Genomic DNA, 1,142,096 nt, shown 5'->3' on the forward strand with positions numbered 1-1,142,096 from the left:
ACGCAGTATAATCTAAGGCAGTGTAGACCATTTCTGTTCTAATCTGTAAGAAGATTCATCACTCTTATTGTGTCAAGTTTAAATTTGCCTATTTGTCACTTTTCCTTCCCCTCTCTTGCCCCAATTTTGTGCACTAGAGTCACAAAGAACAACACTTCTACATCAAAGTCTTCCATTAATTTGAAATCATCCATTATCTCTTTCTCCTAAACTGTGGTTTGATATTTTTTCCCAGTCTCAACATCTACTCATGCTAGTCTATAAGGTATAGTTATAAGGCTCTTCCCCTTCCTGGTTGTCCTTTCTGAGCATACTCTCCACTTCAGTGCCCTTATAAAAAGATGGAACCCATTACTGAACAGAGCCCTCCAGATAGGTTAGAACTAGGGTGTATAGAGAGAGATTTCTTCCTGTGCAAACTAAGATCCCATTAGTTTTTCTGGCTATCACATCTCACAGTAAATTCAGTCACTTTTTTTTCATAAGTGAACTGCTATCTATCCTTGCTTCCCTTCGTCTTGTGCTCAACATGTTAGATTTTTGTAATTAGGAAATTAATTATATTTATTTCCACAAAATTCTATTTTCTTGGATTCAGCCCATCATTCTAGCCCATTGTAATCTGTAAAGATCCAGATTCTTTTATCCATTGTGTTAGCTATCACTCCCAGCTTTAGTCATCTGCAAATCTAATCATTGGGACAATTTTTCCCTAACTGCATTACTTTGCATTTTCTCACATTGAAATTCACCTACTACTTTTCCACCCACTCTTCCAGCCTCATGAAATTTTCCTGCAGTTTATCCTCATCTGTTTGGCATTTCACTACTTGGAACAGCTTACTGTCATCTACAAACTTGGAACTTTTACTATGCACTCTGTCTTCCAACTCATTTATTTAAAAAAAAAGTTAAATGAGATTAATCCTAGGACAGATCTCTGGGGGATCCCATTATTTACACTCATCCATTTAGAGAAGTGAATATTTTGCTCTAATCTTTGTTTCCCAACTCTCAGTTAATTATCCATGCCAAAAGATATCAAGTATGACTTCTTTTTAATAGCCTTGGTGTGGAAGCTTATTAAAAGACTTTTAAAAATTATAAATAGATTATCTTTATAGAGTGATTATATTTTAAATAGATTATATTGTATTTAAAACTTATAAATAGATTATATTCTGGTTTCCCTTTATTTTCTTATGTATTTACCTTCCCAAGAATTGTACCAGACATGATTCTTCCATACAGAAACTAGATTACATTTCTTCCAGTAGTTTATATTTACATAAGTATTTCCTTTATCTTAATTGAAGCCACCTGTCTCAAATAATGATAGCTTGTGTCTTCTGTTTGATTAGTGATCTGGCTCTCAGTGAGTAGCACAAGCTTCACACTAATATGCTGTTGGGTAAAGTGAGAGCTGGTCCAACTATTCTGGAGAATAATTTGAAATTGTACCCAGAAAGTGACTAAGTTGTATATATTCTTTGACCTCAAAATAAATATCACTATCAGAGATATACTCTAAGAAAACCAAAGAGGGAGGGAAAACTCCCATCCATAAATAAATGCTTATAGTAGCCCTTTTTTTATCAGTCAAGGACTGAAAACTAAGGGGGTGTTTGTTAGTAGGAAATGGCTGAATAATATGTAGTATATCAATATAGTTGCATATCAGTGCACTCTAAGAAATGAGAAACTTGGGAAGACTTGCATGACCTGATACAGAATGAAATAAGTCCAGGAAAACACTCTATATTTTGATATAAAGAAAACTAACATTGAAAGAGTTGAACAGTCTGATCACCTTTGACCTCAGAAGGCCTGCCAGTGAGTATGCTTTCTGTCCTTCACCAAGGCAAGCTTAGTGCTCACCTCATGGATTAATTGGGTAACAGGAGACACATGTTTTTTGAGTATATTTCTGTGATATAAAGAAGTAGGGGGAACTAGGTGGCACAGTGGATAGAACAACAGCACTGAAGTCAGGAGGACCTGAGTTCAAATGTGGTCTCAGACAGTTAACACTTCCTGGCTGTGTGACTCTGGGCAAGTCACTTAACCTCCATTGCCTCAGCAAAAAGAAGAAGAAGAAGAAGGAGAAGAAGAGTTATATTTGAAGGGAGAGAGGATTTATTGGCAAGTAACAATGATGTTCTAAAAAATTAAAGAGTATTAGTTGAACAGACCAAAAAAAAAAAATTCTGCAATTTTTTCATGAAATTTCCTAGGTGCTCTTCTCAAAAGTGTTGAAGGTCTGTGTAGATCGCACGCTTCATTTGTAAGGATGTGTTTTTCCTTCAGCTCAATAAAAATTTATTCAGGGCATTGTAATGTGAAAGACATTTTCCTGGGCCCTTGGGTTAAAGCCATGAAGTTTTTTTTTTTTTTTCCCATTCTAGTGACACCTTTTAGCCTCCTGTTCCTGGCAGGCATGTAATGCTGTACACTTGTGTGGCCCCACATTTCATGTTAACTGATCTGCTAAACACGGATTCTGTGTGAAATAGAGTTGGTACTTCAGAATTGTTCTTGGCATCTAGCTTGAGGCCATTCATCATTCTTAGTCTGTATTTACCCTTTCCACGTAAATCAGAAAGCAACTTTCAGTAGAGCGCAGTTTCTTAAAACTATGATAATGGTGATTTTATCCATTTTCTGTACCTCTGACTCATTCATTTGCATATTACTTTGAAAATACTTTATTTTACTGAAGAATACATCAGAGTTGAAAGAGTCCTTAGAAGTCACGTAATTCAACCCTTTCAGAGGCAGTGAGGAAGGCTGTTGGACTGAGAGTCAGTAAAATTTGGTTTTGTGTCCTTCCTTAGACACTGATCAGTTGAGTTAGCATAGTCAGTCTTTCTCCAACTCAGTTTCTCTGTCAAATGGAAATGATATTAGCCTCTAACTTAATGGCTCTTACAAAAGATCATATAAAGCAATATGTATACAGTTGTTTTCAAATCTTAAGATGCTATTTAAATGTGAGTTCTTATTTCACAGATGAAGAAAATAAGGCCTATAAAGAAGGGACTTGTCCAAGGTCACAGCTTCAGTTAAAGACTTGGACTTGAATTCATATCTCTAGACTTTCCATCTGGTATTCCTTCTGCTACACTGTATTTCTTCCCAGGATTTTTTGTTTTGAACAGTCATTAAGTGATCACTGAAAGATAATTAATGATTTGGAAATTATTACGTTTCAGAATATTTAAATTAACTGAACTGGTAAACACTTATTCCACCTGAAAAAATATTCAGAATAAGTGTTATTTAATGTACTATAAATACAGGATTATCAAATTGTAGTAAGATTATCCTTTATTTCTAGCCTCGTTTTAACATAGTTGTACTGAACTTGACAGATTATCTATTAGAGGGAAAATGGTATTAAAGTGATCAAAATTTATCTATTTTATACAATAGCCCCTTTACTTAGTAAGGTACTACTTAACCTTACTAAGGTCCTTTACAATTGGACTATTCATCATTACTTGCATATTTCCTGTGATCTACCAATCTTGTTTCTTGTTCATCTTGTGCCATTCACTTGGAAAACTTTCTTCCATTGGCCACTTCATAAAAACTTAGTTATCCTTCTAGACCAAGCTCCAGTGTTACCTTCTCTGTGAAATGTTCCCTCTATAATTTCTGGGAGGCTATCTCTTGGTGCCCTCTAGCTTTCTTGTGTTTTTGTCCCTCCTTCAAGAACTTACCATATCTTTACCCCTCTCTCAGCACAAAGACTCACAAAGATTGAATTGCTTAGTTGAATATTTCCTGGCCACTTTCTTTTCACAACAACAGTAGCATCTGAAGCTGTTAAATACCACTTACTACTAAACATGTGATATGTCATAACAGTCATGTTTAAGATCTCACCCCTGACTTTCTGTACCAGGGGTTCTTGGGTTAGGATCATTATATGTGCATGTTTTGCCTATTGAGCTTATTGTCTCCTTGAAGGCAGAAACAATGTCTTATTCATATTTTCACACCTCATGATACCGTGTAAAATGCTTGATACTTAGCATAAGATTAATAAATGCATATTAATTGATAACTCACAATCATATAGCAGCATATTATTTGGCACAGTCTGCAACTGAGATCTGGAAGGAGGTTAATGATTTGATAAGGTAAGGTTACCTTCAGTAAGGTGAGAATGAGTCAAGCTTACTGGATATGTAATTACAGATTTCTTTCTTTAAATCTTCTCTTTCAATCTAACACCCTGTGGTTTAGAAGATTTTTCCCTTGTGTTCAAATCAAACTATACCCCCTCCTAATTAATCTAATTTCCCCTCTCCATAGACAGAATAATTGGTTAGAATACTTTTCATGAGAATCATTTAACTATTCTAGGTAAATTCTTCTACTTCCTCAATTTCTTCAATATAGAACTTGATTCCTATCCCTTTTATCATAGTCACAACACTTTGCACATAAATTCTTAGTTGCTTAATAAATTAATGCATGTTGCTATTCTCTGGATTTTATGCAGGCTCTGCACATCTCTTTCAAAATGCAGAAATAAAAGAATGACTTCTTGGAACTCCTAGGAACACCCTTTAAAATAGCATTTTAGAACTGATGATTGATGGATTTTTTTTTTCTTCCCATGTTCTATCACTCCAGGCTAATTTTCTTGGATTATTTATTGCATTATTGTGTCAAGGTTCTCTTTGTGGTTACAACTTTCAGGCAGACCAATTATTCTTATATTTTCTCTTCTTGATTTCTTCTCCAGATCTCTTGTTTTTCTTATATGGTGTTTTATATTCTGTTCTAATTTTTCATTTGCTATAATATGTTTTGTTATTTCTTCGTCTCTTACAGCTTCACTAGCTTCTTCTTTCCCAATTCTAATTTTCAGAGTTATTTTCATCTTTGAGAATGTGTATGTCCTTTTCTAGTTGGCTAACTTTTTTTTCATAATCTTGTTTTTCTTGGATGGTTTTTATTTTACTTTAAAAAAAAATTCCTCAATGTTAGTCATTTGATTTTTAAATTTCTGACCCTGGCTCTTATCTCTAACTGCCTATTATACAACTTGAATTGAATATTCTATAAATAATCTTAAACTCAACAAATCCCCAAACATAACTTTTTCTAATTTATAAATTAATGCTCAGTAGCACCATCCTTCCAGTCAACCAGACTCACAACTCACACCATCACCCCTCCTATATTCCAATGCCTATTCTTGATGCTGACTTTGCAACATTTATTATCCATACTCCCTTCTTCCCTTTGATACTGTCACTACCCTTGTACAGGACCTCAAGACCTCTTGCCTAGACTTAAAATTGGATAGTTGTTTTTCCTGGCACAAGTCTCTCCATACTACAATCTATTCTCTCTTCAGCTATCAAAGTGGTCATCCTAAAATGGAAGTATGACCATGTCACTATCCTACTCAATAAACTTTACAACTTCCAACACACACAACACACACACACACACACACACACACACACACAAATGTATGTATGTATATGTGTGTATATGTATGTGTGTGTGTATATATATATATATATATATATATATATATATATATATATACACATACATACATACACATACACATACACACACACACAGAGCTTTCCAGTCTTCTTATACCTTACTTCTTTAGGTACTCTATCATTCAGTGACCCTACCCTCCTTGCTATTCTGGGAACAAGATGCTTCTTTCAACTGCTGAAGATTGAACAACAGAGACTGAGGAAGTGCAGACATAAGAGAAGTAGGACAAGTAGTGTCCTGAAAACGCTGCTTAAGAAAAGAGAGTATCAAGAAAAAGAGGGTGGTTGATGATGTCAAAAGCTGCAGAGTTTAAGAAAAGAATTGGGATCAATAAAAGGTCATCATTAAGATCTTTGGAGAAAGCAAATTTGGGGGTAAATGATGAGATGGCTAGTCAAGATATAGAAAATTAAGAAGAGAGTAAGAAGAAAATAAGTGGAGCCCCCATTATAGACAGCCTTCTTAAGGAGTTTAGCCACAAAAGCAAGGAACAATATGGGATAATAGCTAATACAGATGAATGGATCCAGAGAGGGTTTTTTTGAGGATGGATGAGACATGGGGTATGTTCATTGGCAGTAGGGAAGCAACCAGTTGAGAAGGAGAAATTGCTTCTTCTTTCATCTCTACTTTCTCCTTGATCTTCAGTCTGCTACAAAGGATGGAATGGATGGGACCACAGAGAAGAAAGGGTACTTTAATATGTGAAACAAGAGTGAAAGGAAGAAGTAGTATTAGAAAGGATCTAGATAATATAAGACAAAAAGGAAAGTAGAAGATGATTTAAGTGAAAAGCCTCATTTTTTCAGTAAAATATAAGGCAGAGTTCTCAACTGAAAGAGTAGAGGGCAAGGGATCCATACAAGTTTGAGGAAAGATGAAAAGGTTTAGAAAAGCCACTCTGATAAATGAATTAGTGATACAATTAGGAAGATAGAAAACAGATTTCTTTGATGCAGTATAGAACCAGATGATGTTAGATAGAAAAAAATTGTTGGTTTCTTTTTAGTTTGTTTTTTTCTAATCCTAAAGACTAATAGGAAGCTACTGAAATTCACTGTGAAGGAAATCAAATGATTAAATTTCCTTATTAGTGGGGAAAGTATTTTACAGTTACATAGAAGATGCTTTAAAATGGAGAAGGGGATTTTTTATAGGTATCATCTTCCTATGTAGGAATGTAGAAAATTTAATCTTATTGGATACCAAGTTTTTATTTTTTCTTTCTTTCCTGTCTACCTTTTCATGCTTCCGTTGAGTCTTACATTTGAAAATCCAATTTTTTGTTCATCTCTGTTTTTTTAATCAGGAAAGTTTGAACATCCTTTTGCCTGAAAAATTATGCTGTTTTATTTGATATTTTTTCTTATTCTCAATATTCTTCTGGAAATTCATATTCCGGGGACTTCCGGTTAAGATGGCAGAGAGGAGGCTCACAGCTGCATAAGCTCCACGCTTTCTCTCACTATCCACTTCATTACAAGTCTCTGAATCAATGCTTGACTGAAAAAAACCCACATATAGTTACCAAGAGAAGCCATCCTTGAGATCCGCCAAGAAAGGTCTGTCTTTACTGGAGGGCTGGGGCGGTTTTAGATCGGGCGCAGGCGGCAGGCAGCGGCAGTGAGAGCACGGGAGCAGACTGGAGAGGGGGTGGGGAGTGATCGCAGCCATCTCTGCGGGGAGAGCTTTGCTACAGGTTAGGATACTTTGCTCCGGCAGCAAGTCAGCAGCCCAGCAGAGAAGCTAAAAACACCAGGGATGAAGAATACAACCCCAAACAGCTGGAGTCTCTCAGGACCTGGCCGCCCCCCCTTTCCCCCCCCCCCACAGTGACTCAGCACGCTTTGGGATCTCAGAGCGCAGGCGCAACACAGTCCTGCTAGTGCCTCACTGCTGCCCCCTGCAGTCTGTAGAGGAAGCTCGATAACACACCCAGCCCCCCCCCCCCAAAGAAAGACTCCAGTTTTTTCTGTTTTTCTTTGGTAGTTTGTCTTTGATTATTAGACAGAATGAGCAAGAAGCTGAAGAGGACTTTAACCCTTGACAGCTTCTATACAGATAGAGAGCAGACTCTAAATCCTGAAGAGACTAAAAACAGGCAGTCCCCAGGTGAATCCCCAAAGGAGGAGATCATCTGTTCCTCAGCACAGATCAACCTCATAGAAGTGATTAAAAAGGCTCTCACAAGGGAGCTAGAAGAAAAATGGGAAAAGGAGAGGGAGGCTTGGCAAAAGAGCCTGGAGAAGTCAGTTAAAGAGAGAGTGGATAAAGAAGTAAAATCCTTGAAAAACAGGATTAGTGAACTGGAAACAGAAAACAGCTCTCTAAAAAACAAAATTGGCGAAATGGAAAAAAATTCCACAGAACAAAAGAACTCAATTGGACAATTAGAAAAAGATTTTAAAAAAGTGAGTGAAGAGAATACTTCACTGAAAATCAGAATTGAACAAGTGGAATTGAATGACTCAAGGAGACAAGAAGAATCAGTCAAGCAAATCCAAAAAAATCAAACAATGGAGAAAAATGTGAAATACCTTCTGGGGAAGACAACAGACCTGGAAAACAGATCCAGGAGAGACAATCTGAGAATCATTGGACTCCCAGAAAAACATGATGAAAAAAAGAGCCTGGACACTATTTTCCAGGAAATTATCAAAGAGAACAGCCCAGAAGTCATAGGAACAGAGGAAAAAATAAACATTGAAAGGATTCATTGATCACCCACTGAAAGGGATCCTAAAATCAAAACACCAAGGAATATAGTGGCCAAATGCCAGAACCCTCAGACGAAGGAAAAAATATTGCAAGCGGCTAGAAAAACCCAATTCAAGTATCAAGGAGCCACAGTAAGGATCACCCAGGATCTGGCAGCATCCACATTAAAAGATCGAAGGGCCTGGAATATGATATTCCGAAAGGCTAAGGAACTTGGTATGCAACCAAAAATAACTTACCCAGCGAGAATGAGCATCTTTTTCCAGGGAAGAAGATGGACATTCAACGAAGTAAGCGAATTTCATCTATTTCTGATGAAAAAACCAGAACTTAACAAAAAGTTTGATCTACAAATATAGAACTCAAGAGAAATCTAAAAAGGTAAAGATTAATCTTGGGAACTATATTTCTGATATAAAGATGTATAAAGAATACATGTATACCTTGTTCTAGAAATTGATGTGGAAAGGACATTGTACCAGAAAAAGGGTAAAGTGGGGGTAGTACATCTCATGAAGAGGCAAAGGAAACCTATTATATCTGAGAGAAAGAATGGAGGGGGATGAATATAGTGGGTATCTTACTGCCTTCAGAATTGGCTTTAAGTGAAAAATCTTAAGACATATTCAATCTATGGTGAAACTTCTCCCACCTCATTGAAAAGTGAGAAGGGAAAAGTGAAAAGGGAAGGAATAAGCTAAGGGGAAGGGAATACGGGAACTGGGAGGGAAAGGGGTAAGATAGGGGGAGGAACTCTAAGGCGGGGGGAGGGATACTAAAAAGGGAGGGCTGTGAGAAGCAAGGGGTGTTCACAAGCTTAATACTGGAAAGGGGGGAAAGGGGAAAGAAGGGAGGAAAGCATAAACCGGGGTTAACAAGATGGCAAGTAATACAGAATTGGTCATTCTAACCATAAATGTGAACGGGGTAAACTCCCCCATAAAGAGGAAGCGGTTAGCAGAATGGATTAAAAGCCAGAATCCTACAATATGTTGTTTACAGGAAACACACCTGAAGCGGGGAGATACATGCAGGTTAAAGGTAAAAGGTTGGAGCAAAATCTACTATGCTTCAGGTGAAGTCAAAAAAGCAGGGGTAGCCATCCTGATCTCAGATCAAGCTAAAGCAAAAATTGACCTAATTAAAAGAGATAAGGAAGGACACTATATCTTGCTAAAGGGTAGCATGGATAATGAAGCACTATCTATGTTAAACATATATGCACCAAGTGGGGTAGCATCTAAATTCTTAAAAGAGAAACTAAGAGAGCTGCAAGAAGAAATAGACAGTAAAACTATAATAGTGGGAGATCTTAACCTTGCACTCTCAGAATTAGATAAATCAAACCACAAAATAAATAAGAAAGAAGTCAAAGAGGTAAATAGAATACTAGAAAAGTTAGATATGATAGATCTCTGGAGAAAATGTAATGGAGACAGAAAGGAATACACTTTCTTTTCAGCAGTTCATGGAACCTATACAAAAATTGACCATATATTAGGACATAAACACCTCAAACTCAAATGTAGTAAGGCAGAAATAGTAAATGCATCCTTTTCAGACCACGATGCAATGAAAATTACATTCAACAAAAAAGCAGGGGGAAGCAGACCAAAAAATAATTGGAAACTAAATAATCTCATACTAAAGAATGATTGGGTGAAACAGCAAATCATAGACATAATAACTTCACCCAAGAAAACGATAATAATGAGACATCATACCAAAATGTATGGGATGCAGCCAAAGCGGTAATAAGGGGAAATTTCATATCTCTAGAGGCCTATTTGTATAAAATAGAGAAAGAGAAGGTCAATGAATTGGGTTTGCAATTAAAAATGCTAGAAAAGGAACAAATTAAAAACCCCCAGTCAAACACTAAACTTGAAATTCTAAAAGTAAAAGGTGAGATCAATAAAATTGAAAGTAAAAAAACTATTGAATTGATTAATAAAACTAAGAGTTGGTTCTATGAAAAAACCAACAAAATAGACAAACCCTTAGTAAATCTGATTAAAAAAAGGAAAGAGGAAAATCAAATTGTTAGTCTTAAAAATGAAAAGGGAGAACTCACCACTAACGAAGAGGAAATTAGAGCAATAATTAGGAGTTACTTTGCCCAACTTTATGCCAATAAATTCGACAACTCAAATGAAATAGAAAAATACCTCCAAAAATACAGCTTGCCCAAACTAACAGAGGAAGAAGTAAATATCCTAAACAGTCCCATCTCAGAAAAAGAAATAGAACAAACTATCAATCAACTCCCTAAGAAAAAATCCCCAGGACCAGATGGATTTACATGTGAATTCTACCAAACATTTAAAGAACAATTAACTCCAATGTTATATAAACTATTTGAAAAAATAGGGATTGAAGGAGTCCTACCAAACTCCTTTTATGACACAGATATGGTACTGATACCTAAACCAGGTAGGCTGAAAACAGAGAAAGAAAATTATAGACCAATCTCCCTAATGAATATTGATGCTAAAATCTTAAATAAAATATTAGCAAAAAGATTACAGAAAATTGTCACTAGGATAATACACTATGACCAAGTAGGATTTATACCAGGAATGCAGGGCTGGTTCAATATTAGGAAAACTATTAGCATAATTGACTATATCAATAACCAAACAAACAAAAACCACATGATCATCTCAATAGATGCAGAAAAAGCATTTGATAAAATCCAACATCCATTCCTAATAAAAACACTTGAGAGCATAGGAATAAATGGACTTTTCCTTAAAATAGTCAGGAGCATATATTTAAAACCATCAGTAAGCATCATATGCAATGGGGAAAAACTGGAACCTTTCCCAGTAAGATCTGGAGTGAAGCAAGGTTGCCCACTATCACCATTATTATTTAATATCGTATTAGAAACACTAGCCTCGGCAATTAGAGTCGAGAAAGATATTAAAGGAATTAGAGTAGGCAATGAGGAATCACTCTTTGCAGATGATATGATGGTATACCTAGAGAACCCCAGAGATTCTACCAAAAAGCTATTGGAAATAATTCATAATTTTAGCAAAGTAGCTGGCTACAAAATAAATCCCCATAAATCCTCAGCATTTTTATACATCACCAACAAAACCCAACAGCAAGAGATACAAAGAGAAATTCCATTCAGAATAACTGTTGATATCATAAAATATTTGGGAATCTATCTACCAAAGGAAAGTCAGGAATTATATGAGCAAAATTATAAAAAAGTCTCCACACAAATAAAGTCAGACTTAAATAATTGGAAAAATATTAAGTGCTCTTGGATCGGCCGAGCGAACATAATAAAGATGACAATACTCCCTAAACTAATCTATTTATTTAGTGCTATACCAATCAGACTTCCAAGAAAATATTTTATTGATCTAGAAAAAATAACAACAAAATTCATATGGAACAATAAAAAGTCGAGAATCTCAAGGGAATTAATGAAAAAAAAATCAAATGAAGGTGGCCTAGCTGTACCTGATCTAAAATTATATTATAAAGCAGCAGTCACCAAAACCATTTGGTATTGGCTAAGAAATAGATTAGTGGATCAGTGGAAAAGGCTAGGCTCACAAGACAGAATAGTCAATTATAGCAATCTAGTGTTTGACAAACCCAAAGCCCCTAACTTCTGGGAAAAGAATTCATTATTTGATAAAAACTGCTGGGATAATTGGAAATTAGTATGGCAGAAATTAGGCATGGACCCACACTTAACACCATATACCAAGATAAGATCAAAATGGGTCTATGACCTAGGCATAAAGAACGAGATTATAAATAAATTAGAGGAACATAGAATAGTTTATCTCTCAGACTTGTGGAGGAGAAAGAAATTTGTGACCAAAAATGAACTAGAGACCATTACTGATCACAGAATAGCAAATTTCGATTACATCAAATTAAAAAGCCTTTGTACAAATAAAACTAATGCAAACAAGATTAGAAGGGAAGCAACAAACTGGGAAAACATTTTCACAGTTAAAGGTTCTGATAAAGGCCTCATTTCCAAAATATATAGAGAACTGACTCAAATTTATAAGAAATCAAGCCATTCTCCAATTGATAAATGGTCAAAGGATATGAACAGACAATTTTCAGAGGATGAGATTGAAACTATTACCACTCATATGAAAGAGTGTTCCAAATCATTATTGATCAGAGAAATGCAAATTAAGACAACTCTGAGATACCACTACACACCTGTCAGATTGGCTAAGATGACAGGAAAAAATAATGATGAATGTTGGAGGGGATGCGGGAAAACTGGGACACTAATGCATTGTTGGTGGAGTTGTGAACGAATCCAACCATTCTGGAGAGCAATCTGGAATTATGCCCAAAAAATTATCAAATTGTGCATACCCTTTGATCCAGCAGTGTTTCTATTGGGCTTATATCCCAAAGAAATACTAAAGAAGGGAAAGGGACCTGTATGTGCCAAAATGTTTGTAGCAGCCCTGTTTGTAGTGGCTAGAAACTGGAAAATGAATGGATGCCCATCAATTGGAGAATGGCTGGGTAAATTGTGGTATATGAATGTTATGGAATATTATTGTTCTGTAAGAAATGACCAGCAGGATGAATACAGAGCGGACTGGCGAGACTTACATGAGCTGATGCTAAGTGAAATGAGCAGAACCAGGAGATCATTATACACTTCGACAACGATATTGTATGAGGACATATTTTGATGGAAGTGGATTTCTTTGACAAAGAGACCTGAGTTTCAATTGATAAATGATGGACAGAAGCAGCTACACCCAAAGAAAGAACACTGGGAAACGACTGTAAACTATCTGCATTTTTGTTTTTCTTCCCGGATTATTTATACCTTCTGAATCCAATTCTCCCTACGCAACAAGAGAACTGTTCGGTTCTGCAAACATATATTGTATCTAGGATATACTGCAACATATCCAACATATAAAGGACTGCTTGCCATCTAGGGGAGGGGGTGGAGGGAGGGAGGGGAAAAAAAATCGGAACAGAAACGAGTGTCAATTTAATGTAATTATTAAATAAAAAATTTTAAATAAATAAATAAATAAATAAATCAGAGGAACATAGAATAGTTTATCTCTCAGACTTGTGGAGGAGAAAGAAATTTGTGACCAAAGATGAACTAGAGACCATTACTGATCACAGAATAGCAAATTTCGATTACATCAAATTAAAAAGCCTTTGTACAAATAAAACTAATGCAAACAAGATTAGAAGGGAAGCAACAAACTGGGAAAACATTTTCACAGTTAAAGGTTCTGATAAAGGCCTCATTTCCAAAATATATAGAGAACTGACTCAAATTTATAAGAAATCAAGCCATTCTCCAATTGATAAATGGTCAAAGGATATGAACAGACAATTTTCAGAGGATGAGATTGAAACTATTACCACTCATATGAAAGAGTGTTCCAAATCATTATTGATCAGAGAAATGCAAATTAAGACAACTCTGAGATACCACTACACACCTGTCAGATTGGCTAAGATGACAGGAAAAAATAATGATGAATGTTGGAGGGGATGCGGGAAAACTGGGACACTAATGCATTGTTGGTGGAGTTGTGAACGAATCCAACCATTCTGGAGAGCAATCTGGAATTATGCCCAAAAAATTATCAAATTGTGCATACCCTTTGATCCAGCAGTGTTTCTATTGGGCTTATATCCCAAAGAAATACTAAAGAAGGGAAAGGGACCTGTATGTGCCAAAATGTTTGTAGCAGCCCTGTTTGTAGTGGCTAGAAACTGGAAAATGAATGGATGCCCATCAATTGGAGAATGGCTGGGTAAATTGTGGTATATGAATGTTATGGAATATTATTGTTCTGTAAGAAATGACCAGCAGGATGAATACAGAGAGGACTGGCGAGACTTACATGAACTGATGCTAAGTGAAATGAGCAGAACCAGGAGATCATTATACACTTCGACAATGATGTTGTATGAGGACATATTTTGATGGAAGTGGATTTCTTTGACAAAGAGACCTGAGTTTCAATTGGTAAATGATGGACAAAAGCAGCTACACCCAAAGAAAGAACACTGGGAAACGAATGTAAACTATCTGCATTTTTGTTTTTCTTCCCGGGTTATTTATACCTTCTGAATCCAATTCTCCCTAAGCAACAAGAGAACTGTTCGGTTCTGCAAACATATATTGTATCTAGGATATACTGCAACATATCCAACATATAAAGGACTGCTTGCCATCTAGGGGAGGGGGTGGAGGGAGGGAGGGGAAAAAAAATCGGAACAGAAACGAGTGTCAATATAAAGTAATTATTAAATAAAAAATTAAAAAAAAAAAAGAATGAATGGGTGAAACAGCAAATCATAGACACAATAATTTCACCCAAGAGAAGACAATAATAAGACAACATACCAACATTTGTGGTATGCAGCCAAAGAGGTAATAAGGAGAAATTTTATATCTCTAGATACCTATTTGCATAAAACAGAGAAACAGAAGATCAATGAATTGGGCTTGCAACTAAAAAAGCTAGAAAAAGAACAATGGAAAACCCCCAATCAAATACCAATCTTGAAATTCTAAAAAAAAAAAAAAATGGAGAGATTAATAAAATTGAAACTAAAAAACTATTGAATTAATAAATAAAACTAAGAATTGGTTTTATGGAAAAAAAACAACAAAATAAAATAAAATCTTGGTAATTTGATTAGAAAAAGGAAAGAGGAAAATAAAATTGTTAGTCTTAAAAATGAAAAGGGAGAACTATCCACCAATGAAGAGGAAGTTAGAGTAATAATTAGGAGTTACTTTGCCCAACTTTATGCCAATAAATTTGACAACCTAAGTGAAATGGAGAAATACCTACAAAAATATAGATTGCCCAGATTAACAGAAGAGGAAATAAGTTACTTAAATAGTCCCATTTTAGAAAAAGAAATAGAACAAGTTATTAATCAACTCCCTAAGAAAAAATCCCCACGACCAGATGGATTTACATATGAATTCTTTTTTTTTTCTTTTCTAGTCTTTCTTTTTTTTTTAATTTTTATTTAATAATTACTTTATATTGACATATGAATTCTACCAAATATTTAAAGAACAATTAACTCCAATATTATATAAACTATTTGAAAAAATAAGGACTCCTACCTATGCTCATGTGCATACCCTTTGATCCAGCAGTGTTTCTACTGGGATTATATCCCAAAGAGATCTTAAAGGAGGGAAAGGGACCCATATGTGCAAAATGTTTGTGGCAGCCCTCTTTATAGTGGCCAGAAACTGAATGGATATCCATCAATTGGAGAATGGCTGAATAAATTATGGTATATAAATGCTATGGAATACTATTGTTCTGTAAGAAACAACCAGCAGGATGATTTCAGAGAGGCTTGGAGAGACCTACATGAACTGATGCTAAGTGAAATCAGCAGAACCAGGATATCATTATACATGGCAACAAGTCTCTATGACAATTCTAATGGATGTGGCTCTCTTTAACATTGAGATGATTCAAGCCAGTTCCATTTATGCACTGATGAAGAGAGCCATCTGCACCCACAGAGAGAACCATAGAAACAGAGTGTGGAACACAGCATAGCATTCTCACTCTCTCTGTTGTTGCTTGCTTGAACTTTTTCTTTTTTTCCTTCTTGATCTGATTTTTCTTGTGCAGCAAGATAACTGAATAAATATGTATACATATATTGGATTTAACATGTATTTCAACATATTTAACATGCTAGGGAGAGGGTGGAGGAAAGGAGGGGGAAATTTGGAACAAAAGGTTTTGCAAGAGTCAATGATGGACAAAATTACCCATGCATATGCTTTGTAAATAAAAAGCTTTAATAAAAATTAAATTAAATTAAAATAAAATATATGTTAAATCCAGTATGTGTAAACATATTTATATAATTCTCTTGTTGCAGAAGAAAAATCAGATCGAAAAGAAAAGTAAATGAGTAAGAAAACAAAATGCAAGTGATCAACAACAAAAAGAGTGAGAGTGTTATATTGTGATCCATATTCAGTTCCTCCAATCCTATCTCTGGGTGTGGATGGCTCTCTTTGTCACAAGATGATTGGAACTGGTACCAATCATCTCATTGTTGGAAAAAGTCACGGTCATTAGAATTGATCATCATATAATAGTGATGTTGCCATATATAATGATCTTCTGGTTCTGCTCATTTCACTTAGCATTAGTTGTTGTAAGTCTCTCCAGACCTTTCTAAAATCATCCTCCTGATCATTTCTTATAGAACAATAATATTCCATAACATTCATATACCATAACTTATTCAGCCATTCTCTAATTGATGGGCATCCACTGTTTCCAGTTCCTTGCCCCTACAAAAAGGGCTGCCACAAACATTTTTTGCACATATGGGTCCCTTTCCTTCCTTTTAGATCTATTTGGCATATAAGCTCAATAGAAACACTGCTATATCAAGGGATATGCACAGTTTTTTGATCATAGTTCCTAATTGCTCTTCAGAATGGCTGGTCCATTCACAACACCACCAACAATGTATTAGTGTCCCAGTTTTCCCACATCCCTTCTAACATTCATCATTATCTTTTCCTGTCATCTTAGCCAATTTGAGAGGTATATAGTGGTGTCTCAGAGTTGTCTTAATTTGCATTTCTCTGATCAATAGTGATTTAAAGTACCTTCTCATATGATTAGAAATGGTTTTAATTTCTTCATCTGAAAATTATCTGTTTATATCCTTTGACCAATTATCAATTGGAGAATGGCTTGAATTCTTATAAATTCCAGTCAATTCTCTATATGTTTTAGAAATGAAGCCTTTATCAGAACCTTTAAATGTAAAAAATGATTTCCCAGTTTATTGTTTCCCTTTTGATTTTTGTCTGCATTAATTTTGTTTGTACAAAACCTTTTTAACTTAATATAATCAAAATTATCTATTTGGTGTTCAGTAAAGAGTTCTAGTTCTTCTTTGGTCACATTTTTTTTTCCTTTTCAACAAATCTGAAAGGTAAACTATCCTATGTTCTTCTCATTTGCTTGTAATATCACTCTTTATGTCTAAATCAGGGACCCATTTTGACTTTACCTTGGTATGTGGTGTTAGGTATGGATCAATGCCTAGTTTCTTCCAAAGTATTGTCTAACTTTATTACAGTTAGTTGTGTTACTGGAAAGGTGAAGTCCACAAGTGAATGATCCTCATCTCAAAAAGTTTCAGTCTTTAGCTTTAGTTTTCTATATTTTAAAAATGTACTAAATATCAATTTATAATGGTATTTTAGATATATAAAGGCTTTTGACATCTACTTATCTCCACAGCCTAATATACACTGTTTTATATGTATGTGTGTGTGTATGTATGTGTATGTGTGTGTGTGTGTATACACACACACACACACATACACATACATACATACATGAGATAGGAATAGGTACTAGACCTGTGTTTCTATTGGTATAGTGAACTTCCAAGTTGGTTACATGACTTACTCATATACAAATACAGCCAGTTTGTGTAAAAATTGGGACTGGAACTCAGGTCTTCCCAGATCCAAGGACAGCTTTTAATTATGATAGCATGCTCCCTCATAAATATATCTGTGTAAATAAACACATGTCATATTGTTCTTTTTCCCCGAAAGAATGTTTATAAGTTTTATTAATGTTTTTTTCTGTTTCTTACATCACCATCATAATTCCAAGTATCTTTCCCCCACTATGTCCTACAGTCATGTCATATCAAAAAATATTTTAGAGAAAAATAATTAGCACAAAAATTGATCATAACATTGAAAAATTCAAAAACATATGAATTTTGTAAATCTTATGGACTTCCCACTTCCAAAAAAGAAATGAGTTGGGAATGTCTTCTTAAATTTCTTCATTTGATTCCGGCTTGTTTTTCACAATCGCATTACCCTCACTTTAAAATTTTGATGTTCCGTTGATCTTTCCATGTATAGTGTTGTCATTGATGTATATGTTATTTTCTTGGCTCTTTTATTTCATTCTGCTTCAATTCATATATATCTTTCTGTGATTTAACACAATCATCATTTCTTACACTGTAGTAGTATGCTAATACATTCTTGTATCACAGTTTGTTTAACCATTCCCCATTTGATGGACATCTCTTGTTTCTCATACTTGGCTATTCCCACCACCCTCACCAAGCTGGGGAGTCTCAGAGATTCTGTGTAGGCTGAGGGAAAGAGGCTGACACTACCCCTGGGGAGTGCACCTGCTCAGTGCAGACAATTTAAATGGTTATCTAGAGGATAGCATAGAGGCTCCTGGCCAATTGATTGTGGATAGCAGTTTACCTTCTGGTCACTTGCCCTCACTTTCACTAGTTGCTAGGACTTCCTTATCAAGTAGCCCTCCCCTCGGGATCACAAGAATTCAGGTCAAGAATTTTCCATCTATTTTGAGTAGGGTAAATTACTACTAAAATATTTTTTTTACATGCAGTGCATTTAGAGAATCAGTGAAGAAAGGCCAAGTAAAGAAACATGTGGAAATGTTCAACAAATGTCAGTACATTTCTTGTGGCAAGGATTTCTGGGATGATAAATTCAAAAACCTGAGAAGTTTATCAGTGAAGATCAGAAATATTATCACAAAGGTTATGAGATAAAAACCAAGAAAGAACTGAAACCACAGAAATGGATTCAGAAGGTTCATGAATTAATGAAGAAAAACAGTATTAGCTTTAAATTGCAGGAGATTTTAGAAAAAGGTAGTAGTTTTGATAGCATTACAGAAAAAAAGGCCAAGTTTCAAAATTGGATGAAGAACAGTTTAAAAAATTATAACTGTCTTCAAGAACAGGTGTGGAATATCTTGTGGGATTTTTTTTTCTAAAGTGAATGAATGAATCAAATACAACAGAACAAGAGAAACAACCTCTAAACCAAGTAGGCAATCAGCACTCAGAAAACAAAGTCAAGACAACCTACCATGAAGTCAGTGAAAACCAGTTGGACAATAGGAGGGAAAAGAGAACAATAGTAAATGCAGGGAAGGGCAACAGAAGAACACGAAAAAGCAAAAAAGCTGGTTAGAAAAGTCAATAACATTCAGGTGATCCAAAATCCAAAAAGGATAAGAGGGCCCAGGGAGAAGTGGATGCCAAAAGAAAAGGAAAGCCAAAATCAGCAACGCAGTAAAAAGGGGAAAAAATTTTTTAAAAGCTAAGAAGGAATGTTCAGTGGAGTCAGAAATGAAGAGAAATAAGAATCATGACAATGAAAGAATGACAGAGAAAGAGATGGAAGTGCCTGCAGAGAAGAGAAGAGGAAATGGAAGCACTCACAAAAAGAAGCTGATTCTAAAAAGAAAAAAAAAGGAAAGAAATCTGCTGAAAGCATTAATGTAGAATCTAAAGAGAGTGAAATGACTATAAAAGGGAAATTCACCTGGAAAGAAATTATCAAAGCTGTTACAAAACAAGCTCCTGACAATTAAACTCAGTTAAAAAATTAAGGGAAAAAGTTTTAGCATAGTACTGTGCCTTGACTGTCAAATACCATAAATCTGAAGAGAAATTGCTACTCATCTTTAACAAGAAGATCAGCAAGAATCCCACCTTTAAGCTCTTAAAGGAAAAAGCCAAACTTTTGAAATGAAATGATTTTTTACATTATTAATGAATGCACAGTGCTCCTGATTTCTACCTCTGCCATCCATCACTATTTGTAAAATAATTAGAGAATTAGACAATTACTAAAAAATTTGTTATTGTTTTTGTTGTTTAAATATTAAGGAAAATGAATGTGTTTGGTAGAGCTTTAAACTGAAAGTAGAGATAATTGCTGGCCACTCTTCTTGAAAAAAATGTGACGTTTTGTAGCATATTTTGTAATATACAGGGACTTTATGCTTATCAATGTCTTCCTTGAGTGGAAAGCCCAGATAAACACTCTTTAGTTCAAAGGGTATAAACATTTTATACAATTTATTTGTTTAATTACAAATATAATTTCCAAAAAGATTGTACCGCCATCATTGTATCAGTCAGCCTATCCTTCTACAACTTCCCCTACACTGAGAGTTGCCATTGTTTGGTTATTTTTCCAATTTGTAAGGTATGAGATAAAACCCTGGCTTTGTTTTGATTTTCATCTCTCTTATTATTCGGGATTTGGAGTCCTCCTTCATGTGGTTGTGAATACTTTATAATTCTTTTTAGAACAGTTTGTTCCTATTCATTATTAATTAACTATTGGGGAATGTCATACACACACATACATACATATATATTTATTAATTGTTTATATATCTTAAATACTAAACCCTTTTGAGAAAAATTTGATACAAAGATGTTTCCCTTTTTATCCTAGATGCATTAATTTTATTTATGCAGAAGCTTTTAAGTTTCAAGTAATCAAATTATCTGTTTACTCTATCTTAATTGCCTTTATTGTTTGGTTAAGAAACATCTCCTCCTCATAGATTTAAAAAGGGTATTTACTCTGTTTTTCTTTTTTTTTTTTATTATACAATCTTTAATATTAAGATTGTACATCCATTTAGGATGTATTGTGGATGTTGGTATAAAGTGTTGACCGAAGTCTAATTTCTGCCAGACTGCTTTATAGTTTTCCCAGCGATTTTTATCAGATAGGGATTTTTTTCCTGGGGAATTCATGTTTTCTACTTCATCAAACACTGGGTTATTGAGTTATATTGTTTCTGAATATCCTTTGTCTAATCTGTTCCATTGATCTATCTCTCTGTTCCGTAATCACTACCAGATGGTGTTGTTAACTGCTGCTTTATAATATATTTTGAGGTCTGATAGTGCTATTCCCACTTTGTCCCTACTTCTTTTCATAATTTTCCCTTGATATTTTAGATCTTTGTTTTTCTAAATGAATTTTGTTATTTTTTCATCAAGTTCTGTAAAATACCCCATTGGTAATTTGATTGCTATAGAATTAAAAGTGTAAATTACTTTTGGTAGAATTATCACTTTTATTATATTGGCATAGCATAGTCATGAGTACTGAATATTCCTATAGTTATTTAAGTTTTTTTTTAATATCTTTAAGAAGCACGTTGTAATGGAATCTGTGCAAGTCTTTTATGTGCTTTGGGATTCTGATCCTCAGATATTTTGTGCATTTTGTAACTATTTAAAATGGGATTTCCCTTTCTAGTATTGCTTTTTCTATTTTATTATTATTATATAAAAATGCTGGTGACTTTTAAGGATTTATTTTGTAGCCTGAAATTGTGCTCTGAAATTTGTTTCTCGGCTAATTCTCTAGGATGTTCTAAGGAACCCATCATATCACCAATAAACATGGATTGTTCTTTCTCCTTTTTACCTTTCTTTTAAAAATTTATTTCTCTTATATCACTGTTGCTAGAAATTCTAGAACTCTGTCAGATAATAGTGAGAAAAGTGAGCATCCTTGCCTCACTACTTTACTTATTGATAAAGATTGTAGTGTATTCTCATTGCATATTTGATAATCACTTTAATTTAGATGGATACCCTTTATGATATCAAAAAGGTCCCTTTTATACCAATAATTTGTAGAGTATTTGTGTCAAAGTGTCCTTGGTCAAAAAGGCTTTTTCTGCATCTGTTGAGATAATCATGTGGTCTTTAATATTATTAATCATGGTGATTATTTTCTTATTGTTGAACTATTCTTGCATCCCTCATATTAATCACATATGTTCTTAATTAATGACAATGTATGTAAAGCCATTTGAACTATAAAAGACTTACCAGGTTGATATAATAGTTGCTTGCAGACTATAAGACAGATGAGCCAAGACCCTGGATTTGAGTCTTGGCTCTGTCACTATATGGGAAGCTTTCAATAAATCTTTTTTCTGTTTCAGGGCCTCCCTTTCATGCTCTATTAAATGAAAGAATTGGACTACATGACTTCTAAGATCCTTCTCCAATCTCCGCCTTTATGATTTTAATGATTTTGTCAGTAATCACTAAATAAAGGGGCAGCTACCAAAAGTAGATAGAACACTAGCCCTGGACTCAAGAGGACCTGAGTTCAAATTTGGCCTCAGACTCTTAACATTCACTAGTTGTGTGACTCTGGGCATGTCACTTAACTCCAATTGCCTCACCAAAAAAAAAAAAAAATTGCTAGCTAGTACGTAGTACAGGGTGAGAAGCCACTGATAAAGTTCAGGGTGCAAATGAAAACTTTCCTTAAAAGTGCTTCCCATAAATTGATACCAGAGACAAAACTTTGGGTGTTAAGTTTCAATCAGTAGGTTAGTGACACTGCCGTGATAAGTGACACAGATTGCTCAAATAAACAGGCTAGCAGCATTGGCTTTTCTGAGGAAGAAACATGTATGATGGTATTAGCAATGATCAAACAAAGACAACAAATAAAAACAAGCCTGTAGACATCCTGGATTCCATAGATTCACCACACATATTAGTCAGCTAGCACTTCGTGAGAACCTTATTACTAAGTACCTTTATTTACTTCTCGCCTTGTCATTAACATTGCTTCCAAAAACATCTTCGCTAAGCACCTAGTTTATGAACCTTGCATGATTTATAGATTAGCAAGGTTAAAATTGCATTACAAAATAAGCTGTTGCCGTTTCTGTAGTTAAGGATGAAAAGTCACAAAAGCCACTGACTCTTTGCCTTTCTCCACCCCCATCCCCAATTAATTTCTCTGTCTAAAATGGCATTCTCCAGAACTTACTTTGGGGGCTGATATTATATTTAAGTTAGAATGTGGAGAAAGAAGCATTCAATGAATTAAATTAAGGATCTTGTTCAATTGTAGTAATTATCTAATTTTTCCAATTCCAATTTCCAGGAGACTTGCAGAAAAAGGTACTATGCATTGATTAAAATTTTAACTGTCAAAGTGATTACTTCAAAAAGGAGAAAGTTGTTTTGTTTTTTTTTTCAGAATGCAGTGTTAGTCAAATAATTTTTATGTGTCCAAGTATTGAAATTTTGTATATATAAATAAACAAATCCATCTCACATGTGATACAGTCTGAAAAGTCAAGGGTACAAAATGTTGTCTTTCTTTGTACCTTATCATCTCTTCTACAAAGAGGGGTATTGGAAGATTATAGGAGGTGGCTGATAAGTTCAGAATGATCTAAGTGTTCTTTTACTTTCCTTAACTATTCTTTCTTGAAAGGGAGTGGGGGGCACATTGTAATATGACAGCAAAGTTTGCTTTTTTTGAGTATCAATAAAATATTGAGGGAAAAGTAAGGAGCAGACATCCAGGGAACTCAGAGTGAATGGTCATTCTGGATAACTTAACTTGTAAAAGAATCTCCTCTTTTCATTGCATCAGAGTCTATTCTTGTACTAAAGTGTTTAGATCAAAGTTTCATAAGCTGTGGGTCTTAACCCCATATGGAACGTGAGAGTCACAAAAATTGGCAACGGTAAAAGATTTCTGAATGTGCAACAACCAAAAATTAATTTTAAATCAAATGCATAATGAATCCAAGGTGTTTTTGTCAGCACTTGTCCATGTTGCACTGTATAACTTGACTGCTTTGTTTCTGAACACACAACATATATACTTTGCATTGCTTAGGTCCTCATGCCATGCAATGACAATGAAAACTGCCAGAAACAACTCAGCTCAGATTGGATGTGGGATTTCATTAAAATGTCTTAGGCAAAAAGGGGTCACAAATGGAAAAAGTTTTAAAAACTCTAGTTTAGATCGATAAATTGCCTTAGCTGCACAACATGACCAGTCCCTCTATATTCCTTGCCACTTGTACTTCTTTAAGCATATTCAGGACTTCTGAGAAACTTTTGGTTTTTTTATTGTGGCTTCAAAATACTATCTTTTTCCCTTTTTATTTTCTTCATGTAAAACTTTCCACAACAGTTGGTTTTTTAAATCACCTTCCAACTTTTATCTCACCAGTTAAAATCTGCTCTCCTTCCCTATTACTTTATCTATTTTAAGATAGATAATTTATTAGGAAAGAAGGAAGAAAACAAGTTGTGATTTAAGTGCATGCTGTGTTCTAGGCACTGTGTTAAGTGACTTACTTATGGTTACCCAGCTAGTAAGTGTCTAGGACCAGATTTTAACTCAGGTTTTCAGGTTTTTTTTTTAACTCATGGTTTAGGACAGTACCCCTCTACCCCCATGCCATAAAACAAACTCATTTTAACATCAAGTTAAAAGCCAAGACATAGACTGGAAAAAATGAGCAAACAACAAAAAGAACCTGAACATAAAAAGATACTATGATGATATGGAAAGGCAGTGATGTCATATCAGCTACAAGCAAAACATTAAAGGAAAAATTAAATTTCAACAAGAATTCCTGGAAGAGCTAAAAATTATTATTTGTTTTTTTGCTGAGGCAATTGCCCAGGGTCACACAACTAAGAAGGGTTAAGTGTCTGGGGCCAAATCTGAACTCAGGTCCTCCTGACTTCAGGGCTAGTACTCTATCCACTGTGCCATGTAACTGCCCCAGAGCTAAAAATTATTTTCAAAATCAAATAAGTGTGGTAGAGGAAAAAATAAGAAAAGAAATGCAAGCAATGCCAGAAATTGTTAGAAGATAATAAACTGCTTGGTAAAAGAGGCGCAAAAATACTAATGTACTCTTTAAAAAAACAGAATTGGCCAAATTGTAAAAGGGGTGCAAAATTTCACTGCTTAAAATCACCTCCTTAAAAAGCAGAATTGGCCAAATGAAGGGAGGGAAAGTACAAAAGCATGCTGAAAAAATATTGTCTTTATGGTTTAATTATTTCTAATTTACATATTTGTATGTATATATACAATTTATAATTAGAAATTAATAGAAATTAGTATTTTAATAGAAATATTAGAAATAAATATTAGATTATATGATAAATATATTATAATAATTCTATAATTAGAAATTATAAATTGCTTTATAATTAGAAGTATATTATATTTATTATTATTATTTTATATTAGAAATGGAGAAATGGAAGACATAAAGAAACAATTAAAATAAATTTAAAAGAATGGAAAAATAGAAGAAAATGTGAAATATCTCATTGGAAATATAACTGATCTGGAGAATAGATCAAGGAGAGTTGAATTTAAGATTTATTGGAATGCCTAAAAGCCATGATGAAAGAAAGAGCCTAGATATCTGGAAGACAAAGGATTGTAGCCAAAAAAAACCCTACCAAACAAAAGTGAGTGTAATCATTCAAGGGAAAACATAGATATTTATTAAAATAAAGGACTTTAAATAATCATTGATGAAAGGATCAGAACTGAAAAGAATATCAGGCTTTCAAATACAAGATTCACGAGAAGTATAAAATGTAAACTTAAAATAGAAATCATAAGAGATTCAAACTATAGTTTACATTTCTATTTGGGAAGATGATATAGTTAACTCCTAGGAACTTTTTCATTATAAGGACACTTAGAATTCCACATAGACTGAGGGTGTGGAAATGACTCGATTATATTGAGATGATATAAAAAAATATAGAATGGAAAGGAAGAATGGTGGGAATTATCTCACATAAAGGGCATAAACAGTGTTTGAACTTTACTCTCACCTGAGTTGGTTCCAAAAAAAAAAAAAAACAATTAAAAGGGCTAAGCAAGGAAATTACATTTTGCTATAAGATATCATAGACAATAAAGTAATATCAATATGAAACATATGTGCACCAGATGGCATAGCATCCATATTCTTCAAAGAAAAGTTAAATGAATTACAGGAGAAAATTGACAGTGAAATTATACCAGTTAAAGACCTCACCTCTTTCCTCTCAGAGCTAGATAAATCTAACTGTAAAATAAATAGGAAAGAAGTTAGGGAGATGAGTAGAATTTGAGAAAAGTTAAATATGATAGAACTTGAGAGAAAATTGAATGGGAATAAAAAAATCATACCTTTCTCTCCATTGTACATAAATTCACAGATACTAAGCATGTATTCAGGCATAAAAACCACACAAACAAAAGCAGAAAAGCTAAAATATTAAATGTACACTTTCTGGACCATAATTCAATAAAATTTTATTCAATAAAGGGCCATGGAAGCACAGATTTAAAATTAATTAGAGAGTAACTGGGGCCCTAGACTAAATGACCAAGCAAGAAAAGGCATTGGAGAAACTGAGACATGAGACCATAATGTAGGGCCATCACTATGGTGGCTGTTGGTAGCTGTGCTGCTCTGGGCTCAAACCACATCTGGAATTGGAATCACCATTGGGATGACTGTAGATGTTTGTGGTCATAGACACTCCTGATCTGGCAGAGTGAATCAAACTTTTTCCAACTCAAATTGAGTCACAGAATATGAATATTTGTCAGATGATAAATCCAGGAAATAGCAGTGTGTTTTTCTTCTAGAATTCATAAGAAAAGCTGGTGTACAAGTAATATGTCCCCCAAAGATTTTTGATAGCATGTCAGGTAATTCTTTCATGTAAGACTCATTCATATAACTCTATGAATACTAAAATTGAGACCAAGATTACAAGCATGAAGGTAACATACTCATTGTAAATTATAGTGAAGGAAGGTTCTTCCTAACGGAGGTCCAACAAAAAAGAGTTGATAATTCAAGTGGCAGATATGGAGGATTCTGGAAAATTTACAGTGGCATTTTTCTGTGTTCACCTTGAAGACTCATAGCCATCTGGCAGCACTCTGGCTCCCTCTGGGTATTCCAGCCAAGGCCTTGGTCCTCGTTACCATTATTTTCATCTATGAACAGAGGAGAAAACTTGATGAGATCACAGAAGATGAGGATGGCAGGTTAGTGTCATTGAAAAGCAGTGTGCCTTCAAATGACAAAGATAGAAAAAAAAAGTATTTATGAGAGAAATGCCAGCTGAGCAGAGGTGATGTCTCATAAAGACCTCACCTGGATGAATGGTTGTGTGTGTTTTTTTGCATTGTAATATAGAGTAGATTCCTAATGAACCTTGCAAAATACAAGTTGTCTTTACCACATTATATAGCAAAGTAAGTTGTAAATTCAAGGTGTTTTTGAAATTGTCAAAGGGTGTTATTTTTTGTTTTTGTTTTTCTTACATTTTTTCCCCTTGGCCACCAGTCAGTCCCAGAAGACATGGGGTAAAAGATATCACAGTGTATGTGTCTATCCTCTTCTGTATTTTTCTACCCTTGTTCTGCATAGTGAGTCAGAATTAGGGAGAGTATTCTCTTGACTGTTTTTTAGAGTCCTGGCTGCCAGTAAGGGAGAAGATTAAACAGTGGTTGGCCACATGTTCAGAAAAGGTAGAGTGTGTAATATTATGTATTATTGGAGCTGGGGAATGAATCCAGTGGGGCAGAATATAATCTACTTCTGCCCAACTAATCAAATGTGGTAAGTTAAAAAAAATTAGTTCTACCAACCTGTCTGGCTGAAACAATTATCAGCTTGTCTTTTTAAAGAAAAATGATGTTTAAATTCATAAGTATTAGTTGCCTGTTTTAGGAGATGTTCAGATGACCTTTTTTGCGACCTGATATGACCTCAATGGTTAAGAATAAGTGACGGGCAAGCCCCTTTCTTATTCCCTGAAATGTTCTCACTGGCAGCATGCCCATACCCCTGAAAGGTCCCTTGCTTATTTGGTTCATAGTATAATTAATATCCATGCAGGGTTACCCACACCACCTACTTAACAGATATTTCAGTATTGTTATATTAATCTCAATATTCCAAGCTTGCCATTTGTGGCCTTCTCTCCCAAAATACTACCTTCCAGGTAGACCATGTTAAAAATTATATTTGAAATCTAGCAAGGTTGATAAATCAGGCAATTTATTGCACAGACTTTTATTTAGTATCTTTGTAATGTCATTAGCACACTGGAGCAACTACATTGTTAAGCCAGAGCTTCTTAAACTTTTCCCACTTATGACCCCTTTTTGCCCAAGAAACATTTATGTGACCTGATTTCATTTCAGAGTCAAGGTGTTTCTTGCAGTGTTCACTGGCACTGCATAGTGTAAGGGCATATGCAGTTCAAGGGATGCAGTGACATCATGTGATGTAACATGGGCAAGCACTGCCAGAAACACTTCAGAATCATTGCAAATTTGATTTTAAATTAATATTTTGTTCATGGTGCATTCAGAAACTTTTTACTGTGTCCAAATTTCTGTTACCTCCCACTCCACATTCAGTTATAAAATTGCATATGGGATTGAGTTCCACTGTTTAAGAAGTTTTGTATTAGGCAGCAGGATTATTGTCTTCTTAGGCTATATGTATATATAATAGTTCATGATCTTCATATGCATGTAACAGGCAACAGTAAAACCAGTTCTGCTTCAAATATTGACTTCTTCTGCCGACTGACCTGGGGACCTCTGGGTGAATAAATACATGTGTGGTCTGTGCTCTTTACCAGTCTTCTCCTAGTATTCTGAGACAACCCTCCCTATTACCATTTCATCAATAAGCACATATTTTTCCATTTTCAAAAAAAAATGGAAATGAAATAGTCTAATCCTAAAGAATAAGTAGGTCAATTTTCAGTAAGATAAGGAATGAAATCAAAATTGCCCCCATCACCATTACTATTAAATATTATATTGCAAATGTTATATTTAGCAATAAGAGAAGAAAAGAGATTAAAGAAATTAGAATAGGTAATGAGGAAACCAAATTATCATTCTTTGCAGATGATATGATGTTATACTTAGAGAATTCCAGTGCATCAATTAAAAAATCACTAGAAACAATTCACAACTTTAGCAAAGTTGCAGGATACAAAATGAATCCACACAAATCATCAGCATTTCTATATGTTACCAACAAAGTCCCACAGCAAGAGTTACAAAGAGAAATTCTATTTAAAGTAACTAACTGTAGATAATATAAAATATTTGGGAGTCTACCTGTCAAGACAAAGTCAAGAAGTATTCTTACACAATTACAAAACATTTTCCACACAAATAATGTCAGATCTAATCAATTGAAAGGATATCAAATGCTCATGGGTGAATATAATAAAAATGACAATTCTATATAAATTAATCTCCTTATTAAGTGCCATACCAATCAAACTCCCAAGGGATTATTTTACAGATCTAGAACAAATAATAATAAAGTTCATCTGAAAGAAGAAAAGGTCAAGTATTCCAAGTGAAACATGTGCAAAAATGTTTGTGGCAGCCCTTTTTATAGTGGCAAGAAACTGGAAACTGAATGGATGCCCATCAATTGGAGAATGACTGAATAAATTATAGTATATGAATGTTATAGAATATTATTATTCTGTAACAAATGATTTCAGAGAGGCCTGGAGAGCCTTGCATGAACTGATGCTAAGTGAAATTAACAGAACCAGGAGATCATTATACATGGCAATAACAAGACTTTATAATGATCAATTCTGATGGATGTGGCTTTCTTCAACAATGAGATGATTCAAACCAGTTACAATTATTCAGTGATGAAGAGAGTCATCTACACCCAGAGAGATGACCATGGGAAATGAATGTGTTTTGCAATATATCATTTTCACTCTTTTCATTGTTGCTTGCTTGCATTTTATTCTGCTTCTTTTTTTTGTTTGTTTGAGTTCATTTTTCTTGTGCAGCACAATAATTGTATAAATGTGTATGCATAAATTGTATTTAACATATATTTCCACCATGTTTAACATATATTGGACTACTTGCCATCTAGGGAAGGGCATGGGGCATAGAGGAAGGGAGAGAAAATTGGAGCACAAGGATTTGCAAGGGCTAATGTTAAAGAATTTTGCATGCATATGTTTTGAAAAGTAAAAAGCTTTAATAAAAATTAATTATAAAAAAGAATTTAAAGGGAATTAATGAAAAATAAATGCAAATGAAGGTGGCCTAGCTGTACCAGACCTCAAACTGTATTATAAAGCAACAGTCATCAAAACCTTGTGGTACTGGCTAGGAAATAGAATAATTGGGGCAACTAGGTGGCACAGTGGATAAAGCACCAATCCTGAGGTCAGAAGGAGTTCAAATCTAGTCTCAGACACTTAATACTTCCTACACTTAACACTTCCTGACTATGTGATTTTGGGCAAGTCATTTAACCCCAGTTGTCTCAGCAAAAAAAAAAAAAAAAAAAAAAAAAAAAGACTAGAGTAGTCAATCAGTGGAATAGGTTGGGTTCACAAGATACAGTAGTCAATTACTATAGTAAACTAGTTTTTGATAAACCCCAAAAATCCTATCTTCTGGGATAAGAACTCACTATTTTACAAAAATTGTTGGGAAAATTGGAAATTAATATGGCAGAAACTAGGCATTGACCCAAACCTAACACCCTATACCAAGATAAGGTTGAAATGTGTTCATGATTTAGATTTAAAGAGTGATACTATAATCAAATTAGAAAAACAAAGGATAGTCTGTGTCTCAGATCTGTGGAAAAGGAAGGAATCTGTGGTCAAAGAAAAACAAGAGTACATAATGGTATGCAAAATGGGTAATTTTGATTATATTAAGTTAAAAAGTTTTTTGTACAAACAAAACCAGTGCATACAAGATTATAAGGGAAGCAGTAAACTGGCAAAAACTTATATCCAGGGGTTTTAATAAAGGCCTCGTTTCTAAAACATATAGAGAATTGATTCAAATTTATAAAAATACAAAATATTCTCCAGTTCATAAATGGTGAAAGGATATAAACAAACAATTTTCAGATGAAGAAATTAAAACCATTTCTGTTCACATGAAAAAAAAATGCTCTAAATCACCATTGCTCAGATAAATGCAAATTAAGACAACTCTGAGATACCACTATACACCTTTGAGATTGGCTGAGATGACAGAAAAAGATAGTGATGAATAGTGTAGGTGATGTGGGAAAACTGGGGCACTTACATATTGTTTGGTGAAGATGTGAACTGATCTAACTATTTAGGAGAACAGTATAGAACTATGCCCAAAGGCTATCAAACTTTCCGTATTCTTTGACCTGGCAGTGTCTCTACCTGGCCTATATCCCAAAGAGACCTTAAAAAGGGGGTAAGGATCCACTCATGCAAAAATGTTTGTAGCAGCCCTTTTTGTAGTGGCAATTGAAATTGAATGGATGCCCATCAGTTGGAGAATGACTGAATAAATTATGGTATATGAATATTATGGAATATTATTGTTTTATAAGAAATGATCAGCAGAAAGGCCTCTAGAGAGTTACATGAACTGATACTGAATGAAATGAATAGAACCAGGATAACATTGTACACACCCATAACAAGATTATACAATTATCTGGACATGGCTCTTTTCAACATCAAGGTGATTCAGACCAGTCACAATAGTCTTGTGATGGAGAGAGCTACTTGCACCCAGAGAGAAGGCACTTGGGGACTGAGTGTGGATGATAACCTAATATTTTCACTTTGTTATTGTTGTTGGTTGCTTGCATTTTGTTTTATTTCAATTTTTTTCCTTTTTTTTCTTGTGCAGCATGATAATTGTACAAACATGTATAAAAGAATTGTACATGTTTAACATGTATTGGACTACTTGCCTTGTAAGGGAGAGGGTGAGAGTAAGGGAGGGAGGAAAAAAAATCGGAACATAAAGTTTTGAAAATAAAAAGCTTTGTAAAAATTAGGTTTCTTCAATAAAATATATTAAATAGAATCAGAAAACTAGAAAAAAGAATAAATAGGTCAAAGAACAAATCATAGAAATGATAATTTCATTAAAGTTAATGACAGCATTGAGACAACATGAGAAAACTTGTGGTATACAGCCAAAGAAATACTTAGTGGAAAATTGATATCTCTAAATGTATACATCAGTAAAAGAGAGAAAGATGATATCAATAAATTGTAAAAATTGGCAATGTTAATACAAAAAAAAAATTATCCTTTGTAGATATGTTGGCATCCTTAAAGAACCTTAGAGAATCAACTAAAAAACCAGAGAAAAGAAAAAAAATTTCAAATAAACATCTAAATGGAAATTCTGAAAATCAAAAGGATATATTAATGAAATTGAAAGTTAAAAAAACCCTCTGAACTAATAAATAAAACTAAATGCTGGTTTTGATTTTTTTTAAGGATAGAAAAAAACCTATTTCTTAATTTGAATTTGAAAAAGAAAAACAAATTATCAGTCTCAAAAATGAAAAGACTGAATGTACTACCAATAATTGACAATCTAACAATCTAATAATTGACAAAAACTGACAATCTAAGTGAAAAGTGTTAATATTTACAAAAATATAAATTGCCCAGTTTAAGAAAAGAAGAAATAGAATGCTAAACGGTCCTAGAAAAAACTACCCACAAAAGCCATCATTGAGTTCCATAAGAAACACTTCCCACAACCAGATAGGAAAAGATAGAAAGAGGAATTTCATTAAAAATAATTGTAGATAACATAAAATGCTTAGGAGACAACCCCAGTGATTATGTTAACACAATTACCGCACATTTTTTTTTTGTCCCAAATAAAAACAGATCTGTACAATTGGAGAGATGTTAATTGTTCATGGCTAAGTTGAGTCAGTATAATATAATTGCAAATTCTACATAACTTTATTTATTCAGTCTCACTCCAAACTACTGAAGAATTATTTTATAGAGGTAAAAAATAAATAAGAACATTAATTTGGAAGAAGTCAAAAATACCAAGGAATTAGTGGAAATACATAGACCCAGCATACTAGATCTCTAAGTGTATTACAAAGCAATAATAATTAACAGAATATGGCACTGGTTAAGAAATAGAGTGGTATAGAGCACCAGCCCTGAAGTCAGAAGGACTTGAGTTCAAATGTGGTCTCAGACACTTAATACTACTTGACTTCATGACCCTGTGCAAGTCACTTAACCCCAATTGCCTCAGGGAAAAAAAAAGAATGGTAGATCAATGGGATAGATAAGGTACACAATATGCTATAGCAAATATTCATCATAATCTACTGTTTTATAAACCCAGTGATCCACGTCTTAGAGGTAAGAATTCACTATTTGTCAAAATTTTTTGAAAAAACTGGAAAGTAGTTAGAAAGTAGATCTAGAGCAGCATCCCATACTGTTTGCCGAGATAAGGTCAGACTTGGTTAATTATTTAAAAATAAAGGGTGGTATAAGTAAGTTAGATAACCACAGGAAAAAAACAAAACTTGCCTGTCAGATCTATGGATAAGGGAAGAATTTATGACTAAACAAGAGATTGAGATGAGTATAAAAAGTAAAGTGGATAATCTTGATTACATGATATTAAAAGGATTTTACACAAACTAAACCAAATGCAAGCAAAATTAGAAAGAAAGCATGGAATGGGTAGGAGGGATGCTTTTCTGTCAGGAAGGCATGATTTCTCAGATATATCGGGTACTGAACCAAATTTATAAACATTAAAGCCATCCCATAATTGATTAATGATCAAAGAATATGAACACTCAATTTTCAGAAGAAATCAAAGCTATTAATTGTCACATGAAAAAATGTTCTAAATCATTGTTGATTAGAGAAATATAAATTAGATGTCTCTGAGGTACTACCTCATACCTATCAGATAAGCTAACAGGACAGAAAAGGAAAAGAACAAATGCTAGAGAGAATGTGGAGAAATTTGGATAGTGATACACTGTTGCTTTTTTGTTGTGGTGGTGGTTGTTGTTTTAGTTTCCAGCATTCACTTTTATGAGACTTTAAGTTCCATTTTTGTTCCTCCCTACTATTCCTCTCCTTCCCCAAGATGGCAAGCAGTATTATATAGTTTATACATGTATAATCATGTTATATATATTTCCATATCAGTCATGTTGTGAATGATCAGAACAAAAAGAGAAAATCACTTAAAAAAACAAAAAAATGAAATATTATGCTTTGATCTGCATTCAGATCTCATGTTCTTTATATGGATCTATATATCTATCTATGGATCATTTTCTATCAGGAGTCTTTTGGAATTGTCATAGATTGTTATATTGCTGAGAAGAATTAAGTCTATGAAAGTTGATCATTGTACAATGTTATTATTGTGTACAGTGTTCTCCTGGTTCTGTTCATTTCACTTGGCATCAGTTAATGTACATCTTTCAAAGTTTTTCTGAAATCTGCCTCATCATTTCTTGTAACACAATAACATTTCATTATATTCATATACCACAGTTTGTTCATCGATTCCACAGTTGATGGACATTCCCAAAATTTCCAATTCTTTGCCACCATGAAAAGAGTTGCTTTAAATATTTTTGTACATGTGGGTCATTTTCAATTTTTTTTAGATCTCTTTGGGATACAGACCTGGGAGTGGTTGTCATTGTTGTTTGTCCTTCATTCTTGAAGATCATTACATCAGGAGTGTGATGTCATGATATACAAATAAATTAGATTTAAGTGAAGGAGGACTGTGCAAGGACACTGGATTCACTTCCCATTTCAGAACCATATGGGTCTAATGGCAAGATGTAGATAAGGACAACTGGAGATGGCCCTGGATGCAGTGGGAGACCTTGGCCTTTTTAAACTTAGGTCTTCAACAGATTTTAGTTTGCCTGAGGCCATTCAGTGATTAAGGCTAGATAGCATTTGAGGCAAATCATCTTTGACCTAGTTTAAAAAAAACAACAAATCCTAACACAACCTAAATTAATTAATTAACACAATGGGGAGGGGAAGATGCTCAGGGTTTCTGGCCAAAGCAGAAATAATTGCTATTTTCATTCAGTCTGAGTCAATCAGGACCCAAACATGACCAAGTGGGGCTTGGCCAGGGACCCATTGGTGGCCAATTAATGAAGATCAGATTGGTTTTGGTTCAAGGCATGGTTCTTAAGAAATAAATAATCTACTTCTACTAAAATATTACAAAATAATTTGAAATTTAATGAGTATATGAATTGGGAAATGGTTGAATACATGGTATATGATGTTGGTAAAATACTATTGTACTTAAGAAATGATGAGCACAAATAGCTATCAAACTGTGCATACCCTTTGACCCAGCAGTGTTTATACTGGGCTTATATCCCAAAGATGAAGACAGTGGTGTAAGACAATTTCAAAGGAACTATGAGGGAAATGCTATCTATCTCCAAAGAAAGAACTTATAAATTCTGGGTGAAGATTGAAACATACTTTTTTCACTTTATTTTTCTTGTTTATTTGTGTGTGTTTACAAAATGGCTAATATGGAATTATGTTTTGCTTGTATGACTGGACATATATAATTTGTATCATCTTGCCTGCCTTCTTAGTGTCTGGTAAAGGGACAAGAGGGACATAATTTGAAACTCAAAATTTTCCCAAAATGTTAAATTTTATTATGTTATGAAATATTTAACAATGAATAGAAATTTTAAATGCATACCTATATATATATATATATATTTGTGTGTATATACATACATACAAGAAAATCAAATTTCTGTATTTATTGTGTCCCCATAAATGCGTCTTATTTTGCATGATGAATCTTCTCTATCAGTTTATTAGTTGATCTGAATTCCTAATTTTTTCAAAGTTGTTTTCCTTTGTCTTACTGCTGTCATTATATAAATTGTTCTTCTAGTTCTGTTCACCTCATTCTGCATTACCTTCTCTGTCTTCACATGTTTCTCTGAAACTTTCCCTTCATTATTTTTTACAGCCCATAAGCATTCTGTCATATTCATATGCCATAATTTGTTTAACCATTTTCCACTTAATGAACAGCCCTTTCAATTCCCTGTCATTTCAATCTGAAAAAGAAGTATAAATATTTCTGTATATCCATAGTCTTAATTTGCTTTGCTTAGAACTAATCTTTTTTTTGATATAGCTTCCTTCTTATTTCCCCTTTTCCTCTTTACTTCCTATTTCCACATTTAGTGAAATTTATTACTGTACTCAACTCTGTGTGTGTGTTTGTTTTTCCCTTATTTGACTAGTTCAGATGAGAGTGGGGTTCAAGTGTCAGCTAATCACCCTTAAACAGCCTCCTCCCACTTATGTGCATAGATGTCTATTTGCTCACTGTTTATGCAAAATAATTTTCACTAACCTTCTTCTCTCCACTTCCTCCCCACCCAGTGTATTCCTTTCTCTTGCTCTTTCTGTTCTCTTAATAGCCTCAAAACATGGGAGAACAACTGCCAGACCTTTTGTCTAATTAGATTCCCTCTGTGACCTCTAATGATAATAGGGTTTACCAGAGACACATTTATCTTCCTCCTGTATTTGAATGTAAGCATTTTATCCTTATTTATGCCATTATGATTGTTCTTTCATCCTTACCTCTTTATATTTATTTTCTGTGTTTGAACATCAGACTTTCTATTCAGTTCTGGTCTTATCAGCTGGAATGGTTAAAAAATATTCTGTTTCATTTAGAGTCTCTTTTCCCCTGTTGGATTATACTCACTTTTTCTGGTAATCTGTTCTTCATTGTAAGCTTATATCTTTTTGCCTTCTGGAAGATTCTAAATTTTCTTTAGGGGTAGCTTCTAAATCATGCATGGTACTGACTGTGGAATTTTAGTATTTTGGATCTCTCTTTATGGCTGATTGAAGTGTTTTTTTCTTTGACCTGGAAGTTCAGAATATTGGTTGTAATGTTCCTGGGAGTTTTCCTTTTGGTGTGTCTTTCAGGAAGTGATAAGTGGATTTTAAAAACATTTCTAGTTTATTCTCTACTTCTAAGACACCAGGACAGTTTTCTTTGAATATTTCTTAAAATAGAATTCCAGGTATATGGGAGAGGTGGGGTGTAAGACCCCCTTCCCAATTAACTAATCAGTGACATCATCAGATACAAAGAGAAAGCATTTTTTAATCCCTGCAGGGAAAGGCCCAGACATACCTGGGAGCCATCCCAATTCCATGTGCTCCTGGAACCCAACCAGCTTCCAGCTTCTCCAGGGTTTAAAAGCAAAAGACTCAAGCCTTCTCATTGGATAGACTAAAAGAACGTAACTATTCTTGACCAATGGTCACTAATGTTGGCTGCCTCCCACAGCTCTCAGCACTTCCTGCAACTTCCTGTATCTCAGGTTCAAAGTTCATTCCATCAGATATCAAATTACCTCCCCAAGGTCCCAGTTCTGGGAACAGGGATCATGTGACTTAATACTGAGAAATATTTCATCCAATCAGTCCCATTCATAGGTTCTTCTCTTTTTTACTCTTGGTCATGGCATTTTGATAGTCCAATGATTCTTAACTTTGTTTCCCCTGAATTTATTCTCTAGTCATTTGGTTTTGAGAGGAAACTTTGTTTTCTTCTATTTTTTCACTTATGACATTGTTTTGATTTCCTCTTGTTTCATGGAGTAATTGGTATTTATTGGCCTACATAAATCCCTTTTACATTATCTCTAATGGATAGCCATTCATCCCGTATTTTAATATTCTCGGTGACCTGGAGCTTACTATTTCATTCACATCTTATTATTTCCTACTGATGTTGTCCCTCTGTAGAACTGTGGGGTAGATACCCCTTGATCTTAGCTGCCCTCTGGAACAGACTTTGCCCCCTCTGATGAAAGTTCTTCAATTATATTAACCTTTCATATATACCTTTATTCTTATCTCAAATGGAAAAAACTACACTTCCCATAACCTTCACTTATCATCATCATCATCATCATCATCATTGTTAATGTTAGTAGCTAACTTAGCACTTATTGTGTGCCTGGTTCTGTGCAAAGTAAGCATTTTACTGGCATTTTCTCATTTAATCCTCACAATGACCTTGGGAGGTAGGTATTATTACTGTCTCCATTTTACCATTGAAGAATCTGTGACAGAGTGATTTGCCTAGACTCATATAGTTAGTATCTGCATCCTAATTTAAACTCAGGTCTTCTTCCTGATTCTAGGACTAGAGCCATATATACTATATCACTTCACTTCCTAATCATTTACTAAATCTTGATTCTATCACTTTGGTATCATTTGCATCCATCTTCTCTTCTGCTGTTGTCACACTACTATTTCCACTATTACCTCTATAGTACAGCTTCTCATTCTCAATCATCTGGACCCTTTGATGGTTTACTGTTTTCCAGTCCATCATTCACACTACTTTCAGATTAATCTTCTTTATTTACATAGAACTGCCCATGTCACTTCTCTCCTCAAAACCTAAAATGGTTCCCTGTTGCCTTCAAATTAGTTAGCTCATAATTCAAGATATTCCAAAGCTAGGAACCTTTCCAGCCTTTACTAATGCGTGTTTGTCGAATATGCTAGGTGATCTAGTCAAATTGCCTAGCTCACCAATTTCATTTTCATACTCTCTATTTTCCTCTTGCTCTCCCTGTTCTCTATGCCTAGAATATCTTTCCCTGTCTTCCCAACTCTACTGCCTCTTGATTTCCAATACTTCCTACCTATATCACAAATCTTTAAGGATTAAATCTTTCTCATGACTTTTCTGGTCAGTAATGATCTTTCCTCCCTAGATATTTTCCCATTTATGAATCATATACATGTGTTATTTTTAATCCTAATTGCATATATACATACATATATGTATACATTATACACACACACACACACACACATTTATATGTATGTATGTATATGCCATATCTCCCTACTAGATTGTAAACTCCAGGAAGGCAGGGCCTACATTTTACCTAATCTTTTAGCTCCTCTGATCTCAGAACCATAATCTTCACATAGTCATCACTTAGCAACTCTGATTTAAATTTGAATCTGTGCAAAGAAGAGTACTTGGTGGTCAGTGGTAAACTCAGTCCATCTACTTGATTTTCTTAAGTATCCCACTGTTTCATTAACTCCATGGCTCTTGGCCCGAGCCAGTAATGTATGTAAACCACTAGAGGTTCACTTTCGCTTTTGCATTGTGTAGACTCACTGTAATCCTAGCAGCTACCCTCAGGCATTTCAAGTTTGCTCACCCAGAAGGACTTCAGTGTACTCTGCAATTTGATCATTTTGAGGTTTCAGCCTTTCATGGGAAATGTCATTCACATTTTCTGAAAGGTGAACTTAGCCAGCTCAATTTAGGCCAGACCTACAACCACACAGTGAAATGGATAGTCAAGCAATTACTTTGTCAATGTAGCCAATATCAATAGGCAATCTAAATCGTTCCAGTCAAATTATACTCTTTTCCTTCATCACAGTTTTTGGGAACCGTTTGTTAAATGGTCTCAATTCTAAGTGAAGAAAAGCTACTTTCTACAGTGCTCCCAAAGTGGACAGATACTGATAAATATCCTGTAATGTAACTATCCATTTGTGTTCTAAATAATGTAATATATAGCATGAGAGGGATCAGTTCTGGACCCTATATAATGGAGGTAGCTGTTCAATGATAAATGTAATGACTCACATTTATATAGCACTTTAAGGGTTGTCAGCACTTAAGGATTCTGCATCATGTGTATATACAGACTAGATTATATCAGAAGAACGTGATTTATATCATGGCTCTCCTGCTTGATTTTTTTTTTTTTGGTAAATTACTTCCCCTCTCTGAAACTCAGTTTCCCCATCTATAAAATGATGATAGTACTACTTGCATTGCTTGGCTTCATATGAAATAAATTATAGGAGAGTGCTCTGTTTTTCTAAAGCCCTTTATTATTTAAATGTTTTGTCTTATAGGAGAATTAGTCCCAAGTCATTAATCCTGTGATAAGAATCATATTAAGATTTTAGGACAGTATTTGGAATCCTTCTAGGCAGGTGACTAGAAATTTTCTCTTTACTTGGAGTATATTGTACTCACATTTCTATCAATAAATGATCATTACTCTTTTCCAGAAAGTTCTTTTGAACTTTTTCATAAATATAGAGATGACTGCCCCAAGTTTTAATGCTTACTCAATGATTTAAAAATAATCAATAGCATTGAAACCTAAATTACATAATTTTCCTATGTAAAGAATAGAATTTTTCCAAGATTGTTTTATTGACCCTTTAAAAATTGAAATGATCTATCCATCCTCACTTCTATTTTTCTCATATTTATTCCAATATAACAAAAATTAATTAATGAAGGAAATACACTTATCTATTTAAAATGTGTTAAATATACATTACATCAAATGACAGTCCTTTATACATGGGCTATACTTGTATAAGATGAGCACATTTAGGTGCCCTGTGATGAGACTAAATTTGTAATCTTCATTGTCAAAGAAATAACTAGTTCCCTATTTAAAAAAATCATATATTTTCATAAAGCAATCTGTGAAATGTTCTCCCTGAACAGAATTTTAATTTGCTCTTTTTGAGGAAGTGAAATAATGTGTAATTTTTACTTAAAGAAGCTGTCATTGTATTTGGGGAAGAGGAAATTCTTGGGGTGTGGTGGAGAAAGGTGACCCTCTTGCAGTGAAAAGTCACCATAGAAATTTTAGGATTGCATGCTTTTTTTTTCAAAAATTTGCTTTACAATGAATATAGGAGAGTATCTCACATTGTTTTCAAAATTAGGTGCCACTGTGCCTAGATTATTTCTAAACCCTCCTCCTACTTCATCCTGTTACTTTCACTAAATACTAATAGTATTTGAACTTTTGTATTGTGCTTATATTTCTCTAGTTTACCAGATATGAATTATCACATATACCATAACATATATGTGCTTCTATATTCATGTGTTTTATATATATATATATATATATATATATATGCATTTCTTTTTCTTTTCTCTCAATTGAAAAAAAAATGTGTTAAAGACATGAATTTCTCATGGAGGGCTTTCAAAGTTCTCTCCTCAAATTGGAAAATAATGATCTAAATATGAAAATTTTAAAATGTTATCCTTGTTACTGAATCATTATTAGAGCGAAATGGAAGCTGACATCTACTCTCACAGAATGAGATTCTGTTTGTGGAGTCAGTATTAGTTTTGAAATGTGCATTGTGTGTTTGATGAATATGAGCTTGTGGGTCATATATTAATACTCATTCACTTTGTCTTTCAAAATAGTGCTGATAGTAGCATCTATCAGGAACCTAGAGCATTTTTGTTGGGTACCTACTATGTATCCAACAATGTATTTACCAACTATGATTGGTGCTCCAAGAAAAATAGCAGCAGCCATTGTCTTCAAGACATTTAGTGTCTTATACCCAGAAAATGAACTGATTGTGTCTGAATACAGACTGAAGCATACTTTTAAACTTTATTTTCTTGAGGTATTTTCAGAGGGATCTTTTTTTACATGATTTTTAAACAAATATTTTCCATAACTTCATTTGTACCTTCTCAATGGGGAAGAGAGAGTGAAGGAGAGAGAAATTCTGTTACTCAAAGTTTTAAAAACAAATGTTAAAAATTGTTTTACATGTAACTGGGGGAAAAGAAACTATTAAATAATAAAATATTTTAAAAGAAGTTTAGGGTCTTGTTAAGGAGATAAGATTCATAGACAATAAAAAACCAAGAGGGAAAAAATCAGCAGTTAAATTTGGATGTTTTTAGAAGATAAATGAATCTTTGAACTCTTGTGGCATTTCCTCAGTGGCTCATTAAAATAAGACTTCCAAGAAGTGTTCATAGCAGGGGAAGAATACTTTTTAAATCCATCAGTTTTGTTCTAACACAAAATCAATCTTTAAAGGCTAACCAGCTGGGGAGCTAGATGGAGTACTGGGCTTGGAGCCAGGAAAAGCTGAATTCAAATTCTGAACTAGATGTTTTACACTTACTAGAAGTCACTTAACTTCCCCTCCCCCCCTCCCCCGTTTAGTTCAGTTTTCTCATTTGTAAAATAGGAATAATAATAGCACCTAACTCCCAAGGTTGTTGCAAAAATAAGTTAGATAATATTTTCATTACTCTAGTCTTAAGGTTCATGTGTCTGAGCCTCTCTTATTCCCACCATCTCCTTTATGCCTCCTGGCTTTAGGGCTGGTGCTCTATCCACTGCGCCACCTAGCTGCCCCTAAACATGCAATTCTTATAAACATATTTCCATATGTCATGCTGTGTAAAAAAATTAGATCAAAATTAAAAAAAAATAAAAAGCATGAGGAAAAAAAACCCAGTAAACAAACAACAACAAAGGTGAAAATACTATGCTTTGATCCACATTCAGTTTCCATAGTTCTCTCTCTGGGTGTGGATGGCACTTTCCATCCTAAGTCTCTTAGAATTTCCTTGAATTATGTCATTGTTGAAAAGAGCCCTGTCCATCACACTTGATCAGCACATAATCTTGTTGCTGTGTACAATGTTCTCTTGGTACTGTTGACTTCATGTAAATGTTTCCAGGCTTTTCTGAAATGAAATTTTCCTGTTGATCTTTTTTATGGAACAATAATATTCCATTACATTCATGTACCATAACTTATTCAGCCATTCCCCAACTGATGGATATTTAAAGTTACCTTTTAAAGTGCTCTGCAAAGTTTCAGATGCTATATAAATGCTGTTATTATTAACTAGAAGCATTGTATTTTCATTCTGTAATTGTGCTTCCCTTATTATACCCATTAGGTATAGAACTGTCTCTTCAGTGATAAGATGTTGTTATTGGTTAAAGGACTTGATGAGCCCCCTTTTCAGCTAGATGGTTGGATATGTAACCTATTCTTCCTTTACTAAAAAAAAAAAAGCTTATCTATTGCTACTTTTGCAGTAGCATACTACATACAGTAAAAAGTAAATGAAAAACTCATACTTAAGAAATGTCACAAAATCATCAAGTTGTAATGGACCATGACAACCACCTAGTATATCCCCAACATGAAAAAGAGTACCCACTATAGCACTGCTAAAGAGAAGTTTGTTTTCCCCCCAATATTTGCTTCAGTATCTCCACTGGAGGTGACTATCATCACCATCTTTTCAGGGCTGACCATTGGACATTTGGAAACATTTGGTGGGGAAAAAGAGGAGCTTGAGCATAAATCTGACTATGTCTTTCAAGTAAAATAAAATGGAAACAGAAAAAAAAGATCCATCTCAGTAGTGACCAATGTCTGCTGTGGGCATCAGAAGATTACAGTCTTTAAACAGTAATGATAATGCTTCTCATTTCTTTGACTTCTCAATTATGGAGATGGATAACTATTTTTAATGAAAAAATGGTCCTTGGGCTTCTTCAAATATAATAACTAAAGAATTTCATTAATTCTTCAGAAATATTTTAGTTGTTATGGGGGTGGGAGGAAACTTTTCATTGGGACTCTCCCTGGTTGATAATTACAGCTTCTGGCTGAATGGATATCAACATACGATAATTCAAAGCCTAAGCCAGATGACTTTTTAACACCTTAAATTAAGCCTTCCCTAATTAAGGCTCTCATTAAGCTCAAGTTTCAGGTAATATGTATTCTCAGCATTTTGCTGAACTTGGGTCACTTCCATGGTTTTATTTTCAGCAGTGTCTATTATGAGATTTTTCCAGACTGCTTTAAAAAATGTTTCGGGAAGATACTGCAACAAATTATAGAAAGGTCTCTTCATGAATCTGTCCAAAGTCTTTATAAATAATTAGGAAAAATATACTCCTCTGCTGGTGATGTGGTTTTCTTGGAATACTAAGTCTCATGAAGAATCAAAGACCTGAGATTTGTTTTTTAAATAAAAAAGAGCATTTCAGAAAAGAGAGAGAGAGAGAGAGAGAGAGAATGAACAAACAGGTGGCTTTGAGTGAATAGGATTTTAGATTGAGAAAAGTGAATAAATCTTTTTAAATCCATAAATAGTTACCAGTCCTCCAGTTGTTCACTTCTGAAAGTATAAATGCTTTTGGCTATAAAAATATTACATCTAATAATTTTGAAGTATGCTTTCAGTAATGCATTTTTTATTTTAAAATGTCTTAACACTGAGAATGTCACCGTGAATTATGAAACTTGTCTATATTTAATTTTATTTGCTGCCACGGGCTATGAGAAAAAGGTTGTAGTGAAACAAGTGCTAATAATAACTCCACTTTAACCTTAATTATTTTTCTTTCTTTTTTTTTTTAAACTGGCTAATCATCCTTGAGTGCCCTTTAAATCAGGACACCAATGACACTTTGTTTCCAATTAACAGTAAAAACCTTCTTTGATCCTTTGACTTTTTTACGAGATGAATTTATATTTTCTAGACTAACATGCATGACAACATAATTTTCTACACTCATTAATATTCAACTTTGGTACTTTAATGAGGGAAACCGAGAGAAACGTAATGTCATCTGCTTATCTAAAGAAATAGGACTTTTGCTAATATCCAGACCCCCCGAAATGTCTTTAAATAACATTGAAGATGTGATATCAGCAGCAGCAAGAGTATATTATGAGTCACTGTCATCAATACCGCAGAGAAGAAGAAAAGCCAGGAATTTGGCAGCAAATTTGCTTCATAGTAAAACAGAAAGTAGAAATGACTTGTGTGGCTTCCTGTACTCTCCAAGAGCCAGGAAATCACATATGAAGTCTGGGATTAAGCCTTCTGAGACTCCTCATCTAAAATGAATCTGTAGTGTTAAATGCAGAAGTTGGAGGTGCACAATCCCCACTGTGAGTACTTCTCAGCTTTTGCCAATTTGGTATAGAGCCCCATTCAAAAGAAAGACAAATTGGGTGCATCTAATTGGAAGAAATGTGGCTATCTGCAAGTATACAGGCATGAAAATAAGAGTGTATTTAATGGATTTGGGGGGTTTTAGATATACACATCATATGAATTAAATGAAAGATTCATTTGTATCCTAACTGTTTATATTCAAAACCCAATTGTCTCTGAAGAATTTGGTAGTACAGACAAATCCCATTCACACTTCCTGTGAAGGTAGCTAGACTGTGGCTATCGATTTTGAAATTGGTCCTTTTTTTCTCTGTTGGAGCTTATCCTACTAAGCTTGTTGCATTGAGGATAAAAGAGAACCTTTTTGATTGAAATAAACAGTTAATTCATTCAAACAACAGATTCAATCCACATCAGCTGACTTGGCTAAGTTTTTGTTTGTTTATATTTCCACATTAACACAATAGATCTTTTTAAAGTGTATGCTATATGCCAGGGACTGGTCTGGGTGCTGTGGTATCCAGAGATAAAAAGGAAACAATGTCCACTCTCTAGAACTTTAGATTCTACCAAAGGGGTGAAACATAACCTCTAAGATCATTTCTCCTCTAAAGTGATGATCCTATAATCTGATGTACACAACTAAAATTATTAGCCATATATGATGCTAAAATTGCATTGAATTGTGTGATACTATGTTGATCTGTTCATTCATAACTATTGTCTTTGCTCTGGTGTGGGTCACACACCCAAGCGAGAAATCTTGAAAAGGAAAAATACATATACATTTATCCTGAAAAAAAATAGATTTCTCATTCATGCTCAGATTTGACATGAGACACATTTTAGAGGGGGAAATGAGGACTCTGAACCAACTATTTTTGGCAATTGGTGGCTAGTTAGTGCCTTTTTAGGAAAGAATTCACTAGTCTACATGAGATGATGAGAATATCATCAGTAATATTTTTCTCTAAGTCAAACTATTTGAGTTTCCTTGCGTTTATTTGTATACCATGGTTAGTTGTATTTTAATCAAATTCCTTCTAAACGAATCCAACCATTCTGGAGAGCAATCTGGAATTATGCCCAAAAAATTATCAAATTGTGCATACCCTTTGATCCAGCAGTGTTTCTATTGGGCTTATATCCCAAAGAAATACTAAAGAAGGGAAAGGGACCTGTATGTGCCAAAATGTTTGTAGCAGCCCTGTTTGTAGTGGCTAGAAACTGGAAAATGAATGGATGCCCATCAATTGGAGAATGGCTGGGTAAATTGTGGTATATGAATGTTATGGAATATTATTGTTCTGTAAGAAATGACCAGCAAGATGAATACAGAGAGGACTGGCGAGACTTACATGAACTGATGCTAAGTGAAATGAGCAGAACCAGGAGATCATTATACACTTCGACAACGATGTTGTATGAGGACATATTTTGATGGAAGTGGATTTCTTTGACAAAGAGACCTGAGTTTCAATTGATAAATGACGGGCAAAAGCAGCTACACCCAAAGAAAGAACACTGGGAAACGAATGTAAACTATCTGCATTTTTGTTTTTCTTCCCGGGTTATTTATACCTTCTGAATCCAATTCTCCCTAAGCAACAAGAGATCTGTTCGGTTCTGCAAACATATATTGTATCTAGGATATACTGCAACATATCCAACATATAAAGGACTGCTTGCCATCTAGAGGAGGGGGTGGAGGGAGGGAGGGGAAAAAAAATCGGAACAGAAACGAGTGTCAATATAAAGTAATTATTAAATAAAAAATTAAAAAAAAAAACAAATTCCTTCTAAATCTTTTCCCTTCTATTTGATTTGGTTTTGTCTACAAACTTGATTGGTTATCTGTCCAGCAACAGAGCAACTGATATTGGCCTCTGCCAAAAATATTGGGGGAAATAGACATGGAACCATATAGTCAAATTGGTCCTACCTAACTCAGCCTAAGAGTTGTTGGTGCTAATGTAGGATAAACCAACAGCAACATTGGGCTGGTCACGTTGTTTGAATGCCAAATGTATACTTGCCAAAAAAAAAAAAAAAGAGAGAGATTTTATGGAAAATTCACACAGGGCAAGTGCTGACAATGTGGTCAGAAAACATGATACAAGGACACACTCAAGATCTCTCTTAAGAACTTTAGAATTGATTGCATGACATGGGAGACACTGGCACAGGACTGCCCAACATGGTGCGCCCTTATCAGAGAAGGTGCTGTGTCTGAGCCAAACAGAATTGAATTTGTTCAGAAGAAATGTGAGATACATAGAATTAGAGAAGCCAAAGGTTCATAGGGACTATTTGTGTCTGACCTGTGGTAGAGCATTCTGAGCTCATATTTGTCTGATTGGCCATAGTCAGACACACTGTAATTCAACTCTAACATAGTTGATATCATTTTGATCCACTTAGAGAATGAAGGACAACAACCAACCAAACCAGCAAGTTTGTTTGAATTTTCTTCTTTGAATTGATTATTTGTTTTCTTTGATTTTAAGTACAGAGTGCTTTGTAATTCTTGAAACCATCAATGTTTCTATAACTAATGTTCCCATAAGTATTTGTGGTACTATATGGAAATGTATTTCTCCTGAGTAAGGAAAAATAAGAATTCATACCAATAGTCTGTATAATGTGTGTTGATGGTGGGCAGGTATGCTTGGCCTGTGATTTCTTCAAAAGAAATAACTCCCAAGTGTGCAAAGTCCATCCATTAATGTCAAAGAGCATTTAGCACACTGAAAATATAAGTTTATTGCCCAGGTTCACATGGCCAGAATATTTCATCCAAGACTTCTGTACTCTGCACCACGCTATACTCTCTATCCCCTCTGCTCCAGAGTTCTTGACCTGAAGTCCTTGAATTTGTCTGGGGCTTTTTAAAAGATTTTAATAATTGTATTTTAAAATAATCAGTTTCTTTTGTGATCCTACAAAAAGGATCACAAAAGAAAGGTTAAGAAACTTAGTTCTAATTGGAAAGTATTTTACATAAGTGTATCTAATTTGATACTATTAAATAAAGAATATTTTTAAAAGTAGACCATCCTGTCCTTCCCCCAAGACTGTTAGGTAACTTGCTTCACAAATTAAGTGTGTGTTTTCTAGGAGAAGCTGTCAAGACACTGATGTGGAATAAAATCAATTATTTATATTTCAGAAGATAATCTTTTAGACCCTATCCACTGGATGCCTTTTTGGAGTGTCATTGAACACTCAAATATAGACCAACCTCTCTAACCTAGTAGGAGACCATAAAATAGCATTAACAAAAGATATATTTGTCAAAATATGTTCAAAAGCAGTGACAATTGGATCTTTAAAAATCATCACCAGTTCCAGGAACTCATAGCTCAGGGTTGCACAGAAGAGTTTGACAAGTAGAAAGAAGTTTGATCTTAAGAAAAAAATGTGCAAACTGCTCTGTGAGATTTCTTGGGAAATATTGTCTTGAGTAAAGATGACTTTATGAAATGTTATGAGTGTCTAGAATAGGGTGTTTTTTACTTAATGGTATTTTTTTCAATTATATATATTATATATATTATACATCAACAGCCATCTTTGTATGACTTTGAACTCCAAATATTTCCCCCTATGTCCCTTTCCTCCCCCCAGCCCAAGACAGCAAGTAAGGTGATATAGGTTATACATGTGTCATCATGTTAAATTTATTTCCAAATTAATCACTATATGAAAGAAGACTCAGAGCAAATAGGAAAAAGTACAGAAAAGTAGAAATAATATGCTTTGTTCTACATTCAGACTTCAAAGTTCTTTTTCTGGATGTGCTCATCATTTTCTATCACAAGTCCCTTGGAACTGCTTCGATCATTGCATTGCTGAGTAGAGCTAACTTTATCATGGTTAATCCTCACACAGTGTTGCTCTTCTGATGTACAATGTTCTCCTGATTCTGCTTACTTCACTCAGCATCAGTTCATGTAAGTCTTTCCAGGTTTTTCTAGACACCCCTTAGTCATCATTTCTTCACAGAGCAATTCCATTGAGTTCATGTATTACAACTTGTTCAGCCAGTCCCCCACTTGGTGGGCATTCCCTCAATTTCCAATTCTTTGTCACTACAAAAAGTAATTTTTGTAATTTAGTAATTTTCTGCATATGGATCCTTTTCTCTTCTTGATGGTCTCTTTAGAGACCAGTAGAAGTATTGCTATATCAAAGGACATGCACAGTTTTATATCTTTTTGTGCAAAACTCTAAACTACTTTCCAGATGGTTGGATCAGTTCACAATTCTACCAACAATATATTAGTGCTGCAGTTTTCCCTCATCTTCTCCGACATTTATCATTTTCCTTTTTTGTCCTGTTAGCCAATCTCATAAGTGTACGGTGGTACCTCGGAGTTGTTTTAATTTGCATTTCTCTAATCAGTATTGATTTAGAGTATTTTTTTGTATGACTATAAAAGACTAATTTCTTCATCTGAAAATTGTCTGTTCATATACTTAAACAATGTATCAATTCTCTCTATTTTAGAAGTGAGATCTTTATCAAAAAATTGGCTATAAAAATAGTTTCCCACCTTTCTGCTTTCCTTCTAATCTTGGTTGTATTGATTTTATTTGTACATAAACTTTTAAATTTAATATAATCAAAATTATTCATTTTGTATTTTATGATGTCCTCTAGTTCTTTGGCCATAAATTCTTCCTTTCTCCATAGATCTGACAGGTAAACTATTCCTTGTTCTCCTAATTTGCTTATGGTGTCATACTTTATGTCTAAATCATGTACCCATTTTGATCTTATCTTGATATATGTGAGATGCTAGTCTATGCCTAGTTTTGCTATATTATTTTCCAATTTTCCCAGCAGTTTTGAATCACATAGTGAGTTCTTATCTCAGAAGCTGGAGTCTTTGGGTTTGTCAAACACTAGATTACTACAGTCACCTATTATACTGTTCTACCACTCAATTTCTTTTCAAGTACCAAATAGTTTTGATGATTACCATTTTATTATATAATTTTAGATCTGGTAAAGCTATGGCAGATTCCTTTGAATTTTTGGTTCATTACTTCCTTTGATATTGGTATCCATTTTTTTCTTCCAGATGAATTTTGTTATTAACTTTTCTAGCTCTATAAAAGAATTTTGGTAGTTTGCTTGGTTTGGCACCGAATAAGTAAATTACTTTGGGTAAAATCATCATTTTTATTATATAAGCTCTTCTTACCCATGAGAAATCAATATTTTATACCATGATCAAGTAGGATTTATACCAGGAATGCAGGGCTAGTTCAATATTAGGAAAACTAACAAAACCCAACAGTTAGAGTTACAAAAAGAAATTCCATTTAAAGTAACTACTGATTGTATAAAATATTTAGGAATCTATCTGCCGAGGGAAAATCAGAAATTTTATGAGCAAAACTACAAAACACTTTCCACACAAATTAAGTCTGATCTAACCAACTGGAAAAATATTAAATGCTCTTGGATTGGGCGAGCAAATATAATAAAGATGACAATACTACCTAAATTAATCTATTTATTTAGCACTATACCAATCAGACTCCCAAAAAACTACTTTGATGAACTAGAAAAAATAACAACAAAGTTCATATGGAAAAACAAAAGGTCAAGAATTTCAAGGGAATTAATGGAAAAAAAAATCAAATGAGGGTGGACTAGCGGCACCACATCCAAAATTATATTATAAAGCAGCAGTTACTAAAACCATCTGGTATTGTCTAAGAAATAGACTAGTTGATCAATGGAATAGGTTAGGTTCAAAGGACAAAACAGCCAATAACTTTAATAATATAGTGTTTGACAAACCCAAAGACAACAGCTTCTGGGATAAGAATGCATTATTTGACAAAAATTGCTGGGAAAATTGGAAATCAGTATGGCAGAAACTAGGCATTGACCCACACTTAACACCGTACACCAAGATAAGGTCAAAATGGGTTCATGACCTAGGCATGAAGAATGAGATTATAAATGAATTGGAAGAGCATAGGATAGTTTACCTCGCAGACCTGTGGAAGAGGGAGGAATTTATGACCGAAGAAGAACTAGAGATCACTATTGACCACAAAATAGAAAATTTTGATTATATCAAATTGAAAATTTTTTGTACAAACAAAACAAATGCAGACAAGATTAGAAGGGAAACAATAAACTGGGAAAACATTTTTAGGATCAAAGGTTCTGATAAAGGCCTCATTTCCAAAATACATAGAGAATTGACTCTAATCTATAAGAAATCAAACCATTCTCCAATTGATAAATGGTCAAAGGATATGAACAGACAATTCTCAGATGAAGAAATTGAAACTATTTATAGACATATGAAAATGTGTTCCAAATCATTATTAATCAGAGAAATGCAAATTAAGACAACTCTGAGATACCACTACACACCTGTCAGATTGGCTAGAATGACAGGGAAAGATAATGGGGAATGTTGGAGGGGATGTGGGAAAACAGGGACACTGGTGCATTGTTGGGGGAATTGTGAACACATCCAGCCATTCTGGAGAGCAATTTGGAACTATGCTCAAAAAGATATCTGTGCATACCCTTTGATCCAGCAGTGTTTCTACTGGGCTTATACCCCAAAGAGATACTAAAGAAGGGAAAGGGACCTGTGTGTGCCAAAGTGTTTGTGGCAGCCCTGTTTATAGTGGCTAGAAACTAGAAATTGAATGGATGCCCATCAATTGGAGAATGGCTGTGTAAATTGTGGTATATGAATGTTAAGGAATATTATTGTTCTGTAAGAAATGACCAGCAGGATGAATACAGAGAGGCTTGGAGAGACTTACATGAACTGATGTTAAATGAAATGAGCAGAACCAGGAGATCATTATATACCTCAACAATGATACTGTTTGAGGATGTATTCTGATGGAAATGGATGTCTTTGATAAAGAGAGCTAATTCAGTTTCAGTTGATCAAAGATGGACAGAAGCAGCTATACCCAAAGAAAGAACACTGGGAAATGAATATAAACTGCTTGCATTTTTGTTTTTCTTCCCATGTTATTTATACCTTCTGAATCCAATTCTCCCTGTGCATCAAGAAAACTGTTCGGTTCTGTACACATATATTGTATCTAGGATATACTGTAACCTATTCAACATGTAAAGGACTGCTTGCCATCTGGAGGAGGAGGTAGAGGGAGGGAGGGGGAAAATTGGAACAGAAGTGAGTGCAAGGGATAATGCTGTAAAAAAAAATTACCCTGGCATGGGTTCTGTCAATAAAAAGTTATTAAAAAAAAAAGAAATCAATATTTTTCCAGTTGTCTAGATCTCACTTTATTTGTGTAAAAAGTGTTGTATAGTGGTGTTCTTGTGGTTTTGAGGTTTGTCTTGGCAGGTTGACTTCCAGATATTTTATATTTTCTACCCTTATTTTAAATAGCATTTCTCTTTTTATCTCTTGTTGCTGGTCTTGGCTGGTAATATATAGAAATAATGATGATATATGTGGATTTATTTAATATCCTGAAACTTTGATAAAATTGAGAATTGCTTGAAGTGTTTTTTTATTTGATTCTCTAAGTATACCATCATATCATCTGCAACAAGTGATAGTTTTGTTTCTTTACTTCCAATTTTAAATTCTTCAGTTTCTTTTTCTTCTTTTACTGCTAAAGATAATATTTCTAGTATAGTATTAAATAATAATGGTGATAATGGACACCCTTGTTTTACCCCTGATATTATTAGGAAGGCTTCTAGCTTCTCCCATTTACATACAATGCTTGCTGGTGGTTTTAAATAGATACTGCTTATTATTTTAAGGAAAACTCCCTTTGCTTTCTGGCATTTTAATAGTAATGGGTGCTGTATACTTTTCTTGCATCTATAGGGTTAATCACATGATTGGTGTTAGTCTTGTTCTTGATAAGGTCAATGAAGGTAATAATTTTCCTAATATTGAACCAGCTTTAACTTCCCGGTATAACTGCCACTGGGTCATAGTATATTATCCTGGTGATAAGTTGCTGTAATCTCTGTCTGCTAATATTTTATTTAAGATTTTTGCATCAATATTCATTAAGGAAATTGATCTATAATTTTCTAACTCTCTTTGGGCTCTTCCTGGTTTAATTATCAGCACCATATTTGTGTTATAAAAGGAATTTGATAGGACTTCTTCACCTGTCTTTCCAAGTAGTTTAGGCTGTATTGGAATTAATTGTTCTTTAAAGGATTGGTAGAATTCACTTGAAAATCCATTTTTCTTAGGGGATTCATTGATGTCTTGTTCAATTTCTTTTTTCTTAAATAGGGTTACTTAAATATTTTATTTCTTCTTAATGCTATTTTGCCCAATTGTATGCCAATAAATCTGTGTTTCTAAGGCCCTTTATTGCACATAATTTTTTATCACATCATGATCTGAAAATGATGCTTTTAATATTTCTGCTTTTCTGCATTTGTTTGTGAGGGTCAATTTTTGTGTAGATGACATGTATCACTGAGAAAAAAGGTATATTCATTTCTATATCCATTCGTTTTTCTCCAGAGATATATCACATCTAAGTATGCTAAAATTATATCTACTTCCTTAACATCTTTGTTGTTTATTTTGTGTTTAGATTTATCTAGTTCTGAGACAAGGAGGAATTCTCCTACTACTAGTGTAGTTTTGCTCTCTATTTTTTTCTGTAACTCACTTAACTTGTTCTCTAAGAATGTGAATGCTATACCACTTGGTACATTTATGTTTGATATTGATATTACTTCATTGTATATGATACCTTTTAGCAAGATATAGTTTCTTTTCTTATCTCTTTTAATTAAATCTGTTTTTGCTTTTGCTTTGTCTAAGACCAGGATTCCTACTCCAGATTTTTTAAAACTTCTGATAAAGCATAAAGCCTTTTACCTTCACTCTGTATATGTCTCTCTGCTTCAAATGGATTTCTTGTAAACAACATATTGTAGGATTCTGGTTTTTAATCCACTCTGCTATCTGCTTCAGTTTTATGGGCGAGTTCATCCTATTCATATTCATGGTGATGATTACTGTGTATTTCCCTCCATTCTATTTTTCTCCCTGTTTATATTTTTCTCTCTCCTTTCACCCTGTTAATGTTGTTTCTAAGGGAAACTGATGAGAGCTCTTTTAACATTCTGGTTTTCCTCCACCATCTTGGCTCTGCTGAAGAGGTTTTTTGAACTTGGACCCAGTGACCTTTTTAAAAGGATATAGATATAAATATAATTTACAACTGTATTTCAATATGTAATTGGTTGCCTTTGCAGTTTTTTTGTATCTTAGTTTATGCATTCATTTCTTGGAAGATACCCCATACACTTCACTAGACTCAAAAACTGCTAAGAGCCCCTGAATTAAAAAAAACATTAAGAATTTGACAAATAGAATTAAATATATAAGAATTGTATATGTTTTTCATTCATAGAGTAAGATCCTTTAGAAGATGCATTAACTCTTTTTTGAGCTACTTCCTGACTGAGTAGGTGCCTGCAAGAGTTAATGGGCCCTCACTAATCATTTAACTTGCCTGTGAAGAGAGAGCTAAATATATGAGATCTCAAAGTACAGTAAGAATTTAATCTTCCATTGTTGTCTGGATGTAGCTGAGAGACACTCTGGAGCCTGACTCCAAGGACCAATCATTGAGTTCACCAAACGTTGGTCATGTGCAAGGCCCCATGCTCTGCTTAGGGAATACAAAAATGAAACAATGACCCAGCATTTGCTTTCATATGAGTCTGTTAAGAGAAGGTATGATGGGGCAAAGTATAAATCTAGGCAATCTAGAGAGAAATTTGAGAAAATATCATGTTTACCCCAAGACATAGGGAAGAAGAAGAATTTGGATATAGTGAAGGCTTCTAGAGAAGGTAGTGACCTGTGCTGGGCTTTGAAGGAAGCAGCTTTAGGCAGAAATTGTAGGAAAGGAATAAGCTTTTTCATATGTGGAAGATGGTGTGAGTACATGCAAAGAGATGGGAGAGTGAAGGGACAAGGATGAAAAGCAGAAAGTACTTGAGCTTAGCGGAACAGTTTAGTTTATGAAGGGAAGGAGTACAAAAGAAGCCTTAACAGGTATCAGAGAAAGCTGGATTATGGAAGCCATATAATGCCAGAATCAATAACTTCTACTTTTTCCAGTTGGTAATGTGTAGCCACTAAAGATTTTTGAGAAGAGTAGTGCCATGATCATAACAGCTTATCTTCCTTGTTTGTTTGATAATATACTCAGTATAGAGTAGAAGAGGGGAAGCCACTGAAGGCAGTCAATTTTGAAGAATACAATAGACTAGGTAAGAAGAAGTAAGGGCCTAAATTATGCCCCAGGGATACAGGTTTCCCCAAGGAAGAAATGTTAACATGCATCTTAGAGGAAATGTTCTACTTTCCCACAGATGAGACTTACTCAAACACCACCATGGCTTAGTTCTCACCCATGCTTCACTCTAGGCTATACTGCATATGAGGAATCTGTGCAGCACCTTTATTTTTTCTTTAATAAAAGTATGTTTTATTTTTATTTTTAAAATCTTTTTGCATGCATTTCTAAAGAATCTTATTTTCAAAACATACACAGATAGTTTTTAAGTTTCACCTTTGCAAAACCTTTCTCCCTCCTTTAGATGGCAAGTAGTACAATATATGTTAAACATGTGCGCTTTTTCTATACATATTTCCCCAGTTATCATGCTGCACAAGAAAAATCAGATCAAAAAGGAAAAAAAGGAGAGAGAAAACAAAATGCAAACAACAAAAAAAATGAAAATACTATGTTGTGATCCATACTCAGTCCCCATAGTCCTCCCTCTGTATGCAGATGATTCTCTTTATCACAAGACCATTGGAACTGGCCATTTCTTATGAAACTATAATATTCTATAACATTCATATACCATAATTTATTCAGTCATTCTCTAACTGATGAGCATCCACTCAGTTTCCAAAATTCCAGTTTTGCAGTGCTTTTTGCATTTGACTTTGGGTTTTTTTTGCTCTAATACTTAGTCATTTTTTGTGTAGGTTACATGTACCATGGAGGAAAAAAAAGTATATTCCTTTCTGTCTCGATTCAGTTTTCTCCAAAGTTCTGCCATACCCCAACTTTTTTTTTTAATTCCATTTACCTCCTTAAATTCTTTCTTATTTATTTTGTGGTTTGTTTTATCTAATTCAGAGAGAGCAAGAATGAGATTTCCCACTAGTATAGTTTTGTTGTCTATTTCTTCTTGCAGCTCTCAACTTCTCCTTTAGGAACTTGGATGCTATACCACTTGATACATATATGTTTAATATTAATATTACTTCATTATCTATGGTATCCTTTAGCAAGATGAAATTTCCTGTCCTATCTCTTTTGATTTTTAATTAATTAATTTAATTAATCTTTTAATCTATTTTTGCTTTTGCTTTATCTGAAGCAGGATGGCTACTCCTGATTTTTTTTTTTACTTTAGCTGAAGTATAATAGATTTTGCTCCAGGCTTTTATTTTAACTCTATATGTATCACTCTGATTTTAATGTTTTTCTTGTAAACATATTGTAGGATTCTGGATTTTAATCCAGTCTGCTATCTGCTTCTGTTTTATAGAAGAGTTCATCCCATTTACATTCACAGCTAAAATTGCTGTATTTCCTGTCATCTTATTTACACCAAATTATATTTTTTCTTTCCTTTCTCCCTTTCCCACCCCACCAATTTTTTTGCTTCTGACCACCACCTCCCTTAATCTCCCCTCCCCCTTGACAGCCCCTCTCTTTCACTTATCCTTTTCCCTTCTATTTCTTTTCTCCCTTCTATTACCTATCCTTTTCCTTTTGCCTTTCTCCTCCTGCTTCCCTATGAGATAAGTTTCTACATTAAACTTAATATGTCTGATATTCTCTCTTTGAGCCAAAGCCGATGAGTTTAAGATTTATGCAGTGCTTGTTCCTCTATCTTCTTTCCCTCCACTATAATAGGTCTCAAACAAGAGCTCAGACAAAGACTTGTCTACTCTCCACCATCTTGGTTCTGCCCCCTCCACAGCAATTTTATATTGGAAAGGATGGAAGTTGTTTTCCTCATCTAATCTCATAAACCAAGAAGCCTTCTTACCATGCCACTAGACCATAGCATACATGTTCAGAGATGGGGACTGGGTTTCATTAGCTTCCTGAATGTTCTCTATACTATCATTGTAGTTCTTTGCTGCTGCTGAAAAAAGAGTGTGGGAATCCAGGGGCATTTCCCTTCCTGGATGATTTTCATCTGTCTTCATGACATTGGCATCCATTTGTTTTTGAAATATAGAAATTGCATTTTATTCTCTTGCTTTCTTTGCCAGTATATCCTGGGATCTTGGCAAATCCTGGCAATCATCTCATCTTCTCCTGACACCTTACTTCCTTAGATGCTTTTACATGTTTGGTTTTTTTTTTTCTTTAAGAGAAGAAGAAATTCACACCTAAGAGCTGCTTTTAGTTCCAGGAGAAACTCATCACTGGAACATTTGAGTTTGTACTAGCTTTGTACTTCCTCTAGTTTTTAATCTGCTCCATATGAATGAGTAGATGCATCCGGATGTGTAACACAAGACCTGTCTCCAGCCAAGGGTATTTTCCACTTATTTCTGTATCTGTTTCAGCTCATGCTCATTTTTAGCTAATGTTTGTACAGTGCCGTAAGGTTTGCAAAGCACTTTCCATCTGCTCTTTTAATCACGGCTATAGAGAGAAATACCACACTAGGGTAGAGGAGGAGATAGACCTATAGGTGGCTGTGAATTATGTCTAGCTCAAGGAGGGTGGGCAAAAGACATCTTGAACATGCCAGCTGAATGCAAGAGAACACAAGCTCTCCATATTTTACACATGTAGGAGTCAGTAGTATTGTAAGTACAAACTGGGAGTCCATTTCAGTTGGGAAGAATCTGGCACAAAGGGCAGGAAAGGGAGTGAACCATACTCTAGAGAGATCAGCTTTCAATGTGATAGGCCTAAAGAAAGAATGTGGGTTCTGAGAGAAACACTCATAGTGATGAGACCCTAGAGATGACAGTCCCACAAGTAGTTGTGTGGAAGGGCCATTGGACAACAGAAGAACTCAAGTCAAGCAGCAGAGTCTTTGTTCATAATGTATAGGAAAGGTTCTCCAAAGAAGAAGTTCCCCTCTTCACAGTTGGTACGGGGTCAGACTTGCATTTACCCCATGCTAGTTACAGGTCTCTGTTTTAGGTTAGATGACCGATTGCATTGTTAAGCTGTAGATATGAGGGGAAATTTTGAGGGAGAGTTGTTGTTGTTGTTTTTTAATAATCACTTTTGTCATATATCTTTTATAACACAGGCAAAGGCATTTAAGCAAAAAACTTCATAACTTGATTAAAGACATATAATTGGAGAGATGTGATCAGAAGATTTTTTTTTCCTCTTAAAGAGGCAGAAACAGCCACATTAGTTCTCATGAAGGAACGCTCATTAATTAGAGAAAGGGCTTAATAATACAGCAAGTCCTTGCCTGCAGTCCCCAGAGGATCTCAGCAGAAAACTGAGAGACAGCAGGGCAGAAAGCTGCAAGGTGATTTCTGAGGAAGTTGTGTGAAGTTGGGAAGAATCTCAGGTTAAAGTAGAAAATAAGGACTGAGGAAAAAGTAGGAAAGGAGCAAAAAGAGCTGTATTCCTCTTTTCCTTCAGTGATAGCTTCATGTGTAGCCTTGCTCCATCTTGGGTCTCTTTTGATACTTAATAATGCATGTAAATTAGATACTTTTTAAAGATATATTTTATTGTATCCAGTTCAGATACAATTTAATGAGTTAAATTTGCCTTTAGATGTCCATATTTCCTTGAAAAAGCCATCTAGTGGTGATTTCCCCAAATAGCAGACACATCATCCCTGAAATGAGAAAATACAATGTATTTTGTGTCTAACGTAATCCACATGCCACATTGTACGTATCATCTATACTCATATAGTCTCCGTAAAGCCTATGAAAAGTCTTACTATCTGTGATACATATGTATATGTAAATGTGTGTATATATTATATATATATATACATATTATATGTGTATGTTTATATGCATATATCCTGTTCCTTATAATTATAATATAGCATGCCTATTAGTTATTTAAAGTGTCAGATTTCTGATATCTTTACTATATTAGGGTCCTGTTTATAGTTCCATTGTGAAGGATCAGTGTTAATTTACTCAAGAAAGCCATTGAGTCTTCATAGCCAGGAATTTTAGTGAGGTTAGATCCTTGTAGAAAATTCAAGGAAGTAGAAATTCCTGCATTTGTGAATTAGAGCCCATTTTCTTTCTGTCCAGCGATATGAAACCATTGCCTTTGTTTGTAAAAACAAATGACATTTAACAGTATAACTTTAAAAATGATTCCGTAAGTGAATTTAGTAACATTAAACCAAAATTAGGGCTTTAGTACCTATGTATACTTTCTGGAGATGTACATATGTGTTCATGCTATAAGTCATTTCATAACACAACCACATTTTGGGATGCAGTAGAATTTTATGAAAATAAAATCATCACAGAAAATGATCCAAAATTAATAATAATAATAATGAAAATAAGACAACTCACATTGATACAGTGTTTCAAGTTTTGTAAAGTACTCTACATATGTTAACTCATTTTTTCCCTGAAATCAGTCCTAAGTAGATGTTGTTATTCCCATTTTATAGATGAGGAAACCAAGACCGACCTTAAGTGACTTGTCCAATATCATACATTATAATAAGTATCTGAGATAGGATTTGAATTCACATCTTCCCGATTCCAGATTCAGCAATTTATTATATACCTTAGCTACTTAGCTTCTCTGTACTCTAGTAGTAAATAGAAGTACCTTGAAGCCAACAGAAGGAAATAAGGAAGCAACCTGAACATATCAACCTTTAACCTTTTTTCCTCCAAGTTCTGTGCCCTCTTTGAGTGGTGCTTTCTTGCTTTGAAATGGAAGGTCCCAACTCAACCACATTGATCAAGTTTTTCTATTACAGTGGGCCTTTAGTCAGTACACAGAATGACTTTGTTACTCACAGTAGAAATATGTTGTCATGATCATTATAATGGCATTCTCAGTGTAGAAGTGCAGCCAAGCAAACATCTATTTACTCTCTTGTTATGTGTGATGGCAATCAGTAAGATTGACTTTAAAAACGAAGGTGGAGACCATATAATAGAGCATGAATCTGGAAAAGCAAGTATCTGGCTTGGGCACAGTCTATAAAATAAATCAACTTATTTTTAGTGACTTTCCTTAATGAACTAGGTGATTAAATGGATACATTCCCTGGCCTCTGGTTGCTTCCTTGAGCTAGTTGGAAAAAAAAACTATAAGAAAAATTAAAAGTAAAAATTAAATATAAAATTATATATGTATATATTTGGGGGAACACTAGAAAAGATATTACAAATTAGTGGTGAGGGGTCATTTTCCCTTTGGAATACCAAGGAAGACTTTCTAGAAGAGTTTTGATGTGGAACTTGAAGGATAGGTGGGATTTAGCAAGAAGAGGGAAGAGATTGTATCCAGATGAATAATGTGAATACAGGAATCTACCAATAGTGAGCTTTGACTCTGTTGCAAGTCTACAAACATTTTAAAGGGCCTTCTGTATGCCAGGCACTGTGTTAAGCATGAATAAATATATTATGTTAGGGAACAGAGAGATTTAAAACTACAAAGGAAGATTGAGACTAGTTTGTGAAAAAGCCTAAAGGTCCAGGCCAAAGGGTTTGAACTTCAGTCCACAGGCAATGGGAGATGTTAAGAGGCTTTGAGCAAAGTAGCAACATGATCGGTATAATGGCTTAGGAAAATTAATCTGGAAATGGTATAGAGGATAGGAATTTTGAATTAGGGTTCGTTTTGGTGTCCTGGACCTCTTTTACAGTGTGATACAACCTAAAGTCATGTATTTAAATTCATAAAGTAAAATACATAGGATAACAAAGGAAACCAATTGGATCCATATACAACTATCAAGATAATTAATATAAAAATCCAAGCTCATGGACCCCAGATTGAGAACCTCTAAATTAGTACCTAAATTGCCAATAAGAAAATCAGGAATCAAGAGTTAAGGGTACACTATATAAAAGGAGGAGGTAGAGGGAAAGGAGGATAGTGAAAATGAAAGATTAAGTACAAATGCAGCTGACATTGTGAGGGAAAAATTCACAGGATTTGGTGTCTAACCAAGTGGAGGAGACCAGTTGGTGATCAGGAAAAAGGACGCAGAATGATGTCCGAGCTCAGGATATGGTCATATTGCTTGTATTTTCACTTCCCTGAAGGCAACTACTGGTTCAAGCCTATGTGTCCTCAGACACTGAGAACATTAGAGTCTCTGTTTGGGGTCTTTGCTGTGGGACCACCGTACCACTCAGGCCGGAGTTCTGAGAAGGGCCTCTGGATACATTGGTTGCTAAACTACTTAAATGGTTTAATGATAAATCCAGTCTCCACCAAATGCTGCTCGGTAGCTAAGAACTAAGAATGTATTCGGTCATTTCTGTGCTCCTTTGCCCTCTCCCATTCCTCATCTCTTAAAATTAGTTTATTTACTTTGCATATATGGTGTTTTTACTTTTCTATTTCAATTATCTTCATCTACTGTTTGAATTACCTACTTGCTGTCTTAGTCCTCTCTGGATAGAGGGGGCAGGCCCAGGTAGCTGTGTCATCACTTCCTGTAACTCCTCTCCAGCCAATGGCCAGCATTTAGTGCAGTAGGGGGAAGAAGGGTCAAAAAGAGTTAGCAGGGCCCTGGCGTGGACATGTATCCATCCATTAAACTGTAAGCTCCCCAGTTTCAGAGACTATTTCATCTTTCTGCTCAGTGCCTGGCTAAATCTTAAATCCAAATTTTCCCATGTGCTTTAAGAAGCTAAGTATTTTGGTCAGAGGAAAACTTTTCAAATTCAGAAAATAATCAGTAGTGTTTTGGCATTTCTTGGTAGGAGAGATACCAATTAATTTGAATTGCCAGGTCTGATGCTTCCCTTCTAGGGCAAAATATAACCTCAACGATTCAGAAAGTGACGTGACTGGGAAACCTTGGCATATGCAGCCAGGCAGTGGGGCATCTGCCTGAAATTTGGGGGGAAAAAGATGCAGTTGATTGGAAATGACTGAATCTTTTCAATTAGAGCCACAAAAATAACTAGGGCATCAGTGCTCAATAGGGAAGATTTGCATTTGCAGTATTGTGTTCTATAAAGAGAACTCAGTATGCGTCAATATGCAAGTATTAATATTTGTATTTACTGGGCACAAAATAAATTCTGTGGGACTTATTCTTCCACTGATGCATGAAGAAATTATATAGGGAAGTAACTCTGAAATGAATCAATGAAAGGGTAAGCCATTTAGCATTTTACAATTCTCTTTATTCATTCATTCATTCCATTTCCCAAATGTATATATATGGCCCAGACCAAAGAACCAGAATCTATAAAATGACAAGCTTCAGTGTTCTTTCCAGGAAGTGCATCCAGATGTGCTTATCTAGGGGGGAGAGGGATGCAGATATTGGAGCATTTTAAATGCTTTATCCTCATATTCATAAATGTTCCCATTGAAAATGGTGTTTTGCAACAATCCTTTCTGTGCAGATGACATCCCTTTGAGTTACTCTGCTCTCTTCTCCCTAGAACTCTGTAGCAGCAACACTTTTACTGGCATCAATGATTTCACTGGCTGCAAACTGGCTTCATATCTCACATTGTGGTTTACAGGAAATCTCTGGAAAATGACTTTGACCACTTTGTGCAACTGCTCCTTAGAGAAAATATATGTCTGATAATTACAGAAATGCTTCAAGTTAGCATAGAAGATATTTGAGATACTGGGGAATACAGCTAATAAAATCATCTTAAAGAATAGCAAGTGAACTGTTAGAGTTCTATCATGAAATCTTTACATAGTTTAGCAAATGAAAAATTAAGATAAATCAATAATCAAAAATTCTGACATTGCCTTAGTCTATGTTAATGACATATGATAAAAATATCCTAGGCAGTTCTTGATGGAAGTAAAGTTAATTACATAGAATCACAGAGCAGAAACAGATCTCAGGAGATTCTCCAGGAGAGTCCTGTGCCCTCAAACAAAACTGGAACAAAATCATTCAAGACAGAAGATTTTCATCATCTTATCCTCATCATATACAGCAAAGCCTCATTAGTCAGGAACTCACTAATTCAAAATCTGCGATTATCTAAGTGGATGTGAAGACTTGATATAAATATTACCTTTGGACTCTCAATAAACTTAAGAATATTTTTTAAAAATTAAAGTTCCTATAAAGATGACAATACTCCCTAAACTAATCTATTTATTTAGTGCTATACCAATCAGACTTCCAAGAAAATATTTTATTGATCTAGAAAAAATAACAACAAAATTCATATGGAACAATAAAAAGTTGAGAATCTCAAGGGAATTAATGAAAAAAAAATCAAATGAAGGTGGCCTAGCTGTACCTGATGTTAAATTATATTATAAAGCAGCAGTCACCAAAACCATTTGGTATTGGCTAAGAAATAGATTAGTGGATCAGTGGAAAAGGCTAGGTTCACAAGACAGAATAGTCAACTATAGCAATCTAGTGTTTGACAAACCCAAAGCCCCTAACTTCTGGGAAAAGAATTCATTATTTGATAAAAACTGCTGGGATAATTGGAAATTAGTATGGCAGAAATTAGGCATGGACCCACACTTAACACCAAATACCAAGATAAGATCAAAATGGGTCTATGACCTAGGCATAAAGAACGAGATTATAAATAAATTAGAGGAACATGGAATAGTTTATCTCTCAGACTTGTGGAGGAGAAAGAAATTTGTGACCAAAGATGAACTAGAGACCATTACTGATCACAAAATAGAAAATTTTGATTACATCAAATTAAAAGGCCTTTGTACAAATAAAACTAATGCTAACACGATTAGAAGGGAAGCAACAAACTGGGAAAACATTTTCACAGTTAAAGGTTCTGATAAAGGCCTCATTTCCAAAATATATAGAGAACTGACTCAAATTTATAAGAAATCAAGCCATTCTCCAATTGATAAATGATCAAAGGATATGAACAGACAATTTTCAGAGGATGAAATTGAAACTATTACCACTCATATGAAAGAGTGTTCCAAATCATTATTGATCAGAGAAATGCAAATTAAGACAACTCTGAGATACCACTACACACCTGTCAGATTGGCTAAGATGACAGGAAAAAATAATGATGAATGTTGGAGGGGATGCGGGAAAACTGGGACACTATTGCATTGTTGGTGGAGTTGTGAACGAATCCAACCATTCTGGAGAGCAATCTGGAATTATGCCCAAAAAATTATCAAATTGTGCATACCCTTTGATCCAGCAGTGTTTCTATTGGGCTTATATCCCAAAGAAATACTAAAGAAGGGAAAGGGACCTGTATGTGCCAAAATGTTTGTAGCAGCCCTGTTTGTAGTGGCTAGAAACTGGAAAATGAATGGATGCCCATCAATTGGAGAATGGCTGGGTAAATTATGGTATATGAATGTTATGGAATATTATTGTTCTTTAAGAAATGACCAGCAGGATGAATACAGAAAGGACTGGCGAGACTTACATGAACTGATGCTAAGTGAAATGAGCAGAACCAGGAGATCATTATACACCTCAAGAACGATATTGTATGAGGACATATTTTGATGGAAGTGGATTTCTTTGACAAAGAGACCTAAGTTTCAATTGATAAATGACGGACAAAAGCAGCTACACCCAAAGAAAGAACACTGGGAAACGAATGTGAACTATCTGTATTTTTGTTTTTCTTCCCGGGTTATTTATACCTTCTGAATCCAATTCTCCCTATGCAGCAAGAGAACTGTTCGGTTCTGCAAACATATATTGTATCTAGGATATACTGCAACATATCCAACATATAAAGGACTGCTTGCCATCTAGGGGAGGGGGTGGAGGGAGGGAGGGAAAAAAAATCGGAACAGAAACGAGTGTCAATATAAAGTAATTATTAAATAAAAATTAAATTAAAAAAAAAGAAAGTCAAGGAGATACTAAGTGTCATCAAGGTGACAAATCCAGAGAATTGTTCTTCAAGTCTTTCAAAAATGATTTGTTTTTAGATGTGTGAAATTAAATCTGTTCATTATTTCCACTAAAAAAAATAAAAATAAAAAATTAAAGTTCCTGATGCTGAGTGAAATGAGCAGAACCAGGAGATCATTATATACCTCAACAATGATACTGTTTGAGGATGTATTCTGATGGAAGTGGACCTCTTTGATAAAGAGAGCCTTAATTGATCAAAGATGGACAGAAGCAGCTACACCCAGAGAAAGAACACTGGAAATGAATATAAACTGCTTGCATTTATGTTTTTCCTCCCAGGTTATTTATACCTTCTGAATTCAATTCTCCCTGTGCAACAAGAAAACTGTTTGGTTCTGCACACATATATTGTATCTAGGATATACTGCAACCCATTCAACATGAAAAGGACTCTTGCCATCTGGGGGGAAGGGGTGGAGGGAGGAAGGGGAAAAATCGGAAAAGAAATGAATGCAAGGGATAATGCTGTAAAAAAAATTACCCTGGCATGCATTCTATCAATAAAAAATTATTTAAAAAAAATTAAAGTTCCACTAAATAAAAAAAAAAATAAGCTTTCCAACCACCTTTAAATAGTACCTATTTGTAAACAGAATTTGCTCCTTATAATTATTCACGTTAATTCATTTAAGTATGTCTGACAACAGAATGACAAAGTTGGTTTTTGTTATTGTATGAACTTTAAAATATCAAAACTTAAAAAAACCCTTTATATAAAAAGATCACTGTTGCAGATTTTCTCCATCCTCCTACTTCCAGTCTTACAAGGAATATATTCCTTTCTTTTCACTCATTTATTAACCCCTTGACCTTATTACTCAACTAAAATCATTGTGTCCAAAGTTATCAATGATCTCTTCAATGCCAATCCTAAAAGGCTTGAATGGTTTTTCATCCTTGACTTCTTTGTATCTTTTCTGTATCACCTTTTTCTTCTGTTTGGGTTTCTGTGACTCTGTTCTCTCATTTCTTCTTTTTTCTAGTTGATGACACTTCAATCTCCTTCACGTAATCATTCATTCATATCCAACCCCTTGAATTTGGAAGTTCTCCAAGGCTCTCTCCTAGGCCCTCTTCTCATCTACTCTCCTGAATTTAATTATCATATGTGCATATGTAAAGTGAGAATGTTTTAGTACCTTAATTAGATAGTAGGAATAAATTTATCAACTTATTAAAATTACTTCAACTTATTAAAACTGTTTTGTTATGTCTCCATTTATGATTAAGATATTTTCAGGGACTTGTTTTTCTATAAGTTTTTCCCCCCAAAAAAGTATTTGTGTGGTATGATACAGTAAATAAGATGCACATATTCTTAAACATTGAATAAACATAGGTAGACCCTCCAGTGAGACAGACCACTAAGGAAATATATTAAAACTTTAGAAATAATTTTGATGCCAAATACCATTTTATGTAGTAAACAACTTAGGAATACCCATAGCTAAGAGTCGGAAAAATAATCAGCTAATCCCTCTCGCTTGAGACTCAGTCAGTCCATGTTAACCTGAAGTCAGTACAGATTACTAGATATTCATCCAAGAGGGAGGCACATGGCCTCTGGCTGAACTGAGAGAGAAGGGAGTTGAGTCCACTGTTAGATTCTCTAACACATCAGATGAGTGCTTTGTTCTTAGTTACTCATTGCTTGCTCATTGTTGGCTTCCTTTTACTAATAAAGTATGATTGTATACTTTAAGAAATGCAAATCTAAATAGTGTTTTTGTCCACTAGCTAGCTTAAGTAATTGTAAATTGGTTATATGTGTGCATCATACTTTCTATGCCTTTTCTTCTCCAGGTAAAATACCTGTAATTCTTCTAACCTTTCTTTATATGATGCTTTTCCTAACTTTGTCTAACAGTTTTGGTCACTCTCTTCTGAGCCCCTCCTTGCTTGCCTGTCTTCCCTAAAATGTGTTGCTCAGAACTAAACACAATAGTCCATATATGACATGAACAGATTAGAGAAATGGTTCCCAATTTGTGGTTCAAAAATCCCTTGTGAGTTCCCAATGATGGTTCATAGTGTTCATGCTAATATATTTTAATGACACTTTAGAGGAGAAAGTAATTGTAATTAATATTATGAGTACTACCTTATGATTAAAAATATATTTTTGTTCTTACAAGGTGTTTGAGGAATGAAAATCATTGAAACTCACTAGATTATATTGATACCTATTAAAACATGAGCTTTTATTTGTATATTCTTGGTTCTCTTTGACTTCAGAGTCCACTAAAATCTCTGAATCTTTTTCAGATAGACAATTATCTAGGCATACCTTTTACCATCCTGTATTTGTCAGGTTGATTTTTGAGACCTGAGGGTAGAGTGTTTCATTTATGCCTATTCAATTTCATCTTCAATTCATTCTTCTAATGAAATATCTGTTTTGGATCTATATTCTATAACCAACATATTAGGTATACTTTTAAACTCTGTGTCACATTAAAATCTGAAAAGGTTGCTAACTATATATCCTCATCTGAATCATTGATAAAAAGGGACAAATGGCCATATCTACTATCCTTAGGAATGTTTGAGAGACCCTCCTTAAAGTTAGTATTAACCAATTCCCAATCTCCCTAACTGTAATATCCCTTAATCTACATTTTCCCCCTTGTCTACAAAGATATCATGAGAGAATTTGTCAGAAGACTTGCTAAAATCTAAGTATATTTATAGCTACATCTGTATACCAGGCATAGGACTAAATTCTAGAAAAGCAAATAGAAAAGTGAAATAGTACTTAATTAAGATGGTATTGTAAGAATAATTGGTACAAAGTATTCCCTTCCACTTTTCAATAATGAGGTTGTTCCAGGCAATTCCAATAGACTTGTGATGGAAAATGCTAACTGCATCCAGAGAGAGAACTATGGAGATTAAATGTTGATCAAAGAATATAGTATTTTCACCCCTTATTGTTGCTGTTGTTTGTTTGCTTGGTGTTTTTTCTCTTGTTTTTCCCTTTTTATCCAATTTGTGTGTGTGTGTGTGTGTGTGTGTGTGTGTGTGTGTGTGTGCAGCATGAAAAGTATGGAAATATATTTAGAAGAATTGCACATGTTTATCTTTTATTGGATTGCTTGCTGTCTTGGAATAAGGGAAGAGGGTGAGGAGGGCAGACAATCTGGAACACAAAGCTTCAAAACTATTTGAAAACTATTTTTGCATGAATTTGGAAAAATAAAATACTATTAAAATTTTTAAAAAATTCCCTTTCCTCAAAAAAAAAAGTCTGGCCCATACTCTCCCAAAAATATTCACAGAATCCAGAGGAAGAATGTGTTTAAACTTAGAGTTTGGGGACAGCTAGGTGGCACAATGAATAGAACACCAGCCCTGAAGTCAGGAGGAATTGAGTTCAAATTGATGTCAGACACTTAACATTTCCTTGCTGTGAGACCCTGGGCAAGTCACTTGACCCCAATTGCATAAGTCAAAAAAACAAAACAAAACAAAAGCAAAAACCCCACAAAACTTAGAATTTGAATATATGTAATTAACTCAGGGACCAAAGGGCACACTCAGAATTCCTGAATTTACAGCCAGTATTTGTCTCAGATGCAAAGAGTCATAATTCATGAAGCTTTTTCTTCTCTTAGTTGGCTGTGCTGCTGTATCCACGTGTCCATCTTTTTCCGTGTTTGTCCTTGGTATGTTGGCTGGTTGGCTTATCTCCCGATTGTCCAATCTCTCTGAGAACATGGTGGCTTGTGGAAGTAGAGGGTGGAAAAACTAAGGATTGTTAGAATCAAGAAGTATCTTTTGAAGGAGAAAACCCCTAAGTTGGGTCTCAAAGGAATATTGGGCATCTGAGAAAAGGAAGTAAGAAAAGAAAGTATTCCTGGCTTTCAGGTCAGCCAATGCAAAAGCAGGAAAGTCAGAGATAAAATGTGTATTTGTGAAATAGCAAATAAGCCAATTTGACTGCAGTGCAGGAAGGAGTGTTATATGTAATCACTCTAGGAAGAAGACTAGAGCTGGGTTGTGGAGACTTTTTCATGCCAGACAGATGCAAGAAGGGACATCAGAAACACTGAGTGTTGGTTTCATTTCACTGTCAGAACTATCTTCAGGGAAAATCAAAGCAAACTTAGTTTGGTTCTGTTAACAAATGTCCAGCATCAAGGCACTGATTGCAAGGAAAGAACAAGTGTCTTGGTGTCTTATTTTAAAGATCAAAATTTGAACTGTGTATAGGTTTTGGGGGAAGGAACTGTCTGTTTCTTGGTGTGGTAGCAAAATGCCAGTAATCTCAGCTCCTGGGGAGGTTGAAGGTAACCAATCTCTTTAGCTCAGGAGTTCTAAACTACAGTAAGCTAAATCGATCCAGTGTATAAACTATGGCTAGCAAAGAACGTGGGGGGCCACCAGGCTAAAGAGGATTGAACTATCCATTTAGAAACAGAACAGGGCAAAGCTCCCATGCTGGTTAGCAATATAATTGGGCCTATCAGGAGTGACCAGTATATTGTCAGTCCAGGAGACCTGGGGAGATCTAGTCTGCAAAGAAAAAAGAAAACAGCCTATTAATGTAGAATAGAACTGATGGAGGTATGAAATTGTGTTCCCTTTAATCTGTAAAATTAACACTCTAAAATTGTATACCCTCTGATTTGTAAAGAAGGGAGATTAGAGTCTCAGGCCCTCCTGGGAAGCATATCTCTCCAGACAAGTTAAATGGCAGCATCCTAGTGGGCCATTTCTAGGGCAAGCTGGATTCAAATTCAGGCTGAGGAAGCCTTCAAAGCAATTTCATTTGGGAGATCCTGGTCTGAGTGGCTCAGGCTGCTCCAGTCCCACCCCCCAAGATCTGCTCATATAATAGATTTCTGTTTATTCATTTCTTTGCAGAATGTCCAAAGCAGGACTATGCCTTGTCCCTTGGTATAGCTGCCAGGACCCTGCCCTCTGAGAAGACATTCTCTTCTCAGTGCCAGCCTCCATTTCCCTAATAGGACTTTGCCACTTAAAGAAGTCAGTCGTTCACCCAAGAAAACGATAATAATGAGACATCATACCAAAATGTATGGGATGCAGCCAAAGCGGTAATAAGGGGAAATCTCATATCTCTAGAGGCCTATTTGTATAAAATAGAGAAAGAGAAGGTCAATGAATTGGGTTTGCAATTAAAAATGCTAGAAAAGGAACAAATTAAAAACCCCCAGTCAAACACTAAACTTGAAATTCTAAAAATAAAAGGTGAGATCAATAAAATTGAAAGTAAAAAAAACTATTGAATTGATTAATAAAACTAAGAGTTGGTTCTATGAAAAAACCAACAAAATAGACAAACCCTTAGTAAATCTGATTAAAAAAAGGAAAGAGGAAAATCAAATTGTTAGTCTTAAAAATGAAAAGGGAGAACTCACCACTAACGAAGAGGAAATTAGAGCAATAATTAGGAGTTACTTTGCCCAACTTTATGCCAATAAATTCGACAACTTAAATGAAATAGAAAAATACCTCCAAAAATATAGCTTGCCCAAACTAACAGAGGAAGAAGTAAATATCCTAAACAGTCCCATCTCAGAAAAAGAAATAGAACAAACTATCAATCAACTCCCTAAGAAAAAATCCCCAGGACCAGATGGATTTACATGTGAATTCTACCAAACATTTAAAGAACAATTAACTCCAATGTTATGTAAACTATTTGAAAAAATAGGGATTGAAGGAGTCCTACCAAACTCCTTTTATGACACAGACATGGTACTGATACCTAAACCAGGTAGGCTGAAAACAGAGAAAGAAAATTATAGACCAATCTCCCTAAAGAATATTGATGCTAAAATCTTAAATAAAATATTAGCAAAAAGAGTACAGAAAATCGTCACCAGGATAATACACTATGACCAAGTAGGATTTATACCAGGAATGCAGGGCTGGTTCAATATTAGGAAAACTATTAGCATAATTGACTATATCAATAACCAAACAAACAAAAACCATATGATCATCTCAATAGATGCAGAAAAAGCATTTAATAAAATCCAACATCCATTCCTAATAAAAACACTTGAGAGCATAGGAATAAATGGACTTTTCCTTAAAATAGTCAGGAGCATATATTTAAAACCATCAGTAAGCATCATATGCAATGGGGAAAAACTGGAACCTTTCCCAGTAAATCTGGGAAAAGCAAGGTTGCCCACTATCACCATTATTATTTAATATCGTATTAGAAACACTAGCCTCGGCAATAAGAGTCGAGAAAGATATTAAAGGAATTAGAGTAGGCAATGAGGAAACCAAACTATCACTCTTTGCAGATGATATGATGGTATACCTAGAGAACCCCAGAGATTCTACTAAAAAGCTATTGGAAATAATTCATAATTTTAGCAAAGTAGCTGGCTACAAAATAAATCCCCATAAATCCTCAGCATTTTTATACATCACCAACAAAACCCAACAGCAAGAGATACAAAGAGAAATTCCATTCAGAATAACTGTTGATACCATAAAATATTTGGGAATCTATCTACCAAAGGAAAGTCAGGAATTATATGAGCAAAATTATAAAAAAGTCTCCACACAAATAAAGTCAGACTTAAATAATTGGAAACATATTAAGTGCTCTTGGATCGGCCGAGCGAACATAATAAAGATGACAATACTCCCTAAACTAATCTATTTATTTAGTGCTATACCAATCAGACTTCCAAGAAAATATTTTATTGATCTAGAAAAAATAACAACAAAATTCATATGGAACAATAAAAAGTCGAGAATCTCAAGGGAATTAATGAAAAAAAAAAATCAAATAAAGGTGGCCTAGCTGTACCTGATGTAAAATTATATTATAAAGCAGCAGTCACCAAAACCATTTGGTATTGGCTAAGAAATAGATTAGTGGATCAGTGGAAAAGGCTAGGTTCACAAGACAGAATAGTCAACTATAGCAATCTAGTGTTTGACAAACTCAAAGCCCCTAACTTCTGGGAAAAGAATTCATTATTTGATAAAAACTGCTGGGATAATTGGAAATTAGTATGGCAGAAATTAGGCATGGACCCACACTTAACACCATATACCAAGATAAGATCAAAATGGGTCCATGACCTAGGCATAAAGAACGAGATTATAAATAAATTAGAGCAACATAGAATAGTTTATCTCTCAGACTTGTGGAGGAGAAAGAAATTTGTGACCAAAGATGAACTAGAGACCATTACTGATCACAAAGTAGAAAATTTTGATTACATCAAATTAAAAAGCCTTTGTACAAATAAAACTAATGCTAACAAGATTAGAAGGGAAGCAACAAACTGGGAAAACATTTTCACAGTTAAAGGTTCTGATAAAGGCCTCATTTCCAAAATATATAGAGAACTGACTCAAATTTATAAGAAATCAAGCCATTCTCCAATTGATAAATGGTCAAAGGATATGAACAGACAATTTTCAGAGGATGAAATTGAAACTATTACCACTCATATGAAAGAGTGTTCCAAATCATTATTGATCAGAGAAATGCAAATTAAGACAACTCTGAGATACCACTACACACCTGTCAGATTGGCTAAGATGACAGGAAAAAATAATGATGAATGTTGGAGGGGATGCGGGAAAACTGGGACACTAATGTATTGTTGGTGGAGTTGTGAACGAATCCAACCATTCTGGAGAGCAATCTGGAATTATGCCCAAAAAATTATCAAATTGTGCATACCCTTTGATCCAGCAGTGTTTCTATTGGGCTTATATCCCAAAGAAATACTAAAGAAGGGAAAGGGACCTGTATGTGCCAAAATGTTTGTAGCAGCCCTATTTGTAGTGGCTAGAAACTGGAAAATGAATGGATGCCCATTAATTGGAGAATGGCTGGGTAAATTGTGGTATATGAATGTTATGGAATATCATTGTTCTGTAAGAAATGACCAGCAGGATGAATACAGAGAGGACTGGCGAGACTTACATGAACTGATGCTAAGTGAAATGAGCAGAACCAGGAGATCATTATACACCTCAAGAACGATATTGTATGAGGACATATTTTGATGGAAGTGGATTTCTTTGACAAAGAGACCTAAGTTTCAATTGATAAATGACGGACAAAAGCAGCTACACCCAAAGAAAGAACACTGGGAAACGAATGTGAACTATCTGCATTTTTGTTTTTCTTCCCGGGTTATTTATACCTTCTGAATCCAATTCTCCCTATGCAACAAGAGAACTGTTTGGTTCTGCAAACATATATTGTATCTAGGATATACTGCAACATATCCAACATATAAAGGACTGCTTGCCATCTAGGGGAGGGGGTGGAGGGAGGGAGGGAAAAAAAATCGGAACAGAAACGAGTGTCAATATAAAGTAATTATTAAATAAAAATTTTTAAAAAAAGCATTAAAAAAAAAAAAGAAGTCAGTCGTTTAGCAAAGCTTACTTCTCATCCAACAATAAACTTCTATTTTTGCCACCTAAAACTCTTCAGGTTCGTGAATTCTTTCACAAAGAACCTATGCCTCTGACCAAAAGGGAATTTGCACAATTCTCTGCACTGCCACTAACCTCATCAAAACTGTATCTACCATTGAAGATAAGGGTCAGAGTAAGGGTGTGTGTGAGTGTATGTGCGTGTGTGCGTGTGTGTGTGTGTGTGTGTGTGTGAATGTGAGACTAATGATAAGGGAAATAAATGTATGTTAGGTTTTTCTGACAAGACAGATTACAGCTGAGCATAATATAATGTGAAAATAAAATTTAAAATTGTAATTTTGAGTGATATTAAAAGGATTACATGATGAATTACAAGACAAGACCCACACCTTTGTCGTCTGTAGGAATTACACCTAACATAGAAATATCAACAGCTTTAAAATGTTAGTTTGGGTGGGAATGCTGAAGAGCAGCATGGTAGAGTGGTGAATGTTGGGCTTTGGAGTTTGGAAGATTCAAGTCCTCTGTCTGACATGTAACTTGACCTCTTGATATTCCCAAGTAGCTCATTAAGGCTATAAATTATACAGTGCTTGTGAATTCATATTACTAGAGAGAGTTTCCTCACTGCACCAAGTAAGTCACACTTCTGGACCAAAAGAAGTTTCAGCAAATCCCATAAAACAGAATTTCATTCATGATTTTAGACAAGACTGATGATACCTTGGTCATATACAACACTGATAATACATAAAGTAGGGCATAGCGATATACTTTTAAAAGAGCAAATTAACTGAATTAGAAAAGAATATAGATTACAAATTTTTTAACTGGGAATTACAATGAATATTTGTGAAATGTGACAACATTAAGAAATTACAAGATTGAATAGTGATGAAAAAATAGATTTGATTAGTATAAGAAGGTGACTAAATGGGTTTCAGATTCTTCTGTAAAATGAGATAATTGATGAGATGACCTCTAAGAATCTAAATTGATTATCCTATGATCCTTAACTATAGTTAGTGAATTTTTAAAAAATAATAGCCTTTTATTTTCACAATACACGCAAAGATAGTTTTCAGTGTTCACCCTTGTAAAACCTTGTGTTCCAAATTTTTCTCCCTCCCTTCCCCCACCTCCTCCCCTAGATGGCAAGTAATCCAATGTAGGTTACACATGTTCAATTCTTCTATACATATTTCCACAGTTATCATGCTGCACAAGAAAAATCAGATCAAAAAGGAAAAAAAATTGAGAAAGAAGGGAAAAAAACAAATTACAAAAAAGGTGAAAATACTTTGCTATGACCCACAATCAGTCCCCATAGTCCTCTCACTGGCTGCAGATGGCTCTCTCCATCATGACTATTGGAATTGTCCTGAAAGCAAAAAGATTTTAGTTGCTGGGGTGTGAAATATTCTTTTAAAGAAACTCCACTTCCCCTACCTATGTCCTTGCACACAAATTTTTTTTCTCTGTTTTATCCTTAACATGCTTGAATTTCCTACCCACCAATAGGTCTCCTTTTGTCACATTGCTTTATTTTAGATAGGTGTCTTTTGGTCTGTCAGGAAAGAAATTTAAATCCATGTTCAAAAACTTTTTTTTAAATAGTTGAATTTATATTAAGGATACGGGCTTTCAGAAGAGAATCTCAATACCTCACAGTGAAGAGTGTGCTTTGTTTCTAGGGCAACTTAGCTGAGAGCCTGTTAGTTAACTAATTAAGCATTGTGTGCAAATTAACTCTGCCAGTTCTAAATCTAAAAGAAAAAGGAGTGGATCTGCTTTTACCTTACAGAATAAATTATCTTGGTAAGATTGGGAACAGGATGTGGGAGTGAGGGAAAAGAAAAAAAATATACTTTAAAATTTAGACAGTATAAATATATCAATAAAATATTTTAATAACTAAATTGTCATCAGAAGGGTTTTAGGATCAGAGCTTAGAGATAATCTTCACAGTTTTGTCTCCTTTTATGCTATAGCAAAGAAAATAATTTAGTCAAAAAGAGTTGGAACCAGCAAACTAAAGAAGTTCCTAGTAATTAATAATAACCACCATCATTACCACCACCTTTACCCTTACTATCACTGCTCAAATCATCTAGTAATTATTTATGTTTTAAGGTATAGAAAGTACTTTTCTCATCACAACCTTATGCTGGTGAGAAAAAAGCTCTTTTTTTCTCTCCATCTAAGCCCCCTCCCTTTCTCTATCCTTCTGTCCTTCCCATCTTTTTCTTCCCTTCTCTCTCCTTCTCTATATAATTATTCGCATTTGCTGAGAAGGAATTCTCTATTCAGACAAAGAAGATGAGTCATTTAAAAAAAAGAACTCTATTCACCTTCCAAATATAAGATAAGCGTCAGAACAAGTAGATTCCAGTTAAACCATTAGTGAATGAAGTATCAAAATATACTTAGGTGTTTATTTTTTTAAAAACATACTGTATAAGTATCATGCCAATTTCTGTTAAGTTTTTATGTACATAAGTCTATTTGAATAGAGTTATATAAGTGAGGTAGTAGGAAAGTCTTGTGTATTAATTGATGGCTTTCAAAGAAATAGACCCCTTAGTTCTTGAGGCAAAGCTTACCCATTGTAGCTTAGACCACTTAGCAAAACCTTTTATTTTACTTTAAACCAAACCTAATGTTCCCACAGTCAAAATAAAGTTCCATTCTCTGGAGAGGTAAGCAAATATATTTTAAAGATTGAATTTGGAAAGCTAAAGTCATGTAGTGCCAGCAATATCTCAACACTTTTAAATCCTTTCTCCTTTTTCCTTTTTTCAAACGAATTATAATCCTGATTATGGATTATATTTATTCTATTTATCTATAATTCTATTATCTATATAATTCTATTTATCAGGATTCCCTCCAATTTGTGGTCAACCACAAATTCCTTTTAAAGTAGATGATGAGCATATTCCATCTGAGCATTGTTGCCTCTCAGAGAATACAATCAAAGTCTTTGTTTATTGTGCTGTCTTCTACATTAATTTATGGATGTCCTTTCTATACTGCTTCATATATTCTGTGTGTATATGTATACATATGTATGTACATAAATGCATATGCATTTATACACATAGTTATGTTTATATAGTGTACCTAAATGTTCACATGTCTCTTTTATTTGAATATAAACTTTCAGAGGGCAGGGACTATTTTTGCTTTTGTTTGTATCTCTAGAGCTTAATACATAAGTGCTTGATAAATACTTGTTGACTTTACACAGCTTTATGAAAACCATAGTTAAGCAGTTGGAATTTATTAGAATAATAACATTTAGCTAAAGCAAGAGTTGGAATGTTTGTACTGGGGCAAGGTAGAGGGGGTAGAAAATATCTTATAAAGAAAAAGAGAATCCACTAAAGAGAAAGCAGAATTTTATGCCTCTGGTGGAGCAAAACAACAACAAACCCTGCTCAGATATCCTTAGGCAAAATTCTCTCAACCATTCTGAGCACATCTCTTAAGTTGATGATAGAGTCTTGTTTGAACATTTACTAGTGTTGCTCTAGCTTACTGCTGTATTCCCCAAAGTGCTTTACGCCACATTTGCTTAGCCTTTGTACTTCCCATGGAAATTCTCATGGTTTCAAGAGATGTTCACTATACTAGTGCAGGAGTTACTGGTTATACATTAGCTTAAGAACCACCAAAATTTTAAGAGATTCTAAACTTGAATCAAATTTTGTTCTCTGGGGTCAATGGGGTTTTACATGTATATGTATCTTTTTTAAAAAAATGAAACCATCAGTCTTGGAGAGTTTAGTGTAACTTTTTTTTTTTGCCTAGGAAACATACCTTTCCAATCTATGCCTCTAGAATTCTTATTACCTGTCACTTCAATCCTATAGTTGCTCAATGAACTGAATTATTTATAAACTATTTAAAGGACCAGAAAGAATATTGTGCCAGGCCCAAGACCACATGCAGGCAGTCATTAGATTATAAAATTTTAAATCTAGAGTTGGAAGCATCTTTAGGGAATACCTAGGCGGTTTCACACTCATTTTATAGTGATTCAATGATATGATGAGAGAATCAAGTCTGCATGGCCTCAAAAGATCTGATAATTTGGAGAGAGCAGGGGCTGAAAGGAAAGCAAGGAGAGAAAGTGGGGTAGACAGTTGGATGGAATGCCAAGCATGGTATAGGATCTGTGTGGCAACCCGTGTGTACTGTTCTAAGCAAACAGTATAACCTCCAGTTCTCCACACCTGCGGGTAGGAGGCAGACATCAGTGCTGGAGCCTTGAAGTAACTCTAATTATAATGGTAATGTTCAAATGTAAACTTGGGTGGAACAGGGTAAAATTCTGATCTTAAGCTTGTCTAAGTTTTTTTCTCTTGGGCATTAATGGGAACTATTTGGATGGATGGAATGGATGGAAAAGCAAACTTGGCTTAATGGAGCAAAAAATTCTTCCAGAACAGACTCTAGTTCTCAGTTAGGTACCGGTATGTAGTAGCAGAAAGGGGTTAGGAATCACGAGAAGATTTCTAGTACCTTAGACAGCTCCCTTAACAGCCATAGACTTCACTTTCAATGTCTCTAAAATGAGGGTACTGGACTACTAGATGATTTCTAAGATTCCCTTCCAGCTCTGGCCTTCTACAATCCTAGTTCTGGTCATACTGGCCCATAGACAGAAATCCAAAAATAATTGCAATTAAGATGATATCTAGGGGTATACACAAAGATGTATCTAAAGCTCACTTCAGATACTGATTGTTACTTGGAAAACACAACTACTGGAATGACAACCTAAGTTTTCACTGAATGATGTTCTAAAAAAGGTATTAATCAATCCCCCAAAAGTGAGATAAATTCTTATCACATGTTATTCTTTTCATATCTCTAAAGAGGTTACTGGTAAAAAAAAAAAGCATGCTTCTTTTCTTCTTCTAGGTTATATACCATTAAGCACACACCAATTGCAAATTTCCTGATGCAAACAACAATCCTTAAAGTCAGTACAAAGCCAGCCTCTTCTCTCTCCTTCATAGAAAGTTTTACTCAGTTCAATATGCAGCACCTACTGTGTGCAACCACTTATATTTGGAGATAAAGGAGAAAAAAAATATAAATTTAACTTACTTCCATGCCTTTGTGAAGTTTACCATCAAGGAGCAGAACTGAGACATATAAGCAATAGAATGGAGCAAGCACAAAGAGACACAAGTACAAAGGGCTAGAAATTCAGAAGCATGTGAGTTCTTCTCCCTTGCTGAGCACTCTATCCTCTGTATAAACAGGGGATGGACAGAGAGAACCAGGCTTTTCTGAGATCATTTCATGTTCTGGTATTCTATAATGCTGAGTCCTTTCCTCTTCTCTAAATCTCAGTTTCTTTCTCTGAAAAATGAGGGGTGGGGCCAAAAATGATCTCTCAGGTCCCTTCCATCTCTACTATAAACAAACCTCATTGTGTTCTTCATTAAGGAGTGTGAACATATGCTCTGGAATTGTGATGAGTCATTGTGTCAATCAGAGTTACTAAGCCTTATAAAGTTCATTATTGTTGTTTCTATACAAATTGCTCTTCTGGTTATCCTCACTTTAATCATCATCATTTCATAAAATTCTTCCAAAGATTTTTCTCATATTATCCCCTTCATCATTTCTTACCACACAGCAGTATTTTATCACAGTCATATAGAATAACTTGTTCAGCCATTCTCCAATTGATATGCAGCCCCTTCACTTTCCAGTTCTTTGTCATCCCAAAGAGAGCTGCTATAAATATTTTCCTCTTTGGAGTTTAGACCTACTAGTGATATCACTCAGTCAAAGGGTTTACACAGTTTGATAAGTTTTGGGGTAGAGTGCATAGTTTCAAATTGCTTTCCAGAATGAATTAACCATTTCACAGCTCCACTAATAATATATTAAAGTACCTTTTCACCCAAAGCCCTTCTAACATTTATTATTTTCCTTTTTGTCAACTAGGTTGGTCGTGTAATTTAAGTCGAGTACAATCAACAAATATTTATTAAACACCTGTTAGATGCCAGACATTGCAAAGAAAGATAAAAAAATGTTTTAATCAAAAAAAGTCTTTCCTCTCAAGTTCACATGAAACCACTATATACAAACTAGAGAGATAGATACATAGATACATATATGGATATATATGTGGATACATCTTTATGTTTCTCTCTGTGTATGTGTGTGTGTGTATATATACACATACATACATACATATACACATATATATGTGAACATATATGTGTGTATAATAATTTTAGAGGGGAAGAACTACCATTAAGAACAATTGGCCTAGGCACAAAGAATGAGATTATAAATAAATTGGAAGAGCATAGGATAGTTTACCTCTCAGACCTGTGGAAGAGGGAGGAATTTATGATCAAAGAAGAACTAGAGATCACTATTGACCACAAAATAGAAAATTTTGATTATATCAAATTGAAAATTTTTTGTACAAACAAAACAAATGCAGACAAGATTAGAAGGGAAACAGTAAACTGGGAAAACATTTTTAGAATCAAAGGTTCTGATAAAGGCCTCATTTCCAAAATACATAGAGAATTGACTCTAATCTATAAGAAATCAAACCATTCTCCAATTGATAAATGGTCAAAGGATATGAACAGACAATTCTCAGATGAAGAAATTGAAACTATTTATAGACATATGAAAATATGTTCCAAATCATTATTAATCAGAGAAATGCAAATTAAGACAACTCTGAGATACCACTACACAACTGTCAGATTGGCTAGAGTGACAGGGAAAGATAATGCGGAATGTTAGAGGGGATGTGGGAAAACAGGGACACTGCTACATTGTTGGTGGAATTGTGAACACCTCCAGCCATTCTGGAGAGCAATTTGGAACTATGCTCAAAAAATTATCAATTTGTGCATACCCTTTGATCCAGCAGTGTTTCTACTGGGCTTATACCCCAAAGAGATACTAAAGAAAGGAAAGGGACCTGTATGTGCCAAAATGTTTGTGGCAGCCCTGTTTGTAGTGGCTAGAAGCTGGAAAATGAATGGATGCCCATCAATTGGAGAATGGTTGAGTAAATTGTAGTATATGAACATTATGGAATATTATTGTTCTGTAAGAAATGACCAGCGGGATGAATACAGATAGGATTAGAGAGAATTACATAAACTGATGCTAAGTGAAATGAGCAGAACCAGGAGATCATTATATACCTCAACAACGATACTGTTTGAGGATGTATTCTGATGGAAGTAGATCTCTTCGATAAAGAGAGCTAACTCAGTTTCAACTCATCAAGGATGGACACAAGCAGCTACACCCAAAGAAAGAGCACTGGGAAATGAATATAAACTGCTTGCATTTTTGTTTTTCTTCCCGGGTTATTTATACCTTCTGAATCCAATTTTCCCTGTGCAACAAGAGAACTATTCGGTTCTGCACACATATATTGTATCTAGGATATACTGTAACCTATTTAACATGTAAAGGACTGCTTGCCATCTGGGGGAGGGGGTGGAAGGAGGGAGGGGGAAAATCGGAACAGAAGTGAATGCAAGGGATAATGCTGTAAAAAATTACCCTGGCATGGGTTCTGTCAATAAAAAGTAATTTAATGATAAAAAAAAAGAACAATTGGGAAAGAATTCTTTTGGAGGTGAGATTTTATGTATAAAATAGATAATAACATATAGGTAATAACCCAAAGGAAACCAGAAGGTAGAGATGAGGAGGGAGAGAATTCCAGATATGGACAACACCCTTGAAAATGCACATAGTGATGACATGAATTACATTGTGTGAAAAACAGTAAAGAGGACAGTGTCAGTGAATTGCAGAACATGTGTAGAGGAATTAGATAATATGAGAACTGGAATGGCATGAAGGTGCAAGTTTTTGAAGAGCTTTAAAAGCCAGAGGATATTGTATTTGAACCTTCCTACAGCATAATAGCTCCTACTTCACAAAGTTGTTGTGAGGATAAGGTAATACATGGAAAGGATTTTGCGATTCGTAATAATATGTACAGTCATGTATGAATGTGCGCCATCGCGCGCGCGCGCGTGCGTGTATGTGTGTGTGTGTGTGTGTGTGTGATATTTTTACCTAAAGCCAGCCTTATTGCCTCACTATGCGACCTAATTGCCATCTTGTGGTAGCTATCCCAAATTACAGGAATAACCTTGAATGGAAGGTAGTTAACCTTTTATTTTAAAAAAAGGAAAAAAAAAAAAAGCTTTTCTATAAATTCAATTCTTTTGTAATGAGAGCAGACTCTCATTAAGCACTTACAAAATATCCTTGGTAATTAACCTTCATAACAAAAATATAAGAACAAATATAATCTCTCATTTTCCCACATTCAAGAAACAACCATTTCTATGTACATCATTGACTTTTTAAAATGCTACTAAACATTCTGCAGTTTTCAGGCAAATAAACATACTGCTTAACATTGCAATTCACTGGAGGCATGGCCCATGAAACATAACATTACTCAAGAGATTTTTTCCCCCACACTAACGGCTTTTGTGTGCTGTATATCTCTGACCTAGATAATTGCAATAATAATGAATTATGTTAATAATGAATAATCCTAATGATTATTGTGACTAAAAATCCAGTATAATAAAAATAAACTTTCCCACATCTTTGGACCATTTATCTGAATTTTTGGTTGTGCTAAAATATTAGGAACAACTGTGGGTGCTGCTAGTTGTAATCAGAACTCTGTTAGGAAAGGTGCTAGAGAGTATGACACTTGTCAAAACTCTAAATGCTCTTCCATATCACAATATCTATTCTGTAATCTGCTGTCTCGTAGATAAGTTATCAGGTATATTTAGCTTAAGTTAAATTAAATTAAAATTAAATGGGTTTAATGCCAATATATGCACTTTGTTTCCAACTAAATCTACCAATGCCTGACCCAAAAGGTTCAGGGATGAATAGATTTTTTTTGGCTGAGGCAGTTGGGGTTAAGTGACTTGCCTAAGATCACACAGCTAGGAAGTATTAAGTGTGTGAGGTCAGATTTGAAGTCAGGTCCTCCTGAACATAGTAGAGGAGACAGAAATTAATTTATGATATGTGAAAAGAAAATGAAATAATAAAAAGAAAATAAAAATAATTTAAATAACAAACTAAAAAATGAAATTACATCTGAAAATGCTTTACAATAGCTTATCTCATTAGAAATTTTTTGTATCTTTCTGAGGTAGATACTAAAGATATTATTATCCCTGTTTTATATGTGATCAAACTGAGATGAAGTGACTTGTCCTTGGGCACACAAATATGAAGTACTGAGAGTGGGTTTAGAATCCAGGGCTTTCATATTCTAAGTCCATTACCCTAAGCAAAATCTAGAATGTTCCAAAAAGAAAGTGGTACCATAAGATCTTTGCCATCTTCCATTCACATTTAATTGTCTAAAATACTTTCTAAGCCAAGGGTCTTTTGACTTTGTCAAACAACAAGTATTGACCATTTCTGATAAACATTCTAAGCTGTTAGTGGTTGATAATGTATTAACCATCCCAGGCATATATACATTTCAAAAATGGGCTCCTACACTGATGCATTGTTGGTGGAGTTGTGAACGAATACAACCATTCTGGAGAGCAATCTGGAATTATGCCCAAAAAGTTATCAAATTGTGCATGCCCTTTGATCCAGCAGTGTTTCTATTGGGCTTATATCCCAAAGAAATACTAAAGAAGGGAAAGGGACCTGTATGTGCCAAAATGTTTGTGGCAGCCCTGTTTGTAGTGGCTAGAAGCTGGAAAATGAATGGATGCCCATCAATTGGAGAATGGCTGTGTAAATTGTGGTATATGAATATTATAGAATATATTATTGTTCTGTAAGAAATGACCAGCAGGATGAATATAGAGAGGCTTGGCGAGACTTACATGAACTAATGCCAAGTGAAATGAACAGAACCAGGAGATCATTATACACTTCGACAACGATATTGTATGAGGATGTATTTTGATGGAAGTGGATTTCTTTGACAAAGAGACCTAACTGAGTTTCAATTGATAAATGATGGACAGAAGCAGCTACACCCAAAGAAAGAACACTGGGAAATAAATGTGAACTATCTGCATTTTTGTTTTTCTTCCTGGGTTACTTTTACCTCCTGAATCCAATTCTCCCTGTGCAACAAGAGAACTGTTCAGTTCTGCAAACATATATTGTATCTAGGATATACTGCAACATATCTAATATATATAGGAGTGCTTGCCATCTAGGGGAGGAGGTGGAGGGAGGGAGGGAAAAAATCGGAACAGAAAAGAGTGCAAGGGATAATGTTGTAAAAAAATTACCCTGGCATGGATTCTGTCAATATAAAGTTATTATTAAATAAAATAAAATAAAATATTAAAAAAACAAAAACAAAAACAAAAACAAAAATGGGCTCCTAGAAATATAATGTTATTGTTCTGGTTGGAATTGATTGCTAAATGTGTAATTTTCAGGCATCGTATTAGAATAGTGGAAAACATTTTCAGTCAGGTGAACTTTTGGTATCATGAGGATGAAAATTTCCTCCTGTCTCCATATATAAGGCCAGCCTTCTCTCCTTCACCTGATAGGATGTTATTTCAGGAAACCCAGTCTTTTTTCTAGATAATGAAATGATTAGTTATTATCCAGATAAGGAAATGAGTTAGATTTGGAACTGCTTGAGTCCCTTGGATTCAGATATGTGATACTGATGATCTCAAGGAAGTTTATAGTGGATGTCCTGGGGAAGAGTGCTGTTTAATATTTTTAAATAAATGATTTGGTAAAGAGATTATATGGTATCATTTTCAAATCCATATTTGACTCAAAGCTTGGAGTACTAGATAACACATTAGAGGAATGATTCAGGATCCCCAAAAGTCTTAATAGGCTAGAAAATTTGATTGGATCTTAGAAGATGTAAGTTAATGAGGAAAAATAAATAGTTTTACACTTGGGTGCCAGAAATCATCTCCCTACATATAGGAGATGGGAGAGACACAACTAAATAGTAGTTCATCAGAAAGGTAACTAAGGGTTTTGGTGGGCAGCACCTTCAACATGAATCAGCAATGTGATCTATAAATGAAAATAGATAATGTGAAATGGGGCTGCATTAAAAGAGGTTTAGGGTCCTGGAATAAGATGGTGACTTCTGTACTCTGTACTTCTGTACTCTGCCCTAATCAGACCACATCTGTATATTCTCTTTAGTTCTGGGCACCATTTTTATTTTATTGAGGGATTGCTTTACTTTTATTATTTATCTCACATTAACTTTCAAATATGTGTCATCTCCCTTCCCTGCACATAAATCCATCCCTCTTTAATAAATATTTCTTTAAATCCATTCAGCAAAATCAGCCAACAATGGCCTTGTCTGACTATGTATCATATTCTAATCCCATATTTAGTGTATGCAATAGAAGAAAGTAGGTGAATTTTCTCAAATCTTCTCTAAGACTAATGTTGATTACTATAATTATGCCATTTTGAGTTTTATTTAATATTTTCTTTTGTTTTGTTTTTTCTGTTTATGCTCTGCTTATTTTGCTCTGCATCAGTTGACATACTTCTATGAATTCTTTAGATTCATTATTTCTTATATTTCATATTTCTTAGATTCATATTATTCTTATAGTAATAGCTCATCATAGTCATGTGCTACAATTTATTTACTCCATCTGCTTTGCACTTAATACTTGCTACCATAAAAAATATTGCTATAAATATTTTGACATATATGAGACCTTTGACCTTCTTGGAATATATGCCTCATAATGGCATTTCTGGATTAAAGGGTATGTAGAGTTTAATGTTTTTTGGAACATAATTCCAAATTGTTTTCCAAAATAGTTGTTATTGTGCTTGGTTATTTGAAACCCCTGCAACATTGTCTATCTTCATCTTTTGTCATTTTTGGTAATGTGCTCAGTGTGTGGTGAACCTTAGCTACTTTGATCTGCATCTCTCTTATCACTAGTGACTTGTAGTAGTCTTTCATAGAGTTCTTAACAGTTAGCAATTATTCTTTTGAAACTTTTCTGTCAATATCTTTTGACAACTCATCCTTCATGGAGTGATTTTTCATCTTATGTATTTGGGAAAACCACCTAATTAAAAGAGCTAGCATTTATCATTACTACTTGCCAAGTACTATGCTAAATGTTTTATAGATATTATCTCATTTGATCCTCACAACAACTCTGAAAAGTAGGTGTTATTATTATCCCCATTTTACAATTGAGGAAACTGAGGCAAGCTGAGGTTAAGTGCTTTGCCCAGGATCACACAGCTAGTAAGTTGTCTAAGGTGGATTTGAACTCATATCTCCTGATTGCAGGCCCAACATACCACTAGCTACCCCATGAGCTGTCTTGGTGAAATACTAGATATCAGGCCATTATTGAAGATTTTTACCAGTTAGCAGTTTACCTATTTATCCTAGCTCTATGGATTTTATTCATGAAGAAGCTTTTTAGTTTCATGAAATCCCCTTGTTTGATCAAGAGTTCTCACCCTAACCAAAATGATGAAAGATACTCCATCCATTTTCCTCTATTTTTAAAAATAATGTGACCTTTTATACCTGTCACTTTTCCATTTTGAATTTATTATGGAATATGATGTAAGATTTGATCTTAATCTACTTTGTACCAAACTGCTTTCCAGTTTTCCTAATGTTTCTTGTCAAATAGAGACTCCTTCAGCAAATTATTTGTTTTTAGTTTTCTCAAACACTGGGTTATTTGGTTTTACTATTTCTGATTCTTGGGGCACCACATTTGAGAAAGAGCATTGATAAATGAAAGAAATTGAAGAAAAGAGCAGCCAGGTGGTGAAGAGTCTTGAGTTCATGCTGTATAATGATCTATTAGAGGATTTAAGGCTGTTTGTCCTAGAAAAAAGACAAAGTTTGAGGTAAGGGGAGGAAGCGACACAGTAGTTGCTACTGTTTTTTTTTAAGTATTTGAAGGATTTTTATATGGAAGATGGATTAGACCTGTTTGACCTGAGGACAAAATTTTTAATAACTAGTGGGAATTACAAAAAGATAAATTTAGACTTTATATAAGGAGACATGCCCTAATAATTAAAGCTGTGCAAAATGTTATGATCTTTGGGAGGTAGTAGGTTTCATCTCATTGGAAATCTTCAAGTGAAATTTAGATTATCACTTGTTGAGTATGTTCTAGTTGGGATTGTTTCTTGGGTATGAATTGGACTCATTTGGTCACGGAGATCCCTTCCTATCCCAAATATTTGTAATTCCCAAAGAAAGAACTCTGAACAGCTGCACTTGCTATTTCTGAAGTTCTATTACAATTATCTCAAAACACACAATTATAATGATATTTTAAAATTTAATTTTATTTCATTTTTACATACATAAAAACTACAATAGTGAGGGAATAATTTTCTCTTTATGTTCTGCATTTTCTCATGTCACAAAAGCTAAGAAGATAGTATCTATATCAAAACACTAAATGGCACCACACAAAATAAAGGCAAAACTATTTAGGAGCATGAAATGAGGCTTGCATCTAGGACCATATTTCAAGATTTCACTGAAGACCATCTGCCCATTTTTCAAATGAAGATAAAGAAACTCACAGAAAAAAAAAATTAGACTCTGATGTGGTTTGGAAAGCATTTCAGTGAAATGAATTCCTTTTTGGCTGAGTCACGTAGAAGGCCTTTCACGTTGATATGGTTTATAAGGTTCTGTGAATTTGGAAAGGAAAATTGACTAGATTGCAGAGGGAAAAAAGACCGACACTCCTTCCTTACTTCTTGATAAACTCTGAAATACACATCTCTTTATTTAAAGATGAGCAAAGGGACAAGTATTTTCCAAGTCATTCAGCCCTTAAACAGATCAATCTCCCTGAAAACCATTGAGATTCAAAGATATTAAATGTTAAAGAAAGGATATTGTTGAATGTCGGGCTTAAGGTAACAGATCTGTAGTAACACATTAAGACACATATTTGACATATCACTTGGAGCGGATGTCCTTTTTGGGAGCTCACTTAACTCAGCCCATTTAACAATCCATTCCTTGCCTTTGCTTTTGAAAGAGCATTGACATTTGCCCTTCTTATTTCTGTAAGCAGCCACACAAATCCAATAGACTGACCAAAGTATGGAAAACAGCACTGTCATAAAGCTTAATTTCAATCACAAGGTTCAGCAGCTCAGAAAATTTGTACCCTTCATTCCTCTTATGATGAAAAGAAATATTGGTTAGTCTCTAACAAGGAAAGGGGTAATGAGCTAAAGATTTAGTGGTCATATTTATAGGAGGTTTGTGAGGTTAACCTATGTAACAGGATTTAAAATTGAATAAAAACAGCAAGTCTTTTTGGCTGCATGTTACAGGTAAAATTGATGCTGAATTGAAACAAGGAATTTTTTTGGGGGGGGAGGGTGGTACAAACTTGTATGACTTTCAGGGGGAAAAATCATTGATGGTCCATTAACATGAACAAAAATGAGATTCTTATACAAATGCTAATAATTCACTCACAGGGCAGCTAGTTAATTCATGTATAATAATGTAGTGCTAAATGTGCCTATCAAGCGCAACTTGACATTCACAGCATTCCCTGAATTTTATATATGAACACTTACTATTTAATTAATCTCATTTTCTTGCACTTTATATATCAGCGTTTTTAAGTATATAAAGGGGAAAAACAGTTTAAGAGAGATCATTAAGGTCATACACCCTCCTTGAAGATAGTAAGCATGTCAGGTCACTGAATCTCAGTTGCTGATAGAATTTAATAATACTTATGTGCAGGAAAGAATTCTTGTATATACATAAGTTTCTTAATTGCACTTGGGTTTTCAAAATTCATAAAAAATCTTGACTGCTTAAGGTAAGTGTAAGGTTTTCTAAACCCTATTCTTTTTCTGTCAAAAAGGGCCAAAACATTTTTTCAAGAAGACAAGTGTGTTTTCTATACCTCACTGATGTAAAAATAGTCTGCATATTCCTTTTAAAATGTGATAACAAAATTTCACTCTTTCATCTTGGCATTCCATTGCAGCTTCCACATTGCTGCGATCTCTATCTCTCCTCTTCTCTTACCTTCTTTTGGTACCACCAGTGACATTTCACTAAAGTACAGAGCTTCAAGGACACCTGCTTGGGATATCACCCAACTTGTGCCTTGTCCAAATTATGTCATTCAGCAACCACATCACGGTCAAATGGGTAATAATTGGTAGCACCACTCATTTGTGATTTTCACAGAAATGTATTTCTTTTGGCAATACTAGAGAAGTGAAAAATCATACAAAATTTCATTCTCAGTATGTTATGAAAGATTGTGTTAATTTCAAAATCACATCTTTGGTGGTTAGCAGCAAATCAGAGTTGAGATTTCTTTCTTCTTTGGTGTGAGTATTCCATAACCATAGCCCATTGAGTTTCAGCTATGAGAATGACAATATTATGTCTTTCTGACATATGAGCCTTGTTTCCTCACCTCATCTTACTGGTTGTAAAGGACGTCCTGGGTTATCATATGATTCAGTAGATGATAGCCTGAATTACATTTTCTTACCTTGAAGGCACTTTAGTTCCACATACATTATGGAAAGGAAATTTAAGAGAAGGATCTACTCACTGGTTTCTTTAGAAGGGCAAAGCTGAGTAATTAAGCACCTTCCCAAACATGGTAAGTGATTCTCAAGGACTATTGCTGTCTAAAGAGTTTGATCCCCTAAAAAGCTCCATTGGCTTTGACTTTTTCTGTGGCCGCAGCCTCAGAGATATGTTCAACTCATAAAGGAACTAAGCCAGCAGAGTGCAAATAACTCATCTAAATACATTGGCAACACAGACAAAAGAATTCAAAAGTTCTAGTCCTGTTGAAATCAAGTCACTAATTCCACTGTTATTTGCAAAGGCTCAGTGCATTAGGACAGAATGAAGAAATGAAGTGCGCTGAGTCTTTAAAATAGTGGGTACAATATTTTGTGACTTAAATAGCCAAGCTAGGACTAAATAGATCATACCAAATTAAAAAATTAAAATGTTTTTAAAAATCAACTTTAAAAAAATAGAATGTTAATCAATCGAATTCTAATTCCACAAATAGCCAGTACTTAGTAAATGCAGAGTACTGTGTTAGATACTGAGAGAAATTTTAAAAATTAAAATACAGGGTTTTTTTTGTTGTTTTAACATAACAGTCACTATAACTATAGCTTGAGCTGTAATTAGATTGTACACAAACTTATAAATTTTCTATGATAGTCTGTTTATGTTTACTTTGATGTGTTGATGTAGCAATATACAAAGTGGTCTAAGTGTCCTCCTAAACTTTAAAATACTATATCTATTGGGGAGGGGAGAGGACTGGTAAAGCCAGTAGAATCAATAGTATTTTTGTCAAGCTCTCCCACAGTCCCCTGAAAACAACTTTTAAAAAGTGAATCAAATCAAATTCTAAGCAGCATAATCCCCAAAAAGTCAAAATGAGACCTTTTTCAAATTCAGGATAGAAAAGAAATACTTGCAGCTCTAGAGTTTGGGTTGGCTTAAGTGATATCAGCTGAAGACCTTGGAGAAAATGGCAGCAGCAGTCACCATGCTAAAAATACTCAATACCCGGAGATAGTAAGGAGATTGAACATCTGGGCAGAAACAGATTACAGAAGCAATGCAAGAAAATGAGAAAATAGAAGGAATTGCTTAATAAGGAAGACACAAAAATATTTTAAAAAAATAACTCCTTAAAAATAAGAAATGGCAAAATGACAAAAAGCTACAAAAAACCCCAATGGAAAAAAGTAACTCCTTAAAAATAAGAATTGGTCAAATGATTAAACAGGTACAAAATTTTATGGAAGAAAATAATTCTTTAAAAATTAGAATTGGCCAAGGGGAAGTTGATGACTCCATCAGACACCAAGAAACAATAAAACAAAGTCCAGTGAATGAAAAATAATAGGGAAAAAATATGAAATATCTCACTGGAAAAAATAATTGACCTTTATAATAGATCAAGGAGAGAAAATTTAAGAATTATTGGACTATTATTGGAGCTTTGATAAAAATGCTTAGATATCACATTTCAAGAAGCCATCAAGGAAAATTGCCCTAATGCCTAAGAACTAGAGGACAAAATAAAAATTGAAAGAATATAGTAAGGACATCCTGAAATAATCCCAAAATGAAATTTCTGAGGAGTGTTACAGACAAATTCCAAAGCTCCAAGGTAATGTGAAAATATGGTAGTCAGTCAGAAAAAAAAAAAAAAACATTTCCTATATGGAGGGGTCACAGTCAGGATCACATAAAATTTAGCAGCTATCACTGAAAAGGAGCAGATGGCTTGGAATATGATGTTCTAGAAGGCAAGAGATCTGGGATTACAAGAAAGAATAACCTGCCCAGAAAAACTGATATAATCTTATAGGGGAATAATGTATGTTTAACTAAATAGAGGACCTCCAAACATTCCTAATTTAAAAAAAAGAGCTGAATAGAAAATTTAACACACATACACAAGACTCAAGAAAAAATATAAAAGGGTAAAAATGAGAAGTCATGTGGAGTTTATTAAGGTTAAGATATTTATATTCTAAAAATGAGGTAATACATGTAACTCTTCAGAACTTTATTATCATTACAGCATATATACAGAGTCAATGTAGAGACCATGAATGTGAGTCTATGTTGGGATAGTCTCAAAAAAAAAAGTAAGGGTGAAAAAGAAGGATATGTAGGGAAAAGAGGGAAAGAATAGGAAAAAGGGGAAATTTTTCTCATATAAAAGAGGTAGACAAAGAACAGTATTTATAATGGAGAGGAAAATGGGAGGAGGTAGGCAATGCTTGAATCTAATTTTCATATGAACTGGATCAAAGAAGAATATATATATATATTATATATATATATATATATATATATATATATATATATATATATACACACACACATACAATTGTGTATAGAAATTTATATTATTCAGCAGTGAAATAATATTAGCTATTCTAAGAGAAAAAGAAGAGGACTGTTATAAAGAGGAAAACAAATTAAAGGGGGACAGGGATTAGAAGCAGACTTTTGAGGACGATGCAGAGTTTAAAAAAAAAAAAGGACAAGTAGAAGAGAGTAGGATGGAGGAAAAAAATAGCATTCATAATGTGATGAACTCACTAAAAAATGGAAGCAGATAGCAGAATTGATTAGAAACCAACAATATGTTGTTTATAAGTGACACAGTGGGAATAGAAACACACAAGAGCTAAAGGGTCAAGAAAAATCTATTATGTTTTAGGTGAGAGTATTTTTTTTTATTTTTTTATTATAGCTTTTTATTTATAAGTTATATGCATGAGTAATTTTACAGAATTGACAGTTGCCAAACCTTTTATTCCAATTTTCCCCCTTCTTCCCCCCATCACCTCCTCCACATGGCAGGTTGACCAATACATGTTAAATACGTTAAAGTATAAATTAAATACAATATAGGTATACATGTCCTAATAGTTATTTTGCTGTACAAAAAGAATCGGACTTTGAAATAGTGTACTATTAGCCTGTGAAGGAAATCAAAAATGCAGGCAGACAAAAATAGAGGGATTGGGAGTTTTATGTAGTGGTTCATAGTCATCTCCCAGAGTTCTTTCGCTGGGTACAGCTGGTTCAGTTCATTACTGCTCTATTGGAACTGATTTGGTTCATCTCATTGCTGAAGATGGCCAGGTCCAACAGAATTGATCATCATATAGTATTGTTGTTGAAGTATATAATGATCTTCTTATCCTGCTCATTTCACTCAGCATCAGTTCATGTAAGTCTCTCCAGGCCTTTCTGAAATCATCCTGCTGGTAATTTCTTACCAAACAGTAATATTCCATAATATTCATATACCACAATTTATTCAGCCATTCTCCAATTGATGGGCATCCACTCAGTTTCCAGTTTCTGGCCACTACAAGACACCTGACACAAACATTCTTGCACATACAAGTCCCTTTCCCTTCTTTAGTATTTCTTTGGGATATAAGCCCAGTAGAAACACTGCTGGATCAAAGAGTATGAACAGGTTGATAACTTTTTGAGGATAGTTCCAAATTGCTCTCCAGAATGGCTGGATGTATTCACAATTCTACCAGCAATGTATTAGTGTCCAGTGAGGGTATTTTTAAAAGACAAGAGTGACAGTCATGTTCTCAGGCTGGGCAAAAGCAAAACAATGTCATCACAGAAACTATATTTTATTAAAAGGTACCATTATTGCCATTCAGTTGTTTTCAGTTATGTGTGACTTTTCATGAACCCATTTAGGTTTTTCTTGGCAAAGATGCTAATTTGCAGTTCATTTTACAGATGAGGAACCTGAGGCAAACAGGGTTAAGTAACATTCTCAGAGTCCCACAGCTAGTGTCTTGGGCCAGATATGAAATCAAGAATATTAGTACTCCTGATCTCAGGCTTGGCATTCTATCCAAGTACCACTTAGCTATACCAAAGATACCAAAGACAATTATTATCGGTAGGAAATACATAGCATCAAATGGCATAGCATTGGAATTCTTAAAGGAAAAGTAACATGAGTTACTGGCGTATCAAAAAGAAAAAAGGTGAATGTATAATCAATGAAGATAAAATTAAATCAATTATTAGGAGTTATTTCTCCCAGTTATATGCCAATAAAATTGATGATCTAAATGATATAGATGAATGTTTACAAAATTATAAACTACTCAGATTAAGAGGAGAGGAAACAATATTTAAATAACTATCTTTGAAGAAACTAATTGAAGAAGCCATTAATAAGCTCCCCAAGAAAAAATTCCCAGCACCATATAAATTTACAAGTGTATTTTACCAGTCATTTAAAGAGTGTTTCACTCTAACACTATATTAATAATTTGAAAAAAATTGGTAAAAGAGTTCTACCAAATTTCTCCTGTAACACAAATATAATTTTGAGATATAAACCAAGAAGAGCAAGAACAGAGAAAGAAAACTATAAACCAATTTGCTTGATTAATATAGCTGCAAAACATTATAAAGATCATGCATTATGAGCCTGTAAGATTTATATCAGTTATTAAGGTTCATTCAGTATTAGGAAAACCATAAGTTTAATTGACCATACCAATAACAAAACCTCACAAAAATCACACGATGATATCAGTAATTGCAGAAAAAGCTTTTAATAAATTACAACATCCATTCCTTTAAATAGGAATAAGAATATTGTATAGGAATAAATGGAGCTTTTCTTAACATGGAGAGAAGTATCTATTTAAAACCAAGAACAAACAGTATCTATAATGGAGATAACATAGAAACCTAAGTCAATTTTATAGAACTGAGAGCCATTCCCCAGGTTGATAAATAGTCAAAGAATATGAACAGGCTGTTTTTAGAAGAAAAGAAATCAAAGCTATGTATAGTCATATGAAAAAAAAATTCTCTAAATCACTATTGGTTAGAGAAAGGCAAATTAAAACAACTCTGAGTCACCACCTCACACTAACAGAAATGACAAATGCTGGAGGGAATGAGGGGAAAATAAGTACACTAATGAACTGATAGTAAAGTTGTGAATTAGTCCAATCATTCTGGAAAACAATTTGGAACTCTACCCAAAGGATTATAGAACTTTGGCTTAGCAACAACACTGCTGTGTCTATACCCCAAAGAGATAAAAAAGGAAAATGAACTATATGTAAATATATATATATATATATATATATATATATATATATATATATATATATATATATATATATATATATATATATATAGCGGTTCTTTTGTGATGGCAAAGAATTACAAATCAAAAGGATGTGGTTCATTAATTAGGGAATGAATGAGTTGTGGCATATGATCATGATGGGGTACTATTATGCTATAAGAAATGATGAGGGGGTGATTTCAGAAGATCATAAGAAAAAGCTATATGAAGTGGTACAAAGTAAAGTGAGAAGGACTGGGAGATCATTGGCACCATAACAGCAGTGTCATAATGATGATTAACTGTAAAAGACGTGGCTATTCTGATCAATAGAATGATTCAGGACAGTTTAAAAGGATTCATGATGAAAAAATACTATCCATCTTCAGAGAGAGAACTGATGAATCTGGGTGCAAACTGAAGTATAATTTTCTCATTTTCTATATTTTTCTTGCTTTTTTGAAATATAGCTTATATAGAAATATGTTTTGCATGATTTCATATGTAAAATTGATATACTGCTTGCCTTCTGAGTGGTTAGGGAAAGTTGGAAAAGGAGGGAATTTGAAACTCAAAATTTTAAAATAAAAGAATGTTTAAAATAAATAATATTTTTAAAGTAATTTCAAAAGCAAATTAAGGGAGCATGGAAAAATTTACCTGTCACATCTATGGATAAAGGAAGAGATCATGATCCAACAAGTGACAATATCATGGAAGATAAAAAGGGATGATTTCGATTACATTAAAGTTAAGAGAGTTTTCACAAACAAAGCCAATGCAGCCACAATTAGAAGGAAGGCAAGAAAATGAGCAGGGGGATTTGCAAGAAATCTCTTTGATCAAGATCTCATTCCTCAAATATATAGAGAATGGAGCCAAATTTATAAAATTAAGATACATTCCTCAATTGATAAATGGTTTAAGAATATATGAACAAGTAATTTTCTGTGCAGATTAAAGCATTTTTAAAGTTTTTCTTGCCTTTTTTAAATAACATGGCTAATATGTAAATGTTTTGCATGAATTCATATGTATAATAGAAATCATATTTCCTGCCTTCTTGGTGGAGAAAGAATAGAGAGAGAGAAAATTCGGAACAGAAAATAAAAAATGATAAATCTATTAAAACTTAAAATTGCACTGACTTTTTTTTGATACTGTGTATATTACTGATGGTAACAAATAATATATGCATCACAAAACTTGCACTACCTACCTTATAGGGCTTATAGGATTCTATACCAAACTGGAACTATGGAGGCTATGCCAAAACATGTGGCTGAAATAGATTTTTAAAAGGTCGGTCAACAAATTATTTTGTTTGCAGAATGACAACTAACATAATTTCAATTAAACAAATATTAAGTGCTTAGTACATGAAGAGCATTGTGTTAGTTACTGAGGGAAATACAAAGATAGATTTTTTTAACGAATCAAGTAGTTGTTTTGACACAATATAGATACAGACTATATGTATATACAAATGCATAAAAATACATAGATATTTTGCTTTTATTTGGATCATATATAAATTTCTAAATTTTCTTTGATAGTGTGCTTATATTTTATTTACCTTGACAAAGCTATTAATATGTTAATATATTATTACTAATAATAATGCTGTAGGAATCACAAAACCTACATTTACTGCTTCTTAGTGCTCATATGATCATAGAATTAAATTTGTGAAGAACCTTTGATATCATCTAGTCCAGTGATCTCCTTTCACAGAATAAGAAATTAAGGTCATGACTAGAAACCATGCTTTAAGTCTGAGTTGTTCTTATTAATAATGGTTACTGGTGTTGATTAAATTTTGTCTTAGAGCATTCAATGAAAGGGATCCAAAATGTTTTTTTAAAAGTTTCGGAAAGACTTTTGTATTTGAGCTTGTCTGTGAACTTAAGCTGTTGCTACCAGGTTAACGCAAATAACATTTAAAAGAATGCACAACTAACAGTTTCGGCTAAAGAGGCCAATTGGAGATAGGGGTATTACTAGGCTCTTAATTTGAAAAAGGTAGAATGGAAAATTATTCCCTTCTTGGGAGTAAGTGTAATAACAGAGAGTTTGATGTTCTCATCATGGAGACATTTTTTTGCTGCTCTTACTCTCTCTGGGGGCTGTTAGTATGTGAAAGAGATAGAAGTACCTTTCAGAGGTGGCAGTTAAAATTTGTGATAACTTCAGCAGTAGGCTGTGAAGGAGAAGGTTGATTCAAAGGAATGATTTTTCTTTTAAGCTGAATTAACTATATAAAATGCAACTGTATGAATCTACAAAGATTTTTGATAATAAGTTGGCCTTAAGTCACAGAGCTAAGTACCAATTCAAGGAGGTATCTGACTCTACTAAAACTTTGAGATAACTTAGAAACCAGTGAATCAATGAAATTATAAAGAACAAGTTTCAGTTGATCTGTGACTGATAAAAGTTATCGATAACAGAAGAGTATTAATTTGCATCTTGGTATTTTTCCTAGAGTTTATTCTATTAAATATCATCTTTAAATATGGCTTTTGTTAATGTAATTTGTACTGAGAGATTTCAGAAGGAAGTTAAATTTTTCTACCACGAAAAATCTGCACATTTCAGAACTTTCAGAAAATCCCAGTTGTTTTCACCACTTTTCCAGAAGGAAGGCACTAAGAGTACCCAGTCGATGTGTAACCTAATTGTAGGAAATCTATGGAACTTCTGCACTACTGAGTATAGGCACACATTACATATACTATTGCAATTGTTACCAAAATCCAAATGAGATCTTATTTTAAATCACAACCATGCCTAAAATATTGATCAGATAGATACTTTAATGTGGTTGCAATTCATACTTTTATTATCCTCATATTTTAAACTTTTTCCACACTGATATTATACCCAGAGAGAATTCAAAAGTCAAAATTGACAGTATATGTTTGACTATTATAACCATCCAGCCATTAGGCTTAGCTGCTATATTCTAATCAAGTAGCCCTGCAATCTAGGAACTTCTGTGTGTATTGCGATTCCTATGGAAGTTATAGCATTAATGAAATTGAGTTTTAAATTTCCCTAGGCTCAACCTAGACATTAAGAATATAAATGTAAATTAACAGAGAAGAACTAGCAGCTGTGAATACTAACATTCACATCACATTCCTTTTCATTGAAATTTTACGCAGACATTAGGGAAATAATTTCCCCACCTTCCCTTCAAAGAAATTACATTAATAATTTTGGCAGTATTCCTGTGAAGGAACAATGTGCAACATCTTTACAAGACTCAGAAAACATCGACATTGAAGAGCATCATTCATTTGCTTGGTGGATTATGTTTACTTACTTTGTACATGAGCTAATTTTAGAAATTAAGCTTTAAAAAGATAAATTACATTCTGTTTTAATTTGATTTTAAGGTTAACTATAAGAGATGAATAGACTATGAATATAATCATTTGCAAACCAGTTTCCCTATACCAGTAATCCCGTTTCTATATCAGTATTCATAATAAGCAACATAAAAGGATTCAAAGACCTTGATTTCAGTCCAACCTATATGGGACTAAGAATTTCCTCGTCAACTTTCCTGACAGTCTTTGCTTGGAAATCTCTAGTTGGAAAGAATACATCACTTCTTAGGGTAACCTATTCTACTTTGGGATAGCCTCAATTATTTAGGAAAGTCACCTTTCAAATGAAAGTCCTTCAGATATATCAAAATAGTAATTGGGTTTCCTCCATACTCTGTCTTCTTTGGCCTATAAGTTCTTAGCTCCTTCATCTGATCTTCATATGCATGTTTCTCCTCTAAAAAACTTTCCAGATTATCAGTGCCATTCCTAACATGCAGCACTCATGGAGTATTCAGAATTGAACAAATACTTTAAAAGGTAACATCCCAGAGAAGAGTGTTGTGGAACTACTGCCTCCTTAATCGTGGAAACTCTCTTTTTAATGGTAATTTTTTTGTATTGTATGTAACTTTGATTTAGATTGTTAGCTTGAGTTTTCTTGCATGTTTGCTAAGGGTCATTTTTACCCACGTTGGTGAAAATATGGACCAGAACAATAATCTAATGTTTCCAAGGATAGCCTGCTTGGGGGCAAAGAACTAGCTACTTAGGTTCCTAAGGGAAGACATAGGTAGGGGTATAACCTAAAGAGAGATTAGTTGAAAACTCTTCATTGTTATACCTAGTCCATATAAGGCCAGAGCTGTTGTTCTCATCCGTAGATTATACATATTGAGCATTATTAAATCTACAATTTTGCTTTTGAGACAAATTGCTACCTGGCTAGAACTCTCATCTTTGAGATGAGACTTTGTCTTTTCACGTTGATGTCTTTTAACAGAAGTGTGAGGACTTTACCATTATCCCTCTTCAGTTTCATAAAGTTTCTCAGGCAGTCCTTAAAGAGGTTTGGAACTGAGTGAGTGACAAGATGCAAAAAAGAGACAACAGTGGTTCACATTGAAAGTTTTCCAGTGGAGTGCCTCAGGGATCTGTGCTGTTTGCCTCTCCCCCTTTTTTATTTTTACCAGTAACTAGGATAAATGAATAAATGGCATATTTATTAAATGGGCAAATGACACAGAGTTAGGAGAGACAGTTCATACTGGTTGAAAGCATGAGGATCTAGGAACATCTCAAAAATCTAAAAGGATGGACTAGCTATATATTTAGACTTGATATAAAAGAAAAGCTTCTTAATCAGAACCATAAAAGGTAGAAAAGTTCCTTGCCTCAGGAGACTATCTTGTTTCTCCCTTATTAAAAGACTTCAAGAAAAGGTTGGGCAGCTAGATGGCACTGCAGTGGACTGAGTACCAAGCCTACAGTCAGATGTAACATCAGATACTACCCGTATATTGCCTCAGTTTCTTCAACTGTAAAAAGAGCTGGAGAAGGAAATGCCAAACCTTTGCCAAGAAAACTCCTAATGGGGTCACAAGGAGTCAGACAGGACTAAAATACAACTGAAGAAAAAGTTGAATAACCACTTGTTGGGTCTATTATAGAAGGGATTCATTTTCAGGCATGAATTGGACTAGAATTTGATTTAATTCCCTTAAAATTAGTTCAGTTCAATGATTTTATTCATTTACCCCAATCTTGACTATTTTAGATATTTTGGAAACATGACAGTTTATTATTCCTTTCAACTTTATATCATATGAAAATTTGGTAATAATGTCATCTGTCTACTTACACAAATCATTTATGAGCATCCTAAACAGCATAAGATCAAGCAGAGATCCCATGAGCTCTCTCCCCTTAAGGCTTTCTTCCAAGTTGACACTGAACCACTAATGTATTCTTTAGGTCTAGCCATTTAATGAATTCTGGATCTACCTAACTGAACTCTTTTCTGGGTCACATCTCTCCATCTTCTCTACAAGAATAATATGGGATAATTAGTTAAATGCTTGGCTGAAATGTAGGTAAAATATTTCTGTAGTATTTTTCTTTGCAATATAATAATGCTAGCAAAAACAAAAATGGCAGTAAGGTTAATGTGGCATATGACCTCTTCTTTATGAAGCCATGCTGGCTTTTAGTGATCACTGTTTCTTTTTCTAGGGCAGCTAAGTGATTCAGTAGATAAAGTGCTGGACTTGGAGTCAGGAAGACTCATCTTCCTGAGTTCAACTCTGGTCTCAGACACCTCCTACCTGTGTGACCCTAGTTGAGTCACTTCACCCCGGATTCGCCTCAGTTCCTCATCTGTCAAATATGAAAGAGATGGCAAACCACTCCAGTATCTTTGCTGAGAAAACCCCAAAAAGGGTCATGAAGAGTCAAAAACGACTAAACAATGAGCTTCCTTTTCTGAATGTTCACTCTAATGAGCCCTTTGATAATATTTTTCTAGAGTCTTGTTAGGAATAATAATCAAGTTCACTGGCCTATATCTTTTCTTCCCTTTGTGCCAAAGCTCCTTGAAAAGATAGATCATCTACAACGCCTACCTGTAATTTCTTTCCTTTTGCTGTCTTGTAAAGCCTCTTATAATCCAGCTTTTGAGCTCATCATTACACACAACCTGCCCCTCCAAAATTATCAGTAATCTCTTAATTAGAAAATAAACTGGCCTCTTCTCAATCCCCATTGTTTTGAGCTCTCTGCAGTCTTTGACACTGCTGATCAGTCTCTTCCTTGATACCCTCATCTCTTTGGGTTTTCCAGATACCAGCTTTCTTGTATATATTTGTTTGTTTCCCCCATTGGAGTGTGAGCTCCTTGAGGGCAAGGACTGTCTTTTACCTTTATTTTGTATTCCTAGCCCTTAGCATAGTGCCTAGTATATTGTATATAATTATGGAAGCCACGAAATGAAAGAACATTTCAAAAAAGATGAAGAAAAAGGCCAAAAAATGAGAACAGAAAAGATACTTGAGTTTGCTATATAGGAGATTTAAGGAGATGATTTTAAATGTATGAAAATGCATATGTTGTGCCTTCCTGAATCTCCCAAAGAAGGAATTAATAGTATTTGGGGAATTGCTAGAAAGATAACTAGCTAATTCCTAAACTTTTCCTCAGAAGCATAAAATATAAATTCTGCTTGTGATGAAAATTTTTTAGCATCTGATGGCTATTATTAAGGTTTGTAGCTATGAAATTCTTTGTATGGCTTTTTAAGCATGAATTTTAGAAACACTAAATGCTTTAGTTATTTCAATATAAATTAATAGTTACCTGTAAATCAATCATGATAATAATTCACTTTAAAGGTTATAATGATGGTACGAAGTTGGACTGAAGTTCAAGTACATTTAAATGCCAAGAGAACAATCCTCATCATTCTTCATTCTTTTCTAATTCTTATTATGGACTATGATTTCATTTGTAAAACTAGGGCTATGGTGAGAGAATAATCTTCAATATTCTAAATGGCTAATCTTGAAATCAGTATTTTTTTTTAAATTTTTTAATAAGCATTATATTTGAATAGGTGGGTATGATAGTAGTGTCCCAAAATAATACTCTTACTAATATTTCTAGTAACAATTGCAAATACTAACATAAATCCAGTTTTTAGCTCTTGGAAGAAAAGTATTTTTTCTGTTCAGACCCAAACTATGATTACTCTTATGTAAATTTAATAATGCAATGTTTTGATAAGCTTTCCTTTAAGGTATTAATTTAATACTAGTATATGCTTTGTTGACTGCAGATAACCATAATTTTAGGCACCATCTTAATCATCAGTGATAGTGGTTCAGAAAGTAGATGCCCATCGGACCCTTTGGTGAGCCCTTAGTTTGGAGAGTAGTGCTAGTGAGTGTTTATATTGAGATATACTGCATAAAGATGCAACAGGTTTGAGGACACCTTGTTAAAGCGGTTGATTTTGTATACACACTTACTGAATGGTGAGTGACCTGCCATGGCTAAAAGTTACATCTCCTTTTGTTGTTATTATTATCGTGGTGATGGTGGTGGCCATTTTAAAGATTTTGTTTTCCTTCCGGTAACTCCAGCTTCAACTGCCAGAAGAGTAGGTTCTTAGTCCAAGGGCAAGGTCCAAGTGAGTATGCAACAGGATTGGAAAAAGAAGCAATGGCATTGGGCCCCCATTTGCCCTTCTGAGTTGTGCTTGGTTGGATGTACAAGTACTACTCTATCCAGTTCACTCCCTCTGAACAGATGGAAGCTCATTCCCACCCACCCAGTGGTCATACCCAGACTCAAGTGAGCTCCCTCCAATGCAGCTGTCTTCCCCATAAGGCCCTAGAACTGGACTAAAATATGAACTTACTAACAGAAAACTGGTGACTGCATTTTTACAGCTCTTTTATGAAAGCCGTGTTGGGAAGCTACCTTTTCATGCTTCCAGTCTTTGCAGCCAAACAATAAGGGCACCAGTAGCATCCACGTTTGCCCGGTAGCTGATTCTCAGATGGTCTCGCTATCGGTTGAAAAGAGGGGAGGGGAGTGGTTTACCATAGCAAATGCAAATATGGAAACTAAAACCTGGGAAACTTGTTGCCATTAAAACAACAGCCACAAAACCATCTTCATTTCAGATTGTGCACATTGGTTTTCTTGATGTAATTGTTATTGAATTTGATCTAATATGATTGTAGTTACATTTTTCCTTATGAAGGAGCAAGATTGAAATCAGTGCTATTTTCTACTTTGACTATTTTGCCAGTAAATCCAAACAAAGAGAACGCTAAGAAAAATTATATGCTGTAAATATTGGCTTCTAGAATAGAATTTTGATGGGCACATAGTAGAAGATAAATACCTGTTGATTGAGTGATGATTGAATTGTAAGGAGGTTGGTAAAACCACTTAACTTTACCCCATACTGATTTCTACACCTAGGAAAACAAAGTAATTCTCTTGACCTATGGCATATGATTATTATAAAAATAATGAATATTTACATAGTGATTTAAGCTAAAAAGATGGAAGCTACACGGGGAGGCATATTTTCTTAATGAGTGACACAGCTCTTTGAAAGTTTCTAGTTTTGTCATTGAATGACAGAAAATAGATATCTAGCACATTATGATTTAAAGTGAAATGCCAAAACTACACTGTTAGTCTTACTTAATTGATCAGATTATCCTTTTGAGAAGCCTCTCTAAAACTTGCAGTCTGTATCTTTTTTCCAGTACTTATATAAGAAAGAGCACTTCTTGGCCTTAGAAGCCAAGCTACTTGAAAATTTTGCAATTTCCTGTTGTTTAAACGTGTCCAGGGAATCTGTAAAGCTGAATAAATGCTTTTAGGAAATCCACCTACAGTATCAGGATATGGACATCTAGAAGCAGTAAATCAGCTCTGAGGAAATGGAGAGAACTGATACCGTCCTCTGCACTTTGGAATTAGGAAGGAAAAGACGGGTTTTGAGGCAAAGAGAGGTAGGCAGGTGAAGACCAATGAATTAAGGACACCCACCAGGGAGCTGGGGAAAATGGGGAAGGAAAATGAGAGAGAAGTATGTGAGAGAAAATAAAAGGAGGAGGTGATAGAGGAGAGAGCAGAAAAAAGATTAAACTGACTGCAGACTTGCCAGGAGAGAAATGTAGGCTGACTCTCTTCATAAATCCACATTTCACCTGTCCCTGCCTTCAAGGGTCTCAAAAAAACAAGTAGATAACAAAAAGGAGAGGAACAGGGAGAGATGCAAGAGAGCACCCATGAGCCGAATAGGTCTGAAGCCATTGTTTAATCTCCATAAATTTATTCTCTTCGGTTCTTGGTTTCTAAATGCATCCCCTTCCCCAGCTTCCCTGTTCTTTAATGAGTCAATACTTCTTGTAAAATAAGGTAACAACATTTCCTTAGGCTGAGAGCAGTCAAAGAAAAATCATTGATTCAATCTTAGCCCTGGAAGGGACCTTAAAGATCATCTAAGCCGATCGCTTATTTTTACAGAGACAACTGAAGCCTGGAGAAGGAGAGGGACTTCCAAGTCACTCTACAGGTGACTGCCCACTTATTTCTCTTCAGTAGCCTCCTGCTGCCTTACAAACTGGCCGAGAATCCTCAAGTCGTTTCCAACTACAGTTCTTAAAATCGAATCCCTGATTCGTATTTTTTTTTTCTTTGTGAGTTGAAATCGTTCATTTGTTTTGCGGGGGAAGAGAGGAGAAAGCCAAGTCAACGTACATTTGGGGGAGGGGGTGAGAAGAAGCATTATATAGCTGTCTCCCTTTACCATTTCGCCCACTGCTTTTTACAAAATCTGAATAAGAGTACTGAAATAGTTAGCTCCCTTCGGCGTTCTTGATGTTGGAGGTGGAAAGAGCAGGGCAGAGGGGGCAGAATATTCATCTGCTGAGGCAGAAGTGGCGTCGGGGAAGGACAGAAGGGAGAATGAAGTTCTGCTCCACCCCTGCCCATTCTGTGTTGCGATGGTCAGAGGCTGTAATGTTCTTCTTCCTTGATTGGATGGGCACTAGCATCTTAGCATCAGAAACGGGGAAAATGGGAATATGTTTGCAGATCTCCCCCTGGCGTCGCCCTTAACTACCTATACCACAGCCAGAGGAGCCTGGCTTGGTTAAGATTAAGGTCCCTCTAGATCACGAGCAAGACATTCTGTCTGCCTAGGACCGGTGCTCTGAGAGAGAGAGGGAGGGAGGGAGGGAGAGAGGAAGAGAGAGAGAGAGAGAGAGAGAGAGAGAGAGAGAGAGAGAGAGAGAGAGAGAGAGAGAGAGAGAGAGAGAGTGTGTGTGTATATATGTATGTGTCGGAAGCTGCAGGGGCAGCACCTCAGAACAAGTCTTCCCGGTAATTAGTGCTAAGACTCGAAACACGCCTTACCGCCACCCCAAAATATGCTCTCAACTTGGCTGGTTGATATTAGTACTCCCCACCCCCGCAGCCTCGTAAAGACAGACAGACAGACACATAACATACGCACACCCTTCCATTTCTTCACCAGCAAGCTAACAAGAAAAACATCTTTCGCTAAAAAAAAAAAAAAAGAAAGAGAGAGAGAGAGAGAGAGACAGAGAGACAGAGAGAGAGAGAGAGAGAGAGAGAGAGAGAGAGAGAGAGAGAGAGAGAGAGAAGGAAACGAAGGAGAAAAAGAAAGAAAAGAAAGGAAGGAAGGAAGAAAAGAAAGAAAGAAGGAAGGAAGGAAAGAAGGAAAGGGGAAAAAAAGGTCCTACGCCCTCCTCGCCCCTAAATTAGCAATACCTGGAAACTGTCCTACACATTGCCCTAATGCCCCTCTCCTTATACAGCTCCCTCGTGCCTCCTGCTTGTCTAGGGGAGGGGAGACAGAGGACTAAAGGCGAAGCTCCTTTTTCTACTTTGCGGGTGCTCCCGGCCCTGTACATGGGGTCTCCCCCGCTTTCGGCTCTGAGGAGCAAGTGGCGGGCTAGCTCCTGTTGCCGGTGCGCCCCCACCCCAGCCCAGTCATCGCCGGCCCGAGTGATGGATGTTAGTGCAAATGTTTGCTAATGCCAACTCACATCTGGCCGGGCGGTGCGGATGCGCCGCGGCTGCCTAGCGCTGTCCCCTTCCGAATGGCCCGGTTTCCCGAGCATGCCCAGTCGGCCCGGGAGAACTCGAGGAGGGAGTTTCAGGGCAAGATTCCGCTTCTCCACTTTTTCGCTGAAGCTGAGGTGGGTGGGCTGGAAAGGCTCAGGAGCGAAGGGGCAGAGCTTGAGGTTCTGTACAAGTACGGGGCCAAGCCGCCCAAGGGGCCGGGCTGCGGGTGCCTGGGAGGAAGCTGGACGAGGCGAGCGCCCCAAGCCAGAGGAGATCGCCTCCTCTTTCCTCCGAGCTGAGGGCGGGGTGGGGGACGTGCTGCTTCCAGTGGCTGACATTAGGAGCTGCCCGATGTGAAGAGGCAGCCGGAGCATGGGAGGTGCGAGCGTCGGGGACGATTAGGTTCCGAGCCCAGTTCAAGATTTGCGGAGACCAGCTCCCTGGGGACTTTGGCGAGGTGTGTGTGTGTGCGTGCGCGCGTGTGTGTATGTGTGTTTGTGTGTGTACACTCGTGCGTGCGTGTCTTGGGGAGGGGGAAGATACAAAAAAATTTTTTTTTTTTTTTGCCAAAGTTATACTGTGAAGACACTTTGCATCCTTTATAAGGCAATGCCCAGAAAGCTTGCCTTTGCATGCCAAGTCCGGTTCGCAACTTCTCAGCCCTCCTCTCCTTTCCTCCCACCTTGCCCGCCCCAGCGCTAGCTTTTCTACGCTTTGCCCCACTCCTCTAGGCTGGCTACCTGCACGTCTGCCCCTCCTCCTCCTCCTCCTTTTCCTCCTCCTCCTTCTCCCCGTGTCTCAGCTGCGGCTAAAACCTGGAGTCTCAGGGAAGGAGGGGGGAAGCCCGATTCTGGTCGCTGTGGAGCTGTCAAACCGGGCATGCTCAGTAGACAGGGCAGGTTTTTTTTTGGTGGCGAGTGGCTGAGAAACATTTTTTGCACCAGCGGCAGCGGCAGCGGCAGCAGCCTCAGCCTCAGAGAGCGGCGGCAGCAGCAGCAGCCGCCGCCGCAGCGGCAGCCGACTCTCAGGCAGCCGCAGCAGCCCTAGCCGGGCGAGCTTCGGCGGAGCTTCCGAGTTCCCTTCCGAGTCACCCAGTCCACAGAGCCCCGGCTCTCCTCTCTCCTCTCCTCTTCTCCCCTTTCCTCCGCGCATCCTGTCTTTCTCTCTTTTCTTTCTCCTCTCTTTCTTCCCTCTCTCCTTTTTTTCTTTCTTTCACTTGCTTTTCTCCTTTTTCTATTTTCTCTTTCCTCTCACTCCTCTCTCACGCACACATACTCCACCACATACTTGAATTTTCAGACTTGAGCAGTGTCTATCTCTCTGTCTCTCTCTCTATCTCTCTCTCTCTGTCACACACACACACACACACACACACACACACACACACACACACACACACACAGGCACGCGCTCACACACCCGACCGACTCTGACACTTGGAGCTCGAGCGCCTTCCGAGCTGCAGCCGGAGCTGGGGCTCGCTCCCTGGCTTTTAACTCCGGAGGAGGGGAGGCGAGAGTGCCGAGAGAAGAGCCCGGCTCTTGCTCCGTGTCCCGTCCCCCCAGTCCCTGCCCCTGTCCCAGCCGCTGCCGCCGCCACCACCGCCTGCTCCTCCTCCTCCTCCTCGGCAGCGCAGGGATGCGGCCAGCCGAGCCGCCACCTCCGCCTCTTCGGCAGCCGCAGTAATGTGGATTTATAGTCGCTCCTCTCTAGAGGCTGGCCAGTCCCCGACACCGACCTCGGCACAGGCAGAGGCATCGGCGCCCCGACCGCTTGCCGGGCTGGGCAGAGGCCGGCGCCGCTGAGCACCTAGCAGCGCAGCCCAAACTTGATTTCAGACTCGGGAGGTAGGTGCGCTCCTCCCGGGGCCCCGGGGCTCTCCCGCGCTCGCTCGCTAGGGAACTGCGGGGGAACTTCGCCCCGGGAGCTCGGGGCTCAGGGAGTTCCACCGGCTTCCCCGTGGGGAAGGTGGTGGGAGGGAGGCTCAGTGGGGACCTTACCCCCGAGGAGTCCCTTAACCCCGGCGCTCCCCAGAGCGGTGGCTGGAGGATGCTCCACTCCGCTCCGCATTTTCCGCGCTCTCGGCTCGCAGCCCCGAGGGCTGACTGGCGAACGAGCGAGCGCTCCAACAAGTGGAGCCGGCTACCAGCTCTGGGGCTCGCTTCGCCCAGGGGAGAAGCGGGGAGAGGTGAAGAAGACAGAGTCCCGCTTGGTGGTCGCCCCCTCCGTCCCCAGCTTCGAGGCTCTCTCCCTCGCTTGCTTGCTTTCTCTTTCGCTAAGCCTCAACTTTCCAGAGACCAGAGGATCATCAACTGGGGCGCCTTCCCCCAAATCCCGACGCACTTTTTTAAAATTTATGATTATGATTTTTTTAAAGTCCACCTTTGTTTGCTAGAGGCAGGGCTCACCTTTTCTCGGAACCCGTGTCATTGCCTGTACTTGGCACCTTAAGCCTTCCACATTGCCCCCTCTATGGTCGAAAGCGTTCGGCACATCTGTTGAGTGCCCGCGACCCGCTGGATGTAGCCGGGGGAACATTCCCTGGACTTGTCTCCGTCCAGAAAGAAGCGATCTCTGGCTCAGCTTTAGACTCTATCTTTTGGGGATTTTTTTTTTGTTTGTTTGTTTGGTTTTCATCTGCGCCCGGGCTGATTTTTCCACTTGTTTGGTAGCTGTTCTCGCTTCTGGGGTGGGGGGAGTGCGTTGAACCCGGGCAGACTAGCCAAGGGAGACAGCCTGTGGTTTACAATGGCAAGGGATAGTCTGCGTGTCAGCTCCGAGTCTCCGGGAACCGGGGCGGGTCGGGGACGGGCTCGCTGCTACTAATCCTTTCCCCTCGGTTGCCTCACCCTGGGTAGATAAATACCCATTTCTGCTGCAACGCGAAGATGTGGGAGGAAGGTTCTCTCCCGTGGGGACTAAGGATTCTCAGTTTAAGATGTGACTCTTCCTCCCCGTAGCTCCTGAGTGGTGAGTACCGAGCGCAGTGAAAATGACCCGCAGAACGCGGAAGTTGTAGAGGCTCGGGACTGAGATACAATTCCCCAAACCAAAGCGAATGCCCCGGGAGCGCGCTAATAAGGAAAGCTTGGCTAGTGCCGAACGGCTCCCGTTGGTGCTAACTAAAGGTCACGGGCATCTTCCTCGAAAATGACATGCTTTCTCTCGGATTGTAATTAACAAGTCCGACGCGCTGCACGGGGAAAGGAAATCGTTGTTTACCTGTTTGGTGAAAACATTACAAATAGCCTCCTGGCTCGTTATTTGTGGGGAAAGGGAGCGGCGGAAATCAATCTCTATTCCCCGAGCTGAGAAGGACCAAGTCCCTACAACAGAACCGTGGCAGGAAGGCTCAAGCTAAGCGAGAGAAAGCTCGCGGTGCTAAGGTGAGCCGGAGCCTTCTCTTCGGGTATCACCCTCACCCCGTGGTTTTAGTAGAAATAGTCTTTTTTCCGCCTTCACTCCCTGCCTTTGGCTGGTATGAAAACAACTTTCCTAAAGGCATAAGTAAGCCGCTAAAGGAAATAAATTGGGGGGGGGGGTGCAGCCGGCGGTGGGGAGATGAATAGCTTAGAGTCAGTAAGGGAGATTTTGGGAGACGTTTCAGAAGTTGCTGTTTTAAAGCTTTATTTATTAATTTGAGAGCTAGACACTATCTTCTATGTACATCCCAATGGTGGAGGGACTTTTTCATAGATAATGGATGCATTTGAAATAATGTTTAGACAATTTCTCAGATTAGTCCATATTATTAGCAGGGTTTAAGTTTCTTTGCTCCCTTGAGTGATTTTTTTTTTTTTTAAAGCACAGGTGTTCCTTGAAAATATCTCTTCAAAATGAGTGTAATTTTTTTTCTCTCCCTTTTTAAGAGGGGAAATGCAGGGGGACAAAAGGGTGGAGAGAAGTATTCAGGTGTGAGTGAAAATTGACAAAAGAAAGAAATATATCCAAAGGTCTAGATGAAAAATGGCTTCTGTGAACGGTAGGATGTTGCAATTCAACCATTATATGTCGGGAGTACAGTGAAGTGTGCTTAGCTTTACCATCCCAGTTATCATACCTTTTAGATGCCCTTTACACAAAGATTTTGGCTGAAACTCATTAACAATCTACCATTCATGTTGAATTTACTGGAAATTACTTTCCTTTGTGAAACTGCACAATTTACTCTTGGTGTGTTGGTGGTGATAGGAGAAGGTTAGAGGAAATGAAAGCTCTTGCCTTGGTCTTGAAAGCTTCTAAGCAGTAAGTAGACTTGGAATTTATTGCCAAAAAAAAAAAAAATCAAACTTCATTCTATATTAGAGACTGTGATAATGCAGTGATAATACACATGCTTTTTAGCTCTAAAGCTTTCTGACAACTTCATTGCCTACAGATTTAAATGCTGTTTACAAGTGGTCAATATGGATTATAATGGTATGGTTATATTTAGTTTACTAGCAATCCCTTTATAGGTCTTCGTAACCCAATTCTTTTTTTATCTGAATTCTCTGAGCCATGTATATATGTGTAATATATCACCTAATAGTTTTTTTAGGGAAAAAAAATCATAGGAAAAATAATTTTCCCAAGTGTCTATTTCAGAATGTCCACAAAACTGTAAGCATAATTGCATAATTTTACAGCTGATGTTCAGTATCTAAAGATACCTGTCTTTGGATACTAAACGTCATCTGTAAAATACGAATGACAGTGCTCTTACAGTTTCATATAGCCAATTCATTAGCAATTCTAACTTCAACAGTAATAATGTATTATTAAATAAACAGCCTTTCCTCCCATTTACCTCGATAGAAGGTCTCTAATGTGTTGTCAGGAAAACAACAGGCAGTTCAGATGGGGGAAAATATTGTCAGAGATCCTAGCTGTTCTGGTCAGCAATGTACATATCTAGAGATGTAGTGACTGATTTAAAACAGAACTGGAAGGGAGAGTTTCAGCCCAATTAAGTCCCCAATGACTTGCTTTGATTCATCTGTGATTTGTAATTGTTGTACTAGATAATTATTTTAATGGGGGTGGGGATAGAAGCTTGTTTTCTCATTTAAAGATGAAATTAGTATCACCAAATCTGGTTTAAATTTCTTTTCTACTCTTATTTTTATTGATTGTTAGACCTGAGGGAAGTGAGAATCAGAATCAGTTAGAATCTTCTTTATTCCTAGCAGCCTCAATGGCCAAAACCCTGGTAACATAAATAGAGAGCATTCTGTTGTGACTCTGTATGCTGCTTGGACCTTTTTTTTCCTTAAATGCCATTAAAAATCATAACATATATCAGGATTTTTAAACTGGGAACTACAGATACACCCTCTGCAAGATGTTCAAGGATAGGTTTCCGGAAATCCATTAACTCAGATGGAGGAAAAAAAAATTGCCTTTTTTTTTTTTCACCACCCTTGAACTGAAATCCAGCATTTTCTCTGATTATTTAAAAACAGTATTCCAAGGAGAAGTCATAGGTTTCACCAGATTGCCAAAGGGGGTCAGTGACACACACAGAAAAAAAATTAAATGCTTGCTCCAGAACAATCCAATGTGGTCACTAACATTTTGAACCTTGCCCAAAAAAAGAGATCTGTAGTTTATTTTTTTTTTTGGGGGGGGGGGAGAAGCAATACTATATGAACTCTGATTCTTTATAATAAATATAATCTTCATTCTAGGGGCATTCATAGCATTTCTGCTCCCAGTCTAACCAAAGTAGATGGAATCATAAAGTATTTTAACAGTTGATTTATTGGACTGCATGCTACTAAAAATAGCATCTCACAGTCCTATAAATCAAGTCTATTAAAATCTTATGTAACTTCAGGGTCTCATTTCTAGAAATGGAGGTATCATTTTGGCTACCTTACAGCATTGGTTTTTAACCATTAGTCATTATTTCACTTCCTGTCCAAGCCTTCACTTTAGGTAAACAATGGCATATGGTAAAATGTGCATATCTGCCAACTAACCACTACCTTTTGGGTTTTGTTCCAAATGTGAGGTAATGATTCTGAAGTACAGGCGGTTGGTTTTTCTTCCCCCAACTTCATGAAATGGAAAAAAAGAAAGAAAGAAAGAAAAAAACAAGCAAACTATACGATGGCTCACACACATATACACCCCACCCACACACACACACCTCTCCTATAATATTAAGTATAACTCTCATTCTGAGCTCTCACCTCTGTGTTTTTGGTAGGTATATACCCAGCACCGATTATGTCACTGCAAATACATGACTCCTAAAATGTGTGAAGTAGCCATCCCCTGGTCCAGATGTGTGGCAGCAGGCAAATCAAAACCCTATCCTGACTGGCTAAATTTTTAACCTCCCCACCTGATGTGTGTGCCATTTGACACAGCTGATGAGACTTAGAAACCAACAAACCACTGCTACTACTGCCAACAAAATCTTTTGATTTTAAAATTTAGAGTCCATTAAGTTACCTTTACTTGGGGTTAGATTTTATTTTGTATGCATCTAGAACTAGAGAACAAAGATGGTATAAATCTTCTACTCCATCTACGATAATCTCCTGCTTGGCTATCTACTCACCTCAATCATGGATCCTCATGGCACAAAAAGCCTAACCTCTATTTCTTAGTTTCTCTTTAAGAGAATTTGTTAGCAGATTTCAAAGGAACTGGGAGGAATCCTCTATGTGCTAACTTCTCATTTTGTCCTATGCCATATTTCCCAAAGTCCCTTTTTCTACCTCCATGGAAATTAGATGGGACAAATGGAAGTCAATAATTCAGTACAAGAATCGCATTTTTTTATTTGATTTAAAAACAGCTATTTGGTCTCAGTAAGTGTTGGATGATAAGTGATTTATTAGGTAGTAATTAAGGGCTAGAAGTAAGGAGAGAAACTCCAGTTGTGATTTCATTGTCCTGTCCTTCTTCCAGTGTTGATCAGTATCTTCTCTGCAATTCAAAGTTAAGTGATTTGCTCCAGATCATACAACCAGAATGAGTCAGAGGTGAGATTTGAATCCAGCTCTTGCTGGCTTCAAAGTCACATTTCCAAAATCAGCACAGATCCCTCATTTTCCTCAAGGACTTTGTCAATATACCAACTTTTTTTTTTTTACTTTTCTCAAGCAATTCGTCATAAAAAACCCTTGACATTTCATGTATGCGCATCTCTACAACTCTCTAAAGATGATCCCATCTATAAAATAATTCTCTAAAGACAAAGATGCTGGAAAAAAATGTTCCTTCAAATAATGATTTAGCAGACTTTGAGGAGTCGAGTTATGGATAAAGCAAAAATACAATATAAATGGCATTTGAATTTTCCAAAAGGATTTGGTTCTTCTTCCTTATCAAATGTAAAATCAATTTTATTAATATGTCCATATCTCACTTTAAAAAATTATCATTGTACAGACCAAATGGATTTGAATACATTTATTTGAAATCGGAAAAACAGTCATTTTTACCAGTTACCATAAAGCATACTGATTGTTTTAATTTCAATTGACAAAGTTGTCAGTTGATAAGTAGTCAACAATGAGGAAATTGCCTTTTAATGTTGCTCATATTCTGTTGTAACATTTTTGTGGCTGATTACGACTTATGAAATTGAATTTTGGAATCACAAAGTCTATATGAGCTGAATTGCAATTCATGCTAAGCTTTTTGGAGTAGCAGTTATAGGTCATGAGAAACTAAATTATTCTGTGTATTTATAGCTGTGAATGCAATCTCACATTGTGGCTAAGAGAGAGTGATTACTATCAATTACGATTTTTGCTCTATTTTGAGACTGTTTTGATTATATATCAACAATGACAACCCTAACAAATTCATGTAATGTGTTACTATTTCTAGAAAGCTGCTAACTCATTTACTTAGAAGGGGGTAATGAGGAGGGGGATTAAAGTAAGATAAAAATGGATTTGCATTATTTGATTTTGAAGGTGACCAACATTCCAAAATATAAAATAGAGCCTAAAACGCGATTGTGGATGGTCAAATGAATCGGTGAGTACATTTCGTGTGGCAATAATAGTTTTCAGTCTTGGAAATGATTAGAAAAACATTATCTAGTCGTTAGATATTGAGTTTTAATATATTCTGTTTGTAAACAATTTTTTGACTGTCATAACATCCAGATAAGAAGTGAAAATTTCATCTGAATGATGTCAAATATCCAGATGATTAAAGTATTCAATCCAGATGTTTAGTCATCACGGAGACATAACCCTAGTTTCCATTTGGATATTGCCCTAACTTTACTTTTGAAATCTTTGATGCTCCAGTGAAAGGTACTGTATCTCTTTGTTGTGCTAACGTCTGGTCAAGTCGTCCTTGTAACAATGTACCAGAACCCAGTCCTTTCTGTTGTTAGATGACAATGAAAATCTTGTTTATTTTCACGAGTGAACGTAAGGGGAGGCATTGGAGGTGGGGAGTCATTGTTCATAACTGAGATGAAAAGCTGATTACCGGTTGAGATCAGGGACAAAGTTGCCCAGTTGTCTGATTTTTCATTATTGTTTGAGTGTAATTGTATGTATTCTTCCTAATACTTCTATCTAATTTAGACACCTGTCAAAGCAAATGTGCCAGATTAGCTGGACTCTTGGCTTATTGGCCATATTACTGCCTATATCCCAGCTGCATATATTTTAAGAAAACTCATCAGTTGTTCACCGAAATTACACAATGATTCTGCAGATGGCACATCTCAGTAATCCAGGTTTTTTTCAGGTACATTTAAAATTAAATGTCCTAAGAGATGATTAATTCAGGAAAGTTATTGATAATGAACTCATCTTATTCTACACATCCTTTGCACCCATGATGATGCCTTATTAAAGGTGTCTCAATCCTGCTAATTGACACCTGTGTTTAAATATAGAGGTGTATAAATACAACATAGCTACAAGCTAAGCTTTAAATGCAGAATATATTTGAAATTGAGTGAATTCCTATCAACAAAATGTTTATCATCATTATCAGTGTTTACTCTGAGCATTACTCCTTATGTTTTAATGATATATCGACAACTGTTCTGTTAAATTGTTAACAGGAGATAGCGGTATAAAAGTTCCTTTACTAACTCACAAATGGGAGAAAAAAATACAATCCTGACCCCTAAGGGCCATTTCTCAAAAAGGCTAGAAACTATTTTATCATGAATTTTGCAGACATTGTTTACGTTAAATTCCAGATGAGCAATTTTGCAGTGTATGAATGATTTTTATTTGAATGCTTAAAGAATTGTTTTATATAAAGAACAAATAAGAAAAGTGCTAAATTAGTAAACTAAATGCATTTTCCTCCTAGGAAGATAGTATTCCATGAAGTGACTACTAAAGGATGATGGGCCATGGGGTGGTCAGACTCCTGACCTGCCACTGGCATAGCCTTCAAGAGTCAGAATCCTCCCACACGTACCACGATGAGGCAGCAGAGAAGACTTTAGAAGAAGATTATTTCTTTCCATTAGGTCATCTGTCCAGATTAGAACAACATGTTGTAGACCAACTAGACCAAATCTTTAGGGCAAGCAAACAATGGCAGAGCAATTTAGAGCCTTTGTGGAAATTATCCTGCTCTGAATCTGATTTTTCATACACGTAATAGGAACCATTTTGATATTCTTTGGGGGGGGGGGTGGATAATGCCTCTTTTCAAATATATTGTTAGAATTTGTAATTCTTCATTACAAATATATTCTTATCATGTGTTCAGATTTCACATTTATTTAGCCCAGGAAATTGGTGGGACATTATTTATTTTTGGGTAAAAATCCATGAAGTGTTAACATCGGGGTGCTATATCTTTTTCATTGTTTTGTTCTTTTTCCCTATTTGAGATATTTCCTTGTTGAAACATTGGACAACTTGTGAAAGTGAGGTAATTTTCATGTAAACAATTAGAATTCAGTGCAAGGGAAATTATTTTAAGGGCAATTTAACACAGGAGGGTGAAATTTTTAGAATATACTTCTGTAAAACATTCAATAAAACATGCTTAAGAAAATGTGTTTAACAATAATAGACTCAGTGAGAGAACTTCCAGCCCCTGACATTTGGTTTAGTGCCCTGGGACAAGCCTCATTTAAGAGAGGAAAAGTTAAGGTTTACACAGAGCCTGGCAATAATTGAGGTTCACAATGCTGTTTTCCACATACTCCGAGTGGCATCTTCTCATACTGGAAGCCCCAATGAAATATTGCTTATTACATAGGTAAATATATGCATTGGATCAAATAATCAGGACTTCCCAACCATGGCTCCCATGTAGTAAGTAAGTAAGTAACCTACAGAATGGGTTCTGAGAAATTAGTACTAGGTAACTACTAACCCTCTTCCTGCTGCAGGTGTCAAACATTAATTTATTTGCTTTTATGTTTGTGATCTAATGATGTCCATGTTTTTTTGCTGACATGAATTGATATCTTAGGATATTGCTCTTAGGGTGTTAATTTTGAGTCAGCTGACTCAATTACATTTCCTTCCACCCCAGTGTGACAAATGGGGCAACTTAAACCTAGAGATGTAAAGGGAAGGACATGCCTACGGTCACCCAGCTAAAACATAGCTGGTCTGAAGCTGGAACCCACAGCCCGGATTTCCCGATGCCCATACTCTTACCACTACGTCATGTTGCCTATGTACATTCATATCATTTTCTTTTAAAATATTTTTATTAAAAATCTTGTTTTTGTTGCCTTTGTTTCCAAATATACCCTTCACTCACCTCCACTCCACCAACTTTCCTTTTTATCAAAGAATAAAAAAAGGTAACAAAAACTGGAAAATTCAGCAAAACAAATTTGTTAATTGAATGTTGAATGTTGCAGTACTCCATATGCAAAGGTAGCACACCTCTGCAAAGAAAGAAGAGAAATGATGTTCTTTTATCTCTTCCATCAGTCTTAGAATTTACATTGTTCGGTTTGGGATTTTTGTTGTTATTTCCATTTATATTGTTCTCGCATTTATAATGTTTTCAAATTGTTTTCTTCTTTGCTTACTTCACTCTGCATCAGTTGATGCAATTCTAGCTATGGTTCTTTGGATACTTAATATTCATCATGTCTTATGCTCTGATGATATTAAATATTATTAAGATTCAATATCAATCTACTATAACTCGTTTATCCATTCTGCAATTGATGGACATCTTCTTTATTTCTAGTTCTTTGCTATCACAAAAAGGCTGCTCTGAATATTCTGACGTGCATGATGAGACGTTTCTTTAGGTCTTTGACCTTCTTGGGCTTTGTGCTTATCAGTGGGATCTCTGGGCCAAAAGGTATGATCACTTAAAGTCATTTTCTTTTGCATCCTTCCAAAATGCTCTCCAGAATGGACCAATTCCCAGCTCTTTCCAACAGTGTATTAGTCTGCTTGTCTTTCCACAACCCTTCTGACACTATCATCGTCTTTTGTTATAAATTTGTGTCTTTTCAAAGCAGTGTCATGTTCAATGCAAATGCTGCCATGTTTGATTATTCTTTTAAAGGGACAAGTAGAAGTGATTAGGCTAAATGATCCAAATTATGTAATGAGCCTACTGAGTCAGGGTCTGAAAAAATTTTAAAATCTTCTGTACTAAGCCATGTTTTTACTCAGCTGAGACCCAATAAAAGCTAAGTTTATTCTCTAAAAATATGAGCAGGGAGTTCATAGGAGATTAAGGGAAGCTAAGGCCATTTTCATGTAGCTCTAGCAAAATGCTGGTGATTTACCTTGTATAAAACAGAAGTGATTGCCCACTATATTTCCTCATGTCATGTAGTAAAAACAATTAAGTGAAGTTAGACTATAGATTACTTGGCTATTCAGCCACAGTCACCTCTAATGGAAAAGAAGAAAAATAGCCTTGACAAGTTTTGGCAGGTCTGATCATTAGGAATGCTCGTGTTGCCAGAAGGTAGCCGCAGCCAAAAATGGGATCTTGTAAGTTCTTTAGATGCAAGGAAGGGAAGGACATTGTGGAGTTAAGTAGCTTTTGTCTTCTGAGAACACTGATCTTCCTCATTGGGATTAGTGTGGTGGTTCTCTCACAAACTCTTACTGAGTGAATAACTCCTTGGAAAAACACTAAGGGGGGCTCTAGTAGCCTAATCATTTGTCAGACATGTATTCTACTAGTCCAATGTCCCTTACCTGAGACATAAGTAAAGATTTCATTAGGGAAATGAAGCACACCTGTCATGGTCAAGACCCACTATAGAGACATTCATATAGGTCTAGGAGTAATAAGAAAGGTATTATCACATTTCATTTGAAATGAAGCAAGCAAAACTTTTTTCCCACTTGCCAAAGATCCTAGCCTTAGGCCACCTAGAATATTAAAATATCCAGTCAAGAAAGCTGAGCTTTTTTTTTTTCTCATAAAAATAGATTTTGAACTGTAAGGGACCTCAGAAGCCATCTAATCTAACCCCTATATTTTACAGAGAAGGAAACTGAGGGCCAGGGAGGGAAAGTATTGGGACTTGTCCAACGTCATACAAACTATAAGCATATTTGGCAATATTTAATTACAAGTCTCCTATCTGGAGAGCCATTGTGCTTACTTCTGCCCTATGCATACTTGAAGGTAACTGGGAAGTGAGCAGAGAAGAAAACTCTTTCGATAGGCCCTTTGCCTCCCACTAAGCTGTGACTTTCACCATGGCAAAATGCTGTACATAGGCCAATTTACTTTTTAAAGAGTTTTTGCTAACAAGCTGATGGATATGAAGCCAATTTCCACAGACTTGTTCTGGTTTATGTGGCACGGAAGCAAGAAATATTCCTGGTCATTGGGCTCCAAGTACTTTTGAAATGCTTTCCTTTGAAAGCTTTTGACTGACTTAGTCTTGGAAGGGAACCACATATCTTTCCTTAGGATTTTTCCCCCTATGAAAAATCTGTATCAGGCAATTAGATGGCAACTAATCAAGGGCAGAGATTCCATTTGTGAATGATTTGCATATAGAATATTGGGTACAAAAATGGTTAGCAACACTATGATGTCCTAATAGCATTATGAGATCATTTTGGTGAGCTTTCTCAAAGGTGGTGATTTTCAAATTAACCCATCTTTTAACCTGATTTCAGGTCATGTCCTTTGTCATAATTCACTATGTGGAAAGCCTTGCACCCCTCCAGATGAAATATTGTCCCATATGTAAAAATAGATATGGAGAGAAACCAATTAATTAAAGGCAGAAGGTTAATTGAAGCACCAACCATAAAGTGTTAGACCATTAGTGTTTTAAAATTTTTATCCATTTTTCACTTTTGTGTCATTTCAATACACTGTGATACCTAAGCAGCAGCCTCAGAGATTTCCTTAAGTTTACATTTTTAAGAATATATGATCTGAAAAAAAAAATAAAAAAATTAAAAAAAAAGAATATATGATCTGGAAGAAAAGACATGATGAATAGAAAGCCAGTCCTGGAGTCAACAGCCTTTAATTCCAAAGCTGCTTCTAACAGTACTTAACTTGGGTACCATGGACAAGTCCCTCAACTTCTCAGTTCCCCTTTAATACTCTTTAAGGCTATAGATGAGTTATTGATATGTCATGGTAGAAGTAGTTTACAGGGAGCCAGTGAATTCCTTCCGTCAATGATACTACAAATCTGAGACAGACAGACAGACATACACACACACACACACACACACACACACACACACTCCTGAGCCCCCATCACATACCTTCCCTCCACACATCTCCAAAAATTTAAAACATACTAAATGCTGTATTATCAGTTATAAGAGCTAGAATGTGTATTATTTTTCTTGAAAAGATACTCTGATAATAGTCATTATACAGTGAATATGTGACAATAAGATTATATATATGTGTATATACATTATATATGTGTCTGTATGCACATGCATACATTATATATAAAGCAAGTAGAGTAGAAACGTGTATCAATTAATTTTAGGCTTGGGAAAGAATTTGTTTCAATTCTTATCAAGGAAGGCTTTGAAAAATAAATGAGAATTTGGCTATGGATATAGTAGGACCCTGGGCTTTCACAGAGGGAAATTCCCTTATGGGGAATTAGTTCTCTAAACCATTGAAATCACAGCTCTTTTACCCCTTTACCCTTTATGAAAGAAAATTGCCCTCTCTTTCAATTATCAGCTCTTCAAAAAAAATTGTAAAATTCTTAAGACCCAACCACAATTCCAGAAAGATCCTTGTAACTTTTGTGTCAACATTATAGCAGTTTGGGCTGGGAAGTGGGTTATTTTTATTGTTCCCCTAAGCAACACAGTAGTCTTGGGTCTGAGGATAGCTTTTAGTTACAGTTATTTATAAGGATGCCTTTTGTGAAGATATATCTTTTTTATACTGGGTCAACAAAGTTAGGGATCCCTCCAGTCAAGAAATAGTGCCCTGTCTACAATTCTCAGTTGGAAAGTGAACAAAACAGTTGTCAGTGGACACAGTGTCAAAATGGTCAAATCATTTCAGTAGAAAAAAACAGTCAAAACATTTGTTGGGCACCATATGCATAAAACACAGAATATCTATTAGTAATCAGTATCTAAGCTATTCCATCTACAGACAATGTTTTTCAATATACTCTATATGTGCCCATTACTTCTCTGTCAAGGACATATTTTTATTATATATTATTTTATATTATTATTTTAATAATAAATTAAATTATTATTAAATGCTTTTTCATTACAAAGCATATGCATGGGTAATTTTTCCAACACTGATCCTTGTCAAGGAAATTTTTAAATAATCCCAAGGTTGTCCTAGGCTTTCAGAAATTTTGTGGCAGTTTCTACCATATAGCCACTAAGTTGAGTCCTATGTCTTGGAAGTTCAGAGCCAATAAAAATATTTACAAATGGTGTAGGAGTGGCAGCTTTCCACTAGAAACATCCCCCCCCCACAATAATAGAACAAATGTTTCAATTTTGTGAACCTTAGCTGGCACCATGAATGTTTATGGCAGAAATGAATGTTGGAATTGGTAAGATAACGCCATGTAAAACATATGCTGGTGACACGATTTAAAAAACAAAAAACAAAAAACAAAAAAAAACTTGGTAGTGTAGATGGCACCCAACTGGGAAATTTATTTAAGCAATGTGTTTACTATTGCATTTAAATCTGGTTGACCAGAATGCTTAAGGAGTAGAAAATTGGGGCTAATTGAATTTTCTAGTTTATTCCTTTAGTAAGCTTTGTAAATCATAAAATCATAGATGTAGAGATTTGAAGGGGTTCCAATATTCCATATATTTATTTATTTATTTTTGCTGAGGCAATTGGGGATAAGTGACTAGCGCTGGGTCACACAGCTAGGAAGCATTAAGTATCTCAAGCCAGATTTGAACTCAGGTCCTCCTGACTTCCAGGTCAGCACTCTATCCACTCAAGTCCAGTATCCTGTCTGCTATATCCTATTGCCTAATTAACTAAAGATTAACTAGAAAACTTCCTGTGGTTTCAACCTTTATTAAAGAAAATCCCTGAAAAATTTTTTACTTAGGATTACCATAAGGCAAAGATAATTACATCTTTTTTGATCAATGAGTGTCTAACTTTGGCTCAGGGTAGTCTTGAATGTGTCAGTGTTTGTGTGAATATGTGATGAGCTTAGGGTAGTACCAAGAAGTTACTCTGGTTTCAGTTTAGTTCAGTGATGAAGAACATTTTTTTTTATGATTTACCTCCATCTCTTAAAAGTAGAGAGTAGAGGAGGGGATAGAAAATTAGCTGATGATTCTAATCGACTGGCTTCTAGTTAAGGGAAATTTGTATCATACTGGTATTTTAAAATGTATTTTAATCATCCAGGAAGTTCATTTTGTCACTCAGCCAATAGCAGAGACTTTCAAGGATGATCATGGTCTTTCAAAAGATCATATTAATCTAAAAATGCTATTAGATCTTAATAAAGTATTAAAGACAGGTTAAAAGGCTTATTTCAGGGAGGGACAGCAAAGGAGAGGGAACAAACAAAAATCTTCAGGAGTAAGAATATTAACTTTGCCACTTAAAGGATTTCCTTTGGAGGAATTGTGAATTTACTCACTAGGAATGTTAGTTTCCAGACTCTCATACTCCTATAGGAATTGAATATTTGGGGAGTGGTGGGAGAAAGGAGAATGTAAATCCTGACAAGCAGAAGTGAAAGAATGGTTCAGAGGTGGCAGTGACATATTGAAGCTAAGAACATTGCCTAACCCTAAAGGAAATGAAAGCAAAAGAATTTGAGTTTAAAAGAGGGCCTCATTGTTTATTAGAAGCAGCAGTAGATGTAGAATCAAGAGCACTGAACACAGAAAAAGAATTGTGCTTCACTCCTGATCCTGCTGCTGTTTAGTCGATTCAGTGTCTGACTCTCTGTGACCCCATGTGGGTGGCAGAGATACTGAAGTGGTTTGCCATTTCCTTTCAGCTCATTTTACAGATGAAGAAACTGAGGCAGACAGGGTAGAGTGACTTGTTCATGGTTACTAAATGTCGCAGGTCATGTTTGAACTCAGGCCTTCTTGATTCCAGGCCCAGTGCTATATCCACTATAGCACCACCTACCTGACTTCTGTCTCTGCTACTAATTAGTTGCGTCTTTTTGGATAAGTCCCTCCCTCTCTCTCTGAACCTCAGTTGTCTCTTCTGTGAAAAGATAACAGAGTTACATATTAAGTAAAATTTCAACCAGTTCCCAACATCCTGTGATTCTAAGTAATCAATCAAATGAATTGCAGGCAATAATTCAAGAAGGGCCAGGTTTTTCTCTTGTGCCAATTAATTCAAGTCAACCAAAGTTGATGTTTTGATTGGATTAAACACACATACACAAATCTTTTTGCTCTGTGCAAAAAAGCACTGGTTGTTTATAGAGCCTACATAAGGCACCGTGCTTAAAAACAACTGCAAAGCAGATGTTTTGTAGGAACAACTTTGTAAATTAAGTAAATAAGAAGTGCTTTTTAAAAAAAATTAAATTGATCAGCTTGATATGGCAGCTGGAAAAGTTCAGATGTTAAGAGAGGGAAAGTAACAGAAGTGTGGAGTTGATGGTCCTCAGACCACTGCTAGGATACTCTGCCCTCTTCTGGGCACCACCTTTTAAGAAGGACATTGGCAAGTTGGAGTTTCCAGAAGAGGACAGTCTGGGTGGTAAAATATAACAGGTTTATGCTATGTGAGGAGCAAATGGAAAAATGGTGATTGGGTAGCCAAGTGAAGATTCAAGGCAATAGGATAGCTATATCAGAGTGTTTGAAAGTGTGTCACAGGGAAAAGAGACTAGGCTCATCTCTCGGACTCCAGAAGGAAAAAACAGGAGCAATGGGAAGAAATTGTCAAGGGGAAGTTTTAGGCTTGAACAGTTTCCTAACAATTAAAGCTATCTAAAGGCATGATGGGGCTATTTGGAGAGCTTCCCCTCATTACAACTTTGCAAGTGAAAGCTAGATGGCTATTTGTTGGGTGTCATATAGAGGAGACTTTCCATCAAGAATAGGTTGTATTAAGATAGCCTCCTGGGTGTCTTCCAACTGATATTCTGTAGTTCTAAACCAGTACTTCTCTATCCCCCAAAACCGGTTGGAAGAGATCTCTGGTTGCTTTCTGCTAGTGACCTCTCATCCTGAGTTCAGTAGTTTTGGAACTGATGCTTGGTGAAAACTAGCAAGTTTGTGCTGCTGTCAATCAATCCAGTTTTCTGTCAGCCTCTGGAATGAGGACGGTACTTTTCTTCCTTTGGCAAAGTGGCCGCTCAAGGTCAAGCATTCCACTGTACTCTGGGACCAGCCAAGTGCATAACCCAATGACTTCAGACTCCAATGCTTCCAATCTGGCACCTTTCATGAGCACTGAGTTCATATTAAAGCAGTTAAAATATATTCTCCTTCATCTACATATCACAGCAATAACAACCTGGGCACAGGACAGTGACTGGGAGCAAATAACCACTTGGAGTTAATGACCTGAGGTACAGCTGAAGGACCATCGACTCTTTCTAGTCAGTCTTTCATACCTATAAAATGCCCTATACCCAAAGTGCCAAGCCTTCAATAATTTTCCTGTCTCCCATCAGATTAGGTAGTGGCCATAAATAATAGAGTTTAATACATAATAATGAGATGTGGCAATACAATCAAATATCAACAATGATAGTGCACCCAAAGATGGCTATTCTGATGATGAAAGCTAAAGAAAGTAGTAAATGAAGTTTATGGATCATAATATTTTAAAAAGGATTTGAGATGAAATATAAGGGAGAATTCACCTAGTTTAGGGGAACAGTTCCCTTTCTTTGCTCCTTATTTCAGTGATGAATGATCTAATTTAGAAATAATAATAAAAAAAGCTGGCTCTGACATTTTTCTTAAATGGATTGTTTAAATAGCACATGTTCAGCTTTTTCTCCTCCTTTTTTAACACCAGATTCTGCAAGTCATTTTAGGGACATGTAGGGTACGGCACAGTGACATATACTTTGCCAGAGGAAGTAAGCAGAGTTTAATGTATGATGATTCTGCCCTAAATGTGCTGATTAAAATCAAGGCTCCTATCTCTATTTAAGATTCTAATTTGCACCTAGAGAACGTTAGATTTGATTCTTGAACCCAGTGACTTTTGACTTTTTATACTCAGTCTCCTTAAAGCATGGCATGGGCCCAGCCCTTTGAAAGGCTGGTAAAAACTAAGGGCCCCTTCTAAAAATCCTATTTGCAATGCATAAAATGAAATACAGAAGATTTACAAAGAAAACCAATGATCTTGAAATAATATTATCATTAAAAAAAAACAAACAAACAAGTTATGATTCCTGGTTATGAACTCCTGACTTAAAAGCCATTTTATGCTATTAGTTGGCTATAACTGGCCATCAAAGTCATCCTTTTCTCCATTAGTCTAGACCTGTCAGTGTCTCTGTCTGATGTGTTTGAATAGCCCTTCATTAAAAAAGAAGATGAAACTGTGGTAGCATTTCTTTGCTGTGGAAAGAGTGAATATAACATGTTTTTAAATTCATTTTTAAAAATGGCATAGTCTTGAGGTCCCCCCCCAAAAAAAAGGTTAGGTCTTGATCATTGTATTCTGAGTGGAAAACAAGGTACTTGGAAGGAAGGGGTTATGCTGAACCCCAGGGTCACTTCTGTAGAATGTGAATGAGACCGTCAAGGAAAGTGGATAGATTTGATGTAGTTCAAGTGAATAATATTGATCTGGCTGTGGTAGCACATACACACATCTGTGGTTGGAAAATTCTCAATCTGATCTCCTCCCAATGAGTCCATAAAATTGTAGAATAAGCTTAGTGTGAGAGAACTTATGAGCAAGAATGTGGTGAGATGTTAGTTATATCCATTCATTTTCAAAGCTTTCCAGGGAAATGACATTTAATTGTGACATCCATCATAAAGAAGACTTGACGACATTCTTATTCACCATCTGCATATCTTGAAGATTTACTGCTTATCTGCATCTTAAACTTTCTTTTCAGAGTGGATATCTTATATCTTCTACTTTATCTTAGGATATGGCTCATAATAAACACACATTGGAAGATCAAGGAAATGTAGGTGCCTTCTTCAGATTTTATTTTATTTCTTTAAATATTCAGCTCACCTGCTTTTAGAGGAAAAGCTGTAATGGGATGTTTCCTTCACCCCCACTGCTCCAAATATAAATCCTTGAGTTTTGGGTAAGTATTTGTAGAGAAGGCGTGATTGGCAATGCATCTGTATTCCCAACCCTGATGACTGGGAAAATGAGATCTACAGTTAATAGAATGACTCTAGTGGCTTCCAGTAAATCTCTTTGTGAGTGTTATTTCAGCCCCACTAATATAGCTAACCTGACAGCTGAAAGCAGTAGTCTGTTTTGGGTGAGGCGAAACCCACCCTTTCCAGAGACCTCCATCTCACTTTAATAAATTTGAAATCACTATTTTTCTCAGTCCAATATACTTCCAAAGCATCATTGAGGACACACTATATATTTCTAAAAAACTGAAATCAACGCAACAGGGCAATGTAATGCCATGAGCTATAGCATACAGTCAAAAATAGCCAGGGTCTTTTCAATAGAATGACTATCGAATTGCTGACATTCAGATGTTGTTGCTCTCTTTACACTAGATGTCTGACAAATGTCAGATGAAAATATTCAGCTGATGTGACTCAAAATAGCTGTATTTCTTGAATTCATCAACCACCTATTTTGTCCCAGCCTAAGACGTAATATGGTATATATGCTCCAGTTTAAGAGGCATTTTAGGTAAAAGAGAAAAATATAACTCCAAGTATGCATGCGTGTGTGTGTGTGTGTGTGTGCGTGTGTGTGTGTGTACAGATATTCCCTGTATTTGGGTCTGTACTTCCATTCCTAACTGCATAATTCTCAGAGCCATCCATAGTTTGAATAAGTACATTACAATAATGCATAGTGTGTTTTTTTAATATTAAAACATGCAACAATTTGATCAAGGTGAATCATAGGCTATAGAAGAGTGGGAAGGATCTCAGGACATAGCTAGTTTAATAACTAAGACAGGATCTTCTCTATAACACCCTTAGCAAGTATTTTCTAACTTTGACTTTGAGACTTTTAGTGAAGGGGAACAACTCAGATCCCAAACAGCTAATTCCACTTCAGGGTTAGCTCTAATAATTAGGAAATCTTCCCTTACACCAATTTTCAATTTGTTTCTCTGCACCTTCCATTTATTTCCCCTGGTTCTTGCCTCAGGAATCAAGCAGAGAAGATAGCTCATGTTCTTCATGTAGTCTTTTCTTCCACAGTCCAAACCTTATCGTATAAATTCCCCTCCTTTGGATGGTTACTCTCCTTTGGATACTCTGGTCCAGTTTATCAATGTCTTTTCTCAGATATGGAGCCCAGAACTGGATATCGTACTCCATCTTTGGCCTGCCCAGGGCAGAGGACTAGAGACTACACACCTCTCTAGTTGAGAACACTATGGCTCCTGCCTTAATGCATTACATTAGCTTTGTTTGTTGTTGCATGGCTTGATGGAGAGCTGCCCCAGAAACTTGGAAAATCCAGATTTAAATACTGCCTCTTACTTCCTAGCTTCATATTGAAACTCTGGAACACTAAGCAAAACAAATCAACTTTCTGTGACTTTAAGTTGCAGAAAGTGTCGACTTATATTCGTCGATGGAGTTTTCTCACTTGGGAACTCTATCATTTAAAGTTCTTTAGATTCATAGAACTTGCAGCCCACTAAAAACTGCTTAACTTTTTTCTTTCTTTTAAAATTGTATTTTATTTTTCCAAATACATGTAAAAATAGTTTTCAGCATTCATCTTTGCAAAACCTTGTGTTCTAAATTTTTCTTCTCCTCTCCCCAGCGAAGACAGCAAGCAATCTGATCTGGGTTTAAACATCACATATCTTTCTCAGATGACCTGTCCATGGCTATACCTCCCTTTCCCACCCATATCATCTCTTCCCACTTTAGTTCTGTGAAGTTGGCTTTTTTAAAAATTCAAATGCAACGCATATAAGACAGCTAGATGGCGCTGTAGTGGATAGAAAGCTAGGCTTGGAGTCAAGAAGACTCATCTTCCTGAGTTCAAATCTATCCTCAGAGACTTCTTGGCTGTGTGACCCTGGAAAAGTCACTTTACCCTGTTTGCCTTAGTTTCCTCATCTATAAAATGCCCTGGAGAAGGAAGGGACAAACCCTGCAGTATCTCTACCAAGAAAACCCCAAATGGGACCGGTCAGGAAGAGTTGAACACAACAGAAAGACAACAATTAGATTGGGCCCAGTTTGCTAACCTGTGGAGAACTTTATGGATTCTAATTCTGTTAAACATGGTGACAGTTTCTCCTAGCTATTTGTTATCCATGAATTTGATTAGCATGTCATCTCTGCCTTTGCCTGAGTTATTGATATGAAGGTGAAGTATCACAGGTTTGAGCCAAGATCCCTGGAGCATCCATAGGAGCCTTTATTCCAAGGTGACATTGCCCTGTTTATGTCTGCCATTCAATCTGCTTGGAATCTACCTAAGTGTATTCTTGTCTCAGGTATACCTTTCCATCATTTCAAGAATAATGTGAATGGCTTTATTAAATATTTTCTAGCATCTGGGTAAAATATATCTACAAAATTCCTTTGATCCACCAGCCTAATAACCCTGTAGGCAAAGAAATTAATTTGGCCCGGCATGGCCTATTGTTTAAGAAATTGTGATAGCTCTTTGTGATCATTGCTTCCTTTTCTAGATTTGCAACTCTAATATCTAAGCGCAGAGACCTGAAGTCAGGAAGACTTCAATTCAGATCTGACCTCAGGATCTTAGTAGCTGTGTGACCATAGGGCAAGTCATTTAACCTTTTCCTGACTCATTGTCCTCATGTGTAAAATGGGGATGATAATAGTCTTTCTTTTTATTCTCGACAGTATTTTATTTCCCCAAATAAGTGTAAAAATGGTTTTCAACTTTCATTTTTGTAAGACCTTGTGTTTCAAATTTTCTCCCTCCCTTCTTTACTACCCTCCTCAAGGCAACAAAATATCTGATATGTTAAACATGTGTAATACTTTTAAACATTTCCATATTTGTTCTGTTGTGCAAGACAAATCAGACCAAAAGGGGAAAAAAACATGATAAAGGAAAAGCAAACAAACACATTTTAAAAAGGTGAAAATACTATGTTTGATCTACATTCAGTTTCCTTAGTTCTGTCTCTGCATGCAGATGGCGGTTTCCATCTCAAGTCTATTGGAATTGTCTTGGATCACTGCACTGCTAAGAAGAGCTGTCATAGGTGATGATCACATAATCTTGCTGTTATTGTGCATGTTGTTCTCCTGGTCCTGCTCTCTTCACTAAGCATCAGTTCATGTAAGTTTTTCCAGGCTTTTTCATAAATAAGATTGCTCAATGATTTTTATAGCACAATACTATTCTATTACATCCATATACCATAACTTATTCAACCAGTGACCAACTTACGGGCATCCACTCTATTTCCATTACCTTAGCACTATAAAAAGGGCTGCTACAAAGATTTTTGCACACGTGGATCCTTTTCCCTCTTTTATGATCTCTTTGGGTTACAGATGCAGAAGTGAAAGTCCTGGATCAAAAGGTATGAACAATAGCCCTTTGAGCATAGTTCCAAACTGTTCTCCAGAATGGTTGAATCATTTCACCACTCCACCAACAATGCATTAGTATCCCAGTTTTTCCTCATCCCCTCCAACGTTTATCATCTTTTCCTGTCATCTTAACCAATCTGAGAGGTGTGAAGCAGTATCTCAGAGGTGTCTTAATTTGTATTCTTTTAATCACCAGTGATCTAAAGCATTTTTAATGACTATATAAATTATCCTTTCATTGTTGTAAGGATCAAATGAGATAATATTTATGTTGTGCTTTGTATACCTCTAAGTGCTATATAAATATCATCATCATTATCATCATCATCATCTATCCCCTTAATAATATATTCTAGATTTCCCCCTATAACTGAAGTCAAGTTCATTGGTTTGTAAACTTTTTTCCCTTTTCTCTCTTTGAAAAAAATACAGAAAACATTTGCTTCTTTTGCTTCTTTCTAATTTAAGAAAATCTTTCCCATTCTCCAGAATCATTTAAAAATGATTCAGTTATGTCTAAAGAAATATATCAGCCTGTTCTTTTAGTACTCTGTCATTTAATTCATTTGGATCTGGTAACTTGAACTCATTAAAGGCAGCTCTGTTATTTCTTGGTGTCTTTCCCTTTCGTGGAATTTAGTTCCATGTTAGCCATTTTTATTCCATTTTTTTCAGTCCAAAGATTACTCTCATTGTCAAATAAAGCAAAGCACAAGAAGATTTTAGTGCTTTTCCACATCCTTCTACTCCTTGAAGTTATTTCATCTCTTTGCTGACCTTGCTCTTTCCCACATTATAACTTAAAAAGCACTCCTTTTTATTAGCCTTAGCTTTTCTCTGCTCTTTTTGAGGTTCCCACTAAGTTTGGATACTTCTTTCAGGATTTATAAGACTCTAGTTACATATATTTTTATCAGTTCCTATTAGGTGCATTGCATTATCTATAATCCAGAAATATAAATTCTCTTATCAGAATGCATCTTCAGTCCAGAGTTGTTCCATTCCATTAAACTGTTTTGCTCTTCTGGACTTTGCCTTTGATTGGCAGGTAGAGATGAAAATGCCCCTTATGTCTTGGCTATTGTCTATTAGCAAATTAGAACATTGGGCTTTTGTTGACACTTTTTTTCAGTTTTATCTCCCTTGTTTAATTGTTCTCATTAGTAGCTCTTAGAAAAGTCAAAATAATAGTGTGAGGATATATACTTTTTTAAGTAAAAAAGTCTTGGGATTAGTTAAAGCAGTGAACAATTATTAATTAGCCTTAGTGACCAAAGAGTAAACAGAAGCCAGATTTACTACCTCAGTACATACTGCTTTGATAAAGTGTTATCACTAATGAAGCCAGCAGTTGTCTGTTAAATAAACAAAACATTAGTCTAATACAAAGCGTTAACATAGGCAGGGCCCACTAATTTGTTGATCTTTGATGAATAGACTATTACCTCAGTCTCCTCTTTAAAGTGAGGGAGGGAGGAGAAAGAATAGTTGGGTGATTTTCAAGGCCTCTTCCAGATCCCTGAGCCAAAGTGTGTGTATGTACCACAATTCCCATGGAAGCACACAATTGTGTATTGTCTTTGGGACAGTAGTGCCACCTCTGAAATTTTTTGCTAGATTCATAGTTATAATTCTTAGAACACATAAAGCTACTGTTCATTTTCTCTGACAGTACCATTAGTAAGTAGAAGGAAGAAATGGAAGAATCCCCTTTAGTCATCTTCAGAAAGGCTGATTATTCCGTTAGGTGTATTTTTGTTTGACATCTCGTCATTTGGTAAACACACAATGATTATTCCTTCAGACCCAGATGAAATATTCATTAGAAAGGAGAGTGAGGAAATTATAAGACTATTAAAAGTAAGAAGAGACTTGTAAGAGCTGTCAAGAAAACTGTGATCCCACGAAATAGGAATCTGAATTGTCAGTGGTAAGGATCTACCGAATACCAACTTTGAAAAGCTGACTTCGATAAAGTTTTGAGGAATCTTGGCAAGGAAACTTGCTCATTATCCTGGGAGCTGAACATCCTGCTCCATTTGAATAAAAATGCCTATTTCATTACTGATGGGAACATAGAGTACTGTGTACCTCATGATTTACAGTAGAGCTCACTGCCAGACTGCCTTACAACTGAATAGACTATTAAAATAATATTTTTAAAATTTTCTTTGGTATTAAATGAAGCATACTACATATTTCCAAAGAATCTACTAAGTGGCTGTTTTCCAGAGGGTATGTGTGGAAAGAGTGAATTATAGGATCATTGCTTTAGAACCAGATGGAACCTTCAAAACCATTTACTTTAATCTCTTCATTTGGCAGATGAAGAAACAGGCCTAAAGAAGGTGTAAGGGGCTTGCCCAAAGTCACAGAAGTAGTAAATGGCAGAGCTGGGCTTTGAACTTAGGTACTCTGATCTTGAGCCTACCACCCTTGCTCCTATACTGTTCAATCTTCCATAAGAAATTCAACAGAAGAGTAAATGGAAAGTATATAAAAATCAATTTTGATATGCCAGAAATCCCATAATTTTCTTACTGTCAAAATCGCTTTAAATGGATTTAAAACAATAGGATAATTAAATAATTGTACAGGAGGGACTTTAAAGTATTATCTAGTTCTTGCCTGAATGGCAAGAGAATGTCCATATTAAGGGTTGGCAAATGTGATAGTACTAACTGCTGTCGAGATCATCATTGGTGGATATCTGTTGTACTATATATGCCTCTTTCTTTTTTTCCTCCTAATCCTCCTGTGTTTTCAGCTCCTTTTTCTTTTTTCTCTTGCTCCTTGGGCCCACCTATGGTCTCCAATGGCATTGTTTATTGTCTTACAAGGGCATATCAGTTCTAACTCTTGTTCTAAATCATGCTTCCCTCTCTTAATTAGGAGAATGTTCTTGAGGCCTGAAACAAAAGCTCTACTGGAGTCAAGGTATGTTTTTTTTTTTTTTTCCCATCATGTCTTCCAAATCCACATGGTTTGTCATTCTATCATAGAGCTACTTTTCAGGATACTGAAAAAACTGTCAAATGTGAAAGCTGAGCTACTTTTAAAAATCATGCAGAATAACACAAGTAATATAGGAACAGATTAGGCCAAATTTATTCTTATTTATTTTCCTCAATAAACAAACATTTGTTTTACTTCTCTTTCACCTACTCTTACTCCCTAAAAAGCCCCAAACTCTTGCAATAAATATGCAAAGTAAAGCAAAGCAGATTTCTCTTTTGGCTATGTCCAAAAATGTGTATCTTCTTCTGTAATTTAGTTCAACTCCTCTCTCTCAGGAAGTGGGTAGCTTGTTTCATCGTTGGCCCTCTGGAATCACTGTTAATCATTAAGTTAATCAGAAGTCATAATTCTTTCACAGTAGTGCACCTTTATAGTACTGCTGTGCTAACAAATTGTTTTCCTGGTTCTGCTCACATCACTCTGCATCATTTTATACAACTCATCCCAGGTTTCTTTGAAAGTGGCCCCTTCATCATTTGTTATGGTAAGACAATAGAACCTTTTAACTACAGTCTGCTGATTTTGACTTCAAGTCCCAGGGAAAACAATCTAGAAGATATTATTGAAGGTATTTTTATTTTATTTTACATTTTACATAAAAAAGTATTTTATATTTAAGTATCATTACTGTAGCATGGGCTGAGAACTACAGCGGAAAATAAGTAGACTCACACAGGCCCATATTCCATCCTGGAGGGTTTTTAGTAGTTAATATTTTCAATGAGTTATTCTTATCTTCAAATTCATTGTCTCTGGGAAAATCATAATCTGGCTTATTTTCTTTCTCCCTTGTGGGTACTGGACTCCATTCATGCAAATAACTCCGGACTCTCAATCATTATTTAAAAATAGACTGTCCCAGACAGTAGTGAATCTAGAAGGAGGTAGTGTCCTATTTCTTCTAATATATTAATGCAGTTCCAGTTGAATGCTATTTCTTGCCCTCTTCCTTCCCAATGGAATTGATTCAGCCCTTCCATACTCATGACATCAATAGGGAAAGTCCGATAGAAACTGAAGTAAACTAGAGACAGGTTGATCAGGTCCCAGGCTACTTAAGTGCCAAATGTTTTAATGACTCCAGTCTTCCCTTGAGAATTCTATTGTTGCTTCTTTTGACAGTTGTCTAGCTCTGGGATCACTTTCTTCTTGTATGATTTTGTATAGACAGGTTCTTGGTGCACTGACTTAGGTCACACTTCTGACACTTCACCTTTAGAAATAGATACAACAAATGTGGAGCATCTCTCATCCCTGTTATCTTCTGAAAGTCTCCCTTTTCCCTTCAGAGTTTTTCCTTTCTCTCAGTTACCCAACTCAGTTGTTTTCCACCCTTTGCCTTCAGCCCATGGTATTCTGAGCAATGGAGTCTTCTGTGGGCACCATGTCTGCTGCAGCTTACCCTACAAATATCCTTCCTGCCTTCCATTCTCCTAGACCACTTTCTAATGGAAAGGAGAACGAAGAAGGAATTGTGGCCAGCTTGTGTGCATGGACTGTCATGTTACTGTAAACTCAGGTCAAAGCAGATGAGGTAACTTTCCAGTGTCAAAGCTCCCATATTCCAATCATTTTCATCTCAAATAGGGAGAAGGAAAATAGCAACAATGCTATAATATCATGCATTTTAACAAAATAAAATCCAACAAATTATCCAAAGGATGCCCACTAAAAAATTAGTCCTTATATGTTCAAATCTGAAGCTTTGTCTTATGTTTTGTTTTTGTTTTTGTTTTTGTTTTTTATACACACACATCTAATTACAGCAGACTTACTGGTTCTATCACTCTTAGTTTACATCTTTTTGTGTAAGTCCATATTTCTTTATGTTCTTCCTGTTTATGTTTTTTACAGTGCCATAATAGTCCAGTAAATTAACGTACCCTAATTTATCCACCTGTCTTAGAACTGTTGGCCACACAGGTAATTTAAAAAAAAATTTTCTCCCACAAATAAAATAGGTGTAGGTGTATTTTTGTATAGATAGTTCTTATCTTTAGACTGAAGTCTTACTAATGGCTTTGCTGGCTAATAGGGCATGAATTTTTGTTTTAGACTGCTTTTAAAAAGCAACATACAGTATGTTTGCATTATTCCACAATTCCATCAATAGTGTAAAAGGGAAAGCTTTCTTCTTTGTAGCTCTGCCAGCTTTAAGTTGATGGGGGGTGGTGAGGAGTGCTTATTGTTTTACTTTTTATTAAAATGAAGTGTACCATTTCCAATTGAGGAAACACTTATTAAACAACTTCCTAGTATAAAGCATTATGCTAAACACTCTGGATACAAGGATAAAAAAGTGAAAATCTCTGCTCCCCAGAGGGTTGCATTCTTCTGGGAGAATACAAAATATGCATGTGTCTCTTTGTGTATATGTGGATGTATATAAACAAGGTAATGAAAGAAGGCATAATGGAAGACCAAAATAGTACAGAAAAACTCAGGAAGGAGAAAGTACTAACAGCTAGGATTATTGGGGAAAAATACTAGTGATATCTGAGCCTGAGCCAGGAAGGAAGATAAAAGTGGTAAAAGGCAGAGATATAGCTTTCCTGCCCTGGATTTCTGATTTCATTGGTATAAACAGTTTTCCAGCAAGGAAAATCCCTCTATCAAAGCAGATCTGAATCCTTTCTGAGCATTGCCCAAAGACACTGGGTCAGTGTGTATCAAAGGTAGGGCATGAAATCAGGGCATCCTGAATTTGAGACCAGGTCTCCAACCATTACACCACCCTACTTCTCCAAATAGACACGGGATTGCACTGAAGCATGATATGGAATGTTGATCTTGTGGAAGACCTAGTATTCTACAACAGCTAGTTAAATCTAATCTTAGGATTCTCTTCATTTACATTTCATTGAAGATTAGAGAGTTTGAAATCTTTTAGTGTGCTTAATAATAATTTCTATTTCCTCCTTCAGAAATGAGTTGTGTATGTCCTTTGGCAATTTCTCCATTGGGGAGTGGGTATTACTTATATAGATATGTATCTTTAATTATAGATTCTGGATGCTCGTCCTTTATCTGAACAGTAGGCTAGAAGTCCTATTCCAGTTTCTCATGGTGGCATGGAGGTGATCCAAGCTTCTTAAAGGCTGTCGAAGCTGAGTACAAGACCTGGCAGATATTCTGTTAGGCTTTCAGTAAGGTCCTGGTGAGAGATGAATCTTGCTGCCTGAATACCAGCCTGGGTATTCATGCAGAAGCTCCTCATCAGCAGCTGAGCCTCTAGCTGATGAATTCTTTGGACATGGCAACCCATGAAACAAAGAAGTGTACAAAATACCCACTAGGTTTTAGGGAAAAAAGTGAACAGTCATCCTTAGTATAAAAAAGGGAGAGACTGAGAAGCAATTAACAAGGAGTACTCCGTATGCCTCAAAAACTTTTATGAGGATAGTCTTTACATATATTGGAATTATTTTGATGAAATATGAAAAGGGAACAGGAAGATTTACAGATATGTGTTAGAAAAAATCATCTTTACATTTGGCTGAAAGGTGTAGAGATATCTCACTGTGTGTATAGATTTATTACCAAAAAGTTCTTACCTTGGTCTGGGAGAGCAAAATTCACACTTGAAGGGTCTTTTCTAGCAAGATATCCAAATGTATATGTATAATATATATAATATATAAAATATCTAATATACGCTTATAACCATCTATATATTTATTTATTTTAAGGTCATATGGAATTCCCTGATGAATTAAGTCATAGAAATTACTTTATTCAATAATCTTCTGATCATCAAGTTGAAGTGAAACCTAAAAGGTGAAGCTATCTGATCACCAGCAATGTCTGCCATCATCACAGAGTATTCCCTGGGCAGAATCAATTTGAAAATGGGGTCATGAAATTGGCCACTTGCTTTTATTTGCAGATGAGATTGCACATCAAGCCACCAAATATTATAAGTTCCTTTTTACTGAGCTGGGGGTGGGCATTTGAAAGAGATCAGCCTAAAAATCAACTTGGGACATACCAAGTATAACAAGACAGCATCCCACTGAGTTGTACTTTCAGTACACATATCTTGGACACTGCTGTTTTAGTAGGAGGGAGAAAAGCCTGGAGTGCATTTGGAAAACTGCACTGTTGTCAGCAATTCCAAAAATTCACCTTTTGACACTAGTCTCTCAGTGATTCTATGTACCTAGAAGTCACAGTCAAATAGGTTTTTAACTTATTCTAAAACAAAGTTGTAGCTGATGCCATGGTGGCTGTGGAGAAATACAGAATGGCTATCAGGTCATTGGGAATTGGTCTTGGCGACCTGGTACTCAAGACTGGTCATGAAGATACCATCAGATTTTTCTTGTGCAGCAAGATAACTTTACAAATATGTATACATATATTGGATTTAACGTGTATTTTAACATATTTAACATGTATCTGCCAGCTAGGGGAAGGTGTAGGGAGAAGGAGGGGAAAAATTTGAAACAAAAGGTCTTGCAAGGGTCAGTGTTGAAAAAATTACCCATATATATATATATATTTTGTAAATAAAAATAGAAAGATACCATCAAAGAATATATGATCAGAAATCCATGTGTGAATCTGTCAGGTAATGAATGAAGAAGAACAGCCAGTTTCCTATCCACAAATTAATCCAAGACAAATAAAGATTCTTTGTGGACGGGGATTGTCTAGGATTCACATGACTGCATGGCTTTATCTTCACCAGAGGAAGGAATACTCACATCCCTGAGATTAAATTCATCCCCAATTCAGTAGTTTGATAAACAAGTATTTATAAGGCACTTACTATGTGCCATGCATTGTGCTAAGCACTTAAGATGCAAGGACTAAAGTAAAAACTACCATGCTCTAAAGGAATTTTCATTTTAACAGCTGAGACAACACATGCTGAGATGGAACCATGAGAAGCCCTCCAGATAGCTTCCCCTCTCAGCTTGCTTATAGCTGCCCATATACCAATGGGCTCCTAAGGAACAAGCATCAGGGTACTTTTCTACTACCCTTCACCAGCCCCTGCTACTTCTTTTCCACCAGATACTGATACCTTTTTATAATTCAGAGCTTTGCTCCATTCACATCTTTAGGACCACTACCCCCTTCCCAACAGTCATTGCTCAAGGACATAACTATCCACGATACTTAAATTATCAACTATAATCCTTCCATTAAGGTAGTATACCACTAGGCCTACAGCAGTTAGGTGATACTACGGTGGATAGAGTACCGAGGCTGAACTTAGAAAGACCTGAGTTCCAATGTGAACTGAGACACTTATGGCTGTGTCTCCCTGGACAAGTCACTTAACTGTGTTTATCTCACTCATCTGTAAAATGAGCTAAAGAAGGAAATGGCAAGCCACCAGTATCTTTGCCAAGAAAACTCCAAATGAGATCACAAAGAGTCAAATACAACTGAAACTACTGTACAACACTCAAAAAAGACCTTTTCATTTTGCCAGCCATTGCTCTCTAAGATCCAGGTTTTTATATTTGGCTCGAAGGCTGCAATCCTTAACCTTTAGTGTTTACATAGATCCCTTTAGCAAGCTGGAGAAGCCAAAGATACATCAAATGATTGTTGTAAATGTTTAGAAAAAATTCAGAGGATTGCATGCAGTCTTGGTTGAATACCCTTATTTTTTGATTATAGCTTTTTATTTACAAGATATATGCATGGGTCATTTTTCAGCATTGACAATTGTAAAACCTTTTGTTCCAATTTTTCCCCTCCTTCCCCCCACCCCTTCCCCCAGATGGCAGATTGACCAATATATGTTAAATATTTTGAAGTATAAGTTAAATACAATATATGTATACATTTTCCAACAGTTATGTTGCTGTACAAAAAGAATCGGACTTTGAAATAGTATACAATTAGCCTGCGAAGGAAATCAAAAATGCAGGTGGACAAAAAGAGAGGGATTGGGAATTCTATGTAGTGGTTTACACTCATCTCCCAGAGTTCTTTCGCTGGATGTAGCTGATTCAGTTCATTACTGCTCTATTGGAACTGATTTGGTTCATCTCATTGTTGAAGAGGTCCACGTCCATCGGAATTGATCATCATATAGTATTGTTGTTGAAGTATACAATGATCCTGCTCATTTCACTCAGCATCAGTTCATGTAAGTCTCTCCAGGCCTTTCTGTGAATACCCTTATTCTAAGGGGTAGTGTGATAGCTCATGCACCCTAAACACGAGATATTCTCTCCTACACAGCCTAGTAAAATGATATGTGTGCATGTGTGGCAAAGGCAACTTACAATTCCTGGTATAGTAGGGCATGGAAGCCATTTCTCTCTTTCTAAAGTACTTGTGGATCTTTCCCTGAGTTCCTTGTCTCTATTGATCTCCAAGGATCTACTCTTTCTTCTCTGTTGACAGAGGTCCTGGTCTTAAAAGCTGCTTCTGTTCTTTAGAAACTGTCCTTTGTACCATTTTTGGATATAGATTTCTACTCCCTCAGTTGTCCGTGGAGTTTTCTTGAACACACAAACTCTTTTTAAACTTCAAGATGAGTTTTCTCTAAATTGCCAGACACCATAGCTAATGGGGGGAGTGGGGTAAAATTATCTTCTCCTCCTTCTCACTTCATTTGAGAGGTCTTCTTCAAAAAGTGCTGCCAAGCCTAGACTTCTTAAAATTTAACTGGTGTCTCTAGGACTTAGTTATTTACCACCATCACCCCCTTTTTGCTTATCCAATGAGGTTACTTTTCTTGATAATTTTTGAGAAAGGGGGTCACATTATACAGAGATGTGGCATAGAGATATCTTTCTCCTTAGTTGAGTATGTTCTGAGCCTTGATCTGGAAGTTTTTTTCAAAATAAAGTCCTCTCTACTTATACAAGTGTATATGTACATCTATATGTATATGTGTATATAATATGCACCTATGTGTATATATCTGCATGTATAATCTCATATATAAAAATCATATAAATCATACAAAAAATCTACAGAACAAAATCTGATCCATAAAATAATTTGGGCTGTGAGTGGCATAATAGCAAATAGAATTGCATAAAAAATGAGCAGGATGGACAGATGGAGGAAGGGAGAGAGAAAGAATATAAGGCAGTTGGGTTAGCTGGGGAAGAGAAGAATCCTAGCAGCTTGATGGATCAGGAAAGACTTGATGTAGAATGTGGTTCTCAAGCTGTGTCTTAAAGAAAACCCAGGGTTTTCACTCATAGCTCTCCTCTGTCAATACAAAAGCACAGAAATAAGAAACCAACCCTCATTGTGTACAGAACAACAGGTAGGCCATTATGGATATGTGATAATGTATAGAGGGAACACATTTGTGAGAAGACAAGAAAGCCAGAAAGGGATCAGATTATTAGGAATTTTAAATGCCAAAATAGAAGTTTGTACTTGATGCTCAAAGTAATAGGGAGCCACTGAAATTTATTGAGTAGTGCCTAAGAGGAAGGAGTTAACATGAACAGAATTATACTTTATGGAAAATATCTTATTGCATATGTGTAGGATAGATCATGCCAAAAGTAATGCATGGTAGAATGAGAATTGTAGTTGTATTAACTAAGAGGAGGTAGATTATATGAGATGCTGTAGATAGAAATGAATGTCTTTGCTACATTGAAAAAGTCTACTTATATGGGATGAATGAGAGAGGTCGTCCCTGAGAACTTGGGTGACTAGAAAGATGCAGCTCTCACCAGAAATCAGGAAGTTAGAAGAAGAGGTTGGTTTCTGAGATAAGGCATTTTCTTTTGTACATATATTCGAGACATCTTTGGGAAATCCATTTCAAAACATCCAATAGATGATATAGGACTGCATCTCAGGAGAGTGATGATAGCCAAGTGTAGAGATCTTGGAAGTTATCTACATAGATTAATAAGGAAACCCGGCAGCTTATGAGCTCACCCAAGGAGAAAAGAGAAGTTTCCAGGAACATCCTAGATATGGAACATGAATCATGATTATACCCTGTTATCTAGCCTTTCATTTTTTATGTATTTTCAATGTCATGCTCTCTAAAGCACGAGGGTCAGAAATTGAGTAGGAATTGTAGGAATGAAATAGCTGATGGCTGAGGTTAATACTCTACTCTTCCTTTTTAAAAAATTAAAGCGTTTTATTTACAGAGTGTATGCATGGGTAATTTTTTCCAGCATTGACCCTTACATAACCTTTTGTTGCAAATTTTTCCCTTCTTCCCCCCACCCTCTCCCCTATATGGCAGGTGGTTCAAAACATGTTAAATATGTTGAAATACATGTTAGATCCAATATGTGTATACATATTTATACAATTATCTGGTTGCATAAGAAAAATCAAGAAGGAAGAAAAAGAAAAATTGAGAAAAAAAAAAACAAAATGCAAGCAAATAACAGAGAGAATGAGAATGCTATGTTGTGTTCCACCCTCTGTTTCCATGGTTCTCTCTCTGGTGTAGATGGCTCTTTTCATCACTGTACAAGTGGAACTATTGTGTAAATCATCTCAGTGTTGAAGAGAGCCACGTCCATCAGAATTGATCATCGTATAGTCTTCTTGTTGCCATGTACAATGATCTCCTGGTTCTGCTCACTTCACTCAGCATCAGTTCATGTAAGTCTCTCCAGGTCTCTCTGAAATCATCCTGCTCGTCATTTCTTACAGAAAAATAATATCCCATAGCATTCATATACCATAATTTATTCAGCCATTCTCCAACTGATGGGCACCCACTTAGTTTCCAATTCCTTGCCACTACAAAAGGGGCTGCCACAAACATTTTTGCACTTGTGGGTCCCTTTCCCTCCTTTAGGATCTCTTTGGGATGTAATCCCAGTAGAAACACTGCTAGATCAAAGGATATGCACAATACCTACTCTTCTTAAGCCAGGTAAGGAAAAAAGACAAGACAAGTACCTACTGGCTTTTCATGTCTAGGTCTGGGAGGACCTGTGTGGACTGGGTTTTTATTGAGATTTCTATTGTAAGAAAATAATTGAATCTTCAAGAAAAAAACATATTTGCTAAATGATACTTCTGTGGGATACCATGAAAGGATTCTATTTGGAAACTTCAAATTGTATCATGGGGGTTCATTGGGATTCCTTGTCTATTTAAAACAATGGGGCTCAGAATTGAATTACTTTTTGTTGTTTGACAAGAATTAAGGATTGCTACTTTTGGCTCCACACATTTAAGTTTGTTGTGCCAGTACTTTGAGCTGTAAAAAATCAAATGGAGGCACTTAAATAATTTAATTTATAAGATTGCTTACTGCTCTGCGATTTATCAAACCAGATGTTGGTAGTCTCCATTTCTTTCAGCTCAGCTGCCACCAGAATAGAAGTCATCTCTGTGTGCTAAGGATGGGGACATTAAAAAACATCCATCCGTAGTGGATAGGTATTTAATCGGTGATTTCATTGGCTTGGGAAACTCCCAGTTGAGGAAACTCCTTTTAGCAATGTAAGTTGATACATTTTCTGTAACTTAATTTTATTTTCGTTCTTTTTAAAATGATTTTATATATCCAGAGTTACATGTAAAAACAGTTTTTAACATTTGTTTTTAAAACTTTGAGTTCCAAATTCTCTCCCTTCCTCCCTACCTAACCTCTACCCATTGAGAAGGCAAACAATTCAATATAGGTCATACATGTGTAGTCATGAAAAAATATTTCCATATTACTCATGTTGTTAAAAAAACATAGATAAAAAACTTCAAGAAAAATAAAGAAAAAAAGTATTCTTCAATCTGTACTCAGATCATCAGTTTCCCCCCCCCACCCCCCCGGGGATGAATAGCATTCTTCATCTTACATCCTTATGAAAAATACCTTGTTGCATATGTGTAGGATGGATCATGCCAAAAGTAACAAGGGGTAGAACGAGAACTGTGGCTCTGTCTCAGACCATTATATTGCTGAGAATAGCCAGATTGTTTACTCTTACAATATTGGTTACAACATTGTTGTTACTGTGTATATAGCATATTTTACTTGCAACTTAGTTTTAGAAAACTACCAAGAATACTGCAAAGTAGAGTAACTTATCTCACCTCACCCATCAGTGGAACTGGGATTTGAACATGGGTTTTCTTGACTTGGAGGCCAATATTCTATTAATCCAGCTATGCTACTTCTCAGGTCAATATATGTAACATAAATGGGTCGGGAGACTTTAGCCACTATCCAATTTGGAAGATTTATTAAAACCCATTATGAAGCCTCTTTTTAGAGAGCAGAGGTTCTCAAATATTAATCTAAGGGTCCCTTTATACTTTTAAAAGGTATTGAAGACCCTTCCCCCAAAAGCTTTTCTTAATGTGGCTTCTATCCCTCTATATTTACCATAGCAGAAACTGAAACATCTTAATATTTTTAGGAAAATTGTTTTGACTCTTCAGATCCCTTGAAGTCTGCATCCCACGGTGGTCTCTGGACTACGCTTTGAGATCTCCTGCTCTAGGGTAAAGGTTTTTAACCTTTGTTGGGCCATGGATCCCTTTGGCAGTCTGGGAAAGCCTTCTCAGAATCATATTTTTAAAGGCATAAAATAAAATGCATAGTGTTACAAAGGGAACCATCTATATTGCAATACATTTATCAAAAACAGTTAAAAACAAAAGTTCCTGAACCCAAGGTTAAGAATACTGTTCTAGAGCAAGGATTCACTTAGCTAGTGGTGAAAGTGCATATTGATGTACATTAATCTTGTACCTCTTGTTATATAACATGAGGAGAATGTAAAGTTTGTTTTTATACTGTTACTCTTTAAAACTAGGTTTTAAAAATGGTTCTTTACACCTAGTGAAAAAGATGCATTAAAATCCACTTTTTCAACCACAGGTAAGAAAAAATTAAACTAAAGGAAGATATGTTGGCCCAGTTGGAGATGTAACTTGATATATAGGAAGTATTATTATTGAGTCTATATGCCATTTGCTAGCTGTGTGACTGTAATGAAGTTATTTCCCCTCTATGGACTGTCTTTGATTTCTAAAGCCCCTTCCCATTCTAAAAATCTGAAGATAATTGTTCATTTGGCTATGGTGTCATCATAAGCCTGAAATTGCCCTCAATGGCCAGAAGTTAGTCACTCCTCTTGCTATTCCTCTTACTTAAATTGCCCTCTTCCCCATTTCTAGATTAAAATCCTTCCCAGTCTTGAAGGCACAAATGAAGCCTTATCTCCTCCAGAAAATCTTTTCAACTTATCCAGTTTACACTGTTCTCTTCCTTTTTGGACTCTAAGCATTTCTAGCCTTAAGGAAAGTTAATATTTTATTATATGAATATATGATTTACAGAGTAAGCACAGCTTAGTTCCCCTGAGTATAAAGAGGAACAATGGTATTATATCCATATAAAGTGTGCAGCATGCTCTGATTATGTGCTTTCTTATATTGTTCTTGGTCTTCCTTGAATATTTGTTTTCTTTACCAACCTAGACAGTAAATCTGCTTGGAGTCAGCTCTCAAATCTCCAGACTCTTTGTGTCTCACACAAAACTAGACTCACTACTGGGCACAGAAAAAGAGTTCTCAGTACATATGCATGTTCAGATCATCTAAGATGTAGTCAAGCCCAAAAGATACTAGGAACCTGCTTCTGGAAGACAGAAAAGCTGGCAAATTTTTGAACATTGTATGCTAGCCTTCCATATGATAGGAAGCAGCCTCTTTCCTTTGTCTAAGTAGTTGGTAATGGTTTTATCTTTTAAGCTTCTTTACTAAGCATAACTTGTCTCTTCTGCATTTGTGTCTTGCAATAAAGGATGTGTTACATACAGTAAGGCAGAGGAGGGCCTCCTTTCCTACCTTAGACTATAATCTTGAGAAATGGGGTTGGAGTTTTGATCTTATGTTGTTTTTAATTCTAAGTGTAGGGATTAGTCCTTGATCCAGGAACTCAAGTCATGGAGAGCTTGGAAAACAAGCTTCTAGTTTCCCACATTTGATTGATTGCTATAAATTTCCTACTTGCAGACCCTGAATTGAAGGACATTAAAACTGAATGAAGGAAGCTCTTTTCCACAGTATATCTGGTTGGTGCTGCCTAAAGAGTCAAAGGTGGTCTTTTCTAAAAGTTTTACTAGGTGCCTAAAATTTAAACTTAAAAGCACTGACAAGAGATAGCCTCTGGTGGCCCTTTCTATGAGTGGACCATTCCATACTTTCAGAAGTAGGTCTGTAGAAAATAGGATTTTCCTCTGTTCATCTTTCTTCCACATTCTCTGTGAGATTTTCTAAATGTGCAATTAATTATTTTTGAAGGTTGTTAGAAGTCAGTATCATTATCCCACAAATATATGAACTTTGTGACTATTGTTTTAATTAGTTGCTTTGCTGGTCCTCTGAAGTTTTTCAAATAAATTAAATAATCTGCAAAAATGAATAATGTTGTCTTCTTTAGTTTTTTTCTCATTACTTATTGCTACTTATAGCATTTTTAGAATTATTTCGAATGATGAAGACAAGTTGGAGCAGCCTTGCTTTATCCTTGTATTCATAGGGAATTTTTCTAGTCCTCCCTTATTACAAGAGATGCAGTTATTTGGTTTTATTAAAAAATGACCCTTCTATGTTTTTTTTATAGTTGTCAGGATAAAGGAATACTGTATGTTCTTTATTAAATTAAGAGACTTTTTTTATTCCCTCAGTTTTTTCCTACCTTTTTTGTAAATTTCCTCCTCATTTTTGATGTAGTTATTGTTTTGAGTTCATGAGGGAGCTCTTAGTTGAGATTCAACCTCTCCCTTGGCAATATTTCCTGGTTGTCACTTCCCCACTCATTAGGTTGCTTAAAGTTTAATGTTTATTTGAAGTAAACTGAAAATATGCCATATAATGATCATCGGATAACTTTAGATAAATAACTTTTGGACTGACAAATTCTGAAAAAGAAATCAAATTAATAGCTAGCTAATGATATAGTATTTTAGGCAAGAAGAGTTTTTTGTATGTAGGCAGAGCCCAAAGTATTAGAAAATATTGGAAATTCTAAACAAAAATCAGTCTTTAAATTCTTCTCAAAGTATAGGCAAAGTGTAACTGAGAAGTGAATGAAGGGAAGCTATTTCTGAATTATGTGAATAGCTGCCCTACCAGATCTGTTGATCAGCTCCTTGTCTATCAAAATGAGCTCTTCAAATTTGTCACTATATTTGTGGATATTTTTTTCATCCTCGATAGTTGCAGTCTTTAAAAGCACCATACCCCGTTTCATCCTCCTGCATTGACAAATGTTCACACAAGTTCCACTTTGTTTCACATGTGCTACATTTTGTCATTTTTGCTAAAAATATAGGACAAAACCTTTCCACTAAAAGATACAGCGAGAAAGTGTCGGAGACAAAGACAGAGATGGAGGAGGAGGAAGAGAAGTAGGATTCATTAAGGATTTACTATGTGTAAAGTACTGGAGTTATAAACAGAAAAGCAAGATAGCCCTTGATTCCAGGAAGCTCACATTCTAATGGGGGAAACATGTATAGGAGGGCTCAGCTCCAAGGCAGATGGAAAGGTCCTATGGTCCTTACAGTGCAATGGCAAAACAGATGGTAATGTATGATCCTGAATGTAATTTCCATTGGCTAAATCTCATAGGTTTCTAATGCTATACCATTTGGCAGTCCCAAGGACTTTGGTGGCATTTTTCCCTTGGTCTTTAGTAACTGCAACCTAGTGCATATCAACAGAAAAATTCCAACTTATTAAATAAAGTGTCCTCTGTTAACAATTATGGAGAACAGTGCTTGCTTTCAAGCTTGCGTTCTTTCTATGAAGACAAGACATACTCATATACATTTGCCATCCACAAGAATATGATAAGAGAATAAAAAGCACATGCACAAGTCATATGAAAACTGAAGTCTAGAAGAATCGGGGAGTGAGCATCGAATCTTAGGTTTGCAGAAACCTCAGAGGTGATATGTTGCAGGCCTTATCTGAGAGCAAATCACATGTGACTGACCAACATTCAACTGACACGTCTTCTAACTTTTGGTTTTTGCTCCAATAACAAAGGATCTATTAATTTCATGAGATGCAATGTTTGTTAATGATCGAGATAAAAGTATACATGTTACATATTTTTGTAGCACTCAACTAGAGACACCCCTCTTTTAAACCCAGCTATCTTTTGGGTTTGCCCATTCATCTAGTTTTGAAACTACTTGTTTTTTTGTACATTGTCTCGCCCACATCTTTATTCCTTTCCCTCCAAAATTGCGTAAGATTTTGTCAGATGCTTTGCTAAATAAACTTTAGAGAAGTCGTATCTATATATCTATCTAGATATATCATAGTCATGTATCTATATGTCTAGATATATCCATAGATATATAACTTAACTAGAGTTTCCATATATACACATGTAGATATATATCCCTGATTTACTACCTTAGTAAACCCCAAAAGGAAATTAATCAATAACAAGTAAGATCTGTTATTCATAAAGCTATACCTGCTCTTCATGATCACTCTTTCCTTTTTTAAATGTTCCCTATTACTTTAGTGGGGAAGGGAATAAGCACTTATTAAGTGACTGCTATGTGCTAGGTACTGTGGAAAACACTTTACAAATTGTATCTCATTTGATCTTCACAACAACCCTGGGAGGTAAGTGCTGGTATGATCTCCATTTTATAGTTCAGATATCTGAGGCAGGTTACACAATTAAGTGCCTGAGGCTAGATTTTAATTCTGGTCTTCCTGACTCTTAATCAGGTACCCAATCCTCTGTGCAACCTTGCTGCCTCTTATAAAATTTCGCCAATTGAAATGTAATTTCATTTCTTCCATGATTGTAAATTAGCAATAATGGATAGATGTGTTAAAAAGTAGTCACGGGAAAAAAAAGAAAAAAACAGCTCTCTAGTTTCATCAACTCACTAATATAGTAGTGGATGGAAACATCCACTTCTTTCTCCCCCTCCCACTCTCTTTCTCTCCCCCAATGCTTAAAAAGTTTTAATAGGGAAGTGTAAAGAACATTTGATAAGGATATCCCTTCCACATCAAAACAGCAGAACCCTTATAACTGATTCTACCCACCCCTTACCCAAAATTTACATAAAATGCAGAAGTTGTCAGCAACTTTCTTAGTGCCTGCAAGGATGTAATCCTCATACCTATCAATTTAGTAGTTTTCTTAAGGATTACAAAGGCCCCATGTCAGTTCCTTTTACTAGTAAAATGCATTCCACTCCTTTAGTTTGTTATACTGCACTTGCTAAGGAACGAAATCTGAAAGCTCTATAATCTTTGAAGATCTTCACTGTGAGGATGCAGTCTTGTCAAGCTAAATAAGTTTTTTCACTCTCTGTTACCTCTCTTCCTTTCCCTCTTCCCCTTTCTTTCACCTTCTTCTCTTCTCTCTCTCTCTCTCTCTCTCTCTCCTCTCTCTCTCTCTCTCTCTCTCTCTCTCTCTCTCTCTCTCTCTCTCTCTCTCTCTCTCTCTCTCTCTCTCCTTTTCTCTCCCTCTCCCTTTCTCTTATGCAAGACACCCTTGTAGTCTATAACTTTTTTCCCTTTACATATTTATTCCAGAAATGGAATCATGGAGTAGGTAAAGTTTTTTTTTTCTGTAGCTAGGAAATAAGTATCCCAAAGATGATACCATTTGAAGAACTCTTCACCTCTTTCCTAAAAGCATCTTGGCTCTCAACTAGAGGAACTACTTCTCAGTGTGGGATGCCAGAGAGAGGGATTATGGGTTTTCTCCCAAAGTGCTCTCTGGCCCTAAGAGCTTCAAGGGAGATGTGAATTCACAAAGTTACAAAGTTTACTTTGTGAATCTCCCATACTTGTGAATCCCAGTGAGTAAAGGTGTAAACATAAGCATTGTATTAATTAGTTCTACTTAGTACCTTGTTTCAGGTTCTAGCCCAAAACATCTTCTTGTAAGATCAGATCAATAATCTATCAACTCTAATGAGTTAGCAGTTTGTAAAGATTCCAACATCTCAGGAGTAGATTCTCCATGGCCTATTCATTTCTAGAGTACTTTACCAAAAGTGCCAAAAAGCTCCCAGTTTCCACAATGATTGTAATGATCTGAACATCTGCCCACTAGGAGTGGAACTGAAATCACTGAATCATTTCATAAAGGCTATTGCACAGTTGACAGGTATGATGATAAATTTCCCATTTGCTTCTGGGTCTTTTCAATTCTTCCTGTTTTGTCCCAGATTTTACCTCTGCTCTATTATTCAGGCTGGGTTAGTTCTATTGTTAGTGCTGTTCTTCATTTTGTAACTTTAATGTCTGCATTCAGATGGCACATTAGACAGTGGGGAAGCTACTGCATCCTATCAAATAAGCGAGTGCTTTGAGCACATAAATCCTGGGAGTAAAAGGAATTTGAGTTGATGTGACCATCTCGGCTGAGTTGCAGAACTCTACATGGGCAAAAATAAGAAAAAAAGAAAAAAAAAAAACCCAGCATTGCTCTGTCAGGCTGAGATTCTTAGATATAAGCCTCATAGGAGTGAGAGTCAGAAAGGACATTTTTGTATCTTTTATTTATACTTTCTTCTTACATCATCTGAATTACCGACTGTATTCTTCCCCACCTCCCACAGAATCATTCCTTATTACAATTTGTCAAAGGAAAAAAATAGATGAGGCAAGAAGGCTGAAAAAATAAGCTAAACTGTTCACACTTTTAAAAAATGACCTTATGTGCAGTTTCCCACACATATGAAGAAGTGAAGAAAGTATCTTGTTGGTATCTATTATTTGGGGGCCAAGTTTATTGCTTATAATTTCAGATTGGGTCTAGATTATTTTATGGTGATTGTTCTTTTCATTTTTTCTAGGAGTTGTTTTTTAAATTGTGTTTTACCATTCCATGTAGGGTATTGTAACTGAATGTGGGGGTTGCACAATTATGCTTTATATGAGTGAAAAAAGTTTAAGAAACCTGCTCTCTGCTATTTTCTTGATACTACTTAATTTTGCATCAGATCATATAAGTCTTAGCATGCTTCTCTGTATTCTTTATTTTAGTAATTATATTGTATTATAATACGACAATTAGTTTAGCCATTCCCCAATTTATGGACATCTACATTATTTCCAGTTCTTTACTACCACAAAAAAGGCACTGGAATTATTTTTGTTTATATGTTACCTTTCTTTTTGCAAGTTGTGTCCTTGATTATAATCTGACTGTGTAATCTCTGGAATAAAGGGCATGGGCACTTGAGGGATTTTATTTACAGAATTCAAATTTACTTTGCAGAATATCAGCTCCTTTATTTTACAGAGAATAAGATTGAGACCCATAAAAGGGAAGAGATTTGTATGTGTGTGTGTATATATATATATATATATATATATATATGTATGCATATATATATGTATGTATATATATGTATATATAATACACACACACACACACACACACATATATATGTGTGTGTGTGTGTGTGTGTGTGTGTGCATCAAAGATCAGATCCAAATTTAAAGCCTGGTTCTCTCCAAGGCCAATAAAATATTGGCCTTTATGTTCTAGTGCATCTGGACAATTCTATGTAATAACCTCCTTAGTTTGAATAAAATTTTTAAAACTTAAATTAGTAATTAAGAGATCTTAACTATTCTGTTTTATTATTGTTGTTTAGCCTTTTTTTCACTCACGTCTGTTTCTTTGTAGCCCTCTTTGGGGGTTTCTTGGCAAAGTGGTTTGCCTTTTCCTTTTCCAGCTCATTCTGCAAGTGAGGAAATTGAGGCAAAGAAGATTAAGGAACTTGCCCATAGTCATACTGAAGCCATATTTGAACTCGGATCTTCCCTTCTCCAGGCCCAGCACTCTGTCCTCTGAGCCACCTAGCTGCCTCCTGGGCAAACAGAGGTTAATTGATCTGACCAAGGTTATATAGCTAGGAAGAGTCTGAGGCTACATTTGAACTCGAGTCTTCCTGGCTCCAGACCTGGTACTCTCCCCACTCTAACACCTACCAGCCTTACTTATGGTGAAATATAGTAAATTACCCACATGTCTTTTGGCAGCCTGCTTTTTTTTACAAAAGTCTTCTCTAAAAACATTCTGCCAATATGTCACGCTTGCTACATCATATAGTGTGCATATTTGATTCAATTAAATACACATTGGCAAAATTTTATTAAATACTTATTATGTACAAGATTTATAACAAAATACCCTTCTGATGTTATCAAGAGCACTAAACTAAGAATTAGAAGGCCTGGGTTTGAATACCCTGTTTACTATTAATAGCAGCTTGTAGTTGGTTAAATCTCTTACCCAGGCCTCAGTTTCCTCTTCTGTTAAATGAGATGATTGAACAAAATGCTCACTAAAGTCCCTGCTGTCTCTTGTGTTCTATGGCTCTACTGTTTAAAGATTTTCAAGTTTGTATCAAATTTTCAGAAATAATTCAGATGATCTTTGCTCAATGTTTTAGATGTGTTCCTTCCATGATTCTGAATTATATTTTGACAAAGTGGACCACATTCTCATATATTGGAGGAACTCTGTATCATGCAATATTTTTGTAAACTAAAGATTATTCCCTTATGCAAATATGGATTATCATGGATCAAGTATACTGGTAAACTGGTAAACTGGTAAACACTAGTGCCCTACTCTGAAGACATTTGTTTCTTAAGTGCTAGCAATAAAGCCCCAAATTTTTCTATTGGTTCCATTGATTTTTCTATACATTCATTCATTAATTCATTCATTTATTTATTTATTGTTCAGTTTCATGTGGGACTTAAATTTATTTGCTTTAGAATTTTTAAAAAATATATATAATTGAGTACAGTTGAGTTGTACTTGACATTTATAGAAGATAATTCAAATTTTCTAGTGCAGTTCAGTCCAATTTTCAATTAAGGTTTGAACATAATTGGATTGCACTCCCACAAAATTAGGTACAGGTGGTCAAATATGGTTGCAGTTGAGAGACACTCAAAATCTCCTGTCACTGTTTTCTGTTCATAATTTAATCATGCAATTAGAAAGATGCTTTTAAAAAGTTACAGAACTCTATTTCATGTGTGCAGAGTTATGACATTATTAAGGACAGATAGTTTGACTTGAAGTTCATCTTGAAAAATTATTCTTCTTTTTAAAAAATGTTTTACTGACAGCAAGACAAATTAGCACATTCTCTAGAGCTGAAAATGTATGTATCATTCTGCATCTATTGACTACCACATCACTAATGAAGGGTGATAAACATTCTTTTGCCATCAGGTCCTCTGAAGTTATACTTTGTCTCTGCTTTGATCAAGTTATGGAAACTTTCAATGTTTTCCATGGCCTGATGTTGGTTACTGTGTAAATGGTTATTTTGGTCTGCTTACTTCATTCTCCATCAGGTCATATCATCTTTCCAAGTTTCTCTTAATTCTTAATTTTGTAGAATTCACAGGAAATTTGAAGTTCTAAAATCTTCCGAGAATATTTGCTTTTTTATGATGTGTGAATATGTATTTCATTACATTCAGTTTTTTTTAAAATTTTCATATACCTGAATGTTATGGAATATTATTGCTCTGTAAGGAATGACCAGCAGGATGAATACAGAGAGGCTTGGAGAGACCTACACGGACTGATGCTAAGTGAGATGAGCAGAACCAGGAGATCATTATACACTTCGACAACGATATTGTATGAGGATGTATTCTGATGGAAGTGGATTTCTCTGACAAAGAGACTTAACTGAGTTTCATTGGATAAATGATGGACAGAAACAGCTACACCCAAAGAAGGAACACTGGGAAATGAATGTGAACTATTTGATTTTTGATTTTCTTCCTGAGTTATTTTTACCTTCTGAATCCAATTCTCCCTGTGCAGCGGGAGAACTGTTCGGTTCTGCAAATATGTATTGTATCTAGGATATACTGCAACATATTTAACATATATAGGACTGCTTGCCATCTTGGGGGGGGGGGAGGGAGGGAGGGGAAAAAACGAAACATAAGTGATTGCAAGGGATAATGCTGTGTAAAAATTATCCTGGCATGGATTCTGTCAATACAAAGTTATTATTAAATAAAATTAAATTTTCAAAAAAAAATAAAAAAATAAAAATAAAATAAAATAAAATTTTCATATACCGTTTACCTGTCCCCCACCAGTAGGCACTTGCTTTCAATTCTTTGATACTGCAAAGAAAATTTGATCTCTTGTCTCTGCCTGTTGGGGTGCTATTACTAGATCAAAGAATATTACAGTTGAGTGACCTTTTAATATAATTCTAAATTGTTTTCTGGAATGCTTGTACAAATTCACTATATTCACAAACAGGACATTAATATGTCTGTCTTTCCACAGTCTCTCTAACATTTATTTTCATGTTTATCCCCTTGCCAATATGGATGGTATGAAGTGAAACCTCATAGGTGTTTCAATTTTTATTTCCCTTAATATTAGTAATTTGAAGTTTAAAAATTGTCCCTTTATTGTTAGTTTTTATTTATTCTTTTGAAAACTTCCTATTTTTCTTTTATTTGGGGAATGACTCTTGTTATAGATTTGCCTTTCTTAATCTTGGATATCTGAATTTTTTTTCTTTCTTTTTTTTATTATAGGTTTTTATTGACAGAAAATATGCATGGGTAATTTTTCAACATTGTCCCTTGCAATCACTCCTGTTCCAGCTTTTCCCTTCCTTCCCTCCACCTCCTCCCCTAGATGGCAGGCAGTCTCATGCATGTTAAACATGTTAATATATAAATACAATATATGTGTATACATCCGTACAGTTCTCTTGTTGTACAAGAAAAATCGGGTTCAGAAAGGTAAAAATAACCTGGGAAGAAAAACAAAAATGTAAGCAGTCCATATTCATTTCCCAGTGTTCTTTCTCTGGGTGTAGCTGGTCCTGTCCATCATTGATCACTTGTATCTGAATTTGATCTTCTCATTGTCGAAGATATCCACTTCCATCAGAATATATTGGATATCTCAATTTTATCAGAGATTTTTACAGCAAATATAGTTTTCACTTAACTACTTTTCTAGGTCTATCTACTTTGTCATTATACAGAGCCTTTTAATTTTATATAACAATAATTGTTCACTTAAACTTACCTCTATGCCTAATTCAGTTAAGAATTCTTCTCTTAATCATATTTCAAGGAACCACCTTTCATTTGCAATTTTTGATATGAGAGTGCTAGTTAAAGGTTGGACCAGTCAAAGGAAAACGACATTGAAATTTAAAAGAGAAACTCTTTTAGCTCTAGAGGAAGCACACTGTACCTTAAGAAGGACCTGAGACTTAAAATAGTTCATCTACATATGCAGCTAGGTGACAAAGCAGATAGAATGCCAGGCCTGGAGTTGGGAAGATTCGAGTTCAAATCCAGCTTTGGACACTTAATAGTTGTGTGACCCTAGGCATAGCCCTTAATCCTGTTTACCTCAGTTTCCTCATCTGTAAAATGAGTTGAAGAAGGAAAGGATGAACCACTTCAGTATCTTTGCCAAGAAAATGAGTTACAAAGAGTCAGACATAACTGAAGACAAGTGAATAGCAACACTACTGTCCAAGAAACAGTATGTTTGCCCCTATATCGTCCATACTTTTGTTGTGAACCAATTATTTGCATAAGACCTCATGAAAATTTGGGAAGTGTAACTGAAAGAATGACTATAAATAAAGGCAGGATACCTCACCAGGGGAAACATGATCTGAAGCAGAAGTGCTGTCCAACAGTTGAGGCTTAATTCTCCCTACCTCCTGCCTATAGTGATCAACTTTAGATATAAGACTGAGCAAGTTGAAGAGGAAAAGTTAAGGGTTAGGCACTCATCAAAAAATTTGTCCAGAGAGTCTAGTGGATCAACATGTCCAGCAGAGATGTTATTTCTACCCCGTGAAGAAATTGGAAAACCTGTCCAGCCTAGCCTAAAATCAGTTGTGATTCATGACTGATTATTTGTCAAGGTCATCCTTTACTATTTATGTCACGAATCAATTTGTAGTTTGGTTTTAAATATGGTATAAGATACTTATCTAAGCCTAATTTCTGCAAGATTTGTTTTCAGTTTTCCTGACAGTTTTTTTTTAATTAAACTGACTCTTTTACTCTACTAGTAAAAGCCTTGGGTTTATAGGATGACTATGTTTATCAGGTTTGGGGTTTTGTTTAGCCTCTTCTGAGGATCAGGTTTTTTTTTTCTCTTTCTTGGATTGAAACTAGGGCTAAACAGTATAATGGCTAGTGTTTGACAGTATAGTTTCAGTTCTGGTAATGCTGGGACCTATTTCATGCCAGATAATTTTTATTATAATTCTATCTAGTTATAAAAGGCAACCTCTGATTGGTATGACACTAAAATGATAAATCAATTTAAGTTGTGCCATCATATTTATTTTGAAGTTTTATTTTTTTTTATTGAAATAACATTCTTTCCCAGAATCGTGATCTCTGTAGCTCTCAATTTGATAGGTCCATTGTAATGTGGTTCTTTTTTATTAATGGTGGTATCCAACCCATGAAGAGAAGTAAGAACAAAAGTATTTTGCAAGAGAAATATAAACACTGTTTTATGGGCTTTATGAAGCTTACAGCATGTTCTTGAGTTGGAGTCCTATCATCAAAAGGCTTTAAAAAGTTGAACAGAAATAAAACCTTTCTGTTGTCCCTTGTTGCTATCAGTCATGCTCCTATCCTTGTATCTATGTGAAAGAGAGCCAACTTTTTTCTTATTTTCCATTTTTTATTAACCACAGTGAAGTGGAGCAATTTTTTCAGATTTTCTGAGACAAGAATATTTTATAAAGAAATACTTCAGATCTGCATGCATAGTTTTATGTGTTAATTTCTAATGATTGTGTTTTGAATCATGTGGAATATTAACTATTAATAGAGCTAGAGAATATGGCAAAAATCCAGCTTCCTTCAAATTTCTGTTTAATATGCAAAACTAAATCCCTGTCTATTTCCTTCTTTCCCATGTTCTTGCAAATCTCTTCTACCTCCTCAGCCCCACAAAGGTGCTAAGAATGTATATTATTACCTTAATTTGGGGATGGGCAAATTAATATAGATGGTTTCCAGTGATAGCCCAGATAACATGAATAAGAATGATTTCTTCAAATTAATCTTCACCAGCAGGTTATAGCATAAGGGTCATTAGCACCAGTTTCTAAAGATGCTTTAGTAGCTCAGGTTTTGCCATTGCTGCAGTTTGGAATTTAGTTTCCAGGCAAGACCCTTGTGCCCTTTTGCTAGAAACTTGAAAGAGAAGATTGTTTGTAATGGAGCTGAAATATAGCTTCCTTCTTTTCTTTTCTTTCTTTCTTTTTTTTTTTTTGATTAAAGCTGTTTATTTTCAAAAAATATATACACATGACTAATTTTCGGCATTCACTCTTGCAAAACCTTGTGTTCCAATTTTTTTCCTTCCTTTCCTCCATCCCCTGCCCTAGATGGCAAGTAATCCAATAAGTTAAACATATGCACTTCCTCTATACATTTTTCCACATTTATCTTGCTGCATAAGAAAAATCAGATCAAAAGGGGGGAAATGAGAAAAAACAAAAAGCAAGCAAAGAACAACAAAAAGAGTAAAAATACTCTGTTGTGATCCACACTCAGTCCCCACAATCCTCTCTCTGGGTGCAGATGACTCTCCATCACAAGACCATTGGAACTGGCCTGACTCACCTTGTATAGCTTCCTTTCTAAGAAATCACTGCCTAGACTTGGGCACAGAGCACATCAACCTCAGGCTGTTATATCTTCAGGCTGATGCTAGTGCCTTCTACTACTAACTCAAAAACTTACAAGCTCTTCCTCTGTTTTTGTTTTGACTTTTTTCCCCTTTGGGGTAGGGTAGTTGGGAAGGAAGAGTCTGTACCTGTGATTTCATCAGTGTAGGGAATTCTTCATTAGAGAACTCCCTCCACTGATGTAAAGCAGCATTTTGTCTGTCCATTAGAGTATGCTGTTTCTCCCTCATACATGATATGAATTAGATTTCTTGTAGTTAAATTATACCCAGAAATCAGGGGTAGAGGGAATAAATTAAATATGGCACCATTCTCTGTGTTTTTTAGGAAACTGTTGTTGAATTATTTTTCAGTCATGTCAGACTCTTTGTGAGCCCCATTTGGAGTTCTCTTGGCAGAGATATTGGACTCATTTGCCATTTCCTTCTCCAGATTATTTTACACATGAAGAAACTGGGGCCAACGGGGTTAAGTGACTTTCCCAGGGTCACACAGCTAGGAAATGTCTGAGGACACAATTGAACTCAGGAAGAGGAGTTTTCCCCACTCTGGGCCTAGATTTCTACCTACGATAACACTACTTGGTTGCCTTTTTAGAAAACAGGCTCTTTTAAATTGAAACCTTAAATATTCCTATACCAAAAAACCTTGACATTTTCATGCTAAGCTCCAGATTAGCACCTAGTGCAATAGAGGATGAAATTATGCCCTAAACATCATTACTATTGTGATGCTTTAAGAAACCCGGTGCTACTTGGTGTATCCACTTCTGTCCAGAAATAACTGTTATTGTTTTCTCTTTAGTCTCCAATTTCTAACTGGTTCAGTGATAATATGACAAACAACTGGAGGTGTTGCCTTCAATATGTGTGTATATTTATATATGTCAATTGAGATCTTAACAGTAGCTTGATAATGGAACATTATGGACCATGTATTTTTAAAGATAATCTTATAGGTGAGATATTATCTTCTTGGAGAGCTAAGACTGAACCTTAAACTATCCTAAATTCATTCTTCTTACAAGTAAAAGTTGAAGGCTAGATGACCACTATATATAACTTGGGGCAGATCAGGAATTTTAAATTAATTAATTAATTAATTTTATGTACCAATTTATTTTTTATTAAAATTCTTTTAAAAATTGTAGACAAGAGAAAAATTTGTTTCAAGAATAAAAAAAAGTAAGAGTTGCACTTATTATATTCGATAAAACAAAAATAAAAATCAATAATATCAAGAGAGATAAATGAAAATTAAATTAAGTTTAAAGGAACCACAAATAGTGAATTGATAGTAATATTAAGCAAGTATCTATCAAATGACATAGTATTTTTGTAGTTATAAAGGAGAAATTTACTGAAGGGCACAAAAAGAGTATCACAGTCATTACATCAATTTTGCTCTCTCAGATATAGACAAATTTAGGGGAAAGGTAATCAAAAAGGAAAACATAAAACAGAGCTATTGAGCTGAAAGAGTTATGGTACTTTATGAAAAGGAATAATAAATAATATATACAATAAAATTAATTCTTAATCCATGATTTAAAAAAAATTTTTATCACTGCATTTCAGTGCATAATTGGCCTCTTTTGTAATTCTCTGTATCTTATTTTATGCCTTTAAAATATTATTTTGAGAAGGTGTTCATAGACTTTACCAGTATGCCAAGTGGGGAGGGGTAGCAGGGTGTCTGTGACAAAAAAAGTTCAGAATCCCTAGGCTTCCTGCCACAGGGGTCACCCTTAAATCTAAATTCCTGTGATTTTTTTGGGAAAGAAAAAGAAAACAAAACAAAACATTGGCCAATCTACAAAGATATTTTAACATTTGAGTTGGGTTTTAAGAGTGAGAACAGTATATTTAGATCCAGTTTATCACCAGGACTCCAGTTCTGTAACATCATTCCATTTACCTATAGCTGATGGACAGTTCCATCTGAATATTGAACTCAGCCCATTCAAAAGTGCATTCATGGATGTCTAACTCCCTAAAGCTACCCCTCCTCCAAATTCCCTGTTTCTATTGAGGGGACCACCACCCTTCTAGTCACCCACATTTTTAACCTGAGAGTAATCTCGTTGACTTTTCCCTCCAAACTGTCTCCCATATTGTATCATTTGCCAAATCTTGTTGATTTTATCTTTACTCTATCCGCCACATCACCTTTCTCTCACATTCATCTTATTTCAAGCTCTTGTCCCTTTTCCTGGACTATTGGAATAGCTTCCCTAATTAGTCACATTACTTCAATCCATCCTTCCCAATCTATCTTCCATACAGCTGCCAAATTTTCTTGCTGAAGCATACATCTCACCATATTATTTTATTATCAAAAACTTCAGTACCTCCATATTGCTTCTAGAATAATACAGAAACTCCTTAGGCTAGCATTCATGACCCTCTATTGTCTGGTTTTAGTCAGCCTTTCCAATCTTTATTTTATAATACTCTCCTTTATGTACTTCATATTTTTATTAATTTAATATTTTTAATATTTTATTTTTTCCAATTACATGCAAAAACAATTTTGACATTCTTTTTTTTTCACATTTTGAGTTCTAAATTCTCTCTCTCTCTCTCTCTCTCTCTCTCTCTCTCTCTCTCTCTCTCTCTCTCTCTCTCTCTCTCTCTCTCCTGTACCCCCTCATTGAGAATGTAAGCGGATAGGTCATGCAAAATACATTTCCCTCTAAGTCATACTGTGAAAGAAAACAAAAAATTCAATAAAAAGTACCTTCATTCTGCATTCTGGCTCCACAAATTCTTTCTCTGGAACTAGATGACATATTTCATCATAAATCCAACAGAATTGTTTTGGATCATTGTTTTCCTGAGAATAGCTAAGTCATTCACAGTAGATTATCATACAATGTTGCTATTATAGTATAGAGTAGTCTCCTGGTTCTGCTCATTTCACTTTGCTGATATCAGGTCATGTAAGTCTTTGCAAGTTTTTCTGAGAGTATCCATCCATCATTTCTTATAGTACAATAGTATTCCATCACAATCCTATACAATAATTTGTTCATCCATTTCTGACATCTCCTCAATTTTCACTTTTTTGCCAGCACTAAAAAAGATGTGATACATATTTTTTAAACATATAGATCTTTTTACTTTTTTGTTTTACTTTGGAATCTAGACTTAGTAGTGGTATTGCTTGGTCAAAGGGTATCTACCAGCTGTGTGATCATGGGCAAATCTCTTAACCCTCATTGCCCCACCAATACAAAACAAACAAACAAACAACAACAAAAAAAAAAAACACAAGAATATATGCTTCTCCCAACCTTCCTCTCAGTAACAAAAAACTAAAAGCACAACATGAAGCAGTAAGGTTCATGATCTTGGTGCTTCCTTGTTATTAGGAGTTCTTTGGATGGTGTGGGTTTGATGAAGAAGAGGATGGCCTATCAGTTTGTTCTTCCCAAAGAGTGCAAGTACTCAGAATAGCACTACAACTAGCTACTTGAATGGGTCTGCATAGGGAGAAAGGAGGACTCATCAACCCAACCTGTTATAGTATTACATGAGAACCCCAAGTGAGTTTCCTCATGGTGAAGTCCAAATCAGAGTAGAACTATAAATTTAGGGGACTGCCATGGGTTCCTATGTTTCAGAACTACTCTACTCACATCCAGAGTTTGGTCCCTTCTAAGAGGAGTAGAGGTCATAGTTAAGTATATATGAGATTATGAGTTCTTTAGGATTCTAGGAGAAAGTAGGTCTCATCTAAGAGGGAGGAATAGTACACTGGTTTTTGAATAAACTATGCTGAGCCCTTTGTATATTATTTTTTGCATCTTTCTGGGTTCCTGTGAATTCTTTACACTGTCTGCATCTTCTGTGAAATTTTTCCTGAAGCTAATATGCATGTTGTCACCTTGAGTGCTTGGATGAGGAGGCTGAGAATTCTGTGTACCTATTTGTGGAGATCTTAGCACTGGCTACGTTCTGAGGTTTTCCAGGTTAAAGTTTGATGTGGTCATAACAAGTCAAAGTATGTGATATAAATGAGATTCTGCCCAGTATCAGCCCTCGTTCATGTTAAGTACAGAGCTTGGCATTCTATGCCATGGGCTGCACATTTAAAATATTCAGGCTGAAAAATTAGTTTCTAGGGATTCAAAAGCAGTTAGAGGCAAGGAGGCAGGGCACTCAATCAGCTGGGAAGTGTGTTCAGACAAGGAAACTGGTGTTCCCTGGGTTTAGTGAAACACTGGCTTGGATAAATGATGATGGGTTTTGTGGTTCTTTGGAATTGCCAAGATTTCATCAGTGAATTATATCCTGATTCAGCTCTGAATAATGTATGTTTTTATTGTGTCCTCCTCCCACTCTTGGAGCGATTTCCAAACATGAATTCTGACTGTGGTTTTCACAGTGAACACTTATTCAGGAACCACCATTTACCCATTTGTTCTCACCAAATGTACATGTTGGGAGGTCAGCGATACTTGGAAATTGCTCCCAGAGAAACCAATCATCATCAAGTTTTATTGCTTTTGTATGGTATAAAGTGATCCCAAATCTACAACACCAACAACAATGTTATGGTATCAGCCACTTGATACAAAAGTATGTGTTGGCTAAGTATCTGTCTACATGATAACTGGGCCATGTGCTATACAGGTAACCATAAACAGTAGTAGGTACATGTCTTTTCAGAACTTCCAATCTAAGATCAGCAGCAACGTGGACTCTAGACACACACACACACACACACACACACACACACACACAAAAAAAAAAAAATCCAGGCAATGTCAAAGTGTGGGGCAGCAGAACAGTCCAGGGGCAATTCAGAGGATAGTTTCAGAAGGTCAGTTCTGTAAGCAAGCCAGTATAGGTCAAACATTCTGCAAATGCTGATTAAAGATCTCCTATGTAAGTTGAACTGTGCTAGGCACTGGGGGAGTAACAAAGGAACGGCTAAACATTTGTCCAAATGATATGGACTAAATGCCCAAGAGCAGAAACCAAATGCCATTACACATTTGGATGAGGAAGAGACATCTCCCAGCATGGGGGCATCACAGAAGGGAGAAACAGCCTTTGGGCTAAAGCTGGAACAGAGGAAATTGCCTAAGCTGGGGTGAAGTGGGAGTATACCAAACTTGCATGAGAATCGGACATCAGGATAATTGGACCTGACTGAGGCAGCAGGAAGTAATTATTTAGAAGTCTCAGTCAGTCCGTACAGTGGACAGGGATTGGAGTTTCCAATATGCCAACTGGGTTCAAGGCTCCAGCTTATATCCCAGTTCTGCTAACTCAGTCCCTGACATGTTCCCTTTTGTGCCTGTAAATTTGTTCTCTGATTCTCTGGTGGGACTCTATTTCTTTGGAATTCTGCCTTGGCCTGTTGTGTGCTCCTAAGGTCTGGAATCCTGGCTTCTGTGGCTGCGCTACTGGTACCTGATACCAGTTCTTCCCCGATGCTGAATGCCTGGCTGCTTGCCTGTCTGGACCTTAGCTTGTCACCTATTGCCAGGCTTTCTGGATACTATATTCTCCCCATCTGTGACCTGCTGAACTTACCTGATACTGATTACCTGGCAGATTTGCTTGTTCTGCCTGCTACTGTGAATGTCTCTGATTTCTTACCCTGCATTGGTGGCTTTATGTGAGTTCTAGTTTTTCCTGGCCTATCCCACTGCTGACTGAGACAGCATTCTGGATGGATGAATATTGAATTGTTCTTGTACGTCATTTTGCTTTTGATTCACTACATCTGGTAGAAGACAAGCCTTCTGATTTATATTTGAAATTTCTATTTGTAGATGACTACAGCTCCTCCTTTCCCTTCAAGTGCTCCTTTAGCTTACCAATGAGATAAGTAATTTTATAAACATACAAAGTTAAACCAACAAGCATTTATTCAGCGCCGTGTATGTGCCAGGCATTATGGTAAGAGCCGTGGATACAAAGAAAGGTAAAAATAGGATCCCGGCCCTCAAGGAGCTCATAGTTGAATGGGGGAGGCAGTATATAAACAGTTATGTAAGATTTAAGATATATGGAGAGTAGATTGAAGGAATTCTGAGAAGGGGGAAACGTGCTATCATTTTGTCATATTACTGATGTTTCAGTGGTGTTTTAAGCCATCGTATTAGTTGATTTTTTATGATAACCATGGGAATTAAGTGCTATAAATATTATCCACATTTTACAGATAAAAAATTGAGATACAGACTGTTGGAAAGACTTGTCAAGCTTCACATAGCTGATATTCTCATTGATATGGTCTTTCCCTGAAGTGATCCAGTTCCCAAGGCATCCACATCTGCTCATCTTGTGAGCCTCTCAAACACATCCTCACCACTAGTTTGTCACGTAGGACCTTCCTTGCATTCTCCCCACATTGGCAGGCTGTCTGGAAACTATCACTAGTGCTCCCAGTATGGTATTTTTTGTTTGTTTGGTTTGGTTTGGTTTATTTCTTGAATGATATCCTTTTGATTTTCTTCATAATTCCTTTTTTTCATTTTTGGATCAAAGCAAACCAGATATTAGAGCCTCTAACTTTGAATTCCTCATAGTTAACAACTTGGAAAGAAGTGAATAAAAAGTACATGCGAGCAGGATTTTTCATCATTTATATACTGTGTAAATTTAAGTATTAGGTGAGGCACAAGTGTGATAGAACACTTCCTACCAATGATGTCGTTTATGTAGCTATCACAAACATATGCAAGGATTCTTTGGCTTTTGGTTAAAATAAAAATCAAAATTGAACTGGAAGCCTATAATAACAATAATAGTATTTATATAAAGTATTTTGAGGTTTGCAAATCATTTTACGTTTTCTCGCTTAATTCTTGTGACAAACTTTGTGAGGTAAGTGTTATTATCTCCAACAGATGAGGAAATGAAACTGAGTTAAGTATCTGAGGCAAGATATGCCTTCTTGACTTCGAGTCCAGCACATTATCCGTTATATTGCTGTTAAAAAGAAGATTCTCTTTGTTTGGGTTTTCACTCTGATGAATGAGAGAAAAGTAAAAAAAAAAAAAAAGGGAATTAAAATGAATTTGTTAAGAAATACATCAAGGTAGCAACATGATGGGCTGATCACTAGAGACCATCAAGGGATTCAGGATGAAGCCAGCTTTTGAAATGAGATAAAAACCATTGGGATAGGTCCACATCAGTAAAAGGGAATGGACTATTGCATCTCAGTTTCTCCCCAGTTGTGGGCAAGTGATGAGCTAAGAGGTAACAGATGACCTGGGAGTGATATCCATCCAGCAGATAATACAAAAGCTGCAGACTAGGTGATATCTCCCTCAACAAAACCTCCCTAATCATTGATTGACAACAAGAACTGAGACCAATGGCATCATTGAGTCAGTATAACTTTCAATACCACCTAGCTGCCTGGAAATCTTTTTTATTTCATGTTCTCTCTCCAAAGCTAGCAGTCTTTTAAAGAATTGATAAATCTTAATTATTCAGGTGCAGATTACCTATTCAGTTTGTAGATCACTTGAGCTCAGTTTTTCCCCTGACTGAACTTTCCGGTATTTCCCAGTTCACTTATAACCATTAGTGGAAAGGAAACACAAGAAATGGGGTGACCTTGCCTTTTAGCTACTAGCTCACAGATGTGATTCCTTTTTACCAGTTCCTCCATACCTGTCTTCCCCCTTTAAAGGGAGGAGTACTTTAAAGAGTACCTTTAAGTACTCTTCTTTGTTCCAGCCAAGATGTTTTGCTTCCTGTTGCTCTGAAATGGCTGGTTTTTCCTCATTGTTTTGCTGATGGCACTTATGTCGCATTTAATTTAATCTAGTATGTGGCAGTTCATGTGCTCTTCACTTCTAAGCCTGCCACAAGGCTTTTCCCTTCCTCAAAATCTTTCCTGGATAACTTCCACCCATAATTGACCTAATTTTCCTAATTATAGATATCTGAATTATCTAGATTCAGAATCGATTTTTTTGCTGATTAGCTCTGCCCACTTGGACATCACCTTTCTGACATCCTCAAGGAAACTGGAACTCCCCAAAGAGCAGAGATGTTGTATTTTGCTAGATTTGCACGAAGAACCATTTAGTTGTTAAAAAAGGCTCAAGGGCTAGAAAACCGGGGTTCTAGTCTGGACACCAATACTGTCTATGTGACAGCTTCCTCGGCTGTCAAGGATAAAAATACCTGTCTTTCCTACTTTTGGAGGTGGTTATGAGGCTCAGTCAGGATAATAAACATGACCTCTTTGAGAAGAATCTTTTTCCTTTAGTGCCTAATATGGTTCTCTATTTATAGTAGTAGGATCTTTAATGCAGAGCTGCAAGGAACCCTAGAGGGAATCCAATCTAACCCCCTCATTTTACAGGTGGCCCAGAATGGTGAAGGGACTTGACCAGAGTCTCATAACAGGAATTGTCTGAGGCATGATTCAAACCTAGATCTTCTAAGTTCATTTCTTTATCCACTATCCTTCACACTGACCATGGAACAAAAGGAAGTTGAACGAGTTTTTGAGCTTGTCTTTGAATGTCTCTGAATCATATTATCCCATTCTACCTTACCTTAGCATGGACAACTAAATCTGTTGTATTCAGAAGCATTGTCATGTATTCAGCCTTTATAATGAGGGCTTTGTTTCTTAAAACTTGAGCTTTTAAATATCAGCTGTCATTTCCTTGAAGACAAAAGAAAATCATTTATAACTGTTTCAGATGGCCTAGCTGATGATGACTCCTGTGGAGAAGAGCCTTTGTAATTCCCCATGGCACTTTGTATTCTTGGCACTAGTAAATGTTGTTTGACTGACTGGCCAACTGACTATATTTGTGTTCAGCCTGAAATGTCATCTCCCCGCCCCCCCCAAAAAAACCACAGCATCATGATCTACTCTAACAAACAGAGAAAGAAGCAATGAGAATGAAAAACATGCATGGATCTGGAGAACAATATGTAGAAGCTTTAAGGTCTTCTTCTCCTAGATCAGAAATAAAGTTGCTTTAAATTTTACTTCTCAGTCCCATATGCGAAGAATATTCCTCCTTCTATTTGGAACCTTCCTTTGTTTGCCTCACCCCAACAGTTTGCCCCAGTCTGCTTTCCCTGGTCTTTTTTTTTTTTTACAAATAAATTTTTATTGGTAGCTTTTATTTTAATATCACCTCCATTTATACTGTATCTCTCTTCCCACCCCCTCCTAAAAAGTCATCCCTTCTAAGAAAGAAGGCAAAAACTTCAGCACAACTAATAAGTGTGACATCACATGCAATGTTTCATACCTATCCAGTCTCACCTTTGGAAAGAATCAGGAGGAAGTATCATCTCATAGCTGTTCTTTAGGACCAAGATTATGTGAAATCTAATATGTAGTATTCACTGTCCCTAGTTTTGTCTTTGTTACTTTTTTATCTCTATTGTTGAAGTCATGGTGTATATTGTTTTCTTGTTTGTACTGATTTCACTTTGCATCAATTTTTATCAGTCTTTCTATTGTATCCATCATTTTTTATAGTACAATATTCCATTACTTTCATGTAACGCCACTTTTTTATCCTTTCCTCAGTCCATGAATATATGCTTTATTTCCAGTCCTTTGCTATAGAAGAAAATAGGGTTGCTCTAAGTATTTTGTTATATATTGAAACTTTCTTTTTTTGTAATGGACTGCAGAGTATGCCTACCAATGGAATCTTTGGATTCCATATGGACATTTTAGTGTCTCTCTTTACATGTTTCCAAACTATTTTCCTTAATAATTGGACCACTGTACAGAATTCATAGTGTATCCATTTTTTTACAATTTGCCAATTTGCTCAACGTATAGTGACTCAGGGTTATTTTGATGCACATTTCTTTTTATTTTTTGTGATTTTTAGCAGATTGAAATGTTTGCAATTCTTTGGGAACTATTTGTTTATACCTTTTGACCATTTATCTTTTAAAAAATTAGTTTTTTTATCAATTTTACATTTCTGTTTGATAGATTTTTAATTATTTTTTTCAGTGAACAATTATTTATCTTCTCTCACTAAAGGAGGAAAAAAAAAGAATAAAAAATCCTTTTCACAGATATGCATAATTAAGCAAAACAGATCCTATATTGCCTTTGTCCAAAATACTCATTCAAAAGACTCATCATTCTTTATCTTGAGTGATCACCCTTGTGTCAGTGGGTGAATAGCATTCTTTATGATAACTTCTCTGGATTCAGAATCATGGCGGTCTTTGGTACAGAATTTATTCCCAGTCTACCATTTCTTGTCTTAGTTGCATTAATTTTGTTCACAGGAAAAAAAGCAAGTTAGTTTCACATAATCTGAATCATCTGTTTTATTTCTGGTTAGGAATTTACCCCACAACTAGTAGCTATGAAAAGTGCATGATCTGCTTTGATTTGACACTTTCTTCCATATCCGTGGAATGAACCTGTTTTGAATTTGTTGTGGTATATGGTGGCTATTTGTCTTTCACTCTCAAAGATCATTATAATAACAGGGAAATGATGCCATGATGTGCAAATGAATTAGATTTAAGTGAGGGAGAGAGGGAGAGCTTTGCAAAGTCACCAGCTCTTCTTCAGAGACAACTCTGGGTGCAATAAGAGACCTTGGCATTTTTAAGGTAAGGTCTTTCCCAGGTCTCATTGGACTAAGGCGACACCCTATCAGTAATTAAGGCTAGGTAAGAAATGAGGCAGGGAATGGCTTCTTTTACCTAGTCAAAAAACAGATAGACAAACAAACAAATAAAAAAGCTTAATCATAAATAAATAGGTGAATGAATGAATAGCTAGGAATCAATCTGAGAGGGCAAGATCCTCAGTGTTTCTGGCCAAAACAATAATTGCTATTTATGTTCACTCTGTAGAAATCAAGAGTGAAGGAGCACATCATGACTTGAAGATCTAGAATGCCAGCATGAGATATTAAAATGTTATGTGATAGCATTTAAATGGATAGCCATCCCAGATGTTGGTTGGAACCTAATTCTTACTAGACTGCTTTCTGGTTTTCTCAGTTCTCCTTAATTACAGAATGATGTCCTAGGTAATTTGAATATTTAGGTTTATCATATACTGGGCTTTCTATCACCAATCACAAAATACTTGAGCACATACTATGTGCTCTGGCACTATGCTAAGCACTGAGGATATAACAGAAGGGAAAAACAGGTTCTCTGCCCTCAACAAACTCACAATCTAATTGGGGAGAGAAGAAGGAAACAACTAAATATGAACAAGATTTATCCCTGGTAAATTGAAGATAATCAACAGAAGGGAGACTCTGGGATTAAGGGGGGTTGGGAAAACCTTCTTGTACACTTATTTCATGCTACTCTCTTTCATTGTGTGCTGATTTCCACACTGATTACCTACTTGCTTTTCCTCATATGCAACGAGATTCTCATTCCATCTTTCATTTCAGTGCTTTTGAAATGGCGTCTCCTGTACCTGCAATGTTCTCCTTCCTCAAGTTTGCCTCTTGATATACATAGATTTCTTCAGAGCTTAGTTCAAGTGCCACTTCATGTTTGAGGCCTTTTCTTATTCCCCCACCTACTAATGCCTACTGAGAAACACACATATACATATACACTTACATATTTACATACATATGGGTTATACATATATACCTATATTTTCATGCATGTGTATATACATACACACACGTATATATGTGTATGTGTGTATTTAATATTTGTGTAATGGCTAAGTGGTCCAGTGGATAGAGCAACTGGACCTGGAGTCAGGAAGACCCGAATTCAAATGTGGCCTCAGTTTTTCCCTTTAGTATTATAAATGGTATGAATTCCTTTACATCCTTTATGACCTTTGTCCATTCTTGTCTAAGTCTAGGAATCTACACAGTACATTTGGGGCCCTGCTTCTAGGTATTACAGTAATCCATGGGCACCAACAAATAACAATTATTTTCCCTTGGTACTTCTTTATTCTTGCTAGATGACCAGCCTAACTCCTTTCTCAGCCATACATTTTTCTGATAGCATCTTTTTGACTTATTCTTTGCAATTCCTTGGTAATATACAAAAACTTGCTATTGCCTACCATGAACATTGTTTGTCCTTTGGATGACCTACAAATTTAATTTCTTAGAAAATTAAGTATTCCTTAACAACATCACCATAAGAATATTAATGTTAAAAAGATGGACTGTTGTTTCAGGGAGAAACTTGGGGTTATTTAAAGCAATGTACAATTTCCCAAATGTAATGCAGTCTCTCTGTGTGTTCAGTTCTGAGCCTCATTTCATTTTGTACACACAGAGTAGATATGTATTCCCTGATCAGTCTATACAGCTGCATATGGACAATAAACATACCTCATCCACCTTTTTTTCCCCTATGTAAATACTTAAGCCAATTCTTTATGGTGATTATAAATCTCATTTAATAAGCTTTGTGCTATTTTTGAGGCTTGATACAATTAGTAAAATGCCATCCACCAGCTAAAGGACTCTGTACTACGTATTCTCCATGATGGAGGCAAAGGCATTTAACTAGCACATATATACCTGTTTTATATCTTCCTTGATGTAATCAAAGGGTCATTGAATAAAGTTGTTTGAGTAGTCTTCAAGGAATATTGTGTGATTTTTTTAAAAGTAAATGGAGTTGATAACGTGGGCAGGACAGATCTTGTTGGAGGATGCTTTTAAAGCAATATTTTGCTCCAATGAATAAAAATAATTTCAATATGCATCAAATGGTAAACATTGTAGCATCTTTATTCTTTGTTCTTTTCAGGGAATTGTGTTCTCTTAAATATGTCTGCTGTAGAACATAATTTAGAAAAATCTGCCTTTTTCTTTCCCCATATTTTTATCAAAGTTGCCCTCTTGTTAGATGTATAGATTAGTCTCATAAAAATTTTATAGAGATAGACATGGATCAGTAGTTATTGATATTTCATATTACCTTTTTCAATAATAAAGGGTCTGTATACATACATGTGCCTGTATACATGTATACAAAGTTTCCAAATTTTTAATCTTCTGTCATTCAAATGCCTTAAAAATGGATTCTTCAGTGCTCTTAAAACTCATTCCTCTTTTGAATAGCATTAATTACTAGGAGAATTTCCTTACATTGGGTCTAAATCTGCTTTTCCACAAGTATTGTTCCAAACATTGTTCCTATTTCTTCCCTCTGCTGTCAGGTAGATCAAATCCAGTCTCTCTTCAATGTAGTAGCATTTCATATACTTGACTCACCAGTAAGTTTTGTCTTCTATAGGCTAAACAGCCCCCTGTTCTTTCAGCCCATCCCCATGTCATATGGTATCTGTTCCATGTACTATCTTGGGTGATCTCCTCTAACATGCTACAGCTTGATCGTAGCTTTTTAAAATATATGACACATATATAACCCTACCATGGCAAGTATGAGTGAACTGTTGTATCATCTGTTGTCTTGTTTTACTTTTTTGCTCACCATTCCACACTGTTGACTCTTGATGAGTTTCTAGTCCACTTAAAAGCCCAGATATTTTTCAGAAAACTATCTAGCCATCCCTCCCCAAATCCTATCTTTGTTAAAGTGATATTTCACCCCAAATGAAAGATTTTATCTTTACTAAACTTTATCTAATTGTAGCCCTCTCATGGTAGTTTACATTTTTGGGGATTCTGATTCTGTTATCCACTGTTCTCCCCAAATTCATGTTATCTTCGAATTTGATTAGCATACCATCTATGTGCCAGATATTCCTTGCCCTAGCTCTTTTGGAGGGAAATTAAAATTTTCTCAATATGTGTTTGATGAATTCCTTTATCCTGGTAATAGCAAATAGATTACTCGGCTATTCCCCTTGGTGGAAGGAGCAATTTTAGGACTCCTAGCTTGTAATTCATTGGATCTATAGCTATTTTTCTTTTGAAGAATTAGGCCTTTGAAGAATGGATTATTTTGTGAATATTCTCCCTCAAGAAGAAAAATGTTAAAAGTTATGATCACTTTTATAAAACTTATTTTGTGTTTTTACTTACTCTCTAAATTGATAGTCAAAGTTTGAAATTTTTCTAGAAAGGAATGTATTTGCCTTTTTCTTCACAGTCCTGCCATCATTGAGTCTTATAGCTTTTAGTTATTTTGCCAGTTTGATGCATGTAATACCTCAGACTTTTAATTTGCATCCCTTTGATTATTGGTAAGGTTGAATATTTATTCAAACAACTATAAACAATTTGTGTTTCTTCTTTTGAACATGTTCTGTCTACATCCTTTGATAATTATAGACCAGGATTTAACTTTCTGAATTTTTAAAAACAGTTTCATATATATTTTGATAGGTAGCATTATTTAAAATGTCAAGTTTTTTGTGATATATATGTGTGTGTGTTCTTTTTCTTTCTTTTTTGTCGTCTTTATTAAGCAGAAATTTCCTATTTTAATGTAGTCAAATATATCTACTTTGTTCCTAACAATTCCTTCTATTATTTTTAAATGAAAACAAAAATCTCCCCTCCACAACTGAGATAAATACATTGTTCCAGTTTTCTATCTTTTTGTGTCTCTATTTGGTCTTGAATTCATTGAGTTATATGATATTAAGATTATAAAAATCTTTTTCCTGGAAACTTGTCAACTGATTTTCACAAGTGCATTTGATAAAAAATCCACTTATATATTCTATATGTTTATCAAAGAAAAACCTTTTGGATATATTTGGTTGGACCTTAGGACTTTTATTTTCTTGATATATATCCATACTTTTTACCCATTACCACATGATTTCAAAGTCTGCTACAAGACCACCTTCATCAGTTTTTCCCTCATAATGACTCCAGATATATATCATCTACTTGTTTTTGCATGTAAATTTCATTATTATTTTGTGTAGTTTTATTAAGAATATTATTTTATTATAATTATATCAAATATGTCCATTTTATTGACATTAATTCAATTAAGTTATTTATTAAGTATGTCAATCATATCATATTAAGTATGTCAATCAATTTGGGGAACATTGTTGTTTTCTACTACATGGATTCAACCAATCCAGGAACACTGAATGTCCCTCAGATTATTAGAAAGAATTTGATTTTTAAAAATTTTATTTGTGTTATCAAGGTCTTCCCTTATTTTAGTCATTTATACTTTGATAGCTGTCCATGTTCTAGTCCTGTGTCTTTCAAGTAGGATAATTCTAAAACACTTTATGGTCTTTTTTTATGAATTTAGGGTAGCTTTATTGCTAATAAATAAAAATCCAAATGATTATTGTGGGTTAATTTTGTATCACCTGGATTGTATCATGAACTCATTTGTTGACTTTATTGAATTTTTGTTTTAGTTGGTTAGATGTTTAAATATGTTATTATATCATCAGAGAGACCATGCAGCACAGTACAAAAAATGGTTGAACTTTCCCACAAAACTTAGTCATAAGTTCCCAGTTGGACTTCTAATTCTACCATTATATTCCCTGTATAAACTTGGGTTAAGTCACATATCTTTCCTGGGCTTCTGTTTCTTCATCCATAAAATGAATCTGATTGATGAGTTGATTTCTTGCCCCAGATCTATGATTTATAAATAGTAAAATACTTTTTCATTTCTAATATGAATCCCCTAATATCTTGTTTGTCTTAATGCAATTGCAAGCCTTGTAATTGTAATGGAATTGCAATTGCAAGCCTTGTGTTTGCTGGAGTAGTTGGGAGCTAGCATGTTAATATTAGTGTGCCAGCTGCTTCTCAGTGTCCATTACATACATCCTGTACACAGGATGATGGCCAGAAAAGACATGAGAGGACATTGAGTGGGAGATTAGGTCACAAAGCTAGGAAGTATCTGAAACAAGATTTGAATTTGAGTTTTCTAGACTTCATTTGCAGCCTTATGCCAGTTGGATCTTTTTTTCCATTCCATATTATTGACGTTCATTAATATTCCCTCCATTTTTGTCAGTTAAGCATAGTTTCATTTGGTTTCCCTGAATATGACCCAAATTAAGTAAATTCTTAATCTTCCTTAGTCTATATTATACACTGCCCTACATTTTTCCTTACAAAGCAGTGATCCAAAACATACTCCAAGGAGATTCATCTGGCTCTGGTTCCGAATTGGTCTCCACTTCTTCATGCTCTGCTGAGTAACCATGATTTTCTGATGAGTCATGATAAACTCAGGAACAATACTGAGGTTCTTCCATAGCTAGCCATGGTAGAAATAGTCAAACTACTTGATTTTGCATTTTTGAGGGGTTTTTTTTAATGCAGCTTTTTAGCCAGCCTTGCTTTTTAAACTATCATGTTTTGATGATTTATTTGTTAGGTTTACCCTTTCAACATAACTGCAACTATAAGCTGGAGACACTTCATATGTTTTCCAGAACTGTCGGTGCACTGGATTTCTTACTTTTTTTTTCCTCCTGACACTCACAGGAATTTGATACAGACAGATTTTGTGTTTAAAGATAACTTTGATTTTGTATAAATGTCACTATACCATTTCGGTAATAAATACTGGGGCATGAGCAGGGTTGACTTTCTGCTGAGGGCTGCTAAAAGCCTTTTAATAGAAAACAATGGAGAATGTCAAACATTGAATCACTGTCTTACAGAAGCAATGTTTCTTGGAAAGTCTTTCAGTGCCCAGAAATTTTATCTGTCCTAAAATTTAGCCTGAAATGATAGTTGGTTAAAACGTATAGGAGTGGCAGGTTATAAGACCCTATCAAAAGCCTGTTTCAGCAATATTTTCTGAATAAAAGCTGTGATTTTTACTTTGTGCATTTTAATCTCTGGAGATATTTCTATATATATATATATAGATCTTTCTGTCTGTTGTATTTATTACCAGACTTGTGAATTCGATGGTGAACTCCTAATGGGGAAATTCCATTTACCAATGCAGGCCAGTACCTCCTCTGTAACTGTTAGGCTTAGAGAATTTGCTGAGTTCAGTGACTGATGCAGTGTCACACAGCAAGTAGGCGTCAAAGGTGAGATTGCAGCACAGGTCTTCATACCTTTAAAACCAACTCTCTCTCCCCGCTATACTTTCAGCATGTATATTTTTGTATGTATGAGTGTTCATGTATATATGTGTATATATATCTCCATCTGAACATGTATAGATACCCACATGTCAGTGTATAGATATATGTAGATGTGTGTGCATGTATATCTTTGTATATAAAGAATTCATTTCAGAAGAACTGATTTTTCAAACCAACACATATAGAATTCCCTATTTTCCCAAGAAATGAGGAATGATTTCAGAAGACATCAGTGGCTCACTAGTAGGTCTTAAGTGTAGAAAAAACCCAAAACAATTGTATGGAAAATGAAAAAAAAAGTTTTCTTCCTTTCATTTTGATTTTTTTTCATTAAGTTCTCATCCTACCTTAACTCAAATGCCATCTTTGGCTTTATATCGACCAATAGAGAGATGGCTTGATGATCCGAAATCTGACTCTAGCATATATTAGACATTCTGGATTTCTATAGGCACAGCCTAGTGTGAGGGAAAGGCCATTTCTGCAGTTCAGCTGTCCTTATGGACCACATCTTTGTTCCTTAATTGAGTTTTTCACTTCCTGGGGGACCTTCTTGAACCTTCTGAGACCAGTCTTTTCTTCATAAAATGATACTGTTAAAGCTCCTGCTTTGGCAAATCAGACCTCTTGAAATAGCTTTTTAGTCATGTGATCTTGGCCTTTTTGCTTAATTCTAAGATTATTAAGAATGTACATATCCTTGTATATGAAAAGTAGAGGAGTAGAGGAGATAATACTGGGCTTGGAATCAAGAGCTGTGTTCACATCCTGCTTCTAAGGCTTACTGGCTGACTGATACTTGTCAGACCACTTAGTCCTCTATATTTCTCTAGCAGCCAGATTTTCATTAAATTAGATAGTTGCATGTATGCCTTCCTCAGTTGTCTGAAATCACAGATCCTTCAGCTTTTCCTACATTTGAACATAGTGATGAAGAGCTGACTGGATAATGGCCTCAATGACTACTTAGTCCAACCCATACCTGAGAAAGGCTTACTCCAACAGCATACTGACTGAGAGGTTATTAGCCTCTGCTTGAGAGCCCCCAGTGATTGGAAAAAATACTATATCCTGAAGGTAGCTCGTTCTACCCACATAGAGTGAACTCTGTTCACATACTTTTCCTCAGGGCAAACTTGAATTTGCCTCTTTGGAACTTTTACCCATCACTTCTGCTACTACCCTCTGGATCCAAATAGAACAAGTCTCATTGCTCTTCCCACATAACATTCTTTTAAATAGTTGAAGACAGCACTGATATTCCCTCTGAGTTGTCTCTTCTCCAGGCTAGATATCACCGTTTCCTTTACCCAATCCTCGGAAGACATGGACTAAGATCTTTCATCACCCTGGTTGCCTTCCTCTGGAAGCACTTTGGTTTATTTATGTCTTTCCTAAATAATAGTACACAGTGACTCAAGTAACGATCCCTTGTCTTGGGCAGACTGCAGCAGAACTTTCACCTCCTTATTTCTGTAAGTCATGTCTCTCTTGATGTCCCTCAGGTTTTCATTATTTTTTTCCCCCGAGTGCCCCATTTCAGTGCTTACAGGTCACTATAACCACCAGATCTTTTTTCTGACAATCCGAAGTCTAACAATGCAGTCTTTCATCCTTGTGACATTGATTTTTTAAACCCACGTGCAAAGTTTTTTTTTTTTTTATTTATTCCTCTTGAATTCCACTTATTAGAGGGAACCCATTATTTAAGCCTTTCGAGCTCTTTCGGAATCCTGACTCTATCATCCATTCTATTAGTTAACTGTCTTATATTTTTTGTCATCTATTTCTTTATCCAAGTCATTGATAAAAAAAAAAAAAAGTTAAACCATACTGAGCCAAGTTCAGATCCCTTGGGCCCTCCTGTCAAATTACCATTGGACCATTAACAACTACTCTTTGTGTCCTGCCATTCAAGCAACTCTGAATCTATCTGAATGCAGTATTGGTGAGTCCATGTGTCTCTATCTTTTTTCCTTGGAATTAATAAATATTTTATCAGATGCTTGGCTAAAATATAGCTAAGCTGTACCTCAAACATTCCTCTGATCTTTAAGCAGAAACTTGACAGTAACATACCTGCGATGTTAATTATACTGGGCTTTCATTTGCATATGGCTTAGAGTAGATGGCTGGCTTCTGAGATGGCTTTCAACTCTCACTTTCCATGAGACTGTGATCTTCTAGTTTAGGAAGTCTGTCAAGAAAAGGGAATTAAAGGTTAGTCTTCCGTGATCTGGAATTGATAAAGTAATGCTGGCTCTTTGTGATCCCTACCTCATTTTCTAGTTATTCACCAATGATCTCTTTTTAATGGCCCATTCAAGAATTTGTCAGGACTCCAAGTCAGGATTACTGACCCAGAGTTTTTTGTCTCTTTCTTAAAAAAAAAAACACAGATTTTTAAATATGTCTTATAGATATCATTATCCCTCTTTTATAGGTGAGGAAAGTGCTTGTGTCATGGAATTTGAACCTACAACTCTTCTGCCTCCAAGATGAGCATGCTTTCTTTCCCACTGTAGTGACTTTTTAGTTGATCTAGAGACTCAGAAAATAAGGGTGGGGCCTCTACAAGTTCCAAGAGCTGAGACCAGCAATCATCTTAAAGGTCTTTATCACTTTACCCTACTACTTAAGATTCCCAAAGGCATCAACCGTGCTATATGTTTTCTTGTCCTGCCCTTATTGTCTAGCATGTAATAAGCACTCCATAAATATTTGTCGCTTTGATTTATGATCAGAGTATCCCAAAATCAGAATTCTGCAAGGCCCCTCTCTCCTTCCACTTAGTTAACTGCTAGTGATCAGAGACTAAAGCTGTTTCAGATGTCTACTTTGCCACAGATAGTTACAGTATTTGAATATAAGGCATGACATTGTGGGGCACATTTTTTATAATCATTAGAATGCATCATTATGTAGCCTTTGTGCAATGGAAGACATTACCCTTAATTAATGAAGTTTCATAACTTCCCTCTTATCCTGATACTCAGTAATTTATAAATTGAGTCGTAAGGCCAGAGCCTTGAAAATGTAAACAGGAAACCTATTATAGTTTCACTGATTTTATAACTAAAAAGCTATACCGAGGGAAACTTACAAGGGGCCTTTTAAATGCTTGTGAAACTATTGTATCTGATTACCTAGGGTTGAGGCTCCTAGGAATATAATCAGAATAGTCAAAGTCACTCACAAAATGCTCCTTATTGTGACCTTTCTTTTTGACTCTTAGAAACAAGACGCACTTAGTGAAAATGGCGCCGGTTATCTTTAAGAGGAAAGGGAAGGTGCCCTTTGAGGAGCCGACAATTTGAGACCAATAGTATCAATTAGCTTTTTGTAAGCCAGGTTCAGAATTTAAAGAAACTTGGGTAAATTGCCACTAGTGTCTTGCTGAACTATTCCAGTATATAGGGACCAGACCCAGGTGTCATTGTGGAATTGGATCCTGTCATCCCATTTGGCCCTCTATGCCCTAGCTTCCCGGGACAGGCAGGCCCATGTGTGTCCTGCTGATCTGGATTTCTGTTTGGACTTAGTCCTAACCACATATCAGAACCTACTTGTCTTAATCAAAGGCTCAATCCCTTATAATCTGGGGCAAGTCACAGTCTCTGTAAAGCTCCATTTCTCCCTGTGTTTCATAATAATAATAATAATAATAGTTAGCACATACAAAGAATTTTATGAGTTACAAAGTGCTTTCTGTGCATGAGGTCCATTGATTAACATAAGGGCCCTCTATGATAAAGTTGGACTAGGTGGTTTGTTCAGGTCCTTTCCAGCTCTGATAGACAAGAGCCTTTTGATTCCCTTTTCCAGTTAATCACACCAACTCCACTCTCCTAATTATTTAACATGTAATTTACATGTTAATAGGGAGCCTCTGAAAACACCACCTTATTAATTCAGAATTACTGATCTCACCAGGATAGTGTTGAGAATGCCTGCTAGTACTGTGAAAGAAAGACTCTTCAGCATAATTTTCAGGACCCTTTGCAATATGCTTTTTGATTTCATGAAAATATGTCATGGTTGAGAGGGAAGGAAATAATTATTTATATAATACATGATATATGTCAGGCCCTGTATTGAGCACTTATTAAATGTATTACATCCTTTGATCTTCATAACAGCCCTGAGAACTAGATGCTGTTATTATCCCCATTTTCCAGTTAAGGAAACTGAGGCTTATAGAGGTTAAGTGATTTGCTCATTATCACACAGCTAACAAGTGACTGAGACATTTGAACTCAGGTTTTCCTGACTTTAGGTCCAGTGCTCTCTCTACTGTACCACCAACTGCCTTTCAAGAGAGCAATAAGGATGCGGGTATTAGAAATTGCTAAATTTTCTCCTGACACTTAAATATATATACAAAAATTTATACACACACACACACACACACATATTCATTTATTGATATGTGTTCATTTCCAAATATATATTACTTTACTTCCATTCCCCAATGAGACTTCTGTTATAACAAAAGACCATAAAAAGGGGAAAAATCAGCAAAATTAACCAACACATGGACAACCTCTGATAATCATATCCACTATTTCACACCAGAAGTTCTTTACCCCTGCAAGGAAGGGAGAGAGCTTCCTTTTCTCTGTGGCCAAGTCTCGTCATTCTAATTTCATAGAATTCAGTTTTATTTCCTTCTATTTTGCTAATATCATTTTAATTATTATTTTCCCAGTTCTGCTCATTTTGCTAGGCATTTGTATGCCTTCCCATGACTTTCTGAATTCTTCATTGTCATCATTTCTTCTAGCGCAGTAAGATCTGATGTTTTCCATATGCCACAATTTGTTTAGTCATCCCCTAATTGATGGGAACCTAGTTTGTTTCCAGTTATAGCACTCTGTTCTCACAAAAAGGCTTTTATAAACATTTTGGTACACATGGGACCTTTCTTTCTCTCTTGGACTTTATGCTCAACAGAGGCATATCTAGGTCAGAGGATATGGACATTTTAGTTACGTTTTTAGAAGCATAATTCCAAATTGCTTTCCTAAGTGATTGAACCACTTCACAGCTCACCAAATAGTTTAATTTATGTTTGGGCTTGATACTTATTAGCAGTGTGATCCTAAGCGCAATTCAGTTAATATACCTCAACCTCAGGCTCCTCTCCCATAAAATGGAGATGTCTGTCCTACTTAATTCATAAGCAAACCTCAAAGTGCTGCAGATATATACGTTGTGGGACTGGATATATAGAGATGTAAGGGCCGGTAGAATTTTGTTAATCTGTTGCACTGATCGATAAGCAATATTTGGGGTATAAAACTTGCTTCTGAAATGAGGGAGGGGGAGATCTAATCTTCTCCTCAGCGTTTTGTAAATCAATATGGCCCCGTTATTAAACAAGTTAGAAGGCCAGTTGTAAAGATTTAACTTTTTCCCACTCCAGTGAACCCAACCTTGATCAAACTGGGCCAGAGTTCTCAGCTCTAAGAGGTTATTTGTTCTCTCAGTGTTTTCTGCCTGATTTCCCTCAGTTGAAATGAAACGGATGAAGAATTTTAATTTGTCTTTTTTGCATTCAAATATAAAAAGTCATTGGGTGTTAGTTGAAAATTTATGAAGTGACAGTCTTGTTAATAAAGATAAATGAGATGGCTTGTTTTATTAATATTAATGTTGCACATAATGTAGCTCTGCTAAGTAAATATATAGTTACATTTTGCAAACTGTGCAAACTCAGACACTCTGGAAGTTACAGGGCATAAGGCCGAGTTGTAATTTCCAGGTACGATTTTTGTCGTTAGAACATCAGAGAGGTTGGAGTGCCCCCTCAACATTTGTCAAAATTTCCTCTCTTTTTAGTCTAAATTGAAATGGCCTAATCATTACTGTGAATCTATGACAGTGTTACTGTTGACTAATATCTATGTCAAAACATACACTTACTTGATAATTGAGAAGCAAAATCTTGCACAATTTAATATGTCGTATTTCATTATACTGAACTTCTTAAGTGATCCAGATGTTGGAGTTGTGGTGACATTTCATTGAAATGAGTCTATTCTTGGAAGACATATTTTCAGGCATAGAGGTCCTAAAATCAAATAGGGCCCACTCTGCTTTTGGAAACATGTAGGTAGTGAAAAGAAATATATTGACTCTGGTAGAGAAAACAGGGGGCCAGGGAATATGTGATGAACATACCTTCACCCCTATCTCTAGGTCTTTGTATGCTAGTGTGGTTTGGAAGTGCTGATGGATTGTTTATGGTAGAAGTTATTAAGATGTCGAAGTGGGGGGGGTAGAGGGAGCTGTTTCTGCTGAGCTGTGAAAAGTTCATTTGTCCTCTCCTCTTCCCTACCTGACTTAGTTTGACTTTTACACTGAAATAGTAAATGAAAAACATTCTGCACATAGCGCATAGCTAAGTATAGTATGTGGAGATGGACCGAGAGATGGAGGGGCAGAGAACCAGAGATGTTTTACAGGGATATTATCCTGGAGAAAGCATTCAGGACTGCGATGGGAGTCACCACAGCCAAGTCAACAAAATATCATTGAAATGAACTCGGTCTCGCCCATTGAAAATATCATGATTTATACAGAAACTCTCTTTCTGATGCAGTGGCAGTTAGTAGAATAAGAGCTTAATTGTGGTGTTGAAGTTTTATTTTGAGTTTATTCTCAATTGCTTTCTATTGTGCAGTGTTGGAATTTGAACAACCTATTGGATTTATCGGAATATGCCATTAGTAGAATGGGAACGACTTTGAAATTAAACTTAGCTTAAATCCCTCCCAGGGAAAAAAAAACACAACAGACAATGAATCAATTTTAGTTGATCTATTAATATTTATTAAACATGTATTTTGTGTCAAGTAGGGTAGCTAGGTGGTGCTTTTGTGCCAAGTAGGGCAGCTAGGTAGTGCGATGGATAGAGTGCTGGACCTGGAGTTGGGAAGATTCATCTTTCTGAGTTAAAATCTGGTCTTAGATACTAGCTATGTGACCCTGGGCTAGTCAATTAACCAAGTTTTCCTCAGTTTCCTCATTTGTAAAGTGAATTGGAGAAGGAAATGGCAAACCATTCCCCAAAAAATCCCCAAAAGGGTCATGAAAAGTCAGATATGACTAAAAAAATGACTGAACAGGCCACAATTTTATGCCAAGTGCTTTGCTAATTCCTGGGAATATAAATAGAAGTAGAAAGACAATCTGTGAATCCAAGGGCTTTATATTCCAGTGGGGGAAGGCGAAACATAAAAGAAAGCTCAAAGGGATAGGGAGCAAAGGTACTGATCTGGAGACATGGCAGAGGAAAACCTAGGTGAAATCTAGAGAAGAATAAGATGGACTGTCTAAGGAACCCTCTTTAAATGAAGCCTCTGCAAGAAGCCAACCAGAGGGAGAAGCCACAGGGACAGAGAGTATTGATGATATATGAGTTCCAGTGCTAGGGTGAGGCTGTGCAGGATGAAGAGGTGGGATATAGTAGGAGTCCTGGATACAGCCTAGAAAAAATAATTGTTGAATGTCCTAGGATATGGATATTCTAGGAACCATTCCAGTCCTTGACTTTTAGTCAAAAGTAATTGGTACAGTTTGTGTACACTGCACAATTGGCAGAAGCACCAGATCTGCATTTCTGACAGCATTGCAACCTGGTGGGTAGGCTACACTGCTGTGTAACTGCCACAGTGATTGGTAGAACTGGGTGGTATGCCACCATGTGTGGAGATGCTGCCTTAATAACATACCAGCTCTACACCTCAATGGGAAACTAGCCCACTTCAAAACCAGTCCATGTGGTTTTCCCTTCCCAAAGTGCAAAAACTGTGACAAATGCACATAGTGTCTACAAGACTCCAAATATTTCAATGAAAAATGAGCAATTTCAATCCAGGGTCCAGATGTTTCCCAACATCTGGTGGTTTTTTAATCTCATAGAATCTCATTGAATTATTCTTCCCTTTTTCTACTTCCCCTTTTTTTTTTCTACTTTCTGGCTGACATTGGATTCTAGAGGGGGTAGAGTTACAGCCTGAATGGAAGCTGTAGGACTGATAATTTTATTTCATTTATCTTCTTTTGGGTATACTCCATATTTTCTTCTATTCCCTTCTTCCTGGGCTTAATCATTACAGTAATTGAATAGGTCTAGTTTCATATTCCAGAAAAGCTTTTTGCATTTTGCTGTGTAGAAAGGAGTACTTTGTATTGAAAGATCCTAGAACTTAGAACTAGAAGACATCATGGTGATGAGGGTTCTCTCGTCACACAGTTCCCACCTATATCAGGGATTCTAGCATGCCTTTTGGACCCCACTAGGCAGATCCTTGTTCCCATCAGGGAATACCCAGTGTTTTCAAACTTGTCATTCAGATATGCTGTCACTCAAAATTTGCTCTTTCTCATCAGGAATTCTACAATATTGACACTGAATGAAGCAGGGAGTCCCTGGGGCTCTTATCAAGCACTTGGCCCACACTGGAACTGCAGACCTCAGCCTCAAGCCCTCCTGAGTACTCCCTCTCTCTTTTGTCCCCATTTGCCCCACTCCATATCCCAGCAGGCACTTCCCTGGTTCTCAGCATTTCCTTATGCATGCCGATCTAGCCTGCTAATCTCTTTTATTCTTCTTGCTTATTTTCTACTGAGTCACTTGTTTTTACCACAAACACAGACTCCCCAACATCCGGAGCTTAGTTTTCACACCCTACTTCTAATATCAGCACTAAAAGTAGGATGCTTCTAAATCGGATACCACTGGCAACTCCGTCAAGCTTTGTGGACACCTACAGCCTGGGACATATGTCAGTTGTCCCTTTCCTGGAATTTCTAGACTTTTCCTGGAAATTCCAGACAATCTAGTTTGAGTATTTTACAAAGAACATTCAGACTCATAGAGGTTAAGTGATTTTCCCATAGTTGTCCAGATAAGTAATAAGAAGCAAGGCTATTAACCCAGATATGTTGAGTCCAAGTTCAGTATTCTTTCCTCTCCATCATACAATCTCCATATAGGTACCTTTGAGAAAGGAAAATGCCTATGGTCCTCTTACACCCAAGTGGCTAACTTCAGCACTGTGTGGGGAAAACACACACACACACACACACACACACACACACACACACACACATACACACACTGTATATGTGTGTATGTATATATGTATATACACACATATGCGTGTGTGTATGAAAGCTAGTGCCAGTGCTGACAACAGTGAAATCAGATAAGCATTGTTCAAGAAAGTTTTCACTTAGGCTAATAATATTAGAGTAAAGTCCCAACTGGCACTGTATCAGGAAATCTTTTATGCGCTGATATGATTACACTTTCAAGAATAACAACTTCCCCTTTAAATAAAATTACAGGGAGTTGGTTCCAGGCTGAATAAAAATATATTGGAAAACTGTATAGAGTGGAGATATATACTCTTGCTCTTTGGGGAACCTATTTATCTCTGACTCTGAGACTAATCATATTATTAATAGACATATACACTCCAGGCAACTTGAAAAACAATCAATTTGTTCCATTCCAGAAGGACCCACAGAGATAACTTCTCTTGCTCGAACAATCCTCAGTTTGACTCCACCTTTTTATGAGATTAGAAAGTATTTTCTGTAGTTCTTCCTTTGCATTTGTATGCATCCCATGACAATCCTAAAACCTTGTCCTTTGTTTATGACTAGTATCTTTTATTGAGGGAGACTTCTCTCAGTTACATATGGCTGCTCATTAATACATACTCTCTTTGGCTAGACTTGCAGCCAAAGCCCTGTTGTCAGAGGGCTCTTGTAAGCTGACTGGTTCCTCACATTTTTAGCATCACTACCTTTTGGCAAGAATTTTCCCTGAAGATGCACGTTGACTGATCTCTTGACCATTTATTAGGTGATTTTCCAGCAGCATTCCTAATTACCACTGGATTGAGTCTTATGATGACTGCATCGATGGGAGTAGAGATACCTCAAAGGTATCATCCAAAAACATCATAGTGAAACAAAATTGGAAGCGGCATCATGGGACATCCAGGCTAGCTCATACCTAAAGAAAAATCTCCCTACAATCTGCTCTCCAAGTAGTAATTTTGACATTGCTTGAAGACCTTCATTATACAGAACTTACTACTTCTTAAGGTTGCCCATTTCATTGCAGGGATGGGGGACAGTGAAAAGGGCTATAAGCTTTAGGAAGATTTTCCTACACCAATCCCAAATCTATCTGTGATATTTGGATTTTTGTTCCTGATTCTTTCTTCTAGGGACAGGCAGAACCAGGCTGATCCATTTTTCCCATTAAAGATGATCCAGGTTGCTCCTGCTTCAGCTGACACTCATATTATATTTATATATTTAGACCTTTCATCACCCTGGCTATACTTTTCTGGACATTCTCCAATTTATCACTGTTCTTCCTAAACTGTGGTGCCCAGAGTTGAACACAATATTCCCAATGTGATTCGACCATGGGTTTATGTATGTAAATGTACATATCATGACTTTTAGTCACCTTGTCACTGACATTGTGCCTCTCTTAAGGAAATCTAACATTCCATTCAGTTTTGTTATTATTATTGTTTTGGTAATCATATGCTGTTAAGAAGCTCCCTTTCTCCCAGCCCCCATATCTGCTACTTGCTTTTCTTCTTATGCCTCTACTTTTTCTTTTGAATAACAGTGCTTGATTCAAAGGTCTTATCCAACTGTGACTCAGTGATATAAAGGTAGTCTTGTATTTCTACATTAGAATCTCTAGATCATATTGTTTGCTAGTCATACATAGAGTAAAAGTATATGTAGTCATGGCATTTGGTTTGAAAATTCATGTTGATCCTTATTGTTGTATCTTTTGAAGGAAATTCATAAAAATTAAAAAATTATGAAACTTAATTTTGAGGACAGAGGCCTTTGAATAGTGCCTATCTTCTCCACTTGAACAAAGGAGTTAGGGGAACTATAATTAGAATAGGATTCCTAAGTGGAAGGAGTTTTCTTCTAGCCCCTCATCTCAGAGGTTGGTGCAGCTATGGGTAACAATATGATCTGCTTGTGAATGGTCTCACATCATCTCAATAGCTATCTAGACATCTTTTTAAAATTAGAAAACATATTCCACTGAGCTTCTTGCCATTTCTTTTCCATTTTTGCCATTTTCCCCTAACTCTTCCTTTTTCATTTTCTATTGCCTTCCCTCTCATTCTTTTCCCTCCCTTTCTCTGTTGGCTTTATACCTAGCTTCACAGTTTTAGAAATCTAGACCCCCATCTACTCCACTGTTCAGCTTCTACAAGCATCTCAGAAAAGAAACAAAGAAGGTAGAAACAATTCTCTTTATCAAGTTTTCTTTCTAAAGGGAATTGTACCAATTTTCCTTGTTCTGTAGTGTGATTGCATTACCAGCTCAGTTCCTTCAGGATATGACATCACAGGTCAAGAGGAAAGTCTTAATCACAAAACAGTGTGGGCTTTGTGCTGCATCATAAATGGTTAGAACAAAAAACAAAACGAAAAAAAAAAAAACCTAAAAAGAAAAACCTGTATGTTGGTTGTAGGCATTGTGAATCACTAAGGAATTCTATAAAACCATGATTCTAGAGAAACAACATTACAAAAAGACAGTTAATTCCAGAGAATACTTTACTACTTTTGTGGATTTGTTATATCCTCTCCTTTGTTACACATTATAACCTATCCACATCTTTCTCATCTTGCACACCTCTTGTAAGTGTACTCTCATAAATAGACATGGGAAAGTCCTTTTTATGCTGAGGACCTTCCTCTAAATATTGATATTCCTTGGTTTACAGTGAAGCTGTGTGCTAAGTGCTAAGACACGCTTGTTATATAAGTAGCCCATCTCCTTTTTTAGGCATAATTCCATTAAGTATATCTTCACTGTCATTCATTCAACAATAATTCATTGTGTACCTACTATGTGTGAAGCACTTTGCTAAGATCTGACCGTGCTGCTGTCGAGCAGTCTGATGAATATCCAATGGGGAAACCAAATGTAAAAAAAAAATACAGAAAATATGTACAGAAAACAATTAAAAGAAATCTGAAAGGGGAGACTTTAACACATGAGAAGATCTGGAAAGATCTCCTACTGAAGGTAAGTTTTGAGTTGAATCTTGAAAGAAGCCAAAGAAATTCAGAGGCAGAGATGAGGGGACAGTATTCCAGGCTTTAGGATAAGACATAATACAAAGCTAAGTGAGAAGATGAAGATAGGAGATGGTGTTATATTCTAGGACATGGACAGCGTCTGTTTTAGTTTGATATAGAGTGGCTGGAAAGGGGTGAGAGACTAGAGAGATAAGAATGAGACCAAATGCTATACATAGGTGTTTATATTAAATCCTAGAGATAGTAGGGAGTTCTTAGAGCTCACTGTGCAATCAGACCTATGATTTGGAAAAATCATTTTGGCAGATCAGTAGAGGATGGATTGGAATAGGGAGAGCCTTGAAGCAGGAAGAGTAGTTAAAAGGCTATTGCAATAATACAGATGGGGGAAGATGAAGGTCTGGATTAGGGTTATGGCTATAAAGTGGAGAGAAAAGGACATATACAAAAGATGTGAAGATAGAAACAAAGAATTTTGAAAGTGGATAGTGGGGTGAGTGTGAGTGAAAAGTTAAGGACAACAATAAGCTTACAAACCAGGGTGGCTGCTAGGATCATGGTATTTTCCACAATGATCAGGATATTCAAAAATCAGGGAAGGGTTTTTTGGGGTGTTGGGAAGGATAATGAATTCTGTTTTGAGTATGTTGGGTTATAGGATATCAGGTTTTAGATATCTTAAGAGACAGTTGAAGATGTACAACTGTATCTCATGAGAGAGCACAGCTAGATCTGGAAATCATAATCATAGAGATATGCATTAAACTCATGAGAGATGATCATTCCACTGAGAGAGGGTGTATAGAATTAAAAAAGAAGGCCGCTTCAGAAAATACCTTGTGGAATGCCCATGATTAGTGGGCCTCATATGGATGAAAAGCCAACAAAGGAAACTGGGAAGCAGTGCAGTGGTCATATGCGGAGGAGGAAAACCAGGTGACAACAGTGTTTTGAAAACCTAAGGGATGAAAGAATATCCAGATGAAGATAATCAGTATTGTCAAAGACTTCATAGATGTCAAGAAGGATGAAGATTGACAAAAAGTCTTTGGATTTGGCAATTATGGGATGCCTGGCAACTTTGAAGAGAACAGGAAAGTGATGACATCGCAGAAGGTTCAGAAGGAAGTGAGAGGAGAACAATGATCATTGGTGATGTGTTAAAACTTACACCCATGATGCTCTTTTCATTTATCTTTTTGGCAACCCAAAGTTTTCATTATTGAGATACCATAGTATTTTGTGACTTGTAACCATGTGGCATCAGAAGAATAGTGTTGTTTAAAAAAATGGACCTTTGTTTCAGGGAGGAGTTTGATGTAATTGAAATTTGCCCAAAGTAATGCTTTATGTTCTCTTTTTCCTATTCTCCTCTGAGCTCCAAACATTGTCCATTTCTGTATTCATGGATATATTCTCTACATTCTCTATCCAAATGCTCATCATTTTCCAGAAAATAGACGTTTTTATCCACTTTATCCATATTTCTCTCCCACCCCCACACCACCCTGTGTTCATTCCCTTTCCCTATCTCAATAGGCTAAGTGATTGTGAATTTCATTTAGGAGTTCTGCAGCATCCCAGTCTTTCCTGTACTCAGTATAGCAAGCAGGAGATTCTAGAGGTCCTTTTTATCTACAGGGGCTCTCTTTTCCCTTTTGACTTTGCACTATTTTTCATAAGACTGGTAAACAACTTTGCTGAGCTTATAGCTCTTTATTTTGTGATTCGCTTAATATTATTTATTTTTTATTTTTTTTTTCAGACCAAACTCTGTCTTTAATATAAACAGAATTGTAAGTCCCCACCCATCCACTTTGACTGAAAGTAGCCCTAGTTTCTCAAACTTCATTTCTTTTTTTAGGTTTCTATTTTTAAAATATATGCATAGTTTTCAACATTCACCCTTGCAAAACTTTGTGATCCAAAACTTTTCCTCCTTCCCTCTCCCCTCTCCCCTAGATAGCAAGCGATCTAGTATAAGTTAAACATGTGCAGTTCTTCTTTACATATTTTCACTATTATCATACTGCACAAGAAAAATCAGATCAAAAAGGAAAGAAAATGAGAAAGAAAACAAAAAGCAGGCAAACAACAACAAAAAGCGAAAATGCTATGTTGTGATCCACACTCTGTCCCCACAGTTCTCTCTCTGGATGTAGATGGCTCTCTCCATCACAAGATCTTTGGAACTGTACTGGATCATCTCATTATTGAAAAGAATCATGTCCTTCAGAATTGATCATCACATAATCTTATTGTTGCTGTGTATGATGTTCTCTTGGTTCTGTTCACTCCATTTAGCATCAGTCTCTCCAGGCCTCTCTGAAATCATCCTGCTGATCATTTCTTATAGAACAATAATATTCCATGACATTCATATACCATCACTTGTTCAGCCACTCTCTAACTGATAGGCATCCACTCAGTTTCCAGTTTCTTGCTACTACAAAAAAGGCTGCTACAAACATTTTAACACATACGGGTCTTTTTCTCTTTTTTAAGATCTCTTTGGGATACAGATTCAGTAGAGACACTGATGGATCAAAGGGTATGCACAATTTAATACTCCTTTGATGCCTCTCTTAATTTTAAAAGCAACTCTAAATTCTTGTCTCTCTTGTGGCAGGTCAGGGATGCCAACTATTTCTTTTTTGTATTCTGAAGACTGACGGTCCTTTATATCTGTCTTTTATACTTATGAACCCCAAAGGCTAAGGTCCATTGTCTTCTCTGTCTGTGAATTTGAGGTTGGAAGCAAGCCTGTTAGAGGGAGGGATGGAGAAAAATGGATTAAGTTATTAGACTTCTGACAATGATAGTTAAAGAAAAGGGTATCATGTAATTTAAAGGCCTCGAGGATGAAGCAGTCTCCTTGAACTATTAATTGTGTTCTGTAATATTTGTCACAGTGAGAAGTCGAAGCTATAATTAATTAAACATTTTTATAATGGAAGTAGAAAATACCCTTGAAAAATACCTTCTAAAAGAAAGGTAAAACCAAAAATCACTGGACGACATTCCAAGAAAAACAAACTCTTCTGGACTCCATATAATAAGAAGGAACTTCTTGATAGAGGTTACTGGTACATGGGAGCATGTTCCTAAGGGAGACTGGGAAATCAATGACCATCTGTCTAGCATGTTTTTTATGTACTTGTGCCTGGAGCCAGGGGGTTAGATGACATGACCTTTAAAGATTCCTTCCATTTCTGTTCTATCTATGATTATATTAGAGTCTGTCAAGCCTGGGAAATTCACGCTATTTTATTAAAGGAATACAGCAAGGTTCTCCTTTAAAATGAGTATGTTTTCATTGGTTTCATTTTAAATAGTCCTTTCTCAGTAGTTTTGAAACTAAGGCCATTGTGGAATAATAATGATAATGATAAAATAAATATACTTTCATATCATTTTATAGTTTGCAGAGTTCTTTATATGTATGTTATCAAATCAGTTCAAATTTCTCATTTCTTGACATCAAACCTATAAGATGGTGCTGTTAGTATCCCCATATTACAGTTGAGGAAACTGAGCCTCAGAAGGGTTACATGACTAAGTTACACAGCTGGTGCTTGAGACATAAATTGATCTTACAACTTTCTGACTCCAGCTCCGGTGTCCTGTCACAGCCCCAGTGGTATCAAACTCAACAAAAGGGCTCCACACTACTGTGCAAAGAGGGCCACGTAATGACTTAGGAAATCACATGTAAACACCATCTGTTTTATTATATTTTTTTTCGAGGCATTTGGGGTTAAGTGACTACCCCAGGGAATGTCCAAGGCTGGATGTGAACGCAGGTTCTCTTGACTTCAGGCCTGTGCTCTACAGACTGTGCCATCTAGCTACCCCTATTATGGTTTATTTTGCTAAATACTTCCCTATGACATCGTAGTCTGGTTGGGGCTGCACTGGGGAGTCTTGTTAGCCCCATGTTAGACATTTGTGTCCTATGCCATGTTGGAGACCTTTTATCCTCCCTCTGTCATCAAGAAAGAATTCTTAGGGTACTTTGCCTCTCTCAGAATCCATGATACTAGACTCCATCTTCAAATGTTGGTTGCTTTTTAATGTGGATTCTATGGTGAAAATTTCACCAAAACTGTCCCTTTCCTCAACTCAGTGAATGGAAAAGGTCACTCAATTACCCATCTTAGTCTGGGCTACTATGTGCTTAACAGACCCTCTTTTTGTAGTGAAACATAGCAAAGAAGCTAGCTCATTCTCCTTAAGCTCAGTTTACCACTGCTCTTCCTCCTCTCTTTCCCTCACCACCATCCCTTCCCTGCAGAATTCAAAGAGCATTATATTAAAGCAACCCAACCTGAAGTGGAATCAAGCACCGTGGTTTTGCCAATACTCAAACTCCTAGATCATTGTAATAGCAGAAACATTTCTTATCTATCTCCCTACCACTCTCCTTTCAAGCAGCAGTATGTATCTCATTGCTACCCTGGTATTATTATCTTAATTCTAAGCATCACAGAGACATATGCTGCATGGAATTTTTGGTCTGGGTAAAAGCAAAGCATAGTCAGAAGAAAAAAAAAAAGATAATTAGCTTGAGGGCTTGATAGACGTCCAGGTAATCTAACATCCAACTTATAGGCAATTCCCATTATAATGAGAATTTTAATTTTTATATTTCCCATCCAATTTCTTACAGTCGTCATTATTGTAAAACGTTTGAGTGCCAGCAATGAAGAAGGTGCTGTATAAATCGGAGTTGGAAAGGGGGCTATCCCCAGGGATGTGCAAACAGCAGATTAAGCACTCAAGATGTCTGCTTTTTACTTTGGAGCTTGTATAATTTCAGCTTTTAGAAAGATATTAAGAGGGAAACATGACAACTTTTTAGTGATAATAGAAAGCCAGCTTAAAGGTCCTTTTGTTTTGTTCTGATTTTCCTGGCTTCCCAGAAATGTTAACTTAGAAATGTGGAATGGAGTCCAAATAAGGCAAGTTTGAAGCCAGACTGGTTGGGAATATTCTTCCTGAATCACCATTGCATCCTCTGTATGAACTCTGCTCTGAAATGACTCTCTCCTCTCCATATTTTCCTTTGTAGATTGCCCCATTGTGATTTGGGGTGATTCAGCTCCACGTGTTCTAAACAGCCATTTGGATCCACCCACTCTGGAGTAGCATTCATCTGCTTGTCCTGCATTAATTTCATCATGAATGAGATTTGTTTCCCTAGTCATTATGACTTGGAAAAAAATGATCCAATGTCTGATTGTGAATATGCAGTACAAAGAGATGGAAAGAGGTGCCATCTCTGCTCGGTAGTGTTAGTTCCTACTTGTCGGTGGAGGCAGAAGGCCATCATGATACAGGCCCTGTACATAGTAGGAATGTTAATTAAATTAAAGTCAAAGGAAAGGACTGAGGGTGGAAGAGCTCAGCTCAAGTATGGAGAGAGAGTTTGAGTTTTAATCCAGGCATGAGCAGTGTATTTCTGGCCATAAAGTGTATCTTGGGATTGAAAATCAGCTCGTCCGAGTCCCCTGGGGCTTCCACAGTGCTGTTAAACCCAAGAGAGGAGGTCTCTACCACCCTGTTGTGATTTGGAGCTGCCTTCCTGATTTGCACATGCAAGGGCTTATAGTCTCAGGTGTCTGGGTTCTGCAGGAGCTTAACCAGAACTCCGGAGAAAGCTAGAAGGGACCAGAGAGATCCCAATGGGACAAGGGAGGCAGGGTTAAGGATGCACTTCGTAAGGTCACCCAGCTGATTGGCCATTAAGTCTAAGCCTAAACCCAGGTCTCTTGTTTCCCAGGACAGTGTTCTACTCCTTTCACTAGTCTTATCCCATAGCAACAGTTTGAGGAAGCCTTCATATTGTATGTCTCAATAGGATGATGCACTGTATTTTCTGGATCTTTTCCTAAGATTCACTTTCGTAGCAATGCTTGCCAGAGAAAGCCTAAATCATGTACATACATATTGTTTCTGACTGGAATTGCTTAGAAAATTGACAAAACACCTTTCATGATGACTGTTAAAAGACAAGTATGTGTGTGTTTTACAACTTTGGGAGAGGAAGGGACTACCATAGGATCTTAGAGCAAGAGGAAGAGACCTCAGATGCCCTTTAGTTCAATCCCAACATTTTACAAAGGAGGCAGCTAAAAGCCTGGGAAGGGGCAGGGACTTGGCCAAGGTCCCACACAAGATCATGGATTACAGATTTAGAGTGGGGAGAAACCTTAGAATTCATGTAATCCTTACCCTAAATTGATCAATAAAGACTAAGAAAGAAAGGACATGTACAAGGAATGGTATGTTCTATCCAACTCAGACAACCCACCACTATTTTGGAAGAGGCCATGTGGTATGCTCAACTTGAAGCCAAGAGATATGGGTTGGAGTCATATCTTAGAAACTGATTAGTAGGGGGACCAGAAGCAGATTACATAGGAGACAGCTGCTGGTACCTTGAATCATGAAATTCACATCCAGGCTCAAGCTATGTGACTGTTTGCCTCAGTTTCCTCAACTATAGTATGGGAATAATAATTGCACCTACCTTGCCTTGGCTTTGCAAGAAGCTCTTAACACAGTATTTATATAAATCCTTCCTTACTTTGCCTGTCTAAGCCTCAGTCTCAGCATCCATAAAAGAGGAATAATAGTGTATCTCCTACCTATCCCATAGGTAGCAGTGAAGAACGTGCAAGTGCTTTGTAAATCCAAAATCACTATGATGACTTGAAGTTATTATAAATAGCTAAGATTGCCTTTCATTGAATAAAAGCTTTGAGAGTGTAGAGGGGGAAAATACATGGATTCAAAGAAGCCAATCTGCCACAGTAGACTGGGTAATGTCAAGAATTCCCAGGAGAATTTAAGCTTTTGAGGCAGGAGTAATGTGCAGGTGAGTCTCAAGTTGTACCTTGGGTCCAGATGATTTGCAGGTATGCTGGGCCAGGGAGTTTTCAAGGTTCACTGGTACGTGATGGAACTGTAGCCTGGGTCAAGTGACCTCTTCAGGCCAAGACCGTAGGACTGAGCAGTACCTAAAAGGCCACCCAGGGTACAGAGGAAGCCAAAAAGGCAAAAAGAAGAGGCAGCAGGAGCTGACAAATAAGATGAGTGTGTGAGGAAGAGATGAGGAAAGAGTAAAGGGTTGATGGAGAGAAGAGAAAAAAAGGCTTACAAAAGACAGTCGCAGAATACTCAGCAACAATTGCCTCAGTGCCTACCCATGCATAGTAATTCACTTCTGGGGTCTCTATAGCCACAGGCAGAAATGTAATTAGGATGAATCTAATCTGTCAAAGAACCATCATTAAACTATCGGAGGAAAGGAAGGCAATGTCTATATAGGTCATGCTAGTGTTTCGGACTGTCTTAATTGGATCAAATCAACTGCATGACCCTCCAATTGATTCCGTAGAAATTAGTCATTGACAACCCGAACTCCAAATCGGCCTCAAGATAGTTCAGTCAATTGTGCTGTACAGACACAATTAATGTGTTCCCCAAATGTTCAAGTAGCACAAAGAACATATAAGACTGATTGGTCAAATATCAAAAACTCAATTGTTATTTATTTGGCTTAACTCTGGATCTATTCTCCCTCATGAGTACCAAACCTCAGATGGCACCAATAAGCCATGTGTGCCATCTGCATTGTGAAAAAGAAATCTTTACAGAAATGTGTCTCAAGCTTCTGGACATTCTCGGACCATCAAGTCGGAAGCATTTGTCTACTCTTGCTACTGCTGGGTTACTTCATTTAAATCTGATGTCGCTCTTCTTCTCAAAACCTTTTGTGGGTCCCTGTTGCTCTTGGGATGAAATGCATATTCATCAGTCTGACATTTCAAGCCGCGTACAGTTTGGCTCCAGCTTACTTTTCTAGCCTTATTTTGTATTTCTCCACTCTCGGTTCCAGTCACATTGTCACACTAGAAGTCTCCCCCCTCTGTGTCACAAGCTGCACATTATGCCTAGATTATACAGCCTCCTCATTTTTCCCTTTTAGAATCCATTCAGGGACCACTTGCTCCAAATGAAGCTTTTTCATGCTTCCTCTGTTTTCTAAGTGCTCTCTCTCTGTCTGTCTCTGTCTCACTGTATTTCTTTGTCTCTTTTGCTGTCTCTCTCTCTCTATCTTTGTCTCTGTCTCTTTGTGTCTCTGACTCTGTCTCTGTCTTTGTATCAGTGTCTGTTTCTGCTTCTGTCTGTCTCTCTCCTCTCTCTCTCTCTCTCCTCTCTCTCTCTCTCTCTCTCTCCTTTCCTCCCTTCCTCCCTTTTTTCTTTCCCTACTCTTTTCTACTCCCTTTCCCTCCTTCCCTCTTCTCAAGTTACTTTGTGTTGACTTTTCTATTTTATTCTCCAGTAAAAAAAAAAAGTAAGTTCCTTGGGGGCAGGCATTTAGTAGGTTCTTACTAGATGCATATTGAATTAGGCTTGAAATATAAAGACTGCAGGAAGAGCAGGCATTCTGACCGCTTTTCCAGTAGTGAGAAGCAAAATTGTGCTTGCCTCAAAGGTTAGTAAAGCATATTACTACTGATGACTTGCATGGAAGAAATAGTATTAAAATCATCAACGCCCTACCTGGCCTCCAAAGAAGATGGATCAGCTGTCTAGTGGCAATGAGAGATGGATGTTTGTAGGATTGCATGGATACCCACAGGACATGAAAAGAACTAAGCAACATAGTAAGGCTGGCCTTGAAGCCAGGGAAAACTAGGGTCGAGTCATTTGCCCTCTCAGTAATCTGGGCAACTCCAGAAGACTTCAGGACTCGGAGGAGATACCCATCTTTTTCAGTGGAATGAATTCCTTCACCTGTAAGTTTCCTATACTTACACGACCTCAGGTCTTGCACCTATCCCTATTGAGAGTAGAAGGATCAGGCATGTATTTGATGTAGTTTTATTAATTTTATTGTATTTATTATAATTTTTTCCACCTGTGAAAATGTACTTTAAAATAATTGCTAGTGGATGTTTTAATTTTATTTGAAAAGAAACTTTTTCATCCTTCTATCTCTTTTTTTTTCCTTCTGGATTAAAAACACTGTACTTTGTCAACTGAGGGAACTTGATCTTTCAGTGTTTTCTTGAATCTTGCTCTTTTTAAGACCTATAGGAAGAGTTCCATTATGCAGATGTCTGGGGAGGATTTCTGGAAAGACTTAGCTGGGGATAGTCCAAGTATGCGTATTCCTGAATGGCTTCATTTTGCCCCAATAGAAAGACAGAGAAAACCCATACAAATACATAAAATGAAAGATCCATTAAAGCATCAAAACTTCTAGCATTTATTGTAATGAATCATTCACACTTCCTTATTTAGTCTCTAACAGGAGCAGTCAGTCAGTTTCTCCATTTAGGGATATGGCTGCAGTCTGTGGCCGTGAAAATATAGAATGAACGTCTGTATAAGAATCAGTGCTACAAAAAAGAATCAGTGCTACAAACAGAACATCAGCAGCACTGATATCGCCCATAGTAGACTTAATGGGCCACAGGCCTTTGGATTTTAACTGGAGGCTTCAGTGCAGTACGTGGTATTCAGCAATAGCCAAGCAAGAACCTCTTTATGTTATGCTACTAAACATAGAGTAACCACATTCACAAGAAGAAATAACAGGTTTTGTATTATGTTATTAAATGTTTTACTATTTGAAGTTCTAATTAATACTCTGTAGATAAATGAACCTTAAAAATATAAAGCAGATTTAAAAGTCAACTTTCAAAGGCTTATCTTTGACCCCACAACTGCAATTACATTTAATCAAAATAGATTATTTGTATGGTGTGTATGTTTTCATTATAGTTTTATATACTCATAAAGGAATAAAATAATATCACCTTAGGAAACAAGTCTTTATGTTAATACTTGATAGTATCGAAGGTAATTAATTTTTAGGTAATTATGCCAAATTTTCTAGCTGTTCTCATGTCATTAATCAAGATAATGAACCTTGTCATTGATATCACTGCAATTTACTGATGTAGTACTCTGTTTGGATTTTGGAATTGATTTCTGTTTTGAGCATTTACATGACATGTTTAGGAGGAAGAAATCCAAGGGATTAAAGTAGTATTTGAATTAGGCAAAATCACTTAGACTTCTAAGTGAGAATTCTCATACTGCTCCTACAAGTGTAACTTTGCCGTAGCAAGTCACTTTGTATGCCTAATGATTGGAGCATTCTCTCTGGCTTTATAGAGTTTCATGAATCTTTTTGAGGATCAGGTCCAATTTAGGGGTAAGGAATTTGTTGGAATTGAGTTCATTATTTTCCAAAACAACATCCAACAATATAGATTTCCCCATAGGAGTCCAAGGGGAATGGAGGTGAGCAAAACTTATCGAATCTGACAATTTTGAGGTCTTTGGGGAGACAACAGTGGGAATGGTCACTAGATGATAGGGAATTTTCATAGGGAATGGGTGGTATAGATCTGGTTATGAGTGTAGATTGCTTTTTTGAGTGGCGGAAGGAAATGTCATAGACTGTTAGATCTTTCTGGGACACTGCTATCCCTTAAGCTCTCTTACCCAACTGTGAAAATGAAAAGTTACATGAATATCACAGGACTAGTATTAATACAAAACTGGCAGAGCCAGGATGGCAGAGTGAAGCTAGTTCATTGCTTGAGTTCTCCCCAGTTTCCCTTGGAATCAGTGCTAGATCAAGCCTCTGAATGGATTTTAGAATCCACAAACATTTGGAGTGAAAAAATTTTCCAGCTTAAAATATCTTGACTCCAGGAAAAGTCTATTTGACTTGGACAAAGGGAACAAGGATGACACAGGAAGTTTAGTGGGAGGCTCTTAGCCAAATTACAGCAGTGTTGGTTCCTTTGTCCTGGTTCAGAGGGCCAGTGGCTTAGAAGGCCATCTGTGAGACCTAACAACCTAACTACAAAATGCAAATTGCCAAGTCCTCAAACTCCAGCATAACAGGTGGGACTAGGCTAGATAGTACATTAGGAAAGTTGGCAATTATACCAGCTCCAGCTTGGAAAGTCTGTGGAAGTTCCCTGTCCCCTTGCAAAAGTGGGAAGCTTAGGACGATCTCCTCTGTGCTCTAGGAGCAGAGCTCACCTTTTAAAAATGAACCAAAAAAACAAAAAGAGCCCTGAATATAGAAAGGTAACAGGGAATATCAGAATACAAACCTAGAAAAGGACAGCAATAGCAGTACCTACAGGTGAAGCCTCCAAATAGGGTGTGAACTGCTCTCAAGCTCAAAAGGTTCTCTTGGAACGGCTCAAAAATGATTTTAAAAATCAAGTAAAAAAGACAGAAGACAAATTGGGGTGGGGGGGAAAGGAGAGGTATGCAGGGAAATTATGAAAGTTTTGTAGTAAAAGCCCATGACTTAGAAAAGAAAGCACAGAAATTGACTGAGGAAAACAACTCCTTAAAATATATTTGGCAAAATGTAAAAAAAAAAAAAAAAAAAAATCCACCGAACAAAATAACTTAAAAACAGAATTGGCAAAATGAAAAATATCCACTAAACAAGACAACTCCTTTAAAAAATACAATTGACCAAATGGAAAAGGAGATAAAAAAGCTTACACAAGAAAATAATGCATTAAAATTAGAATTGGACAAATGGAAGCAAACAACTCGATGAAACATCAATAATCAGCCAATCAAAACAAAACAAAATAAAAACATAGAAGAAAATATAAAATACCTCACTGAAAAAAAAACCAACCAACCTGGAAAATATATTCAATAAGTGTAATTTAAACTTTATTTAACTACCTAAAAAACATGATAAACAAAGCCTGGGCAATATCTTTCCAAAAATCATCAAGGAAAACAGAAAAGGAAATAAAATATTTAAATAACCCCATTTAGAAAAAAAAAATTGTACAAGTCATCAATGAATTCCTGAAGAAAAAATCTCCAGGGTCTGAGACATTTACAAGTGAATTCTATCAGGCATTTAAAGAACAATTAATTTCTGCACTATAGAAACTGTTTGGGAAAATAAGCAAAGAAGTCCTACCAAATTCCTTTTATGACACAGGTATGGTTATTCCTAAACCAGGAAGAGCCAAACCAGAGAATGAAAATTATACACCTAATTTCCCTAACAATATTGATGAAAAAATCTTAAATATTAGCAAAGAGATTTTGACAGCTTATCACCAGAATAATGCACCAAGTGGGTTTTATACCAGGAATACATGACTTGTTTAATATGTGGGAAACTAGCAGCATAATTGACCTCATAAGTAACCAAACTAACAGAAATCATATGGATTATCTCAATAGATGCAAAAAAAAAAACTTTTGATGGACTACAACTCCACTTCCTAATAAAAACACTAGAAGCCATAGGAATAAATGGAATTTTCCTTAAAATGTGAAGTAGTAAATATCTAAAAATACCAGTAAGCATTATCTGAAATGGGGAGAAGCTAGAAGCATTCCCAGTAAGATCAGCAATGACATAAGTATACTCATTATCATGACTATTATTCACATGTGGTGATTTCAGCTTCTAGGATAAGAACTGATTATTTGATTGAAAAAAACTGCGAGGAAATTTACAAAATACTATGGCAGAAACTAGGCACTGACCAACCTCTCACACCCTATACTAAGATAAGGTCAAAATGGATTCAGGATTTAGACATAAATGGTGATGCTGTAAACATATTAGTAGAGCAAGAGGTACCTGCCAGATCTATGGAGAAGGAAGAAATCTATGGCCAAACAAGAAATAAAAAATCATGAAATGTGAAATGGATAATTTTGATTACCTTAAATTAGAAAGGTTTTGCATAAACAAAATCAGTGCAGCCAAGATTTGAATGGAAGCAGAAATCTGGGAAACAATCTTTACAGCCAATGTTTCTGATGAAGGCCCCATTTCTAAAGTATATAGAAAACTGAGTCAAATATATAAGAATACAAGTTATTCCCCAACTGATAAATGGTCAAAGGATATGAACAGACAATTTGCAGTTGAAGAAATTAAAACTATTTCTAGTCATATGAAAAATGCTCTAAATCACTATTGATTAGAGAAATGCAAATTAAGACAACTTGGAAGTACCACTTCATGCCTCTCAGATTGGCTAAGATCACAGGAAAAATAATAACAAATGTTGAAGGGGATATGGGAAAGCTGTGATATATGGCACTGTTGGTAGTGTTGTGAATTGATCCAACCATTCTGGAGAGCAATTTGGAACTATACCCAAAGAGCTATAAACTCTGCATATCCTTTGATCCAGCAGTATCACTACTGGGTCTATATCCCAAAGAGATCATAAAAGAGAAAAAAATGTGCAAAAATGCTTGTGGCATCTCCTTTTTTAGTGGCAAGGTATTGAAATTGGGGGAATGAAAAGAAATCAGTTGGGGAATGGCTGAATAAATTAAAATATATGAAAGTAATGGAATATTATTTTTGTATAAGAAATGATGACCAGGCTGATTTCAGAAAAGCCTGGAAAGACTTACATGAACTGATGTTGAGTGAAATAAACAGAACTAGGAGAACAGTGTACACAGTAACAGCAAGATTATGTGATGATGAACTATGCTAGACTTAGGTCTTCTCAGTAATGTGGTGATCTAAGATAATTCCAATAGACTTGGGATGCAAAATGCTATCCACATCCAGAAAAAATACTGGGGCAACTGAATATAAATCAAAGCATAATTTTTCACCTTTTTTATTTTGTTTATTTGCTTTTTTTCCCTTTTTTTTTTGGTCTGATTTTTTTTTTTTGCATAACATGACAGATATGGAAATATGTTTTAAAGGATTGTACATATATCAGATTGCTTCCTGTCTTGGGGTGGTGGGGAGTAAAGAAAGGAGGGAGAAAGAGTTTGAAGAACAAAAATTTTACAAAAATAAATGTTGAAATCTATCTTTGAATGTATTTGGAAAAATAAAATACTATTGAGGAAAAAAAAGAGATAACACCAACCTTCTGAAAGACTCTCTGGCCTTGCCTTGGACATCCACCAATGATGAAGTTTTGTTAAACCTCTCCTCTGGAGGTTAGAATCCTGAAAAAGTTTCATTAAGGCTTTGGAATCATATTATTTTGAATTTGGCCTCAAGCACTAGAGATGAAGTTTAAACCTTTCCTCTGAACCACAGCTAAAGATAATACTTTTTTCTCTTTCATTGAGAATTGGAACTCTTTTTATCTTATAACTAACTTATAAGAAAAGAAAGTTTAATGATTGAATTATTGAAGCCTTACATAAATACTTTTAAAGACAATTTTACAAAAAGCCAGCATTTTTGGCATGGCTTAAATTTGTTTTGTTATTCACAAAAGATGATGGAGAGGCTTAGAGCAACAAGATGGCATAGGACAGCTAGGTGCAGTCATGGATAGAGTACTGGGCTTGGAGTCAAGAAGACTCATTCTCATGAGTTCAAAATAGAGAGGTGTGTGACCTGGACAAGTTGCTTAACTAAGTTTGTCTCAAGTTCTTCATCTGTAAAATGAGTTGGAAAATGAAATGACAAACTAATCCAGTATTTTTACCAAGAAAACACCAAATGGGATCACAAAGAGTCAGATGTGACTTAAATGACTCAGTAACAGCAACAACATCTTTCATATCTCTCACCAAGGTTATTTCCCTTATTGATATCTGTTGTACATAAAAGTTCAATGATATCACAGTCAGATTATATGTTTATGAGATCCCTTGAATAAGGATAAAAGACCACGTGTTCCTCTGGGATTCTATGCTATGTGGAGGAACCACGTGTAATAGCTCTAGTGGTAAGATTATAGAGGCTCTTTGCCTCTACTAGCATGGTAAGATCCATAGGAAATTCCTTTCATTGGTTCCGGATATTCTCCCAGACCACTATAGGACTTGAAGTCCTAGGGGTTGTCAGAAAAGCTATCAGTTCGGTATCCATTTTTTTGTGTTGAATCAGAGGGGCTGGATGTGATTGTGATTTATCTCTTCTTCTACTGTGCAACATTAAGTGATGCACTTGGTGATTTTTCTAAATAGAAAAGATAATGAACATTTTTGTCTTGTCCCTATATTGCATTTGAACACCAATTTATTTTTTAAAACAATTATCTATGATTTTTTCCTAAGTGAAGGAGCTGATTGCATGAAATTCCTACTTTCTGAATATCGTTATCCTGTCCTTTAGATGGCACATTTTGTTAGGTGCCAATATTTCCAAAGGACAATTTACTTTAGCCTTACTAACACAAAAGTAGGAAGTGTTCTCTACTCATTTTGCAATTCCTGTAACAGTGTTGGTATCTACATAAAAAAGAGCAAAGAGCTGAATTTTTTTTTTCATTCCCATCTTATAGAGTAAAAGGTCTATGATGAACATGTCTTAAAATGCAATTTTATTATATACCATTATTGGTAAAGGAGTAAATAGAAGGGAGCTTGACTTAACTATTCAGTTTTTAAAAGCCAGGGCTGTCTTTTTGAAAATATACATATTGTTGAGTCAGAGTTCGTAGACAAAGATAGTCCAAGATTCTGATTTCAGCTGGCAGTATTGGTAGTAACAATAATATGGATCGGGCCTGTCTTACTGATCCTGGAACACTCTGTATTCTGAGGAAACATTGAAATCAAACTTGTAGAACTGAATTAGAGATTGGTGGCTATTAAAATACTCCATCCAACCCATCTCAACATGTACCATCTGTTGTTTCCAGATGTACTGCTTCCTAAAGGCAATTCTTGGGCATGGCATTACTGCGCCAACAAATTGGCATTTCTAGTTCTGTAACTTCATTTCCAGAAATACAAGTTTTCATTGGCTGTACTTCAGGGAATTAACTGCTCGGTGGCTAGGGACATGGCATCAGAATTGTGGTAAGGGAAAAGAGACCTAGTGAGTACTTAGAAGACGGCAGGAGGTCTTCCGGTTGGGAGCAGTACAAAGTTTCTCTGATGTGTTTGCAACTCAAGGTAAGTTGAGTAATACTATTAAAGCTCCCCTATTGGTGATTAGATATGCCTCACTCATGGTAGATAAGGTATGGGGGTATCTCTTCTATGTTCAGTTTGATAAGGAAAGTAATAAAATGCTTCAAAGGCTTCGGCAATATGTGCTTAAAGCCACGTGTATAGCCTAGCACCTTAATCTGCTGCTACCTGCAAAGCAATGGGCTGTCACCTCCCTCAAGACCCCTGCTTGCCTCATTAATGCCACTGGAACAAATGATCACTTCACAGCCCAGAAATCTTCTCTAGCAGTTGTGGTGATTGATGTAACAAGGCTAAAAAATAATGATGAAATGCATGTTCCAGAAGACAGGAGCTTCAAAGGCAATTAAATGTGACACAGAAGGAGTCTTCCTGGAATAAACTGTAAGATAAGGTGATAATCTACTAGACTCATATCACACATACATTAGTTTGCTCTGAGTAATTATTTTTGAAAACTTCGTGTGTATTGAACTAAAACTTTAAAGACATTTGAGATGAATCATTTTAGTGCTTAAAATATTAGAGGCCTGGCATGTGCAGGTGCGGAATTTATTTATTTGTATTTAAAATATTTGGATGGAATAGTTAGAATGACCCCGGAATACTGAGAAGTGAAGAATTGCAATGACCAATTTCACATTCAAAGGTCAGAACAGAACAAAGCATTGGTTATCCTGGAGATGTGACCGCATAACTGTTTTTATAGATATCAAAAAGGATGATAACCAGTTTTTCGTTCTTTTCACATGAAACCTCACATCAAAATGTGGGTTCAAATGTAGCAGGAGACTTTGTTTGCTCAGATGAAAGAGAGAACTTCTTGATTGAAAAGGTAGTTCATTAATTACTGGAATAAGCTTCAAATGACTATTTGAAATATTATGTATTAACATTACATGTAAAATGAGCTCAACAAGAAATAGTCAAAAGTAATGACAAAATAAAACCTTCAAGTAAAAATCACATATTTTAACTAGAAAATATTTAATGTAGTTTTGATGCTTTATCTTAAAATTTCTTACCAGAATATTACTGAAAATAACTTTCAGGAATTGATTAAATGTATAAAAGAGTCTAAGGCTTTATACAATTGTTTCTGTTACTTGATATTGTTTCCCACAACATCCTAATCATTGACATTTAAAGCAGTTAAAATTATTGGCACATTTTATCCCCATAATTCTGGCTAATTTCTAGGCTGACTATAAAACTCACCAAAAATCACCAAAAAATGAACAGTGGCTTCAGAATTGGGATATCATGTGCCTGGCTTAAGAGCTATAGATGATTGTTCTGATAAAATAAGTTTTTTTTTTTTTTAAGTGAGTTTAAATTAAACGTGTTCAGTCTTATGGTACCATTTTTGTCTTTAGGTTAAAATACAGTTGGTTATTTCATTCTGATTTGACACTGACATTATCCTACAGGGAGAAAAGCCATGACTGTGGGAAGTAGTGGTTTGCTTCCACAAGTGTAGTGATCTTGATCTTTTAATTTTTTTTTATTTGTTAGCCATTGTTAGATATTCTCCTTGATCTAAATCTCATTTTCATCTGATGCAGAATAGTTGTGCTCCTAGAAATAAGTGATTGCAATGATGATGATAATTCTGTCATTTTGCATCCTAAAACAAATTTCTGCTGTGTTTCCTGCTTTCTTCAACTGAATTGGTCAAGGACTCCTGCTGAAATTCATGGTTCAGCTCAAATTCTTTGCAGTCTGCCCATTTGGTTATAGTCAGATTTGATCTCTCCCTCCTTGGAATTCTGATTAGTTCATTATTTTCCCTTTTGGAACTTTTGACAATTATTTGCATCTTTTCTTCTTCTTCTGTCATCTTGTTAAGGGCATAGGCTTTCTTAATTCATATCTGTATTCCCCAGAGCATAGCCTAGCCCAAAATCTAACACATAGTAGGTTCTCAATTAAAATTCAGTGAATGAATGAATGAACTATTTGTACATGTACAAAATTTCTAATATGATTTGATGGCATTTTTATCATCTAACTCAGAAATCTTCAAAAATGAATTAAATCTCTCAAATACAGTGACACTTGCATATTTCTTAAGCTGATTATTCCATAAATGGTAAAAGAGGAAAGGAAAATATTATGTCTCTTTTATGGGGGAATATCACCCCTTAGGGTGGTGCAAACTTCCCTGAAGGCCCTGTTGCTACTCCTCTGACTCTTTTCTCCTCCCATCTCTTCTTCTACCCTCTCCCTATTTTTCCTCTGCCATTCTCATCCCTCAGCTATCCCTTCTTGCTCTTCTCTCCCTATTGAAGCCAAAAGCAGTAAAGCCTGGGGGATAGGAGGATATTCACAGTTGTTTGGGATATATGTGTGTGTACATTGGTGTGCTTCATGGATTTGGGAGGAAGGATAGGATTCAGGGGAGGGAGACATGGTGAGCAAAAGCGCCTTTTGATTTCTGTTTTATTGTGTCAAATCTAGATATCTCTGTATTGGGATGATTGCAATCAGATGAAGTGAATCTTTCTCAACACTCAAGTATTTTCTAAGTTTTCCTTCAATTGATCCCAGGTTGCTGTGTCACTGCAGAAGTGACAATTTCTTATCCCCAAAGTATAATGGATGAACAGTATTGTTATTGTCTTTTAGTATTCATGATTAAATCTCTTTCAAGCAATTTGCTCTGAAAAATGAAAAAATTAGCCTCTTTTAAAAAGTTAGTCCTTTTTAAAAGATTACAAAGGGCAGAGCTTCAGCAAAGAATTGTATTCACTAATACAGCAGTGGGAAAGTTTTGAAGGCTTTGGAAAGATGTTTATGTAAATGAAGTCTCATTTCTGCACGTGAGCTGTCCCTAAGTCTAGCACAGTAGCATTGTTAGAAACTGAATACTGTGGATGACAATAGTGTCAGTGTCTCTTATGGAATAACAGCAACCTACCTGGAAATGGTGACATGGAGCCAACTGGGCTTGAATGCACTCAGCCAGCCATGACATTCTTTTAAACTCTCATCTGTGGTATATGCATCAGACAGGCGGATACTAAGATGGTTTCAGTTACCAAGTATTTGCTAAGAGCCATGGGTGATATAGGAATATGTTGGGAATACATAGAAAAGAAACAGACCCACTCTCTGCTGTAGAAGATTTAATGCTCTAATGGAGAAAACATGACAGCTGATATGTGGAATTAACAGAAATTAATATATTTAAGATTATAAGAGTCTCTGGTGAGGAAGTGAGGAATCAGTACTTGATGGTGGGCAGGAAAAAAGTCAATATTAATACAGAAAAACTTCTTGGAGTGTGAGGGAGAAGACAGTCCAAGTTCTGCTGTTAGTCATAAAAATAATCAAAACTGCCCAAGTGATGCTTTCTAACTATTGGGAGGGATATAGCTAAGCATGTAGAAAAGTTGACACAGAAAGACTGATGATGAAGTTTTTTGGAAAGTTAGATATTTAAGATATGTTTCATTTTGTGCCTAGTACATGTTTCTGACTGATAAAATACCAAATATTCAAATGAAAGTACAGCAGCCATCCTCAAGGTTTTAGGTCTGTGGTTCCGACCCTCTTTGAAATTGTGGACTCCCTTATTAATGTCAATTTTTAGATCCTCTACATGATAATATTAGTATCTTTTGATTGAGAAATCACATAAGAACAAGAGCAGCTATAAATTCACCAATGCTTTTAAATGACTTTGTATTTTATCAAGCCAACATCTTCCATATGTATTTGAAAAGAATCATACACATGTGTACAAAACATGTTATGGATTCAGACTATCAAGGGTTTGAATAAAAATCAAAATGGCAGTGCTTGGTGAGCACATATATATTCATAGATCCCTGGCAGTAACTCTCCTAGGGCATTGAGGCTTTTCAAATTGGCAGCTACTACACTGTGCCATTTTGATCATTTTCCCTTTCCCCCCCAGGTTATTTATATCTTATAAGACAGGATAACCTGATTAAAGTTAGTCTCTGGAATCACAAGGAGTTCTGGACTTTTTTTTAAATTTTGGAAGAACTTAAGCCATCTGTTGCCTTGAAGCAGAGAGGTTTAGTAATCAGACACAACAGGAAGAAGATATTTATCTAGGGAGGCTATTAATTAACAAACTTGGAAAGAATTCAGCATTTTTGTGCCTTAAAGTCAAACCAACCCTAACAAGTATGTTGGACAATTTGATTCTCATACCTGTCTTGGGTGAGATGTTCTTCATGTTTAGCCCCAGAGAGTGCAAGAGGGTACTGGCTTCATTCCCATGCAAAAAACAAAAATTAGCGATCATGGATTCTTGAATGTACGACTTGAATTCGATTTATGTTCAGGAAGTTGCCAAAGATAGAAACAAATCTTTTGATATTTTTAAGGAATCTCTTTTTCTTCAAAGTCATTTCCAGTGCTGTTTTTTTTTATTTATCTGCTCAAATTTCCCTTGAAGATGCACACATACAGTTCTGAGAATAATAATATTAACTTTTGAAATCTTAAAAAGAAAAGCAAATTGTCCAGTAATACCACCTGTTTCTCAAAGCTTGATTTGATTTTGTTTTGGGGCTAATAGTCTTCTGATCTGAAATTTGAAAAGTGAAAATGAAGACATATAGTTTGAGTTCTTCTGGTTTCTAGGTTGTGTTTCTTAGTGACTGTTAAGATGCCACTCAAAAGTCCTCATTAATCAGACTCTCCACGGGAGCCATTATATCCTTTAATGATTGGTTTCCTTTTTTCAGATGAGCATGCAGGCCATTCTACTAATTGTAGTACACATTGGTATATAAGAATCAGATTGACATACTTTCACACAAATTCTCAAGAATCTCATCTGCTCAGAAAATTTCTTCTATCCCTATTATACCAATGATTTTCAAATAATTAGCCCCAACTTCTCCCCAAAGCTCAAATCCTACATTTCCGGTTGTCTAACAAACATCTCTGTCAGGATAAGTTGGTCACTTAAAACTCACCTTGCTAAAACAGAATTCATGTCTTCTACTCCCAGTCAGGGCTATCCTTTTCATGGCTTCCCTAGTGCTGTCCATTGTACTCACCACATGAATCACTGAGGGCTTTATACTTTGCCCACTTCTCTTTCTTGTTCTCTAGTTAGTCAACAAGTCCAGTTAATTATTCCATTGGCTTTGGAACCGATACTTTGGTTTTCATTCATATCACTGCCAAAACAAGCACCTTAATACTACGATCACTGTGGTAAGAATATGCCATGAATGTTCTTCCCCTGTCTCTATGACTCTAATGCTTCTCCCCCACATCCATTACCAGATCGATCTCCTTGTTTTTCTTTATTCATCCCCTTGGCATCTGGCTCTTCATGACCCCATATGGGATTTTCTTGTCAAAGATATTGGAGTGGTTGATTTGCCATTTCCTTCTCCAACTCATTTTACAGATGAGGAAAGTAAGGCAAAATGGATTAAGAGACTTATCCAGCTAGTTAAGTGTCTGAGGCCAGAAAGATGAGTCTTACTGACTCTCTGCCTATGGCTCTATCCACTGCACCACCCCGCTGCCCTTTGTCTTCTTAGCACACCTCTTTGATGTTGTCTCCAAAAACAAGCCTAAACAAGATTAAGCAGCTTACATTCTAATGACAAATGTGTCTCCTCTGAATTCTGTCATGTTCAGGAGTCATAGAGGGAATCTAATTAGAAAGAGAACCTGACAGTGGCCTTGTTATGTCTTGATATTTTTTTATGGAAAGAGAGAAGAAGAGGAACTTATTAGAGGCACATGGGAAAGGAAATTTAGGGGAAATTATCTCACATAATTGAAATGTGCAAGCAGAACTCTGTAAATGCAGGGGGAAAGGGGGGCAGCTGACATTGAACCTCACTTTCATCTGAACTAGGCAAAGGAGGGAAGAGTACATATACACTTGGGTACAAAACTACATTTCACTCAACAGAGAAATAGGAGAGAAGGAAGTAGAAGGACTTAAAGGGGAGATAAAGGCAGGGATTAGTTCCAAGCAATGCAAAGTCTAAGGATGTACAAAAATATTCATAACTCTTTTGAGGTAGCAAAGAATGGTAATCTGATAGGATGCCCATCAACTGGGAAATGGCTAAATACATTATGTGGTAGAATACTGTTTAGGTGTAAGAACTGATGAAAAGGAAAATTTCAGAGAAACCTGGGAAGACCTATAAACTAAACATAGCGAAGGCAGCAAAAGCAGAAAAAACAGTTTATAAAACAATATTGTAGGAACTCTGACAAGTGTAATGACCAACAATGATTTTAGAGAACCAATAACCAGGTTTTCTACCCATCTTCTAAAGGAATGGAGCATAAATGTGCTGAATTTTGATTGGGAGGCTTAAGTTTAGAAAACTCTAACTTTGATCATTCAATTGCAGACTTTTTCCCTGTCTTATATTATCTTGCCTGTGTACAAGGCAGAATGTCTTCTTTCTCCAGTCACTGGAGAGCCCTATCACCCATCAGGGCCCAGCTTACATTTGATGTTCTCAGCAGAGAAGCATTCTCTGAACGACACCTAAAAGTAATCTCACCATCCTGGATTCCTTCAGCCCTTATTTTCTGTGACAGATATATCTTATACTGTCTTGTGTTAGAGTTGTTTTTGTGTCTTTATACTACTGATTAGTCTACAAGATTGTGGGCAACAGGGACTAGGTCTTAAATTATATTTTATTCCCAAAGTAGCGTAACATATTACCTTATAGGTATAAAGAAGGTGATAAATTAATATTGGATTGATTTTTGGATGATTAGATAGCCTAGGATATTAGAGGTCAAAGGAAGAGGAGCATAAGGTAATTCTTCAGTTTCAAAGTGTGTTGGGACCTCCATCATCAGAACTTCTGGGGTGATGTTAGCTGACAAATATTTATTGGGGTTTTGCTGTGTGCTGGGCACAGTGTTCAATGTGGGAAATACAGAAAAATGAAAAAGCAAAGTCTCTGTCTTCAGGGAGCTCACATTTTTTGGCAAGACAATTGATATGCAAGTCAATTAGATTTAAGGGGGGAGCCTGGTCAAGGTGCCTCACTTTCTCCTCCAGAGTCATCTGGGTCCAGGGGCCAGATTGAGATCAGGATGACTGAAGATGGCCCTGGATGAAATGGAAAATCTTGGCCTTTTTAAGCTCAGATCTTCAACAGGTTTGACCGAGGCTGCTACTTAGGGGTTAAGTGACTTGCTCAGGGTCGCACAGATAGGAAGTGTTAAGTGTCTGTGGTTGGATTTGAACTCAGGTCTCCTGACTGTAAGGCTGGTGCTCTGTCTCCTGCAGCGCCACCTGGCTGCTCCAAGGGGGTTCACATTCTACTGAGGGAAAGAGACATGAAAACTCCTCAGTAAATTCAAGGTATTTCCAGAGTGTATGGGAAAATAATTTCAGAAAGTTAAGGTACTGAGCTGGAGGTGGGATGAGAGACCAGGAAAGGCCTCTCATAAAACATGAGTTTTGAGATGATGTGGGTGAAGTGGGCATCTGATGGGAAACAGTATCCATTTTGAGAAAGGACAGCTGAATCCCAGTTTTGCCTAGGGAGGATTCAGAATGATTCATATGAAGTGATTTTTCCTCAAGGTCGATGACTTCCCCTGCCTGTATATATTGAAAAAATTTGGATGAATGATTTTCTATTTGGGGTTTGATATTCATTATTCTGCTAGATAGGGAGAAGTCATTCAACTTCCAGTTTGAAATTCTGTGAATAGATGAAATAAACTGAGGTTATCTGCCTAGTTTTTCAGCATGGAAGCAGTGATCTTATACAAGTTATTTCACCTCCTTGGACCTCAGTTTTCTCCTTTATATGATGAGGGGTTTAAATCAGAAGGCCTCTAGAGGATCCTCCAGATGTAGATGGATGATCCACCCATCTAATATTTCAAGCACAATATTATATCAGTAGGGGAGGGGGGGTCCTGTTTATATGAACTAATCAATGATTATTTAAGATTTGGAAAAAAGCTCCATATAAAAGCTGAGTAATAGTATTTCATTGTTTAAAAAAAAAGACAAAATCAATACTTGATTACCCTGAATTAGGAAATCCAGCCATGCAAATCTTTAACCTCAAATTAACTAAAAGTAGGACCTTGACCCAATGTATAATGGTAACATTTAGAATTATAGAATAACAGGCTAGTAATAGGCCCAATCTGAAAGCACAGAGTGAGAGCTGTTCTTTTTGTGCTATCATTGCATGCTGGTACCAGTTTAGGAAAGATGTTGAGCAGCTCTTTACCTAGTTTGCATTTCTGTCTGCAATTTAAATGGTACCTCTTCCACCTCCTTTCATCCTGCTATAAATCTTTTTAAAAGAAGGATGTTTGCATTAAAGAGTAATTTGCATTGCAATATAAAGCTGTGGTCTCCGATACTTTCCTGAAGGGAAATCTCTGAAAACCCCAGTACAAATTTTCCAATTTTTAATAGCACCAGTACCAAGCTTTAGACTAGCCACTCCTTGTTTCAGGTGGCTAGATGGCTGTGGCTTCCTTATTAATTAACTAGTTTTACTTATATATGGGGTGTGGGAGTGTCTCTCTGCCTCATTTGACTTTTGTACCTGTTAGTGATTTATGTAGACAAATCAGGGTCAGGTTTTTTGTTTTTATTTCCACATGTAGCCTTTCCGAGGAATGTAGTTTAGGACTTCCTTTTTGAACTGCAGCATTTGATGGTGTTGCCCATTTTCTCCTCTGGATGCTCTTTCCTTTGGGTGTTCCTGACTCTGTTCTCTCTTAATTCTCCTTTCCCAAAGTAACTTCTGTTCCTTCTCCCCACTCCAAACCTCACCCAGATCACCTAGTATTATTATGTACTTAAGTATGTATTTGTCAAGTCCCTTGATGTAGTATAAGCTCCTTGAGAGCAAGGACTGTTTCATTTCTGTCTTCATACTCCTGATGCTTTCCACAGTGCCTGGAAAATAGTTGGCGCTTAATAAATGCTCTGTAATACATTGATGACCAACCAGTGTGACCATATGAGACAACTTTTTGCCAATGGAGTATCTGACGAATGGGTGCTTGAAATTTCCTTAATGTTACCTATAAGAAAGCTCTTTACTGTAGTCAGGTCCTACCTTTATATTCAACAAGATTGAACTTCATCCTTCTGAACATCAGACTGCTCAGACTGCTCAGAGATGGGAAGATACCATATAAAGAGCTACTGAAGATGATTTTTCCTTCTATTCTGTAATCTAAAAGATGTCTTCCCCACCCCATCTTAATATAATAATTTCCTCTTCTCCTGGAACTTCTGAAATAGGCAAAAGAGTTAGGATGGAAACAAAGCTATAAAAATGCTAACTCATACCACTGAGGCAAAGAGAAATCAAAACGCGGATGAGGGCCCCAGTCTACCCGAGTAAGCACAAAGGTAACATTAGGGACCAAGAGCATTGTAGCAAGCTGAAAAGAAAATAGAACTCTAAATGTGCCCAGCTTTCATGATGAATGTGTAATATTGAAACCAAATTAACTTAGGGCACCATTACACAATATCTATGTCAAAAAGGAAATTACTGGAGCTGAGAGAACTTGGGAAAGCCAATAAGAACTGAAAAGGGAAATCTTTGTAATTGGATTTTTTTAATTAGGAGTATATAAATTCAGCACACAAGTCAGTACCATTTGCATTACAGTGGTAAAAGATTTTGATTATGAAAGAAAATATATTTGCAATGTCAAGTTTGTTTTCTCAATAAGAATAATTTACTGCAAATCAAGAGTATGGAATTAAAATTTTTATTATAGAATTATTTTTATTATATATGTTGGTTAGGGTTTTTCCCTTCCCTATGGCAGCATTGTCCTCATGATTTTGGTTAAAATTCCCATCTCTAAGACATAATCTTGTATGTTCACCCTTCACCCTCATCTCTTGGTGACTGAGTACTGAGATGGGACATTATGAACTTGATCTGACAAGTTAATAAGATGCAATCAGACCGGAAATAGGGGCAATGCCCTTTCAACTGAGAAGATATAGTTAGCTGCAGAATTTGTTCGAGGATGTGTCTAACTAAATTCCTTCTCACTTTGGCCTTTTAAACATTCATTGTCTTTCCCTGTCCCAAACAAGAGCCTGATCAGTTGGGATGTTGGTGGGCAATAGATAATTAGCGAAAGCTGAAATGAAAATAAGCTTCAGTTTCCATTATCCTATTTTCAGTTAGCTTCTTGCCAGATGCTTCCCCAATGCATTCTTCTTTTAAATAAACTTTTATGTCTTTTGTTTTTAAGATCATCTAGATTTCCCCCTGTATTCATTTTCTCCCTATCCCAGTGAGCTATCCTTTATAATGAAATTTTTTTAAAGGAAAAAAGAAAGAACAAAGGGAAGAGGATCAAGAAATACCCTGTGTGACAGGTAGCAACTGATTTGAGTGGCCTCGCTGGATTCTGTCACTGCTAGGAGGGTAAATCTAAACAGTTCACTCCTGGTCATACAACTCAGAGGAGACTTAAAGATCATCTCATTCAGGGTTTCTTAATCTGATTTCTATGAACTTTTTTTAAAAAGGTCTTAATCACTGTACCTCAGTGTAATTGGTTTCCTTTTTATTCCACTGTATTTTATTTCATTTATTCCAAACGATTACTTGGAGGAATCCTTGGATTTCACCTGAATACCAGGAGCATCTGGGATGCAAAAATGGTTAAGAATCCCTGGACTGGCCCAATTTCCTCATTTTACAGAGGAGAAAACTGAGGCAAGGAGAGAAGGAACTCCAAAGTTATGGAAGTTGTAAGGCATAGAGCTCTATCTTCAAACTGAAGTTCAGTATTTTTCTTCTTAGTGACATGCTTTTACTATTGTCACTTTGATCATTATAGATCTCCCTTGAAAATCTCAGAGCTGTGATCTTGCTACTCCAGGCTAGACTGACCATTAACACCCCTTAGGTGAAGCTCAGACTCTCATTGCACACAGAGACTCACTCAAAGGAGCTCCATCACTGCCCTGTCATAAATAATAATAATACCTCTTGTAACTATCTAGGGCTGTGCTTGAGGCAGCTCAAACAAATTCTTCACCTGATTGTTAAAATTTCAGTGATATGGCAGGGGAGAGGTAATAGAAGGTTTGGGGAGAGAAGAAAAGGCAAGATATTCTCTGTGTATGTGTGTGTGTGTGTGTGTGTGTGTGTGTGTGTGTGTGTGTGTATGACAGAGAGAGAGAGAGAGAGAAGGAAGAAGAGGAGAAGGGGAGAGAGAAGGAGGGAGGGAAGGAGAGAGGGGAAAAGAGAAGATGCTACCATCAATCAGAAAAAAAGCAGAGGATGGGTTTGCTTTATAGTGGAGCACTCAGTTCAAATCAAAGAACATCTATTTGTAGTGAATCTAGTCAACATTGTCATTTAACTTCCCTAGGCAGTGTTCAGCAGGGAGAGTAGGAACAGAGAAGGCAGATGGTAGAAGAGATTCAGATTTGTGGTTTGGAAAAGAATGGGTGTCAAGAGGAAGAGGATCCAAGGGAATCAAGAGTTGAGTTGAGAGAAATGAAAATTTAAAAGGGAGGAAAGTGATGTCAGAGTAGAGGTGCTGGCTTAAGAAAGTTTGGAGGAGAGGGACTAGAGATTGGGTCATTAACAATGCCAGAGACTAAGTTTTAGTCAGAGAAAGAGAAGATGTTATTGTCAGAGAAAGGAATTATCAAATTCTGGATCATGGACGTTGAACCCTTGGGCTAGCCCTGAGTAAATGACAATGAAATCCAAGGTATGACCATCCCTTCTGCATGGGACTAAGGTAGAAGAGAGCCATAGATAGTAAAAGATTAGAATTCCCTAGTCAAACACTCTAGTCACTGACCCAAGTTGCCTCTTAGCATTTCTGTGGCTCAGTGTTCTCACTGGGCAGCTCATGGGGTTCCTGGGAAGATAGAATGAGTCTGTAAGGAAAATATGAAGAAAGAGGTTAAAAAATGGCTCTCTTGACAAATTTGTCTCTTTGTGATTGTGAGCATAGAAATGTGAGCCCTTTCTCCAAAGTAAAACATGAACTCCAATGGAATCTGGATACCTGAATTGTGGCCATCACAGATGCTCAGTAGCACGGGCAGGCCCATTGCTGCCAGTAGGTATAGTAAGGCGGACGGAGTTTGTCAAACTTTCAATTTTGGGACAAATTCGGGAATGTTTTGTCAAGGTCCTCAGGGGTACCACTGGGAAGAGTTAAGGATAGTAACCCATTATGACTAGATACTGAAGCTTTGGTCCTTAACTGCAAATTTCCTTGCCTCCATGGCTTTAAGCTAGGAGCTGGATTTCTTTCCATTTATTTTTTATCAGTCATTAAGTCGACATTACATAAACCACTTGTGACTCTGCCTCACTCCACGAACTTCGCCATATGGTGTCCATGCTTAGGCCTCCTTCGCTTCTCTCATCTTGTCAAATTCACAACATGAAGTCAACCCATTTTGAATTGGCCTTCCGCAGGCCGATTTACCTAATGACGTTGCTGACCACATACCCTTTTCCCCCTAATTAGCTCCATGGGGTCCTTGGGAATCCCTTCACTTGCAAACCATTGAAAACTGAAAAAAGAAATACCCATTCTGGCTCCGGGTAGGACGGTTATACAACTGACTTGAGTGTGGTGACAGGTTTCTGACAAAAGGGGAGACCACTAATTAGGTCCAACCAGATTAGAAACTGATTTCTTTGTTATATAAGTCCCACTCATTTTCACTGTGCATTTGAGCTGAGGCAAACTGCATTTTGTATTCAGTATCCCCAAACTGTCATTACCTGTGATCAAAAATATTGATAAGCGATATAATAGCCCACCAAATGTATTAAAAGAATAATTTAGAAGTCTCTAGTGTTTATTTTGGGGCTTATCCATTCCTAGAAACACAGGCAGTTTCTGTAGTTTTCCTGGATTTGGTGGTTATGGCTTGTTTAGAGCTCAGGCATTATTTTATGCCAGAATTCATTAACCTTTTGAAAGTTTCTGATATGGGCAGCCACCATTGTCAGTCCCACTACCCAGTACATGAGCTGCATTCTAAGAAGAGGAAATAGATCTGATAGGATTCAGAGTCTCTGAAGACTGCTTTCTTTGGACACTTGGTTTCTGAGGTGTAGATAGAGGTAGATAGATATGGTCTAGAGGGCGGAACTGCCTCAGATCTGATAACATTTCAGTTCTTTTGTTAGAGGAAAAAATTACAAGCTTCTTTTAGTGATAACTATGATTTGTTGAAAGGTGTGCATCAATCTTTTTACTGTAAAGGAAAAAGGAATGATCTCACTATTTAAAGCTTGGTTTCAATATATAAAGTAAGGGTAATTGCATGTGATTTGTGCATAGTGGAGAAGCCAGGATCTGAAAAGGCAATCTTTCTCTAAAAATGCATGCATTTGTGGATTAGTGCTTTCTGGGCTCAGCCCATAGAGTAGAGCACCTAGAAGAAGGGACAAATTAAGCTCCTCCTCCCCCTCAGCTCTTTGTTCTCTCCAGTGCTCGGAAAGGGATTGTAAAAGTACAGAGCCCCTGCTACCATGTGATTATGTAGGAAGAAGCACTAATGCAGAATCTGTTTTAATATTGATTCTCACTTTAAATAAATGTTTATCTCCTTGAAGTAATTTGCTGACATTTTTCATTATTTTCCTTATACATTAAACTGGGAGTCCTTTGGTTACCTTCAAATTCTAGATGGGCTAATTAGCTGGTTTGTAACCCACTACAGTACCATATTTTTTTTTCTGGATAAATTAATTTATAGCTTTGCATTGAAATGTAATTAAAATGTTGTTGCAACAAGTTTTTAGTCCCTAATCAGCAATTGCTGTTAGTCTGTACAGGAATTGGATGGTAAATTTTATTAGCTCCGTTTTCCTAAGCAAAAGATAGCATCTGATCACAATCTCCAAGTTACAGAGGCAGGAAAGCCGTCCTTGTCCAAGGCCTTGTCCAAATTGGCCGTCCTGTTCTTAACAGGACTCTGTGGCTGTAGAGGCCATCCCCAGTCCCTGGTAATTTCTCTTTGTTTAACAGCATTTACTTTGGGAAAGGTGCTTAATGTGTCCAACCAAGCAAAACTAATTCTTGTTCCAGTTTCAGCCTGTTTCCTCTTCCTGTATCTTTAATTCAACAGCTGGGGCTGTTGAAGTGGATAGAGTCAGGAAGACCAGAGTATAAAGCTGGCATCAGATACTTACTAGCTCTGTGATTTTGGGAAAGTTGCTTACCCTTTACTTGCTTCTGTTTCCTCATCTGTAAAATAGGGATAACAATAATAGCACCTACTCCCCAGGGTTGTTGTGAGAATCCAATCGGGTGATAATTATAAAGTGCTTAGTGTAGTGTCACAGTATATAGTAAGTATTTATATAAATGTTAGTTATTATTATTATATCTAAAGCAGAACTAGTATCTCTTTATAATAAACTTTATTACACTTGAAAATCTTGTTAACATGAACCTACTACCTTTCCATCTCCCCTTTGGTTTCCCTTTCTCTGGACTAAATTAAAGCAAGTTTCTTTACTTCTACCTCTTTGTTCCAATATCCAGTAACATTAATTAAGTGCCTACTATGTGCAAGTCATTATGCTAAATACTGGGGATACAACTAATGAAAGGAAAGACCATCCCTTCCCTCAAGGAGCTTCCATTCTAAAGAAGGAGACAACACATAAAAGGAAGGGGGAAAGGGGTGAGGGTTGGAAAGGGAGACTGGGCAAGAGGGAAGGGCAGGGAACCAAGGGGTACTCGACACAGGGGCATCTTTTTACATGGACTTCGAACCAGTCTGAGTATCAGAGTGAGCTGAAAGAGTCCAATTTCTTACCTGTAGAAAGAAAGCACTGGGAGGAGTTAGCTATTCTGTCCTTCAGCTCTTTAATCAGAGGGGAGAAGGGGCTGAGGGAGACAGTGTCAGTGAAGGCTTGAGTTAGTGCTTAGTGAAATGATTAGATGAACATATTCTGAGAGGGGCATCTTATTCCGTGCAACTGAAACCAGACAGAGCAGCAGATGCAGAGTGCAGTGACTGTTCCTACTGTTTTTAAAAATATGTACCAAGTGTGAGTCCAAAGAATCCATCATAGCTGATGACTGATTTGATTTTGTTTTTTTCTTGTTTAATAGCATTACAGAATCAGAGAGCTACCAGGCTGGAAAAGACCTTAGAAAACATGTACTCCAATCCATACCAGTATAGATATACACTAAAGTGCCACATAACCAAGTGGTTCTCCAGCCTCTGCTTAAATACTGTCAGTGTGAGGAAGGCCACTACTTCTTAAGATAGTCCAATTCACTTCGAGGTAGCTCTGTTAGCAAATTGTTAGCAAGTTTTCACTGGCATAGGACCTAAAATGGAGTTCTTTGCCATTTTGCCCATTGTTTCCAATGCAGTGTTCTTTAAGAAGAACAAGAGCAAGATTGTTGTTTGTTCAGAGAACATCTATTGAGCGCTTGCGATGTACCAGTATCTGATTAGATGCTATGGTGATTTTCACAAATACAGTCAATTATTTCCCATGGGTCTTTGGTAGTTGATTGAGTCAAATGAGGATTTAAGTCATTTTCAAATGTTAGCAGAAAATGGCAGATTAGGGGCAGCTGTCCAGCTGAACCCTCCCAGTATCCCCTTCCAAACAATTTTAAAATAACGCCTAAAATCAAAAATTTCCCCACAGTTTCTTTAGCCACTCTCTGTTCAATGGGCATTTATTTTGTTTCCAGTTCTTTGCTACTACAGAAAGTGCTGCTGTAAACATTTTGGGATATATGAAACCTTGATGTTTTTACCTCCTTGGGGCATGTGGCTAAGAGTGAAATCTCGAGCTTAAAGGAAGTACAAATTTTAGTCAATTTCTTGACATAACTCCAAATTGTTTTCTAAAATAGACCAGTTCATAGCTTTTCACAGGCCCTCCTACAATGACTATTTCCATCTTTTGTCATCTTTGCCAGTTTGTTGGGTGTGAGGTAACACCTCATTTGTTTTCTTAAATAGACACCACACCAAATCTGTATGAATGGAGGGAAAGGATGAAAGAAAAGTTTTGATATTGCAGAATTAGTAGACTTCACAACTGATCACACATGTAAATAGAGGGAAAAGGTTATGAACCTCAATGACTGGTAGAATGTTTGAAACTAGGGAAGTTAAGTCATTCCCTTTGGGTAAATTCTCTTCCCTCTCATTTCTTCCTCACACAGGTTCAAGGAACCAGCCTTCTCAAGTGCTCCTGAATCTTAACTCTTTCTTGATCAAATCTGTTCTCCGAATAACACAGGCCTAGAGGTATGTATGATTTTTTTCAACCAATCCCAATATATTTCCTGTGTGTTCTCATCCAATTTCATCCAATGGCTTAAAAGTACCACTTTACTCCTCCTAAATTGTTAAGGACTCTTTTGGATCTAATTTATTCCTTTGATTGATTCTGCAGTTCTGTCAAAAAGATGGTCTCACCTTATAAAGTTATCAAGGCTTTGAGTATCTTCCTATTAATTATATTAATTAAAGTGGAGAGATGCGAGGCGCCCTTCTCATGGGAACAAACTGCATTGAATTCAGTCAAAATTAAGTAGAAATACATTTTCATTATTTCAAGGGATGCCGCCAGGTTGTGAACCCAGGTGAATAGAGGGTACCCTCAACAGAAATCGAGACATTTGAAGCAGGAATGGGGTGGAAGAAAATATAAGTTCTCTCAAAGAGAACTCTTTGGTGTGTGTTGAGTTTGCAATCCTTCTAAGACATCCAGGTGGAGAGCAAGCAGGTGGATTTTGAAGTCTTACATGGCATTTATTCAATATAAATTTCATGGATTCAAAAGCTTGGTTTGTACAGTTCTAATATTATATCTGCATTGTCATTTGCTATCTGAAGGAGTAGTTTCTATACTAATTAGTGTAGTTTATAAAGTAATAGATGCTTTTGAGTGCGTGGGAGGTGAAGCATTTCAATGTAATTGCTGTTTAAACAACATTTCCCTTAAAAAACTTGTATAAATTAATTTTCCATATAAATGCATATCTGGAGTGGTCTGTTTTTACTTAATCTCTGCACAAACAAACAAAGCCCTCAATGCGCTGCCCAGTCCTCCTCTTAACTCATTTTAAAACCAACTTACAGATTCCACGAGTAGTCTTTTGTTTGTTTCACTTAGAAATCAGCTATCAGAGTTACATAGAAATAAGATCTGATCCTTATCTGTAAATGTTCATTCATATTGGCAAGCCAAGGAAATCTTTTTTTTTTAAGTAAAACTCTAAAAACACTGTTCAGAAAGAGTTAAGGTATGTAAACAGTGCAGTGATTTTGGATCCAACATAATGTTCTCTAATACCTCAATATGTTCTCTGGGATGTCCTCTGGCAGTGAATCTGGAAATGATTACTATGATTTCTGAAGTCGGAATTACAGAGAATCCAGGGTGCAATGGAACAATCTAAGTGGAGAGTTTAAGCATGTATTAGTACATTAACAATGACTTTTTACATGAAGGAAATAGATCAGAACATATAGCTGGGACCATAAAAAAAGGAAGGCTGGTTGTATGCCTAGAATAGAGACAGTAGAGGAAGAGTCTTGGTATTTCTTTGCAATAGTAACAGAAACATAGAAAGGCCTATAATTTAGAAGGTTTTCTTTGGAGTATTTGTGGAAAGATATAGATAAGAAGGTGCAGGGTCCAGGAGCGAAACTTGTGGCCTACAACACTCTCACTCACGTGTGCCCCAAACCAGATTTACATGTAATTAGAAAATATTTAACAAAATAAATAAAAATACAATAAAATATCAAAAACATTACATTTTAAGACTAAGTCAACATGCAATCTGTAGGGATCATTTATATCCCGATTAGTGGCTCCCATTTCTATTTGTTTGACATCCCTGAAGTAGAAGATAGAAAGCTAGCACCGCATTCAGAATAACAGTGGCAGCAACTTTCAAAAAATAGAAGGAATAAGATTGAATAGTGTTTGGTGAACGTATCCAAGAGAGTCAGAGAGGGTAGAACCTGGCCTGGTGTAGATACTCAGTCCAGAAACTGTGGGTGGAAACAATAGTAAAGAGAAGAAAATATCAAACGGTGAAGAAATACTGTCGGTTAAACAAACAAAACCTAAGAGCTTAATAGAGAAGAAAGTAACTCCATAAGAAATAGAAGCAAAGAAATAGGAAGAAAAATTATGTGGGCCCAAAAGACTCTGTGAGTAGCTGGAAGACATGAAGAAAGAGATAAAAGGTAAAATTAGAATTAAAATAAGAGTTCTGGAGGAAAGGATGTGAAGGAGAATAAGTGATGTAGAATAAAATATCTTACAAAAAGTAGGAGTCTCCATGAAATCTCCATGAAAAAGCTAATCAATTTTTAGCTTCTTAGTTAAAAAACAATAGGGAGGATACCATAAAACCATACATCCTTTTTGATTACTCAGAGAGAGAAGTAGCCTGCACATTGGTTGATTATTCTGTTCTGGGTACTGATTCTTCCCTGGGTTCTTGTGACATTGAATATCATATTTAAAAAAATAATAATAAAAGAAAATGATATATTAGGACTAGAGGGCAAAGTGAAAATTCTAAGAATCCATTTTCTGAAGGTAATCTAAATTGAAAATACTCAGGCATTTCATAGCAATAGCAAAATTTTGAGCTTTCAACTCAGAGAAAAAATACTGCAAATCTCCAGAAAGAAAGAGATCAAGTAACAAACAAAAACAATCAGGATGACAGAAGACTACTTCTAGTTATGGTACAACTACCATTAAAGAGGAAAAAAAAATTAGGATATAATATTTATCCTGAGGTTTACAACCAAGATTAACTCATCCTCCAAACTGAGTATAATTCTATAGGGAGAAAATGAATTTTAATAGAACAGAGAATTCGTAAGCATTTCTGATAAAAAAAAAATAAATCATATCTTAGTGGAGACATTGAAACACAAGTACAGGAATCAAGAGAAGCCTTTAAAAAGTAAATATATTTGAGTGATTTGAGGAAGCTAAATCACAGACAGCTACTCTTTTTGTGTGTAATGAAGATTGTTGGCAGTCTGATGAAACCTATGGGCCCTTTTTGAGAATTTTAAATTAATTGAAAAAAATGTAATTAAAGAAAATGCTCAATTTCAGTGAGAGGTTAGTGAAAATAAAAATTCCCCCCCCACCTAAGTTTATAGAAAAAACTGAAATATGTCCAGGAGCCACTCGGGGATCTGTAGACTCCATATTACAATCTCCTGAGCTAAATGATGACGAATCATCTATATTCTAATACGCTGAGAAGAACATTTGTTCCTTTAGAATTGTTGTTCAGTTGTGTCCAATGCGTCGTGACCCCATGTGGGGTTTTCTCAGAGAAGATACTGGAGGGCTTTGTGATTTCCTTCTCCAGGTGATTTTACAGGGGAGGAAACTGAGGCAGACAGAGTAAAGTGAGTTGTATTGGATCACACATCTAGGAAGCGTCTGAGGCCGGATTTAAATTCACCATCCCTTGTGTCTTAAAAGACACAGGAAATCAAGAAAGAGAAACACAGGGTCTGAGTGTGGTTTTGTTGTGTTTAAAAGAGGAAAGTAATGGGAGAAGAAAAGATCTTTTTGAAGCAACTGCTTTGAGCTGTCCAAACTTGGAGGGAAACTATTCAAAGGTTTCTGGCTATTTAGACAAAAAGGAGGGCAGCCAACAAGCCTCTCTGTAGTAGGATTTGAGGCTGGAGGCATTAAAGAGTTTGAATAGCCATCCCATGGATGTAGAAACTCTACTTCCCAGAGAGTATGTGTTACAGTGCCACATCTCTACCTTGTGCCAGAGCTTCAAAGGAGCTAAAAGCATCAGAAAGAGGCAGTGGGGAATATCACTGATTTGTGAATATAGAAGGCATTAGGATCATAAGATTATAAGAAGTATTAGGGATCACGGAATCTATTCCCCTGCCATTTTTCAAAGTCATATTTGCATTTTTGTTAATGATCAGAAAGCAAAATGTTTTCTGCTAAAGATGTAACATGTTATAGTTTTTGGTCTGATTTTTCTTGCACAATATGACAAATATGGAAATATATTTAAAAGGATCACACATGTTTAACCTATATCAGATTGCTTGCTGTATTGAGAAGGGGGAAACTAGGGAAGGAGGGAGAAAAATTTAGAACACAAAGGCTTACCAAAATGAATGTTGAAAACTAGCTTTACATGTATTTGGAAAAATAAAATACTGTTGAGAATAAAATAAAATAAAGCTCACATGTCAAGGTATTCAAATAACTCATCACAAAATCCTTGTCAGATTTGGGGGAGAGGGGTAGGCTGAGATTACATATATCCTTGAGGAAATGATTTTGTATTATCTCTGTATTATTTTTACCCTATCTTCCCCCAGTTAAATCTAAACTCTTTGTTGGCAGAGGCTTTTTCTTTAGTATCCTCAGTGTCTAGAACAATGCCTAATATATGATAGATACTTCAAAAATGTTTGTTAAATAAATAAAACAATTAAGGACATTAATTTACTTTTAAAAAGCATTTTATTAGTATTATTTATTTATTATACATTAGTTACAATACATAATTATATGTAAATATATATTATGTTATTTTATTTATTGATATTTTAAAAATAATTTTTGTTGATGTATAATCTAGATTTTCCCATATCATTTTTTTCTTTTCCATCCCTGAGAGCCTACCCATATAATAAATAATTTGTTAATCAATTCAAACAAAATAGACATGCTGCAGGCACTAGATTCCTGAGGTGAAAACTGTCTTTAAGTCAACTGGTTGAGGTCCATGAGCTGTCCCAGAGTCTTGGGTTAGGCCCAGAGGACCCAGAAACACAGCTTCCAGAATGCCTCAGACATGGATTTCTTGGGGCTGGCAGTCTCTCAAGTAAGTTCTGCTCTGATCTGCCAAGAGGGCATGCCACAGTATCCAGAATGGCTCAGTAGATGAAAAATCAGAGAATCACATACATCTGGACTCATTTATTGTTCTGTCTACACCATCAGCCTTCAAAATGCATTTCAGAAATCATCAGACTTTATAAGAATTTGCTTCTGCTAGCAGAGAGTTGTTTCTTTGTTTTACATATTCCTTCATTACAAGAGGCCTTGTGGGGAAAGATTCCCTACACTTATTCTTCGAGACTGTTGTTCACATCAGAATGTGGAAAGTCCCTGGAAGATAACATTCTCTTATTTTTAAATTGGGGTATACAGAGTGTCAAATCTTGCTGTTGTGATGCAGGTATTAGTGGTCCTGCAAGAGTCCTCAGGACTAGCTTGAAAGTAAAGAGCAACAGAACCAGGTCCAGAAGGGTTCTTGGAATTCTTACTAGCTAGGGTTATGGAAGATGAATTCTTTTTGTCTTAATTTATTCACAGAACTTTAAAGTAGAAAAGGCAGTCAGTGGCCACATAATCCAATCTATATTCAAAAAAGAATTCCCTGCCCCCACCCCCACAATGTATGAGAAAGCTGGTTTTCCTGTCTCTGCTTGAAAGCCTCCAGTGAGAGGGGAATCATCATTTACCACAAAAAAGTGGAGAGAGTATCCAGAAGGATTGGAAAGAGGCCAAGGAGAAATCAAGAAAGATGGGGGGGGTTAAAAAAAGAATAAAAAAGAAAGATGGGGGTTGGAAAGAGGCCATTATATGTGAAAATTAAGATACCATTGGTGACGTTGGCAAGAACCATTTCAGTTGAATTATGAGATCAAAAGCCACCTTGAAGAAGGTTTAGAACAAAGAGAAGAGGACATAGTTGCAATGAATGTAGGTGACTTTTTCAAGAAGTTTTATCTTACAAAAGGATATCTGCTTATCTTACAAAAAGATATCAGCTAATACCTAGTGGGAATGAGAGGATATTTTGAGAGGTTTTTTTAAAGAATGGGGGAACCATGAGTATGTACATAGACAGCTCCTTCCTGGGGAGGGATCAGCAGATAGAAAAGATTAAATATTCGAGGGGGGGTTATAATACTGAGACATTCTACTGGGGAAGATGGAAGGGGTTGAATTCAGGTAGAAGAGTTGGCCTTGGGTAAAGAAAAGGACCACCTCCTCATCAGAGAGGCAATGAGCTTGATGCTTCATGGTGGTGAGCATGAGAAGGAGGAATGGAAGGTTGCTTTGTATATAGCACATGGAGATGAAGACTGAATTGATTTAACAGAACAGTTGTAACATCAATAGAAATAGTAAAGTTAGAAGAAGCTACAAAGGTTGGATGAAGTTTAGTTTTGGATATGTTCACTTTGAGGTGCTGGCAGATATCCAGTGGAGATGTCCAGCCGGCAGTTAACAATGTGGAGTTGGGATCAGAGTGAAATCTGATCTCAGTAGATGTACAAGTTATCTGCCTGGAGGTGTTACTTCAAGCCATGAAATCACCAAGCTGGAAGGTATAGAAAGAGGAGTCAGGATACAGCTTAGAGGTTAAAAGGGAGAAATGAGAAATGCCAGCACAATTGGTATAGCACATAGATTGTGAGCCAGCAAATGGGACAGAGAACAAGTGTTTAGTCAGGTAGCAGGGAAACCAAGAGAGAGTAGTATCACAGAAGTCAGGGGAGTCAGGAGTATCCAAAAGGATGGAGAGGTAACCATCAAAAGCTGTGGAGAGAAAGAGAGAAGGGAAAGAGAAAAGGTAACCTTAGAGGACTCTGACTTTATTTGATTTTCAAGCATTTGTAGACATTTTGCCTGCTAGGAAATCGTAGCTGAATGGAAAAAAAAAAACAGATGTGGGTTTACAAAAGTAGTTTGATCCCCCAAACTCTACTAATTTCTTTTGTGAATTGTAATTGAAGTTAGTGAGAATTATGCTTATACTCTCTGGAGCAAAGGTATTCATAATGGCAGGCTTGATCCCCAGGGCACAGCTGTTACTTCTCCCCTTAGGGATCAGGGGACTCTAGAAGTGCTGGGGGATAGCTTCCTAATGTTGTAGTTCTTCAGTCTCTCCCCACTATGAGATTTCTCCTATGATCTTAGTTGATATTTACTCATCCAGACTTAAGTAAATGTAGTTCTTGAGGCTCTCCCCACTTTGAGATTTCTCCTATGATTTTAGTTGATATTTACTGAGCCAGACTTAAGTAAATTTTGGTAAGGGGCATTTACTAAGCTGATATAATAACAATTGGTACACAGTGTCCCCTGTCCAAAAGGCTATGATACATCATCCTGTTGCTATATAGCATTTGAGGTAGAGTGGGCTCAAGCTTAGAGAGCACATATAGCAAAGGAGTAACAACGCTTGCGAATCTTTTTTGCTGAATGTTCCCCTTAGCTATGGTATACTTTTCTTCTGGACTCCTTGTGATCCTGAAGCTGCCTTTCCTTGGTGTATATAGTTTGCCATTAGTTTCTGATATGGACACCAGGTCTGAGGATGTAGCTGGAATGCTGATAGGAAGTCCAGAATCCTCTGTACCCTTTGAAGCTCAGAAAATGCTCTTCCAGTCATAGTCAAATGAGACCAAGACTGAGGCCGGATGCTCCCAATCTGTTCTTTCTCAATAGCTTAGCTGGAAGATTTCTACCATAAGTTGTTCAAACTTGAATCTCTTGGTGCAGAATCGATCTATGATTTTATTCAAAACCTATAAAAAAGAATCAAATCTCCCCAATGGGTCTAAAAATGCCTCCTGTGCTATTTGTTTTTTAAAATATAAAATGGTGGGCATTTATTAAAATAAAGTGCTTTATAATTACAAAGCATTTTCATATATATCATCTGGTCCTCACTAAAACCTTGAGGCAAATAGAGCCTTTTTATATTTTATATTATTATCATACAGATGGGGAAGCTGAGGCTTAGAGAAGTTGAGGTACTAAACCAAGGTCACACGGCTAATAAATGGCAAAGCCCAGAATAGCTCTTTGGTCTTTAAAGCCAATATTCACATCATTTGACCATGCTCTCTCCCCATAAAAAATAAATGAAAAGCTAAATAAATGGCATCATGCAGTATAACTTAAAAGCCAAAAGGCCCAAGATTGACTAAGATAAATAAGCAAGCAATTCTATTTAATATGGGACAAAGCTCATAATTCTCTATCCATTATCTATGTGTAGACATATTGCATTATGCCTACACATGTGGAACATTAGATTTATTCACATCATTACGCTATTCTCCCTTAAAGTCCATCGGCACCTTCACCATCCACTTGTTTTTCAAGGGCGTAGAACACCTCCCCTCCAGTTCCCTTTGGGAATTAAACTTGCCAGATGTGATTGTAGGTAGGAAAAAGATCTTGAAAATTGAGACAGAATCATTAATGTGCGTGCCCCTGTGCTGTAACTTGCTTCCTTCCTTCCTGCCCTTCCGTGATGGAGGGCGTTTCCCTCTCATAGGAGAATGATGGCTGCCGAATGAGAAGCTGCAGCCTTAGATTCTGAGTACCACTCATATGTTACACTCTTAAGCCTTTGTTTTTTGTTTTTGTTTTTGTTTTTGTTTTTTCTGGGCTATTTCTAACATAGAGTATGTCTCTAACATGACATGACATGTTGTTTTTCCTTTTCAAAGTGCCATGCCATTAACATAGTCTCTGTTAGACCCATGCTGCTGATCCGCCAGTGCCTAGTTCTATGATATCTGGCTCCATGATGTTTCAGTGATTGTTACTTATCTAGAAACGAGTCCATCGGCCTGATGAGTCCATTGCGTTTGAGGAAGCAAAGACCCAAATAAATTAAGGTTTCTTCTGCAATCACATAACAGACTAGTGACACAATCAGACCTGAAATCATCCAACATTGAGATTTCAACTAAGAGACTAAGAATGCCTTCTAAGAAATGCCTCATCGGTGATTGTTTATTATATCGGTGTCCCGGTTATATCACTGTTTCAAAATCTGTTTACCATAGCATGGTAAATGATGCACGGGTCTCAAAACCAGGAAGATCTCAGTTCAAAGTGAACATATAATGCCTTAAGTTTCTTCAGCACTTTGTGGTTTTTAGGCCTTGTGATCCGTGCATTAGAGATACTTGAGAGTTGGATCTGAAAGAAATTAGGTTCTAGGTGGTACATCATGCATACCAGTTGATCTCCTTAGCTAGATTGGCAATATGGGAGGTCTCTAGGGAGCTGGGAAGTAGGGGAAATAGGATTTGTCTGGGAACAAATGTCAGTCGAGGTCTAGACTCGTGGACTGACACGAGTCTACCTACAATCACATCTGGCAAGGTGGACCTGATAGGCTTCCAGATGGCAGAGACAGAAACCCTGGAAGTTACGAGGCAGAGGACAGTGTACCAGAGAAAGAGTAGAAAGGAGGAGGAGGGTGCTAAAGGTTAAAAACATTTACTTACCTACTTGTAGGTACAGGAAAAAGAACACTTCTGTGAGAATCATAAGACCTCATCTGTGATATATGACCTTATAAACCTGGAAAGGTTATTTTCCTTCTATAAGCCTCAGTTTCTTCATCTGCAAACTGGGGTTAATAGTAATTGTGCTGCATTCAACCTATATTAGACTACTTGCTGTCTTGGGTAGGGAAAAGGAGGGAACAGAGGGAGAAAAATTTGGAACACAGGATTTTGTGAGGTGCGTGTTGAAAACTACCTTTGCATGTATTTGAAAAAAATAAAATACCACTAAAATAATAATACCTATGCCATAAAGTGCTTTTTGGGGAAATGAGATCTATTCTTGATCCCCATTTATTTTTCTGAGAATCAGCTTTTCCTGTCCTGAAACCCCACCCCCAGCACTGAGACAAGTCAGCTTTGATGACTTTACCGGTAGATAGGTGATGAGACAAACTACTGTAGGTTGTCATGTGTAAGTTGTTGAGATAGAGAGTTTAAGTTACCAAGGAACTAGTCCTTCAAAAGATGTTTTTTTGTAACTTCAGATGAATCTTAGATGATTCACAGATGGAAAATTTCTACTGAGCAATTAAGAACATAGGGCTGTCAGATAGTCTAGATTGTGACTAGATAAAAAAAGGGCATTCTTTGCCTCATTTCTTTGTTACCTAATCTTAATCACTGAATGGGCGTTGCCTCAGTCAAACTGAGATGTTAAAGATCTTTACCTTAAAAAGGCCAAGGTCTCCCATGGCATCCAGTCATCCCAATCTATGTCTTGCTACTGGACCCAGATGGCTCTGGAGCAGAAAGTGAGGCAGATGACTTTTTTGCACAGCCCTCCCTTATTTCAATCTAGTTCACTTGCATATCATGGTATCACTTCCTGGATATGATGGTTGTCTTCCAGAATGAAGAACAAAAAACAGCATCCCTTTTCTTGAAGAGGTCTAGAAAATTTGATACTTTCAGATGTTAGAGTCAAGAAAAAGTGCTAGGACAAGGTGAAAAATAGAATGGAGTAAACCAAGCGTCAGTCCTCCTCATTCTTAGGTCAGGACACAGAATCTAGAAGGTTACGTATGTGTTCTTGACTACTTGGAATTATGGGTCCGAACCAGTTAGGATAACCTTTTTTTTTTTTTTTTTGCATTACCCTGTCCTGTATGATCCTTCTTTCTTAGTCACCTTTGCTGCATCCTCATTCATTTCCCATTCCCTTTATTGCATGTAATGCAGGCATCTGTACTAACTCTTCATTCAAGTCCATACACTCATTTTCTCCCTCAGCAGTTTCATCATCTCTTTAATTATCATTTCAAAGCACATGACACACAAGTCTACAGATCTACCCCTTACCTCTTTGGGGCCGGTCCGGTATCACCATTGGGTGTTTCCTCCTGAATAGACATCTCAAACTCAGCAAATATCACAAATATCTTTCTCTTTTTTTCTGAGAACTCATCTCTACTGCTAGTTTTCCTCTTTCAGTTGAGATTCTCACCATCCTTCCAGATACCCGGTTTTACAACAACATGGTCAGCCAGAGCCTTTTTCACTTTTCCTTTGTCTTCAGCCAGTTGTCAAGTCCACTTGATTCTACCTATACAACATTCGAGCCCATTGTCCCCTTCTTTCCTCTCTGACGCTCAGGACTGTCGTCCAGACCCTCATCAGCTCTCGTCTGAATGACTGCTTTGACTTCTTAAGTGATCTCCTTGCTTCCAGTTTTTTTCCCTCTCTAGTCAGTTCCTAAAGCACAGTTCTTACCATGCTGCTCCCCTACTAAAGAAGCTTTGGGATCTCCTTGTTACTTTTAAGATAATATCCCAGATCTTCTCTTTGGCATTTAAAGCTGAAATGCCCACCCCCTTGACCTCTCTGCCTCTTGCAATTCCTAGTTCTCTTTAAAATTCTGCTTATGTGCCAGCACTTGTACAAAGACTTTCCTATTTCTCCATCTTCTTTCCCCCTCTAAAATGGCTTGGTTTTTATGCTGGAGCTATTTTGTATTTGTTTATTTGCATACAGAGCAACTTAGTGCCATAGTAGATAGAGCACTGGGCCTGGAATTGGAAAGCCTCCTCTTCCTGAATTCAAATCCAGCCTCAGACACTCACTAGCTATATGACCTCTGGTAGATCACTTAACCCTGGTTGCCTCAGTTTCCTCATATGCAAAATGAACTCAAGGAAATGGTAAACCCCTCTACTATGTCTGCCAAAGAAACACAAAGAAACCAAAAGTTGGACACAGTTGAAACAACTGAATGACAATTTGTTTACATGTTGTTTTTAGGTAGCGAGTTCCTTGAGGAGCGGGAAATAGTTTTTTTCCCTTCTTTGTAATTCCAGCCCCCAAAACAGTTCTTCTCCCAGCTATGTCTGAATTAATGAATAATGAATCCCCTGAAGTGATCACATGTATTTGAATTCTGATTCGTAATAATTGGAACCTGGCGGTAAGTGCTTAAAATGCTGTCTAATTAAATTGATCTGAATTGAGTTGGTGTTAAACTCCTTGGTCTAGGAAACTCTTAGATTCTATCAAGTGCAGTCTAGGAGTGAAATCCATCTAGGAAGTTGGAGCAGGTAATTCAGGTGGATCAATGTTGCTAGCACCAAGGGGTCAATAAGAGGGTCAGATGATCTGATCCCATCACAGCTGATTCCTAGCATTCAACAGATGTAACACCCAAATCAAAAAGAGACCTGATTCCCAGGAAAGCTTCCATAAGGCAATCTATCTTCCTTTAATCATTTGCCTCTAGATGGTATTTTCTCAAGCCTAAAAAAATCACATAATGGGATTTTGATGCAGCTTGTTTGAATGGATAGACCAGTAAAGAAATAATGTAGTCAAGGAAGTGTTCTCCTGACTCAGAGAAGCTTATCTGAAAAATATTTGTGGCAAAGCCTGAACAACTCTTAGAAATAAACATAGGGCAAGATGAAAAATCATTCAATATAAATTGTGTATTGTTTATCAGAAATAGTTGCTCTATACAGAAAGATTTTCATTATGATTATTGAGATAAAATGTGGCTTTCAAATATATTGCTCCAATATGACCAGCATGTTGCATTGCAAAAATAGTTCTTACTCCATAAAGGGTTTTGATAAATGAGGACTGAAATATTCAATCTATCCAGATGCTACTTGAATATCCTTCAGGTATCTTGCTTCATGGTAAGTGAAGCAGATATTGATGGTGTCAGTGTTCATGTTTTGTTTTGTTTTGTTTTTCTTTGTGACCCGCCCATTTTGTGGAAGAAATCTTCAGGTCTAAGATATCGTAAACTCATTATCTTGGGTTTTCATTCTCAGGGCCGGGCGATTTTATTGGAACTTTTTCCGGGTTTTATCACTGTGTATATTCATGATAGAGATGCAGCTTTTGCAAGGTCATCATTGAAAGTTAGGAACTTGTCATTAGATGATACTGACAAGAGGCTGGCATTAGGTTCCTTGGTTTCCTGATCTAAACTCCGTTTTCTTGGTGATTTCCTTTTTATTTTTTTGAACTATGATTCTTTATTAAAACAGCTGGATTTAAGCAATACTTTTGTCATCAGTATTACCACTTAGGTATAATCTATGGCACTCACTTCTTATTCTTGGGAGTGATAAATCATATGATCACAGATTTAGCGCTGACAAGAACTTTAAGGTTGTAAAGCAATGAATAGAGTACCAGACCTGGAATCAGGAAGATCTGAGGTCAAATACAGCCTCAGATCCACACTGGCTTTGTAACCCTGGCCCAGTCACTTAATCCTGTTTACCTCAGTTTCCTCTTCTGTAAAATAGGGACACACTGGAGAAGAATATAACAGACCACTCTAGTGTCTTTGCCCATGGACAAAGCCATGGGATCACATAGAGTCAGACATGACTGGACAACTTAACAACAACCTAGGATATCCTCCATCCTTAATTTTAATGGATTAAGAGGCTGAGATACAGAGAGAAGTGACTCAAACAAAGTCACACAGGGAGAGGAGCTAGAATTCAAACCGAAGCCCTCTCTCTCCAAATGCAGTTTTTCTGTTATGCTACATTGCATGCATTCATCTAGTCCCAATCATCTCAGCCTTTGTTAGAATTCATCTTTTTAATATCTTCAATCCAATGCTGCAGTACAATTACTTCTGGGCCTTTCTATATGGCCCTTGGATTTCCTCTTTGGATTCTTGGTTAGTTTGACTTCAAAAACCCTATCAGTTTTTCACATCTGCTGCTTATGGATTCTTCAGCTTAAGGAATCATCTCTATTACTCCCTTTCCTTTGGGCCCGCTGCTCAAATCATTCTCCATAGGTTTCAGCTCCCTTTAAGCCCCCCTTTTTAATTCCTTCTTTGCAATTGGTCTAAGGAAAGGTCTAGTCCTTTGGCAACATGATGATGCCGAGGCTGAAAAAACACTCGAACTTTTTTAGTCAGAAAGAGGTAACCTGACACTCCCCTCTTGAGCAGGAGAAAATACCTCCCCCAACAGATATTTCCAGGAAGGTTCTGGCAAGGTGTTTCCCATATTTATTGCAGCAGCCCAAAAGGAGCTATGATCTAGTCAGGTGAGATGTTATTCCTTCCAATGATTCACTGCCCGATCTGTGGGAGTTTTGTCCAGAACATGCAACAGCCTGATGAGGAACTATTTCTTGAAAGGCTTTTATATCTTTTGCCACAGACCATGGTTTTTCCAACATTCTATAAAAAAGAAACCAAAGTTTCAAACCAAGATTAAAAGTGATTTCATCTTCGGTTTTATATTAGCTGTTCCAGAAATATTTGTTGGTTGTTGGGTGAGTAGAGAAGTAATAGTAGTGGTGGTAGTAGTAGTGGTATAGCAGTAGTAGGGATGATAACAATAATGGTAATAATCATAATTGTAATGATAGTCCTTTCCCCCCCAATATTCAGCCATCTTGAGACTGTTATGTTTCTCCCTTCACATACCAATATCCTGTCCTCACTCAGTATTTGTATCTGAAATTGATGCCCACATTTCCAAATTTGGCCCAAATGGCCCTCGGTTCTTTTAAATCCCACCCAAAATCTCACCTTCTCTAGGAAGCTGTTTCCAATTCCTCTTAATTCCAGGGTCTTCTCTCAGTTGACTATTTCAAATTTATTATATATATATATATATATATATATATATATATATATATATATATATATATGTGTGTGTGTGTGTGTGTGTGTGTGTGTGTGTGTGTGTGTGTGTGTGTGTATACACACATACATATGTAGCTGGTTTGTATATAGTTGTCTCACATTATCTCCTCCATCAGATGGTGAGTTTCCCAAAGGTAGAGAATGTTTTTTTGCCTTCTTCTGTATTCCCAGCACATCACACACTACTTGACATTACTTGATGAATGTTTGCCGACTAGTTTAACTGACCTAGGAATGCCCTGGGATTTGATGACCTATACCTGATATAAAGTTAACTTTTGAACTTAGAACCAATTCTTTTCTCTCTTCTGGCTGGCCAGCTGTTCCAGGATGTTTTACAAATGACTCCCTTTTGAAAAGATGGTGATATTGATCATGTGCTTGGCTATTACCAGACTGGAACTGGAGACCCTCTCCCATCTCCATGCATTTGCATAGGCTACTTCTCTGCATACTTAGGATGCCCTCCCTCCCTCGCCCAACCTCTTGAAATTCCTGATTTTCTTCACAACTGACATCAAGTGTCCCCTTGGTTCAAGAAGTCCTTCCTGATTGCCTCAGTGACTCATACCTAACCATCTCCCAGGTTCCTTTGAATTTGCTTTGGATATATTTTCTATATGCTAATACATTTCCCTCATTGAAACATAAGCTTCCTGAGTACAGGAACTCTGTTTTTATCTGAATAGCCTCTGTGGTGACAATGGAACCTGCACAGAATTAGCACTTAATCAGGTTCTTGTTGAATGCTTATGTGTGTTGCTGCTGAAACTTAAAATGAATTTGTTTAAATAATTTATGTGGAGGAAAAGTATAGAAAATCTCTACTTCCTTCCAATTATTTTTATTACTTAACAAAATCCCTGCTCATTTTTTTTTTCTATCTGTTAATGAGAAAATGCTTGAAATCTTTTGAAATATGACAGAACATTTCATGACTGAGTCAGGATCTCAGTTTTATTTTTTTTCAAAAGGAATACTGTGAGCACAAAGGGAAAGTGACGGCCCAAACTTAATGAATTCTGAAAGCTCCCTTGGGGTACGTCCTAAGAAAGAACCCAAGAGAGATGGCTGTCTTTAAGGAAATGATTCTACAGACTTGCAAGCAAACAATTTCAGTGATCAGTGGGAGGAGAAACTGTAGTAGGTATGCATTGGACACAAGGAGAGGGAACTGGGCCAGTGTAATAAAGTCAAGGCCAAGGATGATGCATGTATGTGTGTGCATGTGTGTTGTATACATATATACGTGTGTGTGTATAAAGAAGGTGGGAAGGAAGGAAAAGGAGAGAGAGAGAAAATAAGAAAATAAGGTCTGCTAAACAGAAAATAATTGTGAATATATATGAAGTTATGGTTATAGACTCTTACCCAAAAATAATATCAAATGCTACAGGAATTATATTAAATAATACTGAACATTCTCAGCATGACCAGAATCTATTGCTCTGTATCTGACCAGGACCACTTCATAATCAGAAATTTCACCATGAAGAAGATATTGAACTATTGAAGGAAGCTTTTGTAAGTTCCTATTATGTAACTGAGGAGAGGATGTGATACTTGTCCCTGGACAAATCCCAGTTCAACCCCAGCTCTCCCCACTCTGCAAGCTGCCCCATCTCCTCACCAGTTGCCTTGTCCCCACCCCTGCCCTGGTTTTCCAGCTCTTCTCTTTATTTTGCCTTCCTCATTATAATGTCAGTTCCTTGAGAGCAGGGATCATCTCGTCTTCTTGTATGTACATCCCCATTACTTAGCATGCTGTCTGGCATAGAGCAGGATTTTAATAATTGGGTTATTTATCTAAGATAAATATATAGACAAGGTGTGGACATATTGGCATAAATGGTAGCTAGGTGCCACAGTGGATAGTGAACCAGGCTAGGAGTCAGGAAGATGGGTTCACATTTGACCTCAAGCACTACCTGTGTGACCCTGAGCAAGTCATTTAACCCTAGTTGCCTCAGTTTCCTCTTCTGTAAAATGAACTTAAGAAGGAAATGGTTAACCATTCTAGCACCTTTGCCAAGAAAACCCCAAATGGGCTCACAATGAGTCAGATAGAACTGAAACATGACTGGATGACAACCACAAAAATAGGCATAAGGGACAGCTAGGTGACACAGTAGATAGAGCACCAGTCCCAAGTCAGGAGGACCTGAGTTCAAATGTTACCTCAGACACGTAACACTTCCTAGCTGTGTGACCTTGGGCAAGTCACTTAACCCCCAACTGCCTCAGAGAAAGAAAGAAAGAAGGAAAGAAGGAAGGAAGGAAGAAGGAAGGAAGGAAGGAAGAAAGGAAGGAAGGAAGGAAGAAAGAAAGAAAGAAAGAAAGAAAGAAAGAAAGAAAGAAAGAAAGAAAGAAAGAAAGAAAGAAAGGAAGGAAGGAAGGAAGGAAGGAAGGAAGGAAGGAAGGAAGAAGGAAGGAAGGAAGGAAGGAAGGAAGGAAGGAAGAAAGAAAAAAAGAAAGAAAGAAAGAAAGAAAGAAAGAAAGAAAGAAAGAAAGAAAGGCATAAAACAGCTAGAGAACAAGCATAAGATTATTCATACATGATTATAAAATAGTCTGGCATATCCTATCAAATACAAGTTACCTTAAGAAGAGCTATTTAGGTTAATCACAGCCATGTGACCTTTGATAGATTATTTGCTCCCTTTGGGCATCACTAAATGGACACTTTTGAAAGCTTATTTGCCCAAAGGCAAAGGAATGAATGAATAAATGGTTGAAGTTTCTTTTAGTACTTAAGATCTATAAATCTATAAGTAATAGCTTTCAGGAATTAATTCTTTCAAAAATATGGTATTAGCTATGTGATATATATTCAGCCCTATGCTAGTTAGGCAGTGAGGAGGATAAGAAGGAATTATAATATGCACTTCCTGCCTTCTAGGAGCTCGTTATTGATAATGAATACAAAAGAGACATACTTGAAACAAACGGTAAAGTCGGATTATGAGTGGCAATGGGGAAAAAAAAGCCAATGCCTATTATTTGACTGTTTCAAAAATATTTGTTACCCGCCTATTGTGTGTGTCACATGCTGTGGAAAGATGGGAAGAGGGATTGGAAGGAGCTGGAGTTTTCAAGGAAGGCTTTATGGACAAGATGAAACTTGAGTCGTTCTCGACTGGAGAAAAACCGCGAGCAGAAGTTTGCCATTAGAAACCAGAGTAGTGAGTGTTACATCCCAGGCTGACCAGATCAGAAGACTAGCTGAGAATTGGAGAGGCTTGCTGGGATAGGACAATCAGAATTGAGTGAAAGAGGCAGAGATTTGTGAAATTTAGGAAGAAGTCAGTGTACAAGTTATTTGCTGCAGACTATGGAGTACACCCAGGGTGGCTCCAACTGGCCGAATCATCCACTTTTATATGGGAAGGCTCCTTAGGTTTTTAAAGGCTACCCACTCAACCTGAGTAAGGTGTTATAGTACTTAGCCTAGGAGGTATGATGGGATCATGACCTTTTCAGGGGAGCCATTGATGTCACTCCTCATTCCTCCCAGTTATTCCTGACAGGCTAAAAATGAAACTTTCTGGTATGGTTTGTCAAGCATTGGAGTCATCTGTTGTGGCAATAATCTGCTCCAACTCAGCCATTCTGTTATAGGTTCTGGTGAATAATGGGCCTAGACTTGGGAGGAACTTAGTCAGTGTTGGCCCATTGATTAATAGAGGAAAAATTCAGTAGGTAGACCTTGAGGTGATAAACGGAATGAGTGCCTCTGCAGTCATTAGTCTTCATGCCCAATATCCACACTGCTATTTATTTGGGAAAGGCTGACTCCTCATTTATGTAGCCCCAAACTCACAAGGCCTCAGACATTCTGGCTTTGACTATCAGTAGATATGGAAGTAAAATGTCATCTCAGTAACTCCCTTTTGGGGTTTTAATTACCATTATAAAGTAGGAAAATATCTCCATCGAAGTGTTAAAGTAGTGAAAACATCTCTCTCTCTGTATGTCTCTGTATCTGTCTCTTTCTCCCTCTCTTTCTCTGTCTCTCCCCGCCCCACTATCTTTCTGATGTGAAAATTGAAAAAGAAAACCTGAGCTAACATTTTTGCTAATATAAACATAAAAGATCATGAAAATTGAAATTATATTTTCATTTTTATGATATACTTTGATTTGCTATAACAGCAATTTTCATCCATTACCTTGCAGGGTATTTTAAATAATTTTTCTTCTGCTATATCTGATTTCCCCAAATACCACAAATCTAACTGTTACAAATAGGGAGGGAAAGCTCTGTAATTATTTTCTCTTCATTACTTTCTTTAATGGTTTTATGAGATCACATCAAGATCCTTTCAGTTAAAATTTATCTAAATGTTCAAAGGTATTACTTAGAGACTAGCACTATTAGTACAGCATCCCATACAACTAGAAGCTTTCCTGTCTTGTGCTGTCCTGCCCCTATCATATATGGTATATGTGACCTTACCTCACAGTCATCTACATGTTTATATATTTTTACCTCATATTTTCCAATGGATCTTCCTTTAAAATTAAAGTTTGGTTCCCTGTTATCCATACCAGAGGCCTTGTTAGTTTTTTTTAGTTTTTCACAGCCTCTACTATAGGGGGGAAGCCTTCACTAATATGACATGCATGAAACTTGAAGCTGTATATAATAAGATCAAAATGCAGAGGGAATTTTTGTTGGCTCCAAAAGGCTAACCTAGGCAGCTCCCATCATCAGTAATGTTTGACTTCATGAGCTTTGTCTTGACCTCTCTTCTGAGCCATGTGAGCTTTTTCTAATTGCTTCTCATCTTACTGAAAACAAACACAGGTGTCTGCAGCAAATACTTTTGGTGTCCCTGCTGACCACACTTTGGGACAAAACCAAGAGAAAACAGAGACCAATTGCATATAATATGGTTAATTTCTTTAAGATCTCTTATTCTGTCTGATTTACCATTTCTATGTGGCTATACTTTATGTGTGAAAGCCTTGCTTTTGTCCTCAAAAGACCTAAATTGGGGGAAGGACTAGGATAGGAGATCTGGGGGAGAAAAAACAAAGGTAGCTGCCTCAGTGGGAAAAGGTCTTTGTGTCTAGTGCCCCCCCCTCCCAGGTACTGGAATGCAGTGCTTCATTGACTGTAGAGCCCAGCCTTCCTTCACTTGGTTCCTTCACTGACTGGGAAATAGATCTTCTTAAAAATAAATTGCTAAGTTTAATAACACAAAGAAACTCAAGGTCTTAGCTCCTAAAAGATACTTGGAAATTACAGACATGTTATGGTAGACAGTGGCTTTTGCGATTCTGCCACAGATAAAGCCATACCATGTTATCCAGGCTTTTTTCTCTCTTTTACAGCCTTATCAGATTGATTTCAGAGTAGTGAGGATATAAAACGGTCACGCAATACACTTTGCTAGTAAAGAGAATGAAAATGAAAGCTAGTCTTCTCTGTGTCTGAAAAGTGAAGTGAATTCTATCTTGAACTTTTTGAAAGCATATGTTTTCATGTATACTTGGGAGAGCCTTTTACTTACCTTCTAGGACTGATGTGGTGGGAGAACCATACTAGTAGCTTGTGCTTGTTACATAGCAAGAACTCTTAAGATTCATAGTAATTGGAAGTATCAGTCAATATTTCTTAGGAGATGGAAGGGGTTTGCCTTGTCAATAGGTCATCATATTAAAAATCAGTAGTTATTGTGCAGAAAGATGTACAATCACAGATTTAGTGCTAAAAGTGACCCCAGAGCCATCTTCTCCACTTTGATTTTACAGAAGAGGAAACCAAGGTTTAGTAAGATTAAGGGATTAGATTAATGTCACCCTCAGGATCAGATGATCCTAAATGTAGAGTTGAAGGGACTTTAGAAGTAAGCTAGTCCTATCCAGAAGTAATCTAGTCCTATCCCCTTAAACAGAAAACTAAAGCCCAGGAAGGATAAGGGACTGTGTGATATCACAGATAGTGGTAGGTTAGTCAGGATTTGAAGTCACTTCCAGGTAACCTCTAAGAATCAATTCAGCAAATATTCCTGTAGTCTGTACTAAGTCCAGGAAGCTTACATGGTATCGGTGTGGTTTGAGTGATGCTGGGTTGAGAGGTAGGAAAAAAGCTCTTGGATCCCACTCTCTTTTGAGGTCAGAATTCACAACTTTCCTGACTGCCTTCCTTTGTATTGTTTTTCCCCATTAAATCCCTTAACAGTCTTGACTGTTTGTTCTTCCAGGTAAATTTTGTTATTTTTTCCAGCTCTATAAAATATTTTTTGATAGTTTGATTGGTGCAGCACTGAATAAGTAAATTTGTTTAATCAGAATTGGCATTTTTATTATATTGGCTTGGCCTCCCCATGACAAATTGATATTTTTTCCCAATTGTTTAAATCTGATTTTATTTGTGTGAAGAGTGTTTTATAATTATGTTCATGCAGTTTCTGGATTTGTCTTGGCAGGCAGACTCCAAAGTATTTTCTGTTGTTTCTAGTTATTTTAAATGGAATTTTCTTTCTGTTTGTTTCTGCTGGATTTTGTTAGCTATATAAAGAAAGGATATTAATTTGTGTAAGTTTATCTTAAATCCTGCAAGTTTGTTAAAGTAGTTGTTTTAGTTAATTCTCTAAGTATACCATCATATCTTCTGCAAGGAGTGATAGTTGTGTTTCCACATTGCCTATTCTAATTCCTTTGATTTCTTTTCTTCTCTTACCTCTATAATAGCTAATATTTCTAGCACTATAGTGAACAATAAAGGCAATAATGGGCATCCTTGCTTTACCCCTGATCTTACTGGGAAGGCTTCTAGCTTATTCCCATTACAGATAATGCTTGCTGATGGTTCGGGTAAATACTGCTTATTTTAAGAAATGCTCTCTTTATTCTTATGCTCTATAGTGCTTTTAATAGGAATGGTGATGTATTTTGGCAAAGGCTTTTTCAATATCAATTGAAATAATCATATGATTTCTGTTGCTTTTGTTATTGATACATTGATGATTTTTCTAATATTGAACCAACCCTGCATTCCTGGTATAAATCCCATTTGGTCATAGTGTATAATCCTTGTGGTATATTGCTATGATCACCTTGCTAGTATTTTGTTCAAAGTTTTTGCATCAATATTCATTAGGTAAATTGTTCTATAATTTTCTTTGTTTTTAGCTTTTCACTTTAAATCATTTTTAGATGTTAACTTAGGGGTACAATATCTCTGAGCCCAGACTTATTTAGATTCAAAAACTCAATGGAGCTCAGTTCTAAGTCAACTATGCAATGTCGTTTGTAAATGCAGGGTATTCTATAAGGAACCAGCTTCTCTGGTTTATAGGAAGAGACTTGTATTAATAAAAGAAGTGAAAAATCAGCCTTTCAAGGTGGAAGATGAGAAAAGCTGCAAAGGAGACATTTCATATTGTAACCATATTGCTACAGTTGTGCCATACTGTGAGATTAAAACATCATAGCACTTTCTGACATTACTATTGTCTTCTTTGAAATGGATAGTTGGGCTTAGAATTACAGACTGAGAGTTTTCTCTAAAAATATCAGAATGTCTGCTTCCTTTTTATTAGTCGTTATTGCCTTGATATTCCTCTCAGAAGTTGATACTTTGGGGAGACATACTTTTTTTTTCTATTGAATATATTTTTAGAATCTCTCCATTCATTTTTTTTTAATAATCTACTATCTTATCAGGATCCTACTTCTTGATTGATTTGGATTTCAAAGGCTTGAATAAAATCCTGCTTCTACTTCAGGGTTGTTTTCAAAATCTCCAGTGAATTAAACTGCATTTTTTCAGGAAAAAGACAGTTTAATTTTGTACTCTTGGTCAGTTTCATTTGCATTTCAATGCCATAGTCTGTTTCTTCCTTTTATTTCTTATCTTGCATTATTCAAATAGATGTTTGCTAATAATTTGATTGTAAAACCCCTTTATCACTGAAAATCTGTGTCTTGATGACTATGTTTCTGAGTGAACTTATATGAAGAGCCTCTCTGTCAGTGTCCTTTGCATTCTCTTGATTTCTCTTCTGACTGTTCTATTTTCAAAGGACAATATATAAAATGTTTTCTGTAATGTTCTCAGTTTGGTTTTCTTAGGGGCTTTGAGCAGCCTTCTTTTCAGTACAGTAATCACACAACCAGGTGTTAAAGTCCAAATCCTTTACTGTCTCTTTCAAAGTCTTGTTTCCTTGCCTGAGGCTTCAGCTTGTTTTCTTAGAGAACTTAGAGTCTTGGTTTCAGTGAAGTGCAGGAGGCCCAGCCACCACAAGGCTGATGAAGTTGGAAATGAATCTCTCTCTCCTTTCCTCTGAGAGCTTGAGCTACACTGAGCTCTACACTGAATATAAACCAATCATTATATCACAAGGAAACCATTATTTGTTGTAATATTAAATCAATCATACTGAATTTAGAGAACTATTAAGCACCATGATAAACTAGATAACCATTGTCTCATCAGTTCCACTGACTTAACATCTTGTAAGAATCCTTGTTTCAGAGTTCTGGCCCATTACAGTTTTCCTGTTTAATTTTTTGAAATATAACATCACATTTTTGTTTACATTTTCCAGAAGACCAGTAACTCTTAGGTTGGTTCTCTTAGCTTTTTGTTGTGTGATGTTTGCCCATTTTCCCACAAGTTTTAGCCTGTATTTTACAGAATCTTCCTTTTGGTGAGAATTAACATTGGCTTTTTCATATACTTGAGTTTCTTATTCATCTGTCTTTGCTCTCCTTTCATTGATTTTAATTCCACCTTTGTAGATGTAGTGTTTTTCTTAATTTCTTTCATTAAACTCTGAAAATTGTGAAATAAATTCATTTTCAAGGGTTGCATTTCATCTGCATTTGTGCACAGTATTGAATACTTTTGTATATTTATTTCTTTAGTTATTCAATTTTCTTCTTTGTTTTGTCTTATTTAGCTATTCTGCTTTAGTGCATATATTACTGTGTTTAAGAAAGTCTAGTGATCCAGACTGAAACACAACCACTCGTTCAACTCCCTTGATCTTCCCCTCACAAATTTAACCTTATATTAAGTGTAAATCTGTCTCACTACAACTTCTACCTACTGTTTATAGTTCTAGGACTTAAAGAATAAGTCCATTTTCTCTTTTTCCTCAGAGGCAGCTTGTCTCTAACACTTGGATGTAACACTTGGAGTCAAGAAAAGCTGAGTTCAAGTGCAGCAGCAGATACTTACTAGCTGTATGACCTTAGCAAGTTACTTAACCTCTAGTTGCCTCAGTCTCCTCATATATAAAATGAAGGTCATAATAGCATTTATCACCAGGGTTGCTGTGAGGATCAAATGAGTTAATTTTTGTAAAATATTTAGCACAATGTCTGACACATAATAAGCACTAAATAAATGTTAGGTCATTTCTTCCACATTATAACCTCTTAAGTTATTCTGTTCTTCCCTTAAATCATATCTTTTCTGGTCTAAACATCCCAAGTTGATTTTATTTGTTTCTCATGAAACATGATCCCAAAGCTCTACTTATAGGCTGGTCACCTTCTTCTTAATGTTTTCCATTTTATCAGTTCATAAATATGACCTTTTGTAAAATATGATCCCCAGAAGTAAACATAGTGTTCCATATTTGGACTAAGGGGAAGTGCAGTAGCTTTATCACTTCAATTCTTCCAGATGGATATCTATGTTAATAAAGCCTAAAATTACCTTAACTTTTTTGTGAAATCTTACTACCTTGCAGTCCAAAATAAGCCTTGAGTTTTTTTTATATAAATATTGTCTAGTAATGACTCTCCCAATAATTGCACTTATAATGTTAATTCTTTCTACCTCTCTAGAACTTTTTATTTATGCCTATTAAATTTATTCATCTAAAGTTTGTTAATTCTATAAAAGGATTAAGATCCTTTTGGATCTTTATTATATTATTCAATACATTAGTTATCTCTCTCAGCTCTGCCTTATTGGTATCTATAACTGAACCAACCATCTATACCTTTATCCAAATCAATGATATAAATTTTCAGCCCCACTCAGCCAAAGGCAAGATCCCTGGGCTACTCCAATAGATACCTCCTTCTGAATTGACATTGACTATACTTTGGATCTAGCCATTCACCTAATTATATTATTCTGTATCACATATCTATTCCATGGACAAATTTGAGATCAGAGACTTGACTTTTTTATATTTTAACAAAACATTTGATGGTATCTACATATTTATCTGAACTGTTAATGTGATATGGCCTGTTCTTGCTGAAGCCATACTGGTTCTTCATGAACATTGTTGATTGTTATGAATATTCCCAGACCATCCCTTTAATAATTTTGTAATTTTTGTCAAGAGCTAGTCTCACACAATCATAGTTTATAGAGTCCATTTCAAAGACACACAATTAATTTTTTTTAAAATTGAGACTTTAGGCCTTCTCTAGTCCTATGTAACCTTTTCCATTTTCTGTTGTGTTTCAAAGATCACTAACAGGGTCAGTAATGAAATTTATGAGTTTTTGCATTATCCTGGTATATGATTTGCTCAGGCCTATTGATTTGAGAGTCATCAGTGCATAGTGGGTAGAACTTACGTAAACACCAAAAAGACTTGAGACCTATTTAGAACTATTAATATAGTTCAGCGTCACCTTAGAAGGAGGTATCTATTGGAGTAGCATAAGGATTTTGGCTTTGGCTGAATGCTGCCAAGTGTTTATATCAATAACTTGGATAAAGGTTTAAGATCTGTATACTCATGTATATAAATAGTTCAAAGCTGAGAGAGGCAACTAACTCATTGGGTGATAGAATAAAGATCTAAAAGGATCTCAAGTCTTGCCTCTGACACCTTTGGGCTACAGGACAATGTTGATGTTATTTACCTTCTCAATATCTCAGGCAATTCTCTAAAAATGAAAAGAAGGTAGAGAAGGTGCTGACCCACTTTTCTGGAGGGAATACCTCATTGGAAGTTCCCAATAACATTTAAATCACAGATCCATTCCCTATCCTTGTTATCTTGAATATATTTGGAGTATTAACTCTCTTATCAACTCCTTGCTCATCTTGAGTTTAAACTCCGTATTAATGATGTTTGTTCTGTCTTTACATAGCAAATATTATTTTACTTGGAAAGAAAACAGAAGAAAAATTAAATTTAAGTCATTATTTCCTTTATCTGCTATCATCATCATCATCATCATCATCATTGTCATCATTATTATCATCTTCTACCCTAGCATATCTTTTCCCTTTCTTCATATCCCCAGCCTTTATAGAAAAGCTTTGTGTTGTCCTTAGTGCTTCTTGACACCAGAGCTCATTCTGAACTTTATTGCTCTTGCCATTGTTCTTAGTGAACTCTGGCATTTATCCAGCATCCAGCATGTATCAGGCACACCATAAATAGTTGTTGAATTTAATTGACTTAAATCTTCCATTACCCACCTAAATTTAAGTTTGGTAATTATCCTATGGATCTATGTCATTCACTTCAGGTCCCATCCCCTTTTGTTTCTCATTGAAATTTATCCATTTTAGTCTTCAAAATTATTTTCCAAGTATGGAGAACTGCCATTTCAGAATATATTCTGGTCTATAAAGAGGAACTAATTGCTGAAGTAGAAGCACTGGGAAACTTTGTTTTATGAATTAAGCAATTTTAAACAAGCATATGACATGAAGAACAGAGAGAAGAAACTTTTCAAGGAAGAAAACTCCTGTTATATACTTATATTTTGGAAGAAATGTATGTATAAACTTGGCAAAGTTGTAATAATTAGTTCTTTTGTACCCCTTCTAAATGCCTCCCCACTTCCTTCTATGTAGTTTTTACATTGCTTCATGACTGTTGTGTTTTTTTTAACTTTTCACTATCCAAATAATCACACCCTTCCTTAAACTACATATGTATAGTTAAGCAAAAACAATTAAAAATTGCCTTCTTAAGAGTTTTTTATTCTTCTTGGGCTGACTCCTTCTGTTTGTGGTTTTTTTTTTTTGGTTTAATTTTAAAGCCTTAGGAGCCACCTTATCCTTTCTCAAACCCTTTGAGATTTGTTCTCTCCAAGTCTTGAGTATGTGTCAGACTGTGCCTGGCTTTGCTTTCATTATCTTTCACAAATTTTAAGATGGATCAGTCCCATTCCCCTAAGTTTCTCAGTGCTTCTACTTTAGCAACTAGTTCCTCCTTGTAGATCAGAGTCAATGTCAAAATAGCAATTCTCTACATTCAGAAGAACAAAATTATCACCAAAGAAAGCCAAGAATTTATTAGCTGTTCTGATTTTGGCTAGCAAAGTGCTCCAGCTGATATCTAGATAATGGAAGTCCCCCATCATTACTATTTCTTGCTTCCATGCCAAGATCCTGATCTATTTCTTGTACTCCTAATTCATCCTTCTGTCCAGGTTGTCAATGTTGTACTTCCATCACAATATCTATTCTATTTTTATTATCACTAATCTTCAGCCAAATGCCCTCAACTTTGCTACGTATCTCAATTCCTTCACATGATTATCTCTTTTAAAATATACAGTGTGATACATTCCCTAATATAATAAGCTATGCTTTTGAATGAGGTCATAGGGTCCTATATTTTAAAAAAATTATAGCTTTTTATTTTCAAATTATATGCATGGATAATTTTTGACATTCACCCCTACAAAACCTTGTGTCCTAATTTTTCCCTCCCTTCCCTCTACCCCCTCCCCCAGTCAGTGAGTCAGTATATGTTAAACATGTGCAATTCCTCTATACATATTTCCACAAATATGCGGCACAAGAAAAATCAGATCAAAAAGGGAAAAAATGAGAAAGAAAACAAAATGCAAACAAACAACAACAAAAAGAGTGAAAATACTATATTGTGGTCCATACTCAGTTCCCACATCTCTGGGTGCAGATGGCTCTCTTTATCACAAGACCATTGGAACTGACCTGAACCACCTCATTGTTGATGAAAGCCACTTCCATCAGAATTGATCATCGTATAATCTTGCTGTTGTCATGTATAATGATCTTCTGCTCATTTCACTCAGCATCAGTTCATGTGAGTCTCTCCAGGCCACCTCTAACATCATCCTGCTGATTGTTTCTTACAGAACAATACTATTCTGTAACATTCATATATCATAGCTTATTCAGCTATTCTCCAACTGATGGGCATCCACTCAGTTTCCATTTATTGCCACTACAAAAAGGGCTGCTACAAACATTTTAACATATGTGGGTTCCTTTCCCTCCTTTATGGGGAATCTATATTTTGAGTTAGAAGAAGCCTTAGAGATCACCTAACACAACCCCATTATTTTACAGAGTAGGAAAGTGAGATACAGAATGATGAAGTAACTTAGCCTAAAATTGTGCAGGCCGTAAGTGAACCTGTAAACACTTCTCTAGCCAAATCAGTATCCTGAGTATCAGTATTATTTGGGAGGTCACATTTGATTCCTTGCATTAGGATTTCTCCATTACTTTGCTTGCCGTCTTGACTTTGTGCATATGTCTGTCGAATTCTGAAAAGACGTATTTTATTTCTACTTTCCTTCTTAGATTTTGTCTTTTGTAGATTTGGGGGCTCTTCTAAGGTCATCTTTCTTATGTTGTAACTGCTACTTGCTCTATTTTGTAGCTGAGTAGATTTATGTAGACAACATTTTTCCTCCCCCTCCATTTCTGTTTTAAAGGCCTCCTGATCAGATTTTCAAGACTCCAATAAAATATATATTTATCAGCCTTCATTTTATGTACTCCATTCCTGAACTAAAATGCACCATTCCTATATTTTATTCTTTTGTCCACAAATCCAAATCTTGTTCTTAGATACCATCTTCTAAACCAGCTGATCATCTGGACTTTTTTTTCTGATTGCTCTTCTTTCTCCAGTGACCACACTCAGGAAATTACCAATCATACTCATAAAGGCTTCAATTTCTTGCACAGGCAATATGTAGGAAACTGTCTCATATGTTGTTGTTATTTTCCCTAATGGTGTCTTTCCCCCTACTTGAATTGTCCTAAGTAGATATTGTCTATCTGTTTCACCAAATTGGAGAAGGCCCTATTATATCCTGAGTGACAATCCTCCTCAGAAACTTTCAGCTGAAGCATCGTTTTTTTTATGTGACCCTTCCTAGATGACCCCTCTCCTGATTGCCATTTGTAGATCCATGTCAACATTCCTTAGAGTAACATAAGTCATTCCCTTCTTTGGAAGATCTTTGTATCTATTCCTGGACTCTAAGTGTTCCTTCTGCACTTGGTGTCATATTCTTTATATCTGCACTTTTAGAGTCACATTTTCTTTCATTTTCATCTTGAAATCCTTCCATTTTTCAAGGAATACTTAATTTGCCTTGAAAACATGGGAAGGGAACAGTGTTTCTTTAGCTCTTTCACTTCCTTTTCTAGGAAGGAGATAAATCTGCATTCTGTGTGTACAGAGGAGCTCTGTATGTGTCTGTGTGTATCAATTAGTTTTCACTGCAAGAAAGCCAAATTCTCTCCAGATCATTGAAATATTCTGCTTATCCTCCATATAGTCTAGTAGCAAAGTTTTCATTTCTCTCTTATTTTCATCTGGTAACTCCTATGACCAACTCTGGGAAATTGTCTACTCAGTGATGATGAAACTCAGGTGTTATATTGTTAGTAGATTGTTGTTTTCCATTCTTTAAAAATGGGAACTCTTGAAGATCAGTTGATTACAGATCAGAATTTTAAGTTTGCCTCCTTATTTAGAATTGTCTCTAAGTGCCAACAGTGTTAACAACACTGTGAATGTTGACATTTTGGCCTGCCAGTCACATGTAGTGTGCCCTTGGGCAGAAATGCTACAGTGGATCATTCTCTAATTATTTCACTGTCTTAGGCTTGTGTTGTAGGCCCTTTGATGATTGCATGCATGGAGAGAACCACATAATTCAAGGGAATGTGTAGAAAAACTTGAGAATTTACTCATTTATGGTTTTGCTTTTGACTTTTTTTTAGGTTATATTAATTTGATAAGAGATTTACTAAAGGATCCTATTTAACTCTCAGATAACTCAGTTCAGTTCCTAGCTTGTGTGTTTATAGTGAGGTGAAGCAGAATCTGGAAAGGAGGAGAGGAAAAGGGAAAAGATTTCTATTACTCTTGAATATCTCTTTTGAACTAATAGTGTGGGGACAGTTGATAGAGGAAAGTGACTTTCTTATTCCTATTTGACTTGTGGTAACTATGACAACAGTTTTCAGTAGACTTTAATTATAAAATGGATGATAGCTATATAGTGTGGGGTATATAAAGGCATCGGTACTATATGGATTTGTGTGCATAAATAGGAAGTCTAGAATGTCTTGGCTTCTGACTTTTTTAAGCTTGAGAGATATGGCGCCATATCTTAGTATCTGGGTAAATCTTGAGGTGCAAATTGACTCAGACCTGTTCAAATTTAATATCAGACTTTAGACAAATCCTTTCATAACAAAAAATAAATGGAGAACATATGATGGCTTAGGTCTTTTATATATAATTATATGGTTCCCAGAGGGGAGTTCTAATTGAATTATAAGCTGCCTCATGAGTATTCCAGCCGGTGTTTAGAGAACCGCAAAGCAAAGCTGAGCATTTTTTTCACCAGCCAGAACGTGAATAAGACACCCTATAATTCAATTATAAGTAGCCTCCAGGAACCATATAATTATATTATAAAGTAGTTTGGGGATATTGGGAAACTGAATGTTTTTTCCACACAATGTGTATATTTAAAACGATCATTTGATTTTTATTCAACCTCTCACCTTTTCTGACGATTAGGGATTAGCCCTGAAAACTTATTTCCAGACAACTTTCAGACACGGTGTCTCTTTTGAATGACTTTGGCCTGCCCTTCGTTGATTTTTTCATGGGACAAATGAGAAAAAAATTTTGATATTCAGTTGCTGGTTTCTCCCCGATTGGTTATTCAAGACATTTGTTTCTCTTCTTTTAAGAGAGAAGGAGTGCCAGGGCATCCCATGAGGACAAGAAGTGGTAGCGATATAAAAATCTAATTCTGAAGGCTTGCATAGGGCCTGGTGGTGTGATTTCATTTATATAGGAATCTCCTGAATGATGAAGCATTCCCTATCATAGATTGGTATTTTATACCATTTATAGCCATAGAGAGTCGCCTAGGGCATTGAGAGGTAAAGTCAACTCTTTACCCACCATACCTTACCAACTCTCTCCATAAGGATATTGCAGCTCTTGGCCATGTAACCAAAGTGAAGATGGCCACTCAAAACAGGGATCAAATAAAGATTCTTCCATGTACCCCAAAGTGATCTTAATGGAGTTAGCCTTCAGAGATAGGCAAGATGTTACTCAAAGAATCTCTCAGTAGTCTATTATCTTCCATACCTACCAATCAGCTGAAGACTTCATCTCATATTTCTGTTTCAGATCCCTACCATATCATTCCCCATCCCCTACTTCTTTACTTCCTTCACAGATACAGAGGTGGGCCTTCTCTTTGCCAAGGCCAACTCTTCTACTTGTGTCCTTAATACTTTGTCCCCTTATCTCTTTCAGAGCTAGCTCTTTCTGTCATCCACATGCTTTCTCCAGTCTTTACTCTTTATTGAACAGTTGACTTTATCTGTGTTACCTACAAATATATCAGGTTCCCCCATATCATTAAAAAAAAATTAACCTTCCCCAACCTTCCAGTTATTTTTGTAGGTCTCTCTTTCCTATCATGTCCTAGAAAAAGTTGCCTTTGTTGGGTGCCTCCATGTTCTCACATCCCCTGTAATGTCCGGATTAGCTTTCTGGAGGACTTTGGGACCAGTCTTGGTCTCAGCAGAATAATCACCATGAGAATAGTCAGGAATAAAGTCCAAAGTCTTTATTGTCCGATTCACAGTCTGTGTCTGTCATTGTTTCACCCAGTCTCCTCTCTGCACCATTCTGCCCGCAGGTTTGCCAGTCTGATCTTAGTGCAGGAAACAGGAGAGCCACCAAGAGGAAGGTCAAAGATAGAATGTCTCTGGCTGATTTTGTCCTCAGTTTAAATATCCTATTGCAATTACATCAATTGTAGAACTATTACATCACCATGCTAAGTACTAAGTGTATGTAAATTAGATAACCATTGTCTTATCAATTCCATTGAGATAACACCTTGTTTCAAGAAGACTTCTCCAAATTTCCACCCTTTACATTCCCTCTTCTTCATTTAGCTATTTGTGCTCCTGCTTCAGTCCTTAGCACCCAGTTTTTCTTTTATGACTTTTCCTACTCCATCCTCCCTTATCAGTTAATCAGTTACCAAGTCTCCCTGATTTTATTCCCCTAACATTTCATCTCTGTCCACACACAGGTTTGCTCATATTCAGGTACCCCTCACCTCTTGTGTAGACTAATGCCTGCCAAATCTTCATTTCCCCGCTCCGATCCCTAACTCTGGTCCATCTTCCACTCAGCTGCTAAAGCAATATTCCTAAAATGTATGTCTAGCTGTGTCACTAACTTGCTCAAGAAAATTTACCTGTTACCTGTAGGATAAAATACAAGCCAAGTGCTTTGTTTGGGATTTAAAACCTTTTACCTTCCACCTCTTTCTTGAGATTAATTTTCACATTACTCCAATTCCCATTAAAAGTAGCATTTATTGATGAACAGGCTGATTTTACAAAGGCCTGGAAAGATGTACATGAACTGATGCCGAATGAAGCAAGCAGAATAAGGAAAACATTGTACACAGCAACAGCAGAATTGTGGGATGATCAACTATGATAGATTCAATTCTTTTCAGCAGTTCAGTGATCCAAGGCAATCCCAATAAACTATGGATGGAAAACGCCATCTGCATCCGGAGAGAGAACCGTGGACACTGAATATAGATCAACACATACTGTTTTCACCTTTTTTTTCTTGTAGTTTTCCCCTTTTGTTCTGATTTTTCTCTCATAACATGATTCATATGAAAATATGTACAAAAAAGAATGTACATGTATAACAAAAAAAGTTGATTTTTTTCTTTACAAGTAACTGGGGAAAATAAAAATACAATTTAAAAAGTAGCATTTATAGGAGCAGCTAGATGGCACAGTAGATAGAGGACCAACCCTAAAGTCAACAGGACCTGAGTTCAAATGCAGCTTCAGATACTTAATACTTGCTAGCTGTGTGACTCTGGGCAAGTCATTAACCTCAATTGCCTCAAAAGAGTAAAATAATAATAGTAGTAGTATTTACATATTTATTTATATAAATATACCTTCATGAAGTTTGCTGTTCATAATATTCCATATCCTGTATCTGTGCTTTTGAACATTCGATTCCCCTTATTGAAAATGTTCTTCCTCCTGACATCTGCCTTTTGGAATTCCTAATTTCCTTTAAGACCCAATCCCAGTGCCCCCTTCTGACAGGGAGCATTTCCCACTCACCTCCATCTTGTTAGACGACTCCCCCTTTCACCTAGCCAAAATTGCCATGTTTTCACTTTTTTATATATTTTGCATTTACTTCTCTTCATATATGTTGTCTCTCCCTGTTAAAATGTGACTTCTTGGAGGGCGGGAATCATCTGAGTTTTTTGTCTGTGTATCTCCACTTTGTTTCACAGGCATAGGGTCTGTGATACTGCATTATTAAATTCTCATTACTTAAATGGAATGGGTTTTTTTGGTTTGTATCTATGAGACTTTGGCTTGGAAAAAGGTAAATTTTGTGCACATGTGTCTTAGGGAAAAGTTGGGAACTTCCTAAAGTGCTGCATGATTTCTTTTTTTATTATTATTTTTACTTTTTCTGCTGAGGCAATTGGGGTTAAGTGACTTGCCCAGGGTCACATAGGATTTGAACTCGGGTATCTTCTGACTTCAGGACTGGTACTCTATCTACTGTGCCATCTAGCTGGCCCTGTATGATGTCTTTAGGTCTGCCTCACTGGAGTTATTCTTTTCCTCCTGTTCTTTAGTAATTGTGTCAATGATGTTGAACCTTAGAGACCATCCATTCTACTCACTTCATTTTACAAATGAAGAAACTGAGGCTCAGAAAGGAAAATGATTTTGCTCAAGTTAGTGTCAGGACCAGGATGGATTTTTTGTCTTTTTCACAACTTCTAGGGGCAAATCTCTTCTCTTGAAGAACTCTGTTTTAGCAGGACTCCTGTTTACTATAATGTTTCATATGCTGTTAATAGGGACAAAGAAGAATTGGATCTGGGATTTCACTGACATATAGGAGACTCCCAGCTGAGGAAATTTCTTCTACCAGTGCAGAGCAGTAACTTCTACTCTTAGAGAATTGCCTAGAGCCCTGAGAGTTATCGGGACGTGCCAGAATCACATCCCCAATTGACACCGGGGTCTTCCTGGCTCCAAGACCTACTTTCAGTGTATGCAGTTGGTACCATGTCTTTCAAGAGAGAAGAGGTTGGGGCTCCTTCCTTTCATCACAATTCCTAGTACAGTATGAGTCCTAGGCACTCTGGATCTCTTCCTACCAGCATAGGTTGAAACAATGTCTTGGTGACTCCTTTTGGGCTTTTCCCAGTACAAAGCATCTTTAGTCAAAACTGAGCACGTTCAATTTCTCCCTGGCATCCAATTACTTCAGTAATTGGAAAGGACAGCATTCTCCTTTAATTGTGTGTTCTCTCTTCCCCATTTCTTTTAATTTATAGAGCGATAAAAAGTAAAGAAATGCAAAACCCCAACTATTTGACGAGCCATTTGGCACTGTTCCCGTTTGACCTTGCATCACTGAGCTTTTGAGATTTCTTGCAATTTTTGCTTGTCTCCCTTGAACACGGTTTGTGAGGCTCGGGAGTTATTTCCAACAACACATTCAAGGTTCCAGATATTCTGCTGTGCAGCCGATATTCAGTATCTGCTCTGCTGCCACTTCTAGGATTGCAAGTTTCACAGCCTTTCATTAAGCGGGCTCCATCTGGCCAATGGTGTAACAGCTTACCTGTACTCCCGCCATCTAAACTCTCCCGGAACTACAGATCAGCATAGCCGTAATCTTAATATAAGATATCATTGTTCTCTTAGTAGAGCCTAGGAATCCTAATGTGATTTGGGGATGCCTTTCTACAAAGAAAAGAAGAAATGACAACTTTGCATTGGTTCTAACAGAATCCTAGGGAAAAGGGAGAAATGGCCTACTTTGCAGATGAGCACGGATGGTCTTTGAAACACTTGTCTTAAGGACCTGTGCCTCCCAAGCCCAGGAGTTCGTGATTGCAAATGCTGGATTTTGTTTCTAGGAAAGAATACAGAAATTGTGGGGCATTTTTCTTTCCTCTAAAATAGGCTAACTGGTTTGCCAAGTAGCATTACGGCAAATCTCTTCCACCCTGCATGTGCAGAGTTCCTTTTTTCCCCTTATTGATCTTCTTGGATTCAATTGAGGGTATGTTTTCCAGTTAACAGTTATTTGAAGCCGAGTCAAAAGGCGACTAGTGTCCCTTGGGTCACAATTAACCTAAAAATTAGAAAGTGACATTTAAAATTCTCATTAAATACACCAGAAAAATGGAAAGGGAAGTTTTCATGATTGGAGCTACATTTAGAATGTCACATCTGAATTCATGAAACTGATTGCAGATGGCTAGACACCGGGCCAAATGCGATTACAGTGGCTGCTGTAAAGTGTGCGGGAGCACAACATTATTGCCATAAGGTTAGTTTGGATTTGGGGGAAGCATTGTCCTTGTCCCTGCCAGCATACAGTTTTGCAACTTAGTTATACCTCATAAGTCCAATGATGATGTATTCAGTTCGACAACATTTATTCATCTTTTACACTGTACAAGCTTTGTGCTAGACAGTAGGAGGGATGCAAAACTCAATATAATCTAGATCCTGCCTCCAGGGATTCAGAGTCCATTGGGTGGACCAGTATACCTTTAGCTCTAAAACACAGGAGAGTGAAAGAAATGGGAAGTGATAAGGTAAGGCACGTACCCCCCCCCCCAACTCCCCAACACACATAAAAACTTTTGAGGGGAAACTAATTTTATCTGCGGGGACTGTCTCGGAAGGAGTAATACCAAAGCTGGACCTTGAACGAGAAGCTCTGAGACTACTGCCTGATGGTGCTTTTGATGAGATGACATAATCCAAGTAGATCTGTGTTTAGAAAGCATATTGAGAACTTACACATTAGGAGGGAATTATAACCGATGCTCATTACTCAAAATTGATGACTGCGATCTGTCACCTCTGACTTAAAAATGAGAAACCGTATTCTTTTTTATCTTAATCCACATCCCTAGTTATATGGAATCTGCATAGAGTGTAGAGTGTGCTTAATAATTGTTGAATAATTCAGATACATTTGTGATATTTTTAAATGTAATTCTAGGACTACTAGCTCTATCAGCAATGGGACTCCTCGAATGTACTCCTCAATTTTCCTTTTTAATCACAGCCAGTCCCTGGTCTCTAGGTAGAGAAATATGTAAATAATAAATGCCATAGATAGCTATACAATGAAACACTTTGGGGAAAGCATTGCAAAATATTATTGGTTTCTGTAACCCCTTCTAATTCTTCCTAGAGTCATAGAATTTCACAACTGGAAGAAACCGTGAAGGTCTATCTTTCCATGTGCAAGAATTTACCATGCAATATTCCTGATGGGCAGCCTTGTCTCTACTGGAAGATCTCAGTATCAGAAACTTACTATATGAGCACACATTCTAATCTGTTTTTACAACCGTAATTGGTAGGAACTTGTCTGTGTGGCACTGAAATCTGCTTTCCATTGGCCCTAGTTTTGCCTTTTATAAATATAGATAAGTAAACTCAGGCAATCATTTAACAAGTTCTTTTTGTGATGGACCCTATTAGAGATATTTACCTCTCTTCAGAAGCCACAGTCTAGTATCATTTAGCATGGTATGTCCATTGCTTTCTCTTCCTAAAACCTGACTCTTCAGTTCTCCATTTGATGTACGATATCATTGATGAGGTTTCTTTTTTCACCATTATCGATCACAGCCTTTCTGTGCCTGCCCATTGTGTGCAAGAAAATGAAGGCCCTTAATGTAAGAACTGGTGACAGATTTCTTTTTCAAGGGGGAAAAATAACAGCAGAAGCCATTTCTGATATCTTTAAAATGAAAGAAGAATCCACATTTTTTCTAGTATGTTTTTGTAGGGAAGGTATATTTTTTATTTAAAAAAATTAGGGGGCACAACGTTAGGGATAAAGTAGAATTTCTTACTGCTGTTCTTCAAACTACGGCAAAGCATTCTGAAGTAGCTTTCAGAAATGACTTTGGAGCTGCTTCTTGGTGACAATAATTCACTGTCTAGTCTTTTGGGAATGACAGACTTTCTTACCCGCACTAAAGCCCCAAAGGAATCTACAACTAATGATGGTCTGAGTTTCCATGGCAAAGGGTTACCCCCGGCTGGCATAATGAAGGTAGAGCTCCTTTTCTGTACCTTGGATGCAGATTTTACATTTTCCCTGGCAATTAATACAGATAAGCTGTAGCCACCGGCAGTTAAAGGATTGGTGGAGAAAGAAAATAACCTTTCCCTTCTAGATGTGTGTATGAAAATGAAGTGCAGAAGGGCACGCATCTTAATATGGATTCCAGCCACCAGTAAAGGAGACTAGAGGCCACTCTTGAGCTCAGGGGTTAAGTAGGTTATCATTAGGCATTAGGTTTATTTCGGGGAAAGACCAAAGTACTTACCATCATGATATGAAACTGTAATGGAATATTAATAAAAGAAAACTGAATTTGTCATTCTTGTCTTCAGGCAAATTTTAAATTATTCATCAGGAAACAAGAATTGGAAGTGTGTTGATTCCCTCTCTCCCTAAAAGATTCATACGCCACTCAATTCAGAAAAATGAGTTAGGATTCGAACAGACTCCATACCTAGGACAGTTTTCCAAGCTCACATTGGATAGCACCAAAGCCTGGTAATACATGTGGTTTGTAATTGTTCTTGGGAGCACAGAAAGTCCAGCTATGGTAAAGAATCAACTTTTTATACATGAGCATGTTGAGGCAGATAGAGCATTTCCAATGCCATTTGCAAATAATATTCTCATGAGAACTTCGTGGAAGATGTCCTCATTTTAGCATCGAAGGTATTAGAAAGCCAACCTTACAGAGCACAGTTTTGGCAGGTCCCACCAAGGTAGCTAGACTTCCAGAAGAGGCCTTCTCATGAGCTGTTTGCCCAGTCTGTTGGGTTTAGGCCCAAACCAGGGCCAAATGACTGTGTTTTTAGCATTCAGCGGCTCTCTAAATTAATATCCCAAATCATAAAGAGGTCATAATCTGCACTAGTGAAGGGAGCATTCTCAACAGTGAAGTCAGAAAGCCTTTAAGAGTTGAAGGCCACACACTTAAGGGGATAGGACATAGGATAAGCATGTTTTGATGAAGGAGAAGAGAAACAAGTCTCCAGTGGAGAATAGAACAGTGGACTTGGAGGTATAAAGACCATATCTGACATCAGCTATTTACTAGCTGTGTGACCCTGAGCAGGTTTTGTAATGTGCCTCAGTTTACTTAAAGGTAAACTAGTGATAATAAGAGCACCTACCACCCAGGGTTATTGAGAGAATCATACATGATAATATTTTCAAAGCACCTAACTTAGTACCTGGCATTAATGTACTACTTCAAAACTGAAGGAGTAAAAAGAGATCTTAGGAAGCAGTTGTAATATTCTTGGTAGGCGGTCATTACAGCTTATGGTAGAGTAGGGGCAATAACAGATTTGGGAGGATAAAAATTGAGAGATATTGCAGAGACCAACTAGATAGAGGAGAAGATTGTGGTCCAGTAAGGTTAAATGACTTGTACAAGGTCTCACAGCTAACCAGTGCTAAAAAGTCGACCCCGTTATCCCCAGTTCTTTCTTCCATGACATGATAACCCTACTGCATGTTTGTTTGTTTTTTCCTAGATGAAACTTGATTCCTTCTAGATTGGGAGTTCTTAACTTGGGATCCATAAACCAGCTTTTTTTTCCCTTTTAAGTATGTGGATAATTGTAATCAATCTCCTCTGTTTTTTATTTCTTTGAAAATTCTGAGCTGAGGTCCATTGCTTCACCAGAATGCCTGGGAAGCCCAGGACTCACATAAGGTCAAGAATCCCTGCTTTCAGCTTTGGGTCCAGGCTTTTTCACCTGCCTCTTTTGTTATCATAGTGCTATAGAACCAGGGAACGAATATCAACTATCCTTGAGAAAGGGAGAGAAGATGGCCCAATTCCTAAGCTTTAGAGACAAAGATATTGTTTTCTAATGGAAAGATATTTTCTAAACTATAAATCGGGTAGATGCCTTCTTTTATTTCAGGTACCTAATGGTTTAAAACCTGGCCTTAAGGAGATAGCACACGCACCCTGCATCTTCTAAATGGAAAGGTCAAAATCAAAACTAGAAAAATACTCTCTTATAACAATTAACAAGATATCATGAAAATAGATTTCCTGAGATTATGAATCTAACGTTTGATTGTAAAGCTCCAAATGGTGAATAATATGCAGTTTTCTTCAATTCAGATTTATAGCTTATATATGTGACAGTTCAATGATTCTCAGGAGATCAGTTTTGGGGGAATGAAATGATTTGAGCCCAGATGGGTTCTTTTTGTTTAGATAAGGCAGGACAGCAAGGAGCAGGTTTGATGCTAGGTCAGATATCAAGAGTGGGTTCATTGCAATGCCAGATAAACTTGCAACTCATGGACATGTCATATGTGCGTCTCGGTGTTTGCTTCTTGCCCGTCCACGGACCCTGCCTTTGGGGAGATGGAAAAGGTCTATTGCCATGTGCCAGAGGACTAGATCAACATATTTTATATCCCTGGCTTCCAGACAGTTCCAATTATTTAATGTTTGATGGCCTCTAGTTTTTCGAAAAGGAGAAGATGGATGCTTAAGGCAGCACACCCTTGTGACAAAAGAGTTCAGTATTTGATCACTAAGGGAGCAGGAGCTTTTATAGAAATTCCAACTCTTTGATATTGGGAGAGCTTTTTGATATGTTAATGACATGTCTAAATACAAGTGACAAGATTGCAATCATTTGGTCAAAGAAAGGCAGAATTACAATGCACAGTTTGGTCAGATGAGATCTAAATGAGATCAATTAAACTTTGATAGTGCTGTGACAATCTGGTGCATCTTTATGCTGTGCATCTATATACTTTGCATCTTGAGAAATTTAGTTACAATTATTTTAAATCACTGATAGCACATTTTCTACCAATTAAATGGGAATTACCAAGAAAATACATTCAATCTGATCAAGGTTAATAAGAAAAAGCTCAAAATTTTCATCTTAACCAGATGGTCTTTTGTAAGATGGAATATGAGAACCAGGATCAAAGCAATGATTGATTTTTTTTATTTGTGATGTAAACTGAAATTTAACCTAGAATTGCAGCACTTTTCTGTTAAAAGTTCCAGTGGTCCCAGTAGCGATGTCCATTTATCCTCAGGCATACTGAGGACCTTTGAGTGTCTACTTTTTTATCTAATGGGTTCAGATTTCTAAAGGTGCATATTTGTTCTGATTTCAATAAAGATTTGCTTAGGGCTCCTCCTCTGTGGCTTTGCAAGGAGGAGACTTGCGGCTATATGCTGATCACTGTAGGCTGCCAACTTTGTGGATGTGATAAGCAATTATGGTAACTGGGGTGGGAGGAGGCGAGAGGGAAGAGGTGGGAGTATTTGTCTCCTGCCCTCCTAAATGAAGAATCTAGCACTATATAGGGCCTCATTTTGGGGGCACCACAGGACCCACTCTAAGCATCTTTACCAATGCCTATCCCCTCACATTTAGGGGATTTTTTTATTTAGGGTTAATTTTTTGAAGAACGACAATAAGACGAAGGACGGAATCAACAGAAATATACATCTTATGGAGGTTGGGGGTAAGAGGAGAAAATATCATACTATGCTTTCCAAATCCTAAAATCAAAGATTAGGGGATGAACCATCATGTTCTCTCCCAAATTGATGTAGGCTTTAAATATAAATATATAAAAGCACATACTTGGATGAACAAAAACCTACTTGTTAAGTGATTACCATATGCCTGTTAGCATGTTAGCCGTATAAATACAGAAATCAAAACAGCCTTCAAAAAACTTACAATCTAATAGATGAAGAAAAGACATGTGAAGAGGCTGGTAATTAAGGAAGGTGGTTTTGACTTAAAAAGTCATGAGGATGATGACTAGAGAAATGGGTAGTGGATTTACAAGCCTTTTTTACAAAAAGTAGTGTTACTTTTATTTTTGTTCTCATAGCAAAATGTAGAATATGGCAGTGGGAGAGAGGTCATGGTGTGCACTAAGGATGGCCAGAACTATAGTGTGGTAGGGCTGAAACCAGCCAGATATGATGGAACTCCCACTAATAAGATAACACAGTTCCAGGATAGATGCTGGGAGATCAGGGAGGATCTGTTGGAGGTTGGATCAATAGCAGTGATATGGCAGAAATCTAACCAGAAGATCATAAAAGTAATATATTAATATAAAACTAAATGTGTGCTTTGGAAATGTATTCGTTGGTAAATAGCTAGATTTTTTAGCAGATAAAAATGATGGGAGAGTAGTCCATGGGCAAAAGTATTAGATCCTGGAGTCATGAACTACTGTGTGTTAGTCTAATCCATGTTACTAACTGTGTCACTCATGAGACATCTACTATAGTGGAGTATGGGGGAAAGAAAATGTGGCTTTGGAGTCAGAAAAGAAGACATGGGTTCAAATCCCAATGCTCACATTTAGCACTTGTGTAGCCCTGGCCAAATATGAGAAGTAAAAGATGAAATTTTCTCCCAAGTCCCTTTTATTGTTTTGAGCTTTGGTATCATTTGCAAAAAGGCAATAGTGATATGCACTTACTTTCTTCCCCTGTTAGAATGAAGCCTATTATCTGGCTTTTATCAGGCATAACCAATTTCCAGACTATTCCTGTTTATGTAGAGTGATTGCGAGGATGGAACTCTCCACTGTCTATCCCCCAATATCTGAGTGTCTTTTGGTCAAAATGACCTTTGAGATATTGATGAGTGTATCTTTTATTTATTATTATTATTTATTATTATTATTATTATTATTATTATAGCTTTTTATTTACAAGATATATGCATGGGTAATTTTTCAGCATTGACAATTGCAAACCTTTTGTTCCAATTTTTCCCCTCCTTCCTCCCACCCCTGCCCCCAGATGGCAGGTTCACCAATACATGTTAAATATGTTAAAGCATAAGTTAAATACAATATATGTATACATGTCCATACAGTTATTTTGCTGTACAAAATGAATCAGATTTTGAAACAGTGTACAGTTAGCCTGTGAAGAAAATCAAAAATGCAAGCAGACAAAAATAGAGGGATTGGGAATTCTATGTAGTGGTTCATAGTCATCTCTCAGAGTTCTTTCGCTGGGAGTAGCTGGTTCAATTCATTACTGTTCTATTGGAACTGATTTGGTTCTTCTCATTGTTGAAGAGGGCCACGTCCATTAGAATAGATTATTATATAGTATTGTTGTTGAAGTATATAATGATCTGCTGGTCCTGTGATGAGCATATCTTTCAGACAGGTCTGGGACCTAATCTGTCAGGTATTCCATCTGGCTCTTTCTTGATCCTTTCCTTCCTTTGAGTTACTAAATACTTCCCTGGTCCTGAGAAGCCCCTAAGGCTGTATTTCATCTGTAAAAGATCTGCTCATAAAGAAGATCTTTGCAAAATCCTTTCCAGTACTCTTCCCTTTAATGGAGTCTTTCTCCTTACTCTAGCTAACTCTGGTTAGTTTGCTGAATTCTTCTCTGGATCTAACATGCCGATTAATGGCATACTCAGGCCTCATTGCATATTCCTTTAATGGATTTTTCCACATTTCTTGATAGTGAGAACCCTATCGCTCTCCCGGCTCTTTCATATTTGCCACTCCTAGTGTCTATTTCACCTCTTATTTTGTCTGTAACCTCTTACCTAAATAAACCTGCCTTTGGTAAAGAGAATGGCCATTGGGAATTTGTCACCTGTATATTTCAAACTAGGAATTGCTATCCTGACCTCATCATTAGTACTCAAGATACCAATCTCACAAGCTACACAGTATCATTTAAGTTTATCATTGAAAGGGGCCTCAGTAACTATCTCGTCCAAACAGTGTCTCCAATGGAACCCCCACTAAAATATACATAGTAAGTAGTTATCCAACCTTTTGCTTGAAAATGTAAAGCAGGGGGATACTTACTCCCAACTCAAGTATCCCATTTTTCTTCTGGTCCTTTCTACTCCATGATATCTGCTTTCCAGAAATTTGGAGTACATTGCTTCCCAATACAAACTCCAAGAAAAATTGTTCTGCCAGTAGAAGATAAAATTTTTGTCATTAAGGAAAAATTTTAAGTGCAGTTAGTTTTTCTTCTGGGGGGTGAGGAAAGGGAAAGAGAGACAGACAGACACACAGACACACACACAGAGAGAAAGAGAGAGAGAGAGAGAGAGAGAGAGAGAGAGAGAGAGAGAGAGAGAGAGAGAGATATTACTGCAGCAAGTATTCGAATCATCCAAATAATCCACCCCTGCTACATATTTTCTCAGCTCCTGATTTATTTCCTCTTCTCAGCCAAGTAATAATATATCAGAATGACAAAATTGCTTCTTTTTCTCCCTCTATCTTCACCAAACTGTTGTCTACCATACTTCCTCCCCTATGAGTATGCCCTCTGAGTAGTTCCTTATATCTTCAGACCTTCTTTAATATATGGTGCTATCCTCTTTCTTCTGAATAAGACATACTAATTCAGAGCTATAGTCTAATTATAGGATTCATCCCACCATGTATCAGTGATTTACCTCTGAGATTACATTTGTTTCATTTCAAGGACTTTTAGTTCATTGTGTCTGTTGCCTAAATTTTTAACATTTTTTGTATAGACACTTCAGGCAATGGATTTTTATCATTTGCTCCTTCTCAGTGTTTTATCTCAAGAAGTTTTGGATGCCATGACTATTTTTTTTTCCTTTTTTCTCCTACCTATCAAATTTTTGTGGTATTTGGCTTGGTGGAGAAAATATTTAGATCTATCCATCCCTGCTCCCCTTTATCTTAAAGCCATTTTGATAGAGATCCAGGCTGAATATATTCTTATGTGCACTCTGTCTCTGGCTAGGAGCCTGTCGTTTCTTTCTTGTAAGCTTTGGTCTAAAGATGCAGTTACATTCTTAAATATCATCTTCCTAACCTGTTATTATTCACTTCTGAAAACAGTCTTTTATGCATCCCTTTTTTGTCAGTGGGCAGCAGTGACAAAAACACAGCAATTGCCCTTGTAGACTTCAGTTTCTTTTTCAAGACTTGATAATTTTTGGCAATGCTTTTATAGGTTCCTTCTGGAAGTATCTTTTACGTCTATGTGAATCACCAGAAATAGGTAGTGGTCATTTGTTTTGACAAGTCTTAGGAGGTTCTCTTAAGTTTTGGTTATATCTCCCAGGAAGACAAGAAATGTCAGTTTTTGAGTTAACCTCATGTTTATTAAGCAGAAAATCACCAACACTACCACTTTTCTCTTCCTCCTCTAACCTTTAATGATAATTTGTCCTTGCTCAGCTTCTGTGCCCCTACTTTCTCTTTCCTTAGAGGACAAGTAGATGTTGAGAGCAGCTAGGAGGCACATTAGATAGCATCAGGAAGACTTAAGTTCAAATATGGCCTCAGATACTTCTTAGCTGTGTGACCCTAGGTAAGTTACTTCATGCTGTTTGCCTTGGTTTCCTTCTCTGTAAAATGAACTGGAGAAAACTCATCCACTATCTTTACTAAGAAAACCTCAAATGGTGTCACTCCCTTACTCTTCCCTTCTTCCCTTCCCTTCCTTTTTTCACCTTTCCTCCCCTTCCTTTTTATTCCTTCCTTCCTTCCTTCTGTGAGGGATGTAGAAGACCCTTACCCAAAATGACTACTCAAAGATCATTCAGTAGAAAATAGAAAAGTTGTTTATTGAAAACTCCAGAGGTTGAGCCGTCCCATCATGAGATAAGAAAGAGAAAGCTCATGGTAGGAGGGCTAAAGAAGTAGTAAAGATGCACAGCTTTTATACAAGAGATTACATCACAAGTAAGAGAGCATTGAGAAGGGGAGGGAGAGGCATCTAATTGGTTGTTGATATCTGGAGAGATTGGAATGGAAGGTTTCTGTTTCCCCGAAATCTCCTGATTTTTAGGAAACAGAAAATCAGGCCTTCAGGCTTAATCAAGCAGATAGTGGTCAAGCTAGTAGACTAAATATTGATAAATGTCATTAGCTCAGGTTAAGTAAATATGTTTATAGCTGGCCAAGGCTCAAGTAAATATGAGCCTGCACATATTATACAGGTCATAGGGAAACACAGAAATAATGAAAATAAAATACAGAAAAACAATTCATACATTACTGTAAATTCTTCACCTTATCTCTCTATTCCACATCCATCCTTTCTTTCTTTCTTTCTTCCTTTCTTCCTTCCTTTGTTCCTTCCTTCCTTCCTTCCTTCCTTCCTTCCTTCCCTACCCATTATTGGGGCAGCTAGCAGTAGTACATTGGAAATCCAGCCTTAGTCCTTCCTAGCTCTGTGACTTTGGACAAGCCACTAAACCCCAGTTGCCTTGAGATGCTTAATTTTCTTCTCTAATAGGGATACCAGCAAAGATTTGTGCCATGTGAGGCAGATACTTATTTGTGGCAGAAATACAAACACTATATATTCAGTGCAAGTCACTATACAATTTTTCACATGTCCCATACTGATTGAAATTTTGACTTCTTTTTTGAACTACTTGTGGATGCTGACATATTACCTCCTAGTCACTTGCTAAGAACTTTATAGTCTTTTATCACCTTTATTTATTTATTTGTTTATTTTTTTGCTGAGGCAATTGGAAGTAACTTACCAAGGGTCACACAGCTAGGAAAATATTAAGTGTCTGAGGTCAGATTTGAACTCAGGTCTTCCTGACTTTAGGGCTGCTGCTCTATCCACTACACCACCTAGTTGCCCCTTAAAGTGAATTTTTTAAAAATTTTACCTTACCTTTTTTTTTTCTTGAGGCAATTGGGATTAAGTGACTTACCAAGGGTCACACAACTAGGACATGTTAAGTGTTTGAGGTCAGATTTGAACTCAGGTCCTCCTGTCTTCAGGGCTGGTGCTTTATCTACTGCACCATCTAGCTGCCCCTGCCTTTTATGACTTTTAAATCAAAGTCTGCCCATACCCAACTTCCTTTTCTTTTTCTCAATAATCTCTTATTTTTAATTTTTTTCAAATTATTTTTAATCAATTTACAGATTTGATAATTGTTGGATTGAGCACTTCTCATCCTCAGCTTTCCCCTCTTGTCTCCTCCCCAAATTGAATCATCAGGCTTGTCCATACAAAACAAAACAAAATCTCTTTTCAAAAAAAAATTCTCAAAAATCACCTTCTCAATCTCTTGTTACATTTATTACTTAGGTTCTCTTATCCTTTCTTCTCTCATCTTCTCTCACAGAATTTGGAAATAGAATATGGACCTGAAGATTATTTTCATTCAACTTTTGCTTAGTTTTTCCCATATTTTTCTTCCTTAGATTCACTCTTTTTACTTTTTTTTTTTTTATAAATCCCCAAACCTCCCAAATAAACTTCACAAGTATCTTGTCTTTGTGTAGCTCAAGTCTCCCATAATCTTTTCTCACTGAAGCTGTCATTAGGGGATGGTGGGTTATGAAGAAAGTACTTTGTAAACCTTAAGGCACTAGAGAAATTGGTGAGCTCTTGTTTTATTTGACCAATCTAATCCTCAACTACTTCTTTCAAAGGGGTAAGATATGAACTGCATGATCTCTATCTTTCTGGCTCCGACATTCTTCATTCTATAAGGTTTTTGATCAGTGATTGTCTCATTTATAAACCTCCTAAGTGATATGACTAATTAATTCTCCCAACTGAGGAAATTTGCAGGCCATTAGCCATTAGATTTCTCTAGTGTTAGTCATCATTATTTATGCTTATTCTGGCTGACTTATCTTCTTTCTTCTTTTATACTCTTTATTTCGGTGTGTTGGTTTTTTGGATAACTAATAGTGGATCGGTAAGATCAAGAAAACTTTGAGAAGTGACAACTTAACAGGTAACCATGATATCATTTTAACTTGAAGACTGCCTGAAGGTATATGGCACAGACTATGTAGGTGTATGCAAATCATATGCAAATCAGATGGAAATATACTTTGGCCAACCTATTTCAAATACCTGAATGGAACCCTTGGAAAAATTCTGATGGAGACCTCTTGTGCAGTACAGCAGTACAATGTAGAAATTTGTAAACAAGTTATATTTAAAACACTGTAGAAAAATGCAAAGGTTAAAGTCAGGCAAGCACTAGGCTAAGAGAACAAATGAAAATACACAGGACACATCTAGAAAAAAAGCTTAGACTTCTCATGGTGAAAAACCACTAAGAAACCAAAGAGTCAAGTTTGGGTATCCATTATAGCTGGGTTGCAAAGAGGGTCAAAAAGGGAAAGATTGCTCTTTTAGATCCTTGTTTTTTCTTTCTCTGTGTGTGTCTGTCAAAGATCTGCAGAAGAACACCTGTGGCTTTCTGTACAACCATGCTAAATGAGGTGATAGTAGTTTCCTATCTGATTCTGACAAAGTGACATGTGGAATTGAGGTCACCTCATTAGAGAAGTCAGGAGAAACTAGAGAAAGTTTAGAGCACAGTTCTGAAAACATTCAAAGAGCTGAAGAGGCTGATTTATGAGGAAAGATTAAAAGGATTAAATATGTACAGCCTGGCTAAGTAATGACTAATGAGGAACACGGAAACTGTCTATAACTATCTGAAAGACAGAACCGGTAAGGAAGGGAAGGATTTATTTAGTTAGGCACAAATAGATATAACTAGAAACATTAGCTGAAATTATGGAAAAGATTTTTTAGCTCAGTAGTGGATAAAACTTCCTGACAAGTAATATCTCTTAGACTGTACTATACTTTCTGGGCAGGGAGGGAGGCAATTTAGTTTAGATCTTCAAGAGCATCAGTGTGATTTAAAGAAGAGGCACATAAGATCTAGGACTAGGCCAAATGCAAGGATCCTAGACTGTAATCTGACTCTAAACTGGGAATGTTCTGAAAAGGCCTTAGGGACTTTGGTGCAGTTGTTATATAATAATTTTTTCCATCATTCTTAGTTGATAGAACAGTTCCTTTGTAGCTCCTTTAGGCACAAGGCATTTGGTCTCTAGGGTCCTAGATAGATGAGGGAGAAGAGAAAGAGGAGGGAGTATCAGTAATTCTTTATAGCTTCTTTAAGCACAAGGCATTTGGTAGCTAGGGTCCTAGATAGATGAGGGAGAAGAGAAAGAGAAGGGAGTATCAGTCATATTCAGGTAATGTATGATGCCTTAGAAACTACTTTTTGGTTCAGTAGAGTGGATCAGGGCTGGCAGCACTATGATGAGGGACAGCAATGAACCTAAAGGTAGTGCTCTCATTCAGCACTATGGAGAGCAACAATGTCATGTCTGTCTAACTTAAAGCACTTTAGAACAAAGCTTTTGAGCTGGTCACATTGTTTGAATGTCAAGTATATGCTTGCCAAAAAACAATTATTTTATGGAGAACTCACACAGGGCAAGGGCTCATAAGATGGTCAGAAAAAGTGATACAAGGACACTCTCAAGGTTCTTAAGAACTTTAGAATCGATTGATTGACACAGGATACACTGGCACAGGACTACCCAGCATGATGTGCCCTCATCAGAGAAGGTGTCGTGCTCTATGAACAAAGCAGAATTAGCCCAAAGGAAACACAATATGCACCAAATTAGAGAAGCTACCCCAAATGTTCACATGGACTATTTGCGTCCGACTTGTGGCAGAGCTTTGTGAGCTTGTATTGGTCTGATCGGCCACAGTCGGACCCACTAACTCCCATAGTGATATCATTTTGATCCTATTTAAGAACAAAGGACAACAACTAACCTACAAGCTTTATAGCACCCATAGTCCTGAGTCTGAGTGGGAAATTTGGCACTTACTGTTGTTACTAATAAATTGGTTGCTGTTGAAAAGACTTGGGGCATATTTGGTTAGTTTTAGGGAGCAACTCTGACACAGATCATTGTCCAGGATTTGGAAAGGCCTTGGTTGAATTGCTGAGATTTCAAGAAGCAGTTCTTTTTATTTTCTTAGATCACTTTCCTTTTTTTTCTCAATGGTATTTTATTTTTTCCAAATCCACGTAAAGAGTTTTCAACATTTGTTTTTGTAAGATTTTGAGTTCTCACTTTTCCTCCATTCGTCCCCCCTTTCCAAGATAGCAAGCAATCTGATAGAGGTTAAACATGTGCAATCCTTTTAAACATATTTCCATATTTGTTATGCTGTGCAAGAAAAATCAAACCAAAGGGGGAAAACCACGGGAAAGAAAAAGCAAGCAAACAAAAACAAAGTTCAAAATAATAGGTTTCAATCCACATTCAATCTCCATAGTTCTCTCTCTGTGTGTGGATGGCATTTTCCATCCCAATTCTATTGGAAAATTGTTCAAGAAGCATGTCTTGACAGAGGTATTTGTTTATATGTTCCTCCCAGTGTAGTAACCCTTGAAAAGACAGACTCCTGTTTAAGAAGCTCTCCTACTAAGGGATACCTGTTGTATCCTGCCCCCACCGTCACCCCACATTTCACCTGAAAATAAAAACAAATGCTAATCAAGAAAATTTGGTGCAGTGGATAAAGCATCAGTTCTGGAGTCTGGAGAACCGGAGTTCAAATATGACTTCACTCACTTGACACTTTGGAGCTGTGTTACCTTGGGCAAGTCAGTTAACACTGATTGCCTGCCCCTCTCCCCACAAAACAAACAAACAAAAAACTGGAGAATGGAATACTATGTTTCAAGCACTTTTCTAGATGCTAGAGACAAAAGATAAAAATGAAAACGGTTCCTGCCCTCAAGAAGTTTTATGTGCTGCTGACTAGGTACACTATTTACAGAGGTAAATACCAAATATGTACAAATTAAAGTGATTTTGAGAGAAGGAGTTGACTGCAAACTGGGGAGCAGCCTGGAACATAAGCCTGGGAAGTAAGTGGTATCATTATTCTGATTTTGCAAATAAGGAAACCGACTCTCAGATTGTGACTTTCCCATGATCACTTAGAAGTGACTGAGTTAGAATTTGAACTTGTACCTCACCGCCTCTCAGTGTTCTATTCAGCACAATCTACCTGCCTCTAGAAAGAACGATACTTCAACCAAATTGAGAATTCCAACAGGCATGGGTAAAGAGGGAAAACTTACTCTCCAGAACCAGCAGAAAGGTAGAGAAGTAGATCATGAAACATCATATTCAGAGAACAGCAAATAGGACCGTTTGACCGCAACATCACCTGTGTGCTAGGGATTGGTGATGGAAAAAAAGGTTGAAAGGGTAGGTTAAAGCCAGCTTGTGAAGGATTTTAAATACTTCAGGCAGGTCAGATGGTACAGGGAGTGGCTGATGCTTCTTGAGCAGAGAACTGATGGGATCAAAGATGTGACCTTAGGAGCATCTGTTGAGCAGCTTTGTGGGAGATGAATTTGAGAGGGGAGAAACTGGAATCAGGGAGATCTACCAGGTAAAGATGTATTCCTGCAGATGAGAGTTGAGGAGAACCTCAGTAAGAATGGGGTTGTGTAAGTAGAAAGAAGGAGATAATTGTAAGAAGCATTATGGAAGGAGAGTCAATAACCCATGGAAACTGATTGGCAATAGACAATGAGAGCAGGGAAAAAAACAAGGATGACTTAGGTGCTGTGAGCTCGTGGCTAACTATGAGAAGGGGTATCAGCTAGGGCACTTGGCAATGAACCTTTCATAATAAAGTCTCCTTGAAAGATCGAAATCCATGCCTCTTTTTCAGCATTAAATGAAAATCATGGGATATGTTTGAGATCTCCAGATATAACAAGGGAATGTGCATAAGCAATATCTTTGAAAACCCTCTGTCTTCATATTCCATTCATTTTCGCCATTGTAGCTAGCCAAGATAACACTGGGGAAGGTTCTTATGTGCCCCTTGCATACATAATAGAAAGATCTGGCTTTAGATGATAGTACAGTTAGGAGAATTTATTGAATGACCCGACCCAAAGAGATGTCAATAATAGGTCATTAACAACTTGGAGGAAGGTCTTTAATGAAATGCTTCAGGGATCTAAGCTATTTCATACTTTTATTAATGAAATTGGAGAAAGATATGGAAAGCACGTATATCAGATTTGACAAAGGCACGAAAGCTAAGGAGGGTAGCTAACACTTTGAGTAGCTTAGCCTGGATTTTTTAAAGGTCTCAACAGTTTAAAATATTCACCTGAATGAAATAAGTGTAATGATTGAATTTTTTTAAAAAATTAACTTGATCAGTCCAAGATGGGGAAATATGACTATGCAGTAGTTCTTATGAAAAATATAGAGGCTGTAGTGACCCTCAAGCTCAATATGAGTGAGCATTGCATTACAGCAGTCCAAAAAGTTGCTGTAGTCTTCTGTTACATTAGAAGGGTTGTAATCAAGAACTCTAATCTGGTCAGATGACATCTGGAATATTATGTTCAACTCTGTATTAGATAATAGTCTTCCCAATCAATAAGCATTAACGGGTATACAACCCTGGTGGTGAAGAACCTTCCAATCAGTTGAAAGAACTATCTGTTGTCAAGCTAAAAAGGAAAGACTTGATGAGGGAGATGTTGAAGGCCAGCAGTGAGGAAGGACAAGATTTGTTCTGCTTGGTCTTGAAAGCAGAATTGGAAATGCTGAGTAGCAGTTTCACAAAGGTAGATTTGATCTAAGGGAAAACACAGAGATCCAAAGTGTCATGGGCTGCCTTGAAATTTGCTAGTGGATCTTTCCTCACTGGAGGTTTTTGAGAAAAAGGGGTGTCTACTTAAAGGACTTTGTAAATTTTCATGTACTGTAGAAATGTGAATTATGGTATGGTATTATAAGTCCCTTAGACTTGTGATCCTCTAGCTTCCCTTCCAGCTCTGATATTCTGTGATTCTACTACCTGTTAGGGCCAAAACTGGGGGAAAGGAAAGGAGGAAAATAAACCAAGTCATACATCAGTATATTTGTTGAAAGCCCAAGGTGCCACTGCATGTAGAAATCAATTACTATACGTCACAAATTCAAAAGAATTTTGTTTGTGCCTTAGGTTACCAAAGATGTTTTCTGATTCCACGTCACTTGAAATGGCCCATGTTCATACAGATTAAAGGCTCTAAATGGCCACGGGAATGTTTTAATGTCACCTCAGAATATATTCCAACTGCTATTTGGAGACAGTTAAGCAGGAATCCCTTTCCTTTTTCCCTACTCATTGTGCTCCACTGAAAAACTGAAGAACGTGATGGCTCGCTTGTAGTTCTTTGTAGATTTTATGTGATTTATACCTTGACGTTGTCATTGGAAAAGTTAAATGTGTTTTTAATCGTAAGTTATTTAAAATCAACACAAATTCGTTCTAAAGTCTTGACACTTTATTTAGAGAAAGAAAAATCTCTTTCAAGATATAGTACAGAGTTTTCAACAAATGTATTCTTAAAATGACTAACAAATCCAGTAGCTAGCATAAATTACATTCAAAGATAATTCGGGTGGAAATAGAAGATTTTGACTAAGTGCCAACTGCTACATAATGTTGCTATGACTTAAAGAATACATTTACATTTATTTAATGGAGATTAAAGGCAGCTCTGTTTGTGAAATGTCAATTAATAAAGACCTGCAGTTTAAAAAATTGTTTCTGTGGAATTTTAATAATGATTAGATTGCCCTTCATCTAACCTGATTTCCAGTCCTCAATCTCCAGAGGATGCTCTGAGATTAACACCCAGATGAAGGCTTGCCATCCTTTTGTCTTCTATGGCACTATTGCCACTTTCTCCTTTTGGACTGAGTTACACACTGTCCTGTTTCACCAGCTCTTTTGCTTGGAACCTCCTTTTGATAGATTAGAATGCTAGAGTAACACATTCTGACGTGCAACATGGCCCCTCTCCAAAAAAAAAAAAAAAAACTGAGCAAAAGAAAACTCCATGAAAGTGTGGAACCCCCAGATGATTAGAGCAAATTCTTGGAAAGGTAGAGGAGGACATACATTTGGAAAGCTAACATGGGGAAGGCAAATGGCCCCTCCTTTGGTCTGTCAGATTCCTATAGAGAAATAGGTTATAGGGAGACTGTGATTCTAGTAGGTGGTAATGCAGTAATAGAATTTTCATAAATCTAACAGACTGCCTTGAATGGATATTCTGGTCCCCAAAGCTGATAGGCATAGAGAAGCCTTCATGTCAGTGGTATTCTTTTGAAAGTCAAGGAGTGGGAGCAGAAAGCAGGTGAGGGGATGAGGGTGGTACTTCTGTCCCTGGGCTGATTTCCCGTCTTTGTTCTATATCCAGAGAACAATGTGTAATATTATGATATGTCTTTTTTCCTTTATGGCCTGCTTCAGTAAGCTCAAATTAATTCTCACTGTCTTAGCCCCAGTGGGGTATCTTTCTTATAACTGTCTCTTCTATATTAACAATTACTTTTCTTAATATTTAACCTAAACTTTGAGCTTTCCCAAATGGGATACCTAGATAGTGAAATTGACAGGAAGACCATGGTTCAAATCCAAATTTAGACACTTACTGTGTGACCCTAGGCAGATCACTTAACTTTTTATCTGCCTTAGTTTCCACAACTGTGAAATAGTGGTAATAATAGCACCTGCCTCTCAGAGTAGTTATAAGGATTAAGTGAAATAATATCGGGAAAGCACTTCACACAATTCCTGGCACATAATAGATAACTTAATAAATATTTATTTCCTTCCTTCCTTCTTCCCTTGTTCCCTCCCTCCTTCCCTTATTCCCTTCCTCCCTTCCTTCTTTCTTTCCTTCCCAAACGCTGATGCTCCATTCCAGCTAGGACAATCACTTTATCATTCCTGAATGAATTAGTCACCCCGTGTTCTGCCACTTACAATGTCCTTCTTCCTCTTCTTTGATAATCTTTCTATCAAAGTAGATCTCTCAAGATAGTCATAGAAACTTGCTGTTCCTGAGGCTAGTCATCCTTTCCAAGTAATTTCCTCTGCTATCGTCCTTCTTAATCACTCACTAGTGTTATCTCAGTTATTTGTGTACAGTTTGGACTGCTTGGTTGACCTTACTCTTGGTCTCTTTGTTGATTTTCTTTAGTCTTTTGAATCCTGTCCGACTCTTGTGACCACATTTGGAGTTTTCTTGGCAGAGATCCTGGGGTGGTTTTCCATTTCCTTCTTGACTTCGTTTGACAGATGAGGAAATTGAGGCAAACAGCGTGAAGTGACTTGCCAGGAGTTACTCAGCTAGTGTCTGATGTTGCATATGAAGTCAGGGTGATGAGTTGTCTTGACTCTAGGCCTGGCACTCAATGCATTGCAGCACCACCTATCTGCCCTTTTGTTTTAAATCTGTCTTCCTTACCTGTGGTGATATGAAAGGTTGTTAGGTCCAGTGACTAGTCCATGATCACAAACTATATTTCAAAATCTATACTTGAAAATCCATGGCCTGTCTTCTATTCACCACAGCATATTTTCCAGATCTTCCTGGTCTCGTGGTCAGACTCTATCCACTGTGCCACAACGCCTCCAATCAGTGCCTTGAATCAAACTATAGAAGACATGTTTGTTAAATTTGCTCTTAACATGAAGCTGGAAGGGATATCTACCATGTCACCTGAAGTAAGGCTCTGAAATGATCTTCATACAGACTATCATGTTAAACTCAATCCAGTCAAATTAATATTAGTGGAAATCAATGTAATCTTACAGTTGAGATTTTTTTCTTGTTGCTGCTGTTTTAAATCAACATCATTAGTACAAGTTGGAGAGGCCTGCTAGATAGCATTTTGCCTGGAGCTTTTAGTGGTCTGCAAGTTCATTTATTTCAGCAGCATAGTATAGTGTCTGAACAAGCTGATACGATCTTAAACTGGGCTAAGAGAGTCGTCAACATGTCCAGGATTACAGAGGTTATGGTTCCCACAAATCCATGATTCTGGGTCAAGATGCATCTGGATCTTACATTCACTTCTGGACATCTTCTTCTGGGGAGAATCTTGGTAAGATGAAGAGCTTTCAGAGGAAGGTGACTAGAAGGGTCTTGAGATAACGCCATATAATTGCCTAAAGGAACTCCAGGTTATTAGACCTGGGGAAGACTTAGAAGAGACCGAGTAGTTGTTTTCAAGTACCAAAACAGATGTTATCTGGAAGAGGGATTCAATTTCTTCTGCTTTCTGTTTGAAGGGAAAAATAGGAGCAATGGGTAGAACTTGTGAAATGGTTAAATTTCAGCTTAATGGGAAGAACAGCTTTCTAAAAATATAGACAGTCTCCAAGAGGAATGGACTATAATGGAAGGCGTTAGGTTTCTTCTCACTAAAAGTCTTTGAGAAGAAACTGGATGACCATTTGGGGTGGGACTCTTGGGATTCTTATTCATTTAGAGATGAGGTGGGATGGCCTCCACCAGGATTTCCTTCACTTCAGAGAAGCTGGGCTCTTTTGTTCCCTTTAGAAGACTAACTCTGTATCAATCCAAAGTAGCAGTGTAGGGACATGTATGTATTTTTTCATTGTTGACAGGTGTAATGGATGCAATTTTTCATTCTATGTAACTATTGGAGCCCAGCAAGAAGCACAGATGAACAAAAATTGCTTATAAAAAAAGAAAGGGCGTTGTATAGATTGGTTGAGTAAATTTTTCATCTGGGATATGTGCATTTTGTCATTATTCTAGTCAGAGGAGGATATGGAAAGAGGAAGCAAGTCTCTAGATAATCAGGTCAATATGTATAGGGAACAAAAAAGTCTACCAACCAAAACCTTGCTTCCAGAAAAAGACTGACAGTTTGAATTGTTCTGCAACCGTTTGTGGTTTCTGTTCCTCCCTGATGCTCCATGGACCTGTTTCTCAGGTGGGAGCTGCCATTTCCCAGGCTTGACTCACAATGGGTATTCCCTGTTCTCTTTCTTGGGCTACTGTAGTGAGTCCAACTCTGGTGATTATTCCATAAATATTTGTAATTATATGTGGATTACCTAATAAGGCCAGGAGGACAGCATTAAAGATACAGAACTGGGATGAATATAGGGGTTAAAGCAGTAAAGACATTAGCCTGTCTAAGTAGAGGATGGTTCATTGGGATATTGCCATACACCAATCTGAAGAGATTAATTGGGGTGAGATCACATAAGGCATTGAATGCTTTTGTTAGGAGTTTGGACGTAGGACTTAATTTTTTTTTCTAGGCAGATATTTTGGCTGTTGCAGTGACAGAAAGGGGTAGGGGGTGCAAAAAAGAGATTTGGATTAGGGAAATGGAAATAAGAGGGATGAATAAATCCAAGAAACACTTTGAAGGTGAACCAGACTCTCTGCCATGTTGGGTATATAGAATGAAAGCCTATTCTCTAGATATTCTCAGTTCTAGGTTTTGTTTTATTTTTGCTACCCTGTCCCCCCTTTGCCCATAAGGTGTTAAGTTCACGTAAAAATTCTTGTTTTGCTTTGCTTTTTCTTGCTGTTCTTGGCTCAATCCAGTCTTTCTACATTCCCCAAACTTATTTTTTTCTCTTTAATAATCATCTTAAATGTGCACTTGCTATTGGTCAAATTTTCTATCATTCCCCCTTTTCTCCAACCCCTCCAAATGAGAAAGGGAAAGATGATGTTTCTGAAATTTAAGTTTAAACCTCTGCACCTGGAAAGGAGAAGGTACTTTGTGATTAACCTGCTGTGCTCCTAGGAGCAGCGGGAGATAAGAGGAAACACTTAACTCAAAATCTCAAGCTCCTTAACTTTGAATGAGTAGAGCATCACCTGCTAGTTTCTTCAAATGAAGAAAAGGGTAAAGGGAAGAACTTTACCTCCCCCAGTCTAATTTATTTTATTTCAATATTCATCTGTCCTTGTAGAGAACAGCTTGGGTTTATTGTTGTTTGAGAGGATTTTTGTCTTTTTTTGTAATCAGGAAGTTCCTTTCTCCTTGGTTTCCCTATGCTTGATTTAAGATGATTATAATAGATACAGTACATAAATTTTAACTAATTTACACCTGCCACTTCAGATTTATCTATTAGGGTTACCTTAACTCCTGTTAATTTGCTGGCCTAATTAATGGTATCTACAAGATTTCAGGGAACCTATTTATATTATTGAAAGGAACAAATAGTCAATAAACATTTATTAAATATACCTACTATGTGCCAGGCAGTATGTTAAGCACTTGGAGATACAAACAGAGCAAAGTACTCTCTCTGCCCTCAATTATTTCAGGCTAATGAGGGAGAGAGCAAGCAAACAAGCTTTATACAAGATAAATAAGAAATTAAAGAGAGAAGGTAGTAGAACTAAGAAGGGTTGAAAAAGGCTTTCCCACAGAAAATTTTAGCTTGGATTAATTATTTTCAAGCAAATCCAAAGCATCCAATAAATATGCTTATTCATTTTAAATGATTCTTATCTGTCCATTAAGACAGACTCTAAAGAATGTCTACTTAGTTCTGGTTGCTACCTGGATTAATAAATGTACACATTGAAAATTAATAAAATTACTGCATTTTTCTGGAGTGTTCCAAAATTGAAATTTTTCAGGAACACTCACCTGTTGTTTTTTAGTTGTGTCTGATTCTTGATGACTCGATTTTGATGTTTTCTTGGCAAAGAAACTTGAGTGTTTTGGTATGTCCTTCTTTAGCTTATTTTCTACAGATGAGAAAACCGAAGCAAACAGGGCAAAATGACTTGCCCAGGGTCACATAGCTAGTATGTGTTTGAGACCAGATATAATCTCATGAAGATGAGTTTTCCTAATTCCATTTCTATTCACTTTACCACCTAGCTGCCCCTAACTTCTGCCCAAATCATCCAAATCCCAATTCATCCCACAATCCTCCTTGTATTATATTCTTCTTCATCGTTTAAAGCCTTGGCTCCTTCTTCCATGAAGCCTTTCTTGATCTGAATTCCCTCCACTGATATCAGTAGTAATGGATCTCCTCATCCTACATGTTGTACAGGCTTTGCTCACTCCTAAGCATAGAATATTGTCTTATGTTTTCACATCTCATCATTCTATCAGACTGTAAATTCTATACAAGTTATGCCGTAGTTAGATTTTTTTGTTGGGTGAACTTTTGTAGCATGAAGCAGAGTACAACTAGGAAGAGGCAGAAAAGCCTCTCCCCGGCTTGTTAAATGTATTCTGAGAAACACAAAGTACTAGTACTTGAAGAGCCCATTAAAGACATGAGGTAGAAATAATATCCAAAGAATATCAAATTTTGTGAAGTCTATGTGGAATTCTAGATGGGGAATGACCAATTCAGTGACATAAAACTAGAAATAGAGTGAGAGTAGTGATTTGCATGGATAATGACATTTAATTTAGCCTGATATCTCTTTGAACTGAAGGAGCAATTAGAATAATGTATCTTTGAAAGAGAGAAAAAATATATAATAATTAGGAAAACAAATGTGTGCATATATTTCCATTTCTGTGTAATTTTGCTGCATGAAAAAGTCCATTTGAACTTCACATCATCTTATTTTCCAATAGACTTAGCGTCTTTGGGTCAAGCTTAAATACTTTTGTCAAATACACTTTTTAATCTAAAGAAAAATACTCACAAGTAGTATTGGATGCAATTATCTCACCAACCCAAGAGAAAATGCCCCCAGAAAGACTTTTACTTTCCCTGCAAACACAAAATATTTAAAAGATAACCGGTAAATTGGTGATGACCCATTTTCTAAAGCACCGATATGTAATCTGACTATCAATTGGCCTCTATCCAATGCCAGAGTCCCCATTCTACTGAGCTCAAGTAGTAGGACTAATGTGCCTTTTAGGCTGACCTGGAGCAAAGGCTTAGAACATATGCTTAAGATGTTAGTTTTTTGGGGGGTGATCCCTGGTTTCCCCACTGATTTCTTCACATCTCTATAATATTACCATAGTTATGTCAGCAATGATCCATTAACTCAAAGTCCCCAGCTACTTTTTCTTTGCTTTTGAGTAAAACACTTCAAGTTAATTCACTTCCATTCATTTCCAAAAAAAAACATTCATTGAACACTTCCTGTGTGCAAGGAATGATAACATGAAAAACAGTAGTGCCCCTGCCCTCTTGGAAGTTGCAGCCTTCTAGGTGGGTATATGACATATACCTGAATTTATTTTACTTTCATCTCACATTATAAGCTACTCTCAAATTCATACTCACATATTGTCCTTGATTTTTAGAAAACCTATCAAGACTGCATGTTGTCATTTGAGAGTAGCCTAGATACTTCTTTTTTTGGATGGCATTTTTCCAAGTACCCATTTTTAAAATTTCTAGATGAGCATGACAGGGGCCATTGTTAACTAGTGATGAATCTAGGACCCACCACCATTGATTGTGAATTGACAGGTCTTTTCATTTCCAGAGCTTACCAGGAGACTTAGTGGAAAGCTATTCACTTCAGGGTAAGAAAAATGACTGGAAATGTAAAGAGCATATTGATGGTAATTATAGGGGGATAATCTAGGTCCCTACTCAGCTCTTCCTTAGAAAACATTTGTGAGCAATTATGTAGGTTAACTAGCATTTCCTCTATAGCCAGGCTGTTGTATGGTCCAAGGTATTTGGGGGATAATGGACTTTTACTGCCTCTGCCTGTGATCCAGACCCTTTGGAGGATCTTTGCTCCATCTGGCACTGCGGATCATTCGGCAGATTCGCCATTCTTCCTTTGTGAGACACAATCAGGCCAAGAACAATGTGTCACCAGCCAGGTGGACTTTGCCCATCTAATGTGACTTAGTGGAAGGGTTGCCTTCTCTGAGATTTGACCTTGTTTAGGGATGGGATCTTACAGGACTAACCCTAGAAAAATCTAGTCAGGCCATAGACATTACAAAGCCCCAGACTCAGCTCTCTAGCAGAGGAGTGAAGCCCAGGGCCAATTGTGGGTGGCTAACCTTATTCCAAGACTTGCTTTGCATTTGCCAGATGTGCTAAGAGTGAAATTTACTATAAGTCTGTATTAAAGAGATGAGAACTCACTGGAAGAAATAAGGACGATCATGTTACAACGAAAGGGAATCAGGACAGATAGCTGTCTTTGAAAGTCTCTTGGGAGCCACAGATAAGATATGCACATTTAATGGACCCCAGCATTTCAGGAGAATGAAATCAATTGTTCCAGTTGCTCCTCCCTCAGAGAGATAAATGGTTTATTTCTGTAAGAACTGCCTCACTCTAAATTAATTAGGCCCCTTGATGTTTGGGATGCTAAACAGAACATTTTGAAAAAAATTCTTATAACCAAAATAATGCTCTTAAAATGGTTTATTATCTATCATGGTGGAGCTTGGAGCTATCATAGCATTAACTGTTTTCTTCTCATGAGCACAAAGATAGAAATATACAGTAATAGTTAATTTTACCAAGAAGTTCTTGAAATTAAAAAAAAAAAAGCCCATCATATTGCTACCTAAATCTCTTAGGCCTTATATAAGCCATCACTAGAGAATATAGACTTGGTTAATATGAAAATAGAAGTTTTTAGCTTCATTTCACTGAGGCCCCGGGGCCTCAGTTCCAGCTTCCTTTCTTTCTCTCTTTGGTCCGATATCAATGGCATCAGATCCTAGCAGGCTAATTGTGTCTTTTCCCCCAAGTTTAACTGCTTGTCAAAAACCTGAGGCTTCAGCCATTCAGTGTGTCACTTCCAAATTCTGACATGGAGAAGGGAAAGAGGAGGGGAGAAGGACCAAGTGATATTGTGGAAGCTGGCTCTATGCAAAAGAAATTTGTGATACCTTGGGTCACCTCATCCTCTGAAATATGAATCATTTCCTGACATCATCAGACCTATCACTTCCCTCTGTCATGGGAACAAGAAGGAGCCCACTGGGAAGGAAAGATTTCTAGATTAAGCAATATGGAGGGATGGCCCATCGGTTAAGAGTCAAGAGATCAAGCTTCCATTTCTACTCTAACTCCCTGTGGAACTTTATGGAAATTGTGCCCCCTCTCTGGATCTCCTACATAAATGAATTCCCACTACATAAATGGAAAGGTTGGACTAGATCAAAGCATCTTAAATTGTGGGTCACAACCCCTGTATAGTGGGATCACATCACTGAATGTCGAGATTGCAAAAACATTTGGCGACAGGAAAAGGTTTCTGAATGCAACAAACACAAATGAATTCAAAATCAAATGCAGAATGAATAGGAGACTCTAGCAGAGCTTACCTATATTGCATCGTACAACTTCACTCTGGCTTTGGTTCTGAACCCATAAAGTACATACGTTGCACCGTGCATGCAAGAACGCTGTCAGAAACAGCTCTGCTCAGATTCAAGATGGGGTCACATAAAAATTTCTCAGGCAAAAAAGATGATGAGTGTAAAAAAAGTTTCAGAAGTCCTGGATTAGAAACCCTTCTAATTCTAAAATGTTCTACTTCCATAATTAGAAAATAGCTCCCATTAATGTGGTGCTTTAAAGTCTGCAAAACATCTTACACGTCATCTCTTTGATCACCCCGCTTTAGAAACATTTACAGATGAGGAAATGGAACCAGAGAGAGGTTAAGTGACTTTCCTGGGTTCCTCCAACGAGTGAGTCTTGAAGTAGCTTTTGAATATAGGTCTTCCTGACTCAGAGTCCAGAGTTCTATCGACCATAGCACGCAACCTCCTAAAATTCTTGCTGCATGTGTCAAGGGAAGGCTTAGCTACTTGACAAGATGGCATTTGTACAGAGCCAGTGGGAGAGGGAGGAGGCAGAGAGGTAAAAGCTACAGACTTCTAAACCACAGAAGATTCATGCTGCTATTCCATTTCAAAGCCTTGAGCCATTATTTGTGAGCTCCTTGCTTCCAGGGTACACAGTGGTGGGAGATGGTGTATACAAAAACACACCAATGGCCCCTGACAAAGCGATCCACATTTGAATTAAACTGCGGGTACTGCTCAGGACAACTGTTGAAAGAAGGGACAGTGAAGAGACAATCTGAAAGCCTTTTACTCTAAAAGGGAAGTGAGGTGGGCGTGGCATCTACTACCCAGTGAGGAGCAGGCAAAAGGAGTTTGGATCTTTAATCCATGTGCCGAAACCTTGGTAGGAATTCTTAATAAATAGACACGACCAGAAATAGCTTGTGTAATTTCATCTGAACAGAAACCAGCTTTCTCTGTTGAGGAAAGAACGTGAATTTCTTGAATATTTACAGACCAGCAGCCTGTTCACAGAAAAGCTGCTTTTATTTTAGCACCGATGAGTCATCAAAAATGTTGGTCACTTCTTTTCTGCTTTAGTGTACACCAAGAGTGCTATGTTTATATTGCTGTGAGATGCTGAAAAAACTTAAGGCAGCCACTGAGTCAGAAAAATAAGAGTGAAATCTCCAGTTCTGGCAAATACTAGGAACATGATGCTGGTTGTGCTGTAGCTCGATCTCCGCTACAGGCTATGTTTACATAGCACAAAACAAAGTGGAGATTGGGCAATTTTCCAGGTAACTTGACACATGTAGACAGCAAAAAACTACATATTTCTGTCCCCCAAATAGAAATGAATTTTGGCAGCAACCTAGTTAATGTGCTCCACGGGACTAGTAAAACAGATCATTCAGGGCCCAAAGTGAAAGGGAGGTTTGGCAAGTAGAGTATAAAGCTAGGGCCTAAACACAGCCTGTTTCCTGAGGAGTGGCCTAAGAAAACTGCTGATTTTGAAGCTATGTGAGGAATTAAATTGTAGCCTAACTCCCTACTGGGAGAATTTGTGCCATCTTAAAGTTGAGGTATCGAACACTAGGATGCCGAAGCACTGCCCAAACCAGATGGAAATATTTAACAAAGTAAATAAAGTCACAGTAGAGCATAGATAGTGTTGATAATGTGTTTTTTTCTAAGTCAGTATGTAGCTGGCAGAATCTTTATTGTTGTTGTTGTTATGGTTTCCGTTGTTTCAGTCATTTTGACCCCTTTTGGAGTTTTCTTGGCAAAGGTATCGGAGTGGTTTTACCATTTCCTTCTCCAGCTCATTTTATAAAAGAGGAAACCGAAGCAAACATGTTTAAGTGACTTATGTAGGGTCACACAGATAGAAAGTGTCTGGGGTTCAGATTTGAACTCAGGAAGATGAGTCTTTCTGACTCTAGATTTGGTGCGCTATCCCCTGCTCCAGATATTGTGTATCTAGGAAGCCTAGGATCCTATCAGATTATTCTTTTGCTGCCATATCACACTGTTGACTCATATTGAGCTTGCAGTTTATTAAAGCCCCCAGATCTCTTTCATATGAACTCCTCTCTAGTCACATGCACATACCTCAATTGAGGACTTTGGAAGCAGATTCTAAAAATCCAAATGATTTTCCATTTCTCTCTATTAAAATTCATGTTTTTGAGTTTAGCCAAAAGTTCTAGGCTGCTGAGAACATTTTTGAACTGTCACTTTTTCATCTAATATCCCTCCTAGCTTTGTGCTATCTGTATATTTTGAAGCACATCACCTATGCTGATATTTCAGTCTTAAGAAGAAAACTGCAAAAGGACAGATGAACACCCCTGTGGCATTCCATTCCAGTCTCTCTAAATTACTCCTAGCTGAGTAGGGCCATTCTACCAGTACTGAATCTGGCTAATTGTATCATCGTCAAGCTCTCTCTCTCTATAGAATACCATGTACAGCTTTATCAAAGCCATTGCCAAAATTTAGGTAAATCATATTTGCAACATCCCCCTGATTTTCCATTCAAAAACTCCTGTCAGAACAAAGAAATGAAGTTAGTCTAGCATGAGCCACTTGTGATCAAGCACCATAGTGGCGCTTTGTGGTCTCCACTTCATTGTCGAGGTGTTCACTCACTGTCTCATTAACGGTGATGAGCAGGCTGATTTCAGAAAAGCCTGGAAAGGCCTACGTGAACTGAAGATGAGTGGAGTGAGCAGAACCAGGGCAGCAATCGTACACCGTACAACAAGATCATGTGATGATCGGCTGTGATGGACTTGGGCCTTTCTCAACAATGCAGTGATTCAAGACAATTTTCAGTAGACTTAGGATAGAAAAAGCCAATCGCATCTACAGAGAGAATTCTGAAGACTTAATGTGGAGCAAAGCATAGAATTGTCACATTTTTGTTTGTTTTTTTCTTTCTTATGTTTTTTCCTCTTCAGTCTGATTTTTTTTTTCTTGCACAACATGACCAATAAGGAAATATGTTTAAAAAGATTGTACATATTTGACTTATTGTTAGCTGTCTTGGGAAGGGGGAAAAATGAAAGCGGGAGGGAGAAAAATTTAGAACACAAAATTTGTACAAATGTATGTAGAAAACTATCTTTACGTGTATTTGGAAAAATCAAAAAGCTATTAAAAGAACCAAAAAAACAAAGCGTTCTGAAATTTCCAGGAGCCGGTGTTGTGCTCACTTATTTGCATTTTACTGATACTACTCTTGTCCTTTTTTTTCCTTTTTTTTTTGAAATTTGGCAATAAGCAGTTTATATTCACAATCTTTTCATAAAGGTTTAATTATCTTTAAGCCATGTACCAATTTTATCAGCTGTTCTGGTTTTGGAAAAGAGAGGCCTTCAGTTGAGGTCTTGGTAACTGAAGTGTCCCCTCACTGTCATACTAGCCCTTGTTGAGTATATCCATGGCCAAGTGTTTCTCATTCTTATTTTCATCCTTGATCTGGAAATTGAGATCCTCTTCTCAAACACCATTTTGTTAGCCATCTATGAAATTCACAAATCTATTTTTCTCTTCTGGAATCCTTGCCTTTAGTCAGAAGCATTGTGGAAAATGCTACCTGTGTCTTTGGTTTCTTGCACTTCATCATCTTCAGCAATGCTTTCTAGATTCCTTCTTGTAGAGGGATGGAATTATGCACTAAGATCGGGACTGGCAAACGCTTGAGGCTAACTTCTGACTGGACAATACTCTATGGGCATATGCTTGGAAAATGGTCCTTTCCACTATCGGTATTGGCTCAACGATTGGTGTATAGAGGATTGTAGGAGGGACTAGAGGGTGGAGCCAGGGACACACTCTCTCAGAAGTACAGGAGGAGAAAGCGGTTGTGGAGAATCTGCTTCTATCCTGTTCAACTCTGAGTCTGGGGACCAAGAATAAAGATCGAGGACTTTTGCTTATCCTGACTCCGGCTGATTCTGGGGTGTCCTGTGTGCTAGCATGGTCGTTACACCTTCTGGTATTATCATTTATGACCAGAGAAAACACCAGGACTAGGTGGTTATCATCAGACTTAGAAATCTTGTGAGTGGATACCATCATGCTCCAGAATGGATTCCCTGAAGATATAGAAGCTCTATCTATTTCTTATATCCGGTAGACAGAAAACTTGCCCCACTTACCCTCACGGAGGAGTCATCAAACATACCTTTGTTTCAGCTTTCTATGATCCTTTCTATCATGTCTTCATTCCTAAAAAAATTCTAATAGTTTTTATTTCTTTAAATTTTTTCTATTAATACTTAAAAATCTTATTAATAATTGTTTAGCAGCCTTTTGTTCAGGGAGATTATCTCAGTCTCTCTGACATCTCTGTCTGAATAGGAAACTCAGGGGCCATAAGTGTGTATTGTCTTCCCCATTATGTACCAAAATAAAGTGATATCTTCTTTTCTTGTTTTTCCCCTTTCAGATTCCTTCTAACATTCATCATTTCTCCCCATTGTTGCTGGCTGGTTGCAAATGGGCCAGTTATCTGGAAACTAAACAAGCCCACAGTAGGGGGCAGATTACCATCATTTTTTTTTCTGCACAATAACATCTGACATTTATACTTTTAGGTTTGCAAAGCACTTTAAAGTCATTTTCTTAGGCAAATCTTAGAACAACATCATGAAATAGATGCTATCATTGTCCTCCTTGTATATTTTTGTAAGGAAATAGGTTGGGAGAGGTTATGTTACTTGTATAGGGTCACATTTGAGACAGGATTCAAACTCAGGTCTCACTCGCTCGAAATCAATAACACCCTTGGCACGTCACCTTTGTTACTAAAAGTCTTGATCATTTTGCGTGTGTTCACATGATTGTCAGTAATCTTTCTTGCAAACCTATTTAGCTATAGTCATTTACAGATGTAAAACAGGTCCCTGACATATACAAGCCCTGGCTAAATTCAGTCAAAAGTTTATGAGGGGCAGTGTGGCTCTCTTCCTTATATTTCATTGTCAAGGGCTGATGGGAAACTCCGTATGGCTTGTTCAATCTGTTAATTGTATGTTTCCATTCAAGCTGAACTGACAAGCTCAAATCTGCCCACTCATGCTAATCTGTAGAGATGCATTTGTCAATACCACATTTTACTTCCCTTACACGTGACCTCTGTCAGGAGCCTTCTTTAATAAAATATTTGAAAGATTATCTACACTTTCACATCCCATTTGTGCATCACAAGAGATAAGAATTGGAGTCTGCAGCTTCATCATACACTCAGAATCTTAGGGGATTTGGAATAACTTCTTTCCAGATGAGTTTGTTTGATGTTTGAGGAAGGAATGTGGTACCTCACCAGCTAAGATGGCATCCCTCTCTCCCAAGTCTAACTCCAACTGTTGTTTTTGTCATTGGGGTATATTTTTCTACGTAACTCCTGATTGTTGTGTGGAAAACCTTTCTTCTCTCCTTCATTCAGACTAATAAAACTCAGAAATTCCATATTAATACTAAATATTTTTAATATAAATAAAATAAAGTAGAATACCAGTGGATAGGGCACGAAGCGTGGATTTAGGAAGACCTGAGTTCAAATGCAGCTTTAGACATTTACCAGCTATTTGATCCTGTGCAAGTCATTTAACTTCTTTCTGCTTCAATTTACTTAAGTGCAAAATAGGGATAATAATACCACTGACCTGCCACTACTGCTGTGAGGAAAATGTAGGAAATATTTGTCAAATATTCTCTAAATGCTAGCTCTTATTTTTATTATTTTTGTTGTTTGTATTGTTGTTTTTGTTGTTAGAATAGTAGTGATGGTAATGGAAGCTTGTTTGGATCTCTATGGGGACTTTAAGCACAAAGATTCCTTCCACAATGCAGACTTCTGTTTTGCAATTCATCTTAGGCAGCTGTTTGGAACATTGAGAAGTTACTTGCCTTACCCATGGTCACACAGCTGGGATGTGACAGAATCAGGGCTTAAACCCAAATTTTCCTGACCCAAGCACAGCTCTCTATTTTCCATGTCATGCTTTCTGTCATGATGATGATGTGCTTGATCTTATTCTCATGACCTAGGGAATCAAGCCTCCTAACTCCCAACTAGTAGAAAAATGTTCAAGATTTAATGCTCACTGGGGTAGATAGAGCACGAGCCTTGAAGTCAGGAGGACCTGAGTTTAAATCTAGCCTCAGACACTTAATACTTGCCCAGTGATCCTGGGCAAGTCACTAAGTCACTTAACCCCAATTGCCTCAGCCAAAAAGAGAAAGAGAGAGAGATTTAATGCTCACTGTCTGAGTCCATATCTCTTGGTATGTATTAATTCATTGTCTATGTCTTTGTTATGTCATTGTAATGATAAGCAAAACCAAGTTCCTTGGAATATGTTATTTCCTGTACAGCTTGAGGACAGCTATATTACAATACATACTCATTGAGTTGGAAGTCAGCCAGAGGAATTCTTTTTAAGCCTGCTGTGTCTTTCATCCTGTCGCTGAGCAATTGAATTTTTGAACCTAAGGACAAAATTTTACATTTATTCTTACTTAATATTACTTTGTTTGATTCAGCTTTAGTTTTATCCTGTCTAGATCTTTGGGGATCCTGTTTCTGCCACCTGGCATATTAGCTATCCCTTCTACCTTTTTTGTCATCTCCAAATGTGATGAGCATGTCCTTCTGTATTCTTATTTGCTATTGGAGCTTTTCAAGGACCCATAATTCTGTTGGTAATAACCTCTCTGTCACTGAATAGACAGTCTTCAAAAGCTGCAGTGGCTAAAAACCAAAGTCCCCAAACTGTGGCAAACCTAGTAATGAAAATCTCTGAATTTAATCGGATTGAGACTCAGAAGAGATATACAATCTACACTGTACTTGTGTTCCATCTTGGAAGGACGAGCTAGAGTTTGCTTTAGTTATAACCTTTGAAAACCAAAGGTCACTTCCATACTGTAGATAAAGTTATAGTAGGATTTTAGTGGAAGGCTCCCTTCAAGTCTTCAATAAAAATATTTAGCAGTACAACGCTGAGGACAGAGCTCTGTGGCATTTCATTAGCAACTTTCCCTAAGTCAATTTTTACGGAGTGCTTTTACATCCCCTATCTCATTTTATGCCCCCATCAGGCAGTCATGCCCCCGTTTTTCATGGTAAGAACTTGCTCTGATGATGTGAACTATCTTGGGATAGATGGGAAAGAACAGATGGCCATTTTTGTTGAGAAGGTAGTGTGGTTTACTGACAAGCATACTGTTGGAATAGCTACATTTAAACCCAGATTTGTATGCTTACCATTTGTGTCATTGGAAACAAGACCTAGGAATCTACCTCTTTGGGCCTCAGTCTCTTTCCCTCTGAAATGGGAATAATACTAATGATTTTTTTTAGACCATAAAAAACGCTATAAAATCTCAGCTTCAATTTCATCACTAGCTCTTTTTCCCTGCTGCATACCTTGTCTAATTATATCGGCTCATATATCTGAAACTCAGATATCTATGGATATATAAGCCATTAGCATCAGAGGAGGAAGGTTTTATGAGAAGATTAATATCTCCGCTACCACGGCCCCAGGAAAGTAGCTTAGAGGTCTATGCTAATTCTCTCTATAGATATTTGTTTTCTTTCCCCCAAATGATAGGTTTAGCATCATGCAAAGGAATATTTAATAGAAATGCTTTGTATCGCATCATCCACTTGTGGATTAAGCTTGCTGAGCTGCTGGAAAACCCTGTAGTAGCCCAGGGTTCACAAACGTAATCTGGTTAGGCTGCTGCCTGCCGATTAACTTGGATTTATTGATTTTTTTTCCAAGCAGGAGAACACAGCAACTCAGAAATCTCTACCTCTCTGATTAAATCAACCTAAAATAAATACCCAACTGTAACTGATTTCTGAGTTTATCACATAATATTGCTCAAGCGTGTGCCCTCATTTATCACTGTGGCATATTCGGGCCACTTAAAATGAGGGAAAATACAAATTGCATACCAGAATCTTGGGGTACAACAGCATGAAACCGCCCTGTCACTATTTGATTCGATGCCCAATATTAGCTCTTCATGTTCATGAAAAGCAGCGATGAATAATCAGGGCCTTTCCTAGTTACTGTAATATAAATTATGCATTTAAGGTTACTGCAGATTAAAGTATTAAGGGCTGATTATTATTAAAATTAAATACTAAGATATTTATCAGGCTCATTTTAAAATGTATGGTCTGTCTCGAAACACAATTTCAACAGCAATAAAATTTAGATAAAATGTCAAAATCCTAACCTGGAAGCCATCAGTCTGTAGTTCATCATCATTTTTGAATAGTTCTTAGTGCTGCACTTGGCCCCATCTATGTTTGGGATACAGTGGTTTATATTGACTCAGTTTATCCTCACAGACTTTCTTCAAGAACTGCTCACTCAGTTGCTCAGATAAAACACAAGTGGTCCATGAATTCATTTGATGTAAGCCCATTCTGAGTCAGTGCTAGAACTATCTAGAGTTGGGGGGTGGGAGGGAAATCTGAGTGTTCAGTGCTCATGCCATACAGAAGGAAAATGAAAACTTACTGTAAAGCCTCCGAGTTGTCTTTGTAAAGTGAAGCATGCAACCGAATCCTCGGAAATGTCTAGATGCTGGCTTTTCATTCAGATGTTGCCCATATGCATAGACAGAGCCTTATATCCACAGAGAACCAGAGAGGTGCCACAAGATTAGCGGAGGACAGATGTCTAGATTCTCTAAAAAGCCGAATGAGCCAAGTCTGCAAACTACAGACCAGTGAGCTTGACTTTCACTCCTGGCCAAATTCGAGAGCGCATTATTGAAGGGGAGGTTGGGGACTACTTAGAAAGGGAAGCAGTGATCACTGAAAGTCAGCTTGGCTTCATTAAGAACAGTTCATGTGAGACTAACCCCATTTCCTTCTTTGCAGGGTAACTAGCCTGGTAGATCAGGCGAATCCTGCAGGCACAGTATACTTATATTTTCGCAAAGCTTTTGGCAGAATCTGTAGAGACACAGGTCTGATGATAATCCAGTTAGAGTGATACAGAATTGATTGAACAACAAGAACCGGAAATGAATAATTAACAGGTCAGTATTAATTTGGAGTGAGGTCTCTAGTTCATCATCCATCAAAAATCTGACCATAGGTCTATACTGTTAAGAAGCGTAAATACTGAAACCAGAGAGGTGACATATCTATTGTACCTTTCACTCATCAGACTTATGAGCTACCGTGTTCAGTTCTGGGCCCCACACTGATAAGCTGGAGAGTGTGTAGCTGGGGAACTGCAGAAGTCAAGAACCTTGGAACTATGCTACATGAGGATCAGGGGCATTTAGCCAGTAAAAAAAGAATAGGACAGGATAGTTGTTTTCAAATACTCAAGATTCGTGTTCATCCTCGGTTCTTGAAGAGGACCAGTGACGTCAGGAGGATGATATCTTGACTTGCAAGTGATTTGGATTTCAGTGAGGCAGGGCTGCACAAAGTCAATGTATCACTCCTCTCCTCCAGGGTCATTAGAATCCAGTGGCAAGACATAGGTCAGAACGACTGTTCGTGGCCCTGGATTCTCCAGGACCAAGGTCTCTTGGTGTTTTTAAACTAAGGTTCCCCCCCACAGGTCTCAGTTTGCCTGAGCAACACCCATTCAGTAGTTAAAGGCTAGATAGGAATTGAGGCAAAAGGTGGCCTAGTTTGCCTTCACAAAAGAATCAGTCTGGGAGGGGAGACCCTCAGAGTTTCCAGCCTGAACAGACACAGGCTATCATATGGAAGAGAGATCCGCCTTTTTCTGTTAGGTGCTAGAGAGCAGAATTAAGGAGTGAAAGAGAAAAGAGTTGGGGAGGGGAGCTGCCCCATGGTGGAACAGATTGGCCCAGAAGGTCCTGAGTTCCCCATCTCTGAAGGTCCTCAGGCAGGGTCTGGGGGCTACTTATTGAGGATATTACAGAGGTGACTCTTGATAAGGTATGGCCAGGAAGATCTGGCCACAGGGGTCATTCCAATTTTAAGATACTGCAGAAGGACCTGAGATTCCCAGTCTATCTCTACGTCAGGCCAACGTGAACACATCACCAGAGTTCATGTGGCAGCTAATGGCTCCTTGATTGGTTTGTGTTCATTTGTCATCCAGCTTCACAGAGACCCAGCTGGGGTGACTTTCTGCTTTGTCTCCTCTGTACCGCTTCTTCCCTTTCCCTGTTTGAGCTGAATTTCATTTAGTCTTAAGAAAGTCTAAATCATACTAAATGAGGTTCCCTCTTGATTTAAAGTTCCATTATGTATATAAATAATGGAACATCCCATGCTTATCCAGTCACTTCCAATGGAAGATGACAAGATGTACTGAGATCTTTCTTTTAAAGAGTATATTTTAATTAAGTACTTAACATCGAAAGATTGGTTAAGGATACAGTGTTATGATTGAGTTATCAGAACTAGCCATAAATATGCATTTATTAAGCATTTTTTGAGTGCTAGGCACTGTTTAGAGCTGAGAATACAAAGAAAAAACTTAAATAACCCCTGTCCTTAAGGACTTCACCTTCTGTTGGAGGAGATGAGATGTAGACATATTAGTATACATGAGATAAGTGTATATAAATGTGAGTGCTGTTCAGTTGTTCAGGCGTGTCTGATTCTTTGTGGCTTCATGTATCATCCTGGCTATGAGGTTCCCTTGACAAAGATATTAGAATGATTTGCCATTGCCTTCTCCGGTGGATTAAGTGGGCAAACAAAGGTGCTCAGGGCCACACAGCTAGAAAGTGTCTGAAGCTACATTTGAGCTCAGGTCTTCCTGACTCTAGGCCCAATGCTCTAGCCATTGTGCCACCTAGCTGTCTCATCAATTTATATTCCTATGTGCAAAATAACTAGGAAGTAATTTGGTGAGTTTGGGGGATATGGAAAGGCCTCCTGAAACAGGTGGCCCTAAAGTCCAGCTCTAGAGGAAACTAGAGATGTCTTGTCAATTAGAATCAGAATTCAGGAAGGAGTGAATTTAAGGTTTTGGAAAGGCTGTCTTGTTGAAGAAGGGTACATGGCCTAATGAATGGCCTAGTGGTCTGTACTTGGAGTCCAGAAGATCTGAGTTCAGATTCTGCCTTTAATACTTATTATGTGACTGTGGTCAAGTCACTTAACCTTTTTTCTCAGTTTTCTCATCTGAAAAATAGTGCACATCTCATGGAATTGTTGTGAGGCTCAAAAGAAAAAATCTCCCAGAATTATTTATCACAGCTTAAGTCGTGATATGTCAGCTACTGGTAATATTGGGGTGGTTCTTGTTCTCATATCTCAATGGAATTCAGAAAAAGTCCTGCATCGGGTCACTGTCTTACTCTCGCTCTCTTGGGTTGAATGTTTGACTGATTATTGTGCTGGCAGATAAAATGATTGCCTTTCTGGAATTGGATACAAGTTTTGAAATGTCAGCTCATGATTAGCAGGTTCACTGAAAATTTTAGGGGGACAACTCCAGGGGCTGATACAAAGGCAAGAATAAGATGCATTTCTTTCTCTTCTACTGTAGTTTTGATTTTTTCCATTAGGTCTTTCTGTTTTGAGTGCTTTCCATTTCATATAGTCTAAAGGATATTTATTACTGTTTTTGTTGTTGTTTATCATTGTTGTTGTTGGTAGTAGTAGTCGTCATCTTAGTAGTAGTAGTTGTAGTAGTATACTTTTTTTGCTTGATTTCAAGGTATGACTGGAAGCAATGAATGCCAGAGAAAAACAACAAAAGCTAGAGAAAAACAGGTTTCTTATCTGTGTAAGGGAAGGCTTCCTAATAGTGAGAGCTCTCCCAATATGGGGCGAACTGCCTAGAATAGTGGTGGGTTGTGGTGGCTTCTTCTTTCCCAGAAACTTGCAAACCAAGACTGAATTATTCTTTACAAGGTTTGATGCCTTGGGTGGTACAGAGAAATCATGGCCAGCTACAGATACCTGGCCTCTCAGATCCCATCTCACACTAACATTCTCCTTATAATATCTTTCTTGTTGTGAGGATCAAACAAGATAACGCACGTTAGAAAGCACTTTGCAAACCTGTGAGTGCTCTAGAAATGTCATTTATTAGGTAATTTGAATGCTTTCTGCCCCTGTATCCTTGTATGTAAAACAGAGCTTGCTCCAGCTTTCATTCCCTCTCCCATCAAAGTATTTTGAGAAGAGAATATTATATGACAAGTACATAGTGGAACCCTTGCAGTTACTTTGTGTTGGCTTTTCAGTAGGTTGGATAACTTTTCAGTTAGCCAGGTATACTGTCTAGCTTTCATCTACCTCTGACCAAGGTAAAGGATTTAGCTGTCACAGTCTATGCAGTCATGAGAATTTCCCCCCATTTAAAGCCAGGTGACCCATTGGGGGATGGAATCCATAACTTCGGGCTTCTTGGTACCATCCTTTAAGTACTATTGCCATGTTTTAGTTAGCCTGCCTAGGAAAAAGAACATGAATACATATATCATCATCTTTAGTATTAATGAATAGACTGGTATCTTTATCAGCACTTTTGTCCAGGGTTGGTTAACACAGGAGTTAAAAAGATATGTTTAATGTGCTCCTTCCTCCTTGTCAAGTGGTGATCCTCTGTTTTCCCTCCCCCTCCTCAAAAATGCCCAGTCTAATTCAGTTATGGTTCTGCTTTGGTGGATTGCAAAAAGCACAACTGTATTACTTCCTCTATTTGGGAATTTTCTTTTTCACTGATGATTTTGCATGCTATTGTGTACAGTGCAGTAGAACAGAACTCAATTACTTAAGTGCTCTTTATTTTTTTTTTAGGTGGAGAACCATTTTACATCCAATAATCTAGCTTTTCTTTGTGCTTACTAATTCTCCGTTAATTTTCCATGTTGATTTTAACAGGGAAATCTAGTATAACATTCAAGCCCAACTTCCTCAGCTTCCCCTGCTTTGCCCCAAGCCCAGGCAGAACTCTTGGCTCCCAGATCCCCTTGGCCATTACCATTGCTGACAGCTGGGGTGGGAGCTGCCCTGCTGCCAAATTGAGGGCATGTTCTCACTCTGGAAATTGAATATGTGTCTCGGTGGGCCCCGTCATTCACTCCCTGCTTCCCTTTCTGCCTCTCTTTAATGTATTCAATTTCAGAACAATGAAGGAATGTGAGAAATGCCCAATTCCACTTAACAAATCCCTTGGGGAAGTTAAGGCAGTTTATGAGGAAGGCCATTTACGAGGAAGCAAATAGTAGAAACTAGAGGGCCCTTTAATCAGCTGAATCATTTGGGTTCTCAAAGGAAGACACTTTACTGGGTATTCACTCGGTGGCTATATCAAATCTGGTGAAAGGAAAAGGAGGCAGAAGTCTTAATGAAAGTAAGAAAGCTAGAGGAGGGCATTTTATTTCTGGACTGATCGTCCTTTGAATTTTACCTCCAAGCTTGAACTAGAATCCACTGGTCAGGCAGCATGGCATAGTGGACAAAGTACTGGATTTGGATGAGAAAAACTGGCTTTGCAGCTTGATTTCCTGTTTCCCCTTAGACCTGACTTTTTTCTCCATAAGCCTCAGTTTCCTCTGCAAAATGGGAAGGTTCACTTGGGCGATCTCTTTCCATCTTTAACTCCTAGAATCCTGTGGATTGAACGTCATACCATTCCCCTAAATGTCAAAGACATGTTGATTTGGGAAATCAAGCTAGGAAAGCAGTCCTCCAGATTGAGGTTTGACAAGGCAGACACAAGTGAAGAGAATGAGCTTAGGTTAGAGCAGACAGCTATCATAAAGTCAGCCAGACAAGACTCCTGGTGATTAGTGTGGGTCAGGCGCCGAGGGCAAGGACTACCCTGTGGGTCAGCCTGGCTTATATTGAAGTGGTTCGATACCCTGAGCTCACGTTGAAGTAGTTCAGTACCTTGGATAGCTCTTTGAGAGTCAGTTCTTCTGACTGAGAGAAACTGAGGTTTGACTGCGACTTTTAATTCTCATAGCCCCAGGGCTGTTCACTTGGCTCTAACTCTCTAACACTTCCCAGGGCTGAACTTTCCCCTGGGATTGGTGCATCATTCTCATCTCAGTTCAAACGCTTTCAGAATTCTTGTCAGATAAGAGCACTGTGTCTTCTGGCCTAAACTGGAACTCTGGGGGAAGTGCCATGTCCTCAAGAAAGTATATTCAGGTTAGAGAGACTCACTCCTCTCTCTGACACAAAGTTCATTCTCTGGAGTCCCTAACTTTTCTGGATAGAAGTTAGCTCAGTTTGGGGAAAGAGAAAAGGCACTTAATGGTTGATCCATTCACAGAGAACAGATAGGCCTTCTTCAGGCTGACATTCAAAGACTCCCACAATGAGGCCTTTGGGTGTCAAACTATTCCCTTATATAGAACCTGCCTTCTAATCTGGTCTTAGTCATTTCCTCAGTTGCCCTCATCTACCTTTTCCCTGTTGATAGTATTTCATTCTCTAACATGCCATTTCCTCTTCACAATTATATCCAATCTGTAGGCCCCAGATAATTCTTCCTTTTCTTTCTTTTTTGAAAGGCAATTGGATTTAAGTGACTTGCTCAGGGTCACACAGCCAGGAAGTATTAAGTGTCTGAGACTGGATTTGAATTCAAGTCCTCCTGACTTCAGGGCTGGTGCTCTATCCACTGCACCATTTAGCTGCACCTAATTCTCCCTTTTCTAAAGTTGCATTGTACAAATTGTCATTGGGCCTTTAGCATGAAATCGGCATTTTTTCCTCGATCCTTCACAAGAATATAAATGTCTGCAGGTTTACTTCAATTAGACCAGTGTTTATTGAGTCAGATACTGGGCTAGGAGGTGATATAAAGGAACTAAAGAAACAGTCCCTGCCTTTATGGAACTCAAGGCCTTTTGCAGGAAGACAGTGTCGATGAAAATAAATCGAATGTGTTTATACAAAATAAGACAAAGCAATTTTTTATTTTTTTTGCTGAAGCAATTGAGGCTAAGTGACTTGCCCAGCATCACACAGGAGGAAGTGTTAAGTGTCTGAGATTAGATTTGAACTCAGGTCCTCCTGACTTCAGAGCTGATGCACTATCCACTGCGCCTCCTAGCTGCCCCAAGACAAGGCAATTTCAAGAGAGTGCTGACATCACAAGGGTCAACAAGCTGCCATTTGATAGGTAGCAGGCAACTGGGTGATAGAGTGAATGTAATACCAAGCCAAGAAAACCTGCCCGTGTTCAAATTCGGCCTCAGATGCTTACAAGGGCAAGTCACTTCACTCTGTTTGCTTCGGTTTCCTGGTCTATAAAATGAGCTGGAGAAAAAAGAAATGGCAAGCCATTCCACTGTCCAAGAAAACCCCGAGTGGGAAACAAAAAGTCAGACACTGACTGAAATGACTGAACAACAACATAAGTAGGTAACGTCTGTGTTGTGCTTTGAAGGAAGCAAAGGGTTTTTACAGACCAAGGTGAAGAAGAAATGTCTAGTATTCAAAAGGAGTTTACAAAAACCAAAAACAAAGCTCTTTTATCACAGGTCTATTAGAAATGAAAAGAGACCTCAGAAACAATTTGTCTCCCTAATCCTCAATTTCCTCATTTGTAAAATGGGGATAATGCTAGCTCTTTTGCGTACAAAGGTTGGTGTAAGGTAAGGGTAAGTGCTTTGAAAACTTTACCATGCTAGAGAAAGTCCAATGACTGTGTTGTTTTCATACGTATATGCTCAGTACTCAATATAATGCTGTATACACAGAGATATTCAAAAAAAGTCACAGTAGATGTTTGATCAGCTGCAGAGGCAGGTAAATGATCCTGTAGATAGGACTCGAGCTCTGGACTCAGAAAGACCCAAGTTCAAATCCAGCCTAAGAAACTTTCTAGTTCTGGGATTCTGGACAAGTCACCCAACTCCTGTCTCAGTTTTATTTTAACTGTAAAGTGGGAATAATAATAGCCCCTGCCCCCCCAGGGGTGTTGTGAGGATCAAATGAAATAATATTTGCAAATCATTTAGTCCAATACCTAGCACAAAGTAGGTGCTTAATAGATGCTTGTTTCATTATTTTCTTCATTGTACAGAAGTGGCAGAGCGGGAACTTGAAGCCACGTCATACCTGTCTATTCTCCTCCTTTTTCTGGCCTCTGCCAAGCTTTGGACACCCAGTAAATAGGTATGTTCAGGGCAAGGTCCATTCAGAGGCTTGTTGGCTCAGAAAATTTGAGCTCAGTTCCCCTCCTAGTCATTCTCCCCACACACTCCCCCAAAATGGAAAAAACCTGGGTAGAGAGAAGCCTGCAAAGGTCCTCTGAGTCCTTACAGTACCCAGAGGATCCTTGTCAAGCTGGTTATGAACAAACTCCTCCCTGGGACTTAATCAGATCATTCATTTCAATTGAAACACAGAGGAAAGCAAAACAGGCACATTCAACTACAGTGAATAGAATTCCTTTGGAGTCAATCTTTAGTGGAGATTAGAAACCTTGGGGAAGTCATCCTGCCCCAAGAGGAAGCCTCATCTTCTGGAAATAAACTCTTTGCCCCTCCCTGCCTGGAGAAAGGAGCTGCCCCAATGGAGCAGTGATGGGGAAGTTTTGTGTTTCAAGGAAGAGATCTATAAAATCCTCTGCTTTAGCAACCGGCTATAGACAGCTCATTGGTTCCATTTAGATAGCTATGGAGCATAGACGCTTGTAAGAAAGGTTTAAGTGAAGCTGTTTAATATATTTTTCTAATCACTGCCATTTCCTGCTCCAAATAGAATCCTCTCTTCTGACAAATGTGTGGATCGGAGCAAAACAAATGAACTCACTGGTTGTATCTCTATACCCCACTATCTATTCCTCCTATCCCTCTCAGGTGGAATGGAAGGTCTCCTTTCACTGTACTGATCAGAGCACTAAAATCTGTCATTCTCCTTTTCATTTAAATTTTTGGGTAAAGGCGATCACTTACATTATTCTGGGTGCCCTCTCTTCTGTATTGCTTTATAGGAGAACACTGCCACTTTGCATCTCATGGCAAGAGTGAGATCCATCCAGGACTTAGTACTTTCCATCCCCAAATTTGCATGGCCTTTCTGCCTTTCTGTAAAGTCTGCAGCTCACAAAGATGTCATGTTCCCACTGACATATTAGCCTTTCTCTTTTGACTATACTTTGCATCTTGGATTCATTAAACATTTGCATGTGATTTCAGGAGCCCATAGTTTACTCCCCTACAAACTTAAGGTGACCTTCCACGATTTACTAATTCCTCTGTTGTTTTGGTTAAAAAGATTTGTTTTTTTTTCCTTTTCTAGTGGGAAATAGGGGTGAGTGAAAGCGTAAAGTGAGGCCAGGATGGGGTAGCGACCAAAAAAAAAAAAAGGAAAAGATGGTCATTGAGACATATTTGGTTTTAATGCAGAGGAGAACAAAAGGAGGCTGGAAAGAAGCACAGACAAATAGGACAGATTTCTTAGCTACAGGTTACTAAGATCAAATGTATACTTAAAAGAAACTGACAGCTTTTAATTTTTAAAAAATGACAACTTTTGTTGCTTATGGTTATTAATTTTAATGATTAAATCTTCTTGAAGACAAGCACTGGTCTTGTAGTATCCTGAATCTTAAAGATGTGCAATATGCTAGGGCAAACGGTCATTTCCTTTCATTCCAGAACAAATGAGATCTGAGTTCGTATTTATGTGTAAAATAATTATCCAGTCACCAGGAAGTTTGTGATTGAGGATGGTGGGGAAAGGCAAACCTTTGTCTGGGGTGAATTCTATTCCTCATTTTTGAGAGAGTAGTAGCACTGATACGGGTGCCATTTAGTTCTTGTAAAAGAGGACTCTGGAAGGGCCTTAGCTTACAGAACAGGAAAAAATACTACAGTAACAACAATTTAACTTGCTTTTGTGAAAGACTTTGTTCAGACACTTTGCCAGATGTCAGCATCTCTGCTGCCCCCACCACATCCAAATCACAACTTTCTGCATAAAGGGTTCATTACCATTTACCTATACTCTTTTTTTTTTCAGTCAATCAATGAGCATCTATTAAGTAGCTACTCAGAGTCAAGCACTATGCTAGACCATGAAATTGCCTACAGTCTTACAATGTCCTCCTGACTCAAATCTCTCCCTTCTGTAATCTGGCCTGCCCATAGCTGTCAAGTTGTTTTCCTAAAGTTCAGGTCTGAAAGTGTCACTCCCTCTGCCCCATCCTATCCCCCCCTTTCTCATCAGTAAGCGACAATGCTTCTGGGAGCAAGTCTTATTTCTAGGAACAAATATAAATATGCTTGTTTGGAAGTTACACCTCTTCACACTTGGGCCCTCGCTGCCTTTTTTGTGTCCTTGTGTTGGATTTTACTCCTGTTCGTGCCCTCTGTGGTCCTGCTATATGGTGTCCTGTATGTTGTCTTCCATAGGGCATTTCGTCACCTTTTCCACATCTTTCTCTGAAATGCCTCTTTCTCATCACCTTCTTGTGGCTTATTATCCATTCATCAAATTTCATCTATCCATTTTCCCTTTCAAAGCTTGCCATTTTTTTTTAAATCTCCCAAATTCAAGACCTCATGGTTCTCCTCTCTTTTGCCTAAAGTCAGCACCCAGGGCATGAATGTGCAGTATAGCAATCAAACCACTAAAGGAGACAGAGACAAAGAGAGACAGAGACAGAGAGACAGAGAGATAGAGACAGACAGATAAACAGACAGACAAAGGGAGAATGAATGAGAATGGATAATCAGTACTATTAATAAACACATTCATATATCACTACTCGGACCTATGCACAGCTAAGGATAGGATGGTGTAAAAGATGGAGGCTTTCCAGAGGAGCTACAAACTAGCAAGAGGTTGTTCTACTTGAACTACCATATTACCCAAGTGGAAAATGGGACAAGAGACGCAGAAGCATCTGGAATTTTAATCGACAGCCCCGTTGGTATCCAGGTCCTTTTTGTGATCTTTTTGGCTTCTAGTACTTTTGTTTAACATGCTGGTACAGTTGGGAACGTGGCATGAGAGAGAGCACAGTCAATGTGGTATTGACTGAATTTGTCCCAATCAGTGGTATCTTTTTTGAGAGCAGACTGCAAATGGGTAAAGCATAGGAAAATAGCTCCTTTCATCTCTGTAGGAAAATGATTTGCTATGAGATACCTCATTATGTGAAGTGGTGGGATGACCAAATCCAAACTATTTCCATTTCCCTTTAGTTGTCAGCCAATTGATGCATGACTATTAAATAAAATGTAGAGATTTTTCCTTAATCTAGGTTGTGATCCATTTTATTTGCTGCTGGTTGGACCTCATTTTCATAGTTATACATCCAGTGACCCAATGTAAAATTAAACGTCTCTTCTTTTAATTAATTACACTTCCCATTTTATGTGCGATTATTCAACTCATTCTCCTTGAGGATTTTAAATTAACAATATCTCAGGTCCCTGGACAAATATGACTACCTATTAAACTTAAAAGCAGTGTCTGGGAAGAAATCTGCAATATACTTTTAATTGCTATTGGATCAAATCCAAATTTTCATTTTGACATTCAAGGCCCTTGATAATCTGGCCCTATTTTATCTAAGCAAATTTACCTTCCTGTACTCCCCAACATGCCTTTCATTGTATATTTTCTCTGCTGCACTCAAAGCAATGCCCCCATTGGCCTCCATGATGATCATTCAAAATCTCTCCTTTGCATCATGATGCTGTTCACCCTGGACTATGCTCTGTTCCTCACTCCACTTTGTACCATTCCCTCCTACTGCCATTATCCTCCACCCTTCCAGGTAGAACTTAGTTCTCATCTTTCTTTTTGAAACCTTGCCTTGTATCTTTAGCTTACACCAGGTAAATATCCCTTCTCTGAAATACTGTGTTTCCTAGAGTCTGGTACACATCACTCAACATTTTATTTAATACTATCTGTTTTCAAGTTGCACCTTCAGTGGCTCCCAGTTTCCCAGCACAATCCAGGTCTAACCATCCTTTCCAACTTTATGTAATACTTCCTTTTAGATTCTATAAATTATTCAAACTGTGCTATTCACCTTCATCCTGTTCTCTCTCTTTTCTGGATCTTTGCTTAAACTAGCTTTATGTGGGACAACTCCTTCCTCCCTCTCCCCACAAAAAAAAAAATCTATAAAATCCTTTCCTTCTTTCAAGGCCCAGTTCAGTTGTTAATAAAGCCCTTTTGTCTCTTCCAGGCTAAAAGAAATCTCTCTGTGTATCTCAGAGTATTTTTCTTAGACTTTCATTTATACTTTCATTTATAGATTTTCATTATATGTGCGTGTATAGTCTTAGACTTTCATTTATAGCTGTACTCTTACTATCTATTGATTCACAATTATTTCCACACACATTATTTCACCCATTTAAGTGTCAGATCCTCGCATAAGAAGCATAGAAACTTAGTTAACATGTAGCCCAAGAACCATCTAGTCTAACCCACACCCAAACAGTAATCCCCTTTATACCTTTCCCCAATCTTGAGCCATTCTCTTTAATGACCTCTATAGAAAGGTAATTTGCCCCCTTAGGTAGCTTATTTTATTTTGGGATAGCCCTAATGGTTAGAAAGGTTTAGTTTTTTTGTTTGTTTGTTTGTTTGTTTTTGTTTAGTTTTTAGTATGCAAAAATATCTCCAACTTTAACCCATTGTTCCTGTTTTACCCTGTGAAGCCAATCAGAATGCAGTACAATGTAAAGCATCATGGACCTGGATTGAGCTACCCAAGTTCAAATCCCAGCTCTTACTAGTATTACTTTCACCAAGTTACTTCTCAGTTATAAAATAAGGTGGCTGTAGAACAGATAGTTTCTAAAGCCCAAACCATCTCTAAATGCATATTATCCACATGGTATCCTTTCACATACATGAAGATAGCTTCCATGTGCCTCTCCTCTACCCACTTAGCCCCACATCATCTCTTCTCCATTCCAAACATCTCTACGGTCCCTTAAAACAATCTCTGAATGCTGTGACCTCAAGTTAACTCACTATCCTGACTGCTCTCATTCTAATTGAGAAAAATTTGTGCTGTGTGAATTTTAGGATCCTTAGTATAAAGAGATTTCTAGCATATGACTTCATGATTATTGATTTAAGTTGAGCTAAATTCATATGGATAAGTAATGTTTCCTCGAGAATTATAGTCACTTTGAGGCTAGAAATTGATTTATTTATATTAGCATCCCCAGCAGTGCCTAGTACAGGACCTTGACTCTATGTTCGATAGCTATTTAGTAAGCATGTGAATGGATTGTATGTCTTTCATATCCATCAAAGCACCTAGTGCATTTTGATACACTAAGAGGAATGCTGGCTGATTGAATGAATTACTCTGCTCTGTATTTGGGAGGTTTCATTGGGTGGGAATGCATGTCCTACCAAGAAGAAGAATCTCAAAGGTGGGAGCATTTCACGTTGAATAAAATCTAGGGTTAAGTTTCATTTGGAAATGCTATTGCGTTCTTTTAGGAGGATACAAGTGTATTTTTCAGCTATTTGCCTTTCAGCTGTAATGGAATCAGCAAATCTCCTTCTGGTTTAATGTTGAATCTGTTGGTAAGCGGCTGTTAGATTCTAGTCCTGAAATCCAGAATATAAAATTGGACTTTGGACTGGAACATCTATTTATAGTAGTATTGTATTAGACATATGTTTTCCTTTAGAACTGCTCAGTACTGAACTACATCTGCGAGATGGTTACTAACATAGGGCGACCTCCTCAAATTGGGTTTCCATGTCACTAAAATATTTCCCAGGTCCCAGTGCCAAAAAGTGGGCCAAAGTTAATATGGAGAAGGATTAAAGAATTTAGAAGATTAAGGACTTGTTAGATTATCGTTAGGTTTCAGGATTAGATCCTTGAAATTTCTAAAAACTGGGTGCATTTCTCAGCACTATTAAGTCTACTTATTAGGGGGGAAAACTCCCTATAAATAGTGTCACAATACTTTGAGAAGCAAAAAAAAAAATGTACATATCTTATCCAGTGTTTCAAGGAGGGCAACATTCAGAATATGTTCAAAACTCACTGTCATCCTACTATATGAAAAATTATTGGTGATGTTTCTATTATAACTTTGGCTGACTTTAAGGAAATTCACAAACTCACTTGAGCAAGCAGAATGAATGATGACAGATCTGCCTATAAGAGAACCATTTTGCTCAACTTTTCTTGTTAGTAGCGTTCAAGCTGTGGCATTTATAACAGCAGCTCCCATTTTCTGTAGCCCTTCAAAGTTTACAAAGCCCTGGAGGATGGGAGTCGAAGTATTATTATCCTTATGTAGCATATATATAAACTCTGAGTTCATTCTCTCACTGATAGATCAGATCCCTAAAGAAAGGCCCCATTTCCTCCTCCCTCCAGAGCTCTAGCGTTAACCCTGAGAGACTGAGGCTGGTTCCTGAGCCCCCATCAGTGAGCTCTCCCCATGATAATTAGTTCATATTGATTGGCCACCCAAATTCAATTAACTTTTTGAATTGGGTATTTACTATGATGGTATAGTTAATACAAAACAGCCCCCCCAAACTGTGACATACTTTCCTACCAGTAATTACAAAGTTGAAAAAAAAAAGTTGGCTCAAGCTTAGAGAGCACATGGAGCAAACCGGTAACTCACAGTTCATGGAAGTTGTTTTGCTCTAAGTCTAAAGATATTCCCTTTTCTACTGAATTGTGTGTATAGCCTTGAATATGTCTCCTCTCGTTCCATCCATTCTGTCCTTGAATCTCAATGCAAACAATGCTACCATTGGATGCTTGCCTTAGGTTGCTGCTACTAAACCAATTGAACAATCAAAAGCTTGCTCTCCCAAAATTCACAAAATTCTACTCTGATCAAGGGGTGGGTGGAAAGGAATATTGGAAGCAAGATGCGGAGTCTTTTTCTCTCCCCTTCCCACACCACCAAGTGATTCCTTTTTAGGCATTTGGCTAAAATGCTACGAGATACTGAGTTCCTGAATTCAAAACTGATATTCAGGGTATGACCATTTTTCCTTAGCTAGTCCAAAAGTCTCTTTGGCCACATCACCCTAACGTGTCTAATAGCTTTCAAGGTCATCAAAATTGAATAAAGGCTTTTCCATACTTAGTTGAAATTCTGTGATTGATTCAGTTAAGACATGATTTTAGGGTGTGGTGCAAGAAGCCTTTTGGCAGTCTGATGAAGGCTATGAACCCCCTCTCAGAGTTTTAAAAAAGCTTAAAATGTAAAATGTGATTACAAAGAAAAACAATTATATTGAAATAGAGTGAACAAAATAAAAACAAAATATATGAAATAGTATACAGCACTATGGACTCTCACTAACTTATTTTATTCAGGAAGAAATTAGATTTGAGAAAATAAATGCCCTGGACAGCATTATTAGGTTACAAAGTGACAAAGATGAGACTTGAGCACAAGTCTTCTCACTCAAAGTAAAGTGCCATGGACTCTATGTTGACTTCCTGTAAACCTTTAGGATTTATAAACAGATACTTTTGTTGTTGCTGTTGAGTTGGGTTTCTTTTTCTGTAGTGCTTGATTCTTCACAACCTCATTTGGGGTTTTCTTGGCCAAGATACTGGAGTTGTTTGCTATTTTCTTCTCCAACTGATTTTACAGATGAGAAGACAGAGGCAATCTGAGTTAATGACTTATTCAGGGCCATACAACTAGGAAGTATCTGAATCCCAGATTAGAATTTAGTTTTTCCTAACTTCAGGCCTAGCAATATACTATACCACCTAGCTGCCCATAAACATTGTGCATTGCCCCTATAATGATGATGATGATGATGATGATAATAATAATCTTTAGAAGATACTTTCTTATCTCCCATTAGCAGGGTACCTGCTTTAAGTTATTTTTCTAAAAATAAAGATAGCTCATTGTCATATAGAAGTGACTCGGTTTTTTTTCCAATAATAGCTTTTTTATTTTCAAAATATATGAGAAAATAGTTTTCAGCATGTACCCTTGCAAAACCTTCTGTTCCATATTTTTTTCTCCCTTTCCCCCATTCCCTCCCCTACAAATGAGGCAACCCAATATAGGTTCAACATGTTCAGTTCTTCTATTTCCACATTTATCATGCTACATAGGAAAAAAATCAGATCAAAAGGGGAAAAATGAGAAAGAAAACAAAAAACAAGCAAACAACAACAAAAAAGGTAAAAGTGGCTATGTTGTGATCCACACTCATTGGTCACAGTTCTCTTTCTGGGTGCAGATGGCTCTCTCCATCACAAGTTTATTGGAACTGGCCTGAATTACCTCACTGCTGAAAAGACCAATGTACAGGGGCAGCTAGGAGTTGCGATGGATAGAACACCAACCCTGAAATCAGGAGGACCTGAGTTCAAAACTGGTCTCAGACACTTAATACTTCCTAGCTGTGTGACCTTGGGCAAGTCACTTAACCCCAACTGCCTCGGGAAAAACAACAACAACAACAACAACAAAAAAAAAAAACAGTGTCATAGTTGACTATCACATATTCTTATTCTTGTTGTTGCTGTGTGTAATATTCTCAGGAAGTGACTCTTGAACTTTCAAAGGAGAGCATAAGTTTTGTTAGCTTCTCTCAAGTTGGAGAATCTTCATATTCTAATCGAACCCAGACCTACTGTCCAAAATTACCTTTGTATGGGAAGATTCAGTACCAGAAAATTGGGTGCTAGATGAGGAAAGTTTTGGGATGGGGACCCATGAACCAGATAAATACACAAAATGACTTATGGTTTCTGTGGTGGGGATGGCAGAGTGGTAGTAATCCATAGACTGTGAATACATGTTCACTTAATTTTGGGGGTGCTTAATGTGAGAATTAAGAAGCTGATACATTCCTGGGAGACTGTCCCCACTGATATTTCTCCCAATTATGAAATCAAAGGACATGCAGATATCAGAACTCATTTGGAAGGATAGCTCCCATAGTGTCAGTGGAGTAGGTTTCTTCATACATACCATCATAGTTATTGCACTCTGCTCTCTCTCTCCTGCCCCATCCCAAAGAGCCCCCTCCTCCTGTCTTTCTCATCATAATTCCTAATGGTCTCCTTCTCCCACCCTGTCCCAAGTAATCTTTTCTCTCTCTTTTCTCTTTCCCATTTCTTCTCTCTCTGTCTGTCTCTCTCTCTGTCTCTCTGTCTGTCTGTCTCTCTCTCTTTCTCTGTCTCTCTCTGTCTCTCTCCCTCTGTGTGTGTGGGTGTGTTTCTGTTTCTCTCTCTCTCTCTCTCTCTCTCTCTCTCTCTCTCTCTCTCTCTCTCTCTCTTTCTCTCTCTGTCTTTCTCTGTCTCTCTCTCTCTCTCCCTCTCTCCTTCCCTGCCTCCCTCCCCCATTCAATTTTGTAACTCCATGTGGCCAAACATCAAGTTGTGCTTTACAGAGAATTGGGGAGGTATTAATCTATTCTATCCTCTTTACTAGAAAAATTCTGTGCCATATACTTTTAAGATTGTTAAGGATTCTATTTTCATAATATCGGAGTTATTCCTGTAGATATCTAATTCTTTGCTGAATTAATATTTGATTTCATGCTTCATGTGCTTGGCAGTTCAACTTATATTGAATCGGTGTGTTCATCCCTAAAAATTCCGTTGTCTATGTGCAGAGAGGAAGAGAAGGGAATAAACATTTCTCTATGTGCCAGGCACTATTTTAGGCACTTTTTCAATTAGTATCTCATTTGATCCTCACAACAACCCTGTGATGTAGGTACCATTATCACTCCCATTTTACAGTGGAGAAATTGAGGCAGACAGAGGTGAAGTGACTTACCCAGAGTCACACAGAATTTTATCTACTGTGCAGTCAGCTTCCTCTCAGTACCTCTTGAACAAAAATTGTGTAATTATTTTTGAGGACTCAGCTTTGTAGGCACATATATGATCAAGGCTTTAAAAAGGTCTAGGAACTGTAGTATCCCAACAGTTAGAAAGGAGTACAGGTAGCAGATTCAACAGGTAGTGAAAATTGAGCAGGCTGTATAAACACAAGACAATAACAACCAAAAGAAGTATGGAGAGATAGGAGAGTAAACCAAGAGGGAAAGGTATACCCAAAAAACAAGAGATACATTAGTCATAGACAAAAAGACACACATGGTTCATAAAAAGGAGTAAGACAAGAGAAATGCAGTCTCTCTCATAGACACAGTGATTAGGAGATTGTAGGCATAGATACATAGATACACAGTAGGCATAAATACAAAAGAATGTACATGTGGAAAAAGACATCTAAAGATACATGCAGAGAAAGTTCCCCTGTTCCATATATTCATACACACAGAATTTTTTTAAGGAGTAACTGTTCCACTGGATATTGCCATAAAACCATATTGGTCTGAGCTTATATCATATATTTTTTTGCTTTTTTTGTTTTCTTTTTTCTTAATTTAATTTTTTATTACACAATCTTATCAAGAAAAAAGAAAATAAAAAACAAAAAAAGAAAAAGAAAAAAATAAAAGGTTTTAGAACCAATGTGTTAGACTCAATCAAACATAGTAATATCATTTTGGTCCTTGTTGAGAACAAAGGACAACAACCAACTATCTATTTGGTAGATTGGCATTTCCAATACCTAAGTGGCAATCCCCCATCACTTACTAAATTGAAATTTGAGGATTGGACTGTATGAAATCTTTTTTTTTCTTTTTTATTGTAGTAATTTTATTTATTTTTCATACACATTGCTTTATGAATCATGTTGGAAAAGAAAAATCAGAGCAAAAGGGATAAACCATGAGAGAGATAAACAACAGAAAAAAACAGAAGTGAACAGAGCATGTGTTGATTTACATTAAGTCTCCTTAGTTCTTTTTCTGGATGCAAATGGCTTTTTCTGTCCAAAATCTATTTAATTGCTTTGGATCACTGAACTGCTGCGAAGAACCGGGTCTTTCCTAGTTGATCTTTGCACATTCTTACTATTACTATGTACAATATATTTCTGGTTCTGCTTGTTTCGCTCAGCATCAGTTTATGTAAATCTTTCCAGGCCTTTCTAAAATCAGCTTGTTCATCATTTTTTAAAGAATAATAAGATTCCATCACCTGAATTGGATGAGATCTAATGTTGAAGAGTTCCTAACTCAATAAGCTTCTTCTGTTTGTTGTTAGTTGCTATGTGCTTAAGGAAAACAGATTAAATTAATAATAATTGAATAGTAGAAAGGAGGGGAATCACATAATGTACTTGAAACCTCAAGAATCTTGAGGTTTCAATAATTTCCTATTTTGGTTTCACCATACTCCTCTCTTTTATTAGGTTGAAGTTGAGGGGATAGAGAGTGAACCTGTAATTTCGCTATTGTAGCTAATCTCACAGCTAAAGAAACTTCCTGTACCAGTACATATCAGCACCTTCTCTGTAATTTACAGACTTAGAAAGTTGTCTAGAACACTCAGAGATGAAGTGACTTTTCCAGAGTCACACAGCCAGTATTTGTTAGAGATAAGGCTTATACTTCCTAACTCCAAGGATGTTTTTCTCTCCACCAACTCACGCTGCCTCTAGCGTGGATAGCGTGTGGGTAGGTCTTATAGATAAGGACAGAAATAGAAAGATGTTATAGGATGTGGACATCGCTGATCAGCTGAATAATTGACCATCTCTGGAAAAAATAAAAATTTTAATCGAATGATTGTCATAATTCATCCTTTAGAATTACTAGTTCTTTTCCATTTTTTATAACTGGTTATGAATGAATATGAGAAAGCTAAGCCTAAAGCCTAAGGTATCTTTCATTAAATCCTTGCCATTTGAGACAGGTAGGTTGACATTTCTGTGATTTATTTAATAAGATACCTTCTCTCTCCTACAGTATTATTGTTATTTAATATTTATTGAGCACCACAGACTGAAGAGGGGAAAAAAGGTAGACAATAAGATCAAGGCTGATTCTACTGCATGGCTGCCAACGGGCTCTAGGAAAAGTTAATTCATTAAATTTGGGTCAAACCCATTAGCACTGTCCATCTGTAGGGATTATGATTAGAGGTGATACCTTTCAGTTGGGTGGGAAATAATAGCAGGCACAGAACGAGATCAGCAACATTCACGTAGACAAGACCTACATGTTAATAGTGACATATATCACTGAAGTTTAGGTGGGTTGCATATAGGACTAAAACATGGCACAGGAAAGCTGTACCTCACTGAAAAGAAACAAGAGAAAGCAAAGGAAGGGAGGTGATTTTCACTGTGTCTTGAAGATGACATGGTTAGATAAACAGTTTTAGACACAGAGTTCTTGGTATTTTTATTTTGTTTTATTTGTTTGATTTTTTTCTTGGTGTTTTTTAATGGAAATATCTGATGGGAACCTCAGGATCCGTAGGTTCAAGTCTTCCTTCTGACACATACTGATTATGTGATCCTGCGCAAGCCCCTTAATTTCCCTCTCAGTCTTCTGGACCACTCTCAGAGACAATGAATTGCTATCACATGGCAGTTCCAATCCCCTTTGTATTCCTATCTGCTCTCAGATAAGGATGTCATTCCATAAAATTTCATCTGTCCTTGAGATAGCCCTTTTAGTGCTTAGATTTGGTAATTCTATGAACACATAGTCTTGTGATGGAATCCAGTTATTAGAGAAGAGAATCCTCATGGAAGATATTTGGGTAAGGATCAACCAAGGAAAAAACGAGAATGGTACTATTCAAGTCATACATTTCAGATCAGGAAGCCAAGAGAAGGAAGTAAACAAGTGCTCCAAATAAAAGATCACAAACCTGCCCCACAGGTGTGATGTGGTTATCATAGTAGCTTCACATCCACCAAATGGTCTGTCAATTGCACACAGAATAAACCTACCATGTACGATTTCATAAGGTCTCTGTTAAAAATATTAAACATCAAGCTCCATTAGACATGGGCTTTCCTCCCATCTCCTGATACGAGTCAGTATTCCTTTTTGCTTCATCAGACCTGTTTTCTTCTCTATGTGATCTCAACTCTACACGATATATTGTAGAATAAAGAGATATTCCTCCTCTTCTCTTCAAAGAAGAGGAACGGCAGCATGTACAGATAAAATAAGATAAAAGAAAAAAAGAAATTCAAACATCTTTTTTTCCCTTTTGATCTGATTTTTATTGCACAGCATGTTGAATATGAAAATGTTTCGAAGAATTACACATATTTAACCTATATCAGATTGTTTGCTATCTTAGGGAGGAGAAAGAGGGAGAAAAATTTGGAACACAAGGTTTTGCAAAGGTGAATGTTGAAAACTATCTTTGCATGTGTTTAGAAAGATAAAATATTATAAAAAATAAAAGATAAAAAGAATGATATCACTTTCACTCGTTGCAAAATTATTTTGGTTCATGCCTTTCATACCTTTTATTCCATTTAAAAAACAAACATCTATTAATCACCTACCTTTTACCAGGCCCTGTACTAGGTGATGGGTATATGTAGACCAAAATTAAATAGTCTCTGCCCTCAGGGAATTTCCATTGTCCTGAGGGAGATATAGTGTGTACACAGATCAAAATAAGCATTTCCTGGAGAGAAATAGAGAGAGAACAAAGAGCTGGGAAGAGGACCTCAGGTAAGGTCCTTTAAAGAAAGCTCATAGGAAAGGGCTCCCAGGATATCCTGAAGGCAAGCTAGAGGGGGAGAGATGTCAGGATAGCAGTGCCCTTTGGTGCTTCTAAGATCCTCCCATACCATAACCAGGGCTAGTTATTCTGTGTTAAGGACACACTAGCTCTAAGCAAAAATATGTAAAAGTCCGAATTAGGCTCTGTGGGATGCTGCTGCTGGTTCTGCCTTACTTTGAAGCTGAGATTTGTTGATTCTCCAGAGCAAAACCTAAAAGTCCTTTGGGGGTAAATACAAATGACTAAGCCTAATAAGATTCATGGTGCTGGAAAATTAGATTAATTAAGTAGGATTTGCATTAAAGCTGTTTGGAAGGTGAACCCGGTCCAAAATATATTCCTATGAAATATTTGTGTGCAATGTCACAGTCTGTTATAATGAGGTTGATTTGTGGATGATGCTCGAGAAGGGTCACATCTTGGATCATTGTAAGAAAGATGTTCCTTCCTTTTTTTCATCTCCCACTTTTTACTGGGTCACCATGAATTTTAGCAATCTAGAATAAATTATTGTTCCTCTTCACTCCCACTCAAGGAGAGAATTCCAAGAGATCAAGTAGCTCTAAAATGTTTCACATGATTTGAGAGGTAGAAGAAAGCTATCGATGTTTAGTGGATGGAGAGAAAGCCTGTGAACCAGGAATACCAGGTTCAAATCCCACCTCTGACACATACTGGCTTCATGACCCTGGATTAGTCACTTAACCTCTCAGTGTTCTAAGGAAATCTTAAGACTCTCATTTGCAGAGAAGGCATTTTTTTTCATAATCAACAAAACTTTATTAAGTACTTATTAAATGAAAGACATTATGTTAAATATTGGAGATAGGAAGATAAGCAAAAAACACAGTAACTTCCCCCAAAGAATTTATATTCTTTTTGGGGGAGGGAGGTGCTATATTATTATTATTTTTTATTTTTTTAAACTTTTTTATTGACAGAACCCATGCCAGGGTAATTTTTTACAACATTATCCCTTGCATTCACTTCTATTCCAATTTTTCCTCTCCTTCCCTCCACCCCCTCCCCCAGATGGCAAGTAGTCCTTTATATCTTAAATAGGTTACAATATATCCTAGATACAATGTATGTTTGCAGAACCAAACAGTTCTCTTGTTGCACAGGAAGATTTGGATTCAGAAGGTAGAAATAACCTGGGAAGAAAAACAAAAATGCAAACAGTTTATATTCATCTCCCAGTGTTCTTTCTTTGGGTGTAGCTGCTTCTGTCCATCTTTGATCAATTAAGGCTCTCTTTATCGAAGAGATCCACTTCCATCAGAATACGTCCTCATACAGTATCGTTGTTGAGGTATATAATGATCTCCTGGTTCTGCTCATTTCACTCAGCATCAGTTCATGTCAGTCTTGCCAGTCCTCACAGAGAAGGTATTTTGAAAGAGGGAGTTTCTTCTGCCAGTAAAATCACATATTTAGCCCTATCTCTTGAGAGTTGGAAGAGAACTCAGCCTAAATTGACCTCCTTTCAACTTGTCCCCATTGCTCCTGGTTCTGTTCTCTGGGTCCAAATGGAACACATTTAATTCTTCTTCTGCATGATAGCTTCTCTCATGTTCAAAGATAGCTATCATATGTATCTACTACGTCTTATCTAGGGTAAAGCACCCCAGTTGCTTTAATCGATTCCCAGATGACATGAATTCAAAATCTTTCATCATTCTGGTTCCTTTCCTTTCTCCATGCTCTATAATTTAGCAATGTCCTTCTCAAACTGTGACTTCCATCGATGAGCACATTACTCCACATGAGGCCTGGTGAGGAGAGCTTCCAGAAGAACTATTCCGGGAAGCTACACTTTTGTTATAGTAACCCAAGAGTATGTGAGCTGTGTTTTTTTAACTGTGACATCATAGTGCTGAGTCATATTGAGCTTGCAACCCACTCAAAACTCCAGATCATTTTCAGATCCCTATCTTTGCCCCTTCCAAAATGAGGGATTTTTTTAAGTGAATGTAAAATATTGCATGTAAAATATTAAGCCATCATGAATTTTACCTGATTAGATTCAGCCCAATGATATAACCTATCAAAATCCTTTCAAATCCTGACTCATCCAGTACGTTAGCTATCTACCTCCCAAATTTGCACCATCTGAAAATGTGGTGTAAATGCTACCATCTACCCCCTTATAAAAGCCATTAATAAGAATATTAAACATCACAGAGCACAGCACAGATTCCTGGGGCATTTCAGTGGAGGTTTGCCAAGCTGCCTTCATACCCCTAACTCCTATTCTTTGAACCTGACCATTCAACCATTTCTGGATTCATCTAGTTGATTTCTCACATTGAGATTTCCATATCTTCTTTACAAATTTGTATGAGATGATCAAATGCTTTGCTAAAATTTTGGTAAACTATAACTGCAGCATTCCCCTGATCTTTTAGTTAAATAACCCTGCCCAAAGGAAAATAAGGTTATTCTGGCATGACCTGTTATTGCTGAAGCTCTCTGTTTTTTTGTAATCATTGCTTTTTTTCCTTCCTAGATGTTCATCAACCATCTCTTCAGTGGTCCATCCTAGAATTTTTCTTCTTATAGAAAGTAATATCACTAGTCTATAGCTTACAGACTACTTTCCTGCCTTGTTTGGAAACTGCAACAACATTTCCCTTTCCCCAGTCCTATTATACTTCTCTCATTCTCTGTGATCTTTGAGATGTCACTGATAGTGGCTTAGCAGTCAGTACATATAGGGGTACGCTTACTATCTCCTTATTTATCTTGGGTTTCAATTCCCTCTTAGGCCATGTTTGTTCTGGCATTTACAATACAAAAATCATTTTCCTTGGCAGAGAAGACAGAAGCAAAATAAAAACTGAGCAACTCTGTGTTTTTTCTGTAAACAGTTATCATTGTCCTATCCACCAAAGGTGACCATCCTATCTCTTCTCTGATACTCCTCTTTCGTCCAGTAAAAATATTTTTAAATCCCTTTTTGTGGTCCTTAGCTTTGCCCTTCAGCTCTAAATCCTATGGGGGCTATGGACTTTGCTTTATTCAGCAGATATTAAACTAAATACTGTTGTGTATGTGCATTCTTCTGTTAAGTACTGTGGAGGATACAAAGAGTAGGTTACACATATTTTCAGAGGCTATTTTCCTCTCTCCTTCTCTCTCTTTTCTCATTCTCCTTCTCCTTCCCCCTTTCCCACTCTCCTTTGTTTTTTTTTCTTTCTTTCTCTCTGTCTTTCTCTGACTCTCTCCTTCTCCTTCCCTCTCCCTTTTTCCTCTGTAATCCTAAACACAGTTCAAGATCACAGACCTAAAAGTTCTCTGTAAAAAACTAGAATCTCAATTATTGTTATTCACTCCTTTTTTGCAGGAAATTATTGAAGGGGGGAAATATGTGGGGTCAAAGAAATTAAGTCTGAATCTCAGGTCTATTATTTTTTACCTATGTAACTATAAGCAAATTTTTGTCCTTACAATGACATGGTTTGACTAGACAGTCTCTAATTTAGTGAACTCTTTAGCATATGCTTATTTAGACTTGGTCTTCTTCCCTTGTTTTCTGTAGCCAAACTTTCTTTGTCTTAAAGGAGATTGGTTTTTCTCTTCTTTCTTCCTTTCTTGTTCTTTCTCACCTCCCACTCCCAAATAACCTTATTACCTCCTTTTTCTGACAATTTTTAATCTCTTCCATTTAGATTGTCCTCTCCAAGACATCCTCTGAAGGCTTGGGGCTTTTAATTCAAGATCCAGAGATTCTAGATTTTACTTCTGAAAGAATATCCACAATAAGATTAATTAGAAAGAGTAGAACTCTATAAGGCCATGGAAGGAGATGCAAATTGTGGAACTTGGGATTTCCAGTTTCCAAACTATTTTAAGAAGATCATAAATCTGGATAGTGAAGTTGATTCTCTTATTCAATAAAATGAAGATACTTATAGCAAACAGACCTTTTCTTTTTCATGATCTGAAAGAGGCGTTGAATTTAACTCAATTTACAGAATTATACAATGAAGAGAGAGCAGCTGTGATTATAGCCACATATCCTAGAAAACATATTGGATTTACTTAACAATGAGACACAAATGTTCTTTCTTACCATGGAAACTGGTTCCTTTCTTGCCTCCATTTCTGGTTTACACACACACACACACACACACACACACACACACACACACACACACACATTGGTAGAATGAATGAGAGAAGCCATTTGGTACAGGAGGAAGATTTTGGAGCTCAACCAGATCAAGATGTAAGGATTGTCATTATCATCGACACACAATTGCAGCAGGTTGAGGGGGATGGTGGTAATAACAAAAACAATATGATGGCTGATATTTTATAGCCCTTGATGGTTTGCAGAGCATTTTGAAAACATGATCTCACTCTCTGTAAGGTAAAGTATTAATACTGCCACTTTCCAAATGAGAAAAGTGAGATTGGAAGGGCCACTGGGGTCATTCCAATATAGTACAGATTGTTGACTCAGAATTCAAAGATCACATAAAAACTGATGGTCCGGGGCATAAAAGGCTGGCCTCAGAATCATAATGACCTAAGAGTGAATCCTGTCTCAGACACTAAGTAACTGTGTAATCCCACTTAAGTCCCTTAACATCTTTTGGAGCCCAGCTCTCCTTATCTCTGAAATGAAAAAGCTTTGTAAATTATGTAAACTTAAAAGTATCATATAAATGTCACATCTCCTATCATTGAAAATATTATTACAGTCAGAAAAGTGCCAGGGTATTTTCTCAGCATTTGGAAAGGAGGGTTCAAGGTGGGAGAATGGAAAGGATGAGGGTGTACAAAGTCCTGTCAGAGGGCAAAGTTAGAGTAGTTGAGCAGTAGAGATGGGCTGGTCTATTAGCATTCCTGCCTCCAGTGAGAACAGCAGTCCATGTTTTTAGAGTTAGATCTTGGGATGACATACTATTCAAAGTCAACTCTTGCGAGACGCTAGTGATACGTCCAGTGGCAACATTTACAACCTCCTCCAGTCGAAGCTTCAGAGAAAACAGAGAGAAAGGGAGCGGAGTGATATGTGAACAACTCAAAACCCTATCATATTGGGTGATGTGAGGGGAACATCCACTGGGAAGGCCCCCGTTTCAGAGGAAAGACATTTTGAAGATTGAGTGCTCTGTGAAAAATCAAAGCCAGAAGGCCGGCATTGAGCTAGCTTCTACAGTTGTTGGGCTTTGCATTGTCTTGCATTCTGAGTGAGATGTGGGCAGTGTTTCATAGGAAAATGCCAGAAAGAGACCATTGTATGATCAGGTAAACACTAGAGTGCCAGGCCAGCAGCCTCCAAGCATAAAAGAGTTGAGGAGACTTTCAAGTTCTCTCTCACTGTACAGTTTTAGCACTTTGTGAAGGCAGTGGCTTATTTCATCCTTGAATAAGAGGGAAAAGGTCACCCTGACCATCTCAATCATAGATCCCCAAGATGATATTTTAAAAAGTATACAATGGGCTTCCAGTGGGCTCACCCTTCCTAAGGTGATCCAGCCCAGTCTTTAATATTCCCTCATTTCTGGCTGGGTGATCTAATGGCCAAGGAAACAGATTTGCACATGCTGGAACACGAAAGAGCTGTTTATTTGAGTGACATCTGCTCTGGAGTACCGGAGAATACCGGCCACCTATGGAATGCCTTAGCTTTCTTGCTGCTTGTCGGCCTATACTAGGCTCTATCATTTGATGTACCTCTCCAGATGAATGTTTCTAGAGAACAGTGCTTTTAACTAACAGGCCTTTGTCAGGCCTGGTTCTCCATGAAGTCGATAGCCAGCTTTCCCTGATCTTTCCCCAGTGGGCCTGTGTAGCAGCATCAGGTGTTCTACTGGTCACTGGCTGCCTCAATGAGGATCACATACGATGTGTCCCAGAGGCAGAATTTTTAGGTTTTCTCTTGAAACTCTGCACTTAAAGTTGCTTTTGAGAATGAAGTCCTGCTTATTAGAGTTAAGAATCTAGACTTAATTAAACGTAGTTGGAGCACAACAGAATAAATAATCTGCCAGTTTGTACCAATGCATTGCACCCGGTTCATTTTGGGCAATGTTCATTCAGGAAAGATTACAGCTCCTGCTAGGTCTCTTAGTTCATGTGCCTTTTGAAGTTGATGCCTTAGTGAAGGTAACAAATGAAGAATTATCTTAGAGCATAGTCACTGTCAGCCTGTTTTAGTCACTTTAAAATGACATTGCCTGAATTCAGGTCCTGGGACCTAAATGGGTAGCTGTGCGGGTGTCATTCTTTTAGACTGGAAACTCCTTAAGAGTACAGACTGTCATTTTTCTCTTTGTATCTTCAGTGCCAGCACCAGACCTTACATACATACACACATGTATATGCCTGGATATATATATACATACATACACATATGTGTATATCTGTATAGCTATCTATGTGTGTATATTGTATATATGCATGTGTGTTTAGTGTGTGTATGTATATATGCACATGTATATGTACATATATATTGTATGTATGTGTATATCTATGCATGTAAATGGATATGTGCATATATAGTGTGTGTATATATGTATGTATATGTAATTGTGCATATATATTGTATATATATGCAAGTATGTGTATATGTATATCTGTGTATGTATATGTGTTTATGCATATATGTATATACACATATATTGTGTGTATGTGGATATGCATGTATGTGTATATATGTACATCTGTGTGCATATGTGTTTATGTAGATATGTTGTGTGCATATGCATATGTGTATATATTATATTTATGTGCATGCATGTGTATGCATGTATATGTATGCATATATACACTATATATATATATATCCCATAATCTTTTTTTTAAATAACTAAATTGAAATTCATGGTTTTCTAGCAGGTAGTGCTATCCAGGCATGGGATGGACAGTCAGATGGGAGAATCTGGTTAATTAAGTATGCAGTTAATTAAGTTTTGCTGGTTTTCAGAGAATGAGGATATAGACACAAACTATACAATTCAGACCCAAACTCTGATGAATGCAATATATATATATATATATATATATATATATATATATATATATATATATATATATATATATTTAGGATGTAGAAGGCAGTTCAGTCTTATCATGATGAGTTATACAAATAAATTCTAGCTTGCAGTGTCTGTCTTAAATGTGGCTTTCATTAACCACCTTGCCCTTTTTAGGACTCAGTTTCCTCATCAGTTAAATAGATAAGATGAATCTCCAAGATTCCTCCTAGGCTTAACAGTCTGTTCTGTTCTCTTACATGCTTAAAAGGGGAGAGAATAACTTATCATTCTAAAATCATATATAACAGTATTTGAGAGGGGCAAAGCAAAGGACTTCATGAAATGAATCGGTGTTGTTACTCACCCATCTGTTCAACTATGAGAGGATAATAATTATAACTGATGTTTATTTAGAACTTTCAGATTTTCAAAGTGCAAATTTGCTTTACCTGCAAGAATACATTTGATCCTCAGGAGAATCCTGTGCAATAGGCACTATAACTATTGTTATCTCCATTTGTCAGATGGGCAAAACTGAGACTGAGAGGAGTTAAGTATGTTGCCTTAGGGGTTATATGGCTATTAGTTGTCAGAGGTGAGATCTGCACCCAGGTTTCCTACCTCTAGGTCCATTATTCAGTCACGTCCACTCAAGTGGTGTCAAATAAATCTCCTGGAGCCCCGCTCGAGTTATTAGCAAAGATCCCTTCCAAACTCAAATTATTTAGGGCCAATGTAGTCACGCAGAACTTTCTGAAAAATCAACCCCAGCCTCCGTCCTGGGCCGAAGGACAGAGGTAACATTCATCTGGATCTGGGTGCCTGCTTTTTGTCACTTTAATCTGCAAGCTTCTAAGTTCCTATCGGGTTTGTCTGTCTTTGCTTTCTAGCCTAAATGATAAAACCTCCTTCTTGAACTAGGAATCAACCCAAAATGCGACTGCGTCCCTGCGTTTTCCCAAACCGGTAGAGAATCCAGTTGGCACCGTAGTGCATCATCAGGCTGGTTTGGACCCACAAATGGGTCAAGTATACTCTGTCCCACGTTCCATATCATCATGCCAAGTCAATATTCTCATGGCCTTAGGTTTCAAAAGAAAGGGCGATGAGGTTGCAGCATTGCCTGGTATGGGGTATGCCTCTTAGTAAAATGAAAGACACTTTGCAGACAAAAAGCTGGCACGTTGCACGCTTTTGATTTTGCCAGCAAGCATGCCATATGTCCCAACATTCTGCCACTTCCTCCTTTTTATTTCATCTGAGTGCTTCCTTCCCATACACAGAGCTCTGATGCAGTTAAGTCAAATGGGCAGTATGCTGAACTGACGTAGGTAGCTGTTAGTTACTTGAAAAATGACCAGCGGGTCAGGTCTGCTTTCTCCTTAGGCGAGGCGCCGTGGGAGCATGGCAAGAGCAAGGGTCTGGGTATCGGTGCGTCTGAATCACCTTCGAATATTTCGGTTTTCTCGCCCTCCCTGAGCTCGAGCGTGTCCCCCAACTTCACTTTGCCCATCTGCAACTACCGCTCATAATCCTCGTCCCTCTGCCCTGCCTCCTTCACTGGCAGGCTGGGAGGATGAAATGAAGCACTAATACTTTATAGCATCCATTTGCAGATGGATAGGAAAGCTAAAAATCTGAAGAAGTTTAAAGACCCTCTACAAATGCAAAGGACTGTCTCTTAATGGACCGGGGGAATATCCACAGGGACGCCCCCAGAATTTCTAGGAGAAGATGGGGTGGGGCTGCTCTGCTGATCTCTTTCCCTTTGGAAGGGGGGCAGGAAATCTCTGCCTCCTATCTTCAGGGTTTCTAGTCCTCTGAAGATATTAACTTTAATAGGGTGCTAAGATACAATGTAGTCAGGAAATTCATTCTGAGTTCTGCCTCCACTAGATAGAAAGGCTACTAGAAAAAAGCCTCCCCTAAATGGGCAGAGGAGATGATTAGTGCAGCATCTCCTGACTGCTTGAGGGATAAGAAAGACTGCCCCAGAACTCTAAATGGGCAGGCTAGGTCTAGAGCCAATGCACGGGGGCAGAAAATCCTTCATGGAATACCTTACTGTTAGAAACAAATAAGAGTAACCTCACTAACTGTGTGCCCAGTATTTTCTAATGATGAGCCAGTTAATGTCGGAGCCAGTTAGATTACTTGGATTGAGGGAGGGGAGAGAAAGGGGCTGTTTTTAACTATCAAAGGGCCATCAAGGGAAGAAGGTTTTAGATTTGTTCTGCTTGGCCTAGGGGAGCAGAAGCAGAAGCAGGTGGAAGTTACAAAAAGGTAAATTTCTGTTCCCCTCAAGGATGAGCTCCTTAACTACTGTCACCATCTTAGAGTGGAATAAGCTGCCTTAATAGGTAAATCCTTATATGTGCGCGCACACACACACACACACACACACACACAGACACACACCTTAAATAGCACACTTCACCACAAATGCCAATAGAGATGGCCACACAAAGACAAAAAGTGGCTAAGGTTATAGGGCAATGTTAATATATTCATGCACTGTTTTAAGCAGGGATCCTCAAACTTTTAAATAGGGGCCAGTTCACTGTCCCTCAGACTGTTGAGGGGCCGGACTAGAGTAAAAACTTTGTATTGTGGGCCTTTAAATAAAGAAACTTCATAGCTCTGGGGGAGGGGGATAATCATCCTCAGCTGCCGCATCTGGCCCGCGGGCCATAGTTTGAGGACCCTGGACTTTTAAGGCTTACAAAATACCTATGAGGCCCTATTTCTAGATGTGAAATTTGAGGCTCAGAGGAAAGCAACTTAGAGGATCTCAAAACATTAGAGGTGATAGGTACCTTGGAGATCATTTTATCCAATTTTCCCATTTTCTAGATGAGAAAACTTGAGATCCTGAGTGGTTGAATGAATTACCCAGTGTCACACAAGCTGTTTCTGGACAGGTTGGAGTTTAAATTCTGGTCAAGAGCATATCTGACATCTAATGCAGGGCCCTCTCCACTTCACTGTGCCGCCAGTGTCACTGCATTCATTGCTTCCATTACTGTCTACAACAATAAACATTTCTTCAGTACCTATTATGTACAGAGCTCTAAATGATGGGCAGGCTAAGTTGTCTTCAGGACTAAGCCCATTATGAGGTTACTCTCTCTTTCCCCTCATAATGCCTTCCCTTTAATGTTACCTTACTTTAGCTAATTTGAGTTAGTCTGCTGTACTCCTCTATGGATCTAACCTGCTAGTCTATGACTTTCTCCTACCACATGGAGTATTTCTTTTCTCCTGGTTAATTTTGAGTTTCCCAGGGGGATGTGTCTTTTTCCTGGCTAACTATAAGCTCTGTTTTATGTTTGCCACTCCTGGTGTCTGTTTACTTCTTATTTTGTCTATAAACTCTTCTCCTAAATAAACTTCCTTTTGGCTGGCTAGACAGACAAATGAAGGACAACGAGGGACACAAGGAAGCATCAGATGATCTTACTGTGTAGTTGATGAGATATTCCTATTAAACAGACATCCATAAATCAAAAAAAAAAAAGGGGATAGAAACTAGGCTTTTATATTTCCTCCTGAATCCCTTTCCCTTCCTTCTTTCTATATTGCTATAAAGGGAATCACCATCCTCCAAGTCCCTCAGGTTCCCAATATGGGTGTTATATTCAACTCTTCACTACTCTTACTCCCCATTATCCTATGTGTTATACAGACCAATGGATTTCACCTTTGTAATATCTCTCGAATATAGGTCCTTCTCTGCTCTGATACTGCCAGTCCCTGTTACAGGCCCTTATCACCTCACACTTGGACTATTTCAGTAGCCTGCAGATGAGGCTGCCTGCCTAGAGTCTCTCCCCACTTCAGTGCATCCTCCACTCAGGTGACAAAGTGATCTTCCTAAAACGCAGGGCCTACCAACCCTCTTCTCCACTCAGTAAACTCCAATGGCTTCCTGTCAACTGCAGTATCAAATACAAAATCCTCTTGGGTATTCAAAGACTTTTGTTAAGTAGCCCCCTCCTCCCTTTTCAGCCTTATACCTCATTTTCCACCACGTGCTCTCCGGTCCAGTGACACTGGCCTCCCAAACAAGAAATTTCATGTCTGGTCATTTCTTCTGATGGTCCCCTGTATCTTATGATTTCTTGCTTGTTTTTCTGGCAAAATGCGATCTTCCATAGGAAGTTTTTCTCAACTCCTAGTTAATCCTAGTAACTTGCCCCTGATTATCTCTTCTTTATCCTATATGCAGAAAGCTTTTTTGTACATACTTCTTTGCTTGTTGCCTCCTCAATTAGATCATGAGGTCCTGGAGGACAGGGATTGTCTTTTTGCCTCTCTGGTATGTCCAATGTTTGGCAAAGGGCCTAACACCTAAGAGGCACTTTATAAATCATTATTGGTTGATTGGTTGTGTCATTGGTTGAGAAAGCAAGCAATATAGGAGCAAACAGAGGTAGGAAAGATCGCTTCAGACTGGGAAAACTATCCACAAAATCATGAAGGAAGGAATATATATAGGTCTGAATTTAAAGAATTGTGTGCACGTGGTACAAGACAGTCTCAGTCACTATGAACCCCAATGCCCCCATCCCCATCTCTAGACATACCTGGGCTGTTGATCATGAGTGAAACTAAACAAAAAATTGTGAGTGAATTAGACTAGACCTCAAACTATTTTTGGCAAAAATAAAATCACTTCCTGATGGCCTTGGTTAAGTGAAACCAGCTTTGTCTATGAAGGGCAACACCAGACCCAGCAGGGAAAATGAAATTTACACATTTGGGGACCAAATACAAGAACAACCATTAGAGTCATTTGTGATACTATGTAGTGGGGTGTGGAAAACCCCAAATTGGAAGAGCTGCCTTGTCTAATGTATTTGTACTTGTTCCTTTGTACCCTTGATGTTTCTGGAAGAGAAGTAAAACTAAGATTCTGAGAGCTACTGTAATACTGACATCTGGAAGACTTCACTTGGCCATTTTGAAGGAAAGTCCTGCCATATGCAGGATGGTCCACCAGGATACATAGCCAGCCTTCATGTTGTAAAAACTTGGCACTGGTTTTTTTTTGTTGTTTGTTTGTTTGATTTCAAAGGAAAGATCACAGGATAACTGAAGCCTAGGATTGAGTCCAAATTTCAGTGATAATAGAAATTCAGGGAGAATGGAAGTTAGCCTTTACAAAATTCATTTTCTTTGTAGAGAAAATTGTTTGGTACCTTCTCATCACCTTGTATGATGCTATTTCTTTATAGTTGTTATTTGACTAATTTTAATCTCAAATGCACTAAAAATGTGATATGATCATCAAGGAAGCCAGCATTAATCCCAGAGATCTCATGATAATTTTTGCTAAATTAGAGTTGGAAACGTGTAAGAAGAGAAGTAAAATATCATTATTGTCAGGAAAGCATTTTTAATGAGGTGGCAGTTTAACAGTCTCTTAGTAGCCAAATGGACCCTGCCCAAGTTGGGAGAACTATTTAGAACCATTTAAAACCACTGGAAGTTTCAGCCATATTGTACTTGTAAAAAGAGCTGATAGTAATGGGGATCTCTGACTTCAGCTAAGCCAAATATTGAAAACAATGGATTTATTTAACAGTCAATCTGTCAGACACAAAACACACTACACTGAGTAATAGCTGTGTACCTAACCCTGGACTAAGTTCAGCAGGAACTATGAAAAGAGTGTTAGGTATGACTTGGGCTTTCATGGAACTTACAGTTGAATGGGAATGACAAGGTTTATATACGTGAAACAAAGACAGAAAGTCAATGGTTAACTCTAAGGGGGATTATAAGGTCACAGGAAGCATAGAACATTTGGGAAGACTTCTTGGAAGAGGTAGTACCAGACCTGGAAAGAACAGATAATAAATGGGATGGCAAAGCTGTGATACAAAAATATCTCAGCAGACTGGAAGAAGGGCTTATATCCACACACACAAAAAATGATTTGAATAGGGGAAAATATCATCGGGTTTGGAATTTCATGTACAGACTTCTAGGAAGTATCAATTGTTCTGAGCTTTGAAGAAAAGTAAGAATCCTAAGAGGTAGGAAAGAAGAGTAGACACAGGGTCATCTTTGGGGAAACAAAGCTGGTCAACTTTACGGGACCATGAGGGGCATGTGTAGGGGGCAGGCACGTGGTGCTGCAGTGGGTAGAGCCCCTGGGCTTGCAATCAGAAAGACTCGGCTTCCTGACGTCAAGGCCAACATAGCTTGTGTGAAAAACCCAGTCCACTGAATAGACATAGAAAAGTAGATATTGACTCAGTGTGAGAGAAAACTTCCTACTAGTTAGATCTATCCCAGGAGTTCCTTAGCTGGGATCTGTGAAGCTGTTTTTTTGTTTTTGTTTTTTCAGATAAACTATTTCAGTATGATTGATTTTCTTTGTAACCATCTGTATTTTATTCTGTGTATTTAAAACCATTATGCTGAGAAGGGGTCATGAGGCTTCATGAATCTGTCAGAAGTGTCCATAGTACAACAAAAATTAAAAAATAAAATAAAATCATTTGTTCTGGTTGGAAGGGAGTTGCTTCTCACTAGAAGCTTTTAAGCAGAATTACAATAATTTGTTAAGGATGTTCTAAGTAGCATTCACAATTTGGATTTGGACCAAATGGCCTCAGCTGTCAGTTCCAACACCAAGATCCCCACAGTTGCCTGATGAGTAGAAAAAAAGAGTGAGGATACCATAGGCTGGAGAGTGGTCTTTGATAACCTATGTGGCAAGCATGCTGGGAAATGCCAGAAAGTTTGAATGGTTACAATGACCTTGAAAGCCTTGAAGAGGAAGAAGAGGCTGGTTATGAGAGACTGATCTGAGGAGGGAAAGACCAGAGACATAGAGACAAAATTGGAGGCTTTTACAGCGATCTAGCTGTAAGGCAAATCCATGGCTAAGGTACTGCACTAAGTTCTCCACCAAAGGACATCTGGAAGAAAAATAATATCTGCATTTTAAGGTTTAGACAGCACTTTACAGACATTCTCACTTCAGATTCCCAATAACTCTGCTGGGCAGGTTCTATAGGTATTAAAACCACCATTTTATAAAGGCAGAAATTGAGAGAAGAGTGTGTGTGTGTGTGTGTGTGTGTGTGTGTGTGTGTGTGTGTTGAAGCGGCAGGGATTTGTGTAATTGTAGAGGCAGTAGCAATAAGAGCCTTATAAATAATAAATTGAAGAAAATATTGACCTTAGTCCTGGATATAATTAGGTTGATAAGGTCTCAGTGGTATAATAATTTACATGTTTACACGATCCCTTCAGTCCATATCACTGTTCTCTACAATGCCCCCCCCCCAAACCCCACTATCAAGGGTGTGAAAACTGTTGTGGTATTTTCTTCTCTCCCCTTCAAGAATATAGATGTACATGAGTGCACAAGCTACTCAAGTCCAGGATATTTTATTTCATTTTACCTCCAGAAAATCTAATGCTGAAGATGTTGCTTTATTACATCTTGTCAGGAGACAGGTTATAGAATATGTAAGAAATAGGAGCCTTTACGGGAAGGACTAGATACAAAGAAGCCATATGTGGCAGTTCTCTCAAATCACATCTTTTCACAGAACAATAATTCAATTCTTCTTTCAGTTATTCTAAAAAGCAGTCAAACCTGAGATAAACATTGACTCTTGTTGTCAGGAAAAGACACCCCACCTGCTTCCAAAGAGTGCTTCTGAACCACAAGGCCCTGTGACTTTGCTCACAGACTCGACTTCTAATTGCTTAAGTTGGAGATGATACTGCTTCCTTCCTTAGGTAATTAGATTGTTATTTCAGCTCGGAGGTGAATATGGGAAAGGAGAACCCAAAATGGAGCAAGAGTTAAGTAAAAATCATGGGCCAGACCTCCATTGTAGGATAATCACTCACACCATGGTCCTATAGGCTCAAGTTGGTCAGCAGCCCCACTCTTGCCTAGGTCAGGGTCCAGACATGGGCTATATCTAGCATGGCTCAACAATCCCTGGTCTACTACTATGGGGGCACCCAAATTGATCTTCATAGGGTTAGCTTGAGGGTATCACAGTGGACAAAACTGCCGAGACAGAGAACACGGCAAAAGATGAGAAGTCCATAGAGTTTCTAGGGAAATACTCACATGAAGAGATCAAAAAGAAGGGCCAGTCAGAAGCAGGTTGAGGAAAAAAAAAAAAAAGAAGCAGGTTGAGGAGGAAGGCAAGCAATTGGTACACCTCCATAGAGGTAACAGATGATTCCGGAAACTACCCCTTTATCTTTTTAGTTTCTTCTTTGGTTTTTTTAATCTTTCACTTTATTTCAAGGGATACTACCTTTTTTGTATGTCACAATCCCCTTCTCAGACAAAAAAAAAAAAACCCAGTGATGCTGAAAGGTAATTTATGAATTAGAATTTTTTAAAATTGTTATATAGTTGACAGATCCCCGGAAATCTGTCCTCAGACCTCCAAGTGGATCCTTCTTTCTCTACTACTCTGACTTTACTTCTCTTCCCATCTCTTGCATGCTTTCTCCCATCCATCGGTCTTACATCTGACAGAATATAAGCTCTTCAAGAACAAGGATTGTGTCGTGCAGTCGCATTGCGTAGCTCAGTGCCTGGCCCATGGATTCCTCTTCAATGCTTGTTGATTGATTCATACATCCTAATGTCCCCTTTAACATTTATCATTATCTTTTCTTGTCCTCTTAGCCAATCAGAGATATGTAATAGTCCCTCAGAATTGTCTTAATTTGCATTTATTTTTTCTGATCAGTAGTGATTTAGAGCATTTTTATATGACTAGAAATGGTTTTAATTTCTTTATCTGAAAATTGTCTGTTCATATCCTTTGACTATCAGTTAAAGAATGGCTTGGATTCTTATAAATTTGAATCAATTCTCTATTTATTTTAGAAATCTGTACCAGATACAGGGTAGTTGGGTGGGGGGTAGCTAGTGTATAAGAGAACTAGAAAGGCCTTAAGTAGAAAATAGAACTTGAGCTGAATCTCAAGGTAAACCAGGTTTTCTAAAAGGTGGGGATAGGGAGGATGCATTAAAACACATGGAGATTCAGGGCATTAAAAACACATGGAGATTAGAGAAAGGGTACGTAGCCAACAGCAAGAGGGTTAATCTGACTAGTAAAAATTCTCTGTGGAGGGGAGTAATCGTGAGGCTTCTGGAAAGATAGGAGGAAGGCAAGGTGTGAAGAAGTTGAAATGGCAGACAGATTTGATCGTAGAGGTGATAGGGAGCCACTGGAGTTTATTCAGGAGGGGAGTGACACTTTGGGAAAAGCACTTCATCAGCTGAGTGGCAAATATGCTGGAGAGGAGAGAAACATGAGGCAGTAAGACCATTTAGAAAGTTTTTGCAGTAGAATGGAAGAAAGACAAGGATGGCTGGAACTAGGGCAGTGATTATAGAAATAGAGAGAAGGAGTTGTACTCAGGGCTGTATTCTGGGTACATTTTCCCTTCTTCCCTCCCCATACATAAGCCTCCTGCCCTCAGAGAATCTGCTATTCCCCCACATTCTCCTTCCCTAGTAGGCTTGTCATTTCCCCTTTATTCTAGGGTTGTCCCCAAATTGTCCAAGAGACTCCCGAGTTTCTGACAGAGTATTTTTTTCTCGAGTTACTCCCTCATTCCCCAGATTCCCAGTTGGCCCACTTCCCGGTGTTGCCTGGTCTGTTCCCTGGCATCCAGGAAGGAAGTTACATAACTACTGCTCCCCAGATCTTCCTTCCACATGTATAGCCTGCTCCTCCTCCAAAGTCTCAGGGAAAAAGAATCCTCTAACCACACAACTGTAAGGATCCTAGTGACCAGAGTTCTCCCCAGGAATATACATTATTACAAATGAGAAAACTGAAGTCCAGAAAAGGCTAATGACCTCCCCAAAGTCAAACAGCCAATGCGCTGCAGAATTTCTGTTGAATATCAAATTGATGAGCAGAGTTCTGCAGACTGTGGAAAAGGACTTTCCACTATTTAGTCATAAAGCTTTTATATATTTTCAGAATTCAAGTGCATTTTAAGAAAAAGCAATCCTTCTGCCAGCTGTGTGGGGTAGATAAGACAGGTAAGATTATCCTCGGCTCACAGATGTGAAAACTGACATCCAGAGAGTTGTCATAGCCCCCAGGTGCAACCATGGTCTCCTGATTGTTCTTTGCCGTGGGCCAGAGGACCTCTGGCACATTCGGCTTTTGTTCATTGCAGCAACGGATAGCCTTATGTCCACCTCCAGAATATGGCTCTCTGCAGTCACCAGGGCATCTCACCCCACCCCATCCTACTTGCAAGAAAGATCAAGTCCTCAGGGAAAGGTTTTCCCAGTGCTGGGCCTAACAGAGATAAATGGATGTGTGCCATAGTGGGTGGAGGCAGGAAAACCTTGGTGCAGATTCCACTTCTGACATGTGCTAATTGTGTAACCCTGGGCAAGCCACTTAAACTTTCTGCCTCTCCTCTCAGTAAGATGGGGAAAGGAAGAGAATAAGCATTTATATAGCATCTACTATTTGCCAGACAGTGTGTGAAGTGCTTTTTGCAAATATTATTCATTTGATCCTCACAATTAGGTGCTATTATTATCATTCCCTTTTTTACAGTAACACAAACTAAGGCAAACAGAGGTTACCAGCTTTGTTCATGGTCACACAGTAAGTGTCTGAGGCCACAGGTCTTCCTGACACCAGGCCCAGAGCTCTCTCTACTGCTTTTCCCTGCTGCCTTTACTGAATAATTAATTCTGTAGCTACCACATAGGAGTGTCGAGAGGCTCAAATGAAAAGCTATATGTAAAGCCCTTCTCAAACTTTACAACAATGTAGATTTTTATTCGAGAAGCTAAACTCATTATCTTTTTAAAAATAAATATGTAAGGCTTCCCGAATTCAGCATGGAGTTCTTGCCATAGTCAGAAGGCCATCCTGATCTTCTCTGTACAATTCCAAATTTAATATATGTGCTGCCCAAATGAACACTCATTGTCTTTCCATCTCAATTTACCCCCTCCCACAAACTTGTCAGTGAACCAGTAAGCATTTATTAAGCATTTACTGTGTCATCCACTTTCTCATCTCCAGTCTTCCTGGTCACCCATGGTGGCCATTTTGGAGGCACTTTTTAATTTTGCTTCTCTTAATCCCCTCCATTTCCATTCAGTGGGAACATCTTCCCATTCTACCTCCAGGGCATCTCTTGGGACTTCATTGTTCCCAGCCCAGAACTCTTTCCATTGTGATAAAATAGTTGCTTCACCACTCGACTTCTGAAGTCAGTGGCCTAATTCAGACTTTTCATTTTTCTCACCTGGATTACTCTCAGTGCTTCCTCCCTGGTCTGCCTGCTTAGGCTTGCTCCTTTTTGAAATCCTTCTTACACATAGTTGCCAGAATCATCTTAAGGCCTACTCTATTTCCCCTTGCTTACCATGATCTGTAGCTCTTTACTGCCTCTAGGAAAAAAAAATACAATTTATTTAAAACAGGAATTTAAGGCCTTCCACTATGTGTCTTCATCAACCTTTGTCATTTTATTCATATTGTTCTCTTTCACAAACTTTTTCGATTTTAGCCAGACTGGACTCCTAGCTCTTCCCTGAACTGAACTTGATATCTTTTGCCTCCTTGTAGTCATGCAGGCTGTTTTCCATGCCTGGAATACCTTCTTTACTCATTTCTTCTTCTGAAGAGTCTTATCTTCCTTTGAGGTTTCAGACTCCAAGCCTTCTCTTCCAGGAAAGCTTTCCCACTCTTCTTGCCTCCTTAGCCATGTTTAGTATTCTCTCCCTTCTCCCTTTTGTCATTCTCTTCTTATTTGTGCACATTTTACAACTCCCCAGAACAACATAAGCTCCTTGAAGTTAGGTACCATCCTTAGTCTTTCTTCATGTTCCTGACTTCCTACGTAGTGCCCTATGCAGAGAAAGTGCAAGGCTTTGTCTGTTGAATTAAATTGCATTTAAGGATCCTCCTTCATGGCCGCCAGTTTTACTCACCTGATTAGCTTCTTTTCCACCCAATATTCAGGATAATTGAAAATGAAGTTTTAATAGCAGCTACTGCAAGTGCTTTTTGCTACTGACTGCTGTCATTGAAACCTGAGAGGGCTACTGATAATGTGCAGACAGACACTGCTGGGCTAATGGAAGCTGGAGATGAAAATCGGGAACTAGGATTTATTCTCGCTATTTGCAAACTGTGGCAGAAAGTGGTGGTGCTGGTCGTACTGTCGAGCATTTAAAGCCAATTTCTTTCCAAGATAGCAAATTGAATTTGATGCTACATTTTGGATAAGTGTGGTAATGCTGAAATTACTGTAAAATTGACAAAGCCCTGGTGGATTCTACTTTAAGACAAACGGATGGAGAAGCTTTGTTTACTCGGAAAAATATACACCTATTGTTCTTACCTGAAGAGGAAAAGTGCTTTGATCTGTTGAAGTTATCATCATTTTCTTGAAGATTGTTCTCCATATTAAGTGTTTGGCTCATCTACATAATCCTCCACAAAGGAAATTGAGAAGTAATAAGGGAAAGATAATGGCAGGAATTGGAAAAAGAGCTGGTGGGACGCAGAAATAGGTGCCCTATCAATTCAGAGATTATATTTTTATTTGCCATTAAGTAAGTGCTAGGAACATGTGTGGCACTTACATAAGAAAGAAATATGCATTCTCTGCTCCCCAAAGAATTCATCCTCAGCATCCGTGATTGCCAAGCCTGGGTCTCATATTACCTAGGGTATTGCCAATTCTATTATCAGATTGCACAAAATACTCAGGAAAATCTCAAAATGAAGGGACTGTTCATCTCCTTTTACTTGTCATTATATATGGTGACATTCCCTCAGGACCTGCTCCACTTTATTACTGCTTCAGTGGCTCGGTGTTTTCATTGATGCACCTTGCCACCCCTATGGCTCTTACGTGATCCTTGCCCAAGTTTGGAGAGGGTTTTGTTGGTGTTCTGTTTTGTTTTTGTGTTATTTTCCCCCAAACCCTCCCCCCCCCCAGAGAATCCACCCGATGCCCTGGCAGTCTTCCTCTAGGTCTTTTTAATGTTGCATGGGCACCAGGGCCACACTCGGGCTGCCCATCTGTTCTCCCTAGTTCTTGCCGCATGAATGCACACTCTGAAATGCAGGCAAGAATCATGGGCTCTTGAGGATGAACAGAAATCAGGGCCTAGTGTTTTGAACGTTAAGTGATTGAAGGGGTTCGACTACATGATTTCTAAGGTCCCTTTCAACTCTAAATCTTGATTCTAAGATGATTTTTAAGAAAGATAATAATATACAAACTGCAGGGGGCTTGGGCTGGGGTTTTCCACTCTGGTGGATAGCACTACAATTTTCTACTGGTCATATATTGTTCACTGCCTCTATTAACTCTTTTAGTATCTTATCTTAATTCTCCCCCCAAAATTGTTTTGTCATTTAGCTCCATGTCTACTCACCGCACCCCACACACACACACACACACACACACACACACACATACATACATACATACACACACACACAGAATGTTTACCCAAAACAACAACACAGCACCCCAGAGTGGGGACAAACAGAAAAACTGAGCAGTCACACAAAGAGATTTGAGATGTATTAATTCTGGTTATTTGTTTGTGGAAATAAGCCAGTTCTGTTCTTTGCTCCTCCTGGGTCCTAAAAAGTCCTACTGGGGCCACCATTCAGCCATTAGCTACATCTGTTGCCACTTCTGAATGAAATCCATTCTGGGGGAATTTTTTTTTTTTCAAGAGGGATCTTTCATCTTCCCCTTGTGAGATTTTTTTTCAAATACTTATTGAGTAATTAACTTAAACAAACACATGTGTACTAATGTCACAAGCAGAATTTCATTTCATTTTTGTACTGTTTTTTTTTCCTGTGATCAGAGAACTTCAGTACTCCTCAGAGATGGAGGGTTCCAGATGTGATGAAACACCACTAGCACTGCTGGTAGCCTCAAAATACAGTGTCTCGTGTTGCTTTTTGCAAGCTCAGTGTGTTGTATTGGTAACTAAATTACTAATTTATTGACCCTGGAAATGGGAACTGTTTTTAATCTTCTTTCTTCTCTAATGCTTTTTATTCTTTTTGCTCCCCTAATATTCTTCCTTTTGGGACATAATAGTAATAGCAAACATTTCTAAAAGGCTTTAAAATTTGCAAGGCATTTTTTATAAATAGGAGCTCATTTAATCCTCACAAATACCCTGTGAAATGGATGTTGTTATTATCCCTGTTTTTTTTTTTTACATGTAACAAATACTGAAGATGAAAAAAAAGATGTGGCTCCCACCCAGGGTCACATATCTTGTTTTGAACTCAAATCCTGCTGACTCCCCGCTTGACTATGTTCACTATACCAAAATTTCTTAAACTGTGGTCCCAGCCCCATATGGGGTCGCATAATTGAATGTGGGGGGGTTGGGAAATTATGATTTATTATCACTAAATGTTTGATTTGTACACCTATTTTATATGCCTATCTATCCAGAATTGCATAAAGATTTCTCAGGCAAAAAGGGGTCATGAATGGAAAAAGTCTAAGAGACCCTTCACTATGCCACCTGGAAGGAAACCTTAAGCTCTCAAAGGCTAGAGATGCCAAGCTAGAACAGCTTTAAGGACAGGTTCTGTGATGTGGAACTGTCTGGATGAATCTGGAAAAGCTCTTCAGCAGGTTGGCAACAGAGCGATACATATTTCAGGAATAGTAACTCTGCAGGAGGAGTTAGTGTGAGGAGCCCCCTTACTGGGAAAAAGAAGGATCTTGAAGGACTGGACTCCAAAGAAACACTCGGAATCAGGGCTAGTCCAGTTTGTCGTGAAGGCTTGCTGGGGACAGCTAATTAGATTTTGTCCAAAATGTAGGCTTCAGTCATAACATCGTTTCAAAAAAAAAAAATACTAAATCCATGAAGTTAAAGAACTACTCAGTAACCAATTGCTGCCATGTTACTGATATGTAATTTTGGATGACTATGTTCATTTCCCCCCTTCCCCTGAGGGATACATATGCACACACGCGCGCGCGCGCATACACACACACACACACACACACACACATATACAAACACACACATACACACAAACTGGTTTAGGTATGGATGCTGAGTTAACTGTATTCTTTCCCCGTTAGATGGCAAAATGTTCCATGACAGATCATCGCAGAAGGCTTCCCTAAAGGAGAACCAGGAAAAGAATCAAAGAAAAAAGGAAATACTTGCTTACTTTTAGAGTTTTGCTGTATTTGCCATTAATTCCACTAATACCTTCTTAATAACTTCTTAATAAAATCATTCACTTATCCCCTCATTAATGCAAACTCCTGTACAGAAACAGAAGTAATTCAAGCCAATATCATCCTCTTTCTTTCTGTGCTATATCTGCTTGCCCTTGCAAGGCAATATCATCCCTATGCTGGATTAACTCAGGGTGTTCCTTCCCACCCTAATCCTGCCGCAATTGAGTAGTGTGCCTTCTCTCCATTCAGTACCCAGCTCAGGTATCACCTGATTCTTCCAACTGAATAGACAGACAAATGTGTATTTATACATGTGTGCATATGTATGGATATGGATATATATGTACATATGTATATGTGTGTACATACACACTCCCTATACATATGTATCCTCAGATTTTTCTAGAGCCCTTTTTTTGTATCTCCCCTTCGCTCCTATCATACTTTTTCTGTGATTTTTTTTAAACCTTCTCATCCTCCCTAGTAAATTGTAAGCTCTTGTGGAGTACAAATTGTTTGCAGGATAGCATTGTTTCCCCAGTACCTAGCACAGGGTATGGCATGAAGGAAGTGTTTAATAAATCAGAGGACCACCTCGAGAGGTAATTGGATGGTCTCCCCACAGCCACCACCTAGTGCTTAAGGAAAAGTCTATATTACTACTTGCTGAAGTTCTTGCAGTACAGGTGGTACTCTATAGCTTCCAAGCAGAGCCCTAACTAGAAGTTCTGACATCTAGGACCATTTTGGTTGAGCTGGAGGGGAGTGCTTGGGGCATGGAGAACAGTTGCTCTGATTGGATGCAGATGTTCCATTTAACCCTCAGAATGAGATGGGGATTTAGAGGCAGCAATTGTATGCATAGAAGGAGATCTGAGTTGAGGAGAAAGAGAGATGATATCATCATGGAAGAAGGTGGGTCCTGGGAAAGGGTGAGAATCTTGTTAGCTTGCAAATACTGACTCACTATGGTGAAACTTCAATTGCTTAGCCATAGTTAAGAACTTACCCTTTGATTCTATGATTCCGTGACTCTTGTTGAAATGAATCCAGTGCTCTTGCTCCTGTCTTTGCCCATCAAAATATGCCTGCGTTGCATTCGATTTGCTCAGAATCTTTACAGGCAACCCATTCTGGAAAAGTGTGCTAAGATATTTATGGCTGGTCACGGCTTCCTACCATTTCTCAATAAGATTTTAACCCAAAGGAGTAAGTGTGATGATGAGAAACCGTAGGTACTATGATGGTTCTGTGAGGAAGAGAATCTTTGATGTGACATTTTGTTCCCCTTCACATCCATAGTCTGGAAACCTGTGTGTAGGATGAACCCTGCTTGTCCTTTTTCTAAAAGGTGAGCTCAGAATATGTTTTTAACCTTTCATTCTCACCAGAGTAGAGCAAGATTCCTTGGGGGCAGAGTCAAGCAAACTGAAAAGAGGGATGAGTGTCTATTGCCCTGATCCAAAATTACTGCTTGACTTGGTTTTCAATCAAAGTATGCAAAAAATGAGAGAATTCAAAGATAGAAAATGATCACGTGGCCCCTGACCCTTGGAAATATTGGCAGGATTGTTGTAGGAATGGGTCACTTCTTTGTGTAGGTGCAACTGGAAGTACATGAACTACCATCACCTTCCCTGTAGTTGTATAGCCTTGGTGGGACAAAGAAAGGAAATAAGAATTAACATCTCTCCTGAAAAGATGCTGATTCCTGAGAGTGGTTGCATTTCTATTGGGGCAGTAGGACAGACTCCTACTGTAAGTAAGTTGAAAATTCTACTCTTTAGCTCTCTGATTCTTAAACAGGTAAGAGCTTAAAGAATTGACTTTTGTCTTTCCCATACTCTTTTTCATTGGGAAATAAGATCAACAATTGTTTTAAAAAAATTTTTTTTTAAATTTTGTATCTGACCTCTGTCCCCATAATAGGATCCCAAGTTTTCAACCCGATTATGCAGCTAAATAAGAGGAAAACCTGGAAATTATAATACAGTATCATGGAATAGGAATAGGAAATAGAAGGCTGAGTCCAAATTCTAGCTATTATACTTACCAGCTGTAATATCACCTTATTTTAAAAGCTTAATTTCCTTTGAAAAATGAAAACAAACTCATGCATTCCCTAACTCACAGAGCTGTTGTGAGGAAAGTGTAAATCTTAAAGTATTAGGTGAAGTCCACAAGCATTTATTAAGTTCTTACTGTATTCCAGACTTTGTGCTTTTTTTTTTTTAAATAATTCAGCAGTATTTTCATACATAGAAGTCCAGGCTTGAAGTCAGAAATAACTAACTTTAAATCTTGCCTCTAACACATCCTGGCTACCACAACCAGCTCTCCAAGACTATGTTAAACACCAGGTGCCAACCAGCATTAATGGTCAGCCTTTGTCTGTCAGGTGCTCCCTGAACAGACTCGATCTCAAATCTGATTTTTTTTTAAATCCTGAGTTCACGTCCTACCTTTGATACATACTAACAATTGGGAAAGCACTTTACATTCATTATCTCGTATTTAACACTAACACTAAAAAGTCCTAAAAAATTAAGCTATTATTCAGGAAAAGTCTTTTTAAAAGGTAATAAAATACTTCCCACATGCTGGAACATGAAAAGACAAAGCCTTTTGTCTATTGAAAATCGGGGGGGTGGGGGGGCCAGAAAGCACAGAAGAGGTGGAGTAGCATAGTGGGTGAAACACTGGGCCAGGAATCAGATGACCTGGATTCATGTCATATGACCTACTCACCATCTCTTTCCCCATCAGTAAATTGGGAATCTCAAGCCAACATTGCTTATATCTCCATAGCAAAACACTCAACTTTTCTGTGTCTGTTTCATCTTTAAAATGGGAATAAGTCTTAAACCAAATATTATGTTACTGTGGTGCTTGCTGCTTCTATTTCTTGAGTGCTTTTGGATTGGGAAAGCCCTTAACTTCCATTATCTCATGTGATCCTCATAGCAACCCTAGGAAGTGCCCTATAGATATTCTTATCTTCAGTTTGCTGATAAGAAAACAAATTTAAAAGGTGGCAATGGCTTGTCACAAGATTATTGGAAGTAAGGTTCTTTGTGAACTGAAAAGCTTTATAGACAAACACATGTGTTGTTGCCATCATTGTAATCAAATTAGATTTTAATTTATATGTTCATTAAAAAACTGGAAATATACACACATTCATATAATATGAAGGATTCTGTTTTAAAAGAATAGTAGTTTTCAAAAGAAATGGAGCTGTCTTTAAAGATTCTGTTTTCATAGTTATTGACAGGGTTTTATATTTTTTGTACTTTGTGATGAGTTGAAAAAAGCATTTGGAACTTTAACAAAGGTTATATGCAGTTGATCTGGGCTCCATCAAAATCCAACTTAAGCAAAGGGTGTAGAGAAGTGCCTTCTCTTGACTTATAGTAAGACTTCTGGGTTATTAAAGGGAGATTTTCTTCACGGTCATTCAAATACCTTGAATAAGTGGGACATTCCTGCCTAATGGCTGTTCCTTACACCAAAGAGTCGTGATCAGAACTAGTCCTTTCACTGGAACTGTCTCTTTTGTCAAGCTAAAGAAAGAATCTTTTGTAACTGTATGGACATGTATACATAAATTGTATTTAACTTATACTTTAACATATTTAACATGTATTGGTCAACCTGCCATCTGGGGGAGGGGGTGGGGAGAAGGAGGGGAAAAATTGCAACAAACGGGTTTGCAACTGTCAATGCTGAAAAATTACCCATGTATATATCTTGTAAATAAAAAGCTATAATAAAAAAGAAAGAAAAGGAAAAAAATAGAATATTTTGGGCACAAAGTTAGAGTTATCTCCAAACTTGAAGAACAAAGAATTGGCACCCAAGGGAACCTGTCGACCTAAAGATGATCTGAATATGATCATCCTATCTTGCTAACTCCCTTTTGCCATTTGTTAAATGTCCATCAGTAGCCAATACATCTTAGCTTTGTGACCATAGCAGTTTCTCTTGGACTTGTCCAGTATCAAGGTTTTTCTAGTTGTATGGCTTTACCGGGGAGTTGAGAGAGGAGCCAGTGAAAGAAAGCTGCAAGTAGGCCTTATTGGGGTTTAGATTTGTCTATGGTTACATGTCATTAGAATGTTGTTTTGCTCAAGTCTCTGATCCAAATACCATATATGTAGAGCAAGCTGAGGCTCCAATAATAGCAGTTGCAGAGAGGTCAGTGGTGCTTTAAAAAGCTGAGCAATAGAAGAGTGCCTGTTTGGTTGTTTCACTTATTGCAGAGAACCAGCAAATTAAGTTGCTCCGTACTTGGTGGCCTTAAGGTGTCCCCACCCATTTTGTGTCCATGGCCCTCAGCCCAAGAGAGGTCCCTAGGCCTTCTCTGTGAGCTTACAGTCTTAAATGGATAAAGCAATTTCTGTGTTGGTTGAGAAGGTGATAGATGGATCTTATTAATGATTCTTTTCATGTGTGAAGAGTTCAGTCCTAGAGCCACAACTATGCACACAGATGCTACCCTGGAAGTTTGCTCTTGGTGCCAGTGCTCACTTTGCACTGTTTATTCTTAGCAAAGGACAAGGTCTAGGAGACAGGCAATTGTCCAAATACTGAATGATAATGCTCTGAGCAGCCAGGAAGAAAGACAGAATCTAAAGAGAATGGGCCATAGTTGTTACTGTGGTACTTGCTGTTTCTGTTTCTTGAATGCTTTTGGATTGGGAAAGCCCTTAAAGTCCATTATCTCATGTGAGCCTCACAGCAACCCTAGGAAGGAAACCCTATAATAGATATTCTTATCTTCACTTTGCTGGTAAGAAAACGGATTTAAAAGATGGCAATGACTTGTCAGCAATCACACAGCTCACGTGGGAGACAGAACTGGAAGTCAGGAATTCCTGCTCCCAAGAATAGTTCCCTATCCATTGTACTTTGTCCAGTGTGCTTCATAGGTTTTTATGAGTTGTTTATTGAGGATTCCAAAGAAGAAAAGAACAAACTGGATGTAAACCATGCTAGGAAGTGCAGAAAATTTTGTGGGTGAGTCACCTAGGTTATTATATATCTCATAAGCATATGACTATCTGTGCAGAATAAAAAATGTTTCCTTGAAACACATTCAAATTAATTCTCGGTGCTTTTGCACAAAATCTTTGGTTTCATTAGTTTTTTGAGAATTTTATCGTAGAATCTTGGACCGGTTCTTTCTTTTCTTTTTTTTTTTTTAAATACAGCAAAACGTTTAACGAGCAAATTCATCTTTAGCAAATATGGCATTGCTGGGGGGGGGGGGGAGATGGAGAGAGATACAAAGTCTCAACTACGTAAAAAACCATCATGGATCATGAGTACTACAGGACAGGACCTGGGAGGGGGAGGAGACAGACCCTGAGGGGGGGTGGGGTAGGAAGGAGGGCTTTGTGGCCCTAGGGGATGGAGGGCGAGGGTCAGGAAAACAAAATTGAAAAAAGTTTTGATCATAAAATAGACACAAGCTATGCTGCTGCTGTGAGGGGAGGAGGGCCCATCCCCTTCTCTCATCCCCCTGTGTATATGTCTGTGTGTGTCTGTGTGTGTCCAAACGCCTGGCCGAGCTTCGGCCCCTCGGCCTTCTGTCTTCGAGGGAGTCTCTTCTTCCTCCTGGCAGACCCATGGAGGGGGAAAGTTGGAGGGCCCCATCCGGCTCTGCCCCCCAACTAATGGTTTCTACTAGAAGTCTCGGCGGCGGAAGGAGTCTGGATCGCAGTACTTGGTGACGACCACTCTGTTGGAGAACTTCCGACCAGTCAAGCCCTGCATTGCCTTCTGACAGTCAAAAGTCGACACGAACTCCACGAAGATCTGGGGTGGGGGGGGAGAGAAAAAGAGGAGTGAGGCTGGAACCTGGGGCCTGCCCCCTACCAAACACTCCCAAAGTACCCAGTACTCCTCACCCCCGCCTCCTGTGCCCAGTGCCTCCTGTCTTGCCACCTGCCTCCTGACCTTGCCACAGCCAGGGACCTCCACACCATCTGTGGGCCGGGGGATCTCGATGGACTTGACCACCCCGTACTTGCTGCATTCATCCCGGACATCCTCCAAGATGTCCTCATACTCGTCATCATCCCGAAGCTCCTCAGGAAGCAGCATGTTCATGAGGCACAGGACCTCTGTAGGCAGGCTACCCTTCTGCACCTGCGAGCTCACCAGGCCCGGGACTTGCAGGGTCACCGGTGTCTGGTTTAAGGTACTCAACATGGAGTTCTTGGCTCCCACACTAGCCCTCTGTACCAGGAGCTTTTTATCCCCTAGTTCCATCCCATTCAGCCCGGAGATGGCCTGGTCAGTGACCCTGATGTCTGTGTACTCACAGAAGGCGTAGCCCCTGGAGAGACCTGTGGCACCATCCTTGACTAGGTTAAAGGCTCTGAGGGCCCCAAATGAGTTCAGAAGCTCTTTCACCTGATCATCATTCAGATAACTGGGGATTCCCCCAATGAACAGCTTGTGAGCAGAATTGGGGACCACAGAGGACACGGCTCCAGAACCGGAGAGATTTCTGTATCCCGGAGGCTGGTAGTCGTGGAGCCTTCGAATCTTGAGGGCTTGACCCTGGAAGATGATGCCATCAAAGGCCAAGGCCTGGGTTGTCTCATCCACTGCTCGGAACTCTAGGAAGGCAAAGCTCTTTTCCTGGTTAATCTGGGCAGCCATGACCGGCCTACTGGAGGGCTGGGCAAGTCCTCTGATGCACATCTGGGCATTGAAGAACTCTATCATAGCTTCCTCTGTGATACCGAAAGGAATGTTGCCGACGTAGAGGCGGCGGGCCTGCCGGCTCATCTGGTTCCCCGACGTGGGCGCAGCGGACATCATGGCCCGGCCATCAGGGGTCATGGTTGAATGGGCTAAAGTGGACGGAATGTGACCAGCGGCTTGCATTGCTTTGTATTGCATGGGGGTGATGTGCTCAAAGCCTGGTGGCGCGACATCCCAGTATTTGCGGGTCTTCTTTCTCTTCTCATGGTGAGAGGACCGAATTTTTTTGCCATGTTCATCTTTAGCACCTTTGGTCGAATGTTTGCGGTGCCGTCTCCTCTCCCCAGAACCACTTTGCCGCGCTCGGTTGTGGCTGTGACTCCGATGCTTTTTTTCTCGGCTGCGACCTCGAGGTTTCCACTCTTGGCTGTGGCTTGGACTGGGGCTGCGTTTATGATGATGGTTCTCTTTTTCTCGTTCCTGCTTATTCTCTTTGAGCTGCTGCTCGAACTCATCGAACTCAGACATCCTGAGGGGCAGTCAGGAGCGGCTCGTGTTTGCCCGCCTTTTTCTCAAGCCTGGCTTGCCTCACCCACTTCCGGTACCGGCCCCTCTTGTTTCCGGCCCCTCCTCTCCCTGTTTTCTCCATGTAAATTTAAATAAACTTGACCAGCTGAAATCTTAGAGCAGGACTTTTGAAAGTTTCCCTCGTGACTCCTGTTCACATGACCTCATGTATCTAGGTATAGAAAATATGTATTTTAAAAAAAAGAAACAGTTGCTGATAATATATCGGAATTTCATGATGCCCACATTCAGGTATCAAACCACAATTTAAGAAGCTGGACTTTAGGGCTCTTGAACGGTTTGTAAAAGGCACACTCATTTACTCTAATCCTATTCTGTGCTTAGCATTATGTTAGACATTCTGAGGAATACAGAGAATTCAAACCCCACGTGTTTACTCTCAGGGACTTTACGATCCATTTCTGAGGCACAAGACTCATATATGGGCAAAAATGGGAGAGTACTTCAGTGTAGAATAGTATCATGAATGTATACCAATCAAGAAGCCATGTCTAAGTGTCCATTATGCATCTTAATGACAGGCTCTGTGCATATTCCAGGATTCTGAGCGAGAGAAGGGAAGTTTGGGAAAGCAGTGGAAGACAGAGAAGAACTTGAATTAGAACTCATAGAGAACCCTTAGAAAGTTTATTTGTATAATGTTAATGAGGGAGTGTAAGTTTTAAACTGTTAGCTTATGTAGTAGAACTGATATTTGTATGTGTGGAAAAAATATATACACCTACAAATGTACATATGTATACACATACATAGGTAAATATATACTTTATTAAAGAATCAAATAATTTCATAAATTGAATTAACAGATGATCATGATGATCACCTAAAAATCTAGACTGTTTCTAACTTGTCATACCAAAAAAGCATGAGTGTGGAGCAGCTATGATGGAGAGAGCACTGGCCCTGAAGTCAGGAGGACCCGAGTTCAAATCTAGCCCATGACACCTAACGGTTACTAGCTGTGTAACTCCAGGCAAGTCATTTAACCCCAATTGCCTCACAGAAACAAACAAACAAACAAACAAACAAACAAAAACAAAAAACAAACAAACAAAAAAAAACATGCTCATAAATGCCAGGGCTTCGAATTCTTCCAACATTTCCATGTGCTTTGCTCTCTTAGGGAACAGGTGGAGGGAGAGACACATTTATCTCAGGACTTATTATTAGTTCTCAAATTACTTGGCCTTGTATTCTGACTACTGGTCTCCCTAGCTTTCTTTAAGTTCCCACCCAAATCCTTCCTTCTCCAGGAAGCTTTCCCTACCTCCTCTTAATTCCAGTGCATTCCTTCTGTTAAATATTTTCTATTTAACATATACATTGCTTAAACTACAAAACACTTTCCACGCAAATAAAGTCAGATTTAAGCAATTGGAAAAATATATCAAGTGTCTGTGGACACATTGAGCAAATACAATGAAAATGACAGTACTCCCTAAACCAATCTATTTAGTGCCATACCAATCAGACTCCCAAGAAACTATATTACTGAACTAGAAAAAAATAACAACAGAATTCATCTGGAAGAACAAATGGGCAAGAATTTCAAAGGAATTAATGTAATGAAGACAAAAGCAAATGAAGGTGGCCTAGCTGTACCAGATCTAAAACTATATTATAAAGCAGTGGGCACCAAAACCATTTGGTACCGGCTAAGAAATAGACTAGTTGATCAGTGGAATAGGTTAGGCTCACAGAACAAAATAGCCAATGACCATAGCAATCTAGTATTTGACAAACCGAAAAGCCCAACCTTTTGGCATAAGAAATCACTATTTGACAAAAACTGCTGGGAAAATTGGAAACTAGTATAGCAGAAACTAGGCATCAACTCACACCTAATACTGCATACCAAGATAAGATAGAAATGGGTTCATGATCTAGATATAAAGAATGATATTATAATTCTTCAAATTAGAAGAATATAGGATAGTTTATCTCTTAGATCTGGGGAGGAGAAAGGAATTTGTGACCAAAGAAGAACTAGAGATCATTACTGATCACAAAATAGAAAATTTTGATTATATTAAGTTAAAAAGTTTTTGTACAAACAAAACTAATGCAGACAAGATTAGAAGGGAAGCAATAAATTGGAAAAACATTTTTACATCCAAAGAATCTAATAAAGGCCTCATTTCTAAAATATATAGAGAACTGACTCAAATTTATAAGAATTCAAGCCATTCTCCAATTGATAAATTGTCAAAGGATATGAACAGACAATTTTCAGATGAAGAAATTGAAACTATTTGTAGCTGTATGAAAAGGTACTCCAAATTACTATTGATCAGAGAAATATAAATTAAGAGAATACCTGTCAGTTTGGCTAAGATGACAAGTAAAGATAATGACTAATGCTGGAGGGGATGTGGGAAAACTGGGACACTGATGCATTGCTGGTGGAGTTGTAAATGGATCCAACCATTCTGGAGAGCAATTTGGAACTATGTCAAAAAGTTATCAAACTGTGCATACCCTGTTATCCAACAGTGTTTCTACTGGGATTATATCCCCAAAAGATCTTAAAAGAGGGAAAGAGACCCAGATGTGCAAAAATATTTGTGGCAGTCCTTTTTGTAGTGGCAAGAAACTGGAAACTGAGTGGATGCCCATCAATTAGAGAATGGCTGAAAAAAACCTATGGTATATGAATGCTATGGAATACTATTGCTCTGTAAGAAAGACCAGAGAATGATTTCAGAGAGGCTTGGAGAAACCTGCATGAACTGATGCTAAGAAATGAGCAGCACCAGGAGATCATTATACAAGGCAATAACAAGGCTATACGATGATCAATTCTGATGGATGTGGCTCTCTTCAACATTGACTTGATTCAAACCAATTCCACTTGTACAGTGTTGAAGAGAGCCATCTACACCCAGAAAGAGAACCATGGGAACAGAGGGTGGAATACAGCATAGCATTCTCACTCTCTCTGTTGTTACTTGCTTACATTTTTTCTCAGTTTTTCTTTTTCTTCCTTCTTGATCTGATTTATCTTGTGCAACCAGATAGCTGTATAAATATGTATACACATATTGGATTTAACATGTATTTCAACATATTTAACATGTATTGGATTACTTTCCAGATAGAGAAGGGAGTGGAGGGAAGAAGAGGAAAATTTGCGACAAAAGGTTATGCAAGGGTCAATATTGGAAAAATTACCCATACATATGCTTTGTAAATAAAAAAAAACTTTAATTAAAAAAAAAAAAACATGTACATTGCTTGTTTTATATATATGTGCCTCTGTCCCCCACTCGGTTGTGATCTCCTTGAAGTATCAAAAGAGAAATTGTGGTTTAGGCCTTACCCCAGTTATTGAGGAAAACTCAGGAAGAGAAAGGTAAAAAAGGATTTTATTTAGTGCACCAACACACTAACCCAGGATTCGACTTGCAGGTTGCTTTTATATGCAGGAATAAACAATATTTGGTATGAGGACAAGAAATTCCTGATTGGTATGTGTTTTTCAATAAGAAAATAAGATTAGCATCAAGTCAGTAATGGGGAAAGATCCTATCACAGTATTATGGGGCAATGGAGTTAATGTACGTAGCCTCAGAACTGACATCTTCTCCAGCCTGGTTGCGCAAGTGCCCAAAGTCCAACAGTCATGGGGTCACTCAGACTGACTCTGCATTAGTGGTTGACTTGGTACAAGGGCAGGGATCGTATTTCACTTTTTTAAAGTTGCCACCACTTAGCACAGTGCTAAGTAGTAGGTATTTCATAAATGTTTATTAAATTGAATTGCCAGACTCTGTGCAAAAAGCTTTACAAATTTTATCCCATTTGATTGTCATAGCAATCTTAGAAGTTAGGCACTATTACTATACCCATTTTACAGATGAGGGGGAAAAAGGTAAATAGGAGTGAAATGACTTGCTCAGTCACACAGCCCACGTCTGCATTGAGATTTGAAACAGGTCTTTCTGGCCTATCTCTTTTACCTACTACCTCTATGGAGAATATTTAAGGAATAGCAGGATAGCCTAGGCAAATGCATAAAAGTGGAAGACAGAGAGTGATACTTTCCCTATTTTTCCATCTTAAATATAGATACATATTCAAGAGAGTGTTTGGCTAAAGGCTTGGTTCCACAGGGTTTTGAATGATTTTCCTGGCCTCTCTCAATTTGGGTTTCTTCTTGTTTTCTGCCTGCACACTTTACCAGGGAAAAAGATATATGTACTAATCTCTATATACTATATACAGATACCTACACCCAAATTGTTGCAAACCCAGTCCAAATGGCATTGGAGGCAGTTTCTTTGTTACCCTCGGTCTTTTCTGATGCTACAAACCTGCCATGTTCCTACAATCTTGAAAATGAATGTATCTAGTTCACAAGATAATATTTATTGCCTCAGGCTAACTTCATGTCATCTAGTTTGTCTTTTTGCTAAACAGCTTTGATAATATTATTGGAACAAATTGTGAGTCTTTCCGATGAGTTTCTTTCATATGAATAAAGCGAAGAAGATTCCTGTTAAATCTTTTTTTCCCCCTCTCTTTTAGGACTGCCTGCATCAAGGTATTCTGCCTTTCCCTGAAGTTGAGCTTTCTTAATCAAAGATGGAGCAAATGGATTGTAAGCCCTATCAGCCTCTGTCCAAAGTCAAGCATGAGTTGGACCTAGCTTACACTAGCTCTTCTGATGAAAGTGAAGAAGGAAGGAAACCGGGACAACCCTACAACTCCCGAGAAACTCTGCACGAGTATAATCAAGAGCTCCGACTCCACTGTAACAGCCAGAGCAGAAAGAGAAAGGAAGTTGAAAAATCGAATCAAGGTATCTAGTTATTGGTTCATTCTAGCTTCTTAACACATGACATATGTTTCTCTCTTAGGGAAAATGAATACGCCTTCATACCAATATGACACCTAATTGGCCGATGTTAACTGGTTAATAATCAACGTTTTGGGAGGAGGGCCCGTGCACCAGCTCTGCTGAGGCCGGGGGTTATGTGTGCTGTTACAGATGCAAAATAAATTGGGACCCAGTAATCCTCTTATTAGAACATTCAAAATGTGTCTAATCTGACAAATAGCCATTTACAGACCGAAGGAGAAATAATTTCTAGTAAGGCACAAAGTAAATAGCTAAGTGCTTTGGGAGACAAATATTTGACAGCTGATAAGGTTTTAGGGCAGGGTATCTAAGGTCACCAAATGAGGCTACACAGAGTCTCCTGACTGAAACAGTGCAGAGATAGAGGGCTGAGTACAAAAAGAGGGGACTCTCTCATTCTTCAGGACATAGCTGAGCACTTCCCCCCACTCCTACCGAGAACTTCTCCCACCTCTTTTATGGCTCTCTAGTGGTTATACACAGCTAGAGTCTAATCAACTCAACTGTAGTTTTAGTTGATAATTGTGAACCTCTAGCTGATTCAGTGCTCTCCCCGTTTCATCTATATCACTGATTTTGGTGTCTCATCCATGTGGGCACTCACTTCGATACTGTGATACTTGTTGATTTCCATCCATAAAACCTTAGTAGGGGAGTCTAAATTCTGTAAAGTCCTGCAGTTAGAGATTTCAAATTAGAAGGAAGTGCAAAAATCAATTTGTTGAACTTCTCCATTTTTTAAAGAAAAACTGAAGTCCAGAGATATGACATGACTTGACCATGGTGACATAGGCCAAAGGCTTTCCTCTAGGTCAAAAAATGTACACACTCACAGTCGTATCTAAACAGACACAAAAAGTTAATTATGTTAACTATGATACTCATTTTTGAAATTTTTCAGAGATGTAGCTGTTTTGATTGACTTTACCCTTTTTCAGGCTATTCATTTCCTGTCTCCCTATTACTCCTGTCATGACCATCTAAGCAAGGTATTAGGCATAGAGCTGCTGCACAGTAGTACGGAGATCTGAGTTCTAGTCTTGGCCCTGTTGCTCACTTGCTGGGTTACCTTGCTGCTTCAATACCCTGTTCCTCTCCCTAACTGAATCAGGTTTACTTGAAGAGTTTACAAAAAATAATGGAAAGGAGAAATTGACCCGATGCTTTCATTCACATTTATTTTTTTTTTATTTAGGGGCAATTGCCTTCTAAATGAATGATTTTGTGATAAACTAATTACCAGACCTAGAGGAGAAAGAACTAGAACATCCAGTCACATAAAACTTAGGCATCCTAATGAGATTTTCTGAAAGATATTCTCCATACCTAATAAAGGTCTCTGGATGGTAAAGGTGAGGCTCTGTGCTACTCAGGTAGGGGTCTTGAGTTAAGTTTCTACCCAATATCTGACAGGAGCTTGATCTAAAAATAAAGAGTTGGGCCAAGGAAAGGTAAATTAGAGAAATTGCATAGTAACCCCCAAGGGTCTCAAGTAACATTAAAACATCAGAAATTGTTTTCTGCCAGCTATCTGGGCAGCACAAGGGTCTATAGTCTCCTGTCAGTGTTTCAGTTTTGCTTTCTCAGGGATTCTGGGACAGTGAATGGCTGAACAGTGTGCTGAAGATGAGATTTAAAGAGTTTATCCTTCTTATCTCTATTTAGGATACAGAAATCTATAATCTATAAGAACTAGGGTGCAGCTGAGCCCAGCATTATCACAGTTTTAGAAACAGGGTGACATCTTCCCAGCAATTTAGGGACTGGAAGGCAAAATAATGAAACTGCAATAAATACCACGGGTTAAGGGAAAACAGTCAAAGCATCTTCAGGAGATTCTGTTTTGTTTTGTTGTTTTCTGCGACTAACTTAACTAAAGCAAGGCAGAAGACCTTAAGGTTTTGCTCCTCACAGAAGAATAACAGAGCCTTTCCTTTAGTGAATTAGAGCTTATTTGTGTGTTCTCCCTAACAATGCTGCTGACCAGAGAAGTGAGGTGAGAAGGGTAAAATTTCTTTTCTTTATTATTTTATTACGTTATTATAGTTTTTTATTTACAAGATATATGCATGGATAATTTTTCAGCATTGACAATTGCAAAACTTTTTATTCCAATTTCCCCCCCCTTCCCCCAGATGGCAGGTAGACCAATACATGTTAAATATGTTAAAGTATATGTTAAATACAACATATGTATACATGTCCAAACAGTTATTTTGCTGCACAAGAAGAATCAGACTTTGAAATAATGTACAATTAACCTGTGAAGGAAATAAAAAATGCAGGTGGACAAAAATCAAGGGATTGGAAATGCTATGTAATTGTTCACACTCATTTCCCAGAGTTCTTTCTGTGGGTGTAGCTGGTTCTATTCATTATTGAACATTTGGAACTGATTTGGTTCATCTCATTGTTGAAGAGAGCCATGCCCATCAGAATTGATCATCACATAGTATCGTTGTTGAAGTATATAATGATCTCCTGGTCCTGCTTGTTTCACTCAGCATCAGTTCATGTAAGTCTCTCCAGGCCTTTCTGGAATCAGAGAAGAGTAAAATTCCAAAAGATTCTTATGTTAAAAAAATAATACCCCAGCTTACCAATATCACTATGTATTTATGTATACATCGTCTAACAAGCAATAGCAGTTCTTACACATTAAAAAAAAAAGGAGATGAACAGTTGTAGTTACAAATGTACTACTGAAGTCCCTCTTTGTGTCATCAGAGAGAGCTCAATAGAGCTTTTTGGTTAAGTCTAGGGCTATTGGGTTTCCTGGATTCCCTGCTGTCCTTCTCCTTGAATATAAGTCCTTTATAGTAAACACTCAGAATGCAATTGGGAATAATCTGATCTTCATCTGGAGACAAAACACATTATAAAAATACAGACAGAAAATAGACAAGAGTTCAGTATTCCCAAAGGTAAGCAGTTCTGATCTGCTGAGCAATGATGAAGCAGGAAGTGTAAAGTGTAAAAATTCACCAGGACTCAGGACTGTTAAAGGAGACATAGTCGAGTCGGGGACACTGAAAAATTCTATCTGGGTAGATCATTCCTTAAATGGGTCACTTGTAAATGGAGTTTGCTGACTCCCACAATCTCATCCCCTCCCTTTTAATTTCTACCTCCTTTGATTCTTGTCTCTTCTTCCAGTTAAGGAAAAAAAACCCATAATTCCCATCATTCCTTCCCCCTTACTGATAAGCCAATATATACTAAATAACATACTCCTCTAAATCTCATTTGTCCTCATCCAAAACAACAGCCCCTTTTCTGTTCTGAAAGCATGTTTATTAGTCAGTGTCTTTTTCCAATAGGTGTTTGGCTTTATTAGGTAGGCTTCATAAAATTTTGAGTCCATACTTTAGTTTATATTTATCCCTCAGTTTAGGGATAGACCTTTTGGCAGATTTACGAAATATGTATCTATGTGTGTGTGTGTGTGTGTTGTGTGTGTGTGTGTGTGTTGTGTGTGTGTGTGTGTATATATATATATATATATATATATATATATATATATATATATATTCTTTTCTATTAACCTTCAATTGTGGACATGTACACAGTCACTGAAGTAACTTCTTCTGAAAATGGGAAATAAATTAGACTATTAGAAATGTTATCAGATGAGAGACAAGAGAACTGAATTCTGCTCATTATCCCTTATGGGGTTTTCATTGAGGGAGGTGGGGGGAGAGGAGAAGAGATGAGAGGATCAGATTCTTTGACCTCTTACAAAATGCCTATGGTCAACTGCCATAGCTCCTTTGTTAAAATTAAGATCTTTTAAATTTATTAGTCACGACTGAGAGTGAGAGCAGAGTAATATCCTTGAATTTCCCAAGTAGCTATGAGTTACAGCTTCTTAGTGAAGTTGAAGCTATTGAAGGGACTTCCTTAAATTTGAAGTTGACATCAGGGGAGGGAAGAGAACACGATCTCTCAGAACTGAGGCCTTTGTGCACAACTTCACCCCCACCCATTTTTACAGAATAAAGCTCTTAGCAGGACCTGACTTTTAGTTATTTCTGCTAACAAATACTAATTCTTCACAGTATAACTGAGAATGGTACCCTAGTTTCTTAACTTGCTCAGGATTGTTCTGTAGACTTCCATTAGCCCATAGTTTGATCTGACCGTTGGGACTTTGGCTGGAAGCCAAGAGAGATTACACTGACTTCATGACAGCTGCTCCCTCCTCTGACCAGCTCCTTTATGGTTTTAGACAGCCAAGGCAACCATGAACCTCATGCCAAAGCATCATGGGGTGCCTTGACAGGAAAGTAATTCTCTCCCTCATCGCCAACCCACCAAAGGTAGGCTTTATCATAGGACTAAGAGGCTTTTCCTCACCAGTTTTGAGCTCATTCCCGACCAAATAAATGGTTCAGGGCAAATTTTTACTCGATAGGGAAATTATTGGAGCTTATTTTTGGCAAATGTTGGTAAGAGGAAACACCTCGTCTGTTCTGTAAATATTCTTGTATATTTACCTTTATGTGCCAAGAAAACAGCCCTGGGGTTGACAGGCTGTATATTGTGTAAGATTCTAAGATTGGTTTTCCTGTTTTCCAAAAGGTTTATAATTCTTGGAAGAACATTAATCTAGCACTGCTCACAGTTCTTGACTCACAGAATGAATGAGCCCTTGGCAGGCCTATTTTATCTGAGTTTTGGCAGGTGGAATAGCTAGGGCAGATTTTCTGGCAGCCGGGAAGGCAGGCAATTGTTCTCGGCAGTCTCGGCTCACAGGGAGGCATCAATTCACTAGGAAAGGAGTCTAAGACAAATGCAAATAGAAATATATATAAACACAAACCAAAGACAGGAATTTTAATTATGTTAATTGCCCCATAATTTGGATAATAGGTAAGGCTGGCTGTGAATGCGGTTGTTTTACTAGTAAGTTGTTGTCAATGCAAAGTCATACTTCCATGAAAGGAACATGCCATAGAGAGACTGTCTTCAAAATTGTTTCCTACTGCGGAATACTCACAAGTCAACTCAAAATTTGGAGTAAATAAGCCAAGTGGCAAATAAATACCCTGGTAAATCTGATTGCCTGATTTTTAAAACTAGCTATTTAGCAAGAACATATTTTATGTTTCTGGAGCTTAATGTGATCAGAAAACATACAAATAAACAAAGTTTGGATTAGGAATCAGAAGCCCCGTGTTCACCAACTGCTGTTGTCATTAGCTACTTTTGTCATTTGGGTCAACTCATTTAAGAGAAGATAAGAGAGTATACCCTGCATTTTTACAAAGTTAGATGCTATCAATTAGCAGCTACAAGGCAGGAAGCAGAAAGAGAATTCTACAAAGATGGCAGAATGCAAGGTAGGCTAGAGTGGCTCTTTCCTCCAAAGACCGTAGAATACAAGTTCTAAGCCCCCCAGATACAGAAAATGCATCAGGAACAAGAGGATCTCAGAATGACAGGATCAGAAACATACATCTCTGGATGTGCACATCCAGAGGGGCTTTCAAGGCCCCTTTTGTCTTACCCTTTCTTCTGACAGAGCAGGAAACTGAGGCCCAGGTAGGTGAAGGGATTTGCCCAAGACCACATATAGAATTATATTTAGATCTAGAGCTAGGAATGACCTTGAAAACCATCTAGTCTAATTCATTCATTAAACAATGAAGGAAATCGAGGCTCAGAGAAGGAAAAGTTACTTGTCCATGATTAGATGGGCAAGTGATAAGGGCAAAATTTGAACCTCGGTCCTCTGACTCCAAATCCAGGATCCGCTGCAGGGTAGTTCTTACTGGGAAAAAAAAATGAAGACTAACTCACTAGCCTGTTGTTCCTGGTGCTTACTCTCACCTTTTGCCCCTGGCTGTACTCTGTTCTTACAGGCCACAAATTATGTTACCCCTATGGCTGCTGCAGTTTTAGTCACCTGACTTTTGTCATTAAGCTTATGACAGTATCCCAGGAAAAACATATCACCGGTGTGAGTTGATGTCTGTGAATCAGACTAGCCCTTGGGAGCTGAGGAAGAGCTTGGTACTTGCATGACAGGAGTCTAAAGGAAAGAAGAGACCTGCAGCAAAGAAAAAGCAGATAATTATGGGAAGTGAGACAAAGATTTGAGAAGGGACCAAATGCAGAAGCATCTCTGAGAACTCTTCTCTGCATTGGCTTCAGGTGCACTCCCTTGACTTTTTCATGATGAACCCTCTAGCATAGATTAGCCAAGAGACCTGAAGAAGTCAGGAGCCAAGAACACAGTGGAGCCCATAAGAGTGGAGCCCATAAGAGCTCCATAGGAAATGGAGCATGGGTTTTCCCATAGTGGCCAATAGTAACTCCCTATAACAGTGTTCCAACTGACCAGATGTCTGAATGAAGAAAAGAAAGGGATAAACATTTGAAGAAAAGAACCATTTCAGTGAGCAGTGCTTTGGAAAATAAATAAAAATTTCTTAGTGGAATCAAAAATAGCACCTTGATACAGCAATGAAACAATTCTAAAAACTTCTAGAATGGCTCAAAATGGTCAAAGAAAGTATCAAAGAAATAAGGGCAGCCATCAGGGCTTAAAAGCAAGAGATTAGTTCTTGTTGCCTCCACAAAAACTTCCAATGTATTTGTATTTATTTGGATTGACTGTTCCTATTTGCTTTCCACTCAGTAGAATATAAACTCCTTAAAGGCAGGGCCTATTTTATTGTCTTTGTATCCACAGCACTTAGCTTAGCGCGTGGCACATAGTAGGAACTTAAGAAATGCTTATGGAATTGAATTGGTTTCCATACTTCCAGCTTCCAGACTGTTCTCCCCCCCCCTTATCCCTACATGTACCCCCCACACACACATATTCCTATGTGACAACCATCCTCCCTGCAGCTCTCTAAGAATCTTCCTAAATTACAGATCTGATGGTACCACAAACCTGATCAAAAATCTTCAGTAGCTCACTATTGCCTTTAAGAAAAATATAAAAGCCTCAGCACTCTCTCTCTCTTTATATGTGTGTGTATATATGTCTGTGTATGTATATATGTATGTGTGTATGTATATACATACATACTTATACATAGTATCTTTTCATTATCCATAAATTTATTTCCCTTTCACACAGTCTGCATTTTAGCTAGACTGGTCTACTAGCAGTTTTCCAACTTAGCATTTCATCTCCCAGCCCATGCCTTTGTACTGGCTATGGCCCTATGCTTAGATAATTTTTGCTCCTTACCTTAACATCCTCTAAGGATCAGCTGAAGTTTTAACTCCTGCAAAAAACCTTCTGTAACCTCTTTAGCTCTTATTACCATCTCTCCTCAAATTAATTTTTATTTATCTACTTAGATATTGTATTCCCCCCACTAGAAAGTAGCTTCCTTGTGGGCAAGGACTATCTTATTTGTCTTTTTATCTCTAACATCTAACAAAGTGCCCTATATGTGATATGAGCTTTCAAATGTCTATTAAATTCATTGAATGATTTTGACTGACCGTAAATGGCTCATACACAGTTGAAACCCCATGACAAGTGAGTAGATAAGAGAATAAGCTCCAGCTGCTGGTGATGAGTGTAACACCATATCCATAAAAGAGGCAACAACAGAGCACTGAAATTAGAGTGTGGGGGAGGGTGGGAAAGATAATTGCTTATCCACTATCATTGGTCTGAAAGATAACAACAGGAATTTTTGCCATAGGACTGGAGAAGGACAAATGTCCCAAATTTTCAAAAAAGGGGAGAGAACATAATCCACAAACCAGAGGGCTGTGAACTTGTCTCTGATTCCAAGAAAAATTACAGGATATGTAATAGTTAAAGCAATGTCAAAGAAAGAGAAAGGATGATCATACACAAAAATTAATGACTTCCACAGGGGTGGATTGTGTCAGACTAATCATATTTCCCTTTCTGATAATGAAGTGCTTAGATATAGTCTACTTACATTTTAACAAAACATTTTGACAAAGCGCTTCATACTATCTTTGTAGATGTGATGGAAAGTTATAAACCAGATGATGGACCAGTGTCATTGTAATTGAATGACCAGACCCAAGGTGAAATCACTAATAATAGTTCAGTGCCCCCTTGGAAAGAGTTCTCTCATTCCCAGTATGGCCTGGGAATCTGTCCTTAGTCTTGGGCCGTTTAAAGTTTTTATCAGTGATTAGGTTAATGGCATGGCCATTCGGTCAGTTGTTCAGCCGATACAAAGATAGACAGGATAACTAACTTGGATGATGGAATCAGAGTCTAAGAAGATCTTAATAGGCTGGAAAGTTATGCAAAATATATAAGGACATATAGTTGGAACAAACGTAAAAGTCCTAGATTTGGATTAAAAAATCAACATCTCAAAAACAAAATGGGGAAGTATGATTATCCTGATCATCTGAAAAGATCTGGGGGTTTCAGTAGACCACAAGTACAATAAGAATTGGCCATGTGATATCTTAAACATATGTTCTACATTTCCACACAAAAAACAGTTTCTGCATGATGAGTCCCTTGAAGTTAATCTTTGGTGTTGCTTCTTATATGTTAAATTTTCTATTAAGTTAGGGTTTGTTTGAGAAAAAGGTGCAGTTTTGTTGAACGTCCATTTTTTGTTCAGTATTGTATTTAGCCTTATGATATAAAACTCAGAAACCTATAATGCCGTCTTAGGTTGCTTTGAGAGGTACAATGCTCACAAAAGGAAAGGTCAGTAATAGGTCCTGAAGAACTCCGAGAACAGATTATATCTGGGGGCAGTCAAAAGGGAACAAAGACCTTAAGGACATGCTGTATGAGTACTGGCAGAAGGAAATGAGAATGTCTAGTATAAAATAGGAAAGATTTGGAGGGAGGATGGGAGACAAGAGAATTGTGTTCAGTTATTTGAAGGGCTCTGATACTTAAGAAGGATTAGACTTACTCTGCCCAGCTCAGAGGTCAAAACCAGAAACAATTGGTAGAAAGGGCATTGAGGCATATTTCTAGCAAAGATCAGGAAAAACTTTTTTAACAATTAAATTAGAGCCTAGTTTGTTTGTTTTTTTTTTAAGTGGAATGGGTTACCTTGGAGTTAGCGAGATCCCCCTCATCAAAGGTATTCCAGAAGACAGAAGACGTTTTGTAGGGGACACTGTAGAGTAGATTCTTGGTGGACTGGTTGGTCTCCGAGATCCATTCTAAGTATGTAATTTTGTGACCTTTCAGTCTACTGTCTCCTCTCTAAAATGAAGAAGTTGGAAGATTGTAACTTTTGAGCTCCCTTACACCTTTAAGTCCTATGATACTCTATAGGAAGTTTACATTTTTTCCCTTCAAATTTCCCTCATCCTCTCACCTAACGATCCTTAAAAAGGACCTCCACTTCATTTCTTGCCTTGTTAATCTGCTTATTCATCCATTACCTCATCTCCAAAAATAGCTGAAGTACATGCTGCTGTCTCTGGGCTGGAGCCAAAGTCAGGGCCCTTATTACATATTGCCTAGACTGTTGCAACAGCCTCCTAACTGGTCTTATTTGTGTGTCCTAGCTTCTCTCCTATCCTGTAACCTCCTTGCCATCTGGTGGCAACAAAATGCTAACTGTAGATTTATACTTAAATGAAATTATATAAAGGCTAGAAGTAGAAACATTCAAGTTACTGTCAGAAATCTGAAGCCATGGGAGTACTTTATATGTTATGTCATTTAATTCTCACAGTATTCCCTGTGAATTAGTAGTTATACCGATTTTACTGGTGACACAATTGAGGTTGAGAGCTACAACAACTTGCCCAGGATGACACAGCTACTAAGGTGGGATTTGAACTCAGGTCTCACTGACTCTGAGTCCAGTGCTCTTACCCTCTGTACCACCTACGTGCCAGCCCCCTTAGTTTACAGAGGAAGAGACCAAGGGCTGAGGAGATGAAATGCCTTGCCTCAAGTTACAGTGGTAAATTTTGTGGTGGGGGTTGTTGGGTCATTCAGTCATGGCTCACTCTTTGTGACCCTGTGGACCATAGTTAACCAGGCCCTTCTATCCTCCACTATCTTAAAGGAGTCTGACCAAGTTCATGTTCTTTGTCAGAGCATGGTTGCCAATCCAGATATTCTAATTCTCAAACCTAGTACTCTCCACTGTGCCCTCCCACAGATAGTGCCAAAAGAAAGCTTAAATGCAATTTGTTCCTCTTCTTTACTATGCTGTACATGGTCTGCTTTAGCCCACTCTGATTTTGGACCCAGTTTTCTTTTTTTTTTTAATGTTGTTCATTCTTTATTTCTTTTTTTGAAAAGCTTTTTGTTTTCAAAATATATGCATAGATAGTTTTCAACATTCACCTTTGAAAAATCTTGTATTCTAAATTTTTTCTCCCTCCCTTTCCCCCACTTGCTCCTCCAGATGGCCAGAAACCCAATACATGTTAAAATGTACAATTCCTGTATCTATATTTCTACAATTAGCATGCTGCACAAGAAAAATCAGATCAAAAGGAAAAATGAGAAGGAAAACCAAATGCAAGCAAATAACAACAAAAAAGTGAAAATACTATCTTGTGATCCATACTCCCTCCCTCCCCCCCAGTCCTCTCTCTGGGTGCAGATGGCTCTCTCCATCACAAGATCATTGGAACTGATCTGAATTATCTTGCTCTTGAAAAGAGCCATGTCAGACCCAGTTTTCGAGGACTATCTGATGATGAAAACAGGATTGCCTTTAATGTGAAAAGGAGCCCACCACACTAAAAGAAAAGAATTCATCATATTGTTGAAGAATTCCCTTTAAATCTTAGAGATGATTCAGATTTCCAGTAGCATCATGGGTTTATGAGATTTGGTACATTTTTTCCTAGAGAGGAAAAAAAATTCTAGTCTAAATACTCTGAGTATGTATCTGAGATACTTTTTAAAAATCTACAAATTCTTACAATGCATCATGCGCCTTCTTTTTCTCTGTATGGCAGAAGACTCAGACATCTAAAGTGAACAAGACTGACCAAGAAGTGCCTATAGTTCAATTGTGGACCCCAAAGGAAAATTTGAAAAACCTCTCTTAATCACTTTTCATCACAAAATATGGGTGTGCCTCACTTTAACAAATTCCATGTACAGAGTTAAAGACTTACAGACTCTATATATTAAAGAGAACCATGAAATCCCCTCAGATTCTGAAATCAGCACAAGTTGGCTCTTCTCAGGCAATTAAGTTATTTCCAAGTCATATATTACTTTACAGAGAAACTAGAGGCAGAGAATGGTTAGGACCCATCACCATCTTAAGATCTTTCAGGAATTAAGATAAAGCTCTCCTTATAAAAAAACAGATCTTAGTGGATAAAATTGGTTTCCATTCAGAAACAACTTTTTGAAAATATCAACTTTTAAAGATCTATATCACCTTTAAATGGCAATTCTGTGGGCTGCCCTCTCCTTCCTTCTGTTCTATGGTTTATGATTCCCTACAATCCAGAGGTTCATGCTTGAGCCTTAGGTGCAATCTGCTCTGAAATAAACTTGTATCTTACCATTTGGCCTAGGTGGTATTTTGTGATAAAGATATTGTGGAAGGATATACGATTTTACTTGGTAGAGCAGATCCAAAGAAATGAGGAGCTAGTCTGCTCTTCCTTCTCATCCAACAATTAAGAATTTATTAGTTATCTCCACCGTGTGGGGCTACAGAGATAAGAGGGGAATAGTCTCTGCCCTCAGACCTTTTTTGTTGTAACTGGGGAGATATCTATATCTATATATAGAGAGGGGGGGTAGGGAGGGAGGGAGGGGGAAGGGAGGGAGATAAAAAGATATACAAATATGGAGAATTTATATATATATATATATATTCACAAAATATTTATAAAGTAGATGTAATTGGAACGGAAAGCATTAGCAGCTGGGAGTGGGGCCAAGAAGGACTTCTTGGGGGAAGCGGACTTTGCTTTGAGTCTTGAAGGGAATCAGAGATTCTAAAAGGCAGAGCTTGTGGGAAAGAGGAGCATTTTAGACATGAGGGACAACCAACACAAAGGCACAGAGATAGGTGATGGAATATTGTGAGGAGTTCCGAGTGAGCCAGAATGGCTACAATGTGTAGAATAGTAAATGTAAAAAGACTGGAAAGGTTGCTTGCATCTAGGTTGTAAAGAGCTTTAAATGTCTAACATAGGAGTTTATATTTGTTCCTGATGGCAGCTGGGAGCCATTGGAGTTTATTGAGTAAGAGGGTAACATGGCCAGATCTGTGACTAAATAAGGGTTGGCTGTGTGCTTAAGAGTTTTATGTTCATCCCAAGGCTGTACCGTTAGAGTATTTAGCCCGCTCACCAGATTAGGCCAGAAAAGCATATGTAATCCTGTAATAAAGATGATAGGGTAGGATTCCAGAGGAGATGAAGTAAGCTAAAGGAAGTTATCTCCTAGAAAAAAGGGTAGGAGAGACACATGGTTACACAATCACAAACTGTTTTAAAATATGAAAGTATGTTACAAAATCATTATAGTGTCCACAGAGTGCAAAAGTGCCATATTTCCATAAGAATCAGTCAGAGAAAGTCTGAAAGAGGAAATGAGCTTTGACCCAAGTAGTGGTGAGGATCCAAGATTGGGAGACAGGAGGGAGAAGGGCACTACCAGTATTTGGGGCCATGGCAGGTGCAAGGTGTGGAGACAGGGCCAAGAGAGCCGGTTTGTGAGGCTAATAAGCCTTGATCTTGGCTGGAGCACCCTTATGTTGGATGGTAAAAAGGAATGAAATTGTTGAAGTGTGTGTGGGGAAGCCCTTATTAGACCCCAAAAGCCAAATTGAAGTGATTGCTTCATGATCTAAAGGATAATAAAGAGCCTGTGGACCAGTTAGTTGATAGAAAGCACAGATCGACGTGTTATCTTTTTGAACTGGAAGAGAGCAAAATCCAAATTAGATCTAGGATTTTTTTGAAAGAGTAATTTTATATTCATGTGACCAGAGAAAAAGAGTTTTACATGTCTGTAAAGACACAAGTGTAAGGCCCACTGACAAGTCCCATCAGGAAATCATCTTGTCAGAAGGCTCCTGGCCTGCCTTTTTGTCATCTCTGATGTGGAACTGGCTCCATACACAAATACAGCCTGTTCATTTCCAGCACTTTTTGCTCATTACAATTCCAGAAACGTGGAAAGTTGACAGAAGATAAATCTTGAATCTGTTGAACGTGTGAAAGCGTTCTGGTTTGAAGTTTCCCCCCAAAGGGTGAAGCTTCTACTATCCTGGCAGTACAAATGGACCCTCATGCCATGCTATTTGGGGTCCATCCTTTTAGGAGACTGGGAACTATTTCCTTTTTATTACTCTTGAGTCTTTGACTAGTTGACCCTTAAAGTCTTTTAAGGCAAGTAAGAAAGCAGTTAGAAACGGGCTCAAAGGCAAAAAAAAAATCCACTTCAAGAAGGACACGACCAAACCTTTTGTGAAATTCAAAGGTTAGCAGGAAGATTCATTTCTCCAGCTCCAAGTGAGACATTTTACAATGCTTTGCTTTGCTTCTCAAGTCCAATTATGTCTCCTCATTAATGGTTCAAGCAAATGTTTCAAGAACCCTGAAAGAATGCCCATGCTGACACCCAACCGCTCTAAATTGCCGCTAGCCTAACTCCGATGACTTAATAAATATGTAGGACAAAATCCTCTTTACTAATCCAAGGGAGGAGGGGTGGGGGTTTTGAGAAATAGACCAATCCAGGGAAATTCAGTATTTTACCTTCATGTGGTTGATTAGAAAGTCCTGTTTTAATGTTTTTTTTTTTTTCATTTTTAATGAACTCTCAGAGTAGTTTACTACTTGAAGGGATCACATAATGAATCTTTTTCAGGGTAAGAATTATATCAGGCTTCTGTTAGTGTCTGCTATGTGATAGATTGGACAGTCCTCTGTCTCAAGGCTCATTAAAGCTTCTTTCCCAAATTTAGGGTTTCTTAAAGCAAGTCATATCTGTGTACAGGTAACTTAAGAGTTCAACCAGAGAAGTACATGGAAGCAAGAATACTATGGTGAAGTGTGTGTTGCAGGCCAACATATATACTGTGTGTATACAGTTGGAAGTAGGGTTATGCTCAGGAGTATTCTGGTAAGAACTAACATATATAACTCTCTCTCTCTCTCTTTATATATACATATACATATATATATATATATATATATATATATATATATATGGAGAGAGAGAGAGAGAGAGAGAGAGAGAGAGGAGAGAGAGAGAGAGAGAGAGAGAGAGAGAGAGAAACACGAGAGAAGTATTCTCAGTATATTTCGCATAAAGTTCTGGGTGCCATACTTTAGGAAGGATGTTGATGAACTATAGAGCATCCATTGGAGGGAGACCTTGATGGGGAAGGGCCTCAGGATCATGCCATATGAGGTTGTACCAAGTTAGAGTGATTAGCATGGGGAATATATGACTCAAGGGAGCATGGTAACTGTCTCTCAATATTTGAAAGGCCCTCATGTCAAAGAAGGATTAGTCTTGTCCTGCTTAATGCCAGAGGATAGGACCAGGATAGAAATTGTTGAGAAGAAGATTAAAACTCAACATTGGGGAAAAAACATCATATTAAGTAGATCTGTTCCAAGGCAGGATGGGCTGCTTCGGGAAGTAGTGGGTTCCATCTCAGTGGAAACCTGTACATGGAAGCCAAATGACTTCTTATAAGATATGTTGTGAATCAAAGAGCCGCCTGATACTTGGGATAAGTGTACATTACCAACCTATAAATCCCCACTCTTGATCATTTACACATCTGTAAACTGTGTCCATTATATCACAATCTCCAAGCTAAAATGTTGGGAATTTGTCTTATTATACTGGATTCAGAATTCTATAGATAATATGAAATCGTTCCTGTCATGGCTGATCAGGAAAAGGAGACAGATTGTGAGGAACTGGGTTCTGTTTCACATCCTGTGATGTAGTAATGGGAGTAATCTGAAATGCTTATTTTGGGGTTACTCTCAAGATGTCCTCACGAAGTAAGCATCACTGGATTATTTTACAACTAAATCTACTCAGAAGAAGAATGGTAGGGTTCCTAATCTAGGGAGATTTTTTTTCTTGCTTGCAAGGTTATGATAACTAGGAATGGTAGCTCATAATAAGCCCAAATCAATATTACCATTGAACTAATCCACATAAGGAGCTTAACTTCTCAGGAGGTTTCTGAACAGCTAAAACAAAACAAAAATCAGTCTCGAATGAGTTGCCCATGTTTCAAAGGAAGTGTTGGAAGTTGTGGCACAGAAAAGCTTTTCTGAAAGCAAAGATATGTGCACAGTCTTACAAGAATTCTTTGTCTTAGCAGATAAATACATGAATTTAATCTGTTCACAGTAACTTTTCACATATTTAAAGTATGATCAGGTATATTATGATGTCTTTTATCTGTCTTTCCTTGTAGGAGCAGTAGGGAAGTGACCTCTGGTAGTGACAGTGGTAGCCGTGATAGGAGTAATTGTAATAAGAGCTTACATTTATATAATACTTTACATATATAAGCTATCTCAAAAAAAATTAGCAGTTCAAAACTATACTAAGACTTTTGGGATGTCCTGTATCATATTGTTTAATTTTCACAAAAAATCCAATGAGGTAGTTGCTATTATCTTCCTCATAACAGATAGGGAAACTAAGATTGAGAGAGGTTAAGAGACTCAATTAAGATCACACAGATATTAAATATCAGTGGCAAACTTCTAATGCAGATCTTCTGGATTTCATATCCAATCTACCTTCCACTGCCTTGCTATGCCACCTGGGTGCCTCAGGTACTTTATATTTTCACATCTGTTATTAAATAAAATTATCCATGTAAAATTACTTAGTGAACTTTAATATACTATCAAAATGACAGCTGGTATGTTTTTATCTGAATATAATAATAACAGTCGGCATTTGAATACATCTAAATAGATTTTTAGATATACAAAGCGATATTAAGCTTTAGATTGATGAAGCCAAATATTATCAGCCCATTTTCTAGATGAACCATTTCAGTTACTTTCCTCACTATATCAATGCTAACTAACTAGTGTGCGAAGAATGGACCTGAAGTAACATAGTGTCTCTTCCTTGCTTGCTCGCTACTCTACTCACTGCCATTCATTGGCAAAACAGCTATGGCCACAGCACAGTGTTGTTTGTTTGTTTGTTTGTTTTTTGTCTACCTAGAGAAGAAAAGGCTTAGGTAGGATGTGATAGAATAAGCCTTATTTTTCTGACCACAAAAGTCAGAACCAGGAGCAATGGATGGAGTCTGTGTTATGCTTAATGTTTGAAAAAACTTTCAGTCACCTATCCCAAATGCAAGGAAATGACTTCAAAGGAACTGGATTCCCTCTCACCAGAGCTCCTCACATGGGAGCTGCCTGACAACTTTTTTTTAATAGTATTTTTATTTGTCCCAATATATGCAAAGGGAGTTATCAACATTTATCTCTGCAAAACTGTGTGTTCTAATTTTTTCTCCCTCTGTTTCCCTGCCCCTCCCCAGACAGCAAGTAATCCAAATATAGATTAAACATGTGCAATTCTTCTAAATATATTTCTATATTTGTCATGCTATGCAAGAAAAATCAGACCAAAAGGGGAAAAAAACACAAAAAGATGAAGCAAACAAACAACAACAAAAGGTAAAAATCCTCTGCTTTGCTTCAAATTCGGCCCATAGTTCTCTCTCTGGATGTAGATGACTCTTTCCATTACAGATCTATTGGAATTACCTTGAATCTCCTCATTGTTGAAAAGAGCCAAGTCTATCACAGTTGATCATCACATAATCTTGTTACTGTGTACAATGTTCTCTTGGTTCTGCTCACTTCACTCAGCATCAGTTCATGTAATTCTTTCCAGGCTTTTCTGAAATCAGCCTGGTTGTCATTTCTCATAAAACAATAATATTCTATCACATTCATAGACCATAATTTATTCAGCCATTCTCCAAGTGATGAGCATCCACTCAGTTTCGAGTTCCTTGCCACTGCAAAAAGGGCTGCCACAAACATTTTTACACATATGGGTCCTTTTTCCTCTTTTATGATTGCTTTGAAATATAGGCCCAGTAGAGACACTGCTGGACCAAAGAGTATGCAGTTTGATAGCCTTTTGGGCATAGTTCCAAAGTGCTCTTCTGAATGGTTGTATAAGTTCATAACTCCACCAACAATGTCTCAGTGTCCCGGTTTCCCCACATCCCCTTCAACATTCATCATTATCTTTTCCTGTCATTTGAGCTAATTGGAGAGATGTGAAATGGTACCTCAGAGTTGTCTTAATTTGCATTTCTCTGATAAATAGTAATTCCGAACATTTGTTCTCATATGACTCGAAATCTGCCTGACAGCTTGTGAGGGATATTATTCAGGTACACTTTGGACCAGATTATCTCTGAGGTCCCTTTCAGCCCTGGAACTCTGTGGTCTGAAGACAGAACCCATGACCTTTCTCTTGTTAAGATGATGCTCCAACTTGCTGAGTGAGCTAACTGATTTATTTTGTTTACTCAGGGATATTGTGATGCTGTCAGATGTCTTTAAAATCCAGGTTTTGGGACAAACAAGACAGCTTTCTTCAATAACAAAGTCTACCAAAGAAGGGTGGGGGAAAAAAGAGTGAGATGGTCTGAAACAACTGATAAATGTGTAGACACCAGTTTTAGTAAATGAAATGTTAACAAAGCTTCTCTGTAATCTGAAGTCCACCGAAATAGATGCTGCTGTGTCTATCTCCCATGGCCAACAGAACTGATTGCCCACGTGTCTGCCTGTGAAGAGGCTTACTATTCTGTGCTCCCCTATTGTATTTAATTCCTGGTAACGTGGTAATGGGCTCTGTATTGGGATGCTTGCCTCTGCCAAGCCATTATATTTAAATTGTCTCCTCTCATCAAGCTTTTGAATCAGAATGCCTGGTAGTTGTGTAGCTTCCAAGCCTTTGTGAGGTATGTCGGGCTGATAAATAGCGCCTTTATGCAGCATTGCAGATAACAAGAAATTTCTCCAGCAAACCCAGCCATGAAATGTGTATATTTCACAATACATTGAGAATGTGTTAACTTAAAGTCTAGTCATGCACATTGAAAAGATGCTTGATTTCTTAATTGTACTAGTAAGTGCCATATCATATGTATACTATAACCAGTTGGGTGAAATGTGGCTATAAATATCTTAGGAAAGAGAGTTTGAGTTCTTTCAGTAGAATTCCTCTAAATGCAAATTCAGATAATTGTAATGATCAATCATTTACTGGTATGTTAATTTCTTAATGCATTCAATTTATCAGCAGCAGGTTTTTTCCCTAATTCTAAAGAAGCAAAGCTTAATTCTCTTTTCACTGATTAATTGTGGAGAATTATACTTCTGGCAGTTGACAAAGGGACTTACATGGCTTACTTCAATACTATTCAAGACATAGGTAAATAATAAAAGTAAACAATTCATGAGAAGTGGAAACATAATTAACCACAGTCTTATATGAGTTTGTCTCCTTTTACAAGAAGCAGTCAAACTAAGGGATGAGCTCCCAGTTGTCTTAGGAACAGAAAGAATTGCTAACTGGTTCATGTGAAATCTCAGTTGTTGCTTAAACATTTAAAAAAATTGATACTTGGATATTCAGTGAGGAGCTATTAATCAGTTATAATATGCCTATCATGTACAGCATTCTGGGGGTGAGTTGAAAGCAGTATAGATGACTCAAAGGGTTTACATTTGAGCCATAGGGAATCACGTCCAGTGCAGTCTAATCATTTCGTAACTCCAGGTGTGGGAAATGAGTACAATCTGTGTTATCACCTGCATTCATCATGTCCATTTTTGTGTTATGTCTGGTTACTTCCAAGAACATGATTTGAACTGTAGTTTCCTAATAATAATGAGCTATGTTATAACAGGGCTGGACTTGTATTCATATTGATGAAGTATGAATGCCATCAATTCCTGATGGTTATGGGGTTAATGGCAATAAGAGAGCTGTTACAATCGCCTTTAATCGGACATAGGTTTAAAGTGAAAGAATTCACTTATTCCCAAATTATTAATTGCAAAATGAAAGTTTATTTGTTGGATAGAAATCAGTTTGCCAAGGGACTGACTTCTATAATGGCAAAGACCTATTAGGGAAATGGAATTTTGCACTGAGACGGGCAGAATCCTAGCAGTTGAGCAAGCTACTTTAGGCCTACTTCAAAGCATTTTAGCTATAGGAAGCTGTTATATTGGGTATCTTGGTGGGAACTGGGACAGCCCAAGCTGATCAGATAAGGATTCCTCAATTGAATGAGAATTTAGAATTTCTATGGGAGTTGATTTGCACCTGAATAGTATTGCTTCTCTTATCCTGGGAGAATGGGCTCTGCCTCTAGACTTCTTGGGGCCTAGGAGATCCTGATCTCTGAGATCAGAAAAGAGGACACAATCTCTAAGAGAGATAATCTTAAAGGGAACACAGCTTAGTCTTAAAGGGAACAGTTTCCCTCTCTCTTCAATATCATCTGAAGATAGTTGAAAATTTATTAAGTATGCCCTTTCACTTTAATATTGAACATCATTCAGAAGAGCAGTGTCTTCTAAAAAAGACACTTTTATTTTACTTTTTGTCCAAAGAATGCCCCTAATTCCCATGGGAACCCTCCCTGTTGGAATGCCTACACTATGCAGACTACTAGAAAGATCTCATTACTAGGTTAAGTCTCTTGCTTTCAGTTTTATTTCACTTATTCACTGAGTGACCTTAGGTCTCTTTTTAAAGTGGCTTTTACTAGTATATTAAGCATCACCTTAGGTCTCATGGCACAGTTAATCAAAGCCCTGAAAATAATTCAAAATGTGCTGCCTGCCATTGTCCCTATAGAGACTCTTCAAACCAAAGAATAAAAGTCAAATGGAAAGAGAGATTTGCTAGGATTAACACCAATATCTACATTTCTTGGCTCTTACCTGTTGGAATATCTTGCCCTCCTAGAACTGAAGTGCTTTTTCTTCTCCTGGATTTTCTTTGGAATTTCTTATTTGAAGAGCAGACTTCAGAAAATAGTAAGACTGACGTGTAATTGAAAAAAGGGAATACAGTTGAAGCCCTCCTTGATGCTGGTTTCAGAAGACAGGGGAATAAAACTGATCCTTCTTCTAGCTGTAGAAGACTTAATCCACATGTAGCTATGGCTTAGGGGGCATGTTTCCACCTATGGTTTCTATAAGTCCATGGAATAGTTTACATTAATAATCAGTTCTACAGTGACTGGAATAATATCATCCCTGTGGTCTGAGTTGAGATGACTTGTCCTGGTATGAACTCAGTCAAGCCTCTTTCCCTCTCTGAGCCTCAGTTTCCCCATCTATACAATAAGAGAATTAGCTTAATGATCTCTAGAGGCTCTTCCAACTCCCAACATTCCGTCATTTCATGTCTACCTGATCTCTCCCTTTTCCCATTGCAGCTCCATTTACAGAAGAGCATTTTTCTCGTTGGGTAAATGCAGCCTCATCACAATAACTCTTGGGAATGTACTCCTTGGAATCAGTCCTGTCACTGTGACTTATTGACATTCAACATTTTCATAATACTTGAACCTGGTGAAAAATTTACAACCCTCAAAAGAAATGTCATGTTTAACATATATTGGACTACTTGCCATGTAGGGGAGTGGGTGGGGGAAGGGGGGACATTGGAACACAAGGTTTTGCAAGGGTTAATGTTGAAGAATTATCCATGCATATTTTTTTTCAGGATCTGTTTTCCTCAATTAACACTGGTACTTCCTTTTTTCTTTGACCAATTATGCTTTTTAAGAAATTTTCTTTATTAGGTTTTTTATTAAATCTTTTTATTTTTCAAAACATATGCTTGGATAATTCTGTATGTATTCATATTGTACAATTATCTTGCTGTCCAAGAAAAATCAAACCAAACTAAAAAAGAAAATGATGAAGAAAATAAAATGCAAGTATACAACAACAAAAAGAGGGAGAATGCTATGTTGTGAACCAGACTCAGTTCTCATAGTCCTCTCTTTGGGTGTAGATGGCTCTTTTGATCACAAGACCATTGGAACTGGTCTGAATCATCTCATTGTTGAAGAGAGCCACGTGCATCAGAATTGATCATCGTATAATATTGCTGTTCATGCATATGTTTTGAAAAATAAAAAATCTTTAATTAAAAATAAAAGAAATGTTAGTATGTTTTGAGTACATGTACATGTACATAACCCATCATGACCTTTTCCCTTTTTTGGAGGACAAATGAATACTCCATGGACCCCTGCTTTTTTGGACATAAAAACTTTTACTTATGATTGGATCTCTTTGTTCCTTTATCAAATTCATGACTTGATGATACTTAGTGATCCTCTATATTGGTACTATAATTTTTTCTCTTAATTTGATACCTGAGGACCTTGACCTTCAAAATATTTCATCAAAGTATTTGCTTTTTTTTTGAATTTCAGCAGATGAGGGGAATTTGTGAATTATAGTGGTGACTGTAAATGCATCATTGGCACATTAGCACTTTGAGAACCTTTTAATAGATATTCCCCTATATTTTATGCTTTTCTCTCTTTTTGCAGTATGTTTATCCTGCCGTCCTCTTAGGATAGAGATTCCTCAAGGGCAAGACTCTATTATGTGTTATTTCCCTCCATAGTACTTGTACAGTGCCCTGCATACTGACTCTACATATACTGTAAGTTTCTGAATAGATTGTACCATAATCTTCACAGCTCTCTATAAATCTGAATTATTCTTCTGATTATTAATGTAATGCTGCAGAAACTGAGCAAGATAAAGATTAGAGAGTATTTAATAATTTATTAAATAGAGAGATATACTGGAATCAAAGTGGATCCATGGTTTGGGATCCCAGGGCTGAATGAGACTATCGTGTCCAAGAATCCAGCCAACAATCAGAGTTCTCAATGACATATATATACACATGGCTCAGATGCAGAGGGGAGACTGAGGCAGGGGTGGAATCAGGGTACTGAGAGTGGGAGTGGGACTCTGACAGGGTGGGGTGAGCCACCGGAGATGGGATGACATAATCAGGGGGAGGCACCCTGGACATAGGGAGAGGCTCTTGATAAGACAGTATCTGACATTCCTATAGCTTGGGATGGGGAGAGGCATTCTGATACTCTAAAACATAAGATCTTTTATCCTTATGAAGTATTTTGATAAAGAGGGAAGGGAGGTTTTGCAGGACTGAGAAGCAGGGAAACAGGGAAACCTAGGCAGGACTGGGCCAGGATAATTAGGGAAACTGAATCAGGACAATAAAAGAGAACTGTGGCATAACATTCCACACTCTCTCTCTTCTGAATATTCAAATCATTGAATGACCCTCCTCCAGAAGGTCTTAGCACCACAATTTTGACCAACTCTATGTAAAGCAAATAAACCAAACTAAAACTAGAAAAATGCAAGGACTTATGGCAAGTCTCTCCCTGAGAACCCCAGAATTATTAGCATCAAACAGCATTCCTCATTTAGGGAGACACACAGGCCTCCCTGTTTAGGTCCTCTGCAGTTGTGGAGCATCTCAGCCAGAGATGGACTGTTTGAGATGGACCGTTCACTATGAGTTAGGTCTGTGGTCATTTGTGCATTAAACTCAGCCTCTGCTGAGTAGCAGTGCTCAAGACAGTCCTGCTGCCCTAAGAGGGCCACCCCAAGTCTGTCAGGGACTCCAAAAGAGGGAAAAAGTGGGGCCTGGAGTAGCTCCACCTGTTTCCTCTCCATGGAACAGGAGCTGCTACTCAGGGACAGATTTCTGAGCAAATTATGCAGTTAGACCACGGCAGGCAACCCCGAATTATTAGAGTCCTGATATATGCTGAAGTTCTAATTAAGGAACTGGGGTAACAGGAGTGGAGAAACAGATCAGAGAGACTGCCAGTCACAGGACAGGTATCTGATTACTAGTTATTTCTAAAGAATAATCCCCAAAACTGAGTCTGCCAGGGCAATTCCAGCAGAACAAGGGATTTCAAAGTTAAAACGTAACCAGCAAATCATAGTTCAGTACATTTTAAGCAAGCAGTTAAATAATTTCCAATTCAATCTGAACAAATGAAATAGAGGCATGGCTGAAGTACCTAAGAAAAATACACCAGTTTCCCAATTTCCCGACCAGCTTCAACACACATCAGTTCCTTCCTCCCTTTTCTACCCAGAAAAGAAATTATGAAATGACTATGCCACATATAAATCCCAAGAGTGAATCACAATTCCTATACATAACAGACTAGTACAGTAAGTTTCCTAAAATCCCTCAAACATATAGCAATAGTTAAACAGTTTTAACAAATCCCAGTCTTAACAAATCTTAAACACGATGATACAGTTAAAATTTTAACAATAATTCAACCACTTTCCCACTCTCCAATATCAGTCCAAATTACATCAGGAGCAGTGGTCTCTCAAAAATCAATTTCTGCTGAAGAGTCCAAAGAGGGCGTGGCCATGGCTGATCCAGAAGCAAGTCAATACCTGTAATTGACCAAAATCTAGAAATAAAGATTAGAATAGACTGATACAGAGGCCAGTATGAATTGGCCAGCAGCTTCCCAATAGATAAAATAGCAGTTAGGCTTTTGCTCTCTCCTTATTTAGAAACCTTTAAAAACCTGAATATCCATAGACACAAATATTCAGTCACAGATAGTGACTAGGACAAATACCCATTTGTCAGGTATTTAGGATATAATGATTACATATAACCAGGTATAGCATATAACCAGATCAGAAATAGCAAGGTATGACATAATTGAATTGCATTAACAGTTTCTATTGACCATTTCTCTGATCATAGAAATTAGTTACAGGAGAAAAAAAAATGCAGGGACACAACCATAACGTAAGCAGTTAAAATTTAATTTCCAGCAAAACAGGATAAAATAGCTTTAATTCATTTTTACTCTAGATAATTGTCCCACTAACTATCAGGGGGTGGAGTTTTAAAACTCCCAAATAGCATTAATTATTTGTCCGAAGAATTTTACTTCTAATAATAAATCTATTAACCAAGTTTCAGACATATCCTAAACAGATATTTACCGTAACCTTATATTTATAACAGTAAGAATTTGTCTCAGTAAGTTCACTTCTTTCATATCTAAATAGATGGTCCCATAAGTGAAGATTATACGTACAAATCAGTTTGCTTTTTAAAAATACCCAATACATAGACAAATATTCCAAATTATATATTGTCCATAACAGAAACATTTTCAAAAGGACAAACAAAACTATATTTTCAGAGGCTTTTTAAATGACCTTAGAATGACCTAATAGAATCAATTAAAACTTAGAATATTATATACAGAACATCCTAATACCACATAAAAGAATCCAAGAAGTTCTTAAAAGTATTAAACTTTTAGAAATAACACATAATCTCATATTGATAACAGTAACAAATTGGTTTCAGTAAGTTCACAAGTTAGCTTTCATATTTAACAGAAACATTTTCAAAAGGACAAGGAAGAACCATGGGCATAACCTCAGGATACAATCAATTAAATTTATACAGAATATCCAATTCTACAGAAAAGAATCTAAAAGATTCTTTAAAATATCCTTTAAACCTTTAGAAACAGCCTTACCAAATTATAGATCAATTAACTTAAAAGTGAGCCTATCTCTTGAAATCTTTTTGCCAAAACCAAGCCTCTGCAGAAAGAGACTGGAACACACTTAGTGTATGTGTGGGGAATTCCACGTGGCTTCCCTTCCCCCCCACTCCACCTCCAAAGGGGGGGGGAGGGAAGGGGAGCTAACCTGCCCCCTAGGCTTAACTATCCGTAGCTGGAGTAGCTAATAGAACTTCACTCCAACAAGTTCTTAAGATGTTACATTCAAAGATAACCAAATCTAGCCTACAAACACAACAGTAAAATTATTCCTCACAATTTAAAACTGCCCAAAAGAATACTCAGAACAAATCTGGCCTGCAAAGGCAACAGTAAAATTATTTTCCACAATTTTTAAAATCATTTTAATCGAGTTCAAAGCAATTAGCATAAACTCCTTTTGTTCTCCCCGAGGCCTTATCTAAGGTAGCTCCATTCAAGCCACAGCTAAATTTAAATGAGTGCCAGGTTTTTTTTTTTTTTAAGTTTAAAATCATCAGTAATTTTTTTTTTGTTTGTTTTTTGTTTTTTGTTTTTTTTAAATTTTTTATTTAATAATTACATTATATTGACACTCATTTCTGTTCCGATTTTTTTCCCCTCCCTCCCTCCACCCCCTCCCCTAGATGGCAAGCAGTCCTTTATATGTTGGATATGTTGCAGTATATCCTAGATACAATATATGTTTGCAGAACCGAACAGTTCTCTTGTTGCGTAGGGAGAATTGGATTCAGAAGGTATAAATAATCCGGGAAGAGAAACAAAAATGCAGATAGTTCACATTCGTTTCCCAGTGTTCTTTCTTTGGGTGTAGCCGCTTTTGTCCGTCATTTATCAATTGAAACTCAGGTCTCTTTGTCAAAGAAATCCACTTCCATCAAAATATGTCCTCATACAATATCGTTGTCGAAGTGTATAATGATCTCCTGGTTCTGCTCATTTCACTTAGCATCAGTTCATGTAGGTCTCTCCAAGCCTCTCTGTATTCATCCTGCTGGTCATTTCTTACAGAACAATAATATTCCATAACATTCATATACCACAATTTACCCAGCCATTCTCCAATTGATGGGCATCCATTCATTTTCCAGTTTCTAGCCACTACAAACAGGGCTGCTACAAACATTTTGGCACATACAGGTCCCTTTCCCTTCTTTAGTATTTCTTTGGGATATAAGCCCAATAGAAACACTGCTGGATCAAAGGATATGCACATTTTGATAATTTTTTGGGCATAATTCCAGATTGCTCTCCAGAATGGTTGGATTCGTTCACAACTCCACCAACAATGCATTAGTGTCCCAGTTTTCCCGCATCCCCTCCAGCATTCATCATTATTTTTTCCTGTCATCTTAGCCAATCTGACAGGTGTGTAGTGGTATCTCAGAGTTGTCTTAATTTGCATTTCTCTGATCAATAATGATTTGGAACACTCTTTCATGTGAGTGGTAATAGTTTCAATCTCATCCTCTGAAAATTGTCTGTTCATATCCTTTGACCATTTATCAATTGGAGAATGGCTTGATTTCTTATAAATTTGAGTCAGTTCTCTATATATTTTGGAAATGAGGCCTTTATCAGAACCTTTAACTGTGAAAATGTTTTCCCAGTTTGTTGCTTCCCTTCTAATCTTGTTTGCATTAGTTTTATTTGTACAAAGGCTTTTTAATTTGATGTAATCGAAATTTTCTATTCTGTGATCAGTAATGGTCTCTAGTTCATCTTTGGTCACAAATTTCTTTCTCCTCCACAAGTCTGAGAGATAAACTATTCTATGTTCCTCTAATTTATTTATAATCTCGTTCTTTATGCCTAGGTCATAGACCCATTTTGATCTTATCTTGGTATATGGTGTTAAGTGTGGGTCCATGCCTAATTTCTGCCATACTAATTTCCAATTATCCCAGCAGTTTTTATCAAATAATGAATTCTTTTCCCAGAAGTTAGGGGCTTTGGGTTTGTCAAACACTAGATTGCTATAATTGACTATTCTGTCTTGTGAGCCTAGCCTTTTCCACTGATCCACTAATCTATTTCTTAGCCAATACCAAATGGTTTTGGTGACTGCTGCTTTATAATATAATTTTAGATCAGGTACAGCTAGGCCACCTTCATTTGATTTTTTTTTCATTAATTCCATTGAGATTCTCGACTTTTTATTGTTCCATATGAATTTTGTTGTTATTTTTTCTAGATCAATAAAATATTTTCTTGGAAGTCTGATTGGTATAGCACTAAATAAATAGATTAGTTTAGGGAGTATTGTCATCTTTATTATGTTCGCTCGGCCTATCCAAGAGCACTTAATATTTTTCCAATTATTTAAGTCTGACTTTATTTGTGTGGAGACTTTTTTATAATTTTGCTCATATAATTCCTGACTTTCCTTTGGTAGATAGATTCCCAAATATTTTATGGTATCAACAGTTATTCTGAATGGAATTTCTCTTTGTATCTCTTGCTGTTGGGTTTTGTTGGTGATGTATAAAAATGCTGAGGATTTATGGGGATTTATTTTGTAGCCAGCTACTTTGCTAAAATTATGAATTATTTCCAATAGCTTTTTGGTAGAATCTCTGGGGTTCTCTAGGTATACCATCATATCATCTGCAAAGAGTGATAGTTTGGTTTCCTCATTGCCTACTCTAATTCCTTTTATATCTTTCTCGACTCTTATTGCCGAGGCTAGTGTTTCTAATACGATATTAAATAATAATGGTGATAGTGGGCAACCTTGCTTCACTCCAGATCTTACTGGGAAAGGTTCCAGTTTTTCTCCATTGCATATGATGCTTACTGATGGTTTTAAATATATGCTCCTGACTATTTTAAGGAAAAGTCCATTTATTCCTATGCTCTCAAGTGTTTTTATTAGGAATGGATGTTGGATTTTATCAAATGCTTTTTCTGCATCTATTGAGATGATCATGTGGTTTTTGTTTGTTTGGTTATTGATATAGTCAATTATGCTAATAGTTTTCCTAATATTGAACCAGCCCTGCATTCCTGGTATAAATCCTACTTGGTCATAGTGTATTATCCTGGTGACAATTTTCTGTAATCTTTTTGCTAATATTTTATTTAAGATTTTAGCATCAATATTCATTAGGGAGATTGGTCTATAATTTTCTTTCTCTGTTTTCAGCCTACCTGGTTTAGGTATCAGTACCATGTCTGTGTCATAAAAGGAGTTTGGTAGGACTCCTTCCATCCCTATTTTTTCAAATAGTTTATATAACATTGGAGTTAATTGTTCTTTAAATGTTTGGTAGAATTCACATGTAAATCCATCTGGTCCTGGGGATTTTTTCTTAGGGAGTTGATTGATAGTTTGTTCTATTTCTTTTTCTGAGATGGGACTGTTTAGGATATTTACTTCTTCCTCTGTTAGTTTGGGCAAGCTATATTTTTGGAGGTATTTTTCTATTTCATTTAAGTTGTCGAATTTATTGGCATAAAGTTGGGCAAAGTAACTCCTAATTATTGCTCTAATTTCCTCTTCGTTAGTGGTGAGTTCTCCCTTTTCATTTTTAAGACTAACAATTTGATTTTCCTCTTTCCTTTTTTTAATCAGATTTACTAAGGGTTTGTCTATTTTGTTGGTTTTTTCATAGAACCAACTCTTAGTTTTATTAATCAATTCAATAGTTTTTTTACTTTCAATTTTATTGATCTCACCTTTTACTTTTAGAATTTCAAGTTTAGTGTTTGACTGGGGGTTTTTAATTTGTTCCTTTTCTAGCATTTTTAATTGCAAACCCAATTCATTGACCTTCTCTTTCTCTATTTTATACAAATAGGCCTCTAGAGATATGAAATTTCCCCTTATTACCGCTTTGGCTGCATCCCATACATTTTGGTATGATGTCTCATTATTATCGTTTTCTTGGGTGAAGTTATTAATTATGTCTATGATTTGCTGTTTTACCCAATCATTCTTTAGTATGAGATTATTTAGTTTCCAATTATTTTTTGGTCTACTTCCCCCTGCTTTTTTGTTGAATGTAATTTTCATTGCACTGTGGTCTGAAAAGGATGCATTTACTATTTCTGCCTTACTACATTTGAGTTTGAGGTTTTTATGTCCTAATATATGGTCAATTTTTGTATAGGTTCCATGAACTGCTGAAAAGAAAGTGTATTCCTTTCTGTCTCCATTACATTTTCTCCAGAGATCTATCATATCTAGCTTTTCTAGTATTCTGTTTACCTCTTTGACTTCTTTCTTATTTATTTTCTGGTTTGATTTATCTAATTCTGAGAGTGCAAGGTTAAGATCTCCCACTATTATAGTTTTACTGTCTATTTCTTCTTGCAGCTCTCTTAGTTTCTCTTTTAAGAATTTAGATGCTACCCCACTTGGTGCATATATGTTTAATATAGATAGTGCTTCATTATCCATGCTACCCTTTAGCAAGATATAGTGTCCTTCCTTATCTCTTTTAATTAGGTCAATTTTTGCTTTAGCTTGATCTGAGATCAGGATGGCTACCCCTGCTTTTTTGACTTCACCTGAAGCATAGTAGATTTTGCTCCAACCTTTTACCTTTAACCTGCATGCATCTCCCCGCTTCAGGTGTGTTTCCTGTAAACAACATATTGTAGGATTCTGGCTTTTAATCCATTCTGCTAACCGCTTCCTCTTTATGGGGGAGTTTACCCCGTTCACGTTTATGGTTAGAATGACCAATTCTGTATTACTTGCCATCTTGTTAACCCCGGTTTATGCTTTCCTCCCTTCTTTCCCCTTTCCCCCCCTTCCAAGTATTAAGCTTGTGAGCACCCCTTGCTTCTCACAGCCCTCCCTTTTTAGTGTCCCTCCCCCCGCCTTAGAGTTCCTCCCCCTATCTTACCCCTTTCCCTCCCAGTTCCCGTATTCCCTTCCGCTTAGCTTATTCCTTCCCTTTCCACTTTTCCCTTCTCACTTTTCAATGAGATGGGAGAAGTTTCACCTTAGATTGAATATGTCTTAAGATTTTTCACTTAAAGCCAATTCTGAAGGCAGTAAGATACCCACTATATTCATCCCCCTCCATTCTTTCTCTCAGGTATAATAGGTTTCCTATGCCTCTTCATGAGATGTACTACCCCCACTTTACCCTTTTTCTGGTACAATGTCCTTTCCACATCAATTTCTAGAACAAGGTATACATGTATTCTTTATACATCTATATAGTCAAAATATAGTTCCCAAGATTAATCTTTACCTTTTTAGATTTCTCTTGAGTTCTATATTTGTAGATCAAACTTTTTGTTAAGTTCTGGTTTTTTCATCAGAAATAGATGAAATTCGCTTACTTCGTTGAATGTCCATCTTCTTCCCTGGAAAAAGATGCTCATTCTCGCTGGGTAAGTTATTTTTGGTTGCATACCAAGTTCCTTAGCCTTTCGGAATATCATATTCCAGGCCCTTCGATATTTTAATGTGGATGCTGCCAGATCCTGGGTGATCCTTATTGTGGCTCCTTGATACTTGAATTGGGTTTTTCTAGCCGCTTGCAATATTTTTTCTTTCATCTGAGGGTTCTGGCATTTGGCCACTATATTCCTTGGTGTTTTGATTTTAGGATCCCTTTCAGTGGGTGATCGATGAATCCTTTCAATGTTTATTTTTTCCTCTGTTCCTATGACTTCTGGGCAGTTCTCTTTGATAATTTCCTGGAAGACAGTGTCCAGGCTCTTTTTTTCATCATGTTTTTCTGGGAGTCCAATGATTCTCAGATTGTCTCTCCTGGATCTGTTTTCCAGGTCTGTTGTCTTCCCCAGAAGGTATTTCACATTTTTCTCCATTGTTTGATTTTTTTGGATTTGCTTGACTGATTCTTCTTGTCTCCTCGAGTCATTCAATTCCACTTGTTCAATTCTGATTTTCAGTGAAGTATTCTCTTCACTCACTTTTTAAAAATCTTTCTCTAATTGTCCAATTGAGTTCTTTTGTTCTGTGGAATTTTTTTCCATTTCGCCAATTTTGTTTTTTAGAGAGCTGTTTTCTGTTTCCAGTTCACTAATCCTATTTTTCAAGGATTTTACTTCTTTATCCACTCTCTCTTTAACTTTCTCCAGACTCTTTTCCCATTTTTCTTCTAGCTCCCTTGTGAGAGCCTTTTTAATCACTTCTATGAGGTTCATCTGTGCTGAGGAACAGACGATCTCCTCCTTTGGGGAATCACCTGGGGACTGCCTGTTTTTAGTCTCCTCAGGATTTAGAGTCTGCTCTCTATCTGTGTAGAAGCTGTCTAGGGTTAAAGTCCTCTTCAGCTTCTTGCTCATTCTGTCTATTAATCAGAGACAAACTACCAAAGAAAAACAGAAAAAAACTGGAGTCTTTCTTTGGGGGGGGGGGGCTGGGTGTGTTATCGAGCTTCCTCTACAGACTGCAGGTGGCAGCAGTGAGGCACTAGCAGGACTGTGCTGCGCCTGCGCTCTGAGATCCCAGAGCGTGCTGAGTCACTGAGGGGGGGAAGGGGGGGGGCGGCCAGGTCCTGAGAGACTCCAGCTGTTTGCGGTTGTGTTCTTCAGCCCCGGTGTTTTTAGCTTCTCTGCTGGGCTGCTGACTTGCTGCAGGTTCCAAACCTGTAGCGAAGCTCTCCCCGCAGAGACAGCTGCGATCACTCCCCACCCCCTCTCAGCTCTGCTCCCGTGCTCTCACTGCCGCTGCCCGCCGCCTGCGCCTGATCTAAAACCGCCCCAGCCCTCCAGTAAAGACAGACCTTTCTTGGCGGATCTCAAGGATGGCTTCTCTTGGTAACTATTTGTGGGTTTTTTTTCAGTCAAGCATTGATTCAGAGGCTTGTAATGAAGTGGATAGTGAGAGAAAGCGCGGAGCTTATGCAACTGTGAGCCTCCTCTCCGCCATCTTAACCGGAAGTCCTCATCAGTAAATTTTAACTAATTCCCAAATTTCTTAATTTAGCAGAGCTCTGAATCAACCGGACAGACAAACAAGTGACAGAGAAACAAGTCACATAAATCACATGGACATGACCACGTGGACAAAAACATGAAATAAAACATTTAACACAGACCAGGAAATTTTAGACTAGCCCTGAGGAAAGTTGCCAGCTTCCTCCAAACAGAGTTGGTTTTGTTTGTTTGTTTTTGTTTTGTTTTGTTTTTAGCCAGATGGTGTCTTTTAAAAAAACACCCCGATTTATACTCTGGAATACCCAGAGTTGTGCCAACTGGCACACAGAACCAGATATATCTTAGATACCTAGGTAGGGTCCCCTGTGTCCAGAAGACCCTACTCCCAGAATTTATGCCCATTAGCATTTCATAATTCTTGGAATCCAGATGCTAGCATACAGAACAGGTACAGATAGAACAGATGGTACCCCAAAAGGTACTTACTCTCCAATGGCCAAAATGGGGGTGTCTACTTTCAGGGACAGTTGTGGCTGGAAACTGCTCTCTTTCCCAGAGGCTCTGGGAAAAAAATCCAGGGTGGCCAGCCTTTCCAAGCCAAGAATTCGGATCCCCAGGCACTCTCATGCCCAAAAAGTCTCTTATCTCTAATCCTGCTTATTTTCTAACATCTCAGTGGGAAGCCTCCAAAATGCAATGCCAGAGAAACTGAGCAAGATAGAAATTAGAGAGTATTTAATATTTTTTGTCATTGCCTTTACTTCTTTTGTATGAGCAGTGCTTTTGTCCTTTTCTCTCCCTCATGTTCTATTTGCAGTAGTGCTTTCCCACTTCCCCTAGTTTCTTCTGCCCTGCATAATGGTGTCTTCCTTTTCCCCTTGTAATATTCTCCATAATCTATTCCCTTTGTTTCTTTACTCCCTTTTATTCCAGTAGTATCTTCTTATTAAAAGGGAGAGATTTACTGGGACCAAATGGATCCATGGTTTGGTCCCAGGGCTGAATGAGACTATCGTCTCCAAGAATCCAGCCAACAATCAGAGTTCTCGGTGACACATATACATGTGGCTCAGAAGCAGAGGGGAGACTGAGGCAGGGGCGAAGTCAGGGTACTGAGAGCAGAACAGGACTATGACAGGGTGGGGTGAGCCACTGGAGATGGGATGACATAATCAGGGGGAGGTATCCTGGACATGGGGAGAGGCATCTTGATAAGAAGATATCTGACATTCCAATAGCTTGGGATGGGGAGAGGCATTCTGATACTCTAAAACATAAGATCTTTATCCTTATTAAGTATTCTGATAAAGAGGGAGGGAAGGTTTTGCAGAACTGAGAAGCAGGGAAACCAAGGCAGGATTGAGTCAGGATAATTAGGGAAACTGAGTCAGGACAATAAAAGAGAACTGTGGCATAACAATTAACACCCACCCAAAAAGGCTCTTACAGTTAAGATTTTCATACATTGAGAGCACAACTTGATTAAATTTAAAAATTAACTCAAAACGCTTCACAGATAAAATCCTTTAGTTTTTCTTTATAATTTGCCAAAATTAGAATTTAATTCACCAAACCACTGGTTTAAACTTTACTGTTAGTTTACATATTGCTTGCTTTTTCAAACTCAGTCTTTTACTCTCTTAATTTTATGAGTGCCTTCTGGAATATGGTAAATCCTCTGGTAACCCAATTCATTGCAGATGATTACTTTAGTTATTTGCCTGATCTCCAGGAACTTGACTGACATAGCTTCAAAATTTCTTTTCCTGCCTAGCTCTCTCCATCCTCTGTCCCTGTTTCACTTCCCTTTTTCTCTCCCTTCTTCCCTCTCTTCTCTCCTTTTTTCCTTCCTCCTGTGTACTTTTCCATTATTAAACATTGGCTTTTTTTTCTCAGTGATATCACTGAAGAAGAAAAATCAATGACATCTAGCTAGCCAGTTTGGACTGAATGGATATTCAGATATACTCCAAGGGCCAAATACAGATGGTGATTTATTGTGCATACAACTTCTAAAGAATGCTTTCGTTTGAGCACTGATGTATGTACAATTATTCATCAGAATACTACAGCTTTACAATTTAGCTAGGAAGCTGTGGAGAGATTATTTTACTAAGGAATAAAACAAGGGAATTTTTACATCTTCAAACCTCCTATGTAGCTTTTTTGCTTTGAAGAAGGATTTCAAAATTAACTCTACCATCTTAGCTAATTTTTTATTGTCATTGGACTTCGTAATTTCTCCTATTTTAAGAGTTATTTTTTTCTTTTAGTAGCTTTTATTGTTATGTCATCTTCATTTCTGATTATATCTTTCTTCTCTCCTCTACCCAGCAGGACATCCCTTAAAACAATTGTTTAAAAAATCTCATTCAGGCCTAGGTGCTGATTAAATAGACAAAATTCAGGGAGAGGAAGTTAAAAAGGTGTTTATTAAATTTTTTTGTGGGCTGGCCTCTAGGGCCTATCTATGATTCAAATTGGGAATTCCTTTTATAGACAACTTTTTTATAAGGAGAACAAGACAGTCCTGCTAGGTACCTCTTTCCAAAGGCCATTGTCTCTCAACTACATGCTAACTATCAAATAATACAAAGGAGAAGGAATTACACCTCACAGACTGACTGATGCTCTCCCAATAGACTGATTCCCATGTACCTGTATGAAAAGCAAGACTAGAAACACTTGAGTCACTAGGACTGAGTCAGCACAGATTTCAGTAATACCGTATGTGGTGCTGACCACATACGTGGTACCCTACCACAATTACACCTAGATCAGTCCTCTATCTTCAACTGTAATATGCCAGTCTCTAGTGCCTGTAAATGTTGTACTTGACTTAGGGATCAGTTCTTTGTACCAAAGCAGGCAGTGCAAACAGCTCACAATACCCATAAGGACACAAAAGAGAAAAACCCACAAATAGATTAAAAATTCTATATCCCCAAACATAACTTTTCTTCCGATGGTAAATTATTAGTATTATCCACTTTAAAGCAAATATGCTCCATTCAATATCTAAGAGTTTTCAAACATTTTGACAACCTTCTTTCAATAGCTCAATTCAAAACCTAACAGCATCCAGATTAAAAGGGAAATTACTTTTCTAACAGCATTTCTAATACAATGGTTTTCTAAATTTCACAATAAAAGAAAAAATTTTAGAAACACAATAATAACATATATCATAAATTCAAAACATGAAGCAAAGCTTATCAGTCAGGGGATAGCATTTCTGTCTAATGTATTTTCAAATTATCTTACAGGGAAAATAATTTATTTGATCAGTTTTGGTATTCAATATTGATTGTAGTCAAGACCAATATATAAAGTATTTACATTTACTATCATTTATATAGTGCTTCCCATGTGCTAGACACTATGCTAGGTACTTTCAACCATGTGATCCTCAAAACAACCCTCAGTGGTGGGTGCTATGATTATCCCTTTTACAGATTAAGAGACTGAGGTAAACAGAGGTAAAGTAACTTGCTCAAGCTCACACAGTTCAGAGTGGGTTTTAGTCCAGGCTTTTCTGAAGCATGCATTTTCCAACATATTCCCTTAATGCAAGATTGCAAATGAATCTTGCTTGCCTTAACTTTTGATTTGCCAGTTATCCTAACAAGAGAATATATCTCACTGTAAATGAGATATTATGATTTAGTTTCAGGACAAATTTCAGTCAAATCAAGTCTGGATTTATAATCACCCATGGTAACTTTCAAAATGTCAGTTTTACCAAAGGCCATTGGTTACAATTATCTCATGTTCAAAAAAAATTATTTATGATATGCTCACTTTCCCATAACTTTCTCTTTTTCCAAATCAATTCCTTTTGTGCTCCTAACCTAACCCACACAGAAAACCTCACCTTTCTCCAAGGCTTTTAACCTTGGGAACGTTTTAACCCCTGGGAAGCCCAAGAAACATAGGGAGGGGCTTCAAGGGGCAGACTTAGATTCCTGTCCCTTCTCCTTTGAAATTTGAAGTTTGGGATGCACACTTTGAATGCTCTTTCAAAGACAAAAGTACTCCCTTTCTAAAACAACTAACGGACATTGATGGAGCAGTGGCTAGAGTGTCAAGTCTTGATTCAGGAACTTGACTTCAGACACTTGGTCTAGCTATTCGACCTTGGCAAGTCATTAAAAACTGTTTGCCTCAGTTTTCTCATCTGCAAAACGAGCCAGAGAAGGGAATGGCAAACCATTCTTGTGTCTTTGCCAAGAAAACTCCCAATGGAGTCACAAAGAGTCCAGGATGATTGAACAGTGACCAAGCAACAGTTTCTCAAATCTTTAACTCGATGGAATCAAACACTTTCCAAATTCCAAATTTATTACCTTTCATTTTATACTCTTTGTTCTTCACTTAATTTCAATACAAGGAATTACAAAGAAAGCCAGAGGTTAATGTTGAGGTAGGGTTAGGGGAGGGGATGCTGAATTGTTGTTCAGCAAAAATAACTAGCACATCAACTGAATCTGGCAATGGATGCAATGTTAACACAAAATCTCTGTAAATCCCCCAGCTCTGCAAAGAAGGAAGAGGGAGGTAAAATTTGGTCACAATTACATAGCATCTAGGCTTTATTTTTTATTGCTTGTTTTTTTTTCTATTTACATTGTTGTGCTCATTGTGTAGATAGTTTCCCTATTGGATTAGTTTACTCTGAGTTGGTTTATATACTTCTTCCCAGGCTTCTCTAAATCCATCATGTTCATCATTTGTTATGATGCTGAACAATCCGTTACGTTTATTTTCCAAATTTTGTTCAGACGTTCCCTAATTCATGAGAATCTGCTTTTTTCCACCTTTTCTGCTAGTATAATAAAAATACCTATGAATATTTTAAAAATTGGTGTGGATGGGGATTTTTTTTCCTTTATTTGACCTCATATGCTTAGCAGTCAAATCTCTGAATCAAGCATATAGACATTTTAGTTACTTTCTTAGTATAATTCCAATTGCTTCCCAGAATCATTGGACTAATTAACATTTCCAACAAGGTATTCATGGGCCTGGATTTCCACAGCTCTATCATTATTGGCTCTCTATCTTTTATCATCTTTGTCCATTTCTGAGTGTGAGGAGAAACTTCAGGGCTTGGTTGATTAGCATTTCCCTCCTTATAGATTTAGAGCTATCTTTCATATGGTTATTAATAGTTTGAAAATCATTCAAAAACTAATTATTCTAATCCTTTGACCACTTAATTATTTGGGAGAGGGGAATAGAAATTTATTAAAGAAAACTTTCAAAGCATGTTCCATTCCTGAAATATATGTAGTTGTACTCAAGAAAAGCCAGTTCTTTCACTTGTGTATTGTGCAAATGAAGGAATAGTAGTTGTCTAAACATGTCCCACTTCTTCCCTGACAAGATTTTGGTCATGTTCATTTAGCAACATATCAGGTCATTTAAAATCATTAAAAAGTAAACTTTAAAAATCAGATAATTCAGAAGAATCGTACAACCATTTATTTGACCAATTAACCAGTTTGTGGGATTGTGGGTTTGTGTTTTGTTTTAAATTGTAGTCAGTGAAACTGTGGAAACATAAGAAGAGGTAGTATTTTTCAAAATGTGAAAGTTAGGCCTTACTCCATGAATTTCCATTCAAATACAGGAAACAAAGAGTCCTGTGAGTTTTTCAGAAGAATTTCTACCTCGTTATCCATTTTATTCTTTCCTCTTCATGAATTGTGTTTAAGATTTCAGAAATTATCATTATGAGCTCTCATTCCTATATTTCCCACTGTGCCTTACTCCTTGGGGTAAACATTGTGGTACAGTGGCTATGACATCAGAAGATTGTTCAGACCCCCACACTGCCACTGTGACCTTGGGTCACTTAATAACCCTGGATCTCAGTTAATACAACTGTAATGTGAAGGAATTGGAACTTCTCCTGGTTCCCTTTCTTTTCTCTCTTGGTTTGAACTTTATGGACTGTGTCTCTTTTCCTTGGTTATTTTCAGTATGGAAATGAATCTTCTTTTTCCTCCTGAAAAAAAAGGACCTTGGAGGTGCCTTCTTTCTCAATGAATGATCCTGTGACCTCGAAGAGCTTTTTTAGCCCTCAGTCTGTGTGTGAACTTTAGAATTGATTGTGTGTTATGGAAGACACTGGCACAGGACCGCCCAGCATGGTGTGCCCTCATCAGAGAAGGTGGTGTGCTCTATGAGTAAAGCAGAAGGAATTATCTCAGAAGAAATGCATGATGCAAAGTTAGAGAATCTACCCCAAATGTTCATAGGGATTGTGGCTGACCTGTGACACAGCATCCTGAGATTGTATTGGTCTGATTAACCACAGTGGGACACTCCAACTTGACTCTAACATTATGATGTCATTTTGGTCTTCTTGGAGAACAAAGGATAACAACTGAAATATTCTTCATCTTTAGCAACCTTTCAGTTTTCTCTTACTCTGCTTTTACTTTTATGAATTGTGTTTAAGATTTCATTGCCTTTCAAATTCTGACCCTGTAGGTGGACTTCTACCTCCACAAATGAATTCAACCACACACTTCTTTCTACTCTTAGAACCTTTGCCTCCTTGCCCTGTCACTACTACATATACTTTATTATTTCCCTGTCACCTTGAGACAGCTAGGTGATGTATAGATGGGCTTGGAGTTAAGAAGACCTGAGTTCAAATCCAGTCTCACATTCCTCCTAGCTGTGTGAGCTTTGGCAAGTTATTTACCATCTGTCTGACTTAGTTTCTTCAGCTATAAAATTAAGATTATAATAACACCTACCCCCAGGTCATTGGAAGGATCAAACAAGATAAAATTTCTAAAATTCATAACTCAATCCTTAGCACATAGTAAGCACTTAATGAATGTTTCTTGCCTTCCCTTTCCCCTTGCCAAAACTCAGCTTTGGATCATGCCCAATACTGGCCTTTTATATTCTTGCTCCACCTCTGCTGAATTGTTCTTTGAAATGTCACAAACTATGGAGACTGGGGCCTCTACAATCCTTTTCTCTAACTTCAACTGGGTCCTTATTGTTGCAAGGCTTCTCTTTTAACCATCCCTATTTAACTCTCTATTGACTCTCCCTAACAGCTCTTCTAAATCTTCTCACCTCATCTTAAACCCTTCCCTCCATTTTGGTAGAGGATCTTGCTGTTTAATTTACTGAAAAAACAATCCAGTCCAGTGAGCTTCTTCTGCTTCCCTTTTCTTTATCTCAGAACATCTTGATGTCATCACCCATTCTCTCTTTATTCTAAATACAGAGGAAGCCATGGATCTTCTCTATCAAGACTCTATACCTTCAAGCCCATCTTACAACTCCCCTATCTAGTAGCTTGCTCCTAAATTATCTGCCCCCTCACCCCTCTCTAAATTTTAGTCCTTCCCTTTTCTACTGGCTTCTTTCTTACAGCCTACAGATATATCTAAGTCTTTTTCTTTTCTTTTTTTTTTTTAAATTTTTATTTAATCTAAGTCTTTTTCTATCTTCGGAAACATGCATCTAACCCTTCAGCCTTGCAGTCTATCATCATATACTCTTCTCACTGGTGTAGTGATATTCGTAGTGGAAGAAAAAAATCTTCAAGATCTCATTTCTCAAATATATGGATACCTGAGTCAAACTGATAGAAATATGAGACATTCCTAAATTGATAGATGGTCAAAGGATATGAACAGGCAGTTTTCAGACAAGTAATCAAAGCTATCCATAGTAATAAATCACTCTTGATTAGAGAAATGCAGATTAAAATAACTCTGAGCTACCACCCCATACCTATCAGATTGGCTAAAATGACAGAAAAGGAATATGACAGATATTGGAGTGATATGAGAAAATTGAGAAGCAAATGGATTGTGATGGAATACTATAAAAAATGACAAGCAAGTTACTCTCAGAAAAACCTGGGAAGACTTACATGAACTGATGTAAAGTGAAATAAGCAAAACCAGGAGAACATTGTACATAGTAACAACAATATTGAATGATGACCAACTGGTATTCTCAGCAGTATAGTGATCCAAGACAGTTCTAAATACGTATGATGAAACATGCTATCCTTCTCTAGAGAAAAACTGAGAAAGTCAGTGCATAGACTTTTTCTTTATTTTTCTTGGGGTTTTTCTGTCTTTTCTTTTACAGCTGGACTACATGGAAATAGGTTTTGCCTGACTGTACATGTATCATCTATATTAATAGCTTGCCTTCTCAATGAGGGGGAAAGGGCAAGAAGGAAGGCGGAGAATTTGTAACTCAAAAATTTTTAAAATATGGGTTAAATTATTTTTATGTATAATTTATTTAAAAGTAAATATTTTAAAAGAAACAAAAGGGTTTCTACACTAGTTAATTCCATTTCTGTAGCTCATTTCTCAACATCTTATAATCTGGCTCCTACATTCATCACTAAATTTGAACTGCTTTTTCCAAAGTTACCAATCATCTCTAACTGCCAGCTCTAATGGCTTTTTCTCAGAGTTCTTGAAGTCGTTATGACATTAGATACTATTGATAACCTTCTTCTTTTGGTTTTTATGATAGTCCTCTTTCTTGTAGATAGATCCTCTACTCATCTGGTAGCACCCTTTCAGTGCTTCACTGCCTCATTATCCATCTTCCCTTCTTTTTCCTTCACCACGTGTTAGTCTGTAGTGTATTCACATAAAATTTCTTCTTTCCTTCCTACTTTCCTTCCTTCTTTCCTTCCTTCCTTCCTTCCCTCCCTCTTTCCCTCTTTCTCTCTTTCCCTCCTTCTCTCTTTCCCTCCTTCCCTCCTTCCTTCCTTCCTTCCTTCCTTCCTTCCTTCCTTCCTTCCTTCCTTCCTTCCTTCCTTCCCTCTTTCCCTCCTTCCCTCTTTCCCTCCTTCCTTCCTTCCCTCCTTCCTTCCTTCTTTCCCTCCTTCCCTTCTTCCCTTTCTCCCTCCTTCCTTCCTTTCTTCCTTTCTCCCTCCCTCCCTCCCTCCCTCCTTCCTTTGTTCCTTCCCTCCCTCCCTCCCTTCCTCTCTTTCTCTCTCTTTCTATCTTTTTCTTCATGGGGAAATGATTTTTCTGCTTTACAAGTTGCATTATCTAGGAGAAACACATACACACATGTATCAGCATATATTCATCATTACTTTAGATTAACTTTCATAGCTAAAACATCAATTTATTTTAATGTGAATAAACCACAGACTAAAAAAAAAAAACAACTAACCAACTTTAATACAAACAATACAGCATCAAGAATAATAGATGGGATCAATAAAAAAGTTGTAATGGCAGTGATAAAATTAGCTCAGTATATGAAAATGAGAGGTTCAATAAAAATAATTCATGGAGATGACCTATTTGGGGGTGACATTTTAAAGTCATGTACATAAAAGCATGTCATATTATTTTAATATAGCATTAGCTAAATCTTAGGTCAGAAGTTACTAGAGGGCGCTATTTTACTCCTTTTGTCCAGAGCTAAAATTGGCCCTATCCAGAATTGTAGTAGTTAGTAAATGCATTTGATAATTTATAATAGTCACTATAGTAATCCATGAACTTGACCTTAATGTGAACTTTACAATGAAAAAGAAATATATATGTACATGTACACAGAGGAAAGAGAATCATAACCTCTCATTCCAGCAGCATCGCCTGCTTCCTAGACATTAATATGGCATTGTATTTCTCATCTTGCTTTTCTATTCCATTGTATTCCTGGGTATTCCTTCAATCTGGGATGTGACCTTGATGTAAACTTCATTATGAAAATGTGTATAAAGAAGAAAGATAATCATAACTTCTAAAGCCACCTTAACAGTCTGTCTGAAACATTTATTGAGCACCTGATGTGTTCTAAGTGCAGAACTCTTTTCCAATGTGACACTGTGCCATGAAGGCAATCCTGAGTTATTGAAAGCTATGTCAGTGGGCACAAACTCTGATAGATTCTGCCATACTCAGAAGGCTTTGAATGAAGTCCTTGTAATAGAGGATATCCTTCTGTTTGAGAATAAGCCTCGAGGTCCCAGTTCTTCAAGGGTCATAAAGTTGATCATCATTAAACTTGTCACTTAATAAGAGATTCTTTTCACATAGCCACCTATGAAACAAAGAAAAATACAAAATGGCTTTTAGTCCTGGGAGCTTGCTTCCCAATCTGCAGTAATGATGCCAGAGTAGCAGAAAAACTAGCAGAGGATGCTACAAAGTACATAGATTTGAGATGTTCTGAGGCAGTTAACTCAACTCTTAGTACTCTAAATGTGAGATTCTTGTCTGGTGACCAATGAGTGAATATACCACAGGAGTAACTGAATTCTATAAATTTTGACATTCTCACCATAAATAAAACCTAAAGACCATGAACAGTTTACCCAAATGAAAGAATGGTTCCCATCTTCTCCTTGGAGAGACAAATAAAGGAGCTGTCGTGATTTGGGCTTGTCATCATGAAAAACTTCCTAACACTTGGAGCTGTCTCAGCCAGGATAGACTGCTTTAAAGGCAGGGAGCATCTTTTCCTTAGATCTTGGAGCAGAGGTGAGACAAGTGCTCATTAAGGATTTTATAATTGAAATTCCTATGATGGTTGGACTAGATGCCAATAAGGTACCTTTCAACTCTCAAATTCTGTGATTTGTATAATTGGTTTTCTCATTCATTCAGAGGGGAAAATAATTTCATGGGATACTGAGTTAGCTCAAAACAGTGCCCATGATAAACATCTCTATAAATGACCATCATGAAGATAGTTGTGGCTTATTCATTACTATCTCTTTATAAGGATAAAGTGGTAGGAAACATCACTGCAGAATTTTATAAGAGCCACCAGATGATATCAATATATGTTTATTATGTGTTTCTAAAGTGAGAGGGAAAAGAGAAGTACTGGTTTTGAAATCAGGAAGATCCCTTCAGACTTTTCCAATGTTCTTGCACGTTAATACCCTCACACACTCTGTAGTCCAGATACCATTGGCTTACTTGTGGTTCTGGCATCTACATCCCCACCTATTGGTTTTCCTAGTTTGCCCTGACATCACAAGTCCTGCTTTCTGCCATTGGTCTTTCCTGGTTTATCCAGCTTCCAGGTTCATATCCTTTCAGTTTATCTTGTATGTATATAGCTTGAATATACCTAATTATTTATATATTGTCTCCCCTACTGAAAGTCACACTCCTTGAGGGGAGGAGCTCCTTTTCTGTTTCCTTGTATCCCCTGCACTTGACACATTGCCTTGAATATAGTAAGTATATGATAAAATTTTGTTGACTGATTCAAACCCTGCTTTTGACACACTGGCTTGTGTGGTTCAAGATAAGTAACTAAGTACTTCAGTCAACCTTTAATATGGAGCTATGAAGTCAAAGACAGATTGTGCTTGTTTTGCTGGAAGGATTTCCCCCATCAAGAGTTTTATTTACATATGAAGTTATGCTTCAGTTTTCAGTCTCTTATAGTACAACTTGAGCATAGGAGACTATTACAAAATATGTTGGAAAACAAGACTAAGAAAGAAGAAATACTTGTAGGCTATACAAAACCTTAAACCTAAGCACCTTGTATGATTCCTCTACAAAGAAATTCAGAAATGCTAGATTTGGCAAACAACAAAGAACGTCAGAGAAAGTGAAATTTATAGTATTTTATAATCAGATAATGACTGGTAAGCAATACAGGAGCCATTTCCAAATCAGTCATCTTTATACATTCACAACAATGATTCGTTTGGATAAAAATGAATGCCAAAATAAAAGAGAAAAAGATGATATAATGTACAATTGAAGCAGCTACCACCTCACCATTATAAACAAGCTTGCTAATGCTGCAAAATGGGAAATGGAGAAAAGAACAGACATTATTATAAATGATCAGCATTTCCTCAGGAAGGCCAGTCAACGTAAATCAATCATGAGGAAGTGCCTAAAAACTTTCTTGGTGAGCAAATACTTGACCTCATTCCCCAGAAGAGAGATATGTAGGCCAAAGTCATAATTGTACATAATATAGTGGAAGATGCTGTCAGGTTTTCAACAGCATAACTGTACTTCTTTGTTTCAAAGGAAGGATCACTTGGAGTGGTGGAAAGGGTCATTAGGAAGTAACAGCAGTGAACAAAAAGATCATCAGTCAAATACTTCCTTACCAAAAACTATGATTAGTATTTTCTCATTAAATATAGAGAAATAGTGGAGGGACAAGTTTCCAGAAAGCTTAGTGAGAGATTCAATTAAGTCAAGTCATCCTGAGAGTATTTAAGGAAGAAACTAGAAGGAAAACAACAGTTAAAATGGAAATCATTTGTCACAGTTTCTCTAGCAAATTCTCTTTGCCATCAATGATAGTGGAGTCACTGCATTTAGACTCTTAACATCATATTTCCTGTTGTGCTGCATAAGAAGCATAAATTACACTAAAGAAAACAGAGATGTGAAAAACAAATGGCTCAAACCAAGTACATACAGAAGCAGTCTGTACTGGAGGAGATGTAATTTTTAGGGCATTGAGAGATCATTTTGAATATATGTAGTCTTTTTTTTGAATACATGTAGTCTTGTGTAGTCTTAAAGTGATCTTCAGTAAGTTGTAGCCCATACATATGTTAAAATCATACAGTATGCCTTTAAAAATACCACAGAGATAACTCTGTTTAAAAAAAAACTCTCTGATTATCAGTATCAGACAAGGTATAGAGAGCATTAGATATATGCTGTCTACAGGTATTTTCCATTATCATTGAGGAAGCCCAGTATGGAGTCGAAATGGCAAGAAGATTTCCATTGAGCAGAGTGGTCATCTTGATATACCTGTTTGTAAATGATGGGCTGATTTTCTCAAGCCCTGGAATATTGAAGTCTCCTAAATAAGAGTCATAATCACTGAAGAGTTCATCCTAACTGTCCATACATATAAAGAAAAGTAGATGAAAAATGGCTAATGACTAGACTGTGATATACTGTTGTATGGAGAACCCATAGATCTCATTCATCAGTACATATATCTTGGACAGGCACTGATGATGAACAATGAATTCAAACCAGAATTAGAAAAAGAAAAGAAGGTTGGATTGTCTTTGAAAAATTGTGCAGTGCTATTGATGACCCCACGTGTCTGGCTGAGACAAACGATACTTTATTCTTCTTCTACGATATGGCTGTGAGTCAAGTAATACCAGTTTCTGAAGAAGAGAAGTTAGGGGTCGCCTAAAGGGCAGTGGAAAGGTACATGGTAAGTATGAATAGGCTGTAACACATTACCAAAGAAAAATTGAGCAGAAGTGACATGAAGAATATTATCAGAGAAATGTATGATTAGGAAAGGTGATGGGCCAGCCATTTAATAAAAGTGAGGCGTAATTGATGGACAACCTCTATGCTCCATTTGCTATCAATACCATGTCAAAAGATGTAGAAGTAAGCCCCCAGCATATATGGTGGACATTTTATGCAAGATTTATGGAAGGACAGAGATAAGAGTGACGCAAGATAAGGAGCTGGTGGTTTATAAACCACTTCCCTGGAAGGAAAACCCAAAATGATAAGTTCATAGATCAGTTACAATATTAATGAATGTACATGGGAGAAAGCAGATCAAAACCTCTTTACAGGCCCATAGGATAAAATTATTCCTACTCTGAAGGTCATTCTAATTAGCAAGTTAGTGTCAAGTCCCCTCTGCATTAGGTATAATATGAGGTATATGGAAGAGATACCAAAAAATTTGTGAAGTTGTAGAAAGATCACTGTATTTGAATTCAGAGGACTCGGGTTCACATCCCACCTTTGACACGTGTTCCATGTTTGACTGTGTACAACTCACTTAAACTCTCCTGATGTCAGTTCCCTCATTTGTAAAAAAGAGAGAATTGAACTAGATAGCCCCTAGAGTCTCTTTCAGATCTAAATCTATGAAATGGGAAATTGCAAGACATTATCTGTACCCTCAAATGATTTACACTCTAGATAGGAGAGATTAAATATTCAAACACAGTGGCTTACTAGCACCTGAAAAAGCAAGAATACCATTTCAGTCAGTACATACTTCAAGTGCCCTTTCTTGATCCTTCCACTTAATGTTCTCACCCCAAATAACTTCACAGAATCTCAAGGTGGCTGAACTGTTTTCCTTCTTCTTGTACATCTTATTCCCCCACCCAGTGGAATGAAAGCTCCTTGAAAGTAAGGACTATTTGTTGAATGGAATTGTAACGACTACATCATAAAATAAAAATTAACTGAAGATTATAGTGTGATTATAAAAATTTCCTGCCCACTTATATCAGCAGCATTACTGAGTGTCAGTCCAAATGCTTTGAGTCGATGACACCTTCTCTATAGGAGCGGAATAGAATTTGGTTTTTATACTTAATAACTCAGTTCAGCGTTTCATTCAATCTGTCATCTTATGCCTCTAGGGACTCCCTGTAAGTATTTCATATCATAGCCCATCCATATATTTTTCTTCTTTGTAACTCTTGGCCAGGTACCCTAATAAAGTACTCATAACTTGTACTGGATTCCTGGTGTGTAAGCATTGTGGTTAGCCATCAATTCTTTATATAGTCATGCTAGATTGGGACTTGGCTAGAACCCCACCATTCAGTTCTCCTGGCCAGTAGGATACACATTCGAACTATGGCATGGGAAACAACAGTGGGATTCCTCAACATAGCTAACCATACAGACCCACATACAAACACATACACATAAACATGTGAATTGGTAGATTTTGTCAAGATTGAAATAGAATGCTTTGAGTATATCAATGACCACTAGCCCCTACTTCATTTCTATGTGGATGTTTCATAGTGGCATGGAAGTGATCCTGGGAACTATTCCACTTAAACATGATTTTTTCCATTCAAGAGACATTAAACACTTTATAGCAGGCATTGTGCTAAGTGCTAAAGAAATAAAAACAAAAGGCACAATAGTAAGGAGTATTGTTCTTACCTTTAAGAGTTCGGTCAGCATGCAACAAGTGGGGAAAATTGGAATGAGGGCTTAGTGATGTATTAGGGGATCACTGTACAAAGATTAGTTGAGTTCAGTTTTTAGAGATGCTTACCAACAGAAGGTTGGAGATAAATCACCAGAAGGTGAATTTTATTTTGGCCACAGCAATACATGAAATCTTCTGTCAAGGCTTCTATCAGTGAAAGGTGTTCTCAAACTCATGAAACCATAGGTCTTTGTTGTACTGAAGTAATGACTATCATGTCTCCCATTGCCATTCACTCTTCCTCTTCTGTAATTTTTACAACTCAGTTCTCAGGCTAAAAAACTGTCTTAGTGGCTTTTTCTTTCAGAGTTTGGTAATTCTAATAAATTGGATTTGTAATAAAGCCACCTCAGTTAGAAAAGATCCATTCCCACCCTTTAATTGGACTTGTAATTTCATCTAACCACCCATAGCCTCTATTGATATAGATTTGAACCCATCTACATGTTCTACCTCATCCTATGAAAGTCTTATTCCCAGCATACTCGAGGCCTTCATTCACTATTGTTAATCCCATGGGTATGAGGGCAGCACCAAAGCTATCCCTTGTTTTCATTAAGGAACTGGTCCTCTTCCTTTTCTTCTCATGCATTTCTGGACAATATTTTTGATCCAGCTTTCTTGAATACACGTTATCATTATTAACTTTATGCCCAATCTGTTTTGTCCCTTATTTTTTTGGTCACTCGTAATTTTGGTTCTTCAGAAATTGTGATTTTCCATTATTTCTAGCCATGTCACAAGACTAATGCTGTCCTTATTAAAAAGATATACTTTTGTCTCAGGGAAAAGCTTGCTATCATTACATATACTATGGAATTTATATTTATTTCATTTGTTTTTATTTTTTCCTCATGGAGATTGTTATGCTGATCTCTCTTGAGTGGTCATGGGTCCATTGAGTAAACTCATGAAATGAGGCTTTCACTAACCACTAATGTGCGTACAAGATGTCTTCTCAGGTTAGCATATAGGAATGCAGGATTAAAATACTCTAAAGAAATATTTTTGTAGTTTTCATTCTTCTCAGGCCCTGCACTTTCTGCTCTGTCCATGCTTTGTTTCTGTTCTTTTCCAAAGGGTACACCCATATTTGACTGTTGGTTTTATGTTTCTGCCACAATCTCCTTTGCCCAATTCTCTACCTGTATGCATTTCAATTTTTTTTTGATTTTATGTTTATGCTGCACATGTTGCTATCTGTATTTATTGACTCCCTTTTTAGAATGTAAGTTCTTTGCAAGTAGGGATACTTTACATTTGCATCCCCCCATGTTTAGCATTGTGCCTGGCACAGTATAAGCCATTATTCAATATTTATTGATTGATCAATCGATTGATTATTCATTGGTGCACGTTGTTTGGCTATTCCTGTATCCATGATTCTCCACAGTATGAAAAAGGGCCCCCTCTGAACCTGAAAAGAAGGAAGCAAGGGAAGGAAACAAGAGGATAAAACCCACAGGTTTCCAAAAGCCAAAACCACAGGAGACTTGTGTTCTTTAGAAGAACTGAAAACCTTTAGCAAGTTGAGACACAGACATTATGAACACCAGCAAAAGTGTCAGATACATAGAATACAGTGATGTGATGAGAATTCAATACTTGGGGCTTTGTGGAGGTAAAGTCCAGCTGAGGTTCAGAATGTATTTTTCATAAAAATACAGTTTCATTGCTTTCAGATACAGAATAATCTGAAAAGTATGCTAATCAAGGGTTGCCAAGTAGAGGTTCCTCAATATCTGCTGTAATTAAGTAACAAAAAAAGTGTAATTAGTTTATCAATAAGAATTTAAATGGCTAGTTTCAGAAGTACATAAAGCTGTTGTGTTAAACCTTCCCCTAAAATGTTGTTCACACCATGAATCTGCTTAGCAAACACTTTTCATTGAGTATAAGTAATTAAAAATTTGGAACTCTAGGGTTTTGAATTAATTTATCAATTAATTTATCATTACAAAGGGAGCAGTGTCTGATTATAACCTTCCTTTTTGAAATGTAAGAGTTACAACTTAGGTTTATATACCATTTTAGGTTTTGTAAAATGCCTCATGTGCATTTCCTAATTCAGGCCTCACACCAATCCTGTAAAGAAAACCTTCTTGTCCTCCTTCTACTGATAAGGAAACAGAGACTAAGTGAGAGGTTAAGTGACTTGGTCAGGGTCATTTAGATAATGTCAAAAATTGTAGCAATATTAAGTTGACATTCATAAAACTATCTTAGCCACTTTGTATACTAAAGCATTAGATACTGTTTTTAAGTTATAAAGAAGGTTTCTTATTTGCTTGTTTATTTCCCTTGAAGTGTAGTTGGGACATCCTTTTTAGAATTTTTCCCAAATTCACAAATCCTACCATCCTTTGAGATCCAATTCAAGTCCCAGCAAATTTCAAAAGTCTTTGAAATCGTCTTTGATGATTTTTCACATAAGTTGTTTTGTCCTTTTTCAGAATTCAATCGTACTTAGTGTTAAGCATAATCTTGTATTCTCCAGTTTGTGAATAAATCATTTTTTTCTTTTTCTATTAATGCTTTTTATTTTCAAAATATGCATAATTTTCAACATTCACACTTGCAGTACTTTGTGTTCCAATTTTTTCCCCTCTCTTCCCTCTAAGTAATTATATTAAACATGTGCAGTTCTTCTATGCATATTTCTACAATTATCATGCTGCACAAGAAAAATCAAATCAAGAAGGAGAAAAATGAGAAAGAAAACAAAATGGAAGCAGACAACAAGAAAAAAGCAAAAATACTATATTGTGACCCACACTCAGTTCCCACAGTCCTAACTCTGGGTGCAGATGGTTCTCTTCATCACTGAACCACTGGAAATGGTTTGAATCATCTCATTGTTGAAGAAAGCCACGCCCATCAGAATTGATCGTCATATAATCTTCTTGTTGCCATGTACAATGATCTCCTGGTTCTGCTCACTTCCCTCAGAATCAGTTCCTCTAAGTCTCTCCGGGCCTCTGTGAAATCATCCTCCTGCTCATTTCTTATAGAACAATAGTATTCTTCATCCTTCATATACCATACGTTATTCAGTCATTCGCCACCTGATGGGCATCCTAAGTGAATAAATCTTGACACTAATAATACAGTGCTAGTCTCTTGAAGACAGGGACTGTAAATACTTGAAATTTAACTGAAATACACTCCTTTTATATTCCTTACAGTGCCCAGTCACCAAAAGACAAATAAGCTTTGGTTGGTTTCTTGGAAGAATATATTTTTATGTCACTTGAATTGCATTTAAAATCATTTCTGTCTAACAATTGCCACTCCCTTTATTAGTTCTTTCCCTTACATATCATTTTTTTTAATAAGACAGGACAAAATATCGCCTCCAATAGTGAACTCTGGGTTGGCTTATCTATCTGCAGCAGGCTCTCCTGGAGGGCACTGCTGATGTTTACAGAGCTACTGTAGGTGAATCTCTTACAAAGTGATCTTGCTCTTTTGGTCTGATTTATGCTCACGGGGCTGTAATATTCTCCAAGTTTTAGTGGAGACTCATAATTTGATTTCCGTGAGCATCACTGATCGGGCAGTAACTTTGCCAAACTAGGAAATATGGTGGGTCCACAACTTCAGATTCACAACAAGAAGGCTGAGTGGTGAAATTGGCTGCAATTATGGAAGGCCACTTGGTGGTATGTTTTCTTTCCCTTCCCCACCTTTTCTCTTCCTTTTTTAAACTTTTTAAAAATTTTTGTTCCCTAGAAATTTCAATTATGCCTACAAGCAGAGACCTTTAAAGGTTGCCATAACCTATCATGCTGTCTCAGCATCTGTTTAGCTGTTCCATTTTCAGGTCCAATCACACAGGAATTTGTCACATCTCCTCCACCTTTCAGAACCATCAATGTTTCCCCTCTTCTGCTTCAGGAATCTTGTGTGATAGTTATCCAGCCGTTTGTGCCAAAGAATTGGCTCCAGAGAACTTGGGGAGAAGATTTCAGGTTAGAGGATACATCCTGTTCCTGGGAGTCCTTTGCATACTTTCTGCCTCATGGCTCTTCTCACTAAAAAAGACCAGGTGTGCTCAACAGCAGGTGTGTTTGTTCTACTTTACATATGGCAGCTGTCACTCCCCAGGCACCTCCCTTTTCCATCTTCTTCTTTCCTGGTTACCACTCTTACTTTAAAAACACTTGGCTGCCATCCCCAAATTGTTCAATTCTGGGTTTTTGGTGGTGTCACTAGAATTTTTTTAAGCGAAAACATTTCATATCACAAGTTTTATTCAAGCAAATTGGGTGTGTATGCATGTGTGCATGTATGTGCATGTGTGTGTCTATTTAAGAGCCTCTGTGGAAATCTTCAGTAGTCTTTGATTTGGGTTGAATCCGAAGCCCTTTCCTGTGATGACAGCCTTGGACAGCACTGATTTTGTACTTAACTGTTGATCGCGGGGTCCATTTTCAGTCAGGACACCTGCTGGGACTGCCAGTCACCACATACTTGGCTTTCATCCTCTCCTATTGCAATTCATATCATGTGCATTGCATAACTTTATTCAGAATACAGGGCTGTTGTTTAATATTTACATGGTAAAAGCAGCCAAGAAGATTAGCATGTGACCAGAGCCTAGGAAAAATCAGAGCTCCACAAAATGATCTAGTAGGTCTATGCAGTTTTGAATAAGCTCCTCCACCTCTATATCTTTTCTCTTCCTTTGCTTATGTTTTTGGGGGCAGTTTGTGATTATTTGAAGTTGCATTCGAAGTTTTGTTTTCTGTCATGGCATCATCTCTCAGTATCATCAGTACTTCCAGAAGGGAAGGATACATATGAACGTGAAGCACCATCCTTTAGCTCCATACCCCTGATGATGGGGGAAGGGGTGGTAAACCATATAGTGAAAAACCTAAGATACATTTACAAATCAAGTGGACACGTGCAACTTAGCAGGAAACTAATTGGTCACCCAAAGAGCGGGAGGGAAAGCATTCAATCAGAGTTGGCTCCCGAGGATCTGGAACTGGGAGGTATCTCAAAAGCCTTCTCATCCAAGCCCCTCATTTTACTGGGGTGGAAAATGAAACCCAGGGAGATGAAGGAACTTGCTCAATGTATCACATAGGATTTTAAATCTAGAGCTGGAAAGGAACTCACACTTCATCACCCCATCGCTCATTTTATGAGTAAGGAAACTGAGTTCAAGGGGGAGCTTTCGAAAAAGAATGTTTGATCTTGAGCATCATCAGGGACAAAACAACTTTGAAGTCTGTAGAGCAGAAAACATTTTCTCTTGCCAAATCTATACACTTATTTTTACATTGAGAACTTAATCCAAAGAATAATATAAGCTTTTGTTTCTGTAGCATTATATAGCTTATAAGGTCATAAACACAATGGCGCCGGAGAGATAAACCCTGTAAGAATTATTGCTGTTAATTTCCTTCTAGAAGAGACACTGAGTCTGAAAGGGGAAATTCTCATCCTATAGTTATGAAGCCAAAAAATGTTTGAACCAGAACTCATGCCCAGTTTTTCCATTGTACCACACAGCTTTCAGACATCATTTTCTTAGAAATACTCAGCTGCTAACTACTGGATCTTATATAACAGGTAAAGATGTGAAAAATATAGCAGTATGCCCATTTACTGGCTTCTCTGTATTCTAAAGCTCCTGAATTCTCTCTGTGATTGCCAATAGCTCAGCTAATCACCTAAGGGTGGCCACAGGCTGAGTAGAGCAGACCCTCTCTGTTGAGGGTATCTGAATTACTCGGGTCTGTTTCATGTCAAAAACATAGAATCCTGCTGCTTCTGTGTTTCCTGCAGAGAGAGGGAGCCACATTTAAGGATGGTCTACTAACTCATTCTAGCAAAACCTGTCGCCAAGTTTGGAAAGGGATATAGCTTGGCAGAGTCTGTAAGTATAAGAAGGTTTTGAGCCTTTCTTCAAGATTAGTGATCCTGTGGAGTGGAACCTTTGATGACTACAGTCACAAAAACTGGGTTCAAATCCTGGCCCTTCTATTTTGTACCTCAGGCACAGTGGGGGTAGGTGAAAAACCTGGGGAGAGACCACAAGATTAGCTTTGAGAATGGAGGAAGGCAGCACTAGGACATGGGACAACAAACCTGTGTGTGGGAATGCCTTGGGATGCCACTTTAAGGCACTTCACTTTGTCACACTATGAATTCTTTCTGTGAGCTGCTGATGGGCAGTAGCATTATAGAAGGGTCTTCCCATCCTTCAAGAGGTCCAGCCTGTTCTCTGTGCACTGCAGTAATTAGTAGGACCTCCAACAATTCAGATTGGTCATAGAGCTGCTTTAAAGACCATTATAGGTCTCTTTTACCTTTGACCCTCACTCAGTAACCTCCAACCTGACAGCACCTAGGAACCCCAGTCACCATTCCCAGGAGGACAAAGTAGCCATTTCCTCCACATAATATTCAGTTTCTTCCCCTTGGGAAGAGATTTAAATTTATCTTTCAGTTCCAAGTATTCATGGAGTCTTCTACCTTCCATTGTCCTGAAATGATTCCCCCCTAATATTCAGTTTCTTCCCCTTGGGAAGAGATTTAAATTTATCTTTCAGTTCCAAGTATTCATGGAGTCTTCTACCTTCCATTGTCCTGAAATGATTCCCTCTTTAAGTAATCTGTCTTCTTGGTTCAAGCCTAAAACAAGTCCCTTCACTTTCTTTTTCAAGGAAGATGACTCTGGACTTTGAATGTAGATAGTAACCATTTGACTGTATCAAAAGTACAGATACTGAATATTGAAAGGAGGTCCCAGAAAAACTGTCACTCTGTTGCGTAATTATGGAAAACCAGATCTTTCAAAATTGTTTTTCTTCCAGTTCTCCTATAAATACTGGACTAAAATGTTTATGGGTTAATTTAGTTCCAGAGTTCTTGTTTTTCTCATGTCTTTATCTCCTTATTAATACCTTATCAGCTGCTTTACCACCCCAAGAGCCAGAGCTAGTTTTCCTTTCTTTTTGTCATTAACCTCTTACTTTGTCTCATTTGGTTTTCATTTGTCATTATTATTCTAAAACAACCTTCTTTTTTAGTCTTTCTCTTTTTCCTCCTTTTCCTTCTTTAATCTTTACCTTGTTCTTCTGCCACGGACCTTCTATGTAATTCCTGTTCTTCCTCCCTGAAAGCTTTTCCTTCAGCTCAGGACCTTTGCATTATCTCAACTTCTCTTCCCCTTTTGTTCGGGATTTCAAGCCCTCTAAATTTCCTTCAGCATTTTTTTCCTACTTCTTCATCTCAAGTGATCCTTCTCTTGCCCGTTCTTCTCAGAAGCCAGAAGGAAGAATAAAAGTAAAGAAACAAAGATCATTGATCAGGTACACATAGAGAATTCCTTGGCTGAGATGACAAAACTTGAGGGATTCATTTTCAAAGTACTCTCAGGAACAGATGCTTGGAAAAAATCATGGAGAGTCTTACCACCAAAGTAAAGCAATTAAGAAAATATCACACTACCTGTAATCTGGCTTGCCTCTTTCTACAAAGTCTTAGAATAATCTACACAAAAAATAAGTACATCCTTGACAAAAAGTATAAGAAAAGAACAGGACTGCTTTCTAAAGCAGATCCAATAAATGATCAAAGGATATGAACAACAATTTTTAGATGAAGAAATTAAAGCCATTTCTAGTCATCTGAAAAATGCTCTAAATTACTACTGATTAGAGAAAGGCAAATTAGAACCACTTCACACCTCTCAGATTGGCCAACATGACCAGCAAAGAGAATGATAAATGTTTGAGGGGATGTGGGAAAACTGGTACTCTAATGCATTGTTGGTGGAGTGATCCAACCATTCTGGAGAGTAATTTGGAACTTTGCCCAAAGGGCTATCAAAGACTGTACACCCTTTGATCCAGCAGTCTCATTACTGGGTCTGTATTCCAAAGAAATCATAAAAAGGAGAAAAGATCCATTTGTGCAAAAATCTTTGTAGCAGCCCTTTTTGTAGTGACAAGGAATTGGAAACTGAGGGGATGCCCATGAGTTGGGGAATGGCTGAATAAGTTATAGTATATGAATGTTATGGATATTATTGTTCTATAAGAAATGACTAGCAGGATGATTTCAGAGAAGCCTAGAGAAACTTTACATGAACTGATCCTGAGTGAAATGAGTTGAACCAGGAGATCATTGTACATGACAACAACAAGATGATGTGATGATCAACTCTGATGGACATGGCTTTGTTCAACAATGGGGTGATTCAGTCCAGTTCCAATAAACTGGGAATGGAGAGTCATCTGCATCCAGAGAGAGGACTGTGGGGACTGAATGTGGATCACAACATAGTATTTTCATCTTCTTTGTTGTTGTTTGCTTGCTTGTTTTATTCATTGTCATTTTTTCTCCTTTTTGATCTGATTTTTGTTCAGTATGATAAATGTGGAAATATGTTTAGAAGAATTACACATGTTTAATCTATATCGGATTAGTTGTTGTCTAGGAAAGGAGGTAGAGGAAAGTGAGGGAGAAAAAATTGGAATAAGAGGTTTTGCAAGTGTGAATGTTGAAAACTATCCTTGCATGTATTTTGAAAAATGAAAAAAGCAGATCAAAAAAAGATATTTACAGTTAAACAATTGACTAGGAAGTACAAAAAAGAGAAGACACCCTCCCCACTATTCTGAAAGGTTAGTGCCGACAAAAAATTATTCAATACAGCAACACCCTATTTTCTGAATTCCACTAAGGTGTCTACCATGAATCATTAACATCATATGAGATTCCTTGGAAGAGATAACAACAGAGAAAACTGTTCACTGACCCCTCTGGTTATTAATATCAAGCAACACATAAAACAAGGTATGCTTTTCATAAGAATTTGCCACTGGCTAAGAATATATATCCAGCCCAGAATACAAATGGAAGAAGGAATTCCTAGAAATGGGAAGATGCTCCAGGTGCCTCTCTTTTGCCTTGTGCTGATTAAATCAAGCTCCAGAATATTGCAGAACCTTGAGATCCATAATCCCTGAAAAGAATGTGGCCTGACTATACATAAAAAAACCTAGCTAGATAAGGGATGGCTGTTGTCCAGACTGTGTAGTTTGGCAGATAGCACATAGAGCTGTTTCATTAGTGTGTGTATGTGTTCATTGAACTGTCACTATTGGTGAACAATATCCTGGGCCCAGAATTGAAAAGGATGAAGAGAGTAGGCTATATTTCACTTAGGAAACTGTATTTTTTTTAATGTTGCAGGTTTTTCCAGAAGACAATGGCAAGATGTATGGTGGTGATAGTAGACTATAGCCAAAGAACTACACAGGAGAAACAACATAAAAGATAGATTCACAAAATATATTACTAGAAAAGGTAGTTGGCCGGTCATTTGGCGAAAGTGAAGGGTAATCAATGGACAACTTGTGTGCTTCGTTTATCCTCACAATGTCAAGAGGTCCAGAGGGAGGCCCTTAGCAGTTTGAGTGGCTCTCCTGGGACGAGTCTATGGAAAACCATAGGAGAGTCCTAGAGACAGGTGACCAAACAAAGAAGGTGGACTAGTCACCTAATAATAAGAAAGGATCTGAAAACCTGAAAATCATCTTTTTGGCCAGTGTAGAAGTCCTAAAACTATCAATAATGCACATATGGAGTGCCCTTAACCAGATATTTCAGCTGAAACAAGAAAGTGACAATGTGAATTAGCTTTGCACTGCTGTGAAAATTACTAATCATAGAAACTTTGATACAGTTGTAACTGAAACAGTGGTCTGGGAGGATTACAGGATATCAGGGTTCAAGTCCTAGCTCACTAACTGTGATCTCGGGCAAGTCCCATAAATTCTTCTGGTAGGAAACTGAGATACTCTGGTCCCTTCAAACCTTCAGCGCTGGCTCCCTCCTCTGAACACTTAGAAATCTTACTGCCTGTGCTAGGCTTCTGCTACTTCTCAAATGTTGCCTGGTACTGTTTGCTTTTTACATGTATAAATAATTCCTGCCTTCCCAGCTAGTTTGAAATTACTTCAACTTATAGACCTTATTTTTTTTTTAATTTAGGATCTTAGAATTTAAAGCTAGAAGGAACCTCAAATGTCTCATTTTGCAGAGGAGAAAATTGAGGCCGGGAGAGGGAAAGAAGCTTGCTTAAATCACCTAGGTAGTAAATAGAAAAGCCAGAGTTGATCCTAGTTTTTTTTTTTTTCATTCCAGTGTTCCCCACACAGAGTGCTTTATGGAAAATCCTGAATGAAGTTAATGTACAACAGACATTTGTTGATTAATTGTCCCAGTGCCTAAAGTGAAAGCTCCACCCTCTCCCCCATAAAATGAGGGTATTGTACTAGATATAGGGTTCTTAACCTGGGATCCAGGGATAGATTACAGGATCTCTGTGAACTTACACAGGAAAATATGACCTCTCTATTTTTGCTAACTGAAATTTTAGCATTTTCTTAAATTATGTAAAACATTTTTTTCTGAGAAAGTGCTTGACCAGATCCCTTTCGAGGTCCATGACACAAAAGAAGATTAAGGAGCCTTCCTTTACCTAGATAATCTGCCTCACCTTTGAGGTCTGACACTCTTAGGATCGATTATAAATTTGAACTCTTTATTGTGTGACTTTTAACCTTTAATGTCAAAGTCATTATCTCATTGAAATGATGTCTTTTTTTCCCTTTGTTCAGGGCTTTGTTTTCTTTCTTTTGTTCATGGCTTTGTTTTCTTTCCAGTTTGGTAATCCTGTAAACAGTAATCAATACTAGACACTCTCCTTTATTTTCTCATTTTTAAATATGACCCGATGCAATACACATACTAATCATGTGGTTGAAAAAAAAAAACAGTGTGTTAAACAAGTTATATGCATGGGAAGTTGAAACAACATAATTAACAAGTAATTCATAATGCCAGCAAAATTCTGCCAATTTGGAAGCATAAAAGCAGGTTTAGAAGGCTATGTTTTAGCTAAGTTTATAATTCACCATAGTCTTTAAAATACAAGTAATTTATGAACCTAATATAGGTTAGGAGGAAGCATAATCCAATAATAATACAGAAGGGGGAGTATAGGCAAGAATCTCACCCATTAAAATCATTCAAAGTATAATTATTATGAAGCACGACATTATGAAAATGAATTTCTGTAATATAAAACAGTTTTTATTAGTATTCTGTGATCTAAAGAGTCTTATGCAGCATTATGTGGAATTCCTCTTCTAAGTCTTATAAAACCTATTGTGTAGCAGTACCCAGTGGGCAGTGCTCCTCAAGTGAGCTAATTAATGGGTTTGCAACAGCTCCTCATTCAATCAACATATCCAGTTTTCTTACCAGAGAAGGAGACCATGGTGAGGCAGACCGACATTAAGACCTGGTGGGCTGTACTTCCAATACCCTTAAATGGAATCACTGCCAATTGAAGACCCAGTCCCCAGATTTCTGCTATTATTTTGCAAGAGGAGGTGAAGAAACAGGAGCATAGACTGTTGTAGAAAACAAGGAAGAGACGTTCTCATTCCTCTTGACCCCTCCAAACTATTAACAACTTAAACCACCCATTCTTCTTGTTCCTATGGATCTTTGTAAAAATATTATTCTATCTTGATTCTCTTCATATGTGTTTGACTGCTCTTTCTCAGTTTTCTTGGCTGGATCTTGATTGTTGTCCTTTGCTGTGGGCATGAGTAAGTTTCTTTCCTGTTCTTTCTTTCCACTCTGAGTATTTCAAAGGAAGAAGACAAAAATACATTCTGTGATGCTATAAAAATAAAGTCAGGAGCGCTAAAGACTGGGATGAGTTCAAGATGCTTAGAGATATTAAAATAATTAAAAAATGGTATCTTTAGAGCCCAATTCGGGAAAAGAGAAGGATCAGAGGAGTGTTAGGTAGGAGAATGATAACTAACAACAGAGAAAATGCAGAAATACTAAATTGTTATCTTCCATTTTATGTCTGAAAGAGAATGACCTTTGGATAGGAAAGGAGAGAAAAAATGGATAATAAGATAAGTAAGAAAATAAGAAGACATTACCTGGTACCCCTTATGGAATTCATTTGGATCACATGAATTTTACATCCTCAGGTACCCAAGGAACTATGAGAAAATATTTGTTAAAAGAGAGAGAGAAACACACACACACACAGAAATAGAGACAGAGACAGATAGAGACAGAGAAAAAAAGAAACAGAGAGACAGAGATAGAGAGCATGGGTGTTTAGCATAGTACTATGCCCATAATAGATACTACATAAATGCTTATTCTATTCCTTTCCCCACACTGAGCCACTGCACCTGGTATCTGAAAGCTTATAGAAAACAGGAGCGATAGCACAGGATTGGAGAAGAGAAAATAGCAACCCAGTTTTCAAAAAGAGTAGAGAATAGAATATACACATTGTAGCCTAGTGAGCAAAGAATTTATTTGAAATTCTACAAACTTCTAAATTATGGCTAGGGACCATCTCAAAAAGGAAGCAGTGATCATCAAAAGCATATGATGCCTTGATTTCACCAAAAATAGGTCATGCCAGAATAACCTTATTTCCTTTTTTGAACAGAGTTAAAAAAGCAGACTATAAATAAAATTAACTTAGATTTTAGGAAAGGAATTGACAAGATCTCTCATGTTATTCTTGCAGAAAAGACGGAGACATGTGAGTACAGTTGCACTGATTGGGAGTTGGTTAAGTGACCAATTGGAAGAGTAGTTTTTGTGGTCTCGTGCCATCTTGGATGGAAGTTTCCAGTAGAGTCCCAGAGATCTGTGCTTGACCTTTCCTGTTTGGTATTTTTTCATGACTTGGAGAAAATCCTAGATATGAATTTTGTAGATGACATAAAGCTGCAAGAAATAGCTTACATACACTAGATAAAAAAGGCTCCAGAAAGGTCCTACCAGAACAGACCATTGGGTTAAAACTAAGATCTTTAATAAGGATCAGCCAGGTCTACCATTTGGATTCAAGAAATTGACTTGAAAAGGAAGAAGGGATGCATAGTCTTAAGGAGATCTTGGGATTTCAGTGAACTGAAAATTTGTTTTAGGGGAAAATCTCAAATGATAATGACTCTTCCAAGATGCATTGGGCTGTTTCAGGTGCTTATGGGAACCCTCTTTCAGGCAGAGGCTGAATGTTGTTTGGAATGTCTTAGAAAGAAAAGATTCTTGGTCAGAAAGGAAGTGGAATTAACTGTCCTTTTTACTGGGAGAAGGGATGTGTTGTGAAAGCTTGATAAGCAAGATGGCCTGAAGCAGAAGGGATACTGGAGTACTGGTGAGAACAATATTGCATGCATTACTTATTACATCATGGGTGCTTGGTGAAGGAAGGGATAGCTAATGAAATTAGAGACTAGGAAATGATCATTATAGGAGGTCAAAATGAAGAAAGAAGATGATGATGAATAGGAAAGTTATAGAAAGGGCAATATCAGAGTCAGGCCTTGGAGATAGTTCTTCAAATCTCTGCCCAAGTTGGGTTCTGTCGGCAGAGTCATGGTTCAAAATAGGCACGGGGAGCCAAGAGGTGGCTAACTCCTCTTCTCCATTGGTCTGCTGAATGGGCAAAGGATTGGCTTCCATGGAGGAGAATGGCAGAAGGGTGGCCACCAAGGAAAGCAAACTGTCCCATAGAGCCAAGAGGTTGCGGGAGGAGGAGCAATTATGATGAAGGACGAGGTAGACCATGCTCAGATGGATTCTTCAGATATAAGGGACAGATCTAAGATACAGGGTGGAGTGGGAAAGTGGGATGAGGACCATGGAGAATAGTCTGCCCTAGTAATTGTAGATGGCAGGGATTTGTGTAGAAAAGTGAAAGGACCCCATCTAAACGAGGTGATTTATGGGGTCACTGGAGAGAATGAGACACCCAATGAACCCAGCATTCCAACTAGAATGTTGGTGTGAGATTCACTGGCCACACACATCTCTCTGCCCAGCTATGATTGATTTTAGCCCGGTGTGTGAAGGAAGCCTGGGCCTTTGCCTTAGGGTTCCTGAAATCCTCTGCCCTGTCTACCAAGCGAGCCAGGCCCTTTTGGTGGGGGTTCTTGGGAAACTGCTTCTCTGATGTAATAGATCACTATTCTGCTGGTGAATAGGAGGTTCCCTGCATGTGGAGAGAGTTGGAAGGCAGCCCATGGGCTCTAACTGTGTTACCCCAGGAGGCCTCTTCTCTCTGGGCCTGTGTGAAATCTGCTGAGGCACTTCTGCCAGGCAGTCCCTTGAATGTGGGGATCCAGGTGGCTATAGTTGGATTAAGAAGGAGGTGAGTTTGAGGGCAGGCAGCTAGGTGGTGCAGTGGGTAGAGCACCAGGCCTAGAATCAAGAAGAATTGAGTTTAAATGAAGCCTCAGGCACTTCCTCCCTGTGTGATCCCTGGCAAGTCAGAGAGTTGACACCCTGTATACCTCAGTTCCCTGACTGTAAATTGGGGACACGCTGAAAAAATAAATGGCAAACCACTTGTGTCTTTGTCAAGAAAACCCCATGACTGAACTGCACCCACACATGGTAGGGTGGGCATAAAGCTGTGGCTGCAGAGATTTGGTTCTCCAGGACTCAACAATAACAACTCTCTTTGATTAAAGGTTTCCCTCTGTTATCCCCCAGCCATAGCAGGTACTGGCTCAGCCTGGCCTCCCTAAGCCAATGGCAGGGCTACCTCTGCCCCAAGGCCTGGGCCAGGGCTCTGGAAAGTTTTCTTTGACATCTGGTAGCACCCTTGGTACTACTCTCTCCTCCTTGACCAGAGACTTATGGGGCTGGCCTATACCTAGGTTGGCATTCTGAGCTACTGGAGCCTCAAGTTAGGGATGGGCTAGGGCCACAGCTGGAATGATTGAACCTCTTGCCACCTGCCCTTCCAGGGCAGCTTGACTGCTCAGAATTGTGGTTAGTAAGTTTAGAGGCCTCTGGTTATTTCTGTTTGTCCAGATTTCCCCTGATTCATGAAGTCTACTAACATATACTCAATACCTATAGATATGTAATTATAAACTACACTTTAAAAATATAATTACAATTACAAGAAAGAACTAGAATAATTACTATCCCTTATTCAAACCACTTTAGATTCTCAGTGCCAGAATACTGCTTGATGCCTAGTTATCATTAGAGCCAGGCCCCTGCAACTCAAAGCAGCAGAAATGACAACATGCTAGGATTTCACTTAGGGGGATATGCCTGTGCTTCTGTAAAAACAGAAGCATGATATTTAACCTATATCACATTGCTTGATGTCTTAGGGAAGGGAAAGGGAAGGAGGAAGGGAGAAAAATTTGGAACACAAAATCTTACACAAATGAATGTTGAAAACCATTTTTATATGTATTTGAAACAAAATATTAAAAATGTATTTATAGCCATCACTTAAATTTACATTGTTTCTATTACAGTATTACTAGTTGCTTTTCATGTGATTATTATTATTGCTGGTGAGGAAAAAAAACTGCTATGTTTAAGGGGTTTGAGATGCATTGACTCTTCAAACCAACAGGTAAGCTTTTGACAAGTGAATTTTGCACGGCTCTGATGGTTCTTTGTCGCCCCCAGAGCAGCTTTCTCTGCTCATCAATAGTACAATAGATTGATGATATAAACACATCTATATATGCATTAGTCGAATTTGGTAAGCACAGTTTTCTGCTGTACTGTAACATTTATGTTCTCAAAAAGTACCATACTGTGTAAAATCATGCAATACAAACCACAGGACTAATGGAGAAAATGGAGTTAGGGGCACAGTGCTCAAATTTTCATCAGTGACACATAAAAAAAAGATAGGACCCTAATAAAAACAGTAGCACAGTTTTATACATGTTAAATGGCTAAATGGTTACACATGTTAAATGGAATACATAAATGGTACAATAAATAGTAGCTGCCATCTGCAGCCTGCTGTTCAGCCTACTACTATGCCTGTGCCCTTGGCTGCACAAGCAAATTGGGCAGGCCACAAGTCTGGGCTGGAGGCCATGGTGGAGGAGGGTCAGGGTGGTGAAGACCGCAAGATAGACTATAAATATGGCATCTTTGCCTTGATGAAGATCCCAGGTTTGCTCATGAAAATGGTCAACTGAGAAAAAAGCAGAACCAGGAGTCAAATCCAAGTCAGAGCCTTTTCTTTCCTTTTTTGCATGTAAAGATAAGACCATAAGCATGGACACTTATAGCATCTCAGTTGTTTTATTTTGATATTAGTACTATTTGATTTCTCCCTTATTTTCCGATATATTCCTCATGTTAGATATGTTTGATGTTAATTCCTTACTAGTCCCAAAATCGTGCTGCTTCTGGAACAGATGGCTTCATTGTGTCTTTGTCTAGCCATTATTGCAATTTTAGTCTTCTCAAGTTTTATTTTCATCCCTACTCCTACATCATGAAGAACTTTTGGGTTAAACTTCAAATAGTATAGTTCTACTCTCATTGATGATGAGAATAAGTCTTGACAAAAAAAGTGGCAGATGTACCCCATTTTTCTGCTGTCCCCCAACCATTTTCTTCTCTATTTGTTCTTACGATGTTTGGGAATTATGGTTTGGAGTCTCATTATAGATTTCCTGTAGATTCATTTTCCATTCTACCATTCTTCATTTACTGGTACTTGTAACTGTCCCAAATGAGTATATTGTGAACTGGTTTTTCCCCTGATTGTCAAATTTCTCTACTTGGCAAACAGATCAAATGTTGATTGACTGACAGTTTCTTGGTTTCCCTGTGGTGATGAAGCTTCTTTTCACAGTCAATAAACATTTATTGTTCTAAACACCAAGGGTGCAGAGAAAGGCAAAAGACAGGCCCTGCTCTCAAAGAGTTCCCAATCTAAATGAAGATACTGCATGAAAATAACCGTGTAAAAATAAGCTATCTCCTAATTAATAGGAAATAACAAAGGAAAGGCGCTAAAATGAAGAGGAATTGTAAAAAGGCTTCCTGTAAAAAGTGGAATTTTAGCTGGGAAAAAAGCTAGGTGATGAAATAAGGAAGGAGAACATTCCAGGGACAGGGGGTCAGAAAGACTGAAAAATGCCTCTGGGAAACAGAGTATCTTGTGGGAGGAACAGCAAAGAGACCACTATCATTGGTTCCGAGAGTATGTGGGGGAAAGGAAGAGGTATTAGCTGTAAGAAAAAGGAAATGGCAGAGATAGAGCTAGGTAGGCTATGAAGGGCTTTGTGTGCCAAACAGGGTTTTTATTTGTTCCTGGAGATGATGTGGGGGACCCCTGGAGTTCATTGAGGGTAACAGGGTGACATAGATCTATGCTTTAGTAATACTTTGACAGTTGAGTGGAGAATGGGTTGGAATACGGAAAAGAATTGTGGCAAGAAGGTCAATCAGGAGATTGCAGTAGTTCAGGCATGGTAGCTGTCCTTGTCACAGTTCTTTTATGTGTAGTAGGAAATGATGCTAGAATGAAAAGAGTGCTAGAGTTTGTATTGGGAGATCTGAGTTCATATCCCATCTCTGCCACATAATAGTTGTTGGACCTTAGGCAAATTACTTAATTTTTTTCAATAAAAAGATAAAATCAAACTAGATTATCTCCAAGTCCCTTCCAGTTGTACATCTCTAATCCCATGTCTGTGGGATACATCATTAGATGATCCCAAAGGTCCTTTCTAACACTAAATCTGTGGTCCTTTATCCATTTTCATTTTTCTGCTCCAGTAGCTTGTTTGGAGATGGAATTCCCCACAGTGATGCCTTCTCATCTTTATCTTTACTTCTGGATGGTATTGATTTTGACCTTTGCTTTAATGAGTCAATGGTCTCAATGAACACAAACAGCTGATTCAAAAATGACTCCCATTTATGTAACCAATCATGTTCTGTCTAGTAAAGCATAGTCTGTTCGTAACTTGTCATGTATAAGACCTCCCAACTCTCGCCTTAAAAATATATTCATGATATAAAAGTGGAAGACTTGAGAGAAATAGACAAACTTTTGCTTTTTTTAATTCTCAAAGCAGAGCATGCTTCCTAACACATTCTTTTGTTCTATTCTATGCCTACCTTCAAGTGGACATCACTATGTACTAATGTCTATTTCAGCTAGGTTTGGAGGATCTTATTAAGTTCTCTGTAGAAGTGATCACTTCTTCACTTTCTATGATAAGTGTTGGCAAATAAGCTTCCGGTTTTTGGTTGGCCTATTTGCTTATGTTCCTTATGAAAATCTCATGATGATCAAATATCCCATGGAATGCTGGGGTTTTTTGTTACTTCCTTCTGGCCTTGTCAAAGAGAATCTCTCTGCCATACTTGATTAGGCTAAACCTTATACTGTCATAATATTTCATCTGGATCATAATGAAAGCTTTTCCAGGTTGGTTAAACCTGCCAGAGAATGGATTCAACTGCCATAGCCTTCAAAACCTCCGAATCGCTCACTCACACATCACAATAAGAAGGCATTGGAGAAGGACTTCCAAGGCTGTGATAGTAATTTGTGGAGGTGGTGTAGGAAGGACAGGAAATACATAACAAATGGTGTCCAAAATCTACATTTCATTTTGCAAACAGTTGTGCTTTATTTCACTGATTGTTTTTACTTTACAGATTTTTTAGTGCTGTAAGGTTTGAAACTTAGAGATACATTTTACAGTGTTCTAGTAGCTAATGTACATTTTAATTTCCTGTGTGAAAAAAAATAGAATTCTAACTGACCATTCCAGTTAGCTTTCTCCTTACCCCCTAAAGGCTATTTAGTTTTTATGTAGGTTAAGAAGTAAAGCTGGTTTTCTGGATTAATGAGAGTTATCTTTCCATAATTTTAGCCTGTTCTGGAAAATAAACTAATTGCTACTGAGAAATCATATGTACTGCTTTCCTGGATTTTCCTCAGATTTGGATTCCCCCCTCCCAAGTTACTAAGATTTAGCATTTATAACATAAACCTTATTTGGAATATGTTTCTTATGTTATTGATTACTTGTGAAGCGAGGAAGTGATGTAACTTTACAAACGAGTTGTAGAATAGTTCAGTAGTTTTGCTCTGCATTGCAACAGAATTTAATAACAAGATAGAGAGTAGAACTCAAAGCTTCTACATTTCCTATCAACTTAGTTATTGCTTTGAATTATTTTCTAGCATGACTTTTTCTTTAATAGCCTTAAGCTTAATTTTTATTTGTGCTTATATTCACAATCTAGCTATCCAGCGCCATTTGGGAGATATTGACCAATTTTGGAACATTTTGATATATGTAATATCTCCTCTTGAATTCGTGAGAAGACTTAATATTCGATGAAATGATAGAGACACTAAGAAACAATGAAATCATTTGATAAGGTCCAGTGGCTCCTTGGCACTTATATCCCCAGCTGCTTGGGATCCTTCTTTGTGTTGAACAATGGAGAGGAAAGAAAGGAGGGCCTGGTCAATTTCTTGGAATATTTTGCATCTCCCATATTGGTTGACCTGAATTGAATCAACTGTTTATTTGTTTCATTCACTAATATCTTCTGACAGTCCCCACATGCTGTCTCTTCCAAAATCTACAAAATGTCTATTGTCTTTCCATTTGAAATTGGTACTTTTTCCTTCAGTTTTGTTTTTATGTTTTTATGAGGACTTACTTGGGTCAAGGCGAGTAAGAATAGCAAGACCACATTAGAATTTAGAATTAAGGTTTCCATTACTATTTATTTGCCTAAAGTTTGGGGAAAAATTGTAAAAACTGCCCCACTACATTTTAGTATATGAGCAAGAGAGAAACATACCTTTAAAAAATTATCTAAGTCGGAAATGCAAAGTAAAGATACACATCCCTAAATATTTAATCAGAAATTAAAGAATATTAATAACTCAAAACCTCCCTCTGAATATGGTAATAAATGCAGAAATGGTAATATATACTCCCATATTTAGCCTCCATCTATTTAGCCCAAGATGATAATATTGTCTTATAAACAGGAAATGCCCCCCAATGTGGGTCTGATTGTCTTCCCCAGCTGGGTGATAATGTGCTGAAGCAATGCCCCAACTCACATTTCTCAATGAATAATATCCCCCTCATCTTTGGTAATGTTGTGAAATAATTTCAAAACCCTTCTCGAGGCATCTGCTCTGAGCTAGGGAGCTAAGCACCAGTGAGGCCAAAAGTTTTTCTCTTTATTTGTCAGCCTGAAGACACAGATGTTGTTTGTATTGCTGGGTAGTACTGAGTATACACTAAAATATCATTGTTTTCACTAAGATGAAGGGACATACCACCAGTGCAAGTGAATTCCATAAGAATTAGTTCCAAGTAGAATATGACTTGAAGAGGAGATATTACCTATATTAAAACATACCCTCCCTGCCCTCAAATGAGAAACAAAATGCATATTTCAAGAGCCTCTCTTTATACGACCTGAAGATACAGAAGAAACCCCTGTTGTTTCTCAAACAGTCATCACTCTTGATGTATTTCAAAGACTGGCTGTGAAAATCCAGATGGAAACAGCAGTAAGCTGAAAACTTTGAGGTAAGAAGACCCCAACAGGGATCTAGTACTCCATTATACTAATACTAAAAATAATGCTTCATTTGGCCTTATGGCTTAGGTTGGAGTAAAGACTCAAGTTCAAGGATTTACAGAAAAATCGTACGCGGGATGGGTTTTATGATTATGTGACACAGCAAGCAATCCCTTCACAACATCAACCACAAAAAGTACAGACACTGTACGGCAATGCAGAAATTTGACACACTGGGCTCTAGGGTCTCTCATGTGAGGAAGGAAACTTCTGCTATGACGAAGATTGCAGTGGGAGTACAGGCTCTGAAAATGTTGATATATTAAAGGTGGGGTTGTTTGAGAACAGGTATGTTGTAGGATACCAGAGCTGGAAGGTTATGTTCCTGACCAGATCCGGTTACTTTTTGATACTAGAGTCAAGTGGAAGTTTCCTAATCAAGACCAGAAATTGAGTAAGGGTTAATGTTAGTAACAAACTTCAGAAATGAATGTTGAACACAACTGCTGTAGTCATCTAAGAGCCTCATCTAGTCAAAAGCCATGGTTGTTGACATGTTTGATATCAAGTTAGAGGCTGTCATTGTTTATGTGGTTATGGTCATTAGGACCCCTCCACCTAAGGAACTCGGTCTTTAAATCCTAACAGTTAATACTACATTAAACAACATATTTAAAACATCAAAATAATGACGATAATGTAATTTGACAGTGCTTTCAAATTTGCAAAATGCTTTACATGCATCATTTTTCTTTTGAGCTCCACAGCAGCCCCACAAGTAGACATTACTATTCTCTTTGTACAGAGGAAGAATCGAACATTGGACTCATTTAAGTAACTAATGCATAGACATATGGTTGGTAAGTGTTAGAAGTGAGAGATTTGAAGCCAGGGCTTCCTGACTTCAAGCTCAGATGCCCCTCATATATGCAAAAACATAACTTGGTAAGAATGGAATTACTAGGATTGAACATATCCTTTTCAAGAGCCCACAGGTTCACGTCCTAATTGCTTTCTTTACGATTTTCTCATTTTCTCCAGTAACTTTCCCCCACTTAGTTGGGTTTGTGCTTATCCATATTTTTTTTTTCTGCAATGGACTACTAACCCATTCCTCTTGTGTTACCTGTCAGAATTTCCCGTGACTTAGGACAGGGTTTTGCAGATGCTAACAATAAGAGAAATACCTTCTTGGTACCATGATGAGAGGGATGATTCTGGTATCACAGTGATATGAAGTCTCTCATAGAAAAGCCACTTCTGTTGCTTTGATACACTGGTACTTCAGAATGGATCCAAGACAGTCTGTCAGGTGTTAGTTTTAACTATGTTGGTGTTTTTGTGTATTTTCCTATATTTCCTCTGGCAATCTGTATGTTTTGGTATCAATCCAATAAGTAAACATGTGGAGCTTTAATAATGGCTTGTTAGCCATGATGTTCTCCGTGATGTAGTTATAGTGGACCTAGATTTATACTTGGCCATTCATACTCTCTCACCTTGGCAACTAGTGCCATGCATATGTAAGATGAATAACCAAATTATGGGAGCAACCTCTCCCCGAAGACAAGAAATACTAAGCCATTGGGATCAATCCCATTGCTTGTTAGCAGTACCCAAGTTGCTACCGAGTTCATAACCAATAGCTACAGGTTTTTCATTTCTTGCTCTTTTGATAAAAATTCGTTACTGGGGAAGATGAAGGAAGTTCATTCAGTTGTTTCCCTTATTTAAAGTGGTTAGTTCCAGGCATCACATTTAGGAAGGGTACTGGGGAGTTGGAAGAAAGCATACAGGATGATAAAGGCCTGAGTTTATATCTTATGAAGATCAGTTAAAGTTATTAGGAAAGAGTCCAGGAGAATAGGATAACTCTTGGTCAGAATTTGAAGGGACCCCATGTAGAAGAGGAATTAGACTTGTTCTGCTTGGTCTCACATGTGCAAAAAGTAGTAGAAGTTTCAAAGAAGCCTGTTTGGGCTTGATGTTGAAGGAGTATAGCTACTAGGGGGACCCCCCGACCTTGGGAGGGGGCTTCTGCCTAACAATCTATCTGTGATTCTAAAGTCTTCTGGCTTTGGAATCTATGATCCCGAGATTCTTCTGGTAATCTGACAATGATTGAAAAAGTCCTTGGGCTTGGAATATAATAATATTTCTTCCCTGAGATATTAGGGAAGATATAGTAGTGATCCTAAAGCCCTCTGACTTTAGAGCGCTATCGTTCTCTATCAATGATTCTAAAATCTTCTGGCCTTAGGATAGTCCTAGACCTGCTGGTCAGTGATAGCTAAATTCCGGAGACCACTCCTCAGTTCTACCTCTAGGCGATAAAAGTAGCATATCGGTGACAGGAAGGACTGGATAAAGGTGTCTCCTTGCTTCTGGTTCCTTGCTAAATTCATTGGAATTTTGACCACTTCAATTGGCTTTACAATTACAATAAACTTTGCCCCTTCATTTGTGAGTGAGATAGACAGATGAAACTTTCTCAAGAAGTCTATGAGACTAGGCCTGAGTCACGTGATCCCTATTCCAAGAGGTTGCTGGCTGTCACATGATCTCTAGGCCTAGAGGTCTCTAAAGGCCAAGACCCTAGGTCAGTGACAAGAAGTGACATGACCCACAGGAAGCAAACAACATTGGTGACCATTGGTCAGTGATGGTTACTTTCTTTTAGTCCATCTTGTTGGAATCTTTACAAACTGCTAACTAATTAAAGTTGATCTGATCTTACAAGAAGATGTTTTGGGCCAGAACCTGCAACAAGGTACTAAGTAGAACTAATTAGTATAATGCTTGTGTTTACACCTTTACTCATCGGAGTTCATAAGTTTGCCAGATTCAAAAAGTAAACTTTGTAACTTGGTGAATTCACACCTCCCTTAAAGCTCTTAGGGCCAGAGAGCACTATGAGAGAAAACCCATAATCCCATTCTCTCAGAAGAGTCAGATATAAGGCCAGTGAAGAGAGAGCTATTCCAGAATATATTTTCCATTTGGTGGCAGAAGAGAGTTCAGCTGCATTGGAGAGGAGCACTCTGGTGCAGACACAGAGCACTTTGGGAGATTTCAGCGGAATTACGACAGAAGCCCTCTCTCCGAGGCAAGGGAGAATATTTTCCATTTGGCTGGCTGGTGGCAGAAGAAGAGTTTTCAGAGGATAAAGCTACAAGTGGAGAGTTCAGTGGACAACCAGATTCATCTTCATCTCACCCCACTGTAGTTGGTGGCTGGGCTCCTGCACTTCCCCCACTGAGACCAAGCCGGTCTGAAAGACTCACCAGAAAGCTAGCCGAGCCCCAAGTGAAGGAGACAAGAGATTCATTCCATCTCTGTGCTGGTTGGAGGCTGAAGAAAGCAGAAGCAGAGGCTGAAGGACAGAACCTTTGGATTTGGAGATATTTGGAGGGCTCTAAGCTAAACCAGCTGTGTTTTGAGAAGAACAAGAACTCCAACATTTGAACTCCAACATTTTGGCGCCCCACATTGGGCGCCAAAATGTGGTGATCTTCTTCCCAAATGCAGCTAGGTGATAAAAGTTCAGATCTTTTATTGTCTCCAATATAGCCCGGTTAGCTTAGAGGCCTGTCTCTCTGCTTGGTTCCAAGAGCTCCCTCTGAATGTCTCCACCATCTAATGAAAAGACTTGGGTCTTTTGCTATGTAACCAGCTGTCATGTTTCCTGCTGGTCAGGTCCAGGAGTACATGTTGGGAGCTGAGTTGTTTCCCAGGTGTGCCTGGGCCTTTCCCTGCAGGGACTAAATAGATGCTTTCTCTTTGTACCTAAAGATATCTCTGATTAGTTAATTTGGGAAAGGGGGTCTAGCACCTGTCCCACACACTTGGATGTGGGTTCAAGCCCGCAAATTCTTTTGAGATGCCAGTCTGTGACCCCTGACTTTTTGGGGTCCCTTCCCAATTTCAACAGTGTCACTCCCAGCTTGTGAATAGAGCTATCCAAAAATGAAAAGTCCTGATTTGAGAGATGAGAAAAGAGAGAGGGGTTTCCTTTACTGAAGGCCTTTCAGCAAAGACCAAATGATCATTTACTTACAGAGATTACATTCTTCAACTGTGGTTATACCAGATGAACCACCATGATCTCTTCTAATTCTTAGATTCTCTGATACTATGGAGAGAAGATTTGCAGGTAGCTTCTTGGGAAGGTTAGACTTCAACTGGACCTTGAAGATAGAAGATTTAGAGATCGGCAGTTATTCAAAATGGCAAGTTTGAATAGTTTGAATAATTGAAGTTTTACTAAGTGAAAGAGAGCGCCAATTGTTCCACACAGTACAGCGGTGCTTGCTTTTCTTATATACCCACCCCAGGATGGATGTTTTCAGAAAATATCACCTTCTTTTCAAGGTGAGAGTATGTGAATATACATTCCCATGCGTGCTCACTATTGTTTTGCACATCTCAGCTCATTGGACTCACTTGCCTGTTTTATGGTACTTTAAAAGCAATTGCTCAACAAATGAATGTCCTTTGAAATTGCAAATATGTGTGTGTGTGTGTGTGTGTGTGGACACACACCCACATAAGTAACAAACTTCTTCATATACAATGCAAGTGTAATCAGATATGGAAGTGTTACTTCAAGACAGAGGTGGATACAAAGGCCTTTGGGCCCAGAAGTGTTATGAACAGCCGGTAAATTGTATCAACACAGGTAAGAAATGAGAAATTTTTAGGGCCATTGAGCACCATGCATTTTCTGTGTTCAGTAGCCCTGAAAATTTCTCATTTAGGCCAGGAAGTCTCTGTCTCATCCAAATGTGGAAATGAAGGGAACACTCTCACTTTCACATTGATCGAAAATCCTATTGAAGTGTATGGAGCCTTCTCCATCATCCCCACTCCCTGCTTCCCTTCCAGATTATATTTACAAGAAATGCCCACCTTGGCCATTGTAGTGTACCTGCTGTCTACCTGTGTGGGCCTTAGGTAGAAGCTCTGTGACCATATGGGTGTGTAGTTAGGTATTGTATGTAAATGGAGCCTTGCACTGAAGAAGGAAATTAGCTTGAGGAAATAGTCAGCAGCTGCTTAATATCTCATTGTGTTTCCTTCCTCTCCTTGCTCAGCTGAAAAATATTGTAATTTTTCTAGTTTAAAAAATCAGAGCAGTTTCTGTCCCTTTTGGTTACCTCCATGTTTTTTCTTTATCTCAATTCTTCTTTACCTTGTAATTTGTATCTTCATGTTATTTGACAATGATTACTGTCTTCGGTTGGAGCCCTGCTAAAGATTTGCAATTTTTTCTCTGTTCGCCCTACTTTGGAATTCATCTCTTTCTTCCATTAATATGATCTTTTAAATATATTCTGGGGCAGCTGTATCATAGCCAAGCCTAGTCACAAAGCACGATTGCTTAGACACTAGACTTTTAATTCCCGGCACAGGTTTTTGACTGTTTTCCACTGCACCGGCACAAAGACATATCTGCAAAATTAAATAAGATATAATTGGTAGATGCTTGAGTACAGAGATATGGAGTGCATTTGGAACTGGGAAGCAGAGATTAGGCTTCCAGAAGCAGAATTAGTTTCTTTAAGGCCTTTGATGATTTGAAAGGCCATCCTAGCAGGTAGGAACACTCCATTTTTTACTCTTTTGCAAGAGAAGACTGATGATGGTCAGCAGGAAAGTAAAGGTGATACCAGGGATGCTTCATCTTTTCTTAGTTAGAAGCCATTAAGGCTTTCAGAAGGTTGCTTATAGAACCCAAACAAATGATGTGATCTAGTTCTGTTAATCTACTTTGTACAGTTTCTAGCACAGCTCAGTATGTTCAGTAAAGGCTTTGGGGGGACCAAAAAGAGCAGGAGACAATAAGGAGATTCTGACTTAGTTTGCTTGAGAATGAGTTAAGAATTTAGGTATTTTGTGTGTAAATAAAAGTGCAAGAATTTCTTGCCCTTCCCCTACCATCACCAACTTGAGTGAGTCAATTAAATGAGCTTTAAAACTGGCGCTGTAGCAAAATTGTCTTGCCCTTGGATGAAAAAGGGAATAAATCTAGGGTACCTCAACCTCATATGCAGCCCCGTAAATTTGAACTTTATCTTATCAAGCTTCCAGCCCCTACTTGGGACCAAGGCCTGTCAGGCTTAGGCATTGTGTCACCTGCCTTGCCATTAACCACCCCACCTAGTAGCATCTACATAACTGCCAAAATGATTTGCTTAAAAATCATTTAAGCTTAAAATGTGTTCTCTGAAAACTTCAGTGATGATTGTCTAGAATAAAATCCCAGCTCCTTCATTTGACCTTTAGAACTCCCCCCAACTTATCATATTCTCTCCCTCCATTTTCACCAAATTGTCTTACTTGCATCTCCTATCTTTGTGGCTTTTCCCAGGCTGTCTGTGTATCTATAAGATTCTTCCTCCTCACTTCTTCTTGGAGCTTCTAGGTCCCTTCAACACTCAACTGAAATGGCACCTTCTTTAGGAAGTTTAGTCTTGCCTATATGTACAAAAATATTCATATCAACTCTCTTCACAGAGCAAAAAAAGGATGATCGAGGAGATGCCCATCAATTGGGGAATGGCTGAATACATTGTAGTATGTGTTTGTTACAGGATGAGCAGGGAAAAAAAATCTGGAAAGTCTTCCATAAACTCAAGCAAAGTGAAATGTGCTATATGCAAAGTAATAGCAATGTTCTAGGATGACCAGGTGTAAAATGACTGTGCTGTTCTCAGCAGTATGGTGATCCACAGCTACTCTGAAGGACTTAGGATGGAAATCCTATCCATTCCTAGAGAAGGAACTGATTGTGTCTGAATACAGATTGAAGCATTCTCTCATTTTTTTTTAAAAAAAAAGCTATTTTTCTTGAGAGTTTTTATTTTCATCAAGGTGGGAAATCTGTTTTCTTTCACATATTTTTGGAGAAATGTTTTGTATAACTTCACATGTAGTTTCTTAATTGTGAATGGGGATAAGGAAGAAAACCTAGAACTCCAAGATTTTAAAAGCAAATGTAAAAAATTGTTTTGAATATAACTGGGGGAAAATATCAAATTCATTAATTAATTAACAATAGGCAGAAGCCGGGGAAAAGCAGCTTTGTCCTGTTTCTTGCAGTTGATATATTATGCCACCTCAGTGCCCAAATTCCTCTGTTTTCATTTTGCTTTTATACCATATTTACTTCTCTGTTAATTTTTTATATCACATCCCCCAAGTAGAATGGAAACATCTTGAAGGCAGGAACTGTCTTGTTTTTCATATTGGTATCCCTAGTGCCTAGAGAATACTGTATCTGGCACATGGTAAGTACTTTAAAGGTCCTGTTGGTTTGGCTTTATTTCAATGTTTAGGATCATCCTTTAGTACTTAGAAAAGCTAGATCTAGGAAATGGTCTGATTAAGCTGGGAAAATAATCTTTCTGATATCTTGTGATCGTTTAAAAACAGGAAATAATCCATTCATATCTAGGACCAGTAACAATTATCAAATCAGTAAAAGTTCTTATAAATAAATTGTTTACATTTATTCATGATAATGTACGCACTTTATAGCATCTACAAGGGAAAAGCCTGATAATTATTACCTGATGATGTTTTGCTTAACGTGAAATTATCTTCTCCGTAACCTTTTTATCCATTTAAAAGTTCAGGAGAAATGAATGATTAATTTTTGTTTGAAAGGAACTGACAGAGTAATTTGTCTTTTAGCTTTCATGTATAAGGTGCATTCTGATGGTAATCCATGCATCTTGGTGACCTCTCTTTTCAAGACAATATGCCATCCCAAGTGAAAATGGCAAAAGATGAGTATAAAAAAACTCACAATTTTGACTACATTAACATTATGTTTGCTATGACTACGAATTAAATAGCAGATAACTTGAGCAGCAGATGGCAATTAGTACAAGATCATTATTAGGGGGACTTGTTTGTACTTCTTGTCAAGGGTAATCATTTATTTTTATTTTGATCTTTCTGCATTTTGTGCTGAATACATGAAGTTTTTTTGAATTTTACAAATGTAAAAAAATTAAATGTTGCATTTCAATATTTCATGTGTCGAGATCTGAGGCCAGAATGCCATTTTGGGCCAATGAATGGTCATTCTTCACACTATTAATGGAGTCATTGTTTGTGAATTTGCCGATGAATTTCCCTGCCATTGTCATTAGCTGTTTTCGATATTTAGCCATAACAAATGCATTGTAAGAATGCTTAGGAATCACGAAACCATATAACATTTGAGCTGGAAAGGATAGTAGGAATTTAACACAAACTCTTCATTTTGTAGAAGCGTAATAAGAGAGAAGCAGCCATAGTATAGAAGATAGTCAGAAAGAGCAGAGTTCCATCTTTAACAAGCAATGGCTTGTAACACAGAACAAACCCCTTAATTTCTCCCTTTCCCATGCAACTCTCTAAGACAATAAATTGCAGGAAACATGCTGATTTATAGAGATAAAGGCAATTCTTCACTAAAAGTTTTCTATTCTGAAGAAATCACAACAGCAGTAACAACAACAATAATAATACTACTGGGCCTGTATCCTAAAGAAATCACAAAAAAAACAAAAAGGAAAAAAGGAACCACCCATATATACAAAAATGTTTGTGGCAGCTCTTTTTGTATTGGTAAGGAACTGGAAACTGAGTGGATGCCCATCATTTGGGGAATGGATGAATAAATGATGGTATATCAACGTTATAGAATATTATTGTTCCATGACATGCAGGATGATTTCAGAAAAGCCTGGAGGGACTTACTTGAACTGATGCTCAGTGAAGTGAAGTAGAACTTGAATATCACTGTACACAGCAACAGCAAGATGATATGATGATTGATTCTAATAGACATGGCTTTTTCCAACAATGAAATGATTGAGGCCAGTCCCAATGATCTTCTGATGAACAAAGCCATCTACACCCAGAGAAAGGATTGTGGGAATTGAGTTGGGATCATAACATAGTATTTTCACTCTTTTTGTTGTTGTTTGCTTGCATTCTGTTTTCTTTCTCATTTTTTTTTCTTTTGATCCTTTTTTTGTGCACCATGATAATTGTGGAGATGTGTATAGAAGAACTGGACATTTACTACTTATATTGGATTACTTGCTGTCTAGGGGAGGGAGGAAGGGAAGGGAGGGAGAAAAACTTGCAACACAAAGCTTTGCAGTGGCAAATGTTGAAAACTATCATTTCATGTGTTTTGAAAAGAAAAGGCAATTATTTAAAAAAAACAATAATAATAACTGACATTTGTGCAGCACTTTAAGGTTTGCCAAGTATTTCATGTATGTTGTAATCACTTGAACCTCCCAACAACTTTGTGAAACACTAGCTATTTTCTCCATTTTACAGATAAGTAAATTGAAGCTTAGAGATCTTATAATTTGCCTACATCATAGAGCTAGTAAGAGATTTCCCAATTCCAGGTCCAGAACTTTCCTTTACACTATTCTTCTGCCTTTCCAAAGTGGTTATTTCCCCAAGGTTTTTCCCAAGCTGTTTAGTAGTAGTCGCTTTTGAATGACATCCCCTGTGTGTCCAAGGTAAAGGAAACTAATTTTTGAATTATTCTGTTGATTTGGAGCAACTCCTTTAAAAGTAGTCATCTAAATAGTAAATCAATACTAATAAAATAATTATTTTAATTAATATTTTAATAAATATCAATTATTTAAATACTTAAATGGTTTAATAAAGCCATTTACCTCAATATCTTGAAGTATACCAGAACTATCAGTGATAACAAGAGCTCATAAAAAGATCTTTTTGACTTTTTGGAGACTTAACTATGACAGTTTAAAAATGCTGATATAAGCAACTTTTCTTTTCCCTTCCAAGATTTTATAAATGAACTTTCCATAGCCAGTATCTGAACATCAACACATGGGCCCAGGGACAAAGCAGTCCATTTTCATCTATACTTCATGGTATACTCCGATCCCAGGGCCCGCAATAAACCAGTCACCTTAGTCTTGCAACCCTTAACCTCAGGGCTCCCCCACAGCTACTAAACCCTCATCAGTGATGGCTCCCATTCTGCCATTTCTTCATAAATCTGGAGTTTAGTCAGTATGCTCTCCAGATATAAAACGATCACTGGCAGGAAACAGAGGAATCTCTTTCCTTCTTCAGCAAGACTGCTGCTGCCTCTTTGAGAATAAATTCAGAAAAGAGGGAGCCTGCGCTAATGCTTATAGTTACTCGCATATTCTTTCTTTCCCAGGGAGAACAAATGATAGAACTCATTTCTACTTGTGAAATCTTTTGTTGCCAAGAATGAATAAAGACAGACTTTCAACCTTCTCACAATGTTACTTTCAGAAAGTATGTAATCCTTCTAAATCTCAGATGTCATTTGCCAGATTTTTCTTCAAAATAAAATTAACGAAGAATAATATCACCCATGTTCAAATCAGTTTATCCACTTCTTTCTATTTGATTGCCACTTGGAAATGAAGATAAAAAGAAAAAAAATGTATCTTCCCTTAAAGAATTCCCAGTATACAAGTTCTTGTAGGTTTTACATATTTTACATGCAGACCCATCTTCAAAATTCATACTTTGTACTAATTCAGATCCATATACCCTTTCCCTCCTTAATCTTAATGAGGTTTGGCTATAATATTTCTGTGTATAGACATACACATCTAGCAGGAATTTGTGGCTATTTGTGAAAACTGATCCCTGACCAACATCATGGCAACTTAAACAACAAGCCAGCTTACAGACAAGGAGATGGGTGGGACTCTTCTTCTATCATTGGTAAAAAAAACAAACAAACAAACAAACAAAAAAAAACCTCAACTCAAACATTTATTAAGTACCTATTATATAAACTCTGTTTTGGGTATGGGAATACCAAGACTCAAATGCAAAAATACTTCACAGGCTCAAGGAATTTATATCCTACTTCAGTATTTAAAAACCCAGTTCCATAGGTTACCTATCATTTTCCAGGTACATTTTTCTCAGGAACCTTCACTATTTAGATTTCAATGTAGCTATTTGAACATTGATATCCTAACTAAGTGTTTGCATTGTTTTGTGGCCACAGCTTTTGGATAAAACTAGACATAATAGAGGGGATTATTATAATTTCTTTTTTTTCCCCTGAGGCAATTCAGGTTTAGTGATTTGCCCATGATCACACAGCTAGGGAGTGTTAAGTCTCTGAGACCAGATTTGAACTCAGGTTCTCCTGAATTCAGGGCTAGTACTCTATCCACTGTGCCAACTAACTGCTTCAATCATTATAGTTTCATAATAAATATAAAGTTGTTTAGTTAATAGGATCATAAACATATGGTTGTTTATATGGATTTCTGTATATGTATATATTTTTGAAGCTAAAAAGACAAATACTTGGGACACTGAAAGGAAAATCCTTTTATAATAATTTGTAGACTACCAAGTCTTATATATTTAGGAAGAGAAAGTGAATCATTTCAACTGAGAATTTGTTATTGTGAAGTGGACATTTTTTCTTGCTTTATCTCTTTAAAAATATGTAGTTCTACTTGCATTGTTATGCCTTTGTTGTGAATTGATGGTTTTATTATTTGCATTAGGAGCAGATTATAATGCTGATAGAAAATGATTTGCCTGCCAAGTATGCCTGGCATGTACAAATATTAAACTACTGTCAGTGGTCTCTGGAAAATCATAGAGAGTGAAAAAAGCTACTAAAGAAAGATATATGTTCCATTTTTCAAAAAAAGGTAATAGATCCTGCTTACTATAGGCCAGTGAGCTTGATTATGGTTCCTGGAAAGAAAGTAAATCATATTATTAAAGAAATGACTTCCAAACATATAGAAAATGCCAGATTGGCCTTTTTTGACAGTTATTTGACAGTATTACTAGATCAGATGAATTCTATGGGTACAATTTACCTAGATTAAAAAAAAATTGGTACACTTTCAGATGCTTTTCTTGTGGAAGAGGTGATGAGAATGTATTTAGGCCAGATTCAGCAAGTAGTCATTGAAGGTTCAATACACTTTTAAAAGTAGGAGTCTTGTAATGGGCTGAGGCTCAAGTTGATGTACTGAGGTCCCAAGCATGTGACGCTAAATAGTAATTGGACCTTACTCTATTTATATATGCTTGGAGAAAGAATGGCCCTCACCCACTCTTTGTGCAAGTCCTAATGTGTTGTATAGGAAATGACGTTTTTGGTGGGTGGAGGCAAGGGAGTGGGAAGGGAAGTGGAAGGAGAGACTGCTGGCTGGCGTCTTGACACAGCTGCTCACATTGCCATTGTGACGGCCCTTCAGCTCCAATTTCCCTCTGCTAGCTGGCTTCCTGTCGCAGCTGCCCATATTGCTATTGTAATCCTTCCTGTCCATATTGCTATCGCAATCCCTTCTCACCTCTACTGAGAATAAAGATTGAAGGTTTTTCCCTTAACGTGAATTCCTGACTCCAGCTGATTTTAAATACGTGGTCATCACAGAGTCTCAGTGCAATGGCCCTGAGTTCTATACTTGGTCACATTCTATTTGATATTTTTATCAGGGGCAGATAGATAGAGTGTTGACCCTGAAGTCAGGAAGACCTGAGTTCAAATCCTACCTCAGACATTTAATACTTCCTAGCTGTGTTACCCTGGGCAAATCACTTAACCCCAATTGCCTCAGCAAAAAAAAAAAAAAAAAAAAAAAAAAAAAAAATATATATATATATATATATATATATATATATATATATATATATATATATTTTTATCAGTGAATTAGATGGAGACAGAGAAGTACAATAATAGAGTGTTAGATTTGGAGTGAAGAAAATCTGGGTGCTAACTCTACCTTTGACATTTAATAGCTGTGTGCCCATGTCCACTTAACCTCTGATTTCTCTTTTGTAAAATGGACCTCATAATATTTGTAGCAGATTTACCACAGGATTGCTGTGAGAGAATCAATATACTCAATATAAAGTGCTTTATAAACAAAATATTCGTTTTTATCAAATTTTCAGATGACATAAAGCTTAGAAGGCTGATGAACATGTCATTTGATATGGGATCTAAAAATGTCTTGGCAATCTAGCACTTTGGACCCAATCGAACAATATGAATTTTAACAGACATATGTGTATCCCTATATTGCATGGATTCAAAGAATCATCTTCCCAAGTACAAGGTGGAAGAGGTATGGTTAGACAGTACTCCATTTAAAAAAGTAATCTGAGATTTTTAGTAACCTGCAAGTTTATTGAGAAACAAGCTTATTAAGATGAAAGCCAAAAAAATTCTGTAACCTTAGTAGATATTGAGTGTTATAGGCTCTAGATACAGGGGTCCTCAAACTACAGCCACTAGCCAGATGCAGCAGCTGAGGACGATTATCCCCCTCACCCAGGGCTACGAGGTTTCTTTATTTAAAGGCCCACAAAACAAAGGTTTTTTTTTGTTTTTTTTGTTTTTTTTTTACTATAGTCTGGCCCTCCAACAGTCTGAGGGACAGTAAACTGGCCTCCTATTTAAAAAGTTTGAGGACCCCTGCATTGAGTGTAGAACTATGGAAGTGAGGAATAATCTTTGTATTCTGCTTCAGTCAAACCAAATCAAAAGCAATGTAATACTGAAGTGCTATAGGTTGAGTGAACCCATTCAGTAATGTAGATCCAAAACTATCTAGTTGAGAAAGCTCAGAGAGTAGTTTTTAACAGTTCAAGGTCAGCCTCTAATACAGTCTTAAACTGAGTGCCCCAGAAATCTGTGATTGGGCCTATGCTGGCTAAAGGCATAGAGCACCTCATTATGCAATTTGCTAATGGCATAAAGTTGGAAAGAATAGCTAATACAGGATGATATAGTCAAGATCCAAACAGATTTCATTCTGCTTCAGTATTTCTGCCTGTGACAGCAAAATAAAATAAGATGAAATTTAATGAAGATGAGTATAAAAGCATGTTTGGATCCAAATAGTTGACTTCATAAGCAACTTGCCTGAAAAAGATCTAGGGATTTTTTACAAACTGCCAAGCAGACACTAATAAGCAGTGTGATATGGTAGCCTCCTCTCCACACACACCCCCAGTATAGGTTTTGACATTAAGAGACATAACTTCTAGGATTGAGGAGGTGATGGAATTGTTGTATCTTTCACTAAGTTGCGTCTGATAGTCTTATATTGGAGGAGATGGGGGTGAGGATGAAAGGGGGGGAAGAATAAAGTAAAAAAAGAGAGAGAGAATAAAAAACAACCTGCAAGGAAGCAAAAAAAAGGACAGTCATTAGTATGATTTCTTCTATTATTATATATGCTTTCTTGAAATGGAAGTTGATTGTTATATATTTTGAATCCTTCCTGATGGTCTGCTAGGCGCATGACAATGTTCTGTTCTGTTTTGTAGTGCTTATTTTCTTTTTTGTCTTTTTTCTATTCTGCTTTTTTTCTTATTTTATATTTAGTGTAATACATGCATACATAAGAGTCATATACATATGGGATAGGTGCCTCGTGAAGGAGTGGCTCTATGCTTAATCTTTAGCACTCTGTTTCATATGCCTTAATACGGATTATTTTGGTGGTATGGGTAAGATTAAATAGCTTTTGAGGGACCTTTAGATTGAAATTCTGTGATTCTGGAAAACAGGCTGGCGATAAAGGGCCTCAAGACTCTGCCTTATGAGGCTCAGTTGAAAGAACAAGACACCCTTAGTCTAAAGGAAACATAAAACAGGGGAACTGGATAACTGTTTTTAAGCATTTGAAATACTGTTATGATTTCTTCTGTTTTTCAGAGCAATAATAATAATAGGTTGAAAATGAAAGGGGTCACTTTAACCTTGATGTTAGGGTAAAATCTCTCAAAAGAACATGTCCTGACTTAGAATGGATTGCCTTGGGACGAGCTGGTTTCTCTCTCATAGAAAGCCTTTTGGCACAAGCTGGATGTCTATTCACCCAAGGATATTATAGAGAGGATTCTTATTCAGGGATGGGTTAGACTGAATGGCTTGCTAACTTCCTTCAAGCTCTGAAACTTTTAAATACTGTATTGGATCTTTATCTTAGTTTAATGGTGGCTAAAACTAAGGGTGAACTTTCTATTTTCCAGTATATGCAGCTTTTCTTTTGAAACATTGAAATCTGGGTAAGAGAGAGAAAATCTGCTGACTCATGTCTGACAAATCTTTTTCTTTTATCTGGTCTAATGTCATTATTTCTTTTTAAAATTTAGAGTGACAAACTAACGGGTTTCTCAATTTTATTACTCACCATTTTTTTTCAAGTCAACTCTTCTTTGTGACTCATATTCAAGTTTCTGTATAGTGACATACCATGTGTTGATAATGTCAGTGAAAATAAATATGAATCTGTGCTTTTCCAAGTGACTCTTTTGATTAACGTCCTTAATCCATGAAAATAAATCGGAGTGCTCATCAGTGACTCATTTCACATGCTTTCTCAAGCCAATGAGTCTTCAGAATAAATTGAGATCTTGAAAGTGGCAGAGTTTATGTCAATGGTACCCTAAGCTCAGAGTCCTGCCTCCTTCTCCCATCCTCAGCTTCTGGTAGCTTTGGAGGAGAAAGTCACCAGGGGAATTGAGAAAGTTAAGAATCCAGGCATGTACAAACTTTGGTTCTTACATCTTCAGGTTGACAGGTACCTTGGCATGTTGCTGTGGCAACATCCCCATATTTAGATGAAATATGATAAAAGTGTGAAATGAAGAAGCATATATAATATCTCATAGCAGTCTTCTGAATCTTTAATATTTGGACTGAATGAAATGGCCTCATGTTCATTTCTTTGGGGCAAGAAAAGTTAAGTTTTTATATTAGGATGAGAGAGTATAAGATAGCAGATGGATATGGCTTGGAGTCAGGAACATAGATTTGAAACCCACCCCAGATAGTATTTAGCTGTGTGGCTTGGGCAAATTGCTAACTCTCTCTTTATCCATTTGTAAAATGAGAGCCATGATAGCACCTGTTTCATAGATTTGCTGTGCAGATCTGGTGAGATATTGTATGCAAAGCACTTTGCGATGTTTAAATGTTCTCTAAATAAATTTATTCTTGTTATTTTCTATAAGAATTAAAAAAAAAACTTAAATTTTTTTTAAAAAAGATTAAAACACTTGTGGAGAACTAAAAAAATGACTTCTAAGAAGACTCTTGATGAAAATTACGAAGTAGTTGCAAATATTTCATCAAACACTCTTGTGGGCATGTAGATGATCTTCCATTCATATCTGTTTCAGTAATTAAAGACATGTATGTGGAGAAAGCTATTTAATTTTGGACATTTCTGGTATGTAGTCTGAGAACAAGAACCTGCTGCTGGTTTTCTATTTGTATTTTTTTTACTGTGAGCTCTAGGTTGGATACAATCACTTAAACACTTTCTAATCAAATGATATAGCTTGCCTTTGTTGTCATTCTGGGAAAATCTCATATATCATACTTCAGCCTTTGATTACCTTATCTGACTATTACAAAGATATTTCAGATGTTCTGTCTGGACATGTGGTCACTTTTCATCAGCTTGTTACTTACTTTTAAAACATTTTCCTTCAATTCTGACACATTGCCATAATTGAATACAAAATTCTGGTCTGCAAGATGGGGAGTCTTATCTGTGTACGATCTACTAGTAGGTCTTTGTTTGAGGGCTAGCAAAGGGCAGAACTTGGGAGAATAAATACATAATGTAATGGAAAGAATACTGCATTCGAAATCACAAGACATGAGTTCCAGGCTTGGTTTTTCCATAATTAGACGTTGCCACCGTGGACAAATTATTTCTGTTCTTTGTGTTTCCATATCTATCAAATGATGTTTCAAGTAAATGATTTGGGATAGATCTTAGAGTTTTGAATAGGGAAAAGGGAAGGACCCAAAATCTGTCCTACTGAAGAATAACAGAGAGCCCTTCAAGTTTTCAGATGTGAATAAATGAGGACTTAAGATCTTAAAAAAAAAACAGTGGAAAATAGACATGCTACGTATTCTGAATTTAAGGTTTAGATTAAACTCTTGAAGAAGATCTGCATTTTAAAAAGTCATTTCACTTAGTGACATGGTATATTACCCTCATCTCCCTAGAGCTTTCAGAGTTATGTTTTCCTAACATTTTACATCAGGCTAAGTGGGAATGATGATAGTATGGTGAATGGGGCAAAGGCAGCAGGACATCATGGATAGGTATCGGCTTTGGAGTCATTTCTGACTCCAAACATATCTTTCGATATGTTTGTATACTTCATAGCTGTGTGATCCTGGGCAAGTGACTTAGCCTCACTGTCGCAGTAGATAGGGCACTGGGCTTGGAATCAGGAAGACATATCTTCATGTGTTCAAGGGCCTTGGGCATTAGCTGTGTGACCCTGGGCAAGTCACTGAACCCTGTTTACACCAGTTTCTCTTCATCTGTAAAATAAGCTAGAGAAGCACATGGCCTGTTACTCTTAGTATCTTTTCCAAGAAAACACCAAATGAGGTAACAGAGAGTCAGACATGACTGAATTACAAAGGAAACTAATCTTTAAAATAGGGGGTGTTTTTTCAGTAAAAGTAAACAAAAACATAGAAATTTTCCTCTTAATGCATTTGAAATGGTTTCAGCCCATTAGGATTATATTGCTCGACTTAGCAATGTATACATATAACATTTTAACAACCTTTTTAAACACTCTTAAAAGCATCTCTTGTACTTGTCCCCCAAAAGAAAGACTCTTTAAAGGACAGCACTGTGCTTTTGCAGTGCTATCTCATTGTGTATTTCATTGCATCCGCACCACCATTTCTCAGTACAGTAGTAAAGCTATTTTCAGGATACTTTTTTTTTTTGTAGAACCTACTAAGAATCATGAGGACCTTAAATGTAAATGACAGGCACAAAATAAGTAACCACATTCTAGGGACAGTAGTCAAACTTCTAATTTTTCAAAAGCACAATTGCTGACAGTGGGGAAGTGTTTTCATGAGGGTATGGAAAAGTGAAAATAGAAAGGAGACTTTTTGTGCCATCATCTCATCTACTGACATTTTCTCTTAATACCTTGGTTTTTCTTTGTTTTAGAGATGGAATTCTGTGAGACTCCCCACATTTTATGCTCGGGCTACCAGACGGACATGCACGGTGTATCTCAGCATGGCTACCAGTTAGAGATGGGCTCTGATGTGGATACCGAGACAGAAGGCGGCACCTCTCCTGATCATGCCTTGAGGATGTGGATGAGGGGAATGAAATCCGAACACAGCTCGTGTTTATCAAGCCGGGCCAACTCTGCATTGTCCTTGACTGACACAGACCATGAAAGGAAGTCTGATGGAGAGGCTGGTAAGCAGGCCCGTTGTATAATTCTTAAAAACCAGACAAAATGCTATGGTGGCCAGTCTTGGTTTTATTTATTCTAGCTATCTATTAATATGTAAAATGATTCCTTGTATGAGACATAGTGTCTTTGCTACCATGTGCCTTTCTTCTCTTTTGCATCAGGTATGGTCCTACCCTACCATTCCCTGTTAGGATGCACTGTCATTTCTCTTACATATCTCTTAACATTCCCCTTTCATCATCACCTATCTGTAGGGTACAATATTTAGACCAAAATATCTAAAAGTCTTTTATCTTTGGTGATCAATACATGAAAAATCCGAAGTAATTTTTATAGTACGTTCTTTCCATATTTTGTGTTTTTGCTCATATCACCCTATTGAACACATGTAGACTGATATAAATTAACTGGCTTAGAGTGAGCTGATTTTTTACAAAATAGTAATCAATAGGAAAATGTCATTTACTTGCTAGAGGATGGCTACAGATATTAATCTCACTAAATCATAATTAATTTTCTACTCTAAGATGTCATAATTCATCTATTGAATGTCTTAGTTTTTATTTCTAGTACTCTGTTACCTCAAAATAGAAATTCTTTTTTTTTTTTAATTTTTGCTGAGGCAGTTAGGGTTAAGTGACTTGTCCAGGGAAAATTCCTTCATAGGAAAGACGGCAACATTTCAAATTCTGTCTCTTGCCATCGATTATTGTCTTTGTCGTTTGGGTGCCTGTTAACATGTACACAGATCCCAAAGTACAAGTCACCTCTTAGAATCTTAGTGACCAAGTAACTAGCTATTGCCAAGAGGAAATGGGGTTCCATAATAATCTTTTCACTCTTTCTTTTCTACTTTGGCCTCAACTACCTCAAATCCCCATATGATATTGAGGACAAAAGTCACAAAACCCTCTTTTCCCCTTGATGAGTATCCAAACTGTAGATGGAGCTGCTTCAGATTGTCTCTGAAAAGTCTTTAGATATCAAGTCCTAAGTTTGCTTGCTTCCATTTACCCATCTGGGAATAGGATAGGGAAGGTTTTAAGTGGCAATAAATATGTTGGAGAAAGGAGAGAAAATCAGTGGATGAATATTGATGGTAAAAAGTTAGGCCTTTGTTGTAACAAGAAGCTTGGGATCAAACAGTATGAATTTTTCCTCAAGATTGAAGTCCATTCTTACCCTATTGAGTTCTTAGTCCAGTTAGTTTTTTGTCCTTTCTATCTGCCCACAATACATGTATTGATAAAGCAGATGAATAGACTGTCTATATAACTGCTCGTTCTTAGAAGAAGAAAAGTAGTCTCCCACAACTTGCGGTTTCCTGTTTGAACAGATAAGCCAAGTACTTTGACCAATTATCTTTCTCATTTAGAAGTCTCTGCAGTGTTTTGATAGCTTGATACAATTATCAAAATGTCATCCCCAAGCAAATATCTAAAGGACCACTCTTCATGAGAAATCCTTCAATTTAGTTGCTAAATATTCTCCATGGTACCGACATACAACTTTGGCAAGCATATATCCTTGAGATATTGACTCACTTGATATAAATATAGAATAGCTAAAAAAAGTTCTCTGTTGTTACATCTTTGATGGAATCTTGTATAGTTTTGACATACAACTGAAGGACATTTTACTGGAAGAGAACCATTAAGGTGGCACTTAGCTATTCCAAGTAAATTGTTTTATTGCAAACTATAAGCAAAGCAGGACCTTGTATTCTCTGCACTATTTAGTCAATTTTGTGAAAACAGGAATAAAGTCAACTATAGAATAGTATTTGTGGACGCCTGAACCCTTCTCCTACCTGCGTTGAGGGTGTCCTGATTATATGTGTAGATTTTTCTCATAATACTATGGAAGGAAAGTTAAGCCTGTGGGAGGAGAATCATTGGTAAATTCTCAACAACCATTTTGGCTGAGTAAGAAATTGTGTTAATTTTTTCAAGGATGTGATATACTTCCATCTCCCTAATACCTTGGGAGTCGATGCATCAGCACCTTCAAAGTTGTATAGTCTCTGGCAAGACTCCAATGTATAATTCATGCTGGCTAGCTGTATTTAGTCTCATCCAGCTGCTCTCCCTATTTTTATTTTCTTCAGTGTAATACAGTACATCAGGGATGGTAATATTACAATCTGATTTTGGTGGTTCCATTGTAAATGATGGAGAAAAGATTCCCTGAAATTTTGACAGATGCATCTCTTTGTTGTCCTGCTTGAACCCCAAATGCTCACATGATCTTGATACTTAGGTAATCATGTCTTATCAAACTTTCTATAGATTTGCTTTTTGTTCCACTGTTCTACATTGTTGTATGAGGCAATACTGTAGGTAACTTTTCACCATTTTCCTCCACAAAATTTTTGCAAACAAATTTCTGTTCTAAGTTAGGGTTCCCCTTACGTGACATTCTCTCTGCTTAGCAAGGAAATCAACCATTGCCAGACTGGCAGCTTTTGTAGGCTCTCTTGGTCTCCTAATGTGAGGCAATTGATTTATATCAGTCAAACTTAAGAAACGATAACAGTCTGTGTCAATATCCTTTAGAATTTATTTGCCATTGTAAAAATGTGATTGAACAGAGCAAGTTAGAGTAGCTTCAGTTGTAGAGCCTATCTTTTCATTTTTAATTTCCTAACTCTGTATTCATTTTCTTTTTAAGCTAACAGTTCATTGGGCTGACTATTCCAGACAAGTAATTTAGAAATGACTCCCACATCAGTAGCTAGTTTCTTGTCTCTTAGAATATAATCAATTTCATCTTTAGTGACATGTGGTGCTCGCTGTGTCCACCATACATTTTTAAAATGCTCATTGTGAGCACTGTGATTTGAGATAACTAATTGTCTCATGAAAAGATAAATCTTTGTGCCTTGGGATGCAAAATTAAAAAAACTCCATTGGCTCATTTATTTGTTTCTTGAAAGAGAATCTGTGAGTCACTCCTCCATTTATCTCCATCTTCTTTTTGTCTTCTGGATTCAGTTATAGTGACAATGTCGGTGGTAGTATGATTCACTTGGTCCAGTCATTATGTCAGCTTGTTAGCAATCAAACAAGAATCTTATTTTTAAAATATCATGACAAGTTAATATTTATTGATGGTTTAAAATCTTTTTGATTCTTAGTACCTTTTGTAGCACTCAAGTACATTTACTATAGAAACAAAAAGAGACTTTGTAGAACAGAGAACTAAATAGCATTTTTCTTTTTTTTCCTGTATTAACCTGAACAAAGAACTAGTCATCTCTTGACCAGCCCCCTGATGTTGAGCTTCTTAATACTTGGCTAGATTAACCTATGGAGAGCAGCTAGAGCTTGTCTCCAACATAGTCCTCAAAGCTTTTCCAGCAAGAGAGAATTTGCTAGATTTTGTGCTTTGCTGACATAGCCTTTAAGAATCTTTGCCACAGTGAGATGTCATAGAAGCATTTGTGCATAGAGTTCCCATGGAACACTTCATGAAATAGTTTTAAGAATGACTGCATGATGTAGTGCAAGAGTTCACATGCTATAAGACATTTTATTCAGAGTCCAAGTGTTGACACTCACATGCTGGTTGTGACATGAATTTCACTGGGATTTGGAGCAGACCATTTAAGCTCAGAAAAGTCTTTTTCCTCAATTTAGGTAGATTTTAGAATTTCAGCCTTCCTAAGAGATCCTGGCTTGGGCATTCAACTTCATATTTCCATAACTTTGGTTGGAAAGCTCTATTTCTTCTATTTAATTAACTAGGCAGATCTTTCAAAACACACACAGCATTTATATTCTCTCCTCAGATGTATTTGCTTGTTCTATATTCTAGGGCATTAAAATAATTGACTCTCAATATTAGCACTCTCCAAGTTATAGTGTCAAAAAACATAGGGGCTAGAAGGAACCATGGATTTCTAGGCCTCCTTGGGAGCACTATTTATTCTCAAAATTGAAGATTTTGTCAATGTATTCTTTCTGATTCATGATTTTCAGCAAACTCTTTTGAAAGAAACTTTTAAAGATTTTAGTTGGTTTTTTTAAAATTAATTTTATTTTTAAATGAAAATCCAACTTCTCTCCCTCCAACCTTCCCACTCCCAACTACTTGCTACATTAAGAAAGCAAGGAAAAACAAAGACCCTGTTACAAACATATATATTCAAGCAAAATAAATTCCTACACTGTCCATGTCCATAAAAATATATGTCTACTATACTTGACTTCGATTAGAGCACAGACCTGGGTTTAAGGACTTACAGGAAATTGTTACTCAAAGCTAGTACAGGCATAAGATTTATTATTATATGGCACAGCAAGCAAAGAAGTATGTACACATGCTGTGTATACATACTAACAGATAGTGGTTTGGTCCCTTAGATGCAAACTCATCCTGCTCAGGGAAAGGGAGATTAATGTGGTAGTAAAGATCTCACTGGGAGTATACACTTAGAGTGGAGTCTGAGCAAGAAAGTATTGCATCTTAAAAATGAATTTGAAAAAAATTAAAAAAGAACTTGGTGGATATTAGGTATTTGATACCTGAGTAGGGAGGGGACATTGCAAATCAGACTCAGATGTGGTAGGGATATTCTCTGGGTCACATATCAGTATCAGATTAGGGTGGGGAGAATTTTCCTTTTTGGAACTAGAAATCTGGCGAGGGTTCAAATTGGTAATCATAGATCCAAGGAATGGGTACGGTTCTGATCTACAACATTTGGCCAGAATTTTTAGCACATCAGAAGACAAAAGCATTTAACATGTCTGACCGAGATCAGAATGAGTCAGGACAAAAGTACAGGTTGTCATTGCTTATATGTTTATCATCATTAGGACTTTTTGGCCTAAGTAATTTAATATTGGAGTCTTATAGTCTAAAACTACAACATCAAACAGTATATTTCAAAAATCGCAGCACAGTCTCAGTCTGCATTTGGAGTCTATCGTTTCTTTATTAAAAGTATGGATGACATGTTTCATCATGAGTCCTCTGAAATTGTGATTTATCATTGTGTTGATAAGAGTTCCCAAATCTTTCATAGTTGTTCATTTTTGCCATCTTCTTGTTATAGTATAACCTGTTCTCTTCATTCACCTTACCCTGTGTCTGTTCTTACAGGTCTTCCCAAGTCTTCTTGAAACTGTTACCATCCAATAATCCTATCACACACATATCTTGGCTCACCCATTCACTGACTGGTGGATACCCTCTTAGTTTGTTTGCCAACACAAAAATAACTGTTAAAATATTTTGATACCTTTTATTTTTTTATTATAGGTTTTTATTTACAAGATATATGCATGGGTAGTTTTTCAGCATTGACTGTTGCAAAACCTTTTGTTTCAATTTTTCCCCTCCTTCCTCCCAACCCCTCCCCCAGATTGCAGGTAGACCAATGCATGTTAAATATGTTAAAGTATATGTTATTTGATACCTTTTCTTGCTGAGTAAAATTGTATATACATTATTCTCTGTCAAACATTTTATTTCCCAGTATGTATGATTGTACTTGGCTGTACCCCATGCCTGGAATCCACTTCCTCCTCACCTCTTCCTTTTAAAATCCATAGTCTCCTTCAGAGTTCAGCTCCAATTCTACCTTTACATGATGACATAGGCCTTTACTGAATCTCTCCAGTTATCAGTGCCTCAGTTTTTGCTAAGTATTGATTCACATTTATTTTTATTGAATTTTCTCTACATATAAAATAGTTATTTAAGTAGAATATTAAATTTCTTTGAAGGCAGGGGTTCGTCTTTATCTTTGTATCCCTAAAAGTATAGTAGTTGTCATATAAGGGAGGGAGGTATCTAATAAATACTAATTGAATGCATTGTAATTCTGGTAGACAGCAAAGCTGTAGTTTGCTAGCTCCTTGTCCAAAAGAAATATTTCAAGGCCTTTCTTGAGAGTCCCCTATCATAGGAACCACTAAGCTCCAAAGGACATTAGTGAATTCATATTATTAACTAACATCAATTCACAATATTAATTCATGTCATTCAATTAATTAACCTTATTCAGGGTTGTACTGGAGCCAACTCTAACCAGTTTAGGACAGCCAATTGTTAAATTTTCTTTGTAAGCATTTATAGCTCAGAGATTCACAATCACTACAAGTCAGGCTAGATTTACTGTTGTGTTATTTGTCTTGACTTACCATCTTAATAATGCAAATTTAAAAATGTGTATGCCTTCCCCCTCCTCATTCTGGTTGTTAAATGTACCCACCTATACCACCTATGTTTTGCTAGGAAAATTCCAGCCATCTAGCTGATGGTTGATTTCTCTGTCACAATCTAATCTAACTGGTAGCTGAGTTATCTCTTTTCCTATAGTCCCCTGTAAATATAGTCTTCAGGGTTAAACTGAAGGAAATTACTCTTTGTGCCACACTTTATATATCTAAAATTCACCACTTAAAAGATAAAGGTAGACTTCATTCTGAGCAGCAGATATAGTCACAGGAATATGGGACCCTAGATTTAGAGCTGGGAGGAACTTGAGGTCATATAGTCCAAACTACCCCCAGTTCAACATATCTACTTGTTATTTTTTTTTAAATGAAGCCATTTTTAAAAATGCTAAATAGGAAGAAAACTATTTATAGTAAACTTTTTAAAAATGAGTACTTAAATGAATTTTGAAAGTTTTTATTTTTGTTTGGTATATTTTTTAAAGAAATACTGAGCTGGAGTCAGAGAGACTTGTTAGAAACCTGTCCTCTTCCCCCTTCTCGCTTTATGACCCCGAATATTATGAGTTCTCTTTGTGCTTCAGATCTATTCCTAAAGCTCAAGAATTTCCAAGCCTGAAGAAATTATACAGAGGCTCATCTTAATGTCCTTTACCGAGGCTGGGGTGTAATGAAATAATCCATCTGTCAACATAACTAAACCCGCTATTGTATCTGTTGCAACTCTTCAATTTGTGTACTTAACTATTTTGAAATGGGTTCCCTTTATGGTTGTTTTTACCTCCAGTGACAACATCACCATGCTTCTGAAACCCTCTGTTTTATTTCTACATCTTATATCACTTCCATCCAAGATGTTTCTTAGATGCTGCTGGGAATTTCATAATCCTTCAACTTTGAGAATTTTCATTTGTATTGAATTTGTTTAGAGGTCCCATCACAATCAGTATTAAGTGGGTTTAACCTTACATTTCTGTTTCTTTCATCTTAAATGTGGGGTTGTGGAAATCATGGTCTAGAATAGGTGTATTCGTGGGTATACATAGTCACAGATGTGAGGTTTGGGGGCATCTTTTATGAAACAAAATCGGTGTCCATGTTTTTCAGTTAGCTAATTAGGAAGCAATAGGACAAATTTGTGTTGCAACAATTGATTCATTTTACCTTAAATACAGGGTTAATTCATACCTGTAACAAGTTTAGAGTGTAACTTTAAAAGGTGATTTCTTATCCAAATTAACTGGTTGGAATAATGTATATAGATGAACACACAAAACAGAAGGAATTTCTGAGATCACTTAATCTAACCCCTCCGTTTTTTCTAATTTTACTTGAGAGTAAACTCAGGTACTGAGGAGTTAAGTGACTTCACCAAGTTCATTCCACTGGTAAGTGGCAAAAAATACAATAAAATGAAGATAGGAGGATAAGGAACTCTTCATATCCTGACAGCCATTCATTCAGTCTTCCTCAGCCTTTCTGTTCTCTGGGCTGAATTATCCAATTGGTTCTTCTATACACTGACTACCACAACAAACTTGTATAATAAAAATCAGAGAATCTAAAGCTCCATTCCCTGGAGGGGGCTATCAAAGGTTATCTTGCCCATAACTCCACCTCCAGGTAGTGGTACAAGAAAACCATCCCAGTAATACCATTATCCTTCCCTTCTCTTAAAATTTCCCAGTGTAGAAGGCCCGAACTTTGGAGAAGTATACTTGAAACAAGGTGTTAACTCAGTGGAATTGATGAGATGATGGTTTTCTAGTATATATATATATATATATATATATATATATATATATATATACACGTAAGTACTTGGCATGGTGATGTAATGGTTCTCTAGTTCACATATAATCAGTATGCTGTAATGATGTAATTTTAATAGGGTATTTAAGGACTGAGAAGGACTGGAAATGAGACATTCCATTTTTGACCATCCTGGTGGCTCTCCTGCCTCCTCCACTAAGACCAAGGATTCCGGCTGGTCCCGAGATCCACCAGAAAGCTAGACAGAACATTACACCCCAGAGTAGTAGTCCAGCTCTCTTAATGCCCTTCTTTAATGCCTCTCAACCCTTGGGAGTTGAAAAGTCATATCTATCAATCAACAACAATTTATTAAGAACCTACTGTGTGCTAGCCAAATATACTCAGTGCTGGGGATAAAAAAATCAATCAGTCCCTCCATCACATACATATAAGTATGACATATAGACAAAAAATAAACATGGTAACTTTTGGAGGAGGGCAATATCAACGGACTGGATGACTTGACATTATGAAAGGTGTCATTTAAAGCTTTGAAGTTGGAGATCTAGGGCTTCATTTTGACTCCCAGATTGGCTACTTCTGGTCTTTGTGACCCTAGATAAGTCAGTGAAATTTCTTGAGCCTTAGTGCACAATGAGAATTCAAAGAGATTATGATAAGCCATTTTATTGGACTAAATGAAATGAAATTGAATAGGAATAAAAATATATAAAACTCTTCCTTTGTGAGTTCAGTTTTTAAACCACTTAAGTGATGCATCAGTTTGAAAGCTGAGGGTTGTGTGTGTGTGTGTGTGTGTGTGTGTGTGTGTGTGTGCGTTTGTGTGTGTGTATATGTTTGGTAAACTATAAGGTAAACTTGAGCCCACGGTGTGATGATGTGTCAGATGGAAAAAGTAAAGTAAACTTGGGCTGCATTAAGAGGTATGATATCCAGGAAATTGTTATTAGATTCTAGTCAAGCTGACTACCTAAATAGGAGAGATGGCCAGATCCCACAAATCTACTCCAGCAAAATTCTGAAGTTCACACCAGAACAAACAGTAATGAAAAAATCCCATGAGAAGCTTTAGTTAATGACCTCTTACCTAGAGCTGCACAAGCTGTCTATCAGAAGCCTGAGGGAAGACAGGGAACCAATCAGTAAACCCAGTGACAGTGCAGAGTAGCTTCCCAACTCTTCTTGACATGGCCAGGGATAAACATAATGGGCAAAATTATGTGTCTGGAAGCAGAAAGAACATAGGACTTTACTGAGCTCCAGTGAAGTGCCAGAGTGGCAACATTAGGCAATGACCAGTAATATGCTTGGACTGGACACCATGATCCTAGAGGCTCTGAGACTCTTATGCTGTGTCCTGAGATATGAGAGAGAGAGCCTTCAAGATCTACATCTCTCAACCTCAAAGATCCAGAGGTACCTAACTCTGAAAGGTGGAAGTCATTCCCAGAACTAAGACAAGCTAATATGAAATCATGACGAGTCAGCTGCCACATCCAGAAGCATAGCAGGTTGCAGAACCTAGCTCTAACACAAATCCCTAATTCATTTACTGAATTAGAGAAGTGTATAAATCAAAGAACACGTTGACCAATATCAGATGTTATCTCTGCTCTGGAAATACTCAAGAAAGAAAGAGTAATTTCACAAGAACTCCAAAAAGAGATATAAAGGAAATAGTGGTCTTCACACAAGGACTATACAATACTTTCCATAAATTTTTAAATGGATTTTACATGAATAGTTAGAAGACATAAAATGACATTTTAAAATGAAATAGAAGCATTTGAGGAAAGATTTGGAAGGAGAATAAATACCTTAGAAGAGAAAGTAATAATTCTTATTCAAGAAATGAACTGTATGAAAACTAGAGTAGACTAAACAGAAATCAATTACTCCTTGAAAGAGTAAGAAATATTAGGAAAAAAAATCAAAAGATTGAAAAAATAGGAAAAAAATGTAAAAATTCAACTGACCTGGAAAACAAAGAAGAGATCATTTAAGAATCATTGGACTCCTCAGAAATTCTGCTAAAACAAACAAAAACAGGGTACTATTTAAAAAAAAATATGGGAACTGCCCAGATCAGTTTGAACTAGAGGGAAAAGTAAAGATAAAAAGACTTTACCAATCATCTCCTTAAAGAACCTCAAAAGGAAAAGGCCCAGAAATGTCATAGCCAAAATCAAAAGCTCGCATATCAAAGAAAAGAGATTGCAAACATCCAGAAAAAAGGGTAGTCCCAGTATTAAAGAGCTACAATTGGGGTCACACAAGACCTTTTAGCTTCTACTATAATCAAGAGGATACATTAGAAAATAATATGCCAAAAGGCAAATGATATATAGAGTTACAACAAAGAATAACTTACCTGCAAAACTAAATATCCTTCTGGGTAAAGATGCACTCTTAATGAGATAGATTGAATTTTAGGCATCTCTGAGGAAGTTGCCACAGCTAAGTAAGAATTCTACAATACAAATATAAGAATCCAAAAACATTTTAGAGGGAAAATTTGTTTGAGAAATTGGAAGGAGCTGTGGGATGATATGGCGGTGAGAATAAGGTATAAGAATACTGGGAAGGTAGGAAAGGCTAGATTATAAAGAGCTCTGAATACCAGAGGATTTTGTATTTGATCTTAATGGTGACTGGGAGCCACTGGTGTTTATTGGGGAGGAGAGAGGGAGAAGTATGTGAGTGTGAGAGTGTGTGTGTGAGAGAGAAAAAGAAAGAGAGAGAGAAAGAGAGAGAGAGAGAGAGAAAGAGAGAGAGAGAGAGAGAGAGAGAGATTGAGTCCAGTCTTTTCTCTTGCCTCTTCAAATGCTCTAATGAGAGAGAAGAAACAAGTGGCTCTTCAGAACCTTTAAATTTTCAAAGTGTATTGAAGGAAGTCAATAATAAAAATGGAGTTCCTGGGGATACATTGGTTTTGATCTGAGAATTTTCAATCCAGTGACACTAATCTTTTTATGGACACATAGGAAAGATACTCAACTCTCAGCTCTCAAACAGCTTGATTTATCTACCTTGCCTGTAAGGCTTGCCATCCTCATGTTTACCTAGTGGCTTCCTTTAAGTCCCAACTAAAATCCCATTTTCAGTAAGCCTTTTCCAATGGTTTATTTGTATTTTTGTGTCCTCTATTGAAGACAGATATTATCTTTTGCATCTTAACATAGTAACTGGCCCATAGTAGACACTTAATAAATTATGCTTTTGATTTTTTTTTGTTTAACCATATATATCATGTATATTATTTCTGCAAGTAAGATGTAAGCTTTTTGAGGGTAGAGATTGCCTTATTTTTATTTTAGTCTCATTGCTCTACCCAAAGCCTAACATAATAGAAGCTCAAATAAGTACTTGATTGATTCCACTACAGAGACAAAAACTTTTCTCAAGCAGATTTTTCTCATTTTTAGCCCTATAGGGTTTTTGTGATCAAATCTCTTCATCATTGAAGGAGTTTTCTTCTTTCAGGGAATTTTAGTGTATGGATCATTTACATCCTATTGGAAGAAATTATTCAAGGAGGACTTTGGCCTATTGAAATAGAATATAAAAAAAATAAATTTGTTAAGCAGCGAACATAGTGGGATCCCTTATATATGTTGTCTTCAATCAAAATGTAAGCTCCATTGAGAGCAGGTACTGCCTTTGGTTTTGTTTATATTTAGATCCCAAGAGCTTAGCACAGTACTTGGTACATAATAACTATTTAGTAATGTTGATCGCCTTGCCTTGTACTCCTGATGTCTTTGTCACTTGTGAGATGGCAAAGATGTAGTGCGCTGGGGACTGTAAGTTTGTAGTATCTTGTTTCCTACTACTTCAGTCATTTCGGATAATTTCATTGTGTGTGGAGATGATTCTAATGAAATTTTTTATATTGATGGGAAAGTAAAACTATATGTTGATAATAGTTGAAGTTCCACTTTTAAATATTGCTGTGGTGTGAGATTTTCCCCCCACACCATTGATATCTTTCTTGTCTTCATTTACCTCATGAATCAGTATGTCTTCCCCTTCAAAAACTGTCTACTCTTTGTACACTCGTTCTATTTCAGTTATTTTCCATCTTTATTCTCTTCAGTCCAATTTCTATCCCTCCTATAAATGTATCCAGAACTTTAATGTTAGTATCTAAGTGTAGACTCTGTTTTTGATGGTGAAAATTTGGTTATGAAAATATTTTTATATCTTTAGGATTTTTTCTGTCAAGTTCTTCAGTTCCACCATTAAACATTTTCCTTTCATTAAACTTAGGTATTCCTTTTTATTTATCTAAAAATAAATACAAAATAAGAAAAAACAAAATATAAAGAGACAGAAAAGGAAAATTAAAAAACCATTTTCCACTGCCCAGCAGAACATTAGTGAAGATTCAAAATGTGTAATAAATTTCCATTTCAAGAAAGCATATATAATAAGAGATCATAAATTCATGACTGTCCATCTTTGCTTTCTTGTAGGTTGCTCTTTTATATTCTGCACTTTTTACTTTTTTTTCTTTTTTCTCCCTTTTCATTCCCCTCCGCTTCATCCATGCAGGCTATAATTAAGCATTAATTCCCACACACATACACACACACACCCCCGACATGTATATACATTCACACCTTTATACATGTATGGAAATGTATCTAAAACAATATTAATATGGCTGACATACAATGTAGATTTCTCTCTTGATTGAATCTTTTAAGTTTCACTTTGAGTTCAACAATTACTAGCCCTACTTTTTTTTTTATTTAATTTTATTTAATAATAACTTTGTATTGACAGAATCCATGCCAGGATAATTTTTACACAGCATTATCCCTTGCAATCACTTATATTTCGCTTTTTCCCCTCCCTCCCTCCTCCCCCCCCCCAAGATGGCAAGCAGTCCTATATATGTTAAATATGTTGCAGTATATCCTAGATACAATACATATTTGCAGAACCGAACAGTTCTCCCGCTACACAGGGAGAATTGGATTCAGAAGGTAAAAATAACTCGGGAAGAAAATCAAAAATCAAATAGTTCACATTCATTTCCCAGTATTCCTTCTTTGGGTGTAGCTGTTTCTGTCCATCATTTATCCAATGAAACTCAGTTAAGTCTCTTTGTCAGAGAAATCCACTTCCATCAGAATACATCCTCATACAATATCGTTGTCGAAGTGTATAATGATCTCCTGGTTCTGCTCATCTCACTTAGCATCAGTCCATGTAGGTCTCTCCAAGCCTCTCTGTATTCATCCTGCTGGTCATTCCTTACAGAGCAATAATATTCCATAACATTCATATACCACAATTTACCCAGCCATTCTCCAATTGATGGGCATCCATTCATTTTCCAGTTTCTAGCCACTACAAACAGGGCTGCTACAAACATTTTGGCACATACAGGTCCCTTTCCCTTTTTTAGTATCTCTTTGGGGTATAGGCCCAATAGAAACATTGCTGGATCAAAGGGTATGCACAGTTTGATAACTTTTTGGGCATAATTCCAGATTGCTCTCCAGAATGGCTGAATTCATTCACAACTCCACCAACAATGCATCAGTGTCCCCGTTTTCCCGCATCCCCTCCAACATTCATCATTATTTTTTCCTGTCATCTTAGCCAATCTGACAGGTGTGTAGTGATATCTCAGAGTTGTCTTAATTTTCATTTCTCTGATCAATAGTGATTTGGAACACTCTTTCATGTGAGTGGTAATAGTTTCAATTTCTTCATCTGAAAATTGTCTGTTCATATCCTTTGACCATTTATCAATTGGAGAATGGCTTGATTTTTTATAAATTTGAGTCAGTTCTCTATATATTTTGGAAATGAGGCCTTTATCAGAACCTTTAATTGTAAAGATGTTTTCCCAGTTTGTTGCTTCCCTACTAATCTTGTTTGCATTCGTTCTGTTTGTACAAAGGCCTTTTAATTTGATATAATCAAAATTTTCTATTTTGTGATTGGTAATGGTCTCTAGTTCATCTTTGGTCACAAATTTCTTTCTCCTCCACAAGTCTGCGAGATAAACTATCCTATGTTCCTCTAATTTATTTATAATCTCGTTCTTTATGCCTAGGTCATGGACCCATTTTGATCTTATCTTGGTATGTGGTGTTAAGTATGGGTCCTTGCCTAATTTCTGCCATACTAATTTCCAGTTATCCCAGCAGTTTTTATCAAATAATGAAATCTTATCCCAAAATTTAGAATCTTTGGGTTTGTCAAACACTAGATTGCTATAGTTGACTATTCTGTCTTGTGAACCTAACCTTTTCCACTGATCAACTAATCTATTTCTAAGCCAATACCAAATGGTTTTGGTGACTGCTGCTTTATAATATAATTTTAGATCAGGTACAGCTAGACCACCTTCATTTGATTTTTTTTTCATTAATTCCCTTGAGATTCTCGACTTTTTATTGTTCCATATGAATTTTGTTGTTATTTTTTCTAAATCATTAAAATATTTTTTTGGAAGTCTGATTGGTATAGCACTAAATAAATAGATTAGTTTAGGGAGTATTGTCATCTTTATTATATTCGCTCGGCCTATCCAAGAGCACTTAATATTTTTCCAATTATTTAAGTCTGACTTTATTTGTGTGAAAACTTTTTTGTAATTTTCTAGCCCTACTTTTTTTTCATGGATTTTATGCCTGATCCGTGTTATAGTGTTTATATATGTCTCTTGTTTTCTAACCCTGCTACCTCTTTTACTTTAATTCTGCTCTTTAACCTGCCATGCTATTAACCTCATTTCATCCATGGATCCCTTCCTTACCTTTTCCCTCCCTCTTTTTCCTATTCCCATTAATGTACACAACTTATCCCACTGCCATTAATCTAAACACCCTTCTGGACACCACTTTATCCTCTTCTTTCCCCCCTTTTCTTTATAGATTGGAGGGTGTCATACCTTAATGGTGTGTGTGTGTGTATGTGTGTGTGTGTGTGTATGTGTGTGTGTAGTTTCCTATTAACTCGCCATGTGAGTAGATTTCAATTACCAGTCCTCCTCTCCCCTCAATGCCTTGTGTTCTTCCTCTGTACCTCATTCATAGAATATAATTACTATTTTTACCTTTTCTTAGATGATTTTACTTTTTAGAATTAAATCATACTTAGCTCTGTCCCAATCTTTCTTTTGAGATAACCAATTGCTGATGTCAGTTTTAAACATGTGGTGTACTTTTCCATGTACAAAACATAAACAATTTGTTTTTGTTGAGTCCCTTGAAATTAATCTTTGATGTTGGCTCTTATATGGTAAATTTTCTATTAAGTTCAGATTTGGTTGAGAGAATCTACAAGTTTGTTGAATGTCCTTTTTTCATTTGATATTATGGCCAACTGGTTCAGCATCAGAAAATGGTATTAAATCAGTGCAAATGACAATAAAGAAGACATATTAACATGTGCTTTATTTTTATAACCTAAGGACCACAGGACTTTTTCATACTTATCTTGCAGCTGAAACCTTCCTTACTTGTCTTACCTGTTAGAATGTGATCCCTTTGAGAACAGAGTCTGGCTTGCTTTTTTTATGCTCAGAATTTACCACAGTGCTTTCCTCTTTATGATATTCATTCATTCTTTATTAGTGTGAAGCTTCTATGAAATCTTTAAATCTTTAGCTTTTCTCATCCTTTTCCTAAGCTATAACTTCCAGTATGTTTCTCACCACTCTCACCTCTTCTTTCTGACCAGGTTATGTTAAAACAAAGGCAATATCCTTGCCATTGTTTTATACTGAGCAGTTTGTTATTTCCAAAACTGTCTGAAGAATTCTCTTGAGTTACAGTATTACATATGATGAAGACTATACAAAATCTTGAAGCCAAGATGAAGGTATCTTTTCCTAAGTTTGTTGTTTTTCCTTGCAGCAGCCTCTAAAAGGTAGAGATGGAATTTCAACCACCCAAAAGGCCTATTGTTTTCACAGATTGCTAGGCATTTCATTCCATGTCTGTTGTCGAGAAATTTTACAAGGAAAGGAAGTTCTGATAGACCACAACATAGAAATTCACCAGTAATGCTTCCCCTTGCTTCTGTAATCTACCCCATTGAAGCTCATAATATACAATGAGTTAGCAATAAACATACCATCACTGTCATGCAAATGTTGTGGGACAAATGGCTACCCTGGGTTTCCTGGGTGATGTGAGATTGTTATTCCCCCAAGACCTCTTCCCTTCCTCAGATGTTTGGTCATGTGGAGTCATTCACATAGGTTTTGAATGGAAGTGTTTGTATTCATTTATTTATTTTATTTTCCTGTTTGTTTTTCCCTAGCAGTATAAGTTAAACAGGACACTTCCATGGCAATGATAACAGTTCCTCAGGAACCATCCAAATGTCAAAGGAAGTATGTGGAACAATGCAATGACTTGGTAATAGCTTTGGCAGGAACCCTGCTGTATAACTGACATAATAACTGCTCTGCTGGACCCATCAGCCATGTATAAGACACTGCAGTTGACTTTGGAATGGCTCCTTTGGAGATGTTACACCATCACAGGAAGTATGTAAGTCATTGGAATTGCTGTAGGTGTAGGCAATGCTTCTGCAGTTGTTTTCATTTGCAGGAATATTATAACAATCTGGATAGTGTTAGGAAGCTAGGAACTGGACAAGTCTGGAGGTTTTTTTATTTTCCCTCATGTAAGATTTTTAGATCTATTTCTGCCTTCTCTGTACCACTGATGTGGCCACAAACCTAATAATCAAGTGCTGGAGAATAAGGTTTCTTTTTACGAAAACCTTCATATTGAAGTCAAAAAAAAGTTTTCTGCCATGTAAGAATAGGCATATCCATCTAATGTACATATGTATATGAAAATGAGTTTTTCTACATATATATTTCAGTGGATGGAAAAATTTGTGGTACAAGAGAAATATGTGAAAAAATGAAAAACTGCAGTTCAAGTAAATTTTTTTATGTTAAACATGGTAGAAATATATGTTAAATTCATTATATGCATACTTATTTATAAAATTATCTTGCACACAAAAAAAATCAAATCAAACAGGAAAAAAATTAGAAAGAAAATAAAATGCAAGCAAACAACAACAAAAAAAGTGGAAAATGCTGTGTTGTGATCTACACTCAGTTCCCACAGTCTTCATTCTGGGTGTAGATGGTTCTCTTCATCACAAGATCATTGGAACTGGCCTCAATCATCTCATTGTTGAAAAGAGCCATGTCCATTAGAATTGATCATTGTATAATCTTTTTGTTGCCATGTACAATGATCTAGTTCTGCTCATTTCACTTAGCATCAAGTCATGTAAGTCTCTTCAGGACTCTCTGAAATCATCCTGCTGATCGTTTCTTATAAAAAAAATAATATTCCATAATGTTCAGATACCATAACTAATGCAGCCATTCTCCAGCTGATGGGCATCCACTCAGTTTCTAGTTTCTTGCCAGTTTCTTACAAAAAGGGCTGCCACAAGCATTTTTGCACATGTGGGTCCCTTTCCTTCCTTTAAGATCTCTTTGGGATAAAAACTCAGCAGAAACACTGCTAGGGCAAAGGGTATATGCAGTTTTGTAACTCTTTGGGCAAAGTTCCAAGTTGTTCTCCAGAATGGCTGGATCCATTCACAGTTCTACCAACAATGTATTAGTGTTCCAGTTTTCCCACATCCCCTCCAACATTAATCATTATCTTTTCCTGTCATCTTAGCCAGTCTGAGAGGTGTGTATCTCAGAGTTGTCTTAATTTTTTGGTAAGTGGAGGGACAGGAAGGAAGAGAAGTATTCTTTTGAAATGAACATGGGCTGCTATACACAAAGAATTTTTATCTGGTTGGTCTAATAACTAACCAACTGGTAAGTATCATAGTTGTTTTTAGCTTGACTGCTTCTCAGACTTCAGGCAGTCTTCACCAGAAACCTTCTCAAAACCTCTCCAATTTAGTAGTACCTACCACAGACTGAATTTGGATAGCAGAACATTCAGGAAATCCGAGTTACTTGTAGATCATGGTGAGACATTGGTGTATTGAAATGTTACTTTGAAAATTCAGAAGAACTTAGGACCATAAAATAGTTTTGTTGATACACGTACTGCTCTCAACTCTCTACTTGTCCCCAGTTTTAGCTGATGGTATTGATTCATTCGGCGTGTATCTTTTCTTCTTAAAAGAAAAAGAACTCTTGAAGATAATGAAATTTGCCCTTCAGCAGTACTCTTAAGTCAGATGAATAGTTTGAATTTATAAAATTGGTGTTGGAAATCTGCAGTTCCATAATGGCCAGGATATGTTTTCTTTTGTTAATTTTGGAAGCACTCTATTGGGAGAACAAGTTCTTGTCTGAAGAGAAGAGCTGGGTTTGAAAGTATTACTATCCAGTGGACACAGTTTTATGTCTCAGAGTTGGCTGCCAAAAGCAGCAGTTATAAAAGCAAAAAGACAGCTGCAAATTTTAAACCTTTGATGTAATGTATACCATGCTATTTTCTTTTGGAAGCAAATAATATGCTCTTGTCACTTAACAATTTCAGCAGTGTACACATAATTGTTTCCATGAACAAATGGCTGGATTATGCTAAGTGGCTGATTTGAAATAGTGTTTTCCTTATTCATCCAGAGTCCATATTCTTCTCTTTTTGTTTTCAGTTTTATGACCGATGTCATCTGGAAATTTCTATTTAAGTAATTTTCATTTATTTTGATGTTAGGGGAAGTGCAGAAACAGTTTGGTTGAAATAGTTTATCCCTTATTTTTATTGTTCCTTGGCAAGTTTACACATGCTGAAATGATTCTTCAGGGGCTAGAAAGAGCTTGTGCACTTGGAGAAGTCCTGCAGCTCAGGAAGCATTTAAAACTTTTTAGTACAGATATTTGCTCCTTCTACTCCAAGAAGCCATGAGCAAAGGAGACCTCCCCTATTACTACAAGCCCCAGTAAGCTGAGTTGTTAAATAGCAACGTAAATAGAGAGCAAATTTAGGGGAGTCAACTGTAGTGGGGTCAGATAAGAAATTCTAATTCCTTTGTGTGCAAAACCTATAAAATTAAAATACTATGTAAATTCTGTGTGTGTATATTTATACAAATGGGTCAACTGGTTAACTGAACTGGCGAATTAAATCCGTTTCAGCTGATTTGTTTTTAACCAAGGATTTATATAAGGCAATCCACTTACCATCTTTGAGTGACTTGATTAGTAAAGTCAGGACAAATAAGAAATCACCTTAGAAATCACAGACCTAAATAAAACAACAAATGTACATTGTCAAACCACTGGTCCATCTCTCTCTTTAATTTGATTGACAATCCTGCTTTGTTTTATAGATATGACTTCATTTGACATGCCCAGTTAGTTGTATTTTGTATATACAGTGTTATTCAGTCAGAAATGACAGTTGCTCTTGCAGTCAAATCTGCAACACTGGAGGGAATATCTTCAAGAGTGAGATAATTAATTAAGTGCCTTGGGCTGTCATAGACACAAGTACAGATTTGACCCAACCACACTAACCCATTTGGTGCAACTCTGGTCCCTATCTTCTCATAAATTTACCATAGAACAGAAGATGGAAATGTAAGGTTGGCAGTAAGAAGAGAGTTTAGGGTTGAGGTGGCCTGAAAAACATCAGCATAGAGATAATAACTGACACCATAGGAGCTGATGAGAGGTGTAATAGTACAGAGGGAAAAGAGAAAAGGGCCTAGGACAGAGCCCTTAGGGATGCTCAAAGTAAGTGACTCTAATCTGCATGAAGATCCAGCAAAAAGACTGAAAAGGATTGATCAAACAGATAGAAGGAGAATGAATGGTAAAGTGGTATCGTGGAAATCGAGAAAGATAGTGATCATTGTCAAAGACTGCAGAAATCAAGGATTAGGGTTCAAAATGACTTTTGGATTTAACAATTAAAGAATCATTGGTAACTTTAGAAAAAGCATTTTTGGTTGAATAAGTTTGGAAGCCAGACTGTGGAAAATTAAAAAGAGTGAGAAGGAAAATTGGAAGGAGTTATTTTAGGCAGACTTTTCAAGGACTTCAGCCACCAAAAGGAGAAGATATATGCAATGACAGCTAGTAGAAATGGATATATCAAGTGAGGATGTCCAAAATAGAAATCATTATCCTTCTATTCAGCTCTTGTTTTCTTTACTTTTCTATTACTATCAAGGGCATCACTATCCTTCCATTCACCTAGGTTAAAAGCCTTGGTGTCATTCTAGACTCCTCTCTTGCTCACACCAAATATCTAAACAGTTGCTAAAATTTATAATTTCTGCCTCTGCAACATCTCTTCTGAACATTCTCTTGACTGAAATAGCATTTGAGTTCAGGACTTCATTTCTTTTTTTTATTATTATAGCTTTTTATTTACAAGATATATGCATGGGTAATTTTTCAGCATTGACAATTGCAAAACCTTTCGTTCCAATATTTCCCCTCCTCTCCCCTCTCCCCTAGATGGCAGGTAGACCAATACATGTTAATTATGTTAAAGTATATGTTAAATACAACATATGTATACATATCCATACAGTTATTTTGCTGCACAAGAAAAATCAGCCTTTGAAATAGTGTACAATTAGACTGTGAAGGAAATCAAAAATGCAGGCAGACAAAAATAGAGGAATTGGGAATTCTATGTAGTGGTTCACACTCATTTCCCAGAGTTCTTTCCCTGGGCGTAGCTGGTTCAGTTCATTCCTGCTCTACTGGAACTGATTTGGTTCATCTCATTGTTGAAGAGGGCCACGTCCATCAGAATTGATCATCATGTCGTATTGTTGTTGAAGTATATAATGATCTTCTGGTTCTGCTCATTTCACTCAGCATCAGTTCATGTAAGTCTCTCTAGGCCTCTCTGTATTTATCCTGCTGGTCATTTCTTACAGAACAATTATATTCCATAACATTCATATACAATAACTTATTCAGCCATTCTCCAACTGATGGGCATCCATTCAGTTTCTTCCATTACAGAAAGGGCTGCCACAAACATTCTTGCACATACAGGTCCCTTTCCCTTCTTTAAGATCTCTTTGGGGTATAAGCCCAGCAGTAGTAACACTGCTGGATCAACAGGTCTTCATTTTTTGTTGGACTGTTGCAATAGTCTTACAATCTCTCTCTCTGCTTCAAGTATCTCCCCACTCCTATCTATCTTCCACATAAGTTGTCAAAGGAAATTTCTTTGAGCAGCTTTCAGAGGAAAATATCCACAATATCAATACCCATAGCTTTCTCAATGCTAAATATATAGTAATTAGAGACACAAAAATAAACCCACTCTGAGATGCTATCTCATACCCATCTGATTGGCAAAACTGACAAAAATGGAATATGGATTTGGTAGAAAAATTATGGGAAAACAGGTACATGTAGATGGAACTTGATTTGATCTATCCATTCTGGAAAGCATTTTGGAGCTCTGCCCCTAAATCTGTTAAGCTGTGTATATCATTTGACCCAGTGATACCATAGCTTTTTGTTGTTGTCTTTAAGCAGTTTTGGTTATATCCTACTCTTCGTGACCCCACATGGGTTTTCTTGGCAAAGAGACTGAAGTGGTTTGCCATTTCCTTCTCCAGATCAATTTATACATGAGGAAACTGAGGCAAATAGGATTAAGTGACTTGCCCAGGGTCATATAGCTAGTTAGTGTCTGAGATCAAATTGCAACTCAGGTCTTTCTGACTTAAGGCCCAGCACTTTATCCACCATGTCACTTCACTGCTCTCTATTACAAAGAGATAAATGACAAAAAGAAAAGAACCAACATGTACAAAAATATTCAGAGAAGCTTTTTGTAGCGAAGTCTTGGAAACTTAGGGGGTGTGACCATAACTTAGAGAATGACTGGTTGTGGTACCAAATATGATGGAATACCGTGCTGTGAGAAATAATGAAATAGAAGGTTTAAAAGAAACATAGGAAAATTTGTTTGAACTAATGCTGACTGAAGTGAACCGAACCAGGGGAATAACTTCTCCAACGACTCCAATATTTTAGTGATGAACAATTTTCAATTGCTCAGGCACTCTAATTAACACAATGACTAACCACAATTCAGAGGATTCACTATGAAACATGCTATCCCTTCTAGGTAGAGAAGAGATTGACTCTGTGTACTGAAACTTTTTTTAACCTAGCCAGTGTAGAAATTTTGCTTGACATTTACAGCCTGAGTGCTGATTTTCTTTGCTTTCTTAAAAGATGGGTTGAGAAGGTATAGTGAAGTGGAGAGAATATAAACTTGCAAATATAATAAAATTAAACTAAAAAAAGAACAAAGTGAATTTCACCTCATTGCCTAATAAACTCCAACAACATTATCTTACCCACAAAACCAAATATGTAATAATCTTTTTGATACTTAAAATTCTCTGCAACTTGGTCACTTCCTACCTTACCAAACTTCTTACACTCTGATCCACATACTCTATTGTCCAGACATGCTGACCTGCCTGCTTTTCCTTGCATATGATATTTCATTTTCCATCTCTATGCCTTTTGGTGTTCCCCATGTTTGGAGTAGTCTCCCTCCTATGTTTTACTTGAGGGTTTTTCCTATTTCTAGGCGGCTTTTTTCTATTTCTCTGAACTTCTGAGGCCTTCCCTTCCACAATTACATTCTATAGATCCCATCTCCCCCTCTGAGAATGTAAGCCACTTAAGTTATTAGGGACTGTTTTTGCTTTTCATCATATCCCGTTGTGCATGTAGTGTTGAACAAGTGCTTGTCGATTGATTCTTGACTTCTCTGTAGCATCTGATAATGTCGGTCGCCTTCTTCCTCGCATATATTCTTTATTCCTTGGATCTGTGTGACACTGCTGTGTCATGGATCTTTTCCTAGCTGTCAGATTGTTCTTTATGTCTCTCCACAAGTTCATCATCCATGTCTTGCTCCCTATGGCAGAGTCTCTCTCAAGTTTTTGTACATATCTCTTTATACTCTCTCCTTAATTGTGTGGGCTCTCATGGACTCAGTTGTTATCTCTCTATATAAGATTCCCTTGAAGATAAAATACAGGCCTCTCTGTTTAGCTTTTAAAGCTCTTCCCTTGTGGGTTCCATCTAATGTAAGTATCCAAGTTGATCACTCCCTCTCACACAATCTAGAACCCAGTCAGACTGATTTTCCTGTTTCCCCATATATGACATATTTCCCATCTCCATGTTTTTGTACTGGTTGTCTCCCTCGTGTCTGGAATATTCTCCTTCCTTACCTTTACTTCTTGGAAGAGAGATGTCTTCACTCTCCCCCTATCTGTATTCAAGGCTCTGCTCAAGGGTCAGCTTCTTGAAGAGATCTTTCTTGATTGTCTCAATTTTTAGTGCCCTACTCCCGGATCATGTTGTATCTTAGTAGAATGTCAGTTTCTTGAGGCAAGAATTCTCTCACATTTTAATATGACCAGTGCCTAGCACACTATTCACCACATAATAAGTACTTAATAAATTCTTGAGGTTTTTTTTTTCCCTCTTAGTTCAGACTTGTCATTTTATTGCTGTAGGTACTCCCAGTGAGTAAACACTCTCTTCCAGTATACCAATATAGTTTGGTCCACAATATTGTGGACAATATTATGCTTTGAGGGCCTAGGACACTAAGAAGGTAAATTATCTTTTAAAAATAGAATTTAACTTGCCCCAAATAGCCAGTGTAGTATGTATTATTATAGTAATGGCGGGAAGTTTATACTCTTTTCTTTCTGATCTAAGTACTGTTTTCTGTGAAACGTGCCACATTGCTCCTTATGTATACGTATGTGTAAACAGATTTATTTATATGTACACTACACTTGTGTATTTATTTGGTCCTTACTTGGGATTTTATCAGTATAGAACACTCCCAGAATAAAATCTTCCCTTGTGGATGGTGACTACAAATTCATCTTTAACTTTATAATCTAAGACAGTTGCCCAGAGAACTAAAAAATTAAGTGATTTTGGGGAAGGGAGGGAAAAGAGAGCTAAATCTTAAAATTTTATAAAAATGAATGTTGAAAACTATCTTTACATGTAATTGAAAAAAAATACCATGAAGTAGGAGGGAAAAAGCAAACGAAGTGACTCAAGAGAAAAAACAAAGGATGACCATCTTCCTCATTTTTGTACACACACACTCCCCCAACCAGAAGGGTGTTGTATAGTTTTGCAGGTAATAGACTGTTGGTAAATATCTGCTAACAGATTTTATTTTTGAAAAAAAAAACCAAGTATCCTTCTTTATTAAATACTTGGTCCCAGAATAACAGTATTTTTCCAGAAGCATCTAATGATTAATACAGATTTATATTTTTTTTTAAAAAAAAAAGGTTGTGACTTTTCCAGAGTCAAGAGACAGAACGGGACCTGAGTTCTTCCCTTCTCTTAGGCCAGCCTCTTATCCACAATGACATCATATATGTGATAGATAGGTAGACTGACAGATATACATGTGTATGTAAACATACATACATATTCTACATTGATATATATTCTATATCTACACCTATGTTATACATATAACATACAAACAAGTGGCTATATACATGTATTATGCACATATGTTTCTCATGTGTGGATCCCTGTGGTTATAATTTCCTTTTAAAGCAAGTGTTGATCTGTACTTGAAGAAACATAATGAATACTTTGATCTGTTTACTATTGTCTTCTTCCCTGAGCCTCTAAGACTTAAAATAAAGGAATATCTTGTTTTTCAACAAGTTCAGTTTCAGTTGTTCCAGATTGAATTAGTGTAAATAAAATAGAAAGAAGGGCCCTAGCAAATCAATACTGCATTGGTAGTAAACTGGAAAATACTGACAAATTATCCTTTTAGGGCTTAGCGAGGTTTAATCTAAACATCGTTTTCTCCTGACAGTATGTGAGAGAAGAGGGTAATTTATTACACAATCCTGATATGGATGAGAAAAGGCTGCTGTTTGTTCTTCAGCACTCTGACTTGTTCTCTTTCAACCAGTTCAATTTCTGGTTTGCACCAGGAAATAATTCTCAGATACTGTGTTCTTATTTCTTGAAGCTTTCAAGACCACAGCATTTCTTCCTCATTGTGGTATATTTGTATACTCAGTCATTTGGGATGTGTAAATGTTAAAATGCTGTGTTGAGACAGAGGTTTTTCTCTCTGTGTAGAAAAGATGTATTCCTAAAGAGCTGTATGTAAATTGAATTCATGTGAAAAGGGGAACGGGCTAATGAAATCCCACTGTTGATGACTATTTGGTGCTCTGTGCCTGCTTCCACCTTCCATGTTTAAGATGGACAGGCAAGATTCACTAAATGTCTGCATGTGGAAAATCAGTTTTTTCAAGAAAAATTGGGCAAATTTTTTTTTGGTAATGTGAACAATCATTTCTGCAGTGCTTTAAATCCTACCCAGCATTTTCCTTAAAAACAACCCTGTCAGGTAGGTAGATGAAGCATTTTCGACCCTGTTTTACAGATGAGGAAATGCAGCTCAAAACACTTCAGTGATCTGTCAAGGTCACAAAGCTCATGTCAAGGCAGAGAATGACAAATCCTCTGCCCTTGTTCTTATGTGACACTCTCTCCTATGTTTACTTAAGTGGAATATTAACAAACATTTTGACATATGGACATATGAAATCAAAAGATGGTAGAGTGGTTAAAGTAAGGTGAAATTGATTATCAGGAGTTACTCACAGGAAGGAAACCAGAGGTCCTGTCCCTATCCTGATAGATTTTAAAAGCTGAACACATTTTGGAATCTTTAGATATAAGTGAAACTATTGTGACAGAACATTGTTATCAAAGGCATATTATTATTTTTACTAATAAGATTTCAAACTCAAATAACTGTACTAATAGTTTAAACATAATTAACTGTAACTTGTGAATTGATTTTACTTAAACTTATAGAATCTTGCCATTTAATGAGATCTGTTCAGTAACCAAACATTTCAGAGTATTCATTATTTGCAGGGAGGTCTCCTAAAGTTGAGAGAGCATATAGAAGAAAAGATGTGTACCATGCTCTCAAGTTGCTGTCATGCATCTAAATCTTAATAGAAATAGGAAAATCATTTTTGAAGACAATAGATTTTATACGATTCAATTAAATTGACCATAATATCATCAATATTCTTCAGCTTTGTAGGCAACTCATCCACAATCACAAGGAATCCTTCTTCAGTTGTTATTCTTTGCTGAACATCCTCCACCACAAAGCCATACCTTTGGCAAGCATACTTCTAATCATTTTTATGCCTTGCTTGGTATTATTTAAGAGTTTTTGAATGAGTTATTTATAATTTTGCATCTTCTGGGGGATCAAGAATGGTATTGAAGCATGAGTGGGAGAAAGCTTATTGTAAAAGAACTTATAAAGCAGCATTTTAATCCACCAAGTTGAATGTGCTGTATTTGTGTAATTAACAAGCAGTAATTACAATGGGATATTATATTCTGTATATCCTTCACTTAATTGTGGGATGTTTAATTATGTGGCCAATTGTCAAATATCGCTTGTGAAAACCTGCTTGTTCCCTACAATTATCCTCATCAAGAAGGTCCTCAATATGTGTATAGTTGATTGCCATGAAGATTTTTGTATGAATAGATAAGTAGTTTTTGATGATCTCTGGATTCTTTTTTTTCTTTTCTGGTATTAAGATATGTCCAAAATTTTCCATGCCTTTGGTATTTTCCTCTCCTTTGGATACATTGCATATCCATCTCTCAGTGTTTTCACCTATCATTGATCGTGTGTGTGTGTGTGTGTGTGTGTGTGTGTGTGTGTGTGTGTGAGAGAGAGAGAGAGAGAGAGAGAGAGAGAGAGAGAGAGAGAGAGAGAAAGAGAGAGAGAGAGAGTGAGAGTGAGAGAGTTTAGGATCCAAGTATAGCAGTTCCCCTCACTTGATGGAGAAGCAATTAGTTAAAATGACTTTTGCAAATCTTTCCCATTTTTCTTCTGTCTCTAAGTATACTTCCATTTTCATCCTGACCTGCTTAGTTGGATTTCTTGCAAAGCTTTCTTTAAATTGATTTGACCCTCCACTAATTCTCTCTGTTTAATGAGACAGTACTCAAAGTCATCTGTTGATCTTCTTTTTCAAACTTATAGACAAGTTCATATTCTAACCAAATATTGCCCATGGAAACAAAAGGCAAAGTATTTTGCTAATCATTTATTTTCTGACAAGTGTTGGGCTCCTTTTGTCACCTTCTGACCGAAATTTCTGTAGTATGTTTTGATATAATTCTCTTGTCATCTTCTGAGCTTTATTTTTAGTTATTTGTTCAATTTCAGGTTTGATTGTTTAAATGCATATATCTTTTTCTTATTTCTATTATTTTTTAAAACTCTGATGAATCAATAATGTGACTCTACACAGACAGCTGACTCATGGTCAGCTCACTCCCACATCAATAACAAGTTTTTTCTTATCTGTTAAAATAGATTTATTCTCTGTAGTATAAATTGTCATGCATTTCTTTTTTTAAAAAAATATTTGTGATTTGGAGACATTCATGTATTATGAAGTCTACAAGTTCCTAACTACTCTCTACTCTTTTATTTTTCCCAAACTCTGCTTTTCTATATATTTCCATTTTTACCTTTTCCTTGAAGTTGTCATATATCAGAGTATATGTTGAATTGACTTAGTCTTAAGTTCTTCATAGAATTTCAGTACCATTTTGTCTTTAGCAAGTGATGTTAGTGCACAAGGTACAGTTAATTTCATGGTCAATATGCTTTCATAATTTGAGTTCATCATTTCACTCTCTGTAGGTGGATAACATTTTTTATTATAATTCCATTGGAATTATTGTGGATCATTGTATTTATCAAAGTTGCTAAGTCTTTCATTGTTGATTATCATTGTTGAGTCATTTTTCAACCATGTCCAACTCTTCATGAATCCTTTGGGGGTTTTCTTAGTGAAGTAATTTTCTGTTTCATTCTCAAGCTTATTTTACAAATAAGAAACTGAGGTCAACTGGGTTAAGGGACTTGTCACTTAGTCACGGTCACATAGTAAGTGTCTGAGGCGAAATTTGAACTCATGAAGATGAATTTTCCTGATTCTGGGTTCAGCTCTCTGTCCATTGTGCTACCTAGCTGCCCTTGCTCATAGGGTAGGCCAAATCAACATAATAAAAATGACAGTTCTGTCTAAATTAATTAATTTTCAATACTATATCTTTTTCTCAAGTAAGCTTGAAAATCCTTTATTTCATTGAATGTGTATTTTCCCTCCAAAGGATTATATTCAGTTTTGCTGGGTAGGTGATTCTTTGTTGTAGTCATAGCTCCTTTGCCCTGAAGCCTGTTCCTAGTTTGCTAGAAAATTTATTTCACTCCGTATCTTTGTGGATTCTGATGCTCTAGAATTTATTGAGTTGCTATTTAAGGTATTTCGTGGGGTTTGGTGGGGAGCTCAGGTGAGTTGCTGTCTTTACTCTGCCATCTTAGTTCTGCCGCCCCAAAACATTATCTTATAGGACCAGAAAAAATTAATACTTGAATTAATAAATGAATACTTGTCATCTGGAAGTAGAAAAGGTCAAGAATGTCAATGGAGTCAATGAAAAAAAATATGAAAGAACTTGACTTAACAGTACCTGATTTACAATTGTGTTAAAGAACGGTAATCATCAGAACAATCTGGTATTGACTAAGCAATGAAGTGGTAGATCAGGGGACCACGCACATAATATGTAGTAAATTACCATAGTAGCTTAATGTTTGATAAATCCAAATATCCAAGCTTTTGAGACAAGAGCTCACTATTTGACAAAAATCACTGGGAACACTAGAAAGCTATTTAGCAAAACTAGGTATAAATCAGTAGTTCACATTGCTTGCCAATATAAGGTCAAAATAGATACATGATTTAGATATAAAAGATGGTATAATCTAATTAGGGGAGCATGGAGAATTTTTCCTATCACATCTATAAATAAGGGAAGAAGATATCACCAAATGAGAGATGGAGAACATTACAAGATTGGCCAATTTTGGCAACTTTGATTTTAAAAGTTTTTAAAACAAACAAAATCAGTCAAGATTACAAGGAAACTGGAGGGAAGTTTTACAGTAAATTTCTTTGATAGAGATCTTATTTTTCCAATATATAGAGAATTGAGTCAGCTAGAAGGAGTCATTTCCCAACTATTCAGCCCAAGCAAGTCATTTAACCTCCCTGAGCCTCACTTTCCTCATCTGTTTTTAGTAAACACTGATTTAGTGCCTATTCTTGTGCCAGAATAAGCACTGGGATGCAGAGAATGGCAAAAGACAGGTCCTAATATCAGGGAGCTCACAGTCTTAAGGGGTGTGAGGGATGTAGAAGACCCTTACCCAAAATGACTACTCAGAGATCCCTCAGTAGAAGGCAGAAAAGTTGTTTATTGAAAAACCTCCGGAGGATGAGCCGTCCCATCGCAAGATAAGCTCGCGGTAGGAGGGCTAAAGAAGTAGTAAAGATACATAGCTTTTATACAAGAAATTACATCACAAGTAAGAGAGCATTGAAAGGGGAGGGGGAAGCATCTAATTGGTTGTTGCTAGTTGGGGAGATTGGAATGGAAGGTTTCTGTTTCCCTGAAATCTCCTGATTTCTGGGAAACAAAGTCAGGCCTTCAGGCTTAATCAAGCAGACAGTGGTCCAGCTAATAGACTAAATATTGATAAATGTCAAATACCAATAAATGTCATCAGTTCAGGTTAAGTAAATATGTTTCTAGCTGGCCAAGGCTCAAGTAGATATGAGCCTGCACATATACAGGTCATAGGGGAGACACAGAAATAATAAAATACAGAAAAAGAATTCATACATTCCTGTAAGTTCTTCACCTTATCTATTCCCCACAGCTCCCCCCTTCTAACATGTAAATGATTTTTATCATATTTCTATGAAGAACTTACACACTTTTCAAAATCAGTTAATATATCTATACATTGTTTATCAAGTTCACAATCAAGATCATCCCTCTTTAATACATTCCAGTCTTTTCTCTGAAGAATCATCATTTTAATAGCATCTTCTGTATGCAATATTTTGATAGGGACCACTGAACTATTCTGGTTACTAATGTAATTATACAGGATAGACATAGCAGCAACAGGATAATACCATTGACTGCAATAAGTTCATACCATAAAAATTGCTTCCACCAACTATCTTAGAAACAGTTATCACAGAACAGATTGGCATTTGGCAAACATAAAAATACAAAGATAAATAAAGATGGCAATCTAGGGAAACTGAGGCACAACATTACACACTCTTCTTCTGAATATTTGAATTATTGAATTACCTCCCTAAGATACCTGGGAGGTCTCAGCACCATAATTTTGACCAATCCAATGTGAGGCAAATAAATCAAAATGAAACTAGAAAATGCAAGGACTTATGGCAAGGACAAGTCTCTTCCTGACAACCCCAGAGTTATCAGCAGTACAAAGGCCCTCATCTCAGTCAGAGAATCCAGTTTGAGATGGACAGTTCACTGTGTTAGGGGGTCTGCAGTCATTTGTGCACTTAACTCAGCTTCTGCTTATAGAGGGAGTAGCAGGGCTCGAGACAGTCATGCTGCCCATTCAGAGGGGCAACCCACTCCAGGGGAGAAGGGTGAGGCTTAGTGTAGCTCCACCTGTCCCCACCCAGGGGGACAGACAGGGCTGCTACTAGAATACAGATTTCTGAGCAGAGCTATCAGAGCATGCACAGTTAGAACATGAAGGCAGGCAAACCCCAAACTTTAGAGGCTTGATCTCAAAAGGGCAATGTTATTAAAAATGCTGAGGTACCAGTTAAGAAACTGGGGTTACAGGGCTGGTGATTGCCAGTCCCAAGACAAATGTCTTTATCTTAGAGATTTCTTTAAAACAGAATAGTTCCCAAAACTGAGTCTGCCAGGGCAATTCCACAGAATAAGGGGTTTCAAAGCTAAAACACAGTAAAAACAAAAAGGATTGTTTAAGGACTTCCAATTCAATCTGAACTGGTGGTATAGGGGGTGGGGCAGAAGTACGTAAGGCAAAAGTGAAAGAAAACTAAGGGTTCCCACTCTTTTAGATATTTTGAGAAAAATCCACCAGTTTCCTTAGTCCCCTATCTCTTCCTCTCCTTTTTTTTTTCCTCATGGAAAGGAATCATCCAAAAAAAAATAATAATAATAAATAGTCAAATAACCATCCACATATAAATCCCAAGAGTGAATTAAAGTTCCTACATACATAACAGTCTAGTACAGGAGGAGTTTCCTAAAATCAATCAAATCAAATCAAATCAAATACCTTAAACAATTACATATTCTGAAGTGAACATAGATATTATAAACATTTTATAGCTTCCTTAACAGCAATAGTTACCATTTTTAATAATTTCCATCCCAAATCTTAAACACACAGTAATGTTTGCATTTTTTTCTAACTCTAGTAATAGAGTTGTAATTTTAACAATAATTCATCAACCACTTTCCCACTTCCCCCATATCAGTCCAAATTACATCAGGAGCACTGGCGATGGTCTCGATCTTAGCTGCTTCAGGCTGAGAAATGGGCGAAGGTGCTCAATCCATGCAGGGGTGTGGGTGTGGTGTCAATCTAAACTCCAGATGGGCCGATCCATGTCTCAGAAGAGATTCAATAATCTGTAATTTGACCAAAATCTAGAACAAAAAAAAAACTAAATCTAACAAAGTTAGAATAGTCTGGACCTGCAACAACATGTGGGGAGGCCAGTATAGATTGGCCAGCAGTTCCTATGTGAAGGAATAAGCTTGCTTCACAGGATAGGCAGACAGCTATAGTTCCAATAAATAGCAGTTAGGTTTCACAGACCATTGTAAATTGTCCTCTTATCATTTAAAAAAAAAACATTTTAAAAATAAAACACAAATATCCAGTAACAGACAGATGACCAGGCTAAATACTTATTTGCCTAAGTATTTAGGATATAATGATTACATATAACCAGATTGGAAACAGCAAGGTATGACATATTTGAATTACATTAACAGTTCTTATTAACTATTGTTCTGATCATAGAAATCAATCACAGGAGGAAAAATGCAAGAACATAACTATAACATAATATAAGCAGTTAAAACTCAATCTTCAGCACATCGAAGAGTGGAGCTTTAAAACTCCCAAATAGCATTAATTACAAGCCCAAAGAATTTCATCTTCAAAGTTTCAAATAAATCTCAGTTATTTACCATGACCTTATATCAATAACAGTAAGAAATTTATCCCAGAAAATTCACACAATTCTTATATACCCAAGTAGATGTTGCATCTTGAATAAATTTAATATTATACCAATCATTTTGCTTTTAAAATACCCAATATACAGAAAAATCCCAAACTACATATGGTTCACAACAAAAACATTTTCAAAAGGAAGAAAGCAAAAACTATTATCCTTGAAGTCCCATTTCAGATAATTGGCATCAATACAGTTAATTAAAACTTCCTATTTTCACATAAAAAGAATCTGAAAAGTTCTTGAAAACATCAATTAAACTTTTTGAAATAACCCTTTCAAACTATATACCACATTTCTGATCATATTCTTTAATATTCATAACCATTATGTATCTAAAGAAACAAATATTCAATCAATTAACATCTTTTAAGAGCAATTTGTCTCTTTAAATAACCTTTTGTTTTCTTCAGCCAAAGGAACCAAGCGGCTGCCGCTTTCCACTGCTGCTCGCTTTCTCTCCTCCCACAAAAACACATCCCTTCTCACAGCCATCTCTCTGTGACTACCCTTTCCAACCAGTTCCTTCTTTTTCCCACTGACGACTTCTTGAAATCATTTGTTTCTATTAATCAATCCTTTTTAAATTACCTTCATTCTCCTATCCCATCTCTCTCTCTTCCCAATGCTTACTTGCTCAAAATTTATTACATACTTTAAACACTCCTAAACCAAAAATCCTTCCGACTAGATGCTCTATTTAAACTATTAATTGCTTTTGTAAATCAATCTCTTTTCCCTTGTCTTTAAATCATCTTTTTTTAAACTTTAAACTTCAAGATTCACAATTAATTTCGAATCAAATTTCATAAAACTTATAATATAGTTTACAAATTACTCAATACTTTTAAAAAGCAACATACCATTTAAGTAGGGAGATACAAACACAAGCCCCCCCTAAGGTAAGCTACTGGCATTTTGTTTAATAACCTATATTTCAATTTGAAGTCCAACCAAATAATAAAAAAAAAGAAAAGTTTTTCTCTTCAGTTGTAAAGGCCACAATATTCGAAAAATTCTTAAGATTTTATACTCAGAATAAATCTAACATGTGTTAGGCAACAGTAAATTATTTCCCTCAATTTTAATTTTATTTCAATTTCAAAATTATAGTACCTCTTTAAAATATAGTAAATTCCCAAAACTCTTAATCAAATATTGCAAACAATTACCCAGTTTAGTCTTCTTAAACTTTCTGTTCTCTAATTCCATGAAGGCAAATTTATTAATAATGATTTTTCTTTCTTTTCCTGCAAATTTTTTTCTTTAGAAGTAGGCCTAGTTTTCCCACAGGTCCAACAGGTCAGAACGCCCCTGTGTTCTACTATTTACCTCTCTTACTCTATATTTATTCCTCCTTTCCAATATCTGCAGTTTCTTATTTCCGATCTTAAATTTTCCAATCTTAACACACACACCAATTTAAAGTTATTTTAAAATTAACCAGTACTTCAGTTTGTGAAATTTCCTAAAATTTACCTAGATACTTTATTCCCATGTCTTTTCTTTAGTAAGCAGGAAAGAGTTAAGCACCAGTCCTTGCTTTACCTTGAGAATTCTTTTCTCTGGCTGAGTCCTGATAACAGGCTCCTTGTTTATAGGAGCGATAGCCACTGTTCTTCTATTTTCTCAAAACTTTCCAAACTTTCAATCTATGTTTTTATTTTTCCCCCTTCTTTCCCTCCTCCCGCAAAGCCACTGCCAGAGACAGAGGGAGAGAAAGAGAAAAAAAGATTTTCTTTTCTTGAGAAGCCCAAAACTAGTTCCCAAATTCTAAGACCAATATATTCTGAGCCACTCTGAAAGAATTACTACTCTGAATGAATTCCAGTTCCCACAATTCAGCCTGATATTTTTCTAAGCCTGTAACACAGAGCTGAATTCTTATCTCTTATGAACTTTCTAACTTTTAACACAGAACAAAGGCAATGCAAAGCAGACATACACACAAACATTCACAAAACTCTATTTTCACCTTTTACATACAGATTTAAGTCTGATATACCCAAATAATCCTGGGATACACATCCTCCCAGTTTTCTTCCCTTGTATATCTGGAAGTTCATTCCAGTCTTGAATTTCCTAGCTAACGTCCTGATACAAATTTTCGGACTGCTTCTATACCACCCTGGACCCGATCCAGGTGTTGGCGGAGGCCCTATGTTACCCTCACGCCCAGGCGGAGGCCCTATGTTACCCTCACGCCCCCACAGCCACCCGAGAGCTTCCTTAGGAAAAGTCCTTTATCGTTGGGGTTAACAGCAGTCCACACCAAAAATAAATTTAAGAGGGCTAATCCCTCAGGGTCTCCCTCGACCCAGCCAATAAACCCCCAGACTTCCCAAGAGCTTTACCTCGAGAACATATGTTTCTTTTCAGGCTGCAAATGCCGGCCATCAGGACTCTACTTCTTTCAATCTTCAATTCTGCGTTCCACTGAGTATCCCTGCTTCGGGTTGTTGTCTAAGAGGGGAGGGAGGCTGCTCACCCAGAGCCAGAGACCATGGAGAAAACTACTCCGTGGGCGCCTGTCCCTGTTCGGGGTGCACATAGCCATCTCCCCCAAAGACCCCATCCCGGACGAGCCCCCATCTGTGAGGGATGTAGAAGACCCTTACCCAAAATGACTACTCAGAGATCCCTCAGTAGAAGGCAGAAAAGTTGTTTATTGAAAAACCTCCGGAGGATGAGCCGTCCCATCGCAAGATAAGCTCGCGGTAGGAGGGCTAAAGAAGTAGTAAAGATACATAGCTTTTATACAAGAAATTACATCACAAGTAAGAGAGCATTGAAAGGGGAGGGGGAAGCATCTAATTGGTTGTTGCTAGTTGGGGAGATTGGAATGGAAGGTTTCTGTTTCCCTGAAATCTCCTGATTTCTGGGAAACAAAGTCAGGCCTTCAGGCTTAATCAAGCAGACAGTGGTCCAGCTAATAGACTAAATATTGATAAATGTCAAATACCAATAAATGTCATCAGTTCAGGTTAAGTAAATATGTTTCTAGCTGGCCAAGGCTCAAGTAGATATGAGCCTGCACATATACAGGTCATAGGGGAGACACAGAAATAATAAAATACAGAAAAAGAATTCATACATTCCTGTAAGTTCTTCACCTTATCTATTCCCCACAGGGGGAATTCAAGAGTTGGAACTCTAGATGCTGCTGAACTGGAATGACCAATCTTAGCTGCAGAAAAGAGATGAAGAAATGTTCCTCCTTTTCGTTTCGTTTTTTTTATTTGTTTGTTTGGTTTTTTTTATTTCAGTTTGTTTTATTTTTGGAAAGACAATTGGGATGAAGTGACTTGCCTAGGGTCACACAGCTAGGAAGTGTTAAGTATCTGAGGCCTGATTTGAATTCCAGTCTTCCTGACTCCAAGGCCAGTGCTCTGTGCATTGCGCCATCTAGCTGCCTCTTCTTTTTATTAAAGACTTGGATGTCAAATGGTTATTACAGCATCAAAGGTACTTATTATATCTGTTTTATATAGGTATTTTTCTTGTTTCCAGGGGTAACTCAAAATAAGGGGAAATATGTGAAAATTATCATAATGACAAGATCAAAGTCATCAATAACTTCTTTAAAAATTTGAGCTTGAAATTTTGAGCTCTTTTGATCTGACTTTTCTTGTGCAGCAAGATAATTGTATAAATATGCCTACATATATTAGATTTAACGTGTTTTAACATGTTTAACATATATTGGATTACTTGCCATGTAGGGGAGGGCATGTGGGGAAGGAGGGGAAAATTTGGAACACAAAGTTTTGCAAGGGTCAATGTTGAAAAATTATCCATGCAGATGTTTTGAAAATAAAAAAGCTTTTAAAAAATAAAAAATAAAAAAAAACATTTTGAGCTAAAAGATAGCTAAGAATCATATTTAGATGAGCCTAATAATATTCTGTTGCATTCATATATTACAAGTTGATTATCATTATTCAGTTGACTTAATGGGCATACATTTTGTTACAAATGTTTTTGCTATCTCAAAAGATGCTCTTATGAATATTTTAGATATCTTTGTATTCACTTATAGATATGTATCTATATAGGTATAGATATACACATATATGTATACACACACTCACATATGTCTTTCTGAGTCCATTTCTGCCCTCAGGCACACTTAGGAGCTATGTGACCCTAAGCAAGTCACTTCACCCTCTTTGCCTCAATTTGTTATCTGTAAGATAAGTTGGAGAAGGAAATGGAAAACTACCCCAGAATCTTTGCTAAGAAAACCCCAAATGGGGTCATGAAAAGTCAGGCATAGCCTCAAGTGACTGAACAATGACCACACTTATTTTAAAGAAACAGCCAGAAAATAAAACACATTTTCCTCTCACTACCTCACTGACACACTTTATCCTCTCTTACCTTGGTATTTGGGAAGAGTAACTTGAGACTTAGTACCATTTCTATGTACTATTTATCCCCAAAAGATCATATCTAAGTGCTATACTGCAATTGCAAGGTTGCTTTTTGGAGCGTCAAAACTGGACTGGCTGCAAAATCCAGAATTGATAGAACTCTTAGATTTTTCTTATTTCCCAGATACTCAAAAGGCTTGCTCTACTGACTTTTCAAAACTTACAGTGTCATAGTCTCTAGTTCCTTCACCAAGAATCAAAGACCAAAGACGAAGGAAACTCAAAGATGGAGGCCCATAATTACAGGGTCACAACCCCAGTAAACACTTTGCACCAGGAGTGGAGATCTTGTAAGATAGCCAAAGCCAGCTAAGATATTTTGAATACTAGAGCAGTTTTAAAGGCCTTAAAGATTATTATGAGTCCCTGTCTAAATGTCTAAATGGAGTTGAGGTAGTCTACTAAATATTACTAACAGTCTAATATTTAGCTCTAGAATGGTAGATTCAGTTTTCAATGAAAGTGATAGATTGAATATATGTTTATTGAAATTTACTCAAAAACAACACATAAAATTTGTTTCTGGGACAAAGAACAAGTGAGGTTTTTACAATCACTTGGATTTTAGATTGTCTTCCAGAATTAAATTACAATAAACTACTAGTGATGACTTCTTTTGCACATGTAATAGATGATACTCTTTTGCCGCATGAGGTCTTTTTCTAGCTTTTCCCCAAGGAGTTTTAATTTTGCTTCCTCAGTTCTGTACACGAACAAACTGTTCTAAAGTAACCTCCTGCTCCCAACTTTTCTTCCTTTTTCTCCTCTTCCCTTCATTATCTCTGTTGCTTTTCGTTTTGTTCATCAGAGCCCAGTTTTGTGAACATATAGGAAACTTGTATGCAAGTGAAGGGAGTAGAGAGAATAGAATGGAATAACTTTAATTCTTTTTTCATTAGCTCAAACTCCTCCATCCCTTGAGATGGTTTGTCCCACATTGCTCTTTGGTTGTGATTGTGAAAGCCAAGTGTATATTGTGTGTTTCTGTGTATATCAAGAGGGAATCTAAAAAATCTCCACCATTCAAGGAAATATAAAAAGTTTTATAGATATCAGCCTCCTCTAGCATGTGATTAGAGGCCATTTTCATAATATTAACAGTATCAAACTAGCCTATGGTCATATAATACTTCCTAAATGCGTAAAACAACTTCCTTTTACCCTCAGAGTTCTATTGATGACCCTTGTTGTATTAATGGCAATCTCATTCTGGACATCATTTCAAATTTTTTCACAAAATTTCTTTTGGCATTGAGGAATTTAATAATGAAGTAATCTCTGAGGAAAGCTTAGGAGGAATATTTTTATATGCATTATTTCTGAGTAGCAAATGTCATTATCAGTAAAGAATAGTAAAAAAATCAAGAAGTCAGAGTTTAGTTTTTCCTCCAGTTTCCTGGGGAAAATGTGACCACTTGTTTAAAAAATAGATTACTTTATATTTATTACACATAGCATTGCAAGAAAGTAATATCTGAGGCTGTGTAGAATATTACATGAGATATGAATTCAAAAAGATCACACTAAGATAATCCATACTAAAATAAATTTGTGTAAACTCACACTTATGAAATACAACAAATGTTTTTGCATTTAATTATGGAGCTCAATGATTTCAGTAAAGTTATAATATCTTGAAAAAATATTCTGGATGAAGAGCTCTTAACTTGGAATCAGTTGATCCTTGTATAGTTTGCTGATAGATTTCAGGGATATTCTGTGAATTCTGATAGGAAAAAAATACATCTTTATTTTCTAACCTATAGTATTGTTGTGCTGTATCCTTTAAATAGGAATTTAAAAAGGCATGTGGGGGTGGCCTTATGATAAAAATATTTCTCTTTTTTGTGGAAATAAGATTTGAAATAAGATTTTAATTAATGAACTTGTTCTTCATGATGTGGGTATTAGGTCATGTTTCTTTAGTTATAACATGTTCTTCACATGTCCATATATCAAACTTTAAAAGACATTTTAATATAATTCACTTGAATTTTTTCTTCTTAACAGACAGCATAATACAGTATGCAGGAACATATATTTTAGAGAGCCAGAGTTCTGGAGAAGTATGCTTGAAAGTATACTATAACAAGGTGTTAACTCAGAGGAATTAATGAGATTATGGTTATATAGTTTACATATACTTAGTATTTAGCATGGTGATGTAATGGTTCTCTAGTTCACATATACTTAGTACTTAGCATGGTGGTTTAATAGTTCTCTAGTTCACACATATTCAGTATGCTGTAATGATGTAATTGCAATCAGGTATTTAAGAACTGGGGACAGGAAGTCAGATAGAAGTCAAACTGAAGTCAGACTGACAGTCTGCTGGAGGAGACTGGGTCAGGCTATGACAGACGGAGACTATGTAAGAGGCAATAAAGACTTTGGACTCTATTCTTATCCATTCTCATGGTGTCTATCCTACTGAGCCCAAGGCCCTTCTGGAAGACCTCCAGAAAGCTAGCCCAAACATTACAATCAATAAAAGCCTTCTAGGAAGGCACCTATGGATTCAGCCAATCAGAAAATGTTTTGTGGTTTTGAGAAACCAACAAACTTAAGATAATAGCTGATCCAGCCCAAACTAGTTGGGTTCAATGACTCGAGTTGACCAAATCACTATTGCACCTGCTTAATAAGTTAATTGAATATTAAACAATATATTTTCTTTCTTATTGAGTGTTTGCTCTGATTGCCTCGGGTCAGTGAATCTCACTATTTTGAAAGTCATTACTTAGAACCAAAATTTGTTTTTATTATTTTGTTTAATGACACTTTAAAAAGAACGTTTTGTTTTGGTATGTTCACCATACAATGATTTCTCCCCCTACCTGGTAGATTTACATTTAACAGGGTAATGGTACTCTGGGCCCTGAATTGGTGTTTAAACCTATCATTTAGCTTAGATTAATGCCCACATTTAGTTCTAAGAATATTTAACTGAAGTCTTTTCTCTTTGTTTTTTAGTCAGTTTGTCACACCATTGTCTACATAGTCACCACATTCCATTTTTGAACAACCAAATTAAGTTTAGTAACATAATCAAAATAACCTTTATTTAGCCTGATAATCAATAACCAATTTGACTAAACATTAAGTTTACCTTTGTTATGTGACTTTAGACTTAGATGAGTTTTATCATGTCTCATATCCCAGCATGATTTCCATTCTACAAAAACTTGTAAAGATAATGTGTGGAGATCATAGCAAATGAGGCTGAAAGGCATAGCTCACAGATTGATGACAGAGTTAGAGTCCACAAACATCTGATCAAGATGGGGTGAAATGATATTTAGGAGACAAAGCAGCTCCGCCCTCCAGTACTGCAAAGTGCTTCCTTTCTCCTGAGCTAACTCTCTGGGACATGGACCTTCCTAATAATGGAACTGAAAACTTGTGATTAGCTCAAGGCATCTCACAGTAGAGAAGTAACACTTTGTTAATGAATAAATCCCAGCAGCCTAAAATAATGCCAGCAGATGTCAGGAGCTAAGCAGAAATGAGCAAGCCAATTGAAACATAGAGAATGACCTTAGAAATCATTTAGCTCATCCCCATCATTTCACAGATCAAAAGTCAAAAGCCCAGAGAACTTAAGCCCAGCATCACACAGGTGGTAAAACCTTTGTTCAAACTGAGGTCCTTCGCCTTTCAAATTCCATGTGCTTTTCACTATACCAAAGCAGTAGATGGAAACAATAACTCCAGTCAAGATTTTTTTAATAAAAAGTTGAGAAGAGCAGAAATATGAAATGCATGCTATATAGACAGCAGCCCAGCAAGGAATTATAGCAATGAGAATTTGAAGAAAGAATTCAAATGTAAATGAAGAATAAATTATATCCTAAAGTATGAGTCAAGAAAAGTCGCACAATCATTTTGAAAAAAATAAAAGAAGATAATGTATCAATGATGATAGCTAATATTTATCAAAACTTTGGTGATACAAAGTATCTTTTAGAGGAAAATGTATCTGTAAAAATGTTTTGTCACCAAAAGAGAGAAAAGAGTAAAGAATTAAATTTGAAAGGTAAAAAAAATGGAAATAAACAGAAGTGTTGAAGTAGAAATTCTGAAAATCAAAGGAGATTTTATAAAAACATATTGCGTGGATAAATAAAAGATTTATTTTTAAAAAATAATTAACCCCTATTGCTTAAAATAGAGGACTACTCAGTTGCCAAAATAAAATATGAGAAATTGAAATACAAAACAGATGGAGAGGAAATCTAATAAATATTTAGAAGCTATTATATCTTGTGATATGCCAGTAAGACTTAAAATATTGTAAATGGATGAACATTATAAAAATGCCTATTTATTAGACAGTATCTGAAAAATGTATTTGAATATTATTATGCCTTAAGAAATAGACAAATATAAAAATTCAGAAGAATATAGACTTAATTTTATGAAGTGAGAAGAGTGAAATAAAAATGAGAACTACTCACCATTTTGGTTATATATCATAAAGTAATCGTCTCCACTATTCATCACGGGACATGGAAGAGAATCTATTGAAATGCAGGAAGAAAATATTAAAATTTCTGTTTTTAAATGCTTCATATGAAAAATAATAAATTAATACTGACTACAATTTCAGTTGGGAGATACTACTTCATACCTCTCAGATTAGTAAGGTGACAGGAAAAGATAATGATAAATGTTGGAGGGGATATGAGAAAACTGGGACACTAATACATTGCTGATGGAGTTGTAAACTGGTCCAACCATTCTGGAGAATAATTTACAAGTATGCTCAAAGGGCTATCAAACTTTGCGTACACTTTGATCCAGAAGTATCTCTACTGAGCCTATATCCCGACGATTTCATAAAAGAAGGAAAAGGACTCACATGTGCAAAAATGTTTGTAACAGCCCTCTTTGTAGTGTCAAGGAACTAGACAGCCATAGCTGTCTAGTTTTTTTTTTTTTTAATATCCCAGAAGTTTATTGAATGTTCATTTGAATACAGTGAATGTAAAAAGATTGGAATTGTTTGTTTTTGGTGCCCCTGGTAAATTTCAAAGAGGCACAAAATGGGAGGGGCTGCCAATTGGAAGTAGACATGGAAACCTCAGGCCTAATTATTAGATGATCTCAGCTTGTGAGGTTTTAGTCTCTAGTGAAATTAGGCCACTCCCTTCAAAAGAGCTCAATGTGTGAAGCTAGCCAGCATTCGGGAGGGCATTTCACATGCTGGTCTGTTGAAACATTTAAATACATTGAAATACAAAATATTCAGCTTTGAAGTGTTCAAGACTGGAAAACTCTCAAGTCTAGTGTATCTAAGGCCAGGAAGGGCTGGTCTGTGTTTCTCCAGTTGGACACCTTTTCCCAAAAAGTGAATCTTCAGCTATGGCTTCCATTTCTTCAGCAGCAGCATCTCCATCCACCTCAGCATTTTTTCTTTCAAGACTTTCCAGTTGTCTTGCAAGCTGAGTGTCACCTGAGTCTGTGACCACTTTGGGCTCCATTTGAACATTAAAGACACCCCTCTTCTCCTCAATCTTTTCTTTGATGACAGCCACAGTCTTAGTGGCTATGACTATGGCTATAGACATCCATGGCTGTCCATCATTTGGAGAATGGCTCAATAAGTTATGGTATATGCATGTTATGGAATAGTATTGTTCTATTAGAAGCAGTCAGCAGGATGATTTCAGAAAGTCCTAAAGAGACTTATATGAACTTATGCTAAGTGAAGTAAGCAGAAGCAAGAGAATATTATACATGGCAAAAGCAAGATTATGTGATGATCAACTATGATGGACATGGCTCTTTTCAACAATGAGGTGATTCAGACCAGTTCCAATGGTTTTGTGATAGAGTGAGCCATCTGCTCCCAGAGAGAGGACTGTGGGGACTGAGTGTGGATCACAACATAGCATTTTCACCTTCTTTAAAATTGTTTGCTTGCTTTTTTTTTCTCATTTTTCCCCTTTTGATCTGATTTTTTTGTGCAGTATGATAAATGTGGGAATATGTATAGAAGAATTTCACCTGTTGAACAGATATTGGATTACATTCCATCTGGGGAGGGGCGTGGGGAAGGGAGGGAGGAAAATTTGAAACACAAGGTTTTGCAAGGGTGAATGTTGAAAACCTATCTTTGCATGTATAAAAAGCTATTAGTATAAAAATAACTAAATAAAATTTCAGTTGGTAAACATTTATTAAACCCATACTATATTCTGGGCACTGTTCTAAGCCCTGGGAATACAAAATAAAGCAAAATAACATCTTTGACCATGAGGAGTTTACAATATAACAAATATTTAGATAGATATTTAGATTTTATAATATTTAATATACAGATTGAAACTGATCTACTTCCTCAGTCTATATGTCATATAATTCCATATCATATGGCATGTAAGGTATCTTGAAGGAAAAGTGAGAATTCCACTACACAAAAAGGTGGACAGTAGTATCTTTGTTCACTTTGAGTATATCACAGTATCATGTGATGGGAAAAAAAGCTTCTCTGGAGTTAAATGATCTGTGCTTAAATCCTGCTTTTGCTCATTGCCTGTGTGATCTTGGGCAAATCACTACCACTTCCCAAGTCTCAATTTATTTGCCTTAAATATGATGAAGTTGAACTCAGTGGCCTTTGAGATCCCTTCCAACAGTACCCTGCACAAAGACCTTCTCCTCTCTGGGCTTCAATTTCCACTACAGTAGATAGCTCCTTTCATCTCTAGATCTAGGATCCAATTTGTTTCAGGTCACCTGTATATTTGCAGGTTATGTTAACAATGAACCTGAGAATATATTCTGCTTTAAAATTTTATCTGTGATAGTATACCGTCCCTACAATTAGCAAAATATCTAAAAAACGTAAACCTTTATTGCCAAAAATAAAGTATTGCTGTAAATACTTTGCCATCTGTACACTTAAAGCCTTGGGAAAAGAATTATGTAACCCATTTAAACAACTTCCAAAGAGGGGCTTTGAAACCATTAAAATATTAAATATAATTATAATAATATAATTAAATAGTAAATAAATAAATAAAATGCTAAAAATATTTTTCAAAAGAAATAGCTTCTGATCATTTGGCAAAAAAAAAAAAAAAAAAAAACGCTTGACATTAGGCAAAGTGCATATTTTTCTTGCCAAATTTCAACAAAAACTGCCTTTAAATTGTGAAAAATCAATATCCTTCTTTAATAAAGACAGTCCATGATGTTCTTTCATGATGATCTATGTAACTTTATAGGGTATCTTGTCCAGTTTTGAGAACTATTCATACCAATAAGCAAAAGAAAACATACTTAGAACTGGACCTGAAAATGACTGAGTCATAAAGTGTTAAGCCAAGAGGTTCAAAAACAGTGAAGTATATTTCCCTCACCAAACTATTAGTTTTAATTTTTAATAAAAGCAAAAGTTCTCATTAATTAAATTTTTAAGTATTGTATCCACGCTTTCAAGGGTGGAGAGGATTCAGATAAGGGTCAAGAGAGAAGATTATATAAGGGAAGTTCCAAAGCTAATTTTGTAAATGTTTTTGGAGAGAGATTAGAACTTCCCTTCCTTTTCTCACTGTCATGGTCTCTTTCTTCTGTGAACTTATAAAGGACAATGACAACTGATGTCAGGAAACAAAACATTTAAAGTTGTCCAGAGGTGAAGTAGGTTGCTCTTTCTTGGAGTTTTTAGTTATTTGATGACATATCCGGTATATTGCAGAAGGAACTTTTTAGGGGGGGGATGTGGATTGGATAAAATAGTCATTCAATTCCTTTTAATTCTAAGATTCTGTGAAACTCTAACAAGAATAATTTCTCAAATTCTAAGACACAGCTCTTGCTTTATTCCTCGATACCAAAGCTTTAAGGTCCATTTGCCTTTAGCCTCCAGTCTCAGAAGTTAGACCACTCATCGAGTGCACAGTCACCCGGGGAAAGCCAAAGGAAAAGAAGGGTCATAAATCGAACAACCTCGATGGCCCAGAGAGACCTTTCTCTTGACCCCGCTATATTTTTTGTAACAGCAATAAGGCAATAAAAGCAGTTGTACCTGGTCTGCCATTTGAACTTAGAGCTGTGGATTTTAAATAATGTTTTGTTTTGTTTTACAGAAACTGAAATTAATTAAACTTGGCTCTCCTGCTATCTGAAAGCCATCAATGAAAAAAAAATCACAACCTATAAAATCAAAGTGTCACATGCAAAAATTATCACTTATGATACTGAGACTTTCAGAAGTTGTTTTCTCCCTCATAGACTTCATTTCTTTTCCTGCCTATCCCAGTGTTTCTAATTATTAGCTGTTGTGATTAGCTAGCTGTGCTTGCCTCTGCTTTCTGAAGTGGCACATTGGACAAATGCTTTAATTTGTCCATGATGGCTCCTCTTCTGCCTTTGCCCATGGGAAAAATAAAATCGACTCATTCTTCCCAGGGCCTGTTTCGGGGCCATAGCTTGTCAGTATGATGTTGATTTCAACTTCCCCATTGATGATTACATTGATTGGGTTTTCTTCTTGTTTATAGTTCTGTGCTTTGGTCTTTATTTTACTTCCCATGAAAAGAAGCATCTTTAAAATGTTAAAGATAAACTTGGCTGCCTTTAGAGCTCTGAGCTGAGAGTACAGGATAGCTACTGTGGCCTCAGATCTTTTCAGCATGACCTTATTTTTGGCAGAGGAGGGGATGACTTGATTGGCAATATGTTTGAATCTGTAATCATCAGAGTTAACTGCATTGTTAGTGAATTCTGATAGAGAATCATATGATTTTAGTACTGTATGTGTGTGATCTTAGAGATCCACTACTGTCATCTCATGTTTCAGAAGAGGAAATGGAAGCTCACAAAGCAGAAGTCTTTCCAAATGTCACATAGTTGAGTGCTGGTTGAACAGTGAACAGATCCCAGGTGTCTTTTGCCTACCCCTCACCCACTGGTGAGCTGGGATGTGTTCCCCAAAAGCTAAACCATTTTGAAAAATTGAATCATATTTAAAATGAAAATGGAATAGTAGAGGTGACTATTTAAAAGAACCTTCTGGTACAGCAAACAACTATCTCATCAAGTCAGTAATCAGTCTCTAATGTATCTCTTTTGGAAATAGTTATTTTGCCATTTGGATTTCTCTTGAAGCATAAAATTCTGGAGCTCTCTGATATATCCAGGAGCCAGTTCCAAAATTATACTAAGTGATAAGTTATAGGTAGTACATGTATATGTTTAAAATAATATAATATCTATTTATTATTTGCTTTTAAAACATTTTTCAGGTCATTTTTTTACATGAAGTAGAATGAGAAATATGAAGTGTTTGTAATGGATCATGTCTTGATTTGCTTATAAGCCCTTAGCCCTTTGAAATAACCAAGTATGTTCTTTTCCATAAGTTTTACTGCCAACCTATACATTTACTCAGCTTTTTTAATGGCCCTAAGTAGACTATATATGATAGAATCATAGATTTAGAAAATGGTAGAAAGGAAGGAAAGACTCTCTTTGGACTTTGAATCCCAGCTCTATCACTGTGTCTGTGACCTTGGTCAAGTTATGTACTCTGGGCTTCGTTTTTTGGTTGGTTTGTTTGTTTTATTTTTTGTTTGTTTATAAAGGGATTGGGTGTGTATGGCTACCAAGGATCCTTCCGTTTAAAATGTGTGATCCTGTGAAGTTAACGTAGATGACATAGTATTTGACAGAGCTAATACTGAACCCAGGTTTTCTGACTCCAGATCAAGCCATCTTTCTTTTGTTTTTATAAAAGTCTTTCTTACATGTCATTTATCTTTCTGTCACGAGGACTTCAGTTTTCTGCCTCTGTACTTAAATCTTTCCTTGAAAAAACAAACAAACAAAAAAAACAAGCCAAATAATATTTAATATACTGATTAATTCATTTGATGAAGTAGATTGTGTTCTGGCCTAACTGAACCTGCCTCTTGATTTTTCCAGTTTTTCAGAGTCCGCCTTCTTGCTAGAGATCAGAATTTTCATTTCCATTGCTGTAATTATTTTATGTATTGTACTTGTGGATATTCTTTCAGGTCTTTCCATGCTGTTCCCCAATTCTTGATTATTTCTTACTGTACATTACTATTCATTTATATTCATATATCACTGACTTTTTAGCTCTTCCTCAGTTGCTAAGACCAAAAGTGAATATTTGAGTATGTAATGGACCTTCATTTATCTCTAATTGCCTTGGGGTATATTTCCAGTTGAGGGATTGTGCTGGGTTAAAGGATCTGGAATGGACAGTTGAGTGTCTGCCTAATTCTAAATGAAAATCCTGATCAGTTGAATCACTTTAAGACTCTGCTCATAGTGTTAGTTTGTCTTTTATCCTCTAGCACCTCAGTATTGACTGCTTCCTTTTTCTGTTGTCTTTGCCATTTTGTATGATGCAAAGGAAAACCTCAAGTTCATTTTGTTTTCACTCCTCTTATTTTTTGTGGTTTGAACCATACTTTCATATATTTGCTTGTAATTTATGCTTCTTTTAAAAACTGTTCCTATCACCTGGCCACTTCTCATTTGAGGTATTATTTCCACTAAAACTAACTGCTAGTAAACTAATAAACAACTCATCTATTCAGCCAGTTCAGTTGAGATCAATGTGTTTTTGCATTGTGTAGACAAATCAATCAACTGAACTTGGCAACTTTATATTGAGGGGCGTAAGTTGGGCTTAGCCATGAGTGTATTCTCAAAACCGCCTCTAAAAATAAATTCCTAATATGTGACCCAAGGCCGAAGTGAAATCTGGGTGAGTTGAAGGAATATTTGCTGAAGAATCTAATAAGAAATAGTTGTCAAATGCCTTTTTTTTGCTCCTACTTGTTGTTTTCATAGGAACTGGTATCTAGGAGAAAAACACTAAAGGTGTCTCTTACAGATAGAAGCATTTTTTCATGTTATGGGAAATAATCAAAGAAAGGGAAGCTGATGACTTAGTGGATTTAGATGATAGAGGGGATGTTCCATCTGGCTAGTTTCAGACAATTGTGTGAAGTTACTGATGAGGTCCTTGCAATGATATATTAAAGCAAAACATGCTGTCTCTGATAGCATGTGAAAGTAGAGGTTTATTCTCATTTGGCCTATCTCATGCATATATTTAGGAGACCATGACAATACCTCATTTAGGATGAACATTCTGAAAGTGTGGGAAAAAAACATCATGAAATGTTCCTAATATATGTTATTAACTCAATAGCTTATAATAATAGTCCTCCTTCAAACCCATCATGAAATCACCTGTAATTACGTGATTAGGGACCCCCTAAAACAAGTGTAGTTCAATCAACTAGCTAATCTATGGGAAGACTAAAGGGCCTGCTATGAGCTATCATTTAAATATATCACAATGCATTTTTCCTCAAAATAGTACAATTGCCTTGATAACATGTAATAATGCCAAAAGATATATTTTGTAGGAAGGTATTACAGGGGCTGCTGGGATGTTTTTCAATTCGCTGATTACAAAGCTTAGCCAGAGCCTCAGAACTCATTCCCAGTCATTGTAGTTTATCTAGATGTACATCTCTCTTTCAGGCTTCTGGCAGTACTTCTGGATGCCATCAAATCGAAGGGTTTTGTCCAGTTCTTGATGTCTTTCTCATTTCTACCCTTCTTTGATTCTTTTCTTTATTTGACTTGAGAATATATAGTAGGACCTAACTTTTTTTTTCCTTACTTACAAGCAATAATCTTATTTTGCATATTCCTTTAATTAATTAGATCCAGAAGTACTTAATCAATCATAGAAGGCAGGAATCTTGGTATGATCCGATCGGTTTAATCACTCTGAAGCACACTTGTAATAGAGCAATTAGAAACCAGGTAAACCTGGGAACCCAAATTTTGGCTTTAAAACAGGGCAGCATGGAAGAAAATATCTCTGAAAGATTTTGGATGTTTTTTATGCAAAAGTTTGGATTTTTTTAAAGAGCAAGGAGAATAAATATGGGGTGAATCATAATAAAATTCTTAGTTAAATGTAGATGTGTATTCTTTATATTTATATTATATTATATATATATATATGTATATATTCTGTCGCCTCTTTTAATGTAAATTATGTTGTCAAGGTTGCTTTATTTTTCTGTGGCTTCTTGATTCCTTGTGATCATAGAATGCTTGACCTAGGAAGGATATGAGAAATCATCTAGTCCCAATCTCTTATTTTATACTAAAAGAAAGGAAGTGGATGGTGTGTCCAGGACAGCCAGTTGGTGGCAGAGCTAAGATTGGAATCCTGGTCTCTATAGAGAAAGTAGTCTGTCTATTCTCCAAAGATACTTTCCCTTTAAAAACAAATCTTGATCAGAAATTTTCATGCTAATATTTCAAGGGAAGATAAATTGATTACAAATTTTTAAGGAATTCCATATTTAAACTGTTGTTAGTGTGATCCATGTCAGTAGCCATGCTATAGAAAAGATTTTCTAAAAAACCATTCCTATTTGTAAATGAATGCAGGCATGTTCTCAGTAGAACCACAACCCATTTAAAGCCCTGTAATAGTAGGGAATAAGGACCTGTGATTTCATCAAGTAAGAAAACTCCTTTTACTCATGCAAGTCAAGGCTTTCTTTCTAATCGATATCCTTGGAGAGTTGCCTGGGTGATTTTTCTCAGGGTTACACAGGCTGACTGTCAGAGGCAGGATTTGAATCCAGTCTTCCTGTTTTTGAGGCTGACTAATTCTGCCTTTATAAAATAGGAATTCCTGTTTCAAGTGAAATGGATTCTTCAGGTGATGATCTTTGACAGAGCCATGTTCTTAAATATGTGTGTATCTTATTTATGAGATAATATAAGGACCTTTTGGGAATTAAAGATCAATAGCAGTTATGATTGATGGAACTGTGACTGAAAAAAAATTAGAAAACAAAGGAAAAAAGAGAGAAATTCTCAAATGTTAAAATGTGATTGGATGCTGAGCCCAGATGAATTGTCCTGAGCTCCTCTGAATTATATTTACTTGGATCATCTTTAAATACAGTTAGAACTACTTTTGATGCTAATATTTTGACTGCATAAAAATTCGTCTCAGATACAGTTTCCTGGGAACTAAATTTTCAACTTTTTTCTCAATTGTCTTTAAAGAAACATCGATGATCATGCAACCCTGGCATGTTTCCCTTTCCTCCCTACTGACATGTGTGAATATGCAGTGTGTTGACTGTCACGTGACCTTGAGCTGGTTCCTGACCAGATAACTAGCCCTTCTACTATTACATTTTACACACTCCCTTAAATCAGGGGCTGGCAGAGGCAATTGCTTTAGAGCTCATTAAGGATCAGAACCCTTAATCACATTAGCCAGACTGAATGAGAAAAGGAAGAAGGGGAGGGTCCAGAGCATGGGGACCCTTGGAGGATCAAGGAGCAGCAGTCATTGGAAAGTCAGGGTACGGGCTGTGTGTTTTGGGGAGGTATGGAAAAGACCCTGAAAGGTAAGTGATAGGATTAGCAATAGATTGCAGTGGAGAGAAACCGTTAAAAACTTTTCTGTTTCACAATTTTGCTAGTCCTGATTGTTCCATCTGTTGATCTCAAATATCTGCTTCCAAAAATAAGAACAACAAAATAAAATAATAAAGGAAAAAAATGCTAAGAATATAAAGATGGGAAAGGAGAGAATAGAACAATAGAACATACTGACTAAAAAAAACCTTGGGGTTTATTTAATCAACAAGGAGGCTGCATTGAACACTGCCTGACTCCATGCCCAGTGCTCTATCCACTGCAGTGCCACCTGGCTACCACTAAGCTATGCTGACAGAAGTGGCCACCATAAACTTCATTTTCTTGGTCTTTAGATTGATAGGGTTGGGATTTGTGATCTCTAGCTAAGGCTCAGTTCTGGCTATATAAAGAAATCAAATAATTTTTCATGGATTTCTAAGGTGGCAATGTCCATGAGGATGGAGAAACTGGAAAGTTGTAGAACTTTGGATTTTTTATGAGCTTAAAAGATATTTCTAATTTTAGGCAATCATTTACCTTGTCCCTAGCTGCCACTTATCTAGAGTTTAGGAATCACCCAAGGACATTGCATGAAATCATCTGAGTATTGGATTTGCATGTAATAGACTTATGAAATTAATTTTAGTATATCTTAGCTGCTTGGACTCTTGTTCAGCTGAATATGTATGCAAATGAAACACAATTCAGAGTCCTTCAGTTTGACTAGGAAAAATTGGTAGTAGCCTTTTTTAAAATATCTTTAGGCAAAGGATCTTTTTAAGAAATTGACTTAATTATATATTATTCTTTCAGAAATTTAAGTCTAAAATCAACCTGACTTTTTTTATGCTAAAGAAAAATGAGACTTAGTACTGGAGAAAAATTTGAAGTGTCTCTTGACTTACTGAAATTCCTCAAAAGTATAAGGAAAATGAAAGAGAGAGAGAGAGAGAGAGAAGAGAGAGAGAGAGAGAGAGAGAGAGAGAGAGAGAGAGAATGAACTAGAATAGACATTGTTTTGACCACAGTAGACACTAAATAAATCTTTATGGAATTGAATTAATTCATTTACATCAGCTAAAATATGGATAATCTCTTGATAATATCCCCACAGTTAATGGTGAAATCTTACCTTCAGCTTCTAAATAGAGCATTTTTAGTGCATGAATGGGCTTATGCCATAGGAAATCTTTAATGAACTGGGAGACCAAAGCACCTAACACTACTCTCCCCAGTCCCCAAAGTATCATCATTAAAAATAATCCATAGGAGGTATGTTCCAGTCTCCTCACATTCACTAGCTTCCTCATCAGAACAGTTTTGTATCCAACCCCTCGAATTTTGGAAGTGAGTTGGGAAGCCTGCCTCAAGCTGATGACTCCAGGTCAGATTGTGCTTGATGCAGCCCTGTGGGACTAAGCCCCCTCCCCTAGACAGAAGTAGTTGGCCAGACCAGTGAGTTCATAAGTAGGAACAGTGAATAGCATTATTCTTAGGCAGTAAGAATTAGGACTTTATCAGACTTCTAAATATGACTTTTAGCTATTAGTCTCTCAGCAACAGAACTAAGTTGAGATCTGTGCTGTGACTAAAATCATGGGCATGTGTTTGCTTGTTTCTTTTTCTGTTCATGAGAAAGACTGGTTTTGAATACAATCAATAAACTACTCTAGTTAGAGCAAGAGAGTGTAAAATCTTGAAACCTCAGACTGGGCTGTCAGGGTCACAACAAGTTTCTTTCCCTTTGAGACCTAAGTCTCTTTCTCCATCCTAAAAAGCATAACTTGGACATGCGATTGACTTTGTGAACTAGCCTCAAGACTGTTGATTCAGACCAGTGACCAAGACTAAAGAGAAAGGATCTCATTAGTTCTTCAATCTATCACTGATGTAGAAAAACAACCTTTTATTCATTGTTTTTTCAGAAGTCCATCAATAGAAAAATTCACCATCACTAAGTGAAAATGGTGGGCATCTAGAACCAGTTGGCATCTGTAGATTGCAAAATATAGTCTGGGAATCCCAAACTTGTTTTCCAAACTCATAGTAAATCTATTATCCTTGAATATATAAGAGCATAAGAACGAACTGAGTGATTTGCAGGACAACTGATTCTGGAATTCAGTGCATCATACTTTGGAAATGATAAACTGAACTTTAGCAGTATGAGAATTTGTGTTAATGGAGCAGCATCCTTGGAGATTGGATGAAGGGCTGATTTCAGATTCAGAACAACTGGGTTCAGATCTTGCTTCTGATATTGGAAGTGTAATGATGAGCTAGTTGTTTAACTTTTCAGGGCCCTAAGCAACTTTCTAAGAATAGAAGATAAAAAGAAGTTGCTAATCTGTATCAGTGAAAAGAATTTCCACCTTATGAGTTTCTGATGCTCTCATGTTCACAATTCTGGACCAGAAAAATATGCTATATACAGTGAATTAGTTTTTGATCTTTGATGCCCTCCCAAATTGCTTTATGCTTGACTGGAAGAGTTACTGCCATAAATGGCACAAGCATTAGCAAACAGAAGTATCTATCATATATGTTCTGTATTCAGGAACTCAGAGAATAAGTATAGTCAGCTTCTTAACATAAGGATAGGCAAGAAGGCTGGCAGTCCAAAGTGCCTCACTGGGATGGCATTGTTTCATCCACCACTATACTGTTCTCACAGAAATAGGAAAACACAAGAAGTAGGCAAAATTCTGGATTCTGCTCGAGCTACCAATGATGATTATTTAGTGCATCTATTTATTGCATCCCTGGGGTACCCTAGCAAAAGAGCAAGGGAGAAAAAAGTCCCACAGACACTGGAAAAAAAAGGAGGGCGGAATCCAGAGAAACACAGCCACTTCAAGAATTAATGCTAGAAGAAGCAAAGCTATATTGATCTGGAGAGAGAGAAGCACAACTAGATTATAAAGCCCTAAATTATATGGTTTTATAAAGAATATATAATGCCAACTTTGTCCTTTTTCTCCCCACTACCAAGTGAATGGAAATCACTACATTTATAGACGCTTTCCCAAAAGTCAAGGAACAGTGTTTTATGATGATAAATTGATTGGCTTCTGCATAAGTCACATGATAAGTAAATTGGCCAGAAAACCACAAATAAGTAGACAATGAATGTGTCCATAACTTCTTGGAGGTGGAGGAACAGGGGAGAAGAGTAGAAGAAGAGCTCAACAGTAGGGCTCCACTGTTGAGAACATATTCACTGTGTGATTTAAATCAAGTGGTGAATACAAATTAAACTCCCAGACATAGAAGGTATTGCAAACATCAGGAGGATGAAGGATTCCTCCAGAGGAAAAGAAAGCCTGGTAATGCCATTCAGGAAATGTTGATGAAGTTAATATCCATCTAGAAAAGCAAAAGATAATGTACTGGGGCAGGGGGAGGAAGGAGCCAGCAGAAGAAATTTACAACTACAAAATGATAAGTAATTTTGAGAACATTATATTGCTGAATCAAGCTATTAAAACTCATTATTTTATATTATAGAAATAACATTAGTTATCCGATTCCTATACAGTTATTTTGCCATAAGAATCCATAACTCTCTGCTAATGCAGAAGAGCTCCTATTAAGTGCTTAGATTCCAGTTTGGACAATGAAAAAATGATGCCCCAAATGGTAATGTAATTGTCATTTCCATGCTTGATTGTGGGTAGAGTTGTGCTTTATGAAAGGCAAAAGGGAATTGAAAGAAAAGCAGTAACTTAGCAGAGTAAAATAGTAGGGCAGTGGAATCACTTGATGGACAATAGCCTGAGTAGAGTGACTAAAGGAAATGAGGAAAAAGAACATGCCTTTAGATTTTAGTCTATGAAATAAACCAGTCATTATCTTTCACCAGGAGTATAATTCCCTGGTATATAATTCCCTTGAGGACAAGAAACTTTGATCTTTAGCTGTAAAATATAATTGATGTGAGCAGCACCTTGTTTTGTTTTAGTAATACATACTGAGTGTCTGCAAAAGAACATGAAGCTTTTGTACAAAAATTCCTAGCAACTTGGAATCCCAGAGAACATGGAGGAAACTCTGAGAAAGGACCTTGTCTAGAAGATGAAGTCTATGATATCCCTGTTTCTGTAACAACAGATTTGGTATATGTGAGCAATTTTATTTTAGTGAAAGAATGATGGTATAGGGCATGGAAAAAGATAGCCCAGCAGATAAGTGACAGTGCCCAAACTCCTCAGAGATGGGATTTTCCTTGCATGCCATGGTCCAAATTTCCCAGTTGTTTCTTGGTCACCTCCCTCTTGTGAATCACTTGTGCTTTGACATTTGATTTTATTGTTATTATTTTCCTAGAGACAAGGCTTGCCTTTATAGTGAAGAAAAGTATAAAACATAGAAGGGTTAGTGGTGGAGGGTAAAGGCACTAGTGGAATGTGTCAGAAGTAACACTAGATTTGGAGTCACAAGTTATAAATTCAAATTCAGTTCTAGTTTACCACCTCTGTTGCTTTGAGCGAGTCACTCCACTGTAAAATGAAGTGATTAACCTAGATGGCCTCGGAAGTCCCCTCTATCTCTAGAACCATTGATGCTGTAGTCCAAACAAGTATTAATGAACAATTGACTGTGCAAGCAAATTTTCTGTAAGGCCCCTGGAAAGTATGAAGAATTCTGCAGAAATAGTTGTGCCTAATTAGGACTTCTCTGGGATGAATCTGAGAAGGAATTCCTTCCTTTTCTTAATAAAAAGAACATTTCACTCTGCTCAAGAAAAAAAGGTTTTTAGCTCTTTTATTTTACAGAGGAAGAACTACACATTTTACTCAAAGTTTGTTAGATGGCATGATGTTATTTGCTTAGATGCAAAGCCTTTAGAAGAAAACTTTAGATGCTGAAATTTTTTTTTTTGCTTTGGTGATTTGTCTCTGCTTTGATCAGCAAATAATTACAAATCATCTTCAGAATAAGCACAGCAAATCATAGTCTAGTTTTGTTTTTGTACAAAGGCTATGGGATTGAACCATGCAACTAAAATGACATATTAACTTTGCCAGTTTACTGGACTTTTAGTTTTTTCATAAATTATTTGCATTTAGCAACCAGAGCTTACTTCAGATGGCCAAATAAACAGTTGAGTATTAATTAGTACAGTTACTGAATGGGGTCTTGTTCAACCAAGATGAACCAATTAACAGTATATTGGCAGAGAAAACATTTTAGAAATGTAAATTAGTTTTTGTTGTCAGAATCATGTAATTTTGAAGCTCGATAGCAGACTCACCTCTGGTATGTATTTTAAATGTGTCCTCTATCCCAATTGTTTTTTTCCCATTAGGTTTCTACTACCATTTATGGAAAGGCCCCTAAAGAGAAATTCCAATGGGTTATCTTTTGGAAATTGTTTAAATTTCAGACTTTCTTTTTTCAATTATGTTGATTAATGAGTCTTATCACAAATTAAATAGCTCTACCTTTTATAATCCTGTAATTGCTAAAAACTGACTAAATACCTCAATACCTGTCTGGGAGTCATCCTATGTAAGGAGGTTTAGTTTGTAAAAGACAACAATAAACTTGTTATAAGGTATTGGTTTTTTTAAACATGTTCATATGACCTGGGTCTTGAGAATTTTATAGCAAGGCTCTAGTTTAGCATGTCACAGCTATCCAATGATAGTTATCCTTTAAGTAAGGGTATTTAAAAAAAAATCAATCTGTTTAATTGCCCTTGTTTTCAAGATGGCAGAAACAAGGTCAAAGAAAGTCAAGGAAATTGTCTAGCTCATACACAGGCACAGATTAGTTCTTCAGTGCCTTGTCCTATGTTCTGTCCAAGCTGATGTTCACTGAAGAAGCTATCAAGACTTTTCCCCAAGGAGACATGAATTAAGTGTTCTCTAGTAATGTCCCAAAGGCAGCAAGACAGATTACTGGACAGGATAGACTGAGGTTCATTGCAGCTGAAGGACACCACTCAGATGATTTAAAAGGCTTTGGTATCCATAGCCGAAGCATCCATGAATTACCTTCATTTATAGATAACAATGAAAAATAATGCCTTCTTCATTTTTCATAGTCTGAACATGGTGCAATTTTATAGTCATTTGACCAATTGCTTTTCATTGGATGAAGAGATAGCTTTATAAAAAAATTTACAGTGTTTTCCCACCTCTTGTGGCAAGGAAAAACAATTAAGGGGGAAAAGTCTCAAGGGATTTTATATGACAATGTATATAGCACACTCCTTTCTCTAAGGAGAATAGGAGATACTCTTGAATGTGTATCATTATCTCTTATGTGCCTTTACCTCCATGCCATTGCCTTCATTTTTCCTTTTTGCTCTCTTTCTTTCCTGTCCCTCCCCACAAGTCTGTCTTACCTCAAACCACTACCTCCCACAGTCTGTCCTCTCCCTTATTGTCCTATCCTATATCTTTTGTCCCCTTCCCCTCTTTTCTCCCTATTGGGTAAAATGGATTTCTATGGCCAATGGACCATATGTTTGTGTATACACATACATTTTTCCCTCAACTATAAAGGTTCTTTCTTGTATACCTCCTCTATGTGAAAAAAAATTTGTCCCATAATACCTTTCCATTCCTTCCTTTCCCAGTGCATTCCTCTTTCTCAGTGCTACATTCTTTTTTGGAGCTCATCCCAATGTAATCCATCCATACTCATGCTCTCTGTCTATAAAGACTCCTTTTAATTGCCATAACAATAATGAAATTTTTAGGAGTTACATGCATTATCTTCCCATCTAGAAATGTAAGCAGTTTAACTCAACCGAGTCCCTAATGATTACTCTTTCATATTTACCTTTTTATGTGTCCTTTGAGTCCTCTCTTTGAAAATCAGATTTTCTATTTCAGCTCTAGTCTTTTCAACAGAAATGCTTATAAGTTCTCAATTTCATTAAATGTTCTTTTTCCCCCTGAAGAGTTATATGCAGTTTGGTTGTAATCCTAGCTATGTTGCCTTTTGGAAATCATACTTCAAGCTCCCCTCTCCTTTAATTTGGAAGCTGCTAAATCTTGTCTCATCCTTATCGTGACTCCACAGTTGTTGAATTGTTTCTTTCTGGCTTCTTGCAGTATTTTCTTCCTGACCTGGGAGCTCTGGAATTTGGCTCTTCCTGGCAGTTTTTATTGTGGGATCTATTCCTTTTTTAATTTCTTTTTATACATTTTTTATTTTTTCAAAATACATGTAAAGAGTTTTCAACATTCACCCTTGCAAAACCTTGTGTTCCAAATTTTTCTCCCTCGCTTCACCCCAGCCCCTCCCTTAGACTGCAAAAATCCAATATAGTTTAAACATGTGCAATTCCTCTAAACATATTTCCATGCTGCACAAGAAAAATCAAATCAAAAAGGGAAAAAATGAGAAAGAATAAAACAAGTAAGCAAACAACAACAAAAAGATGAAAAAAACTGTATTGTGATCCACATTCAGTCCTCATAGTCCTCTCTCTGAATGCAAATGGCTCTCTCCATCACACATATATTTGAATTGGCCTGAATCACTTCATTGATGAAAAGAGCCACATCTAGCAGAGTTGATCATAGTATAATCTTTTATTATTGTATCCAGTGATTTCCTGTTCTGCTTACCTCATTTAGCATCACTTCATGTAAGTCTCTCCAGGCCTTTCTGAAATCATCCTGCTGATCATTTCTTATAGAACTATAATATTCCATAGCATTCATATGCCATAACTTATTCAGCCATTCCCCATCTGATGGGCATCCACTCAGTTTCCAGTTGCTTACCACTACAAAAAGGATGGCCATGAACATTTTTGCACATGTGGGCTCTTTTCCTTTTTTTATGATCTCTTTAGGATACAGGCCCAATAGTAAGACTGCTGGATCAAGGGGTATGCACAGTTTGATAACCCTTTGCACATTGTTACAAATTGTTCTTCAGAATGGTTGATCTGTTCACAACTCCAATGAGATCTAATTCAAGTGGAGATCAGTGAATTCTTTGATTTCTATTTTACCCTGTTTGTTCTAAGGTATCAGGGAAATTTTCCATCTTGAATTATGGTATCAAGCCTCTTTTGTACCATGGCTTTTCAGATAGTCCAATAATTCTTAAATGACCTCTTCTTCCTCTGACATTGTTGACTCTGCAACTACAAAATTTGATTTGAGATATTATTTTAAGGTTGTCTAGAGGGGAATGTTGGGAGAGTTCTGCTGAGTCCTGGCCTATACTCTGCTGAGTCCCGGCCTATACTCTACAATCTTGGCTCTGCCTTTCTTCCTCTTAGTTTGTTAAAGAAAACTAAATAAAATGTTGAAAATATTTCTGAGAAATTAGGAAATTATTATGGGACATATCCTGTGACGGACAGAGCCAAATAGCTCATATAATGTCTCTTCCCTTTCCTTTATGGGGCTTTGAAAGTTCTTAAACCAGCCAATCTTTTCCAAAACCCACGGTTGAGTCTGTGCAGTTAAAAGACAAAGTTGCCATCCTTGTGAATCCTGCTGATGTAAACAAGCTGCTTCTCCTTTTTTTAGTCTGCTTTTAGCTGCAGCTTAAGAGCTAATTGGTTATGCATTCCCTGAGCCCATCTGCCCAATAGCTAGGGAACTAGCTATCCTCTGCTTTAACTTCTTTAGCTATGTGCCTGGGGGATGTGTCTGAGGTCTCTTTGTTCCTATTTTATAAGCTCTGATTTCATTTCCTTTTCGTGTGAGAAATATACATTGTGAGTAATATTAAGGGCCATGTTTCTCAATATACATCTATAGACCTATATGGATAACTGGCTGGCCCTCTGCTTTTACTTCACATAGCACAGTCTTGTGTTTAGCAGCCTTCTCTGGGATTCTGGCAAATCCATTTCCACTTGCAGTCATCTTTTTCTTCCTGAATCTTTAACTTGATAATTGTCTTTTTATCATCTCTGTCGTATCAAGTCTCATGATGTTTAGCAATTGTTTTTTAGTATTGTTTGGAGCCTTGTAAGCAATGAAAATATAGAGAAGTTAATGTCACATTCGCTCAGTTTCAAAAGTCTAAGCTTCCAGGGTGCTCAGCAGGAATGTCATAAGTTAGGGAGGAATAGAGCCCATTTTCCACATCACTGATTTTTGCCAAGCACTAAGCATTTTTGCCTTTGTTTCTGGTGCTGATGGCATTGACTTCTGGTTATAACTGACTTAAAGTGAATGAAGGAGTCTCCAGCTCATTTATTTTGTTACAGAGATTTGGACGCTCAGTCCCATTGATTAGAGAGGAGTGGTGATCCATGCTGTGTAAATTCATGGGCAGGGAACAGAACCTGGGAGAGAGCCCAGCAAACCACTGCCCAGCTGATAGTTAAGAGTGAGGGCAGGGACAGAAGGCCTGAGATCAGACCAGTTTGAAGCAGGAAGCTGGGCTAAGAAAAGAGTCAGGGTTTGCATCAGGAAACAAGGAGTTAACAAATCGGAATCAGGGAAGCATAAAAATCCAGATGACAAGCCTAGGATCAGAAACAAGTGTCAGGACAGTAACAGAGCCAATATCCCAGCCAGGGATCAGAAACAAAAGCAAGAGGGATGCTAGCCAAGAAGTAATATTGAACCAGGCCAAAAGAGGACTGTTGCTGAAGCAACAGTGTGTCAGGAAGTTGCTTCCCCTTAGAAGAGAGACTGATCAATAATCAGGCCTTAGAAGACATGAAGTCCAGAAAAGCAGGAGCCAGAGGAGACTAGTTGATGTTTTATTTGATTTCTTAGTTCAAATTTTGAAGTCCATCTAGTCCAAACTTTTCATTTTACAAATAAGGAAATGAAATTCCTCCATGATTTGATGAAGTTGTAAATTATAAAGTACTGAATCCAAATGCAGAATAAGTATATATGTATGTTTTACTTGAGACATATATAGGAAGATGTAGCAGTCCAAATGAAATGTTTTCTCTGAGAAAATTCATTCCTATTTGATGATGCTTATAGTCTAGAGCAGTGGTTCTCAAACTTGTTTTCAGTATCTTTATCCTATAAAAAATGATTGAGGATCTCTCCAAAGAGTTTTTGTTTATCTGGATTATATTTATAGACATTTACCATATTGGAAATAAAAACTATTTTTGAATTTGTAGACCCTCTAAAAGGGTTTCAGAGATCCCCAGGATTCTCTAGACCATACTTTGAGAACCACTGGTCTAGAGCCTAGCTCCCTAAAACTGGGTTGTGACCGCATGTGAGGTCATATAACTGAATGGAGGGGTTGCAAAATTATGATATATTATCAGTAAGTGTTTGATTTGTATACCTATTTTATATACCTGGGATCATGTAAAAATTTCTCTGGTTAAAAAAAAGGGGTGATGAGTGGAAAAAGTTTAAGAAGCCCTGGTCTAGAGCAGAACTTTTTAATTAACATGGCTTCTTAGACAGTTTTTCTTTGTAAATAATTATATTTCCATATAATTGGTTTCCTTTGTAATCCTGTATTTCTTATTTTATGCAGTTAAATATTATTCTGAGAAACAATCCAGAGGCTTCACCAGATTTCCCAAAGGGATTCGTAACTGGAAATTGTTAGGAACTCCTGCTCTGGAAAAAATGAAGGAAGAAATTGCCAGAGAGGCAAGCCAAGAGGGGCAACAGAAAATAGAATAAATAGGGTCCATTCATTAAAAAGAGTAAAATAAAGGAGAACTATAGGGAGAGTGCTGGGTCAAGGGAAGGAATGGATTGGAGAAACTGAGTCTCTGATGCATAATCTTTTAGATATTTATGTGGTCTAACTTTTTTGAAAAATGCACATTATAATAAAATTCATAAAGTTTCCAAACTGGAATATTCCTCAGAGAGCATTTGATAAACTTGATGGTTTTGCAGATGGGGAAATGAAACACCAAATAATTTAAGTAACTTGCTCAGGAGTTTAAAAAAAAAACAAGTCTCCTGCCAAGTAGTCGAGTATTCTTTCTATACCTCTAATAAAATTGTCACTCTTGGACTCAAAAGGACTGAAACCGATGCATCCTCCCTTTGAACAAGGGGACATTGAGGAAGGGAGCTTTGGTGTGAATCCATACCTAAAAACTCTTCCAAGGTGGTAAAAGTGAAGGTGGAAGAGCCAGTTTAAGTATTTGGGCAGGTTTGAAAGCTAGTAAATTGGTAAAAAGGAGGAATCAGGGTGAGCTGAAGAAGACAAAGAATGTTATTTTATATTATCCTTAGTTAATATAAAGTTATATATATTAGAATATATATAAAGATATACTTTGAGATCAAGATGATGTCTTTATACATCTTTGTATCCCTAGCACTAAGAAATACTCAAGTGAATGTTTATTGATAAGGTTAATAATGATTGGTGAAACAAGGATCCCTGTCTTAAAAGTTTGAAAGAACTCATGAAGGTACTGGCTCTGATCCCTAACCTGATGCAAGTTAAGATTCAGCATCATTAAAGGGATGTGTGACTGAAATATCAATAATAATGTTTTAGTTTCACCTTGAATATGGCCATTCCCAGAGCAAGAAGTTGTCCAAGGCCCGATGAACAGTATGGGAACCTAAACAAAAGCAGACATTTAACGAATAGATTTGGAACTGAGCTAGAAAATGAATATGCAGAGCTCAGGATGGCAATCTTCATATTGATAGTCACCTAATTTCAGAGTGTTGGTGGGATTAGGGAACAGTTTATCAGGCAACACTTAGTAAGTATTTACTATATGCCAGGAATATGGCACAATGGATTGAGCTAAACTTAGAAAAAACTTGAAGTCAGATGGCATCTCCAACACATATGGGGCTGTGACCATTGCCAGCCATTTATCCTTTCAGTGCCCTCAGCCCCAGCTTTGTTTTAAATGCACTTCAGAACCCTATGTGGGATCTTGGAACTGAATTATAGGAGTCGTAGAATGATGATTTACTGGCCAATGTTTGATTTGTCTGCCTATTTTATGTAGCTATATACCTGAAATTATTTAAACATTTCCTGGACAAAAAGGGATCGTAAATGGAAAAAGTTTAAGAAGGCCTAGTCTAGGCCAGTCATTCTCAGAGTGAGGTCCATAGAATCCTGGGGGTCTCTGAAACCTTTTCAGAAGAGCTTCAAATTTAAAATTAGTTTTTATTTCTAATCTGGTAAATATATATATTCACATTAACAAAAACTCTTTGGACAGAACCTCAGCTATGAAAGACTTGGTTCTTCTCAGTGGTTCAATGATCCAAAGCAATCCCAATGTCTTTGGACAGACTATGCCATCTGCATCCAGAAAAAGAACTAAGGAGACTGAGTATAAATAAACACATACTATATTTATTTCGTTTTTCTGATGGTTTTTTTATCTCTCCCATGAATTTTCCCTTTTGCTCTGATTTTTCTCTCCCAATATGATTCATAAAGCAATGTGTGTTAAAAACAAAATTTCAAAAATAGCCATTCATTCATTCATTCAACAGCAAATATTTTTAAGTGTCTGCCACATGCCAGAAATATCAGAAGTGCAATGGGATTTCTGCCCTGAAAAAACTTAAAATCTAGTAGGAGTTATAGGTCCATACTTAGATGAAGTAAAAATTAGACTGTTTAAGGGCCTAAGAAAAGTTAAAGAATTGCAATGGGATCAGATAAGAGAGAAATCCCATATAGTTGGAGAAAGTGTAGTTGAGGAGTTGTCATTTTAACTGGACCATTTTCATTACCGTTAACTCATCTTGGGGGCCTATACTATTTTAATCAACTTTGAAGATCTACTGGCTATCCTTTGAACTAAGAGCATAAAACCACTTGTGGGTTTTAGAAGAGTATCTTACTAGCATAGCTAGAATAAATCATTCCTGCCCAGATGCCTGTTTGACGATTTCTCTCAGATCCCCTCATTTTCTTTCTGTGTCTCCTTCATCCCCAATCGGTGTGCCTTATAGGGGAGATGTCCCAATCCTCTGCCCTAGAACCCTCTTTCTAATGAATGGCTGAGAAAATTCCTTAGAGAAATGATTTGCCAGTGATCATTCTTCACTTGTAGAGCCCCATTTTTGCTGTTATTTCTTTAATTTTAATATTTTCCATTAACTTGAATCATTTATGAAGGTAACTGTGTGCCAACTTTCAGTGACCAGACAAAGAGAAAACAAATATGTGACCCCATAGAAGTTAATGTTTAGAATGTGTCCTATTGTTCCCCATAGGATAGAAAATATTAACACTTAGGGTAAGAGGTTAATAAAAACTAGGAGGGGGTGTTGTAATGAATTCATTTATAGAGCAGAAATGGATTTTAACATATTTTCTAATATATATAAAACATTTATAAATATCAGCTAATGTATATTTAATGAACATAGCAAGGATTCTACAGCCTAACATCCAAACATTATATTTCACAATTATGATTTGCTCACTGGGCACCATTTCACAGATGAGAGGTCATGGCTGGAAATAACATAAGCCCTAAATACACTTTTCATAGCACTTCAGCAAATCAGATTCTACTGTATTTACTTGTGTTTCTCTCTTCTTCTAATTTTGAGGACGTAAATATGTTATCTCTTGTCTCACAAAATTTCTTTAGGGCTGAGATTGTCAGCCATCAAGGACCACTGTGAAGGCTTAGTAAGAGCTCATGTGGATGGGCCTAACTGAGAAAACACAATTCCTAAAAGTAACTATGCTTCAGTCAGCAAATAAAAGAAATCTGGTAAAATAAAGGAAGCCCCAGCAAGGTAGGGTAAGCCTTAGGAGGCTTAAGTCTAGGTTTTTCTTTAAAAGAGATTAAAGGTTTAAAAGAAGTACATTCCTCAAACAGTTGAAGAAGATCCTAGAGGGGAGAATTCACTAGCACAAGGTGTTGTGTAGTTGCTAAAGTGAACTCAGGGAGCATCTAGTCAAAGCTCCCTCTCCTCTAGCACATGGTTTGCCAAAGCTTCATTCTAGATGCCCTGATTGTGCATTTAGACAATTCTCCAAAAATAGGTCAAAAAGGCCAGTATTAACAAGGAGCACTTCAAAGTTTATACCATCCTTTACATTTGTTCTTTCATGTGAGAAAAATGTGTGTGTGTGTGTGTGTGTGTGTGTGTGTGTCTAGGTGCAGAGTTCTCACTTTACGTAAGTGGACTATTCCACAGACCTCTATGGAAAGCAATTTTTATGTTATGCAAATTTGTCGAGACATGATAAAGGAGGGAAGGAAAGGAGGCAGAGAGAGGGCTGGCCCAAGTTTCAAGGACACAAAAGGGCCAGGGACAGAGAAGTGAGAGCAGGAAAAAGAACACACAATGGCCCAGGTTGTTCCTAAGCACAGACTGACAAAAGACAGACATGAAGGTACTGGGCAAGTAAGCAGAGCTGGGTAAAGGGCTCCTCCCTCAGGGCCAGAGGTATTAAGCTAAGCCCATAATGCAGTAGTAATAGTAACAGCTGCTGTCTCTCTGCCCATCCATTCTTCTACTTCCATTAGGACGATTTTGTAAGGATGTTTTGGTGGGGTAGTAGGAAGCTGCAGAGCCCCAAGCTGAGGGGCAAGAAGGGAGAAAGAGAGAGCAATACTGTACACAGTAAGTTTAACAAAGATTTTTTGGAGGAATGTGGATTTCTTTCAGAATTCTTTACATAAAGTCAAATTTAATGTAAATTTATATAAAGCAAGAATTCTCTGTACTTTGATTTATTGCCATTTTTTAAAAGGGAAAGGTATGCCCAGAGTGGTTAAGGGATTTGTCCACAGTCTCTCAGAATTTAAATCCAGTATTACCTAATTCTTCCAGCATTCTATCCATTACACCATACTTCTCAGTATGGGAAAACAGATGTGCGGTTAATGATATTTTTCGCTGACTGTTTTTGATAATAATGTGATATGTGTTTTTCACACATTGAGTATCTGCCTCTCTTTTAGCTGTCCTGAGAATTAATCTTAGATGCCCTCCAGGTTGCATTGCCTCTATCAAGGACTATCATTCTGTTGACTTGGTCTAGTCCATCTCTTCTTCCCATTTTTCTTTCCTTCAGGGTCATTTCTACTTCCATTCCTTGAAGATGATGATTTCAGAGTCCTAATATAGTAGTTCCATTGGCATTGATTGCAGAATAGTTTGTCATCAAAATCTTGACAGAAGTCATCTTGTTCTTCTTCCAGTTCCATCCTTACATGTCTCCATGAATGATTTCACTTAGTTGAGTGTCTAGCCTAGCACGCTTTCATAAGCTTGTTTGAAAATAAATGGTATAAATTGGTTCCTATTTTATGAGGTTTCACTGTTATCTTCCATCATACTCCTATATAAGCTTTTATACATGAATTTGTATTTTTAACCTCTGTTTTCCTTAGTTGACATATATATATATATATTATATATATATATATATATATATATATATATATATATATATAATATATATATATATTAGCAAATGGGTCAATGATTTGTTGATTAAGGTAGTTTATTCTTGATTCTGTTAGGTTTGTATAGGTTGAACTTCTTTTGAAAATAATGATTTTTTATTTAGATTTTTGATTTTGTTCATTGCATGCCATTTCATATTTTCACTTTTATTCTAATTTGGGATTGGTTTCATTATATGCTTTAATGAGTCAGTGGTCTAACACAGACAGCTGACTAGGTAACTAGTCATTTTGTGATTTTGAGCATAATTTCATTTTTGTGTTTTTATTTGCAGTTTTCCTCATATTCAGACACTCTTGACTACTCAAAACCAAAATATTTTATGTTAAGTAAGTGTGGTGGTGGTGTTTGGTCTTGTCTGATTCTCCAAATCACATGGACTATGTCCATTGAGTTTTCTTGACAAAGATATTGGAGTGGTTTGTCATTTCCTTTTCCAATGTGTCCCCATTTTACAGATGAGAAACTGAAGCAAACAATGGTTGACTTGTCTGCTATCATGCTGCTAGTTTCTAAGTTCAGATTGGAATTTGGATCTTCTTGATTTTAGACTTACCTAGTAGTGTCACCCAGTTGCCTGACAACAACAAAAAGTGCCCAGCCCCTCTCGACTATAAGCAAACATAATATTTATTAAAAATTGGTGTGAAGATGCTGTATAGTCTAGATATATTTAGACTCTCATTTCTTACTTTTGAGCTATGTTTTCCAGCATGTTTTCCCCAATCATCCTTCCTTCTCACCTTTGCACTGAATTCCCTAAGTATTAAAAGTAAATGTAATTTGGAGGGTCTAGCCACTTTTTATTTTATTCCTCTTCCTCCTCATTTCCTGCAATTATTGTTGGCCACTAAGCTGCAGTGATCTCTGTAATTATTTTGCAAATATTTCATGAGCACTACATGTGATAACCAATTGTCCCATGAACTAATTATTTCTTTTTTGCCTTTGGATTTAATAAAACAGATTGTGCTAAAATTTGCAACTTATTTTTATCCATTGGTTTCCTTCATGGGCAGAGCTGTTAGAACATATGTGATTCTGTTCCTTTAGAAGTATGTCAATTCTGGACAAAGAATCTCAGATGAAGACTACCAATACTTAGATGAAAGCCAGTAGTCTAAAACCTGTGATTCTTAGTACTACCTGCTCCCTTTTCTGCCACAGTCATTGCAGAAACATAGCGGGGGCTATTTAGGACCGAGAGCCATTTTATATTTGTTTCACGAAGTCTTAAGTTCATATCTTCTCATGGTGTGGAGAAGCTTCTTGAAGGCTAAACGAAAAAAAGCACAAGTTCCAACAAGAGGAAAGAGAACAGATAAGGTCTGCTTTATGAGAACCAAAATTACCAAAGCTGGGAAGATTCAAAACCAGGTTGTTGGCCACTTGATGAAGATTTTTTTTGGTCATAGCAACACATGAACCAAAGGTACATAACAGAATGATTGAAAAGAGCTTTGTAAATTATGATGCAGTATGAAATTACATCATCCTACTGTAGCATGTTAGCAAGGCAAAGGCCAAGTCTGGGCTTTAGCCTTTTAGACACAATTTTTGTAGGTACATTCTATTCTCTAGAATCTCAGTTATTTGCCCCACCTTCAATTTTCTGTATGTTTTTTTTTATTATAGATTTTTATTTACAAGTTATATGCATGGATAATTTTATAGCATTGACAATTGCCAGACCTTTTGTTCCAATTTTTCCCCTCTTTCCTCCCATCCTCTCCCACTGATGACAGGTTGACCAATACAAGTTAAATATCTTAAAGTATAAATTAAATACAATATAAGTATTATGTATGTCTTTTTAAAATCTCTTATGATATACCAAGATAAGGTCAAAAGTGGTACATGATTTAGGTACATGATAAGTGTGATGATATAAGCAAATTAGGAAAGCATAGAAAAAAATTGTCTGTCAGATCTATAGATAAGGAAAGAATTTATAACCAAAATAGAGATATAAAGAAAATCTCAGGATGAAAAATGGATAATTCCATTAAATGAAATTTAAAATTTTTGTACAAACAAAACCCATGTGGCCAAAATTAAAAGGAAAGTAGGAAACTAGGAAAAATTATATGACAAGTTTTTATTATTATTATTATTATTATTATTATTATTATTATTATTATTATTAAAGCCCCATTTCTTTTTTTTTCTTTTTAAAGCTTTTTCTTTTCAAAACATATGTACGGATAATTTGACATCATTGACTCTTGCATAGCCTTGTGTTTCAGATTTCTCCTCCTTCCCCCTCACTCCCTCCCGAAGATGGCAAACAATCCAATATATGTTGTACACCAGTGGTCCTCAAAGTGTAGTCCAAAAAATTGTTGGGGTCTCTGAAACCCTTTCAGAAGGTCTACAAATTCAAAATTATTTTTTATTTCTAATGTAATAAATAGCTATAAATATAACCCATGTGAACAAAAACTCTTTGAACAGCTCCTCCATAGTTTTTTAACAACATGAAGATACTGAGAACAAAAGTTTGAGAACCACTTGTATACATATTAAAATATATGTTAAATCTAATATTGTTAAATTTAATAAATGTTAAATCTAATAAACATATTTATATAAATCTCTTGCTGCTAAAGAAAAATCAGATTAAAAAAGAAAGTAAATGAGTAAGAAAAAATTTAAGTGAACAACAACAAAAAGAGTTAAAATAATATAATGTGATCCACAGTTCCCATAGTCATCTTTCTGGATGTAGATGGCTCTTTTTGTCACAAGATCATTGGAACTAGCATCAGTCATCTCCTTGTTGGAAAGAGCCACATCCATCAGAATTGATTATTGTATAAACTTGTTGCCATGTACAGTGATCTAATTCTGCTCATTTCACTTAGCATCAGTTCCTGTAAGTCTCACTAGGGCTCTCTAAAATCACCCTCCTGATCATTTCTTATATAACAACAATATTCCATAACATTCATATACCACAATTTATTCAGCCATTCTCCAATGATGGGCATCCACTCAGTTTCCAGTTTCTTGCCACTACAAAAAGGGCTGCCACAAACATTTTAGCACATGTGGGTCCCTTTCCTTCTTTTAAGATCTCTGGGATATAGGCCCAATAGAAACATTGCTGGATCAAAGGGTATGCACAGTTTGATATCTCTCTGAGCATAGCTCCAAAGTGCTCTCCAGAATGGCTGGATCTATTCACAGTTCCACCAACATTGTATTAGTGTCTATTTTCCCAAATCCTCTCCAACATTCATCATTTTCTTTTTCTATTATCTTAGCCAATCTGAGAGGTGTGTAGTGGCATCTCAGAGTTGTCTTAATTTGCCTTTCTCTGATCAATAGTGATTTAGAGTACCTTCTCATATGATTAGAAATAGTTTTAATTTATTCATATGAAAATTGTCTGTTCATATGCTTTGACCATTTATCAATTGGAGAATGGCTTGGATTCCTATAAATTTGAGTCAGTTCTTTATATATTTTAGAAATGAGGCCTTTATTAGAACCCTTAAATGTAAAAATGATTTCCCAATTAATTGCTTCCATTCTGATCTTATCCACATTAATTTTGTTTCTACAAAAACTTTTTTTACTTAATATAATCCAAATTACCCATCTGGTGTTCAATTATGAGTTCTAGTTCTTCTTTGGTCACTTCTCCACAGATCTGAGTGGTAAACTATCCTATGTTCTTCTGATTTGCTTATAATATCACTCTTCATGTCTAAATCATGAACCCATTTAGATCTTATTTTGATATGTGATGTTAGGTGTGGGTCAAGCCCTAATTTCTTCCATACTAGTTTATAATTTTCCTAGCAGTTTTTGTCAAATAGTGAGTTTTTATCCCCAAGTCTTTGGGTTTGTCAAACACTAGATTACTATAATCATTGACTATTTTGTCCTGTGAACTTAGGTATCAAACGGTTTTGATGGCCACTTCTTTATAGTATAGTTTTAGTTCTGGCACAGCTAAACCAACTTCATTAGCATTTTTCTCATTAATTCCCTTGAGATTCTTGACCTTTTGTTCTTCCAGATAAACTTTATAATTATTTTTTCTATATCTGTAAAATAATTTCTTGGGAGTTTGGTTGGTATGGCACTAAATATGTAGTTTAATTTAGGTAGTATTGTTATTTTTAATATGTTTGCTCAGCCTACCCATGAGCATTTGATATTTTTCCAAATGATTAGATCTTATTTTATTTGTGTGGAAAGTGTTTTATAGTTGTGTTCATATAGTTCCTGACTTTCCCTTGGCAGATAGATTCCCAAATATTTTATACTATTGACAGTTATTTTGAATGAAATTTCTTTTTGTATTTCTTGCTGCTGGACTTTGTTGGTAATATATAAAAATGCTGAGGATTTATGTGGATTTATTTTGTATCCTGCAACTTTGCTAAAGTTGTGAATTGTTTCTAGTAGTTTTTTTAATTGATTCTTTAGGGTTCTCTAAGTATACCATCATATCATCTGCAAAGAATAATAATTTGGTTTCCTCATGACTTTCTCTAATTCCTTTTTCTTCTTTTATTGCCAAAGCTAACATTTCTAATACAACATTGAATAGTAATGGTGATAGTGGACAGCCTTGTTTCACTCCTGATCTTATTGGAAATGGTTCTAGTTTGTCCCCATTACATATGATGCTTGCTGGTGGTTTTAAATAGATGCTACTTATCATTTTAAGGAAAAGTCCATTTATTCCTTATTCTCTAGTGTTTTTAATAGGAATGGGTGTTGGATTTTATCAAATGCTTTTTCTGCATCTATTGAGATAATCATATGATTTCTGTTCATTTGGTTATTGATATAATTGATAATGCTAATAGTTTTCCTAATATTGGACCAGCCCTGTATTCCTAGTATAAATTCTATTTGGTCATATTGTATTATCCTGGCAACGACTTTCTGTAATCTCCTTGGCAATATTCATTAGGGAAATTGGTCTGTAATTTTTTTTCTCTGTTTTCACCCTACCTACTTTCAGTACCATATCGGTGTCATAAAAAAGAATTTAGTAGGACTCCTTCTTTCCCTGTTTTTTCAAATACTTTATATACCATTAGAATTAATTATTCTTTGAATGTTTGGTAAAATTGACATGTAAACCAATCTGGCCCTGGAGATTTTTTCTTAGGGAGTTGATTAATAGCTTGTGCTATTTCTTTTTCTAAAATAGGACTATTTAAGTAATTTATTTCCTCTTCTGTTAACCTAGGCAGTCTATTTTTGTTGATATTCCCCCATTTCATTTAGATTATCAAATTTATTGGCATATAGGTGGGTAAAATAACTCCTAATTATTGCTCTAATTTCCTCTTCATTGGTGGAAAGTTCTCCCTTTTCATTTTTGAGACTAACAATTTGATTTTCTTCTTTCCTTTTTCTAATAAAATCAACTAAAGGTTTATCTATTTTGTTGGTTTTTTTCATAAAACCAACCCTTAGTTTTATTTATTAATTCAATAGTTTTCTTATTTTCAGTTTTATTAATCTCACCTTTTATTTTCAGAATTTCAAATTTGGTATTTAATTGAGGGTTTTTGATTTGTTCTTTTTCTAGCTTTTTTAGTCATAAGTCCAATTCATTAATCTTCTTTTTCTCTATTTTATGCAAGTAACCATCTAGAGATATAAAAGTTCCCCTTATAACCACTTTGGCTGCATCCCACAAATCTCGGTATCTTGTTTCATTATTGTGATTCTCTTGGATGATGTTGTTGATTGTGTCTATGATTTGTTTTTTCACTCATTCATTCTTTAGGATTAGATTATGTAATGTCCAATGAATTTTTGGTCTATTTTCTCCTGGCTTTATATTGCATGTGATTTTTATTTCATCATAACCTGAAAAATTCATTTACTATTTCTGCCTTTCTGTATTTGATTTTGAGGTTTTTATGCCCTAATATATGGTCAATTTTTGAATAGGTTCCATGAACTATGGGGAAAAAAGTAAACTCCTTTCTGTCTCCATTCAGTTTTCTCCAAAGATCTATCATACCTAACTTTTCTAATATTTTATTTACCTCCTTAACTTCTTTCTTATTTATTTTGTGGTTCAATTTATCTAGTTCTGAGAGAGCAAGTCTGAGATCTCCTACTAGTATAGTTTCTCTGTTTCTTCTTCCATCTCTCTTTTGCATCATCTTCTCTTCTAGGAATTTGGATGCTATACCACTTGGTGCATATGTGTCTAGTATTTATATTGCTTCATTATCTATGGTACTTTTTAGTAAAACATAGTTTCCTTCCTTATCTCTTAATTAATGTTATCTTTTCTTTTACTTAATCTGAGATCAGGATTGCTACCCCTTCTTTTTTTTTTTCTTCACCTGAAGCATAATAGATTCTGCTCCAGCCCTTTACCTTTACTCTGTATGTATCACTGTGCTTTAAATGTCTTTCTTGTAAACATATTGTAGGAGTCTGGCTTTTAATTCTGTCTGCTATCCACTTCTGTTTTATGGGAGAGTTCATCCCATTCACATTCACAGTTTAAATAACTAATTCTGCATTTCCTGCCATCTTAGTTACCCTAAATTATGCTTTTCACTTTCCTTTTCCCCTTCCCTCCTCCCCAGTATTTTGCTTTTGATGACCACCTCCCTCAAACAATCCTAACCTTTCCCCTAATACTTCTGTTTTCCCTTCTATTAGTCTTTCCCTTTCTTCTTCCTCTTTCCCCCCTATTTCCTTATAAGGTGAGATAAGTTTCTCTGTGAAACCAAATATGTATGATTTTCTCTTTTAGAGTCAAATCTGATGAAAGTAAGATTTACACAATGCTCGTCCCCCTCCATTCTTTTCCTTAATTATAATAGGTTTTCTTTGCCTCTTTGTGAGATGTGAGATTTCCCTTATTTTACCTCCTTTTTCCTTTTTTCACTATGAGCCCCTTTCCACCTCTAGTTTCTTTTTGTTATTATCATAATAATATCACATTATATCTGTATTATCTAAGTATACCCATAACAGAAATATAGTTCTCAAGAGTTTTCCTTTTTATGTTTCTTTTTACTTCTGTGTTTGGAAAACAAATTTTTGTTAAGTTTTTGTCTTTTCATTAAAAATAGGTGAAATTCACCTATATCACTGAAGATCCATCTTCTTCCCTGAAAGATTATGCTCATATTAGCTGGATAGTTTATTCTTGGCTATAATCCAAGTTCCTGTGCCTTTTGGAATACCAGATTCCAGGCCCTTCAATCCTTTAAGGTGCAAGTTGCTAAATCCTGGGTAAGCCCAATTGTGGCTTCTTGGTATTTAAATTGTTTCTTTCTACCATTCTGAAGAGCAATCTGGAATTATGCCCAAAAAATTATCAAATTGTGCATACCCTTTGATCCAGCAGTGTTTCTATTGGGCTTATATCCCAAAGAAATACTAAAGAAGGGAAAGGGACCTGTATGTGCCAAAATGTTTGTAGCAGCCCTGTTTGTAGTGGCCAGAAACTGGAAAATGAATGGATGCCCATCAATTGGAGAATGGCTGGGTAAATTGTGGTATATGAATGTTATGGAATATTATTGTTCTGTAAGAAATGACCAGCAGGATGAATACAGAGAGGACTGGCGAGACTTACATGAAATGATGCTAAGTGAAATGAGCAGAACCAGGAGATCATTATACACTTCGACAACGATATTGTATGAGGACATATTTTGATGGAAGTGGATTTCTTTGACAAAGAGACCTGAGTTTCAATTGATAAATGACAGACAAAAGCAGCTACACCCAAAGAAAGAACACTGGGAAACGAATTTGAACTATCTGCATTTTTGTTTTTCTTCCCGGGTTATTTATACCTTCTGAATCCAATTCTCCCTATGCAACAAGAGAACTGTTCGGTTCTGCAAACATATATTGTATCTAGGATATACTGCAACATATCCAACATATAAAGGACTGCTTGCCATCTAGGGGAGGGGGTGGAGGGAGGGAGGGGAAAAAAAATCGGAACAGAAACGAGTGTCAATATAAAGTAATTATTAAATAAAAAATTAAAAAAAAATAAAAAAATAAAAAAAAATAAATTGTTTCTTTCTGGCTGCTTGCAATATCTTTTCCTTGGTGCACTAGTTCTGAAATTTAGCCAGGATATTCTTTGGAGATTTAATTTCGGGGTCTCTTTCAGTGAATTCTTTCAATGGCTATTTTACCTTCTGATTCTAAAATATCCGGGCAGTTTTCCTTTATGATTTCCTGTAAGATAATGTCTAGGTTCTTTTTTTCACCATGGCTTTCAGGAAGTCCAATCATCCTTAGATTGTCTCTCCTGGATCTATGTTCAAGGTCAGTTGTTTTTCTTAGGAGGTATTTCATATTTTCTTCTATTTTGTCATTTTTTTGTTTTTGTTTTTGTTTGACTGATTCTTGAAGTCTTACTGAGTCGTTTACTTCCATTTGTTCCATTCTTATTTTTTAGTGTATTATTTTCTTCAGTCACCTTTTTTAGCTCCTTTTTTATTTAGCCAATTGAATTTTTTGTTCATTGCATTTTTTTCCATTTCACAGAGTTTGTTTTTTCAATGAGTTGGTATCTTTTTCATATCTATTTTGTAGGCATTATATGCCTTTTCCATTCCTTCTTGCAATGATCCCATTTTCTTTCCCCATTTTTCTTCTAACTCTTTGAAGACTCTTTATGCACTCTTCCAAGAAAGCCTTGTGAAATGGGGACCAGCTCATGTCTCTCTTTGGGCCTTCATCTGGAGTTGATTTGCCTTTAGGAATCTCAGGATTTGAGATCTGTTCTCTCTCTCTCCATGAAAGCTGTCTATGATGAGAGTTCTTTTTAGTTTTTTGTTTATCACTTTTTTTAAAGGCTTGAGGTCTGCTAAATGCAAAAGAGCAACAGCTGCTTTAGTTTGCCCTGGGGAAATTCTGCTGATTGACTTCCTGTGCTGGGTAATCTAGGCAGAGGCCCTTTTTGTAGCATTTTGCCTTTTGTAGCAAATCTGCCAAAGCACCCACTTGCTACTAGGAGAGAGGAGCCTATGAGTCTCACAGAAGATTCCCAGGTGCATGAAAGCTTCATTGCTCTGACTCCCTGCCCCAGCTCCTTGCCCTGTCTCCCTGTGCTGCTTTCTGGGCCTGGCAAAATGCCCCTCTACCCGTTTGAAACAAATCTGTTCTGGAATTCTTCCAAGATATCTTCTTCTGGGAATGTCTTGTACTCCAAATATTTGTGGATTCTTTGACTCCAAAACCAGGTGAGAGGTTCAATCTGCTGTTGGTTTGAGAGAAAGTCTAAGGAGCTCATAGAAAGGCATGTCTGCTTTCTGCCATCTTGGCTTCACTCCCCCTCCTCCCCACATTTCTTAAGTATATAGAAAACTGAGCCAAATTTATCAATGTTAAGAAGTATTCCCCAATTGATAAATGTTCAAAGGTATGAACAGGCAGTTTTCAGAAGAAAAATAGTTTCTTCTGAATAGCTAGTCATGTGAAAAAAATGCTCAAAATCACTAATAGAGAAATAAAAATTAAAACATCTCTGGTACAAATTATCAGATTGACAGAAAAGGAAAATGATAAATGCTATAAGGGCATGTGGAAAAATAGACACTAATGCACTCTTGGTAGACATGTGAATTGGTCCAACTATCGGAGAGAAAAGTTTGATACTAAGCCCAAAGGATTATAAAACTGTATAGTTTTTTTTTTATATAAAATTATAAAAACCTTTGACTGAGCAACATCACTACTAGGTCTGTATTCCAAAGAGATAAAAGAAAAAGGAAAGTGATTTATATGTAGCAAACATATTTAAATCATTTTTTTGTGCTGAAAAAAAACTGAAAATAAGAGAATTCCCATTAATTGGTATATAGTTGAACAAACTGTGGTATATGATTATAATAGAATAATGTTGTGCTATGAGAAATGACAAAGAAATCATTTCAGAAAAAAAAAACTGGGAGGACTTATAGGTGGTAATGCAAAGTGAAGTGAGGAGAATATTACACACAATAACAGCAATATGGTAATGATTATCAACTGTGAAAGACTTAACTTTCACAGTACAATTATTGCTGATAATTTCAGAGGACTCTTAATGGAAAAATGTTGTCCACCTCCAAAGAAAGAAATATTGACCTACCCTTTGAAGCATATTCTTCTCCTTAATTTTTTTTTCAATATGGCTTTGTCTGACTTCTTATGTATAATGGATATCAGCTTGTTTGTCTTCTCAATGAGAGAGGAAGTGAGAGAATTTGAAACTCAAATGCTTAAAAATGAATTTTTAAAATTCTATCTTGGAAATGAATTACACATTATTTGGACATAAGGAGAAAATAGGCAAACAGTTTGGAAAACAAAACACAAACATGGTCTAATGTATGATGCAATAATTGTGAAAAGTCTTCAATTATTCAGGCATCAGCTTAATAAAATGTTGGTGGATCTGGGAGTCAGTCTGCAAAACAAGTTGAAATTTTGTGGGAAAGTTACTAAGCTTTCTATAATCTTTTATCCATGCAATTTTTGGGTAAAAAATTATAAAAAGTTTAGTAATATTTTCAGTGGAAGAAAAAAAGTTCATATATGGCAAAAGATTGTCAGCACCTACTATAGAAGCAAAATAATTAGAAATAAAGATAATATATCTAAAAGCCCCTATTCTGATAGATAAAATAGTCATTAAAAATGGCAAACTTAATGAAATGCTTCACTCTTAGCACAATGATTGTGTTGGCAGGTGTTCATAATAGAGCCCTCCAAGATTGGGAACATCCTCAGATATACAGAGGTCTCCCTTGATAAGACACTATGGATTCCTAAATTGATATAAATCCTTCCTAAAGTTAAATATATTTTCATTGGATGCATTAGGCAACTGTAAATTGTAGAGAAAGTGATGGCCTGCAGTATTGAGAGAGAGGGTTCATCATCCAGGAATTGCCTATATCATTGAAGTCACAGTTTTGGCTTGAGTGAAAAAACACTTGTATTTCTTTTTAAACCTATCCTTTCTGGTATATAATATTCAGATGTTCTCATACATAATGACCCTCTCTCATTTTCTTTTAGGTACTTACCCATTCACTTGTTATAAGTTTCCTTAAGTAGTTTATCATGCTTTGGTGTTAAAGGAGTACTCCTTAACCCATATTTCATCTCTTTCTTTACTGTTATATCTCACGATGGTCATTCATTCCCATATTTAAGAAGCCAGTATAATCTGAAAATTTTTTTCTGTATATACAAACCTGCTAATAGATCTGTAAAATAGAGCTTCTCCATTTTTGCCTCTGGTAAAGTCTTTACTAGGCTTTTTTTTCTCTTTGATTTTACTATTTCCCTAAGAGGTATAGAGGTGTTTTTGGCTAATTTTGTTTATTTTTTTTAATTATGTGTGTGCCCCCAGAAGCTATAGCAGAAGTTACATTAAAAAAAAAAGACATAAATAAATAAGGCCTTCCCCATTCCTTGGCTCTCAAGGGGTTATAGGAATGCTATGAAACAAAACAGTGTTAAAAATTCATACTAATAACTTACTCTGTATATTATGCATGGCAACTCAACTTTTTAGCATGTTGTATACCAGTGGCAGAGCCCTGGGGCAATAGAGAGGTATCTCCAAGCAGTAAAAGGTGCATTTGAAATGATAATGAGAAGTGAGCCATGTGACAGACTGCTGCTCTGTGAAAGAAATATTCAGCTGAGACCAACATATATTTTGGAGGAAACAAAACATTATTGGTTAATGCAGCTGATTCTGAAGTTAGCATCATGAAAAATACCCTTGCCTCATGTTAGCATCAAACTACAAACTGTTTGGTATTTATTGGATTATAAGTGTACTCTCTGTAGAATAAACCATCTGATCATGGTATTAGCAATATAAAAAGTAGGACGTGGGCTAGCAGCAGTTAGACCACAAATCTTTCGTTAAAATGTTTTGCCAACTTTGTTTTATCCACAAGGACGTAGTGATCTCTGAATGAATATTTGTTGAAAGCATGGCCGAGTCAGTCAACTAGAGGGTGGAGGAGTCTGAGGGTTAGTGTTAATTCAAATCTTGTGCTTCTTCCCTGGTTATGGAGTCTGCTAGGAAGTAGGTACAGAAGAGGAAGTAACCCTTTCAGGCAGAACTTCTTCACCTTTATTGTGTATTCTAGGGTCTTGAGACAAACAGTTTGGAGGAACCCTAGAAATCCCTTCTAAGAATAACATTTGTAAGTGTATATGATTTACAAAGCAAACTAGTTATATAGAAGTAGTTAGCAAATTATTTCTCAAAACAAAATTCATGGGCTTTAGGTGCAGAACCAATGGTTTAGAGGTTGGGGAAGGGATGATAGCCTACATTCCAAGAAATATGAAGATATGAAGTGTACATTCCAAGAAATCCAGTAACTAGCCAAACATCTGTGGTTTGATTTTTAAATCAATTTTTAAATTAGTGTAAGAGAAGTAAAAAGATAGTGGTCTCATGGGAAGAAAGAAAAATGACCCGTTTAAGACCCTCGGAATTATTTTTAAAATTTCTTGCCTGCTGCCACCTTTCCATTATAATGAGTGGGTTAAAATGTAGAAGTAATCACTTTCAGGAACTGTGTTCCCTAGAATGGGTTGATCTGGAAATTATTAGCTCATAGAGGACATGGACTCTGTCTGTTACATCTTTTTCATCATCTACCATGTTGTGCATTTGTTCAATAAATATTAAACAACAAGGTACGACCCTCTTAGTCATAAGATATGGTTCCTTGGTTAGAGATGAGGTGCCTTGGGAATAAAGAATATTTCCTTCATTTTCCTTGGCTGTCAAACTAGCATCTTTCATCAGGACAAAATTCTCTTTTTAAGTCTTAGAGTGCCTTGCCCTGTTTTAACAGAAAATCTTTCGGAATCCTCTAGCTGTTTGTTGAAAGGAAAACAACTCATTTTTTTCCAGGTACATCTAGAAGAAAACCTATTTTTTTAATAAAATGCAAAAAAATGTAGAATCTTCTATTTAAAGGAAGGGAAATAAAACCTTGCATCACGTGCCAGTTTCATATTTTCTTTAATGTTACAAAGGTGATTATTTTTGCCATAATCTTTTCCTGGCTGTTAGCCCAGGATGGCAAGCAGCCTAGCTGCCTTATTAAATAAAAGAGACGGGAGACTTTCTTAAAGCCATTTTTATAGAGGGTGTGGGGGCGGGGAAAGGGAGGGAAGAATGTAGATGGAATCCTCAGGACAAAAATTTACTATCTGCTGCATTCATAATAATTCATTTGGAAATGAATTCTGTCTTTTTTTTATTAATTTATGCCCCAGAAATATGTTCTCATCATCAATATTGTTTTGAGACAACACATAAATGCATTGTTCAGTTTCAAACCACCAAACAAATTACATGCATGATACATTTTTTTTTAGTTGAAAGTTTTTATTTGGTTAAATAAATGCACTCGTGTTCAGGAAATCAATGCTTCTTTGGCCCTCTTACCTTTTTAAAGTAGCAGCTCACATTTCTCTAGCTCTTTGAGGTTTACAAAATGCTTTGCTCTCAACTCTGAGCGCAAGGATTGTTGTCTCCTTTTTAACAGATTAGGAAAGGAGACTCTGGAACGTAAAAAAAAAATTGCTTGTTCATGACTCCTCAACTGAAGTGTCTGAGGTGGGATTTGAACTGGTGTCCCTTGGCTCCAATTTCAACATCCACCCCACCACAGTTCACTCTTCTACCTCTCTGGGATAGTCATTTACTTTCTCTTCCTTTCTAAGAACCCATAACTTCCCCAAGTGCAATTTGTTTTCAAGTCAGCTCATTGAGTTGCATGGCCATTCCTTGTGACCTAAAGTCCTGCTGCCCAGGCTGAGATGGTCAGAGAAAGACCAACAACTGGAGAAGCAACTAAGAAATCATTGAAGTGAATTGTGGTAAAAAAAAAATACTGTTTGTTTAATGTTGATAAAAGAAAAGGTAGAAGGTACAATTGTCTCCTCTACAGCCTCATAAATCGTCCATGTTCATTAGAAATTAAGTTTGCGCCTCATTTGTTTGCAGCTAAAATAATAAAAACATAAAGAACAATGTAGGATAGTTATACTGGGCAACTTTACTGGTCACCTAATTTCTTCCAGCAGATTTAGAATATACAAAGAATTGATTGTGACAAATATGTAAACCAGCTTGTGTGCACAAAGCACTGTGCTTGGAATTCAGAAGATAAAACCCCACCTCTAGCACTAGTTGCCCTTCAGCTTCCAGTCCACTGGGAAAGACAAGTAGGCTACTGAGTATCAGATCAGAGAGAGAAGGGAGATGAGAAAAAGTATTCTAGGAAAATCTGAAGAGAGAGAACACCTTCTCCTGATGAGATTTGGGAAGGTCAACATTAGGAAGCATTAAAAATAGCTTATGTGAATTCATTGAGGCATGGCATAGACTGGGTATTTGAGGATCAACTAATTGTCCAATTTGCTTGGGAAGTAGATTACAGTGAAGGGGAATAGTATACAAGAAGGACAGAAAGGTAAGGTAGAGTTAAGCCATGGAAGGCATCAAATGCCAGGATAAGGAATTATATATTTCATCCTAGACAATAGGGGTCCAGTGAAGATTTATGAGCAGGAGAGTGACATATTTTAACATATTCTTTAGGATTGTTATTTTGCCAGTTTAGAAGAAAGGATTACAAATGAAGGTAAGGTAATTGGGAGTCTTAGTCTTGGAAGCCAGAGCTGATCAGAAACTAAGCTAGTATAATGATGCCATGAGGAGAAGAAAGGAAATTCTTCCTCAATCATTTTTAAATGGCATCTCTATGCCAAGCACTGACTACTTGATGGAAATACAAACACAAAGAATGAAATAATCCCTACTCTTACCTAGCTTGTGTTTTATGAAGTAAATAATATGTCCATTTGTAAGAATGTGCAAAATAAATTAAATTTAAAGGAAACTAGAAGTTGGAGGGGATAAGGAAAGATTTTTGTATTAAAAATCTTATTTCAGTGTCATTTTAAAGAAAAAGAAAAAGGAGGGGTAGTTAGGTGGAGTGGTAAATAGAACACCAATCCTGAAGTCAGGAGGACCTGAGTTCAAATTTGGTCTTAGACACAACACTTCCTAGCTGTGTGACCCCAATTGCCTCAGAAAAACAAAGAAAAGAAAAGAAAAAGGAAATGAGGAAATTTTGTAAGGTGGAAATGAAGAAGATGTTCATTCTAGGCATGGGGGAAGATGAGGACAATGGCAGGGTTTTTAAAAAAAAAATAGCTTTTTACTTTTCAAAATACATGGAAAGATAGTTTTCGACATTCACCCTTGAAAAACCCTTATATTCCAAATCTTTCTCCTTCACTCTCCACCTTCCCCTCCTCTAGATAGCAAGTAATTCAATATATATTAAACATATGCAATTCTTCTAAAAATATTTCCACATTTATGCTACCAAAAAAAAAATCACATCAAAAGGGGAAAATGAGGAAAAAAAGAAAACAAGCAAACAAACAAAAATGTGGAAAAATGGCAGAGGTTTGAGTTGGAGTGTGGTGTGTGAATAATAGAAGGCCAGTTTGGCTGGAAGAGTTTAGGAGGGGGAAGGTAATGCACCACCAGGCTGAAAAGAACAGGAGCAAGTTGTGATTGACTTTTAAAATCTAAGCAGAGGAGTTTATGTTTTATTTCAGAAGGATAAGGAACTTGTGGAATAGATTGAGTAGGGGATGGCTAGATCTGCTCCTACCAAAAACCATTTCAGCAGCAGTGTGGAGGATGAGTAGGGAGAGACTTAAAACATGGCGATCAATTGGAAAGTCTTCATAGAAATTTATGGAAGAAGTGATATGGTCCTGAACTAAACTGATAGGTGTAAGTAGAGAAGATTCAGATATTTTAAAATGTTGTGGAAACATTTGGTAATTGGTTACAAATTAGAGAGGTAAATCAATGACACAAACTAGAGAAGGGAAAACTAGAATAGAACACAACAATTCAGTGTTTAATAAACTAGAAAACAATAACTTTCTAGGATGTTTGATATAAACCAATTGGAAAACTGTAAAGCAGCCTGGAATAAATTAGTCTTAGATACACATTTTACAACATATTTTACAATGCATTCTAAGCAGATTTGTGTCTTTACTGTTAAAGCTCACATCATAAAAAATTTGAAGAGAAGTAGATTGTATTCCTCTCCTAGCTGTGGCTAGGAGATATTTTAAGCTAAATAAAGTATAGAGACAATTACAGTATATAAAATAGCAGGGTTACATAGAACTGAAAAGTTTCTGCACAAGCAAAATTAATGCACCTAGGATAAAAAAGTGGTTAAATGTATCAAATTTCTATGATAAGAGTTTGGTATTCAAGATATATAAGCAGCTCTGAGACACCTGTCAGATTGGCTAGAATGACAGGGAAAGATAATGGGGAATGTTGGAGGGGATGTGGGAAAACAGGGACACTGATACATTGTTGGTGGAATTGTGAACACATCCAGCCATTCTGGAGAGCAATTTGGAACTATGCTCAGAAAGTTATCAAACTGTGCATACCCTTTGATCCAGCAGTGTTTCTACTGGGCTTATACCCCAAAGAGATACTAAAGAAAGGAAAGGGACCTGTATGTGCCAAAATGTTTGTGGCAGCCCTGTTTGTAGTGGCTAGAAGCTGGAAAACGAAAGGATGTCCATCAATTGGAGAATGGTTGAGTAAATTGTGGTATATGAATGTTATGGAATATTATTGTTCTGTAAGGAATGACCAGCAGGATGAATACAGAGAGGACTGGTGAGACTTACATGAACTGATGCCAAGTGAAATGAGCAGAACCAGGAGATCATTATATACCTCAACAACGCTACTGTTTGAGGATGTATTCTGATGGAAGTGGATCGCTTCAATAAAGAGAGCTTTAATTGATCAAAGATGGACAGAAGCAGCTACACCCAGAGAAAGAACACTGGGAAATGAATATGAACTGCTTGCATTTTTGTTTTTCTTCCCGGGTTATTTATACCTTCTGAATTCAATTCTCCCTGTGCAACAAGAAAACTGTTCAGTTCTGCACACGTATATTGTATCCAGGATATACTGTAACCCATTCAACATGTAAAGGACTGCTTGCCATCTGGGGGAAGGGGTGGAGGGAGGGAGGGGAAAAATCGGAACAGAAGCGAATGCAAGGGATAATGCTGTAAAAAATTACCCTGGCATGCATTCTATCAATAAAAAGTTATTTAAAAAAAAAGATATATAAGCAGCTTTCTCTCTCTCTCTCTTTCTCTCTCTCTCTCTCTCTCTCTCTCTCTCTCTCTCTCACACACACACACACACACACACACACACACACACGTGAATGTGTGTATATGCATAGAGAGAGAGAACAGAACAGAAAGCCATTCCACACTAGGAAGGTGGTCAGATATATGAATAATTTTCAAAATAATTGTAAACTCTTAACAAATATATCAAAGAACATTCCAAATCACTAATAATACTAAGAAATTGTGACTGCATGATGCGAAAATATGAAGAATGAAAATGATTTTTCCCATGGCTTGAAAGGAAGAATAAGACAGTTCTATATACTTCCTTCACAGAAGTGGGTGGGTGGGATAGGGGGTAGAGGGAGTGGCATATATTTTCAGACTTTTTCCATGTTTTAATCACTATTGCTGATTTGTTTCCTACCTTTTTTTCTTTAAAAAATATCTGTTATTTAGGATGGATTTCTGGGAGAGGGACTTGAAGGGATGGGACTCTATTGGTCATATTGAAAAAAAATCAACAAAAATACATTTTTAAAATTATATTGAGGTAGAAATAGTGCAATTTAATAAATGATAGTATATATGAGGTGTTGGAACAAAGAGGCTAATGCACAGGTTGTAATCTTGGAAGGTTGGAAAAATGACAGTACTATTGACAGGCTCGAAAAATATGAAAAGGAATTGGGTGCTGAAGTCTTTGATAAAGCACGGGGTGTGACCTACGGGTTTGTAGCTCATAGATGATTGTAAGGGTGTCAGTAGGCTGATATGGAATGACTGATTGGGTTCTGAGTCATGGTGCAGAAGTGACAGTGAGGAACAAGAAGATTGTGTATTCTTCAGGCCCAGCATCTTGAAGGTCTTGAGGAAATGAGTATTGAAAGCTTGAAGAAGGGGCCAGAGATGAGATTTCCATCTAAAAGTAGGTTTCCTTCAGTAAAAAATATGGAAAGGCTATTCAAGGAAAGGATCTAAGACATAATAAAGCTTACTGATAGTAAAATTTGGCTTCCAGGGAGATGATGAGAATTAGGGAGTAGAAGGGTTGAGTTGGAAAGGATGTCAGTATTAGCTGGGAAAAGGTATATTCAATCCAGCAGAATCTGTTCTCTTCACTCACAGTTCAACCTCAGTTGAGATTGTCATTTCTACTCATCTACACTACTGCTCTAAGCTCTGATTTAGTATTTCTCCCTACCCCAATCCATTTTCCATAAAGCTACCAAAGTAATCTTTATTCAACTGCTTTTCTGACCTGATTAACTCCCCTACTCAGTAAACTCTAGTAGTTCTTTTTTTTTTTTTTTTACTTCTGTAAACATATATAAAATTATCTGTTTGGTATTTAAAGCCAAATTGACCCCTCTTTTCAGTTTTTTCACAGTTTACTTCCCTTTATTCTACATTCAATAACATCAGTCTACTCTCTGTTCCTCACACACAGCCCTCCATTTCCCTTCACTCTGTCTTTGGAATCAGCTAATTCCCATGCCTGAAAAACTCTTCCTCCTCATGTCTACCTCTTAATATCCCGAGCTTCTTTTGAAAATCTACTTCAAGTTCACCTACTGTAAAGGATGTGTTTAATACATTTCTGTGTCTGCAATTGTTTATATGGTCTTTATGATACTGACGTAAGCTATAGGTTGCAGGTCACATCCAGCCTACTGCCTATTTGTATAGGACAGGAGCTAAAAGATGTTTTTACATTTTACATTTCATATTTATATTTAAAATATTTAATTAAATGTAATTTTAAAATTATTTCTCTTATGTAAAAACAACAAAGATTAGACCACAGGATGGGTGTGACCTCTAGTCAACTTTTATTAAAATGCCATAAATAGCTGAAAAATATATCCTTTAAGTACACAACAAGTGGAAACAAGTGAATCTTAACAACATACTGTACCATAAACTCAAAAGACACCCTCACCCCAATGAGGGAAGTTCTTAGGATAAATTACAGACAATTTTGATTATATAAAATTAAAACTATTTTGCACAGACAAAATCAGTTTCAATAAGATTAGAAGAGAAACACCAAATTGAAGGAAAATAACTCTTTATAACCAGGTATTATAATAAATGTAAAATATCCAAAGCATAGCAGGGAATAATGTCAATGCATAAAAGCCATTATTCATTCAAGGGATATGAATAGGCTATGAAGGGAAAAAATCTAAACTGTTAACAAAAATTTGAGAGAATGCTCTATGTCATTAATAATAATTGGGAAGCAAATTAAAACAACTCTGGTATACCATCCCATACCTATCAGATTAGTTAACATGACAAAAAAGGAAAATGACAAATGCTAGAGGGGATGTGGGAAAGTAAGTACATAAAGCACTACTGGTAGAGTTGTGAACAAGGTAAAACCCATCATCAGTTTGAAACTATTTATAGCTAAAAAGGGTATAAGACTGTGCCATACCCTTTTACCCAGTAGTAACACTACTAGTTCTGTATCCTAAGGAGACCAAAGAATTAGCAAAAGAACCCATATGTACAAAAATATAGCAGCCCTTTTTGTGGTGGCAAAGAACTGGAAACTGAGGGGATGCTCATCAGTCGGGGGAATAGTTGAATAAGTGATGTATAAAAATGTGATAGCATGCTTGAATTGAAGGGGTTAGTTTTAGAAAAAAAAATTGGAGAAATTCATATGAACTGATGCAAAGTGAAGTAAGCAGAGCCATGAGGAAAATGTAGCATACACCGTTAACGATAATATCACAAAGATAGTTAACTGTGAAAGACTTAGAACTCTGATATAAGTACAGTGATCTGCCATAATTTCAAAGGATTCATAAAGAAAAAATATTATCCACCTGCAGATAAAGAAATGATGGATTTGGAATACAGATTGTTACATATTTTTTTTCTTTTTAGTTTTCTTATTTTTTCCCTTGGAATATGGCTAATACAGAATTATGTTTTGGATGACTCTGTCTATATAAGGGATGTTTTATTTGCTGCCTTTTTAACAGGGAAAGACAAGAGGAAGCAGAATTTGGAACTGAAAATAAAAAAAAATAATGTAAACGGTTTTTCCACAAACAGTATAAATGCCATTAAAAATGGAAGAAGAACAATGAAGAGGGAGGGAGTATTGTTTATGCCAAGTTGTTTTCATAAAATTCAAGTAGCCAAAATATGCTGGGAACTAATTCAAATAGATAAGTCATTCCTAATTAACAAAATGGCCAAGGAATATGAATAGACCATTATCAAGGAAGAAATCCAAGATATCAAAAAACAATTTGTAAAAGTGCCCCAAATCACTAATAGTAATTCACAGTTTCCACCTTATACCAGTAAGACTTGGCAAAGATGATGAAGGAAAATGACAATTTTCAGAGAGGTAAAAAAAAAAATACAGACAAACTGATAGTCTTAGTGAAACTGTGAATTGTTCCAATCATTTTGGGAAATAATTTAAAAAATATATCCCAGAAGTCAGTAACTTGTGCATACATAACCTGTGACTCAGCAATAACACGACATGCCTATGCCCAAAAGAGAGAAGAGTTTGGTTGTTTTCTTATTTACAAAAACATTAATAGTACTTTTTGTTGAAGCAAGGAACTCAAAACAGAGGGGATGCCTATCAACTGGGGAATGGCTGAACACATTATAGTATACACATGTAATAGAACATAAATAAAAATGTTCTAAAAATTAATTTAAAAAAAACATAAAAAAGAAATTTCAAGAAATTTGAAGTGAATCATGAGCTGATGCAGAATGAAAAGAGAAGAGCTAGAAAACCAATTTATAAAATGATTACCACATTGTAAAGAAAAGCAACTGTTAAAGATTTTAAAATGCTGATGTATTTACCAGTGATGCATTAGGATTCAGGAGAACTATTGATGAGCCATACTTCCAAATTCTGGAGGAAGATAAGATGAATTAATGGTGTACAATGAGACAGACATTTTAAGACATGGTCAATGTATGGATTTGCTTTTCCTTGACTTATCACAATTTTTAAATAAATAAAGTATTTTTGTTTTAGTTTGAAAATGGTATTTGAGAGTATAAGAATAATGAAGTAGTGAGCTGCTAGTTGGTAGTTTCCTTTTCTATATAAAGAGAAATGAAAATATCATCTACCTCCCAGAATTGTAAGTGAAGATAAAAGCTGATTAGATTTATAAAATGCTTTATATGTATTAAAGTATTGTATAAATTATTATTATTATTACTATTATAATATTGCCCAAAATGAAGAGAAAAGTTTCACTAAAGCCCTTTTTTCTGAATTCAGGAAGCAGAAGTTCAAAGGGGTAGAAAATCTAATGAGTTCAATTTATCATATATTTTTAAGAGTTCTTTGTAATAGAGATTCATGATTTCATGTACAATACTTTAAAAAATATTATTTAAAACTTAAATTAAGAAAGGGAAAAACATAACCATGGTCCCAGCAGAACATGAGAGGATATTCAAAGTATAACGCAACAAATTTCCTTTTCAAGAAAACCTATATAATAAATGCTACACATTGTATTCAGAGTTGTCCATCTTTTCTTTGCTTCCTTGTACGATTTCTTTTGTTCTCTGCTGCAGTTTTTTTGCTTTATTCTTCCTTCTTCCTCATTCCCTCTCCTAAAAAGGCTACAATTAAACATGGTTATATTTATACATGCATACACGCATATGTCTATAATCATACATTTATATATACATATACATAGACCATACTACACTTGTTTGTCCTGTTGCTCTGAAGATGGGTAACCTCTTCCTTCATAAGTCTAAGTCTTTCTATAGTTTTCTGAATTTACCAAGTCGTAATTTTTTACAACAGAGCAATATTCCAACCTTATGCTGTCTAGTTATTTTAAATATTCTAAAATAATGTTGATTAATATGGTTGACATACAGAGTAGTTTCCCTTTTTCTCTCTTTGGGATAAATCTGTTTTATTTTTTAAATTTTGTTTGTAATTATGACTACTATTCATGCTTTTTTAACCTAATAAATTCTATCTTGATCTTTATTATGTTTGTTTCTCTTTTTTTTTCTATGCCTCCTGACTCCTTTGCTTCACTTCTGCCTTCTACTTACCCTCCTATTAACATACTCCACCTCCAAGGACCTCTCCCTTATTCTTTTTTATCACCCCTTTTCCTTGTCCTCTTGTTTTTATATGATTTTAGAAGACTTTTAGACCCTTCTAGATACATATGAATTGTTCCCTCTTTAAGCCATTCTTAGGGAGAATAGGCTTCCAGAACCACTATTCTTCATCCCTCATCTGATTCTTCCATGTCAGTTCTTCCTCATTTATATAAATAAATTACTCTTTTTATCTTTTCCTACATAGTTTTGCTTTTTATGTGATTACATAATACTTATCTCTACCTCAAACATTCTTGTGAAATACCGTCAATTACGAATGACAATCCTAGACATACAGTTTACATTTCCATATATAAAAAATAAAGTTTTCCCCTATTGAGTCCTTTGTAATTAGTCTTTGATGTTTACCATATTTGTCTATTGGATCTTGTATGTCAAATTTTCCATAAGTTTAGATTGTTTTGCAAAAAGTTCTAAAAATCTGGCAATTCTTTGAGTATTTTTTTTTATTCAGGTTTGTGCTTGTTTGCTGGGTATGACATTTTCGTTCACAATTCCACTTCATTTACTCTTCCGTATATAGTGTTCCAAGACCGTATATAGTGTAGCCTACAATACTCTTTTTATAGCTTCCTTTTTATGGAAATATTCATGTTAGCATTTATCAAAGGCATAATTAAAAAATCTTGAAAGAAAGAGAGTTATCTGTCCCTTTTTAATGTGAACAATTACTCTTAATTTTTTGTTGTTGATGATGATAACTTACATTGGCTTTTCTACAATTGGGGCACAAATTGTTCATAGTGATTAGGAGACAAGGAAATGGAATATTGTTAGTTACTCACATATAAAGGGTTAGTTTTTTTTTTAATATATAATCAGGGTTATGAAACAATGACATATTTGACATATTTGAATTTTGATTGTTTAATTAGGCGAAAAAATGTTTGTGGTTGGCTTGTTTGTAAATCCTATAGGTTAGTCTTTTTTCATCTAAAAATAAATGTTAATATGGATTAAATCATCAAGTTATGAATATTAAGAAAGTCATGGAACTTTGTTCTGAACCTGAAGTATGAGATTAAATGTTTGGCCCCCAAGCAAAATTTTCAAAAATGAACATATTGTTGGAAAGGTCCTCCTTCTCCCCATTTTGTCAAAATACTTTGCAGTGCTAGGACAGCTTGCGGTATTTGCACCTTATCTCTGAACATGAATAAGATACTGAGCCAAAAGAGAATTGTAGCTGACTTTTATAAAGCAATATAAAGTTCACAAAGTACTTTGTATAACATATATTTGAGCCTAACATCAACCCCATGAGTTAGGCATTCCAAGTATTATCTATTTTTTAGAGATGAGGAAATCGAGGCATAGATATTATGCCCTTGGTCACAGTGTCAGAGATTGAATTTAAAGTACATACTTTATGATGGGTTCGCTGTTATATCCTAAACTTTGTCCCTAATTAAAAAGTGTAAAAGAATTGTTGTTTGCCTGCAAACTAAATAGTAATTAGGACTTAGCAGAAGTTAAATAATTGGCCTAAAAATTAGTACATTCTTCACTTTTCCTTATTTGTTTTTAATGATTCAAGAAACATTTTAAAAGCTATTATTATGTATTATGTATAAAGTATTGTGCTGGGTATGAAGACACGTATGTAGCTTAGATTTAATACTAGTATCATAAATCTAAGTAGAGAAGGCACTCTATGTCTTGAGAGTCAAAAGTATACCAGAGGGGACTTCTGGGCACAGACTGGAACTTTCAGAGGCTAAGCACAAATCTATTATGTTTTTATTATGTATCATCACCTCAGACAAAGCAAAAGCAAAAATAGACCTAATTAAAAAGAATAAACAGAGTAAGTACATCTTGCTAAAACAAAAAAAGCCATAGACAAATAAGTTATATTGATACTAAACATATATACCAAATAGCATAGCATTCAAATTCTTAAAGGAAGAATCTAATGAAAAACAGAAGTTAAAAAACAGTGAAATTATACTAGTGGGAAACTTCAACTTTCTAATTTCAGAGCTAAATATAATCCTAAAACAAGAAAAAGTAAAGAATTTGAATAGAATATTAGAAAAGTTAGATATGATAGACCTCTGGAGAAAACTGAATGGAAATAGAAAGAAGTAAACGTTTTTCAGATACACGTGGCACCTTTACAAAAACTGACCATGCATTAGGGTGTAAAAACTAGATGTAGAAAAGCATAAATATTAAATTCATCCTTTTCATGCCATAATGCAAAAAAACTAAATTTAATAAAGGGTCATGGAAGCATAGAATAAAAGTTAGCTGGAAATAAAATAATGTAATGCTAAAGAATGAGTGGGACACAGAACAAATCATAGAAATCATCAATTATTTTATTAATGAGAATGACAATAATGAGACAGCATTCCAGAATTTGTGAGGGGTAGCCAGAGCAGTAATTAAGGGAAAATTTATCTCTCTTAATGTATAAATCAATGAGAGAGAGAGAAATAACGAACAAGAACACAGATCAATGAATTGGGAATGCAACTGAAAAAAAAAAACTATAAAAGAACAAATTTGAAATTCTCAGTTAAATGTCAAAATGGAAATTCTGAAAATCAAAGAAATTAATAAAATTGAAAGAAAACCATTGAATTAATAAATAAAATGAGGAGCTACTTTAAAGAAAAAACAACAAATTAGATAAAACATTGATTAATTATATTTTTGAAACAGAAGAAAAATAAAACTACTAGTATCAAAAATGAAAAAGGTGAATGTACCAGCAATGAAGATGAAATCAAAGTAATTATTAGGAGTTATTTTGCCCAAGGACATGCCAGTAAAACTGGCCAACTAAATAAATGGATGAATATTTACAAAAAATATAAATTGTCCTGATTAACAAAAGACAAAATAAAATACTTGAATACTGTCATAGAAAAATAAATTAAACAAAGTGTCAATAAGCTTCCTAAGGAAAAAAAATCCCTAGAATTAGGTGGATTCTACAAAACTTTTAAGAAACAATTAATCCTAACAGTATATATACTATTTGAAAAAGTAGGTAAAGAAGTCCTATAAATTCCTTTTGTGTCACAAGTAAAGTCTTGATGCCTCAACCAGGGAGATTTAGAAGAAAACAGAAAAAGGAAACTAATAGGTCAAGTTCCTTAATGAATATTAATACAAAAATTTTAAATAAAATACTAGCAATACATCACTTTGGCCATGCATTATGACCAGATAGAATGTATGCCAGGAATATGGGGCTGGTTTAATATTAGGAAAACTATCACCGTAATCAATAACAGAAATAATAAAATGCAGACAAATACAACAATATACAAACAAAACCAACAAAATACAATACCCATTCCTGCTAAACTCTCTTTCTTTCTCTCTGTTTCTCTCTCTATCTGTCTATTTATCTAAAACTTTTCAGCAAGCATTACTTGTAGTGGAGATAATCTATGAGTTATTCCCATAAGATCAAGAGTGAAGTCCATTGTCACCATTATTATTTAATGTTGTACTAAAAATGCTTGCTATCGTTAGAAGAAAAACAAATTGAAGGAATTTGAATAGGCATTGAGGAAATATCACTGACTGTAGATGATATGATGGTATACTTAGAGAATCCTGGAAAATTAACAAAAAATTACTTGAAAAAATTAACTTAGCAGATTTGTAGGATATAATATATACCTGCATGAATTATCAACTTTTCTACATACTACCAAGAGAAATTATATTTAAAAATAACTGCCAACAGTATAATATATTTGGGAGTCAACTTGCCAAGACAAACCCAAGCATTATATGAAAACAATCACAAAAGACTTCAACACAAATAAAAACAGATCTTAATCACTGAAGAAATATTAATTGCTCATGTGTAGCCTGAACCAGTATAACAAAATAATATTTATGCCCAAATTAATTTACTTATTCAGTACCATCCAATTAAACTAATAAAGAATTACCTTATAGAGCTTTAAAAAATAGTGATAGAATTCAAGTGATAGAATGAAAGTTTAAGAATGTCATGAAAGAAATGTTAAGTATGATAGCAAAGAAATAGAGTGGTCAATCAATGGAATATATTAGGTACACAATACATAGTTATTGACCACATACAGTAAATGATTATAGAAGCCACTGTTTATATAAGCTTTTGGAATAAGAAGTCACCTTTTGACTGAAATTGCTGGGGAAACTGGAAGAGTTTGGTATAAACTAGGCAAAGACCAAAATCTCATTCCACTTACTGAGACAAGGTCAAAATGTGATACCATGAGTAAATTAATGGATTGTGGGAAAATGTACCTATTAGATCTATGGATAAGGGAAGTGTTTATAAGCAAATGAGAGAGAGGATTATAGGAAGTAAAATGGATGATTTTAATTAAATTAAAAAGGTTTATATATGAAAATCTAATGGAGCAAGAATTAGAAGGAAAACAGGAAATTGATAAAGTATTTTTAAAACATGTATCTCTGACAAAAGCTTCATTTCTCCTGAGCTAAATTTATAAAAGTAGGAGTCATTCCCCAACTGATAAATGATCAGAGAACATGAATATGCAATTTTGGAAGGAGAAATCAAAACTATCTATAATCAGAGTTTTTTAAATGGTCTTAATGACTACTTATTAGAGAAATGCGAAATAAAAAAATTCTGAGACACCATCTCACACCTGTCATTATTGTTATTAGATTATTATTATTAATTACTACTATTAGAGTGACTAATATGACACAAAAAGAAAATGACAGATGCTGGAAGGGATATGAAAAAGTGTCATTAATATACTGTTGGTGTACTCATGAACAAGTCCAGTCATTTTAGAGAATAATTTGAAAGTTTGCTCGAAGGCCTATAAAACTGCATATCCTTTGATTCAACAATACTACTACTAGGTCTGTATTCCAAGGAACTCAGAGAAAAGGGGAAAGGACCTTTTTGTACAGAGATATTTATAGTACCTCTTTTTCTGGTGGCAAATTAGAAATCAAGGGGAAGCCCATAAATTAGGGAATGCTAAACATTGATATTTGATTGTTTACCAAGGTATGACTGCTGTACATTCTACAGTTTCTTGAAGCTACAAATGAGAATTACGTAGATCAGGTGGAAACCAAGGGTGGAAAGCAGCCCTATAAAGGCTTGACTACCCCAGAAGTACTGGTCTTACCTGAGGGTAATCAAGGAGTCTCAAACCCTACAGTAAGTTATGAGGGTGTCTCCCCCAAGCACATAAAGATTCTCCTAGTGGAAGGAATGGATGAGAACAGTTTGTTCCAACAGTCATGAAGGCAGGTGAAGCAAGTATTGTGGTGTGCTCACAGCTTGGTTAAACATTGGAGACATTGAGGTTATCCGCTGTCTTTCGAGTTATCACTAGTCATCTTGACTCTGTCCTGCCACTGGACAATGATGACTCTGGAAGACGGAGTGAGGCTGATGATTTTGTGCAATTTTGCCTCACTTGAATCAGTTTATGCACGAATCAAAAGGTGGCACTCATAGCATTTTACCAGTTCTACCTATTTCAACATCCTGTGGTGATAGGCAAGTGAGGAAGCATCAGGTGCAGATGTACCAGGAGCTGTAGTCACAACCCTGCACACAGGAGGTCCTGTCTATAGGGTCATCTTCTCACCGGAAGCAGCAGTGGGATTTGGTACTGCTCATTTCCAGGTTTGAGGAAAGTGCCCTACTCTTTTAAACAATGAGGTGATTCAGGCCAATTCCAATAGACTTGTGATGGAAAGAGTCATTTGCATCCAGGGAGTGACTGTGGGCTGAGTGTGGATTTTTTCACCTTTTTTGTTGTTGTTTGCTTACTTGGTTTTTTTTTTCTATTTTTTCCCTTTTTGATCAGATTTTTCTTGTGCAGCATAATTGTGGAAATATAGAAGAATTGCACATGTTTAACATATATTAGATTGCTGTTTAGGGAAGTGGGGGTGAGGGGAAAGGAGAGAAAAATTTGGAACACAAGGTTTTGCCAGGATGAATGTGGAAAACTATCTTTGTTTATATTTTGAAAAAAAATTATTATAACAAAAGAAAAGGTTCTCTAAAAATTGTCTGTTTGCCTAACTTACCTAACTGCTTGATTACTGTATCAGGTAGGGATCCCACCCAGTAGTCAAAACATGAAAGAATATATGAAAACTTCAGAAGAAATGTGAGATGCACAGAATTAGAGAAGGACCCCAAATGTTCATAGGGCCGATCTCTGTCCCAACTGTGGCAGAGCTTTCCAAGCTTATATTGGTCTCATCAACCATAGTCAGACATGCTGTAACTCGACTCTAGTATAATGATGTTATTTTGTTCCTCTTCGAAAACCAAGGACACCAACCTAATGTAAATTAACCTATATGATTGTAATGAAAAGCTATTGTGCTATAAGAAATTACCACAAAAATTATTTCAGGAAGACATATATGAGCTGATGCAAAGTGAGTAGAACTAAAAAAAACATTGCACACGGTAATAACAGTATTGTCAAGATGGTGAACTGACAAGTTCTTAGTTACTGTAACAGGACAGTGACACCAGACACTTGCAAAGGACCAATGATGGCAGGTGCTATCCACCTCCAGAACGGACTGATGAGCTCTGAATGCAAAATGAAGCATACTTTTAAAAATATTTTTATTGTTTTATTTTGTTTGCATTTTCTTTCACAGTGTGGCTAATATAGAAATATGTTTTATATGGTTTAACACATATAATTCACATCAAATTTTTTACCTTTTCAAAGAGGAAGGCGAATAGGTAGGAAGGAATTAATTTGGAACTAAAATTATTTTAAATGAATGTTTAAAATCTATGTAATTGGGAAATATTTCATGAAATAAATAAAAATTATTTTTAAAAATGTCTATTTAAGTGAGAAGTTGCATGACCCTAGTAGTCTTAGAAATTCTCTTTCCCTTATCATATTGAAGGTAATATGTCTTGAGGACTTTATGGTTTCCTGGGTATTGCAGAAGTCTACTAGAAAAGGGATTATATTTGGCTTGATTTACTAGGCACAAGCATGCGTTCTTTGTGCCTTCTGCAGGGCAGACTAAAAATTTTCCTACACTTAGTGTTTTGTTTAGCTAATCTTCCTCTTTTTTTATAGAGATCTTGACATGAACCAAATTCTAACATTCCCTGGGGAAGCCCTGCAGGGAACAAGGTGGAATGAGTCAAATGGAAATAATGAGAAAGTTCCTAGATTGAGCCCTGTCTGTGTACTCAGCTTTGACCAGAAACCCTGAGGGTCTTCCTTCTCAGATTCATTTATTTATTTCTTTAGATTTTTTTTTGGAACTAGGTAAAAAAGCCTCAATTGCTACCTAGCCTTTAACAGGACATGACCTCAAACTGAGACTTGTTAAAGACCTTAGTGTAGAAAGGCCAAGATGTCCCATTTCATCCAGACCCATCTCTAGTCTTCCTGATCTATATTTTGCCACCAGACCTGAGGCAGGTGACCCTGCACAGCCCTCCCTCATTTCAATCCAATTCACTTACCTATCATGGCACCACCTCCAGGAAGTCAAGGCCCTCTTCTAGAATGAAGAGCAAAACACAACAAGGACAACAGAATGGTAATAAAGAGCCACAGGAAAGTGTGATCAAGGATAGCTTCCTGGAAGAAGTAGTTTTTGACTCCGAATTTAAAAGATGGGTGGGGGGAATCAACAAATGGAGAGAAAGAGAATAAAAGACATTCAAGATATGAAGAAGCAAAAGCAAGAAAATGGTGGGAAAGTGTTCTAGGAACAGAAAATTGTTCGGAGCAGAGAATATATGGAATATCAAGTGAGGTTTGCATGTTACTTTCAGGTTTACAAAGCACTTTATTTATACTTTCCTGTTTAGGCCAGAACTTAAGATTTGGTCATAGTCTCATTAAATGTCAGAAAGGACGCAAAATAGCAAGTGTTTCAGACTCCACATCTGGCACTGTTTCCCCTCTACTAGTGCTTCCTTTCCAAGGGAATTGTATGAGAGAAGGCTGAAAAAGAAGAGGGGCACAGGATTGTGGAGGGCCTTGGTTGCCAAGCAAAGAATTTTGAACTTTTCTTAGGGAGTGATAAGATTATGGGGAAAAGTCATAAACTTATGTGCCAAAATGTTTCTTTTTTATTTTTCACATTTGTAGAATGGATTAGTGAATGTGTGTGTATAATGAGTGGTCATATAGTATAGGGATGTCTAAAAACGAAAAAAGTTTATTAATTCCTGCCAGAAATTTTGTCCAGTCATTTGCAGAGCCATAGTCCAAATACTTTAAGCAAGAAATTTGTATGTAGTGATGGAGATTTTAAAAGATTTTCTTTGATTAATATTATGTGTAGTTGTCCAAATAAGAAAGCCAGTGAAGAGAAGTAGCATATGAAACAAAATTCTTCACATCTTATCCATAAGAAACCAGTCAATAACATTTATTTCCTTAATCAGGTCATCTTTCTGCTCATTTCATCATCTTTCCTTCCATGAAAAATAATGTATTCATACTGAGCCTGAAGCTTAGCACTTGTTTTATTTTCTTTGTTTTATATTGTAGGGGGGTAAAGAGGGAGGAATAGAATGAATGATTATTTTTCTGAAAACCGTGTGTGTGTGTGTGTGTGTGTGCGCGCGCGCGCATGCTCACACTCAGTCATTCAGCCATGAGCTTGACTTGGCACTATTTACTATTCAGTAGAAAGAAAAGGGTCAAAATTGTTCTACTTAGATTTGTTTAGAAGTTTTGTTTTTGAAATTGTGAGGAAGATAAAGTAAGGATTGTCCCATTTTACAGAAAAGGAAATAGGCACATGAATTTTAGACAACTTGTTCAAGATTATTTGGTAAATTAATAATAAAGCTGGGACAAGAACAGTTAGAATATCACAGTTGAAAGATATTTTGGAGATCATTCCTCTTGTCCTGAGTCAAATGAACAACTCTATTAGATGCCATAATAGGAGTTAGAGATCTAAAGATGGAAAATGCAATCTCCTCCCCTTCAAGGATTTGAAAGTGTAATGGAGGACATAGTAGAGTTGTACATGAATGAGTATAACCAAGAGTAGAATATACAAAGGAGAGATTCAAGCCCCAAACCCTCAAATTTGAACAAGGGAGGTTGCGTTCAGCTGATGGCAATCAAATTAGGTTTAATGGAATAACTGGTATATGATCTAAATCTAAATCTAAGAATCATGGTACAAAGAATTCAAGAACATAACCTTCGTAAATAAATCATAGGAATAAAGAGAATTTAAACAGGAGGCAATGAGGAGAACACCTATACCAAGCTGATGGGAATGCAGGTGAGCAACAGGAAAAGTATGCTTTGCTGCTGTGTAGAGTTCAAGAGGACTAGATAAAAGTCCTGGCAGCCATCTTCTTTCTTACATGACCTTTAAGTGACTTTCTAGTCTTTCCTATTGACAATACAATTTATTTGTGACTGTGAATTGGAAGGAGAGACCATCTTTTGGTAGTGATTACCTGTTTTAGGGAATTTTAATTATATAACTAATTGTGTAAATCTTTAGGAGTAGTGAGACAATCAATTAGATTTTAATATGAAGATGTCAATAAATAGCAAATGAAGGAGTGTTTAAAGAATCACATTTGTGTCTGGATTACTTGGTTGACTTTTCAAATTTGGGAGAAAAAAATCAAGGGTATGTTGAAGAAATCCACAGTCTGTCAACAGGTTTTTTTAAATATTTATGTAATTATAGCTTTTTATTGACAAAATATGTGCATGGGTAATTTTTCAACATTGACCCTTGCAAAAACTTCTGTTCCAACTTTTTCCCTGTTTCCCCCCCACCCCCTCCCCTAGATGGCAGGTAGTCCCATGCATGTTAAATATGTTAAAGTATATGTTAAATACAATATATGTATAAATATTTATACAGTTATCTTGCTGTACAAGAAAAATTGGATTTAGAAAGAAGGTAAAAATAACCTGAGAAGAAAAACAAAAATGCAAGCAAACAGTACAGAAAGAGTGGACATGCTATGTTGTGGTCCACACTCATTTCCCAGTGTACTTTCACTGGGTGTAGCTGATTCTGTTCATCACTGATCAATTGGAACTGATTTGGATCCTCTCATTATTGAAGAGAGGCACATTCATCAGAATTGATCCTCATATAGTATTGTTGTTGAAGTGTATAATGATCTCCTGGTTCTGCTCATTTCACTCAGCATCGGTTCATGTAAGTCTCTCCAAGCCTCTCTGTATTCATCCTGCTGGTCATTTCTTACAGAACAATAATATTCCATGACATTCATATACCACAATTTACTCAGCCATTCTCCAATTGATGCGCAACCATTCAATTTCCAGTTTCTAGCCACTACAAAAAGGGCTGCCACAAACATTTTGGCACATACAGGTCCCTTTCCCTTCTTTAGTATCTCTTTGGGGTATAAGCCCAGTAGTGACACTGCTGGGCCAAAGGGTATGCACAGTTTGATAATTTTTTGAGCATAGTTCCAAATTGCTCTCCAGAATAGTTGGATCCATTTACAACTCCACCAGGAATGTATTATTGTCCCAGTTTTCCCACATCCCCTCCAACATTCAGCATTACCTTTTCCTGCCATCTTAGACAATGTCAGAGGTGTATAGTAGTATCTCAGAGCTGTTTTAATTTGCATTTCTCTGATCAATAATGATTTTGAGTATCTTTTCATATGACTAGAAATAGTTTCAATTTCTTCATCTGAAAATTGTTCATACCCTTTGATCATTTATCAGTTGGAGAATGGCTTGATTTCTTGTAAATTAGAGTCTATTCTCTATATATTTTGGAAATGAGGCCTTTATCAGAACCTTTAACTATAAAAATGTTTTCCCAGTTTATTGCTTCCCTTCTAATCTTGTCTGCATTAGTTTTGTTTGTACAAAAGCTTTTTAACTTGATATAATCAAAATTTTCTATTTTGTGATCAATAATGACCTCTGGTTCTTTTGTGGTCACAAATTCCTTCCTCCTTCACAAGTCTGAGAGGTAAACTATCCTATGTTCCAATTTATTTATAATCTCATTTTTTATGCCTAGATCATGAACCCATTTTGACCTTATCTTGGTATACAGTGTTAAGTGTGGGTCCATGCCTAGTTTCTGCCATACTAATTTCCAATTTTCCCAGCAGTTTTTGTCAAATAGTGAATTCTTATCCCAAAAGAATTGGGGTCTTTGGGTTTGTCAAACACTAGATTGCTATAGTTATTGACTATTTTGTCATGGGAACCTAACCTATTCCACTGATCAACTAGTCTATTTTTTAGCCAATACCAAATGGTTTTGGTGCCCACTGCTTTATAATATAGTTATGTGCAGCTAGACCATCTTCATTTGATTTTTTTTTCAGTTCCCTTGAAAGTCTTGACCTTTTGTTCTTCCAGATGAATTTTGTTGTTATTTTTTCTAGATCATTAAGATAGTTTCTTGGGAGTCTGATTGGTATAGAACTAAACAAATAGATTAGCTTAGATAGTATTGTCATCTTTATTATATTCGCTAGACCTATCCAAGAGCACTCAATATCTTTCCAATTGTTTAGATCAGACTTTATTTGTGTGGAAAGTGTTTTATAGTTTTGCTCATATAGTTCCTGACTTTCCCTTGGCAGATTCCCAAATATTTTATACTAGATACAGTTATTTTAAATGGAATTTCTCTTTGTATCTCTTGCTGTTGGATTTTGTTAGTGATGTATAATGATTTATGTGGATTTATTTTGTATCCTGCAACTTTGCTAAAGTTGTAGATTATTTCTAATAGCTTTTTAGTAGAATCTGGGAGCTTTCAACAGGTTTTGACCTTTTCAATCACCCTATCCTATATTTTAAAATATAGAAAGAAAGAAAGCCTGATCCTTGGAGCAGCTTACAGTCCAAGAGGAAAAAAATGTACCTATATAAAAAAGGCAAAATAACCACAATAAGTTCTAATTATACTGATCAGTCTATATCATTTGTTCTTGTCAACTGCCCTTTCTTCCTGAATACCCTTTTCTTTTATGATGATATCCTCTGACATCTCCTATACTGGTTCATCTTTCTCCCCACCTTCTAGTTGGATATTTAGTTGGATATTTTAAACTACCTGCTGAATCTGGATATCCTTCATAAACCTGAATCTCAAAATATCTATCTTCTCCCTTTCTTCTTTTTAAGTAAATATTTTTATGTTTATTTATATTTTTGTTACTTCCACTGACTCTCTATCAAATCAAAGTATAGCTTCACAAACACACAATTTGACAGAGTGGCAGTATCTGACAATATCTACCTCACTCTGCATCAGTAGTCTGTCATCTGACCAATTGTTCCCTGGGAAGATAACTTGGAGATCGTCCCTTTTGTCTTGAGACAAGAACAAGAACAGATGTATTTGATGTTATAGTAGGAGCTAAAGATATAAGGATGGAAAATGGCAGCCCCTTCTATCAAGGATTTGAAAGTCTAATGAAGGAGATTACACATGAATGAGTATAACCAAGAACTCATCCTGACTTGGAATGTTCTCCCTCTGCGCCTCTATATATTTGGGTGTCTTTTGAGGCTCTCTTCCAGATTCAGTCCATGTATTCATACAAAAATATGATCTAGCTGTTTTCTAAGAGATAACCTGTGTCCTCTTTGTTTTCTGTAGTTCTTTACGTTGTCTGGTGGTTGTCGTTATTTGTTCTCAAAGGGGACCAAAATGACATCACAGTGTCAGACTAGAGTTATGGTGGTTGTCATCCATAGAGATATGGTGATCTTGATTGGTGATCAGACCAATACAAGAGCAAAGTTCTCTGCCAAAGGTTGGACATAAGTAGTCCCTTTGTACATTTGGGGTGATTTCTCTAACTTTATACATCTCTTGTTTCTTTAGAAGTTTTGTATATTTTTAGTATTTTGACTGCAAAGTATTGGTCATTGGAGCCATGGTGTGGAGTTGGGGAAGAAGGTAGTAAGAATCATGGTATAAAGCATTTAAGATAAGAACCTTGGTAAATAAAGCATAGACATGAAAGTGGTGGCTGAAATAGGAGCAAGGTCTGAGAAAGGTTAAAGATGAGGTCCAGAGTTGAGTCCATAATTTTCTGTATTAGTGAAGTAACAAAGAGAAAGTAGCCGTAAAGTGCTCAGGACCATCTATCCCCATATCAGGGTGAAGCACAGAAAAGGATAGAAACAATTGCAATACATACATTTAAAACTAATCATATTTTGTTATATGTTCCTCTGCCTTGTGTACTGAAATGTTTGTATTTGCTGATGATTACATTTTTATAATAACTTTATTTTTCAAAATACACACAAAGATAGTTTTCAATATTCATCCTTGCAGAACCTTGTGTTCCATATTTTTCTTCCTCCTCTTTTTCTCCCTCCTCCCTCCCCTAGACAGCAAGTCATCCAATATAGGTTAAACATGTGCAATTCTTCTAAACATAGTTCCACAATTATGGTGCTGCACAAGAAAAATCAGATCAAAAAGGAAAAAAAAACTGAGAAAGAAAACAAAAAGCAAGCAAACAACAACAAAAAGGTGAAAATACTATGTTGTGATTCACATTCAATTCCCAGAGTCCTCTCTCTGCATGCTGATGGTTCTCTCCATCACAAATCTGTTGGAATTGGCCAAAATCACCATTATTGAAAAGAGCCAAGTCTAATACAGTTGATCATCACGTAATCTTGTTGTTGCTGTGTCTTGGTGTTTCACCTCTTAGTTCTACTCACTTCACTTAGCATCAGTTCCTGTAAGTCTCTCCAAGCCTCTCTGAAATCATTCTCTTGATTGTTTCTTATAGAACAATAACATTCCATTATATTCATATACCATCACTTATTCAGCCATTCCCCAACTGATGGGCAGCTGATGATTAAATTAAGAAAATTAAAAATAAAACCTAACACCTGAGTGAAAGTTGTCTTGCTCCCTTACTTACTATATACCACCAGTCCTGCTTTTCCCTGCTCATAAGTGGCAAGATTAAATAGCAGCTTTTTTTCAAGACTCACCAGCCAAAACACTAGTTGCATTCCATTTTCTCTCCTGTCCCTATGCATTTGCACACACTGTCCTATGATTCCAAGAGATTCCCCAACATGTCTCCTTCCATTTAATGTGCTATAGGAAGATACTCCTATATTCCCCAACTGGAAATTATCTTTTTCCCTCAGACTTCTCTCAGAACCTTTTCTGTTCTCTTTTTCATTTTTGACCTCTATGTCTATTTGTGTTCATGTGAGTATCTTGAGATTATAGCAGTGTAAATTTTATAGCTCCATTGTCTTACACAATGAGTGCTTAATAAATACTTATTAAATTGTGGACTTGAACCACCACATGAAAAAGAGTATAGAGGAACCTGAGAGTCAGGAGAACTGGAGTTCTGGTTATGCCTTTTAATTCTCTGAATAATCAGTTCAGTGACTTTGGGTTTCTTTGTGCATAAAATTCAGGGATTGGACTAGATTATCCATCCTGCACCTTACAGCTCCCATTTTCTCTGGTTCTGTGAATCCATGCACTTATTTAAGTACATCGGTAGTGCAAATAACGTACCAACATGAGTGGAATGTAAAAATTCGGAGCAGTTAGTGAAGTGGGCAGCTCTCTAGTCTCAGTGACTACTAAGATCTAATGGACAGAGAACAGCCAAGGTTGTGGGCACTGACAAACCACTTTGAAAAGTCCAAGGAGGCTGTGAGCTGAAATATGATTTAACTTGTTCATTTCTTCATATGAGACAAACTAGAAGGAGCCCAAGGGGAGAGAGCATCAAAAATGGAGGTGAGATTTTTTAAAAAGGCTTTGACTTTTGGAAAGATTAAAAACTTTAATATGCATAGCTTGGGTAAGGAGAGACAGGAAAGTAATGTATAAATTATTTAAAGGTGAAAGTAAAACCAGGGTAAGAAAAGAAACGTGTAATCTGATGGTGAATAATGGGAATTAAAGAGAGAGACTGAATATCAGAAAGGGAAAATTTAGCCTGAACTTGAGGGCAAAAACCCTCACAATGATAATTCTAGGTGAAATAAGTTTCCTCAAGATATCTTATAAGGATGAAATCTTTTGATTTTACAATCCTAGAAAAATGGTACATTTGATAGGTTACTGCTATTTACAAAATAGCTATAAATTAAAGAGAATAGTGGGCTAGCAGTCTAAAATGCATAGAAGCATGAAATTTTGATTCTGGGACCTTACAGGCCATCTCTTTCTACTTTTTCCTAAACAAAATCCCCTTTAATGCCTGACAAATGGCCATTCATGGGATACTTCTCAAAGTATCTGTGTCTATTTTGGATAGCTCTGATTCAAAAATGTTGATTTTCTCTGAAACGTCTACCTACTGGTCTTAACCCTAACCAGTTGAAAATATGGGACATTTATGGAGTGTTTTCTGTATGCTAGAAATCAAAACTACAGCTGCTTTCAAGTTCCCCTCAATCTTCCTATGGGAATATAACATGGACACAGAGAAATAACTTGGGCTCAGAGAGAATCCAGGCAGTATGGCATTAGGAGAAGTATCATGTAAGAGGGAATAGCTGAGCCATACTTGAAAGGAAGCTAGAGACTCTAGGAATCACACTTTTCCAAATGTGAGCAATCACCTGCACAAAGGAAGGAGAGATGTCAGGTAACCAAAAGGAGTTTTGAGCTCCTTCTTGTTGGAAGTCTCAAGCAAAGCCCAGATAACCACTAGTAAGGGGTGATTTAGAAGGGATTCTCTGCTGGATATGAGTTTGACTGCTGTAATTTGTTTCGCCTCTCCCATTCTGTGAGGAATATGAAATTTCGAGAAGAGGAAAGGGGAACCAGATTGTGACAGACTTTTAAGTGCCAAGATGAGAAGTTTGTAAAAGAGAAATGACATACGTGATCAGATCTCTGTTTTAGGGATATCAGTTGGGCAGCTGTGTGGAAGACAGATTAAGTAAAAAGGGAAGAGACAAGAAGCAAGAAGAACAATTAGAAGATTTTTGTCGTGTTCTGAATGAGACAAAAGTTGCTGAATTGTGGTAAAGATTGAGGAAATGGAAAAAAGGTGATGGAAATAAAACATGTCATAGAGGTAGAACAGCCAACTCTTAGCAGTTGATAAGACAAGAAAATGCAAGAGCAGAGTGTCAAAGATGCCTCTTCTGTTGAAGAGATGAGTGACTGGAATAGTTGGAAGAAGAGTATGAGTTCTGTTTCAAATATGTTGAGTTGGCGATGCCTATGCAACTTCAAATAGAGATACCCAATCAGAAGTTAATAAGGGACACTAGAATTCTAGAGAGAGATTCTATCCTTTACAGTTAGTACTTCAAGATTTTGGTTAAAAAATAAATTTAAATGATCTTATAATTCATGGCTTGAGAATAGAGGAGATGATTATATCTTAACTGTGTTTCTAAATTACAAAAGGTGAAGAAGGAGCTACTTTTCCCCCAATCCTTTTGGAGAGCCCCATTGTTGCCTAACTTAACTTAGAGAAGTTGTAAGAGTACAACTTCTATAAGTAATACTTAGAGTTGTAAGGAAAAAGAGACTAGGTTGCCAATGATTCAGTTTTCTGAAATACAAAGTACCAAGAAGAACTCTTCTCTGGATTCCTTGGTTCTAAGTTATACAGTATAGCCTCAGAAAATTAGTTATGGTTCTGCCTTTGGGGTTCTTTGCTCTCCGCCCAGCTCTACCATCATATCATGATGTTGGACAAGCATGCTATTTCCTTCTGTTATTGCAGTGGATTTAGAGCTAGAAAGGACCTTGGGCATTTTCTAGTTCAGTGTTCTCATTCTATAGATAAAGAAAGTAGGTCTCAAAAAGGATTAGTGATTTGCATAAAGTCCTACATGTAGACAAGCAGAGGTGAGGTTCAAATTCAGTTCCTATGACTATCATACTCTATTTCTTTCCAGTCACTTGGAACAGGTCAAAAAGTATTGCTCAAGTTTATATTGCTTCTATCTTGACCGCTGAATAATATTCAGAATCCATTAGTAGTCATTCAAGGCCATATGGTCTGGTATCACTCTACTGTGTAATCTCCCACTTTGGTGTTTATAACTTTCTTGGGTGTGGTTTAAAAAGTAGTACCTGTATCAAGTTCGTAGAGACAAAAAGAAGGGTTTTCATCTGAGCCTCTGGAATTCTTTTCCTTTTCTTAAGATAGAAAACCATCTGAAGAAACGATGGACTAATTCTTACTATTAAAGAGGAGAAATATAACTTGAACATTGGGAGTTTTTTCTTAATTGAACCCACTGAAAGCAAATTTAATTGAAAGCATTTTAAAATATCCTCAGTTCATGGTTGGAGGTACAAAATACAGAAAAGTCTCAATTAACTTAAATGTTTGGGGGAATGAATTATCCAAGTTCATTGAATTTTTGTGTTGATGGATTATTAACCCCAAATTCCTTTTATTTTCATCTAAAATTTGTTTTTAATAATATTGTTAATATACATTAGAGATTTTCCTGCCTTAGAAATAAACTGTGCTGAAAAAATACTTTTAGCCTTGAGGATCTTTTAGGCTCTTAGAGTTAATATTGTGAAGTATCAAGGTTTCTTGGTCAGATGAGCAGCTTTAGTTAGGGAAAACACAATGGATTGTGCTAAATCTGAAGTGTACCTACAACTCCCCCTGAAAGTCTTGAGTTTCTTTTTCTTTGTTTAATGAAACTTCTGATTAACATTTACCCCCTAAAGCACCATTAGTATATTGGTTATTTAATAAGAGTTCTGTTAAGTTTGGGGTCTGATTAATTAAGATAGTATAGTACCACTAATTGAGAAACTAAGATATCCTGCTAATCAACTCAGTAAAATCTAAACTGTACCAAAACTTTTTTCCCACCTATCTAGAGAATTAATCCCATGAATTGAGGAATTTTAGTCTATTTAATAGTATGGATTCAGGACTGATTAGATGTCCACTCAAAGGAGTTTGATGTTGACAACAAGAGGTCTCCAGTAGGCTATCCCAAGAATATGTACTTGAAATAGTGCCATTTGACTTTTTAGCTGTGATTTAATAGATAGGTGAACTGTTCATTATATACATACGTGTGTGTGTGTGTGTGTGTGTGTGTGTGTGTGTGTATCTGACCCAAAGCTTGGGTAGCTAGTTAATACACTGAATTTCTGACATATTATTTTCCAGTTTTCTCAATAATTTTCTCAAATTGTGAGTTCTTATTCTAGAAGCTGGAGTTTGGGAGGTCTATCAAATATTTGTTTTCTATAGACCTTGTTTATTGTGTCGTGTGTATCTAATCTATTCCACTCATCCATCTCTCTATTTCTTAGCTAGTACCAAGTGATTTTGATGACTGCTGCTTTATAATATAGTTTTAGGATGAATGGCTATTCTAATAAGAACAATTATTTCTATTCAATGTAAAAGCATTTATGGAAGCAGCAGTAGGAGATAATTCATAAATGGGTGAAATGTTTTCCTCCAAAATATCCCTTAAGGCAGAGACAAAATTGAGATGGACCTATGTCCTGCCCTGAATGACATTTATTGTGTTTCCTATGTCTTCCTTAGATATAATTTTTGATCATATTTGATGATCTGTTTTGATCATCAAATGTTTATGTCTATTATATAAAATATTCTGTGATAAGATTTTGAGGCTCTAAATTTAAAAACAAAACATAATTCCTGCCGTCAAAGTGTTTCTTACATTCTACTTGGTGATACAAGGTGAACACGGTAGAGTAAGACACAAGGTAATCTGAAAAGAAAGTTAATAATTACAACTGGGAGAGATAAAGGAAGAATTCATGAAGAATGGTAACTAAGCTGAGGCATTTTGGAATGCAAGGATGAGAGAAAGAGATAAAAAAGGATTGTAGTCAAGATATGGCAGAGGGCTTGTGCAAATGCACTCTAGTAGGAAAGGGAATGTCACCATCAGGGCTCAGCTAAGAGTTTGTTTTGGCTAGATTGTAGACTTATAAAAGGGAATAGTTTGAAATAAAGTTGGAAATGACAGGTTAGAGTATGTAGGCCTTTAAATGATAGATTAAGGAGTCTGTATCTTCTCCTAGGGAGTCACTGAAATTTTTTGAGCAGGGGAATGATATGGCCAGACCTATGACTTTGGGAAATTATATTGTCAGCTTCATGCAAAGTGAATGGGATGGGATGGGATAGAGAGAGAGAGGATAGTTAGTAACAGTGAGATCAACTAGGGAACTACTATTGTAGTTTGTGTCAGAGGTAACCGAAGTCTGCACTACAATGGCGGCTATCTCTAGAAGAGATGCAGTCATAGAATAGTCCAAGGTGACTCTGAGGTTAAGAAATTGAGTAAATGGGAAAATTAAAAGGCCCTCTACAAAACCTGCACATAAGGGTATAGAAAAGAGCCATAGGAAGCACTCCAAGCTACTAAGTACTATTAAATACTACAGATGCAGACACTAACCATCTTGTGACACTTCTTGATTTGGAGATGTGATGCACAAACTGATATGTACACTGGGGGCAGAGACTGTTTCACTTTTGGACTGGTATTCTTAGTAGAGTGCCCAGCACAAAGGCATGGAAACTGGACCACTGGTAGGAAGAGTTCTCAGGTCAGAAAACTCTACCAACGCAAGTCGGTGCATTTTCTTCAACTTTCAGTCTTTGAAAGTTGCCTTAAGCAGTTTTGTCCACTAAAAATCATTAAGGCTCTGTCCATAGAGTTTTTGTTTATGTGGGTAATATTTATAGCTATTTATCATATTAGAAATAAAATCTAATTTTGAATTTGAAGCTCTTCTTAAAAGGTTTCAGAGATGCCTAGGATTCTCTGGACTGCACTTTGAAAACCACTGGCCTAGACTAGGGCTTCTTAAACTTTTTTCCATTCATGACCATTTTTGATCCAGGACATTTTTACTTAACACCAGGTATATATGTACATAAAATAGGCATACAAATCAAACATCAATCGATAATTAAGCATAATTCCACAATCCCTGATTGATCTGATATGGGGTTCTGAACCACAGGTTAAAAAGCTGCGACTGAGATCACTGAAAGGACAAGTGGCTGGCAAAGGTTACATAGCCCCATATGTGTTAGAGGTGCCATCTGACCTCAAGTTTTTTCTAAATTTAAGTCAATCCATTGTGCCACCTGCCTGGCACACAGTAAATACTTAATAAGTGGTGTGATATTTATGTCTGAAAAATAACTAGGAGTCTAAATGAACTATGAGTCAGTCATGTAATGGAGTAGCCATGTTTCATGATAGATAAATAATATAGATATAGATATAAACATTCATATATATGAGCAAGAGATATAATGCCTCGAGATGCAGATGGCATTTTCCATCCCAGTCTATTGGAATTGTCTTGGATTGCTTTATTGCTGAGAAGAACTAAATCTATCATATATGATCATTTCATAATCTTCCTTTTATTGCTTTTACTGTGTACAATGTTCTCCTGAAAACCTTAATGTCCTCGAAGGATATTGAAGCAGTTAAATCAGAAAAACAGAGGATCTGAGGGGGGATTGGTTCTGGTCTGATGGTTTCAATAAGGGAAAGAAAAGAAAGAGTAGAAGGAGAAAGAGGGTGGAACTTGCTGTTTCTTATTGGATTATATGAGAAATGGAATTGAGAAATATGAGGGCAGGATTGATGAGGGTAACAGCCATTAGATGAACTTCATTGCTGATAGGGGAAAAGGTTGAACACACACCTAATCAAATTCAACAGGAAAACAAACTCGGATTTGAACAGGGTGGGGCAGGTTAAGGAAGAGAATAATACTGAAGATGGAATAGTCACAAGGGAAACCAACTTCGTGAACCTGATAGGGGGGAGAGGGAAATTAAAAAGGGTGAAAGAAAAGAACTAGAGCCTACAAGATGCCTTAGATCATCTTACATCCTGGAGAAAGGACTGAACAAATTACAGTACGTAAAAGTAAGGGAATGTTTTTACCCGGTAAGAAATTATGAGACATAACTTAGAGAATCATGAAGAATATGAAGTAATAGAAAATGAAGGGGATAGAATCAAGAAAACAATTCATACAAGGCCAGCAACACTGTAAATAAAAAACCCAAAAGAACCCTGATCAAAGCCATGACAAACTTTGTCTCCAGAGTATAGATGAAGCTTGTCACCCACATCTTGAGGTGAAGGACATATAGACATTTTCTGGATTCATTTCACTTGATTATGCTTGTTAGAAGTTTTTTTTTTCCTTTTCATTTTATTGGTGGAAGGTTAGGGGGCATAAATAGAGAAGCAACAGGAATGACAAAAAAGAGAACCACTGTAACACTTAAAAAAAAAAAGAAGGACATACAGAAAGAAGCACAAACAAGCAGGCCAGTTTTGAATGTAATTCAGAGGCAGACTGACAGACAGAGACAGAGAAACGAGAGACACATAGAGAGAGGTATACACACACACACATATGTATGTATGTATGTATATGCATATACATTTTCTAAAAGCATGCAGTAGGAGTTCAGATGGCATCTTTGTGTTCTGCTCTGCTTGTGGAAATGCTCTTTTTCACTGTTGAAGTTCAGAATTTAAAAGTAAAAAATAAAAGAGAGACATAGCTTCCAGGATCATGGAGTGATCACCTCTGCGCTCTGCTCTAGTCAGATAAAGTCTGCAGTATTGTAGTCATTTCATATTTTGAGAAGTGTATTGATAAGATGAAGAGAATCCAGAGGATGGCAGGATGTAAAAGGACCTTGAGTCCATCACATCAAGGTTAGTTGAAGAAACAAAAGGATGTTTACTTTGGAGAAGAGAAGAAGCAGGAGCAATCTCATAGTTGTAATTGTAGCAATGACGTCTCTGTGTCTGCTTTTCTGATTTGTTTTAGATTTTGACCTTTGTACAAATTAATCTATATCTTGATTATATGGGACATACCGAATTTATGAATGAATATCATGTTAGTAATCTTTCATACCTTACTCTTAGATAAGGATTCATATCTTAACTAGGTAGTTAATTTCATTTTTGTGATATTTCTTATTCACCATGTCCAACTCTCCCCTGAAATATTCAAAATATATAGATATGAGTCTTCTGAGCAATTTATAAGTTTCTGCCTTCTTCTTTTTATCTTGACCATATTTTCAGACTTTTTTCCCATCCTCCCTTGTGTATAGAGTGTCTTTGCATTTAAGTCATTAATCAGTAGTGATTCGATTTGGACAATCTTATCAAGTTCATCATAGAATTTCTTTCATCCTTTATCTGAAATAATATGTTGGTGCATCTGCTGCAATGCTCCTCATGATCATCATAGGAATGTTCATTAATGAACACTGCAAAGAATGATGAACAAGTGCCTGAGGAACTTGTGTATTTTTTGCCTTTGGGTTCACTATAAAGTGGCTTCTGCCAACTCCTTTCCTTAAGCTCTTAACTCCCTTATGCCTTCTACTTTCATTTTATGGCAATAATGCCAATATTAATACTTTTCACTTTTCCCAGTATCAACCTGCATTTTGGAAAAAATATACTACATTTAGAATACCAGCAGTCAAATTAATCTTTGAAGACTTATCCAATAGCTATTACTCTTGATACCTATTGCCTCTTTTCTGCTAATGTGACCAACACTAAGGAAAGAGAAGGAGACAACATGTTGTATCTTTGTTTCTCAAGTTTCTATGGCCACAGAACTCATCACCTTGTTGTTAACTTGCTGGTGGATCTCTCTATTAATTAAGTTGTTTCTTAGATTGAAATCATGGTCTGTCATTGGACCTGTACCTGAACCCTTTCCTAAAGAGTAGTTGTAGTCAGAGCCCCTGACTCCAAGAAATCAGGTCACTTCTGCTGACTATCATCAGAATCATGCTGAATCTTCATAAAGGGAATTTTATGGAGGTAGCTTCATTTTGATTAATAGAAAATATCATTGGTTTTGAAGGAAATGACTTATTTTACAAATAATTTGTAATAAACTCTTCATTCAGTCTGTACTAGTTGGTTAATCATACCACTGAACTTTTTCTATATTCATTTTATTTTGTTAAAGCATGGTATAAATAATGGAAGATGAGATGGAGCAGAAGTGCTCAAGTACTTCAACTGAAAATGTATTGATCCATTTATCACATATTTACATAGATACAATTGTGACCTATCTATAGACTTAGACAATGAAGATCACCCTTTTCTCCTGGATTCTTTCTTGTCTCTAGCTTTTCACAAAGATGTCCTTTTCTTGTTCTCTTCCTAAATGTCTGACCAGCTCCTTAGTCTACTTTGCTGAATCTTCATCCAACTCATGCCTACTAACTGCCAGTATCCCCTACGTCTCTGTCCTGACACTTTCTCATCTCCTTTTATATCATTTTTTCTTTATTAACTTCACTAAATTTAGTTTTATGTAATCAGCAGTTCTGGTCAGGTTTCTTGGTTTGTTTTATGTGTATGTATGTGTATGTGTTAGTGCTTTGGGTTTTGTTTTGGGGGTTTGTTTTGGTTGCAGTTTATGATTTGAGAAATCTGTAGTCCTTAAATTTTCTCTTTGCTTCTTTTTTTTTGAGATCAATATCTTTTGCTTGTATGGATTTTATGTCTTCTTTTATATGTGTTGCTTTATGGGTCCTCTTTATCCAAATTTTCTTTCACTTCTGTTTATTTACATTCCCAATAAATCATTCTGTCAATCATGGATTTAAGTTTTTCTATTGTACCACTTATTTTTGCTGAACAAGCCACACTTGTGCTTTCTTGCTTCTTCTCTTTTAAAATATTTAAGATTATTCTTCTATGGTTCCATAGTCTCTTTAGAATCCACAGGGTCCTCTTCCTCATTGGGTATTGATGTATTTTTCTTTTTCCTGCAATGTTTCTTCATGATTGTCTGAACTTGTTTAGGTGATCTGGAAAATGCTTCTTTCTATTACTACTATCTCAGCTATTGGTTTATCTACTTATGCTTAGTGTCTTTAACTTATTTTTTCCCCTCCTAACTCCTAAGATTATGGCTAGGTTCAGTATTTTTCGATTTTTATGTTGTTAAGGCGGCTGATATTCTAGAATATGGAAACAATTGATATTGCTTTATCGCTTGTGTATAATTTCTGTTTTTAAGAGGTCACAAGAATCAGGGAAAGTATCTAATACACCATCTTACTGATCACATAACCTGGTGATTGTATCAACTTTCATAGCTTGAATTTTAATCCCAAGCTGATACTTTCCAGATCTGTAAGACCAACCTAGCAACTTCCAGGGGCAGAGCCAAGATGTTGGAGATGACATATGTTTCTCTCTGACCTTTTCTACAACCTTCAGACTAATTAGAAAATTCTGCCTCTGAATTAGCTCTAGACCAGCAGAATCCACAAATATTGGGAGTGTGACAAATTATCAGCAGAAGATAATTTCAAAGATCACCAGAAAAGGTTTGTTTCAATCAGAAATGGGAGGGAGGCAGCCAAACACAAGCATCTGAGTACAAAAGCCAGCACAAACAGCAGAGTCCCAGGGTGCTGAGGACTCCAAGGACTCTATGAGGTGGTGCAAACTCTACCTGGCAGAGAATCTAGGGGGAGGAATCTACAGCAGTGTTGTCCACTCTGCCCTGGTTGTAAGCCAGTAGATCAGCAGAGAAGTTATAAAACATCCAATTCAAACACAAAAGATCAATAGTGAATCCCAAGGCGCCAGAATCTCAAGGGACGTGGCCATGTCCACCCAGCACTGGAAGTGAATCAGCACTGACCCAGCACAGACCCAGCCACTTGAAAACATCCCCCATTCTAAAAACAGACCTTAACTTTTTCTAAGTGAGTAAAAAAGTAAAGAAAACTCTGATGATAGACAGCTTCTATAGTGAAAAAAAAATGAACAGATTTCAAATCCTGAGGAGACTAAAGGCAGATTGTCTCCAGATGAGGTCCCAAAAGACGATATAACCTGATCCCCATCATACAAGGCTCTCCTAGATGAAATTTAAAAGAATCTTAAAAGAGAGCTAGAAGAAAAATGGGAAAAGGAAATGAAAACTTTGCAAAAAGGCATATAACTCATTAAAAGATAGATTTGATAAGTTGGAAAAAGAAAGCAACTCCCAGAAACAGAATTTGTGAAACAGAAAAAGAAAATAACTCCTTATAAAACAAAATCTGTGAATTGGAAAAGGTAAATAACTCTCAGGAAAACAGAATTTGTGAAGTGGCAAAAGAAAATAACTCCTTGAAAAATAGACTTTGTAAAATGGGAAAAAATTCCATAGAACAAAACAACTCATTTAAAAATTCAGTTGGACAAATACAAAAAGAAGTAAAAAAAAAGTAAATGAAGAAAATAATTCACTAAAATTTAGAACTGAACAAATAGAAATGAATGACTCAATGAGACAATAAGAATCAGTCAAGCAAAACCAAAAAAGTGGGAAAAAGGCCAGCCCTAAGCTGTCTTAAATCCAGTCTTGAGTCACTAATTGTCTTTCAGGTATTGGAAATTGGATGTTCCTAGGCATCTCAAACTCAGCAGGTCCCAAACAGAAGTCATTTTTTTTTCCTCAAACACTCCTTTCTTTCCAACTTATTATTATTGAAAGTACCATTATTTTTCCAGTCACCTAAAATCTCAACCTCAGTATCAACTGCACTTACGTTTCCCTCCATATGTCCAATCTGTTGCAAAGTCTTGCCATTTCTATTTTTGTTGTTGTTGTTGAAGCAATTGGGGTCACACATTCAAGCAGTGTTAAGTGTCTGAGGCCAGATTTATACTTAAGTCTTCCTGACTTCAGGACTAGTGCTCTATCTACTACACCAACTAGCTACCCTGCCATTTCTATTTTTACAAGCATCTGTTACATAAGACCCTGTATCTCTACTCACACAGCCTACATCCTACTTCAGGTCCTTATCACCTCCTGTCTGGCAATATGGCAGTTCCAATTGATCTCCCTGCTTCTAATCACTCTCAACTCTAGTCTATCCTCCAATCAGCTGTCAGTGATTTTGCTTAAGAATTATTATTTTTTTAAGAATTATTTTGATCAGGCCTCTACCCTATTCCAGTGACTCCCTGTTACCTCCAGGAACAAACATAAAATCCTCTATTTGTCATATGTAGTCCTTCAAAACCTCTCCCTTTATTTCCCTTCACATCTGAGACTTTACTTCCCTCCATACATGCTACAATCCCACTTACAACAGTCCTTCTCCCAATACTGTGCTAATCTTTAATGCCTGTATTCTTCTGGCCACATCCCCTTCCCCCAGCTGATGCCTTTCTTCGGAAATTAACTCCTATATTCATTTTATACAGTATAATGTTTGTAGTTGTTTGCTTGTTGTATTCCCTATTAGAATGTAAGCTCCTTATCGGAAGAGAACTCGCCTTATTTTTCTTTGTATCTCTAGTGCTTAGCTCAGTGCTTGCGAATAGTAGGCACTAGATAAATATTTTTTGACTGGTTTATGTAAATGATAGTTAATTCTTATGACTTAGGAAACAAGTTTAGAAGGACATTTTGCCAGCCTAATTCAAATTATTATATTTGGGACTAATGAAATTTCATTTCTTATAAAAGTTTGTAATTTAGATGGACTTCATTAGCATTGTAGTTTTATTAACTTTTGTTCTTGGTGTTTTGTTTACTGATTTCAATATAATGACCATATTTTCATACCCTGTGATTTATTTTTTTTCTTTGTATCAGCTCTGTGTTTTTATCACTGTACTTTTTTCAAATGTATTTATGAATTGAACCATCTCATAAATGAAGAGGAAGAGATAGAAATAGATAAATAAAAAGATAAATATATATGTATATATTTATACTATTTATTTTCAAACTGCATAAATAATTTTTTTATTTAATGCATTTTTACATTAATATTTATACTTTAAGAATCTATCTCTTTCTCTAGGTAAACTTTAATTTTTTTTTAAATGGAAGATGGAGATTTTGTTTTAAACATGGCAGTTCTTTCTCTGGCCATTATACCTTCTCCTGTTTTCAACAAATTCTTTTCTTACTCTTGAAAAAAAAAAAAAAAACTTTGTCACATTTATTCAGTTCTTTTCATTTTACAGATTGTCTCATAAGTCAGTTTTATTTTCCTGGATATAGCATCTAGATAAAATTTACTTCCTTCATCTAAAATATTTCTTTTTAATTAACGTAGAACTATTTATTATTTAAATTATCTCTAGAGTCTCAAATGCTATGTACATAGTAATGCTATTTTAAAGGAAAGTAGAATGTTTAGTTTGTTCACAATTTTTATGGCAACTATTTTCAAAGACAATAATCATTTACAATTTAATATCATTGTGTTTTTGAAAACCATTAGAACATTATAAACCATTGTATCATGAAATGAGCGTTCATATTCAAAAACCTTTAGATTCAGCAGCATAATTCTATTGTCTTGATTTTGTAAGCATATCTGTAAGGTATTATTTGATACCACCAATCTGGAAACTGCTGTAAACTCCTATGAAGGTGCTATATGAGTCACATAACCACACTTCAGCAAAGTGAGATAATAAGAAGTGAAAGTATTTTGGACAGGATGAAGTTTTCTATATGTGTAAAGGTAGATTCTGTATATGGATTTTCCAGGTGGTTGGAGCCTGGCTTTCTGAAGTATCTGTGTATGTTTAAATAATGCAATACGGATGTTTTCTGTGTAGGACTTATTTAAGTATATCACTAAGCATTTCTGAAATCCTCTGCCAGCCCTGCTGGGCCCAGGGTACTCATGTATAGCCTTCAGAACTGCTCATTAAGAAACAGTGAGGCAACAGTCTAAAATTATTCAATTGATTAGATAGTCCTACTGATACTTGTCTTCCTCATCGCGGTTTATATCTACTATACAGTTTTCATAACTAGTTTGCTGTACTTGCAGCTTGCATCAACATTGCCTCAGTTTGCAAATGCTTACCACCATAGCACAAAAATGCTTTCTTACTTTACAATTAGTAGCTGTGCTTTTGCTTGAAGACCTCCATCGATGCCTTGGATCTGGCCTTAATCTGTGTGTCTGAACACATTTCCTCTATACCTTCTGCCCTTTGTGTCTGGTTCTCTTTAACCTTTGCCCATTTTTTTGGAGCCAGACAAAAACCATATTTATTTCCCCTTCTATGGGACAGCTCTTCAAATACTGTAAGACAGCTGTGCTGTCTCCCATAAGTCTACTTTTCTCCAGGTGACTTTCCTAAACATGAACCTAACTGAGCATATTCTCCTGACATGGTATGAATGGGATTCCTGCTTGTGGTGGACAGGGAAATGAAAACAGCCCTTCTATCCCACAATCCTTTCCATTTGTAAGATTCTATATGATCATTTCTTTTATTCTAGCTAATCAGTTTTTGTGAAGTTTGTTTTTAATGAGATGCTTTCATTTTGCTTTCTAAATTTATTAGAAATAAAAATGCTATTTTCCAAGAAACATGAGAACAAGAGAAAGTGGGATGTATATATAAAAAGATTCAAAATAGTTGCATTGATAGCTTACCTTATCTAGCTTAAGAGGAACAACAGAAAGGAAAAACAAAACTTTTGGTAATTTGTAGAAAGTCTCAGCTCCAATTTGTGGGGAGATTTATTTCTAGCTCAATAAAAGTTTTCAGTTTCTATAGAATTACTGCTTATAACATTTCAAGTTGGTGACATTCACTTAAGCTTAAAATTAAGGATATTTTAATGTACCCTATTTAATATAGGAATATAGAGGGGAAACAGCCTGGTATAGTAGACATAGTATGGCACATCTTGCATCAGGAAGACCTGGATGAAAGTCCTGACTTGGATATGTTCTAATTGTGTGACTCTGGAACGTTGCTGAACTTTTCAGTACTCCAGACAATTCTCTAAGAAGATAATTTGTCAATCAAATACTTAGCAGCCTGTAGAATGAATTTATTGATTTGGAGTTCCTTATTCTGTAGGTCTTATCTTTTTTGTTAAATCTTAGCATTTGAGAAATATGGGAAAATATGGAAGATTATTCTGAGTTAGGAAAAAGCCTGAGTTTTGGAAATATTTTTTGAAAATATACTTACCTAATATCAATAAATTAATGGTGTTTTATCAGGCTTAAAATGGTAATTTTAATAGAGCTTTCTCTTAGTCTCTTCAGCATAGTTCTGGGTCCATATATCATTTGAGACACTTAGTATTTATTCCTGGTATATTTTACATCTTTTACTCAATCCTCCTTGTGTGGATTTTTTGATAGTATTTTTTTCAATTACATGTAAAAACAAATTTTAATAGCTTTTTTTTGGTCCAAATACATGCAAAGATAGTTTGCAACATTTACCTTTGCAAAACCTTGTGTTCCAAATCCTTCTCCCTCCCCTAGACAGCAAGCAATCCATATAGGTTAAATATGTGCAATTCTTCTCAACATATATTCTTAACATTCATTTTAAAAATGTTTCACTTCCAAAGTTTTCTTCTTTCTTCCTTTCTCTCCCCCCTAATATGGTAAGTAATTTGATATAAATTATATGTGTGTACTCATGTAAAATATATTTCCATGTTAGTCATATTATCAAGGAAGAAATAGACCAAAAGGAAAAAAAAATCACAAAAAAAGAAAAGTTAGTTTGTTTCAATTTGCATTCAACCTGAGTCAGTTCTTTCTCTGGATATGAATATCATTTTCCTTCATAGCTGTCTTAGGTCATTGTATTGCTAAGAAGAACTAAGTCATTCATTGTTGATCATCACACAATGTTACTGTTACTGTGTTCATTGTGCTACTAAATCTCATTTCACTTTGCATCGGTTCATGTAAATCTTTTTAGGTTCTTTTGAAATCCATCTACTCATTTCTCATATTACAATATTCTTTCCTTACCTTCATATACCACAACTTGTTTCATATTCCTTAAATGATAAGCATCCCCTTTAGTTTTCACTTTTTTGCCACCACAGAAAGACCTGCTATAAATATTTTTTATACAGATAGATCCCTTTGCCCTTTTCATATTCTCTTTGAGGTATAGACCTAGTAGTGGTGATGGATCAAAGATAATGCCTTACCTGGATTTTTTGATAAGCGTTACTGGATCCCAAACTTGAGCAAGAGTCATTTTGTGCCTATCCAGATCATATTAGTTCTGAGTTCCTTTTGAATAACTCTTAATTGAGTTCAAGAATCCTGAATCACAAATGGAGTATTTCCTAACGTCATCAGAGAGAAAATCAGGAAATTAATATATTCAAATTATAGGCTTTAAATTACCTCAAAGGAAAGTCATTTTTCTTCACAAGATTAGGTTAGAAAATGGGCTTTTATTATAGCAGACCCATTAGACCTTTGATTAGACGCCTTCTTATCCTTACTTTGAGAATTTGATGGTGGTAAATAGCCAGTAGGTGTTATAGACAATATAGTTCTCTTTACAACAGATCCTTTATAAATACTTCTTGGAGAAGAGTGAAAAGGGTAAACTGATTTTTGTCTTGCTCTGCCATTTATGAATGCCTTATTCCAGCACAGCTATTTTTTACAAATAAGGGAAGTGGGTTGGCAACATGGCAGCAATGGCATGTGAATAGTAGCTTCTTTTTACCCAGTTGGGGCCAGGTGTCTTTCATTAACATGTAAATGGTGCAATTAGAATTTCAAGCAAAAATTAAATCTATATGAAGCACAATTATATTAAAGAAGGATTTTTTTAGTGTGTGTGTGTATATATATATATATATATATATATCATATACATATATATGCATATACATGTATACACACATACATACATCTTAGATTCCTGCCAAACATTTGGTATGATTTTAATCTTAATTATAACAGGGCTTCAACCTGTTATTTGCTTGTATTCTGCAAGAGGGGGAGAGAGGAATGAAAAATAGTTTTTCAGTGAGTTTCTTTGATATTTTAAAATGGGACTTTATTGATTACAAGATGAAGGTTAAGAAATAACCATTTTTTAGAGTTTACATTGGGTTCAGTGATAGGGGATACAATCTATTCATCCTTTAGTCAATCTATATTTTAAAAATCCTCAGTATATTTTTTCCCTTTGAGTCTAGCCACTAATTTTATGGGAAAAAGAAAATACTATTACTTCATTTCAAATGAAAATTAAGTTTTCCTACTTTTCCCTGAATCCTATAATAATCAGGGAAAAGGAAGCCTCAGAAATGGAATTGTGGAATTGCATCATGCTAAATACTTATCCAAATATTTTTATAACTAGATTACCACAAGTAACCTTTCATTCCCAAAGAAATATCCAAGATAAGAATGCTAATTCAAAACAATTATGAGAGAAGCTTCCCTAGAGATCTTCAGAAAGAGAAGGACCAACTAAAATTTTTTTTTAGTATTTCCTTCCCTGTTAACAGGGCTGGAGCTAGAGAATTTCTCTAACCAGCTCAGTGACTTTAGAATGCTAATGCACTCTGAATAGAACTTTAGACCAAATAAGTTTTCTAGGTTTCTTCACTGTTTATAATACAATAATGTAAATTAAATTGCCTCCTTTTCATAAGGATCTCTGAGAACAGTTGTCTAAGGATCAAGAATTAACCATTGTCATCCAGTGGTTGCTTTACATAAAGTTTATTCTTAGTCTTAGGTGTAGAGTTTAAGCATTCTAAGTAAGCTGGGGTGCTGGGACCACCATCGTAACTAAATTTCTATCTCCTACACAGTTAGCACAATGCCCTGCACACTTATCCATTCAGTAAATATTTGTGTGCCATATTATTTTGAATTATGTTGTCATAAAAAGTGATTTATGTTGTTTTAAGAAAAAAAAGTCATATATGTAAACATCACTTAAGTGATAGGCAAGCATCTCTTAAGATACTCTTAAATCACTAAGGATTTTTTCTTTCCTCTACTAGAAAAGAAATATTAGCAAGTTATGTAGCTCATTAGTTTTATTCCATCAGAAAGAGCATGTATGCTGTATTTAATATCATAATGAAATCCCAGTACAGCACTTTTTCACCAAACCTAGAGCTTGATTATAGTCTGGTAATGAAGGAGCCTAAGGGCTTGTTTTAAGAAAAAGAAAAGTGAAAAATTATTTTGTATTATAAAATTGAGACTTTCTTGACTGCGTAAATGGGCCCTTTATAAAATCAATACATTTCCAAGGTGAGAGGAGAATGTAAAGATACTAAAAACAAACAAAAAAATCATAAAAAACCCCAGCGATTCCTGGAACAAAAGTGCCCTGATATATGCCACTATGTGTTGGAAAATGGAAATGAGTTAGACCACACTTCATCAGTAGGACCTTCCATATTAAATAAGCATAAATTAACATGTAATCTGATACCAAGGTACTCAGAAATGGCTTCTTTCACCAAGAGAACAATTTGATGACACATAACTAATAGAAATTATCACATTTTCTCTAGACTTAATGATTCTGGAGGCAAAAGCATATGGACGCTTATTTTTAAGTTTTCTTAATTTTTTTATGAAAATCTAAAGTTCTGGGTCAACATTAAGACTCTAAAAATGGCTTTGGTCCAAAGAATAAGTTCTTGAGTACAGATGAGTGACCTTTAATTGACATTGTTATTGTTGCATTATTTGAATGAAGTAATATAAAACTGCTCTGTGTTATCTTTTGCCGTCACTTTTCTTCTGATATTAATCAAGTAAGAATAGATTTCTAACTTTTATAGGTTTCAAATTCACGATGCTCCAGTTAATTGAAGTACAGAGCTATTTCATTTTCTTTCTTCTGTATTAATTTATGCTTTGTTTTAACATTATACTGTAGTAAGGTAGTATAACATCTATAACATTTCTGGAGCTCCTTTTTTATTGCTACCATACTCGTGTTTAATTTAAAAAGGAGCAAAAAGGTTTTTTTTTTTCCTATAATTGTTTTCATATGCACTGCTGAAATTCTTGTTTTCCTTATTTTCATTCTGTATCTTCAGAGAGTTTTGTGTGGAATACGCTAAGAATAATGGCAAAGATTGTCCCCACGTATTAAGGGACCTGCTTTCTCTGCCACTTCTTCTATTTTTTCATTCTATTTTTGTTTGCCTTTCATTTTCCTTAGTCTTTGCCCTTTCATAAGCTCCCCAAGCCAATGCCAAGAGCCACAATTACTGGTTATCATAGGAGCTAGAAGCAGTGTTGATCATTTATTAATGAGGCCTGCCAACCTAAACTCTGCATCCAAGTTTTCTCCCATGAGAGAAATGCTAGAAAATTATTTTCATACCTACCAAATTTCATTCTAGAAACTCACTTCTAAGTATCATTGTGGTTATCAACCCAAGCAGCTGTTGCCAGGATTTGAGTCATACTGCCCATGGGGGGGAAAAGTAAATTATGCTAACAGGCTAATCCACACATTCAGTCCTGCCTCTGACACTGACTGGGTGTGTACAAGTGAGTTAAACTCAGTTTATTTCCTCTGAAGTAAAATGGAGGTGATAATATTTGTAGTGTCTGCCTCTTGGGGTGGTTGTAAGGCTCAAGAAATGTATAATGTACATGAATCACTTGTTTATTTTGGAGGGAGGTTAATGGTTAAATAGTTTCAGATTTTCCTTTTTCCACCTTAAATTAACAAACATCAAAAAGTGAGCATTTCTCTATAGAAAACTAAACACATAAAGATGAAGCTCTGAATTTCTTTCCCATATTGTTTGCTTTTTAAAAAAATACAATAAAATCTTTTTTTCAAAACAATGCTACTTTGATATTACTTTATCAACTTCTTTCTGTTCTCTGTACACTTTTTAAAAGTATTTCAATGGTTTCCCCTTTTTCCTTTACCTTTTTGACATCACCTCACCTTTACTGTGCCATTTGACCTATCCTCCCATTTACTTCACAAAGCCCTCTTAAAAACAAAAGGACAAAAATAGCCTTGTAACAAATAGATGTAGTTGAGCAAAATAGACCCATATAGTAGCCATATCCAAAAAGGTGCATGTCCACAGTAGGTGGATAATTTGAAATTGGTTTTATAGAAATTGTTTTTAGTTCAGCTTACTTTACTCTGTGTCAGTTAATTTTTTTAAGATTCTCTAAAAATCATCTCTTCCATAATTTTTCACACTCATGCGCCAAAATTTGTTCAGCCATTCCTCATCTGATGGACATAGCAGTTTTCAGATCTTTTCTTTTACTCTGCCCAGTTCAGGATAACTGAACTGAACATAATCTCCACATTTCACTCCTCCATGTTTAGTATGCATATTTTTCTGTGTCTGTCTGAGATCAACCCTTTGGTTGAGATGTATGTTCACCTGATGCCTGTCCCCTTGCACCCCTTTATGTTCGTATAAGTTTCTCAGAAAGTCAATGTTGAGAAACAGGAAGTTTCAGTCCTGTTTTCCTCCATTCTAAACCGATGTATTCCTTCTACCATCCCTCCTCCACACATTTAGAACTTAGAATTAATTCACCTTCAAGTTCTCTAGGTATTTTTAACTCCTTAAATATTTTTTAAACTGTGATTTTCAATTTAAATTATCTCTCTTTAACCTATTTTCTTGGTCTGCCATTATTGACAATAGATAGCTAATGTTCTTTTTCTGTCTTGCAGGTTTTTTAAATTATGTTCTAATATTTCTAGTTGACTCATGAAATCCCTTTGATTTCTGTCTCATCTGTTCTAATTTTCAGGAATTCATTAGTAGGATAAGGTTTACCATTTTTTCTTGTAAACTATATTTTTACCTTCAAGTCTTTCCTCCAGAGTTTTTGCATTTTTTATCTCTTTTTCTTTCTTAATTTCATTTCTTCTAGATATTCATGTGGTCTTAAAATCCATTTTCTCTTTGTCTCTGCTTATTATTAGCATATCATTTTTTTTCTAGGTTGGATTTTTTATACCTTTGAAATGACAATAACATATAGTAATTAATTGCTTTTTTGGTTTACTCATCTCTCCAACAGTAGTTACTGAATTGAGGTTTTTTGCTCAGACCAGTGGGTCAATCTCCATCTCCTGCAGGGCTTTTGGGTCAAGTACTTGTTCATGCTTGGCTTTATCCCAGGTCACATGGAGTTCTGTACTTATCTCCTGCAACAACTTTATCATTCAGAATATTGTTTTTTTAACCACTTGGCTGATATCTTAGGATAGATTCCTAGGAATCTCAGAGTCTTAAGGAGTACCATTTGGAGTACCTCACCATAGGTATACCATTCAAAAGTCTAGGCTCTGGGTTCCTAACCTCTCTGAGGCTTTCTTGGGAAAGTTCACCATTTAAGTTGACTTTAGTAAGTCTATAAAGCTTTTGGAAAACTTTCAAGAATTTTTTTAAAATGGCAAAATGTTATTTCTTGGGTTACTTCCTTTCTTCTGGTGAAATGAGTATAAGAATGTAACTCTTTATCAGTTACAATATCTACCTTCAGAAAGATTGGTTACTATTAAGAAATACCTTGTCAATTGTAGTCAGTAATAAAAGATCTATTAGGAAATTGGGATTTTTTTTTATTCTCCACTTGTTGTCAAGAGCTCTATCTACAAAGTGACCCAGATAATCCAGACTCTGTTTCTGTGTATTGTCTTTTGTTAAATTCAATTTTATCTCAGTTCTCAGTTTTCTTCTTCCCTCCCCCCACCCTCTGAGAAGGCAGGAAAACATTGTGAATATGTAAAATCATGTGAAAGTAAGCAAGGAGGGACAAAAGAGAGGGAAGAAAAAAGGGAGGGAGGGAAGGAGAAAATACACAGAATCCATCAAGCTTTCTGTCTGGTGGATAGTATGTTTCATCATGAGACCTTTGGAATTGTGATTGGTCATTGTGTTGTGTTGATCAACTGCATGTTTCTTGTGAATATGGGTCTGGGGTTAAAATATATGGGCAATCATTTTCTATTTCTCTTGGGATATATAGCCAGGACTTGAGGAAAATGGTATAATATAAACTTTTAGGCTCTAGGTATTATCTGTGCATTACCTGAGGAGGTTCTGCTTTGATACAATGATTAGAGAACTGAGGATCAGAGACAGTAGAGGAAATTAAGCTACTTGCAACCTTTCAATATAATATTTAACACACCCGGGATTGGCAGATTTTTGGAATTGCTTCAGGTTTTTTTTTTTGGGGGGGGGGGGGGCATGGTATGTCAGGTCTACACAGAGCTGTAAAATGAATTCCTTTTCTGAGTTTGTCCTTTTAAATCAAGGTTATCATCCATCTGAAGGATCTCACCTCCTCAGATTTGATAGAGGTTTAAAAAAAAACTCCATACATTTATATAAAGAGAAAGTAAATGAAGTAAGGCAGTGATAATGAGTCTTCTTCTGTTAGTTTCCTGGTGAAGTTTGCCAATCCCATTACTATCATAATAGAGAAAGTTAATATAGCCTGTCAGGGCCTTATGACATGAATAGTGAAATCTTGGGAAGTGCTTGTACAGAGAAGAGTAAGGAAATCCACTTTGATCTACCATTTTTGATGTTTGATAATTGCACTTATTATCAGGTCCTTTATGCTCTTTTTCTTTGACACAAGATCCATTATCAGTGACAGCATGAGTGTGAGTATGGGTTTGATTTGAAAAACTTCTTAGGATGAGGTAATGGAAAAGAAGGGGTGGGTTGTTTTTTTGTTTTTTGTTTTTTGTTTTTTTTGGGTTTTTTTGGTCCTGACATATTAAGAAAAGAAGAAAATTAAACTCCATCAATCTTTGACTGAATTGTTTCTCTTTTATGTATGCTATTGTTTGGATGCTGCACAGAGTAAAAGATTTTTAATTAATTCCCTAATGAAGTATTACATAACCAAATAGACTTGGAAAATACGGGCATGGCCTCCTGCTTTAGTGAATTCATCCAACTAGCAGACATTGAACAAAAAAGGTCTTGGGCTGACCTTTAGGATTTTGGTTTGGAATTATTGAAAATGAGTTAGAAAATGACCTATATCCTTGGTTTCATTGGTCTTACACTTGGGCACACACCTCAAGGAATTCCAAGACAAAAAAAGATCCTATATAAACAAAAAAATATTTATACTAGTACATTTTGTGGTAGTAGGAAAGAACTGGGCACCAGGTATTCATGTATTAGAGAATCGTTAAAGAAGTCACGGTATATGAATATCATATTATAATGATACACAGTAAACAAGGAAGAATCAAAATAATTCTGAGAAAAATGAGGTATTTATAAGCTAAGGTAGAGCAAAGTAGGCAGAGTCAGAAGAAAAATCCACTTAATCACTAGGGCAAGATAAAAGATAAGATCACTAAAAGAAGTCAAACTGAGTAACTCAAGATCCAGTGAAGGTCCTGGGAGAACACATAATGAAACATCGCTCTCTCCTCATGGCAGAGCAGAGGGACAACTAGGATAAAATGTTGGATGGATTTGTCTGATATAGTTACTCTATAAGATGTATCTGCTAAGTTATCACCTTTTGTCACAAGAGAAGGTTCAATCTAGAAGGGCAGGAGGGTGTTTGTCCTACCCTAGAAATAATTGTGACATAAGGACAAATGTATCAGTAGAAACAATTTCATTTGCAGGAAAAATGCCACTTTAATGGGGGACACCTTACTTCCGAACCTAAGGTAGCTTCAGTACTCCTTTTTGGCTGCATATAAACACATACAGCTAACTATTGCATGTATGTATAATGTACGTTGATATATGGATATGTTATAGCTAAAAATGTGTGTGAACACAAATTGGATATTGCAGGAAGAAAAGTCATTTAAAATGACTTTAAAATGATTTATAAATCATTTATTTTAAATAATATAATCTAAGGCTTCAGTGGCTCCTAGTCCATGAAGATATGTTTTCGTTTTTATGTTTAACTGAGCCTGAGCCCTTTTTATAAAAGTCAGGTAAGGATTTTACTGTTTGGAAATGTTTCATTTATACTAACAATCATCCTTCTCAATACCAAGTCTCTCATTGGCTAATTTTTCTTCATTGAGTGGTACTGGGGATTTTTCCTAATTCTTTGTGTGTATATGTGTTTGTGCATGAGAGAGAGACAGAGACAGAGACAAACAGAGACACACACAGAGACAGAGGCACACGGAGATAGAGAGAGACAGAGAGACAAAGAGACAAAGACAGAGAAAGATAGAAAGACACAAAGAGACACAGAGACAGAGACATGCAGAGAGAGACAAAGACAGAGAGACAGAGACAGAGAGACACAGAGACAAAGAGATAAAGACAGAGATACAGAGACAGAAATAAATATAGGGAGAGAGAGAAACAAAGAGATAGACACAGAAAGAGACAGAGACAAAGAGATAGAGAGACACACAGAGAGAGACAGAGACAGAGAGACACACAGAGACAGAGACAAAGAGATAAAGACAGAGACACAGAGATACAGAGACAGAAAATGTGAGAATGAGTGCCACAATGTGTAGAGCGCTGGGCCGGAAGTCAAGAAGACTCATCATTCATTGTGTAACTCTGGGCAAGTCACTTTACCCTGTTTGCATCAGTTTTGTCATCTATAAAATGAGGTAGAAAAAGAAAATGGCAAACAAAACCTTTACAAAAAAAGGGGGGGTCATAAAAAGTTGGACATCACTAAAAATGACTAAATGTGTGTGTGTGTGTGTGTGTGTGTGTGTGTGTGTGTGTGTGTGTTGGGTACAGATCCATGATTTTGATACATTGAACTCTTCGGGAAGACACTCTCTCTACCAAAGGATCAGCATTTATTCTGCTTTGGATAGTTGCCTAGGAGTATTGTAAGATGAAGTGATGCTGTGTCCAAAGACTTTGTAGGGATTTGACTCTACTTCTCGACACCAAGGCTAACTCTATCCACATTTGCTCACTGTCTCTCAGGTTCTGATTTATAAGTAATAGATTATGAACAAGACAGTATTCGCCATTTAACTGTTGTATTCAAAAGTTGCTTTCTCATTTTCTTCTTCTCAGCTTTCCTTCTGTGCCTGTTGAGAGATAGGAAAACAACTTGCCTTTACTCACCCAAGCTATTTTTTCTTTGTCTAATTTGAGTTGACCAGTTGGTCTTAGAAGGCGTCAAGGTTTCATCTCTTCCAATAACTCCTGTATTTGGGGCTGCCTATTTAGCAAAAAGTTGTCTGCGAAGAACTGTTCTTTATATCATTTGGAAGAAATAAGTGCATTTGAAAAGCGTTTAAAAGGAAAACCTTTTTGAAGTCTTCGACTTTCACTGAATGACTTAGTATCCTGAAATGATCAGATAAAAGCCTTTTAAAAGCAGAACACGCTGTAACTGTATAAATGCAGAATCCCAAGGTCTGACAATGAGATATGATAGAATGAAGCAGCAGAGGTGCCTAATGAAAGTCTCAGCCAAACTCAGACAGAAGACCTGTTGGGTAGCAGTCAATAAATGGTAACTTTTAGGCTCTGTCTTCTCATATATTTTGTAAAATTCAAAATCATCGTGACAATCCAAAGAAAAACTGCCATTTCTCTAGCACTTCCAGGCCATGTGAATCAGGTATCACGAATATTATTTCCATTGTACAGATAGGGAAGCTGAGGCTTTTAGGTAAAAGTGTATGCCCCATAGTCAATAAATAATAGAGCAAGGTTTTGAACAGAAGTCCAATATTTATTGTGCCATCTTAAGGAGCAAAAAGAGAGAGAAAAAAAGACTTTTTTGCTGAGAACGTTAATCAAAGAAAAGTAAAATAACATGTTTCTATCCATCCTCCAAAAAAAAAAAAGAAAAAAGAAAAACAAGGGAAAAAAGGCTTCACAGATCATATGGTTCCCTATTCCTAGGTTACTAAAGCAAGACTCTTGCAGGGCAGGAGTAGAGTTGAGCAGAATTGGTGCCAATGTGAATGGCCTTTAGAATCTAGCTCATCCCTACGTTCTCCATATGGACATCTAGTCCAAGAACCAAAGATTGGAAATTGGGGTAGGATGAAGGAACTGAGGAAAAAAAGGCACCACAGACAAATGCTTCCTATATTGGACTCAGCTCTGTCACAAATATTACAGTAGACCTGATAGTGGAGTAGTTTTTTCCTCTGATGTTACTAACTTCTGATACAGTACTAATCCAGATGTTTAACATCTGTTAATTCAACAAACTATTTATTAAGCACCTACTGTAGAGAACATTGGAGATAAAAAGGAAACAAAAAAAATATGATTTGAGATTGTTCTCTTTTTCCTATGGAGATAAAACTCACATTGACTAATAAATACAAGGAAATTTGAGGCAGGAGAGAACTAGCTCAGGAAGATGAAAATCCCCTGGGAGTCAGCTCTTTACCTGTGCCTTGACTAATGCTAAGGGTTCAGAGCGATGGTAAAGAGAGACTATATTCCAGGCCTGGGGTTGTCATCATATTCTGGCTGTTTACTCAGTGTTTATAAATTGAGATGAAGCAGTAATCACACACTATAGTTCCACAGTATATTAGATATTAAATCAATACCCTGCTATTGACCTTAGATATTTCAGCTCCTCCCACCATGGTTCTGCATGGCCCTTAGTGCTACGCGTAATGAAATGTTTTATACCGAATTGAAATGGAGAATGGAGCTGGCTATACAACATTTTCATTTCAGTGATAGAGTAGCATATTTTATTGAGTGAAATTGCTGATGTTTTCAAGTAAAAGCACTATAGACCCATTTTCAGTTGGCAATTTTTGGGCAAAAGAAAATCAGTATTATGTTGCTACAGTAAGTTACTTCATAAAAAGTATAGAAGACGAATATCCTTTGGGAGAAATTTTAAATTGGCTTGATAAACCATTCCCTGTTTTTGTTCTTTCCTTCCCCTTCTAGAGGGAATTAAGGCAAATAGAAGGATTGGGGTGGTTTTGTTCTGTTTTAATGGTCTTACAGGAGGAAAGAATGACTATACAGGAGGTGGAAAGATGTGAAGAATATAGCGGAACTTAAGATATTATTGGAGTAAGAGTAAAGTGCATGAACATGCAGAGGGGATAGACGAGGAGAGGAGTGGATGGATTCCATGAACTTCACTTTTATCTGAACTGGCCAAAGGAATATTGAATGCTCATATTCACTCATATACAAACATACTTTGGTGTAGTTATCCCTGAAACTCAGTATGAAAATGGAAAGTAGATATAGAAAGAGGCGAAGCAGATTGTATTAGGCAGGATAAAGTCAGGTACCAAATAGTTAACAAGACAAAAATCAACTGTGGAAAGTTAAACTTAGGATTAAAAGGGAAGAAATGAAGTATATGAATTATTCATAAGATCTGAGCAAAAGGAAAAAGGAATATTTGTTATTTTTGTTATTTGGTTATTTCAGTCATGTCCAACTCTTCATAGCCCCATTTGGGGTTTTCTTAGCAAAGATACTGGGAGTAGTTTGGCATTTCCTCCTCTACCTTATTTTACAGATGAGTTACTGAAGCAAACAAGGTGAAGTGACTTGCACAGGGTCACACAGCCAGTAAATATCTAGGCCAGATTTGAATCTACAAAGGTGAATATTCCTAATTCCTAGTCCAGTGTACTATCTACTTTATAACCTAGCTGCCCCAAAGTGAATATAAATCACTTCAATTACAGTTCACTAGTGTTGATCATATTCTCCATTTTTCACTACCTCCTTTGTAAAAGAAGGGGGAGGGGGGAGAAAAGAGGGGAAGATGTAAGAGAATATGATGTGGCTCAGTATATGATTAAAAAGCATGCCCATAAATGTGAATGGGATGAAGTTGGATGGATGAGAAGGAAGAATTCATCAATGTGATATTTACATGAAATGCTTAAAATATGATAAAGTTGCAGGAAAATGAGAGTATAGAACAAACATTATTATGTTTCAAGAAAACTCAAAAAAGCTGCAGTGTGGTAATCATGATCTCACACGAAAAAACAAAAGTAGATGTAAATTAAGAGATAAGCAAGGAAACTATATCATGCTTAAAGGCACGATAGATAATGTTAATATCAGTACTTAATATAATTTAACCAAATGACATACAAGCTGAATAAAGGAAACATTAATCAAATTATAAATAATATAATAAATAATAAATATAAAAAATAAAATAAATACTCAAAATACAAAACAGGCAGCAAAAGTACAAGTGTGGAAAACATATTTCTTCCAAACTAGATAAATCTAACAAAAAGATAAATAAGAAAAAAGCTAAAAACTTGAATAAAGCACAAGGAATTCTGTAGGTTTGATCTTTGGCAATTAAAGAATTGCAATGAAAAAATATGCTTACATCTTAGGTATACGTTGTGCCTTTACAAATATTGACGATTAGCTGGTGTACCCAAATCTCATAAACAAAATAGAAAAATAAAAAGATTAAACATATCCTTTACTCCCGGAGAGAGATTTTGAAGAAAGGAATTAAACTTAAATTAAAGTCATTCAATTACCAAAGTAATTGGTAGATCAAACCATGGAAATATATAAAAAAAGAAATAGGACAGGAAGACCCACGTGGACAATAATATTATTAAAAGCATTTTTGTTGTTTAAAAAAAAGAACTGGAAATTACAGGGATGCCATCCATTGGAAAAAGGCTGAATAAATTATCTTTGTGTGAAATAGAGTATTATTGAGCCATAAAAAATGTCAAAAGAGTGAGATTCAGAGAAGCCTGGGCAGACCTAGATGAATTGAAGTAGGGCGACATGAAGAGAACCAAGGGAATAATTGATATAATAATATTGTAAAGAAAAACCACCTTGAAAGACTTAAGAACTTGGATAAATTGCCATGAGCAACCATGAATCCAGAGGACCAATTATGAAGCATACGTCCTACCTCTTGGCAGAAAGGTTTTAAACTAGAGATGGAGAATGAGACATAAATATTTGAACTCAGCCAATGTGTTTGTTAAAAGAGTGAGAACTGGAGTGGGAGGAGAGTATCAAGAAAAGAGGAGGGCTTATTAGAGATAGTAATGCAAATAAAAAGGGAAGAAAGAAAAATATACTAACAAAGCATTTTAAGAAAGTAGACAGGAGAAGTCAGAGGGAGGTTCATACAGCAGCTTAGAAAAGTGAAAGAAATCCTGAGCAAAGATGCTGAATTTAATATACAGTACACTTAAAAGATGTTAATAAGATGCATGGTTTCATCTCCAACCCTTGTTTTCTGGGTGGTTGTTGTTGTTGTTGTTGTTGTTTTATGAGAACAATCATTTTCAGTATTTGTTAAATTCAGAATTAAAAAAAAAAGATAGAGGGGGAAGGGAAGGGAGAGGACTGGCCCTTCTTTCTTCCATTTACATAATCACCTGTGGTAGTCATTAGCATCAATACATTATGTAATGTAAACTGTTAGAGTTTGCATAATGCATATATATACACAATGAAAAATTTCCTACTTGACTGTAGATTGATCTATGTGGGTATTTGTCTTTTCTTGAAATTTGTTTCACCACACATTTCTTAAGCATCCATTATAATATTGTGATACTCACACACCAAAGTGTTTACTAAAGTGTAAACAAGTTTGAACTGTGTATGGCATTGTAATAAGTGTCTAAAGCAAGCCATGCATGTTTTGTGTGTCAAAGCTATTAATACTCTGTTAATAAGATGCATGGTTTCCTCTCCAACCCTTGTTTTCTGGGTTGTTATTTTTTATTATGGGAATAATCATTTTCAGTATTTGTTAAATTCAGAATTAAAAACAAAAACAGAGAGAGGAAAGGGAAGGGAGAGGAACAGCTCTTCCTCTGAGTAAGCTATAAAAGGACACAAATCTTCTGAGACAAAGAGTTCATAGCAAGTACTAGAATGATGCTCTGCTGACCTAAGTACAATAGCTGTAAATAAGCATGAAATTAATCCTCTCAAATGACCAAACTTATAGCTATTGCCACACCTTCTGCCTCCTCAGTAGGTGTCCAAATAGAGAGTAAATATATATACAGATACACTGAGAAATAATTAGACATGATGTGAGCTTGCGTTCTCCCATCTCCCACTGCTCAACTCCCATCGCTCTTGACATCAATTTGGAAAATGAATTACGAAAAGAGAAATAACTACCAAAAGTTCTACAGTCTTAAGAGAATCTTCAGAGAAATTGCATATTCAGAGAAACTTCAAACTTCAATCATTTCTCATGTCTGCCTTTATCTGGAAGTGAGCTTTGGGACCCACATGAGAAGATTTGTTTTGCCCTGGGAGTTGGGAAAGGAGTAGGAAAGCAGGATAGGTTTTCCAAAACCATGACTATCAAGTTGAAGATAACTTAGATCACTATGGCTGAGGTTGGTGATGTCTTGAGAAGTCCCTGTCTAGAGGACTTTAATATACTATAGAGAAATCTTGGAGAAGGGAATTCTGTAGAGCAGAGCAGCAAGGTGACACCTTTGTAAACCTTGTCTCCTGGTAGCATAACCATTTGTCTCCATAATAAATTTTCTAAGTGCTTTCTGGGAAATCACCCTTAAGTGCATAAGAGATGGTTTGTTGATGTGCTATTTTCAGAAAACAAGGAGAAATAATGTGAATGTGAAAAAAATCTGTGTTTCTTCTCTCCACAGGGGACAAGAGCTTTGGAGGGCCCCTGCTAAGCAAGCTCACAGGGGGTCTAAGTAATCTGAAAGCTTGCTTTTTTGGGAATCAGAGAATAGGAATTTTAGGGGTGCCTAAGGCCTTTTCCATCTGTTAATATAACATAGTCCTGTGGAAGCATAGGAATCTAGAGTACTTTGTTCATGAGTTATCTCATCTATAAAATGAGACTGATACTGGATTCAGATTGCAGTGAGAAAAAATGAGGTAATAGAGAAGAGCTTTGGGAACACAAAAGTGGTTTTAAGATTATTTCAAAGATAATGAGGCAGAAATACTATATTTCCAGAGATCCAGATTTGCCCAGACTCCTCAGTGTAGAATACTCTCTTAGACCTTATAAGAAAAATCCCATCCATTTGCAGAACACTTCAGAGTTTAAAATGGATTTCCAATAGCCAATATCTCATTCAGTTCTCACAGCTCCTCTCTCCCTCCATGCTATAAAGAGATAGTTTATTTTCATTCCGGAAATTTAAAAACAAAACAAAACAAAACAGAAAATCAGAGAAGTTAAGCTTCTGGTCTGTGATTACACAGTTATGAGGTAGACTCCTCCCCCCCAGGTCAGTGACCACTTTGCTACATTGACCCAAAGAGACAGTCTCGTCAAGGAGCTGTCAGAGTACTTGGGGAAACAGAACAGACACCCAAATTGAATAACCTCTTTGAAAATATAAATGTTGATGTTATGATGAATAAAAATGGAAGGGAAGAATGATTTTAAAATTTTAGAATAAATATTTTAAATTACTCTAAAATCTATGGAAAGTGGGGAAAATATTATTTTGCCTTTATGATATCAAGTAAAATAGGAAATGAAAATATTGTACTTCATGTGTAATATACCAAAGGCTTGTCACATCATTCAAGTGACAACTAATTTGTTCTTGTTCTTGAAAGGAAATGGCAGTGGTGTTCCACCACCAGCCCTAGGCATTTTGTGCTAAGGTCAAGGGAAGGAAAATTGGTTTTGAACTTAAAACAATCAGTCCTCTTCTCCTCATACTCAAGTTTATCCTAAAAGCTGAAATATAAAATGTTTCCACAAATATGTAATTTTGGGTAATTTTGCTGGTATTAATTTTTATACAGTTAAACAATACTGCCTGGAAAAAGCAATCTGGAGGACATTGAAATTCAGTAATCAGAGTGTGTGGTGTTTGTTGACAAATGTCTCCTAGAGGACTAGAATGTTGAATCTGGTTTTGATAGAGATGAGAGGAAGGAGTGATGATAGTAGAAAGGAGGCTGGGGAAAATTCTCTGTGCAAGGAGGCAAAAAGGGAATCAGGTTAGTTGAGTAAGTTTTAGAGTAAAGGATAACCCTAGATGAACTCCCCTGATTCCTAAGCTGATTTTTAGATGTTCTTTAAAAGTTGAAAAGTTCTGATTTTTAGATGATCTTTAATTTTTTTTCAATTGAAAATTTTTTTTACTTTCACCTTCACCCTCTTACAGTGGAAAAACAAGAACATTTGTAACAAATATAGACCATCAAGCAAAGCAAATATCACTTTGGCCATGTCCGGAAATTTGTCCCTTATTCTCTATATTAATGCTTTCACTTCTCTGTCAGAAGATAAATAGCATTCTTAATCGTTGTCCTTTGGAATCATGATTGGTCATTGAATAGATTATATTTCTTTAGCCAAAGTTTTCATATTCCCACTGGTCTTGAGACATAAATTGTTCCCCTGGTTCCATTCAAAAGACTAATTATTTTGAATAGTCTAAGCCAATATAATAAAAATGAAAGTGCTGTATATATTAATTAATTTATTTAGTGCAGTGCCAGTCAAACTACCAAAGGATAACTTTGTAGAGCTAGGAGGGAATGAAATTTTTCATGAACAAAAAGGTCTAAAATCTTAAGAAAAACAATTAAAAAATGGGATAGAAGGGAGAGCCAGATCTCAGTAAAATACTCCAAGTAAGAATCATCACAATGATTTGGTACTACTTAAAAATTGAAAAAAATCATCAGTGGACTGTTAGGCACACAATATAGAGAAGCAAACAAACTTAATAACCTATGTTCTGTAAACCCATAAACCTGAGTAGCTGAGGGGACTGTGATAAATTTGTTGAGACAACTGTAAAGTAGTCTAAAAGAAATTAGGTTTATACCAATACTTCATACCATATACTAACATAAGCTCCAGATGGATACATGACTTAGGTATAAAACATCACATCATAAACAGTAAAGATGAAGTTCAAACTTCTAAGCAAGTGAAGTCAGTTTTTTAGGTTGTATCATTTACCATCGAGAAAAGCATTATGATTTTTTTGCCATTATTTTCATGTTAATTAGAACAATATGATAGTCTGATATAATCTTTTTTCCCCCTCCCTGGTTCTAGACTCCCCGCTGTTGACCTTACTTGAAAGCTGATTATCGGGTTAAGAGATTGAAAGACCAAATGAAAAATACCAATCAGAACACGTGGATGCTTTGTTTTGTTATTGTTTTTTGTTCAAATTGAGTTGTCTAGAAGTTGTACCACCAAACCTTCTCTGTTGTCTTTTAATTCAAAATCAAATTGAAGGGTCAAATAGTTTTATTACTTTGATTTTCTTACTGTGAAGCAATTCTTTTTCTAATAGGCAAACTCAATTATGCTTTCCTAATGAAAGATATTCTGTTCACTTATGCATATAAGATACTTCAGTCCTAAAAGTATTAATTTTAATCTGAAATATTTTGAAGCAAGCTAAATTGATAAATGTAACATTGGGGAAAACTTGGAAAGGGCAATTTAATTTCCATAGGGTTTGGGAATCATCATTTAATAGGACCAAGTGGATAACACAGCGATCTGCCAATCAGACTTATTTTCACTCTATTGAGTACACCACTAACTCAATTCCTAAAACTTCCTTTTCAGATTATTACACCAACTAGTTGGTGAAATTGAGAATACCTCAAACCCGTTTCTGGTTTGTTGTTTTGTTATGTTTTTTTTTAAGTGAAATCATGGAACAGAGAATTTGTATTTAAAGGAAAAAGGTGTTGAAAACTTCCATTAGTGGGAGGTACTGAAAGTACTAGAACTCTTATAATTATTTTTGATATGACATTAGAAGTGGTAGAGATAAGACTGGGAGAAGAAAGTTTTGTTCCTGATAGCTAGGTGTATGGACAAAGTATTAGTCAGACGAGGAGGGTGGTAAAAAAAGAAACACTGTGGTAAGGAGAGACAACTGAAGAACAAAAGATTTGAGAAGATGAAATGTGCCTCCTGAACTGCCTGTTCTTTGGCATATCATTGGAAATGTATATTCCCTCTAAAAAAGCAGAAAAATAGAATTTGATCACTCAAATTAACAGGAAAGAGTTTTAAGGGATCTGGGAGCCATTGTCCTTCCTTATCAGAAGACATACAGCCAAAGTGCTGTCTAGATGGCACCATCATGCTGAACAGCCTCTGGAATGGGATTGGAAATCAAATATATATAAAGTCAGTTGTTCACTGGGCAACATGATATATATATATATATATATATATATATATATATATATATATATAGTCTGACTTTTTAAAAAATAGACTTTCCAATGAAGAAAAATAACAATTTTATCAAAATATGGCAATGTAAAAAAGTCCAAGTTAAGATGCTCACTTCTTCATCAAACCCTACAATACAGGTGATTTATAAAGGAATAAATCCAAAGTATTTTTAACTGAGTTTCACCTAGGCTAGAAGCGGAGTGGCCAATTGGTCATTCAGCAGACATTTATGTGTCAGTCATCTGCTAAGCGCAAGGGATACAAATATAAATGAGGAATGATATTTCTGGCTGTGAAAGAGTTTACAATCTAATGGGTAAAGACAACACACAAAAGAACACTAGAGATCAGGGAGGAGAGAGGTGAAGGTCCATGGCAAGGCCAGAAATGTGGGGGGGCATGGAGCAAAAGTCAGAGATGTCCTAGAAGAGCCACATGAAAAATGAGAAGTGAAGATTTGGGAGTTCACATCCTTCAGTAAGAGGTTCAAAGAGTAGTAATGAGGTGAAGTAGCAAAGGTGATGAGATCTGGAAGGATGATGAAACTTTTCTTAATGAGCTTCCTTGGCAAAGAAGTTAGAAATATTCCAGAGTAGGACAGTTAGGTGACAAATGAAGACTGATCCTCTACCTGATCTGTGTAAGAGCTTTTTGCTAGGTTGATTCACCCATTTAGGTTACCTTCTTGCTTCCTCCTCCCAGTGCCTCACCTCATTGGTGCTAGCTTTAGTGTGGACACCTGATCAGTTTACCATACTACTCTTCAGAACTCTGAAACTCAAGTGATTCCCTAGTATCATGGATTATAGGGCTGTTGCCATCATACCCAGCAGAACCTATTTAGAGAGTCTAGGAGTATGAAAGTTTGAGGGGTATTGTATATCTTTTCAACTCAAGCATTATTAAGTCTCTACTACATGCAAAGAGTTACACTGGGTAATAGTCCCATGCCTTCAGGGAACATATGTTCTATTGGAGCCAGGTTGAGTTAGTACAAAGTATTTACAAAAGAAGTATAGTTTAACTATTTCAAAGTCTTATTCTTTTTGTACAGCAAAATAACTGTTAGGACATGGATACTTATATTGTATTTAATTTATACTTTAACTATATTTAATATGTATTGGCCAACCTGCCATGGGGGGGAGGGGGAGGGAAGAAGGGGAAAAATTGGAACAAAAGGTTTGGCAATTGTCAATGCTGTAAAATTACCCATGCCTATAACTTGTAAATAAAAAGCTATATAAAAAAAAAGAAAAAGAAGTATAGTTTGGTTATACTTGTACTTATACTTGTACTTCAGTACAAGGTAAGAGAAGGTAAAGTAAGTCTTGACAATTAAACTAAAACCAGATTTTTGAGCTGTCATCATAGATATTGGACTGAGACACCTGTATTTTGTCCTAGAGGCAAAGCCTCTAGTGAACAATTTTGACAAGGAAGTGATAGAAACCTACCTTTTAGGAATATTACTGTGGCCATTGTAGGGAGGATGAATTAGAGAGCAAAAAGACTGTGAGCAAAGAGACCAATTAGAGGTCTGTTGTAGGAGCCAAAGAAAGTAACAAGGGTCTAAATTGAAGTGTGGAGGCCACACGAATGAATGGGGTGGATTTGACAAGTATTGTGGCAATAGGATCGACAAGATTGAAAATTTGATTGGGTATCAGAAATGGAATGAAAAAGAAAAAAGAATCAAGGATAAGTCAGACAGAGAATCTGAGCAACTACAAGGATGATGGTACCCTCAACAAAATTTGAAACCAAGCAGGGTTCAGGGAGAGATAAGAGTTCTGTTTTGGAACTCTTGGCTTGTAAGGTGGAACTATAGGACTGATATTCAGGACAAAGATTGCAAGTAGACATTGAGATATAGAAATGATCTTTATAGGGATAGTTTATTCCTGACATTGGCTTCAAGACGAGCACTGCTGCCATGTGCCATGCTAATTAGAAACTAGGGGTAATACAGGTAGATAACAAGTGCTCAAAGAATGTATGAGTAAGAAAAGCTGCAAGAGAATTAATTGTGCCCATTTTTGAATAGAGGTTATTCTTTCAATGAAATTTCTATTGGTATTTTGGTTTTCTGGAATAAAAAGTGGAAACTGAGATCTAACAAAATTATTAATTTGACCAGGGATGTCAATAAAACTACTGAGAAAGGGTATATAGATAAGAAAGGTGCAAGACAGTGCTTTGGGAGGCTCCCACTTTTGAGAATGGGGTATTGATTTTGCCAAGGAAACTGAGATGTGGTCATATGAGTATGATGAAAAGCAAGACCAAGCAGTGTCACAAAAGGTACAGGAGAAGCCAGTATATCCAAATCAGATCAAAAATAGCAAGATGAAGGAAGCCAAAAGACCACTGGATTTAGCAGTTATGAAACAGTTGGTAACTTTGGGGAGAAGGCAATCAGGAGGAGGGGAAAAGGGAACAAATCTGAGATCCTGGTGAGTAGAAGTCATGGTGGGAGAGCATTGTGCTTTACCATGTTTGCAAATGCTGGAGGTCATGTGATACAATGCAGAGCCATTGATCTGGTTTAGACAGAGAGGTTTGGTCATGAGTCTGAATTGGCTCTTTAAATACTTACACACATACATATACATATGTATGTATATATCTCCCTACATGGATCAGAGCTAGGTACTTCAAGAGCCAGAGAAAAAGCCAAAAGTACATTAAAGCCAAACCAAGTCACCTGGCACAGAGAGTACTGAGGACTTATAGTCACATAACCAGGGAGATAGAATTTGGACAGAATCCTAAATGACATCAGGAAGACAGGTTACCAGAAACTCATCAAGATCATCTGAAAATCAGACTTAGGAGAGATAGGGAAAACCTAATGGCTTGGGCTTACAGGCTGTAGCGGGTAAAGACTTGAATAACATGCATATCCCATCAGAGAAAAATATGTCTTCAATGCCAAAATATAGATAGTGAAGTTGTCCTATGTGAACCTACCACCCAGGTTTTATTCCTGTTCAGTCATTTGGTTGTGTCCAACTTTTTATGACCCCATGAACCATACTGTCCTTGAGGTTTTCTTGGCAAAGATATTGGACTGGTTTGCCATTTCCTTTCCCAGTGGATTAAGGCAAACAGGGTGAAGTGATCTGCTCATGGTCACATGGCTAGTAGATGTCTGAATTTAAACTCACAATTTCCTCCTCACTCCAGGCCCGGGGCTCTATCCACTGCAGCACCATCTAGCTGTCTCCCAGGTTGCCTCTCTTCTACCTTGGCCACTAAGGTCAAGATCAATGTAAAGAAAATCCGGACATACATGAGTATTTTTTGGAGCCTTAGTCTATCCTTCCCCTCCTCATACTGAGCTTCACATTAAGTAAGCTGTAGATAAGCATACTAGATAATGAGTCAGTAAGATGACTTGAAATCTGGCCTCCAGATTATTAGACGTGTGATCCTGGCCCAGTCACTAAAGTTTGCTCCACTTCAGATTTTTCATCTGCAAAATGAGTTTTGGGCCTACTGGCCCAAGCAACTTTTGCAGCTCTAGGTCTAGGATTGCTGTGATGCTAGCAGGTGTTAATGCTTCCTTTACCCCTTCTCAGATCCCTCTCAGCAATCTTGGCCATCTGCCTCTGCTATTATTTAGCATCATTATAATATCATTGGCGTGCATTGGCAAAGTGTTGGGTTTGAACTGTCTAAGCTCCAGCTGGAGAACTTCTGTCACCCCATTTGTGTTTGCTTCTCTTTGTTTTTATCAGACCAGGGTTTTTTGTTGTTGTTGTTGTTGTTGTTTTTTTTTTTTTTTTTTTTTTTTTTTTTTTTTTTTTTTTTTTTTTTTTTTTGGTGTAGGGAATTCCTCCTACCATAGCATATGGGTAACTATTCTAAATTTTTAGTTTTGTGAAGCTATCTGCAGCAGAAAAGTTAAATGACTTGCCCTGAGTCATATAGTTACTGTGTCAAAGGCAGGACAAAACCCCTAATTGAGAGGCCAGCTTTCTAACTAGTAAGCCACACTTGGCTTCAGAATATATCAGTATTCTGTCCAGGGCCACGTAGCTAGCCAGCATATAGCAAAGCTTTTAAACTCTGTTGGTTGGACCTTGTATGGAGTCATGTAATTGAATGTGGGGGGTTGTAAGTTATGATTTATTATGAGTAAACTTTGATTTGTATACCTGGGATTGTGTAAAAATTTCTTGGCCAAAAAGGAGTCACAAGTGGAAAAAGTTTAAGAAGCCCTGATATATAGTATTATACTTGTTGATGAAGAATGAGTTCACCTAAGGCAGCTTATTGTGACAAATATAATAGAGGCTCATTCGACAACAAAAAATAGACTAATGGTCTAAAACAAAACTTCTTAAACTGTTGTTCACAGCCCCATATGGGGTCTCATAACTGAAAGTTGAGGGTCACAAAATTGTGATTTATTATCTCTAAATGTTTGGTTTGTGTATCTATTTTCTATTTTCAAGTGAAAAGGGATTGTGATTGGAAAAGGTTTAAGAAGTCCTGGCATAAAATCCTGAGGATATAAGACATAATCATCTGGCCTTGAAACAAATGAAAGGCACATAACCTCTCAGGAGAAAATAAAAAAGGTGATCAATCAAAAGGTGAACAAGCATTCCATAAGCAGCTACTATGTGCCAGGTATTGTTGTTAAGTTCTGGAGATAAAAAGAAAATAGTCTTTGGTCTCAAGAAGCTCATATAAAAAAAAGAGATATTCATATCTCAGTAACAAACATACCCAAAATAGACACAAGGTAGCCTTGGAGGAGAAGACACTGGCAGCCGAGGGTACCAGAACAGACTTGTGGGAGGTAGTGCTTGATCTGTCTTGAAGATAAAATAAGGGACTTTAAGAGGTAAAGGTCAGAAGGCAGAGCATCCTGTGCTTGGGTGGGGCAGACCTTGCACAATCATTGAGAAAGGATGGAGCATCATGTGTTGAGGAACAACAAATAGGCTGATGTCTCATGACCAATGAACACATCGAAGGGAAGAATGTATAAGACAACTGGATGAGGTAGAAAGGAACCATGTCTCCCTTTGGTTCTATGGCAATAGGTAGCCGTGATCTGGTGTGTCCTTTATCTTAAAAAAAAATCACTTGGGTAACTGTGTGGAGGCTGAACCAGAATAGGGAAGAAAGTAAAATGGGGAGAATGAATTATTAGGCTTTTGCAAGTATTCCAGGTGAGCCATGATATCTTGATGAAATAAGTATGCAGTTACATTATTTAACAATTCTGGTGGAGATATTTTCCTATTCTTCAAGTTTTATCAAGTCCATAGTCCATGATAAAATTATGTCTCAGTTAAGATTAGCATGTCTCCCTTATAAGACTATTTGGTTTCTGACTACTTTTGAAGAGCTTTTTTCATGCTTTTCCTCTCTGGGAATGCCCTCCATATACCGTTTAAAAAGCTGATTTAGGATTGGTTTTGAATCCTCACTAATTGGGACCACACTAAATTGGAGTTTGTGATAATTTGGTCGGGATTTGGCTAAACTGACCTTCAGACTATGAGTGAAAAGGAAAAGCAGTAAACACAATTTGAAGAGATCTATAACCTACTTAAGGGAGCAACTCATTTTCAAGCATTTTAGAAGCACACCGGTAATGCAAATAATTGATATTTTAATTGGAAGTTGGGTTTTGTCCATTAAAGCAGGTTCTCTAGGGATCTTTAGTGAACAATTCTTCATTAGCTTGTCTTGTTAGCTTGTATACTTAAAAACAACCTGCATTTATGGGAACTATTACCACTACTACCGTGATTATTATTATTGTTATTATTATTATTATTTTGAACTACAATTTGAACTCTTCTCTGATTCATAGTGTTGTTCCACTGTGAATTTCAATTGTTATATTTTTTAAACACCGTGAGTATAATTCTATACTGATAGCAAACTTCTGTTTCTTTTAGTGGATGAAGGCCCTCACCTAGAAAATACCATGTTTTTCTGAATTCTATCCAAATTATACTTGTCTGTGTCACTCTTGTTTTACAGGCCATTGTGTTTCTTGCCATGAGTACGTGAACCATTCATGCTAATTTGCACTTGTTTTTTTTATTTTTTTCCAATTATAGGTAAACATAAGTTTTCAGCATTAATTTTTGTAAGGTTTTGAGTTATACATTTTTCTCTCTCCTTTCTTTACCTCTTCCTTCCCCAAGATAGCAAGCAACCAATATGGATTATACTTGTGCAGTCATGTTAAACACATTTCCATAGTAGCCTTGTTGTAAAAAAAGAATCAGAACAAAAGAGAAAAGCCACAAGAAAAAAATTGAATTTTAAAAGTAAAAAAGGCTCTGCTCCCCAAAGAATAGTCACCTACCCAAAAAGAATTCATAGAAGAACTCCAAAAAGACTTGAAAAATCAAATTATAGAAACTGAGAAAAAACTTTAAAAAAGAACAATTCAAGAAAAGCAAGATTACAAAAAGAAATCCAAGCAGAAAAGGAGATTCAGAATCTTAAGGAAGAAAATGATTCCTTAAAAGCTATAATTGGACAAGGGGAAGCTAGCAAAGTTATAAGAGGTCAAGAATAATAAAACAATGTAAAGAATGAAAAATAGAAGAGAACGTAAGATATCTCATAAGAAAAACAATAGATCTGCTGATTGTTCTTGTGCAGGATGATAAATGTGGAAATATGTTTAGAAAAATTGGTGCATGTTTAGTCTGTATTGGATTACTTATTGTCTAGGGGAGGAAGGTGGGGAAAGAGGGAGAAAAAATTGGAAGACAAGGTTTTTCAAGGATGTATGTTGAAAACTATTTTTGTATGTATTTTGAAAACAAAAACCTTTTATTAAAAAAATCAACAACAAAAGATCTGGAGAACAGATCAAAAAGAGAAAAATGTAAGAAAAGTTGGATTACCTGAAAGTTGTGATCTAAAAAAGAATCTTGATACAACATTACAATAAATGTGTATATTAATATATATCTGTGTGTATCTGCCCTTAATTGTAGTCTTCTTGTGGGAAGTTGGCGGGGGGGGAGAGGGTAAGAGGCAAAAAAAGAATAAATTTAAAAGTGCACAGCAGAGAACAAAAGAAAACCTACAAGGAAAGAGAGAAACGATGAACATCCCTGAACACAATGTGGAGTATTTATTATATGTGAGGCTTTCTTGAAAGGAAAATTTATTACTTTATATTTTGAAGTCTCTCATGTTCTGCTGTGCACATGGCAGTTTTTTTCTTTTTTGTTTTACTTTTTTCTGTATTCTGTATCAAAGTTTTAAATAAAGTTTATGAAGCATTTTATAACTCTTATTTGAGTGATAACTCTGTTATGAACTTTAAAGTTATAACTAAAACATAACTAACTATATAAAACTAAATTATCACAACTAACTATAACTAAACTATAACAAGTTCTAAGTAAAGTTCTTACTTTATAACTTCTTATTTGAGCTGCAGAGCAACTTTGTGATGTAGATGATTATTTTAATTTCCATTTTATGGATGAAAATTCTCACAATTAGTAAGTATTAGAAGCAGCAGAACTTGAAGCTGGGTCTTCCTGAGGGCCATGTCTGACACTATTCAGAAAGCCAGCCAGATTTATAAGGACAAGAAGTGTGACAGAGATGGTCCAAGAAAAAGCTCACTAGGGTGCAAATGAAAGCCGGGGTATGCCACTTGTTACCTGAGAATTTCAATTCCTTGATCGGTAACATGAGAATAACAATAACTTTGTCAGCTCATAATGTTGTTGGAAGGATTGGATGACTTACCAAAATTAAAGCACTCTGTAAATTGTAATGTAATATGTGAATGAAAGCTGCTATTACTTTTATTTGAACAAAATTGAGTTTGCATTCCCTGAATGCTGTCTCATAGAAGGAAAAATCAAGTTGAAATTTCATTAATTGTGCTTTTATTTATACTTCTAATCTAAAGACTAATTAAGGCCTCTTGCCTTAATCAGAGGCATCACTGCATGAAAACATTCCCTGTGCCTGGTCTCCCTGATGTGAAATGCAGGAAGTAGAACATTCAAACGTGTTTCTGGAAATGTAAATAGACTTCCACTTACCATTAACTTACAAGTCCAGAACCTCTTAAACAGCTTTGAGAATAGAATGTTCTCAAGATAAATTAATACATTTATTAATCTTAAATATAAATTAATGGCATTTCTGAATGTGTGTTTATTCATATATGAACATTAACTGACATGGAAGATTGTGCTTTAATAAAAGATAAGAGGTAGAATCTACATGTTCTTGGATCCCTACTGCCAGAGTCCCTTCCTATTGCATCAGTCATTGACTTCTTGTACTTTAAGGTCCACTCAGTCCTTCATGTCATCTGGAATGGAGCCAGATCATTCTCCCACTTTTTTATGCTTCAGTCACCTTTTCACATTGGAGAGACAGTGGCAAATTGCTTTTGTGGTTGTTATTTGTTGTCGACATAAGAATCTGTTCTTAGTTATTCTCCCATTCCCCCAACACAAGCACACACACGCGCGCACGCACACACACACGCACACACACACACACACACACACATTCCTGTTTCAGGAATTGGATCTTGTAACTTGAGCAGAAGTAACCATTAAAGTAATCTTTGGGGGCAGCTAGGTAGTTCAGTGGATAGAGCACCAGCCCTGAAGTCAGGAGGACCTGAGTTCAAATCTGGTTTCCGACACTTAACAGGTCCTAGCTGTGTGACCCTGGGCAAGTCACTTAACCCCAATTGCCTTAGCAATAATAATAATCTTCATCTGCCTCTACATTTAGTCATTCAGCAAGCATTTATGAAGCGTTACATATAGTTAACGTGCCAGGATAAATATGAGATTGCTGCCCACAGAAACTTGATGTTCTATTGGGAGAAATTGTGTTCTATGGGGAGCAATGTGTTGTATATAAAATAAATAAAAGGACAGGGGAGGGAAATTCAGGGTGGAGTGATGATTGAGTTGAACTTGAAAGGAAACCATAGATTCTGAGAGGTAGAGATTAGGAGGGACTAAGTGACAGATATGGGCAGCAACCAGTCCAAAGGCTATACAGTTGCTTCATGGGGAATAGCAAGAAGGTAGTTTCAGTTGGACAGTAGAGTTTGTGAAGGGACTTGTGTGCTGACTAGAAAGGGATCTGGAGCTAAACTGGGAAGGCCTTTAAATGATAGAAAAGCTTATATTTCATCTGAGAGGGAATAAAAAGTCACTGAAGTTAATTGAGCAGAGCCATGACATAGTTAGACCCTAGCTATAGGAAAAATCATTTTGACAGTTATTCACAGGACAAATTTGGGAGGGAAGAGACTTGAGGAAAGGAGACAGTCACTATGATCTAGATAAGAGGTAATGACTTCAGCTTAGGGTAGTGGCCTTGTGAGAAGAAAGAAGGAAATTTTAGTGCTATGGAGGTAGAATTGAGAAGATTTTAGCCACTGATTGAATATGGGGAGGGGGGAATAGGGAATTGAGGAGCCAAGGATTACTTTGTGGTTTCAAATCTGAGTGACTAAAAGGATTACAGTACCTTTGACTTTAGTAAAAAAAAAGTTCAGAATGAAGTCTGGGAGCAAAGAAAATAAGTTCTGTTTTGGATTTGCTGATTTTGAGAAATCTATGGAGTATCCAAATGGAAATGTCCACTAGGTAGCTTGAGATATGCAAACAGAGAGAAGTAATATCTGGATATAGAGATCTGCATAGCTATAATAGATATAGATAGATGGAAGTGAAACTCATTGGAATAGATGATGTCATCAAGTAAGAGTACTTAGAGCCTAATGCAAAGGCCAGGATGGAACCTTAAACAGTTCCAGTAGACTTGTTTTTTTTTTTTTTTTTAATTTTTTATTTAATAATTACTTTATATTGACACTCGTTTCTGTTCCGATTTTTTTTCCCCTCCCTCCCTCCACCCCCTCCCCTAGATGGCAAGCAGTCCTTTATATGTTGGATATGTTGCAGTATATCCTAGATACGATATATGTTTGCAGAACCGAACAGTTCTCTTGTTGCGTAGGGAGAATTGGATTCAGAAGGTATAAATAATCCGGGAAGAAAAACAAAAATGCAGATAGTTCACATTCGTTTCCCAGTGTTCTTTCTTTGGGTGTAGCTGCTTTTGTCCGTCATTTATCAATTGAAACTCAGGTCTCTTTGTCAAAGAAATCCACTTCCATCAAAATATGTCCTCATACATTATCGTTGTCGAAGTGTATAATGATCTCCTGGTTCTGCTCATTTCACTTAGCATCAGTTCATGTAGGTCTCTCCAAGCCTCTCTGTATTCATCCTGCTGGTCATTTCTTACAGAACAATAATATTCCATAACATTCATATACCACAATTTACCCAGCCATTCTCCAATTGATGGGCATCCATTCATTTTCCAGTTTCTAGCCACTACAAACAGGCTGCTACAAACATTTTGGCACATACAGGTCCCTTTCCCTTCTTTAGTATTTCTTTGGGATATAAGCCCAATAGAAACACTGCTGGATCAAAGGATATGCACATTTTGATAATTTTTTGGGCATAATTCCAGATTGCTCTCCAGAATGGTTGGATTCGTTCACAACTCCACCAACAATGCATTAGTGTCCCAGTTTTCCCGCATCCCCTCCAACATTCATCATTATTTTTTCCTGTCATCTTAGCCAATCTGACAGGTGTGTAGTGGTATCTCAGAGTTGTCTTAATTTGCATTTCTCTGATCAATAATGATTTGGAACACTCTTTCATATGAGTGGTAATAGTTTCAATCTCATCCTCTGAAAATTGTCTGTTCATATCCTTTGACCATTTATCAATTGGAGAATGGCTTGATTTCTTATAAATTTGAGTCAGTTCTCTATATATTTTGGAAATGAGGCCTTTATCAGAACCTTTAACTGTGAAAATGTTTTCCCAGTTTGTTGCTTCCCTTCTAATCTTGTTTGCATTAGTTTTATTTGTACAAAGGCTTTTTAATTTGATGTAATCGAAATTTTCTATTCTGTGATCAGTAATGGTCTCTAGTTCATCTTTGGTCACAAATTTCTTTCTCCTCCACAAGTCTGAGAGATAAACTATTCTATGTTCCTCTAATTTATTTATAATCTCGTTCTTTATGCCTAGGTCATAGACCCATTTTGATCTTATCTTGGTATATGGTGTTAAGTGTGGGTCCATGCCTAATTTCTGCCATACTAATTTCCAATTATCCCAGCAGTTTTTATCAAATAATGAATTCTTTTCCCAGAAGTTAGGGGCTTTGGGTTTGTCAAACACTAGATTGCTATAATTGACTATTCTGTCTTGTGAGCCTAGCCTTTTCCACTGATCCACTAATCTATTTCTTAGCCAATACCAAATGGTTTTGGTGACTGCTGCTTTATAATATAATTTTAGATCAGGTACAGCTAGGCCACCTTCATTTGATTTTTTTTTCATTAATTCCCTTGAGATTCTCGACTTTTTATTGTTCCATATGAATTTTGTTGTTATTTTTTCTAGATCAATAAAATATTTTCTTGGAAGTCTGATTGGTATAGCACTAAATAAATAGATTAGTTTAGGGAGTATTGTCATCTTTATTATGTTCGCTCGGCCAATCCAAGAGCACTTAATATTTTTCCAATTATTTAAGTCTGACTTTATTTGTGTGGAGACTTTTTTATAATTTTGCTCATATAATTCCTGACTTTCCTTTGGTAGATAGATTCCCAAATATTTTATGGTATCAACAGTTATTCTGAATGGAATTTCTCTTTGTATCTCTTGCTGTTGGGTTTTGTTGGTGATGTATAAAAATGCTGAGGATTTATGGGGATTTATTTTGTAGCCAGCTACTTTGCTAAAATTATGAATTATTTCCAATAGCTTTTTGTAGAATCTCTGGGGTTCTCTAGGTATACCATCATATCATCTGCAAAGAGTGATAGTTTGGTTTCCTCATTGCCTACTCTAATTCCTTTTATATCTTTCTCGACTCTTATTGCCGAGGCTAGTGTTTCTAATACGATATTAAATAATAATGGTGATAGTGGGCAACCTTGCTTCACTCCAGATCTTACTGGGAAAGGTTCCAGTTTTTCCCCATTGCATATGATGCTTACTGATGGTTTTAAATATATGCTCCTGACTATTTTAAGGAAAAGTCCATTTATTCCTATGCTCTCAAGTGTTTTTATTAGGAATGGATGTTGGATTTTATCAAATGCTTTTTCTGCATCTATTGAGATGATCATGTGGTTTTTGTTTGTTTGGTTATTGATATAGTCAATTATGCTAATAGTTTTCCTAATATTGAACCAGCCCTGCATTCCTGGTATAAATCCTACTTGGTCATAGTGTATTATCCTGGGGATGATTTTCTGTAATCTTTTTGCTAATATTTTATTTAAGATTTTAGCATCAATATTCATTAGGGAGATTGGTCTATAATTTTCTTTCTCTGTTTTCAGCCTACCTGGTTTAGGTATCAGTACCATATCTGTGTCATAAAAGGAGTTTGGTAGGACTCCTTCAATCCCTATTTTTTCAAATAGTTTATATAACATTGGAGTTAATTGTTCTTTAAATGTTTGGTAGAATTCACATGTAAATCCATCTGGTCCTGGGGATTTTTTCTTAGGGAGTTGATTGATAGTTTGTTCTATTTCTTTTTCTGAGATGGGACTGTTTAGGATATTTACTTCTTCCTCTGTTAGTTTGGGCAAGCTGTATTTTTGGAGGTATTTTTCTATTTCATTTAAGTTGTCGAATTTATTGGCATAAAGTTGGGCAAAGTAACTCCTAATTATTGCTCTAATTTCCTCTTCGTTAGTGGTGAGTTCTCCCTTTTCATTTTTAAGACTAACAATTTGATTTTCCTCTTTCCTTTTTTTAATCAGATTTACTAAGGGTTTGTCTATTTTGTTGGTTTTTTCATAGAACCAACTCTTAGTTTTATTAATCAATTCAATAGTTTTTTTACTTTCAATTTTATTGATCTCACCTTTTACTTTTAGAATTTCAAGTTTAGTGTTTGACTGGGGGTTTTTAATTTGTTCCTTTTCTAGCATTTTTAATTGCAAACCCAATTCATTGACCTTCTCTTTCTCTATTTTATACAAATAGGCCTCTAGAGATATGAAATTTCCCCTTATTACCGCTTTGGCTGCATCCCATACATTTTGGTATGATGTCTCATTATTATCGTTTTCTTGGGTGAAGTTATTAATTATGTCTATGATTTGCTGTTTTACCCAATCATTCTTTAGTATGAGATTATTTAGTTTCCAATTATTTTTTGGTCTACTTCCCCCTGCTTTTTTGTTGAATGTAATTTTCATTGCATCGTGGTCTGAAAAGGATGCATTTACTATTTCTGCCTTACTACATTTGAGTTTGAGGTTTTTATGTCCTAATATATGGTCAATTTTTGTATAGGTTCCATGAACTGCTGAAAAGAAAGTGTATTCCTTTCTGTCTCCATTACATTTTCTCCAGAGATCTATCATATCTAGCTTTTCTAGTATTCTATTTACCTCTTTGACTTCTTTCTTATTTACTTTGTGGTTTGATTTATCTAATTCTGAGAGTGCAAGGTTAAGATCTCCCACTATTATAGTTTTACTGTCTATTTCTTCTTGCAGCTCTCTTAGTTTCTCTTTTAAGAATTTAGATGCTACCCCACTTGGTGCATATATGTTTAATATAGATAGTGCTTCATTATCCATGCTACCCTTTAGCAAGATATAGTGTCCTTCCTTATCTCTTTTAATTAGGTCAATTTTTGCTTTAGCTTGATCTGAGATCAGGATGGCTACCCCTGCTTCTTTGACTTCACCTGAAGCATAGTAGATTTTGCTCCAACCTTTTACCTTTAACCTGCATGTATCTCCCCGCTTCAGGTGTGTTTCCTGTAAACAACATATTGTAAGATTCTGGCTTTTAATCCATTCTGCTAACCGCTTCCTCTTTATGGGGGAGTTTACCCCGTTCACATTTATGGTTAGAATGACCAATTCTGTATTACTTGCCATCTTGTTAACCCCGGTTTATGCTTTTCTCCCTTCTTTCCCCTTTCCCCCCCTTCCCAGTATTAAGCTTGTGAGCACCCCTTGCTTCTCACAGCCCTCCCTTTTTAGTGTCCCTCCCCCCGCCTTAGAGTTCCTCCCCCTATCTTACCCCTTTCCCTCCCAGTTCCCGTATTCCCTTCCGCTTAGCTTATTCCTTCCCTTTCCACTTTTCCCTTCTCACTTTTCAATGAGATGGGAGAAGTTTCACCATAGATTGAATATGTCTTAAGATTTTTCACTTAAAGCCAATTCTGAAGGCAGTAAGATACCCACTATATTCATCCCCCTCCATTCTTTCTCTCAGATATAATAGGTTTCCTATGCCTCTTCATGAGATGTACTACCCCCACTTTACCCTTTTTCTGGTACAATGTCCTTTCCACATCAATTTCTAGAACAAGGTATACATGTATTCTTTATACATCTATATAGTCAAAATATAGTTCCCAAGATTAATCTTTACCTTTTTAGATTTCTCTTGAGTTCTATATTTGTAGATCAAACTTTTTGTTAAGTTCTGGTTTTTTCATCAGAAATAGATGAAATTCGCTTACTTCGTTGAATGTCCATCTTCTTCCCTGGAAAAAGATGCTCATTCTCGCTGGGTAAGTTATTTTTGGTTGCATACCAAGTTCCTTAGCCTTTTGGAATATCATATTCCAGGCCCTTCGATCTTTTAATGTGGATGCTGCCAGATCCTGGGTGATCCTTATTGTGGCTCCTTGATACTTGAATTGGGTTTTTCTAGCCGCTTGCAATATTTTTTCCTTCGTCTGAGGGTTCTGGCATTTGGCCACTATATTCCTTGGTGTTTTGATTTTAGGATCCCTTTCAGTGGGTGATCGATGAATCCTTTCAATGTTTATTTTTTCCTCTGTTCCTATGACTTCTGGGCAGTTCTCTTTGATAATTTCCTGGAAGACAGTGTCCAGGCTCTTTTTTTCATCATGTTTTTCTGGGAGTCCAATGATTCTCAGATTGTCTCTCCTGGATCTGTTTTCCAGGTCTGTTGTCTTCCCCAGAAGGTATTTCACATTTTTCTCCATTGTTTGATTTTTTTGGATTTGCTTGACTGATTCTTCTTGTCTCCTCGAGTCATTCAATTCCACTTGTTCAATTCTGATTTTCAGTGAAGTATTCTCTTCACTCACTTTTTAAAAATCTTTCTCTAATTGTCCCATTGAGTTCTTTTGTTCTGTGGAATTTTTTTCCATTTTGCCAATTTTGTTTTTTAGAGAGCTGTTTTCTGTTTCCAGTTCACTAATCCTATTTTTCAAGGATTTTACTTCTTTATCCACTCTCTCTTTAACTGACTTCTCCAGGCTCTTTTGCCAAGCCTCCCTCTCCTTTTCCCAAGCTTCCTTCTCCTTTTGCCAAGCCTCACTCTGCTTTCCCCATTTTTCTTCTAGCTCCCTTGTGAGAGCCTTTTTAATCACTTCTATGAGGTTCATCTGTGCTGAGGAACAGACGATCTCCTCCTTTGGGGAATCACCTGGGGACTGCCTGTTTTTAGTCTCCTCAGGATTTAGAGTCTGCTCTCTATCTGTATAGAAGCTATCAAGGGTTAAAGTCCTCTTCAGCTTCTTGCTCATTCTGTCTATTAATCAGAGACAAACTACCAAAGAAAAACCGAAAAAACTGGAGTCTTTCTTTGGGGGGGGGGGGCTAGGTGTGTTATCGAGCTTCCTCTACAGACTGCAGGGGGCAGCAGTGAGGCACTAGCAGGACTGTGCTGCGCCTGCGCTCTGAGATCCCAAAGCGTGCTGAGTCACTGAGGGGGGAGAAGGGGGGGGGGCGGCCAGGTCCTGAGAGACTCCAGCTGTTTGCGGTTGTATTCTTCAGCCCCGGTGTTTTTAGCTTCTCTGCTGGGCTGTTGACTTGCTGCAGGTTCCAAACCTGTAGCGAAGCTCTCCCCGCAGAGACGGCTACGATCACTCCCCACCCCCTCTCAGCTCTGCTCCCGTGCTCTCACTGCCGCTGCCCTCAGCCTGCGCCCGATCTAAAACCGCCCCAGCCTTCCAGTAAAGACAGACCTTTCTTGGCGGATCTCAAGGATGGCTTCTCTTGGTAACTATTTGTGGGTTTTTTTCAGTCAAGCATTGATTTAGAGGCTTGTAATGAAGTGGATAGTGAGAGAAAGCGCGGAGCTTATGCAACTGTGAGCCTCCTCTCCGCCATCTTAACCGGAAGTCCCCCAGTAGACTTGTAATGGAAAGAGCCATCTGCATCCAGAGAGAGAACTAGAGGGACTGAATGTGAATCAAAGCATAGGATTTTTACCTGTTTTGTTGTTGCTGTTTGTTTGTTTTTTTGTTTATTCTTGTTTTTTTTCTTTCTTTACCCTTTTTATCTGATTATTCTTGCATATCATGATGAATATGGAAAATATATATTTTTAAATTGCTCTTGTTTAATCTATATTGAATTGCATGCTATCTAGGAGAGGGGGGAAAGGGAGAGAAGGGAGAAAAATTTGGAACATGAGGTTTTGCAAATATGAATGTTGAAAACTATCTTTGCGTTTGTTTGGAAAAATAAAAAGATGTTATAATTTTTTTTAAAAAAAGAATTTTGGAGGATGGAACCAAAATGGTGGAGTAAAGTTAAGAAGCTGCTTGAGCTCTCCTACTTTCCCTTGAAAACCACATGAAACCAAACTTCTAAACAGTCTGACAGAATGAAACTACTCTCCAGCTCAAGCTTCCTTTTTTATTAAAGCTTTTTATGTATAAAACATATGCATGGGTAATTTTTCAACATTGAACCTTGAAAAACCTTCTGTTCCAAATTTTCCCCTCCTTCCCCCACCCCCTCCCTTAGATGGCAGGGGTCCAATATATGTTTAATATGTCAAAAATATATGTTAAATCCAATATATCTATGCATACTTATAGTTATCTTGCTGCACAAGAAAAATCAGATCAAGAAGGAAAGAAATAACTGAGAAAGAAAACAAAATGGAAGCAAATAATAACAGAGTGAAAAAGCTATGTAGTGGTCCACACTCAATTCCCATAGTCCTCTCTCTGGGTGTAGATGGCTGTCTTCATCACTGAACAACTGGAATTGGTTTGAATCATTTCATTGTTGAAGAGAGCCACGTCCATCAGAATTGATCATTGTATAGTCTTCTTGGTGCCGTGGATAATGATCTCCTGGTCTTGCTCATTTCACTCAGCATCAGTTCCTGTAAGTCTCTCCAGGCCTTTCTGAAATCATCCTATTGGTCATTTCTTACCAAACAATAATATTCCATAATATTTGTATACCACAATTTATTCAGCCATTCTCCAATTGATGGGCATCCACTCAGTTTCCAGTTTCTAGCTACTACAAAGAGGGCTGCCACAAACATTCTTGCACAGACAAGTCCCTTTCCCTTCTTTAAGATCTCTTTGAGATATAAGCCCAGTAGTAATACTACTGGATCAAAGGGTATGTACAGTTTGATAACTTTTTGAGCATAGTTCCAAATTGCTCTCCAGAATGGCTGGATGTGTTCACAATTCCACCAACAATGTATTAGAGTCCCTGTTTTCCCACATCCCTTCCAACATTCCGCATTATCTTTCCCTGTCATTCTAGCCAGTCTGACAGGTGTGTAGTGTATCTCAGAGTTTTCTTAATTTGCATTTCTCTAATTAATAATGACTTGGAGCATCTTTTCATATGGCTAGAAATAGTTTCAATTTCTTCATGTGAGAATTGTCTGTTCATATCTTTTGACCATTTACCAATTGGAGAATGGCTTGATTTCTTATAAATTAGAGTCAATTCTCTATATATTTTGGAAATGAGGCCTTTATCAGAACCTTTGACTGTAAAAAATGTTTTCCCACTTTATTGTTTCCCTTCTAATCTTGTCTGCATTAGTTTTGTTTGTACAAAAACTTTTCAATTTGATATAATCAAAATTTTCTATTTTGTGATCAGTAATGATCTCTAGTTCTTCTTTGGTCACAAATTCCTTCCTCTTCCACAGGTCTGAGAGGTAAACTATCCTGTGTTCCTCTAATTTATTTATAATCTCATTCTTTATGCCTAGGTCATGAACCCATTTTGACCTTATCTTAGTGTACGGTGTTAAGTGTGGGTCAGTGTCTAGTTTCTGCCATACTAGTTTCCAATTTTCCCAGCAATTTTTGTCAAACAGTGAGTTCTTATCCCAAAAGCTGAGGTCTTTGGGTTTGTCAAACACTAGAGTATTAAAGTTATTGACTGTTTTGTCCTTTGAACCTAACCTATTCCATTGATCAACTAATCTATTTCTTAGCCAATACCAAATGGTTTTGGTAACTGCTGCTTTATAATATAATTTTAGATCTGGTACAGCTAGGCCACCTGCATTTGATTTTTTTTTTCATTAATTCGAAGGGAGGAATTTATGACCAAAGAAGAACTAGAGAATGTTATGGAAGGCAAAATGGACAACTTTGATTACATTAAATTCAAAAGGTTTTGCAAAAACAAAACCAACAGAAACAAGATGAAAAGGAAAGTACAAAGCTGGTGAAAATCATTACAGCCAGTATTTCTGATAAAAGTCTCATTTCTAAAAAGAGAAAGAACTGTGTCAAAGTCACAAGAATACAAGTCATTTCCCAGTTGATAAATAATCAAAGGATATTAACAGACAATTTTCAGGTGATGAAATTAAAGCCATCTATAGTCATATAAAAATGCTCTAAATCACTATTGATTAGAGAAATTCAAATGAAAACAACTGAGATATCACTTCACATTCTCAGATTGGCTAAAATGACAGGAAAAGAAAATGATATATGTTGCAGGGGATGTGGTAAAACTGGGACATTAATGCATTGTTATTGGAGTTGTGAAAAGATCCAACCATTCTGGAGAGCAATTTGGAACTATGCTCAAAGGGATATAAAACTGTATATACCTTTTGATCTGGCAGTGCCAGTACTGGGTCTGAATCCCACAGAAATCATAAAGGAGGTGCCAAAATGTTTGTGGCAGCTCTTTTGTGGTAACAAAAAATTGGAAACTGAGTACATACCCACAAATTGGGGAATGGTTGAATAATCTGTGGTATATGAAGGTAATGGAATATTATTGTTCTATAAAAATGATGAACAAGCTGATTTTAAAACGGCCTGGAAAGATTTCTATGAACTGATGCTGAATGAAATAAGCAGAACTAGTAAAACAGTGTGCACAGTAAAAAAAATGTACAGTGATCAACTCGGAAAGACTTGGTTTTTTCTCAATAATTCCATGATCTAAATCAATTCCAATAGACATTTGGACAGAAAATGGCATTTGCAAGCAGAAAAAGAACTATGGAGATTGAATGTAACACCTACTACATTCACTTCTTTATTCTGTTTTTTTCTCTCCCATGGTTTTTCCCTTTTGCTCTGATTCTCTCCCAAAATGATTCATAAAGCACCGTGTATTAAAAATAAATACAATTTTTAAAAAAGAACAAATACTGAAGAATATCCACAGTTAAAGGGCATCTTGTGTCTGAATTCCTAGAACCTTCCTGTCAAAGAAAGGAAATATTTTATTATCTGTTCTCCAAGATCATTATCAAGTAGGTTTTATTTTTGGTTTTCTAGAGGTTGGCTTCCTTTAAATGACTGTATCATTAATATTGTTGCACTAATTGTATATGTTGTTTTTTGTTTGTACTTGTTTTGTTCTCCATCAGCTGATACAAATCTTCTCCTGGTTGAATTCTTCATTTTTGCTATTTCTTACTGCATAAAAATATTCTGCCCCATATTTAAAAATGGGGCACATAAAAAAACCACAAGTTTTACAGCCATTTCCTAGTTAATATGTATTCATTTTGTCTCTAATCCTTTGCTTTACGAATGCTGTGATCTATTTTGGAAAGTGCTAAAGTGTTTTTAATCTCCTTGTGTTTTATGTCCAGTACTTCTCCTTTTTATCCCCTACATAGGTAAAGGGCTCTCTCTTGAAGCACATGACAAAGTGGAATGTTTATTGTTATTCCTTTTTTGTGCTTACATGATCATCATTTTTATGTTACCCATAATGCCAAATAAATGTTTTAATGTTGTATATGTTCCTGATCTAAAGTATGTTTTGGCTGCACGAGTTCCATATTCTAGAACTTAACTGTGAGGCTAATACTCTCCATCTTCTTCGTTCCTCACTCTGTTGGCTTCCACACCATGAGATGAGTGGCTAATCAATTAAGGATTTTTGGAAGCACTTCCAAGCCATCCTCTTCTGTAATAGCCCAGGTAGCTATGACCCTGCTACAGAACATGCTAAGTATTAGAAATTCAGTTGTTCACAGGAAGGGCTTTCTTTGTAGGATGTTGGGAAAGATTTCAGAATGAGTAAGAGGAAGGAAAGTTCTTTTGCTTAATTGAAAGGAATCACTTTTAGATGAACACCAATTTTCCCATTTGTGCATAGACCCATTAGATAATTCCAGCTGACATGTTCTGTCTGTGGACAAAAAGAACCATCTCACTGTCACATAGCCCTGCTAAAGCTCAGTATAGTGAATGATACAGGACATCAATGTGTTTACATGATGACACTGACTTAGTTGGTGTGGTCTACCCTTATGATGGGGAAGAATTGTTTACTGTGAATTATATCCACGGGGATAAAAGGAGAAAGTCATACTTGAAGGAAAGAGCTACGCCTTCAGCTTGCAATAGACAATTACTGGGCATTGGACTCAGAAAATAAACCTTTGGGGCTCCTGTCTTCATGCAGCTTGTTACCTGAAGGATCTGGACTTACTCAAGGGCAATAAAGCCTCCAAACCCTTTGGGCATCAGACAGTCAATAAGGGAAATGGGTCAATGTATAATGTGTAGCCTAGGTGAACCGTTATAACAGGAAGGAAATAGGTTTTTAGTAATCGAGGGTGAACATTATAGGTCTTCTTATATAAACTTTGGGCTTACGTTTTATACCTAGTCACTCAGCTGGTTTGAGGACTCAGTTTAAAAAATATATATTTCATTGTGGGTCACGTGACTAACGTAGCTTAGGGCCAACCCCAAACTTAGTCTGGAGTGACTGCAAAGTGGAATGTTTTTTGGACGACTAAGTGTGTTCTCTTCTGTGGCTTTGAAATCCCTAAGTAAGCGTGGGATGTGGTAGAGTGGTAAAAGCCGTGGATTGGAGTCAGAAGGACCTGAGTTCAAGTCCAGTCCCTTTGCATTTATTATGTGTTCTGTCTTGGCCAGGTAGTTTAATCTATTTGAGGCTGTGTCCTCAACCAGAAAATGAAGAGGTTGAATTATGACTATTCAGAGTTTCCTTCCAGCTCAAAAGCCCTAATCTTAGGAACTTTGGGCTCACCCTGATCCTGTTCTCAGGCTCTGGGACTGCAGTAGAATCAGGGCCTTATCTTGTACATAACCTCTAGGAAGGGTTTTTTTCTTTGTTTGTGGGGATGGGAGTGGATCTGTGCTTGTGATTTCATCAGTTTAGAAAGCTGCAGGTCTAAAAACATATACACATAAGGACACCCAAATTAATTAAAGCAAGTGATTCATTTGCAACTTAGAGTCAGTCTTACAGTTTCCTGGGGCAGTGAGAAATAAGGGACTTGCCCATAGTCCCAGAGTATATATTGGGGTGGGACTAATCCTGACACATTTTCCCCACTCTTGATCCAGCTGCAGTGCTACCTATCACATTGCACATAGTAGGTACTTAATAGCTATTTAGTGAATTGATATTAAATAAAATGTTACCCTTCTGACAATTTCCTTGAGAGAGTTGTTAACATCTCTCAAGTATCATTGAAAATAATTACCAGAAGTTTAGCAGTTTACCAAGATTTTCCCTTTAGGATTTAGGTAAAAGGTATGTATTTTAGATGTTTGTAGTTTATATCCAGACCTATTCACACATAAGTGTGTGACAAAATGAAAAATCTTTAATATATTCTTTAAAAGTAACTTATAGTTCATTTAGTTTTCTAATGGCTAGATAGACAGAGACTAAAAATAAGTTATTGTTTGAAAACTCTGACATCTCTGTCAAAAACCATATAGCTTTAAATGTGGGGGGGGGCGAGGGAGAGAGAAAACTTAATACAAATCTTTTCTAAGACGTCATAACTGAACTAATACCACATGAACTCAAAATATTGACTTTTAATTGTTAATCAATATTTTGATTAGCTTCTGAGTCTTTATTAACAATGGGTGCCTATTTGATATTCTATTCACTTTAAGCTTCAATTATTTAATTACAGGTCTGGATATGAAACTAATCATGCATATATCCATACGATGCTTGCATACTGACAGTCGAAAATCATTAAACAGTCATTACTGTAAACTGACGTTGGCCTGTAATTTTTGCAGTTAACCGGGGAGTTGCTGCTTGATGAACAATCCAATTAAAACTGGCAACAAAAGGCCCACGATGTCAGCCAAATCACTTCTTAATAGTCAATGCAGCCGTCACAAAACATCAACATTCAGATCCCCATAGAAGCATAAAGCTTCATGGAGAAACAATTCTAGAAAATGAATAATAATTACAGCATCTTGAGGCTTCTTTTAATAGATGTGCACTCATTAAAAATATTTTGTTGGTTAGAGTCAGATGAAAATGTATACTTCCCTGGATGCTTTCTTATATATTTATTGCAATGGACTTATTTTATATTATATAGGTATGATTCCTGGTATTCAAAAGTGATCATTTCTAACGTGTTAAAAACTTTGAACAAAAGACTTAATTTTGAAACAGCAAGGAGAACAATGGAAATGTAAACTATGATAAGCTCTCTGTGACCTGTTGACATCTCAAAAATAATAGTACAATAACACATCGCCCTGGAATTTGAATGAAAGAACAGGTGACAGCTATGGTAGCTATCCACGATTTCAGAGTGAATAATACTAAAGCAATATATTACATTCAGGCTCTGAATATACATTGCCAAACAGCTGGATGAATCAATCACCCAGATGTTTTCTGTTATCCAGCTGTTTGGTATTATATAGGCAGAAATCCAGATGATTAACTGAATTTGTCACTCTTTGTCCAGATGGTTGGTATCACATAGCCATGGCTTTGGACTGCTAAAGGAAATTAGTCAGGTGTACCACTGACAGTCTATCTCCTGAAATGTCTCCTGGGTACATTTCCCTCTTGGGTTGCTCTTTTTTAAAATGGCCAGATTACCTACCTGTATAACAGAAGAAAACATGCAGGAAAACTCCTGAAAAAATATGAAAAGTATCAGGGACAACAAGAGGAAGTCAGTCAGCAGTGCTTTGCTTTTATTAACAGAAACAGGTTTTAATTCAACCTTCAAAATGCCCAGGTAGATTAGGGCACTCCTTATAATATGATAGAATCTTCATAGTTAAAAAAATACTTCATCATATGGACACCCAGTGGAGCACTCAAACAGATGGCAATGTTGGTGACTTGCATTTGTTCCATCTATTATGTTTATGTATTAGTTTATCGGTCGATTAAATGTAGCCTTCTTCTAAAATCATACAGTGTAGTTTTCTGTTATGAAGAGCAAATTGACAGTTACTCTTCCTAGCTGTGGTCCCCTTGGTTTTATATGCCAAGCAAGCCGATGATTTGTTTTTAGAATGAAAACCTCAAAGGGAGTGATGAGGCAGCTGTGTATTTTCACTTCTTTTATTTGAGATAATGAATGAAATTGTCCTTTAGTAGTGGGCATGAAAATATGAACGGTATCATATCATAAAATAATAAGCAAGTCTGGTTATCCCATCAAAATTGTTGACATTTTAAGATTTTCCATTCTTTGTTCATTCATTCATCAACACGAATTGGCCAAAATCTTTAAGACTTATTCCATGTCAACAACAGCTCTTAACAAATTTCAGGACAGTGACAACCCTTTTAGTTGTATTGAATGCCAGATTTATTAACTCAGCTGAAGTTATTTCCACTGACAGATTAAATCATCAAAGGCAATGGCCAACTCTACCAGCTCTTGGAGCTTCAGGTAGAAGTTTTCTCATAGACATGAACTTGTTCTGTTTGAAAATAACCAATCCATTACTGTTAAATAAAGAAGAAATAAAAGCTTCTGTTAAAAAAAATGAGGAAGAGTAACAAAGATATATACTAACTTGTCTTTCAAATGAATCACATCCATTCCTTTTTTGTATTACTTTGTTTTTTATTTTCTTCAATAAATAGATGTTTACTCATATCTGTCCATTAGCTAAATGGCATATTTGAAGATAAATCCTAAAGGAACTTGTTCAGGTAACTTTACTTTGGCAGATTCCTATACACCACACAAATGTAAATTTATAGATTTCTTAACATTGTTAAAGCAGCATTGTAACACAGTAAAGAGATGCAAATGAGGTAACCGATTTTTTTTCATGGTTGCCTCTAAAACATCAGTAACAGTTTATCCTTATAAAAAGTACAATGACAAACGTTGTACTTTATATTTTATGATTTTTCAAAGACTAATTGTTGTTGCAAATATACAGATTTCTAATGTAATTCGGGAAGTGTATTTTTAAAGAAATATTTAAAATCACCTGCTGACAAGACCCAGGAAAATTGATTTCTGAACAAATAAGCTGCTTTGAGGTAACCTTAATAGTTCAGGAAGCATTGTAATACAAAGGGGAAAGTACTGAATAGAGGTTAGCAGAGTTGGATTTTAGCAGTTTTAGCCAAGTATTTGAACTTTCTTAAACCTCAGATTCCTTCCTTGTAAATGGGGATAAGACCCCTCATCTTGCTTTTGTTAAATAAAAAATTGGAAGGATCAATTGAAGTATGATAGGGATCAGGATTGATCCTGTGATTTCTTTGGGATCGGAGAACTTCCAGGTGAGGAAGCTTGTGCCACTGTAGCTCAGCATCTTCTCTCCAACTTCTCTAAAAGGGCTGCCTTTTAACCCTGAGATAGTCAAAAGCTCACTCAAGGTCACACAGCCACTATGTTTTAGAGGTTTTTAACAAATGAGAAAATGGACGTGAAGCCCTTTCAAAACACTCAAATAATGAATAAAACATACATAAAATCAGAAGGTTAATATTGATCTAATTTTAATAATCTTTAATTTTTTATTTTTATAATCTTAAAAAATTATTGGATTGATGCATTTGAGAATTTTCTTTTGAGCATCTAGCCCCATAATCATTTGATGCTGCTCACCCTCATGTAGCTTTTCTTGAACATACTCCATGCTTGTTTCCTTCCATGTTGTTATTTATTTCTGAAGTGCCCTCTGCTACCTTTCTTTTATTTAAAATCCTACAAGGCCTAAATCATGCTCTCCTTCCTTGGTAAAGCTTCTGTTGATTTCTCTTCATCTCAAAATGAGCCTTGTCTTCTTTAAACTTTCCTAACAAGATGTTGATACCTTTAGTATGAATATTCATTCATTCTCTCTAGCTGCCTCTCTCTTTCTGTCTCTCTGTCTCTCTCTTTCCTATCTTTTATATATATCAAGGTATCATGCCCAAGCAGTCCTGTAGAACTTCCCAGAGCCACAAAAAAACAGATTAAAATGTAACTGAGAGATATTTAACAAAATAAATAAAAATACAGTAAAAGCAAGGTATTGTTGGTTTGTGGTTTTCTAAGTCAGTAGTCAGGCTGTTGGGATCTATTTGTATTTGAGTTTGACATTAATGCTTTTTAAAGGAGTAAGCACCTTGAGAGCAGGAGGAGCCTTGTAGGGGTTCTTATCTTTGTAGTGCCCTCAGCCTTTGCATGTTGCAACTATTCCCTTCCTGCTTATGAAACTGAGTCTGATTCACTTAAACAAGTGTTCCACATTTTTACTGAGAGAATGAAAAATGACAGTATGGGTTGAATTGCATTTCTGGCTCCCCAGAAGCGAGTCTGATAAACATTCCCCCATCTCATAAACTGAAAAAGCTTTTGTTCAAATGAGAAGGAAGAATGCTTGACTCAATATTATAGAATTTGCCTATGTGACACATATTTATGATCCAAAGCATTGCTAGGGAAGTTGCCCTTTGGCAAAGATATGTCATAAATATGTTTGCAGACTAATAAGAAATATGTAGCACAGAAGTGGGGGACAGGCAAGGGTATCCATTTTGGTAAGCGATGTTGAAAAAAATAATGGAAATCTAGTGCACGGTCACTTTTTGTTCCACTAAGAATATCTGGAACATCAAGGCAATTTATTGCTCAGTGTTGCAGTTTGGTTATATCCTCTCGCTCATTTTTAAACAGCCAAACATTATAATTTTGTCAATATGAACCTATATATGGAAAAATAATTGTGAGAACATAGCTTGTGGTTTGAGTTGGAAAATCTCAATCAAACGGGGCATACATGGCATATTGTTTTTCCTGGACCTTGCCTGAATTTGTTTTAGATAACCCAGATCACATCTGGGGCTGAATTGGGAAGATTACCTAATGAATCATGGTCAATAAATAATAGGTGATGTGAAGAGAGCTAAAAAAAAAGGTTAGAAATTCCCTTTTTCTAGAATTTCCCACGTAGATGAGGAACTAGAAAGGCAAATATATAAAGTCATGAGATACAGACACAAGGCCATTCTCTGGCCATCTCCCACCAGCATTGCTGCCAGTAGCAATCTCTTTCACCTTTCTTGTGTTTTCTCATTCACCTCACAGATCTTCCTATATGTTTTTGCTCATGTCTTGCTAAGTCAGCATCACAGCATCAGAAAATGTTAGCGGAAAGAAGCTTTGGAAATTATTTCATTTAAACCTCTCATTTTATAGAGCTAGAAACTGAGGCTCACTGTGGGAAGGGACTTGCCTTGACTTAATGATCGAGCCAGTATTTTGAATTTAGGTCTCCTGACATTGAGTCCAATATTGTTTTCATTTCACCATGCTGCCTCTTTCTTCTGTCACCTTTTTGAGTCTGTCTACCCCTTCTTAGACATTCTGAAGAGACGTCCAATTGCCTCTCAAATCAAATGTAAAATTGGAGGCTTTAAAGCTCGCTTCCAAGTGCTACAGCCCATTCATTCTCTGTGTTCTCACTTCAGCTGTTATTTTCCTCAAAAGATATTAAATATTAAATTATGTACTTACCACAATTTCTCTGAAGTGGATGGGCCCTCAGAGCCTGTCTTTTATCAGATACCTAAAGAAGAATCCCCTCTCCAACCCATAAACTCAGTGGTCTTCCAGTCTGAAGTTCCCCAGTGAGGAGGCCTTTATTATTTCCCAGAGTTGCCAATTCCACTTTAAGACATCTGTCATCATTAGACAAAGAAGCAGCTGCCACCCAGTGCTCTGATTTTTGTCTTCTGGACCATGCAGCACAATTATTTGGGGTCTAACTACATAATGACTAGGACCCTGAATGGCTCACTTCATTTTTCTGTGTATCATTTTCTTCACCTAAAAAATGGCGGTTCTTATATTTGGTCTATATATTATGCTTACTTCAAAGTGAAAACTTCTTTTAGAATATTTGCTCATTGTGTATTCTTTCTTTTTTTATTCCTTAATGAGAAAGTTTTGAAAATGGGAAATGGCCTAATAGCCAAATGAAGAAATCAGGTCAGTGGAAGAAAAGAAGAGAGAATAGGGGAAAATTTTAAAAAAACAAATAAAGGTAATAGTATATTGGTATTCGATGTGTATAGGCTAAGGTGATGGGAATCAACTAGTTTTCATCAAAAAACAAAAAGCAAATTATTCGACTACATCATGTGTTACCTGCTATATATGCTCACTTACTTGACCAGATTTTTTGGCATGCTGTAGACCAAGTCAGTATTACCACCAAGTCAAGACTCTGATGACATTTAGCAATAATCTTCTAAATCCACAAGTCAAGAATGTCTGATACCCGTGCCTTTTTTTTTTCTTTTTCTTCTTTACTTATTGCACAAGGACATAACAAGTGATGAAAGTTTATGACTTCAAAGGAAGGCAAGGAATTCTTCCAAAAGAGTAATATAGATTAGAATCCAATAGCTTCCAAGTAACTCAATATAAAATTTACCTCAATCCTGAATTCTGTACAAATTATAGGGAGATATAGATAGCTGACTAAGTATGTAAGTAGGTAGGTGGATAGATGGTAGTATTTATACCTGTATGGCTCATTAATATGTGGATTCACATATTCACGTCAGATCACATTCTGATGTGTTAATCAGACATATTAATCTTGGAAGGAAAAAGTGGTAAGAGAAAGGAGGAGAAGAAGGGGGCAGGGAAGAGAGGAGACATCCACATTTACAATACAAGTGAATAGGATACAGACAGCAGACTCACATGAGGGTCCAAGTCTGATGGTTTCTCTACATTAAAAGGAAGTTCCTACATATTTACTTATTATGACAGAAGTATGTCAAAAACATGATATTTCAAAGTGGTCGTCAAGGGATGGCTTTGAAGATACTCTGAAAAGTTTGTGGATATACTGACGCTTTACCCGATCACCAACGTCTGTTCCCCTTTTGGGGTTTTATATGCTTTAAGGGAAAGCTTTGAAAAGTGATTTTGCTTTCAGGTTAATCTAGAGAATCAAGTGTCAGGTGATATTCCTAAAGGGTTTTGCAATATAGACATGAAAGGTGTTTCTTAAACACACTATACAATAGTTTTATCTTCATAAAATTCTTTTTTTTTCTTTATTTTGGGGGGCTCCAGTCTAATGGTTGTTCCTCTGTACCTCTAGGAAAGAGTATCTGGTGCTGTAGAAATGCACATGAACCTAGAATATTTTGCTGTAGAAAATGCAAGTGGATACATTCAGAGACCTTAAGTAAAAGCCCTGAAATGTAATTTGTTTCCTCGATAAAAGAGATTGAATGCCTGCTCTGAAAACAAATCTTTTCTAGTTCATAGAGTCCAGGATTGAGGCAAGTCTTAGACTGAGTTACTTACCTTGACTTTTGAATAACAGCAAAATTCCAGAATATATTATAAAAAGAGAGTTTTTTTAAAAAAGAAGAGAAGGAGATTGCAAAGAACCATCATAGTTTCATTAAGAACACTTCATGCTAGACTAATCTTATTCCTTTTGTTGCTCGAATTACTTCACTGCTAAGTCAGAGAGCTTGTGAAGATGTAGTTTGCAGATTTCAGCAAAACATGTGACCAGGTCTCTTTGGCTTTTCTGTAAGATATTGTGGAGATTTGTAGGCTAGGCAGTAATCTAATGTAATAGATTCAAAACTTGTTGAATGATCAGACATGAAGAGTGTCCGTGAATAATTTTATATCATCCTGAATGGCTGTTTTTAGTGGAAAGCCTCAAGGATCTGTACGTGATTTTGTGCTTCTTAATCAGTGCTTTATATCAGTGAATCAGATTAGGGTATAAATGGTGTGTTTTTGAGATTTACTAATGATGCAAAGTTAAGAGAACTGTTGCTGAATGGGAGAAGAGGGATCCAAAAAGATCCTAATGAACTGGAACTTGGACCAAAGTCTACATGTGTGAAATTTAAGAGATGAATGCCTTAACAGTGGATCGTAAAACTATCTGGAACCATCAACAAAAGTCTGTCTAAAAAGATCTGGGGATTTTCATGTCCTTCAGTTTGAATATGAGCTTATGGATCTCGGGTTATATTAAGATACCCAGATCAGGAAAATTGATAATCCTTTGTCATATAAACTGAAGAGCATCAAGAAGAGGACAGGCAGAGTAGTGAAGATCCTTGAGCTCATGTCATAGAAAGATTGATTGAAGGAACTGGGAATATTTAGCCTGAAGAAGATGAGACTTAGTCGAGATTGAGGGATCATGACTCCATTCAAGCATTAGAAGGGCTCTCACATGGAAGAAGAAATAACCTTGTAATTGGCCCTAGAGAACACAACCAGAAACTTGTCTGGAAGTTACACAAAGGTTAACTTAAAACAAAACTTTCAATAACTGAAATTGTCTAAAAGTGATACATGTTGCCTTTTTGTAGGCATTAAGTTTCCATACTCTGGAGATTTTCACATAGGTTCTAGATCAAGGATTGTAAACTGTGATAGTCTGTGAACTTATTTTAAAAATATATTTGTACAACTTTCTCATTGCAGAGCGCCCCAGCAAGTTTTACTGCTTGGTTTTTAAGCACAGTTTAAAACAACAATCAGACTTTTGGAGCACTCTGTGTAATTAGGTTGTTTTTAATCCTTGGTATTTACTTTATTCATTTAAAAACATGATTGTTAGAAGAGGTCCATAGGCTTATGAGACAAATGGCAAAAGGAATCCAGCAGACAAAAAGATACATGTAGATAAGCACTTATGTATTGTAGAAGGCATTTTTTATTTGGGAAAAGATTGCATCGGATTGCTCCTCTGGGTCCTTCCTCTTCACAATGCTGGATTATTCTAAGTCATGACTTTTATAGTGCCTCCTAAGAATTGTTCGGTTTAAGTATGGCAAAATACCAAAATGTGTGAATAATTTTTGACCTTGGATTATGTTGAGGCTCGAAGAATTAAGATTCAGACAATCAAATATTAAATTCAAGTAGGTATATTATTGTATTACATGGGATTTTTTTTGTTTTGTGGAGCTCAGTAAATGGTTCATTTTATGCTATAATTTGGAAGGGTTATGATTTACTAATTGAACCAGATACTCCTCAGTGATATTAATGATCTGATTATGCTTGCAAAAGTATGGCTGTAAAGATGAACAAAGTTCTACTTAATTTACCTCATTGAACATAAATTAAACTGAGATGCCTATGACTATACCTTCTTTGATTATGTGGTGTTTTATAACTGATTAGGGTAATCATAGATTTTTTTTTTTACTTCCACATGATATCTTTATAAAGCTAAAAACAACAAGGAGGTAAACTTTATCTTCTTTAAAGTTGCCACACAGTGATAAATGAGTTCCAAATTTTGGAGCCTCTTAAGCAGAATCTGTGTACCTAATGGTATTTCTTAGTCTACATGATGCTAAACTTTAGCCCTTTGGCAATGGTGATGACATAGCAGGTAATATGCTGGACCTGAATTCAGGAAAACCCAAGTTCATATCCTGCTTCAGACACTTACAAGCTGTGTGACTACAAAATTTACTTAACTTCTCCCATCCTTGCTGCCCCGAATTATCAAATGGGGAGCACTCGGCTCCTAGGAGTGTTGTGAGGATCAAATGAGATAAATTTGTAGAGTGCTTAGCACAGTACCAGACACATAGGAGGCAATAAATGAATACACGTTTCCTTCCTCCATTCTTATAAAGAAACTATATGATTGTGTGGAACTTAGGGTCCATAGATATGGAACATTGCTTTAACATCAAATTATTTCTATGTGTTGATCAATTTGGCCAAATTTTTTCTCTGATTCTTCTATTTCTCCATTTTATAAACTTTAATTTTTTATTATAAGGGGCATCACATTTCTCAGGGCAATGTCTATACTATCATATCACAAAAGAGCTTCATAGTTTAGTTGACTGTCTTTGGTTTTTGCTTCAGTTGACAGTTAGATCCTTCTCCAGCTCGCACTGTGATGAGCCCCTCTGTGTGTCACTAGGCTGGACTTCTGACACTCATCTGTCACAAGTCTGTATCCCTTCTTTTTATGCCACATAAGTGAGTGTCTCTCTGTCTCTGTCTCTCTCTCTTTCTTCCTCTCTCTCTCCCTCTCTCTTTCTCTTTTTCTCTCTCCCTGTTCCCCTCCTCTTCTCCCTCCCTCCCCACATGTTTATGGGCTACATTTTCCTAACTTCTAAAATGGGAGCATTGAATTCTCTAATGTATAAGGTCTTTTCCAATACTTTTGCTTCTATGTTCTCTAACCTTGGGCCTCCTGTTATATTGGAAGTATCCTTCCCCCTTTGTCCCCTACCATTGGATATGAGATGTTTCTCAGTTACATAAATACTGGGACTGAAAACTTAAAAGATCAATCTTCCTTTTTCTATCCTGTTGCCTATCTTCCCATGTAGCAACTGTGCCAAGTTATTTAAATTACCCAGGGCTGGTTTCTGAAACACTTAGAGTGTAAGAGGGAAGAGGAATGGCATCCACTCCATTTGATGCTCACAATACTGCGAGGATATGTGATTTCATCCAGGTGGTGGATTAGTCCTTCCATCAACAGAGATCACAACCCCTCTGTAAGCTAATTAAATAATCAAAAGTTACCATGGTTTAAAATTTATCCATTTGCAGCCAAATTGTCTTTGAGCATACCTGCCTTCACTTCTCCAACAGAGGCACAGTGCTTGACCAGACCTTTCTAGAATAGTTGTACTATTTGGAGCTTTGTGTTCGATGCTCATAGTCTTGAAGAAATCAACGTTGCCTCCTTGTCCAGCTGAGGTAGCAGTAAGGCATTGGTAGAAACTCTACTATAGTCAGAATTGGCGAATGACTAAGCAGTGGGATTATCGCTAGCAGTGAAATGGAAAAGTTCTGGTTTGAATATTGAGAAACCTAAATTCTAGTCTTATTTCTGATGGTAACTCCTTGTGTGACTTAGGAGAGGTGACTTAAGCCTTCTGGGGAAGAATGGGAACTCGGCAAGATTAACACTGAAGAAAGTTCTTCTCCCTCTAAGGCTATATGGTTCTAGATTGAGAACAGAAGCATTCAGAGAAATACAATTGACATATTTTTCTAAACAATTGCCTCCATGGATGAATAGACAGTCATAGCAATGCATATTCATACCTTTGTTAACCAATTTTTGATGGTTAATAGAGTCAACGGTGTAAATTGTAGATGGTATAAAAGTACCTCTAAAAGGGAATTGATAAGGTAGATTTTCAGAACTCTTAGAGATTTGCCATTTAGAAAAATGCCATAAGTTTGGGGAAATATGTCAAAAGAAGTTTTGTTGGAACCAAGGATAATGTCACGGGAGTGATGACATCCATGTGAGCTCCATGTGATGCTTGGTGCATTGTGATAGCCCAAGCAGCCCCCATTGACTTGTTCATTACTTGCCTTAAGCATGTTGGGGAGGCAGGGAGCCACTTGATCAATTACCCATCAGAACAATATAATGAGCAAGTTGTGCACCAGGTGGCAGTATCCTCAAGCCACCAACCATGTGATCTTAGCACAGTTTTTCTGGTACACAGGCACAGCCCTACTACCAAATTGTACGACTCCTAAAAGTGATTTTGTTTTTTAAGTCCACACTGGCCAGGTTCTGAATTTAGACTATAGAATGAAGAAACATTACTCAAGTATTAAAATTGGAATCTAAACACTGTCTACAACTCAAGAGTCCTTAACCTGCATTTAGACTTTATTCTCTGCCAAATACTCCACCTTGCCAAATTAATATGACCCTCAGATAGCCACAACATTTATTTTATGTTCAAAAAAATTCAAGGAAAATCATTTGGAACTTTACTTATAAATATATCACCAAACATCTCCCAACCTCCCCTCCCAGCCTTTCCTTTTGGAGTCAGCAAGTTAAATCAGAAATTAGTTATTAAGCCTTGACTTTGTGCCAGGCACTGTGCTAACTTATAGGGTTATAAATATAAGCACAAAGAAAGACACTTCCTGTCCTCAAGGAGCTTACATTCTAACATTAAAGAGAATGATGTAGTATAACAAATTAAATATTAAATTATGTAATTAGTATAATCTATTAAAAGGGAAAGAGACTGTTAGAGATGGAAGATACTTCTCAGGGCCATTGTAGCAAAATCTGAAGAATGAGGGATGGCTACTCTGTGCTTTCCCACAAAAGGGAAATTCCAGAGGAGACCCACCAGTGAGAGAAGGGGGCTACAGAGACAAAGGGAGAAGGCAATTGAAGCATGATGGCAACATCTGGAAAATTCCTGGTGCCAAAGTCCATGATGCTCCAGAAATGTCCCTAAGTACTTCTCCACATGCATGGGCTGGGGGCAAGATGAAAATTGCACATCTGGGACCCTCCCTTGGGATTCAGACTGCAAACAAGAAAAGAGAAAGAGTTCAGGAAGTTAGATTCATCTCCCGAGGTTTTCCCAGGTTGTTGTCCTCATCCACTGGGATGGTCTCACTTCTACACATTGGCTTTCAGTTGTCTAGCTATCTGAGCTTTGTGATGATTTTCACACTGATTGCAGTCACCACAACTAGGGCTCTGGATAATAATTGCATGCAGCAGAGGAATCCAACTTCAGAGTCCCCTGCTTTCAGCCTACTTGACCAGCACAACTGGAGGTCCAGTTCTAGCTCTGCCATGAGCTATTTGTGGTACCAAAACACTTGGCCATTGCCACACAGATCATAGCAAAGGAAAGAAGCAAATGAAGGTTGCTTTACCCCAAGTTGTTCAGTGCTCTTACCACTATAAGACCTTGACCTTTTTAGGCCTGCCTGTCCACATTCTTAAGTGGGAAGGTTCAATCAAATGACCTTGGATGTTCTCCTTTCCGTAAAAAAAGGATATTATTTAGTAGTTTGGGATGATGTGCTACAAATAAGAAAATGAAAATTGATTACAATGAAAAATCTATCAGTGGGCATCCCAGAGGAAAATATTTAACGTTCACTCTCTTTACACAGTGCACAATTTAATGGGTGGAAGATAAAGAATTTCTCCAAATTAATGATTTAGCATCATGTGGGAATTCCAGTCCTCTATCCATTGCAGTGCCACCCAGGTGCCAAGAAGACTGTTTTGTGACTCTGAGCATGGTATTAAATCTCTCAGTATGCAAAATAATTCTTTCAAATTCTGAGTTGTAGAACAGTTGTAGGTCAGCTTGAATAAAATTAGTTTTCTCACCTAGAATACTCTATTTTAATAAAACTGAAGGTCCAGATCAGGGCTTCTGAAACTTTTTCCACTCACAACCCATTTTCACCTGAGAAATTTTCATGTGACCCCAGGTATCTAGGCATATAATACAAATAGAATAGTTATTGATAATAAATCAGTTTTGCAACCCCCATTTTCAGTTATGATATCCAATATGGGGTTACAAGCCACAGTTTAAGAAACTAGGGTCTAGATCAAGAAAAGTCCCCTTTTACTCTGATATTCCATAGTTTTATATTCTTCATGCTCATATTAAATCATTGTAATAACTTAGATTTTATTCTTCTAGTACTTGAAGGTTTATGATGAGTTTTTCTGTAATACCTTTGTGAGATAGGTAATATAGGTACCCAATTTTATAGGATGAAATCAAAATACTTGGCCATAGTCCCACAGCTAATATCAGAGGAAAGAAGTAAATGAAGGTTTCTTTACCTCCAAGTTGTTGGGCTTACCATTATACCACACTGTACTTCATCTTGGGCCACTAGTAAGATATATAGCTAGGATTCTTAGCATACACACACACACACACACACACACACACACACACACACCTGTTATTGTGTTCATATGTATCTCTTGTTTCTTATCCCTGATGACTCATTTATCTACTTCTGCTCCTAACTTGCCTTGTTATTACTTAACATTTCCTTGCCCCAAGGATCCCTCCCCTATTTTCATCTTTCATCCTTTCCCTCCCTCTTATTCCTTCTCATTAATCTACACACCTTTCTATACTCTGTTTTATTGTCTTCTGTCCCACATTATTTCTTTATAAATTTTGGAGGATTTAATACCCTGCTGAATATATGTGTATTGTTCCCTGTTTAAGCCATTATGGATGTTTGTAAGATTCCAGAACTACAAGACCTCCTCTCCTACCTAATTTTTCTGTGTAAATTCTTGCTCATACACCTCATTTGTATAGCATAATTACTATTTTTCCTTACCTTTTCCTACACAGTTTTACTTTTTCGAATCACATCATACTTAGCTCTACCCCACTTTTTCTTTTGAACTACCCAGCTACTAATGACAGTCTTAAACATATGGTTTCCATTTCCATGTATAAAACATAAACATTTTGTCCTTGGGGAGTCCATTGAAATTAGTCTTTGATGTTCTCTTTTGTATATCAAATCCTCTATCAAGTCACAAAATCCTGAAAATGTGGCAATTCATTGAATGTTCATTTTTTTCATTCAGTGTTATACTTAATTTTGTTGGGTATAATATTTTCAGCTACAATCCTTGTTCTTTAGATCTTTGATATATAGTATTCTAAGACCTGTTTTTTATTGTAGCCCCAGTAGATCTTGTGTGTGTGTGATTGTGGCTCCAATGTATTTTTTGTTGATTGTAAGATTTTCTCTTTGATCTGGGAGTTTCAAAATTTAGCAATAATGTTTATGTATATTCAGAACAATTTTCTCTAATTATTTCTTGTATTATTGTATCCAGATTCTTTTTTGGTCATAGTTTTCAGGTAGTCCAGCTAGTCTTATGTTTTCTCTTCTTGATCTGTTTTCTAGATCTCGTATTGCTTATGAGATGTCTCACATTTGCTTCTATTTTTTCATTCTTTATATTTTGTTTTATTATTTCCTGTTCTCTTATAACCCCACTGACTTCCTCTTGCCCACTAGTGATTTTCAAAGTCATTTTCTTCCTTAAGACTCTGGATCTCCTTTCCTAATTGGTTGACTTTCTTTTCATAATCATCCTGTTTTTTGTGAATTGTTCTTATTTTTTAGTTTTTTTTTTTCCTTCAGTCTTTGTCATTTGATTTTTAAAGTATATTTTGAGTTCTTCTATGAATTCTTTTTGGGCAGGTAACCATTTAACATTACTGAAGATGAACTCTAGTCTCTTCTGTTCCCGTGGTAATTTGCTATGGTTAGGTTCTTTCTCCTTTGTCTACTCTCTATTTAATAAGAGCTTGTTAAAAAAAAAAAAAAAAGAAAGAAAGGAAGGAAAAAAAAATAAGAGCTTGTTAGTGTAATCACTTCTCATCCTGTTGTGAGCAGCAGGGAAGAGATGATGCCTCTGGCCTCAGGACCCGCCTTTAGTTCTCCCTCTGGCCTGGAATCCAATACCAAGAACTCCACCCTCCTATAAGTGCCTGCAGCCAGCAGTGTCCCTCCCTACTCCACTACTGTAGCACTCCTCAGTGGGCTCCTTCGTTTTCTCTCAGGGCACTCCCTCTATAGCACGGCTGAGCCTTGTGTTCCTTATCAGCAGAAGTTCCTTCACTCTTCCCTGACTCCAATGCCTGACTCCCATTGCTGTATGGGAAATGAAAGCCCTGTGGCTAGGATCCAGGCTACCTCCCAATTCAGTTAACCCCAGAGTTCTGCTTGTTGCTCCAGTGAAACTAGCTTGGAGGTGTTTAGACTTTCCAGGGGCCAAACCTTTATCCTAGCCTCTTTCTTTGGATCTTCTCCAGTTGTCCCAGGAGGACCGCTTCTGCCCCAACTCCTGTTTGTTTTTAGTCGCTGTGTTCCCCCTGAAGTGCAATTTTGTCTTGTTTATGAGGGAAATTTGAAGAGCTTAGGTATTTCTTATCCACTTTGAAGTCTTTCCAAAATCTTCTATACATATATACTTGTAGATATAATCAGCCTCAAGGTTTTGATTAGAGTGCTCAAAATAAATGAAAATTGAATGTTAGCTTCTTCCTGGTCTTTTCACTGTTATCTGCATTATGCTAAAACACGTGGTAAAAGAATAGCCAAAGCAAGCATTTTAGCATTTATCCCCTTTCTGCCTCAAAATGACTGGAAAGCTGGTGATTTGGTGTGTGTAAGGCAAAAAGAATGTCTTCCAGAAGGGTAACAGAATAGCGAGAAGAGGAAAATCTTTGCCCTCACTATGCTGATTTTTTAAAAAGTGTCCACCAAAGAAGTGGAAATTGAAGGGATGGCCATCAACTGGGAAATGGTCGAATATGAATTGAATGAAATATTATAAGAAATGATGAACAGGCATCAAACCTGGAAAGACTTACAAAAGGTGATGCTGAGTGAAGGGAGCAGCACCAGTTGAACGTTATACTTAGTAATAGCAACATTATGTGCTTATTAACTATGATAGACTTAGCTCTTCTCAGCAATAAACGATCCAAGACAACTCCAATAGGTTCTTGATAGAATATATTGTCCACATCCATGGAAAGAACTATGGAGACTGAAATGCAAGTCTAAGCATTTTACTTTTTAAAATTTGGTTTTAATTTTTTTGTCATGGGTTTTCTCTTTTGTTCGGATTTTTCTTTCACATGATTAAATGTGGAAATATGTCCAGCATGATCGTTCAGGTACAGTCTATATTGGATTGCTTCCTGTGTTGGGAGAGAGATTTTGAAACTCATACTATTACAAAACTGAATGTTGAGAACTATCTTTACATATAATTGGAAAAAAATACTCTTCAATTGAAAAGAAAAAAAAGCGGCCACCACATAATCTAGGTTTCCAGAAGATTAAAATAGGCTCCCATGGTCCCCACTTGGTTTTAATGTTCATCTCTGGATTGCCTCTTTTTATTTTTTAAAAGCTTTCTGGACCTCAAAATTCCTTGCAATATGTATCACTTATCCTATATTTCTTTCCTAGTCTTTTTTATTTCTTCCTAACTCCCACAGGTTGAAAATACAGTGAAAATTCATAGAAGTGATCATTCTACAGATGGTCTTTGAGCTTGAGAACTTTGATCAGCTCCATTTCGAACTTAGACCATATCCACCCCTACTTAGGCAGTCTAGCGGTCCCTTGCTCCCAAGGGCTTGCCATATGAGTGGCAGACTTAGTGTAGATACCTGATCATATTCTACTAGTGCCAGTCAATCAAAAACATTTATTAAGCATCTACTATTGTAGGAATTGTACTAACGACTGAGGATACAAAAAGAGGCAAAAGTCCCTGCCCAGACTAAGGGAGAAGATAATACATAAAGAAATATGTACAGACTCTGGATAAATATATATATATATATATATATATATTATAATATTATATATTAATGTATAATTATATATTATATTATATATAAATATAGGATAAATAAATAATAATGGAGAGGGAAAAACACTAGAATTAAGAGAGGTTGGGAAAGCCTTTCTGTAGAAGCTGAGTTTTAGTTGGTTTTAAAGGAAGCAGAGATGAGGAGGAATGATGTTCCAGAAATGGAGAACAGTCAGAGAAAAAGCCCTGAGCCCAGCAATGGAGTGTCTTGCTTATGAAATACTGCCAGATCAGATCAGTTGTACTGCATTTCAGAACTTCTAAGCTCAAGGAATCTACCAGTCTCTGCTTCCCTCAATAGCAAGTTTATACATCCCTTCTTGGCTCTTAGTCTTCCTACTTAACACATTTCCTTCCCAACATCCTTGCTTTTTTTTTGCTTTTAGGCTACAGAATTGATTGCTTTTCGTCTTCTTCTGAATGTCATTTGTTCTCATTTGAAAAATTGTCCTCCCAGTCCTTCAGACAGAATGTCTTCATGTGTGCTTCATCATAAATTGAGTTATAGTTTGAGAAATCTTCTTCATCTGATTTTCATCCATTTCTTCTTGAGCACCTCCAGTGTCTCTTTATAACCTTGTTACATTTCAGCAGCTTTGTGTCATTAGCCTATTTACAAAATCATTCGTTGTCAACTGCTTTCTAGTAAATAATGAACTTGGAAACCAAAAATAATTGAAATACCTACAAAGTGCTATATTTCAACTAGAAACTAAAAATAAACTTTTCAAGATTATCTTTTTCTTGGATTTTCTCTCTGACACACTCTAATGAAAGTTACAGTGTCACCCTTAGTGGGGAGGAAAAAAAACAGAGCAGTTATTTCCTTCATAGTTTGTGATTCAAAATGCATAGTAGAATTGTCATTAAGGCCACTGGGAGAAGTCTTTAGGTGAAACATGGAAAGTTGTTTCGCTCCACTATCCACGTTTGTTTCATACAAGCCCTTCAATTCAGTTATGTCCATTCACGTGGCTTCCACATCTCTACATTCAGCCCTAGAATCTCTCCTGAGCTCCCCCATCAGCAGCTGTCTGCTTAGATATCTACCTGGAGGTCTGAAACTCAGTATGTATAAAATAGAACTCATTAGAGTCCCTCTTAAAGCTTCAACTCTTCCAAAATATTAGGATCTAAGCTACTACTTTATTTTCCAGCAACTCGGATTTACATGCAAACTATCCTTGACTCTTCTCTTAAAAAATACAAATCCATTTAGGTGCCATGTCTTCTAAATTGTACTTCTACAGCATGGCTCATATTTGTCTCCTGTTCCCTCTCCCAACTACCTTAAGTCAGGTTCTCACTTAAATTATCGGCATGAGCTCTACTTTGTCTCTTTCCTCTCTCAGCCCCTCCTCAGAGCTACCAGAATAGGTGGCTTAAACAGGTGTGTTCCTATCATCCCTCTTTTCTAAAATATAGTAGGTCCCTATTTCTCCTAGGATAAGATAAAATTGCTCAGTCTAGCATCTAAAGCCTTTGGCAGTCAGACTCCAGCCTGCTTTTATAGTCTCTTTTCACTTTATTTCTCTTTATTCATTGCCGTGTTCCCAACCAAATTGAACCGCTCAGTTATTTGTACCATACACTCTATCTCCCGCCTTCATTCAATCTTTATCTCCTGCCCGGAATACTTTGTTTCTTTATCTGTATCTTGTAGAATCCTTAGGTTTCTTTAGAGTTTGCTTCAACTCTACCAAGCCTTCTGTCATTTCCCCCACTTATTAATACTCAATCCTTCCTAATGTTATCCTATATTCACTTATTTCTTTAAATATCGTAGTCCTCCAGGAGATCATAGGTTCCTTAAGGGGCAGAGCACCTATTCTGGTTTTGCCTTTGTACTTAGCAAATGTCAAACTGGATGGAAAATGCTAGTATAGCCAAACATGTTCACCTGTTGATCTTTTACAATTCAACTCTTTCAAAATGTTAGGATCGAAACTACTATTTTATTTTCCAGTAACTCTTTTATTACAGTTGTGCTACTTTATTGTTCCTTTTGGAAAGCCAGGTACTTATTTTTATACTATTTCTATTTTCTGTGTCTTCGTATTAGGGACTACTAGTAGATTGAAAAGAGAAAATTATATGCAGAAATACTCAGTATACTAATTATCAATGAATATTAATCAAAGATATATCATATAAGCATACACACACTGAATCCCTCTTGTCTCAAAGCAAATGTCTCTTCCCTGGAGGGAAGCAGCTATAAATTCTAGATAAGGTAAGCATTCCGAGAAACCATCGACCCACAAATGGTAGTTGAGAAAATACCATTGCTAGTAGTAATGAGGTTCTTTGTTATTGTGTTTTACAAGCATTAATTAATGTAAATATATCCTTACAAGAATACAGGGAGGTGGTTAAGTCAATATATTCCCACATTATGAAAGAATAAATAAAAATGCAGACTTGGACCAAAAGACAGATGGTTAGTTCCTGACTGTTGATAATCATTTCAAACTGGAGGGATGGCCTGACCCCCTTCATCAGCCTGCACTACTTAGGAATTTTGAAAATGATATTCTGATGAGCAGAACCAGGAGATCATTATACACTTCGACAACGATATTGTATGAGGATGTATTCTGATGGAAGTGGATTTCTATGACAAAGAGACCTAACTGAGTTTCAATGGATAAATGATGGACAGAAACAGCTACACCCAAAGAAGGAACACTGGGAAACGAATGTGAACTATTTGCATTTTTGATTTTCTTCCCGAGTTATTTTTACCTTCTGAATCCAATTCTCCCTGTGCAACAGGAGAACTGTTTGGTTCTGCAAATATGTATTGTATCTAGGATATACTGCAACATATTTAACATATATAGGACTGCTTGCCATCTTGGGGGAGGGGGTGGAGGGAGGGAGGGGAAAAAAGCGAAACATAAGCGAGTGCAAGGGATAATGTTGTAAAAAAATTACCCTGGCATGGATTCTGTCAATACAAAGTTATTATTAAATAAAATAAAATTTAAATTTAAAAAAAAAAAGAAAAGAAAATGATATTCTGGAGCTGCCCAGAGTAAATATATCTGAATAGAAGAATGAATATGTGCCATTAACTGGGAAAACCAAATCATGGGGCTACTTTGCTTAGATACAATGTGCCAAAACTGACACTCAGTGAACCCCTCTACACAATGGGATGATCCACTCTTGTACTTTAAAGGATGGCAACATGGTGCTTAATAAATGCTCATTAACTGCCTGTCTTTCCAATAGTATGTTTAACGGAGAGCTCATTTCATCAGCAGTTTAAAAAATTCATTACAGATAAAAAGATGAGCTTAATTTACAAAAATGGCTTATGATCAATAAACTCCTGTCTCTGTTCTTATCATGGAGAAGAAAAATCCAACAAATATTTATTAAGTACCTCCTGTAATCCAGGAATTGTGTCAGATATTGGGGACTTTTGCCCTTAAGATAGTTGTAGTCTAGTCAAAGAACACAACATATACAGTGTCACATACACACAAATACAAGACAGTTTGGGAAGTTGAGAGATGGAACTTGAAAGCCAGAGGTTTAAAAAAAACCCATATAGACAGAAGTGTTTTTGTTAAACCTTGAAGAATAAAACAGGATTCTAAGAGACAGAAGTATATTTCTGGCATGAAGGACTGCCAATGCCAAGGCAAAGGCGCAAGAAATGGAGTATCTTTTTTCCCTTTTTTCCAGTAATATTTTATTTTTCCAAATACATATAAAAGTAGTTTTCAACATTCATTTTTGTAAAATTGTGTTCTAAATTTTCCTCTTTCCTTACCTTCCCCTCCTCAAGACAGCAAGCATCTGATATAGGTTAAATGTGTACAATCTTTTTAAACATATTTCCACATGTGTCATGTTGTGCAAGAAAAATCTGACTAAAAGGTGTAAAGAACACAAGAAAGAAAACAAACAAAAAGGTGAAACTACTATTCTTGGAGCCACATTCAGTCTCTATAATTTTCTCTCTGGATGTGATTAGCATTTTCATCCCAAGTCTTTTGGAGTTGCCTTGAATCACCACATTGTTGAAAAGAGCCAAGTCCATCACAGTGGATCATCACATAATCTTGCTATTACTGTGTACTATGTTCTCATGGTTCCACTCATTTTACTCAGCATCAGTTCATGTAAGTCTTTCCAGGCTTTTCTAGAATCAGCCTACTCATCATTTCTTATAGAACAACAAGATTGTAGCTGAATATGAGGGGTCATGAAATTAGGATTTATTATCTGTAAATGTTTGATTCATATCCCTATTTTATATATCTATATAGATATAGATATGGATATATCCAAGAACATGTTAAAATTTCTTGGGCAAAAAGGGAAGTAGAAAGTTTAGGAAGCCCTTGTAGATCTCTTAAGCTCAGTATATACAAAAGTGAACTTGTCATCTTTCCGTCACCTTCTCCTTCTTTCTAAATTTTTCTATTACCATCAAAACACCATCATCCTCCTAGTCAGCCAGGCTTCAATCTAGGTGTTCTACTCTGTTTCTCACTCTTTTTCACCTTCTGTATCCAGGCATTTGCCAGGCCCTGTCAATTCTAGGTCCTGGACATTGCCACTAGCCTTGGGTAGACCGTCATTACCTTATGCCTAGACTATTGCAGTAGCCTGTTGATCAGTCTTCCTGTATCAAGGCTTTCCCCACTCTAGTCCATCCTCTATTCAGCTGTCAAAATGATCTTTCTAAAATGTAAATCTGATCATGTCCACCACCCCCATTCCAATGGTTCCTTTCATTTTCTTTTTTTTTTTTTTTTTTTTTCTTTTTCTTTTTTTTTTAATTTTTTATTTAATAATTACATTATATTGACACTCATTTCTGCTCCGATTTTTTTTCCCCTCCCTCCCTCCACCCCCTCCCCTAGATGGCAAGCAGTCCTTTATATGTTGGATATGTTGCAGTATATCCTAGATACAATATATGTTTGCAGAACCGAACAGTTCTCTTGTTGCGTAGGGAGAATTGGATTCAGAAGGTATAAATAATCCGGGAAGAAAAACAAAAATGCAGATAGTTCACATTCGTTTCCCAGTGTTCTTTCTTTGGGTGTAGCTGCTTTTGTCCATCATTTATCAATTGAAACTCAGGTCTCTTTGTCAAAGAAATCCACTTCCATCAAAATATGTCCTCATACAATATCGTTGTCGAAGTGTATAATGATCTCCTGGTTCTGCTCATTTCACTTAGCATCAGTTCATGTAGGTCTCTCCAAGCCTCTCTGTATTCATCCTGCTGGTCATTTCTTACAGAACAATAATATTCCATAACATTCATATACCACAATTTACCCAGCCATTCTCCAATTGATGGGCATCCATTCATTTTCCAGTTTCTAGCCACTACAAACAGGGCTGCTACAAACATTTTGGCACATACAGGTCCCTTTCCCTTCTTTAGTATTTCTTTGGGATATAAGCCCAATAGAAACACTGCTGGATCAAAGGATATGCACATTTTGATAATTTTTTGGGCATAATTCCAGATTGCTCTCCAGAATGGTTGGATTCGTTCACAACTCCACCAACAATGCATTAGTGTCCCAGTTTTCCCGCATCCCCTCCAACATTCATCATTATTTTTTCCTGTCATCTTAGCCAATCTGACAGGTGTGTAGTGATATCTCAGAGTTGTCTTAATTTGCATTTCTCTGATCAATAATGATTTGGAACACTCTTTCATATGAGTGGTAATAGTTTCAATCTCATCCTCTGAAAATTGTCTGTTCATATCCTTTGACCATTTATCAATTGGAGAATGGCTTGATTTCTTATAAATTTGAGTCAGTTCTCTATATATTTTGGAAATGAGGCCTTTATCAGAACCTTTAACTGTGAAAATGTTTTCCCAGTTTGTTGCTTCCCTTCTAATCTTGTTTGCATTAGTTTTATTTGTACAAAGGCTTTTTAATTTGATGTAATCGAAATTTTCTATTCTGTGATCAGTAATGGTCTCTAGTTCATCTTTGGTCACAAATTTCTTTCTCCTCCACAAGTCTGAGAGATAAACTATTCTATGTTCCTCTAATTTATTTATAATCTCGTTCTTTATGCCTAGGTCATAGACCCATTTTGATCCTATCTTGGTATATGGTGTTAAGTGTGGGTCCATGCCTAATTTCTGCCATACTAATTTCCAATTATCCCAGCAGTTTTTATCAAATAATGAATTCTTTTCCCAGAAGTTAGGGGCTTTGGGTTTGTCAAACACTAGATTGCTATAATTGACTATTCTGTCTTGTGAGCCTAGCCTTTTCCACTGATCCACTAATCTATTTCTTAGCCAATACCAAATGGTTTTGGTGACTGCTGCTTTATAATATAATTTTAGATCAGGTACAGCTAGGCCACCTTCATTTGATTTTTTTTTCATTAGTTCCCTTGAGATTCTCGACTTTTTATTGTTCCATATGAATTTTGTTGTTATTTTTTCTAGATCAATAAAATATTTTCTTGGAAGTCTGATTGGTATAGCACTAAATAAATAGATTAGTTTAGGGAGTATTGTCATCTTTATTATGTTCGCTCGGCCAATCCAAGAGCACTTAATATTTTTCCAATTATTTAAGTCTGACTTTATTTGTGTGGAGACTTTTTTATAATTTTGCTCATATAATTCCTGACTTTCCTTTGGTAGATAGATTCCCAAATATTTTATGGTATCAACAGTTATTCTGAATGGAATTTCTCTTTGTATCTCTTGCTGTTGGGTTTTGTTGGTGATGTATAAAAATGCTGAGGATTTATGGGGATTTATTTTGTAGCCAGCTACTTTGCTAAAATTATGAATTATTTCCAATAGCTTTTTGGTAGAATCTCTGGGGTTCTCTAGGTATACCATCATATCATCTGCAAAGAGTGATAGTTTGGTTTCCTCATTGCCTACTCTAATTCCTTTTATATCTTTCTCGACTCTTATTGCCGAGGCTAGTGTTTCTAATACGATATTAAATAATAATGGTGATAGTGGGCAACCTTGCTTCACTCCAGATCTTACTGGGAAAGGTTCCAGTTTTTCCCCATTGCATATGATGCTTACTGATGGTTTTAAATATATGCTCCTGACTATTTTAAGGAAAAGTCCATTTATTCCTATGCTCTCAAGTGTTTTTATTAGGAATGGATGTTGGATTTTATCAAATGCTTTTTCTGCATCTATTGAGATGATCATGTGGTTTTTGTTTGTTTGGTTATTGATATAGTCAATTATGCTAATAGTTTTCCTAATATTGAACCAGCCCTGCATTCCTGGTATAAATCCTACTTGGTCATAGTGTATTATCCTGGTGACAATTTTCTGTAATCTTTTTGCTAATATTTTATTTAAGATTTTAGCATCAATATTCATTAGGGAGATTGGTCTATAATTTTCTTTCTCTGTTTTCAGCCTACCTGGTTTAGGTATCAGTACCATATCTGTGTCATAAAAGGAGTTTGGTAGGACTCCTTCAATCCCTATTTTTTCAAATAGTTTATATAACATTGGAGTTAATTGTTCTTTAAATGTTTGGTAGAATTCACATGTAAATCCATCTGGTCCTGGGGATTTTTTCTTAGGGAGTTGATTGATAGTTTGTTCTATTTCTTTTTCTGAGATGGGACTGTTTAGGATATTTACTTCTTCCTCTGTTAGTTTGGGCAAGCTGTATTTTTGGAGGTATTTTTCTATTTCATTTAAGTTGTCGAATTTATTGGCATAAAGTTGGGCAAAGTAACTCCTAATTATTGCTCTAATTTCCTCTTCGTTAGTGGTGAGTTCTCCCTTTTCATTTTTAAGACTAACAATTTGATTTTCCTCTTTCCTTTTTTTAATCAGATTTACTAAGGGTTTGTCTATTTTGTTGGTTTTTTCATAGAACCAACTCTTAGTTTTATTAATCAATTCAATAGTTTTTTTACTTTCAATTTTATTGATCTCACCTTTTACTTTTAGAATTTCAAGTTTAGTGTTTGACTGGGGGTTTTTAATTTGTTCCTTTTCTAGCCTTTTTAATTGCAAACCCAATTCATTGACCTTCTCTTTCTCTATTTTATACAAATAGGCCTCTAGAGATATGAAATTTCCCCTTATTACCGTTTTGGCTGCATCCCATACATTTTGGTATGATGTCTCATTATTATCGTTTTCTTGGGTGAAGTTATTAATTATGTCTATGATTTGCTGTTTTACCCAATCATTCTTTAGTATGAGATTATTTAGTTTCCAATTATTTTTTGGTCTACTTCCCCCTGCTTTTTTGTTGAATGTAATTTTCATTGCATCGTGGTCTGAAAAGGATGCATTTACTATTTCTGCCTTGCTACATTTGAGTTTGAGGTTTTTATGTCCTAATATATGGTCAATTTTTGTATAGGTTCCATGAACTGCTGAAAAGAAAGTGTATTCCTTTCTGTCTCCATTACATTTTCTCCAGAGATCTATCATATCTAGCTTTTCTAGTATTCTGTTTACCTCTTTGACTTCTTTCTTATTTATTTTCTGGTTTGATTTATCTAATTCTGAGAGTGCAAGGTTAAGATCTCCCACTATTATAGTTTTACTGTCTATTTCTTCTTGCAGCTCTCTTAGTTTCTCTTTTAAGAATTTAGATGCTACCCCACTTGGTGCATATATGTTTAATATAGATAGTGCTTCATTATCCATGCTACCCTTTAGCAAGATATAGTGTCCTTCCTTATCTCTTTTAATTAGGTCAATTTTTGCTTTAGCTTGATCTGAGATCAGGATGGCTACCCCTGCTTTTTTGACTTCACCTGAAGCATGGTAAATTTTGCTCCAACCTTTTACCTTTAACCTGCATGTATCTCCCCGCTTCAGGTGTGTTTCCTGTAAACAACATATTGTAGGATTCTGGCTTTTAATCCATTCTGCTAACCGCTTCCTCTTTATGGGGGAGTTTACCCCGTTCACATTTATGGTTAGAATGACCAATTCTGTATTACTTGCCATCTTGTTAACCCCGATTTATGCTTTCCTCCCTTCTTTCCCCTTTCCCCCCTTCCAAGTATTAAGCTTGTGAGCACCCCTTGCTTCTCACAGCCCTCCCTTTTTAGTGTCCCTCCCCCCGCCTTAGAGTTCCTCCCCCTATCTTACCCCTTTCCCTCCCAGTTCCCGTATTCCCTTCCGCTTAGCTTATTCCTTCCCTTTCCACTTTTCCCTTCTCACTTTTCAATGAGATGGGAGAAGTTTCACCATAGATTGAATATGTCTTAAGATTTTTCACTTAAAGCCAATTCTGAAGGCAGTAAGATACCCACTATATTCATCCCCCTCCATTCTTTCTCTCAGATATAATAGGTTTCCTATGCCTCTTCATGTGATGTACTACCCCCACTTTACCCTTTTTCTGGTACAGTGTCCTTTCCACATCAATTTCTAGAACAAGGTATACATGTATTCTTTATACATCTATATAGTCAAAATATAGTTCCCAAGATTAATCTTTACCTTTTTAGATTTCTCTTGAGTTCTATATTTGTAGATCAAACTTTTTGTTAAGTTCTGGTTTTTTCATCAGAAATAGATGAAATTCGCTTACTTCGTTGAATGTCCATCTTCTTCCCTGGAAAAAGATGCTCATTCTCGCTGGGTAAGTTATTTTTGGTTGCATACCAAGTTCCTTAGCCTTTCGGAATATCATATTCCAGGCCCTTCGATCTTTTAATGTGGATGCTGCCAGATCCTGGGTGATCCTTATCGTGGCTCCTTGATACTTGAATTGGGTTTTTCTAGCCGCTTGCAATATTTTTTCTTTCATCTGAGGGTTCTGGCATTTGGCCACTATATTCCTTGGTGTTTTGATTTTAGGATCCCTTTCAGTGGGTGATCGATGAATCCTTTCAATGTTTATTTTTTCCTCTGTTCCTATGACTTCTGGGCAGTTCTCTTTGATAATTTCCTGGAAGACAATGTCCAGGCTCTTTTTTTCATCATGTTTTTCTGGGAGTCCAATGATTCTCAGATTGTCTCTCCTGGATCTGTTTTCCAGGTCTGTTGTCTTCCCCAGAAGGTATTTCACATTTTTCTCCATTGTTTGATTTTTTTGGATTTGCTTGACTGATTCTTCTTGTCTCCTCGAGTCATTCAATTCCACTTGTTCAATTCTGATTTTCAGTGAAGTATTCTCTTCACTCACTTTTTTAAAATCTTTCTCTAATTGTCCAATTGAGTTCTTTTGTTCTGTGGAATTTTTTTCCATTTCGCCAATTTTGTTTTTTAGAGAGCTGTTTTCTGTTTCCAGTTCACTAATCCTATTTTTCAAGGATTTTACTTCTTTATCCACTCTCTCTTTAACTGACTTCTCCAGGCTCTTTTCCCACTTTTCTTCTAGCTCCCTTGTGAGAGCCTTTTTAATCACTTCTATGAGGTTCATCTGTGCTGAGGAACAGATGATCTCCTCCTTTGGGGAATCACCTGGGGACTCTCTGTTTTTAGTCTCCTCAGGATTTAGAGTCTGCTCTCTATCTGTATAGAAGCTGTCAAGGGTTAAAGTCCTCTTCAGCTTCTTGCTCATTCTGTCTATTAATCAGAGACAAACTAGCAAAGAAAAACAGAAAAAACTGGAGTCTTTCTTTGGGGGGGGGCTGGGTGTGTTATCGAGCTTCCTCTACAGACTGCAGGGGGCAGCAGTGAGGCACTAGCAGGACTGTGCTGCGCCTGCGCTCTGAGATCCCAGAGCGTGCTGAGTCACTGAGGGGGGGGAAGGGGGGGGCAGCCAGGTCCTGAGAGACTCCAGCTGTTTGCGGTTGTGTTCTTCAGCCCCGGTGTTTTTAGCTTCTCTGCTGGGCTGTTGACTTGTTGCAGGTTCCAAACCTGTAGCGAAGCTCTCCCCGCAGAGACGGCTACGATCACTTCCCCACCCCCTCTCCAGTCTGCTCCCGTGCTCTCACTGCCGCTGCCCTCAGCCTGCGCCCGATCTAAAACCGCCCCAGCCCTCCAGTAAAGACAGACCTTTCTTGGCGGATCTCAAGGATGGCTTCTCTTGGTAACTATTTGTGGGTTTTTTTTCAATCAAGCATTGATTCAGAGGCTTGTAATGAAGTGGATAGTGAGAGAAAGCGCGGAGCTTATGCAACTGTGAGCCTCCTCTCCGCCATCTTAACCGGAAGTCCCTTTCATTTTCAAGATAGAATGTAAAAGCTCTGTGTGACTTTTAAATACCTTCATCACTTGACCATCTCTTACCTTTTCAGTCTTCTTTTACCTTACTCAGCCCCACACATACTGTGTAATCCAATAAACCTGGCCTCCTTGCAGTTCATTTAACAAGATACCCCATTTCCAGACTTGGAATCTTTTCACTAATTCTCCCTGAACTCTCTTCCTCCTTTTCCTTCCTTTCCTTTTCTTGCTTCCTAGCTTCCCTGGCTTCCTTCAAATCTCAGCCAGAGTTTCACCTTCTCCATAAGATTTTCCTGATCACCCTTAATGCTAGTGTCTTCCCTCTCTCAGTTATCTCCAACTTCTCTTTTATGTTTATATGACATTGTTCATATAATATTGACTCTCTGTTGTCTCCTCCCCCAACCCTTCCATTCAGTTGTGAGCTCTTTGAGAGCAAAGGACTGTGTTTACCTTTCTTTCTATCCTCAGCACTTAGCTTTGTAAATGCTTATTGAATGACAAGGACACAGGCTGGATCCTTAGAGTATATATTTTTTTTAATTTTCAGTAGTATTTTATTTTTCCAAATAAGTGGAAAGATAGTTTTCGACATTTATTTTTGTAAGACTTTGTGTTCTGATTTTTTTCTCCCGCCCTTCCTTATCTCTCCCCTCCCTGAAACAGCAAGTAATCTGATGTATGTTAAATATGTGCAGTTCTTTTTACATATAATCCTTGGGATATATTCTTAGTGGGTGGGATATGATGACCCAGCAAAGGTCATTGGGAAGAAGTAGTTAGGTAAGCAGAAGAACTAAGCCTAAAAACTAACAAAAACTAACAAAATTAACATCCAGCTTTGTCAACCATGCCATGCATCTCAAACATGTTTGTGTGAGGAGATCTGCTTTTAAAGCTTCTACGTCACTTCGTTTTAGGGATTTCAATCTACGAGTGGCTCCTGTTCAAGGATATTATGTGAATGTGACCTTTCTATACTGAAAAAGAATTGACTTTCTAATTTCTCTATAAGTATGTCACCATAGTAACATTTGCATCTTTGCCATTCTCCTTTTTCTCTTCAGCATATAAATATATGATCACCAGAAACATTCTTAGGTGAATGCATATAACTGGGAACCCTATGGTATTGGAATGGGAGGGGGACTCCTGACACTAAACTCGAATGTTTTTTTCATTAGTCTTTTAATAGTGGGAAAACTCATTTCACAAAGAAAGGAGCCACTTACTTAATTTGGGAGGAAACAGGTTCATTCCTTGTCTTTTTCATAAGGTGAGCAAAGAGTAAAACTTAGGCGATTTGGATTTCCTAAGAGCTAGATGTCTTTTTCTCAGTATTCAATCCAACACTGAGGAACTTTTTTAAAAAGAGAAAACATTTGCTGATATGAAAGAAGCCACCATACATTATAAATGACAACCAAAGATGCACTGTACAAATTGGTCATCAGAATGACTGTACTATATATTTCTGCTGGGAGCATATATCTGGCTGTTTACTTTTTAGTAAGGGGAAGTTCCTTTATTCTTAGTGCTGCATGCCAGTGATATATCCAGGGTAGCCATCCCTAGTTCCAAATATGGTGTTTGGGGCTTAGCGCCAAATGCAGAGATTGATGGAGACACCAAATGTTCCGGTTCGGTCATGTGAAGAATTCACAATGGCCATTTTCTTTGGCTGAAGGTAGGTTGATTTAGGAGAAGAGATTACAGACTAAATGAAGAGATACAATAGACACCAGGAATAGTAAATATGAAATAGAAGTGGGAAAGCATATAGTTAGACAATTAACAGTGGAAAAGACAAGTTCCCTAATGGAACTCACAATTAACTAGGAGAAAGAACCCTTAATTGACAGGCTAAATCCATAGAGGAGTTGAGTACCCTAAAAGAGTTAGTTAGCTATAAGAAAGAGAAAGATATCATGAGGCATGGAAGGGGGGTTAAGGAGAAAGACACCATGAAGCATAACACCTCCATGGCAGGCTTAACCCAAAGGGGATTCAGCAGAGATGGTGTGGGCCATGGACAGATTTCTAGGAGAAATTTAACTTCGGGAGTTTGACATAACTTTGATTTCTGACTGAACACAGCAAGGTGGAGCTACCCATGGCCTCCACAGAGGATGAGACTATAAGGTTGAATTGATCACCATCAATGCCTTTCCCTGCTTGCCTCAGGGAGTAATTTTGATCAGTACTTCAGGCTCTCTTTACCAATCCCATCTAGTAACAAAATGTCAAATGGATAATTTTGAATCTATCAAATTTGAAAAGCTTTTGCACAAACAAAAACAATGAAACCAAGATTAGAAGAAAAGTAGGAAAGTGGTGAAAAAACCTTTATGGCAAGTACTTCAGATAAAGGCCTGATTTTTCAATTATATAAAGAACCAAATCATATGTATAAGAATAAAAGTCATTCCCCAAAAAGCAGTTTTCAGACAGACATCAGTTATCTATAGTCATATGAAAACATACTCTAAGGGACAACTAGATGGCACAGTGTAGCCACAGAGCACAGGCCCTGAAGTCTGGAGGAGGTGAATACAAATCTAACCTTAGACACTGAGCACTTCATAACCGTGTGACCTTGGGCAAGTCACTTAGCCCCAATTGCCTCAAAAAAAAAAAGAGGAAGAGAGAAACCATACTCTAAATCAGTGGTCCTCAAAATGGAGTCCAAAGAATTATTGGGGTCTCTGAAACCTTTTCAGAGGGTCTACAAATTCAAATTTATTTTTTTATTTCTAATATAGTAAATAGCTATAAATATAACAAAAACTCTTTGAACAGATCCTCGATAGTTTTTTAGCAACATGAAGATACTAAGAACAAAAGTTTGAGAACCACTGCTCTAAATCATTATGATTAGAGAAAAACAAATTAAAACAACTCTGATATAACATCTCAAAACATTGATTAATATGAAAAAAGGAGAAAATGGTAAATGTTGGAAAGGATGTGGGAATCTGGGGCACTAACATACATTGGTCAAGTTGTGAACCGATCCAGCCATTCTGGAGAGCAATTTGCAACTATGCCCAAAGGGCTACACACTTTGACCTAGCACTACCAATACCAGTACTTGCCAAGATAAACCCAGAGATTATATGAACACATATGAGATACTTTTTACACAAATAAAGACAGATCTAAATCATTGAGGAAGGAAAGAAAATAGTCTTATATAGTACTCTCAAGACAGCAGTGCTATTGTAGTTGTATTCCACTTAAGCAAACCACTTAATCAATTGCCTCCTCACTTCCTGATACTTTTTTAACTAAATCTCAAGACTTTTCTTCTCTTTCTGTCAGATAAGGAAGGGACCTCCAAATCTCTAATCATCTGGGTAGGGAAGAATTGCCTGGGGACCTTGACTAGTTAAGTGATTTGTGGATAATCACAGAGCCTGCATATGCCTGAGGTAGAATTTAGACCCACGTCTTCATTTTTTTTTCTCAATCAGACTCTCTATACATTATTCTGCCTTCTATAGGTGTGTGCATGTTCACAAATCTGTGTGTATAAGTACTTATATGTCCATAGAGGTATTCACACTAATATGCCCAGTCACTTGCAAGTTCTATTTTGGATAATATCTATTTGATCCACTTTATTTTTCTGGTGTGGATGTTTAGACATCTCTCCTTTGCATTGCTGTAGATTTTACCAAAATAGATTTCTACTGTTTTCAGAGGTCATGCAATGAGTATATTGCCCCTGGAAAATGGTATTTAGAGCATCGTGCAAGTGATAGGGAACTCTTTTGTTTGAATTCTCTGCAGGACATCTTCCATTATGTCACCGAACACCTTGGTAGAGCTTGTCTCCCGATTTTACGCTTTCCTTGTTGATACTTAACTGATCATTGAGCAGTGTCACATCTCTTGCTATAGCTGTCATAGTCTTATGTATGCATAAGAATATATGCATGAGAGAAGCTTGGATGAAAGCTTTCAAGGCTGCATATTGTCACATTATGCTTTATTAGGACTTAAAAAAACAGCAGAATTCAAAATCTCTTCTACCTTACAGTCAGCTGTTTGACTGTGTAGGTGTGCTCATCCTGTATCTCAGCTCAGTATATCAGAGTTAGAAGGGATTTTGGAAGTCTTTTAGTCTAACCCCTTCATTTTACAGAGAGGAAAACTGAGGCTTGGAGAAGAGAAGGGACTTGCCCCAAGGTCATACGGGTAATAAACCATGAGAGCAGAACTCAAAACTAGGTGTCTTGACTGTGCAACTAGTGCTGTTTGCACTGCATCATGCTCCTTCTGTGTGGTTCCTTGGACTTGGAAGGAGTTTATCTGGGTTAAATTTTTAGCCCCCATACTTACTCATCCTCCATGTTGTGATTTGACATGAACTTTGTAAAAACCTAAATTTTTTTAAATTTTTTTTATTATAGCTTTTTATTAATAGAACATATGCATGGGTAATTTTTGAACATTGGCCCTTGCAAAAACTTCTGTTCCAACTTTTCCCTTCCTTCCCTCCACCCCTTCCCCTAGATGGCAAGTCGTCCCATACATGTTCAATATGTTGAAGTGTATGTTAAATACAATATATGTGTACATATTTATACAGTTCTCTTGTTGCACAAGAAAAATCAGATTTGGAAAGAAGGTAAAAATAACCTGGGAAGAAAAACAAAAATGAAAGCAAACAATAACAGAGAATGGAAATACTTTGCTGTTGTCCACACTCATTTCCCAGTGTTCTTTCACTGGGTGTAGTTGGTTCTGTTCATCACTTGGATCATTTTGAACTGAATTGGATCTTCTCATTGCCAAAGATAGACACTTCCATCAGAATTGATCCTCATATATTATTGTTATTGAAGTGTATAATGATCTCCTGGCTCTGCTCATTTCACTCAGCATCAATTCATGTAAGTCTCTCCAAGCTTCTCTGTATTCATCCTGCTGGTCATTTCTTACAGAACAATAATATTCGATAACATTCATATACTACAATTTACTCAACCATTCTCCAATGGATGGGCATCCATTCATTTTCCAGCTTCTAGCCACTACAAATAGGGCTGCCACAAACATTTTGGCACATACAGGTCCCTTTCCCTTCTTTAGTATCTCTTTGGGGTATAAGCCCAGTAGAAACCCTGCTGGATCAAAGGGTATGCACAGTTTGATAACTTTTTGAGCATAGTTCCAAATTGCTCTCCAGAATGGTTGGATCCATTCACAACTCCAACAACAATGCATCAGTGTCCCAGAAAAAGCTAAAATGTGGATGAGAAAAAAAAGACAGTGAATATTCGATTTAAAGAGAGTACCATGACATACAGGCAAGCATGAACAATCAGATCACCTCTGTGTTTAGCTTTCTGTACAGGAACATGGTCCATGGCCAGTTAGCTCAGGTGGTACATTTAGGTACCACGTGAAGTATTTGGCTTCATTTTTTCCCATAGCAACCAACAAGATTCATGAATATGTGGTATCAATGAATATGATGGACCCCAAAAAGGTGTTAATGAATTGGTATATCTCAGCCCCAATGTAGATGTACTTGACTTGAGGTGCAAATGTGTCAGCCAAATTGTCTTTCCAAAACATATATAGCTTGCTCTTTAAAAAAGGAGTTCTTTGTAAAGTAACTGCTCATCCTTCTCTGCTTTTTTACTATTTTAATTTTTGCTAGGCATTGACTCACACTTAACACCATATACCAAGATAAGGTCAAAATGGGTTCATGACCTAGGCATAAAGAATGAGATTATAAATAAATTGGAAGAGCATAGGATAGTTTACCTCTCAGACCTGTGGAAGGGGAAGGAATTATGACCAAAGAAGAACTAGAAATCACTATTGACTACAAAATAGAAAATTTTGATTATATCAAATTGAAAAGTTTTTGTACAAACAAAACTAATGCAGACAAGATTAGAAGGGAAACAATAAACTGGGAAAACATTTTTACAGTCAAAGGTTCTGATAAAGGACTCATTTCCAAAATATATAGAGAATTGACTCTAATTTATAAGAAATCAAGGCATTCTCCAATTGATAAATGGTCAAAGGATATGAACAGACAATTCTCAGGCGAAGAAATTGAAATTATTTCTAGCCATATGAAAAGATGCTCATTATTAATCAGAGAAATGCAAATTAAGACAACTCTGAGATACCACTACACACCTGTCAGATTGGCTAGAATGACAAGGGAAAGATAATGAGGAATGTTGGAGGGGATGTGGGAAAACAGGGACACTGATACATTATTGGTGGAATTGGGAATACATCCAGCCATTCTGGAGAACAATTTGGAACTATGCTCAAAAAGTTATCAGACTGTGCATACCTTTTCATCCAGTAGTGTTTCTACTGGGCTTAAATCCCAAAGAGATACTAAAGAAGGGAAAGGGACCTGTATGTGCCAAAATGTTTGTGGCATCCCTGTTTGTAGTGGCTAGAAGCTAGAAAATGAATAGATGCGCATCCATTGGAGAATAGTTGAGTAAACTGTGGTATATGAACGTTATGGAATATTATTGTTCTGTAAGAAATGACCAGCAGGATGAATACAGAGAGGATTGGCGAGACTGACATGAACTGATGCTGAGTGAAATGAGCAGAACCAGGAGATCATTATACACTTCAACAACGATACTGTATGAGGATGTATTCTGATGGAAGTGGATTTCTTTGACAAAGAGAAAATCTAACTCGGTTTCAATTGACCAAGGATGAACAAAAGCAGCTACACCCAAAGAAAGAACACTGGGAAATGAATGTAAACTGCTTGCATTTTTGTCTTTCTTCCCAGGTTATTTTTACCTTCTGAATCCAATTCTTCCTGTGCAACAAGAGAACTGTTCGGTTCTGCACACATATATTGTATCTAGGATACACTGCGACATATTTAACTTGTACAGGACTGCTTGCCATCTGGGGGAAGGGGTGAAGGGAGGGAGGGGAAAGTTGGAACAGAAGTGAGTGCAAGGGATAATGTTGTAAAAAAAATTACCCAGGCATGGGCTCTGTCGGTAAAAAGTTATTTAAAAAATTTTGTATTCATTCCAGATTTGGGGTTTCTTTAAAATGAAGAACAACTTAGAAGAGCCCCAAGCACCTGCCCTAATGAGCCAATTGCAGTCACTCTCCCATGTGATAACTGAATTGGGAGCCAAGTATTAGTCAGTTCTATTGTTCTAGTAAATGTTCAACAACCAAATTTCAAAAAAAAAAAAAAAAAACAATGTAGGTACAATACACTGTGAAGTTCACTTTTCATTATTAACATTTTCTCCATCACTTGAAGTCTCAACAATCAACAAAACAATAAATCAAGGCCTGATTTGTAACATTTGCCAATTTCTGAGGTGTAAATGCCCACACTGAAAATGCAACATCTGGCTCTGGAGAGCTGGTATATGCTGGCTGATTCCTATATCTAAGTTCAAACTTGAGTTTGATTGAATTGAACTGAAAAAAAGAAATTGAAAATCAAGTCTTTTTTTCTGATCGACCACTGACAGATGGGCCTGAGTACTTTTCTAGGCACAGAGAGCCTCTGGCAAGGTACTACTTATTTATTCTTATGGTCATTTAGGAGATCTGCAGAATCAAGTAGGTTTTTTGACCTTGCTGCAAAGTTTATACAGAAAGTACCACAATTATATGGAATCATTTCATATCTTTTGGGGTTATCTTGTGGTTTATCAGCTGAATGGTGATTTCTTTTTGAAGAAATTTAATGGGGTAGTTCTCATGGATCAAAGTCCACTTTCCTCCCTCCCAGGAAAAACAGTGAGAATATCCCAAAGCAAGCCTTCAGCACAAATCAGGAGATGGCTAACCACAAAGGTACCCTCCATCTACTGACAGAAAAAACTACTTCCCAGTGACTACCATAGCCTGCAGCTGACACAGTGGGAAATGGAATATTGCTTTTATGTTGGTAGAAATGAGCAGAGGACCTGCTAGTTCTATGACTATTTCTTCACTTTGGGCCTGTAATAACAGGGGGGTAGGGGTGAGGAACAGGCACAAAACTGGATTTGAGGTTATCTTTGGGTTCCTGACCGAGATCAGCCTCTCTTCTCTAAGGTATAAGGCAGAAGGTAGCCTCTTGGCTTTCATTTGAAGCCCCAGTGATTTCCCTGCTCTCTCTTGGTTTCCTCCATCGATGTCCTCCAAAGTTAGATTTTTGCTTCTGTTCTGTAACTTAATGTCTTGTTGATGATTTATTTGTTCAGTAGCAGAAATGATGACAAATTGTGTGAGGCTGCCTCATTGACTTTTTAACTACTATAGCTTTGAAGAATTTACAAGTTAATGCAACTGTGAATGTTTTATATTACATTTCATAAGCACAGGACATGTGCTTTCTTGTGAGTTAAGGGCACATTTTTTACAGATAGACAGAACTTAAAAACCTACTCCCATGACAGATTGTGTTGTTCTAAAACTCCAGTAAAGCTCATGTGCAGTGGAAGAATTATTTTTTTTTCTTTTCTGTTTACTTTTCTCCTCTGCAGATATGCCAAACAGCCCACACAACCAGTTCACCTTCAGACCCCTCCCGCCGCCGCCGCCACCTCCTCATGCGTGCACATGTGCCAGGAAGCCGCCTCCCACGGCGGACTCTCTCCAGAGGAGGTCAATGACTACTCGAAGCCAGCCCAGTCCAGCGGCACCGACTCCCCCGACCAGTACCCAGGATTCTGTGCATCTGCATAACAGCTGGGTCTTGAATAGTAACATCCCACTGGAGACAAGGTACAGAAACAGTGGGTTCCATCAAGCTTCACTTCCCACTAGAAATAATGCTTTTGAATAGGAAAATAATTTGGGTATTTTAAAAAAAAAAGGAAAAACAAAAAATAGGAAATAGGAGTGAGAGAGGAAAAAATTAGCTATCCAAGCCATCTTTAAAGTCATGTGCTATCACCTCACTTTAAGCAAATCAGAACTTACAGGGAGAATTACAAAAATATTTCCATCAGAATTGTTTGATAGAGCAAATCTTTGCTGCATTTTAAATTGGCTTCAATATTCATAAAATGCTTCGACACACCTAAAGAATAAAGCAAAATACACTCATAATTTATCTGAATTTGACTCTTCCCTTGGAGACATATTTGAAATCTTGGTGGTGGAAGGATTGAAGCTACTTTATTTGGGTAGCTTTTTAGGTTTCATGTTCAAAAGACCTGACCACTCCATAAAACTTGATTCTGTGATCAAGGTATGTTACTTCAGAGTACCAACCAGTGATTTGGTGCCATGATGCAAACAACCAGGGTTAAAATCCAAAGCACACTTATCATTTTTTGGTTTAAATTAGCACAGAGCACTACCAATTACATTTGTCTTTTACTACCTTCGAGTAAAGCATTTGTAAACACATTTACCAAGGAAAAATCCAGATGCTCACTGCCTCCTGTGAATAATAACTGACATCAATGAATTGGTTTAATATTGGTAAAATTCAATACGTACTTGATCTCATCTGATCCTTACAAACTCCTCCATGAGAAATTGAATAATAGCATTCCTGGTGTCACCCTCATTTTATAGAGGACAGGACTTATCCAATGTTATAGTAAGTGTTAGAGGTAGGATTCAAACCCAGGTCTCTTCAGACTCCAGATCTTTCACTCATTCCCTCTGTGCTACATTATCTCACTATACCCCCCCCCCAAAAAAAAACACAATAGATGTACAGCTATTGGAATTGTGTATGTCCTATGTAAACTCTGATCAACTTTGCTGAGAATTTAGTCACTTTCTCTTTGGAAACCAATTAGGTTCAGTGATGAGCCAACCAGCAGAGAAATATTGGGATCTCTGTGAATACAAAAAGCTGTTTTTGAAGCAGAAATGGTAATTTCCTTGGCTCTGGCATACTGAAGGTTACATTATCTGACTCTTTGCCAATTGGGAAATTCTAAGAAAAGATTTTCTGATATGGATAAAGGAATGAAAAACATTTATAAAACTCAGCGCTGGGGATACATATAGAAAAGGCAAAACCATCCTGCCCTCATGGAATTTACATTTTAATAGGGAAGCCAAGGCACATAAAGGAGTGGTGACCAACAAAGGACTCTTATTTGGTGTGGGAAATCACTAGATTGGTGATTAGAACAATACGATCATCTGGTAGGCTCTTTCCAGAATCAGTACTAAATATCTAATTACAGTTAGGAGCAAGAGGTAGAAAGTATTGCAAGCAGGATAGAGTAACTAGGGTAAAGCTAAGTGCCTCAAAAACTTTCAGCCTAAGAACCAGTAAAAATGATAGGGCTAAGTAAATAGAACAGTCACACTCTGAGACAGGCTTGCCAGAGGACTATTATAGTATCCCTCTACTTAATTTATTTTTCTTGGAACTGTGGGGAAAAGATAGAGGGAGACTAACTTGCTGCCTCAAAGGACTTTCATGGACAATAGTAATATTCCTCCTAGCAACTCACCTTTTAGTCATGGCAAGGGAAGGATTGATGACTTGTAGATTTGGAGAGTACCTCAGTCTTTACATACGTTTTCTGATTGGGCATTTACAACATCTTTGAGTAGTATGCTATTCAGGTTTCTGTTCCCATTTGATAGATGACAAAACTGAGCCTCAAAAACGGAGAAGCAGCCTGCCTTCACAGTCACATAGCCAGTAAGTGGTAGAACTGGTATTTGAGGTTCAATCTTCTGATTCCTGTCTCTTCCAGTTTCATGTTCTTTTTTGGTTACCATACCGTATTCCACTGACCTAGCAGTTAAGTCTGAATCTGGAGAAAGAAAGTGAAGGGCCGAAGCAGGGAAGATTTTTCTTATTTGAAATGTACATCTAAGCATATTTGCACAAATTGCAGCCACTGACCTTCTGTATCCAGGCAGGAAATGTATTAATTGGGTCTCAGTTTCATGAGGTAGACTGGAACATAAGTTTTCTGTGAGTCTGCACAGACAGCACCATTTTTACATCTTCAGCATCACGGAAGATGAGCTGGAGGAAAAAAACAGGCTGGAACGCCCTAGCAGAGGTTGAGCAGTTAGGATTTTCCAAATATTCCTTTAAAGCTTCCTGGACTCCATGACAGTCAGTTGATAAGGCCTATAGAACTCTTCTCAGAATCATGTTTTGAAGTGCATAATATAAATACATGGGATTACAAAGGAAATTAGTTATGGCAAAATGTGAAAATCAAAATACTAATGGCGAAATATTTTTATTTATTTGTTTATTTGTTTGTTTTTTGCTGAGGCAATTAAGGTTAAGTGACTTGCCCAGGGTCACATAGCCAGAAAGTGTTAAAGTGTCTGACCAGATTTGAACTCAGGTCTTCCTGACTTCAGGGCTGGTGCTCTATCCATTGTAACCACCTAGTTGCCCCAATTTTTTTTTTATTTTAAAAAATCAGTTCCACAAGCCTCTACTTAAGATCCCCCCTGTCTTAAAAATAAACGTTAAATCATAAATCAAAGATAAAATTCACAAATTATGTAACAAATAATTGGAATTGGCTTCTTATCACATGTTTTCTGTGGTAAGTGGACATCTCTTCCCTAATCTCGTGGGTGGTGTCTTCCTCATTTCCCTGACAGAAAGTGAAAATTTGAGTTAGCAACTGCCTGATGGCAGCTACAGGAGGAACTTGAGCAGGCCCACCCACAAACAGGCTAGTGCAGTAATCCAGGCATGAGGGATGATGGTGGTAGTGTCAAGGAGAGAAGGGGGTATATTCAAGAGATGGCACGGAGGTGAAACCAACCAGTTTGGCCAATAGATAGGATGGGGTGGGGAGGAGGTGAGAGAGAGAGAGGAGATAAGAAGCAATTTTATGGAAGATGGGTTAGAATAGAGAGAGACCTGAGGCAAGGAGATCAGTCAGAAGAGCACTGTAGTAGTTCTGTAAGAGATGTTTAAGGCCTGAATTAGAGCGTTGGTTGTTGGTACGAGTGGAAAGAAGGGAACATCCCTTGTTGCTTGGACTGTTGCAGATCCCCCTAATTAGCCTCCCTGCCTTTAGACTCTCCTAAATCCAGTTGCTAAAAAGGACAGATCTGCTTCTGTTGCTTACTATCCCTGTATTAATCACTTAACATATAGCCAACCCTATGTAAAGTTCAGGGGATGCAAAGAAAAAGCAGAAATAGTCCCTATTGATAGGAAACTCACATTCAGATGTGGAGAGTGCATGTAAGAAACTAGTTACACCCTAGTATTCTAGAGAGAATAGATATAGGGTGATCTCCAGAGCCAAATGGAGGGAGCAGGTGAGGTTTCCTTCAGGAGATCAGAAGTGAGTTGGATTTTGGGAGAAAAAAAAAAACAGGGAAAGCCAAGGGGGAGGGATGAGGCAATAGGGCATTTTAGTCATGGAGGAACGGCCACAACCTTGTGGAGTAAACTCTCCTGGTTTCCCGTTAGCCATCAGATAGAACAGAATCTCATGTTCGGCATTAAAAAGGCCTTCCTGTCATGTCCCCTCCTTGCTTTCCAGTTTTCTGCTACAAAACTCCCCTTCATGTAAACTCTGGTCAAGCCATGCTGCCCTGTTTGCAGCTCTGTACAAGCAACACTGCAGTTCCTAAATCTTTACCATAATCCCAGCTGGCTCCATATACCTAGAATGCTATCTCCTCCCTTTAGCCTCTTATAATCCTCAGTTTCCTTCAGGACCTCGCTCAAGTGCTAGCTTTGACAGGATGCAATTTCCTAGCTTCTCCAGCATCTAGAGCTTTCTCCTGTAGGGTGCTCTTACACGTCCTATTCCATCTGTATTAATTTATGTACACATTTTCTTCCCCCATAAGAATGTGAACTCCTTGAGGGTACTGACAATTTCTGTTTTCTCTTGGTACTCCCAGCACTTGGAACAATGTCCGGCACTTGCTACTCCTTGCTTACTAAATGATTAAGCTGATTTCTGAATGTCTTTCCTAAGTCCCAAAAATGCACACAAATCGCCACCTGCGTTCTGGCTATGGTACACGTACAGTAAAATGGTCACCTTCCTAATACTGGATATTCTGCCTCTTTTAGTGCACCATAAGGTTGCATTCATTTTCTTAGGTACCAGATCATACCATTAGCTCCTAGGGAACTTAGAGTTTGCTTCAAACCCCCCAGATCCTTTCCCAGATGAGCAGCTATCTAGCCCTGCTTCCCCCATCTTTAACTTGTGAAGGCGATTTTTTGAACTCAAGTCTGAGAGCCTGAATGTTTATGTTCATTAAATGTGATCCTATTAGGTACAGAGCAGTGCTGAACAAATAAGAGAGAGAGGCTAAGATTAAGTAATCTCTGTTTCTAGAGCCACCAGATTACCCCTGAAGAAGTTATGCTCACCATGATTCTCAAAGCCTGCCATATGATTAAAACAGTATCTCTTTTCTTATGTTTTTTTTCCTTTTTCTACTTTTCTTTCTTTTCTCAGTTTTTCTTCCTCTTCTTTTTTTCATCTTTTTCTGCTCCCATTTTCTCTCCTTCCTATATTCTACCTAGCCCGGCTAGTAGAACTTCTGACCATTGCTTGGTCTTTCTTATTAATGGCACTGAGAGTTCCAGCTAAACATATTCATAGATCTCCGATCTCCATAAAGATACTTGACCATCACCCCCAACACCCATCGAAGCTGTTGTCATTTTGGAAATTAATGCCAACATATTCCTTCATTTACTATTAGAGCAAGAATTCTGGGCTAGCTGTACCTCTCACATTCAGATTGAAAGGGGGCAGCTCAGGGCAGCTAGGTGGTACAGTGGATAGAGCACTGGCCCTGAAGTCAGGAGGAACAGAGTTCAAATCTAGCCTCAGACACTTAACACTTCCTAGCTGTGTGACCCTAGGCAAGTCACTTAACCACAATTACCTTAGCAAAAAAAAAAAAAAAAAAAAGAAGAAGAAGAAGAAGAAGAAAGAAAAAGAAAAGGGACAGCTCTCAAAGCACCTTGAAATTGTTAGATGTGAACAGTAGTTTAGATTCCCAGTTTGTGATGCTCAATAGGAAAACTCCATTAGCCCCTTACTCTATTGTGCTCTTACAATTAAATAGAAACATTCTCTTTCTTTAAAATGAGATGTCTCTGCTAATGTAGATTACAATTCCATAAAAACAAATGATACAGAAAAGTATACCATAGTCAACTGGTTCATAAAATAAATGAGCAAAATACATGTCTGTAGCAAATGAGAAAGAATAAAGAGGTAATCACTGTCCTTCCTAAATGTCAAAAAAAAAAGTATATTCTGTTAAATCAGAAGGAGCTCTGTAGGTGAATAGAATTAGGAAAGGACTTTTGCTAACTGCAAAGGGAAATGAAAACTAAATTTATTTACAAAATGAGGAAACATATAACCTAGTCATCGAAAACAGATATTCTAGGATAATTGCAAATGAGCAATCGCAAATTTCTTCCTGCTCAAATCTCTTTAAATCGTGTCTATGGGTAGGAGGGAAGAAAGTGCTGAATTTCTGTTTATCTTTTCACGAAGAGAGTTTTATAAAAATGAAGAATTGAAATCTCACACGTTAGTATATTTCTAAGCCTTTTAGTCCCTAAAAAGAATGAGAAGTCCTATTGTTAAATTTCAAATCAGGAATTACTACCAAGCAGAATATGAATAGAAATAACCATATTGGAAAACTCCCCACTTAGATCAGATACTCCTCTGTTTGATCTTTTTTATATGTGAAATAAAGCTTATTGATTAGAGTAAATAATTTTATAGACCCACTTAAATCTTTTAAAATAGGAATATTTGATTTAACAGAAAATATTTGGAATTTTTCTTTGACTATAGTCCATTTTTAATACAAATTTCAAAATAGATTTTAGAGTACAAAGTTAGACCCTAGGACATTGAAGTATGCAACTAGAAGGGGAAAAATAGATGAAAAATTGAACAAATATAAATATTTATTTTGCTGCTTCATTTTTTGTGACTTCTCTCTCAGCTGTCTTTCTGTCTCTAGCATCACAGGGGCTATGAGAAGTAGCTTCAAATAAAGCAAAGACAGAAGGGAAGAATATCTACCCAAGTATCCCTTGTGTGTGCCAGAGGGTATCAGGGTTTGAGGGCTCATTTCTCAAGATAGCAAAAAGATGAAAGGATACTGAGGACTTAGAAAAAATAAGACATTATTACTGGAAAAGGTGACAGAGATGATAGCAATAGCCACCAAGCCATCTGCCTGGCCAATTTTTTTTCATCTTTACAAAATTTTGCTGAGAATAAATGCCTACATTTAAAACAGCCTTGATGATAGTTTGAGAAGGGAGCAGGCAGGTTTTCACTAGGGGTATTCCCTAGCAGATCTTCTCTTTGAAGAATAGCTATTAGGTACCATATTACATGACCCATAGAAATGTTACCTCTGTACACATATGTTGAAGAGATGCTTTGGATCTCTGTACAATTAAACAGGAATAAGAAAAAAGGCTAGATTATCTTTCAAAAATAACACAAGCTTGTCTCTACAATTAAGTCACTTTTTATGTTAGTATTCTTCCATCTATGTTGGATAATTGTAAATCATGGAATACCATAGTTTACAAAGAATGACATTTGTAGGTCAAACAAAGAGGCTCATGTTGGGCATAAGGAAACTGTCTTATGAATGTATTAGCACCGAAAAATTGGACAGGAAAACTGGCATATAGTTACAGACATAGATGACTAGAAAAGGGAAAAGGAAGAGGATGTCTAATGAAGGAACAGCTAGATTCACTCTCTCTCTCTCTCTGTCCATATATATATGTATGGACTGGTGTATATGTATAAACACACATACACACACATATATACACACAAGAGATACTGCAGTTTCAGTTCCAGACCACCATGATGAAGTGAATGTCACAATAAAGTGAGTCACACAAAGTTTTTAGTTTCCCACTGAATATAAAAATTGTGTTTATACCGTAGCATAGTCTATTTAAGGAGTAATAGTGCTGTATATAAAAAGTTTCCTACCTTAATTAAAAATGCTTTTTTCTAAAAATGTTAATCATCTGAGTGTTCAACAAGTCATAATTTTTTTGCCTCCATGTTGACTACAGCTGATTGATCAAGATGGCAGTTGCTGAAGATCCAGGTGGCTGTAGTTATTTCTTAAAATAAGACACAAATGAAGTTTGCCACATCCATTGACTCTTCCTTTCACTTGAATACTGAGAGGCTATTGTATTGCTATCAATTGGCCTAATTTGAACATCGTTGAGCATCAGGGAATAGGAAGTTGTAAGTGGGGGGAAAGAGATGAAGGAGAGAGTTTGTTGTTTTATTTGGGCCCAGTCGGGGCACCCTCAAACAATTACAATACTAACATAAGAGATCACTGACTACAGATCACCATATCAGATATAATAATGGTGAAAAACTTTGAAATATTGCAGCAAATACTAAAATATTTCACAGAGACACAATGTGAGCTCATGCTATTGGAAAAATGGTACCAATAGACCAATAGCTGTACCCCAGACCTGATCCATGTAATACAAAAAGTCTGAGAGACTTTTTACAAAGGAATTCAGATTGAAAGGGGGCAGCTCGGGTCAGCTAGGTGGTGCAGTGGATAGAGCACCAGCCCTGAAATCAGGAGGACCTGACACAAGGTTGCTAGAAACTTTTAGTTTATAAAGATTGACACAAGGTTGCCAGAAACTTTGTTTATAAAATGCATATCTGTGAAACATAATAAAGGAAAGCACAATAAAATGAAGTATGTCTGTACTGCATTGTTCTACATTCACATAATGTCAGGAAATTAGGAGGCAGGAAGTCAGATCTTTGGGTGAAACCTAGAAATATGAGGGAAATAGTCCTATAGGATGAGGAAATAAGTATAAAAGGACACTAAGTGATATAGCCCTTGTCCTAAAGAAACATGCATCATACTTGAAAGATTATTACAGGTGAAAATATCATTTAAAAAAAATGATTTGAAGAGGAGAGTGATTTAACAGCCTTGGGCATCAACCTGATCTAGGTCTGAAAGAAAAATGGGAATGATGAGAAGAATTTCTACTATTATAATATCTAGAAAGAATTGATGTACTGATTATCTTCAGGAGAATACTAAACCAGGTTGCATTCCCTTTATAAAGAAGAATTACAGATGTTTGTGTGAATTAAGAACATTGTATTACCTTGATAATGTTATGGGTGACATTATGAGTTGGTATCTGTGATCGCTGTTTCAATATACATATCTCCTTGGAAAACAGAATCCAAAACCTGACTTTTCTTTAATTTATATGCATATTTTAAAGGAGTGGAAAGGAAGGTTGTTGGTTGTCTCTTTGCATGAGGTAAATCAAGGGATTTTACTGGCAACCACAAAGTGTCCTTCAGAGTTCCAAGAAGAGATGTCTTTCTGTAGGGGAAAAAAAAAAAAAACTAATGGAGGGCCCGAGGGTTGTTCTTTCCTACAGTAAAGGGAGTGCCTTTCAGAAGTGACAAAAGCATCATGAGTGGAAGCTAGTCACGAAAGGAAAAAAGAATTTCTCTATTAACTATACAACCCTTTCCAAATTCACAGGCACATGTATCAAGGTGCTGGAGGGAATTCAGAATGAAAAATGACTTTGAATGAATGAAAGAAAGCATAAATAAATGAAAGAATAAAAATTATTAAGTGAATGAATAGGGGTTTAAACTTGAAAGAGGAAGATATGGAAGGGATGTGTTGAAACTTTGTAAAATCACAGAAGGAAGGAGAGGATGAACACAAGTATTCACTGAATGCCAGATTATTAGGCCTTCACTTCCACTTGAAACTTGAAATAGAGCTTTATGACTAGTCAAAATAGTACACGTTTTTATAACCTTTTGTAAAAATACTTTTTCAAAGCATTTATCTCAAAATCTGAGAAGTGAATAGTACAAATACCATTAGCCTCATTTTATTAATGGAAAAAAGTGAGATTTCAAAAGACAAAGTGCCTTACCTAAGATCACATAGCTAATAAGCATCAGGTCTTCTGATTCCCGCACCTATGACTCTCCTCAGGTTGCCAACTTATATGACCGGTAGGACCCTGCTCTTCACCTCAAAGGTAGTCCAGGCTGGTGGTAGGTTGAAAGAAGCTTTAGATGCATTCACGGGTGATGGATCAAGAAGGGAAGAGGGCAGTCTGGCAATGTTGAGAGGACTCTATGAAAAGCAATAAGACTTTTCCCCAGAAATATCCTTGATTCTTCTGTCACATAATCTTGGGCTGTGTTGATTATGATGACAATGGAGGAGAGCATCTATTATGTTATTATGCTTTGGTAGGCCCCAAATAAAGAGCTAAATTCTCATGCTCCATCCTCATGTGATTTGGCCCAGTTGAATTACTGGCGGGAGGACAACTTCCCTCTTTCATCAGTTCCATTCTCTCACAGAGATTCAGTTGGTGTGCATAGAGAGATGAACCACATGTGGATAGCTGAGGGAAATAAAGGTTAGATATGCATTTAATGGATTTAAAACAGAAAAATAAGTGCTCTTTTATGCATCTGCAATTGAATAGGTATAGATTACTGTCCATTTTCTACAGAATTTGAAGAAGTGCATTAAATTGTTCTTATTTAATGCTAACAGATGCCCTCGGTATTATATGATATGAAGGATTTAAAAAGTGAGAATACATTTTCCCCTTTTATGGATGTTTTTGAAACCCTTACAGGAACATTTGTAATATTCCTATTTACTACCATAGGGCCTCATCAGTCGTGAAGATTTTTTTTTTCAATTTCCTTATGTGTCTATTTCCTTTTGGCAATATCTTGCTTTTTCTTTTTACATTTAAAATTGAATATTAAAACAGATGCAGAGGAGAGCACTACTTACACATAAACTCTTGAACTGCATTTTTGTCATTTGCTCTGTGGGGAAAAAACCAATTGTATAGAATTGATAGCAACATTTTAGTATCTCCTGAAGTCCTTAGGGAAAAAGTTGTGTGCTCAGACAGATGAGTAGTCATCAGATTTGATGAGAGCATAGCCGAAGCCTTGCAGTGCTCATTTGTCTCTATGTTCCGACTTGTTTTAGGTGCTATGAAAACACATTTAAGTTCTAGTCTTACTGCCCAACAATGGCCCGCAAAGACGATGGCAATTTGGGAGATTTCCATTGCCATTTTTCACCCCGGAGGCTTAATATTAACTTGTTAATAAGGTAACAGTGAGCACATTGTCTAATGACCCCTCATTATTGAGGACCATGCTTTGGCTCTAGCTCCAATGCAAATGAGTTTCTCAGGGGCGGCTAGTGCATGAAGGTGGTGGACCCTCTATTCAGATGATATTGATCATTAGTCATAATTATCAATTCTTCACCTGCCTCTGTTAGTCTTCTGCCTTTTGATGGTATGCTAAACAAATCAGCATCCTACACACTAAGCTACTTATATGGTATCTCAAATTCCATTGTTCTTCCCAAATCTGCAAAATGTAGAAGTCTTTCTCTCAAATACTAGGTAGGAAAAATCTCATTTTGCTGTCATTTCCTCCCCTATCCCATAGGGCTTGTCTAGAAAGGAGTACCACAGAAACAGTTGTTTATAAGAGATATTTTTGTCAGTCAACATTGGACAGTTCCATAGAAACTCTGCAGTGCTGCCTTGCCAGATTTTTCATAGGGGGTCAAATAGGAGAATAACGGGTGTGAGTGCAGAGAGACATAAATCTTCCTTACCCAGCAGGCATTAATGGAAGAATGACACCATATGAGCATTATTGTAAGAAATCATGATTTAATTAATTTAATTAAAAGGGCAGAGGAAGAGCAGCCATCTCTGGTTCCAAGTTCAGACTTGGTCACTAACTAGCTGGGTAACATTGGGAAATTCACTTAACCTTCATGCTTTAGTGTTTTCATCTGTAAAATAGGGCCATGACCTATTTTCTATAATTCACCTATTCAATATTAAAAGTTGTTTTATTTCATAAGAATAGAGATAGCATGGCACCAGATCTGTGTTAAGGATAAAATGGAGTCATGGGTATAAAATGTATGAAGCATTACCAGTAACTTCCATTTATAGAACACTTTAAAGTCTGAAATATTTAACACACAATGTTCTGGATTTTTACAACGATCCAGGTTAAAGGGATGAAGGGATTAAAAAAAATGAAGTTCTAAGAAATTAAATCAATTAGCCCATGGTCACATACACTCCAAAAGGAAAAATTGAAATTATGTTTTCTAGGGCTAGTGCACATTCCACCCTACCTCTCCCCATGTAACATAAAGTATCTTTTATTCTCATCAACAGTAGTTGTTGCAGGTGTGCTCCCAAATATCAATATCTTGATTAATTGGAAAAGCAGTCTTGTATAATAGGGCATGGCACTTGAAGTTGGAAAGACTGGAGTTCAAATTCCACCTCAGTACTTAGTAGTTGTATGACCCCGGACAAGTCATTGAATCCTTTTGTGCCTCGATTTCCTCCTGTGTAAAATGAAGGAGTTGGTCTTGGTGGTCTGTGAGGTCTCTTGCCATCCTGACTTGCTGAGAGTCTGAATGTCATTTTACAATGATGTCATCATTGCAATCTAACTAAACTCTACCTTATATTTTCATTTAACTTCTCACTCATTTAGAATGTTTACAGCATTATTCCTTTGTAGTAATTTTATCCTAAACTCCTTTTGTAGAATCAGTCATTAAGTATTTATTAAGGAGAGAGGGGACCAACCCATTCTGTCTAGCTGAGATCCACTGAGGCAGCAAGGGGCATGGCAAAAACCACATCCTTGTGCAGCACTGCAGCTCTAGGGTTTCGGTTGTTTATTCCAACCAGAACACTTCAGTTCTGCTCTGTGAGGGTATAAGATACTGATTGTCTACCCATTTAGTCTGAGAAAATGGAGAATAAACAGCCAGAAGCAACCTTCTCCAGTACTGAAATCAAGGATGGATTGGTTAAATGCTCTGCCAAATATATGGAAGGAAAGCAGGCCCTTAAAAGATCTAGAAACACTGATGAGATGGTGGAAGTGCACATTTTAAGAGTAGAATGTTGGAACAGTGCTTGGCAAAGGAGATGAAAATATTAAAACGTTTTGTACAGACTGCTACTGCCAGTGTTTCAATCCTAGACAGCAGTTGCCGAGCACGTTTTGAGTATCAGTGCAGATATCAAAATAAATGGGGAAATTCTGAAGAAAATCATTCCCATGTAGGAAAAGGGCCTTCAGTTGCCATCCCCTACTGCAACCAGCCAGCTCCTACTGGGATCTGATGCTAGGGAATGCTTAAGTTACCAACACTTTAAAGAAAGCAACTTTGACTGCAAGTTAAGACTGTTGATTCACCACAGATGGCAAGAAGAATTATTGGGGTCAAAGGTGCCAAAATCAAAGAACTTTGAAAAAACACTCAGACAACTAGCAAGCTTTTCCGGGAATGCTGTGCTGTCTTTATTCCGCTAAAAGAGTTGTTATTAGCAGTGGAAAGCTTGATAGGGTTGTGGAGTACAGAAAGACCACATTGGATTTTATATATGAGTCTCTCATCAAAGGATGTGTGCAACCCTATGATCCCAGTTTCCATGATGAAACATATGACTGTGGTGGGTTCACAATGAAATGTGATGATCGACAAGGATGCGCTGTAGGATTTCCCATGTGAGGCAAAGAAGGCAGCTTTCATAGAATGCCTTCAGCTCCTGATGGGTGTGCTGTGCCCCAATCTAGAAGACATTATGATGACATGAGCCCTTGGAGAGAACCCCTACCACCTCCTCCTTGATGTGGTGGTAAAGTGGCAGAGAGGTTTCAATCTACTTTTTCCTCCACAATCATCATTTAGAGGGAAAAAATCTTATGCATTATTCCAGAACAGTAACTGTTATGATGGCATGGTTGGTTTTAGTGTTGATGAGACTTGTTACTCTGCAATAGATTCATGGAGTCCTTCTGAATGGCATGGTGGTTCTGGATATGATTATTCCTATGAGAGCACCATGGCTTGTACAGTGGTGGACCTGTTATTAGAACACGAGTAACTATTCCCAAAGATTTACTTGGATCTATTTTCAGCCAAGGTGGTGAGCAAATCAAAGAAAAAAGATCATGAATTGAGAGCATGGGTCAAAACTGATCAGGATTTAGAAGAATCTGAGGATTGAATGATTGCCATTATAGGAACATAGGACCAGATACAGAATGCACAATTTACTGCAAAACAGTGAAAAGCAGAATTCAGATCTTGAAGGATTATAATGCAAGATTTTTTTCTTTTTTATTGTATGAAGCAGCATGAAACTTTGTTTTAAGACTCGTGAAGAACTGAAGGAATCCTACATCTTTTTTTTTCCTCTGCTTCACAGGTGTTCTGTCAGCTTTGTTAAATACAACACAGTGCTCTGAAGCCAGGGCTATGTAGTGGAAAGAGCACTAGACAAATGATCTTGGCACTAATCCCAGTGCTGAGCTAATGACTTGATTTCTCAAAGCCTTGCTTTCCCCTTCTGTAAATTGATCTCTAAGGCTTTTCCTACTTCTATCCCTGTACTCACTACTTGACCATGCCCAGAAAAAGCACCCTGACCCAAAGGCCAGTCAGCTGTTTAAGACACACATGCCAGTCACCAGTCAGAAAAAAAGAGAAAGAATATTGTGCTGCAGTTCAATCTCCAACCCCATTAATAGTAAGCCAATCCAATTAGTCTACTTTGGAATGTAGAGTAAAAAGAGGCAATATGAAGCAAGATTGGAAAGGTAGGTCTTGTGAAAGTCTTCAGCTGCCAGCTTGAAGTGTCTGGGGTTTTTTTTTTAATCATTGAGGCAATATACAAACAGTGAAATTATTTTTAATTTACATGTAAAAACAATTTTCGACTTTTTTTTAAACCTTTAAGTTCCAAATTCTCTCCCTTTTTTTTTCCCCTACCACATCTCTCATTGAGAAGGGAAGCAATTCAAAATAAGTTATACAGGTGTAGTCATATAAAACATATCCATCAGTCATGTTGTGATAGAAAGCATAGAACAAAATAAACCTCAAGAAAAATGAAGTTAAAAAAGAGTATGTTACTGGCTATATCCAGAAGCCATCGGTTCTTTCTCAGATATGATTAGAATTTTTTTATCCTAAGTCCTTTAGAGCTGTCTTGGATCATTGTATTGTTGAGAATAGCCAAGTCATTCACAGCTGATCATCTTACAATATTGCTTTTACTCTGTTCACAGTACGTTTCACTTTGTATCAACTCATGGAAGTTTTTCTGGGTTTTTCTGAGAGCATCCCATCCTGCTCATCATATCTTATAATACACAATAATATTCCATCACAATCACATAGTACATTCTGTTCAGGCATTTTTCACTGATGGTCGTCCTTTCAATTTCTAATTTTTTGCACTGGAAAAGAGCTAGTATAAATACTTTTGTACATATATGTTCTTTTCCTTTTTATTATTTATATCATTTGGGTTACAGATCTAGTAGTGGCGCTGCTAGGCCAAAAGATTTGTATGGTTTAAAACTCTTTGGGTTTCAAATTTTTCTACAGAATTGTTAAATGAGCTCACAACTCCACCAATAGTGCATTAATACTGTATTATTCCCCAAAATCCCCTCCAACATTTGTTATTTTCTGGTTCCATCCTATTAGCCAATCTAATAGGTATGAGGTAGTGCTTCAGAATTGTTTTAATTTACATTCCTAAAATCAATAGTAAGTTGCAGAATTTTTATCATATGGCTATAGATAGTTTTTATTACTTCATCTGAAAATTGCTCATATCTTTTAATATATCAATTGGGTGATAGCTCTTATTTTTTTAAAAACTGACTCACTTCTCTGTGTTTTTAAATGAGATCTTCATCAGAGAAACTTGTTTCAAAAATTTTTTAACACTTACTATATTGCTAACTATATTTCCTTCCATTCTATTAATTATACTATCATGCTCCATTTATGCTATTTTCTCTCTCCTTTAACCCTGTCCCCCTTCAAAAGTGTTTTGCTTCTGACTACCTCCTCCCTCAATCTGCTTTCCCATCTATTACCCCCACTTCTTTTATCCCTTTCCCTTTCTACTTTCCTGTAAGGTAACAGATTTTTATACCCAGTTGACCATATATGTTGTTCCCTCTTTGAGCCAGTTCTGATGAGAGTAGGGTTCACTCACTTCTTCACTTCTGTCTTCCCTCTATTTTTGCCTCTTTTATGTGAGATAAACTACTCTATTCTGCCTCTCCATTTCTCTTTCCCTCAATATATTCCTCTCTCATAATAACACAAGATATAGTAGCTTCCACATTAAATACTTGGAGAGTTTGGAATGATATTCCAGAGGGCAAAGGAGCTAGGATTAAAAGCAAGAATTACCTACTCAATAAAATGGAATGTAATTTTTCATGTGCAAAATGAACATTCAAAGAAATAGAAAACCTTTGGGGGTCCTTCTGCTCTAGGAATTGTTTCATGGCGTTATTTAACTGTATAGAGAGGGGGAAGACCCTGGGTCAATTGTTGTCTTTTCTCAACCCTCTTCCAAAGAAAATTCTTGAGCAAGGGAATGATGCAGTAAGGTCCACGAGTAAGGAAAATTACTTTGGCAGTTATGTATGAAAGTGGGATTAGAGGAGGATAGTCCTAGAGTGAAGAGACAAGGAAAGAAGCCGTTACCATAATATATGTGAAAGGCAGTGAGTATCAGTAAAGACAAATCTCTTTGAAAGAATTATCAATTCTGAGTAAAACAATGACCAACCATGAATCTAGAGCAGTGATGATGACACAAGCTATCTATCTCCTAACAGATGATTTATTCAGAATGAGGCATATATTTTTGGACATGGCCGCTCTGGGACATTGTTTTGCTTGATTACATATATTTGTTTCAAGGCTTTTCTTTTTCTTTTAAATTAGGGGATTGGAGATAGAAGAGATTATTAATTGAAATACAAATTAAAAGGGAAATTAGAGGAACCAAGGAAATAAGCTAGGCAGAAAGGTAGCATTTCAGGGCATGATGAATTCCAAAAGTTGAGCTTGAGATACTTGCGGGATGTGACAAAGGTAGAGATTCTACAGAGATTTGAAAATCTTGCAAGGAATCTTAATAGAGTTGAGTGGTTTTGGAAAGGAGAGCTTCATTGAGAAGGTTTTTTTTTTTTAACACAGTCAATAGAAATCAAAGGAGAAAAGAAATAGAGAGAAAATTCCCAGAACAGTGACTTGGAGAGGGGGAAAGGAGAAAGAAGAACTAGAGAAGAAGAAAAAGGAGAAATGAATACTTGGGGTTATATCTGGATCCAGATTACCTCCCATAAGAATGAAGTCCCTCAAATAAGGACATGAATTAGTAAAGCTTTCTACAGCTTTCCAGATGGTGAAATGCCAGATAAAACAGTGTTTACTGTATTAGAAGCAGAGTTGATGAAAGGGAATGATAGAGTTGGTCATATCAAATGTGCAATGGTTAGATAATCTTCCCCTTTCTACTTCACTTCCAGAGACAAAGAAATTAAGTCACCCAGGTGTTAAATTGGTTGCAAAACCTTGCCCTTATTCCCTACTACAATTGAAAGTTATAGGAGGGAGTGTCCTGTGACACCATTAACTAATTTTTGACTTGAGATGGATATTATCTTTAACAGGAACAACCTGTTTCCATCATGTACCAAATAATCCAATGTTTCCTGTAGCATTCATAGTGCACAAGTTTGGAGACCCAAGTTTAAATCCTGGGCCTCTCTTATTCTGGCTGAGACATTTCCCCACTCAGATCCTCAATTTCCTTCTCTTTTTAAATGAAGGTAATGATAAGCCCACCCTCTTCCTCACTTTTTTCTCTTCTCCTTCCCTTATCCTCTTCTTCTGTCCCTCTCTTCATCCATCTTTATCTCATTGTAAGGGAAATGTCTTATTCCTCTTTGTACCATGTTCTCCTTGATCCAGTAACACTAGCCTCCTTGCGTTTCCACAAACACGACGCTCCATCTCCTGACTCTGGGCATTTTCTCTGGTCGATCCTCATGTGTGGAACATTATTCCTTCTCCATTCCACCTAATATCTTCCTTGGTTTCCTTTAAATTCCACTTAAGATCCCATGTTTTATGGGAATCCTTCCCTGATTCCTCTTAATTCTAGTGCTTTCCCTCTTCATTATTCCTATTTATCCTGTATCCAACTGGCTTTGCATATATTTGTTTACATATTGTCTCCCCAGTAAATTGCAAACTCTATGAGGGCAGGAATTGTGTTTTGCATCTTTTTGTATCACCAGTGCTTTTCACAATGTCTCTTATATAGTGGTTTTGATAAATAATCATTGATTGCAATGGAGTGACATGAGAGCTACTGTTCTTAAAGTGTGTACCTTGTGTTACAGCACAATTCTTTCTCTTTTTTGGCAGGCATTTCTTATTTAAGCATGGATCTGGCTCTTCAGCTATCTTCAGTGCAGCCAGTCAGAATTACCCTTTGACATCCAATACGGTTTACTCTCCACCTCCACGGCCGCTGCCTAGGAGCACATTTTCTCGACCTGCCTTCACTTTTAACAAGCCTTACAGGTGCTGCAACTGGAAGTGCACAGCCTTGAGTGCCACTGCCATCACCGTGACCCTGGCTCTACTGCTGGCCTATGTAATTGGTAAGTCAAGTTACTCCCTGCCTTCCTGCCTCTTTTTGTTACTGTTTTTTCCAGAATTCTGTTGAATCGAATGGGGCATGGAGGTAGGGGAGGTCCTTTCCACTCTGGGAACCCCAAATTAGAATCTAAATTGGTAGTTGTAAAGAATAAGTGGATTTCCAGTTATTTTTGTGCTTCTTAATCCCAAGTACAACTGAAGAGAGTATGGAATGTTATTTGAAAAAGAGCTCTGAGCCAGTATTGCAGCCTTATTGATTGCAAGGACTACTGGAGTTAACCATTTCCTTTTCAATTAAAAGACTGTTATCCTTTCTCCTTAGAAGTAGTAGAAATAATGAGGGGCAATGTATATATATAATATATCTGGGTTTAATTATTGACTTCTTGGGGTGGGGTGGAGAAAGGAGGGGGAAAGAGAACAAAAGCAGAGGGGAAAAAAACAAACCTCCAAGAAAAGAAAAAAAATTATAATTCTCAACATATTGTATGGCATTTATTATATTCTAATTATATTCTTGAAATAGAAATTAATTGTTTTATATTTTTAATCCTCATGTTCTCCTGTGTGCGTGGCATTTTTTTTTTCTTTTTCTGTTTGTTTTAAATAACAAAAAAAATTAAAAAGAAACATGAGTAGCTCTTTCAGTGATCCTTAGACAATAAGGCCACTTTAATTTCATTTTGGAAGAACTCAGAAATTCTGTCACATGAATTCTTGCTAACTCTTCTGTATTCCTTTATATTTGAGGTTTAAATTGGGGCAAAAAATCCTTCTTTTCACTAGGTATGTGATGGTGATTTGATATAAATAAATTAGAAAAGTGAAATGAGAAAATGCTTAGAAATTGGCCTTTGTTTTTCAGAAGTGAGGCATTTTGCAATTGGTCTTAGAGTTACCCGATTAAAATCCCAGTCATTTGACAGCAAACTTCCTGATTTTCTAGATGACATTTTATTTTGACTAAACATTAATTTCCTTGCTTGACTAATCCTACGTCTTCAATACAAATTAACTTAAGGAATATTTATTAGAAAAACTCAAAAGTGGGTGAGAAAGCATTATTCTTGGAGCAAAAGGAATTGTTGAAAGAGAAGACTTAGTTTGTTTCATTTTGTCCCATTGAGCTTCATATCTTTCCTGTCTAGCCTCTTTCCTAATCTCAACATTAGTGTCTGTAAAGAAACAGTAAGACCGAGATGTACATAAATAAGGGAGCACAATATTTCTTATAAGCAATAAATTAAATTGAGTAAATTACCATTTCAGAAGGCATCATGGTCTAAAGTGCGTCATTTATAGTCAGGAAGAGTTGGATTCAAATTCTGCCTACGACATCTTTGACATTGGACATTATTCTTTGAAGGTGGTTAAGTCCCTTAACCTTTCTAGGCCTCTTTCTAAGCAACTTTCTAAGACTAACTGAAAGTGGAAAAAGGGATTGACAGGTTCTTTACTTGTTGACATAAATTCACATTTATCTGCAACTCAAATTACGTTCACCTCATTGGTTTCCATGGCATCAGTGAGGAATAATGTATCATTACAATTGATACCTGAAATCCTAGAATGGGATTGGTAAGAAATGCTTTAGGACCTATTTCAGGAAGACATCAGTCGTGCTTTGTTTTGCTCCATTCCATCTTTACAAAATTGAAAAAAAAATAAAATCATTGTCCTCTGAGGACTTAACTATTTTATTCCAGAATTCTCCTGGAATTATTCTCCAGAATTATTCCTGGGGCTCTCTTGTCCTGATAGGAGAGCATCTCTTAGGGTCTATTATTTCAAATTATACTCTTGTCCAACTTTTCCCCTCGCAGCCACATATTTACCCTTCTGCTCCCCCATTACAGTTCTTGAACAAAATTCAAATCAGTGCTATCATTACTCCTAGAAAAGCTTTATTGATCTGTTTTCCTGTGGCACCAGTCACCCAACCTGATAACTTTCCAAACCCTAATATCCCTCTAGAGCCACCAGTCCCCTCCATATGTAGTATTAGAATGTAAACTCCTTGAGGGCAGACAAATGTGAATGTATGTCAACAAGTAAATAATCTGTGGATCGCTTTCCCCACTGTCTTGGCTTTTGCTTTTATATCACCAGCACTTAGCACAGAATAATAAATGCTAAGTAATAAATGCTTATTTTTTCATTTATCCATTCCAGCTCCTCTGTGACAAGGAGATCATAAAGTACCTTCTAAATAGTCAAAATAAAAATGAATAGTAAGCAGGATAGGTTTAGCATATCTAGTGTATGTTACTATATTCTTATTCTTTGAAAAGTGCTCATCCATATAGAAACCTGCGCAAAATCTACTTTTTTGCGCAGTTCTGCCGAAGTTGAAAGTCATATCTCAAAAAATTTCTAAAATAAGGGGTTATCACTATTATTATCAGCATCATCAGATATTTTGGCCGTATCCATAAGTTATCATAAGTGACACATAACCCCAGACTAACCTTTCACTACCTAACTAATGAACTTGTTAATTCCCCAGCAATGAAATTAGGAATTTTCCCCTTGTGCTAGATTATTTCTGCAGAAATTGCTTGTGTTTTTATAGCTGATGTTACTTTCATGTGAAAAGAATATTTGGTTGTGGAAAGGACACGATTTTAATGGTAAAATATGACAAATTCTTTCTAAGAAGTGGCAGTTGCCCATCAAAATTAACTCTATAATCATTAAACTTATTATGAAATAGATGTTATTGTATATAAATTACTTGAGAAATTCTTACTAAAAGATCTTATTTCTGATTGTTTGTCACAATATTGCTTTCCTCAGAAACTATAAATGATATTGCTAAGGATCTTAAATTAAACATTTTATAGAAAATAGAGCTTGTGTAATAAAATTAACTAAGTTAATAAGTAACTTTAGCTCCTATCTGTCTAGCTTTGTCACAAAAAGTTTTTCAAGCACTTTCTTTACAACAATCCTGTGAGGTGGGTAGCTTTAACATGAACATATCTTTATTTTATAGATTAGGAAACAGCTCAGGAAAAGGAATTCCTTGCTTAGGGTCATATGCTTATAAGTATCTGAGGTGAAAATCAAACCTCCAAGTCTAGTGAATCCACATTTAGCACTTTCCCCCACTTCATCCTATTACTTCTTATTAATTCTCTTACTGTCTGCATGTCTTCCGCATCAGAGAGCAAGATTGTATTTGGGGGATGGTGTGAGTTAAAACTAAATTCCAAAAAAAAAAAAGAAATAATAAATAGAAAGTTTTGTTGTTGTCCTTTTCCAGTCATATCCAACTCTCCATGACCCTATTTGGGATTTTCTTGGCAAAGATACTGAAGTAGTTGGCCATTTCCTTTTCCTGCTCATTTTACAGATGAGGAAACTGAGGCAAACAGGGTGGAGTCACTTGCCTGGGGTCACACAGCTAGTACTTATCTGAAATAGGGTTTGAACTCTACCTCAGAAATGAATATTTCTGATACTAAGCCCAGTACTCTAGCCACTATAGCACCACCAGCTGCTCAATAAAGATATTAGCATAAGACCAACAGGGGCCTTATATAAAAATTCTATCTATAATCTTTGGTAGATGTTTTCAAAGCTCATTGCTTTTCTGAATACCTTCTCATCAGAAATTTTGATAATAGAGAGTTACTCTGCCTTTTTAAAATTCAATTCAATTCAATTAGCATTTGTTAGCCACCCACTCTCTTCCAGGTGCTGTGCGAGGTACCAGGGATATCAAATAATGAACTGGTACCTACTCTCAAGGAGTTTGTTTAACTGGGGAATATATGTATACAGATGTGCATAATACAAGAGAAACCAAGGCTGGGATGTTACTAACAACTTGGAAAGGCTTTGTAAAAGAGCTGGTTCACAAGTGAGTTATGAAGGACCATAGTGATTCTGACAAATGGAGGTAAACAAAGAGTGTATTCTAGGCATGGGGCTTGGCTTGTACAAATACTCACAGGTAGAAAATAGTATTTGGTTCAGGAAACAGTCAAATATGGCTATAATGTAGAGTTTTTGAAGCAGAGTAGTATAAAATCAGTCCAGAAAACGATGTGGGTGCCAGATCTTACAGGGTCTTCAATTCCAGATTTAAAAGTTTGTGAATTTTTTAATGGGTAATGAGGAGAAGCTGAAAGATCTTGAGCGGGAGTGGTGGTGTTTTGGTCCAAATTGTGCCTCAAGAAGGTGATTTGGCTGCCTTTGTGAACAGCAGAGTGAAGAAGAAGGGTAGCGTACTTGCAACATTCAAGGCAGAAAATTAGGAGTGGCTGATGGCTGTGTGAGTGCAGATAAAGAAATAGATATATGAAGTGATGTAGAAGTAGAAGCAATAAATCTTTGCAATGGATGGGACATGAAGGATGAGGAAGAAGAAAATGTCATGAATAACTTGAATGTTTTAAACCTGACTGACTGAAAAAATAGTATTGCTATCTATAGAAATAGGAAGTTCAAAGGAAGGGCAGGTGTGGTGGGAAGACAATGAGTGTATTAGGGAAATAATGGCTTTGAGGTGGTTATAAGTCATCCAGCAGTTCTTTCCATAAGGCAGTTGAAAATGTGTGACTGGTATTCAGGAGAAAGTTTGGGACTCTGTGTAGTTTTGATAGTTTATATATATATATATATATATATATATATATATATATATATATATATATATATATATATATATATATATATATTTGATAGAGATGATAATTGAATATTTGGAAGCTGAATGTGTAGGGACAGAAATATAAAGAACAAAGCCAAGTTTAACATCCATGCCGTTTATTGTCTTTATATAAAGCATTCTTAATGGGGGAAAGAATTAATGAACTATACTTCAAAGACACTTCATTGAGCACTACTAGTTTTGGAAATTTTAATATTTTCGCTGATTAGGAGTGAGATAAACATGTAGATCTCTTAATGTATGGAACAATTATCTTTTCTCAATCCGGTAAAATACCTCATAATGAACTATGCTAAGATTATGACTTGACCCTATGTAAAACTAAACTCTTTTTTTTATTACTACTTTCAAGTTTCCTTTCTTGTTCAATTTGATTTTTTGATCATTTATCAAACGAAAAAGGGAACAGTGAAAGGCATCTATGAACTACCCCTGGGTGATATGCTCTTTAAACATGTGTTTAAGGATAATGTTGATGACAAATAAATTCCTTTGCTCCAATTCAGTATTTGTAAATCTTTTCATGGCAAAATCTGAAATGTTCAAATTTTAAACAAAAATAGGTGACCTCCCCCAATAGTAAACTTTACAGCCAACTTATTTGTCAATCAATAGTTCCTTCGGGTAATTTTTCTTTTGGTCCCGGCTGTTCAAGATATAACTCCTTGTGCTTATAATAGATCATTATTTCAGTAATAAATACAGTCCGTTGGTTTCATCAATAGAGAGGAATTGGGATAATAATAATACTAATATTAATAATTTACTTTGCAAATGCTAGCCATGCCAAAATCCCAGGCAACATTTCTACACTCTCTATTCAACATAGTTAAAATACAATAACAGCAAACATTGTAGCCCAGGAAGAGCATTATAGGTTTAATTCCCAGATTGGTCAGTAACTGTACAGAATGTAGCTTTGAACAAATCACTTAAAACTCTTGCCTCAGGCTCCACGTCCCACTCCACCTCCCCCACCCTACCTCCTCCTACCATATGGCTCAGGTATAATGTGAATTAATAAAGAAGTATTGAGATGGTGGATAGGCCACATTAATAACTATCAGACAGTGAGATTTTTCAAGTGGCTTTCTGTGATTGGAAACAAAACTTGTTATATTTTCAAATTTGAAATCATTTCCCTTTTGCCTCCCACTGAGGTCTGTGAGATTTGTCATTTTTTTCAGTTCCCCTTTTGTATCCTTTCTACAACTAGAGCAGTCTCTCAGCCTATGTAAATTTCTTTCTGCAATTGCCTTCTGTTCATTATTCATTAGTATAATCTTTACTTACTAATAACTGAGTGTTCTACTCCCTTCAGTCTATAAGGGGAAATTGTATTGATTCCTGTGGGATATCAATTCTGTGTATTTGTTTTCTGTGTTATGGTACCATAAGCAGTTGTCCTTAAGGCAACAGAAGTCCAGTAGCAGATGGGCTAGAGCCAAAATGTTCAGCCAGTCCCATCATCCCATCTATGCATTATTTCTTTCAGGGTCAGAGAAAATAAACATTCCCACAAATAAGTTTTTACTTCATGTTGCTTGCTATCATCCAGTTATTTCAGTCATGTTCAGTTCTTCATGACCCCATTGGGGGTTTTCTTGGCAGAGATCCTCGAGTACTTTGCCATTTCCTTCTCTGGCTCACTTTACAGATTTGGAAACTGAGGCAAACAGAATGAAGTGACTTGCCCAAGGTCATGCATCCAGTAGATATATGTGGTTATATTTGAACTCAAAAAAATAAGTGTTCTGGCTCCAGGCTCAGCATTCTATCCACTGTGCTACCTAAAATCAGATATGGAATATTGATTGGATGAAAAGATCATGGAACATCTATTGTCATCATTTCACTATAAATCAGCAGTGTTTTCCGTGGGAATGAGTGCTTAGTTTTCATCTTCTCCTACATCTTGGCATCAGTGACGTATCAGTGCCAGTCAGAAGCCCATTTGCTTGTATTTACAAATAAAGCATATGAAGTAGCAGTCAAGAAGACAGATGAGTGTGTGTGAAGAAAAGGCAAGGTTACTGTGCTTCATCAAACTTGAGGAGAGCATCAGCAATGATGCCCTAGTGATATCTGATGTCTTTATTCATGCATTTATTTAGAGTTAGAAGTTTGCCTAAGAGATAATAGTAACTCAGGAGAGCACTCTTGTCTGTGATGTCTCAGAGCCAATCGGGTAGAAAAGGATGTTTGCCTGAGACGCAGCATCCTAACTGAATTTTTATGTTTATGAACTTTTTTCTTAGCAACTAGTCAGATTTCCCCTTAAATTATAGATTAATACTTTCTTGAAGGAATGGTGGAAATAGATTATGTATATCAAAATAATGTACCCACTCTGTGGGTGGAATGATAGTGATGATTTGAGGTCAGCCACAGCATTAGCAATGTAAATGACCTGGAAGTACTCAGGAAAAATCTTGCCACCCAGAAACTGGAAACTGAATGGATGGCCATTGTTTGGAGAATCGTTGAGTAAATTGTGGTATATGAATATTATGGAATATTATTGTTCTGTAAGAAATGACCAGCAGGATGATTTCAGAAAGGCCTGAAGAGACTTACACGAACTGATGCTGAGTGAAATGAGCAGGACCAGGAGATCATTATATACTTCAACAACAATACTATATGATGATCAATTCTGATGGACATGGCTCTCTTCAACAATGAGAGGAACCAAATCAGTTCCCATAGAGCAATAATGAATTAAAACAGCTACGCCCAGCAAAAGAACTCTGGGAGATGACTATGAACCACTCTGTAGAATTCCCGATCCCCCTATTTTTGTCTGCCTGCATTTTTGATTTCCTTCACAGGCAAATTGTACATTATTTCAAAGTCTGATTATTTTTGTACAGCAAAGTAACTGTATGGACATGTATACTCATGTTGTATTTAAGTTATACTTTAACATATTTAACATGTATTGGTCAACCTGCCATCTGGGGGAGGGAGTGGGGGGAAGGAGAGGAAAAATTGGAACAAAAGGTTTGGCAATTGTCAATGCTGTAAAATTACCCATGCAGATAACTTGTAAATAAAAAACTATATATAAAAAAATAAATAAATATTTTGCCACCATATGTGCTATAGACTAGAAGTAGGAATCTACCTCTTTGCAGAATGATATGCTTAACAAAACCATCTGAAATATTGACTCTGGTCTGGGTTAAGCAGATTGAACAAACCCTTGCCCAAGGGTCAAGCAGTTTTGTGGCCTTGTAAATGGAAGCAAAGTTCTTAAGGCCTAAATGTTTTATGCATGTGGCCAAGTGGATTCCTTGCTTTATTTTGCTTAGCTTAAGTCACAGAGGCTTTACCATTTGCGTTGCAAATCAACATCTGAAGAATTGTGGTGATGCTATAATTAGTTTCAAATCCCTGTCTACTAAACACACAAGTTTTCATATCTAAGCTATAACATTTGTTGTCTGAAATGTTGGGGAAACGTTTTTTTTTTTTTTTTGGCTCAAGCATTTTTATTCTGAAAATGAATCGGGATGATATTAAGAAGCTATTGTTATCACGCCAACCTACATAATTGACTGTTTTCTATCCAGTTGATCTCATGCTTCTACAATACTTTTTTTTTCATATTCTTTCTCTGACCCCTTGATGATAGTAATGGCTGTTCCTATATTTTATGGACATTTGCCTAGTTTGTTTTCCAGCCTACCGATGAAGTCACCAACTTTGTAGCAATCACCCTGAGGGCATCTGCCATTTCAGTGGCTGTGTAGCTGGAATCTCATTATGGTTCTATAAATTCACGAATTTACCTAAACATTTTTTAGCCAATTAGTATGTTCAGACCACATTACTTCCTAAGGTAGGACATTGACAAATACCTAGTCAGATACCTGACCAATACCTCTGAAGTTTACTACCTTCCGTGTCAAGTAGCACTTCATAGATTCTAAATCAGAAGCTAAATCCTACTGTTCTCTATACCTGTTCTGCAAAAATATGGCTAGGTTCCATTGCTTAGAAAGAAGGCATTTGAATGAAAGATAAATGCCGTATTTATTTGATTTGAAAGCACACATGGTCTTGTAATGGATGGAGAGTATTAGATGATTTCTCAGGTGGGGACTTAATATCAGGAGCACTTTTTGGTGACTTAGGATGAGGTTGGAATCTTCTTGAAGTACCTCCCAGTAGTGTCCTGGGCAAAGATAGGAGGAATCAAAGGAGAGTCATTGAAAATTTCTAAAGCTCCACATCAAAAGTGCTATTAATGAGCCCAAGGGACTCGGCCTCAGTGGTTTGGTGCTTAGGATGCCTAGTAAACTTTTCTCCCACAAAATTTCACCTTCTGAATAGAAAAAATTCACCCCCAGGTCTCTGTGGCCCCTTTTAAATAATTTAGATTATTTTGCACATGGGAGAAACTTTATTTGTGTTCAAATCAGTCTCTATCCATGTCTATATACACAAGTGGCTTTATATTTCTAACCTTACTGCCTAAGTCATTAAGTTATACTTACTCTAAAGGTGATTAAAAATAGGCCTTAATAAGATTCCCATCTTCAGAAGGGAATATGGCAGGTTTGTCCATTTTAAGATGTAGAAATGGGGCCATCTGAGATTGTTCATTTGGCTCTGCCTAAATGGGCAGTGCTCATCTCCTTAAGGGGATGTCTAACTTGCCGGCTAGTATTCCTCACCTTAGCTAGAGGATTCCTTCAGTGCCTGGGGATACCCACCCTGGCCATTGTCCATTCCCTTTGGTATGGTATGCTATGCCATGGTATGACTTGTGATGAAGCTTTTTGACCCATATCAGAAGATTCATGGAAGAAGAAATGTTGAAGACAACAGGAATGAGACCACCTCTTTAGCAGAAGTGATTGTTGCTTGAAGCAGCCCCTTTAGGAAACTTGAAAGATTCATTCACTACCTGACCAACAGATGAGCCCATCCTCAAAGTACATGAGAGAATGCCTTTTCCTTGCAGATATGGAACCACATTAGAACTTTGTAGCAACATGTAGCTGTAAATCCTAGTTTATGCCAAACCTAGAATGGAAAATTAAGTTGAAAAAAGTCTCAGACATGGAGTCAGGAGAAAGGGGTTCTCAGTCTTGCTCTACTATTTGCTTGTTGTGTAACTGTAGACCACTGACTCCTTTTTTTCCAGCTTTTAGCTGTAATTTAAATATAAAATAGTCAAAATGATACTAGTATTGCCTGTCTCACAAGACTATCATCAGAGTCCAATGAATGTAAAGCACTTTGCAAATGGCAGCATTTTAGAAAAATGCTAGTGGTCATTGGACTTCATCTTTTGGAGGAAGGGGGCACATCCTCTGAAGTCCCTTTTACACAGTACTTAGGCTGCTTGCTCTGAGATCAAAAGAAGGGATTAAGATTTAGTCAGACCTTGTGTCATTTTGCTGTCAATCTATGTTCTCATGTGCCCACGTGAGCCCAGTCCAAGAGGAATACATCATCCCAGAGTTCTAATCTAGCCGGTTACCTTGAGACATAGCTAATGCGGCATTTGACAAATACCTGGTTTTCAGGTTGGCTCTGGGAGCAGGAAATTCCAAACTAGATATACAGATGGGAAATAAATGAGACTGGTGCTTTCAGAAGAACTCTTGATCCCAGTTCATTTCCTTTGCATTAAAGAGGCTTTATGTCCTGAGCAAATGATAAGGACACAGAAGCCTGGTTGCACTGATCTTAGCAGAGGTGCAAAAACGTGTTGAGGAGGCCAAGTACAGAAATAAGTTTTTCTAGCAGGTGGCAAAATAGCATGGAGGTTTGATAGTATCTCAGCCACGTACTGCAGCGGACATAGGTTTTGTTCACTCAAAGAACCATTTTACTGGTTCTTTACAAAGAGAATATTCCCATTGTTTATTGCAGACAAACGCCTTAATTTTGTCTCTTCTTTTTACTTGAGGAAGAATATAGATTCCCTGAGATCTTGGACTTTTAATTAGACGTTGATATGAAACAAGTAAATAACATGACGCCACATATCTTTTGTAAACATTATATCCCCCAATGCTTTGTGAAATTAGTAAAGGAAAATCATATTAGAATACAAAGTGGTTTTCTGCCCTGTCCACAGTAGCAGTAAACAAGGGAGATCCAGTCCATCAGAAAATTAGATGTGAGTCCAAGAGCTATGGGTTTAGAATCAGAAGGCCTGGATTCAAATTCTAATTATATGTGATTCTGAACCAAGTTCTTTTTCTTGATCTCAGTTTCCTTATCTATAAAGTGAGAGGTCTGGATTAAGTGATCCCTAAGATCTTCTCAGTGCTATCATCCTAGAAAAGTGAGTTCGACATCTTGGACAAAAGTGGGTTTTTCCTTTGAGCTCCAGCGTGATGATAACCTCGTGTTCCCAGAAGCCTGGCAGTTTTGACATCTTTGAAATTTGAAAGTCCAAGGGCTGGTCTGGGTGTGTGTGTGGCAGCTCTGTGGCTTCGAGACCCCAGAGGATCCTTTTAGCTCTATTGCAGTGAGCATAACTTCTCCGTCTCATTTCCTACCAGAATTCTAGGCTCAGACACTACAATGGAAGCTTCTGCTGAGTTGGTGGTAGTTGAATTGACCAGCCCAGAAGCTGCATGAATGTTTTCTAGTCAGATGGTCCATGTCAATCTTTTCTTTGTCATATTCAAAACACAAACTGTGTTGAGATTGAACAAAATCCAAACAAACTATAAGTATCTTTAACCTCTTTCTTAGCTGCTATTTTTGTTTGTTTGGGGATTCTCTAATCAAGTCCTGAGCCCAGCCAAACTGCCCCACAATTCCCTTGATGCCATTGCTGCCAGGCTACCTATGTATGCTTCAACATCTTAGGGCAAAGGACATATCTGCAGCAATAAAGCACTAGCCCCTCCAAGATGAAAATTTAAAAGACTATCAAGGTTAATAGTGGTAGGAAAATGTGGGCTGAATGTTCCAGTGGCAAAGAAAGGAGAATTAGTTTAAAGAAGTCTTTTGACCAGAAGGAAAAAAGTTTTAGAACAGAAGCCACCCAGAAAAATCAAAGATAGTTTTTCCAATCTATATCAACTCTCAACTGAACAAGTTTTCTCTTCTTTGGTCAAAGCAAATTTTTCTTCTGTGTGTGTAGGAAGATGTGAACTCTGGAAAAGTCTACTTGAAACAAGGATACTTACAGCAGGGTATCTACTCAGTGTAATTGATGAGATAATAGTTCTCTAATTTACATATACTTAGTATTTAGTATGGTGATGTAATGGTTCTATACTTGACACATGCTCAGTGTGCTGTAGTGATGTAATTGTACTAAGGTATATAAGAACTAAGAGGACTTGAAATAAACAGACTCGAGAGAGACTCAAGTGAAAGTGTGCTCAAGTTCAATCTCAGACTCCAAACTCCAGAGAGATCCTCAAAAAAGCTAGCTCAGACATTACAGGGGGTGTGGGAATTGGCAGCAAATACACAGCTGGGAGAAGAGGGTTATGAAAAGGGGAGATATCCAAATCACTAAGTTTGCTCCTCATGTAACATATGGTCTTTTAAAGCAGAATGGCAATGAGACTAAGATCGTGGGTTCACCACCACTGTGAAGTAGTTAGATTCATTGCATTACATTGCCAGGGTTATCTATCAGGAAGAAAACAAAGTTTGTTTTTAGTGCTCCTTATCTTCCCTTATGGTGCCCCTTCCTTTTTCCCTTGCTAGAGGTCCAATGGCCTAATGCAACACTTCTCCCCTCCTCCACTGCTGCCATCAAAACTTTTTAAAACTATTTTAGTAGATCAAGTGTGATCTCATTTTTGTGGGGCTTTCCTCTGGCAGGGCGACTCATAGCCCATCCAGGCCTTCTCTCCTTGAGTATGTCTTGTTTCATGTCCTCCCATCAATCTTTCACAGGGTGTCCATCCACCACATTAGGCCTTCCTCTAAGTCTCCTGAAGTCTACAAAAGGTACTCGTTGTAACATATAGGCCATCCCTCTGTTATCTCTCACTCCTGCTGCATGGTCTGTCCTACCTTTCTTGTCATAAATCTCTTCTCTTTTGTGTCACTTTTTGTAAGCATATCTATTTTATCAATATGCTGTAACTTAATTTTGCCCATCATATAGCTCTACATTACTCTTTGAGTGAGCTGCAATTCTTATTCTTCAAAGTCCATGATATTCTTAACCATATTGTGCCAGTGAAAGATTCTTACTACATAACTACTTACTACAAACTACTCCCTAACCTGGTATGCTTTTTCACAAATCTTGGCCATTAGTAAAAAGAATATGTGACTGAGTTGCTTTTTGTCCCTCATCTCCAAGTGTTGAAACACAGCTCGCTATCAACTCTTGGCTGGTAGTTCAGGGTAATAGTGTAATCTTGGTATACAACGTGCTGTGATCACCCCTTTTCCTCTCCAATCTGATCTCTACTTTATCTCTTTTTTTTCTGCCTAACTCTCTGTCCCTCTCCCCTGTGCTTCTCTCACTCCTTCATTTACTATTTCATTTCTCTGCCTATTGATAGATGATGGTGAGTGGGAAGAGCCATAAATGTTTTAAATGAGTAGAAAATAATCAAATCAAAGCTAGTTGTAGCTAATGAGACGTTGATGTCAAAATGCCAGATGATTAGGGGACATATAGCAGTGTTACGTGATCAAATCAAAGACATTTGAAAAAAAGGTTGCCATGTAGAATTTGAACCCAAAGAAGCATCTTTCTCTGGGTCCCATGAAAGCTAGAAAGGCATGGGATATGATGTAAAAATAGAAGTTATTGTCTTATGGCCCTGGAGAAGATTTTTAACTTGAGGACGGCTATAGTCATCTCCTTTTTCCATGTTTCTTACTCCCTTGAACTCGTTTTCTTTGGTTCTTTTCCATAATAATATTTTATTTTTCCAATTACATGTAAAGATAGTTTCAACATTCATTTTTGCAAGATTTTGAGTCCCAAATTTTTCCCTTCCTTTCTCTTTATCCTCCCTATAGCAGCAAGCAATCTGATATAGATTATACATGAACAGCCATTTACAAGATATTGCTATGTTAGTGATGTTATAAAAGAAAATTTAGAACAAAAGATAAAAACCAAGAGTGAGAAAAAAGAAAAACAAGTGAAAATAATATGCTTTGATATGCATTAAGTCTTCATAATTCTGTTTCTGCATGTAGATGGCATTTCCCATCACAAGTCTATTGTAATTGTCTTGGATCTCTACATTGTTGAGAAGAGTTAAGTCTATCATAATTGATCATCCCACCCACAATGTTGCTGTTACAGTTCATGTAAGTCCAGGTTTTTTCTGAAATCTACCAACCCATCATTTCTTATAAAACAGCCAGTGTTCCATTACATTTATATAGTACAACTTGTTCTGCCCTTCCCCATTTGTTGGGTATTCCCTCAATTTCCAATCCCTTGCCACCACAAAAAGAACTGCTACAAATATTTTGACACATGTGGGTCCTTTTCCCTTTTTATGATCTCTGGGATACAGACCCAGTAGAAACATTGCTGGATCAAAGGGTATACACAGTTTTATAGTCTTTTGGGCATCGTTCCAAATTGCTCTCCAGAATGGGTGGATCAGTTCACAACTCTACCAACAGTGCTTTGGACCCATTTTCATGAGCTTCAGACATTCTCAGTCTTTATTTGAAGGGAGACTTGAACCCCTTTCAAAAATAAAAGGCAAACAAAATCAAAAATGAAAGTAATCAAGTAAACAGAATTGCTAAAAAAAAAGGTTAGGGAAAAGAGTTTCTGAGCTGATTAGAAACCTTCAAAAACCTGAGGAATATTTTATTATGTGCATTCCAAGATCACATTTAAAGATAAAATGTATACATGCATAGGCCCTCCACAAAGTTAACACATCTGATGTGCTTATGATTGAAATTGGTTTGACAACAGTGAAGTTGGATTTGTGGGACTCTCTACAATCTCTTACTCTCCCATTTGGGAGCAGGCTAGCTGAACTAACATTACAGTAGGGGGAGAGTAGAGAACAAGGAAGGAGTTAATGGCCCTAAAAGAGTTATTTGTCTGTTGACAAAGTCAACAGCTTTGAGCTTGAGTGTTTTGTTAGCACTGTTCTTTAACTAGCCACTACCTCCAGCAAAGAAGAAGATTAACATGAACTGTGCATGCCAGAAGCAATCCAAACATGTTTGTTGAATTGAATTTAGCCAGTGCATAAGCATTTATTAAGTGCCTATTGCATGCTGTATTGCAATAGTCATAAAGATCAAGACAAATAGAAAGCATCCCTGCAGTCACAGAGCTTACTTTCTGTTTGGAGAAATAGCATGTGTCTACCAAGGCGTATTCAAAGTAAATGCTAGATCATCTGAAGGAAGAGGCATTGGCAGCTTAGAGGGTCAAGAAAGGGTTTCTGTAGAATATGAAAAGATACTTTTGCTGAAACTTGAAGGAAGAGAAAAGAGCCCTGGACTAGGAATTAGGAGGCTAGGATTGTGGTCCTTGCTTTGTCACTCATTATATATACAGGCAATTATATAGGCATTATATACAGAAGGCAAGCCTCCTTTCCCTCCTTGTGTCTCAGTTTCTCCTTTTATAAAATAAGAGGATTGAATTAAATTACTTCAGAGGGTTCTTTTAGCTCTGACAGTATATGGTTATATTTCCACCTCACTCAGTGGCACAGATAAATTAGATACAGTAGGATTTGTGACACACGGATATATTTTTCATCCTGGGGTAAATCAGCTGAGAATTTCCTCAGGGTCTATCTCTTGCCATATAGCTCTGTAGGAATTTTCAATCAGATATCATAAAAAGAGACACTAACCCTTCTGTGGCACTTTTTGTGAAGATCATGTCCCATTAAGAAAAGATGATAGTTTTGAGGATCTTGTACATGCTCTCATTTCCAGAAACCGTGAACCAAGGAGACCTGAATCCCACAACATCCAAAGGTTGGTGTAATGCTGCTAGGACTAAAATAGCAAATATCAGTGGAGATAAAAACAAATGTCTACGTTTTGATTCAATCTACAAACATGAAGCCATCCAAGTTAATAATGTGTAATTTAGAAGCAAGGTCAGAGCAGAAAGTTAAAGGTCTCCCGAAGATACTCTCAAAAAGAGGACTCAACAAATAAAAATGGAATTAGGTTTAAAAGGGGCATCAAGGAAAGGCAGAAGAAGAAAGCAACCAGAAAGAGGATGGTCCCTCCCTCACCCGCAGACATCAGCCAAAGTATGTTTTGTTTTGTTTTTCACCAAAGCAGAGGGGGAAAATTTACCAACTATCACGTGAAATTGGGTTTATGGAGACAAGTCAAAGAGCAGTCTCTTTCCCACACAACCCTACCTCGATGGCACTTTCTAGAGAAATGTGCTTTTCATGCTCATTTGCCAACTCTGAGGTCATGATATGAGGGGCAAATCCTTAATTGCTAGCCATTCTGGCCTGCTTTTATGGTGATATTCAGATCATCCCTAGCCTATTAGCCCAAATCCATACCTATATTAGCAGTCTTTCTTCTTCTTTCTTCCTTCTACTCTTTTCCTCTCCTTTCCTCTCTTTTTTGATCTTCCTTATTAGCTGAGTGAGTAAAATTTGATTCCCTAAAGATTTTCTGAAGTAGGATAAGCAACTTTCTGTGCTGTATCATGGCTACATTTCCTTGACATTGACCTGAAAGATTTGATTTTCAAGTATCAGACATGAGAATCAAATCTGGAAAGAATATTAGAATGCATTAACCTCATTGTACAGAGGAATAAACCTGGACCCCTGTAGGATAACTGAATCCTTGAGCTCACTCATTAAGCTGCCACTCATCTAGGGCTGTATGTACAAGATAACTAAGAGATTGCACTTTTCATTTTTGTTCCAGTATTAGGCTTCAAGTAGGCTATGGAATGGGGGCTGGATCTGATATGCTGTCAGTGACTAACTCCACTTAGTGATCTCTTAAATTTTTATGGTCTTCTTCCAAAAGAGTTTGTGAGAAATTAATAAGCACTAACCCAGGAGTATCATCAACATGAAAATAATGACTATCATTTATCAGTCTCTTTATGGTTCACAAAGCAGTTTCTTCAATAATCATTTGAAGGTACAGAGCATCCATATCCCCATTTTTCACGTGAGAAAACTGAGATTCAGAGATTTTAGGTGACTTGCTCAGGATTATATTGTATATATCCCAGCCTGCCCATTACCTAGCCATTTCCTACCCATTCCACTGTGCCAACTGAAAACCTCTGTGATCTAACAATGACATCTTTATTGATTAGTCAAAACTTGCATTTCCTTTATAACTGTCTCCATTGAAAGTTTCACTTTATATTTCCCCAAAATCAGAGTGCCAGGATAGAGGAGTTGACATTCTTTACTCATCGCTGCTTCTGCCATGCTTTTACCTCCCACCTTCAAGAGATATTCCTCTATTGAAGTCTCTACAATCTTTTTAAAATCTATTTTTCTTTCTCCTCTCATGTTCCACATCCCTGCCACCATTCTCAGTGACTACATTATTCGTGTAAATAACCCTGTGTAACATCCTGACTACACAGTTTCTCAAATGTCTCCACCCAGGTATCACCTTCCTACTTCAGCCACACATTGATGCAGTTACACCTTCAGCCTCACTATCTCATAGAATTATCCCACCTCCAAGGTCCCGAGCTTGTGAATTCTATAACTTCCATCCTTGTACTTCCCTACTCTCTTATATCAAGTCCACTTTTAGCCTCACTCAAAAGCTTTCCAACCAAAACTGGTAAATGTTTAATAACCAGCTCTCTGACAACACACAATGGATGTTTAAGTTGAATCTGTTTTAGTAGCATTTTCTCCACCACATCCTAAAGTCAAGACAAGCAACAAAAAGATAAATCAAGCCCTGTTTTGTAGCCTTTGCCAATTTCTGAGGTATAAATGCTCACACTGAAAATTTAACAGTCACTTGTAGCAAACCCTTGCAAGCTGGCTCCAATGCACCCCTCTTCTCAGTTCTTAACTGATCCCTATTCTCCATTTCTTTGTCCCCTAGTTTGACTTCACCTGTCTCTATATCTAGCTGCTCTGATAATTCATTTAACCACTTGAATGATTAATAATAATAGCTTGTTGTGTTTTTATAGCCCTTTCAAGTATGCAGAGCACTTTCCATACATGTCACAATTCTTGGTCTCTTCAACCTTAGCTCTGGGTGACTCCCACTAACATATTCCACTATTCCTATCCCTGGGGCTGCTGAGTATCCCTTGAAAACTTTATAAATCTCATTAATTTTATGGATTTAAAATTTATGGTGCATACCTTTAACAGATAATATTTGGAGCTGGCAAGGAATCCTTTAATTTAATTCCTTCCCCAAAGAGCTTATTTTCCCAAAGTCACAGGGAAGTCCAAGCATTGGGATTTGAATCCATGTCCACTTAATCCAAATTCAGTATTCTTTCCTCCTTATACTGCTAGTTTGCTATCTCTCACCGAAGTCATCTTTTTTGCCCTTGTATACTATTCAGCTATTAATTCCATTTCTCTTTTTTTCTCACCCAAAGTTCTCGGGGGAGAGAGTTGTCTCTGTTCAGTACCTCTACTTGTTTCCCCACTTACTCTAGCCACTACTTGCCTCTCCAATGTGTCTTCTGCCCTTAATACCATTGAAACTGCCCTTGAAGTCACCAGTGATCTCATCACTATATCTAATGGCCTTTTTTCAATCTTCTTTGATATCTCTGTATTTTCTCCTGCCACCCATTCTCTCCTGAAAATTGTCTCCTCCTTTGACTATAAATAATATCTTTATCTCCAGCTTCTTGAAGCACACTTGCTTGGCCCCCTTACTAGTTCCTTGTTTTCTTCTCTATCTCCTTAAAGATGGGTGTTCCTTCAGAGTTTTAACTTTATACCTCTTTGTTTCTCTGTGTGCTTTAGCTTGGCAAACCCATTCCTTCATATCACTTTAACACAGATCTCTATTTCTATCTCTGACTTTGTTTCTCAGCTCTAACTCCATATCTCCAACTGTTGGACATCGTACCAGTATCTCAAAGTCGACATGTCTCAGGTTGAGACTGTTATTTTTCCCTAACCGTGCCCCTAACCATAATCATTTGACATAACTCTTTCAATCATTTGCATTACTCCCATTTGCACCATCCCATGTTGAAAATGTTGTCTTTGACTCTTCCTTTTTCATTAGTTCTTAAGTCTACAGAAATATGGCCTAGTACTTCCTTATGGTCCTATTGTACATCCAGGAAAATATTATTGACTAAAGTGCTCTTTGCTATCCTCCACTCCCATATCCATGTTGTCTCTACTGATTAAAACGATGTTATTTGCTTTTTCTTAATAATTTTATTTTCATACATTCCTGTTGATTTTCCCTTTACACCATCTCTTCCATCTGCTCCTAGTTTGGGGTTCCCACTGCTGTCATTCCAGAACAAGCTTTTAACTGATTCTCTTGTCTCTGATTTTACTCTACCTCCCTTCTATTTTCCCCATTGCTACCAGGCTAAGCTTTCTCATCTGCAAATCTGCTAGTGTCATTCCTCTGTTCAGTAACTGTCGGTTCTCTCCCTCCCAAAGAAAGCTCAGACTCCCTAACCTGTCATTCATGGCCCTCTTTTGCTCCACAGTAGCTTTCTAACCTTGTACATAAGCGTGTTGTCATAAGCTGTTACATGCCTTAAAGGTCCCAGGAACACCTGTGGAACATTTTGCTTCTCTAGCTTGGTATTCCAACTCAATGTGTTGTAAACAGTTCCCCCAAGTTTATAGTTCAAAGGACTCAAAAAAGATACAGATTTATTTGCAAGTTGAAGAACTGAGAACACCCATCAATGACCAACCCTTATCAGAAATGCTTATGTGACTTCAGTAACTTATAGTATTCCCCAGGATTGGAGTCACCCAGGTTGTTCATACATATCACCTGGTCATCTGTGTCATGTTATTCAATCCACAGATTGCTCATCTTGCTTTTCTTCACAGCACTTAGATGACCTTATTAGTGAATGTTTCTTCTCTGGGATCTCTCCACTGTGTCCCCAGCATTTCACTCTTCTTACTATTCTTTATTAATTGCCAAAAGTTAGTTGCAGATGTCATCTTGTATTCTGCATTTCTTTCCACCTACAGTTTTCAAATTTTAGCCAATGATATCCCTTCTCCAGAGTGCCTCTTTAAGCCTCTGGTAGCTCACTTAGATGATGTTCCTTGATGTCGAGTCACCTGCAAATATCTTTAACCATCAGGAGCTCACCTTTCCTAGTACTATCCCTCATGCCATTTTGGCTCTTTGTGAATCTGTCTGAGGGAGAATATTTCAGGAAGGGGAAGGTATTCTAGCCTTCCCCTGTATTGCTTTATAGCAAGGAGAAAATAGTACAGAATGGCATGCTCAGGATCTTCCCCACTTATATTCTTTTACTCACATTCTTCCTTATATCTGGAATCTCTTTTGGCCTCCCTCACCTAGTCACCTAAGGGATTCCTGCCTGGCTTTTAAGATACAATCAAAAAAAAAAAAATAGATCCAATCAGATAGTATTTCCATGAGGAAACCCCTCCATCTTACCTCACTCAGATTTCACAGAGGACTGTACTTCTCTCTAATGTGCTTGCCTTCTATTTATTTGCATAAGAATTACTTGTAGATGTGTCTCATTCTCCAATTTCAGGATACCTACAAGGGCAGGGACCATGTCTTTTCTAAAATGTAGAGTTCTCTCATTGCCTGCTAGTATAATGCTCTGCAGCCATTAAATTTGTTGGAAATCGTTGCTGAATAATCGAAAGGGAAATAAAACAAAATTTGAGTCATGGAGAACACTAACTGTTACAATTGCTTGAGATGAAAACATTAAATAATTGGGTCTTTCTGAGACACACTCAGATGAGCCTGTGAGGCACCTGTAAGCAGGAATCATATGTTAAATTCTGACAAATTGCACAGATGGATTTATTATTTATAAATATTGCTGCAGTCCTGGAATGGGACGTTCAGGATCCACGGTAAATAAAAGTTTTAAGGTAATGGAATCAGGAAAGGAGATATGAAAGTCATTTATTTCAACAACAGAACTTTCAAACATGTATATCGGCTAAAGCTAAAATCCAGACAAAGGGGGAAGAAGCTGGTGTAACATGTGGAAAATGGGGCCTAGACAATCGGGGAGCCACTCAGATGATGCAGTAAGAAAGATGTCTGCCTGGATACTATCGCACCTTCTCAATCTCTTCTCTAATTGGCATTTAATTTTAGTATCTCCGCAGCAGACTTGCAGAATTTGTTATGTAAAACTGGCCAAGCAGAAAAGCTCTTTTTGTTTCTTAAATTAGTAAAGCCCTAGGAGATGTTGAATGAAATTCTGTGCAAACACACACACACACACACACATACACACACGCACACACACCCCTATATACCCAGAGCTGTACTCTTCCAATAATGTTTGAAAGGGATCTCATCTAGAGGTAGGATTACTGCTTAAATTGTTTTAAAATGTACCACATTACATATGTTTCATATCCGCTCCCATTCTAGTATAAATTCATGAGCACTTTTAGTTTTGCAACAAACTTGAATCCAAGTGCTAACAAAAAAAATGGAAGATCATAAATAAACATGCTTCACTTCCTTTATTTAGTTCTTGAAAAATACTTGTCTGAGAACGAATGGATTTCAGACCTGCATGTAATCTGGTTATTACCAAGATAATACAGAGATCTGAAGGTAATTTATCAAAAGGCTATAGCTTACTCATAAAGCAATTTGATGTTAAATACAATGAAAATTGGATTTATTTTAAGATGGAAAGATAACCTGGCTTTTGTAATGTTAGTAGTCATTCATTCAGTTCAAGTAGCTCTTCTTTTCTCAAGATGGCTCCTTGTAGAAATGACTAGCACTGGACAGTGCTAAAACTCTCCAGTTTCAAAGTGTCAAACACGTGGCCCTGCCAAACTCTGGAGTGAAACACAAATGCAGTTTGTTGCTGTAAGCTACAAGAAGCTCAAAACTCCTTGTAGGAAAACTGGGTGAGGGCTAACTCACCATGCCAGGCTTCCTTGTCTAAGACTGTATTCACAGCAGTAGATGTAGTTGTGTAATGTCTGGGCTAGCTTTCGAGTCTGGAGTCTGAGATTGAGCTCGAGCACACTCTCACACAAGTCTCTCTCAACTCCTTATATACCTTAGTACAATTACATCACTACAGCACACTGAGCATGTGCCAACTGGAGAACCATTACATCAACATGCTAAGTCCTAAGTATATATGTGAACTAGAGAACCATCATCTCATCAATCACGCTGAGTTAACACCCTGCTGTAAGTATCTTTGCTTCAAGTATACTTTTCTCAGAGTTCCCTAATATCTGCGGTCTTCTACATAGTTGTTTCATATTAAAGTCGAAAAATGGTGTAAGAAGTCTGTGTGTGCGTGTGTGTACACACACACACACATACACACATATGGAAGAGAAGACCTAACTGGTATAAGCTGAAATTTCTGATCTATCATCAGAATCATCCATGTGTTAGGGAAAATAATGAACTAGAACATTGCCTTCTAAATATTTCTCTGTTCTCAGATGTATATAGAATTCATTTTTAAGAAAAATAAGAAGAGCATAAGAAAAATATAATTCACAGTTACAAAATGAACCAGTTAAAAGATTGGTAGTGAGAGCCCCATTATTAGAGGGCTTGTTAGCCAGATTGGATATGCTATGGCACGTCATGTGCCTTGAAACATATCGGTACGGAAAAACCCTTAATAGAGTCTCAGTAACTGATACATCTCCAGTGATGGAAACTTTACAAAGTGTTTTCTATATGTTATCTCTAAGGTAAGGTACCTGAGGCACTTCAGTCCTTGCATGTAAGGCTAACAAGGCAGCTTATCCCTTAGCTAAATTATTGTTTGCTTGTATCTACTCAAACCACATCTCATAAGCCCTCTACACACACCCACACCCACACACACACACACCCATATACACACATATATACATACGTTTACTTTTTCTTTAGTCAGAGGCTATGATCAATTCCTGAAAAGGCATTTAGTCAAATAAGAGGAAAAATACAAATAAAATACTTCCTCCATAGACCTGGAATATCTCTTCTCTCAAATACATACGCCACTAGTGGGAAGAGTATACCTGCCGCAAGAATATCCATACAAAGAACATACATGTGCACTTATGGAGAGGTATGTAAACTAGTAACACATAAAATTCCTTTTTTGTTTCCCTTGCAAATGAACAGAAAGGAAAACAACTAGGTGGAGTGTATTACCCTCCTCCTCAGTCCTTTGTTCCAGATCTGGGTGTGTCTTGAGAATATGTGAGTAATCAACAGCCTATGTTTTGTTTGGTTTTCACAGTGGCTCCAAAGGTTTTCTTTTTCTTTCTTTTTTTTTTTTTAAATAATTTTTTATTGATAGAACGCATGCCAGGGTAATTTTTTACAGCATTATCCCTTGCATTCATTTCTGTTCCAATTTTTCCCCTCCCTCCCTCCACCCCTTCCCCCAGATGGCAAGAGTCCTTTACATGTTGAATGGGTTGCAGTATATCCTAGATACAATATATGTGTGCAGAACCAAACAGTTTTCTTGTTGCACAGGGAGAATTGAATTCAGAAGGTATAAATAACCCGGGAGGAAAAATGTAAGTGCAAGCAGTTTATATTCATTTCCAGTGTTCTTTCTCTGGGTGTAGCTGCTTCTGTCCATCTTTGATCAATTAAGGCTCTCTTTATCAAAGAGGTCCACTTCCATCAGAATACATCCTCAAACAGTATCATTGTTGAGGTATATAATGATCTCCTGGTTCTGCTCATTTCACTCAGCATCAGTTCATGTAAGTCTCGCCAATCCTCTCTGTATTCATCCTGCTGGTCGTTCCTTACAGAACAATAATATTCCATAACGTTCATATACCAACCTGTGGTTTCCCTCTCTCCATCCCAATGGTATTCTTACTCCTCCATTCAGACTTAACCTCCTTCATGAAAATGTTCCTGCAGTGAGATGCAAATGAAAAAGTACTGAATTTGGAAAACCAAAATCATAAATATTTGAGGATTGGAAGAAAGTTTAAGGGCTACCTAGTCCAATCTATACCTGAAATGGATAATTATTATAATATACTGAGTAAGCACTTGTATAACCTCTGCTTTTAAAATTTTTTGTTTTTAATTCCAAATTTTCCCCCTTCAAATACTGCCCTATTTAGAAGACAAGCAATATGATACCTATTATTTCAGGTAAATTCATGTAAAAGATTAGCATTGTTGAAAAAAAACAAAGTGGGGAAAATACGTTTCGGAGTACACTTAGTGTTCATCAGTTCTCTCTGGAGGTGAACGGCACTTTTCATCATGAGTTCTTTGGAGTCTTCATGAATCATTGTACTTCTCAATTTAATTAAAGTTTTTGATTTTCATTACAATATTTCTCTTACTGTATGTGTTATTCTCTTGGTTTTGTTAACTTCACTATGTGTCACCTTATATATGTTTTCCCAGGCTTTTCTGAAACCATTCTCTTCATCACTTTTTATAGTCCGGTAGTGTTCCATCACAATCATATACCACAACTTATTCAGTCATGCCCCAGTGGCATCCTCTCAATTTCCAGCTCTTTACCAACACATAAAGCTCTTATAAATATTTTTATACTGGGTCATTTTTCCTTTATTTTGATCTCCTTGGGATAAGGACCACAAAGTGGTATTACTGAGTCAAAAGGTAAGCCCAGTTATATAGTCCTTTGGGGCATAATTCCAAATTGCTCTGTAGAGTGATTGGACCAATTCACAACTCTACCAACAATGTATTAGCGTACCAATTTTCCCACATTCCCTCCAGCATTTGTCAGTTTCCCTTTTTCTCATCATAGTTGATCTGATAGGTGTAAGGGTACACCTTAGAGTGATTTTAATTTGTATTTAGCTAGTTGTTAGGGATTTAGATCATTTTTATGACTATTTACAGATTGGATTTCTTCTTCTGAAAACTGTCTATTCATATCTTTTGACCATTTATCAGCTGGGTAATGGCTCTTAGTCTTACAGATTTGGTTCAATTGCTTCTATATTTGAGAAATGAACCATTTATCAGAGAAACTTGCTGTAATTGTAAAACCAATGCAATCCAGATTAGAAGGAAAACAGGAAACTTTGCCAGTTTCCTGTTTTCCTTCTAATCTGGATTGCATTGTTTTTTGTTTTTTTGTTTTTTTTGTGCACAAGCTTCTCAATTTCATGTAATAAAGATTATTCACTTTACCTCCCATGGTCTTCTCTAGATCTTATTTGCTCAAAGAGGATCAAAAGGTTATCATGTGTGTCTGGCTGTGCATGATCATAGCAATGTGAGCATTGAAGGGTCTGCCACAAGTCAGGAAAAACGAGTCGATATGAACATTTGGGAAGGAGATATCTTTAAATTTGTGCATCTTATATTTTTTGACCTATTACAATTCTGCTTTGATCATAGAGCAGAATGTAATATTTCTGTTTCCTCTTTGTCCATACTTGTTATTATACTTTCTTTTCCTTGTCTTGTAAATAGTTAGCATTTCTAAAACAATATTATTTTTTTTTGCTGAGGCAATTGGGGTCAAGTGATCTGCCCAGGGTCACATAGCTAGGAAGTATCAAGTACCTGAGACCAAATTTGAACACAGGTCCTCCTATCATCAGGGCTGGTGCTTTATCCACTGCACCATCTAGCTTCCCAAACAATATTAAATAATAATTGTGATAACAGACATCCTAGCTTCACCTCATTCTTATTGGAAGGACTTCCAGTTTCACCCTGTTACAGATAGTTCTTACACTTGAATTTTAGATAGAGACTACTTCTCGATTTCAGTGAAGTTCCATTTATTTCTATGCTTTCTAGCATTTTTAATAATAGCTGTTATACTTCATCTATGGATATAATCATATAATTTTTGTTGTTTTGTTATTGATATAGTCAGGTAAGCTTAGAGTTTTCTTAATATTGAATCAGCCTTGCATTGCTGGTATAAATCTCTGAAAGCTGCCCACGCCTTTTCTGTTCCATTGTTGCCAATCATATGTTGGATCTATTTTCCCTCAAAGTTAACAACAAATGGTTACCGCTCAGAGAAGCCTTCTAATCTGTTGATATTAAGACTTTTGATAGTCTCTTTGTCTTGAGACCACCACTTTTGTTGAATGGGAGCATTTAGCTGGGTGAGGATAAGTGTGTGATCAGTCCAGCACTCTGTGCCACACATTGTCTCTTTTCCTTATGATGACAAAGTTTACTAAATGGCAGTGTTTGCTGTGAGGATGCATCCATGAATTTTTGATAAATGGAAGACAGTATTGATGGGAATAAAGTCATGAGATGCACAAGTCTTTAGTAGTAAGTGACCATTGCTGTTACTTTTTCCAACTCTGTTCTTCCCAATGATTTCCTGACACAGCTGGTAGTCTGAACCTATTCTAACATTAAAAATTACCCAGAATTATATGTTTCTCCTCTTTTGACACGTTGATATTGGGGGACTCTAGGTCTTTATAAAATTTTTCTTTGACCTCATTGGGATTCATCATGTTGAGAACATAGGCACTGATGATGTTGGCATAGATTTTCTTTCAAGAGGTGATCACATTTTCACAAGCCTGTCACTCTTTTTGGTAGGCATACAAGCTTGCTGAATTGATTTGTTTTGATTGCAAAACCAACACCAGTTTCACAGTGCTCTCCTTAACTGTGGTCATTCCAGAAAAAATGTGTGTCCGTCTCCAAGTTCCATAAGCTGACCTTTATTTGCTACCCTGTTTCACTCAGGAATGCTATTTGAATTTGATACCTGCTGAGTTCTCTTGAAACAAGAGCTGTTTATCTTTTAGGTCTACTGGATTTTTGTGATATCTATTAGTGTGCTTGCTCCCATGCTTTTTCGCACGATGTTTTCAGCCATATTGTCAGATGCTTTCACTGAGAACAAATACAACATAAAAGTTAGCTACTGTACTGATGGCAAATTGTTCAACCTAAAAAGGCTATATATACCTTTCCAAAAAAAATTCATAGAAGAACTCAATAAAGATTTTAAAAATCAAATTAGAAAGATTGAGGAAAAATAAAATAAAACAATCCAAGAAAAACAAGATTATGAAAAAAGCCAACTAACTGGAAAAGGAGACCCAAAAATTTTAAGGAAGAAGATAACATCTTGAAAATTAGAATTGGGCAAAGGGAAGCCAGTGAAGTTATAAGAGACCAAGAAATAATAAAACAAAATATAAAGAATGAAAAAATAGAAGAGAATGTGAAACACTTCATAAGAAAAACTGATCTGGACAACAGATCAGGAAGAGAAAACAAGCATAATCAGACTACCTGAACAATAATACAAGAAATAATTAAAGAAAATCTCCATGAAGCATAAGAGCAAGAGGGCAAAATAAGAATAGAAACAATTCACCAAGCACCCCCTGAAAGAGATCCTGTGAGGAAACCCTACAGAAATATCATAGCCAAAACTCTCTGATCAAGAAGAAAATATTATGAGCAATAAGAAAAAAATTTAAATATGGCAGAGTCACAATTGGAATTGCACAAAACTTAGCAGCAACTACATTAAAAGACCACTGGTTTTGGAACACTATATATCAAAGAGCAGAAGACTGGGGTGGTAGTGGAAAATAACATACCAAAAAAGTTAAGCATAATCCCAAAATACAACAACAAAAATGAATATTTAATAAATTAACAGAGTTTCAGGATTTTGTTGCAAAAAAGCATATAAAATCCAAGGTAAATATGAGGTAAATATCAATGATTAATTAGAAGGGAGTCAGTAAGGATAAACTTCACTCTTTTAATATAAATAGTACATCTAAGATGGTCATTTGTAATTAGATGGGGGTAGAGTTGAGTATGATGTGATTCTAAAAAATAAACCTGTATAGGAAAAGGTAAAGACAATAATTATCTTATAGAAATAGGTGTAAGAGGAACAACTGAAATGGAGAAATTAGGGAAGGAGGGCTGGTAGTTTGGGAGTCCTATTCTAATCAGGAATGGGTTAAAGAGGCAAAAATGCATATATATTAAGAAGAGTATAAAGTCTTCTAAATTCAGAAAGGAAAAATAAGGTAAGGAGTAGGGTGGAAGAATGGATAAGGGAGGGATCCCTGAAGGGAAGAGTAGATTAAGTAATAGGAGGGCAAGGTAGCAGGTAGAAGTAAAGCAGAGGAGTTAGGAGGCATACGAAATAGAGATATACACAAATGCAAAATAAAGAACAGGAGTAAAGTTTATTAGGTAAAAAAGGAACAGGAGTAATCATGATCTCAAACAGAGTTAAAGTTAAAATCAAAAGAGAAAAGCAGGAAACTAGATAGTATATGGTTGGAATATTGCTGTGATGTGGGAAATGATGAGTTGGTGGATTTAGAAAAATATGGAAAAACTTGAAATCATGAAGGAAGATGCTATCTACCTTCAGAGAAACAGAGGACAAATAAACATAGTATGGTCTTACATAAAAGCATATATATATATATGATTACAAATCATGTATATGTATATGTAGATACATGTATATACGTATTTGCATATATACTTTTGTGTATATATTGATAGATAGATTTGTGCTTAATTGTAGCCTTGTTGAGGGAGGAGGGAAAGGAAAAGGAAAAAATTTAAGTAAAACGTACACAACATAAAACAAACTGAAGGTCTCCAGAACCTGAGGCTGACCTCATTGTCGTATGCCTGTGAAACCTGGAAAGTATACCAGCGCCACACTGGGAAAGTGAATTGCTTCCATGTGAATTGTCTTAGGAAGGTTCAGAAGATCGCCTGACGGGATGAGATACCAGACGCCAAGGTCCTTTCTGCTAAGCATTCCAACTCTGCTGCAGAGACTGTAACACTGATGAGCTAGCCATGTCGTTCAAATGCCAACCTTGCATTTGCCTAAAAGACAGAACACACATGAGGCAAATGCTCACATGGTGGTCAGAAGAAGTGACACTCTCAAAGTCTCTCTTAACTTTGAAATTTATTGCATGACATGGGAGACACTGGCCGTGCATGATGTACCTTCATCAAAGAAGGTGCTTGAAAAGCGAAGCAGAATTCAATTAGCTCCAAAGAAATGCTAGGTGTGTAGATTTGGAGAATCCACCCCATATGGACTACTTGTGCCCAACCTGTGGTAGAGCATCCTGAGTTCATATTGGTCTGATGGGCCATAGTCAGATACTTTGTAACTTGACTTCAACATAGTGATGTCATTTGAGTCCTCTTTGAGAGCAAAGAACAACAGCTAAGCAGCTGATATAATTCCATCCTGGTCATTGTGCGTGATCATCGTGAAATACTGTTGTAGTATTCCTACTAGTATTTTATTTTAAAATTTTGCATCACTATTAATTAAGGAAATTGATCTATAGTTTTTTCTCTGGTTTATGTATCAAAACAGTTTTATATCACAGAAAGAATTGGGTAAAGTTCTTTACCTAATTTTTTCAAATATTTTATATATTATTGGTATCAACTGTTCCTTAAATGTTTGGTAGAATTTACTTATAAAACCATCTGGTCCTGGGGATTTTTTCTTAACGAATTCATTTATGATTGTTCAATTTCTCTGTCGAAGATAGGTTTATTTAAGTATTCTATTTCCTCTTCTAATAATCTAGGCAGTTTATGTGTTTTTAAATATTCATCCATTTCACTTAGATTATCAGTTTTACTGGCATATAATTAAGTGGAAAAGCACCTAATAGTTGTTTTAATTTCATCTTTATTGGTGGTGAATTCACTCTTTTCATTTTTGAGATTGGTAATTTGGTTTATTTTGGTTTGAGGGAAGGAAAACAGGGAACTTAGTGCATTGGTTATGGATCTCAGAGTGAAGAAACTTATTTTCCATCAAAATATTAGCAATTACTCTTCTCCTTATAGTGCAAAAGAAGTTCCTGGAACACTGGGGCATTAAGTGTCTTTTGTGGTATATATCAAAGGCAGGAATTGAAACCAGGTTTTCCTGAATATGGAGCAAGAATGTTTTCCATATACAGAGTTGTTTTCCCCCCAAAACAGAGTTGTCACAAAAGCACTAAAGTGCTATAAAAACATGAGTTTTTTGAATTAGGTTAAAGGGCCTAATCATCTATATACCATATATTATGTTTATTATAGCTTTTTATTTACAAAACATGCATGGGTAATTTTTCACCATTGACCCTTGGAAAACCTTCTGTTCCAACTTTTCCTCTCCTTTCCCCCACCCCTTCCCCTAGATGGTAGATAGATCAATACATGTTAAGTATTTTAAAGTATATGTTAAACACAATAAATGTTTACATATCTATACAGTTATCTTGCTGTACAAGAGAGATCGGATCTAGAAAGAAGGTACAAAAAAAAAACCTGAGAGGAAAAACAAAAAAATGCAAGCAAATAACAACAGAGAGAGTGAGAATGCTATGTTGTGATCCACACTCATTTCCCATAATTCTCTCTCTGGGTGTAGCTGATTCTCTTCATTACTGAACAACTGCAACTGCTTTGGATCATCTCATTGTTGAAGAGAGCCACGTCCATCAGAATTGATCATCATATAGTATTGTTGTTGAAGTTATGCCATATATTATTGTATCAGCAGCAACTGCCATCAAGTGGCATGCTAGTAGGCTTGAATAAATAAATAATTGTAATTGAAGGGAAATATAATGCATTTTGTAATTAAATTCCTGTAGCTCAAGTACATAAGTGTTTTATGATCCATATTTGAACTTACCCCGGTATTATAAATTTTGTAATCCCTTATTGTTTAAGGGCAGAAATATTCAGATTATTAATATTTAGAAAACTCTAGATGAGTTTCTCTTTACTACTATTGTTCACATTTTCCGGTAGTTCAATGCCCTCACTCTACCTACACGTATCTACATCTTATTTCTCCCTGTTCCTCCTCTCTTCTCACTCCTTTTATGCATGGGAAATCTGAAAGAATGGGGGAGGGGGTTGAAGAACCAAATATCCTACATGATTTTCCAGAGGACAAAACATAATATAAATATTCTATAAGCATATATAATACATAACATTCTATTTGAATATGTGATATGTAAATTATATGTGTGTACAAACATATACACAAATGAAAAAGAATAGAAACCAATGGCAATGAGATAGAATTAGAGTAAGAGTGTGATTGACACCCATATGGATTCATATATGGTCCTAGACATATATACTGTTTCTTACTCCGGCTGTAGCTCCCAGCTTATATATTGTAAAGTATCATGAAATCACATAATAATAAGTCATTACAGCATCTTGGTTCTGCAAGAAAGTCCCATGTCTCTTTTTTCTCTCTTTATTGGATGGAAACATTCCCTTTTGCATGACTAAGAAAAGTGAGTAAATCCCTACTTCAAGTCCCTTTGAATCAATTCCCCCCACACATATTTTCTCCATCATCCTTATGTCTCCCCCAGGAAGGTGGTTTAACTTAACACAGAGTATCTGGAATAGTCCCCTTGATCTTGAAAATGAGAACTACAATGGCTTCTATTCCTTCATGACTTGTCTGACTTTAAAAAAGGCAGTTGAAATAAGGACCTGAAACATGTTTCTAATATTATCTTTAATAGCCATCATATTCAAATAATTTAGGGGCTGAGTAGACCAAATTTCTCCCTAAAACTTGGAAACCTACCTTTAATTAAAGCAAGGATGAAAATCTGGCCTCACTTGGAGCTATTTGGCAGAAAAATCGTTAGGCTGCCACTGATACTGCTTTATTAATATGCTATACAGTACCTTACTCAGAACCACTCTCCTTTGAGTAGCCATTGTTTCCAATAATTGCCAAGGAAATTCATCAGGCAGCACTGGCTCAATTCCAAAGAAAAGGGTAGAAACCAATTAAACGCTTAAAAGTTTTTAAGGATAAATTAGAAGGTGGATTTTAGAAACCCCTTCAGATCCAACTAGAGGTGGATGACTGACTTTTATATAAGTTCTCTGGCTAAGGTTTCTGTTTTCATCCTAAGTCTTTAGGATATATACTACATCTCAGTGTCAGCCACACAAATTAGCCCTGCCTAGGGGCTAAGAGCAGTCAGGAAGATGGCTTATCTATTCACATACCCCCTAGAAGAAGACCTGGATGGAACTTGAAAAACTTTGATAAATTCCATACCTTCAGCCAATTTAAATTCCATACTTCCAAAGGGAAAAAAAAATCATTTTAAACTCTTTTCGGCAGCCCCGGGTTAGGGCCAGGTTTTATCTGATGTAGGGAAAGCTTGGAAAGAGAGGGGCAAATGTGCAAGTAATCTCAAATGCCTTCCTTGTGCTGGTTCCAATTTGCTCACTGTGATTTGTTTTCATCTCCCTCCTGGAGACCCAGAGTTACATGAGCAATTAAGCTTCATTGAGCCACTAGTTGTCTGTATTTAAAGATATAGGTTTTTAAGGGTATTGAGTGGAAATAAGACATTAATAAAGTGGTTATGAAGCCTTAGCAGAAAAGTCAATCAAGTCAGTAAGCAATTATTAAGCTCCAGTTATGTACTAGGAACTATGTGAAGCACTGAGGATGCAAAGGAGTTTACAGTCTAATTGGGGGAAAACCTGTAAAAAGAAGCCAAAAAATGAAAGGAGTGGAGAGGTTACCCAGGTGGGGGCATGATGAATTCTTATAGTTGGAATGGCAAATGACATGAGAATGTGAGAGTTTGCATTGATTTCATCTTGGATAATGAGTTTCTGGAGGTCATGAAGTCCAGGAAAGCATCCAGGCTGTAAATGATAAAGTTAAATCCCCCAGGCACTTTGGTTAAATGGTGGAGGAACCCCAAGAAGTTCCCAGATATCAACTTCCAACCCCTACAATCAGACAGAAGGAAGGGCCTCCAGGGGCAGGAGATTGCTAAGGAAGCATCCGTTTGCGAGTTGATTTTGTCTCGTGGAATAAGAAGACAATCTGTTTTGAAGAAGGCAGGCGACTCTGAGCTTTGAGGGTGAAGGAAAGAGCCAGCATCCTAATTTGTGGCAACTAGCTCCTGGTTATCTGAGACTATTTCTTATAAGCTGTAGCTCTGATTGGAGATGTCCGTTTAGATTTTCATGGTTTAGGAAGAGATGATCAGGAGTCACACCTGGCTGACAGAAGGCAGCGTATAGATGGTATCAGGTACAAAGGAGCAGCTGGTTTGGGGGAACATCTTTGGAATACAGTAAAAATAAAATAATTGTATGATTTCTTTCCTTACAGCAGTACATCTGTTTGGCCTGACCTGGCAATTGCAGCCAGTTGAAGGACAGCTCTACGAAAATGGAGTTAGCAAGGGAAACCGAGGGACTGAATCAATGGATGCTACCTACCCACCAATCGGAGGAAAGGTTTCTGATAAAACAGAGAAAAAAGGTACTTGACTGAAGATGAGTAAATTATTATGAATGGCTTTCCTCACAATTTGGTTCTTCAGTAGAAGAACTGAATGAGGAAAGGATCAAAATGTTAATGTGTCTTATGTAATAGAGCTTTCCTCTGGTGCCTTGGGTAGAAGCAGAATGAATTTTCCAAAAGTGTAGGCTCTTTTTAAAATAGAGAAGTCTTGATACAGTGGAGGTTACAGCACACTTAAGATTTCATTTCCCACCTAATGACTTGAAGCAAAGTTGGGGTTGAAATCAAGTGATAGTGTTGGCGTACAGAAAGGGAGAGTCGTGGTTGGTGTACATACCTGACATTTCAGGAGATGTGTGTGTGTGTGTGTGTGTGCGCGCATGCGTGCATATATAGAAATTCCTTCTGTCATCAGATGGTTGGTGGGAGGGGCAGGATTGGATCTGTAACAGCTGGAGAGCGTGACCTCAAGGCCACCTGAAGGGGAACAACTTAATACAAGGATAACTAATACTACCTCAGAACTCCCTGACTCTTTCCACACATATCATGTCATAAGATTAGCAGCCACTATCAGCTTTTTGTTCCTTTTGAATAATCTGTTTTCAGCTGCAAGATCTGAAAAAAGCCAAGAGGTTTTCCTTAGTGTGACTTTTCTTTTAATGAGATTATGGTAATTTCCATTGTCCAGGTGGCAGTATAGCTATGAACTCCAAGGCTACCTTTTCCTCCATTTTCACTGCCATCACTGTTTAATTTATTCCCCTTCAGCCCCTGCAGGAAGACCCATTCTTCTAAAATAAGGACTCAAACCAACTGGCACATCAGTTTGGTTCCACTTCCATTGAGAGAATTTGTTGCCATTTGACTGAATTTGGTTGAACAAATATTGATCAAGCCCATACTTTATGCCTGGCACCATGCTAGATGCCTTAAAGAAAGTGCTTAAAAGCCAGAAGTCTAGTTCCTGTCTTCAGCAAACTTCCAAGGCAAAGCTGGACCATGCATTTATGTTCATTTTAAAGTTTTAGAAACAGACCATTTCACTTATCAATTAGATTAGCAAGACTATTTGACTTTCTCTTTTGTGCTATATTTTGGTTGTTTCTGTGGCTTTGCTTTGGTTCATGATTCAGCAAAAGTGAATGCTCGGGATCTAGCACCACAATTGAATTGTTGGTCCCGCTTTGGAGTGCTACTTACCATGTTGCTTGTTTCATTAGGGTCCAATAGAACCATACTGACCTGTCTCAGAAATGTCATCACTCCAGAGACACCCTGAAGAGGGAGGCTATCGGTGTCAGAGCAGAGATAGAACAGAATTTGCCTAACCTTTTTACAAAGACTTCTTTTCCATTTCTCGTTGGCACTCTGTTTCCAGGAGGGAACCAAGGAAAGGGTGTCATAGCAGTGTGAGAAAAGCTACACGAGGATCAGTTGTCATTTTAATATTCTCTCTCCTAATTCCATTAGTTTTGTGACTTTTGAAAGCTATCAGAAAGGTAGAAGGTCATCAGCACATAGTCGCCAACAAACCTTTGTATTTGTTTTCACGTACAGATTTTTGGATTTCTTTCCAGTGAGCCTAATACAATTGGAACATTGCAAAAAAAGACCATGGAAGGAAAGCCCTGGAGGCTCTCAAAGACAGTGAATTTTTAAGACAAACTTTATCACCCCATATTTTTATATAACATGACAAGTTACACAAATGTGCAAAAAAATGTTTGTCCAATTACAACAGCCGAAAGACCAAACCAATTTCAGTTAAATATTTTATGAAGAAAAATCACTGGGGTTTTATATCATACATGCCAAGTTTTAGCTTGAAGTAACCTTTTATGGAAGCATGAACATAGCCTGAACCATAGTTACACTTTGGAGGGTCCTGCTCTATTGCATTTTTACTGCATATTACTTATCAAGTACAAAAATCTTGTTATAATATAATGTATAGACAGAGCTGAATCTTGGGAAAATTCTCAAGTACTGCAGCGCTCTCATATCCTTTTGTGGTTTCTGGGCACTGTTCATTCCAGCAACATAAACCAAACCCCATTTTTTATATTATATATTATATCAGGGAAGTGGACAATGAATGAGTCATTGTGGCCTAGTGGATAAAGAGTGGGCCTCAGGGTCTGGAAGATGGGTCCAGTATCTGCCTCTGTCACATGCTGGCCATGTGACTTTGAATGAATCGCTTAACCCCTCAGTTTTCTAGGCAGCTCTCTAAAATATTACACCAAATCTACATTGGTGGCCAGAAATTCTGTATCTGGAAATTCCTTATGGCAACAAAATCACGGGTCTAGCATCCCCCTCTCTATCATTGTGAGTTAAAACTGACTGACCAATAGTTACTGTGTAGTAATTTGTCCATCCCAACTGCCCACTCTTTACAATATTAAGCCAAAAAATGACAGGAAACTGCTTTGGATTTGATTGTTGAGCCTCACATTTTCCACGTAGGAAATACATAAACTGAGCTAAATGATCTCGGAGTCTCCTTTGGCTCTAAGGAGCAATGATATTCAATTTTGTCAAGTTCTCTAAAACTCGGCTTGAAATTGACACCTTGTCATCAAATTCTTGACTTCTTCTATTTTAGAAACTTGCCATAGCCAAGGTTTGGGCTCTTTTTCCTTACAAATTGAGCACCTTAAAATGATTATCATTGTCTTCCTTGTCAGACTGATGAAAAAGAGACTTCTTATAAAAATCTGTCAATCAAATTCTGTTGCGATTAGATTCTCATTAACAGTCATTATCCATATCTTCCTTTCAGTGCAACACAGAAGAATAATTTTCTCCCCACTTAGTTTTCCAAATGAAACAAAAAGGGGTGTTTGATTGCAAACATTCATTTTGTTTAAAAAAAAAAAAAAGACAAAACCTTAAAAAAAAAAAAAAAGCAGTGTGGTATAGCAAAAAAACAATCACTGGATTTGCAGTTTAAGGATGTGGATTCAAATTCTGACTCTGACAAGGTCCTGACCTTGGGACCCTGGATTAGTTATTTCATCTCCCTCAGCCTCAGTTTCTTCGTGTGTAAAATGAATGGTATGGATTAGATAGCAGCTGAGGTCCCTTTCAGCTCTAAATCTATGATTCTGTGTGACCTTGAATATAAAAAGAAAAACATTAATCCTGCAATTTTCTCCCCCTTCCCTGAAGTCTAAGAAAAATCTATTCATTCAATGCCTTCGTTAATCCACAAATATTTATTGAATACTTACTCTGTGCAAGATCCTCTGTTAAGCACTCTGGAGCATCTAAAGAGTCTATAAAACATAGACCTTGTCAAAATGCTAACGCTGTGGTTAGAGTGAGGCCTGACTTTCCACACGTACTGATCACTATTCACTATGAGATGAGCCTTGTACGTGGCTCTATTGAGAGATACAGAGAAAGGGAAGGTATGGCACCTACCTTAAAGGAGCCCTTGACCTACTGAAGTAGACTTGGTAGTCATAAACAAAGCAACTTGACAATACTTACAAGGGGACATTATGTCAGCATATCAGCAAAATGATACGCCAGACATAAACTCCTTTAATACTAAGGGAGGTGTGGAAGAGTACATTCTGAGGGAATTGGCCTAGAAGGGGATGGGTTAGGAGTAGCCCAAGATAAATGACATCCACTTCGCTATCTTATCAGGGACTCAAGGATTGCTTGGTCCAATGAGAAGTGACATTGGAGCTGTGACTTTAGAGTTAGGGGCCAAACAGAAGTGGTCAGCTGAGATTCCTCTCCCTAGTAAGCTAGCTTTCTGTTCACTAGCTCACTTTGCTTTCCCATTTGACCAGTCTTCCAACTGCATGAGCTCCAGATTGGGTCTGACCAGTAGAGCATGTGATTAACACTGAACTCTGATTTATGATCCCAATTTCATTGTCAGTGCTTTTTGCTTTATACTGTGGGTTGGTCTATTTTCTCTAAATGTAATTGTATGTTCAATACACTTTTCAAAGGAACATTGAAGTGAATCCTATTGTAGTGTGAATATAGTTAAGTCGTGTCTGTTTTTAGTTTTGGATTTTTGCATGTTAGAGGTTCGTGGCCTAAAATGATCATCTACATTTGTTTCTTATCTAATTTGTCACATTTTCCCATCTGACATCATCAGATCAGGTTTGAGAGCTTACAAGGGGCCAAAAGTAGGTATGAATATCCAGTTTTGACAGATTAAGAAATAGATGTACAGAGAGGGTAACAGATTTGGCTAAGGCAAGGCAGGGCTTCATAAACTTTTTCCCTTTTTACCCAAGAAATTTTTATGTGACCTTGGACATAAAGGTAAATAAAATAGATGTACAAATCAAACAATTAATGATAAGGAATCATAATTTCACCATCCTCACATTTAGTTACAAAACCCCATGTGAGTTTATGACCCACAATTGAAGAAGCTGGGGCCTAAAATGACACTAAAGTTAGTGGCAGAAGTGGAAGAAAAGCATACTTTCCTGACTCACCTCCAAACTTTTAACACCAGTTCAGATGGTTTTCCTTACCCAGGGAACAGGAAGTAGTTCTTAAGCCTTCTGCTTCTGAGGCTTATTTTCAAATATAGGATTCTGCCTTGGTTAAGGGATTTAGCACTCGGGAAATGTACGCCATGTTGATAACAATAACAAAACGTGATACTTTAAGCTTTGTATAGCACTCTATGTGTGTTATCTCACTTGATAGCCACAAGAATCCTGAGAAGCCGGTGTTGTTATTGCTATTTTTGTAGAGGATGAAACCGAAACCTAGTAAGGTTGAGTGATTTGCCTTTGGTCTGAGGCAAGATTTGAATTCTAAGTATTCCTGACTTCAAGTTTAGCAGCTCTGTCTACTCTCCCACTCTTCATTACATTTTTTTTAACCTGCCTTCTACTAAGATTGCATCTCACAGATGGGAGCCGGGTCATGCAAGTGCCCCTTCTAAACAACACAGGGTCCCACGTGTGAGCAACCAAGCAAGGGTCTTGGCATTGGGTTGGACCCTAGTTGACAGAAGTGAATGCTGATGCTGGTTTTCTTCTTCAGTGCTTGCTTAGCTATTATCCTCATAACAAAAGTTACCAAAAGCAGAATCGGTCTGATTTATCCTTCCTGTGTACACAATGTGAGTCTGATTTAGAGCCATGATGTACGCAAAGCAGCAGTTTAAAGTTACTATGTATAGAGCACAGTGCCATGGTGCTCTAAGTTTGGTACCGGGCAAATACTGGCACTACTAACACTAATAATGCCCACTGTGCTATGATGAGTAAGGTGGAGAAATATGGGCCAAGTGCTATGTGAGATCTTGAGTTGGAAGAAACAGTCAAGGCAATGAAGGGTTATCTTGATAAGAGTCGAAACAACGGATATTGGATGTAGAATATCTGTTTAAATCAGGAACATACTAGCCTGTTAATGTTAGCTCATGAGAGTCAGCTGTCAAATTTTCACTGAACATTTACACCTTGGAAATCTGTGAGTGCTGCAAATCAGGATTTGATTTGTTATTTTTTTGATTGTTGGGACTTAAGAAAATGTTGATAATACAGATTAAATTTTAAAGTGTCATCCATGTATTTTTCCAGAGAGCTGATTGCTGAACATTTACCAGCAAATCCCTGCTTTTAATATTAGGTTTTCTTCAGATGTCACATATGTTCAGTTTCCCTGTTACAGTCCAATAAACAGAACTGGATTTCTTTGGGCCTAAAGTGAAAAAATCCAGATATCATTTGGACAATCAAGAAGGGGGAAGGCTAGGACATAAGAGCCCAGAAGAGAAAACAGTTGGATAATTGAACCCACTCAGCAGGCAAAATAAAACCAGTCCTGTGTTTTAGTAGCTTCTTCTTAAAGACTATTTGAGCTTAAGAAATTGCGGGAAAATTGGAAATAAATCCATATGAGCACAGTAATAAATTAAATAAAATAATTTAAATTTAAAATAAAATAAAATAAAATAGTGAAATGTACTAACAATGATGGTAGAAGTTTACATCTTTATTTTAAAAAATGGATGGCGGGGCAGCCATCAATGAATAGAGCACCAGCTCTGAATTCAGGAGGACCTGAGTTCAAATCTGGTCTCAGACACTTAACACTTCCTAGCTGTGGGACCCTGGGCAAGTCACTTAACCCCAATTGCCTCAAGAAAAAACAAACAAAAAAAGATTGATGGCAAATAGAAGTAAATGTCTCCTCCAATGTTGTGTATATAGATATAGATCAATTCATATATATATATATATATAACATATGTATATGTGTGTGAATGTATGTATGTTTTCCTAACACAAGATTAGAGCAGATCCAGTTAGAGTGTAGTAGCTTGTTTCTGACCATATTAAATCACTTTATCAGTATGCTTCACTTTTAACAAAAAGCTTTTCTGAAGCATGCTCTAAATATGCCTTCTAAAACAGATTTATGGTCATCGTGCTAAAAGATAAACTTAGTTACAGAATAAAAATTTGATGTGAAACATTACTGATCATATATGTTTAATGTTTCACTAGTTCCATTTTCCTCCTTTTCTTTTTCCAAATAAACACACATAGTCAGTGCACCAATAGAAAACATCATAGTGGGTCAGGTTTATGGTATAGTATCTTAAGCAGACTGCCAAGGGAGAACCTGACCATATTCTGTGACACCATTATTAAAGATTAGACATCCAAATTTCTCTCAAGACACCATTTTAATTCCATAATCTATTACTGGAAGACAACAAGTTATCAGTTAGTAGAATGTAAGTTCTTTGAAGACAGGAATTGTTTTTGTCTTCTTAGTGTCCCCAGCACCTAGGACAGTGCCTGGCACCTAGTATGTGTTTATTAAATGCTCACTGGTTGAATTTTTTTCACTTGTATTTTCAGCCTCCGTCACCTCTTGGTGTAATCACTTTCAAGAGTTGACTCCATTGTGAATAGCATTTTCATTTATTTATCATAGCATTAGCACTCTCTGGCTTCAAATGATTTCCTCTATCATTTGCTTAGCAAGTTTGTATTTGCCCAAATGTTACTGTTGACACTTTTCTAGACTTACTTATATTCCCTTTCAACCTCCTTGTTTTCACCCTTGCATAACTACTCCTTTTCCCTTGATTACAACTTCAGTATATGCTATGAGAACCAGATCTGCTCACTATAGCATGGGTGCAGATAGTAGCCTTCCAACTTCAGAGATTCAAATCTTTGGGAAATTTCACAATGAGGGTTAAACCTAGGTGAAACAGTCAAATATGTTATTTCAAAGCTTCACCAAAATGTCTCTGAATGGGAACAAGATATTTGCTCATTCCCTTGGCCTTCATTTCTTTTTTTAACTCGTTTCTACCTTCACAAAAGAAGGAAATAGTGATACGGGAGAGAAGTTATTTGTTTTCTTCGTATCTAACAATGCACAGTACAATTTCAGGGTCTGAAATCTGTTACTCTTTGGTAATTATATTGTATACCTTGCAAAAGGAATAGAGACTCTAGTACTTGCCTTAACAACAAGCTTGAGCAAATTTTAAAAATGTAGACAACTATAGTTTTCTTTTTTTTTATGCTGAGGCCAGATTGACTTTAGGGCTGGTGATCTATCCACTGAACCACTAGTTGCCTCCCAACTATAGTTTTAAGGAAGAGCCACATCAGTACCAAGTAATCCAGAAAAATCCAGGGCTTTAACAAGGGGAAACAAGTGAATACCCTAGTGCTTAGGGCCATAGCTTGAAATTTGGATAGAATATTATTGTATCTACCTCCTTCCCCTTTCATTTTACAAATGAGGAAACCGGGACCCAGTGATAATCAGTGACTCCCTAGTGACCATGAAAAGAGAAAGGGATTCAAATACAAATCCTCTGACTTCAAATCTTGTATACTATACCACATAAGCAAGGTCAGGGGTAGGGGTAGGGGACAAAAGTCTTATTAAGAAGGAAGGATGTATAGGGCAGCTAGGAGGCGCAGTGGATAGAACACTAGTCAGGAAGACCTGAGTTCAAATTTGATCTCAGACACTTAACACTTCCTAGCTGTATGACACCGGGCAAGTCACTTAACCCCAATTGCCTCAGCAAAAAAAAAAAAAAAAAGGAAGGATGTGTATAAAATTCTGAAAGAGGGAAAGATCATTGTTTTACAGAAGGGAGGGTAGATGAATTTCAAAGCAGGATGAGCTTTTTCAAGTCAACAGATCTATTAAACATCTTTGGTACTAGACTCTATGGATGATAGAAATACAGTATGAAACATGATCTATTCTCTCATGTAACATATTAATTATTCAAACCAGACATAAACACATCTGATGGTTAAACAAAAATACAAGAGTATGCATGTATGCCAAAAATAAGAAATGTAAGCTATAAGCTATAGTGCTATATGTAGAGTATATGATACTTTAGACCACCAATCCTCAAACTCTTTTATTTTCAGAACTTCATTATATGTAGAAAAACAATCGAGGAATTCATCTTCCTAGCCCGAACTTTTATTCATGTGTGATATATATTATATGATAGCTAGATACCATATTGGAAATTTAAAAATCTTAGTAGTATTAAGATCAAAGCGAAAAAAATATGTTTATTCTGAGTCATGATCCCATTAGGTTTTTGTATTCTGTACTATTTTTACCTGAGTCTTCCCATGGATGTACTACAGGGAATCCACCCAGCATGCTGGGGAATTTCTGTTCTATATCTTGACGCTGTTGTGTACCAGTGGAACACATGGAATACCTGTTGTCCTTTTTCTTGATACATGATTGTCCTACCTGTTTCAGGTCATGCATTTTTCTGATGACATCAGTAACAGTGCTTCTTTTGAATGGTTTTTCATTTGTAATGCATTGTCTTTTCATGCAACCATATTTCTTCCATTGAATTGCCAACATTTCAATTCTTTGACAGTTTGGGGTTTTCTGTGGTTGGCAACCACTGGAAGAATTTGAGAGAGGAGACAGACATACCAGACCTGTGGTTTCAGTGGCGTGAGGAACTTCCAGTCAGGAAACTTTATCCACAGAACTCTATAGGGATGCCCATCAAATATGGCAAGTTGAGAACAGAATAGAAATTGGCCAGACTACAGAAGACTTGGAGGCACCGCATTCAAAGGAACTCCCAAAGAAAATTTTGCTTGAAAATTTCATGGGGCTCAATATTTGCCTTAACAAGAATTCTGATGGGGAGTCTTTCAGCCTTTCCTGAAAGATAGTGAAAGGAAACTCATCTCAAAAATATCTCATTTTATATCAAATGGATGAACTATTAGGAAGTTCCCCCCATATCAAACCTAAATCTGTATCTGTAATCTCTACCCATTTCTTCTAATTATTTTCTTTAGCTCCTAATATAGTCTTCTTTTCGTGTGACAAAATTTAAAATACTTAGAGTATTTAACATGACTCCTTTACCTCCTCCTCCCAGATCTTCTCTTCTTTAGACTGGACCTCCACACTTCTTCCTTCACCTAATTTTTATTCCTTGGCACAAGGTTATTTACTATCCTGGTTACCCTACTGACAATATATGCTTGACTATCAAAGTTCTTCCAAAAGTATAGAGCCCACAACTGAATACGATGCTGCAGAGATGGTCTGACCGCAGCAAAGAACAGAAAGATGATCAACCTCCCTACTCTTCTCGTTGTCACTTAAGAGTATATTTAAGAAATAATCCCTCTACAATCTATCCAAAAAGTAATTGCAGGCTCTTTCCTCAAAGATAATGAGGAGCTTGTCTTACAATACAACCAATTCTACTTTGGATAACTATTAGTTGTTTGTTTTTTTTTTTGTTTGTTTGTTTGTTTGTTTTTTACATCACTTCCAGATTCATTAATACATTCTAGAATTTTGCTAGTAATCAAAGTCAAACTCACTGACTAAATATTTTCTTCCTCCATTCTGGTCCCTTTTGAAAAGTTATAGTCTTCTGTTGATCTGTATTTCTCTAATTTTCCACAATCTTTGAAAGATCACTGACCGGGCTTTAGTTATCACTTTTTTCAGTACCCTAGGATGGTTAAGCCAGATGACCTACACACATCAAGAGCTGCTCAGTGCTCTCTTTCAGTTTTATTATTTATCTTTGATATCAACTCCCAGTCAGCCATATTTGGTCTTTACAGAGCAAAATAAGTATTAAGCAGCTCTGCCTTCTCTCTGTCCCCTGTTCTCTGAGTAATGATCTTATCCTCTATTTTGAATAGGTTGTTTTAAAGCTTAGCTGGTTGTTGCTCCATCCACATTCATCTCAATAAACAACTCCACTTTTTCTTCTTCATAGGAATTATTTCACTTTGTGTCTTTAGATTCTGAGTTTTTCCTGTGGAAATTTATAGTCCATGAGATCCTCCCTTTCTGAGACCTTTTAAAATAGCTGTTTTCTCAAAATATAGGGAGATTGTTTCTCTCTTTATTTTTCCAAGGTGACTATATCACACTTTTCCCAGCTTTCTTCCTTTTCTATCATGAATTTTAAGCTCACTTGGCTTTCAAGTTCTCAACCAGTTCTTTCTTGGTGTGAATCCCAAGAAACCCAAAGAATTGGTTGCTCTATTTTTGAAGGATAGAATTATCATTGAGGCAAGTGCAGAAATTCACTTATTAGCTTTTAAGGAGGTAGAGGGAGGGAAAGAGAGAGAGAAAAAAATCTAGCAAGTACCTGAGTAATTCAAGCCAGCTATCATTATTGTATTGTGGCTCTGGGCCAGACTTAGAATCTCTTTCCTGAGCCTTTCACCCCTTTCTTCTTTCTGTCCAGGTGTCTGTAATTTGCTCAAGTGACAATTTTTCTATATCTCATTGTCACCAAAATTTTCTCTACCATCAAATTCTTCCATTTACTTCGTGGATTTCTTCATATGAATATATTTGAACAATATGCAGTGGTCTTTTCCATCATTGTTCCTTTTTACATATCTGATTCCATTTGAATAAAGTATCTCTTTCATAAGTTATATTCTAATCCTGAATGTCATCTCATCAAGTATTTCCCATACATCTGAGGTCACATTTACCTTTTTATTCTTTCCATTAGGAAACTACCTTATACATTGACCCATGACCATGAGTATTTGGTTTAATCTATTATTTATTATTAAAAGGTTCGGCTTGCTGGAATGATGCTGTTTACCAGTGGAGTTTTAAGGGAATTGATTGTTTCAAGAAATGTTAATAAGCAACATATAGAAACTTCCCTACAAAGATAATCTTACTGTATATGTCATTACTTCCAGTCATGAGATATTTAAGATTGGGGTCTTTATTTTTAGTGTTACTAAGTGCTTTGTACCAAAAGAATTATGGAATCCAAAAGCTTCTTAGGGCTGTTATCACAATGGGCTTCAAAGAAACTCTTAACATAAGGAGACAGATAAACTTTCAGGGAACAGAGATGCTTTGAATACAAAATGCTATTGAGAATAAACCCCTTAACTAGGACTGAAGCTTTTGAGAGGCCCTGTACAATGATGGCTGAGCTTCTACACTGAAATTGAATAACATTGGACATTGTTCATATGACCTTGTATGAAAATCACTCACAAAGATTTCTATGTAGCCATCTCTTATCTGTGACAGTAAGGGACAGATTCACAAATAAGGAAATCTACAGATCCATGGATAATCTCTCCCAGTTCATATCACTTGTTAGATGCCAAGCGGAGGTAACATTATCTGATTTTCTGTTACTTGCATTCAAATTTCCATCAAGTCCCAAGATCTATCCGCAAAGCACATGACACTTGCTTTAATATTTTCATTTATCTCAGATGGAATGAGCAAAACAAAAAAAAAGGCTTAATTCACAGAGTATATTGTTGATCCCTCAATCATTGAAACTTGACTATATATCATACTTGCACATTTATGAAAATGACATACAATTAAATATACTACCTAAGGCCATGTCAATAGCAAAGTAGATTTTTGCTGCCTTCTTTGGCTCTCGAACACTGATTGAATATTTTACTTTGCCCCCTGTTCTAACATCAGTTTTTTGATAGGAAAGGAGCAATAAAACTAATGGTGCTTAAATCTTTAGATGACAAGCTAGGGAAAGTTCTACTAAAATATACCACTGAGTCAAATAAGATGTCTTTGAAAGTCCATTGTCACTGGAATATCCCACAGTGAAACTTGCATTATGTTCAGAAAAGGCCCTGCCTTATAAATGCATGTTTATATGACTTTCTCTAAATTAAGTACCTCCTTAGCTTGGGTTAATTTTATTGAATTTCAAATGTGTTTAAAGACTATCCAAAATGCTTAGATGCAAGACTGTGTCCTTGACCTTATAGTTATTGCAATAAAACCTTATAATTAAAGCTTTAATTACCATGTGTCACTATCTTTGGGCCCACCTCCTCCCTCCCCCCCAACTCCAAAGTTCCATTGTGCTTTACTTAGCCTAAGGTAACCATTGGAAAGAATCATTAAGCTTCTAGACATTTCAAGAACTTGACATTGAATTAAGCAATTTCAGAAAACATTTTAAGTTGGAAAAAAAGCAAGTGTGTATATACATACAACTACAAATTACTCAACATCAACAAGCATTAGTTATTTGCTGGGGTGGGGGTGAGACACTTTAGGACATTTTGCTTGGCACAGAGATGGTTTAGAAATTCAGATAAGATTGTCTCTTCCTTCATGAAGCTTTCATTGTAGCAGAGAAGGTCAACACAGACATACATACCTCTCAATCAATAAGCACTTACCATGGGCCCGGAACTGTCATACAAAATATTGTACTTTTAAGTGTCTAAGAAAGAAGCAAACTGAGTGCTGTCCAAGGTCTGAGAGGGAAAAGATCAGTCCTTGAGTTTGGGGCAGGAAAAACAGAGAGTAGATGAGAATTCAAGGAAAAAAAAAACAGAATCTTCAAATATAGATAGAATTGCAAAAAAAATGGAATTGGGGAGGAGGCAGGAACCTCTAGGCATAAGGAATGGTCAGAACAAAAGCAGAGTCAAGAGAGTACCAGATATATATGGGAGATAAGAGAGCCCTATTTGGGTAGAGTATGGGGTACATGGAAGGGGCTAATGTGAAAGACGCCTGGAAATATGAAGTGGTGCCAGACTGTAGAAGGCCTTGAATACTTGATGATGAATTTTTGAAGGTTTTTTTGGGAGACAGTATAGCTCCTTTTTTGCTTGTTACCACAACTAAAAATAAGTCAGTCTATAGTATATCAAGTTGTCAGACCATTTCCCTGCTTTCTCATCTTTATAAAATGTTCATGAGAATAATCCACACACATCAAGACATCCTTGATGAAAATATGAGAAATGAATAGGCAAGTTTTTGAAAGAGGTCTGCAGTCAATTCTGTCTTGGCAGTTACATAGTTGACTGAAAGGTACCAAAAATATAAAATCCCTTGAGTTATATTGTTTGTTGGCTATTTTTTCAAACATTTGATTTGGTATAGTAGCATTCATCCATAAACACTTTCCTGTAACTAGCGTATGTTCTGGATATGTTAAAAGTATTCTAAGATTCTCTGATAGAGGGAGCTCTGTTTATGTTGGCCATGTAATGGATGGCAAGCAACGTGTAACTTAGGTAATGTTAGCTTGCCAAAAGTATTTGCCATTTTCGTGGAGCAAATTGAGGAGAGATTGCCCTGATGCTGGAGAACTCCTCCAGATGCTCCTCTGGGACACTTCAGTTACCATAGTGTCTCTGCCCCATGTTGCTTTCAGTCTAGTTGCGGGGGAGATATATGCAGTACTCAAAGATGACTGTCATCCAAAAAGTGTATTCTAGTTATCTCTAAACAAGACCTTTTAGGGTATTTAGCCCATTCCCTTCATTTTGCAATTGTGGAAAATGAGACCCAAATATGTTAAGTGATTTCCCCGAAGTCCCATAGGTCTTAAGTGATAGTACTAGGACTTGATCTCAGTTCCTTTTACACTAAATACAGTGATAGAGTTCTGGGCCTGGAGTCAAATCCAGACTTAGCCACTTAGTAGCTATGTGACCCTGAGCAATTCCACTAATCTTTGCTTGCCTCAGCTTCCTCAACTTTAAAACGGAGGTAATAACCATACCTGTCTCACAGGATTTTATGGGGACTCAAATGAGATTATATGTAAAGTACTTGGCCCATTGTAAGCACTCTACAAATGCTTACTCTCCTCTACCCCTACTATACCGTACTGTTTTTCAAATGATCATCATGCAAGAAAATCTAGCTTCACAATCTATGCAAGGAAAATGAAGTGGATGAATACTGTGTATCTTCCCAGAATATGACATGAGCTTATCTATCAGTACATGTATCTTGAACAGGCACTGGAGATGTACATTGAATGGGGACCAAGATTTGAATTAGGGAAATGAATTACATTTGGAATATTTGACAAGTCTGTCAATGTCCTCAAGCTTTTGACTTCAACAAATGAAAGTTCTTCTTAGCGCCAGTATTCTTCCTTATGGTGACACTATGTTACTGTCAATCTTGAAATATTATAGTGTCTGTAGAATCAAAATTGCAGACTATTCCAAGGGAAATGGAGATCATGTTACCAAAAAAAAATTGATTTGTGCCCAGGAAGCTGCAAAAACTATTGAGATGTGTGAATTGAAAAGGATGTGGGCTGTTGTAGTTCTAAGGGATGACACATTAATACCTGAGTGCTGCACTTGTAATTGTTAAATGGTAAATATTAGAAGGGTACATCTTCTTTTGAAGTCATGGATGAAAATTGTCCAGGATGAGAAGATATGAACAAGTTAGGATCTGCCCTATTGAAGAAATACTACCCGCCATCTAGATTCTTCTTAAACTTCTTAAACTTTTCCAATTCCCAGTCCCTTTGCACCCAAGAAATTTACACAACCCTGGTATGTAGGTATATAATATAGACATATCAACCAAACATTTACTGATAATAACTTATAATTTCGCATAACCCCCACCTTCCATTACTTGACCCCATACAGGGTTACTTCCCACACTTTAAAAAACTTTCATCTAGATGATTAAAATGTTTCCATAATGGAGAGATATTAAATGGATGGTGGTTTGAATTGAATATCATCATTTTTTGTGTATTTAATGAAAGTTCTTTCAACAGTATTAGTAACCTCTCTCAAGTAAATACTCAAATCTTGCTGTTGAAGAGCTTTTGTAGGTGAGAACCATCAGTAAGTCAAGATGTCAAATATTAACTATGTTCTTACTGTGTACCAAGCACTGTTCTAAGTGCAGGGAGTAGAAAGAAAAGCAAATGACGCTCCGATCTCAAGGAGCTTTCTGCTAATGGGGAGACAACTTGCAAGCAAACATGCCTATGTTCAAGATGTATACAGGATCAGCACTCCTACTTGGATTGCAAAGTAGTAATTAAGCCACTTCCTCTTAAGTTTTCCAATCTCTAACTTTTTCTACTTGCTGAGGCCTTTGTTGTTATTGTCGGGCCTTCATTCTCAAAGAGGATGGTGACATCAGGAGGAGGATGTCTTGACTTGCAAGTGAATTGGATTTAAGTGAGAGACAGAGCTGTGCAGTCACCAGTCTCACTCTCTCCTCCAGAGTCATCAGTCTAGTAGCAAGACATAGGTCAAGCAGTGATGGCCCTGTGTTATGACAGATGAGAAAGGCTGAGTGTGGGCCTCTATGAGACCGTGACCACAGAGTCTCAATGCTTCGGTATCTACTTTTCCAGGAGGAAAAAAAAAAGCTACAAAGCAGCAAAAGCAGTGACAAAAAGACATCAGAAACTTGGCTATTCTATAACTACATCCTCATCCATTTCCAAAAAAAAAGATCAGGTGCCAAGTTAAAATAAAGTAAAATATTTCCATTTCATTATCTCAATTTTTTTCATGAAATTACCTTTTTAGGGTATTTGTTTAAAACACAGTTTCTTTCCGCTTCAGTTTTTCCCTCATTGAATAACATTGTGAAAAACATGAAATAAGAAGTGCATTCAAACTCACAATAGTCCAATTCATAAGCTAATTGAGAAAATGATAGAAAAGGGGCTTTGCAGGATGATTTAATAGCATAGTTTGTTAGAAGGCTGTCTCTTTTCTGATACATGCAGTGCTGAAGTGAAAAGGGCCCAGGAGGCCTGCCCCATCCCAGTGCTGCTGTGCAGATGTCTCTTTTTTCATATAGTCTAGACTCTAGAGAATTCTTCATAGAACTATTACTCTTAACAGCTCATTTTAGTTTGTTTCTTTAATTTGCATGAGTAGAATGCATTGTCTGTCCATATCTTGACACATATGGCTTGTCCGTAAGTTTATTAGTAAGGGGCAAGTACTGACTTCTAAAACTTTTTTTTTTCTGGTTACGTCCATCCCTTTGGCAATGCAGTGAATCCCATGACTCCTTCTCAGAATAATGTTTTATTATCTGTATTCATAATTGAATAAGATGCTGCGTTTCAGGCAGAGGTTCGTGAAAATAAAGATGTGATTTTTTTTTCCCCATCCAAGTTCACAGACTCTGTGAAATCTATCTGCAGGCTCATTGGGAGCCTGCAGAGCCCAGATTGAGAATAAGGGACTAAAATTTGTTTCTTTAGAGTGGCTTGTATATATTAGGTAGTCAGTAGATCCTTCCTGATGATGATCATGATCAGGTTCTCTCACACCCCCTCCTCTTGAAGAGTTTCTTTGGGCATCACTTAACTTGTTGAACTTTATTTTTCAATCGACAGACTAGAAAGTACTTGAGAGTACAAAGCACCAATGCCAGAGACAAGAGCTGTTGCTCTGATTTGCTTATTTACTTGATAGTGACTGTCTTTATTAAAGACTCTAAGCCCCTCAAAGTAATGATTGTGGTACCTAGATTTATAATTGTATTTATCTTTACGATTTTGTTCTAAGGCACATTGCCCTCATTTTCTAAAGCCCTGGGTGGATTGAGAATAGAAAGTAATGCTTTCAGGTCACTACGGCTATTTCTCTCCCACATGGAAAAAGTACCTTCTAGTGAAAAATAACAGCCTTATCTTATAGGTTTAAACATATTCAATTGAACATTTCTTTACCTCAAAGGGTGGGTGTTATTCTAAATGCCAATTCCCCAAAATTATGAGTCCTGTCATACATAATTATGTTCAAAATTGCATTTGAAATCTATTATTAACACTGTTAACAGGGGACATTGTTAAAATAGTTATTACTCTTGGCCTTAACACAAAAAGCAATAATGTCAGTATTTCAGTGAGTTAAAAGCTACAGGGCAGCAGCCTCTGCATAAAGCCACTGCAGGTATGGTTCTTAATGGGCTGTTAATTTTATAGTGGGTGAACATAAAAGAAAGAGACTTTTAAAACTACTGTAGGTGTAGAAATTGCAGAAACGCAAAATCTCACCATTGGGAGGGGCCTTTGCGGCCATCCGGTCCCCATTTGTGTCCGACCGAGAACCACGGTTACAATAAATGGTTATCCAGCTTTTGCTTGAGGGCTGCCAGCTAAGAGCACCCCATTTCTTTGGCCCATTTCACCTTGGAATGGCTCTAATTGGTGGGAAGTTTTTGCTTACCTTGACACTAATCCAGCCTCTCTGAGGGTCCCACCCACTGCTCCAACTTCTGCCCTTTGGAGCCAATAAAGCAAATCTAATCCCTTTTGAACATTACAGCCATTCACCTACTTGAAGAGAACTACAGTATCATATCTTCCTCCCCCACCCTAAATCTCATCTTCTCTAAGCTAAACATACCCAATTCTTTAAATAATTTCTAATATGCCTCTCCTTTTAGTAGTTTATGTGATCATTTGTTTTACATGATTTATTATTTGTAATGAGTTCTTTTATTTCTTGACTTCTCGAGGGGAATGGAAGGGGAAGGAGAGAATCTAGAACTGAAAATAAAATAAAATTGAATTAAAAAAATACATGCCCTTACTTTTTTTAGTAAACCACAAATCACACATTTCAAGGATTCTATACCATTGGTAACAATCCCTTAGTTGTTTTACTGAGTTGTTATTTTCAAATTTATTTTTTGCTAATTTATATGTTTGTTTAGATATTTCTGCTGTGTCAAAGCAAAATTTGTCAATTCTGTCAGCCACTTTTGTTCTACCCTATTATCTAAATGTTATTCTCTTCCATGGAAAAAAGAAGGAAAATAAATTGAGTAGGTCTCTCTTCTCTGAGTTCCGTTCTCAAAGTTCTTTTTATCTCCAGCAATGCTCCTATCATTTCCTTGAACTTTTTCCCAAATTTCAAATAAAAATCCTTATTTTTGTGATTATTCTCAGTATTCTTTGACAACCTTTGCTTATGCTGATCTTTAGCACTCCTCATATTATTTATTCTCTTGGCACCATGCCATGCCTTTGTGTGAGCTTTCCTGCCTTTGTTTCCATGTTCTATATAGATCTTTTATAATCTGGGTTGGTTGATTAATTCCATATGTGTCTACATTTGCCTCTTGAGAGTTTAGAGATTTTTTCTTCTAGTACCATTATTAATGAGTACCCATTGATGTGCTTTTTGCATTGATTATCCTGGTGATAATAGTTAGCCAGTCAGACTTAATGAGCTTTTGGGAAGAAATATTAACTGAGGTGGTATAGGAAGTATGGTTCATATAAATATCTTCTAAAACAGAAGTATACATTTCCATAAGTGCATAAAGAATTGGGGGTAAAGTTGTCCCAATCTTAGAAAACTCACATCATAAAGAGATGATACAAAGTACTTCTTCTAAGTCCTTTTCTCCGTTCACAGTCTTTTTTATTGTGTAGTTTTCTATTGCTTCCCAGTACAGTCATCATGTTACCTTTTTCAACCTTACCTTACCTACCTAATCAGCCACTGCTGTCACCTGTTACAGGGAGAGTACTAGGTCACTAATGGGAGGTCTAAAATCTTCTGATCTTCCAGAGTTCACAGGGTCATCTAATTGGTCAAGGAAATACCCTCCTTCCCTCCCTTCCCCCACCTCTCTGGGACTTGGCTGGGCTGTCCTTTCCTTTAGGCTCCCAGAATCTGGAATGCTTAGATTGCAAAGTGGTTTATTATTTTATAAAAGGACCCAAAAGACATGACTGAGTCTCCTCAACCAATTCTAATATACTTCCTCTGTAGCATTATTTCATTTCACCCAATGTCTTTCACTCTACCCACATTGATTGAGGACTTTTCACACCTAATTTAATGCTTTTCATTGATCAGTTCAACAGAGGTGCTCCCACTGATTGAAGTAGTTACTTTAAGTGAGATGGAATTATTGATTCAGTGAACCCCCTCCCCCCCAACTGTTACATAGGGATTCTGAGAGGCAAAAGGAAAAAGGGAATCCCTCCCAGGCATTGGGAACAGCCAGGAAAAGGTACAGAGACTCCTGATATACTGTTGTGTGTGAGAACCAGCAAGTGGACTTTTTTTCCCCGGAACTTGGGATTGGGAAAAAGAATGATACACAATAAATCTGCTTTAAATGTCTAAAAAAGGACTTTTTGTTTTTTTAATTTTTGAGGCAATGTGCTTTGTCACTTTGGGAATGACTTTCTCAGACTTAGGCTTTTCCTATTTTATTAGATATATTAGTAAGCTAGATTACTGGCTTAATTCTAATAAAAAGAAATTGAATAAGGAACCAGAAAAGGTAATCTCTGAGTGAGTGTAAATTGACATTTCTACATGTAATAAGTTTCATAGAATTAGCTTTGTAAGTGCAAAGGTGGAAGAAGTATGAAATGTTACTTGGGGAAAATACTCTCTGAATCTATCATATTTTTGATATGTGACCCTTGATTTTGTTGTTGTTTCTTTAAAACCAGTGTTTCAGAAGGGACGCGCTATAGACACTGGAGAAGTTGACATTGGAGCCCAAGTCATGCAGACCATCCCTCCTGGTTTATTCTGGCGTTTCCAGATCATGATTCATCATCCAATCTATCTGAAATTTAACATTTCTTTAGCCAAGGACTCTCTGTTGGGAATTTATGGAAGAAGAAACATTCCACCTACCCACACCCAGGTAATTGGTTAATATTGATGGTTTCTTTGATGCCTTATATAAAGCCATGATGAAGAGTTTATGGTAGGTGTCTTATAAGGTAGCTGAGAATCAGGAGTGAAATGGGTGATTCAAAATGTAGACATGAGCCAAGCTTCCAAATGCTCACCTATTATACTGTGATGAAAAAAAAAATGCCTGAACAATATTGTCCAAGCAGATTTGGAAGCAGCAGCTCTGGGAACCATCCTAAAAGCTCAGATCCTGATTCCAAGAATTTAGCCGCTAGGGCTGTGACCCTGAATGCAGTGTGAGAATGCTTAATGTGACACCCAGTCCAAAAGCTTTTTCATGCCAGGGCACCATCTTTTGTGGTTAGCTCTCCTAATTTACAGAGCTATAGAGACATGTCTTGTATGACTGCTGATTTTTTTTTGTCAAGAGGCTCGGGAATTGGTGGGCTGTTGGTTTTGCTCTAAGGTGTAAAAGTTATTATGCAGCTGTCTGCTTCCTTATTTTTCACATGCTTCATTTCTTACATCTCTCCTTTTCCTTTGTCTGTCCTAGACCCTCTTTAGGATGCTACTAAGAAGAATAGGGAGAATGAGGAAGCTAAGGTTTAGAATGATTGCCAGGCTGGATGGTTTTTCTTCACCCCTAGATCTGTCTGAAGTCTGCCAGAGACTAAGGCTGTATTCATCAACTTTAGACCAGGAAGGGGATGGAAATCTAACTCAACTGAAACATTTGTCTTCTGAAAGAAAGATGCATGTGTCATGTGGTTACCCTATAGGCATCACATAGACTGCCCCTGACTCACTGTGCAGCCTCAAACTAATCATTTCCTCTCTAATCCTCAGTTGCTTCATCTGTCAAATGAGATAGTTAGACTAAAAGTCTATTAGTCTAAGATCCCGTTCTAAAACAGCAGAACTTTTTAAACCCGATCTGTGATTTCATTGGTATTGGAAACTTCTGCTGAGTGTCCTCTCTCCCAAGTCAAGTTAGTACCCCTTCTGCAACTTAAAGACCTCGAGAAGGTGAGGTTGGAGGCGAGGCTAAACCCCATCTGCCTGGTTCCCAGGTCAAAGCTCAGCCTACTATTCCACTCTTCCTTCTCTAGAGCAAATGAGTGCAGAAAAAAGGAAATCCAAATATCGTTGTTGATAATAAAATCAAGTTTTTGATTTGTTTTGTTTTTGTAATTGTAACATTTTCAGCAGCTCATTTATGTTTCCTTCATCTTTGCAGTTTGATTTTGTGAAACTGATGGATGGCAAACAACTCCAGAAACAAGATCCCAAGAACTCTGAGGATTCACAGCATAGTCCAAGGAACCTGATCTTAACTTCCCTGCAAGAGACAGGATTCATTGAGTACATGGATCAAGGGGCTTGGTACCTGGCATTCTATAATGATGGAAAAAAGATGGAGCAAGTGTTTGTGTTAACTACTGCAATTGGTAAGATACATACATATATACTTGTGTTTATAGATATAAATATGCATGTAAAATCTCCAGAAAGTCATCATTTTAGTAGCATCTTAATGTCATTTATATACAGTAGTCATTTTACCTCAAAATCAGAATGGATCGATTTTGGGAGAGCTTTATTGTATTTACTATTTAGAAACACTCATCATATACCAATAGGAATGGCTACCTGAAAAATATTGACTCTGGAGCTGTACTAACAAACAAAAGTTGTAACCATCATGCTCAAGAAGTTACAGTGGCTCCCTACTGCCTCTTGAATAAAATATATTCTCAACTGTCATTTAAAGTCCTTTATAATTTGGCTACAGAATATCTTTATAGAGTAATATCATGATACTCCCCCCTCACACTCTACATTCCAAATAAACTGGCCAATTCTTTGTTTTCCATGAACAACACTCCATGCCTGGAATGACCCTCCCACTGTACTTCTACCTCTTAACATTCCTGCTTCAAGTGAAGGCTCAACTCAAGAGCTGGCTCCTATAAGAGGCCTTTCCTGATCTTCCTCCTCACTCTCCCACCCAAGTTATTAATGATTACCTCCTTCTTAAGATATTTCTCTCTCTCTCTCTCTCTCTCTCTCTCTCTCTCTCTCTCTCTCTCTCTCTCTCTCTCTCTATATAATATATATATATATATAATATATATATATATATATATATATATATGTATGTATTTCACATTTCCTTTTCTCTGCCTATGGCATATCCCCCAGCTCAAGTAGAATATAAACTCCCTTGAAGTAAGAACTTTTTCTTCATATCCCAAGTGATCAGCACAGTGCCTAGCATGTGCTTTGATAAATGTTTGAATCTCATTGGAATAGATTTTTTAAATAATTGCTTCAAATATCATTTTAAAATAATATCAGGGTAGCATTGCAGATTTTCTTTTAGAAGAATTGAGTTGAGACCCATTTAAGCCCCAACAGAACTTAATCCATTAATATAGTACTTTTAAGGATGTGAATAATTCAAGGTTCTATTTCTGTTGCTGCTGTGTTGTTGTTGTTGTTGTTGTTATTGTTATTGTTGTTGTTGTTGTTGTTGTTGTTGTTGTTTAAATCCAAAAAGAAGAGAATTTTTTCATGGATTGGAAAGAATCTAAATTGTTCTTTTTAAAAATGTGTTTAAAGCTTTTAAATTCAATATACAGCAACTCCATATGCTTAGGTATGTCACCTGACTTAATGATGTCACACTGGGTTTTTTTAAAGTGAATTCATTTACCATGAACCTCTAAAGGACTAAAACAGAGCTATTTAGGAACTTAAGGTAAAGAACCCACAGACACTAAGTTTTATTATATAAAGTATCTTGAAACACCAGTTTTTTTTTTAAATAAGGGAATTACAGCTATCTTGTTTACTCCGTGACTTTTACCACTTTATCCCTTCCTTAGTTTATTCAACCAGATGTTCAGCAAACTGGGTTGACTGTGAATGGCTAGACCATCTGCTTTTCCTAATAATTCTCTTCTATTTTTCAATAATGTTGAAGAACTTGAACCAGGAAAATGGCATTTTAACTATCACTTTGTCAAAGTTTCCCAGAAAGTAAGAACAAAGGCAATAAAAGCATATTAATGAACTTTTACCAGAGGAAAACTCTACTCATCTCACATATTTGAAATGTAAATACCTCTTTGCTAAATTAGAAGACAAAAAAGAATATTTCAGTTGTTTTCCTCAGGGCTGCCATCTTCCTAGACACAATAGAGATGTTTCTAGTGGAAGAGACTAATGCTACTCCTGCTTGATCATGCAAACATATGATGAGAGACCAGGGTTTCTCCTATGAAATCAGAAAAATAGGAAAACTTGAAAATTTTGATGAAGATATGTTGCTGTTCTTTATCACTTCCTTCCCAAAGACTCCCATTTCTTTCCCATACTTGACTTGTTGCATATTACTGCAACATGACCAAAGTGTCCTCGTAGGTCTTGCATTCTCCGTGGAGAGCTCAGTGTCTTTCATATAGTATATTTGTCTTTTCTCTGAAATCCTATGTTTTTATCACCTTCTCTGATTAGTAAAATTGTGATTTTATATTGCGTCTCAGTGGAACTTTCTTCCAAAGGGGTGAGCACATGTATTCAGCTGCAGAATTAAGATCAAATCAAAAGGAGTATCTGAATTTTATTAAACACCTGACATAGTAGAAAGAGAGCCAGTTTCAGGGTCAAGAAGATTTGAATGCCAGTTCCTTCTGTAACAGATACGGTAATTTGGTGAACCTGGACAAATCATTTTGCCTCTCTGTCTCAAGCAGATCTCTAAGAATGAAAATTTCAAAATTTCACTCATCTACCTTAATAGAACAGGGTTCATGTCCAGAGAGTTAGCTGTATCAGCGAACTAACGTGCAAATTATTTGGTCATTAAATATTCCCTATTCATTTTCCATATCACCTGTTGGTGGTAAATGTAAGCATTAGCTGATTTGAACATGATTCCTGTATTGATTATTCAGTTGTTTCCTATCCTTTAAAATATAATTTACTTTAGTGTTAATGGGTGTGTTTTCACCATGTTCAGTGACTCATAACTCTGTTGTTGAAACAAAAATTCAGCATTTTAAACATAATAGACTGCATGGACCAATAAACTCCAAATTACCAAGACTTTTCATGAACCACTGTATCTCAGTAGGCCCATGCCTACTAGAGGAACACATTTATGTAAAAATGAGAAGTGACTGAGAACTTTGGCAAATAACATGAATGTTGTCTGTACTTAAATGTGATTTGGGGAGATGTGTTAGAGACTAGGGATACTTTAGAAATTAATGAAGAAATTTATTAATATATATCATTCAAGCAAATATTCTCAAGTTATTTTTCTTTTTTAAAAATAGCTTTTTAATTTTTCAGAATACATGCAAAGATAGTTTTCAACATCCGCCCTTGAAAAACTTTGTGTTCCCCATTTTTCTTCCTTCCTCCCCACTTCTCCCCTCCCCTAGACAGTAAGTAATCCAATATAGGTTAAATATGTACAATTCTTCTAAACATATTTCTACATTTATCATGACGCACAAGAAAAATCATATCAAAAGAAAAAAAAATGAGAAAGAAAAAATCAAGCAAACAACAACATCCGCAACAACAAAGGTGAAAATACCATGTTGTGACCAAATTCAGTCTCTGTATTCCTCAAGTTATTTTTCTAAAGTAATGGAGTTTTATTAGTAGCTCCTCCATTGAAAGTTACCTGAAACCAAAGATTTAACCTGTATGGAAAGTTTAAGTGTTTGAAAGAAATCAAGAGATGGTGCTGTACAGCAACCAATTAGATAAGCCAAGCCTGAAGGCAATTTAATATGGTAGCACAGTGGTTACTAAGCCCAAGAACAAAAGTTAATGAGCAAAGGACCCCATTTTCAACCAGAACTGTGGGGAAATTAGAAGACACTTGAGCAGAGATTAATTTTAGACCAACAACTTCCACCATATGCCAAATGAAAAATGACATGTCATAAAAGAAAAAGTAGTAAACAGAAGAGGACATCTTTCAAATCTATGACTTAAGTAGTAATTCAAAATGAAATAACAAATAGAGAAGATCACAAAAAGCAAAACAGCCTTTTTAATTTATGTAAAATAAAAATATTTTTGTTAGAACTTAAAAAAAAATCTTGAAAGAAGAGAAAACTCTGCATCACATTTTTCTGACATAGAGTTCATATCTAAGATACATAGATGGTTGAAACTAACACGTTTCTCCAGGAGATATATGGACAAAGACTATCAAATTGTTTTTAAAAGGAAATTTACAAACTACTGATGTGTAAAAATGCTCCAAATCACCAACAATCAGATAATTGAAAATAACTGAAACAACTCTGAGATTTTACCTCATATCCAGTGCTCTGGGCTGGGCCTGACTCAGATCAATTCCTTTATAGTTAAAAGTTGATATTAGCATAAAATGAGATATTTATAGATCAATCAGTATTGAGTCAAAAAAATTTACAAAAATTTAAATTACCAATTTTTAAATTTAACGAGAGAAGGTTAGACTTTTCAGACACCTCAAGTATGTTTAGCTACATGAAGCTCCTGAGCCTGAGTTACACATAGTGATCTATCAGTCAAGCAATAGCTGACCCCCCTAGAGTTTCTCCTGCTCTTCTTTGTACTTAGAAAACCAGGAAGTGATTAGTAGTCTGAGCCTTTAGTTTCCTGGAGCAACCACTTCTCTAAGGACATAATACTTTTTAATGAAAAACTGTCCTAACTTGCATGGAAGTTGAGATATTGTTCCTATCACACCTAGCAATTCATCAAAAATGACAAAAGGCTGAAATAATCATGGTTGCAGAGGCTCCATGAAGAGAGGCACGTTAGAGGCCTATTAGTGGAACTCTGACTTGATCCAGCCATTCTGGAAACCACTTTAGAACTATGCTAGAAACGTGATTAAATTGTTCTTATTCAGTGACCTCACTACTGGGAATATGAACCTAATAGGTGAATGGCCAATAGAAAGGTCTCTATACGAAAGCGTTTGTGGTGGCACTTTTTGTGTTATCATAAAACTGGATCAAAGCGGGTGCGTGTTTACTAAGGAATGGAAGAAATTTTACCTTTTTTTTATATGATACTAAAAGGTTTCAAGATACAGTTTAGGCTCAATACATGGTTCAGTCTGCCATCTTGAATTAAAATAGCATCTAGTAAAAGTTTTCAAGTAGGCATGTCTCAAAAGCCAGAGGTTATAGAACTAGGTATTTTCTATAAACACTAAGTTTACAGAATCGATATTTGTGTGGTTTAGGAGGAGGGAGGTGATAATTGAATACAAAATAGAACTTTCAGAACATTTGAATAAACTACACTAATTCCAGAAGAGGTAGTCACATGCTTAGTAACTGCTTCTTATCCCACCCTCCCACTGGTAATTCTCTTCTGTAAGTAGCATCTGTAAGGTAAGCATCCAAGACAGATTTGGCCTGGTTTGTTAGTCACTTGAGCTATGCCTGTAGTAATGGAAGTGAGAGGCAAATCAGGATTATCCTTGGGCAAAGTTTGTTTTCTCTGTTTGGTCTCTTTCTTAGCACTCTTTCCTCTACTGCTTCTAAGTCTCCCTAGTATCCTCACTTTGTTTACCCCTTTTTCTCTCTCTCTTATTCTCTCTCCCCCTTCCTCCTTCCCTCCTTTCTTTTCTTCTCTCTTTTCTCTCATCTCTCTTTTTTTCTGTTGCCTCTCTCCTTTCCCTCTCTTTTTTTTCTCTCCCCTTGTCCTCTTTCTCTCTCTTCTTTCTTCCCCTATCATTCATATTTCAAAGTCTGTTGCCAGAAGGAAATCTTATCACTGCGTATGGTGACACCAGTAAACATTATTTTCCTATGCCTGACCCATATGTTCTTAACTTTAAAAATCAAATTTTATGATGTACTTGACTTTAGGATGTAGTTCTCAATTAAAATGAAAAAAGCAGGAAGCAGAAGCTGCTCTGGGGTAAAAGATAAAGGAAAGAACAGCATTTTTTATCAGTCGCTCTCTATGGATACCCTGGAGTGTCTGAGCACTGCCAGTGCTTCTTTGAAGCCCATTGCAGGTGGTACCTTCCTGTGCATTTCATATTGGTTTCTCTTCTTGTTTGCATCACTAGTGCTCTGTTCACGGATGAGAGTCCAGAGACAACTCTCAGAAAAATCAATAAAGTGTAGAGATTTTTATTAATATCGAAAGCAAAATTTATTAACATTTTCCTCCAGAACAACCATATTCCTATAAGACCACTCCCATAAAGTTGTCTACAAGGACTCAGGTGAAATTAAACTTTATTTACTCCTGAAACTGTCTTTTCTGGGATCCTATTAAACATCCATAGTAGGAAAATTTAAATGTAGATATGAGAACTGTCACTACTACTTGGTATAAGACACAGTTTTATAGCTCAGAGATGTGAGGAGGAATTATAACAAGAAATTGCTATTCCATCTGTGACGGGAAAAAATTCAGTGTCCTTTAGTCAAAAGACAGTTTTTCTACCTTCTCATGACTACCTCTTAAGAAAAATAATGGTCTTCCCAAAATAACTAATTTTAATGACTTTTACAGTTGTTGGCTCTTTGCCACGTATTGCATTCCTGCCAACACAGATGTACTTCACCGAGTGTCATGTGACTGTTATCCCAGCCAATTATGGAACCCCAGGTCAGAGAACACAGTCATAAACATGCAAAGGAAAATATTGGTGTAGGACAGGTACCTTGCCTCCCCCTCATGGTTTGTTTATTCCTTGCCATTCTTACTGCATCCTGTGGTTACCAAGATAGCCATCTGCCTTTTTCTTCTTCTCCTTCCCAGCTCAATGCCAGAGCCCCATCTTCCAACCCTTCGCTGTCACTTGCTAACTACTCTGTCATAGAAAAGAAAGGTCTCTTGCTTTTCACTTTGAAACTGCTCAGGACCAGTACCTTAGAAACATTAAAACAGTGTGCTTTCAGATGAGGCAGAGACCTAAAACTTTCCAGAACTGATGTTTGAAATTGGCAAGTCGTTTCTTAAAACTCTTTGAGCTGAAGGTGGAGTTTCTAGAAAATTAGAAAGAAAAGAATTTAACCTACAAAAAAGAAATAAAAATAGTTCACATTTAAATAGTGCTTAATAAGTACTAATGAGTAGACTTATGAGTATATAATAATATAATATAATAAGTATACTAATAAGATGCTAGTAAGTATCAGAATCAGGATGTGAACTCAGATCTTACTTATTATAAGTGTAGCATTCCAGCAGTATTAGCCTATTCTAATGTTGCTACATATAAGTTAAATTATCAACCAAACTTAGATCTTACTTATTGTAAATCTAGTATTCTAACAGTATTAGCCCATTCAAATGCTGCTACATAAAAGTTAAACTGTCAACCGAACTCAGAGCTTACTCATTGTAAGTCTAATATTCTAACAGTATTAGCCTATTCTAATGCTACTACCTAAAAGTTAAATTGTCAACCGTATAATTCATTGGAGTCATCTCTCGAAACAATATATGATACTGGCTGACTGACAAGACACGACAAACTTTTTTTCCCCTCACTCTTCCTTGTATCATAAATAGATACATATGTTATGTCTCTATTTGACTGTAAACTCTATGAAGGCAAGTTCTGGACCTTATTCCACGTTTTGTAAATGGCAGTGTGCCATTGTGAAGAGTCAAGCTGAAAAGTCAGACTTGAATTCTTATCCCACCTCTGACATACCAGCCATTTGATCCTGGACAATTTTCATAACCCATCTCAAGCTCATGTACTTTCTTAGGATTTATATACTAAATTATAGTTAAGTGTTCTGTACTCTGATGAGGTCACAGGTCCTCTTTAGAATTTTTATCCCTGGTTGTTTTTCAGTTGTTTATTCAGTTGTCCTGAACATAGGAGGCATTTAATAAATGTAAGATTGAAGTGGTTTTTTTGTATTTTTTAAATGAAACTTTGGCCCTCAATATTCTGATTATTTACATGATACAATAAAATTCCCTTCACTGTGCATTTTGTGGCTGACAGAACTGAACTCCACAAAAACCTGTTCCTCAAAGAACTGATTTAAAGGAAGTCAATGGCATGGCATGAATAAGCATTTACATTAATGAGGACATTTCCCAACAAAATACTTCAGTTCTGATGGTTTTAGCAGTGGTGAATTTAACATGAACACTTACTTTAAAAGCCTTCCATTGTCATTTATTAATGGCATTGGAGTACTGGCTGTGATATTTAAAGTCAGAATAAAATAAACTATTCTAATTTGCTTGAAAAGCAACTTTATTTGCCTTTACCTGAAAGTGAAAAGTAGACAAAAGAATCTTATGTTTTTAGGATCCGTCTTTGAGCTTACTTTGTTTTTAAGAGTCATCTTGGTTTTCCTGGAAAAGGGTATAGGATAGTGACAGCAATGCTGGATTTGGAGTCATATGTCCTACAATATAACGTGGCCACTTCCCTGCCTTTGTGAACTCGAGCCAATGCCTTTCCCTCCCTTTGGGCATCAGGTCCCTCCACTGTATGATGAGGGGGTTGAATTAGATGGCTTCTGAAGTCATCCCAGCTCTAGAGTTGTTGTCCAGTGAGGAATCAAAGCACAGGAGTCCTGAGGGGCAGGATTGGTTTAATGCCTACTATACATGGGCATGAATTGAAAAATATAATTACCAAATACCTCATAGAAGGGTCCTCAGGTTTGTTGTTCTGCCTCTCTACAGAAATAATGGATGACTGCTCTACAAATTGCAATGGAAATGGGGAGTGTATCTCTGGCCACTGTCACTGTTTCCCAGGATTCCTTGGCCCTGACTGCGCAAGAGGTAATGAATTTACTCTATGTTCTATTAGACTGTGAAGAAATAAACATTATTGGAGAATGCAAACATAGCTAATTTATATAATAAATATGCTCATGGCTGACCTTACAAGGAGGTTTTATAAGTAGTTAGCTGCTTATAGATAAGCTCCCTCCTTTCACACCCAGCCTGCTGACACCTGAAATTTCACAGTTGGAGCTTAATTACTTTGTAATCAACCAAGGACCCCCAACCCTTTGAATTGGGGCTAATGAAGGGAAACCACTCACTCCTCTCCTCATTCCTTAAAGCTGAACACAGGGAGGAATGGGAAAGAAAAAAAAATAAGCATGTGTTAAATACCTACTGTGTGCTAGGCACTGTGTTAAGTGCTTTACAGACCGTATCTCTCTTGATCCTCCCAACAAATCCTGAAAGGTAGGTATCAAGGTAGACATGTAATAGATCTCATAGTTTGCTGGAGCAGTTGAAGCAAGATGAGAGTTTCATCTCCACTGATAGGCCAATGTCCCTAAAAGTGACAACCTATCACTTATTTTCCCAGGAGGAAGTATGAAATAGTGGATAAAATGGTACACTCCAGTCCTTCCACAGACATTTTCCTAATTCTCTAACTCTGGACAAGTCTGTGCCCATTCTGTGCCTTAGTTTGTTTATGGATAAAGTGAAGGGAGTGATAGTAGGTGACCTGTATGGTCCCTTCTGAATTCAAATTGAGAACCCTATATATATGTCTTAATACTTTAATATCAATGAATTGATTCATAGAAGATTTTTATAGAAGAGGGGAAAATGACAATGGGCTTGGGGAAGTCGCCAAATGAATAAGGGATGCTAGGGAGGGAGGTGGTGGAAGGACTCACAAAGAGGGTGTGAAAGACAATCTAAGACAAATTTCACCTACGTTGTATCTGGCCTAAGGTTGGTTCTAAATGTACTTTTGAAAAATTACAAATAAATCAAAAGCAGGGCTTTTTTGGCACATAGGATTCTTCTCTTGACTTTTTGGGTGTCCTAGTTAGGCCATGTATGGCATCTAACCTTTCACTTTGGGTTATTACCTATTCTTCCCTCTCTCTCTTCCATGTCCAACTAATTCCCTGCTTTTTGGTCAACTAATGAATAATCTCTAAATATATTGAACTTGTTACAAAGTAGTGTTTTATTTTTATTATTTATTATGTTGGGTGCCAAATGTGATGACCACATATTTTAAAATCAGCCGGAGTCAGGAATTCAGGTTAGGGGGAAATCGTCAATCTTTATTCTTAGTAGAGGTGAAGAAGGATCGAAGGTGAAGGGGAATTGGAGGTGAAGGGGGATCCGAGGTAAAGGGCAGTCACGATAGCAATACGAGCAGCTGTGTCAAGAAGCCAGCCAGCAGTCTCTCTTTCCGCTTCCCTCTCTGCCCCCCTGCCTCCACCCACCAAAATCATCATTTCCTATACAACACATCAGGACTTGCACAAAGAGTGGACGGGGCCATTCTTTCTCCAAGCATATATTAATAGAGTATGGTCCAATTACTATTTAGCTTCATGGGCTTGGGATCTCAGTGCATCAACTCGAGCCTCAGCTCATTACAATTATTAACCACTTATTATGGTATGATATTAATAAATAATAATAGCTAACATTTACTTAGTGATTTAAGATGAGCAAAGTATTTTTCATGGCTACCTAAGTACTTTTCAAAGTACATTTCATTTGATCCCCATAATAACTATGAAGTTGGTGCGGTTATTTTATAGATGAGGAAACCACACCTGACCAAGTTTAGCTGGATTTAGAATTAGGAATACGTAGGTGTACATCCTACCTTAGACACATAGTAACTCTGTGACCCTAGACAAGTCACTTGACATTCCTGAGCCTCAGCTTCCTTATCTGTAAAAATGGAGCTTATCATAGCTCCTACCTGACAAGAAAGGTTGTTTTGAGGACCAAATGCCTAACATAGGTATAGTACTTGGTAAAAACCTTTAAAGTGCTATAAAGTGTGAAGTAGTAGTAGTAGTAGTTAGTAGTAGTACTAGCAGCAGCAGCAATAGTAGTCGTAGTAGTAGTAGAAGAAGATTATAGAGATAATACAGAAGAAAACATTGTGCAAACTAAAAGATCTCTTTATTGATTAACCATCTAAATAATATATAATATCATGATATAAACATTTTATTTTATAAATTTCCATTTCTGTATAGACGGAGTAGAATTTTTATAATAAACCAATCCAGGAAAAAAAAATTGTTTCAAAACTATTAATATATAGGCGAAAGCTAAATATGCAGTGCAATTCCTCCTAAAAGGAAATGACTACAGTATTTGTAATCATCAACGTGTTTCTATTTAAGCAAGTGGAAGCCATAAATAGGACCAATTTTTGCCTGAAATATTATACTAGAATCAATATTAATTTGCTCTTTAAAGAATTTGAAAGCATTATGAGAACATTACAACTCCATTTGCTAACCTTCAGATTCATGCCCTGTGCTATGTGGTGGAAATGGAGAGTATGAGAAAGGACACTGTGTCTGTCGGAATGGATGGAAAGGACCAGAGTGTGATGTTCCTGAGGAGCAATGCATCGACCCGACTTGCTTTGGCCACGGCACCTGCATCATGGGAGTCTGCATCTGTATGCCAGGATACAAAGGCGAAGTCTGTGAAGAAGGTCAGGGCCCTCTCTTGTTTTCTTGCTTCAATTTTATACCTTTCCTGAAGGCATTAGGTAGTTTTTTTGTGAGCCATAAATGGGCAAATGTCTCTCAGGATTATTGGAGGGAGGGAGAAGAGAAAAGGCTCATTCTCCTTTCTAATTTCCATTCTTTAATATGACTTATATAAAGCAGAGTGTATATTATACATAGCTCCCTTAGCAATTTATAGTGACCTCTCCCCTCCCATTTTCAATACTCTTAATTTGAATGATATTTTACTTACAAACCATGTCCTCACACATATTCCCTGTAAAAATGGACTTAGGAAAGGAAGCTCTGCTGCTGAGGAAGATCCTAAAAAGTACTGGGGCTCAGAAGACCCAAGGTCACCTCCCTGCCCTAGCTGACATAAGGACTCTGCCCTGTTACCCACAACTCACTTGTATGACCCTAGATGAGTCACTTCTGTTCTGAGGCCTCCCATGAGAAGTAGCCCATCTATGTGGGTGGAGGGAGTTTCCTAAAATGGTGAAATCAAAGGTCTATAGGCACCCCTCACAAAAAAAAAAAAGATGTTGATATCTAAATAATAATGACCAATTTTAGATCTATGTGCAGAGTATTTCTGTAAGGAGTAACTTGGGATGATTTTTCCATATCTTGGGTTACAAATTGACTTCCATGTCTGTAGATTCATATTTACCTTTTTGGGAATGTTACAACAAAACTTCTAGGCTACAATTTATAGCATAGAATCTTTCTTTAAAAAAAACATTTTGAAATTTCAGTTTATTTTGTCATTTAAGGAAAATACACTAGAAAATAATGTGTTTACAAGTAATTGGACCTTTTTCATGCCATTTTTCTCAGAAATGACCAATTTCAGAAATAATATTAAATCATGGCCATGGGAGATTGTCTCATCACAACTGTAGTTCAGAAAAGAGGCTGCCTAAAATATGCTATAATTGCTTTTTGAAGAGATCTCATTAAAACTATAACATGGCAGAAAGGGGTTTAATCACATTCTCCTCCAGAAGCTAGGAAGACTTGAGCCACTTAGCAGCCATTAACAGTGGATATGGAGATAGTATCTTCCCTGTAGAAATGGACTTAGGAAAGGAAGCACTGCTGCTGAGGAAGAGCCTAAAAAGTATTGGGGCTCAGAAGACCCAAGGTCACCTCCCTGCCCTAGCTGAAATCCTGGCCCTGTTACTTGTTACCTGTGTGACTTTGAGCGAGCTACTTATTTTCCTCCTCTACCAAATCAAGGTGTTGGACTAGGAGACCTGTGAAGGACCCCTCCCGCACTTAATTGACGACCCTATAAAATGGACCCTATGAATGAATGTACTTGTGATACATATAGATTTTTTCAATTAAAAGTCTAGTTCAGATGCTGCATGCACATGGCTCCATTCATGTAGATATCCCAGAATGGGGTTGGGATTTCTATGATGATACCGTGAGAGGATATATATTTAAGCATATCTCCAGGTAAATCATCAGTTTGAAACTTAATGTTCTTTGAACCAGGGGCTGGACTCCAGTTTACTGTTTTATTATCTATACAGAAGGAGAGTTTGCTAAGAAAATAAATGGTTTAAGCAAGATTCCAGGAGGAGCATTTAAAATGTAGCCAAGGTTACAAAATTTGTAAACACAATGGAAACACATATAAGTATCATCCATGCTAACTAGAACACCAACTCTATCAATCACATCTATTGATTAAAGCAGGTCCCGTAAGGATCTGCTAGGCAAAACGATATATTAGCTAAGTTCAAGTTCTTGTGTGTACTTGAAAGCAATAAAATTGTTTTTTTCTTTTAGAACATCCTCTAGGTCAGATTTGTCACTAATTCAAAGTGCTCTTCTCCTGTTTCTTTCATACAATTTGGCATCTTGTGAGTACAGAATAACCCAGGCAAGATAAGAGGTGTTCATAGCCATCTTATATGCTGCAGATTAATGGGCCAAATGATTCCTGTTGAATAATAGTCATGGCTATCTCTAATAGAGCTGAGCTTTCAGCCCCCAAGTTGTTGTGACTGTTAAATTGCAGAGCACAAATCAGGGGTGGCCCCTGGGAGTGATTTCCTGATTAGCTCAGCAAGATAGAGCGTGATGTTTATGAAGCTAACTAGGGTCAGGGTTTGGTACCTAAGTAGGCCACTTAGATGTGCTGTACTCCATAACCGCAGACTGCACCTAACTTCTCTGACCTTGCCACCAGTTATGAGCAGAATTGAGCAGGAACTCTTCAAACTTGTTGTCTTCTCTAGAAAAATGACCTCTTCGGGTATATAGGCTTTCTAGCTAGAGAGTTAGTCTAATGATATTAAATGAAAAACTTGGAAAGCCCTCTTTCCTTTCTATATGGAATAGTAATCCATAATCAAAGCACAAAGCAATTTATATCCCCAAGGCAAGCATAGGAACTTCCCAGCTAAAAGAGATACATGTATGTAGTAGAAGGTGCCACAAAAACCCCAAAGGCTTGGAGGACCTGGAGCAAATGGAATTTGTGCCTGTGATGTGTGCCGAGACGAAGAAAACACTGTGCCCTCATACAGGTAACACTACCACGGAATGGAAGAGGTTTGAGTTTGGGAATGCAGGATTGGGCGAGAGTCTCCTAAAGAGCCATTGAGTTTTTAATGGAACCATTGCAGTTGTGCACATTCGTGTAAGAGCAGAAATTTCTAGCCGCTACTGAGGGAGGAGTCATTTTTTTAAATATACATCTACACATGTCAAACAGAAGCCTTTTTTCCTTCCTTCCGGGAGCTATGATTCTAGTTGAAGAAAGGTTAAAGCAATGATTTCTCAGAAGCCCGTAGGCTCTTTCTATAAAACTGGGGAATTCACACTGAAAAGTGACACTGTTACACCCACCCCTTTGTGCACGGGTAACAGATGTTTCACAACTCTTCACAATTTCTCACAACATATGTGTGGTTTCCTCCTCTTCTCCATTTAGGTTGCAACCTTTATGATACCCTACCATATTTTTTAAGTGTTAATAATCTGACTGATTGGAACACAGTGTTTGCATGAATCATTGTATTGTCTAATTAAAACAACGTTCTTGTTACCATATTAGCCAATCAGTGTGGGAATGTCGATTTCATTTTCCTTAGCTATACTGGCCACAGCTGCTCTTCTTTTTCCTTTCTCTTATGTCCTTCAGAGGACTGCCTGGATCCAATGTGTTCCAGCCATGGCATCTGTGTCAAAGGTGAATGCCACTGCTCCACCGGCTGGGGAGGAGTCAACTGCGAAACTCCTCTTCCTGTATGTCAAGAGCAGTGTTCAGGACATGGAACTTTCCTTTTGGATGCTGGAGTCTGCAGCTGTGAACCCAAGTGGACAGGATCCGACTGCTCTACAGGTACATTTTCATTGTTTTCCCCTACCCTACATCTCCCAGATCTAATTGTTCTACAAGGCAGGGATTTCTCCAAGCAAAGGTGATGTGTGGTCTGGTGTCTTATTCGTTAGGTTTTATAATACACTAGTTGCCTGTATTTTATGGATAGCTTTTGTTATTGACATTCTGCCCTCTCTTCTCTTGCTGAGTTCTGAGAGATTTTAGTCATCTCCAACAGCTGTACTTCTAGCAGGTATTCAGATGAAGATGATCTAGATGTGATCAAATAGGTCCCTACTCTTGTTGTTTTCTTCAAAGAACTGTATAAGATTCTTAGATACGCATAGGAGGGACCTTGTCGATAGCCGATGTACAACAAATAGGATAGGATCTTGTATTCTCTGTACTATCTTTCTGTTACCTGAAAACTTTAAAGCTTTGGTCTCCTGGAGAATATTTGCCAGAGCTTTCTTGTCCCTTTCTCCTGCTTTAGTGAAGGATACCCTCAAAAATAGCTTATTCTCAAAAGATTTCCTAGAGATGGAAAAAATAAACATATGGGATTATATTTATCTGTGATGTTTTTCTCTCCAAGCAACTGGGAAACTCTTGTCTCTTTTCAGATACTGTGAGAATTCCAAAGTGTGTTAACTGTAGTGTGGTCTTCCTTTGAGTGTACTTGAAATGGTTCAAATGCTCTTCTCAACTATTTTCTTTGGGATCATTTCTACTTGGTCACACAACACAGTGGAGACTTGATATTAGAGTCCAAATGTGGGGACTATGTTCTGATTGATAAAGAAAAGAGTATACCAAGACTTTGAAAACCCTTTTTCATTTTTGTTTGTTTATTCTTTATAATTCCATCCTTAAATATTCATAGGATGGTCAAGTATAATTGAATTTCTTTCCAAGCTTTCTGTAAATTCTTCTCTCTACCATTTTCCATTGTTTTGTGAGGGGATATTTTTTTTTACAACTTTCCATTATCCTCTGTAGTAAGATGCTGTAAATGATTTTATATTTGAAACCAGTATTGTCCTTATTTGTTATATTTCAGAAACAGTGGATCTTCTGTTTGATAAAGAGGCGGAGTAGGTATAGGACAAATTGTTGTATAGGCTCATTTGGTCTCCACATTTTGGCGGTTGATATTTATGCATTAAAATTTCCTAGGAAGCAGTTATAATTAGTGTAAATGTCTCCCCCTTTATCCCTTTCTTATTTTCCAGTATCAGTAGCTTATTTCAATGAGTAAAGATCATGTTGGAACAACTGTATATCATTTCTCCTCCCGCTCTGATTCTTTTATGTTGCTTTTGATTTCGATCTTTGCTCTAACTAGTCAATGATTTGACTGTACCTTGACAATGGATTCGAATGTGACTTCCATATTAATAACAATTAATTTCCTGCCTTTTAAAACATAATCAGTTTCCTTTTTCATTATTCCTTGTTCACATGTCATCACCACTTCTTCAGGAAAGTGCTCCTGATATATAAGCATGGCTCTTCTGTAGAGTATACAAGCATTAGCCTTGCTCATATCTTAATCCTAAACTATAATTTCCCTTTTTTTCATATTTTTCCTATGGTTACCTTTCCATTGAAATCACCATGTATTTAAACCAAACACATACTGATTGATTTTTGAAGGCCTTTATAGAAATTTTTCACCTCCTCTTCCTGTGCAACAGATATGACACATCCTCCAGGTGGACTTTTTTGCAAATGCTTGTCACGAACGTTTGCATATGAGAAAACCAGTGTAGAAATGGTACTTTTGCATATATGATAAAACCAGCTCAAGAACCTCTGTGAGACACATTTTTTAAATTTTCTTTGGAGGACAGGAGTGATGTGATTGGCTATATCCTCTTCTCCCAGATTAGGTATATGTTACTTAAATCCCAGGGAAGTGGAAGGAGAGAAAAGACAAGGAAGGAGGAAAAAGAATCATTGCATTTTAGAAATGGAAGGGACCTAGATGCCCTGGAAAAAAAAGGGACAGAATCCTTGCACTATCAGTTTCATTCAATTATCATAAAGAAATAAGTTTTATAAACTCTAAAGTATCATATTAGTCTACAATGCTTTTAAAATTCTGAATTAGTATTATTACCATGATCAAGTCTAACATTCAGAAACTGAAGAAATTGAGATAGAGAAAAGGCTTGCCTAAGGTCTCTTACCACCTTATCTGTTAAAACTTTGTTTGGATCAGTTCATCCTCTTCATATGCACAAGTAACTAACATCATCATTTATAGAAGCTAAATAATCATGGTTGGAAGGGAAAAAAAAGACTTTCTCCTCTCCCCACTTCCTTGACACTTCGCAGTGTCTTAATGAGTTGAGGAGATCTGTAGAGCCTCCTTTGTCCAAATAGCTTGCATAAACATTAGGTTCTCTAGAGTCCAATTTTGCATGACACCACCAATATGGAGCCCATCTCCATGCCCAAAAGAACTCATTGGAAGAGTGTCATACCTTTAAGTCACTCTCCTGGGGCTAAAATGTACTGCTTCTTAGTGCAGTGACTTGGGGAAAATTTACTAAACCTTATTGGACATTACGTATCTTATCGACAACTCAGGGAGAGATGAGTTTTCACAGCTCCAAGATCCTGGATCAAATATAATCCTGTACTGACAATGATTTGAAATAGCCGATAGGCTCTATAACTTTTATTCCATATCATTTATGGTGAAATCATATTGATATTTGTTTTCTCCTTCTAAAGGCATTCATTGTGACATTCAGTGATATCAAACCTTTTTGTTTTGTCTTTACCAGCTTCGAAATCTCATTTTATAGATATATCTTCATTATGACAATGTCTCATTAAGTTTTGCCTAGTGTTCCCTAGTGGAAGATGATATGCATCCACTAATAAAGCAGATAATTAGAGGAGGATGTTCTATTGTTGCCATGGAAACTATTTCCTTGATACTTCAAGAACCATATAAGGGAAAAACATCATTTGTCTTCCTATTATTGACTGTGCCAACAATCTAAAGCCTTTCATTTGGCTCTCCATGTCTATCACACACAACTCTCTTTCCTGCAGTTTTCAGAAATTGATTAGACTATTTACAATGATCAGTACTTGCACTTTATTGTTTTTACTTTACACATTGCAATAACAGTATGGTCACTTGTGCAGTTTGACAAAGAAGCCTAGTCCTAGACAAGTATTTCAGCATCCCTCAAATCATTCAGAAGTGTATTCCTCTGATGTGTACACAATCACTAAAAGTGAGCATATTTAAGAAAAGAATACTATGTGATATAATTATACTAAGAACCCGAAACTGCAGGTTCTAGATTATTTTCCAGAATATGCTTTGGATGCACTGTGCAAATGAATCTGGTCTGTGCATATCTTAATTTAACCTGAAGGAAAAAAAGACTTGGGGAGTACCCAATAGCTGTGTTCAGATGTTGGAAGTGCTGCCATGTGAAAGAGGAATTAGATCCATTCTGCTTGACCCCAGAGGGCAGAACAAGGAACAATATGTGTTGCAAAGAGGCAGCTTTTGGCATGTGAAAATCTGCCCAATGGGATTCAAAAAATTACTATGTGCAGGACTCCGAGAATACAAACAAACAAACAAGTAAGCAAGCCTCCTCTACCCTCAGGAATTTTGCTTTGGATCAGTCAGATCTCTCCAAGAGTGAAGTAGACTGCTTTGAAAGGTAGTAAATTCCTCCTCGTTGGACATCTTCAAGCAAAGTCTTGGCCTCTGGAGTCCCTTTTGACACCCCAGGCACTCTGGAATTCTGAATCTATGAGGTAGCCTCTCAGTTTAAAAAAATTATTGATATCTTTTGTTCTTATACAGCCTTCAGTTCGATATATCCTTACCTTTAGCCTTTTCCTACCTGGAGAACCACTTTGTATAACAAAGTAGACAAAGAAAGAGGAAAAGAACAATTGACCAAGAGGAAACAATGCATCTACCATGTCTGTTAAGAATGCAATATTATGCATCCATCTCAACCCCATGTCTCCAAAGAAGAAAGGTGCACTTATTCATCACTTTTCCAAGGCTAACCTTGGTCATTATATTTGTAAGCACTGAGGGAAGGACTGAATGGAAGGGGTGGATTTAGAACAGAAATCTGAGAAAAGTGATGTTTAAAAAAATTAAATACAAAAGACAGTAAAAGGGAGGGAGAAAAGGATCAGTTGATGTTTAGTGGATGCCAGTGGATCATCTAGCTTGTCCATGAGTTATCTATTGGTTCTTGCTACATGACTGGAACACTCTTATTCATAATTCTCTTTAGCATCTTTTACTCTATTGGCACATAAGTCATGCATGTGCCCATTGCCTTTTGGATGACTCCTAATTTGGATTCTTTGAAGTTGTGCTGCTTAGTTATATGAAGTCCTATATTATCACTGATAGAATACCCGAGTTAAAAACATAGGGATTTGCTTTGGGATATTTCAAAGCATTGAACAAAAGTACATATCCATAATATCAAAAGAAAAAAATTCTTGAAACTTCAGCAGAAAGCTTCATATAACAAGCAAGAGGTGTACCATATATGGCACATAATAAGATTTTGCATCATTTACTTTTTCCATACATGAAAACAAACTACACTCACAGGGGCTTCAACTTCTTTGTGTCCATGTCCAAATTATGTCAGCATGTGATCAAATCCTTTGAAGTAGAATTGCTTTTTCACTGCTGTGCCTTAAAGGATGAACCATGGATCATTTCTAATTTGCTTGATTTAATACATTCAAATCCTACATAGAAAATGATTGATACTATAGTTCTTAAGTTAAAGCTTTTAACTCAGGTGTTGAAGCTGATTATAGAAAGTTAGAATACAGCAGAAAAGCAAACTTTAGAAGGTTGGTGGCAAATCAAGTGGGCAATGCTAACAGCAGAAACTGACAGTGAAGGCAAAGTGGACCATCTCTGTTTTAGTGATTTGCATTACGTTCTCCTCTCAGATATTTTGTTACCATCGCATTTCTCTTGTATTTTTAGTGAGAACAAAACCTAGGACAAATGAAAAAAAAATCCCTTTTTTATCCCAAAAGGAACTTTTCTCAGCATGAGGGGATGTGTCACCTGTTGGCCATGGGCTGATGCATAGTAAAGACAGATAGTATACTGCGCACCAAATACTCATTGTTTTAAAAGCCAGATTTTTGCTTGTCTTTCCCACACAGTGCACATCATGGGACTTATCCTATCATTAACAGTGAGAGCAAAAATGCCTTCCAGTTGGTGACAATTTGATAAGTTGGAATTAAGAGGTTACTGCTTTTCAGCTGCCTCACAAGCTGCCTGGCTTTTGTAATACATGAAAGCTTTTCAGGTGTTTTCCAAATCAGGGAGAAAGATTGCATTCAATAGGTTGCCATTTGCGTGGCAAGAAAATTATCTGTAGTTGAGCATGGGAGGGCATGATAAAAGTACACAGCCTGATACTGAGAATTCATTTAGGCATCATGATTTGAACAGTGAACCAAAATGTCTTTGGATACTTGTGGAATAGAGAAAAATAAAACGTTCCCATACTTAGTATTGGACTGAGATTTGGGTGCTGGTGCTCAATTTGCCAGACTCAACCGTGTCATTTCCCCTTTCTGTACATCAGATTCCCTAAATACAATAAAGAGCTTATTCTTTAATAAATAATAATTAATATTTATAAGACTAGATAAGTTCTAAGTTTTGAGTTTTCCAATTTTGAATCTTACAATTCCTTTCTTTTTTGACTCGTGATCTTCCAGGTTCAGAATCCTACTATTTTAGAGCCACACTTGAAGTTTAAAGATCATCAAATGCAACTACTTTACATTTTACATTTTTTTTCATAATTAGTAGCTTATGATTCCACTCCTATTACTCTAAGGACATCTCTATTTTGGACTCCGGTTTAAGGATTCTCCCAGCAAGTGACTGGGGGAGGCAGGATATAAAAAAAAGTTTCTTGAAGTATGACCATGAATCACCTATGGAACAAATTGTTTGATTCTCACACACAAAAAGGAAATGTGTTTGAAATTATTAAGCTAGCATTCAGTAATTCATCATGAATCCATTTGGTTGAAACAGTAACTCATTCGAGTTTCAGTTGTATATCTGTAAGCAGTTCTTTTGCTAGAGCTGCTAATTAGACACTTTACATTTCACCTCCACTGAACATCAACCAATCAAAACCAAGTGGACCCTCTTTGGGGGCAAGTCTTTCTTCATTGGTCCATCAGTTTCTGCTATTCTTGCTTCTGAAACTGCTATCCTGCTGCTGTAGCACCCCAGAAAAGGCCAATACCAGCAGCTTTTGAAGATTTCCCAAGATCCTATACTAAAGGAAAGAAGGCACAAAAGGAAGGAAGCCCCAGGAATGAGTTCATGATCTGTTGCCAGATGGGAGAAGTATGCTCCCACCCAATTGTCTGAATAGCTCAGAAAAATGGCCTTGCCCTTTGAAACTCACAGGAAGAGGAAACCAAGGAGTGATGGAATCAATATGTCCTTGAAATGCCAGTTCAGCAGTCAATCAAAAGAATCCATGTCACTATAAACTATGAATTCCTGAGTTATTGTGGTCAACGGGAAGTGGTCAGAAGATATATGCTTGTGCTCTGAGGGCATATGTGGAGGGGAGGAGATGGTCTCCATCACATATGCCCAGAAATGGGCTTACCTAAGCTTGTATACATGTATTTTCCTGGAATGGCATGCTCTAAAGCTGTGGTGTCCCTGAAATCCTGGAATGACCCCAACAATCTATATCCCGAGAAAGTATTGATGAGACCAACCCAGATTTTCCCTCCAAAAATGCACAAAGCTTAGCCTTAGCATTAAATCCAAAGTCATGAAGTAGACTAGAGAATGAGTAAACACAAGACTAAAAGCTATTGTGGTAACAGGGATGCTCAAGACACATACCCAGAAGAAAGAACTCTAAAAATAACTACAAGTCAAACCTCAAAGAAAAACAGTAACTTGGACACAAACTCAGAATTCCTAAAAGAGATGTAGCAAGAAGTTTTTTAAGTTAAAATATTTTGTACAAAACCTTACTCAAGCAACAAACTTCCTAAGTTTTTGAATGGAGCCACAGACCTTAAGAGAAAAACAAGAAATATTTGAACGAGGTCAAAAAGACTAGGAAAAAAATAGGAGAAAATGAAAGATAGAGAACAACTGGTCTGGGAAATAGATGAAGGCGGGGGAAATTTAATTACCACTGGCACTCTGATACCCTATAAAAAGGACCCTAGACAATATATTTTTGAAAATTACAAAACTGCCCATATCTCTTTTTGTTTTATTTTGTTTTGGTTTGGTTTTGGGTTTTTTTTATTATTATAGCTTTTTATTTACAAGATATATGCATGGGTCATTTTTCAGCATTGACAATTGCAAAACCTTTTGTTCCAACTTTTTCCCTCCTTCCCCCTACCCCTTCCCCTAAATGGCAGGGTTGACCAATACATATTAAATATGTTAAAGTATAAGTTAAACACAATATATGTATACATGTCCATACAGTTATTTTGCTGTGCAAAAAGAATCAGACTTTGGAATAGTGTACAATTAGCCTGTGAAGGAATTCAAAAATGCAGGTGGACAAAAATAGAGGGATTGGGAATTCTATGCAGTGGTTCATAGTTATCTCCCAGAGTTCTTTCGCTGGGTGTAGCTGGTTCAGTTCATTACTGCTCTATTGGAACTGATTTGGTTCATCTCATTGTTGAAGAGGGCCATGTGCATCAGAATTGATCATCATATAGTATTGTTGTTGAAGTATATAATGATCTCCTGGTTCTGCTCATTTCACTCAGCATCAGTTCATGTAAGCCTCTCCAGGCCTTTCTGAAATCATCCTGTTGGTCATTTCTTACAGAACAATAATATTCCATAATATTCATATACCACAATTTATTCAGCCATTCTCCCACTGATGGGCAGCCACTCAGTTTCCAGTTTCTGGACACTACAAAGAGGGCTGCCACAAACATTCTTGTACGTACATATCCCTTTCCCTTCTTTAAGATTTCTTTGGGAAATAAGCCCAGTAGTAACACTGCTGGATCAAAAGGTATGCACAGCAAAACTGCCCATATCTCTTAAAATCAGAAGGCAAAGTTGTTGTTCTCGTTCTTATTGCTTACCCTTCTTACTCAAAGAGGTCACTGACATCAGGGAGGTGATGCAAGTGAATTGGATTTAAGTGAGGGAAGGCTGTACAAGGTCATCTGTCTCACATTCCCCTCCAGAGCCATTTGGCTCCAGTGGCCAGAGATCAGAATAGCTGGAGATGGCCCTGGACATAGTGAGAGACTTTGGCCTAAGTAAATACCAAAATGAAAGCCCCTAGGAATATCATAGACAAAATCCAGAGTTGCCAGTTAAAGAAAAAATACCGTAAGCAGCCCAAATAGAGAATTCAAGTACCAAGGAACCACTTGGAATCATACATGATCTAACAGTCACCACTATAAAGCAGAGAACTTTATATGTCCCATTGTGGAAGGCAAAGGATATGGGCCTACCTCCAAGAATAACTTACCCAGCAAAACTGAGTATGATTATACTAAGGGGAAAGTGGGCTTTAATGAAATAGAGGCCTTCTAAGCATTCCTGATTTAAAACAAGAACAATATTATGGTATGGTATGATATTAATAGATAAAATGTGTTGAGATTATACCATACTGTACATATATTTTATGCATGTCTGAGTTTCTAAACTTTTTCTGTGTCCTCTATTGGCCTTTGTGTGTCATCTGTTGCTTCCACCAAACCTCCAAAAAAAAAAATCCCCATACACATACATTTGGGTATAGAAATATATTTCACTGAGCAAGAAAATATAAGGGAAAAAGGGAAAAGGAAGAATTGGAGAGTGGGTAGGTTAGAGGGATTTGTCTTAACTCAAACTCTTAGGAATTATAAAAATTTGTCTAGTTCTTTTTGAGACATGGCAAAGAATGAAAACAGATATCCATAAATTGGGGGATTGCTGGACAAATTATGCTACACAGAAGTGATAGAACACTAATGTGTTGTAAAAATAATAAAAATAATGGCTTCAGAAGATCTGTACCAGATTAAATGGCTTTGAGGATTTTTTCCCAAGATCCACAGGGTCTCTTCAGCCAATTATAAGGAATTTCTTATATGGCCTCACATTTTGTATTTAGTTTGTACCATAGAGATGGCTAGGAATTGTTCACATCAAGTTTTTTTTTTTTTAAATTCAAGGAAATGGATGTTTTCACTTGTTAAAAGTATCAGGGCACTAGGGTATCTTGTTCTTTACTTTAATTGGACTTGAGGGTGTGAGACAGAAGAAGTATCATTACTAGACTTGATAGTAAAGTAAAAAGGTGGTTTTCTAATGCACTTTGCCCACTGAAGAGAGGGCAGAATGATTTTCTAAATTGTACAAAAATATATTTGTTCCCTTTTAAAATTTAAATCTCTATTGCCAAATACCAGAGTATCTTTAAGGCCAAAGATTTTGAGGGGAGAAGGGGAAATTGTAAAAATTTTGTAATTGTTGTAAATTGGTCTGTATGTTGTAAAGTGATTTAAAATCATTAGAGTAGCACATTTTTAAGGTAAGTGCTTCAGAGGAAAATGAGCGAAGTAATATTAGAGTATATTAATGGAGCTCAAGACATCTTAAATTGATTTTGAAATTAAGCATCAAAAACTGTAACTTAGAAAAAATTAAGTCAATCATTATACAGAAATCAAAAAAAAATCTTGAAATTTAGGAAATTGCACATTAAGAGCATCAGTCATTTTGATATGGCGCCATCAAGGATATTCAGTGACAAGAAAACATACTGTTTAAAATCCCCTTAAAAATTGAACTGTGCATAAACTGCCACATGTTTATCTTTTGCTTTGGACCTATGTCCAAGTGAGATCATGTATGTAAAAATGTTTTGTGCAACTTTAAAACACTATATATAGGTAACTTTTTTTTTTCTTGCTGTGCATCTGCTTTGCATTCAGAGATCACAACAGAGATATAGCTAATAAATATGAACATGCTTTGAAATAACTCATATTTCTAGTATTTTCAGTTTTACTACATAGCTGCCACTAGATCACTCTCTGAGGCCCCGTATATTTATATTCATTATGTCAAGGAGGGAATTGAGGCTCAAAGATAGAAGTGCCTTGGCCTGGGTCAATGACAATGATTATGAGAACTGAAATCGAAGCCAATCCTCCCCTGAAGGTCTAGTGCACTTCCCATCATATCCAATACCCAAGCTCTAAGGAAGCAAACCATTTTCTCCAGGCTTTACCTTCTTGGACCTACTGTTTCTCCTAGCCATTTTTATGTGCAGGGTGAGCTTGCAGAGAATCTCAACATTTCTTCCATCAGGCCAAAAAACTGCTCAGCGTGGCGTTTTCTGAGTGGGAGAGAGCTGTTTTCCACCTCTGTATTCAGGAAAAGAGTGAATTTTCCCTCAACTGGAGATTATTCCCGATCCCGTTCCATCCAAAGATTTCTTCTTAAGTTGGGGTTGTCTTTGGTATATTTCTGGCTTTTCTACCTTGTTGTCAAATGGAGTGCCAAGAGGACCAGAAATCAATGTCATGGCAACTATTTCCCTCTTTCCAGTTACTCTGCTTCCCTCAGTAACATGAACTCTTGGGAATTCGAAGCCCATGCAAGATTATATTCCGATAACCAGCATCATGGGCTTGGTTCTATTCTGTGGGCTGCATCCATGCCTCAAGGAGAAACAAAAGATAGCTTTCTTATCTTCAAGAAATCTCAGTACTTAAAAAGGTTGGAGTTGTAGACAGGAACACTAAAGAGCTGGCTATTGGGCTTACAAGAGGCAGCAGCACGATGAAAAGGAAGAAGCCCTACCTTTGAAGGCTTGATTGTGAGATGGAATAAGTGGCATTCAACACTGGGACAGGCATGAAACATTGAAGGTTGGGTACTATAGTGAAGACAGAAGTGGATTTAGATATGGGTTGGGATCCCAACTTTAATCTGCTGCCTCTGTGAGCTGCCCTACCCTTTCTGGGCCTCATGAGTCTCAAGTCCCTTCTTTTTTTTTTTTTTTTTTTTTTTGAGTTCTCTTCCAGCTTTTTTTTTTTTTTTTTTTGAAAATTTAATTTTATTTAATAATAACTTTGTATTGACAGAATCCATGCCAGGATAATTTTTACACAGCATTATCCCTTGCAATCACTTATGTTTCGTTTTTTCCCCTCCCTCCCTTCCCCCCCCCAAGATGGCAAGCAGTCCTATATATGTTAAATATGTTGCAGTATATCCTAGATACAATACATATTTGCAGAACCGAACAGTTCTCCCGCTGCACAGGGAGAATTGGATTCAGAAGGTAAAAATAACTCAGGAAGAAAATCAAAAATCAAATAGTTCACATTCATTTCCCAGTGTTCCTTCTTTGGGTGCAGCTGTTTTTGTCCATCATTTATCCAATGAAACTCAGTTAAGTCTCTTTGTCAGAGAAATCCACCTCCATCAGAATACATCCTCATACAATATCGTTGTCGAAGTGTATAATGATCTCCTGGTTCTGCTCATCTCACTTAGCATCAGTCCGTGTAGGTCTCTCCAAGCCTCTCTGTATTCATCCTGCTGGTCATTCCTTACAGAGCAATAATATTCCATAACATTCATATACCACAATTTACCCAGCCATTCTCCAATTGATGGGCATCCATTCATTTTCCAGTTTCTAGCCACTACAAACAGGGCTGCTACAAACATTTTGGCACATACAGGTCCCTTTCCCTTTTTTAGTATCTCTTTGGGGTATAAGCCCAATAGAAACACTGCTGGATCAAAGGGTATGCACAGTTTGATAACTTTTTGGGCATAATTCCAGATTGCTCTCCAGAATGGCTGGATTCGTTCACAACTCCACCAACAATGCATCAGTGTCCCCGTTTTCCCGCATCCCCTCCAACATTCATCATTATTTTTTCCTGTCATCTTAGCCAATCTGACAGGTGTGTAGTGATATCTCAGAGTTGTCTTAATTTGCATTTCTCTGATCAATAGTGATTTGGAACACTCCTTCATGTGAGTGGTAATAGTTTCAATTTCTTCATCTGAAAATTGTCTGTTCATATCCTTTGACCATTTATCAATTGGAGAATGGCTTGATTTTTTATAAATTTGAGTCAGTTCTCTATATATTTTGGAAATGAGGCCTTTATCAGAACCTTTAATTGTAAAGATGTTTTTTGCTTCCCTACTAATCTTGTTTGCATTCGTTCTGTTTGTACAAAGGCTTTTTAATTTGATATAATCAAAATTTTCTATTTTGTGATCAGTAATGGTCTCTAGTTCATCTTTGGTCACAAATTTCTTTCTCCTCCACAAGTCTGAGAGATAAACTATCCTATGTTCCTCTAATTTATTTATAATCTCATTCTTTATGCCTAGGTCATGGACCCATTTTGATCTTATCTTGGTATGTGGTGTTAAGTGTGGGTCCTTGCCTAATTTTTGCCATACTAATTTCCAGTTATCCCAGAAGTTTTTATCAAATAATGAAATCTTATCCCAAAATTTAGAATCTTTGGGTTTGTCAAACACTAGATTGCTATAGTTGACTATTCTGTCTTGTGAACCTAACCTTTTCCACTGATCAACTAATCTATTTCTAAGCCAATACCAGATGGTTTTGGTGACTGCTGCTTTATAATATAATTTTAGATCAGGTACAGCTAGGCCACCTTCATTTGATTTTTTTTCATTAATTCCCTTGAGATTCTCGACTTTTTATTGTTCCATATGAATTTTGTTGTTATTTTTTCTAAATCATTAAAATATTTTCTTGGAAGTCTGATTGGTATAGCACTAAATAAATAGTTTAGGGAGTATTGTCATCTTTATTATATTCGCTCAGCCTATCCAAGAGCACTTAATATTTTTCCAATTATTTAAGTCTGACTTTATTTGTGTGAAAACTTTTTTGTAATTTTGCTCATATAATTCCTGACTTTCCTTTGGTAGATAGATTCCCAAATATTTTATGCTATCAACAGTTATTTTGAATGGAATTTCTCTTTGTATCTCTTGCTCTTGGATTTTGTTGGTAGTGTATAAAAATGCTGAGGATTTATGGGGATTTATTTTGTATCCTGCTACTTTGCTAAAATTATGAATTATTTCTAATAGCTTTTTAGTAGAATATCTGGGGTTTTCTAGGTATACCATCATATCATCTGCAAAGAGTGATAGTTTGGTTTCCTCATTGCCTACTCTAATTCCTTTAATCTCTTACTCGACTCTTATTGCAGAGGCTAGTGTTTCTAATACAATATTGAATAATAATGGTGATAGTGGGCAGCCTTGTTTCACTCCATATCTTACTGGGAAAGGTTCTAGTTTTTCCCCACTGCATATGATGCTTACTGAAGGTTTAAAATATATGCCCCTAACTATTTTAAGGAAAAGTCCTTTTATTCCTATGCTCTCAAGTGTTTTTATTAGGAATGGCTGTTGGATTTTATCAAATGCTTTTTCTGCATCTATTGAGATGATCATATGGTTTTTGTTTGGTTGGTTATTGATATAGTCAATTATGTTAATAGTTTTCCTAATATTGAACCAGCCCTGCATTCCTGGTATAAATCCTACTTGGTCATAGTGTATTATCCTGGGGATGATTTTCTGTAATCTTTTTGCTAATATTTTATTTAAGATTTTAGCATCAATATTCATTAGGGAGATTGGTCTATAATTTTCTTTCTCTGTTTTCAGCCTACCTGGTTTACGTATCAGTACCATATCTGTGTCATAAAGGGAGTTTGGTAGGACTCCTTCAATCCCTACTTCTTCAAATAGTTTATTTAGCATTGGAGTTAATTGATCTTTAAATGTTTGATAGAATTCAGATGTAAATCCATCTGGTCCTGGGGTTTTTTTCTTAGGGAGTTGATTAATAGTTTGTTCTATTTCTTTTTCTGAGATAGGAGTGTTTAGGATATTTACTTCTTCCTCTGTTAGTTTAGGCAAGTTATATTTTTGGAGGTATTCTTCTATTTCATTTAAGTTGTCAAATTTATTGGTGTAAAGTTGGGCAAAGTAACTCCTAATTATTGCTCTAATTTCCTCTTTGTTAGTGGTGAGTTCTCCCTTTTCATTTTTAAGACTAACTATTTGATTTTCCTCTTTCCTTTTTTTAATCAGATTTACTAAGGGTTTGTCTATTTTGTTGGTTTTTTCATAGAACCAACTCTTAGTTTTATTAATTAATTCAATAGTTTTTTTGCTTTCAATTTTATTGATCTCTCCTTTTATTTTTAGAATTTCAAGTTTAGTGTTTGATTGGGGGTTTTTAATTTGTTCCTTTTCTAGCATTTTTAGTTGCAAGCCCAATTCATTGACCTTCTCTTTCTCTATTTTATACAAATAGGCCTCTAGAGATATGAGATTTCCCCTTATTACCGCTTTGGCTGCATCCCATACATTTTGGTATGATGTCTCATTATTATCGTTTTCTTGGATGAAGTTATTAATTATGTCTATAATTTGCTGTTTCACCCAATCATTCTTTAGTATGAGATTATTTAGTTTCCAATTATTTTTTGGTCTACTTTCCTGTGGCTTTTTATTGAATGTAATTTTCAATGCATCATGGTCTGAAAAGGATGCATTCACTATTTCTACCTTACTGCATTTGAGTTTGAGGTTTTTATGTCCTAATATATGGTCAATTTTTGTATAAGTTCCATGAACTGCTGAAAAGAAGGTGTACTCCTTTCTGTCCCCATTACATTTTCTCCAGAGATCTATCATATCTAATTTTTCTAGTATTCTATTTATCTCTTTGACTTCTTTCTTATTTATTTTGTGGTTTGATTTATCTAATTCTGAGAGTGCAAGGTTGAGATCTCCCACTATTATAGTTTTACTGTCTATTTCTTCTTGCAGCTCTCTTAATTTCTCTTTTAAGAATTTAGATGCTACACTACTTGGTGCATATATGTTTAATATAGATACTTCTTCATTATTCATTCTACCCTTTAGCAAGATATAGTGCCCTTCCTTATCTCTTTTGATTAGATCAATTTTTGCTTTAGCTTGATCTGAGATCAGGATGGCTACCCCTGCTTTTTTGGCTTCACCTGAAGCATAGTAGGTTTTGCTCCAACCTTTTACCTTTAACCTGCATGTATCACCCCGCTTCAGGTGTGTTTCCTGTATACAACATATTGTAGGATTCTGGCTTTTAATCCATTCTGCTAACCGCTTCCTCTTTATGGGGGAGTTTACCCCGTTCACATTTATGGTTAAAATGACCAATTCTGTATTACTTGCCATCTTGTTAACCCCGGTTTATGCTTTTCTCCCTTCTTACCCCCTTACCCCCCTTCCCAGTATTAAGCTTGTGAGCACCCCTTGCTTCTCACAGCCCTCCCTTTTTTAGTATCCCTCCCCCCCTTAGAGTTCCCCCCCAACTTGCCCCTTTCCCTCCCAGTTCCCGTATTCCCTTCCACTTAGCTTATTCCTTCCTTTTTCACTTTTCCCTTCTCACTTTTCAATGAGGTGGGAGAAGTTTCACCATAGATTGAATATGTCTAAAATTCTTCTCTTAATGCCAATTCTGAAAGCAGTAAAATACTCACTATATTCATCCCTCTCCATTCTTTCTCTCAGATATACTAGGTTTTCTTTGCCTCTTCATGAAATGTAGTACCCCCACTTTCCCTTTTTTCTGGTACAATGTCCTTTCCACATCTAGTTTCTAGAACAAGGTATACATGTATTCTTTATACATCTTTATAGCCAAAATATAGTTCCCAAGATTAATCTTTACCTTTTTAGATTTCTCTTGAGTTCTGTGCTTGTAGATCAATTTTTTGTTAAGTTCTGGCTTTTTCATCAGAAATAGATGAAATTCGCTTATTTCGTTGAATGTCCATCTTCTTCCCTGGAAAAAGATGCTCAATCTCGCTGGGTAAGTTATTTTTGGTTGCATACCAAGTTCCTTAGCCTTTCGGAATATCATATTCCAGGCCCTTCGATCCTTTAATGTGGATGCTGCCAGATCCTGGGTGATCCTTATTGTGGCTCCTTGATATTTAAATTGGGTTTTTCTAGCCGCTTGCAGTATTTTTTCCTTTGCCTGAGGGTTCTGGCATTTGGCCACTATATTCCTTGGTGTTTTGATTTTAGGATCCCTTTCAGTAGGGGATCGATGAATTCTTTCAATGTCTATTTTACCCTCTGTTTCTATGACTTCTGGGCAGTTCTCTTTGATAATTTCCTGGAAAATAGTGTCCAGGCTCTTTTTTTCATCATACTTTTCTGGGAGTCCGATGATTCTCAGGTTGTCTCTCCTGGATCTGTTTTCCAGGTCTGTTGTCTTCCCCAGAAGGTATTTCACATTCTTTTCCATTGTTTGATTTTTTTGGATTTGCTTGACTGATTCTTCTTGTCTCCTCGAGTCATTCAATTCCAATTGTTCGATCCTGATTTTCAGTGAGGTATTTTCTTCACTCACTTTTTTAAGATCTTTTTCTAATTGTCCAATTGAGTTCTTTTGTTCTGTGGAATTTTTTTCCATTTCGCCAATTTTGTTTTCCAGTTCACCAATCCTATTTTTCAAGGATTTGGTTTCTTTATCCACTCTCTCTTTAACTGACTTCTCCAGGCTCTTTTGCCAAGCCTCCCTCTCCTTTTGCAGAGCCTCCCTCTCCTTTTCCCATTTTTATTCTAGCTCTCTTGTGAGAGCCTTTTTAATTTCCTCCATGAGATTCATCTGTGCTGAGGAACATATGATCTCCTCCTTTGGGGATTCACCTGGGGACTGTTTGTTTTTAGTCTCCTCAGGATTTGGAGTCTGCTCTTTATCTGTATAAAAGCTTTCTTGATGAGTCTCAAGGATGGTTTCTCTTGGTAAGTAATTGTATGTTTTTTTTCAGTCGAGCATTAATTCAGAGGCATGAAATGAAATGAATAGTGAGAGAAAAACACGGAGGGTACACAGCATTGTATTTCCTCTCTGCCATCTTGGCCGGAAGTCCCTCAAGTCCCTTCTTGCTCAAAATCTGTGATCTTCTCATCCTTTTTCTGGAAGTCTTAAAGAAAAAGATGGGTTTCTTCCATATGTGATATGGTTAAGAATGTCAGACATCAGGGGAGCTTCCTGGCTGTGGATGTGTAATTTAATGTGGGTCCCCACACTGCCTAAATGGCCCTTTTTAATCCACTGAGCATACTATCCTCTGCCCTATGTCTTATTCAGTGCTGTTCATTTTCATGAGATATTCGTTTCACTAAAGTTAATGTGTTCACAGAAATAACTCAGTAAATGTCAGCCCCAGCAAAAGCTCTTTCCTTCACTACGATATGGACATCAGATCCATTCTCTTTGCTTAACTACAGAAATGATGAGCAAGTGGGAATAGTCTCGAAGTCCTTGGAACAGAGAGGTCACTGGGTCAAAAAAGTTGAGAGCCTGGGACTTAAATGAACTAAGATCTCATCTGCTTTAAACTTTGTGGCATTTTCAAAGGATGGTACCTTTTTATAACCAGTGTAAGAAAGAGGTTTTGTGTTTGTTTTGATCTTCCCTAATACTATAGTTCCTTTGTTGTGTCTTTTTCATCCCTTGCTTCTGTAAGTTGGAGGAACAGCACAGATCTTTGACTGGGTCAGTCAATGTTTCTTATAGTCTTTGAAGACCCTGGAGGGGAAATCTAACTGGGTAAACTAGTTTCTTTTCTGGGAAAAACATCATCATCATAACCGGAAGGAAAGCTTAATTCAAGGCCCTGGGGAATTTAAAGTGAAAATCTTTGGGCAGCTAGATGGGCCTAATGCAGTCATTCATTGATTTGAGAGAGAGGATATGTCAAAGGTATTAGAGTTACAGTGAGGCAAACCCGACAAAGCCCGGGATGGCCTGCCAACCTTTGCTTGATCCTTTGCTGCAGTGGAGATTACTGGCAGGAGGGTCAGAAATATTCCCTCTTCCCAGTCTCTTTCTTCTTCACTTACTGAGTCAATTCCCCTCCAGCTATACTCAAAAACAACTCCTATTCAAGAAATTCACCATTTCCTTTGGGCTTGCCACAGTTAAAGCTGATCAGGTATGAATGAGGGGAAGGGAGGGAAGAGCAAACCGACAGCCTCATTTAGTGAGTCTGGGTGCCGAGCTCAGAAGCAACACGGACAGTGATTTCGTGTTGCAAATGGCAAATGGGCCTAGCCAAAGCACCACAGAAACTGGCACCAGTTTGGATGATCACAGTGGTGTGGCCCCTACAAAATGTGATTGAGGCAGATGGCTCCATCAGGGAGCCCAGGTATCTTAGACTAATGTACTTACTCAGTCATTCCAGTATTGGATCCTGGAGAATTACCAAAGATTCCTGGTGCTTCAAACAGCCCTCATCCTTGGCCTGACACTTACTCTCTTTTCATAATAATTTCTGATATTTGCTTAGAATTGTAAGGTGTCCCAAGAGCTTTACAGATACATTTTAGCCTCAAAACAAGTCTGTGAGGTAAATTTCATCAGAATTATTTTCCCATTTTACAGATGAGGAATTTGAGGCACAGAGAGCTTAAGTCATATGTCTAGGATCACTCAGGTAATAAGCATCCTGGGTAAGCAAGCCATGGTTGCTAACTCAGTAGCTGAGCTTACTCTGCCTTTATATTTCTCCTTCATTTCCTGCCCTCATGTCTATGTTCTGAACGTCTTCTTCGTTTTCATCTTGGTTGATCAGTTCTCTATGAGTCTCTCTCCTTCTCTTCAGATAATTCCTTTTCCTCTTCGTTGGAGGTATTTGTAGCTCCGTAATTTTCAAGGACCATTATCAGGAAATACTGCTTTGTGTCACCTTTCCTGTTTATTAGGGTGTTGGAAGGAGAAAAGAACCACAGCTGTTGTGAAAGCAGTAGGAAAGATGAGCCCCATATGTAGTTCTCTTTGCTGCTGTTCTTCATATATTGAAATGGTATTATTTATTGAGGATTATTAATTTCATGATCAAAAAAAAGAAAGGATTTTAAAACAAAGGTAATCTAGAAGCTAGGAACAACTTAGTGGAGAAAAACTTGCTCTCATCACAGACAGAAATATAGGGCCAGGTCCGAGTTGTTACCACCTCTAGTCTCTCTCCCCCTCTGAGACTGTATGTAGGACATATGAAGATAAAGTTAGTCCAGGCCTCTGGGCTGGTATTGCTGAACTCTCTTAAACTGTACAGCTTTCTTTATTGACCAGAGGGAAAGGCAAAGCAAGCAAGGGGCATCATCTTCCCCCTCCTCTTATGCATGAGGTGCCTAATCTTATCTCTTGGTTTGAAACTTTAGATATTGAACTCTTAATAGAGGATCCTTTTTCAGAACTGAATTCAGTGTTTGTTTGGGTTTGGTTTTTTTTTTTTTGAAGGTAGAATAGGGCTAGGGGTAGGGCAATAGATGTAAAGAAAATTTATTCTTCCCTTATCCATGTTGGGTTTTTTGTCCTTGTCTTTCTCATGCTTAAGATAGAGCCTGTACCAGAGGGAAATACAGTCCTTTGTTGTTAGAGAAGAGCCAGTGGGTCGGAAACTCAGTTATATGTAAATAAAGGCTCTTGGAAACTTTTTTAGTTCTTTTAAGTGGAAGCCCTCCTAGTGTAGCAGAGGAAAAGAGGAGTTTAAAGTATTTTCAAAAGTTCATAGATGATTACAGTCAAAGCGACGTCCCACAGGTGAGATGTCGGTATCGAAAGGTGGGAATAGGAGTTAAAGGAAAAAATCTCTTGCAATTGAGTCCCATTAGGCATAAATTGCCTATGTGTTCCTCATTCTTGATTCCATTCCCTCTTCTTTCCACAGTTTTTCAGGAGTCTGAATATTTTCACTGAATTTTCTGTTACAAATAGACCTTTTCCCATCCCTCCTTTTCCTGGGATCCCAATCTTAGTCTGCAAGGTCATTAAAAGAAAGTTTGAACCCGAATGGTTCTCTCTGGTCCTTGGGACTTAGAGCTGAGAAGTTCAGGGTGGAGCATGAGGGTTTGCTCCATTTCTGAGTGCTGCCACCCCTGTTACACTGTAAGTTCCTTAAGGCAGGGACCTGATTTTTGCCTTTCCTCATATCCTCAGCATTTAGCCCAGTTTCTAGCAAAGCACTCAATAAATACTTGTTGACTGCCTCACTCTTCAGCAACTTTATTTTGAGCTCTGCTTCTCAACCAGTGCTAAAAAAGATTGGGGGTGAGGTAGGGAGAACCCTCAATCTTCTGCTAGTGCAAAAAGTGAGAGCAATTGATCTCTAATCAATAGCCAGACTGTGAATTTTATTGGTTTTCCTGCCTGGGGTGGGAAAGCAAGCTGGAAACTTGTAGATGAATGTACCAAACTGCACCGTGATCAACTGACTCCAGTTGTTTAATGTGGGAAACACTCTGAAACTTGCAACATTACATGTGTGGAAGGTTGAAATGGAGGAAAAAAGCTTAGACTTCTATTCGAATTATGTTAGGGAAGTATCCATATGTTAGAAGGTAAAGACTTTTGGATTACCAAAATCCCCTCTTTCATCTAAGAGATCCAGACCAGCACAAAAAGGTCCCAGATCTGTGTTTTGTATGTATACAAGTATATAATCAGCCTATACATTTAAACCACAGGAGAACAATAAGTTGTTCTTCACCCATTCCATATATATATATATTTTTTTTTTGGGGGGGGGGAGGGTGAGGAGAATGGCAGTTGCTAGAGACTGAAATGTTTTGTCATGCTTTACTTTCCCAAAGTTTTGGCTAGATTGGTTTGAATTGGGCAAAAAGAAGTTGTAGATCTATCAGGAATTATTCCCTACTGTCTCATTGCCTGGGAAAAGCCTTCTTCCAATTGGGATTGTAAAGCTACTACAATGATCTGACAAGGCAGGCCATTCCTTCAGCCATTTTCCCCATCAATGCTTAAGCAATATTCCTTCAATAACACGTCCACTTTCATGTTTCATGTTGAAAATGTGCCTCACAAAAGCTAGTGACTCCAAATGACCTTCCTTAATTTGGAGAGCATCATAATCCAATAAAAGATTTTTTTTGTTTTATGAACAAAACATGCTCAAATTCTACTACTCTGAAAAACTGTAGATAGCTACGGTTTTTAAAGTTTATGCTCACATGTACAAGAAGTTGTTTTGTAAGAAGAGGCAGATGTAGAGTTCAAAATGAAGCTAAACATACGTAAGTCCTGGGGAAATTCATTTCCAAACCTTGCTGTGAATGTGAGCTCTCACATTTATTATGTATACTATGATAGATGCCTGATGCATTGGAAGTAGAAAGCCAAAATATCATTTGTTCAGTCTTGTGGTTGGGAGAACTATAGTCTGGTAGGTAGAGCAGAAGGAAGAATATCTCTTCTCTTCTGTTCCTACTTTAAACTTCACTTAGTCTTGTGAGTTCCTGTCAAATCCTCAGACTTCCTATTACCATTGTTCAGTCTTCGTGATGGGCATCTTGGAAGGCAGTAGAACCTGGCGGAGGGAACACAAGGGTGAGAAGGAGCAGTTACACCAGAGTTCACACCCCCAGCTCTGCCATTCACTTACTGTATGGTGTCAAGCAAGTTCCAACCATTCTTTGGACTTGTATTCCCTGCCAAATGGAAATGGTAAACTTGGCCAAACCTCATCACAGTATTATAATAAAACTATTAGACATTAAATGAGGAGGTGCTTTGGAAGTAGTAAGAGTACTATGTCATGCTGTAAAATAATGACTGAAGTATATGAGAAACTTCAATCTTTTCAGAAATTTCTCAGGAAAAAAAAGAGGAAAAGGATCAAATGAGTCATCTCTTTCCTCCTAGCCCTTGAGTTCTGTTAGGATATCAGTTCATTGTAAATAGAGATTGGCTCCTTCTTTGTACTTATATCCCCAGCACCTAGTACCTGACATATAGTAGGTGTTTAATAAGTACTTTTTGATTTTTTAGTTACTAATAAGTGAGATACACAGAGAAATGGCATACATCAATCTGGTCCATATAGGAGCTTGCTTAGGAAATACCAAGAAGAGTGGTTTCCTGTAGAGATTTTATCTCCACACTTGACAAACAGAAATGATCTTGCTTTGAATCACAGGTAAGAGTTCGGGTGACACTGCAACCCCTTCCTCTGCCAAATCTGGTGATGGCTGAAAAGCCATTGTTGGCTCTTCTCTACAACAAAATGAGCCTTCTGGGAACCAGGCAGATCAATATGTGGATGGATACAAAGGTGTAAGAGCAACTTATGAGCTTATCTTCAATAATGGATCTGGGTGGGCACAAACTTCCATATTTTAGCCTGGCTAAATAAATACCTCTTAATAGATGGTAGTAGTTTATCCCCTGGCATAATGTTGGAGGCCAAGCTTCATGTAGGTCTTTCTTCTGAAGAGGTTCCAGTCCTCAGGCTAAATTGATCTATTCCACATGTCTAGACTTATAGCCGTGATCAGCACGGGAACTTTGCCATGATTATCACAAGCATTGCTTGGGAGTAAGCTGGTTTACTTCACTACATTCCCCGTCATAAGTTTTCTGTTCAGGCAAAGTGAACTCCTCATTGTTGCCTGACTCCATGCTTTTTCCATAGACTAAACTCTGGATCTTTAATGTATCCCCTCCTTGCCTTTCCCTCCTCTAGGAAACACTTCTCAGTCCTCCAATCTTTAGCACTCTGCTTCTCCTGAAATTACTTTGTATGCACTCTGTAGTTCTTTTCCTAATGTTCGTATTATGCTCCCTCAAGTAGAATGTTAGCTCCTTGAGATGAGCTTCTGTTTTTGTCCCTAGTACCAAACATAGTGCTTTGCCTATCGGCCTTTGATAAGTGTTAAATCTTATTAAAATTGGAGGTCAGGAAGGTACCAATGGACTTGTCCTGGTGTGTTGCTGGTTTGCTGTGTAACGAGGGACTTAACTTCTCTAGACCTCATTTTCCCAGTGAACAAAATGGAGAGGTTAGATGCTCATGTTAAATATGTAGAAAAGTTACCGTGTAAATTGACTATTAGAATCCTATCATTTAAAACTCACTGACTCTCTATAATGTTTATGGCTTATATATTTCTTGGTATTGTCTTGACTCATATTGCCTGTCCTTGACTGACTCAAAACTACAAGTTAATCCTGAGGACCTTCTTCTCTTGTTGACCATATATTTACAATGGTACCTTCATGTTCCCTTAGTTTCAGTCTCACATTGGAGGGCCATGGTCCTCAGGAGAGGACCTTTTTTCCCCTTTTTATTTTGTCTATCATCAGCTCTTCTCATGCTGCATTGTTAATCTCCATTCTCTGTTGCAGTGAGTGAGACCACTAGTCAGGCGTTTTTTGGGGAGAGGAGAGTATTGCAGATATTCTTTCTTTTTCCATCCCATAGCCAAAATCTGGATATCCAGATTGTAATTATGCCTGTTAAAGAATACATGAGCTACAGTTTGACTCCCAGAAGCCACCATTTTGTGGTCTCTCTTAAAATGTAGTACCCTGACAGTCCAGTGATTTTGATGCATATGAAAGGAGAAAAAGAACCCAACCTTCATCCATAGACCCTCTCCTATATTGTCTCTGAAAGCTTAATTTTTTTAGATTATTCTTGTCTTGGGGAACTATCATCTCTGCAGTGACTGTCAGTATCATTTTCTACCCTCTTAGATTAAGTTTCTTTTCATTTATTCCAAGCAAGTTCTTACAGTTGCCTTATTTGACCTGCCAACTTGTACGATCTATGCATCTGGGGAAAGTAGAGAATAGAAGCAGGAAAGGGAAGGCAAGTTCTACAGTTTCAAACCCCTTGCGTGTTAGCCACAGCATAATTGTGTTTTTGCTTTACACCTACATCACGGTTGGGTAAACAAAGTTATCCCCAATGGTAAATGAGTAATCCTTTTCAGTAGTATCAATTTCCAGAGCTTTGGCCCCATGAAATGAAATATCTGTTAGTGTGTTTACCATTACCAGTCCAACTCATAAGGTTGTATTGATTAGATTTTTTTGTAGTGTAAAAATACCATGTTATACCAGGGTGGAATCAATATGGCTGTGTATTTTTTATATACAAATTGCATTTGGTTCCAAAAGACTATTCTTCATTGGATCAGAAACAAATCTGGAAAGAAAAAATCTAGTAAAGCATCAAAAAAAAGGGGAAAGAAGGTTCACCTTCCTGGCTCTCCAGCCCTCTCCCCTGGTTATTTCTTTCTCTGTGGACTTAGATGTTGAGGGATTTCTTTTCTCCTCAAAGCAGATCAGTGAGCTACACAAATGGGGTTTTTCGATAGCATCATCACTGTGAAATGCCTTCTTTCAAGCGATATGATGCCACAAACTAAGCTCATTCTAATATTTGGGAAGCGGCAGAAACAGAACTAACCACCAGCCAGTGAGAGTTCTGATGACAGTGTCACGGGTTTCCCATAAAGCATACAAGTTCTTTCTCTTGGAGCACTTAACGCTTTGGAAACATCCAACCAGATGGGCTAGGATTATTTCCAGAAAGCAATTAAGGCAGTTACTGAAGCGATGGGAAGGCATTAGTGTGGATAAGCAAATAGCAAAGTGGCAACCCCACAAGTTGGACTAGTTTTCATTGGATTTGGTTAAAGCTGAGCTTCAGAGATAATGAAGATGGCTTTAGAAAGCTTGAAAGTGGGGTGTAATAAGTTGTAAATATGGACTTTGCCTGCATGTGGAAAGCCGCTATTGATTATGACAATAATCTTTTGGCTGTTCAAGTAAAACTAAAGGTGCTTTCCTCTGGCTTGATTATCCTGCTACTGCAATGGTCAAGAGCCTATTGGGTAGACAGGGCTCCACAAACATCAGGTGCTGTGTTGTTTAGCCTTGCCACTGAGTATGTTCAAGTTCAGAGCCTCCCCAGACTTCTACTGCACTCTGTGTTCCCAAGTATAAATGTAAAAACCCCCTTACCCCTCTTCATTTCACCCCTTATAATAGTTGGGACATCCCTAGAATCCTAGGTTTTGAGAACTAGAAAGGACTTTAGAGATTATCTAGTCCCACATCTTCCTTTATCATAAAAGGAATTGGGCCTCCGAGGGAATGGCTGCCACTGATTAGAGAAGATGTTGAAAAGAGAACAGAATTTTGCAGGGAGGCTGATTTAGTAAAAAGGGGTGATTATTGTCATTACTTATTCACGGCTCCATGGGTCCATGGAGTTTTCTGGGAAAATATGCTCGAGTGACTTGCCATTTCCTTTTTCGGTGGATTAAGGCCACAGAGCTTAAGTGACTTGCCCAGAGTTATACAGTTTCTAATTCAGTCTGGGGTTGGATTTGAATTCAGGTCTTTCTAACTCCAGGCTCAGGGCTCTAGCCACTGAATCATCTGGCTGCTTCTAAATAGAGGTTACCCAGGCATAATTGGTCACCTTTGCTGTTTGGCCTGGGGTGGCTCCCACGATCACAAATTGGTGTTTAGCCCCTTAGAATAGGTGGTAGAAACACTCTCTGGCTCATTTCTTATCAATTCACTTGGTTTGTATGTCTTTGCAGACTCAGGCAAGCAGTGCTGGGAATTTCCTATGTTATAATCTCCTAACTAGAAATAAGCTGCCCCTCCCAGCAAATGTTCCTAATGCACCAGTGAATGGGTGATCAGTATATACTTTTGCCACAACAACTATGGAGAGACAGGCTTTTAGAAAGAAGTGAAAAGAAGCCTCCCAATAATATATTTAAGTGGCTTGAAGAATAATGAATGCTAATTTCAGTGGTGAAAGTAACTTGGAAAGACATACAAAGTCAGAGCATCCCTGTAAACTACTCCTGTACTCAGGCAGCTTTTAAAGTCTGCAAAACTGACACAGTGTGAGGAGAAAATCTGTCTGGTTTGTTCTCTGATGGATGGCAAGAGATATATATCCATGCTAATTGAAAGCCTAGCACTTAATGGGAAGTATGCATTTATTAATGATGCATTCCCTTGGGAAGCAGTAGAATAGTAGATCATGCTTTGTATTGTCTGAGCAATGTGGTGGATCATGGCTAGTCCCATGGAGATTAATCCTCATTATGGGAAAGTCATCATCAGGTTACTGGACAGGTAGCACCAGCCCTCGTCAGCAAAGATTCTGGCAGCTCCAAGAAAAGCAAATATTGCTGAAGACTAAATGGAAAAGATGAAATCACAAGTGTATTTGTAAATGCTAGGAAACTCGGCTTTCTCTGTCAGGCAGAAAGTCCCCAGATTGGGAAATGGGATTTATTCCTGACTACTCCAGCCTCTTCATTTAATCTTTGGTTCTTATAAGAGTTGATTGGCACCCTGCTTGCCACCATTATCACTTCTAGACTAGATGAGGTGCTTTTGTAAAATCTGGTGTTTTTTAGTCAGCTTCTATTAAAGTATTTGCTTTTTTATATCACCTATATTGTCCAGTGTATCCCTTTCCCCTTCCTTGCCAAGAAAGCCATCCTTTATGAATTGTGAATTAAGACAAACAGAAATAAAAACAGAGCAGCAAAACTAATCACCGTGATGCAAAGTCTCATATTATATTCAGTATTATCCAAAGTTCTTCACTTCTGAAGAAAAGAAAGGGAAGTAACTTTTCATATCTCATCTTTGAGACCAAACTCAGTCATTATGATTTTATTGCACTAGATTACTACTTTTGGGTGCTGCTCTTCTTTACATTTACATTGCTGAAATCATGTTTTGTAATTTTTTCTTGTTTCTCGGTACTTTTGCATCAATTTCATAAGGGTCTTTGCATACTTCTCGATATTCCCTCATGGTCATCATTTTATAGAACAAGAATTGGTGCATTATATTTTCTGGTTTAAGCTTTCCTCAATTGATGACATCCAATTGAGTCCAAATTCTCTACTACTACAAAATGTCCTGCTATAAATATTACATATAAAACTGAAATGGTCCTAGGAACATATTTCTATGTTTCCTCCCACATTGAACATTCCCACCTTCTGTCACTTTTGCCAGTTTGCTGGGGATAAGGTATAATAGCACAACATTACTTTACTTAGCATTCCTCTTATTATTAGTGATTTGGAGCACTCTACATTATGGTTATTAGAAGGTTACAATTCTTCCTTTCAGAAGTGTCAGTTCATAATTTTCAACCACTTCCCTATTGGGGAAAAAATTACTTTGGATCACATAATTTTTGTTCATTGCTGGTATATCTTGAAGACACAAACACCATTGAATGCTTGGTGTCAGAGATATTTGATATAAATATTTTTCCCAATCAATCATTTTCCTCCTTATCCCAGTTATATTCATTTTATTCATACAAAAGCTTGTCCATTTCACACAATTGGAATTAACTATTTTATCTTTCGCAAATGCTCTATCTCTTCTTTGATTAAGAACTCATTCTGTAACCAAAGATGTGAAGGAATCTGATCTGCTTTTATGTAATTTTTTATTATATGATCTATAGTATTCAGGTTATTTATTGTCATATGTAATGGTCAAAACCTACTTTCCGCAAGATTACCTATCAATTATTGTCAAATAGGGAGTTTTTTCCTAGGAAATTGATGTTTTCAGGTTTGTCATATACTGGGTTCACCATTCCACATGTTTGAACTACACTCCTACCTTATCACCTCTCTCCCCCCTTAAGGTGATAGGCAAACATCATATTTTTCCATGCACACTTTCCTGATACCCACAAATGCTGGTGTCTTTGATCCCAAACCGCTTTGTAGTTTATGAGCTTGTATACACTTAAAATTTTTCATTTTATCTTATGCTTTATGTTATATTCACTTGTTTTCTCCTGCATTAGAATGTAAGTTACCCAAGCCTGGAGATTCTTGCATTCTTTTTACTTGTATCCCTTGTGCCAAGCACATAGTAGGCATTCAAAAAATAATTGTCAATTGGCTGAGCTCAATGACACATGATTCTTATATGTCTAATCTACTTCACTGATCTGTTTTTCTCTTTTTAACCAGTAACAGATAATTGTGATATTTACTGTTTTATAGTTTTATTCCATTATCACTCCTACTTAAAATTTTTTTTTCCTCTTGATATTTATAGATTTTTTTTGTTCTTCCAAATGCACTGTATTTGGATTTTTTTTCCCTAGCTCTACAAAGTAGCTCTTCGGTAAGTTGAATGGTCTTGCAGCCTATCTATACATAAGGTTCAGTGATCCTATAATTTTTTTATAATGGTATAAGGCAGATAAAAGCATGGACTTCTCCTCCAATTCTTTAATCTGTCCTTTATTTTTTAAGGAGCATTTGGTAATTTTATCTATGCACGTTTTAATTCTGTGTCTAGTACATTGACTCCTAAGTATTTTATACATTTTCTTGTTATTTTGAGTAAGGCATTCTATTCTGTTATCCTTTCCTTAATTTTGTTTTATTCTATATTGGAAGTACAAAAAAACCCACTGATATTTTGTGAGTTTACATGGTAAAGTGTTATTTTATTGCACATGTTGTCTGAATTAGTTTATTTTATGATTCTAAGCCATGATGTCCTCTACACATACGGCTGCTTTTGTCTCCTCTTGACCAATCTTTATGGTTTCAATTTTTGTCTTATTGCTCCTGTTGGCATTTCCTGAGCTGGCATGTAACAGCAGAGAAAGAGGACAATTTTTCTTATTGGGAAATCTTTTGTTTTGTCATTGATTATACTGCTAGGTTTTTGTATATGTGTATATATAGTATGTATATACATACACACATACATATATTCACATATGTATATACAAACATACACATACACACATACATATATACACATATATGTGTGTTTATATATAAATATCTATATTTATTTTTTTTTAAATCTTTCTATGACTATTTTATGACTAGATTTTAACATGAGTATTGTCACTACTTTGTCATGTGGTTTGAAATGTTATTTTTTTTTACACGATGATTTTTGCTAATTATTTTTGCTCACATTTTAGGAGAAAATTTTGTTTTGGGTGAAGAAAAGTTGAGAACCATTTTTTATGCTTTTAGCCATCAGGATAAAAATTGTATTGGTCATTTCTTTCATCTTTCTCCCTAAAAATAAACTTGTTAAGCAGATGTTAGACATTAAAGAAAATCTATGAATTTTGTCCTCCAAAGGCCAGTTGGCAAAGGCCACGCTCCTTTGTAATTGTTTCCCATCTGACTATGTGTTTGTGGTCTGGGGTTCTTCCTAGAGATAGAAATATGAAAAGATTATTCATAAACAGCTGCCTAAAGCATCTCTTTGTTTTCATTATGTCACAAAGCATTCCTTGCTCTTATTTGGTTAATAAGTTTACTTTGTTTTAGGGTTACAATGTGCTTTCCTCACACTAATTAACTAACTTTATTTTTGGTAAAGATTATTATACCCATTTTACAAATGAGGGAGCTGAGGCTAAGAAAGGGCAAATGACAAAAAGTGTCAGAGACAAGACAGAGATAGAGATAAGAAATGACTGGGACTCAAAGACAGGTTTTCTGACACCAAGTTCAGTACTCTTTCCCCACATCTGTGTCTCAGATATTATTTTTTATGGTTAAATATGTTTTTCTGATACATATTTCTAGTCATTTTTATTCTGGGAGGGGAAGGAGGCCTTACCCAGAGGCAAGTTACACAAGAAAAAGGGAAGGAATTTTGTCAGCCAAAGACAAGAACTCTTTCCCTGAAAAGAACAAAGTGGTTGCAGGCCAGTTGCAAGTACATTGATTTATGGTATTGAAAATATTTTTAATGCTTTAGGAAGTATTTTTTTAAAAAATCACAGAAAAGAGAATCTAGGCAACAAGTCTTCACTCCTTTCTTGTTGTGTCAAAGATACAATTCAGTTTGGAGATAATGCAAGTGCAATCAAGGACTGTCAGTATAGAAGGTGATGGGAATCTATTACCATGTCATTTCTATTGTGGCATATCATCTGTGTAGATCGAATAAATTTAACTGCTTCAGGTTTGGGCAAAAGGCTTAAGACAACAGGGAAAATATGGGGAACTTTGTAGAATGTCAGGAGTTGGAAAGGAGCACAGAGGCCATCTAATCCAACCCATATCTGAGCAAGTATTCCCTCTCCACCATTCTTGACAAGTGGACATCCATTTCTGCCTCTGGTCTTTCAATGATGCAGGGAGAAGGGGCAGGACCTCCTGAAGTAGTCTATTCCACAGTTTGGAGCTGCTCTCTATATTAGGAACTTTTTTCCCCAACAAGGCTAAATTTGTCTTTTTGCAATTTCTGCCCATTGTTGTTAGCTTTTCCAAGAAGAAAAAGTCTGATCCTCTTTCATATTACAGAACTTCAATGCAAAGTCCTTTCTTTATTGGGATCAGTAACCTGAGTTCCTTCAACTGATCCTTATACAAGATGACCTCTAGATCTTCTACCACCAACATCACCAGCCTCTATTTTCTACTGAGAAAATTGCTCTGTGTTCTTCCTAAAATATGGTGCCCAGAACTGAATACAGTTCTCCAGGTGTGATGTGACCAGGCCATAGTACAGCAGGACTATCCTCCGTTTATCTTTGGATGCTGTCCCTCTCTTATAATGCAAATTCCATCATATTAGCTTTTATGCCACCTTCTGTATCACATTGTTGATGAGTATTGAACTTGTAATGAGCTGAAAGTTTTTTCAGACATCTATATAGCCATACTTCTCCCGACTCATAGCTAGAAGGTGATTTTTTAACTGACATGTAAGATTTTGCATTTATCCTATTATGTTTTGGCCTGATGTTCTCTTGTTGTTCAATCATTTCAGTTGTGTCCAATTCTTTGTGACCTTTTTTGGGGTTTTGCCATTTCCTTCTCCAGCTCCTTTTATAGATAAGGAGACTTGGAAAATAGAATGAAGTAACTTGCCCAGGATTACCCAGCTAGAAATGTCTGAGGTCCGATTTGAACTCAGGAAGATGTTTTCCTCACTCCAAGCCCAGCATTCTATCTAGTGCAGCATCTAGCTTGCTAGCAAGATTATTTTGGACCCTCTTACCCTGTGTTTTGGCTAGCTCATGTTCCAGTTTTGTGTCCTTTGCACTTTTGATAAACAGATTGTCCACCTTTGTCCCAGCACAGAACTTAGCATTGATCCTTGGGGCACTTCACTGGAGACCTTTCCAGTTGAAGTGGAATCATTAATGATACTTCAGCCAGTTCCGAATCTACTTAATTATACTATCATCTCACTCATTTCCATCTTTTCCACAAGAGTAGCATAGGAGCCTGTCAAAAGCTTTGTTAAAAATATTTTACGTGACAAATATGGAAATATGCTTAAAAGAATTACACATGTCTCATCTATATCAAATTACTTCCTATCTTGGGGGGGGGGAGGTAAGGGAGAAAAAAAGAAAATTTTGGAACATAATTATCTTAGAAAAATGAATGTTGAAAACTATCTTTACGTGTATTTGAAAAAATAAAATCCTATTGAAATGTTAAAAAAAATACATTTTAAAGGGAAAAATACAGTTGTCACAAAAGTTACTAACAAGAAGATATGGTATAATAATTTGATGAAATCTCTTTGGATGGCACTATATTCAAGATGCATTTTTATTGAAAAAATCCCATTTCAAAATGATGATTACTTGATCTTGCAATACAGTGGCAAATTTACTCAATTTTGAGTGAAATTAAAAACAATTTTTATAGAAACCAACAACTTAAAGATTAACTTGGCTAAAGTGTGTTCTTTTTTTCAAGATTTCGAGTGCTAGAGTGTCTTGAGGGTTAAAACTTGCCTCTACTGCCTCCCATGTAATTGATAATTAATAGAGACTAATTTTTTACTACTTAAAATGTTATTTCCTCTTACTTGGTCTTCATTGGATTGTAATCAATGACTTCAGTTTCTTCTTTCATATATTGACATCTACTTTACAAGGTTATTATGCAGATTCAAAAAGGTAATACTCACAGAATAGCTGTAAATCTTAAAGCACTCTATAGGCACCAACTCAATTTTATTAATGATCATTTATTGGCTGCCGCTTATGTGCTAAATGCTGTAGGTACAAAAGCAAAAATAAAACAGCCCCTCTCCTGAAGGAGTTTATAATATTTAGAGTATGGTATATAGAAGGTATATAAAATATGGTATATTTATCATATCAGTTCAGGCTGATTGGTAGATCATGGAGAACTTACAACTTAGAGTTTCATGTAAAAGATAGTAGAAAATGATATTTCAGCTGAATTTTGAGGAAAACAAGGGATTCTGAGAAGCAAGGGTTGTGTTGGTGCTAATTTCCATTTACTCTTTCTTCTTACCATATTCCCTGCTGATGCATCTAGGGACCTCATGATTCCACACCAACTAGTTTTGATGGAGCCCCCCTCCCAATGACCCACCCAGATGTGCTGTCTGTAGATTTCTCATCCTTTTCTCTAGCACAGGGGATCTTAACCTTTTTAAATACCTTGCACCTCTTCAGCAATCTGGTGAAGCTTTTGGCCCCTTTCTCAAATTTATATTTTCAAATACATAAAATATATAAGATTACAAAGAAAACCAATTATATTGAAATTTAGCTATCAAATCAGAATTTGATTTAAAAATCCAATTTATAGCTTCTTTCCCAAAATTTAGATCCCAAATTAAGAGTTCCTGCCTTAGAATGACTCTAGCCCTTTTCATATGAAAATTATTCCTTTCTCAAGCCAGTATTTTATGTGATTCATACAGTGTCCAAGTGACATAGATCAAGCAAGAAATTTTTTTAAACATGGTAGAAATAAATGTTAAATTTAATATATCCATACATAGACAGTTATCTTGCAGCACAAGAAAAATCAAATCAAACAGGAAAAAAATAAGAAATAAAATAAAATGCAAGCAAACAACAACAAAAAGCATGAAAATGCTATGTTGTGCTCCACACTCAGTTCCCACGGTTCTCTCTGTGGGTGTAGATATCTCTCTTCATCACAAGATCATTGGAAGTGGTTTGAATCATCTCATTGTTGAAGAAAGCCACGTCCATCAGAATTGATCATCATTATAATCTTGTTATTGCTGTGTATAATTATCTCCTGCTTCTGCTCACTTCATTCATCAATAGTTCATGTAGGTCTCTTCAAGCCTCTCTGAAACTATCCTGCTGATTGTTTCTTATAGAACAGTAATATTCCATAACATTCATATACCATAACTTATTCAGCCATTCTACAAATGATGGGCATCCACTTTGTTTCCAGTTTCTTGTCAGATAAGAATTTTTACAGCTGTTTGACAAACAGTTGTATCTTGTATCGGGACAATGAATCATAATTCATTAAAGAATACAGAACAAAACTAGAACTAGAAACTAGGCCACCTCATGTTCTGTCACCATTTTGTATATCCTCTTTGCTTGAATCCCTGCCTTCATCTACTCCTTGAGAGAGGGAAGATTTGGTGCAGGTTAGGGTCTGAATAATTGGCAGCCTTCCAATGATCCAAGAATATTTGCATCTTAGTGGAACAATTCCTTAACCTCTGCTGCCATAGGGGATGTACCTTTGGACAAGCAGGTTTTCCCCAGTATTACCTCTCAACCCCACCTCCACCAAAATCCAGACTTTCCTAGTTCTAGTCTTGGTAAATGCTGTTTATTGGTTGAGATAGAGGAAGGGCTGTAAGAGAGCATCAATGGAGTACAATGGAACAGTTTAGAGTCAAAGTTTGGTGAATATTTTACTTTGGAACTATATGATAATCCCATTTACTTATGCATGAACCAAAATTATACTTCTCATTGCTCCTTTAATAGGCAAAAAATTAGAAAATTTCTAAACATAGAATTGACTGTGACTGAGAATGAGAACAGTGTCATCTAGGGGGCTGTGGTTCTGCCAGTCATAGACCAAAAGCTGTGTCTGCACAATGCCTAATATCCAGATGAAAAGTCAAAATGCCCTCAGATATTGGAAAGTGGCCAGGCAGCCAGATTTTTAGTGTTGTACAAATCCAGTTATTTATTTTTCTTTTTTATATTGGTTGAAAATGGAACATATCCACAATCTAGCTACTACACATCTCATCCTGTGTTATTCAGAAATAGTTTTAAGGTTTTGAAACTTTTTAAAGCTTGAATTAAAAAATAAATTAACTCAGTTGCTCAAAAATTAAATTGGATTGTATGCTGGACACAGCAGGAAGGTAATTTAAAGAACCCATGAACATTGTTGAAATTATCCTGCAAGCTTATTAAATGCAATGTATATTTAAATTGAAAAAACTTTCTTTATTAGACCTAGATAGGTGAATTTTTACAGCCTCCAGCACTAAAATATATTGGGTTTGAAAGTCAGGTTAGATTAATTTCTAATCTTTATGGAAATCATTTTTATTAAAAAGTGGAAAGTTAAGAATGTGACTGTTAAGGGGTTTCGATTCCTCTAAAAGACTCATCATTGAAATATGCAGAGAAACTCGAATCAAAGTGCTGTCTCAAGAATATTATTGATATGTTTTTGTTTATACATTACTCAAATGAGTTTTAATATTTTTTTCATTAGAAAATATGTGGCATAGAGTTAGATCATAGATTATAGCTCTTGGGCTAGAAAGGATTTCAGAGCTATTATCCACGTTCCTAACTTTTAAGGCAGACCAACTGAGGTCCAAGCAGGTACATTCACTTGTCCAAGGTCACACATCATAAGTCATGGATACTGGATAAAAATGCCCCTTACCCCTTACATTGAGAAAGCAGATCAGAGTTTGGTTTTTTCTATATTCACTTCAGAAATTTTGTAAGATTTGACTTATAAATTGACTTCTCAGTTTCTTCTGAATGTTATAGTCACGAACATTTAGAAAATGTTTGGAAAATGATTTATCAAAATCAGTTTTTAAAAACTAAGATTTGGCTTTGTAGTTAAAATTAAGTTATCAGTCTTCAAACTTGTTAATATGCATGATTACAGCATTTGTTTCTTCATGGTGATTTGAATTAAAACACACCTTTCATTTTATAATGATTTGTTTGACAAAATTTGAATTAATGAAATACTCATATCTCATCGCCATTTTCAAGGAGGCTTTAGATTTACTACCTGACTGACCCAAAAGGGTCACAGAATGTTCTTTCCCCAAGGAGTCATCTGACAGTGATCTAAGAGAAAGAAGCTTCTCTTCTTTGAAGTTATCACTTTTGTGCTCTTAAAAATTGATACCCACTTGTGGTACCAAGATGGCAGAGTGAGCATGGAACCCTGTGAAGCCCTTCAAAATTCCCCCCAAAACAATTATGAAACCACCTCAGAATTGAACTAGGTGCAGGAAGCAGCTTTACCAATATGGCTGGAAATCTCTGTCATACTGGGGTGAAAAGAGAACAAAGTCCAATGGCAGCAGCAGCAGCTAGCCTCATAACAGGGAGCCTGCAGCAAAGCACTAAACTTAGGGCAAGGCACCGCCATCCTACAAAGTAGCAGCTCACTAGGCAAGACTACAAGAGCAAACATAATTAAGGCCTTACCCAAGGACCCCCCCCCAACACAAGCCACCAGCAAAACCTTGACCCCCATTGCTGATGGGAAGTAAAGCCCCATCTTGGAGCAGGCCTACTAACAGAGTGGTCCTGTTTCCATAGCAACCCAGCAGCAAGACTCCACCCCTCAAGCAGTACAGCAGCTAAAACAATGAGGCCCTGTCCTCAGATGAGAAACCTACTCTCCAGAGAAAGCAAGTAGCTAAGCCCAAAAGTCCAGTGAAAGCCGATGGTGAGACCCAATACAAAAAGCTTGGTACCATTCAGGATCAGAGCCCAAGTCTCACATAAAAACATCAAATCACAAAAAAAGGCAAAAAAAATGAGCAAAAACAAAAACACAAGACTTGGCTATAGAAAGATATCATGGTGATAGGGAAGATTAAGGCATAAACTTAGAAGACAATAGTAGCATTAAAGTGACTGTATTTGAAGCCTCAAAGCAAAATAGAAGAGAATGTAAAATTTCTCATAGGAAAAATAACTGACCTAGAAAATAGATCTATGAGAAAGAGAATAATAATTATTGAACTCTCTGAAAGCCATGATTCAAAAAAAAAGCCCGGACAATATTTTTTCAAAAAATTATCAAAGAAAACTGCCCTGATATATTAGAACCAGAGAGCAAAATAGAAATTGAAAGAATCTTCTGATCCCTAATGACAGCAATGAGCAAAATACCAAAATTTGTGAAAGGCAGATTCCAGTCAGGTACTTAGGGGATAATTTATTTCTCTGAATGCTTAGAACAATAAAATAGAGAAAAAGCAGATCAACAAATTGGCCAGGCAACTAAAAAAAAAAAAAACAGAAAAAGAAGAAATTTAAAATTCCCAATTAAATATCAAATTGGAAATCCTGAGACAGCAAGCTATCAGATATAATTTTATATATATATATATATATATATATATATATATATATATATATATATATATATATATATATATATATATATATATATACACACATATATATATACATACATATATATATGTATATATATATACAATTGTGTAAAACATTTCTGTATTTGTCTTTTTGCACATGAAGATTCAAATAAAAGAAAAATAAGAGAAAAAGCAAAAATGACATAATTCAATCTGTATTCAATCACTATCAGTTCTTTCTCTGGAGGTGATCATCAGTCCTTTGGAATTATCTGGGATCATTGTATTGCTGAGAATAATAAAGTTATTCACAATTCTTCATCAAAAAATATTGCTATGACTGTATAATATTCTCTTGGTTCTATTCACTTCACTATGAATCACTTCATATAAGTCTTTCCAAGAGTAAGGGACAGAATTTGGAGTTCACAACTTTACATAAAAGTGTTAAGGGAAAAAAAGAAAATTGATGACTACACTTCAAAAAAAAGCAGAACCTCCTTTCTCCTGGGAAGCTTTTCTATTTGTTTGTACTTTGCAAAGGATTGGGAACTGTTAAAACATCTGAGAACTGGCTTTTGAATCAACAGCAGGTGTTACTTTCCCCACATTCAGTGGAATCCATGCTGGATTTGAAGTCATAATCCCTGTGTCTGAATCTCAGCTCTGACACTTCCTACTACATGATTGTGAGCAGGTCACCTCACTTCTCTTGTGCCTTCTCTTTAAAAGGAAGACATTTAAGCTATAGTCTCTAAGGTCCTTTCCTGCTCTACATCTGAGGTCCTATGTATGACCTTAAGTCGGTCTCTAGATTACCCATCTGTAAAATGATGGTGTTTGGACATGGTGACCCTATGAAGCTCTGAGGCTGTGACCCTGTTGAAGATCAAGGAACATTTTTCCCCTGGAGTGTTTTTTGAAAATCAACTTCACAAAGACAAGGTCATGGTGAAGCATTGTGAGAGAACAGTTGACCTACAAAAAGATCAGGAGTCTTTAGTGGACTGAAAACACAGTGAAGCTGAGTTTTAAAGGGAGCTATACATTCTGAGAAGTAAAGATGAGAAGGAAGAACATTTCACAATGGAGGACACCCTATGCAAAGTACCGAGATGAAATCCAGGGTGTCCCAAAAGCCTTAGTGTGGTTTTAAACCATTAAGTCTTAAAACTGTGCAAAGGCTTTTGGGACAACCTGTATCAAACCCTCTCTGGACACAGCAAGCAAGTCACTTTGGAGTCCCTGCAGGCAAGTAATGGGAAATCAAACTAAAGATGGGAGTAAAGAACCACATCATGAAGGACTTTAAATGCCACATAGAGGAGCTCCTAGAAGCAACTGGAAGCCATTGAAGCATCTTGAGCAAGGGATTGATATGGTAAGACCTGCGCTTTAGGAATATTGATTTGACAGCTATGTGGAGGATATAGATTGGAGTACATGGTCTCCAAAGTGTTGTGAGCTCTGAGATTTTGTGATCTTTAAGCATTCATCCAGTTCTAAACTTTATAATACCATATTTTATATTCAAATGATTTAGGGTCGATTCAAGCAATAAACTGATCAATTCATTTCTTCAGTGAATATTGAGTATTTACTAGATTCAACAGCCCCGTGCCAGCTCTTCCAGGATATAAAAAGATGAATACCATGGTCTTCATTGTTAAGGGGATCACATTCTAGAAAAATATGTATTCATGAAGAACTGTATTACATGATAGTATGTGATGAATGCCATAAGAAAGAACTAATTATTTTAGAACCAGGCTTCATATGAAGTAGTGATGAATTGCTCACAAAATCCAAAACATCACATTTGTGAGGGATCTTGGAGGTTACTTATTCTACTCCATATCTACACAAGAAACCTTTCAGCAATGTCCCCGAGAGGTGGTCATCCACACTCTACTTGAATACCTCCAATGACAGGAAAGTCATTATTTCCAAAGTTATGAAGTGCCATTTACTGGCATCGCTAATTGTTCAATCAACTAAAAATTATATTTGAAAGGGCATTTTCTATGTTGTTGTTGTTGTTGTTGTTTTAATTTGGCCACATCTGTCTTTTTGTAACTTCCATCATTTGCTCCTGGTTCTGCCTTCCCAGTACCAAATAGAACATATCTCATCCCTTTTCCACAGGACAGCCTTTTAAATACTTGGAGACAGCTATTATATTTTATCTCCCCCAAGTCTTTTCTTTCAACTAGACACATCCTCAATTCCCTTAGCAGATTCTTGAATCCCTTCACCTTACTGATCACTCCCCTCTAGGTATATTTCTCTTAGCCAATGCCATCCATCTCTTCATCCAAATAATTAATAGTGGCAGTCCACTAGAGATGTCCTTCTGGGCTGACATTAGGATTATAATCACTACTCTCTGGGTACATTCATTCAGCCACTTCCAAATCCACCTGAACTATACTGTCATCCCGACTACCACAAGGATACTATGACAGACATTGTCATGTGGCTTGCTGAAATCCAGCCATACATACTATTTCTACAGCATTCCCCTGTCACTGATCTTATTAGTGCCTTGATTTTTCTTAATGAACCCATGTATATTTGTACTGATCATCACTTCCTTTTCTCAGTATTCACTAGCTATCCTTTTATTAATCATTCTAGACTTTGGACAACAATCAATCTAACCCACAGTCTGAGAGATCTGCCATCTTTCTGTCCCATTTTATCAGCAAACTTGGCTTTCTCCAGTCCCTAGTATTCTCCTTGATTCCCCAAAGACTCAGACCACATTCAGGGCAGGCATCTTGGTAGAGATTGCATTTGGGCTGAATTTTGAAAAACGAGTACAATTTCATTTACTGGAGATGAAGGGTATCCAAGGAGGAGGCAGTAGCACAAACAAAAGACTAGAGTTGACAAAGGTCATCTCAGAGAATGAGAGCTGTTTATTTTGGGTAGAGACTTCTGAAAACATAAGGGAGCCCTTGATCGGGGCCATTTTAGTAGGATGCTTTGAATGGCACTCTAAGGACTTTAGACTTCTGTAACAATAGGGAGCTTCATGATCCCAGCTGTACTTTAGGAAGACGAATCTTGTAAGATGTGAAGGATATATTGAAAAGAGACAAGATTAAAGTCAGAAAGATCAGTTAAGTTATTACAGTACTTCAGGTATGAATGAATTACTGAACTAGGGTAGTGGTCATCTTAGGGAAATGATGAAGGAAAGACACGCTACAGGAAGTACAAGCAGTAGGTACAAGTGACCACCTTAAATGTGTGAGATAAAGAAAAGACAAAAATAATAGTAACATTTCAAGCTGACAAAACTGGAAATAGGCAAGTCACCAGTTGGGATTTGGACTGAGAGAGAATGATGAAGATGGTGAAGAGGGAAAGTTCATTTTGGGGTGACAGCAGTACTTAACATCTTAATAACAGAATGACTCTGCGACCCTCATGGCTTTCACTCCATCACTGTCAATCAGTTCCCTCATTCCTTCTTATTCTGCATATTCTTGGTTCATTTTATTGCATGAAACCCATAGGAATCCACCCATTGTACTGGAAGTCAGCAGGTTTTCCTAATATTTGTGGCCTGACTGAATAGCATGTAGGACATCCATCTCTTGAATCTCAGCCTTATTTCCAGTAATACAGGTCCTGCCCTCCATGGAGCTTCGGACCTTGAAGAAATCATCATGATTAATGTGCTGTGGCCTATTTGTGCTTGCCTTCTACTTATCTGATACTACAAAAAGTTATTGTAACTATTTGGAGGTATATAATAATTTTCCTTTCCAAGAGGGAAGTTGTTAACTTTCTATATCCTTTACCTATTTGGCAGTCTGGTGACATTTATAAATCCCTTCTCAGAAAAAGAATAAAAATAATAGCATTTGTATAATACTTTAAGGCTTTCAGTGTCCTTCATAAAAATTATGTCATTCAATCCTCACAACAACCTGGAAGGTGGTACTATTATTATTCCCATTTCACAAATGAGAAAATTGAATCTGAGAGTAGTCAAATGGCTTGGCCAATAAGAGTCTTAGATCAGATTTGAACTTGGCTCTTCCTGGCTCCCAGCCCAGTGTTCTATCCTCTGTACCACTTTAGCTGGGTTATGTTTGTAACTGCATAAAATAAAATATATAAGATTAGCAAGGAAATCAATTGTACTAAAATGCACTTATCAAAATATTTTTAATGGCTCACAGATCCTAGCTTAAGAATTCCCATAAATTCTGAGGAAAAGTGCTCATTTAACATGATTGCTGACATCATTTGGGACAGTTCTATATTTACTCATTATCCTAGTGCTTCTGCTTGATCTCTTTGAAGTTCTTAGCAGATTGATTATCTCCCCTTTTTTGTAAGGGTCAAAGTTTGTGCTGCTTAATATTGAGAGAACTTCTGCCACCTACTAGTTATGTGACTTTGCCTCTCAATGCATCCAGGCGTCTCTCTCAGGTTATAATAGGGAGTTTCCCCACTAGACCTTGAGGAAATCACAAGTCTGAATAAGAACATCAAAAACTTATGAAAATAAAAAATAAACAATATTATCTGACATTTCTATGTATTTGTCAAGTACCTTGACCTACTGGTTAATTATAGTCTTAGAGGGTTCCCCGAATCTTGCTGAGATTAAATGACTCATTAAGATTTGTAGGAGTTTTATGTTTTACCTAAATTATAATCCTCACAATAATCCTGTAAAGTAAGTCCTACAAGTACCATGATTCCAATGTTACAGATGAAGATCCTGAGAAACAGAGGGTTTGGAGGCTTTCCCATAATCGCAAGGCTTTTAAAGTGGGATGTAAGGCCAGAGCCTTCTGATTTCCATTCATCCCTCTCTCCACTATATCCCTCTGCTTCTCCTGGCTGGTGATTCAGAAATTATAGCTTCATCACCGTGCCTCTGCTTATTGCCTAGAGCCTTCGCAGAATAACAGAGGAGCTTTCCTAATGGTACCAAAAGACCAAAAACAAGAAGCTCACTTTAATTCAGAATATGTTCTTCTTGTTAAATATAAACTGTCCTTCATCCAAACAGTACTTGCTTCTGCAGTGAGATGTGCTAGCCAGTGTGTTCCAAAGCTCAGATGGGTTAACTCTAAGCTCTGCCATTCCTCTATTTGTCTTGTCAGGATACTTCAGAAATTCTGCAGTCAGTTGTCAGGTTTATTGGAAGAAGAGATTTGCAAGAACATGAGGGTAGAACTTGTATTAGTCACATTCGTTTCATTGCTAGGAAGAAAAGGGGGAAGCAAAAAGAACAAATTGTAGATACCCCACATGTACTCTCCTTTAAATGGAAGATGATTCTCCTGACCTAAGATCAGTAGGACATGGGCTTCCAATTTATCAGTGGTTGGAGGAGCAAGCTAATGAGATCAAAACACATGCTTAAGCCCTTTGTGAGCTATTTCACTTTGCTTTGGTTAAAAAAAAAAAACAGTTTATTAGGTTCAAGTGAGCATGCATTCACACACATGAAACACACACAGCACCTCCATGTGACTTGGTTTGCTACATCATTAACCTTCCTCCATATGATTTACAGTATCAGCAAAGAGAAAGATGCAGATTCCCCTTCTACTTTGGGGCTTGTATTGTGAAAAAGCAAACTGAGTTTTTTTTTTTAATTCAGAATTAGTGAGCCAGGCCAGGGTTGTTTTTGGTTTGGGGGTTGTTGGGGTTTTTTTAACATTTGGGAGTTTCAGAATTATAAAAGCAAAACCAATCACTTTATGCAGAAAATCACAGATCATGTGTTCTCCAGGGTCTGTGAAACATTAGCCCTGTTGCCATTTTGAACGTCTAATGTGATTGAACTTCAAATTTCTCCAGTTTATTACCTAAGAGCCTTCAAGAATGAGGAGTAGGGAGACCTACAGAGACTTGGAATAGTTGTTGTTTAGTTTTTATTCATTATATTCTACAACAAGGTGTTTTAATCCAAGTCTTTTGATTTTTGTCTAAATATAGCTAGCAAAAAAAAAAACTTTAAGCTATAAGGGGTATGTGAAATTTAAAGAGCTTTGTAAACTGGAAAATGTACAATCCTCCTAAGATCCCACACAGTAGCCCAAGTGAGCTGGAAGTAAGGATGAAGGGGAACACCTGTGTTCTGCATCCTCCACTCCCTGTGAGCCTATGGGAAAAATGAACGAGTTACAGTGAAAACAAATCTGTGTTGGTGTAAAAGGCTTTGCAGTGGGGTTGTAGTCAATTTTAAAAGCTGCCTGTTTGCAAGTTGCACAAATAAATCAAATGAGACAATATATGCAAAGCTCTTTGCAAACCTTAAAGCACTAAGTACTGTTATTGTATGATAAGAAGTCATTTTATTAAGAGCAGATGACTTATTCAATTTTTTAATCACCGCTTTTTAGGTAGAATTTTATCATTATGAAGCTGGATACCATTTTTTATCTTACTGGAGATGACACTATTTATGAGTTAGAGATTGCAAGTGTTATTGTACCCCATTAAATAGATGAGGAAAGTAAGTTCCAGGCTTGTATAAGGTCACATAATTGTTATCTGTAAGCCCAGAACTTGTGTCTACTACTTCCAAGTCCAGGTGGTCTCTCAATACATGGAGATCTTGAAAAAGAGTCTGTCTTCTTCAGAGCTAATAATTCTTCAGTGTCTGATCAAGGGAATTTAGTAACAGCATTTCTTCTCTTTTAGTTAGTGAATAAAAATGTTTAGTTCAGAGCAAGTGATCTATCCTCTTCCCCTCCCCCCCAAAAATATATCAGGTTGGTTGACTTTAGTATTTTTCTAAGCCCTTTAAGTCTTGACTGCCTTAGCCCAACTAGTAATTTCATCCTAACCATTATCTTCCTACCAGTTGCACTACATTAGTATCTACAACAAGCAAATAGTCCCTAGACTTCCCCCACCAAAAGTTTAACTAAAATCTAAGTGAAAAAAGTGAGAACCAATCTCTTTGATTCCAGTGGGCTAGACTTCCTACTCTCTTCAGACTTCCCACCTGAAGTCCTATAGGTAACACCTCATCTCCTTTAGACCCTGACATTACCTTTGGCCACTTTCCCATTTCTTTGGCCATATTCAATATGCTGTACTTGAAAAACACACGTTGATCTGCAGAGAATCATGGAAGGTTAAATGAATAATTCTGATTATATTAAATTAAGTTTTTATGCAAATAAAACCAATGCACCCTAAATTAAAAGGAAAGCAGGAAACTGGGAAATTCATTTCTATAGCAGGTTTCTCTAAGGTCTCATAGCTCAGCTATATAGAGAAATGAGCTGAATTTGTAATAAATAGGAGCCATTCCCCAACTGGTAAGTGTTCAAAGAATGTGAACAGTTTTCCAAAAAATGAATAAATGAAAGAAATCAAAGGTATCACTAGTCATATTAAAATGCTCTAAATAGACACTAATTAGGGAAAGTAAAATTAAAATAACTCTGAGGTACTACTTCATACCTGTTAGATTGACTAACATGACCAAAAAACAAAATGACAAATGATGGAGGGAATATGGGAAAATAGAAACACTAATGGTATACCTCTTAGTGGAACTGTGAGCTAGTCCAGTCATTCTGGAGAATAATTTGGAACTATGCTCAAAGGGCTAAAAATTCTGCACGCCTTTACTAGTAGGGCCATTTCTGTAAAATGAACAAAGAAAAGTGATCCATATGTACAAAAAATATTTATAACAGTTATTTTTGTGGTGAAAAACAATTGAAAACTGAAGGGATGTCCATCAGTTACAGCATGGCTGAACAAGCTATGGTATATGAATGTGATTAATACTACTGTAGTTTAAGAAATGTTGAAGGAGATGATTTTGGTGATACCTGAGAAGAGTTAGATGAACCAAGTAAGATGAGCAGAAGCAGGAAAACAATTTACATAGTAACAGCAACGTGATGAAGATAATCAACTGTGAAAAATTTGGTCATTCTGATCACACAATGACTCGCCACAATTCCAAAGTACTCCTGATGAAAAATGCTATCCACCTCCCAATAGAGATCTGATGGATTCAGTACAGATTCGAGCATATATTTTCCTCTCTCTTTATTTTTCTTACTTTTTCTACAACATGGCTACTGTGGAAAAAGAAAAAGAAAATGTATCTTCAGTATTTATGTATTTCTTAGAAGCCAGCTTATATAGAAACTGATTCTTGTACCCCAGTATCATTGCCATTGCTGCCCAACACTGAGTACTGCCAAAGTGCTAGGAAGGCACAAGGAAAAGAATTTACTTCGCTAGGAGATTTTTGTCTAAAAAGTAAATCTCGGAGAAATGTCTCTGAGCAGGACTCTAAAGGATTTACTGTTTAATCAAATTGTTCTTTGTCAGCATGCAACAAAGAAATGCTCCTGTTATATCCAGGCTCAATTTATACAAGTCTTGTTCATTGTTGGCATGGAGAAAGAAACTTATTAAAAATGAAATGTCTCAATAGAACTTTAAAGTCTGCTTATATTTTTCATGTTCCTTTGCAATACATTTTCAGAGAAGAATGTTTATATTTTAGCATTCTTTTGTCATTTTTTGCAGCCCTGTAATGTTAATATATTTTCAGCCAGATAGAAAATAGTACACGTGGAATAGAACTATTCATGAGACAAATACATTAGAGCACAATACCATTCAACTTCACCTGTTGTAAATCACACAGTTGTCAACATCTGTTATCTTGTTCTTCCTAAACCCTCCCCCTTACCCCAACTGGGAAAGAAGATTGTCATGGATAAACAGTTTTTAGCTAGTCCAGAGGCACCATTCAGCACTGGAAACAGTGCAGGGTTATGACCGTTGAGAGTGACAAATGTTCATTGTTTAATATCTGTTTCTTGTCTGATGATAATGTATTTTTCAGGTGAATCCCTTATTTACAGGAAAACAACTTTCTATCTGGCTACTTATCACACTAAAACTTGCACTCATGGTTGGAGTTGCCCCTTACACTTTGATCAAGGCGTGGTATTGAGGGGAAGGGAGTATACAAGGGAATTTAAGATTTCATCCCATTTGCTTGATCAGTGGCTCCATCCTACAAAGTTTCATTTCTCACTGACCTTTGAAGGGAGGATTCAAATACGGACTTAGCCCAAAACCTGCATGTGCAAGGACCAGGAGAGAGCCTAATACCATACAGCCAAGTCGACCCCATTTGTTCGGAGAGAGAGACAGAAAAAAGAGAAGAGATAGAGAACCAGAACCAGTGGGATTATTACCATTGTAAAGTGCTCAACTGCTGGGACTCCTCAAAAAGCTTCTCATCTCCACCTTCTAGCTACTCCCCAGACAGTGTCGGAGTCCCAAATTCCACCCCCAAGGTCACCTCCCAACATGGGGCTAGAGAAGTCATTGTACTATTGGTTTTCTTAGTGCCTTTCTTTCCAGCACCCAGTGTACTTGTCCCAGATTCCTTCCTATTTATAGTCCTTGCTAACACTGTTCTGCCATTGCCTGAAATGGATTGCGTACTAAGATCTACTCCTATTGTTTACCATAGTAGTTAGTGATTGCTCCAGAAGACTTCTCCATTGGGGTTATTCTGCCTCTTACAGTGTTCACATGCAATAACAACAGCAGGATGTCTTTGCGCTGGTTACTTGGTGTACCGAGCTACTAGGTAGCTTTAAGACACACCCATGTACCTGCATGTTATTCCTTGTATAAAATGATAATCCTAGCTCACCATCAGTAGGGCAAGAGCTCTGAGTGATAATGGGAACGGATTTGTGCTAATCTCCCCATGCCCTTTCATTTCCCTCTGAGCAGGGATGCATTGTTATGAGATGCCTGCTTAGAATTAGTGATTCATTTAGTCATGATGCACAACCCTTAAAGTCTGTTGCTAAACACAGTTCTCTTAAACTCCTTCTCTGATGTTTTACAGGTGCCCTTCTATCTCTTGCTTTACTAAGAAAGTCATCTTATTTGAGCCTCTTTGTGTCTATGTAACTATACAGCTTTGATTCTTCCTTCCAGTTCCATTTATCTATAGATTAATTTGGAAAAATATTTATCAAGCTCATACCTATTCATTGAAAAGGTATTTATTAAACTGTGGATCATGCCAAAATTGGACTATTTAAGAAAAAGGAACAAAATGGAATCTGCAAAATACAAGAAATCTTGACCTCAACTGCCAGAAAAATTCTCGAACATAATATAAAAGTGTTAGTGAGTATCTAGAAAAGGAAGAGGCAATCATCATAGCCAATATGGTCTCATCTCGAACAGATCATGGCTAACTGGCTTCATTTCCTGTTTGGACAGGTTACTAGATTGGTACATCAGGGGAATGCTTACTTCAATTTTAACAAAGCATTTAATAATCTTTGACATGCTCTTCTTAATGCAAAGATGGAGAGATGTGGATTCTAAAGACAGTAATATGTTTAGATACATTCTATATCATTCTAAATGACTAAAGCAAAGGTGAGTCCAAGAGATCCATCTACATTTGAAAGTACAGATGTACTTTGTCCTGTGCTGCCCAATGCTTTTATCAGTGATTTATCTAAAGGTATAGCCTGTATACTTACCATATTTGCAGATGACTTAAGGCTGGGAGAGAATATGAACTCGTATTATTGATAGTCATGATCCAGAAAAAAATTATTCATGTCTTAGAATGTCAGAACAAATCAAAGAAGAAATTTAAGAGGAATAAATGTCAAGTCTCACTCTTGATTCAAAAAGTCAACTTCACAAGTACAAAGTGGGGAGTCTTGGTTAGACTGCAGGACATCTAAAAGATAGCTAAAGATTTTAATGGACTGCCAGCTCAGTATGAGTCACTAGTAGGATATATCTGTCAAAAAAAAAGTAATGTAACCCAACTGTCTCATTTTACAGTTGAGGAAAACTGAGGCCACAAGAGGCCAGATCCCACTTGTTCAAGGTCCCCAGAAAAGCCGTAATTTGACTACAGGTTCCTTGGCTATATAGTCTTTCAGAGCATCACCCTGCTCACTCTAAAATAGGAAGAATACTTAATCAAGTTTTTTTTTTCTAAACTCAAATGTATCATTTGTTTTAATCAAATTTAGAAATCTCCTTAAAATGGGAATGAAAATCTAGGGGTCCTCAAATACTCAGATTTCCTTTTGCTAAAACTTCCATGAAAAATTGCCTGAAGTACAAAAGATCCAAATGCTTTAGTCTTCCTTTTTCTTCTCAAACAATAGAACAATATTGCCCAAGGGATGAAAATGATATAGTAGTCCAGAACTTTTGAAGAATAAATAAGGAAGTTAAAATTAGTTTTCTTCATTCTTCCTTTCAAAGTTTTTTTATTATATCTATTGATGTCTTAGGTTTTTACATCTTATTAGCCATATCTGCTAATAGATATATAGATATAGATATAGATATAGATAGATATATAGATATAGATATAGATATATACTCTGTGCAAGTTGTCTTTCATCTCTGCATTTTTCTCAATTCTTCTTCAGAGTTCAGATTTGAATTTTTATTGTTTTTGTTCTTCCATTTTTACCTTTGTTAGCATTGTGTGTATTTTTTTCTTGGTTCCTTTTACTTTCCTCTTCATAAATGTTATTGCTTCTCTGTTTTTTTCATAATAATATAATATAGTATAATATAGTAATATTCCATTGCAATTAACATATCATAAGTTATTTAGCTAAATCTTCATTAAACCATCATTAACTTTGTTTCCAGCCATATTAATGGCATAATTACAAATTGCTTTCTAGGACAATTGGACTAATTTCTCAGTTCTAATAGCAATGTATTTATATTTCTGTCTCCTCAAAACCCTTCAAAAATTGATCATTTCCATTTTTTTATCTTTCCCAATTTGATGTGTGAGGTAAAACTTTGAATTTTTAATTTGCTTCTTGTTTGTGTGTGTGTGTGTGTGTGTGTGTGTGTGTGTGTGTGTGTGTGATTTAGAGCTGTCTTTCATAAGATTGTTAATTGTAATCTAAAAATGTTTATCTCCTTGTACTATTTATCTACTGGGGAATGGTCCTTAATCTTGTATATTTGTGTTTGTTTACTATGTATCCTGGATACCAAGACCTTGTCATAGAAATTTGAAGCATATATTAACTCCAATCAACACTTTCACTACTTGTCCTAGTCTCATTCATTTTGTTTATTTAAAAACTTGTCAGTTTCCTATAAATTCTCTTTTATCTTTGTGGACTCCCCTATTCATTTTTGAGGTTAAGAAATCTCCTTTTAGCCTTACTTGTGAAATTCTCTTTTAGATTTTTAAAAATTATATGACCATGTACATTCAGATCACAAAAATGTTTTGAATTTATTGTGGTATATGATATAAAGTATTGGTCTGAACCTAATTTCTGTCCAAAAATTTTTTTCTGATTTTTCCAGCCATTTTTGTCAGTTTTGGAATTCATTTCCATGAAACTTATTATATTCTTGGATTTATTGAATATTGAATTATCGAGTTTAACTTTTTTAAATTCTGTATTGTTGAATCTGTTCAAATGACCTGCATTAAAATATTGTTAACCATTACTAAATAGTTTTTATGATTGCTTCTTTTATAATGTAATTTAGGGTCTAGAAGTGTTATTTCCCCTACCTTTCATAATTAAAAAAAAATCCCCTTATGTTTCTAAACTTTTTGTTGCTCCAAATAAATTTTGACATTACTTTGTCTAGCTCTGTAAAGCATCTCTTTGACCTTGACCTTGACTGATTTAGAACTCAATCTGTCCATTAAATTGCTTATTATCATTTTTTTTATTAAGTTGGCATGGCCTTACCATATGGTATGGTGACTATCCCTTCAATTTATTTTTAATTATTTCTTTAAACTATGTTTTGTAGCTGTAAGTCTTTGTGTCTTTTTATCTTATTGGACTGACCCCAAACATATATTCAACATTTTGTAGGGCTTTTTAAAATAGGATTTTTCTTTTTATTGTTTCCTCCTGCAATTTATTTTTGCTATTGAGAAAGGCCAATAATTTTTACATATTTATTTTGTATCATTCTATTTTACTAAAGCTATTGATTTTTTCCACTTAGTCTCTATTGATTCTTAGGGGTTTTCTAAGCAAACCATTGTATTGTGTGAAAATAGGGATAATTTTGTCTCTGCTAATCTTTATGCTTTCAATTTCTTTTTTTTGTCTTATTGTTACTCTAGAATTCTAAAATTATGTCAAATAATAGTGTGAAAATGAGGCATCCTTCTTTTATTTGCATTATTTTAGATCCTTTTTGTAGGAGAGTAAACATTTTAAAATGAGAAGGTAAATATTCTCACTTCTACTCCCCCAGGAGCATTATAATACACACCCACACACCCACCTACACATACACACCATAAATTTTGGAGCTTTAATAATGACCAAGCACAGCTAAGTGGTGTTGCAGTAGATAGAGGGCCAAACTTGGCGTGCCAGACCTGAAGGAAAATTCATCTTCATGAATTCAAATATGGCATCAGACATTTACTAGCTTTGTGACCCCAAGCAAGTCACTTTACCCTGTTTGCCTCAGTTTCCTCATCTGTAAGATGAGCTAAAGAAGGAGCTAAAGAAACAAAAACCATTTTAGTATCTTTGCCAAGAAAATCCCAAATAGTATCAATAAGAGTCAAGACATGACTATGAAACAAAAAAAGCTGACCGGGAAATAAATTTCATGCTTTTCTCAGCTTAGATCATATGGTACTAGGCTCAAAATATATGGTAATAGCCCACCATTGCCAAATCAGAAGCTATTGGTTTCTAGTTTCGTTCTTCTCAGCCCTGGTCTTGGCACATCTATAATATCAAATTCAACCCTGGGCCCCATGCTTTAGGAAGGATTTTATAAGCTGGAGAACAGCCAGAAGAGGCAATCACAATGGTGAATCACTGAATGAAAATATAGTAAGTGCATCTTGTGGGCCAGGCACTGTGATATAGATGCTAAGGAAAGGATAAAAGATACTTACATTCTGACAAGAGGGCATAACATGTTTATAGACAGTAATGAATGCTGACCATCTATAAAATGATGTTGAGTTGGTGAGGGTCGAGGGCATGGTGTAAATTTAGATGGAATCAGGAAGACTTCTAGAAAGAAATGGTGCTTAAGTAAGTTCTGGCTTGAAGGGAGCTGGACATTTCAAGAGGCTTTGTATGCTGAATAGGTTTCTATTTTATCTCAAAGTAAAGGCAGTGCACAACCACCAATCAGAGTATTTGCCCTTGATGGATATAAGAATGTTATGCAAAATATTTTGAGGAAAAATTAGTTCTTTGTTTTGGATGCTGAGTTTGCGGTACCCATAGGAAAGTGTCCAGCAGGAAGTTGGACATATGATACCAGAGTTCAGGAGAAAGGGGGGAATTAGATATGGAGATTTGGGAATGATCTGCATAAAGATGATAGTTAAATTAAATTGGAATTAAATGGGACTACCCATTCAAAGAGAATATAAAAAGGAAAGAGAAGAGATCCCAGAACAGAATCCTAAAGGACTTCCATGAATAGAGGATGTGCTATGGAAGATGATCCTGCATGGAAGACTGAGAAGGGTCTATCTGCCCCTACCAGGTAGACATTTACTAGGAGAGCAGTTTTATGAAAACCCAAGATGGAGAGAAGATCCAGAAGATCCAGCAGAAGCAAATACTATAGAAGTCAAGAGACAGAGAAGAACTAAGAAAAAAAAGCCTTAGACTTTTCAAAAGAGATCATGGTGATCTTAGAATCATTTAGACAAAAGTTAAGGGAGAAGTCAAGTTGAAGGGAATGGGAAGCTAGAAAATTGGAGACAAGTGTAGATTTTTTTCCCCTAGGAATTTGTAACGAATAGACAAGACAATATCTCAAGAGGATAGTAAGGTCAGAGTATGGTGCTTTAAAGTTTGGGAGCTTATCAGCGGGGAATAAGGCACCAGATGGAAGAGTTTGAAAAGTAAATGTAGAGAGGAGATAGTCTGGCAAGTTCCCAGAGTAGACAGGAGGGCATGAGATCAAAAGTCTAAGTAGAAAGATAGATATTGGCAAGGAGAGGGTCTAAACTCATACTCCTAAATTGAAGAAAAGGAGGAGAGGAGCAGATATAATGAAGATGTTTGCAGTATGGGGTGGCAGAGGAATGGGAGGAGTTCCCTATGTATGACCTCAATTTCTTTTCGAAGATTGAGACGAAATCCCCTGCTAAGAGGGAGTAGGAAGGAGTGTTGGTAGGAGCTTGAAGAGAAAAGGCTTTAAAAAGCTACTCTGGTGGATGTTTCAGAGGATTAGAGAGCTGCAGAAAGGGCTAAGTGGAATAGGGGCTGGAATAAATTTAGAAGAGACTCGACACAGCTGTCTTGACTTCTTCCAGTCAAGTTCAGCGGCCCTGGGAAATCCAGACATTATATAAAAAACTTCTTTACCAGTACTCCTCTCAAGATCTGTGATTTTTACCAACTGAGAAAACTCCATCAACCAACAAGCTATGTCTTTGTAAAGAAGACAACATGGCACAATGACTCTCAGGTTAGAGACCTGGATTTACATTTGAGCTCTTGTCAATCCCTTTATGACTTGAGGCGAGTCATTTAGACACTTAGAGATAGCCATGGTCTCCCATCCAGGAAGGTTTAGAGGTGGAGTTGAAACCAAGTCTTCCTGGCCCACTATCTACTAAACTGCATTGCTTACTAATTAGAGTAATCCCAGAGTTTAATGGACTGCCCTCAGAAGAAGGAGACTCCCCCTCCCTTGGAGATTTTCACCCGGAGGCCAGATCCCCATTTAGAGGGAGAAGCTGTTGTAGAGGTGATTCTAGTTCGAAAAGAAATTGACTTAATGGTTTCTGAACCATCCAAAGACTCTTCTGACCCTTGAGTTATTGTGATTCTGGGATGTCACTAACAGAAAGGTACCAGCAAGGCATTTTGATGTTCAAGTGGTCTGGTTTGAAATGTGAATCTGGAGTTCAAGAGAGAAGGTGAATATAGAAATATAGAATTAGGAGCTCTCTCTGCCTAGAGGGGGATAGTTGAATATTGAAAGCACCAAACAATAAGCAGCTGAATCAAATATCCTTCCTACTTTTCAGCCAACTCTGTGGCTCTAAAGAACTGGTCTCATGGAATATAATTTGTACCAGCCTGCCTTTTGTCTTCTCCTGTCTTAGCTGATGATGATGATGATGATGATGATATGTGTATGATATTTCTCCTTCCTCTTATATCACGAAGGACCACGATGTTGGGATCAAAATGTGATGACTCTAGTGTTGTTGTGGGAAAGGAGAGTTTATCACAACTTTTATAGAGATTCTCCTCTTTTTTTTTTGGCCTGTTTGTTGTCTTTCTTCCAGTTTCTCCTTAAAATGCCTTCAGAATCATTTTGCTTAACTGGATCTCTCACCAATTTCGTTGTAAACTTGGTTTTCTCTTCTATTTTTGTCACTGTTGTATGGACATACTGCTAATGATTTTCTACCACCTTGCCCTCTTCTCGGAGCAGAATTGCTATTTGTTCTGACCTCGAGATAGCTGCTGGCACAGTGGATAGCGTGTTCAACCTGGATACAGGAAATTGTGCATTAAAATCTTTCCTATCTCTTACTAACTACATGATGCTGGGCAGCACTTAAGCTCTGTGTGACTCAATTTCCTCAACTGTAAAATGGGGATATAATAACGTCTACTTCCTGGGGTTATCGTGAGGGTCCCATGAGATAATATTTAGAAAAAGTGCTTAGCACGGTGCCTGCCATGTAGTAGACATCACGCAAACATTCCTTCCCCTTCTGTACCTTTCAGCCTAAAACTATGAAAAGTAGTCAACTTGCCCTCTTTCATCCAAATAGGATTCAGTGTCCCAGATGGTCGGTACCTTCTTGTCAACAAGCTCCCATAGCAGCTGTCACCCTCTAGCATGAGATATATCAGACTAAAAACTGCCCGGATTTATTATTCAGGTTTTCAATGAATGGGGGTTAAAAAAGGCAAGGGAGAAGAGGCGAATGCAGCTGGAGTGCTAGTACCCCCTATGAGGACATTGACTCTGTATTGAATGGCATTTTGAGATAAGAAGTCTGGGAGTTTTTTAATCAATTGGGAGTCGTTTTAAAATGTTTCAACTAAATGCAAATAGTGTTAATAAGATTAGTGAAACAGACTGATTGCCATCTTCCACAATTTCACCTTTTGTATACGGTGGATTTTATTAAAAAGTTAACATCTTTTCCATTGTAGAACTTGCCTTCCTGAATGAAGCATCGGGTGTGTTTCCTGTTTCTTCAATGATTTATTGTAACATCATAAACTCCCTGCACCCTGCTTGGCGTTCTTAATGAATTTTTAATGAAACTCACTCGATATTTGTTTGGCATCAGCTTCATTGTTAAACATTGAGTGTTATTATCATTTTCTCAACTTTCCCAACTCAGTTTGGATTTTAGATTTTATTTGACTTTTAGAGGTGTAACTTCTAGCACCCAGGAGCACTTTGGCAAGTTCACCTGACTACTATGGTTCTTTGTAAAAAGATTTACATTTTCCATGTTTGTGCATATCCATGGAGCCTTGGGAAAGGATAATTCCTTTTAGACAGGTATTTGTAACAGTGCTATAACCAAGAATTATCACACCTAGGACAAACTCAAGTACAGGAGGGAGCAGGATCAGGAGCAGCCCCGAGGGTCATCTTATAACAGATTTAGTCTTCCCAAAAGGAGTCCATTCCCTTCACTCCCTTGTCAGGACTGGGAGAAAGACAGGTCCTGAAAACAGGATACCATGAATATGGGACCCTAAGGTGGCTTGTGCATGTGTAGGCACAAACAGAGATGATGTCAGTCACTTTGGCAAGAAGAAGAACTGATGCTTCCCATACTATTGCCTTGGGCAGGGCCCTCACTTGCCCAAAACTAGTTGCCTGTCTGAGTGAAAGTCAAGATGGTTCTTAATCAAATAGATCTCAGGATGAATGTATATGTTCTCTTGAATTTCCTTACAGAGCTCTGCACCATGGACTGTGGTAGCCATGGAGTCTGTTCCAGGGGAATTTGCCAGTGTGAAGAAGGCTGGGTAGGACCCACCTGTGAAGAGCGCACCTGCCCTTCTCATTGCGCTGAGCATGGGCACTGCAGAGATGGGAAGTGTGAGTGCAGCCCAGGATGGGAAGGAGACCACTGTACTATTGGTAAGTGCCATGATATTTTAGGACATGATAAACGAACCTTGCTAATTAAATGGCTGCCCCGTGGAAAGTTTTTAAGTCATGGGTATTGCCTAGCAGAGGGAAAAGAGTCCTGTGAATTATGCTCCCATTTCACATAATCTCCTTGACACTTGAGACGAATATTTTTTATCTCAGTGTTTCCCCACTCTCCATAGTCCCTATTTTAAAGATGTTTGGGGTTCTTCTTCAATCAATAGGACTGTGTCTTTTGTTAGGAAAGTAAAATGTCCTTACCTTTTTCCCTTTTGAAAAACTAAGAGCATTTCATTGGTTAGGGCTGTTTTAATGAATAAGTATATGTATTGATGTGTTACCTTTAAAGTAAATGAAATCTAGTCTAGATGCTCCAACAGTGGGAAATTTGTTTAAATTGTTTTTCAGGTAGGGAGAATGGTTTGTCCTAAGTCCCTACACACACACACACACACACACACACACACACACACACACACACAATCTATGTGTAATACCTTAAACTGAGTTTCTACTCTAGTAAAGATAAGTCTTGTCTGTGATGATTGTGGAAAACATTTAATATTGATTAAAATGGAGAAGAGAGGTGAGATTGAAATTCCAACGATAACCGAAGTTGTTTTCACAAATATTGCCTCCTAAAGCTGTCACCAAAAAGAAGCCCGAGCTAGTCTTTTTTCCCCAGAAGATGTAACTAAGATGACATTTTTTAATGAAATATGACATTTTGAAGGAGGCTAATTGGGTTTCTTTCCTAAATGTCATTCATCTCTTCCCTCCCCCACCTCACACACAGCCCAACGTCAGCACCCACGGGTGACAAGTCAGCATTTCAGCTCTTCACAGTTTACAATTCTCCTATAAGGCAACAGATGGTAAACCGTTAGAACACACACACACACACACACACACACACACACACACACACACACCAACCACTGGTCTCTCAGAAATTTATTCAACCATTCTTCCTTTTTGTTTTTTTCCTGCTTTAGCTCACTACTTAGATGCTGTCCGAGGTAAGATTTTCTCGCCAGCATTATAACAGAAAACATGCATGTATCTTTCACTTGCAGTAACCTGTGATGTTCCTGGGCTCAAGCTGTGATAGACTGAGGGAGACACACATTCACAAAAAAAAAAGAATTTGAATTTTTCAAGATTAAAAAAAGACATTCATTTGCTATAGCAAATAATGGGCTGATAGGCAAAGTAAGGGACTTGTCATTTTTCTTTGCTTGAGTGAGAGAGGCTCAGATGTGAACAGCAAGGGACAGATTCCGAATATGGGTAGATCTTAGGTACCTTTCTTAATATGAATGTGACCAGCACAAGCTTATTTATTCTGCTGCCCAACTGGAGCATTCCCCAATTCCCTTGTGTCCAGCATTCTGTCCCTTAAGAGGACATAAAGAAACATTTCATGGTATAGTAGGGCATAGAGCAGTCTTCCTAACATCAACATCAGAATGTTAAGGATGACACCTAAAATGTCCAGAGTGTCCTTTTAAAAACCTGTTATGAATTTCTCATCCATGACAATATCTCAACATGTCTAAAACATTTCTATTTTCAACCTATATTACCTTTTGGGAGTACTGCACATACAACTTACTAGCTTTACCTAGCAACCAACTCCATTTTTATTTTTTTCTCTTTCTATATGGAAGATTTATCTTTCTTTGTCCCCAAGAGGTTGCTTGAAAAGATGTTTGAAGGTGGTTCCTATGTTACTTCTACTGACCACAATATCTAGGGATTTCTTTCTTCTTTTATGCTCTTACATTTTCTTCTCTGGATAGATGAATGTTAAGTTGTTGAAGGCTAAAATGTACGGAAGGGAGTAGTGATTGGACTGTCTCCAAAAAGAACTCAGATTCACTCCCATGTTGCAAGAAGAAGACTCCACTAGCAGTAAGACTTCTTCCCTCCTCTCACATTCCCCTTCTTTCCTGGAAAGCACGTTTATGCTCCCAGGATAGAGGCAACTTCCTAGCTGATAATCTCAGTAGCCAAAGAGAGAGAGAGAGTCCACCTATGGAAAGACATTATTGATGGAACAAAGAGGAGAGCATTTCTGGAGAACCAGTGCTAGCAAAAAGATTGTTCTTGGAGAGTTTCATGGACAACATTGGAAAGGAGCACTGACAAAGATGTTCACATTTGACTCCGGTTATCCCAGTCAGCTGTTAGTATTGAAATTAGATATTTTTTCTGCACATAATGACTTCTCAAGCATCAGTTCTGTGCATAAATAACATTATGCTAAATGCTAAGTAGCGTGTCTGAGAGGTAGAAGACACACGTCTCCCTGCAAGGAACTGACAGTTTTGGAGAGATGAGGCAAAGGGCCACAAAACAAGAGTCACACAACTCCAAGGCAACATGTACATGAGGAGATGTGTGAGCACATGGTCTAGATGGTACATCAAAGGGTAGAAGCAACATAAAGAAAGAGGAAGGCCAGAGGTAGCAAAGTCACAGGAGGAAGATAACTATTAAGAGAAGTGATTGTCTTTTTCCAGCATATTAACCAGAACCAGTCTTCACATCATTGATCCAGTTTTGATTGAAATGAGGAGATGAATTTTCAAAAAGAAACTAAAAAGCTTATTTTTGCCCCTGCCACAGTTTTCATCCAATTTGAATCATATATTGGGAATTGGGGTAGCATTAATAATGCTTAATTGGATCTCCAAGGGAAAGTACTGCAGAGTAAGGAATAACAAGTTCCCTGGGAAGGTTTTGCAAGTGAGCAAGATGCTCTTCCTTTTATTCAATACTTCATCTTAATGGAGCCCACATGATAAGCCATATCCCCGTAGGCAGATAGATCATTGTTGGCCAATCCCATTCAGACATGTTGGTTATTGTTTCCCTCTGCTCTTTTTCCAGATGGTTGCCCAGGGCTGTGTTTTGGAAATGGGAGATGTACCCTGGATCAGAATGGTTGGCACTGTGTATGTCAGGTGGGCTGGAGTGGTTCAGGATGCAACATTGTCATGGAAATGGTTTGTGGAGACAGCTTGGACAATGACGGAGGTATTTGATTTTTCTGTCTCACTTTTTTAAGGTTTATAAGGGGAAATACTCTTCTAGTTGAAACAGTAACATAATAGTATCAGAGTATCCAGTCCAACCAAGGGAAGGAAGCAGTATCATTGGCAAAGGGCTGAAACGGTGGGGGTTTTTTTTCCAGAATTTTAATGGCTGATTCACTTGGTACTGAATAGAAGTGCCAAGTGTTTGTGTTATTCATCCATGTCTTCATCTGTATGCAGAATCTGTTCTGTTTTATTTTTCTAGATAGTTTTGCTTTTTTGGAGAAGAAATTGCCAAAGCAGTAGCACTAAAATTAAACCACAAACAAATAAGAAGCTCCATCTTGAGCACTCAGTACTAGTGAGCCCAGATTGCTCAGATACAGGTTGGACTAGATGGCTTCTGAGAGTCTGGGATCTAAACTGCAGGTCCTCCAGAGCCCTGTATTCAGGAGTGTGGTCAAGACAGTTCAAACCAACTTCTGGGAGCTGATTGTTAAATTTTCAGTGTTAGCATTTACACTTCAGACAAATGCTACAAGGTAATGCCTGATTTATTATTTTGTCACCAAGACGTAAGAAAGGGATAGAGAAAATGTTAATAATGTTGATTAATATTAAAAGTGTGTCGTGCATTTTTGGAGAGCTACTTGTTAAACCTTTTACTGGCACACTACTGTCCTGCATCTTCCTGTTACTATATCATAATTCATGAACATCTTGGTCCATCTGATTGAGACCTGCAAGTAGAAGTTTTTTTTGTTTATGGTGATCGACTATACTTCAAACACTTGTGGTTCTTTTGTTTTTACTTTGCCAAAAATGGCATTACAATAGCATGTTTTGTTTTATACTAATATTCCTAAGATCTAGAAAAGAGGTTCTTCATCTGCTTTCTAGGGCCTCCCAAACGGTCCAAGGATAGATTTGAGGATATCCATGAATTTGAATGGGGAAAAATTGCATCTTTATTTTCAGTCTCTTATAACTGAAATTCAGCATCGCCTTCCATTTATAATGCTGACAACAAAACATTGTTCTGAGAAGAGCTCCATGGACTTCACCGGACTGCTGAAGGGTGGGTCCCTGATTGACGAAAGTGAAGAATCCCTGAGTTCATTATTTAAATGGCCTTGGAGGTGTCTCATCTAAGCCTTTTACTTTCCACATGAGGAAACTGAGGCCCTCAGAAAGAAAGTGATTTGCCTAGAGGCACACATATAATGTGTTTGAGTTACAATTAGAACCCAAGTCTACCTGATTTCGAGTTCACCCCACTAGCCTTTATCCCAGAGAGTTACATGAAATGACAATCTCAATTCTATTGTCTTTTTTTTAGGCAATTGAGTCATATAGCTAATAAGTGTTAAATGCCTGAGTCTGTATTTGAACTCAGATCCTCCTGAGTCTTGGGCCCGTGCTCTATTTACTATGCCATTGAACTGCCCCAATTCTGTTGTCTTTATCATGAAAGCATTTTGCTCTGCTGCCAGTTGCCTAGAACACTTTCCCATGTCTCTAAGTCTTGGTACTTTCGATCTTTAAGAGAATCCGATCTTAATTGCAGTACATATGCAGTTCGCGGATTGTTCTTTCTTCATGCTGGCTCAGGTGGCGGCAGGTGAATCTCTGACAAGCAGCGCATGATCTCAGGCCTCACTTTGGCCATCCCAGGTCTAGCGGAACAGAAGCTGAGTAGGATCATTTACCATAGTGGCCACTAAGCCTTACATCAGCCCCCAAGGCTCTTCATGTGAGAGAGTGGTAAAGGACAAATACCTGGCAATTTCTCCTTACATTTCATGCTCCAGGGAGCATGACATTCACAAAGAACTTGGCCGTTTGAATTCCTCCAAATAATAACATTAAAATGAAATACATTGTTCAGTTTGGCTTCCCTCACCTTCTGCATCTGCCTTGGAGATTATCTTCACTGTCATTAAACCCAGGCTAGAAATACTCGGTAAGATAAGGGAATAATGGGAGATTTAGCATCAAACAAGCTGGAAGAATTTCCTTTTTTGCCATGTAACTTTAAAAGGTTATTAAACCTAATATGTCTAAGTAATGTGGATTCAGCAGTGAATTTAAAAGAGTAAAACATTCTCTGAAAATGGATTACAGCACATTCGAGGAAGGATTAGATCTCAGAGCTTTCTGATTCCAAATCTCTTGTCCGATTCACTTGATTGTATAGTCAGAACAATTATTTAATTAGCATGGGTGAGCATTGTGTTTTTTCCACTTGATTCTTTCCTGTATCAAAACTTTAGAGCTGTTTTTTGGAGAATGAGCCCAAAAAGTCACAGAAACACAGAATCTGGAAGTGGAAAGAGAGCCCCACAGCCACCCTGAAATAAATCCCCAATCTAATATGCAAAGCAAATGATCAACTATATTCTGCTTGAACAGCTCTAGTGAAGGAGTAATAAAATGAGAAAGCTTCTGAGCACCTCCCAAAACTGGGTGCCTTTTCCTCTGTCACCTTGAACAAGCCATTTCCCCTTCCTAGGCCTTATTTCCTCATTTGTAAAACAAGAGCCTCAGACTAGATGACCCTTGAAGTCCTTCCAGCTCCAGATCTGTGACCTCCCAAGGAAGCCTGTTCTGCTTTAAGTCAGTGCTTTGTGTTAGGCAGTCTTTCCTGTCAATAAGGACTAGATTTGCCTCTCCTACCCATTTATTATGGCCCTCCAGGTCCAAGTAGGTCTGTGCGTGAGAAGGCAAGCATCCCGGTGCTATTTTCACTGGCACAGGGGCAGTCTTAGAGAAGTCCATCAAAAGTAGGTTGCCATTTGTGCTAGTCATTGCAGGAAAAGGCAAAGCCTGATAGCTCATCATCAGTGCCCCGGGTACGGGAATTTGAGTCTCACAAAACTCTGGAAAATACAAGCAAAGTCATCCCCAATTTGCCAGATGATGAAAAGGAAGCAAAATGGTATATCCAGATGTGTTCAAGGGATCTCACAATCCAACTGAAGGAGCAAACAGAATTCTGAATAAGACTAACACTTAGAAAGTGACACTTAAGTTAGCAATATAACATAATAATGTTATATAGTAATATATTATATATATTATATAAATATAATAATAACTCAGTTATTTCAACTATAAACCTGAGAGAATAATAATGATCTTACTTACCACCCAGGAATATTGTGAGGATCATAGAGGCATGAGGTTTTGAAAAAGCAGAAAAATCATCAAATTGCTAAACTGAGAAGTGAAATCTCCCTTAATCTTCATCTACAGTGATTTCTTCTCTCCTGAAATTCATCATGACCTTGCAAGCCAGCAGTGATATCCAGTCTTCTCATGTAGCAGATATACACCCAGATGACTAAGTCACCTGGGTTTATAACGGGAATTTATTAAGCTCCTACTCTATGCCAGGCAATGTGCTAAGTGCTAGGGATACAGAGAAAGGCAAAAAGATGGTCCCTGCCCTTAAAGAGCTTACAGTCTAAGGGAGGATAAAATATGCAAACAATTGTGTGCTATAGATTCAATGAATCTTCTAAAAGGGAAGGCACTAGCATTAAGGGGAGCTGGGAAAATCCTCTTGCAGAAGGTGGGATTTTAGTCGTGTCTTGAAGGCAGAAATGGTGAGGGAGAAAATTCTAACCATGAGGAATGACCAGGGAAAATGCCCAGAATCAAGATTTAAGAGTATCTTGTGCAAGGAAGAACTCATCACTCGATCACAGAATATGTGGGCAGAGAGGGAAAAGGAGGGGATGTGTGGTTTGAGAAGACTGGAGTGATCAGAGGGATCCAAATTATAAATGTCTGTAAAAGCTCAATGGAGGATTTTATAGTTGCTCCTGGGGACAAGAAGGAGCAGTTTGATTTTATTTAATTGGTGGGGGGGAGTTGTGCAGAAGGAATGGCATAATCAGACATGTGCTTTAGGAAGATCACTTTGATAGCTGAGTTAAGGATGGTTTGGAGTAGGGAGGAAGACCAACTTGCAGGGTATTATGATATGCCCCGTATAATAATATGCAATAGGATGGTGACATTATCAAATGAGGGAAGGGAGTACCTACAAGAGATGACAGGAAGGGGAAAATGGAAGGACTGGACAAATAATTGAATATAATTGAATAATAAATTGAATAATTGAATATGTTAGTGAAGAGCCACAGATGACTCCAAGTTTGGGAGCCTGAGTAATTGAGTGGTTTAAGTAAACTGAGTAAAGTAGATGGTCGGAAAGCACATGTCTGATTATGCCATTCCTTCTGCACAACTCCCCCCCACCAATTAAATAAAATCAAACTGCTCCTTCTTGTCCCCAGGAGCAACTATAAAATCCTCAAAAATACTTGGGAAGTTTTCAAAGAGGGGAGATTTTAAGGAGAAAGTAAGTTCTGTTTTGAAATGAGTTTAGATTGAATTGAAGACATCTATAGGACATTCAGTTTGAAATTTCTAGTAGATGGTCGGAAAGTAGAGTTTGAGAGAGAGGTTGGGACTAGGATTGGAGAATAATCAACATCAAGATGGTCATTAAATCCATGGAAGCTGATGAGATCATTAAGTGAAGAAGCATAGAGAGAGAAGAGAAGAGGGCCCAGGCCAGAGCCCTGGGAGACACACATGGTTTGTAGGCATGAGCATAACAAAGAGATTGAGGAGAAAAGAGTATCATGAAAACCTAGAGAGAAGAGCATCAAAGGAAAATTGATTGACGATGTCAGAAAGTGCAGGAAGTCAAGAAAAATGGAACCTAAAAATTGACTTTTAGATTTGGCAACTGAAAGCTCTTTGATGACTCCTTTTTATCTCCTATACCTCAATGAGTCACCAAAAAGAGATAATTTTCAAAATATTTCTTCTCTATAATACCTTCTTCCCACAGTTTAAACCAGGCTCTTATCACCTGCCATCTAGATTGGCATCATGGTATAATGCTGGTCCTAGAATCCTGGGGATGAATCCCAGCTTTGGCCATTTACTTCCTGTGAGACTTTGAGCAAGGCACTTAGCCTCTGTAAAGTGAACAAATTGGTTTAGATAATATGTCTCAGGTCCCATGCAGTTCTAGGCCTGGGTTACTATGATCCTATGGTAACATCCTTAAAGTTGTCTGCAAGATGGAGAGATTCCCCCTTCACTCCTTACTGCCCATTACCATAGCGTCTCTGATGTTTGTCCCATCATGTCTAAGATCATCAGATTTATAAATCCCTCTAATTTGTAAGTCCATCAGAATGATCATGAGTAAATCTTTCTTTGGTGATAAAGTATCTTGCTGGCTTTTAAGGTGATCACTCAAGGTATCACTGTTCACAGCCCAAGATTGTAAGTGGAGTTTGGAGGATGCAATAGATATTTTCCCATCTAGGGAAAGGGTAAGCCCTTTCTATGGGTAAGTTATTTTTAAGTTAGTTGCTTTTTTGTTGTTTTTAAGTTAGTGTGTAATTGTAAATTGCAGTTTGTGTTGCCATGAACACCTTTCTCTGATAAGTTTAGTAGAGAGTAGAAAATCCCAATAAACGTTCTGATTAGTTAAGTTTTGGTTAATGGAAGTCATACTCTTGTCTTATCATGACTGTAATGTCACTATATTAATGACTCAAGCTTCTTATTGGTAGCTTTGGGTTTTGATATACACACCCCACACAATCAAAGTATACCCACCCTCCCAGATGACAAAACTAAGTAAGAAAAGGCAATAAATATGGTGTATTCATCTGTAATACGTAATATTCAGCATCTCCATGAGAGAAGGAAGGTATTTCTTGCCTGGGGAAATAATAGTAGTCTTTGTCCTTGATCTGAGTTCACCTGCCTTATAGTTTTGTTTTCATTCTTATATTTACTATTCAAGAAGTTGCACTGTGTGTTGGACAGAGAGCAACTTTTGAAGTTTAGGAATACTGGATTTCAGTTTCATTCACCAACACTAGCACTGTAATTGTGAACAAGTCCTTTAACTTTTAAGAACTTGAGGCAACTTTTAATTTAGTGGAAAAAGTTTCTACGCCAGATCTTTGAAGACACACGAAAACTCAGTGTTTATTCTTCAAGTTCTGTTTTCTCCACTCTGCATCAGCTCTTATAAGCCTTCCACGTTTCACCGGTTTTCTCATAACATAGTGTCTAAAACAAGCAGTAACTCTGTATTGTTGTATTGTAATACTGTATTGTCTAGCATCCTTTCCAATGAACAATCATTTTGCTTTCAACTTTTTGGAGAAGTGATAGTTCTCTCTTGGAAGTTCTTCCATCAACTAAAATGATATAGAAATAACATCCCAGGTTTTCCCTGTGCAGAAGCATTTATGGGAAGGAGCTCTATATAATACAAAGTATGCTGTCTCTTCCCATGGATGTCTTCAAGTGTGGCTTGTATACATACTATCCAAAGGAAAGAGAAAATTCAGCACAGTTTATCCCTGAGATAAAGAAGTAGATTAGATTAGAGGGTACTATCAGGAAGATGTGGTGGCTCTTCATTAGGCTTCATTTTAGGGTTCAGATTGTCAAGCTATTTTCTCAAGCATCCAAATGGCAGAAGTTGCTTAACTGAGTACAGCAAATTATTCCCATGGTGGATTAGGTTATTTTTCTTTCTTTAAGTTGGGAAGTGCTGATTCAACCTCTTTATGAAAAAAATAGACTTCATTTGTTTTTTTCATTTTCCCAATCCAAAAAATAATAATTTAGATGCAATGGCTTCAAGTAGCTGCTACCTGATTATTCCATATTATAGCTGGTCCTTAAAGAACCGTAGAGATTTATGTATGTTAATCACCTTGCCAACTCATTAGTATGACTGCTCCTGCCTCTTCTTGCAGTTTTGGCTTCCCTGACTTGCTCAGTGTATACCTTCCTAGGCCTTCTCAATTCCTTCTTGATCACGTGAAGATATTATACTATTTGATTTTCCCTTGGTTGTTAAAATTACCATCCTAAGACTAGTCATGTGAGTAATCTGAGAAAATGTATTGTTTTTGCATACATACATGTGATCAGGTCATTCCACTGCTCATTAATCTTGTGCAGAAGGAAGGAAGTAAACAAGCATATATTAAGTACCAGGCATCCTATGTGACACTTTACAAACATTACCTCATTTGGTCCTTAAGACAATCCTTGGAGGTAGGTGCCCTAGGTAGGTGGATAGCACTTAACTTAAAAATATACTATTTTTTATCTCTGAGGTGGTTCTCTGAGAATAGAAGGAGAAAAGGATCCTGGAAGGGAGGGGACATGGACTATATCAACATAAAAATCAAGACCAATAAAATCTTATTTAAAACAAAAAAAATTATTAGTTTGTTCAAAAGGCACCATGCTTCTGCAAAACTGTATAAAATCAGATCTTGATTAATCAGATATTTTATGGTTTTTATAATTCAGATTTTTATTGATATCTTTTTATTTTTGAGGGAGTTTCTCATCTAGGAGTTCCCCAAACCATAAAATCATAGGGCCAGTCCCTTTCTCTGATTTTTACATTACTTTCATTCCTGAGTCACTCCTTCTACTACCCAGAGTCATCCTTTGTAAAGAAAAAAAAAAGATTGTAGCCATTTCATATATTCTTCTTCTAGTTCTGCTTACTTCCTTCATCGGTTCTTATTTCTTCCCATATTTTCCTGAATGCTTCGTATTCATTGTTGTTTTTTTTAATGATACATTTATGTCCCACAATTTGTTTGGCTATTCCCCAATCAATGAACTTTGTTTCTAGTTCTTTGCTCCCACAAAAACAAAATGTTGTTATAAATATTTTGGTTCACATAGGACTTTGCATTCTGTCTTTGATTTTCTTGGAGATATTTACCTGGCAGTGTAATCTCCAAGTCAAGGAGTTATGACTTGGAGTCTATCTTGGACCATGCCATTTGGACAATGCCAAATTGCTTTACAGAATGGTTTAACCATTGTTCCAGCTATACCACCAATATATTAGCGTAACTGTCTTCTGGCAGCCCTTCCGATGCCATTTCTATCTTTTTATCATATTTGCCAGTTAGGTGTGAAATAAAACCTCAGAATTTGTTTTTGTATCTGCAGCATATCTGTTATTATTAATAATTCAAAGTTATTGTTCATATGATTGATGGTATTTTGAATTCTTACTATTTATTCATCTCTTTGAGCAATTTCTCTCTTGGGGAATAGCTCTTGATCTTAACTGTTTGTTTTAGTTTCTTGGGTATCAGACCATTATCAGAGCTATTGGGTGCCACGACTTTTTTCCCCAGTCAACAACTTCTTTACTTGTCCTGGTTGCAATGGTTTTACAAAAACTTGTTAATTTCATGTCATCAAAGTTATCCTTTCTGTCTTTTGTGATTGCCATCTTCCTTTATTTAGTTAAGAATTCTCCATTAACAAAACAGAAAAAGTTCTTTTTAGCTCACTCGGGTATCATGTAAACTGTTTATCTAATTCTAGTTTCTGCTGAACTGCTTCCCAGTTTTCTAAGAAGTTCTTAGTGTACTACTCCACAAGTAATTTTTGTTTTTCTGATTTTTCTTTAAATGTACATGGTGTGGTCACAGTTACTAGAATGCTCAGGAAGTGTTCTGTAATGAATCAATATTCTCATAAATTAGATATTTAGTCTGTAATCAAGTTGTTCTGCAAATCTTATCTTCTTATCTGGTCAGTGCTACTTGTCCTTCAGCGCCAAATATTAGACTTCTTTTAACTGAAACCTAGTTCTCCAATGATATCTGGGGCCAACTCTATTCATTCTGATCTATATTGTTGTCACTGAAGCCCAAATGGCTCCAGAGGACAGAGTGAGATTTGTGATTTTGCACAGCCCTGTATCACTTAAATCCAGTTAACTTGCAAATCATGACATCATCTTTGCAATGTCATAATACTCTTCCAGAACTAAGGACAAACAGCAACTAACTCCATAAACCCAAGTTCCAGGGACTTTCTCTCTTTTCAGACAAAAGAGGTAAGTCTTAAGAAGACAGTTCCATCTAACAGATTTAATACTACAATACTTTGTTTCCTGGGGCATCTAATCCTCAAAGTAGGATCTTCACAAATGAAGTTAGTTGAACTTGTCTAGGGATGAGTACATATTCTATCTCATTTCAATTTGGTTTAATTGATAGGGCAAGAAAGTGGCCTCAGGCATTTTAGGAACATTGCCACCAACTTTGATGACCCTTGTTGTCAGTATCAAGCTGAGCATAAATCATCTTTGCTCACCGGCAGTACCACGGAGAATGTCTAGCAGAGGATCCTAGTGGAAAAGAAATTCCAAATACATTGTTAGATCTTCCAAAGGCCCTATTTGTGAATGAAATGTTTAAAAATTTTATTTATTTAGTGTTTTATTTTCGCCACCTACATGTAAAAAACAGTTTTTAAACATTCATTTTTAAAACTTTGAGTTCCAGATTCTTTCACTTTCTCCCTTCCTACTCCGCCCCCTATTGAGAATGCAAATAGTTCAGTATAGGTTGTATATGCGTAGTCATGCAAAAATTTCCATAATAGTCATGTTACAAAATAAAAACAGACAAATAAAATACAGACAAAAAACCGTCAAGAAAATAAAGTTTTACATTTAACATGTATTGGTCAACCTGCCATCTGAGGGAAGGAGTGGGGGGAAGGAGGGAAAAAGTTGGAACAAAAGGATTTGCAACTCTACATATATCTTGTAAATAAAAAGCTATAATAATAAAAAAGAAAAGAAAATTTTAAAAATAAAGTATGCTTCAATCTATATTCAGACCCCCTGTTTCTGTGAGTATGGATAGTATTTTCATTTTAAGTCTTTCAGAGTTGTCTTAGGTCGTTGTACTGCTGAGAATAAGCACATTCGCATTCACAGATGACCATCTTACAATATTGCTTTCACTTTGCATCAGCTCATGAAAGTCTTTCCAGGTTTTTCTGAGAGCATCTGGCTCATCATTTCTTATAGCATGATAGCATTCCATCATAATTACATACAACAGTTTTTTTTTTCAGCTATTCCCCTCGTAATGGGAATGCCCTCAATTTCCAATCCTTTGTCCCCCCAAAACAGCTACAAATATTTTTATACATGTAGGTATTTCTAATAGTGGCATTTCTCCATCAAAATGTATGCATGGTTTTATAGCCCTCTGGGCATAGTTCCAAATTGCTCTACAGAGTGATCTAATCAGTTTGTAAACATCATTTTGCTGATGGTATCAAGTCCAGAAACATTACAAAACTTCCTAGTTAAGATTCATAATCATTCAGGAGTTTAACCTGCCTATTCACTGAAGAAAAACCTAGTGGATAAAGAATGTTCACTCAGACTATGTTATGTAGTTGTTTGGACATCCCACAGGTCCCTCATTGTTATTTCTTGGATAGATACTGTGTGGAGCCCAGAATTAAAGAGGACAAGAGCAGTTTGGATTACTTCTGAGACATTTGGCAGTGCCTTTAATGACCTCAAGTTTCTCACTTAATAGATTCCCATCTTTTTAATACTTTTTTGGTACTGGTGTGTACCTAGGAATCATAGGAAACCATCCTAACTAAAGAATTTAAGTGAAGGATCACACAAAGAATGTTGGAGAGATGTGTGGTGGACATGAACACTGTAACCCATTACTAAGGAAGGATTGCACAGGAGAAACAAATATATATATATAATATATACATACACACATACATATACATACATATACATATATACATACATATACATATATACATACATACATATACATATATATATATACACATATACACACACACACACACACACAATATATATATATATATATATATATATAGTCATCAGAGAAAAGTAGATGGGCCAATTAAGTAGTAAAAGAGACAATACCTGATTGACAATCCACTGCCTCCATTTGTAGCCATTCAACATAGAGACATCTAAAGGAAGGCAGCCAGCATGCTAGGTGCACCCACATAAAAGATTTATGGGAGAAGAAAGAGTCATACAAAATGAAGAGCTGTGCTTGGGGTGTGATCCTGTTGGAGAGCACCTCCACATTGATGACATTACAGCTCTACCAAAATACAGACATTACGAATTACACAGAAGCAATAGAGAATAGTATTCTCAGAGTAAGCTATGGTTTATGAAGAAAGCTTCTTTTTTCTTCTGCTTTTATATTTCCTTCTTTCCTTTATTAAACATCTTTCAGGTTCCCAAACTCCATAGAGTCCTTGAGTAATTGGTATTCATATTCATTTGCAAAAATAATGGAATCTTCGAATGTCAAAGTTGGAAAAGGCTGTAAAGGTCAGCTAGTCCAAAGTCTTCATATTACTAAGGAAAAAATTGAGTCTCAGAGTGGAAAATGCACTTTGCCAAGGTCATACAGATATGAGAGAATAAGGCCTAGAACTGGGTTTTTCCAAGGTTATAACAAAAAGATAAACACAGAGAGAATTAAGTTAGAGGAATCATTTTTCATAATTAGCCTGACATAAATCATTACTCACTAAGGGCAAGTGGCCATTTGCAAACCTATAATACACTCGTGTTTCCTTAAGGTCAAACTCTAGAAATTAGTCACATGAGTGAATTATGAGGATCGCAGTTCATGTTGTGTTTATTCCACAGAATACTTTAGGATATAGTAAGTTGAGGGAACTAGAAATAGCAGTGAATGGCAAGGAACTTACCATACTGAAAGCCAAGAATTGTAACTCTGTTTACTTCTCAAATCTCATTGAAGATTCACTCTTAATTCCTTTTCTCTGTCTTTCATCTCTCCATTAAGCATGTGTCTCATTTCCAGCCACCCTATTTTACAATGTATCATCATTTTAAAAATAGCTCTAAAAAAGTAAAATGAATTTTTAATCTCAATTCCATAACTAGGTTTCTCACCCTCCACCCTTGTACAAAATTTGTGGTCCCTGTCTTCACACTATTTGTATGTCAAATGAAGCTAGTACTACTTGCTATTAGTATATCATAGAGTGAAGAAAATTAATGAGGTAATGTTTGAAATCTAATTTAGGTTAAAGTGGATAATAAAGGTGTGATATCAATGAAGAGCCTATTAATTTATTTATTAATTCATTAAGAATAATAATAATAAATTATTAATTCACTAAACCTTTTTAATGTATCAGTTGCTTGTTAATTTCCAGGCAAATTTAGAAGTATTTTTAGCAACAAGATTGTTAGAATATATAATCTATAATAGAAAAAAAGCAAAATCGATCGATTTGAGCCTAGAAAACGTCAGGAGTGTTATAAAGTTAGTAGACTGAGTTGTGGAAATTCTGGGTTCACCTGATCTGTGCCCTTCCAATTAAAGCAGTCAGATCTCCCTAATTCAGATTTACTATGGCATGAGATGAAGGAAAGAGCACCAGGCAGGGGAGTATTCTGTTATGACATAGAGTTGAAAGACAGTTTTATTAAATAATAAAGTATATAATCAATTAAATAATTAAATTAAATAAGAAAATTAATTAAATAATCAAGTACATAAGAAAACTAGAACTAAGTTAACTATGTTGTCTGTTAAAGGTATTATTTTAGTGAACAGTTGTGGGTGATTTATAATTAATCTACATGTTTTCCAAATGTTTGAAAGCAGTTGGAACAATCCTACAATTTTATTGAAGACTATTAATTTGCTTAGAAAACCATTTCGCATGAATGCCATGTTTCCTTCCCGGTTTGGAAGCTATTATTATAATAAATTCTGAATCTCTAGTGTTGAAATGAATAAGTTTTTGCTGTGACACTAATGAAAACTACTAGTCCACTCTGGATCCAATAAGCTTTTCCTGCTACAGATCTCACCTGTATGCAGCATGTGTGCCACAGAATGAACAAATTTGAATGAGCTGAGCGTGCTGCATGGATGCCTTATCTTTTAGCCAGTACATAAGGTCAGAGCTTGTTAAGCTGCTGTTCCAGGCCTCTGGCCTCAATAATCCCCTTGACTGTAGTCACTGCTACATAGATAATGATGGGTAACTGCTGGCTTTCATCTTCTGCCTCCACCTCCCTTACCCAGAAATATTCACAGCTTGTTGGTCTTTCCCTTGCCTTCCCAAGGAATGGTATACAGTAGGCATGAACTTGGCCATCACCCTGCTTTTCACCCATAACTGTCTCCTTTGGCTTGTTTCCAATACCACTGGCCACCATTCATTGGGTAAGAGGAGGTAGCCTTTGTATTTTAACTGTGTATCCCTTTGTTGTGATCTCTTAGAACCTTCTGCCACATCTTGCTCCTGATAGAAGTTGTTTCTACATGAATTGCTTGCATTGCCAGATTATTGTGTATGAAATTTGGACTCGCTTCATTGAAACATACATTCCGCCCTGCACATGGTGATATTATAACAAACAAATTTGTAATAGGTTCCCCATTGGCTAGATGGTGATATTGAGGTCTTAGAGACACATCCCTAGCTCAATGTTATCCAACCATGTGCTGTCCATTTTGCATAATGGTGCCAATATTGTTGCCACTACCAAAAGAACACATACTTTTGAGTTATATGATCCAGAATGGAGCTATATTGGCACTGACTTCTCTGACAAGCTCAGAGAAGCAATTCCTAGTTTGAAATAAACATGACAGATTCACAATGGCCATTTTCTTTGTCAAAAGGTAGGCTTATTTAAGAGAAGTAGTTACAGACAAAATAAGAGGTAAAGTAGGCACCAGGAGTGGCAAATATGGAAGTCGGAAGAGCGATAGGGTTCTCACTATCAAGAAATGTGGAAGAATCCATTAAATGGATATGCCATAAGGCCTGGTTATGCCATTGACTGGCAGGTAAACTCCATAGAGGAGTTTTAGCAGGCTAACCATAGTTAGTTATATGGAAAGGAGAAAGATGCTATTAAAAGGAAGTCACTATGGGGGTGGAGGGGAGAGGGGAGGAAAGGGAAGAGGAGAAGGGAAAGAGAAGGAGGGGGAAAGAGGAAGAGAAGGGAAAGAAAAGGGAGAGGAGAAGGTAAGGAAGGGAGAGGGGAAAAGGAAACAGAAGGGAAGAGGGAGTGGGAGAACAAGAGAGAGAGAGAATAAGAACCTCATAGTGGGCCTAGTACTGAAGAGGATTTAACAAACATCTTCATGATAGGCATATCTTTTTAGGGAAAATACAGCCTTGGGGGTTTCTCAGGGGAAGGAGGGAAGTACCAGGAAGCTCAGAGGGAGGAATCGAAGAGGTACAGATAGAATAGCAGGTCTGATCCTAGACCCATCTAAAAGACCCATCAATATTTCAAAGGTGGTTTGAAGATTTCTAGAGGTTAAGGGATAGGCACTGGAGGTTGATAATTCCTTCCTCCAAGCAGCTAGATGATGCAGTGGATAGAGCACCAGCCCTGAAGTCAGGAGGACTTGAGTTCAAATCGGGTCTCAGACACTTAATACTTCCTAGCTGTGTGACCCTGGGCAAGTCACTTAATCCCAACTGCTTCAGGAGAAAAAATAAGTTCTATCCTCACAGTCATTCTATACAAACAGGATAGTCTGGGAATTGGTTATGTCTTATACTAGCAAGATGGCTTTCTTCCTAACTGGGTAAAAGAGTAAGTCTACATCATTCTCCATTTTCCTTTGACTAGATCCCCTCTTGAATCAGGGGCATGTGTGTGAAAGGCCACTAATAACTTCATTGATGTGAAATTTTACTTGATTTGTCTCTTGAATCATGATTTTAGCCTCATCAGCCCATCCTTTGACTTGTCTCCATTCCAATAAAATAGCAAAATCAGACCCATTACCAAGGCTACCCAGCCTTTCTCTTCTTTGCCATAGCTATTCTCTCTGTGTGTGTTTCCATCTTGTAAAGGGAACAAGCAACAAAAGTAGGACATACTAACATTTGATATGTCCATACCTGCTACACAGAGCCAGACTGTCACTAGAGTGCCACAGTTTCTAATTCAAATCAACAAACAAACTGTTAATAACAAAAAAACCACCCACACCCAATGTGAATTTCATTTGCACCTCTCTGTAACAGTCTAGATAGGCTGCATTGGGTGTTATCCAATGTGATAATTGCTAAGTAGATCTTTGCCACATACTGGGCTCATATTCGAATTACAATTTGGAGGTTGTGTATCATTATTACTTTCCCTGCCTATAGCCTTTCAAAATTTGACAGAAGCCTTGCTGTCTTCTCAGCAAACAGAGGGTCAACCCCATATAATAGGCAATTATTAAATAAGAAACATTAGTTTAGAATTTACAATGGCCTGTAACACAAAGAGAATTGGTATCTTCATTTTAAATGATTCTTCATGTGACTCATTTCGGGATCCTTTGTCTTAACTCACTTTCATTTTTTATTTATTTTAGTGTTCTTTTCTTTCTTCAAAAAAACCAAGTTGAATGCCTGGCAGGTTGAAACATGTGTGAACCCAGTTTGATTATTCCCAATTTCCTTATTATGAATGAAATGTATGAAGAAGTGACTGACCTTTTTAAAAAAATTTTTTTCATTGTTGTGTGCTTTGCTCCAGACATGAGTTGTCTTTTCAAAGCCCCCTCATTTTGCTTGCTTTTTCTTGCAGCCACATATTCCATTGGAAAAGCAAAGAGAGTAAGCTAATGAGATGGGTCATCGAGCTTTGGAAATATGGGGAGAAGTCTAAAATCTTATAGAAAATCTGTTAATATTTTTCAGTTGGGATAAGGGGAATGAAAGAAACAAAATTTTTATTGTAACTAATCTGGATTTAAAAGTTATCTGTGGGGGAACTGTATTAGGAAGTGAGGGGAGAGAGTGAGTGACAAGAGATGGAGAGACAGAAAGAGAGAAAAGTCAGAATAAAAATACATTGAGCAAACAGAAAAAGCAGTAAAGAAGCAAACTGCATTTTAAATCAAAGTTGTATCTGTGGTATAGGGAATTTTAAAGGACTCCATGTGGGGAAAAGTATTTCCTGGGGGCCTTAGGGCTGCTTATACAAACACCTCCTTTCCTAGTGATCCTCGCTCTCAGAGCCCCCAGCTGTGATGTCTCTCCCTACAGCTAAGCAGCAGGAAACAGATAGAGAGGCATGAAACCCATAGCAGTGCCACTGATCCATGTCTTTTGGGAGGTGGGGAGCAGGGAGAAATGGTAATTAGAATACTTAGCCCTGTACCCACACTAGGGAAACACCCAGATTAGGGTTACTAAATTTGTCCCTTAAGAACCTTCTGAATGGCTCTTCTTATTTCTTGTTTGCTGGGCAGGGGATGATGGATGTAAATCCTCACAGAAACTGAAGCAAAAGGGAATAAAAAGAGATATGATGTACCATCTCCTTCAAGCCTTCCCTTATTTCTCTTGGGCTTCATGCAGGTGGAGCCATAATCACTACTTGAGCATTATTAGTATAATGCCCACACTCAGTCCTCACTGACTGGCGTGTAGTTTTCTCAATTTTTCAGTCATTTTGAATGCTAGATGAGAATTGGGTGCTTTGTTTGGTAGATATTCGAAAGTGATCATTAGGATCTTTACTCCGATAGTGATGATGGGAACAGAAAGGAGACGGTTACAAAATACTTTGCAATGGTGAAATCAATGTAATTTGGTAAAAGGTGAAGGAAAGGGAATTGTCAAAGAAAAATCCCAAGATTTCTAACTTGGATAAGATCTGGTGTCACAGACAGCTAACAGGGAAGTCAGAAGGAAGAATGGTCTTGAGGGAAAAGAAAATCATTTGGGGACATGTGGAATTTCATTTGTAGGTGCCCAGAAGCACTGGGCACCTGGAGATATAAGACTAGAGCTTGAGGGGAGTGAAGGGAAAGTCAGGTTTAGGAGATTTCCTGCGGGAGCCAAGGAATGAATGAGATTGCTTCTTAAGGCAAAGAGGGCTATGGTAAGATGAACGCTGAGAACAGAACTTTGGGGAACACATCTTAAGATGTTGGGGGTCAGGAAGTCCCAGAGAAGGTATAATATTAGGGAAGGAGAAAATGAGGAGATTTGGGTATTTCCAAAAACCAAGGGAAAAGAGGCTATTGAGAAGAAGGGGATGGTCACTGAGGTGAAATGCTAGAGAGAGATTAAGGAGGATGCGAACCAAGGAAAGATTTTTTTATTTAATGATGCAGAAAGATGTTTCTGGCACGTTTTAGAGAGTTGTTTCAGTAAACTGATGAGGGCAGAAGTCAATGTCAAGGGATAAAGGAACAACAAATACCAAGAGTGATGAAAAATTGAAACATTGGATATATGCTACTCTTTTTTTAGCTGAGGCAATTGGGGTTAAGCGATTTGCCCAGGGTCACACAGCTAGGAAATGTTAAGCGTCTGGGGTCAGATTTGAACTCAGGTCCTTCTGACTTCAGGGCTGGTGCTCTATCCACTGCACCACCTAGCTGCCCCCTATGCTATTTTTTTTCAAGATTAGTGTTGACGTATAGAAGACAGACCAGATAAAAAGGTTGAGGAGAAAGATTTGCTCAGCACTGGGGACATCAGAAGGAGAGATTTGCTTTCTCTGTCAGAGAAAGGATGGTAGAGCCTCACCATTCTATACCAACAGAACAATCTGGGAGAACTAGCCTCCTTTTCGTACCCGTCTGTGTACTTGCTTATGGTTGATAAGAGCAAGATGGACTCCTTTTAGCATTTCCTGATAAGGAAAGAGAATGAGCTGGTTTCAAAGACCACATCACTTTGATGGGAATGGTCTTCAGAGGTTATTTTATTACTGCTTACATGTTATGGAGGGGGCATCTGTACCCAAGAGACCCATGTCATAGAGCTAATCAATAGAGGAGCTGGAATTTTGCTCCTTATCCAGATTTCATCACAGTTTTTCCCTTTAGGAGTCAGATGAGGGGAGGAAAAAATGGACAGATGTCCCCTTGCCTTAATACAGAATACCGTATCTAAGAGAAAATAACAACTATTTTGTCATACTTTAAGGATATAATTTTGTGGAAAATAGCTGATAGATAGAAAGACAGACAAGTACATAGATTCCCAGTTTCTGTCGATGAAATTTATACCAACATCATCTAGTCTACTCACATAGAAAAGCAGCCCAGTACAATAAGAAAGCATATTGGATTTGGTGTCAGAGGACCCGAGTTTGAAAACAGGCTCTGCCACTTGTAGCTAATTGTCACCTTATCTCCATGGGCCTCAGTTCATCTTGGAAATTTAGGGAGTCGTACTGGTTTTGCTCTCAGGTCCCTTCTAACTCCATCTGTGATCCTAGGAAGTAAAGGCAATATAACCAAAAAAACCACAAGACACACATGCATTAGAAAGCTCAATGGCAAGCTCCTTGAGGTCTCTGGACAGTGTTTTTGTTTTTAGTTTTTTCCTCTCTGTTTCTTTGGAGGGTCCAGCATGGGGACTGGGCATACAGTGTTGCAATCAGGGAATGGATATTATAAGCAACAAAACATCATCTACATGACATTAGAAAATGGAAGAGCCCTGAGAGATAGTCACCCCCATTTTTTCAGCCAGTGGAAAAACATTCCCCCCCAGTTTGGACAGCCTCAGGAACAAGCAGCACTTTAACCTGAAGCTATATCTTTAGCTTTCTAATCCTAAACACTGGCCACCATTCTGCATTGCCTCTGGTACATGGTCTGGTACAGTCAGTTTGTGCTGAAGGAATTCACATGAGGGAGAAACCTCTGCATGATGTACTTAGACTTCCTCAAAAGTAAGAGTACTTGTTTTGTTTTGTTTTAAGTTGATAGAAGTTCTGAAAAACAGATAAATGTTTCCATTTCCACGGTGGCCATTTTGAATGGCATTCCCAAAGTTTCTCTGCAATAGAATATCAATCTTCTAAAATGGCTTCTTTTTCTTCCATTCATTTTTCAGATGGTTTGACAGACTGCGTGGACCCTGACTGCTGCCAGCAAAGCAACTGCTACATCACCCCTCTCTGCCAGGGCTCTCCAGACCCCCTGGACCTTATTCAGCAAAGCCAGCCCTTGCTCTCCCAGCATCCTCCGCGACTCTTCTATGACCGAATCAAATTCCTTATTGGGAAAGACAGCACTCATGTCATTCCTGGAGAAGTCTCATTTGACAGCAGGTATGTGTTTAAGCTCAATGAAGGGGGGAGCAGGTCATGTTTCCTTACACAGTTATGATGATAATTTAATTCAACTCAAACATCTCTTTAGCACCTACTCTGCCAGATGCCGAACTAAATACTGGGAGTGCTGAAACAAAGGGAAAACCAGCCCCTACTGTCCAAAAGCATTAATTCTTAAACAGATAAATAAATATACTACAATATGAGAAAGAAGTGAGCATTAACAATTGAGAGAAGGTTCCACATAGGAATTAGCATTTGAACTGAACCTTGAAACAAGCTGGGGATTCTACTAGGTAGAGGTGAGGAAGAAGTATACAAGCATGTAGAATAACCTTTGCAAAGACACAATGACTAGAGGTGGGATACTGATTTCAGTGAATAACTAATAAGCTACTTTGGCTAAAATGTTAAGTGCTGTAAGGCAAATCTGCAAAGGTAAATGGGAGTCAGATGGTGGAAGGTTTTAAATGGCAGGCTGAGAAATCTGCTTTTTATCCTGAAGGTAATAGGGAGTTACTGAAGATTATTAAGGAGGGAAGTGGTATAGTCAGATCTGTGTCTTATGAATAATATTCTGGTAGCTAGGAAGACCATGGTTTGGATAAATCTGAGTTAGCCGGAGAGAAGAGATGTTCTGAAAGTTTATGATTTTTACAAAATCATAGAGTTAGCATTGGAAGGGATTGTAGAGGTCATTCAGTTCAACACCTTTACTGTATAGGAGGCCCAGAAAGATTCAGTGACTTGCTTAAGTCACAGAGACGGAGGGCAGCATAAAGTAGACTTTGCGTCTAAGGTGTCTCATTTCAGTTCATCGTTTTTTCCTCTTCTAATAATAATCCGTTTAGTTAATGTATACTAACACCTTTGACCTTAACACAAGAGAAAATTGAAAACTCATTTCTGAACATTAATAAAAGCTACATACAAGAGAGAAACGACATAAACTTACCTACTACATGCTACAGTATCTCTCTATATTTTTCTACATATATTGTATATATATATATATATATGCATATATATATATATATATATGTATATATATATATAGATAAAGTAAAATATGCAATAGGAGTAATAAATAGAAAATAGAAATAGTGGTAGATATAAATAGTTTTGGGAGAGCAATAAATTGAAATAAAAAGAATATCATGTGAAAATAGCATAATAGAGATTCAGTTCACAACATGGAACAACCCTGACAAGATATCCATCATAGATTACAAAATTTTGCTATTTATTATGTGAATTAGCAAGGGGAAGGCAAGTTCCCTAGTGGAACTTACAGTTAACTGGGAGGAAGAAGCCATTAGACAGAAAAATACTATGAGGTGGAGAGTACCTTGATCCTGAAAAAGATTCAGCAAAAATCTTCATCATAAGCCCATCTTTTAAAGAGGAAATATAACCTTGGGACTTTCTCAGGGGAGGAGAGGAAATAAAGGTAGGAGCAAGGATGTATACTGAGATGTTGAGACTCCCTTGAAGATACTAACAAAGACAGTCTAGGAAAATCTGGTTTCCCGTCAAAGGTATCTTTAAAATGCTTTTCAAGGAAGTCTTGGCACATTATGTGCAATTATATAATTATTTTGCTGCACAAGAAAAATCAGATCAAAAAGGAAAAAAATGAGAAAAAAAAACAAGCAAACAACAACAAAAAGAGTGAAAATGCTATGTTGTGATCCATACTCAATTCCCACAGTCCTCTCTCTGGGTGCAAATGGCTCTCTCCACCCAAAGATCATTGAAACTGGCTTGAATCTTTTCATTGTTGAAGAGAGCCACTTCCATCAGAAGTGAGTGTCGTATAAGATAGTCCTTAAAACTATATTCCCTTAGCATTTCCTGACAAGGGAAGAGAACAAGCTGGTTTCAGAATTCACATCATATACACAGATAAAATCTTCCTCCCAAGATTGTGTGTGTGTGTGTGTGTGTGTGCGCACATGCACTACACATGCAAACGTAAGATTAACAAAAGCCATACGTTAGTAAATAACTACAACAAGGAAGAGCAGGTTTTTTTCAGATCTAAATTCTGTGGATTATATCATATTCCATTTTTTTTGGTTTTAAACCTGAGTTTTAAAACTTAATTTTTTAACTCAGACAATTTTCTTTAATAAGAAATGATTCTCTGTCTCATTATTAAGTGAATTTGGTTTCTTCCTCGAGGAATCCTAGATCTAGAGCTAGAGGGATTTCTGAGGCCCCCTGCTCCAGCCCCTTCATTGTCCCCATGCACTTGAGGTCCTTGGAAAAGAAAAACAAATCTGCCTTTCCTGGGATCACACAGATAGTAAATTATAGAACCAGTGATTTGATCCCTCTGTTCCAAATCAAAATCTATTTATAACATGCAGATGGTTTCATTTATTTTTATTAATGATTTGTACCAAGGTACAGCCCATTTGGTAAAGAAAAAAAAACAGCCATTACCAAGCTACTTTGAAGCATGAAAAAGAGAGATCCCATTCATTTTCTCAGTGACTTTTTCTGCTCTAGCTTTAGCCATGGCATATTTTTCTAATTAAACTAGGCATGGCTGCCGTTATAATCTCATGAAAATAATTTGTTCATTAGGCTGGTTAATATAATTGACTTCAAAGGAAATTGCAACACATTCAGAAAAGCAGAACACAGAAGCCAACACTGTGTAACTCCTTTCCTGGTGCATTGGATATTCCTTATAGCTAAAGGGCTTGTACACAGGCCCACAGTCATTTAAGAATGAGTCAACTAGATCTTGCTTTACATGTTTGACATATTTCTCCAACCCTCCCCCCAAAAAGTAAAAGATGTGAGAAAACGGGGTCCAAATCTATTTTCTTACTGACTCTCTCTTTTCATTTCAAAAATGTAGTTCTATGGAAAAGAAAAGAAAAATGCCCCAATGATGAAATTCTGAAGGGACAGAGAAAAACTTTGTTTTAATTTTAGAGAAAGTTTTAGTTTGGAACTGATCCCTCAGGCAAGCAAGGAGAAGGCACTGATAAAGATCACTTCAGCTCCATGGTCCCACCCTCTGGGAAGGTCATCCAGTCTGAAATCCAAATTATGTCAAACCCCTGTTGACATACCTCTGTAGAGGTCTCAAGCAGTCTCATCTCACCATACCCTATCAGAAATCCCAGTCATGTTCCTGAGGTTAAATTTTCACTCTAAAATATCTTTATAGTTTCTCCCATGGCTGTTGCTTTCTTTTGGCTCAACTTGCCATGGCATTCTGCCTCGTGGTGTCTTCTTCCCCTTCCCCCATGCTTCGTGGTCTCTCCTACCTCCACTATCCCTCTCAATCCCACTTCTCCTCCTTATAGTTAACTCTTAGGGTTCTAAGTCCCTTTCAGGATATGCCCCAATCTCATGAGGTGCTCCCTTTCTTCTGGGTAATTGTGAGTTCCATTGCGAAACTTGTCTTTCATATGCTCTCCCACCCTATTTCATATTTACTATTTCCAGTGTCCATAGTATCGCTTTTTGAAAGCTCATATAATATTACCATATTCCCCATATTTAATGTCTCTTTCTTTTTTAATTAGTTTTTTTTATTTTCAAAACAAATGCAAGGATAATTTTTCAACATCGATCCTTATACAGCCAAAACCCTGTCTTCCAAAATTTTCCTTCTCTTTCCTCCGCACCCTCTCCTAGATGGCAAGTAATCTAATATATGTTAAATATGTTAAAGATATGCCAACTCCAGTATATGTCTACATATTTATACAATTATTGTGTGGCACAAGAAAAATCAGATGAAAAAGGGAAAAAATGAGAAAGAAAACAAAGTGCAAACAAACAACAAAAAGAGTGAAAATGCTATGTTGTGATCCACATTCAGTTCCCACGGTCCTCTTTCTGGGTGTATAACGTCTCTTTCATTGAGATACCTCTGCAATTTCTGTAGACATTGGATTTTTGTTAGGGTGATTTTCCGTGTAATTTCCAATTCACCCCAGTTAGAAGAGCCTTGCCAGGAGCTCTGAGTAATCTTAAGAAAAACAAACCAAGAGAATTTGCTCGTTACTGAATTTACAGAAATGTCACCCCACACACTTAAAAGGCTAAGAACTGCTGGTCTTTAATGGCCAGGATTTCATTGCTATTGCACATTTGTTTGTGTTTTTCTTTCTGAAACTTAACCTTAACCCACTTTCTCTGGCTAATATTAAGTTTTGACATTGACCAGTGTTTGGACTGGTTAATACACGATAGACATTTTTTTGACTAATTAACATCTGCTTTCCCCGAGTTTAATTCCAGAAAAGGAAAGAGGCAGGTGGAGAAGGAAAAAAGGAGAAATCAATATATGTGAATTTAAATCATCTAACTTCCTTCCCAGAGGTTTTTAAATTTTGTTTGCTATCTTTTGTTTTTATATAGAAATCATTCTCCTCATTTGAATCCTCCCTTAGAGAACAGAAAGAATGTACAGGATGACCTAGATCATGATATTTGGAGCAATAAACTTAGAAAAGTAAAGAAAGACCTAGACACCCCTGGAGGAGCTTCATGCTTGTGTCACCAACTTAGCAGCTGTCTCAGTGAACAGGCCAGGAATGAGGCTTCCATACATCTTCTGTCTGGATTGACTGGGCTTCTCTAATACATTTGTTAAGTACAGCAAGTTACCTGTATTACAGGGTACATGTCAGTTCTTTCACATAGTGATCTCAGCCTTTGCAAGCATTTTGATTATTTTAAATGCCGGTGATTTTTCCCCATAGAAATTAAGGATAGTATTGCCTTTGGGGAAAAAAAGCAATTGGACTAGAAAAAATCCGAACTGTCGGTACTCTGTGTCTCGTGCAGTGTATGGGCTGGAGACAGACCTGAATTTTCATCCAGATATTGTCTACTAGATGTGGGTGTCCTCCAAGGCTCTGTCCTGGTTTCTCTTATCTTCTCCCTGTCTACGTAGGGTCAGCAACCGCAGCCTACAGCCCATGTCTGGCCTGCCACCTGTTTTTGTAAAGCCCTCAAACTAAGAATGGTTTTTACATTTTAAACAGTTTTATTGGAATGCAACCATGTCCATTTATTTATGATTTCTCTATGGCTGCTTCAATAACAGGGTTGAATAGTTGTGACAGACTGTATGTGACTGTCTCATTGCTTCTCACTGCTGCTCAGTGCACTATAAATCCCAGTGACACACTTATAACTTGACAGTGTTTTGAGTGCCATGTCCATCACTCTACCATGATATTTTTTACCAGTGCATACTCATAACATCAAAACAGGGAAAGAAAAAAATATATAATTTTTTTGAGCTCAGAGGATAAGACAAAAGTATTTCTGAATGAAAACTACTCTTGCCCACTATTGTCAAATACTAAATGGCTTTGGAAATTAGATTCTGTTGCAGACTTGTTAATGTTTCTTAATGAATGTAGCTTAATATTACAAGATAAAACCACTTATGTGCAAAAATTTTACTGGGATAAAGTTAGTTTAATGACAATTAATATTGTTTGGATCAGAAGTAATGTCAGGCTGCTCGATACACTTCCTATACTATCAAAAGTTAAAACAAGAAGCTAGATTTCTATTCCCACATGTATTTGCAATGGATATATTTTCTGAGCTCAAACTACAGTTCCAGTCAGACTTGATGCAATTGTGAAAATAATGTCAATATTTCAGAATCTATTTAAGGGTCCAATTGAGGAGCTTCTACCTCACTTTCCATTGGAAGCCATCAATGTACAATTCTACATTTAGCTTCATGCTAAAACACAAATATCAAGAGAAGGATCTAATATACCTAATCTAATATGTATGAATATATTCAATTAAAATCATGATTGATATCAATATTTGGCTGTGTCTGTATTACAAGAAAGTTTTAAAGCTAAAACATATAAAATTGGATAACAGATCAACACTAACAGATGAACATTGGCGATCGATTTTGATTAGAGAACACTTAATCTAAATAAGTGGAATGTTATTCCCCCCAGAATGAAGTATTGTACTGCAATACAAAGAATGACCTTCAATTATCATTATTATATTTTAAATTTTGTCAATCAAAATAAATAATACCTAAACAATATAATTGATATTAATATCCTTTGATATCCTTTGACCCTTTACAGAAAAATTGGCTGATCCCTGCTCTATATGCTTTTACTTGATGATCTCATCAGTTCCCATGTATTCAATTATCATTTGTAGGCATATTATTCTAAAATCTTTTTGTCTAACTCTAAACCCTCTTGGCCTCCAGTCTCATTTCTGCCTATTAGATATCTTTAACTGAATGTCCTGTAGACCTATAAATCTCAACCTATGCAGAGCTCATTCTCCCAAACTTTCCCTCACCCAAACTTCCTTATCAATGTTGTGAGTACCACTCCCAGGCTTCCAACCTAGATGTCATCCTTAACTCCTCATTCTCTCTCAGCCCCATCTTCAATATCAAATCACTTGCCAAGTCCTGTTAGTTCTACTTTGGAAACATCTCTCATATACATCCCCTTTCTTTGTCTGACACTGCCACCACTCTGGTAAGGAACCCTTTGCCTCACATCTGGACTATTACAACGGCCCACTGGTAGATCTCCATGCTACATGTCTCTCCTCACTTCAATTCACTCTCTATTCAGCTTGACAAAGTGATATTCTTAAAATGCAGATCTAATTATATCAACTGACCTCCTACTCAATAAACTTCAGTGGTTTCCTTCCACCTCCTGAATCAGATATAAAACATTTTTATTGGTTTTTCACGCTCTTTATAACCTGGCTTCCTCTTACCTTCCTATACCTTACTCCTTCCTCTCTACTACCCTATAATCTGTGATCCAGTATAATCTTTCTCTTTGCTGTTCATTGTACAACACATCCATCTCCCAATTCCAAGCCTTTCCCTGCCTGTCCACCATGACTAGAAAGCCTTGCTCCTCATCACTGCCTCCTGATCTCCCAAGCTTCATTATTGTCTCAATTAAAGTCCCACCTTCTACAAGAAGCCTTTTCCAATCGTTAATCTTAGTGTCTTCCCTCTAAGATTATAGCCAATTTACCATATAGTAATATATATAAACTATATATAAGTATAGATAGATAGATAGGTAGATAGGTAGATAGATAGATATGGTTTGTACAAAGTTGTTTACTTCTTACCTCTATTACTTTGAGTTCCTTGAGAGAGGGATTTTTTACCTTTCTTTGTATCCCCGGTGTTTAGCATAGTGCCAGGTACATAAGCATTTATTGACTTTTCTTAGTATAACCCTTTCTCTAGAAAACATGGCTTATTGTCACCATATCAGAGATATGTGAAGCTAAATCCATAGTAGGAGTATGATATCTTGGAAAATATAAGCATTTTAGAAGTAAATTTCTCTAAATTGTTATCAGTTTAATGCATTTTGGTACAATTATTTGAGGTTATTTTTACGACAACTTTTAAAGAATAATTGACTTTTGCACATGTTTAAGCTATATCAGATTGCTTGCTGTCTTGAGGAGAGAGGGGAGAGAGGGAGAAAAATTTAGAATGCAAAGTTTTTCAAAGGAGACAATACAGCGAATAGCAAGGAGAAAAGAATTACTGGATCACAGCATATAGGATGATAGGGAGGAGGGAGTAAGGTATAAGAATATTGAAAACTATCTTTGCATGTATTGGAAAATAAAATACTGTTTAAAAAGGAAAGTGGGTAAAACTAGGAGAACAATTTATATAGTATGAATAGTATAAATAACAATGTGGAAGATTTAAAAAATAAGAATAATTGCCTTTAATTGTGTAGAATTATATATCGTTTTTACTTCTCAAAGCACTGTCACCATGCTTGTAGCATTAGCTGTCACACCTGGCCACAGAATGCCAAAGATACCACCCACATCCATATACTATTCAAGGTACCAAGGGGCAGAATGTGTTTTCCCGATTCTTGATTCATAGCGATCACCCAGAATATTGAGTTTCTTTCAGTATCCTCATACTGCATGTCAGACGGTCTGGACTTTCCTCATATTAACAGTTGTCTGAGTGGGGTTCGTGGTTCTCCTGGAGTTCAAAGTCCTTTGATCGGTTGCTCCAAATGGAGTTTTTCACATACTGACCACGGGCTGCTTTCCTTCCCCCTTGTAAACACTACAAGATCCCAGATTTAGAGTTAGAGGGAAATTCAGATATCCTGCCATTTTTCTGGGAAGAGCACTGAAGCCCCGTTAGATACTTGCCGCAGATCCCACATTTGAGCTGACATTTGAACCCTCCCGACTCTGAACCCATATTTCTCTCCTTTGTTGCACATTGAATAGAATTCATTTTGGGTTTCTTTTTTTTTGCATCTATTTCCTAAGTATCTGCAGAGTAAATCACATATTGCACATGCCCTGTACAGCTTATTATTTTTTAATAATGTAAATAGGTGAATAGAAGCATTATTGATCTTTGGTGCCTAAGCATTTAATCATTATCAATAATGGAAAAGGTTTTTATAAATATATAAAACCAGAGTACATTAAACTAAATGACAGCAATAATTTGCAAAGCCAGACATTTCACTCACCATCACTAATGGAATAATGCTTTAAAAAAAATAGTACCAGAAGCAACCAGCTATATAGGACAGAAGCCTAAACAAAGCAGCAAAAGGCATGTGTCCATCAAGTGTTTATGTTATGACATTTTTTCACATTTGCCAGTGAGGAACTTCTTTGGACACACGGTCCTTACTGGTAAATTTAAAGCCCTACAAAAACCAGTTCCCAAATGTAGAGCCAGACTCTTTAAAGGGTAAGGCTGTGATCCTTCAAAGAGCCCGGAACAAAACACAAAAAGATAGAAAGGTTTCTATGATGGATGTACAGTTATGGCTCTGCCTTGGGCTTTCTAGGCATTTCACATCTTTGATCCAGCCTAAAACTAGTATTTAGTATGCCTCATTGCCACCTACTGCTCAATATTTTGAAGAGAACCCTCCAGCTCAACCCCTTCATTTTACAGTGAGGAAAAAGACTTACAGACAGTAGAAATGACTTGCCCAAGATGATGCAATGAGTGAAGTAGTAGAATTGGGAGTGAATTTGGAAACAGATGATTCCAAAGATCGGGGACTTAGCAGGAAGACTGTTCACCTCATTTTATCACTTGCCACTGTTGATTCTATTCCATTTGGGGGCTTGAGAAAACGGATGCTATCTGCAAGGACCGCAAAAGTCCTTGTCTCATGTGATGCATGAGAAGCCCAGAAAACAAAGAGAAATACCAGTGATAGTGTTAGGCAAACATAGAAAGGCCCACATCCCTGAGAAATGGGTCTTGGCAAGCACTCTGTCTACCCTGGGTCTCCTTTATTGGACCTCTCTTTAAGATAAAACTCTGAATCCTGGTCCTGATTATTCATGATGCCTGATAATAGCCCTAATTACTTTGCATAACTTCTTTAATAAATCATGCTTTGGTGCACTTAGAGAAGTGGGCAGATAGCCTCCAGCCAAAGCCAGGGAGAGGCCAAAGGAGCAGCTGCTCCTAGATCAAGATTGGAGTGGAAGATTCAACACAAGGGAGTTGTCACAAACACCGATGTGGCAACAGGCCTGACTGCTAGCAGGCGGCCTGGCCTGTTGACTTTGAAGGCTCCTCTGTGTTGAAGGGATGTGCTCAATATGAATTAGTTGTTGATCTGATCTTATGGGGAAGAAGTAATACTGACACAGCCACGGGCATAGTATAGGACTGATTGTTTAAGGGGAAATAGAATGAGCTTTGTGTAGCTACACAATTCACTTAGGCTGACTTCATGAAAAAAAGGACCTCATTAAGGCTAAGTGTGCATGTTAGCTAGTTTCAATCTGAGAGACTATCTCTAGCTATGCATGTTTAGAGCACCGGACCTAGAGTCAGGAAGACTAGTTCAAATCTAGCCTCACCCACTTACTATCTGTGACCCTGAGGAAGTCACTTAACCTCTGTCTCAGTTTCCTCAATGATACAATGGGAAAAATAAGTGCACTACCTCCCAGGGTTGTTGCAAGGATCAAATGGGAAAATGTAAAGCACTTAGCATAGTGCTATTGAAGTCACTTTATAAATGCCCATTCCCTTTCCTCTTTGGACACAATTTTTGAATTTTTCTGCAGTTCGGTGTTTGTACCAAGCAGACTAATTGGGAGAAGACAATCACCATTCATTTGAAAAATTAATATTTATACCTACATGGCTTGATTTGACATCACTTATTACTTTCTCTGCATCTTTTATTCTTTCAAGATAATTCAAATTAGATGAGATTGATTGTTTCTCTCATGAGGTTAATGGATATTACACTGGGTAATAGGTTCATACCATTCGTCTATATATTGCACTGCCTTGACATGCCCATTTCCCGCTATCTGAACTCCTATGTAAGTGATTGTATTAGATGGGGACAGTTGGGATCCTGACACTCAGTGACAGAGGAGCAGATGAGCTACCATTAAGCTTTTCCAGACCATGGGGATATAAATACAATGAAAGGTAAGTATTCTCCCTCAGCCAATGATTCTATCCTAAGAATCTCCAGAGGGGGAAATAATCAGGACTCCAGACTTTGATGCACAAAACTTCATTAGTTCTGGAGATGAGCAATAGGTGACTTGTGTAAGAGCCGAAAGAGCTCCTGGGATTGGTTCGGTGGCCTTCCAAATTACCATCAATTCCAATAACTAATCCCAAAGTCATGGTGACCTATGTGCTACCAAATAGAGTTGTCTGGTGACACAAACTTAAAAAAATAGCCATCTAATTGTTTGTATGCTGGAGAATTTGCAGATATTTAAGAATTCTTTAGAGCAGATGACTTGTAAAAGTAAAATATGTCTTTCTGTCTTATTTATGCCATTAACTCAGTTCAAGTATCATGAATTTTTTAAAATGTCTATTGTATTCAAGGAAGTGGGGATGCAAAATGAAAAAGGAAAACTGAGGCATGTGTTCTCCTAGAGGAGGGAGGATGCAACACGTACATAATTAAGTATATGATATATGCACAATAAATAGAAAGTCATTTCAGGGATACATCGGGGAAAGCAGTCATAGCTAGGAGAATAAGGTGAAGCCTGAGAAGGCTTATGCTGCCATGCACAAAAATGTGGAAGTTAATGATGACAATAGAAAGTTGATGAGATCACAGGCTGAGAAAAAGACCCAAGACAAAGCCCTGGGGTACACCAATATTAGGGGGTTGGACAAAATGAGAAGGAGAAGCCACAAAGGTTTGAGGATAAGCAGAAGAAAGCAATGTTTCCAAAACCTAGGAAGGAGAGAATATCCACAAGGAAGGGACAGTCAACAGTGAGTGTCAAAGCTTTTGGAGATGGCAAGAAGGATGAGGATTGAGAAGTTCATTGGATTGCCTACACTGGTAATTTAGGGAAAGGCAGTTTCAGTTGAGTGGTAGATTCTGTGGTCAGATTAAAGAGTTGAAAACTGAATGAAAGGTGAGAAAGTAGAGACAACGATGTGAACAAGAAGAGACATAGAGGATGATAGCATGAAGGGATGAAATGGTAAAGTAAAAATTTCTTAGGGATGGAATGGAGTGAAGAGCAGATAAGGAGGGAGCCCTCAGTCTATTGATGGGGAGCAGAGGAGTTAATGGATAAGGATTAATGAAATTAATTTACTTTGTATATCAGCCCACCCCGTGGGTGAATTATCACAGATTCCAAAATAGAGTTAAATTAAGAGATCCCTCCACTTGTGAGACATTGATGCTCTGTTGAACCAAGCTATGTAATGTCTCTACTCAGCTGAAGACTGGATTAAAAAATTCCAAGCCGAAATTCAGAGCCTACCTTGGACACTACCTGTGTAACTTTGGGCTGCAGTTTCCTCCTCTAAAATGAGGGGCTTAGATTAGATGGCCACTTAGGTCTTTTCTATTTCTAAAGCTACAAATCCTTCCTTTCTACAATAAACCAACAGACCCAACAATGGCCACAGTCCTTCTCTATCTTGCCTTCAGACAGCTGATCAATATCCATTTGTTAAGCGCCAGTACTACCTTTCAAGCACTGTGCTAAGCACTGGGGATAAAAAAGAAAGGAAGAAAACATTCTTGGTCTCAAAGATTCAAATGAGGGAGACAACATGTGATCAACCTTGTATAAATAAGTTATAGATAGGATAAATTGATCATAATCAATAGAGGGAAGACCAGAGGTAGGGAAAGGATTTTTGCTACAACTTAATGGAAGCTAGGGGGTAGACATGAGGAGGAAGAGAAATTCCAGGCATGAGGAACAGCAAGAGAAAAAGTATAGCCTCTGGAGATACAATGCTGTTTGAGCAATAACAAGAAGAACATTGTCGCTGACTTGCAGAGTATGTGGTCAGTGGGGAAGGAGGGTGCTGAGTAAGGTATGAAAAGACCGGCAAGGTAGGGAAGGGGGGTTCAAATGATGAAGAGTTTTGAAAACCAACAAGAAGATTTTATATTTGATTCTGAAGGTGATACTCAGCCAGTTGCATTTATTTCATAGGAAGCAGGGAGACATGGTCAGATCTGCATTTTAGAAAGATGACTTTGGCAGTTAAGTAGAGGATGGACTAGAGTGGGGAGAGACTGGTAGCAAGCAGACTATTGTAATAGTCTAGGTGTGAAGTGATAATAGTGGTGGCAGTGTCAGAAAAGGAGGCATACATGAGAGATTGAATAAATATAAAAAAATCAACAAGACCTGGTCAGGGATTGGATGCTGAGGTTGAGAGGTGATGAGGACTTGAGAATCACACCAAGGTTTCAAGACTTGGTGACTGGGAACAGATCTAGCCATTCTGGAGTGCAATTTTGAACTATGCTCAACAAGTTATCAAATTGTGCATACCCTTTGATCCAGCAGTGTTACTACTGGGCTTATATCCCAAAGAGAGCTTAAAGGAGGGAAAGGGACCCACATGTGCAAAAATGTTTGTGGCAGCCCTGTTTGTAGTGGCCAGAAACTGGAAACTGAGCAGATGTCCATCAGTTGGGAAATGGCTGAATAAGTTATAGTATATGAATGTTCTGGGATATTATTGTTTTATAAGAAATGACCAGCAGGATGACTTCAGGAAGTCCTGGAGAGACTTACATGAACTGAGTGAAATGAGCAGGACCAGGAGATCATTGTACATGGCAACAGCAATATTATATGATGATTAATTCTGATGAACGTGGCTCTTTTCAACAATGAGATAATTCAGGCCAGTTCCAATGATCATGTGATAAACAGAGCCATCTGCACCCAAAGAGAGGACTGTGGGAACTAAGTGTGAATCAAAACATAGCATTTTCCCTCTTTTTGTTGTGGTTTGCTTGCATGTTCTTTTCTTACTCATATTTTTTCCATTTTGATCTGATATTTCTTGCACAACAAGATCATTCTATAAATATGTATGCATATATTGGATTTAACATATTTTAACATGTTTAACATATATTGGATTACTTGCCATCTAGGGGAGAGGGTGGGCCGAAGGAGGGGAAAATTTGGAACACAAGGTTTTGCTAGGGTCAATGGTGAAAAATTATTCATGCAGATGTTTTGAAAATAAAAAGCTTTAATAAAAACAAAACAAGACTTGGTGACTGGGAGGGTGATAGTATCCTCAACAATAATAGTGAAGTCAGGGAGAGTAGAAGTTTGGAGGGGAATGAAGATAATAACTTCAGTTTAGGACAGATTGAGTTTGCTGCAAGTCATCCATTTCAAGATGTCCAGTAGGCAATTGGGGATGTGAGAATAGAGGGTAGGGACAGATAAATAGATTTGAGAATCCAGCATGGAAATGATAATTGAATCCATGGGAAGTAATGAGATAACCAAGTAAAATAGTGTAGAGGGAAAAATAAGAGGCCCCAAGACAGAGAGCCCTTTAGGACACTTAGAGTTAGTGATCATGACCTCGATGAAGATCCAGCAAAGGAAACCAAGAACCAGGAGAGAACAATGTCACAAAACCTAGAGAGAAAAAAAAAGTATTAAAGAAACAGGATGCTCTACAGTATTACAAACTATGGCGAGGTCAAGAAGGATGAGGATTAAGGAAAGGCCATTAGGTTGAATAATTAAGAGATTTCCTTAATTTGCATACTGAGCCCCCACCCCCCAGATGCAAAGAGAAATGAATTCCAAACTCAGAAAGGTCCAAGAATTGCTCCTGAAGGCAGCCCAAAGAACAATTATGTGACTCATTTCTTTGTGTAAACCTGAAGGTAACAAAGAAGGAAAAGCAACTATTGCTTGCCTAAGAAAAAGATTTAATTGATTGCTTCTAATAACATCAGTTGAATACTGACCTGTTGTGATATTCCTAATAATGTTAATTAGTAATAATATTTGATCTAACAGTATCTAAACCTGTGAGTTGAACAGATTTGGCAAGAGATTTGAAATCAGAGGATATAACTTATGTTACCTTTAACAAGTCCCTTTCCTTCTCTTGGCCTCAGTTTCCCCATCTTTAAAACAAAGAGTTGGAACTAAATGATTCCCATCTCATCCTATTTTCTCCCTAATTTTGGTTCTTTTCCTCAATCAGGGTCCAGGTCAGAAAGGATCAGGAAAGACATAGAGTCTTTATCCCCCATTGTATCTAGCTTTCTAAAGTCACCTGTCTTTGATTTTTGGATTGGTACACAGTGCTAAAGAGTCATGAATGGAGGTTCCATTTCAATAGGGACCAGTTAGTTTTTCTTTCCTCACCCAGCATGGTCACTTATCACGACCAGCTGTCTCACCAGTAGTGCCCTGGATTACAAAGGCACCAGAGAGTGATGGAGACTATCTATATCCTCCCATTAAACACCATGCCACCAAAGAATAATAGAGATTTGCCCAAAATTATCCCACCAGTAAACAGTAGAGCCAGGAGCAGAAATCACATCTGTGGGTAGACAATGTAGGGAGGAGTAGCCTGGAACAATAATGCTGGGGACTTTGTGTGCCCAGCTCCCCTCCTGGATGGGTTGGTCATTGGGAATTTCAAAGCCAGATTCCCAGGGAGGTGATTAAGAAAGACCAATGGGGCTAATGACAAATCAATGCAGCCTCTTTTGAAGATAAGAAACCAGTGTCACCAAATATGAGCAACCTTGGACCTATTCCAGAAGAATTCCAAGGGCTTCTTGGCCAAGCTTTCCGAACACATAGCTAGAAAAACAGAAAATGTGTCTGCCTGAAGCATGTGGGCCATTCCACAGTTTTAGAAATGTGACTCCCTCTCCTCACATTCCTCACAGAGTGGGGGAGACAAGGGGTCAAAGCAAGCTAACTTTTTGACAAGCAATTCCCAAGGCACGTGGAAAAATTCCCAACCCAACCTGAGATGAGTAGCCTCATTTTGGTTTTTGAGAAATATCCTTGGCCATAAGGAAAACGTCTCTGCCTCAAAAGATAACTGCATTTTCATTAGCCCTGCCCTTCCCAGAGTACTCACATGCTATTGCCTAATGCTCCCAGCTGCTTTTAATGCTAGCCACTTGGTACGTGTGATTTATGTGAACTACCCACCAGGGAAACAGGGATTAAATCGGCCAGCTCATTTAAGGAAAAAAGAATGAGTTTTGATTGAGTTGAATATGACCATTTAGGCATTTGCATTTAAGGATTTGGAACTGTGTTTCTTCTGTCACCCTAGGAAGTGTTTTTGTAATGCTGGACTGGGATAGATAACAAGTATCAGAAACCACCATATGTAATACAGAAGTCCATTGGACATCTGGAAAGGGACTGCCTTAAATGGGCCTAAAATTGTGAAGCAAATGACTGATCATCTAAAAATTAATAGTAGAGTAGTTATGGCTTCATGAAATATTTGAGGAGACACATTTATTCTTCCAGGTCAGGAGGGTACCACTGATATCCCCGGAAGTATAACTGACCAGACAAAGCTCTCATGCTCTGAAAGGGTTAATGGACAAAGCACAATACCCCACCCTGTTATTTGGAATTGTGGCATATTCATCTGTTACTTAAGTATTTGAAAACATTCTCCAGATCCATGAAGTAGGTCACCAACATATTACAACTTCTTATCAACAACTTCAGTCAGAATGAACCTTCTCAGTCATTTAGCCCATTTGCTAGCCAATCTTATTTATCTAGGTTCTTCTCGGGAAAATCAGCTTCCACTTTTATTCTCCAAGCAAGATCACTTTGCCTCCGGTGTCTGGCTCTTATGATCTAATTGCTGAAAGGAGTCTAGCCAAATTATTTGACTTGATTGGGACTAGATAAGGCAATAGGCAAATAAGTAAGATGTGTCTCAAGCCTGGGAGAGTATTGGAGGATGAGGGCTGCTCAGATATAATCCAGAGTCACTCCCAGGGTGGCACATGGAGCCTTCTCCAGGAAGTAAGCTACCCAGCCCATTGAAATAAGCTTCAGGCCCTGGGAGAGGGGATAGTGACCCTTTGGAGGAACCAAACTTCCCTTCAAGATGCTTTAGTTCTTCAAGAAGACTAAGTAATCCAGGGTGGATTTGAGTCATCTCTTAGAGATTCAGCATGATTCTTCTCAACCCACCTATCCCCTATATACCCAAATAAATGCACAGAAGTTGGTCATCCAGCTGCCATAAACCATATATGAGTTTGTGCATGGGTAGAAAAATCACCTCCCTGGCAACCACAGATGCAGAGCCAGTCTGAGAGAAAATGGCCAGATCAAAGCAGTGGTAAGTTTGAATGGAGTCCTTGCTACAGTAGGGGAGATTGGGAGGTAGATGGCACTCTGAGTTGTGTGGTGTTGATCAGGATAGCTGCTAGAATGGAACTGGGAACATTCTATTGAAAGGCTACGTGGCCTTATGTAACATTCCTTCCCCTCTCTGAGTCTGTTTGCTCATTTGTGGAGAGCGGCTTGATGGTATAGTGAATACAGTGCCGAGCCTGGGGTCAGGAAAACTTGAGTTCAAATCCAGCCTTAGATACCTGCTAGCTGGGTGACTCTAGGCAAGTCACTTCACCCTGTTTGCCTCAGTTTCCTCATCTGTAAAATGAACTAGAAAACATACTACTCCAGTATCTCTGCCAAGAAAACCCCAAACAATGGAACAACAAGAACAAAAAATGAGGGGAAGCCTCTTAACACTATCTCCCTCACCAAGGCTGTTATAAAGGAAGTGCTTTATGAATGTCACAGTGCAAAAGAAATGGGGACTTACTTTATACAGAAGGAATCTTAACATTGGATCTAATATATCTAATGGCAGAGAAGGTGACTATCCTTAGACTTTTTTTTTTTTTTTTTTTTTTTTTTACTGCCCCTCTCCGGCCTACACGCCTCTGCCTTCATGCTGCTCCTTGGCTGCTGGGAGACTCTTATTACAGTGCCCCCAGAACTGGCTTCTCTCAGCAATATCCAATGGCCTCTCCCCAGCTCCTTCCCTGTCCCTGATCAAAATTACCTGGCTCTGTTCCCTGAGTTTTCAGGGCCTTATCTTCCAATGGGGTATAGTGGAAAGACAAATTTCAGTTCTTCTTTTTACTACTTGTGTGACCATGGGCTTCTTTGGTCTCAGTTTCTCCAAGTTTTAAAACAAGGAGGTCAGATGAGATGGACACGAAGGATCCTTCTATCTTTAAGGCCACGATCTTATAATCATAAACTGTGAAGGAGGGAATTCTTGTCCAAGCACACATCGGTGTGCAATAGGTGACCTCCTAGGGCCCTCCCAGCTCTCAGGTAATGCAAAGTCAGACTCTCTGACTACATGTGGTAGAAATAGAGTGGAGAAAATGTCCCCAGGCATGCTAGCAGCAGAAGGCAAAAGAGAATGAATCCTATTTCCTCACCCTCAGTCCACTGCTCAGAATGCTCAGACTTAGCCAAAGCTGTCAGTTGTGGAAAACTGTTAGTGGGCCTGTTCCCGTGGGCAAAAGAACCAAAGCTGGGCCCTCTGCTGCTAAGCTTCCAGCTTCTCCGGTCCTTGCTTTTAATGAGCTACCCTTCAAAGAGTGCTTAGGCCCAAGTAATCAACAAAAGCAAATGGATGTAACTTCCCTAGCTTAGAGCCTAATTTTCCTCACCAAAGATTTTAATCAGAAGACAACATCGTAAATTACATCTTATTTCAGCAATTTAATTTTCAGCCTGTTTGGGGGGTTTATTTGCACCCAAGTTCTATGCTTGAGATTAATGCTCTCGCCTGAAGTGTCAAATGATTATTGGAAATTTGACAAAGAAGACAAAAGACAAATAAGCAGAGAGAAGACAGGAACCAAGCCATGATTGCGGGCTGGAGGTAATCTGTAAATGCAATGAGAAGAGCAAGTCTAGAATGAATGAGACCTTAGGAAGCTGCTTGTTCAGTACACCGGTCCCCAGTTCCATAAAATGTGTACTGCCTCCTGAGGCTTTCCTCAAGTCTCCTGTGTTGTAGACCAGGCCTCCAAATGACTACAGGACTCAGCTTTGAATCATAAAGACAGTGAAGATGCAATTCTCCTGGGCCTGTTGCTCTACCGTAGGGATTGTCAGACTTTCATCGGGCATGTCCATCTAAATCCAGATGGTCTTCCCTTGGTCGGTATTAATAGGGTGGAGTTCACATTTGAGCAAAGAGGTTCAACACAAAAATCACTCTAGCTCTCAAAACCAGTGCAGGAGGAGATCTGTGAATGGAAAGAAAACATACAGTTCCCATGGTGGATTGCACACTAATTGGATTAAGCATATTGGGAACTCATCAAGGAAATTCACAGCTTAATATTCACTAGCAACATCCGTTCTTTAATAGACACTGGATTGGTGAATGTGTGGACACACAGGGCCAGGTTTCTGGTTATATAGATCAAAACATCTACTTATGTTGTCTAATCTGAAGGATCTTGGAAGGTCGTCTTCCCAGGCACATGCCTGCCTTCAAGTTTCAGTATCGTTCCCTTGTTCCTTAGGGGTCTAAGGTATGCTTCAATTGTGTGAAGAACTTACATTTACCTGAATAACCTACAGAGAAGATAGGACCCTAGTGAGAAAAAAAAAGAGATAACAAGCCTTTAGGTAGGGAAGAAAATAACAGTCCATGAGATGGCAGCCAAACCTCATCTAGAGAGAGATGCCATAAGCAGCAGAGTCCTGAACTCAGGAGTCAAGAAAAAAGGACTCAGACTCATTAGATATGTGACCCTGGGCCTGTCGGTATCCTCATTCAACGTCAGTTTTGTTGTCTATTTTTTCAAAAGAGGGAGGGGTGGATATAAAAGCACCCACCTCAGAGAGTCAGTATGAGCATCAAACAAATTGTCGAGTATTTTGAAAAACTTTAATTACTGTATGTGCTAGCTATTATTATCCTAGCACTTTCTAAGAAGATATAACAAAAATAATTGAGGGAGAAAACCTGGGAAGCAGGTCATCTTAAGAGCCTTCCTTTGAAAATGGAAAATTTGCTTGGTAAGTAGATTTATCAGCCCTATCTGAGATGTGGTGTCAGTCAAGAGTGTTACAAATAAAAATCGGACTTTAATGCCTTTGCTTAACTTAGGAAACATATATGGACTCTGGACAACTGTTGTTGATGAAAAATTAGAAGAAGGTCCGAGGTCAGAGAGGGCTACGAGGACTTCTCGTGAGAAACAGAAGACGTTGAGTGTGTCAATAATGAGGGCAAAATGCAGCCAGATCTGAGGAAGCTTAGAACATTTCAAGCTAATATTTTACAAAGGCAATTCAATACTGATAAATGTAAAATAATAAGTTTTATGAGGCTTTATCACATACTGTAAGTCAGTGAAGCTCCTAAAATATAAAGAATAAAAAAGTTGAGTTGAAAGACCAGTCTGCATGCATTATTGATGAATGATGAGGGAACTGAATGAGAAGAGCAGGTAGACAGTGTCTTGAATAATGATGACTTTGATGAGGCGTTATCACCCAAATCTATGCACTTCATAAAATAGAAGGAATATTCAAGAGCAGGAGAGTCAAAAGGCAGGCCTCCCGTGAAAGGGAAAGAGAAAGAGCCAAGAGACACACAACAGAAGAGTCCAGAACGCTGATGACCGGGATGAGCTTGTCTGCCTCACAAAATGAAGCTGTATTCCTTTTGCAAACTACGAGAAAATGCTTTCAACTAATGTTCATGAAATAAAAGCCCAGAGGACTGAGTTTGGTGCAAAAAGACCGTGTCAGGATGACTGTGCAAAAATGTCATGGAGTGGAGAATCTAAACAGTCTTACTGAAAGAAAAGGAAAAACACTCTGCTCTCCCTTTCCTGCTCCCTTAAAGTGCAGTCTCCGTGTCAATTAGAGATGCTTTGGCACGTTGGGAGCTCACTGAGGAACACTGGAGTCTCTGGAAATCACATCAAACCATTTTTCAGATCCTTTGACTTCGCTAACCCAGCAGCTTCCCAGCCCCACTGGCTTGTGTGATATAAAACCCCTGGGTTGTACAAAAGCTTTTATCAGCACGTTCTGTTTTCTTTTTACCAAGTTCATTACAATGCTTCTTTTAAAAGGCTCCCTGAAACCAATGTTCAGGGAAAGAACCTGTTAAAGGCTCTAGATCAAGGTCTTTTCTATTACTTGTAAGCAAAAGGGAAGGGTTAGATCATCAATATGCAAAGAGTTCTCACAGCCACGTGTATACAAACACACACAAGCAGACAGATGTTTCTAGTCTTACAGTTGGTTGAGAACACAAAAAATAAAGTGCAAGTAGTACAGAGGTGAAATATAAATGACTTGATCTTATCAAGATGGTAATTCTAGGGAGTACAAAGTCTAGAGAATGGAGAAGGTGTAGTCAGTGGGGCACTGTTGAGGACTGAGTTGAGATTGGCTTGTTCTCAAACAAGTACTGCCAGTTGAACCACTGCTCTCCATGTCCTGACCAGAGACAGAATTGTCACATACAAAAACTCATTTCCCACAAAGTCTCTTCATCTTAGCAATCCATAGTCTATCCATAGGCCTTTGCATTGATAGCAAGCTCTCTAGAAACACAATCCAATCAGGCATCAATAGCAAGCATTCTAGAAACACAATACAGGCCTAGAGTGCTGATTCCACCAAGTTTTTCCTGCTCTCCCCCCTCCCCGTTTCTGGAACCTCCCCTTCCTTAGCACATCTTGATTTTGTATCCACCTGTATACATACGTGTTGTTTCCCTGTTAGAGGGCAGCAACTGTTCGGCTTCTGTCTTTGTATCTATTCCCAGCACTCATCAGTACCTGGAACATAGTGCCTGCTTAATAAAATCTTCTTGGCTGATTGATGGACTCTTGTTAGGTATAATAGAGTGATATTAGAATAACCTGGTGCCATAGAGGAAGCGATTGATGAAATATTATGGGGGGAAATGAAAGGAAGAAGCACGTGTCACAGACCTGATGATACTAACTTAAGGAAGGGAGAGGGGAGAAACACGGCAGTACTGTATAACGATGCTAGCTTACCTTTCTGTACCATTTGCAAGTCCATAGCTTAATGGTGTTTTTTTGAAAACAGATGCTAATAAATTCAGGGCAGAGCTTGTTTTCCCAACTCCAGGGAGCTGACCGATTTCTTTGCTTTTCCTGGGATATGGTTATGTGGAAGCTTTTGACTACTGAGCACTTTTGTTAATTTCAGCCATCTGATTCTGTGGCTGCTTCAGGTAAAGCCCTGTGCTAGCCACTAAATGGGGCTATTAGTATGCATGAGACATGGTTCTTGCGCTCACGGAGCTCAGGGTCTGGTAGTATAGGGAGGAAAGGCAGGATCATTAAACAGTATACTACAAAGAGTGCCAAAGAATGTAGGAGACTTAAACAAAGCACGGGGAGAGTTCACAGGAAACAAATCTCTTCTGGCTGGGAAAAATTAAGGTAGACTACATGGAGAAGGGGCCATTCATGGAAGTGCAGATTTGCAACTTGCAGAGAGAAAGAGAGGGCCTTTAGGGAACCTCTAACTTGAGTGAATTCTAGAACGTGTATGAAGGGAAACAGAATCAGAGAAGTCTAGAAAGGTAGAAAGAAAACAGATTATGAAAGGTCCCAAATGCCAAGATAGAGTTTTTATTTTGTAGTAGCTTTTCAGGTCTTTTTCAGTCATGTCGGATCCTCCATGACCCCATTTGGGGTTTTCTTGGTAGAGACACTGGAGTGGTCATCCATTTCCTTCTCTAGCACATTTTACAGATGAGGAAACCAAGGCAAATAGCATTAAGTAATTTGCCCAGAATCACATAGCTAGTAAGTGTCTGAGGCCAGATTTTGTCTCTGAAAGATGAATCTTCCTGACTCTAGGCCCGGTGCTCTAGCCACCTAGACATTAAAGAACTTTGAGCAAGAGGGCATGGATTAGAAAGTTTTCTGTTAGGAAGATTAATCTGATAGAATGCATAGGAAGGGGGAAATATTGAAGAAAGGGATGTCGTAATGAGTTTTGATCCGCACGAGCTTAAGTCAATTATGTATTTAACTTTGGAGATCCTGCCTTTTCTTTTTGCTTCTGTTGCTGTCTATAAAAATATTTATTTAAAACCATAGGATGAAATAGTAGTCTACTACATTTCCTATCAATTGTTCATGGAAAAGAAAATGACTTGAAAAATGACAGCAGCAGATATCCCCGTGTCCAAAAAGTAACCATAGAGAAGGGTATGTCGTTGGTGTATCGAGTACCATGTTGGGTATGATCACCCCAAAGATATCACCCAGAACTATAACTATGCACACTTTTGCTCTCTTTGTAATATACTGTTTAATGGTCCTATTTTATATACACCTATACGAATATGAAGACTTAGATTGTAGAATTGATCCAGATTTTCCCTAATATTTGGACACACATTTACTCATATTGGGCTTTTGTCTTGTTGCAGACGTGCCTGTGTGATTCGAGGTCAGGTTGTGGCTGTGGATGGAACACCTCTAGTTGGGGTGAACGTCAGCTTCTTAGGCCACAGTGATTATGGATATACTATCAGCCGACAAGATGGAAGGTAAGACGATGGTTTTTGTCCTTGTTGTTCCTGATTCGTTGAACCATAATACCACCTTTTTTTCCATGGTTAAGACCAAAGCTCTGAAGCAAGGCATCATGAGAGGCAATGGGCTCATCCAGTCCTGCTTGTCGCTCTGTACCTTGGGCATCCTCCCAAGCTCTGCGTCTGGGAAGGTTAGTTAACTCCTGTGCCTGAGGTCCTGTGCCTCAAGCCAAGGTTGTGGCGAAGCTCTAAGAATATATATAGATATGTAATTAATTAATTATATATCTATATAGAGAAATAATTAATTACATTAATCACATACATTAATTAATTATATATCTCCATATGATATTAACCAATTAAATGTTAGGAGTTTTCTGTAAAAAAAAAAAAAAAAAAACTAGCTTGAACCCCAAGTAGATGGAGCAAAGGTCATGTTCATTTTCTACCCTATTTTCCCTTCTTTATTGCCTCTGTGTCAAGGTTCCCAGCCAAATTCCTCTGCCAACCTTAGGATGATGTGTTATAAGCAAATTAAGAATCCTATATTCTTCTCCCCATTACCTTCTATACATTTGTCTGCATCCAGTGCAAATGGCAGGAAAGTGTAGCCCATGACAGTAGTTTGACTCTTCCTACATAGCAATTGGCAAACATTTCAGAAGTAAAAATAAAAACTAGTTCAATTAAAGATTTTGTGGTTGTTAAAGTGCCCGAAATATTTCTGCCAAAAATAAAAGATTGTGCCATCTGAAAATAGCTAAAACAACTTAATCAGTTTGATTTGGTTTTTTCCAATCTTTGTCTCATGATTTTATAGTCACTGCCTAGATTGATGCCATCCAAGAATGACCAGAATCACCCCTAATCTCCAAGGAGATCCCAAGGTCCTTAAAAGCCAGAACAGAGAGGTCACTTACTATAATGTTTTCAGCATATGGAAGAGTACAAAGTTGTAGACATTTTATTGGCATTTAGATATACATAATTCCCAATAAAACATTTGTCTAAAACGTTTGAGTCAATGGCTCCATGTAGAGACAGCCTCAGAGCCCTTGCTCACAACCCTGGGAGCCCAATCCCCAAGGCAAGATGGCTGGGTGGTCCCCTCACAAATCTCTATTCCCCCATCCAGCACTTAGAATGCTCACCAAACTGAACCTGGCCTAACTCAGAATTGTCTAGCTCAAAAAAAAATGCTCCAAGGAAACATCATTAACATAACCATCAACAGCATCTATTCCAGAGTGATTAAGCCCCTCCTGTGTTCAATGAGAGGTATTGGGGTGGAAAGTTTAGGTAAGATATGGCCCCCTGTCTTCTTGGACTTCTTTCTAGCCATGGGGACAAAACTCCATTGAAGGTTATATACAACACTGCGTGATAAGTGAATTAGAGTCACAGAACAAAACTCCATAGAGGGATCAAGCAGCATAAAACCTGAGAGATCCTAAGGCAAGAAAGCAAACTTCTACCATGTATACTTGGTGGAGATGTGGTGAGGTGGGACTCATGGCTGGCCTGTGGTTCTGGAAAGTTGAGTTCTATGGAAAAGAGGCAACATACAAAAAAGTTGGAGTGGATGTTTTGAGAATGTTCAGTATGTAAAATATTAAACAAAGAGCACTGTAAGTAGAGGGCAAGTCATGGAGTCCTAAAAACCTGGGCTCTCATGTCTTGCCTTCAATGCATACTGTATGCAACTGATGGACAAATCACTTAACCTCTTAATATTGCTGGGCAAAAAATAAAATAAAATAAAATAAAAAATAATTATTGCTGGGCAACTCTGTAAGACTTTAAATTATAGATGAGTGGCTAATATACATCTCTGAAGGAAATTTCCATACTGGGAATTCCCCCCCCCAGATGAACTCAATGTAGCCACTTAAAATATTTAAATGGAGATATCCAAGAACCAGAATGGGTTATATTAGAGATGATTTGGTTGATGCTCATCAAAGGCAGAAATTGTCAATAAACCATATATATGGAAATGGTAGTGATAAGGTCAGGAAAAGGATCATTAACCCGACATGTTAGTGTAGGAATCAGTAACTTCAATTATCCAGATATATCTTGTCAAAAATAACATAAGTTCTTGATTTACCTTAAGGATTATTTCAATCCTTCAAAAGGTGGAGAAACTAATGAGTGAAAATCCTATTCTGCATCTGATTTAAATTCATAAGAAGGAAATGGTTTCTAAGGTGGAAATGTTGGTCATCTTGGCAGGGAAGTGACTACTCTTTAGAATCGCTAGTAATGAGATCTGTGAAAATAGTCTGAGAGGTACCCTAGATTTGGGGACAGCACAAGGCTCAGAGAAAATCCCATTGCCTAATGTTCTAAAAGGGAAATCAGTCTAAGCAGGATGGGAAACTCTCAAGAAACTGAAGAAACAGAGAAATAGTTCTGATGATGATGAAAAAGGGAGATGTTGGTGCCCAGGGATCTCACCTACAATGCTAAAAGACGTAAACAAAGGAGAATTCAAGGAAGATGGAAGAAAGAGATGTTACATAGGACAGTTTTCTTTATAACATCAAAAATAAAGGGTCTCCATATGAAGCAAAGTCAGCAATAATAGGATATTTGAAAGAAGCTTCCCCAAAATAATTCTTATGGAAGAAAAACTAAAGATAAATTTGCTAATCTTGTAGCACTTCTTCCCTTCCTCTTCTCCTGGTACCCTTTTCTTCACAATTTTTTTCTGTTGAATCTCTTTTCACATTATAATTTTAGGCACAGAATTTTGGAGTGAACCCCTAGCACTGTGTCCCTCCTCCTAGGTCAAGTTAAAGTTCCTATTGTCCCTAAACATCTACCCCTGGTTCCAACCAGCCCAGAAAAACCCAAAGTCCACAATAGATTGGGGCCTCTGATTCAAAGGATGTACTTTCAGAGGGATATGGAGCCTAGGGGACACTGAGAAAAAGAGAAGAAACCAGAAGCATAGGATGCTTAAAACTATTTCATGTACCTAAGAAGTAATGGACAGCAGACATGAGTGGAAGAAGAGACTCAATTATAAGGGCATCTCACAGTGCCCTCAAACACACATACATGAGTGTGTAGGAGGACTCCTCCTCCAACCTCTTCTTAACCAGAATCAGGCTAGGAGCTAAAGAAAATCATTGTCAAGAGCATGAAGTCCAAAAAATGGAAAAGGTAAAATTAAAGACTTTCCTTGTAGTGATGTACCAAATCCTCATCCTTACATCTTTGTAGCCTGCAGCCTCAGTAGTACAAGAGAAAAGCAAAAATAAAAATAAAAATAAAGACGACAAAGCCTTGGAAAGGGGCACTAGAGCACAAAAAAAGAATTGGCCTTAACAAGTCCATTTCCAGCAAGGATATGATAGAAAGATCAGTGGACTAATTAAAAAGAAAACAGAAAAATGTAGAAGAAGTGAATAAATGTTTTAAGTCATTGAACCACATACCTTACCACAAGGCAAAGTAAAGCAGAACTTAATTAAAAATTAATTAATTTTTTAAAAAATTCTAAAATACTTCAGAAGAGCAATAAAAGGATTACGTGACAAAATCAGACATGAGGATAGAAATTAGAGCTCTTAAGGAAAAAACATCACTAAATCTAACCATAGCCTAAGGAATTTATTTTTTTTTAATATTTTATTTTATTTTATTTTATAATTACTTTATATCGACAGAATCCATGCCAGGGTAATTTTTTTACAACATTATCCCTTGCACTCGTTTCTGTTCTGATTTTCCCCTCCCTCCCTCCACCCCCTCCCCTAGATGGCAAGCAGTCTCATATATGTTAGATATGTTGCAGTATATCCTAGATACAATATATGTTTGCAGAACTGAACAGTTCTCTTGTTGCACAGGGAGAATTGGATTCAGAAGGTAAAAATAACCCGGGAAGAAAAACAAAAATGCAGATAGTTCACATTCGTTTCCCAGTGTTCTTTCTTTGGGTGTAGCTGCTTCTGTCCATCATTTATCAATTGAAACCCAGTTAGGTCTCTTTGTCAAAGAAATCCACTTCCATCAGAATATGTCCTCATACAATATCGTTGTCGAAGTGTATAATGATCTCCTGGTTCTGCTCATTTCACTTAGCATCAGTTCATGTAAGTCTCGCCAAGCTTCTCTGTATTCATCCTGCTGGTCATTTCTTACAGAAAAATAATATTCCATAACATTCATATACCACCATTTACCCAGCCATTCTCCAATTGATGGGCATCCATTCATTTTCCAGTTTCTAGCCACTACAAACAGGGCTGCCACAAGCATTTTGGCACATACATAGCCTAAGGAATTTAAAACAAAAAATAGGAACACACTGAAAAGCAGTAGATTCTCTAAAAAGGGAGAACCACCAAGCTGGAAATGTAAAACAATGTAGAAGCAAAAGAGAAAATAATAGAAATTTCTTTTAAAGATTTGAAGAATGAGAGCTCTAAAACAAGAATATTGATCTTAAAGGTAAAATGCACAGTCCTCCTGAAAAAAATCATGGAAATGGAAACTGGAATATTATACAGAAAGAAATGATACTGATAAAATTTCCAGCAATATTGGAAACAAATGGCAAAGTAAAGCCTGAGAAAATCCATAGAATGCCAATAAAAAGAAACCAAATTTAATTCATGTAGAAACATTATAGTCAACCTTGAGATCTCACAACTTCAAAACAAATTTTGCAGGCAGCAAGGGGAACAAAACCTTTACATTATAAGAAAAAACAACCATAAAGATTTGGGATTACTAAACTCCAATATAAATTCTCCTATTCTCTTCTGTGGTTAGTCTATATATGTATTATCATGTTCAGTTCTGGGTATGTTTTAGAAAAGACCTTGAAATAATCCAAAAGAAGATAGTCCCATATAATCAACTGAAGGAATTTGAGATGTTTACCCTAAAGAACAGGTGACTAATGTGTACAGACATGATAGTTTATGATTAAACTTAATCTAATTAGCTAAGAGGGTCAGGACTAGGAGGAACTGTCTGGAGGAATTACAGAAGGACAGATTACAGTTTGAAAAACTTTCTAGCACTTAGAACTATTCAAAAGTTGAAGGGATGGCCTCAGGAGGTAGATAGTAGCTTCCACTGTGTTAGAGGAGTAGGTCCCCCTTTGAGAGAAGACTGGCCACTTGTTTGGGAATATGTTGTAGAGCAGAAATGTCAGAAATTCTGCCTTGAATACGCAACACTCCAAGTTTGGCCCAAACCAGATTAAGATGTAATTAGGAAATATTTAACAAGATAAATAAAAATACAATAAAACATAGGTAATGTTAACATGTGATTTCCTAAGTCGATATCTACATGCTGGAATCCTTATTCAGCGACCTCTTTTTTTTTTTTTTTTTCAGTTTTCCATCACCAGTGTAGTGGTGATGACTTTCTGAGGGAGGTTCCTTCCAAAGCAAAGATGCTATAATGCTATGAAGGATGACAATGGGGATTTAGAACTACTTAAGAAAACAAACTACTTTTGTGAATTTTACTGTATAAATTTGTTTATATGTAAGCTCTCTTTCTAATTACAGAGGAACGGTCTTGTCATTAAAACAGGCCCAGCTTTAGTGGTAGTTCGGCTGCATGTCTGTATGTACTCCAAAGCACTAATATGGTATTTCCTTTCAAATAGTCTCTAATTGGGCCTCTCCATTGACTCAGACTGGCCTTTTCTTTCAATTAGTATAAATAATAAGGATTTCCTGTAGTTCAGTTCCTAGTGCATTTTTATTGAACCAGTTTCTCCCTTATCCAGTGTTTTCAGCCACATCCCAAGAATTGAGATATTGATATGAGCATAGCCACCTCTTTGAATAGAGTGTGCCTCGTGGGATTTTGGGCTTCCTGTGGAGGTCTGATAAAACCTTAGCATTTTTTTTTCATTTTTTTGAAAAAAAAATTCACTTTTATTTCATTTTCATTTCCGAATTATCTCCCTTTCCCCATCCCTCCCCCACCTATTGAGACGGCAAAAAATACAAAACCCATTACAAATATGAAGTCATGCAAAACAAATTTCCCCATTAGCCTTATGGGGGAGGAGGAAAAAATGAAAAGGAAACCCTCAGTTTTCCTTAAAAGACGTGATGGGCAGAAGATCTCAGTGAAGGAAATTGTAGCAAGTGAAGGAAGTAAGATAACTCTACTGTATTTTGAAATTGTACCTCCAAAAAGTCCTAGAATTTCTGTTTCTAGATTATACAGGGCACTAAATTAGGAATAATGTGTTTGTCTTTTAAAAATAAGAGACCAAGTCCATTCCTCTATAGAGGTCCCTGTGGAAATCAAATGTATACATATGATAGATACTAGGCCCAGGCAGCCTGCTAAATCTCCCCTCTGGCTATAGCTTTCCCCTTAGGCTCCAGAAAGTGTGTGCTAAATATAAACAAGATTTTCCCATTGTCATGTTTGGGGCATATGGTGACAGTGTGACAATAAGCCCCAGTTTATCGGAGTCTCAGATTAAGTACATTTGAGAAGTAGAAAATCAGGCCTGAGGGAGATGAAGACAAAAGAAGACCAGGATTAATATTTGAAGAGCTTAGATTGTCACCAGGAGTATATAGTTAAAAGTGTATTGAAGACTCCCTACCCCCCCCCAAAAATGTACCTGTATACATATATGTGTGCATATGCATGTATGTATCTGTCTCACTACTTGAAATTCCTAGTATATTCCATGAGTTACCTTCTTTCAAATGGACTTATTGCAGCCATTTAACCAATTCTGAATCTACCAAACTGTACTGTTGTACAGCCCCCATGCTTGTAACTTGTCCACAATGATAGTGTAGTCCCATTGCTACGTCCATCGAATTTATAACTCTGAGTTCCCATTTCACTGATTCTTCCTCGGTCAATGACAAAATTTTATCATATAGCATCCTTAGTAAAAGATCTTTACTTAAACCAGAGCACAAAAGTGTTCCATCAAGCAGCCAAAACTTTTATCATCTGTTTCCCCAAACTACTGCCTCCAGTCCTCCAGGGATTGAAAGGTTAAATCTCTTTCCTGTATGTACTTATTCATCTGATACTGTAATAAAGGGAATGATAAGGGAGAATTAAAGTCTTTCCCATCAAACATAGTCCCTACAGAGCCACAGTATTCTGAAGGAATGACTTCTGACAATACAGGAGCTATGGAGCATCACAGATGCTTCCTCTCCCCTCTCCCCCTCCCCCCGTGGCAGGTGGGGGAGAGGTGGGAAGGAGCCAATAGGGAGCCCACTGCCACTGACTCTATTTCATTGTCCCTTCTTAGGAGCCACACTAAGATTCCTCCCACTCTCTCTTTGCCATTTCTCTTCTTTGTCTTGATCTCCCACTTCTTTAGCTTCTTTGCAAGGATTTCACACCTGTTTCTTTTCATAATTTCCTTTCAGAATCTATCCCCAAGCACCTGTGGGCTCTGCAGAGGGCCTTTTGGGTGAGAAGCCAGAGAAAATTTATCAATGCTTTGCCAAGCTCTAAGTAAACTATAGCTACAGAATTTCCCTAAACTACCAGTCTGGTAATCCTGTGAAAAAAGCAAATAAGATTAGGCTGGATTACCTTCAGAAAATCACACGGTGCATTTAATGAGCCCAAGCATTTTCCTGAAGCAGGGATCCATCTTTTTAACTTTAATAGCTCCTATAACCACAAGTTAAGGACTACCACAGTATCATAGGATCACAGAACTAGAAGCCACCTATCCAACTTCTTCATTTTATAGATGAGGAAACTGAAGCCTGAGGATGATGCATCCAAGGTCGCATAGGCACTGTCAAAAGCCACATTTTAACTCCATTTCCCTGCCTCTGGAGTTAGAGCTTTTTCACCTATGTTACACTGCTTCTAAAGAATTAAAGTGGGAAGCAGAACCAAGATGGCAGAGTGAAGGCAGGGACTCACCTAAACTCTCCTCCAAACCCTTCCAAAAACTTTTAAATAATGACTCTAAACAAATGTTAGAGCATCAGAATCCACAAAAAGATGGAGTCGAACAATTTCCCAGACAAAGACAATTTGGAAGTTCAGCAGGAGGGTCTGTTGCACCAGAGTGTGTCTGGAGTGCAGTCGTGTCACAGGCCACACCAGCAACAGCCTGGTCCCTGACAAACCAAGAGCAGACTTTGGGACCTCTTAATCAGCCAGTAGTGTCAGGGATCTCCAGACCTCTCAGCCCACAGATGCCATAGACAACTTGGAAAGTTGCCAGGAAAGGTTTGTCACACTAGGGTGTGAGAGGAGCCCCTGATGTGGAGCAGGCTTTAGGAGCCACTGAATCAACATCAGTGCTAGTAGTACCAGTGCTGCAGCAGCAGTTGGGGTAGCAATGAGTTCTAGAGATCTCATCCTACAGGTAAGGAGGCTGGCTGAATGGCTGATAAGAAGGAGATTACAGTGGCCTCTTTGTTGGCACTGAAGCAGGTCTCTGTTGCTTTGCCCATACTCAGATTTGGGTAGCAGTGCCAGCCCACAGTAAAGATCCCCAGAAGGATCTCTGAAAACAGCTGCATAAAACCCCTGAAGCTTGGGATATTGCACCCTCTACCCTGGATGCAAAGCCCTTCTTTAACACAGAGTTAAAAGTAGAGTCATAGGCTAGGAAAATGAGTAAACAACAGGAAAAGATTCTGACCATACAAAATTACTGTGGTGACAAGTAAGAAAAATATGAATTGGACTCAGGGCATGCAGGGCTCAAATGCGTTTTTGAAAATCAAATAAGAGAGGTAGAGAAAAAATTGGGAAGAGAAATGAGAGTTATTCAAAGAGAAATACAAAAAGCTAATGAGATGAAGAAAACCTTAAAAAGCAAAATTAGCCAAATGGTAAAAGAGGTACAAAAGCTCACAGAGGAAAATAATTCCTTAAAAATTAGAATTGAGCAAAATGGAAGCTAATGACTTTATGAAAAATCAAGAAACAATAAAACAAAATCAAAAGCATGTAAAAAATATAAAACAATATGAAATATTTCATTGGGAAAACAATTAACTTAGAAAATATACTCAGGAGAGATAATGTAAAAATTATTGGTCTATTTGAAAACCATGATCAGAAAAAGAGCTTATAAATCATCTTTCAAGAAATTATCAAGATATCATAGAACCAGAGGGCAAAATAGAAGTGGAGAGAATCCACCTATCACCTCCTGAAAGTGATCCCAAAATGAAAACTCCCAGGAATATTATAGCCAAATTCTGGAACTTCCACGTCAAGGAGAAAATATTGCAGGCATCCAAGAAAGAAACAATTCAAGTATAGTGGAGCCACAATAAAGATAACATAAGATCTGGCAGCTTCTACATTAAAGGATCAGAAAGTTTTAGAATATGATATTCTGGAGAAAAATGGAGTGAGGATTACAACTAAGAATCACTTACCCAACAAAATTGAGTGTAATCCTTCAGGGCAAAAGGTGAACATTCAATGAAATAGAGGATTTTCAAGCATTCGTGATCTAAAGATCAGAACTGAACAGAAAATTTGATTTTCAAATACAAGACTCAGGAGAAGCATAAGGAGATAATCAAGAAAAAGCAATCATAAGGGACTTAACAAGGTTTATCTATTTATATTCTTACATGGAAAGATGATAATTGTAACTCATTAGAACTTTCTCATTATGATGACAGTTTGAAGGAGTATATATAGACAGAGGGCACAGGTCTGAGTTGAATTTGAAGGGATTCTATCTAAAAAAAGAAAAAAGTCAAAGGATGAGAGAAGAATGCACTGGAGAAAGGAAAGGGAGATGTTAATTATCTGTCATAAAAGAGACAAGAAAAATCTTTTTTTTTCCACTAAAGGCGAAGAGGGGGTAGAGGGAGTGAATGTACCTTGGTCTCCTCAGAACTGGCTCAAAGAGAAAATAGCATACATACTCGATATGGATATAGGAATCTATATTATCCAGTGGGAAAGTAGGAGAGGGAAGGAATATGAGAAAGGGGAAAGGCCATAGAAGGGAGGGCATATTGGGGGAGGGGTTGAGGAGGGAAACGGTAAAAAGAGAGAGATAATGGAATAGGGGAGAAATACAATTTACAATAGTAATTAGGAAAAGAATTTTGAAGCAAGTTTCTCTGCTGAAGGCTCATTTCTCAAATGTATAGAGAACTGAGTCAAATTTATTTTTTAAAATGAGCTATTCCATAATTAATAAATGATCAAAAGATATGAAAGGGCTATAACATCCTGCATACCCTTTGACCTAACAATAGTAGCCCCTCCCTTCAAATGATTGAAACAAAAACTTTTGATGGGCTTATCTCACACCCTATTGTAGCTCAGGGTAACCAGATCATTTTGTTTTCAGGTTTCAGTGGTGCTGATAAGTATCCAAGCACAGAGAGCTAAATCAGCAGAGATACATGGTCTAGAATCAAAGTTTCTGAGTAACCTTCTACTTCTAACCTCAACTTATGTTTTTAGTACAGCTCCAAGATTAGTTTGTTCTCTATTCCTCATTTCCCCTTCTTATTTTAGTATGTCTAGATTATTTTAGATTACTGCTTAATTTATAAGTTTTTCACTAGAACATTATCATGCTGTTACAATTGTGTGACTGAAAGAAACACCAGGAAAAAGTCTAATACTAGCTTTCTTCTTTAAATCTGAAAGATTTCTTCATCAAAGTGTGATCTGTATGCCCATAATCAGTGCCATATGGAAAAATTGATATTTTATCCTTGATTCCTTGTCAAGGATTTTTATCATAAATGTCTTTTATAGAAGATTTTTTTTAAATCCAAGGTATTGCATGCTAGCATGTGTTATATGACATATGCTATTGGATGTTGCTAGTTAAAATACATTTGTGTTGTGTTGTATGCTTTTGAAAGTAATTTCATATTCATTATTCAAAGCCATGGACTCAAGGACATAAATAAAACTGATGGACTAATGTTATCTAGTGTAAATGAACCAAAGTTTGAATTTGCACTACATTTGCAACCCTAAAATCATTTTCCCTTCCTTATCCTCAGCTGAATCGTGAAGATAAATTAGTCCTTAGAATGAAGAGTATGGGGAATGGTACTGTAAATTTAGCTGTTTATTATTCACAAGGTATATCAGTTGACATAATGTAAATAACCCAAAGCAAGAAATTATCCTCAAATATTTTGCATGTCTATTTATAGTAGATTTGCCTTATGTCTACTTTTTTAGCCTTAAGTTAAACAAACTTGGAGAGGTTGTGGGAAGGTAGATATAGGAACGTAATATTGGTGGATTATAGCCATTTTGGATGATAGTTTGGAGATATATAAGAAATATGACTAAACTGTTCATACCCTTTGACGTCATAATCATGCTGCTAAACATGTGCCTCAAGGTGGTCAAACTCAGAGACCAAGGTGTTACATATAGCAGAATTTTCATAGCAGCCCATTTTGTGTTAGCAAAGACCTGGAAACCAATGAGTTTTATCCCCAACTGTTTGGGAAATGGCTAGGTATATGTTTGTATATGTTGGTCCTCATATGTGGCATATGAATGGAATGGAATAATATTACATAGTAAGCAATGGGGGATATGAGGAATTCAGGGAAACATGGAAAGATTTGTGTGAAAATCAGATGGAAATCAATAGAACATGAAGAACAATACCCAGTGATTTTACCCAGTGACTTCAGCGATGTAAATAGAGAATCACAAAAGAGAAGCTGAACTCTGAGTCATGGAAACATCATTAAAGGTCCCAAAATAGATAATGAAACATATTCCTACTTTACAGCAGAAAGACCAAGGGCTCTGGGGAGAGAATGTTGTATACTCATTTATATTGGTTGTTGATGATTAATTGTTTTTCTTTGTCGTGAGAGAAGATTCATTTTTTGGGAGAAAAGACAAGAGTATATTTCCAAAAATGACTGATACAGAAACAAAAGAACATCCCAAAAAATGAGAGAAAGGGACAAAAAGTATTTTACTTTCAATCAATTGGTCTTAGTTATTGTTTTGACAATTTTTGATAGTTTTTTTTTTTTATATTTTCCCTGTTTTAGCTTTGATCTTGTGGCCATTGGCGGGATTTCAGTCACATTGGTCTTTGACCGATCACCATTCTTGTCTGAGAAAAGGACCCTCTGGCTGCCTTGGAACCAATTTATAGTAGTGGAGAAGGTGACCATGCAGAGAGCTACTGCACCTTCTCCATCCTGTGACATCTCTGGCTTGATGAGTCCAAACCCAATTGTGCTCCCCTCTCCTCTCACATCATTTGGAGGGTCCTGCCCTGAGAGGGGTACTGTTGTTCCAGAGCTCCAGGTAGGCAAATTGACTAATGGGTTTTAAAAACCAGATAGGATTGACAGTGACGGTAAGGAAAGGGGGGAAGCTGTGATTTTTGCCTGTGTGCCAGTCATTTATATATGAAAATGATGCTTTAGCCTCAGCTCCAAGTAATTAATGGTTGCATTTTGAAAATACAGAGTAAGGGCTCAATTTTCAAGTCTCTGCCCATGGGGGAGAGAAAAGCCTCATGACCCAAACATTAGCCTGCAAAGCCATTATCTCACTCTCTGAGCTAACCAAATATAGATCTATAATAATATAGTCTGGTTAGCACAGAGTGAGATAAATATAGGTCTGTGATAATGTATTTAGCGTTGCTAGGTGGCGCTGCACCTGACAGAGTTTTGGGTCTGAAGGAATTGGGAAGTCTCATCTTCCTGAATTCAAATTGGTCCTCAGACAATTCCTGGCTATGTGATCCTGGGCAAATGACTTGATCCTGTTTGCCTCAGTTTCCTCATCTGTGAAATGAGCTGGAGAAGGAAATGGCAATTATCCCAGTATCTTTGTCAAGAAAACCCCAAATGGTGTCACAGAGAGTTAGACATGACTGAAATGACTGAACAGCAACAGCAGCAGCAATAATATAGTCTATGAACATGGCCACTTTGTGGCTCTGAAACTGAAGTCCCTTCAGAAATCAAATTCAGAGCCTAGGTCTCTACTGTCTCTCTGTTACTCAAAAGATTGGGCCTGTCAGCTAACCTAGCAATAACTTATTTTCAGGCTCTTATTGATTTTAAAATCTACTTGACTTTTGAACTTTTCTATTTACTTGTCATTGAAACTTCTAGAGAGTTTAGGAAAAAAAAAAAAACCAGTCCTTAAATTGCCAGACTAATTCCTTCTCAAAATAAGACAAAACTGACACAGTTCTTGCCCTTAAGAAACTTACATTTTGTTGAAATTTCAGTCAATCAATAAACATTTAAGCACCAGCTGTATGCCAGGCACTGTTCTAAATGTTGGGAACTGCAAAAAGAAGCAAAAAACTACCCTCAAGAAGATCATGGGGGAAAGAGCATTCAAACAAATATTCAAAGTAAAACATATGCAAAACAACTAGGAAGTAATTTACAAAGGGAAAGCAAAAAAAAAAAAAAAAAAACAAGAGGGCCTGGGGCAGGCTTCCAATAATATATGGGATTTTAGCAGGGACTTAGAGGAAGCCGGGAAGATCAGTAGGCTGAGCTGAGTATGGAGGACATTGCAAATATAAAGACTAGCCAGAGAAAATACTTTACTTTGTTGGACAGAGAATCCCTTTTGTTGATTGGGAAAGACTATGTACAGTAGGTTTTCCATTCAGAGTAATGTCTCTACCTACTGATTAGCAGTGTTCAATGGAATCAGCCCACATGTCTCCGTCCCTCATTTTCTAGTTGCTTTCTCTTAGAAAACCAGGAAAGAAAGAGCAAGATGGCATTTGATAACTATATTGAGTTACAGCTTCAATTGCTTTACAGATATCATCTAAAAGTTTGGATATCATTTTTAATAGAAGACTTGCTCAGTTAACCCTAGGATAGCACGTTGCTATAAAAAAAAAATGTCATGTTCTTGTTCACCACTGTCCTACTGCTACCATCTGAGACGGATCAGATAGCTGCTTAATGAGCAGAAAAGACAGATGGGTAGTCAGCAGGTCTGAGAGGGGAATACCAGCCCTAGGGAACAACAGAGTGACCAGGAATTCCCTGGCAAGAGGAGGTGTCATATGTTGAACTCCAAGTCCTGGCAATCATATATTGCTTCTCTAACAATACACAGTCTGTGTGGGCTGCTTCGAAATGGAAGGAGTAGAAGGACAAGTTGTCCAAGCAATATGTGAAAAAGAGGACTAAAATAAACACACTGGCCATCCTTGCCGTAAATCAGATCATTTATCACTGGGGCTATTTCTCTGACATCTTTTGCAAAATGGACATCAGGGTATATAGGATTTGACCTTAGTACCCAATTTCCATCATTTACTTCCTTATTTTCCTTCCCATTCGTAAAATGGGGAGTCTCAAGGACTCAGGTGACATTCTACCACAGCATTCAAGGTTAAGGCCCAGTTTGCAAAGGCATTATTTGCTTCCCACGGGTGCCATCTTACGACAATTCATTCCCAGAATTTGGTGCTTCCGAACACAGTGAGATGTGAGGATACAGGTTCATGAAAACTATGTAGTTCAAGGAAGACAAACTTCCCCGAAGCCATGAAGATAAAGTGTAGGGTAGCTGTAATCCTCAGTAGAAGATGTCACTGAATGGGCTTGCCTCCCAGGTCTTTGCTCCTGGAGAGCTCAGTCTAAATAAGGATCATGGAAATGGATTTGCAATCTATGTCTTAAAACCCAACAAGAAGATTGTGTGGGTATACGTGTGAACACATGTACATGTGTGAATTTGTACGTATGTGTGTAAGTGAGAGATTTCTTAAGGGGACCCAGAGCACAGAATTTCTTCACATGTAGTATGTGAGCTTTTCTACTTCCTACGAAGCAATTGTGGGGAAGATGCTTGGAAAACAGACTTTGTTCTTGGGTTGATGACCAGAGGAAATGGTTCTTCCTGATTTCCAGATCTGATCCCAAGTTAGAAGATAAGCTCAGAATATCTTGTCTCACTAAGATTCTCAATCAGTTAATCAGCAAGTGTGTATTAAGCACCTACTATCTACATAGTACTTTGTTGGTTGCTGGATATAAAAAATAGTCTGCCCCAACCTTGGATTCTCCATAGAAATGGCCATAGAAAAGATGCGTGATTGGTAGCGATATCACTCTCTGTGCTGCCCACCTAACAGAAACCTGCCTATCACTTCTCCATCAGGTTGTACAGGAGGAGATTCCCATCCCTTCCAGTTTTGTGAAACTGAGTTACCTGAGCAGCCGAACCCCAGGCTACAAAACCCTGCTCCGAATTCTGCTGACCCACTCGGCTATCCCCATGGGGATGATCAGGGTGCACCTCACTGTCACGGTGGAAGGTCGTCTGTTGCAGAAATGGTTTCCCGCTGCGATCAATCTTGTCTACACGTTTGCCTGGAACAAAACCGATATCTATGGGCAGAAGGTTTCGGGCCTGGCAGAGGCAGTAGGTATGTAAATTACAGTGTTCACTTGTCCGGATGAATTAATTTGTATTTATACCGATTATGATTCCCAGTTACTTAAAGAGTTCGGGTTTATAGGGTAGATTTCTTTCTTAAGGACTGTGCTTAAACCCAAATCACTCTGGCTCTTGTTGATTGACCAAGAGTAGGTCCCACTCCGCTTCCCACTTGGTCACTGTTTGGACCCTGGTTGGCTCAGAGTGAATGTAAATAGCAGTTGTTTCTGTTTGGGCCAGAAATCCTGAGGATCTTCCCCTCCTGGATTGATTGTTTTTGGCTAGATAAAAGAGGCCATTCTCTGCCTCATTCTTACATAGCCTTAATCTGTGATTGGGTATATCTCAGTCAAACTGAGACCTGGTAAAGACTTGACTTGAAAGGCCAAGGTCTGTTACATCCCGTGTCATCTTTGGTGTTCTCAATCTATATCTTGCCCCTGGATCCAGATGTTCTCTAAAGGGAAAAGTGAGGCAAATAACCTTGCCCAGTCTCCCTCACTTAAATCCAGTTTACCTGTAAATCATGGAATCACCTTCTTGATGTCATTGGTCCTTTTTGAGAACGGGTGGATAAACAACAAAGATTGGTGGCAATTGTAGTTTCATTCCTCAGGTCAAATTCAAGTCCCCTTTTCAGGCAGTAAGCAATGATTAAGTGCCAAATATGTTCCGGGCACTGTGCTACGAAAGAGACATACCAAAAGGGGCCAAAAAGCAATCTCTACCCTCAAGGAGCTCACAATCTAAAGGGAGAGACAAGACGTAAACAAATATATACAAAGAATTTGTGGCTTCTCATTCCTTCACTCAGGTTTCTGGGTGTGTATATATATGTATAATTATATACTTATATAAATATATGTATAATTATACATTTATATAAATCTATTTTATCTAATTATATATAATTTATATAATTATATATAAACAATAATAAAACAATATAAAAATAAATAATATATAAATAATATATTATACCCCTTTTGGTATTTCTTTTGCTTCTCAGTAAAGTCATACTCTAGGTCTTAGAATCCTGAAGTTGGAAGGAACAATCAGTCAGTAAGCATTTATTAAATACGTACTGTATGCCAAGTGCTAAATAATGGAAGTACAAAGAAAAATATCAACATTGCCCGCCCTCAGAGAGCTTACACTGTGATGGAAAAGACAACATGTATTGAAACAGAACTGTGCCAGATAAGTACAGAGAAGACAGCCTGAGAGAAGGCAATGGCTATAAGAGGCTACAGGGCTGATAATTGGGCCAGTTTCTGAAGCAAAGGAGGAGGACTGCTGTCCAGGAATGGGGAAAAACTGATACAAGCACAAAAATGGGAGGCAGTGACATGTGCAAAGAAGATCAGGAAAGCCAGTGTGTCTGGCTTGAGAAGTGCCAAGAAGAGAGTATGGGATAAGAAAACTAGAAAAGGAGGAAGGAGTCGGGTTACATAGGTTTTTAAATGAGAAGAGTTTATATCTGGTCCTGAAAGTAAAAGGAGTTCAAATTCCTAAAGGAGTCTATCAAACGGGAGAGGGGGTGGAATGGTCAGATCTGTACTTTAGGAAAAGTGTTTTGGCAACTGAGTGGAGGATGAGTTGGAGAAGGGAGGACCTGGAGGCAGGCAAAATAATTAGGAGGCTACCACAGCAATGGGCCAGGTGAAAAATAGCATTTTAAGATTGGCAAGGCCGGGAGGCAGGTAGTGGATATTCAGCTTTCTTCATTTTCACAGATGAAGAAACTCGGGCTCTGAGAAGTTGAGTAACTCGCCTGTGGTCACACAGCTAGTTATTGTTTAATTTGAATCCAGACCAAGTCCAGTACTCTTAATAGGACTCTCAGAGTGATCACGTGATCAGTTAATCAATCGATGAAGATTCATTAAGTGCTTACTGTGTGTGTGCCAGACACTATGCTAAGCACTTGGGATACCAAAAGAAGGGGGAAACCAGTCCTTGCTCTCAGATCTTATGGGGAGACAGCAAGCAAACAGATATATGGAGAGCAAGTTATATACAGGATAAATAGAAAATGATTGAGAGAAGGAAGGTCCTGGTATTTGGAAGGGTTGGGGAAGGCTTCCGGTAGAAGGTGAGATTTTAGTTGTGGTTTCAAGGAAGCCAGGGAGATCAATAAGTGGAGCTGAGGAGGAAGAGCATTTCAAGCAAGGAGGATGGTCAGAGAAAATACCCAGATACAAGCGATGGAAGTCTTGTTTGTGGGCCGGCCTGGAAGCCAGCATCACTAGATCAAAGAGTATATATATATATATGTCAAGGGGGACTTTGAAAGTCAAATGGAGTGTTTTGTGTTTATTCCTGGTGACAATAAGGAGCCAGTTCTATTTACTAAGTAGGAGGTGACAAGATCAAACATACGCTTTAGGAAAATCACTGTAATGGCTGACTGCAAGATGGATTGGAGTGCGGAGAGACTTGAGGTGGGAAAGGCCATGAAAGATCAGAGGTGATCATGGAATAGAATCAGGAAGAGGTGTGACTTTGGAAAGAATCACGTAAGCTCTAAATTCAGCCTTTAATTTTTTTCATTTATGAAATGAGAAGGATTGGACTACATGAAATCTGAGGTCCCTTCCATCCCCAGAATCAAGATCCTGTGATTCTGTGGAGATCCCCTGGAGATTCTAAGATTACCTATTGATTCCCTGAAGATCCTCGGAGAGATCCCTTTGAGATCCTGTGATTCTCTGGAGATCCCTTAGAAAAAACCTATGAGTCCCTGGAGATCCCCTACAGATCCTTTGATTCCTTGGAGATTCTCAGAAGGGCCTGTGATTCCCTGGAGGCTCCCTCCCCAGCCTACCATCTGTCTGTCACTGAACTGAGGAGTTCATGGTGAGCTATTATTATGACAGAGGTTGTATGAGGTTATGTCTAAGACCCTTCCATTAGTGGAACGTTCATAGTCTCTGGAGTTAGAGTAAATGAATTCAAATCCCACTTCAGAGGCCTGCTTTCTGTATTCTCACTTCAAAGGCCTCTGTGAGTCTTGGTTTCTGCAGCTAGATGGCACTATAGTTTATAGAGCACTAGCTCTGAAATCAGGAGAACCTGAGTTCAAATCCAGCCTCACACACATTTCCTAGCTGCGTGACCCTAGGCAAGTCACTTAACTCCAATTACCTTGCCAAATAAATAAATGATAAAATGAAGGGATTGGCCTAAAAGGCCTTTGAAGACCTTTCTAGCTCTGGCTCTACGATCCTGGTTTTGACCCTGGATAAGTTCTTTCCCCTCTCCTGTAAAATGAAAGGTTAGACAGGTAGTCTCTGAGGTCCCTCCCATTTTAAGACTTACAATCATAGGAATTAGAAGTAGAAACACTATCGTTTGGCAGACTGTTGCACTTTGTTCTAGAAGAGGAACTAAGTGACGTCATTATGTCAGGGTCGATGCCTGATCGGAACGATATAAGCTCGAAAGGCTCTCCAAAAGCTTGAGCATAGTCTCTGTGAATATTTGAAGTGGAAATGGCTCTGAGTTTGCACATCTCACATTTCTTTGGAGCTGCTGCAATTCTACTTCATTCTTGGAACACAGATCCTTCTTTGTTGCAGGCATGCCCAGACTGGGAAGTCCTGGACCTTGCCTTTCCCATGTCCCACAATCAGTTCTTCAGAAAGACTTTAACATTATATTACTTCTTCTGACTTTCTTGTGAATGTTTGCCTCGAGTTCTCTGTAAAATAGTATTTTAGGCACACACTTAGTTTTGACATTCAGATAATGTGGCCGGCCCAACAGAGTTGCTCTCTCTGCAGTAGAGTTTGATTGCTGGACAGTTCCAGAGGAGATCTCAGCATCCAGTACCTGTTTCTGTCAGGTGATCTTCAGAATCTTCCTAAGATAATTCACATGGAAGGGTTTCAGTTTCCTGGCATCTCACTGGTAGACTGTCCTGGTTTCACAGACATACAACAATGAGATCAGCAAATGGCTCTATAGACCTTCAGTTTGATAGCTGTCTAATATCTCTCCTCTCCCACACTTTCCTTCGGAGCCTCCCCAAACACTTTGCTCTGGCAGTGTGTACATCAACCTCATCATCAAACTGAGCATCCCTGGAAAATATAGTGCCAAGGTAAGTGAATTCATCCTCAGCATTCAAAAGTCACACACAAACTCTCTTTCCACTTCAGCCTTGGCTTGGAGCCTTTTCAAGTTAAATAGTTCACTCTCAGTGCAATCGCTGAGCTTCGTGCTATTTTCATTCTCATCGAAGGCATCTGACCACATTGCTGAAAACATCATGTTAAAGAGCATGGGAGCGAGCACACTCCCCCACTTCACTCCATCGGTGAGCGGGAAAACTCGAGAGCATCGTCCATTATCCAGAACCCCAGCAAGCGTGCCATCGTGGAAATGACATACGAGACTGATGAACTTCTCCAAATGACAAAATTTTGCTGTAATCTTCCATAAGCCTTCACGACTGCGAAAGTATCGGAGGCCTTAGTTGGATCAATGCAAGTTGTACACCAACCTCTGTTCTGCTCCTCGCATTTCTCCTGGAGTTGTCAGGCAGCGAGCACCACATCGTTGTTCCTCGACCCTTTCTGAAGTCACACTGACTCTCAGGTAGATGACCATCTTGCTGATGGAGGCTCAGTTTATTAGGGAAGACTAGTGAGAATCTTGCCAACAGTTAAAAGAAAGACTTCCCATCTCCGACTGTCACAGAACAATCTATTTCCTTTTCCTTTATAGAGATAAACAATGGAGGTATCCTTGAACTCCTAGGGTTCTTCTTCTTAGGGAACCTCTTCTTACCAGATAATCTAGAAGATTTCAATTTGCTTTTGTATGAGCAATAGAACCCCTGCCTTCTAGATTTCTGCTGGAATGGAACCAGCATCAGATGCTTTGCCATTTGAAAGGAGCCTAAGAGCATTCAAAACCCCCTTTTCAGTTGGCAGTTCAGCTACACAGAGACTGACTTCAACCTGACATATGAGGTCCCTTCCATCTCTAGACCTAGGATTCTAGGATCCTAGAAATTGAAACTAGAAGCATTGTACAAGCTATTGAAATGTAAACCACAAGTATCACTGTGATCGAGTATGTTTCAAATCGGTGATTCTAATGGCTGATTGATCAGTAATAAGATCAATATGAGAAAGACCTGCATCAATTAAGATAAGGAATAAAATCCTACCTAATAGTCACAAAACAAAGCCATAGGATTTTTGAACAGGAAAGACCTAACGTTCTCATTTTTCAGGTAATAAAACTCAGGTTTAGCTGTTGCACTCTCCCCTCCCCCAAGGTTCATCTAGCTAGTTAGAGTCCAAGCTTTTCTGACTCCGTGACCAGTACTCTTGGTCCTCTAGTCCTGTAAATTGGTCTAGCTGGAAACCTATGTGATGTTCAAACATGGCTCCCTGTCTCAGAATTGCATGTAAATAAGCACTTGGAGAACAGAATTTGCCCAGTTTTATCTTCCTCGTCTTTAATTAAGGCATGATATTGGGAAATAATTTTGTTTCATTTAGTTCCTTTCCTGCTCATGAAACAATGTAAAGAAAGTTTAATTGTTTAGTTAGCCCTGCTGTTGGAATCCGCATGCAGCCTTACTTAGTTAGACAAAGGGGCTTACTCAGGGGCTCTGATCTGCATCCATTATGCGAATTTTGTCAAAATAATTCCCTGTGTCCGGGTACATTATCAATATGTAATAATACATTCTGCACAGACTTCATTTTAATTAAATTAAATTGCAGCCGTTCGGAGTCTTGGAAGTTCAGGAAATCAGCCATCCACTTTTAGTGCCGCCACTCTAAACAATTCTATTATTCTTCAAGGTTATTGGCAACAACAATTGCAGAATTCTTTAGAACAGTTCTTTGGCAAGAAGGAGCACTGGCAGCTTCAGTGATGACCCCCTTCCAAAGGGTTCGCTGCACACAGGAGCCTGCTGCAACTGCGTGAGAGAGAACGGGGGCTAGCCTTCATAGGAAGAAGCAGAAAAGCTCCAGTTACTTTATGCACACAAAATATTCCTGAGGAAGATGCCCTAGTGGTGATAAATTTCCCTTCAGCCAAATGTACATCTTACCACAAAAATAGCATCTGCTGTTTTTTTTTTTTGTAACGTGACCTACTTAAAGCCATCCCCAGCTAGGCGCCCCAATATTTTGCTTTCAGAGAGCCCCCCTAAGGTGAATCTACCAACCCTCTCCACCATTTAAGAAACACCAGCTAAATTCCTGTGGTAGTCAAATCCAGTGCCCCACTGATGCACATGATGGATAGTCAGCAATTGATCCAGCACTCAAAATGTGAAGTAAGTAGCACTACCAATCCTAGCCTTCCCCCATGAGATTCCCAGTCACCCAAGCCCACCTTTAGGTAACTATTGCTTGACTTCAGGTATCACATGTGCTTCTTCCAGTAGCTCCTTAACCCTTTTTCTTCCCTTTAAACTCTGGGCTCTGAGGTTCAGGGTGAAATGGCCTCTTATTTCCAAAACATTTCTGAGCTGTGGCTGTATCCTTAGTTAATCCCTGTTTGCTCAGTAAAATTCATCTCATGGTTTTTGAACTGCAGTGAGTCCCTTTCCCATTTCTCCTCCTCTTTGAACAGCTCCCCGGACTACTAGCCAACTTATCCCTGCTTGCCTTGCAATCCTTTATCACTGGACTTCTGAAATCCTTCTAGTATATTCCCTTGTTTTCTAAGGGGATTCAGTCTGCTTCCCCCCTAACTTTAACCTCCCCCCACCAGGTTGGAAGTGTTTCTTGAAATACAGAGGAAAATGTTCTCTTATTCCATCATGAGGGAAGTCATTGGGTCACAAAGACAATGAAGCTAATGCATCAAGTCACAGGGCATAATCTCAGTTTCTGTCTTAGAGGAGAAGGGTTCTCCTGCCAAAAGAAGAGGCAAAAACGCCCAGGTAAAGAAGGAAATGGAGGATTGTGAATGTTGGGTAATATGAATATAATATGACTTCTGGAAGATTGGAGTCTTGTCAAATCAGGAAAAGGCAGGAAGGATATCTGCATTGTGTCCAGTTGCAATGTTGTCCTCCCTAGTCTAAAAGCCACCCAATCTGCAAGAGAAATGTGACCTATCATCCATAAGAATGTGGCCTCTAAATCAAAACTTCCCTTCTGATAAAGTTTTCTCACCATATTTCTCTTCTTTCTGTTACCCATATGTGATTCTTTCTCAATCTGTATAAAGAAGGAGTAAATATTGAATATTCTTTTTAGAGGCTCCTCTTGGAAGGAGAATTGTATACCTGTATTTGGTAAATTCTCACGTCAAAAGTTGTTTTTAGATATTCTTTGAATTCATCAAGATAGCAGGGATTTTGTTCGCAGTGACTCTCAGATCACTTTTGGATAACAGAACTGGATTTTGAATGATCCCACCTGCATTTTCCCTCTGCTCTTCTTCAGAATTGCTTCTAGCAAGAAAGACAAAGGATTTAGCATCTCATTTCAAACAATTAGGGAGATCTGGGGGGTGCAGGGAATAGAAGAACTTTGCAGAGTCCTTCATAAAGTATCCAATAGCCATCTTTCTGCCACAAACAAATGCCTGCTGCCTCTTTTCAAAATATAGGAGCGTCTCCATTCTACAAGAGGAAATAAGGAGCCTTGAAGACAATCTCTCCACTCTCCTGATGATCAGGAATAATTAAGTATTCCTTAAATATTCTGAAAGCAAGGAAAACAGGGGAAGTAAAGAGGCAGAGGGAAATCTTGACCAGTATCATGAAGTTAGAAGATGGAAGATGTCTATAGAAGAGTAAGAAAACATGTGAAGCTAAGACACAAATCTGAGGCTCTTCCAAAAGTCAAGGGAGTTGGGATGCTTCATACTATTCTCCCATGCCAGGGAAGCTCTCAGGAAAAAAATTCCGAAAGTTCCCAAGAGAAGTAATTCCACCGAGGAAGGGGAAAGCGTGTTGTGTAAAGAGTTAAAAGACCCTAGTCATTCAGGATGTTCTTTGTCTCATATTGGATGCAGACCTCATTTTAGATATAATCCCTTCAAGTTCAACTCAGACCTGTGCCCTCTGTCTATAGGCAAGGAGAACTTGCTGTTGTTTCAAGTTGACCAATGGCTACATTCATATCTCTCAACACAGAGTCTCAAACCACCTCCATTTTTCTCTTCTTCCTTTGATCCTTACTGAATGACTTCTCCCCAATAGCCCTTGGAGATCCATATTCTTCATTGGAAGGCAAGTAGCCACTTCTTCCTCATTAGAGAAAGGCTCATAATCTGTTTCTTGACTTTGTTTTCAGTTAGTCAGATTTCTTCTCTTTTCCTTATGGATCCCATTTTCCCACCCTCTAATGTCCTAAGAAATCAGTATTTCCTTTAGAATCTTAGATCCTTTTTTCTCATTTTTGTATTGAAACATTTCTTTCATTGTTGTTGTTATCATGTTATAGAATGTGTTTTTTTTTTCTTTATAACCTGGAAAGTGAAGAAAAGTTCCTTAAGCCCATTTGCTTCCTCTTCTAAGAGAGAGACCCACTTGAACTTTGAGCATTAGTAACAGCTTATTGGTCATGCTAAAAAAAATAAAAAATAAAAAAACACAGAAACAAAAACAAACAAAACAAACAAAAAACCGAACCGTCACACAACTTCATAACTGGTCACTACAAAATTCCGCCTAATCTCTTGTTGAAAGTGAGAGCCTCAATACAAAGTTATTATTAAATAAAATAAAATTTAAAAATAAATAAATAAATAAATAAATAAATGAATCTCACTTGTAAAAAAAAAAAAAAAAAGAAAAAAGAAAGTGAGAGCCTGAGTCTTTCCTCAGTTTCCTAGTAGCTCCAATGGAGTGCTAATCTGAGAAACCTGAAGTGCTATGTAGAACCTTAACAGGAACGATCATTGCCAACTAAAGCAATCAGGGAACTTTACAAGAGGGAACTTTAAAGAATGAGTAGATATTTTATAGATAGAGGGCCTGGGAGTGAAGACTCCACTCACAGACAACACTGTAAGCAAAAATGGGGCCATAGAAGATCACAGAGGCGTAGGGATTGTGAGTAGTCCAGTTTGGCCAGAGCAGGAAGCACGTGAACCTCCATTCCCATTCTTTCCCCCAACAGCCACTTCCTTGGTGTGCTGGAGCTCAAATAAAATGCATAATCAGTCTTCCATAAAATAGTAATGGCCGCTCAGCCCATTTCAGTTCTGCCTTTGTTTTAAGCCCCAGGCTGAGCTGTCACCAGAGCTGGCGGAAAGCCATTGAGGGCACACTCAGCAAAATAACCATGATTTTCTTTTCATCAAATACTGCAAATCCAAAATGTTTAGTTTACTGCTGCCTGGTTCATGAGGAGGGAGAACCTAAACTTGCTACTCATTGACTTTACTCTGGGAGAGTAACTAGCCTCCTTCCCTGAGTGGGCCCCTGCCTCCTCGTGCCTGCTGTCCATCAGAACAAACTCTGCCTTGTTCCTCTGAGCCACATCCCCAAACATCCCTTCAAGTCGATTGGAACTTTGGACAGCTTTCACTATAAATTATGTTATTAGCTCACAAGGCCTCCTTGAGAAAAAATAAATCTAATAAAAATTAGAGATCCTTTATTAAGTGGCTGCTTCACTGATATTTGCTGTGGCTGGGGGAAAAGTAATCGAATTGTGAGCTTTGCAGTTAATGCACTCTTTTGTGTGGGGCTGGAGAGCAATTCCGAGAGAGGATATGAGGAAAGGGGAAACCCTCATATATACTCCATCTACCTCTTATGAGCTGATTCCCTCTGCCATGGAATTGAGAGGTCCTTTAGTTGTTACTGAGGAAAAAAGAATACTATCATAACACCCAAGGTCACAGAGTCACACCATTCATTTGCAAAACAAAACAGCCCCTTTTTAGAAAATTAATCACAGATCTTTTAGTCAATCCATCAATCAACAAGTACTCATTAAGCAACTTCTTGTGTGCAAGGTCCTGTGGATATCAAGACAGAATAAAGCAGCATCTTCCTTCAAGGACTTTCTCTTTGGCTGCACTGTGTCCAGGCCAAGAGCCAACAGTCATCAAGAATGCTGGGGGCGGGGGGAAGAGAAGATGAATTACAGCAAAGTTACCATTATTTTGGAGCTTCTTTATTAAAGAAGATTTTTAGATGTTGCCAAAAATGAATGAATGAAAAAGCATTTATTAATAATTCATTAATAAATCATAATTTTATCATTGTTCTATTCTTCTATTATTATATATTAATAATTAATATGATAATAGTGTGTAATAAATACAATTATTAATAAGCTATTACATGCCAGGCATTCTGCTAAGCAATAGGGACACAAATATAAGCAAGACCTTGGTCTTGCCCTCAAGGAGATGATATTCTGTTGGAAAAAGTCATCTCCAGATACCCAAGGGTAAAAGGCTGGGTTCTGGTGGGAGAGGGATATGGTGAATGGTGGAAGTGTAGGCGTGAAGGATTCGAAATCACCGGGAAGTGAGAAACACCAAGATGTCCTGAAACATCCTTATTATCTACCCAGGATTATTTCAGCACAAAAAGTCATGTCTTGCGTTTGGCCCCCAACATGAATATATTACATGCAGATCAAAAGAAAAACGTGAAGGATCTCAGAAAAGAGAGAACCTTCAGTGCAGGGGCCTTTTCCTAGTAACACTTATCTTAGCACTGAAGCTTTTTTGGTCATCTTAGCTTGAAGGAAGAAAAACTGAAGTCAATCCAAGGGATGGAGAGAGGAACGTGAGATTGTGGTCCTCGGATGTATGAGTGTCACGCAGAAGAGAGATTGCCCTCATTTTGTGTAACTTCCAAAAACCAAATTAACACCATTGAAAGTTGAAGGGAGGAATATTTCCATTCTGCTCTAACGAAATCTATCTGATAGTGGAACAAATTACCTTAGGAGGTAGTGAGCTCCCCCATCACTGAAAGTTTTAGAGGATCAAATGAGATAATATTTGTCAAGTGCTTAATCCAGTGCCTGGCACGGAATAAGCGCTATGTTTATCCCTCCAGGGGGAACCCTGGAGACAGGATTGCTGTGTTGGGTGAAAGCTGGGACTAGGTTGCCTCAGAGGTCCCTCCTGGCCCCAAATTTTAGTAATTCTTCTCGCCATATTAGAATGGAGTGGACAGTGTCAAAAATGGAGTGCTCAAGATCAAGAAGGTGCCCATTTCACTAAAATGGCTCTGAACCCCTTCGGGTCTTTTTAGATGAAAAAGTGACAGGCTTTTACATGTCGGGTCGTCTGCATGTAGCTGGGCCAGTCTTTAGACAATACGTGCATGACCCAGCCTCTCCAGCTGGGTTTGAGCTTGGCACTCTGCTGGCTTAGCCATCGAATTTCCAGGGTCACCTCCACACCACAAGGAGACATTAGAAGAGAATGTTATTGACATGGAATGCATTATGTAGATTTTTTCCAGCTGTTTTCTCTTCTTAATTATGTTTGGTTGGGACTAATATAAAAATAAGTTCCTGTTCCCTAAGCATTAACAACTAATTGGGGGACAGTTTGGGGAAGGGAGGAAACCGGTGTCCTCCGTGCATACTAGGTGGTGAAGGGAAGCCAACTGGAGCTTAAAATGGACCCCTGATAATCTACTATGTGAATAAACCCCATGTTGATAATGGCAAGCTTTGTGTTTGTAATTCTAGACGTGGTTTGGCTTGTCTGCAGTCCAGCTCCCCCTAAACTCCTTTTTACCCAACCAACCATCTTTTTTCCTGCCACCCAAAGCCAAAAAACACAAAGCACTTTGATTGAATTTTCACTTCCCAACCATGTTGTACTGGCCCTTGTTAGAGTTGGCCTTTATGCCCAGTTTGCATAACAGAGTGCTAAACGAAGGGATTGGATTCTCTGGGGACATCTGCCAATGGGGAAGAAGTAGTTCTACAAAAACAATAGCAGAGCACAAGTAGGGACTATGTGAGACTGCAAGGGGCAAGGAAGACAGCTGCCGGGTATGTAGTGTGTGATAAGCCAGGGTTTTGCACCACTTAAGTGGATGTGAGCAGCTTTGAATTTGGGAGCCTGAAATTCAGGAATGCTCTAAAAGCAGTTTTCCCAAAGGGGACCCTAATAAGCAGAACCTTATCTTTCTGAGCTATGCGAATCCCACTATCTGTTCTTATAGACATTCAAGGTACCATATTATACACTTCCTATCTCAATGGCACACCAGTGTTTCAAGTTGAATGTACAACATCTGTGTTTCATTGGAGCAGTCGCCAAATGGACCCTGGATGAGAGCCCGTTGGTTAGCTACGTGCAGGAAACTGAAGTTACCCATTAAATGGGGAAATTTCATTTGGACAAGTGCAAGTTTTATCACTGCTATGTGTAAGCAAGTGTCAGAGAATTAGCCCTGTTTTCCTCCTTGCATTTCCCAAGTGCCAGATTCCCCTCCATTATGCCCATAGTTTGGTCTTTGCTTTTCCCTGAATTCCTCCTCTCCAGGAGTAGGAGAACTAGGCCGAATCCTGTAAACATAATAGGTACAGACTTTTGAATGGCCCTTATTTTCCAGTTTGTTCATTGAACACTGACCATGACTGGTATTATTTGCCAGGGAGTGGTGGGTATGGGTATATCTGCATCCTATTGTATCATAGTCATTGCCCCAATCCGAACGCAGTGCAGCTATGGAATCTTGGTGTCCACAGGATTCTCGCTTGCTAGAAAATGAAACGGTGGAAGCAAATTGTTAACGTGCCATTATCCATCTTTTTTGCAGTATCAGTGGGATATGAGTATGAAACCTGTCCCAACTTTATTCTCTGGGAGAGGAGGACAGTTGTTTTACAAGGCTTTGAGATGGATTCTTCAAATCTCGGAGGCTGGTCCTTGAATAAGCATCATGTTCTGAATCCCCAAAGTGGTGAGTATGGTGACCCCAATTGGTTTGTTTTGTGTTGAGGCTTTTGGTAATGTGATGTATAAGGCAATTGGTACGCGGGTTCCCGATGAAAGGATCAAGAAGCGACTGTGAAAGAGCATCATGGTATAAATAAAGCAAGTATATTGCAGGAGAAAATTCAACCAATAGTCCCATCAGTCATGAGAGAGAGAGAGGCCCCAAACCAGCACCCAAATAGCTAACCCTGATAGCTAGGGGCGTGGTAGGCCACGATAAGCCTTAGAAATTCAGGGACAAAATGCCATGATAACTCTCTGGCGATGGAGAACACTAGCCTAAATGCTGAGGAACTCAAGCACCTCACCCCAGGAGTGGTTTATGCACTATTGGGACATTTGAGGGGTTATTTTCCTGAGAGTAAATCCCTAAAGTTGGGGGAACAAAGCATAACCTATGAACCTGGACCTCTTTGACGATGAAATCTTCCCTAGAAAAGGATGAAAGTCTTCTACAGAACATCAGAAAAAAGGGAAGGCACTTGGTTAGGAGGTGCCATACACGCCTTCTCTGGCCAGTGGCTGGGAGAAGCTAATTTGTAAGAAACAGGAACTCAAGCAGAATAGCAAAGCTTAAGGAATGAAAACATCTAAAATAAGGAACATAAATAGGACCCATACAGAATGTGTTCCTCTGAGGGGCAGTCATGCATTGGTAATCTGAATTCTCAGTCTGCCCTTTTGGTGGCCCAGATTCACAACTCAAGACTATATTGGCCTGTGGGGGAGGTAGAAAAAGTAAGCATTTGCTTTTCATTGGCATGGTAGTGGCTGCCAGAGCCATTCACGGTCCCACTCGTGACAAGTCCATTTATCTGGGGCAAAGTATCCCGTCAGCACAGTTAGGCTGGACACTGCCAAAAACTGACCCCTTCGGGAAGAGACAAGAATCATCTTCAGGTTCGAGGGAATTGGGATAATGTCATCCAGAAATCCGCTGTAGGATATACAGCGGTAGAAAAGAAAAACAATTCTGGAATCTGAAAATGTGGAGTTATTATTAGGGACTAACTATATCCTACCTCTTTATTCCTGCTGCTCTGGCTTACCATAATAGATAGATATTCAAAATGTTTGGCTTAGCAAATATTTTCTTCTTCTCTGCTTATACCAGTTATCTACTGGAAACAAAAGAGCATTATTGAGTAGTTAAGTATCTTTGTCAGGGCCCGTAGGAACTTTCTGTGAAAGGAGGAAAAGAGGTTTGGGATACTCCCGTAGTAACATAAATTGCATTGTACCAAGTATCTTGAAAAATTTGAGACTGACTTTCTATCCTCTTGTGGAGTCTGATTTATTTTAGCCCTCTTTTGATCCTAGGTGATCCTTAGCTCTTGAACTGATATTCGTATAATGTTTTCATACTACGCAAGGGTCAGGCGAATCAGGTTAGAAATGGTCAGGTTAGAAAACTTTCCTGAGCCTGCTTTTCCAATACTTGCCACTAATCCTAGGCTGGAAAAGAGGCAGTGCTTGAATGTCCTGCTCAGAACTACGATTACAATTTCAGCGTATCTTATGGGGTCCTACTAAGTGGGCAACGTGCCCATCGTGTCAGTGATCATTTCCAGTGGCAATGTGATGAATCTCCTCATCAGATTTCTGATCTAGTATAATTGCAAAATCAAAGTAGGATGGTGGTCCAATAGTCCAACGGTAATGTGTCCGATTAGCCTCAGTGGAGTCCACCCCTCAAAGGAAGTTCAACTCTTAACAATATTGCCGGGGTTATTAAAGTATATATACTAGCATTGTGTAGTTAGTGAACTACTCTGCATCCATATGTGTCATGTGTCTATTAGTCTGCAGCTTTGGTTTAGCATTCTGCAATCAGCAGGCTAGCCCTCTCATTTTGCAGATGAGGAAGTGGAGGCCAGGGAAGGAATATGACTTAATCCAAGTCCCACAGGTAGTACACAGCAGAATCAGGACTGCAAGGCAGGCCCTCTGACTTCAAAGCCAGTGTGCTCTCACACCGTACCAGGCAATTTCTCCAGTTTCTGGATCCTCGATTCTCTTCCTAAGCTTCCAGACCCACATCTCATTCATTTTATTTTCATTTTTTTAATTAAAGCTTTTTATTTTCAAAACATATGGACAGATCATTTTTCAACATTGACCCTTGCATGGCCTTGTATTCCAAATTTTCACCTCCTTCCCCTCACCCCCTCCCTTAGATGGCAAGCAATCCAATATATGTTTACGCCCACACCTCATCGCATTATGATAGTTAAACCACATATTAAAGGGATAAATTATTAGGAGTTAAATAATAACAGTATAGATAAAGCTTAAAACAAATAGAAACTAGTCAATCAATAAGTGAGATCCTTCAACCATACTTTCATGAAACTATGCTATCCAGGATACTAAAAAGTTAACAGAATCTCTTATTTGCATTCAGATTCCTTGAAGATACGCCATCAAATTCATCTTGCCTCAAGTCAATTCTTTGAGAGTAAAATTACTATTCCAAGTTCACATTTTCATTATGGTCTAAATATAAAATCTAGCATTTGTGTAATGCCTTCAGGTTTACTAAGGATTCTACATGGGGTATCACATGTTGCCCTCACAACATTCCTCTTAGGTAGTGGGTTTTATTAGCCCGATTTTACAAGTAAGGAAACTGAGGCTATGAGAGGTGACTCACCCAGGGTTGCAGAGCTAGAAATGCCTGAGGCAGGATTCAAACTCAGGACTTTGTGACTCCAAGACCCATACTCTATCAGCTATGATACCTAGCTGTCAGGGAGCCTGATATATATCCCACTCACCCACCCCATTCTTGGGATCCACGTTGTTTTCAAGAGATACCCACTGGGTTCTATTTTCTTGCCTTCTCAAAGGCAACGATATATGATCATTCTTCCTTTACCTCTGACGTTGTGCCCTTGAATGGGGCACAACCACCTCCTCACTAAAGTCTGCTTATTACAGACACTCATTTATCTGGAGGGTCCCCTAGGCTTATAACCGTATAATAATAAAAATAATTTTTCAATCAAGGGAAGGAAAATGGATATAAAGGAACTATAATAATATCTGACATTAATGCTGTGCTTCCAGGTTTACAAAGTGTTTTAGAGGCATATATGCCTCACACTCAGTCCTTGAAAAGGGATTTTTTTGCTTACTGCATCATCAAGTATGAAAAACAGTCGGACTTCCAAGGGCACTGACTTTTTTATCCCTTTCTATCGGGAAAAAAGCCACTCTTCCAATATGGGCACAGTATCTTGCCTCACTGTGGTCCAAACCTTTTCTGATCCACATGCTGTTGTAGTTTTTCTATCTTTTGCTAATTTTCTTCTGTTGTTTGGGAATCATTTACAAGTCACCTCTGTATTTCAAAGCAGGCCTGCGTGTGTGTACTTTATTCATCAAAACTAATGCAGCAAGACTATGAGGCTTTTTCTTCTCCTCGCTCCTTGCTCAGATGCTCAAGACAAAAACTAGGGTCTTGCACAAGGGAATTGATGCAATTTATTTTTCCAGGGTCTGCCTTTATTTGGAATTTCTTCCTCTATTTCCCAAATAGTCTCTGTTCAGATCAAAAGAGGCCCAAGAAACTGGTCAGCAGATGAATAAAAGGGGTTCTGTGTGTCCAAGGGATGAATGGTCACCAAAATGGACAATCAAACCACAAAAGCCAGTCAGAGATGAGAAGAAAGTCAGGGGACCCACACGGAAGCTCAATGGCCATTGGGCCAGGGATTCTCATCTCATTGTAGTTTCCTAAAACTACATCATCCAGTTTAAAATGAATCTCAAAAAAGCCAGAGCAAAAGAGTTGATTGTTTCAAAGAAAAAAAAAAAAAGAGTAACCTATTCAAAGCTACAGAGAAAGCCAAAAATCTAAATCATCTTTATCCATTAGTCACAGGAAGTAGCAGCAGTGTTTTCAAATCTCATGACTGTCTGTTGAATTTACACTTATGTGGGGGTCTGGAGACCAAAGATGCAAGTATTGGGGCAATTCACTTTCCACTTTGGAGATTCTAACTTAAATTTTCTACCTCAGTTATTCGGAATTCTTTCCCGGTTTGCGCAAGTACATATAGCCTGAATGAATGGCCAAAAACAGACGATGACTTATTCCCAGGCAAGACCTGCCTGGGAATTCTGCCACCATACCTGTGGGAACTCAGGAAGATACAACTGACCGCATTCATTTTCTCCACATTTTAACTGTTCATGGAAACAAGTAGAAACATCTTTCAAGAGTTTTCTCAATTTGGAAGTTTTTCATGTTGGCAATCGTGTTTTACCAGATTCTTCCCAACATATTACGTTCTCACAAGTCTTAGAAAACAGAAGTTTAAATTGACTAAGCAAATATAATTCAAGGTATACCTTGATCATAATGGAGAAATTTTAGCTCAAATATGCAAATCATTATTGATCAAGGTGAAAATTAGCCTAATCACCTATATATGGGAAATTTACAGTAAATAAGTCTCTCTCTGTCTCTTTCTCTCTCTTACACACACACACACACACACACACACACACACACACACACACACCTACCTCACAAAAGTAGGCATAGAAGGAAGATATATAAAACTACAGGTCATGACAGGGAAATACACACATACATGTTCTGATGCTGCAACTTACAGCAACATTGTGTCTGGGAATATGGGAGAGAAGAAGAAGCAGCTCTTTCCCAGAACCTGGTTGCTTGGTTGAGCTGTTCTTTCTGTGGAGTGCTTCGGAGCACTTTGGTGGCTAAAATGAACCAAAGGCTCTTAACTGCACAGTCCTCAAAAAGGGGGGGGGGGCGCGGAACTTCAAGAAAGGCAGGTGCTCTTGTCCTCTGAGACCATCTTTAAGCCAAAGAAAACAAGATAACATGAAATGCCCTTTCTAAGACAAAAGGCCGCTGCAGAAGGGAACCCCCAACTTGCCACAGCCAGATGTGGGGGAAAAGAGAGAAGTCACATGGGACTGTTGTCTGGGTACAGGGGTCTAAATTTTGTAACATCTGGATCCCAAGGTAAACAGCCTATGTCCGATTCATCCAGAAACCCACTACAGAGAAAGACGAGGAACTTGCGTATATATGTAACAAGCCATTGATAGGCATTTAAATTCAAACAGTGGTAGACACTGCTCCTTTTGGAATCATTTCAAAGCCAAATTTCCCTCTTTTAAATCTACGCCTTAACCTTAGTAACTAAACTGTGACAGTAATGATTTTTGCCAGCTTCTCATTTTACCTGAAAATATTAGTCTGATTCCTTCCCACAGACAAGCTCATTTACATCATAAAAGTCTTTTGAATTTTAAATTTCTTGACATATCAAATCTCATGCTGCAACTGACCTTCCCATGTTGACCAGACACCAGGAGCAAAATTCTACAACTGAAAGTTATGTGAACCTTTTCATTTTTGCCAAATTTCACAAAACTTCTGAGCTCAGTCTTGTAGCACTCTGAAATTTCTGAAACTTTTCTTTCACATAGACCAATGGGCCTCACATCCCCACTGCCTTCTAGCCATATTTCAGAGGAGAAGACTGACTAATCCAAGGTCACATAGGTAGTAAGAGACAGGCCATAGGACGGGGTAACTCGAGCAAACCTGTGACCTTAAGCTTGAGTCATTAGCCCTGACTCAAGATGAAATTCTCCTTAATTGGCCTTATACAAGACATCTGAAAAGAGTGCAGCAGAAATAAACTAAGGTGACACCATATCTCTCACCCTGGGAAGGATAGAGGCTGAAAGAGGTGAGTTTTGGGGAACCGGCAACTGAAGTAGAAAAGCAAAATTTGAAACATGAATACATGTCTCTCACATAGGATGTAAGTAGAATTAATACAGGATTTAGGATGAGGCTTGAAGCAATAATATAACTGCTTTCCATTACATGGGTTGCCTCTTGGATATCTGTCTGTCCATGGTTTCTTTGAGCTTTCCTTGAGGAAACTGAGCTACTACCCTCACCAGTACCATCAAACCACATTCATCATAGCTGTAATGCTGGTCTTGCAGTCAGCAAGAGTTAACTTCAAGTCACACCTCTGACAGTAGCTGACTACTTGACCTTTTAGAGCCTCAATTTCCTCAACTGCAAAATGGGGATAATCTTATCTCTAGTGACACACAGAGCTCTGGTAAGGCTCAAGTGAGTTACTGACCTGAAGAGAAAACTTCCTTGCTTGCTTTCCAAAATTCTACAACTGAAAGTTATATGAACCTTTTTCATGTTTGCCAAATTTCACAAAACTTCTGAGCTCACTCTTACAGCTTTCGAAAATTTCTGAAACTTTTCTTTTCTACAAACCAATGGTCTTTATATCCCAAGATTTCTTACCCAAAGCTGCCTTTTGATGCTTCTCGAAGAATCGGGATGTGTTTTGCCGATTTAAAAACTATGCAGATGCCATTGTTGTTATCATCATTCTATCCCTTTTTCTTCCTCTTTTTTCAAAGAAGAGTTCAAAGTTCATTTCTGTCTTCAGAAAGTATAATGGGTCAAGATCACAAGGACCACTGAGTCTCATAACTGAACGGGACAACAACATTCATTGAAAATGTCAGCTTTTTCTTTTTCTGTTGTCAAAAGTAGAGCTAGAGTTTAAATAGTACAAATCTGAAAGGGCATGTGTCACTTATTAAATTATTAGGTTTTTTGCTTTGATTGGAAATAGTTTGACATTTTCAGAAACCACTTCTTCCTCGCCCACTTTTCTTGGCTCATATGGGTTGTCTTTTCCACATGCTTGTCCTTGACATTAAACACAAAAGAGGGAATTGACCTCAATCAAGCCCACCTCCAGCTGTGAGCTCCCCTGGTCGGTATCCTCTTACAGTTTACCATTCACCACCTTCAGAGTTCAGGAAAAAAGGAAATATGATTGAGGAAATTTGGCTGGGGGGGGGGGGGGGCTGGCTCCTGACTTGATCGAATTGGTTCCTTCCATGCTAATTCACCATTAATTAGTTTTTCATTCATTGGTGCCAAATTATTTCTCAGGGTTTCTTCTAAGTCAGAAGCTTCACGTTGGCCAGCTCTTCAAAAGGAAGCATTTGTTCATTTTATCATTACATCTGAAGCCCCCATGCTGGTCAAAGAGCCCATGGGAATGCCGGGAAGCAGGCCTAGAGCCAGCTCAGCCATTGTCTTGTGGTGTGACCTTGGACACAAACACCTCTCCTGAGGTGCTTTGCTAATCTAAATCCCACCCACAAAAACTGTTTTCTAAGTAGGAATGATAAATCCAAAAGAGCTGTTTTGGAAAGGCCAATTTGGAAAGCAATGATATTTTCCCCTGGGGTCATCTGGCCTTTGCTAACTGATGAAGGCGATAGGAAACGTCTCTCCAAATTCTTCTGCTCTTATTCCTTTGGTGGGGACTGGGAGGGGAGGAGTGGAAGTCGGGGTAGGAAGCAGAGAAATTTGCTCTTTAGGAAGCTGTTCCTTTTCGATCCAAGACAGACAGCAGATTAGAAGCAAGTCTTACGCCTCCCCCCCTCAATTTCGTCTTACTGGTTAAAGAGACACTTTAATTAGATTGGATGTCCATTGTCCATCACTCTTCTATTTTCCTTTGGCTACACATCCCTTCTACAGTGTAAGCTTTCTAGTAGGTAGTATTTCCAGACCATTTCTCATGCTACTTGTAGCAATTATATCTTTCTGAAAATTAGCTATTGGCTATAGAGGAATAATTTTGAGATATTGTGCCAGAAGTGTGTGTGTGTGTGTGTGCGTTTGTGTGTGTATACAAATATACATGTGTGTATATATATACACATACACACATATGGTATCTATTTTCTTCAGATATATGTGTCTGAGTAAGGGGCTCATATTCTACAGTACAGGATAGCTTTCAAAATCAACTAGCCCTCTTTGAAGAACTCGGATCTTTGAAGTTAGAAGGTGTTAACAGTCAACATTGCTCACCCATGGTGGAGCCAGCTCGCTGGTTGCCGTATGCTATCATAGCAAATAGGCTTCCTAATGTCGGCTGCCAGATGAGCTTTAACAATGATTGGTGTGTGCTCTGAACGTGATTGAGCAGGAGGAAGCTGTCCAGGGCACTCGCTGACGGAATTGTCATCTTTTGAAGATGAATAAACAATCTCCACGAACTTCACAGCCTCAGAAATAAAGTAGTAGCTTCTGTCAAGCAAGCGATTTTTGCCATGGGGCAGGGACGGGCATTTCCATTGATTACCCTGGCGTATCTCCCAGCTTGTTTTTCTGTCCCCTCAGTCATCTCTTGAGAGAAATATGGATTGTGGCCCTCATTCATAAGTTTGAAAAATGATGTCTTCTCTAAAATCAACATAAAGCTCCACCCACTGGCTTCTGAGGGAAATTTTCATTTCAAACTTCTTTATAAGCTTCCACAGTTCTAAGTAAAGAGTAGGAGGGTTTAGCCAAATGCTTAGCCGTGCCTCTGCCTTATTGCCCAACTGAGTTAAATTTTGATAATGGGAGGGGAAAAATGGAGGAATGAACACAGCACCCTTCTCCCAGACTCCAATGGGCCCAAACCTATGGGCTTTCTTCACTAACTCTGTGATGCCCAAAGCATAGCAAGAATGTGGCCTTTTCCCATAAATATCATGTGCTAAGTTTCAGGATCACTTGCTTCTGTTTTCAAAATGAGCATTGATGGTGGAATAAAATGGAAAGGGGCTACTGGTAATTGATCAAGAGTTCCAGGAACATAAACACAATATTTCTAAAGCAACCTCTTGCAGAAGAACTGGTGTTAAATCATCGTTGCTAGATGGCCTGCCCCACTGTTGTATAATGGAAGGTTAAACAGATTCTCAAAACAACAAAAACAACCTTCAAAATGATCTATTTTTTCTTATGCAACACAAAAGGGGCTTGCCCATTTCTGCTCCGACTGCTCCAGCTTGAAACGGGAATGGTAATTTCGGTACATCGGCACTTCAGTTCCTCGCATGAAAGCAAGACAGAAATTGTTGAGATGTAATCAGAAAGTACATTGCCTTATGTTTTATTTCCTTTAATCATTCGTCTTTGATGAAGTGTCGGGCTTTCTAATGGAAAGGGGGAGTTTTCAAATTGCAGACTTAGAGGAATGCTTTAGCGTAGACATCTTTAGTTTTTCAAATTGCCAGGAGTCTAGTAATAACATGTCATTTTGTGGGTAATTGTTAAGTATACCATTATATTGATACACACATATGCATGTACCCGTGTATGAGAGCTACCTGAGAAAATAAATGTTAATACCCCATCTGGTGTTTCTAAACCAATCGTTGGAAAGAGTTTTGAATGCCATGCCCTACAGTGCATAGCTGAAACAGTTGCCATGTGGAAACGGCAGTTTCCACATTTAGGGTCTCATTGGTGGAGGATTCAGTTATTAATGATGGCAAGAATTCCTTTCAGTGCCACTGTTGTCAGATCAGCCCCGTCTTCAAAGACCGAGGCACGGCTCATTCTCATTGGAGTAGAATCAATTTCCAAAGTAAACATTGTCCTGGGAGCAGAGAGCACCACTCTATTCATCTTCCTTAATTAAATATTCAAAATTCTAAGAAATGACTGTATTACCAGATCATACTCATTAACAAAGTGAAAAGTTCTGCCTCGAGCAGAAGCTGTCTTTGAAAAAGAAGCCCAAAGGAGGGAGGGGGAGGAGAAAGAGCGGGATCTGAAGTCTAAGAGATGAAGGATAAATGGGATTTCAGTTTCCTGGAAGGCAGCTTCTGACTCTGTTCCATAATGTTGATGTCATATTGCCGGACATGTTTTATTCTCTTATTTATTTGGGCTGGTGATATTACTGTCTCTGACAAATCAATACTTTCTATTGTGGGACTCTGGAGTTGAGAGTCACGTGCTGGGAAAATTGAGGGAAGCATTTCTCAGAGGACTCAGAGCAATAGGAGCAAGCCCAGTGAAGTGAGTGGGGCTGGGGGAGAATAGTAGATCGGACTTCTCAGTAGTTAAGTGCTCACTCAATTCTTGGCAGGCAGTCTGGGTTAATATACACAGATGTGTTTCTACATCCTGAACATTTCACCTCCTGGGGAAGCCGAAGAGCCCTCAAAATTGTTGACCAGTGTTTTGGCAAACATAGTTGGTATCTTGGTTGTTTCCCCTGACGAAAAGGAAGAAATGACAGTGGATCCCAAGATAAAGGAGATGCACTGAGGGCCCTGTCTATCTTGTGGAAATGCAGACAAGATATCCTGGTGATAAATAGATGGATAGGTAGATTTTTACTGCAACAGGAAATCACCTTCCTGATGTTTTGTCACTAGGATGGTCATTCAAGTGAGTATTCTGCCGCTATTCAAGTTGTGTGAAGGGGAAAGGTAGCCCAGGGTGTAGGGAAAAAACCATTTAGAGATGAGAAATTAGCCACAAATAATCTCTGTGTAGCAATACTTTCCTAGTATTATATGGCAATGCAGAAATATGCAATAGGTGAAAGCGGGCTCCACCACGTGACCAGTTTCCAAAGAGAACAGACATAAAGCATGTCACCAGGGAAATGGAGGATTGAAAAAGAACCCATCCAGGTTATGTGGTGAGGACAAGGGATGACAAGTGGATGGATAGCCCAAGTGTTCCACTGATACTCTTATGATATTCGAAGAGAGAGAAGGCTCCCAGCATATTGAGTGGATTCCCTTGTGTTGAACCTGTGAAATGGCACGGGCAGATAGGGATAGCTTGAGATCTGCATAATTGGAAGGAATGTCCAAATTGATGAGATTTTAGAGTAATTTACAACGGGGAGATCATTGTTAGTTGGCTGTGATTTGTTCAACTATACTTTGTTCAACCTAATTAGAATAATCTTAAAATAGAGGGGCATAATTTAGAGCGAGAGAAATATCTTGCTTGAGGCAGGAGGGGCACCAAAATAAACTGAAGTATGCGGGAAAGTAAAATATCCCACCCCACATATACTGTCAAACAATAATATGATGGAAGTAGAACTCTGATCTCAAGCCATCCATGAGACTTTTGTCTAGCTCAAATTATGCCAAAGAGAACAGAAAATCGCCATAGCTACAACGTGACAGATGATCTAATGCCCCTCCCTTTTTTTTTTTTTTGTTCTGTCTAGGAATCGTGCATAAAGGGAATGGAGAAAACATGTTCATTTCCCAGCAGCCTCCAGTCATCTCAACCATCATGGGAAATGGACACCAGAGAAGTGTTGCCTGCACCAACTGCAATGGCCCGGCCCACAATAATAAACTTTTTGCTCCAGTTGCCTTAGCATCTGGCCCCGATGGCAGTGTTTATATCGGAGACTTCAATTTTGTAAGGAGGATATTTCCATCAGGAAGTTCCATCAGTATTTTGGAATTAAGGTAAGTTATCCCAGATTTCTTTGCTTTGGCCTATGGATAGGTGTATTAGCAGATATAAGGTCACCAGGACTAGGTTTTAATGTGTTATGGAATAATGACCCATCCTGTCCATTTTACCTATCATTTAGCAGCAACTGCTTTCTAAACAGGTGCTTTAGCAGTGAATCAGCAGCCATCCCAAAAGAGATGAAACATGGGCTGCACACACGTTATCCAATCCAAATTTGTTGATGTGAAATTTATGGGCACACACTGCTAAGCAATTGGACGCTCCCAGGAGATGGATTCTGCCAGACCTACTTCTTGCTGGATCTCAGCTTTCTGCTGATTCCTCTGCTCTAAGTCCCAACAGCTGGGATGCAGCCCCATGAAGAAGCCATAGTGCAGAGATAGAGGTTCCTATCATTTTCTCATGCACATGAGAAAACTAACCTTCCCACATGAATGATGCCATTCCCAATAGTTTCCCCCTGCTGCAGGAGCTTTCTTTGGACTTCCCAGAATTTTAAGCAGATAGGAGACAAAGTGTAGTCTATTGCTTCCGTTCCCAGACGCCCATTTTGGAATCATTAAATATTACGATTAATTGAGATAGCAAAGATGGAAGAAGTAAAGGGAGGAAAATAGATGTGGGAGATCGGATGCCTCACCCACTGGCTGACTTCTCCAGTTTTATACAGAATGCTTTCATGATCTAAATCTGCTGTGCTTCCCCAGAGCTAAGGGAGAGAGATCCTTCTGCATAGATGACCATTTCCTATACAGTTGTAGCTCCTTGGGAATTTGGACTGGAGTCTAAGGACTCGCATATGCGAGAATAATAATGAGGGGAGAAAAGTGTTGTTAAGTCTGTCTGTGACCTAAAAGGATGACGTGACTCCCCCCAACTAGTCTCAAAACTTGAAAGCATGGTATACAGGGACACTGAACAGGTTAACATGTGGGAATGTCTTGTTTCTCTGAACATAGAACAAAGAACCATTCCCATTACATATAACAGGCTGGCTATGGGGAAAATACATATTTGAATGAAGCCCTCATAAATTTGCAAGGCAAGAATATACCGTCTCACACTTTTACCTCCTCCCTATAAGGATCTTTATGTATATAACATTTCTGGGGTTTTTTTCTACTTTTTATTGTGTTCTTTTTTTCTGATTATTCATGTAAATTTTTTTTAATACTTATTTCTTTACAACTCATGTCGGGAGAGAAAAATCAGAACAAAAGAGAAAAGCCACAAGAAAAAAGTAAACATATCATGTGCTGATTTCTATTCGGTCTTCATGTATATAATATTTGAATACATTTTAAGAGAATTTCTGCCTGTTAAATATCCCCTAACCCACAAATCAGTAAATAAGTAACATGAACCAGTGGAAATCAGAGTCAGAAAATTTAGCTTCACATCTCACCTCTGATGCTTACTAGGCAAACCAGTTTACCTTAGGGAGCTCTGCTTTCTCATCCTTAAAATGAGAAGACGGCCTCTGAGGTTCCTTCTAGCCCCTGTGATCCCAGTGAGTCCATTTCTCCCATTGTGGCTCTGCAGGACACAAATGTGTTCCTCTCAAGCCATTCACTCATTTGGGATTGGGCGACAATTCTGGTGGCGGCTTTCTCTGATGTTTTGGAAAACTGAACAGAATAGTTCAAATGTGTCCCAGGAGCTTCTGGTTGGTACTAGAAGTGGATCGCCTCATAAAATGGTGGCTGTCCCTCATCTCACCTCCAATGAGGAAGGAGTTCTTTTGACTCCCCATGTCCTTCCCCAGAATAAGAGCAAGAAGTTGGGCATGGGAGCAAGGAAGGTAAAAAAGCCAGTCAACATTTGCTGAGCGAGTGATGCATACTGGGGGCACCAAGTATTGAACAAGCTTTGGCTTATTTTCAATTAACACTCAGCTACATGTCTATCCTTACACACACATACAGACCCGTGTATTTGCATACATGCACACACACATATGAATACATCGGAACATATATATGTATGTGTGTGTGTGTGTATAACTACATATATATTTATATGAGTGTGTGTATAACTACATATATATTTATATGAATGTATATGTATAAAACTTTACTGATTGCCATGTTTCCTTTGGCACCTATCCCCTTTCTCTTAGCCTGAATTATTCCTTCTTGCCTCACTGGGGAAATCTTCTAGTCCCAAGACCCTATTTCTCTTTTTCACATTAATTCACTACAGTTTTCATAAATTGCTTCATTATAATTACAAATGTTACCATAGGAAAGAAAGCCATTCAGTTCCTTTGCTAATAAGAAATAGACTACAGGGACAGCTAGGTGGCGCAGTGGATAGAGCACCAGCCCTGAAGTCAGGAGGACCTGAGTTCAAATTCAGCCTCAGACACTTAACACTTCCCAGTTGTGTGACCCTGGGCAACTCATTTAACCTCAATTGCCTCAGGAAAAATAAAAATAGGCTATAGAGGCAAGTTAAAGCTCAGCACAGATCAAGCAAGTCCAAAGAAAAACAATGGTTGGCAAAATTCTGCTTCTTTCACTTCTGGAAAGCGCTGGCCCCTACAAGAGCTGTGGGAATATAGGGAGAGATCTTCCCAGCGATGGAACGTGAGCTCACTCATTTTGTAGCTACTCAGCTGTGGACACTGGTTGTGGCACAAATAGTAATTTTTCTATGGTTTCATCAAAGGTCTTCGAAAATTGTTCTGGGAGAAAAACTCGAGCACCTTCTCATTAGTGTGCTGATGAATCTCTGCTTTAGCCTGGTTGTCTTTTTGATGACTGGCACATTCAGAGCCTTTATATGGCTATGTATGATCTGCCAAAGCTTTCACTCCTCTGACATAACCTTTAAGAAGGTAAGGTCAGGGGCAGCTGGGTGGTGCAGTGGATAGAGCACCAGCCCTAAAATCAGGAGGATCTGAGTTCAAATCTGGTCTCAGGCACTAGCTGTGTGACCCTAGGCAAGTCACTTAATCTCAGTTGTCTCAGCAAAGGAAAAAAGAGATGAAGTCAGATTACCTCCAAACCATAGTAAGGCAGGAAGAGGACTTCAGTATTAAGTAGGAAAATGTCTTTGCAGAAAAACTGATAAGCAGATCAAAATGATACTACTCCCAGATTGGGAAATCAGTTGGATCTGAAAATGTCTGGCCTTCTTCCCAAAACCCTGAGGAGGCCTAGGTTTTGGTAACAGGATGCCAAATATCAGGATGAACATTAGACAAAAGTGTTTAGTAAATATGGAAATCACCAAACAAATGTTTGATATCAAAACGCCTTGATATTTTCACTTTTTAGGTTTTTATCAAGACATTTGGCATCTTCTTTTAATTTCTCCCTGATCCTATTCAGCTGATTCTCATAAGGGAACCAACTTTCCAAGTAAAAGGAGTAGAACTCGATAGAGAAGCTCATTTAAAACAAAACAAAAAAAATAGGAATATTTTTTTTTCTATCAGACTCTTTTCCTCTTTTAAAGGTTCCCTGCCTTCTGTCTTCTGATCCTCACCTCCTGGCCTCCCAACTCTTCCTCATTCTTGTTCCTCTCTATGGCCACCTCAATCCCCATTTTGCCTGTGTTCACACCTCACATGGCTCTCTTCATGGCCTTGCTACTAGTGGCCCTTGAACTCCTCGTTCCCTTGTCCTTTTGCCAAACTATACCTCGGGCGATACCTTCGCCTGCCTTCTGGGCTCCATGCTCACATGCAGCCTGACAGGTCCCAGTGGATGACCCCCAATACGCTGCATGTCACTGAAGGCACTGTATCTACCTATGTGCATGCTGAGCTTTCCTAGGTCGAAAATTCACCGAGAGAGAACTTGATTTAACAAAGTTTCACTCACTTGAAAACCACCACATTAGTTAGATCCTCAGTGCAGAGGCAGCAATTCTGTATATCCCAGGTTTTAGTTCAACTTTTTGGTTGGCCCTAGTACAATAGTGGCTGCTAATCCTAGTCAAGTCTCGCTTTGGAAATCCATGCTAACTTAGTCAGAAGGGTTGACCGCCATCGGAGTTGTGAATGGAAAAGTGAGCACGTGAAGAGCTCAGACTTAAGACAAGACCTCCGTGATATTGCCGAGCATTAAGCATATACATGTATGTAAATATGTGTATTTCTATATACATGCACAGGACTGTGGACATTATTCCATTTACCTATCTAGAAAATGATTATTTCTTCAGCAATTTCTTGTGAATCTCTAAGTTCCAAGTACTTTGAGATGTAATCACACTCCCTAACATGGTTCCGTGACTTTAGGTTGGGTCCGTATTGAGATGTTTTCTCTCTGCCAGATTCAGATGCTTTCATTCATACTTTGGCACCATGTGGACTAGAGTCCCGGGATCCCAGATTTTGATTGCAAAGTAGAACCTGAGAGGCTCTACAAAATGCTTTTGCCTGAGATTGGGCCCAAAGTCCTCTGACTCTGGATTCAGATCTTTTCATATCGTACTATCTTGTCTTTTCTTAGCCCCACTCCTTAGAGCCTGAAATGTCCTCCTGTAATTTTCATCTCCTCCTCCCAGTTCTTCCCTCTTCCCTATGGCAGCCTCTCAGATAACTGAAGATAGAACTTATATCTCCTTGAATCTTCTTAGCCTTCTTCAGGCCACACAGGGCAGTTTTTGAGGGGGTCGATCTTCGTGTATTATGTATTTCTTTATGGGCATAGAGCCGCTTTGGAGTTTCCTGATTGTACTGGGAGCAGTTTTTAAAGGTAGAATTAAATTCCATTATCAAGGGTTTTGCAAGAATCCAAATGGTTCATATCGCCTTGTCCCCATCTCATCTGCTAATTTAATGATGCTACAAGAAAATCCATTAATGATATGAGTTCCAAAACCAAACGGAACTCATACTCTATTGTTCAGGTTTCTGTTTGAGATGACCAGACTTGAATTAGTGTTAAGTCCAAATCCCTGATTTTACTGAGGGGAAAACTGAGACCCCAAGAGGTTCCATGATTTGCATTGGCCAGCATCACATAGCCATTATGTGTCACGGCCAGGACCGAAAGCCCAGGACTTTCTAAAGCCAACTGAAATCCTGCATCTCTGGTGTCACAGCCCCTTCCTATGCCAGGATATGCTCTGGATATTTATTCTGCACTGTCCTTAAAAGGAAATAGAGAAGGAAAAGTTAGAGTACTTTAGGGATAATGGATCTAAATCTGGGAAGGACCCCAGAGGCCATCTGGTGGAACCTCCTCTCATTTGACAGAAGGAAGTGAAGGTCCAGGGTGATAATGTGATTTATCCAGAAAGTAGTTACCAGTAGAGTGAGAATTTGAAGCCAGATCCTCTGACTTCAAAGCTGTTGCTCTTTCAGTTGTACTGGTTCTAGCAAATACTGATAGAAAACATTAATTCTTCTCCAAATTGTCCTTATTCTCCAGTGTGGAAAATCTCAGTTTATCCTGAACCATCCTTAGCTTTTTCAATTCATTTGTCTGAACGAGGAAGGGGAGAATATGATCAAAACAGCAGTAGTTGAGGAGCAATCAGAGTGAGGTTGGGAGAGAGGGTCCAGGAAGAGCAGGGTTTATGCATACTTAGGGTTCAAAACAAAGGGAGCCTCTATTTCAGTGCCCTGGGGAACCAGTCACCAAATAATCACCAAGCACCAAGAGTGCCAGGCACTCTGTTAAGTTTTGAAGGCACAAAGAAAAACAAAAACATTGTGCGTGTGTGTGTTACGTTTTCATTTTTTTCGGTCATGTCCAACTCTTTGTGACCCCATTTAGAATTTTCTTGGCACAGCTGCTGGAGGAGTTTGCCATTTCCTTCTTCAGCTCACTTTACCGATGAGGAAATTGAGGACAAACAGGAAAATTTTTCCACTTCCTGGTGAAATTATTGGCAATCATGGGAACAGCTGCAAGAAAGTCAAATCCTACCTCTTTCCCTCCCTTTCTAGACATTCTGTCACATTCATTGTGAGGACTCAAATCCAAGAATTTCAGAACCTTTTAATATGCTCTAACCCCTCTCAGAACCCATGCCATGGGACCAAAGTCAAGATTTTAACTTGAAGTGTCTTCTAGAACTTTGAATAAAAAGTCCTACTAGATTAGGCCTGCCTGCTCCTGCCTTAAATATGATGAGCAGCAATCACCAGCTGCTCTACCCTCACTCTATGCTTTGAGACCTGATGATGGAGCTCCTTCAACAAAAAAACTCTAGAAATGGTGTGATCCCAGGTGAAGTAGTCAGTCAACAAGAATTTATGAAAGCAAATGATGGATAGAAAAAGAGAAAAACACATTGCTTGCCCTCAAGGAGCTCACATGCTAATAGAATAGATAATATATGAATAACTTGGAATTAGGGTTAACAGATGTAATCTCAAGGGGAAGGCACTTGAAGTGAAAGATGCCAGAGAAGCCAGAAGCCAGAAATGAGGCTTGAGGGATAGTCAGGGAAAAGCAGTCAGCAATCTTTATTGTTCCTTCTGATTCACTGAGACTAATCCCTGGGATCCTCCAGTGATCGAGTCTGCTAGTCTTTAGAATGGTTCCTTAAGGTTAAATCAGAATCGGCTCCAAATGGAGGCATGTGTGTGTGTCTACTTTTCTTCTGCTATACCAAAGTGTTTCTATTTTAACTGATAAGAGACAACACCTTCGTTTTTGATAACGACATCGGGGAAGGCTTTCAAATAAAAGTGGCTATCTAAGAAACTCTCACAGACATTTCTTTGCACAAGAGTTTGCCTGTCCCCAAGTCAGTTAATTGAGTACCTACCCTCAAAGATGGCTACATCCTTATTAGCCATGGAACCCCCCACTTGTTGAGTCTGTTCCGTTCATGCCCAATGTTGCCCATAGGACTAGGGGACCAAAAGGGCTGGCCTTGGTGGATCATCTCTGCCTCTGTAACATAGCTAGTTGATGACCTCAGCTATTCTTTACCCAGTAGGCAGTTCTGTTCACCTGGGCTCAGTCCAATCAGCAGTTTGGAGTCACAAGGTACACTACCATCCCCTTGATCCCCAGAGTCTTTTGATGGAATATCTCTGGTTAGGCAGGTGAATGTTGGCCTTGATTTGACTTGCCCTGGAATACTAACCACTCCCTCTTTTCTTTTGGCTGACCACTCCTGGATCATATCTGCACATTAGAAACAGAGATACCAGACACAGGTGAGTAAATTCTGCTTCCCACCTAGAGACCAGTTTCTCAGAATGTCCTAACAGAATATTGCCTTCTTAAATAAATCGACAGAAATACTGTGAGAAAGCTGTAACCTAGGCGAGCTTCTTTCTGGTAAAGAGGGCTCTCCCAAGACAAGCTTCATTGGGGAAATGTTGAGAAAGTTTGACGTCAAAAAATACAGAGGGGAAAATGAAAGCTTGAGAATGAGTACGTCATATGAAATCGGGGTCATCTTTAAGGGTCTGGGAGCTCTAGCCATAGGTGATCCTACTATCTACAACTTAAGTAAAAAAAAAAGAAATTCAATAAGCTTTGGGCAGAGATGCAGTATAATGGGTGACCCAGTTAGTAGTCTAAGAGAGGCATAGTGGAAGTTTCATATGCTTCAGTGCAGTGATGCCTTTTGGCCTGGTTCCCATTCTTTGAGGATGTTTAACCTGAGGCTGGATGACCTTCTCAGGTCCATTGTAATGGGGATTCCTTTCATATATGGGTTAGACTAGAGGGCTGCTCAGATATTGTCCCACTCTCAAACATTCGGTGATATTTTTTCTTACCCAAAAGGAGTAGTGGGCAAATGTGGAATGATAGAGAACTCCAACATATTTGTGCATTCCACACGTCAAATCCCTCCTAAATTAGCTGGAATTGCAAAGGAGAAAATTGAATGTGTTTACTCCTGAGTGCAAATTTTTGCACCACCTGGCACTGAGAAGGGTTTTTTATTTTTTTTTTTTGTTCAGTCAGGTTGCATTTGTACAGTGCCGCTGCTTATAGGCCAGATTTGCTGCCTTGGTTGTAAGGTTGCTCGCTAGGAAAATGTTACACGGTATTAATTAAAAGCATTAATTGCACGTTTAAGGAGAGATATGATCTCAACTAGCAGGAATGAAGTGGTCTTTGCTAGGTTGCTGGGTCCAGCTTGAATGTATAGCTAACGTTCAGATGCCCTCAAATCTAACAGGCTGTTTCACACTCTCCAGTTGAAGAAGGCCACTGTGCCACTGTGTTTTCTGGATCAGCTTCTCTATGGGTTTTGGCCCATTTTCCAAAGGTCAGACCTATCTCCAAACTCACACCCTTACATGGGAATCGGCATACAACTCTTTATGGTTGTGGTATGTCAACTCTGAGTCTGCCAGTTTTGCTTTTGTGGCCAAAAAATGCCATCCATGAGGTTTTACTTTGGTGTTCAGGGCTATTTCATTCTTTCAGTGCCAGCCCCAATCTTCCAAGAAAAAACAATTCGGAGAACCTCCCACAATTGAAATTGGATGCACATAGTTTCTTCAGCTGACTTCCGCTCTTCGTCTGGGATCTGAGATTTTAGCATCCCTGGGCACACACGCTCCCTTAACACTTGCTTGTCATTGGGTGCCCTCAACTAAGATTTGGGGAGAGTGATCGTTCCAACTTCCCTCATGGGCACTCTAGAAGTATTCAATAATGGATAGAGATAATGCTTTTGGGAAAGTAACATTTTCCTTGGAGAAAGGGCCAATAGGATCTTCCTAAACAAAGACCAATTCATTTGACTCTGTTGAAACTCAACACACAGTCGTTATAAAAGCAATGAAGGCTGTTTCCAGGCAAGGTCATGGCCCCTTCATCGTCCCGGAAGGATGTTGGTAGACTGGAGATTTGAAAAGAGATTTGAAAACTAAATGTAAAGTTTTCATGCCCCTCACAAAGCCATCTTTGCTTGCACAATGTGCCATTTGCTATGACTGCCAAGTCAATGTAGGGACCTGCTGGGACTCTACTTTCATCACAGTATCTCTTCCAGTGGTCTCAGAGCTAGAAGCTACCCCTGGAGGCCCCTGGCTTCAGCATCAGTTTGTCCCAGAGTTTTTTTCAGCCCTAAATCTACAAGTCTCCTTTCCATACATTGTTATCTGTGAATATATCTGGGGGCCAGGCAGTGAAGAAGACATTAAATTATAGGGTGCCAGGGCACGCTTAATTACATGAATGGCTCTTACCCCTCTCTTTTCTTTGAGTCAATGACAAGATCTAAATGAATATGCCCCTCTTTCCAAATCTGGCTTGCTTTCTAGTGAACTGGAGAAAGGTGATTTAATAGGAGCATGTAATCTCTTCTAATCTCCTCCCTTCTACTAATAAAGCAAAACCACTCCAAGTGCGGAATCCGCTGATGGCGGATCTGGCTCATCATCTTGGTACAAGATGGACAATAGTAGCATGTTCAGAGAATCGAGAATTGTTTTATTTTTGACAGAGATCAGAGGGACTGGGGACGGAGCCCGGGATGGGGAAGGGAAAAGGAGGGAGGAGAGGCACTGGACACAGTGCTTCATAAAGCTTTGCTTTGCTTTTCTTCAGCACAAGTCCTGCTCACAAATACTACCTAGCTGTGGATCCAGTGTCTGAAGCCCTTTACCTGTCAGACACAAATACAAGAAGAGTCTACAGATTGAGATCTCTTGGAGAAACCAAAGATCTGGCTAAGAATTTTGATACAGTGGCAGGAACTGGTGATCAGTGTCTTCCCTTTGACCAGAGTCATTGTGGAGATGGAGGGAGAGCATCAGAAGCTTCACTCAACAGCCCCAGAGGTAAGAAAGTGAACAATTTGATTTCATGAAAGCACAAGAATGATCACACTGGATCGGACTTCCAGTCTATCCAGCTTGTGCTTCTGACATTAAAAGCCATGATTGTCCTTTGTTTCTGCCTCGGTAAATGAATGGATGAATAAAAAAGCATTTCTTAAGCACTTACTATGTGCTGAGCACTATATTAAGCCCTTAGAATGTCGCTGTTGCTGTTGTTTGACTTTGTTCTCAAAGAGCACCGCGACATCAGAGAGATGATAGCATGACGTTCAAGCAACTGGAGGCTGGGCAGGGTCACCTGACTCACTTTCTCCTATGGAGCCATCAGGCTCCAGTAGCCAGATCAGAATGACCGGAGATGGCCACAAATGTGGGAGACGTTGGCCTTTTTTAAACTAAGGTCTTTCACAGGTCTCAGATTAATTAAGACTAGGTAAAAAATGAGACAAAGAACTACCTCTTTTACCTAGTGGAGCCTCTGACATATCCTAACTGTGGCACCTCAGACAAGCCATTTAATCCCTCATTGCCTCTAGGAGACTCTCTGCAATTTGGAGCCATGGATGCAGTGACATGGGAAGAGGGGGTTTCTACGCTAGGAACTCCCCGCATGACGAAACTGCATGAGAATTCTGCTCTTATTTCTACTGAATGTCAGATGTTCCCTTTCTCACCATCTGACATTTATGATGTCAAGATGAAATCCTGTTTCTTTTCAGAAGTTCAGAAGTTGCAGAAGTTTTCTGTAAAGTCCACATTTTCCATTAAGCTCCATGCAATGGCTCTTCCTTTCTTGAGCTTCTTTCCCAGCAGCAGTGTCTGCCTTCCCATGTAAAGTTCTTAGATAGTGTGGTTGTTATTATTATCTAGTTGTTTCATCTCCCCAGCCAGATTGTAAACTTCTTGGAGGCAGAAACTATGACTAAAGCAAGGAGGAAAATATGAGAATAGTGATAGGCCCTTTATATCCATTAGCTCATATGAGCCTCACTGCCACCCTGAAAGGAAAGATTTGTACTAAGAGGAAGATCTCAGCATCAGAGAGTTGGAAGAAACCTTAGAGATCACCTAGCTTAGTACCATCAGGTCTAGATGTTGTAGTAGATGGAATACTGGGCCTGGAGTCACAAAGACCTAAGTGTAAATCCTGCCTCAGATACTTTTTAGCTCTGTGACTTCTGGACAAATCACTTAGCTCTATCTGCCTCAGTTTCCTCAACTGTAAAATGGAAACAATTATAATACCTCCCTCCCAGGCTTGTTGTGAGAATAAAGTGAGGTGATGTGGGTAAACTTTCAAACCTCCAAACCCTATATAAATAGATGTTTTTATTATTACCTAGCCTCATTCTCTCAACCTTCCTTCCAAGAGAAAGCTGAGATCAAGAAAGGGACAGTCTTTTACACAGGGTCATACGGGTAGGGGGAAGCCCCAGGCCTCCTTACTGAAGCCGCCTCTTGGTTCTTCAAAGCATGGTAGTCACACAAGGAGACACAGCAAGGTCATTAACTCCTATTTTTCTGGGCGATCTTTTGATAAGTTAATGACAATCAGTTGGAGGTTTTTTTTTCTTTCTAAGGAAATGCAGAGCCCAACAAATGGTGACATGTAGTGAAGTGTAAATTTTGAAATGTCACACCGTTCTTGCATTGCCACTTGGAAGGGGGACATCATCTAGCTTCCAGCTGTCTTTCCAGGAACCTATGCGGGCCACGGCCTCAGATGCAAACAGGTCTGATATTCAGGACTATGTCTAAGTGAAGGGGTGGGTCACTTCTGGGGAGCCTCCACAGCTGTGAATCATAACACTTGAAGGAGTTGCAAAGCAACCTTTGACACAGATGTTCCTTGCAGATTGGGAATGAAATAAATTGGAGCAGAGGGAAGAGGAGAGAGATCAGAGAATGCAACTGCCTCTCAGTTTCCTTGTATCATCATCATCCTCTCACATGAAGAGATCCATTCTACAGATCCGAGTTAGACCAGTAGCCACTGGCAGGAGGCTCCCCTATCACAACAGTCTGACTACCTCCGCCCCCAGTTGTAAGGGTGCTTAAAGAGGAAGAAGGCCCCCATTGAGCTTGACATCATGGAAGAAGCTCTCCCCTTTCCTTGTGCCACAGAGATCAGAAAGAGTTCAGCATTTCCAAATAATGAAAAAGCCACGGGCTCTCAGCTTTGGGGTACAAGGAACAGCAGTAAGAGTTGTGATGGTCATGCCAGTAAAGCCTTAGTAGCGAGAGCTTCTTTTGTTAAAGTGAATATTAAACACACTTTACCTTTATTATCATTATCCACAAGCATTTATTGAGTTCCTACTATGTGCCAGACACTGCACTGAGTACTAGAGGAATGAAGAAAGGTGAAAGTTGTTTATTAATGGGCAAACACACTTGCTGGGTCTTATAACTCTTCTCCCATTCCCTGTGATCTTTTCAAATGACATTGACAGTTGCTCAGCAGTCACGCATGGGATTCTTCTGGGCCTGGTAACTTGAACTCATCTTGAGTATGAATTCCCTGCTGACCATTTTTGTTCTCTCCATTGCAATCAAAAGATGATCTCCTTCACAAAGAAGAAAAAAAAGAAACAAAGTCAAACTTGATTAGCTCTGCTTTCATGTCATCCATTATGATTAGCCCAGATACCCTAAGTAGCACACATCCCTTTCTTCATCCACCTCTTTTTTTCCTCTTTGAGTTGTTCTTTGCTTTCCTTTTCAGCCTCACCTCATTCTGTGCTTTGATGATCTTGATGTTTTTCTTTCCTTTGCCCTTTAATTACCCTTGATGCCCAGAATGGCACCTCACTTTTATTTTCTTTTATTTTGGAGGGGGACCTTTTTTGAGAGGTTACTTGACTTGCCAAAGGTCACACAGCTAGTAAGTGCTGAGTGAGGCTGGATTTGAACTCAGGTCCTCCTGACTCTAGAGCCAGTAGTATCCACTGTGCCATCAAGCTGCCACCTCACTTTTATTTCCAACTCCTTCCCTCCCATCACCAACCTCCTGAACTTCCTTTCATCTTCTATACATGTCTTCTATATGTGCCCTTTGGATGACTCCTTTTCCTCCCTCAGAAGAATGGTCTCTTTGTATCTTTAGAATTTCCTTTTTGAGAATTTCTCACTCTTCCTTCAACCTATGGCCTCATGTTTCCTATCCTTTCTCCGAACCATTTGAAATTTTCTCTCGCACTAGCTAGATTGTGCCCAACTTGCATCTTCTCTATAGAAAACGAAGTGATTACTTTCTCCCCTGAGCTAGGTTCCCATCACATTCATTCCAGGAACCAGTTTTTCCTTGTTTATGAAGAGCTCCCAAGGAGTGGTTCCCTTTATCATCCTCTCTACCTTTTGAAGGATGAAATTATTAAGATACCAAATTATAATATTCCTTGATTTGGGCACAAAAAGAATTCTAGCAGGCCTCTCAGTAATTGAAGTCCCGGGGGTCCCACAGGACCACTGCATTCTAAGCCAGAATGCTCTACTACAAAGGATTCCTGATTGATTTGACTAAAAGTGGTAGTAGAGCATTCTTGACCCCTCTGAGTTACCAAAGAGTTTAGCATTGATATATGTTTATTGAACAGATGTTCTATGTGTAAGAAGACGTAGTTCCTGGCCCTCCTTAGCTATATTTGGACAGAAATGACTGGAAATGAGATGCAATCCAAAGTACTATATGATCGTTTGATTGAGATTGGCATGGAAGTATGGAGAGAATTCAAAGGATCATGCCTTCATCGTACTTTATCACCTCACAAGAATTTCAGTATTATTTTTATGAAGGTGATTCCTTGATCCAGCTTTACTCTCTCTCCTCAATTCCAATCCTGATGAGTCTTAGATTATCTCTTCTTAACCTGTTTCCTAGCTCAATTGTTTTTTTTATTTACTATTCCTTACATTTTCTGCAGGTTTTATCTTCCAGTCTTTTTATTTTAACATTTCTTGCTTTTTCATCAAGTTGTCAGTTTCTATTCGGCCCGTCCTAATTTTTAGAGAGTTTAATTTTGGGCAAAGTTTATCATTATGTGTTCAAAGGTGTGAATTTTCTTTGCCATTTATGCTTCCGTAGATATCACATTTCTGGCTCATTTCATTTCTCCCAGGTACTCTTGTAGTCCTTGCGGACAGGACATTTTTTTTTCTCTGAGGTTCTACTTGGGTTTCTGGAGTTATTCTCTTCTTCTGGGAAAATATGAACTGAATATTCCACAGGCATCTCTAAATCAACTTGTCTAAAACAGAATTAATTAATTAGCCATTTTTGCCCCCACTTCAATTCTCTTTTCTTCCAAACTTGTCTTCTCCTCTGAGGTCCCTACCATCTGTCCATTCACTCAGGTTCATAGTCCCTGGTATCACAGTCCTCAATGCTCCACTCTCACTCACCCCCAACATATCCAATAAGTTGTTAGAATTAGTCATTTCTGCCTCCACATTTCTGACATTCATATGCACCTTCCTTCCTCCTCAAAAGCCACTAGTCTCACTGAAAGCCCTTATCATCTATTTTTTAGGACTATGGAAATTGATTTCCTCATCTCAAGTCTCTCCTCCAGTCCATCTTCCACATACACTCTATTATGATTTGCCTACAGTGCAACTCAAACCATATATTCTCCTGTTTAGGAAACTCCATGGGTTCCCTTATTGCTTTTGGTATCAAATTTGAACTCCTCCTTTTGGCATATAAATCCCCATCCCGCTTGTTCAAACTTACTAACATATTACTCCCTTCCACACCCTCCAGTCAAGCTAAACTGGCCTTCCTCCTAGTCCTCCCATATCATACTCCTATTACCGTGCTGACCCTGTGCCTGGAACGGACACCCTTCTCGCCTCCAGTTCTTAGAATCCCTGCTCTCCTTCCAGGCTTAGCTCATGTGCTGTCCTATTCCTGAGGACTTTCCCGATCCCTGTGATTGCTAATATCTTTTTCTCTGGATATGTACATGTGTTCTCCCCTAGGCGGCCCTTGAGGAAAAACTATTTTTTTAGCTTTATATCTCCAGTGGCCAGTGTGGTCCCTGGTGCTTCGTAGGTATTTTAGAAGTGCTTGTAGGTTCTTTGCTTGGAGCTAGAAAGACGATCATCTAGTCCGTTCTTTCATTTTGCAGAGGAAATGGAAGCCCCAAGTGGGACAGTCATTTACCTAGAATGACCCAGCTTGGCAGTGCCAGTGGGTGAAAATCCAAGCAAAATGGGGTTGGTCCAGGATAGTTTGAACCGTTATTAACTTAATTCATTAACTATGAATTAAGGCACATTTAATATCATTAATGTCCAAGGGAACACATGCCACACAGTCAGTCAGTATTTCTTCAGCATCTCCTGTGTCACCAGTTAAGAAGAGTTCTTAAGTCTTTCTCTCTGGAAGGAGGCAGAGTGTCTGAATTCTTAGAGATATGTGGGTCTCCACCTACCACGTGCAGGCCAAGTGATTGAGCTGTGGTCATCGCCCCCCTTGCCACCGTGGAGTCAGGCGTCACTCCTAACCATAAATCAGTGAATGGGCTTCTCGTTCTGTTGGCCGATTGTAGAAACTTCCCCAGCAGAAAAAAAAAAAAAACGTGCAAGAATTCATTAAAATGCTAAGTACAGATGGAGAGGAAAGTATCACTACTTGCTAATTGCTTCTTTGAGTCTAGTGCAAGTTCCTTTACTATATGCTTGTTACTTTACAATTCCCAGACATGTGGACTCTTCAGTGAGCTCTCCTTCTTCTTCCTTGGAGCCCTGCAAATGCTTAATAGAATACTTTAAGGAGAGGCTTGATTTTTCCTTTCACCTGATCGCTAATAAAGAAAAACTATAGATCAGTAGGAAATGGAAATGTACATCGAGGGAGTACTGTTTCTAGGTTAGGAACAAGAGCTGGTTATAGGCCTTTAACAAGCAGCATATTGCACTTACGGACAGACTCTCCAACCTGACCTTAATTATGCAAGGTGAGTCAAATAAATGTTAATCTGAAAGACAACTAATTTACTTTCTGCATCGATTGTCAAAAATAGGAGGAATATAATTTGCTTTTGAGACCAGTTCTCCTAAGTTGGAAGTAAATTACTGAATGGGATTTTAAAAACCACTAGCAATAGACGCCAGGTCCTGAGATTTTCTTTGAGAGAGAGATTGGTGATAAAAACTGAGTCGGGGTAGCCTGGGATTTCTTTTTCGGCTGACTCATTATATTTCAGTCACTGTTTCCTTATATAACCTCATGCTGGTCACAAAAGCTTCCCGTAGTTTCATTTAATTATGAATCAAGGCACATTTACTATCATTGATGTCCAAGAGAACACGTTCCACAGTCAGTATTTCTTCAGCATCTCCTGTATCACCAGGGTCTGGGCTGGGTACTGGGCCCACTGAGACAAAAAATTAAGTAATCCCAGACCTCAAGGAGATTACATTATAACAAGGGAAATGGTAGATACAAGGTAAGTTGGAGTGGGGAGACCTGACGAGCCAGGATGATCAGGAAAGGCCTCATGGGAGAGACAATGCTTGAGGTGAGTTTTAAAGGAAACTATGGATCCCACCTGTAGGGATTATTATCCTGTGTGATCTTAGGCAAAGCACTTAGCTCCATAAACCTCAGATTATTCATCTGTTGTAGAGAGTCGGAACTCTGAAAAGGTATACTTGAATCTAGGTCAGCATGGTGCTTATAATTAAGCATCTACTCAGTGTGAGATAATGGTTCTCTATGGTGATGTAATTGTTGCTCACGCTCAGTGTGTTGTAGTGATGTAATCATACTGAGGTATTTAAGGGAATCTCAGAGAAAGACGACTCTCTCAGCCACAGATAGACTCCATCTTTGACCACCCTTGTAGTGACTGTCTTGCTTTCATCACTCTTCCACTAAGACTAAGGACTCGGGCTAATCCTGAGATCCTCCAGAGAACTAGTCTGGACATTACAATCTGTAAAGTGAGGGATTGGGCTAGATGGCCTCCTGGTCGCTCCCAGATCTAGATCTGTGAATCTGTGGTTCTAAGCAGTGGAAATGAGGAGGGCATGCTTTGAGCCATATTTGGGAGGACAAAGATGAAAGAGAGTCCTGTGTAAGGAAAATTTAAAAGGCCAGTTTGTTTGCAATGTGTGAAGGGGAATCATTTATTAATAATTTATTATTATTATTTACTTATTAATTTATTAATAAGCCTAGGAAGATAGTTTGAATCCAGGTTATCAGGAACTTTAAGTGCCGATTAGAAAAACTTATAATTGATCCTAGAAGTAATAGGGAGCCACTGGACTTTGTGGAGCACAAGAATGGCCTGTGCTTTAGAAAAATCACTTTGGCAACTGTGCGTAAGATCAATTGGAATGGGGAGAGATTTTAGGCTGAAAAACCAATCAGACAGTGATTGCGGTAATCCAGGGGTGATGCAATGAAGGCTTGACCTTAGATGGTGGCTGTGAAAATGGAGAGAAAGGAATGGATAGGAAAGATACTATCTTGCGAAAGGTAGTATCTTTTTCTGCAGAATCACATGTTTCATTTGCAAAAAGAAAAGCACTTTTTTCTTGAGTTTTTTGTTTCTATAAAACTTACTTCAATGATTTTTCTATCCTAGTATGCTTATACCAGTGCAGAAGTTTAGTAATTCTGTGTTTATCCTTAAACTGTTAAAACTGCATAAGAAAGCTTTTTGCATGTGTTAGATGATTCTGCAACTATCATCCTCACCAACCTGGTTTAAAGCAAAAAAGCCCTGAACTGTTCTCCTGCCCTGTGCCTTCCCAGTAAGCCCACACTTATTTTTTCTTAGGATATGAAAAGGTCCTTAAAATCTCAATTAAACTGCACCCTGGGGACATCTGGACCCTTCACTATACACCTTTCTCAAGATGGAGTCAGATTTCCATCCTCTGAATTTAAATCTACTTACTGCTTTACCCTTTGAGGCTTGAGCATAATGGAGCAGGGTTAAGAGTTCTGCAAAAATTTGTGCAAGTTCTAATCCTTGGCGTTCTAGCTGAGGTTGAATTGGCTTTGAAGGATGCTTTTAAAACATGCATAAGTGATGAAGTTGAACGTTAGCTTCTGTATATTACTTTTACTACAACTTGCCCTAATTCTATAAAGAAATGAAACGAATGAGTTATATGATGGATAACCAAGAATTTAAGCAAAATATAAAACAGTGCAAGGTGGGATACGAACTCGAGTTTGTGACAAGCTGCATGTTTTTAAAGGTCAATACAAAGGGGAAGGAGTGAGTAACCAGGATGAGATTCCTCTGTGACTCACTTTGGTTCCCTGGAACTTCACCAAAGGTTGGATCTTGATTTTTGCTTCCATCTTTAATGAAGCAATCGATTTCAGTATTAAGCAGGGCAAGGAATACCTAGACAATAGGTAAGGAAGCCACACTCTCTCCATGTGGTTGTTTGCACACAAATTGCCTCAGCTGGCTCCTGGCTCCTGTTAGGCCCTAGGACAGTGTGTTAGTACACACAAGTTTCAGGCCCAAATGGGGAATGAGCCATAAGCCTTGATCGCCCTTGAGCAGCAGTCTACTTCACTTATGATTCATTCCTATAATTAAGGACTAGTGAAGACAATAGAGAGGGAAGGCCCTGCTTGTCCAATAAGTTTTGTGGATAGAAAGTTCACTCAACTGAGCATCTAGAAATAGTCATTTTAGCCCTAGCTCTTCCATTAAAGAATTTTATGGTCATTTTTTTCTCTCTGTTTGGACCTCAGTTTATTTATCTGTCAAATGGAATGAGAGGTTGAGGTGAGAGAAGTCAGATAAGCTTTCTTCCAAATCTAATGTTCTGGGAGTTAGCGAATGATTATTCACTCCAAAGGGAATTAAACAAGTACGCTTTCCACTACGCTGTTGCCTCTTGTCTAACAAGAGGCGTGAGGTAGTCACAGAATTTAAATGACTGAAACCCATTATTTAGGGCATCATCTACTCTGAAAGACACATGCATATATCCTAGGAGTATCTGGTCAAATTTCATGTGCATGGGAGTTTCTCCCAGGTTTCTAGGATGTCAAAATGACTCAAGTTGTTGCTTTTCCAGTTTTTCCAACTGGTATCAATGAGGCCCAAGTCTAGACTAACTCCTCCGGAAAGTCAGAACTTTTTTCCAACCCAGTCGATCGCCTTTGCCTGATGAAGGGCCCCCCCAGTAGACTTCCCCCATAGAAGTTGGCCAGAGGCACTGGCATTGATTGGCAAAATCACTTCTAAGAGTAAATGAATTTGAACTTTGCTTTAAATGGGATATAATCTTGCTTATGTGAAGACTGGGCCCAGAGAGCATTTCTGAAAGAGAAAACAAACTATTTAGTTCATTCAAGTTTTATGATCCTACAGATGCATTATTAAACTGAATTATACTTTCCTATTGATTTCAATTGTCATATATGCCCAAGAGCCATCAAACTTAGAGGCAACAGATTTAGATTTAGAAATGTCATTTGTCTAATTAAAAGTCTTACTTACCCCTTCCCAGGGCTGGATTATCTCTAGAGTGCTTAAGGAGCCATTTGCCCTTAATTGGGGATTCATCCATGTTATTCTAAGGCAGGAGGACCAGCAGAAATGGCCTGGCCCCTACAAGTTTTGCCTGATGACCTTTCCTATAAAGTCATATCCGGGCCTGGAGCAGCCAAAATGGAGAATATACAAAAAACAAAATGGCATCTTCTGTCTTAGGCTCTACTTGAGTATCCATGTTTGTGGTTCAGTATTTCTCATTCACGGGCAGTGTGAGCACAGTTCCTCCAGCAGTATAGCTGGATTTCCTTTTCTGTCAGAAGAGAATTCCAAAGATATTAATTTAGTCTGATGGGAATAAGATAGAAGTCGTTCTACAGTCATAGATGTTAACTAGTCTTGTGGGAAAATGTGTAGAGATACGGGCTAGAAAATAATAAAGTTGAGGAAATTTAGAAAAGATCAAATGACTGACCCCATTAAAGGGATTATTACTGGTTCAGTATTTACGAAGGAGGTCTCTAGGGAAGTTCTTCAGGGATTTGTTCTCAGCCTTGGGTTGCTTAAGATTTTCATCGGTAGCTTGCGGAAAAGCATTGTCAAATTTGCAGATATCACAAAGGTTTGGCAAATAACTAATACATGGATGGTTATCAGGTTCTGAAAAGATCACATAGTAGAACACTGGGCCAAATAAAATGGGATGACATTTAATGTGAATAAATGTAAAAATCCTGTGGTCGGGTGCCAAAAATCAACATCCCAAGCACACAGTAGGGGGGGGTGGAGACTTGGCTGGATGGTAGGTGGTCTACAATGGCTCTGATGTTCCAGATTCTGAACGAGCTAATGGTATGACCTGGCAGCCCCAAAAGCTGATTACTGTGAGCTTGCCTAGGCTGCAATAATGAAAGAAGATAATGTCAAAAACACGACAGTGTTGCTATACTCTGTATCCCATTTTATAAAGGACATTTTCAGGCTGGAAAGAAAGGGAGCTAAGATTGGAAAAGGGCCTTAAGGTCATGCAAAAATAGATGGAAGAAATGGGGGTTTTACCTGGAGATGACTCAGGGAACACGATTGCTGTTTTCAAAGGGCTGTCATATGGCGGTAGCATTAGGCTCGTTCTCTTTGGCCCCAGAGGCTAGAGGGAGGGCAAGGCGGATCAGGATCTGCTGAGAGGCACATTTGATGTCAGAACAAATTTGTTCCCGATGAGAGTTGTCCAAGCTTGAGAAGCTGCAGATTCCCACTTATTGGAGATTTCAAGTAAGGGCAAAGTAAACGGTGGTAGAGGGGACTCTGGGACAATGCTGGACCTCTGCGGTCCCTTCCATTCCTCAGATACTTTGAGAGGGAGTGCACGGTCTTACATCTTGTCCCTTTCTCCATCTTCCATCCATATGAAGCCAAGGTGAGCTCAGTTCTATAAGAACAGCCTTATCAAGAGGTGGAAGTATAATATAATTGGGGGCTGGGTTTTGGGAGGAGGCCATCACAAGCTGTCCTAACCAAAAAACAATCTCTGATGGCCTGCTAGGGGGACAGTAACTTTTACCCTACAAATGGTTCCCTAAAGATTCACTTTTGGCAGCTGAATCATTGCCCTGGATTATGGCAATGCTTTTTCGTGTTAAATCTATTTTTATCCACTCTCACAGAGCAGAGGTGAGGCCCAAGGGCATGGGACACAGGATGGGTAAGCTGAGGAGGGGGACCGGGTGTGATGCCGTGGAAAGGCCAGATCTAGAAGAAATACAGCAGAGCCTTGTTTAGTTAGAAGGCAGCAAAGATGTGGGCCTGAGAGTCTTGGCAACAGGAGGACTCTGGGAGTGGGAGGAGAGAAGCTGAAGTGATGCTTTGCCTGCTTCATAGCTTTGCCTAAGGCAAGCCCTGTGTCTCTCTAGGTCAGCTAAGACAACATGGAATTATATTTCACCCCTTGTTCTTTTATTTAAGATCAGCACCAAATATAACTTTCCCTTCTTATCACGGCTCTTCAGTGTCACACCTTCCTTATCTCTCCACTAAAAGAAACCCTTCAGCTGATAGAGAGACTAGGGGGAAAAAACTGACAGAGATCACATACCACCAGACTGCAAATCACTTAAATCATATTTTGAGTGGTGTATTATGGTAACCTATAAATAACTAATTGCATAAAATTGCTTTAGTAGTTTCTAGATGGCAGCTTTAATTAAAAGCACCAGAGACATTTAGAAGTTTAGAAATGGATGGCATGTAATTTGCCCTTTTACCAACCATAAAATGGTAATTAACGAATTTGATTCACTTCTTCCTATTAAAAGTTTTATGAGAATAGCAAGTTCCTTCTAAACACAGTCTCTCCTACAGAAGGCTTGGCTTTCCCTGTCTTCTTGGGCACGGCAGGATGTTGTAATGTACAAATTCTTCAGAAGTTAATTAGGACATTTCTTTCGATGCAAAAATGTTTGTTTTTAAGGCTCCCAAACTTAAAACCGCATTGCATAGAAACCTTTGATCCCAGCATCACACAGCTCCCTCACGTGTCTTCGGGGCCCGGGAAGTTGAGGTTTCTCACATCTTCTAAGAAGCAGGGAAGACATTGGCTAGCAAGACCAACTGGAGAGGGGCGTGAAATCAACAGTGGCCTGACACCCCAGAAAAATTCACCAACAGAAGAAAGTCCATACAGCTCTGTAAGGAGAACCAGACCAATTCCCCCGACTAAAAGGGGAAGCCGCCCCCAGACTGCTGTAGGCCAAGGTAGCTTTAGAAAGCCTTGGCCAGAGTTATCACAGGATAAAGGCTGGCCCAGAACAGCATGCAGCACTTTGTGCCTATTTTGTGCTCCAGCAGCAGATTAAAGCTTTCCTTTGGAAAACTCTAACTCAGGGACACCTGGGGGCTGGACAGTAGGAGTCAGAGCACTTAAAGTTAGGAACGGAGAGCCACTGGCCATTTCCACTGAGGCTACATGTGTTTTTGTTGTTTTATTGAACAACAACAAGATCAAACTTGGTTGGATTCAAACCCTCTGGTTTGGGCTTAAGTTGAATTATGAAACAGATGAAATTTCTTTTTAAAAAAATCTTTTTTCCATAGAATTCCCTCTCTCTTGTGGAAGTATCCAAGATCCTGAATAGCACCCCATTCTTCTAACCTGTTTGTTTCTCCTGCATCCAATAAGAAACTTCTCAGCCCTGTCGCAATACTTCAGGGACTTAGTCTCTGGTGCCCATCAAGATAGATATCTAAAAAACTAATCCATGTTAATGGATTTTAGTTCAATTCTATCATTGTAAAAGGAGGAAACGGAGTCTCCAAGCAAGGGACAACTTGCCCAAAATCCCATAGAAGGGATGCGATTTATCCAAGTTCTGGAGCTAGTCAGTGGTAAATCTGGGACTGAAATCCAGCTTTCTGTCTTCTTGATCCAGAGTTTTTTCCCCTCAAAAGACAAGACCATGAACCCAAGGAAGAATCCCACTATGGCACCATTGGCAGAACAACGATAAAGCTGTTTGAGAAGCAGGCAGACAGTCTTAAAATGTCATTCATGGCCTGTCTTTTATTTTGTAAAGGGAGCCTTTTGTTTCATTTACTATCATGTGGCTCATTTGAGTTTTCAGGGTGGTTAGTGCTACCTTTTATTTGTTTTCAAAATATGATTGTTGGCCTGAATTATACTTTTCACCTTTCTTTCTCAAGCTAGCTGAGCATGTTGAAGGCAGTATACTTTTTTTGAAGGGGGTAGAGTCTAGACCTGTGACTTCATCAGTTTACTTAACTTTCTGTAATTTATGGTTTTAGAGAATTTCATGAGACACATAGAGGTCTTGATCAAATTTATGCCAGAGAGGATCTCAAACATAGTCCTGCTCTACGCCATGTTGCCTTGTGAATACTGACAAAAATATCTTCCAAAATCAACAAAGTGTTATTGTTTTTATCCCTGAGAGGGGAGAGGCAGGATACAGAAGGGAGCAGTGTTCAAGGGGAGGGCTAGGGAAATCCACCAAGTTGAGGAAGTGGCTGGAAAATGTAAGACTTCTAAGGAATGAATGAAAGAGCTATGTTTTCTTTTTTTCCCCTTCTACATATTTATCTTCTGTATTCACACCACCTTCATTTCTGAATACATTTCTCCCTACCCACCTTCTTCTCCTATTGGACCATCTTGGTAACAAAGCATTAAAAAGAAAGAATTTAAAGGGCAGTTCAGCAAAACTAATGGAAGGTAAATGCAATGATCCACATCCATAATTTCACATCTCTGCTAAGGAGGGAGGGAGGGAAATACCTTTGCCCCTCTCTTTTTTGAAGTGTTTGGTTATTACAGTCAATTTTTAGTGTTCAGTTATATTTTTTATTATTAGAGGGCCTTAATTCTATGGGGTTTTTTATATGGGGTTTTCCCGGCTCATATTCACTCTGCATCAGTTGATATAAATCTTCTCATGCTTCAGTAGCACATCTTGCCAAAAAAGAAAAAAAAAACACTTTATCATGTATTTGAAACAGGTCCTTTGCATGAATATAGATTTCAGGGTGTTTTAGAATCTGGAAAGCAGAGGCCCTATCTGCTTTGCCTTCTCGCTTCTCATTGCACCAAGTTCCTTCAGTGTTGCTAGCCGGACAGCATCACTTCTGGCTCTGTTAATGACTGCACCCCTATTAAAGATGAGTCTGCGCCGTGAGCCAAGTCGTGCAGAGCTGCCTGGCCAGCAGAGGTTCTGGCCAGGGCCAAGTTTTCCCACACAGGAAGTTGAGCTCAAATGATGGGTAGCTCAGAGCCACAAATGTTGCCAAAGGGCCATTGAAGGCCACTGAATCACATAGTTTCTTGTATTTATTGCCGAGCTTTGACTTCCCTCCACCTTGATTTCCTCTCTAGTGCATTTGGGTTTTTACAAAGTTTAGAAAGTTAGAAAATGCTGTGCAAGCACAATTTTTAAGCCTTCTCTTTCCTTCCCCCAGGGAAAAAAAAAACAGACAAAAATCACTGTCACTTCTCTCCTATTGTAGTCTACAGAGATTTTCATAGTGGATGGGAATCAGTATCCTAAGGTAATTGTAGTCAAGGTAGTAGGATGTTGGAAGGTCTACTCTAGTCCCCTTAAGGGATTATCCAGCATTTACGATGTCCAACATTAAATATGGAGCTACCCGTCCCCAAACTCTGTCCTGTATTCAGTCCCTTGGGATTATTACTGTCTCAGGCTCATTTTGAGCCTTCTATCCAATAAGCTCAGAAAAGTTGTGCCATTGATCAAGATGAATAGAAATATTTGACAAAATTATGATTCAGGTCCTGCATAAGAAAAGTATTTGTTTCCATTTGGTTCCTCTTGTGTATGATAATATCCCTAGCCAGACTGTGTACCGATTTAGTTCAGTTATTGCAACATCCCAGCTCCTAGCACAATGCCTGGGACATAATAGACATTTCAATCAATGCTCTTTGGCTGATTGGTCATGATCAACGCCTATGTCCTAGGCGTGTCCTCTGTGTACAAAATGAACCATATCTGGGAATAAAAAAGCACAAGGTACAACACCTGCCCTCAGGGAACTTAGATTGAAAGTGAGGAAGTAGGACTGGAAACAAATGAAAAAAATAACTCCCAAATATTATGTGCCCCGTGGCCAGTTAGTGTGGTAAGAAAGAGTTCGGAGAAATCCCGAGAGATCCATTTAGGCCAAGGTTAACAGGAAAAGTCTCACAGACTTAAACTGTACCTTTATGAATGAGTGGGGTTTGCAGAAGCAGAAGAAAGGGAAGGCTTTGTAGAGAAAGGCAACATCCTGGGCAGAGGTGGGGCACTACAGAAGTATCGATGAGACATTGAGAATAGCTATCTGGCAGGCCGTGGAGCCAATTTCTGTAGCTCTAAATCCTGTATCCTTTTCTTTATACCAAATCAGTCAACTTTTTTCCCTGGAGGTAGAAAGAAAGGGTGGGTATAGGAAGGGGAGCAGTGTCAGAGGAGAAGCAGACAATTGTTGCTTGACATCATACCAGCTAACTGGTTTGGCAGAGTTTTCACTTGCCTTGAGTGGACTCCCTAAGTGTATCCTCCAAACTGTACACACACACACACACACACACACACACACACACACCCCTTTTCTCTGTTCCACTCCACTGTCTGTTTGAGTTACACATTCACCTTTGCCTTGCCTTCGGTAAATGATTGTCTGGGCTCCTGATTTGCGAACCTCTTCCCTTGAGTTTGCCTCTTATTGAAGATGTAAGGAGATGGGGAACAACTGTAAATGAGAATTCCCTGTTGGCGTCAGATGGACACTCCATGCAAAAATCATCTTAAGGAAATTTGAATTCCTTGTGAGTTAACCTACTTTTATGAAGAGGAAGCATTGTCTGGTTCAGTTTCTCTCACCCTCATTTTATTGAGTATCCAGGCCAGGCTATTCTGCTTGGTTTGCCTTTTTTATTAGAACCTCTCGATTATTCGCATACCTTGAGAAAAAGACTCATTTTCCCTGGTGTGTAACAATTTCAATTAGTTCTTTGCTGATCCATGAACAATAAATGAACTTTCCCCGCTTGGGCTAATTGTTCACACGAGTGTCTCACTAGGCAATTTATTTCCCCAGGACAACAGGGCCATTTTAATGTGTGATACTGCTGGGAAATGTCCCAAGAAAAGTTGCTTGACATCTGAGGGGAGAGGAAGAGGAGAAGGAAGTAAACATGTTCCTCCTGGATCTTGTTTAGAACTATTCATTATCTTGGCCCACGTGTGTCGGCCAAGCTTCTTCTCATCCTGTCATCACCTTTTGAACAGGGATTGGTATTAAAAAACAAAGGGAGAGAGATGCACAAACCCAAAAAGCTACGAAGGGGAGCAAGGGAAATAACGGAACCCTTGCACTCAGATGCCCCCAAGCCGAGCGCTAGCTTGCCTCTGATCTTAAGTTTCTCTGAGGAGGTGGCCAGATGAGGCAGCAAATCAATTTCTTGGTTAAATGTTAAGACCCCCTGCAGAGTTGCCCATAGCCATGTGGGCTATATTCCTTTGTGTCTCTCACTATGAAGAGTTTTACCATCTTGTTTAGAAAATTTTGAAGGTAAAATATACTTATAGTTCAGTAATGCAGTTTTGTACTGGAACAAAAAAAAAAAAACTCTTTACAGAGATCTCCAAAAGCAATGACTGTAACTCAAAGGGATCAAAGATCCCTTCAGCAACTCTAAAGAGGGATCGCCCAACCTCCACTTGAATCCTTCCGATGATGGGGAACTCATTACGTTTTCAAAGATGCTCTCAGTTCTCTGTTGAAAAATTTTAATCGTTAGGAAACTTTTATATTGAGCCAAAATCTCTCTTCACAGTTATAACCTTTGTTTCTAGTTTCACTTTCTGGGCCCAAGTACGGCAAGCCTCCAAGTTGAATAGTCTCACTGCCTTTTTGTCAACCATTTTCATTGTCACATGAAATTGTAGATCAAGAGCTGGAAAAGAACTCAAAGCATTTGTCATCCAATCCTTTAAATTTATGGGTAAGTTGAGCCATAGAAGAGATTAAGTCACACAAATAGGAAGGGGCTGAGTCAGATTTTACTATAGATCTTTGACCTCCCAAGTTGGAGGATAAGCTACGTAGTGTCTGGCACTTCATACATACTGCCTTCTCTTCCCTTATGCTTCTGGGAAAGTAGCAAGATTAAGGTGAGCTAAGGTGGACCTAAAGAGGACTCGGGGAAAAGTCTTTAAAGAGAAGGATAAGGAAAAGGGAGGCATCAAATCAAAGCAAAGGGAAACAAATTCATTTGGTTGGCCTTAAGGGAAAGCATTAGTGAGAAGTAATGGGAGGGTCAAATAAGACAACTGGGTGATGCTAATAGTGGATAGAGTGCCAGGCCTGGAGTCAAAAAGACCTAAATTCAAATCCAGCCTCTGATGTTAGCTGTGTGACCCTGGGCATGTCACTTAACCCCATTTGCCTCAGTTTCCTCCTCTGTCAAATGAACTAGAGAACGAAATGGCAAACCACTTCAGGATCTTTCCCAGGAGAACCCCAAATGGGGTTATGGAGAGACTGAACTATGACACCATCTTCTACTTGCCCATGCAAGTCAGACATTCCCTAAGATCAGTTTGGAGGGATAAATCCTATATTGCCCAATCCCCATATTCCAGGTCTTTGAGTTTCCCGGTTACTTGAATCACTGGAGTCTACTAAAGCTAATAGTAGGCACTTGACAAATGCTAGCTGAATTGGATTCTGAGAACTCGGCTGTCTTTTATTTGTCTTGTTAATGAGGGAATCGATTTGTTCTTTTTGGCCCCAGAGGGCACAACCCAGAGCAATGGGTGGAAGTAGCAAAGAAGCCTATTGAGGCAGGATGTCAGGAGAAACTTTCTAATAACTAGAGCTGCTCATAAGTGTAATAGATTATGATAAAAATCCCCCTTCTTTGGAGGTCTTCAAGCAGAGGACAGATGGTCTCTGAGGTCAGTTTCAGTTCTGAAATTCTGTGTTGTTGGCTTTCAGAAGAATAAAAAAGCTTATTATAATCTCCCAAGCCATTTTCTAGAAGAAGCTTCTGTCTCTCTATTGAAATAGGTGAAAATTGCATTTGTGAATTATATGTGGCCTTTCCTGCCCTAAGACATTTTTTGGTTTGAGGGTTTTTTGTTTATTTTCTATCCAGAGCTTCCTGCTACCCACAAGGGAAAGTGGTATTCTGCTGCTCTGAACAGTGCTCCACTTTGGGATTCTGAGCTAATATTTCCAGGCTGTTAACCTACACATCTGGACTCACAGCAATCACATTTAAATGGCTTTCCTTCTTCATTATTGATCAACAGCATCCTCTCCTCCAGTAGGTGATGACTTTATTAGGGACTGCCTAAAATGCCCTGGCTTAAGGCAGTTGTCATCTTTCTCAGGAATTATGGCCCGGATTTGTTGGTGGATGAGGAGAAAACATCAAGTCATCAGGCCCATAATCTGCAGACGTGTCCCCCCAAATCCTGGTTTAGGTAGGCAAGGTGCCTGTTGTATAGTATATTTCATCGCTTATATACCAGGCTGTAGACATATTTGATTCTATTTTCTTTCTGAGTGGTCATCCCTCTCTTCAAAGTGCTCCTTAGGCATGAATGCTGAGACGTAAAGGCAGCTCCTTCACACTATCCCCACCTGTGCTTGGGTCAGATTTCTATTACAGAGCCCACGTCATAAGAATTGATTTCTTTTCCCACAAATGTGAAATGTACCATCTAAGCCTTGCACTTGCCACTTGCAATTCAGTTCATCCAGCATTTGTCAAGTGCCTACTCCTGGCTCTCTGTACCATTCAAAGGGACAAATTAGGGGCAGCTAGGTGGTGCAATGGATAGAGCACCAGCCCTGAAGTCAGAAGGACCTGAGTTCAATACTAGCCTCAGACACTTAACATTTCCTAATTGTGTGACCCTGGGCAAGTCACTTAACCCCAATTGCCTCAGCAAAAAAAAAAAAATTAAAGGTACAAATTAATAAACACTCCCTATCCTTAAGGAATTTACATTTTACTGGAGTTCCTTAGGTTCTCAAAATAGTTATCTTCTGCATTATAAATTAATCCCATGCTAATATATTGAAATTGATTTGGGGGGCTTGCTTTAGAAATGATGTAGTAATTAAAATTTTAAAACTGTAGAAGACTGGTAGAGAAGCAAGAGCCAAAGCTTTGTGTTCCAATTATGGCTCTTGGGCTTACTGTCTGTGTGAGCCTAATCAATTTACTTAATCTCTCTGGTCCTCAATCCATAAAATGAAGATGCTGGCCTGCACGATGGTGTAAACCTCTCCTACCTCTCAGTCCTGTGTTTGAATCCCTTCTTTATTAGTTAAATACTCTATCATCCAAAGAACATGAGTTCAGTTTTTTAAAGAAGGGGAAAACACAACTGATTGGCTGGCTGGCTAGTTTGCTGGCTGGCTGGCTGGATCGGTCATTTCTTAAGGGTGTACTATACGCCAGATGCTATACTAAGCATAGAGAATAAGCAAAGACAAGCAGGAAGAAAGCTAGTCCCTCCACCCCCCAAGGAGCTTAGATTTTAATGGGGGAAGACAGCATGTCAAGAGGAGTTGAAAAGAACTTGGGCGGGAGGCTTCCAAAGTTCCAAAGGGAGATGGGGTCACCCAACTGTTGAAACATATCATATCCACAAAATACCCAAATAACAGGATTTGGGTCCAGTAATATGAAGCCTTTTGATGGCTATATTCATAACCATTCATTCCATCTCTTTAGTATTTAAGCCTACAGCGAGTCCTTCTTAAAATGACCCTGTAAGATGGGTGGGTCAAGTGTTATTCCTATTTTATAGGTGAGCAAACTGAGGCTCCTTGAAGCTCTTTGGCTTGCCTAGTGACACAAACAATAAAGTCTGTAGCAGAGCAGGGACCTTCTGCCTCCAAGTCAGCCATTTTCTGCTGAAAGTAAATTGAAGCTGCAACTCTTGCTAGCCCCAGATGGGCTTTTGCGACCTTAAATCATGTAGAGGCCCATCTTTAAAGAATAAAAGTGAAAATGGCCTGGGTATTTTTCATATCCTCCCATTCAATCTCACAAGCTGTAATAGATCATAGTGAATTATCGTCTATGTATTATAACAATTGCCATTATGGAAAAGAAGGGAAGGATAGACAAAGAGAATTCCTCACTTATCATACATTCCCCAAAAGGATGCAGTAAATGCAGTTGAGGAGTCTACACCAAACTGGACCTAAATTGACCTGTACCATAGAAGTTTCTACAGTTTGATTATTCCAAGCCTAATATAATTGAAACCAAAGCTCAGTGAATTGAAAAGTCTTGAGAGAAACAACAAGATCTGGTCAAAGAAGTGACTATACGTATATGTGGAAGAGGAACAGCCTGTGGACTCTCAGCAGAATAAACCCTGGAGGCAAATACCGTATGCTCCGCAAGCTCTAAATGATTTCAAAGAGCATTCATGTGTAGAATTCAGGTAATGTGGAGATAAAGTCCAGAGGAAATAAGAGGAAGGAAAACAATGGAAATATTATTGGGATGCTGGTGATGATGATGATACTTGAGCCTGTAAGAAATCTCCTTCACAATCACCCCCAAGTGGACATTGTGGTAATGAATGATTTTTGCGATGCAGGCAATTATTCCATAGAATGGGCTGTGGGAGAATGTAGCTATCCCATTCCTGTTTGTCACATCCTCCCCAACATCCACCTTGGAGAGTAAGATTATGGTAGATCAGCTGACGTCCTTGAATACCTATGTATTTACATCTTGTCTTCCGAATTAGAATATAAGCTCCTTGAGAACAGTGACGAACTTAGGTTCAGTTTCGTCCGGCTTTGCATTGTAGCTGGCATGTACTGGAAAAAGTGTTTAATGAATGCTTGTTGATGGGCTGATAGTAAACCATTCTGCATATGACATCTAAGAATTTCACTAGACTCTTGGGAAGTTATTTCTTTTCTCAGCCTGCATCTTTACTTCTCATGAGCTCACATGTTCTTAGACTTCCTCCCTGCCAAATGAAACATAATACTTCATTTTTTTTTGTTCAAAACATACCCACTCTTCAACTTTCAGAAGCTTTACCTATGGTCTGGGGTGGGGGTGGGAGGAATAAATAAGTCTGCATTCACATCCACCCCTCCCAACACCTCCCATGACACTAGACCCATTGTACGTGCTCGAGATCCTTTTCGGCTTCAAAGGTTGAAATAAAAAAGTTGGTCCCAACTAATCCCATTGGTCACAGTTGTAGCCCTTTCAGATTTGGAACAATCAGAAAATGGAGTTTGCTACTGCCCAGACACAATCACCGAGCCAGGATCCCTTCAACCAAAATGCAACAGAGATGGGAGGGTTAGCTATTCATGTCCCTGTCAAGATCTGACCCATCCAGTTTGACACATGGTCTTAAAAATTGTTTTCCAAGACCAGAAACTACTTGGAACTAATGGACACAGTTATTCCCATAGTCGGTCCTACTGGTTTCCTTAAGACAGCACACAAAAAAACCCATCTCTGATTTTAGCAATATTAGAGGAAAGTTTAAATCATTTTGTAAGTTTTATAGATATGAAAGATGAATACTTCATGAAGATCATCAGGATTAATGAATATACACTATAAAACAGAACCTCTTTCCCTTCTGCCAGAGAATTAGCTTATCCCAAGGCAGTTTATAAAGTTGGCTTTCTAAACTGGTATTCCCTGATTTTATTCTTGGCTATAAAAATCATTCCTCTCAGTTTCGTAGAGAATATCAAGTGAACTTTTAAGGAATAGAACCTACTAACATTAACTTAACTAGTTCAGATGTTCATGACCTCTCACTTGGACTACTGCAGGAGAGTAAGTGTTATCCTTCTCTGTTCTCTCCTCTCTGCATCCTCCACTCATCCACCAAATTGATATTCCTAAAGCATAAATTTGAACATGTCACTCTATTCCTCCGGAAGCTGCAGAGGCTTCCTCTTCCTTCTAGAATAAAATGCAAACTTCTCTGTTACCTATGTCATTCCCTCCTAGTCGGACTGCAACTACTTTTCCAGGCAGCAAGTTGATCTATTTGCTTTTCCTACTGCGTAAATTTAATATTCTATCTCCCACACACATGCCCTTTGGATAGGCTATCTCAAGCAAACGAATAAATGAAACATTTATTAAATGCTTACTGTGTGCAAAGAACCATTCTGAGCAATCTGTGCCTTCAAGGAGTTTGCCTTCCCATGAAGGAGATGAAAGATTTCCAAGAATATGATTTGAGCTGCAAGTTCTATGGAAAAATCTTATGATTCTTAAGGTACAACAGCCAAAAAAAAATAGTAATGTCTCTTCCTTAATGTGATCTTCACTTGTAAAATGGTATCGTTTTCTGATGTTGAACCATAAGACTTGAGTGATAAGAACTTTCTTTTCTGGGTCTTCAGTAGCCATGTAGTAGCCTATAGCCCCTGCAGGCCTGGTGACCAGGGTGCATCTCCATAGAGCTTGTTTCCCAGGATAGTGACTAGAAGCATTGCTACTCCCAAGGCTCTTGGCATCCAGGTCTGAGGGGAAATGGTGGCTGGGTCGATATTAGCAGTTAGTGGTTCGATTTATCTGGTCCACACTGTCTCTCTCCAAAAGTGCCCCGCTGCTTCGGCTAAATTGGCTAACCTTCTCAGTGGCTGTCATTGGGTTGGCAATTGGTGGGATGTCTGGCCCATTGTCCACGGCAGTTGCTTGATTATTGAATAGTGATTCGCTTTTAGAATTCTTAGTTTTCTTCAGAGCCTAGATCAAGGGCCCCCTCCTCTTATATAAGCCTTTCCCTACCCAGCTTCCCCTAGGAAGCTCATGGCTTCCTTCTATCCCAGTATTATTTTTTAGAGGGTATTCCAAAAGTCTTACTGGAACATTAAGCTTTAATAGCTTAAAATTGCACCATGACTTTTAGAACAGCCTGTATGTTATGAAACATTATGAACCATTTTTCTCTGTTTCACAGGGTGCATACCACACTGAAAGTACTTAATAAATGCTTATTCAAAATGAATATAGTAATACCTCTCTAGTTCTGAATTAAGGGGGAGAAACAAAAAGTCCTAATTGCGGACTACCTTTAAAGAGGTGCTGGGTAACTGTAACTAGGACCAAATCTGGGTTATGTGTGTGCTCATTATATGTAACTCATTGAACCGCTAGGAAGCCAAAGCTCCAAAAAAGTAGGACTTGTTAAGAGTGAGACGCTCTTGGGGATGGTCTAGAGCTGGAAGGAACCTCAGACCATCTAGTTCAATGCCTTCATTTTACAGGTAAGGAAACTGAGGTCCACAGAGAAGAAGGGACTTGCTCAAGATCATAAAAGAAGTAATAGGCAAAGTCGGGATTTGAACTTGAGACCTCTGCCTCCAAATCCAGTGCTCTTTTGACGGCACCCTGTCTGTGCCCTTGGCTTGCTTCTCAGACCTTCTTTTATTCTGGAAACGAAGTCAAATTAAGCCAGTTTTTTTTTTCTCTTGGTCAAAAATCGGGTATGGGTTGACTGTAGATGGGTGAAGGAAAACATAATGGTGTTGGGGGGGAGGGAGGGGAGATGGTCGAAGGGGAATGAATCTATATCAAATCAAATATTTAGCCACAGTTTGAAATTGTGTCTAAGTCGAACCATTTTTTCTCAACAGAGAAATGACTGCCTCTCTGAACAAACCTCTCATATTACTATCCTATCTGTCCTAAGCAAAATTGAAGTCATAGTTCTTTAAAATATCCTTCTGTTTCTGTGACTTCTCTCAAAATTCTGATCTTTGGGTAAATCTGACCCAACAGACTACTAATGTCCATTTCTTCTTCCTCGATAGGTATCACCGTTGATAGGAATGGTTTCATTTATTTTGTGGATGGGACCATGATTCGGAAAATTGATCAGAATTCCGTGATCACAACCGTGATTGGCTCAAACGGACTGACATCCACACAGCCATTGAGCTGTGACTCGGGAATGGACATCACTCAGGTAGGCACTGCTGACTTGCAAGCATTATCACCAGGTGGCAACATGGCAATGAATAACAATTTTTTTCATGTAGAAATTAAGTGGAAAGGAAGCCTATTTCGTCCATTATAATACCCCATAACAGAAGTTCGTTTCAGATGACTTCTTCCCGGCAAAGCAGCGTTGATGGGATTGGAGGAGGGGGAAGAATAAGCTAGGGAGGGAGTAATATATGAAAAAAAAAAGTGGATAAAAGGAGGGAATAAAATTTCATTCACTTAGCAGATAAGGCCTGTCTAAGTTATATAACACATAAATAAAGAAATCATATCCTTGCCGTATCAGGAGGAAAGCAAAGCAGGCCCCCAGGTATTCCTGGCAAATAGCTAATTAGTCTCTGTTTGAAGACCTCCAATGAAAGGAAACCTACCTACTGCCTAGTGAGGCAGCCCATAACCCACTGGGACAGCGCTCACTGATGCCTTCCTAGCATGGAGCCCAGACTGGCTCCTTTGTAACTTCCACCCATTAATGTCGTATCTGCCCTCTGGGGCCCAGCAGAACAAACTCACTTCACTCCACTATGTCGATTCCTTCTAACACTTGAAGACGGGGATCCTGCTCAGAGAAAAAAGTAAATCCTCTTCTCACAAGCGGGGGAAAAAGAGAGGGAGGAGAGAGAGCTAGGTTGTCCGTGAAGATGTAGAAGGGATCTCAGAGGCTGGCCAACTCTTCCATTTGGTAGCTGAGGAAACCGATTCCCAGAGAGCTAAGTTGACTTTGCCGAGATCATGAAGGTAGGCCCACTGGCAGAACTGGCATTTGAACCGGTCTTCTAACCTTAATTACAACAGTTTTGTTTTTTTTCTCTGCAACACCTTCCCTATAAAAGACATCATTGAAATGGGCAGCCAACAGTGAACTGATTGCTAGCTGCTGTTATTTTGTGAAGGAAGGCTTATACTGAAAGTGAGAATGATTTTGTTTAAATAGCACTTGATCACCATTGTTATTAAGCGCCCATGTGGTACTAGGCAAAGCAGATTGAACAGAACTGTTCTGGATAAAATCCAGAATACCACTTTAATTAAATATGCACAATGCAGCCTTTTGAAAAGTCATTCCAGAGAACAGGCCCTCTCCCCCTGGAAGTTTCAAAACCCAGCCACCTAGAACAAGATCAGAATAATTACAAGGCAGTGTAAAAACAAGAGAGATAGCATGCTGTCCTAGCTACGGGGTCCCTCTGAGACTCGGGAAGCCTAGGGTCAGGTTTACCTAAGGAAACCATGTATGCTACAAACCAAATCCCCAAGTGCTATAATGAAGTCAGAGGCAGAGATGATATGTTTATTATATCTAAAGATAACCTAAAGCAAGCGGGCGTGTTGCATGACAGAACATCTAAGAAGATCTGACAGGTTCAAACTTTAGGGTAAATCTAATAAGATGAAATTTTAGAGTGAGAAATGTAAAATCATATACTTGAATTCAGAAAACCCACTTCACAAGTATAAGATGTAGGGAGGAATGACTAGATAGCAGTTTGTCTGAAAAAACAGCTGGGGCTTCTAGTGAACTGCTGTTTTTGTACGAGTCAGCTATGCAATGTGGAGGCCGGAAAAACTCATGTACTCTTGGTCTGCCATCGAGAGGCAAAGCAGCAAGGCCTAGAGACGTGATAGCCCCATCTGTTCTCTGCCCCTGGCAGAGTCCAGAAGCTCTTGAATTTGAGCTGGAAAGGACCTTCAAGGCCAGTTCATCCAGATGTGGAAAATGAGACCCACAGAGATTAACTGACTTGCCTTGAGATCAAACAGGTACTAAGTGTAAGAGCTTAGAAGTAATTGTCAGTACTTGAACCCAGGTCCTCTGAATCCAAACACGGCATTCTTTCTATGGCACCATGCTGTCCCCATTCAGTTTGAGCACCACATTTTAGTACAGTCAGCTATCTTTGGGCACTTAAAGGGTGTTTTTTGTGGAAGATCCATTACACTCGTTCTTTTTGGCCCAGAAGTCCAAACTAGGTGGCGATGGGGAGAAGTTGCAGAAAGGCAAATTTTGTCTCAATTTAAGGAAAAACGCTCCTCACGGTGAAAACTTTCCTAAAATGGATGGGCTTAACCTGGGTCACGGTCTGCAGGCTAAAGCCGAAAGCTCGGTATTCCTTTTGAAGAATTAGATGGAAGCGACCAGGGTCATCGTCAAGATAGTGAGAGGGATTCTGTCTTCGAATATGTAAGAAGTCCCCTTCAACTGTCCTGTTCTCTTCTACCTCATCATCAGAAGCTAGATTGCAGTTCAGTGTGTTTCTATAACAGATCTGCTGGGTTTCACTGAAGCTCCTTAAGTTCCCTCTGACTTGAATGTCAAGGAATTTATCTCATACTACATTTCTAAAGGAAAAAGGAAACTTATTAGCAAAAAGAATGACTATGGATAGAAGAAAATCAGTATCCTCTACCAAATTACAATAAATTAAACTCAAAGATAAAGTAGAAAGAAAGTACAGACTTGGGCAGAGAGTTAAAGAAACTGAAGTTGATAGATCTAGTGGAGGAACTGAATACAAAATGATTAATAATAATAGCTAAGAGGGGAAGAGGAGGGAATAAAAGAAGCATTTATATAGTGTTTATTCTCTGTCAGTCTAAATATATTATCTCACCTGATCTTCACCACAAACCTGAGAGTAAAATCCCCATTTTACAGATGAGGAGACTGAGACACGTACAGGTCAAGTGACTCACAAAGACTCACATAGCCAGTGAATGAGGTGAACTTTGAACTCACCTCTTCCCAACCTGAATGGTCTACTTTATCCACTGCATCATTAGCTAATGTTTTAAAGTTTCTGTAGTGATGGGGCAGCTAGATGGCACAGTGGATAGAGCATCAGCCCTGAAGTCAGGACCTGAGTTCAAATGTGACCTCAGACACTTCATACTTCCTGGCTGTGTGACCCTGGGCAAGTCACTTAACCCCAATTGCCTCAGGAAAAAAAAAAAAAGTTCCAAAGTGCTTTATCTGGTTTCAAATACATAACAAATATTCACAGAAGTTATAGTCGAAGTCACAAAGAAGCCATAAAATTCAGAAAGGCAAACTTTTAAATCCTATATGATAGGAATAAAAATAATCAGCTAATATATTAAACACCTACTATATGCCAAGCATTATATTATGTACCAGAGATAAAAATATAAAAATGAAACAGACCTCACCAAGGGCATTCAGCAAAGAGATGCATTGGGCAAAGGAAAGAACACACACATCATAGGTTGAATACATATGGAGCAAATGAAGGTTGTTTGAGTGTGAAGGAAGAGACTGAGAGCAATGTTGGCATGGGAGCTGTGAAGGTGGGGATTCCAGGTGCACAGCATGTACACAGAGGCAAGAAACTGAGTGTCAAATGAGAGGAAAAGGGGAGAAGGCAAGTTTGTTCAGATTGGAGAGTGTGTCAAAGTCTATGTGGCATATGGTCAAGTTGGAAAAGTTGGTAGAAAAGCCGTGTCATGAATGCGTTCAAATGCCAAAACAGGATTTTCTATTTGATTCTAGAATTGATGGGGGTAAATGGCACAGGGTTGGGGACTGGTGAGATGATCAGACCTGCTCTTAAGGAAGATCACTTTGGCAACTGAGTGGAGGTTAGAATGGAGTAGGGAGAGACTTGAGATGGGGAGACCCAGCAACAAGCCATGGCAGCCATCCAGATGAAGAGTAAATCATCAAGTCCCCAGGTGTGTCACAGTCTGGAAGAAAACTGAGGAAGGGGATATCCCAGCCCTCAAAGGATTAGAAGACTCTGATCAGATCAGATGGCGTGCATCGAGTAAGCTTTGGCTCCTTTGTCCAGTGGTGTCCTGGCAGACCAATCCTTAGTTTTTCCTAGAACTAGGCCCTCCCGACTGAGGTTGACTGGGCCTAGTGAGGAGAGGGCTGAGGAGTGAGCTTCATAGTGTTGTTTATAGCAGTACTTAGAATGATCCAGCTGGGCTTACAACAGGAGTTCAGTTTCATATTTCAGTAAATCAAAAAATATGGATTTTTGAACAAATGTCTGAATGAATAAGAACAGCTGGCCTCGGTTTCTGCCGAAAGGACGGTATGAAAAGGAGAAACAGGGTTGTAGTTGCAGCAAGGAGAGAAGTAGTTCGGCCTTTGGAAGAACTCTCCGTCTCAGAAGACTATTACCAAAGGAAGTGGCAAATGGCGGGAACCGAGCCTAGCCTTAGGACTCCCTAGGGTTTACTCTGTCAAAATCTCACCTCTGCGTTTATAAGCAAAGAGTGCTTGTCTTTTGAGGCAATGATGCCAAAGTGTTCTAACTTGTGAATTTTACTTAGCAGTTCTCCAATCAGAGAGGCTTCTATATTTTATGGTCCCCTGGGTTTCCTGAGCTACTTTGGACAGTGTTTCTACCTTTAAAGATAAGAGTCTTTTCCTGACCCTGATTCTTCCTCGCCCTCCACTCTCATCTGTTCTTTCCTTGAACAGACTACAGCCCAAGAGAAATGAGCCCTCAACAAGTGGAGCGATCTTTAGCAAGCCTTCCCCCCGTGTGCATGCTTGAGAAAGTTCAGTTAAAGTGAGCTGTGCATAGAACCTTGGTGGCCTTTCTCCAAATACCCCATTAATGACTTGGCAGGACCTACTACCACTAGATTTTTTTCGAGTCCTTCAACCTCACAGGAGCTACGTGAGGGTGAGCTGCAGGAGTACCTTTTTATGTTTGATTTTTTTTAATCTGTCGCTTTCCAGTGACCGACCTTCCGTCCTCCAATAGAATCCTGCCTTATAACTAAGTATGGGCAAGCAATGTGTTCACATCTGACAGTGTAGCCCTCATTCTGTTCCTAGAGGTAGCTTTCTACCTCTTTGACGGTATGTTTCACCATCAGGATGTGACTTTTCACTCATTCTTCAAATGACCAACCCCCCAACACACACACATACATGTACACACACCACACACAACAGTGCTCAAGAGAATATCATTTCATGAGAAATGGAACTTCTCCAGGCTTCATTCAAAACATGCCCCCCTCTCCTCAGGAAGATACAGCTTGTCCATTTTGAGTTTGGGGGAAGGAGACTACATTCCCTCCTGTTTGTTTTTTGTGATTATGAAGGAGGTTCAAGCCTGAAGAGAATTTTGCTTTGAGCTAATCATATAGTTTCACATCTTTTAGAGATTAATTTGCCACATGAAAATTTTCAAGCTACTAAGGGAAACAACTCCCCAAAGGAAGCCTCTCTACCTCTGTGCTTTAGAAGAAGATACTGTATTTAGCGAGGTGATAAATGTGATGCAGTCTGGGATATTTGGTTTATTCCCAGAATCAGTGCTCAGTGGTACTTAGGAAACAGGTTAATTAAATCTTTTTATTTCTCAAAAATAGCATTTTCTTTGATAACCAAATCGGCCATTTCTTCAAAATCCTTATATTTTCTGATTTAGTAAAATATGAACCCGACCTTGGGTAAACTCAGAGGCGCAACTGCACCCTTTTGTGGCCTACGTTAAACAAGGAGATGAGTTGCTTATGAAAAAGGAAATCCAAATCTTTTTTCCCCTAGAGAAGTCACTAGATTGCTGCTTTTGAGTGAGCATGCCCTGCTTATTCACTAGCATTTTACATGCTACAAGAATCTGATTAGCCCTGGAATGGGAAAGTGGGCCAAAGCCAGCCTCCTGGTAACAGAACCACTTTTTTTTTTCTGAGGCAGTTGGGGTTAAGTGAGTTGCCCAGGGTCACACAGCTAGGAAGTGTTACGTGTCTGAGACCAGATTTGAACTCAGGTCCTCCTGGACAGAACCACTTTTTAAGTGGCATTTGATCTTCCATACCAGTTCCAATGCTAGTCATTCATATATAAAATATATAGACTTTCTGGCCTTCATATAAAAATGATGCTATTCAGTGTCTGTAAGCTGCCACTCTGGAATCTCTTTTCCCAAGGCAGAGATGGCTGTGTACTGATCCAGTCACAGTTGTAGCCCAGCTTTCCAGTAAACCACATTGATCTCTCCCAACGTGGCCAGATTGTGCAACACATGAGCATAGTAGCTACTCAAAAACCAAAGGAGTGAAAGTCGAGCTGGGCTTCTTCAAAATTTCCTCAGCCATTCAACTTGGTACAAGTAGATTCTCTGCTTTCTGCTGCTGTGATCCAGAAAAAAAGTTATAAAATTTGTTGGGAGAGGTGAGGATGAAGAGTGGGGTAGAAAGGGTGTGGATGGTAGTTGAGGAACACCTCCAGAAATGAAATCTTCCTTTCTTAAATGTCTGCTGTTTGTCCTTCCCAAGAAAGCTTTCCTATCCTTTTTCACCCATTAATGGTACAGCTGATATGGGAGTTTAGATTCTTCAGGGGCCATTTGCTTTTCTCTGTTTACTCCCAACACGCATCCACATGTCCACAGATGGAGATAAGAATTAAATCTTATGAACAAAGACGATATCAATTGAAATTCTCTGTAGGGACAGATTTCTAAGTTTCTCTAGAATTAAGAGATCTGATAATAACAAGCTTACTTGAACAAGGGGATCAAGGAAAAAAAGAAAGTTTTTTAAGTTCTCATTCCCCATCCCTCGATGAGAATCTTGCTCCACCCCCAAAAGAAAAGGACCTTCCATGACTATAGGAGATCACTAAAAAGAAAGGTCAGTTTTCGGGAGCAAAAGTCTGCCAGGGCTGCAACCTAGAAGCACTAGTGCTGCAAAATACTGAACTACTGGTGCAGGGGAAAGCAGGCTTTGAACTGCTTGTGCCAGACCAGATAACTGAGGGAGAGGAATAGATCACCAAAGCAGAGACTATATGCTTGCGGGGTATTGTGCGGCACTCTGCCAAACCTGAGGGAAAGAGCAGAACATCCATCTGATGCCAGTTCTGGCCAACCAAAAATCATTTAGGGCAGAGACCTAAATTGGTGAACTGAATTTCCCATGTTGGAAGAGATAGAAATGCTTCGAGATCTAGTTCTCAAGGAAAGCACAATTAAAGGAGAGAGTCAGAAAATGAATGATAAAGAAAATAAGAAGGGAGACTGAAAATGTCAAAGATTCCAGCTATAAAAATAATCTCACAGACTGCTCAAGTAGATGATGGCAATTAGAGATTTTGTGATAACTCATCAATAGAGACAGCACACAATAATGGTTAAAGAAATGATCTCAAAGCTGAAAAGACCTGGATCATTTCCCATCTTTCCCACACATTGTCATTATGACTTTGAGCTTGTCGCCTCACCTCTTGGTATTCTAGACAACTCTATAAAAGTGTACATTTCAAAGAAAGCATTGACTTCTGTAGAAGGAATTTCTTTATCCGAGGGGTCCCCAAACTGGTAAAATCACAGGCCCAGTCTCATCCATGTGATATTGACTCATCATAAATTTCTTGAAACGTAAAGACAAAGGAACAAAGATGCTTTGGCAGGGTGATCATAACAAATTTATAATGCAGTTTCCAAATTCAAATTTACTCCAGCATAAATATATTAATCGTTCACCCCAGTTTTTTTTCCTAGAAAGCACATTTCCTCCTTGTTCCATTCCTTCCAAGAGCTACCTTTTTTGTTGTTGTTCAGTCATTTCAATCATGTTTGACTCTTTTGTGGTCCCTGACATAAAACAATTAGCCAGCAAATGTTGATTTAAAGTATATTTAGAGTTTATCGGAGTATATGGTAAAACTGAGAAAAGAGGTTCATGGCTAAAGAAAGTTGAAATTCTAGTTAACAACATAAAATCCAGTCCCAGAATTAGAAAATTCTAATAGGTTCGTTGTTTTGTTTTATCATGTGTCAGAGGTAACACGATGTTTGCACTAGTGGAAGCACAAATTCCATCAAAGAAACTCGCTTAGTTTTTCGTCATCCTGCCTGGCTGTTTGCAAATAGGTATGCTGATCCTACAAGGGCTAAAGAGCATAGATTGTGGCTCTAACATAGTCATCCAGGAAGAGCGATTTGTTTGCCAAAAGCAGGTCTTTGAATATCTATTGATATTGAAATTGAAATTGAAATCATTGAATAACTATTTTATTATTACTGAGATATTCCAAAGCCTTCCTTTCTTCCAAAGTATAATGTAAATTATAGTAGGGTCTGCCCTAGACAGACCTCTTGGCTGGTAGCTCAAGAGGAGGCAAGAAGGCAAAGGGAGTTGAAATATTTTCCTTTTCAGTCTTCCCCTAGATCTTTCAAATTGACTGGAACTAGCATCCACCTGTCAAAGTTTATCTGGTCCAATTCCAAAGAAGCAAAGAGACAAAACCTAGGGAAGAAGCAATAGTCCCTCTCGCCTCAGAGCCCAGAAGCTCTTAAGTTTGAAGGCATTTAGAGGCTGGTTTATTGAGTTCACTGACTTGCCTCAAGGTCACAAAGTGCTAAATGTCACAAGGGAAGTAAGTAGCTGGTCCTCCAAGTCCAGATCCACAACAGTATCCTACTTCCCCAGAGAGAACAGTAAGCTCAATATGAGTCAGCAGTCTATGGCTTCCCAAAAAGTTGACATGTTCATGGACTACAGTAAATAAGGCATGACTTCCCAAGAACAAGGCTGTGATAGTTCATTAATACCCTCTTGGTCCAACAGTAAATGGAGTATTGGACTTCGAATTCATGTCATATGAGGATCAGGTAAAGGAATTGGACATGAAAATAAGAGAAGGCTCGATATTTGAAAAGCTATCAAATGTGAAAGAGAGATCAACCTTGTTCTCCTTGACCCCTGATGGAAAAAGCAAGATCCGTGGGTAAAAGTTTCCCAAAAAGATCCCCCCAAAAAGGCAGCTTTGGGCTTAAATATTTCTTAACTCTCACAAAGTGGAATGAGCTGCCTCTGATGGTGATGGCTCCTCCCTTTCTCCTTGGAGGTCTTGAGTAAGACCTGGATGCCCACTATGACACATCATGGTATAATAGGGGTTTATGCAGGTATGGATCTGACTAGATTCCCATTATGTTCCTTTCCAACTTTCACATTGTATAACTGTGACATAAATAAAATTCTCTGTGTCGTCTTCTTTCCACACAAAGGACAGTTGCATTTTGGCTCTCATTAAAATGATGAAAAAATATATCTTTAAAGTTCAGGCAGAGTCACAAATGCAAACTTCTAGCCAAGCACCCAGACTTCTGAATGGCTCAGTCTTTTACATCTTGCCCTTGACAGGCAGCAAAACCTGTTCTCTAAGATACTATTGTCTGTGGCTGGTTAGCTCAGTTTGTTGGAGACTGGTGCTAATAAGGCTGAGACCAGGGGCTCAATCACCTTCTGAGACAGTGTCACTAAGTTACTGTGCCTCTCAATCTGGCTAGCTCTCTGGTAAAATACATGCTGTTGGGCCTAGGAAAAGATTGCTAGACCTTTAGCAGCAGGCACCATTATTGGTAAAAACAACACTGAAATGCACGGTCAGCCTGGATTGGTAGTAGTTTCCTCCCCAAAAGTACAATTCTCTGTCTCGTCTCTTTTCCTTCTCTTTCTCCTCCTCCTCCTCCTCCTCCTCTTCCTCCTCCTCCTTCTTCTTCTTCTTCTTCTTCTTCTTCTTCTTCTTCTTCCCCTCCTTCACCTTCTTCTTCCCCTCCTTCACCTTCTTCTTCTTCCTCCTCCTTCACCTTCTTCTTCTTCTTCTTCTTCTTCTTCTTCCCCTCCTTCACCTTCTTCTTCTTCCCCTCCTTCACCTTCTTCTTCTTCCTCCTCCTTCACCTTCTTCTTCTTCCCCCTCCTTCACCTTCTTCTTCCCCCTCCTTCACCTTCTTCTTCCCCCTCCTTCACCTTCTTCTTCCCCCTCCTTCACCTTCTTCTTCCCCCTCCTTCACCTTCTTCTTCTTCTTCTTCTTCTTCTTCTCTTCTTCTTCTTCTTCTTCTTCTTCTTCTTCTTCTTCTTCTTCTTCTTCTTCTTTTTCTTCTTCTTCTTCTTCTTCTTCTTCTTCTTCTTCTTCTTCTTCTTCTTCTTCTTCTTCTTCTTCTTCCCCCTCCTTCACCTTCTTCTTCTTCTTCCCCCTCCTTCACCTTCTTCTTCTTCTTCCCCCTCCTTCACCTTCTTCTTCTTCTTCCCCCTCCTTCACCTTCTTCTTCTTCTTCCCCCTCCTTCACCTTCTTCTTCTTCTTCCCCCTCCTTCACCTTCTTCTTCCCCCTCCTTCACCTTCTTCTTCTTCCCCCTCCTTCACCTTCTTCTTCTTCCCCCTCCTTCACCTTCTTCTTCTTCCCCCTCCTTCACCTTCTTCTTCTTCTTCTTCTTCTTCTTCTTCTTCTTCTTCTTCTTCTTCCCCCTCCTTCACCACCTTCTTCTTCTTCTTCTTCTTCTTCTTCTTCTTCTTCTTCTTCTTCTTCTTCTTCTTCTTCTCTCTCTCAACAGTAGTAGTACAGAGAAATGGAAAATAACTATTGACTCTTACAGGAATGAATTGTTAAATCATGATCTCCTTCTTGGTTAGAGGAGTATTGCTTTTGTAATCTGGAGTAAGCACATAGAAACTATGTGGTACAATAGAGAGAGCACCAAGCTGGAGTCAGTTCAAATTTAGCCTCAGTCACTTAATAGTTATGTGACCCTGGCCAAGTCACTTAACCTTATTTGCCTCATGACCACCAAAAAAATCCCCAAATGGGATCAGAGAGTCTTGCCTGACTGAACACTAGCACCACCATTGTTGGAATCCTAGTCTTGGACCTGTCCCCAAGCCTCGGCAATTTTTTTTGGTTATATCACTGCAAGTCAATAAGACCTAAAGAATATTCTTTGTCATGGATCTAGGAGGGAAAGTTCTGGGTTGACCGTAGTCTGTCCAGTTCCTAATTCTAAATAGTGAAAACAAGTATCCCTCTGGCATTTGTCCAGATTAGGAATGAAAGGCATCAGGGGACACCTTATGGGACGTTTCTTAAGTTGGCAACCTCAAAAACCATCCAGATGAAAAGTAACTTGAGAATGATACCCACAAAGAGCTTTCTGATATCATCGTCGGGGAACTCTCAAACTCATTCCCAAAATCAAATACTAAGCAACTCTACAGAAAATCCCAACATAGCAGATCTGGGAGTAAGCACATTTTGGGCCCTCACTGACCTCGCACCCAGGTACCCAGTGAATTGATAGCTGAATTCACAACTGAACCTTCTGGGATCAAGGTAGAAAACATTTCTTGCTTGCTGTTGAAGGCTTTGTCGGGGCTCCATCTCTTCTACTCTTGTGCTTCAGTTCATAGCACACATTAAGTAGTGTTTTCATTGTTGTTGGATGGTGATTCCATCATGGAAAAGATTAAGCAGAAAAAACCATGAAGCATAGGGGACTTTGTACTGTAGAGAACTTGCCAGATTTTGGAACCACGGGTCCTCTGGACTCTCAACTCAAGCTCTTTAAATATGTATGAAGTATAACTGAGAATGCTTAGCATGCCGCCATTGTTTGTATGCCCAAATAAGTATCTGTTAACTGACCTTTTGTGCCCAACAAATGTCCAGTCAGACAGCCTCTGGAGTGGTTGCCCACTAAGTATGTGCTGTGAACAATCCATTTGAGGCTTTGTGAAAATGTAACCAATGAAGTCTTCTCTCTAATATTCATTGGAAACATTACCATGTGGAAGAGAGAGAAGACAGTTTATAGAACCAGAAATGAACTTTTGAGCAAAGCAATCACAAACTTTTCTTCCTGTAGACGAATGCCCATTTATATCTTATCTCCATGGTGAAAATGTTTAATAGTTTCTTCCAGAAATATTACCCTATGAGAAAAGGTTAGAAGTAGTTACTGAAATGAGCAGGTGATCAATGAAAAAAAATTTCCAAAAATAGTGCAAGGATACTTTGGCCTTCTAAATTGCTTTGAGGGCCAAGGGGAAATAGAAGCCAGGTATAGTCTGTCAAGCTAGGAATCGCATATTAACAAACCGCAACAGGAAGTTTTCTATAACTTATTCACAGGAAGAAACTGGGCAAAGCATGGTTTCTTGTGCTCACTCTTGAGAAGGAAAAAATAGCTACCTTTTCCTACATACAGCTCACAGTGCTCTCTTCCTTACTCTGAATTCCCTCGATGTCAAGATTACATACTCCTTGGATTATTCTCTTCTTCAAGAGTTCTCAACAACCATTTTTATGTTATGAACCACCTTGGCCAAAGCCGATGGACCCCTTCTCAGAATAATATTTAGGAATGTACAGGGTGAGAAATGAAGCTATTTATATCAATGCATGGTTATTTTTAGAAAAGATCACAGACCCCAGCCCTGCTTTAGTTGGCTCATATGCTTGCCTCCTGGATCTCTAAGAAGATGCTGAGTTCCAAATGGCTATAGATCATGTCTTTTATTCCTCCCCCTTGTTTCTTCAAGAAGCTTATATTTAACATCTACTATATACAAAACATTTGGAAGAGTTGCAAAATGATTAACATGTGGCAGCTGTTTTTTAATAATTAACACATAGGAGGAAAAGAAAGGCAAGTTCATACAGCAGTGCCCCACTGGGATGGTATATAACAAGTGGGGAAGAGACAGTTGGGTAGGAGTACAGAGGAGAGAGGCGGTATTGATAGAAGAAGAAAGGTTTTTTAAAAAACCTTTTAAAAGGTTATAAAAAAATAATAAAAAATTTTTTAAAAAGGTTTAAAAAAAATCTTGACTAGCATGAGTATTGAGAGTAGCTTCCTGAATCTGGATTCATTTCCACCTACCCGTTTTCTTACATCTGCTATACCTAGTACTGGACACAAAGTGGGAGCTTAACTTAATTGAATTAAGTTAATTAATTGAATTAAAACCAAAAAAGAAAGAAAAAAAGATGTTGGAGGGGAAAATGACTTTAAAGTCCCTCATGAGAACTGTTGAAAGAGTGGGGTTCTCTGTCAATAAAAAGTTATTATTAAAAAAAAAAAGAAAGAGTGGGGTTCTTCAGCACACATGATAAACCTCAAACCAGAGAGACACGGACGTCAGGTCAGCAAATAGTATCATGTCAAATACAGCCTTCCTACAGTCGCATTCATGTCTAGAAACCAATTAGCTAGAGTCTGCAGGACATGTATTTTTCATCTCCTACCAATAGATAGATAACTGGGACTGAAAATTCAAAACTGGAAGCAGTGACACATACAGAAATGCTATTTCAAAACCCAAAACTTCAGAAGATTCAGGAGACATAAGGAAGGGACAACAGAAAATTGAAGCAGTTGTGCTTATTATGAACATGAGATAACAGCAATTAGGGCAGCAGATTCATCTAGAGGCTGATGCTGATAGCTTGGAAGGAGTGTGTGGAAATGGTCAGAGCAGTAGACAATTTGAAGATTTTTCAGTCTTCTAAGTCGTTGCGGTTCTGGGATGAAAACATTTCAGATTCTGGGCTTATTGGGTCTTTATAAATTAGAAAGACCTTGATGCTGTGGAACAGGGCTGCTTATCATCATGATGTCTGATCATTTTCATCTTGGGGCCAGGATGATCAGTAGAAATGGAAAGTGTCACTCTTCCCTCACTGGGCTTAAATGATACCTGGATATGGCTACACAGATTCATTTGGGTCAGAAATAACTTTTAAGCAGCAATTCTATGCATGTTGTTTCCTGGGGGGTTCTTTCTCAACAGGAGAGCTGTTCACATCTGCAATGGGATGTTTGAGGAAACATGACCTGGATGAGTCTCTGCTGTTCCTCATTCTATCTTCATTAATTTCCTGCCCTCTAATTGTGGCTGTCCTTTTCTCTCTACACTCTGTCAGTGACTTCAATGACTGTCATGGGTTTAGTTGTCTCTTTGTAAATGACTTCCCCATCTGTATATCTAGCCCTAAGCTCTCTCCTGTGCTTCAGTCTCATAAAAGTAACTGCTGGTTGGACATTTCTCAGCAGATGTCATGGAGACATCTCCAATCCAATATGCCCAAGTCAGAAATGGTCTTTCCCCAAAAACCATCCTGTTCCCTACTTTCCTATCAAGGGCACCACCATCCTTTCAGTCTCCTGGGCTCAGAGCCTTGGAGTCTTGTGCTTTTCCTTCTTTCTCACCCTACAACTCTAATCTTTTACCAAATCACTAACAATGCTACATCTGTCTCTCGCACATCCATCACATTCTTTCTACTCATATAGCAATCACCCAAGTTCATGCTTTCATTACCTCTCATTACCTCTCACATTAACCTCCTATGTGACTCTTGAACCCCTCTCTTCCTCCATTCCTTCAAATGTAGCTGCTAAAGTGATGCTCCTGGCACTCTCCTGCTCAGAAAGCTCCAATGGCTCCCTTTTCCCCGCTAGGTTAAAATACAAACTCTTCTGTTTAACATTAAAACCTTTGTGATCTGAATGCATCCCATCTTTCCAGATTCATGTGACATAATGGACTCTGTGGCCCAGACAAACTGGACTAGGTCCTAAGTCTTCCAGTTTCTGTGTCTTTACCCAGGCTGTCCCTAATACCCAGAGTGCATTGATTCTCTTGTCAATACTACTTCTTAAAATTCCTCACTTCATTCAGAATTTAAGTATCACCTCTTACAAGAAGCTTTTCCTTGTTTCTCCATCTGCTAGTGCGCTCCTCTTTCACACACACACACACCCAAATTTTTTTTTATTTTTTTCACATTTACTTATATAGGTATCTATTTCCCCCTTCGTCCTATAAGTTCCTTGAGCATGATCAGATTGCATTTTTTTTATGCTCAACATATAGCTGTCCAGCTTGACACATATTGAGTGCTTAATAAATGTTTGTTAGTTGATTAATTGACCTATTAAGGAGTTTTAGAAGAGGTTCTAGGCCCCTAGATAGAAGAGAATAAATTTTAGGTAGAAGTGAATAGCACTCCCCTCCACCAAGGCAAAGAAGCAAATCATTTGAGAGTAATCATGTCTCTCCTGTTCTGTACTTGAAAAGGTGATTTTTGGAATTCAACTGAAAAACTATAGACACGTGTCCCTACTGAATTTTGTCCTTTCGAGTCAGCCCAATGCTTCAGCCTGCCAAAATCTTTCAAGATTTGAATTAATCCTTCAGTGTGTTATCTATTACTCTCAGTTTTGTATGATCAGAAAATGTGATGTTACCTCTGCCTTTATCAAAGACATTCATAGAAAAATTGTAAACAGCACAGGGTCAAGCACAGATAGATCCCTGGAACGCTAGACTTCAGACCCTCTGCAAATAGAAAGTCCTCTGACATTTAAATCTCTTCAAAACCCTTCCCAGTCTTCCTAGTTTGGCCCTCCCCACACTTTCCCATCCAGCCATACCGTACTACTTGCTCTTTCAAAACATGATCTTCTACTCTGACCTCGGTTCTTTTGTATTGGTTGTTCCCATGCTTAAAATTCTCTGTGTCCTCATTCCTGTCTCTTGTAATCTCCGATTTCCTTCAAGATTAAGTTCAGGTGCCTGCATCAAACCTTTCTCAATCTCCCCAGTTGCTACCACCTTCCCTCTCAAAACTATCTTGTATTTGTTTTGTCCATTTGTGGACATTATTGTCACGTTAAATGTGACATTTAAGTCATCGATCTGGATGTAAGGTTGAGGATCTGGATGTAAGGTTGAGGAAAGTTCTCCTTCCCCTGGCTCCCACCTTTGGAGTTTGGGTGTCGCCAGTCAGTACCCACAAAACCCAGGAATTCCTCTGTGGCTATCACCATGACTTCAGTTCAGAATCCCCACTTATTCTGGGTATCGCTTCTATGGGCGTCCTTAAATCTCTGGGATGGGAAGTAAACAACTGTCTCCTTCAAACTACATCTCCCACAAACCTGTGTAGCCAAGCTCCATCTCAAAAAACTGCTTGATATGTCTATACTTATTTATGTTCATGTTATCTTCCATATTAAAATGTAAGCTCCTTGAGAGCAGGGACTGTTTCATTGTTTTGGATTTGTATTCCCAGCACCAAGTATAGCTAAGTCAGTCAGCACTTAAATGTGTGATTGATGGATTAAGTGACTGAGCCAACAAGGACTCCTCCTCAAACCAAGTCATTCAATTAGTTTCAAATGCTTATTGTCTAGTCTATACATTTCCATCTTTTCCACAAGAATACTATGAGAGGTATTGGCATATGCTTGCCAAAATATAAGTAACTATATGCCATTCTCACGATCTCCTCATTTATTAATAATCATATCAAAAAGTGAGATAAGGTTAGTCTGACATGACTTATTATTAATGAAGTCACGCTGTATTCTTGTAGTCACCACCTTTCTGGATTGTTACTAATCATTTCCTCAGTGATTTCTCAGAGAATTTCCCCAGTAACCTAAGTCACAATCACCAGACGATACTTTGCAGTATTTTGTTCTCTTTCTTTTGGAAGTAAGGACATTTTCTTTTCTCCAGCCCTGTGTACCTCTTTTGTTTTCAAGAGTCTTTCAGAGATCACTGATAGTGGCTCAGCAGTCGCATCAACTGGTTGTTTCACTAAATAAGAATATAGCTAATTTGGACCTCTTGATTCTTCAGAGACAACTTGGTGCTCTCTTACTGTCTCTGTTTATCTGTCATATCAAGATAAAGGGTTCTGTCTTAACTTCCCAGTTCTGCCGGCAAAAACAAAACCAGGCTCAATGGGGAGAAATTACAATGAGACAGAATTATGGCTTGAAGTCAGGGCCAAACTTCCTACCATACAAAAGTAGCTAGCTCCCTTCCAATAAAGGTCTTCAAGCACAAACTGAATGATCACTTCTTGGGTATGATGTAGTGGGCATTCTTTTTCAAATATGGATTGGATTCAACAGTCACAAAGTTTTCTTCAATCTCTAATAATCTCTTCTTCTTGCATTGTCTTCCATGGGTTTTATTTCCCCCATAATTTTTGCCTGTTACAAACAAGGAAAAGAGATGCCATTGCTTTCCTAAGAGGTGTCATCAGGCTTTCCAGTTGAGGGAAAGATACTTTCTCTAGAAGGCTTTTATTCTATTCATTTTATAAATCTGAAGAAGCTCAGGCAATATCGGTGTCAAATAACGTGAAGGCCATTTGAAAATTGACAGAAAGTGATGCTAACAATCTGGAGCCATGAAAAACTAGAATGTAGAATTGGCAGAGCACCTAGCAAGGAGAGCTCAGCCCCGTCATTCACTGTATCTTCCCTGGGGCTGGTGCACTGCATAAAAGATAATCACATACTCCCTGAAAAGCCACCCTGAAGAGACCTCCAAGATCAAAATCAAACAGAGTCACTTTTTAAATGAACTAAAGGGCTCAAAGTATAGGGAAGAAAGGAGATTAGGAGTGTCGTGTTTGGGACAGGGCTTGTGGGCAGGGGGGGGGGATCTTTTTGGAAACACCTGTTTTTTTTTTTTGTTTTTTTGTTTTTTGTTTTTTTAGTGAGGCAGAACTCTAAGATGAAAATTAGAGTGATGGATGATCTGTAGGAACTTTTGAGACTGATCCATAAAAAAAATTTTTAAAAGTCAGCCAGGAAGCAGACCTTCGAATTCCTGTAGGATCAACATAATGGAGATAGCAAAAGAAATGAGTAGTAGCATCACATGGAGCATCACCAGCAGGCTAAGAGCTCTGATACAAACCAGAGAGAATCTTGAGTAATGGACTCAAAACTGTTAGCTGTGGAAGTAGTTATATAGGTGGAATATGATTTCCAGAATGTGGTCAAGAAATCCAGTGATATTTTTAGACAAAGAAATTGAGAAGAAAATCTGACTGATGTTCCCTTCCCCAAGGCAGATCACAAACGTTTTCTGCCTTTAATAGAGAGTCTTCAAAGTTATCTGTGTCATGACTTAGAGCCATAAGTCATCTTAGAAGCTGAGTTAGTCCAATCTTCTCCTTTTGCAGATAGGAAGTCTCATAGAACTTTGGTGTCTTACTCAACGTTATAGCGTCCCAACCCAGGGACTCATTGGAGTCCAAGCCCAGTGCCCTTTCTATCACGCCACACTCTCTCTCCTTATGTGTTGCTATGACCACAAAAGTGTATTTCCTGGTAGCCAGCCTCTTTAAATTCCATTTCCCAGGAGGCATTACTAGGCCTCTTCTAGAAGTCTTTCCAGTTTAGAAAACCTGCTAGAACTGAGTAGGATTTCCTTTAGAAGGTTTTATTCTTTTTCATGTCATTCTACTCCATAAAACTCTATAGTTCCCTTGGGGAGATAGAATATTACCAGAGAGGGAAGGAAAATTGTCTTCATTTTTATGGATTCCATTGTCCTTAGCACTTCTTAGCATTTTGAGTTGGGCTAATAAATAAGGTCTATCCTATCTCATTTGTATTGTTATTCCCTGTGTTGGCCCAGGAAGCGACAGCCCTTTAACTTCTCAGTGGAGACCTAAATCATCAGTATGCTAGAGCCATGTTCTACTAGTTTGTGAAAGTCGGTTGTTTAAATTTTCAGCATGAGCATCTACTTTTCAGAAATCAGCAAACTATACAAGTTAGGGCTCGATTTATGTTTTGTTGATTGTCTAGAGTCTAGACTTAAGAAAATGATGGGGGAAAAACATTAGTGCAATTTACACTTTAAAGTGTGTCAGACGTGTGTATAAAAATATTTGTGAAAGAAAGAGGATTTTTTTTATAATTGTCCTTCAGAAGCAACAAGTTGGTGAACATTGAAACAGTCTGTTCCTCCCTTGGCCTCTCCCTCCGGTTCAGTCCTTTGGATGAGAAAGCTCCCTGTGGAGCCTACTTCACAGTTCCTTAGGGCCTCCTCTGTGGGTTGTCCTTCCTAGACTGCCCTGCCAAGTTACATATAAACTTACTTCCATTATTAATAGATCCATTCTGTGGGAACTCAAGCCCTTCGGTGGCCAAGGGTAGAGAAAAAAAAAGAGGACAGTCTTGGAAGTAAAGCTGTCCCATTACCACTGACCCCTGAGTAGGAGAAGAGAGGAGGTGAAGATTTTCAGTAATTTATCTTCCTAGCTGAACTGGGTTTTGGGTTGAAGAAGGATGGGGAACAGCCAGCATGGAGGACAAAGTTCCTGGAAATCCATCCAGGATGGAAAGAGCTGGAGAGCTGGAAAGAGCTCTCCTCATATTGGAGAAATCTTTGTTAAACATTTATTAGCATATCTCTGCCCAAAGCCTCCAAGATTTAACTTAGTCTACATAAATCCAAAGCTTTGGTTCCAGATCAGTGAATCTGGCAATTTCTTTTTCTTTTCAGAATGGTTTGGGGGTTGTCATGTAGCTATAGCCCAAGAAGTGCCCGGAAATCGGGAAAATAAATGGGGTGCGATGGGAAAAGTTAAAAGGATATTATAAGTGTGACAATCACCATAGAGAATACATATGGTACCTCATATCCATCCCAAAGGGGTATGCCCAGAATTGCCCCGGGAGATCCGTACCTGGGAAGACACATCAGCTACACTGAGTTCCAAAATTATCCATTTCTCTGAGTACTTTTCGGGATTAATTAGTTAAATCCGGGCTATACATCTGGATATTTAATTTGCATTTGAATTTTCCCCCATAGGTTCCTGATGCTTTATTTGATTCAAATTCTAAATTAACAGGATTTTTAAACCACCTGTGGGCCTGTTTGGTCTGAAAGTCATATCCCTTCTAGACAAGTTTTCAATTAGCGTAGGAAGCATGTAGAAGACTCAGGAAGAGTTAGTGCTGTCAGGATCTGACATCCCACCAGTTCATTTTTCTCTGCCCAAGGTTAGTTCTCAGGGAAATCAAGCTTGTGGGGGTGGGGAAGCGGGAAGGAGAAGACAAGTATCAGCAGCTTGTCTGTAAACCAATGACCTTTTACGGCCATCTATTTTTTAAATTAATTGATTGTGACGGAGTGGGACAACTGTCACACATTTGGACAGATTCCCAGGGTATCAGTTCACTAGAGTTTCTGATGATTTCCACTTCCGTCTCCCCCCCCCCACCCCTTTTCTCCCAGCATCCCACTGCAGAAAACTGTAGTTTATTGCCACACAGACCAAGAGCTAGAGGCTAGTTGAACTCAAGGGAATCTATTTGCACTCCATTGCCAATGGCCCCCAGTAGTTTGCAGTTCTGGGATCTCTCTCTAGCTAATACATGTAAATTCTTATTCCCAGAGCAAGCTCAAATGGATCCGTTTATATATTAGATCATATATTATATAAATGTCTTGGTGACAAATAGAGTTTCTCATTTCAAGGAAGACTCCTTCAAAAACTCAACTTGGAAAAGGTGTAGGAGAAAAAGGAAAGAAAGAGGGAAAAGGAGGGAAATAAAGGCAGGGATGGGGGAAGCAACAGGGTAGATGGAGACTAGGAAAATCAGTGCCCAATCTACAAATCAACCACACATCTTTCGGCCTAGCAGTTTGAGATACCCAGCTACTCAGCTAACTCATATGGGAATCAAAAGGGACCCACACAGTCTGGTTAGGTTTCTCAGAAGCACAAAGGCCATTTTAGTCTCTGGAAACTGCCCAAGGGTAACTTTACTTGATGGCCAAGGAAACAACCACCATAGCCGGTGTCTTTGGGAGGCAATAATCAGTCCGATAAATACGACTGATATTACGGGCTTAAATTAAATCGGGCGAGGTGGAGAATTAAACAGCTTATCTTCCAGGTCTAAGCCTTTATCACAAGGGCAGCCTTGCGAGTGCAGAAGAGATAATTGTCAAAACGGTGTGCCCACTCTGCCTGGCCGGTTGTGCTCTGTCCCAGGCTTTCCGAGCAGGGTTAACGGGAACGATGAGTCCCCCGGTTTTATTTTCATATCAGCAGCTCAAGTTGAGCAAAATAGGAATTTGGTAGGGGGATAAATCCCCTTCGTCCCCTTTTTTGCTCTCACGCACTGGGGGACGATGTTCATGATCGTAATACCCACTGAGAGCTGTCTGTAACTTAGTGTACAGCCAGCAACGTAGAGGCCAAGGAATGGAGTGGACACACGAGAAGACAATGCTCTGGCAGCTTGGTGCAGGGGAGAGAGGAAGACTTAAGTTTAAATCCAGCCTCAGACACCTAATAGCTGTGTGATTCTGACAAAGTCACTTAGCTTCTCCTTGCCTCAGTTTCCTCAGCTAAAAAAATGGCGATAATAACAGTACCTACCTCTGGATTTCTGTGAGGATCAAATAAGAGTTGTAAAGCGTTTAGCACAGTGCCCAATATATAGTGCTGCATAAACATTAGCTATTTTTATTCTTATTAACCATTCTGAAAAACAGCCAACCACATGAATGAAAATGAGTTTTTCTTTCCCATTAAAAGTATTCCATTGCCAGCATTTGGCAAGATATCCAAATCTAATCTGTGCCCTATTCTGTTTGCAGGTGCGATTGGAGTGGCCTACAGACCTCGCTGTCAATCCCATGGACAACTCTTTGTACATCTTGGATAACAACATTGTCTTGCAAATTTCTGACAATAGAAGAGTCCGGATTGTGGCCGGGAGGCCCATCCACTGTCAAGTACCGGGAATAGATCATTTCTTAGTCAGCAAGGTGGCGATCCATTCAACACTGGAATCCGCCAGGGCCATCAGCGTCTCTCACAGTGGCGTCCTCTACATCGCTGAAACAGACGAGAGGAAAGTGAACCGCATCCAACAAGTCACAACCAATGGCGAAATCTCTCTAGTCGCTGGAGCACCCACAGACTGTGACTGCAAAATTGATCCCAACTGTGACTGTTTTTCAGGTACAAGCTGACTATAATTTTCTCTATAACAGAGATCACCACCCTTAGCTATTTTCTGTAGGAATTATAACTACCATATGATTTACCAGCATCTAGAGGAGACGAGTTTTTCATCTTTTTTTGGGTGTTCTAGACCCTTTTGGCAGTCTTATAAAGCTTCTAAGCCACTTATGAAAATTAGGCTTTAAAATGTTGAAGGAAGTGCTACATTTCAATTAGAGGGTAGCTAAAATTAACATGTAATATTTATCCTCCAAGACCGCAAACCCCCTTAGAATCTGCTCACTGATCCCTTGGAGATCCATGAACTTCAGGTTAAGATCACCTACTCTGGAAGGAAAACACTGAAGAGAATGAGCCCTGGATTTGGAATCAGGAAATTAAATCATCTTTCCTAGCTCCACGTAGTCTAGTTCACTGTATGACCTTAGGTCAGTTACTCAGACTCTTGTGGTTGAGCATCATTTCTCAAATTAGGAATAACAACACTTATCCTATCCATATCACAGTATTTCAAGAGACTGTAATTGGTATGACTATGGATTTGGAAAGTTCAGTAGGCTAAAAAAACGTGATTCATGTCAGGAAGTGTCCCAATTACCCTCTCCCCCTTTTTTATGCACTTATCACACTTAGAAACTAAGAAAATGTATCTCTTTTTGCATTTTGAAAAATAAAAAGCTATTATTATTTTAAAAAAGAAAGAAAGAACAAAAATATATCTCAGCGGCCCTAAGGCCATATATCCAAGCAATCACAGTTCATTCAAGTACTCAAAACTCTTTGGGACCCTTGCCTTCACTTTGTCTCAACTCTTTGACTGAGGAACTCACAGAATCACTCTCGTTCTTATGCCTATTGGCAGTTTTGTGACATCCCCTATCCCTTTCACTGCCTTTCAGACATTTTCACTTCTTGGCACTAAACCCCACCCTCACCCCGCTATTCTTGCCTGCTGTCCACTGTTCTCCTGAGGATTCCTGAGTTCCTTCCCTTCAATATCCAGAGCATAATACAAAAGCCCGATATACATAAGCTTAAAAACATAGTTAATCAAGGTTGAATGAGCCTCTAACTCAGGCCTTTAGACTCCAGGCCGCCGTACTACTTTTTATTCAAGTCAAAAAGGTCTTTGTGTCTTTCATGACCAATAAGAATATGGCACCAAGTGTCAAGAATATCACTTTGTGTGGACGTGTGGATGTCTATTTTCATTGGTACATGGATCTCTCATCCCCAAAGCAGATCAGCAATTCTTGTCGTTTCCTCAGTCACAGTATCTGGATTCAGATTCTAGTTTTGTGTCCTTGGATACTTCTTTGGGCCACAGTTTTCTCAAGTTGGATTAGATGAGGTCATCTGTGCTCTAAATTTTTGTTACTTTAGATTTCTTGAGGCCCAGGCATCCTTTTGGAAAGTTTGACTCCTGTTTTATTCCAGAGACTTTTCGCAAGAGGTCATCCACTAGCACTCACTGACTCTACAACAGAACTCTCCTCACGGTAACACAGTGATCGTATCAGCACCTCTCCTCTACTAGGAGCACGGCCCATACTTCATCCATGCACCATGCAGCCTTATTCAAATATTTGTCCAAGCCAGCACACTCATTTTCAATTTTCAGTTCAATAACTATTAAGCACTTACTTGATGCCTGGTACTGTGCTAAGCCTTAAGAATACAAAAAGAAAGCAACATTAGTCCCTGCTATCGTGGATCTTCCGTTCTACTGCAGTAGCTGGGAGAACACATGTGTTGCATCATTTTCAGTTGTGTCCAACTCTTCCCGACCCCATTTGAGGTTTTCTCGGCAAAGACACCGGAACAGTTTGCCATTTCTTTCTGCAGTTCATTTTACGGATGAGAAAACTGAGGCAAACAGTGTGAAGCATCTTGCCCAGGGTCACTCAGCTAGTCAGTGTCTGACGTCAGATCCTCCTGACTCCAGAGAGGATGCTCTATCTACCGCACTACCACGTAACTGCTGTGTTCCTCTTAAATTCTGACTTCTCTTGAGCCAAAGGAGGTTCTATTTGCCAACTTGACTTGTAATCTTTTAATCTATATCTCCATCCCCTTCTCCATATGTCAGTTTTGTTGATTATCAAGTATAAGGGTAGTCTCATTGTTTTCCCATGACCGATTTGCTGTTACGGCTGATTCTTTCATCAAAAGCCACGGTCGAGTTCCTGTGACCCCGAGAAACAAAATCAAAAGGAATGTCACAATGAAGGCTAGACCAGATGACTTTCAAGGTCCCTTCCCACTCTGGGCTTATGATCCTATATCCAGATCGACAATTCAGCCTCATTTTTTCATAGTCACACCTCATGCAGCCATGATTATTATGTGTTCTCATCACTCGAAATATGATCAGCAAGATTGAGGACTTGGGAAAATTGGTGTAACTGAGATAATTGCATCTTATTATTAATCTTCAGAGGTACCAATTCAAAAATTACACTGTTTTTAGATAATGGGCTTGAAATTCGGTGGGGGGCTAGAGGGTGGGGAGGAACAACTGGCTTGCTCAATCTTATTTCAAGAAACAAGCTCCTTGGTACCAAACAATGAAGTCAGTGCCCCACCTCCTGGTGTGATAGATTAAAAGCTTATAAGATCAACCACTAAAATAATGCTATTGCTTCTTCAGGTGATGGTGGCTACGCCAAAGATGCAAAACTGAAAGCCCCGTCTTCATTAGCGGTTTCCCCCGACGGTACTCTCTATGTGGCCGACCTGGGGAACATCCGCATCCGGGCTATAAGCAAGAACAAAGCTCACCTGAGTGACATGAACCTTTATGAGATTGCCTCTCCGGCTGACCAGGAACTCTATCAGTTCACTGTCAATGGAACCCACCTGTACACACTAAACCTGATCACCAGGGACTATGTGTACAATTTTACCTACAATAGTGATGGAGATTTAGGAGCAATTATTAGCAGCAGCGGAAACTCTGTTCACATTCGACGGGATGCTGGTGGGATACCTCTGTGGCTAATGGTGCCCGGGGGTCAGATGTACTGGCTAACGATAAGCAGCAATGGTGTCCTAAAAAGAGTATCCGCCCAAGGTTATAACTTAGCCCTGATGACCTATCCAGGAAATACCGGCCTTCTGGCAACCAAAAGTAATGAAAATGGATGGACGACTGTTTACGAGTAAGTCCTTCTGCTCGACTTTATTTTGAAATTGCTCTAAAATGGAAAACAGCCTTAGCAATTACTGAGAAATTCATGTAATTTTTCTCCAAGAAACTACAGCCAAGAAAGAGCATTTGTACCAACGCTAAATTCAGCCCTTTCTTTTTATCGGGTCGGCTAGTCGGCAGAGTCAAACCCCCGCTAGATGCCTAGCGGACACCCCTAAACACTTCCAGGGGGAACACTTAGAACATTGCTGGGGAAACAAGGCAAATGTCTATGGCAAAACTAGACATTTCTAAGTCGTTCGATTAATCGAGTCTCTATTAAGCGTCTACCGTGTGCCCAGTTATATGTGGGAGAAAAAAAGCTAGTACATGATCTCTGTGATGCAAGTATGAAATTTGGGGATATGCAGAAGATAGAGGAAAAACTCACTCAGATTCTGTCCACCTACCTCTAATGCCTTCCACCTCCAAAATTCACTCCTCAAAGATTTCCTTTTCAACTCTGAACCACCTGACCTCTCATTCAGCAGTCAGAATGCATTTCCTTCAAAGTCCTAACAAATCACTGTGTATTAGAAAGCGGTCAATAAAAAGTCATCGGGTATTTCCAGAAAACCTGTTATATAACTGGATGGATAAGGTTGAAAGCCTTATTGGCAGTTCATCAGAGCTCAAGATATTAGGAGTAGAAACTAACGTTGGGGCAGTCAGAGAATGCTCGAGCTAGAAAGGAGAGACTATCAATGTGGTCTCTCAGTTTGACCCCCTTCTTTTACAGATGGAAAAATGGACACTAGGAAGGGGTAGTGACTTAATGAAAGTCAGAAGGCCGGTTTATAGTGAAGGTCTTCCATCTCCTAGGTCCTCGGCTTCCTAGCCAAGGCAAAGAACATTTAAGATTTCAAAAGGGATAACCAAACAATAGCCGGAAGGCTAGATTTTTCACACTAGCAGCAGAGAGAAGTTGCAAGTACCATAGAAAGGAGAGAAAGTTTTGCTATGTCATCTGATGGTTGAGGTCCCATACCCAAAAGTGGAACCTGGGAGAAAATGGCCTGATTCAAAGGCCTTTGTCAGGACTGCTTTTGGAAAAGCAGCTAAGCTAGTGGTATATATTCATTCACCTCTCCATAATGTATGCAGATTATAACTCTGCGATGTATCTTGAGGCATGATGACAGCTGGGATTTTGCTGTGCCATAAATGGCATAATGGTGGGGGGAGGTATCTGTAGGGTGATATTGAGGGAGTGTTAACAAAATTGCTTTCTTTTAGGTTAAACCCGGTATTAATATGAGCAAGAGTTTCTGAAGGAGTAACCCAGAAACATGCTGGTTTCAAAGGAAAAACCACTTACAACATTGGCCCAAGCTATGGCCGATATCCTTGGGCAATTAAGAGTTAGTTGTTCCAACTGTAAGGAATAAATGAATGAATGTGGTGTGAGAAGATCCTGCTTTAGTCTAGGAAGTCTGGCTCTTAGTTGATATGACTTAAGTAAAGATCAGCTTAGGAAGGAGCACAACAGCTCCCACTAGCAGCAGAGAGAACTTGCCGTAGTTTGCTTTTCTAGAGCCAGGGTGCCTTTGACAATTTAATACCTACTTGTCCAGCGGTGAGAACAGAAGCTCCAACCTTAGGATCAGGACATTGGTTGTATGGCCCCTGGTATGGCACTCAGAGAAACCCAGCCCCATTACCCTTAGAGAGAACCACATCCTGGACCCTCCCCCTAGGGATTCCATATACTTGCTCTCTTGGGGAGCAACCATTTCCATGGCTTTCACTCATCAGAATTACTTGTGCCTCCTGATTTTGTTGGTAGTACTAAATGAAAAAGTCCTGTGTGGCAGCTCTGGGTTGCTCTGAGAGCATTTGATTAATACAATGTCCACCTTTCTGATTAGGAGGATGAGAAATCAGGCTCTTCTTAAAGGTCTCCATCACAAAAGAGAGAAGTAGAGTTTGGGCTGGAAATGTTCTGAGTCTGAAATGCAAAGACACTTGAAGCTAGCTGGTCAGGAAAGTGGAGTGAGGAGTGAGGAGTGAGGTCCCTCAGTTCTTTCTGAGCCAGATGCTTGCATTGCTGCTGTAGAAAAATTGATAGAAATTGACTATACCCTGAGTTCCTTCCCTTCTGATTTTCCAGCTAGTTATTTAAGAAAAACCTAGGGAGAAAGGACTAGTTGATGCTTTTAGTTCTCTACCTCTAGCTCATATTATCTCCTGAGGTTAAAAAAGAGAGAGAGAGAGAGAGAGAAGACATTTTGCTATGTCAATGGTTCCTTGACCTCTTTGATTTTCTCCATCAGTACAAATTACAACTCATCCACAACTTTTCCTCTTATGTGATTCTCGTCTGTGTTCATTCATAGACTATCCATAGACTATCTACCCAACATGCTAGAGGCCTTCCTCCAGCCTTCTTAAATTTTCTACTCAGCCTATTGGTCTATTAGCCATGACTCTCCCCATAGGCCTGTTCCACTATTTTTCTGATTATGCAGTTCTTCAATGATTATCATGTATCAGTCAGTACATATATAATTTGTACATATATACAAACCCACGCCATCCCTTATGGCTACTTTATAATCATAGGCCATCACTGCATAAAGCTACAGGCTATTTAAGCCCACTCTGCAACACTCTCTCTTGTCTTTTGTATCACCTGCAACATTGACTCAGCAGATATCGTTGAGCCCTAAGAGTCATAACTAAGCATGACTGCAGAGCTGGGTACATACTTCGTAAATGATGAATAGGTTAGTTCCCCCCAACAGTTACTGAACCTGTATTCTATTGGGCAAAAGAAATGAGTATTTGTGACATCAGATGTGTTTTTTTGAAGGAATGATCTTTCTCAGAAAAAAAATCACTTTTAAAGGTCTTTCTCCTGAACTCTAAACTCCATATTTGGATGCATTGCACAGTGACAAAGTCCGATGTTGAGTGTGAAAAGTGCCCTTTTTATATTCTTTAGTTTTCCCCCCAGAATTTGAAACTGAGTCCTCTAACTCCTACCCTAGCTCTTTTCTTACTGCAACCTCTCAGGGTGTATACAAGCAGTACTGTTGTGATACTCACCGCTTCCTGCATACTCTGTGTGTTCAATAACAACAGAAGAGCTGGGTGGTGGTGCAGAAGAAAAAGCTAAAGAGGCTGGGAAGTCAAGTACAAGCCTTAGTGCAAGCTGTCTTTGGTCAACTTTACTGAGGGAGTGATGATGACTAATATAAATGTATATCTCATCCCCAGAGATCAGTCTCTTCCAACACTGGCAAGGGAAAGAAAGGCTAATGCTAATGAGCTTGAAAGATAAAGCAGCTCTATGCAAAGCCATATCTGGGAAGGCTGCTTCTGTCCATCATCCAAAAGCTTCCCTATCATCTTAAGTGAGGGGAAATGTAGCCAGGTGAAGCCCTTTGGAAAACGGGAGCCTTGGGTTTAACTTAACAAAGATGCTACCCAAGGAGCTAAATTTGGGGTTTATGTGGGGCCAGGAAACATATTCAAAGATAAAATTATATATCCAGTGAGTTCTGTTCCTCCAGAGAACGAGAGCACTGGCTGCCCCAAGCATCTTAATGTTACTTAAAGCAGTTGAAGAGAGTTAGAGAACCATGAAGTAATAGGTACTGCCCTCAAGGATCTTGAGATTCTCTTACAAAAGAGGTTCTTAACCTTTTGTATGTCATGGCACAAAATATAGCTATGTATCTGTATACATCTACATATATATGTGTGTATGTGTGTTTGTTCACATAAGCACTACAATGTTGAAGCAGCTAGGTAGTTCAGTGAATAGAGTGTTAGGCCTCAAGTTCAATTCTGACACCTAATAGCTTTATAACTTTTAATCTCATTTTGCCTCATTTTCAACTATAAAACTGGGATGAAAACAGCATCTGCATCTCCTAGGGTTGTCGTGAGGTTCAAATGAGATGATGAGTATAAAGCGTCCAGCATGGTGCCTGGCACATAGTAGGTGCTTAACAAATGCTTCTTCCCTTTGGAATTCGGACGAAGTCTTTGGACCCTTTTTGTGATGCATGAAAGATTATGTAGGAAACCAAAGCACACTGAATTAGAGTTATCAAAAGAGTTTTAAAAACAAGTTTGTGGACTCAGATTAAGGATTCCTGTGCTAGTGCTAAGTAGCATCCATACACATATTGCCATTTAAAACAAAGTAAATACAAGGGAATTATAGTGTAATTGGTAGGCAGGGACTAGCAGCTTAGGAGAGGGGTCATATGAGCTGAAATTTGAAGAAAGCAAGTTTTCTAAGAGGCAGGGATGGGAAGTAGTGCGTGTAAGGGCACAGAGATAGGGGGTGAAATGTTATATATGAGACCAGTTTGAATGATATGGCTTTTTGTGATGGGGAGAGGGAATGTTTAGGTGCCAGACTGTTTTGAGCTTCTAATGCCAGAGGATTTTGTTCCTGATCCTAGGGGCCTTAGGGAGCAACTGGTGCTTCATGACAGGGAAGTAACATGGTCTCAGACCAGTGCTTTAGGCATATCAATTTGACAGACACATAGAAAAGAGATCTGAAAGAGGAGAGCCGTGGAACAGGGAGACCAGTTTGGAGAGGGGCTATTGCCATGGCATGTAAGCAAATGGTCTGCTCTTTGTCCACCCACAAGTATAGGACCTAAAGTTCTGTTTTGATTAATTGTTTTTACAACATTTTTCAAAATGGGATTGCCTGATGATGCATCCCCTTATTCCCTGCCCACCCAACTTGAGTGCCATTGGAGCCTGGAGCCTGAAAAATACTGTCCAGGGACAATTCAATAGCAGCTCAATTATTATTTCTTTGTCATTTTGCTAACGCTCACGGATGCTGCCCAAGCTTTAGCCCACTCGCCTGGGACAGAAAGAATCGAATCGCTTAATATTTTAAAGACAATCATGTGTATTAATATATTGAGTCATTTTCAACTTGCAAGGCAACAGTAATCATTTTCCCAGTGGATGCCTTTATTTGAATGAAGTATTTATTGTTCATAGTGCCATAAAACCCCAGATCCCCATCCCAAACCTTCCAGAGTGTGCCTTTTGATTTGGAGGACAGGGACAGTTCCAGCTCTCTCGGCTCCGTAGCTATCATCCAAGGTATAGAAACAGGTAACCAAACATAATGAACTGAGCTCTGAGATAACAGAAAGATCAGAATGATGCTGAAGTCGAGCAATTTGAGAATATTTTAATGAACACATTTCCATTATTCTCTATGGTCATTTATCCTGATAGAAGGGTTGATTTGGTCCAAATGCAACAACTGAAAAAGCAGCAAAAAGCCTTCCCCCCCAGCCCTCCGCCCCTTTCCCAAAACACAGTCAACTTTGGCCTTCTCACAGTTTGGAGCAGGAGCACTTTTTTCCTTGATTTGCAGCTCCCTCGGGTGGTGGATGTTTAGTGTCACAGCTCAGCCAAATAAACTTTGCAGCAAACCCAGAATTTGCTGATTCATCTCTTCCTCGCAACAGCGGGGATTTCTAAATCTGTTTCTATCTGCAATTCATTATCATTTGTGTTTTCTTCCCTTAAAACAAAAAAAGTTCAAAGTGCTTAGATTGAGTGACCATGAGCTCCTTGCCTTTTTGCACATCCTCAATGTTCAGCACTGTGCTGGGCAGATTGTAGGAACTTATAAAAGTTTGTTGAATTGACTTTGACGTTTCTGGCTTCCTTGGGGTCACAGATCATTCACGTAGCACAACATGAATGATGCTTGGTAACACTCGGTTATGTGGTCTTAGCTGTGCAGAAGCTTATTGTTATGTCGAGATGTCTCACGGTTGATTTGTGTTGAATCCCCCAGATATGATCTTGAGGGCCATCTGACCAATGCCACCTTTCCTACCGGGGAGGTCAGCAACTTCCACAGTGACCTGGAAAAACTGACCAAAGTGGAGCTGGACACTTCCAACCGAGAAAACGTCATCACAGCCACCAACTTTACAGCCACTAGTACCATTTACGTTTTAAAACACGGTAAGCCAAGTTATCTTTAACTGTGGAAACTTGAAAACATCGTGTAAATGTGCCCTCTTCTTATTATGTAAATGTGCTTTTTCCCTCTCCTCTACCTCTTACCAATCTCAGGACCTATTGGTTTCCCAAAGTAAAATAACTGGTCAACTTAAGCTCGAGGGAACGCTATCAGCGTCTGCAGGTTCATATGGTCCAGTGAGAAGAGCTGGGTTTGCATTTGAATCCCACCTCTGCCACTCAGTCCCTTGGTGACCATGACTAAGTCACCACAGTGCAGGCAGATTCGAACTAAGTTCCTGACTCCCAGATTTGTGACCATTCCACTCCATCCCACACTTCCTAACTTAAGTTAACAAATTAACTTCTTAACATCCCCGCTGAGCTCACGTCCCAGCTCTTCTCCTTGTGACCACGGGTGAGGCACCATTCTGAACTGCAGTTCTCCCATATAAAAATGGTACAAAGGTACTAGAAAAGGTACATTTCTGTTTGATAACAGGACAACACTTCCTAGCCATTAGAACTATCCCAAAGTGGAAGGAGTCTGTAAGCAGAGGATGTCTAGCATGTTTGGTGTGTTATAATGGCCTGCAAGTCTCTTCTAACTCCCAAATTCTTTGATTTTGTGACTCATTGATGTAGAAGTTTTCTTCAAGTTCTAGATCTAATTATATTTCTAAATGAAATGAAATGTCTCATGGTTAGAATTGTGAGAGAGAGAGAGAGACAGAGACAGAGACAAAGAGAGACAGACAGAGAAGGAATTGTGGGAATGGCCCTCCTCTCCTGTTTATCCAAAACAACTTTCTTAGGGGGAAATGGGATTGAGTATATATTTCTTTTGGGGGACTTGGTAGAAAACTGTGTGCATAGCAAAAGCAGTAAAACATTCCAGGGCATCATAGCTATGCAGGAGCAGATCAGAGGTAGCCTTTGGTGAAAATCTTCTTTGAGAGTTGGAGGAGACAAGAGCAGTGCTGTTGAAGGACCTGAGTTCTCCTTGGGTCATAGGGAAGCTAAGTTTACCATATCAAACAAAACAGGCCTTCCTGACAAACCAGAGGGAATTCTCTTAAAATGGAAAAGAGAAAAACGTCAGCTTGCAGGTTTAGACTAGAATTTTTCTTCTAAGAAACCAAATCCAGAGCCTCCAAAATGGCCAGAATGAATATTTAGAGAGCCCAAAGGAGAACTCAGCCCACACATTCTGTCCCCCTCCCTAAAACTCTTATTCTGTCAACAGACAACACCCAGAGCACCTATAGAGTGAGCCCAGATGGGTCCCTCCGGGTCACCTTTGCAAGCGGCATGGAGATCAGCCTCAACACTGAGCCGCACATCCTCGCCGGTGCAGTTAACCCCACCTTGGGCAAGTGCAACATCTCCCTGCCCGGAGAGCACAATTCTAACGTCATCGAGTGGCGGCAGAGGAAGGAGCAAACCAAAGGCAACATGTCAGCATTCGAAAGGAGGCTAAGGGTAAGTCAAGCATATAAATCCCAGAACATTCTCGGCCAAGGCTGCGGACAGCATTCGTCAGGTCAAGGATCTAACAAACACTGCTGTAAAGCTGGTACTCTATTTTACATGGTGAGAGATGCAACTTGAGGCCAGTTAGTAAAAGAAATGATTTGTCTTCAGCTTTTCTAGGTTCCCCTTCCCCTAGATGATAGCATTATCATCATGCCCGTCACCTAGGCCTCCTCTCCCACCCTCAAGTTAACGCAGTCTAACTCTGCCAATGTCATTTATGCCCCCCCTCTGCTCTTAGAGCACTGCATGGAAAGAGAAATAATGTCATAGTCTCTGCCTTGAAAGAGTCCATAGCCCAGCAGAAGGAATGAGACAAAGATACACATAGTACATTGCCCATCCAAGGATGGGAAAGATTCCATGTATCTCAGAGGTGGTGGAAGGAAAAAGATTTGGGGAAGGCTATGTGGAGGAGGACACTGAAAGTTTCCAGTAGGTAGAGATGAAGTCACTTTTGCTACCTGTGCAAATATACAAAGGGCATTGTATGAAATGAGATAGGAAAGGTAGACCGGAGCCAGATTGGGGACAGCCTTAAATCTCAGGCCAAAGATTGTAAATTGTACAGGCAGTAGAAAGCTATTATTCAGGCAGGATTGGAGATCAAGAAATCGGAGGCAGAGAAACCAGTTGGACTGGTCCTAATGGCACCAATGGGCAGGGATAAAGGCTTGAACTAGGAGAGCAGCAATGAAAGTAAATAGAACACATGTGAGAAAGATAGTAGAGGTGATCCGGGATTCTATTGTCTTTCGAGTCAACCAGACTTGACGACCGATTAAACGTTGTGAACCAAGCACAAGTAAAAATGATTTGTAGCATCAAAAAAAAAGTAGGTAAGCGAGGAAGATGGACAAGTTTCTGGGGAAGATGAATCTCGTTTGGGGCATGTTGAGTTTCAGATAATGGCAGAACATCCAACTGGGCCAAGTGGCCATCTACAGAGAAGGAATGACTGAAGCCATGGGAATTGATGACATCACCAAGGGAGAAAGTACAGAAAGCAAAGAAATGAAGCGTCAAGGAAAAATTCCTGAGATTTGAGTGCTCAGAATAGAGAACCAGTAGAGACCAAGTTCAGAGGAGATGACCCAAGAGAAAGCATTGGCATGAAATCCAAGGGAGAAGATAGTATCAAGAGAGTAGAAACAGTCATGTTAAATGCTGCAGAGAGATTGGGAAGATAAATTCTGAGAAGAGGCCATCGGATTTGGTGACTTGTCGATATTAAGAGGTGATGCTCTTTATTAAAGCAGCCTTCACAGAGGACGGAATCAGAGACCAAATTGTAGGGGCAAGTTGAGGAAGTAAAAGCAGACAATACTTTTTTTTCTAGAAGTCACCAGTGAAGGGGAGAAGAGATGACAATAGCCTGAAAGAATGTCAGGGACTAGGGAAGGGCAGGCTTTCTGTTTGTTTCTAAGATTAGGATGTAAGACAAGGTCAGAGAGATTGGAGTTTGGGGATGGGAATGATCAATAGGAATTTGAGCTCAGGGAAGAAAGTGGGCCTGGAAAACAAGACTTGGTTGTCAACTACAGAGAGAGTCAACGGAAGCCACGGTAGCGGATGAGATTGTCAAGGAAGAAAGGATATGCAGAGAAAAGATGACCAAGGTCAGATCATTGAGCGCACTTTGGAAATAAAAGTCTCAAAAGTGAGAAAGAAGGAAGCAGTGGTCAGCAATGTCAAATGCAGCAATAAGATCAAGTAGAATTATGAAGCAAAAGGCCTTTAGATTGGAAGATGAGGACCACGTTAATTACTCTGGAAAGAAGATTTTATAAAAAATTACAAGATATTGCAAGAGATGTCATAAAATGGCTGGTAAAATGAAAAGACTGAAAATATAAGCTTTTGTTCCTAGAAATTTGGCCAATAAGGGGAAGAAAGAAAAATGACCAATTGACTTTATTTGAAAAGGAATATACATAATTTTTAAACTTCTTTTGGAGGATAGAAGAGAATAGGTCTGTGGCTATTTCCATGTCTCCCAAATATCCAGATAAAGGGTAACATAATTGAGATGTTTTCAGATAGTACTGGCCACATTCAGCAGTCCAAGGAGGTAGGGATTCCAAGAAATGTTTTTGATCAGGTTTTGGTTTTGTTGAGCAGCAGAGATTTGAGTATATTTGCAGGTGAAAGCAAAGGAGACAACGAACTGGGAGAAGTAGAAAATGCAAAGGAGAGTGGGAGTGATGAACTAAAAGAGATCCTAGAGGAGAAAAGATGGAGGGGGCAAAAAGTAGAAAGGTTAGTCTTGGTAAAGAGATCTAAGAAAGAGAGCTTTGGTAAAGATAACAGAGGCAAGAAATTGGAAGGCCCCATCCACTGGGGTCAGCCTCGATGTTTACCCTCTGAGCATTGATACTCCTCCATTTGGCAAGATTAGACACATACTTCCGAGGGTAAATGTGCCCGAGGGTAAATGAGTGTCAAGAGTAACTCAGGAAAGGAATGATAATATAAATCGATCAAGCAAGAGGGAATGGAGAACTGGTGCCAAAATTAGCAATAGTTGGGTTCGAAAAGAGATTTTTATAAAGGGTAAGAGTCCTGTATATGCAAGAATGTTTGTGGTAGCCCTCTTTGTAGTGGCCAGAAACTGGAAACTGAGTGGATGCCCATCAATTGGAGAATGGCTGAATAAATTGTGGTATATGAATATTATGGAATATTATTGTTTGGTAAGAAATGACCAATAGGATGATTTCAGAAAGGCCTGGAGAGACTTACACTAACTGATGCTGAGTGAAATGAGCAGGACCAGGAGATCATTATATACTTCAACAACAATACTATATGATGATCAATTCTGATGGACCTGGCCATCTTCAGCAATGAGATGAATCAAATCAATTTCAATAGAGCAGGAATGAACTGAACCAGCTACACCCAGTGAAAGAACTCTGGGAGATGACTAAGAACCATTACATAGAATTCCCAATCCCTCTATTTTTGTCCACCTGCATTTTTTATTTCCTTCACAGGTTAATTGTAGACTATTTCAGGGTCTGATTCTTTTTGTACCACAAAATAACTGTTTGGACATGTATACTTATTGTGTATTTAATTTATACTTTAACATATTTAACATGTATTGGTCAACGTGCCATCTGGAAGAGGGGATGGGGGGAAGGAGGGGAAAAGTAGGAACAAAAGGTTTAGCAATTGTCAGTACTACAAAATTACCCATGCATGTATCTTGTAAATAAAAAGCTATAAAAAAAAATAGAGTTGGGTTCGAGTCTCCCAGGCAGGTCATTTAAACATTAAGACTAAGCCACTAGGGACAGCCCGTGTACAGATACGGAGACAGATATGCCGAATGCGGCATATGAAGAACGAATAGCAAGTTGGCCAGTTGGACTAGGCCATAGAGTAGATGACAGGGACTAAGGTGCAATGAACAAAGAAAAGTAAGCTGAAGCCAGGTTGTAAAGGTCCTTAAAAACCATATAGAAGAGTCGTAATTTATCCTGGAAGCAGAAGGGAGTCATTGAAGTATTTTGAGCTAGGCCTGATCATACGTGTGCTTTAGGAATATTTCTTTATTAGCCATATCAAAAAGGATAGATATAGGAAGGATAGAAGGACTTATGATCCAGGAAACCAACTAAGACTCTACTGTAATACTCCAGGTAAGAAGTAATGAGGGCATGAACTAGAGTGATGGCCATGTGACTAAAAAAAAGGGAATGGATTTGAAAGTAGAATTAACTAAACTTGCCAACCATGTGGATATGGGAAGATAAGGAAGTATAGCTGGTGTTACTATTATTTCCATTTTCCAGAGGAGGAACCTGATTTTGTCTTAGGCAGGGAAATGGATCTGAGAATATATAGCTATGAAGTGATAAGAGCCAGGTTTAGAATCCTGATCTTCTGATCCCTACGCTGCCCCCATACTATATAGTTTAGTGCTTTTAAAATAATTAATCTCTACTATGTCATGCTTCTTAACCTCTAGTGAAGGGAAAAATTGCGGGGAGATATGAGTTCCCTTAGTCCACTTTATTTGAGAAAATATATACATGATTTTTTTTAACTTTTTTTGGAAGATGGAAGAGAATAGGTCTATAGCTATTTGCATGTCTCCCAAATATCCAGATAAAGGGTAAAATAATGGAGATGTTTTTCAGATAGTATTGGCCCAATATCAAATTTTCAGAAACCCATGGACTGAGATCAATTTCCCCCATTTGCCCCATGATCATTGTGAAATCTCACGTAGATCTGGTTGTGCAAATGAGCAGATCCCGGTTTCCTGTGTAAAATATGGCACTTCTTTGAAAAAGTACCCCAACATTGAGGATCACAGTGGTACATGAAATGCTATCTATCAGTGTACAAAATTACAGAGTACTTTATAAGCCTATTTGGTAAGGTGATCTAGAACAAATGTTGTTCCAGTAGGACGCTTGCCACATCCACTCTTCTACCTTCAGGTGAAAAGAAAAACAAATGGCATGGCATTCTCTTCTTTGGAGAGTTAAAGCCATGAGAGTTGTACTTTCTTAATCTAGGGTTTTCAGTCATAAGCCAAGAAGAAATTACTTCCTGCACCAAAGGCCAGCCCACTCCCTGAAAAAAAAATTATATACTCTGTCTGAGCAAGTCCAAGATCGGCTGTTTTGGAGGCATCCTTCACTGGCTCTATTAAGCCAACATGTTCCCTAATGTGTCATTGTTTTTAAATCCATTTCCCCGACCCAAAATGTATTTGAATCTTCTCCTTTTGGAGGTATTTTTGCATCCATTGAATTTAACTTTTCATCTACTGCATCACCTCCATAAAGCAATCGCCTCAGCACAGAGAAATCTGAGTATCTGTAATAAAGACTAAGCATTAAGTGAAAGTGAACTGGTTCGGGGATTAGATCCAAATTATCATTTGCTAAATCCATGGGTGAGAATGGCTTTGGTGTGTAAAGTTGGTCATTCCAAAGCAAAACCATGGGAGTACAGCCACTCTCTTTTGTTTTTTAAAGCATCAAATATACAATTTGAGCCATAAAATCGGGAGGGGGGGAGAGGGAATGTATTTGCATGCACTACAAAAAGAAAAACTGATCTCCAATTACTGCAGTCGGGGTTTTCTCCCTAACTTAGGAAAAGGTTTAAGCCTCCTTCAGAATCACAGTTTTGAATACAACTGAGAATAGTTGTGTGTGTTCTTTTTATTTTTAAATTTTCCCTTAAGAACCTGAAGTGACATGAACTCAGGCAAGAGAAACACTCTTCTCTGCAATGGAAAAGCAGTGAAATAGAGTATAGGCTGAATATAATAATAAAGTTTGACCTGGCCAACATCTAGGAAAGTGATGGCGTACCACTTTACTCCCATTCTTTCCATCCAAGGTGGCCAAATTCCAGATTTCCTCTCTCCTCTGCTTAGAGCCGTTTTCTAGGTTAGTTCAGTGAAAGGACTACACTATTTCACTGGCAGACCTTGCCATCAAGTCCGTAAGTAACCAGGCAGTTGATCTGCCCACTGTTCTGAATCTGAGAAGAAGTGAGCGGACAGCAGCGCAATGTAGAAGGGCCCTCGAGAATTCATTCCACACCTACCCACTGTTAAGATGAGTCATTGCATAGGGACTACTCAACACACTTTCAAATTTGACTTAATTATGTGTAAATCACATTTCTGAGAAATAGAATGCTAAAAACTCTCTTTCCCAAATTTAATCATCCCCCCACCACCACATTTGGCTTCAAGCCAGACCATCCCTTAGCCAAATTGCAAAGTAGAGGAGATTTTAAACTTTCAGAGTCCTTCCACCCCTTTTTGGGTGCCCTCAGGGGCTATGTCGACCCAAGCTTGAGATACCGATCTGCATTCTCCCAACTGCCAACAAAGCAAAGCCTCAAGTCCAGTCCCTCAAATATCTTGCCCTGGCCTTGGCATGATCAGATTAAGATCTGCCGGATACATACCTTTAATCCCATCTAGGAAGCAAATGCTTGGAGTCAAGGGAGTACCACATGGAGAATGCATCTGGAAAGCTTCCTTCCTTTCCCAGCTTTTGCACCTATTGCTCTTTGCCAAAATGCTAAGTAAATGTGCAGCGTTTATTCTCCATCTCCTTTCATTGCTTAGCTTGACGTGACATTTATTTCCAAACACTACATTTGAAGCCAATATTGTAACAGGAGCATCAGAAGCAGGCCACACTATCCAGAATTCCAAACGGTGGCATTGTAACAATCATTATAGGTGATCAAAAAATATCAGCAGGCGTCAGCCAACCTCCCGGTGGAGTTTCAGCCGGGATCCCCATTTGTGCGGCCATAATGGCTTTATTAAGAAATATAAACACAATCTATCAGATAAATAAAGTCACTGATTTAGTTGAACTGAAAATCACTCGTTAAGTAGGTTCTTCAACTATCATTATAGCACAGCACAACTTTAACTGTTAAAATTATCGTACGTGACTAGTATAAAACCACAGGAAAAGTTGCAGAAAGAATCCTTATTTTCTGCAAGGCAGATAGATGAAGTCTTGATCATGAGGCAATATAGAATACATTCACAGACCATAACATCACACAGCAAGATTGGCTACCCATCCTTTACAAGGACTCTCTTCCCCAGTCGTGATGTCGTGTTCCCATCGGTAAGTGCTCTCTCTGTCAGATCTGTGCTGTGTATTTTCCCAGGGGCCAGAGGTGAGAGAGGGAAGGAAAGGAATCACTGCATTAGCCCCATTTCCCATGAAAACAAACCGAGAGCAAAGTGATTGAAATCAACATGGCCAAGATTGCTATATATCAAAGTACTTTTATGCCTTTTGGGGGACTTTAGAATCATTTTTCCCATTACACTCCCTGAAAATTGAATCCTAGCTTGTCGTAACAAAGAAAAACATAAGTCAAATCCAATCCCTAAAATGACAAGCAGTGACAGTGTGCATCATCCTGTATCCTAGTATTCTGCCTCTTCTCTGGGACGAAGATTGGTCATCATCATTAATCTGAACTGTTTGGCAGCAGTTTAGGTTTGGTTTCATCTATACCAGATACCCTCCCATCTCTTCAGCCTTTCCCACTTTGATTCCTTCCCTGTTGCTTATAAATATGTCCAAGTTTTCCCTAACTTAAAACAGAGAGAGAGAGAGAGAGAGAGAGAGAGAGAGAGAGAGAGAGAAATTGAGATTTTTAAGTTTAGTCTTAAAAGGCAGAAATAAAAGGCCTCCTCTCAAACATGGCATCACTAGGCTGAATGAAATTGTCTATAAACTGTCATGTTATATCTTTGTTCTTATTCATAGCCAAACTCCTAGAAAATTCTGTTTATGCTCATGGCCTCCACAAACTTATTTTCCAACTCCTCATAAGGTGGCTTTTCCCTTCAGTGAAACTGTTCTCTGCAAAGTTATCTCTCAACTGCTAAATCAGAGGGGCTTTTCTCAGCCTTAATCCTTACTAACTTCTCTTTCTCACGCTCTCATTTTCTCATATTTGTCACTATTAACCGTCCTTTCTTCCTGAATATTCTTTTTGGAGTTTTCAATACACTCCTAGTTCTCCTCCTTTCTGTCCCCTTCTCAGTCTCATTAAGCAGGTCATCATCGATCTACTCTATCACACCTCCTCATCGTTGGTTGTACCCCCAAGACTTTTGTCCTAAGTGGCTCCCAGAGGCTGAATTCTTTTCACTGTTTAGCAGCAGGAAGCACCATGGCATCATGGATCTCTAGAGAGCCATCTTCAAAGCCAGGAAAGCTTGAGTTCAAGTCTCACCTCTGACAGATACTAGCTCTATGGCCACTGGGCAAATCACTTAACTTCTAAGTGTTCTGGACAGCGTTGGAAGATTATAATAATTACAGAGATGGTACAAACCTGCACAAGTAGAAAAGAGAACATGCCCTCTTTTAAGAACTATCTATACCAGGAACAGCTGGATGGAATCGTAGAGCACTTCAGAGCTAGCTCTGGAGTGAGGAGGACCCAAGTTTAAATGTGACCTCAGACACTTAACCTGTCCTAACTGTGGGATCCTGGGTGAGTCACTTAACCCTGATCACCTCTCAAAAGCTTAACCAATGAAATCACAGGTCTGGTTCCTATCTCTGTCTCCATGCCTCAAGTGTCCCCCCAATCCAATCTGTTTTACACATGCCTGCCAAAATAATTTAAAATGCGAGGGTAACCATGTCACTCCCTTATTCGGTAACATCTATTGGCTTCCTAACACCTCTAAGATAAAATATAAACTTCTGTGTTTGGCATGTAAGACTTTTCATAACCTGTTCTCATCCTACCTGCCTTGCCTTATGATATTCTTGCTGCATCCCACATTCCAGTATAGCCGAATGTGCCGTCCTTCTGCCTGTTCCTCACACATTCTATCTCTCACATCTGTATTTGAATTGTACATTTCCATGCCTAGAATTCTCCTCTTTGCTCCTTAGGATGGTTTATTTCCTTCAAGAATCAGATAAAATGCAAAAACTTATATCCTGACCACCATTCCCTTAGATGCTACTGTCCTCCTTTCCAAAATTACCCTTTGTAAAGTGTCGTATGTTTCCCTGAATTTTAAAACAAAAACTAAGTTCCTGGAAGGCCAGAGCCTTTGCAATTTTGTCTGTGTATCCCAATGACCTGGCACAGTGCCTGGAATGATACAGTAGGTACTTAAAAATACTTCTGGAGGGGAGGGAGAAGGGAACAAATATTTATTAAGTGTATACTATGTGCCAGGTAGTGTGTTAAGCGCTTTACAATGTCATTTTTCCTCATTATAAGCCTGGAAGGTAGGTGCTATTATCCCCATTTATAGATGGGGAAACTGAGGCAGAAAGCAGCAGTTCAGTGACTTGGATTGGATCATACAGGTGTCTGAGTTCAGATTGAACTGAATGCAGTGCTCTATCCAGTGTACCACCTAGCTGCCATTATCGCTTGATTGATACAAGAACAGTATCTTGGTTCTCAACACTTTGTTGTCCCAGTTCACACAAAACCTCATGTTTCTCTGAATCCTTCATATTTATTTCTTCCATTACAGTCATATTTTGAAATAATCTGTTCAGCCATTCTCTCATTTTATTATTTTTCATTTTAAGTAAAACTAGAAACAACGAATGTCCTTGGGAATATTTTTATACCTGACTTCCCAGTACCGAGGTGTCTGGGTCAAAAGTTCTAGTCAGATTCCTTTCTTTTCTTGCATAAATCCAACTTGTTTTCCAATTCACAATTCTACCAGTAATTCATTAGCATACCTATCTTCCACAGATCCTTTTCAGCATGGATTAAATTTCCATCTTTTATCAGCTTTGCTAATTTGATGGGTGTGAAGTGAAATCTCAGAGTTGTGTTATTTAGTATCTCTGTTATTAGCGATTCAGAGCCATTTGTCTTGTAGCTTGATAGTTTGCGGTTCTAATTTTGACAACTGTTAACATCCTTTGACCACTTGTATACTGTGATCAAAAATGACTGTTTGTGTTAACTCTGTATATATCTGGACTATCATTTTTTGTTAGGCGTTTGATGCTAAGTTTTTTCCTATTCACCCATTTCTCCTCATTATCTTCTTATTTACGGTGCTTTTTTTGAGCAAAAGCTCTTCTGAATTTCCTGTCATAGAAAGGGATTATTTTCTTTTATAACCATCTCAGTCCTCTGGTTAAGAATCCTTCCCCAACTTGTAGCTATTAAAGTATTTCCATTCCTTCTCCTCTCATTTTTCACCTTGTGACCTTTTGTATTTCGGTAGCGTATTCATCCGGAGCTTTTGACGGTGTGTGATGTTATCTTGCCAACCAGATTTTTGGTTTCCCAATAAAGGAAATGGGTTCTTTTCCAGAGGGGAATTTCCCCCTAGTGTTTAATTTTCTTGGACTTATCAAACTCTACAGTATCACATTCGATAGAGTTTTAGATCTAGTTTGCATCAATGATTTACTTTTCCATTTTTTTTAAGCAACAATAAATAATGTTGAGGATTGTTCATGATAATATGGTCACATTAAGTCTTCTTTTCTCTGGCTTTTAAAAATTATTTTGAAGTTGTGAGAATTTTATTAGTTAACTTTTATTTAAATTTTGACTTAGTTACTATCTTCCTAGGATTACTGGTTTGATTTCCTGTCATCCATTTTCCAGAATTGTCATATACAAGAAATCTGAATTTTAACTCCATTAAAATTTTTTCCAATATGAAATTATTTTTAAAGATAGATTCTTTAAGGCTCAGCAACATGGGTTCAAATCCAACCCTTCCCTTCTGTATAAAACCCACACAAATAATAATCATAATAATAAAAAGAAAAAAGGAAAAAAAAACCCACACACAGGAGGGGAGGGAGACTGGACTTGATTATCTTGAAACTACCTTTTGGCCTTAACAGCCTTTCCCATCACTCCTGTGGTACTCTGAATTTTTTTTTTACCAGATTATCTGCTGAGTTTTTCATTTTCAAATAAATTGTATTGACATGAACAGTTGTCTACCCAGTACTAACACAACCAATTGAAAAGTTGGAAAAAGCAAGCTCTGATAAGTTGTTTGACAGATCTCATGTTAAACAACTGGCTAGGCTAATATGCCCTTATCAGAGCTCCTTGGAATTTATTTGTGATGGCTTCTCCTGGAAACACTGAGTAACTGTTAATTCTTTGACTCAACTTTCTCAGCCATCTGTAAATCAGTTAAGTTACTAGGTAGGAAGGACAAGGCACATCTACTTGGATCATATTTTCTCGGTCTGTGTTCTAGTAAGCACATCAACTATCAGAGTCTGAGTTGTATTCTCCCTCGGACAATGGTTATGTAAATATTTAAGAGTGTATACAGGATTATGCTTATAGGAAGACTGGTGATAGCAAGCATGGAATCCAGAACATCCCATCTGGGTTTTAATGTCACGTTTGAGCGACAATGCTAAGGACTGGAACTTCTGGAGAAAGGGGCAAGGATCTGACCAATAGCATAGGAATTCTAGTGTTCTTTATTAAGCATCTAATTCACATAAAACATGATCATAAATGACATAAGTCTGAGGAGATATTCAGGACTTGAGATAAGGAAAAAAAAAAGGAAGTGGTTGCCCCTTTTCTCCCCAATGTTCTCTCCACACACAGAGGGACACTTGCCACCCTCAAGGAGAGACAGGGAATAGAGCTGGAGAAGGTTAAGTAAGATTAGCCAGAAAGGAATCAGAACACCACTTGTGCTCACTGCTGTCCCCCCCTCCTTTCCCCCTCCCTCCCCGGGCACCGAAGCCAAAGAAGCTGGACCCGGCACCAAAGAAGCTTGATCCAGCACCATTTAAAAAATGTTTTGCTCATGTATCATTTCCTAGGCCCACAACAGAAACCTGCTGTCCATAGACTTTGATCACATAACCCGCACAGGAAAAATCTACGATGACCATCGGAAATTCACTCTCCGGATTCTTTACGACCAGACCGGTCGCCCAATTTTGTGGTCTCCCGTCAGCAGATATAATGAAGTGAATATCACATATTCACATACGGGACTGGTAACTTACATTCAAAGAGGTACATGGACTGAGAAAATGGAATACGATCAGGGTGGAAAGATCATTTCACGAACCTGGGCTGACGGGAAAATATGGAGCTACACTTACTTAGAGAAGGTGAGTGTACGTGCACTAAAACCCACGATCATGAGAATCTAAATGGCATGGTGAGTAATTACTTTCGTAGCAAGCCAGCTATGTGACTTACATTTTCTGTAATGTAGCAAAGCAAGTGTTTTAATTGAAGGGGTATGTTGTTTTCAGCGTAAAACTTTCTTAAAATACCATACCCCACCATCTATGATTTTCAATTCAAACTGGAGTAATAGTTTTGCTCCCTTTTCCTTTTTAGCATATCTGTCTATGTGCTTTTTAATTATACAAAAGCTCATAGGTAACCTCACCGGAAGAACGTTAGATTGTTCTGGGCGGGAGACTCTTACAATAGGAATAAAGTACTTTGTTATAGTTTTTCCTACCCAACCGTTTGAGTAATAATTTGTGGTTGTTTGAATTGTCTTATGATATGAATAGTGATTTATGGACTTGGCATATTACTATTCCCTTTTGTAAGTCATGTATTTGTCCATCTTGATTTATGAGAATTTTCCCAAAAGTAACCACAGCTTTGGAAGCATTTGGAATACAAGGTGGAAAACGATAGGTTCCATAATATGAGGGAATGTGTTCTACCTTAACCTTGAACTTTGTCAGCATCTGAAAAAGTACTCTGCACATAGCAAGCACGTGTATATTTTGCTGTGACAAAGATATCTAAATATCCCCCTTCCCCAAAATCATTCCTTGGAAATTCCTTGTTAAAAACCTCTCTTTTACTTTTAATTTCATTAATATAATTAGTTAGTTAGGCATTACAGGTTGAAAAATTTGGACCAAATTGCTACTAGACCTCAGAAACCCAAAACACTTGTAGCTAGACCAAATGCATCTATTGGCTGACTTATCTGTTTTGAGCAATATTGCCATCTTGTGGTCACGTACTGTGTTTCAACTTAGCACATTTCTAATGCCTGTCTTCTTTAGTTTCCTGGGCAAAAGTACAGGTGGGCATGAAACCCAGATCGTGTGCCTCAGTAGTGCTCTGCTACCTTCCCATGATAGTCATTCAGTTCTTCATTTAGTGTTTGAGTTGAGCTTTTCAAGACAGACAGGATTTGACTAGGGGTAGAATAATGAAATGGGCTTTCTGGCTAGGAAAGCAACATAAATTTTCAATAAAAACAGCCTTATGTTTCATTTATTTTTTTATTAAAATTTATTTCTTTTGAAAATTTATTCATCTGGTATGAAACTTTTTTTATTTATTTTTATTTTATCATTATTATTTTGTCCACCCATAGACAAAACATCTTTATGAACTTTACCCATCAAATCGGTTTTGATCGAAGTTTAGGATGTTGCCTGTCGACCTTGATTTGTTGCCAATTCTATCGGTCGATTGGCAGGGAGGGAGATCACTTTCACCTCCCACATCAAAAAGATATCAGCCAATATAGAATGAGTACTTTATCAATAGCTTAATGCAGAGGGTGAGTCTTCTCTGCTACAGACTTCATTTCTGTAGATGTATGTACTTGGCTTATCTATTTATTTTGTATAGGAGCCTTGGTGACATGCTATTATTTAGTCCAAGTCTTTCATTTTCAGCTGAGCAAACTGAGGCTCAGGAGGTTATGGCCAAAGTCACAACAGTAATGTCAGAAAGAGGATTTGAACCCAGCCTCTCTTCTGGATCGGTATTCCGTCATCTCTCTCTGGGCGTGAGGCCCGTTTGAGCACAGCTTTCTTGGGCACAGATGGATTCCACTTTAAAAAAATCGAGTTAAACCAATCTTCACGTACAGTATACCTCCATCCATTCAGAGACAGTCATCCACATGAAAAGAACCAAGTTCACTTAATGTAGTAAAAACAGAATGTAATTGGCCAAAATGTGATTTTATGTACTCTTCATGAATACCAACCATTCTATTATGTGGAATTTAATGAAGAGATTGATATGTACGACCACTGTCATTGTAAACACCAAGCCCATATCTCCTGTCAAAACATTCTATTTTGTGTTCTTTTTTTTCAGTCTGTGATGCTCCTTTTGCATAGCCAGCGACGTTACATCTTTGAATATGACCAATCGGACTGCCTCCTTTCAGTCACCATGCCCAGCATGGTGCGGCACAGCTTACAGACCATGCTTTCGGTGGGTTACTATAGGAATATCTACACTCCTCCGGACAGTAGCACTTCTTTTATCCAGGACTTTACCAGAGACGGAAGACTCCTCCAGACTCTTTACCTCGGGACGGGACGAAGAGTTCTGTACAAGTATACCAAACAGTCTAGACTGTCTGAGATTCTCTATGATACCACTCAAGTCACATTCACGTATGAAGAGTCTTCCGGAGTGATTAAGACAATACATCTGATGCATGATGGATTTATTTGTACCATCAGATATAGACAAACAGGTGTGTTGAAAAAGTTCCAAGTTGTTTTTTTTTTCAATTATACCACTATTCATTCCAAGATTTCCCAAATACTCAATAGGAAGTACAAGACTTTGTGTGAGCTACCAAGATTAAAAAAAAAAAAGTTTCTGACTCAGAGAAGTTTACAATGTAGTAGAGGAGATAGATACGAGACATTTCATCTGCATTACAGTAGAGTCCGTGAGAAGTACAAGCAGGATGCTATGGCACTTTATGGGAGGGATAAATCACTTAACATGTTGCAGAAGAGTTGATATTTGAGCTAGGTCTTTTAAAAGTGATTGTATTTCAATAGATAAAGATAGTAGGTTGGGCATTTCAAGTTTGGAAAAGAGTCGGAAAGATAGGCTATGGCGTTCAAAGGTTGAAATAGAAAGCGGACATAAAAGCAATCAATTTTACTTAGTTCTTCCATAAACTTTAGCCACATGTTCTAGCTATAGCTGAAATGGTCAGTTGGAACCATATTTGGAGGACTTGAATGCCAGCTTAAGGAGTTAGTGCTTAATTTGTCAGGAAATGAGGAATCATGGAAGGTTCCTGAAGTAAATTTTCCTAAAGAAAAAAACAGTATTGAGGAATTTGCTCAGAGTAGGCCACATTCAGCCTAATTGAAGCATAGCTTTCTCACTCGTAACCATAAAGGACAGCACATTTAGCACAGAGAGGAACTGCTTTTCTTTCAACTTTCTGGCATTTTTACAATGTAAACATTTTGACATTCTTGTAAGAGAAAAAAAAACACCAATAAGGGTCTTAAAATCAGATTAATTATTCTGATTTAAGGTGGAATGACAGAGGCTCAACAGCTGTAGAAGCTTGGAGATAGATTCTTAGAATGATCTAAGAAGGAAAATACTTACTTCTAGTCACTGATTAGCAAGCAACACAGGTACTTCCATTGTTCAGAAGAAAGCAAGGTCTCTTGTAGGGAAAGAAGATTTTCCCAACCCCCTTTAGTTCTTCCAGTTTGGAACAGTACTTTGACCGCCTCGTAGTCCCTTGTAGTAAGCCAGACTTTTTGGGAAGCGTGGCAAAATTTCACAGAAGTGACACGATCATAGCCACACATCATAGCATCGAATGAGGGAGATATCCTCATTCTCTATATCTACACTGGTTATGTGTGGGAGCTAATAAGGGCCTTTGACGTGGGGAACGTGGATATGAGAAAGACGGACTCCTGAGGTACCATCTTCTCTAGTTATTCAGCTTAAAACAACCCAGTCAAACTATATACATACCCCTATTTGTAACTCCCGAAAGGGCTCCCAAAAATGCAGGTTAGGGTTAAAAGGGTAAGCTCAGTTCCCCACTTATTATTCTATATCAGCCTCTTTGTGAGTTATCTGTGATTCAAAATCTGTGGCTCGCAACTAGCCAGATCACGGAGTCTCATACTCTATGACCGGCCCTCCATATTTCTTTGGAAAAGAAATAGGTTTTTTCCCCAGTGCAGTCACCTGATATTTGTCAATCCAGATGACCGAGGATAGGAAGACCTTTGTAGAACACGAGAGAAAGCAACATTATTCTATTCTTCAGGCTACGTGTTTCCACTTTTCAAAATATTTCAGAGAATCACAATGAAGCAACAATGGATGTTAGCTTAAAACTAAAGTAGGCCCGTGTCTTGATTTTCAGCAACGCCCGTCGCCTAACTTTGTTGCCGATACGATCTCCCTTTTGTTTCTATGCAGGTCCTCTCATAGGACGTCAGATTTTCAGATTCAGCGAAGAAGGCCTCGTCAACGCGCGATTTGACTATAGTTATAACAACTTTCGGGTCACCAGCATGCAAGCCGTAATAAACGAGACCCCTCTGCCGATAGATCTCTACCGTTACGTCGACGTTTCTGGCAGGACGGAGCAGTTTGGAAAATTCAGTGTAATCAATTATGACTTAAACCAAGTCATAACCACCACAGTCATGAAACACACCAAGATCTTCAGCGCCAACGGACAAGTCATCGAAGTGCAGTACGAAATCCTGAAGGCAATCGCCTACTGGATGACCATTCAGTACGACAACATGGGCCGCATGGTCATATGCGACATACGAGTAGGGGTGGAAGCCAACATAACGAGGTACTTTTATGAATACGACGCCGACGGTCAGCTTCAAACCGTCTCCGTGAATGATAAAACCCAATGGCGTTACAGTTACGACTTGAACGGAAACATCAATCTCTTGAGCCATGGCAACAGCGCTCGCCTGACACCTCTCAGATACGACCTCAGAGATCGCATCACCAGGCTGGGAGAAATCCAGTATAAAATGGATGAAGATGGCTTTTTGCGACAGAGGGGAAACGACGTGTTTGACTATAATTCCAACGGGCTGCTACACAAAGCGTACAATAAGGCTTCCGGATGGAGCGTACAATACTACTACGACGGGCTTGGGAGACGTGTCGCCAGCAAATCCAGTCAGGGACAGCACCTCCAGTTCTTTTATGCAGATCTCGGCAACCCCATCCGAGTCACCCATCTCTACAATCACACGAGCTCAGAGATCACCTCCCTGTACTACGATCTTCAAGGTCACCTCATCGCAATGGAGCTAAGCAGTGGGGAGGAATACTACGTAGCCTGTGACAATACCGGAACCCCACTAGCTGTGTTCAGTAGTCGAGGACAGGTGATTAAAGAGATCCTTTACACACCCTATGGGGATATCTATCAGGATACTTATCCAGACTTCCAAGTCGTCATCGGTTTTCACGGGGGACTCTACGATGCCCTCACAAAGCTGGTGCACTTGGGACAGAGAGATTACGACGTCGTTGCCGGACGTTGGACGACCCCTAATCATCACGTGTGGAAGCATCTGAACACCCTCCCTAAACCGTTCAACCTGTACTCATTTGAAAATAACTATCCCGTCGGCAAAATACAAGATGTCACTAAGTACACCACAGGTATTTGCACGATGTAAAACTACAAAGAACTCGGTATCATTTAGGTGTTCATAGATTCTCACTGCCTGTACTTCCTGCCAGGGAGCTCACAAGATTTCATACATCTGCTCTATTTCTTAGTTTTCTAGGGTGAGGAAAAAAAAAACCATGCAAGTTAACAGCAAACCAGATGCTTTGGCTCTTATTACACCGTAGTACACTTTTCTTTTCAGCTATTATTCCCATTTGTCTTTTCTTATTTCATAGCTCATGGGAAATAGCAGAGAGAAAAGAGTCAGAACTACATCGCATAATTTCAATCAGATGTCACTGTCAGTGGAGTTTTTCTCTAAGAAGTTTAATATAATTTAATACTCTAGTCCATTTGGAAAAATTTGGGTTTTTTATAGTCCCTCCAGTGCTTTTAAAATTCTCTTAAATCAAAAGATTAGTTTTTGTTTTTGTTTTTGTTTTTTCTGAAAGACTTCACAGATCAGCTCTCGGGATCTTGTTTTTCAGGGAGGGCTCAGAGCAGGAAAAGCATTTCCGCCCACCGTCCATGAGACTTTCAACACATTCCGTCTGTCTGTGCCGTTTACATTCTTCATTTCTATCTCATAGATATTGGAAGTTGGTTGGAGCTGTTTGGTTTCCAGTTACACAATGTGTTGCCTGGATTTCCCAAACCAGAAATAGAAAGTGTGGAATTGACCTATGAGCTTCTGCAGCTTCAAACAAAAACACAAGAGTGGGATCCTGGAAAGGTTTGTGAAAGATTCGTCTAGCCTCCCAAACTTCCCTATGGTGAATAAGCAAAGGGACATTTGACTTTTCCTCAGAGAGGTCACTCGTCCCTGGTCATAGAGTCAGCAAATGAATGCCAAAGGGGAAATCTGCTAATGCCGTAGCTAATTCTACTGAGGTACAAGGTGGGATTTGACAAAAGGAATGATGTGAAGTAGAGATTGATGCTGGGGAAAAGAAATGGTTCAGAAGGGAAATAGGCTACTTTCAGACAAACCTTGAAGTAGCCATAAATAGCCATAAAGCAGGGCTTCCTCAGCTTTTTTTGCCCACAAGTCCCTTTGTGTGTGGCCCCAGGTATAAAAATAGGAATGTAACTCAAACCTTTACTCATTGCAAATCATAATATTGTGACTCTCTTATTTAAGTATGAGACCCCATAGAGAGTCATAACCCACTGTTTAAGAAGATTTACTCTAGATGGGGATTGTGGCAAACTACAGAGAGTAGGATAGATGCTTCCCTGAGAGAAAGGAAGTAGTGGGGAAGATAGAGAGATGAAGAGGCACCAAAAGGTCCCAATAAAACCACTCGGGAGCTTGCAGATGATTTAATTAGAAGAGCAGATGATACAAAAAGTAGGAAACCATTTACATTCAGATACAGTGCCTAGAGGGAGCGAGAATGTGAGAATAAAGCCAAGCATACTAAGTTTACATGTAGAGAGCTAGTAAGACTCCACCTTATACATCAGCTTGTCATAAGTAAATGTAGAGGCTCCCTCTGTCCCTCATCGTCCGGGATGGGGGGGGGGGGAGAGCAGAAATAGAACCAGCTAACCCAAATGGCCGAGTCAGAGGACAGATTTCCCGCCCCCCCCCCACCCCGCCCATGGTGTGGTATTTTACGTCTCTCTCTTTTTCAGACCATCCTGGGCATCCAGTGTGAGTTGAAGAAACAGCTTAGAAATTTCATTTCGCTGGACCAGCTTCCCATGGCTCCCAGAACCAGTGACAGAAGGTGTGTGGAAGGAGGACAGCACCCCAGGTTCGCCGCCATTCCATCCGTATTTGGGAAAGGCATCAAGTTCGCCATCAAGGACGGCACGGTGACCGCTGACATCATAGGAGTGGCCAACGAAGATAGCCGCCGAATCGCCGCCATCCTTAACGACGCCCATTACCTGGAAAACCTGCACTTCACCATTGACGGACGGGATACTCACTACTTCATCAAACTGGGATCTCTGGAAGAAGACCTGGCTCTCATAGGTAACACGGGAGGGAGGCGGATTTTAGAGAACGGCGTCAACGTGACCGTGTCCCAGATGACCTCTGTGATGAACGGGAGGACTAGACGCTTTGCAGACATACAGCTCCAACACGGTACTCTGTGCTTCAACATCAGGTACGGAACGACTGTGGAAGAGGAAAAGAACCACGTGTTAGAGATCGCCAGACAGCGAGCCGTCACTCAGGCCTGGACTAAGGAACAGAGGCGGTTGCAAGAAGGGGAAGAGGGGATCAGGGCCTGGACAGAAGGGGAGAAGCAACAGCTCTTGAGCACCGGGAGGGTACAAGGCTACGATGGCTATTTCGTCTTGTCCGTAGAGCAGTATCTAGAACTTTCTGACAGTGCCAACAATATTCACTTTATGAGACAGAGCGAAATAGGCAGGAGGTAACAAAAAAAATCTCTGCCTTTGCGTCACCAAAGACTGCCTGTTTTTAAAACATAAATAAGGTTTATTGTATTGGTTTTCTAGATCAGAACTCTGTATATGTAAATATGGAGGAAAAACATATCTAACTGCCTTTCAATGTGACAGAAGATGGTATTTTAATATTGTTTCTTTAAAGTGTTTGAGAAGCGATAGGAAAGATTTTTAGTTCTCGTGTGGCAGTATTCAAAATACCACAAGTACAGCTCAAATGATGAAAAAGACCAAGTTTTCGGAAAACACCACTCTAAATCTGTCACGTCGGGTGTGTGTTGAGATAAAGAGCAAAAAGAACCTGAGAAGGGTTCTAGTTACCTATCATGACATGCTGTTTTATATTTCACAATCAACCTAACTTGAAGACTATTTCAAAAGTTTCCGGAAAGTCTTTGCCTTTCCAAAGACTGCCGGCCATTTCACATTTTACAGAGCCGTTACAGAAAACTTTAAAAGCGGTAAGAAAATGTCCTCAGCCACCATCTCTCTCTCTCTGAGTACATTTCTCCCTACTCCCCAGAAGTTAACGCTAGGTCGTACTACCGAGCGCCGTCTCACATCGTTTTTCCCCGGGCTCGGCACTCGTGTCCATACGGTAGCAAATATCCGGCCGACTCCCTCTTTTTAAAAGAGTCCAGGTCGGAGCACGGCCTTCACCAGAATGACCACGTGTATCAGCATTACATAAACACAGACTCTCTCCATTTATTAACCTGCCTAAGAAAGCTCTCATTTCTATAGGGCATCGCACCCGGTGATGTGGTTCTTATCGCTCGCAAGGTTTAACGTACTCAGAAGTAATCCGCTTAAGAGGCTGACTGGGTATGCACTTGAAATATCTGTACTAAGTGATCAACACTAGTTAGGAACAGTATCTGAGAACTAAAGCCTAAACACTAGACACGGTGCTCAGTCACCTACATGAGTCGCCATCTATGGTGTAACTATCGTACCAAAGGTACCGTGCATCGCAACAATTGGCTTCACGTGCTCCCACTTCCACATTTTTCTTCCACACTCTGCAGCCAGTCACCGAACATTTCCCAGCCCCGTCGATGACATGTAAATGAACGAACTCAGAAGCCTCTCCGACCCCTGTATTGCAACTAAATGGTGGGGTGGACAGAGCCGTAGTCATAAATCATTGATTTAATTATCGATTTAGTGTATTTGTGCCCTCTGTACAAAAACTCCAATTGGAGTGTTTCTAACGGCTGTCCACATGTTCCAGGCAGTCCTCGATCCCTCTCCCCTCCCCTACCCCCCAACTTCTTTTAAAAAAATACCTTAACCTAGATTATACAATCACATTAAAGTTTTTTACAAGAGCCAAATCAAGTGAAGACAAGGGTCCACGGACAGGAGAGAGAGAGAGAGGCTGTGTTCACAGGTCCCATTTCCAAAGCCTTCAGGTTGGTGTCGATTCCCGTTCCATTCTCACACGGCTATTCAAAATGAGAGCATTTTTGCTCTCTCCTCTGTGTCTTAACAAACTGCTAATACAGACCAATATCAGTGGCACAGCATTTCTTCCAGACGGAAGAGTATCGTTTTTAACAGACCAACTTGTTGAGCATTTGAATACTACCACACCAGCCTAAAATTGGACCTTCAGTTTGTAGAGGCTCTGATGTTCTTTCAAGCAAACAAACAAACAAAAAACCTTACGAACTGTTATAGCAAGTGCATTCATCGATGTGATGTATTTTATCACTGATCCAAATGTCAATATTAGAGTCTATTTTACTTATCGTTTAAGCAACTCTAGTTCTCTGCAATTCACCGCTATATCAAACTGCTTTAAATATCCATTAGAGACCGATACGTGAAGCTTTTACTTAATAGTAATTACCTTGAACTGTGCATTTCTGGTTTGTAATACATATTTAGTTAGCTTGTGCCTTTGGTTTCTTAAAGTTATATTTGTATTACATTCAGGAAATGCACTTTCTATTACCTACAACGATGGTTTTAATACTGCCTTGAAATACCACTTTTCTCTTTATTGCCCCAAAAGGTTAGCATTAACGGGTAGTAATTCTGAGAGAGATTTTTGGACAGTTCCAAATGAGACTGCGGAGGTGTATTTAACATATACAGCTCCCGTTCACAGGAAAAGGCGGACCACGCCTTCCTTCATCGACCATCCTTCCACAATCTGAAAGAAGTCAATCGCATTCCACGGAAGCGTTAAACAAATTATTCGTCAGGCACGGGGAGGCCGTAGCTCCAAAGCCAAGCACCATTCATCCCAGCTACCGGGAGAGACCGTAGCCGGCCTCTCTCTCGTTTGAAAGAAAGGCCGAGACGGCAACTCAGTCTCCGTGTCGATATCCGCCGGGTGATTTTTTTTTTTCCTTTCAGAATGTCCTCCGCACTAAGCATTTTTAAGGATCCAAATGGACGTCAGAGTCAAACAGGCATCTAGATGGTTATTTTTATGTTGCCAATCTCATGGCTATGGAACAGCAGCAGCATGACTCTTACAAAAATGAGACTCAAAGTTTTAATGTACACGTGACTTTGAAGGAAAATATTTACCGTGCTAAAATAGGTAAATAACATTGCTTTACTGCCAATTTATCTAAGACATCTAGACTCTCTCTTATCTCTCTTTCTCTCTCTGTCTCTCTCTATATATATTCACTATATAAAAATATGTAACCTACACAATGTAGACGAGTGTACAAAACTTTGTCAGTGCATAATTTGGTATGCTAACTGCTTAGATGGACATCAATAGACCTAACTTTCTGATTTTTGTAATGCCTATCTTTTTATCATCATTCATACACATCTTCTGGCATTTCATTATTCTATGCTGCTTTAAAAAAAAAAAAAAAAAGAAAGAAAAAAAAAAAAAAAAAGAAATGTTCCTGGCCCTCACCTCACACCACCTCAGAAACCGTCAGAGCAGAGTGGTTTGTACTTGCACTGACGCGTTCATAGAAGATGGTGAGCGTAAAAAGGGTGTTGAGTGATATATAGCTGTGGTATCAAAACCGAGCACCGAGAGCTACTTAGTTTGTAAAAAAAAAAAAAAAAAAATCTCAGTTTGTAAAAAACAAACAAACCAGCTGCCCTGTCTAGTAGTCCATATCTCAGACTGCTCTTCTAGAGCCCGCTCTAAGGTTCTAGATTTGGGGAGCGGGGAGGGGAGGGAGAAAATTCAACCACACGACAGTGACTTATGTCAGAGTGTCCTTGATAGAAAAGCTATTTAGGACCAAAGTATACAAGTATGTGTAAAAGGAAATCACTTCCTAACCAGTAACCGAAAATACTTAAAGTTCAATTTGCTGTGGAGTTTGTCTTGGCAATTGTCATCTTATATTATTTGTCAAAGAAAATGTGTTTGGCAGTATCAAATCTTTCCTTAGATTTAGTGGTGGATTTTAAGCTCTTAAGTAAATGTTAGTATATCAGATTGTGTCCTTGAAAAAATATTTTACTTGTATGAACCTTGACGATGTCTAAATCTTCATATCCTTTGGGCGAGAGGTTCGCTGAGAAAGTCCAGCACGTAGCCTTTGTGTCACAAAAATAAATACTCTGTTTAGCTGCTTGCTTTCTCACGAAAAGTTAAGATGTTTACAGTGTAGGCCAAGAGTTTCCGTTTTGATAGGACAGAGTCCCCATCGTGCCGAAGAGCGTTTTCCCATCACTGGCTGGGAAAGGCTTGGGTCCCGCTTTGTATTCCTGCTCTGATGCCTGTGCTGCAAAGCGAATGGATACTGTACAGGTTCATGTCTGGTGTGTGGCGAAAGTTCAACAGTCTTTTGCATTTTGCTCTGGTTTTGAAGCCGGAAGCATGCACTTTTCTATGAGAGCATCACGACAACGTGCTGTAAATATTTCCAGTTAATATTCTGTGTCGATATTTGAAAGGAGTAATTTGAATATTTCATTTGTACAAAATAAAACAGCAATCATAACAGTGTGTCCTGTTTGATTTCACACCCCCTTCCCCCTGCATCTCTCCTCATCTTGGGGAAATTCTATTCCTCCCTGCCCCCGCCTCCCCCCCTCCCCCCCCCCTCCCATCCCCTTTCTTTCTCCCCTCCCCTTTCTCCCCTCCCCTTTCTCCCCTCCCCCCCTCCCCCCCTCCCCCCCTCCCCTTTCTCTCCCCTCCCCCCCTCCCCTTTCTCCCCTCCCCCCCTCCCCTTTCTCTCCCCTCCCCCCCTCCCCTTTCTCCCCTCCCCTTTCTCCCCTCCCCTTTCTCCCCTCCCCCCCTCCCCCCCTCCCCCCCTCCCCTTTCTCCCCTCCCCCCCTCCCCCCCTCCCCTTTCTCCCCTCCCCCCCTCCCCTTTCTTTCTCCCCTCCCCTTTCTCCCCTCCCCCCCTCCCCCCCCCCTCCCCCCCCCTCCCCTTTCTCCCCTCCCCCCCTCCCCTTTCTCCCCTCCCCCCCTCCCCTTTCTCCCCTCCCCTTTCTCCCCTCCCCCCCTCCCCTTTCTCCCCTCCCCCCCTCCACACACACACACACACACACACACACACACACACACACACACGAAAAAAAAAAAAAGAGAGACAGACACACACAGACAGACAGACAGAGAGACACACACACAGACAGACAGACAGAGAGAGAGAGACACAGAGACACACACACACAGACAGAGAGAGAGACACACAGAGACACACACACAGAGACAGACAGACAGACAGAGACACACACACAGAGACAGACAGACAGACAGAGACACACACACAGAGACACACACACAGAGACAGACAGACAGAGACAGACAGACAGAGACAGACAGACAGAGACAGAGAGAGAGAGAGAGACAGAGAGAGACAGAGACACACACAGAGACAGAGAGACAGAGACACACAGAGAGAGACAGAGAGACAGAACAGACAAATTTTTAGGCGAAAGCAAGAGAGCACACACCACATAACAGACAAATATTTTTAGAAAAACAGAGTGCCACAGTGAACAGACAGAAATTTTTAGCAAAGAGACACAGAACAGACATTTTTAGGAGATAAAAATTTTTTGAAGAGAAGACAAAGAAAGTTTCAGAATAGAAAAGACAGTAATTTTAACAGAAAACACAAAATTTTTAAGAAGAGAAAGAAGGAAACTAAAAAAAATTTTTTAAATAAATTTTAAGAAAAGAAAAATAAGTTCTTTACAAATTCTAAGGAAATAAGAAATTTTTGTTTTACAAAAAACTTTATGCACCATTCACCTGCAACCAAGGGAGAGAGAATAGTGTCATCCTCAGTAATGGAGAAGTACTGAAACACATAAAATTATTTTGCTTTACCACTCTAATGATTCATAAGTAATAACAAAAATATTTCCATTTCCAAAAATCATAAGGAGTTATACACAAAACCATGCACAAGCACTTCTAACTAGTAGTTAAGAGTACCTAGGGGGAAAAAAAATCTTCAATGTAACTTTGAAATACAATAATAAGTAAATCAATGAATAAATACCTAGTAAACACCTAGAGCCACATAAGGTTCAAAGTTTTATTGATTTATGTACAATACTATTTACTAGTAACAAATTAACATAACATTCATTGGAAATGATTTACTTTCATATCTGAATTACCTTCTGAACATAATCTATATTGTTCCTCAATACCCTTCCCCTAACCATTAGCAACTTGTTACAGCACTTTGGAGAAATTACACTTCATTTTCAAACCATTTTGCTCTGTCATGAAACACGCAAAAATTTAAATACCATTATTCTTTCAATAAACATTTACTCATTCACCCCTCCAACCTTGCATATCATTGCTGAGGGTAGCACCAGCTGAGTTCTCAGCATTGTTCTATCTTCCATGTCTGCAAAGCTTTCCTTCCTCCCTTGGTATTAGGAAAAGTCCTCCAGGCAAGGACATGTGTACGCAGGACCCTATACTGACCATTGAAGGGCACATAAACTTTAGACAATGTTAGTTACTTGTCCTTGTGAAGTTCAAAAATGACAATTACTAAGAGCTTTAATGGTACTATAATATGGCAGGTTGAGTACAGAAGACAAGGAAGAAGACAAGTCATTATTTACTAGATCAGTAAGAAATGTACTATAACAGCTGACTAACATTTTATGACTTCTCATATGTTGTATTCATATTTGGCAAAGATCATACCAAAAAGGTTCCTCCATCACAAAGAAAATTCATTGCACTTGGATCACACTCTATGAATGTAGAGTTAGAATATTAATAATGCAAACATTAGGGTAATAATAGATTGAGGAGGATTTCAGGCACTAAGTAAAAGTTGAAACTTAGACAATTGGAGGACACAGATCATTTCTGAGCAGAGGACTAACAAACAGATGTGTATCCAAAAAAAAAATTTCCAAAAAACCATATGGATACGAGGAGAAAGATGATAATTTGTTGACAAGTTGCTATTACCCCGAGACACAGAATGCAGAATTCTTAACTTTAACAAGCAACAGAAATCATAAATGATTTTATATTCACACCACTGAAAAATCTATTGCACAAACAAAATAAATATAGAGTAAGAGGCCAAACAAATGGGGAAAGTCTTCCACACATCTTTGACAAAGAAACAAAAAAGGATAGTTTGAGAAGTGCTTTTCTATTACATTATGGCCACTTATTTAGGGGAGAGGCTATTATTTTTAGATAACTAAGTTGTAATCAATTAAAATAACCATGAAAAATATTCCAATTCATATAAGATGAAGTACAATATTTAAGGTTTACCCTCATAACCATCAGATCTACAAAGTTGATGAAAGACAAAGACTGCGAATGTTGAGAGACGGATAAGATAACATACTGTTGGCAGATCTTCATGCTGATGCAACTGATCCAGAAAACCATTTCAAACTATATCCAATATGTTCCTCAAATGTACATATAACGAGGTCCAATGTAAAAGCAAGAGATTCATAGACAAACTATTTAGTACACTTTTTTTAGAATCAACAAAATAGATTGCATGTTTTTAAGGCCTTTTCCAGCAGATGAATGCTTATTTTGTTTCTGAGTCTTCAAAAATTGTCGATATGAAACATTTAGAAAAATGAAGACTTGTGCGACCCAATGCAGAACAAAGTTGGCAAAACCAAAACAATTTATAAGGAGAGTATGATCATGTGGGGAACACTTGTAAAGACCTCAGAATTCTGGCTACTGCTGCAACCAATCACAACTTTCAAAACACACTCCGCACCTCTCATCAGAGGTGTCAGACTTTGACAAAGCCAATGTATTCATTTGTTTTACCCAATGTTGTTACACAGAAAGCCTCCCTTTTCCCCCCTCCCTCACTAGACTAGGAAGGGAGACAATTAGGAGATAACGACATACTTGAATACAAAAAGAAGGACTTAAACATTTTTACATAGTATAGACGAATAGAAATTAGGACCATATGAGGACAGTGGCACCATTACTGGAAAGGAAGGTAGACATTCAAGAAATGCTACTGATATTAGGATTCATTAAATCCAACATGAACTTCTACTTTCCCTTCACCCGACAAACTTACTGCAATGACTTCCCAAACCTTTAATAAAACTCTAAAAGTTCAAAACCAGCAACACTTTGTTTTAGCACTACTTATTCTTAAGTATTTTCCTAGAAAAGCAATTATTTAGTAAGCTGAAGGCACAAAATACATAATATAAAAACTTAAGTCTTCCAGGAATTTTTTTTTATGTAAGATCTTTTGCTAGAAGTACTTCTCTAAGGAAACATTAACTCTTGCTAGATTATATCATACCATCATTCTACTGTCATTTCATAGCATACCTCCAAACTAACATGAGATCACCCAATACAAAATTCCACCTTATATTAGTATACTGTTACTTCTCTTCTCTCATCAGAACCTCAACAATAATCTTTTAAATATAATCTTCGTTTTACAAATGAGGAAAAGATGGCCCACAAGTTAGTGGCAGAGCCCCAACTCGAATCCAGGTCTTCAGATTCCGAAGAGAGTGCCCCCCACCACCACTATGTGATCTTAAAACACAAGAAATGCATTGGCTCTATGCCAGTCTTCTCACTATGAGATGTGCGCCAATTATAGAAAGATGAAAAAACCATCTTTATTGACATACTGCTTTTAGCATCAGGTAACCAAGTGAGCAACCGATCACTTACTACAGCTTTGTCCAATGGTGCACGACAGAGAAAATGCCTAAATAATTCAACATCACCTCCTAGTATATATATACATACACACGCGCGCGCGCACACACGCACACACGCACACACGCACACACGCATATATATGCTTTACAAGAATGGCAGGTATACACAATGGTGGCTGAAACACACACCTATCACACCAGTAGACAGACTTGGCTTTGTAGACCTTGACGTACTCGGTAGTTGGGAGGAGTTTAACATAATAATGAAGTTCATTAAAAACATGTTTAAACATTAATGAGTTGAAGTAGGTACTTACTTTATTTGTCTTCCATCATCTCTGCCACAGAAGCTCCTTAATCTTCTTTCATTTACACCCAAAGGCAGCAGCATTCACTTTAAGCCTTATTCACACACCAATGCAAACAGTCCAAGTCCCAACCTGTGACAAATACAATTATCCAAATTTACTCTTGACAAACCTTTTCACCTGCCAAAGGCCTTCTCTACCAAGTACAAATTTCAAAGGAAATTAAAAAGTATTCGTTAAGTTGTCATGTTCCTCCCAGATTTACCGATTAAGGATTTTTTTCCTACACAGAAAAGCTCACAGCAAAGCACAGCAAAAGACTCACCAAGCAAGTCTGGCTCTCCAGCTTACAAACAGTGTTGACCCTGTTAAACACTTTGCAGCCCATTTCCCCATCCAAAAGATAACACACCTCACCTGCCTACAGTACTTGAGAGAGTCAAATGAAATAATATTTATGCAAGAGAACCTTTAAACCAATGAAGGTAAAAGTTAATCAATTCCAAGCATTCTACAGCTCAAACAGTAGCAACGGTTTTTAATGTGGGAGAGATAAGCCATTTCTACAAAAGCAAAGGGAAAAAAAAACAAAAAAAACTTAACTCCAGACAAGTAGCAAGTATGTTAGTAATGGTAATAGATGGTAAAGAAAATTTTACCCGTGGAAATCCAGCCAAAGAAAATGAAGACAAAGACATCTGCTGGTCCGAGAGTAGCAAAATCTTATTTTTGTTAAACCGATTGAACCATTCCTTGAATAAGACAACTTTCAAGCCATGGCTCCTTTAAATATTTTACTTGACTCTCCTACTGAATAAAGGGACATTTGCTAAAGAAGCCTTTCACTCTCAGAGTTGGAAGGAACCTTAGCACCCCATAAAGTTCCAACACCTCTAACAGGGTCCTTACAAAACCCACCAATAATTCTTTAGCATTTACTATAAGAGATCTCAGATCTGATCAACACAAGTACTTGGCTCAAAAGTATAGCTTACAACCTGTCCATGTTCTCCCTAAAACCTTCTTTTCTAATAAATACATATCTCTGAGAAGTAAGCTCTTTTCACACGCACAGTTCTTTCTACTTACATTCACCCGCATTGCAAACAGAGGCACTTTAATTCTTCAGCAGCTGTTTCCAATCAAATCCTACTCCCTCCTCAGCTGGGATGCAAAGATGACAGGATTCTTCCACACAGGAAAGGCTTCAAATATGAACCTGGAAACATTCTAGGTCTGCTTTCCAAAAATATAGCTAAACTCATCACCACTGCTGGCCACTTGCTAAAGAATTCTTGGGCCACGTCAACCCGTGACCCAAAAAAAAAAAAAAAAAAAAAAAAAACTACAAATAATTAGAAAATATAATAAAAAGTCTGTATCAAAATAAAATATTCCTAGTGCCTTTGGAAGCTGATGTGACTAATTTGCTTCCAAGGCACCACAAAAAAGCAGAAAAATAGACCCCTCTCAAAAGAGCTATGCACAGCAATCCCCGAGGACACTAACTTTTTTGGCCCTCCAACTGACTTAATGTTCCAAGCTCTATCGCCACTACAAAATGTGTCCGGGTATTTCTGAAAAATACCCACAATGAATTCAGACATTGACTAATTAATGAACTTTCTATCAATATACATTAGGCATAGAGGTATATTGATAAATGTACCAATAGAATTATTTACAAGCATATCACTCATTTCATAACAGAAATTCAGAAGTAACAACAAAAGCACTGAAAGCCAGCTGCCCCAAAAACATGTCATTTTCAAATTTAGAGCTTCCATTAACAATAAAAGTTTGTGTGGTAGTGGCAAATCTAGTAGGGGAGAATATGTGGCTCACAGCAATGCAAGACCAACTCTTACAATTACAAATCCTTAGTCAAATATCAATATGGGCACATTTTTACTTCTGTGGGTTCTTACCCAAGACGGATTCACAGGCGTAAATGATCAAAATGATACCCAAGATGTAAAAACAAAACAAATCAACAACAACAAAAAAAAAAACCAAAAGGATCAGTACAGGATACTAAATGCTACCATATTTAATCAAAAGTGCCAAATACGCCAAGTGGGGAACAGAATAAATGATACATGCCTGATGTTAAAAAAAATTAGCCAAGTAATATAATTTAAAAAAAAAATCAGTGAATCCCAAAAATACTTTATTAAAAAGGATGTTTTGACTAACAGTTTTTATTGTTAGCAAAAAAGAATGCCTTACTGACATTAAAATATTTTTCTATCTATATACTAGGTACTCAATCATTCTTGGTTTTAAAGCCACACATTTCCTATTTGTATATATAACTAAAAAAAAAAGATACACAAAATGTTAATGCAATAGAATTTTGTTCCCAATTCTCATTTTAAAATTCCATATTACATGAAAAGACCATGGACATTTTATCAGGCTAGAAGCTTCCATTACAAAAAGGTGATTTTTAGAAACAAATTTGTTCCTCACTTATTTTTATCTACAATATAAAAGATTATGGGGTTATATACAAGAGAAAACACCTAAAGGCCTAGTTAAATGATCTAAAATAAATGTGTTTTCATGGTGCTTTCATGTAGACATCAGGGCATTCTCTTCTCCCTAAAGAAAAATAATCACAAAAAAGTCTTAGAATTAGATTGTAAAACATTAAAAAAAAAAAAAAAAACTCTAGTAATGGAAGTCCTGATTATTTGCACCATAGAGATACCACCCTTACTTCAAATAAGCAATACTTAAGTGTAACTCAGTTAACAACTATGTTTCCTTTCTAGTTATGGTTAGAAATTTACTGGGAACATAAAATAAAATAAAATTAATCATAATTTTTAAAAAAAGCTACCCTTTTAATATAAGGAATGATCAAGTTTGATAATGACAGTACTCTGTTTCTCTTTCTTTGTTGTAAAGAAATTTATAGTCCCTCAAGTCAAGAAAACAAACCAAAAACCCCCCATCCAATCCATTTTCCCCCATCTCTACTACCTTTCAAATGCAAGTTTGAGTTGTCTGCATTGCTATTGTAAATATTTTTCCCCATCATTTCATTTTTACATTTCAGCTTAGCTATGAATCTAGGTTCTCATTGTGTGATATGAAAGTAAAATTCAAATAGCTCCATTCGCTCTTCAACATTAACTGTGAGACTAGAAAAATACATGAATTTGACAATCATGGCTCCCCCAAAAAAAATACATTGCCAGTTTTCAGCTATACAATTAATTAATAAGAACATCAGAGGATATGATAAGTCACTGCAATAATAAAAACTATTCACTTTAGTTTAGTTTGCTACAATAAAGACCTCTTGAACTATAACCTGTGATCATGTGAATATGCTGACAATCATCTATTTATCATCTTGCCTTTCCATCATCTATTGGGGGGGCAGTAAATATGAGCCCAATACCTTTCTGAATCATCATAACTTCCTAGTTATTGGGATCTCAACTGATGACGTTAAATTACATTGATAGAAGAACAGGAAAGGGGGAAAAAAACTAATAACACTTTTCAGAAATTCAGAAAATTTATCCATTAACTTCACCAAAAGTTCCTAGTAAGCTACGATCATCTACATCAGAGCCTATAAGCATACATCTATTTCAACAATACATGAGGCATCGATCCAATGTCATTTTTCAAGTACAATTTCCATCGGGTCAATTAAGTTGGTCTTTTAATATACAAGCACATAAATCATTTAAGTATACTTACAATACCTTGTGTATTTCGAGGTGAAGGCTGCTTTTCTACTGGATACTGTAAAGGTATTACAATGCCTTGATCCGGCTTTTGAAATGCTGAAATGAGATTTTTTATTTTCCGGAATAATCGTTTTTGTACCCCAGGTGCCGTCTGTAAAATAAAGAATCAAGCAGAGGGTTCATCTAGCTCATAATGATACAAGGGAATTATGAAAGAAGCTAAGGTCACCTAGAGAGCTCACATTTGTAGTCATTGTTCAAATATTTGAAAACCAAAAGAGTTTTCAAAATCCTTTTGAGTTAGCAGAGTTTTCCTCTGCAGGACCTGCTAATGAGCTGTCCTTTCAGTTCTCCAAGGGTGAGATTACTTTGCACATATTCTATGCTCACCTCACCTCCCTACGCTTCCTGGATGTCACCCACTATATATCCATACTCTCTGAAGATATATGGGCCATTACCCACAATAAATTCACCAATGAAGATGGTGCTCTCAAATATGGCAAACACAGACCTCACAGGTTGTTAATTTAAAAACCTAAGGAATAAAACCGAAACAGCATACGAGATATGTGCCCTGTCACCATTTGACAAAAGTGCAGAACACACTTAGTTATCATACTCTATCCATCTGCATGTCTCTTGTGTCCCTCTTCCTCGAGGAACTTCTCTACCCATCTTAAATTGTATTCCCCTCGGATACATCGTTGAACCAAGATTCTTCCCACAAAATCGCAATGAAACATATAAGACAAGTTTTCTTAACATGTCCGGTTCCCAGTATTGTTTTGGTAGTCATCCATGGAAAACTAGCTCTTAAAAGATATCACTCCTCATCTTCACATGCCACAGACAATTAACTATATAAAAAGCTTAGGATATGAACCAAGCTTTAACCAGAAGCTCAAAAGTGTCATTTTAATGAAAGGACAATTTCTTTGAATCATTACTAGTTTTAAAGCATGCTATTTTAGAGTTGCTCCATCAGGACTTTTGAAAGGTAGTAGAGATGGGGGAAAATGGATTGGATGGGGGGTTTTTGGTTTGTTTTCTTGACTTGAGGGACTATAAATTTCTTTACAACAAAGAAAGAGAAACAGAGTACTGTCATTATCAAACTTGATCATTCCTTATATTAAAAGGGTAGCTTTTTTTTAAAATTATGATTAATTTTATTTTATTTTATGTTCCCAGTAAATTTCTAACCATAACTAGAAAGGAAAGCCTCAACACGTAAGCAGCTACTAAATTTATCCTCTAACCCAGAACAAAACCTCTCTCTGGTTGGTTCTGTGGAGTAAAGGATCTCCCATACCACATTATGTGACCTCTCTTGCACGTACCCAACAGTGAGTGCTTTGACTCCATGTTAAATCATCCAGACTTTAAGAGTGGGGGCCCTGTAAATGGAATTTTTTCCACACTTTTTCCTTTCCAAAGCATTTTAATATCTTTCACCTAATTTTATCCAGACCAAAAAATAGGCAGGGCAGGTATTATCATTTCCATTTTACAGAAGAAGGATGTTAGAAGATAAGGGATTAAATTAATTGCTTCAGGTAATATAGTAGGTAAGTGGAAGAGAACACATGAAAATCCATTTCTCATTTCCCAAACAATTTTTTTTCTTTCAATTCAGTTAGCTCCAACAAAATCTGAAGTTAGCACTCAAATAACAGACTACCACCAACATGAAAAGTTTTAAGATGACTTTTTTTTTATCATTCATGTGGCTTATAATACCATTATCAGTAATTATATCTTCTCTGTGGCTAAGAAAAGCAATTAACTCTTCATTATCCATGATCATGGAGGGATGCATAGCAAGGATAGTCAGAAAACTATTCCTATTTGTAGGCTACTTAGTATTTAACTAAGGGATAGAAAATAATTTTCTAACAGTAGAGCAAGAAAGGCCAAGAAACAGTAGAGATGGTAGGAGAAAACCACTCCAGGATTAAAAATGCAATGCAGGTTATCTACATGTAAATATAATCTAGGGGCCTAGATATATAATTATTTCATATATTAATGATTTAATATCTTTTTACCAGAGTTCGGCAGATATACAATAAGTGTCCTAGGGCCATGATCGAGCCCATTACACCAATCTCTGGTTCACAGTACTAAAGGCCTTTATTTTCTACACTTTATGTTAACCCATGTTCTTATGGCAACTCAGGTTCACCATTTAAAAAAAAAAAAACAAAAAACCACTCATACCACCAGTCCATATTCCCAACACATTTGTTATCTTCACAGAAGTGTTGACATTTTTTCTGCCTTAAGGGAAAGCTAAATCACTGTTCCAAAAAGTAATATGAATCTTATAACTCATTTAATAGATTTCAAGAACAGAAGACCTAAGAATTTGATCAACACTCCCAGATCTTGGTGCCGAGCTGATTAAATGCGATTCATATTTGCATGTTCTCCATGTGGCCAGATTTTAATTATTCAATAAAAATGGCCTAGTCCTCAACTCTTCCTTCCTATCCATGCTTCAGGAAAATGTCACCCAGTAAACTAGTTGAAAAGCCATATCAGCAGAGAGTTAAGAAGGGGGAAATGACTAGAGGAGAAAACTGAACATGCCTTCCAAAAACCAAAACACAATTTAGGGATGATCCTCTGCCACTTCCATTTCATTACAGTGAATTATTGAAATTGAACTACAGTATTCAGTATTAGAATTCACACTACTTTCATGTTCAATGGACCTTCTTCCCCATTAGCATCATCAAAAGCACATGACGTGTCAATTTATACATACTGCTACGCGAAAGCACAGCAAAACAAGTTTAAAAGAAGATGTCCTTAAGCCATAACTATTTTCCATCACACATGTATAATGTGTTACATACACCACAAGTACTCATACCACGTACGAGGGAAGATTAAGTTCTCAAATATCTCTGCTGAGGTTTTTTTTGTTTTTTGTTTTTTGTTTTTTTGTTTTTTGTTTTTTTTTAGAAATGCACAGATAAGTTCTCTTACTGGAAATCATGCAGCTTTTCTACCATTTTATATCACAACATTAGCTTCCTTGATATCACAACTTTTTTTTTTTTAAGCTTACACTAACATTCATGCTAGGACTAAAATTTCTCACATTGTATGGAGAGACCTAAAGAACTTAAGTTCCAAATGTTTCTCATATGTACAACATGCCCAGTTAATGAAACTTTAACATATAAGAAATCCCTACAAAAATCTCTAAAAATCATTATCTAAATGCATACAAAACTGAACATTTTACTAAAATGTCTTAATGCAGACAGTATTTTTTCTTCAATTCTCTCAGTCCCAACCTCGCTTCTTCCTTCATGTCCCTAAGAAAAATAACTATAAATACACATTAAGCAGAGTCACACCTTAAGCCAATGCACCAGCATAGCAAAATTAATCATAAGCTTTCTATAAAGAAATATATATAAACATTAATGTATGCAAGTAGCTAATAGCTACTTTTATTAGCAAGGAGAACTGTTCCTAAGGGTCACGAACCCATAAAAACATTTGTGGTACACGATTTTTCGGTTAATATTTTTTATGATCACTTCAAAATACCATTGGTAATATGAGATATCAATGAGCTCTATACACACAACAATTTATCTATATGCCACCCAACCTTCCAGCCCCATTTCAAGACTTCCTTTCCTCCATGAAGTTACATTGTATATAAATTGTTTCTGCATCAGAAACTCCACATGGATGAAATCTTGGTTTGACCAAATATTCTCTCACCTTATCGTTTCAAGGGAGTCGATCTTGTCTACCCAATGACATCACAAGTTCTTCCAGGACAGGAGGATCTCTGATCAAACAACTTTAGGATCAACCTGGGCACGTGGGCTCTCAGTCAATATTTTCTTTTTCATTTTACCTATATATTTAATATCTGTTTTGTATTTGGAAATTTCTGAATCAACGAAAATGAAATCTTACACTTTCACAATTTCATATACTCTCTCAAAATTAGGTACTAAATAATAAGTTAGTGTCTCTGGAGGTTTCTTCATGATATACAAGCATTTTTGAATTTCACTACCACAAAGATGCCATCATGCAGCTATGCTATGGTAAATTGGTTCTATTAAAAAAAAAGTTTCAGTGTCATGTGATTTAATTGCTCTTAAGTAAAAATAGCCTGAATTCTACATACATCATTTCCTGTCACAGAAAAGCATAAATAAAAGAAAAAACAATATACCTCAGCACTCCAAGAACCCGTTTCTGACTGGGACACTCGGTAGGTGTAAATGTAACCTTGATACCTGTGAAAAAATAAACTTGCATTACTGAAAAAAATTTAAACACACGTGCCCTATGTTTAAGGGAGCACGAAATCTGAATATTTGGCATATCGATAAATGAATTTTGTCTTCCAACCACTGGATTCTGAGGGAAGATGGCATCACAGATCAAACCAGACTCATAGAACATTATGAATAGAAAATATTTTCATCATCTATAGTCCAATTCCCTTATTACACAAATAAAACAGAGGCATACAGACTGAATTGACTCACCCAAGATCACAAAGCAAGTTTGTCATAGCATTCAGACTTGATTCCAGCTCTCCTACCTCTCCTATACCATAGCTGCTGTCAGACACTGATATATACCAGGTAACAACAGCAAAGCAATAATAATACCTAACATTTGTATAGTGCTTTAGGTTGACATGTGTTTTGTTATTCACTCCTCACAACAATCTTATGCGGCAGATGTTATTATCCTCACTATACAGAGGAAGAAACTGAGGCTGTGGAGGTAAAGTGATTTGGACAGGGTTATTATGTATTAAGATTCTGAATCACTATCTGAATTCAGGTTTCACTGACATTGTTACCTAGATGCCACTACACCATTTACAATAAAATATATATTTTTTTAATTTATCAAAAACATTTTGGTTCTTAGAAAATTAAGGAATGTCCTTCCGGGAAGAAGGGAAGAAAGAAGATGAAACACAGGAGACTAAGGCAAAGACTTGGGGGGGGGAGGGAAGACAGACAAGAAAAAGTAAGCAAAACTCATCAGTATATCAAAAAGCCATATTTTTAATGCCATGGTCTATAATTATGGATCCCTTCACTTCTTCTACTAAGTGGAAATGAAATATCTTCTTATATCTTTTTTGGGGCAAAACTTCTTGATTTTTGCAACATTTTGCAATATTCATGTTCAACTACTTCTAGCGTAGATGGGTCTTGTTTAACCAACTGCTTACTTCACTCATTGTCATTTCATACATCTTAAAAAAATATAGGGTAAACTAGAGAAACATGTTAAGGCACTAGGGTAGCTAATTTTAATCTTCGTGCAAAACGTCCCCTTCCTAAGTTGTTTCTATTTAAGACATACTAGACACAGTAAAAGCTTAACATGAATTACTTGGAAAACTAATGAAAACAATGAATTATCAAAGTTCCATGAAATGTAGTTTCTACATTTGGTTAAACTGCCAAGTCTTCCTAGATAGAAATATTTGTTAAAGAAGTACAATTTGTATCAAACATGTTTACTGTGAAAATAAGGTACTAACAACGTACTTGAAAGCAGTTTGGTCTATTAAGTAGGACAAATATTCTCCCTTTATTACCGTTTACCTGGTAGGAGAATCTTCAATCCAAATTATTTGAGAGAAATTAATGAGATCTAAATTAGAAGGCTATTTATTTCATGAGTATTCTGATCAGTATCTCTGCCTTAAGTTGGTTTTTAGCTGCAATAAACACACTAAATATGCATGCCGATATAACACAGTGAGTTTATTTAGATGCACAAAGACAAAAGATATCAAAGCATTCTATAAACACAAGATCATGTTCAATGATTTCCCATTATATCTATATCTTAGTGCCTACTCTTCCTCAACGATTTTTAAAAAATCCTCTTCATTCCAATTCCTGACCTAAAACTGCTTTTCTCCAAAGTTCATAATGACCCACTGCCAAATCAACTAGAGTTTTCCTCCATCTTTATTATTTTTGATCTCTCTGTAATGGCAGATACTGTTCAACAGTCACTCTCCTCCTCCATACTCTCTCCTGTTTAGGATCGCATGACATAACTCTCCCCTCCCAGGATCTTGGATCTCCTCCTACCTGTCAGACCTCTACTTCTCAATCTCGTTTGCTGGTTCATTACCATATCATCCCCTAACTGGATAAACAATACTCTTTATCCTCATCAGCTCCCAAGGACTGATTTGTCTCCAAGCATATGACTCCCAACTCCACATATTCAATCCTAACCTCTCCTACTGCTTCTCAACTACCTAGTGGAAATTTCAAATTCTTCTAATCTATACTCCACACAGCTGCCAAAGTGATTCTTATATTTAAGTGCTTTGTTTTCCAATTTTGATGAACTCCAATGGTTCCCCATTACCTTCAAAATCAAATATAAACTCCCCTGTTGGCTTTTAGCACTCATCACAATGGCCCAGGTAGTCTTTCCGGTCTTACTCCCCAACTCCATACAACCTGCATTCAATCTGGTAATACTAGCTCTCAACAGTGTTCATAGAAGACCCCCTACATCACAACCCCATGCCTCTTAATTGGCCATCTAGCATGCCTGGGGGGGGAGGGGGTTTCAACTATCATCTTCTGCTCTCCCATCTTGGGCTTCTTTCATGATAATACTCGATAATTTTTGTAGTGGTACAGAACTCTAAAAAAAAGTGAACTATTTCTAAATTGATGATCATCTACTAAGTTGTGAATCAGAAACATGAATACTTCTATGGTATGAGGATGTGTAATTCACGTGTACTTAGCTGGCATTAGACATTGGCTAGAGCCCAGCTTCTTAAACTATGGTTCACAACCTCATACAGATTCTTGTAACTGAATGTGGGGGTCATGAAGTAATGTTTTTTTATTTTTATAGTCTGCATACAGATAACAATCTCAGGTGAAGAGGGGTCACAAGTAGAAAAACCGAGAAGCCCTGGGGGTAATATGTCAAGATCATCACTATCTCTTATTCTAGGAAGTATTTTCTTCTTGGTACCATGATATATTGAACACTAATTTTTTTTTAATTTATCAAAAATGCTACAGCCAGACAAATCCCAAAGTCCTTTGCATAATAGTTATTCTGATCTTAAAAGTAAGGCACATGCTGAATTTAAAATTGAAATCTTGTCAGGAACAAGGCAAGAATTTTGAGTTTTATTTTTCAATACCAAAACTTGAATTTTAAACACATTTGAATTGGGGAAACAACTCCATTCCATTTCACTTAGAGGAAGTGATCCTGGAAAGAAGGTATGTTACATTCTTAGGAGGAATATGACTAGAATAAACATACTAAATTTTCCTTTTGTAAAACAGTAAGTCTCAAACTAAAAAGGACAATGAATTTACTTTTCTATAAAGAAAACTGTTTAAACAAGCGCATTAGTTGGCTTCCTGAAGAATGAAGAGGATATTGTCTTTCACATAAGCAGGAACTTGATCACTGCTTCAAAACTGCTTTCTTTCTTCAATCTCTGAACCCAATTTAAACAATTGAGGAATCTTTATCATTAACACTTCCAATATTAATAAAGCTCCCTCAAATTGGTCAGTGAGTAAAAGCTCTTTTAACAACCCCTCTTAAAGCTCTTTAGTTCTACTTTCCTTTCAACTGAAGGAGTACCTAATCCAGCCTATCATTTCACAGAAGGTAACTGAAGAGAAACTCTCAAAGAGACTCTCTCAAAGGGAACTAGACCCCAGGAAATGAAGACAAACCTTCAGTTTCTTTAGCTATGCCAGGCCAACCACCTCTCCACTTGTGCCACTTCCCATATTAGGGAATACATACTCATGTAAATATTACCAAGCAAGCTGTGAAAACCATGTTAAGTAAACAAAAATGGATAAGGACATTGTTATTTTATTCCTACCATAGAGTTTGATATTTTCTTAACTTCAGCCCCTCTCAATTTCAATAATCAATTTGGTTATACTTTTCACTACCTTTCCCGAGTCTCAGTTTCCTCATCTGTAAAGGAGAAGGCTAGACTACTCTCAGATTCCTTTTGGTTCTACACTCTTCATCATAATTATTAAACTCGGTCACTTACTGAAGACTTTGCATACTCAATTCTGTGGAAATACTATAGGATTAGAGCACAGCCCAAAGGGGTTTCCAATTGGAAAATTATTCATTTGCTGGGAAGATAAGTATATAATGGCAGGTATCCACAAGCCTTAGAGGTGCTCATCTAGAACCCTCAGATGAAGTCAAAGTCACAATAAACACAGTCAACCACCATCTACTCCAGATTTCAGAGGTTGCCTTACCCCAAGTAATCCTCAAAACTTAATATGGCATTTTAATGTCTATGGGAGGGGGAACAACAGCAGGTTAATTATTTTATCAGGTTAGGCTAACAAAGCTTTATTTTCTTAAGTCCATGCCAAATTAAGTCCTAATCTATACTGCTTCTCAAAAGGAGATCACTTTAGAATTAAAAATTACAAGGATACCACAAGTAAAAATAGATAATTAAGGAAAAGATTGTGTTTCTTTTCTTATAGCAGATTTGTCTTTCTTACAGTATTTTCATTTTTTTATACTAATAAATACATTTGATCAATTAATAGTGGAAGAGCTAACCCAAAAGGAAGCTATAGCTCTCCTTAAAATGTTATCTCCAGGTAAGAAAGCCCAAAATTAAAAACTGGATCCAAATAATTTACTGGCAAGTAACCTAAACAGACTTTTCCCTTGCAAAGCTAAATCCATTCTATCAACTATAGCAGCCTCTCTCCCCTCCTATATTTCTAAACATTTTCTGTTCCTATCGTCTTTTTCTCTTATTCTCAATTCAGTGAAAACATTTATTAAGTATAACCCTCTATCCTGGATACTTGGAGCAGAAGGGTGAAGTCAGACAAATCTCCTCTGCACTAATCTGAAGTTTGATCTCCAAATATAGGACTCAAGAGAAACCTAAAAAGGTAAAAATAAATCTTGGGAACTATATTTCTGTTATAAAGATACATCAACAACACATGTATAATTTGTTCTAGAAACTAGAGGTGGAAAGGAAATTGTAGAAGAAAAGGGATAAAGTAGGGGTACTACCTCTCACAAAGAGGCAAAGGAAAAGTATTATATCTGAGAGAAAGAATGGAAGGGGGTAAACATAGTGTGTATCATACTCTGGTCAGAATTGGCTTAAAGAGAAAAATATTAGACAATATTTGATTTATGGTGAAATTTCTTCCACCTCATGGAAAAGTGGGAGGGGAAAAGTAAAAAGGGAAGAAGTAAGCTAAGCAGAAGGGAATACCGAAATTGTGAGGGAAAGGGGGTAAGATGGGGGAGGGACACTAAAAAGGGAGGGCTGTGAGAAGCAAGTAGCACTCAGAAGTTTAATACTGGGGAGGGTGATAAGGGGTAAGGAAAAGAGAAAAGCATAAGCAGGGGTTAAAAAGATGGCAATTAATACAGAATTAGTAATTTTAACCATAAATGTGAATGGGTTAAACTCCCTCATAAAGAGGAAGCAGTTAGCAGACTCTATTAAAAGCCAGAATCCTACAATATGTTGTTTTCAGGAAACACACATGAAGAAGGGGGATACATACAGAAGGAAGGTAAAAAGGTGGGAGCAGAATCTACTGTGCTTCAGGTGAAGTCAAAAAAGCAGGGGTAGCCATCCCGATCTCAGAACAAGCAAAAGCAAAAATTGATCTAATTAAAAGAGATAGGGAATGCAACTATACCTTGCTAAAGGGTAGCATAGATAATGAAGCAATATCAATACTAAGCACCAAGTTCTGTGGCATCTAAAGTATTAAAAGAGAAATTAAGAGAGCTGCAAGAAAAAATAGACAGCAAAACTATAATAGTAGGAGATCACAACGTGGCACTCTCAGAATTAGATAAATCGAACAACAAAACAAATAAGAAAAACGGCAAAGAGGTAAATAGAATACTGGAAAAGTTACATACAATAGATCTTTGAAGATAACTAAATGGAGACAGAAAGGAGTATACTTTCTTCTCCACAGTTCATGGAACCTATATAAAAAATTGACCATATATTAGGACATAAAAACCTCAAATTCAAATGCAGAAAGGCAGAAATAGTAAATGCATCCTTTTCAGACCATGATGCAATGAAAATTACATTCAATAAAAAGCCAGGGGAAAATAGACCAAAGAACAATTGGAAACTAAATAATATCATACTAAAAATGAATGGGTGAAACAGCAAATCATAGACATAATTAATAACTTCACCCAAGAAAATGACAATCATGAGATGTCATACCAAATTGCGTGGGATGCAGCCAAAGTGGTGATAAGGGGAAATTTTATATCTCTACAGGCCTACTTGCATAAAATAGAAAAAGAAAAGGTAAATGAATTGAGCTTGCAACTAAAAATGCTAGAAAAGGTTTTTAAGTTTAAAACCCTCAGTTAGACACCAAACTTGAAATTTTAAAAATAAAAGGAAAGATTAATAAAATTGAAAGTAAAACTACTGAATTATTAAAATAGAGTTGGTTCTATGAAAAAAAATTAAAATAGATAAACCCTTAGTAAATCTGATTTAAAAAAAGAAAGAAGAAAATCAAGTTGTTAGTCTTAAAGATGAAAAGGGAGAACTTGCCTCTAATGAAGAGGAAATTAGAGTAATAATTAAGAGTTACTTTGCTCAACTTTATGCCAATAAATTCAATAACTTAAATGAAAGGGAAGAATAGCTCCAAAAATATAGGTTGCTCAGATTAACAGAGGAGGAAGTAAATTGGTAAAACAGTCCCATCTTAGAAAAAGTAATAGAACAAGATGTTAATCAACTCGCTAGGAAAAAGTCCCCAGGACCAGATGGATTTACGTGTGAATTCTACAAAACATTTGAAGAACAATTAAGCTCCAATGCTATATAAATTATTAGAAAATAATAGGGATTGAAGGAGTCCTACCAAATTCCATTTATCACACATACATGGTACTGATAAACCAGGTTGGTTGAAACAGAAGAAAAATTATAGATCAATCTCCCTAATTAATATTGATGCTAAAAACTTAAATGAAATATTAGCAAAAAGACTACAGAAAATCATCCCCAAGATAATACACTATGACCAAGTAGGATTTATACCAAGAATGCAGGGCTGGTTTGATATTAGGAAAACTGTTAGCATAATTGTCTATATCAATAAACAAATTAACAAAAACCATATGATCATCTCAATAGATGCAGAAAAAGCATTTGATAAAATCCAACATGCATTCCTAATGAAAACACTTGAGAGTATAGGAGTAAATGGACTTTTCCTTAAAATAGTAAGGAGTATATATTTAAAACCGTCAGTAAGCATCATATATGATGGGGATAAACTGGAACCTTTCCCAATAAGATCAGGAGTGAAACAAGGTTACCCACTGTCACCATTATTATTCAATATTTTATTACAAATGCTAGCCTTGGCAATAAGTCGAGAAAGATTAAAGGAATTAGAGTAGGTAATGAGGAAACCAAATTATCACTCTTTGCAGCTTATATGATGGTATACTCAGAGAACCTCAGAGATTCTACTAAAAAGCTATCAGAAATAATTCACAACTTCAGCAAAGTTGCAGGATACAAAATAATTCCACATAAATCCTCAGGATTTTTATACATCACCAATAAAATCCAGCAGCAAGAGATACAAAGAGACATTCCATTCAAAATAACTCAATAGATTCCCAAATATTTTATGCTATCTATCAAAGGAAAGTCAGGAATTATGAGCAAAATCACAAAACACTTTCCACACAAATAAAGTCAGATTCAAATAATTGGGAAAAAATAGTGCTTTCAGATAGGCCGAGTGAATATAATAAAGATGACAATACTCCCTAAATGTATTATTTAGTACAAACCAGACTCCCAAGAAACTATTTTAATGACCAACAACAACAACATATCAAAGAACAAAAGGTCAAAAACTTCAAAGGAAATTATGAAAAAAAAAAATCAAATGAAGGTGGCCTAGCTCTACCTGATCTAAAACTATATTATAAAACAGCAGTCATCAAAACCATTTGGTATTGGCTAATAGATTAGTTGATCAGTGGAATAGGTTAGGTTCACAGGACAAAATAGTCAATAACTATAGCAATCTACTGTTTGACACACCCAAAGCTCCCAACTTTTGGAATAAGAATTCACTATTTGACAAAAGTTGCTAGGAAAAATGGAAATTAGTATGGCAGAAACTAGGCATGGACCCACACTTGACACTGTATACCAAGATAAGATCAAAATGGATCCATGATCTATGCATAAAGAACAAGATTATAAATAAGTTTCATGAACATAGGATAGTTTCCCTCTCAGACTTGTGGAGAAGAAAGGAATTTGTGACCAAAGAATTACTAGAGAACATTATCAATCACAAAATAGAAAATTTTGATTACATCAAATTAAAAAGCCTTTGTACAAACAAAACTAATGCAGAGAAGACTAGAAGGGAAGTAAACTGGAAAAACACTTTTACAGTTAAAATTTCTGATAAAGGCCTCATTTTAAAAATATATAGAAAATTGACTAACCTATAAGAAATCAAGCCATTCTCCAATTGAAAAATTATCAAAGGATATGAACAGACAATTCTCAGACGAAGAAATTGAAACTATAGACATATGAAAATATGCTCCAAATCATTATTAATCAGAGAAATGCAAATTAAGACAACTCTGAGATACCACTAAATACCTGTCAGATTGGCTAGGATGACAGGAAAAGATAATGTGGAATTTTGGAGGGGATGTGGGAAATCAGGGACACTGATGCATTGTTGGTGGAACTGTGAACACATCCAGCCATTCTGGAGAACAATTTGGAACTATGTTCAAAAAGTTATCAAACTGTGCATACCCTTTGATTGTGTGGATCCTACTCTCATCAGAGTTGGCTCAAAGAGGAAACAATTTACATTTTGTTTTACAGAGATTCTTCTCTCACTTCATTAAAAAGTGGGAGAGGAAAAGGGAGAAAGAAAAAGAGTAATAAGGGAAGGGTACAAGAAAGGGGAAGGGATTCAAAGGGAGGGATACTAAAGAGGGAGAGCTGTGCGACGTTAGTGGGACCAATAAGTTTAATACTAGGGAAGAAGGGAAGGAGGGCAAGAAAAAGAAAAGTATAACCTGGGGATATTAGGATGGCAGAAAATACAGAATTGGTTATTTTAACCATAAATGGGAATGGGATGAACTCTCCCATAAAGAGGAAGCGGATAGCAGACTGGATCAAAAGTCAGAACCCTACAATCTGTTGTTTACAGGAAACACAGTGTTTCTACCGGGCTTATACCCCAAAGAGATACTAAAGAAGGGAAAGGGACCTGTATGTGCCAAAATGTTTGTGGCAGCCCTGTTTGTAGTGGCTAGAAGCTGGAAAATGAATGGATGCCCATCAATTGGAGAATGGCTGGGTAAATTGTGGTATATGAATGTTATGGAATATTATTGTTCTGTAAGGAATGACCAGCAGGATGAATACAGAGAGGACTGGCGAGACTTACATGAACTGATGCTAAGTGAAATGAGGTATATAATGATCTCCTGGTTTTGTTCAACAACGATACTGTTGGAGGATGTATTCTGATGGAAGTGGATCTCTTCGATAAAGAGAGCTAATTCAGTTTCAATTGATCAAGGATGGACAGAAGCAGCTACACCCAAAGAAAGAACACTGGGAAATGAATATAAACTGCTTGCATTTTTGTTTTTCTTCCCGGGTTATTTATACCTTCTGAATCCAATTCTCCCTATACAACAAGAAAACTGTTCAGTTCTGCACACATATTGTATCTAGGATATACTGTAACCTATTCAACATGTAAAGGACTGCTTGCCATCTGGGGGAGGGGGTGGAGGGAGGGAGGAGAAAAATTGGAACAGAAGTGAGTGCAAGGGATAATGCTGTAAAAAAAAATTACCCTGGCATGGGTTCTATCAATAAAAAGTTATTAAAAGAAAAAAAGAAAAAAAAAAGGCTGTTCCAAATCACTATTGATCAAAGAAATGCAAATGAAGACAACTCTGAGATATCACTACATACCAGTCAGATTGGCTAAGATAACAGGAAAAAATGATGAATGTTGGAGGGGATGGGGGAAAACTGGGACACTGATGCATTGTTGGTGGAGGTGTGAACAAATCCAACCATTCTGGAGAGCAATCTGGAATTATGCCCAAAAAGTTATCAAACTATGCATACCCTTTGATTCAGCACTGTTACTACTGGGCTTATATCCCAAACAGATAGTAAATAAGGGAAAGGGGCCTGTATGTGCCAAAATGTTTGTGGCGGCCCTGTTTGTAGTAGCTAGAAAATGAATGGATGCCCATCAACTGGAGAATGGCTGGGTAAATTGTGGTACATGAATGTTATGGAATATTTTTGTTCTGTAAGAAATGACCAGCAGGACGAATATAGAGAGGCTTGGAAAGACTTGCATGAACTGATGCTGAGAGAAATGAGCAGAACCAGGAGATCATTATATACTTCAACAACAATACTTATGAGGATGTATTCTGATGGAAGTGGATTTTTTTGACAAAGATCTAATTCAGTTCCAATTGATCAATGATAGACAGAATCAGCTACACCCACAGAAGGAACACTGGGAAATGAGTGTTAACTGTTTGCATTTTTTTTCCTGGGTTATATCTACCTTCTGAATACAATTCTTCTTGTGCAACAAGAGAACTGTTTGGTTCTGCACACATATATTGTATCTAGGATACACTATAACATATTTAACATGTATAAGGAAAGCCTGCCATCTAGGGGAGAGGGTGAAAGGAGGGAAGGGAAAAGTTGGAACAGAAGTGAGTACAAGGGATAATGTTGTTTAAAAAAAAATTACCCATGCATATGTTCTGTCAATAAAAACCTATAATTTAAAAAAAATAAAAGAATTTACACTGTGACCTAGTCACTTAGCTATCTCTGCTCAGTTTTCACAACTGTTAAACAGATCTAACATTAATAAAAGCATCAACATCTCAGATTGTTGCAAGGCTCCGATGTACAATGTCTTTCTTTAAGGAACAGAAACGTTTGTTTTCTTCTTCAGTTCTAAATTCTCTTCTTCCTCTTGTCCCTTCCACCACCCAATGAAAAGGCAAAAAAAAAAAAAAAAACCCAATTACCAATATGTATAGTCATAGAAAACAAGTTTCCCCATTTACCATATTCCAAAAAAAAAAAAAAAGAAAAAAAGAAAAAAAAAACTACTTGTTCCATCTACAATCCACTGGAATTAAGTTGGGTTGTTGTATTGCTCAGTATCACTAAATTGTACTAAGTTAATTATCTTTATGATACTGCTCTGTGTCTATTATTCTCCTAGTCCCGCTCACTTCACATCAGTTCATATAGGTCTTCCCAGGTTTTTCCTGAAATTATCCCCTTCATTTCTCATAGCACAACAGTATTCACATTCAAATACCATAATATGTTCAACTATTCTCCGATTGATGGGCATTTCTGCTTTTCTGCATCTAAGGTTTTTATGCCCTAATACATGCTCACTGAATTCCCTAACATTTGTTATTTTCCCCTCTTTTGATCTGTCAGCCCATCTGGTAAAGATGCTCATTATTTCAATTAGCTCGAGTCGAGTCTCTTAAGTTCTCAAGAGCCATCATATCTGCAGAAAGTGGAAGTTTCGATTCCTCATTGACTATGTCCGTTCCCTCAATGTCTTTTTGTCTCATTGCTATACCTAGCATTTCTAGTACAATACTTAATAGCAATGATAACGGACATCCTTTCATCATCCCTGACCTTCCTGAAAAGGCTTCTAGCTTTTCCTCATTACAGATAATGTCTGATCTCACTTTTAAATAGATATTCTTTATCATCTTGAGGAAAGCTCCATTTATTTCTATATTTCCTATTTTTTTAAATGGGTGTTAAATTTTGTCGAAAGCTTTTTCTGCATCTGTTCAAATGCTTGTATTAATAACAAACAACAAAATCACAATTAATTAGTTTTCCCAATACTGAACCACCTCTATACTCCTGATATAATCCAACCGGGTCATAGCATATAGTGAGAGCTGTAATATCTCTGGTAGTATTTAACTTTTACATCAACATTCTTTTTTTTTTTTTTAAGATTGGCTAGAGTTTTTTTAAATAACTTTTTATTGATAGAACCCATGCCAGGGTAATTTTTTACAACATTATCCCTTGCATTCACTTCTGTTCCGATTTTTCCCCCTCCCTCCCTCCACCCCCTCCCCTAGATGGCAAGCAGTCCTTTACATGTTGAATAGGTTACAGTATATCCTAGATACAATATATGTGTGCAGAACCGAACAGTTTTCTTGTTGCACAGGGAGAATTGAATTCAGAAGGTATAAATAACCCGGGAAGAAAAACAAAAATGCAAGCAGCTTATATTCATTTCCCAGTGTTCTTTCTTTGGATGTATCTGCTTCTGTCCATCTTTGATCAGAATTAACTCTCTTTATTAAAGAGATCCACTTCCATCAGAATATATCCTCAACAGTATCGTTGGTATATAATGATCTCCTGGTTCTGCTCGTTTCACTTAGCATCAGTTCATGTAAGTCTCGCCAGTCCTCTCTGTATTCATCCTGCTGGTCATTCCTTACAGAACAATAATATTCCATAACATTCATATACCACCATTTACTCAACTATTCTCCAATTGATGGGCATCCATTCAATTTCCAGTTTCTAGCCACTACAAACAGGGCTGCCACAAACATTTTGGCACATACAGGTCCCTTTCCCTTCTTTAGTATCTCTTTGGGGTATAAGCCCAGTAGAAACACTGCTGGATCAAAGGGTATACACAGCTTGATAACTTTTTGAGCATAATTCCAAATTGCTCTCCAGATACATCAACATTCTTTAAGGAAATTGGCTTATAGTTCTCTCTCTTTTACCTATCAAGACCATATTTGTGTCACAAGAACAATTGAATAGGCCTTTTTTTAAATACTAATTTTTTCAAACACTTTAGATATTAGAACTAACTGTTCTGTAAAGTCTGGTAGAATTCACTTATAAATCCATCTAGTTCAGGGTTTTTAATTTTCTTTTTTTTATTTTATAATAACTTTTTACTGACAGAACCCATGCCAGGGTAATTTTTTTTTTAACGACATTATCCCTTGCACTCGCTTCTGTTCTGATTTTTCCCCTCCCTCCACCCCCTCCCCTAGATGGCAAGCAGTCCTATATATGTTAAATTTGTTGCAGTATATCCTAGATACAATATATGTTTACAGAACTGAACAGTTCTCTTGTTGCACAGGGAGAATTGGATTCAAAAGGTAAAAATAACCCGGGAAGAAAAACAAAAATGCAAATAATTTACATTCATTTCCCAGTGTTCTTTCTTTGGGTGTAGCTGCTTCTGTCCATCATTTATCAATTGAAACTGAGTTAGGTCTCTTTGTCAAAGAAATCCACTTCCATCAGAATACATCCTCATACAGTATCGTTGATGAGGTATATAATGATCTCCTGGTTCTACTCATTTCACTTAGCATCAGTTCATGTAAGTCTCTCCAAGCCTCTCTGTATTCATCCTGCTGGTCATTCCTTACAGAACAATAATATTCCATAACGTTCATATACCAATATTTACCCAGCCATTCTCCAATTGATGGGCATCCATAGAATTTCTAGTTTCTAGCCACTACAAACAGGGCTGCCACAAACATTTTGGCACATATAGGTCCCTTTCCCTTCTTTAGTATCTCTTTGGGGTATAAGCCCAGTAGAAACACTGCTGGATCAAAGGGTATGCAGAGTTTGATAACTTTTTGGGCATAGTTCCAAATTGCTCTCCAGAATGGTTGGATTCGTTCACAACTCCACCAACAATGCATCAGTGTCCCAGTTTTCCCCCATCCCCTCCAACATTCATCATTTTTTCCTGTTATCTTAGTCAATCTGACAGGTGTGTAGTGGTACCTCAGAGTTGTCTTAATTTGCATTTCTCTGATCAATAGTGATTTGGAACACTTTCATATGAGTGGGTAATAGTTTCACTTTCATCATTGACCATTTATCAATTGGAGAATGGCTTGATTTCTTATAAATTAGAGTCAATTCTCTATGTATTTTGGAAATGAGGCCTTTATCAGAACCTTTAACTGTGAAGATGTTTTCCCAGTTTGTTGCTTCCCTTCTAATCTTGTTTGTATTAGTTTTGTTTGTACAAAGGCTTTTTAATTTGATATAATCAAAATGTTCTATTTTGTGATCAGTAATGGTCTCTAGTTCATATCTGGTCACAAATTTCTTTCTCCCCCACAAGTCAGAGAGAAACTAGCCTATGTTCCTCTTATTTATAATCTCGTTCTTTATGCCTAGATCATGGACCCATTTTGATCTTATCTTGGTATACAGTATTAAGTGTGGGTCCGTGCCTAATTTCTGCCATACTAATTTCCAGTTATCCCAGCAGTTTTTATCAAATAATGAATTCTTATCCCAAAAGTTAGGATCTTTGGGTTTGTCAAACACTAGATTGTTATAGTTGACTATTCTGTCTTGTGAACCTAACCAATTCCACTGATCAACTAATCTATTTCATAGCCAATACCAAATGGTTTTGGTGACTGCTGCTTTATAATATAATTTAATTAATTATAATTTTAGATCAGGTACAGCTAGGCCACCTTCATTTGATTTTTTTTCATTAATTCCCTTGAGATTCTCGACTTTTTATTGTACCATATGAATTTTGTTGTTATTTTTTCTAGATCATTAAAATATTTTCTTGGAAGTCTGATTGGTATAGCACTAAATAAAGAGATTAGTTTAGAGAGTATTCTCATCTTTATTATATTCGCTTGGCCTATCCAAGAGCACTTAATATTTATCCAATTATTTAAGTCTGACTTTATTTGTGTGGAAAGTTTTTTTGTAATTTTGCTCATATAATTCCCGACTTTCCTTTGGTAGATAGATTCCCAAATATTTTATGCTATCAACAGTTATTTTGAATGGAATTTCTCTTTGTATCTCTTGCTGTTGGATTTTGTTGGTGGTGTATAAAAATGCTGAGGATTTATGGGGATTTATTTTGTATCCTGCTACTTTGCTAAAATTATGAATTATTTCTAATATCTATTTAGTAGATTCTCTGGGGTTCTCTAGGTATACCATCATATCATCTGCAAAGAGTGATAAGTTTGGTTTCCTCATTGCCTACTCTAATTCCTTTAATCTCTTTCTCGACTCTTATTGCAGAGGCTAGTGTTTCTAATACAATATTGAATAATAATGGTGATAGTGGGCAACCTTGCTTCACTCCAGATCTTACTGGGAAAGGTTCCAGTTTTTCCAGGGTTTTTATTTTCTTAGAGAAGTTACTTAGGGGCTTGCTCAATTTTTTTTTCCTAAGGGTCCTTTCAATATTTTTCCTGTTCTGTTAATCTAGGCAATTTATGTTTTTTTAAATATTCATCCATTTCATTTAGACTGTCACTTTTGTTGGCACAAAGTAGGCAAAGTAGGTCCTAATAATTGCCATTTTTTTAAAAACTGATTTCTCCATTAATGGAGAAAAGAACAATTAGGGGCAGCTAGGTGGCGCAGTGGATAGAGCACCAACCCTGAAGTCAGGAGGACCCAGAGTTCAAATGTGGCCTTAGACATTTAACGTTTCCTAGCTGTGTTACCCTGGGCAATTCAATCCTAATTGCCTCAGCAATTAAAAAAAAAACAAGCTCCCAGTTAGACAGTTTTATTATTATGTCTATTTACTTAAATGTCTTATTTTAGTTTTGGTTTTTTCCTGATTTTCTTCATATCTAATTTTTCTAAAATTCTATATATCAAAGGAGGTAAAAAATCAAGATAGCAGAGTAAAGACAGACTCAGCTGAATTCTCCCCTAAACTCCTCCAAATACTTTTAGATAATGTCTCTAAACAAATTTATAGCACCAAAACCCACAAAAATATGGAGTAAAAATTTTCTAGCTGAAGACAACCTGGAAGGTTAACAAAAAGAAAGGACGAGGCATGCACTGGGGTGAGAAAGGAACTCAGTCCAACATAGTCCAAACCAAGACATCCCAAGCAAAGATGGAGAAATGCATGGGAGCCTCCAAATCAGTGGCAGCAGTAACAGTTTCCAAACCTCTCAGCCCACAAACAAAGACAACTTAGAAGGCGGGAAGGAGAGGTTTGCTGTACTAAGATGAGAAGGTAGCTCAACCCAGCACAAGCCACACCAGACCCATCAAAGCAAGAGTAGGTATCACAAGGCACGAAATCAGCAACAGTAGTGGTAGTGGTGGCAGCAGCTTCTAGAGGCTTCAACCCAGAGATAGTAAGGAAATCACAAGGATCTCTTTACTAGCACCAAGGCAGAACTGTTACTTTACCCATACGAAGATCTGAAACAGTTCTGGTTCACAGAGCCAAGATCAGGAAGAACACTAATACACTAGAACTTATAGCCAAAATGGAGAAGGGGACCCTCCTCCTCACAGTTCTAGGGCAGATAAGAGTGCTTGTAGTCACTAGGGTCAGAAAACTGGTCAGGAGAGTAGTATACATTTCTCCTTGTATCACACCACCTTGAAAGAAGTGAAAAAATACAGGTGCCTAGAAGGATCTTTGAAAACAGCTTACTAAACCCCTGAAGGTAGGGACATTGAACTCTCCAACCTGGAAACCAAGCCCTACTTTAACAAGTTAAAAGCCGAGTAATAGCCTGGGAAACTGATAAAACAAAAAAAGATTGACCATATAAATTTACTGTGACAAAGTTCAAAACACACATTCAGAAGAAGATAGTCAAAGTTCCTATATCCAAAGCAGCCAATAAAATAAAAATTGGTCTTGGGACATGGAAGAACTCAAAAGGGATTGTGAAAATCAAATAAGACAAGTAGGAAACCTGGGAAGCTAAATGAGAGGGACGCAAAGGGAAGAACAAAAAGCCAATGAGGAGAAGAATGCTTTAAAAAGCAAAATGGGTCAAATGGGAAAGAACGTACAAAAGTTCAATGAGGAAAATAATATCCCAAAAATCAGAATTGAGCAACTGAAAGCTACTCAGAAATCAACAAAGCAAAACCAAAGGATTAAAAATAGAACACAATATATAATATATCATTGGAAAAACGACAGACCTGGAAAACAGATCCAGGAGAGAGAATTTTAAAACTGGAATGCCTACCTGAAAATCTTGATCAAAAAAGAAACCAGACAACTTTCAAGAAATTATCAAGAAAAACCATGCTGATATTCTAAAACCAGAAGATAAAATCCACATTGAAAGAATCTATCAATCACCTCCTGAAAGAAGACACAAGATGAAAACTCCCAGGTCAAGGAGAAAATATTACAAGCATTCAGAAAAAAGTCAAGTATTAGGGGAGGAGGGTAAAGTTAGGATATATCACAAGATTTAGCAGGTTCTACAACCAGAGGATCTGAGGGCTTAGAACATGAGGTTCCAAAAAAAAAAAAAAAAAAAAAGGGAATGAGGATTACAATCAAGGATCACCTACTCATTACTGATTGGAAAAAAGCAAGTTTAAACAATTCTGAGATACTACACCTCATATTTAAGCCTCTATCTGGCTAACAGCAAGTCTTCTCTTGGCTGAAAGAATTGTGGCATGTCATCATGACAGAATACTACTGTACTATAAGAAATGAGTAAGCTGTTCTCAAAAATCTACATATACTTCAATCTGCAAAGTTTTGCAGAGTTATAGAGAAACCTATAACTCTTATACAAGGCAATATCTCCATTTTTAGCATGAGCTCCAGATTTGCCATAGCTTTTCTTCCAAAGAACAAGCATCTTCCAATTCCTTGGCTACAATCGCCACTTATAACAAACCTTTGAGCCCAAGAATATACAACCTTCCATTTCTACTCCTCCTATTCGCTAGGAAATAATGAGACCACTTGCCATGACCTTATTTTTTTTTAAATAATAAGCTTCAAGCCAGATTTACTCTCTCCTTAAGAAGCTTCTTAATCCTTCTTCACTTTGTCACCAGAATAGGATGATCTACACATCCGAGAGAGTTCATATTTTTCTCAGCAACCTTACTTCTGGACCTCAATTCTAGCTTTTAACTTGTCCACTCAACATTTTGCATTATATACTTTGATGATAAGTCACTATGAACAAGGTGACAACATACAGCCTTATCATATTCCTCTCCTACTCTTAAACCAAATAAAGTTGTTCCATGTTTGGTCCTAACTATTGCTTCTTCACCCACATACAGGTTCCTCAGGATACAAGTAAGACCTGGTACTTTCAACACATTTTCCAATTGAAAAATGATCAAAGAATATGAACAAATAGTTTTTTCGGAAGAAATTAAAGCCATTTCTCATCATATGAAAAATGCTCTAAATAACTATTGAATAGCAAAATGTTAATTAAGATAACACTGAAATACCATATGTCAAACTTCTCAGATTAACACAGATGATAGGAAAGAAAAAGATGATAAATGTTAGAGGGTATGTGGGGAAAACTGGGACACTGATACATTGCTGGAGTTCTAAACTGATCCAACCATTCTGGAGAATGGTTTGGAACTAAGCCCACAGGGCTATCAAATTGTGCATACCCTTTGATCCAGCAGTATCTCTACTAAGTCCATAGCCCAAAGAGATCATAAAAAAGTGAAAAGGACTCACCCCATTATTGAACCAGAGCCGAATCAAATTCTAATTTTGAAATACAAGAACTATCATTTATTAAGGTAGTTAGGACACAACACACATTTATTATATATATATAATTAAGGGGAACAAATAATTTTATATATATATATAAAATTATTTGATATAGAATATGTATGTATGTATTTGTATGTATGTATGTATGTATGTATGTGGAACAAAAAGGAGATGCACTGAGAAAAGGGGGAAAGAAGAGGAAATGGGGAAAATTAGCTCACATAAGAGGTATGAAAGGAACAAATTTTACAATGGCAGAGACTATGGGCTATGGGGAGGGCGAGTTAACATTTAAACCCTATCTCATTGCAATTGACTCAAAATGGGAATAACACAATCAGTTGTAGAAATTTCTTACCCTATAGGGCAGTAGGAGGGAAATGAAAAAAATAAAGGGAGGGAAGGCCAATACAAGGGAGGGAAGAATAAGGAAAGTAGTGGTCAGGAGCAAAATACTTTGGAGAAATGACAGAACAGAGAGAGGGAAGAGAACAGTTGAATAAGGTATAAGAAGAAATACATAGTAAAATCATCATACTAATGGGTACCTCAACTTTCCCCACTCAGAACTAGAAAAACCTAACTGTAAAAGAAAAAAAGTTAAAGAGATGAATAGTTTTAGACAAATTAGATATTATAAAATGCTGGGAAAACTCAACTGAAATAGAAAAGAGTATCCCTTTTTCCTCTATGGTACATAGCAGCTTCATTAAAATTAAACCTGTATTAGGGCATGAAAATTTCACGACCAAATTCAGAAAAAGCAGAAATATCAAATGCAACTTTCTGACCATAATGCAATAAAAATCATTCAATACAGGGCTTTGGAAACAGATTAAGAAATTTGTAAATTCAATCATCTCATGCTAAAGAAATAATAGTTCAAATTATAGAAACAAATCAAAGAAATAATTTCATTAAAAAAGAATGACAACAAATGAGACAACATACCAAAATTTATGGGGTGCAGACAAAACATTACTTGAAAAATTTATAACTAAATGTTTACATCACTAAAATAGAGAAAGCAAATCAACCAACTAGAAATTCAACTAGCATTAAAAGTAAGAACAAATTCAAAATCCTCAATTAAACACTAAATTGGAAATCCTGAAAACTCAAAGGAAAGGTTAATAAAATAGAAAAATCATTGAACTAATAAGTAAAACATGGAGCTGATTTTCCAGGAGAAAAAGCAATCAAATCTACTATTGGTAAATGTTACCAAAAGTTTGATTAAAAAGACAAATTAATAGTATCAAAAATTAAAAGAGTGAATTCACCACCAACGAAGATAAAATTAAAAAACAATTATTAGTAGACATTTTACCCAATCATGTAAGTCTGACAAACTAAGTGAAATGGATGAATGTTAAATTTTTTCTCCCTTTTCTGTTAATCTGGGAAATTTGTATATTTATAAATAATAGTTTCTTGAAAAAAGAAACAGAACAAGTCACAAATGAACTTCTAAGAAAAAATCCCCAGGATCAAATGGATTCACAAGAGAATTCTACCAAATGTTAAAAGAATGAATAATTTCAATACTATATAAATTATTTGGGGAAATGGGCAGAGAAGAAGCTTTATTAAATTCCTATTTATGGCACAAATATTATTTTGATATTTAAACAAGAACAAAAACATAAGGAATACTGTAAACCAATTTTCCCACTGAATATTGATGCAAATATTTTAAATAAAACACTAGCAAGGCTATTACAGAAATATCACAAAGATCATATCATAACCAGATTTATACCAGGAAATCAGGAAAACTATAAACATAACTGACCATATCCAATTAAAACAACAACAACCAATAGATACAGAAAAAAAGCTTCTGACAAAATATAATATTCATCCCTACTAAAATAACAGGAATAAATAAAGCTTTCCCTAAAGTGCAAAGTAGTACCTATCTAAAACCAAGAATAAGTATTATCTGTAACGGCAATAAGCTAGAAGTCTTTCTAATAGGATTCAAGAGTAAAGCAAGAATGTTCCATTGCACAACTTTTATTAAGTGATGTAAAAGAAATGTTACCTATAAAACAATAAGACAAGAAAGATTGGAAGGAATAGAAATAGGCAGCAAGGAAACAAAATCATCACTCTTAGCAATGATATAATAAAGAATCCTATAGAATCAACTGAGAAAGTAGGTGAAACAATCAACTTGAACAAAGTTGTAGGATATATCACACAAATAGTATTTCTATATATTACAATCAAGTATAGCAGTAGAGACAAATTCCATTTAAAATAAATGCAGACAAAACAAAAAAAAAAAAAAAACTTTGAAAGTCTACCTGCCAAGATAAATATAACTATATAATCATTACAGAAAACTTTTCAAAGTAAAATCTAAACCACTGAGAAATATTAACTGCTTATGGGTAGACTGAGCCAATATAATTGAAGTGGGAAATCAACCCAAGTTAATTTACTTATTCAGTGCTATACCCAACAAATCATCAAAACATCTTATAGAACCTAGAAGGCAATTATAACAATTTATCTGGAAGAAGCAAAGATCAAGAATATCATGGGAATCAATGGGGGAAATGTAAAAAGGTGGTTTAAGCAGAACCAGGTCTCAAACTATTAGAAAGCAGTAAATTCTTGCTAAGAAAAATTATGGAATAGATTAGGTGTGCAATACATTGTAGCAAATGGCCTAGTCATCTAGCATTTGACCAAGACAAAATTTCAAGATGTGGGGACAAGAAATCATTATTTTATAAAAATTACTGGAATAACCAGAAAGCAGTCTGGCAGAAACTCAACACAGACAACCATCTTATATCATATACCAAGATAATGTCAAAATGGGTTGCATGATTGAGACAAAGGGTAAGGTAAGTAAATTAGGGGAACGAGGAAAATTTTACCTCTCATATCCAGGAGAAGATTTATGACTAAAAAAAGAGACAGGCTTATGGGATATAGAGACATAATTTTGATCTCATCAAATTCAAAAGGTTTTGCATACACAAAATCAATGCAGTCAAGATTAGAAAGAAAGCAAAAGGGGGAAGGGTTTTTTTTTTTTAATGCGGCAAATTTCTATGATAAAGGCCTTATTTTTCAAATAAATGAAAAACTGAGTCAATTTTATAAGAATGAGTCATCCCAGTTGATAAATGGTTGAAGGATATGAACATGCAGTTTTCATAAGAAGCAATCAAAGCTGTAGGCATGAAAAAAGTGGTCTCAATTACTTTTGGATAGAAAAAATGCAAATTAAAACAACTCTGAAGTATCACCTCACACTTATCAGATTGCCTAATATGACGAAAAAGGAAAATAACAAATTTTAGAGAGGAAGTGGAAAAACTGGGACGCCAATGTACTTTTTTGGTGGAGGTGTGAACCGAGCTAACCATTCTGGCAAGTAGTTTGGAACTACACCCAACTAGCTCTTGGTTTTAGATAGATACTACTTACCATTTTAAGGAACGCTCCATTTATTCCTATGCTTTCTACTGCTATAAAATGGTGCCTGCCTTTTACAAGATCCAGGAATACCACTACCAGATCTGTAACTCAAAAAGAGCAAAGGAAAAGGAGCTACTCCTACAGAAGTTTTTATAGCAGCTCTTTTCATGGTGACAAAGAATTTGTAATCAAAGGGATGCTTATCAATTGGGGAAATGGCTCTGGATCTCAGACAACTTTCTTAGATTATCTATTAAATTATAGATGATTTACAATCTGCTTTGCTGGAAGGCACTCCTACACTTTCAAAATCACAGATACATGATATGGTATAAAAATTATCTAAGATAGGTGAAAATTAATATTTAGGCAAAAAGTTAAAGAGGGAATTTTTCACTTTACAAGTAAAGAAATAATCATTTACTGCATTTATAATATGACTAAATTTACAAAACTTTGGTGTAACAATTAGTTGGCGCCACCTGGAAGCTACTGGAATCCAGCAGATCTAACCATGTAGTTTCCACTCAGATGGTGCCTCCAAGATCAGAAGTCTCTAAAACACATCCAAATCAAAATATGAGAGTAAAATTAATAGCTCTTTGACTATTAACCCAATGTTGAAAGGCTTTCAAAAGTTATGCTAGGAAAAAAAAAATCACTTAATCCAAGTCTCAGTTTCTTCATCCATAAAACAAATAATAATAGTATCTACCTGAAAGGGATGCTGTGATGATCAAATAACTTATTTCAATGAATTCTCTCCCTTTCTAATATCTCTCTCTCTCTCTCTCTCTCTCTCTCAGCAGAGAGTGAGAAGGCAACTTACACAGTATTGAAAGTCTCTACCCAGCTGTTTTGCTTTGTTACAAAGGACGATTCAATTATGATGACATGAGGAAAGAGAACAGCGTTTCCAGAAATGACTAATATAAAAACAAAGTAGAAAAAAAATTGTAAAAACACAAATCTTACAACACCATTTAAAGGTGAACTGAAATTTCTTTTGCAGTTTCTCCCTTTTTCTTATTTGATCCCTCCTCCCAAGCCCTACTGCCATTACTTCACGTCAAGGCAATACCCCCTGTCAGACTATAACAGCCTAACTACTCTTCCTGTTGGCAATCTCTCAAATCTGCAATCCAAACTTCACACCATTGCCCAAGTAATACCGGCACTTTGCGGTTCAAAAACCTTCAGTGCCTCCCTTCTGCCTAGACAAGAGGCTAAAAAAGCCAGTGGCCTCCACTATCAGCTTGGCCCCTCCTTTCCAGCCTTATTTCAGGGTGCTTTTCTTCAAGTACTCTGCACTCATTAGAAACTGGATTACTAGATGTTCCAACTATACCTCCTTAGACTATCATCCCAACTGTCAATTCAAAAATTTTTTTTTCTAAAATCCAGCTCAGGTGCCAACTCCTCCCAGATGCTTTCCCCAATTTCCCCAGCTTAAAACCAAAACCAAAACCAAAAACAATCCCTCCCTTTTCCATCAATCTGATGCCATTGTTTGACTTCTACCAAGTACTATACAGAATGTGTTATTTACCTATGTCTCCATCTCTCCCAACACCCTACAGACATCAATTTATTAACTCTTATCCTTTAGGACAGGGTCAGCGCTAGGATATTTTCCCCCCCATAATATATGTAAAAGGTTTTCAAAAACTTAAGAGTGCTATTATAAATCTAGCTATATTATGGATAAGAATAGGGACTGGAGCTATGTTTTCACCGATATAGAAACTCCCTAGCAAATAAACAAGGCAGATCAGCACCTTGGAGGATTGCCAAAATCACAGCTAGTATGTCAGAGGTGACACTTCTGTAACTAGGTCTTTCCGACTACAGGAACAGCTTTCCATATACTATGCTAAAAGGCACCTATCTAGAAAACATGAGAATCTAGCTCTACCAACAAGGAAATGGCCTTTCTAGATAACTATGATTTATTTCTTTTGCACAATGTCTTGCACTTAAGTGACGCTTGATAAATTCTGCTTGAATTTAATTGCTGGTGATTACTTCCTGCAATGCTGGTATAAGATAGAGCAGATACCTTCATTTCACAGATGAAAACACTTTAGCCTAAGGAGACTTAACTCTTAGGGAATACTTATTTATTAAGTACCAGTTAGGTAAGGTACTATTTTCAACACTTTAGAAATAGTTTGATATCAATTCAAGGTAGGTGCTATTATTATCCTCATTTTACAGTTGAGGAAACTGAGGCAGAGGTTAAATGATTTGACCAGAGTCACACAGTTAGTAAATGTCTGAAATTAATTTTAAACTCAGATCTTCCTAACTCCAGGAGTAGAGTTTTATCTATTACTACTTTAGAATTAGAGTAATAATCACTGAAAGTTAAGGACAAAAGCCACGGCTACTCAATCACTAATCCAGACATCTTGACATTGGACCACAGAGCTCAGAACCAGGCACAGCAACAGGTGCAAGGGTAAAAGATGAGAATTTCACTGGCTGGCTCACCACATGTTGCCATCCCCACTCTCTCCACCCAACTCAGATTACCTTTTTATGTCATAGGTTAAGGCCCCATCATCTCTAGCAGTGTTCTCCAATTTCTCAAACCCTTGCAACAGAAGGTGTTGCTTGAAAGCGAGTTTTGAAGGAAAGCAAGGGATTCCAAGAGGTAAGGAAAGAAAACGTGTACCCCAGGCATGAGTTCCAGAGACTTGTATGGTCAAAAGGTCAATTTGGCTGGACAGTAGAGTACGTGACAGAGTAGCATTGTATGAACCTAGAAAAGTACTTTAGAGACAAATTCATTATAAAGCTGTACTGTATTAAGATTTTTTGTGAGCAACTATCCCAGCTCTCCTCCTTGTATGACCACGTCTCGTCACTTGATCTGTGGGCCCCAGTTTCTATAACTTTAAAATGAGGGTCATTGAATAAAGTCCCTTCCAGTTCTAAAAATCTGTGATCCTATGTTTCAGGGGGGATGATTTAGCCCACTTTGTTTAATGTAAGTCCCATTCTGGGAGATGTTTTAGGAATTTCAATTTAGCAATAAAAGTTACTTTTGCATTTCCTTAGCCTGTAAATGCACTACTAACTAAAACTTGATCAATTAAAACTTCAGCATAGAAGCTGAAGAGAATACAATTACAGAGCAGTATGGATAAGGACATCTCCAGAGTCAGAAAAAAGAAATAGAATTATTAACATCGTTTTATTTTTGTAACATTGTCTATTTTCCTAGAGTTTTGCCATCTCGACTCCATTTCTGAATGAGAACGTAGAAGCATCCTCCCCGTTATCATCATTTAATTTTGCTTTATAAGGCCACAACCTACACAATTACCCAAATCCAGCCTAATAATTCCTTCTTTCCATCTCTTACTTATATTCAAGATACTTCTCTCTCTTGCTCTATTTTTCCTCCAAAAATCTGGCATAACTAAAGTTATCCCTAAATGATGTAAAACATTGTTCAACTTGAAAATTCCTGTGTAATTAGTTGGAATTTCCCAATACATTATATGTATTGTATGTAATTGTCACTGCCTTAAGATCTGTCAAGTCACAATGCAGTTGCACTTAAGATTTGTATACCAAGCATACTGCTAGCCAGAAAAAACATCTTCCAGAGTTCCAACAAAACAAATTATCAGCTACCAACTTATCTTATTTGATCCCCATAACAACGTTATGTAAATCTCTATATCAATTACCTGTATTATTGTTAGGTATTAAATCTTCTCCTAAACAGCACTTTCTGGGTCGGGGCTATCCAAGATATAGCATTACACAAAGATTTTTTTTTTAAGAGGGCAAAATTTCTGGAATTAAAAAAAGGTGGTGGATGAGACTCATCCCTCTCCCTGCTCTCAATGTAGTTTGGGAATAAATCGAATATAAAATTAAGTATTAGTACAAATAATTCAATTTTCCCCAAGGGAGAAGTCTTTTCCCCCCTCCCCCCAATCCGTAGAGGATGGAGAGATTCCACAGTGTAAAATAAACCACTGTCCAACCCGAGAGAACAAGTTTGGATCTTCCCTTGCTCAGGTTAACAGCTGTGGGATATTTGTAGGACAAGGGCAAAATCGGTAGCACTGAGGGAACACCTAGGTTCCAATCCACGTCCTCCCCATCTGGGTGACCTTAAACGGGTCTCCTGACCTCTCTCCGAGTTTCACTTAGTACTTTTGCCAGTTAGTGCAATCAGTGATATAGAAGTAACTGCATGACAGTACAAAGATAGCTCAAATATTAGTTAAAAAAAATTAGTGTTATTCTCACCTAGCTCGAAATCTCTGACCTACTACTACGCAAAAGCGAGAAGGGAGGAGAGGGGCAGTCGGTGCCCGGGATGCGTTCACTCCCCGAGGAGCAAGGGTTGTCCTCCGGGAAGTTTCCCCACGCAGGACCAGACCACCCCACGCCGGAGCCTCAAGGCTCTGCTCGGGCTCTTCTAGCTACGTTTCACTTCAAAAACGGAAGGCAGAAGGGGAGGAGGGGGAGAGTGCCAGGTCCTGCTCCTCTCTACCTCGGGAGGCCGGTGGCTCACCTTGGCCAGTGGGTCCCGGCGGACCGGGACCTTCCTACGAGGGAGCCTAGTACAACCTGCAGGGGCTGAGCGTAGGAGGCAGAGGCCGGAGAATCCGGAGCCTCCCAGGCTTCGAGTGGCAACAGAGCTCTTTGTCGACGGCCCCCCTCCCTCACTGCACACCCCTCTCCCCTTCCCGCCCGCCTCGATGCCCCGCTGAGTGTCTGGGGGCGTGCTGGCCAGCTCCTCCGGCCTCGGGCTCTGGGCGCTGTCCGCCCGGGCCGGCCCGAGCCTCCACTACTCACAGTACGCAGAGGCAGTAGACTCCAGGTACGGTCTCGCTGTCCCGCAGCAAGTAGCTGCCGTCCAGGCCCGTGGCAAGCAGCAGCCTCTCCCCGGTCTCGCGGCTGATCTTCCCGTGGTAGACGGTCACCGAGTCCATGGCAAGAGGCTACGAGCGGAGACCGCCGAGGGCCTGCACGAGGTGCTCCTGAGGGCCGAAGGGGTGAGCTCCTGCTGCCGCTACTGATGCCGCCGCCGCCGCCCTGCGAGTCAGCGCCTCTGAGCTGAGGTTTTTTAAAGTACCCGATCAACAGGATGTAGGCACGGCTTTAAATATTTTCACACTTTTCTACTCAGCAAGTTCGTACCTTAACCAACTCGCCTCACCTGGGGAAAGGGGGATGGGGAAGGCAAGTTTCCACGGGGGCCAGGGGCGGGGCTAAAGTCTCTGTGGGCGGCACTGAGAACTCAGCCCCGCCCACCCGAAAGCTTGGGCAGACTGAGGGGCAGGGTCCTCTGACGCCCGGACCCAGGACTTGATTCGGACGTGGATGGGCAGGGGGGCGCCGTCTGGGGCCTCGACTAAATGGCCAAACCCCACCAAAAAAACAAACAAAAAAAATCTCTGGGTTGGGCGATTGCTACTGAAATGGATGAGACTTCTGCCAAGTGGAGGACGGGAGATGACAGCTGGCAGTTCAGAAAGTGAATTAGCACAACCAGCACTTATTAAGCATTTGCTGTGTACCACACAACATACACACACATACATACAAAGACAAAAGTCAAAACGTGCTCGCCTCCAAATGACTTACATTTGATCAGGGAGACCAAGGGCATAGCTATATACAGAAAAGATCCATGATAAACTAGGACATAAAGAATAGCACAAACTCCTTCCCTTCCAAAGAATCTCTTTTAACTGTTTTGTGAGTTACAAGATTTAAAAGTAAGGGATCAAATAGTTACTTGGAATTTGTCATCCAACTCTGAAGGCCTACTACCATTGAGCATTTGGGTATAGAACCACCACCCCAGACTTGTTAACAGTTGTTTCTTTACTACTATGTAGCATTATCTGTGGCTTCTTTTGGAAATGCATTGTACATTCTAAAGGAGAGTTTTGAAAGGAACCTCAAAGGATGTTCTCCTAGTGTTCCTTTTCAACAATTTAAGGCTTAATTTACTTCTTTGAAATGAGAAGTAGCTTCCATTCTCAAACCCACTCTCTTTTACATATTTCTAAGAATTCTCAGCAGTTTTGAGGGAACCCAGTTGGAACTAATTTTTTTAATGTCAAAATCTGACTAGTCTACAGAGAACACCTTCAAGTTCTATTTTTTACAAGTTTAAACTCTGAAAGTAAAAAGCAGAGGCCAGGCGTTCTCTCTTCTCTCTTCGGTTCTTCTGATCGCTTCAATTACCCAGTACAGTTATCCTGACAATAGATAATAAATGCTTGTTTGCACCATTAGTTCAGAAGTGCACAACTGGAGGGGAACCTAGCAGGTGAAAAATGTAGAGTGAGTGCTTTACAATCACCACCTGTTCTACTGATGTCTTCTGCTACCTAAGGCCCACTTTTCACCCACTCCATCTGAGAGACTTACAGAGCAACTAGGATCAATACTCCCTTCTCATATTTTTTCTTGACTTTGGATTGTCTGTGGTCCTCAGCTTCACCATTAATCTATAGGGCATCTATCAGCCCGATTATCTAAAGTAACCCAACGCGTTACCTCATGCAATCATTTCTAAAATCAGGAATAAAAACAGCATATGGGAAAGCATTCGAACCTGGGTAAAATCATGGGATGAGCTAAGCTTCTTATGGATCTCTTTCTTCTCTCTTTTGCTTCCCTTCCTTCCCCTCAATCCCAATTCTCCTTAGGGCCCCCTGCTCTCATGTAACTCACTTCTCTACTCAAGGAAATGCCACTAGCAAAATATAATTCACACTAAGATGCTAGAGGGATGAAATAATTTGCCTAAGGTCATAAATCATCTAAAAATCATAGTATCATCTAAAGTTGGAAAGGCCACCTAGTCCAACTCCCTCATTTTACAGGAGAAAACTGAGGTCCAGAGAATGGAAGTGATTTATTTGTCTAAGGATACATAGGATCAGAGAACTAAAGCTGAAAGGAACTTCAGAGGCCATCTAGTTCAAACTCTTCATTTGACAAAACAGGAAACGGGAACAGGGAGCTGAAGTGAATTGTTCAAAATCACACAGGCAGCAAGCAAGGCACAGAAATCAACTTTGAATCCAGATCCTTTAACTCCTATATGATAAGTACTTGCCTATGTACAGTTTAAGGAGAAGGAAGTGCTTAACCAGAAGAAACAAAAAAAAATCTGTTTGCAAAGAAGATATTTTGGGGAAGAAGCTTCATATCATATCACAGAGGCCTGAGCCTCCAAAGAAGGTGGACCTCTAAGAATAACACAGAAACTATATCCAATCTCCCCAACAGCATCTAAGAAATCATCCACACATGCGGAGCACAGGAGGCCTGACAGCAAAGGAGCACAGGATATTTTCTCTCTTTTCTCTGTTTTGTTCTCCCTTGTTAAAATTGCATACCTGTCAAAGCAGCCAGGTACTACAAGGAGAAGTACTACCAAGATAGTCTCCAAAAAGAAGAAATAAATTATAAGGTAATAGCACAGTTCTCACAGCCAGTGCTCCATTGTCATCTTCCAAGCAAACTAACAGCTCCACCAGCCCACTAGTAAGTGCTGGGTAGTTGAAGGGTACTGACATCTTCATTCCAGTCCTGTGTTATTACTGAACCTGAACTTAGCAAGCAGAACTTCCTACTGAAGCCACAAAAAAGAAAGGATCGTTGACAGTACTAGTTCTTTCACGTGCACTGCAGTTACTAAAGCACCTACTCTGTGCCAGGCACAGAGACTTCAGAGGCAGAAATGGAAACAGGCCCTGTTTACATCCTACTTCTAGAGAAACAACATGTGGACAGAGAAGTAACCAAAACTGATGCAAAGTACATTCCAAATAATTTGCGAGGTTGTTAGAGAAGACTAAAAGTGGTAGAAGATTAGTAAAGTCCTCATGATAGGATTGGAGTGGATTCTTAAAGGTAGAGGTTTTAAGAGGCAGAGGTTAGAAGAGAGTGCAGTGGAGTTGGGGGCATCCAGAGGGCTCAAAGTGCCCAATGCTAACACATGACAGAGTCTAACAAACAGAATATTATCAAATCAGTCTTTTCAGACTTTTCAGATAGATGGGAAACAATTTAAAAAATGGAAGTGCTTGAATAAAGGAATGTGTCTCTTCTCTGTCTGTTTCTGTTTCTGTCTATAAAATCCCAGAGGCCCTATTATCCCAAGTCAGGAGGTTCTGGAGAAAGGAGGCTTTGAGAATAAGATCTCTGGATCTGGAAGAGCCCCAAGGTAATAACCATGATATTGGGGGAAAAATCCTGACTTTGCCTTTTGGAGAAGAAAGACTAGAGACAAAGTGGAAGAGTAGGAGAGGAGGGAGGGTATTCCCAGAATTTGAGTTGCAATCATTTAGAAATAAAATGCAAATCTACTATAATTTCCTCACTTTTTCTTACTTTTTTTTGCAATATGGCTAATCTGGAAACGTTTTGCATGATTTCACATGTATGATTGATATATTGCTTGCCGTCTCAGTGGGTAAGGGAAGAGCAGGAGATAAGGAGAGATTTTAGAACTCAATTTTTTAATGTTAAAAATAAATTACGAATTAAAAATAATAAAAAAATATAAAAACTGCAAAAAATAAAAGCTGGCCATTTAAAAAAAGAAATTAAATGAAATTTAAAAGTTTCAGGAGAAAAATTCTAAATCAAAAAGAAACTGTAATATTAGTCCACCCACTTCCATCCTACCGGTCTTATACAATAACGTTAGAAACAGAAAAATCTTATACTTATTAAACATACTAAAGGAGAGTTCTGCCTTTTTGGTTTTAAAATTATATTTGAAAGGAAAGAGAACCAGGTGAAGTTGGAACCGTAGGTTTCACCATTAAAAATCTACAATCCATTAAAATAGAGATGCCTTTTAAGTCAAAAATAAACGTGCAGTAATTGAGAAATAGATATCTAAGATTGAACACTTCTCATCCCAACTTGAGTTCTGTGCCCTTAGGACAGTGGCAAGTGACAGCATTTTTGCCTGTGGATGCTCTGTTACAGGTGCTAATTGGCTCCATTTCAGATGCCCTAGGCTTCCTCTCAAAGCCCGCATCCATTTAAAAAGATACTGCCAAGGGTGATAAATTTGGTAGACTGGATCTGACATTTGGAAATCTTTTTCTCTAAACTGAAAACTAACTTTGTTCTTCAGCGAGCTCTTCTATAACTGTAGATTCTCTTGAGGCACTATTATGATACATTACAAGTCATCAGTTTGTCTCTTCCTCCATTCACTGAAATTCTCTTCCTTTATAAAAATTGGGGGGGGGGAGGGGAAACGTTAACTTTTCCTTTAACAAAAAAAAAGAAAAAATAATGCTTTGCTCTTTCTTTGAAAATGAGGGTATCTTATCCCTTGGTGATATCCAAAAAGGCAGAGCAATGTCTCCTGCATAAAAACTAAAGACCATTTGATGAGTCATTGATGAGTTTATCTTGAACTCATTTATACTTTCCACTGCCACAACTTCTTATGGTAAATCCATATTCTACCTGCTGGGTAAAAAACGTATTTCATTTTATTGTTCTAAAGGCCTAGCCTTCAAGATTCAAAAGACCTCCTTCTTCCTAACTGGACTTCAATCAGCAAGCTATCAAGGTCTTATTTGAGGAAGCAACATGATTTAAGGTCTTTGCTGGAAGGCCAGCCCTTTAAACCCCTGCCTAGCAAGCTCAGTGTGGCTTCTGGGGCTTTGTTCCCATAATTCAGACATCATTCACATGTTCCAAGACCACTGACTGCTCTGCTGCCCTGATAGCATGGCCTGGGAGGTCTTATCTCCCTTGGCAGTGTTGGATAGTCCAGGTCTCATCACTAGCTGTCTGGCCTTTGAAAACACCTCACAAAGATGCAATCATCATCTTCATCATCAAGTACAGTCAAATTTCCTTAAAGAAAAAGCAATGACAACTGTTACTAAAATTTGACTTTCCCCAGGTCATGTGACTGGGGTCACACAACACGGAGTACTGGACATTTTCTCCGATCCCTATGACCATTCAGATATCTCCAAAACAGAAATTATGCACCAAAGATGAAGTAATTTCAGCTGTCTCTATGATCTGGGACAACCGAAATCCAAAAGAAGGATAAAAAAAAACCCCAGATCACTAAATTTACTTTTACTGACCCTGAGCTCACTGCCTCCCCCATGCTACCAGCATCATCAGCAGACCCAAGGATATGACAAGTTTACAGCAAAACCCACTCCCTCCCCCTCCTTCCATCACCATGAAGAACCTGGCTTCAGGCTTCAAAAAGATCACAACAGTCAAATTGATCGTAGTCTTTGGGGAGCAAAAGCCTGACGGGGGACCTTGACTCAAGAAGGACACGAGTTACAGGACACCAGGAAATGATACCTTTTGGGGGTAAAAAAGCACTGGTGGAGGAGAGGAGAAAGGAAGGGCCATGTGACACTCCTGAGGGAAAGAGCACAACATCCAGCTGGGGTCCATTCTGATCTGTGATAGAGACCCAGGCTGGTGAACGGTGAATTGCCTCATGTGGGAGGAGGCAAAGGTGCTTTAAGATACAGCTCCCAAGGAAACCAGGCAGGAAACTGGGAAAAAAGTGATAAGGGAAATAAGGGAAGGAGAAAATGAAGATTTCAGAATTTCAGAAAGATTTCAGAAAGAAGAAAACTCAAAGACTTTGAAAATGAACAAATAAACCAATAGGAAAACAAGTAATAATAGAAGGAAATGTGGCCTTCAGATCTAGTAAATAAGTTCAAACATCAGTAAATACTGCAAAATAAAGAGACATGATCCAACACTTGGATCTCTGTAGAATTACCGAATCACAACACACTGTTACTGACTGATTCAAAATGAAAATTATGAGAGGAGTAGTTACAGAGCAAAAATAACGAGTAGAACAGAAAAACTGAAAGCTGGGATGACAAGTCTCACCAAAGAAACAAAATAGAGAGAATAGCTTGGCAATATAAATATACAGCAGTAAAGGACAATCTAGAAAAAGCAAAAGAAAGAAAGAAGGAAGGTTCTTTGTGGTGATGAAAGAAGGGAGAGGGAGTGGGTTTTACTATAAAGAAAATATGCTTACTATGAAAGCAAAATATAGTGATCCTAAAAAAAAACCTTAACACCATGATGAATGAAGTAATAGAAGAGAACAGCCCAGAACTTCTGAACTTAGGAAATCAAGTTCCAATTGAAAAAATTCACAGATCACCTCCAAGGGGAAAAAAATCTGCAAACTCCAGGACACATAATAGTTAAATTTAAAATTTCGATTCAGAAGCAACTTCTGCAAGTGATTAGGAGAAAGTTCTCCAAATACAAAGGAGAAAATACTCAAATAATGAAAGAATGCCTGCAATAATTGACAATGTTCTAAGGATGAAGCACAATAGAAAAGAGGGATCCATAGGGTAGAGCCTATGAGGCCCTGACAGAAAGTGCTCTGAGGAAAGAACTAAGAATGTTTACCTTGAAATATCAAATAAGTATGGGGTCATGAATCAGAAATTAAGGAGATAAAGCAGACAGAAAGATGTTAAGTAAGAGAAAACCTGTTTGGAAAGGGGAACAAAAGTAAAATTTTAAAAACTAATGTAAAGGAGTAGCGGAAGGAGAGCAAAAGAAGGTAGCATTTATCTGACTAACTGAAAGGTACAAAGAGAAGGAGAAAATGTACAACCAGATAAAAGCAGGGGAAAAAAACAACTAATAAACAAAACCCTAAGAGGAGAAGAGTAACAAATGAGAAGAGGAGATCAGGGGGTGAGAAGAAGACAGCCAGTAAGAACTGGACAACCTTTTTAAAAAATTAAGGTAGTCACTGAAGGAACATAATCTTGTTTATAGCAGAAGAGAGAAATAACTTGGGGAAATTTTTAGAACAAATGGAGAAAAATATAAACCGAACTTTTATACCTTTAAACATCAAGGAAAATTATAAAAAAATAAGGGTGAAGGGAGATTAGCACTTCCAGACCTCACATTACATACAAAGCATCACATTACAAACATTACAAAACAAAATCACCTATTACTGTTGATAAACAAATAAATCAGTGGAATATTCTAGACAAGGGAGATCTAAAACAACAGAATGGAATAATCTGATGTTCCATAAAGTAGAAAACATAAATAGCCTAGGGAAAAACGTATTTGAGTAAAAGCCGTCTGGAAGAAATTAGGTTTAGACCACTCCACAATACATTCTAAATGGATATTTAGACATTAAACATTGACATGGGAAATTAAACTATTTTTAAAAATAAGAAGAGAAACAGATCATCTACCTGTCATAACATTGAGTAGGAGATGGACTGTTAACCAAAAAAGAGAGAGGCAATAACAAAAGATAAAGCAGATAATTTTGGTGGTTTGAAACTGAAAATCTTCTGCATAGACAACATTAATGCCTCTAGGATAAAGAAGGAAACTGGTTGAATGGTAAAAATTTTTGCTTTCAATTTCTCTGATAAAGGTTTGGTAAGCAACATCTATAAACAATGTAGATATAAAATATCCCGATGGATGAATGATCAGAGAATATGAACAAAGAATTCACAACTACATGAAAAAAGTTTCAATTTCCCCTCATAAGAGAAATCCAAATTAAAACAAGCTTGAAGTTTTACCTCACACTCTGCAAATTGCCAAAAATGATAAACAATGGAAAGAGTCGATGCTGCAGGGGTTGTGGAAAGATAGACATTAATAATCCACTGTTAATACAGCTGTGGAAATAGTAGAAACCACTCCTGGAAAGCAATTGGAAATTATGCAAATGATATTGCATATGATTGTGATGGAATACTACTGTGCCTTAAGAAATGATAAGCAGGTTGATTTTAGAAAAACACGGAGACGCTTGCATAAAATAATGAAGAGTGAAATGAGCAAAACCCAGAGAACATTGTATACAGTAACAGCAATATTGTTTGAAGAGCAACTGTGAATGACTAAGCTATTCTGAGTCAAATTCAAATCAACTACAAAGGACCTATGAAAGAAGATGCTAACTACCCTCCATGGAAAGAACTGCTATATGAAAGTATGTATTTTATGGTTTCACATATACATCTGTATCAAATGTAGGCTTTCTCTAGCGCAGTTAAGAGATAGGGAGACAGAAAGTCACCTCATAACTTAAAATGTAACAACTACAAAACCCTCTGTTTAAAAAAAAGATCACATAGGACTCTACAAAAGATAGTCTCAACATACCCCTTCATGGACATGGGATTAAATCCTATCCTACTTAAAGCTAAACTAAAGGAACTCCTAATATAAATATTATTCAAAAGAGGAAAGAGACAAAACCCTACTTAAAGCTAAACTTAAAGGAGGTCCTAATATAAATATTATTCAAAAGAGGAAAGAGACAAAATTCAAAAAAGAGTCACATGATCTCCTCTGTAAGATAAATAATTTTATCTTAACCTTTCTTTCCTTTTTTTTTGGGGGGGGGGGGGAGGGGAAGGAGGCAGTCTGGAGCCTCTGGCTCCCTTCCCAGAATACACCTTTTAAATACATAAAATAAAATAGCTAGGATTGCAAAGAGGCAGCTGGAAAGTGCAGTAGACAGAGTGCTAGGTTTGGAATCAGAAGATTCAGATTCCTGAGTTCAAATCCAGTCTCAGACACTTGCTAGCTGTGTGATCCTAAATCCCTTAATCCTGTTTGCCTCAGTTTCCTCATTGGCAGACCACCCCAATATATCCATCAAGAAAACCCCAAATGGGGTCACATGTGAATAGCAAGGATTACAAAAGAACCCAATCATATTGAAATACAGCTGCCAAAGTATTTTTTTTAAAAACAAGTACACAGGTCCCAATTTAAGAAACCTTGCACTAAATAATCTCCAAAGTTCCTGCCAACCATTTCTTTTCTAGACTTCATGAAGACTTTGTTCCTTCTAAAATAGCAATCTTTCTGGAGTGAGAGCACCAGGATTCAAATTCAGTTCCTGGTGTTTACTATCCCCTTGGACCTTTAACAAATGATTTCACCTCCCTGGGATCCAGTTTCTGCTTTTCTAAAATAAAAGGGGTGGAATCTTAGGCTAAATGATCTCTGAGAGTCCTTTCCAGCTCTAGACCTTTGATCTTCATGATCTCTAGCTACAAATCCAGTGATCTTTCTAAAATATGCTATGGCCTCCCTACCTACTGTTGATCTTTCCCTATAATGGTGTGTGAAATAACAATAACAACAACAATAATGATAATAATAACTAGCATTTCTATGTCACTTTAAGATTTACAAAGCATTTTTTACATTTTATCTCAGTTGATCCTTACAATAATACTATGAAGTAGGTAATAAATACCATTATCGCTAGTTTATAGATGAGGAAACTAAAGCAAAGGTTAAGTGATTTTTCCAAGCTTGCATAGCCAGGAAGGGGCTGAGGCAAGATTTTAACCCAGCTCTTCTAAATCTAAGTCCGGTGCTCTATCGACTGTATTACATAGCTGCAAAGTAAAAAACGGTTAAATTTATTGACCAATAATAAACTTTACAATTTTTTTACATCTTTAAAAAACTTTTAATATGCAAAACATCCTTTTGTTGCAATTACTTGTTCTATATACTTTGTCATTGAAGTCACAAGATTTAGGCATGTGTTCTTTCATCCTTTCTCATGGAAACACACTTTCATCACACTGAATATTTAGCAAAATATCATTGACAGCTTATTTTTCCGAGGCCGGCCTTGATTATAGTCCTTAGATTTTTAGTGGGATCTAAATCAACTGAGTTCTAAAGTCACTGAAGCAGATTTATCTCCATGTCTTCCATAAATTTCTTGATCTTTCATGACATGTGACACAATACAAGATAATTTTCTATCTCCCTTTGGGAATTTCTGAAATTCTGGAGTAATTCTGTCTCTCAGTATATTCATATATTTATCAGAATTAATTTTTTTCAAGGAAAATAATACTTCCAGGACCACTAAAAGTAAAAAGTACCCCCAAAGAAATTTTGACTGAATGCTTTAAAATATGATGAAGATGGTCAAATTTTGCAGAATTACCTAGAGTTCTTCTGCTGATGACTGTGGTATACTCTTGAATGAAAAAGTGAGCTTTATTATCAAATATTACATTTTTCCTCCTTTAGTACTCTATTATTTATTTGTACTGTCTTGCTCTTAACAAAGTTCTTCTTCCTAGAAATTTCCTAGCAGTTGTATTTTTAACTGATTTTCTCACTCTGCAATATACCTAAAAGTATATTTTAGTATAAATAAAAAGCTACTACAATCTCTGCAGGTTTCTTTGGAGTAATATATATTCTTTTTTTATTAGTATGTATACAACCCAAATTTCTTTTTTAATTTAAAAATTCAGAATTTTAAGAAAGTCCAAATTTACCTTTATTTTCAACTAATATCATTAAGAATTAATATTTAGACCCCCTTTATTTTATTTTTTATTTCTTAAAAATACTTTTTTCCAATTACATGTAAAATTTTTAATATTTGTTTAATATTTTGAGTTCCAAAATTCTCTCCCTTATTCATTGAGAAAGCAAGCTATTTGATATATTATATATGTGCAGTCATACAAAATACACTAATATCCATTTTATTAAAAGTAATAAAATAATAAAACATGCATAGTATCAAGATTCATCTGACATAGAAATTAAAGGTAGAAACTAAAAGGAGAAAACCCTGCTTCATCTGTTCAAGGTCAGAAGTTCTGAGTCAACCAAGTGTCATTAGGAGCACACATATATGACCACTACAATCACTAAATGAAATCAGATCAAATTATTATGTCCCAAGTAATTCAGAGTCTACTGTATACTTTGCTTCAGGCAAAGAAATTTTCCCATAATTCTCAAGGTCAACAGACTCAATTATCTATACACCTAATGACTAAATCTCCCTCTTTCATTATTTCTGCCTGAGCCACAAATTGCTGATCTAAGTGGATACTATAATGTTGCCTGGAGAATGGGTTACCATTCAGGTCTGTCTCTCCTCTCAAAAACTCTATGTCCTGTCTACTTGAAGTGAGTTGGGAGGGGGTGTTTCTTTCTTCTTGGCACCCTGAGGAGTACACTGCTGGTGGACTGGACTGTTTTTGTAATGTCCTCAAAACAGAGATGTTCTCTGAGACTGCTTGGAATTCTAAATTGTGAGCTACTCAAAAGGAAACTTTTTCCCACTTCTATCTTGGTAGATAGCAAGATCATGCCCTAGAGGTCCCCCCAAAAAAGTTCAGAGAAAAAGAAATGATGTTTACCAGTAAAGTTCCCACTAAAGTAAACTGGTCTCAAAATGAACACTCCAAATTAGAAAAGCTAGTGGCTATATAAGTGAACTTTGTCTCCTTAAAATAGGATGATATATTGCAGCCTCATTTATGAAACTCTAGAGATCCTTCTTTTATATCTATTTCACTGTTTTCTTTCTTAATTTTGTATATTACAAAAAAAATAACTGCCTATACTATAGAAATCCATGATTGCCTTTGTGTTGGTAAGTATTAAACTATACTCCAGAGTATCTATGTAATGGTGACAAAGAGCTCTCTGCAGATTCTGTCTATAATTAAAAATTTTAAGACATCTCATCTCACCTCTGTTCTCAATATATATTTACTTAGATAATTTCAGAAAAATAAAAGCAAAGACAAAAGGTGAAGTCTTCTATTGTAGATTTCCTTATCCACTACTCCAGAGATTTTCTAGATAATGCCCCCCTTAGAATACCTGCCACATGCCTAGTAAAAGATTAATGAGATTGTGTTACCCTTTGATTATTTTTTCTAACACTATTTTAATGAAATATCTACGACTAAAAGTGAAAAGAAAAATAATGCTAACGGCATGGTTGTAAGAAAAAAATGCTTTAAACAAAAGTATAGGAACTATTTTGTATTTAATTTATACTCTAATATATTTAACATGTATTGGTCATCCTGCCATCTAGGGGACGGGTGGGGGGAAGGAGGGGAAAAATTGGAACAAAAGGTTTAGCAATTGTCAATGCTGTAAAATTACCCATGCATATAACTTGTAAATAAAAAGCTATTAAATTTTTTTAAAAGAATATAACTTGGGAAAATATTAAATAAATAATTAAAGACCTCATTTCTAAAATCAAAAGAAAAGTATAGGAAGGGTTCTGGAAAGGCTTCATTTATAATTACAAACTAGCTCTGGGGAAAACAGACAATATATGGCTTCTATTGTATTCCTTTCCTTGATATAAGATCACAAATTTAAAACTGCAACTTTAGAATTTTATCTCATCTAAGCCCCTCATTTTACATATGGGGGAACTAAGACTCAGTAAGAATAAGCAATTTGTCACACAGATAAGCCAGCATTCATATACATGGTCTTCTCTTTTTGAATCTAGGGTTCTTTTCAATGTACCACATTGGGATGCCACAAAAATTTGGTATGGTTGTAGATCTTTAGGATCAAAGCCTTGGTCATCCTCTATGTTTGCAAACATCAGAGGAGTCGCCAATATTTAATCAACAAATTCGATGGATATGTGGGACTTAGTGAGATTCAAATATGGATCTTATGGGAATTTATTTCAATATCCAACTAAGGAAAATTGAATCAGAACTGAAAACTAAATCAGAATTTGATAGAAATTTCACCCAGAAGAGCAATTGGGAACTATACTCAAAAAGTTATCAAACTATGCATAACCTTGGAACCAGCAGTGTTTCTACTGGGCTTATACCCCAAAGAGATACTAAAGGAGGGAAAGGGACCTGTATGGGCAAGAATGTTTGTGGCAGCCCTGTTTGTAGTGGCTAGAAACTGGAAATTGACTCTATGCCCACCAATTGGAGAATGGCTGAATAAGTTGTTGTATATGAATGTTATAGAAATATTATTGTTCTGTAAGAAATGACCAGCAAGATTAATACAGGGAGGCTTGGAGAGACTTACATGAACTGATGCTGAATGAAATGAGCAGAACCAGATCATCGTACACTTCAATAGCAAAACTATATGATGATGATCAATTCTGATGGGCATGGCTCTCTTCAACAATGAGAGGATCCAAATCAGTTCCAATTGATCTGTAATGAACAGAACCAGCTATACCCAGAGAAAGAACAATGGGAAATGAGCATGGACCACAACATAGCATTTCCACTTTCTGTTATTGTTTGCTTGAATTTTTGTTTTCCTTCTCAGGCTTTTTTCTTTCTTTATAGATCCAATTTTTCTTGTGCAGCAAAATAACTGTATAAATATGTATACATATATGGTATTTAACATATGCCTTAACATATTTAACATGTATGGGACTACCTGCCATGTAGAGGAGGGGGTAGAGGGAAGGAGGGGAAAAGTTGAAATAGAAGTTTTTGCAAGGATCAATGTTGACAAATTACCCATGTATATGTTTTGTATATAAAAAGCTATAATAAAAAAAAATTCACCCAGAGCAAACAAAGTTGTCCAGTGATAAGGGCATTTGACTGACTTGGGAAAGAGCTGGCCTAAGTTCCAAGAGCACATTTTAGCTATGTAACCTAATGTAAGGAAGCTGTGCTTTCTAACCCTCAATTTCAAAAAGATAGAGATAGAGAAATATTGGGCCCACCAATTGTAAGGACCAAAAAATAAATAAATAAAGTGGATAAAATAAAGTGTTATGGTGTTTTTTCAATGTAAAGCATTTTGACTATTGTGAAAGTTTAGCCAAGAATTTCTCTGTCACATGTCAGTTCCATTACATGACTTCCCTGTCTCTAAAGCAGAATCGTCAAACATATGATTGTGGACCACGTGCCCAGTGCAGTCTGCACCATATCAAACTGTAACTGGGAAGTAGTTAATGAAATAAATACAAAATACAGTAAAACATAAAATTGTAATAAATACATAAATAATGAATGATTTCAGTGAAGAGCATGACAACATTGAGACAACATGTCAAAGCAGTACTTAGGGAAAAATTTATAACCCTCATTGCTTCCATCAATAAAAAGGGAGACAGAGAGGGAGAGCCAAGATGGCAGAGAAAAAAGCAGGAACTCGCCCAACCTCTCCCCCAAACTGCTCCAAATTCCTTTAAATAATGTTTCGAAACAAATTTTAGAACATCGAGACACCTCAAAAGACAAAGGAGAACATTTTCTAGGCAAAAGCAACTGGGAAGCTCAGCAGAGTAGGTTTGTGACATCAGGGTAGGAGCCTTGGGGCAGTGCACACAGGCCCTGACCCCAGGCCGACCTCTGAATCAGTGACAATGGTCACTGTCTTCCAGACCTCTCAGCCCACAGGTTCCAATGAGCACCAAGGAAAGTCAGAAAAAAAGATCTTAGGAACCAGGTGAGACACCAGCTCACGATCCCAGTGCAGGCCCCGTCCTGGCCCCAGCTCTGGCCCAGATTCTAGCATCAATGAAGCAGGACATCTGAATCAGTAGCAGTGCTGGAGGCTTCTGGACTTCTCAGTCTAGGGATACCAAACAGGACTCAGAAGATCAGTGGAGAGTGTCTATGGCAATGAAGAGTCTGGTGTGCAGTCCCAGCACAGCCCCCAATCAGAGAAGTCCCAACTGTGGCCAGCACCCTAACTCTTACACCTTCAGTAGGATGGGGACAACCTGAACAGCTCCAGGGCAGAAAAGAATACTTGTGATCAGATTCCTAGAAGGATTTCTGAATACAGCAGCACAAAACTCCTGAAGGCTGGAATAGTGCTTCACCCTGGAAATGAAATTTTACTTTAACAAGAGTTAAAAGCCAAGTACTAAGTTAGGAAAATGAGCAGAAAATGAAAAAAAATGGTTCTGAGCATTGAAAGTTATTATGATGACAAGGAGGATCAAAAAACACACACTCAGATGGTCATATAAAGTCAAAGCTCCTACATCCAAAATCTCCAAGAAAAATAAGAATTGGGTTCAGGCCATGGAAGAGCTCAAAAGGGACTTTGAAAATCACATAAGAGAGAGAAAGGAAAAATTAGGAAATACAAAAAATTAATGAGAAGAAGAATGCTTTAAAAAGCAAAACTGGCCAGTTGGGAAAGGAGGTACAAAAGCTCACTGAGGAAAACAATTACTTAAAAATTAGATTCAATCAAGTCTTTATGAGACTTTATAAGAAATTGAGATACAATCAAGCAAACCCAAAAGATGAAAAAAATAGAAAAAAATATGAACTATCTCATCATATCTCCTCAACAACTGATCTGGAAAATAGATCCAGAAGAGATCATTTTTAAATTATTGTCTACCTGAAAGTCATGATCAAAAAAAGAGCTGGACATCATCTTTCTTTCACAATTTGATTTTTATGGAAATGTTCTGCATAACTTCATATGTGATTTCTTAATCATGGGTGGGGATAAGGGAGAGAACATAGAACTCAAAAATCTTAAAAACAAATATTTTTTTAAAAACTGGTTTGAATGTAACTATGGAAAAATATTAAGTAAATAAAATTTTTAAAAAGATTAAGCAATAAACATAGAGACACCCCCCAAAAAAAGCTAAATGAGAGACGTTAAAAATGCTTTACCAAAGAAATAAAAGAAAGAAAATGCAATTTTTTAAAAAATAGAAAAAGAACAAATTAAAAACCTCCAATTAAACACTAAAATGAAAATCCTGAAAATCAAAGGAGAGATTAAGAAAATTGAAAGTAAGAAAACCACTGAAATAATAAACCTGGGAGCTTGTTTTGTTTTTTGGTTTTTGGTTTTGTTTGTTTTTTTCCCGAGGGGGGAATAATAACATACATCAACCATTGGTTAATTTGATTTAAAAAGAGAAGAAAACCAAATTACTAGTATCAAAAGTGAAAAGGATGCGTACACCACCAATGAAAATAAAATTTAAGCAATTATTAGAGGTTATTTTACCCAATTTTATTCCAGTAAAACTGACAATCTAAGTCAAATGCATAAATATTTACAAAAATATAAACTGCCCAGATCAACACAAGAGGAAAAATGATACTTAAATACCCCTACTTTAGAAAAAGAAATTGAACAAGCTATCAAAGAGCTCCCTAAAACAATCGCTAGGACCAGACAGATTTACAAGAGAATACTACCAAATATTTAAGTAACAATTAATTCCAATACTATACAAACTACTATACAAAATAGGTGAAAGAGTTCTACCAAATTCTTTTTATGACATAAATATGGTTTTGATACCCAAATCAGGAAGAAAAAAAAAAAAGAACACTAGAGACCAATTTTCTTAATATCAATGCAAAAATTTTTAAATAAAATATTTACAAGAAGATTACTGAAATATATTACAAAGATCATTCACGATGATGAAATGGTATTTAAACCTGGAATAGAGAGCTTGGTTCAATATTAGAAAAACGTCACCACAACTGACCACATCAATAACAAAAGCAACAAAAATTATATGATTACATCAATAGATGCAGAAAAGGCCTTTGAAAAAACACAATAACTATTCTTATTCAAGGTCATCTCCAGTCACCTTGATCCATATTGTGCGACTGGACCCAGATGGCTCCAGGGGAAAAAGAGAGGCTAATGACTTTTGCCTTCCCTCACTTAAATCTAATTCACTTGCATGTCATAGATCACCTCTCTGATGTCATGGTCCTCTTCGAGAATGAAATACAACAATGAGAAAATGGAGAAATCAATGGAGTCTCCCTCAAAATGATAAACAATATTTATCTAAAACCATCAGCAAACCTAATATGTGATGGGAAAAAGCCTGAAGCCTTCCCAGTAAGATTAGGAGGGAAGCAAGGACACGCATTATCACTATTATGATTCAATATTGTTCTGGAAATGCTAGCTATAGCAATAAGACAAGAAAAAGAAATTGAAGGGATACAAATAGGCAATTAGGAAACAAAACTATCATTCTTTGCAGATGCTATGATGGTATAGAGAATAAACTAAAAAACTACTTGAAATAATTAACTTTAGCACAGTTGTAGGATATAAAATAAGCCCATAAAAATTACACACACACACACACACACACACACACACACACACACACACATACATACCAACAAAGTGCAGCAGAAGAGATACGAAGAGAAAATCCATTTAAAATAACTTTAAAATGAACTGATGCTGAGAGAAGCAACCTGAACCAAAAAAATACTATACCCAGCAATAAGATTATGTGGCATTCAACAATGATAGACTTGCAAACACTAAACTTGAAATTCTAAAAATAAAAGGAGAGATCAATAAAATTGAAAGTAAAAAAACTATTGAATTAATTAATAAAACTAAGAGTTGGTTCTATGAAAAAACCAACAAAATAGACAAACCCTTAGCAAATTTGATTAAAAAAAGGAAAGAGGAAAATCAAATTGTTAGTCTTAAAAATGAAAAGGGAGAACTCGCCACTACCAAAGAGGAAATTAGAGTAATAATGAGAAGTTACTTTGCCCAACTTTATGCCAATAAATTCGACAACTTAAACGAAATGGAAGAATACCTTCAAAAATATAGCTCGCCCAGATTAACAGAGGAAGAAGTAAATAGACTAAACAGTCCCATTTTAGAAAAAGAAATAGAACAAGCTATTAACCAACTCCCTAAGAAAAAATCCCCAGCACCAGATGGATTTACATGTGAATTCTACAAAACATTTAAAAAACAATTAACTACAATGCTATATAAATTATTTGAAAAAATAGGGATTGAAGGAGTCCTACCAAATTCCTTTTATGACAAGACATGGTACTGATCCCTAAACCAGGTAGGTTGAAAACAGAGAAAAAAAATTATGGACCAATCTCCCTAATGAATATTGAGGCTAAAATCTTAAATAAAATATTAGCAACAAGACTACAGAAAATCATCCCCAGAATAATACACTATGACCAAATAGATTTATACCAGGAATGCAGGGCTGGGTTCAATATTAGGAAAACTATTAGCATAATTGACTATATCAATAACCAAACAAACAAAAACCACATGATCATCTCAATAGATGCAGAAATAGCATTTGATAAAATCCAACATCCATTCCTAATAAAAACACTTGAGAGCATAGGAATAAATGGACTTAAAATAGTCAGGAGCATATATTTAAAACCATCAGTAAGCATCATATGCAATGGGGAAAAACTAGAACCTTTCCCAGTAAGATCTGGCATGAAGCAAGGTTGCCCACTATCACCATTATTATTTAATATCATATTAGAAACACTGGCCTCGGCAATAAGAATCGAGAAAGATATTAAAGGAATTAGAGTAGGCAATGAGGAAACCAAACTATCACTCTTTGCAGATGATATGATGGTATACTTAGAGAACCCCAGAGATTCTACTAAAAAGCTATTAGAAATAATTCATAATTTTAGCAAAGTAGCTGGCTACAAAATAAATCCCCATAAATCCTCAGCATTTGTATACATCACCAACAAAACCCAACAGCAAGAGATACAAAGAGAAATTCCATTCAGAATAACTGTTGATACCATAAAATATTTGGGAATCTATCTACCAAAGGCAAGTCAGGAATTATATGAGCAAAATTATAAAAAAGTCTCCACACAAAAAAGGTCAGACTTAAATAATTGGAAAAATATTAAGCGCTCTTGGATCGGCCGAGCGAACATAATAAAGATGACAATACTCCCTAAACTAATCTATTTATTTAGTGCTATACCAATCAGACTTCCAAGAAAATATTTTAATGATCTAGAAAAAATAACAACAAAATTCATATGGAACAATAAGAAGTCGAGAATCTCAAGGGAATTAATGAAAAAAAAATCAAATGAAGGTGGCCTGGCTGTACCTGATCTAAAATTATATTATAAAGCAGCAGTCACCAAAACCATTTGGTATTGGCTAAGAAATAGATTAGTGGATCAGTGGAAAAGGTTAGGTTCACAAGACAGAATAGTCAACTATAGCAATCTAATGTTGAACAAACCCAAAGACCCTAACTTCTGGGAAAAGAATTCATTATTTGATAAAAACTGCTGGGATAACTGGAAATTAGTATGGCAGAAATTAGGCATGGACCCACACTTAACACCATATACCAAGATAAGATCAAAATGGGTCCATGACCTAGGCATAAAGAACGAGATTATAAATAAATTAGAGGAACATAGGATAGATTATCTCTCAGACTTGTGGAGGAGAAAGAAATTTGTGACCAAAGATGAACTAGAGACCATTACTGATCACAAAATAGAAAATTTTGATTACATCAAATTAAAAAGCCTTTGTACAAATAAAACTAATGCAAACAAGATTAGAAGGGAAGCAACAAACTGGGAAAACATCTTCACAGTTAAAGGTTCTGATAAAGGCCTCATTTCCAGAATATATAGAGAATTGGCTCTAATTTATGAGAAATCAAGCCATTCTCCAATTGATAAATGGTCAAAGGATATGAACAGACAATTTTCAGATGAAGAAATTGAAACCACTCATATGAAAGAGTGTTCCAAATCATTATTGATCAGAGAAATGCAAATTAAGACAACTTTGAGATACCACTACACACCTGTCAGATTGGCTAAGATGACAGGAAAAAATAATGATGAATGTTGGAGGGGATGCGGGAAAACGGGGACACTGATGCATTGTTGGTGGAGTTGTGAATGAATCCAACCATTCTGGAGAGCAATCTGGAATTATGCCCAAAAAGTTATCAAATTGTGCATACCCTTTGATCCAGCAGTGTTTCTATTGGGCTTATATCCCAAAGAAATACTAAAGAAGGGAAAGGGACCTGTATGTGCCAAAATGTTTGTAGCAGCCCTGTTTATAGTGGCTAGAAACTGGAAAATGAATGGATGCCCATCAATTGGAGAATGGCTGGGTAAATTGTGGTATATGAACGTTATGGAATATTATTGTTCTGTAAGAAATGACCAGCAGGATGAATACAGAGAAGCTTGGAGAGACCTACATGAACTGATGCTGAGTGAAATGAGCAGAACCAGGAGATCATTATACACTTCGACAACGATATTGTATGAGGACATATTTTGATGGAAGTGGATTTCTTTGACAAAGAGACCTAACTGAGTTTCAATTGATAAATGACAGACAAAAGCAGCTACACCCAAAGAAAGAACACTGGGAAACGAATGTGAACTATCTGCATTTTTGTTTTTCTTCCCAGGTTATTTTTACCTTCTGAATCCAATTCTCCCTGTGCAACAAGAGAACGGTTCGGTTCTGCAAACATATATTGTATCTAGGATAGACTGCAACATATCTAACATATATAAAACTGCTTGCCATTTAGGGGAGGGGGTGGAGGGAGGGAGGGGAAAAATCGGAACAGAAACGAGTGCAAGGGATAATCTTTAAAAAAAAAATTACCCTGGCATGGATTCTGTCAATATAAAGTAATTATTAAATAACATTTTTTAAAATGTAAAAAAAAAAAAAAATCAAATACTGTAATAAAAGCATTTACAAAAGATAACTAATTACTTGAAACTGAAAAGCTTTTGCATGCCCAACATCGGTACAGCTAGGATAAGAAGGGAGGTGGGTTAATGGGTGGGAGGGGAATCGTCATATCAAATTTCTATAATTAGAGTTTATTATTCAAGATACAGAAACAATAAATATATATGAGTAACAATCATTTCCACATAAAGGGACGAAACGACATGGGGGTGGCGGGACGGGGATGAGACGACGGGACCAGGGAGCAATAATGGGACAACGGGGCCGTGGAGCGACGGGACCTCGGAGCGACGGGACGACGGGACGACGGGACGACGGGACGACGGGACGACGGGACCGCGGAGCGACGGGACGGCGGGATGACGGGACCGCGGAGCGACGGGACGACGGGACGACGGGACGACGGGACGACGGGACCGCGGAGCGACGGGACGACGGGACGACGGGACGACGGGACGACGGGACGACGGGACGACGGGACCGCGGAGCGACGGGACGACGGGACCGCGGAGCAACGGGACGACGGGACGACGGGACGACGGGACGACGGGACCGCGGAGCAACGGGACGACGGGACCGCGGAGCGACGGGACGACGGGACCGCGGAGCGACGGGACGACGGGACGACGGGACCGCGGAGCGACGGGACCGCGGAGCGACGGGACCGGGGAGCGACGGGACCGGGACGGCGGGATGACGGGACGACGGGACCACGGAGCGACGGGACGACGGGACGACGGGACCTCGGAGCGACGGGACCGCGGGACGACGGGACGGCGGGATGACGGGACGAAGGGACCGCGGAGCGACGGGACAGTACATCTGTCATCTGTGAGCATCTGTATTGTTGTTCTGTTGTGGAGTTCTATACAGTCTAGAGTAGGGTTTCCTTACCTTTTGATGTCCTGGACATTTTGGGCAGTCCAGACATCTTCTCAGAATCATGGCTTTAAAATATCTACCATCAAATACACGAGATTATAAAAGGAACCTATTATTCTGAAGTACAGTTTTCAAATTACTAAAATAAGCAAGATCATGGACACAGGTTAAGAATCCCTGGCCTTGGGGGCAGCTAGGTGATGCAGTGGGGGCTCAGGAGGACCTGAGTTCAAATCCAGCCTCAGACACTTAACACTTCCTAGCTGTGTGACCCTGGGCAAGTCACTTAACCCCAATTGCCTCAGGGGAAAAAAAAGAATATAAGCTTTTTGAGGGCATGATTTGTTTTTTTTTTCTTTGTGATCCTCAGCCCTTCTCACAGGTTCTGGCAAATTGTAAGCATTTGATAAATTCTTTCTAGTTAATTGATAGACTTTCTGGTTGATTAATCCTAGTTCTGATTGTCCTTAGAGGACCAGACTAAAACCAATAAGTGGCAGTTGTAGAGGCAGAGTTAAGCTCTATTCCAAAAAAAAAAAAAAAATTTCCTGTCCAAAACTGGAACTGGCTGCCTCGTGAGAGAATGGACTTCCCTCCTCACTACAGATTTCCAATAAAGTACCAATGACCACTTGTCAATAATGTATAAAGAGGATTCCATCATGTCAAGCCAAAAAAGAATTTATTAAGCACTTTCTATGTGACAGGCATTATGCTAAGTATTGAGGATACTAAAATAGGCAAAGAACAGTCACGTATGGGCTGGAAATTAAATAATATCTAAGGTCCCTCACAATTTTAAGATTCTGCGACACTGGCATATAATTTCTAGGCCTAAAATATCATGAGGGAGGCAATACTATGCCTAGGGAGCTTTGGCTGGATAGTGGGCTTGGGAACCACCCCACCTATGGTATTATAAGCTTCTCATCAACCAGTAACTTCCCTGGAAACTGAGGTATTTAGCAAGGCCTTATAAAAGTGCTTGCTATCAGGGATGATAGCCCATGCTTATAATACCTGCTACTAGAAGAGCCTAAAGACGGTGGATGGAGTGTTGAGTTACAGTGATCTAAAGCAATAGATATCAAGTTTGGTATCAATTTAATTTAGGTATTAATATAGTGAGTGCCATGGATCAGGGGTCCACCAACTGAAACAGAACAGGACAAAGATCGCGTACCAATTAGTAGTGGAGTCTGGCCTATGACTGGCTGTTTTACTTCCAAACTGGAAGTTTAGAAGTTAGTGAACTTCCAAACTGGGCAAAATAGGGCAATCCACTCAAGAAAAAGGTGACCGACCACAAAGAAATTGAACCAAAGCCAAATCTGAACATTCCTCTGTATTGGTCCCTCTTAGGCCGCCTTAGTTATACTGCAGTATTTGCCTTTCTGTTGCCTTATGTATTAAGCATAGGGGAAAGAAATTTCTAGTACATAAGAGAAACTGTTCAGCAACTAGATCACAAGGAAAAAAACCTTTTGTACTAGATTTTTTGCCAGTGAACGCATTCAGTCTCTCATGTTTTGAGAATATAAAAACTACTCGGGAACGTTATGTCATATAAGCACCAGCTCCACATGATGGAATCAAAGCTACCTTACATTGAAACTTCATAGAGTGGACTGTGAGGAAAATTAGGGATTCTTTTGCCATTTTGTCACAGGTTTAGTACCACGATTTATAAAATATCAATTTTGTTTCCCATTCTGTGGTACAGAATGCTTTGGATATCTCCCTTTACTCTCTTCTACTTTAAAAAATGCTCCACATATACTGAATTTTTATAGCTGGCCTCTTATCATCCACGTAAAACAAAATCAGAGTAATTCAGCCAAACTTCAAACACCAGTCATAGTGTTTTTACTCTTAACACGAATGAGTTGCAGATCTTAAACTTTCCCAGGACTAGTAACTAGAATCAATTATCTGTTGCCTATATAATCAAAATATCTATATTTGTCTATATAATCCAAATTTTGTTTGTTTACATAACCCAAAATATATAATTATGTAACCTATTGCTACAAGTAAACATAGCAGGTGGCCATTTAATCTGAGGAGCACTAAAAGCTTTAGCTGCTTCACAAGGTAATTATCATGCTTTATGTTTCCACTATTAAAGACACTCCTCTGGATTATGGTTAATATGCAAGTATGTTTCCTGGAAGGGATAACCCATTAAAACCCTTAACATCCATTAATATGGTTAGTGAACAACAAGTACCCCGGCGGAAATAGATGGGTAAGCTTTGAGGGAGATGGGCAAAATGACTGGTCAAAAATTGGGACAGGAACCTAGGAAGAGGAAGCGGAGCCGTATCAGAAATAAATTGGCTTCTCAGTTTTGAATAAGATCTTTGATAGTTTGTATAGCCCAGAATGAGGAGAAAATTTGGCAATAATTTGGCTAATCTAATCATTGTGGATAGCTGGATTGGATAACTCAAACCCCACCCTCATAAAAGTAGGTACACACGTTCTGGGTTCTTGAAAGAATTATTGTAGAATTATTGTTCCTGCAACCTGTAATCCAGAAGTGAAGCACTCTTAGAGACTTCTTTATCTCGTGTCTCCATCCAGAATATCCCTTGTAAGAATGAAAGAATATGATTCATATCCAGGTCTCTAAAGAAAAGATAGTTTATCTCCCACACAAACAATCAAGTCAATATCAAATATTTAACAGGATCCACTGGGGGAAAAATGCAAAGAATTTGCACTTGAGCCCCTAAATAGGAAAAAAAATTCTTCTGCTTCTCTTTCCAATAGGCCTCAGCCCTGTAGAGACCTATACAATCCTTTAGATTTAAACTAATCCTTGATTTGAGGCCCCATGCTGACAAAGGGAAAAGATTTCAGATTGTTAGAGAATTAAAAAGACTTTCCCTCTGGTGATCCTTGAGTCCCAGAATCCTCTTATCTTATAGTACTGCCATGGTTTTAAGTCTCTAATACTAAAGGAAAGCAATTTAAGTTGCTAGAGTCTTAACCCAATTGCTCAGAGGTACAGAGTCCATTTAACTCACAATATCAGTAAAGGACAAGATTTTCTTTTGCTCTTCCACACTCTAACTCTGTCCCTTGCTTCAAATTAACTCCAATTCAAACTTGGCCCAAGAACATACCAAGGTTCATGAACACCTACCCTCGGTGCCAAAATTTGGCAAAGCCCAAGAACTATTCCAGGGGATAAGGGACTGCTCTGCTACATATGGATTCCTGAAGTGTGTTGTTGCCATGGAGGGCTGCTCCATGACTGTCTTCTCTTGGTCTGAATACCCAATTCTGGTTTTCCTGTTTGTCCCGATATCTCTGAATAAATCATGTGATGTGATTGAGACAATATGAGGCAAGAAGTTTTTAACCTTATTTAGGAGCTGTCATCAGTGCCAGATCAAAGATTTCATCCATAAAGAGAACGAGACCATTTATGCTTTGTATAGGGATGCATCCTCAATGCCAGTGGGAAGACTGAGGACACCAGAAGATGAGTCAGTACCATTCCCTAAATCTGCACAATCCATTTAATTCAGAGTAATAATATGCATTCAACTCCTTCTATCTCCTCACATCTCAGTTTGGGTCCTCATTACCTCTCACCTAAACTATTACAATGGTCTCCTAGAGGTAAGTAGGATTATCAGCTGCTATGGCTGGATGGATGAAAGGAAAGAAGAGAGGGAGGGAGAAAGAGAGAGAAGAAAGAATGGAGGGAAGGAGGAAGGAAAAAGGAGGGAAAAAAGGAAAGAGAGAAATAGAGAGACAGAGAGAAAGAGGAGGGAGGGAGGGAAAAAAGCCATTTTAACATTTTTTAAATGTACAGAAAAGAACAAAAAGAAGCTTTCTTTTTTTTTAATTTTTTAATAATTTTTTATTGATAGAACGCATGCCAGGGTAATTTTTTACAGCATTATCCCTTGCATTCACTTCTGTTCCGATTTTTCCCCTCCCTCCCTCCACCCCTTCCCCCAGATGGCAAGCAGTCCTTTACATGTTGAATGGGTTGCAGTATATCCTAGATACAATATATGTGTGCAGAACCAAACAGTTTTCTTGTTGCACAGGGAGAATTGAATTCAGAAGGTATAAATAACCCGGGAAGAAAAACATAAATGCAAGCAGTTTATATTCATTTCCAGTGTTCTTTCTCTGGGTGTAGCTGCTTCTGTCCATCTTTGATCAATTAAGGCTCTCTTTATCAAAGAGGTCCACTTCCATCAGAATACATCCTCAAACAGTATCGTTGTTGAGGTATATAATGATCTCCTGGTTCTGCTCATTTCACTCAGCATCAGTTCATGTAAGTCTCGCCAGTCCTCTCTGTATTCATCCTGCTGGTCGTTCCTTACAGAACAATAATATTCCATAACGTTCATATACCACAATTTACTCAACCATTCTCCAATTGATGGACATCCTTTCATTTTCCAGCTTCTAGCCACTACAAACAGGGCTGCCACAAACATTTTGGCACATACAGGTCCCTTTCCTTTCTTTAGTATCTCTTTGGGGTATAAGCCCAGTAGAAACACTGCTGGATCAAAGGGTATGCACAGCTTGATAACTTTTTGAGCATAATTCCAAATTGCTCTCCAGAATGGCTGGATGTGTTCACAATTCCACCAAAAATGTATCAGTGTCCCTGAAAAAGAAGCTTTCTTTACTTGAAAAGTAGAGAAAAACTGGACAGATTTGAAAGTAACATTGAAAATTTATTATACACGTTTTTAAAAGCAGGCAATATGAAATGGAGATTCATTGTTTCAAAAAGAATTATTTTTGTCTTCTGCTGTGTGAATAGCAATGTTCTCATTTTGATATTAAAACATATGTTAAGAAAATAAAATATAGTTGGAGTGGATGTAGGAAAACTGGGACACTAATGCATTGTTGGTAGAGTTGTGAAATGATCCAACCATTCCGGAGAGCAATTTGGAATTCAGCCCAAAGGGCTGTCAGAGTGTGCATACGCTTTGATCCAGCAGTATCTCTACTCTCTACAAAGGAGGGAAAAGGACCCACATTGCAAAAATTTTTGTAGCAGCCCTTTTTTTAGTGGAAAGGAATTAGAAACTGAGTGGATATCCATCAGTTGGAGAATGACTAAATAAATCATGGTATACATATGTTATGGAATATTATTATTTTATAAGAAACAATCAGCAGGATGATTTCAGAGAGGCCTGAAGAGACTTGCATGAATTGATGTTAAGTGAAGTGAGCAGAATCAAGAGAACACTGTACACAATAACAACAAGATTATATGATGATCGACTATGATGGATTTGGCTCTTTTCAACAATGAGGTGATTCAAAGCAATTCCATTAGATTTGGGACGGAAAGAGCCATCTACATCCAGAGAAAGAACTATGGAGCCTGAATGTAGATCAAAGCATAGGATTTTCATCTTTTTTCTTGTGGTTGTTTGCTTGTTGTTTTTTATTTCTTGTGTTTTTTTTTCCCTTTTGGTCTGATTTTTCTTCCTCAGAATGGTGAATACGGAAATATGTTTAAAACAATTACACATGTTTAACCTATATCTGATTACTTACTGTCGGAAGAGGGAAGAAAGGGGAAAAAATGGAAACACTAAGTTGTACAAAGGTAATGTTAAAAACTATCCAAGCATGTATTGGGAAAAATAAAATAATACTTAAAAAAGAAAAGAAAATATAAACTCTAATACCTTTTAAAACCCTTCAAATCTAGGCCCCAATCTTTCCTTCTATCCTCATTAAACATTATTCCCCTTTGCATAATTCCAAATTGTTTTCCAGAATTATTGGAACAATTCACAACTCTACACACAGTACATTATGTATTTATTTTCCCAGAGTCTCTTAAGCAATTGTGATGTTTTAATTATTGTGATTAATTGTGATAGTTTTAATAGTATTTCTTTGATTATTGATTTAAAGTACTGTTTCATATGATCTTTTTTGAGACTGGTTCTGCCTAGCTCAGCCAAGATGGAATTACAGCAGCCACTCATCAGCACCAACCTCAGTATTGATCTGCACAGAAGTTTTAACAGCCTTTATCATTCTGACCTCCTTATGCATTCTGGTAGACCTGTGCTAAACATAGCAATATCAGACTAACTGTGGACATCCAACTGGCTTTAGTCCTACTGCATTCTTATGACAGTCCCAAGCTCAAATGACTCAGAGTACATATTTTTTGGATATGGATAATTCAGAAATTTGTTTTGCTTGGCTATACATGGTTTAACAACTTTATTTTTTCTTGATTTTCAAGGTTGACAAAGGAGAGAGAAGAAAAGAGAATGAAAAAAATAGGAGTTGAAAATAATGTTCAGTAAAAAAAGGAAAATAAACAAGGCTCAGCCCATGGTCACATGACTAGGAAGTGTCAGAGGCAGGGTCTAGATCCAGGTCTTCCTTATCTACTAAATTTCCCTTTCTGAAAATGGGTTGCTTTTTGTTAATTTTGATATTTGATATTTTTTAATAATTATTTCTTTCAAATTTTATATTTTGCTGGCACATAATTGCAGCTCTGCCATTTACTACCTGTGTGAGCACTTAACCTTCATGGACTGCAGTTTCCTTTCTCATCTGAAAAGTGAGGGTGTCGAGCTAGATAACTTCTCACGTCCCTTGGAGTTCTAGGGCTAGGGTTTCTATGTGTGATATTGGGCACGTCATTTCATCTCCCTAAGCCTCAATTTCCTCTTCTGCAAAATGACTGAGCTGGATTAGATGTTCTCCAATATACATTACACTATAGATATACGATCCTAGGGAACTATGGTAGCAGATAATTTCATTTCCTCTCAGTTGTGAATTTTTTTTTTTGGCAATTTGACTTTTTTGTCCAAATTGGCTCATAAACTGTTAATCTTTTTCCAAAAAAAGAAAGTTTTTTGTTTTATCACTCTTCTAGCATTTTTTCTTTTTAATGTTATCTATTTCTCCTCTAATTTTAATGATTTCTTCTTTGGGAGATGTTGCTAATTTGTTGGGGCTTTTCAAGTTTTTTAAGTAACATATTTAATTCATTGTTTTTTTCATTTTTTTTTTTTGCTAATATACATTTCTTAGAGATACAAAGTTTCCTCTAAGGATTGCTTTAGCTACATCCTTCCATAATTGTTCATGTTCTCTCATTGCTACTATTCATTCAAGGTGCCATTACTTAGTCTCCATTTGCATCTGTATCTTTTGCTTACGCTCCCTGTCTGAATTGCAATTTTGTATTCTAGTCCACGATGATGTTTAATATTTCTTTCTGCATTTTTAAATGAGAGTGTATGGTAGCTTTAAAGCATAATGTAGTTTCTGTGTTCATCTCTCTTGACCTTGCAAATTTTTTTGTTTCCTTATCTAAAATTATGATGGAGATTTCTGCTTTTTTGGAATCACCTGATACATAATATATTTTGTTCTAATACCTCATTTTCATTCTGTCTGTTTCTTCAATTTTGGACATCTTGGGTGTGCAACATATTGCTCGGTTCTGTCTTCTCATCCATTTGCATGTTTGTTTTTGTTTTATTGAGAAGTTTAGTCCACTCGTATTAATCTTATGAATATTAAGTTTATATTTTCCTCCATTTAATTCTTTTTATTAATTTCTACCTCTACCACTACTTCCCCTTTTCTTAAACTCTTACACATCAGCTCTTAATTTGAATGATGCTCATTTGTGGCTGTTCTTTTCCCCAGACATATCAACTTACTTTGTTCCCCTCCTTCTTCCTTTCTCCTTCTAGACCATGGTAAATCAGAAATATGCTTTCATGCAAGCCATTATAATGAACTTTTAAATGACTTCCTGGTAAACAAATATGATACTAAAACTTTGTGAAGTCAAGTTCTGACATTCACCTTAGGGGCCCCACCTGGAGGTCATCTACCAAGAACAAGAACATTTATTGGGTACTTTCCTCATAATCCCCTCGGGAGATAGGTAATAAAAGCTTAACTACCTTCTCTGGACAGATAAGGGAGAAGAAATTATTACTCACTGAGTCTCGTAGCTAATAAGAGGCCAAGTTAAGCTTCTAATACAGGACTTCAGGTTCCAGAGTCAATATATCTCAAACAAGGCTGTTTAGTTGCTGGGTTGGCGTCAGCCTTATACCAAACTCTACTCTTGAGTCAGGTCACAATGCCTCCTTCAGGACATATGATACAAAGCAGGACGTAATCACTACCCTGGCAATTGACAAGAACTCGCTCTACCAGGCAGAGAATGTGGCAGTATGCTGTGGAAAAAACAAACAAACAAACAAAATGACTAAGAGAAAAACAAAATAAAACAAAATGACAAAGTTCTTAAAGCTCAGTGTAGTTTGTTTCTATCCCTTAAATTGGATCACTTTGTAGAATCTATGGAATCTCTTTGATTAATACCCTTTTAAGTACTGAATCAGCTCCTCCATTTTCTAGAACAGTTTGGTTATTTACCTTTGTAAGGCTGGGGATAGAGGAGCTTTGTAAGAATAAGCAGGACTTCCCTCAAACCATGGCCATAATAAGGTCAACAATGGCCAATTCACCTAAACTATGGGTCATGTAACCCACATACATGAAAGACTTTCCCCTCGTAGATTATAAGTTCTGTAGTTTGCTGATAAATGGTATTAAAAAACGGCTCTCTAAAAAGTCAAGACATTTTTAAGTTTAATCTCAATTATTAACATTTCCATCATCACTTTCTTAAAGTGTTCACAATCATCACAATCAATAAAACAACACATTGAGCCCTGATATCTACTGTTTACAAATTTCCAAAGTTCTTATAAATGTTCACGCTGAAAATGTCATAATCTATTAGCCTCTAGGAGCTGACTCCAGCACACCCCTGCTTTGAGCGCTAAGACCATGGTCTACCTAAATTGTGATCCTCCCCAACACAATGTAACTAAGTGGCACAGTGAATACAATACTGGGCCTGAAGTAGGTAAGACATGAGTCCAGATCCAGTTTTAGACATTTTACTGGCTGTGTGACACTGGGGAAGTCGCTTCATCTTTGCCTCAGTTTCCTCATTTGTAATATGGGATAATAATAGCCCTCACCTTCCAGAGTTGTGGTGACAAACAAATGAGAAAATAATTATACAGTATTTAGCAGAATTCCTGGCACTTAGAAAGTCTTATATAAATAAATGTTGGATAATATTTTTAGTAGTTATTATTATTAATCATGAAGCAGTGAGGTAGCAGAGGAGAAAAATCAGGAAGAGCTGAATTCAAATCCTACCTCATATGATTACTAGGTGTGTGATCTTTGGCATGACATTTAACTTATGTCTTCCTCAATTCCTCACTCATAAACTAGGAATAATAACACCACCTACTTCTCAGGGTAGCTATAATGTGGAACATACTTTGTAGAACTTAAAGTGTTATGCAAATGTTAGCTGTTGTTGTTGTTGTTATTACAGGTATATTTAGTTGGTAGTTATTTAACATAATGGTGACTAAGTGATACAGTGGATAGAGCATCAAGTCTCAAGCCTAAAGGGCCTAAGTTCAAATTTAGCCTCAGACACTTAACACTTAGTAGTTGTGTGACTCTAGGCAACTCACTTAACCCCAATAGCCTCATAAAAAATAACAAAAAGAAAAAAAAAGAAAATCCCAAATGGAGCCACAAAGAGCCAGACAAGACTGAAAGACTGAACAACAACATTTAATAGATACAGTGTTGCCTCAGTGTGGCAGGGATAGGTTTGCGTACTGGGATCTAGTGGGTCACTCCAATGAAGATGGGAATCTCTACTTTTGTGAAGAGTGGGAAGATGGCCATACCAGCCACAGCTAAGAAGGGAAGTGGTTAGCAAGTCTAACTACCACTGTAGATGGCCAACTTTTCTTCTCTGCAAAAGAACCATCAAACTAGAATTATGTCTCTCTACCACACATTCAAATATCTGCAGTCTAGACACACTCTAGGTTCAAAATTAAAGGTTTTTTATTCTCTGATTATTCTCAAAGGTTAGGTAACACTTTGAGGGGCTTAACTCCCTCCCACCTAATGCTAGTTGTATAAAAGACCATCGTGAACACCTAGCAAACCTGTTCTAGGGGTAAGCAATGAAAAGGAATCAAGAAACATACAGATTAAAGTGGATGAATGAATATGCAAATATAAATAGCTTCTTCAGCTAGCTTCTGAGATAAGATTTCAACTCAAGAGAAGAAAAACAGAATTGATTTCACAGAGAGTCTGCTCAGCCTTTTCTATGATTTCCGATACTGGAAGTCAAGGGATACAGTGAGGGTCAACTTTCCTACACATCTAAGGCTCTAGGGAGATAGCAAGTCCACCATTCCAAAGTTTATCTTTGCCTCTCTACTGCCTTTCCACAATCCTTCCATAAAGGAGGTATGCAGCCTCCCCCACCCCTCCAAGGTACTCAGTATCCCCCTTGGGCACCTCTCAGCTAATCAAGTTATGTCTCCCTCTGCACACACAACACACAGTATCAGTATCCATCAGGAAAAGTATTCTAGGCTTGGGTAGAAGTAGAGTGATCATTTTCATCAGGGTCATATATTTAGAGTTAGAAAAGCTTTTAGATGACATCTAGTCCACACTCCTCAATTTTTGAATGAGGAAACTGAGGTGAAATGACTTGTCCAAGAAAACAAAAGTAGTGAGGGGCAGATTCAGATTTTGAAATGACATCTGCTGACTCCAAATACTAGGGGGCCGTTTCCTATTATGCAATGCTGCTTCTCAATAATAAACATGTGTTGAATTAAATTGAACTGAATCCTAAACAGAGAAAAATCACCCCAAGGTGAGCAATCACAGAGAACATTCAGGCAGAACTCCAGTCCAAATATTCCTCGTCTTCTGCTTTGTAGCTTTGGCAAAAATGGAGACGAGACAAAAAGGACTCTCCCTATAATCTCACAAACTAACCAGAAGTTAAATCTGCAAAGACTTAGGGAAGAAAACTTCTAGAGTCAAGAGGATGATCTCTGACCCTTAGCAGCATCTAATTAAAATGATCATTTCCCTTCAGAGTCTCAGCTCTGCCAATGACTAGCTGTGTGACCTATGGCAAATAAGCCCCTTCCTTTTTCTAGACTTGAGTTTCCACTTTGTGGAAACTGAGGGGGGTGGACTAGATGAACTCTACTGATCAATGATTCTTTTGGCAGTTTTCAAAGTTTCCAGTCAAACCAAGAAGCACAAAAAACATCCTAACCATCCTTTTCAAGACATAAATCATCCTAAATGGATTCCTTATGTTGTCTCAAAACAACAGCATCCCTCCTTGTCAACAGCTTTCTTTTCATATGCTGTTAAACTTTAATATTCATTTTAAGCATAGCCAAATTAGTGCAATTGACCTATGCCAATGCCAAGATTTGATTTGATTTTGATTTTCAGGATCTAGATGGACATTCTGCAAGTACTGGTATACCGCAGTAGGCCAGTAAACTCTGGGGACTGGAAGAGTTACTGAAGAGCGAGCCCGAGGGAGCGATGGCAGTCCTTTCACAAGGGTGCTGTAGGGCACTCTTGCACCATGTGCATAAGCTTTTTTTTTTTTTAAGTGGGGGACAATCCAATTGCCTCAATTAATCAGCATGAGAAACCACATTAGATACCCAGTAAATTTTTGACATGATTTGCAGTAAGTTCGTTTACTTTCAATTTTAGTATGACCCCTGTCACAAGGCCTTTAAACACTGCTAAGAGATAAGCATTGTTGATAAAGGAAGGAAAATAACATTTCAAAATTCGTCATATTAGTGTGTAGCTTGTGTGTGTGCAGATTTAATCTGGTAATTAGAAAAGGAAAAAAGCACACAAAGAAGCTGAGTCCGAAGGACTGGTTTTACTATATCTTCAATAAAATGTGCACCTTTCATTGCAGAAAATAGGCTTTTGCTCTCAGGACTGGAAAGGTGAGACTGCTACTGTACAAAACATAAATATATTTTAACAGATAAGAGCTTAGGTCCAGGTCCTGGACCCAGAACATTTATTTGGTACTTATTTTTAAAAATTTCCCAGAAGCATTATGAAAACTATGCCCCAGTTCAACATGATCATTAGGCCAGATTATCAAGAAGAAGATGACTGGGATGGCAAAAAGCTGATCATGCCGTACAGGGATCAGTGAGGAAAAATGAGGAGATTAGGGCTAGAGAGAGAGAAAGATAATAATCTATACATATTTGAAGAGTTTTCCTTGTTCTGCTTAACTCCGGAGGGCAAAAGTAGGAAGATGGGTGGAACTGCAGAAAGGCCGGTGTCAGCAGATGTATGGGAATACTTCCAAATAATTAGGGCTGTCCAAAAATGAAATGGTCTGCCTTGGGAGGTAGCGAGTTCTCACTCACTGGAACCATTCAAGGAAATGTGGAGTGACCACCTGAAGAACGGTATCTTATACAGATATAGCCTATTCCAACTGCCCACTGGGGTCCCTTCCAATTTGGAGATTCTGTGTTATTACAAGGTGTCCTCAATTACAATTCCAGAATTACTCCAAAGAGAGTGACCTAAGGATCCACAGAAGAAAAATCAAATGGATGAAGAATGACTAGTGAGCGCATCTAGATAGGCAATATATCAAGTTACCTCATTGGTGTGAGCACAGACGCTGCCAATGGACGATGAGCCGGACCTGGAATTGACTGAGAGGAGGAGAGCAAGCTAGACTGAATTTAGGAAATTGTGTAACACTTCCAGTGACCCCGATAGATTTTTGGACATTAAAGTCCATCTTTTAAAAATCAAAATGTTCCTACTAATATCATGTGGCTGCAAGCACCACAATCTCTGAAGCATGGAGATTGCAAATTATCTTAAAGGCAATGGAGAAACTCAGGATGGGCTTAGGTGCAGTCTATTAACAATACTGTCTCCTGGGGGACTAAAGAACATATATAATCAGAAAAAGAAATAGGTCAGGCATGTAGTAAGAAGAAAGGCTAACATGTAGATGGCCCAAGTACCACATTAGTACTTATGACATATGACAAGACTAAAGTCTCCAGCAAGGTAAGTAGATCTTTTACAGAGAATTTATGGAAAGACACAAACAAAATTTATACGGGATGAATTGACCAATATGGATTGTGATCTGTACCGTAGTAGCTAAACAAATAAAATCAGAGATCCACTGAGTGATCTAGTATCGCAGTTTTACCTTGTTTGTTTCAACCCATCATTCCAGCTTGTTCGTATCATATTCATAACTAGAGTGTAACGTGCAGGTCAGCAAAACAGTTCTCACTTGCACTTAGGACAACCTTATCCCCAAACCTACATGGTCCTTAGTCATTTTGCTCCTTAGCTACATTTAAAGAGCTTTCTCAGTGACTACTTGGGCACAGTGGATAGAGTGAATAACTTGGAGTCAAGAAGACCCAAGTTCAAAGGTTTGTGAAATGCTTAACTTAATCTCAATTGACTCTGAGGTAGGTGCCATTATTAGCCCCATTTTCCAGATGAGGAAACTGAGATCAGTAAAATAATTTACATAGAACAAAGTAGTTCGGCAACCCATGTCAGCAGCTGATGGAAAAATTGGTGGGTGGTATGAAATACTCTGGGGTGTTAGTTTGCCCATGTGGCTGTATTGCATTTAGGAGCTTGTTGGAGGAAAGAAATTGTCAACACTTTTGATTGGCTCTCGATCTAAAGTTGGCTATTGAAAAGGAGTGGTTTTGCCAAGTCTCTGTCAAATATATGGATCATATATTCCTCAGTAAGGAAAGAATGCTGGCTCAAGAAGTAATAGAAACAAGCTGCCAAAGAATGATCATAAAATGAAGAAAACTTGGGAGATTTATGAAGAACTATAAAATCAGTGAGAAGCCTTTCAATTAGTCTAATCCATGGAGATGTGTGCCTGCATCATGGGAGTCAAATGGAGAAGATCTTAAGTCCAATGAAGTGGGCTGCTATTGAAGTTTCACTTTGTTTCAGATCATCATCATAGCTAGAGTACACGATGAGAAGTCGGAAGAACATCTGAGTGATCTGTAGTATACACCACGCACCAGATCACTTCTGTGTCTTTTTTCTGCCATTGTTCTGGACTTCCTCACGAGTATATCTGCTTAATATTAGCAGAGGATGGTTTCGATCCGTCAACCTCTGGGTTACAGGCCCAGCTCGCTTCCATTTCACCACTCTGCTTTCTCAAGAGAAGTCACCCCAAATGTTCAAGGGGACTATTTGTATCTGACCTGTGACAGATCATTCCAGGCTCATATTAGGCTGATCAGTCACAGTTGGACACACTATAACTCTACTTGAACATAGCAGTGTCATTTTGGACCTCTTTGAGAACGAAGGACGACAACTGATTTGCTTGACATAAAAAGCTACTCCTCTGCCACTTTTTCCCATCTGTTTCTGAATAAGACATAGCCACCCAGCATTCCATCCCACTGTCTAAATGATAGCTAAGATGGCACCTTTGCAGTCTTGCATCAGGATCTCTAATTTTGTAATGATAACCATACTTTATCTATTTTTATATAAATAGATGAGGCTTTTTGCTATCTCTCTTTTGGGATTTTATCTCCTATGAATTTTTGTGCATTTGGAGCATTTAGGTAACACAGTGGATAGAACATCAGACCTAGCATTAGGAAATCCTAATTTCTAATTTAGCTTCAGATACTTGTTAACTGTGTGGTCCTGGACAAGTTAGTTAACCTCTGTTTGCCTCAATTGCCTCATTTGAAAATTGGGAATAATAAGAGCATCTATTTCCCAAGGTTGTTATAAAGATCAAATGATATAATATATGTAAAGCACTTAGCACAGTAACTAGTACATAGTAGGCATATTTATATACTATATTATATAATAATAAATATTAGTTGTGGGAGCAGCTAGATGGTGCAGTGCATAGAGCACCAGCAACTGAAGTCAGGAGGACCTGAGTTCAAATCTGACCACAGCCACTTGACAATTCCTGGCTGTGTGACCCTAATTGCATCAGGAAGATAAATCTAGATAAATAAATAAATGTTAGTTGTGGTTAGCATTATTCTTCCTCCATTATCATTGGCATGATATCAATCCATGAGGATATAATACTTAAAAGTCCTTTTTAAGAGTTTTGCAATTTTCTGAAGACAATCCAGCCCATTATCCTCCCTCTGTTTAATACTGAGTCAAATATGTTGCCCATTTTTAGTGTATGTCAGTGTATATGTGTATTTTGTGTGTATACATATACACGTGCACAGATATGTATATGTATACATATATACATACACGTATATGTATATATACACACATATGGTCTGTATCTTTGAATCACTTGGGTGAGGGTAATGGTATGTTTTGTATTATGGAATTTCGTTTGCAAAAGGCTATTGCCCTACTCTCAAAGATACCCTCAATTTGTATGTAAATGATTCTCATAAAATTTTATATTAATGGGAAAGTGGGCCCAGAGATGGGTTTTTTCTCCATATCTGGATGCCTTTCCCTCCTTCAGATATCCTACCATTAATCCTTCAATAGCCAGCACAGATCTCCATGCACAGTTGGTCTAATCCAACCATTTCCCCCATCTGTGTTATCTTTAGCGACATTTCTATCTCCTCTAGAGATACATCTGGGACAATAATATTGTAGTCCAAGTATGGTGACTTGAGTGTCCTTGATGTTGAAAAAAGTTTGTTATAAAAACCTTTTCAGATCTTTTCCATTTTTCTTCAATTCATTGTCATTCTTACATTTTCATCCTAAAATGTCTCCAAGATGATATGGCCTTGATTGGTCCTCACTGATTAAATTAGTTTTCTCCTTCAGTTTCTGTTTTTATAAGCGATATCATAATCACCTACCTTTTTTCTCAATAAGTTTTTACAAATTAGTTTATGTTCTAACCTGTTATGTTCTAACAATGTTTTTCCTGCTCTCCATACCTTTGTGGATCTTGCTTTTGGCCTCCATCTCATTCCTCCTGACAAGTGAGTCAGGTATCTTCAGACTAAGATTTTGTTGTTGTTGTTGTTGTTGTTGTTGTTGAGGCATTTGGGGTTAAGTTACTTGCCCAGGAAGACACAGCTAGGAAGTGTTACGTGTCTGAGGCCAGATTTGAACTCATGTCCTCCTGACTTCAGGACTGGTATTCTATCCACTGCACCACCTAGATGCTCCTACACTAAGATTTTTTTATATTCTTTTTGTGTCATCTTCAGCTACTATCTTCTTAAGTAGCTATTAACTTCCCCAATATGCTTTTCTGTCCTTCAAGTCCTTCTTTTTTATCAGAGGCAGTGACAAAAATATCACCTGTGATTCTTTCTTATGCTATCATTTTGTATAGATGAGAAGTCCCAGTTGTGGACAGTATTCCTCAGGCTTAACAGTTGTTTGGAGATTCTCTGTCATGTCATGAAAACTACCCCAGAAAGAGTGAAGATTCTTATTTTTCTTGTCAGATTGACAAGCACCCCCCAATTGTCAGTACCTCCAGTAGGAAGTTACCAACCACCACTATTTATCTCTGACCATCATTGACTAACCCTCATCTGTATGCACCTGGTGCTCAGCCACATCACTTCTCAGAGGGCTGACAGCTGCTTTGTTTCTTCCCTCTTCTTTGGGGAGAGCCTCATATCTGGAACTCCTCTGCTTGTTCAGTAGTATTTTTTCTCTATATCACATTTGTTGATCCCCCAAGCTCCAGCTCCTAACACCGAAAGCAATTCTTCACTCCCTCTTCCATCCCTCTTTCTTCTTTGTTTTCATATCTGCCATTTTCTTGAAGGAACACTTCATCTTTCCTGATAACTAGAAGAATACACATGTGTTTTTCCGACTCCTTTACTTTCCTTTCTTGGAGAGGGATCAGTCTGGACTTTGAAAAGAGACTACAATTATTTGGCCCTGGCAGAAAGATAAACATCGTACACTGTGCAGTGATTGAATGGATTTTTTTTCCTGCTCTCCATACCTTTGTGGATCTTCCAGTGTCTTTCTGCTTATGTTTCTAACAAAAAAAAAAAAAAAAAAAAGACAAATGAAAGAGTAGAGAGAGAAGATTCAGGGAAAGCAAAAAAAAATTGTTCCATAAACAGTGTATATAATACAAAGTCATTTTATGAAAAGAATCTGAACCCAAAGTTTCACTTTTTGTCCAGTGTCCAGCACATTTATAGTGTATGAAATGTTGCCATCTCTGATTGAGGAAGAACTGAGTAGGGCTGATAATTATACTTAAACATTTTCTCAAGAGACGTTTTACTCAAGATTTGCCAAGGTAAATTTGTAATTTTGCAAAACAAAAAAGATAATTAAATATCAGATCATTAAAAAGTAATTTATTTTTCCTCTTTTTATTGGAAATATCCAAGACTTTTGACCATATTCTTTCTCTTTCAACTTCTCCTATAAAATATACCTGAATAATGGATCCCATGAAAAGACTGCATTATTTTAATTCAAACTGCATAATTCCAGGGCAGCTAGATGGTGCAGTGGATAAAGTACCAATCCTGAAGTCAGGAGGACCTGAATTCAAATCTGCTCTTAGGCACTTAACCCTGCCTAGCTGTGTGACCTGGACAAGTCACTTAACCTCAATTGCCTCAGGAAAAAAAATCTGCATAATTCCATTAGACTGCAACCTATTAACATATAACTTCAAACAGTGTTAATTCAAATACATTTACTACTTCGTAGGGCTTAGTATTCATACTAATTGATACCTATCTATACTCCCAGCATATTAAATTGATGGTAGGGTTCAGGATTATACCTTCTGGGTTACATGGTTTCTAGACTGGTAATCCAACCACCAGATAAAAAGTTGTTTCTATGAGAAAATGCCTTCTGAGTATCAAACAACTGACTTAGGAAAAAGGAATTAGGAAATTAGGAAAAAGCCTGGGCAACTTAACAAGATTAATGGATCAGGCTTTTCTTTGAGACTTTGATTATGTCTTCTTGAAAGGCATAAAGCAATATTTTATTGATCACATCATCTTGAAAGAGTCCTAGAACGCCAGGATAATTTCACTGGGTTGAGCTATTATAGAGCCCAGTCAAACCATGAGATTTGATTCTAATAAAGGAAGCTCATGGGTTCTGTAAGAGAAGCAGATGGAGATATGACTGAGTAAAGACAAGATTCCTGGGTTCCTAGGTTCATGGGAAGGGATTCAATCAGTCAATTAGCATTTATTAAGTACCAACTATGTGGCAGGCACTGTGTGGGGCCAAAGACAATCCCTGCTTTCGAGGAACTCGCAGTCTAATTAGGTGAGACAACACACACATATCATTGTAAAAACAATCTACACAGAGGATGAATTGGAGGGAGTCCCAAAGGGAAGACATTAAGGAGAATTGTAAAAGGCTTCTTGTGGAAGATGGAGACTACTTGAGATTTGAAGAAAGTCAGGAGGCAGAGATTAAGAGAGAGCATTATTGGCATGAAGGTACAGCTAGTGAAAATACTTAGAACTGAGTGATAGAGTATCTTGTTTAAAGAGAGGTCAGTGTCATTGAATCACAGAGTCTCTGAAGAGCTACAAGGTAGAAGACTAGAAAGGAAGGGATCGTGTTAGGGAGATTTTTTGAAACCAAGCATGGGATTTGCTTAGAGGTCCAGGAGGTAAAAGGAAATCACTGGGGCTCATTGAATAGAGGATGATATGTCAGACCTGCATTTTAGGAAAATCAATTTGACAGCTGATTCCAAGAAGCCTAGGAAATTCAAGACTTCCAGGCCTGGAGTTAGGAGAACCTGACTTCACATCTGACCTAGACATTTACTATGTGACCCTGGCCTACTCACTTAACCCCTGTTTGTCTCATTTTCTTCAATTCAGGTTCACAGGAAAGGGACACTTCCCTTTTTGACGAAGGTGGATTATTCTTTCCTTTTTGTAATCTTATTTTTGCTGTTGTGATAGGATCTGAGAAGAAACAGATCTAAAGCTGCAAAGGATCTCAAAGTCCATTAGTCCAATCCCCTCCTTTTTCTAGATGAAGAAACTAAGACCCAAAAATGAACTGATTTTGCCAAAATTCACACAGGTATTAAGTGTAAAAAGTAGAATTTGAACCTAAGGACATCCCCCTCTAGAGCGTTATTATAGACGTTTGCCATTATCAAGGCAAAAATAATCCCAAAGAATCACTGTACGCTTATGTATTATGTTAATATAAAAATCAGGGAAGACCTGGACACCAAGTCTGCCACAACTAGCACATCTGCCTGGGTTTCCTTCAAATCTTTCCATTTTTTCTTAAAGAAAGAAAAAAATTAACCATTTGATATTTTAATTTATAAACAGCTCTCGAAAGCTTATGCAAATGGAATTCCTGAATGTTTTCTATATTTTCTATGAATTGGGAGAAAGACAATCCTCTGTCTTATATGAAATGTTACCCTTAATACTTCTACAAGATCTAGAGACTCTTACACATCACTTGAGACCTGGATGTGAGCTATATTTGAAGATTTCCCAGAAAGAAACCTGGTTGGGCAATAATGAGCCAAAGAAAAATTAAATGAGGGGATGGAAGGAATGAGGGAATTGAAACTGGTCCACATAATCCTAGAGCCTAGGGTTAAACTGAATTAAAATTAATTGAGGTGATCAATTCAATTCTGTGTATATTAAGAGAAAAGCAGAAAGGTCTACAATTAACAATCAACTCTATATATTATCTACTGCTGGCCTTTAAGACTAGGCAGCCACCTATATAATGATTTGACAAGAAACAGGTAGCCTATCCAACCCACTGGGAAAAAGAAATCAAGATCCAGTAAAAGCAGGTCAAAGAATCATATAAAGGAAGTAAAATTAAAAAAAAAACCCTCCCACCTAAACCAGCCTAAAGTGTTAACAAGTCTCCCCAAACGAATGACTTTCTCCCCTCTAAGGAGTAGGAGCCACTTTTCCTTTAAAAATTCACACTTTTCTCCTCACAAAGCCTATCTCTAATTCACTGTCCTGAATACCCACACTTTCTCAAAGCTCCTGCTATAAGAAACCTCCCTTTCAGGATAGAAATTCAAATTTTAAAAAAGCCTAATCAAGATAATGTTCTAGAGAAAGACAAAAAGAGTAAATGGGTTTCAACCCCAATTATTTGGGATGTCAGGCACTTCAGCTTTCTTTTACAATTCTCTCTGAAGGAATGGTTGCTTCTTAGAGGTGATTAACTTGAATCTTATAACTACATCCCCAATGCTGAAGCAATTTACCATATGACTATTGTTCATTTCCCTTTAGAGTCTCAGTGCTTCCACTGTATTAAAAGTACCTATCATTCTTGCAAGTAATTGTGTCTCAGAATGATAAGAAGAGAAGCAAAGTTCCCCTGTGGATGGGTACTCTTGACTCTCTGCTGCCTTTGTTTCCCCAGATCCCCCTTCACTTAGTTTCATCGTGAGATTGTTGCTTTGCTCTAAATGAGAAATTATACACAAATATTGCCTAAGCGTGATTTAGTGAAACAGCCCCTTGCACCCTAGGCACTCACTATATAACAGGAAAGCTAAGGCACAAGCATAGCAATGTTCAAGGGAACAATATGGATACATCGCTTAGATGGACTTTTCTAGGATAAATGTTCCTTCTCCACACTGGGAAGTAATATCAAAAAATGCATAATTTGCATTATCATTTTGTTAACTCGCAGCCTCAAGCAGGAAACTGCACTTGTAGCAAAACACCTCAGAATTAAATCTCTATTTCCTCACTGGAGATATTTCCCTCCTCATCTGTTTCTTCCCAGATGTATTCCTGAAAAGTATAGCAATAAGTACAACTCCAATTAGGAATTGCCAAGTACTTACCACTACTTACAAAGATAAAGCGATCGTTTCAAATAAACAAAAGTAAACAAATTTTTCCCTGTGCTCAGAGAAAAAAGATTTGTGAAGGAGCTCAAGGAAAGAAAGGAGATACAGGTATAAATGCCTTAGGGACTGTAATCTGAGGGTTTCAGCAACACAGCTGTTTTGCTGATACATCTTGTGCCCCATCTGCCCAAGCAGCCTTACACTCACAGCCCCAGTCCTTTCTCTGTGGCATTTGCTTCTCTCCATGATGGTGCCTTCTCAGCTCCCAATGGTTTCTTATGCTCATCCTAAGAGGAGCTGGGTTCTTTCTGGAACTTATCTCCCAGACTCCGGGATCTGACTTTTAAGTCATCCTGTCATTTTATTCTTTTTTGTTTGTTTGTTTCACTCAAGCAATTAATTTGTACCTTATAAAGGGATCACCCGAGGTACCCAAATTTTATAGTTATCCTAACCCCTCATTATTTCATTACTTCTTTATGATGAAGTCCATGAAAGCCCAACTTCCTTTCAGTTAATTGTTTGCCACCCTCAGCAGTTCAACTGGAGTTGTTACCCATAAACATTAATATGAGGTAGGATGAAGCAGTGTTGTCTAGTGGAAAGAGGCACTGTTTGTAATAAGGAAAACTTAGGTTAAAAAGCCAAGTATATTCCTCTGGATGAGCTACTTCTATATGTCTCAGTCCATTTCTCAGTCTTTAGTCTGTATTTAGAGAGCTTGTGATGTGTCTTGATGGATGGAGTTCCCATACAAGGAGTTCCCTATTTTGAAAATATCACAGATCTTTTGAGTAATCGAATATGATGTTTATTTAGAATGCAGAACATCAGAGTTGGAAGTTATGTTAGAGATTACCTAGTCCATAGCCTTCATTTTAGAGAGAAGAAAAGTGACCATCGCCCTTGCCTGGAAAGCATTCCTTTACTTCTACCTCACAAAACGTCCTTCCTTTCTTGAAGAGCCAACTCAGACATGACTTTTTTATGAAGCTCTTCCTGTTCCTCCCAATTGCTAGAGTTCCCCAACTACTTTCTATTTAATATGTATTTCTTCTATCATTTTATACACACACACACACACACACACACACACACACACACACACACGTCAATTGACTGACTAAACAAAGAAAGGGAAGGACTTCCCTAAATCCATACAGCTGGTTAGGTCTCTTGGCTCAATATTAAATATTCCTTTCCCTATATCACACCACTTCCTTACTATATAAATATTAGACACTATTTTTCTCTTCAACACATCAATATTCCAATGAATCTATAATCTGTTTAATGTGGATCTTCCCTACAACAATGAAGATCACAATCAATCCAGGCTTACTCATTCTGTGTAACCATTGCCTATGATTTCCTCTAATTTGGCCATGGGGAGGGAAGGGGAGTTCCAAACACAGTGGGGTCTTTCCTTGACTTCTGTTCACATTGCAAGGATATCAGTGCAGTATGTGAATTGTCCATCAGTTGTCCTTTATTCTTGTCACGTAACCAGCCCATCTTCAATTATAACTGATTTTAGCAATATCCTTCACCTTGTTTATCATGAACTTCAGACTGCTCATGCCCACCATGCTTCTCTTTTTTGCTCTTTGATTCATCTCAATTTTAGTTCTTCAGAGAGTGCAGTGCTCCATGACACACAGTCACATAACACGATTGCAAGAATACTACCATTGAAAACATGGGCCTTTGTTTCAGGGGGAAGCTTGAAGTCAATCAAATAACTCTAGATTTTTCAAAGAAAAACCAACCCCTTCTCCTCTTTTTCAATTTTGGGGCCAAATAACCATCCATTTATAGTTCCTGTCCAAGGTAGATATAGAGAGAAAAATATAAATTGATAAAGATATCTAATAATATAAATATCTTATGAGATAAAGAGATGTATTTATAATGAACGAGTACCATTTTTCAATGCCAGTCAGTCAATTAACATTTACTAGGCATCTCCTATGTGCCAGACACTGTGTCAGGTGCCAGGGATACAAATAAAAACTAAGACAGTTCCTGCCCTCACAATACACAAAAAGAAGCTGGAGGAAGGCACAGCATGTGAAGTATGAAGGGTACCCAGTGTGGGGACATAATGGTCCAAAGAAGTCCAAAAGCCGTAGAACTGGTTAGAAAATGCCTGAAATATAAAATAATAGTATTTAGAGACAAAATCATCTCTTATGAGGGTTCTTAACCTGGGGTCAGAACTTTTTTTAAAAATGGACATCTGTATTTCAATGAAATTGGTTTCCTTTATAATCCTATGGATTTTATTTTATGCATTTAAAACTGATTTTGCCAAGGTGTCCACAGACTTTACCCAGACTACCCAAGGAATATAAAACACAAAGAAAATGAAGAACAGAGATCTAGTTTATCTCCTTTATTTTTCAATGAAGGAAACTAGTCCCGAAAGGTTAAATGCATTACCTAAAGTCACACGGGGCAATGGCAGAGTCACAATTCAAAAGTAAGTCCTCCATGGCTCTCTTCAACAATGAGGGGATTCAAACCAGTTCCACTTGTTCAGTGGTGAAGAGAGCCACCTACACCCAGAGAGAGGCCTGTGGGAACTGAGTGTGATTCGCAATATAGCATTCTTGTTCTCTCTGTAGTCGTTTGCTTGCATTTTGTTTTCTTTCTCAGTTCTTTTTCCTTCTTGATGTGATTTTTCTTGTGCAACAAGATAACTGTATAAATATGAATACATATATTGGAGTTAACATGTATTTTAACATATTTAACATGTATTGGACTACCTGCCATCTAGGGGAGGGGATGGGGGTAAAGAGGGGGAAATTTGGAACAGAAGGTTTTGCAAGGGTCAAAGTTGAAAAATTACCCATGCAGATGTTTTGTAAATAAAAAGCTATAATTTTTAAAATGCAAAAAAAATAAAAAACAAGTCCTCTGACTCCAAATCCAGCACTTTTTTCATTGAATCACTGATTTCCTTTGTTGTCAAAAGAGAAGAGGGGAAGGGGAATGGGGAGGAAAGATCTTGTGTATTTTTATTTTATTTTTCTCTTCCACAGGGAAATGAAAAGGAGAAGACTCAATATTGAGGAAGTCAAAGTATTGTGTTAGAAACTAAACTGTTGCTAAATGGAAAACAGCAAGTTCCCAAAATGAAAGTCACCACATCACTATATCAGTGGCTGAAGACTGTTAATGCCTCTGAGTATTTATGATATCAAAGTCATCATGTTTACCTTTAAGGAAAAAGAATAATTCTTGCCATTATCTTTAAAAAAAAATACAAAAATTACTTCCCATAAGATGGAAGTTGCATTTTCTTTTTTAATGCAAAAATCATTTCCTTTATAACTTAAAGAGCCAGAAGCTCTTGGTACCGGTGTAAAGTGTGAAAATAAGGATGCTACAGATCCAAGATCTACTTTGTGGATCAATGAAAAAAAAAGTAGCTTCTTCTCACTCAAATACGCTTTTAGCTTATTTGGACTAGATCCAGCTAGAGTACTGTGCTTTTGAGGAGGACAATTTCCCATTCCTTCCCAGACGCCGCAGTTAGCAGAAAGATGGAAGGCAGGCTTACCATAAAAACATCCCCACTGACCTCATTATTAGAGACTTTAAACTGAAATCTAAAAAGAAAGAAGAAAAATGTGTCCACCTAAAACTATAAAACCAGATAGCATAGAGGACAGCAGATATGTAACAGAATGAAATAATACCAGTAAAGGACAGTACCTGATATTTTTCTGGAAAAAATATACTTAGGAAGCAAATATAGAAATAGGATGGCAGGGGTGGAAGAACTTCAGAATATAAAACTTAAAATGTGAGAATACAAAGGACCCTTAGGACAGGGAAAGAGAATGTCAGAGCTGGGAAAGACCTTCAAATACAAAATGGCTGATCTGGAAAGGATCTCAGAACACAGAACACAAAATGTCAGAAGGAGAAGGAAGCTTTGAGTTCTTCTAATTCAACTACTTTGCAAAAAAAATTATAGACTCATTTAATTACCAATAGAAGGTGAATCAGAAACAAAATAAACTTAAAATTTTAACAAAGATGGGAAAACTCAGATATTTAATTACCAATAGAAGGTGAATCAGAAACAAAATAGTTAGCATTCTGTTTCCACAGTCAAAAAGACCTGGATTTAAATCCCACCCAGGACATTACTTTAGTGTCCTTCTGGGTCTCAGTTTCCTCATCTGGAAAAAAAAATGAAAATACTAGCATCAACTTCACAAGACTGTTGTGAGAATCAGAAAGATCATCCATGTAAAAGGGCTTTGCAAACCTCCAATACATTATAAATATCAACTATTCCCATTGACCCAGATCATACAGATAGAAAATATCTGAGAGAATTAGGGGCAAAGATACTCAAGATGAAGAAATTTCAATGTTATCAACCTTCATAGCTTCAATCCAGTCTATGCCTGACATTCACTGGCATTCTCTTTTAGTCTCTATCTTGACCATGTCTTCTTTTTTCTTCTGGGGACTTGCCTTCTATATCTTTTTATTACCAGTCCTGATGCCTCCAAATTCTCTCCCTCCCTTTGGCAATGAAATACCCAATCCTGATTCTCCTACTCAAAGTCTTTAATCCAGGGATTCTTTTTTTTTTGCTGAGGCAATTGGGGTTAAGTGACTTGGCCAGGGTCACACAGCTAGGAAGTGTTAAGTGTCTGAGGCTGGATTTGAACTCAGGTCCTCCTGAGCCCCCACTGCATCACCTAGCTGCCCCCAAGGCCAGGGATTCTTAACCTGTGTCCATGATCTTGCTTATTTTAGTAATTTGAAAACTGTACTTCAGAATAATAGGTTCCTTTTATAATCTCGTGTATTTGATGGTAGATATTTTAAAGCCATGATTCTGAGAAGATGTCTGGACTGCCCAAAATGTCCAGGACATCAAAAGGTAAGGAAACCCTACTCTAGACTGTATAGAACTCCACAACAGAACAACAATACAGATGCTCACAGATGACAGATGTACTGTGTGATCTCACAAACAACAAAACGCCAGGAACATTCAGATTCATTGCAGGAGAAACTCAAGATTGGGACCCTGTGACTTCTTGCTTTGTATATTCCCTCACAACATACCACATTCAACCTCAACAAAAGGTTTCATTTTTGTTTCTACAGCGCTTACCCCAGTACCTGACCCAAATTGGACACTCACTGAATGTCTGTTAAGTGACTGAGTTTTAAGTGAAACAATAGAAACTCTTTGGCCCTATCCTACCCTCCTCAGCTATGGGCTCACAATGGCATATAGATGTCAGTGCTGGAGGACCTGAACCCAAAAAGAAAGAAATGAGACCCTTTTTCTTGAAGTATCTGACTCTTATACCCTGCTTCCAGAGCTCTGAGGAAAACCACTTAAAATTTGGGATGGGCTCTTCCCACAAAGGGAAATAGAAAGGTACCCAATGATCAGTATAGCTCAGTATTTATTTATCAACAATTATTTCTTCCACACAAAAATGCTTTAAACCCCAAAGATTCATACACACAGTGACAAAGCTATAATAATAAAGTTGTAACTTATGATTCCCTAGCAATTGACACAGCCCCTTCCTCACTCCCAACACCCACTAGGAAATGTGGAAGGAACCAACGTTAAGAGAGGATTTCACCAAGCCCTTGCGCACTGAGCCAAAGCATACATAGCTCACTGAAGTGGGCCGGAGATGTACAGATTCGGGAGAGGGGAAAGGAGCTCACTTGTTTGCATACATCACACCATCTATTCCTAAATAGATGCTTTACTTAGCCCTGAATGACTTCAGGCAAGGCACTTTATATTTCTGGACCTTATTTTGCTCCTCTGGAACATAAGGATACTGAATTAGATGAACTTTAAGGTCATTTGCAACACTACCTTTGGGATCCTATGATCTTAATATTTCCAATCAACAATCAAACTGAAAACTCCAAAACCTCCTTCAACAAATGAACAAATATTTACTAAATTCTTACTATGTGCCAAACACTGTGTTAGTCACTGGGGATAAAAATGCAGTGAACAAAGTAATCCCTCCTCTCAATCCCCAACTAGAGGATCCACAGATATATAGATGATATAGATATATACGTATAAACAGAATAAATATAAAGAGAATGAATACAAACAAACCCAAAGAAGATAAATGCAAGATAGTTAAGGAATCAGGAAAAACTTCATTCAGAAAGTATATCTTGAAGGGAGAGAAGTACTCTATGAGACAGAAGGGGAGAAAGAATGTATTCCAGGCATGGGGAGCAGCCAGGGCAAAGACCCAGAGATGGGAGATGAAGTATCATGTTTGAGGAACAGAGAGAATACCAGTTCCCTTAGATTGCAGAATGCAGGATGGGGCATTACGTGCAGTGAGTCCAGAAAGACAGGTTGGGGGAAATTTGTGAAAAGCTTTCAAAGCTAAACAGGAGTTTATATTTTGTTCTAGAGGCAATAGGAAACCCCTGGAGTTTATTGGTTAGAAAATCATGAAGTAGTAACTTATAACTATGATTGTCATGTCCTGGAAGACTGATAATTAAAACATTAAAGCATAAAGCAGTTAGTGGGGCTGTTTGATAGGCATTTCACCTTCACCAAGACCATACCATTTGATTTGGGAGATCTTCTCCAAAGTTAGTTGGCATGTTAATTGTTATGTTTCTTGCAGTCGGATTATTGGAAATTCATCTTGGCAGCAGTGTGGAGGAGAGAGGTCTGGGGCAGGAAAACCAGTTAGGAATCTCCGACAATCACCAAAACAAGAAGTGATAAGGGTCTGCACCAGGGGAGTAGCTATTTGAGTAGAAAAAAAGGGATGTGATGCAAGAGATGTTGGGAGACAGAATCACCCATATTTAGCAACTGATTGGATGTATGGGGGAAGGGAGGGTGAGGAATAGAGAATAACACCACCAGATGTTACTAAATTTACGTTTGAAGATTCCCCAAGTGGAAAGCAGGAAGGGACATTGTCCATACCCTTCCTCACATTTAGCAAAAACAAACATTCTCTCTTTGGCTTGATACTTCAGCAAAAATCTGAAAGATAATATTATGAAGCAGAAGGAAATTTATAAAGAATTTATTGCCAAGGAAGAGGAAATGCCCATCAGTTGGAGAATGGCTAAGTTATGATATATGAAGGTAATGGGAATATTACTGTTCTAAAAGAAATGATCAGCCTTTCAGAAAGGCCTGGAGAGACTTATGTGAACTGATACTGAATGAAATGAGCAGAACCAAGAGATCATTGTACATGGCAACAACAAGATTATATGATGATCAATTCTGACAGACATGGCTCTTCTTAACAATGAGGTGATTCAGGCCAGTTTCAATAGAGCTGTGATGAAGAGAGACATCTGCATCCAGAGAAAGGACTATGGGGACTGAATGTGGATCACAACATAATATTTTCGCCTTTTGTTGTTACTGTTGTTTGTTTACTGGTTTTTTTCTTTCTAATTTTTTTCCTTTTTGATTTGATTTTTCTTGCGCAGTGTGATAAATGTGGAAATATTTTAGAAAAACTGTACATGTTTAACCTATATTGGATTACTTGCTGTCTAGGGGAGAGAAGAAGTGAGGAGGGAGGGATAAAAAATTTGGAACACAAGATTTTGCACGGGTGAATGCCAAAAACTATCTTTGCATGTACTTTGAAAAAAATAATTTCTTGCCACACATGTTTAAGAATTGCACAAGAAGGAGGTGCAATGTGTAGTGGTGGACAGAGAATCCATGCCAGTAAAACCAAAGGATCTTTATTTAGTCTCAGAAAGTTCTTTCGGTCTCATCTAAATATTTTTCACAGTCATTCATCATCTTCTTCTGCCGTTTGGCTTTGTGGTACCATATTCAACAAGGGTCACTGAGCTAATAAATGGATTATAGGACCTGGATCCAGGGAAGGATACACAAATTATTTTTAAATCAGTTTGGGAACTTTTTTGAAACCCCAGCTGTCAGTAATCAGCCCTAAGGTTGGTTTACAGCTCAGTTCAGCTTCATTTCCTTGAACTAAGCATTTTAAAAAAATGGCTTCCCAACTTGTCTGTTGTCAGAGGTGACATGATAGTAAACTGTTTTCTCTCCAGTTGGTGTGGTTTAGTGTGAAGGTGCTAGTGTGAAGAAGGCGACTAACTGAAAAACTGAGTGTCAAATACCACAATCAAAAACAGTAACTGACTAATACATTGTTTAAAAATAGTATGTACAAAATGTAACACTCAAAACACTGGCAAAATATGAAAAACAAAATGAATTAAGAATCAATCTTACATTCAAGCAGGGAAAAGTCCCTGTAGCCTTCATTCTGTACCTCCACATTTTACTAAGGTTGATATTTCATCTACTAAGGTCGACATTTCACTTGATCTCATCTATATAAAATGTTGACGAGAATAATCTAAATGTTCATTGAAACCACCTCTATGAGAGTATTAGTAGAAAAAAGCCAAGCTTTAATGAGGAATATTACACAGCAGGCCACATATTTACTGTTCTACAATTTACTGAAACATACACACAGAATACAAAATTCCACTATGATTATTGCTTATTATTGACTATTAAAAAGTTTGGATTCAGTAGGGCAAAGCAACCTTAAAGTCATTCAGTTAATTAATTAACAAGCACTGATCAAGTGCCTAGTATGTGTCTTTCACTGCACTAGGCACCAGAAATATACAGACAAAAATGAAAGAGCCTCTGTCCTCAAGAAGGTTATGGTCTACTAGAGAAAACAATATGTATGCATATAAATATATTCAAGTTACATATAAAATAAATACAAGGTAACTGGTGGTGGAAGAGAAGAAGGCACTAGCAATCCCAGGTGTCTCCCATGAATATATCAAAATTGCTCAAGACTCCATGATATTTTAACAACCAAAACAGCTTTGGTCAGTGACTCTTTGATAATTAATATAAGATGAAGGATAAAACAGGGAGAGATATGATAAGTCCTACCATGGTGTAGACCCGGTACATAGCATGGTTCAAAGAAATATTTCCTATAAGTGTGAATTCTTCCAAATATTCTTGTTTGCAGACGATACTGTACTGATCACATCAAGCCCCTAGAACATGACAGAACTTCCTGGATTAGATCCATAACCACTCAAAAAAGTTTGACTTAACTATCTACCTAAAGGGGAAAAAAATAGATGAAGAATGCCTGTTGTTTTTATTGATTCAGTTGTATGAACTATCTATTGAGTATCCACCTATATACATATATTTATGTGTACTATATGTTGTGTATGTGAATTACATGCATAACATACATGTAGATATATATTTACATATGCATATATGTCTTTCTATAACAGATAGCACAAATGGTTCAGAATTAAACAGGAAGTCAAGTTAAACTGTCCATGGGAAATTCTGAAGTTCTTTTAATGGCCCTAAATTTCTCCCTGAAAAAAAGGTCCAGCCTCTAAATCCCAATAGCTTGCTAGTATTGTTGTAAGACTAGAACACTACAATATATAAAGAATTTTAAATGGGTATTATGAAGAGAATAAAGGAGGAGGTATGGTGGGCATAAACAGGCTATAACATAAAGAATTATGAAAAAGAACTAGAGTAAAGGAAACATCTGAAAAATATGAGTTTACAAAAGAGGTTGGTGCCATAGCAAAAGCAAGGAGTAATTGACCTTGAGGGCTCCAACTGATTTCCTTAAGATGTCAAGAGAAAGAACAACACTTACTACCATATACTGGCCAGGCTTTCACTGATAAGGTGACAGGAGGACATGTATAAAAGTTGCATGGGATGGGCAAACATGAATGGATCATGATATGAATTGTTGAAGAAAATGCCTGTATAAATGAAATCACAGATTCATCTTAATATCCTGAATAACAAATGGCTCCATTCACATGGTCATTGCCTCCATCGCACCTCCATACTTCAACCTATGAGATTCTTGTCCTTTTGTTCCATAAGTCTTCCATATAAGATCTCCCCAAGATTCTGGGTGCCTTCCAGTGACTTTAAACTTACTGTTACTCAGGCTAAGGCCATGAACTAGAGCTTCTATAATGGCCAATTAATTCATTTTGTTAATTAATTGAATAGTGAATTGACTTTTTTTTTGGTAAAATTTCTAATAAAGCAACTAAAAAGACTTTGCCTTATTGGCCAACCTTTTATGCTATTCATTTTTTGGAAGAAGGTTAGTTATTCAGTGGAAGATCTCGAGTCTAGAGCTAAAAGGGAAGCTCAGATGAGGGACCTCATTTTGCAGATGCAGAGATTAATGTCCAAGAAGGTTAAAAAAAACCTGCTAAAGTATATACAGGTAAGAAGCATCAGAAGAGGGATTTAAATTCAGTTTCTCTGAAGCCAGAGCCAGTGTTATTTCCATTCTACCACAATGCTTCCAATGTTAAATACATGAGAGTTTAAAGATGCTGCAACAAAGGATACAGGAGAATAATGTTATTCACACCATGACAATAGCGCATTTACATTGATTCAGAGAGTCAGAGGAGAAAAGATAAAATTGCATAGTTCTATTGCTAGAATACACTTCCATTTTTTTTTTTTTAGCAAAAAAGTGGTTGTCTATGAGTCTGGAATGTTAGATTCTCTCTCAGTTACCAACACTCTATAGGATGATATTGCTTAACAACTTTTTGCTTGTTAGAAGGGAAGGTTCTATGGAAAAAAGGATTATATATGAAAGAGTTCTATGCAAAGTAACAGAAAAACAATATACATTGATAAGACACAAAAAGATTAAAATTTTCAGGATAAAGAACTGGGGAAAGTTAAATGCAACCAAAAAAATTGATAGATTTTTTTTTTCTCCTGCATTTCTCATCTTAACCAAATAGCTTGTTAATTTAACTGATTGTTGCTATCATCACTAGGAAGCTAAGATGGTAGGAAGCAGTACAATGAGAAGTTCACCCCAAAGTTCTTCCAAACAAATCTGAAAAATGTAATGAATTCAGATGGGGAAATCCAAGGAAAAAAAGGCACAATTAGTCATTTTTCCAGCCCAGATAAGTATAGAGAGGCTAATAGATTCTGCAAACTCTGGGGACAGAGTTTCTGGTATGGAACACACCACCTGGAGGAGTCCCAGACCCATATCGGGACACAGAACACAAATATAAGTAAACAAACAGTTTTATTGTCCACAACCCAGTTCTGGATCACAGATCCAGGGCAGGTACCAGAACCTGTGTCCACCCTCACCTACATCAGTTTCAGGCCCTAAGCAGTATATAGAAAAAGAAACAAGTTCAGAAAACCGCTAGTAGCATGTTACTCAGAGCTCAGAAGCAGAACAGGATTTCATTGTCAGCCTCCAGCCCAGTCCAACATTTACAAAGGAATAACTAGGACAGAAATCCCAGCCCAAAGATGAGTCTGTGGTTCTGTTACTCCAAACCAATAGTGCTTCCCAGCTGGCTGTCAGTTATTTTATTCCAGCAACAGTCTACTGTTGTGGAGATCCATACCATGGAACTTACAGAGCTCAGATCAAGGTGTCAGCTATCAAACTTTAGCCTAGATAAAAGCAGTTGGGGAGAACTGAAAGTTTGCAGGTCCCCAACCCGAATCTTCCCTAAGATACTAGAACAGCACAATGCTCAATGCCCCTGAGAAAGCAGAAATAGGACCAAATAGGACTTCCCTCCCAGAAAGGGAGCCCAGATTTAGCATAAAATCATAAAGTATTGATTTTGGAGTCAGGAAGCCTCCTCTTTCTGAGTTCAAATCTGGTCTCAGACACAGACAAGCTATATGATCATGGGCAAGTCACTTAACCCGGTTTGCCTCAGTTCTTCATCTGTAAAATGAGCTGGAGAAGGAACTGGTAAACCATTCAATTATCTTTGCTAAGAAAACCCCAAATCGGGATCATGGAGAGACAAATGTGACTGAAACAACTGAACCACAAAACCAAAGTCAGGAAGTAGGTCAGAAGAATGAACAAAAAAAAAATATATCCCACCATGAAAAGCTATCATGTGATAGGAACACTCAAGACACAAACTCAGAAGAGAATGACTCAAACATTCACAAGCAAAGTCTAAAAGACAAACACAACTTGAACACAAATTCTACTACTGTTCCTGAGAGAGAGAGAGAACTTTTAAAAAGAGGTTAAAAGTAGTTTTGTCAATGAAATATGACTGCTAGAGGGAAAAAAGGAAAAGAAATGAGAGTAATGCAGAGTCACTACTGGGTCTGTATCCTGAGGAAATAATAAAGGAAGGAAAAGGATCCAGGACCCACATATACAAAAATATTTGTAGCAGCTCTTTTTGTGGTAGAAAAGAATTGGAAAATGAGTAGATGCTCATCAGTTGGGGAATGACTGAATAAGTTGTAGTGTATGAAGGTAATGGAATATTATTGTTCTATTAAAAAAATCATAAACAAACTGATTTTAGAAAGGCCTGGAAATATGAACTGATGCTGAGCAAAACAAGCAGAATCAGGAATCGTTGTACACAGTAACAGCAAGATTGTGCAATGGTCAACTATGAAAGGCTTGGTTCTTCTCAATGATTCAATGATCCAAGGCAATTCCAATAAACTTTGGATAAAAAACACCATCTGCATCCAGAAAGAGAACTATAGAGATTGAATGTAAATCAACACACACTATGTTCATTTTGTTTTTCTGGGTTTTTTCTCTCGTGGTTTTTCCCTTTGTTCTTATTTTCTCTCTCAACATTATTCATAAAGAAATGTATGTTTAAAAGGTTAATATATATGTATAGCCAGAAAAAAAACAAAATAATTTTTTAAAACAAACAAACAAACAAAAGAAATGAGAGCTATGGAAGAAAGAATTAGAAAGGGAATTAATAGCTTGGCAAAAGATGTACAAGACTGTACACAAGGAACAAACTCCTTGAAAATTATAATGGGTCAAATACAAGCCAATAACTTTATGAAACAGCAAGAATTATTAAAACAAAGTCAAAAGACTGAAAAGATAGAAGAAAATATAAGGTATATCATAGTGATAACAATTGATCAGTAACAGATTGAGGAGAAAAAATTCGGGATCATGGAGAGACAGATGTGACTGAAACAACTGAACCACAAAACCAAAGTCAGGAAGTAGGTCAGAAGAATGAACAAAAAAAAAAAAAAAAGATCCCACCATGAAAAGCTATCATGTGATAGGAACACTCAAGACACAAACTCAGAAGAGAATGACTCAAACATTTACAAGCAAAGTCTAAAAGACAAACACAACTTGAACACAAATTCTACTACTGTTCCTGAGAGAGAGAGAGAACTTTTAAAAAGAGGTTAAAAGTAGTTTTGTCAATGAAATATGACTGCTAGAGGGAAAAAAGGAAAAGAAATGAGAGTAATGCAGAGTCACTACTGGGTCTGTATCCTAAGGAAATAATAAAGGAAGGAAAAGGATCCAGGACCCACATATGCAAAAATATTTATAGCAGCTCTTTTTGTGGTATCTGAATGCAATAAACCAAAGCAAAGAACCATGACTTAATATTTCTAAAAAAAAATCCTAAAATTCTATAGATCCCTTAGAATCAGAGACCAAAGAACAATAAAAGTAATCCACCAGTCACCTTCTGAAAGAAATCTCGAAATGAAAACTCCCAGGAACATCAAAATCAAAATGCAGAAAAAATATTGCAAGCTGACAGAAAGAAAGAATTCAAGTCCATAATATCCACAATCAGGATCGCATAGTAATAGTAATCATCAAGAAGCAAAGATAGGAATATCATATTCCAAAAGGCAAAATACATATGCTTACATCCAATAATTACTAAGGCAGCAAAACTGAGTATAATCCTACAAAGTGGAAAACTGACCTTTAACGAAAGAGAAAACTTCCAAGAATCCCCTATGAAAAGACTAGAACTGCACAGAAACATTGAAATTAAAACACAAGAGTTAAGAGAATTATAAAAAATGAACAATGATAAAGGACAAACCAAGGATAAATTGTTTACATTCTAATATGAGGAGGTGACACCCTATTATCAGCAGGCTATTATCACGGGTCATACAGGGAGTCTATTTAGACAGAAGGCCTTAGAATAGTTCTGTTATGTCTTCATGATCTTAAATTAAGACTAGAAAGGGAAAGAAAGAGGGATATTTAGAGAGGGGGAGAAAAAAGGCAGAAGAAAGTTAGGAGAAATTATCTCATATGAGAGTACACATATGACACTTAAACCTCACTTTCATCTGAACTGGTCAAACCAAGGAAGAATACACACATACAGTTGGATACAAAAATCCATTTCACAGAAGGGAAATGGCAGGGAAAGAAGAGAAGGGGCAATTACAAGGATTAAAGAAGAGATTAGTCCTAAGCAAAACAAACCCCAAGGTTATACAAAGATCTCTTTGAGGCCACAAAGAATGGGATCTGAAGGGGTCCCTATAAGTTATGGCATATAAGTATGAAGGAATACTATTATGCATTAAGAAATGATAGACATAGTTTCAGAGAAACCTGGGGAGACTTATTATATGAACTGATGCAGAATTAGGTGAACCAAATGAGAACATTTTATATAAACACAATACAGTAAAGACAAATAATTTTGAGAGAATTAGGAACTCTGATCAGTGTAATGATCAGCCACAATTCCAGAGGCCTGATGATAAAGGATTCTACCCACCTGCTAAGAGGTATGGTGAAGGACTCAAAGTGCAGAATGAACTGTATATGTGTGTATATATGTATATATGAACATGTGTGTATTAAACATGGTCAAGGAAATTTGCTTTGCTTTACCATAAATATTTGTAACAAGAATTTTGCTTTTTTGGAGGGTATAGAGAAAAAGAAATTTTTGTTGAATGAATAAAATATACTTTTTAAATTATTAGGCATTATTAGTTATCAAAGAGGTATCTGTTTACTACAACAACCTGACCTTATGCCTTTTTTTCTATGTTAAAATTAATTCTTAGGTGTCTGTCTGTCTCTCTCTCTCTCTTTCTCTCTCTCTCTCTCTCTCTCTAACAGATAGGTGTTAGTGGCCTGGCTACTTGCTTCTTCCAAAAAGAAGGCAACTACAAAGCCAGAGCAGCATAGCTTCAATAGCCTCTGGAATTGAGGGGGAAAAAGACAATTTAAAGTAGTCCTAGGAAAGGGTCAATTAGATCTGCATTTCTTCTCTGACAGTTACCTATGAAAGAAATAATTAGCCCCAGGCTTTCTCATCCAGATAGAGGCCTGACTTCACTGGTAACTTGACAATCCTCAGAGGATCCCAGATCTATAACTGAAAAGACCCTCAGAGGACAGCTAGTCCGACCCCCTCATCCTACAGAAGAGGAAACTGAAGTGAAGTGACTTGCCTAATGACACAGAATATTAAGTGAAGAGACAAAATTTCCTCCAGATCCCTACTCCCTTTTCAGCCTGCTTGGAAAACTAGTTAGAGGCAAGCTCAATGTGATTCCATACAGAAGGTGATCATGCAGGAAAACTTGCAGTGCTACGATGTCCCTCATTCTTCATTCAACTGGTCCTTTGTGTGAATTTGTAAGTCAGAGCCATAGACATTGGTGAAAAGGAGACATGACTTGCTTTGATGTTCCTGAGAGACCAGGGACCACAATCTAGAAGGCAGGGTGGAAATAGTGAATAAGTCTGTGTCTACAGCAGTCTGTAAACAGAAGAAAGCTTAAGGAACAGCCTAAGCTAGTCAAGTTTTTATGGGTGGCTGAGTATAAATTATCCCAGAGTAAGTTAACTAGTTTCTCCTTACTAAGACTTAAGAATTTCAGTCTCTAAAACCAATGAAAAATGTGTATGGAAGATAACAAAATCCTTTCAAGATTAACCTGTTAATGGACTTTAATGTGTGTGTGTGTGTACTGTTATATGTGTGTGTGTGCATGTGTATATATACATAAATATACACATGCATCTATATCTGATAGAGATAGATGTGTATCTAGATATATAGACAGACAAACAGACACAGATAGATATAGATGTGTATCTAGATAGACAGATAGATATAGATGTGTGTGTGTGTATATATATATAGTATATGCTCCTATTTTCAATCATTTTTCAGTCATATCTGACTCTGTGATTCCATTGGGTAGGTTGCTTAGCAAAGATATTGGAGTGGTTTGCCATTTCATTCTCTTGTTCATTTAACAGATGAGGAAACTGAGATAAACACAGTGCAGGGATTTACTCAGAGTCACATAGGTAGTGTCTGATTCCAGATTTAAACTTAGGAAGATGAGTTTTCCTGACTCCAGGTCCAGCATTCTATCGACTGTGCCACCTAGATGGTAGATAAATAAATAGATAGCTAAAAAGATATAGATATAATTTAAATATTACTTGGAGCTCTTTTCCAAGGTTGTAGAAATGGGTTGCAAGAAATCTTGAGGGAAAATGGAAGAAACTAAGGCCATCATTACCAAAAATTATTTAGTATGGAAAGTGGAAGTTTTGTTCACAGCCACAGAATTTCAGACTTGGAAAAGACCTCAGGAAAAAACTATCCAACCCAAACATGCACCAGTACCACAATACCAATAAACTATCATCCAGCCTCCACTAGGAGATTTCTGGTGACAGGAAACCTACTACTTCCTGAAGTAACTGACTCTACTTCTGGATAGCTCCCCTTCTTAGAAAGTGTTTCATTAGGATGAAACAAGATTGCCCATTATCACCACTATTATTCAATATTCAACTAGAAATTTTAGCTCTAGCAATAAGAATAAGAAATAGAATGAATTAGAGTAGGTAATGAAGAAACAAAACTATTACTCTTTGCAGATGATATGAAAGCATATTTAGAGAACCCTAGAGAATCAAGAAAAAAACTACTAGAAACAATTCACAACTTTCTCAGAGTTGCAGGATATAAAATAAACTCACATAAACCATCAGCATTTCTTTACATTACCAACAAAGCCATCAGCAAGAGATAAGAGAAATTCCATTTAAAATAATTGAAGACAACATGAAATATTTGAGTGTCTACTTGTCAAGACAAACCTAGAAACTATATGAACACAATTACAAAACATTTTTCACACTAATATTTAGATCTAAACAACTGGAAAAATAACAATTGAACTAATACAATAAAAATGACATTCTACCTAAGGCAAACTAATTATTCAATGCCATACAAATCAAACTGCCCAAAAAACCTACTTAGTAGAGCTAAAAAAAATAACAAAATTCATCTGGAAGAACAAAATGTCATGAATATCAAGGGAATTAATGAAAAAAGTAGAAAAGAAAGGTGGCCTAGCCATACCATACTATACTATACTATAATAAATGTTATAATAAACTAATTATTTTATATAATATATATAATATAATATATAAACTAATATAATAATAAACTAGGCATTGACCAAATCTAACACCCTATATGAAGATAAGATAGAAATGGGTTCATGATTTAGACATACTATATGCAAATTACAAGACCAAGGGACAGTCTGCCTTTCAGATCTGTGGAGAAGGAAAGAATTTTTAGCCATAGAAGAACAAGAAAACATTATAAAATACAAAATGAATAATTTTGATTACATTAAATTAAAAAGGTTTTGCACAAACAAAACCAATGTTACCAAGATTAGAAGGAAAGCAGAAAGCTGGGAAACAGTTTTTACAGTCAGTATTTCTGATAAAGGCTTCATTTCTAAAATATAGAGAGAACTGACTCAAATTTATAAGAAAACAAGCCATTTCCAAATTGATAAATTGTCAAAAAAATAAGAACAGACAATTTTCAGATGAAGAAATTTAAACTATTTGTGGTCATATGCAAAGGTGCTCCAAATCACTATTGATCAGAGAAATGCAAATTAAGACAACTCTGAGATTGTTCTATGTGTGTGTATATATATAGTATACACACCTCTCAGATTGGCTAAGATGACAGAAAAAGATAATGATAAATGTGGGAAGGATATGGGGAAACTGGAACACTAATGCATTGTTGTCAGAGTTGAGAAATGATCCAACCATTGTGAATACATTCAGCCATTCTGGAGACCAATTTGGAACTATGTCAAAAAAGTTATCAAACTGTGCACACCCTTTGATCCAGCAGTGTTACTACTGGGCTTATATCCCAAAGAGATTTTAAAGAAGGGAAAGAGACCTGTATGTGCAAGAATGTTTGTGGCAGCCTTCTTTGTAGTGGCCAAAAACTGGAAAGTGAATGGATGCCCATCAATTGGAGAATGGCTGAATAAACTGTGGCATATGAATATTATGGAATATTATTGTTCTGTAAGAAATGACCAGCAGGAGGATTTCAGAAAGGCCTGGGGAGAGTTACATGAACTGATGCTGAGTGAAATGAGCAGGACCAGGAGATCATTATATACTTCAACAACAATACTATATGACGATCAATTCTGATGGACGTGGCCATCTTCAACCATGAGATGAACCAAATCAGTTCCAACAGAGCAGTAATGAATTGAACCAGCAACACTCAGCGAAAGTACTCTGGGAGGTAACTATGAACCACTACATAGAATTCCCAATCCCTCTATTTTTGTCCACCTGCATTTTTGATTTCCTTCACAGGCTAATTGTACAATATTTCAAAGTCTGATTCTTTTTATACAGCAAAATAACTGTTTGGACATTGATACTAATATTGTATTTAATTTATACTTTAACATATTTAACATGTAATGGTCTACCTGCCATCTGGAAGAGAGGGTGGGAGGAAGGAGGGGAAAAATTGGAATAAAATGTTTGGCAAGTGTCAATGCTGTAAAATTATCCATGCATATTACTTGTAAATAAAAAGCTATAATAATAAGAGAGAAAGAGAGAGAGAGAAAGAGAGAGAGAGAGAGAGAAATGATCCAACCATTGTAGAGAGCAATTTGGAACTGTGTTCAAAGGGCTATCAAATTGTGCATACTCTTTGACTCAGCAGTGCCATTACTGGATCTCTATCCCAAAGAGAGATCATAAAAGAGGGGAAAGGATCCACATGTGCAAAAATATTTTCAGCAGTCTTTTTGTAGTGGCAAAGAACTGAAATTGAGTGGATGCCCCTCAATTAGGGAATAGCTGAATAAATTATGGTATATGAATGTAATGGAATATTATTGTTCTATAAGAAATGATGAGCAGACTGATTTCAGAGAAGTTTGGAAAGACATGAACTGATACTGAATGAAATGAGCAGAACCAAGAGAACATTATACACAATAATAATAAGATAATGTGATAATCAACTGTGATGGACTTGGCCCTACTTTACAATGCTGTGATTCAAGGTATTTCCAATAGACTCAGAATGGAAAATGCCATCTGCATCCAGAGAAATAACTTATGGAGACTGAATGTGTATCGAAGCATAGTATGATTCCCTTTTTGTTTGTTTCTTTGTTTCTTTCTTCCCTTTTGGTCTGATTTTTCTCGCACAACATGACAAATATGAAAATATGTTTAAAGGAATTGTACATATTTAACCTATATCAGATTGCTTGCTGGGATTGCTTGGGGAGAGGAGGAGGTAACAAAAGGAGGGAGGGAGGGAGAAAAATCTGGAACACAGTCTTACAAAGATGAATGTTGAGAACCATCTTTACATATATTTGGAAAACATAATACTATTGAAAATTTTTAAAATAAAAGTCTTTCTTTACTTGGAGTCTAAATCTTCCTGTGTAACTTGCAATTTATAATCCTAATTCTTCCCACTAGGACTGAAGAGAACAAATAAATCCCTCTTCCATGTGATAGACCTTAGAATACTTAAACATTCCCTTCTCTAAGCTAACAAGCTCTACTTCCTTTAGCCAGCTTCCCAGTCTTCTTACCATCCTTCTGGCTGATACACTTCAGTTTATCCTCATCCTTTCAAAAATATTCCACCCAGAAATAAATATGATACTTGAGATATTACCTCTCTTATCTTGGATATGAAGTTCCTCTTAATATAGCCAGAGGTTCCATTGGCTTTTTTGGCTGTCATATCACACTGTTGACTTAAATGGAGCTTACAATCCACTAAAATCTCCATAGCTTGTAAACACAACCTCTTATTCATTCATTCATTCATTTATTATAGCTTTTTATTAACAAAACATATGCATGGGTAATTTTCAGCATTGACCCTTGCAAACACTCCTGTTCCAATTTTTCCTCTCCTTCCCTCCACTCCCTCCCATAGATGGCAGGCAGTCCCCTACATGTTAAACATGTTAAAGTATATCACACCCTCTTATTTACCCATGTATTCTCCATCTACTACTTGCAAAATTGAGTTGTGGAACCCAACTGATTTTTTTAAATTAAATCATTTCATCTTATTAGATTCAATTCAATATTCTAAGTTATAGAGGTCTTTTTGAATTCTAACAGTAATCATTCAACATTCTAGCTTTACCTTCTATACCATCTTCAAATTTTATGCCAACTATGTCTTTATCCAAGTCAGAGCCCCAGACACTGAACTACAGATATCCCTCCAAATCAGTCATTTCTATTTATTGATTTGCAAACTTCCTGGGGATTTATGATGTTGGTCCAAGAGGCTTCTGTTAAAAATTATTTAATGGCACTTTGGTTGGTTGATTGATTGGAATAATAAATAACTTCCCAATCACATTACAAATATATTTTACTCTGTCACAACAAGCACATACCTGTTTGAAGTTTATAGGACTATTTCTACAGCAATTCAAAACTGTCATGATTATGTGCATAATAATGTTAGTGTTTGTGCAGAAATTACATCAAACTGACTTCTAACAAAGCATAATGTGTTCTGACAGTTCTTCAACCTATCATCAAATTCTTTGCAAATCACCACAAGGATTCAACAGTTGAACCCAAACTAATTCCTAGTAGATAATCAGACTCAGGTGCCTACCCTCATTTGCATTATGTACCCTGCACCAGAACACATCCCTCATTCCCATCTGTTATTCTGTAATCAAATCGCATAGGCTTCATAATCATGTGGTGTTAACATTAAAAACATTGTAAGATAAAGGCCAGGCTCTTTAAAAACTATGATCACTGGGTAAGTGTGTAAAACTGTCATGGACCATGACAAACATTCTGCAGAAACAAATTTTATGTTGCCTCTTGTTTCAGTGTTAAAATTGTTTTCTTTTCTTTTTTTGCTGAGGCAATTGGGGTTAAGTGACTTGCCCAGGGCCACACAGCTAAAAAATGTTAAGTCTCTGAGATCACATTTGAAATCAGGTCCTCCTGACTTCAGGGGTGATGCTCTATCTACTGTGCCACCTCACAGCCCCAAGGCTGTTTTCTAATCTAAACTTCCTCTGTGTTTATATTACTATTCTTCTATCGGGAAAATTTTCAAATGAACTGGTTATAATATTAATCAGTGATTCAGTAGAGTTTCTATAACAGTGTAGTCATTGTACCAGTGGTAGAGGAGAAGATTTGTCTGAAGTGATATGTTACTTACAAAGGTTAGGTTATATATTAAAAGTAAGATAAAAACAAATAATGTTCAACTGTATTTTCAGTTACATTAATCATTTGAAAGATAGACACCAAAGATGAATGAGCAGCTTTTAAAAGGGCTTTCATCTTTCACCCAACTCCCTTACCTGTGACTCAAAAAAGCCATTGCATGTGCACCAGCCATATCCCAGTTGTCTCAACAGATGAACTAAACCAAGTTAAGAGTAAGCAACGGGCTTCAAATCCATTAGTGAGTTAGGGGAATATTTTATCTCAAGCATGTGAAGACTTCCCCCATGAAATGGGCAGATAAGAACATTTTGTTCTAATAGTGATGGAGGAGGCTAAAATAGGTGCTGTGGAGCATTTAAAGCTTGGACAGATGTCAAAGACACCAAGTTTATATATTGCATCTGGGGCCAGCGCTAGTTATTCTAACTTTTGACTTGCCACTAGACTTCAATAACCCTGGAACAGAATAAAGCTGAAAACTCTAGCAATTCTGCCTCTCTTAAATCCAATTCATTCACAAGTAAAGAGTTCCCTACATCTTGTCATTGGTTTTCTTCAAAAATGAAGGATGAGCATCAATTATTTAATACAGTGCTTATCAATGGGCAGTTGCAAGATAAGTATATTATACTATAACTAGTTAATGATTTTTATCAATTAGGTAGCTAAAAAAGTTAACTTTAATCTCTCAGCAACAGAACTTGTAAAATTATCCTATAATTTGCCACTATGTATTTGTGTGGGCAAGCATTTTCACTTCATTCAAAATAAACTCGATACTGCACCATAGCTAAGACTGTGTTTGTCTACTGGTGAGCCAAATATTGCAAACCTTTGTTCAAATGAAGAATTCCAACATCAAAATTAAGAGTATATATGCATCTATGTGTTTCGTTGTTGTTGTTCACTCATTTCAGTTGTGTCCAACTCTTCATGACCTGATTTATTTATGTATGTATGTATTTTAATGCATATTGCTTTATGAATCATGTTGAGAGAGAAAAAATCAGAACAAAAGGGAAAAAACATAGGAGAGAAGAAGAAATAAGTGAATATAGCATGTGTTGATTTTCATTCAGTTTCCTTAGTTCTTTTTCTGGATGCAGATGGCATTTTCTGGCCAAAGTCTATTGGAATTGCTTTGGATCACTGAACCACTGAGAAGAACCAAGTCTTTCATAGTCAACCATTGCACAATCTTGCTGTTACTGTGTACAATGTATTCCTGATTCTGCTTGTTTTGCTCAGCATCCCACCTTTCTAAAATCAGACTGTTCATCATTTTTATAGAATAATAATATTCCATTACTTTCATAGACCATAACTTATTCAACTTTCCCCAGTTGATTGGCATCTACTCATTTTCCAATTCTTTGTTACCACAAAAAGAGCTGATATAAACATTTATGTACATATGAGTCCTTTTCCTTCCTTTATGATTTCCTTGGGATACAGACCCAGTAGTGGCACTGCTGGGTCAAACAGTATGCACATTTTTATCGTCCTTTGGGCATGATTTTCAGACTGCTCTCCAGAATGGTTGGATTATTTCACAACTCTACTAACAATGCATTAGTGTTCTAGTTTTCCCACATTCCCACCAACATTTATCATTATCTTTTTCCTGTCTTCTTAGCCAGTCTGAGAGATATGAGGTGGTACCTCAGAATTGTTTTAATTTGCATTTCTCTAACCAATAGTGATTTTCATATGACTACAGATGGCTTTAATTTTGTCATCTGAGAATTGTCCATTCGTATCCTTTGACCTTATAAATTTGATACAATTCTTTATATATTTTAGAAATGAAAGCTTTATCAGAAACATTGACTGTAGAGATTTTTTTCCCAGCTTTGTACTTCCCCTTTTTATCTTGTTTATGTTGGTTTTGTTTGTGCAGAATCTTTTTAATTTAATGTAATAAAAGTTATCCATTTTGTCTTTCATGTTCTTAGTTCTTCTTTGGTCATAAATGCCTCCCTTCTCCAAAGATCTGATAGGTAAATTATCCCTTGCTCTCCTAATTTGTTTATGGTATCATCCTTTATGCTCCAATCATGTACCCATGTTGACCTTATTTTGTTATAGGGTATGAGATGTAGATCTATGCTGAGTTTCTGACATTATTTTCCAGTTTTTCCAGCAATTTTTTCAAATGGTGAGTTTTTATTCCAGAAGCTGGATTTGGGGGGTTATCAAATATTAGGTTACTATATGCCTTGATTATTATGTCATGGATTTCTAATCTATTCCACTGATCCACTACTTTATTTCTTAGCCAGGAACAAATGATTTCGATGACTGCTGCTTTATAATATAATTTTAGGTTTCCTACTGCTAAGCCACCGTCCCTTTTTTTTTCATGAATTCCTTTGATATTCTTAATTATTTGTTCTTCCAGATGAATTTTCTTATTATTTTTTCTAGTTCTATAAAATTTTTTGTCAGTTTGATTGGTATGGCACTGAACAATTGATATTTTTCCAATTGTTTAGATGTGACTTTATTTGGGTGAAAAGTGTTTTGTAATTGTGTTCATATGGTTCTTGAGTTTGTCTTGGCAAGTAGACACCCAAATATTTCATTTTGTCTATAATTATTTTAAGTGGAATTTCTCTATCTCTTGTTGATGGGCTTTTTCAGTAATATATAGAAATACTGATGATGTGCGTGAGTTTATTTTATAGCCTACAACTTTGATAAAGCTGTTAATTCTTTTCAGTAGGTTTTTGAATGATTTTCTAGGATTCTCTAAGTATATCATCATATCATCTGCAAAAAGTGATAGTTTTATTTCCTCATTGCCTATTTTAATTCCTTTAATTTCTTTTTCTTTTCTTATTGCTACAGTCAATATTTCCAGTACAATGTTGATAACAGTGGTAATAATGGGCAACTTTGTTTCACCCCACTCTTATTTGAAATGTGTCCAGCTTCTCTCCATTATAAATAATGCTTGTTTGGTGGTTTTTATATAGATGTTTCTTATTATTTTAAGGGGAAATCCCTTTATCCCTATGCTCTCTAGTGTTTTTAATAGGAATGGGTGCAGTATTTTAGCAAAAGTTTTTCTCTATCTATTGAGATTATCAAATGATTTCTGTTGGTTCTGTTATATGGTCAATTATGTTAATAGTTTTCCTGATAGTGACCAGCCCTGCAATCCTGGTTAAAATTACCTAGCCATTTTGACCTTATTTTGGTATGGGGTATGAGAGGTAGGTCTAAGCTGAATTTCTGACATATTATTTTCCCATTTTCCCAACAATTTTTGTCAGATAATGAGTTCTTATTCCAGAAGCTGGAGTTTGGGGGTTTATCAAATACTCGATTGCTATAGGCCTTGCTTATTGTGTCGTATGCATCTAATCTATTCTACTAATCCACTACTCTATTTCTTAGCCAGTACCAAAGGATTTTGATGACTGCTGCTTTATAATATAATTTTAGGTTTGTTACTGCTGAGCCATCATCCTTTGTATTTTTTCTTATTAATTCCCTTGATAATCTTGACCTTTTATTCCTCCAGGTGAATTTCCTTATTTTTTCTATATAAAATAATGTTTTGGCAGTTTGATTGGTATGGCACTGAACAAGTAGACCAATTTAGGCAGAATTATTATTTTTATTATATTAACTCAGCCTATCCATGAACAATTGATATTTTTCCAATTGTTTAGATCTGACTTTGTATGAGAAGTGTTGTGTAATTGTGTTCATATAGTGCTTGGGTTTGTGTTGGCAGGTAAATTCCCAAGTATTTTATTTTGTCTACAGTAATTTTAAATGGAATTTCTCTATCTCTTGCTGGTGAACTTTGCCATTAATATATAGAAATGCTGATGATTTGTGGGGGGTTATTTTTTTTCCTGCAACTTTGCTAAAGCTGTGAATTGTTTACAGTAGATTTTTGGATGATTTTCTAGAATTCTCTAAGCATATCATCTCTAAGCATAATTCCTTTCATTTCTTTTTCTTTTCTCATGGCTAAAGGCAACATTTCTAGTACAATGTTGAATAATAGTGGCGATAATGGGTGATAATTCTTGTTTTATCCCTGATTTTATTTGGAATAGTCTCTCCATTACAAATACTGCTTGTTGTTGGTTTTAGATAGAACTAGTTATTATTTTAAGGAAAGCTCCATTTATCTCTCTAATGTTTTAATAGGAATGGGCTGTGTTTTGCCAAAAAGCTTTTTTTGCATCTATTGAGAAGATCATATGATTTCTGTTGGTTTTGTTATTGATATGGTTGATTATGGTAGTTTTCCTGATATTGAACCAGCCCTGCATTCCTGATATATATTCCACTTGGACATAGTATATTATCTTGCTCATAAGTTGCTGTAATCTCTTTGCTAATATTTTATTTAAAAATTTTGTATCGATTGTGGGAAGGAGTGAATCAAATTCTTAGGAGAAGGTTTTGTGTTAACTGTCTACCATGTTTTCTGAGCATTGTAATAGCTTCCTTCTCTGTTAAAAAATGCTAATATCATCACCATCATCACAAAAAAATAAAATAAAAATTTTGTATCAATATTCATTAGGGAGATTGATCTCTAATTTTCTTTCTCTGTTTTGGTTCTTCCTGGTTTAGCTATCAATGTCACATTTGTGTCACAGAAGAAATTTGGCAGTTTACATACTATTGGAATTAATTATTCTTTAATGTTTGGTAGAATTCATTTGTGAATCCATGTGGCCCTGTAGACTTTTTACGGTGTTCAATAATGAATTGTTCAATTTACGTTTCTAAAATGGGACTATTTAAGTCATTTATTTCCTTGGTTAATCTGAGCAATTTATATTTTTGTAAATATTCATCTATTTTTGGTGAGATTGTCAGATTTGCTGCTATACTTCCTAATTATTTGTTGGCAGGTAAATTTAATTTCTTTTTCATTAGTGGTAATGAAATTTTGATGCTGGTGATTTGGTTTTTTCTTTCCTTTTTCTAATCAAATTAACCAAAGGCTTATATTTTTTTGTTTTTTTCTCTGTATTAATTAGTTCAATAGCATTCTTATTTTCAATTTTATTAATCTTTCCTTTGAGTCACAGAATTTCTAATTTGGTATTTATTTGGGGGGGTTAACTTGTTCTTTTTTAGCTTTTTTAGTTGCATGTCCATTTCACCAATCTCCTCTTTCGCTATTTTATTCATGTAGCTATTTACAGATATAATATTTCCCCTATGAACTGCTTTGGCTGCATCCCATAGGTTTTGGTATGTTTCTCATTATTGTTGTTCTCTTAGATGAAATTATGGGTTGTTTCTATGATTGATTTGTTGTTTGAACCACTCATTTTTTAGAATTAGATTATCTAATTTCCAATTGGTTGTTAGTCTATCCTTCCCTGGCCTTTTATTGAATATATTTTTATTGCATTGTAGCCTGAAAAGGAAGCATTTACTATTTCTGCATTTGATTGTGAGGTTTTTAAGCCCTAATAAGTGGTCAGTTTTTGTGTAGGTGTCATGTACTACCAAGAAAAAGGTGTATTCCTTTTTGTCTCTATTCAGTTTTCTCCAGAGTTCTATCATATCTAGGTTTTCTAGAAACTGATCAACCTCCCTACATTTTTTCCAGTTTATTTTGTGGTTAGATGTGGTTAGATTCTGAGGGGTAAAGGTTGAGGTCCCCCTCTAGAACAGTTTTACTGTCTGTTTCTTCCTGTAACTGCCTTTAAATCTTCTCTAGGAATTTGCCTGTTTTACTAGTTGGTGCATATACATTTAGTATCATTATTACTTCGTTATTTACAATACCCTTTATCAAGATGTACTTTTCTTCCTTATCTCTTTTAATTAGATTTATTTTTATTTTTGCTTTATCTGAGTTCAGAATTGCTACCCCTGCTTTTTTTTTTACTTCAGTTGAAGCATAATAAATTCTATTCCACCATTTTACCTTTACTCTGTATGTGTGTCTTTCTCTGTCAAATGTGTTCTTATAAACAACATTGTAGGATTCTGGTTTTAATCCATTATGCTATTCTCTTCTGTTTTATGGAAGAGATCATTCCATTCACAGTTATGATTACCAGCTCTGTATTTCCCTTCATTCTATTTTCTCCCATATATACACTTTTGTTCTCTCTTTCTACCTTGTCCTTAGTAGTTTTTTTTTTACCCATCCCACCCATTACTTCACCCCTTTACCTTTTTTTTCCCTAGTGTTTCTGCACTTCCTGCCCTTCCCTTTTCTTTGCTCTTTCTCCTCTTACTTCGTTATAGGGTTAGATAAATTTCTATACCCAACTGAATGACTAAATTATTCCCTCTTAAGAGACAAAACTGATGAAATCAAGTTTCACGCAATGATTTTCTTTTGGTATTTCCTTTTTAAAAAACTGCTTTAGTTGAGCTCTGCTCCTGGGGTAAAGGGAGTGCTGTCCCAAGCTTCCTTGTAGCTCTGAGCCTTGGCCTTGAGCACAGGGGTCCCTTATGTTTGCAAGGGGTAGCTTTGCTAATCTTTTCAGGAAACAGCCTGGTTTCCCAGAGTTTACCTTCTGAGCTGGACTATAGGCTGCTTCACTGATTTGCTCCTCTACTGAGTCAGGACCACGGGTCTAAGTTGATGATTTGCTGTGATTAAGACCCTATCACCGGCTTTCCAAGACTCCATCTAAACTGGGCTGAATACCCTTTTCACCCCAGTGAGACTGACCTTTCTTGAAGTTTTTCCAATATATTTTGAGCTGGAGAGTGGTTTCATTCCATCAGACTCTGTTCAAAGGCTTGGTTTCAAGTGATTTTTGATGGAAGGTAGGAGAACTTGAGCAGCTTCCTGGCTTCCCTCTGCTACCTGTATTCCTTTTTCACAAAAGATGTAATCATTAAAAAAAGAAAAATTTATAAACATGGAAAAATGTGCTTCACTTCTGTGTGTTTGCATCACTAATTTATTGTTCTCTTTTTTATGTCTTTGGTGAGACTTAACATTGCAGATGCCAGTTTTTCTGTAATGCTCATTATTTTTGCTATATAAATTCTGTTCTTATAATTTTCATTTCTCTTTTGAACCATTCAGCAACAGTGTATTGTGGTTCCATGTTCTCCTCACATTCCACAAGGCCCTCTGTCTCATCAAGTGTTTGCTCATTTTCTTTTCTTTTTTTTTTTGGAAGTATTTATTCATAGATACCTGAATTCATTTACTAGATCTAGAAGCCATATTTCCTTGTGTTGTTGTTGTTTTTCCTAGTGGTTTAGCTCCTGGGGGAAGTAGGGGAACCAACCACACAGTTTTCTATCCCATACCTTCTGTTACTGAACTTTTTTTTTTACTCAGTACTGGCAATTCAGAAATTTGAAGCTTTATGATAGTTTGTCCCAGAACCAGCTCTTCTGGCCTTACTGGGTAATAACCCCCAGCAGACTTTTGCTCCTGAAGGGTTATGGCTACCTGGATATCTGTGATGACCAGGGCAAATTTCCGTAGCTTGGAGCCAGGATCCCCACAAGCTAAAAAGAGGGAAAGTGGATTGTTATGTGAAGGGTTGGCTTTGTTGTAAGTTTGTGTCATGTCCTTATGTCTCCTAGTATATCTTCACACTGGTGTGGTTTACACTAGTTTCACAGAACAAAATAGGTTCACAGGACAAATGACTATAGCAATCTAGTGTTTGACAAATGTAAAGACCCCAGCTTTGGGGATAAGAACTGACTATTTGACAAAAACTACAGGGAAAATTGGAAACTAGTATGGCAGAAATTATGCATTAACCCACACCTAACACCATATACTAAGATAAGGTCCAAATGGGTTCATGATTTAGACATAAAGAGTGATATTATAAGCAAATAAGAACATAGGATAGTTTACCTCTCATATTTGTGGAGAAGGAAGGAATTTGTGACCAAAGAAGAACTGGAACTCATAATTGAACAAATTGATAATTTTGGTTATATTAAGCTAAAAAGTTTTTGTACAAACAAAACTAATGCAGACAAGATTAGAAGGGAAGCAATAAATTGAAAAAACATTTTTACATTTAAGGGCTCTGATAAAGGCCTCATTTCTAAAATATGTAGAGAATTGACTCAAATTTATAAGAATTCAAGCTATTCTCCATCTGATAAATGGTCAAAGGATATGAACAGACAATTTTCAGATGAAGAAATTAAAACTATTTCTAGTCATATGAAAAAGTGCTCTATTGTTCAGATAATGCAAATTAAGACAACTCTGAGATACCACTACACATTTCTTATATTGGCTAAGATGACAGGAAATGATACTGATAATTTTGGAGGGAATGTGGGAAAACTGGGACATTAATATATTGTTGGCAGAACCATGAATGGATCTAGCCATTGTGGAGAGCAATTTGGAACTATGGTTAAAAAATTATCAAACTGTGCAAACCCTTTGACTTGGCAGTGTTTCTACTGGGCCTATAGCCCAAAGAGATTTTAAAGAAGAGAAAGGGACCCACATGTGCAAAAATGTTTATGGCAGTCCTTTTTGTAGTGGCAAGAAACTGGAAACTGAGTGGCTGTCCATCAGTTAGAGAATAGCTGAGTAAGTTATGGTATATGAATGCTTTGAAATATTATTTTTCTATAAGAAACAATCAGGAGGATGATTTCAGAGAGGCCTGGAGAGACTCACATGAACTGATGCTGAGTGAAACAAGCAGGACCAGGAGATCATTGTGCACTGCAACAAGACTATACAATGATCAATTCTGATGGACGTGGCTCTTTCCAACAATGAGATAATTGATGCCAGTTCCAGCGACCTTGTGAGGAAGAGACCCATCTATACCCAGAGAGAGGACTGTGGGAAATGAGTATGGATCACAACATAGCATTCTTACTTTTTTGTTGTTGTTCATTTGCATTTTGTTTTCTTATTCATTTTTTTTCCTTTTTAATCTGATCTTTCTTGTGCAGTAAGAGAATTGTACAAATATATTTACACATATTGAATTTAATATATATTTTAACACGTATAACATATATTGGATTGCTTGTCATCTAGGGGAGAGGATGGGGGAAAGAGAGGAAAATTCAGAACACAAGGGTCTTCAAGGATTAATGTTGAAAAATTATACGTACATATGTTTTGAAAATAAAGTTTTAATAATAAAAAATAAAAATTAATTAATTGATTAATAATGATATTTATTAATATAAAATTATATGTAAATAATTAAATAAATAATCCAAAAACAAAATTTCCATATTTGATGTCTTATTGTAAAATTAAATTACACTTTACTAATACATCTATATGAATACATATACACATATCCACACAAACACATACACACATATATATCCCCACACATTGCTTTTTAGACTTTTCACAAGAAAGAATTGCTGTATGCATTTGTACCTACCTATATTCTTCAATGAGAGTGGAGTGAGGGAGGAGGAACAAAGGAATAATAATGTATGTGGTAAATTATGTTCTAAAATACCATATTTATCTTTTTCAAAAAAGGAAAAAGAAAGATGATATAAAATCAAAACATGGATATCTTAAAATCATAAAAAAATCATAAATCATATAATCATAAAATTTTATTTTTAAAAATATGTTCTAAATTTTTGCCAGGGATCAAAGCCAACAAATTCAGTCTTCTCATTTTACAGTGCCTTTCCACTGAGGCATAAAAAGGTAAAGTGATTTGACCAAGGTCAATCAGCTAGTAAGTGTCTAAGATGGAATTTGTGCCTAGGTCTCCCTGACTCCAAGTTCCTCTCCATTACAACATGTTGCTCATGTCCAGTTTTGCCCATCAATCTTGTCATTCTTTTGGTTTAAAAAAAAAACCTATAAGTTTAGTCAATTGGTCAACAAGCATGTATTAAGTATCAGGCACTATAGTAAGCACTGAGGATACAAATAAAGGCAAAAGTAGTTCCTGGTTATATTTCAAGGAGCTGATATTTTAAGGGGAATCAGTATGTAAATAAATAAATGGAGGGGAGAATAGAAGGGGCAAAGGAAGGAAGGAAGACAGAGACAGAGAGAGAGAGAGAGAGAGATGCAACATATATGCCAAGTACATAGAAATGCAGTGCACTGGAAAATTTGTTCAGCAAGGTATTAGGTGAAATTAATGGATATTACTATGAGAGTGATTTCCTCTGTTCTAGAACTTTAACCTATTGGCAGAGCCTTGAAGTAACAGAACTGGCCTTAGTTAGTAAGTCTACAGAGCTTTACTGCAATTTAGAGCAACAGTATAAATAAACACTATTACATAGAGTGTTATGTATATACACAATCTTACATCTAGAAATAAGTAAATCAAATGATCTCTTAATTTTAATTATATCTGTGAAAATGCAAGCTTTATTCTATAAGAGTAATCAAATGTCCAAACCAGAATTCTTAAAAATTTTGAAATTCCTTATTTTACTTTAAATGTCAGTAAAATAAATGTTTTCTTTATAACATGTTTGACATGTTTGAAATGTTGACATTTCCTTACTTTAGTCCATCACTTATAAAATCATATCACACTACACTGAGCATTAGAAGTAGATTCTAATTGTAAGTTATGCTAAGAATATCACAGATTTAGTGCTGGAAAGGACCTTGGAAGCCAACAAGTTCAGTCTTCAGTGCCTTTCCACTGAGGCACAAAAAGGTAAAGTGATTTGACCAAGGTCAATCAGCTAGTAAGTGTCTAAGATGGAATTTGTACCTAGGTCTTCCTGATTCCTCTCCATTACAGCATGTTGCCTGTCTCCAATTTTGCAAAACATTGCCCATTCTCTATACTTTTCCCAAGATTGCACTAACTCAGAACCTCAGAAATGACATACCATTTCTTTTACTGCTCTGGAATGTAATTCTTCTAGGCTTAGCAACTTGAATTCCTTAATGGGAGATAAGTATTCTATCATCTCCTTGATTACCTTGAAAGCTCCTGGTAAACACTCGTCCTGCCCTTCCCAGGCAGAAAATCATGCTCTGTGATAGAATGTAAGCTCCTTGAGGACAGAGACTGTTTTGTTTTGCTTTTGTCTTTCTATCCTCAGTGCCTAGCACATAGTAGATGTTGCTTGATTGATGGGTCCTCTGTTTCATTGGTTGACTAATGGAGATCTAGAAATGTCCATCTCCAAAAAGAAAACAGTAGCTAATAGTTAACAGTTTTATGGCACTTTAATGGACTTTACATTTCTTTTTCATTCGATCTTTGAAACAAACTTATAAAATAGATACCATAATTAGCCCCATTTTGCAGATATTAGCTATAAGTTAAACAACTTGCCCAAGGTCACACAGCTAGTAAGTATATGTGGCAGGATTCAAATTGAGATTTCTCAAAGGTAGCATTCTATCCACTGGATCATCTGGTTGTCTCAAGAGAGCAGCCTATTCTCTTTTCTAGCTGAAGAAAAAAAAAACTTGAAAACAAGCAGTTGAACCAGATTTCCTGTAGTACTCTAATGCTGAATCTATGCCCACTATTCCTACCCAATGATATGTGGGGCTTCAAACCTTAGGCTTCAATAAAATGGCCCTAGCCCTTTCCTGTAAGCCAGCAACACCATGACGGGGATTCCGATTATCTCTTTGAAGTACCCGGTGACTTTAAAAGGCAGACATAGTTATCAGAAGAAATCAAAGAGCACACTGAAATTTTCCACCAGCAAGTGCGCAAATCCAAGTGTTTCAGATGACTCAAGTGGAGAAAAGAAAAGAATCTGAATTTTCCATCATACATTAAACCCAGAGAAGAGAATGCCATACCCACCCACAAACTTTTTTTTTTTACTTTTTTTTTTCCTTTCATACTTGGTTTTGCTTTTTCCCAAATCTCTTTGAAAGGGAGAGCAATTTTCCGAATTTGTGAAATTCGTCACCCAACTGATACTTGATCTAGTTGGGAGACAAAGAGATCAGATGAACTAATCCATTGGTTATCACATCTCGTTCTATTTCTATTTATTCTAATATACTTCAGAGTTCAGAAGAAGCAGTTGAGTCATTTCACTTATACAGAAGCTTATTTCAGACAACTGAACTTAAGCACATCACTGGCGGCCCTTCCATTGTCTCAGTTGCTTCAAAAATGTTCCACCATATCTGCCTACTAGGTTTTAAAAACACTTTCTGGGAAAAATAGCAAGGATACAATATCCAGAGAGCTTGAGTGTTCCACCAGCTTTCGTGGTTCCCTAGTTGTTCAGGATGATCTATGGAAGGAAATACTTAGGGCAGGAAAAATCACACTTGCATGGATATATAAATGTATATATCAAGAAGAAATTTGTATATACTGTAAGACTCAGTAGATATGGTCATTAGTTCTGAATTTTTCCCCTTTCTATATTTTTATTATAAGTAATGATTCTTTGCTGGGTAGGGGAAGAAGGAGGTACGTGTTCAGAATGAAGGTGATATAATCACAAAAGATAGCCACAGTTTTTTTTAAAATCTTTTTTTAAAAGGGATTTAGTTTTTCAGTGTTAAGATCATTTCTTCCTCTTCCATCATCACTTAGCAACTTCTTCTTGTGTTCTTTGACACTCATCCCATCATCTATACCACTCTATCCAGATCTTTGTTATGAGCATGTAAGACCCTCCAGGTCACTCTTCCTCCTTTCTCAAGGAGTCCACATTTCCTTCTACCCTCACCCCTGCTCACAAGATTATTCTACTATCACCCAAAATCATTCCACTTCTATGATCTTGAATTCTAAAATTCCCCTCTTGTCACAAAAGCCTCAAATATACTATTCCCTCACCTTTGCTCTTAGCATCTTTCATTTCCTTGAAGGAAAGGATCACTTCCCTACAAGAAAGTTTGCCTGATGGCCAGAGTTATTCTGGTCTCTTACACCTCCAAATTATATCATATTTATCTGTTGAAATGTCATCTCCTCCAGAATGATACAAGTTCCTTGAGGACGGGGACTATTTTCATTTTGTCTTTGTAGCACCAGCACCAGACACAACAATTCATACCGAGGAGGACCTTGGTAAATACTTGTAGATTTGAATTGTTTGTGTCTCTTGTTAAAGAATTAGTGACAATCCCATGGTTTGTCCACCAGGTGATTATTTCTCTGAATACAAGAAATCATGAAAGATGGAAGTTTACAATCTGCTTTGGAGGAGGGGGTACTTACATCCAAGTACTGGCCCAATACTTACTGACTGAGAATAAAATTGCTAATCTTTCAGAGAATTAAAGTGAAGCATTATGTTAGAAGAACTATTTTTTTGTGCATTTCAAAATGTTATGCCCTCCATTTTCTCTCACCTATGATGACAAATTCACAAAAGGGCGCTTTTCTGCTACAGTAGACTACACTGACTCAATCAATCAATCAGTAAACTTGTAATAAGCACTTACTCTGTGAGAAGCACTAACCTAAGCACTGAGGATACAAAGAGAGGCAAAAAACAGTCCCTGAGCTCAAGGAGTTACCATCTAATAAATGAAGCAACATACAAACAAATCTATACAATTTAAAAATCTTAAGAACTCTGATCAATGCATCGAGAAACCATAATTGCCGGGAACCAATGATAAAGCAAGATACCCTCCTCCTGACAAAGAAGTGATGGACTTTCTGAAATATATATTTCTTTGACATTTTCAGTGTGGGACTTGTTTTACTTAATTATGCATATCCATTACTAGGGTTTTATTTTTCTTTCTTGGGAAGATAAGGGGGGAAATATAGAAGGGAAAATAAATGTTATTAATTAAAAATTTTTTTCAAAGAAACTCTATAGAAACAGGGAAACAAGAAAACAAAGAGCAATTAACTTTGTGACTTTTCTAAAAAACAAGAAACAGGTTTAGTATAGTAAAAAAAAAAAAAAAAAAAAAAACCACTGGCTCTGGAGTCAGAAGCCCTAAATTATAGGCTCTTCTCTGCCATTTCAAAGAAGTATAATGTTATTTAGGCCCCTTCTCCCTTTCCGGGTCTCATTTTCCTCCTCTCTAAAATGAGGGAGTTGTACTTGATGATCTCATGTCCCTTTCAGCTCTAAAATTTCCCAGTCCACATTTCCTCTCCCTAAACCCTAACAATATTATACTTCTGAAAATCTCTTTTGTGATAGTTTTCTGAGACAATAAAGTATAGATTGGGCTAAAAAAAATACCTAATGCATGCAATTCTAAATTTTAAAAATACAAATAGATTGGTGATGATTACTTGCTTTACAAAAGGATTCACCGATCAGTCAACAAATATTCTACTTACTACGTACCAGGCACTATGCTAGAGCTGAGGATACAAAGATAAAACAGCCCCTGCCCTCAGAGAACTTACATTTTACCAGGGCAGAAAAAATATACATGTGCGTACGTACATATAAAATTATTGCAGGGCTTTTGTAAATTGCCAGCTCCCCTAGTATATGAAACAATAGGAATCATTTTGCTCAAGTTCCAGTGATCTTCAACTTTTTGATAAGTAGATCTAATCCCACAATAAGGTGAGCCTAAGTTCGTTTTGAAGTGTTTCAAAAAATTACTGACATACCCGTTATTCCCCTCCAGGGGAAATCTATTGATACTCAGCCTTGCCCTCATGAAACCAGTGAGAAAGGCAAGATGACATGACCTCAAGTAATTGCTTCTGCTGAAAGTAACAGGTACAGACATGCCCCCAAATAATGCTGTCATAGACAGTCACTTTATAATAATGGGAGCATGTTATAAACCAATTCTATTCTAGTTTTGTGAAAAGCTACAGAAATGTTGTTTAGACAGTTATCCATGTGTAACGTTGTTCCTATGGGATTAAGTGACACTTTGTGATATCATGGTTATGCATTATCAATTAGATGTTCAGGGTATAAGCCTGTACTCTGCATCAGTAGCTAGAACAGCCATTCAATCCACTCAATAAACATATGTTATTATTTAACATATATGAGACTACCTGCCATCGGGGGGAGGGGAGGGAGGAGGGGAAAAGTTGGAACAGAAGGTTTTGCAAGGGTCAATGTTGAAAAATTACCCATGCATAGGTTTTGTACATAAAAAGTTATAATAAAAAATAAAATTTAAAAAAAATAAATAAACATATGTTTACTCTGCCCAGTGTTCTACGTGCTACTGATACATTCAGCTACTCAACGCAGCCTTCTCACCATCCTCTCTGCTACAACATGTGCATGGAGAGCAATAACTCTAGGGATCAGGAAAGGCCCCCGGTAAAGGTAGCACATGAGCTGAGTCCTGATGAAAGTTACAGATACATATGGGGCAAGAGATGGAACGTATAGACAAGGGCCACTGAAGTCAGTTTGACTGAAGAGTAAAATAACAAGGAACAAAATCCAATGATCTCATTGTGAATGTGTGGAAAAGCAGGTGGAGTAATTCTTACAAGAGATTTGGTTTTCTTTTCTTTTTTTCAATAGTGGGAGGTGGGAAGAAAACAGAATAAATTTTTATTCATTGTATAAAAAACTTCAAAAAAAATAAAAACAGGCTAGATCCAGATTGTAAAAAACAAATTTCAATATCAGAGGAACATATAGTTTATTCTCAAAAGAATGGAGATAAACTGAAGATTTTTAGGCAAAGAAGTAACGTGGTTAGACCCACAATTTTGGAAGAGTCTTTTGGCAACTATATGGAGGGTGCTGAGAAACCAATCTCAGCAAGCTTATAATAGCAGTAAACCTTCTGGATACCTCATTTTAGGAATTGCTTCCTTTTTCTTTCTCATCCCAGTTATCTATAGTGAATTCTATTCTCCTCATACCTACTTGTAAAAAAATAAAATGCATAATAAAGGTGTTCAGCTAATAAAGGTTTAAGATATCACACATGTATATACCCAGAGGTATTTGCTTTTTTGCCAACATCAAAATCAATTTACTTTTTAGCCCTCACAAAGAATTTATGTTTTAAGCAATGAAAAATAGAATTGTTAAAATATAATAACCTGGAAATATTTACATGAACTGATACAAAGTAAAGTGAGCAGAACCAGGAAAACACACATAGTAACAGCAATATTATACAATGAAGAACTGTGAATGATTTAGCTATTCTCAGCAATACTATCAAAGCACTTATGATAGAAAATTCTAAAGAATTATCTGGAGAATTCCCCTCCAGAGAAAAAACTGATGTTGTCTGAATGCAGATTGAAGCACACTGGTTTTTTTTTTCTTTCTTTATTGAGTTTTCTTGCTCAGAATGAGTAATATGGAAATGTTTTACATGACTATGCATGTATAACCTATATCACATTGCTTAATGTCTCAGGGAAGAGGATACTCAAGACTTTTTTTTTAAATGACTTTTTAAATTGTTTTTATATGTAAAAATAAAATATTTTTAAATCATCACCATCTCAATTTGTTATTATTCAGTCATTTCAGTAGGGTCTGATTTTTTGTGACCCCATTTGGGGTTTTCTTGGCAAAGATACTAGTGTGATTTGTCATGTCTTTCTCTAAACTCATTTTACAGATGAGAAAATTGAGGCAAACAGAATTAAGTGACTTCCTCAGTGTCACACAAAAAGTGTCTGAGGCTGGATTTTAATTCAGCAAGATAATTCTTCCCTTACTGTAGGCGCCTTATATACTGCAACACCATCTTAATTATCTCAATTACAAATCGTCATTATAGAAAATCAATGAGGAAGTGATAGACTCATGATGCAGAATGAGACCTCTATTTTTGATAAGGCCAATACGGGAAATTGTTTTGCTTGATTACATCTGTTTGTTTGTTCTAAGGATTTTGTTTTTCTTTTCTTTTTTTGTTTCTTTCTGAGAAAGGTGAGATGGAAAGAAAATAAATGCTTAACAATTTTTAATAAACTTTAATTTAAAAAATAAAAATAGCTGAAAAAGTACAATACTAGTTCAAATAATATTAAAGCCACACAAATATACCTTAGTTTCCAAAATCAAAAGAAGACTCCTATTAAATATATATGCACTGTGCATTTTTAAACATCTTAAAAATAGTTGCTTAACCTGTTTTTCCTTGAACAATTAATTCACTATTGTTATGAGTATATAATACAAAAGTAAAGAGTAAAATATTGACTTTGTTACAGGAAGCTTTGATAGGTTGGGACACGTGACCCCCACTGAGAGGGGGAAGCCCTCCTCCCACTGCCTCCCACAAAGCTGTTCTTGCTGTGTGTATATATGAATATGGATATGGGGGAAGTATGTCCAAGAAGCATCTGTGTGAAGAGTACCATCAGTCTTCTAATTCAAGGGCAGAACTGAAATTAGAATAATAACAGAATATTCTTGATATTTTCCTTCTTCTCTTCTTCTTGGCCTCTTATAGTCAGGGTAAGCACATGTGAAACAAGAGAATAGAGTCCCAGGGCCTGGCGGATGAAAGAGGAGCAAGCAAACATCAGGAGACAACTGGGTCCTAGTTCATTCGCTATTGCAGGAACAGAAAGAACAAAGTATGCCTTGGATGAAGCAAAAGTAATATGCCAAAATACAGACCCCAAAACATGTCTTCTTGATCCATCTAACTTTATTGCTTTTCCCAACAGAAATCACTTTAACTGGAGTTTATAACCCCAAATCTGCTTTGAGAAGGTGCCTAAGATCAAGCCCTTCCTACCTTTCCAGTCTATTTACATCTTCTTCACTCCTAAATCCTCTGCAAGCCTGGGATACTGGTCTCCTAGTTGGTCATCGAAAATAGCATTCCATCTCCAAATTCAAGGCTTGTCCCACGTGCCTTAAATGTTCTCCCTCCTCATCTCCACCTGCTGACTTCCTTGACTTTCTTCAAGTCCTAGTTAAAATCCTATGTTCCACAAAAAGCCTTTCCAGATGCCCCTAAATTCCAGCGCCTTCCCTCTGTTGATTATTTCCAATTTACCAAGCAGATAGCTTATTTGTTCATAATTGCTTACATATTGCTTCCCTCCTTAAACTACAAATTCTTTGAGAGCAGGGACTGTCCTTTGTTTTTCTTGAATCCCCAGGGCTCAGCATAATATCTGGCCTAGAATAGGTACTTAGCAAATTCTTACTGACTTCCGGATTGCCATATTTCACCTAGATTATGGCAACAGTATCCTAATTTGCCTCTCTCCTCTCTATTCCATCATTCAAACAACTGCCAAGTGATATTCATAAAGCACAACAACGATGATGTCATTCTCAATAAACTTCAATAGCTCCTTGGGACCAAAAACTCTGTTTTTGTTGGGAGTTTAAAGCCCTTTGCCATATAACTCCAACCTACCTGCAAGCCTTAGTACAATCTATTCCCATTCCTTCATAGATTCTATAGTCTAATCAAACTGGCTTTCTTGTACCTCCCAACAGTATTTTACCTTCTGTCTGCATGTTTGTGCACTGGTTTCCTCAAACCTAGGGATGACCTTCCTCTTTCCTCTGCTTCTTGGAATCCCACTTTACTTTGACGTTCAGTTCAAACACTATATATCACCTACATGAGGCCTCCTTACCCAAATTACCTTGTACCTATTTTGTATAACTTTCATACATACTTATATGGATACATCTTGTGTCCAAAAAACATATGTCTCATTTTGCAGCCTGAGTCTATCATCTTTTTGTCAGGAGGTGGATAACCGACTTCATCATCAGTCCTATGGAATTATGTTTAGTCAGTTAACTGATTAGAGTTTTTTCCAAGTTCTTATTTATAATGCTGTTAGTGTGTAAGATATTCTCCTAGTTCTGCCAACTTTATCCTGTACCAGGTCATCAAGAATTTATTAAGTGGCTATTATGTGCCAGATATTGCACACCATATCATCCAATCTCTCCAGTCATCCCTTTCATGATTTTACAGTAAAAAATATTCTATATCTCTAGCATTTATATGCCATAATTTGTTCAACCATTCCCCAATTGATGGGTAACCCATTAGTTTCCAGTTCAGGGGTCCTCAAACTATGCCAGATGCGGCAGCTGAGGACATTTATCCCCCTCACCCAGGGATATGAAGTTTCTTTATTTAAAGGCCCACAAAACAAAGGTTTTGTTTTTACTATAGTCCGGCCTTCCAACACTCTGAGGGACAGTAAACTGGGCCCCTATTTTAAAAGTTTGAAGATCCCTGTTCCAGTTCTTTGTCACCACAAAAAAGAACTGTTACCTTTCATCATTTCTTACAGCATAATAGTATTCCATCACATTCATATACCATAACTTGTTTAGTGATTCCCCAAATGACTGGCACTCTCTCAGTTTCCAATTCTTTGCCACCACAAAAAGAACCGCAATAAATATTTTTGTACACATAGGACTTTTTCCTTTCCTTGATCTCTTTAAGGCTCAGATCTTAATAATAGTATAGCTAGATGAAAGAGTATGTATAGCTTACTAGACTTTTTGGACATAATCCCAAACTGTCCTCCAGAATGGTTGGACTAGTTCACAGTTCTACCACCAGTATATTAGTATATCTATTTTCCCACATTCCCTCCAGCATTTGTCATTTCCATTTTTTGTAAACTTAGCCAAGCTGATAGATATAAGTTGTTTTAGTTTTAATTCCTCCAATTATTTGTGATTTAGAGCATTTTTTTCAGAGGGCTATGGATAATAGCTCCTCTGTCTTCAGGAAAAGCCTCAGATCTGTCTTAGCTCTGTTTACCGTTCTCCATATCCTTCCCTTCCGCTTCTGTGTAAAACTCTTCCATCCCCCAGCCTTCTGACCAAGATCAAGTCTTTCGTCCTCAGCTCAGATCTCCTTTTCCCCACTGAAGCCTCATTTATTTTTTCTTTTAATAATATTTCATTACCCCACTCACAACCTGGAAAATGAAGAAGTATTCTGGGGATTTTTTTTTGTTTGTTTTTTTACTTTCTACTCCATGAGGAATCTTCACACTTAGAAGCCAAATAAATCATTCAAATGTGGAAGAAATATAAACACAATACACTCAGCCCCAACCACTATATAATTTCCCCTGCTATCCAAATTGGTTGACCCAAGATTTGCTGAACTATTTGTGGGTTTGCCAAAAATGCAAAAAAGTAAAGGAGAAATCAGTCTTAGAATGACATTTAAAATAACAGCCATGTCTTGTTGAAAATCTTTTGTCTTTTTTTAATTTTTAATTTTGATTATTTTATATCACCTTCATTTCTGAATTTATCCTTTTCCTCTCCCTGAGAACTATCTCATAATAAAGAATTTAAAAGAAAGAAAAAAATAGCTCAGCAAAATTAACCAACATATCATCCAAGTATGACAGGATATGTAACATTTCATTTCCATAAGCTCCCACTTCTTCAAAGAAGGGAAAGAATAATATTTTCTTATTTCCTTTCCTCACTTACCTTGTGATCCTGGCCAAGTCACCTGTCACTTAGCTTCCTTAGGTTTCAGTTTCCTCATCTGTAAAATGAGGAGGTTGGAGTACATGACCTCTAAAGGCCCTTCTAGTTCTGGATCTACGAGCCTTTGATAGGAACACTAAACTTCTTGTTAAGTTAAGCCTCTACTCACATCTCAAAGTATCATAGAATTATAATGACCAAACTTAGCCCCAAAGATGGGAAAATGCATCTCCTTCCCATGTGTGCTAATAGGTGACTATTTGTACAAAACATTACCAATACTGTCCAACCCAGTCAGTGCTGTTTATTTTGCTAAAGAGCTTTCCTACATGTTTTATGCAATTGCACATGTATAACTTTTATCAAATTACTTACCATTGGAGGAGGGAAGGGAGAAGAGAATTTCAAAGTCAGTATTTTTAAAAATGAATGTTAAAAATTGCTTTTACATGTAATTGGAAAAATATAATAATAATATAATATATGTAATAATAATAAATAAGTAAAAGTGCTTCTCCCCTCCTCTTTCTTTCATATTCTTTGTTTCAGAGATAGTTTGCTGATGGAAAAAGGAGAAATATATTCAAAAATAAAGGTGATATAAAAACAAAAAAAATAAAAATTTTAATTTTTTTAATTTTTAAGAACTAGAGAGGGAGAGAAACAGAGTCAGAAAAAGAGACATATGGAGACAGAGTGGAAGGAGGAAAAAAAATAAATGAAGAAAGAACCCTTAACTTATATTAGAGGATGCTTACTTAATGGAATATGAAAATTAGAGTCATGGAAAGTCTGCCTGGCCACAGTGTGTCAACAATGGAACAAGGATGTCTGTTCTTCCAGTCACATGAGAACATCTATAATTTGGGGCTGGACAAGCAAACTGAGAGTCCACAAAGGGGAAATGATGCTCCATGTTCTCTACTAGGAAACTCCAGTCACTCCAACTTTCTGGTGGCTCTTTCTGTAGTATTCCTAGTCTGTCTTTTTTTTTGGTCAATATACATGGTGTTTCTTTATAGAGAACAGAATTTTAGAGATCAGATTCAATGCTCTCAGGTCCTTTTCAACTTCAAGACTCCATGATTCTATAACCTTGCTCCGTTAACTCCTTTCATGTTTTTTTTCTGGGGTCCTTTTTAAGAATCCTATTTCTATGACAATATTAAGGAGTGTAACCTTGCCCAGGGTTTTGTAGTATCCCAAGCACGGATGGTGAGAAGGTCACTAACCTGTGAAATCTAGTCATAGATCAGTGACCATAGCTTAAAGGTTGATAAAAGGTTGTAGATCTTCTCCAAAAGCACAATTTTGATCATGTCATTCATCTACCCAAATATAAACCTCTCTATTTGACATTTAACATATACTCTTCTCTTCACAACCTGTACCCAATATACTTTTCCATTCTTCATGCTTTAATCCTCTCCAAATGCCCTGTAGTCCTATCAAACAGGAAAAAACCACAGAAGTCATCTAGTCCAATTCCCTCATTTCACAGGGGAAGAAACTGAGGCCAGGATAGGGTGTGTAATTTGCCCAAGGAAACAGAGGACCTAGATTGACTTAGCGATGAAAGAAACTTCATTGGCTAACTAGTCTAACATCAAAGTTGTAAACCACTGCTACAAATAGCACCTGGATAGACACAATATTAGTGGAATACGATTCACGGGTGTTTCAGGAATTCCAAATTTTCACAACAAAATTACAATGTTAAAAATGAATTAAGCTTTATGAATTATGTGTTTAGGAGGTCAGCAAAAAAGAACACAGGCTCTATAGTCAGAAGACCTGGGTTCAAATTGCTTCTCTGATAATTACTACCTTTGTGACATTGGGCAAGTCATTTGGCCTCACTGCGCCTCAGTTTCCTCCACCATAAAATGATGAAGTTGGACTGCACAGTCTCTAAGGGCCTTGCCACTTCTAGAGTTACATGCCTGTGATCCTTCTAATGACTCCGGCTTCGACCATATCAATCACCTGTCTTATCCCTGATGATCTGGTCATCTCTGGATCCTAGAGACCCTGAAGCTTTGACCCAGTCCACAACAACCTAAGATCTAGTGATGGTCAACATAGAAGATTTGGCTGTTCCTCTATTGTGTTGGTAAAAAACGCATCCATGTGTGTACAAACGCCTTTTTACTAATGCTGGCACTCAAGTGGAATTATGCATAAGATTGGCTCACTGAACGAGTGGCTTTCTTAGTATAAAAAGGGCAAGAGAAATTGAAGTATTTGATTAGTTAATAGGAATTCTGAGAAGCAAAAGTCCAAATTAACATAACAAATTCCTTTTTCAGGGCACGTGGGCTTCAACATGAAAAGAAACCTTTTCTTTTTTTTAAACGCATTTTGTTCTAAAATAGTATAATCACAATAAGACATTCCAGTGTCTGAATTATGGGATATTAAGTCATGCTTAATTGCACTGATTTGCATTGAGAGTTTTCTAAACATCTGTGTGGTAATTATCATAATCCAATTTGTTGCACAGAATCTAACCCTGGGTATATGTGTTAGGATTTCAGGCCCACAACAATTTCCTACAATTAAAGGGAATAAACTAAAAAAGTTAATTCAGGTGGAAAGACAAGCAGATTTTTTACAGATTTCTAGCTCTCTTTCTTAGTCTCTAAAGTTAGCTAAAAGTGGAGGGGGTGGGGCCGAGGAGAAAGATCAAGTTTAATTAGCATTTTTTAAAAGGCTCAAGAAGAGAATGTACAGTATTAAAGCCTCTACAAAAGGATTTTTTTTAATGTGTGTGTGTGTATATATATATATGTATATACATATATATATGTATGTATATGTACATATAAGACATAACTTTTTGGACAGGATCAAAATTTGTTTTGCTTGACTATTCTTTTTCCCCCCAATGGTGGTAAGGAGCAGGGTAGTAAATAATAAAAATTTTTAAAACAAGCTGTGGCTCTCCAAGGCTACCAGAAATCATACCTTCATCTGGTCTGCTAATAAGCCAGTGAGAACTGTTTTCTGATGGCCTGTTATTTATTTAGCAGTTTTGCTATGTCAGTAAAGGCAATGTCCTACCAGCAGGCTGGAATTTGGTACTATTTCCTTTTCACTTATGGAAGGAAATAAAGCACCTAGCATCTCCAAGAAAGCACAGGGCTTGAGCACACAAAGACAAGATTATCAAGGATGGCATAAAGTAGAGATGAAATAGTGGCTACACAAAATGCCCCCACCCAAAAATATCTCTTCTGGCCAGTGATCACAAAAATTCCTCAACTACAATTAATTGCTTTGACAATACATTTTTTTCCTATAAAAATGTTAATCTCTGATAGGGATGGTACATTAAACCAAGTCAGCAAGAATTTAGTAAACATCTACTATATTACATGTACTGTGCTGGGTACATTAAACTTTCTCTAGCCAATAGAGGCAACAAAGTATAGTGAACTGAGCCCTGGATTTGCAATCAGAGGACCTGGATTCAAATTATAGCTCTGTCACTTAGTATGTGACTTTGGACCCTTTCCCGCTCTAGCCTTCAGATTTCCCTCTCTACAAAAGTTGGGAGTGGGGGGTTAAGGGGAAGATGTTGGACCTCTATGTAACTTTTGACTCTAAATCTATGAGCCCATGATTTAATCTTCAGTTTGAACAAGTTTATCAATACTTCTACAGAAGGCAAGTTTTGATGAAGATGCTCTACCATTCTGGGCATTTCAGTGATAGTGGGGAAGGAGACAGGAATACCAATGGAGTTGCCTTAGTGAGGAGAATGTGTTCAGAAAGGAGAGGTGAGGAGTTTTCATACAAACCTCTATTGCTTCGAAGTTTGTAGAGAAGGTCAGACTTTGGGGGAAAAGGCAGGAAAGTGACCTTCCCTATCTCCCTACCTCCCTTCATATAGACAGAAATACCCCTATTACCATTCTATTTGCTCCAGATCCAGTTTGATCAAGTTTAAGTAGCCAAATAGATTTGCTTCCGAAGAAGACAGATAAATTGAAGTTGTCAATGTAGAAAAAAAGTAGGTAGACATTCTTAAGAAAAGCTACGCCCCCAGCTTGAAAGGGGAGTTAATCGGAAGTCCATGTACCATGTACATGGTTTATTTCCTCCTCCTCCTCCTTCACCCCTCACAGTGGAAGCTCCTAGTGAAAAGGGACCAAGACTTATTCATCTTTATATTAATCTTTGCACCTGATTTCCTAAATGGTTTGTTTCCTCTTCCTCCTCCTCCTTCATCCCTCACAGTGGAAGTTTCTAGTGATCAGGAACCAAGTCTTATTCATCTTTATATCAGTCCTTGTACCTGGTTGCCTAATTTTACTGGCATAAGTTCTCTCTCTACCAGCGCAGATCACAACTTTCTCAACCTGTTGTAATTCTTGTACTAAATCCTCCATAAACAATATACACAATGTGCCAGGGGTCACAGCCTCTGCTTCTTTTAACATGGTATAGTAGACCATATATTCTTGTTAAATAAAATTGAATAATTTTCTAGTATGAGGTAATGATTTAACCCCTTAAGTAATGATATTAATGGGAGAAATTTTAGGTACTAAGCATGGGGACCTTTCAGTACCTCTCAAACTCCCTATGACAACTTATAATTCTGATTGACACAAGCTCTCAGAACTGTAGAAATTTCATTATTACTTAACTTACTGCTTAATATTACTTAACTAATTGCTCATACCTTAGGAAGAGATGTCAAAGGATAGCTGCTGAAACCTTTTTCTCAATAACAGACTCCATTTTTCTCATGAGATCATGTTCTACTGATCTCTTTCTCTGAACCTCCTCTACACCACTGCAGTGACTCTGGGATTTTCAAAGGCTATGCTAGTCAAATAACAAGCTCTGGCAAGTTTGACAAGCTGAAAAGAGCACAGAGACAAACTATGGCAAATGCCTAGGGCCAACCAACCTAAGTACAGAGAGACCTGAGCACCAAGTAATGAATTTTTTGACCACAGAGGCATATATAACCATCTACAATGTGTGAAACCCCCATTCATGTTTGCAATAGTAGTTATAAAGTGATGGGAAAAGGGCAAAGAATACTAAGAATACCATACCTTAAAGACCATCTACAAACATTAATTTAGTTACCAATATTCTTAATGTGTCATCTCTTACCAAAGACCAGATATTACTAAATGAAGAGAACTGAATCATATCGCTAATGACATTGTCATTATAAATGAAACCAGAAAACATATGACAGTAAAAAAGAGGTGGACTGACTGTCCAGCAAGAAAGCAACACAATAGTCAGCCCAGGTGTTATAAAGCTGCCCTCATGATACTAAAAGAACAAAAAATAAAACTCCAATCCTCTGATGAAAATATATGATAAAAAAAATAGAGTGGTATAGAGTGAGAAGACAGTTTCAATCTATATGTATAGATGAAGGAAAGAAATCACATTATTCTGCTGGGAAACTGGACATTAGTATGGCAGAAATTAGGCAAGGACCCACACTTAACACCTTACACCAAGATAAGATCAAAATGGGTCCATGATTTAGGCATAAAGAACAAGATTATAAATAAATTAGAGGAACATAGGATAGTTTACCTCTCAGATTTGTGGAAGAGGAAGCAATTTGTGACCAAAGATGAACTAGAGATCATTATTGATCACAAAATAGAAAATTTTGATTATATCAAATTTAAAAGCCTTTGTACAAACAAAACTAATGCAAATAATATTAGAAGGGAAGCAACAAACTGGGAAAACATTTTCACAGATAAAAGTTCTGATAAAGGCCTCATTTCCAAAATATATAGAGAATTAACTCTAATGAATAAGAAATCAAGCCATTCTCCAATTGATAAATGGCCAAAGGATATGAACAGACAATTTTCAGATAATGAAATAGAAATTATTTTCACTCATATGAAAGAGTGTTACAAATCGCTATTGATTAGAGAAATGCAAATTAAGACAACTCTGAGATACCATTACACACCTGTCAGATTGGCTAAGATGACAGGAAAAAATAATGACGAATGTTGGAGGAGATGCAGGAAAACTGGGACACTGATGCATTGTTAGTGGAGTTGTAAACAAATCCAACCATTCTGGAGAGCAATCTGGAATTATGCCCAAAAAATTATTAAACTGTGCATACCCTTTGATCCAGCAGTGCTACTACTGGGCTTATATCCCAAAGAGATACTAAAGAAGGGAAAGGGACCTGTAAGTGCCAAAATGTTTGTGGCAGCCCTGTTTGTAGTGGCTAGAAACTGGAAAGTGAATGGATACCCATCAATCAGAGAATGGCTGAATAAATTGTGGTATATGAATATTATGGCATATATATTGTTCTGTAAGAAATGACCAGCAGGATGAATAGAGAGAAGACTGGCGAGACTTACATGAACTGATGCTGAGTGAAATGAGCAGAACCAGGAGATCATTATATACCTCAATAACAATACTGATGTGCCAAAATGTTTGTGGCAGCCCTGTTTGTAGTGGCTAGAAGCTGGAAAATGAATGGATGCCCATCAATTGGAGAATGGCTGGGTAAATTGTGGTATATTAACGTTATGGAATATTATTGTTCTGTAAGGAATGACCAGCAGGATGAATACAGAGAGGACTGGCGAGACTTACATGAACTGATGCTAAGTGAAATGAGAAGAACCAGGAGATCATTATATACCTCAACAATGATACTGTTTGAGGATGTATTCTAATGGAAGTGGATCTCTTCGACAAAGAGAGCTAATTCAATTTCAATTGATCAAAGATGGGCAGAAGCAGCTACACCCAAAGAAAGAACACTGGGAGATGAATATAAATTGCTTGCATTTTTGTTTTTCTTCCCGGATTATTTATACCTTCTAACTTCAATTCTCCCTGTGCAACAAGAAAACTGTTTGGTTCTGCACACATATATTGTATCTAGGATATACTGCAACCCATTCAACATGTAAAGGACTGCTTGCCATCTGGGGGAGGGGGTGGAGGGAGGGAGGGGAAAAATCAGAACAGAAGTGAATGCAAGGGATAATGCCGTAAAAAATTACCCTGACATGAGTTCTATCAATAAAAAGTTATTTAAAAAAACAACAACAACAAAAATAAATAAATAACAATACTGTATGAGGATGTATTCTGATGGAAGTGGATTTCTTCGACAAAGAGAAGATCTAATTCAGTTGCAATTGATCAATGGTGGACAGAATCAGCTACACCCAGAGAAGGAACACTGGGAAATGAGTGTAAACTGTTTGCATTTTTGTTTTTCTTCCCAGGTTATTTTTACCTTCTGAATCCAATTCTTCCTGTGCAACAAGAGAACTGTTTGGTTCTGCACACATATATTGTATCTGGGATATACTATAACATATTTAACATGTATAAGACTGCTTGCTATCTAAGGGAGGGGGTGGAGGGAGGAAAGTGGGAACAGAAGTGAGTGCAAGGGATAATGTTGTAAAAAAATTACCCATGCATATGTACTGTCAATAAAAAGTTATAATAAAAAAATAAATATTGAAAACAATCTTTGTTATGGGGCAGAACTCTGAATTTGAAACAAGGATTCTTACAAGGTGCTAAGTCAGTGGAATTGATAAAACTACAATGGTTGTCTAGTTTAGCATGATGATGAATAGTTCTCTAGTTCAGTATGATTGATTTAATCTTACAACAAATAATGATTTCCTAGTGATATAATGATTGGTTTATACTCAGTGTAGAGCATATAAGCTAGGACTCAGAGCCAGAGAAGACAAGCAGACTGAAGGCGGGAGCTTAAGCTCTCAGAGACAGAGACAGAGTTAGAGACAGACTCAGAAGGGCTCGAAGAAAGACTCAGAAGGGCCAGATACAGACTCGGAGGGGACTCAGAGACAGATTTATTCACTTCATTTCACACCATCATGGTGGCTGTCCTCCTGCATTTTCTCCACTGAAACCAGGTCCCCTCTAACGGCCAAGAGAAAGCTAGCTGAGCACTAGGTGAAGGAGACAATAAAGACTTTTGGACTTTAAAACCTGACTATTCTCCTGGTGATTAATCTGCTGAAAGGAAGGCTGCTCCAAGACCTCCAGAAAACCAAACAAGAACATTATAAATCTTTACATGTATTTGAAAAAAATAAAATACTGTTGAGGGAAAAAAGTTTAAAAAAAAAAAAGAATTTCTTCAACCAATCCTCATGTAGTGTGATCTTAAGGCCCTTCACCCTCCTGAGCACCCTTCACTAGATAGAGTCCAGTTTATAAATTTCCTCCCTTAAAACAAGTACACAGAATTGAACAATATTCTAAATAAAGTCTAGCCAGTACAGAATTCAGAGGAACTATCAACTTCTTTCTTCTGGCCATTATCCTTCTATTATTGAAATGTCTTTCTGGGCTGAAATGTCTCACTATTGTCTCATTACAGAGCTTGATATCCAATAAAAAGTGATGACTCTTTAACATGAACTTTTATCTAACCACATCCTCCATCCCCAACACACTAGCATGAAACACTCACACGCTTATATAAAATCAGTTAGTTGTAGGAGAAGTATCTTTTTATCTCTATTTTATTTTTGTAATTTTTTAACATTTAACATTAACTCTGAGACAGTAAACAATCAGATATAGTTTATACATTTGGAATTTAAAACATTTCCATTTTTGATCAAGAAGACTCAAATAAAAGAAAAAATGAAAGGAAGTGAAAATAGCATGCTTCAGTTTGTATTCAATCAATGTCAGTTCCCTCTCTAGTAGGCTTCATCATTAATCCTTTGGGATTGTCTTAGATCACTGAATTGTTGAAAATTAGCTAAGTCATTCATAATTCTTCATCAAATAATATTGCTGTTACTATGTACAAAGTTCTCCTGGTTCTGTTCACTTCACTATGCATCAGTTCATGTAAGTCTTTCCAGCTTTTTCTGAAATCATCCTGCTTGTCATTTCTTACAGCACAATAATATTCCATTACAATCATATATCACAGCTTGTTTAGTCATTTTCCAATTGATGGGCAACCCCCTACCTTTGATTTCAAATTTTTAGCCACCACAAAAATAGCTTCTATAAATACTTTTGGTACATGTAGGTCCTTTTCCCTTTTTTTGTGATCTCTTTGGGATACACATCTAGTAGCAGTATTGCTGGATCAAAAGGCATGCACAGTTTTATAACCCTTTGGGCATAATCCAAATTGCCATCCAGGTAGATTACATCAGTTCACAACTCTACCAACAGTCTATTAATGTTCCATTTTCCCACATGCCCTCCAAAATACAACATTTTTCTTTTTTATCATATTACACATTCTGAGGGGTGTGTAGTGGTACCTCAGAGTTATTTTAATTTGCATTCCTCTGTTTAATAGTTTTTTAGAGCATTTTTTCATATGACTATAGATAGCTTTGATTTCTTTATGTGAAAACCACCTGTTTATATCCTTTAACCATTTATCATTTGGGGAATGATTTATACTTTTATAAATTTGACACAGTTCTCTATATATTTGAGAAATGAGACCTTTATCAGAGATACTTGTCCCAAATTTTTTCCCAATTTTCTGCTTTCCTTATAATTTTGGTTGCATTGATTTTGTGTGCAAAAACTTGGGAGTATCTTTTTATTATTTTCCCTCTTAGTAACATTTAATAATACTGAGGAGAGATACGCTAAGAAAAGCCAGGAGTGGGAGGAGGTAATTTCCTTTGTTCTTTCTTCTTACTGTTCTTTCCTAAAGCTAGAAACTAAGTAGATGGCCATACATAATATAATATTATGGTGCTATACAAAATGATGAAAATAATGAATATAGAGAAGCACAGAAAGGTCCATGTGAAAAGATTCAAAATGATCAAAACCACGAAAATAATATACAATAAATAAGATAACTAAAAAGAAAAATTATAATGTAATTGGAGCTGAATACTATGAAATTGTCTTAAAATTTAATTGAACTGAACATGAGGGTACATGTCTGCAGTCTTTGCTACAAAAAAGGGCTGAGGCAGGTCGATCCCTTGAGTTCACTTCTGAGCTACAATAGGGCTAAAGCTGATAGGATACATACACTTGAGTCCAGCCTCAGTATCAGGAACTGAGGGACAAGAAGGAAAGAAAGGAAATAAGGCAGAAATGCAATGGGATTAGCAAAGTGGGAAGATCTAGTCTCAACTAAAATAAAAACCAATTAATTGGACCACAGGTGTGGAATATCACATATTATGTTAGATGCTTTATGTATTGATCAGTTTTGATGATTTCACTTTTTCTTCTCTTAAATTCTTTGTAGCAAGGGTCAATTTCTGAGGAGAAAAGAGATACAGGAGAAAATTTAGGCAATGTAAAAACAAAAGATAGCAATAAAAAATCTATTTTTACCAAATTACTTGGCTCATAAGTTGGGGGATTCCAAACAAACTTTTTTACCTCTAGACTATAGTGGTATATCACTGCACTGTTAAGAAATAATGATTATAAAGAGTTCAGAGAAGCATGGAAAGATATATTAACCAACACAGAGTGAAGTAAAAAGAATTAAGAAAACATACATAATGATTACAACAAGGTAAATAGAAATAAAAACAAAAAAATTGAACACTGTGGAAATATTATGACCAAGCTTGACTCCAAAGAAGAGATGAAAAATTATACTTGCATAATTTTTTGCTAAAGTGGAAGACTGTGGGTATGGATCATTGCACATATTGTCTTACTCTGCTAGCAGCATGGTTAGTTTTGCTGGATTGATTTTTTTTCATTATTTGTTGCAGAGGATAGCTTTGAGTAGTAGAAAAGAAAAAGGCAATGAATAGATTTAGAAATGAAGATAATGTAAAAACAAAAAAATGGATGCCCACCAATTGGAGAATGGCTGAATAAATTGTGGTATATGAATGTTATAGAATATTATTGTTATATAAGAAACAACCAGCAGCATGAATACAGAGAGGCTTGGAGAGAATGACAGGAACTGATGCTAAGTGAAATGAGCAGAGCCAGGAGATCATTATACACTTTACCAACAATAATCTATAATGATCAATTCTGATGGACATGGCTCTCTTCAGTAATGAGAGGATCCAAATCAGTTTCAATTGATCAGTGATGAACAGAACCAGCTGAGAAAGAACGAGAGAAAGAACACTGGGAAATGAGTGTGGACCACAACATAGCATTTCCACTCTTTCTGTTAATGTTTGCTTGCATTTTTGTTTTTCTTCTCAGGTTATTTTTACCTTCTTTCTAAATCCAATTTTTCTTGTGCAGAAAGATAACTGTATAAATATGTATACATATACTCTATTTAACATATACTTTGACATATTTAACATGTATGGGACTACCTGCCATCTACGGGAGGGGGTGGAGAGGAGGGAAAAAGTTGGAAAAAATAGTAATTTTTTAAAAGTCAGAGATGGGTGAGAAAGAGAATTCTTTCCAACAGAGTGATACCATTCATTTATCCATATTATAAAGACATGTCTCAGAATGTAAGATCATACTATGATGGCCTAGAAGATAATTAGGGATGAGCCTTATTCAAGTCAAAACCTTGTCAGTTCAGGTTCAATATTGGGATAAAATGAGGCATACAAAGGTCATTGAACATTTAACAAATGGTTTTACTAGGTACAGAAAAGATATTCAACAAGGACATTACAATATTAGTTCTGAGGCCCTTCTCTCCTTATGAAAATGCACTTGGTCAGTACCTCCCTTATTCTTAGTACAAATGCCAAGTCCAAAGGCCTGGACTTCATGTGAGTAGGCATTTTTATGCTCTTAGTTGAGCAGAAAGCTACATCAATATATCCAGAAGCTAACAGAAAGCTTTGTCATGGGAATTATGGAAGCAGGTCCTGGGGACAGCTTTGTCACCTTTTAAGGAAAACTAGCCTAATTCATGTTTCTGGGGAAAGAGAAAACCCTTGTAGAAAGAAATTGGTTCCTCCATGAATAAGTACTTACAAAGAATCCAATAAGGTCAGTGAAAGCAGGTTAGTCTATAGATGGGGAAATAAATCCTAGGGAAACCAAGCGGCTTGCCCAGTTCCCTCAGCTATAACAGTGTTGAAGGCCACCAGGGCTTCTAGCTCTGCATTTCTGACTAAATTCCCATGATCAACGAAACCCAACAAGTCAGTTACAGGCTGAGAGTGGAACTCAAATCAATCCTGTTGGCTTCTAGTCTAGTCCTAGCTCATGATACACTTCACTTCCAAATAGTGATTTTCCAAAGTGCTTCCTAGTGAGTATGATCTCTAATAGGTTATTAAAGTGATTTTTTCCATCAATCATCCTAAATGCATAAAAACAGAAGTGCAAGTTACTTCATTAAAAGCACTCACATATAACTGGATACATTTACATAATAAGCAGGCAACTGAGGCTCTAATCTTTCTAGTTTATGTACCACTATAATCATTGCTCAGATTCAAAATATTTGTTAGATATTTGTAATACCAAAGCATGCTCTCAGATCTTAGGACAATTCAGGTGACAAGCTAGAGCATCACACCACAAGCCAACCCAATCCATACAAAGTGCTTTGCAAACTTTAAAGTACTACATAAATGCAAGATATTATTTTTATTATTACTCCTGTATCTCTTACTCATCAGTCACTAGGGGAGAGTATGGGGATAACTGGACCCCTGGAACACATCAGCAGCTGATGGGGAAGGAGTGTAGGCAAAGTAGATCAATGTCAATGTTATATGATAGGAAAGGTAGGGAAAGCCTCTGCCTCTCCCTCCACAAAATTTCCAAACCGTGGGACCCTAAAATCCACACCATTACCAATGGGGAAATAGCTCTTAGGTAAAGGAATTATCTCTAGAAGGACTTAAAGTAACAATTTGTGAGGAAAAGGGAGCCTCATTAATCCCACTGGCACAACTGAACAAATGAATAAATGGTGAATTGAGCAGAATAAATTAACAGGAGTTCTATCCTGGAGGGGTAAGGCCCTGAGAGGCTCGGGTCAGGTCAATGCTCTATTATACCTTCTCCAACATTCCCACAAGTGGTCCCCACTTTCTCTTCCTGAAGAGTGCTCAAAGTAGCCACATCTGCATAATTCCAATTTATCCAATGAAAAACTTTTTCTCAGGTCCAACCTAAACCTTCCTCTTCTACCCATTGCAGCTTCTTGTTCTTTTATCTAATCCTTTTTTTCTAAATGACAGTCTCTCAGATAGCTGAAGATAGTTATCATGTTTCCTCTGAGAGTTTCTTTTCTCCAGATTAAACATCTTCAATTCTTCAATTAATATGGTCTCTAGAGCTTTTATCATTTTGGTTGCCTTCCTCTGGATGCTCTCAAGCTTATCAAAGCTCTTTCTAAACTATAACTTGTAGAACTGAACATATTACCCCAGATGCGGCCTAAGCTGAGCAAAGTACAGCAAGACCTAATCTTTAGACCTCTCAATGCCATCTAAGATTATATTAATTTTTGACTACCATATAGTACAGACTATTAGGAAACAAAACAACACCTTTTTTTCAGATAAAATGATGTCTAGTCCCACTGCCCCATATCCTGCATTTGTGAAGTTGATTTTAAATTGAAGTGAAGTCAAACTACCATATATCTCTACTTTGTAGAGCTACACAAAATAACAAAATTCATTGGACTTAACATTTGCCCTATTAAATTGCGTATTTTTAATGTGCTCTGGAAGTCCCCTTGTCCTTCCTCGACAGAGTATAAATTGTATAATTTCCCTTGTATAAAGTATAAATTCCCTTGACAAAGGGAGAATTTTTCTTATCCTTACTGCCCCATTAATGAAGCCCTTGTTCAAACACTGAGTTGGATTTAGAGTAGACTTTGAAAGGTTGCTGAGGGAGCTCAAAAGAGGAAAACAACACCCAAAGAAAGAACACTGGGAAACGAATGTGAACTATCTGCATTTTTGTTTTTCTTCCCGGGTTATTTATACCTTCTGAATCCAATTCTCCCTATGCAACAAGAGAACTGTTCGGTTCTGCAAACATATATTGTATCTAGGATATACTGCAACATATCCAACATATAAAGGACTGCTTGCCATCTAGGGGAGGGGGTGGAGGGAGGGAGGGAAAAAAAATCTGAACAGAAACGAGTGTCAATATAAAGTAATTATTAAATAAAAATTTTTTAAAAAAAGAGGAAAACAGAGACCTTAGACACAGGAATACTCAATTCCCCAGAGAGAAGTGTGTGTGTGTGTGTGTGTGTGTGTGTGTGTGCGCGCACGTGTACCCTACAGGGAAACACATACTTCAGAGGAATCCAGACAACAGAGGGAGATGCAGCCCAACAGAGTGTTATAGACAAAGACTGAGATCTAGAGGGAGCCCTGCATATAAGATCATAGATTTAGATGAGAAGAGACCCTAGTGATAATTTAGTGTAATACCCTCATTCTGCAGGTGAGAAAACTGAGGCTCAGAGGGAAGAAACTTTCCCAAGACGTTAAAGAAAGCAAATGGCTGGCCAGAATTTGAACCTAGGTCTTCTTACTACAAATCTAACATGATTTCAACTGTATCACACTGCCTATCACAATACTGTCATCCTGTTAGAGACCTTTGTATACTATTCCCAAGGATTCTTCTAGCTCTGGGTCAGGGCAGACAGTTAAACATCACTCATCATAGCTAGGAACACTCCATAATGATGTGCTATAGGATCCAAGACTCCAACCTATGTATTAACTGGTAACACCACTGGCAAGAGCGTCTAATTTAATCTAGCCCTAGAAGCCAGTCTTCATACATTCAACAAAGAATCTACTCTGAGCATCTACATTTAGTGTTATTTTACCTACACTCACAAAAGTAACTAGCAGAGTCTACACCTAAAGGCTCATCCTTTATACATATAATAGGGGACTAGTATCATGATATCACATACACATGTACTCACTCATTCTGCCAACACCTACGATCTACACCTTTTATTCACACTGCCCCCCAAGATCCAATTAAACTCAAGCAATCTTCTCTAGGGCTCACATCCTCAGGTTTTCCCCAGGGCCATGCTCTTGCCCTAACATATAAATTATATATAAAATATAATATATATATACTATAAATATAAATACATATAATATAATATAAATTATATATAATATAAAGCTAATCATTTAGACCCACATGCCAAATATATTCATGGAGATAGTAGCTCCAAAGAGACATACATACTCAATGACTCTCACTCACCAAACATAAAAGAGGTTCTGAGCTTCCATACTCAGAAGTTCTTCCTGCCAACACAATCTCAATGAGCAACAGAGTTCTCACTTTTACTCAGTCAAGAACATCTTAACTAATACTCAACTCATCCACAACTACTCACAGGACCAATTGCAACTTGAGGAATAGCCATACATCAGGAGGCATTACCAATTCAGTAAAGAAGTAAATTTCTTAAAGAAGAAAATATCTTTATTATACAAACAAAACATATTGCTCTCAAAAGGAGGATACATAGAGACAACCTGAAGATAATAAGTATCTCAGAAGAACATGACAGGACAAAAACCTTAACATCACAGTGAAGGAAATAATAGAAGAGAACTATCCAGAACCTTTGAACATATAAAATGAAATTCCAATTGAAAGAATTCAGAAATCACCCACGCCCCCCAAAAAACATCCAGGCTGCCAACTCTCAGACACATAGTAGATACATTTAACAATTCAATTAAGAAACAAGTTCTTCAAGTCATCAAAATAAAAACCTTGAAATACAAAGAAAAGGACATTCAAATAATGCAAGACAATTGCTCGACCATTAAGAAAAAGGAAGGAGGAATTGAATAATGTGATTGAAGAGCCATGGAGCATAGGATGCAGCCCAAGGTGACCTATTCTGCAAATATAAGCTTGGCTACACTAGGGAAAAAAAAGATGGACATTCAATAATAAAGAGTTTGAAACATTTTTTGAAAGAAAACAAGAACTGGACAGACTATTGGCTTCTCAAACATTTCCAAACAGAAGAAATACATAAGTAAAGAAATGTAGTAGGCAAGAACAGCAAAAGCAACAGAAAGACCAGTAAAAGCTATCTATCTGTCACTCCAGGTGTCCACAGGTCCATTGCTCCGCCCACCCCTCTGCCCTCCCCCTCCCCATCCACATATATGTCCATCTCTATGTCTGTCTGTCTGTCCATGTATCTGTCCAGCTCTGTCTGGCCATTTGTCCTTCCATCTGTCCATTTGTCTGTTCAGTCATAACTTTTAAAAGATCATCTTAGAGACAGATGGAAGAAAATATAAACTCAACCTTTATACTTTTAAATATGAGTGGATTAAACAGTTTAATAAAATGAAAATGAATGGCAGTTTGGATAAGAAAGTCCTACAATCTGTTACTTATTAGAAATAATTTGATAAATTAGAGGAACACAGGATAGTTTACCTCTCAGACCTGTGGAAGAGGAAGGAATTTATGACCAAAGAAGAACTAGAAATTATTACTGATCACAAAATAGAAAATTTTGATTATATCAAATTGAAAAGTTTTTATACAAACAAAACTAATGCAGACAAGATTAGAAGGGAAGCAATAAACTGGGAAAACATTTTCACAGTCAAAGTTATGATAAAGGCCTCATTTTCTTTTTTTTTTAATTTAAATTTTATTTTATTTAATAATAACTTTGTATTGACAGAATCCATGCCAGGGTAATTTTTTACAACATTATCCCTTGCACTCGCTTATGTTTCGTTTTTTCCCCTCCCTCCCTCCACCCCCCCCAAGATGGCAAGCAGTCCTATATATGTTAAGTATGTTGCAGTATATCCTAGATATAATACATATTTGCAGAACCGAACAGTTCTCCTGTTGCACAGGGAGAATTGGATTCAGAAGGTAAAAATAACTCGGGAAGAAAATCAAAAATGCAAATAGTTCACATTCGTTTCCCAGTGTTCCTTCTCTGGGTGTAGCTGTTTCTGTCCATCATTTATCCATTGAAACTCAGTTAGGTCTCTTTGTCATAGAAATCCACCTCCATCAGAATACATCCTCATACAATATCGTTGTCGAAGTGTATAATGATCTCCTGGTTCTGCTCATCTCACTTAGCATCAGTCCATGTAGGTCTCTCCAAGCCTGTCTGTATTCATCCTGCTGGTCATTCCTTACAGAGCAATAATATTCCATAACATTCATATACCATAATTTACCCAGCCATTCTCCAATTGATGGGCATCCATTCATTTTCCAGTTTCTAGCCACTACAAACAGGGCTGCTGCAAACATTTTGGCACATACAGGTCCCTTTCCCTTCTTTAGCACCTCTTTGGGATATAAACCCAATAGAAACACTGCTGGATCAAAGGGTATGCACAGTTTGATAACTTTTCGGGCATAATTCCAGATTGCTCTCCAGAATGGTTGGATTCGTTCACAACTCCACCAACAATGCATCAGTGTCCCCGTTTTCCCGCATCCCCTCCAACATTTATCATTATTTTTTTCCTGTCATCTTAGCCAAACACTACAGGTGTGTAGTGATATCTCAGAGTTGTCTTAATAAAAGGCCTCATTTTCAAAATATATAGAGAAGTGATGCTAATTTATAAGGAATCAAGCCATTCTCCAATTGATAAATGGTCAAAGGATATGAACAGACAATTCTCAGATGAAGAAAATGAAACTATTTCTAGCTATATGAAAAGATGCTCCGAGTCATTATTAATCAGAGAAATGAAAATTAAGACAACTCTGAGATACCACTACACACCTGTCAGACTGGCTAGAATGACAGGGAGAGATAATGTGGAATGTTGGAGGGGATGTGGGAAACCTGGGACACTGATACATTGTTAGTGGAGTTGTGAACACATCCAGCCATTCTGGAGAGCAATTTGGAACTATGCTCAAAAAGTTATCAAACCGTACATACCCTTTGATCCAGCAGTGTTACTACTGTGCTTATATCCCAAAGAGATCATAAAGAAGAGAAAGGGGCCTGTATGTGCAAGAATGTTTGTGGCAGCCCTGTTTGTAGTGGCCAGAAACTGGAAACTGAATGGATGCCCATCAATTGGAGAATGGCTGAATAAATTGTGGTATATGAATACTATGGAATATTATTGTTTTGTAAGAAATAACCAACAGGATGCTTTCAGAAAGGCCTGGAGAGACTTACAGGTACTGATACTGAGTGAAATGAGCAGGGCCAGGAGATCATTATATACTTCAACAACAATACTATATGATGATCAATTCTGATGGACCTGGCCAACTTCAGCAATGAGATGAACCAAATGAGTTCCAATAGAACAGTAATGAATTGAACCAGCGACACCCAGGAAAGAACTCTGGGAGATGACTAAGAACCATTACATTGAATTCCCAATCCCTATATTTTTGCCTGCCTGAATTTTTTATTTCCTTCACAGGTTAATTGTACAATATTTCAGAATCCAATTCTTTTTGTACAGCAAAATAATGGTTTGGTCATGCACACTTATTTTGTATTTAATTTATACTTTAATATATTTAACATGTATTGGTCATCCTTCCATCTAGGGGAGGGGATGGGGGGGAAGGAAGGGGAAAATTGGAACAAAAGGTTTGGCAATTGTCAATGCTGTAAAATTACCCATGCATATAACTTGTAAATAAAAAGCTATTTAAAATTAAAAAAAAAAAAGAAATACATTTGAAAAACAAAGATACCAAAAACATGAGGAGATGCATAGAGAGCTGGAACTCTGGAGAAATATACTTGAAACAAGGATACTTACAATAAGGTGTTAATTCAATGGAATTGATGAGATAATGGTTCTCTAGTTCACATATATCTAGTATGATATAATGATATAATCACTCTAGTTTGATGTAATGATATAATCACTCTAGATTGGCATATACTCAGTATGCTGTAATGATGTAATCATAATAGGATATTTAAGGGCTGAGAGAACTGGGGACACAATCAGAGTGAACAGACCATGAAGGACACAAACCGTGGAGGAGACAATAAAGACTTTAGACTCTATTCCTGACTATCCTCATGGTGACTATCCTGCTGAAACCAAGGCCTGTCCAGAGGACTTCCAGAAAGCTAGCCTGGACGTTACAGGGATGGAAAAAAATTGACAAGGGTGAATCCTGAAACGGTGTTCCCCTTTATAGATTAAAATCTGTAAAAGAAGGGTGACTCAGGGTCACAAGCTCTCCCTTGGGAAAAGCATACTTTTCCCAAACAATGCCCTCCTCCCCAAGTTAAGGGGTCTCATTCAGTTGGAGATCTGGCCAGAGATATGGTTGTACCCTCTATTGAGTTGAAGATTAGTCTGGGACCACTCCCAGTAGCTCAACTCCTAAGATAAGTGATCTCTTTTCTATTAGAGATCTAAGCCCCCACTGAAGGAGACTCATTCAGTTTTGAATTGAGCCCAAGCCTCAGACTGTGAATAAAAGACAATTCTGAACCCCAAATCTTTGCAGAAGTACAAAACAGGATCATGCTTGCTAAGGAAGCTCTCTTCTTGGCAAAGTTGCCTGCCAGAACTTTTGCCCACTGTGAAGATATTCTCTTCTCAGTGTTAACCTTTGTTATCTCCCTGACAGGACGTTTTGCCAATAAAAAGTCTGTCTTCCTAGCAAATCTGACTTCTCATTGCCAAACTTCTAATGAACTTCCTTCTTAGTGAATGATAAAAATGATAAAATTCCCTTCTTTTGCCACACAGACTTTGGATTTTGTGAATTCTTTTGCATTGGACCTATGCCGACCAGAGGGGATTCTACACCCCAATTCTCACACCTCTTCACTACCAGTAGCGTCATCATTTGCACCTCATCAAAATTATTATGCAACAAAAGAATTAAAAAAGCAAGAATTATCGTCAGGAGAAAAACATTCAAAAACGGGATAAATAAGAAAATTATACTGAAAGGAATCATACACAACAAACCAATATTAATAATAAACTTCTCTGTCACTTAAATTCATAAAGGAAATATTATCTGAGCTTCAAGAAGACATAGACAGTAACACAATAGTGACAATACTCCTCTCTCAGTTGTGGATAAGTGTAACAGAAAGATAAAGGGGAAAATGTAGAACTAAACTAATTTCTGGAGAAATCAGAGTTAAGAGATGAAAGGCACATTCTAAGTGGGATAGCAAAAAATATGCATATTTCTGTGCCACATGAAACTTTTACAAGTGACCAAGTACTAAAGCATAGGAATAATGAAAAGGTAGAAATAGTTAAACATTCTTTACAGACCATGATGCATTTAAAACTAGAAATAGATTCATGAAGCACAAACAAAAGATACAGATCCAAATGTAGACTTAAGAATGAAATCTTAAATAAGGAGTGGATTATGAAAATAATGATGAAACAACATACAAAAACTTCTAGGATGTAGTTAAAATGGTCCCAACGGGAATATCATAATTGTACGATCATTCATTAACAAAAAAGAAAAAAAGGGATTAATGAATTGAATACATATCTTGAGAAATTAGAAAATAAATAAATAAGAGCCTAAAATAAGTAGAAAAGAAAAGACACTGGAAATTAGATAAAATCAAAACAAAAACCCTCACAGAAATGATAAATAAAACTAAAACCTGGTTCTTTGAAAAGACTTCTTGGTGCTATGTACAATGTTATCTTGATTCTGCTCACTTCACTAAGCATCAGTTCATCCAAGTCTCTCCAGGCCTCTCTGAAATCATGCTACTGGTTGTTTCTTACAGAACAATAATATTCCATAACATTCATATACCATCACTTATTCAGCCGTTCTCCAACTGATGGGCAGCCACTAATTTTCTTGCCACTACGAAAAGGGCTGGCACAAACATTTTGGCCCATGTGCTTCCCTTTCCCTCCTTTAAGATCTCTTTGGGATACAGATCCACTAGAGATACTGCTGGATCAAAAGGTATGCACAGTTTAATAGTCCTTAGGGCGTAGTTCTAAATTACTCTCCAGAATAGCTGGATCCATTCACAATTCCACCAACAATATATTACTGTCCCAATTTTCCCACATTCCTTCCAACATTACTTATCTTTCCCTGTCATCTTAGCCATTCTGAGAGATGTGTAGTGGTGCCTCAGAGTAATTTTGATTTTCATTTCTCTGATCAATAGTGACAGAGCATTTTTTCTTATGACTAAAAATGGTTTTAATTTCTTCATCTGAAAATTGCCTGTTCGTATCCTTTGACCATTTATCAATTGGAGAATCTGCCTTATATTTTTAATGCCATGTCAATCAAATTACCGAGAGCATACTTTACAGAACTTGACCAAATAAGAACAAAATTCATTTGGAAAAACAAAAGATCTTAAATATCCTCAAAACTGAGGGGAAAAAAGGAATGAAGGAGGAATTCCATTTCCAGTCTTCAAAGTATATTATGAAGTAGCAATCATCAAAATTTATCAGATTTTGATTAAAGAATACAAAAATGGATCAATGGAACTGATTAGAAAGGAGATATTCAGAAACAAAATAATTCAGTATTTGATAAAGTGAAAAACACAATACCTAGGGAAAAACTCCCTATTTGATTTTTTTAAAATGCTGGAAAAACTAGAAAGTTGTCCTTCAGAAATTAGACTAGGACTAAGCTTATGCCACAATACATCCTAAATGGACACATGACCTTAATATTAAAGATAAAAACATTAAAAATTAGAAAAAAAACAGATCGTATATCTCTCACAGCTATGGGGAAGATATAAGTTATTAATCAAATACTGGTGACTTCCGGCCAACATGGCGGAGAGGAGGACCACAGCTGTGTAGCTCCACGTTTTCTCTCACTATCCATTTCAGTACAAGCCTCTGAATTAATGCTTGACTGAAAAAAACCCACAAATAGTTACCAAGAGAAGCCATCCTTGAGATTCACCAAGAAAGGTCTGTTTTTACTGGAGGGCTGGGACGGTTTTAGATTGGGCGCAGGTGGCAGGCAGCAGCAGTGAGAGCACGGGAGCAGACTGGAGAGGGGGTGGGGAGTGATCGCAGCCATCTCTGCGGGGAGAGCTTCGCTACAGGACTGGATACTTTGCCCTGGCAGCAAGTCAGCAGCCCAGCAGAGAAGCTAAAAACACCTGAGGTGAAGAATACAACCCCAAACAGCTGGAGTCTCTCGGGACCAGGCCACCCCTCCCCCCACAGTGACTCAGCACGCTCTGGGATCTCAGAGCGCAGGCGCAGCACAGTCCTGCTAGTGCCTCACTGCTGCCCCCTGCAGTCTGTAGAGCAAGCTCGGTAACACACCCAGCCCCTCCCCCAAAGAAAGACTCCAGTTTTTTCTTTTTTTTCTTTGCTAGTTTGTCTTTGATTATTAGACAGAATGAACAAGAAACTGAAGAGGACTTTAACCCTTGACAGCTTCTATACAGATAGAGAGCAGACTCTAAATCCTGAGGAGACTAAAAATAGACAGTCTCCAGGTGAATCCCCAAAGGAGGAGATCATATGTTCCTCAGCACAGATGAATCTCATGGAGGAAATTAAAAAGGCTTTCACAAGGGAGCTAGAAGAAAAATGGGAAAAGGAGAGGGAGGCTTGGAAGAGAGTCTGGAGAAGTCAGTTAAAGAGAGAGTGGATAAAGAAATAAAATCCTTGAAAAATAGGATTGGTGAACTGGAAATAGAAAATAGCTCTCTAAAAAACAAATTTGGCGAAATGGAAAAAAATTCCATAGAACAAAACAACTCAATTGGACAATTAGAAAAAGATTTTTAAAAAGTGAGTGAAGAAAATACTTCATTGAAAATCAGAATTGAACAATTGGAATTGAATGACTCGAGGAGACAAGAAGAATCAGTCAAGCAAATCCAAAAAAATCAAACAATGAAAAAGAATGTGAAATATCTTCTGGGGAAGAAAACAGACCTGGAAAACAGATCCAGGAGAGACAATCTGAGAATCATTGGACTCCCAGAAAAGTATGATGAAAAAAAGAGCCTGAACACTATTTTCCAGGAAATTATCAAAGAGAACTGCCCAGAAGTCATAGGAACAGAGGATAAAATAGACATTGAAAGAATTCATCGATCACCCACTGAAAGGGATCCTAAAATCAAAACACCAAGGAATATAGTGGCCAAATGCCAGAACCCTCAGACAAAGGAAAAAATACTGCAAGCAGCTAGAAAAACCCAATTCAAGTATCAAGGAGCCACAATAAGGATCACCTAGGATCTGACAGCATCCACATTAAAAGATCGAAGGGCCTGGAATATGATATTCCAAAAGGCTAAGGAACTTGGTATGCAACCAAAAATAACTTACCCAGCGAGAATGAGCATCTTTTTCCAGGGAAGAAGATGGACATTCAACGAAGTAAGCGAATTTCACCTATTTTTGATGAAAAAGCCAGAACTTAACAAAAAGTTTGATCTACAAATATAAAACTCAAGAGAAATCTAAAAAAGTAAAGATTAATCTTGGGAACTATATTTCGGCTATAAAGATATAAAGAATACATGTGTACCTTGTTCTAGAAACTGATGTGGAAAGGACATTGTACCAGAAAAAGGGTAAAGTGGGGGTAGTACATCTCATGAAGAGGCATAGGAAACCTATTATATCTGAGAGAAAGAATGAAGGGGGATGAATATAGTGGGTATTTTACTACCTTCAGAATTGGCTTTAAGAGAAAAATTTTAGACATATTCAATCTATGGTGAAACTTCTCCCACCTCATTGAAAAGTGAGAAGGGAAAAGTGAAAAGGGAAGGAATAAGCTAAGCGGAAGGGAATATGGGAACTGGGAGGGAAGGGGTAAGATAGGGGGAGGAACTCTAAGGCGGGGGGAGGGATACTAAAAAGGGAAGGCTGTGAGAAGCAAGTGGTTCTCACAAACTTAATCCTGGAAAGGGGGGGAAGGGGAAAGAAGGGAGAAAAGCATAAACCGGGGTTAACAAGATGGCAAGTAATACAGAATTGGTCATTCTAACCATAAATGTGAACGGGGTAAACTCCCCCATAAAGAGGAAGCGGTTAGCAGAATGGATTAAAAGCCAGAATCCTACAATATGTTGTTTACAGGAAACACACCTGAAGCGGGGAGATACATGCAGGTTAAAGGTAAAAGGTTGGAGCAAAATCTACTATGCTTCAGGTGAAGTCAAAAAAGCAGGGGTAGCCATCCTGATCTCAGATCAAGCTAAAGCAAAAATTGATCTAATTAAAAGAGATAAGGAAGGGCACTATATCTTGCTAAAAGGTAGCATGGATAATGAAGCACTATCTATATTAAACATATATGCACCAAGTGGTGTAGCATCTAAATTCTTAAAAGAGAAATTAAGAGAGCTGCAAGAAGAAATAGACAGTAAAACTATAATAGTGGGAGATCTCAACCTTGCACTCTCAGAATTAGATAAATCAAACCACAAAATAAATAAGAAAGAAGTCAAAGAGGTAAATAGAATACTAGAAAAGTTAGATATGAGAGATCTCTGGAGAAAATGAAATGGAGACAGAAAGGAATACACTTTCTTTTCAGCAGTTCATGGAACCTATACAAAAAAAATGGAACCATATATTAGGACATAAAAACCTCAAACTCATGCAGTAAGGCAGAAATAGTAAATGCATCCTTTTCAGACCACGATGCAATGAAAATTACATTCAACAAAAAACCAGGGGGAAGTAGACCAAAAAATAATTGGAAACTAAATAATCTCATACTAAAGAATGATTGGGTGAAACAGCAAATCATAGACATAATTAATAACTTCACCCAAGAAAACGATAATAATGAGACATCATACCAAAATGTATGGGATGCAGCCAAAGCGGTAATAAGGGGAAATCTCATATCTCTAGAGGCCTATTTGTATAAAATAGAGAAAGAGAAGGTCAATGAATTGGGTTTGCAACTAAAAATGCTAGAAAAGGAACAAATTAAAAACCCCCAGTCAAACACTAAACTTGAAATTCTAAAAATAAAAGGAGAGATCAATAAAATTGAAAGTAAAAAAAAACTATTGAATTGATTAATAAAACTAAGAGTTGGTTCTATGAAAAAACCAACAAAATAGACAAGCCCTTAGTAAATCTGATTTAAAAAAGGAAAGAGGAAAATCAAATTGTTAGTCTTAAAAATGAAAAGGGAGAACTCGCCACTAACAAAGAGGAAATTAGAGCAATAATTAGGAGTTACTTTGCCCAACTTTATGCCAATAAATTTGACAACTTAAATGAAATAGAAGAATACCTCCAAAAATATAGCTTGCCCAAACTAACAGAGAAAGAAGTAAATATCCTAAACAGTCCCATCTCAGAAAAAGAAATAGAACAAACTATCAATCAACTCCCTAAGAAAAAATCCCCAGGACCAATTGGATTTACATGAGAATTCTATCAAACATTTAAAGAACAATTAACTCCAATGCTAAATAAACTATTTGAAAAAATAGGGATTGAAGGAGTCCTACCAAACTCCTTTTATGACACAGACATGGTACTGATACCTAAACCAGGTAGGTTGAAAACAGAGAAAGAAAATTATAGACCAATCTCCCTAATGAATATTGATGCTAAAATCTTAAATAAAATATTAGCAAAAAGATTACAGAAAATCATCCCCAGGATAATACACTATGACCAAGTAGGATTTATACCAGGAATGCAGGGCTGGTTCAATATTAGGAAAACTATTAGCATAATTGACTACATCAATAACCAAACAAACAAAAACCATATGATCATCTCAATAGATGCAGAAAAAGCATTTGATAAAATCCAACATCCATTCCTAATAAAAACACTTGAGAGCATAGGAATAAATGGACTTTTCCTTAAAATAGTCAGGAGCATATATTTAAAACCATCAGTAAGCATCATATGCAATGGGGGAAAACTAGAACCTTTCCCAGTAAGATCTGGCATGAAGCAAGGTTGCCCACTATCACCATTATTATTTAATATCATATTAGAAACACTAGCCTCGGCAATAAGAATCGAGAAAGATATTAAAGGAATTAGAGTAGGCAATGAGGAAACCAAACTATCACTCTTTGCAGATGATATGATGGTATACTTAGAGAACCCCAGAGATTCTACTAAAAAGCTATTAGAAATAATTCATAATTTTAGCAAAGTAGCTGGCTACAAAATAAATCCCCATAAATCCTCAGCATTTGTATACATCACCAACAAAACCCAACAGCAAGAGATACAAAGAGAAATTCCATTCAGAATAACTGTTGATACCATAAAATATTTGGGAATCTATCTACCAAAGGCAAGTCAGGAATTATATGAGCAAAATTATAAAAAAGTCTCCACACAAAAAAGGTCAGACTTAAATAATTGGAAAAATATTAAGCGCTCTTGGATCGGCCGAGCGAACATAATAAAGATGACAATACTCCCTAAACTAATCTATTTATTTAGTGCTATACCAATCAGACTTCCAAGAAAATATTTTATTGATCTAGAAAAAATAACAACAAAATTCATATGGAACAATAAAAAGTCGAGAATCTCAAGGGAATTAATGAAAAAAAAATCAAATGAAGGTGGCCTAGCTGTATCTGATCTAAAATTATATTATAAAGCAGCAGTCACCAAAACCATTTGGTATTGGCTAAGAAATAGATTAGTGGATCAGTGGAAAAGGTTAGGTTCACAAGACAGAATAGTCAACTATAGCAATCTAATGTTGAACAAACCCAAAGACCCTAACTTCTGGGATAAGAATTCATTATTTGATAAAAACTGCTGGGATAACTGGAAATTAGTATGGCAGAAATTAGGCATGGACCCACACTTAACACCATATACCAAGATAAGATCAAAATGGGTCCATGACCTAGGCATAAAGAACGAGATTATAAATAAATTAGAGGAACATAGAATAGTTTATCTCTCAGACTTGTGGAGGAGAAAGAAATTTGTGACCAAAGATGAACTAGAGACCATTACTGATCACAAAATAGAAAATTTTGATTACATCAAATTAAAAAGCCTTTGTACAAATAAAACTAATGCAAACAAGATTAGAAGGGAAGCAACAAACTGGGAAAACATCTTCACAGTTAAAGGTTCTGATAAAGGCCTCATTTCCAGAATATATAGAGAATTGGCTTTAATTTATGAGAAATCAAGCCATTCTCCAATTGATAAATGGTCAAAGGATATGAACAGACAATTTTCAGAGGATGAAATTGAAACCACTCATATGAAAGAGTGTTCCAAATCATTATTGATCAGAGAAATGCAAATTAAGACAACTCTGAGATACCACTACACACCCATCAGATTGGCTAAGATGACAGGAAAAAATAATGATGAATGTTGGAGGGGATGCGGGAAAACTGGGACACTAATGCATTGTTGGTGGAGTTGTGAATGAATCCAACCATTCTGGAGAGCAATCTGGAATTATGCTCAAAAAGTTATCAAATTGTGCCTACCCTTTGATCCAGCAGTGTTTCTATTGGGCTTATATCCCAAAGAAATACTAAAGAAGGGAAAGGGACCTGTATGTGCCAAAATGTTTGTAGCAGCCCTATTTGTAGTGGCTAGAAACTGGAAAATGAATGGATGCCCATCAATTGGAGAATGGCTGGGTAAATTGTGGTATATGAACGTTATGGAATATTATTGTTCTGTAAGGAATGACCAGCAGGATGAATACAGAGAAGCTTGGAGAGACCTACATGAACTGATGCTGAGTGAAATGAGCAGAACCAGATCATTATACACTTCGACAACGATATTGTATGAGGACATATTTTGATGGAAGTGGATTTCTTTGACAAAGAGACCTAACTGAGTTTAAATTGATAAATGATGGACAGCTACACCCAAAGAAAGAACACTGGGAAATGAATGTGAACTATCTGCATTTTTGTTTTTCTTCCCAGGTTATTTTTACCTTCTGAATCCAATTCTCCCTGTGCAACAAGAGAACGGTTCGGTTCTGCAAACATATATTGTATCTAGGATAGACTGCAACATATCTAACATATATAAAACTGCTTGCCATTTAGGGGAGGGGGTGGAGGGAGGGAGGGGAAAAATCGGAACAGAAACGAGTGCAAGGGATAATGTTTTAAAAAAAAATTACCCTGGCATGGATTCTGTCAATATAAAGTAATTATTAAATAACATTTTTTTAAAATGTAAAAAAAAAAAAATCAAATACTGTAATAAAAGCATTTACAAAAGATAACTAATTACTTGAAACTGAAAAGCTTTTGCATGCCCAACATCAGTACAGCTAGGATAAGAAGGGAGGTGGGTTAAAGGGTGGGAGGGGAATCGTCATATCAAATTTCTATAATTAGAGTTTATTATTCAAGATACAGAAACAATAAATATATATGAGTAAAAATCATTTCCATATAAAGGGACGAAACGACATGGGGGTGGCGGGACGGGGATGAGACGACGGGACCAGGGAGCAATAATGGGACAACGGGGCCGCGGAGCGACGGGACCGCGGAGCAACGGGACGACGGGACGGCGGAGCGACGGGACGACGGGACGACGGGACGACGGGACGACGGGACGACGGGACCGCGGGACGACGGGACGACGGGACGACGGGACGACGGGACGACGGGACCGCGGGACGACGGGACGACGGGACCGCGGAGCGACGGGACGACGGGATGACGGGACGCCGGGACGACGGGACGACGGGACCTCGGAGCGACGGGACCGCGGGACGACGGGACGGCGGGATGACGGGACGAAGGGACCGCGGAGCGACGGGACCGCGGAGCGACGGGACGACGGGACCTCGGAGCGACGGGACCGCGGGACGACGGGACGACGGGACGACGGGACGACGGGACGACGGGACGACGGGACCGCGGAGCGACGGGACGACGGGACGACGGGACCGCGGAGCGACGGGACGACGGGACGACGGGACCGCGGAGGGACGGGACGACGGGACGACGGGACCGCGGGGCGACGGGACCGCGGGGCGACGGGACCGCGGGGCGACGGGACCGCGGGGCGACGGGACCGCGGGGCGACGGGACCGCGGGGCGACGGGACCGCGGGGCGACGGGACCGCGGGGCGACGGGACGACGGGACCGCAGAGCGACGGGACGACGGGACCGCGGAGCGACGGGACGACGGGACGACGGGATGACGGGACGACGGAACGACGGGACCTCGGAGCAACGGGACCGCGGGACGACGGGACGGCGGGATGACGGGACGAAGGGACCGCGGAGCGACGGGACCGCGGAGCGACGGGACAACGGGACGACGGGACCGCGGAGCGACGGGAGCGCGGGGCGACGGGACCGCGGGGGGACGGGACCGCGGGGGGACGAGACGACGGGACCGCGGAGCGACGGGACGACGGGACCGCGGAGCGACGGGACAACGGGACGACAGGACGACGGGACGACGGGACCGCGGAGCGACGGGACCGCGGAGCGACGGGACCGCGGAGCCACGGAGGGATGGGACCGTGCGCCACAAAGGGATGGGACATCAGAGGGATGGAACCACGGGAGACAGGACCCAGGAACGACTCGGGTTCTAGACTGACTGGCGGGGGCAGGACTTCAGAACCACAGGATGATGAGAGGGACGATGGGATGCAAGGAAATAAACAAGTTTTATAAGGAAAAACTACTAAGAATTCACAACCACATGAACAAATAAATCTAAATCTCTAAAATCATTCATAATAAATGAAATGCAAATCAAGGCAAACCTGAAATTTCATTCAATTCACATCCTTGCAAATTGCCAAAAATGGCAATATTCAATGTTGGAGGGATTGTTGAATGGTACAACATCAAATGCATCCTTGCTACACATATGAAACGGTACAAGCATTTTGGAAAGCAGCTGCTATATGCAAATAAAGTGACTAAAATGGCCATATATCCTTTGCACCAAAAACTGTCCCACTGGGCATATACCCCAAAAAAGCCACCAAAAAGAAAAAAAAATTATAGTAGCACTTTAAAAAAAAAAAGGTTTTTAATTAAAGCTTTTTATTTTCAAAACATATGATGGATTATTTTTCAATATTATTCCTTGCAAAACTTTTGTGTTCCAATTCTCCTTTCTCCCATCCCCTGTCCTAGATGGCAAGTAATCCAATATGTGTTAAACATAGCAGAAATATATATTACATCCAATATATGCATACATATTTATACAATTATCTTGCACAAGAAAAGTGAAATCAAACAGGAAAAAAATGGAGAAAGAAAATAAAAGGCAAGCAAACAACAACAAAAAGAGTGAAACTGCTATGTTGTGAACCACACTCAATTCTCACAGTCCTCTCTGATGGTTCTCTTCATCACAAGATCATTTGAACTGGTCTGAATCATCTCATTCTTGAAGAGAGCCACTTCCATCAGAATTGATCATCATATAATTTTGCTGTTGCCATGTAGAATGATCTCCTGGTTTTACTCATTTCACTCAGCATCAGTTCATCCAAGTCTCCCTAGGCCTCCCTAAAATCATCCTGCTGGTTGTTTCTTACAGAACAATAATATTCCATAACATTCATATACCATCACTTATTTAGCCATTCTGCAACTGATGGGCAGCTACTAATTTCCAATTTCTTGCCACTATGAAAAGGATTGCCACAAACATTTTTGCCCATGTGGCTCCCTTTCCCTCCTTTAACATCTCTTTGGGATACAGATTTACTAGAGATACTGCTGGATCAAAAGGTATGCACAGTTTGGTAGCCCTTTGAGCATAGTTCCAAACTGCTCTCCAGAACAGTTAGATCCATTCATAATTCCACCAACAATGTATTAGTGTCCCATTTTCCCACATTCCCTCCAACATTCATTATTATCTTTCCCTGTCATCTCAGCCATTCTGAGAGGTGCGTAATGGTACCTCAGAGTTATTTTGATTTTCATTTCTCTGATCAATAGTGACAGAGCATTTTTTCATATGACTAGAAATGGTTTTAATTTCTTCATCTGAAAATTGCCTGTTCATATCCTTTGACCATTTATCAATTGGAGAATCTGCCTTATATTTTAATGCAATGTCAATCAAATTACCAAGAGGATAATTTATAGAACTTGATCCAATAAGAACAAAATTCAATTTGAAAAACAATAGCTCTTAAATATCCTTAAAAATGAGGAAAAGAGACTTTTGGCCAAGATGGCGGAAAGGACACACACAGTTACTTAATCTCCATCTTTGCTTAACTGAAAAAAAACACAAATAATTACCAACAGAAGACATCCTTGAAATTCACCAGAAATGGTCTGTTTTTGCTTGCAGGTGGAGGAGGTTAGACCAAGCGCAGGCTGAGGATAGCCGCAGTACAGCAAACAGAGTACGAAATTGACTGAGGGGGATGGAGAGTGATCTCAGCCATTTCTGAGGGGAGATCTTTAACACAGTGTTGGCTACTTTGCCCTGTCAGCAAGCCAGTAGACCAGCAGAGGAGTTGTAATCACAGGAGGTAAAGACTATAACTCTAGGGTCTCTCGGGACCTGGCCACATCCACCTGGAATGTCTCAGCAAGCTATCAGAGTCTCAGAGTCTCAGAGCACAGACACAGCGCAGCCATAACTGTCCTGCTAGTGCCTTACTGCTGCCCCCCCACAGTCTACAGAGGAAGCTCAGTAATACCATCCAGCTCCCTCTCCCAAGAAAAAGCAGACTGCATTTATTTTTTTTGCTAGTTTGTTTTCTTTGATTCTTCTTTGACAAAATGAGCAAAAATTAAAATGGACTCTAACCATGGATAACTTCTATTTGGATAGAGAGCAGACTTTAAACCCTGAGGAGACTAAAAACAGATTGTCTCCAGATGAATCCCCAAAAGGGGATATGACCTTGTCCTTAACACACAAGATCTTCATAGAAGAAATTTAAAAGGCTCTCACAAGAGAGCTAGAAGAAAAATGGGAAAAGGAAAGGGAAGCTTGGCAAGACAGTCTGAATAAGTCATCCCACTCATTTAAAGATAGAGTAGATAAAGAAATCAAATCCTTGAAAAATTGAATTAGTGGACTTCCGGCCAAGATGGCAGAGAGGAAGCACACTGCTGTGTAACCTCCCCGTTTTTCTCTCACTATCCATTTCATTTCATGCCTCTGAATTAATGCTCGACTGAAAAAAACCATACAATTAGTTACCAAGAGAAACCATCCTTGAGACTCGTCAAGAAAGGTCTGTTTTTGCGCGAGGGCGGGGACGGTTATAAGATCGGAAGCAGTCTGCGGGCAGCAGCTGCAGCGAGAGCACGGAAGGCGGCTCAGAGCCGAGCAGAGCGGAGAGGGGGTGGGGCGTGATCGCAGCTGTCTGTGCGGGGAGAGCTTTGCTACAGGATTAGATACTTTGCTCCGGCAGCAAGTCAGCAGCCCAGCAGAAAAGCTAAAAACACCGGGGGTGAAGAATACAACCCCAAACAGCTGGAGTCTCTCGGGACCTGGCCACCCCTCCCCCACAGTGTCTCAGCGCGCTTGGATCTCAGAGCACAGGCGCTGCACCACAGTAGGACCCGTGCCTCACGGCTACCCTGCCCCTCCCCCAAAGAAAGCAGCCTCAATTCAAGGGTTTTTTTCTTCTGTTTCTTTGATACTTTGTCTTTGATTATTAGACAGAATGAGCAAGAAACTGAAAAAGACTTTAACCCTTGACAGCTTCTATACAGAGAGAGAGGACTCCAAATCCTGAGGAGACTAAAAATAGACAGTCTCCAGGTGAATCCCCAAAGGAGGAGATCATCTGTTCCTCAGCACAGATGAATCTCATGGAGGAAATTAAAAAGGCTCTCACAAGGGACCTAGAAGAAAAATGGGAAAAGGAGAAGGAGGCTTTGCAAAAGGAGAGGGAAGCTTGGCAAAAGAGCCTGGAGAAGTCAGTTAAAGAGAGAGTGGATAAAGAAACCAAATCCTTGAAAAATAGGATTGGTGAACTGGAAAAAAAATTGGCGAAATGGAAAAAAATTCTACAAAACAAAAGAACTCAATTGGACAATTAGAAAAAGATCTTTAAAAAGTGAGTGAAGAAAATACTTCACTGAAAATCAGGGTCGAACAATTGGAATTGAATGACTCGAGGAGACAAGAAGAATCAGTCAAGCAAATCCAAAAAAATCAAACAATGGAAAAGAATGTGAAATATCTTCTGGGGAAGACAACAGACCTGGAAAACAGATCCAGGAGAGACAATCTGAGAATCATCGGACTTCCAGAAAAGTACGATGAAAAAAAGAGCCTGGACACTATTTTCCAGGAAATTATCAAAGAGAACTGCCCAGAAGTCATAGGAACAGAGGATAAAATAGACATTGAAAGAATTCATCGATCACCCACTGAAAGGGATCCTAAAATCAAAACACCAAGGAATATAGTGGCCAAATGCCAGAACCCTCAGACGAAGGAAAAAATACTGCAAGCAGCTAGAAAAACCCAATTCAAGTATCGAGGAGCCACAATAAGGATCACCCAGGATCTGGCAGCATCCACATTAAAGGATCGAAGGGCCTGGAATATGATATTCCGAAAGGCTAAGGAACTTGGGATGCAACCAAAAATAACTTACCCAGCAAGAATGAGCATCTTTTTCCAGGGAAGAAGATGGACATTCAACGAAGTAAGCGAATTTCACCTATTTTTGATAAAAAAGCCAGAACTTAACAAAAAGTTTGATCTACAAGTACAGAACTCAAGAGAAATCTAAAAAGGTAAAGATTAATCTTGAGAACTATATTTTGGCTATAAAGATGTATAAAGAATACAGATATACCTTGTTCTAGAAACTAGATGTGGAAAGGACATTATACCAGAAAAAGGGGAAAGTGGGGGTACTACAGTTCATGAAGAGGCAAAGAAAACCTATTATATCTGAGAGAAAGAATGGAGAGGGATGAATATAGTGAGTATTTTACTGCCTTCAGAATTGGCTTTAAGAGAAAAATTTTAGACATATTCAATCTATGGTGAAACTTCTCCCACCTCATTGAAAAGTGAGAAGGGAAAAGTGAAAAGGGAAGGAATAAGCTAAGTGGAAGGGAATACGGTAACTGGGAGGGAAAGGGGTAAGATACGGGGAGGAACTCTAAGGGGGGGATACTAAAAAAGGGAGGGCTGTGAGAAGCAAGTGGTGCTCACAAGCTTAATACTGGGAAGGGGGGGAAGGGAGTAAGAAGGGAGAAAAGCATAAACCAGGGTTAACAAGATGGCAAGCAATACAGAAATGGTCATTTTAACCATAAATGTGAACGGGGTAAACTCCCCCATAAAGAGGAAGCGGTTAGCAGAATGGATTAAAAGCCAGAATCCTACAATATGTTGTTTACAGGAAACACACCTGAAGCGGGGAGATACATGCAGGTTAAAGGTAAAAGGTTGGAGCAAAATCTACTATGCTTCAGGTGAAGTCAAAAAAGCGGGGGTAGCCATCCTGATCTCAGATCAAGCTAAAGCAAAAATTGATCTAATCAAAAGAGATAAGGAAGGGCACTATATCTTGCTAAAGGGTAGAATGAATAATGAAGCAGTATCTATATTAAACATATATGCACCAAGTGGTGTAGCATCTAAATTCTTAAAAGAGAAATTAAGAGAGCTGCAAGAAGAAATAGACAGTAAAACTATAATAGTGGGAGAACTCAACCTTGCACTCTCAGAATTAGATAAATCAAACCACAAAATAAATAAGAAAGAAGTCAAAGAGATAAATAGAATACTAGAAAAATTAGATATGATAGATCTCTGGAGAAAATGTAATGGGGACAGAAAGGAGTACACCTTCTTTTCAGCAGTTCATGGAACTTATACAAAAATTGACCATATATTAGGACATAAAAACCTCAAACTCAAATGCAGTAAGGCAGAAATAGTGAATGCATCCTTTTCAGACCACGATGCATTGAAAATTACATTCAACAAAAAGCCACAGGAAAGTAGACCAAAAAATAATTGGAAACTAAATAATCTCATACTAAAGAATGATTGGGTGAAACAGCAAATTGTAGACATAATTAACAACTTCATCCAAGAAAACGATAATAATGAGACATCATACCAAAATGTATGGGATGCAGCCAAAGCGGTAATAAGGGGAAATCTCATATCTCTAGAGGCCTATTTGTATAAAATAGAGAAAGAGAAGGTCAATGAATTGGGCTTGCAACTAAAAATGCTAGAAAAGGAACAAATTAAAAACCCCCAGTCAAACACTAAACTTGAAATTCTAAAAATAAAAGGTGAGATCAATAAAATTGAAAGTAAAAAAACTATTGAATTAATTAATAAAACTAAGAGTTGGTTCTATGAAAAAACCAACAAAATAGACAAACCCTTAGTAAATCTGATTAAAAAAAGGAAAGAGGAAAATCAAATTGTTAGTCTTAAAAATGAAAAGGGAGAAATCACCACTAAAGAAGAGGAAATTAGAGCAATAATTAGGAGTTACTTTGTCCAACTTTACGCCAATAAATTCGACAACTTAAATGAAATAGAAGAATACCTCCAAAAATATAGCTTGCCTAAACTAACAGAGGAAGAAGTAAATATCCTAAACAGTCCCATCTCAGAAAAAGGAATAGAACAAACTATCAATCAACTCCCTAAGAAAAAATCCCCAGGACCAGATGGATTTACATCTGAATTCTATCAAACATTTAAAGATCAATGAACTCCAATGCTAAATAAACTATTTGAAAAAGTAGGGATTGAAGGAGTCCTACCAAACTCCTTTTATGACACAGACATGGTACTGATACCTAAACCAGGTAGGCTGAAAACAGAGAAAGAAAATTATAGATCAATCTCCCTAATGAATATTGATGCTAAAATCTTAAATAAAATATTAGCAAAAAGATTACAGAAAATCATCCCCAGGATAATACACTATGACCAAGTAGGATTTATACCAGGAATGCAGGGCTGGTTCAATATTAGGAAAACTATTAACATAATTGACTATATCAATAACCAAACAAACAAAAACCATATGATCATCTCAATAGATGCAGAAAAAGCATTTGATAAAATCCAACAGCCATTAATAAAAACACTTGAGAGCATAGGAATAAAAGGACTTTTCCTTAAAATAGTCAGGAGCATATATTTAAAACCTTCAGTAAGCATCATATGCAATGGGGAAAAACTGGAACCTTTCCCAGTAAGATCTGGAGTGAAGCAAGGTTGCCCACTATCACCATTATTATTCAATATTGTATTAGAAACACTAGCCTCGGCAATAAGAATCGAGAAAGATATTAAAGGAATTAGAGTAGGCAAGGAGGAAACCAAACTATCACTCTTTGCAGATGATATGATGGTATACCTAGAGAACCCCACAGATTCTGCTAAAAAGCTATTAGAAATAATTCATAATTTTAGCAAAGTAGCTGGCTACAAAATAAATCCCCATAAATCCTCAGCATTTTTATACACCACCAACAAAATCCAAGAGCAAGAGATACAAAGAGAAATTCCATTCAAAATAACTGTTGATAGCATAAAATATTTGGGAATCTATCTACCAAAGGAAAGTCAGGAATTATTTGAGCAAAATTACAAAAAAGTTTCCACACAAATAAAGTCAGACTTAAATAATTGGAAAAATATTAAGTGCTCTTGGATAGGCCGAGCAAATATAATAAAGATGACAATACTCCCTAAACTAATCTATTTATTTAGTGCTATACCAATCAGACTTCCAAGAAAATATTTTAATGATCTAGAAAAAATAACAACAAAATTCATATGGAACAATAAGAAGTCGAGAATCTCAAGGGAATTAATGAAAAAAAATCAAATGAAGGTGGCCTAGCTGTACCTGATCTAAAATTATATTATAACGCAGCAGTCAACAAAACCATTTGGTATTGGCTAAGAAATAGATTAGTTGATCAGTGGAAAAGGTTAGGTTCACAAGACAGAATAGTCAACTATAGCAATCTAGTGTTTGACAAACCCAAAGATTCTAACTTTTGGGATAAGATTTCATTATTTGATAAAAACTGCTGGGATAACTGGAAATTAGTATGGCAGAAATTAGGCAAGGACCCACACTTAACACCATATACCAAGATAAGATCAAAATGGGTCCATGATCTAGGCATAAAGAACGAGATTATAAATAGATTAGAGGAACATAGGATAGTTTATCTCTCAGACTTGTGGAGGAGAAAGAAATTTGTGACCAAAGATGAACTAGAGACCATTACTGATCACAGAATAGAAAATTTCGATTACATCAAATTAAAAAGCCTTTGTACAAATAAAACTAATGCAAACAAGATTAGAAGGGAAGCAACAAACTGGGAAAACATTTTCACAGTTAAAGGTTCTGATAAAGGCCTCATTTCCAAAATATATAGAGAACTGACTCAAATTTATAAGAAATCAAGCCATTCTCCAATTGATAAATGGTCAAAGGATATGAACAGACAATTTTCAGAGGATGAAATTGAAACTATTACCACTCACATGAAAGAGTGTTCCAAATCACTATTGATCAGAGAAATGCAAATTAAGACAACTCTGAGATATCACTACACACCTGTCAGATTGGCTAAGATGACAGGAAAAAATAATGATGAATGTTGGAGGGGATGTGGGAAAATGGGGACACTGATGCATTGTTGGTGGAGTTGTGAACGAATCCAACCATTCTGGAGAGCAATCTGGAATTATGCCCAAAAAGTTATCAAACTGTGCATACCCTTTGATCCAGCAGTGTTTCTATTGGGCTTATACCCCAAAGAGATACTAAAAAAGGAAAGGGACCTGTATGTGCCAAAATGTTTGTAGCAGCCCTGTTTGTAGTGGCAAGAAACTGGAAAATGAATGGATGCCCATCAATTGGAGAATGGCTGGGTAAATTGTGGTATATGAACGTTATGGAATATTATTGTTCTGTAAGAAATGACCAGCAGGATGAATACAGAGAGGCTTGTAGAGACCTACATGGACTGATGCTAAGTGAGATGAGCAGAACCAGGAGATCATTATACACTTCAACAACAATATTGTATGAGGATGTATTCTGATGGAGGTGGATTTCTATGACAAAGAGACCTAACTGAGTTTCAATGGATAAATGATGGACAGAAACAGCTACACCCAAAGAAGGAACACTGGGAAACGAATATGAACTATTTGCACTTTTGATTTTCTTCCCGAGTTATTTTTACCTTCTGAATCCAATTCTCCCTGTGCAACAGGAGAACTGTTTGGTTCTGCAAATATGTATTATATCTAGGATATACTGCAATATATTTAACATATATAGGACTGCTTGCCATCTTGGGGGGGGGTGGAAGGAGGGAAGGGAAAAAATGAAACATAAGCGAGTGCAAGGGATAATGTTGTAAAAAATTACCCTGTCATGGATTCTGTCAATACAAAGTTATTATTAAATAAAATAAAATTTAAAAAAAAAGAAAAGAAAAATAGAATTAGTGAATGGGAAAAAAGAAAATAGCTCTCTAAAAAATAAAATTGGTGAAATGGAAAAAATTCAATAGAACAAAACAACTCACTTAAAAACTCAATTGGACAATTAGAAAAAGATATAAAAAAAATGAGTGAAGAAAATAATTTGTAAAATCAGAATTGAACAAATGGAATTGCATGACTAGAGGAGACACCAAGAATCAGTCGAGCAAAACCAAAAAAAAAGAAAAAAGAAAAAAAAAAAAAAAAGAAACTGGATAAAATGTCAATATCTTCTTGGGAAAACAACAGACCTGGAAAATAGATCTAGGAGAGACAAGTTGAGAATTATTGGACTCCCTGAGAAGTATGATGAAAAAAAGAGCCTGGACACTATATTCCAGGAAATTATCTAAGAGAACTGCCCGGAAGTTATAGAAACAGAGGGTAAGATAGACATTGAAAGAATTCATCGATCACCTACTGAAAGGGACTTTAAAATCAAAACTCCAAGAAATATAGTGGCTAAATTCCAGAATTATCAAACCAAGGAAAAAATATTACAAGCCACTAGGAAAAATCAATTCAAATATAGAGGAGCCACAATAAGGATTACCCAGGATATAGCAGCATCCACATTAAAGGATCAAAGAGCCTGGAATCTGATATTCTGAAAAGCTAAGGAATTGATATGCAGACAAAAATAACTTACCCAGCAAAAATGAGCATTTTTTTCAGGGAAAAAGATGGACATTCAATGAAATAAGTGAATTTCATCTATTTCTGATGAAGAAACCGGAAGGAAACAAAGTTTTCCAGAGAGATCTTAAAGGAGGAAAAGGAACCCACATGTGCAAAAATGTTTGTGGCAGCCCTCTTTGTGGTGGAAAGAAACTGGAAACTGAGTAAATACCCATCAATTGAGGAATAGCTAAATAAATTATGGTATATAAATGTAATAGAATATTATTTTTCTGTAAGAAATGGCCAGCAAGATGATTTCAGAGAGGCCTGGAGAGACTTACATGAATTGATGCTAAGTGAAATGAGCAAAACCAGGAGATTATTATTATTTTTTTTTAATTTTTTTATTTAATAATTACATTATATTTACACTCATTTCTGTTCCGATTTTTTTTCCCCTCCCTCCCTCCACCCCCTCCCCTAGATGGCAAGCAGTCCTTTATATGTTGGATATGTTGCAGTATATCACCAGGAGATTATTATACACGGCAACAAGACTACATGATGATCAATTCTGATGGACGTGGCTCTCTTCAACAGTAAGATGATTCAAACCAGTTCCATTTGTTCAGTGATGAAGAGAGTCATCTACACTCAGACAGAGGACCATGGGTACTGAGTGTGGACCACAATATAGCATTCTCACTCTCTCTGTTGTTACTTGCTTGCATTTTGTTTTCTTTCTCAGTTTTTTTTCTTCCTTCTTGATCTGATTTTTCTTGTGCAGCAAGATAACTATATAAATATGTATACATATATTGGATTTAACATATATTTTAATATGTATTGGACTACCTGCCATCTAGGGAAAGGGATGGGGGGAAGGAAGGGAAAATTTGGAATGGAAGGTTTTGTAAGGGTCAATGTTGAAAAATTACCCATGCATATGTTTGGTAAATAAAAAGCTTTAATTTTTAAAAAAAAATCCAGGATAAATAATAGTAATTTGGAGCACCTTTTCATATGACTAGAAAAGGTTTCAATTTCTACATCTGAAAATTTTCTGTTCACATCCTTTGACCATTTATCAATTGGAGAATGGCTTGAATTCATTATAAATTTGAGTCAATTCTCTATATATTTTAGAAATGAGGCCTTTATCAGAACCCTTGATTGTAAAAATGTTTTCTCAGTTTATTGCTTCCCTTCTGATCTTGTCTGCATTAGTTTTATTTGTACAAAAACCTTTTAACTTATTATAATCAATTTTGTGATCAATAATGATCTTCAGGTCCTCTTTGGTCACAAATTCCTTCCTCCTCCAAGGATATGATAGGTAAACTATCCTATGTTCTTCTAATTTGTTTATAATATCATTTTTTATATCTAAATCACGAACCTATTTTCCCAAAACCAAATGGTTTTGATGATTGCTGCTTTATAATATAGTTTGAGGTCTGGCACAGCTAGACCACCTTCATTTGCATTTTTTCCATTAATTCCCTTGAAATTCTTGATCTTTTGTTCTTCCAGATGAAACTTGTTATTATTTTTTCTACATCTATAAAATAATTTTTGGGAGTTTGGTATGGCACTAAATTAGTAGATTAATTTAGATATATTGTCATTTTTATTATATTCATTTGACTTATCCAAGAGCACTTGATATTTTTCCAATTGTTTAGATCTGACTTTGTGCAGAAAGTATTTTGTAGTTGTGCTTATATAGTTCCTGACTTTCCCTTTGCACATAGATTCCCAAATATTTTATATCATCAACAATTTTTTTAATGGAATTGCTCTTTGTATCTCTTGCTGCTGAACTTTGTTGGGAATACATAAAAATGCTAATGATTTCTGTGGACTTATTTCATATCCTGAACCTTTGCTAAAGTTATGGATTGTTTCTAATAGTTTTTTAGTAGATTCTCTAGGGTTCTCTAGTATACCATCACATCATCCTCAAAGAGTGATAATTTGTTTTCTTCATTACCTATTCCAATTCCTTTGATCTCTTTCTCAACTCTTATTGCCAAAGCTAGCATTTCTAATACAATATTGAGTAGTAAAGATGATAGTAGGCAACCTTGTTTCACTCCTGATTTTAGTGGGAATGGTTCAAGTTTATCCTCATTATATATGATGCTTACTGATGGATTTAAATAGATGCTACTGATCATTTTAAGGAAAAGTCCATTTATTCTTCTACTCTCTAGTGTTTTTAATAGGAATGGGTGTTGGATTTTATCAAATGCTTTTTCTGCATCTATTGAGATAATCATATGATTTTTGTTAGTTTGGTTATTGATATAGTCAATTGTGCTAATTTCCTAATATTGAACCAGCCCTGCATTCCTGGTATAAATCCTCTTGGTCATGGTGTATTATCCTGGGGGTGACTTTCTGCAATCTCTTTGCTAATATTTTACTTAAGATTTTTGCATCAATATTCATTAGGGAAATTGGTCTACAGTTTTCTTTCTCTGTTTTCATTCTACCTGGTTTAGGTATCAGTACCATGTCTGTGTCATAAAAAGAATTTGTTAGAAGTCCCTCTTTCCCTATTTTTTCAAATAGTTTGCATAGTATTGGAGTTCATTGTTCTTTAAATGTTCGGTAGAATTCAGATGTAAATCCATCTGGCCTTGGAGATTTTTTCTTAGGGAATTGATCATTAGCTTGTTCTATTTCTTTTTCTAAAATGGGATTATTTAAGTAATTTATTTCCTCTTCTGTTAATCTGAGCAATCTAGGTTTTTGTAGATATTCCTCCATTTCACTTAGATTATCAAATTTATTGGCATAAAGTTGGGCAAAATAACTCCTAATTATTGCTCTAATTTCCTCTTCACTGTGGAAAGTTCTCCTTTTTCATTTTTGACACTAACAATTTGACTTTCCTCTTTCCTTTTTCTAATCAAATTAATTAAATGTTTATTTTGTTGGGTTTTTTTTAAAAACCACTCTTAGTTTTGTTTATTAATTCAATAGTTTTCTTACTTTCAATTTTATTAATCTCCCCTTTTACTTTTAGAATTTCAAATTTGATATTTTTTTTTCTAGTTGAATTTATTTATTTATTTATTTATTTATTTTAATTTTTATTTAATAATTACTTTATATTGATACTCGTTTCTGTTCCAATTTTTTTCCCTCCCTCCCTCCACCCCCTCCCCTGGATGGCAAGCAGTCCTTTATATGTTGGATATGTTGCAGTATATCCTAGATACAATATATGTGTGCAGAACCGAACAGTTCTCTTGTTGCATAGGGAGAATTGGATTCAGAAGGTATAAATAACCCGGAAGAAAAACAAAAATGCAGATAGTTCACATTCGTTTCCCAGTGTTCTTTCTTTGGGTGTAGCTGCTTTTGTCCGTCATTTATCAATTGAAACTCAGGTCTCTTTGTCAAAGAAATCCCCTTCCATCAAAATATGTCCTCATACAATATCGTTGTCGAAGTGTATAATGATCTCCTGGTTCTGCTCATTTCACTTAGCATCAGTTCATGTAAGTCTCGCCAGTCCTCTCTGTATTCATCCTGCTGGTCATTTCTTACAGAACAATAATATTCCATAACATTCATATACCATAATTTACCCAGCCATTCTCCAATTGATGGGCATCCATTCATTTTCCAGTTTCTAGCCACTACAAACAGGGCTGCCACAAACATTTTGGCACATACAGGTCCCTTTCCCTTCTTTAGTATTTCTTTGGGATATAAGCCCAATAGAAACACTGCTGGATCAAAGGGTATGCACAATTTGATAATTTTTTGGGCATAATTCCAGATTGCTCTCCAGAATGGTTGGATTCGTTCACAACTCCACCAACAATGCAATAGTGTCCCAGTTTTCCCGCATCCCCTCCAACATTCATCATTATTTTTTCCTGTCATCTTAGCCAATCTGACAGGTGTGTAGTGGTATCTCAGAGTTGTCTTAATTTGCATTTCTCTGATCAATAATGATTTGGAACACTCTTTCATTTTTTTTTAAATTTTTATTTAATAATTACTTTATATTGACACTCGTTTCTGTTCCAATTTTTTTTTCCCTCCCTCCCTCCACCCCCTCCCCTAGATGGCAAGCAGTCCTTTATATGTTGGATATGTTGCAGTATATCCTAGATACAATATATGTTTGCAGAACCGAACAGTTCTCTTGTTGCATAGGGAGAATTGGATTCAGAAGGTATAAATAACCCGGGAAGAAAAACAAAAATGCAGATAGTTCACATTCGTTTCCCAGTGTTCTTTCTTTGGGTGTAGCTGCTTTTGTCCATCATTTATCAATTGAAACTCAGGTCTCTTTGTCAAAGAAATCCCCTTCCATCAAAATATGTCCTCATACAATATCGTTGTCGAAGTGTATAATGATCTCCTGGTTCTGCTCATTTCACTTAGCATCAGTTCATGTAAGTCTCGCCAGTCCTCTCTGTATTCATCCTGCTGGTCGTTTCTTACAGAACAATAATATTCCATAACATTCATATACCATAATTTACCCAGCCATTCTCCAATTGATGGGCATCCATTCATTTTCCAGTTTCTAGCCACTACAAACAGGGCTGCTACAAACATTTTGGCACATACAGGTCCCTTTCCCTTCTTTAGTATTTCTTTGGGATATAAGCCCAATAGAAACACTGCTGGATCAAAGGGTATGCACAGTTTGATAATTTTTTGGGCATAATTCCAGATTGCTCTCCAGAATGGTTGGATTCGTTCACAACTCCACCAACAATGCAATAGTGTCCCAGTTTTCCCGCATCCCCTCCAACATTCATCATTATTTTTTCCTGTCATCTTAGCCAATCTGACAGGTGTGTAGTGGTATCTCAGAGTTGTCTTAATTTGCATTTCTCTGATCAATAATGATTTGGAACACTCTTTCATATGAGTGGTAATAGTTTCAATTTCATCCTCTGAAAATTGTCTGTTCATATCCTTTGACCATTTATCATCAAATTTGATATTTAATTGGAGGGTTTTAATTTGTTCTTTTTCTAGCTTTTTTAGTTGTAAGCCAAATTCATTGATCTTCTCTTTCTCTATTTTATGCAAGTAAGCATCTAAAGATATAAAATTTCCCCTAATTACCACTTTGACTGTATCCCACCAGTTTTGGTATGCTGTCTCATTATTGTCATTCTCTTGGATGAAATTATTGATTGTATCTGTGCTTTGATGTTTCACCCATTCATGTTTTAGGATTAGAGTATTTAATTTTAGTCTATTTTCCCTTGGTATTTTATTGAATGTAATTTTTATTGCATCATGATCTGAAAAAAAATTATTTACTATTTCTGCCTTTCTGCACTTGATTTTGAGGTATTTATGCCCTAATATATGGTCAATTATATAGGTTCCATGAACCACTGGAAAAAAAATATAACCCTTTCTGTTCAATTTTCTCCAAAGATCTATCATACCTAACTTTTATAAAATTCTATTTTCCTCCTTTACTTTTTCCTTATTTATTTTGTGTTTTGATCTTTCTAGTTCTGAGAGAGCAAAGTTGAGATCCCCCACTAATATAATTTTGCTGTTTATTTCTTCTTGCAGCTCTCAACTTCTCCTTTAGGAATTTATATTATAAAAGCACTTTTTGACAGCTAAAATTGTAAATAAAGTAGATGCCCATCGATTGTGAAATAGACAATTAAATTGTTGTACATGAATATAATGGAATATTACTTTACTATAAAATATAATGTGTAGTTAATACAGAGAAGTATGGAAAGATCTATGTGAACTGAAGTAGACTAAAGTAAGCAGAAACAAAAAAATATATACATGATAACTACAACAAAGTAAATGAAAAGACCTATACCTCTCAAAATCAAAAGTAAGTGTAACAAAATTAAACATCAAGGGGAATGCAGAACAAGATATAACCCCAACCCACCTCTTCATGGAGATAGGAGGTCCACAGGCATTATACATTACACATGCTTTGGGATTTTTTTTTCAAAGTGTCAATCAGTTGTGCTGACTTTTTTACTTTTCTAAAAAACATATATTTATTATATGACATGGCTCTCTAGGAGTGGGATAGATGCATGGAATACCATAATGTAAGAAACAGAAAATATCCATAAAACTTCTTTTTAAAAAATCAATACCCTAGACAATATTTTAGTATAGTTGATAACTAATGCAGAAAATACTACATATGCAAGCTATATGGCAAGTCTCCCAATAAAGGTATTACATGAGGTATCCCATTTTCCTCTGTGTTATTTCCGCAAAGGACATGAAAAGATTGTTTCAACCATATTACAGAAAATAGACATCTGTATACAACTTGAAAAGACCAGTACAATATAACTTCAGATGATTCCAAAGTTGATAAAGATTGTTCCAATTCTTTGCCATTTTTTTAATTATCAAAAGTTATGGGGACAACTAGGTGGCACAGTAGGCAGAGCACTGGCTTGTAGAGAGTCAGAACTCGGGAGAAGTATACTTGAAACAAGGTGTTAACTCAGAGGAATGATGAGAAGATGGTTAACTAGTTTACATGTCTACTTAGTACTTAGCATGATAATTGATGTAATGGTTCCCTAGTTCACACATAATCAGTATGCTGTAATGGTGTAATTACAATAAGGTATATAAGAGCCAACAAGGACTAGAAGAGAGACATTCCATCTCCCACCATCCTGGTGGCTGCCCTGCCTCCTGCATTCCTCCACTAAGACCAAGGCCCATCTGAATGTCCCCCAGAAAGCTAGCCTGGCCCTAGGCGAAGAAGACAGACTGTGAAAGAGATAATAAAGACTTTGGACTTTATTCCTGACTATTCTTGTGGTGATTATTCTGCTGAAACCAAGGCCCATTTGGACGACCTCCACAAAGTTAACCATTACATTACACTGGCCCTGGAATCAGGAAGACCTGAGTTCAAAGTCATTCTCAGACACTTGGCACTTACAAGCTGTGTGACCTTGGACAAGTCACTTAATTCTGACTTATCAAAAAAAAAATTATGAAACAACATCATCTCATCCAACCTATCAGAACATTTAAACCAGGTTCAGTATAAAATGTATTTTGTGAAAACTATTACAGTGCCCTTCCTTCTGGCTCAAGTTTTTGAAAGGATAAAAGATCTTTTGAGTTTTTTTATCTTTCTGAATTTTCCACAGATGCATTTAACCAAGATATATGTATTTTCAGAAATGTATCCTTACTGTTCCAAATGGAATAGATGACCGCAAAATGCTGAGAAGACTGGAAAGCAGTCTGGCAGGAGTTAGGCACAGACCAATATTTCACTCCATATACCAAAATCAATTCCAAAGAGATATATGACCTAGATATAAAAAGTCATATTATAAAAAACTTAGAGGAGTAAAGAAGAATTTACCTATCATCTGTAAGAAAAGTTTGGTTGCGTGTGTGTGTGTGTGTGTGTGTGTGTGTATTTTTTTTTGGGGGGGGAGGTTGTTTTGTTTGTGTGCTTGTTTTTTGCAAGACAATCAGGGTTAAGTGACCTACCCAGGGTGACACAGTGTCAAGTGTCTGTGGCCAAATGTAAGCTCAGGTCCCTCCAACTCCAGAGCCACCTAGCTATGCCAGGAAAAGAGGTTTTGATGGAATGTGGTATAGAGATGATCATAGACAAGAATATGAACAATTTTTATTATATAATACCAAAAAGTATTTGTACAAACAATACCAATGTAGCTAAAATAAAGAGGGAAGCAGGGGATAGAGAAAAAAAAAGTTTGCAGCAAATTTCTTTGATAAACTTATTTTTAAGATATATAAAAAATTAATTCAAATGAATAAGAACCATTCTCCAATGAATAAATGGTCAAGGGATATAAACCGATAGTTCTCTATGAGAGAAACATAAGCTATTATGAAAAATGTTTGAAATCATTAATAATTAGAGAAATACAGAATGAAGCAACTCTGGGATTCTACCTCAACTCCCCCCCAGATTGTTAAAGATAACAAAATAGGAAAATGATAAATGTTGGACAGGCTGCAGAAAACAGGCATATTAATGCATTGTGAATTAGTCAAGTCATTGTGCGAAACATTTTGGAATTATATCCAAAAAAAATCCCTAAACTGCACAAACTCTCTTTGAGTCAATATAGGTTTATACATAACAAAGATATAAAACAACATGGAAAAAGATTCACCTGCACAAAAATATTTATAGTGGCTCTTTTGAAATGGCAAAGACTGGAAGCAGCATGTAGGGAATGACTGAACAAATCATATTATATGAATGCAAAGGAATATTATTGTGCTATAAGAAATAGTGAAAAGGACAATTTCAGAGAAACCTGAGAAGACCTATATAAACAGATACAAAGTGAAATACACAAAATCAGGAGAAAAAATTGAATAACAACAGCTATGTAAGGACAACTTTGTTGTTTTTTTTAATATTTTATTTTATTTTATAATAACTTTATATTGACAGAATCCATGCCAGGGTAATTTTTTTACAACATATCCCTTGCACTCGCTTCTGTTCCAATTTTTCCCCTCCCTCCCTTCACCCCCTCCCCTAGATGGCAAGCAGTCCTATATATATTAGATATGTTGCAGTATATCCTAGATACAATATATGTTTGCAGAACCGAACAGTTCTATTGTTGCACAGGGAGAATTGGATTCAGAAGGTAAAAACAACTCGGAAAGAAAAACAAAAATGCAAATAGTTCACGTTTGTTTCCCAGTGTTCTTTCTTTGGATGTAGCTGCTTCTATCCATCATTTATCAATTGAAACTGAGTCTTTGTCAAAGAAATCCACTTCCATCAAAATACATCCTCATACAATATCGTTGTCGAAGTGTAAAGTGATCTCCTGGTTCTGCTCATTTCACTTAGCATCAGTTCATGTAAGTCTCTCCAAGCCTCTCTGTATTCATCCTGCTGGTCATTTCTGTAAGGACAACTTTGAAAGACATAAGAACTCTGATTAATGCGATTATCAACAAAGGTTCCAAAGGACTTATATGTATTAGCCTATACATAACCTCCTGATAGAGAGATAATAGATTCAGGGTATAAAAAGAAACATATTTCTGGATATATGAATATAGAGGAATTTATTGTGCCTGACTATGCATATTTGCAACAAGAGTATTGTCTTTTTAGTGTTGGTTTTGTTTTATTTTTGGAGGAGGGAGATGGGGACTTCCGGTTAAGATGGTGGAGAGGAGGCACATAGCTGTGTAAGCTCCACGCTTTCTCTCACTATCCATTTCATTACAAGCCTCTGAATTAATGCTTGACTGAAAAAAAAACCCACAACTAGTTACCAAGAGAAGCCATCCTTGAGATTCGCCAAGAAAGGTCTGTCTTTACTGGAGGGCTGGGATGGTTTTAGATCGGGCGCAGGCGGCGGGCAGCGGCAGGGAGAGCACGGGAGCAGAGCAGAGAGGGGGTGGGGAGTGATCGCAGCTGTCTCTGCGGGGAGAGCTTCGCTACAGGTTTGGATACTTTGCTCCGGCAGCAAGTCAGCAGCCCAGCAGAGAAGCTAAAAACACCGGGGGTGAAGAATACAACCCCAAACAGCTGGAGTCTCTCGGGACCAGGCCACCCCTCCCCCCACAGTGACTCAGCACGCTCTGGGATCTCAGAGCGCAGGTGCAGCACAGTCGGGCTAGTGCCTCACTGCTGCCCCCTGCAGTCTGTAGAGCAAGCTCGGTAACACACCCAGCCCCTTCCCCAAAGAAAGACTCCAGTTTTTTCTGTTTTTCTTTGCTAGTTTGTCTTTGATTATTAGACAGAATGAGCAAGAAACTGAAGAGGACTTTAACCCTTGACAGCTTCTATACAGATAGAGAGCAGACTCTAAATCCTGAAGAGACTAAAAACAGGCAGTCCCCAGGTGAATCCCCAAAGGAGGAGATCATCTGTTCCTCAGCACAGATGAACCTCATAGAAGTGATTAAAAAGGCTCTCACAAGGGAGCTATAAGAAAAATGGGGAAAGCAGAGTGAGGCTTGGCAAAAGGAGAGGGAAGCTTGGCAAAAGGAGAGGGAAGCTTGGCAAAAGGAGAGGGAGGCTTGGCAAAAGAGCCTGGAGAAGTCAGTTAAAGAGAGAGTGGATAAAGAAGTAAAATCCTTGAAAAATAGGATTGGTGAACTGGAAAACAAAATTGGCGAAATGGAAAAAAATTCCACAGAACAAAAGAACTCAATTGGACAATTAGAAAAAGATTTTTTAAAAGTGAGTGAAGAAAATACTTCACTGAAAATTAGAATTGAACAAGTGGAATTGAATGACTCGAGGAGACAAGAAGAATCAGTCAAGCAAATCCAAAAAAAATCAAACAATGGAAAAGAATGTGAAATACCTTCTGGGGAAGACAACAGACCTGGAAAACAGATCCAGGAGAGACAATCTGAGAATCATTGGACTCCCAGAAAAGAATGATGAAAAAAAGAGCCTGGACACTATTTTCCAGGAAATTATCAAAGAGAACTGCCCAGAAGTCATAGGAACAGAGGAAAAAATAAACATTGAAAGGATTCATCGATCACCCACTGAAAGGGATCCTAAAATCAAAATACCAAGGAATATAGTGGCCAAATGCCAGAACCCTCAGATGAAGGAAAAAATATTGCAAGCGGCTAGAAAAACCCAATTCAAGTATCAAGGAGCCACAATAAGGATCACCCAGGATCTGGCAGCATCCACATTAAAGGATCAAAGGGCCTGATATATGATATTCCGAAAGGCTAAGGAACTTGGTATGCAACCAAAAATAACTTACCCAGCGAGAATGAGCATCTTTTTCCAGGGAAGAAGATGGACATTCAATGAAGTAAGCGAATTTCATCTATTTCTGATGAAAAAGCCAGAACTTAACAGAAAGTTTGATCTACAAATATAGAACTCAAGAGAAATCTAAAAAGGTAAAGATTAATCTTGGGAACTATATTTCGACTATATAGATGTATAAAGAATACATGTATACCTTGTTCTAGAAACTGATGTGGAAAGGACATTGTACCAGAAAAAGGTTAAAGTGGGGGTAGTACATCTCATGAAGAGGCATAGGAAACCTATTATATCTGAGAGAAAGAATGGAGGGGGATGAATATAGTGGGTATTTTACTGCCTTCAGAATTGGCTTTAAGTGAAAAATCTTAAGACATATTCAATCTATGGTGAAACTTCTCCCATCTCATTGAAAAGTGAGAAGGGAAAAGTGAAAAGGGAAGGAATAAGCTAAGCGGAAGGGAATATGGGAACTGGGAGGGAAGGGGTAAGATAGGGGGAGGAACTCTAAGGCGGGGGGAGGGATACTAAAAAGGGAAGGCTGTGAGAAGCAAGTGGTTCTCACAAACTTAATCCTGGAAAGGGGGGGAAGGGGAAAGAAGGGAGGAAAGCATAAACCGGGGTTAACAAGATGGCAAGTAATACAGAATTGGTCATTCTAACCATAAATGTGAACGGGGTAAACTCCCCATAAAGAGGAAGCGGTTAGCAGAATGGATTAAAAGCCAGAATCCTACAATATGTTGTTTACAGGAAACACACCTGAAGCGGGGAGATACATGCAGGTTAAAGGTAAAAGGTTGGAGCAAAATCTACTATGCTTCAGGTGAAGTCAAAAAAGCGGGGGTAGCCATCCTGATCTCAGATCAAGCTAAAGCAAAAATTGATCTAATTAAAAGAGATAAGGAAGGGCACTATATCTTGCTAAAAGGTAGCATGGATAATGAAGCACTATCTATATTAAACATATATGCACCAAGTGGTGTAGCATCTAAATTCTTAAAAGAGAAATTAAGAGAGCTGCAAGAAGAAATAGACAGTAAAACTATAATAGTGGGAGATCTCAACCTTGCACTTTCAGAATTAGATAAATCAAACCACAAAATAAATAAGAAAGAAGTCAAAGAGGTAAATAGAATACTAGAAAAGTTAGATATGAGAGATCTCTGGAGAAAATGTAATGGAGACAGAAAGGAATACACTTTCTTTTCAGCAGTTCATGGAACCTATAAAAAAAAATGGAACCATATATTAGGACATAAAAACCTCAAACTCATGCAGTAAGGCAGAAATAGTAAATGCATCCTTTTCAGACCACGATGCAATGAAAATTACATTCAACAAAAAACCAGGGGGAAGTAGACCAAAAAATAATTGGAAACTAAATAATCTCATACTAAAGAATGATTGGGTGAAACAGCAAATCATAGACATAATTAATAACTTCACCCAAGAAAACGATAATAATGAGACATCATACCAAAATGTATGGGATGCAGCCAAAGCGGTAATAAGGGGAAATCTCATATCTCTAGAGGCCTATTTGTATAAAATAGAGAAAGAGAAGGTCAATGAATTGGGTTTGCAACTAAAAATGCTAGAAAAGGAACAAATTAAAAACCCCCAGTCAAACACTAAACTTGAAATTCTAAAAATAAAAGGAGAGATCAATAAAATTGAAAGTAAAAAAACTATTGAATTGACTAATAAAACTAAGAGTTGGTTCTATGAAAAAACCAACAAAATAGACAAACCCTTAGTAAATCTGATTAAAAAAAGGAAAGAGGAAAATCAAATTGTTAGTCTTGAAAATGAAAAGGGAGAACTCGCCACTAACAAAGAGGAAATTAGAGCAATAATTAGGAGTTACTTTGCCCAACTTTATGCCAATGAATTTGACAACTTAAATGAAATAGAAAAATACCTCCAAAAATATAGCTTGCCCAAACTAACAGAGGAAGAAGTAAATATCCTAAACAGTCCCATCTCAGAAAAAGAAATAGAACAAACTATCAATCAACTCCCTAAGAAAAAATCCCCAGGACCAGATGGATTTACATGTGAATTCTACCAAACATTTAAAGAACAATTAACTCCAATGCTAAATAAACTATTTGAAAAAATAGGGATTGAAGGAGTCCTACCAAACTCCTTTTATGACACAGACATGGTACTGATACCTAAACCAGGTAGGCTGAAAACAGAGAAAGAAAATTATAGACCAATCTCCCTAATGAATATTGATGCTAAAATCTTAAATAAAATATTAGCAAAAAGATTACAGAAAATCATCCCCAGGATAATACACTATGACCAAGTAGGATTTATACCAAGAATGCAGGGCTGGTTCAATATTAGGAGGAGGGAGATGGATGGAAGAGGGGAGTTAGGGATAAGGGTCTCACCCAATAAATAATTGGGAAAAGACAGAAGTCAAGCCAAAAGTAGTTACTGACAAGAAGTTAACAGTTACTATAAAACTATAATGTTCTGAAAGTTACTGAAAAATAATGTAAAACTTATCATATTCTTTAAAAGAAAAACAAGTTCAATATAACAACAATGTATTATTTCAGTACAATCCTCTATGTTCCACAATTCATATGACATGCTCATTTTATTTAGTGTTAAGTTTTTTTTTTTTTTAAGGCAAGGTAAAAAGGCCAAAAATGGTCCACATGACTCCTCCCCAGCATCATTTTTTCTGCTCTTTGTCAGGAAGGAGTCCCTAGACACAAATTTATTTTTCCCTTTGATCCTTCCTGGATAATGTCTCTCCTCCAATCTTTGGAGCAAAAGCAATTGCTTCCTCCTCAGAGGATCCAGCTCCCCATTAAAGCTAGAGCTTTATTCCTATTACTTTCTTCCTAATGTTTGATGGCCCTTCTTTCCATCCTCCTCAATATCACATTCTTCTACTCTCCCATCTCCTAACAAAGGCCACATGATTCCTTTACTCTAGAAGTCTTTTTTATTCTTTGTTTTCACTTTGGAGATTTTCTTCCATTTTCAAGGGCAATTTCATTCTTCCTGGTAAGAATAGAAGGGATTTTCACTAGACCTTAAGCTTCCCATCCAGGAAGCAGATCAGCCTGCATATCATGCAGAAAGACATGTATCATATATACACTCTGCAGTTGACAGAATTTTTCCCTGCCTTTCATAGTTCCTGAAAGTAAGATCCTCAATCTTCCACACTTTCTGGTGGTTCCTATGTTAAAATACCTCTTAGCCGCAGCTGTTCCCCTCATTAGGGATTCTTGAGAGAGGTTTTGTCTCTTTCAAAGAGGCTAGCTGGTTTAACCTTCTTTTAAACAATTTCTTCTCTAAGGCCCAACTTGTCCAGTTATCTCAATTAATATCCACTTCCCACCTCTTCCTCTTCTTCTATCAGCTCCTAATAATTAATTTTCAGGAGCTTCCTTCTCCCAACAGATCTTCCCCATCTATTGATATTTCTTCTAAATAATTCAAATTTACTCTAAGTTCCAATAATATGGGATCCTCATATCAGAGAATCTCACCATTGAAAAGTAATTAATTTTTTGCCCATGGCAACCAATAAATGAACAAGAGTCACATGGAAAAACTGGTGTGGATGGGTGGCAGTTTATGCTGTTGAAGGGAATGACCATAATCAGGGAGAGCATAGATCCACTGAAATATTAATTTTTTATTAAACTAAGCATAATTAGGATAGTATGTCTGCTGGAGAATTTTCATTTCTTAAAAATAAGCTTTGTTGTAAATACAAATGGAAATGACCTAGGGATTAGACATTGCTGTGAATTATCCATGCCCTATGTCACTTCTCTTTGGGTCACATTATCACTACAAGAATATAAGCTACACAAGAGCAAGGATGTTCTCACTTATTTTTCTATCTCCAGTGCCCATCATGGCATATGTCACACAGTAGGTTCTTGTCGACTGATTTGTGCAGAGCTCAGTGTTGACATGGAGAAGCCCAGCAGATAAATAATAACTGACATTTATGGGGTATAACATATTTCAATCAACCAATGTGCCAGGCACTGGACTAAATGCCAGAGATACTAAAACAAAAATGAAACAACCCCTGGACTCAAAGAGTTAATATTCTTTTGAAGGAGAAAATTATCTCATCTGTTCCTTTCAACAGCCCTGTCAGGTCGATATTATTATCCCTATTTTACAGATTTCACAGTCTCCAAGAGAGGCTCAGAAATTAGAGACTCGCCTCCTAGGATTACAGTGTTAGTAAGTGTCAGAGATTGGAACTTAGGTTTTGACTTCAAGACCAGATCTCCTAAGTCACCTGGGAAAGGAAACAAATGACATGAATTCAGGTCACATGAGGTTTGTGGTGTTTTTAAATTTTTTAATTAATGAACCATCTGGCCTTTTGGTGATCCCATCAGTCAGTATGCAAAACAGATTATTCATTTACAATCCCTGATGTTGAATGTACTCAGTGGGGCACAATCACTTGGGGCCCCCCTGTTTTGCATAAGAAACCGCTGTTTCCAAGATAAGCATCTTTTCATCTAGTAGGCCAGAGCTCATCCTTTTTCCTGTGTATTATAGCTGCCCTTCTCTTTGTTGCTCCTGAAATGACAGAATGACACAGAAGGCAATAATCTCCAAACCAGCACCAGTAGCCAATGTCCCTTTCAGCAGCCACGTCCATGCTATTTGGATAGCCGTAGGGCAGTTGCTACTGATTAAGCAGACGGGAAGATGGCAGTATTTCTAAGAGATTGGAAACTATGACATCCAGAGCATCGAGCAAAGTACAGCTATCACACACACACACACACACACACACACACACACACACACATATACAAACACACAATGCCCAGTGCCGCTCTGTAACTAAAGAGACAGTTTGTCCAGTAGCAGACAGCACTAAGATGCCATCCATCAAGGACAAGCCTAAGTCACTCTGGGGCTCAAGAAGTAGAACCTGGTTTCTCTACCACGGGTCACACTAGGCAAAGACTTAAGGAAAATAGCAGCCACTGTCACTGCACTATCACCAAATGTTTACTGAGCTCATAAGATCACACAGCTCAGCCTCTGGGCTAGATGGCCTTTAAAAATGGCAGCCAGAGTGGTCTTGTGGAAAGAATCACAAAACAGGTGTTGGAGACAAAGGGCCTTGGATGCTTCTTCTGTTTCTGACAAGAATCAAATCAATTAATTTTCCTGGGTCTCAGTTTCCTCTTCTGTTAAAGGACTAGATCACTGGGGTCCTTTAAAGCTTTAGATCTAGGATCCTATGAAACTTTGTGACCCAATGACATTAGACACTTCAGAAGAGAGACAAAGAGAAGCCAGTCATTGTTCAGAGATTCAAAGTCCAACACTGAACGTACCCCTTGTTTGAAAAGGTGAGAAATAAGGAAATTGAAGGGGAGAAAAGATGGAATCAAACAGACACAAGCTGAGCGAGATTGTTGTTGTTGTTGTTGTGTGTGTGTGTATGTGTGTGTGTGTGTGTGTGTGTGTGAGTGATTCCATTCTCATCATTATCAATATGCATCATCATTCTTAATGTAGGAATTTCTGCAACTAGCATTCAGCAGAAACCTAAAGACCAAGTGTAATTCCTTCTTGTTTCTAGTTTGTGTCCAGTTTTCCCCAGGACACTGGAAGCTCTGCTCAAAAGATGTTGATTAGCTACCAGATGGGAATGACAAGCCCATAGTCCTTTGCTCAAAAGGAAATTACTTAATTAAAAAAACACATATATTTATTGAGTGTTTACTGAAGGAATACAAATACTTAAAAGCAAAATGAGTTCTGCTCCCAAGGAGTTTATATTCTAATAGGAAGAGACGACTTATATAGAGCAATGGTGGCCAGGGAGAGGATGTTTCTGTTTGCAAAGTTATAAATAGGGAATAGAGTTATCAAAGAGTTAAGTGACATGCTTTTTTGTTGAGTATGGCAGCATTTATTTGATCATTGTACCTGAAAGAAAAAATTGAAAGCATGTCCGGGGACAGCAAGCTATAGGAGGCCTTCCAGCCATGCAAGCTTACATTTCTTCATTTACCAATATGACAGTGCAGGCCCCTGGATGGGAGCTCCAAAACTGAGTGGGGTAAGTCCTCCAGAACATGGTCTTTGGAGGTCTGCTTCCCTTAAGGGTGCAGGCAAGGGCTAATGGCAAGAAGATTGCCAGGGTGGATGAAGAAATGAACACATTTTGGGAAAGAAAACATACGATTTGGATAGATGTTCCACAAATAATGTCAAGGTAGGTGCTACTTCCAATAGTTGAGTCAGTCACCAAGTATTTATTATGCACTTAATAGGAATAGGAAAGTTGGGAAGAGGGAATTTTGAGGAAAAAGATAATAATTCTGTTTTGAACATATTACGTTTGAGACATCCAGTTCAGGATATTGTAGAGGTAAAAATGAGAGATTGGAGTTCAGGAGAGATGTATAAAGTTGGATTTATAGATCTCAGATTCAAGGACATAGAGCTGACAATTGAACTTGTGAGAATTGAGATCACCAAACAAGATAGTAGAGAGCAGGGTGTCTTACTTTTTTCCCCATTCACGACCTCTTCTTGCTTGAAAGATTTTTACATGACCCTAGGTATATAGGTATATAAATCAAATATTTACTGATAATAAATCATAATTTTGCAAGTCCAGCTTTCAGTTATATGACCCCATATGGAGTTGCAACCCAGAGTTTTAGATGCTTTGGTAAGGAGGGAGAAAAGAGAAGCCTTAGGACAGATCCATGGGAGATATCATTAATCATGAAGCTGACTTAGATGAAAACCCAGCAGGGGAGATTTAGAAAGAACAGTCAGACTGGGGGTGATCAGACTGCTCAATATTGTCAAAGGTTATAGGAGAAGTCAAAAAGGATGAGGACTGAGAAAAGACCTTTAGATTTCCAAACATAAATTGATATCATGAGTAACTTTGGAGAAACATTTTCAGTGAACGGATAAACCCTCCTCAAGAGTGATATGAACTAATGCAAAGTGAAGTAAACAGAAAAAGGAAAAGTGATGTATGTATATACATATGTGTGTGAGGACTGCAACAAAATCCACGGAAAGAACAACAAAAACCTGAATGCCATATAATTGTAATAACCAAGCTTGGCCTTGAAGAGATACAAAAATGTAGCTCTCTCCTTTTTCTTCCCTTTCTAGATTAGCTTAGGGGTGCAATGAATAGAGTGGAAACCTGGAGTCAGAAAAGACCTGAGTTCTAATCTGACCTCAGATATTTATTAGATGTGTGATCCTGGGCAAGTCACTTCATCCTGTTTACTTCAGTTTCCTCAGCTGTAAAATGAGCTGGAAAAGGAAATGGCAAATTTCTTGGCAGTATATGTCTGCCAAGATAATTCCAAATGGGGTCTCAATGAGTTGAACCTCTCTTCAGAGGTGGGAAACTGGTTGTCAGATACAGTATAAATTATCAGACTGGCTGTATTGTTTAGTTTCGATGAGCTGTTTTTTGTCCCTTCTTTTTCATTATTTGTTGGGAGGGGAGGGGAGAGGAATATATTTGGAAATGAGGGTATGTAAAAGTAAAACATCAAGACAATTTTTCAAATGGAGTTAGCTGTACCAGGCTGTAAGTTCCATGAGGACAGGGGTGCTTTCATTTCAGTCAATCAGCATTAAGCACCTATCATATAATTGTTTTCATTTCTGTTTTTGCCCTTAAAGAGCTTACATTCTACAGAAAGAATACATAATCCACAGATCAGTACATACAAGAGAGATACAAAATATAAATACAAAGTGAGGGGGAGGAGAATATGAATTATCATCTAGAGAAATGAAGAAAGGTTTCTTGTAGGAAATAGCACTGTGGTCGAGCCCTGAAGGGAACTAGGGGTTTCAAGAGGTGACTATGACGAAGGAGAACATTTCAGGTATAAGGAAAAGCTGGATTTGGACTGAAAGTGGGATCCACTCTGCTGCCACCCTTTGACCCTGTCAGATATAGTCACTGGATTTACCAAATGTTTTCTGATCAAAGGCCCTACTGCTTCGCTTCAACCAACCCCGAGTTCTTCCGAATGATGGAGCAAGGTCTGGCAGGCATAACCCCAAACCACAGATGCAAATCATAGTGTGCAAATCAGGCCCTAATTCATAGCAATTCATCAACATTTCCATGCCAGCTGCTTTATCATCACTGATATATCAGCTCTGGGTCAATGGAAATTGAAACAACACTGCCTATGCAAGTCACCAAAAGACTGTACGATATACAGAGATCTGCAATTCTCTCTTCTCTCTTCCTACCCCCTCCCCGCCCCGCCAAGAGTTATGATCATGTTTAGCTAACTCTACAAAACCAAGGCTTAAGCATCTTTGCACCAAGGGACACAGGAGAAAAGGGGCTGGATTTGGAGTCTAAGGACCTGTCTTTGGACCTTCTCTCTGCTGCTTATTCCCTGGGTGATGCTGGGCAAGTCAAGTCACTCCTCTGAGTCTCCATTTCCTCTTCTATAAAAAGAGGTGTTGGGACTAAATCGCCCCTGAGGTGCTCTTCCTCCATCTTGGTGACTTCTCCCTGCTTGGGTCTCTCCTCTTCAGACCATACATCACGTTTTGAACCTCACTGTCTGTTTTGCGGTGGTTGTCATTCAGTCATCTCTGATTGGGAACCATACCGTGCCAATTTCAAGTCATGGCATTTTCTTGGCAAAGATCTCAGAATGATTTGTCATTTCCTTCCCTAGTGGACTAATGCAAACAGAGGTGAAATGACTTGCCCGAGGTCACAGAGCTAGTAAAACTGAATGAAGCTAAATTTGAACTTGGGTTTTCCCAAGTGGGACTCCAGGCCCACTATTCTATCCACTACCTCATCTGCCACCTCACTCTCTGCTCAGTTTACCTTAAAATTTTTAAGTTCCATCCCAGGACCCTGCAAGGTGACTAACCCAGCAGATAAACCAATTAAGCTGATTTAAAGGTTTCCTTTGCATTTTAAGAAAGGAAAAGTCAGTGCCTTAACTATAAAGCAAGGATCAAGTGGGAAGCCCTCAGGAGCCTGAGAAGATCTGAGAGAGAAGAACCTGAGAGAAGAGGGTAGACTTCTGGGGGCCAAAACTTGCCTTCATGGATTACCAAAGAAAACCCTGCTAATTAAAGAAGTAATGAAAATAGGTCAGGGAAAAGTAGAGGTTGAGATGGGTGTGTCTCACCCTCTGACATCCTCCCGTCTCTGCCCTCTGCTGGAAGTTGGCAACCAGCAACAGGAAGGAGAAGCCAAAGCTAAAGAAGGATCAAGATCAGGTAGTATCTCCTCATACCCTATTTCATTACTGGGTCTTAAAATCATAAATTAAGCTCTCTGCTCTTAAGAATCTTAGTTAGCAAGCCATGATTGAAAAAAAAATGCACAAACTACTCTGGGGATTGACCAACACTTTCTCCCTTCCTCTTTGTAAATTCAGAGACCCAGACTAATCCTTCCCCTCAATACAAATACAACTCCATACTCTGTTATAAATACTATGGAATAAGAAATGGACCAATGATTTCATTGGTGTTCCTGAAAATTCATTCTAAATCTCAACAGTGTAATCCTAGGCTATATCTGCAAATTATGTAACCTGAGTTGCCTAGGAGCAGAGCTTCTTAAACTTTTTCCACTCATGACCACTTTTTGCCTGAGAAATTTTTATGTGACCCCCGATATATGAGATAGATATACGAATCAAACATTTACTGATAACAAATCATAATTTCACAACCCCCCACATTCAGTTACAAGACCCCATGTAGGGTCACAACTTAGAAATTAAATATTATGTCCAAGGTAACAATATTTCAAAGCATAACTTGATTATAAACCAAATCAAATATAAAAGCGAGCATTTGACTTGGAGTCACAAAGCCCTAACTAGGTTCAAAGCCTACCTCAAATACTATCTGTGTAACTGTGGACAAATCACTTACCCTCTCCAAGACTCAGTTTCCTCATCTATAATGTAAAACTAATAATAGTACTTAGCTGGCAAGACTGTTAAAAGGATCAAATGAGAATGTATATAAAGTACTTGCTTTTCAGGCCTTAAAACATTGTAACTTGTGGAGTTCAACAGAAAAACTAGGGTTGGCTATACAGATTTGGGATTTGCAGACCTATAGACCTCTCCTAAAGGGGAGCAGAACTCAGGAGAGAGCCCCGGGGGACACTGAGGAGATAGATATAATCCACCAAAAGGGGCTGAGAAAGGATGAGCCCCAAAAGAGAGAGAGCAGTGTCATGGATGCCAAAAGAGGAAAAGGTATCCACGAGAAGGACAGAGTCAGTAAAATACTGTCAAAAAACTGACATTGAAGACAGAGAAAAGACCATTGGACTTGTAGCTAATAGCTAAAAGGTCAATCTTTTATCATCATCATCATCATCATTAAAGTTATAGTTATTTTGAACTTAACATCAAATAAAATGGGCACTTCTATGTACATGGAAGAGATAAAAAGCTAAATAAAAGCTTCCTATTAAGTACATATTGTTTTTCTTTTTAGGTATTTAAGTTCTACCTGAAACTTTCTTTATTGTTATTATTATAGCTTTTTATTTACAAGATATATGCATAGGTAATTTTTCAGCATTGACAATTGAAAATCCTTTTGTTCCAACTTTTTCCCTCCTTTCCCCCATCCCTTCCCTGAGATGGCAGGTCCACCTATAACTTTCAAAGATGTTCTGCATGTCTGTACTTCTTTCCAACCTTCATTCTGCATTTTTTAAAAAAAGATGGTTCAATTACTCTCTTTCTATTTCTTTTTTCTATTCTTTTCTTTTGCTTCTCTATCTATAACCCCAGTCAAAGCTACCCTTCATCCTTAATGTCTAAATCATATCATTAATTTGGTGCTTTGTATTCAGATAACATGTTATCTATACTTAGTTTCTGCCAGACTGTTTTCAGTTTTCCCAGCAGTTTTTGTCAAATATTAAGTGAATACTTAACCTTGTAGTTTGGATACTGAATTTATCAAACATAAAGTGACTGAGTTCATTTGTTCTTGCATGTTGTATATCTAATTGGTTTCACTGGTGAAACCTATTTCTAAACCAGTACCAAACAGCTTTGATCATTACTGCTTTATAATAAAGTTTGAGACCAGAAGCTAATAGGCCCCTTTCCCATTTTTCCCCATACTCCCTTCAGACTCCTTCACATAAATTTCATTATGATTTTTTTCTGCCCATATAAAGTAATCCTTTGGTAGTTTAATGGGAATGCAACTGAAAAAGCAAATTTATGAGTTCCATCATTATTATTATTATATCAGCAAGTCTTACCATGAGTAATTAATATTTCTCCAACTATTTCGTTATTTTTGTAAGACATTTGCAGCTGCATTCATATAGTTCTGATGCATCTCTGGTAGGTAGGTTCCCAAGTATTTTATATATTCTGCAGTTATTTTGATTGAAATTTTTCTTTATCCTCTTTCTATGGGTGATAATGGTATGTACAAAAATGCTAAAAAATTTTATAGATATTTTCTATCCTGCAACTTTGCTAAATTTATTATTAATTATTACTTATGCATAAATTTGTGTTTATTTATAAATTTTTATATAATTATTATTAATTTTTTTGCTGAGACAATTGGGGCTAAGTGACTTGCCTAGGGTCATATATAACTAGGAAGTGTTAAGTGTCTGAGATCAGATTTGAACTCAGGTTCTCCTGATTTCAGGGCTGGTATTCTAATCACTATGCCACCTAACTGTCCCTATTATTTAATTATTATTGGTTTCAATTAACTTTAGTTGGCTCTTTAGGATTCTCCAGATAAGTCATTATATCATCTGAGGGGGAAAATAGTTCTGTTTCCTTTAAACTTCCTTTCAACATGCCAACTCTTTGGAATGTGAAATTTCAGTAGAATGGTGAGACAAAATCACACTATAAGGAGTTGAGGGGTGAAGAAGTAGAGATGATTGTAGACAATTCTAAGAGACTTCACGGAAGTAGAAGAGATTTTTTAAAAGGTGGCAAGAACACACAGAACAACCATACAAGAAAGATTTTAACATCACCAATAACCACATTGATGTGGTTATTCATCCAGGGCCAGACATCCTGGAGGATTAAGTCAAATGGGCCTTAGGAAGCATTGCCAACAATAAGGCTAGTGAAAGTGATGAAATTTCAACTGAACTATTTAAAATCCTAAAAGACAATGCTGTTAAAGTATTGTACTCCCCATACCCCAGAAAATCTGGAAAATGCAACTGTGACCTCTGACCTGAAAAAGTTTACATCCCAGATCTAAAGAAAGGCTAAACAATGTTCAAGTTTGATCACTTTTTAGGTGCTCATTTCCCATGCCAGCAAGACTCTGCAAGCTAAGCTTCAGCAATATGTGAACCAAGGATTACCAGAAATGCAGGCTGGTTTTTGAAGAGGCAAAGGAACTAGAGACCAAATTGCCAAAATTCTCTGGATTATGGAGAGAGCAAGAGAGTTCCAGAAAAAAAAGTAAATCTACTTCTGTTTCATTGACTACATCAACATCTTTGATTGTATGGATCGCCAAAAAAATATGGCAAGTCTTCAAAGGGATGAGAATACCAAATCATCTTACTTGTCACCTGAGAAACTTCTATGCGGGTCAAGAAACACCAATTAGAACCAAATGTGGAACAACAACCAATTGGTTTAAGATTGGGAAAGGTGTACAAGGCTGTATATTGTCACCTTATATAACATATGCAGAGTACATAATGCAAAATGTCAGGCTGGACAAATCAAAAGCCAGAATTAAGGCTGCTAGGAGAAATATCAACTATCTCTGATGGCAGAAAGTTAAGAAGAATTAAGAAGTGTCTTGATAAAGGTAAAAGAGAGAATATAAAATCTACTTGAAGCTTACCATTCAAAAACTAAGATCATGGCAACTGGTCTCATCATATCCTGGCAAAAAGGGAGAAAAAATGGAAGCATTATCATATTTTATCTTCTTGGGATGAGAGAGAGTACTAAATAAACAGATATCACCGTGTGGACAGAGTTTTTTGTATGGTTAAAACTATCGTTTTTGCCAATAGTAAAGTGTAGTTGGGAGAGCTGGACTAATGAAAGCTGAACCCAATAGAATCAACACTTTTGAACTGTGGTGCTAGAGAAAACTTTTGAGAGTCCCTTGGATAGCAAGGAGATCAAATCAGTCAAGAGTTAAATTAATTCAGACTATTCATTGGAAGGTCAAATACCAAAGCTGTAACTTAAGTACTTTGTCTACATAATAAGAATACAAGACTCACTGGAAAAGGCCCTGATGTTGGGAAAGATTGAAGGCAAAAGGAGAAGGGGACAACAGAGGATGAGATGGGTAGTGTCAAGTAAACAGCTTGGACAGACTCTGGGAGATAGTGGAGAACAGAAGGGCCTGGTGTGCTATGGTCTGTGGGGTCATAAAGGATTGGACATGATTGAATGGCTGAACAACAACAAGAACAATAATAAATGTGTCAGGCACTATGTTACGGCATACAAAGCAAAGTGAAATCAGTCCGGTTCTCCCAATATGCCAACTACTATGTAGAAATAAGATACAGAATACATAGGGAAAAAAAAGGAAAGAAAGGGACTGTCCCGGCCTCCATAGGCATTTGGGTTCTCAGCACAACGGTAGTGACAGAGTCCTGCTAGAAGATATATGGACAGTTTTTAATCCTTAGCTTGAGGTGGTGGAGATCACAGTTGTGCACCTGAGAGTGTTTCTTTAGAACCAAAGCATTTAAAATGAGGGAATGGTCATTTCCCCATTCCCCAGCACTTAACATTTAGCATTGTCCACTCTAATTGGAGATGGAGCGGAAGGCAGGCAACAGAAGTAAGAGGTTTACAGGTACTAATACTGTTTGGTAATGATGTATCCTCAAGCTTAAATGATTATTAAAAGGTACATTTTTAGGGGAGAGAACAGCCTGCTGCTGCTTTTATAGGCCAAATGCAGGTCCAGGGCTCTTTGAAAGCCAATCACTCCATAGATGTCAATAAAGTGCTTCAGGGTCTCATGAATGAATGTGGGAGTTTCAAAATTATAATTTATTATCAGTAAATGTTTGATTTGTATACCTATTTTATACACTTATATATCTGGGGTCACAAAAATTTCTGGGGTAAAAAGGGATTGCGAGTAGAAAAAACCTTGAACTAGACAGCTTTAAGATTCCTCCCGACTCTAAATCTATGGTCTTGTGACACAGTCCTCATCTTCACAGAATTTGTAATCTAGTCAGTGGAAGAGAATGGATTTCAGTTAGACTATAAGGAATTGGAGTTAGAATCAGAAATACTCATTAGGTCAGCCTGCTAGTCTATTACTAGCTTATGATACTTTTTCTGATTGATGGAAAAGCCTATCAACCTCTGAGGCAAGGACTGTTTCCCAAACATCATACTTGTCTTTGTTCTATAATAGTTCTTTCATCCATGTATTTAGCTAAACCTTTTTAAAACTACTTATGCTGCTTCAGAAGGTAATCAATAAATGCTTTCTATTTTCACTTTACCCTCTGGCTCTAAGCATTCAGGACAGTTTTTTTTAATGATTTCTTGAAATAATAGTATCAAGAATAGTCAAAAGATATGAACAGGCAATTTCCAGATGGCAAAATTAAAACCATTTCTAGTCATATGAAAAGGTGCTCTAAGTCATTATTGATCAGAGAAATGCAAATTAAGAAACTCTAAGGTACCACTACACACCTCTCAGAATGGTTAAAATGACATGAAAAAATAATGACCAATGTTGGGAGGGGATATGGGAAAACTGACATACTAATACATTATTGGTGGAGTTGTAAACTGTGGGGAGCAATTTGAAACTATGTCCAAAGGGCTATCAAACTGTGCATACCCTTTGATCCAGCAGTGTTTCTACTGGGCTCGTATCCTAAAGAGATTGTAAAGGAGGGGAAGGGACCCACATGTGCAAAAATGTTTGTGGTAGCCCTTTTTGTAGTGGCTAGAAACTGGAATTTTAATCAATGTCCATCACTTGGAGAATGGCTGAACAAGTTATGGTATATGAATGTTATGGAAAATTATTGTTATATAAGAAACAATCAGCAGGTTGATTTCAGAGAAGCCTGGGGAGACTTACGTAAACTGATACTAAGTGAAATGAGCAGAACCAGGCAACAGCAAGATTATATGATGATCAATTTTGATGGATTCTCGTCAATGATGAGATGATTCAGACCAGTTCCAATGGTTTTGTGATAAAGTGAGCATCTGCACCCAGAGAGAGGACAGTGGGAACTGAATGTGGACTACAACTTAGTATTTTCACTTTTTGTTGTTGTTTGCTTGCATTTTGTTTTCTCTCTCTTTTTTTCCCTTTTTGATCTGATTTTTCTTGTGCAGCATGATATTTGTGGAAATATGTATAGAGGAATTGTACACATTTAACATATATTGAATCACTTGCCAAGTGGAGGAGGGAGTGGAGGGAAAGGAGGGAAAAATTATAACACAGGGTTTTGTAGGGATGAATTTCAAATTATCCATGTATATATATTTTGGAAATAAAAAGCTATAATTTAAAAATATATATGGTATCAGGGTTTTTTGTTTGGCCATGGTATTCAGAGAAACCAAAATTCTGAAATGATCTCTCCTATTTTCCAGGTCAGTTGTTTTTGATAGTAGATCGCTCACTTACTCTTCAATTTTTTTCAGTCTTCCAACTTGGTTCTGATAATCTTTGTTGCTTCATTGAATCACTGAGTTCTGTTTCCTCCATTCTGTTATTCAAGGTATTGACTGCTATAATAAGATTGTCCACTTTTTGCTCTGAGTTTTGTATTCTTTCCAGAGTGTTCTAATTTAATTTTTGATCTCTTGTTTGCCTTCTTTTTTCACTTCTACATATTCTTGCACTTCTTGTGGCCAATTCATTCTTTTGTTGCTGTTTTACTTGTCATCATTTGAGGATCATTTTCTTGCTCTGGGATTTATCTCAAGGTTCTTTTGATATGTAGTAATTCTTCATTGAAGGAAGAATTATTTTGGGTTTTTTTGGAATTTTTCCCACTTAACAGTATTTTACTTTTTCCAATTACATGTAAAGATAATTTTCAGCATTCACATTTTTTAAGATTTTGAGTTACAATTTTCTTCTCTTCCTTTCCTTCCCTCTCCTCCCCACGATAGCAAACAATCTGATATAAGTTATACATGTACAATCATTTTTAACATATTTCCATATTAGTCATGTTGTGAAAGAAAAATCAAAACAAAAAAGGGAAACCATGAGAAAGAAAAAACAAAACAAAACAAAAAAATGAAAATAACATACTTCGCTCCACATTATCTCCATAGTTTTTTCTCTGGCTGCAGATAGCCTTTTCCGTGGAAGGGTTATTTTGTTTGTTCATATCTACCAATTCAGTTTTTTACATTAGAACTTCATACCAGGATCAGAACTTGCCCAATCCTGCACTATTGGCAGAACTCCTACTACAACTCCAAAAATGGATGATGATGTATGCTCATTAGTTCTTTCCTTCATTATAATTTGGAAATTGCTGCCCAGTAATCATAGAATCAGACTTATAACTGAAATGGAGCTAAGAAATCATCTTGTCTAACTCCTTCATTTTATGAAGGAATAAAATGGGGCCCAGGAAGGCAAAAGGACTTGTCCAAAATCATTCATACAGAGAATGGAAGGTAACTGAGGAATATCAAAAGGACCACCTAGGATTATAAATTTAGAATTCAAAGAGACCTCAAAGGCCATCTTATTTTACCAAGGAGGAAATTAAAAGCCCTGAGGAAGAAAAATGATTTGCTTAAGATCCTACATAAAAGTGTAGGATCCTAGCACAGAAGGTATCTCAGAGTCTATCCAGTCTAGTCCTCTCATTTTTTTAATTGTAGCTTTTTATTTACTAGATATGTGCATTGGTAATTTTTCAGCATTGACCCTTGCAAATCCTTCTGTTCCAACTTTTCCCCTCCTTCCCCCCACCCCATCCCCTAGATCAGGTAGATCAATACATTTTAAATATGTTAAAGTATACGTTAAATACAATATATGTATACATTTCCATATAGTTATTTGCTGCACAAGAAAAATTGGACTTAGAAATAAGGTAAAAATAACCTGAGAAAGAAATCAAAAATGCAAGTGGACAAAAACAGAGGCAGTTGAAAAGCTATGTTGTGGTTCACAATCATTTCCCATAGTTCTTTCACTGGGTGTAGCTGATTTGTTTCATCTCATTGTTGAAGAGAGTCACATCCATCAGAATTGATCATAATATAGTATTGTTGTTGAAGTATATAATGATCTCCTGGTTCTGCTCATTTTACTCAGCATCAGTTCATGTAAGTCTCTCCAGGCCTTTCTGAAATCATCCTGCTGGTCATTTCTTACAGAACAATAATATTCCATAATATTCATATACCACAATTTATTCAGTCATTTTCCAATTGATGGGCATCCATTCAATTTCCAGTTTCTAGCCACTACAAAGAGGGCTGCCACAAACATTCTTGCACATACAGGTCCCTTTCCCTTCTTTAAAATCTCTTTGGGATATAAGTGCAGTAGAAACACTGCTGGATCAAAGGGTATGCACAGTTTGATAGCTTTTTTAGCATAGTTCCAAATTGCTCTCCAGAATGATTGGATGCATTCACAATTCCACTAACAATGCATCAGTGTCCCTGTGGTGATCTTCTTCCCAAATGCAGCCAGGTGATAAAAGTTCAGATCTTTTATTATCTCCAATATAGCCTGGTTAGCTTAGAGGCCTATCTCTCTGCTTGGTTCCAAGAGCTCTCTCCAAATGTCGCCAAATCCAAAGGTCTGGTCCTTCAGCCTCTGCCTCTGCTTTCTTCAGCCTCCAGCCAGCTCCACTCTTCATGTCATTCCGGTGAAATCTTGACTTGTAGCTTCTTCACTCTGAAGAACTTCTTTGACTGGCCCATTGAAGCTCTATTTATGCTCCTTCAAGAGAGGGATTGTGGGTTTTCTCCCATAGTGCTCTCTGGCCCAAAGAGCTTCAAGGGAGGTGTGAACTCATTGAACTCCAATGAGTAAAGGTGTGAACACAAGCCTTGTATTAATTAGTTCTACTTAGTACCTTGTTTCAGGTTCTGCCCAAAACATCTTCTTGTAAGATTAGATCAACTCTAATTAGTTAGCAGTTAGTAAGGATTCCAACATGTCCCAGTTTTCCCATATCCCCTCCAACATTCAGCATTATCTTTTCCTGTCATCCTAGCCAATCTAAGACATGTCACATGTCTTAATTTGCATTTCTCTGATTAATAATGATTTAGAGCATCTTTTCATATGGCTAGAAATAGTTTCTCTTTCTTCATCCTAAAATTGTCTGTTCATATTCTTTGATCATTTACCAATTAGAGAATGGCTTGATTCCTTATAAATTAGAGTCAATTTTCTATATATTTTGGAAATGAGGTCTTTATCAGAACCTTTGACTATAAAAATGTTTTCCCAGTTTATTGCTTCCCTTCTAATCTTGTCTCCATTAGTTTTGTTTGTACAAAAGCTTTTTAATTTGATATAATCAAAATTTTCTGTTTTGTGATCAATAAAGATCTCTAGTTCTTCTTTGGTCACAAATGCCTTCCTCCTCCATAGGTCTGAGGGGTAAACTATTCTATGTTCTTCTAATTTATTTATAATCTCATTCTTTATGTCTAGATCATGAACCCATTTTGACCTTATCCTGGTGTAAGGGTTTAAGTGTGGGATGTCTAGTTTCTGCCATATTAATTTACAATTTTCCCAGCAGATTTTGTCAAACAGCTTATCCCAAAATCTGAGGTCTTTGGGTTTGTCAAACACTGAATTATTAAAGTTATTGACTATTTTGTCCTGTGAACCTAACCTATTCCACTGATCAACTACTCTACTTCTTAGCCAATACCAAATGGTTTTGGTGACTGCTGCTTTATAATATAGTTTTAGATCTGGTACAGCTAGGCCACCTTCATTTCATATTTTTTTCATTAGTTCCCTTGAAAGTCTTGACCTTTTGTTCTTCCAGATGAATTTTGTTATTATTTTTCCTAAGTCATTAAAACAGTTTTTTGGGAGTCTGACTGGTATAGCACTAAATAAATAAATTAGTTTAGATAGTTTTGTAATCTTTATCATATTTGTTCAACCTATCCAAGAGCACTTAATATTTTTCCAATTGCTTAGATCTGATTTTATTTGTGTGGAAAGTGTTTTGTAAATTTGCTCATATAATTCCTGACTTTCCCTTGCAGATAGTTTCCTAAATATTTTATACTATCGGCAGTTACTTTAAATGGAATTTCTCTTTGTATCTCTAAATGTTGGATTTTGTTAGTGATACATAAGAATTTTGATGATTTATGTGGGTTTATTTTGTATCCTGCAACTTTGTTAAAGTTGTGAATTATTTCTAATAGCTTTTTAGTAGAGTCTTTGAAGTTCTCCAAGTATACCATGATATCATCTGCAAAGAGTGATAATTTGGTTTCCTCATTACCTACTCTAATTCCTTTAATCTCTTTCTCAACTCATTGCCGAGGCTAGCAAACGCTAGTGGATACAAATTGACTAATAATGGTGATAGTGGGCAACCTTGTTTCACTCCTGATCTTACTGGGAAAGGTGCCAGTTTATCCCCATTACATATGATGCTTGCTGATGGTTTTAAATAGATGCTCCTGACTATTTTAAGGAAAAGTCCATTTATTCTTATACTTTCTAGTGCTTTTAATAGGAATGGGTGTTGGATTTTATCAAATGCTTTTTCTGCATCTACTGAGATGACCATATATGGTTTTTTGTTTGTTTGGTTATTGATATAGTCAATTATGCTAATAGTTTTCCTAATAATGAACCAGCCCTGCATTTCTGATATAAATTCTACTTGGTCATAGTGTATTATCCTGAGGATGATTTTCTGTAATCTTTTTGCCAATATTTTATTTAAGATTTTTGCATCAATATTCATTAGAGAGATTGTCTATAATTTTCTTTCTCTGTTTTTAACCTACCTGGTTTAGATATCAGAACCATGTCTGTGTCATAAAAGGAATTTGGTAGGACTCCTTCAGTCCATATTTTTCCAAATAGTTTATATACCATTGGAGTTAATTGTTCTTTAAATGTTTGATAGAATTCACATGTAAATTCATGTCCTGAGGATTTTTTCTTAGGGAGTTGATTAACAGCATATTCTATTTCTTTTTCTAAAATGGGACTATTTAAGCAATTTACTTCCTCCTCTGTTAGTCCGGGCAGCCTACATTTTTGAAGGTAGTCATGCATTTCACTTAGGTTATCAAATTTATTGGCATAAAATTGGGCAAAGTAACTCCTAATTATTGCTCTAATTTCCTCTTCATTGGTGGAAAGTTCTCCCTTTTCATTTTCAAGAATAACAATTTGATTTTCTTCTTTCCTTTTTCTAATCAGATTTACCAAAGGTTTATTTATTTTGTTGGATTTTTCATAAAAGCAACTCTTAGTTTTATTTATTAATTCAATAGTTTTTTACTTTCAATTTTATTAATTTCTCCTTTTAATTTTAGAATTTCAAGTTTAGTATTTGATTGGTGGGGGGGTTAAATTGCTCTTTTTCTAGCTTTTTAATTTGCAAGCCCAATTCATTGATCTTCTCTCTATATATTTTATTCAAGTAAGCCTCTACAGATGTAAAATTTCCCCTTATTACCACATTGGCTGAATCCCACAAATTTTGGTATGATGTCTCATTGTTGTCATTCTCTTGGGTGAAATTATTAATTGTGTCTATGATTTGCTGTTTCACCCATTCATTCTTTAGGATGAGATTATTTAATTTCCCATTACTTTTTGGTCTATTTTCCCCTAGCTTTTTATTGAATGTAGTTTTTATTGCATCATGATTTGAAAAGAATGCATTTACTATTTCTGCCTTTCTGCATTTAATTTTGAGGTCTTTATCTCCTAATATATGGTCAATTTTTGTATTGGTTCCATGAACTGCCAAGAAGAAAGTGTACTCCTTTCTGTCTTTATTTAGTTTTCTCCAAAGATCTATCATATCTAACTTTTCTAATTTTAATTTTAATCTTTAACTTCTTTCTTATTTATTTTGTGATTTGATTTATCTAGTTCTGAGAGTGAAAGGTTGAGATCTCCTATTATTATAATTTTGCTGTCTATTTCTTCTTGTAACTCTCTTAACTTCTCCTTTAGGAAGTTAGATGCTATACCACTTGGTGCATCTATGTTTAGTACTGATATTCCTTCCTTGTCTATGCTACCCTTTAGCAAGATATAGTTTCCTTCCTTATCTCATTTAATTAGATCAATTTTTACTTTTGCTTTATCTGAGATCAGAATGGCTACCCCTGCTTTTTTTTACTTCACCTGAAGCATAATAGATTCTGCTCCAGCTTTTTACCTTTACTCTGTATGTATCACTATGCTTTAAATGTGTTTCCTGTAAACATCATATTGTAGGATTCTGGCTTTTGATCCAGTCTGTTATCTGCCTCCGCTTTGTGAGAGAGTTCATCCCATTCACATTTACGGTTAAAATTACTAATTCTGTATTTCCTGCCATCTTTATTATCTAGTCCTCTCATTTCACAGATGAGGAAACTAAGTTTGAAACAGATGAAATGATTTGCCCAAATATAAAAGCTGAGATTTAGAACTAGAAGTGACCTAAGATGTCATCTAGTTCAGCCTCCCCATTTTACAAATGAAGAAATCAAGGATGAAAAAGATAAAATGACCTGCCAAAGACTACATAAGTAAGAAGTCAGAGGAAGGATTTGAACCCAAGTCTTCTGACACCAAACCAACACTTTCCAGTGTACTATACTGGATCATACTTCTGGTGACTGACACAAAAGAGCAGAAGTCCTATAGAAAACAAATTTCAATTCAGTGTAAAGAAAAATTTTCCATTAATTAGAGCTATCAAAAAATTAGGAATGGCAGCTTTGTAAGATAGTTGACTGGGTTCCCCATGCTGAGATGTCTTCAAGTAGAAGATAGATAACTATGTATCAGTTACATTGTAGGGAGAACCTCTGCTCAAGAAGAAACTGGACTAGATGCCCTCTGATTTCCCTTCCATCTCTGAGGTTTGGAAATTTTATGGCTCATAATTGTATAGAATCTGATATAAGTCCCTCTCTGTCTTTTTCTTTCCAAACTAAACAGTTCTCATGTTCTCCCTCTACCCTCTTCATTTTGATACCTTTTTCTACACACTCAGAGCTATGATTTCTTTCTTAAGGCAGAGTTCTTTTAAAAGCAGGACAGATTCCCTATACTCCACAGAAATCAAAGAAAGAGGAAAAGGACTTATAGGTACCAAAAAATTAGCAACTCCTTTTGGAGTGGCAAAGAACTGAAATTGAAGGGAATGCTCATCAATAAGGGAATGGCTGAATATTTCTTATACATGAATTTAATGGAATATTACTGCACCAAAAGAAATGGATGATTGCTCTAAAGAAGTTTCAGTTTCAGAAAAACCTGTGAAGAGGAAGGTAAGCAGAATTGATAAATTAACAACAGAGAAAAGAAAAATTCCTTTGAAAGATTTAACAACTTCGATACAAACAATGATAACCTACTATTCCACAGGAACAATGATGAAGCATGCTACCAAGCTATTGAGAGAGAGGTGATGACCTCAGGGTGCAAAATAAAACATACAGTTTTAGACATAATCAACATGGGAATTTGTTTGGCTTGACTATGCATATTTGTTAGAAGGGATTTTTTTTTTCTTCAATGAAGGGAGAAGGAATTTGAGAGGGATCAAAATTATTTTTGTTCAATGAAAAAAATTACTTTAAAGAGAGGCAACTTGGAAAGACTTAAGAATTCTGATCGATGTAATGACTTTTCATAATTCCAGAAGACTGATAATTAAGTATACTACCCAGCCACCTCCTGACAGAAAGGTGATAGACTCAAAAGTAGAACAAGACATACATTTTCAGACACATCTGATATCAGAACTCATTTTCCTTTGTTCATTTTAATGAGCCAAAAAAAATCATTTATTAAAATTTTAAATATACCCTTCATTCCACTCCAGGCAGCACACTTCCAGACTTTCCCTACCATGCCCCCACAGGGTATCTTTGTCCCCTTCATCCCACACTTTATCTTCCTTTTGTGCCTTGTCCTTCCCTCTTGGAACATAAGTTCCCTGAGGACACGAGCTGTCTCTCTACTTGTTTTTGTATTTCCAGTACTAAGCGCAGTGACCCCATTCCATCCCATCATCTCCTGCAAATTGCCCCGCTTCATCAACCTCATCCTTTCTCACTTAACCTCACATTTCTTATCTACTTACTGCTTCCCTCCTGCCTACAAATACATGTTGCCTTTATCCTCAAAATCCTTCAATTGATCTGCCAGATGTCCCAGAACTCTGTCCTGGGCCTTCTCTCCTCTCGTTATCCTATTCTACTTGGTGACTTCAATCCACTACCTTGTCTCTGCAAATGACTCTCAGAACTACTTATCCAGCCCTAACTTCTCCTCTGACCACCAGATTCCCATTTGAAACCACCAAAAGACAACTCAAACTAGATGTTCCGTGAATATATTAAACTCAACATGTCATAATCTGAACTCATTTTTGTTCCTTCCCAGCTGCTTCCTCCCTACTCTTTCTTTAGCCATCCCCATCCTTAAAGTCACCTAGGTTCACACCACCTAGCTGCCTTCTAACTTCTCAATTTCTCTCATCTCTCTCAATAGCCAATCAATTATCAAATCCTGTCATCTCCCTTCACAATATATATGTGTATGTTTATATGTAATGTGTACATATATATATTCTCTCTCTCCTTCCCTCTCTCCACTTTCTTCTCTCTCTCCCTCCCCCTTCTCTTGTGACATTGCCACCGAGCCGATGGAGGCCCCATCATCACACACCTAAATTACTATAACAGCCTTCTAGTGGGTCTGCCTCAAGTTTCTCTCCACTCCAGTCCATCCTCCATTCAGCTGATCATGTCACTCCACTATCATCACTAACACTACCACCATTCAATGACCTCCAGTGGCTCCCTATCACCTCTAGGATCAAATAGAAAATCCTGTTGACATGTGAAGGCATTCATAACTGGGCTTCCTCCAACTTTTCCAGTATTCTTACCCTTTACTCTCCCTGTGATTCAATGATTCTGGTTTCCTTACTGTTCTCCAATAGGATATTCTTATTTCTTCACTCTGGATTTTCATTGATTTGTCCCCCATGCCTAGAATGCTCTCGCTCCTCACATCTGCCTCCTGATTTCCTTCAAATCCCAGCTAAATCCTCTATTCTTCAGGAATAGTTTCCCAATCTATCTTAATTCTAGGGCCTTCCCTCTGCCGATAATCTCCAATCCTAAATATAGCTTGTTTATACATTGTTGACTGCATGTTGACTCCTCCATTAGACTGAGAGCCAACTTGAAAGTGGAACTGTCATTTGCCTTTCTTTGTATCCCAGGGCTTAGCATAGTGCCTGGCAAATAAAGGTTTGTTTAATGCATGTTGACTAACAGAATTTTGTATGTTTATTCATTAAAAGGGATTTGTTTTCTTTAGTAGGAGCAGGGGAATGGAGGAGGGAGAGCAGGGATATGGTTTTAAAAAGTGATAAAAGTCCAGAAGGAATTACTGACAGCTTTGAAAGTTACAAGTTAAACTTATTTTATTTAAAAAAGAAAAGCAACTTCTACATCACCCATAGGAGTCTAAAGTACAAATCCTTCCTGTTCTACAATGGGTATGAAAGTGTTCATTTTATTTGATGTTTGTTAAGTTCAGAAAAGAGAGACAAAAAGAGACAGAAAGACAGAGATGCACAAAGAGAGACAGAGGCAGAGAGACATAGAGACAGAAAGATAGAGACAGACAGACAATGAGTGGGAGAAAGAGAGGGAGGGAGGGAAAAAGGGAAGGAGGGAAGGACTCTGTGAGTTATAATCAAGGCAGTCTTTTCAAACATAGGCTTAATATACAGTGTGATAAAAGTACAGTTTCTTGATAAACTAAAGACTATTTTTCAAAAACTCACAAACATAATATCAAGTAGCATGAAATAAGCAACTGCAACTAAAGTACATGGTATGTACTATAAGTTTTTTTTTAAACTAAAAAAGGTTATAAGGTTCACTGCATATAAATAAATGAACTAGTTAAGAAAGAAGAATTCTAATCAATGCATTGACTAACCACAACTCCCTCCAAAGACTTGGGGATAAGAAAAACTATTCTTCTCCTGCCAGAGAGGTGATGGATTCAAGGTAGAGAAAAAGACTTTTCAAGGTCCATTGTTCCAATATATAAGACTTTGTCCCAGCCTTCAAGGACTTTCTAGACATAGCATGAATGAAGATGACATATACAATAACTGTACAAACTAGAAGATCACTGGGCTCTAAATTCCCATCTCAGTTCCATTCTTGTCTTTCACACACACCCCCAACGTTGCACAGCTGTAAACTGTATATAGGCAATGCTTTGCTGAATGTTTGCTGAAATGTAATTGAAAATGAAAGCCTGAAAGAAACGGAAGGGAATCTGTATCATGAAAGAGCTAATGTTGATCCAACAGGGATCATATTCCTACTACGTGCAGGGTACAAATAGGCAGCTTTTTTGTGTATCATGGGGTCCTCTGACAATCTGGTAAAACCATTGGACTTCTCCCCAGAATGTTTTAAATGAATTAAATATAAAGGATAATAAAGGAAACCAATTATATGCAGTTATCAAAAAAGTTCCCTGTCTCCAGTTTAAGAACCTCTGATCTATTGTCATAGAGAAGAAAACTGGAGCCCATGGAAGGAAAGTAACTAGATCGAGAGCTGGAAGAGACCTTAGAGGTCCTCTATCTTTAACTTTTTCCACTGCCAACATCTTTTCACCCAAGAAATGTTTTTGTGACCCTGGGTATGTAGGTATATAAAATAGGTATATTTTTATCAAATCAAACATTTACTGATAATAAGTAATAATCTCAAGAGCCCCCACATTCAGTTACATGGCCCCATGTGTGGTCATGATCCACCATTTAAGAAACTTTTGATCTAGTCTAATCCCCTCATTTTACATAGGAGAAAACAGACTTGAGAAGCAAAGTGACTTGTCTAAGATCACACAAATGGCAAACAAATTTAAATTTTATATCCAGCCCAGTTCCTGCTTTACCATACATTGTCTTGGCAAGAATTGGGAGGAAACTTTATTTGTATCTCAGTACTTGGCACAGTGTTTTCACCAAAGAAAAAAGACATTTAATAAATGCTTTATTCATTCTTTCATTTCTTTCCCAATGCTTCATGCTAAGTTTTATGCTCAAACATGGGCAAGAGATAAAGAGCGCTCCAGTGCAGTGTGAACTGTGAAAGTGCACAAACTAGAGAGTATGTACACGTACACACCACACACACACACACACACACACACACACACACACACACACACACTGCAGTAAGTAGTAATTAGTTGCTTAATGTCTTCTGCCATTCCTGGCTCCAGGGAAGCAAGAGCTAATCTCTCTTTCATTCCTGCTGACATAGTCACATGAAAAACCCAAAGGTTAAACTAGGGGCCGAATGGAGGCTTGAGATTATTGGAGGAATGGAATGGAAAGAGAAGAAAGAAAAAAATGAGTAAGCCAGGCAGCCTGAGAGAGGGCAAAAGAAAGAAGCAGGCCAAGGGAGGGGAAGAATAGAGATGACTGCAGCAGAGCTGAGGTTAGCTTCAAAGACCTGTGTCACTGCCAAGAAGGGCACAGGTGTGCCAGCATAATGTCAGCTAGGGTGACAAGACTGGGAGGCCTTTGGGGCCAGCTCGCTGGGAGGGCTGCGGGTTCTTCCCCAGACTCAGCTATCCCAGGACTACAATTACACAGAGGGGGAGGGGCTCGGGCTTGTTGCCCAAAGCTGTTTCAGAGGTCTTAAAAGTAGTTAAGTGTTTGTACTTAATGTCACAAGTTACCAAGGGCCAGTAGGGCCAGTAGAAGAGGTGATATGAAACATGACCATGTTTCACCAAAGTAAAATGAACCCACTGATTCTCTTCGACAAACCCCAATTAAGTACCTACCACAGACAGAGCACAACAGGCCAGGTTTAGAGATAAGACAGTCCCTGATTATATGACTCAAGAGTCCAGTGAAATAAGACATATATCCGAATAACTGATGAGCACTACCATGTGGTAAGGGACACTGACATTTCCCCCTGCTCACACCACATCTGGGTTATCACACGCTTACCTACTTTATACTTAGAGAACACTAGAGAAGCAACTAAAAAATTACTAGAAACAATTAACAACTTCAGCAAAATTGCAGGATATAAAATAAACCCACATGGAATGTTAGCATTTCCCAACAAAGCCCAGCAGCGAGAGGTAGAAAGAGAAATCTCATTTAAAATAATTGTACACAATATAAAATATTTGGGGGTCTACCTGTCAAGATAATCTCAGGAATTATATAGACACAATTACAAAACACTTTTCCCACAAATAAACTCAGATCTAAACAATTGGAAAAATATCAATTGTTAAGGAGTAGACTGAGAAATGACAATCCCAACCTTAATGAATCTACTTATTCAGTGCTATACCAAATTGCCCCCCAAAATTACTTTATTGAGCTAGAAAAATAATAAGATTCAATTAAATCCTGTCCTTTTCCTACTTCACCGGGCTGTTGGAAAAGGCTTTCCTCAGAATAGTCCTAGAAAGGCAGGGGTGGACCAGCTGTAGTTATTCTATACTTTCTTCGGGAAGGGAAGCTACCTGCCCAGGATCACACTGAGAAGAAGGGTCCAATTTCTCAATTCCAGGCTCAGTGAGTGCTCTTCCCACCACAGGAACCTGGTTCCTTTCAAGAGGGTATCAAGGAAATCTGACCTCACCTAGAGTGGAAAAGAGGCCAGCTGAGAACGCCAAAAGAGCTCCCACTTTAAATAAGCCAAGGACAATCAGAAAGCAAGAGTGGTTTATTCAAGGGGATCAAAGAAGGACCTCAGAGGCTATAACCCTGCTGGGTAGCCTAAGCAGAGGAAAGGCCTACAAGTGTTCTCCCTCCCAACCAATACAAGTAAGGGAAGAGCAGAGCTGAAAAACAAACACAACCATCTTTTAAGCAGTGTTCCAGAAGGGCCCCCTTACTCTTTGCTTACTGATCAAAGGAGCTCATTTCCAACCTCCTCCTGGGGGAGGGGAAGGCAGGAACCACCTGGACTGTAATTATGCTTCTGAAGGGAGGAAAAGGAAGCAGCTAGCACGGCCCCATTCCCTGCCTCTACCACCCTCTTGCTTTTTGCCTTGATTCTCACCATACCAGAAATGAGCCTCCACAAAGTGAATGATAATTAGTATCCTGTAAATATGTCCTGGAAGATCAGTGCTATGTTAGATGGAACCTCTGAGGTATCCAAAAAAGCCCAAAGATCTGGACCTCAAATGTCATTTAATCCAAACCTCTCATTTTACAGAGGAAAAAGTAACCCCTAGAAAGTGAAATGACTCACCCAGGATCACATGGTATTGAACTGAGGTCCTTTTTTACTTGTAAATCCAATCTTGAGCCATGGTAATATCAAATATTGAGAGTGGGAAATTTTCTAATTCTTTCATTTCATAGGATATTGGTTCTCACTTTAAGATGATTACTTTGTACTGTTAAGGAAAAATAACCATTGTTCTCTCCCTTTTTAGTGGTGGTACTATGTTTTTATCAAGGTTTTTTACTGCATCTTTTTATATAATCAAATGGGTTTTTTCAAGTTTTAAAAAAGTTATACATCCAAGACACAGTAAAAATGGGTACATGATTTAGACATAAAGGTAATACCATAAAGCAAATTAGGGGAGCATGGAATATCTTACGTGTCACATCTATGGAGAAGGAAGAATTTGCAACCAAAAAAGAGATGGAGAACATTAAAAAATGTCAAATGGATGATGTTGATTACACTAAATTAAAAAATTTTGTACAAACAAAATCAATGCATCCAAGATTAGAAGGAAAGCAGAAAACTGAGAGGTAAGGTAGAAATCCTAGCAAGTTTCTCTGATAAAGACCTCGTTTCTCAACTATATATGGAACTCGGCAAATTTAAGAGAATATGAGTCATGTCTAAATGATAGTCAATGAACAGTTTTCAGGCAAAGAAATCAAAGCCATCTATAGTCATATAAAAATGTTCTAAATCACTATTGATTAGAGAAATGAAAATAAAACAACTTTGAGGTACCACCTCATACCTATCAAGTTTGCTAATATGACAGAAAAGGAAAATGGCAAATGCTGGAGGAGAAATGGAGAAATCAGAACAATGAGTCACTGTTAGTAGAGGTGTGAACTAGTTCAGCCATTCTGGAGAATATTTGTAGCTATGCCCAAAAGGCTATCACACTGTGCATAGCCTTTGACCCAACACCAGTACTAGGTCTATATCCTAAAGAGATCAAAGAAAAAGGCAAAGAATCTATATGTACAAAAGTATTTGTGGCAATTCTTTCTATGGTGTCAAAGTATTAAAAATTGAGTGGACACCCATTCATGACTGAGCAATATAGGATCGTGATGGAATACTATTGTGCTAGAGGAAATGACAAATAGGAAGCAGAGATGGTTTATTGTTTTGCTTTGGTATGCTCAATGTCTAGCACAGTCCCTAGCATGTGGTAGATAATAAATACCTGTTAATTGATTGCCACTCAATCCAGAGTATTATCATCCCCCACTAGTCCTGGGGAAACTGCCACTATGCCCGACTCCCTTCTGCACTAGCTGATCTGAAACTATGGGCCTCTGAATTTCTCACATAGCTGGAGGAGATTCAACACAGACTGGATGACCTGCCTTCCCATCTCCAGACTTCCTGAGACCTCTACTGGCTGGAAAGAATATCCTTCCATAAACCTCAATAAGACAAAATTCTGCAACTATTTCTGTAGCCAGTTCCTTTCTTCTCTGGATATGGTGGTTAATCAGAAAAAGTCATCAAGTCAACAAGCATTTATCAAGCACCTACTGGGGTCTAAGGGGTATTCAGGAGGACTAGCACCTCTGGTGTGAGGGCCTGGCTAAGAAAAGGGCTGTTCATCCACCTTTAGAGTCCAACTCTCATCTGTGGCTCTAAAAGGCTGTGCAGCGGCCACATCGTGGATAACCATTTTGGCAAGTGGGCCAAACAAGACTGAGTGTAACCAACGGGTCACAAACCTGTCTGTGAGGTACTGGGGTGCCTACCCTAAGCATGTGAAGACTTCCCCTGGCAGGAATGGTCGGATGAGAACAATTTGTTCTGAGGGTCACAAAGGTGACTAAAGCAGATGCTTTGGAGCACTTAGAGCTTATCAGACATCGAAGACACGAAAGTCATCCACAGCATCCTGCGTCATTGAAAGTTGTCCTAACTTTAGTCTTGCCACTGAAATTCGAAGACTCTGGAGGAGAGAGAGAGAAAAAGAGAGAGAGAGAGAGAGAGAGAGAGAGAGAGAGAGAGAGAGAACTCTGCTTCACTTAAATCCAATTCATCCATGAGTCAAAATCACTCTGTAACCTAGAAGATGGATGGTGGAGGAATCGATTATAGATGACCTTCTCAAAGACTTTAGCCTAAGAGAGGAGGAGAGCTATAGAAACTCTAGCTAATATGGATGGATCTGTCAGGTGAGGGTTTTTTGAGAATGGGAGAGATAAAGGAATGTTTGTAGACAGTAGGAAAACAGCCAATAGACAGAAATGAAAAGATTGACGATAAGCGAGTGGGAATGGCAGAGGGAACAATCTGTTGGAAAAGGCAGGCTGGAATAAGATCACTTGTATGTGTAGGGAGTTTTCCCTTAAACATATGAGAATGGGATGAAGGAGGAGATAGTAGCAAAAGACATCCAACAAATATGAAGTGAGGAGGAGGGGAGAAAGGATAGATCTTAGAGTACGGCCTCGGTTTTTTCTAGTGAAATATGGCTGAGATGGTGAAACTAGGGAAAGTCATGGGAGATTTAAGGAAGGATGAAAAGGTTTGGAAAAAACATCGTGATAGAAAGGGATAGTGAGTAAGTTTGGGAGCTGTAAAAGTCTTGTCTAGTAGCAGTGAGGATCCAGTTGAGATTACACACCATAAAGTTATAATGAATACCATTAACACAGCTAATGATTTTTCCAGCTTGGTTCAGCAGCGCACAAATATGAGCAAATGCTTAGAAAGGGCTCTGTTTCGAGTGGGATAGTAAATTACAGAGTAATTGCCCACATGTGTAAGACACAACAAAAGTAAGAAAATCCAATCAATTCTTCTGTCCCATTATTTTCTACAGACTCTCAAAGTAGAATTTTAGTATCCTCTATCTAAGGCTGGAAGGGACCTTAGAGGGGATCTTGTCCAATACTCTGATTTTACTGAGGAGAAACAGACTCAGAATGGGGAAGTGACTTGTATAAGGTCATCTAAGTTGCAAAACCGGCATTCTTCCCCCGGGATTACTCTGCCTTCTTGATTCATTTGGAAAAAGGAGTAGTGCAGTAATTCAAGTAGTATATCATCTTTCTCTATAATTATGAATAGCATATCATCACTTTCCAACCACAAACTCCAAACCACATCACCTCTACTCCAGCCTTCATTCTTACCTTACAGCCAAGGTAACTTTAGAGTTCATGCTTAGAAAGATCAAGAGGTGAGGTTTTGTCTTTTCTTGTCCATAAACAGGACTCCATGATACTTCCTAGTCATTTCCACACTTAATTGCCACATATCCAATCCTTTCTCATCCACTTTCCAGTGTGTCTTATCTTTTCCCATTAGAAAGTAAACTGCTAGAGGGTAGATTGCCTTATAGACTTATATTGGTATTCCTAATGTTTAACAGTGTCTGACATATGATGTTTATTAAATATTCTGCTGTTTATGAAATATATATTATTTCTTTGTGGAATATTTGAAATCATTCAGATACAAGCCCATTTGGGCCAGTTTTTTAAAGGTGGTAATTATATGATGATATTTTAATTCTTCTTGGCCTATTAAAATCACTAAATTCTTCCTTTAGTTTTGCTCATTTTTATTTTCTTTAAATTCTATAATTTGTTAGACTAGCACTATGAGTAGTATTCTTTAATGATATTATACATTTCTTTTGTTTCTTGTAACGGCTACGTTTTATTTGTAATTTTGTTGTTCTCCCTTTTCTTTTTTTGTATTAAATTTCCTAATGGTTCATCAATTATATTGGTTTAAAAAGGCTCCTAGTTTTATCAATTCAATTGTTCTTTCTTTTTCTACTAAGTAAAATCATTCTTCTTGTATTGAAAATATCTCAGTTCTGAAGTGGTTGTATATCAACTTCTTATTCCACATAACCCTAGAGGAACATTATTATTGTGCAAAAGTGTGAGAAAATCAGTTCCTTTCTACTCAATTCGATTGGCCAAATCTCCATTTTTATATAAAAATATAGGCAATGAAAGGATGTGGTTTTAATTCCAGGGTTCTGAAATTTTTTTATGTTTTTTTAAAACATGTTGAAAATTAAAACATCTTGAAATTCTCATCTCCCAATGAGCAAATGTTTTATGTAATTATGAAAATATGATCCAAACAATTTCAACTGCTGTCTGAAAATGCTATTTTCAACTTACTTTGCATTTTAAAGCTGTAAATGTTTTGTTTTCATTAAGTTCTCAAAAGTAGCAACCAATACTATGTTGGGCTCTCCCCCAACATTTCAAACTTTGGAGGATTTAGAGTTTGGGGATCCCCTAGTTCCAATCCCTAATTTTACAAAGATGGAAATGGACTCAGAGAAAGGAAGGGGCTAGCCTAAAGTCAAGTAGGTAGTAAACACTGAGCCTTCCTCCCTCTCTCAGCCTTCTAACTGCTTCCTTTTAGTCTTAAATATATTGTAGATGTGAACATGTGAGCTCCCTGAGGGTAAAGACTGTCTCCCTTTCGCTGTTACATCCCAGTTCTTAGCACACTCTGCGTGGTACATAATGTGTTTGTTAACTAATTGATTCTCTAGATTCCAAGTCCGAGACTCTTTTCATCACCCTGTGCTACTTATGTACGAAGAAGTCTTGAGATAGAAAGAGGGAGGACAAAGGATTGGGATAAGCTTAGGGGAAAGGTGAGGAAGAGAGTACTGATCTTTGTTCACCTACAAAGGAGACCTGCCAGCAAAACTGTACTAGGATAGGGCAGGCTCCTATCATGCCCCTCCCATTTGTTTGTTGCTTGGTACCAAAATCCACTTCCCAAGATCAAAAATCAATAAAGGAGATTAAAGTATCTACTGAGAAAGGAGAGCTAGAGAATGTGTGAAGTGCGGGTGCTATCCCAGTGTAAAATAAGAACTGATCTGTAGATAACACTTTTAAGACAGATGTCCTCAACCTAGCATCGGGGAGAGGGGGGTGAACTTGGATGGTGAAAAAAAATTACATCTTTATTTTCACTAACCTTAAGTTTTTTTTGGAATCATCTCCAATTTTTACGCTTTTAAAAACATTGTTCTGAGAAAGGATGCACAGGCTTCACTGGACTGCCCAAGGAGTCCACAACCCAAAAAAGCTGAAGAATCCCTGCACTGAGGCTGATGAAGATCAGAACTCACACAGAGGATCCTAGGTGTGGAACCGGAAGGGACCTCAGGAATCATCGTTCACCTCCCTCAGAAGAAGCCCAGAGAGAAATGACTTTTTTCCAAAGTCCCACAAATAATCAGCAGAATTTGAACCTAGGTCTTCTCACTCCTGCATCAGTGTTCCTTCTACCTGCCCTTATGAAAACCCTAATGTAAATGTTTCTCCTCTTCATTCTACAGATGAAGAAAATGAGTCACAGAGTTCCCAGTCATCATTTGGACTCCAAGAAGATGTTGGCACTAGGTTTCACAGGCAGCCCCAGAGGTCTCAGTGCCACTTACTAGGAGGAGTAAGGAACCCAGGTGGATGTGGTTTTAGACTCATTTTTG

The 1,142,096-nt window shown here is 37.4% G+C and overlaps 3 protein-coding genes and 2 pseudogenes across 4 annotated transcripts; 3 read left to right on the forward strand and 2 right to left on the reverse strand.

Moving 5' to 3' along the window:
- Window positions 1-18,693: 18,693 nt before the first annotated feature.
- On the forward strand, window positions 18,694-19,866 carry LOC127542539 (cell growth-regulating nucleolar protein-like; annotated as a pseudogene).
- An 86,375-nt stretch (window positions 19,867-106,241) lies between these two features.
- On the forward strand, window positions 106,242-935,137 carry TENM1 (teneurin transmembrane protein 1). Its single transcript, XM_051969260.1, has 32 exons — window positions 106,242-106,673; window positions 215,846-215,930; window positions 340,096-340,369; window positions 425,331-425,591; window positions 619,751-619,991; window positions 637,584-637,822; window positions 670,772-670,924; window positions 690,672-690,871; window positions 692,102-692,312; window positions 700,567-700,668; window positions 703,142-703,336; window positions 706,516-706,716; window positions 761,007-761,192; window positions 764,100-764,246; window positions 783,026-783,242; window positions 806,053-806,172; window positions 818,175-818,436; window positions 821,284-821,551; window positions 834,302-834,445; window positions 845,565-845,814; window positions 852,936-852,956; window positions 855,313-855,545; window positions 879,374-879,528; window positions 900,768-901,134; window positions 903,788-904,298; window positions 910,122-910,294; window positions 911,538-911,773; window positions 923,155-923,451; window positions 925,433-925,820; window positions 927,542-928,762; window positions 929,363-929,505; window positions 930,411-935,137. The coding sequence occupies exons 3-32, from the start codon at window positions 340,153-340,155 to the stop codon at window positions 931,167-931,169; spliced, it is 8,118 nt and encodes a 2,705-aa protein (XP_051825220.1). The 5' UTR covers window positions 106,242-106,673; window positions 215,846-215,930; window positions 340,096-340,152; the 3' UTR covers window positions 931,170-935,137.
- LOC127543224 (splicing factor U2AF 65 kDa subunit-like) lies at window positions 333,952-335,924 on the reverse strand. Its single transcript, XM_051969257.1, has 2 exons — window positions 334,225-335,924; window positions 333,952-334,083 (listed from the first exon to the last, which is right to left on the reverse strand). Exons 1-2 carry the CDS (start codon window positions 335,506-335,508, stop codon window positions 333,952-333,954), a joined length of 1,416 nt encoding a protein of 471 aa, XP_051825217.1. The 5' UTR covers window positions 335,509-335,924.
- On the forward strand, window positions 632,078-633,436 carry LOC127542751 (heterogeneous nuclear ribonucleoprotein K-like; annotated as a pseudogene).
- Window positions 935,138-941,787: 6,650 nt separating the features above from the next.
- SH2D1A (SH2 domain containing 1A) lies at window positions 941,788-974,641 on the reverse strand. 2 transcript variants are annotated; one of them, XM_051969259.1, is made up of 4 exons: window positions 974,330-974,641; window positions 947,545-947,608; window positions 943,339-943,479; window positions 941,788-942,222 (listed from the first exon to the last, which is right to left on the reverse strand). In XM_051969259.1, exons 1-4 carry the CDS (start codon window positions 974,464-974,466, stop codon window positions 942,193-942,195), a joined length of 372 nt encoding a protein of 123 aa, XP_051825219.1. In that variant the 5' UTR covers window positions 974,467-974,641; the 3' UTR covers window positions 941,788-942,192. The 2 variants fall into 2 exon arrangements, with proteins under 2 accessions (XP_051825219.1, XP_051825218.1); XM_051969258.1 differs by having other exon boundaries at window positions 943,344-943,479; window positions 974,330-974,629.
- Window positions 974,642-1,142,096: the final 167,455 nt, after the last annotated feature.

Source organism: Antechinus flavipes, chromosome X (genome assembly GCF_016432865.1).
Source record: "Antechinus flavipes isolate AdamAnt ecotype Samford, QLD, Australia chromosome X, AdamAnt_v2, whole genome shotgun sequence".
NCBI lineage: Eukaryota > Metazoa > Chordata > Mammalia > Dasyuromorphia > Dasyuridae > Antechinus > Antechinus flavipes.

Coding starts and splice junctions, on each gene's coding strand:
- LOC127543224 (XM_051969257.1), bottom strand. CDS start 335,508: ATGTCTGAGTTCGATGAGTTCGAGCAGCAGCTCAAAGAGAATAAGCAG. Junction 334,084..334,224: donor AGGTCCCTGGCTGTGGCAAG/GTCAGGAGGCAG, acceptor CCCCCACCCCAG/ATCTTCGTGGAGTTCGTGTC.
- TENM1 (XM_051969260.1), top strand. CDS start 340,153: ATGGAGCAAATGGATTGTAAGCCCTATCAGCCTCTGTCCAAAGTCAAG. Junction 670,925..690,671: donor TGATAAAACAGAGAAAAAAG/GTACTTGACTGA, acceptor CTTTAAAACCAG/TGTTTCAGAAGGGACGCGCT. Junction 923,452..925,432: donor GCTACACTTACTTAGAGAAG/GTGAGTGTACGT, acceptor CTTTTTTTTCAG/TCTGTGATGCTCCTTTTGCA.
- SH2D1A (XM_051969258.1), bottom strand. CDS start 974,466: ATGGACTCGGTGACCGTCTACCACGGGAAGATCAGCCGCGAGACCGGG. Junction 947,609..974,329: donor GTCTACTGCCTCTGCGTACT/GTGAGTAGTGGA, acceptor ATTTTTTCACAG/GTATCAAGGTTACATTTACA. Junction 942,223..943,343: donor TTCACCTCGAAATACACAAG/GTATTGTAAGTA, acceptor ATTTTTCTTTAG/GGAGAAGAGAATGCCCTGAT.